The sequence below is a fragment of the Lissotriton helveticus genome, chromosome 11 (genome assembly GCF_964261635.1).
Source record: "Lissotriton helveticus chromosome 11, aLisHel1.1, whole genome shotgun sequence".
Lineage (NCBI taxonomy): Eukaryota > Metazoa > Chordata > Amphibia > Caudata > Salamandridae > Lissotriton > Lissotriton helveticus.
In genome coordinates this window covers 1,080,034,507-1,081,187,939 of record NC_136072.1, presented here as the reverse complement: position 1 = coordinate 1,081,187,939, position 1,153,433 = coordinate 1,080,034,507, and the positions used below count along the sequence as shown (strand labels likewise).

Genomic DNA, 1,153,433 nt, shown 5'->3' with positions numbered 1-1,153,433 from the left:
AGCTGTCTCCACAACAACATATCGGTCAGTCGCTGTCACCTTCAGTAGCGAACGCAGGGCCTCTCGTACAATGGTAATCTCCGTCGCACTGTCCAGCAAGGTCAGAGCCCATGTCTGATTCCGAAGCGGCCACTTTCTTTTTCTGAAACTGGGGTCTTTTCGGTGTTGAATCATCTTACTTGCCTTTACCGTCTTTCGGGCGGGGCTGGTCGCGTCCCTGCTGGCCACCCCGACCTCTGCCACCGCCTCCACCGCCTCCACCACCGGTCGATGAGGCCGATGAGTCCTGAAAAGAACGAGGAGAAACCTGAAAACGACCAGGAGATTTTATCGTCGCGTGATCACGCAAGTCCTAAATACGTTTTGTAGGTGCAGGCACTGGAGATGCAGGACGAGACTCCTGTTTCTGCTGTTGCTGTTTACCCTGTTTTTGTTGTTTTTTCGGCCAATTTCGCTTCTTAGCCTTGGGCTGTTCGTCAGTTTCAGACTTCTGCCCCTGGGGTTGTTTTTTCTCTTTTGTTGAGAAAGGCTTGAGTCCCAAACTATTACGGCCTACGGTTTTATAAGCCGCCACAATAATTCTTGCTAACTGCCGGGGTTTGTCGACATCGGGTATAGCCTGCAAAGCATTAGACACCTGAAAGTTCACAGCATCTCCCTTGACATTCGCAAGTACGAGATCGGAAACTACGTCAAAAGTGCCGCATAGGCGCATACCCAATTCAATCGCCGCCTCGGGTCCGTGCTCATCCTGAACACGCTTAAGGACCGTAGGAAGGACAGTCATTGACGGAGTGCCAAAGCACCTCGTATATACTGAAGCAAAGGTGTTACCCCATGTCTCACAGTCACCAGGTGTTTTACACCAGGAGTCGTGTTAGGAAATACTGCTTCCAGTTGGTCGAACTTCTCGGCAAGCCAGAAAGGAAAATCATCCTTATTCTGGGGGCGCTTGCTCATTACTGCGTTCACCATCACAGGACTGAGCTTCATACCGCCCTGTCTGGCAGGAAGCGCCGCAGCACTGGGGCCCCACCCGGGAGATTGCGGGTAATGTACTGCACTAACGACCAAATTACACTAATTGCGACCACATGTAGTCGTCTTAAATCTGCAAGGGGACACGCCCCTTGTTGAGGATGTGGTGTAAATACAGCCAAAACATATCAATCCAGAACGAGGAGTAAATGATGGCACGTGCAAGTTTGAAATGTTTATTTCTAATGCAGTGTTCTAGCGCAGTATCTTAGCTAATACAAGTAAACATATTATAAGAAACAAAGTTATCAGCATAGTTACTAGTCCATAAAATACAAAGGGAGAACGCATGATAAAATGCTAAAGGGAAGAAGGCTAAATGGCATCTAAGTCTTACCCTCCATTGCTAGTATATTATATTGTATCTAAAGAAGGTCTCTTTGGGTTTTTAGAAGGGCGGCCCCATACCTCTGATCCTAGTGGATAGGGATCACATCATCTTCCACCAGCTCTCTGCATGCGAAATATTCATCAAGTGTGTTTTCATGCTCTGCGCAGTGCAATATTAAACGCGCCTAAAGCCAGAGTTGGCCGCAGCTGCATATATGTTATGTCTAGGACGTGCGAAGATCAGACCTCACAACAACCACTGTGTTGAAATAACCTTGAAGGCCTCGGCACTCACTGTACAGACATAGCTTACCGAGTAAAGCTGATACAATAGCAAAACATATTTTTCTCGTGTGAAGCAAAATATTCTACTAGGCTCAAAGCTCTAATAACAATATGTGCCGTGTGCAGAAGCAGCAGAAAGGTAAAATGGTGTTTAAACTCCTAATAAGCTCATGCTAACTTAACACAGTGTGAAGGCAAAGCATATCTATGTGACAAGGTATGGCCATTCAATACTATCAAACGCCATTGATGCGTTTAGCGCCATCAATGACGTCTGCGTGTCCCCAACCCCCTCCGTCATGCACAGTACGCCATACAGACATCGCAAATTATGCCTGGTACTTCTGCACAGCATAAATCCTGACTGATCTATGTGGACAAGGTCAGGCAGTAAGGGAGCAGCCGGTCAGCCAGGACCTTCGCTAGCACCTTTACCTCCATATTTATGAGGGAGATCGGCCGGTAGGAGGAGCAGAAATCAACCGGCTTGCCCTCCTTATGTATAACCACAATTTTGGCCTCTCTCTGGTCCGGTGGTAATACGCCGACCTGACTTGCCTCTAGGTACATCCTTAGAAGGAGCCCCGTAACAATATTTGATTGTTTCTTGAAGATCTCAACCGGCAGCCTATTAGGACCCTGCGCCTTGCCCGATTGCAAGGAGCTAAGCGCGGCTCCAACTTCCTCTCTGGACAAAGCCGTCTCCAAGGCATCACTCTGGGACTGCGACAGGGTGGGAAGCGCAAAATCCTGAAGGATTTCCACACAATCCCGCTCCGGACTAGACCATACCGGAGTATAAACTTCCTCCAGATACGTCACGAATGCCTCCGCTATGTCAGTACTTGTGGTCACCAGGGCGCCTGACTTATCTTGCACTGCCGCCACCCAGGAGCGCTCTCTGTCTCTACGTTCCAGCCACGCTAGGAGCTTTAGGGCTTTGTCTCCGACATCATATATACGGTGCAGCGTGGCAAGGGCATAGGCCCGCGCCTCACCCTCCGCTAGGGCCCTGAGCTTTTTCTGCTTAAGTGCCAGGGCATGGCGACTCTCCGGTGAGGAGACCACCTCTTCCCCCCCTCTCCAGCTCCATGATTTCATCCTCTAATCTCATAATCTGTAAGGATTCCTCCTTCTTTTTGGCTCCAATCAGGGCCTGTGCCTGCCCCGTAAGACAGTCTTATACGCCTCCCACAGAACAATATGTGATGCTACAGATCCCTGGTTTTCCTCAAAGTAGAGCTGGGAGCCCTCCCTGAGCTTGTGTAGTACTGAAAATCTCGATCTCGTGTAACAATTCTGGACTCGAGAATAAAACGTCGTATCATGACGAGTTTGGTATCAAAAGACCGAGAATGACGAGTACATTATGCACAAGCATTTTCATCGCATTCGAGTGATGGTTTCACCTCGAAATCGTCACTCGTACCTTGAACCCTTGGCTTCCATTTTGTATATGGCAGCCATTTTGTGTGTTGCCCTTCACATAGGCTTAATTCAATATCAAAGGACACGTACTCCTTGATTGACTTCCCCGTGACCTGGGCAGGTTGGAACCATCGCCCCAGGCCAAACCCGTTTGGTCAGTTCCTCCCCCAGTGGCCGGTCGAGATAGCATCTAGGCGCCACCGGCCATAAAACCCTTTCATCACACCCACACCCTGCCGAATCTTGCCCACACCTGGCCCCACTCTTTTTCTCTGACTTGTTTTATGATGGGGATGTGCTCGTTTTATTGGGGGAACACCGATATCTGATGGAAATGCCGGACCTTGCCGGGCAATTCATTATGGGATTGGACAACCGAAATGTGAGCTTGTCATCATAACTCTGTTACTTATTTGTGTTCAAAATATGTGAATAGTATCCTGAAAATCTAGGAATGTTTGCCTGAAGCTTATTATTTTGCATAAAAAGAGAAGCCTGACTTCGTGAATTGCGGCAGTCTCCTGAGAACATACTTCCTGTGTGTTGTACTTCTAGGACGCTTGTTACCTTGGTTGCAGCCAATAAAATCGATCTTTGACTTCACCTAGAAGACTCTGAGTTTCTGCGGTCTGAATCAGGAAAGTACCCGAGGTCTTTGGGTGTACCCTGGCACCGCTGGGTTACCGGATCAGTACCGGTTCTGAAAAACCCAGTACCTCAGTTGGCGCCCAACGTTTGGGGCGATTCCAGCGGTACCGGTCCAGCCTGAGGTTCGTGAGGAGCTTCGTGTGGAAATTCTGGAGGACGGCCAACCACTTCAACGACCCCTGCATGTCGACGTGGTCCGAAGGTCTTTACTGCGAGGTTCCCCGCTTCCCGACGGCTACGAAGGACTGCTGCCCTGGCTATCGCCCTGATTTGGACCCCTGAAGTTTGGTAGAGCGAAACACTAAGACGAGTCTTCTAGTGACGTCATCGATATTTCAGTTAAGTATAAGTGGAGCGTCTCCCAGTCCTTAGTTGATGCTTAAGTTTTGGGTATCCTTGGGATTAAATTTGGAACTTGCAAGTGCCAAAACCGAAGGACTCGTGTATTCACGAGAAATATCGTAATCGATAATCCTTTGAAGTTTGGAGCTAGACTAGAGAGCGAAAATGCCTGGTCTTAGACTTAGAAACCTGTTTTGTGTTGATTGTAATAATAGGGACTCCCGATTGGAGGACTCGTGTCCGGTTCCTCCGGTTGGAACTCCAATTTATGAATTGTATGTGAAACATGGAGTAGGTCCCATCACATATAATGAAGTGTGGATTAAATACACCAGAAACGATGGTGTTTTAAAATGGCCCCGACAAGGTAGTTTTGACACTGAAATCCTAGATAACCTTGAGGTCAAACTTTTCAAAAAGAAAGCCCGGCCGGCGAAGTTTGACTCTTTCCGCCTATGGCGTAAGGAAGCCAAACAAAAAGAAATTAAGCTAGAGAAGAAAAATAAGAGAGAAAGGGGTATTTCAATAATGCAAGCTGCTATGCAGTAAAAAGACAATGAAGAGGAACAGATGAGTGAGCAGTTGCACAGGCAACGTAAAATGGTGATAGATAAATGCTATCCAGTTTTGCCAACTCCTAAGCAAGATGCAGCAAAAGAGCTGGGAAAAGATCCGTTAATATCACATTTGTTAAGTTCGCCACCCCCCTATGCGCAAAACGCTACGGCACCTCCTCAACATTTAGTCGCACAGCCTGTGATTGCTATGCCTCCTGCTGCTCCGCAGCAACCACCAGCTGTCCTTCAGCTGGCTCCTACTCTGATGGTGCAGCCTCCTCAAGGCCCACCGATCACACCTGTCTCACCTGTGCTTGCTCCGACTTTACATAGTATACCTTCTACTTCTCCTAATGCTCCTTCTGCTATTTTCTCTGCTCCTACCTCATCTCAGCCTATTTTTCCGCCCGTTCTTCCGTCAGTTTCTCCTTCCGTTCGACAAAGAATGGCCAACACTGTTACTAATATTTTCTCACCTTTTCTCGGGTCGCCTAACACGACCCCTAACACAGAACGAAGACAGTTGCGAAGTCAACTGCCTGATTATCAAGAGAGAGATTTACTGAATCGTTTAGCACGTAAATGGGTTATGGACACTGTAAGATATGATGTAGAATCTGTCATGGAAGTCTTCCGTCAGTGGGAAGCACCGAAGCAGAGATACGTTTTTGAACAAATGTGTGTTTTTCTCTGTGAGGATTTGGAAGACAATGATCAGGAATGCAACCCGCCCGAATTTTGTCGTGCGTGGTTCGATTTTGCAGAGGGCATGATTGTAGGTCCCGATGTCAAGAAAGCGGTTGAAATATTGTTGTCGTATCTGAGTAAGGGAAGCACTTCTGGGTCACTATCTGAGCATGGTACATCCAGTAGGAAAAGATCGCGACAGTACCCCATGAGAGAAGTTCCACCACAGTGGAGGGAAGGAGACCTGACAGCTAACCCACCTATTCAGCCTCATTTTCAGCGAGTATGGGTACATGTGCCATGGAAACGAGCTGAAGTTTTGGCCCTTAAACAGACATTGCCAGATCCGCGTAAAAACCCTGCAGGATATTACAAAGAGTTGTCACAGACTGCTGGTTCATGTATTATGAATTTGGCCGATATAGACATGTTATTTGGGAACGTTGTTCCACAGCCTTTATGGGGAAAAATTAGACATACAGATCATGATCAGGAATTAGGTGACTCATGGGCTAATACCGTTGCTGCCGATGCCCTACAAACTGGTGGTGCTAAACCCGAGCCTTTAGTAGCAGAACTCCCTGGTAGGATAATTGCTTACATGAAAACGATAATGCCTGCGATACGTGTAAATTGGGTCAAATTGTCTGCGTGTAAGCAGAAGAAAGACGAAACGGTGTCTGACTTTTTCACCAGGTTTGAAGAAACGTTTGTTGACCACAGTGGTCAAGATATGAGCACAGAAGGTGGTCAGCGATTGTTCGTCGATAAATTCGTACACAATCTACTTCCAGAATTGTGTAAAAAGTTAAAGGATTCAGAGAGTTCATGGGCTGTTTCTTCTTCAGCACAGATATTGGCCACTGCCCAATATTACGAAAATAGAGACAAAGACGAGAAAGATAGAGCAGACAAGAAAACTAAAGAGTTGAAAACAAAGGTTTTGTTACAACAAGCCTATCCGCCACGCGGTGGTGGTAATAGCCAGAATAACGGTGGTCAGAACAACTATCAGAATAATTATCTACAGCCTCAACAGTATCAGAGGAACTCACAAAGAGCCGAGTATAATCAGCCACGTGTCCAAGTAGGTCCCAACCAGTGTTCATATTGCAAGGAAGTAGGTCATTTTAAGTATAGTTGCCCTATCCTGTTACAACGTGCGAATGGTGTTTCAAACACAAGAGGTAGAGGCGTTCAGCAAGCGCCTAGAGGTAGAGGACGTGGAAACCTCCCCCAGAACACACAGTCTCTTCCACCACAAAATTCTATGAATAGGTTTGATCAGCAGAATAACGCATCTGGTAGGACAGCTCAGTACTATACCGATGATTACTATACAGAAGGTGAGCAATGGGAAAGTAATGATTGCTAGGACAGCCATGGACAAAGAGAGGGAGTTGTTTCAGTTCCAGTAGATCAGAGTGGACCATACGTTGAGGTGATTACATCAGGTGTGTCAGAACCTTTTCTGTTGGATACTGGTGCTACTAAGAGTTCTATTATGCACTCCAAACTCCCTGGCGCACCTTTGTCTGGCGAAACGAATGTATCAGTAGGTTTTTCTGGCGCCCCAGTTAGAAACCCGATTTCTGACCCTTTGTCTCTTTCTGTTGGTCCCTGTGAATTAGAAGCACCCCTTATTCTGACAACAGGTTGTGGTGAAAATTTGTTGGGATTAGATCTGTTAAAAAGATTGTATGCGACTTTGTACTGTTCTTCTTCAGGAGTACAACTTACTTTAGGTAAGAAAGTGGTTTCTCCAATGTATTTGTCAAGGGAGAAAATTCCGACAGAATTGTCGTTTCTTCCTGATATTCTTTGGGCTACTGGTCCTAATGATGTGGGTCTTTTAGAAATACCACCATATGTTATAACATTAAAAGCCAATGTTAAAATGCCACGAATTCCTCAATACCGAATTTCTAGTGAGGGTGAAAAAGCGTTGCTAGCGATCGTTCACGATCTAATTGAAAAAGATGTCATTGAAGAAACAAGAGGCAACGTTTGCAATAGTCCTGTTCTGCCGGTTTTGAAACGAACTGACCCTTCTAAGCCACCCGTGTACAGATTCGTGATTGATCTGAGAGAGGTGAATAAAATAGTCGTGCCACAATTTCCAGTTGTCCCCGACATTACTGCCCTACTGACTATGATTCCAGCTTCTGCAACGTGGTTTTCAGTGATTGATGTGAAGAATGCTTTCTTCAGCATCCCCATTGCTGAGGAGAGCAGGGATATTTTTGGCTTCACTTTAGGAGGACGGTGTTTCCGCTTTAAACGCGCTGCTCAGGGCTACTGTGAAAGTCCATCAATATACAGTCAAGCTTTAAAGGCACAGCTTGATACGATTGTTTTACCTGATGGTGCTACTCTTGTACAGTACGTAGATGATTTACTTGTTGCTGCAGATACTGAGGAAATATGTAGGAAAGCCACATTGTCATTGTTGCGCCATCTATGTGATTTGCATCACAAGGTGTCACTTTCCAAACTCCAATATTGTCGACAAGAAGTGACCTACTTAGGTCATCTCTTATCGAAGGAGGGAAGGAAATTGACCCCAGAGAGAATTCAGGCAATAGCGAAATTGAGTGTGCCAAGAACACAGAGAGAAGTGCGTGCTTTCTTAGGTATTACATCGTACTGTAGACAGTGGATTCCAAATTTTTCGTTATTGGCCAAACCTTTGGTGGCATTAACGTGTAAAGGTACACCCAATCCAGTTCCATGGTCTGAAGAGTGCCAGAAAAGTTTTTCTGAACTACGTGATGCATTATGTTCGGCTCCTGTGTTAGGTACCCCCAACTACAGTAAGCCCTTTACATTGTATGTGCATGAGAAACAAGGTTGTGCATTATCAGTACTGACACAGTTGTTTGGAAACAAACAGCGTCCATGTGCATACTTTTCGTCGACTTTGGACCCGGTAGCTAAAGCATTGCCAAGTTGTTTAAGAGCTACAGCAGCAGCAGCTGTTTCTATTCGACAGTCTGCTGGTATAGTGATGGATAACACTTTGGTCGTTATGGTCCCACATGCAGTAGACATATTGTTAAACAGAACCAGGACACAGCACTTAACTAGTGCTCGATTGTCCGGTTACGAATTGACCTTGCTAGCGAGTCATGTGCACATAAAAAGATGTGGCACATTAAACCCAGGCCACGTTGTTGCCAATTGTAGAAGAATTAGATGTTTCAGAACAGCATGATTGTTTCCTTAAGACAGAAGAAGAAACGAAAGGGAGAGTAGATCTTTATGATACTCCTCTTGCTGAATGTGATGGTACATTGTGGGTGGATGGTTCATGTTTCAAGCTCCCGAATGGTGACGCGACTGCAGCATATGCTGTCACGACTTTGCACACCATTGTTGAAACTGCACGTATTCCACATAATTCAGCTCAAGCAGCAGAATTGATTGCACTCACGAGAGCATGTGTGTTGTCGAAAGGAATGAAAGTAACTGTCTATACCGACAGCCAGTATGCATTTGGTGTGGCTCACAGTTTTGGACGATTGTGGAAAGAACGTGGATTCCTGACTTCGCATGGAGCTAAGATTCAGCATGGTCAGTTGGTGAATGAGCTTCTTGAATCACTGACCTTACCTCTGCAAGTGGCGATTGTGAAATGTAGTGCTCACAAGAAGGTGACTGATGACATTGGTCATGGAAATGCATTTGCTGACGAAATCGCGAAAGAAACTGCGAAGAATGTGATGAGCCGAATGTATGTTGCAGGACCTGCAAGATGGGTTGGTGATGTGGGAATGTGTGAGAACACGATAGAGAGTGTGAAGTCTATTCAAGCTGAGGCTTCAGAGAAAGAGTTGAGCATGTGGAGAGAAAGTACGGGTAGGATGGATGCAAATGGTTGTTGGATCGAATTATCAGAGCATCAGAGATGGTTGTTACCCGACGCGTATGTGCTTGCAGTAGTGACAATGGCTCATGGAACGGCTCACATCAGCGTGAAAGGGATTTGCAAGTTGTTGGCCCCAGTATGGCAAAATTCAGGGATTCCCAAGTGTGCGGAGAATGTTGTCAAGAATTGCATGGTGTGTCTGCAACACAATCCTGGTAGGGGAACCCCAACTCCAGCTGGTCATTTTGCACCTCCCACGTATCCGTTCGAGGTTTTGCAGCTAGATTTCATCCACATGGAGAGGTGCAACAATTTAAAATACGTGCTAGTTGTTGTTTGTGCCTTCTCAAGATGGGTAGAAGCATATCCCTTAAAAGACAATACTGCCTTGTCCACAGCGAAAGCCCTTGTAAAAGAGTTCTTCCCTAGATTCGGAATGCCTAGAATGATCTGGAGTGATAACGGGAGTGAATTTGTGGGTCGTGTGATGAAGAATGTATGTGAAGGACTAGGCATTCGGCAGAAGTTCCATGCTGCAAATCACCCCCAATCAGCTGGATTAGTAGAATGTTACAATGGCACGCTTAAGTTAAAATTGGCCAAGATCCAAGCGAGCACAGGTCTTAAATGGCCTGACGCTCTACCCCTAGCACTCCTATCTACCAGAATGACTGTACATTCGCGAGTGAAGCTCAGTCCCTACGAGATAGTCTTTGGCCGTCCGGCCAACATATGGGGAGTGCCTAGGCCCAAAAAGTTTAGCGAACTAGAACACCCTGTTTTACTTGATTACCTGTATGAATTGACGGCTAAATTACGTGTTTTGCATCAACAGGTCAACGACACCCTGCCTCCGGTCTCTGAAACTCCAGGCCACGCCATCAGCCCTGGATCCTGGGTCCTCGTGAGGAATTTTCAGAGGACGAAAAACGACCAGCCCAGGTGGACCGGACCGCACCTCGGCCTTCGCTCCACAAGATCAGCGGTCCGAGTGGAGGGGAGGAAGCACTGGATCCACGGGGTTCACTGTAAGAGGATCCCTCTTCCTCTGCCGTATGACCAGTGGGTCCAGGAAGGTGTCGCTGACTCAGAGACTGACACCGTGCTGAAATTTGTGCCTTTCAGTGATGCACGAGTGAAAGGAACTAACTCTGAACGTGAAAACGAGAACATTCTGCAAGAGACTGTGCCACTATCGAAACGATTGAACACTTTGGAGCCCGAACTCTTGTTTCAGGACCACACAGTACCCGGAAGAAGACGCTATAATTTGAGACCAAGACCTATGGACTAATAAAAAGATTTTTTGTTCCCTTTTCCCTCCAGGTACTTTTTTTTGAAAGCGCAGCTCTCCCATTAGAAGAAAACTTGCTCATTTTTGTTTTTCGAACCGCCATCCGGGTTCCGCTGCTAGGGCCGCGGTTGACTAAAAGTCTTTGGGGTGCAGCTGACGACGTTAGGTCGGTAGTTCTGGTTGGTCCAAGGGAGTTGCTCTGGACTGACAGAAGCATCCCTTAGCAGAATCAACCTCCCATCCCGGGCAGCACTCTAGAGAGGATGGAGTTTTCTGACATGGAGAGACCTGCCGAACAAACGAACTCTGAACACAAATTATGTAGAGTGATGACAAAGAAAAGTTTTGTAATTTTGTACATTTTCATGATATTCAGTGTAATGATATTTTTAATAGGATATGTTTTATTCTCCTTTTGTGTAACCTTCGCACCACCTACATCCCCTACACCTCCTCCTCCTACTGTTTCCTCTCATTCTTTTCACCCCCTTCCTGACCATGAATCCAATAGAAGATCAGAGTTCATTAATAACTCCTTTGTTCAGCTCCTGCACCAGCACCAGCTAGTAATGAACACAACTAACTGTTGGGTTTGCGGCGTTATGCCTCACACTACGGATAAAGGTATCCCTTACCTAGTCCTGCCTTTCAGTCATAACGGCTCTGTGTGGGCATACAGAACAATATTCATATATGCACGAGAAGTCCAACCCCTACGTTCTGTGAAAGACAACCTCAAGACTAGCGCCCTGGTCAAAGGTATAGTTGACATGATTAAGGAAGTTTTTTCTTATGAAGATACTCCAGATGATGAAATATTTGCATATGTAGGTTGGAACGTGACCGGATATGGAGCTACTTTAAGTGAGAAACAGCAAGCGAAGAGGTCTTCCCCGATCTGGATAGTACCCCATCAGGGCAACCTGTGTCTGCAAGGTATTGGCAAGAATCCTAGAGCTCAGTTAGGGAAAAGTGTCTGTACAGAGACATATGTTTTTGGGTCTCAGACTTCCCCTGCGTTTTTAGCAGCTAAGGGTACTTATTTCATCTGTCATGATAGAGCCTATACATGGTTGCCCCCTGACTTCTCGGGCTCATGTTTTGTTTCCTTCCTGTTGCCTCCCACCTACACAGCAGCGGCGGATTACCACAGGACAAGGATAGTTAGAGGTGTCTTGAGTAAAGAAGACACTGCAGGTCAAGAATTTGGGGACTTTGCAAGAGGTTTTCTGCCGTTCTGGGGACCCATGGTAAACAGCAGGAACATAAGGCAATTGACAAGGGTAGTTGAGTCCACCGTGATTGAAACTGCTGGTGCCCTTAGTAACTTGACTGCTGAGCTCCAGTCGGATCGTCTTATGACCCTTCAGAACAGGGTTGCTTTAGATGTCATACTTGCAGACCGAGGTGGGGTATGTAGATTGATCGAATCGAGCTGCTGCGTTTTCATCCCAGATAACGCTCCAACAGTGTACCAGGCCATCTCCAAACTGCATAAGATTTCCGAATCTATTCATGTGGATAAAGGAGATTGGTCATTAATGGGGTGGTTCTGGGAACTGATATCCGGCTGGGGATGGAAAATTCTGATGGTCATTGGGATGGTCTTAGCCATCCTTTTCCTGTTCTGTCTGTGCGTGCAGTGTGCTCCTGCAATATGTGGCCTCTGTGTCACATCATGTGTAAGGAAACCTGTATCAAGAGACGAGCTAAGTACTAGGATGATGTTACAGCAACATCTCAATGACTTTAGGAATATCGACCTGGACTCAGATTAGCATGAGATTAGGTTAAATTGCCTATGTAAGGGCAAAAGGAGGGTTTGTAGTACTGAAAATCTCGATCTCGTGTAACAATTCTGGACTCGAGAATAAAACTTCGTCGTATCATGACGAGTTTGGTATCAAAAGACCGAGAATGACGAGTACATTATGCACAAGCATTTTCATCGCATTCGAGTGATGGTTTCACCTCGAAATCGTCACTCGTACCTTGAACCCTTGGCTTCCATTTTGTATATGGCACCCATTTTGTGTGTTTCCCTTCACATAGGCTTAATTCAATATCAAAGGACACGTACTCCTTGATTGACTTCCCCGTGACCTGGGCAGGTTGGAACCATCGCCCCAGGCCAAACCCATTTGGTCAGTTCCTCCCCCAGTGGCCGGTCGAGATAGCATCTAGGCGCAACCGGCCATAAAACCCTTTCATCACACACACACCCTGCCGAATCTTGCCCACACCTGGCCCCACTCTTTTTCTCTGACTTGTTTTATGATGGGGATGTGCTCGTTTTATTGGGGGAACACCGATATCTGATGGAAATGCTGGACCTTGCCGGGCAATTCATTATGGGATTGGACAACCGAAATGTGAGCTTGTCATCATAACTCTGTTACTTATTTGTGTTCAAAATATGTGAATAGTATCCTGAAAATCTAGGAATGTTTGCCTGAAGCTAATTATTTTGCATAAAAAGAGAAGCCTGACTTCGTGAATTGCGGCAGTCTCCTGAGAACATACTTCCTGTGTGTTGTACTTCTAGGACGCTTGTTACCTTGGTTGCAGCCAATAAAATCGATCTTTGACTTCACCTAGAAGACTCTGAGTTTCTGTGGTCTGAATCAGGAAAGTACCCGAGGTCTTTGGGTGTGCCCTGGCACCGCTGGGTTACCGGATCAGTACCGGTTCTGAAAAACCCAGTACCTCACTTGTCACTTAACTTATCATCATGGAGGTGACAGGGGTCTATCTGCGGGAACGCAGCCTTATTTACGACTGGCCCCCTCAAGGTGGCACCCACTGGCGAGTGGTCTGAGAGACCCCGAGCCATGATTTGGGGGTCTGAAAATTCCTCCAGTTGATCAGTCCAAGTCAAGAGGTGATCCAGTCTCGAGAAGGACCCGTGCCTGGCCGAGTAAAATGTGTATTGTCTCACAGAGGGATGATGTGCCTGCCGTAGATCGCTCAGGCCAAAAGACTTCAGGAAGCCCTGTAGCCCCAACTCCCCCCGATATCCCTGGCCCCCATCCGTTCTGTCAAGATCCGCTGTAAGGACTGCGTTCATATCTCCACCCACCATGAGCGTCCCCAGGGGAAGAGCCGTCAAGAAGGTGCCCAGTCGGGCATATGTCATTGAGTGGAGGCCCGGTGGGACATAGGTTGAGCAAAAAACAATCGTACGTCCCTCCCATCCTCCCGCCACTGCTACCATGCATCCCGATTATCTGTCCACTTCCCAGAAAGTACTATAGGAAACGTCTTGCGTATGAGAATGCCCACCCCCCTGGAGCCAGACGTGAAGCCCAAGTGGGAAACCATTCTGTATCCAAAACGATCCAGTGCCCGGCAGCTGTTGCCCCGCAAATGCGTCTCCTGCAGGAGAACTATATCCGGGAAGTGTCGCTTCAGATGTTGTAGTACAAGGGTTCTTTTGATCTTGTTGCCTAGGCCATTGACGTTCCACGTCCAAATCCTAGCCTGTGTCTGGGAGCCCATTTAGCAATCGTGTCCCACCCACTGTACGACTGGAACCTACAACCTTGCCAGGAACTGCCCACCACCGCTGCCCAAGAGGAAGTGACAAAGAGATGAGCATAACCAACCCATTTCTAACACCTCCCCCAACCCCACCTGCAACAACCAAACACTCCATGCCCCCAACTCCCCCCTCCCTGCATCCCTGCCAGGTGAGCCTCCAACTACCCACCAGTGAAAAATGCAGAGTGCCTGTCGCCCCAAATCCACAACAAAGAACATACCAGAGGAAATGTGGGATCGCTAGCCCGAGGAAGATGCACATGTATCATACCGGATCGCACCCCCTCCCATGCAGATCGCCACCCCCAGCCTCCGGCCCAACAAACAATGCAACCCCAAGTTCGTGAGCAGCCTCAGTCAATGTCTCACATCAAGGTCCCGTGGCGAGGCAGACCCCCCAACATCCGGAACCCAAGCTCCCCAGCCCCCCACCTCCATGCAGTTCAGGCAGGGAAACAGACGTAATTATGCAAACCCCTACCATACCATAGTCACTCCGCCTCCTGCCGGTCCTCAAATCTGGGAGCCCTCCCTGGATCCGGGCTCGGCCCACGGCCACCACGCTCCACCTGCGGATCTTGTCGCTTGCTCCGCTGTCCCACCGTCCGCCATCCTTCCAACCAGTCAGCGGCATCCGCTGGCGTGTCGAAAAAGTAGGATTTGTCTCCGTCCAGAACCTTGAGCCGTACCGGGAACAGCATCATGTACTTCACCCCCACATCTCGGAACGCCCTTTTAACACCATCAAGTGAGCGCCGCTGGCGTTGTACCTGGAGTGTAAAATCCGAAAAAAATGGATAACAGCATTGTCCCGATGAAGGCCTCCATGGACCGGTGCCGCCTGCAATATGGCGTCTCCATCCCTAAAGTTAAGGATGCGGGCAATGATCGTGCACGGGGGGGGGCTCCTGGCTTCGGCTTACCGACCAGGGCCCTGTGCGCCCGCTCAACGGAAATGAAGTTTGAGAAGCGTTTCGGCTTCAAGTGGTTCAGGATAAGGTCCTCAACAAAGAAGTCCGTCCCTCTGGAACACCCACTATACGAACGTTATTGCGTCTGGGACGGCCTTCCTGATCCTCCAGGTGGACATACACGTCTGCTTGATTTTTAGTGAACGCAGCCACCTGCTCCTCCAAGCGCTTTGTCTTCGCCTGTAGCCCAGTTATACCAGTTTCCGCCGCTGCTACCTTGTCGGACATCTTGCGATAATTCGCCCGCAGAAGATTCACCTCCTACGTGACCGAGCCCAATTTCGGCGTGCCCCGAAAATCATTAATGGCCCTCATTATGTCTTTCAGAGATGGATCTGGGCCTCCGTCATCCTGGTCGCCAACCTGGCCGATCCCTGTTCATCACCACCGTGTATTTCTCAATTTGGTTGGATTGGCCTGGTGTTCTATTCCGGCCCATTGTGGGGCCCGACTACCCCGAGGCTCCAACAAGGCAGTGCGCTCAATCCTTCAGCGCACCGGCTCCCAGCCTCCACCAGAACACCTCCAAGAGCTCTCCAGGCGCATAGGCACCCCTGTCCCCCAGGGGTTGCCAACACCAGACGGGACAGGGTACTGTCCGTGGCGCAGGCGACGGGACCGTCAAAAGATTAGAGGCCCCTACCTTTGGGGTGCCCCCACTGCCCGCAGGGGGTCGCAACTCAGCAGGCCGGGCCCCGGTCAGCACCCCAGAAGGGCCCCCCGTACTGCCAGGTACTCACACCACCACAGGCCGCCGGCCGATTCTGCGCCGTTCCCGCCTCCCAGGCTGGCCACCTCCACAATCAGGCGCTCGCTCCGCCGTTCCGGGTCCCTCTCGCAGCCAAAACACCTCACCGCAAGACTCCACAGTTCAACAGGGGCACACCCTCAGGGTCAGGATAGCAGCAGTATCGGGGGAACAAAACCAAGGGCGGACTCTTCTTGCCCCAGGCGCAGGATTTGTCTCCGCCACCACTCTCCTCGCTCAGGCCGCCTCCACCCGTCCACCACGGAGCTGCCGAGGGACGTCTGCACCCCCCCACCCGCGGCTGGCTTCACACGCAGTCAGGCCCCGCTGCGCCAAGGCACCGCGGCTGTGTCACACGGAGGGTGCAGCGCCAGGGCCCGCTCTCGATCCTATCAGGCACAACGCCGGGGAGCCGCCGCTCAGATCTGCCTGGCGGCCGCCATTTTGTGAAGCAAACCTCCGATCTCTGGAGGTTCGCCAATTGAATCCCGGGACACTAGGGGATTTTGAAAACACCGCCTTCGACTGCCAGACCGCCCCAACTACAGTGTGTGCCTTCTGCAGCCACGGCGGTGCTCGGATAATGACGGATGTCGGGAGGATCTCTCAGGCCTTTAGCGCAGCTCCAGGACAACGCTGCCATCTTTTTCGGCTGCAAGCCACGCACCCCAATCACTCCTTAAACTCTTGAACCTTTTTTGTTTTTTTCTCTCTTACAGGTAAGACAGAAGGCACTTTTCAGAAAGCCACAATTTGTCTAATTCATTTGTTCTTCACATCTAACATGAGCTTCGATTGGAATTCCAGAGCATATTATCAAGCCCATTGTCGCCACTTTACTGGCAGTTTCCTGCTGATAAAGCGGTGATAATTTTATCGCCCAGGCTTGATAATATGCCCCACTATTCTTACCACAGACGCCAGAAACAAAGGACTTGGGGGCATATTATCAAGGGGAGCGATAGGAAATTATCGCCGCTTAGCGGCCGTTTTCGTCCGCTAAGCGGCAATAATTCTATCGCCCTATTAGCAAGCTGTCGCTAACAGCAGTTAGCGACAGCTTGTAGGCGATAGCGAGCGGTTTGGGGCCCGCTTTGCATGTCAGCGATATTTATCGCTAATTACATGCAAAGTGGGCGTACCCAACCTGTTAGCGACTGAAAGCAGTTGCTAACATCGTTATCGCCTATTACCAACACAGGCGTAGCGATGGAAATATTCGCGCTAAGCGCGAATATCTCCAAAAATTAACGCCTGCTCAGATCAGTTCTTAGCCATTATATCCAATGGGAGGTGGATATAATGGCTAAGACCCTGTTAGCGATAATGCGTGAATATCGCTGTATTCTCAGCGATATTCACGGATTTTGCCGCTATCGCCGGGAATTTTATCACTTTTGAGATAAACGTTGCTAATAGCACGTTATCTCAGCGATAAAATCCGGTGATACGCGGCGATAAAAAAAATGCTGTTAAGCCGACTTAGCGATAAATATCGCTATTTGTTAATAATATGCCCCATGGAGCCACATTATCCCAAATCATCAGTGGTAAAGAATGCATAGAGGCCTTTACCTCACACTCCCTTAGTAACTCTGAAAAAAACTACTTGGTGGTGGAGAAAGAAGACCTGGCTTGTTTTTGGGCCATCAAACACTGGAGGATATGTACAAGGAAGTGGAGGAAGTGAGGCGTTAGCTGTCATGCCTTAATGCCTCTCTCCTCCACTTCTGAAATGCAAGGCTGCACCATATTTAAAAAAATGTGGTGCAGCCTTCCATTTCCCCCTGCGATGGCGCTAAGTTTAGCAACTTAGCGCCAACGCAGGCACCCTTGCACCAGAATGCAAGTGTGTCTGCTAGCAGGGGAGGATTGTGTATGTGTAGGAAGGTGTCCCTTCCTGCACATAAACAATCCTAGAAATGCCATCCTTTCACTTTCATGCGTGCTGCCTCATGCAGCACACATGAAAGTGAAAAAACTGCATTTATTTAAAGTTTGTGTATGTGCAGAAAGGGACATCTTCCTACACATAAATAAGCAATGGCATTTTGCTTTTTCCATATGTGCTGCCCAGGCCAGCACACATTGGAAAAGCAAAAACGAGGAGAAATAATGCATTTCTCCTCGTTTCGTCATCTTAAGACCAGTTTTTCCCTGGTCTTAATTTTGGCGATGTCTCCTATGTACTCTACCCTTGTACATAGGGGGCAGCATCAAAATGAATGGGTGTTGTGGTGGAACGCCCACCGCAACACCCATTGCCCACCACTTTCCCACTAACCATAGCGTGAAAGTAGGCCTTATGTACAAGGCAGTGTTAAGCAACGTTAAGTGGCTTAATGCTGCCTTTTACATAAAAACAAACAAGATGATGGACGGAATGTTGCACGATGGCAAAACATTCACCCCCAGTCACAGACGTGAGTCCCTTGCTCACTTTGCCACTGGATTCAAGCAAGCCTGGCTGAAGACGGCTGTAATGCCAGAAACCGGTCCTAGGAAACTTGAATCCGTTCCAGGGAAGGCATGGCTTGGCAGTTCGGGCTGGACGGGTCCCATGAGGCACAGGGTCAGACTGATTTGCATATGGCCATGTCTCAACTGGGGTGGCAGAGTGGGCTAAAGAATGGTGATGGATTAAACCCAGATCTGTTGACTGGGTGTGAGTGTTTGATTGGTTCAGATGCTCCGTCCATCACCACCTCCTTTTTTACTGCTTTGTTCGCCATAAATTGGCAGGGTATGCTCAGACGTGAGTCCCTTGCTCACTTTGCCACTGGGTTCAAGCAAGCCTGGCTGAAGACGGCTGTAATGCCAGAAACCGGTCCTAGGAAGCTTGAATCCGGTCCAGGGAAGGCATGGCTTGGCAGTTCGGGCTGGACTGTTCCCATGAGGCACAGGGTCAGACTGATTTGCATATGGCCATGTCTGAACTGGGGTGGCAGAGTGGGCTAAAGAACGGTGATGGATTAAACCCAGATCTGTTGACTGAGTGTGAGTGTTTGATTGGTTCAGATGCTCCGTCCATCACCACCCCCTTTTGTACCGCCTTTTACATAAGGCCAGCCCCTATCGCCACCACAGCGTCAATATAGGTGACGTTGTGGTGGCGATAGGGGATTGTTCATGTGCCCCAGAGACCATAGACCACTTACCTTTATGTTCAGTCCTAAGATAACATTAACAGCACACTACGGGTGGCCAGGTGGGTACTGGAGTTAGAAAGTTTTTGCTTCAAACTAGAGTATGTCTCTGGTGATCTCAACACAGCATCACACTTCCTATCCAAAGAGCCTTTAGGCATAGAGGAGCAGTATAAGACACCTGAATACCCCATTTTGGAAATCCATTCTTCAGCTATAAGCTCTACAGAATGGGCAGAAAGCATTGTTCAAGATACATCCCTAATTCAACTCAAAGCTTACACTTTCCAAGGTTGGGCAAAAGTACATAGTGAAGTGAGTGAGGAAATGAGGACATTTTGGAAAGTTCATCACAAACTTAACCTACACCAGGACAGCGGAGGCTGCGCGACCACACCGGACGGCCATCGCGGCCCCTGGGACCCCGGAGGACTGAGCGGGGATCCCCTGATGGTGGTGAGGCTGCTCCCACTGTGCTGCTGATCGTGGTCCCAGAAACTTGGCCTTTACAACCCCCAGCACACACCTGAAGCGGGCTAGGCCTCAGGGGAACATCCTTGGTGCGGGCGTCAGCGGCACCATGGGCTGGTCCTCAGTGCCTGTCTCTGGCCTGTCTGCCTGGGGGACGGGAGGGTGGTCGGGCCGCCCCCCCACCCCCTCTTCTGGGGAGCTGCCTGTGGAGGAAAGGAAACAGCTGTAGTTGCCATGAGACCCGGGTGCTGGCAGTGATGCCTCATCATACTGGCCCTGGGGGTTTTCCTATTCCCGAGGCCCACAGCGATGGTGGGACACGATGGATACTCGCGGGTCCCTGGCATAGCACAGAAATTGGAGCGCCCTCGGCAGTGTAGATTGGGAGGTGCCGCTCGCGCACGTGTTGCCAGCGCTGCGGCCGCAATAACCACTCGGGACACCTTACTCTAATTGCTTCGTGGTCCCGACTGACTTCCCCGGGCCACACCCCTTTATTTATAGCTGGCGCGTGACGACACGCGCCAGCGCTAGCGTAACATCTCCGACGCGATAGGCCTGCATGTCTTCTCTGTTTGTGACCATGCCTCCCTGCTGGTTGTTGTTGTTGTCTGATCATGTGACTGCAGGCCATTTGGTGTAGCCAGTCAGTGTGCTTTTTCCATAGTGTTGCATGTCTTCTCTGTTTGTGACCATGCCTCCTTGCTTGTTGTTTTTGTCTGACTATGTGGCTGGCGGCCATTTTGTGTAGCCAGTGAGTGTGCTTTTGCCATAGGCCTGCATGTCTTCTCTGTTTGTGACACTACCTCCTTGCTGGTTGTTGTTTTTGTGACCATGTGGCTGGCGGCCATTTTGTGTAGCCTGCCAGTATGCTACTGATTTCCCCATAGGCCTGCATATCTTCTCTTTGTTCTGCATGCTTTCTTGCTTTTTGTTTGAACATGTGACTAGTGGCCATTTTGCGCAGGCAGGCCTCTAGTGTGCTTTTGCCATAGGCTTGCAGGTGATGTTCTTCTATCATTATGTTACGTCCATGCCTCTTTACTTGCTGGTTCACCATGTGGTCAGTCGTTTATTTAATTTTTTTAATTTAAATTTAAAGAGTTTTATATAGCGCTAGCTAGACTTGAAGGTATCAGAGCGCTTTACATGAGAATAAAAAATGTAACAGAACAAGTTCAACAAATTACAAAATACACAAAAAATAAGCAATACAATTAGGAGGGAAGAGAAAGGAGAGAGAGAAGTAGTGGAGGGGCAGGGGAGGTGAGAAAGGGAGGATAAAGGAAGAGACAATAAGGAGAGACGAAAAGAAGTCTGTCTAAAGACCGACTGGGTAGGTGACGACCAAGGAGGGAATCCATGGCCCATCTCCTCTATAGCTAAACCAGGTAGCTCCATCTGTCGTCAGACAAAATAGTTCAGTATCAATACATTGAGAGAGGAGAGAAGGAGAGACATAAAATAGAGGGAGGATGCAGGAGGAGAGGACAGGAGAGAGGAAAAGAAGTGGAACAGTGTGGTTCAACAATATAACAGAAAAAGATCAACAATTACACATTACATCAAACAATCAGCAATACTTTGGGAGAGGAGAGAAAGGAGAGAGAAAAGTAGTGGGGGGTAGGGGAGGTGAGAAAGTGATGATAAGGGAAGAGACAATAAGGAGGGACGAAAAGAAGTCTGTCTAAAGACCAACTGGGTAGGTGACAACCAAGGAGGGAATCCACGGCCCATCTCCCCTATAGCTAAACCAGGTAGCTCCATCGGGCATCTGACAAAATAGTTAAGTCTCAATACATTGAGAGAGGAGAGAAGGAGAGACATAAAATAGAGGGAGGATGCGGGAGGATAGGACAGGAGAGACGAAAGGCAGTGGAACAATGTGGTTCAACAATATAACAGAAAAAGATCGACAATTACAAATTACATCAGACAATCAGCAATACATTAGGAGAGGAGAGAAAGGAGAGAGAAAAGTAGTGTGGGGTAGGAGAAGTGAGAAAGTGAGGATAAGGGAAGAGACAACTGTAGAGACGAAAGGAAGTCTGTCTGAAGACCGACTGGGTAGGTGACGACCAAGGAGGGAATCCATGGCCCATCTCCCCTATAGCTAAACCAGGTAGCTCCATCGGGCATCAGACAAAATAGTTCGGTCTCAAGTGTCGAGGGAAGAGGTTCACTGAGAAACAGGGTGGGGACAAGGGGTAGGGGCAGGTGATGGCAGAGGACAGAAGCTGGAAAGGGTAGGAGCGGAGAGGAGAGAGGGTTGGGGGAAGAGAGAGGGGGAAGATAAGGTCAGGAGAGTCGCGGGAGCGTTTGCCCGAAGTCCGGCTAGGTAGGTGATAGTCAAAGGAGGGAGTCCAAAGTTAATCTCCCCCATGGTTCACGAGGTAGTTCCACCGGGCATCATACAAAGGTAGCTTTAGAGTTGAGGCCACAGAGTTGAGACAACAGAGTGTAGTGACGCAGGCTCCCGTCACCGCCCACTGGAGTGAACACTGTTGTTATGTCGTCTTCTTCACTTCACTGTGGCACCCCTTCCCTTAGGCTGTCCCGTGTCTAAGGCGGTTTCGGTTTCACGTTTGCCGCAGGCCTGCATGTCCTCTTCTCTTTGTTCCCATTCCCAATGCCTATTTGCTCAGTGTTGTTGTTGTTGCACATGTGGCAATGGCAGGCAGCCATTTTGTGTGTCCAGCCAGAATGGCCCTTTGCCATATGCTTGCATGGATGGTTGAGCAATGAGGTAACAGTTTAATAAATTAAAATATATGATAAAGTCACTGTTAGAAGGTGGTTCTGACACTCTGGGCCGCCTGGATTTGTAACTTTTTGAGCACCTATTTGTTGAGCTTTTACGGTGGGAGAGCCTCATAAGTTGGGACTCACCCACAGTCAACTCATGATGAAAGAGACTGCATGTGGATTTTAATGGTGTACCTCTAGCTTGACTAGGCTGCTGCACAGCAGATGGAGTAAGGGGCACCGGGCTGGTTACATACAGACACATGTGTACATGCGTGTGCACTTGTGTAGGGGCTGCGCAGGGGAGATTCTTAGCGTGCGCAGCCCAGGAGTAAGTGCAGATAGACTGGTGTGGCAGGACTTATGCAGAATTGGGTGGTGACGTGGAATAGATTCTATAAGGGGAAGAAACATGCCAGTGAAAGTCAGTGAAGTAAATTGTCAACGAGTTGCAATAATTATCACAAAGCGCGCTTGGCACTGGTTTTCTTATCGCCGGCTATCTCTGGATTACATCACCATGATAGCGCGGTATTATCAACTCTTATCTCAAAAGCGATAAGAAATCCAGCGATAGTGGCGAAAACACCCATTATTGCGAGAAATCCAGAGATAACTGAGCAGCGATAATAGAAATGCTCGCTGATACGATAGTATGTACTTAACCATACAATCCACCTCCCATAGGCAATAAGGCTAAATCAGGTTTTTTGCAGGCGTTTGAATCATGCAATAATGGGGGCTTAGCTAACCTTTTGTTATCGCTTCGCTGTTCAGGGGCCACGTTGTTAATACTGCAATGTTGATTTTGCAATCATTTCTCATGTTGTCTTAGGAAGGAATGCTTACTTTGCACATTAGCGATAGCTATCCCTGTCATGAGATGCGTTACAAAATCGTCTACTAACATGTGCTAATGCATGTTAGCCTGCAGTCTTAAAAATTTAATCCCTTTGGGACATAATCATACCACATATATCGATACTCAAACCATTGACACTTACCACGCCACACAATCACACATTGGCCAATCAATCAAAAAGTATAAATGTTTATTTTTCAATATTTCATAAAACTGTTAAAATCAGGTTAGAGCTGTTAGCTCTTGATAAAAACGCAAGATATCAATACAATGTATCTCAATATTTTCCTCCAAGTTATTCATAACATAATAAAGTGCAACCAGGACAGATCATCATTAGCAAACATTATATAAAATCATATTGTACAAAAGCATACATGAGAAACATCTAATTTGTTATTCAAAGTAAAAATGACCAAGAAGCGATGCGTTTCGGTGGGATTAAAGGTCCAACCACCTTCTTCAGGCAAATAATAACAATTTAAAACGGCCCAGCACTTTGAATCTATTAAAAAAAGAAGCAAGGGAAGATGTATTTGTAAACTTGCACTTCATTTTATAATACAATCTTCACATCATTATTCACTTTTCACAGTACATATACATAATAATAAACAGATACATTTCAGATTGTTGGCCATACACTCTCTCCATCAATAGCACACCCAGAGCCAAGAGTCCCTGTTTCACAGAAATATACAAAAACCTATATGTGTGAAACCACTGACAACGCAGGTTCTATACACGTCACAGGTTTCATTACCCTTCACATTATGGGCATACATTTCTATCATACTATTTAGCTCAGATCGGGGCCAACCAACTCCGCTGTCTTATAAAACTAGGGGGTACACCCTCCTTTGATATTGCTCCTGATAGAGACTAACTTTATTCATCATGCACTTATTGCGCGCTTCCCAATAGTCATCAACAAAGTCTTATCACCCATTATTGCAACCCGTAAAGTACAATGTGGTTGCACCCACCTTCTTATAAATTGGAATTATCGGTGGTTGGGGCAGTACTGGGGTAACATTCTGAGGAAAATGATATTTTGCCTGACCAAAAATGTCCACTACATATACCCTATGTTACATGTCATGTGCATGTCACCCATGCATATTTCCCGTAGTGGCCTGAATCACTAGGCCCCTGCAATCATGTCCTGCATTAGAAATGCCAGTCATCAAAGTCTCCCAAACGTTAAGGTAGCATAAGGCCCATGTATTTGCAGTTCATGACTCCTGACACACTGAAGCTGCAGTTACGTCCCTCTGACCTCGCATACTTCTAGCTCAGCCGAGAGAAGCCCAGCAAGAGGCCTGCCAAGACAGTATTATGAATAACAGTTATCTGTTTGCTGTACAGAGTGGCATCCCTGCCCGGTGAGGAAAAGTAAACAGAACCCGTCCGAGGGAGATAGGGCCTAGCCATTCTGTCTCCATCTAAGTGAATTACAGTGCTTGCACCCATAGAAAGCTCATGCAATGAACGAATAAATATGCCCTCTCTGTCTTTTAGTGATGAACAACTTTTGCTCCAGATAATACATCCCCTATCATATCAGATTGTACAAGACGTGCTCAAGTCGCCTTGACACAAGAGATCTCTTGCTAGACTGAAAGTCAGCTCTCCTCCCAGTTACACGTCAATTGCACGTCATGCTCAAATTGCACAATTAGGGCACAGTTCGAGCTGGTCATGCAAACTCCTCCTAAGTACCCACCCACCTATGACACCTACCTATCACCTACCTATGACTCATCAAAGTACACACCCTCATGTACACCCACATGTTCTTATCTCATTTTCTTTCTTGCTTTGCTTAGCCTATGTACAAGAAACGTATATATACTATGTTCAGTAAATAATTGTTAGAAGACTCTTCCTGAACCTCAGAGGTGATGGAACATATTCTCCCTTTGACTCGAGTTATTGGAATAAAGCCCATTTAACTTGGACACCACGGATTCTGTCTCTCATTTGATGCATGATACTTTGTTAATGCCTAGAAATTCTGCCAGGGTAATATTTTATTTACCACATTCAGAGCCTCAACCACCTGAGAATGTATGTCTCTTAAGGGGAGAAAAAAGGGGGAATGTCATGGATACTCTGTTTGCCCGGTCCATAACATTGCTTCAGTCATATTATTGATAAACCTACCTAGAAAAAATCAGCAGGTACTCCTGATGTGTGATCTCACCATTCAATCAATGCGGTGCAGATATCACTAGGCGAATGCTGCTATCTGAATACACTGACTTCTATGATAAAGCAACACTAATTCCTTCATTAATTTGGTTCTCGTTTATCTAAACACACTATATTGAATCTGCTTTCTATTAAGATTACCTGATATAATAAGTTGGTACTGCCAATAAATACGGTCCTATTCTGGAATATTTTCAATTGACCGTATATCCTGATGGCGAACTCCTCAAAAACGATCCTCTCTGATTAGGGGATATACTTGTGTCCTCACGTGATATTAAAAAACGCTACCGGGGTCCTGAACAAATAAAACAATAGGTTTAACTGAGAGTGCCCGTATCGACACAGCACATACCAGAGCATATCTCGATATACAACGATATGCCTAGGTCAGGATAATAATAACCCATAATAATTAAAGCAACAAGCTACTATTTAATTGCCACACGTTATAATTTCAAGTCCTCAGCCTGCTTATGGCAGAACGGATAAAACATGAATGACGTTCTCTGCATTAAAAGAAAGTGAGCATCTACATTTAAAGTTTGAACATTGCGAGTCCTCGAACACCGCCCCATTGCTCTAACGAAGCTCTGAACCCTTTCTTACCGGGACTTAATAATCTCCGTCTCTTTCCGTGCGTCTGTTTCAAACGCAGACCCGGCTTTAACTGTATATCTCTCTCGCCCCTACACCACATGCATCAGCCGCCATCACGCCAATGCCGGGTGTTGTGTAAGTGAAGTAGAAGGAGGACTGCCTCATACCACAATCCGTACGCCATCTTTGAGTGGTGAATGCATCACATTCTCGCATATAGCTGCTAGCACATGTAAATATGGGCCCATATGTCGGTTTTCATTACCGCTTGTATCTAATTACTCGATGTTATCTATATGCCTCCCAGTCATAAATGCTTCAATTACTCTTACTGTTAAAATTCGTAATAGATTCTTTTAATCACACTACATGTTCAGCTTATTATCATTACAGATAACGTCTCATCTTAATATAATTTCTGGTTATATCTCAACAGATCTGACTAATACAGGCAGTTATTTAATCAAACAGTTCCATTCTTCTCTTGTGTTGAGTCCTTGTCTAATGGTATTAAAGGTCGATATATACCATTGTTCTCTTGCCTTGTATGTGTCATCTATACTGCCGTCCCAGTTGTTAATCCAAACTTTCTCTAGAATAAACCAAACAAAATATTTTTCTTTATGATTCAGATCGCTAAAATGTGATACCAAAGGTGCATTCAATTTTTTTGACTTAATGGCTGACTTGTGTTCAGCCAGACGCACCCTCAATTCAAGGCTTGTCTGCCCTAATGCATGTTAGCGACACCTTGATAATATTGAGATAAAAAATTGCCGCTTTTTCGGCGTTATGTGCCAAAAAAGCGGCGATATATCTCTTGATAATATGCCCCAGTGTGTTTTACTGTTTTCACTTCATTATGCTCCTATGGGCATGTGGAGCCCATGGGCTAGTGACACTTTCCTAAGGCCTACAAATTCCAGACACGCACCAAAGTCCACTGTAACCTATGTGAGAAGACGTATTCTGCAGAGTCCAAAGTCATGTTTGTGCTGCTTTTGTTGTCATATTTCTCTGAGTCAGCCCATAAATAGGGCCTGGCTGGGGGCTGACCCCAGCAGGCTGGTGTAATCACCTTCCTTCCATAAGCAAAGGCAGCCTCTTCAAAGAGAAGATGGGTGGAGCTACAGTCTCATCCATTAGCAGCTGTCACCGGGCGGCAGGCACCAGGCTGCACAAGGGAGAAGGCAGCGCAGGGGAAAGGGCTTTCAGAGACCATGTGGCAGGAGACCCTGGACGACATCATCTTGAACCAACCCAGAGGCCTGGGCAGGAAGGAGGGAGCAGGGGCAGAGAAGTGATGTGTCGGTGTGTGTTAGGGCAAACAGAGACTTCCTGCCAGCACCCTCCCCAAACTTTAAAAAGTGTTTGCACAGGAAGAGAAGCTCTCTCTGGGTTATGGTCTGCTTAGGCAGAGGGTGCTGAAGCCTTTCACAATGGGCATTTGAAAGGAGGAACCCCCCGACTGCCCCAGGATCCTGAGCAGCGCCAGGAGAAGTGTCCAGGACCGGTGCGCAGAAGCAGGGGCCAGTGCGCAGGGAGAAGAGAGGCCCAGGAGGAGAGCCAGGCAAAAGGCTGGCATAGGGAGCCAGTGAAGACACTTCCCTTCTGAATTCACCCTCCAGGTGACCAGGAGGATGAAGGAAAGTGCTTCCAGTGGCTGGGGTGCACCACCAGGAGCAAGAGGAGACCCAGATCGCAGAGATCGGACCCCTGGGGGCTGAGATACGCCCCCCAGAAGGTAGGCGACCTTTGACCTCTGAAAGGACCAACGACGAAGAGCGTGGGGCTCCACCTCTGGTCCATGATAAGCCCCCGGGGTGGGTCAGATCCCGGGGGCTGTCCCCAACAAGAAGTAAAAGGAGGGAGCGCCATCGTGCCCCCAGGGAGAGGCCTCTGGGGGCCCGGGATCCCAACTCTGGGCCCCGAAGTGAAGTCGGGGTGCGCCATTGCACACCCTGTGAAGGTACCCCCCTGCCGTCGCGCTCCCCATGAAGATGTTCCGGGGGAGGGGCCCGGGATCCCAACTTCGGGCTCTGTATGTAGAGGAGCAGGCGGGGATCGCCATCACGCCCCCGTGGAGAAGTCTCTAGAGGCCGGGACCCCATCCCCGGGCCCGAAGCAAAGCCAGGGAGCGCCGTTGCACTCCCCGTGAAGAGGAGCCCAACCTGGCACCCGCAGAAAAACACCAGTCGGGGAGTGCTGTCTCGCTCCCCGTGAAGGCAGAGGAGGGGTCTGGAATCCCAACTCCAGGCCCCGGCGGGGAATGCAAGCCTGTCCAAGGGGCCCGGGACCCCATCTCCGGGCCCCTGAAGTGCAGAGGGAGGATGGGGGAGTGCCATCGCACTCCCCCGCCGCTGCCCGGAGGAGCGGGGAGTGCCGCCGCACTCCCCTGAGGCCAGCATGAGCTTCCGTGTCTGCCTGCCAGAGTGGGCAGACCAAATCTGCAGTGCCGGCTCCCGCAGCAGCAAGCAAGGGTGCTGGCCGGGTGGGGAGCCAGCGGGGGCAGCCGGTAGTGGGCTCCCCGGGCTGCCCTCCAACGTGGAGAGCCTGCAGGGGTCACGGGTGGGACCGGTACTCCAGACATCAAAAGAAAGAGCCAGGGGCCCGGGTGGGACCTGGCCCCCTGACAAACCAGTCAAGCGGCCTGAGGTGGGCCGCATTTATTTACCTGGTGGTCCGGGTGGAACCAGGCCCCCAAGCGAGGACGGTGTTAAGAATATCCGCTGACAACCATTAGTTGCATTAAGCTTCTTTATTACTGTACACCAACACACGCGCTCCGGGGAGCGGAGCGCTCGACCTGCCAAGCCTGCCACCATCTGTCATCTGTCAACATTCCAGAGACAGCTGGTGACGTAGGCGCCAGGCGTACGGTGTCCTGGAAGGGACACTTGTAATCACAACACATCCTCCTCCTGGAGAAAAGAAAAGAAACAGGGAAGGGAAGAGACAGAAGAAGAAAGAACATGGGAAAAGGGGTGCAAGGGAAAGAAGGTAGATAGAAGAAAGCGAGGATGGAAAGGTTAAAAGAGAAGGAGAGAAAATACAACAGAGAGCTGCACATTCAACCGGTAACAGTCAGTGTTTAAATATACATTTCAATGCTACCCACAAACATAATCTGACAATTGAATGGGCGGTAATATTCTCCTTCCTGTTCTACTGGTGGCTATGTTAAATGCACAGTAAGTAGCCTGCGGGGATGGTAACCTCCTACTTATCCTGCTGGCATCTGTCCTACCCTGCTCACTTTGATTAGAAGAGGTACTGCCCACCTCAAGATTAGGTAACCCGGTGGTGTTGGGTGCTTGTGGTTCTACGGCAGTCTCTTCATCTGACCATTCCAAACATGCCCTGTCTAAACCTTGTGTCTGTTCTTGGGCCCACCCTCAGGTCTCTCTGTTTTGTTTTTGCACGGTGACAGTGCATAGAAATGCCACACCTTGCCATCACTGAGTAAGGCTGAATTGCAATACACCTCCCGCATTACCAGTGGCTCTGTGTATCTGTTGCTGCCCTTGCCTACATGTCCACTTTTCTTCACCCTCAACACGTCCCCAACCTCCAGGGTAACTGGTATGCATCCATGTTTCTCATCATACCTTTCCTTGCAGTTAGCTTGTGCTAACTTCAACTTCTCCTCAACTTGCTCGGTTGACCAGTTAACTCTTTTGGCTGCCTTGGCCCATCCTACATTATCTTTGCACAAAGGTGTCCTACCTCGCATCAGTTTAAATGGGCTGTAGCCAGTCGTAATGCACGGTGTGATGCAATACGCCCACACCGTTTTGCACACCTCCAGCCTCCATTTCTTGTTGTTGTTTTTAGCCAACTGAATTGTCCCTTTTATGACTCTGTTAAACCTCTCCACTGCTCCATTGCCCGCGGGGTGGTACACAGATGTGGTTTTGTGACACACTTTGTTTCTAAGAATATAACTTTTAAAGGTGTCAGAGGTGAACTGAGGACCATTGTCACTGACTATGGTTTTAGAAAGCCCTTCCCTTGTGAAAACCTTGTCAAGAAATTTCACCACATTGACCGCGTCGGGTTGGGTCAAGAATTTTACTTCTGGCCACTTGGAGAAGTGATCAATGAGGACAACCAAGTATATTTGTTCCCCATTGTCCACTACAGGTCCCATGATGTCTATTCCTACTCTCTCCCACAGCATGGATAGGCAGGGTATAGGTTGCAATGGCGGTCTAATGGTCACTTGTGTTTTGTCAGAGTTTAAACATGAGGGACAGTCCCTAACAACCCTTTCAACCTCCAGTTTTTGTGCATGTATGTGCCCACATTCACAACGGGGTTAGGCCTGTTTTGCCAGTTATATTTTGGACTCTTTATGAGCCTCATGATGTGGCCTTTACTCTAAGGCACCACTTGTACATATTTTTCAGATTAAGAATAAGACTTGTCACTGAATGATTCAGATCACGTCTATCCTATCCCTGACACTTCCCTCACTTCACCCCTCCCCGTTGTGAATGTGGGCACATACATGCACAAAAACTTGTTGAATGTAATATGAGTTCTAATCCATTGAATAGGATGCATATGCGATTTTGAATTAAACTCTTTTTGCATCCAATAGCTTTGCTTTTTTGAATTAATTTAATACAATGGAATGAATTTGTAAATTTCTTTGTTCTAAGTCTGAGGACCCCTTCCTTTCATTCTAAGAAACTAGTTTACAGCATATCGAAAAACACCTAGCTGAATTAGTTACTCTATCAAAAAGGAAAAACCCATTAACACCGGGGATATCAAAACCAGGGGGTAATAAACTACTTGTAGATAAATCTGCGGTCCCACAAGTAACAAAAAAAACAAAGAACCTGTTGTGCAGGACAGGGTGATCAGTAATACCCCCTTTAGTAACACTCCCATAGTACCTCTGATGAATGTCAATAGGGATTCCTATAGAGGAGTGTCCAACAGTAGACTCCCTGCTAATCTTCCCCCGGAGCCTAGTCCCTTTGTGGTAGTCTTGACTGGTGTCCCGGAGCTGTTAAACACCACTGACGAACCTCCCTGGGCATTAATGAACAAGGTTCAACACTGGCTCAATAAGAACCGACCACTACCACCTTACTGGTCGAGTCAGATCATAACAGTTCGCAGAGTTCCCTGGGTGGGCCATGGTAAGAAGACAACCCAGAGTGACTGTGTTTTGGTTAATTTTAAGGATCCTCGCACAGTGAATCACATCTGTTCCTGGGGCCCCCGAAACACTAATGAAGGTATAGACACAAAACGGCTATCCTTTTTTTATCCCTCTGTGCCCCACAACGACTTAGCTTACAAACAGAATTGGCATAGAGTAGGTCAATGAGCGCTAGGAAGAGAGTGGGAGGATTGGGGAGGCAACCCCATCAGACATCCTACCAGGGAAGACTGTGGAGGTAATTCCAGCAGATATTTTACACAAGAACCATCCTTCTGGGATACCTGGAGAGGAATTCGAACTATGAACAGATATAGCTGTCTGGAGATGGTGGATTGACCATCAACGCCAACTGGGTACCAGAAAGGTGATTTGATGCATATTGATTGCATCTCACCACAGGGCGAGAGCGCTATCCCCAGGCAGGTAGAATCTGTTTCATTAGACTTAGACATTAGTTCATTGGCAGTAACCTCGAGAGTTAATGATGTACCCCAATCTCAAACTACAACATACATGGGGGATTTAGACAGTCTGGTTGAGAGTAATTCCTTCCGCCTGATCTCGTGGAATATAGCTGGTCTCTCACGGAGGCTAGAAGATCCGGCATGGTTAAAGTTTATTGAATCTTTTGACATAGTCCGTCTACAGGAGACATGGAGCAGAGGGTCCCCTGGTTTGGATGGTTACCAATCCTTTAATGTCCCAGCAGAACCCTCACAAGCTGGAAGAGCCAAGGGTGGTGGCAGCCATTTCTATAAAGCATGTTATGATAAAAACTGATATACTTGTGGAATGCCCTTGGTTTCAATTGCTTGTTATTAAGGATTTATTTTTGGTCCCTTTGCTTTTAATCAATTGGTTTTATAATATATTTGATGCACAAACTACAGTGGTCATACAAAATTTACAGGATGAGATTACGAAAGTAGCTAATACCATATTTCCTCTTTTTATTATGTGGGTAGGTGATTTTTACTGTTGTCTGTGTAAATTTAGTGGTTCTAGAGTCTGTGGTCTGTTAGACTTAAATGACCAGCCTTTTGCGCATTTTAAACACTCCAAACAAGGTGAGGCCTTGAACAATATTATAATAATCAATGATCTTTGTGCCCTGGATATGTCTAGCTTTTCAAGACCCCTGAGCATCCCTACTTTTCATGGCGCGGGAGGCCAGACGAGTGTTATTGATTTTGCCCTGGTCTCAAGAAAATATACTTACCTTATTAATGATTTTCAGATTGAGGTTAACCCAGCAAGTGACCACAATCCACTTATTCTGAGTCTGTGCCCTGCTTTCAAGAGAACGCAGATTGTGGAACACCCAATTAAATTTAGTCAGAACCAGGGGGTTACCCTAAGGTGGGATAAGGTAGATGCAAGACACCTAGAGCTGGAGATTTTTAGGACAAATAATCAAAGGTTGGAAGCCTGCCTAACGCCTTCAAATAAGTCAGAGCTAATAATTGATAATTTTGAAGCCCTCTTAGATAATGTGGCTTCTCATCTCCTGAAATCTACAGGAGGGAAAAAGGGTATTACCTGCAAATGGTTCGACTCAGAATGTTCCAGAGCGCAATCGAGCCTATTGAAGGCATTACGCCAAGCACCCCGGGATAGGGCACTGGTCAGAAGGGCAAGGAAAGTTTATAGAGATGCCATCATTAAGCATAAAACTGATTTAAAAAGACAGGCATGGGATGATTTGGGTAAAGCCTCAGAATTAAAGGACAGCCGACTTTTTGGGGAGGTCATAAATCGTCCTTTCCTAAAAAGTGATGAAAAGGACACTTTACAGGTGCACATCCCAGGGGACATATGGGAGGCACACCATGGGCTCATCTTTAACCCAAAAGGGACTCACCTCATAACTAGCATCGAGGGGCTCTGTGAAACAAAGAGGGAGTCAGCAAACATGCTTAGCCTCTCACTGACTCTCCCTGAGGTAGAGGCTGCACTTAGTAAGGGCATTTAATTGAAAGCTCCAGGGCCGGACTTGGTGCCTTTGGACTTTTTTAAATATAACACAGTTGTGTGGGCTCCACTCTTATTACTCTTGTTTAAAGCAGTGGTGGTAGGTCGCATCCCGACATCCTGGCAAGAGGCTGTAGTGGTCCCGATTTTCAAAAAGGGTAACAAACGTGACCCCTGCTGTTACAGACCAATATCGCTAATAGACGCGTCCTGTAAATTAATGGGTAGGGTAATCCTGGCTCGTTTGGAAACTTGGGCAGAATCGAATGGTATTATTGTTGTATCCCAATACGGGTTTAGACGGGGAAAAGGCACCACTGAGCAGTGCCTAAATTTGGCACTAATCATGGGTAAGTACATGAGAGCCAAGCGTGGCTGTGTCCACTTGGCTTTCATGGACTTATCTAGTGCTTTCGATACTGTTTGCAGAAATAAACTTTGGCAAATAATGGAGTCTATGGGGTTCGAGGAGGCGTTGGTCACATTACTTCGCAGACTCCACGCTGCCACAACTGTAAGGATTAGATTTGGACCTGCAGGGGAGAAGACAAAGTCCATACCATCGACTGAGGGGGTCCGTCAGGGGTGTATACTGGCCCCCTTCCTGTTCCTGGTGTATACCAATGGTCTGGAAGCCTTCCTGTTAGAAAGTTGTGCTGATTTTCCCCAGGTAAATGGTAAACGTATACCGATGTTATCCTATGCGGATGACACGGTTTTAATGACCCTAACTGCAAATAGCATGCAAATTTGCTTAAATGCTTTTGAAACCTTCATGCAGGGGTTAGATCTAAGGGTCAATTTCTCAAAGTCCTTCGCTATGGTCTGCGGCCCGAAAGGGGTAAAATCTCGCAGGCTCGTGGTGAAGGACTCAATCATCGAGAAAGTTGATAGCTTTAATTATCTGGGGAACTTATTTAACAAAACCTTGAGCTGGGATCCTCTAATATCAGCCCGTGTGCAAAAGGCTACCCAAATGGTTGAGGCCATCTTCCGTTTTTCTAGCAAATTGGGTCAGAAGCCGGTTGCAGATTTAAAATCCCTATACAAAGCTAAATGTATCCCAGTTGCAACATACGGCGTGGGTGTGTGGGGTACTCAATCCTGTAACAATATCCAAATCATGGAGAACAAGTTCATAAAACGCCTTTTATCTGTCCAAACGGGTACTTCTAACATCTTTTGCCATACTGAGGTGGGTCTTGAATATGTGAGTGATACCATCCATGTCTCCCCTTTGCTGCTTTGGAGCAAGGTTTGGTGTTCTGATGACCTGAAACTCACTAAGGAAATACTACAAGACTGCCTCAAGCTTGAGCATTTTGATAAGATCCCATGGCTATTATACGTCAGGGATACCCTCTCCAAGATAGGTTTGGGCTATATTTTCTCGAATGTTGAAACTATTGGAACTGAGACTAAGCCATTAATTAAAGAGGCTTATCGCAACAATCTAGGCGTGCTGAGAAATAATGAGAGGGCGATCTATCATAGGGGAAAGTTGCAGCACCAACCTTACCTTTCATATATAGGGCAGACACAATGGCGCTTTTATTTAACTAGATTTCGTCTTAACACACTGCATTTTTTATTTGCTTTTCCAAAGCAAGTGGGCTGGTGTGAGAGTTTACCCTTGTGTGCTTGTAACAACAAAGTCTCTCAAAACACTGTTCACCTTGTACTTTTTTGTTCCCTGTACAAAGATCCAAGAAATAGATTTATTAGACCAATTCTGTTAACTCTTGGATCTTGTTATTATAAAGAGGGATATGAACATTTACTCTCATTATCAACCCCAGCAATATGTAATGCTGTGCTTAGTTTTATTTGAGTAACACTCTGTATCAGAAACAGATATTGATTATTGTTATGGATTGTTGTTTCCTACATATGTAAATAGCTTAGAGTTAGGTACTCACATACATTGTATTGCTATTGTAAAACTGCTTCTTCTTTTAAATATATGTTTTGCTTTTAAAATCTACTTGTAAATCATGTAACGTCAATATAATAATAACGTTTAGGTATAAATTGCATGATCCTTTTAAATTTTAAATCGTGTAATACTGTGATGTCATACTTTTATGATTCTGTTTTATGAATCGAAATAAAGTTTTCTAAAACGAAAGCATAGATCCTTCTTCAGCTCTAGGAAAGTACTCTGACACTCGTCACTCCAAATGTACTTGTTCCTTTCCTTTATCAGTTGCCTCAGTGGGTAGGTCTTGTGTGAAAAGTTCAATTAATCCTAGGAAGGACCTCAGTTCCTCTCTGTTTTTTGGTTCAGGTGCATCATTGATGGCTTCCAACAGTTACTGTTTGGGACTTATGCCTTCTCCTGATATTTCATGCTCCAGATAATTCACCTTGCGACATGCAAACTTGCATTTCTTGTGCTCCGCCGTCAATCCCTTTGCAGCCGCCCCGCCGTCTATCCTGTCTTTAATCCTGTTCGGGGTGTTCCGAATTCGGTTACCAAGGAAGAGCCTTCACTTACCGTCTGTTTCCGGGGCTCCGGCGTGCAGTGGTTTCTGCGTTCTGCCCTTGTCGTCTTGCCGGCCTTCCCGGCCCTGACGCCGGGGCCTCGAGTGCAGTGTCTGCCCGGAGGTGTTCGGAGTGCCGGCGGTCCGGGTCCGGTGGAGAGACCCGATGGTGGGAGCCTGAGAGCCGCGAGCCGGAAGCACCGGAGCGGGCCCACCCCCGATAGTGGGCCGCCCCACATGCCCGATTGCCTGCCGGACTGGAGAGAGAGGCCGCGTTGTCCCTCGGGTGAGACGCCCACTCCTGTTGCTTGCCCCGCCTGGGATCCGGTGCAGGGCTCCCCGAGAGTTGTGGGGAGCACGCCCGTTCTTCTGGTGACTCTCCTTTCTCCGCCGGGCGCCGTCCGCCGTGGATCGGCTGTGTATCCTGTGGCCTTTGGCCCTCATGGTGGACTTGGAGGCGGCCGAGACAATGGCGGCGGGCGATGTGCTCAAGATGGCGGATGGCCCCTCGGAGTGTCTTCCTCCTGGAGACGGGGACGTTGCTGCATTTGCTCTCCCCGGACCTCGTTTGCTTTGGGCGGCGCCTACACGGAGTGCTGTCTTCCTCGCCCTGGCTACTCTGCGGATCGACCTGTCCTTGAAATGCCGGGACTTGGAGTTGCGGATCGCCGCCATGGTTGCTCCGCCATTTTGTGACGCTGTGTCGTCTCCCCGAGTTGGTATCGTTGAGACTCCTTCAGCTGCTGTGCTGGGCTCTCCAGATGGGTGTTCGATTCTAAGGGATCAAGTGGACCCGGTGCCGATGCTGCAGTGTTTCCTTCATCCTGGTTTCTTTGCTTCGTGCTGGACAGCCCAGATTTTGTACTTGGCCACGTGGATATTTGGTGTACTTTTGCATTCTGACTGCTGCCGAGTTTTCCTGGTTGCTTCTTGGTGGCCGGGACGGTGCTCCGCGAAGATTCCACTTGCTTTCCCTGACTGGTATGAGCCCGCTATGTCGTACTGTTTCTTGACCATGCCGGGGTCTGGCAGTTCTGTTCTTCATAGAAGTGGACAGGGGTGATCGTGCCTGGGTGCCTGCGGGACTTTCGTTTTGTTAATGGCGTCTCCGGGCCTCATTATTTGGACCGTTCCTGTCTCCATCCTCTGTGTGGGCTTTTCTCAGTATCCTCTTTGACCTCGATTATTGAACCTTTGTTGCGGGTGGGGAGGTGTTGTGTATTTCGATCGCCGGTTCCTCTCCTCTCTCTTCTCTTTTTCCTCTCCTTCTCTCTTTTTCTCCTTTTTCTTTCTCCGTTATTTCTCCCTTTCTCTTTTCTCCTATCTTTCGGGTGACTCTGGGGCGACAGACACGCTGTTTAGTGGGGTAGGCCATAGCCATTACAGTGATGTAGGGTGGGGGGGGGGTGTTTGTTATTTTAGCTTGTTTTGTTCTATGGTCCCTTTTGCTTCTTTCCTAGGGGGTGGGCTATGTCCCTTTGTTCTTTCTCCTTCGTTTCGCAAGTGTCTGCACTTTCTCCTTTTTCGGGGCGGGTGGGCTGTCTATGTGGCGTCCTATTCAATTGTTTGCTATGATTTGTCCTTTATTTTTGACCCCTTTTGGTGGGCATAGGATGTCTTTGGGCCTTGACTCTACTATGGTTACCTGATGGCGTGGGGGGCTATATCCCTCCCGTTCCCCCCCTTTTTTTCTGTATATGTTGCATGACACCCTGGTAGATATGGCTGCTGCCTCCTCTATAAATCATAAAATGAAACCTTTATTATCCTGGCGCTTACTGTGTAGCAACTTCATTCCACGTCTATACTGTATTCGTTTTACCGTACACATTGATGTTGCTCTTTGTTGGCTCTCCTGATTTTGCGGCCGGCCCCTGTGGTTGTAGGCCTGCGCTTGTACTGATACGAGTATTTCAATAAAGGTTTAAAAAAAAAAAAATCCCTTTGCAGCCAGAGTTTCCAGAACTTGATGTACCTTATCGTCGTGTTCTTTACGAGTCTTTCCCATGACGAGGATATCGTCCTGAAACATTAGCAAGTCCGGAAGGTCTGCAAAGATGTTCTGCATTAGTCTCTGAAACATAGCAGCGGCTGATGCCAAACCAAAAGGAACTCTGTTGAAGCGATAGCACCCAAAAGGCATCACGAATATAGTAAGATTCTTACTCTCTCTGTGGAGTGGTACCTGGTGATAGGCGGCCTTCAAATCTATTGTCGAGAACCACCTCACACCCTTTGTTCTGGCTAGCATTTCGTTGATTCTCGGCAACGGATACTGTTCTACTACTATGTTTCTGTTTAGGTCACGCAGGTCGATGCACAATCTTAAACTGCCATTTGCCCGTTTTGCTACGACTAAAGGTGCTACCCATTCAGATATACAACAGACGGAAAGAAGCACGAAGTGCCAGGAGGAAGGGCAGCGCAGCTCTCCCCAAAGCAGCGGGAAGCCGTTGCTCTACTATGCAAGAGTTCCCATAATGCCTTGCAGGCCAGGACCGGCCTGCAAGGGCAAACAGTGTTTTTCTCTGCTGGTGGTGGCCCCAGGAGAACCGGTCACCACCACATGTGTGACAAAGTGCAGGGGGAGCTGCAGGAGCAACGCAGTCTCCCCCACTGCAGGGGAGTACACTGCAGTATGCACCATTTGCCAAATTAATTCCTTAGTTTCCTTCTAAAAACAGATTGATGGCAAATGATATGCTGCTGCTTATTGGCCTGATGAATGCTGGCCTTGCGTTGTAGCGTTTGTCTTTGTCATACCTTTCCCCAAATCCAATTACCCATCCATTCATCAAACCCCTAACACTCTTCCCCTGAGCTATGTGATTTATTGAGGTGTGGCTTAAGTTACACCATTAATGAATCACACACTTGGTGAAGCGGATGTGGTGAAATCAACACCAACTTACTGTAGAATCTTGAAAGCAGTAGCCCACACCAGCCCATTACCAACCTGTGCATTCAAAATAATCCATAGGGGCATATGTACAAGCGGATCACTGAAATAATATCGAGGGACAGAATATCGACCATCAAAAATATCGTTGACAAAATATCGAGAGACAAAATATTGTGTTTCTATCTACAAACAGGTAAGTAAAAAAATATCGAGTTAAAAATATCGTTTACAAAAATATAGTTGTAAAAAATATCGTATTTACTAAAAACAGTGTTAAATTAAATTAATATTAATAATTAATTACTAAAATATACTTAAAATTACTTAAATTAACTTATAATAATTAAATAATTAATGAAAGTTAAATAAATATTTTTTTATTTCATATTTATTAAAACATATATATATAGTAACAAAATATAATAAAATAATACCCAAAAACTGAAAACTGACCCTGAACCCTAAAAATACCCCTTTACCCAAAAACCCAAAACTGACCCTGAACCCTAAAAATACCCCTTTACCCAAAAACTGAAAACTGACCCTGAACCCTAAAAATACCCCTTTACCCAAAAACTGAAAACTGACCCTGAACCCTAAAAATACCCCTTTACCCAAAAACTGAAAACTGACTCTGAACCCTAAAAATACCCCTTTACCTAAAAACTGAAAACTGACCCTGAACCCTAAAAATACCCCTTTACCCAAAAACCCAAAACTGACCCTGAACCCTAAAAATAAAAACAATTTTTTTTACTATCTATATTATATACTTACATATTTTCACTTTCTATATTATTTACAGTCGATATTACTTCACTTACCTTAAAAACGATATTTTGGCTGTCTATATTCTGTCCTGTCGATATTCTGTCCAAACGATATTTTGGAGTCGATATTATGTCTGTGCACCGTACAAGCCCCTATCGCCACGGGAACATCACTTTTCCCAACGTTCCTGTTGCAATAGGGGCTTCGCCTTATTTACAAGGCAGCATTAAGTCACTTAATGTGGCTTAAAGCTGCCTTGTAAATAAGGCCCCCCTTTCACGCTATGCTTAGTGTGAAAGGGGTTGCAGTGGGTGTTGCGGTGGGCGTTCCACTGCAACACCCATTGATTTTGATGCTGCCCTCTATTTACAAGGCTGGTGCAAATAGGAGGCAGTGCCAAAATTGAGACCAGGGAAGACCTTGACTTGGCGAAACGAGAAGAAATGCTTCATTTCGCCTTGTTTTTGCTTTTACCATGGAAAAAGCAAAACACCTTGGATTGTTTATGTGTAGGAAGGTGTCCCTTAGAACGCGAGCACACTTCAGGACAGCATCGTGCCGTTCCCACATGATTTTGGAGCGCTCAGATGCACTCCGCGTCCCCAACCCAATGTGAGCGGCCATGCCGGCAAACTCTGCCCGAACGCGGAACTCCATGTAGTGGGGTGGAGTTTTTTTGAGACTCAGTGGAATTCACATTGTGGCACCCCGCGAACTCCGCCTACCACTACTGATGACATCACACACAGATAGGGACAGGGAGGTGCCAAAGGGGAATGTATAATGATAGCTGCTAAGTAGCATATGGAAACCTAGAGCCCAAGGGGCACTTATCTGCAGGACCAACAGAAGATAAAGCTGTCCATATGATGTCTGTGTTTTTTACTTAAGTGATACAACGCATAGAAAGTATGTTTGTATATCTCTTTGATCAGTGTAATGTTCCAACTTTGTCTCGCTGTAGGAGACAAAAGTGTCACTATTGTGGGGCTGCTCATATGGTGGACAGGCGGTTATCTTTGTGCAGTGGCAGTATCCTAGCCAATGAGGTCTATCTGAGTTGAGGTTATTGCTTATTAAAAACTTAACCCAATACCCTGCCATGTCAACTTGAAAATAGTTGATATTGGCAAATGTTGACAGTCTCCACAGAGGCTGAATCAATTGTGTGAAAGTAAGTTGATTGTAAATCAATGTAATTACCCAATAAGAAAAAAGGTGCAGAAAGATTTCTTAGAAAATGTTTGCTCCATGCTCAATATGTCTTTCAACAAATGCTTTATTTGTATTAGTTGCTTCTTAAATATGTAAAAAGGGTCCGCTTAATCTTGAAATAAGGTACACATGTTAAACTTTGGGCGCAAATTTACTTAGAAGTCATGTGATATACTGGATTAGTACTCTTTAGGTTGCTTTGCTTGCATTCAGGTCCATGTACTAGTTGTGGGAGGAGGCACATGGGGCTTAGGAAAATATGGTTTTGCATCTGAAATCATGTCCTGATAATATCACGCATAGAAAGGGATGGGGGAGGTGTCAAAGTGGGATGTATAATGAAAGCTGCTAATTAGAATATGGAAATCAAGAGCTCAACATGCACTTATCTGAAGGACCAACAGAGATAAAGCCGGCCATATGATGTCTGGCTTTTGAAAAGAGTGAGAGAAAGCATAGAAAGTATGTTTGTATATCTCTTTGATCAGTGGGTATGTTCCAACTTTGTCTCGCTGTAAGAGACAATAGTGTCACCATTGTGGGTCTGCTCATATCGCCTATAGGACGTTATCTTTGTGCTGTTGCACTATTGTAACCAATGAGCTCTATCCTAGACGCGATTATTGCTTATTGAAAGATGTACCCAATACTCCGCCATGTCAACTTGAAAAATTGTTGATATTATCAGATTTTGATGGTTTCCACAGAAGCTGAATCAATTGTGTCAAAGGAAGTTTGGGTGTAAATCATTGTAATTCCTCAATAAGAATAAAGGGGCTGACATTTTTCATAGATTATGGATACTCCATGCTCAAAATGTCTTTCACCAAACATATTATTTGTACTAAGTTGCTTCTTAAATCTGTAAAAAGTGTCCACTTAATTTTTAAGTGAGGTAAACATGTTAAAATTTGGGTGGAAATTTACTTAGAAGTCACGCAACGATCAAAGATTCAGACATTTATCCAGCATCTCTATAAGTAGCAAAGCGTATGTCCTATTTTGCCGGCCATTGAGTGAATAGTTGAGATTGTACACTATTTGGTCGGCAGATGGATAAATAACCATTTGCAAGGTAGGCATCTTGGGGCATATTATCAAGGGGGTTTATCTCCGCTTTTTTGGCTTTAAAAGCCAAGAAAGCGGAGATAAAATTATCTCCCTATTACCTAGCTGTCGCTAACACCAGTTAGCGACAGCTAGTAGGAGATAGCGACCATCTTGGGCCCCACTTTGCATGTCAGTGATATTTATCACTAATGACATGCAAAGTGGGCATGCCAAGATGTTAGCGACTGAAAACAGTGGCTAACATCGCTATCTCCTATTACCAACTTTTGGAGATATTCGCGCTAAGCGCGAATATCTCCAAAAGCTAACACCTGCCCTGAGCAGTTCTTAGCCATGTTATCCAATGGGAGGTGGATAACATGGCTAAGAGCATTAGCTCGGTAATGCATGAATATCGCTGACTTTTCAGCGATATTCATGCATTGCGGCCGTTTTTACCGCATTTGCGATAAACCTTGGTAATACCAAGGTTTATCTGCGGTAAAAATCGCCGCAGCTTAGCGGTAAAATGTTCTCTCTAACCAAGCAATAGCGATAATTATCGCTATTGCTTGGTAATATGCCCCCTAGACTTTCTGTGAACCAGCAGGCATCAAAGTGAACTCTTGTAATATTGCGGATTAGTACTTCTTAGGTTGATCTGCTTGCGTTCAGGTACAGGTACTAGTTTTGGGAGGAGCAAGAGGGGTCATAGGAGGATATGTGTTTACATCAAGAACCATGTACTGATGACATCCCACATAAATAGAGATTCGAGGAGGTGCCAAAGAAGGATGTTTAATGAAAGCTGCTAATTAGCATATGGAAACCCCGAGCCTAATGGGTACTTATCTGCAGGACCAACAGTAGATAAAGACGTCTATATGATATCTGGCTTCTGAACTGAGTGACAGAATGCATAGAGAGTATGCTTGCATATCTCCCTGATCTGTGCTTATGTTCCAACTTTGCCTCACTGCAGGAGACAAAGGGGCATATGTACAACAGAAGTGGCGGAGTGAGGCGTTAGCGTTCCTGGCTTAACGCTACTTCAGAAACGCAGGGCTGCGCCGTATTTACAAGAATATGATGCAGCACTGCATTCCCCCGTGTGCTGGCACTACAATGAGCAGCCTAGCGCCAACACAGGCACCCTTGCACCATAGTGCAAGGGTGTCAGCGTGCAGGGGAAGATAGTTAATGTGCAGATGCCCCAAAGGACAATTTCTTTGTGTAGTGGCAGTGTTGTAGCAAATGAGGTCTATCCGAGGCATGATTATTGCTTATTGAAAATGTTACCCAATACCCCACCATATCAATATAAACATTGTTTGATATTGGCAATTTTTTAAAGTCTCCATGGAGGTTGAATCAATAGTTTCAAAGGAAGATTAGTTGTAAATCAATGTTATTATTCAGTTACAAAAAATCATCAGACATTTTTCATAGAATATGGATACTCTGTGCTCAATATATCTTTCAACCAATGCTTTACTTTAACCAAGTTGCTTCTTAAATCTGTAGAAAGGGTCCGCTTAATCTTTAACTAAGGGACACATGTTAAACTTTGGGCGAAAAGTTACTTAGAAGTCTCGCAGCAACCAAAGCTTCAGCCATTGATCCAGCATCTCTCTAAGTAGCAGAGCTTATGTACCATTTTGCCGGCCATTGAGTGAATAGCTGACATTATGCACTATTTGTTCAGCAGATGGATAAATAGCCATTTGCAAGGTAGGCATCTCGACTCTCTGTGAATGAGGAGGTGCAAAAGTAACATGTAATATTCTGGTATAGTAGGTTGCTCAGCTTGCATTCAGGTCCAGGTACTAGTGGTGGGAAGAGACAGATGAGGCTTGGGAGGATATGTGTTTGCTACGGAATCCTCTAGTGATTGCTATTCGGAGGGTGAATTGATACCACTAGCTGATATCATCACTCAATACGACTTGCTGCCAGGGCCGTTCTTGAACTATCATGGGTTACAGAAAGTTTTTGATACACTTTGGGGAGGTGTAAACCAAGAACCATCCAGACACAATCTAATCTGTTGCAAGCAATATGTAAATGTAGTTGAGCTTATATAGCGCACAGCTACCCGCAGTGGGTTTCCCGGCGCTTGCTTAGGGAACCCTTCCTGGTATTCCCCTGTGAGATAGCAGGGTATCCACAAGGTGAAAGTCAGGCATCCCGCCGCGAAGGGCCGTTGTGGAGATTAAGCAAGCTATTGCCCAGAGTCGCAGAGTGTGAACCCGTGAGTCGAGGAGGCACCGGGGCGAGAATTATCGAGTCCGTGGAATTTTTAGCCCAAGACCCGCCGAGGCGGGGAATTGAACCCTGGTCCAGGACCGATCTCAGCTTCCGGGTCTGCTGCCTCTAACCCCTGAGCCACACTTCTCCACATAGTAACTCTGGGATCCGCAACACACCTTGTTAAATGGTTATACAGGTCTATCAAGGAGATGATTGACAAACCACTGCTCACACTACAACAGAAATAGGTTGTCATCATAGGCAGAGGCATTTCAGAAACAGAATGGAAAAGAGCTTTAAGCTTGCTCAAAAAGATATCTAGAAATTCCAACTTCAAATACACCCAATTCAACATACTACATATGACTACCCCACCCCGCACAGAATTAATATAATGTTCAGAAGCACCGACAAGCATTGCCCAAGGTGTGCGACGCTTGACGCGGGCTTTAAGCACATGATGTGGGATTACATAGCTCTGCATGATTACTGGCGTCAGATCACGTTGTTTTTACACTGGGTTATTAGACGCACCCTCCCTCTCACAGTAGATGCATATTTACTAGGCCTGTTCCCAAGACCCAAGACCAAAAAAGTAGGTACTCAATTTATAGACCTTGCCTTGGTGTTGGCAAAAAGGCAATGGCAGCCTTCAACAGGTCCCAAAATATTGGATTGGGAAAAGGATGTCACAACCTGGGCATGGGCGGAAGAACAGGCACTAATTAAGGAAGATAATAGAGGTATGAGATGCCGCCCCCTTAACAGATCTGTGGTCGGAGGTGTTGCAGGAGTGGGGTGCCAGAGGCACAGGTGAGGGGTACAGCCCCCCGATGGCTTGTGGACTACCATATTATGACACCTACCCTTGTTGGCCTGCACGCAAATTTGTCAGGTGGAAAGGAATGTTCACTCTGGAAATATGGTGCCCCTGCTGAACTGCCTCCGGCGATAGGCTGATGCCTATTTATAGGAAAGAACACCAGTTATTATGACACATTTGGTAACTGTCAGAATCCTCTCAAGGAACCCCTGAGTGCTCATGTTGTTCAACAGTTCTATTTGTAATTTTTAAATATAAGATATTGAAATATCATACTATGAACAACGTGCAAACTCACTCAAATTGCTTCATGACAGTAGGGTCCGAAAGATACAATTATATTTTAAAAAAAATCTACTGCAATGTAATAACTTAGACTGATTGAAAGAAATTATGTGGCTTTTGTACAACATTACGACTATTGATAGATCAATACTATTTCTGGAGGCCTAATTCAATATGTTTTTGTGTGACTGGAAAATGTCATTAAAAAGATATAAAAAAAAAAAGAAAAGGGAAAACTAAGGCTCTCGACTACAAGAGAGAGCGTCTCGTTGAGAGGAGCCATAAAGATCTCACAATATCTGACCAATGCAGGAACACTCCTGTGGCATCTGACTATCCGAGTCTCAGTAATCTTATCCCCTCAGCGGAGTCACATAATATCCATGCTTATTGACTCAGTGGCCACAGGCAATTTCTTAGATGTGACCCTAGCTGCCAAACTTGGGCTTACAATAGTTCCCAAAGAAAAGCCTGAATCTGTGCGCGCAGTGGACGTTTCAGAGTTGTCTTCTGGACTAATTTGCATTCAGACAGAGGCTCTAACCCTAGTGTGCGATAATGGGGATACTGAACGACTCGTCTTTGATCTAATAGACACTCCCACCTTTGATGTAATTTTGGGAATACCTTGGCTAGAGAACCATAATCCAAAAATCGATTGGGTACACCACACCATAACCTTACACTCACCCTTCTGCATGATTACTGGCGTCAGATCACGTTGTTTTTACATGGGGTTATTAGACGCACCCTCCCTCTCACAGTAGAGGCATATTTACTAGGCCTGTTCCCAAGACCAAAAAAGTAGGTACTCAATTTACAGACCTTGCCTTGGTGTTGGCAAAAAGGCAATGGCAGTCTTCAACAGGTCCCAAAATATTGGATTGGGAAAAGGATGTCACAACCTGGGCATGGGCGGAAGAACAGGCACTAATTAAGGAAGATAATAGAGGTATGAGATGCCGCCCCCTTAACAGATCTGTGGTCGGAGGTGTTGCAGGAGTGGGGTGCCAGAGGCACAGGTGAGAGGTACAGCCCCCCGATGTCTTGTGGACTACCATATTATGACACCTACCCTTGTTGGCCTGCACGCAAATTTGTCAGGTGGAAAGGAATGTTCACTCTGGAAATATGGTGCCCCTACTGAACTGCCTCCGGTGATAGGCTGATGCCTATTTATAGAAAAGAACACCAGTTATTATGACACATTTTGTAACTGTCAGAATCCTCTCAAGGAATCCCTGAGTGCTCATGTTGTTCAACAGTTCTATTTGTAATTTTGAAATATAAGATATTGAAATATCATACTATGAACAACGTGCAAACTCACTCAAATTGCTTCATGACAGTAGGGTCCGAAAGATACAATTATATTTAAAAAACAATCTACTGCAATGTAATAACTTAGACTGATTGAAAGAAATGATGTGGCTTTTGTACAGCATTACGACTATTGATAGATCAATACTATTTCTGGAGGCCTAATTCAATATGTTTTTGTGTAACTGGAAAATGTCATTAAAAAGATATAAAAAAAAAAAAAAGGGAAAACTAAGGCTCTCGGCACCATAACCTTACACTCACCCTTCTGCACTACTACCTGCTACCAAGAGGATCAGGAGATGGGAATACCTCTGCATTTTGCCTTGGTCCAAGGAACAGAAAATCTTAAATTACCCAAAGAATACCAGGACTTTCAAGATGCTTTTGACCCCATGAATACCACCCAACTGCCCCCTCACTGAGCCTTTGATTGCCGCATAGATCTCCTCTGAGGGCAACGCTGCCCTGCAGTAGAGTCTATGTGTTAACAGAACCTGAAACCCAATAACCCAATAACCCAAACATCTGGATGAATTACCAGAGATAGGTTTTATACACCAATCCACGTTGCCAGTGTCTTCCCCGCTCTTCTTTGTACCCTAGAAGAATGGGGAGTTGAGGGATTATATGGATTACTGGGCGGTCAATAAGGTGACTATTAAGAACCGCCATCCTCTCCCGTTAATTAGGGTGCAACTTGATCAGGTCAGAAATTCAAGAAACTAGATTTGCAGCGTGCTTACCACCTAATCCATGTGTGAGAAGGCGATGAATGGAAAAACACCTTTAGGACTGAGGGGCATATGTACAAACCCCTACGCCGCCTTCTTGACCCACCAGGGGCGCAGTGTGGTGCTCCATATTTTCAAGGCCACGTAAAGCCACCCTGCTTGGCTTTTCGTGGCCATGTAAATACGGCCCCTTTTCACGCGGTACTTTGTGTGAAAGGGGCATTCCATGGGTGCTACTGTGGGTGTTGCCATGCATGGATTCTGCCACATTCCCAGATTTACAACATTTTGTAAACCTGGGAATGGGTCAGAATCCTACACCTTCCCAAGGGAGGCATAAGGAGGTGCAGTGAGGGGAAATACTTTTTTTTCTCCTCGTTTTTTTCCTCTTTATATGCATGCTGCCTTTTGCAGAACACATAGAAAGAGGTTTTTGTGGAGGAAGATGTCCCTTCCTGCACAAAAACCATAATCCCTGCAAGGCAGGCCCCCTTGCAGCATGTTTCAAGGGTGCCTGCATTGGTTCATGGCATCCGATCATGCACGAGCGCAGGGGAGGGCTCAGGGATACGTCATATTGTTGTAAATCTGATGCATCCTTTTGCTTTGAAAGTAACGCAGCACGGCGCAGCCAAATAGCTTGCAGCACCGTGCTGCGTTACTTTCTTGTAAATATGGCCCTAGGTGTTGTTTGAGTATACTGTTATGCCCTTTGGACTAGGTAATGCTCTTGCAGCATTTCAATATTTCATTTGGATGTTTGTGCAGTCGTCTATATAGATGGCATTCTGATTTACTCAAACTCAGAATAAAAACATGTACAGCACGTACGTGCCGTCTTGCAACGCCTTAGAGAAAACGCTCTCTTTGCTAAACTAGACAATTGTTCCTTCCATGTACAGTTTGTATAGTTTCTGACAGGCATCACTATGGACCCCAAAAAGGTAGAAGCCATTACCAATTGGCTAACTCCAACAACCGTCAAGGAAATTGAACAGGTACTTGGCTTTGCCAATTTCTATCATCTTTTCATCCCGCACTTTTCATAGTAGTGCCATTAACACAGCTTCTAAAAAATGGGCAATCATTCACATGGTCTCCAGAAGCCAATCAGGCATTGCAACTGTTAAAAGCTAAATTCACATCTGCACCCATCCTTCAGCATCCAAATCCAGACCAGCCTGATGCTTCACAGGTAGCCGTAGTTGGAATTTTATCTCAAAAGAATCCAAGAACTGGCCACATGCATCCCATAGCCTTTTATTCCAAAAAAAGTCTAACAGCGGAGCAAAACTATACGGTGGCAGAAAGAGAACTTCTGGGCATCAAGCTAGTGTTCACTGAATGATGACTTACCTACAGAGGGCTAAACATACAGTCAGAATATTCTCAGATCATAAGCATTTACAATCCTTTAGCTCTGTTAGAGCTCTCACCCTCCATCAAATGTGATGGCTGCATTTCTTTAGTGGGTTCGATTTCATCATCATCTATTGTTCAGGAGCCGAGCAGTTGCAGTCTGATGTTCTTTCAAGACTGGGGTATCCCCACTCTTCCCATTCCACATTAGACTGCCCTACTATCATTCCACTGGAAAAGATCACGCAGTCACCGAGGGTGAGACCTTTACGGTGGCCCTACATGAAGAATATTAAAAATGAAAGACCGAAGAATGGATCAAAACACCTAACCATACTATCACAGACAAGATTTTCTTTTATGCTCAGAAACTGTACATCCCTACAATAGAATTTATAAGTCAGGTAATCCAATGGAATCACAACACAGCATTAGAAGGACATCGAGGTATAACGAAAACCTTAAGAAATTGTCAAAAAACCTTCTGGTGGAACAACATGCGGAAGGATATACAAGAATAAGTATCTGGTTGCCTACCTTTTGCATGAAACAAGAACACCCAAAGCCTCATTTATGAGGTTTAGGTGCAGGGCAGCGCTGCACAGAATTGTGCTGCACTGCCCTGCATCAAAAGAAAAGGGCAGGAATGCGCTGTATCTATGAGATACAGCACATTCCTGTCCTTTTCCCCTGCACTGGAGCTGAATGGGTGCAAGGGTGCCTGCATTGCAGGGCTGATTGATTTTGTGCAGGAAGGTAAATCTTCCAGCATAAAATCAATCAATTCAGCTGCAGAATGCAGCACATATAGAAAAAGAAAAACACGAGGAGAAATGAAAACATTTCTCCTTGTTGCACTTCCCTAATGCCACCCCTGGGGTAGCGTTCGATGTTGATGCATTCCCAGGTTTACGATATCTTGTAAATCTGGGAATGTGTCAGATTCTGTGGGTGTTGCATGGGACCACCCACAGTAACACCGATGGAACGCCCCTTTCATGCAGTGTTCTGCGTGAAAGGGGCACATATTTACAAGACCATGGAAAGCCACGTGAAGTGGCTTTCCGGGGCTTTGTAAATATGCTGTGGCACATTGAGCCACCAGAACGTCAAAGAAGCGACGTTCCATCAGTGCTAAAGTGCCGCAAGGGGCCTCATAAATGAGGCCTTCATGCTGCACCTGCAGGCCTACTACAACCTCTGCCTATTCCCTCAGTTCTTTGGCACACCATTAGTCTGGATTGTATTACTAAACTTCAAACAAGTAATACATTCGCTACCAGTTTAGTAATCGTTGACATGTTATCAAAAAATGCCACATTTCATCCCCCTCAAAAAGATACCGACCGTCGTAGAATTTAGTCAAATATTCATGGATCATATTATAAGACTGCATTGTCTACCGACTAAAATCATCTCAGATCGCAGAGTTCAGTTCACATCTAAATTTTGGAGAACACTCTGTTATAAGTTAGGAATAGGGGTAGCCTTGTAATCTGCTTTCCACCCACACACTGATGGGCAAATAGAGCCGGTCTACCAATCCCTAGAAACTACACTACTGTTCATATGTACAACAGAATGGTGGTGCGTGGCATTAAGCAAACCTTGCTAACGCCACGCTCCGCCATTCTGAAAATGCAGAGATGTGCTGTATTTACAATGATATGGTGCACCTCTGTATTTCCCCTAGTGTTGGCGATAAATTAAGCTGCCTAGCGTCAACGCAGGCCCCCTTGCACCATGGTACAAGTGGACCTGTGTTTGGAGGAAAGATTGTTTATGTGAAGGAAGGTATCCCTTCCTGAACATAAACAATCACAAATGATTTGTAACTCCTATATGTGCTGCAATATGCAGCACACATGGAAGTTTTAAATCGTCATTTCCTTAATGATTGTTTATGCTCAGGAAGGGACATGTAGACAATCATTCATAGCATTTTGCTGTTTCTTTGTGTGTTGCACAATGCAACACACAGAAACAGCAAAAACGAGGAGAAATAAAGCATTTCTCCTCATTTCACCATGTTAAGACCAGGTTTCCCTGGTCTTAATTTTGGCGCAGCCTCCTATTTACGCCACCCTTGTAAATAGGGGGCAGCGTCAAAATCACTGGGTGTTGCTGTGGAATGCCCACCACAACACCCATTGCCCACCCCTTTCACGCTAAGAATGACGTGAAGGGGTGCCTTAATGAAAAGGTGGTGTTAAGCCACATTAAGTGGGTTAACGCAACCTTGTAAATAAGGTTAAGCCCATATCACCACAGGAACATCGTTAAAAGTGATGTTCCTGTGGTCATAGGGGCTTTTTAATATACCCCTAAGATGCTTATTATCCACGTACACACGACAATGGGATCAGGCCTTACCCCTAGCTGAATTCACTTATAATAACAGCACCCACTCAGCTACAGGTTGCACACCTGTCTTCTTTATGTCAGGACAACATCCTCAGCCCCTTCCCATTGCTATATCAGGAGTTTCTACTATGCTACCTACAGTCACAGAAGATTAGAACAACTGCATGAGATTTAAAAACACGCTAGGACAAGTTTAGCAAAAGCCCAGTTGTTCATGAAGGCACAAGCTGACAAGCATAGAACCCCAGCACCTATATACAAAAAAGGAGACAGGGTAAGGTTATCAACACGAAATCTACAACTAGAAGGCCAAAGGAAACTATGGCCACAGTTTATAGGTCCTTATGACATTATCAAGATAATTAATCCAGTGATTGTCAAGCTACGGCTTCCCCCTGATTACACTATCTACTCAGTGTTTCATGTTTCATTGATCAAGCCATATCACCACAACACACGAAAAGATACCCGATACATTCGGACTAATGGCCACAAGAGTATGAAGTTCACCGTATCCTGGATGCTAAACAATCTCAAGGACAACTATATTACCTTATAGATTGGAAGGCTTATGACCCTTCAGACTGTTCCTGGGAAGCGGTCTCCTTAGTTCATGCCCCCATCTGGTGAGACGATTTCATGCTCTCCACTCCACTCCACTAAACCACAACTTGTAAGACTGCTTTTGGGAAGGGCGGCTGTAAGTATTCCTGCCACAGCTCACCTCTCTTGCCTATCACAATATACCAGCATGACTCATATTATTCCTTCCAGCATTTATGAATGAATAAATGTCTTGTACCCTGACTTATGACCATATTACATGCTGTTGAACATAACTAGCTACAGCTAGTGTTCCCTGGTTTGTTTGAAAAGGTTTAATAGCTTTTACAAATGTTTTATCATGCATATGTAAGGTCAGATTTCAGGCGCCACTTTAATATCCTGAAAATCCATCAGAATAAACATCAAGCAACCGGCATAAATGACCTCAACGACCTTCTGGAGGACTGCCTGCATCAAATTAAGCCCCTGCACCTGTTCCTTGCTATAATCCATTAGAATGTAACCTTTGTGAACATTCTACAGTACCTTCTAGAAGGCAGCCTCATCTAGTTAACTATCTGCACCTGTTCCTTGTTACAAACAATCAGAATGTGACCTTTATGAACGCTCTAAAGCAGGTTTATTTAAAGATTGTCAACACTCCTCCCCTTCACTTGGCCTCTTCGCCTGCCACTTACCTGTTTTCCTGCTTCCAGGACTCTGTCTTGCCAGCTCCCTTGTTCCTTCCACTTCGACCTCACCACAAAGGACGTCCTGCATCAGTTTCACACCTGGATGGAAAAACAAGAAGAAAAGGAGAGACGTATTAACAGACTTTATTTCGCTATGCGCTGAGCTCAGTTTCAACATCATGCTTGCAGACAAGGTAGCCAGTGTTTTTGTTCAACCTGTACATTCTGTTTGCAGGGCTCTACCAGAAAGGACTTGGGTGAAGCTAACCCCGCCCAAATTAGCTTGTGGGTTTGATGCTGGAATCATATTCACTACAGTTTCAAAACTTTGATGAAGGAACCTCTATGGACTATCTAAAAACAACAGACAACAAAACTAATAGTTGGTTGAGATATAAAAAGCTTTTGTGAGGTGATACCTTAAAAGATATAACTATTACTAGACAAAAGTCTTATTATTTGTTTGTTTATAGATAACCTATCTGCCGTTACCATTCATCAGACTACTGTGAATGCCTGCCTCAGTGTTGCGGTTGAGTAGACGAGCCACAGCATCTTTTTGACTCCACACGCTCTCTCCATCCAACCCCCTTCCCCCTAGGATTTGCCACCAGAGCACTGTCTCCTTCTGTAAATCGAGGAAAGTCTCGAGAGGATTCAGAAACTAGCGTCACCGCCCCATTGGAATCACCTGGGATCCAGGTTGGTGGCTATGACAGCCACCATCAGAGGCACCTACTCTCCACTCGGTGGCCTCCAGCAGTCTTTAGTTGATATTGCTGATGTCATGAGACAAAGGCATCAACAACTGGCCTGCAAAAGTGGCACCCGTGATGTGGCCAAAGAGCCACCTGGGAGTCGATAGAGCAGAAGCAAAACTCCCACAAGGATGCCTACCACCGTGACGTTGCTGCTGATCCTCCTCCCTGATGTCCTGCCTCATGTGCTGACACAGATGAATGCTATTGCAGGCACGGGATCCACATCTTCCGCCCCTGATATGTACCTTCCTCATCTGCCGCATCTACAACAACACACTCACTCTCAAGAGACAACGCACACATCAGAGGAGGAAGATGTGGACGGTACCTTGTTCCAAACAAAGAAGTGTCTGGTAGCATTCATCTCTGCCATACACCCAGTTTGTCCTCAGCCCTTTGCTGATCAACATGCCAGGGAACCTCTGCTGTCACTGTCCTCATTTTGACTTCGCCCTGTTCACCTAGACCATTTGTGTGTGGACTGTCAATGAGGCCTATCCTCCCTAATGACACCGCTGGCATCCTCCTGACTGAAGCATTCCTCATCTCAACATGTCCCATGACATGTTGCTCACATGGACTCTGTCTGGACATCCACTGGCTCTAAACATCCTTTGCGGTTGTTGTCCAATCAACTTTAGCTGTGATCTCCTACAACATTAGCACTTGTAAATAAATGTACCAATAAGTACTACTTGTGTGTTGTGTGTCTCTATGAATCAGTATCAGGTTCACCTTTGACCAATCTGGGAGGAAACTAATAGCAAAGGGACATATTACTTTTGTGGAGTCTGGGGCAATGCTAGGCAGTGAGAGTGCAACATATATTGTAATCACTATTTGTGTGATGACTAGTAAGTGCTTATTCAAGGCTGCAAGTATTAACCCCTTCACTGCGGGGGTAATTCCCCCACGGTGCGGCGGGGCCGCGGTGCTCGTGACGAGCCCAGCTCGTCATGAGTCATAGTAGAGCTGTGCTCATGACAAGCTGAGCTCGTTACGACTCCGCCCACTGATTAATTCTCCCGGACAGGCGGGGAATCATTTGCGCGTGGGCGGACTGCAGCAGTTATGACAAGCCCATCTCGTCAGGAGCACACCTCCACTGTGACTCATGACGAGCTGGGCTCGTCATGAGCATGGAAGAGGTTAAGTTCAACTGGTGTCATGTAGTCAATATGAATGGTGAGTTCAGTCACCCCACAAGTGTTTGGTCCATCCCTGGTTACTAGCAAGCATACAACGTTGGGTTGACAAGTAAACGTTGCAAGTGTGAGAGGTTATGGGGCAGCCATCAATGTATGAGTCCAAATACCTGCTATATGTGCAAAAGTCATTGAGCACAACATCCCTCCAAGGCATGTTGCATTAGCAAAACAAACATTGATCTTGTAAGGGGACAGAAGATGAGCACTGTGTCATTATTCATCCATAAATTCCAGATCCATTGCTCAACAATGCCTGATCATAATATTATGTAAAGTCATCGGCAGCCTTACAGATTCTGTCCATATCTGAGAAACCCACTCATATATGTTGCCAGACACTTCAAGCAGACTAATGTATGAACAAATCTTCACCTGAGCACACATGCTAACTCCCACACAGTAAATCATGACTTACACATGTATGTAGCAAACTTTTAGATTTAATGTAAATCTAAAATGTTAAATAGAAATATCTATCTACCCTATACTAATTACCTATCCTAATCTATCCTACATTAACTTAGCCTATCTACTATATAAAACTACATTAACTTAACTTCCTCTACACAATTAGCACAACATGATAAACATCAACCCCCCCCTCCCAACCCTATTAAGAAACATCTTCACACAAGAACAGAAACAACACCTAAACATCAACTACCTACAAATAGAAAGCTAAACAATAATATTTTTGGTGGAATTTCTTTTCTAAACTGTTTTTTATACATATTAAACACATCAACCCCCACCCCCTAACTAACCCAAAGTAGTCCTACCCAGTAACAAACTAACCCAACCTTAAAAATCCCTTAAAACCAGAATTACCTCACTATCACTAAAACAACACTAACCTAAACTAACCTATAAAAACCTAATCTCAAATGTCTGCATGTCAAGCAGGGGGAACGGCAGAAGGGGTACCAGTGACAATCATCTTTTGCCTGCCCAACTGCCTGCTTTATGTCCTGCAGCAGGGATAAGGCCCGGTCCACTTTGTTCTCGAGGGCTGTCACTCTGAGTTTTATGTCTGACATGTCCTTCCTCATGTCCTGCTCAAAACGTGAGGGCTCTTTTGTGGGCTGTGGTGTGGGTGCCGCTGGTAGAGAAGGCCCGCTGGTGGAGGTACTAAGGATGGCTGTGTGTAAGGTCCTTGGAGTTGACTGTCCATAGCAGGCTGAGTTTTCCCTTGTGTGGTTGGTGGTTTCATTGAAAATACACACCACTCCCTCCTGGCCTTTTCTGACTCATAAATCCTCTTCATGGCCCTGTATGCCTTGGCGACCCTTTTGGTGTGGTGAAAGTGCGCCTTCCGTTTATTGTAGTGGCGCAGCTAATCAGGGGTCATGCTGTCTGTTGAAACAATGAGGATAGATGACACTCAAAGGCTGACTAGGAACAGGTATCAACATCACGAAATCTCATAATTAACATTAGACTTAAGGTAGTAGCTCGTACAGCCTAAATTCATCTTGCAGTTTGGGGACTATACACATGCCTATTATCTAGCATATCAGATGTGCTCAGCCCTATTTACAAAGGAAGGCCAATTGTTAGACTGGCAGTATACACATGGCAGTGCACAGAGTCCACTATGGTGACAGTACACAAGGGCTATTATATATGTGGTAATGTTGCAATCTACAGTTCAGCAGGTAGACTGCGTATACTAGAGTGCCACACGTCTTGGGAATTGCATAGGCTATATCTTCCACATAATTCGGTGACCATGGTTGTGTGTCTGTGCAGACAGGACCATTGCAGCATATCTCCATGACAGTCACATTATTTCCAAAGAGAACTGTATTGTTGGCTGTCATGGGAGATGTAGTTTATGCATGAGGTGGCACCTTGCTGCACAGTCTGACAACTTGGATGACTGCTGTAGTGGTTTCCTTACCATAAATTTGACATGTTGTGCACATTGGATGTGATGTGTGATATAATGTAGCATAGTTGAGTTGATCCAGTTAGGTTCTTATATGCCCATAGTTATCAGTTTCACAGGTCTGGGATACATCTTCATGCCTTCTGCCCATGGGATTTACATGTGATACACAGACTTGAGACAGGGCTTGCCTTGCTTCAACAATATGTTTGGAAGCCTCATTTAACTAGTTATTACATATGTAAGGGTATTTGACACAATTGATTGAACACACAGAACCTCATATAGAATTTGTAGCCACTGGGCATCTATGGACATGAAATGGATGAGCTAGCCTGCATCCAAAATGAAGTGATGGAATGTGGCTTTCAGTTGACATACAGCACATCCAAGGTTTTACCACATTTGCAACATCACATGATAGGGACTAGAGCCAACAGCCCCCCTTGCACAATGGTGCACATGTGTCAGCTTTGTGTCCTAACATGACGTCATGCTTTAAGGGACACATTCCAGCACCAATTTCATACAATCTGTGTAGAATTCTTGAAGAAATAAGCTTCAATCCAAGTATGATAAAATCCAGTTTTAATAAGATGAGCACAGTACTGTTGCTGTAGAAGTCCAGTCAAAGAATGACTAGAAAGATCATTCTAAGTGATGTAAAAATAACTGGACTGCCTGTGCCACAATTGAAAATACACTATACAATTAAGTGGGCAATGAATATTTAAAAGGGAAATGTAAAAGAACAAACATAAGCTGTAACACATTTTCCCGCACAGAAATATTAGGAAGAAATTATAGGACACTTAGATACCCTCCTCACATTCCAAACTTGTCCAACTTGAGTAACCACACTATTACGATGAACTCTAACAATTTTAACAGGTCTGCTGAACCTTTTATCATTCTTTAGTAGAATTCCTGGTTTACATATTCTAACAAACTCACCTACTACAAATTTAGGCACTTTAACATTCATACGAAGATCATAAAAATGTTTAGACTTTTGTTGTTTCTGTTCAACCCTCTGTGCTATATCTTTCTTGTCAACTTCAGAAGATTGAAAATTGACACATCTCTTAAACCACCAAAAACACAATTTAGACACAGGATCTCTTCCTTTAAGTAGACGGAAAGGAGACACTTCAGTTGTTGAATGAGGAGTTATACGGTATATCACCAAAGAACAACAGAACCTGTTGTTTGGGACGCACTATTCACAAGGTGCCCCTAAGGCTTATACAATTATTCGTCACAAATGTATATACATTAACTCCATTTTTCATTATGTAAACACACAGCTTTAACAATCAAAATATATGATTCACAAAATGACAATCCATTAGGGAGTCTTCATTTCTTCGTTTTACTTCTTTTCAATCCATGTAATTTCACTGAATTGTTCAACAGTTTCATGCATCAAAATCCATTTAATTGCAATAAAACGGAATCCCCAGTATGTTCAACACCCAATGCATTTCGGCATAAACCTTCGTCAGGGGCAATGCTGTAAATTCACAAAAACAATTGTTTGTAATTCCGATTCTACAGTTTTGAACAAAACAAACTAAAGTTAAACAAGGAAAAGACCACTCCGGTCCACTTTATAGTGCCGACATGCTGTTAACATGCTCATGAAACATGAACCTAATATACCCTGTGATTGTGCACTGTGCTTTTCTAATTAAAAAACCATACGTTCTGCCCTTGTGTGAAAAAAGAAAAACAACCTATGGTCCCCAAGTATGTGACAAACACCCATCGTGCTAAAAACAACTCGTGCTAAAACGGAAACCCATCCTACACAACTGCCTCACCTTCGCCATCCAGTGTCTCCTCTTAACAGCCAAAAGAATTAATGGTATAAGCCTAAGCATGGGCGGATTTTGCGGATCCACGATTCACGAATTTGCGAATTCACGGATCGTGGATCCGCAAAATCCGCGGATTTGCGGATCGGCGGATTTGGGGGCGGGGCTTCCTCGAGTGTGTGGGCGGGGCCAAACGGACGGGGCTTCCATGCGAGCGCACATGCCTCTTGTGTGTATAAAAGGTCAGAGACCGATTAGAGCAGCAGATTAAGAGACAGAAGCTCCTGGTCACAGGAACAGCACGGGGATTGCGCTCGTGAAAGTCAAAGATGCAAATGCCTCTGGCCAGCACATGCTTTATTGATATCTGTAAGTGTTTCCTGTTGAGGTTGAATTTTTGTGCCAGGACCGTCGTGCCAGAATGATCCCTGCCCTTCATATTTATTCAAGAAGACACCACCGTTTTTCCCCATCGTAAATAATTTACGATGGCGCCGGCAAGCTGCCAGCGCCATCCTGAAAAAGTTACTTAATTAGCTTCAACAGGAAGCTCCAATTGATAAAATAAAGCAGGCGCTCGAGCCCCTGCTTTATCTTATCTATTAGAGCTTCCTGTTGAAGCTAATTAAGTAACTATTTGAGGATGGCGCTGGCAGCTTGCCGGCGCCATCGTAAATTAGGCTTGAACTTTTGACCGCGGAATCCACCGCTCGCGGATTGCGGATTTTCGGTAAATTCGCGAGAGTTCGCGGACCGCGAATTTACCGAAAATCCGCAACATCCGCGATCGGAGCGGATTTTGCGCTCATGCTTACTTAGGGGCACCTTGTGAATAGTGCGTCCCAACCAACAGAACCTGTTGTTCATTGATGATTTTTTTACTGGCAGGAGTCGGCCAGGATTTGGGACAGCACCATCTTATATATGAATACAGGAGATTAGTTTTTCAGCATAGTTAGGAGTGCAGGTTATCGCATTTTGTTTGAGTTATACGGTATAACCATAACTTCTCTCTTAATTTATCTTTCCATTCAGCGCCAAAATCACGGGCCCAAAGAATATCTTGCTTAAGAACCCTATTAAATCTCTCCACTTGACCGTTACCTTGAGGTTCATAAAGAGAAGTGGTCATGTGGCAGATATTATGCAATTTTAAAAATTCTAACATTTCCTGAGATTTGAACTGTACTCCATTATCTGAAACTAACATCTCTGGACTACCTTCCCTGGCAAAAATTTCTTTTAGAAATAGAATAACACTACTAGTGGTAACACGTGGTACTAACTTCACCTCAGGCCACCATGACAATGGCAAACCTGCAATCATGTGGCAAGAAATTAAAAGGTCCAGCAATGTCTAATCCAACCTTCTGCCATGGATGATCAGGCCACTTAAACGGAACTAGTGGGGCAGGATTACACTTGAGAGATTTCTTACTGCACACACACTCAGGACATTCTCTCACAATTTTATCCACATGCCTGTCTAGCCCGGGCCACCAAAAAATCGACCTAATGAGCCTTTTCATAGATAACACTCCTAAATGACTCTCATGACTCAAAGACAAAATAGTACTACAGGAGGAATACATTTTCCTAGCCTATAAATAAAATCTCCCTCTGTAACAATTTCATCAGAAACCTTCCAGTATGGAAATAACTCATCAGGAATGTCCTTTTTTACAGGCCACCCAACACAAGTATACTTAATAATTTGCTGCAAGAGAATATCTTCTGACATACTGTTCCTCACACAATTCTTCGGAAATAAAATTGCATTTTTCTGACAACAACTCATGAACACTTGCAACAATCTCCTCTCTACATGTATCACCATTCATTTCACAAGGAAGTCTTGATAGACAATCTGCAGTGACATTTACTTTTCCTGGAACATATTCAACAGAAAACGTATACTCTTGAAACGTGACATCAACCTTGCTATCCTAGCTGTGGCATTTAATCCACCCCCAGGAGCCAAAATGTGGATTAAAGGTTTATGATCAGTTTTTAAAATAACAAAAAATACTACAAGCGAAACCGCTTGTCCTAATGTACATTCCTTTGTGATGCCCTATGCATTTCGGGCCCGAAATGCATAGGGCATCACAAAGGAATGTACAATAAGTTCATGTAATAACTGAGAATGTGATAATGTTACCCAATGATGCATATAATTGGCGTAAAACATGTGGATTTTTCTTCTTATGTATAAAGAATTGAGTAAAAAAAGATTTTTTTCAAAATGGTTTTTTGATTTGCAATTGTTGATCTAATAACGCAATGTCATGTAATTTTTGTTCAATAAGGTATATTATCTGAACAGTAGCATTCCAGCAGGTATAGCAACTGTGCGCATTAGGACAAGCGGTTTCGCTTGTAGTATTTTTTGTGAATTGATTAAGCACATTATGGACATTGTGCCTACCTAAGCAGCACGCATGTAACAATAGTGTATACACTGAATACTCTCTTATAAAGACAAAAAAACGGTGTGCCCAGCCTCTTCTTTAATTTATCCAGTTTTTAAAATAAACCTTGCACCCCAAATGTAATTTCTAAAATGTTCTACACCCCATACACACACCAACAACTCTCTCTCAATGACCGCATATCGCCTCTCTGTAAGATTTAATGTTCGTGATGCAAACGCCACATTCCATTCATCTTTCCCTGCAATTTGTGACAACACACAACCCAAACCATATATACTCGCATCCACAGTAAGCACACAAGTTTTCCCAACACAAAAAGGTTTAAGGGAAGGAGCTGCAATCATTTCTGCTTTGATATTTTCAAACGCCCTTTGTTGTTTTTCACCCCAGATAAATTGAACATCCTTCCTAGTAAGTTCTCTCAATGGTCCCATCATTACAGCAAAGTCCTTTATAATTTTATTGTAATATTCACATGGTCCCAAAAAGGAAAGAAGTTTCACCTTAGAATTAGGAGAAGGAGCTTTAAGTATTGCATCAACTAGAGACTTCTTGGGAATGACCACATCCTTGGAGAGTGTGTGTCCTAGATATTCAACCGTCTCCTGAAAAAATGTGCATTTTGTCTTCTTTAGAGTAAGACCATAGTTCTTGAGAATTCCACAAACTTTTCTAAGATGCTCTGAATGGGTTGCTTCATCTGGTGAATAAATTAAAATGTCATCTTGGAAGCACTTTACACACGATTCCATTTGTTTGAACAGTTGACACATTGATCTCTGGAATACAGATGCCGCCAATGCTAGCCCGAAAGGCATTCTTTTGAACTGAAATAAACCTTGCGGTGTAATAAATGCAGTCATAGGCCGTGAATCCTTGACTAACTCAATTTGGTGATAAGCAGACCTAAGGTCTAAAGTGGAAAAAACTGTAGCCCCACCCAGCATGCTCACAACTTCATTAATGTTTGGTAACGGATGGCAGTCAATCAAGATGTTTGCATTAAGTGCACGAAGGTCAACACACAGTCGCAAAGAATTGTCTGATTTTCGTGCCAAAACAATCGGAGAAACCCACTCTGATGACTCCACTTCTTCAATAACTCCTTCATCCAACATACCTTTCAAAAGTTTCCCTAATTCATCATGTACATTAATCGGTACATTCCTAAGTTTTTGTTTAACAGGAGAGGATCCTTTCTTTAACTTAATCTCATGGGAAGAACCTTTGAGCTTACTTAGTGTATCAGAACACACCTCTGGAAACATTTTTTCAACAAAAACTGAACCGTCACCACCAGACAAAACACCCACGCCATCGCTTCCTTCAATAACCAAGACACGTTCTTTACTGCGAGGATTGAGAATGATTCCCAATCTCCATTGATCTCGCCATCCCAACACATTAACACCTTTCCTAGCAACATACACTTTAATAAAAGCCGTTCTTCCTTTGAATTCAACTTCTGAAGCAACATAACCTGAAAAATCTATAGGCGAACCATCAAAACTCTGAGCCACAATATCAGGAGGAGACAGATCCTTAAGTGTCATGACCTTTCCATACTTTTCTACAAAATATGTTTCTGTTATAATGGTCCATGGCGAACTCGAATCCGCCATCAAGTCTAACATTTCACTCAGAAACTTCACACTACACTTAGGTGAACTCAAATTTTCCTCCAAAGAACACACATCAATGATGGAAACCACAATTCCTTTCTCACTAATTTGGTCTTCATCTAAAACGTTAACACTTCTTACACAAGAAACTTCCTTGTTTCTAGGATTTATGGGGCATATTATCAAGGGATTTAACTCCCCTTTTTTGGCTTTAAAAGCCAAGAAAGCAGAGATAAAATTATCTCCCTATCAGCAACAGGGTGCTAACACGCAAATTCGCATGTTAGCACCCTTTTTCTCTACGCTTCCCCTTGCATCTCTAATGAGATGCAAAGGGGGCGTTCCAGAGAAAAATAATAGGAGTTCAAGTTCAGAGATTTGTATAGCGCACTACTCACCCAGAGGGTCTCAAGGCGCTTGAGGGGGGGGGGGTACTTTACTTATCGAATATCCAAGTTTTCAGTTGCTTTCTGAAGGAGAGGTGGTTCTGTGTAAGTCGGAGGTGGGTGGGGAGCGAGTTCCAGGTTTTGGCCGCTAAGTAGGAGAAGGATCTACCCCCCATGGTGGATTTATGGATGCGCGGAATTGCGGCGAGGGCTTGGTTGGATGATCGTAGTTGGCGGGTAGGGGTGTAGAAGGACAGGCGTGTGTTGAGGCATTCGGGTCCTAGATCGTAGAGGGCTTTGTGTGCGTGGGTGAGGAGACGGAACGTTATTCTCTTGTTGACGGGGAGCCAGTGGAGGTCTTTCAGGTGGCCGGAAATGTGAGCTTGGCGGGGGATGTCTAGTATGAGTCTGGCTGAGGCGTTTTGGATGCGTTGGAGTTTTTTATGTAGTTTGGCTGTGGTTCCGGCGTAAAGGGTGTTTCCGTAATCCAGTCGGCTTGTGATCAGTGCGTGGGTGACCGTCTTTCTTGTTTCGGTGGGGATCCAATGGAAGATTTTTTTGAGCAAGCGTAGGATGTTGAAGCATGATGATGAGACGGCGTTGACTTGTCTGGTCATCGAGAGGGAGGAGTCCAGGATGAAGCCCAGGTTACGTGCGTGGTCCGTAGGTATGGGTGCGGTTCCCAGGGCCGGTGGCCACCATGAGTTGTCCCAGGCAGAGAGGGATGAGCCTAAGATGAGGACTTCCCTTTTGTCCGAGTTCAGTTTTAGGCGGCTGTTCTTCATCCATTCGGCTACTTCATTCATCCCTTCGTGTAGGTTGGTGGTCTAGGAGAAATGTTGTTAAGCGACATTTCTCCTATTATCAAGGATTTCGCCAACCCTGTTAGTGATAAAAAAAAGCAGCGCTAACCGCGGTTAGCGCTGCTTTTTTTACACCTGGTATTTTCCTGACTTAGCCATGATATCCTATGGAAGGTGGATATCATGGCTAAGTTTGTGAGCCCCTATCATCAAGCTAACGCCAAACTTCGAGAGATTATCGTTGGTTTTCCAGCGATAATCTCTCATTTGGCAGTTAGCGCGAGGATTTTTATCACTTTTGAGATATACCTTGATAATAGCAAGTTATCTCTGCGATAATTTCCGGCGATGCTTAGCGATAAAAAATGTGTTGCTAAGCCTCGTTAGCGATAAATATCGCTAATCGTTGGTAATATGCCCCTATATTCTTATGTGTATCAATAGTTCTCCTACGATCATCTTTACATGCTTTAGCGAAATGTCCAATTCTACCACATTTAATACACTCTTTTCCAATAACAGGACAAAAATTGAAGGAGGCCACATGATTAGTACTTCCACATCTAAAACAAACAACATTCCTGGTTTCCCTATTATTCTGATGAAATGTTTTTGTAAAAGCTTTCTTAACTGCACAAACTTCATCAATACATTTACTACTGTCACCTTTAGCATTCACATCATCAATAGTTTTCCTCCACTTATCAGATTGTTCAAAACCTTTTGCTGTAGCAATCGTGTCATTCAAATTAGGGTTGCCCAAAACCCATAATTGTTCTTGGGTTTTCTTACTCTTTACATTGACAATAATCTGATCTCTAATCATTTCGTCAGCTAGGTTACCAAAATTGCAAGAAATAACCAGACTCCTAAGAACAGTCAAAAAATCATCGAATGACTCACCATCCCTCTGAGCTCTGGTATAAAATGTATATCTGTTAAGTGCGATACTAGTAGTAAGTATGAAACAAGTCTCTATTCTCATGAGAGCTTTTTCAAATGAGCTAAACTCACCAGACGCAACAGGAAGGGTTCTTAAAACAGCATGGCCTTCTGAGCCTAAACAATGTAGCAATATACTTTTTTCCTCTCATTTCCCATTCTTTCCCCATCAATAGCTTTTAAATATGTCATACATTCCTCCTTCCCTCTAGCCCATGGAATAGGAGGTTCACCTTTAGATTGTAAAAATTTTGTAGGTGGATCAAATTGCATGGTAACAGTTGGAATGAAAGATAGACGTACAGAAAGAGGTTAAAATTCACAGTGTCTACTAAATAAAACTATATGGTGTTTTATATAGGCATACAAATAATTTTTCACATTGGTATGAATAAATAAAACAAAATAATGTTTTCTAAAACGGGGTAAAAGAATTCAAATGGTAATTATAACTAGCATTCTCAAAATAATATTGTTGTCGTGCGCATCAACGAAGTTTAAAAAACTAATTTGAAATACCTCATGCGCTTTGTTGTTGTGTTCATGGATGATGTTAATATAGTTGCTTTAATATTGGACGAATGTTGCTGATTATTACCGTGCGCATCGGTGAAAAATGCGCTACGGCGTAATTCTAATTGAGGAATAAAAGAGATAATGTCACCGTTATCGTAAAAATCTAATGTGCAGCTGTGCGCACCGGCGTGAAGAAATCGTATCCAATATGGCTGCAAGCGTGATGATGTAATGAACGTGGCGTCAACGTGAAGAACTGGAACGCTGAGTTTCTTCACCTTTGCGTCAACATGATGATTCAGGATGCAAACAATGTGGCTGCTAACATGATGACGCAAAGAACATGGCGTGCACGTGAAGAGCTGGAACACAGAGTTTCTTCACCTTCGCGTCAGCGTGATGACTCAGGATGCAAACTGGAACACAGCGTTTTTTTTTACTTCCTCTGAATAAATTCCTTCAGGAGAGACAAATATTCTACAGCGCGCGTTCGATACTTGTGCGTCTTACAAATTTCCACAGGTAAAAGGCAAGTTCGTAAGATACAGTTTTTTTTTCTTCGTTTTTTTAAAAACATTTTTTATTATTTTCTGCGTAACAAATTTGCACTTTGACAGTTAAAGCGACAATAGAACTGTGAAAACATTGCCATACAGTTTTATGCAGTCAATATCGAAAATTGCAGTATCATGTATAATATATCACTGTTTACTCCATTGAAGCCACCCGCTCTCTAATTCTTTTCTTACTCCCCCTCGTTTTCTTCGTCAGAGCTGGTAATATCCTCTTCTGGCAGTGGTTCACATATTTCTCCCCTATATACATTCCAAGCAGTCCATATTTTGTTCCATTTACGAGGGCAAGCTCAAGATACAGTTTTTTTAAGTTAAAATAAGTTGATCTACAATTGCTGGAGGTTTAACTAAACGCTCGCAATTATGGTCTCAAGCAATGCGTGCTACAAGTACAATCCACGTTCTAAAAACAGCTTGTTAGATTAGAAAGATGCGAAGCATAAAATTGTCCAAATCAATCAAAAAAAGACTGCAAAGGTCAGGAAAGTCGCACACAATCCAGATAAACACGGTGATGATAAGTAGGGTGAGGAGTAATCCATGAAAGATACCATAGCAATTGAAAATGCAGGAATAGAATCCAAAGTACAACACATTTGATCCCAAAGAAAATAGTACCGCTCCTGTGCTCAGAAAGTAGCAGGTACAGGGTCCCTCGTCGCCAAAATGTAGTATTCTTGAAGAAATAAGCTTGAATCCAAGTATGATAAAATCCAGTTTTAATAAGATGAGCACAGTACTGTTGCTGTAGAAGTCCAGTCAAAGAATGACTAGAAAGATCATTCTAAGTGATGTAACAATAACTGGACTGCATGTGCCGCAATTGAAAATACACTATACAATTAAGTGGGCAATGAATATTTAAAAGGGAAATGTAAAAGAACAAACATAAGCTGTAACAATCTGTCCTATTCCCTCCTTCACTGTGTCATGCGGAATGCTGGGCACATTATAATTGGACATAAGAATGAACGTGATTATGTATCCTCTTTTTACCTTCTCTTGGGAGGCATACTACTTGCACACTGTCGCATAGTCCCTGTACACAGAATGTGTGCAAACATGTGTGATCTTTATTGCTGTTGGATCGGAAAGGCCACCACAAGGTCCATTGTAGACCTACTTAACTTAGGGTGAATGAGATATGCACTTTGTTGTGGCCTTGTAATGTCAAGCAGACATACTCAGCATGGCCACATTGACATGATTTTGGTAGCTGCTCACCACAGCATCATGATTAGTGATACTCCATCAGCCAAGTTGACTAGTACATGTGGACCACAGTGGTGTTGGTGGTGTCGTATGGAAGGTATGACATGACAATGCGGGCTTTTAGCCCGCACTGCCATTACGACGCTGCTTTTACAACGCAAGTCGTTACAACGACTTGCGCTGTAGGCGCTGGATAGTGGAATAGTTTAATTTTCTATTCCAACTCCAGCCCACGTTACAGTAGGGAAGGTGTTGGAATAGAAAATTAAACTAGTCCTTTTCCAACAGCGCCCTCCGGCGCAAGTCGTTGTAACGGCTTGCGTTGTAAAAGCAGCGTCGTAATGGCAGTGCGGGGTAAAGCCCGCGTTGTCATGGCTGCTTACCGTCGACATGTGTGACTTGTGGGAAATGTGTATGCCAACGAAAGTATGCACTGTCTCATTCAGCCCAAGACTAATAGGTCAACGTATTCTGACATGACTGAGTGCCTTATGACTATCATGTGCTTGAGATGTACTTACCAACAAGCAGGCCATTCCCATAGGTTCCCTTCTGGAAACACTCATTGATGGCAGAATGCTGGTAGATGAATGAGTCATGTGAACTGCCTGGGTACTTGGCAAAGACGTTAATGAAAAGGCACAGATGGTCCACAGTTGCCTGCACGTTCAAGGAATATGTGTGCTTCTTGTTGCTGTAGATATGGAATGTAGCCGCTGGAGGCACAAGTTGCACATGTGTACCGTCCATTGCCCCGAACACATGTGGGAATCCTGCAATGGCATAAATGCATTGCTTGTTGTCCTGTTGTTGCTGCGCTGTGTTGGGGAATACAGATACTGGGGCATGAGGATTATGATGGCATGCAGGATTTAGGGGAGGAACCTTGAGAAGGATTCCTCGGATACCCCTGCCTCTCTGGCTGTGATGGGTTGAAAAGTTCAAGAAATTAGCATGTGTAGTACAGCCGAAAGTTTGACCTGCGGAGGGATGTTGTTGCAACGCTGCGATTAAGGCAGCAGTTTTGGTGCAATCTGGTGCAGGAGGCGGACTACGGACTCCCTCCTGAGCCTGTAATGGGCAATGACCTCTTCCTCCTTGAGGTCAATAAGGATTATCGTCTGGCGGTATGTCCACTCCCTTTTCCTTCGCTGCCTCGGTGGTGGTGGTGGTGGTCTCCCTGGTGCTCCTAGCAGTAGATTCATGGCATAGTTCAGCTTGCGGCTTTGGGTCTATTCTGATTTTATACCAGTGCACTCAGTCATAGCAACATCTAAGAGAGATCACCAATAACATATCTCCATTTCATTCCAGAGGAAGTACCCACTCTTCCTGGCCAGCTGCCTTACCTGGATGACGGCCATGATGTGGATGTCGACCTGCCAACCCTTGACCAGGACACTCTCCAGCAAATCCTGGTAACCATTCACACACCATCTCTGGATGCGGGAGCATTGACAAAGTTGCAGGGTCTCCAGATGAGCCCCCTACCAACCAACAGACACCACTTGCCTGCCCACCCAGAACTCTAGACTCTGAAGACCCACAAATGCACAGTAGCCATCCTTGTTCCTAAATGTAATGGAGATCAGTATCTGTCCGTGCTGCATAGAACCAGACATTGTCCATACATGACCTGTGCATCCCCAAATATGATTATTGACAAATGAACACCATTATGTATGAGATATTTTCAGATGTGTCTAATTCTGCCTGTCTGATCTTTGCATAAAGTAACATGTGAGTGGGGTCCACTGTAGCATACATTGGGCCCTATTTACAATAGTCATGCATAACTTGAGTATCATTTACAAGAACAGCTCCAGTGGCTCAGACCTCTCTATCACTTCTATGAGGCCATGCAAAGCCACCCTGTGGGACTTGCCATGCATTCAGAGGTATGGAGACTGGCAAGCCAGTACAAAGCACAACGTAGAAATACTCTACATCAAGGAGGAATCCTTTTTCCACTGCAACTGCTGTCCTAAACAAGCTAAATGTGTTATGACACCTTCCCAGATTTGTTAAACTATGTAAACCATGGAAGACCTCATGAATTCAGGTAGACATGAGAATCCTAATGGTGGGCAATGGGCTGGATGATTGCTGCTTATCGTCTTGGACCCAAGGGCATTATGGTGGTGAAACTCCTGGGCGCTGGTAGGACTACAGCCAGGCACTCCAATGCGTGCGTCCCCTCATAGTTCAAAATGGGATTAGATTCGGCAACATCACTAGGCTCACGAGTTAATCGCAACAAAGGATCAATTACTTTAGAAGCGGACCACGAGATGGCGACTCATCTGATGCATTATGATGTTGCCAAATCTAATTCCACTTTGAACTACGCGGGGACGCACGATCCAGCTTCACATAACTACCAGCCCCCTATCGAAGTCTTTGCCTCACGGAGTGCCTGGGTGTAGTCCTACCAGCACCACCAGGAGTTTCAACACCATAATGCCCTCGGTTCCAAGACGATAAGCAGGAATCATCCAGCCCAGGGTCCACCGTTAGAATTCTCATGTCTACCTGAATTCGTTTGACACCTTTAACAGTATCCATAAATGTATATGGATTTGGCTGTCTGTTTGCATCCTTTGTCCTGAAGAAGACCCGCCATGACAATTCCTTATTTATGCTCCTGTCAGGGTCGAAACGTCGACGGTTACAAATGTCCATATAGCCATAGGTTTCGCTGGTTTTGAATCATAAAGCAATCATTGCTTGGGCCAGAGACACTTGTAATATATACTGTTTCCAAATGTGTCCACCTCACTCGCCTAAAACAGATGGGCACCTCACCCTAGGCTGCTAGGCAGGCATAGCTGGGACTGTCGTTTGGCCCCATCCTCAAAATAGACTGATTTAATACAAAAGACTGATCAACACTTGCCTGTTTTTCCCCAACAAAGCAAAAGAGAATCTTAACATTGTATTGTATATACACTTGCTTTTAAAAGATTTTTAGATTTCATACTGTCTTTATATAAACTGTATTTTTGTAATGGTTTTAAGTAACCACACAAATAAAGAATTCATTCATTATATACTGTTTGAACTTACTTCAAATCTTTTCCCCTATGTAAATGTATTATGAACGTATTGTTATTTCACTCTCATGTATAATACATGGTGTCACTCTCTGTCACTTGGGCACCTTTTTTATTCAATGTGTTCTAGCATTGCCTCCAGAATTATTGATTGTCATTGATTTTAATAAATGTCATGAATTGTAAAGAAATTGTCTTACCCGACAGAACCGATTGTTATCTATGGTGCAAAAACTGCAGCTGTGCACCAATGCAGGCACACTTGCACCATGGTGCAAGGGGGCCTTTATTGTTGGTATGATTATTTTTGTGCAGGAAGGAACACCTTCATGCACAAAAACAATCAAAGAAGGCATTTTCCTCATTCTATGTGTGCTGCAGAGAATGCCTACTTTGGGACAGCATTAAATGTAAGTTATGTTGTAAATCTTTGGCAGTGTCAAAAACCATGGGAGTAGCATGGGAACACCCCAGCACACAGAGTAAGACATTGACGTACTCATATTTACAAGGCCATGAAAATCCACGCAGGCTGGCTTTGTGAGGCCTTGTAAATATTGGCCGGCACACTATGACTCCGGAGCGTCACAAAAGTGACACTCCAGCGGCATAAAAGTGCTGCAGGAGCATTGTAAGTATGCCCCTATGTGTGCTGCAGAATTCACCCACCTACAATAAGATCTCTACACACCCTTAAAAGTGCATGTGCTGCTTTGAACATGCTCCATTTTTCAGGATAGAGCGCTGAGCCCAGGGCAAGGCAAGTTTGCTGCTAGCCTGGGTGCAGGCCATTACATGGGAGGATGCACACGTTATCAGTTTGCGCACAGCACACCTGTTCTCGTGTGCACCGTGGTGCAAACGGAGAAAGTGCTCACTCTGGATGATGGTGCCACTGATCAGTGTGGGCTAATGACAGGCCAGTGTTTGAATGCCTCTGTGGCATGCTTCAGCTTTCAAACATTGTGTTGTGGGGGCATGGCACACTTTTGTGCAAACACTTATGTGAGCCACAGAAACTATTAACCCAAATCATCTGAAGGCAAATGAGATACAGGGAAGAACTCGCAGATCATGTGTACTTACCAACATGTCCACTAACTTCGATCCCAAGGCATCTCAGGAGGTCACCCTGGCTGCTGACCATTGCACCCAGCGATTTTCGCGTTGGTGGACCGTCCATATGTTGGTGCGCCTTCTCCCACCTAGATCTTCCGCCATGGGGTGTACCCATATGACCCATCCACCACTGGCTATTATGTTTGGCAGCTAGTGTGTGATGAGCCACAAAAAGGCTCTGAACTACTGCTCATTCATTTTGCGTGCCCTTCCGTTCCCAGACATGTCCCTCCCCAATCACAATATTTCCCCGAATATCCTAATATACCCAAAAAACACACAACTACCCCTAATGACAATGAAATCCCAAAAGACAGACACCAGACAAAACACAGGACAATTCAATACACAAATACAAAGCGCAAAACAAATTTTAGGGACACTACAGGGACAGCAGACACTACAACACATTCAAATATACACCAAGACACTCTCCAGCACAGCCAAACCACACCCTCTCACAAGAGCAGACAGATAGATTGTGAGGCACACTGAAAATGAAAGCAACTTTTCAGTTAGTGGTTGGCAGCATGCAGGAGCCATTACATCATTTCTTGGGCGGAGGGGTCAAGTTTTCAGCTAATGCATCAAATATTCCAAGGCTTCCAATGGAAACATAACCAATGCATCAATTTGACACAAGGCACCATGAGGTAAATCTGACCCGTCGGCTGGGATGCATCACATCCATTAAGTGATGGCTGCAGAAAATCACACATACAGCAAATGCGTCTATTTGTGTGACAGAATGGTGCAAATAGGTGATTTTCAGTATAGGGTGATGTGCAATGCATGGAAACATTTACAGGGATGGCTGTATTGCTTGTGAATAGGTGAGTTGACCTGCCTAATGTCTTTGCATGTGTTTTTAGTTTGCGTTGACAATGTACATGTGTGAGAATGCATGCATTACTGGGACCATACTACACCTAGGGCCCGATCCCACTGTTAGTGCAACGGCACACCTTACAAGCGGTGCGCCATGTCAAAGACTAGTAATGGCACCCAACTACATTGCTGGTGCTTCCCCCAGGGTGACCCAAATTTGCACTGCCATGGCATTGGCGCACCCACGTATGAGACAGCACATACTTTAGGAAATCTGTGCCACGTTCCACAGTGCAGGCAGCAGGCTGTCGGGCAACTTTGGTGGAGTGACATTTTCCCTTACAGGCAGGTACTGTGATTAGCTCAATCCACCTGGAAGGGATATATAGATGGGGCATATGCCCCCATTCCCCTATCCCGATGGCTCCCATCAAGGGGTGGGGGGGGGGGGGAGATGGTACTGCCAGTGCACCTCCAGAGATTGACTTTGCCTCTGGAACCACCTGATACATATGGCGTAGAGGCCAGGACAGAGGGTTGTGAACATTTGTATGGGGTCACATTGGCAAACTATCACAGTATTTCCCTTGTACTATGTGTGCTGTAGATTGCAGCTCACATCGGTTGTTGAAATTACAAAATCACTCACATATTTATCTCATTGTTCTGTCATGCTGAGTGATGGGTGGTGCCAAATTTAGAGTTGTCTGCTGGACCTTGGGGACAACTTTCTACATTGACATGAACTGATGTCATGGGGGTACCTGTCTATATACAAAATGCTTGAAGGACAGGATTGTCAGACGTGATGGCCATCCAGCAAACGTTTCAAAAACATTTTGTTTTTGAAAAACAGACTCTCAAAGCAGGAGTTTGTTTTTGAAAAACCAAAAAACAATGGTCTGCAACACTGGGAGTTTTCTCCCAGTGTGACAAGGTAATTATTTGTTTCCTGTCCCTTGCAACCAGGTTTTACTCTAAATATGGTAGATGATATAAAGTCCTTCCTTCAACGGCCCCTTCTCCATCGGGCCATCAGTGGAAGTATTGCGTTGAGTAGCCACGAGCATAGGAATATGAATGAATTTTCCCAGTGATTAAGAGAAAGACATATAGACAGCTAAGACACAGAAGAAAATATTTTTATTCATTGACTTTATTACAGATATTTTAAGAAATAAGACACTTCTTTAGAGGCCTTGCCAAAACGGAGACTTCCAAGTGCGATCTTCAGTTAGCTAACTCATTATCTGTTGGGAACTCGCGAAAGAAAGAGAATTGGATTACTGGCAAAACACTGACAAACCGGCTCCAGTATCGTTGATTAAAACGCTGGAAACGCAACGATTGCTCAAGATCCTAGTGAGTGAGTCTGTCGCGCTGAAGATCGCACTTGTAAGACTCCATTTTGGCAAGACCCCTGAAGAAGGAGCTTTGTGTCCCGAAATGCATAGGGCACCGCACAAATAAGACAAATTCACACCAAAGAAGAATTCATTCATCAATAATATGATTTTGAATTTGTGCTGGCTGTGGTCTGTTTATATTGAATTGAATCTAAATGAATTACTATGAGTGATTTTTCAAATCATGTATGTGATATAATAATAATAATAATGAAAAGAAAGAGAAATAGTTCAATGACTATGTGGTTGTAATTTATGTTGCTAACATATAAAGTTTGCAAATATTTTTTTTAAATACACACAGCTGTGCACACAGTTACTCAGGTACATGCTTTACTTGAACATCATTCAAAACCTGGGAATGTGCCAGAAATATTTGCCTCCCTAGGTGAGGCATAACGAGGAGAAATATCTTTATTTCTCCTAATTTTTCCTTCTTTCTATGTGCGCTGCAGAATGCAGCATACATAGAAAGAGTAAAATACCTCTATGGATTGTTTTTGTGCATGGAAGTGTCCCTGCCTGCACATAAACAATCCTGCCTACAACACAGGCACCCTTGCACCAGGATGAGTCCCTCTGGGTTTCCTCTACCTCCCCGTTTTGTTATACAAAAGAAATGATCCGCATGGTTTTGGTAATTTCTTCCATTAACTGCTATAGACTCACTGACAATCTTTCAATGAACTTCTCTTATATGATTGCTTATTCTCACAATGTCAATCTCTGGATACCCTGTGCCTCATTTATGTGCATATTTCTTAAGAAATAATGCAGCGCAGCAAGCCACCTTGCTGCGCTGTGTGATAGGTAAAGTGCAGGTGATGGAGCAAGGATTCGCTTATTACGCGACTTGCTTGGATTCATGAACCTCGAATAACTTATAACAATGTAATTCAACCTGTTTGTCTTACTAATTTCCCTTTATTCTGACATTTGGGGTGTCCTAGTGACGCTTGCCTATGTGTTTACTAACTCAAATAACGTTTGTATCTAAAATGGCCGCTGATTGGCGGGGTTTCTTTCTGCGCATGCGTTAGTCACACTCACGTGACGTGACGTACTTGCAGTTCTGGTGGGAATCTTTGCATTTGCGCATTAGCTTTTAAAATGGCTGTTTGTGTCCTCACATGGTAAAGCTTGCGCTGATGTTTCATGTTATTGTCTGTTTGCACTAATCTCTCACGCCATAGTATATTTTAAGTAAAGGGGTATAGAGTAGCTATTCATGGTATACAGTGTATTCATTTATTTCTATGTTTTAATTTGTTTTCGCTTACTTTTCATGTACCGCGATATTGAGGGTCTGATGGGACACTCGAGAATCCATATTGAAATGCTTTTCTGCGCATGACAGTCTTCGGCCGGTGACATTGAATGGCTGCCAACCAGAGGTCACGGCCAAAACGTGCCTGGGAAGATGCACCTTCACCCAGCCGAAGAAGCTGAAATATTCTGCATTTGCAACATTTGTAATGTTTTCCATTGTATTCTGTAGAATAGGTCATGGGAACCCCAAAAAAATAGGCGGTCCCAGAATATGCAAATATAGGCTTGTAGACATTAAATGTGATTGGTGTGTTGACCTATCCTACTTGGGGACCAATCGAAATTGGGGATTCTGACACTTGCAACATTTGGGGGGTGGTACACTGACCCAAAAACAGTATAACTAGCCTAGGTTTAGCTAGAGAAATTGTCCGACTTGTCCGAATAGCTGACCTGTCACTGACCCAACGCACTCAATAGGTGACTGATACAGAGCGCTGCGGAGCACTCTGTCCAAAATATACCATAGACTCAAGGGGGCCGATTTACAGAACTAACTTAAGACAAAATCCTAAACTTACTACTTTTGGTATTCACAGAAGTTAGGATTTTGTCTTAAGTTTGTCTTAAGACAAACTTAAGACAGACTTAAGATATACTTAAGACAAAATCCTAACTTAAGTCTGTCTTAAGTCAGACTTAAGACAAAATCCTAACTTCTGTGAATACCAAAAGTAGTAAGTTTAGGATTTTGTCTTAAGTTAGTTCTGTGAAACCTTAAGTGCTGGCGGAGCACTTTGCCGGAGAATTCGCTAACCCAATCGGGGTTCTGACTGATAGCTGCAGAGAAGGTGGAGCGCAGGCGTTGCTTCCGAACTGCGGGTGTTGGTCGTTTCCTTGGTGGTCCTGTCCTGATCCTGATCTGGGTTTCCTGTCCGGTCTTGGGGTGTCCATTCTGCACCTGCTGTCCTGTTGATGACTGTCCTTCCTTGGGGTTTATCCTGTCCTTAACTGACCCGTGGCCAGGGTTGGTCTTCACACCAGTCTAGGTGATTATAGTGCTAAAAAGACTATTCTGCACCTTCTATTTTTCTGTCTTTGCTTCAATAAAGACATATCTTTGCATATGTTAATTTTCCATGCTTTTCGCAATCTACTACATAAAAGTCATACATTAATTTTCTTAGCATGTTCCTATGTTACCCTTCTTTTTATGCATCTTTCTCCATACTGTTTATGACATATAGATGTGGGTTATAAATTTCTCCTGCAAGTTGATTTGAAGAAATGTTGCTAGGACTATAGCGTGTTCCCTTTTTTCCCCTTCCTGTAGATGTATAGGATTTTCCAAACTTTCATCCAACCTTTGAAGTATTTTCCCAGTAGTGAAATTCTAGTTTGTGTCTAAATTTGCCCCTTCTATAGTTAATCACTCTCAAGTTCTATCCCTGCAAGTATGATTAGCAGGTTCACTGTTCTTATCTCCCTTTAGACTCACAAATGATTGCTCTGATTTATTTTATATATGGTTATGTGCTCTTCGTTATCTTGATCATTGATTGCCTATCAGTTATAAACTGTATGCTTGCTGAATCTGAATTCTAGATAAAGCTTTTAAAACTTCTCGAGTTTGTGGTTATTTAATGAATACAGAGAAATATAAAGAATGGTATTTGTGTTGCCTGCCTTTCTTTTACAGCTAGCTCCCTGATCCATTGTGGTCATAGGTACCCGTAACGGTGGATTGGTAAGTCGGGTACAAGTAGAAATAAAAAGGAAGGAATCAGGGTTGTTGATAGTAGAGTGTTAGGTCACCTGATTAATGTATAGGATAAATTGAAGTTTATGGGCCCGATACTTATATGGTGAATTTGTTGGTTGGGTGACCTGCGCGCTCTATCAGTAATTTTCTGGTAGCAGAGCTATGGTTAGGGACTAGTTAAAGTTAGGTAGGATTAGTTAAGAAAACTAGATAGGTTGGATGCTGCTATAAAGATTTTTGCTGCTAAAAACTGTGAATATTATATTGATGAACATTTGATCGATCACGTGAAATGTTTTTGCTTTGAAAAATTATGAAATGTTTTAAATTGTTTTTCTTATTGTTATATTGATATATGTACTAATCCACTCGTTAGTAATTGTTAAATGTTTCTCTGGAATCCCCGGGGAATTGAATAGCGGGTGGTGAGGAGAATCCACGCCGTGGTGAGGTCACTGGCTCTAGGAACATTTGTGCAGGTTAGGTAGAACTGGAAGCACTAATTAGGGTTTTCTGAATGTATGTTTGAATAAATGATAGCAACGCAATCGCTGGCAAAACTTCTATTGTGATATAACCTAGTTAGCGTCACACCGGAATGAGTAGCAGGTTCGTCGGAGCTTGAGTGCTAGCAAAGGGGTTCACTGGTGAAACTTTAGACTTAGTATATATCCCGAAAAGAAGTGGATGAGTCAGAGGAATAGCAGGTTCCCTAATGCTTGAGTGAAGGGTAGGCGGAAGAGATCTATCCGTAGTGCATGAAAAGTAGACAGAAGAGGTTTACTTGCAGTAAAACTTAATCTTTCCTTTCTAAGACACTCGAGTACAGTGGCGAATGTGTTTACGTTGTTTAATAACTAAAGCACTTGCACTTTAAAAGAGAAATCAAGTTTCCATTACCTTGTAAAGGAGGGAGTCAGTTGCTAAGCTGCTCTGACGTCACTCCGTGCCGCGCTGGTATTGGTTGAAACAGCGGGTGTGTAGCGGAGCTGGAATTGTAAAGGAGGGGTGAGTGCCGAAGCGTGAGAACCTGTCTTGCGAAAAGGCCGCGCACCCATTGGTCGAAATTATTTGAAATCGTACATTTCATTGGTCGCACAAAAATAAAAGACGCACTTGGATTGGAAGTGATTTTGTAAACAAAGTCGCTCGCAGAAATCGTATGTGGCACACGTATAGACCGAATACTAGACCTGATCCACGACATCTAGGGTTTGAAAACGATCAGTGGAAAGGTCATAACACCAGCATTATGTATGGAAATAAGAGAAAATTGTCCCTAGTAAACAAAGTGAAGAATTATTTCAAAAAGGACAAACCGATTAAAACTAGAGAAGGTGTTGTCATACCGCCACCGAATACTCCCGCATCTTTCATGATGTTTGATAAAGGGTACCACTCATGTGTATGGTTGGAAAATTGGGCGGAATATACAAAGGACGACGGAATCTTGGCTTTTCCGTTAGAAGGTACATTTAATGGCAGGATTCTATTTAATTTGAGAACCCGCATGAATGATTTACATCCCAGACCTAGATTAACGCAGTACGAAGCATTAGAGGAATGGGAGATCGAGGCTTTTGAGAGAGACAAGCCCCGATTGGACAAAGGGTTAACAAAATGTTATCCGAAAATTAAAACAAGAGACCCGAGATAAAAAAATTAAACAGTGGAGACAGAATATGATTGTAGAAGGACTGTATCCAATGATGGCAATGGGTGGTCCTGCGGGAGAGAAAAAGACAGAAAAGACCAAACATTGGGTGTCTAGTGGGGATTCAGATGATGATTTATTGGATGACATGTTTATGAAAAATCCGCCTCCTTATAATGAAGGACCCAGACCCTCTAGTGTAGGGGACGCCTCCCGGAGACCCCCTTATCAGGAAGGGACTGGATCTGGAAATGTGGGAGACGGCTGTCAGATACCTTCATATAACGAGGGCCTAGGACCCATAGGTGCCAGAGATAGCTGTCTAAGACCACCGTTTAGTGGAGAATCAAGATATTCAGGTGAAATGTGGAAAAGTAAATTTTGAGATGGGTAGGGCTGGCGCACAGCTATTTTCGAATGCGGTTATTCGACTGTTTGAGGTGCTCCACAAGTGATGTCAGGCGTCCCTCGACATCAGCATTTAACAGACCATGGTGTGGGGTCAGTGGGTCACTGGTCCCATCCTTATGGGCACACTTTAATTCCTCTATGGATAATAGAGGTTTCAAAAAAGACTTTCAAGCAAAGTTCCGTTTGGTTTTTTTTATTCGTAGGTTTCTTTATCGAGCATCATTAATATTGTTGGTTATTCATTTCAATTCAACGTGACCCACTGACCCCACACCATGAAAAGTAAATTTTGCCATGTTGTATGTGCCTACGTGTTCCCCATGTTATGTCATATGTGCATGATCGATATGCATGTATTCCCCTTTGATCGATTAAAGACGCAATTATAGTTGTGTCCATCTCTAGTATGCCAGTTTCCAGTTTTCGTGAATACAACGAATATTAGGCCTATGTAAAGCTACGTTGCCACGTCTCACAGTGTGCACGTTAATTCATTGAAAAGTCCCTGTTTCTAGGCCTCAAAAGGGCCCGGACTCAGATTCAGTTCCTGTTTCCTGAACCCTCTCCGAGGAGCGATACAGCCCCCACCTGTATCCCTGACCCTTAGCTTACTTTCATGCCTCACAGTGCCCGGCTCGGCCTGGCTCTGCCTCCAGTCTGCCAAGAGTATGTTATGTTTCTAGTTATCAGTCCAGCCCTCCTTCTCTGCATTCCTAAGCTACTGAATCGCATCAATAGTTTCCGTCATGGTCTAGCCTTTATGTCTCCATGTAAGAGAAATACTGTATTAATATTCATAGAATATTCCCCGCACCGCACTACATATAGGATTATGTATGCACCAGTCTTAATGTCTGTTAGCCTTTGCTCTGCTAACTTTTGGATTCTATCAACATGTTCTCTAAACACTAGATACTAGATAGGCTTTAGGTACATGTCGCTCTGACACTCCAGACTTTAGTCTCCTCTTCTAGCGCAGAAGTCATAGCCCCCCAGTTCTCCCTAGTAACACGTCATTGCCAGTTTGCGCGCACCACTAGGTTAGAGGTCCCAGCTGCTCAGGTAGCCCCCTCCATGTTTCCGCCCCGTTTATGACATATTCTGTTACGTTTGTATCACATGTCTATGTATACGCCCTGTACACGCCTTCTTGTTGCATCAGTCATGCCTTATCTTTCGCGACTGCTACAAACTCCGCCTACTGCTACGCCTACTGTATTGAATGCCATGTATTTTGTTTAACTATATATACTAATGTTCTGTTATTAAAAAGTTATCCGCTCCCTTCCCAGATGCGCATCTTCCCCAGATCCCGTACAGGCTGTCCTGTTCTTGTCCTTTATGCTTAATTAAAGCCTGTATACTCTAGCTACCTCGTATCTTGACTCTTATTTATTGAGCTAACCGTTTATTGATTATTGTCAAAAATAGATCAGGTAATAATTTATTTATTTACCACATAATGGCGCCCGAATAGGGACTTGCCCTTTCCCCACGCGCCGGAGAAGCCACGCAGGCCCCCTGATCCTCTGCAGCCGTGACGGAACCATACCGTGCACGTGCAGATATTTCTGCTTCAAGTATCCCTCAGGCCCACGGAGGAGACGGAGGTTGCGGTCCAGCGTCCAGACGAGGCGGTGGAGGAACGCGGCGAGTCCCGACCAGAGCCCAAGCCGAGAGTCCAAGGTCCGAGGTATCCGGAGGCCCACCTGTAACTGAAGTCCGAAGTTCGTCCGTCCGTCGTCGTAGCAGTCCAGTCCAGTCCGAGGCCATCCGTTCTTGCTGCCCGGTGAGTACCGTTGCTGGGGTAGTATCTAGACAGGGTCAATTGATTTGTCTCTGGTCCGTGGGTTTGGGTACACAGATCCAACACGAAGTGTCCACTTAGGTGGATGCGGGTCCTGACGTGTCTCTTTATGGGACCGGTAAGTTTCGTACTGTTTTAGCAGTGCATCCAGTTATTCTAGTTTCTGTTCTAGTCAGTTCTGTTCTCGAGAAATTCATGTGTTCTGTTTTCAGTATTCCAGGTAGTATTTTGTCCGAACTGTTATTCTTAATGTTATTCCATGTGTTTTCAATGTCGTGGTATGAATGATTCGTATTACAGTTATTATTGTGTTCATTGTGTATTGTATTGTGTCCAGACTCCAGTCTAGTCATGCCTCTATTCTCTAAGTTACGTCAGTTAAAAACTAGAAAAGGTCTGCTCGAAGAAGCAGTTCCTGTCCCGCCTAGGGACAGTCCAGGTCATTTTATGTATCAAAAGCATGGCATAAGTGCCATATTATATCTAGATTTATGGGTGGAATACACCAAACAATTAGAGGAAAAGTATAGATGGCCCGTATCAGGTACGTGGGATGCCGAGTGCATCATGCGAGTAGAAGAAGTATTATGGAAAAAGAAAGCCAGACAGTCCCAGAAAGATGCCATCGAGTTATGGCGCAAAGAATCTCATAAAAGAACAGAAAAAGAAATCAGAAAGTCAGAATTAAGTAGAGAATCCTCAGAAAGAGCCCAAGAAAGGGAATTAATCGAAGTAGGTGAACGAGTTAAAGCCGAACAGTCAGACAGACAGAGAAATGCCCTCATTAAGGGTATGTATCCTCTTCTTGCCGAGGGCTTGCCGAAAGCAACCCCGGAAGCACCATGTAATTTTCCGCCGCCATTAGTTCCGATTAAGCTACGTCACAAACCGACCGCAGCTGATATTTTTCTCTCATCCTATTTGGACGACACAGTCCCAGAATATGCGAATCCTGCTCCGCCAGCTCCTGTAAATAATATAATTCCTGTTCCTCCGGCCACCGGGGCACCTGTTACAGCACCTGTTACGGTACCCCCGGTCCAGCCCATAGTACAAGTTCCTGCTACATCGGTCACTCTGCCAGCACGAAGAGTATCAGTCGACGATTCCAGTTTAGGGGCCGCGGGAGGAGGTCCTCCTGGTACCCCGCCGCCAAACAAATGTATAACGTTAGTCGAGTTACATGAACGTGCGTTACAGCGTACGCCCAAACATCAGTCCGTCGCAGAAATCAGGCGAGCTCTTACCGAATGCTGTTATGATCCAGTCCCAGGCGATGATAATATGGTTTTATATTCATTGCGTGTAAGACGGGTGACCGAGTATTTGGACACCCTACCGAATATGAAAGAAGATCTAGACAGAATGTATCGCTTCATCCGTGCAGGAGAAGATCCAGAAAGTATTGGCGAAATTATGTCTCTCAGGAAAGCTGAGACCCAACTCATGTTATTAAAGTTTCTAATCAATTGTTTAATAAGGGAACAAGATTGTCCGACTAAAGATCCGACCGAAATGAAAGTTCTGACAAGGTGGAGTGATAATATAGCCGAGGGTAGACACAAGACACTCAGTAGTATAGAGAGTATGTACAAGAAAATCCGTAAGGAAATAATAAGGTTACACGACAATCGTAAAGCACAAGTAAGCGAGAAAGAAAGTAACTCTGATACCGAAGAAGTAGAAGACGAGAATACCGCCAGAATAGCGTATGTAGGTAAATCTAGATTTCCAGACCGACATTTACGTCCAGAACACAAGAAAGTCTTTCATCTTCCAGCACCAGAACAAGGTTCTCTAGAACAAGTATTTCAAGCTACCGATCACATTCTGAAATCACGAATCGGTTATAGTGAACTTAGTACCATGCATGAACAAGAACTAGCCCGATCAACAGTCCGATGGATTACTGATTCTACCACTTTTCCAGACGAAATAGTGGCACAAATGTTTCTGACACTGCCCCCAGCCGAGCAACGACTGGTGGGTATGTATATGATCCAGCACCTCATTACATTATATGAGGGTCAGCATTCTGATCCAGGTCCGTTACATGATGTCCTGAACGAGTTACTCCAGTATAAATGGAAAGGTTTAGGTACCGATTTAATTAGTGTAATTCTAGAACAGCGCCACAAATATAGAACGTTTTTGAACCCGCATTTTGTTCACGTCTCACCCCCAGAAAGTAAACCATTTTACATAGATAGACAGCATCCGTTACGAGAAGTACATCCAATTAGGACACAAGATGGTGAAATGCAACGAGTATTTGTTTACACCCCAGTTACCAAGATGGAACTCTTAGAGATGAAGAAATTAATTCCCTGTCACGACAAAGATCCAGCAGGGTTCCATCGCGAATTAAAAGACATGCTCCGTATGGGAGAATACACGTATCCAGATATTATTAAAATGTTAAAGGTCCTGTTGCCCGCAGGGGTATATGAGAAACTCAAGGAAAAAGAATGGGAGGTGGGAGAGAAAAAGATTGATTGGGCAGTTCTAGAAGCTGAAGATAAGATACGAGTACCAGGTACCGGTCTTGGAGAGAAATGTAAAGAATTACCCGAGTTATTGATTCAGGTTTTGCCAAGATTATTGGCCACGAAAAAGGAAGATTGGGATGCAATCTCAGCATGCAAACAGAAACAGGATGAAGATACTAGTGATTTTTATTCTAGATTCGAGAAATGTTTCATTATCAACAGTGGTTTGAAGACAGGTAGCGAGTCATACCCTCATCTTTTTGTTACTAAACTAGTCGAGAATTCAAGCCCACAAGTTAAGAATCGAGTTTTGAAAGTCGAAAGTACTTGGCAAGCTAGTACCCCGTCCCAGATGTTACAGATGCTCCAGTACCACCAGAATAGAATCAGGGAAGAGCAAGAACACGAAAGGAGACGTATGAAAGACACGAAAATGAAAGTACTAGTTGCACAATCTGTTCCACAAGACAGTCAGAAGAGGGGTCCGAATCAAGCCAGTCATCCTGCAGCTCCCGTTAAAGGGACATGCAATTACTGTAAACAACCAGGTCATTTTATAAACGAGTGTGCAGTTCTGAAACACAACATAGCAACTGGTAAGACTAAAGAAAGACCACGTCCGCCTAGACAAGAGCAAGTTTCACAGACTTCTCAGCCACCACAGAATGCACAACAGACAGTTCCAGCACCGCAGCCTATTGCTGCAACACAGCATGTTACACAGCAGATGTACCAGTATGCCCAGACAGAGTATCCAGAGTATCAACCGTATTCATGAAACAGCCTAGAGAGGGAGGTAGGCTTGCCTCTCATCGAGATACCTGTAGATCAAGAGGGTCCCTATGTGCATAGTCAAGTATTAGGGAAAGACAGAAAGTTTTTGATTGATACAGGGGCAAGTAGGACTACTATCAGTCATGACGAGGTTCCAGGGGCTCCACTCTCAGGCTCTAGAAATGTTTCCCTTGGATTTTCAGGAAAGCCTATTGTAAACGAGATATCAAAGCCAGTTACTCTAGAAGTTGGTCCATTGTCCCGAACTACTGATTTGTTACTTACGAAGTCATGCCCAGAAAATTTGTTAGGTATTAAAACATTGAAAGAATTAGGTGCAGTTATTTGCTGTTCCCCAGAAGGAATACGCTTGTTTTTAAGGGATTTTAAAGGTCACTATGTATTACGAGATTTCGATCCAAGATTGTCCAATGTTCCGCAGCATTTATGGGCGCAAGGTCCAACTGATGTAGGTTTTATGCGAATCACACCCCATCGTGTGACCCTCAAGCATGGTGTAGTCCTGCCACGAATCAGACAGTACAGATTGCCACCTGAGGCTGTAGCAGCCTTATCCAAAATTATTGACGAGCTCATTGCTCAAGGAGTGGTTGTAGAAACTGACTCCAATGTATGTAATTCTCCTATCATTCCAGTCATGAAACGTACTGATCCAAATGCACCTCCAGTATATCGATTAGTGATTGACCTACGAGAACTTAATAAATGTATCATACCCCAGTATCCAGTAGTCCCAGATATTTCATCTCTATTGACAGCTATTGATTCTGAAGCTGTATTTTTTACTGTGATAGACCTCAAGAATGCATTTTTCAGTGTTCCGATTCATCCAGATAGCCAGTACCTTTTCGGTTTTTGTTTAAATGGAAGGAGCTATAAATTCACACGAGCTCCTCAAGGTTTTACAGAAAGTCCTAGCATTTACAGTCAAGCACTTAAACGACAACTAGACAATATTCACATGCCAGCTGACACTGCCCTGCTCCAGTATGTAGATGATCTACTGATCACAGCCCGTTCTGAGCGTGCTTGCGAACGAGCATCACTTACGGTTCTGTATTTCCTAGCCGAGATGGGGCACAAGGTGTCCCCTTCGAAGCTCCAGTTCTGTGTCCAGCAAGTGATCTACTTAGGCCACTTGCTGTCCAAGTGGGGTAGGCAGTTGACACCAGATCGTATCCAGTTGATAGCGAGTCTTCCACAGCCCAAGACACAGAAGGAGGTACGTGCTTTTATCGGCCTTACTTCTTACTGCAGACAATGGATTCCTCAGTATGCATTCCTGGCAAAGCCACTGATACAGTTAACGACACAGGAGGCAGCTGTATCGACTGTCCTCCCTTGGACATCTGAACATACACTTAGTTTTAATGAGTTAAAGAAAGCTTTATGCCAAGCACCTGTTCTAGCTACACCGAACTACAGTAAGCCTTTTACACTTTTTGTCACAGAACGTGATGGTATTGCATTATCTGTTCTCACACAAGATCAAGCCGGACAGTACAAGCCTTGTGCTTATTTTTCGAGCACATTAGATCCAGTAGCCCAGGCTTTGCCTGCGTGCCTCAAGTCAGTTGCAGCCACAGCTCTAGCAATCAGACAAAGTGATTCCATAGTATTAGGACACTCCCTGACAGTACAAGTTCCACACTCCGTGGAAGTTCTTTAAACAGAACCCAGACTCAGCACTTGACCATTGCACGTTTAATAGGTTATGAACTGACACTGTTCCAGCCACACATAGAAATCAGACGCTGCAACGTTCTAAATCCTGCTACACTGTTACCGTCAGTTACTTCAAATCCTGTCACACATGACTGTGTGGAAGTCATTAACACTATGACTAAGCCAAGACAAGACCTGACAGACATTGCATTACCTAATCCCGACCTGACACTTTATGTGGATGGTTCATGTATGAGAACTAGTACAGGAGAACTAGTAGCCGCGTATGCAGTGACTACTGACACCGAAGTTATTGAAACACACCGTATTGACACCCTGTCTGCTCAAGCAGCAGAGCTAGTTGCTCTGACCCAAGCCTGCATACGTGCCAAGAACCTGAAAGTAAACATATACACAGATTCACGTTACGCATTCGGAGTTGTACACGACTTCGGAGTGCTCTGGCAGGAGAGAGGTTTCATGACTTCTCATGGAACCAAGATTCAGCATGGTCTCCTCATTCAAGCTCTGTTAGATGCAATACATTTACCGACAGCTATCGCTATCATGAAGTGCAAAGCACATACGAAAGTTACTGACACTATTTCCCAAGGTAATGATCTAGCAGATCGAACAGCTAAGCTTACAGCTCAGACACCAGACATTCCAGTTAACAAGACACAGACATCAACTCCAGAACAGACTACTTGTATGACAGTTAAGGACCCTACACAAGATGTCATAGACATACAGTTACATGCTACTCCTGAAGAAATCAAGAAATGGTCCGAACAAGGAGGGGTCCAGACAGATCAGGGATGGTTGACGAAGGGAAAAGCCACATGGTTTCTCCCCGACTCTATGGTTCAAGTCATTATCAATACCGCACATAGTCCAGCACACCTAGGAGAAAAAGCCATGTTAGACAGTATTCAGAACCTTTGGTTTAACAAGCATTTACGAGCTGCAGCCAAGCAGAAAGTCCGTACTTGTATGATATGTTGTCAATTCAATCCAGGTAAAAGTGTCCCGGTGGAACAAGGTGGATTCCAGCCCCCTGACCACCCTTTTGAAGTCCTCCAGATGGATTATATTCAGATGGAGCGATGTCGAGGTTTCAAGTATGTCCTTGTAGTTGTATGCGCTTTGTCCAGGTGGACAGAAGCCTATCCAGTTCCAGATTACACAGCAGCGACCACTGCCAAGCAGTTGGTTCGTGAATTCTTCCCCCGTTATGGACTCCCTAGGGTCGTGTATTCTGATAACGGCCAGCCATTCTCATCTGAGCTCATGAAGCATGTTTCCCTCTTGTTAGGGTACCAGTGGAAGTTCCATTGTGTGCGCCATCCAGAAGCAGCCGGTCTCGTAGAGAGACATAATCAGACCTTGAAAATACGTATTGCCAAGATATGTCAAGAGAAAGGTGTAGACTGGCTAGTTGCCCTGCCAGTTGCTTTATTCTTTATGCGCATGGTCGCACATTCCAGATCAGGTCTGTCTCCTTATGAGGTCGTATTCGGCCGCCCCCCAAATATGTGGGGTACACCTAGACCCCGCAGTATTACAGATGTTTCCAGTAATATGTTGACAGATTACCTAGCTTCCTTGATGTCTGCCCTACACTCTTGTCGTTCACAGGTTGCCGCTGCATTTCCAGACAATACTGAAGTGAAACCGCACAAGGTCCTTCCCGGTGATCTGGTACTCATACGGAATTTTGATCGTTCAAGTCCGCTGGAGCCTCGCTGGAAAGAGCCGAAACTAGTCCTTCTGACCACCCGTACGGCCGTGAAGTTGGAGGGCCGCAAGGGTTGGGTCCATCTGTCGCATATCAAGAAATTTCATGGAATCCGAAAAAAGACTTTTAATGACATTTCCAAGGACTTTTCCTTTTCTAAAGACTGCCTGAAACCAGACTCTAATTCAGACATTATTCTCAATCCCGATCTGAAAGTTCCTCTGTTAGAGAAAACTCCGCAGCAGGAGTATAAGTTGAAGTTACGGTCTAGTAAAATAAGTCAGCCAGTTTAATTGTCTAAGTCCCCCTCGGGTGAAACGGTTAGACAGGTATCTGACATGTATGAGATAGACCCCCATAGTGAGAGAGTTAGTCAAAACTCTATCCGATGTATCGTTTTTCTAAGTTTTCTATTATTTCTAAGTTTGATAATTACCTGCACAAGTTATGCATTTCATTTATGTTTTCCAATTTCTCATGTAAATAAGTTTTCTAATGCTACAGTAGAGCACACATTTAGTGATCTGCCTCCTCACGAGTTATCCTATCGTCTTGCTATGCGTAATAACACATTCATTAGAATGTTACATTATTCACACCAAACCAGCAATGCTACCAATTGTTGGGTGTGTGGTCGACTCCCCCCTTTCCAGACACCGAAGGGAGTTCTGCCACTCTTTCCTTATCCGTTCTCACATAATGGTTCGTGTGGAGCATGGTCCATGTTAACGTCATCTTCAAATGATATGTCCCTTCTGAATAGAACATGTTTTCCAGACAAGCAAGGTCTCCCCCATAGAACAGGGTTAGATCTAGAAAATGAAGTTTACAATTTAGGTAATTATTCTTCGAATTTTATGGTCCTGAATGTTCAGTCTGATACTACTCCAGACTTACCTGCTATTTCAGTATTACCAGTCAAAGGCGAATTATGTGTCAGAAATAATGGTTCCGTACATGTAGGACATAGTGATTGTACTACTACTGTCAAGTATAGTGACAGTGGGAAATCTATTTTCAAAGCTTCACGTCATTCTTATTTTGTTTGTGGTCAGACCGCATATGTTCGTCTGCCCCTCGATTGGGATGGAACATGTTATATTGCCTTCCTACTGCCACCAGTTTTTCTAGCCCCATCTGATTATCACAGAAACACACATCTAGTACACGTCAGACATAGAAGGGAGATTGAGTCCCCAATTGTCGATCAAACTGAAACTGCTCTAGAACAGTATACAGATTTCAATAGAGGTTTCTTTTTCTTTATAGGCCCTGTCCAGAATAGTAAGTCAATCCGTAGATTAACCAGAACCCTTGAAGCAGTAGTGAATGAGACTACTTCTGCTCTAGGTAACTTAACCGAAGAGCAATCTGCTATGAGATTTGTCGTGCTCCAAAATCGTCTCGTTCTTGACGTCATACTGGCCGATAGAGGAGGAGCATGTAGAGTCATCGGATCTAGTTGCTGCCGTCTGTTTATTCAGCTATAACCAGACTTCATAAAATTGCCCATCAGTTACACCAGAATCCAGGCACCTGGACATGGTCCGGTTGGCTCTGGAGTATCATATCCGCCTGGGGATGGAAAGTATTGTCATTCCTAGGTATTGCAGTAATGATCATATTCAGTTGCTGCCTCTGTATACAATGTGGCCCTGCGATTTGCGGTATTTGTGCTACCTCTTGTATCCCTAGTCCTAAGTCCCGTTCCAAGACAATTCGAGACGAGCAAATGATGCTGTATGAAATGATAGATGGTATCATGAATATAGATGTTTCCTGATGGAAACGTAGGGTACAAGGAGGGAATGTGGAAAAGTAAATTTTGCCATGTTGTATGTGCCTACGTGTTCCCCATGTTATGTCATATGTGCATGATCGCTATGCATGTATTCCCCTTTGATCGATTAAAGACGCAATTATAGTTGTGTCCATCTCTAGTATGCCAGTTTCCAGTTTTCGTGAATACAACGAATATTGGGCCTATGTAAAGCTACGTTGCCACGTCTCACAATGTGCACGTTAATTCATTGAAAAGTCCCCGTTTCTAGGCCTCAAAAGGGCCCGGACTCAGATTCAGCTCCTGTTTCCTGAACCCTCTCCGAGGAGCGATACAGCCCCCACCTGTATCCCTGACCCTTAGCTTACTTTCATGCCTCACAGTGCCCGGCTCGGCCTGGCTCTGCCTCCAGTCTGCCAAGAGTATGTTATGTTTCTAGTTATCAGTCCAGCCCTCCTTCTCTGCATTCCTAAGCTACTGAATCGCATCAATAGTTTCCGTCATGGTCTAGCCTTTATGTCTCCATGTAAGAGAAATACTGTATTAATATTCATAGAATATTCCCCGCACCGCACTACATATAGGATTATGTATGCACCAGTCTTAATGTCTGTTAGCCTTTGCTCTGCTAACTTTTGGATTCTATCAACATGTTCTCTAAACACTAGATACTAGATATGCTTTAGGTACATGTCGCTCTGACACTCCAGACTTTAGTCTCCTCTTCTAGCGCAGAAGTCATAGCCCCCCAGTTCTCCCTAGTAACACGTCATTGCCAGTTTGCGCGCACCACTAGGTTAGAGGTCCCAGCTGCTCAGGTAGCCCCCTCCATGTTTCCGCCCCGTTTATGACATATTCTGTTACGTTTGTATCACATGTCTATGTATACGCCCTGTACACGCCTTCTTGTTGCATCAGTCATGCCTTATCTTTCGCGACTGCTACAAACTCCGCCTACTGCTACGCCTACTGTATTGAATGCCATGTATTTTGTTTAACTATATATACTAATGTTCTGTTATTAAAAAGTTATCCGCTCCCTTCCCAGATGCGCATCTTCCCCAGATCCCGTACAGGCTGTCCTGTTCTTGTCCTTTATGCTTAATTAAAGCCTGTATACTCTAGCTACCTCGTATCTTGACTCTTATTTATTGAGCTAACCGTTTATTGATTATTGTCAAAAATAGATCAGGTAATAATTTATTTATTTACCACAGAGAGAGACTTCTGTCCCAGACCTCCTTACGAGGGTGAGGCAAGACCCTCAAGCACAAGAAATCCGTTCTCAAGACCTAATTATGGTGAAGGACCAAGTATGACGCATCCTACTGCCCCGAGTTATGCTCCAACTTTGACTCCACAGGTATTGCATGAGAAGTCCCTAGAAAGGTTATTGGAGGAAAAAGAGCGAGAGGCTCTAGCCAAACAAAGAACCGAAATAATTCAGAAAACCTCACAGTTAAACACAAGCCCTGAAGCCTTGACAATCCCAGTAACTATTGGACCGGTTGTTCCTTTGTATGGGGATAGACAGGGGAGTCCAAAGGCTCCGATTATTACCCCAGCTATAGCGCTGCCGAGAAAAGAGCCCTTAATTGTAGATGATCAAACGAGTGAATGTGAATCTGAGGTCTCATTAATGGATTTAACAGTCAGGGAACTCGGAAGGAGATCACAGCAAAGGCATAATCCTTTTAATACAGGAGAAATTCAAATGGAATCGACCTCAGGTACTAAAAGTGTCACAGTAGTGAGTCCTGAAGAAATTGAGAGATGGAGTTGAGAATTAGAGAGACAAACTCCTCAGTCAAAACCCTTAGATATCTACAGGCTGAGAATAGAAATAGAAGAACTGATGGCAGGCAACGTGGGGTTAGACAGATTGAATACCTATTCTGAGGAAGAACTTCTGTTTATCTGCAAGAGTCTTACCCGTAATACCAGAGTGCTCCATGAGAAATTAACAGACACTGCAGCCAGTATGGGAATAGATATCTCCAAATCAAAGCCCTTACAAAAACCCTATAGAGCAGAATTCTCAGACAAAGATCTAGAGAATATGAATGTGTCAGGAAAGAAGGTTCAGATCAAAGAATTGTTGACAGCGTTGCAAAAATGGGGAGACATAGACAAGTGGAAAGCCAGGTGGGCAAAGAAAAAGGATGAGGTTAGATCCAAACAAATGACTTCTGAGTTCGCTTTAAAGGAAGCAGACAAGCCTACGCATTTATATCCTATGCGAGAGGTGCCAGGTGGAAAATACGTGCACGTTCCATGGTCCAGACAGGATATTGTGTCCTTTACAAATGACTTTCCAAAATTGCGAGAAAAACCTGTGGAGTGGTACAGGCTAGTGGGAAGGTTTGTAAAGGTGCAAAAATCTCTATGGAAAGACCTGGATGGGTTTTTCGACATAGTGGTTCCTGTAGATTTATGGACTGAGTGTAAAATTGCCGTTGATTGGCCTAATAAAGAATACACGAGGGGCCCTACTACAGGTGCTCCCTCTGATGAGGTAATGAGAAAATACGATCAGGTAATGTTACACCTGAAGAAAAAGGTGCCTGCAAAGGAAACTGATTGGACCAAAATAGATAGAACTACACAGGAAAGAGATGAGACTGTGCATTCCTTTTATGAAAGACTGTTACAGGTGTTTAAAACATACAGCGGTATAGATAACATCGAGATGAAGGATATGACCCACTTCATTTACAGGTTTGTAAACGGTTTAAGACCTGAAATTTGTCAGTGGATCAAAGACAATAAAATCTGTTGGCAGTCAAAGAAGATTGATGAGGTCTTACGGTACGCAAAGTACTGTGAAGACGAGATGGCTGATAAGCGAAAGGCACTGAAAGAAAAGGTCATGTGGGCACAAGTAAAACTAGCGGAACAGCAAGAAAAGCAATTGGGTAAATTGAATAAGAATTTCCAAAATCAAGGTTCTGGGGGTGGAGGGAAGCCCAGAGTGAAAATGAGTCGAGAGGAAGCCAAAAAGAAGTTCCCCTGTCACCAGTGCGGAGAAATAGGGCACTGGAGAGACGAGTGTCCATACGCACAGCATAATAACCCTCAAACCCCTGATTTAAATCCACAGAGGCAGAATGAAAAACCAAGAAAGACCCAGCAACAGGTAAAGGCGAGTCAGTTGCCTTGTGCACCTAAACCGAATTATAGGGGAAAGACACCACAAGGTGAAGACATAGAAATCTGGGGAGGAAAGGAGGATAGAAATGCAGCAACTTCGCAATTTCTGTTGAATGACACTTTTCTCTGTGATGAACCTTACTGACGGGGCCTGAGGGGGGAGGACGAGGAGTGCGTACTTGGCGCCTCCTTGCCGGTAGACCAGTCAGGGCCATACATTGAAGGAAAGGTTGAAGGTAATGACGCCACCTTTCTGTTGGACACTTATGCTACCCGTTCTACTGTGAGAACAGCAGACTTTCCAAACCTACCCCTCTCGGGAGAAGCAATCCAAGTAGTGGGTGTATCTAATCAATTGATTAGTACCCCAGTTACTGAGCCCATGGAGATTACAATAGGGAACTTCAAAGAAATGCATAGATTTGTGGTTTGTGATACCAGTCCAGTAAACTTACTGGGACGTGATTTGTTGTGTAAAATGAACTGTACCATCTTTTGCACACCAAAGGGCGTCGAAATCCAGACCCCAGACGAAGATGGCATATACAAAATAATGTTAATTAGACCTGACTCAGAAATTAAATCACTGACTATACAAGACGTACCTGAAGAACTCCAACAGACCGTGAAACCAGAAGTATGGGACTTTACTGGAAAGGATGTAGGCTTAATGGCAAACGTTGACCCAATTAAAATAGCTATGAAAGAAAATGCTGTTTATCCCAATACCAAGCCGTACAAAATGAGTGCAGAAGTAAGAGCAGGAGTTGCCATTGAAATAAAAAGATTGCTAGAAGCAAACATCATACAAGAAGTGATGAGTAGCCCATGTAATTCACCCATAATTGGAATCAAGAAACCTAGTGGCAAATACAGGGTAGTGCAGGACCTGAGAAAGGTAAACAAAATTGTTGTCCCCTGCTGTCCTATTGTTCCGAACCCAGCAGTGATCCTGTATCAGATTCCCTGGGATGCTGAATGGTTCACTGTGATTGACTTATGTCACGCATTCTTTTCGATCCCATTGCATCCAGACAGCAAATTTCTTTTCTCATTTGCTTTCGACAGTCACGTGTTCGTTTGGAATCGCGTCCCCCAAGGGTACACAGAAAGCCCCTCAATATTTAATCAGATTCTGAAAAAGTGCCTTGAATCTTTGGTCTTACCAGGAGAATCAGTTCTGGTGCAATATATAGACGACCTCTTGGTGGCGTCTAAAAGTCAGAAAGACTGTGTGACAGACACCATTGCCCTACTGAATCACTTAGGTGAAGGAGGACACAAAGTATCATCTGACAAATTGCAGTTCTGTACAAAGTCAGTAAAATATCTGGGGCACCAGATAGAAAAAGGTATCAGAAAAGTTACTTCAGAAAGAATCAGAATAATTCGAAACATGCAATTACCCAATACTCAGAAAGAAGTCTGAATGTTCCTTGGAGTTGTAGGTTACTGCAGGCAGTGGATTGTGGGATTTGCAGTCCTAGCAAGACCTTTGATCAAAATGACAAAGAAAGGAGCAAAGGACCCAGTGGAATGGGATGAGGAAGGCTTGACAGCATTCACGAAATTACGAGAATGCCTGTGTACAGTCCCTGCTTTGGGAATGCCTGACTATTCTAAAGAATTTTCATTGTTTTGTGATACACGAGACAATTGTGCACTGTCAGTCCTAACACAAGCCCATGGTTTGACTAGACGTCCAGTAGCATATTTTTCTGCTACTCTGGATCCAGTGGCTGCTGGATTGCCAGGATGTCTGAAAGCAGTAGCTGCAACTTGTACGAGTCTAGAACAGAGTGAATCCATTGTTATGGGACATCCTGTAACTGTGTATGTTCCACATGACGTTGTAATTTGACCAGAACTAAGACCCAGTATCTCACCCCTAGTCGGCTGACTAAGTATGAGAGGATTCTCGTAGGTGCTGCAAATGTAGTCATTACTCGGTGTAATATACTGAATCCAGCTACCCTATTACCGGACTCACTAATTGCAGAAGCAAAAGGAGAGGTCGAACATGACTGCATTGACCTGACAGAGTTCAGTACTAAACCACGCCCAGATATCAAGGAAATGCCCCTGCCTGTAGAAGATAGTGAACTGTTTGTGGATGGCTCATGTCTGAGACACGAACTTGTAGGCCTAAGTGCTGCTTATGCTGTAGTCACGGTATCACGCACTATAGAAGCATCCTGTCTATTTGGAGTGAAGTCTGCACAAGTAGCCGAATTGGTTGCATTGACAAGAGCCTGTAAAATTGGAAAAAATAAAAGAATAACAGTATATACTGACAGTCAATACTTTTATGGGGTTGTACATGACTTCGGCCAATTGTGGCTACAAAGAGAGTTTCTGACCTCTTCAGGTACTCCTATCAGAAATGGAAAAGTTGTACAAGAATTACTAGACGCAATCCAGTTACTAAAGGAATTGGCAGTGGTCAAGTGTGCTGCTCACAAATCTGGCACTGATCATGTGACAGTAGGAAATCGATATGCTGACGAAGTGGCCCAACATTGTGCCAGACATCGAATGTCTGTAAATATCAAATTGGGGGGATATGGAAACAGCTGCCAACTTATGGTGTTTGAGGATGTGCCTACATGGGAAGAATTGAGAGATTGGCACCATGCTGCGACACCAAAGGAAAAGGAAAAATGGAGGAAACTTGGTTGTCGACAGAGAAGTGAGGGTGGTATCATTGTGGGCCCTGAGGGTATGCCTGTGTTGCCTAGATGCCTGCTTGCTTCTATGGCCAGACTTATACATGGAGATGCACATGTTGGTAGGGATGCCATGATCCGTGTCTTTCAGCAGACATGGTACAACCCGAAGTTCAGGAAGGTAGCAGAGTCACTCTGCCAGAGGTGCTTGACATGTCAGCAGTTCAACGCTGGAAAGAGAACCGTAGTTGAACTGGGAAAAATTGGGAAATCAGGAGGTCCCTTTGTACGATTACAGATAGACTTCATTCAGTTGCCCCTTTGTAAAGGAATGAGATACGTCCTTGTCATTGTCTGCCTGTTTTCAAAATGGGTGGAAGCTTGCCCAGCCAAAAAGAATGACGCCATGACTGTAGCCAAGTTGTTACTACGAGAACTAATACCCAGGTACGGGGTTCCAGTCACAATTGAATCAGATAGAGGTGGGCATTTCCAGAATGAGGTAATCGATCAGCTCTGTAAAGCATTCAAGATTACACAAAAACTGCACTGTGCATATCGTCCAGAGGCTTCTGGAGTAGTGGAACAAGTAAATGGCACTATCAAGTCGAGATTAGGGAAGATGTGTGAATCTACTGGCATGAACTGGATGGAGGCTTTACCTCTTGTTCTGATGGGAATCCGAAGTATTCCAGACCGAAAAACAGGCCTGAGCCCCCATGAAATCCTGATGGGAAGAGTGATGAGACAAGCATGGGTACCAGGATACAAACTGATAAGCATTTCTGATGATTTGGTACTTGAGTACTGCAAGCAACTGGGTGACCTGCGCGCTCTATCACAGGCATGCACAGTATTTCACATCATACAGCACATTCCTGTCTTTTCCCAGTGCAGACATACAATGTGCAGCCTAGCACCAGCACTGGAAGGGTGCTTGGGTTGTAAGCAGGATTGCTTTTGTGCAGGAAGGGGCACCTTCATGCAAAGAAATCAATCCTCTGAGGCAGTTTCCTCTTTCTATGTGTCCTGCAGAATGCAGCACAGAAAGGGGAAAAACGAGGAGAAATAAAGATATTTCTGCTTGTTACGCCTGACCTGCGGAAGGGTTGCATTTTGACGCATTCCCAGGTCTACCAGTAATGATAAATCTGGGAATGCACCAATATTCATGGGTGGGTGAGTGGGAGCATCCATCCTCCACCCATGGGAAGCGTCCCTGGCACAGAGTAACGCAACGCAAAAATTTGGGCTATGTTACATTACTTTAGATTTTAAAGACACTCAGGGCTACGCACGGTGGCCTTGCATGGCTTGATAAATCTTATTTAGTAATTGTGTCGCCCTTGGGCACCTTTGCGTGGTGCAAGGCAAAGCAACTGCATAATAAACATGCCCTTGAATGTATGACAGATAATATGCTTGGGGCAGTAGGTGCCCCACACCCTTGGCTCAGGCAAGGCTGTTCAGGCATACTTAGGGTTCCCTGCCATTTTGGCCTTGATTTTTTTCAAAAAGAACTCCCACCAACATACACCTACAGCAAAAATGCAATGCTGGCAGTGCAGCCATGTCATAGCGGCCAAGTCAGCATTTATTTTGATTTTAGAAACAAACCTCTCCCGTGGGATTTCTTTCTGAAGAACACGAAAGAAATAGACAATAGCAGAGCTAATAGGTCTTGCCTTTGCTAGCAAGTGCTGACCTATTGGCTTTGCCAATTTTTTTTTATTGCCTCAAAGATGCACCTTGTAATGAAATTTCAAATACATATATGACAATCAGGGCCTATTTACTAAGATCACCATGGTTCAAGGGTGCCTATGTGGTAAGCAGGGTTGTGTTTTGTGAAGGAAGAGACACCTTCCTACACAACAACAATCCTGAGAGGCTTTTTCATTTTGTATGTGTGCTGCAGGATGCTGCACACATAGAAATGGGTGCAGAGTTACCTGCTTAATTACCATACTCACCTGGGCCAATAAACATACACACTTTGAACAAGTAACACTGGCTTTACTCTCTTGCCTATCAGGGTTTTATTTCATTTTAGGACATCATACCTATACACATTGACTTACCAATCCTTGTTACCTGTATTAAAGTCCTAAGGAATCGAAAAGGGAGTCCGCATAATAAGTAGATAATAACATTTACCTTCATAAATAACCACAGACTCTGGAAAAGTTTAAAAACTTTATCTATACAAAATCTTAAATGTCAGAGTCCATACAAGCTCAGTTAAAGCCCTTTCAATTAGGAAAATAATGATCAAAGCAATGATATGTAGAAATATTACGAGACTTCTTTTAGACATCGATACATGGGAAAGGTGAGAAAGGGAAAACAATACAATGACATACCCACACAGATTTATATTTACCTAGAATGGTGTGAAGACCAACCCTGGCCACAGGCTGGGACAAATAAACAGGACTCCTGATAGTTCAGGTGCCAACAGGACAGGACAGGTGCAGATCAGGACAAGACAGGAGCGGACCAGAACAGGACAGATGTAGGTCAAGACAGGTAATGTCAGCTAAGTGCAACACCAGCGTCACACCCCTCTCTGCGACTAACAGTTGGACCCCGGTTGGGTTATCGATTCTTCTCACTCAGCAATTCCCGTTTCTTCTGACAGAATGCTCCGCCAGCACTTCTGCTCTCGATCTCCTACAGCATACGTTGGGTCAGTGACAGATCACCTACTTCGACAAGTCGGACAAGCTAACTAGCTAAGCCTACCTTAGTTATACCATTATCCAGGGCAATGTACCACCCCCCCAGTGTTGCAAATTTGTGTATTCCCTTGGTGTGATTGGTCAAAGGGCGAGTAGAGGTCATCACACAATACCAGTATGAGATAATTTTCATTCAATAATTTAGTTCAATGTTCCCACCCATAATTTTATTTTCCGGTGCACTTTTATTCCACCCAGTAATAAATGTTTCAAAAATGAATACAATGTTTTTGATCATGTTCGTCTTTGCTTCCTTTTGAGAGGTCATAAGGTAAAGTTCTCATGAACATCGAGAGTAAGTCAGGGCTTGGCTGAGATTCAATGCCGATCCATTCTGCTTGAAAACCCATTCTCGAAGGGTCCCTTTCTGCTCACCTCCCCATACTGTACCTTGGCAGACTAAGTTAGAATTTTAGACGTTAGACGCACGCACACGCAAGCGTAGGCATGACATAGAAGTGGAGATACACTAAACTGAGCATCATCTACAGCCAAGCACTCCGAGTAAGACGCATCTGCAGCAATGAGGAAACCTGTAAAGACCATCTACAGGAGCTTGCTACATTATTTAAAAGGCGAAGCTATCCTCTGCAAATCATACAGCAACAAATTGACAAGTCTTTGCAGTTAGCCAGAGAAGCACTTATTTGGAATAACAACGGCAGAAACAAAAGTGACAGAACTCCATTTGTAGTTGACTATCATCCATCAGCTCCCAATGACAGAAATATAATGCAAAAAACATTTTCCTTACTGTCCACTTGTGAAAAGTTGCAAAAGGTTTTTCCAAAACTGCCAGTCATTGCTTACCGCAGAGCTCCAAATTTACGATCTCTTATTGTGAGAGCTGAACTCAAGCAAGCTGTAACAAATGCAGGGGGTTCATTGCTGTGACTCTAAAAGGTGCATCACATGTGAATATCTTTTACAAAAATCATCAGTAACTAGTCCTTCAACATGCATTATATATGTGATTCAGTGCCAACTGCAAAGCTGTAAAAAGCAATATGTAGGCCAAACAGTGAATGACCTCCGCACATGATTCAGTAATCACAAATCGGCAATAATTAATAAGTAAATTGACCAGCCTGTAGCCAATCATTTTAACCTTGTGGATCATTCACTATCAGATTTGAAGATTTTCCTCGTGAAACATGTTTCAAAGGAAGAACTACTGGGCTCCAGGGAAAACTTCTGGATGTACCGTTTAAAATCACTGCATCCAGATGGACTGAACATTACTGACAACACAACCTGATTACTGCATATCTCTAGAGCTCTCAGGACTGCATTGATTCCACATTACAAATGGAATCTTCACTCATGATGCTTTTTGAAAATTCCGCTGTGTCATCTGTGCAACCACTGAGCAAACCATCTTGGAAGCTGAAGCGTTATAGTGGAAATATATTTTTGTTCTTTGGTGAATCTATCTGTTCGAGTCACTCTTTCGTGGATATTTTATTTCTTTGTGACTCATTGTATCCTTTGGGATCCAGATTTTTGCCCTGGCTGGCTGTTGTTTTCTTGCGATCCTTCATATTCAAGTATATATATATATATATTCACTGAAAAAACCATAGGTTATAGACCATATATAGTTAGGAATTAGCATTTACAAAACCTTATTTTACTCACACAAAACCATTGAAATTCCATATATAGTTAGTTGCACTAACTATATATCGCGCACCCGCAATCCACTGCTGATGATGTCACATATTACATCATTCATGACATGGTCAGTGACATCACTGATGACATCACTGATGACATCTCAAATGACATCACTGATGACATCACTGACGACATCTCAAATGACATCACTGATAACATCTCAAATGACATCACTGATGACATCACTGATGACATCTCAAATGACATCACTGATGACATCACTGATGACATCATCCAGTGACTGTGTGTTTCTGTAAAGTTAAAATGTGTCTTACATATTGAAGAATGAGTGGAAGTATAAGTGTCTGGACAAAGGATTTAGTAGGTGCATGACTGAATGTATGAGTGAGTGATTAAATGTGTCTCACTGAGTGCATGGGTTAGTGACTAAACTATCTTAATTTGAGCATCATTATGTCTGTTGTTCTGTAAACTGCTGCACGTGTTGATCAGTAGCTGTATGATTAACTATATGGGTTACTGATTGATTGTCCAAGTATTTGTATGGGAGACTGAGTGTGTGTGTGGCTGGCTGGCTGCGAGGTGTGTGACTCTGTGCAGATCAATGTGTACTTGTATCAATGATTCTATAAGAAGGTAAGTATGTGTTAGTATATGTTTGAAAATGTAAGGTGCTCTATGTTTAACTGTATAGACAAGAAAATGGAAGTGTCATTGATTCTTTAACAGGACTGACTACGTGTGTGAGTAACTCCATGGATGAGTGGCAGACTGTGAGTGTCTGTATAGGTGTATGAGTGCATATGATAGTGTTGTAAAGATGAGTGATTGTATGTATGAATGATTGTATGGGTGAATGAGTGAATGTGTGTGTAGACATAGGAATCAGTGAGTGCGTATGTAGTAACTAGTATTGGTGTGTCAATGGTTTCAAAAATTATACTCTGTATTTAACACTGGGTGAAACAGAGGTTATATTAAAATGTGAGGAGATACATTGTATTGTCACATGAATGATATCATCAGTGATGTGGTCATTGATGTCAAATCACATGTCATCAGTGATGTCATCAGTGATGTCATTTGAGATGTCATCAGTGATGTCATCAGTGATGTCACTGACCATGTCATGAATGATGTAATATGTGACATCATCAGCAGTGGATTGCGGGTGCGCGATATATAGTTAGTGCAACTAACTATATATGGAATTTCAATGGTTTTGTGTGAGTAAAATAAGGTTTTGTAAATGCTAATTCCTAACTATATATGGTCTATAACCTATGGTTTTTTCAGTGAATTTTCAAGGTTTTGTAAATGCTAATTCCTAACTATATATGGTCTATAACCTATGGTTTTTTCAGTGAATTTCATTGGTTTTTTAACAGCTAATATCTGTAGCTGTAAAATGTATTCTTCTTTAAATCCAAAAATATATTTAATATGTTTATGAATAATTTTTTTTTTTAATATTTTTTTTTCTTCGTTCCCGCTTCGCGAATCAGGAAGCTTCCCGTTAGTTGACCTTGATGCCGCGAAATAGACCGCGAGCCGGTAAACTTTTCTTTACCGCAACTGCCGCGTTACAAAACAACATCGTGACGCCTCCCATCCGCATGACGTTTCACGTTGTCGCGTGATACGTCATATGACGTGCTACGTTAGCGAACTGGTACGCGAAGCGAGTCGCAAAGCGCAGGTTTCTTGAAGCAAACCGGGAGGCCCTGCAAAGCGCTTAACGTAAACACAGCAGGTCATGTGACTTGGTAATAACACTTTTCATTGGTTCATTTCACTTTTGGTTTCCTAATGATGTAAGACTAGGTCATATAATCTAAAATGAACACTTTTCAATGGTTGAGAACTCTTGTTTTTCCCAAATGATGAAAATCCCTCCTTCTTTCCTCACTCTGACTTTCATCATTGTGAGAGAAAGACCCTTTGTGATCACTGAGCAATGGCTTCTTTAGTAGCTTCAGCTGGTGCTTCCCCACCACCTCCACCACATCCAAGGAAGAGTGGACCACCTGCTCAAGTTATAATTCAGCAAGAAGAGGAAGAAGAGGAAGAAGACGAGGAAGAGCAGGAAGAGAGGCAGTTTTTGCCTGAGGAGCCCAGGACGTCTCACCGGAAAGAAAACTTCATTTGGCAATTTTTTTAAATTCCCAAAGGTCAGAAAAAAGTAAATGCAAGATACGTAACTTGCCTTATATGTCAAGATAGACTGTCCAGAGGAACCGAGAAAAAATACAGTTTCGGAAACTACACAATGCATCGCCATATGACTAGGTGGCATCCTAACAACTACAGTGCTGCACAGTTTCGGAACAACCTAGATAATCTCCCTATTATGGCCAGAAGATCTGTTGTACCGGAAGTAACGGGACCAGCGGGCAGGGAGATGGTGCCAAATATACAAATGAGATTTGGTGAAGTAAAACACATCTGCGTATATTGCGATGGATTCATTTGCTACGGAGAAAGAAGCATCACTCTGATCAACAGAGCTATTGACTATCATATGCAAGTTTGTACGAAACGCCCCAAATAATAAATACTTTTTTTTTGTTTTGTTGCTCCTGTTGAGCCCTTTACAATGAATCGTTTTCATTGCCCCCTCCAAGAAAAACCCAAAAAAATATAAAACTGTTCAGAAAAATTCAAAAAAAGTAAAAAAATGTTCCGAAAAATAATACAAAAAATATAAAACAACAAAAACAATTTAAAAAAAAGTTCTTTTCAGAACTACCTCCCCGTTATTAAAAAATTGGTACAATATTTGGAACTGTGCCAACCTCTATTTCTCTTAGTTCGCTTCCCAGTTCGCTCGCCGGTACGCGAACCGGAAGCGAACCAAAAACAGTAAGTATAAGGGAAGGAAACAGACACTTATGTTAAAAGAAAGACAGCTATAGGGGAGTAAACTAGAGATACTATTACCCGTAATCCACTGCTGATGATGTCACATATTACATCATTCATGACATGCTCAGTGACATCATCAGCAGAGGATTGCGGGTTTTTTGGCAACGTGCCTTATCCACGGTTTAATAACGCTGCCTTTTGCTTTATATAAGTTTTCAAATTGTATGAAATATATACCAATAGGTCGTTATGAACCTTTAGGTAGTGCTTTTCTTCATGAGGTCTGGTCGCTTCCATACACATACAGATGTTTCAAAGATGATCAAGAAGTTTATCTGAATGGAGAGGAATGCACTGAGACGCCAGATCATTCACTAATGTGTAGGCACATACAGTTACACGGTTCATGCAACAAACACCGACCAAATATGGCTTGCGTGTTGCAAGGCACGCCAGTTCCTGCTATCATCCCCACGTTCAAGTTGTTGGAAAATGGTAGTTATTTGATGCTCAATAATGAAGATTGTTCTGGGTTAATTAAAAGTATTCCTTTTATCGTAACAGTAAGTGAACGGGTTATTTGCTGCAGAAATGTTCTATTTCCTCCCACACATGAACATAGGGAGTTTTCAATCTCGCCACAAATACCAACCTTGGGAGCAGATTTCAACGGCATGGCAAGAATAAGAGCTCTTTTGTCTCAGAGAGAGGTGGCCTTGAGTTCGGCCCGTGAAACTTTCGTGCTTCACATAGCGAACACCCGTACAGAGGTGCAGACCCTTTTAAATACAGATTCGCCTTTGCATTTCAGCAAGATGGTTCGGACTATCTTTAACGCATCCTCCACAAAGGCCCTGGCGCACTTTTTTAAAGTTGTTACCAGTGGTCTCGTGACTTCATTTGAGAAAATCTTTGGAGTCATCCCTTTTTTTCTTTCATTCTATTTTTTCCACTCTGCTTCGTGGATTGCCATTTTTACTTGCATTACCAGCGGACGCTCTTGTGCTTTTTTATATTTTTAAATATGGATGTCTCTCCTATGCAACCTCCCGCCCTGCAGCTGCTGACACTGTTCCGCAATCGCATGCTAGAATATTATGGCACAATGCCGTTGGCGATATTAAGCACGGCATATGGATTATCTTTTCGATTCTCCTACTTCACCTGTGTCCAGCCTGTATTTCACTGCCTGACCTGTGATTTCGATTGGGCCATTGATTTGTGTCTCTGCGGACCGGTTTCTCCTGACGTCGACTTTAATCAGCTGATGACTCCTATCATTACTCACGAATTGGTTTGTCCTGGCGAAAGGATTATGGCTGTGGCATTGATGCATGGACTAATTGGTCCCTGGAATTTACTGGCGGCAACACAGTCTTTCTTGGAACAGAGCTTTCTTGAAAACCCACCGAGCTGTCCTCTGATGGTGATAGAGGATCCGGTGCTGGGAGAGCACGTATGTTCTTTTCCGCTTTTAAATTGGATGGCTGAACTGTTTTCGGATGAAGACGGTGACTTCCTATTGGAGGCTGTTGCAGCTTATTTTGCATACACAGTTATGTCATAGACCTTTTTCATGTTTGATATGCTGAGTACTAGCATTTCATTGACAATTCATTGACTTATTTGTCAAGTTTTTATTATTTACCTTGCCTATTGGCTTAAGACTCGATAAAGTACTTGGCTGTTTTATTTTTCTTTAGCATTAAATTTTCCTAGTTTTTAATGCTTTACCTTGCGGACCGTCCACATATAAACTTGCAATCTGCTCTCATGAGATGGCACTTCTATTATCTTATTCAGTTCGTTTCCGGATCATGGGGAGGTGTCATCTAGGTCCTGGATATCTTTACACCGTGTTAAGTTAGCATGGGCTCATTACCGGTTTAAACGCCATTTTTCCTTTTTTGCAACTTCTGCACACGACACTTAGTTGTTGCTTTAGCTTTCAACCTAGTAGTTCATCGTGGTTTACATGAGAATAATATGTTATTGCTCTACTATCTGCTTTGCTTGTTAAACTATATCTGTACAGCGAGTGCTGAAGTTTCAAGAACAACACGATACAGAATTGTTATGAGGTCTGATCTCCACGACTTCATACTCATAACATAAGTGCAGCTTCTGCCAATTCTGGGCATGAGGCGGGTTTTATATTGCTTTGCCGAACACACATACACAACACTTGATGCGGTTCACATGAAGAGAGAGCTGGTGTATGCTGATGTGATTCCTTCAAATCTAAGACACTAAAGTATGGGCACGCCCTAAACCAACACAAAGAGACCTTCTTAGCAAATAATATAATATGTGTATTAGGGAGGGTGAGATATAAGCAGCCGCGGGCCGTGGAGGGAGTTACGGTGAGGCAGGGAGGCGGGGAGGGGGAGAAGCAGGGTGGAGCCCTCTCCACCCTGCCCCTCCCCCTCCCCGCCTCCCTGCCCCACCGTAACTCCCTCCACGGCCCGCGGCTGCTTATAAGTGTTGCTAACTCTTATTCATTTACAGCATGTTAACATACTGTCACCATTCGCTTTTTATGTACTAGTAACTATGCTGGTAATTTTGCTACTGATAATATGTGTACTTGTATTATCTAAGATACTACGCCTGAGAAGACGGCATTAGTAAATAAACATTTCAAATACACATGTGTTCTTCTTAACTCCATGTTCTGGTTTCTAAGAAATATATAACGACCGACTGTTCATGAGTTCCACGTATCCTGAGGTACTATAAGTTCATATTCTGGATTGTCTAAACATTGAGAGTTTGTTATATCCAATGTGACACTGTACCTAGCTTGCTAAGGGGTTTTTGATTACTAAGGTGAGTTTTGGGACACCCTAATTCGCCGAGGTTCCAATCCTCTGTCCACAGTTCTGTGTGAGAACAGAAACCCTGCGACAGGGGCACCCCCGACCCTTGCTGGAGCTTCATCACACTTGCGATACAACTCCAGCAATGCGCCACCTTTACGGCACAGATACATCACGCCTCTGTGCTGTTTTTGCCCCATGATGCGCCGCATTGTAAATGCAGCACACCATAGGTGACGGAACAGCGGCACAGAATGACTAACACATCCCTGGTGATGCGCCAGTCATCATAAATCTATCCCTATGCTTCTTATCTTGTTAGAGATGAACCGCCATATGTATCATCAAAGTTTTTTGCATTTCCTAAATAGCGAACTTTAAGGAATAAATAGCGATTCTTTACCATTCCTAGTTTGCGATGAGCTATTTGCTAATTACAAATTACCCATTCATTTCCTTCATTTCCATAGGGCGGTTGGACTCACTTTTAGCTCGAACGGCTGAATGGATTTCCACGAAACTTGGCAAAATTGTAGGGACTGGTAGCCCGATGTGCCTTTGCTATGTCTCAAGATATATGCTCCAGTGGTTTTTACGAAAATTAACTTTGAAAAATATATATTGGGCTACATTGGCCTATATATATGTTGGAGCCCAAATGTAGCCCAATGTAGCCCAATGAAGCCCAATGAAGCCCAATGTAGCCCAATGTAGCCCAAAGATGGCCGCCAGAGACAAAAAAAACAAATGTAGCCCAAATATCAGCCAGATGTAGCCCAACTGTAGCCCAGTGACAGAATGACCAATCAGCTTCGCAAACCTCCGTTACGCGAAGCGGAGCGCTGTTACAGATATATATCTTTTTTTGAACGTTAATTTCTCAAAATCCACTGGAGCACATATATTGAGACCTAGCAAAGGCACATCGGGCTACCAGTCCCTAATATTTTACCAAGTTTCGTGCAAATCCATTCAGCCGTTCGATTATTATTATTATTATTTTTTTTTGCCCCGCGGGGCCCTTTTAAAACCTCCACATCAAACCTAGGGGGTCAGCGAGGATCTACTATTCCCCCTTATGGTCATTTGCCCCTTCGCTTTCGCCTCCTCTTGTCTCTCGATCCTACCGAGAGACAAGATGGCCGAAGCCAAAGGTGAAGGAAGTTGTGACAAATGCCACTTGTCTTTGGTAATACCCCTCACTGTATGGGTTACCGGATTACACTACATTCACCAGAATGCAACGGAACTGAGGTCAGCGCGAGAACCCATGCAGCGCACCTGATAATGATCTCGCCGTGGGAGTGGCTAAGGAACTACAAAGATGCAAGCCCTTGGTGTTAGAACTGCAAACAGAAACGAGGCACTGATGAAAGCCAATGCTGAAACGCGTCTGCCACAGCGTTTCTGAAATACTTGCAACGCGCTGCACAGACTCTCTGAAATAAATCCAGTTTATAACTTTCCTGGCGTGTCGGGCTCATTTTGATGTAAGTGAGCATTGGTGTTAATATTTAGACCAAGCAAGCTGGAGTCTTGGTCACCGACCCCCCTCTCGGTCTGGAGTGACACAGCAAGCCAGCAAACTCTTGGAATTCGTACTTGGAAGGTACTAGCGTGTCACCCCCTCAGGCGGAAACAGAGCCACTGCGCGTCGTTTCTACATGAGGAGAGAGCGATGTAGATCTGCTACTGGGGAAAGTAAACTGGTGTTAAGCAAAGAACTGGTCTCCTTGTGTCCGAAGCCAAAGGTGAAGGAAGTTGTGACAAATGCCACTTGGCTTTGGTAATACCCCTCACTGTATGGGTTACCGGATTACACTACATTCACCAGAATGCAACGGAACTGAGGTCAGCGCGAGAACCCATGCAGCGCACCTGATAATGATCTCGCCGTGGGAGTGGCTAAGGAACTACAAAGATGCAAGCCCTTGGTGTTAGAACTGCAAACAGAAACGAGGCACTGATGAAAGCCAATGCTGAAACGCGTCTGCCACAGCGTTTCTGAAATACTTGCAACGCGCTGCACAGACTCTCTGAAATAAATCCAGTTTATAACTTTCCTGGCGTGTCGGGCTCATTTTGATGTAAGTGAGCATTGGTGTTAATATATATATATATATATATATACATATATATATATATATATATATATTACCTACTGGCAGTCGCCAGTAGGTAGTTATAGTTAGGACCTAGTTTCCATAGGAAATCCGCAACATTCTATTGGGAATAACTTTAGCGCCGGTTGTTGAATCTTCGCGAATTTCTCAAAGAAGATGGCCCGCTCCGCTCCTTCCCTGAAAGTCTCGGGAAGATTCGTCAAGCGGGGGGCCGAGAAAAAAGGGGGGTCCCAAAACGTGTTTTCCCCATGTTAATTTCCATAGGACGATTAGACACGGCTACAGCCCGAACCGCTAAACGGAATTACACCAAATTTGGCAAAATGGTAGAGACTGATTCGCAGATCGCCCTTTTGTTTAAATGGTGTAAATCCCTTCAGTAGTTGTTGAGAAAATCAAATGTGAAAAAATGTATATATCTATAAGAGCGCACCGGGCGTGCGCGAGCGGAATTCTGATTTGCTGTTGGACGTCTGTGAACTTTCGATTTGGTGGTAAACAAGAAGTGTTGGCCACCATTTTGTCAGTGTGAGGCTGAAAAGTGGGGAAAATAAAAGTGAAGAACATGAAAAGGGGGCAGGGTAGAGAGTCCCTGACCCCCTAGGCTTTCTCAGGGGGTCCTTGAAGGACCCCGAAGGCCAAAATATTTTTTTTTTTTAAATCGCGAGGTGCGCGCACGGTGCACGCACCCTCGAGGCTCACGAGAGTAAAAAACAAAAGTGGAGAACGTGAAAAGGGTTTATGGTAGGGGTTCTCTGACCCCCTAGGCCTTCTCAGGGGGTCCCTGAAGAACCCCAAAGGGCAAAAAAATCCTTTGTTTTAAAAAAAAAAATTTGCGAGGTGCGCGCACGTTGCGTGCACCCTTCAGCCGCCATTTTGTGTAGTTTCAGAAGAGAGTGAAAAATGAAAGTGGAAACCGTGAAAAGGGGGCAGGGTAGAGTCTCCCTGATACCCTAGGCCTTCTCAGGGGGTCCCTGAAGGACCCCAAAGGGCAAGAAATTATTATTATTTTTTTAAATCTCGAGGTGCGCGCACGGTGCATGCACAGAGGAAAAAAAACAACAAAAAAAAGACAGTTAAATAACAAGTTTGAGTGTTTAGATGTTGGTTGGCTCTAAAAAGGGCCATTGTGTTCATTGAGTGTTTTTTGTACCAACAAGTAAGTACCGATGCAGAGTCTAAAGTTTAAAAGGATGACTCTGTTCCCCTCATTTGTGAAATGTACACCATCTCTCCTATAGATGCCTTGCATGTTGTAACGCAAGTTGTTGTGGTGTATAGAACCCATACCATAGTCTCTGAGGAAAGCAGAAACTGACTTATTCACATGTTTCCTTGCTTTCTCAATCTGCGGACAATATTGGTTGGACCAGTTCCATTTTTGCCTTTGTCATATACTAGAATATACACAGGAAGTTTGTGGAAAAAGTGACATCAATTGCCCAAAGGTGTCCTTTAAAAGCATTTCCAGACCTACCCCAGTCAAAGTGCACAGGTCATTTCCACCACAGTGCACAATTATAAGGTCATGGTGTGGGAGATGCAAAAAGGATTTTACCAATGGCATCAATTGGTGACATCTTAATCCTCTCTGGCCAATCCACATAATATACACATTTGGTAAATCAAGGTTGAGAAAGCATCTATTTGCTGCATACCTTTCACTCCAGAATATAAAACTGTGTCCTACAATCCACACTCTAAGCATCTTGAAGGCAGATCTGGTTGTACTCAGATGGGCTCTGGAAATGAAATGGCAGTTTGAAAACTTGGAGTTTAGAAATAAATGTGGATGAGATTCAGTGCACTTGAAAAACAAAGACATGATTGGTGGTTTCTGATAATTTAACATTGAAAACTAGGGTGCATACTACTGGTTTTTAAAAGGAATAATACTATTGGTTTAGAAAAAGTCATTGAAAAGAACATTGCACAGGATAAGCTGGAATATTGAGAAGTCAAACACACTTGCTGCTTTGGTTTGCAACATTGAGAGATGAACTTTTCACCTTTTGAGTTCAGTTAGGTGTTCTATGGAGAGTTACCATGGTAACAGGCAGAGAGAGCAGTGGGGGAAGGTTGATAGTGTTGAAATGTACAACCAATTAAAATGTTAGTTTGGTTTTGAATTTGTGTGGGAAGAAATGTAATTGGTTATGTACAGGGATATGTGTGAAAAATAAGAGGGAATCAGGGCCATTTTGTGGTTGCAGTGTCTGAGGTACATTTCAGAGATTCTGCTTAAGAAAATCTGGTGTGTGATTGACACTGTTCTAAATCTTCAAAAGCATTTTTAAAGGTGAGTTATTAATTTGTAAGGGGATATATGTTGTGCATTGTAAGTTAATAATAAAAATGTGTTCTAATGTGGAAGTTACTCACTTTCCCTCTCTTTCACTCTCTCTCACTGTCTTCCTTTCTCTCCACCACTGTTATTTTTCCTTCCTCTCTTTTTCTATAAATCCTTCTGGTTCACTTACTCCTTTATCCTTTTTTTTAATATGCTTTTTTTTCTCTCACTCTCCTTTCCTTACCCTCATATCTCTTTCCTCACTGTCATTATCCCTTTATTTACTCCTCTTTTGTAACTCCCTCTCTCCATCTGATTTACTCCCTCTTTCTCTCTCCCTCACCCTTGATCTCTTTATACAACACTATTAGGAAGACCCCCCTTCACTGTAGTAATCATTTGACTGAATTGCAAGGATTTCTGTTATGTGTCTAAGATCACAGTGTGAGTCAGTATTCATTTTAGAAGATTCTGGCATAATAATTTACTTTTTTCTTTCTGCCTGTAGCTTTTCACCCTCTTTCTGTACCATTTTCTCTCTGTATGTATTATCTCCCTCTCTGTGTGTTTCATCTCCCCTCTGCATGTAATATTTCTTTCTCTGTTTGCCACATTTCTTTCTTGCTGTACCATGTTATCCCGTTGTGTGCATTATCTCTGTGTCTGTGTGCAACATTTGTCTTTCTGTGTGAACCATATTACCCTGTCTCTGTTTTATCTGCTCTGTGTCTGCAGCGCCTGCCTGCAGCCCTGCATCATGTATTGTTTTTGGTTGTAATGTATGGTTTAAAATTGTTGGTCCAGGATCACACTGAGTGTCTGTCTACATGAAAGAATTACATGTTGATCTTTTTCTACAATTTCCCCTGTCTGTCCTCGCAGTCTACCTCTCTCTGCTTATACTGACCTTTGTTTTCTGAAATTTCCACTCTTTCCTTATTTTTTCTTGTCTTTGTTGAGAGTGCTATTTTTTTTAACTGTTTCTTGTGTTCTCTCTGTTGTGGTTGTCTTTACTGTCCCCTAATGTTTCCCTTTCTTTTTGTACTCCCTCCTCTGCATTCTTCATAATACTCTCTGTTTTATTAGACCTCTTCTTAGCAATGATCCACTTAATATAGATAGAGTACTATATACACTCTTGGGCAGATTTACAAGCATATTGGGCCTCTTTATTTTTGCATTGTGTCTCATGTTTGGATGTAATGCTGTCAAAAAACTGATGGTGCATATTGGAAATATATTTTGGAAATGAGTCTGGTTTCTGCACTGTAATGTAGTGCTCATTTACATGGGCTGTGTTCTGTCTTTTAAACGATTTACTGTGGTATATGTGTTTTGGTAAAATGTATGGTTTTAACATTTTTTACTAGGATCACACTGAGTGTCTGTGTAAATTAAAGAATTATATTTGCACCTTTTTCTATAATGTCACCTGTGTCTCCTCACAGTTTGTATCTCTCTGTTTATAGGGTACTCTTTATTTTGATATTGTGTCTCATGTTTTGATTAAATGCTGGTATAGAGATAGTGCTGTAATTTGGAAATGTATTTTCTGGCTGCACTATCCCTCTCCCTCTGCATGCACCTTCTGCCTTCACCCTCTCATGTTTATCTGCAGAGGGCTATTATGATATGGTTGCTCGTGTGTATTAGATAGCGCTATCATGTTAAATCTTTTCTTTCTCTGACTGTAGTTTTGCACCCTCTGCTTGTACCATTTTATCTCTGTCTTCACTATCTCCCCCTCTGTGTACTCCAATTTGCCTCTGCATGTAGCATTTGTGTCACTGTTTCCAGTATTTCTTCTCTGTTGTACCATGTTATCCTCTGTGTGTACCATGTCTATGTCTGCTTGCACTATCTGTGTTTCTGCTTGAACCATATCACCCTCTCTCTGCATCATCTTTTCTTTAACTGCACCATCTGTCCCTCTACCTGCAGCCCTGCACCATCTATCTTCTGCTTGTACCAGTTTAGTCTCTGCCTGCATTATCTCATTTTGTGTCTGCACCACCCCTTTCCCTCTGCCTGTACCCTCTGCCTGCAGTCTCTCATGTGCATCTGCCGAGGCCTATTATGATATGGCTGCTGGTGTGTATTACACAGCAGTACCATGTAAAATCTTTTCCTTCTCTGCCTGTACAGACCCCCCAGGATATAGCGGCATGGATTCGCAAATTTAGCGGCACAACTATGGAAATTTAGCGGCACAAATATGGAAATTTAGCGGCATTTTTGCGGCATTTTATTTGACTCATAGTCATTCATTTTCAGCCTTAAATCAATGGAAACTGTTTTAGCAGAGCATTCCACTTTGAATAGGCAACCTGGAATATGGAATAGAGGAAGCAGCCCACAGGTGAAGGCTGTTATCCCTTGAGAGGGGCGCAGGACGGAGTGGCTTTTTGACAATGGGGAGATGGAAAGAGGTCTGTGGTGATAGTATTGAGAGGGAAAATAGCATTTTTCTGTGCAGCTCAACGACTAAGAGAAGACGGGTAACTTTTGTGATAGGGCTTGGGAAGGAAGATGGGACTATTCACTGTTAGAGGTGAGATGGGGTAGTTTGTGGTGATACTAACAGCGGAGATAAAGCAGTTGGTTGACAAGCGGAGATTGGGGAGGTCAGCGGGGAAACCTAGTGAAAAGGGCAGACAGTTTGTTGACGGGAGTCGTCTATTTTATTTTTTTAGATGGGATGGGGCTGTCTAGAGTGCTAATGCTGCTTTGAAAGTAGTTGAATAGGCGGGCTACGGCGACAGGACGGCTGTCACAGACGGAGGTCATTCATTCAGCAATTTGGGAAACGGGGAAACAAAACTACATTTGCCAAATTAAAGTGTGAGTAAGTTCAAGACGACCGGTGGGTGTTTAAATCTGCAGCACCATTAAAGTCAAGAGCCATTCATCTGGGATGATTAGGAAAAGACTGTTTGACAAACTGCAGATTCCTAATCAATAATAATAATAAACAGGGCAGCAGAGCGCGCCACCGCGGGGGAAACATGCCTGCTCTACCGACATCAAGTGGCATGTAAGAGCTTCGCCAGCAATTGAAAATCGGCGCCGAGCCTTCGCTTTTAGAAAAGTGCAGGCTGATTTTACTGAATTCCTGTCACTGAAGAATGTAAACAAGGAACGTTAACCTGGAAAATTTAAGAAGTGCTGATGTCAATGAAACATTTCCAATGGAAATACACACATAAATGCATCAGTATCAGCGCTATCTTTTTGATTACTTACAGCACGTGTCAGCCCCACACAGTGTGACATGCAAGCTAACTCATGCACTGACAAAGAAGGTTTTGCTCAAGATGTTAAGATTAATACGTCATGTGCATTTGTAGAGAGAGCACCTGTTAGCATGGGTAGCCGGCCAAAACCATATCTTGGTCGCTTTAACTCTGTGGAGAAAGAGAAAATGGACGGAACTATCGAGCTTTGCTTTGAGCTGCCCTTCACCCAGCGAGGCGCCCGTCGTGCTCCGTGGGAGCGCGGTGTGTGCGCTTCCTACCAGGCCCTGTGTGACTCATCATGGGGACAACAAAGATTGTGCACTCAGTACTTTTCATCAATGCAATCAGGGTTGCACCAGTTTTGTTTATTAGCACTGCATGGCAAGCCCCCTTTCCTCAATCCCACCAGACAACTACAATTATGTTTCATAGCACTGACCCTTTAACCCCCTTTTACTCAGAGGAGCCCTTTAGTCCTTCCAGACGTCCCGCTGCGGCAGCCCCTTTCAGACCAGAGCTCCCGCTGCTCCCCGATGATCCTCCGCTCTCTCTGCACGCACAAACAGACTCGTCACAAACACCCCGAGAGCCTTTTAATTCCTCATCACCCTTTTTGTTCCAACCTAAAGACTCTATGAATGCGGAGTACGTTGTTCAGGAAGCACAAGAGACCCCCCAGGATATAGCGGCTTTAGTAAACATGCCGCGTTTTCTACAAAAGTACCGATTTCGCGGTCACTTTTGTAAAAATCGCTGCATTTTTACGAAAGTGCCGATTTCGCGGCAAATCGCGAAATCGCGATATCCTGGAGGGTCTGCCTGTAGTCTCGCACCCTCTGTGTGTACCATTTTATCTCTGTCTTCACTATCTCCCTCTCTGTGTGCTCCAATTTGCCTCTGCATGTAGCATTTGTCTCTGTTTGTACTTTCTCTCCCCCTGTGTGCTAAATCACCTAAATCATGAAGTGAGTCATGGATTAGGAGATGTAGTTGTAGAAAGTCCTACGCAGTATGTGTGTCAGGCCTCTTAATTGCCAAATTGTGTTTATGCTGTGCAATTTAGATACTGGTTGTGCTGTTGAAATGCAAAAGCAACTGTCTCTGTAGCACGTAGTAATCATTTCAGTGAATTTTCATTAGTACATTCTCAGTCCCACCTTGACTCTGTACACTGCTTGAATACCACTTCCTTCTCTTAAACCTGAAACTCCATCCCTAGAAAAATATTCTAAACTCTTTCAACACTACTGCAGTGCTGTAAACTCTGAAAGAATACTCCCAACAAGACCCCCTTTTACTGTAGTAATCATTTTACTGAATTTGAAGGGATAGTGTTGTGTGTTTAAGATCACAGTGTCAGTCAGTTTTCATTTCAGAAGAATGTGGCAGAATAATTTGCTTAGTTGATGTGTTTAAAAATATGGGAATACATGTACTTATGAAGTTGATAAAGCTAGTTTTGTATTATCTATTAGTGAAAATGATATAATTTAGTGTTTATATTTTTTTGCAAGGTCCAGCAACATTAAACTTGATATAATGGATCAAAATCAGGACAACATTCAAGTAAATTTTAACATTTCCATTGATGGCATAGAAGACTTAAATGTACCTTTTGAGGATGACATTGATCAACAAGATAATGGAGAACTGTGGAACTCTCTGCCCCTGTCACTTCGGGGAGCCACTAGTTTATTAGCCTTCAGAAAGGACCTTAAAACGTGGTTATTCTCCCAGTAGGCCCCCTGTGTGTGTTGTTTTTTTTTCTCTGTATCTGTAATTCTCTCTTTTTAATGTGTTATGTTAGTTTTACTGCAGCCTTCGTTAATTAAAAGCGCCGGGACACTCTTTTTGAGTAGCCGTGCGCTCTACAAAAGCCATTTTAACATAACATAACATAACATAACAGAAGGTGATTTAAGCAGTGATTTTTTTGATCAAAGTTTGGACATTGAGTTGATGGAAGCAGTAGAAGAGATTGAGTTTCAAGTTGCAAATTTTGAAGTCGAGGACAATGGAAACGAAATCTCAGATGAAACCATGCTGGATGTTTTGCTACAGTATGACATGTTTGAAGAATACATTTATGATTTTGAATTAAAAATGATTCGAGAGAGTCTTTTTATACAATTGTGATAATTTGCTTAGTTGATGATTTTAAAAATATGGGAATACATATTCTGATGAAGTGAGTCAGGCTTTAGGATATGTAGTGCTAGAAACTGCTATGCAGTACATCTGTCAGGCTTCTTAATTCGCAAATAGTCTCCATGTTGTGTACTGAAGATCCTGGCTGTGCTGTAGAAATGCCATACTTATTCTCTCTGTAACATGTAGTAATCATTTCAGTGAATTGCAAGGCATATTTCTATCTGTTTTCATTCACAATGCGAGTCAGTGTCTTTTTTAAAGATTGTGACAGAATCACTTGCTCGGTGTATCTGTTGTAAGACATGGGAATACATGTACTCATGGAATGAGTTAGGCTTTAGGACAGTCAGTGCTTTTTACTCGTAGCCCTTGTATGATACCATACACTGCCTACACACAACTGTATTGATCTAAACTCAGAAATATCAATCTCACCACGAACCCTTACACTGCCTGAACAGCACTGCACTGTTCTGAACCCTGAAACACCATTCTCAGCAAATTACTCTATAATGTTGAAACACCACTGCACTGCCATAAACTCTGAAACAGCACTCACTGCATGCTTTCCTACTCTGCTCAGGCACAGTTTCTGTGCCTTAAACTTACTTATGCAGTAAACCAGTGTTTATATCATTTAGGGGTTGTAATTGCTATGTAGTATGTTAGTAGTGGTCTATAACATGTTCTTTATTCTTCACAACAGATTGAAATTATCTACAGAAAGAAAAACCAACATGCCTACTAAGAACGCAAAAAGAAAAAAAATATAAACAGGTTTACTTTCCAAGAAAACACAATTACAAGATTTATCTAAACAACAATGTACGGAGAAAAAGAAGAATGCTCCTGGTAAGACAAAAAATGATTTTATAAGGAAATTAGCCCAATGTAGAAAAAATGTGGATAATGTGCAAAAGAAAAACATTTCATCTGTAACTACAAAGAAAAAGCAGACCCCCCCCCCCAAAACAATGTTGGAAAAGTATGTGGCAATCATATTCTCTACAGTAATAGACAAAAAAAAGTTTGTTCTAATTCCCAAGAGAATGTTTTATAACAGAGTAGTTTTAAATTTATTAAAAAATGTAAAGAATTGTAAAAGGAAAACAGCTTTTTATAAGACAAAGAAAAATATTGAGAGTATAGTTTATCGGGCGTTTGAAATGAAAAAGAAGTTGTATATTTTAGTAATCAATCGAATTCGTACACTAGACAAGGCAATCAATGTTTTGAAATTGAAAAGTAAGTGGAAAAGACTAATTAATAGAACTCATTTTTGTAATGTTTTTTCTGGAGAATGGAAGCATGGTTCAAGTTGTGACCCATTTTTTAATGAAGAGACTTACTTTCAGACTAATGATTTGTTACATGCAGTTGACACCAGTGGTCGAGCATATGAGGTGAAGGACGGTTGTCCGGTTGAAAAAGAGAAAATTGTGCCTAGAAATGCAGAAGAGGTGTTAGCTGATTAAGTTTAAGGGAGTCGTCCTAAGGCTTCTGTGTACACTTGGAATTGTAGTAGTATTTGTAGTGTGCAACAGGATTCAATTGATTTGTTTAGCAATTTCTTACGTAAGTGCACTAAGAAAAGTCTTAAACAAAAGATGAAGATGTTGCAAGAATTATATCCTTGCAGACTGAGAGAAAAAACGGGTTTGCAAGGGCATTCACTGGCTTGTCTTTCTAGAAAAGTATGCCAGAGTGTTTTTCACCATTTTAGGATGTTAGCAGTGCATCATACTGAAGTGAGGAAATTAGTGAGAAGGTTATATTATGCAAAAAGTGCAGCACTTAAGCTAAAACAGTTAAACAGTGCTCTTTTCCATGGATCTGTATTAGATGTAAAGAACATTTGTGAAGAAATTGAGGTTTGTTACTTTGGTGAAAAAGAGGACAGTGCAGAAATGGATACAGTAATAGAAGGAAATGTGGAAGAAAATGTACAGAATTTTAGTACATAAAATTTTGACCAAGAAATTACAAGGTTTAAGGTCATTTCAGGTGAAAGGCCAAACTTTTCTTGTGTGTGTTGTCGACGAACTCATTATAAGAATCAGACTAGGTTAGTTGATTTATATGTAAAAAGTGAAAAGGAAAATAATAATGAGTGGAAGGATTTTGCAACTTTTTGTTGGTAGAGAAATATTTTGATTTGGGTTCTGATCAACGTATTTGTAAATATTGTTATAATAAATTAAATGATAACAAAATGCCTGCTATAGCTGTACATAATAATCTTGAGTTGGTAAATATTCCTTCTGAACTGATGGATTTAAATACCTATGAGTGTATTCTGATTCAATGTGTGCATCCATTTCAGGCTATTGTTCGCATGGAGCCTAAGACAGGGAAATTGCCTCCTTCAGATTTACAGAGAGGATTAAAGGGAAGAGTTGTCTATTTGCCTCTAGATTTAAAGAAAAATATTGAAACAATTGGTGTAGAAAAAGTGGAAGAGAAACCTCTAGTTATTCGAGTTAATGGCATTCCTACAAAGAGTAAGAAAATGTGGCAAGAATTAGTGGATGTTAGGAAAGTGAAAAAGGCAACGTTGTATTTGGTAAAAACCAATCAATACTACAAAAATGTAAATGTAGGAGAAGGGGAAACAACTGTAGAAGAGGACAGAGATGTGTCAGCTGGGCAAATTGAAAAAGTGGATGTGTCTATAAGTGAACAAATTTATGAACATTTTAGTCTTCATCCTCTGCATTCCAAAGAAGTAATGGGGAATGCTATCGAGTTATTCCAAATGAAAGAAGCAAAAGGAAGTCCCATTAGTGTATGGGAAGAAACCTTGGAAGCTCGTTGTTTTCCTCAATTATTTCCAACAGGTCAAGGTGGACGATATGATGACCGACCTGTGCAGATTCCTGCATCTGAATACCGGACATCAAGATTATATGCAGAAGATCCAAGGTTTCGCCAATGTATTCCTTATTTGTTTCATCTTCTGTTTGAGAGTGACTTGTCTGGACTTTCTTATGCAGTGAACCATATACTAAAAAGTGGAGTACATCTGCAAAATGTTTCGGCAAGGGACTTTATGGATAAAGTCTAATAGAAAGACACTGTTTTGGAATCTCAGCTAATTAATCTCATGTCATGTCAGCGTGGTACTAACGAGTATTGGTACCTTCGTCATGGGGAATTGAAATGTATGCTAAGAAACTTAGGAACACCTACATGGTTCCTTACTCCAAGCTGTGCAGAGTATGCTTGGGAAGATTTACTTCAATTTCTTCGAGAGGCAAATGCAAACATAGAAAATATAGAATACAAGACACCTGGAGAACAGTGCTCTTTGGATCTAGTTAATGTATGCAGGTATTTCAATCATAGATTTGAAGCTATGATGTCTTTTATCACAAACAACAAACATCCTCCTCTTGGAGAGGTTCTGGATTTCTTTTGGAGAAATGAGTATCAAGCAAGAGGTGGTCCTCACATACATATGCTGCTATGGATCAAAGATGCCCCCAAATTTGGAACAGATTCGGATGACACAGTGATGAGTTTTATTGAACAGTATTCTGCATGTGCTGTTCCTAAAAGTACAGAACAAAAGAATTTACTACATCAACTCTTACGGTTTCAAACCCATCGTTGTGGAAAATACTGTCGTCGAAAATACAAATCAAAGGACAAGTTCTACACAAAATGTTGTTTTGGATTTCCACAACCAGTAATATCAAAAGGAAGAGTGAACAATTTTATGTCATCTTTGCGACATACTGTCACAAGAAAATCACCGAAAAATACCTATAACTTAAGAAGAAATGAAGAGACAAAATACATAAATGACTATAACCCAGTCATTTTGTCCATGTGGAATGCAAACATGGATATTCAATATGTTGCAGACAACTCCATTGCTGTCGCTCGATATATAACATCTTACATTACGAAATCTGAAAAGACAGAAATAAAGGAAATGTGGGAGGAAATTTCTCATGAAAAGAGCCTAAGTAAGAAATTGTACAGCTACAGTTTGAAGATGTTGTCTCATTGAGAAATTGGAGCATATGAATGTTCAGATCGCTTATCATCTGCAAGTCTATATGCCAAATCTAGAACGATTATTTGGGTGAGTTTAGGTCTTGCAAGAACACGAAACCGAGTTTTGAAATCTGTACAAGAAATTGAGTATTTAGCAGAGAAACAACCAAACAGTACAGATAGTTGGAAGACAAATATGTTGGATACATACTATCCAAATAGAAGTAATCATCTTGAGAATGTTTGTCTCTATGAAGTACTGCAAACCTATACTTTTAAAAGGAATATTACAGAAGATATAAATAAAGGTGTATATGCTGTGATTGGATCTGAAGAATGTCTGGTGAAATAAAGAAAAGGACATTTGATTAATCATTGAAAACTGAGTTGCGAAACTCCTGACAAAAGGGAATTTTACTATTTAGCTCTTTTGCAACTCTTTAAGCCATGGCGTACAGAAGAGGAACTACTTGGAGATTTTCTCAGTTATGAAGATTCATTCAATGCAACCAAAAATACTATAGAATGTCCTGTTTTTACTAATTATCTACAAATGTTGAACGAGGAAATACAGCAAGAAGCTACAATTGCAGCAGAGATTGCTAGAGACAGTTCTCAAGACAGTCAAAGTTCTGCTTCGTTGAGTCAGGATCCACTAGGAGGACCAATTATCCAAAATGAAGCAGCCACTGCCATGGATGAGGTGGAAAGAGCAATGGAACAAGCTCAGGAGGATGTAATAAACTTAGAAGAATTGGAAAAACCGCTAAATGTTGAGCAAAAACAAATATAGGATGAAGTGACAGAACAGATTGAGCATGGTTTATGTCATGAGAAAAAAGAGTGCTCATGTACATCATTTAAACCTGTCCGACTGTACGTGAGTGGAGAAGCAGGAACTGGAAAAAGTTTTCTAATTAAAGCAATTGCAACTTATCTACAGAAAAGAACTGAGTCGTCACTCTCTTGTGTTGTTACCGCTCCAACTGGGTTGGCAGCATATAACATTAAAGGGATTACTTTACATCGTTTATTGATGCTGCCAGTAGAGCACGAAAATAAATGAGAATACCACAAGCTATCTGGAGAAGCTTGTTGTGAATTTTCCAGAGTCCTGAAAAAAATGAAACTTCTCATTATTGATGAGGTAAGCATGGTATCAAATTTAATGCTTGCCTTTGTGCATTTAAGAATGCAACAAATTCTTAAAACATAGTATGATGTGTTATTTGGAGGAAAACACGTCATCGTTTTGGAGATCTACTACAGCTAACTCCTGTGAAAGGACAGCCAGTGTTTAAAACCGTTACACATGAAGATACCAGAAAGTGCCTGGGAAGCATTGGAAATGTTAATATTTGGTCATATTTCGAATATTCAGAACTCATTGAAAATATGCGACAAGCAAAGGATGCTGATTATAAAAGTATTCTTCAGGATATAAGAATTGGAAAAGTGAGTGAACATGGCAAAGAAGCTTTACAGGCACGATTACTTTCAAATTTGTTTCCAAATGAAAATGTTGGTGCAGAGAATATATATAGAAAAATTGCAGAAAATAAATCAGTGATATGCTTGATGCCAACTCTGCAAGAATGTTCAATCTTCAATGAAAAAATGTAAAATGTTAGAAAATCAAAAAATTATAAAACTGGATGCTATTGATAGAATAGAGCATGAAGGAGCTACTATTATTTTGTCAGAAAAGTTGAAGTCAAAATTGGATTCTTTAGACAAATCAATATCTAAAACGGCTAGTTTAGATAAGAATCTATATGCAATGTTTAAATTGTCGGATAATTTTACGACGTAATTTACTTGTGGAAAGAGGTTTAGTAAATGAAGCAAAGGGTCATGTTGTTGATTTTGTGAATTATCCAAATAGAGATGACATTGAATTTTTGAAAATCAAATTTGATGAAATTGAAGAAGTACAACAATTGAGTCGTTGTTCGACTCGATTTTTGCTTTTAAAAGATTTATATGTCCGTCGAAAACAGTTTCCTGTTTGTTTGGCAGATGCGGTGACTATTCATAAATCTCAAGGTTTAAGTGTAGATAGTGCTTTGGTGAATATTGGAAGTACTGTGTTCAAGAAGGTATGGCATATGTTGCTTTATCTCGAGTCAGAACTTTATCTGGATTATACTTGATTGATTTTGAGGAGACAAAGATTAGTGCAGATCTAAATTGTGTGAAAGAGTATAATAGGTTAAGAAGAGAATATGCTCCACATTTACCTCAATATCTTTTATTTGGAAATCGTGTGGTAGGTCGAAAAAGAAGATATGTGAAAAATTGTAGCGAGGTTGTAGAGAAAAGAAAAAAAAGTAGATGAACCAGTAATTGTAAGCAAAAAGAAAAAGGATAGTATTGAAGAGGTTGTTGGATTTCAGTTTGAAAACAGTTCTGGTGTCAACTGCTATGCTAATGTAGTGGTTAATGTTGTTTTTTTTTCCTTCAAACTTCACAACAACAGATTGTTGAAAATCGGGATCAAAGATTTTGTTGTTTGTTGAATTCTGTCTTCGAGAAATGTAGCAGTGATAAAACAAAAATAGAAAGTGTTTCTGATATTCGAAATGTTTTAGACATATGTTCTGGTCTAAATCAATTTTCACAGAATATTCAGCAAGATTGTCAGGAATTTCTACTGTATATGCTTGTTGTATTGCAAGATGAAGGTATAGATATTGAAAATCTTTTTGGCCTTTCTTATAAATGGCAACATGACTGTGACAATTGTTCGTTTTCAAGTAGTACTAAAATAGACACTGAAAGATTTATATATTTGACGTTACCAGACTGCAAATCAGTGTCTTTTAGTAATCTAGTTAGAGAAGCAAATCAAAACATGGTCTGTACCCAATGTAACTCTCAAATGTTATCAACATTATTTTTTACAAAGATATGGACAGTATGTAATTTTAATGCTCCATCGATGTAGACCTGATGGAACAAAATTGACAACTTTAATTAAAAATGTTGTGTCTTCTCAATTATCAATTTCAGGAAGAACTTAAGTAACTGTAGCAATTATTTTCCGTGATGGTCCTTCTACAACATCAGGACATTACACAGCTTATTTAAAATGTCCAAAAGGCTGGACTCATTGTAATGATACTCAATTGACTTTTAAACAACGTTTGCCTTATGACTTACCAAATTCTTACCTAGTGTTTTTACAACCCAAATTTTAGGGAAAATAATTGGCCTAGGAAGATTAGTTCTGTTAAAAATGGTTAGTCATCTGTTGAGAATTACTTTGTGAGTTAGGGTGATCAAGATTAAAAAAAACGTGTACTTGTCATAGAGGTAGTGTAAGTGTATCACATAGTGAGTGATATGAGTATTACAGGAAATGTTGATCATGAGTGAGGCAGAGGTGTTTGAGACTAGTTATAGTTCTTGTAGATGTTGTTGACATTTTTGATTCTCTTAAATAAGTTTTTTTTAATGGTATACAGCTTCTTGCTAAGATAAAGGATGGGCAGAGTGTCATCAGCATACCACATGACTTCCAAACAAAGGACTTTCCAAATACTATTTGGCCATGTGGAAAAGTATATCAATCAAAAAGGAGTATTTCGGGTAAATGTTGTTAATATATGTTTCTACATAAGTTTACAATGTCAAAAAGTCTTTATTTCGATTTACATCATAAAAGACATGCTAGCAGCCATATAAAACTGACATCAAGTGAATCAATACCGTCGTAATAACACCATAAAATCCATACAATAAAAAATTCAATGCTAGGAATGTACATATTACTAAAACTAATAAATATATATACATCGCTTTTAAAAGATATTAAATACAATGAAAAGACTTGACAGTTTATACAGTATAAAAAGAAACAAAATATGGGAGACAATAATACTAAATAGGGGCATGTACTCCTCCCGAAAGACTGGGGAGTGACGGTCATCCCACTTCCACATAGCTATACAGCGGACAATGGGGTCAGGCACGGGGAACTCCTACCCCGAATAATCCAAGCCCAGCTAATAAATTTGGCTACCCCAGTCACTACTAGGTTAGAAGTATCAGTTTTCAAAATTCTGCTTGCTGTTTGGGCAGATCTTGTGCCCAGCAGTCTACAAACTGGGCGCAACCACTTCTGCCTCGGGGCACGATACTGGGGGCAAACAAAGAGGAAATGATCTAACGTTTCCTCCTGATCCAGACAGAACAAGCAGTTACTACTGTTCCCACTTCCCCAAGACTTAGTTAAGCCCCTTACGGGCAATGTACCAGCTCTAAATTGATGAAAGAGCTTGCGATCCAAAGTCTTGGATATTATGCCCCAATAATCCTCTTGAAAACATATATCTTTAGCATTGAGGAAATTTGCAGTGAGAGAACCGACTGCCACCATCGAGTGGCGTCTACTAATTACCCAATTCCAGTATAATTCTTTCAAGGCACTTTTAGAGGGGAATGTTGCTGTTGCAGGTTTATACCACAACTCACCTAACCCCAGGTCCAATAACAGCGACTTGATTCCTGCAAGCCACACAATCCTGTGGGAGCTCCATAGGTTTAAGATCTCTAACAGACCCTTTGCATACAGGGACAATTCAGGAACAGTCCACACGCGTCGCCAAAACGCCAGCGGTCAGTACCGGATTATGTCTTCAACAGGCTGGCAACCCAAATCATACAGCAGAGGTATACGAGGGGTGGATTGCAGTAGACCCACTGCTGTTCTTAAAAATTTATTTTGACCTGTTTTAAGGGCGTCAACATTACTGAAACCCCAAAGCTCTGCTCCATACAAGACATCCGGTAGAATTTTAGAGCTGTAGATTTTAACAAGAGGAGCTATTGGTTTCGTAAAAGATCTTTTATGCTCTTTAATTAGGGCACCTCCTAATTGCGTATGTTTTAAGGAGAGCAGGTCAATTTGGGGTTTTCAGCTCAAAGTCTCACTGAAGGTGACACCCAGATAAGTAAAAATGGGTGTCTGTTCAAGGGTGGTGCCTCCCATAGATATGCTTGTTTTTATTGGTCTTGGCCCACGAAGGACCATGAACTTTGTCTTCCCCACGTTGACCTCCAACTCATGCTCGCGACTAAAAAGCTCAAACTGCGCCAGGGCCTTTTGCAGCCCCTGACGGGTTTTGGATATTAAAAGCGTATCGTCCGCGAACATGAGGAGGGGTATTTTCATTCCAGCTAGGGTGGGTGCATCTGTTGGTTTGTTTATAAAATATTTCATAACCTCATTAATAAATAGGGAAAACAAAGTGGGGGCAAGGACACACCCCTGCCTAACACCCTTTGACACCTCAAACCTAGCTGTCACCTCCTCTGGCTTGCCCCAGCGGACCTGTGCATAGGTGTGTTCACGTAATTTAACCTGGACCCTCACCAAAGCGCAGGCAACCCCAGCTTTAACAGTGTTTCCCATAGTTTGGCCCTTGGTACTAAATCAAATGCGGACCGGAGGTCCACAAAAGCAGCAAAAAGCAACCCACGAAAACCTCCTTCCAAAACAACATAACGAATCTAAAAGCCTGGTCGAGCGTCCCCATACAGCTACGAAACCCCGCTTGCAATGGTGTTAGAATATCATAATCAGTCATCCAACCCTGGATTCTACCAAGGACTAGACGTGCTATGATTTTCTGGACAGCATCGATGAGGCTGATCGGCCTGTAATTGGCCAGGGCCGATCTATCGCCCTTCTTATAAATTGGCAAGATTTCGGCCCCGAACCAAGAATCAGGAACCGGAGCGCCCCCCGCGATTGCATTGGCCAGGAGTGTCAAGTAGGGTGCCCACAGATCTCGTTCATGTGTAAACAGGTCTGCTGGGACACAGTCCGGACCTGGGGCTTTCCCGTTCGGAATCAATTGTAGAACATGCTTCACCTCTGACTGGGTAAACAGGAGCGGTTCCTCAGGGGTGGGGATAGGAGGATGCACATCCATACTCAAGCATGCTTTAAATTGGTTTTCGAAAAAGGTTACCCACTGCTGGGGTTCAACGTTTGACGTTGGTTTCTGCTCCTTAAGTTTGTCACCCCATTTTAACAGATGCCAAAACAGACATGTTTCTACCCGTACATGCTGAGGATAGATCTTTCCAACGCTCTTCATCCCAATTTTTCTTTGCCTTGTCCAGGGCTGACTTGTAAATCACCCTACATCTTCGGACACTACTGGGTGATTTAGATTTAATTGCAGTGAGAAGCTCTCTATGGGCAGTCCTGCAACTGGCATCGTACCAAGAAGCATCCCTTTGTGGTTTAGGTTTGCCATTATTAACTATTATTTTAATAAATAATTTTTTGAGCTCCTGAAATAAATCACTGTGGGCCCTAGGAATTCTATCAATAACCTGTTCCTGCGAACCACAGTTACTGAGGGACTCCATGGTGTCGGTGAGTAGAGACCTGATGGCTACCCTGGCTTCCTCGTTAGTTGCTAGCTTAGGCCAGCGTACCCTATGCTCGTCATTCGTTAGAGTGACTACTGCCTGAATCTTATCTACATCGTCATTAATTGATTGTCCCCTAAAGCAGTTGCCTAGGATATTCAGAACCAGGGGATTATGGTCACTTTCCAATCTAGTTGTGACCACCATATCTACTATCACAGACCATGACTCTACACCAACCAGTATATAATCTATACGGCTCGATGATCTCCCATTGTCAAAGGTCATCATCCCTCCCCTATCTGATTTTACTCTCCCGTTCACTGCTCTCAAGCCCAAGTTAAGGCAGAGACCCTTTAAAAATAAGGCTGCTTGGGACCACTTACTAATTGGGTTAAGTTCCAGCTGAGGAACGCCCCACGTCGAATCCTCTGCTTCGGAGAGTTTACCATCATCTTCGTCCAGGGGTTCAAAACAAATGTTGAAGTCCCCGGCCACTACCCTATGACCTTGATACTGGACAGAGCTGAGGTAATGCTCCAGGAGCATGAGTGTAGGGGAGGTTTTACCACCTGAAACCCCTCTCACATAAATATTAATCAACAGAAGTGAAAAGCCCTTTGAGGAGGTTATTTTTACAACCAATATATCGGGACTGTCAATAGTCATTTCTGCCACAGTAATATCCTCATGCTGTCTGACCCATGTCGTTAGTCCACCAACCGGTCTACCCCTATGACCCTTGATGGCTGGTTTGTAAAAATTAAGAAAGCCATTATGAAACAGTGGTGCGACCGCCCAGGTCTCCTGGAAAGCCCATATTTCCCATTTTTCAATAAAATCCCCCAAGTCAGGTAAATACAATTTGGATTCAAGACCAGCTATGTTCCAGGAGGACAACACCACCTGCTCGCCAACCCTAACCGGATTGGGCCCTACATTCGTGTTGTCATCCCCAGGAGGGGTCGTAGGTGTCTGCCCTCTACAATATACCTCTGGGGAAGTGGATAGAACCATACTAGGATGGGCGACAACTTGTGTAAGTATAGACCTACGCAGCTTTTCACCTCCAGAAGTATCTGTGGTCAATAGAGGCTGCCGTCTATGGGAAAAATACTCTACCACAAGTCTGTCATTGTCCCCCAAGGAAGACAAGGGAGCAAATCTATTAACAGAGAATAGAGGTCGTAGCCCCTTAGTAAGAACATTAGGGGTAAACTGCCCATCCCTGGGAGGTCTATTCCTCTCTGGTTTGTAAAAATAACCCAATGGAAGGATTTGGATCTCATTAGCCAGGGATGGTGAGTATGCAGCCATATCTAGAATATGCTTCACTAGAGATGGTGATCGAAAACTCAGCACAACACAATCTCTAGGTATAGTCTTACGTGCATGACCTACCCAGTAAACCCGCCTAACCATTTTGAATTCCTCGAATAGAACTTGACTCAGTCCATATCTTTTGCCTATGTAGTGTAGCGCCTTGTTTTTGAGATTTGACCAGTGCTCAGTTGTCCCATCAGGTAGAGGAGGTAAGTTCGCCAAGATAATAGAATAGGGGGTGGCTTCAAGGAGTAGATGCAACCTGGTTAGCAAGTCAGAGCCTCCCTCATTATCCCCGTAGGTCCGTAACCCACTATCACAAGTCTGGCGTTGAACCTGGCTGGTAGAATTAGCTAAAGTAGGCTTCTTTAGAGGGTATGCCCTGGACCCAGCAGGGCTCCCGGTGCTCCCCGTTACACTTCTTAAAGAGTCAGGAATCACAGCCATCCCATTGAGAACAGGGGCTGCGGTATTAATTATGGGAAGAGCAGACTGCAAAGGCAGTTGGGCCGACGGAGCAGATAAAGACAACGTTGCTTCAATTCGATTGAGCCTCTCCACCACTAAATCAAGTTTATCCAAAACAGGTTTAAAATGAGCAGTAAGCTGGCTATCAAGGGCAGAGCTCATGGACTCCGTATTAGTGCGCAAATTTAGACCCTGTTTACTTTTATTTAAACTGGCTAAGGGATTCCCATGTAATAATGTTTTATTACTTTGTGATTGTTGATATTTACGTAAGAAATTGGTGTTTGGAAGAAAACATTTAAGATATTTTTTTTTCTAATTTTTACATAATTTATTGAAACGTTGTATGGGTTTTTTAAACACAATCTTTTTGATTGTGTTTTGTTTTTGCCCGCTGTCATTTGATGAGTAGTATTGAACTCACTGTTTTTAGTGAAATTCAATATATTCTGAGAACAGCAAAATAAAACATATAACATATTGTACAAATTATTTTGTATTTTTGTATTGTGAAATTATTGTAATGAAAGATGATGCGTAGTCTGGGTCTTGTAGTTACACCAAGTATATTTATTCTTAAGTTACAGAAAGATAGTAAGTTCATTAAGTGCCTCTTAAGTTGCCCCACCAGGAGCAGCCTCCTGGCTGCTCAGCCATCCAGATCAACTGACACTCCACTCAAACAAACACACACCAACATTCTACATGACCTCATCACAAGCTGAGCAGGTAGGCAGAGAACTACTGAAAGGAGAGTGCAGCAGGTAAAGGAAGACTACAACACATCTCCCCCATTATAATATGAAAAACAAATAGAAAGTGTGAAGTGAAAGCAGTGAAAAGAAAAGGGACATCACCTCCGATTGCTATGAAGACCATAACAGACAAATGTAAGGAAGTAGTGTAGTGGAACAACAAAGGAAGTAGTGTAGTGGAACAACAAAAGAGAGAGGAAAGATGCATGAAATAAAACATGCCACCTACATCTTGATAACACCATGAAATAAAACATACTACACATCCTACCCCCTTACTCAAAAATGCATAGAGATGGTAAAACACACAAATGACAGAAAAAACATGTAATACACCCTACTCTCTGATAAAATAAGGAAAACAAGGAATGCAAGTCAAAAAAAATACAATCAAAAAAACTACATACTGCGTTTCCAAGAACAACACACCACACGGTGTACCTAAACGCCACATGACAGAGCCAACACCCATAAAGAAAAAACTATGGGTAACTGTAAATCCAAAACTAACCAAATAAGATTACTTAGAACTCAAGGCAAACATATGATGGGTCACCCTGCCAACTGCAAATCCAAAACACCGACCCATGAACACTTCGAAACAAAGGCAAGCACACCGCGAGCCACGCCAACCCAAAAGCAACACACCCTGGGCACTCCTTCACCCAAAGGAAAACAAATTATGGGAATAACAAATCCCAAAATAGACAAAAAAAATTGGGGAATACAACACCCAAAGGAAAACAAATTATGGGAATAAGTAATCCCAAGATAGTCAAAAAAATTTGGGAATACATACCCAAAGGAAAACAAATTATGGAAAACGCCATGCCCACGGCAAACATCTGATAGGTTTCTTTAGACCTAAGGTAAACAGATTTTGGGAAACTAAACCCACGGAAAACAAAATATGGATTACTAAAACCCACGACAAACTAAAATTAGGGATATTTTATAACCCATGACACACACGTACAACTGTGAAAAGGAACACACCAGCAGAGGCAAAAGAAACACCACACACATTTACCAACCACCACACCAGAAAACAAGAGACAAAAACTACAAATGACCAGCAAAAATAATAAAGTCTCATGCTCCGGTGAGCTGTCTCAAGTAAGGAATGTTGTAAATACGGGAAGATTCGCGACGTCTTCCATAAAAACAACACCATTCCGATAATACTCCACACAACGTAAAAACAAGCATACAACTGTTACATGCCCCCAAAACAATGTTGTGAAAACCAAAATGTAAACATCACAAGGTAGATAGTAACACAACAAACTAAAACAATAAACGTGGTCACCGTGGTCAAGATAGATGAGCGATACCTCACCCGAAAGTCCAATCTAAGTAAAAGAATGAGAGATACCTCACCCGAAAGTCCAGTCCATGTGAAGATGAGCGATACCACATCCGAAAGTCCAAAACTTCGCCCAAAAGTCTAATTCAAGTAATCATTCATCCATAGTCCAGGTGGTGCAGGTTAAATCCAGAGTATGTCCAAAATTGCGTCAGAAGCAACACCACCAACTCGAGATGACACCACATAAAGTTTTTGGCAGGGGCTCGCTTTGGCCCACGAAAACCAGAGTTCATGCAAGGGACCTGATAGACGTCGTGAACCAAACCGGAAAACAAAAACATTGCGATCTCCATACTTCAATGCTAAACGTCGTGGTTCTCAGCACAACAAAGGGATTCTTCCCAATGTGCCAAGATGGCCGCCACAGCGTCGTTCAGCGTCGCTTTCTAAAGGAAATAGGGCACGCTTAGGCGCTGAACATGACGCCGACGTGACGGAGGTAGCCTTCTCAAATCAAACGTCACAAGGGTCAAAGGAGACCTTCACCAACACCACGAAGAATTCCAAAGATGTCATCATTCCAGGCATGCTGGCGAACTGGAAAGAGCTCCACGGACCAACCGTCACTCACAAGAAAAACGGTGAGTCAGCTAGAACAGAAAGAAACGCTGGCTCGATTTTTAAAGTTAAAAGTCTCTTTAGCTGGCAAAACACGCTGCAAGCGCGTCTCTTCCACAGTCAAGACACGCTTTCACTTCCACAGCCAAAACGCGCTGTGCATAGCTAAAAGATTTTGAAATCCACAAACAAGATGCGCTGTTTACTCCAGTCTCATAGCGCTGCCTTAAAACATAAACGCTGGGTGTTAAACACCGTGAAAGATTCCAGGCACAAGACGTGAGGGTTCACAAAACATCAGCTGCGTGTGAACCTTTCAAATCAGACTAGATCTGCTGCAAATTTACTCTTTCTGCACACGATGTTGCGCTTTTCCACTCTGCCTCAAAGGTCAGCTTTTCCACACAATGAACATCAGGAAATGTCACACGCCGTTATGCAGAATTAATCCTTAGGTTAGCAGGCAAACCGATCACAAATGGGAACACTCACCCAAGTTCAACAAGCACTGGCACATCCACGTTGGGGCCGACCGGTCTATGGTCACTGGTGGGGAATGTGGACAGCCAGTTTGCTTCTCTTACGTGCGCTTCTTCAGTTTCTTATGGACAGACAGTTGGCTTCTTTTGCTTGCTCTTCTTCAGTTTCGTATTGACAGTCAGTTAGCTTCTTTTTGCACTCCTTCAGTTCCATATGTATACGCCAATTCAATGTAGATCACGTAAGTTCTCCAACTCGTCGCCAGTATTGTAATGAATGATGATGAGTAGTCTGGGTCTTGTAGTTACACCAAGTATATTTATTCTTAAGTTACAGAAAGATAGTAAGTTCATTAAGTGCCTCTTAAGTTGCCCCACCAGGAGCAGCCTCCTGGCTGCTCAGCCATCCAGATCAACTGACACTCCACTCAAACAAACACACACCAACATTCTACATGACCTCATCACAAGCTGAGCAGGTAGGCAGAGAACTACTGAAAGGAGAGTGCAGCAGGTAAAGGAAGACTACAACAGAAATATATATTATAACTCAATTGTTTATTCTCTTCCACAGATATTATATTTATAAGGTAAGTACGACAAACAAAAAATACTTTTTCATCACTTTCTTACTTCTCTTTCTCTCTATCTATTCTTCACTCTCTTTCTTACTCCTTTACCTTTCCTCATCTTACTCCTCTTCCCTCATTCTACTTACTCCCCTTCATTCACCTTTACACTCCTTCTCTCACCATCATTACTCTTCCTTCACCCTCACTCATCTTGTCCAAATCCCTCTTTCCCCTGTCTGTCCCTCACTTGTCTTTCCTATCTTCCTCCATCACTACCCTTGTCTTGCTGTATCGATCAGTCTCTTCTCACTGCCCCCTCACTCTCTTCCCTTCACATCATCCCTCAGTGACCTTCACTCACTTCACTTCTTTCACTTCCTCACTCCCTTTCGCTCACTCCCCTTTCCTCCTTCGGTCTCTAAGTCTGTTCCTCTGTGTCAGTCACTATAACTGATTTACTCCCTCACAGTCCGTCACTCTCCCTCTGTTTCTCTCTCTCACTGTCTCCCTCTCTCTGCACCAGTCTTCCTTTTCTTTTCTCTCTCTTTCCATAAATCCTTCTCTCTCACTTACTTCTTTTTCCTTTCTCTTAATATGCTTCTTTTTCCATCACTCCCCTTCCCTCACCCTCATATCCCTTCCCTCACTGTCACTGCCCTTCATTAAATCTGAGTCTTCTTCCTCCACTTCATGTTCTCTTCTCTCTGCATCACTCTCATTCTATTTCTCCTGCGCCCATTCCCTCACTCTCCCTCATACTCTTTCGCTCACTCCATCCGTCGATCTCCTTTCCTTATTCCCCGTACCTCAATCCCTTTTGGTAACTCTCATTCCTTTAGTCTCTCGCTCCTTTCACTCCATTTCTCCCTCCCTCTCTCCCTTTGTCTCACCCAGTCTAACTACTTCATTTTGTGTCAGTCACTTCCTCTCTCTCTCTTTCTCTCTCACTCTCTCCCTCTGTGTTTCTACCTCACCCTTTCTTTCTTTCCCTTTCTGTTTTTTCACTTCTACTGTCTTTTGTATTATGAAATATATATCATAACTCATTTTTTTCTTGTCTTCCACAGATACTATATCTATATAAAAATATTCTAAGTGTCATTATTTATAAGGTAAGTATAACAAACAGAAAATACGTTTACTTCACTCTCTTACTTCTCTTTTTCTCTTTCCTATTCTTTAATCTCTCTCTTACTCCTTTACCTTTCCTCATCTTACTCCCCTTCCCTCATTCTACTTACTCCCCCTCATTCACCTTTACACTCCTTCTCTCACCATCAGTACTCTTCCTTCACACTCACTCATCTTGTCCAAATCCCTCTTTCCCCTGTCTGTCCCTCACTTTTCTTTCCTATCTTCCTCCATCACTACCCTTGTCTTGCTGTATCGATCAATCTCTTCTCACTGCCCCCTTACTCTCTTTCCTTCACATCATCCCTCAGTGACCTTCACTCACTACACTTCTTTTACTTCCTCACTCCCTTTCTCTCACTCCCCTTTCCTCCTTCCGTCTCTAAGTCTGTTCCTCTGTGTCAGTCACTATAGCTGATTTACTCCCTCACAGTCCGTCACTCTCCCTCTGTTTCTCTCTCTCACTGTCTCCCTCTCTCTGCACCAGTCTTCCTTTTCTTTTCTATTTCTTTCCATAAATCCTTCTCTCTCACTTAATTCTTTTTCCTTTCTCTTAATATGCTTCTTTTTCCATCACTCCCCTTCTCTCACCCTTATATCCCTTCCCTCACTGTCACTGCCCTTCATTCAATCTGATTCTTCTTCCTCCACTTCATGTTCTCTTCTCTCTGCATCACTCTCATTCTATTTCTCCTGCACCCATTCCCTCACTCTCCCTCATACTCTTTCGCTCACTCCATCCGTCGATCTCCTTTCCTTATTCCCCATACCTCAATCCCTTTTGGTAACTCTCATTCCTTTAGTCTCTCACTCCTTTCACTCCATTTCTCTCTCCCTCTCTCCCTTTGTCTCACTCAGTCTAACCACTTCATTTTGTGTCAGTCACTTCCTCTCTCTCTCTTTCTCTCTTTCTCTCTCACTCTCTCCCTCTGTGTTTTTCACTCAGCCTTTCTTTCTTCCCCTTTCTGTTTTTTTCACTTCTACTTTCTTTTGTATTATGAAATTTATATTATTACTCAATTTTTTCTTGTCTTCCACAGATACTATATCAATATAAAAATATTCTATTAAGTTGTCATTATTTAAAAGGTAAGTATGACAAACAGAAAATACTTTTACTTCAATCAATCAATCAATCATGACATTTGTATAACGCGCTACTCACCCGGAAGGGTCTCAAGGCGCTGGGGGGGGGGGAACGTTACTGCGCGAACAACCAGGTCTTGAGTTGCTTCCTGAAGGAAAGATGGTCCTGGGTCAGACGAAGGTGGATGGAAAGGGAGTTCCAGGTCTTGGCTGCCAGATAGGAGAAGGATCTTCCTCCGGCGGTGGCTCTGCGGATGCGTGGTACGGTGGCGAGGGCGAGGCTGGTAGATCGTAGCTGGCGGGTGGGCGTGTAGAAGGTCACGCGGTCATTGAGGTACTTGGGGCCCAGGTCGTGGAGAGCCTTGTGTGCGTTGGTGAGGAGCCTGAACGTGATCCTCTTGTTAACGGGGAGCCAGTGCAGGTCTCTCAGGTGGCCGGAGATGTGGCTGTGTCGGGGGATGTCCAGGATGAGTCGTGCGGAGGCGTTCTGGATGCGTTGGAGTCTTTTCTGTAGTTTGGCTGTGGTTCCGGCGTAGAGGGTGTTCCCGTAGTCCAGTCGGCTGGTGATGAGTGCCTGGGTGACCGTCTTCCTGGTCTCGGTGGGGATCCAGCGGAAGATCTTGCGAAGCATGCGCAGGGTACTGAAGCACGATGAGGAGACGGCGTTGACTTGTCTGGTCATCGAGAGGGAGGAGTCCAGGATGAAGCCCAGGTTGCGTGCGTGGTCCATTGGCTTGGGAGTGGAGCCCAGGGCAGTGGGCCACCAGGAGTCGTCCCAGGCAGAGGCCGATGATCCCAGGATGAGGACTTCCGTCTTGTCTGAGTTCAGTTTCAGGCGGCTGTTCTTTATCCATTCGGCGACGTCTTTCATCCCTTCATGTAGGCTGGTTCTGGCGGTGGCGGGGTTGTTGGTGAGGGAGAGGATCAGCTGCGTGTCATCGGCGTAGGAGATGATGTTGAGGTTGTGTTGGCGTGCGATGGTTGCGAGAGGGCTCATGTAGACGTTGAAGAGGGTTGGGCTGAGTGATGATCCTTGTGGTACGCCGCAGATGACTTCGGTGGCCTCGGATCTGAACGGGGGGAGGCGGACTCTCTGGGTTCTTCCGGCGAGGAACGAGATGATCCACTCCAGTGCCTTCTCTTGGATTCCGATGTTGCTGAGGCGCTGTACTAGGGTGCGGTGGCAGACAGTATCGAACGCTGCGGAGAGGTCCAGGAGGATGAGGGCTGCTGTTTCCCCGTTGTCGAGCAGGGATCTGATGTCATCGGTGGCTGCGATCAGGGCGGTCTCGGTGCTGTGGTTGGCTCGGAAGCCGGACTGCGAGGGGTCGAGGGATCCATTCGTCTCGAGGAAGGCGGCGAGCTGTCTGTTGACGGTCTTCTCGATGACTTTGGCAGGAAAAGGGAGGAGCGAGATGGGGCGGAAGTTCTTGAGGTCGGTGGGGTCCGCTGTTGGTTTCTTCAGGAGGGCGCTGAGCTCAGCGTGCTTCCAGCTCTCCGGGAAGGTGGCGGTGTGGAAGGAGGTGTTGATGATGTCCCGTAGATGGGGTGCGATGATGGAGTCGGCTTTGTTGAAGACGTGGTGGGGGCAAGGGTCGGTAGGTGATCCGGAGTGGATGGTGTTCATGGTGCGGGTGGTGTCTTCCGTGCTAACCTGGGTCCAGTTGCAGAGGGTGGTGGTGGGGGGCGTTGGTTCGATGGTTGGTTGCGTGGTTGGTGCGCCGAAGCTGTTGTGTATGTCGGCGATCTTGCGATGGAAGAACGAGGCGAGTGAGTCGCAGAGGTCTTGCGAAGCAGTGATGTCGTTGTTTCCGGCGCTGGGGTTGGAGAGCTCTTTGACGATGCTGAAGAGTTCCTTGCTGTCGTGGGCGTTGTTGTCCGGTCGTTTGAATGCTGTCTTCTTGGTGGTGCGGATCAGCTGGTGGTGCCTGCGGGTGGCGTGCTTGAGGGCGGTCATGTTGTCTGTGGTCTGGGCGTGGTGCCAGGCTTTCTCGAGGGTGCGGCAATTCTTCTTGGAGTCCTTGAGTTCGTCGGTGAACCAGGGGGTTTTCTTGCTGCCGGGTCTGTTCGGAGGTTTCTTTAGTGGTGCGAGGTCGTCGCCGCAGGCGGTCAGCCATTGTGTGAGGTTGCTGGCTGCTTCGTCGGGGTCCGTTGTGCTGGAGGGCGGGTTCTGGCTGAGGGAGGTGGTGAGCTGCTCAGCGGTGATCTTGCTCCAGCTTCGTCGAAGCGCCTGTTGTGGGTGGTGGAGGTTCGTGTTTCTCCTGAAGCTGAAGTGGACGCAGCTGTGATCGGTCCAGTGAAGTCCGGTGGAGTGGCTGAAGGAGATGTGCTTGCTGGCGGAGAAGACGGGGTCAAGCGTGTGGCCGGCGTAGTGGGTGGGGGTGTTCACCAGTTGCTGGAGTCCGAGGTTGGCGAGGTTGTCCAGCAGGGCAGCGGTGTTCCTGTCGTTGTTGTTCTCCAGGTGGAAGTTGGGGTCCGCTAGGAGGATATAGTCCGTGGAGGAGAGGGCGTGCAGGCTGATGAAGTCTGCGATGTCTTTGCTGAATTGTGTGCGTGGTCCAGGGGGTCTGTAGATGAGGGTGCCTCTGAGGGTCGTCTTGGGGTCGGTGTGTATCTGGAAGTGGAGGTGTTCGGCGGCGGTGAAGTTGTCGTTGCAGTTAGTCGAGATGCGGATGGTGTTACTGTGGACGATGGCGATGCCTCCTCCGGTCTGGTTGACGCGGTCTCTCCAGATGACCTTGTATCCGTCCGGGATGGCGATGGCAATGTCGGGCGCTGAGGAGGCGTTCATCCAGGTTTCTGTAAGGAAGGCGACGTCTGGTGATGTTGTGTCGAGCAGGTTCCAGAGTTCCACGGCGTGTCTGTGGACGAAGCGGGTGTTGAGCAGGATGCACTTGAGGTGGTTGCTGGTGGTGCTTGGCCTGTTGGGTGCGGTGCCGGTCCGGTGGCGGGTGAACTTGCAGGCTTGACAAGTGAAGGGTCCGTGGGTGCGTTTCGGGGTGGCTCGGTAGCAGGCGGGGTTCCGTCTGGTGTTGAGCGCGATGAGGGTCGCGGCGTCGTAGGTCCGTCGTGAGGTCTGGCATCGTCGGGGGCCAGGGGTTCTGCCGCTGGGCGCGGTCCAGGCGCAGACAGGCATAGACGGGCTTGCCTTTGGCGCGCCTTCGGCGCCCAATCGGCACGCCCATTGCGCGTACGTGCGGACTCCGCCATAATGGAGCAGTGGGAGGGGCGGAGTGGGAGGGAGGAGCAGCTGGGAGGCGGGAGCAGGGTGGCGCGGGGAGGGGATCGGTACCCGGCAGAAGGGGGCGCGGGGCCACAGGGGAGCAGCGGCAGGGAGCGGGGAGGGCGAGGAGACACCAAGGAAGCCCAAGGAAGAAAAAAAAAACAAGAACAAGCTCAGGGACAGAACAAGCACTGGAAGCGAGCAGGGACAGGCAGGTAGGGACACCGGGCACACTCACGGGGAGACGCGCGGCGGGTGGAGCGACCGTCACCGACCAGAGTCAGGTCAGGTCACAGCTCCCCGTCGCGCTACCACCACTTAAATGATCCGGGGGGAGGGAGGAGCAGCTGGGAGGCGGGAGCGGGGTGGCGCGGGGAGGGGATCGGTACACGGCAGAAGGAGGGGCGGGGGCCGCAGGGGAGCAGCGGCAGGGAGCGGGGAGGGCGAGGAGACGGCAAGGAAGCCCAAGGAAGAACAAAATACAAGAACAAGCTCAGGGACAGAACAAGCACTGGAAGCGAGCAGGGACAGGCAGGTAGGGACACCGGGCACACTCACGGGGAGGCGCGCGGCGGGTGGAGCGACCGTCACCGACCAGACTTCTCTTTTTCTCTTTCCCATTCTTTAATCTCTCTCTTACTCCCCTTCCTCTACTCATCTTAGTCTCCTTTTCTCATTCTCATTACTGCCCTTCATTCACTTTTACAGTCTTTCTGTCACTATCAGTACTCTCTCTTCACCCTCACTCACCTTGTCCAACTCCCTCTTTCTCCTGTCTGTCTCTCACTTCTCTTTCCTATCTTCCTCCATCACTACCCTTGTGTTGCTATATCGCTTAGTCTCTTCTCACTCCCCCCTTACTCTCTTTCCATAACTTCATCTCTCATTCACCTTCACTCACTCCACTTCTCTCATTCCCTCTCTCTGTTTCGCTCAGTTCCCTTCCTTTATTCCCTCCCTCACTCTCCTTTCCTCCATCTGTCTCTAAATATCTTCCTCTGTCTCAGTCACTATAACTGATTTATTTCTTCACACTCCCTCACTCTACTTCTGTTTGTCTCTTTCACTGTTTCCCTCTCTCTTCACTACTCTTCCTTTTTTTTCTCTCTCTTTCTATAAAGATGCTTCTTTTTCAATCACTCCCTTTCCCTCAATCTTATATCCCTTCCTTCGCTGTCACTGCCCTTCATTCAATCCTCTTCCCCCACTTCATGTTCTCCTCACTGTGCATCAGTCCTATTCCCTTTCTCTTACTTGTATTCCCTCACTCACCCTCACTCTCTTTCACTTACTCCAACCGACAATACCCTTCCCTTATTCCCCTTTCCTCATTCCCTTTTGCTAACTCTCATTCCTTTAGTCTCACTCCCTTTCACTCCTTTTCTCTCTCCTTCTGTCTCACTCAGTCTAACCACTTCACTCTCTGTCACTCACTTGCTCTCCCTCTCTTTCTGTCTCACTGTCTTTCTCTCTTTCTCTCCCTCTCCTTTCCTGTCCTTCTCTTTCTGTTTCCTTCACTCCTACCTTATCCCTCAGTCCCCTTTCCTCTCTCTTAATCTCCTTCCTTCTCTCTCATTCCCTTCCCTCACCCTCATACACCTTCCCTAAGTGTCACTGCCCTTCACTCACCATCACTACCCTTCCCCACTCCACTTTCTCCTGTCTGGATTTTTCACCCTTTCACTTTCCCGTTCCCTTTTCCTCACTCCCCCTCGCTCTCCGTCTCTCACTCCATTCTTTACCCCCCTTCTCTTACTCCCCTTTTCTCTTAGTTCCTCCATCCCCTCACTCCATTTCTCTCTCCCTCACTTCCCATCTCTCACTTTCCATTACCCCCCTTCCCTCACCCTTATACCCCTTCCCTCACCGTCAGTCCACTTCTCTTACCTTCACTCCCTTCACTCTGCTCTACTTCTCCCTTTTCATCTCTTACTCCCCTTCTCTGTCTCTGTTCCATGCTCCCTTTTTCTCACTCCTTCTCTCTCAATTTTCTTTTCTTACTGCCCTTCCCTTACTCTTTCTCTCTTACCTCACCCCCTACCCTTAGTCCTCTTGTTTCTGTCACTCTTTGACTCCCCTTTCCTCACTCACCATACTACCCTTTCCTCACTCATTCCATCAATCCTTTCCTCCTTTTCCCTCAGTCATTTCAGTCATTCATTTATACACTACACATTCATTCAAAAAAAGTATGACACCGTTTTTAAAAGATATAGCTCTTCTTTGAGAAGTGAGGTTAGTTCTGACAAGAACTTTTTTTCTTTTTTGTTTTGTATTTTTTTTTAGTTTTTAAACAATTTTATATTTTTTTGTTTTTTGTTTTTAGTTTTTAAACAATTTTATATTTTTTTGTTTTTTTTTCCCAAAAAAAGTAAACAGGTAATAAAAAATTATTCAACTGGAACAAAAATAATAAATGAAAAAAAATTAACTACGGCGGCATACGTGCTGTGAGATCCGAATATCTATCAAGTCCACACTCTAATCACCATAGCATAAAATTTCCTTGCAAACATTGCAACAAATATGTACTTTAGAAAAATTTGGACGGATGTCCAGCACTGTTGTAGTGGGTGATTGTGCTGCCGAAGAGGTGGAAGGCACAGCAGGTCCCTGGCCAGGGCTCTAGTGCTCGCACTTGCATAATTATGCGGATGCACGTTCTTCACATGCTTTATCATCGTATAAATACTAAAAGAGTATTTCTTGTTAGGGTTTCCTCTTGACAATACAGTCCCACAGATGGTACACGTTACTTTTGGAGCATTTACTTTTTTTCACCCTCCGGAAAAGTAAAAAACTGCCAAATGAAGGAGTCCTTCTGCTTCCTGGAACGTTGGTCATCTTCCACCACAACAGTATCTGAGTCAGATGAGCTCTCAGGGTGCTGTGCTGCCATTTTCAAATACCTGTAGCAAAGCAGAGGTCCTTCTCTCTGGAAACCAAAAGAGATAGTGAGGGAAGTGGGTGGAGTTTTTGAAGATTCTGGAACAGAAACTACTATTAACCAATCAAAAGTGTTGTTTTCATGTCACATGACTTTACGTGCGCGCATGGTGCGCGACCGTCGCATAAAAATGGCGTTTTGCCAGATTTTCGAAAAAGTTCAAAAACATGAAAAGGAGGCAGGAAAGAGACTTCCTGACCCCCTAGGCCTTCTCAGGGGGTTCCTGAAGGACCTCGATGGGCAAAAAAAAAAAAAATCTTTTTTTTTTAAAACCGCGAGGTGCGCGCACGTTGCGCGCACCGTCGAGACAGAAGTCACTCAAAAACAATAGTGGAGAACGTGAAAAGGAGGCAGGGTAGGGACTCCCTGACTCTCTAGGCCTTCTCATGCGATCCGTGAAGGACCCCAAAGGGCAAAAAAACTCATTTAACATTTTTTTTTTTAATTTGCGAGGTTCGCGCACGTTGAAAAAAATCACAAAAAAAAGGAAAAAAACTAATTTGAGTGTTTATTGTTGATTAAAGATGTAGACTATACTGTTCAACTTTAACCAAATCATAAAAATGTGCTGTGCCATTGCATATTACTGGAACACAGAAATCTATTATAATATACAAAGGCAGTTTGTGAAAAATAAATATATAAAAAATATAAAAATTGATACAGAAATTATCATGTTAAAAACTTTGGAAATTCACTGAAAAAACCATATGTTTCAGACCTGATATAGTTAGAAATTAGTATTCAAAAAATCTTGCAAATTCACTTAAAAAAAATAGGTTTAACATACGTTATAGTTACAAACTAACATTAAAAAAACCTTAGAAATTCACTGAAAAAACCATAGGTTTGACACAAGTTATAGTTAGGAATTAGCATTTAGAAAACCTTTGAAATTCACTGAAAAAACCATAGGTTTCACACACGTTATAGTTAGGAATTAGCTTTGAAAAAACCTTGAAATTCACTGAAAAAACCATAGGTTTGACACACGTTATAGTTGGGAATTAGCTTTGAAAAAACCTTTGAAATTCACTGAAAAAAACCATAGGTTTCACACACGTTATAGTTAGGAATTAGCATTTAACAATCCTTAGAAATTCACTGAAAAAAACATAGGTTTCACACCAGTTATAGTTAGCTGGACATTTTACTCATACAAAACCATTGAAATTCCCCCGTTATAGTTAGTTGTACTCACTATAACTCGCAATCCACTGCTGATGATTTCACATATTACATCACTCATGACATGGTCAGTGACACCACTCGTGACATCACTGATGACATCTCAAATGACATCACTGATGACATCATCCTTCTGAAAGAGTAGCAGACCTCCTCTCACCCTAATATTATCTTTGATACACACATTCAAAAATGGAAACTACAATTTACAAAAAAATGGTAATACCAATACCAATTACAACAATCTATTAGGTAATTCCATCATCTACATACACATCCACTCATTCAACAACAGTCCTATATACTCACTCATACATGTACTCACTCATCATATGTACTCATACACCTATACATCCTGTTACACACTAATACTCATCCATATAGTTACTCACACACATATTCACACATGCAAATAAACTATCAAAAATCAATTTACTTGATTATACTGCTGTATACACACCACTACACATACTGCTACAGAAACGTACACATATTTACTCTCTTAAACAATCAATTATAAAAACACATACTTATTTATACAGGTACTCTTCCAAATTCTCACTCTCACATATACTCAATTATATACATCAATACTAACATATACTAGTTTAAAACATATGTAGTTACACATGAATATACTATTGAGACAATCATTCACTCACTAACCCACCCATACATACAATCATCCACCCATACAGTCTTGCACACATGCTGTCTTCAAAACACATACAAACAGTGAGTCACTCATTCATGCATCTGTGCGCTAAGTAATATCGCCCACCGAACCATACAGACACTCATACTGATACTCAAAACAACAACTTATAACCCATATACACACTCATGTAGCTATTCACCAACCCATGCATCCACTTATACACAAAGTGAGACACAGATTCATATATTTAAAAATTTTAACATTACTCGCTAATACATGTATTTACTAAGATACACTTAATAAATCAGTTAACCAATCATTTTTACAAAAATATCCATTTAGACACTTATTTAGCCATTTATTCTTCCATCGACGTTTAGATATACACATATAAAAAATATTTATTTTTCAGAAAGACACACATTCACAGGATGATGTCATCAGTGATGTCATTTGAGATGTCATCAGTGATGTCATGAGTGATGTCACTGACCCTGTCATGAGTGATGTAAAATGTGACATCATCAGCAGTGGATTGCGGGCGCGCGAGTCATAGTGAGTACAACTAACTATAAAATGGTTTTGTATGAGTAAAATGTCCAGCTAACTATAACTGGTGTGGAACCTATGGTTTTTTCAGTGAATTTCTAAGGTTTTTTAAATGCTAATTCCTAACTATAACGTGTGTGAAACCTATGTTTTTTCAGTGAATATATATATATATATATATATATATATATATATATATATATATATATATATATATATATATATATATATATATAATATGTATATATTCACTGAAAAAACCATAGGTTTCAGGCCTTATATAGTTAGGAATTAGCATTTAAAAAACCTTGCAAATTCACTGAAAAAACCATAGGTTTCAGGCCTTATATAGTTAGGAACTAGCATTTAAAAAACCTTTGAAATTCACTCAAAAAACTATAAGGGTGTTATAGTTAGCTGGACATTTCACTCATACAAAACCATTGAAATTGCTCCTATATAGTTAGTTGTACTAACTATATTTCGCGCACCCGCAATCCACTGCTGATGATGTCACATATTAGATCATTCATGACATGGTCAGTGACATCACTGATGACATCTCAAATGACATCACTGATGACATCAATGATGACATCATCCAGTGAATGTGGTTTGCTTCGTTATTTAAATATGCATTATATATATAGCAATTTGCATTGAAGAATGAGTGGATATATAAAAATAAATATTTGGATGGAGGATTTAGTAGCAGTGTAATTGACTGTTTACTTTACCAATTTATAGTGTCTCACTAAATATAGTGGATAGTGACTAAACTGCGTGAATATCTGTATCACTTTGTCAGTTGTTGTGCAAACTGGTTCTCCAGTTGGTTACTAGCTATGTGAAAGTCTATATTAGTTATTGATTAGTTAACTGAGTATTTGTTTGGGAGAGTGAATGTGTGTGTGGTTCGGTGGGGGGTGTATGACTGCCCAAAGAAGTGTGAATAGTTGATTCAGTAGATATATGAAGTTAAAACTACATGTTCTAACAGTTGTTTGGGTGAGTGAATATCTTTATGGGTATGGTGATGAGCAAATATATTTCTCAATGGTACATGTCCAACAAACTAGAAAAATAAAAGGAAGTGTATGTGTCAGTTGTTGTATATAAATAAGTATACATAAGACTCAATGATTGTATGAGTGACTGTATGGATAACTGTATACTTGTAATAGTGATTTTATAATTCACTAAGTATGACTTACTATCTAAATGAATAGATGAAGTGGTGTTTGTATAAGTGTGTAGCTAAGTAAATATGTAAGTATGATCCATTGTTTGCATAAGTGAGTAGGATGACATCATATGTGAATAGGATGTGTGCTGGTGTGTAATGTTGATATAGGTGTATAAGTATTTTTGATAGTGTTCTATTGTTCATTACCAGCATGTATGAGTGAATCTACAGGTAAGTGATTAGATGTGTGTATACATCTATGAATCACTGAGTGGGTTTTTAGATACTTATATTGCTGTGACAATGGATTCAAATATGATACTCAGTATTTTACAAAGAGTGATGAAAGATTTTACTAGTGTATGAAAAGGTGTATGTGATTGTCACATGGATGATGTCATCAGTGATGTCATCAGTGATGTCATTTGAGATGTCATCAGTGATGTCACTGACCATGTCATGAATGATCTAATATGTGACATCATCAGCAGTGGATTGCGGGTGCGCGAAATATAGTTAGTACAACTAACTATATAGGAGCAATTTCAATGGTTTTGTATGAGTGAAATGTCCAGCTAACTATAACACCCCTAAAACTTATAGTTTTTTGAGTGAATTTCAAAGGGTTTTTTAAATGCTAATTCCTAACTATATAAGGCCTGAAACCTATGGTTTTTTCAGTGAATTTCAAAGGTTTTTTAAATGCTAATTCCTAACTATATAAGGCCTGAAACCTATGGTTTTTTCAGTGAATTTGCAAGGTTTTTAAATGCTAATTCCTAACTATATAAGGCCTGAAACCTATGGTTTTTTCACTGAATTTCAAAGGTTTTTTAATGCTAATTCCAAACTATATGAGGCCTGAAACCTGTGTTTTTTTAGTGAATTTCAATGTTTTTTTAAATGCTAATTCCTAACTATATCAGGCCTGAAGCCTATGGTTTTTTCATTTAATTTCAAAGGTTTTTTAAATGACAATTTTTAAATGTATTAATTGTTATTTTTTTTATACTGATTTACCACATTTTTGCAGGCAGGTGTTCAGAGGGCACATCCCCTTTTTACAACACTCTGCAGCGCAACCCCTGGCGCGTTTGCAGAGGAGGAACTAATTCCCCTTGCATACTGGGGGTTCCTGGGGGCAACTAACCCACCAGGAACCTCCAGTATGCGCCAGGGGGCTGCTTTGCTTTGCACCGGAGATGGCGGTCCCCGGGGCAGTGTGGGGGGGATTGGGCACCCCCTACACCTCTTTATCACTATGCCCCCACGATTTGGTCCCCCTTGGGGGTAATTTTTAAATAAACAAACCGGGTTTTTAAAAAAAACATTTTTGGCCTTGGGAGTCCTTGTGGGAACCCCTGAGCAGGCCTAGGGGGTCAGGGTTCTTCTACCCTGCCCCCTTTTTTTCTACTTGTTAGTTTTTCAGCTTTCTTGTGCCTCGGTCTACCTAGCACAAGATGAATGCCAACACTTCCTGGTTAGAAGTGTTGACAGCCAATGAGCATGCAGCTTTCCTGTGAAAGGCATGCTGATTGGCTGCCACTGTCTGTCAACACTCCAAACCAGGAAGTGTTGGCAGCCATCTTGTGCCTCGGTAGAACCAAGGCACAAGAAAGCAGTGAAACAAAGGTGCAAAACACACAAAGGGGGCAGGGTAGAAGCTCCCTGACCCCCTAGGCCTGCTCAGGGGGTCCCACAAGGACCCCCAGGCCCAAATTGTTTTGTTTTGTTTTTTGAAAAATTGCGATTTTTGAAAGAAAAAATATTTGTTTTTGCCTTGGGGGTCCCTGTGGGACCCCCTGAGCAGGCGGGGTCAGGGTGCTTCTACCCTGCCCCCTTTTTGAGTTCTACATGTTTGTTTTTCTGCTTTCTTGTGCCTCAGTCTACCGAGGCACAAGATGGCTGCCATCAATTTCTGTTTAGGAGTGTTGACTGACAGTGGCAGCCAATCAGCATGCAGCTCGTGCACGGGAAGGTGCTCGCACGGTGCGCGGCTATAGATATATAATTTTTTTTAAACTGGATTTTCTCAACAACTACTGGACGGATTTACACCATTTAAACAAAAGACCGTACTGCGTACCAGTCCCTACCATTTTGCCAAGTTTGGTGTAATTCCGTTCAGCCGTTCGGGCTGTAGCCGTGTCTAATCGTCCTATGGACAATTGCATGGAGAAAAACACGTTTTGGGACCCCCCTTTTTTCTCAGCCCCCATACCACGAATCCCCCCGAAACTTTCAGGGAAGGAGCGGAGCGGAGCGGGCTATCTTCTTTGAGAAATTCGCAGAGATTCGTCAACCGGCGCCAAAGTTATTCCCAATAGAATGTTGCGGATTTCCTATGGAAACTAGGTCCTAACTATATATACCTACTGGCGACCGCCAGTAGGTAATATATAGATAGATAGATAGATAGATAGATAGATAGATAGATAGATAGATAGATAGATAGATAGATAGATAGATAGATAGATAGATAGATAGACAGACAGACAGACAGACAGACAGACAGACAGACAGACAGACAGACAGACAGACAGACAGACATATACCGAAGAGTAAAGATGTGTGTTACAAAGCTACAGCGCTCCTTGTGTGGCTGGGTCATTTGGGTGCTCCAGAGCTAGAAAGAGCATGGCACCATATTATGTAAGATAAATTAACAAAAGAGGGAGGTAGAGTAACACAGAAGGATTCTTACTCCACAAACATATTCATATAAACAAAGGGAATCCTACTGGGGTAAGGAAAGAGTGTTCCTCACAGTGGTGTGGGAGCACTCAGTGTTTGATAAAATACCCCTCACACACCAAAAGGCCCCTTGGTGTCATGCTTCATCATTGGGGTCTTTGCACCCTTCTAACGGGATGCGGCGTGCTACGACCTACGACTACGCGGGAGCACTTATAGTAATGACTATATGTGGTGCATGTGAGTGAGTATATTATATGTGAGTGGTGGGTTGAGGTGAAAAAATTAAAAAGCACCTGGCACGTGGGTTGACTAGAAAAAAGTTTATTCAAGACCCCGGGCTGGTACTATTAAAAGAGGTGCAGTGCGAGGTAAACCTGTCGTGATTATGGACAGTACCTCAGGTGTGAGTCAACATGTTTCGGAGGCAAAGCTCCTTCTTCAGGATGGGGGCACAACTTCCCCACCTTACTCACGTTTCACTTAGTTATAGAAAAAAGTGTATTATATGTTAATTTAACAAAAAGTGAAAAAACTATATATACATGTGTATGTAATTAAAGGCTACTATGTGCCTACAGCGGAATTATTCAAGTAAATGCGAATTGCATCACCTGAAAAAAATAAAAGAAAAAACTGGTCACCCAGGGTATGGGTAGTTCAAACAGGTGCAGTCACCTGGAACCAACCAGACACTTAATAGCCCTGTGGGAAAAAATGGGACACTTACAGACATATACAACATAGAGACATAAAACACCCTAAAAATTTTATAGAAACTGTGGTCATACTTGTCAAGTATTCTTTGCTTGCTTCATGAGCATTTCAAAAACGTCTGGGGGGTGATTGCTGTGTGCAATCTAAAGTAGAGAAAAGGTTGCAGTCTTTAATACAAGTTTTTGCGTGTTATTTTACTTACTTTTGTTGCCTTTGTAAATGCTTGTTTCAAGGCCCATACTCACGGACTAAGGATTACTCGTCCTCCGTCTTACCCCACACGCTGCTCCGCTGTACTGAATATGGAGCCCATGGTGTGCGTTATTTATACTCGAAAAACGGGTTAATTGCTGGCCTCGTTACCGGTGGGGCGGATGTCAGATTCTGCCCCTATATGGGTAATCCGGCAGTAATTGGGAATTTACAGAGTAAATTACTTGATTGTAAGCCCTTTTAAGGAAGATCCGGGCAGTCCCGGTGAGTATTCGTCTCATCGACGGGTTTGGTGTGGTTCGCGCATGCGCGCGGGACACTCAACGTTCGCGTATGCTCCGTAAGAGCGTTTTTATTGCGCATGCGTTCAAGTCAGACGCTTGCCAGCCATGCATGCGTGAGAGCAATATGTCTTCGTGAACACGAGTAAACGACGCTGCGGCCTCAGCCCACAATTCGTCAATGCCTTCAGCGCAACATGTCATCGTGAACATTCTTCATCTCGTTAATGTTTTTAGACAGATTAGAGGGCTCAGTGTTATGAATATTGGCATCCATGAATAAACGTTCAATGCCTTCAGCGCAACATGTCATCGTGAACATTCCACATCTCGTTAATGTTTTTAGACAGATTAGAGGGCTCAGTGTTATGAATATTTGGCATCCATGAATAAACGTTGTTGTGGTTGTAGCTCATAGTTAGCTAATGTTTTTTAGCGATAGACAGATTAGAGGGCTCATTGTTAAACATGGATTTGACAGAGGTACCGTGGAGGCATTATTAATGTAGGTTTTTTGGTAGATTAATTTGACAACTGTCCCCATGGGACTTCGTCATTCAACCCATTAATATTCGTGCCCAGTCTAAACACCCATTTTTGTTCCGAAACATGTTGACGCACACCTGAGGTACTGTCCATAATCACGACAGGTTTACCTCGCACTGCACCTCTTTTAATAGTACCAGCCCGGGGTCTTGAATAAACTTTTTTCTAGTCAACCCACGTGCCAGGTGCTTTTTAATTTTTTCACCTCAACCCACCACTCACATATAATATACTCACTCACATGCACCACATATAGTCATTACTATAAGTGCTCCTGCGTAGTCGTAGGTCGTAGCACGCCGCATCCCGTTAGAAGGGTGCGAAGACCCCAATGATGAAGCATGACACCAAGGGGCCTTTTGGTGTGTGAGGGGTATTTTATCAAACACTGAGTGCTCCCACACCACTGTGACGAACACTCTTTCCTTACCCCAGTAGGATTCCTTTTGTTTATATGACCATATTACGTAAACCCATAGCTGCCAAGTGTCCTAGGTCCATGTGTGATGTGCTGCTACCGTCCAGGTTTTCCTTCAAATTCTGGGACTTGTAGTCTAGTTTTAGAATGGAGTGCACCAGCCTACATGTCCCAGAAATCAAAGAAAAAACATGGGATGGAGCAGCGCATCAAGCAAAGACCTGGGGAACTTGACAGCGCTATGTAAACCTCAACTAAAAGTTTCAAGGTGTAAAGTGCAGCTGACTTCAAACCCAGAAATGATGCATTTTACCACATGTCATTAAAAAAACTTTGCATCCGCAGCAAAATATATAGAGGTACCAATCGTTGGAAGGTACACTTTTATTTACCAATAAAGCAACTGATCTTAGTCTTTCTATTATCTCTATCCGTTGTAACCATTTTTCACTTGTCTCATTTTTATTTCCATGGAAAACGTGCCTGCAGTAGCGTGATTAGCGTCTTACTATCCAATTGTACGAGTTTCTGGGTTGATTGACGGCAACGCACTGGGCCGTCGTGCTGTGACGCGCGGCTGCTGACGGCCTGTGATTGGTCACAAGCTCATAGTATATAGTTGCTGGAGGCGGCGCGGCCGATCTCTTTCTTTCACGCAGTCCTAGTCGGAGGTTAGTTGAGAGTCACTGAACGGGGCTACGCGTTAAAGATGCTCTAATGACTATTACCCGGTTCACCGGATGCATGTGGACTTCCGTTGAAGCGTGCGGGAGCCTACCGGGCAGCTGTTCGTGCACGTTAATGGCTCACGCGTGCCTCACTCTGAAGTTGCGTTTAAGTGAGGCCTGTGCTGCGTTCGCATGTGGGCTCGTGGCGGGGTTTATGTGATACTCTGTTGGTAGATAGCGTAGGCAGGTCGTTCTTCTTGCTTGAGTTGTGCAGCGGGAGCTGTTATTTTGTGGGTGTCAACTTGCAGTTTAAGACCGGCTGCTTGCAGTAACTGTAGGTAACATTTGGCACGTTGTTTCTGGGCGAGGGTTTCGTTTGACATCTTGATGAATAATGGTAATTGTTATTTTACTTTGCTCCCATTCAATTAATGGATCTAACACCATATAACTTTAATATGTAACCAAAATTACGCGGATGTGTACTCTGGCAATCTGACGTGGAGCGCAGTTAGCAAATTTGCACTTAACTTCAAAAGCCTGCGTTAGAAATTATTAGCATCGAGCTATGTGTAGTTCGATCAACTCCCAGCTTTGTCCTCATATCTATAATTTGAAGGTTTTCACGAGGGCAATATGTATTATAATAAATGTTCAGCAGCTTTTTCTACTCCGGCCAGTTTGCCTTTCCACCATGAAAGCCGCTCATACATTTTGGGGATTGTTTCAGGACGAACCCCCCTCCCTTATCTCTATATCAATTTTATCTATTGATTAAGAGTGGAAACTTTCAATTTCTCTTCACTCAACGTTCCTAAAGAACCTTCCATTCAAACAGTCGTAGGTCAATGTTTCTGTTAAAGCCCGTCGATTATATGTCCACTTGGTTAGTGCCGTGCCTTTTGGAGACAAATGTATGGTTTAGGGTAACTGAGCGTTGGGGAGGGTTCACTGACCTAGCGTGTATATCCGAATTAGCCATTCAATTAGGAGATCCTTAACTAGTCTAACATACTTTTGGCTGAACTGCAACTTTGATATTGTAGGAACTCTGGAGCGGATTAATCTTGCTGTCACGCAAGGCACTCTGCTGCATAAGGGAGAGGGCAGGTTTGCGACATATTTACAGATAACTGGGGCCTCATTTATGAAAAGTGACTCATCGCTGCGTGAAAACAGCGATGCGTCACTTTTCACTGCACCCTACTTGCGAGGCCAATGATGCGTCATATTTACAGAATGACGCATCATGGTACAAGGAGTTAGATACTTCAGTATGTGACTTATCTGTATGGTGACGCATTGCTGGAGTATCCCAAAAGTGACGCAACTCCAGCAATGTCCTTTCGCATGGGGCAAGCCCCATGTGAAAGGGCCTGCGTCAGTCTTGCGCCTGCTGTGAGGCAGGCGTAAGAAATTTACGCATTTGTGTCCTAGAAGTGGCGCAGTGAAATCACATAGATTTCACTGCGTCACTTCTATGACCCTGTCTTGCGTCAGAACGCCCCCTGTATACATTATACCTGGCATAGGTATAATGTAGCGCAGGGGTTTACAAAGTGACGCATTTACCTAGATGCGTCACTTTGTAAATATGGTGCAACAAGGCAAATTTTTTACGCTGCTGGTGCGTCCCAAAAAGGGACGCACGGCCTCATTAATGAGGCCCCTGGTGCATTCCTTAGCTTGCCCACAATGTACTGTCTTGTGCCAACACACTTGCGCTGTTTTGCAGTGGTGCCTGCATTGTAGGCACGGTTTTTTGGAGGCACCTTCCTGCAAAGAAGTAAGCAGCAAAATCATTTTCTCTTTCTAAGTGTGCTGCATAATAAATTGTAAGCCTAAACAATGAAAAATAATTTCCTTGGTCTGCCTCTAGTACAATCTACACACTAACATGTCTAACAATGTTGGTAAATTTGGGAATGTGTCAAAATGAATGGGTGGATGAGTGGGAAAACACATGTAACCCCCCCAACCACTAAGGTTGCCCCAAGGCAGTGACTTGCACTACAGTGTTACAAAAGATTTACCAATCCACTCTGGTGGCTTGGCGAGTCTGTAATTTGGTTTTCTGTTATGCAGGGGCGATTCAAAACTATGATAAATCGGTCCCTCTGTTCAGTTTTTCATTCTGATGTGTATAGGTGAATGCTTGCATTGTTTGGTGGGGGTGGCCCTAGATTGTGCCCTCTCGGAAAGGGTCCTTGAGGTTCATAATCTCTATCTGGTGGGCAAGTGCTTCTTGTTAGTCTTTTTTTGTGGGTTTGTGGTGCAAATAATTGTGTTCTCGTCTCACATGTTTATGACATGTGTCTGTTATGGTTGAATGCGTAGCTCTGTGTGTATTCCTTAATGTCAATGCTGTTTTGGTTCCATGGGAGTTTATAGCTATATGCCCAAGTTCCAGTTTTTTTGTATACAGCTATTGCTATTTGGCACATCAAACCCAAGCTTTAAAAGAATTGTCGGCTGGAATCTGTGCCTTTTGCTCATAGTGTTTAATGTGACCATTCTTTAAAGCTTGTGGCCTCACTTAGCCATTCATAGATTGAGGTGTTTAGTGTCCTTGAATGAGGTGTAGCAGTCAAACTTATTGCTTTTTGCCTTTGAAGATGTCATGAGGTGTACTTGTAGCTGTAATTATGTGAGCAGGTGTATGATTTTTTTTTTTTAGAACTGTATAGACTCAAGGGATTGAGTACGCTCTTCAGTGGCAGTCACCATGTCTTAGGACCAGCGCTATTGGAAAATTTCACCATATTTTTTTCCACATTGCCTATTGAGATTTTAAACTATGCCTTAGTTAGAAATAGTATTTTTTTTTGCTTTTCCTCAAACTGTACTTTGAACGTTTTCTGGAGGGGGGGGGGAGAGTAGGTGTCAGTCTTGCATAGTGGTGATGGTGAGAGATGTGAAAGCTTGTGATCCAGAAATTTGAGGTCACGGATTGGGGCTTGTCAAGTGTTTTCTTTATATTGGCACAACTTTGTAAAGTTAGTTTAGTATCCATTAGTATGGTATCAATTTTTAACATAGTAAACTATTATCGTTGGCTTCCTACTTTGTGGAGCAAGTGTGCCCTATGTTTATAGTGCAAAATAAGCCATAGAAAACACTGTGCGGTAGGGGGTCAAATGCAATGATGCACTAAACCTGTAAGTGGAGGGGTTGCTTATTTCTAAGAGCAAAGTGGCCTGTTGCACATTTGTGGTGTAAGGTTCATTAAAGGGCTCCCTGGGGCTCTTTCCGATATTGAGGCATGGTCATGGCAGTCTTGATGTGTACAGAGATTTTTCCTTCTTGCGTTACCCTGGGAAGCTGTAGGATTGTGGCACATCCCCCATGTTTACTAGTTCCTATAGACCTGAGGATGCATCCAAATCCATGGGAGTTGTGTGGGAACACTCCCTGAATGCCTTCACAGGGCAGAGTAACCCAACGATTTGCACTGTTACTCCAGATTTTTGAAGCTACTCACAGCACCGTATAGTGGTTGTGTGGCTTACCGATTTGGGTCATGACTATTTTGACGCAGCAGCGCAATTAGTGCCACACTGCTCCATATCTCCAAACTGACACATTGGGTATGGTGCGTCAGTTTAGTAGAGCTGTCGCATTATACCTGTCTCAGGTATAATGAATGCAGGGTAGGCATTCCCACACAAAGCCACACAGAAGTGGCGCAGTGAAATTTTCATTTAGCTGCGTAAAAACCCCTATACCTGCTCAGACCAGCTATACCGATCGACACAGGGGGTTTTCAATGGGAATTGACTGTTTTCTGACGCATTGGTGGAGTTGTCTATTTTATGGCCAAATCCTGTAGTGCGTCACTTTTGTGCAAACAAAAAGGTGTTAATCCTTGCACCATGGAGCCCTGTATTGTAAATACAGCACACCCAGGGTGTTTCAAGGGCATTTGGTGCAAATGTGTCAGTTTTTTGTAAATGTTATGAAGGGAAGCTGTTGTGCAGACATGCGTGAAGGACAATCTGCATTGTGTATTTCGACTCTGGCTTTCTTGGGGTGGGGGGGGGGGGCAATAGGGATGTGCAGTGCAGTTTGAATGCCAGAGGTGTCTCAGACCCAGGATTTATTTGTGGGCTGCTTTTTTTCCTATGTAGGTTACACCTCGTCTTTAAACCCTTTGTGTGGCAATCCTTGGACGCACCTTCGAGATGCCCAGGGAAGACAGGGCTACGTGGAAGGCCAACTACTTCACCAAAATCATCGTAAGTACCCTGGAACAGTCTGCGGTTAGCCTCCTTACATTTGCAAGGCAATTCACTGTGTTCGCATTGTGTTGTAAGATTGCACACTTTCATGAAGTTATATTAATCTACAGCTGCTATGCGTGCCCTTCAGTCTCAAGTAATATTGATGTTTTCTGTTTAGCAACTATTGGATGATTACCCAAAGTGCTTCATTGTGGGAGCAGACAATGTCGGGTCGAAGCAAATGCAGCAGATCCGCATGTCCCTGCGAGGAAAGGCTGTGGTACTCATGGGGAAGAACACCATGATGAGGAAAGCCATCCGTGGGCACTTGGAGAACAACCCTGCCCTGGAAAAGTAAGTTTAAATGCTGTAAACTTAAATATTATACACCTTGTAAAATCGTTCTCCTTTCCCAGACTCAAAGCCATGCGAATTGTGGAATGCTTTAACTTTTCAGGCTCAGTTCTGTATTCTAGATTGTGTATAAACGCATAGAATGTGAGTATGGCAGTATGAACCTCACCATCCCCATTCACAGAGGTAGCGGGGGATCAGCACAGAGGCTATTGGCCAAATTATGACCCCCAAAGTCGCTCCTCAATATTCCTGCCCCACCCCCTCAAATTTATTAGGGCATCCTCTGCTGTGGTAGACTACTTCCCTGGAACCAGTCGAAATCATTTCCCACTCTGCTGCCGCCGGCGGAAGTGGAGCCCCCACAGTCTCTCAAAGCTGCGCTTGGCCACTCCCGCCACCAGTACCTCCAGTCTGGTGAACCCACCCAGTAGTCACCTCCCTGCCAAAACCTTTGAATCAACGGGCACTCACAGAATATGGCAGATGCCTATCTGCTTGAACTCGCTTGCGCATTGACATGCCCACAGCCCTTATTTTATACAGCAGGGTACTTGGGTGATAGGCTCGGTGTGATGGCTGAAATCTAGATTAGATTGCTATATCCGGGGGACTTTGGTGCTTTTGTCCAGTCCTAGTCGCCCATGTCCCAAGTAGTCAGTCCAGGCATTTAGGAGCGCACCCCTTGGATCAGGGGTATCCTTCACCAATTTCCTGTAAATGACACTTTTATGCGGAATGGGGTCTGCAAGCATACTATCTTCTAGGGGTGAGGAGTCTGACAGGCATGTCCCTACCCATATGCATTCGGAGAGCATGCTGAAGGCAATGTCATTTTTGGGTGGTTGATGGGTCATATTCTTGACTACGGGTGTCAAATGTAATCCGAGCCCTATTCCTCCACGCCACCCAGATGCTAAATTCTAATCTATACCTACCACAATTATGGCATCCATCTGTGTGCCAGCACAGGGGGAAAAGACTGGAATGTGCAGTCTCTCATAGATACTACGCATTTCTGTCATTTTCTTTTGACGCAGTGCATCGCAGCTTTGTAAATTCATTGCTGCGCTGCACCAAAACCTTGTAAATGAGGCTCTATGGGCCTCATTTACTATATTTTTTGACACAGGGCAGTTCAGCTAGCCTTGCTGCACTGCTTTGTGCCCACATAAGAGCAAGAATGTGCCGTATTTACAAGTTATTGCATATTCCTGTCCTTCCCTGCACCGCACAAAGAACAGCTGTGTGCCAAAGCAGACACCAATGCGCCTGCACAAAAACAATGGCGTTTTTTACACTGATGTGTGCTGTAGAAGGCAGCATACGTAAAGCAAAAAACGAGAAATGTTTCTCCTCATTGCACCACTCCTACGCCTCCCCTGGGGAGTTGTAGTATTCTGACTTGATTCCCAAGTTTGACACTTAGTAAATCTGGGAATGTTAAGTTCCATGGATGTTGCGTGGGAACTATGAAACACCCCTTCCATGCAGAGTAATGCATGAAATGGAACCATATTTACAAGGCCGTGAGTAGTCACGCAGCATGACTTTACATCGCCTTGTAAATATGGGCACCGACGGCGCAATGGGCTTGGAAATTAGTCCCTTTGTGTCTTTAGTTGGGTGCACTGGATTATTGCATTGACAAGAAATCTGTCCCACTAAACAAGATGAATTGGGGTTTTGCAGTTGTAGAATTCCTTGCAATGTTACCGTTGAAGTTGGATGTGACTGTCCTGAGCTGTTTTACATTTGTTGGTAATTGCCAGGAAGTGTGATAGTTTTTGTGTAGAAATTTGTTTAATAGCCTTCTAGCCCTTTGACAGTGTTAACATGTGGTGCTTCCAGTGCCTTTATCAAGCGCTAGATGGATCAGTAAATTAAAAAAAGATCAAATGCATTGTTCTGCTGACGTACGCATGCATTGACACATTCACGCGATAGCGGGGTGGCATGACTGCCATTGAGCCTTTTAAAAAAAACTCACTGCTGTGCTGACAAAAGGGCAAGCCAGTGGGTTCCATAAGTGAGACCTTTTTTGTTTTTGACAATTCTTTTTTTACTTGTGCTAAGCAGCTTAACATTATCTGGAGTCAGTGATAATCTGCACCTAGCATGGTATTTATACCTATGTTGTAATGACTTTTGGGCAAGACCACATTTGGTGACCTTGTTTTATTTTCTACCCAACTATCCAGTTTAAATATGCCACTAATGTATTTTGCGATTTACAAAAAGTAGTTTAACTTCCTGCTGCACAATCTGTGACATATTTATTTTTAAAACGCAGGCTGCTCAATCACATTCGAGGTAATGTAGGCTTTGTGTTCACCAAGGAAGATCTGACGGAGATTCGGGACATGCTTCTGGCCAATAAGGTAAGGATGCATAGCCTTGCTTCTGTTATCTTTATTTATGTAAAGGCATGCCCGTGCTGAGTAAAGGGGGGGAATTACACACGCGAGATCTACAGGCCTCTGCGTGTGTAAATATAGTAACATGTAGGAAACTTACAAAGTCTTTGCATCTTTTGTTTAGGTGCCAGCTTCGGCTCGTGCAGGTGCCACGGCCCCATGTGATGTGACTGTACCTGCTCAGAACACAGGGCTAGGTCCTGAGAAGACTTCGTTCTTCCAGGCTTTGGGCATCACCACTAAGATCTCCAGAGGAACCATTGAAATCTTGGTGAGTTCATTGACTTTTATGCCATCCACTGATTTTGATTTCCCCCTTTTTATCCCCAGTTCTAGTCGCCCTTGGTTAGGGCTGCATAATAGGGTTGTCGTAGTAGATTCAAAACTTGTCGGATGACAGAGTTCGGGAAGGTGAAAGCTAGAAAGGGGTTTGGTTGGCTTCCTAGTTACACAAGCATTGGAAATGCAATAGGTCTCGCATTAGGAAAGTTTGAGCGATTGGTATTGTAAATGACACTTTTTTTATTTATGTGTTGGTTTTGAAAATAGCAAAATTAATAGCTTTGTCAGTTACAATGTCAATAGTTTTAACTTTCGCAAATGTGACACCTATAGCATTTGTAATGCAATGTGTGTTGTATTTACGTGACTTAGATGTATTGATATTACAAATAACAATGGCTTTTAATTTTGTAAATAATTAATACTTAAATAAAAGTTCTTGTAATTTATAATGGCAATACCTTAAACGTTTGTAAATAACTTTTGTGAAGATTATGTTCAGTGTATTTTATTGTGACGAAAATCCAAGAACATTGCATTTGCACCTACACACACACACAGCCACACATACACACATACACACACACACACACACACACACATATAGATGTGGTGGAGGTGGATCTGGGGGATATGGTGGTGGTGGATGCGGTGTTGGTGGATGCGGTGGATGTGGTGGTGGTGGATGTGGGTGTGGTGGTGGTGGGTCTGGTGGTGGTGGGTCTGGTGGTGGATGTGGTGTTGGTGGAAGTGGTGGTGGTGGATGCTGTGGATGTGGAGGTGATGGTGGATGTGGTGGGGATGGTGGATGTGGTGGTGGATGCGGTGGTGGTGGTGGATGCGGTGGTGGTGGATGGGGTGGTGGATGTAGTGGTGGGTGTGGTGGTTGTGGTTAAAGTGTTGGTGGAGGTGGTGGTGGTGGATGTGGTGGTGGTGGATGTGGTGGTGGTGGATGTGGTGGTGGTGGATGTGGTGGTGGTGGATGCGGTGGTGGTGGTGGATGCAGTGGTGGTGGTGGTGGATGCAGTGGTGGTGGTGGATGCAGTGGTGGTGGATGGGGTGGTGGATGTAGTGGTGGTGGGTGTGGTGGTTGTGGTTAAAGTGGTGGTGGATGTGGTGGTGGTGGATGCGGTGGTGGATGTGGTGGTGGTGGTGGATGCAGTGGATGTGGTGGTGGATGCGGTGGTGGTGGTGGTTGATGCAGTGGTGGTGGTGGATGGGGTGTTGGTGGTGGTGAATGCAGTGGTGGTGGTGGATGGGGTGGTGGATGGGGTGGTGGATGTGGTGGTGGTGGATGCGGTGGTGGATGCGGTGGTGGTGGATGTGTTGGATGCGGTGGTGGTGGAAGTGTTGGATGTGGTGGTGGATGTGGTGGAGGTGGATGTCATGTTGGATGTGGAGGTGGTGGTGGATGTGGTGGCGGTGGATGTTGCGGTGGATGTCATGGTGGAGGTGGATGTGGTGGTGGTGGATGCGGTGGTGGTGGATGCGGTGGTGGTGGATGCGGTGGTGGTGGATGCGGTGGTGATGGTGGATGCGGTGGTGGATGGGGTGGTGGTGGATGTGGTTAAAGTGTTGGTGGATGTGGTGGGGTTATAGGTTGTTTGCATACTGGAGTTATGTTGTCAGTCGAGTTATTAAGAAAGGTGAAGCTAGACACATTTGCACTTTTTTTAAAATTAAGTGCTTTTAGGAGGAATAAGACGAGTGGGATGGAGGTGTAAAGGCGCAACATTTATTTTGAACATTCTACACAGAAGTCATCAAAAGTCCGTTTGTGAAGGGAACGTTTGCCAGCAGCGTGTTTTCTTTGCACTGACAAACTCATTTTAAACCGGCCTCAAGAGACTAACAAGCTAAGCAGAGCACAGTTCAGGTTTGTTTTAAAGGTATTTGAGTTGTATTAACTATAATGTCCAAATCTTGTTTACAGTGACAAAATCCCGAGTGTTGGGAATAATGCTATGAATATAGGACAATCATTTAACAAGTCACACATAATGAGAAAGGGGCAAGGAGAGGACAAGGATATACACGGCTGCAGCCTTCCTACCACAAGCTTCTCCCAGCGTGCGCTCTGTAGCAGGCCATGCAGTGAATAATTAGGGGAGGAGATGTGCCGGCCTGAGTCAGAGCGCACGCTGAGAATCTTGTGGGAGGGAGGCTGGGCTGCCTTTGATGTGGTAAGGCAGGCAGGCGGCTGGGGAACAGATGGTTTGCGGGAAGAGCGTCGCGAGGGGAGGAGAGTTAAGTATGCTAACCAAAGGCGCACTAAGCCCTCTATGGTAAATGACAAAAGTACAACAAAAGTCTCCGTGTCCACGCAAACCCATGTGATGGGAACCTCCCTGTAACTGGTTTGTGTAAGAAGCTCTCAACTGCGTGAAGAACACGGTTATTTAAGATGCGTAAATGTGCATGTAATCATTAAAACTCAAAGTGAGTATCTACCTTCCACTGTGTTGAGCAAAAGGCGTAATCAAACGATGTAAATTCCACATTAATGGAAGTCGTGTATGTAGTATGTCTATTCTCCTTATTACAGTGTACAAATCATAATAGTTTCAGTGAGTACAAAACACTATGTCTCAAACGCTCTTATGCCGAGTGCAATTAACCAACCGTACCTTAATAATTGCTGCTTCCATTGATAATGAGAACCGGTTTGGTGAAAACAAGAGAAATAAATCTGTGGGCAAGAAACTTGTGTGGGAGGAGTGCGGCTCGGCTGAGCCAGAGCGCACGCTGGGGGAAGCTTGTGGGGCGGAGCTGCTGGGGAACAGATGGCAGATGGCTGGCGATTTGATGCTGTGCACGAGCATTTCACGGGCACAGCACCAAATCACCAGCTAGTTAAACCTCTGTTTAAGCCCCTTTATATCGAGCTCCCGCTCTCAATGCGAGATAGGTCGCTCGACCTAATAAACTTGTGTGCTTGAGGCCTGGGTTTAGAGCTATGTCCAGCCTCGATGTGATTCTTGTGAAATGTAGAATCGCATCTTTGGTTTGGACGCAGTAAAAGCATTTGAGTGAATGGTTTAAATCTTTCTCTCGCAGAGTGATGTACAGCTTATCAAGACTGGAGACAAAGTGGGTGCCAGCGAAGCCACACTCCTCAACATGTTGAACATTTCCCCGTTCTCCTTCGGGTTGATTATCCAGCAGGTGTACGACAACGGCAGCATCTACAACCCAGAGGTTCTTGATATCACAGAAGAGGCCCTGCATGTCCGCTTTTTGGAGGTAAACTAGCGCAGCGTTCCTGTTTGTATTGTTGCTAAAAATGCTGTATGACGGGTAGAATGCCATATTCAGATTCGTCTCGCCGTAGTGCCATGGAGCTAGGGTGCCTGCCGGAGTCTACCAGAAGATTTGTACAGGAAGGGTACCCTTCTGTACAAAATACTATAGCTAGACAAATTAAAACCTTTTCGAAAATTATGTGCTGCACACGTGCAAGGTCATAAAAGCAAAGAGAAATGAAACCCCTTCTCCTAATGCCTGCTTTTCAGTGTTTATTTTGGGTGCTTAACCCAGTCTACTTATGTTAGTAGATTGGGGCTGGATGGGGGTGTTGGTATCAAAAGGCATGGGTGGTTGCATGGAACACCTAGCAAAGCAACATTTTTGTGATACTTTTCCATACAAGCCAACGCAAAAACTAATCTGTTGGTTTGGTAATCTTCAAAACATTTAGCGTTAAAGTAACGCTAAACTGTAGTGCCGCAGTGTCTGAACAGTGACATTCGGGTTATATGGTTCTAAACTGCACTAGCATGAAGCATTTGTCTTTTTGTGCAAATATTTTAAGCTAGTATCCTTGTAAATAGCACTGAACAGCACAATTGCTTTTTCAAAGTGTTGTACAGCTCAACTGCTTTTGCTAAGTGCTCTAAATGCCTTGTGTTAAAAGTACGTAATTTTCATACTGTTGGGATACCCTCATTGGTGATCGTGCGCTTGCAAAACTGCATGACTGGCCTCGGGAGGATGGATGGCTGATTTTCCTTGACTGCCGTAGTTCGATTAACCTGGGCTGTCATATAAAGCACCTTTAATGTTGACGGAGTCACCTGCCATAATCCTTGTCAGCATTTATTTGGAACACTGTAGAAGCAGTTGATGTTTTGGGTACCACTTGTGAGATCGATAATTAAAAAAACTGCATACTACAGATGCATTAGAAAAGACTGGTGCTAGTTTCAGTTCTGCGTGGGGTCTGTACCCTGCAGGAAGGTTGTCCATTGCATAATATCCCGCCCTCCCCTTTTAATATAGTCTGGTTGTGGCACTATAGAAGGTCCTTGTGTTGAATTAAAGAAATCCCAACAGTTCTTAATAGGTTGGTCAATAGAATTACCCTATAGCTGTACATTAAAGATTTTTTCATTATAACACTTTGATCACTGAATAGGTTTTTATCCCATACAGCAATTTAGTTAGGTTTGTAACTTGAGATGTGATGTACAGCTATGTGTAGCACGCAATATGGACCTGGTAGGAACTCTGTGATGCACTGACAATTAATCTTGCCTTCTGTTTAAGTGTGCTCGTATTTTTTCTTGAAGGGTGTCCGCAATGTTGCCAGCGTCTGTCTGCAGATTGGGTACCCCACAATTGCCTCTGTGCCTCATACCATCATTAACGGGTACAAGCGAGTCCTAGCTGTGGCAGTAGAGACGGACTACAGCTTCCCTCTGGCAGATAAGGTAAAGGATGTTTGAGAGTGGTTCAGTAAATCCTGGCAGAATATAATGCCTTTTTAGTTGAATTTCTATTATCTAGTCACTTTGCCCATTGGTAGAGCTTGAGTAGCTGATCAATGGTTGTACCCGTGCATAGGTGGGATGAAGGTTGGAAAACATGGCTGGGTGTTATCTTCGGGCATATGTTTGTCTCGATCTTTTATCTGTTTGGTTTGTGTGTTCTGTTTATAACTGCCTGGTGTTCTTTCAGGTCAAGGCTTTCCTGGCTGACCCCTCTGCCTTTGTGGTTGCTGCTCCTGTTGCTGCGGCTCCCGCAGCAGCTGCTGCTGCAGCAGCTCCCAAGGAGGAGAAGAAAGAGGAATCTGAAGAGTCGGACGATGACATGGGATTTGGCCTTTTTGACTAGTCCCGATTCAACCTTATCCTCTGCTGTAAAAGAAATAAAGATCTTTCCTTTGACTTGTTTCTGTTTGGCAGTAATTTGTTGGCTTCACACGTCCCCTTCACTTTGCATCATTAAGAACCAATAGGGGCGATTGTGGTAGAGTTGAGAGCTTGTCCTAGAAGGTATAGCTGTTTTTCTTTGCCGTGGTAAACTGTTTTGAACCCAGTGGTTTTCAGTGTCACTTTGGGGGGGCATAGTTCTACAATTTGTTTCCCAATCCTGAAGGTTGCTGTCTAACGAGAAAATGTCTAAAAGACATTGTCTAAAAATGCTTGTGCCTCAAATGAAACCGATCCATCCACTTGTATAGCCTAATGTGCAGTGGTGTGTTTTCTTTAAAAGTAATATCTCTTGAGTTTAGATAGTTCAGTAACGTTTGTTTGGGGATGGTTGGGGCTGCATTGGGAGAAACTAGAGTGCAAATACCTTGTTTGCCTGGACTTTGCCGTGGGCTGTTCCCTGCACCTGCGGTGTTTCTCTTCTGCCGCAGCTCCTCGCCGGACCCGCTCCGCGGGTCCCGCTTTGCGGTGTGGAGAGAGGCGCCTTGAGCACAGTGTGGGGCTCTGTTCTTGGACTCCGGACTTTTGGGCTTTGGCAGGCAAGTACAGGGCTGCGAGCGGACCCGCAGGGACTCTAAGTTCCAGGAGCCCCTGCGTGAGGTCAACCCACAACACCTGGGTCGCTCTCCCTGACTGCCACGCCCCCTGCCCCACCTCCTCCTCCATTTTTGCACTAGGATTCCGCTGCGCGGGAGCGCGCGGGTGTGAGCCCGGGACAAGGGCGGGACTGTCTGTGGCCCGAAGGAGGCCGGGCTGGGCCTACCTTCTTGGTTCTGCTGTTCGCCATCAGGTCCCTAGCACAATAAGCTGATTAATTGCCCCATAGTCATTATTACATTCTAAGACACTATGCCGTCCCCGGCAAGGGAAAGTACCCCCATAAGAGCGAAAAACATGACTCTAGAGAATTACTTTCCTCGGGCTGGGGGAGATGGGGACAAGGAGAACGCGCTAAACCGGCTCAGAGCTGAGCGGAGACGCTCTATAGACAACTTGAAAGGTAGACCTCTAGGAGATTATCCTCCCACACCCAGCGAAGATTTGACACTAATTGAAGATGTTCCAATCCTGCTTAGGGATCTTACAAAAACGCCTCCAGTGGTACTTATGAGCTCTACCCCAGTGAGTAGCACAAGCCCAAGTAGGGGGACGATTGATCTAATTTCTCAACCTCTCCCAGCATCGAAGCCTAGGAAAATCAAATCTAAATTAGCTGGAGCACAAGGGGTATTTGGGCCCCCCCAAATAAACGTAGGAGGAAGTCGAGGTGTGCCCAGGCAAAAAATAAACCCAAGATCCCCCATTCTGACTTTGGGAAGTCATGTAAACTCTCCATACCGACTGTGACAACAGTGGTTGACTCACATCCTAAACCCGCTGCACAGGATGGTGTGGTCCCCGCCCTGACTAAAGAGCCGGCTAGCAACACTGTTAATGCCCCCCTCTTTGTTGCTCCGTTGGGCAATTTGGAATTTCTGCTCAGGTCACTTTTGTTACCAATTAGTGAAAGCATCAAAAAAGTGGAAATTAGATTAACCATTCTTGAGGCTACACTAAGTAGTATGAAAATTCCGGCCAATTCTCACGAAAGGGCTCCTAAGCCTACTGCCACCCCAACAGCTCCAAAAAGTGTTACGCATCTCGCTCCCTCACAGGTTGCAATTGCGGCCGCCCCACTACAAACTCAGAGGAATAACCCTGCCACAAATAAACCATTTAACCCCATAGGACCTATCCCCCCTGCAAACGCTGCTCCCCCAGTACAGCCTATAGATAGTGTTGCACCAACTCCACTAATGAAGCTTCCCCCTAGGCCACGCAGACCCAATTTACCACCAGAGGCGAATGACCTAACAGTAGTCATGGCGGGTGTTCCACCGCTAGAGGTAGGTGAAGCTGAGGATTTCTGTGCCCTAAAAAGCAGGGTGATTAAGTGGTTAAATCTGAATAGACCTTTACCAGTACACTTAAATAATGAGATCATAATGGTTAGAAGGGTGCCTTGGGTAGGGAGAACACGCAAATCCATCACAGGGGATTGCATATTGGTGAGCTTTAGGGATGCTGGAACAGTCGCCCATATATGCCAGGGAAAGAATAGATCACAGGTGTCAACAATTCAAACACTTCATGTGTCCTTCTTTCCCCCCATCCCAGCCCCTGTACATGTGACCCGTTCATATGACAACTGGGAAAGGGTGGGTCGGAGGGGTGTTCATCACAAGTTCAATCCCAGGCCATTATTTAGCCGCCCAGAGTCACCCTTTCACACATTTAATCGGTTTCACTGCCTGGATGGTCTTGAGGGGGTAGATTGACAAACAGATAATGGTATATGGGGAGCAGGGGGTAGAGGGGTTTTAAATGATGAGCTGGAGAAGCACAGCCCTGAGGTAATGCAAATGTCATCGAGTTGTGCCCGGATGCATGTGCCGGTTGAACCTAGGGTTGTAGAAATTGCATGTACAGGAGATGCACAGGGACCGGAAAGGGAAAAACAAGGGCGTGAATTACTAGGAGGGCCCCAGGGAGGAGGGGTTCAGGGGGGTGAGGCAATAAAAATCATCTCATGGAATATAGCTGGCCTGGCTGGAAAATTTAATAATAAAGAGTGGCTTGACTTTATCAGAAAATTCCATGTGATTTGTCTGCAGGAAACCTGGGCCCAGGAGAATAACTCATTTGCAAGGGTACAAGTGTTTTTTTTGTACCCGCTCAAAAATCAAGATCAGGGAGAGCCATGGGAGGTTCAGCTTTTTATATAGATCTGTGCCTTCCGGGAAGTTATACTTGTCTTGATTGGAATTCCCACAGGATTCAGGCAGTGATGTTCTCTGGGAAAGGTCTTAGATTTGTTGCAGTAAATCTTTACAATAATGAGACAGCGGGATTTAACATCTCTCTTGTCACCGAATTAGATAATAGGTTGGGCCAGGTTATAACAGGCCAAAAAAAGGGGCAGTCATATGGGTTGGTGGTCATGGGAGATTATAATTGCCACTTGTGCCCGGTACTGGTCCAAACAAATACAGATTGGTCCCGATGCCCCATGGAGAAGGGACCGCACTTCTCTCACACGCCGTTAGGCTCAGCTTTTAGAACGTTACGGCTGAAGTATGACCTTGAACACACCATTAACATGGTAGAGACGCAGGAGGATGGCACACTCCCCCCTACATTTAAGGGTAGAGGATGCTCTTCCTTTATAGATTACATTTTGGTTTCAAGGTCCCTAATTAATAAGACAACCAGTGCAGGGATTGAATGGAGTGGCTTTAGCGACCATAACCCTCTTGTCCTGGAGCTGTTGTACAGGGTGGGTCTAAGTATTAGAGTCCAACGCACCTTTACTGAGAGAGCTACAGACCAGGGCAGGAGATTAAAATGGGCTAAAATAGATGGGGAAAAGTTTTACAAGGGCCTGGTGGACGCAGGCAAACTTGCTATCAATGATTGTCTGGACACAGAAGTCCACGGGTCGAGGATAATGGAAGCTTTCGACCAGATCGCCAATCTGGTCGACTGCTTACTAAAGACCAGTGTGCCACTCAAGAACCACAGGAATCCCCGATGGTTTGACAAAGACTGCTCCAAAGCTTTGAGGGAGCTGAAAAGCTGCCTTAAAACTAAACCAAGGGTTCCCCACAAAGTTAAGGAGTGCAGAGATATTTACAAAAAGGAGATTAAGAGGAGGAAACTTGCCTTGCAGGCGGAAGCGTGGGCAGATTTACGAGAAGCAGGGGAAAGAGGATCTAGCAGGGTTCTGGAAAATAATTAATAATCCAACTTTCCAGGAAAAAGATACCCCGGATATAGGGGCCAACATTCTCCCAGAGCAGTGGGTCACCCACTATAGGAGCCTGTATAATCATGAGCCTGGTTCTACTGTAGAGCTACCGGCCATTCCAACTGAGGCTCCATTGGTAGAATTCTCCATTAAGGAGATCACTGCAGGGATTGAGGGCCTGACCAAAAATAAAGCCCCGGGGCCTGACTGTATCCCCCCTGATCTGTTCCTGAGTAATATCGAACTCTGGGCACCTCTAATGACAATGGTTATTAATACTGCTATTACCTGTGGCCTGCCCCCGTCTTGGTCCACGGCAGTAATTGTGCCGATTTTCAAAAAGGGCAACAGGGATGACCCAAAGTGCTACCGCCCGATCTCCCTGATTGATGTGTCAGCAAAACTTTTGGGGAGGGCAATTCTTAACAGACTGTCCGAGTGGACCGAGGAAAAAAACATCTTCTCGGACACTCAATACGGATTTAGGGCAGGGAGGTCCACTAGCGACCAGTGCCTGAACCTCTATATGCTGACTGCCAAGTATACCATGGCTAGTGATGAATCCGTTTATATGGGTTTCATGGATCTGGCAGCAGCATTTGATCACGTCAATAGGGAAAAATTGTGGGGTATGATGCTTAGTATGGGGATAGAGAGTGGTCTAATTAATATATTGAGGGAACTGCACAGTGACACCACCGCTAAGGTCCGTTTTAATAGGGAGGGGGGACTGACTAGTTCTTTTCCTTGTATGAGTGGAGTCCGACAAGGCTGCATTCTTGCTCCCTTTTTGTTTTCCCTTTATATTAATAATCTGGAGCAGTTTTTGTTAGGTCTGAAGGCAGATTGCCCAAGGGTTGGGTCGCGTCATATTCCTGTTCTGCTTTATGCAGATGACGCGGTACTGATCGCACGCACACCAAGGAGCCTACAAATCTTGATTGATGGATTTGTTAGGTTCATGGGTGCCCTGGACCTTTCTGTTAATTTGAGTAAATCTTATGTGCTCCTGGCGGGGAAAAAAAACCACCTCTAAATTTACATACACAATAGGGAGCCACACCGTGGAAGAGGTTAAAACGTTTCCCTACCTTGGTGTAACATTTGATGGTGCCCTGCGGTTTGATACCTTGGTGGAGGAACGTCGTGGTAAAATGATTGCATCTAACGGGGCAATTGCTAGCTATGGCAGGAGGCTAGGAAGATGGTCCCCGGAACAGGTGATAAACCTGTATAGCTCTGTATCATGCTCCAAGGTAATCTATGGGGCAGAAGTATGGGGCTTTGTCAATACCACTAGTATCCAACGAGAAGAAAATAAATATTTGAAATCACTCTTAAGGGCACCACAAAGTACTGCCGGTCTGATTGCCCACAGGGAGTTAGGGAGACTATATATAGAAGATCTGATAAAACTGAGGCCCATTATTGCTTGGTTAAAAATCTGGGTCAACCCTGATGCGACACTGAGTAGAGAAATCTTATCGGACTGCCTAGAGAGGGACAAGTGTATGCGCATCCCCTGGCTCCTTTATGTGAAGAACACCCTAGTGGAGCTAGGTTTTGGGAACCTCTTTACTCATCCTGCAACTATTGTAGCCCAGAACAAACTGCAGGTAGGGAGAATTTTTCTAGAGCGGAAAAACCTACGCAGAGATGAGGCTGAAGGGTGCAAAAAGACAGTGAGGGCCCATCGCCTAGTGAAGAGCGTGGAAGGTATGGAGCCATACTTGTACCTCATGCATAATGCACAGGATAGGTTCTTGATGTGCCGTTTCAGATTGAACCTACTTCCATTTATGTTGGCATCACCAGCGGGATTTGCTACATCAATAGAACAGAAGGGGCCCTGTGGCTGCGACAACAGGTCTCCGCAGGACTCCCTTCACTTTGTTTTACTCTGCCCCTTTTACTCAATGCCCAGACGCAGATACCTTGTAAACCTTTTGAAAAAAGCTAATTTGGTCCACGCTAGGGAGGCACTAGTATTCTTACAGAAAGCTGCGGAACCCTTAATACTGTGTAGCATTATGAATTTTATCAAGGTAGCACTTGGTTTAAGGCTTACTAGAGGAGAAGATTGAAATGTTTTTATTCTAACTTTTAAGTGTTAAATATGGCTATATTGTTGTATTAATGTTTTGTAAATTTACTGTACAAAGAACCTTGAAATGTTTAATGACTTTTTACTATGTATATTTGAGTGTGCTTTTATGGTGTTTTTTAATCACCGAATAAAGATTCTTTGAATTGAATTGAGTGCAAATACTACTTCCTTTTTTGATAAGCAAAACTTTGATGTGATAGAATCTTGTGATGAATATTGCCACCAGTTCCCATTATTTCTTGGTTCGTTTAAGCTTCCCTGTTAATGTCATGTAAAAATTTGACTTAAGTCCGGGGTAGATCCTTGCAATCATTAAATAGTTTTCACTTGGATGCTCTTCCAAGCACATGGTGTTCTTGCCAAACTTCAAAGCAGAAATAAACATGTGAAGCAGTATTTCCTTGCTGCATATTTGCTCCACTTTCTTACAGAGCATTTGCTCACTTTATTGGTGTCTTCTCCAACGTCGTGCACCATCCCACCCTCCTAACGCACCCTGGAGTCTCGAATGGTATTCCCCACCAGTCCTTCACTGGTTCTCCTACCTTTACAACCGACACCGGTTTGTTCAAATTGTTATCTCCACTTCCGAAAAGAACCTGATTACCCATGATGTCCCCTGGATACCATACTGTAGGCTGTCATTTCCATTCTCTACATGGTACTGCGTGGTACTCGAGGAATTTACTCGCCCACTTGCTGTGGCGAAGCAGATTTTTTTATCCGGTCAAGTTGTATCTAGGTCCTACTTGTGCGTTCTGGCAAGGTGACTAAACAGGTGTTCAGTCAGAAAGTAAAGAAACAAAGATGCCTTTAAATCTTTTTTATATCTTGTCACGTTTGCTGTGTTCAGAGTCCGAAGTCTGGTTACAATGACCTTTATTTCGCCAACTTGGAGTTTGTAAAGTGAACTGTCTAACCTGCTGTACAATGGGTGAAACACGAGGCTGTAGGGTATCAAGTACCTAACGTTCAGGCATTTCGAAATATATAGTTTTGACAGCACGTTTTTTGTGCTGAAAAATATTTTAATAAAGTGGGTGGTTAAACATGAACTGAGAACTACGCCTTCCCTGATGGCAGCGTTAATAAACTGAGTGCTCTATATGTGGGCCCCATTTTTATTGCACATTGAGCAAATGTTCAGTCTAATCAAACTAGTTTTGTTTTGCACAGCAGAAATGCTCAATTCACATTTGAAGGTGCACTCATGAGAAAGAAAGACTAATCTAAATATTTGCCAATGATCACACAATTTGAGACCAGTTTACGAGTCGGGTAGATTATTCAAGTTACTCTACCCGCAGGTCTAGTAACAAAGTTTGGGTTTATGAGCCCTGTAACTTTACAATGATTCTCACATCTAGTCTATTAGTTTGAAATACCCAAAGTCTCAAACACTGCCTCTACACCTAGACTTTCAGTGCCTATCTGAAGCTCAACAAAGATGAAATTCCTGTTAGCCACGAACAAATAGTATGAACCTAGCTCAAACTGAAGCCTTACTGCTTTTAACCTCTAACTCACAATGACAAGTCACTTAGATTTACATTGGACACTATCCTCCCCCCTCAAGGAACACTTTGCTAGAATGCCTTATTAGTACCAGCTCTGTTCTAAAAGCAATACCATTTCTAGATGATAGCAACTTTAGAACTACTGTTCAAGTCCTCGTATGAATCTGGATGGTGGTAATTACTGCTCTATGGCCTCAGAGGCATGCCGTAATGACAACTACATCACATATTTCCTACCAGCCAGCGTTTCTCTTGGTCTCCTGAGAAAAATGATACCTCACTTGTGGGGTGCCCAAAGTAGCGTCAGCCTAAACACTTATAAACTGCCCTTTTGGTCCTGCTTCGGCCCCCTCAATTTCCCATCCACACAAGTACGGTATAATTGTTATCGGAAGACTGAGGGGAACGCTGAGTGGTTGGAAATTTATGCCAGGCAGTGATCCCATAACTTTTCCTCACAGATAGAGGAAAGTGACTTTTTAGCTAAAAACTTTGTTTGCAGCAAATTTTGGGAAGAAAGTTTGAGGGATCAACGCAACCCACACCTCCCTGTGCTCCCAAGGGTGTCTCTTTTTCAGAAATGTCTGTTTTTTTTAGGTTCCCCTAGATGTCTGCAAGCCCGGGACTAAAAACACAGGTGCCCACCTATCTTATCACAAAACGACCTGGTTTTTCAAGGGGGTCCACTGCATTTTTCATCCTGGGCTCAGTGCCAATCCAGGGAAACCTACCAAGCCCAGACATTTCTGAAAACAGGACCACTAGGAGTCCAGAGTGGATTTTCCTACCCAGAATCTCCTGATCCCAAAGATCTTGTTGGAACATAAGGTTGAAATCTTTGACGAATGGACTGGGTCCAGGTTATGTAAAGACTTGAACCTAATGTGCTTTACCACTGGAAGCCAGTGTAACAAACAAAGCTTGAGAAGCGGAATTGTCTTGGAATACCCAAAAGCAAACAGACTGCTGTGTTTTGGAGGGTCTGAAGTTTAAGCAGCTTATGAGTGCTGGTAAATAACGCATTGCAGTAGTCCAGTGTTGAGGGGATAAGTGTCATAGCCACGAAGCAAGAGGATGTGCTATGGTTATTGGTTAGCTGGGTTTGGTGGCTTAGTGGACTAATGCATCCAGTGCCAGGGCCTGTGTTTGACCTCATGGTCACAGGTTCAAATCCCAGCGGGTCCACTCAGCCTTTCATCCATTTGAGGTCGTAAAAAAATGAGTACCATTGAGTTGGCTAACAATAAACATCTGTTCAGCGCCTTGAGACCCCTGGGTGATAAGCGAGCTTTACAAATACAAGTGTTATGTTAATCTGGTCCTTAGGTATAGTTTGGTGTCAAAGATCACCCCCAGGATTTTCACTTTAACTATTCGGGGTGGAATGTACATGTATTTATATAGCGCAAATCACTGATTTCACACAGTATCTAAGCGCTTGCTTAGGGAACCCGTCCTGGTATTCCCCTGCGAGATACCCCGGCAGGGTATCCACAAGGTGAAAGCCAGGCATCCCGCCGTGAGGGGCCGTAGTGGAGATTAAGCAAGCTATTGCCCAGAGTCGCAGAGTGTGACCCCGTGAGTCGAGTAGGCACCAGAGCGAGAATTGTCGAGTCCGTGGAATTTTTTTAGCCCGTGACCCGCCGAGGCGGGGAATCGAACCCTGGTCCACGGCCGTTCTCAGCTTCCGGGTCTGCCGCCTCTAACCACTGTGCCACGCTGCCACGCTTCTCCACTTCTCCACTGGGAAGAATCCCAGCTCATGAGACCACCAATTAGGAGATCAAAAAGGATTGTTGCTGAACAGTATGACCTCTGTTTTAGAAGAATTTAACTTTAGGCAGTTGTCCCTCATCCAATTGCCTAGCTGAAGAATACAATAGTGGAATTTGACTGCTGTAGTACGAGTTGCCAGCGACTGACACAACTATCTGACTGTTGACCGATTGATACCAGGGAAAGCCATAGGATTTAATCAGGCCAGCCAGCGTGGCAACATACAGATGTAAAAGTGTGGGGCTTAACGTTGATCCCTGTGGCACCGCAAATGGCAAGGAGAAGGATGGGGGAAAGAAAGTTTCCTAAGGCCACTGATTGAACTCGATCCGTGAGAAATGAAGTTAATAGGGCTAAGATTCCACATCTTTAAAGCCGATAGAGGCGAGTCTGCCAATCGGGGGATTGTGGTTGAGCGTATGGAACGTGGCAAATAGGTAGAATAAAATCAAGATTGGCAGTAATTGGAGCAAGCTCTGCACTGTTATGACTACGGACACCTAACTACATTGGATCAAGAAACTGATTGTTATTTAGAACGCTTGCCTCTAAATTCGTTTTTTTTTTTTTTTTACAGAGTGGGAGAATAGAAACGTTTTTCCACAGCTTTGGAAAGAGTCCTGAACCTAAATATTTGATTAAAGATGCATGTGAGGTGCCCAGCCTTGGATTCAGTTGCCAGATGCATAATTCTGGGATGCTTTGGAGGTCCGAATTTAACTAATTTGAGATATTCCAATGTCTGGTCTGCAGTCAGATCAGAAAAGGAAGATAGAACAAACTCAATTTTTATGGGAGCGCCTTACCGGTGGACTAGGAAAATCATGAGCTGCTTCGCTTATGAGGGTTCCTGCCTGTAGGACTTATAAAACCCACCTTATTAATGGAGGGTCCTGTGCAAGATGATTACCAGACAAAGCAAGGAAGCCATTTGTGAGAAAGTGTCTCGACATGGTTAGCCCCCACGTTTTGCCTGGCATTGATGTGGTTTTGATTGCAGTGGACACTGTCCCTGCTAACCAGGTGGTCCTCCGTGCCAGTGCCTCTTTCCAAAAACTGAATCCATAATTGGTACACTTAAGCCCCCTGTAAGTTCATAAATGGTACCCTGGGTACCTAGGGAATGGGAGCTGAAGCAGGGCCCCTAAGGACCCCTCACCAAGGCCACGACACTGCAGCTTGCATGACCGGGTGGGGTGTAAAATGATTAAGTCGACATGGCACCCTACCTGGATGGCATTTCAGCCTACACTGCCTAGGATATGGGTAAGTCACCCCTCTAGCAGCTCTCACAGCCCTAAGGCAGGGTGCACTGTATCACAGGTATGGGCATATCTGCACGAGCAAATATGCCCCTCAAGAAAGCCACAGGACGACACAAAAAGAAAGCAAGCTGGTTCACCCCTGCACTCCAAGAATACAAAACGCTCCTGCCGACAACTCAAAAAGACATGGAGGAACAACAAAACCTCGGAAACGAGCGCCCCTTACAGAGCAGCCACAACAGCACACCACCAACTCATCAAATCCACAAAGAAGAAATCCCTCCAAGTCAGAATCCTCACCCACGCTCATAATACCAAAGAACTCTTCATCATCAAGGAGTCTGCCAAACCCTGCAGAGAAACAGACGTCCCACACTGCCAGGACCTCTGCAACAGACTCCACCTTTTTTCACCTCCAGATTAAGATGATCTATGACAACTTCTGTTAGAAATGGGGGTCACTATTTGGCACTGGCTGGCGCCACTGTCCATATAGGGACCCTTCTTCCTAAGTCAGGGCAAGTGGCTCACCCCTTTCGATAACCCCTGCTCAACCCTGTGGTAACGTAGCGCGAGCAGTTAGGACTAACTCAGAGGCAGTGTGTGAAGTGTTTATGACCACGTACAATAAAGCAGTAATTACCCCACAAAAGGACACCACTCGGGTAGGTATAGAAAAATATCTTTATCTAACAGTTTAAAGCCACTCTTAAAGCTCTTCAACAATAACAATTCACGTCAACCCGTACGGACTCAAAGATATGACAACTTATCAACCAAATCGTAACACGAACTGAGTTCAGGGACGGGGCCTACGCGACCCGTGGCGCACCAGGTACCTATTGTTGAAAGGGGGGGACAGCATACAGCTTCTCAAAGAAGCGGAGACGGTGACAGGCGGACTCCTAGCGACCACAATACGGGGTGGCAGAATCCGCAGCGTGCATCCACACTGACTCGGGCACTCAGGGACAGGCGAACTCTCCGCAGTAGCAGCATGCGGCTGCGGCGGCCCGGATTGGTGGGAGGCAAAGACTCTCGACGTGGTGAGCGCACAGCAGCAGCAGCAGCAGCTCTCTCTTGGCTGCGGCGGCCCACAGGACAATTCCGGGGGGATGCAAAGTTGTAAAGGCTTCGGGCACTCAGCGGCTACAGCTCTCTCTCAGCTACGGCGGCCCGCAGGACAATTCCAAAGGGGTATGCAAAGTAGTCAAATGTGTCAAGGGTGTGGACGTTCAGCGGCTACAGCTCTCCTCTGGCTGCGGCAGCTCACGGGGATGCACAGTAGCCACGGGACCACGCACGATGGTGCACAGTTGCAGAAGGTGTGGGCACTCAGCGGCTACAGCGGCCCACGGAACAAATCACGATGGTGCACAGTAGCAAAAGTTGTGGGCACTCAGCGGCTACAGCTCTCGCTCGGCTGCTGCGACCCACGGGACAAATCACGATGATCCACAGTAGCAAAAGTTGTGGGCACTCAGCGGCTACAGCTCTCTCTCGGCTGCAGTGACCCACGGGACAAATCGTCATGGTGCAGGTTCCGCCGGCTCTCCGCTGCGACAGCTCTCCTTCTTTAGTAGGGCATCTCTGTGTATAGTCATAATCTAGTAAATAGTCCCGCCCATGTACGGGGACCCCGGAGCAATCAAAAATAATCTCTTAAACTGTCTTCTTTGCAGTCCTGCATAGACACAAGAGAAAATAAAAGACAAATAATGCAGCCCATAACTACAAGGCTACACTGGCCAGCACTCCATAAAGAAGTGAAAAGGATAGCCAAATAAAATCAAATGTAACACATATTGCCAAGTTTAACTCATAGAGAAACTTCCCCACCAAAATCCTTGAAATGATAGAGAGGAAGGGTTGGACAGACAAGCCCCCATAGGCTGCCATTATGTGTCTGGGAAAGGGATGCCGAGCCTTTAAGGAACTCTCCAGAGACCCTGGGTATCCCAGGATGCACAGCCAAAGTCCTTTTACTTTCAGTTCTTTTTTCCGGCTCCTGCTAGCAGGACCCTGGAGCATTGAGCTCTCCCTTTTTGGGTATTTCTTCAATTTTTGGCACTTTTCCAGTGTTTTGAGTGTTTCACTCGACTTCTGGGGTCTTCCTCTTCCTTTTGCTGTGTTTTTTAAGTTTTATCACCTCTTTTTGTCGAAAATGCCAGCTTTATTCGACAAGTGCCATGAGTGTGATAGGAAGAAGGCCAAATCTGACCCCCACAGAGTATGCATACTCTGTCTCCCACCCACGTCCCTGACTCCTGTGATATCCGTCACTCTTTCTCCAGGATGACCCTGCGTGACAGGGAGAAGATTTGTCTCCAAGGCCTGGAACAGAGGAGACATCAGGAAACAGGTGGGACTTCTGGGCATGGAGGGACTCAGTCATCGTCCTCTGCCCGTGCTTTGGCCTCTGGGGGGCTCCCCAGTCAAGAAAAGGCCTAGCGTCGGCGTCGAGAGGTATGACCACCATCTGCTCCCTGTCAAACCAGGGCTCTGGGTCCCAGCGGCATCCCCGTTCGACGTCGAGGGGCAGGACCACGAGACCTCGGACGAGGTCGACATCGAGGACTTCACCGGCTTCGACACACCATCGACGTCGAGATGAGTCCAGGAGGCGACTGTGCTCGCCGTCGAGGCTATACCGCCGTTCGCCATCAATTTCGACACGATGGTCGACGTCAAGAAGAGGCAAGTCAACGTCGAGGAGAAGACATTCGACGTCGAGGAGTTTTATCGACGTCTAGAAGATCGACGTCGAGAAGTAGAAAGTCGAAGAGGTCGACGTCGAGGAAAGAATAATCAACGTTGAGGAGATGTTCAAGGCCCAGGTGTGTCCCCTGCCTCAGTGGTCAGTCTGTCGTCTTCATCGGCGAGCTCCCGGTCGCGGTGGCGTGGGCGCTCAGCCTCAAAGAGGTCTGCCTCCAGAACATCTCTTTCGAGGCCGGCTCAGAAGAAGAGAAGAGTGGTGAGGTCATCGCAATCGGAGTATTCACGGACCTACTCGCCTCCTAGGCCCAGGACGCCTACACCTCCACCACTGCCTCCGAGGATGCCTCCTCCGCATCCTCCTCTTCCAGCAACGATTCCTCCTCCTCCACTTCCACCGCCTCCTACACCACCTCTGCCTCCTCTTCCACTGCCTCCCCGGCCTCCTCAACCTCGGCCTGGGGTTCCGGCTCCGACTCCTCTGCTTCCGCCTCCTCCAAAACCGGCGGCTCCGGCGAGACCCAGGAGATCTAGGTCTAGAGGGAGGGATCGCACTCATAGTAGACATCGCTCCTCCACAAGGTTCTGTCATCGCCATCAGAGGGACGGGTCACGGTCCCGTTACACGGACTCCTCAAGTGACCGGAGGTATACTCCAACGTTATCGGATTCCCCTACTACTAGAATGTCACCTGTGGACGACATTGTGACATTTCAGGAGGTGCTGCTGAGGGGGCAGCGAAGTTAGTGATCACATTGACGGTACCCACTCCATCTACCTCTGTGATCTTTGAGACTTTGCACAAACGGCATCTCTCTCGGCCTTTGTTGCCCTTGGTGCCAGGACTGGAGGAACCAGCCATGGAGCTGTTTCTGACCCCGGCCTCGGTGAAGTCGGCTCCATCTCGGCTGCAAAAGAAGTACAGGCCCCCGGATTCTGATCCGGTGTTCTTGAGGTCAGATACTGTACCAGATTCTGTCATCGTGACAGCAGCCAAGAAACAGCATGCTACTGCTCCGTCTTCTACGGTGCCTCCGGACAAGGGGAGCCGTCAGATGGACTCAGCCAGACGGAAGGTTTGCGTTACGGCTGCCACCTCAATGTGGGTCGCTATGACCGCTCCTTGTGGGAGTCTCTGCAACAGTTTATTGAGCTCATCCCGAGGGATAGGAGGGAAGACTTCCAGGAGATATTGAACGAGGGCATGATGGTCTCCAATCAAGTCATCAGCTCAGCGGCGGACGCCTCTCTCCTGGCGGCTCATGGTTATTGCCATGGCATCAATTTAAGACGCCAGTCCTGGTTGCGCCTTACCTCTCTAAAACCGGAGGCGCAACGCAGAGTCGCAAATTTACCATTCTCTGGATCGACTCTCTTCGGGACGCATGCGGATGAGGAGATGTTCCTCATGAAGGCAGAAGTAGAGACATTGAAGGCAGTTGGTTTGGAGAAACCAAAGGAACAACGGAAGTCCTTCCGTCCGTTCCAGAGGAGGTATGGTTCCCAGAAGTGAGCAAAAGGTGTCGTCAAGCTGGCCAGCAGCAACAGCAGCAGCAGCAGTACCAGCGGCAGCCTTTCCAAAAGCGTCAGAGGGGCAGAGGCGGCCAGCAGTCCTCCTCGGCGAACAAGGGCCTGGCCGGGTCTAAGTCCTGTGGTGCTACTTCGCCCTTGTCCGTTACCCGCTCCGGTGAGGGGAAGCATACAAAATTTGACCACATCTTCCCTCTCATCAAAGACAAAGTCCTTAGTTCCTCTCTTCCCGACACAGACACTACTAACTCCACAGCACCCACCATATCCTTACCGAAATCCCCTCCCGGACATTCACCTCCAAAATCACCCTTCAATACTCCCACGCCTACGCCAGGAGAGTTAACAGCTCCAGAGAACCATCTCCACAATGCCTACCCCACCCTCATAACGCCCCCCATGCCCACGCCGACACCCCCCCTGGACATGCACCTTTGAACTTATCTGTACATACGCCCACCCTGACCCCAAGAGTTATCCGATCCCCTGAGTTACACCCCACAACACCGACATCACCTCACCCCACTCCATTCCACACCCTAAACCCCCCAACCCACCCCACTCGCTTAGACATCTCAATGACTAAACCGCTCACACCGGACCCTAGGTTCGATGAAATCCTACAGTCACTACAATATATCAAAGATGACCTCCACAAGCTCTGGACCCTATTTAGGCCGCAACCCATGACCAGACATCTCACGGGTGACAAGAGTAGTTTCCCCCACAGCCACAGCCCCACTCCCCAGTACCAGTCGCCACGTCTTCCCCCTCATCAGCCCCCCTCAAGATGGAAAACAGTTCCTAACTGTAACTCCACATCCCGTCCGATCCGCAGGAAGAACACCTTATCCGCCAAGGATATACATTCCCTCCTCCTCTCCTACGATCCACCCCCTCAACCCAACCAGTCCACAGTTGTCCCGAACAAGCCAAAACTATCATCTAGAATCGAAACCATACATCTCACTACGCATAGACCCCCTAATCACCACAACAGTGGTATAATCCTGGACAATCTTATGCAAGTCCCTTTAACACTAGCACCTCCTACGACCTCTAAGCAGTGTCTCAAATACATTCTATTAAATTGTAGATCAGCCTCAGCACATGCTGCTGACATTGCTGATCTTATACTCACTCACGAACCTGACCTCCTAATCCTTACCGAAACATGGCTAAATGAATCGTCCAACCCGATCCTGGACATATTGGTCCCCACTAATTACGACATCACTAGACTAGACAGACCCATTAGAACAGGTGGCGGTATTGCCTGTATTTACCGGAACAACCTCACAGTGAAACACTCACCCTCACTGGATCTTTCCTCTTGTGAATATCTCTGCTTAGATATCACTAGTAACAATATACCAATTTGCTCATTGCACACTTTTTACCACCTACCAAGCGATAACCTCACCTTCATCGAGCAATTCATGGATATTCTGACCACACAATCGGATCATCGAAATATCCAAATATTCCTTGGAGATTTCAATCTCCACTGGAACGACCTTAAGGACCCGGCAGTCAATAGCGTCAAAGCATTCCTGTCGGACCTTGACCTCACTCAAATCTGCAACAGCCCCACACATGCCAAAGGTTCAACCCTCGACTTGGTGATTGCCAACCCAGAGGCCATTCAGCTTAACGCAATCCTCCCCTGTGATTGGTCTGATCACCACTCTATCACCTTCTCTATTAAGGTACCAGTTAAACTATACTCAGTACAACCAACAAGACCCAAAGTATGGAAGAGAAACCTTAAAAAACCCTCACAGACTTATCCTCATCCGCAAATGCCAGTCTCCTACTTCCCCCAGAAGACCTTACGGAGGTTCAAGCCTTGACACAGCACTACTTTAACTCCATCACCACGATCCTAGATACTACCGCGCCTCTACAACTGAAGAGGCTTTCTACCAAAGACTCTAAACCTTGGTATGACGGTAGACTCAACCAGGGGAGACGATCCTTAAGATTAGTTGAACGGAGATGGAGGTCATCACCATCCATTGACCACCTCAAACTGCTGAGATCCTCCAGAAACTCGTACTATAGAAAGATCAGACACCCAAAAGCAAACTTTTTCAAGACTCAGCTGGATCAAGCCAAAAACCGTCCCAAGAAGCTCTTTGAACTAGTTAAAAGTCAATCTCAAGGCGCAGCTCACCCTCCCCATGATGGTCTATGCCCCTCTCCTAGCTGCGAAGAATTCTCTTCCTTCTTCACGAGAAAGACGGAACTCCTGAAAACTGATCTACTCAAGGCCTCATTAATTCAGATCGACACGCAGAAGACCACCCCAATAACCCCAGGCTCCTGCACAACCAAGCTCGCCCTAAAAAACAATGCCTCCTGGAATTTCCTTTACAACTTACAGCGAAGAATCAATCCTAAAAGCACTAATGACCTTGAACCCCTCCAACCACTTCTCTGACCCCCTCCCTGCTAACTACCTCACAGATCTTATACCAATACTAGTACCACCCTGGACAAAGATCATCAACGCCTCCTTAGACCAAGGGGGTTCTTCCAGATATTCTCAAATCGGGACAAGTTTCCGCCATCCTGAAAAAAACTACGGCAGACCCCACAGACCTGAATAATTACAGACCAATTTCCAACATCCCAACGCTGGCGAAACCACTTGAAAAATGTGCTCTCAGCCAGCGAGATAACCACATCACCAACTTCCACCTGCTCAATAAATTTCAATCTGGATTCCGTGCTGGACATAGTACAGAGTCAGCCATGACCCACAATGTAGATGACGCTTTAAAAATACTTGATCAGAACAAAGCCTGCCTACTCATCCTGCTCGATTTATCGTCAGCTTTCGACACCGTAAAACATGAAAATCTCCTTGACCTCCTCCAACACAGAATGGGCTTATTAGGATCAGTTCTAAACTGGTTTACCTCTTTCCTCAGCAATAGATCCCAAAGGTTCAAGGTCAACCAATCCTTATCCAAGACCATCCCAATCACATTAGGAGTCCCGCAGGGCTCCTCCCATCACCTACTCTGTTCAATTTATTCATGGAACCTCTTACCGAAATCCTCAATTCATCTAATATCCACTTTCACATGTACGATGACGACACACAACTTTATTTAAAGATAAACTCACCGGACGACATCAAGGCTCTCAACTCAACTCAGGTACGCAAGAAGGACAAGAACGAGTTCAGGCCTATTCTGGATTTGCGACAAGCAAACAAATGGATTTGCAGGGAGAAATTTTGCATGCTGTCCTTTCACCAGATTTATCCTCAGCTGCAATGAGGAGACTGGCTTTGCGCAATAGATCTGCAGGATGCGTACTTCCATGTGCCCATTGCACGGAAACACCGGAAGTTCCTGCGATTCCTAGTAGGCACCAATCACTATCAGTACACCGTACTACCGTTTGGACTGAAGTCTGCACCCAGGAATTTTTCAAAATGCATAACAGTGGTGGCAGCGCACCTGAGAAAGAACAAGGTGTTTGTCTACCCATACCTGGATGACTGGTTGATCAAGGCCTCCACCTTCCAGGAAGCAAAGTTGCACTTCAACAGGACGGCCGTTCTGTTGAGCCAGCTGGGGTTGCACATATACATGTCCAAGTTTGTTCCGACTCCTGTCCAGTGCCTACAGTACTTGGGAGCCTCTCTCAGCAAGCGTGTCTCCTTTGGAGGAGAGACGCTTATCGATCCTTCGGAAGGCTCGGGCTCTCATAGCTGCTCCATCTACGACAGTTAGGACGGTGTCTTCTCTACTGGGGTCGATGGCCTCTTCCATCTTCCTCACGCCTCATGCACGCCTTCATGCACGGGGAGAGGTGTGGCGCCGCGGCCAGGGCGACTGACGCTGGAATCTGGGGACCACGGTTCGATCCCCGGCTCCGGCGGCAGGTTAGCCCAGCACCATTTGACTCTGGGCAATAGCGCGCTTAATCTTCCCGACGGCCCCCAGCGCCTAGAGACCCTTACGGGTGATTGTGCGCTTTACAAATGTGGACTTCATATGAGGCCGCTGCAGGAAAGTCTGGAGGATTAGTGGGACCAGAAGCAGGGGAGCTGGGACGATAGGGTCCGGCTGTCTCTTCACGCTCAACAGTCCCTGAGATGGTGGTGCTCCGTAGAGAATCTCCTCAAGGGGGTTCCATTCCACAAGGACATTCCCATTCATACTATCATCACGGATGCTTCTCTCCACGGCTGGGGAGCGCATTCAGACCATCTACAGATCCAGGGAACGTGGTCCCGTGCGGAATCCACGTATCACATCAATTTCCTGGAACTCAGAGCTGTTCACTTGGCACTGAAGGCCTTTCATCCGTCCTTCCAGACCAACTCCTTGCTTGTTCAGACGGACAATACGGCCTCAACAAGCAGGGGGGCTCGAGATCGCGCACACTGTCACAAGAAGCGCAGGCGATCTGGCGCTGGCTAATGGCCAGAGGACTGACGATACCGGCTACCCATCTGCCAGGTGTGCAGAATGCTCAGGCGGACGCACTCAGCAGGCTGGTGCAAGAAAACCACGAGTGGGTCCTAAACGACGAGGTGCTAGGAAACATCTTCGACAGGTGGGGCACTCCAGACGTAGATCTGTTCGCCACCGCCGAAAACAGAAAAGGCCGAGACTTCGCCTCCAGGTACTACCAACCGGGGACTCTCGGGACCGCGCTATGGATCAGCTGGTTGAACAGCTTTCTGTACGCTTTTCCACCCGTTTCCCTGATTCTGGCGGTACTCATCAAGCTGTCTCAGTCCAGAGCACGGATGATCCTCATTGCTCCGGAGTGGCCCCGACAGTGGTGGTTCACGGACCTGCTTCACAGGTCTCTTCTTCCCCACCTGCAGCTACCGTGTCGGCCTTACCTTCTCACGAATTTCGGGGGGGGGCAGATGGTGCACCCCAACCTCTCCTCATTGAGCTTGGCGGCATGGCTCCTGAGATAGTGCAATATGGACACCTGAATCTTCCTGAAGATTGCATGGATATATGCAAGGAGGCTAAGCGGCCTTCCACTAGGACTTCCTATGCCTACAAATAGAAGAGGTTCTGCATCTGGTGCACTCCAAGAACTATGATCCGACGACCTGCAAGGAAGATCTCATACTTCCATACCTTTTGCATTTGGCTCAATCTGGCCTTAATTTTCATTCTATTAAGGTTCACCTCGCAGCATTAACTGCGCACAGGAAATTCCCTTCACAGACATCACATCCTTCTTCCAGATTCCTGTGATTAAAGATTTTTTGGAAGGATTGAAGAAATTGTTTCCTCCTGTTCGGCGTCCTTCGCCTTCATGGGAGCTGAATGTGATGAAGGAACCTTTTGAACCTATTCATAAGGCTTCACTACAGCACTTATCATGGAAGGTGGCCTTCCTCGTGGCCATTACATCGGCCCGCAGGGTGAGTGAAATTCAGGCATTGTGTTGCCAAGAACCTTATACTATATTTCATGCTAAGGTTGTGATGCGTACTCACCCTAAGTTCCTTCCTAAAGTGATTTCTGATTTCCATGTCAATCAGACTATAACTTTACCTACGTTTTTCCAAAATCCTTCCACTCCAGCGGAAAGGTCTCTTCATTCCCTGGATGTCAGAAGGGTGCTGAAATTCTAGAAGACCAAGGACATTCGTAGGTCAGACCAATTGTCTGTCAATTATGGGTCGGTCAGGACTGGTCTTGCCACCTCAAAATGGATTGTGTCCTGTATCCAGTTATGTTATCACTCAGCAGGCTGGTGCAAGAAAACCACGAGTGGGTCCTAAACGACGAGGTGCTAGGAAACATCTTCGACAGGTGGGGCACTCCAGACGTAGATCTGTTCGCCACCGCCGAAAACAGAAAAGGCCGAGACTTCGCCTCCAGGTACTACCAACCGGGGACTCTCGGGACCGCGCTATGGATCAGCTGGTTGAACAGCTTTCTGTATGCTTTTCCACCCGTTTCCCTGATTCTGGCGGTACTCATCAAGCTGTCTCAGTCCAGAGCACGGATGATCCTCATTGCTCCGGAGTGGCCCCGACAGTGGTGGTTCACGGATTTGCTTCACAGGTCTCTTCTTCCCCACCTGCAGCTACCGTGTCGGCCTTACCTTCTCACGAATTTCGGGGGGGGCAGATGGTGCACCCCAACCTCTCCTCGTTGAGCTTGGCGGCATGGCTCCTGAGATAGTGCAATATGGACACCTGAATCTTCCTGAAGATTGCATGGATATATGCAAGGAGGCTAAGCGGCCTTCCACTAGGACTTCCTATGCCTACAAATAGAAGAGGTTCTGCATCTGGTGCACTCCAAGAACTATGATCCGACGACCTGCAAGGAAGATCTCATACTTCCATACCTTTTGCATTTGGCTCAATCTGGCCTTAATTTTCATTCTATTAAGGTTCACCTCGCAGCATTCACTGCGCACAGGAAATTCCCTTCACAGACATCACATCCTTCTTCCAGATTCCTGTGATTAAAGATTTTTTGGAAGGATTGAAGAAATTGTTTCCTCCTGTTCGGTGTCCTTCGCCTTCATGGGAGCTGAATGTGATGAAGGAACCTTTTGAACCTATTCATAAGGCTTCACTACAGCACTTATCATGGAAGGTGGCCTTCCTCGTGGCCATTACATCGGCCCGCAGGGTGAGTGAAATTCAGGCATTGTGTTGCCAAGAACCTTATACTATATTTCATGCTAAGGTTGTGATGCGTACTCACCCTAAGTTCCTTCCTAAAGTGATTTCTGATTTCCATGTCAATCAGACTATAACTTTACCTACGTTTTTCCAAAATCCTTCCACTCCAGCGGAAAGGTCTCTTCATTCCCTGGATGTCAGAAGGGTGCTGAAATTCTAGAAGACCAAGGACATTCGTAGGTCAGACCAATTGTCTGTCAATTATGGGTCGGTCAGGACTGGTCTTGCCACCTCAAAATGGATTGTGTCCTGTATCCAGTTATGTTATCAGAAAGCTAACAAGACCTTAGGGGGTAAGCCTAAGGCTCATTCTACCAAGGGCAAAGCAGCTACAACAGCTTTGCTACGTAATGTTCCCATTGCAGATATCTGCAGGGCTGCCACTTGGAAGTCGGTCCATACCTTTGCTAAACACTACTGTCTGGACTCTGATGACAGGGCAGAGGCTCAGGTTGGGCAGGCTTCGTTGAGAAATCTGTTTGCACAGTAGTGGTGTTGTCTTTTTCCTCCACAGCCGGATTGGTTGTTGGGATGGGCTTGCCATTCTATTCACTAGACTATGACTATGCACAGAGATCCCCTACTACAGAAGGAGTAGTTTCTTACCTGTAACTCCAGTTCTGTAGTAGGGGTATCCCTGTTATAGTCATAAGCGTCCGCCCTCATCCCCGGTGGAGAAAATGATAATGTACTGTATGCTACAGGCCTTGCTTTATACACCTTCAAAAAGAACTGAAAGTAAAAGGACTTTGGCTGTGCATCCTGGGATACAGAGGGTCTCTGGAGAGTTCCTTAAAGGCACGGTATCCCTTTTCCAGACACACAATGGCAGCCTATGGGGGCTTGTCTGTCTAACCCTTCCTCTCTATCATTTCAAGGATTTTGGTTAAGGGAAGTTTCTCTATGAGTGAAACTTGGCAATATGTGTAACATTTGATTTTATTTGGCTATCCTTTTCACTTCTTTATGGAGTGCTGGCCAGTGTAGCCTTGTAGTAATGGGCTGCATTATTTGTCTTTGATTTTCTCTTAAGTGTCTATGCAGGACTACAAAGAAGACAGCTTACGAGATTATTTTTGATTGCTCCGGGGTCCCCGCACATGGGCAGGACTATTCACTAGATTATGACTATAACAGAGATACCCCTACTACAGAACTGGAGTTACAGGTAAGAAACTACTCCTTCAGCTGCGGCAGCCCAGACGAATCCTGAGGAAGGTTGGAGGGTGCTGATTTAGGCGGGCGTTCAGCGGCGGCAGTTCCCTCTGAGCTGCAGCGGCCCGCACAGGTTCAACAAAGGATGGTTCCAAGGCTCAGAATTAGGAGGGCACTCAGCGGCAGCAGTTCCCTCTGAGCTGCAGCGGCCCGCACAGGTTCAGCAAAGAGAGGTTCAAAGGTTCAGAATTAGGCAGATGCTCAGGGGCGGCAGTTCCCTCTGAGCTGCAGCGGCCCGCACAGGTTCAACAAAGTAAGGTTCAAAGGTTCAGAATTAGGCAGGCACTCAGCGGTGGCAGTTCCCTCTGAGTTGCAGCGGCCTGCACAGGTTCAGCAAAGAAAGATGCAAAAGAGGTCCAGTCCACCTCCCTTACAGTAGACCTAGAGGCTCAGGATTACTCTACGGGACCTCACCTGCAAGCGGAACTCCCGCACGGGAATTCCAACAGCCGACTGGGTGAAGTCTAATGTCTAATGTCCCTGAGACTTCGGCAGGAACCTCGCTCGATTTGGCCCTCTGTTAGTTTCTTCGGTAAGATGGGTTAAAGTTGCAAAATCCTTTTCTCTGTTTACTCGGACAGAGTTTCGTCTTGACGTCCAGAAGGAACACACTTGGCCAAAGTTCCAGCGCAGCATTTTATACCTAAAAAGTCTTTGTTTTCTAAGGTAGCAAATCACTGATTCCAGACAGAACCAGATTGGTGGGGTCGGGGAGCACTTGGTTTACGAAGCGACATCCTGCCCTTTTGGAAATAGGGTGTCTTCTATCAGACACCCAGTGTGAGGTGGAGCCATCATTCACCTTGCCAGGCGCGACCCTGCTTGCATCAAAGAGTCACCCCTCCCCACGCTTGGAATACCGATCCCTCTCTCCAGCCAGGTCTGACCCAGCTGGCTCTGCTGCTCCAAAACCAGACAGCCAATACACTTACCCGCAACAGCCCGCAGTAAAGCTTTAACCAAGAAACTACTGCGTTTTCAGGAAAGGCATTTCACAACATTTAATACCGAAACGGTCCTCACTAAAAGGTGGCCCTCGCCGGCTTGATTATATCCTGTTCCTAGGCCCAGATAGGATGATAGACAGTAATCCTTAACAAAATAGTCTATACTAATGTAAGCGTCTGAGTTATCCTAAATTACACAGTCATTTATATACATGGAGCATTTGCGCTGTGGCACAGAGTAGCAGTAGCACCGAGTAGTAGTGGCACGGCGCCCAGAACATCTATATCCAGCCAACATACAAGACAGGAAAAGTAGCAGGGGAAGGGAGACCTACGCCAATGATGCCAGGTCTAACAACTTCGATAACCAAGAACACCACACCACTCGACCTCCCCCCCCAGTGATGCCACCCAACAGACTTGTCATGAACACAGAGGGGCTTGGAGCTTACGTAATGCATTCCATAGTGTCCCAGATTCTCAACCTTGTGTTTGTCCCTGCTGCTGGATAGTCCTGTATTTTTCTCCCCTCCCCTTCCTGCTGTGCTTGCCGATGTGCTTCCCTGTGAACCTCCACAATGTTGCTTCCATGGTCCTCCCGCATCACCTTGTTGCTTCCCCTTCAGTGTTGCTGCTGCTTCCACTTTTGCATATGACTCCCCCACCCTCTTTAAGCAACTTTATTTTTCATTTTTAGTTAATGATCGAAAGCCGAGGCGTCATTTAGTAGGCGTTGTTTTTTTAGGTTTTTTATACTTTTATTTTAGCCATGCAGCACTGCTTCAAACATGCTGTTCTGCATGGCTCAACACCATTGACGATGCCAATGAGTAACAAAAAACTGGTTGGCTTTGCTAATACATTGTATTAAACTGCAGGTGAAATGTGCAGCTTGAAGCTAAAACTAAGCTCAGTAGCATCTAGGTTTCTGTTTATGGCTTTGTCGTTTGCTCTTTGAATGCCTAAGTCACAAAATGAAGACACTGCGCTTTGCACTAGTCGTCCTTGTGCCTTCACTCGCTTTTATTTGCAGTCCTGATATGCTGCGGTATTTATAGTTGTTTTTGTTCTCAAACTGGCCCGGAGTGGGCATAGCGGGCACCAGGCGTTTTTCCTGTGGGCCAGAAGGGTGGGGGACGGTTTTTGACCCGCGGGGGCCAGTTTGGTTGCTGGGGGCAAACTTTGCAGCTGTGCGGCAATATCGGCCCCCTGTAACAAAAGCTGCAGACCACCCCCTCGCCCCCTAGGTGCTGGTTGAGCGGAATTCCCAGTGCTGGTTTCTGTTCCCAGTCTGGCTATGTTCTCAAAGTAAAGATGAGCAGGCATTCTTAAAAAGCAAAAGTAAAAATCCTGGCCCGTCCTCAAAAGTATTTGATATGCATTATTTTTGCTCTTTTCTTGAAAACGTTTTATTATTAAACAGTTGCTCAGCATAACATTACAGGATCATATAGGTAATGTCAAGACTGATTGTACAAGGAGAGAAGCCTAACACATTCACTACAGGATACAATTCAAAATATGCTCTAACCCCCTTTGCTTACCTAGCACTCATTTCTCTATGGCGCCCAGTTAAAGTCCTTTGTACGCTATGCACTGGCCCCAAATATTCTCCCACTTTCTAGGGCATCCTAGAGATCCTGATAGATCACCCTATAAGCCTTTGGATATGCAATATTTTGTGCAAGTAAACTTTACCACTTTCTGCGCTTACTATGTCTGTATAGAGTTCTTTTTGTTGTTATTTTGTATTATTCTATATATAGGCAGCAAAAATAAAGATAATGACCCTAAAATGATTTTTTTTTAAAAGGAAAGAGGAAGTACGAGCATTTCTTAGCAAAGATGTCATCAAACCAGTGCCCCCTGACCAGGGAGATCAATGAGTGTACTCTCTTTACTCATCCAAAGAAGTCTAGCGTTTTGTGGCCTATCATCGAGCGCAAACCACTGAATCGTTACCTCTTGTCGAAATATTTCTAAATGACAACTCTACTTTAACTCTGCACAGCTGTTATCATTTCTTCTTGTAATGTCTGTCCACCCACATGAGAAACTGCCCATCAGAGCAGATCTTCTAAAACAGCATCAGGGTCAACTGAGGTATCTAAATCTCAAGTAAAGTAACCATGCAATTTAAAACCTGAGGTCCCATATTTTGGGTAGCTCGAACTACCCGAGGACTGTTTGCTAATACTGCGTAAGGCATGCAAGCCTAGCACATGAGTTTGTTATGCCCCAAAGTAGAAGCACATAGGGGCAGATTTATGTTGCCTGAGTGTAGTGATGTTAAATGAAGATCAGGTCACGTAGGTTCTTGTAGAAAGATGCATTTATTAATTAAGTTGACATGAGGTGGTAGTTCATATATAAGATAAGATGGTAAGAATAATCCTTAGTTAAATCCCTTGGCAAATCCTCACCAGGAGCTGTCACCAGTCAGTTCAATCCTCAGCTCCTAATTGACACTAGCATCAGAACATAACATTCCAATCTGTGATAACATTCCAAATGATGACATATGTGAAACAACTAGAAAGCCAACACTACACATCTTCCCCTTATACACATTTAACAATTGCGACCAAAAACTAAGATGTTAAAGAGCAATTACACAAAATAATAGGATACAGAAAGGAGGTATGTAGAAATAGGAGTAGAAGATAATTAATTAACAATGAAGAAAAAGAGAAGGTGAATTATAAGAAAAGGAAAATTACAGTAACATCTAAGAGGTGGAAAATCAAGCAAGATCAAAACCAAGAAGAAGCAACAAAGAAAAATAAAGCAAGATTAGAAGCAAGAAGAATCAACAGATAAAATCAAACAAGATTAGAACTAAGAAGAATGAACAGAAACCAAATGGAAATACAAAATACAACACATCTTCTCCGTAAAGGAAAAGAAGAAAACGATAATAAGAATATGGACACCGAACACAAAATTCACGGAATCAGCAAATACACCAATTGACCAGACTGGCGTAATAGTGAAACAATGAACCGAGTAGTGAAAGGTAGAACCAAGTAAAGCACATATATGAGAAAGTTAAAAATAAAAAATGCTCTTACATGAAAACAATTCGAAATCCCAGAATCATAGGAGAAAAAAAGTGAACATTAACATCTAACAAGAGCATTAACAGAAGAAAGGTTGCCAGCAAGAATAATAAATTCTGAATGAAACCTGTACAAACGGTTAGAAACTGGCATAATAAACATAAAACAGAGCTACTCGCATATAACACTGAGGAAAAGTTGCCAGAAAAAAATTATTAGGTAGTGAAAAACTGGCATAATAATCTCTAAAAAATGTCACATGCATATAACCCTGAAGAAAAGTTGCCAGAAAGAATAATTAATTCTGAAAGAACCCTGTAAAAACAGGCGAAAAACTGGCATAGTAATCACATAAAAGAATTACGTGCATGTGAAACTAAAAACTTCTAAGTAATAAATGAATAATGACAATTTATGTAACGTACGTCTACGCACATAAAAGTCTTGAAAACCTTAATGACAGTTCATGTAACGTACGTCTACGCACATAAAAAGTCTTGAAAACCTTAATGACAATTCATGTAACGCACGTCTACACACATAAAAAGTCTTGAACACCTTTGCGCAAAGGAGAAAATCATAGAGCTCATATATAATCAATAAAATAAGGCTTAGTGCACTGAACCTTTAAAACTGACGTCAGCAATTAATTAATAAACCGGTAAAATGTAGACAATATAGGTCCACTCATAAGATAAACAGAACTATTTACTTTAAAATATTCTGTATACCAGAAAAAACATTGAAGAAGCAGAAAAGAATACATCAAATAATCACTTGTACTATGCAAAGCTCATAAAATCCAATGTACCAAATGGAGAACACATGTGAGAACAATAAAATAAGAAACTAAAATAAATAAGGTAGTCACCGTTGACTATCACCATCAATAATACAAGAAAATGGTATAGAAGTGCAAGTCACCATTGAATTATGGTAGCAGCTGTGATTTAAAACATCTGCGTCAAATTAAAGAAAGTGCAACCTGAAGAAAAAATATATATTTGCTGCCTCACCCCGTAAACACAATAATTATGAATAACTGAACTTGCTGTAAAATATAAATGCTTTGATGGTGTGCATGTCACCAAAAACATGCGTGGCGTTGATGTTGTTGCACTGTCATAAAACATATAATTAAAATAGAACTCTCTATCAAAATAAATACCTCTCATGGTGTGTATGTCACCGAAAACATGCGTGGCGTTGATGTACAGTACCTGCTTTGAAATACGATGTGCAGCGAAGGAAATCCAAAGTTGGAATTGAGGAGAAAAGGGCACTGAAACTGCAGAAATCTTTAACATGAAGGAAACACGTTAGAAAGTTTCATAAGACAGCGTTATTAAAACAGAACAAATGAAAACGTGGTTGGCTTAAGGATGGTTGGCATATATGTAGAATTAATCAAGATGGCGGTACGTTATTTACGCACGGCAGGATTGTTCACGGTGAGTGCAGCTGTGAATTGTGACGTAGAATTGAAGCAATCTCACGAAGGAAACAGCACGAAGGTAATCCGTCTAGCACATTTAAAAAAAAATGTAGAATGGCAGTTAAACTGTCAGACGTTTGCCAGGCCCTTCAAATATCATGAAGGACCAAAATGTTCGTGGGAATGCACATTCATCACAGCACAAAGAAGTTGAACATCCACATGTTAAAGAAGATAGGGGGGTCACTCTCTCACCCGACCTTAAATTCATCAAATGAAAATGGTAGCACAAACCACGATGATGGAAAAAACTGCTTGTCAGGGCAGACGCTCTCCAGAGCAACGCTGCATAACAGAAAAGACACTTGCTTAATGTCAGCAAAACGGGAATTAAAGGGCTTGTAGAAGGAATCACTGCGGGTATGAAAATCAAATGCTGCTGATGACAATTTTAAATGTATAACGTTGACGAATGGGCGAAAGGAAAGTACTTGCTTCATGGCAGTAAAATGGAAGAAGCAGTCTTCACTCATCAACGACAATTTAGAAAAGCAACAAAAGCTTATTTTCAGGTGTAGCAGTGGACAAATTAAAATCACACCCTTATAAATCAGGGACTCGTATGTCAAGTATGCATATACATAAGCAGGCTCATAAATCAGGTGCAACAGCTATTAAATCAGGTGCAGTCACTTTTCAAACAGGTGAACCCGTTTTTTAAATCACGTGGAGCAACTTTTAAATCAGGTGCAGCAGTAGATAACTTAAGATTTTAGAAAGCAGGGACTGGCAGATTAGTTGGAGGACGACCAAAAGAGTGGAATGGTCACTGGTGGGGATTAATAACGTGCCAGTTTGCTAAGAAGTTGCTTGAAGGAAAGAGAAACTTAATTGGTTACCTTGTTTAAAGAAAGTTCATGTTTCAGTTGCTTGTAAATATGAAGAAAGAAGTCCAAAACGTCGCCAATTGTAGTGATGTTAAATGAAGATCAGGTCACGTAGGTTCTTGTAGAAAGATGTATTTATTAATTAAGTTGACATGAGGTGGTAGTTCAAATATAAGATAAAATGGTAAGAATAATCCTTAGTTAAATCCCTTAGTAAATCCTCACCAGGAGCTGTCACCAGTCAGTTCAATCCTCAGCTCCTAATTGACACTAGCATCAGAACATAACATTCCAATCTGTGATAACATTCCAAATGATGACATATGTGAAACAACTAGAAAGCCAACACTACACTGAGGCATCTCTGCAAATCAGCAGAGATGCGCCAGGAAAGATACGGCAGGCAAGTTTAACCTTGCGCCACCCATGATGCGCCGCATTTACAATGCGGCGCACCATGACGCAGGAATAAACAGATGCGTGTCGCATCTAGGGAGTGAAGTTGGCGCAGTGCTGAAGTTGTGTTGCATGCGGCACGCAACTCCAGCACTTTTCCAACTTGCCCTATCTGTTAACGTGGTGTGTCAAGCCTTACGCCTGCTTCAAGCAGGCACAGGGTTTTGACGCATCAGCGTTAGTAAAGTGACTCAGTGAAATCTTGTAGATTTCACTGAGTCACTTTCCAGGGCCGTTCCTGCGACGGAACGCCACCCCCCTTCGTGGAAACGCCCACATGAAACCTGACGCAGGTTTCATGTGGCGCAGGGCTTCACAACGTGACGCATCTCTCAGATGCGTCACGTTGTAAATACCCCGCACCACGGCACATCTTTTGCCCCGCCGCTGCATCATGAAAGTGACGCAACGGTGGCGTAAAAGAGGCGCAAGGGGCTTGTAAATCTGCCCTTTTGTTTACTACTGCATTAACAAATGTACAGCCACTAAAAGTATTGCTGCACCTGCAGAAGGCAGGTTTGTCATACATGTCTGTTGGAATATATTTAGCGGTAATAGTGCCGTACATGACAACATGCATCTTCATTCAAAATTTCTGTCATCAGAGCATTCATGACAATAAAAGCATCCAAGTACATAACAAGCCCATATATGGGCCCTCAATGTTGTAAAATGTCAAGAACCTTGTTTCGGTCTGTTATGACCATCAAAGTGCAAAGTGAATTCGCCAACACATACAATGCCTTAAAGTATTACTTAAACAGAGATGACTGACAGTAAGAAAGATAACATCTTCATAAAAGGTTAAAATGAGTAAAAGAATAGGTTAAAAAGAAGAAATATAAGGTCGGGGTGTATCAAGTAAAAGACTCGCACTTAATGTAGCCCTACGGAAGTTTACATTATAAGTATAAAAAACATGTACTGTGAAGATACATTGATAAAACAAGCAAATAATATTTATTGAACACCGTTTCCATTTTCCAGCTGCATTGCTCCATTGATTAAAACACGTAGGTTTACAAATAATGTATTAGAAAGAGCCCGCAATTATGTTTGCGGATGACACCCTGCTCCTGTCCAAATCCCCGATGGGCATACAGAGGGTGTTAGACGCCTTTCTGGAATTTTGCACAGAAAGGGGACTCGAAATTAACCCCCAGAAAACGAAATTTATGATCTTAAACCCCATGTCCTTCAAGCGGCCAAATCCTCTACTTGGCACAGTGCGCTTGGAAAGGGTCCACACAATAGAGTATTTGGGGATAACCCTAAACCAAAACCTCACGTGGGGGACTCACCAGATTAAAGCGAATATGAAGCTGGCCCAGAGGGCGGGTGGTATCATGAGGATTGCGACTAAGTCAACATACCGCCCTCTTAGCCCCGCTATTCAAATATATAAAGCCCAGGCGCGGGGGGAGTTACCTATGGGGGAGAGATATGGGGTCACAATTTATCATCTAATTTGCTGACCACAGAAAACAAATTCCTAAGGCAGCTGACCACTCTCCCGCCAAGTACCCCACTCCTGCCCCTGAGACTGGACTTGGGTCTGAGGCCTATCACGGAGGAATTAGGGCTCAAACCACTAACATTCTGGCGTCGTATCTGGAGCAGCCAAGATCTTACAAAAAATCAAAAGAGGGAAGCGTAGAGGTTGAGATAGAATCACCCTCCTGGACAGTTCATCAAAACATATGGATTCTATCAATGTGTGGAGGTGCAAGATATTTATAAGGATTTTTACGAAAATTTTTAATTGAAGTGAAGTGATAGGCTCTCTCTTAAAGATGGAAAGATGAGAGCACATGTGCTTGTTTAAAATACCCCTCACACACTAAAAAAATCCGTTAGTGTCATGCTTCATCATAGGGGTCTTCCCGTCCCTATAACGGGGCGGGGCGTGCTGCGACCAGACGGACTACGCGGGAGCACTATAAATGTGACAGAGCTATGTGTAGGTGTAGTGATGAAAAGTGGAGTGTAGGGATCTAACTAGTGAGTGCAAAAAATACAAAAATTAAAAATTCCCTGGCTAGTAGAACAAATACACTTTATTGGAGTCTCTGGCTGGGAATGTTAAAACAGGGGATGTAGGTAGAGCGATTACTGACTACCAAGTCGACATGTTTCATAGGCAGTCCCCTACTGCCTACTCATCAGGACCAAATCGTGATCCCTACTGTAAATAGCTCAGTTCTAAAATAATAGGCCTACTGTCCTACAAATACACCGGCAAAAATAAGCTGGATATTTGTGCCTCAGGGCATGAGCTGGCCCGAGTGAGGCAAGGCATCAAAAAATAAATGCCAAAAAACGATGACCATTGGTCTCTGTAAAGGAAAAGGAGGAAAACGAGGGAGAAAGCACAGACATATTCATGTCATTACTGCTGGTCATGAAATGTGCATCGTTGATACGCTTTGATATTCACAACCATAGCCTGTTTGATAAAATTCATAATGCTAGGTACAATCACCTTCACCGCAGGTTTGAATATATCAGTAAAAAAGCACCTCTTGTTATTGGACAGAGTGTACGTCATGGAACCATCCAAATGGACGTGGTTCATTCATAACCCATCATACATACATTAGTGGCTCAACACATTCATACATACGATCCCAAAAGCATCAAGAAGGACATAAATATTTCGTATTTCTTCAAGATCGATATTCTAGACACAGTATATCGTATTTCAGCATAGCTATTCTGGAAATCATGCCAGTGTAGGTGGTCATAAATTACACTCGTTATATACATACTTTTCGGTAGTTTTCTCAGTGCCCCATGAGCTGGCAGGAGGAGGGTGGTTAGCGCGGTCTAGTTACCGGCTCGAGCGAATAGCCTGTCATTCCTCCCGTCCGAGCTCCGTGGATGGGTCGCCGCTCGTCTGCCGGTAGGCTTATATTGTGCCTTCCATCAAGCACATTGTTAAACGGAGAAACGCCCAAAGCAAACACTAGAATGGGCAAATCCAAGATGGCCGCCGCAGAACGGCTCAATGTGAGGATTTTGACCGGTAGTCTTTTCTTGTTTTCTATCGCCAGCGTGAGGGTCCCGGATTCACTCAATGCAGCTAACTACAAATTATATATTCGTGCTCTGCCTCATTATTCAATTCTAACCCTCCCAATTAAATGTTTTTTGGTGTTCCCAGGTCAGGCAGAGAAAATAATAAGAAATAAATAAAAAGCTTAATGTAATGTATCATCACATTCAAAGGACACCCCATTTTTTGTACTTGATGCTTGGTGTTCCTAGATCAAAAAATTTAATGAAATATAAATTCAAAATGTAGTGAATATTCTCAATTTCAGGAAACAAAATGTTGTCACTCTAATTATCATGGGTCACATTCGTCGTTCTGCTGGTGGGTTTTTTTGCGCCCGGTCCGGTGTTACTGCATTCCTGCTAGATTGGTATAGCCCAAGGGTCATAGGAATCAGCTCGCAGATTACCCAAAAAGACAGATAGGTTCATTATGTATCTATTGCATGGGGATAGACGGATGAGGTTCACACCTAACCCCAAGGAATGGCATTGTTCCAGAGTTCATGTTTGTTGATTACATCAGGTGGGGATACTGGCTTCAGAAAGGCCAGCGGATCACAGCTGTCCCCAGGGTATGTCATCGTTCAGTCCCTTTTTATGGGACTGAATACGAAACACCCATCTCTGTTCTTTTTCCAGGAGGTACCTCTCGTTGTTCACAAGCTCAACTACAGTCCAAGATATTTCGCCAGGTTTATGGTTCATCTCTAGGTAGTGATTCGTGAGTTTCGTGCTGGTCTTTTTGCATTTGATGGTGCTCTTGTGTTCACCTATCCTGACTTTCACTGCCCTGCTCGTCATACCTATATACTCCAATCCGCAGGGGCATACGATTAGATAGACCACATTGGTACTATTGCAGTTGCTGAAACCCCTCTGCTCCCAGGTTGTTCCATCACTGAAGGTCAGATTATTGCTTTTCTTTGTGAGACAACATACTTTACAGTTTCCGCATGGATGATGGCCATGTACAAAGTCGGGATTCTTCTGCACAGGATTGCTGTTTGCTTTCGGTCTGGTGTGGACTAAAGCATCCCTTATGCTCTGTGCTTTTCTGTGAGAGAACAACGGTTTCGGTATTTGCAACCCACCGCTATTCAGAATTTTCCAATTCCTGTTGATAATCTTGGTCACCTGATTCGAACAGGTATTATAGGTGGTGACACAGATTGGTCTCTTCTCCTCCTCTTTTTGTATTTTTTCTTCCAATAGGCTCTCCCGGCAATTGTTTTTTGCCCGTTTGTATGCCTGGTCGATGATCTTATCAGGATACATTCTGGCTTCCAGCTTCTTCTTCAGATCCTTAGACTGCAGTTTGAAGTCTCCAATTTCTGTGCAGTTCCTGCGAAGACGCAGGAACTGACCATACGGGAGATTATCCCGCAGATGTCTCGGGTGAAAGCTATTGTACAAAAGCAAACAGTTCTTCGAGGTGTCCTTGAAATGAGTTGTCGTCCTCAGTCTGCCTTCTTTGGGGAAGATGTTCAAATCTAAAAATACCAAGTTGGTGTTGGAGGTGGTACTGGTGAACTTTAAGTAGTTGTCCTGCAAGTTCAACCAGCTCAAGAATTGTTTGGAGGTCCTCTCATCTCCATCCCAGATGATCAGGATGTCGTCGATGTATCGTTTCCATACTTTGATATTGTCTCGGAAAGGGTTATTTGGATGAAGTATTTTAGTCACTTCTAAGTGGTGCACATATAAACCAGCTATGCTGGGAGCAAATGTGCTTCCCATACTACAGCCGTGTTTTTGTAAATAGAGGGTACCTTTGTGCTCAAAGAAGTTCTCTCTAAGGGCTAGGGAACAGCATTCCATCACCACGTTGCGTGGTGTTTGGTATTCCCAGAAGTCCTCAAAAAGGACGTCTTCCACAATCTCTAGGGTAGCATGATGTGGCAGGCTGGTGTAGAGACTCTCTACGTCTCTACCTGGGGTTCGGTTTCTTCCTCTCGTCTGTCCCTGGCGCCCCCCTAAAAAAGGCGCCGGTTGGTCGAAGTAGCCATAATCCTGTTGTTGATACCAATACGATGCAGAATGCTTGAGACTGTTGGAAGATAAAAGAAATTATGAAATTCTCCACACGGATCCAACACAGAGGATAGTAACAAAAATCAGCACAATGGTAGAGGAAGCTGTGACACACGGCTGGATCACCAAGAAGGAGGGAGATTTCTTGTGCCAGAAGAACCCCAGGACCCCGTACCTGTACACACTCCCCAAGATACACAAGAACTTACAGAACCCCCCAGGACGACCTATCGTATCTGGCATTGGGTCAGTGTTGGAACCTCTGTCGAGGTTTGCAGATGCTTTCCTCAGACCTATTGTCCAAAAAACGTCAACTTATCTCAGGGACACAAAGGATGTCCTGAATTTATTAGAAAACATCACCTTTGATCCCAACAACCAATTACTGATCAGCTGTGACGTAGAGAGTCTCTACACCAGCCTGCCACATCATGCTACCCTAGAGATTGTGGAAGACGTCCTTTTTGAGGACTTCTGGGAATACCAAACACCACGCAACGTGGTGATGGAATGCTGTTCCCTAGCCCTTAGAGAGAACTTCTTTGAGCACAAAGGTACCCTCTATTTACAAAAACACGGCTGTAGTATGGGAAGCACATTTGCTCCCAGCATAGCTGGTTTATATGTGCACCACTTAGAAGTGACTAAAATACTTCATCCAAATAACCCTTTCCGAGACAATATCAAAGTATGGAAACGATACATCGACGACATCCTGATCATCTGGGATGGAGATGAGAGGACCTCCAAACAATTCTTGAGCTGGTTGAACTTGCAGGACAACTACTTAAAGTTCACCAGTACCACCTCCAACACCAACTTGGTATTTTTAGATTTGAACATCTTCCCCAAAGAAGGCAGACTGAGGACGACAACTCATTTCAAGGACACCTCGAAGAACTGTTTGCTTTTGTACAATAGCTTTCACCCGAGACATCTGCGGGATAATCTCCCGTATGGTCAGTTCCTGCGTCTTCGCAGGAACTGCACAGAAATTGGAGACTTCAAACTGCAGTCTAAGGATCTGAAGAAGAAGCTGGAAGCCAGAATGTATCCTGATAAGATCATCGACCAGGCATACAAACGGGCAAAAAACAATTGCCGGGAGAGCCTATTGGAAGAAAAAATACAAAAAGAGGAGGAGAAGAGACCAATCTGTGTCACCACCTATAATACCTGTTCGAATCAGGTGACCAAGATTATCAACAGGAATTGGAAAATTCTGAATAGCGGTGGGTTGCAAATACCGAAACCGTTGTTCTCTCACAGAAAAGCACAGAGCATAAGGGATGCTTTAGTCCACACCAGACCGAAAGCAAACAGCAATCCTGTGCAGAAGAATCCCGACTTTGTACATGGCCATCATCCATGCGGAAACTGTAAAGTATGTTGTCTCACAAAGAAAAGCAATAATCTGACCTTCAGTGATGGAACAACCTGGGAGCAGAGGGGTTTCAGCAACTGCAATAGTACCAATGTGGTCTATCTAATCGTATGCCCCTGCGGATTGGAGTATATAGGTATGACGAGCAGGGCAGTGAAAGTCAGGATAGGTGAACACAAGAGCACCATCAAATGCAAAAAGACCAGCACGAAACTCACGAATCACTACCTAGAGATGAACCATAAACCTGGCGAAATATCTTGGACTGTAGTTGAGCTTGTGAACAACGAGAGGTACCTCCTGGAAAAAGAACAGAGATGGGTGTTTCGTATTCAGTCCCATAAAAAGGGACTGAACGATGACATACCCTGGGGACAGCTGTGATCCGCTGGCCTTTCTGAAGCCAGTATCCCCACCTGATGTAATCAACAAACATGAACTCTGGAACAATGCCATTCCTTGGGGTTAGGTGTGAACCTCATCCGTCTATCCCCATGCAATAGATACATAATGAACCTATCTGTCTTTTTGGGTAATCTGCGAGCTGATTCCTATGACCCTTGGGCTATACCAATCTAGCAGGAATGCAGTAACACCGGACCGGGCGCAAAAAAACCCACCAGCAGAACGACGAATGTGACCCATGATAATTAGAGTGACAACATTTTGTTTCCTGAAATTGAGAATATTCACTACATTTTGAATTTATATTTCATTAAATTTTTTGATCTAGGAACACCAAGCATCAAGTACAAAAAATGGGGTGTCCTTTGAATGTGATGATACATTACATTAAGCTTTTTATTTATTTCTTATTATTTTCTCTGCCTGACCTGGGAACACCAAAAAACATTTAATTGGGAGGGTTAGAATTGAATAATGAGGCAGAGCACGAATATATAATTTGTAGTTAGCTGCATTGAGTGAATCCGGGACCCTCACGCTGGCGATAGAAAACAAGATAAGACTACCGGTCAAAATCCTCACATTGAGCCGTTCTGCGGCGGCCATCTTGGATTTGCCCATTCTAGTGTTTGCTTTGGGCGTTTCTCCGTTTAACAATGTGCTTGATGGAAGGCACAATATAAGCCTACCGGCAGACGAGCGGCGACCCATCCACGGAGCTCGGACGGGAGGAATGACAGGCTATTCGCTCGAGCCGGTAACTAGACCGCGCTAACCACCCTCCTCCTGCCAGCTCATGGGGCACTGAGAAAACTACCGAAAAGTATGTATATAACGAGTGTAATTTATGACCACCTACACTGGCATGATTTCCAGAATAGCTATGCTGAAATACGATATACTGTGTCTAGAATATCGATCTTGAAGAAATACGAAATATTTATGTCCTTCTTGATGCTTTTGGGATCGTATGTATGAATGTGTTGAGCCACTAATGTATGTATGATGGGTTATGAATGAACCACGTCCATTTGGATGGTTCCATGACGTACACTCTGTCCAATAACAAGAGGTGCTTTTTTACTGATATATTCAAACCTGCGGTGAAGGTGATTGTACCTAGCATTATGAATTTTATCAAACAGGCTATGGTTGTGAATATCAAAGCGTATCAACGATGCACATTTCATGACCAGCAGTAATGACATGAATATGTCTGTGCTTTCTCCCTCGTTTTCCTCCTTTTCCTTTACAGAGACCAATGGTCATCGTTTTTTGGCATTTATTTTTTGATGCCTTGCCTCACTCGGGCCAGCTCATGCCCTGAGGCACAAATATCCAGCTTATTTTTGCCGGTGTATTTGTAGGACAGTAGGCCTATTATTTTAGAACTGAGCTATTTACAGTAGGGATCACGATTTGGTCCTGATGAGTAGGCAGTAGGGGACTGCCTATGAAACATGTCGACTTGGTAGTCAGTAATCGCTCTACCTACATCCCCTGTTTTAACATTCCCAGCCAGAGACTCCAATAAAGTGTATTTGTTCTACTAGCCAGGGAATTTTTAATTTTTGTATTTTTTGCACTCACTAGTTAGATCCCTACACTCCACTTTTCATCACTACACCTACACATAGCTCTGTCACATTTATAGTGCTCCCGCGTAGTCCGTCTGGTCGCAGCACGCCCCGCCCCGTTATAGGGACGGGAAGACCCCTATGATGAAGCATGACACTAACGGATTTTTTTAGTGTGTGAGGGGTATTTTAAACAAGCACATGTGCTCTCATCTTTCCATCTTTAAGAGAGAGCCTATCACTTCACTTCAATTAAAAATTTTCGTAAAAATCCTTATAAATATCTTGCACCTCCACACATTGATAGAATCCATATGTTTTGATAAGCAGCCAAGATCTTACCTCCTACAGATCTGAGTTACAGGAATTTTTATCTCTCCCCAACGCCACCAAGATCCCTTGGATAAATTATATCAGGAGAACTTGTGAGACCCTTGGACTACCAGAACTATGGTCACATCCAGAAAGCACAAGTACCATGATCCCAAGGAAAGTGCTCTCCAGAGCATATTACAACAAAATGCTTCTCCGAGCCCTGGACAGTGCACGAGAGGGATCTCTGACACATCGTGTTATCACAATCAAAGACTCATACAACCTCGAAAGTGTCTTGGATGGCATGACTCCTGTCTTAACAAGAAAACTATTTCTGCAATGGAGGTAGGGGACCCTTCCTCTGATGTCCTTTACCAAAGCATGGTCCTCCCGGTCCCCCACAGAGACGTGCCCTGCATGTGCCCACACTAAGGAGAATGAAGCACATGTGATTTTTTTCTGTCGAGCCTATCAAAAAAGCAGGACATTTTGGCTCGTCCCCCTCCTTAAAAACCTGGGATTTAGAACATTTCTACCTGCATTCAGAGTTCTAAAGACAGATTTGTCACCGCCAACTGTGTTTGCCTTAGCTAAATTCCTAACTGCAATGTGGCATGTCCGAATCCGATACATTAAGATGGCAAGAGACCCTTGAAACTCCCTGCCCTTGTCTTACTATTACCCCTGTTTTAATATTTCTTTTTTAAACTTATGTATTAATACTAATGATACACTGATACTTTGGAATTTTAATGATGTGATATTTTGCATATCTTTTATGATCACCAGATCGAAATAAAGATTTGAAATGAAAAATGATTAGAAAGAGCCTTCATAAAAATGAACTTGAGTCTAAACAGAAGTGGCCTCTAAAAAGTCACTCTCAGGAATGAAACTTCACAGAGAGGTGGAGAAGATAAAAGTTCTAGTGCATATTGTGCTAGGGTACCGTATTACATACATATTATATAATCGATACAGATGCGGCTTACAATGTTTGTCCTCACTAAGAAAGAAACAAATGCTCAAATAGGAAGGACAGGAGAACCAAGATAGGGAAATCCACATTGTTTCCATGATACATAGAGGCAGTAAAAAATTATCTGCATACAGTTCACATACACAATCATAATAACATATTTACTGGTACAGATGCTATTTATAAATCATGCTCTAACTGTAGCTATAAACTAGTGGGGCCAGATATAGTTAGAACGCTACAGTAGATGGATTACCCATTCATCAATCAAAGCCTCCTATTTAGCCACATTTTCCCCAGAAATGTGGCTAATGCACAAGCTAATAATGGCCTGGAGTCTGTTTTTAGTATGCGTAACGCTACTTGGTGACATCGAGTACCCATCTGCCTGCAGACCGGGGCTAAAAGCATGTGATCTACAGCAGCACATCCTAATAATGGAAAATGTTACATATCTTGTAACTATTTGTTTGTAGCTTGTAGTGCTGTAGATTCACATACACCCTTTTCCTTCTTCGGGTGTAAACTCATGTTTCAGGTATTTCTTCAAATTACATCGTATCATTAACAATGCACCTGTACAGGTACACTGTCCTGCTTAACTGTACTCCATTTGCTACACTCATCTGTAGATGGCAGAAGTGTGCAGGGCATTTTAATCTACAGTACTACAAGCTACAAACCAATAGTTACAGGCTAAGTAACATTTCTTTCTCCTACCTCTCACAAAACTGTCTGGTTAAAAACCACAGCCTAGAAAGCAATTCTAAAACTACTCTTCAAAAGACCTTGCAAGAGCATAGCTTCGGGGTGGTGTTTGGGGTGTGACACCACCCAAATAAATGGATTCTTGGCTTGGTAGTTGGGTCTGGGACAGAGATATACATCTGGTGGCTGAATTTCTAAATGTGACATAAGTTAACATGGGAACAATACCAGTTTCTCTGCTTGTCCAAATTGCGTCATCCTAATCAAATATTTTACTCCGCAAAGCCTCCTTTTCCTTTATTATCACATATGAGCGCAATTTTAAATACTTGCGTTCAGGATGGACGCAGTACAAGCACCTTATATGTTTCATTTAATAGACTATAATGTTGCTCCATGTATAATACGAATTGGGCCACGTTTGTGGTTTACTTGGCTATTCACTTGCCTCAGTTCACTAATGGAATTGTTGTTGGGGGCAAGTTATGAACTTTTCTAAAACTATGACTATTAATAAATGTCTGTCTATACAGTGATATCTAATGTACTAATGTGAAACTCTTCCAGATGTTAAAGAAATAAACGGTTTTGAATTTTGAAGAGATTGTATCATATTTTTGAATTAAGTTTGCACGATATTCATACCAAATGTTTTCATATTTTGGCTCATGAATAGACTCTTAGAGGCAAGAACAACCCATGGCTCAGCGCACTTTAATAATTGCCTTTGCGCCCTCTCTATTTGTGGCTCAGGCTTAGCACATGGAGTTGTCAGTCATCTGATAAAAGGATTTGTGACAGGCGAGGATTAGAAACATGGAGCTCTGTCCTCAAGCACTGATTTGACAGCTCTACCATCAAGGCTTCTTGACACAATGACGAAGAAGAGTGCATACAGTGAAAAAAACTTTAATATAGGTTATCCCAGGGCTGGGATTCTAAGCATTTGTGTTGTATGTGAAGGGGGTCTTGAGTTCCAAGGAATAACTACCAGGCCCAAGTGTGACAGGTAAGGATGTAGCTTGTGTGGGTGTTTGAGTTAAGACACCCCTTAAATGCATTCTTGGTTTGATAGTTGGGTTCGTGGGCCCTGAGTCTGTCAGTATTTCTTAGCATTCTCATATCACTAAAAGGTTTTAACTTGTTAATTTTATGAATCAGTATATTTAATGTATATATAGTGACTGGTTGATCAAAAAATAATCAAATCTGTATTCCTAGAAGTAATCCTTGAATGGATATAAATTTACTATTTTTGGGAATTCACTAACATTGGCTGTAGTAGGCTTGGCAAGCTGTGTCAGTGTCAAGTTTTCAGGCATACTACCAGCAATCGTTCAGGGTAGCATTCCAACCTACTGTTTTTCGCCCACTTTACCACTTCAAACAGAGGCCCATATAATGCAAATTGGTGCTGCTCGGGATCCTCATAGAAACAGTCCACCTCAAACCTGGGTCATCTCATCCCTCCACCCTGAAGCCCACTGCTTTTTCAGTTGGGAAATTTGAAATTCACACCCCTCAATTCTCACTCACTAAGCTACGTCCCTGACACCTTGTTTAAGAAAAGTCCATCATCAAGTCAACCTTCGCAGGAGATGCACCGAGGGCGATATTGACGCAATCCTCGCGTCATACAAGGCAACGCATGGGCTTAAGTGAGATTTACTGAGCCACGCAAAGCCACCTTGAGTGACTCTGCGCAGGTTAGTAAATCCAGAGTAACACAAAGTATTGTGGATCCCTGCCTTGTGTTACTCTGCGTTGGGAAGCCGTTCCATGGGGAGAGCATGGGCATTCCCATGCATCCACCTATGGATTTTGACGTAGTCCCACATTTATTAAGGGTAGTAAACCTAGGATTGCGTCCAAGTAGTATGTCTTCCCAACAGAGGCATAACAAGTCAAAATATCTTCATTTCTCCTCATTTATGCCTCTAAGGATTGTTTTGTGCAGGAAAGTGTCCCTTCCTGCACAAAATCAATCCTGACTGTAACGCAGGCACCCTTGACCCATGGTTCAAGGGTACCTGCGTTGGAACTAGGCATTACTCAGTGCACCAGCGCATGGAGTGAGCAAGAATGCAGAATATCTTAGTAGATATAGCACGTTCCTGATTTCTCCCAGTCACGCAGCGCAGCAAGTTATCTTGCTGTGTTGGGTGACATTTTGATAAATCTGCCCTGTAGTATCTGGATAACCCTTTCAACCCTCACTGTGAAAGGCCAAACCGATTAAACCTGCCTAAACAACAGTCACTTTGTTAATTGCTACTGATGATATAGACTTCTCACTGTGGCATAGCTGTTGTACTGCTGCTGTCATCAAGACCCACATCTTTGAAGCCTTTACTGTGTCCTTGCATCACACAAGGCGATGCAAGGACAAGCAAAACGCTTCAGTAAAATGTACAAAGCCACGCAAGAGGTGATTTGCGCTGCCTTGCGTGACTTTGTAAAGAAAATTGAATGCAACACAGCTGCTTGTGCTGTGTTATGTTACATTTCAACTTGAGAGACCTTCAATGGGTAGAGCATGGGTGTTCCCACGCATCCACCGATGGATTTTGACGCATTCCCAGATTTTCTAAAGCTAGTAAAGCTGGGAATGCTTCAAAATGCTACTCCTTTCCCAGTAAGGCTTAATAAGGAGAAATATCTTTATTTCTCCTTGTTATTTCCTCTTTCCACGTGTGCTGCATTCTGCAGCGCACATAAAGAGAAAATACCTCTAAGAATTGTTTTTATGCAAGAAGGTGCCCCTGCCTGCACAAAAAAACAGTCCTGCCTGTAACGCAGGGACCCTTGCATTATGGTGCAAGATGCCTCCATTGACGATAAGCAGCACACAGTGCACCAGCACAGAGAGAGAGCAGAAATGCTCCATATCCTTGTACATATGGAGCATTTCTGCTCCCTCCCCTTTACGCAACACAGTGCATCAACTTTCCTTGCTGCCCGGCTTTGCGTGAAATATTAATAAATGTGCCCCCAAATGTATAAAACCTGTCAGATGCACCAAGGTCTGAGACATTGGGCTAGATTTACAAAAACTGATGCTGTGCTGCTTTGTGTTAAAAAATAATAGCACTGCACTGCACAGCCTTTGCTGTCATGGGATGTACATTATTTATGAAATACGACCTAGCACAGACCTGAAAGACGCATGGCTACTAATTAAGTTCCAGCCCTCTTTTACCCTTTGAAATGTATACTTCTACATTTTATCTAGGTGTATGTCCCTAGGGGGGAAGTTACAGAAATCATCACTCTAACATTACCTAAATGTGCAGATATTTATTTCTTAATATAGTGAAAAGCTGGATTGAGTGTGCATTTTTATTATAAAGCATGGTGAAAGTGGCTTAGTAATATTCCTACATTTAAATTGAAACATAACATACTATAGCAGAACACTTTTCCTTTACTAGGCACTCCTTTAAGCTTCACTGCGCTTTCTCGTTCCTGTAATCTTATAATTATTCCATGGATTAATACTGTTGAAACTAGGGCGGTAGGTCTCCCTGCCCAATAGTCTTTGAGCAGTCCTAATTTTTCAACTATTGCCGTCTAAATACTGTTCAGGAATTTCTAGACAACTTCTCTGGCCACATTTCGTTCTCATTGGAATTCTTAGGAAAAGTGTAGTCCTCATTTTTGCGGGTTTGAGGGTGTGAGCCATGCTGCTCAGACATGTCTTGGCCAGACAAATCCAAATGTAACCACTGTGGCTTACGTTTTCATACTCCCATATACACGCAGAGACAGCCTCTTAATAGCATATTCGAATCACACTCAGTATCGGTACACATGCAGTTAAAATTCATAAAGGGTGTCATGGCAAGGTATAAAGTTTGGATACTGAAACGTGAGGCCAGAGAATCTCTGGTCTCATCCCTTAGTTGGCACACAAACTGTTGTCCCTCCTTGAAAACAAGAAAGTGACTTCCATTCAATGTTCATTATAGTTCATATTTATTCCATATTAAAGTTCTCTTTTTGTTTTTTTTTTTCAAAACTCATTGATGGTTTTAAACAATCATTTGCAGCGTTAATCTTTTAAGCACTGTCTTTCAAGGCGTGTCCAATGCATTTCGGGCATTTTTGCTATGCCCTTCATCAGGGAATTGACAGTGCTTCTTGTAAGCAGTTATGTGAAAAATCTGAGCGGATACGTCAATGTGCTTAGGTCCGATGTTTGTTTCCTGCAAAACGCCGGTGTCGATAAAAAGAGAACTTTAATATGGAATAAATATGAACTATAATGAACATTGAATGGAAGTCACTTTCTTGTTTTCAAGGAGGGACAACAGTTTGTGTGCCAACTAAGGGATGAGACCAGAGATTCTCTGGCCTCACGTTTCAGTATCTAGCCTGACGTCGTTGGGCCCTCGACGCCACCTTGGTGAGCACCTATAAAACTACAAGAGACTTTTGATCCTCATTTCAACTTTTTCAATTAAATAGCTGTGCATCTATCCGCTAAACAGTAAGGTATAAAGTTTCACACAATATAATAATTTTATCAAAGAGGTTTTAATACAACACACTCTCAAACACACACAAACGTTTGTCAAACACACAAAAGGTGATGGGAAGAATGCTTACAAGTCTACACACTGGCAATTGCTCAGGGTAGCATTCCAAACTATAAACAAACCGATAAGAGGAGGGTCCTAGGGAAGATTTTTAAAGTCCATAAACAGTTACATTCCCCATTAATACTATACACAAAACACTAAGTAACTGAAGGTCTGAACGTAAAGTGTAGGGGAGAGTCTGACCACTGACCTAATCTTTAGTCAAAACGTAGTGAAAGGAGTCGATAACTCCAATGCATGGTACTTCTTCAGGTGAAAAACTACCCATCAGTCATCTCTCGGTTCCGCCCTTGTCATCATTTGGTACTACTTTCACCAAGGAGAGAGCACTTGCATTAGTTGTAATTGCCCAGTGTATATATATATATGGATGCCCCAATGCAACTAAGAGTATGGGTAGTGTAACCTGTTGGAGGTGACTGAAAAGCAGTGCGTGAAAAAGTGAATGAAAACGTGAAATATGTGAAGGAATATAAAAATTGGATAATAGAGAGCTAAGGAACTTTATTAGGTGTCTCTCATATTTCCAAGTCTAAAAACCAGTGCGGGATCATAGCAGTTTTAAACAAATGTCTGCTATATTGACCCTTGACCCGGTCACTCCACTACCGCACGGCCCCCGTGTGCCCGGATTCTGCTGCCGCTGCCTGCTTGGCCCTCTTGATGCCGCCTCTCCTTAGGGCCCCTGCTCTCCAGGCTTGCCCCGATCTCCAGGCTTGCCTTCGCTCTCCCCCGCTCCGCTTTCCTGCTCTTTCCCCCCCTCTGCTCCCCGCCGCTGCTCTCCTGCGGCCCCGCCCCCCTCTCTTGTCTCCCGCTCCCCATTCGCCGCCCCGCTCCCGCCTCCCAGCGGCTCTTCCCTCCCACTTCGCCATAAATGGCGGGGACCGCGCGTACGAGCAGCGGCCACGTGCAGCGGGCGCGCCAAAGGCAAGTCCGTCTACGCCCGTCCACGCCTGGACCGCGCCCAGCGCCGGGAACCCTGGTCCTCAACGATGCCAGCCCACCCGACGGACCTACGCCGCCGCCACCCTCCACGCACTCAACGCCGGCCGGAACCCTGCCAGCTACCGAGCCACCCCGAAACGCACCCACGGACCATTCACCTGCCAAGCTTGCCAATTCGCCTGCCTCCGAACCTGCACCGCACTCGCCAAGCCAAGCACCAGCAACAACCACCTCATGTGCATCCTGCTCAACACCTGCTCCGTCCACAGACACGCCGTCGAACTCTGGAACCTCCTCGACACAACATCACCAGACGTCACCTTCCTCACAGAAACCTGGATGAACGCCTCATCAGCCCCCGACATCGCCATAGCCATCCCGGATGGCTACAAGATCACCCGGAGGGACCGCGTCAACCAAACCGGAGGAGGCATCGCCATCGTCCACAAAAACACCATCCGCATCACAACCAACTCCGACGACACCCTCACCGCCGCGCGGGCACCTTCACTTCCAGATATGCACCGACCCCAAGACCACCCTCATCTACAGACCCCCGGGACCACGCACACAATTCAGCGAAGCCATCGCAGACTTCATCAGTCCACACGCCCTCACCTCATCAGACTACATCCTCCTAGGGGACCTCAACTTCCACCTAGAGAACAACAAGGACTGCAACACCACCGCCCTGCTGGACAACCTCGCCAACCTCGGATTCAAGCAACTGGTGAACACCCCCACCCACTACGCCGGCCACACGCTTGACCCCGTCTTCTCCTCCAGCAAGCAAATCTCCTTCAGCCACTCCTCCGGACTACACTGGACAGATCACAGCTGCGTCCACTTCAACTTCAGGAGAACCACGACCCACCACCACCCGCAGCAGGTCCCCCGCAGAAACTGGAGCAAGATCACCGCCGACCAGCTCACCACCGCCCTCAGCCAGAACCCACCCACCAACACGACGGACCCCAGCGAAGCAGCCCGCAACCTCACACAGAGGCTCACCACCTGCGCCGAAGACCTCGCACCACTGAAGAAACCTCCCAGCAGATCCGGCAGCAGGAAAGCCTCGTAGTTCACCAACGACCTCAAAAACTCCAAGAAAACCTGCCGCACCCTCGAGAAAGCCTGGCGCCACGACCAGACAACAGAAAACATGACAGCCCCAAGAACGCCACCCGCAAACACCACCAGCTGATCCGCACCACCAAAAGGACAACATTCAAAGAACGACTGGACAACAACACCCACAACAGCAAGGAATTCTTCAGCATCGTTAAAGAGCTCTCCAACCCCAGCGCCTGCAACAACGATATCACACCCTCGCAAGACCTCTGCGACTCACTCGCCTCGAACTTCCACCGCAAGATCGCCGACATACACAACAGCTCCGGCGCACAGACCACGCACCCAACCACCGAACCAACGCCCCCCACCACCACCCTCTGCACCTGGACCCCTGTCAGCACCGAAGACACCACCCGCCTGATGAACACCATCCACTCTGGCTCCCCAACTGACCCCTGCCCACACCACATCTTCAACAAAGCCGACTCCATCATCGCACCCCAGCTCCGGAACATCATCAACAGCTCCTTCGCATCCGCCACCTTCCCGGAGAGTTGGAAACATGCCGAGCTGAGCGCCCTCCCGAAGAAACCCACCGCGGACCCCACGGACCTCAAGAACTTCCGCCCCATCTCACTCCTCCCCTTTCCAGCCAAAGTCATCGAGAAGACCGTCAACAGACAACTCTCCGCCTTCCTCGAGACCAACGGATCCCTCGACCCATCACAGTCTGGCTTCCGAGCAAACCACAGCACCGAGACCGCTCTCATCGCAGCTACCGATAACATCAGATCCCTGCTCGACAACGGGGAAACTGCTGCCCTCATCCTCCTAGACCTCTCAGCAGCCTTCGACACCGTATGCCACCGCACCCTGATCCAGCGCCTCAGCAACACCGGAATCCAAGGAGCGGCACTGGAGTGGATCATCTTGTTCCTCGCCGGAAGAACCCAGAGAGTCCGCCTCCCCCTGTTCCGAACCGCGGCCACTGAAGTCATCTGCGGCATCCCGCAAGGTTCCTCACTCAGCCCCACCCTCTTCAACGTCTACATGAGCCCTCTCGCTGCCATCGCACGCCAACACAACCTTAACATCATCTCCTATGCCGACGACACCCAGCTGATCCTCTCCCTCACCAACGACCCCGCCACCGCCAAAGCCAGCCTCCAGGAAGGAATGAAAGACGTCGCGGAATGGATGAAGATCAGCCGTCTGAAACTGAACTCAGACAAGACGGAAGTCCTCATCCTCGGACCATCCCCTTCTGCCTGGGACGACTCCTGGTGGCCCCCTGCACTGGGCACCGCACCCAAGCCAACGGACCATGCACGCAACCTGGGTTTCATCCTGGACTCCTCCCTCACGATGACCAAGCAAGTCAACGCCGTCTCGTCTTCCTGCTTCAACACCCTGCGCATGCTCCGAAAGATCTTCCGGTGGATCCCCACCAAAACCAGGAAGACGGTCACCCAGGCCCTCGTCACCAGCCGTCTGGACTACGGGAACACCCTCTACGCCGGAACCACAGCCAAACATCAGAAACGACTCCAGCGCATACAGAACGCTTCTGCACGACTCATCCTGGACATCCCTTGCCACAGCCACATCTCTGCCCATCTGAAAGACCTGCACTGGCTCCCCGTCACCAAGAGGATCACGTTCAGACTCCTCACCCACGCACACAAGGCTCTCCATGACATGGGCCCGAAATACCTCAATAGCTGCCTCACATTCTACACACCCACCTGCCAGCTCCGATCCGCCAGCCTCGCCCTCGCCTCCGTCCCACGAATCCGCAAATCCACCGCCGGAGGAAGATCCTTCTCCTACCTGGCGGACAAGACATGGAACTCCCTCCCCATCCACCTTCGGATGACCCAGGACCATCTCTCCTTCAGAAAGCAACTCAAGACCTGGCTGTTCTAGCAGTAACGACTCCCCCCCCCCTCCAAGCGCCTTGAGACCCTAGCGGGTGAGTAGCGGGCTCTACAAATTTGCTAATTGATTGATTAATGTAAAAGGTCAACATATTTCTGCAGTTGGTGGTACTTTCTTCAGGACCATAACTTCGCTACTGCATAGTGATTAAAGGAATTGTTAAATAAACTTAAAGATGTCACCTGGACGTCTTTGTAGAATAATCGTCCTTCTAAAGGAGATGGCGTCCATGTAGAACAGGTCAGTGCATCAGACAGACACAACAACACATAAAAAGAAAGAACAAAGACACATTGGTAATTGTAGAATCACTTCACGTTTAGTGGTAGGTACATGCATTCATCCTTTAGTACCTTCAGTACCCAACAATAGTGTACTCAGCCTCACTCCTAGGCCGTCGTCCACTTACCTTATTGGTAGGACGTAAAAGCTGCGCCTCACCTGGCTGCGGCTCAGGTAGCAAGAGCACTGCTCTATTGAAAACAAACAACATTGATCAAGGACAGTTAGTTTATAATCTATTGCCCCTGTTCGGCGTTGTTTAAAACTTGAGTGCATGTGGAGGAATCACCAGGCCGGAAACACCGGCCGTTCAACCTCCCTAACAGCTTCATCTCATCTTGTCACCAGACAGGCGGTCTGCCCCTTTTAGCTAATTGGGGCTCATCTGTCTTATTGTACATTAAGCACCGAAGGGGTTAAGCCCACTGTGTTCCTTAGCTTCGTATCGATGGTTAAATATCTAGCATAAATGCCCCGTGGTATCTCGGGATGTTCCTGATGTCATGTTCGGTAGACATAACTCGGTCACCCGTGACTTTGAACTATTCTGTGTCTAAGCTAGAGAAGCGCTTAGGCCCGATCACTCATGGGCAATTGTATCACATCCCCGTCACACTGCTGACCTAAGGGTGCCCAATCGAGTGATTTATAGATGTCTCTGGCTAAAGCGTGCGCATTCGCAAATCTTTAAGACAATCCCGCCGTGTAGCCACGATTTTAAAACCCCAAGTTTATGTATTTCAACTTAACTCGAACATACGCGGACAAATTATCGGTAAGATTGTCCCAGTGATGGCCGAATCATACTTGTCAGCTCTTCTGGCATGCCCATGGCGGTTGTTGCTAAAAGTTTCGTATTGATGGACCGATCATATTAGTAATGCCCCGATCTACATGAGGACTCTAGTGGCAAAATAAATCAGAATGAATTTCTCTTACCTTCCCGTCGGTACTGCGAGCGTCCCTCTGGGCCGTCTCGGGGAGGTACCGGGCGGGTCGGCGCATCTGTTTTTCCATACTTCCTTGTTGTGCTCAATGCAGCGTGGGTCTATCACGTGACTCGATAAGCATGCCGGAAAATGTAGTCCGGAAGCTCGTTGTTCTCTCCTGCCCGCTTGGTAACAACTTCTCATTGTGTCAAGATAAGAAGAGTACTCTAATGATCACCTACAGTTCAAACTTCCTTAGTAATCCACTATAACCTATAATCTCTGAACAGTGTATTCAAACGATATATTTAGGTTAAGTAAGTTAGTGGTTCTAAAACGATACAAAGTATAATTGATGGACAGTTTGTTGAGAATAACCACCCAAGCCATGATTATCCTCACAATAGGTTATTGTCTTATTTAATACGCGACTGATTATGCAAAACGTAGGCATACTCTTTATTATGCTGATTACTGCAGATTTCCATAGTGACATAGTAATTGAAGAGTATTATAAGTATAGTGGATGGACAATATATAATGGATAACCATCCAGGCCTTAATTTTAGACACAATAGACAGTTCTATTATTTAATAGGCAGCTATTTTTATAAAAAAGAAAACCTATATTTTATTATGTTGATTTCTGTAAACTTGCAGAGGACTGCAGTCCGTTTATTAATTTATTAGCAAAGACAGCGGAGAGAGGTCTATGTTGAACAAATGGCCTCTCACTTAATTCTGCTTATTGGTAAGAAGTCAATGGAGGTAGTCTCGACCAGTCACCTAAGGCATACTGTAATTGTAAAAAAGGAAAAAGGTTGTAAACCAAGATCCAAAACTGCTAGTATCTAGATTGCGAGTCAGATTCCTGGCGCCCTAGAGAGCGATGGCTGGTGTTGGTAAGCCATCAGATCACCTATAATGTATAGGGAACCAGTTATAGTCACAATTAGTCATTGGTGCCATGGAAGAACCCACTCAGATAGTTCAACTAGTGGGAATTAGAGTATGGTATGGTTAGAGGGACATCCACGGTATCTCTTCGTTCAGACCTTCTTTTTCTGTATTCAATTTGAACACCCATCTCTGTTCTTTTCTGAAAAGGAATTTACTGATGTCTGTTGTATGTTCTGGAATCAGGGGCTGTTCAATAACTGTCCAGGTAAAGTCAGTGTGCGTGTGTCCGATCTCAAGAAAATGATTTGTGAGACGTGTGCCTTGTTTTTTGCACCGGATGGTGCTCTTATGTTCAGAGATACGAATCTTGACTTTCCTGTTGGTCATGCCTACATATTTTAGTTGGCAGGGACAAGTGATGAGGTAAATTACATTTTGACTGTTACAGTTCGTAAAACGCCTTTGTTCCCAAGGGTGATTACTTCCAATCTCCAGACTTGTTGAATTCGATGTTTGGGGGCATGCTGCACAGTTACCACAAGGGTGATGCCCTTCCACAGCTGGCAAGCCCCACAGGGTCCCTACTGCTCTCGGAACTTTAGTCTTGGGTCTCGTATGCACGAGCTTATCTCTGAGGTTAGGTCCCCTTTTGAAGGCAAAGAGTGGTGGTGGAAGTTGATCATAGCCTGTATTCAAAATTGACCAGTGCTTTTTGATGATCTTCTGCATCCCATTGTATTTAGTGCTAAAGGTGTTCATGCACGTAATTCTTTCATTCTTTTCTTTAGGAATCGATGGTTCCAGGAGGGACTCACGGTTATTGTTCGCCACTCTTTTCAAGGAACGACGAATCAGCTGTTTAGGGTAACTCCTAGATCGCAGTTGTTTAGCTAATGCGCCTGAGTGTTCTTGGAAGGACTCTCGTGTGGAGCAGTTACGTTGAATCCTGAGGAACTGTCCATGCGGTAGATTATCTTTGAGAGCATTAGGATGGCAGCTATCGTACCTTAAGAGGGAGTTGCGCGCCATTGGCTTTTTATATAGTTCAGACCTCAGGCCTGTAGGGGTAGCCGCAATTAGGAGGTCGAGAAAAGCCAATTGATGCTGATGATGTTCCACTGTAAATCGTAGACAGTTGTTCTGTAGTAGGGGATCTCTGTGTTTAGTCATAATCTAGTGAATAGTCCCGCCCATGTGCGTGGACCCCGGAGCAATCAAAAATAATCTCTTACAGTGTCAAAAAATGCAGAAAAGCATAGACACTTAAGAGAGAATTTAAAGACAGATAATGCAGCCCAAAAAGGCTACACTGTCCAGTACTTCAACTAGAAATTCCACCATAGAATCCACAAAACAGCAAAAGCCTGTACAGATTTCCCTTGCTTTACCAGCAAAATCCCTCAGGAATGATAGAGAGAAGAACCTGGACAGACAAGCCCCATAGGCTGCCATTATGTGGCTCAAAACAGGATACTGTGCCTTTAAGAGAATCTTCCAGAACCTTCTCCCAGTATCCCAGAATGCATAGCAGGTCCAACTTAGTTTCAGTTCTTTTTTCCGGCTCCTGCAAGCAGGACCCTGGAGCATTGAGCTCTCCCTTTTTAGGGTTGTTTAGTGTTTTTTCATTGAAATTTAGTTTTTGAGTACTTTTAAAGTACTGTGTGACTTTTCTTCTTGGTGTTTGCACTCTTTTTTTTGTCGAATATGCCTTCTTTATTCAACAAATGCCCTGAGTGCTCCAGGAAGATGGCTAAGTCAGACCCTCATGAGGTGTGTATCCTCTGCCTGCTCTCTTCCCATGTTCCAGAGAAGTGTGAGATCTGTAAAGGATTCTCTGGCAGGACCCTGAAAGACAGGAGGAAGATCAGACTTCAGGGCCTCGAGGAGAGGAGGCTGAAGGCTCAAGGTGGGTCTGCTGGGGCTTCATCTGCCCATGCTGAGGCCTCTGGGGGGCTCCCCAGGGGCAGGAAGTCCAGCAAGAGGCCTATTTCTCCGTCTGGATCGGTGGCTCCGACCACGACGTCGAGAGGAAGGTCCACGGCCAGTTCCCAGTCTCCCCAGGGCTCTGGGTCAAGAAAACGTCGCCCGTCGACGTCGAGGAGCTTACACCGGCCGCCGTCGAACCCAGTGACGGTTTCTTTGTCGTCAGCGTCGAGTGGACGGCGTCGACGGACCAGGCGTCGGCGCTCGCCGTCGAGGCGACACCGCCGTTCGCCGTCAAGGACATCATCGTCGTCAAGGGGATCCTCGTCGTCGAGGCCGCCGTCGAAGCGGAAGAGATCGCCGTCGAGGCAGAAAGGGTCTCCGGCGAAGACGAAGTCGACGTCGAGGCGATCGAGGTCGCCGTCGAGGCGGTCGAAGAGGTCGCCGTCGAGGCGCTCGAAGAGGTCGCCGTCGAGGCGGTCAAAGAGGTCGCCGTCGAGGTGGTCGACGCCGAGGCACAAGCGTTCGTCGTCGAGGTTTCGAGGAGCGTCTATCTGGTCAGGATCGACGTCGAGGCATAGAAGCCGATCGATGCCGAGGCATGTACACCGGTCGACGCCGAAGGGCCGCTCGACGTCGAGGGGACCACGTTCGACGTCTGAACACCGGTCTTTGACGTCAGAGGGTCATACGGACAGGCCGAAGACTGTGGGGGGCTCCCCTCAGTCAGGACGGGATGATGGCTCACCGGGAACGGCGTACTCAGAGGTGTATACCCCTAAGAAGACTATTACACCTCCTCCTCCTTTGCCTAGGGGTCCCCCTCAGAGGGCTCCGACTCCTCCTCCATTGCCTCCTCTGCCTGCTCGTCCTTCCGGACCGCAGGCCCCGGTACCGGGTGTTCCTCCTCCGGTTCCGCCGAGATCGGTGTCGATGCCCAAATTCCCGACACCTCCGAAGAAGACTCCTAAGTCGAAGGTTCCTCCTAAGCCCAAGACGTCCGAGCCGGGGAAGCCGGCGGAGTGTCCCAGACCCAGGAGATCGAGGTCTCGCTCAGGGAGGAGAGATAGATCTAGGAGTGGACACGGATCCTCCTCGAGATCCAGACATCGCCATAGGAGGCAAAGGTCCAGGTCTCGTTCGGCCTCTGGGACCCGTTCGTATTCACCTACGTTGTCGGATTCACCGGAGACGAGGGTGTCTCCGATAGATGACATTGGCACGTTCCAGGAGGTTCTCCTGAGAGGGGCTGCGAAGTTGGGAATCAAGGTTACGGCCCGACACCCTCAACTTCTGTGATCTTTGAGACGCTGCATACGAAACACCTGTCTCGCCCCCTACTGCCTTTGGTGCCAGGACTGGTTGAGCCGGCTGAACAGCTCTTCCTTGCGCCAGCGGTGGTGAAAGCTGCCCTTCCAGGCTCATCAAGAAGTACAGGGCACCAGAGTCGGACCCGGCTTTCTTGCGGAAGGACCCGGTACCGGATTCGGTGATTGTGACTGCGGCTCGGAAGCTACATGCCACCTCTCCGGCCTCCACTGTGCCTCCGGATAAGGAGAGCCGCTGGATTGACTCTGCTGGACGGAAGGAGTGTGGGAATTCCTCCACGACAATGAAGGCTTCCAGTGACTCGGCGTTGTTGGGACGTTACGACCGTGCACTGTGGGACTCCATGGAGCAGTTTGCGGACCTCGTTCCGCGCGACAGGAGGGAGGACTTCATGGAGATTGTCCAGGAAGGGATTCTGGTTTCCAACCAGGCCATCAGCGCCGCGGCGGATATCTCCCTGCTGGCAGCGCATGGATACTGCCACGGTATCAATCAGAGACGCCATGCGTGGCTCCGGCTGATGTCGCTCAAGCCTGAGGCGCAACAACGAGTGGCCAATCTGCCGTTTTCTGGCAACACCCTCTTCGGGAAACACGCAGATGATGAAATGGCCAGGATGAAGGCCAAGGCGAAACCCTGACGGCGGTGGGCTTGGAGAAGCCCAAAGAAAAGAAACACTACCGTCAGTTCCAAAGGCGGTTCGGGTCGCAGGGTCGAGGAAGGGGACAGTCTTCTGGACAACATCAGCAGCAGCAACATCAGCAGCAGTACAGAAGGCCCTTCCAGAAACGCCAGAGGGGTAGAGGTGGACAGCAGTCCTCTACCGCGAACAAGGGCCCGGCCGGGTCTCGACCCTGAGCGGTTACTTCCCCTTCGTCCGTTACCCGCTCCGGTGGGGGGAAGCGTTCAATTTTTTCTGGCAGAGTGGAGAAAAATTACTCAGGACAAGTGGGTGCTGAATATTGTTTGCAATGGATACAGTCTTCGGTTCATCAGCCCTCCTCCATCGATTCCTCCGGTCAGCTCGCAGTATCAACTGCGCGAGCTCCAGGCGGAGGCCGACATCCTTCTAAGGAAAAGGGCGATAGAAGATGTACCTCTGTCTCAAAGAGGAAGAGGTCTGTACTCCCGGTTCTTCCTGGTCCGAAAAAAGGACAAGAACGAGTTCAGGCCCATTCTGGACTTGCGACAGGCAAACAAATGGATTCGCAGAGAAAAGTTTCGCATGCTGTCGTTGCATCAGATTTATCCTCAGCTGCAGCGGGGGGACTGGCTTTGCGCCATAGACCTGCAGGATGCGTACTTCCATGTGCCCATTGCACACAAACACCGGAAGTTCCTGCGATTTCAAGTCGGCACCAATCACTATCAGTACACGGTACTTCCGTTCGGGCTGAAGTCTGCGCCCCGGACGTTCTCGAAGTGCATGGCAGTGGTAGCGGCACACCTGCGGAAGAACAAGGTGTTTGTCTACCCATACCTGGACGATTGGTTGATCAAGGCCTCCTCCTTCTCGGAAGCTCAAGCACACTTCCAGAAGACGTGCGTTCTCTTGAACAAGCTGGGGTTGCACATCAACATGTCCAAGTCTGTCCCTACTCCGGTCCAGTGCATCCAGTACTTGGGAGCCTCCATCGATACGCTGTCAGCAAGCGTGTCTCCTTCGGAAGAGCGACGTTTATCACTCCTTCGGAAGGCTCGGGCTCTCCTGTCCGCTCCATCCACGACAGTGAGGACGGTGTCTTCGCTGCTGGGATCGATGGCTTCTTGCATCTTCCTGACGCCACATGCACGGCTGCATATGAGACCGCTGCAGGAGTGCTTGGAAGATCAGTGGGACCAGAGGAGAGGCTCTTGGGACGACAAGATACGACTGTCTCTGCATGCTCTTCAGTCTCTGAAGTGGTGGTGTTCAGCGGAGAATCTCCTCAGAGGGGTTCCCTTCCACAAGGACATTCCCACTCAGACTATTGTGACGGATGCTTCTCTCCTGGGATGGGGAGCGCACTCCGGGGATCTGCAGATTCAAGGGACGTGGTCCCCGTCGGAGTCCACGTACCACATCAATTTCCTGGAACTCAGGGCTGTTCATTTGGCGCTGAAGGCTTTTCAACCGTCCTTCCGGACCAACTCTCTGCTTGTACAGACGGACAATACGACCACGATGTATTACCTCAACAAGCAGGGGGGGCTCGAGATCACGCACTCTGTCTCAGGAGGCACAGGCGATCTGGCGTTGGCTTCTGGCTCGAGGACTCTCGATAACGGCCACCCATCTGCCAGGTGTGCAGAATGTTCAGGCAGACGAGCTGAGCAGACTGATTCAGGAAAATCACGAGTGGGTCATAAACGACGAAGTACTAGCAGAAGTCTTCGCAAGGTGGGGCACTCCAGACGTCGATCTGTTCGCCACCGCCGAAAACAGAAAATGCTGAGACTTCGCATCCAGGTACTACCAGCCGGGGACGCTGGGGAACGCGTTATGGATCAACTGGTCGAACAGCTTTCTGTACGCTTTTCCACCCATTCCCCTGATTCCAGCGGTTCTCATCAAGCTCTCCCAGTCCAGGGCGAAGATGATTCTGATTGCCCCGGAATGGCCCAGACAGTGGTGGTTCACGGACCTGCTTCACCGGTCTCTCCTTCCTCACATGAAGCTGCCGTGCAGGCCGGACCTTCTCACGAAGTTCGGGGGGCGGATGGTGCACCCCAACCTCTCGTCTTTGAGTTTGGCGGCATGGCTCCTGAAATAGTGCAATATGGCCATTTGAATCTCCCAGCGGATTGTATGGACATACTGAAGGAGGCGAAGCGACCTTCCACTCGGACTTCTTATGCTTACAAGTGGAAGAGGTTTTGCATCTAGTGCAAGTCTAAGAACTATGACCCTACGAATGCAAGGAGGATGTCATCCTTCCATATCTACTACATCTGGCGCAGTCTGGCCTTAACGTTCATTCCATTAAGGTTCATCTGGCTGCTTTGACTGCCTACAGGAAATGCCCTTCACAGACTTCCTTTTTTCAGATCCCTGTGATCAAAGATTTTTTGGAAGGCTTGAAGAAAGTGTTCCCTCCTGTCAGGCTTCCTTCGCCTTCATGGGACTTGAATGTGGTGCTGTCCAGATTGATGAAGGAGCCTTTTGAACCTATTCATAAGGCTTCGTTGCAGCACCTGTCCTGGAAGGCGGCGTTCCTCGTGGCCATTACATCGGCCCGCAGGGTGAGTGAAATTCAGGCGTTGTGTTGCCAAGAACCTTATACTGTATTTCATGCTGCTAAGGTTGTTATGCGTACTCACCCTAAGTTTCTTCCCAAGGTTGTTTCTGATTTTCATATTAATCAGACTATATCTTTACCTACGTTCTTTCAGAATCCTTCATCTCCAGCGGAAAGGTCTTTACATTCCCTGGATGTTCGGAGGGTGCTGAAATTTTATCTGGATAATACCAGGGATATTCGTAGGTCAGACCAATTGTTCATCAATTATGGATCTGTCAGGATGGGTCTTGCGACCTCTAGGCAGTCTATCTCTAGATGGATTGTGTCCTGCATACAGCTGTGTTACCAAAAAGCTAATAAGACCTTAGGAGGTAAGCCTAAGGCTCATTCCACCAGGGGCAAGGCTGCCACGACAGCATTGCTCCGTAATGTTCCGATTGCAGAAATCTGCAAGGCGGCCACTTGGAAGTCGGTTCATACCTTTGCTAAGCATTACTGCCTGGACACTGATGCCAGGGCAGACGCTCAGGTTGGGCAGGCTTCGCTGCGAAATCTGTTCGCACAGTAGTGGCGTTAATTCTCTTTTCTCCACCGCCGCTTTGGTGTGGGGATGGGCTTGCCATTCTATTCACTAGATTATGACTATACACAGAGATCCCCTACTACAGAAGGAGTAGTTTCTGTCCTGTAACTCCAGTTCTGTAGTAGGGGTATCTCTGTTATAGTCATAAGCGCCCTCCCTCCTCCCCGGTGGAGAGAGACATATTCCTTATGGAATGCTACAGGTCTGGCGTGTTACGCCTTCAAAAAGAACTGAAACTAAGTTGGACCTGCTATGCATTCTGGGATACTGGGAGAAGGTTCTGGAAGATTCTCTTAAAGGCACAGTATCCTGTTTTGAGCCACATAATGGCAGCCTATGGGGCTTGTCTGTCCAGGTTCTTCTCTCTATCATTCCTGAGGGATTTTGCTGGTAAAGCAAGGGAAATCTGTACAGGCTTTTGCTGTTTTGTGGATTTTATGGTGGAATTTCTAGTTGAAGTACTGGACAGTGTAGCCTTTTTGGGCTGCATTATCTGTCTTTAAATTCTCTCTTAAGTGTCTATGCTTTTCTGCATTTTTTGACACTGTAAGAGATTATTTTTGATTGCTCCGGGGTCCACGCACATGGGCGGGACTATTCACTAGATTATGACTATAACAGAGATACCCCTACTACAGAACTGGAGTTACAGGACAGAAACTACTCCTTCCTGGTGTTTAACCACTGGTGGAACTGAAGCAATTCCTCAGTTGTACCTCGCCATATCACCCAGATATCATCAATATATCTTTTCCATGTGCGTAAGGACGCAAAAAAGGGATTAGTCGGTGTCAAGACATGGTCTCGCTCGAACTTGTGAACGTACAAGTCCGCTAAACTGGGAGCAAAGACACTTCCCATGCTAGTCCCGGACGTTTGAAGAAAAATGGTTTCTTCAAAGCGGAAGAAATTTTCCTTCATAGTCAGGCTATCTAGGTCCATTATCAGGTACACAGGCATGATCGTGTCAAGATCTCTGTTCGTCAGTAGATGTTCTATCATCGCCAGAGTGTCATCCTGAGGTTTCGACGTGTACAGAGATTCGACGTCAAATGACACAAGTAGGTCACTGTTGATGTCAAACTCTATTTCCAGTAGTATACGAAGGACATCTTTCGTATCTTGTAGATATGTTGGTATTTCTTTTACCATTGGTCTTAAAAAGATGTCTACAAAAGTAGAGAGCGGTTCAAGCAGTGAGCCAATCCCAGAGATAATGGGACAGCCTGGAGGAGGTCTTTGGCTCTTATGTACTTTCGGAAGGACATAAAAGTAGGGCATTGTTGGGTTCGTGGTACGTAAGTATTGTGATTCCTTCTCGGTAACCCACCCTTCCGAAAGTGCCTCTTCGATGATATGTCCAATGGTGTTTGTAAGTCTCTCAGTTGGGTCCTCTAACAAGGCCTGATATGCACTGGTATTCTGTAGCTGTCTCAGGCATTCCTCTCGATAGATGACATCTTCAAGTTTATTTAACAATTTAAACACATTCCTTTAATCACTATGCAGTAGCGAAGTTATGGTCCTGAAGAAAGCAGAGGACACCATCTGAGGTCCACCAACTGCAGAAACATGTTGACCTTTTACTCAATATAGCAGACATTTGTTTAAAACTACTATGCACTGGTTTTTAGTCTTGGAAATATGAGAGACACCTAATAAAGTTCCTTAGCTCTCTATTATCCAATTTTTATATTCCTTTACATATTTCACGTTTTCATTCACTTTTTCACGCACTGCTTTTCAGTCACCTCCAACAGGTTACACTACCCATACTCTTAGTTGCATTGGGGCATCCATATATACACTGTGCAATTACAACTAATGCAAGGGCTCTCTCCTTGGTGAAAGGAGTCCCAAATGATGACAAGGGCGGAAGCGAGAGATGACCGATGGGTACTTTTTCACCTGAAGAAGTACCATGCATTGGAGTTATCGACTCCTTTCACTACGTTTTGACTAAAGATTAGGTCAGTGGTCAGACTCTCTTCTACACTTTACGTTCAGACCTTCAGTTACTTAGGGGCATATTACCAAGCAATAGCGATAATTATCGCTATTGCTTGGTTAGAGACAAAAATTTACCGCTGAGCTGCGGCGATTTTTATCGCAGATAAACCTTGGTATTACCAAGGTTTATCGCAAATGCGATAAAAAACGGCCGCAATGCATGAATATCGCTGAAAAGTCAGCGATATTCATGCATTACCGAGCTAATGCTCTTAGCCATGTTATCCACCTCCCATTGGATAACATGGCTAAGAACTGCTCAGGGCAGGTGTTAGCTTTTGGAGATATTCGCGCTTAGCGCGAATATCTCCAAAAGTTGGTAATAGGAGATAGCGATGTTAGCGACTGCTTCCAGTCGCTAACATCTTGGCACACCCACTTTGCATGTCATTAGTGATAAATATCACTGACATGCAAAGTGGGGCCCAAGATGGTCGCTATCTCCTACTAGCTGTCGCTAACTATTGTTAGCGACAGCTAGGTAATAGGGAGATAATTTTATCTCCGCTTTCTTGGCTTTTAAAGCCAAAAAAGCGGAGATAAACCCTCTTGATAATATGCCCCTCAGTGTTTTGTGTATAGCATTCCAAACTACCATTCCTTTGCCTGCCATGCCATCTCAGTTGGGGCCTAGCCATATGCAAATCAGTGTTTACCCCGCTCCAATAAGAAAACTCCACCCAAACTGCCTGGCCAGGTCCTCCCTTAACCGCATTACAAGCAACCCAAGACCGGTTTCATCCTGATCCTCATTCTGGTGTAGCTTAGTGACTGAGAGACACATGTCTGGGCATACCCTTGGTCATATAAGGCGTAACACCAAACACAACAAGCATTTGCAATGCAATAGGTATCGCATAAGTGAAAGTTTGAGCTATTGGCGTTGCTAATAATAATGCAACGGCAATAGCTCAAACTTTCAGTAATGCGAGAGCTACTGCATTGCAAATCAATCGTTGCACCCGCGCTTTAGCCTTAAACATCTTAAGGCAAAGCGTGGATGGCGCGATTGCTTCAAAAGTAAAGAATTAGAAAATAAAAATGGTTTCCTATTTATTTACTTTTGAATCAATCCCGGCACCCATGCGTTAGCGTAAGATGTTTAAAGCTAAAGCGCAGGGGGCCGCCATTGCTACAAATGTAAACAAATAGAAAACAAATGGCAGGTGTACGATTTTGTTGTACCAATGGCCGCACCTGCACTTTAGTCATAGAGATGTGTGACGTCATCATATATATTTATATACATTTCCCAGGGTCCTGTATGTTGGCATTAGGTGCATAAGAGCATCTTTAGCGAGAGTAGTATTATCCTTTAAAGAGGACATGGCAGAAGTTTACTTAGCCTCCTATAGGATACGTTTGCCTGTGTAATAGTGAGCATGCGCTGCTCTTGCCATGACGAGGGCCTTTTGGAATCGATACGGATTCCAAAGCGTGTACGCAGGGAGACAGAAGAGACAGAAGATGTGCACGCGGTGATTGATTGCTTTACTGGCGACGTGACACTCTGGGGACTTTTTTTCCGCCGCCAGTACAGCATCCAATCCCTGCAAGAACATCTACTGTCTCTTCTGTCCCTCCGCAAGCCCAGAAGGGGGAGATTGTCAGGCCTCTTACTGGTACCGTACAGCCTGTGCCTATCCGGGTCAAACTTCACGTGTAGGGAAGATTTCAATGCAGTCCAGTGGTGCACAATACAAGAGCGGGATTTAAGTGTATTTTTAAATGTATTTTAAAACGCAGTTCATCAATTAAAAGAAAAAAAATCACCTTATTACGATACGATACATAATTGTAAAATCTAAACCAAATGTAATCTACAAATTTACCGACAACCACTGATCCCGTTCGTAATTCATTAAGATTTGTACTTACGTTTGAAAAAACTACTGCAGAGATTTTACCAAACGTGTGCTATTACCGAAAAGACGGGCTCTTGAGTGCTGTAACATGGCCGACTGGTTCTCGCACGTCCGTGGAAAGGGCGTCAAAGTTGCTCATAGAAAAATGCTAAAAAGAAGATTTCCAAACAGGTCTTTTCCGGAGCGTTCTAAGCTAAACGACCATTTGAAAATTCGTGATTCGCTAATCCCTTAAAATGCAACAAAATTGCTGGCAAAAAAAGGAACATTCAACTGTTTCGTCTCTAATTTGTAAGTATACCATTACTTGTACGTCGTTTATTCACAAATAATACCGGTGACATTACCTTATATATTAAACAATCATATTTTAAACACCAATTACCATGTAATATATTACTGTAAAAACATGTCATAACATTTAAAACATTGCTTGTTTTTCCTTTTTTGATTCGTAACTTTGCTTAACTTGTGTACCGGCGCCATATCAAGATGGTGTTGTTGTTGAGAAGGTATGTGTATTTGTTACCCTTGAGCCTTTGCGATACGCAGAAGGCTTGTGAAACAGGTATCTATCTAGTAGTGCTGGAGAAACTGTGGTGTCTGAACCTCGTGCAATAGAATACAACCTGAGATTACTACTGTAATTGCACACTCCTTTCCATTCCGTGGCCCTGCTGTCGTCATGTCTGTCAGTGAGCTGTTTGTCGCCCTGCATGGTTATCTCACCATTGTAGTAAAAATGTGATCAAGAAATTAAAAACACCTTCAGTGGAGAAGTGTGGCTCAGTGGTTAGAGGCGGCAGACCCGGAATCTGAGATCGACCGTCTCGGGCTCATAAATTCCACGGTCTCGACAATTCTCGCTCCGGTGCCTACTCGACTCACGGGGTCACACTCTGCGACTCTGGGCAATAGCTTGCTTAATCTCCACATCGGCCCCTCGTGGCGGGATGCCTGGCTTTCACCTTGTGGATACCCTGCCGGGGTTTCTCACAGGGGAATACCAGGACGGGTTCCCTAAGCAAGCGCGGAGATGCCCCAGGGTAAGTCCTGCGCTATATAAGTTTCATACATTTACATTTACATTTACATTTACATCAAACCTGCAACTACACTAACATATGAAACTACTTGAATTCAAATGTAATATGGAACCCTGCAACTGAAAAGCCACAGTAAACAACTCTGTTGAACAATGACCTATTGCACATAACTGTTTTTGCATAACATGCAGTTTTCAAAGAAGGGGCAGGACCTCTTAAGCCTCCTACCCGACGAGTCATATAATTGGAACAGTTGAAGAAGACTCAAACTGTGATATGTTCGGTTTTTAGGTCGAGCCTAGAGCAGCGCATGCGCTGCTTGCTCAACTTTTAGTAAAGGGTAAAAAAAAAGTGCTACCTACCAGAGTTTTGCTGGCCTGAAGCTTGAGTGCACGTGCGTGTGCACGCGCGCTGCCGCCATCTGTCTCCTCTGTCACAAGTCATTAAGTTGCTTTCCCCTCTGCCTCCGTCCGATCACTTTAACTTTCACTTTCGTGGCTTGTTTGGTCATTCTATCAGTATTTATCCATACTTGTTTTGTGAATAAATGAAGTTGTAATTTGTACATTTCCGCATGTATTTAGTCGATTAAATGTGCACTCATACTTTGCTGCCTGCCGGGATTAGCTTATTACAAAGCCAAGAATTAAAAAAAATAGCACCCACATGAAAATATTAGCGTCACAGGTCTTTAAGTTGCTTTTGCCTCTGCCTCCGTCCGATCACTTTCACTTTCGTGGCTTGGTTGGTCAGTCTATCAGTATTTTTCCATACTTGTTGTGTGAATAAATTAAGTTGTAATTTGTACATTTCCGCACGTATTTAGTCGATAAATGTTCACTCATACTTTGCTGTCTGCCGGGATTAGCTCATTACAAAGCCAAGAATAAAACAAATAGCACCCACATGAAAATATTAGCATTAGAACATAGACTTATATTGAGATATACAATTATTTTAGGAAATCACATACCTTTTCTTTCAACTCCACATGCTGTCAATCTAGCCAGCTAATGACATGGAATTTATGAATGACAGCATGGTGACTCAATCAAAAGATACACAATGTTCTATATTTTTCCACTTTTAAAAATAAATACAGAAAGGAAACACAATGATTTCTTTCTGTATTTATCTGTGAAAATCAGTAAAAACGGAAAGCTGGGAGCCTTATTTATAATGCAATATTTTGAGTTCGACACCAGCACTTATGATAAAGCTGGGATTAAAAATGACACAGACACACACGCATGCGCCTCCAAAAGCCTCCCCTCGGGTATCCAATGAGATAGCTCAGTGAGTCAAACACTTCTGTTGAAATTGCTCTGACATTCTCACCTCTCAGAAGAGTTTACAGCTCTCACCAAAAACCGGCCTACAGCACTATGCACTATGATGACACCTGCAAAAAAAGAGGGAAACCGCCCCTTTATATCAGGCACCGAACACCAGGCTGTTCAAGGGGCCTCATTTATGAGGCCATGCGTCACTTTTACGCCGCCAGTGCGTCACTTTTTGTGACGCACCAGCAGCGTAAAAAATATGCCTTGTTGCATCATATTTACAAAGTGACGCATCTAGGTAGATGCGTCACTTTGTAAACCCCTGCGCTACATTATACCTATGCCAGGTATAATGTATGCAGGGGGGCGTTCTGACGCAAGAAGGGTCATAGAAGTGACGCAGTGAAATCTATAAGATTTCACTGCGCCACTTCTAGGACACAAATGCGTCAATTTCTTACGCCTGTCTCACAGCAGGCGTAAGACTGACGCAGGCCCTTTCACATGGGGCTTGCCCCATGTGAAAGGACGCATTGCTGGAGTTGCGTCACTTTTGTGACACACTCCAGCAATGCGTCACTTTTGCGCCATACAGATACGTCAGAAATACTGACGTATCTGTAACTCGTTGTACCATGATGCGTCATACTGTAAATATGACGCATCATTGGTGTCGCAAGGAGGGCGCAGTGAAAAGTGACGCATCGCTGTTTTCACGCAGCGATGCGGCACTTTTCATAAATTGGGCCCAAGGTGTTTTATGGCTTTAACTGACGTCCTAAATAACCTAACCTAACCACGACTTCTAGGCCATATGACTTTTCACTTGCGCTTAACTTAACTTTCGAGCACACGCATCCTTCCGTCGTGATGGAACTGTGTACTAATTGGAATCAGATGTTTCCTCTGACCCCCTTCAGCACCTTATATGATCTGCAGTCATCAGGAGGTGAAAGCAAATGGAGGCAGCCATGTGGCCACTGAGGGGTCCTTTCTTGCCAACCGGTGAACCGTGGTCCTCAGCGGACATCCTTACATTAACAGATAGCGATGTCCAATTAATCTCATCCTTTGCCCTCCCACCACACTGCTGGGGGCCAGCGAGAGAGTGCCCAAGAAAGGGAACCGGGGACTATTCAACCACGCATATCTGAATTCGGAAAGGAGGCGTCTATCAACAAAGTCTAACTAGACGCCCACGGTTTAGAAAGGCAATTTTATTTATTTATCTGAGCGCTTTTTTTGAGCCGGTACAGGGCACATTTAAATAATACTAACTTCTGTTTGTATAGCGCTTCATACTGCACTTGTGACTAGAGCTGCCAAGATTCCCACGTCCATGCGCGATCAGCTGCTCCAGTTCAGGATTTTACTTTGCTTTGTGGAGCTTGTGATCCTTGTTTTGTAGTGGGCTACATTAGACTACAAGCACAGGAATGGAAATAAAAAACTGACATGGAACAGGCAGCGTGGACCTATGGCTTTCTGACACTTCGAAGCGCTGCAAATACAAGGTGCTGCTATAACCCAATTTAATCTATAAAGCTACAAATGGCTCTACTCGATTATGGTATTAGCATAAATAACTCCATACAGGACACTTACACATTGATGAAAAGCTCTATGCAATGATAACTGTTGTAACTGCAGTAAAAAGTAGCCCTTAATCCCATAGAATGAATTGAATAAGTGGCAAATAAATATTTAGGCCAGAGATTTGATAAGCACATGAACATAATGTCTAAATTATTGTTGGAGCCACTTATTAGCTGTAGATATTTTGACCACAGTCCACTGCATCGTCTATGCACCCACACTGGGTTCATTGTTTATGAAAAACATATTTTCTCACAATATAAAATATATAAAAGAAATTGCTGACCATGTCATGAATGGTGTAATATGTGACATCATCAGCAGTGGATTGCGGGCGCACGAGTTATACTTAGTACAACTAACTATAATGGAGGAATTTCAATTGTTTTGTACGAGTGAAATGTCCAGCTAACTATAACACTCCTAAAACCTATGGTTTTTTCAGAGAATTTCTAAGGTTTTTTAAATGCTAATTCCTAACTATAACATGTCTGAAACCTATGGTATTTTCAGTGAATTTTGAAGGTTTTTTAAATGCTAATTCCTAACTATGACATGTCTGAAACCTATGGTTTTTTCAGTGAATTTCAAAGGTTTTCTAAATGACAATTTTTAAATGTATTAATTGGCATATTTATTTTTTTGACACTGATATACTACATTTTTTTAAAGTATTTATTTTTAGATATTTTATTTTTTAAATTATATAATAATTACATTATACATTACATTACAAAATATACTTTCTCAGAATTAATTACTTTAGTTTAAATAGTTTGCAAATTGGCAATAGACTTTTAAGTACAGTAGTTACAGTTGTTGCAATGGGCAACACAATTTCAAACACAATGCAATACTGAGCTCAATGGGAATTCCTAGTTAAATGCAATTAGTTACTTTATGGATAACTTTTCTAACCACAGGACTGGATCCTAGATTCAGTCCTGGGACATCTCCTGTAAACAGTTGAGTAAAAATGTTTTGGTTACAGTAGTGATTTTTAAGGAATATTATTGTATTTTAAAAGTTGACACTTCGAAACTTTTTCACATAGAATCTCCAATGTTATCCTATGGGAGGAAATTCACTTAGCAGGTAAGTAGTGTTATTGTTACTTTTCCTTACTCAGTGGTGGATCTTGGATCCAGCACTGGTGCATCTCCTGTAAACAGTTGAAAGAATGCGTTTAAGTCATACAGTCGATTTTTAAGGAATATTTGTAGTTTGTGAAAATAGACACTTAGAAACTTTTCTGGTGAAAACCAGACAATGGATTCCTATGGAAGGAAATACAAGTTACTGGTAAGTACGGTTAGAATTACTTTTCGGGGTTAGTGCTGGGCTAAAAGATGCATCACTGAGATCTCTCCTGATAACTGGTGAGTAAATTGGAATTCGTAGTTCGGCTCATTTTAGAGGAATATTTGTAAGTTTCAAAAATTGACACTTAGAAACTTTTTCAGCAAAAAGCAGGCAATGATATCCTATGGAAGGAAATTTAAGTTACTGGTAAGTACAGATAGAATTACTTTTCAGGATCAGTACGGGGCTCATAGATGCAGCACTGAGGTCTCTCCTGATAACAGGTGAGTAAATCGTAATTCATAGTTCGGCTGATTTTAGAGGAATATTTTAAAGTTCCAAAACTCCACACTTGGAAGAATTTCCAAGTGGAACCAGTCAATGTTAGCCTATAGAAGGAAATTCAAGTTACTGGTAAGTACGGTTAGAATTAGTTTTCTGGATCAGTACTGGGCTCAAAAATGCAGCACTGAGATTTCTTCTAATAACAGTTGAGTAAATCGGAATTCGTAGTTCGGCTGATATTAGAGGAATAAACCAAGTGAAACCAATCATTGTTAGCCTATGGAAGGAAATTCAAGTTACTGGTAAGTATGGTTAGAATTACTTTTCAGGATCAGTAAAGGGCTCAAAGATGCAGCCCTGAGGTCTCTCCTGATGACAAGTGAGTAAATCGGAATTCGTAGTTCGGCTGATTTTAGAGGAATATTTTAAAGTTCCAAAACTCCACACTTAGAAGAATTTCCAAGTGAAACCAATCAATGTTAGCCTATGGAAGGAAATTCAAGTTACTGGTAAGTACGGTTAGAATTACTTTTCAGGATCAGTACTGGGCTCAAAGATGCAGCACTGAGGTCTCTCCTGATAACAGTTGAGTAAATCGGAATTCGTAGTTCGGCTGATTTTACTTCGGTCCAGTATATATAGAGCCACTTTCCTACACCATCCCCTCCTTTCGCCACTGTGCAATCACGCCCTGTGGCTTGTTTTAAATTGGGGAAATGATTCCCCTTCAATCCTGAGGGTCCCTAGGGTCCAACTAGCCCCCTAGGTACATCCAGTAAGCGCCACAGAGCTGCATAGCAGAGAGATGTAAAAAGGGGCACGGCCTAGACCACCTTTCTGCAGTGCAGTGGTGTTTACTGGAAGCACCTGGTGGGCTAGTTTGCCCCCAGGGTCCCTCAGGATTGAAAGAGAATTATTTCCCCATCTTAAAACGCGCCACAGGCCGTGTTTGCACACGTCACCTCAGGTCCTGTCTCCTCCCTTCACCACTGTGTAAACGCGCCCTGTGGCCGTTTTAAGTTCAGAGATTAAGTCCCCTTGAATCCTGAGGGTTCTTAGGGGCAAATTAGCCCACTACGTATCTCCAGTAAGCGCCATTGCAGAGAGGTGTAAAAAGGGGCACGGCCTGCACCACCTCTCTGCAATGCAGCGCAGTGGCGCTTACTGGAGGCACCTGGTGGGCTAGTTGTCCCCCAGGGTCCCTCAGGATTGAAGGGGAATTTTTTCCCCAACTTAAAACGCGCCACAGACCGTGTTTGCACACGTCACCTCAGGCCCCATCCCCTCCCTTCACCACTGTGTAAACGCGCCCTGTGGCCGTTCTAAGTTGGGAGATTAAGTCCCCTTGAATCCTGAGAGTCCCTAGGATCAAACTAGCCCACTAGGTACCTCCAATCAATCAATCAATCAATCATGCCATTTGTATAGCGCACTACTCACCCGGGAGAGTCTCAAGGCGCTTGGGGTCAGGGGTATGCTACTGCTCGAACAGCCAGGTCTTGAGTTGTTTCCTGAAGGCGAGATGGTCCTGGGTCAGCCGAAGGTGGATTGGGAGGGAGTTCCAAGTCTTGGCAGCCAGGTAAGAGAAGGATCTTCCTGCGGCGGTGGCTCTTCGGATGCGTGGTACGGCTGCGAGGGCGAGGCTGGTGGACCGTAGCTGGCGGGTGGGCGTGCAGAAGGTTAGGCGGTCGTTGAGGTACTTGGGGCCCGGGTCGTGGAGAGACTTGTGTGCGTGGGTGAGGAGCCGGAACGTGATCCTCTTGTCGACGGGGAGCCAGTGCAGGTTCCTCAGGTGGCTGGAGATGTGGCTGCGTCGGGGGACATCCAGGATGAGTCGGGCAGAGGCGTTCTGGATGCGCTGGAGTCTCTTCTGTAGCTTGGCTGTGGTTCCGGCGTAGAGGGCATTTACGTAGTCCAGTCGGCTGGTGACAAGTGCCTGGGTGACAGTCTTCCTGGTCTCGGTCGGGATCCAGCGGAAGATCTTGCGAAGCATACGCAGGGTGTTGAAGCACGATGAGGAGACGGCGTTGACTTGTCTGGTCATCGAGAGGGAGGGGTCCAGGATGAAGCCCAGGTTGCGTGCATGGTCGGTTGGCTTGGGTGCGGTGCCCAGGGCTGGGGGCCACCAGGAGTCGTCCCAGGCGGAGGGCGAAGATCCCAGGATGAGGACTTCCGTCTTGTCCGAGTTCAGTTTCAGGCGGCTGTCCTTCATCCACTCGGCGACGTCTTTCATCCCTTCATGTAGGCAGGTTCTGGCGGTGTCGGGGTCTCTGGTGAGGGAGAGGATCAACTAGGTGTCGTCGGCGTAAGAGATGATGTTGAGGTTGTGCTGGCGTGCGATGGCTGCGAGAGGTTTCATGTAGATGTTGAAGAGGGTGGGGCTGAGTGAAGATCCTTGCGGGACGCCGCAGATGACTTCGGTGGCCTCGGAGCGAAACGGGGGGAGGCGGACTCTTTGTGTTCTTCCGGCAAGGAACGAGATGATCCACTCCTGAGCCTTCTCTTGGATACCGATGTTGCTGAGGCGCTGGACTAGGGTGAGGTGGCAGACCGTGTCGAACGCAGCGGAGAGGTCCAGGAGGATGAGGGCCACTGTTTCCCCCTTGTCGAGCAGGGTCCGGATGTCGTCAGTGGCTGCGATGAGGGCGGTCTCGGTGCTGTGGTTGGCTCTGAAGCCGGACTGCGAGGGGTCGAGGGATCCGTTCGTCTCGAGGAAGGCGGTCAGCTGTCTGTTGACGATCTTCTCGATGACTTTAGCAGGAAAAGGGAGGAGCGAGATGGGGCGGAAGTTTTTGAGATCGGTGGGGTCCGCTGTAGGTTTCTTCAGGAGGGCGCTGATCTCGGCATGCTTCCAGCTCTCCGGGAAGATGGCGGTGTTGAAGGAGGCGTTGATGAGGTTCCGGAGTTGGGGTGCGATGGTGGAGTCGGCCTTGTTGAAGACGTGGTGTGGGCAGGGGTCAGTCGGTGATCCGGAGTGGATGGTGTTCATCGTGCGGGCTGTGTCTTCGGTGGTCACCGTGGTCCAGGTGCAAAGGGTGGCGGTGGGGGGCGTTGGTTCGACGGTTGGGTGCGTGGGTGGGGCGCCGAAGCTGTTGTGGATGTCGGCGATCTTGCGGTGGAAGAACGAGGCGAGGGAGTCGCAGAGGTCTTGTGACGGAGTGATGTCGTTGGTGCCGGTGCTGGGGTTGGAGAACTCCTTGACGATAGTGAAGAGCTCTTTGCTGTCGTGGGCGTTGTTGTCCAGTCGTTCCTTCAGGGATTTCTTCTTGGTGGTGCGGATGAGCTGGTGGTGCTTGCGGGTAGCGTGTTTGAGGGCGGTCATGTTGTCGGTGGTCCGGTCGAGGAGCCAGGCTTTCTCGAGGGTGCGGCAGGTCTTCTTGGAGTCCTTGAGGTCGTCGGTGAACCAGGATGCCTTCTTGCTTCTGCGCCACAGAGCTGCATTGCAGAGAGGTGTAAAAAGGGGCATGGCCTCTGAACACCTGTCTGCAATGCAGCTCCCTGGCTCATACTGGAGATACCTCTTGGGATATTTGACCCTCAGGGACCCTCAGTATTGAAAGAGAATTAATTCCCCAACTTAAAACGCGCCACGGGGCGCATTTGCACAGTGGTGAAGGAACGGGGGCGTGGCCTGAGGTGACATGTCTGCAAACACGCCCTCTGGCGCGTTTTAAATTAGAAAATTACTTCCTCCTCAATCCTGTGGGTCCCTGGAGGCCAACTAGCCCACCAGGTACCTCCAGTATCCGCCAGGGGGCTGCGTTGAGGAGAGGTGTTAAGAGACCATGCCCCTTTTTACAACACTCTGCAACGCAGCTCCGTGGCACTTTCTGAAGGTACCTGGTGGGCTAGTTAGCCCCCAGGGATCCTCAGAATTGATAAGGAACTCATTCCCCAACTTAAACCAGACCACAGGGTGTGTTTGCACACATGTGAACTCAGGAACCCCCTCCCTTCACCACTATGCAAACACGTCCAGTGGCGCGTTTTAAGTTGAGGGATTAACTCCCCTTGAATACTGAGGGTCCCTGGGGTGCAACTAGCCCACCAGCTACCTCCAGTAAGCGCCACAGAGCTGCGTTGCAGAGAGGTGTAAAAAGGGGCATGGCCTCAGAACACCTCTCTGCAACACAGCCCCCTGGCGCATACTGGAGGTTCCTGGTGGTCTAGTTGGCCCCCAGGGACCCCCAGTATTGAAGGGGAATTATTTCCCCATCTGCAAACGCGCCAGGAGCGCATTTGCAGAGTGCTGCAAGAAGAGGGCGTGGCCTCCGGCACGTTGCAGGTCTTTTCTTTTTTTTAAGAAGGGGGGCTCCCCTTCTTTTTCTCATTTTTTGGCCCTGGGGACCCCATCCCCCAGGGCCTGTCCCCTAATTCTTATTTAAAAAATGTCAAATTCGGGAAGGGGGCCCCCCCCTCCAGAGGCCAAAATCGCCCCGGGGACCCCATCCCCCGTGGCATGGCCATTTAAAAAAAAAAAAAGTTGGATGGGGGCTGCAAAGCCCTTTTCCTCTGGCCATTTATGGCCCCGGGGACCCCATACCCCGGAGCCTGGCCATTTATTTCAAAAACATTTTGGAGGGGGGCCGCGTGGCCCCCCTCCTTAGGCCTATTATGGCACCGGGGACCCCATCCTCCGGGGCCGGCCTGCCTCATTTAAAAAATATATATATTATTAGGGGAGGGGGGCCGCGTGGCCCTCCTCCCGGGCCACTTGTAGCCCCAGGGACCCCATCCCCCTGGGCTGGCCCTCTTCGTTGGGGGCCGTGAGGGGGTGCCCAATCCCCCCACGGTCACAGCCAGCTTCCCGCCTCCTGCGGGAGCCGGCATTGCACTTCCACTTGGGGAGCAGCTAACATGCTGCTCCCCATGTGGAAAAGCAATCTTCTTTGCTTCATTGAAGCGAGAGCAGGTTTCCCTCCTCTTGCCTCAATGAAGCAAAGCAGTTTGCAATGACAGGGTAGGAGCCGCAAGGCTCCCGCCTTGTCATTGCAAATGGCAGTGTCCCAGGGGTTGGCACCCCGGGACACTGCAGGAGCCGGCCCTGGGTGTGGCGGTCACCAGGGCCATCAAGGGCTCCAGGAGGGGGGGCATGGCCCCCATCCCATCATTTGAAAAGCCCCTGGGGGTGGTGGTCCCCAGGGCAGCGGGGGGGCCATGAGCCCCTCGCATATATTAGCAAAAAGCCCCAGGGGTGGCGGCCCCCGGGGCTTGGGGGGGCCTTTGAGCCCCCCCACCCTCTTATATTAAAAGCCCCGGGAGGTGGCGGTCCCCGGGGCTGGGGGGGCTATGAGCCCCCCACACAATTTGTAATAAAGCCCCGGGGGTGGCGGTCCCCGGGGCTGGGGGGCCCCTTTGGGCTCCCCACCTAAATTATTTCATTGCCACCGGGATTTATCCCCCCCGGCCCCCCCGGGGGCTAATAACTAATATAGCACGGGAGGCCGCGCTTCGTTTTTTTTTCCATCAGCAGGATCCAAGGACCCTGAGTGGATTTTGCCAATTTAATTATTATTATTATTTTATTTTTTTAATTGGGCCTTGTGGGACCATCTGAGCAGGCGCAGGGAGTCAGGGTGTTTCTACCCTGCCCCCTTTTTGCGTTTTGCACGTTTTTTAATTAATTTCTTGTGCCTCGGTTCTACACAAGATGGCTGCCAACACTTCCTGATTTGGAGTGTTGACAGCCAACTAGAATACAGCTCGTGCCCGGCAGGGTGCGCGGATCCTGCGCGGCCATAGATATATATGTGATTTTAATTGTGATTTTCTCAGGAACTACTGAACGGATTTACACCATTTAAGCAAAAGGCACGAGTCTGAACCAAGGACTACCTCTTTGCCAAATTGCCAAAATTCCAGGAGGATGAGGGCCGCTGTTTCTCCGTTGTCGAGCAGGGCTCGGATGTCATCGGTAGCTGCGATCAGGGCGGTCTCGGTGCTGTGGTTGGCCCGGAAGCCAGACTGCGAGAGGTCGAGGGAGCCGTTCGTCTCAAGGAAGGCAGCCAGTTGCTTGTTGACGGTCTTCTCGATGACTTTTGCCGGGAATGGGAGCAGCGAGATGGGGCGGTAGTTCTTGAGGTCGGTGGGGTCGGCTGATGGCTTCTTAAGTAGGGCACTGAGTTCGGCGTGCTTCCAGCTCTCCGGGAAGGTCACGGTGTAGGAGGGTTCATGCTCAAGGAAGTGGCGAGCTGGTCCGCAGTGATCTTGTTCCAGCTTCTGCGGGGGACCTGTTGCTGGTGATGGTGGAACATGGTCCTTCTGAAGCTGAAGTGGACGCAGCTTTGATCCGTCCAGTGGAGTCCGGTGGTGTGGCTGAAGGCGATGTCCTTGCTGGAGGAGAAGACGGGGTCGAGTGTGTGTCCGGCGTAGTGGGTGGGGTGGTCACCAGTTGCTTGAGTCCGAGTCTGGCGAGGTTGTCCAGCAGGGTGGTGGTGTTGCGGTCGCTGTTGTTCTCCAGGTGGAAGTTGAGGTCCCCGAGGAGGATGTAGTCGGCGGAGGGGAGGGCGTGTGGGCTGATGAAGTCGGCGATGTCTTCGCTGAATTGTGTGCGTGGTCCCGGGGGTCTGTAGATGAGGGTGCCTCTGAGGGTTGGCGTGAATCTGGAAGTGCAGGTGTTCGGCGGGTGCGAGGGTATCGTCGGTGTCGGTCGTGATGCGGATGGTGTTCCTGTGGATGATGGCGATGCCTCCTCCTGTCTGGTTGACGCGGTCCCTCCGGATGATCTTGTAGCCGTCTGGGATGGCGATGGCGATGGCGGGCGCTGAGGAGGCGTTCATCCAGGTTTCCGTGAGGAAGGCGACATCTGGGGCTGTGTTGTCGAGCAGGTTCCAGAGCTCGACGGCGTGTCTGTGGACGGAGCGGGTGTTGAGCAGGATGCACTTCAGGTGGGTGTTGCTGGAGTTCGGCTTGGTGGGTGCTGGTGTGGCGTGAGTCCGGTTGCAGGTGAACTTGCAGGAGTGTCAGCTGAAGGGTCCGTGGGTGCGTCTCGGTGTGGCTTGGTAGCAGCCCGGGGTTCTGTCGGTGTTGAGTGCGTTGAGTTCGGTGGCGTTGTAGGTCCGTCGGGTCGGCTTCTGTCGGTGGGGGCCAGGGGTCCTGGCACTGGGCGCGGTCCAGGCGCGGACGGGCGCAGACGGGCTTACCTTTGGCGCACCTTCGGCGCACAATCAGCGCGCCCGCTGCGCGTGACCGCTGCGCGTTCGCACGGTCGCCATTTATGGCGAAGTGCGAGGGAGGGAGGAGCAGCTGGGAGGCGGGAGCGGGGAGGGCACAGAATGAAAAGGGGACGTGGCAACCAACGGAGGCGGGAAGCGGGGAGCGGGGCAGGAAGTTACCGGGGCAGCAGAGGGGAGACAAAGTACGAGTAAATACAGTCAAAACAGTTAAACAATGGGGCACACAGCAGGAAAATCACGGGGCACAAGCCAGAGGGCAACAGAACAGCGATCACAATACCAGAAGCAGGAGACCACGCCGCTCGGCAGCAGGGGGCGTGGTCGGCCAGCGGCAGGCAGGGACAGTGAGGCAGGCGGGGGGCACACGCAGCAGCTGGTGGCCGTGCGGCGCGGGGGTGTCCTAAAGCTAGGTCACACATAAGCGTCTCTTGAATTCCTTAGGCCCCAAGTTAACAGAAGAGGCTTTAAAATTTGTCTTCGCGAATGGCTATATAAAGTGCAGAACAAAGTGCAGTGTATGTTTGATTGAAATGATTTGTCATCACAGGGACACAGCCTTTTTCCCCTCGCCCAATCATTGCAAGTTGGAAATGATATGAGTCTATAAAAGGTTTCCAGGCGAAAGTAAGTCAGGAGCCTACGGTGATGTAGGGGGTGTTCCAATGCAAGATACAACTGGAGACCCCTCTGGGATGTCACTTCATCGTGGCTCATGACCGATTTTTTGGTCCTTTCGTCCTTCCACCTTTGTAGTTCCAAATGTTCCAACAGCATCTTTTTCAGCGTAGGTCGCGAGAGAGATTCCAGTGATGCTGTGTCCGTAAAATATTCTGGATGACCAATCTCGCCGACAAAGTTCTTAATATAAGTAAGCCATTTGATGTTTTTCAGCCCATCACAGTTCAAGCAGTCCTCTATAATAGATCTATTCAATTCTGTGGCAGGGTTGGTCCAGACATTGTGCCAAAGTAATACTGGGGCGAGTTTTATAATATCCGTGATACAAATGAGGCCAACTTCGGCATGTAATACGTATATTGGGGTCTCCTTGGTGTAGCAGTTATAGATCGGAGGAACCTGTTCTCAATTCGCTGGATCTCCTCCATTTGCTGCCAGCCCCAGATACCGGCCCCATAAGTCCCAATAGCCACGCATTTTGATTTGAATATTCGGAGGAGCTCCACTGCTGGTCTGTTTCCTATTTTCTTCGCAAAATTCATAAGAGCCCCGACTGCTCTGTTAAATGCCACAGCCCGTGCCTTAACGGCCGGCTTCCAGGTGCCTTGTCTGTCAAAGTGGACCCCCAGGTAGCAGAAGATATCTGCTAACTCTACCTTCCTATTATTTAAAACAATTGGGCATGATTGTCTATGTTTATTTGGACTGCACGACATAGTAAACGTCTTAGATACGTTTACACATAACCCTCTCACATTCATAAAATTAGTGAAGGTGTGTACGGCTTTCTGGAGTCCTACCTTGGTTTGTGAGAGAATAGCCGCATCATCAGCGTAAAGTAAAATGGGGATGGGTTTGCCCTTGATTACAGGGTAATCATAATACTGCTGTGTTAGGCATGAACCCACATCATTAATATATAGATTAAATAGCAGGGGGGCCAGGATACAGCCCTGCCTTACCCCTCTGCTAATCTTAAAAAGGTCTGTGCATTCCCCCTTCTGACCGTATCTAACTCGGGCACCTGCCTCCACATAGAATTCTCTGATGTATACAATTATTTTATTGTCCAGCCCAATGTCCCTCAGCGTCTGCCAAAGACTGTCGTGCAAAACGCAGTCAAAAGCAGAGCTGAGGTCCACATAGGTCACATACAGATTTGATTTCCTTGCGTAGATATATTTCGAAATGATTAGTGAAAGATTCAGCCCCTGCTCAATTGTCCCCCGCCCTCCCCTAAACCCATACTGAAAGGGAGACAACACTTCCTGTCCCTCCACCCAGTCCTGAATGCGAGCAAGAATGACCCTGCCCGCCATCTTCATAAAGCCATCTAACAAAGAGATGGGGCGATAGCAGGCAGGGTCATTCCTATCCCCCTTCTTGTATATCGGGACCAAGATTGCCTCCTTCCAGGTTGGGATAAAACCTCTTTTCGTCATGCAATTCAAAACTCTAGTGAGTAGAGGAGCCCACAGGTCTGGGTACATTTTAAAAACATCAATAGGGACAGAGTCTGGGCCTGGTGCTTTCGAGGCTGAACTCTCCCTTAGGGCTTTATATACCTCCTCTAGTTTGAATTGTATGTCAAGAGGGAACGGGGGATCCTCTTCTTCCAAAGGTATTGGTGTTTCGTGAGCTAGTGCAGGCAGAGCCTTATTGCTATACAGGGCCTGGAAGTGGGACACCCACTCCTGGGCCGTGATAGCATTATCTAGGCAAGGACCTTGGCTGTCTTGGTAGAAAGGAGCATTGACAGCCTTCCAGAAAGCAGCAGTGTCCCTTTGTGTTGCTGCTGTATGGAGTGCCTCCCAGGCTTCAGCTTTTAGATCTTTCTTCCTTTTAATCAAAGCGGCACGGTACTTGCGCCTTGCCCTTTGAACCTGAACTCTATCTAATGGGGTAGCGTGCAATGTATTTTTGAGTTCCCGCAATGCCCTAGAGCAATCTGGGTCAAACCACCCAGGGGTTTTCTTAACTAAATTACGTGGCTCTCTAGTCAGAAGGTGTTTAATTAAACAACAAATTTTATTAAGAGAGAGCAAGACTTGTTCTTCGCTCTCTTCTGGCGTCAAACACTTAGTAATTTCTTTATGGGAGACGTTTACTAGGTTTTTTTGAAAGCTCTCTGGTATTACCTTCTCCCATTTAAAACAGAATCCATTACGCTGGCCAAGAATAGGATTAAAAACATAATTACGTTGAATATCAAGAGGCCGCGTATCCAGGTTTAACTTAAAAGTAACTGAAATGGGGTAGTGGTCGCTAATGCCACTTGTAAGAGTCTCCCAGTTATTAACCAATGAGGCATAGCGTAACGATAGTAAGGCAAAGTCAATCGTTGACTTTGCCCCTCTTGCGCTAAATGTGGGTGCAAATGTTTTGGGCACAGAGCAAGCCTCATTAATAAATGCCATAGAGTGGTTCACCATTAAATTATTAAGTAAGTCCCCTAATTTAGTGTGGGCAAAGTGGCTTGTTGGTCCTATAGATTCATCTTCCCAGCCGCACACTCCTTGTAGACTCTTTGAGCACAATGGACAATTAAAATCCCCTACCCACAGGAGGGCCATATCCCCTGTACAACTATCTGTAATAGTCTTAAGGGTGCTTGACAATTTCTTAAATGTGGTTTCAACTTGTGCTCTCGGGATGTTATTGTAGAAATTAATGATGGCTAAATTTTCCAGAGCTCCCCAGGATACCCTTAAGATCTGAAAAAAAGGGGAATCCAGGAAGCACCCTTGGACCGTAGGCCCCGAGGAAATACACAAGTACATAGACAAACCTCCCTTATGTTTACCCATTTTAGTCGGAACTGCCGGAGTAAAGAACGTTTTATAGCCCAGCAGATGGGATTCTTCCCTAGCCCATGTTTCCTGGAGAGCTATAATTGAATGGGACATAGTTACTGACCGCCAATCTGCATCATTTATTTTTGGGGCCAGACCCGCTATGTTCCATGTTAATATACTACCAGGAACTTCCGTATTTATTGGTGATGTTATTTCCATTGATATCACAGGGGCTGGCTCGATTATATCACGGGGTGTAGTCTCAAGAGGGGATATTACAATCATGGATATCTCAGAGACTGGTTCCAAAGTATTCATTATTTCAGAAGGTATGGTCCCAGGCTAATTATCTAACTGGGGGATTACCAACGCTTTTACCCCAGAAGCTTGTATTTTGGAATGAGGGGCTATCATAGGGCAAGGGTCTAACTCGGACGTGATATGTACAGGGGCAGGGGTATAGCTTTGGGCACCAACATTAAGTATTTTGTCAATTGTCCTGTATGTTGGTGACCTATCAGGAGGGGGCCCCAACCGTCATTCGCAGTCATCCAAGCCTGAAAGTGCTGCGAATCGATTGGTATGCTCCAAGGGGGTGAATGGCAGCAAGTGGTCCATTCCCCTAGTTCCTTGTGAGTGGTCTGATCCACTATAGTTATTTCTATGTCCCCTATATGGGATGTTATTCCACCCGTAAGGATTTTTTGTGATCATAGGGTAGGGAGCCTGCCACACATATTGATTATTAAGAGTTGTGGGAAGGTTGTTCCATAAGCTGGGTGGGGCCCCTAAAGACATTAAGAAAGTTACCTGAGGTCTTGGGTAAAAATAAGTTAGATCATGGGGAGTAATGGTTGTACCATTGGTTCTTGTATTCCAGTTTAAGATGTACCATTGGTTCTTGTATTCCAGTTTAAGATGTAGTTAACCGCGGCTGGATCTCTAAAATTTATAATTATGAGATCGCCCTCAATATCTTTCTCTCTACTCCCCAGCCAGGAGAGTCGGCGTACATGGACAATCTCGCCATTGGTGTTGCTTGGAAGCGGTCTGTACTGGCTAAGCCACTGCATGGTTTTATTTTTTTAATTGACTGAAGCCTTCCCTCCTGCCAGCTTGTAGTATGGGGACGCCTGTGAGTACAACCACACAGGGAACCGCGTCTGGTGGTAATTCAACTTGGCGGACCCTAGTGGCTCCTGGTCTATCTGGATATGCCCGCGCCCCTTGCTCATACCCATTTCCTCCATAAACTGTACTTGCCTTCTTTGGTAATTCCCTAAGGATATGTGGAGGGAGTTGATGGTCTGCTTTTTGCGACTTCCCCCCTTGGCAATTACCTGCGACAATTTTAGTAGGTGAATTTACATCCCTTTGAGCTACAGGGATAGAGGATGGACCTACGGCTGCGGGGAGTAGTGCTTGCTTAGGTGCAACTATGGAAATACTTGCTTTGTTGGTGATGGCAGTTTCTAGATCCCCCAGCCGCTGCTCTAACCTCTTCAACCTCTCCAATATAGGGGAGGTAAATGACTTAAGTAGATGTTCAATACTATCGAGGGAGACAGAAGATAGTTGTTCCTTGGTCGTGCAATCCCTGGAAGATGTTAAACTGGTACTTGGGGCTATGTGTGGGCGATATTATTTTAGGTATGGCCTCCTGACCTAACTCGAGGGGTAGTCTAGCCTTTATAGTGGGAGCTGAGGTAACAAGTACCTTATTGCCCTTCCCAAAGTCAGTGTGGCTGATCTTAGCTCTTTGTGGCACACCTCCTCTCCTCCTTCTCTTATTTGGTGGTGGACCAAATACTTTAGCGGCTTCCCGTTTCCCTGCTTTCTTTTGTACGATCCCTACCATTACTCGAGGAGTATCGGGTATGATTTCTATAGTGGCATTAGTATTGCTAATATTTAGAGAACTATTTTGTTCCACGTTATTAAGGGCAGTCATTGAGGGTGGCGTATCTCGCAAGAGCATAGGGATCCCCTCCGTAGATAGCGCGTCCTCCGTGCCTGATGTAGAACCTGCGCCTGCTGGATTAGACTGTGATAGTATGTCCACAGGGAGTCTGTTTTTAATAGCTTCAATCGAGCGGCGCCGCTCAGCCCTGCGTTCAGCCAATGAACAATCCCTGTCTATGTCAGTGGGAGGTTTCCTAAAATAGTCATCCAAGGTACCCATGCAATTTCCCACTGCTTCGACTTGCATGATTTTTTCGGCATTAGCAGCCATAGATGCTGATAATAAACTATTGTTAAGACTGGCCCCAAATAGGTTTCCTTCCAAATTTATTAGCTGCTGGTTAAGTGTTGTTGAGGACGTAACCAGATCAAGGTGCCTATGGGTGATCACTTGTCCAAGTGGATCTTGCTGATAAGTGACAATGACAAGAGCAGTTACTTTGCGTGGATGTGGTGACGACGCATAACAGAGATGTTCAGTGTCAGAAAGGAGACAGACTTACTTTCTCAGTTGGTGATAATCATGCGATTTTTAGAGAGTGGGCCCAGCCCAGCCTCCTTGGGCCACAAAACGGCCCGCCCTTTGACCGGGCTTCGCCCGGCGTCACGCTTAGGCACATCCTGGCGCGATTTTCGAGCGAGCGTGGCGCATGGGCTGCTGGGTGTTGTAGTTTGGGTGGGCTGCACTCCACTCGGCGGCCGCGCTGCGTGATGTCAATTACAGAGGGCCAGCGGGCAGCGGGAGGCAGGGAGCACCACACCCACAGCTTCCCCTTGCAGTCAGCCACAGGACCAAAGCAGCAAAGCGTCCAGCCAAAGGGTCAGTAATAATTTTTTCCTTTCAGTTCAGAAAGAATATAAGCCGGGCCCAGGGCCGAAAAGAGGTGACTGGTTACCATGGATACCAGTAATCGAAGTCTGAGCCAGGCTTGATTCTCCCTTCTTCAGTGATAAGCCACAGGTGCAAGAGGTGCTCTTGTTTGCACCTTGCCCAGTGTTAATGGACTCTGTTCTGAGCCGCAGCTCAGACAGCTGAGCAGGGGTCCTTTCGTCCTGTCTGTGTGGGGCATAGCTTTGGAGGTAGGGATGGTGGTATATGTAGTCAAGGAAGGGGAGGTATCCACGCCCGATTTGTAACCCTTTAGTGTAATGCAGGGGCATATTACCAACAACTAGCGAAAATTATCGCAAAATGCGCTTAGCGATTTTTTTTTTTATTGCTGCCTATCGCTGGATATTTTAGTGAAGAAAACATGTTATTAGCAACGTTTTTCTCCATAGCGCTAAAATATCCAGCGATAGCGGCGTAATGTGAGAAATCGCTGAGAACATAGAGATATTCTCGTATTAGCGACGAAATGCTCTTAGCCATGTTATCCACCTCCCATTGGATAACATGGCTAAGAACTGGTCTGAGTAGGCGTTAGTTTTTGGCGATAGCGGGAATATTTCCATCGCTACGCCAGCCTTGTGAATAGGCGATAGCGACTTTCGACTGCTTTCAGTCGCTAACGGTTTGGCTAGGCCCACTTTGCATGTCATTAGCGATAAATATCGCTGACATGCAAAGCGGGCCCCAAACCGCTCGCTATCGCCTTCAAGCTGTCGCTAACTGCTGTTAGCGACAGCTTGATAATGGGGCGATAGAATTTTCGCCGCTAAACCGGCGAAAAGTGCCTATCGCCCCCCTTGATAATATGCCCCGCAGTTTTTTCTCACAGGTGTCTCTTGTTCCAAGATCATTGTCTTGAAATTCAGGTGTTTTTATAAGCCTATGCTGTCTCAAATCGTAGAGATATCTTTGACTCACTCACACTGGGCATGTCCACAGTGCATTTTTTTTTAAGCTGTTTCGTGGCGTAGAGAAAAGTATGTTGCAAGAGGCTGTCTCCCCATTGCTGACCCTTGGTGTAAAGTGGCACCAGCTTCTCTTGTCGCAACAAGAAATCAGTTGCAAGAAACAGGATTATGTGGTCGCTATACTTTAATGAAGATCAAAGGTTACTGCAAGTAGCAGTCTCTTCCCTGTGATCTCTCTGGGAGTGCTACGGGGACCCATCTCTGGTAGCCTTCCTCTGTGGTGTTGTGGCCTCGGCCCTGAGGCCACCGACAAACAGGGAGACCTGGAGACACATTAGTGGTGGTGGCCAGATCGAAACTGGGCTACGCCCAGAGCCCTGGGCTATTTATTGGCATATGTTACGTTCTGCCTGCTATGCCGGTCTGGCGTATTATCACTTACATTTATAGGGGGGTCTAACGGGACCACCCCTAACACAGTGGGAGAAGTGATGGCTTCCACCACTTTACAACATTACACCCTCCATCGACTACCAGAATCAATTCAATAGCATGAAGCAGCTGGCCAACCATACTGTGGGAAGATAAAAGTAAGGGTCTTTAATATACACTCAAATTTAGGAGCTCCAATGTGGACATTGTTCTGGCACTTTCTATGAGGAAGTTAATATTCATTTTATCCGGCTGTTTGAAGTGTAATCGATTATTGTATTGTATTGTATTGTAATTGCATTTATATAGCGCTTACAACCCCTTACGAGGCTTCGAAGCGCTTTTTCGGCGGGTAGCACGCTACTCCGGGACCCATAGAGGATTAGTGTTGAATTAGTATAGTGAAACATGCAAGTACATTTTAAGCGGTGGATAGGTTAGTCAGTTATTTGGATTTGGAATGATAGCAGAAGGATAGAGTAGGACAAAGGTTAGTATTTATTTATCGCTGGCTTGTTGATGCATGCTATTCAGGGAGCCTATAAAGGATTAGTGGTGAATTAATTTGGTGAAATATGAGGTAATTTAGTGCAGTTTTGGGCCCCATAGAATTAGAGCAAAGGGGCAGCCTTTCTGAAGCATGGATACATGCTTTGGAGGGGTTCTTGTAAATATTTTGGGACTGCTTTCTTTTATTCTTATTTATAGGAGTACAAACACTGTTAGAGGGCCGGATCCATGCCAGATTTTTAAAATAACTACATGTATCTAAATGGGGATATGCACAAAATCTGGCATGGATCCGGCCCTCCAGGACAGGTTTGGAGACCCCTGATCTAGACAGTCCAGACAGTAAGGCACCACCTTGTATTACTTATAGGAGACATTCTTTTCGAAGTGACAGAAGTAGAAATTTCCCCTTTATTGCCACATCCTGTTGTTAGTTTGAGTGTTCCCCCATCTTGTTTAGTTACTGAAAATAAGAAAAGCAGACTGAAGCGCCTATTGGGGAGTATCATATACATGTGTGCCTGCGTATGGAAACAAGTGTGAATTTAAAAAAATATATTTTTATTAAACTTTGTTAGTTGCAACATACAGTGTTCCAATGACAGGAGCATTGATATTGTACAGAATAACATTACATGTCGAATCTTCTTTCAAATATGTCAGTGTCCATACCAGTTCAAATAAAACTTTGTTAGGCACTTACTAGTTGGTATTTATCTCGTTTCGCCTATTACCATTGGTTCCCTCCCCCCCTCCCCCACTATGGTCCTGATGCCTCTGTATACTACCCAGCGGTTCCATAATATTCCCCATTTCCGTGGGCAACCTCTACTCTCATAGACAACTTTTTCAGCTGCACTACACTAGTGCAGATCGGATTTCGATTGCCCCACCCTCGGGCAGAGATTTGCCCCCCACACTCTGGCAATATTTCTTTTGGCTATCATTGCCGCCACCATAAACCAATTTTTTTTGGTATTTTTGCCAGTCCTGTTCGCCCTCCACACAGAGGATATGCCATTTGGCCTCCACAGTAATTTCTTGCCCCAGGACATCTGACATGACTCGTGTCACCTTCCCCCAAATAATGTCGAAAAATGTGCTGCTTTGGTTAAAGCCTCTTGCGCACGTGTCTGTGGGGCTACACCCTAATTTTGCATCAGCACACCCGTAGAGTAGGATCAGAGCAGGATCCTTAATTGGAGCAGACACAATCTAGCCCTGATCGCTACTTCCCTCAGGCTTTTTATTGCTTCGGTCCAGTCCTCATCTTCCAATAACCCAATATCTGCTTCCCAGGCTTCTCGTAAAGCCCTCAGTGGATCGGTGCGTTATTAATGATCTTTCTGTATATTGGAATATTGAAGAAGAAACCTTTTCAAGGATCGGGTCTAATAAAAGCCGATCCTCCAGGAACTGGATTGTGGGAGCTGCTCCCCTTCTCTAATGTGTCTACGTAGTGCATGCCCCAACTGCATGTACCTATATCTTTCGGAGTCTGCTAACTGGTATTTCTTCTGTAGGTCTTCGAATGGGATAATTGCCAGCCCTCTCAATACATCTCCCAGATGAGTAACATCTATCAGTTTCCATTTATTGAATCCCTGTAGTTTACCTACTTCTCGTAGCATGTTGCTGTCCCATAGTGGGGTTCTTTGTGTTAATCTATTTACTCACCCAAGGAAATTAGTGGCTCTCCGCCAAACGTGTAGTACAGCTTGTGTATGTAGGGGCATTTGTTTGTCTACAGCTTTACGGTACAGTGCACCTGGATTACCCCTCTGCCCCATCCCTAAATGGTCCACCCTGTACGCCGGATCGTCTCTATCTGCGAAGATCCACTCATTGACCGTTACCAGCTGTGACGCCAAGTAGTATTTTTTAATATCTGGAACGGCGAGGCCTCCCTCGTAGACACTTCTATGTAGTTTGGTTAGCGCTATCCTAGCGCCACCCCCGTCCCATAGGAGCTTCCTCAGTTCGCTATCTACCTCTCTAAATAATTTGTCTGGTATTTTCTATGGGGTATGTTGTAGGACATATAGCATGCGTGGCAGTTTAATCATTTTGAATAGTACTGCTCTCCCCATCAGGGAGATTGGCAGGATCCTCCAGTGCACCACGTCTCTTTTCAGACCTTCCAGTTGGGGCTTTAAGTTTTCTTCCAGGAACTCCGGTTCCGTTCTCACGATATTAATACCTAAATACTTGAATTTGTCTTTAGTTTGGAATTTGACATCCCCAGTCAGCAAAGGCATTGGTCCTCCCGTAAGCATGAACAGGAGAGTCTTGTCCCAATTAATGATGTACCCTGAGTAGCCATCAAACAATCGGAATATTTGCAACAACCTGTTTACTGTTAAGTAGTTGTTGAATAAAGTAACGTATTCCAAAATCGGTGTCAATCTTCTTCTTTAATGTTCTTTTCAAGCATCAAGCATCTCTTTGGATTACTAGCCAACACGTGTTTCGTCTATTTACAGCAGTTTATGCAATTAGACTTCATCAGGGCAGTCTGTTTGTTTACGTAATTGGTATTGCCACTGGCTTTTTAAAAACGTTGAAAAACGATCGTGTCAATCGAAGAAGTAGCACCTTTGTTGGTATTAATGAACACGACCCACGTCAGGGCTGGTCCAACTTCCACATCCGTATTATTTCGGATGTTTGGAATCACGATAGCAGCACGAGTACGGCGAGTGGCTCCAGTGGCAACGCAAATAGGACGGGGGATAGTGGGCACCCCTGCCTCGTCCCTCTTTGTAAGTCAAAAGATCCGGAAACCGAGCCATTCACTTGTACCCTAGCCATTGGTTTTGTATAGAATAATTTAATCCATGATCGATATAGGGGGCTAAATCCAAATCTCTCCAAAACTGCAAAAATAGTGGCATTCAATGCAATCAAATGCCATACGTGTGTCTAATGAGAGCAACACCGCTTCATCTTCCGGGTGGGACTGAGTCAAGTGCATTACCCCATATGGACGCCTATGGTTTAGCCCGACAGGTCTGGATGTACCAGAGTCATAACAGCTCTCCCGATACGATTCACTAAGATCTTGGCTAGGATTTTAACATCCGAATTTAGCAAAGATGAAGGTATGTATGAGCTGCATTCTTCCGGAGGTTTTCCATTCTTGGAGATCGCCACTATCGTAGCTGTTCGCTGACCTGCTGGTAAGTATCCCCTGTCCATTGCGTCTTCAAACTTTCTCAGCAAATGAGGGTCCACCACCCCCACTTTGCCCTTATACAATTCGGCTGGAAGGCCGTTGGGCCCCGATGCCTTCCCGGTCTGTAAGTCACATATAGCCCCAACAATTTCTTCAACTTTTATGTCTTTTTCCATGTCCCCTATGTCCCCAACTGACAATGTAGGGAGCCGGACGTCTCCCAGTAGCTCTCTACAGTCTTCTCTTGTTCAAGTGGGTGTAGAGGTGCATATTCCCTCATAATAATCAACAAAGGCCTCCGTTATTCCTTCCCCAGTCGTCTGTACTACCCCGTTTGAGTCTCGTATTTCCACCACACAGTTCCTCTCTCTATCCCTCTTTTCCGGCCATGCGGTGATTTTGTTGGCTTCATCTCTGAGGTCATATAACATCCTCTGTGTTGCTAATGCAAGAGATCTAGCTGCATCTTCAATCAATCAATCAATCAAGTATTTGTAAAGTGCGCTACTCACCCGTGAGGGTCTCAAGGCGCTAGAGGGGGGGGGGGTGCAGCTACTGATCGAACAGCCATGTCTTGAGAAGTCTCCTGAAGGTCAGCAAGTCCTGGGGTTGTCGCAGGTGGGTGGGGAGGGTGTTACATGTCTTGGCGGCGAGGTGGGAGAATGATCTGCTGCTGGTGGTCGTTCTGCGGACGAGTGGGACGGTGGCGAGGGCGAGGTCAGCGGAGCTGGCGCTTCAGGGTGTAGAAGGTGAGTCGTTCATTGAGGTATGCTGGTCCTGCGTTGTGGAGTGCTTTATGAGCGTAGGTGAGGAGCTTGAAGGTGATCCTCTTGTTGAAGGAGCCAGTGCAGCTCTTTCAGGTGGGCGGTGATGTAGCTGTGGCGAAGGTTTCCAAGGATGAAGCGTGCGGGGGCGTTTTGTATGCGTTGAAGTCTTTTCTGGAGTTTGGTCGTGATTCCCGCGTAGAGGGCGTTGACGAAGTCCACCCTGCTGCTGACGAGTGCTTGGGGGACTGTCCTTCTGGTTTCGGTGGGGATCCATCTGTAGATCTTGCAGATCATGCGGATGGTGTTGAAGCTGGAGGAGGAGACAGCGTTGACTTACTGGGTCATAGAGAGCGTAGAGTCCAGGATGAACTCCAGGTTGTGAGCGTGGTTGGTGGGTGTTGGTGCGGCTCCCAGCGTGGCCGGCCACCAGGAGTCATCCCATGTGGAGGATGTGGAGCCGAGGATGAGGACCTCCATCTTGTCAGAGTTCAGTTTCAGGCGGCTGGTTGGATTTGGCGGTGGCCGGGTCCTTGTGATGGAGAGGATCAGCTGGGTGTCGTCGGCCTACGAAATGATGTTGAGGTGGTGCGCTCGGACGATGTTGGCGAGAAGTGCATTGTAGATGTTGAAGAGGGTCAAGCTGAGGGATGATCCTTGGGGTATGTCGCAGGTGATTGTGGTAGCTTCGACCGGAATGAGGAGAGACGGACTCTCTGGGTTCCGCCACTGAGGAAGGAGGTGATCCAGTTCAGGGTTTTGTGGCGGATCCCTGCGTCGTGGGGGCTTGTGCGCAATGTGTGGTGGCAGACGGTGTCGAAAGCGGCCGAGAAGTACAGGAGGATAAGGGCTGCGGTTTCGCTATTGTCCAGCAGGGCCCTTATGTCGTCGGTGGCGGTGATGAGGGCGGTTTTGTGCTGTGATTGCTACGGAAGCCGGATTGGGAGGAGTCCAGGATGTTGTTCTCCTCAAGGAAGTGGGTCCGTTTTCTGATGGCGGTCTTCTCAATGACTTTCGCTGGGAGGAGGGAGATGGGTCGGAAGTTCTTGAGGTCTTCTTGGGTCCGACTTGGCTTTCTTGAGTAGGGCGTTGATTTCGGCGTGTTTCCAGCTCTCCGGGAAGGTAGCGGTCTCGAAGGAGCTGCTGCTGATCTTCCAGAGTTGGGGTGTTATGACGGAGCTTGCTTTGCTGAAGATGTGGTTGGGGCAGGGGTCAGAAGGTGAGGCGGAGAGGATGGTGTTCATGATTTCCCTGGTGTCTTCGTCGTTGACGTTGTTCCAGGAGAGCAGGAGGTCGGTGTGTTTGGTGGTCGTGGATTTGGGGGTGTCAGTGTTTGTTGTCGGTATCTGGGTGTCGACGCTGTCGTGGATGTCTGCAATCTTGCGGTGGAAGAAGGTGGCCAGGGAATCACAGATCCACCAAATCTCTCATTTTTCTGCTGCTTGAGCCTTTCTTGATGTATGAGTGAGGGGGGTCAGACTTTTCCCCTGCTAGTATATTTTCTTCCAGCTTAACTGACCCTTCGTGTTCCAGGAAGTAGAGTTGTGCACTCTCTCTAATTTGGTCTACCAGACCTTTATTCTTGAATCTCAGGGATCTATTCTGGGTGGTAATACCGTCGTTCTCGGCGGACCCTGGAAAATCACCTCCACTGGAGAGTGGTCTGTAATACCACGTGCTTTAATGTTCGTATTCTGAAACAGCCCAGTACTCTCTGAATGTATCAGGATATGGTCTATGTGGGAGTAGCTACTGTGCACTGCTGGGTAATAAGTATATTGCCTTTCCCGGAGGTAGCGTAGGCACCAGAGGTCTGTCAGCCCCATGGCTTCCGCAAACGTCTGCAGCGGTTCTGTCCCCCTCCCCTTAGTTACTTTGGATTCCCTGTCTGTTTCTGGTTCCATGGTCGCATTTATGTCCCCACCTAATATTAAGATTCCCCGCGGGAGATCAACAGCAGGGCACCCAATACCGACAATGTGTCTGTGTGCATGGCTGGCAGAACATAGATCAAGGCAATGTATAGGACCCTCTTTTCCCATGTCCCGGTGAGCACCACGCATCTCCCAAGTGGGTCATGCCATATTTTCTTTATTGCCAAAGGAAGGGCGGTCTTCATCAGTATCCCCACCCCTCTCGACCCCATTATATAACCTGCATGAGCTACCAATTTGTATCCATACATGTCTAGCACCCTAAACTGGTTGCCCTTCAGATGCATTTCTTGCAGTAACACGGGGGTCAGGGGAGTGCCTATGTAGGTACTGTAGGACTATTGTACGCTTAATTTGGTTGCCCAACTCATTAACATTCCATGCCAGGATTTTCACATTATTAATCCCCTGGTGTCCCCTTTGACTCTGTGCCCCTAAGGTGGAAGTTTCCTTTTGAGATTCGCTAATTTCTCTGTTAGCCAGTAAACTGGCACAAACACCACCTCCTGATCTAGACACTGTAATTTTCTTGCAACCTGACATTTCTGTAACAAACAATGAACAGTCTCATACTGACTGAAACAATACCCCATTCCCCAACTATGTAGCTCCTCCCTCCCTGCTACCCTGCTAGGCAGGCTTAACTAACAGCCCACTTTCCGAACTTGCAGAGCACCTGCCACCCCTTTAACTTTGTGAACTAAAACGGAGTAGGCTGATGCCTGATGGTATATTGTACCTTTCCTGTTTACCCATGCATCCCCAATCTTCTTTTCGATCCTGCTGACAACCATATGATCTGTTGGATATATACCCTCCCTCTAGATACCAATCACCCCCCAGTTGTTTGACCTTTCCCCTTGTTCATAAAGGATATGCCTGGCGGTAGTGATCAAACACATCAACTGTCTCTTGTCCAAGGGTGTTAGCTTTGTCCACGTGCAGTTCTCAATGTTCCAATCTTTCCTGCCCTATCAGTCTTAGTCTTCTGTGTGCGTTCTTTCTTCCATTGGGCCAACTGGCTGATTTTTCTGCCTTCCCTGTCTTCTGTCTCACTGGGAGTTATGTCCCACCGTGCGCTAGCCTCCAGTCACTCCCAGGCATCTTCTGCCGTCTTTAAGTGCTAGGTCTTCCCCTCTGCGATGACTCTCAGCTTTACTGGGAACAACATTGTGTATTTTGTATTTGATCTCTTTACATTGCAGTTCCCTCTTGACTGCCTCAAAGGTTTGTCTTTGCCTTTGGACCTGTAGTGTAAAGTCTGGATAGAACCGAATTATTGCATTGTCATAGTGGAAGTCACCATATGCATGTGCTGCTTGCAGTATAGTGTCCTTATCTCTAAAGTTAAGGATCCATACTATAATCCTTCTGGGTGGTGCACCCGGTTTTGGCTTAGGGATCAGGGCTCTGTACGCACGTTCTTTGGCAAAATAGTTGGAGAGTCTCTTTGGCTTTAGATGATTGCGTATTAAGTCTTCCAAAAATAAATCGACACTCGGCCCTTCTGCGCCTTCCGGGACCCCCACCACTCTAACATTATTTCTCTGTGCTGCCCCTTCTTGGTCTTCCAGCCTTGCTGCTATAATCTCTTGTTGTTTTGTGAGGTTCGATACTTGTTCCTCGAGGCGCTTTGTGCTGGTCTGTAGATGCGTTACCTCTGTCTCTGCTGCTGCGACTTAGTCAGATATTCTATGGAGATGCCCATAGAAGATTGGGTTTGATCGATCCTTTCAGGTCCACAATCGCTGCCATTATTGCACTTAGGGAGGGTTCTGTTAGCTCCTCTGTCCGTTGTTCCTGGATACCTGTTGCTTTTTTAAGGATCGCATATTTGTCCATTTTGTTAGTTTGAGTCCATGCCTGCCCATGGGCCTCATTGGGAGATCTGTGATGCGTCAGCCCTTATGTTTTCCTGCCTCAGGACCCAGGAGTGCCTTCACTGCCACCGTCTTCCTGCACCGACTGATTAACTAGCTCACACTTCATCCACTTTATGTTGCTGTCATGCCCCGAGTTTTCCCTACACACTGCCCCTTTAATTGAGACCGCTATTTAAGTCACTAAGACTCTTGGAGCTACGCTTTACGTTCTTGCGTCTAGCTCCATTGGTTCTAGTGTTCCGTCCTGTTCCTGTTTGCCTGACTTCCTGTTTTGCTATTCCGTCTTCGTTACCTCGGTGGGAGTGTTTCCGGCCCTCGCGCTCGAGTGCGGGCTCCGGCTACCTTTTCCCCCCACTGAGTCTCAGAGGTTAACGGACTTCTCTGTCCCTGACGTCCGCTTGTGTCTCGGTGCTGTTGCCCGGTAACGAGTACGCTACCCAATTCCTGGAGCCCCGCCCGGCGGCAGGGTTCTTCCCCGCCATCGGCTGGGCTCAGCTTTTGTCCCTCTTCATTTTGTATTGCTTCGGCCGGTGGCCGGGCTTAGTCTCGCCATCCGGCTGGGCTCCTACTTAGTCCTCCTCCTTTACCTGCGTAGCTTCGCCCGGCGGCCGGGCTTGGTCTCCGCCGCCCGGCTGGGCTCCTTACTCATTCTACCCCTCTTACCTGTGTTGCTTCGCCCGGTGGCCGGGCTTTGTCTCCGCCGTCCGGCTGGGTACACTGGGGCCTCCTAGTTAGTTAGGTTTCCTCCCTGCTCCGTTTTATTTCTCCTGAAATCAGGTGCTCCGCCCGGCGGCCGGGCTTGGACTCCGCCATCCGGCTGGGCATCTATTTCCCTCCATGTCATCCTTCACTTTATGCTAAATTTCCCCATTGAGTATATCATCGTTTTTGCTTATTCCTTGGCAAGCCTCACATGTGTTCTGGGGTTCTTGCGGGGACCAGAGTGGGGTGCAGAATTCAGCCTTCACGACTTAGAATCACGGTAACAGCGCTATGCGCTGCCTACATATATGTTGACTATTGTTATGATTCTAATGGAAACCGGAGTGTGTGTTTTGTTTCATAGATTTCCATGCATCAATCATTGGTGTTGGCATCAGCTCATTGTTATCAGAATAGTGGATGTTGTCCAGTAGTCTTCTACCACATACAGAGTGAGAATTTAACAAATCAGATATTTAACACTTATGTGTACAAGGTCAGAAGACAGTGCTTACTGTTATTTTCTTTGTAACAGCTCAAGACGAATTCCTACCATTATCCCACATATCAGTTCTGCGACATAGACAAAACAAATGTGGTATGTAGCAGTCATATACATAATATAGATAGGGTATATTTGTGTATTGTGTTTAACCTAGATAGATTGTATATTTACCTTTCTTTACAGCCCACCTGTTGCCAAGTGTCCATTCTGAGTTGCCACGCATCCACTCTGACGACTTCCATCAAGCTCTTGTTTTTTTCCCCCAACCTTTCCTTGTTTTGTTTCCCTGTTTTCCCCTGGCGAGCCTTTCGTTACTCTAGTGTTTGATAGAGTTGGAAGGCCGTAGGGGAAGGCTGTGGAATATTCTTCGGATTCCTGACGCTCCTGCGGAACCTGTTTGGAAATCATTACAGTTTTATCTCCGCGGGTACGCGTCACCACCGGGCCCCTGCAGTGCGACCGCCGTCCGCTAGAACTTCCTAGGTGATCCCCACGGGGCAGTCTGGTCTATTCGGCCCTCTGATCCTCCTTGCGTTAAAAGGCTGCTTGCCCTGAGTCCGTGCCCGCGTTGGTGAGGGGATTATCCCCCTGAACCGCCCCCGTGGCTAGATGGAGCTTGCCACGCCCACTGGACCCCACTTCTAAAACAAATCGGTTTGAGAAGAATTTGATATTGCAGACAGAGTGTTCAAAGGGGTATCGTTGTTGGCCTGTATAAGCCCCTCTCAATGCGCCGTGTATCTGGTCCCTCTAGCAACGGTTCCCGATCCTGGTTGCTCACGCCGTTATTGCCGAGGTTCAATTTTGTTTTTGCCCCGTCTGTGGAACAGTCAGAGGAGCAACAATGTTCTCCCTGTTGTGCATTTAATGCCGCCTGGCTCTATTACTGCCTTTAGCGTCCTCCTCGTGCCGATCCTATTTCTTGACTGTGTGGCCGTTTTCTTCCCGGCGTAGGTCAGTGGCTTGCTCCTCCCTCTCCTAACTTCGTGGGTGTACTGCTTCGCGACACCGTATTCCCCTCCTTCATCTACGTCTCTGCTCCGCGGGTTCTGGAACAGTCCCTTCCGCAGTTTGGGCCTCCACCATCCACTGAGGCCCGGCACCAGGCCCTGTGCGTTCCTCAATCACTGCCGATTCCCAGCACCTCCCCTGGTGTGTTTTGCATCAGGGCTCACCGAGGGTCCCATTCTCTCTGGTCTCGCCGACAGAGCTCGATGCAGGGGGAGCATCTGCAGCAGGTGATCTTCTACTTGCCTGCTGCCTCTTCTCGGGACAGAGGGAGTTGACCACAGCCGTTCTGGGCATCTGCACCGATTATGGCTGGGTGCTCCTCAGCGGCTGGTACTGTGCAGGCCCTCCCCCGCCAGGCCTCCGATTTAGCATCTCATATGTGCTCCTCACTAGATTTGCGGCTCATTGCTGGCCCAGAACTTTCCGCTACGTTTTCACCACTGTACAGACATTAGCAGGACCGGATATTAAGACGGATAATGGGGTGTCTGGCAAACGTAGGACGGAGCTTCGCTAACCATCTTGGTCGGCTCCTAAGCCACACACCCTCAGGATTTTTTTTAATGCAGATGATTATGATAATGTAGGGGGCAATGGACGACATGTAAGTCATCGCTTCTTGAAACAGCCTTACTGTTGATCTGGAATAGCACTTTAGCTGCTAATGATACTCTGTGGCTTTAGCACTGTCAGGGGGGTTTGATGTGTCTGTAGACAATCACAGATACCCAACTGGCCGGCTGACAGAGGTGGTGCTTAGAATCAATGTTTTCTGTGCACACTAATATTTTTGCCTCTACCGCTTGTATATTTTTTTCTTTATTCATGTGCTGATTACATTTATTTCTTTGTTGTAAAATGCTCATTGGGGTGGTGCAGTTCTCTTTGAAGTGGCTCTCTTAGGCTGCCCTGGAGACACCTCCTTGCGTAAAGCAATGTTTCTCAATGCGAGAAGTACCCATAGGCTAGGTGCATACTTATTTTTGTTATTCAAGTGTGTCAGATGCGTTGTGAGGTAACTTTTGCGACTAGGTTGCATCAGACTTTCTGAGGTACAAATGACGGGTAAATAAAACCTGCTGCTATACTTATGGATTAAATAAACCCCAAGGACATAAGGGATACACATGTTCCATTACAAGGAAAATTAGTATTATCTCTGTATTTAATCCACATACTGATTAATTGGTATCAATTTTGGAAATTAATTCCGTATTGGATATATAGAAGCCCTGAAGAAGTTCAAGTGAGATACTTTGAACAAAACGTGTTGGCTGGATGATTTATGTATATGGATTTCATATAATGAATTAATGATAAACATGAAAGAAGAGCAAAGACAACATAAAAAGGAATATTTATAGACAGTTTGAATGATGATTTGGATAAGGACCTTCCCAGGGCATCATTCCACTACAAGTACAGTTTCTTTACTGATTGTAAATAGGGAGATAGAAACAAATGCTGTGTACAGTAAGGTTTAATGCAAGCATTTCTAATATTTCCAAAGACTGCTGGAGACAGAAACTGCTATAAAAATAGGCGTTTTCCACATTATAGTAAACCTTTGCACTAAGAAAGATTAAGAAAAAATAACATTCTGGACTTATGCCTTGCTGTTTCCATTAAGCTCCTTGATGCCAGTTCATAATAACTTGTGACCTGCAGATATCTCCTCCATTGCAAAAGCAGTAACCCATTGATCGGTATATCTGTATACTACTAATCGGTGAGTCTAATCACATGGGTTGGGTACTTGTTCCTATTGAAAAAAGAAGAGAATAGGACTGCTAATGAGAGTCTGGATGGGGAATAGTGTGGAGGGGCTCTTCCAAATTGGAAAGTGATGCCCTCACACACCCATAAGGGTGTCATGTTTCATCATCTGGCTTCTTGCTCCTTGTGGGTCCGGCGGTCCAATGCCCCATGGACCCCGCAAGAGGGTTTCCTTAGTGGAGATCGTCTTAAAGAACAAGCTGTGATGGTTTGTGCGGATGTGTGGATGTATGTAGTGTAAGTAAGAGTTTATAATTACCTGAAGGGTATCCTAAAGTGAGTTTATTATTGGATCCTATGTACAGCATAGATTGCCTAGTTATTGTACTTAACACTCTAATGAATGATTGATGGATGTTCAGTAACCTCGAGGAAGTGGATGAGGTCATTATCACTAAGGAACCCACATATATGTGTCTCAATGAAGGAATATCAGTATTCTCTGTTCTGGTTTTTATGCGCATAGGTGAGTGCGATGTTGTTGTGTAGTCCTGTCACAAGGACTGTTAACTAACATCATGTCCATAATATACAGAGGAAATGGAAGGTGGAGGTTTGTGTCCCTTGTGTGGTTATGAAGTCATCTTATGAGCTGGACGTTCGCAGCCAGAGAAATACGGGGTGTCTACCACAGTATGGGTTTACCTAATGCATTCTAACCATGGAATGTAGTAATTAAATCCTTGTCAATGGCTCTTCAAATGGAAGACCCATCGTTGTTCCTTAGTGAACAATAGTCGCTGATGCCAGAAATCATTTGCTTCAAGGATAGACCATTGTAGGTCTTCTGGGGTATAATTGTTGTTGACAAAATGAGTGGACATCCTAGTAGTGATGTTTGCATCTGATATTGCTACAATGCACCATCACCCTTGTATTTATTGTTCGAGTGGTCATCCCAACATAGCGTAGGTTGCAAGGGCGAGTTATCCGGTATACACAATTCCCGGTATTCCCGTTGGTGTGGTTTCTATGTACCCATGGACGACCTTCCCCTATGTCGATTTCCTTGTTTGTTCTCGTGAGGTTACACACTGTGCAGTTGCCACATGAGTAATGACCTGAAAATCTAGGTAAACTGCACAGGGTGCTTTAGACCACCTTTGGATGTTTCTGTGGTCATGTATGTATGAGAAGGTCCCTGATATTTTTAGTGCATTTGTACGCAAACCTAGGTTACGGTATAATGAGTGTCCCTGTGTTCAGAGTGGACCAGTGTCTATTAATGATCTTTTGTACCCGATTAGAGGATTAGGTGAAAGACGTTATACATGTCAGAGCTTCATCCTCTTCTCTGAGTCTTGGTTCCAGGAGAGCGTCCCTGTGATTGTTCCTGGCTCTCTTGCAGGCCTTCAGTATAAGATTCTGGGGGTAGTGGCGGTCGGCCAGGTTTTTCTTCAATTCAGCTGACCTTCTGCTGTATTCCTGTAAGCTGTCACAGTTATGGCGGATATGTAGAAACTGGCTAACCGGGAGATTGCCATGAAGTGCTTTAGGTTGGTGGCTGTCATATAAAAGTAGACTATTTCTGTCAGTTGTTTTTTTGTAGTTGGTGGTTGTCAGATTACAGTCACTTCTGGAGATCAATAGAGCAAGAAATGACACTCCCATGCCAAAGGATCAATATATGATCAATGAAACGTTGCCATATTCTGATGTTTCTATGGTAAGGATTATTACCTCCTGTAATGTCTCCATCCTCAAAGGCTGCCATGTACAGGCAGGCTAAACTAGGGCCAAAGGTGCTGCCCATAGACATCCCTTGCACCTGATGGTAGAGTTTGTACTTGAAAGGAATTCTCTTTGAGCGCTATGGTTGTGCATTCCACAATAAATTGGACAGGATTCCCAATCGTGTTTTGCCGATTGGGACAATTCTCCAAGACTTAAATGGTGGCCTCCTGAAGTGTATTGGTATAAAGAACTTCCACGTCCAGGGTCACAAGTAAGACAATCTCATCAGGATTTTCCAGATTCTTCAAAAAGTTGAGGATGTCTATGGTGTCCTTCAAATGTGTAGTGGTTTCAGTCACCAAAGGTCTTAAGAAGAAGTCACAGAATTCTCTCAATGGTTCCAACCCTGAATTGATCCCCGAGACAATAGGGCACCCAGGAGGGGGAATGGTGCCCTTGTGCATTTTAGGCAGGGTGTAGAAGTAGGGCATTTTAGGTGACGTATTGATTAGGGAATCAGCCTCAGTCTTTGTGATCCAGCCTTCGGTTTCTGCGGAGGTTACAATATGGGTGAACTTTTTTATCAATCTGGTTGTTGGATCTGCGCTAGAGGATACTTCTTCTTCTGCCTCTGCCCCACTTTCTGTTGAAAAAAAGAAGGCTGAGGGTAAGGTTGGGGAAGCATCTGAGCCTGTGGTTGCATGGTCATTGGGTAGAGCGGATTCCACATTGGTGGTTTGCCCGGGATCATCCCTTGAAATGAGGCTGCAGGGAAGTTCAGCAAAGGTGGTCTTTTGGTTCCTTGTTGCTGGTGAGTGTGGTCATAGCCCCAGTTCTCCTCGTTTGAGTTGCAATGAACTAGTTGTTCTTCCTGCGAGATGTGGTGTAACATTCATCTGATGATGTCTCTCCTCCTGAGACTTGATAATCTTCTTTAGTGTACGGATAAATCCTCTATCAAATTGCCTGAGGTCTTTTTGCAGTTTGGTAATTCTTTGTTGGGTCAAGTGTTCTTTATGTTCATTAATCTCGCCATTGATCTCTGCTAGGCGAGTCTTGAAGGCTGTGATGTTGATTCCTGTTTTTAGTGCCTTCTCTGAAATAGTTATTTTGATCAGTAGTGTTTCAGATAAGCTTTTGTCTGTATTGATCATAAGAACAAGCCAATCCCTGGTGTACTTCCATGATATTTAAGCCCATTCTCACCAGAATATGAGATCTTCCAACAAGATCTGTGGTACAATGTTCACTAGAAGACAGTTTGGAGTACAATTGGCCTGTAGGAATGCAGTCATGATGGAACCATGAAGAGCTTTTTTAATCATTTGTTTCTTCAACTTCATGATTATATTCTAGTCGTCTGATTGGTTGCATGTTGTGGTGCTACTCTCTTACTAATGATGGTGGTCTTAGTATTTCTGCCACTACATCGTCATCATAACTTAACCCCCAATTCTCTGTCATGATGGCGGTTCCGGTTCCGTCTGGTAAAGGGTGTCTTTGTATTACTATGTTGGTGATGAATAAAATCAATGTGTAGTACGCATAATATGGAAGGGAAAAAGTAGAAAGGACACAGGAAAATAGATCAAGCTTGGCTGCCGTACATATATGTATCACAACATAAGAGAGAGGGGTACTAGGAGCACAATGAAGGTCCAGTACCCATGCTCCTAAAGGGCATCAGTGAGTATGTTGAAAGTCACAGATGCATAAGTCGCTGCACGTTATTCAAACAACGTATAGTACTCATTTATGTAAATACACCAGGCACGTTATGATGCTAAGAATAAGGTGGTGACTCATTATGGGTACTCTACTCAGCAAATTGTTTTGGACTTGATCTATTGTGCTCCTATTTTTCTTTCTCCTTTTCTGCAGGTTGGATTATATTATAATTCAGGGAAAGCATTTTGCAGGTACTTTCTGACCTGATACTGTTCCACTAGAATAAGTAACGTTCCTCTTTTGGGGCTCCCACTAGTGTCCTCACAACACTAACAGGTCCTGAAGAAATGCCACAGATCTACTTGGACCACTGGGGCGACAAACATGTCCACCTGACCTAGCATCAACCAGACTGTGTTGATGCTCCATTCACTAGACAGTCGTACTTCCCTAACCGGCACCTAATGCTAAGTTCTTATTGACCTTTTTAATTTACCCAAGGGATCCCCTAATAAACTCACTGTAGGATACCCTTCAGGTAATTTTAAACTCACACTTACACTACGTGGCTCCACACATCCGCACGCACCATCACAGCTAGTTCTTGAAAAAGATCTCCTCTAAAGAGCCCTCTCGCGGGGCCCATAGAGCATTGCAGCGCAGGCCCCACTGGGAGCAAAAAGCCAGATGATGAAGCATGACACCCTTATGAGTGTGTGAGGGCATCATTTCCAAATATGGAAGATCCCCATCCAACCAGTCTCTCATTAGCAGTCCTATTCTCTTCTTTTTCCGATAGGAACAAGTACCGCCATGTGATTAGACATTCATGGTGCTTCTAGTCCCCCTCTCTCTTTTGTTGTGATACTACTAATCTGTGACATGCAAGTCTAACTTTGTGCTTCGTGGCAGACACTTTAACCTTCTATGCTATTTTATGATGAGCCAAATCTGTGACTAGACTGCACACAGATTTCTCCTACAAACTGGTTCCGTAACACTAAAAGCATTGATCTTGACACTCTATGTGATTCTGCTATGCGCTCACTTCCTAAACCAGTCCCTAACGTGGATGTCAACGATCTCACCTCCCATTGCCTCTCAGTCCTAGCAGTTGAAATTGATAATGTTGCTCCACTCCAATGCAAAAGAAAAAGACCCACCCCCTCAGCACCTTGGTTCAATAAAGCTCTCTATGATGAAAGGAAGAACCTTAGAATTTTGGAGAAACACTGGCGACAATCTCCATCCACCTCCAATCCCGCTCATTTACACTCAGCAAGATCCAAATACAACAAGCACATCTTCCATGAAAAAGTATAACATTTCAGATCCCTCCTCGACTTAGCCAAAAACAGACCCCAAAAACGTTTTGACCGCATCAAAAACCCAAACTGCTCTCCCCAAACCATCAAGCCTGAGGACTCTTCAAAAGAAAGCGGCAGAATTGCTATATTCTTTGATAAAAAGGTCAAATCACTGGTGGATCAGGTCACCCACCCCACGCCCATTCAGGAGCAAAAATCCTTAATCACTTGGCAGAACTTTGCCGACATCTCGGAAGATGACCTCCTCAAATACATCCTCGAAACAAACACTCCAACAATTATTCTGACCCCATCTCCAGTGTCATCGCCATTGATTTCTACACCAATTCTCTCAGTTACTGGACCAGGCTAGTCAATCTCTTCCTCAGCCAAGGCTCCCTACCTGCTGCCCTCAAAACAGGACAGGCTACCTCTCTTCTAAAAAAAAAACTTCTGCAGATGCGAACGACCACAATAACTTCCGCCCCATCACCAACCTCCCTTTTCTTTCGAAAATCACAGAAAAATGTGTGGCAAAAGAACTTTCCCTACATATTATGGATAATAATCTCCTTGACGTGTTCTTGTCTGGCTTCATTCAAAATTCGAGTACGGAAACAGCCCTGCTGCAAGTAATTGATGATGCGCTGCACATACTCGATTCTGGGGAATCGTGCCTTCTGATTCTTCTTGACCTCTCTGCAGCCTTTTATACTGTTAATCACAACACCCTCCTTAACACTCAGAGAATGGGCGTGGAAGGAACAGCGCTTAAATGGTTTGCCTCATTCCTCTCGGACAGATCCCAAATGATCAAGATAGGAAACAGTCTTTCATCTCCATTGGTGGTAGGCCAAGGCATCCGCCAAGGTTCTATCCTTGCAGCCACTTTGTTTAATCTCTATCTAGAACCATTAGGCAACCTCCTAAGTAAAGGTGGGATCCACTACCATCTCTATGTGGATGACACTCAAATCTACCTCCAGGTGTCTTCCGCACACAATCTCTCACTACTCAATTCTACTCTCAACTCTATTCACAACTGGATGTTAGTTCACCAACTCATTCCCAATCCCTCCAAAACTGAATTCTTCCTCCTATCTACCTCTCTCTCCCCTCCTCCTGTTCAATCCTGGATGGACCAGTTGAATTTATTCAACAATAAACCCATCATTGTCGACAGCGCTAAATCCCTAGGTGTCAACTTGACAAAAGACTCAACCTAATCCCCCACATCAACTCCATTGCTAAGAACGCACGTCACCAGCTGCGCCTTCTGTGGGAAATTTGTCGGTTCTTCCCAGAGAAAGACCTAAAAACGTTGGTCCAATTGCTAGTTCTATCTAGACTGCATTACTGCAATTCAATTCTGACTGGCCTACCCAAATGTCACCTCTCCCCCCTCAATCTATCCTCCATACAGCAGCTTGCTTTATTTCAGGGTCCAAACAAAGTGACCTCATCACTCCTATCCTGTCTTCTCTTCGATGGCTTCCCATCGAGGCAAGATCTATTTACAAAACTGCTTGCGACACCCACAAAGCCTTGCACACTTCCTCCCCTTGTTACCTGGCGAATAAACTGAAAATGTCTGGAGGCTCGAGACCTTCTCGGAATGCGGAAAAGTTTCTGCTGAGCCCCCCTCCTTCAAAAGGGAAAGATCGATGGCTCAATTGTTCTCAGGTAATGCGGTGAGAATCTGGAACTCGCTTCCTCCATTGCTCCGTGCCACCTGTAGTATGTATTGTATTTATTTTACTTGTTTGCTTTAAGGAATGTTACATGAGTGTTCTTATGAATGTTCTTAGAATGCTATGTTTTCTGTGTCACGGTTATTACGAGCCTGTTCTTCATCATTGCTGGTCGTGGGTTATTTACTCTTGGAATAAAACCTGCATTTATATTACTACACCTCGGATCCCATCCTCGTCGCCAATAAATGTAGTATGCTTGTAGAAATGAATAAAGGATGAAATCCGAGGTGTAGTAATATAAATGCAGGTTTTATTCCAAGAGTAAATTTTTACATATCTAATTGCATTTATCTTTAGTTTAAGTTTATTTATTAGGGGGAGGATGTGTAGTATGTATTGTATTTATTTTACTTGTTTGCTTTAAGGAATGTTACATGAGTGTTCTTATGAATGTTCTTAGAATGCTATGTTTTCTGTGTCACGGTATTACGAGCCTGTTCTTCATCATTGCTGGTCGTGGGTTATTCTTGTACAGTCCCCACCTTTGCTTGATGTGTTTGATATTGTGTTCTTGCCTTCTATGGTTTTATCCTACCTCTTCTAAGTCTCCTGTAAATTTTTGTAACATTCTATTTTGTAACATTTCTCTCGTGTAACGTAACTGATTCTATTGTACAGCGCTCTGACACCTTCGGGTAAAGTCTGCGCTATTTACAAATGCTTTAAATAAATAAATATAAATAAATGCATTCACCGTCAAGTATGGTACTGACCTTCAATTTCACGGACTTCCCAGCAGTTTCAAAGCCCTATTTGAGCTTGTCATTGCTCAAAGATGATTTGTTTATATGCTTCTTTCTTTATACGGGCTTCATTCCTTGTGTCTCTTGAAGTGAACACACATTTGGCAGTAGACTGACATATACACTTAAAGCATGGCAATGTTACACATTAGCAATCTGAAAACTTGTCCGGTATGCTCATAGTTTCCTCTAACCCTAAAAAAAAATATTGTGAAACCTCATGCAAAGCATGTCCACGAGTGCAAAGTAGCCTGCAAAGTGATTAAGGAAATAGCCACCCTATTTCTAGTAAACCGCGAGATTTATAATTACCTTCTCCCATTTCGATGCGGCGGTCATTGATAAGGAAACAGTACAAATACAAATAAGCCATCGCGATTTAGGAAATTTTACGATTTCAGTTTGCCCACTTAGAAAGAATAACTTGCAGGATCTTGAGGAAACCGAAAATTCACCGTAATGCGTTTAAAACACCCACTCTAAAATGGACGCAATTTAATATGTAATCTCCCTCTACAACAGGACCAAAGCAAACGTGTTTAAACTCCCCATTCTAAAATGGCGACAAATGACTTAACTAACAGGACATCTTTCAACGATTGGTGTTTATTTTGGTAGGGCGCGATAATCACTCAAATGTCTACTCAGGAAACCTACAGTACAACCCGGAAGTACGTCAGATGTTCTTCCTGGGTTGCAGCCGGCAAGATGGCGGCAGACACGCAAGTGAGTGTGGCCGTGTTTGATTCGGTAGACCTGCAGTACATGTTGCCCTCCGAGGAGGCTATGGAAGTACAAGAGCAGAATCTTAAAAACTTCGTGTGGGGTCTTACGGCGCTGTTTGTGACACTTTCTTTGGGTAGGCTGGGTTGACGTCTAGTTGCGATTATGCGATAGACTTCCACCTGACATGCCAGGGCACTGGCCAAATAAGAGGTAGGGCATTAAACACGTGAGCATTTATACAGAAAAAGAGGACAGAGGATATGTTTAATGCTAAAAGACGAGGTGGTTTGTGTACCTGGCTGTAGTGGTTTGTAGATGGTGCCAGAGAAGGGGACAAGGGAATGAATCCCGGCAACCTTATAAATGTTAGTGTGCGATCTAAGTGGGATCGCAGAGCCGATAGGCCTTCATTGCACATATGTGGACAGTAAGAAGTAAAAGGTAATGGAGCATGCCACTGTTTGCTTCAGTTATGACGAATACGTGCAGCGTTCAATCTCGGACCTGGGGGGTCAAAGAATATTGCTATATGAATATGAGGCATAGTGTCATGCTGTGAATTTACTTGGGGAGGGGGTGAGATCGAGAAGAACGTGGCCAATGCTACGTTGTTGGTATTGGGATATATTGATACGAGTTCAAAGCATTGTGTAAATTTACTCAACATTACTAAGGTCTGTTGTCGCGGCGCAAAATTGAAGAGCACCCGCACAGTCCTTGATACACCTGACCATGGAGTTTGGGTGAGAACTGAGGGCTGTACCATATTGCTTGCACGTCTTCTGTTTTCACATGCAAGACGTGTGCAAGTGTTGTTGAATGCAATAATCGGTAATGTTATATTTTCACTGTGCTGGATGCATGTTAATAGTTATCTTAATATCCTGGTAGGGAGTGCTACTGCGATAATGGTGGTAGCCAACTATATGGTATGTGTGTGCTTTGTGGGATGTGTTCAATGCTCCAACATGTACTGGTGAGTGAAGCGTGCTTCAATTTGGGGATGTGCGCGAACATATGGCTAATCTTGATATTAGGAGGACATTAGCAGCTGTTTCATTCCCCCCAGTAACTCCTTACTGGAGCATAATTGATCGAGCAAGGTTTCTTATCCTTCGCCACATAAGCAGATCAGTGTGAGCTTCCGCTGCTAAGGGGGAGATGCGGTAGAAGGAGAAGCAACCCCAAACAGTATTTCAAGAACTTCACTTTGGCAGCTCAGAAATACCCGGTGTTAAAATATTTTTGAGGTGCAAGTGGATTTAGAGTCATCCAGGCGTGAGCTCTGCATGCCAAGGCGGCCTTGTCTTCAGTGAGTGAAAGAAGTATTGTTTTCCAGGCCAGTTTTTTTAAGGCCAAGTAGCTGACGGGAGTTTCCCAGAGCAGGTTTAGCCCAGTGACTGACAGTGATTCTTGGAGGCAGGGCTCGAAAAATCATGAAATGTTTACTAGCCCGGCAGGTCTAGTAACTTTAATAATCTACTCGACTTAACTGTAATGTAATTGACCCATGAACTGGTCTCAAATTGTGTGATTATGAGCAAAAATGTGTCTTATGGAGCCACCTTTTTCTTTATTATCACATAAGAGAGCGCCTTCACATATGCAAGTTTGCTATTTCTGCTGTACAAAAAAAACTCTTTTTTTTATTGTCTAGACTAAATGTTTGCTCCATGCATAACAAGAATCAAGCACATTTAGAGGGTACACATGATTCATGTCTTGCCTCTTAGTTCACTAACAGCATAGTCATCTGGGCAGGAGCAGTAAAAATGCCCAGTTCATGTTTAATTAAAAACTCACTTTTCATAAATTAATATATTACCAAAGCCTGATGTGGTAGTGCAGTGTCATTTACAGATAGCATATTTTCCATTGACCTGGCCACAAAATGTTCCCACTAACGTAGTTTTACTGATGATAGCACATAAACAATTTTGGTAATTGGGTTTCAGCAAAAATATTAAAAATTTGCACATCACTAAGTAAAGTGTTCTAATTTGTTTTGATCCCATAAAAATATTTTTTTTCACCACAGACTTACAAGAATGGGTTTTCATAACAAGTGAAATATATTTGAAATGTTTGAACAGTTCACTTTCATATTTCAATGTTGTGTTAGAAAATTGCCTGACATCTTACAGCCTTTCATTGAACAAGCTTAGCACATTTCAATTGTCATACAGTTCACTTTACAAAATCCTCTAACTTAAGTCACAGGAAGAAAAATAAATATAATAAGGGAAGCTGCATTTTGAGCTCTGTCTCTGAAAGCCAGCAAATGTGACAAGATGAGATTTAATGGCATTTTTATTGCCACTTCACTTTGTGAGCATTAAAGATGCCTTTAAATTTTGTTATCTTGTCACATTTGCTCTGCTTCCAGAAGCAAAGGTCAAAAGTCAGTTTGTCTTTCCTGATTTTCAATTCGCCTGAAAGGGGCGAGTAGCCCCTAAAAATAGCTTTTCCTGAATAAATCTTGCTCGATAATGCAAGTGGATTTTTTTGGCACTATGGGGGTAATTAATATCTGGTAGTCGAGTTATCCCTACATTGCAGCTCCTGCCATAGATTGTAAGTCAGGGTGTTGGAATCTGCCTTTCTGATTTTGTTCCAACAATGTATGTACGCCCCTCATCTGGCCAGGCCCTGCTTTTGTAAGTCAAACTCCAGCCTGATCTGAGCCAGAGAGGTATAATTCATAATATTGAAAATTAGCCTATATGCTTTCGTCACTGTACTGCCCAGTATTTTGGCATCGCTTCTTCTCATAGTTTACTTTCATATGTGATAGTCGGCAATAACTTTGCTTGTACCAACAGAAGCAGGGCGCACAATGTTGGTTCTGTCCATTTCCTTTGAGATTTTTTAGCGTTCACGCCAATGATAGGCATTTCTTTTTGATTGCCCTTTTCTGGCGAACAAATATGCCGCTTTTATCAATGATTACTCCCAGGTATTTATATTCTTCAGACGTGCCAATCTGTGATTTGGCCCAGTACAAAGACAGTGTTCTTTTGTTTTTATTGATAAGCGCTGTGTTTTTTTTCGAGGTTGATGGGCAAGCTGTTCTCGGCAGAGTACTCTTGCGTTGTGTTGAGCAGACATTGCAGCTTCACTTGGGTGTTGCTCATCATCAGCTTATAGAACGCTGGAGAGTGTCATGGCCCCAAGTTTTGGGAGGTAGTACTTTTAGGTGTTTCGATTTTGCACCAGGTCAGCCAAGAAGGGGTTAAATATGGTGGGCGGAAGAACACACCCATGCTACAGCCCTTTGGTTGTTGGCATTTACCTGGAGATGTGTGTTCCAGTGCCCAACTTGACCTGAACCCACGTTTCTGTGTGAAGCAGAATAAGCATATCAAATAGGGCCTCAGGGTTGTCCAGATAGCCCCAAAGTTTCCCCCGGTCAACATGATCGAACGCTCCTCTGTAGTCAATGCAGCAAAGGTGTAGAGGCATCCTGGAGCCTTTTGCGGCATCGATGAAGAGGGATATGGTCAGGATGTTGGTTGTTTTGCGTGTCAGCTTTGAAAACCCTGCCTGGTTCAGCAGGATTATGACATTGTTGGAGGCCTAAGATGTTAATTTGTCGAGCAGTGTCCCTGCAAAGTATTTAGCCTCATTTTTTATAGGTGAGGGTCACCAGACAAGTTTTTGGCCAACGATTTATTCTCACTGTTTTAAAATGGGCGACATTATAGAGCCTCTCCATGAGGCTGGGAGTGTGCCTACTAGTCTAATTTGGGAAAAGACTGGTTCAAGTGCTTCAGCCCAGTGCTCTGCCTCTTGCTTTAAAGAGCAGAGGGATGCCGTTTTGGCCCGTAGCCCCCTTTCTTCTGCCATTTGCAATTTGACTTAAAAGCATTCTGTTTGCCTTAAGTTGAGACAAAGCTGGAGCTGGACTAGCTGCCTTTGGATAGGTGGCACTAGGCGCTTCCTTCCAATTGCTGGTTGAAGTGGTCACCAAGAAAATGTGCCAAGGTTTCCTCGGGTATGTGTGAAGTGACACCTCCATGGGCTGGGCGCAATAGCTTAATGGCTGCCGCACAGAAACATGCACTGTTGTTGTGCTTTATATCTGAAAACAGTTTTGCACATAGCTTGTCTTCTTGGGACCTTTTTATGGTCCACTTTAACTTCTTACACAAGGTTGTTTTGTATTCTCAGCAGTGTTTGTTGACCAGTATCCCCCTGGTTTGCAGCATAAGGTTCTTAAGAGTGTTGATAACTGCCTTTTTCAGTTATTTCAGTTCTGGTAATTGGGCCAGGGGTATGCTGTCCTGCTGCCCAGTGTATTTGTTGTGGGTCCTTGTTTGAAGAGGAATGGCAAATGTAGTTGCCAGCCCTTTGATGAAACACTCCCATGCTTTTAGGGCGCAGTTAGATGTTACTATTGATCCTTGTAGCAGTTCTTTTTCTGATGCTGACAGGTCCTCTGAATGCTTAATTCTCTTTTAGTTAACAGTGAACACAGAGCCAGGTACCTCTGCTGTGCGACTAAATGCTGGCAGAGTAGCGAAAAAGGACGCCTCTTGTGGGAGTCGATAGCGGTCTGCTCTGTCCCCTAGATGTAATTCGATGACCCGGTGGAACTGCGAGAGGGTAACTAAGGGGTAATCTAATGTCAAACTGGTAGTGGTGGAGTGGAATGAGTTTGCTGGCGAGTTGTACTCTGTGAACCTGCCATTGAGGTCCCTGAAGCTGAGTTGTTCTAAGTCATCCTATAATTGTCTGCCTGTTTTGTTCATATTGCTGTAGCAGTTTCTGCCTTGCGCCGGTATGTCCCAGTATGAGGATTGGGCTAACACAGAAACGTCCAAGGAGTTGCTCCGATGAGGGGAGTCGCTGTGCTCCTACAAGTGATCTACTGATGTTGTATCATCCGCTGCTCTCCGCTGAAGTTGTTGGTGTTTCAGGTTCTTGCAAACCTTGTGCCTCAGAGTTGTTGGTTGCGATCAAAGGTGGCATCCCCGAGGGGACTTGGGGTGTTGTTTGAGATCTGTGAGTAGGTCATTGAGCATGATAGGGACTGAAGACAGTTTGTCTACAATCAAGATGCAAGGGTAGCTTACTTTCGCAAGCTCGTTATTTGGCTGTGCTTGCTTAAGGAGTGAGTTTAAGCTTCCTAGCTTCTCATTGATGCCGGTAACGAAGACAGCCAGGGTGTTGAGCAGTGACAGTTGGATGTCCATTTTATTTGATTGATATTGCAGTGCCTCAATTGACATCTGCACCATGTTCAGGAGAGACACACAGACGTTGTCCAAGGGTGATCCTTTTTCCCATCCAAGATCAGCTTTGCAACCTTGTCGGCCAGGTGCAGGGGAAGTTTCCCTCTGCAGCTCTTGCAGGTGTGCTGCAATAATTTTCTCTCATTCTTGGGTTCCAAGGTACAAGAGCACCCCTTGGACCCCTTTGTGATTCTCCAGGACAGAATGGCTTATTCTGTCGCTGCTAAGAGGTCAAGAGGTCTGCTGGTGAGCAGAGTGGTCTCATGGAGTTTCTCCTGGGTCATGGTTTACGGTTTGTTTAGCAGGAACCTGAGGACCTCCTCCTCAGGTCGAGGGGGTTGCATTCTGCTTGGTCCCAGGAGGTTCCTATTCGCCGGTGACGGCCTGCGTCCCGCGCCCAGCTCTCTGGGGTTGTGCTTGGGCTTCAGCAAGGTGCATGCTGGTTGTCTGATAAGGGCCCACCCCTGTTTTAATTAACTGCCGCCTCAGGTAGCAGTGGTGTCCGAAGATCCAAGAGTTCATCATTACTGGAAAAAAGGGTAGAGTCTGCATTCTTCAGGAAGTAAAACTTGAAATATGTTTTTGTCTGAAAGGCGCATGTTGAAGCTCTGTCTGCGCAGCTGCCTGAGTGATAAAAAAAATCCGTTCCAGTTATGATTAGAGATGGCTCGATTAGGGTTGCAGGATGTTTCGTCTGCTTACATTTTTCTTGGGGGTCCATAGGGTAGCGTTCCCCTTACTTTCCCTGACCTCATGGGTTTTGGCCGGTGTCTCCTAGAGCCTGTATAATGTCTCAATGCGACAAGTGTTCTTGTAGGGGTTTATGTGGGTAGAAGATTGGGGGTCCGGTGAACTTTTTCTGATGCCACCTCATGGTATGTTGTACTGCTCGATATAGTCAAGTTAGCGCCGCCACACCCCTCCCGTGGAGTATTTGCCTTGATACGATGAGAGTGTGACACAAGCACGCTAAAAGTACGGGTCCCTTGGTGTCCCAGTCTAGAGTGGGCTAGACCCGAGGAGTTAAAAACTAACTTGGATGTTGCAATGTTGTTGGGGCCAAGGGCCTGAAACCATACTGTGGCCTAGAGCTTTAAGGGGGCCGGGTCTCGCCGGTGTTGAGAACCAGCAGGTTTTAAAAGGGATCTTGAAACTGGTCACTGCCGGGCTCTGTTTTATGACCTAGCACAGTGTAGTGATTGAGGCGGGAACAAGGTATAAATACAAGAAGTATTTATTAGACTACATGGTCGTGGAGCAGGAGGAAGACCGCTCCACCAGGTTCAGCAGAAGGACCTAACTGAAGAACGCAGATATCTTGGAAACCCAAAGGTGACATCATGGATAATTAACACATTAACATGAAGGTATATTTGGAAACTAATACACATTACTACACACCTTCCTTTGTTCCTGAACAAAACAACAAAACCCCCCCCCCAAAAACAACTAAATTAACGATAACGAGCAGGTAGGGTACGAGGTCGAACGCTCCTTCTCACAAAATGGGAAGGCACAGGACCATGATGAATAACATTATCTGAAGTAACACATTTCCTCAGAGATTCAGAACCAGCATTCAACACCCCATCAGACATGTGAACATTGGAAGAGCCAGAGCAATGGAGAACTTTAGAAACCTTAGACAAATTCCACCAGTGTCCGCCTTTGACTTGAACAGCATTTTCATAAATCTTAATTACCTGAATGGGTTTTCCAAATTTGCTTTCCCCTTTCTTGGCATAAATAGGAGACTTGATTTTGACAAAATCACCCACATTATGATAAGACAATTCAACACCTTTCTTGGAGTCGAACCAACTCTACTGTTTAAACTGAGTGTCTGACACATTTTCTTTGACAATAGACATTAAATTATCAACACTAGTGTCGGACTTAATACATTTTGACATCCAACCAGGTTTAAACAATGTATTGACCTTTCTCCCTCTCATAAGAACAAACGGTGCAACTTTTGTTGAAGAATGTGGTCTCGTCCTATAAGACCAAATCATATCACTGAGGGCGTTCACAACATCATGATGTCCCGCTCTTGCCCATTTAACACAATCCCCAACAACACGATTTATCCTTTCTACTAAACCATTACTCTGGGGATGGTACAGTGAGCTCTTAACGTGTTTGATACCTGAAGATTGTAGAAAAAGCTGAAATTCTTTTTTTTACAAATTGTTTTCCATTGTCGGACACCACTATTTCCGGAAAACCTTCCCTCAAAAATAATTTGGTGAGAAAATCAATAACAAATTCGGTATTTGCTTCCTTGAAAAGTTTTATCTCAGGCCATTTAGAAGCATAATCCATAAGAACAAAAACGTACTTGTTCTGTCCGTACAAAATGTCATAAGGACCTTGAATGTCAATTCCTACTTTCACCCACGGTCCATCCGGACACTCAATAGATGATAGAGGAGGAATGGATACTTTGAGAGTCTTGTCTGAAGTCCTACAAACACAACATTCACGAATCATATCCTCTACATCGGAATCCATGGACGGCCACCAGACGTTGTTTAGTTAAAGTTGCATCAAGATGTCCTTCATGAGCTTTCTTTAAAATGCTATCTCTGAGAGGAGGGACTCATTTTTCGCCCCTCAATAATAAACCGTCTTCTAGAGAGAACTCATTTTCAATCTTTCAAAAAGGTTGTACCACAGGAGAGAGACCCATTTCACGAGGCCAACCCCTCTTAACAAGCTCGCAAACATCAGAAACAATGGAGTCAGCTAGAAAAGCAGATCTCCATGCCTCTTCTGAACACACCTTAAGTTCAGGGATGTCAATAGTAGCAACAAAGCAATCTTCCGAATCTTCCTCAACCAGATCATTATAAGCAATCAATCAAGGAATTTGTAAAGCGTACTACATACCTGTGAGGGTCTCAAGGCGCTGGGGGGGGGAGGAAGCTGCTGCTACTGATCGAAAAGCTACGTCTTGAGTAGTCTTCTGAAGGCCAGCGTGTCTTGGGTCTGTCATAGGTTGGTGGGGAGGGTGTTCCACGTCTTGGCGGCGAGGTGGGAGAAGGATCTGCCTGCGGCGGTCGTTTTCCGGATGCGTGGGACGGTGGGTAGGGCGAGGCTGGCTGAGCGGAGGCTGCGGGTGGGGGTGTAGAAGCGGAGTCGTCCGTTGAGGTATGCTGGTCCGGCGTTGTGTAGGGCTTTGTAAAAAAAAAATGTGATACTTGTATAGCGCACTACTCACCCGCAAGGGTCTCAAGGCGCTTGTACGAATACCGCTGTGGAACCCATCCTGGCTTTCCCTGTGAGGTGTCCACTCCTGGGCACCCCCAAGGTGGAGGCCAGGCATCCTTAGCGTTGTGGGGGCCGTTGTGGAGATTAAGCAAGAAATTGCCCAGAGTTGCAGAGTGGGACTCCATGATTGGAATAGGCACCGAGGCGAGAATTATCAGGTCAGTGGAATTTAGAGCCCAAGACCCGCCGAGGCTGGGAATTGAACCGTGGTCCCGGGATAGACCTCTGCACCAGGGTCTGCCGCTCTAACCATTGAGCCACACTTCTCCACTTTGTGTGCGTGAATGAGTAGTTTGAAGTTTATCCTCTTGTTGACGGGGAACCAGTGTAAGTCTCTCGGGGGGGGGGGGGGGTTGATGTGGCTACGTTGGGGAATGTTGAGGACTAGTCGTGCCGCGGCGTTCTGGATGCATTGCAGCCGTCTTAGGAGCTTGGTTGTTGTTCCTGCGCAGAGGGCGTTTCCGTTGTCCAGCCTGCAGGTGACGAGGGCCTGGGTGACAGTTTTTCTCGTTTCGGAGGGGATCCACTTGAAGATCCTGCGGAGCATACGGAGGGTGTTGAAGCAGGATGCGGAGACGGCGTTGACCTGCTTGGTCATGGAGAGGGTGGAGTCGAGGATGACCCCCAGGTTGCGTGCGTGGTCGGTGGGCGCTGAGGCTGTTCCCAGCGAGCTAGACCACCAGGAGTCGTCCCAGGCTGAGGGGGTGGAGCCGAGGATGAGGACCCCCGTCTTGTCAGAATTCAGCTTCAGCCTGCTGTCCTTCATCCATTCGGCGACGGCCTTCATTCCCCTGTGGAGGTTGGCTTTGGCGGTGGGAGGGTTTTTGGTGAAGGAGATGATCAGCTGGGTGTCGTCGGCGTATGAGGTGATGTTGAGGTTGTGTTGTCGGGCGACGTGGGCAAGTGGAGCCATGCAGATATTGAACAGTGTCGGGCTGAGGGAGGATCCTTGTGGTACGCCGCAGATGATCTCGGTGGTCTTGGAGCGGAAGGGTGGGAGGCGGACGCTCTGGGTTCTGCCGGAGAGGAAGGGTGTGGTCCAGGCCAGGGCCTCCTCTTGGATTCCGGCGTCGTGGAGGCGTGCTGTTAGGGTGCGGTGGCAGACCGTGTCGAAGGCGACTGAAAGGTCCAGAAGGATGAGGGCAGCTATTTCTCCTTTGTCCATCAGGGTCCTGATGTCGTCGGTGGCGGCGATGAGGGCGGTTTCGGTGCTGTGGTTGCTGCGGATGGGTCCAGGATGTTGTTGTCTTCGAGGTATCTGGTTAGTTGTCTGTTGACTATTTTCTCTGTGACTTTCGCCGGGAACAGGAGCAGGGAGATGGGCCGGAAATTCTTGAGGTTCTTGGTGTCTGCCTTGGGTTTCTTCAGTAAGGTGTTGATCTTGGCGTGCTTACAGGTCTCCGGGAAAGTTGCTGTCTCGAAGGAGATGTTGATCGCTTTCCGGAGATGGGGGGCGATGGCTGTGCTGGCTTTGTTGAAAACGTGGTGTGGGCATTGGTCAGACTGGGATCCAGAGTGGATGGAGTTCATGGTCTTGATGGTGTCTTCGTCGCTGACGTTGGGCCAGGCGATCAGGCGGCTGGTGCGGATGGTGGTCGCAGGGGTAGTGGGCTCAGCGGTGGACGTGGGGGTCGTGGCGTTGAAGCTGTTGTGGCTGTCGGCGATCTTACGGTGGAAGAGGGTGGCCAGCGAGTTGCACAGTCTTGAGAAGGGGGAATGTCGTTGTGTTGGAGCTGGGGTTAGAGAGTTCTCTCAGGATGCTGAAGAGCTCTTTGCTGTTGTGTGCATTGTTGTCCAGGCGATCCTTGAAAGCGGTCCTCTTGGCGGTCCTGATGAGTTGGTGGTGTCTGCGGGTGGCGTTCTTGTGGGCTGTGTAGCTGTCTGGTGTTTGTTCGCAGAGCCAGTTCTTCTCCAGTTTCCGACAGGTGCGCTTGGAGGCCTGGAGGTCTTTGGTTAACCATGTAGCTTTCTTGCTGGAGTGATTGGCGGCGGGGGTTCTGAGTGGGGCGAGGGTGTCGGTGCAGTCGTTGATCCACTGTTTGAGGTTGAGGGCGGCGGTGTCGGGGTCGGAGGGTGGTCTCAGGGCGAGGGCGGTGGTCAGTTGGTCTTTGGTGACCTTGTCCCAGCAGGGGCGGGGCATCTGTTGGGTGTGGTGGTGCGTGGTGGGTTTCCTGACGGTGAAGTGGACGCAACTGTGGCCGATCCAGTGGGGTTTGGTGGTGTGGTTGAAGGAGACGTGGGGACTTGCGGAGAAGATGGGATCAAGCGTGTGTCCAGCGGCGTGGGTGGGTTTTGTCACAAGCGGTCTGAGTCCGAGGTTGTTGTTCTCGAGGTGGAAGTTCAGGTCCCCGAGGACGATGTAGTCCATGGTGGCGAGGTCGTGGTTGCTGCTGAGGTTGGCGATGGAGTCGATGAACTGTGGTCGGAGTCCGGGTGGTCTGTAGACGAGGGTTCCTCTGAGGGTGGTGTTGGGGTGGGTGTGGATCTGGAAGTGCAGGTGCTCGGCGGTGTTGAGGGTGTCGTCGGTGTTGGTCGAGACTCTGATGCTGTTCTTGGGGACGATGGCGATTCTTCCTCCCACTCCGTTGATGCAGTCTCTGCGGGAGATCTTGTAGCCTTGTGGTATGACTATGGCGATGTCTGGTGCTGAGGTGGTGTTCAGCCAGGTCTCCGTCAGGAAGGTGACGTCAGGGGCAGTTGAGTCGAGGAGGACCCAGAGTTCGATGGCGTGTTTGCAAGCGGAGCCTGTGTTGAGGAGGATGCATTGGAGGTGGTTGGGATCTTTGCTCGATGGTTTGGCGGGCTGGATGCTGGTGAAGCTGCAGTTCCGGCAAGTGAAGGGCCCATGGGTGTGCTTTGGCGTGGCCCGGTAGCAGGTGTGTTCTCGTCTGGGGTTGAGTGCGTGGAGGGTGCTGGCATCTTAGTGCAGAGGTGTCTCCGGGGTCCAGGGGTTCTGGCGCTGGGTGCGGTACCGGCACGGACGGGCGCAGACAGCCAGCGGCACACCCAGTGCGTGCGGCTGCCATAAGAAGGGGAGGTGGGAGGGAGGAGCAGCTGGGTGGGGGGAGTGGACCAGTGGGGGCAGGACCGCCGGAGACGCAGCGGCGGGAGGCGGGATCGGAGAGGGAACGGGCACAGAGGAAGGAAACCAGCACAGGCAAATGCAGAGAACGAGTAGCACAAAGCAAATAGTCACAAAGCAATCACAAAAACAAGTCCTAAGCAAAATGCGAGCGGGCACAAAGCAAACCTAAGGCCTTCCACTGGCCACCAGGGATGAGGCGCAGGCGGTAGGCTGCGGGTGGTGACGGGCCGTGAACACCCTTGGAAGCAGCAGCTGGTCACAGGAGCACGGGTGCAGTCAGGTGGAGCTGCGCGGCGTGGGGAGCGACCTGCCAGGAACAGGGTCAAGTGTCGCTCTCACTGCCGTGCAGTGGCCGCCATAAGAAGGGGAGGTGGAAGGGAGGAGCAGCTGGGTGGGGGGAGTGGACCAGTGGGGGCGGGGCCGCAGGGGACGCAGCGGCTGGAGGCTGGATGTCTTGTTCATTGGTGCTAACAGGGAACCTGGACAGAAAATCTGTCCTGAAATTCTTCCCAACCGCAATGTTTGACATCAAACTGATATTGCAAAAGTCTGGCGACCATTCTGAGAATTCTGGGCGAGCAAAACACTTGCTCATGTTATACCCCAGAATATTCACTAGAGGTTTATGGTCAGTAAGAAGAACAAACCTTTTTCCCCACACATATGCGCAGAATTTTTCTACGGCCCAACAACAAGCTAGTAACACTTTTTGGATGACCGAATATTGTTCTTCAGATGCTCTCAAGACTCTTGAAGCAAATCCAATAGTTTCCTCAACACCATCAACAATTTGAGTTAACGTATCTCCTATACCGACCTGACTGGCTCAACAGTGACGCAACAGTCATGATTAGGGTCGAAAGGTGTAAGGGCTTTACAATTTAACAATAGTGATCTCACACGTTCCAACGCCAAGACACACTCTTCACTCCATTCGAAATGTACACCCTTTTTTAACAGAGTACTTATGGGACGAACAATCGTGACAAAATCAGGAATGAATTTCGAATAGTACTCACACAACTCTAACAGTGACTTAACACCAGTTTTGTCAGAAGGTGGAGGGGCAGGTTATGACTTCTAATAAACCTGGTCTGGGACTGATACCTTGTTGAGACACAACGTGTCCTAAATATTCCACTTTGTCACAGTTAAATTCACAGTCCTCAGATTTCAAGACAACACCATATTCCTTGAATAATGATAACACCTTCTCAAGTGTAGTATCATGAGAATGAGAGTCGAGACCAAAAACAAGAACATCGCCTTGAAAAACAAGAACGGAGTCCAAATCATTAAGAATGTTGTTCATGACTCTCTGGAAAACGGAAGCAGCAGAGGCTAAGCCAAAGGGCATCCGACGGTATTGAAAAGTCCCTAACGGAGAGATAAAAGCAATTCGATGTTTAGACTCAGAGTGGAGCTCAACTTGATGATATGCGCTGGCAAGATCAAGTTTACTGAGGCATTTGGCTCCCCTTGACAGTTTATGGTATAAATGTTTTGGGGCATGGAGATTAGGATAATCAAGGTTCAAGATATTAGCATGGAAGATAAGCTTTGAGCATGAAGGAGGAGAGCCTGCATTCGGAATATGAAAGAGAAGAGGTGACAAGTTGGGTACCTAACGCAAATATGTGCTTATAATGTGAATGGGTGAACTACAATATATGAAATAATTTTAGTATGTTTCTGAAAAGATGGCAGAATGTTATGTATTGTTGTGAAAAGGGGTCTTTTTGGTTATTACGAGTGGTGTGCTCGTGTTAGATTGGCAGGAGACATTAGTCCTCCTGGAAGAAAAAGTGTATTTGCGGAATCAGCTATGACCTCTTTTACTCTGGGTAACAAATCATAAGTATTCCGAGAAAAGTGAGCCCTGGGGGAATTTTGTAACTGTTGAGGGGTGGTTAATTGATGAGCCGGAGCAAAGCGCACCTGTACAGAATGGTGAGTAAGTGTACAATTTTTACTAATCAAAGTTTTGTCTTTAAGGTTCATGAAACTCTGAAGAAGTTTGCTGTGAAAGTTACATCATCCAGCGTAAAAGAACGTAGAGAAATCCTTAATGAACTTGGAAAATGTGTCACTTCCAAAGGTAATTCATCACCTACTCTTTTCCAGTTCAGTTTCTGCAAATATTTCAAAGAAATCCAAATACTTCAATTATACAGGCAATTTGTACTTGACAAGATAACATGATGTTCTACAATCTTGTTTATGGTGCTTTAATTTCAGCATATGAATTTCCATTATAACAGCCTCGGCAAAGGCAAACCCCTAAAGGAATTTTTCTAGAACTAGAATAAGAGTAGCTGACAATCAGACTAAGCCGTAGCTTTCTACCATCCAATATTGATCATAGTCCCCGCTGAATGCAAGAATATTGTAAATGAAATCCATTCCGAAGCAATTCATTGTAAATAAACCACCTCTTTTACGTGTTCCTCTTAGTACATTACCACTGCATGGATTAAGCTACATATCTATAATGTAAAAATCATCAGCTCTGTTTCAGAATGGAAGGTTAACTGGTAAGTAGGTTCAATGTGTGATAGATTGATTAGTGGATCTGCTTAATAATTGCTGGTCCCTCTAAATTTGTTAGAATGGGGAATCTTCCGTAATGTACAGGCAAGTGAAGTGTTACTTGTACATTGTGCTAGAATCAGTTTTTGCCTCCATATTTACACTTTTAACACTTTCTGACACCAGTATTTGTATTGCTTCAGTATGTAAAGCTAACATTCCATGCCCTTTTTATGTCTCGGCTGGCGTGGGCTGCACACATGCGCAGTCTCGCTGGCGAGATTTAATGATTTAGAGGGCTTTCAGTAACGGGCTTTAATACCCGCCCCTCTTTTCCACTGGCTGACGTCACCGTTTATGCTAAACGGTGGCCAGCAATCGGAAAAGAGGTTTGTCTGACGTAGACTTTTCTCTCTTACAGACGGCCCACTTGGACAAGCTCGTCTGCCTTCCTCCCGTCGTAAAAGGTTTCTTATCTTTACGGGGCCATGTGTTTCAAACACATGGCCCCATAAAGACAAGAACTCGTTTTGCGACGCACGGAAGTGAAAGTGGACAGTGCTTGTTTTGAAAATGTATTCCTATAGTTTCATGCTTTACCGATTTTTCTCTAGGATAAACGTTTATTAAGATGCAATTCATTTTCATAAATACATGTTTTATGCAGATGTGGCTGTACTTTTTTTACTACACAACATATTTTTATTACATGCGGTTAGTGATTTATATTTATAAGCCCAGCTGACATTTTATGGTCATTTTTTGATGTAAAATAAGATATTACAAGATCAAAGCTCCTTGCAATACAGACTTGTTTCCAAACAAAAGTGGCCCTGGCTGCGTTGTCCGCCTTCGCTGTTGCTGCTCTCAGCAGGGCGAAAGAGCGTCAGGTTGCAGCGGGTTTTTCGGATGCGGCAACGCTTTGTAGCTCTGCTCGGATAGAGCAGCAGCTGTTCTCTCGCTGAGCAGTGTCGGGTAGAGCAGAGTTTGCCAGGGTTATGGTTCGGTATCTGATGTTCCTCACTGGGAGTGTAGACCAGAGCCCGGAATTGCCACAACTGGAGGTCTGTTTTGGAAATGTTTTTTTATACTGCATGAACACATTCGATAAACTCCGGAAACCAAATTTACGAGTTAGGGTTAACTCATTGGTGTTGATTTCATCTTAAGTAATTGTTCTAAAGTGCACAAGCCATAGAGAATGTCTGTGAATACATTTACCCTATTGTGAAGCGTAGCTATTCTAACAACTATAGAGTTTGTCTTAGTTCTTACAACCAAAAGCCACATTATTTTAACTAGTTTCAGGATGTAAAAAATTGTCAATCATATTGTGCAGTTTCTTTAATTGTAAATGAGTGTCGGACGTTTCTAAAACGGACTCACAGATATCACAAACTCACTGGCGACTCGGACGTTCAGCGCTTTTACATTTTAGTAGCTCAGCAGTGGTCGAGGTGGGGGGATTTGAGGGGCAAGGCAGGCCCTTACTGTTTTAATTTCACGAAAACAGTTCTCCTACTTGTTGTCAAAAGTCAACCGTCCAGAGATGGTTAATTCCGGGAGTTGGTAAGCTTCAGCTGAAGTGTCATTCAGGGAGCCTCCTGAGCTGTGAAACAGAATGAAGCCTTCTTGGCAGTGCACCTGTTTGCCTGAAAGAAGTGTAAATGTGCAAAACATGCTCAACCTGCAAATGTAAAGAGCCACTGGAAGTGGCACTGGCTTTATCTGATGGAATCACTTGAAGCTTCCCAGGCATTTATTTATTTTGAGAGATACTGTAAGGGAACTAACAGCTACGCTGTAAAGTGTGTACTTTAAAAAAAGTTACCAGCAAAATAATTGCTTCTTGATGACACACATTCATTTTCTTTAGGGGTATTGTAAGGGAGCTACAAGCTAAGCTGTGAAATGTGTACCGCTTGCAAAAAAACTATCTTTTGGACACACTTTTTATCTTAAACCTTTTTGCGCATTCTGTAGGAGCCTGTCTTATACTGTGTGCACTGTAAGTTTAAAATAATGACTTGCATATTCACAGTCCTTTCGGCCAGAGACTGGGACTTTGTACCACTAAACATACACAAGTCACGATTCTAAACTGCATCAACCAGGATTTGGTGCAGTGGATTAACTAATAGAGGTTTCATAATGTACAAAATTGTATTTCCCACTGATTGACATATTAATTTTCATTTAAGCTATGTGTTGTTTTATATGCAGTTACGGGAGGTAAAAGTAAAAAAACAAACAGAATATTTAGTTTTTTAACCATACCCAAACCCTCACTTGCCCCTCCCTTGCACACAGCATCAGAGTTCCCATACTTTTTCTAATGTACTTCGATCACTGAGTAGCTCACACCAGTGGTAGAAGTGCATTACAAAAGTACTGTGCGCAATAGAGATGGGGGTGAGTGAGCATAGGGGCTCATTCCACACTTATGCCAATGTTAAGTGCTATAGAATAGTGCATTACAAGAGTAGATCTGTGGTGGGGGTGCTTTTATGTAACTAAAAGGCACATGCTTTGGGGAGCTGTGCTAACAATATTGTAAGCACTTAGGAGGATCTAGTCTTCAATAAACAACAATTTAGGTTTATATGCGTTTACTTCTCTTGTTAATTACCATTACAAAATTGCCACGTTAATGGCTCAACTTTTGCTCTGACCCTCGCAACATCGAAGAGGAACTTTGTATAGAGCTTTTGCCGAATTACAGCAGGGATTATATAGGGGGCATTACTAAGGCCCATTCAGACAACCGGAAACCCATGAAGGGCCAAATTATTATTGTTGCCGATAGCTGAACGTTTAGTGTTTGGCCGTGTTTCTTTTAGCATCTGTTATGTTTAAAGCGTCATGCTGCACTACAATGATTTTTATGCTATTTCATCCGTTGTTTCTGAGTGCACTTTTCTTAACACGTTTCCTCGCGTTTATGCCCTTTAAGAGCGTTTGGTGGGTGGCCGCGTTTCTATGAGTGATCTCTATTCTCTAAAGAGGCTCGTTGCATTTAAACCTTCATGGTTGTTCCGTCATTCCACCACGAGGTGCACTTTTCCCCATATGCGTCTTCCTGTACTTGCCCAGCATGAGTTCACATGTGCACATATGTGTTGTATTGTATTGAATTGCATTTATATAACGCTTACTACCCCTGACGACGGGTGTCATATTGCATGTGGCTGGGGATTGTCTTTATAAAACAATTACGGTTGTTTATTTTGCTTGGTACAACGCTTTTATTTTCTAGCTCTGACTATAAGCTATGTTTTACATGGTCATTTTGGCGTATCATTGGCTACATGTATATTTGTTTACTTTCATTAATTGTCGTATCACGACATAGTGTATGCAGTTTGTACTTTGGTTCTTATGAGCCAGATGGATTAACCCTCTGCTGCTTATAGTATGTTTAGACCTGCTGAGCTTGTCATTTTTTGGACCTTTTTTCTATTGCTAAATTGAGCTGTTTAGCAATCTGCTTATTTGTATTGGGTGAACATTCTAGATTACTGTGTTTTTGTTGGGGCAGAGGAGAGAGTTGTGTTAATGATTTTATATGAAATGTACAGTTGTTGACAGATTAAAATATTAGTTACCTTGTTAAAACAAGCATTTGCAATGCAATAGGTCTCGCATTAGGAAAGTTTGATCTATTGGTATTGTAAATGACAAATCTTTTATTAATGTGTTGGTTTTGAAAATAGCTAAATAGCTTTGTCATTTACAATGGCAATAGTTTTAACTTTCGCAAACGTGACACCTATAGCTATTGGCGTTGCATTATTATCAGCAACGCCAATAGCTCAAACTTTAAGTAATACCAGACCTATTGCATTGCAAATGCTTGTCTGAATGTGAGCGGAAGGTTGCTAACTGCATCTGCAGGACTATATATGCAGCTGCACTGATTAACATGAACAGAGAGTGATTACAGCCCCCAGGATGGGCACAGCTGTCAGTAGCCCTAAGCGCAATAAAAGCAAATGGATGCAAAAACTGAGCCATCAACTAATAAAACAATAGGAACACTTGAACAAGATCACACATAGCAACAAAAGATGCAAACAACATAAACCGAGCCCAGTGTGATTTGGTAAACAGTGAACAGATTAAACACATGAACACTTACAGGAAATGTGATTATCCACTGGCAATGCAGGACACACTAGGGCAAAATGTAAATAACACTGTAATTTACATTTTAGATATTTTAATCAGTTCACTTGTCGACATATTTCGTTTTGCCAATTATTTCTGGAAGCCAACTGTTTACCTGGATGCAGGGTTGGGCACGCTAAAAAAACAAGTAAAAAAAAATGGCTGAGTCCGAGCGTGTGTGCAGGGAGAGAGAGGGGAGGTGCCGGCGGCTGGGGAGGGGGAGGAGAAATGCGAGTAAGGCTGTGTGCGGGGAGAGAGAGGGGAGGTGCTGGCGGCACCAAGCTAGGGAACAGATGGCGATGGCTGGAGATTTGATGCTGTGAACGCGCATTTTAACTCATTGCGCTTGCGCATTGAACTAAAAGCGGACATGCACTGCATCAAATCGCCAGTCTAGTTAAACTCTGTTTAAGCCCCTATAGTCTCGCAAGCTCAATGCGCATGTGCATTGACAGGCGAGACCTAAAAAGCACTTAAAATGTGGACTCCAGAAGTTGTGGTGATACGCCAAAAAGGCCCCAGAATCTTGAGATAATATTCTAGAAGTAGCCCATAGAACTGAAGGCAGTACTTCAGGGTAGCGCTCAAAACTGGATGCAAAATGCCAGAGTTGGCCCCCAGAACTGAGCACAAAACGTCACCGGTGATATCCAAATATGGTCATCATACCACAAGAGCCACTCTCCAGAAGTAGACACATTACTCTGGATGTTGGTTCCTGAAGTGGCCTAAGGAAGGGATTGGTCATTGCATAGTTATCCATCTACTGATCTATAAGTCCAAAAGCTGCCACAATGAACACACTAAGATTTGGGCCTATTGGCAAAAAGTCAGAGGGATTACCGTCGGGGATGGGGAGCCACCAAGTACTGGGGAATGGTGGCTCTGTGTGTGTGTGGCTCTGTGTCTGTGTGTGTCTCTGTGTTTGTGGCTCTGTGTGTGGCTCTGTGTGTGTTTGGCTCTGTGTGTGTTTGGCTCTGTGTGTGTTTGGCTCTGTGTGTGTTTGGCTCTGTGTGTGTGTGTGGCTCTGTGTGTGTGGCTCTGTGTGTGTGGCTCTGTGTGTGTGGCTCTGTGTGTGTGGCTCTGTGTGTGTGGCTCTGTGTGTGTGGCTCTCTGTGTGTGTGGCTCTGTGTGTGGCTCTGTGTGTGTGTGGCTCTGTGTGGATAGCTTTTTTGTAGGTGGCTCTGTGTGTGTGAGGGTGGCTCTGTGTAGGTGGCTCTATGTGAATGACTGTGTGGGTGGCTCTGTGTAGGTGGCTCTGTATGTGTGTGTGTGGGTGGCTTTGTGTGTATGGCTCTGTGTGGGTGTAAATGCAATAGGTCATGCATTTGCGAGCGATTACGCTATTGGCATTGTAAATTGACAATGCCATTTATTTAACGATTAAGCTATTGGCATTGTAAATAACAATGCCATTTATTTATGATAAAAAAAAAATCATGAGCAATGCCAATAGCTCTACCTTTAATAATGCCGATACCATTGCATTGTAAATGCTTGTCTTGGTATGAGGGTGAGGAGACTGAGAACATGAACTGAACAAAAGCGTCAAAGTTTCGACCAAAGGGTATGCGCAATTCAACCAGCATTACAGCGGGTCTTCCTCAAGACTGATAACAGTAGTGTGGACAGTCAAATGTGAATAAGGTGTCAGACTTCTCAAAGGGTAAATTATGGCTTGATTAAAGAGTCATCCAGCCATAATCACTTTAAAACAATCACAGGTGAGTTGAGATTATATAAATGCATTAGGCGATAGAGCCATTAGTCCTTGGTTTTAAGGATTCCAACCTCCGTTAGGAATCACAAGTAGGAGTCTGTTAGTAGGAGTCTGTTTGTTTCAAGGGTGAGGGCAATAATCCCTGGTATTTTTTCAAAAGCGATTCCACCGTCCGGTTGGAATCTTTACATCAGTGAGGCAATCAATGCCAACGTTGATCAGCGATGAACTGTGGCATTGATTGCCTCAAAAAATAACAGGGATTATTGCCCTTGAAACGAACAAAATCATACTTGTGATTTTTTGTTCAGTTCATGTCCTTAGTTTCCTCACCCGCATACCAAGAACAAGCATTTACAATGCAATGGTCTCGACATTATTAAAGGGAGAGCTATTGGCATTGCACTCCCTCCTGTCTTCCCTCTTCTCTCCTCCTTTCCTCCCTCACCTCAGTCCTCACTTGTCCCTCTCTCTCAGTCTGTTTCAGTGCTCCAAATGAAGTCTCCCATGTTCGCTCCATCTGTCGCTGTCATTAGAGTGCCGGCCTTATGATCGTATTTATGTGGCGCTGCCGCCAGACACATACAAACACATACAAACAAACACACACTTCTTACACCCACAAAATGGGCAACAGAGTGCGAAACACAAAACTAGAAACGTGAGGGAAGTAGCAACAAAGACAGGCAAACAGTGGCTTTTTTCTCTGTTATTGAAAAAGAAAAACTAGTAATGCATAAAAGTCATACACACAGATAAAGCAGGGCTCGCATGGCATCAACATAGGAATTACACAGTAAAAGGTAAAGGAACACTGCTTAATCTTACCCTAGCAAGCACCGCACGCTAGCATGAGGGAACAGGGTGACAGAAACGATGTATATTCAGGGCTTAGCGTTGGAGAGACAGGGCACTGCATGGATAGAAAGTAGGTGTCTGAGTTTATTCTTAAAAGCATGATGACAAGAAGAGCAGAAACAATGTATTCAGTTTCTCTCGTTTGGCCACGTCAGAATTTTGCGAGCTGCTGCTGCAGGGTGTGAGCACCTTGAAGAGCATGGTCGAGCAGCTCAGTTCAGCGCCCAGGCTGGGGCCCCATAGATGCAGGGTCCCCAGAGATTAAATGCAGACGGCTCGACACCCTGCCGTGGTACACCCCGAGAAAGCCTGCCAGGACAGCTTCCATTCGGGTCACAGTGTTGAAGGCTCATCTGTTGCTTACTGTGGCATAGGGCAGGCAAGCAAGCTGCGCCCTGGAGAATGAATGGACTCTGACGGAGCCAGAGGATGCAGCCACCCTGCTTCCTATATATCAACTGCCCTCTCCTAGACTCCGGAAACGTCTAAGAACTAAGACACACACTAGTCTTGCCTGCAGCGTAAGTGTTTGCATCAGCCAAGCATGTGCCTCTTCCAAACTAATCATGCCACTACTTGTGTGATTACACGCTGTAGTTCAGCAGTTACCAGAATGGACTCCAGGACTTTGCCATTCAGAGGCCGGATACTTGAAGCAGCAGCGTTGGAACTCTTCAGTGTCTACACTTTTGCTTCCTGGGTCTCGCGCTGCATGTGGATGTACACCGGTGTCTCCATGGACGCATCAACGTCACAGCACGGAGTGGCAGAACATTAAGATGGCTGCTAGTTTAGACCCATCAATTTGGAGGTGGCGTAACGGCTACGTGGCCGACTTTTAAACTGGAGCACCGGGTTCGAATCTCTGCAGGATGCTCAGCACTTTGTGTGAATGCAAGGAAGAACAAATAAATAAAGATCAATTATGGTGTGCCACGCTTTATAACAAAACTGAGAAAATAAGTACAAAACGCGGGCATTTATTGTGTACTAACCGGGTTCAAGTCAAGCACAGTGTGCCGCACTTTATAACAAAACTGAGAAAATAAGTGCAAAACAACTGCATTTATTATGTATTAACCGGGTTCAAGTCTCTGCGGGATGATCAACATCGCGTGTGATTGCTATGCCGCGCTTGGAGCACAAATAAACGTACAATTAACACTATAATAAAAAAGCTGGTATCAACAGCAAAGAACAAAAAGAAAACTGTTTTTATACTCCGTGTCCGGCCAGCCTGTCAAACCCTGAACAAAAGGGCCCGCATCGCTGCCATCACTGCACGCCAGCCCCGGGGGTGGGGGAGGCGGAAGGGGGCAGGAGAAGCACTCCCTGGGTACAATGAAGGGGACGGGGAGGATCCGGGGGCCAGCGGCCGCTCGCTCCTCGGAGGAAAGGACGGCTGCTTCTGTCGGCAGCCCCGGCAAGGGGTGACGGCCTCTGCTTCGGTCTCCCGGTGTCCAAATAAATAAACAAACAGCCAGTCAAGTACGGCGAGGGGGGGGACCTGGTAGTGAAAGGGTGGGAGGAAAAAACAAGCATGCTGCCTTCCGTGAAGCCGGCCAGGAAGAGAGCAGTCATCGGCGCGCGGTGGAGACGCTGGCGCCATTTGCGTGCGCGCGACTGAATCCGCGCGTGGCCAGCTCTTGTCGCTCCTCTCCCATTGAAAATGCTGGGCGCGTGCCCAGCTCTTGTCTCCTTTGCCGGCTGAAACAATTACAATAGTTCTCTGCCGAGAACGCGCTTCGCGCGTCTCTAGGCCGAGACCTAAAAAGGAGCATTTAAGGGTGTTCATAGAGCATGAGATTTAATTATAGGACACACTCGCGTTGATTGATATTATTTAAAAGTGGTTGTAATTTGTATGTTTTGTACATCTACCTGTAAGCACCTTATGTCACTTGACTCACTTGCCACATTATGTTGTTTGTTTTATAACTTGTATAAGTGACAACCACATACTAAAATAGTGATTATAAATACCCTGTATGAACTACTGAATGTGCGTTTACAGTGGGGCTGATTTACAAGCCCCTGCGCCACCGGTACGTCACTTTTTGTGACGTACTGGTGGCGTATTTTCCTGCTCCATATTTACAAGGACGGGAAAAGCCACCTTGCGTGGCTTTTTCTGTCCTGGTAAATACGGGCCCTTTACACGCAGCACTTTGCGTGAAAAAGGCGTTCCGTGGGTGTTGCTCTGAGTGTTCCCACACAACATAATAATAATAATAATCCACATTTGTAAAGCGCACAATCACCCGTAAGGTCTCTAGGCGCTGGGGGCCGTTGGGAAGATTAAGCAAGCTATTGCCCAGAGTCACATGGTGCTGGGCTAATCTGCCGCCCGTGCCGGGGATCGAACCGTGATACCCAGATTCCGGAGTCAGTCGCCCTAGCCGCGGCGCCACACCTCTTCCTCGTACCCAACACCCATGTAACCAGACATTTCCAGATTTACGAAGAATCATAAATCTGGAAATGTGTGTGAAAGCTATGCCTCCCAGGGGAGGCGTAGGGAGGCACAACGAGGAGAAATGTTTTCATTTTTCCTCGTTTTTCCTCTTTCAATGCATGCTGCATTCTACAGCACAAATTGAAAGAGGAACTTTCCTGCACGAAAACAATCTCCCCGACGCAGGCATCCTTGCACCATGGTGCAAGGGTGCCTGCGCCATCGCATGGCAGCCGTTTGTGCACCAGCGCCGGGGAGAACACAGGAATACGACTTATCATTGTAAATATATTCCTGTGCTCTGTAAGTGACTCTGTGCGGTGCAGCCAAATGGCTTGCGGAATGCACTGAGTCACTTTATGTAAATCCGTCCCTGTGTGTTTTGATTTTTCGTTTGGTGACTAAAAGCACCTATTAGACATCACTTTGACATTTATTTTCATGAATAAGACATTGTTGTGTACCATTTATTGAATTTTGTTTACTAAGCAATTGGTTCACCCAACATATTCAGAACCAAGCAGCTTTAGGAATACATTTAGTTGCCACGAGTGCTAAACAGCACTATTTTATAGGGAGTACTGTCACTCATCTTTTTTAATATTGGTCATCCATGTAACTGCAGGGGCTGAGGAAAAACACAGTTTAGTGTTGCTGTTTGTGCGCAATGCAAAACGGTGGCAGTACTTAATTTGTAAATTTAAAATAAAAAAAAGTGCCAGGAACACCGTTAGGAGGCCATCGGAGCTTGCACTACCCATTTCCCCCTACCAGCACAGCCAATTAACGCACTGATAAAACTTTCTCACCTTCACATCTCTACAACTGTGACAGTTCAGACGATTACAGGCCCCCAACGCTATAAGAATGGCTTGGGCGACAGACATTAATCATTTTTAAATATATATTGAGCTAATAAACAACTTATGTTAATTTCTAATTAGGACAGCGTCACCATGTGGCAGATTGTCCTAAATACTTGTGTTTACAATTAAGTATCGGTTACAAGCATCAGAAACCTCTGCTCAAATTAAGCACTTGTGGTGCCCCAAGACCCCTCCCACCGCAAAATGTGAGGAAGAGGCCCACAGTCTCCCATATATCCCAGATACTCATCGGCTTTGGGGTGGAATTTGGACCCCCTGAAATACTGGGCCCACCCCCATGCAAATGAAGGGATACAGGAGTCTGCGTTATACCTCCGGCAGTGTGAAGTATGAAAGGGTCATGTACCTTGCATAAGGCCTAGCTAGGACACAGCGGTGCTGGCAGTTCTGCTGATGACATGCAACGTAAAACATACAGGGAGTTCAGGGCGTGATCTGCTTAAATTGAAATACCTGGACTACAGCCCTCCAGATAATTACCTGTTACATAAAAGACGAATTCAAATATTCAACCAAGGTGACCGGGAGCGAGGTGACAATCCTACGATTAACAGCTTATATGGGGTTCGCAATGTGTTATCCCCCAGTAAAAGTGCGGCCAATTTCATTAAGCCTCGTGTCCAGACTTGCTTAGTTTCACATTTCATGCCTAATTCATCCTGTCCATGTTTTTCTTTGGGTTGCGGGATTTGTGGTCCTGCTGACCATATTATAAAATAATACCTACCAAGCCCAGGATGCAAAGTACATTCTGGTTCTCATGAGCTGTCAAGTATGGACTTCGGAAATTTGAGAGATCTGCACGGTGCCGGGAGGCACATCTGATACTACACGTTCTTTTGGCGAATCCAAAAATAATCTCCTTCGTCCACTTCAATTGTAAACTAAAACCCACCTATAATGCAGAGGGCGGTACATACTGTGCATTTTCTTCACTGCATACCCCGTTTGGCGTGCGTAGCTGCCATTTCTCCCTGCTCCAAACGTTAGTGGTTTTTCCGGTTCAGGTTGGCGCCCTGGCTTTATAATGGAATAAAGACCGCTAGACATGTGGACTTGAAAGACTAGACAAGAATGGTTCATGGAACAATGGTCCCAATATTTTTTGTGAATTATTATTTGGACGAAAATATAATGATGGGTTAATCAAAATGTTTTTCAGAAGTGGTTTAAACTTTATTGAAAAATTGGGGTGGATTAAAAGAAACTCTAAAATGCCTTTCTTGCCTCGTACCTCCCAGACGTACTAGCCACAAACAATCGCAGATCTTAGGGCACCGCCTCTTCCCTCTAAACAGCGGCTAAAACGCACCCACCTGTTAGATCACCAACTAACGTCAGCAGTCCGGAGAGACTCAGACACCCCGCATTTCTGTCATTAGGAAGCATGGTTGTAGGGTCACGCACTTCAACAAGACACAAAGCGAAGGACGGCAGTTCCCAAGTACAAAATAATTAAAAACAAGCCTGGATTGACTGACAGAACCTATGAAAACTAGACACGACAAAAACAAATTTCGAACAAAAAAAACAAGCAAAACTCAGCACGCAGCCCGGCTTCAACAGGAAGCCAGGCAACCTTTGTTGGGACGGGGCCGGACAAATACAGGAAGCAGGCGTTCCTGTGCCCGCCGGAAGATTTCCGTCTTAGCTAGCGGGGCTCCCGTGCTCGTGGAGAGCCCCGCGGCCCCCGCTTGTTAACCAAAATGACCCGCTGGCTGCCGTGGGACACGCAAGAAGAACCTGGTGAGTGGGGTGTGAGGGGGATGTGTGCGCGCGCGTGTGTCTGTGTGTGCGCGCGTGTGCGTATGCATGTATGCGTGTGTGTGTGTTAAAAGAGCCCGATGACTGGTTGGTGGGGGGCTCGGGGGTGTGAAAAAGCTTTGTGGATTGGGTCCACACATAGGCACATATGATTTGCTGCTGCAACAGAATAATCTTGGACAGGGCAAATAACCAGCACCAATTATAGTAAATTCATATTTCCTTTTTCCCTGAAGATTTCAGACATTTGCACAGATAAAGTGTGTAAAAAGTGCAAACGACTAGAGTGGGATGTTTAAATACAGATGCCAAGAAACAGGTCCATCTAGGGCATTGTCTCCATACACTAGCAATACTAATGGCACTCTGTAGTAGGATACTGAATAATTGCAACAGCAGCTCAAGAGATGTAACCTCTTATGTCTGAATGCGGTAAGCTTCTGTGTGCTTCTACATGACGAGCATTGAAAATGCAATTGGTTTCGCCTTTGATTAAGTTAAAGCCATTTGCTTTGCTAATGGTATTGTATAGCAAAACAAATGGCTTTAACTTAATGAAAGGCGAGACCTATTGCGTTTTTAATGCTTGTTAGAACTTATCGCCAGACAATCTGTAGCTGTCTTTTGTCGAAGACCTGTTATGAACAATACCAATACTTACAGTGGGCTTTCGACCAGCCCATTGCTTTGGGCCAAACCGTTGGCTGGCTTTCTTGTCAGTCTCATTCATTTCTTCTTATTTAATCGTTTCCATCCTCTTATGTTTGTCCCACCCCAGGAACATAGCTTTATAGCATATTTCTATCGCTTATATTCAGGGAACCGCTTTTTCTTTTTCTTTCAACACTCTGTGGGAGTGTTTGCCTTTTGTTGCTCGTCTTGTGTGCTCTCCCTCATGTAGAACGTAGACCATTGACATTTCTTAACCGCTCCATCAATCATACATCAATATAAAATACAACTACAACAAAGTTGATAAAATCACAAGATGAGACCGCGATAAATACAATGGAGAAAGAAAATGTTACAAAAGGTGATGTTTTTAAGAAACTGCAGTAACAGTTGGTCATTTTTCAAAAGCTAACTTGTTGCTATGGTCTCACAATTTTTAGTGACCGGTGGAAAACAAGCAACTTAAAAAATGCACTTTATGAACACTGGATCAATCTTTAGCACCTGACGTGTGTTTTAAAAACTATTTTTTATTTTGGTGTTCAATTTTGCTCCTGAAGGCAGGTTCGTTAGTAGAATGGTTTTCGGCTTCTTAACCTTTGTAAGGTGCGAGGTAGGTTGGTTGGCTTTCTAATACAGGCCATGTTTAACACTTGACATGCAGTCCAAAGGAGGATTTGGATGGCCACTGCCCCACACTGGTCTTTGTCTAACAGTAGATAGCGATAAAACAATGCAGGATTATTGCTTGATAGCAGAAAGAATGTCTGCAAATAGCACCTCATGATTGGATCCAAAGATAAACTGCCTGCTGCCACCTGCAAAACAAGAAGGAATGCATTTAGAAAAGGTCTGTTGACAATATGAGCTGCTCAACATGCTGCAGTCTTCTTGGTCTTTGAGAAGCCAGCTTCAAACTCCAAGATGGAACACCCACCATGAAATATTAAACTCTTGTAGGACTGCCTCAGACCAAGAGGTTGCAACAGGAGATACACTTTCTAAATACGAACGCAAGGTGACCAAAATATGGAGTTCTTTCAACCTGTTTGTTTCCTCATTATTGTTGAAAGAAATATTATACTGTTAGTTGAAATCACTCATTAATCTTATAAGTTGCAGCAAGGTGGGCACATGAATATTCAGACTTTGCTTATAATATAGCCTTCACAAATGGTAGTGATCTGTCGGAAATGCAGCCAGTCTCACTTGTAAAGTGGAGATCCAGACAAACTACTGTTTTTATGTGTCCCATCACTCTTCTTCATGATTTATTGTGTTATTTTACTGTTTGTAAAACTCCTTGTTTTGTACTTAAAACTGGAACATTTTATGGTGCTTATACCAACCTAGACCGGTGCAATTTTGTGCTTAGAAATTGATATTGATGGGGCTCGTATCGGCCTACACAGTTTCATAAGGAAATCAAGTTTTCCTGCAGGCCTCCCTAGCTTGTTATAGTTTTTTAGGTCTCGCGACCTATCGATGCGCGCAAGCGCATCTAGCGGAGCGAGAATTCAAGTCAGCAAAATCCTCGTCAAACCAAAGGGCTTTCAGCCGCGGTTTTCTTTCAGTTCACGTGAATCATGTGAACAAACAAGCACGCGCATCAGGCACTCCTTCCACACCTCACGGACATCTGTTCATTTCTCCTGCACAAGGCTCGCAAAAGGCTCTCCTCCCTCCCCACATCAAAGGCATCAATCATCCTCCCACAGGCTTCCCCAGCGCTGCCCTGCCCCCTCCTTCATGGCCAGGCCATCTGTTCCCTGCCAGACCTCTCACACCTCCGTCACAGCATGCCTGAGAGGAATCAAAACTCTTAATGTGCTGTTCTGTCATAACAAGATTCCCCATGGAACCCAACATCGGCCGATTAAAAACGCTGACCCACAATGTATGTAATACGGGCCCTCCCGAATTCAAAGGTGCCTTTTGACACATTAGCAGATATTTCTTATCCGTGCAGCTTTAACTTGTGTTCCCTTATACTTGTGTGTTAGGCGGTACAAGGCATGGGCAATCCGTTTAGCGCTTTATACGTTCAGAAATCTGTTTAATTCTATTTCAACTTTTGAAGTTTTAATCGGCTAAGCGTTAGCTGGCCTCTCCCACAGGCATTCGTTCTGTGCCTATTTAGCTTGATTATGTAATCCCATAATGTGAATTTTGGCGTCCATTGTTAAGGATTGTTTAAGGTTCTGTGCTTGATTTCCTTATCAAAGGGGGATTTATGAAGAGCCCAGGCAATGCTAGTCGTTTCGGCTTTTGTAAAAGTTTTCTCAAGCTTCAGTTAGACCCACTGAACCCAGATGTGGCGTCGCTCACACTCTCAACGAGTGCGGCACATACAGAAGCCTGCTCCGAGGAGCCTGCTCGCTCCCACCGACCCGGTCGCTTCTCGCGCCCACCAGCGCTGCCTCGCGCCTAGTGGCGGCTCACGGAGAAGCACAGGTGCCGAGTAAAAAGGCCACTATCGTATCTAGTATCTTTTTTTTTTTTTATATATATTTTTATTAATTATAACACAAGAGTAGAAATGTACATTTCGGGTATCATTGGTATAACATATTACAGTGGCGAACGGGCAGATGAAATGAAGAAATACAATCTAATTGTAGGCCTCTGGAAAGTATCAATACCAGCCGGAGCTGGGTCAAAACAATACAAGACAAATAACCATAAGCAAACCGTATCAGAATCTGCCCACCAAGGATACAGGATATAAAATTAGACACTCGACACCCGAATATGCATAACAGGCTCAGGAGAATACGCCACATCTCTTGTGGAAAGGGGAAAAGGGAAAAGATAGGTCATAGAACAAAAGAAAGGAAAAATAAAAACCCCCCCCACAACCCCCCACCCTGCACCCCTGCGGATGGCTACGACCTAACCCCACTAGCAGTGTGCCTGTCGCCCCCTAAACTACACCACAAGGAAGGGAAAAGACGGAGGAGGAATATCTTACGACCCAATGCGGGCTCCCGGGCTCCCCTCCCCCCCGCCGCGAACAGACGTTCCCCACCATGGTACTAAGGGAGGTAAAGCAGACTTATAAGCCAACTGATGGAGAAATCACCAGGAGAGAAAATACCATCCCGCCCAGCCCCAGACATAACAGAGGCAGCAAATCCCATTGTCGAACACAGTCAGTACACCAAAGCCAAAAAAAAAACAAAAAAAAAAACAGAATCCCATATGGCCCTCACTCCCACCGATACAACCCAGCAGTGTCAAAGGAAGTCTCTGCACAGAATTAAAACAGTCAAGTTCAACCCTGGCCTCTACGATCCATCACACAAGCCCTCTCCGATAGGACCAGCACAAAAGCAAAGGAGTCAGAACGTTGTAGAAAGGGGAGAGGATCAATATAGCATGAAGGGGTCAGAAGAGTCAAGTCTCGGAGTCTATCAGGGATACGAAAGTCAATCCAATGAATATCGATGAAGGTCCCCAGAAACGAAGAAAGAAATAAGTCCTGTGAGGGCGATGACTTTGCCGAGATTGCTGGCTGGTCAGGGGCTCCAGTCGCGGGCCGCTGTAGTTGCGCAGATATAATAGGCGTCAGATTAGAACGATGCTCGGGGTTCTCCTCCCGGATAAAATCAAACTTTGCGGGGGTCACCATATAGTGCGGGTCTGACTCTGGGCTAGGGTCCGGTCTCGGACAAACAGTCTCAATGCGTACGGTTAGGTTGTGGAGAGCAGCCTCCATTTGCCAGTGAAGAGCCCCGATGGCGGCCATGACGGTCCCCAGTGTCGGTCCACACGCCGTCCGATCCATCACCGCTTAATCGATGACAAAGCAGGTCATCAGCGCCGGAGGCCGGCTACTCCGGGGAAACAACTGGAGTGGGGTGGGCGAAGTCGACCGTCAGGCTGTGCGCTCTTTACACAGCTGCCGAGAGCGGGGGGCCCCCCGCGGACCCCGAGGGCTGCAGCAGGGTCCCAGGAACCGGACCCCCACTCACCACGGCATCCACGTCTCGTCGCTGTCTAGCGAATATACGCAGGGACTCGAGACAACCACCAGGATCGAGAATTTGTGTCACTCCAATGAGACCGGACCCTGCCAGGTACCCGCAGCCGATGTTGTTCAACTGAAACCCGGCAGGGTCAGTACTCGAGGCCCCGGCTTACAGTCTGGAGAAGGCCCGAAAATGACAGACGGTGTAACTTCGTCAAAAAAGGTGATAAAGACTCCGGGATTGCGTTCCTGGACTCAGTGACGATTCGGACACACGGGAGTCTGGCGGGAGGTCAGGATTAAGGTCAGGATATATCCACCAGCGACGGAGGTCGACGGAGCCGGGAGCTTATGCGGCCATCTTGGTTGCTAGCGTAGCTCCTCCTCAGTATCTAGTATCTTTAATCGTTCAGCCAACGGGCAGCTGGGCAGTTTTCCTCAGAGAATCCCGAGACAAATGCCCTCAACCAATACAAGGCCTCCGTTTTTTCCCATCACAGATGGACAGTTTATACCCACCTGGCTGTTGTGAGCACCTGCGCGCTGGTGCTTGGCCCCTGCTCCCCGCACTTATGGAGCAAAATGCATCCGTTAAAGGAGTGATGACGGTTTTCGGTCTCAGGAGTGACACGGAAATCATAAGCGGATGATTCTGTAATGTCAAATAGGTGTGCGAAATTCACAGTATTTCTTTTTGCGTAATTATGCAAAATGTTAGAAAATTAAGCAAAATTGAAGTACAGCATTTAGCACTCAGAATAGATGATTAACGTTCAAGCATTCTGCCTTTCTGGTCTTTTTACAAAGTGAAGGAGTCACTGTGTGCCTTCTGGATACCAAGACGAATTGTTGCTAGAAGTGCAAGAACACAAGTGCCTCGAACAACCGCCACTAGCGTTCTGATCGGTAGCCGTTCCCGTGTTTTAGGCAAACGATCCTCAATTACGCAACCAGGAGTCATTTTAGGAATTTCACATAGCAAGTGTAATGCAGGAAACTACATTTCAAAGGGGCAGGAATTGGCTGCAGTTACTTTTACAACCTGTCTGACGGTGCACAGCGAGGGCGCGCTTCTGTATGCCTGCTGGCTTCTATGTGGAAGACTATCTGCCAGACCTCTCACACCTCCGTCACAGCATGCCTGTGCTCCTTGATTTATTTAGTAACAGTGCCGCTTCCAGACACCTCCCACCTCTGACACAACATGCCCTTAGGCCTTTATTAAATAACAGCGCCGCTTTTACTTTGTGCTCATCTGCTTGGTGTGTTGCTTGTTTTATCCTGTCACCTAAGTGGTGCAATAGCTGAATGTTACTGAAACCGGGCATAAATCAATTTCGCTGCTCGTCTTTAAAGCATCTTTTGATCTCGCAAGTGGCCCACCAATGTTATTTATTTATTTATTAGAATTTTGTAGAGCGCCTGGTTACACTAGCAAGTGTGTCCCCGCGCTGTAAATGCTAATAGGAGATGTTTGTTGCTGATGCTTCTTCGAATTTAGTTGTAGGGGAAGAGTATTGTTTTTAGGTCTTTCCTAAATTTTGTTTCTGAGGGTTCGGTACGCAGTTCTACTGGCAGTTGGTTCCATTTCTTAGCCGTTTGGACTCTGAAGGATTTTCCGCCCATTTTGGCTGTCTGGACCCTCGGGACATGTACCTGTCCCGTCCCGCTTGATCTTAGTTGTCGGGTGGGTGCATACCATGTCAGAAGACCACGGAGATGACTGGGACCTTTGTCATACAGAATGCGATGACCTATGCATAAGGCCTTAAAAGTCACCCGTTCCCTGATCGGGAGCCAGTGAAGGGTTTTCAGAGCTCTTTTAGATGAAGCTCTCCTGGGTAGTTGTAGGATCAGATGGGCCGCTGCGTTCTGTATTCGTTGGGAGTCTGGAAAAACTTTTTTCGTTGGCTCCAAGATACAGAACGTTACCATAGTCCAGTCTAGATGTTATTAGGCTGTGGACTATGGTCTGGCGTACCGATACAGGCATAAGGTCGAGCGTTTTCCTGAGGACTCGTAGAATCCCGAAGCAGGTTCCTGCTACCTGTTTGGTCTGGTGGTCGAGCGTGAGGTTTTTGTCTAGCCAGACCCCTAGGTTCTTTACTAAATGGCTAGGTGTGGGCAGATCTCCCAGCTCTTCCGGCCACCACGCTGATGTCCATACTGATGGGGTTTTTCCTATAATCAGTACCTCTGTTTTGTTGCCATTCAAACGTAGGCAATTGTCTGCCATCCAGAGTGCTACCTTCTGCATACAAGCTGCAAAGTTGGAAGCGCTTTGCTTCTCAGGTTGTGTTAGGGTTACAGTCAGTTGCGTGTCATCCGCATACGACACTGTCTCAACCCCAAATGTCTCTGTGATTCCTCCTACGGGGGCTACATATAGATTGAAGAGAGTGGGGCTGAGACTGGAGCCCTGTGGCACTCCCTGATTGAGTTCTATTTCCTTGGAGTTGAACTGTCCCTGGGCGACCTGGAAGATTCGGTCGGTCAGGAAGGATTTCAACCAGCCCCAGGCTTTCCCTCTTACTCCTCCGTTTTTAGGCACTGTAGCAGTGTGTGGTGGGCTACAGTGTCGAAAGCGGCACTGAGGTCAAGGAGAATCAGTGCTGCCGTCTGGCCCTTGTCAGCATATCCTCGTAGGGCTTCTGTAGAGGGCAGCAGGGCTGACTCGGTAGAGTGATGGACACGAAAACCCGACTGAGAGGTGTGGAGGAGTCCACTAACTTCAACAAATGCTGACAGCTGCGTATTCACTGCTTTCTCAGCAATTTTCCCGAAGTAGGGAAGGAGGGAAATGGGTCTGAGGTTGTCCAATATGTCAATACTGATGTTGGGTTTTTTCCTCAGAGGCAGGACAGTCGCTTTTTTCCATGTGATGGGGACTTGTCCTGTACTAAAGGAGAGAGCCAGGAGGTGGCTAATATGGGGCTCCAGAGTAGTGATACTGTCATAGAGCCTTCTGGGGGTTGCAGGATCGCTTGGTGAACCAGATTTGATGCTGCTAGCTATACTACATAGGGTTTCCTTAGGCGGAACTATGAATGTTAAAAGGCATTTATCCTCCTGTATGTGAGGGTGGTTGTCTATCTGTTCCCCGCTTGCTCTGGCCCTGTCAGGGAAGCTGGCGTAGATTTTGTCCACTTTGCTAGCAAAGAACTCGGCTATAAGGTCGCACGTTTTAGCTGATCCAGTCGTGGGGGTGACTATTGAAGTGAGGTCAGAGAGTTACCTGTAAACTAGAAACATTTCCTTCATAGAGTTGTCAGCGTCTTTGATTCTGGTACAGAGGTAGGATTCTTTAGTTTTACGAATGAGTGCGTGGTAAGTTTTGAGCCTGTTCTTGTACTCAATTCTATCTGCCTCATGGTAGTGTAACCTCCATTTTCTCTCGTGATTTTTGCATATTGCTTTTTGATCTCGGAGTTCACAATTGAACCAAGGAGCAGATTTGGTCCGTCTGGCAGGAGCCTTATAAGTCCATGGTGCTGTATGGTCCAGCGCCTTTACAATCAGTTTGTTAAGATTTAGGCAGGCGGATTCTATATCTTTATCTCCAGGGGGATCTTCTAGAGAAATGATTTTATTGAAGGCCTCGGTGGAGAATTTATCCCATTTCCTGCGTTTGTTAGCGTAGGTGGGTTCTCTGTGTAGTCCATCATCTGGTACCGACACCCTGAAAGTTAAAAGGAGGTGGTCGGACCATATGACTGGAGTGGGGGGGTCTATGGTTAAGGCATCCCAGTTGGCAAAGATGGGGTCTAGGAGATGTCCCTGCCGGTGAGTAGGTAGTTCTGATTTGAGTATCATCTGAATGCCAGCTAGCTCCTGTTTGATTTCCTGGGCCTCGTTGTTCTTGAGGTCATCAAAATGATAATTTAAGTCCCCTAACAAGAGGAGTCTGTCATGTTCTAGAGCAGAGAGCGTAAGGGTTTCCAGCAGTTGGGTGGGGAAGGTGGCTGAGGGGCCAGGTGGGCGGTATATAAGGTATCCCCTGATACAGTATCCCTGATGAGCTGAGATGGAGAAGAGGCCAGTTTCACTTTTGTCAAGGTCCCTTCCCTCTAGCGTGCAAGTCAGGCTCTGTTTATGAATTATAGCGATACTTCCCCCTTTTCCCTTTGGTCTGTCTAATCTTTTGATATCGTATCCTGGTGGGAGGGCCATTAGAATGTCCGGGGCTGATGTGGCGTTTAGCCACGTTTCCGTGAGAAAGAGGGCATCTGTACGACCATCTGTTAAGTAGTCGTGCACCTCCAGCTTGTGTTTTCCTAGGGATCAGCAGTTTAGTAGACAGACATGTATATACAGACATGTTGTGTCTGTATATAAAGCCGCACTTTAACTTTCGTGTCTGCAATAGCTGAATGTTACTGAAACCGGGCATAAATCAATTTCGCTGCTCGTCTTTAAAGCATCTTTTGATCTCGCAAGTGGCCCACCAATGGACAATATACAGATATATTTGTAAATCATGTGTTATGTGTAACAGTAGTAGAACAGTTCTTTCAGCACAAATGCAGTCCGTGATAGCTGCAACGCACTCGAGAACGAGTATTCCCAGATTGTTATAATGTTTGGCTTTTGTAAATCTTGCATCTGTGTTTTCTCTGCTGTCACTTCAGGTCACCAGGCTGCACCCCCTCACCCCTCGCCGCCAATGTCCCTACCATCCTTCCTTTGATCTCGCCCAGAGTTCTTACAGGCTAATGGCCCTCCCCCTCACCCAGCACAGAGCGCGCATCGTTTGTTTACTCTCCCAATTTGTCTTACTGGCTCACGTTCTTTCTCCCTTTCGCTCTAATAGTCTATGCTGTGGGAATTATTTTAGATTTTCAGCAGTGAAAAAACGGGTCTAGTGTTTTGTGAGCATCACTGTTTGAGCATAATTGGGTATAGTACTTGAGGAGGGTGCTCTATTCACATCTTATATCTGTTAATTCCGGGGTGCACCCTTGCAGCCAAAGGGTTGTTGGCGTGTACGTTTAGTCACACCATTGGTATTCATGTGTTTATGTACCCTGTTCGTAATTTTCAGAGCTGCCCACCCAGAACTGTAGAGTTCACTTTCAAACACTGAAAGTCACAGCACCAAGGATATTGTGCTGCAAAACTAAATACTTATAAGGTCCCACAAGCGAGACCTATTGGCTATGCCAATGCTTTTTTTTTTTTTATGTTTCAAAAAACCTTTATTGTATTTGAAAGCACGGTACATCAATGCAATGAAGTCAGGCAGTTATACATAGTAAGTTGAGCAAAATAGTGGCATCTTCCCATGCAAAGCAGTTGCTAGCAATAGTCGGTTACATGAAAGGCTTTTCAATAAGTGTCCCCAACTCCCACCCACCCAAAATACCCCATTACAAAACAATAAAATAGTGTCCGAAGTAAGTAGCATAGACTAATCCTGAAACCTCAGCTTGGAGGGGAGGACCCTCACGACCCATATAGATCAATTCAGCAAGACGGTCAAGTGGGCACAGCAGTCAAGTAATGACATAAGTAGGAGTTCAACAGAGGTTCATGATTAGTCAGGCAGGTATTTTCCAGAACCATACACGCCTTCAGTGGCTAGGCAATGAGCAGCTAACAAATACATATAGAGTCAAGCATTACATAACAGGTGATTGCGATACACCTTCAGTAGCCATTTCCGTCCCTTCCCGTTCGTCTTCCTCTTCTGCCCGACGCCAAGGAGGTACGCCTAAGGAGGTACGCCATGAATGGTGCCCATATGTCTTTAGGCTGTGACCTCGGGGGCTGGAGTTTTGCGTAATCATGTAGTCTCACCTGCCAAGTGGTCATGGATCGAATCCAACATTTAAACTTAGGGGCTCGTCCCCTTCCCCATCGACAAGCACTAAGCGCTTGACCAGTAAGAGACTGAGGGCCAGGAACTTTTTGTGAATAGTGACAACAGACTGTGTCAGACCCAATAGCGCCTGAAGTGGGCATGGAGTCATATCTACACCAAGCATGGTCGCAAGACCAGTGAAAACTTGTTCCCAATAAATGGCAACTTGGGGGCAGGAACAGGCAAGGTGTATAAAGCAGCGCCGCAGCGGAGGCAGCAATCTGAATCGCGCAAATGAAAGTTTTGCAGCCGATGAAGGAATTTATAATGTAGTAGCCTCAGTCTATTATTGCCAGTAATCGCACGTGTTTGAGTGCAAATTGTTTCCCATTGTTCATCCGTCAGCGGTTCGACAAGGTCCCTATCCCACTCCGCTCTGGCCCTCATGGAAGTGGAGCCAGGTGCGGCTTGTGCATGTTTGTAGAGCATGGACACTACATGTCGTTGGGGTTTGGGTTGTACTATGGCGTGAAGTGGCGCAAACGTGTCAGGCTCAGTGGGGAATGACGGGGGAATGACTGGGTAAGGGCTCGGACGTTTTGCCTTAGTCTAGTAAATAAAAAGGTATCCATGACCGAGGGGGACTGCTCCCCAAAAAATTGCTCCGTTGTTCGGAAAATACTCTGCACATATAAATCTCCCCAGCAGCAAATTCCCAGTTTCCTAAGCAGTTTGTGACAAATTACTTCTCAAGTGACCTGTAATCTTGGATCATTTATCAAGGGCAGGTCAGGTTAATAGACAAATAGTTCCTGGCCTGCACTGTACAATCCACTGTGGAGGGATAACGGCTTCTTTGACCCACCGGGGTGTGAATTTATCCAGTTGGGACCGTGGGAGCCATACAACCGTCTTCATATAGCGTCCTATCATCCGCGCAAAGCAAGATGAGGAGTGGCCGGGTACGATAAATGATGGAACGATGGTTATGTTTTTGACGGAGCGTTGTGGCTAGGGGCTCAATCTCAATGAGGATTGGGGATAAAGGGCAACCTTGGCGGGTGCCCCTTTCAACAGTAAACGGGGTGGACCTGGAGCCGTTAAACAACACAGTAGCTGTGGGCTGGTGATATAGCAGCTTCACCCAGTCCAGGAAGCTAAAGGGCATCCCCCTATGTTGTAGTGTGCCAAGCAGGTAATCCCATTCTAGCGAGTCAAAGGCTTTGGTGGCATCTAAGAATACCGCCACGTCGTCGCATTTAGGGTCAAGGTCCTGGAGCACTGCATGGAGGGTGCGAAGGTTATGGGAGGTGGCGCGGTTGGGCACAAACCCGGCCTGGTCCGGCAGTACCAGGCGCTCCATGAGGAGGTTGAGGCGTGTAGCCAAAACTTTGGCGAGAATCTTGGTATCGCAGTTTAAAAGGGATAGCGGGCGATAAGAGTCGCAGTGGGCAGGGGGCTTACCAGGTTTGAGCAGGGAGGTGATAAGAGCTTCGCGCATAGTACGGGGTAGACTACCCTCCTCGAGTGCGGTGTAATATACTTGCTTCAAAATCGGGGCCAAGATGGGGGCAAAAAGTTTATAAAAATCTATAGGAAGGCCATCCGATCCCGGGGCCTTGCCTGATCGCATGCTCATAATAGACTCGGTTATTTCATCCAATTCCAATTCTGCATGAAGGAACTTCTGCTGATCATCCCCCAACCATGCCAGTGCAACATCCTCAAAGTAAGTAGGGAGGTCAAGAGGATCTGTTCTGTGTGAGGAGTATAGCGCCTGGTAGTGGTCCCGAAATATACGAATCTGGTCAGGGAGGTTCCTATGTATATTACCAACATCATCATGTATTTCAGTGACATAATTAGCAAATCTAGGGGGCTTAACGGAGTTTGCCAACGCTCTCCCAGGTCTGTCCCCTTCTCCGTATATTCGGGCCATGTGTGGGTGTCCCAGGAATTTACTCTCCCTGTCAGCCACTTGGGTGTATTCAGAGAGTTTATCGCGCATACGGGCATGAATCTTGAGGTCTGCAGGGCAGCGACCAATGGTGCGCTCCAAATCCCTCAGCTCGGTCTCTAAATTGTGCAGATCTGTGCGTAGGGATTTTAAGATGCCTCCCCATTTGGCAATGCACCAGCCCCTAATGGTTACCTTAAAGGCCTCCCAGACGGTGGTAATGCTATCCACAGCGGAAATGTTGCGTTAAAAAAAATCCCATATGTCTTGTTCCAATTCGGCCTTAAAGTCCGCGTCTCGAAGGTGTGCCGGGTTGAGTCGCCAAGACAGGTATGGGGAGCATTCGATGGGGATCTGTAATTCCAGGAGGACCGGGGAGTGATCGGAGAATGTGTGGGCCAAGTGGGAAGTGTGCAGTAGTCAGGGAGATACTCCCACAGAGATGAAGACATAATCCAGGCGTGCCCAGGTAGAGTGTAAAGTAGAATAGCGCGTGCCTTCCCGGAGTGCGGGATGTACGTATCTCCAAGCATCAGTCAAGTTATTACCATCAATTATGTCGCACAGCGTGCGTTGTGTGTTAGTACAGTGTGAAGGGAGCGGTCGTGATCTGTCCAAGCTATGCCGCAGCGCAGTGTTAAAGTCCCCTCCCCATATTACGTGTGTGATACCCAGCGTTTGGATTTTACTCCATAGTGTAAGCAGAGCAGAAGGATTGTCCACATTGGGGCCATAGAAATTAGCGAACAAAACATCGTGTGTATGCAAGCATCCCCATACCAGACAAAATCTGCCCTCTCTAACATTGTCCACCCCTTTGGGCGTAAAAGCCACCCCATGCTTTATCAGAACTGTAACACCTCTAGCGTAATTAGAATAGGACGACTTGTGGCCCATCTGGCAGCGAATTGCGTAGTGTTTCCAGGGGCGAGGTGCGTCTCCTGTAGGGGAGCTACATTTATACCATGCCTGTCTAAATACCCCAAAATCTGTCAACGCTTTCTGGGGTCGTTGAGGCCTCGCACATTCCAGGAGGTTAGCCTGATACTCTGACGTGCCTTAGTGTCGCCCATAGAGCCCATCAGTGTACATGACATAAATCGGTGGGCATGCACGTGTCGGAGACTCGATTAGGAAAAACACCGGGGAAACAGCTCCAGCTTTAGAGTACAATGCAAGTGTCAACAATACCCAGGAGTGAACATTACAGTTATCCCCCCCTCCCCCCACACCGGCTGCCCCAACTTGCCAGGAAAGAATTACCCCCCCCCTCCTCCCCCAACAATTCCCTGAGTCATTGCACCCAGTCTAGAAAGTCCCAAACTTTTAAACACATTAGGTAACAATGGGTAATGCCCTCAGTGGGGGCCGCTAGGGGCTCCCGCCTGTTCCACTACACCTCCCTATTTCACCCACCTACAACCACCTGGGTCTCAGGGGTCGATCTGATGGGACGGAGATGAGCCGCCAGGAGTCAATTTGTGCCTTCAAGTCAATAGGAGTGTTATACATCACCAGTCCGCTGATCGTCATTGCGCCGCCATGGCGACTCCCAGCCCTTGTTCAATGCAATGCAATTCCTGCGCCTCAAGAAGGCTCCGACAAGGGAGAGTGAGAGCGCGAACGGCGCTGTGTAGCTGCTTCCCGGGAGGACGATCTTCTGTCACGCTTCAAATAGTCTACAGCCTGCTGGGGTGTCAGGAAGATGTGCTGTCGGCCCCGATGATGAATCCGCAGCCTCGCTGGGTACAGCATCGCATACTGGATATTGCGGGATTGGAGTTGTTTCTTCACCGCGAGGAACTTTCGTTAGGCCTCCTGTACCGCCTGGGTGAAGTCAGGATAGAAAGACAGGGTGGTATTTTCAAACTTCTCCCTTCTCCCTCGCCAGTCGCAGTAGTGCGTCCCTGTCGCGGTAATTGAGGAACTTCATGAGGATCGGGCGTGGCGTTGCTCCCGGGTGGGGCTTTGGTGCTAAGGAGCGGTGTGCCGGTCCGATAACCAATTGCGCAGAAAAAGAGTCCCGTCCAAAAAGTTCAATCAGCAATCGCTCCATTTAATCTTCTAGTCGGCCTGTGTTGGTTGTTTTGGCAAGGCCAAGCATGCAGACATTGTTCCTCCGAGAGCGTGATTCCAACTCCTCATTTTTGTCTGCTATGAGTTGCCCCGTCCTCCAGGTCCGACAATCTCTGTTCAGCCTCCTTAAGGCGCTCTTCGTGCCCATCCAATTTCGCCACTACATTGTCCAGTCGGTGATTCATGGAGTCAATTTTGGAATCAATAGAAGTGAGGCTTTGCTGCATGCTTACTAGGAGGGTCTTCCAGCTCTCATCTCGTGTCTCTGGCGGGTCGTCATCTCCCTGGTTCTTAGAGTTTGCACCCGATGTCTTGCGTGCATCAAACGGCAGTTTTGACTGTCGTGGTTCCGTTTTGCCCATTGTGGCGGGCCGCGTGGTATTTGAATGTGGCGAATAAGTTAGGCGGGAAGGTCCGTCCCGATGGCACAACCGCTTTTGCAGGGCCAGTCTAGGCAGGCACGGGGGAGGCACCTCCCGGTCCAGACGGTCTGGGCGTGCTGGACCCCACCACCGCTAAGCCACGGTGGGGGGGGCGGGGGGGGAGACAGGTCCCACAAGCCATTCCGCCCACACCCAGCCAGTGAGGGCGCTCCGGGCGGCGCGAGTGAATTACGGGCCCCGCAGCCCCCTCCAAACGTCAGTATCTATGCGAGGGCCCTCGCTTAGTAGGAAGAGGGTGAGGGTGCGAGGCCCACCTGCGCGCAGTCAATCCGGTGTATGTGCCGCAGCAGGGATCGATGCAGGCCCCCCCGCCAACTGGAGTCCGCACTTCTCAAGGATCTCGAGGTTGCCACACGGCATTTGGGACTGCAAGAAGTGCGGGTAAGTCTGTAAAGCGGGCAGTGGGGCCAATGCCTCAGTGGCAGCAGCGCGGCCTGTTATAAGATGGCGGCCAGTGCCAGTCTATTCCACAGCAGCGGGCCCCTACTATCTATGTGCCTGACCTGCCACAGCCGGTAGTCTCTTTTTCCGGTGCGCCGCCTAGGATGAGGGTTCCCAGCGACGGCCCAGAGCAGGCGCCGCGAAAATGTCCCAGGGGCCCGCGCGAACTGGAGAGGACAAAATGGCGGTCCCGCTAATCTCCGCTGTAATGCCCGTCGTAGGCACAGACCATCGGGGGGCCCGAACGCACCTCACTCACAGGGCGCCCTCTGCAGCATACAGTCGGGAGCAAACGTGTTGAGCATGGGTATGGTGGGCACACAGCCACTCTCCGTGGGCTGCGCTGGGTATACGCTGTGTCGGTCGGACAGCCTACACCTCCCCGGTCTTGCGTGGATTTCCAGGTCACCTCAGGGGACCAGCTCCCGTCCCATCTCTGGTCCGCGGCAGATCCTCCAGCCGATATCAGGCTCGTCTGAGCAGCTACCGGGCTGAGAGTCGCGCCAAGTCAGCAGCGCGACTCCACCATTGCATCGGCGATATTTTCGGCGCTTGTTTGAAAGGCAGGATGAGGATTATGTGGAGATGTTCTCCCAGCTCGGCTAGAGCTCTACGCAAGAGCGGCCATTAAGGTCCAGCGCCACCTAGCGACCCCCCCCTTAGCTTATTATAGTTATGACAAAATCTGAATCATGGGCTGAAAGGGAAGAATGTTTGCTAAATAACTGATTTAGCTTGGGCTAGTTGCTTAGAAATAATAAACTCACTTCACATTTCTAGGGAATATGAATTTTTTTAATCGTAAATGCATTTATTAACGCACAAACATCAGGGTTTCTTGGTACTGTTGGAGAAATATGGACAGGCTAAAATTTGACAACAGATACAAAATGAAACTCATTTCCAAAGCTCACATCTTAGGCAGTGTCCTAAAAACAGACAAAAACGTTTTGAATTCAAATGAAAAAGGCATAGAGTTCAAAACCTTTGGCACAGCGAAAATGCTCGATCACCATGCCGTAATGCCCTTATTTTGAGAATTGAGGGAAAATAAAGTTTTCTCATATTGGTATGCTAGGAAAATTTGAAGGATAACAATTTAAGATTTTTCTGTTCGATAGGCAATGTGTAATATACACACTGATTTAAAGATAACTCTATGATCTTAAGACTGTGGAAGTCTGTTTCCACACAGTGGGATCTGATATACTATGGGCTGCAAAGTTCTGAACTATCTGTAAACGTTTAAGTAGTTTGGCTGGGAAGGATCTATAGACTGAGTTGCTGTAGTCTAGTCTTGATGAGACTAGAGCATTGAAACTGGAACAGGAAGCTTAGAGTCCAAGAAAAAATGGATTCTCTTTAGAATTCTCAGGAAGACAAAACAGCTGTTGGACTACCTTAACGGCTTGGTAGTTAAAAGGAGAAAAATCACCCATCAAAGAAGCTTCCCAAATTTACTACATCGTTCACTGGTTAAAGGCGTTCACCCATTGAGTCTGGCCAAGAAAGGGGATTCCAGTTGCAGATTCCTGGGATAGCAATCGGAACTCCTGTTTTAGATGGATTCAACTTAAAAAAGTTAGACATTCTTCATTGGCTGAAGATATACCCCATATTCAGTTTGTTGTGTTTGAGTTGTGCGACATTGTTTTATAAGAACAGGAGAATTTTTGGCGAGGGTCCAGCCTCTGCTGTTTGATTCCTGGCTGCCCCTTTTGCTGTGCTATACCATCCACTTGCACTATTGGTGCTGAAGATGTGTTCCTGATGGAATGGATGCCTTTTTGATTTTTGCCCACAGTATCACACCAAGTACCCACACATGGACCAACATCGCATGTGCAATCTTTGCCTTTCCCCCAATCATTGTGCGGCTGATTGTGTGACTGCAAGTCTTTCTGATCAATAAAGACTCTCTGGGCTAGAAGGGTATGTCAGCTGGAAATGTCTAGTCTCTCTGAAGACAACACTCCTGACATTTTTTTAGAAGAGCATGCCCAGGAAGAGCATGTTGCTGAGGAGGAAGAGGAAGCTTTCTCCATCGAGGAAACTTTAAGCTCAGATTTGGAGGAAGAATTGGAGTACACCCTGCCACTCCATCAGCGCGTTAGTACTTCCGACCCTGACTCTGTTCCTCACCCCTCCAAATATTCACCCTTTCCATTATTAGACTGCCACTTCCACCTGGCAATGGCCGGATCTGAAAAAGATACTTCGGATGTCCCAGTTTAGTGCTCAGCACCTAAAACTTAGCACCACCAATCATAAAGCCTCGGTGTAAACTTCCTCGAATCGAGCACGTGCGTTGGTCTCCCCCACTCCTCGGTTTGTGTAAGAGGTTTGGAGGGCCCAACATGAGCATTAGAAAACGTGAACATTGGCATACCACTCCGCGTGTGGAGAGAAAAAAATTGGAAAATGTGTTGAAGGATAAGTGTTTACCATAAGGATTACGTAGAATACATTGATAAAATAGGAATAACCATATGATCGCCAAGATGGCGACATTAAGCTGTGCGTTTGGTTGGGGCGAGATTCCGCCCCATTTTTGTGACATTGATTTACCCAGGTGCCGTGGGGGCATGACACCAAGCCATTCAGCACGCATTCTGATAAAACATTGGATAAACAGAGAAACTGGTGTGCTTCCCTACCCCTGTCGTGAAATACATCCCTGTGTGCCATGCCCACAAATCCACTGCCCTGGCATACCTCAGTCACCCCTCTAGCTGGGTGCCCTATGCCACTGGTGTGGGCGCAGGTGCATGAGCCCTGTGCCCCTACAGTACCCAGGGCCATTCCTGGGCACTGTAAGTGCAGTGATGCCTTTAAGAGTATATGCTGCTGGTAGGTTGTCATTACAAACTCCACAGCACCATAATGGCTACACTGAAGACTGATACGTTTGATATCAAACTTCTCAGCTCATTAAACCCACACTGATGCCAGTGTGGGATGTAATGTAAAATGCACTACAGAGGCCATCTTAGAGATGCCCCCTGAAATCTAACCTACAATCCACGTCTGGTCTGAGAGGCTGCCTAGGCTGCCACACAGCGGATATGTTTCTGGACCCCTGGGTGGAGAGCTCCCCCGCTCTCCTGGGCCTGCAACAATGCACATCCTGGGCAAGGTGCTAGGTCTCCTCCCCCAGGATGGGCGGGGGGAAGCTTCAAAGGCATATGCCGCCTTTGTGATCTTCTCCAGGCCACTTGCTGTACTCAGCAACTGGTCCCCATCAGTTCTGACACCCACCCTGGTGGGAAGACTGGCAGGAATCCCTGCGTCAGGAAGGGAGGTGTGCCAGCATGTGCCAACTCCACCCCTCAGGTGGGAGATTCGAGGTGAAGCACAACTCCGGGCCCCGGCCATCTTGAAGATGGGGAGCCGTGCCCAATCAGAGATAGGCTCCTGCCCCCCTCCCACGGGAGAGGAGCAGGATAGGGGGTTGTACTCACCCCAGGGAATCCAGTGCCCAAGGACCCTCCTTGACGATCCAGACGACGCCTGCAGCCTCAGAACCAGGGACCCACCCAACAGCGACCAGCAGAGGGTAAGATTTCCTGATGTCAAAAGACACCCCTGCACCCGGCGCCCCTTGTGCCCAACTCCGGGGTGCCTACCTACCCACCCTCCAAGATAACCAACTTACCTCTGGAAGTGTTGGTCGCTCCAGAAGATCCTCCATCCCCGAGCCTGCAGCCTTTGTTTCCTTTTCAAGATCCCTATTGAATAACATTGAGCGCCCGGCGGCTCGAAAGCACCCTTCACCCAGCCGCCCGAATGCCACTGGCAGTGCAACCTTTGTCCTATCCTACTTCCCCATTTGCCCTGAGCAAGTGACCAGGAGCCCAGCTCCCACAGCCGCATGGCCTGCTAGCCAGCAGCCACCAACCGAAGTCCCCCTCCTCGCTTTGGAGAACATTGGGTCTGACTTACCTCTGCACCCAGCTCCCCTTGTGCCGCTGAGGGTGTACCAACTGTACCTAACTGACCCTGAGAGACCCCTGAGTCTATGCACTGAACCTTGACTCTGCCAGTCGAGTACCTACCTAAAAGCCGATAACTCACTTTTCTTCCATAGGCTAGCATTGACTGGTTTCACTTGGAAATTCTTCTACGTGTCGAGTTTTGGAACTTTAAAATATCCATCTAAAATCAGCCGAACTATGAATTCTGATTTACTCACCTGTTATCAGGAGAGACCTCAGTGCTGCATCTTTGAGCCCAGTACTGACCCTGAAAAGTAATTCTAACCGTACTTACCAGTAGCTTGAATTTCCTTCCATAGGCTATCATTGCCTGCTTTTTGCTGGAAAAGTTTTTGTGTCGATTTTTGAAACTTATAAATATTCTCTATAAATAGTGCCAATGATAAAAACGTAATTACTTGCCTGTTTTAGATAGAAGTCCCAGTGCTGAACCTAGGAGTCCAGCACTGGATTACAAAAGTAACGTGAACATACTTTACCTGCAAATTGAATTTCCTTCCATAGGATAACATAGGTAACTTCAACTGAAAAATTGTCAACTTTTAAAAAACAATAAAATTCCTTAAAAATCACTATTGTAACCAAAACGCTGTTACTTAACTGTTTACAGCTCATGTCCCGGGACTGAATCTAGGATCCAGCCCTGTGGTTAGAAAAGTAATCTACAAAGTAACTTATTGCATTTAACTGAAAATTCCCATTGAGCTAAATTTTACATTGTGTTTGTAATTGTGTTGCCTATTGCAGCAAACTGTAAATATTGCTTCAAAAAGTCTATTGCCTATTTGAAAAGTATTTAACTAAAGTAACGCATCCTGAGAAAGTATATTTTGATACCTTGTTGGTTCTAAAATAAAACAGCTATATCTTTTGATACAAAACAATTGGCCTAGAGTTCAGTTCTTGAGTGTGTGAGACCATTTGCTGACTGAATGTGTACAACAAATGCTTTACACTGTCCTCTGATACTGCCTTACTGCTCGACCAAGCTACCACTGTAGAGAGTAAGGTTATATCTAACTTTAGCCTCTGCCAAACCTCTGGGGACTCTATACACACTGTACCTTACTTTGGCCCAGTATATATATAGCCACTTTCCTACAGTAACACCTAATGGTGCTGATCTACATCCAGCTAGACCCTCCCCCACTGAGGATGTTTGTGCCTACCAACAGGTTATTGCTAGGGCAGCCTCCTACCGTGGTGTTGAGTTACATAAGAAATCATTAGAACAGGATTTCCTTTTGACACCCATCTATACACAAGGACACACATTTACCTATGCTTCCTGGTATGTTGTGACAGACTGATCATATTTTCAAATAGTCGATCCGTGCCAGGATTATTTCCTCACCGGTAGATAAAAAAATATAAAACAGCCCCATCAGACCCTCTGTTTATACGAAGCCAGGTACCACCAGACTCTATAGTTGCCACCACTGCTAGTAAAAGAGCTAATAGTCAAGCAACTGGAGATGCACAATCTTCTGAAAAAGAGAGCAATTGTATCAACGCAGCGGGGAAACGAGTAGCAGCTAAGCAGCTAACCACTGGCGTATTGGCAATTTCCAGGCCCTTCTAGCGCACTACAATAGGGCTTACCGGGATGAGATGGAAGAGCTGTTACTACATCTCCCTGAAGAGCATCATAAAAGGGGGCAATACATTGTTGCAGAGGGTCAGGCCATCACTAATCACCCTATCAGATGTGACTTGGATGCAGTGGATACAACCTCAAGAGGAATAAACACCAGTGTCGTCCTTAAGAGGCCCGCTTGGCTCAGTTGCTCTGGCTTTAAGCCAGAAGTACAACCAGCAGTTCTTAACATGCCCTTTGACAGGAAACATCTTTTTGGCATTCAGGTGGACACCACCCTGAACAAAATGAAAAAAGATACAGACACTGCTTAAGCTTGGGAGCCTTGCAAACGAATACATCTAGAGTCCTTTTGTTGCTCAGGTTACAATGGTGGATATAAATCCTCAAACACTGATGCCCCCACTTCTCAACAGGAGTTGGGCCAATCCACCTACACCTAAGGGTCTTTCAGGGGCTCCCTTAGAGGTGGTAACAATAAAAGCAGAGGCAGGGGTGCTTCCGTCCGGGAAGCATCTTCCACTGCAAAACAGTGACTGCCCAACCCTTCCCCCTGACCACACAACACATGTCTGTGGAAGACTTCAGTTTTTCCATCCAGTCTGGGAAACCATCACCACAGACCAATGGGTACTAGGCAATATCCAACATGGTTATTGTCTGGAGCTCATTATCACACCACCCAGCATCCGACCTCTCACTCACAGGTTATTACACGATCACCTAAAACTTCTCAAGCTATAAGTGCAAGTCCTTTTTCTCAAAGGGGCCATAGAACCATTCCCTCTTCTACATCAGGGCACAGGAGTATATTCGCTATACTTTCTCATTCCTAGAAATCTCAGACTCCTCAAATACTACATTGTCTCAGAACATTTTCACATGGTCACTCTACAGGATGTAATTCCCCTCCTAGAACAGGGTGACTTTATGGCCACCATGGACCTGAAGGATGCCTACTTTCACATAATCAATACACTTTGCATCACAAGTACCTCAGGTTTGTCATAGCAGGAAAACACTACCAATTCAAAGTTCTTCCATTTGGAGTCATCCAAAGTATTTTGCAGTAGTAACGGCACACCTAAGATGACAAAGCGTTCACGTATTCCCATACCTAGACGACTGGATTATCAAAGCCAGTACCCATCAACAATGTCAATAACTCATTCAGTTGACAGAACTACTCCACGACTTGAGGTTTACTATCCTTGTCCCCAAATCTCACCTTCAACCTCTTCAAATTCAACCATGCTTAGGGGCAACACTCAACACACAGCTGGGGCTAGCTTATCCCAAACCAGCTTTTTTTCAAACAATTCTACCTCCGTTCCAGCCAAACCACACTCTCTCAGTTCAGACGGTCATTCGTCTACTCGGAATGATTGTCTTGCATTTCCATAATACCATACGCAAGTCTACACATACGACCACTACAACAGTGTCTCCTCATCAGTGGTCTCAAGCACAGGGCACCTACAGTGTTAATAGACAACCACACGCACAGTTCTCTGCAAAGGTGGAATTCCAACAATCTGTTGAAGGAGTGGCCTTTCTTGGACCCAGTGCCTCATATCATTCTAACCACTGACTCATCAGAAACGCACCTACGAGACCTAACGATTCAAGGTCTGTGGTATGCTAAATAGTCCCTTCACATCAATTTCATGGAACTTAAGACAGTTGTAAGAAAGTGCCATTTTTCTTGCCTTGGTATGCCCCCACTTTTTTTTCTGAACTGCTGATGTACTTTGACTGAGTGTGCCCTGGGTCCCTGCCAACCAGGTATCCAGGGCCTGTGTTCCTTCCCTACAAAGAAAAGCTATGCTGAAACAAAACACTCAATTGGCATCTCTGGCCACCTGTCAGCCCCTAGTAAATGGTACCCTAGGTACCCAGGGCATGGTGACCAGAGAAGACCTCTGAGGGCTGCAGCACTTACTGTGCCTCCCTCAGGACCCTGTACCCTGGCACCCACACACTGCCTTTGCAGACTGAGTGCCTAAGTACAGAACTAAAGCAAGAGTCGACATGGCACACATCCCTGTGTGCCATGCCCACAGAACCCACTGCCCTGGCATACTTCAGTCACCCCTCTAGCTGGGTGCCCTATGCCAGAGTTGAGGGCACCGGGGCATGAGCCCTGTGCCCCTACAGTGCCCAGGGCCATTCCTGGGCACTGTAAGTGCAGTGATGCCATTTAAGAGTATACGGTGCTGGGAGGTCGTCATTACGAACTCCACAGCACCATAATGGCTACACTGAAGACTGACAAGTTTGGTACCAAACTTCTCAGCACATTAAACCCGCAGCTGATGCCAGTGTGGGATTTAATGTAAAATGTACGAGAGAGCATCTTAGAGATGCCCTCCAAAACCCGAACCTACAATCCACGTCTGGGCTGAGTGGCTGCAGAGGCTGCCACACAGCAGATATGTTGCTGGACCCCTGGGTGGAGAGCACCCTGCTCTCCTGGGCCTGCAACAATGCATATCCTGTGCGAGGTGATATGTCTCCTCCCCCAGGATCAACAGGGGGAAGCTTCAAAGGCATGCCGCTTCTGAGAGCTTCTTCAGACCATTTGCTGTACCCAGCAACCAGCCCCCCACTCGGCCTACCCCCACCCTGGCGGGAAGACTGGCGGCAAAAACTACGTCAGGAAGGGGGGTGTGCCAACCTGTGACAACTCCACCCCTCAGGTGGAGGAGGTGAGGTGAAGCACGACCCCGGACTCCGGCCACCTTGTAGATGGTGAGTCCTGCCCAATCCCAGCTAGGCTCCTGCCCCCCTCCCACAGAAGAGGAGCAGGCTAGGGGGTGTACTCACCCCAGGGCAGGGACCCATTGGTCCCTGCCCTTGCCCTACCTGTAACGCCCCTAAATTCAGTATTTAGGGGCTCCCTGAACCTTCCTTCCTTTGATCCCGATATCAAAAAGAAGGAAGAAGATCAAGAAGATCCGCCGAGCAGCTGCTAACAGGACAAAATCAACTGACTTGGCCCCAGCCCTACCGGCCTGTTGATCCTGGAACCTGCTCCTGCCTAAACCCGGCGACCTCCGCGGACAGCAACCTTGTGACACCCAGAGGACCTGCATACCTTGACCCTCTCGACGATTGGGATTCCCATCAGCAGAGGCTCTGCTGCAACAACCCACCTGGTGCCCACCAGGCAACTCCGGACCAGCCCACTCTGCACCAGCCGAGCCCGGGTCGGGCCAACCCGAACCAAGACCACGATGACATCCCCCCGGCGACTGGGACCCGAAGTCCAGTGCCCAAAGACCCTCCTCAACGAACCAGCCGACGCCTGCACACTCAGAACCAGGGGCCACCCCAACCGCGACCAGCCGAGGGTAAGCTTTTCCGACTCCCAAAGACACCCCTGCACCCAGCGCCCTACAGCCCCCTGTGCCTCCCTTTGGGGTACCTACCTGTGCTCCAACATCCCAACTTACCTCTCGAAGTGCTGGTCGCTACTGGAGATTCACCGTCCCCGAGCCTGCAGCCTTTGTTCCTTTTTCAAGATCCTCATTGGATAACATTGAGCGCCCGATGGCTCAAAAGCACCCTGCACCCAGCCGCCCGAGTGCCGCTGGCTGTGACCTCTTTGCCCTATCCTACTTTCCCCCTTGCCCAGAGCAAGTGACCATGAGCCCAGCTCCCAGAGCCACGTGGCCTGCTAGCCAGCAGCCCCCTTTCCCTCATTGGATAACATTGGGCCTACCTACCTCTGTACCCGGCCGCCCCTACGCCGCAGGGACTGAATTAACTGTACTCACCTGACCAAGGGGGAACCCCTGAGTCTATGCCCAGAACCCTAACTTCACCAACCAAGTACTCCCCTGGAAACCGGTAATTCACTTACCTGTCATTGGATAACATTGACCCATTTTTGACTCGAAAATTTTCTAGGTCTGAAGTTTTGAAAACTGAAAATATTCCTATAAGATCAGCCAAAGTCCGAATTCGAAAATACTCACCTGTGATCAGGAGAGAAGCCAGTACTGTACCTTTCAGCCCAGTACTGAACCGCCAAAGTAATCCCTAGCGGGGTTACTAGTAACCTGTATTTTCTCCATAGGAACTCATTGTCTGCTTTTCTATGAAATTTCTTCTGTCTACTTTTGAAAACTGCAAATATTCTTTAAAAATCGTACGACATACTGAAACGCAATTACCTACCTGTTTTGAGTTAAGCCCCCAGTGCTGGCCCTAGGAGACTAGTGCTGAGTTACAAAAGTAACGCGATCGTACTTTACCTGTAACCTGAATTTCCTCCCATTGAATAACATTGTGAGAATCACCTCGAAAAGTTTCTAAGTGTGAACTTTTAAAACCGCTTTATATTCAGGAAAAATCCTCACTGTAACTAAAACGTTTTTGCTGATCTGGTTTCAGCTTAGACTCCAGGACTGAATCCAAGATCTAGTCCTGGAACTACAAAAGTAATCCATAAAGTAATCAACTGTACTTTCCTATGAAAACCCATTGAGCTCAATGCTAGAGTGTGTTTCAGAACTGTATTGCTATTAGCTAACCTGTGATTATGGTGTGTACAAACTTATTGCTCCTCTGCAAAGTATTTACCTGAGAGTACTCGTATCTCGAAAAGTATATTTTTATAACTGTTGGTTTTAAAAATAAAACCACTATATCTAAGGATATAATAACAATTGGCCTGGAGTTCAGTTCTTGAGTGTGTGAAACCTTTTGCTGACTGAGTGTGTACAACAAATGCTTTACACTGGCCTCTGGTACTGCCTTACTGCTCGACCAAGCTACCACTTTGGAGAGTAAGCTCAGTTCTGACTTTAACCTCTGTTAAACCTTTGGGGTTTGTGTACTCTATACACACTGTACTGCCTTATTTTCCAGTATATATAGAGCCACCTTCTCACAACAGTCTACTTAGCACTGAAGGCTTTACTTCCTCATCCACCACACAAGGTTTTCCTAGTCCGGACAGACAATATATCAGGCATGTACTAACTTCAAAAATAGGATGGGCGTGGAGGGTTGTCACTGCTCACTCAGACCATATGAAATTAGGTTCTTCACCATCACTTTCATCTCTCGGCGGTAAATCTGCCAGGAACGGACAACATTCTTGCGGACCTGGTCAGCAGGACGCATCAGCAAACCCATAAATGGGAGCTTAATCCACAAGTTCCCCTTCTGTACTTTCAAAAGTGGGGTTCCCTCAGATAGACTTATTTGCCACAGCTGAAAACGCAAAATGTCAAAACTTTGCTTCCAAGTTCCTACACCCTCTATCCAAGAGCAACGCACTATGGCTGAGTTGGTCAGGGATATTTGCGTATCCTTTTCCTCCTCTCCCTCTCATGCCATTTCTGGTTCGGAAACTCAGGCAAACATCACTCCACATGATTCTTGTAGCTTCCACCTGGGCACGTTAACCCTGGTTCACAACCCTACTAGATATTCAAAAGCCCTAGATGAGAAGCTCCCAGGTAGGCCGGACCTTATCACTCAAATTCATGGACAAATCCGACACCCACACTCCAAGATGTTCAACCTAGCGATCTGGCACCTGAGGCCTTAGAATTTAGTCACTTGAACTTACCAACAGAATGTATGAACATTCCTAAACAAGCACACAGACCCACAACTAGAGCTTGTTATGCTATAAAATAAAACGTTTTGTTTGCTATTGTCATCCTAAACAAATCCCCCTCAAAGCCACAATACAGGAGATTATTTTTTACTTGCTACAGTTACAAAAATCCATTTTTGCATATACTTTAATTAGGTTGCATCTTGCTGCCATAGCTGCCTATCCAAAATAAACCACATTGATTCCTCTTCAGGATTCCAGTCATTAAGACATTCATGGAAGGACGCAAATGAGTTATTCCATCTCGTGTACCTTCAGCACCCTCTTGGAACTTAAATATTGTACGTACTAGGCTCATGGGTCCTCCTTTTGAGCCTTTGCACTCATGCTATCTTCAGCTTCTATCATGGAAAGTGGCATTTTTTGTTGCTATTACCTCACTCAGGCGTGTTGGTGAGCTCCAGGCGTTAACCTTAGAAAAACCCTTCTATCGAATACATAAAGACAAACTGGTTCTTCACACTAATCCTAAATTCTTACCTAAAATAGTATCCCAGTTTCACCTCAATCAGTCTTTTGAGCTTCCTGTTTTTTCCGCTAACCCTTATTCTGTTGTAGAAAGAGCTCTTCATACTCTGGATGTAAAAAGAGCACTCATGTTCTACATTGCTAGAACTAAAAATTCCAGGAAAACAAAAACACTGTTTGCAGCCTCTTTTCCACCTATAAAGGCAACCCTATATCTAAATCAGACATAGCTAGGTGGATAGTGAAAGGCATTCAAACTTGTTAAATAAAACCCAAGACTTTTACTTGCAACTCCCAGAGCACATTCCACTTATAAAAAAGGAACAGCTATGGCCTTTTTTAGGCAATATCCCAATAGCTGATATTTGTAAAGCCACTATTTGTAAACCCACTATATGGTCTACACCACACACATTTACTAAACACTACTATGTGGATATTTTAGCACGCCAACAAGCTAATTTAGGTCAGGCAGTGCTACATACCCTTTTTCAAACTGTTGCAACTCCCACATGCTGGCCACCACTTCTGAGGAGGGGCTTGCTTTACGGTCTATGTGGAACATATGTATCTACAGCCACACGTACCATAGAACGGATTATGTTACTTACCCTGTAATCATCTGTTTGTGGTCTGTAGTGCTGTAGATTCACATGCGCACTCCCTGGATGCTTGTGGCCATTGCAGTTATGTTTTGATACATCTCTCTGATAAATTCAAATTTTAGCATGGACATCTCTATTTGTACATGTTCCTTACCCTCCTTTCTTACCCTCCTTGGGGAAAACAATCTAACAAAAGAGTCAATGCCCTGCGTAATATCACCAAGAGTAGGAGTCACTCTTCCTCATGACTCAAAATAATTCTTCAAAGAAAAACAACTCTGAACCCCAACACTAAATAACAGGAGTATGTGAATCAACAACACAACATGCAACAAACAGATGCTTACAAGTTAACATAACGTATGAAAAAATAGGGGTACCCCTGAAACAGATTCCTAAATCAGGGAAATTATCTGGGTAGTAAATATCATCATTTAGGAACAGATTACTTGACAGTGGACCTAAGCATGAATGCTATACATTAGATACATGTCATAAAATGTGTCTGTATCAACCACATATGTTTTGATAACTTTTTATTAGGTCTTTTATAAATATATATGTGCAATAAATACAAAATGATCACAAAATAATTAACAATTTACTTTCAATAAATTCATCCATAGGTGTCACACAATAGAGTTGACAATCGCAATACAGTTTCTTTGCATCAAGATGTTCAAAAAACAACCATTCGATTGTTCAGATCCTTAATACACATAAATGTCATATCTTAAGGTGCAGTTTTTGGCATCGCTAGGAAATTTGTTCCTACACGTGTTTCGGCTGGGTGCCTTCATCAGGAAGCCATATTTATGCGAAAGAATGAGACCTAAAGGGTGAAAAGAGACACTCTGATGCATGTATCTCAATTTTTACTGTTTAAGTTAGACAGGAACGGTCCTACACAATTTAAAAAAAGATGAAAAGAAAGAGATTTTATGTTTAAATGCTAGAAAAGGGTAAAAACACTTGTTGCAAGCCACTTGGAGAGTTTTAGACTGAGCTTGAGATGCCCTGAATATAGTATATAGCCACCACCAAATATTATCGCAAACAAAGGAAGAGAGAGAAAACAAAGCCAAAAGGGTGTAGCAGTAAAAAAATTATTTGTCATGCAGTTAAGCGTTTTGAGGAGGAGCTTTGAAGTCCAATATGTACCAAGAATGGTATTGTGCAAATCTGCAGTATGTAGTATCAGGGCTAAGTTGTCTGTATCTACAATAAGCAGGGTTTACCTTGTTTGTAATCCTATCGAATCTGCAATAAGTCATCAAAGAGAGCCCTTTTTGATGTCTGTTCGAATCTAAAATGGGAAAATAAAACATGAATGCCAAAGCATGTTCATGATCTCGTTCCCCGATTTGCATTAAAGAAAACTGTAGTCACTTGAAACTATGAGCAGATCCTATTATCTCTTAGAGGCTCAAACATGAAATATACTAAATACCAACAGCCTAGAGAGAGAGAGAGGGGCAGGCCAGCGTATTGAGGTCACATATCTGGCTCTGGGAACATGTCATATTTATAACAAGAGGGGAGAGAGAGACTATAGTGAATTCGTTCTCCCTGGGCAACATAAATAAACAAAGTAGAATCCACTGGGGATTAGGAGAGTGGTCCCTACTGTGGTGGGGAGCACATCGTGTTGTTTAAATACCCCTCACACACCAAAAGGACCCTTGGTGTCATTCTACCATCATTGGGGTCTTTGCACCCCTCTACGGGATGCGGCGTGCTGCGACCTAACGTTTACGCGGGAGCTCTTAATCGTGTGGACTATGTGTGGTGGTGTGTGGGGTATAAAATGTGAGTGGTGAGGTGGTGAGAGTGATATTAAAAAATACCTGGCCCAGGGTTGAAAAAACTTTAAGCCCCGGCTGGTATTGTTAAAAACGTGCTAAACGAGGTAGTGACTGTATAATTATGTACAGTTACCTCTTAAGTGCGTCGACATGTTTCGGAGTATCCAACTCCTTCTTCAGGACGGGAAAGCACTTAATTCCCACCTTACTCACATGTGATGTTTGTTTAAAAGTGTATTATACAGAAAAATTACTTCATATAAAAATTAGGTGTATGTGTGCCTAATATGTATATAATTGATGAAGTCCTAGCGCCCATTTGGCGAGTGAAATCAGACTTATTGTAATAGGTTACTTTGCCTCATGAGCTTTTGCGCATAGAAAATATATTGGGGCGTCCCATCAGGCTAAGAATCAGCAATGGTCTCAGGAGAAAATGTTCCTCTTACTGCCCCTCAGCGCTGCTCCGACGACTGGGAACATGTCTCCAGGGGTTATCCTTATAGATGTTACTGTTGCCCAAAATCTAAATGGCATAACATGAGAGAGGAAGCAGGTACAGAACGGTGTCGTAATGCACTATAGCCTAATGCTAAGGTGGAAGATATAGATGACGGAGAAGGTTAGGTAGTGTCCCCACCAACGTTACATGTGTCTGAATTACCTGTATTACTCAGGGCGAGAAGTAGGTAGCTAATATTCCAATCTGCCGTCGCTCTCTGCAGAAGGAATAGATAAAACCAAACAGAGTGTCCTAATATGCCCCCTTAGCTCGAAGGCAGGTTTTAAAAGTTACTGGGTAAGCAATATGCCTGGTAATTATGAGGAGCTTACCGCTAGGCGGACCAGGATGGTTGTGATTAGGAATGCTCCAGGGTACTGTATATCGATCACATATGCAAAAGTGACTTTTTTTGCTTTTTAATCTGCCAAGGGATTCTGACAAAAAAGAAGCAATAGAAACAAGCGTTAAGTATAAAGTGCCAAGAAAGATCCTGTGGTGAGGATTTAAAGGGTCGCGTGCTAACGGTAAGGTCTTACCTATAAAAGCGAATGGATGGAAAAACAGGCGTATAGATAAGTGTCGTCTTCTGGCGTGTATAAGCACACTAGTGGCTTATCTGCAGCGGAAACTGTGAGGACGATAAGGAGGATTCTAAGTATAGGAGCCAGCGAAGTCGGAACTTCACTGGGACACGTGATCGATCGACACGTTGGTCCTACTGAGGAGGGTTGTAGGTATGCATTAATTCCGCAACCTGCAGGTAATGATCTCTAATAATGTTGCAATTGAACTGTGTGCCATAAAAATTCTGACATCCACCGTGTCATTGTGGAAGGCAGAGGTTTTGTAACTGGCTCTATATGTTGTGTGTTATTTTCTATCACAGGTTTTAGAAAATATGCAGTAAAGATTGAGAAGGTGAACCCCCAATTGCCCTGATGAAGTTGCGAGAGGGTGCTGCAACGAAACATGTTGGCATTATGAATTTAAATATGGTTTGATGGGAACCATTTTTTAATGTGGAGGGCTTGCAGCTCGCAATAAAGGTTGTTTGGCCAGCAAGCATTACCAGTTTTTTATGGTGCGAATGTTGTTCATTAGTTCTCACAGGGGTTCACTGGGCACGTATACACAATAGTAAGCACAGCTATTTTTCCTGACTATCACGTGTGCTACCACATATATTATTATTTTTGTTGTGGTTCTCGTAAAGGAGAACAAACACTGTCTTCTTTCTCCTTTTTCTTTCCTGCACAGAGAGAGAGTTGCCGATGATGAGAAGTGGGTAAACTGACAAATGTTAGTCAGCAACCTAGTTGGCGGTTCTACTGTGAGGTACTCTCTCTCTTCCCCCACACATTTTTAGGTTTCGCCCTGGCCGTAGCACTGCGTAAGCAGTGCTCCGCCCAGGGCAAAATCTTATGTCCTACATATGGGGCTTTGGTCCCGCCTCTGTCTTCCATTGGCTAGCTCCATAAATGGAGGCTAGCCATTGGAAGACATCAGTGTCAATCACTTTTTCCCGGTCAGAACGCGAATCGTGGGCGTTTCTGACTCTTTTTTTAAGTCCTGCCCCTTGTTGCCATGTGTCCCGGGCCGCGCTGTGATTGGCTGCCGGCCCGGGACACCCCCGTGACGTCATTCCCCGGGCCGCACTGTGATTGGCTGCCGGCCCGGGAGCTGACTTGTTCTGCCAAGGCACCACCTCGCCCCCTTATGACGCGGTGTATGAATATGCAGAAGCACCGTAGAAGTGGTGCCTTGCTATTTTTTTTTATTTTTTATTCTCTTGATTAAATATTCATGAGCCCGTCGCGTGGCAGGCAGGGGGCGGAGCTGCGCGCGGATGGCGCTGGAGACAGCTGCTGTAGTGGCCTCGGGTCGGACAAGGGCCGAAGATGCCGGGGAGGCCAACGTAGATCCCCGCGACGGAGGCAGTGCGTGCGGGGCGTCCATGGAGCGCGAGCCAGGGGGCACCGAGGGCGAGCCGGGCAGCCCGCTCCAGCCGCTGCTGCAGCCCGACGGCGGCTCTTCCTTGCTGCGGAGGCGGCGGCGACTGCGGCAGGAGCCGGGCACGCCTCCTGAGGGCTCCCGCGGCCGCAGCCTGCCCTCCTCCACCTCTGGCTCCGCGGCGCTGCAGCCGGCCGACCGGGAGTGGGTGCGGGCGGAGCGGGGCTGCGGCTGCCTGCACGTGTCCCCCTGGCCCCCGGCCTCCGCGCCCCCGCGACCAGTGCTCTGCACCCTCAGCACCACGGGCCGCTCGGGGGCCCCGGGAGCCCTGCGTGTGCCGGGCCCCGGCGGGGGTAGCGCCTCCTTGTCATCCGAAGAGCTGTGCCCGGATGCCGCCCCCGGAGGGGAGCCACCCGCCCTGTACGTGCAACTGCACGGGGAGCCGGCCCGCCGCCTGCGGCCGCACGAGCGGCCCCTGCACCCGCAGAGCCGCTACCTGCAGCGCCTGGGCTTCCGCCAGCAGAGCCGGCTGCAGGACGAGGGGCTGGAGCCAGACATAGCCTGCCTCATCCGCTTCTACGCAGGTACGGCCTGGGGGGAGCAGGGGCTCCTAAGCTACTACTGCCAGAAGGTGCAAGGACGCAGGTGCTTGCATACTCCAGCCTGGCTCAGGAGTTCAGCGGGCACTGTCGAAGGTGGCGGTTCCCAAGTGAAAATTAATACACACTATGTTCTGAAATGCAATGCGTAATGCACTGGTGGAGTGTCAATTTTGTCGTTACATTAAACTCGCCGTGTGAGTACTCTGAAGAATGGTGCTGGGTATTGGTGGCGTACCGGGGTGCCCACAGGTGCTGGCCTGAATGGCGTCGTGCACTTATTGGGCTCGGTTCCCTGTGGGAGGCTAAAAGACACTTGTAGGTGTGCATGCACACTGACTATAAAGAGCACTGTAAACTCAGGAGTGTGTTTTGGAATGTATGGTGCCGATACATTGGTACTCAGTGGTGGGTGGCACCGTATACCGAGGGAAGGTTTCTGACACCACACAGAAGGCAGTGTTTCTATTGCGTTGGGAAATGCGGGGTGCTCTACTCCTTAGAGGCGCATTATTATGGCTATACTATTTTAAACCTATAACCAGCACAGAGATGCAGTTACCTCAGAGACTTAGATGGTACTGTACTGTTGCCTCAAGGAGTACTGTACAGAGGGCCAGTGATTTAGTTTAATTTTTTTTTTGCAGTGGGCTCACTGCATTTTGGAGACATCTAGACTGTAGTTTTTGCCGAGCTTTGTCGGAAGTGGCATGGAAGTCAGTTACTTGTAGTCTAGGCTTTGCTACCTTAACAGCAGCTGCACATTTAAAAGCTTGTGCTTGGGGAATCAATGTAAACGACAAGGTTTTTGTGTAATTAAGGAACCTATATACTGTGGTGGTCAAATAAAGCTGTGTTTATTATCGGGTAGAGTACTTAATGGGAGGCGAACTTGGGCTCATTACATTAATCTATATCCATAAAAATATAATCACCCAGCCTCGATTTACTCCCACACACAGGCTAGCTATACTAACCATACTGTGCCACTGCCGTGACTCTAGTATTCTTTCACTGGTTGCTTTGTCTCTTCAGAATCGCTGGTTGTGCTATGGTGTTAGTCGTGATGATGTGAATTTACAGGAAACCTCCCTGCGTGTGTTGCATAACATTTGATTAGAACATACATAGCTCTTGGATTGTCATTTGAAGACATTAGACCAGCGCAGCTGTGCATACTTTCGTGGGCTTTATATAGACCTTGAAGTAGACTGTTTGATGTGGTAAGCCATTTGTTTGAATACGCATGTAGCCTTCTTCAAAGTACTGTCGGGCGCTGTATCGTACAGAGGAAGCGGTCTGATTAGAGGTTACTGATGGGTGAGATGCAGTTTGGCATCTGTCACAATACCGTTCATAGGGCCACTGGGTAAGCAGGAGTTACTGGCCCCATTTTTTGCGCTTGAGGCATTTTACGCCTGATGTCCTGAGACCCGATCTACTATGGTTCCTGAGTAACTGAGCTAAGTACTCCTTTAGCACTTGACTTTCAATGCTAGTTTGAGGCGAGCATTCCAAGGCTTCTCTGTTGGGGCTGCGGGGTTGATTGGGGCTGATTAAAGTGTGGGTAGAGATGGTTAGATTGGAGTGGGGTAGAATGAGGGGGGTTGGTTGGGGTGGACTGGAGTGGGGTACTTTAGAGTAGGTTGGATGAGGTACATTGGGGCGTAGTAGATTGGAGTAGGTTGAGGTAGACTGAGTAGTGTAGACTGACGTGAGGTAGATTGGGTAGTCTAAAGTAGTTTGAGTGGGCTAGAGTGGAGTAGTTATGGGCAAATTGGGTTGGGGTAGGATGGGTGAGGTAGATTAGAGGGTGTATAGATTGGGGTTCATTGGAGTCAGATAGATTGGGGTAGATGGAGCTGGGGTAGATTGGAGTTGGGTAGGTTGGGGTAGATGGAGCTGGGGTAGATTGGAGTTGGGTAGGTTGAGATAGTTTGGGGCGGGAAAGATTATGTGGCAGGTTTGAGTAGATTGAAGTGCAGTCCATTGGAGTGGGGTAATTTTGATTAGACCGTAATAGTGAAGTTTGTTGGATTGGAGTGTTTGATGGGGTAGATTAGGGCAGATTGAAGAGGTACATGGGGTAGATTGGAATGGGATAAGTGGGGGCAGATTGAAGTGAGGCGGAGTAGGATAGATTGGAAAGTGATGGAGTGCGATGCAATGAAGAAGGGGAGCAGTAGCACGTGGGGGGGGGTGAGAAGCAGTGCCATGAATATGGAGAGTCAGCAGTGCAGTGAGGTAGTAGGAACATTATTGTGATGAAATGCACATTCCTCTCTATTATCAATAGCTGTGTAGTCAATTTGTTTTGAAAAGTGAAAAAAAGAAGTTTTCGGCCCGGGACCTAGTTTATCCCATTGCAGGCACACATAGAAAAACTCAACTATCTTGTTGCAAATGCAAGGCAGTTGTTTTAAATGTAGATATTTTGTTTTCTAAACCTATTTATTATGCGCAATTTTTTTTTGTCTTTGCATACAATTTGTGATTCAGGTGAAAAACTGCAATTTTGAAAAATTCTGTTTCAATGCGTATTAGCTTCATTTGTTAATCGTCCGTAACTGCAGTGTTGAGAATGCTGTTCCAGGGTTTATTTGCATGCCCATTATGGCATGGGTAAGAATTGCTGGTTTAAGCTGCTTCCTCCTTTTTAGGTTTCGCCTCGCCGAAAGCTGCGCAAGCAGACTTTCGCGCAAGGCGAAAACTTTTGTTTACCATTATGGACAAAAGTCCCGCCTCTCACCGCCTCTCACTTCCATTGGCTAGCTCCATAAATGGAGGCTAGCCATTGGAAGTGAGATCTGTCAATCATGGTCCGAGGCGATTCGTGGGCGTTCGGGGGATGTTTTTCTCATCCTGCCCCTTTTAGCACGTTATGCGGCTGTGGGCGGATGTTATTTTTTTTTGTTTTCGACGCCAAGTTTTGATCATTTGCCGGATCAATGTCCAGGTGAGTGCGCCCGCTGTCCGTTTGCCCATTCCCGCCCCTCCTCCCGTTGTCCGTGTGCCCGCCCGCCCCCCCCGTTGTCCATGTGCCTGCCCTCCCCCTCCCGCTGTCTGTGTGCCCGCCCGCCCCCCCCTCCCGCTGTCCGTGTGCCTGCCCGCCCCCCCAACCCAAGGAAAGCCGCCACCATGTACATGCCAGTGGGGATTGAAACTCTACAACCCACCGATTATCCCCGCACGCCTCCTCGCAGCCTCTGGGCGCTATGCGGACGGCCAGGGAGGCCGAATAGATATTCCTCTTGTAAAGACAGCAGCAGCAGCGCGTTCAGGCAGCCTGTAAAGGAGAAACGGGGTGAGATCCGGCGAGCGGGCCAGGGGAGTGTGCCTCCCTGCCAGCCCCCCTCCGGCTGCTTACCATTGCTCCCTTCTGATCCTGTACAGCCGGGGTCCCGGGAGGCTCGTTACCTCCAGGCTCCAAGCTGCCCCGTGTCCAGAGAAGGCCTCTCTTCCCCAGCCTTCCGTGGTTGTTGAAAACTTTTTCGCTCTCTCTCTTCTTCTTTTCCTGTGCCTTGGAGAGCAGCGCAAGGAGCTGGGCAGCCTGAGGGAGGGAGGCGCATTCCAGAGCAGTAGAATTTGGAGTATGATCAGGGCGAGTCCTGCTCGCAGTACTCCTGCCCTTCACGCGGGACACAGACTGGCCAAACCTCACTCTCTGTGCGTCTCAGTCCTGGGGATGAGCCCAACACGCTCGTTCTCACCTGGCCCTGGATCTATGCACATTAGACAAAATGCGCCCCCTCCAGACCCCCCTTGCCTTAATGAAAATAACACCCCCGGCCATTTACCTTCCTTACTCACGGGCAGGGGAACTTTCTCTGCAGAACCGACATCCCACAAGTGCTAGATATGTAATGAGAGGAGTTCGGTGCTCCCACCCAAATTAGTGTTTCCCCGGGGGTACACGGGCATCGGCAGCATGACTGACTGCTTCTGCCCTGCCCTGCTTCTGGGGACAGACTGGCGCAGAGCACATAGCGCCTCACACGGTGCATCTGTTGGCGCTGCAGGTACACAGACGCAGCTAGTCTCACAGTGCGGGCACAGAGCTGAGAGGACCAATATACATGTACATCTGGGCTCTAAAACCTGCAATGAGGCACCAGGGTTACGTGCACTGCAGATGCAAGAGCGGATATCCGAGGCCGAGAGGTGTGTATATATATATATTAACAAAAATATATGCTGATAGGCAGGGGCCCGGCCAAAATTAAATTAAACCAAGAAAACTTCCGCCGCTCACTCTTCCAACATGCGACCATTTGTGTTAATTTCTAGGTTGGCGAAGTTTGTATGTGCACGTGAAACTGGCAGTATATCTCTGGTAAAAGCACATCAGTTTCCCACACGGCCCCTGCTGCCACGCGCCATCCCCAGTCAGAGAGCCGGCAGGGTTATTGGACCAGGGCTGGATCTTTCTGGAACAGCAAAGACAAGCCCAGCCCACCTTATCAGTGCCTATACTTCCAACCTTGAGTAGCGCCGCGCTTACTTGCCTTGCCTTGCACTAAGTGAACAACTTACAATTAAATGTACCTGGCATGCGTTCACAGTGCCTGTGCCCTGCTGGAATATTCACGTGCGCTTCGGGAGCGCAGTTCACGCGGCGCTACATAAAACTCACAACGTACACGCATAAAAAAGGTGGTGCTGTTTAAAGTACACACAAAATATACATGCAGAAGTGGTCGGTATGGGGAAGACGAGTCTCCCATAAGAATACTGTCCTAGCAGCACGGCCACAGTTCTAAACTGGGCAGCTAAAATTGGCTGAAATGCAAATCTAAATTTCACTTATTTTGTGATGTCCACGTGCAAAATTTAGCCGAGGTCCTCTAGCAGCTCCTTATAGAATTTCTCTGGCTAGTACAATCCCAATGAGCTCCACAGTGCTTTTTTGGTCAGCAAGCGCCTAGAAGCAGTCTAGTGGACTGCAGAGTGACTGCAGAGTGCTAGGGTGTGCTAGGGAGTGCAAGGGAGTGCAGAGTGACTGCAGAGTGCTAGGGAGTGCTAGGGAGTGCAGAGTGACTGCAGAGTGCTAGGGAGTGCAGAGTGACTGCAGAATGCTAGGGAGTGCAGAGTTACTAGGGAGTGCTAGGGAGTGCAGAGTGACTAGGGACTGCTAGGGACTGCTAGGGAGTGCAGAGTGCAAGGGAGTGCAGAGTGCAAGAGAGTGCAAGGGAGTGCAGAGTGCAAGGGAGTGCAGAGTGCAAGGGAGTGCAGAGTGCAAGGGAGTGCAGAGTGCAAGGGAGTGCAGAGTGCAAGGGAGTGCAGAGTGCAAGGGAGTGCAGAGTGCAGAGTGACTAGGGAGTGCAGAGTGCAGAGTGACTAGGGAGTGCAGAGTGCAGAGTGACTAGGGAGTGCAGAGTGCAAGGGAGTGCAGAGTGCAGAGTGACTAGAGAGTGCAGAGTGACTAGGGAGTGCAGAGTGACTAGGGAGTGCAGAGTGACTAGGGAGTGCAGAGTGACTAGGGAGTGCAGAGTGACTAGGGAGTGCAGAGTGACTAGGGAGTGCAGAGTGACTAGGGAGTGCAGAGTGACTAGGGAGTGCAGAGTGACTAGGGAGTGCAGAGTGACTAGGGAGTGCAGAGTGACTAGGGAGTGCAGAGTGACTAGGGAGTGCAGAGTGACTAGGGAGTGCAGAGTGACTAGGGAGTGCAGAGTGACTAGGGAGTGCAGAGTGACTAGGGAGTGCAGAGTGACTAGGGAGTGCAGAGTGCAGAGTGACTAGGGAGTGCAGAGTGCAGAGTGACTAGGGAGTGCAGAGTGACTAGGGAGTGCAGAGTGACTAGGGAGTGCAGAGTGACTAGGGAGTGCAGAGTGACTAGGGAGTGCAGAGTGACTAGGGAGTGCTAGGGAGTGCAGAGTGACTTCAGAGTGACTGCAGAGATTAAGCTAATGGCAATGTACATGACAATGCCATTTATTTATCTGTTTTCAAAACCAACACATAAATACAAATTTTGTCATTTACAATGCCAATAGCTCTAATTTTTCCAAAGGCGAAACCATTGCATTGTAAATGCTTGTTTCTATTTGCAGAAGGTGGGGAGCCTGAATGGTAGTATTTGTTGTTTTATGGTGAGGATAGTCATTGATATACTATGACAAATCAGAGTAGTTGAATGGATCACACTCGAGGGATTCGAAAAAAGAATTGAAAACCCTGAGCTTGTCATTTTTGTCAAGGCTTTGTGTACTTTAGGTGAGGCCCTTTGTTGTTTATAATGTTGTGAGTGGGGGGCGGCCTCTCCTTTCCTTCCCCCTTGGCTCCGAGTGGATTGAGGAGACCAGTTGGATGAACCAGACTGACTGGAGAAAGGAGTTGGGTGAGGCCAGAAAACTGAACACCTCCCCAGACCTTTGCATGGTTTTGTCCTCTATTAGCTATGGAGGAGGGAGACTCTTACACTGTGGCGTTCAGGACCAACCTCCTGACCGAGGTGCTTGCATCGGCCTCTTCTGAACCACTGCTGCCGTTCAATGAGGCCGTCACGGACATCCTTCTGGGAACTTGGTCCAAGCCCAGCACAGGGGCTCCTGTGGGTAGGATGATTGCCCAACACCACCACCCAGCCATGGGCGACCCCATTTTCCTCTCCCAACTACCTACCTCCGAGAGCTTGGTGGTCCAAACCTCAACTTCCAAAGGCACGTCAACCTACTGCGCCACCATATAGGGAATTCAAGAAGCTGGATCATCTTGAGAAGAAGATGTTTTCTTCCGCCAGCTTAGGACTGCAGTCGGTGAACACTGCATGTCTCTTGGGTCGTTACACCCACTCTTTGTGGGTTACGGTCGCGCAGGTGCTGCCACAGTGCCCGGAGGAGGTCCGGGACGTTCTCTCCCGTGCAATAGCTGAGGGTAGAGATGCACGGAAGTTCGCCATACGATGTGGGCTGGACACCACTGACTCGCTCGGCAGGATGATTTCAACGTCAGTAGCCCTGAGGCACTACATCTGGCTGAGGTCCACTGGCTTCTCGGGCAATGTCCAATCAACTCTTTTGTACATGCCCTTTGATGGCCGTCGCTTGTTTGGCGACAAAGCGGACAACGTGCTCGAGCGCTTTAAGGATTTTAGGGCCAGATCCTTGGGCCTCACTACTACCTCTCGCCCCGCGCAGTCTGCTTTTTGCTCACCACATTCCACCCAGAGCCATAGGCCTGCGCAAGCTAGCCTGCCTCTGCGTGGCCGGGGACATGGGACCGAGCGTTGTTGGTCTGGGTGACAGTGGGTGGGCCAGCCCAACAGCGCCACCTCTGCAGCAGCCTCCAAGTTTCCTAGTTCGACTTTTCAGGGCCACCAGTTGAGTGGGCGGCAGGATTCGCTATCACCTCCCCCACTGGCACAACATCACGTCTGACAGGTGGGTTTTGCAGATAGTCTGAAGGGGCTACTCGCGCCCCTTCGAGCCTACCCCTCCATCTATGCCACCCTCACTCCATCGCATGTCGGAGGATCATCTGGCCATTCTCCTTCAGGAAGTTACGGCTCTCTTGGCCAAGGGAGCTATCGAGCGAGTCCCTGTGCCAGAAGTATGTCGTTGTTGTTACTCCCACTACTTCCTGGTACACAAGAAGGAAAAAGGTCTTGGATCTCCGGGACGTCAGCCGCTTCCTCCGGAAGGAGAAGTTCAAAATGTTGACATTAGCTCAGGTCATGTCTGCCCTGGATGGAGACTGGATGGTAGCGTTGGACTTGCAGGACGTCTATTTTCACATCCCTGTCCAGTCTGCCCATCGGTTTTACCTACGGTTCATGGTAAGCCACAAGCATTTTCAGTTTACCATGCTTCCCCTTGGCCTTACCAGAGCCCCTCGGGTGTTCACGAAACTTATGGCAGTGGTTGTAGCTCATCTGCGCAGATCAGGGGTTCCAGTCTTCACCTATCTCGATGACTCGCTGTTAAAGTCGAATTCACCCCAGTTTGTCGTCGCCCACCTCCAAACTATGGTGGACCTCCTGCATTCGCTGGGGTTCACTATCAACGTGCCGAAGTCACACCTGATTCCCTCTCAGAAGCTCCTTTTCAGCAGGCAGTTCTGGATGCAGCACAGTTTTATGCTTATCCTCCCGAACAGAGAGTCCAGGATATCCTGGCTATGATTCTGATCTTTCAGCCTCTATCCAGAGTTTCGGTCAGAATGACCCTGAGGCTGCTGGGCCCTATGGCCTCCTTCATCCTGCTGGTGGATCATGCCTGGTGGCATATGCAGGTTCTGCAGTGGGACCTGAAGTTCCAGTGGGCACAGCATCTGGGGAATCTTTCCGATTGCATCTAGATCTCGGAGTGCACTGCACACCAATTACAGTGGTGGCTCACGAACCAGGATTGGTTCAACAGCAGATCCCTCTCCCTTCCCCAACCAGAGGCTGTGGTGGCCGGCTGGACAGGACCAGTCAACAAACACACTAGAGGTTGGTAAGTCTTCAGGAAGTACCTCTGAGGTACTCTTTGGGTGCATGTATTAATAAATCCATCAGTGGAGTTGGTGGGAGTTTATTAATGTGAGATGTCCGATACCAAAAACCTGAGAAACTTGTTTTGACCAGTGCCCAGCGCATATCTTAATATGGCTTCCTTGTTAACTTGTACTGTCAGTAATTGAACTTGTCAGCACATGCAGATATGTCCTCACATGAAATATAATGCACCCTTCCTTAGGGCTGTGAGGCATGCTGTGAAGGTGACTAATAAATATTACATGTAGTGTTAGGGAACACAGGGTGTTTGCCAATTTGTGTTTTCACTTTTAGAGCACCTTGTCACGCAGCCTGCAGAGGCAGTCTGCATGTGTTTTGGACTGTGTCCCTTAGAGTGGCACAAGATATGCTGCAACTCTTGGGGACTCTCTTTAGTACCTATGCCCAGGGGTACCACTTACTTGGGACTTAACAATCTGCTAAAGGACTGGTCAATTGGGGCTCAATCGACCAGTTAACTTGATTTGGGGAGAGAACTGTGCTAGTGGGAACCTGGTTAGCAGGATCCCAGTGCACTTCAGTCAACGTTGCATCAAATACCTGGCAAAAAGTGGGAGCCGGGAGACTATCGCCACAAAACTCCAGGTTCCTACATATACGTTCAAATGACTCCTGAAAAATCAAAGCCTGAGACAAACTTGCTAGTGCTTGAACGTACAACCTGAAAGATTATACACACCTCTGAGTTGTTGGCTCTTAACTTGCTCAGGTGACTTTCTGCCAGTATTTGTAGTTATGCTATGGATATCATCTGTGAATAAGCATTTATAGATCTACTTAGGGAGGTATCTGCAATCCTTTCAGGCTTACGTCTGTTCACTTGTGACTTTTTTGCGTTAATCTTTCTTTCACAAATAACAGTACCATAATTTGAATATCTACAGTGCACACTTTTCTTTCTATTTTTTAGGGTCTTTTCAGCACTTGTGGATCCATGTTCATGTTAAATCGATTTTTGTTTTTTCAGACTTACCAGAGGGAGCAATCAAAGGCCTCTGCAAACTGTTCTGCCTGACATTGCATCGGTACAGGTAAGTCTTGTTGCTTCTCTGCCTGCGCCGTTGGTTTTTCTTTGTACTTTGAAGTTATGTATATGCGTGTAAGGGTTATGTCTAAGAATTATACTGATGTAAAGATTGCTGAAGTCATCTTTTTTGGGGCCGTGCAATTAGAAGTCGATTCAGAAAAGGGGGGTGGTGATGAACAGAGTGTCTGAATTAAGCAGACCACTCTTACCCAGTCCAAAGATCAGGGCTTGATCCATCACCGTTATTTATCTCACTGCCCCATCCCAGCTCAGGACCTGGCTATATGCAAATTAGTCTGTCCCTGGCCCAGTGCATCATGGGAACAGGGCATACCAAACTACCAAGCCAATTCTTCACCAGAAAGGAGACAAGCTACCGGGGACCGGTTTCTGGCATTTCAGCCTCTTCGGCCCGGCTTGCTTGAATCCTGATGGAGCAGTGAGAAAGGGACTCATGTCTGAGTATACCCTGCCACACCTGTAGTGGCCAAAAACGATTCAGAAAAGGGGGTGGTGATGAACAGAGTGTCTGAATTAAGCAGACCACTCTTACCCAGTCCAAAGATCAGGGCTTGATCCATCACCGTTATTTATCTCACTGCCCCATCCCAGCTCAGAACCTGGCTATATGCAAATTAGTCTGTCCCTGGCCCAGTGCATCATGGGAACAGGGCATACCAAACTACCAAGCCAATTCTTCACCAGAAAGGAGACAAGCTACCGGGGACCGGTTTCTGGCATTTCAGCCTCTTCGGCCCGGCTTGCTTGAATCCTGATGGAGCAGTGAGAAAGGGACTCATGTCTGAGTATACCCTGCCACACCTGTAGTGGCCAAAAACGATTCAGAAAAGGGGGTGGTGATGAACAGAGTGTCTGAATTAAGCAGACCACTCTTACCCAGTCCAAAGATCAGGGCTTGATCCATCACCGTTATTTATCTCACTGCCCCATCCCAGCTCAGAACCTGGCTATATGCAAATTAGTCTGTCCCTGGCCCAGTGCATCATGGGAACAGGGCATACCAAACTACCAAGCCAATTCTTCACCAGAAAGGAGACAAGCTACCGGGGACCGGTTTCTGGCATTTCAGCCTCTTCGGCCCGGCTTGCTTGAATCCTGATGGAGCAGTGAGAAAGGGACTCATGTCTGAGTATAGTGCAGAGGTGCAGTGAGCTAAAAAACGGTGATGGATCAAGCCCTGATCTTTGGACTGGGTAAGAGTGGTCTGCTTAATTCAGGCACTCTGTTCATCACCACCCCCTTTTCTGAATCATTTTGTCCACCATAAGCGTGGAAGGGTATACTCAGATGTGAGTCCCTTGCTCATTGCACCATCAGGATTCAAGCAAGCCGGGCCGAAGACGCCTGAAATGGCAGAAACCGGTCCCCGGAAGCTTGTTTCCTTCCCAGTACAAGAATTGGCTTGGTAGTTTGGTTTGCCCTGTTCCCATCATGCACTGGGACAGGAACAGACTAATTTGCATATAGCCAAGTTCTGAGCTGGGATGGTGCAGTGAGCTAAAAAACGGTGATGGATCAAGCCCTGATCTTTGGACTGGGTAAGAGTGGTCTGCTTAATTCAGGCACTCTGTTCATCACCACCCCCTTTTCTGAATCATTTTGTCCACCATAAGCGTGGGAGGGTATACTCAGATGTGAGTCCCTTGCTCATTGCACCATCAGGATTCAAGCAAGCCGGGCCGAAGACGCCTGAAATGGCAGAAACCGGTCCCCGGAAGCTTGTTTCCTTCCCAGTACAAGAATTGGCTTGGTAGTTTGGTTTGCCCTGTTCCCATCATGCACTGGGACAGGAACAGACTAATTTGCATATAGCCAAGTTCTGAGCTGGGATGGTGCAGTGAGCTAAAAAACGGTGATGGATCAAGCCCTGATCTTTGGACTGGGTAAGAGTGGTCTGCTTAATTCAGGCACTCTGTTCATCACCACCCCCTTTTCTGAATCATTTTGTCCACCATAAGCGTGGAAGGGTATACTCAGATGTGAGTCCCTTGCTCATTGCACCATCAGGATTCAAGCAAGCCGGGCCGAAGACGCCTGAAATGGCAGAAACCGGTCCCCGGAAGCTTGTTTCCTTCCCAGTACAAGAATTGGCTTGGTAGTTTGGTTTGCCCTGTTCCCATCATGCACTGGGACAGGAACAGACTAATTTGCATGTAGCCAAGTTCTGAGCTGGGATGGTGCAGTGAGCTAAAAAACGGTGATGGATCAAGCCCTGATCTTTGGACTGGGTAAGAGTGGTCTGCTTAATTCAGGCACTCTGTTCATCACCACCCCCTTTTCCGTGCAATTAGAAGTCAGCACTTCGCATCCCTCCCTATTCCAGTTGTTTGAAGGGCTTGAAACTGCTCTTAAACTCTTAAACTCTTAAATGTCAATTTTTAAATAACAAGCAACATGATGTTCTCTTCCAGGGGATCCTCATCAATAGTTATAAGCACATGAATATTCCGGCCCATGCGCGGGACCCCGGAAGCATATACAATATATGTCAAAACCATATATGTAGCTATGACCCCTAGCTCCCATAATGCCTCAGGGGTGACAGTTAGGTCAGTTGTTCTTGCCGGCTCCTTCTGAGAGGACCCTGGTTACTTCAGCTCTACCTTTTTCTGATTTTTGTCAGAAAATACTTTCAATTTTGAGGTTAAACCTTTTTACTTCTACATCTTTTCAGTGTTGAAGTGTTTTTCCACTGTTTTTGAAGGGTTTGGGCATTGTTTTTCACTCAGAAATGCCTTCCCTTTTTGATCCTTGCCCCTCCTGTGGCAAAAAGAAGGCAAAAACAGACTCAGATTATGTCTGTATTTTATGTCTGCCTTCACATCTGCCAACATTGCCAGCTACTGTCCAAAAGAACTTTGAAGGACAGGGAGAGGATTCGCCTCTATGGGCTGGCTGAGAGGAGAAGATCTTCCTCCAGAGGCAGGTCACTGCTGAAGAAGAAGGAGAGAGCATCCACAAGTAAGATCCCAGTGTGCTCTCCATCGACGGCGGGCTCACGGTCGAGAGAACACAGGTCGTCGTTGAAGATCACAGGTACATCGATCCCTCAGCCGTCGTCAACCAGGCAACAATCGGCAGCGAGGCATCGATCTCTGTTGAGGAGGGCTCGCCCAACGTCGAGAGACAGGTCTCCGTCGTCGCTGTCGAAACATGCTCCGTCGTCGCAGGGTCACCGGCGATCGACGTCGAAGCGTAGATCTCTGTCGACGTCAACCAGGCGACTGTCGACGTCGAGTCAGGCTCTGCCGTCGCAGGTTCATCAGCGACCGGCGTCGAAGCATACCTCTCCTTCGACGTCAACCAGGCGGCATTCAACGTCGAGACAGGTACCCTCACCTCCATCGGCGTCGAGGTTTAGAACCCCTCCAGTGTCACATTCGACGTTGAAGCCAAGAAAGTCGACGTCGAGGAGGATTTCTACGTCGAACCGATCATCGGGGAGATCACAGGCACGCTCACCCTCAAGAGCAAGGTCTATGGGCTCCAGGCATTCGGTGTCACTCCACTCAACGTCGAGACGTACAGAAAGGTCAACGTCGAGGAGGCTGTCAGGATCCAGAGTCTCTTCCATTATGGTGACGCAGAGTAGATCGATGTCAAGGCACTCGCCAGCGACGTCGCATCGCGGCGGAGGTCGCGCTCAAGCACCCATGGGGCCTCTTCCCTTTCCATTCGAAGTTCCCCACAGACAATTGCGTTATCTCGCAGCGCTTCCATCCATTCTCAAGAGACTGCAGGTTCGCCACAAAGGAGTTCACCGAGGAGGCAGAGATCCCCCTGGTACATCTCTCTCCCAGAGGGCTGCAACCTCTATATCATTGGAGATCAGCATCAGCAGGTTTTACTCAATGGGCTGCAGAAAACTCGAGCCCATTGCATAGATCTCCTTTGCAGCGCTTGTTGCAAGAAGTGGACAAATCACCTAACACTCTCATCAGAGAACACTGGGGCAGATCCCCTGATCGCAGGTCAGCACAGGGGCATCGCAAAAGGCGGCGTACACCATCTTGGTCATCATCCTCAACTCACTCATCTAAGAGGGATTACTCTCCTACCCTCACAGATATTCCGCCTAGCAGAGTGTCACCCATTGACGACGTGAACATTACCATGTCCACTACTCAGACGACTACATCCTTTATCTTTGAAACGCTACATCAAAGATCTGTGTCAAGACCGATGCTCCCTTTGATACCGGGAGTCATCGAACCAGTAATGGACGTATTTGTAGCTCCAGCTTCAGCGAAAACAGCTCCTGCTCGTATTATAAAGAAATACAAGCTGGCTGCATCGGATCCTCTATTTCTGAGATCAGACCCACCCCCTGATTCTGTCATAATTGCAGCAGCTAGGAAAACGCACTCAGTTGCATCTTCTTTCTCTGCTCCTCTTGATAAGGAGAGTAGAGCTCAAGACTCTTGGGGAAGGAAAGCCTGTGGCTCGGGGGCATCTTCTTTACAGGTTTCCAACGCTGCAGCCCTGTTGGGGCGATACGCCATCCCTGTGGGATTCTTTGGATCGTTTTAAAGAGAAGCTTCCAAAGGAAGATCAGCAGGACTTCTCGTAAATTATTCAAGAAGGCACTTTGGTGTCCAACCAGGTGATAAGCACGGCAGCAGATGGAGTATCTCTAGTGGCTCATTCATATGCGCATGGCATATGTGCACGTCATTCCTCTTGGTTACGCCTTATGCACAACAGCGCATATTGAATCTCCCTTTTTCGGGTACTTCTCTGTTTATGGCCCACACAGATGAGGAGATCTTCCAGGGGAGCCGAATGTTCAAGCAGACTTCCTCAGTCATCACTTCCAAGAGCAAGAAGATTGGGTGCTCAACGACGACTGAGTGGCAGACATTTTTCAGCAGTGGGGTCATCCCTGCATCGACCTCTTCGCAGACAAATAAAAAACAAAAAATGCCACGCCTTTACATCCCCCCCTTTTTGAATCGTTTTGGCCACCACCAGCGTGGAAGGGTATGCTCAGATGTGACTCCCTTGCTCACTGCACCATCAGGATTCAAGCAAGCCGGGCCGAAGACGGCTGTAATGCCAGAAACCGGTCCCCGGAAGCTTGTTTCCTTTCCAGTAAAGAATTGGCTTGGTAGTTTGGTCTGCCCTGTTCCCATGATGCACTGGGCCAGGGACAGACTAATTTGCAGGTTCTGAACTGGGATGGTGCAGTGAGCTAAAAAACGTCGATGGATCAAGCCCTGATCTGTTGACTGGGTAGGAGTGTTCTGATTAACTCAGATACTCTGTCCATCACCACCCCCTTTATGAAACTGACCTTGTTGCCACAAGTAAGAAAGAAATCGAGGCACGCATTAAAAAACATGAAGATGTCATCAAGGAACGCAAAATCTATAAGTTCGCTCAAGACCAAAATGATTATGCTACTGGCAGAATCTTTACATTCGCCCGAAAGTATGACAATTACAAACGGCAGGCATTAACCGGTGGCAAATCACAGAGCACACAACATGTTAAAATCCACGTTGCAACAGCGGTAGTGAGTGATTCTGATTCTGCCTCACTAACATCTACAAGTGATACAGATGATAATCGACCAGGCACTTCATCCTCAAACCAACCAGGAATGATGAATTTTTCCCTTGTGGATGAACTGAATTTTGTGAGCGAGGACCGGCGGTATTCCTTGCACTCCCGCAAGCCTGTCTACACGCAAGGAAACCAGCAAACAAAAGAAGGCATGAGAGGAGGGTCAGACACCGGCAAGCCTTCATTAAGAGGCAATGTAAGGCGGACTTGGAAAAAATAATCAGTAGTACTGAGAATACTGTGATCAACTTGACAGACTTAACATTATCAAAAGCAGAAGAAGAACAACTTCTTTCTTTGGGATTATCATTTTGTCTCGATCTTTTTTCCCTATAATCAAACAAGGATTGATCTATTCAAGTTTATTAGGAAAATTAAACTCATCAAATATTTTCAACTGAATTCTTTTCAGGGTAGAACAACTGTACTCATACCGGATGGTTCTACAAATGGCAAAGTAATACAGCCAAAGATAATTCCAATCTGCAAGCACTTTATGATCTAGCTTACGAAGATGATGTTGAGGAAGCTCCAACTGTCAGTCAAGTGATCAATGTTTACAAACCAGTATCAAGTCCCTTTCGCCCTAAATCCACGTTTCTACCTTTAATGCCAAAAGATTCAATTGATGTTTTCAGTGACAGAGTTATCCCAGAACTCAAAACTCTGAATAGAACAGTAATGGCACAATCCCGCAAAAGAGATTACCGGAACAAACAATACAATTTACTTATCTAAAAACATCAAAGTAAATCGGACGTGATTATCAATAAATCCGATAAAGTCGGAAACATTGTTTTGTGGTCCAAGAAAGACTATCTTACTGAGGCAGATCGTCATCTGAATGATCAATCATGCTACAAGAAGTCATCTAAATCAGAAATGAGGAAAGCTGAATCTACCAGCAAAAAAATCCATCAATGGCGGCGGATGGGACTTATCACCAAAGAGGAAAGTAATTTTTTAAATAACGAATATCCCATTACTCCGGTCCTCTGTTTGCTACCCATAGTCCATAAGCTAACTCAACCAGTGCCAGGGCGACCTATCATCTCTGCCCTGGGTAACATGAATGAAAATCTGTCTAAATATGTAGATTACTTTCTGCAGCCATTTGTGAATAGTTTGCCTTCTTTTCTCAAAGACATAACTTTCTTAACAAAATTAATGATGTTGTCTGGAATTCTGATTATTATCTTGCTGTGATGGACATAGTCTTTGTATACTAGCATCAATCATTGCCATGGCATAAGGACCGCCAAACATTTTTTGGATGACCGTGATATCTTTTGAGAGAACATAATGATATGTTGTTACAAATCATTGAACTGTGTTTGACTACTAATTTTTTCCAATTTAACAGTGAGATTTACCAGAAGCTGCGTGGTGTCTCAATGGGTTCATGCTTCTCCCCCAGCTATTTATGTTTACATGTTGGTTGGTGGGAGAGCATGTTCTCAGAACGGCCCACGTGCGCTGGTGGAATCTCATTGTATATTATTGGAGATATATTGACGACGTTTGTCTCATAAGGAAAGGGACTAGGAACAAAGCGATGCAGTTTGTTGAAGAAATCAACATTAATGATTTGAATCTTCGATTCACTGCTACCATTGATAAAAACTAAGGTTGAGTTCCTAGATGTATTGCTATATGTAGATGAGGGAGTTTTACAGACTATGTTACATCGGAAGTCCACTGCTGGGAATTCCATCTTGCACGCCCACAGTACACACCCCAGACATTTAATTAATAGCATACCGTATGGAGAATTCATTTGCATACGTTGTATTTGCAGTTCTGAATTGGTGTCTAAAAAATGTCAGATGGAGGCTTTCCAATGGTTTGCAAATAGAGGCTATACTAGAAAACAATTGATTACGGCCTTGAATAAAGCCAACGCCAAACGAAGGGAAATTCTCCTGCAGCCCAAGAACGATTTAACTTCTGAAACATTGGTTTCTGACAACAAAGTGCAGTCTATTAGGCTTATTACTACTTTCAACGTACAGGAGCAGCAATTCGTAGAATTATTTATTCTGAATGGCCAATAATTTTGACTGATAACATTCTGAGGCCAATTCTACCCAACCTGCCAGCCATCACTTTCAGGCTGGCACCCTCTATGAGGGATGCCCTGGTGAAATCTATGCCTGAGGTTAAAGTAAAGATTACTTGGCTATTGAAACCAGGCTTCTTTAAATGTAGTTCCTGCCGTGACTGCACTTTTGCTAAACATTCAAAGCACTACAACACAGCTTTCAGTGACAAGATACAACACAGCTTTCAGTGACAAGATGATTGCCATAAAGGAGCACCTGACATGCTGGACTGAATATGTAATATACAAACTTCGGTGCACATGTAATTTGGAGTATATAGGTAGCACAAAGCTCCCTGTACATAAACGTATACTCCAGCCTGTCAGGGCAATTGTGAATTCCAATCATAATAATCCTGTGGCAAGACATTTTAAGTCAGTCCTTGAAAACAAACTGAAAGATCTTGAGTATACTGTTTTGGGATCTGTTCCTATCTCCAGACGGGGAGGGAATCGTGATAAATTACTCCGACAGAAAGAATCCCAGTTCACTTTAGCTCTTGGTACTCGAGTACCCAACGGGTTGAATATTAATGAAGATCTTCATAAGGTTTTGTAGGAACCTATTCATTTGTCCATCACTTTGAGATATTTGTACTGATGACTTTTTGAGCTATGTTTTAATTCTGTTGTCTCTCTGTTCTAACTGAACTGTCCTTTACAACTTGATGGAGATTCAACTTGTACTGTTAGATTGCTTAGGCTTAAGCAATGTTTGTTATATTTTTGTCTTCTGCTGCTAATCTGTTTATAGATATATTGCACTTAGTACAGTTTTTTGCACAGCACTTTTTTGCACAGACTGGACAGTTGGCACGCGGCTTTTTTGAAAGAATATACCACATCTAGAGTACAGTTGTTGTTACTTCCTTTTTCTACTTCTAATTTTTCACCACCTGAATTTATTTTTATTTTTTAGGCATACCGCGATAGTATTGAGAGTGCTTTACCAATGTAACCTTATATCCAGCCATGGCAGGGTCAGCAGATTGCCTATTGACAAAGCCCTAGCACTTTATTTGCGATTTTAAGCTGAGTCTGTAATCAAGTATTAGAACTTTATTTATCTTGACTCAGAGGAACAATATATCTTGATTGTATAACTGTTAGTTGAGGATGTACTAGCACTTTATATAGGAATCATGGATATGTCAGTAAGTTAGGTTAAATTGCACTAGCACTTTATCTAGCCCTTGACTTTGGAAGTAGTCTGTACTCTATATGCACACTTGTTCTGGTCATGGCATTTCAAAATAGGAGGTGAAGTTGTTGAGTATTATGAAGGATGCTCAGTACAGAGGTTGATAAAATGATGACGAGTGATCTCGCTCTATGCATATTTTCACTTAGTTATTGAACGTTGCTTTATTGAATTGCATTATGAATTAAAATGCTGGCACTGATAATTGTATTTAGCACTTTATCGTATGGCATATTTTGCACAGTCATTTTATATCTGTTTTAATCGTAGTAGACGCAATGCTGATATTACTTGGCATAATTTGTTTACGCACTAAGTATGTATTTTGATGCACTATGTATTTTTTAGAGCTATGATTTGTCAGTAACATTTTGTACAGAGCATTCGTTTTTTTACTTTTACCTGCTATAGTCTCTTGTCGAGTTCTAGTTTGTAATAATCTTTTAGCCTTGTTTCTAAGGTTATTGGTGCCCTTTATTCACTGCATTCACTTTAAATAACGTCATAAAAAATGGTCGCATCATGTGATCAAGCTCCCATGAGGAGCGAAACGCGTCATGGAGGGCACTAGTCCTAGCGATTTTATGGCGAAATAAATAAATTCTTCACTGCTTTGCCACGACTATTGGTGTGGAGGTCATTGATTGTGCCGAGGAGCTATAACGTGGTCCGTGCCTGTTTGTTGCCGTTCCAGTGATTGGCACGGACAGGACCTATTTAGTTATATATATATATATATATATCAAAGCTTTCTCTTCCTCACCTTTTAAGAAAGCACAGCACTCGCAGGAGGAGGGTTCAGATTCTTTATTGCAACCCTCAGAGAACCAGACTCGTTTCGGCTACCGCCTTAGTCTATGGTACAGTGGCGCGCCATTTTTTGTTTTTTTAAATACCCATTACGTGCATGTCATGGAGGTAAACAAAGGACAATTTCATAGTCGCCATCTTGTAATGATTTGTATAACGTAGCTATTTCCGCCCTGAATGGGCATTTTACTTATATACATATATACAAATTATACATATATACATCGCATCATCAGCCTCTCACATTGCACTTAATGTAAATCCCTGGTATGTACTGTTACTACGCGCTTTTATAAATCCAAAAGTGCGGTCAATGTTGTCATTGCATTATAACGTTATTTGGTCAATCAGCAGTCACTTCTTAGTGCAAAATCATATTGCCCTGGATGAGCTTATACCATTCGTTATACATAATTAATATACCATTCTCCGACATATTGCCCTGTATGGGCTTGTCTCAACAAGTTACCTCCTTTAAACACTTCTTAATTTCTAATCACCCACTGTGCAAACCCAATTAGCTCTAGCAAATAACACATTATCTTAAAACACAGGTACAATTCACTGATCTATTCTAATGGTGCAGGGAGCCCCCTACCCCAAATGTACTGTCATCTCTTCGTGGCTATTCAGACACCCAGGTGCCTTCGTTCCAATGTCTATTATATGTCTGGATTCCAGCCTTCTTAATTTTTGTAGCCTATCCCCACCTCTTGGGCTCGCTTGTACATGGTCTACCCCAAAATAGGATATAAGGTCACTGTTGCTTTTGTGATGTTGTTTGAAGTGCCTAGCTACACGGTAGGCAGGATCACAATTTGTGATGGCCCTAAGATGTTCTAAGATGTTCTAAGATGCGTAATTTCATAGGGTTCACAGTGCTGCCAATATAACGTAGTCCACATGGACACACGAGACAATATACCGAGAAAGGGGTCGAGCATGTAAGGAACACCTTTATTTTTCGCATTTGTCCTCTGACATCATAGGATAGTACTTTTTTACTATATTTGCACGCCTTACACCTCCCACATGGGTAAAATCCAGGTTTATGTTCCCCAAAAGGTCGGTCTACCGGGCGTGCTAAGTAGCTCTGTGTCAGTGTGTTCCGTAATGCCCTAGCCCTTCTGTAAGTTATCATTGGCTGGTTGGGCATATCTATCCCAATGACTGGATCCGTGGTTAAAAGTTTCCAGTTCTTTCTCAGGATTTGTCTTAGCCCACCTGCACCCTCGGAGAAGGTGGTGATGAATCTAAACTTCCCCTCCCTTTCTGTTTCCTTCACTTTTTCTTTTAGCATCTCTGTTCGTGGCATAGCATTAACTTTCCTCTGGCCATCCTCCAAACATCTGGTATTATATCCTCGTACCTTGAACCTATCTACGCTCGCTTTCGCATTTCTGATGTAATCTTCCTCTAAAGTACAATTCCTTTTTATCCGGAGTAGTTCTCCGTAGGGAATGCTATAGATTAATTTTGGTGGGTGACTACTGCTGGAATGCAGTACAGAGTTCCCTGCCGTGGGTTTTCTGTATAGCTATGTATGTACTCTTCCCTGTTCCCTTCTTATCTCGAGATCAAGGAAGTTTATTTTGTTCTCACTTATTTCTGCCGTGAAATGTAACTTGTATTTGTTCTTATTTAATTTATCTATGTACTCTTCCGCCTTGCTTTTAGATCCCCGCCATACAAGTAGCAGGTTGTCTATATATGGGTACCAGACCAGAACGTGTTGGGACCATTCCGCATATATTGCATGCCATGCCACATTTTCTTCCCACCACCCCACAAATATATTAGCGAAGCTTGGAGAATAGCTTGTGCCCATGGCTACTCCGACTAATTGTCGATAGTACTGGTCCTCATACAAAAAAATATTGTTTCTGAGACTGAAATTTAGAAATTCCAAAAGCATTGCATTATGGTCTGTGAAGCTTGCTTCCCTGGTTGACAACACATCATTTACTGCAAGCATACCTTCCTCATGGCCTATGCTCGTATAAAGACTTGTAATGTCCATCACTATGAGCAGATCTCCTTCTCTTAGTGTGAGTTGTTCCAATTTACCCAGTAAGTCCTTTGTATCTTTGATATAACTTCGCAAACTTTTCACATGATCAATTAAAAAATAATCAATGTACATAGATAAATGTTCCAACAGGCTGCCCTGTGCACTTACAATTGGTCGTCCTGGTGGTCTCAAACTGTTCTTGTGTACCTTGGGTAGGTGATAAAAACATGGTGTGATTGGATTCAGATTTCTTAAGTAGAGATATTCTTCCGTTTCAATTATCCCCTTGCCATGCCATTTTTTCAGCATTTCATGACATTCCGTAATGCTGTTCAGATATTCTTTTCTCCCCACCTTTTGGTAACACTGTTTGTCCTGCAGTTGTCTCATAGCCTCCGCGTTGTAGTCTTCATAGATTTGTAGAACAATGTTCCCTCCCTTGTCCGACGGTTTCACGACCAGTTTCTTATCCATTTGTAAGTTTTTTATGGCCTTATATATATATATCTAAATAGGTCCTGTCCGTCCCTATATATAAAGATACATATATGTTTTTCACATATATGGTATATGTTTCTGTGTTTCCACGCATGGGTGGGAATATTCATGTGCTTATGACTTTGAAGAGGATACCCCTGGAAGAGAACTAGGATTACAGGTAAGTAACAAATCCTTTTCTCCATTACCCTGAGGTATGTTGCCTACCTACTAACGTCTTCAGTAAAGAAATTTATATTGTCTGTACTGTAGCTCTGTTTGTGCAAATACAGTGGCTCTCAAGACAAAGCTCTTGGACATACAAACAATACATAGAAACAGAAGTTCTTGTGTGATAATCTCCTTTGTAGTGTCAGTCTCGAGTCGGGCATAATAACGTCAGGAAAGAACCCCTAGGGAATAGTTGTCTTTGCAAAGTACATGAGTTCTTGTACGAATCAATATTCAAGCAAGGGGAAGTTCCCTAACTGCTTAAGCTGATTTTCCAAGAAATCGTTGTGACGTTTGGTATAGGTGGAAGTAGCCATGCCTGTATTTGGTCTGCATGGGCTATGTCTAAATAAGGGCTTGATTTCTATGCCTATATAAGGGCAATGTGCATTGTACCTATATAAGGGCATGAATCGGGAAAAGTCACTCTGAGCCTAAAATGCCACACAACACTATGACATTTCGTTACGTGTGATATGAAAGACAAAACAGTGCCCTTTTTTGGTCTCGACTGGCGATGGAGCGCGCATGTGCTTCTCGCCTGCGATAGAGATTGTAAATAACAAGATTTCTAAAAGGGACTCTAAGCCCCAACCCTCATTTCCATGGGTAGCGTCAGCGTTTATGGTAAACGCTGCCGTCCCATTGGATATGAGGGTTTTTGGTTGCCATCCTGTCCATTTTTTGGACCGCCCTTCCAGACACCATCGCCTGTTTCGCGGCTGTCGTGAAGACTTTTCTTATCAGCTCCTTTATTTAACAAGCTGATAAGAAATGTCTTCACGAGAGCTGGGCGGCGCACATGCATTCCGAGGGCACCTTTTCCGGGCACTTCCCCCTCCTCTCCCACTCGCCTCCGTCATTTCAGAGTGTCAGCTGCTGACTTCCTCCCTTCACGGTTTCTTCCTCTTCACTTCGCCTGGCGCGATCCACATATGAATACAATTACAAGGACTTCTGTAATGAGTGCCCGCCCCCTCTCTCTCTCTGCGTTGCTATCTCCTTTCCGCCTCCCTCCGTCACACTCTCTCCTAGTCTCTCCTTCTCTTCTCATTCTACATCCACCAACTCCTTCATGCTCACTCGGGACCTCTCTACTGTCCACCTTCCCCAGTCTGTCTTCTTGCCCTTCACCTGCTCTCCCCTCTCAGACTTTTCCTTTCTTTTCTTTCCCTCCAAGTCTTCACCCCCGATTTGTCTCCGCTTCTCGTCCCCTCCACCCGGCTCTTTACAGGACACGGCCACCGCTCTACCCTCCTCGCAGCCCCCTACTCTCTCCCCTCTCTAGTGCTCGCCCTCTGCAGTCACTCTTTGCTGAATCCTTTCAAGTGCATTTGGAAACTTTGTACAGCAGTTTTCCAAGGGCACGCAGTGGGGGTGGGGCGGCGAGGGGGTGCTGCTGAGGCAACATACCCACACAGATAAAGTGTATCTATAATGTTTGGAGCATAAACTGTTAGGGCAGTGGAAGGAGGGGGTATCCTCATGGGGGAGGGAGGGTGGAGGTTATGCTCTTTTCGTTTATATAACGCCCAAAATCCAATCAGACGCTACTTGACAAAAATGAAGAGCCGTTAACCAGTTACATCACACATTTATCGGGGGCGAAGACCAAGTTCTGAAGTAACTAAAGGCAGTCTAGGCACTATAGAAAACGCCACTAATAAATATGGGAATACGACGGGCACAATTCTGAATAACAGAACGACAAAGGAGTAAAAAAATCTTCCAGGACCGTACCTGAGTGCAAAGAAATGAAAAAAGAACTGAGAGTACTAACTACTGCTGAGAGATGCTCATTAGTAACACTGTATCAAGGAATACATGTTTTTCTTTCTTTTTGTTTTGTTTACTTTAATGAGCGCAGCACCATCTTCACGGACACCGCGCTATGCAAAGCAATAGGTGTTGCTTTTGGTATTGCAAATAACAATGGCAAAAAGCATTGCCATTTCCAATGCCAATAGCTCCAAAACTCGCAGTTGCGAGACCTATTGCATGTAAATGCTTGGTATTCCTGCCCCTGCTGCTTAGTCTGCCAGTGTAAAATTCCATAACTAGGTCTTTGCTCTTCCTACAGTGTTCTTGTTCTAGAATGTGTGTCACGAGGGTTGATTTATTGGTGACAACCCACACAATGGCACACTCCGGAAGCCAGTCAGACAAACTGACAATCCCAAAGCCCCAACTTCTTGACATAACAGAGCATGAACCCGGACGCACCCAGTCTTCCTTTAAAGACATAAAAGTAAATTGAAAACGATTGCTACATTTGTCCTCGACAGTATTGAGACTTACCATCCTCATTTTCTTTGTTGTGTTGACCATCACCTAGCAACCATGTGGACTTTGTTGGGTGGTCTGACTTGAGTTTTCAAACCAACTTCTTCTGATCATCCTGACTTTTGCCATCTTGGAGAATCCCAGGAAAAGGATGGCAAAGATTGAATATATACTTCCTCCTGTATGGAGGAAAATTTTCGAAAAAAACGTTGCAAAATCGCCTGGCCACTACCTCCTGTGTGACACCTGAGGTCAAGGAGGTGCAGCACAACAACATGTTGAGCCTTTACCATCCCTGACCTCAACTGTCCAGGAAACCTGGGTCCTATTAAATATTGTACTATAGAGACGCTGATGTTCTTTTCAGTATCCTAAAGTCTTGAAGTTGTCTGCCACAGCTTGAGCTGTTTGTCATTGGTTTGAAACAGTTTAAACACTCCTGTTCCAAAGAGAGCCTTATTTTAGTTGCAGTTGTACTCTATCCCTGTATTCCACTTCCGAGATTGGATTAGTCATGCCTGTAGATGACTTTGGTCTAGTAGGTTCCCTTGCCAACTAAATCCTTTAAATTTCCACTTTTCACATAATAGAGCTATGAAGTTTGCCCCAAGGGGAAGTTTTTCTGCATGTTAGTGTAACTTAAAAGCAAGCATTTTCAATGCATTAGGTCTCGCATTTGTGAGTGTTTAAGTTATTGCCATTGTAAATAACAATGCCTTTTATTTATGTTTTTTTAAAAGCAACACATATATAAAAGATATAAGAGGCATTGTTATTTCTAATGCAATAGCTTTATCTCTAGCAAATGCAAGGACACTTTAATGGTGATCACGCACCTTTCTTTAGGCGCTACTCGCCGTATTCAGGTTACAGTAAGCAGTGTCTAAAGAAAGGGGTGCGACCAATATTAAAGTGAAAGCACGAATGGGGCGCTTTCCCCGAAAGCGAAACTTTTTTTTAATAAGAAAGCTCCTGTTGCGCGGCTGCTAAGATGAAAGCGGCCTGTGCCGTAAATTAAATAATTGAATAAGCGCGGCTGCTATAGTTAAAGCGGAACACGCTGTAATTTAATTAAATACATTACTAATAATATAAAAGCAAGTGACCTGCTGCGATGTTATGGGTGGAATAGGGGAAGATGATTCAAGAAAATAGTACTCGCCAACTACATAAAGCAGAACGTGTAACAACACATGTAAAAAGTCCAGTCGTTATAGGAGGTTACAAATGCAGACAAGTTGGTCCCAAGGAGGGACTAATAAGCCTATTCACAAATGAAAAGCAACGATTTCACAAGAACAGTAACAGGAGCCAATTGAAAAGATGGGCGGAGCTTCTATGCCATGCCTCAATACAGCATGCCTCGCAGAGCAGCGCATGCTCTGCAGAGGCTCATCCTAAACAGTAACCATTACCTGGTTTCTTGAGAATTGCTTTCCACTATCCGTTATCTACTGTACACAGATGGTCCTTTTAATATGAAGAGAGAGAGTGTTACAAGCTATCATTTTGGGACCCAAAATGTGGTTTTGGCTTGGGTCGCACTGTTGTTGCGTGCTTTTCGAATAGTAGAATTTTGGGCTTTTAAGACGGCGATTTCTGTAATCTAAGCTGAATGCTCTCCCACCCCCACCCTTCTTTTTTAATTTAATAAATATCTGTTTATTGAATTATTAAACTCAGTTACCCAGAAATAGGAAAAGCAAGCTGCATTGTGAATCATGCTGAAAGAGGCCATACATTAAGCAGTTATCACAGGCAGTCCAATCATACAAACCGTGGTTATACACTGCACCTGAGCACAACAAGAAACAATCATTTGAATCATTATGAAGGGAACACAGGAGAGGTATCATAGAAGGGAAAGAGGAGGGGCAGTACAAAAGGGGGGTGGTAATGGACGGAGCATCTGAACCAATCAAACACTCACACCCAGTCAAAAGATCTGGGTTTAATCCATCACTGTTCTTTAGCCCACTCTGCCACCCCAGTTCAGACATGGCTATATGCAAATCAGTCTGACCCTGTGCCTCATGGGAACAGTCCAGCCCGAACTGCCAAGCCATGCCTTCCCTGGACCGGAAACAAGCTTCCGAGGACCGGTTTCTGGCATTACAGCCGTCTTCAGCCCGGCTTGCTTGAATCCAGTGGCAAAGTGAGCAAGGGACTCACGTCTGAGCATATCCCTCCACTCTCGGGGTGACAAATGCAAAAATAAAAGTTGATGGACAGAATGCAGAACAATGTCATACATTCACCCCAGTAATTGTCCCGGAATATGTCTGCAAGACGTTCCATGGAAAGTATTCTCCACAGTCTGGCATGCCACAGTGATATTGCCGGAGTTTCCTCCTTCTTCCATGATGCCGCTATTGTAAGCTTGGCCGCCCCCAGACATGTCCATATAATCGCCTTGTCAGCTTTGGTTTGGTGGTCTAAAGTTGGATCACTAATCCCAAGTAGAGCAAAGTCTATGGAGGTCGGGAGTGGGTAGCCCAACATGTCCTTGATATGTGATAGGATCTCGTCCCAGAATGGCCGGATCTTTGGGCAGTCCCACCTTATATGCCTGAAGTCCCCCTGAAGCCCACATCCCCGCCAGCAGAGATCTGAAGTGCCAGGGAAAATTTGTCGGAGCTTTGTGGGATAGAGGTACCAGACATGTAGTGTTTTGTAGTGAGCTTCTCGAAGAGCCAAGGATTTGTTATGTTTTGGACTATCCCTCCAGATGTGAGCCCATTCCGTCTCGGAGATATCCCTATCTAAAACTTGCTCCCAATAAGTCATATATCGCGCCCGCGGAGCATGCAATGTGTGTAGCAGCATGCCATAGAGAGCCGAAATAGTGCCTTTCATGGAACCCGCCTCTCAGATGTGAGGTGTTGTGACCCAATGTTTAAGCTGGAGATAGGGGTAGTGTTCATTCTGTAGAATCGCAAATTCCTTTTTACATCTATCAAATGTCAGGCCCTCACCATTCTGGAACATGTCAGATAGTTTAAGGCAACCCCCTTCTTTCCAACAATCAAAGGCCCCCTCCTGTAGAGCTGGAGGAAATGCCTGATTAAAATGAATGGGTTTGTGAGGGGGAAGGGAAAGAGGTCCAGCCCTCCCTGCGTGTAATTATGTCCCAGACAGTCAGGGTCGTGCGGGTGGGTGGGCTAAGTATGCCCACACGATGGACCCTGTCCAGTTTGGCTTTGAGTTGTTGAGGGGCGAGAAGTTCGGCGAAGAGGCCTATTACAAATGCCTCCAGATCAGGCCCCTCCTCCCCTTCCTCCAGGTTTCGGATCCGAATATTCTCCCTCCCGGTTCTGTTCTCCAAGTCTTCCGCTTTAAGCATAACTTGGTGAAGCTGGGCTTGAAGGATCTGTTGTTTGTATTGCATTTTGGCATGAGCTGCCGCAAATCTTGCGTTTGCCCCTCCTCCTCCAGAATTCAGGTCTGCATCCACATCTTGCCGGAGAGCGGTGAGGTTTCCGGTAAGATTAGCTTTTAGTTGGTCCTGTTTGAACTTTAGGCATAACTCAACCTTGAAATCGCGGAGGGTAGCGACCAAGCCGTCTCGTGTAAGCGGCATCTCTGGCAGGTGAGTGGCGTCCACTAGGGTGGGGGTCTTCTCAGAGGCCTTAAAGTACCGGGAGACTTTATTGGTGTTTTTCTTGGAAGGCATAGGTTCCCCTCCTCAAATGTGTGCGTCGCAGTGATTTGCACAGCCTGGCAGGGGACTAAATATCGTGGGTCAGTGTCTCAAGGAGTGCTCTTCATGCCCAGGTAATTCAGACTCCGTCGGCTGCACTGAACTAGTCCCACAGGGCGAGAAGCGCTGCTGAGCCACCCACGTGGTTTTAAAGTCCTGCTGGTGCCCCCGCTGAAGTTGGGTATATGCCGGTCTGCTTCCCTACTAAATCCAAGGTCGACCTCCCTCCGAATTGCGGTCGCCTCACCCTCTCTCCACGACACACCGGCTGCAGCACAATCAAGGCCTCGCTTTCGCCGCCGCCACCATCTGCCCCAAAATCGCCACTGTCTTAAGGTCAGGTAGGCTCCTCCTGAGCCTTCACCTCGCAGAATTAAACTATGTACCGGGCTGTACCTGGAATAAGGTGGGGGGACCCAACCACACTACATCACCAGGCCTTGGGGTGCCCCCCGCTGCCGTTCCGCTCTGACTGAGCTGCTGCAGCGCTTTGCCAGGAAGATGGCGCCATTGCGGGAGCGCCTGTTCTTCTTCCCGCCAGCGGCGCCAATCCCATTTCCAGCACGTCGTCCCCACAGCGACCAGGCAGGAGGTGTCCCCCCCCCCCCCCCCCCCCCCCTCGAGGTCAGAGGAGGCCCCCACTGTCCACACCGGCGCTCAGGATCGTTCACGGGACTGCCGGCTCAGGCACCCACAAAATACCGGTGCCAGAAACCCTGCTAGACTTTCTCTTCACCGGTCCCCCAACGCAGCAAACATTGCCCACCGTCTAGGCAGCTCCCAGGAAGAAGCGGATACTGGGGAGATGAGTATCTCCCTCCCTAGACTCCAAGAAAGCCCATCACGCGATCAGTGGGGTCCTGAGCTGAGCAAGTTCACGACTGCTCTGCCATCTTACTTGGCCACGCCCCACATTCCCTTGGTTTTTAATTGATTTTGGTGGATAACTGATATTTATCATTAACTACTTGGTGACTGCTGTTACCACAGGTCATATTTTTTTGGGTGGTTTCTTGAGGTGCCGCAGTATCGTTCAAGATGTTTAGCATAATGGACTTTTGTTTCACCATCAAAGTAATGTTGGCTCAGTGCATGCTGCTCAGTTGATAAAATAACCTTGATACCTCATCATCTGGATTAGCTATTAAATCTTATTTGATTCAATGGTTTGTTATATTTGTTTAACGAAAACTTATATAGTTCTATATTACCATTAGTCAGGCCTTGCAGTGTAGTAAGGATTGAAAAAGTTTACTCTTTGACATCTTTTGAGCGGCTATTGTTAGCTAATTTTGTCTGATGTTATGTTTCCTTTCATTTTCTTTCTTAGAGATGCAACATCTCGTCGGGCCCTTCGTGCCGCCATCCAGCAGCTTGTGGAGTCACAGCCTGAAGTTGCAGCCAAGAACCTGCTGCAGTCCCTGCAGTCCACAGGGCTAAGTGGCAAGAATGGTGCTCCCAGGTGAGACCAATACACTTCTATAAAGTAAACCTCTGAATAGCACTCAGGAGTTAGTTACATAACTGTTAAACATTGTAAGAAATTAGGTGAAAATGATTAAGGGCATCTTAGTTTAGGGTCACAGCAGAGCAGGAGGTAAGCACACACAAGAAGTCTTGGCCTCTCTTATCTGTCAAATGAGTCATCCAGTGAATGATGTCAAAACACAACTTCAAAACATCACCCAGGCATCCTCTAAAAGTGACTTTTCGAATCCTGATTCTTAATGAAGTGGAATTACTAATAGAGCTCGTTTTGTACCTTTTCCTCAAAGGCCCTTTTAAAACTATTTACTGAAATACAATTGTTTCCTAAAATTATGCCAGAGCATTGCATGTTCCGTGTATACAATGGTTCTGTCGGGTATGTAAACTGATCACTTCAAAATATGCATGAATTATTCAACATATACATTTAGCCATAGTTATATCAATTAGCATGTCCCTTAGAACAAATCATTGAATGTAAATCCACACAAAAACAACAAAGATCAAAGAACAAATCAAAAAACAGGGTACATGTGGGTTTTAATCACTAAATTGTTTTTTCATTCATAGAAACCCTGTGATAATGCATCAGTAATAAATCAGTAATCCGAGTACTTTATAATGAACGGTGCATCAAGTACAGTGGGTGCAATGTGACATATTGTGCACAAGTGACATAAAAATGGTGATTTATATACAAGTGAGTGAGGGAGGGAAGGGGGGGAAAGAAAGTTTCTGTAAGGCCAGTTTTAGTATTCAGTAACTGTTCAGTCCAGTGTGCCACATCAATTGGCTTATGTTAACTGGATTTTCATAACAGGTCCAATGGTATTGTATCGTCGACGTTTCAACCCTCTGGACGCCTTATTTGTGGGTCTAAAGCGGGTCGTCTTCAGGACGGGGGGAAGGGGACATTGATACGGCGCCTAGTGGCCCTTTGTTCGTTGGACCCGGGCGGGGTAATTGAGAACCATCACTCGTAGTGTTTTCAAATATTTGGCAGATGAATCCCTCCAGCGGAATTCATATGGTGTGTGTTCACTCTCCAGAACAACCGAGGCTTATTTCTTTAGAAGCTTCTCGTTGTTTATATTAGCAGCCGCAATTTTGCGATCTGATCAAACAGTCTGGTTATCTGAGAAGGGACTCAATCGCGATCTCAATCGCGATCTGAGTCGAGCGGTGCACCCTCGGCAGGGATCGATCAGATTGAGTCCCAGGTCCAACGAACAAAGGGCCACTAGGCACCGTATCACTAGCCCCTTCCCCCCGTCCTAAAGAAGACCCGCTTTAGACCCACAAATACTTGTATATAAATCACCATTTTTATGTCACTTGTGCACAATATGTCACATTGCACCCACTGTACTTGATGCGCCGTTCATTATAAAGTACTCTGATTACTGATTTATTACTGATGCATTATCACAGGGTTTCTATGAATGAAAAAACAATTCAGTGATTTAAACCCACATGTACCCTGTTTTTCGTTTTTTTGATTTGTTCTTTGATCTTTGTTGTTTTTGTGTGGATATACATTCAATGATTTGTTCTAAGGGACATGCTAATTGATATAACCATGGCTAAATGTATATGTTGAATAATTCATGCATATTTTGAAGTGATCAGGTTACATACCCGACAGAACCATTGTATACACGAAACTGTATTGCCCAGGGTCTGAGGGATACTGGGTTACCCCATAATAACTTTATTTACAAAGCATTGCATGTTGGCTGTAAGTTTGGTCTATAATATTTGTTATCATAGGCAAGTATGCTTCCCTATTTGCCTGTTGTGGAATAAATGGTCTAGGCAGTAACACTGACCCCTATTTGTGATGAAAAATAAAAAGGCCTGCTCTGTACTCTGGTTATTGAATTGAGTGAAGGGCATATGTTAAATGTGATGGCCTTCACAACAGTTATTTTCTTGATCTCTTGGAAAGAATAATTTCAGGTGGTCTGGTAGCTGGGTTGGTTGCTATAATGTTTGTCCATTGCAACAGGTTTGCCATGATAGTATATAAATAGCTCTCTGTTTCCATCTTGCAGTAAGAGCAGCGGGTCAGCTGCTGCATTGGCCTTCTCCTGGACTGGCCTCCTCATGCCGACTGTCTTCCAAACACCTGACAAACGACAAGGCGAATTATGGCAAAAACTTGTAAGTTTCTTGAATTGTCAGATGTAGTTGGTGGAAGAGATGTTGCACGGGTGGCGTTCTGCTGCTTGTGTGTAATTGAATGCTAACGTGTTGTATGGATCCTCAAAAGTTTGTTTTCTCTGTCTTAGGTTGAAGTTCAATGCCTCTTGTTAATGGAAGTGCTGGGAGGATCACACCAGCATGCTGTGCAAGGAGTTGTCAAGAAATTAAACCATCTTTGGAAAGAGGTTACTTTTCATTGTCTGCTTCTACAAGCACTCTGATCTACTCTTTTGTGTTCTATGCATTGTCCTTGCTTTAATTGGGTGTCCTATTTTTATTTAGAATCCTGGATTGGTGGATCAGTACCTGGCCACTACCCTTGGTCTGGAGCCCAACCAGAACTACACAGGGATGCTGGGACTCCTGGTGCAGTTCTGCATGACTCAGAAAGAAATGGAAGTAGTTAACAAACACAAGGCAAGTGCCATATGCAGTGCTGTGCTACAGTGTTATTTTTCTTTAGGGCCCACTTTGAGACAGATGATGTGACAGGACCATTCTGTAAAGTCGTCCCCAGGTGAATTTTGACAGATGCCTATTTTCTAGGCTTGTGGATTCACAGCGGAGCGCTTCTACCTTGACTTTAATATGAGAGTTTCTACTAGAAATTCTGGGTGTGTGATCCAGAATATTGTACCTCAAATTAAAATTGTAACATAAAAAATGCGATGTAAACATAATGGAAGTGCAGTGAGTGCCTTTAAGCACGAAGTGACCTAGTTAGTCAAGAACTCTGATGCATGGAAAATGAAGGCTGTAGAAACATTTGGATGACGTGGTACTTAAGGGTCTCTGTGATGGTGTTGATATGCAGGGTCTTAGATCAAGGTGTTGGGTATTCTCATAAAGTAGTGCTAGAGCTGCAAATGATTGAACCAGGGACATGGCTTGTGGGAGCTGAGTTGCTGAGAAGATGGACTCGTTTGGTGGGTGGGAGGATGTCTCTAAGGAAGCTGGTTTAAGTTTGATGAAAAATGTAGAGATTGATATAAATTTGATTGAGAACATGAAGTTGATGCTCATTTGCAATATGATCCATCCCGCTTGGTGCCACTTGTTGATTCTGTGGATGCTTCATTTCATGAGGAACAAAGTTGAGGAAGTTGTCAAGTGGCTGGAATGAGTAAATGTGGAGCACTTAGGATGCAATATAGTGATTGTGCCGTTTGTTGATGATTGAGAGTTTATGTGAAAACCTGGTTTGGTCTTTCCTGCAGGGTGCCCTGTTGGATTTCTACATGAAAATGATTATGATGAGTAAGCTAAAGCCGCAGAAGCATCTTCTGGTAAGAGTACTCGTTTGGTCTTTAAACTGTCTTTGTTGTAGCACTAAGATGATGACTGTCTTGTACTAATGTCAACATGTTGACCCCTTTGCAGGTTAAGCTAATATGCTTGTTTGTATGCTTGTGCAGGCCTCTCGTACAGTAGAGTTAAATGATGACAGGGAAGATCCTGACACACTTTTAGTTTATTCTTCCAGCACGTTGTCATTTAAGAGCCCGAGTTATGGCAACATTATGACCCTGTCGTGTTGTGTTGATGTACAGGAAAAATAAATAGGGTTGGACAGGTGGGGCCCTAACATGCACACACCTATTCAAGAAACGAGACAAAACAAGAGTACAAAGCACAAGCTCTTCTAATGGTTTTCGTGTTAATGAGCCTGACAAAACACAGTTTTCCATGTTTCACAGATCAAGATAGATTACCACTTTGGCTGTTTAGTCTGAAAATGTGCCCAACTATTAGATTACTATAGGCTTTGGATCTCCAAGACCATGTTGGCTTCTTCTGGAGACTATTAGTAGTAACCTATTGGTTACTATTGCGCTGACACGACTGGCTGATCTTGAGTGGACTCCGGTTATGTATTACTTTATGAATAGAGAATGAGTGCATCGGTGTTTTACCTCACTCTACCAGAAGTGTTTCTGGTTAAGTGAGCTGAAATAGGTGCCAATTGCTTGTCTCTCTCTGGCTCTGTGTTTTGTGGTTTGACCCAGTTTTCTTCAGGTGACTGGTTGTCTCTTCTAGGATAACTGCTCTCCATTGATCCGGCATCTCTCTCACGCTGAATTTAAAGAGCTAGTTCTGCCGGCCCTTCAGAAATCACTTCTCCGAAGCCCAGAAAATGTAATTGAAAGTAAGTGACTGCATGGGAGTAACCTTATGGGGTTTATTGAATGGGTGGGGAACTGCAAAAGGAGATAATTGTTGGTAGAAAAGTTGTGAAGTGCTTTCTGGTGTTCGTGTATTGTACAGTCTGTAAGGGAGTTTAAAGTGTGGTGTGTGGCATTGGTATTTCAGATCAGTCAATATGATAAACTATTCAACGGGGCAGTCAGAGGAAGCTTCCTTAACCAAAATGAAAGACCAGTCCTTTAAATCCTGCTGCAGGGTGTTGGCCAGTTACCATCATCTTATCATCTCTATTAAAGACCTTTGCACTCTAGTAGAAAAACTGCTGTTTTTGATGTTTGAATAACACCTAGGTTACAAGAATAACAATAGAAAACGCCATATCCACTTTAGAGTTCCAAACTTATTCAACTGTTAACCCATCTTTAAACAGATTGTTGAAATAATTTGACTTTTATGGTAGCTCTTCATTCCCCAGTTATTTTTTTTTTTTTTTTTTTAAAAACCTTTATTGTACAGAAGGCGCTCACAGATACGGGCCTACAACCCACCGGGCCGGCCACCACAATAAAGAGACATACGAGGCGATACAGGAGAGACAACAGGATTTCTAAATAGCTCATATGAAAGGCAAAGGTAACAAGTCTTCGAGCCGCCATCACGGACAGGATGAGAGTAGGTTAATTTTATAATAGAAAAAGGGTGTCGCAGGATAATGACAATCTGTAAAGTCCAGAGGGCCGTGGTGAGCCGTGAGCAAGCAGAAGTCTCGATTACAGGAAAAGACCAAAAGAACAGTCACATTTTGGCAAAGGCAGAACGTGAGTCCCACATCAATAATAATCACAATCGTTGCTCAACGCGCTCCCACCACTACCAGGGCACAGAATAAGACAACAGCGAAAAATAAGCTTTCAAAACTAAAAGCCCTCCGTTACAACAACCCAGGGGAGGAAAAGAAAAATGGGGGGGGAAAGGGAAAATAAGGGAAGAAGAGGACATAGGAAAAAAGGAGGGGGAAAGTGAAGGCGCAGCGTCAGTGCACGCCCCCCACGGCTAACAAAGCACCCAATACGAATTCGGCACATGGAACTAGTGGCAACAGGAGAAATGAATGCGTAGTAAACCGTGACAGCAGATATACCAAAAGGGCCATGTCAGCACAGACACCCCGGGGGGCGACGTGCCGCCACCGCGCCACGAAATAAGGGGATACATAAGAGCCATAGAACCAAAAAGAGGAACATGGGAAGATACCATAAAACAGACCCCCCCTCCACCCCGCACAGCCCACCCTGCACCAGGCTATGGCCTACCCCCCAGCAGCGTGCCTGTCGCCCTAATTAGAACCCGAAATATAGAAGAAATATAAGAAAGAAAGAAACACTGAGATAAAAAAGGGGGGGAAGGGAAAACAGGGAAAAACAGCGGGAGAGGAGCCACAGAATCAAAACCCCTTCAGCTCCCACCCCCCGCCCGAAAATACTCAGAGCCCACGGGAAGAAAGTAAACACACGGATAAGTTCCAGGAACGTAAAGAAGTATCAAACATGATCATACAATTATAAACGGATCACCCAACCATACCACAAAATAACAGTCCACCGAGGCAAGATCAGCTCAACCCTGTCCTCGTTTTTCGCAAACTGTAATCGTCCAACGCACCAGGAACCAGAGCACATGGAACCGGAGGTGAATAACAGGGAGTCGAATCAAAATTACAATCAAGTCATAGCGATCGCGACCCGGATGATCCAGAAAGTACAATAACCACCTCAGGCAAAGCAGGCACAGTTCCGATGAGAATACGGAGAAAGCCGGTCCAGCGGCGCAGTCACAGGATCTTCGTTCGGCCATGTGAGGCAAAAGAGGAAAAGGAGACCCATCGAGGTCGATCCAGACGGGATCCGGCTGGCGGACCTCCTGAGCAGAAGGAGGCACAGGATGAAAAAGCGCAGCGGACTTCCGTATATCCACACCAACAGCAGCCTCCAGGTCCACGACCCCCAGGAAAGTTCTAGCAGCACACAACAGAGATGATGCCGCACAAACCGGGGGGAGTCCGGCAGGCCCAGCCAAGGGACCTCTCTCCAGGATAGAGATAGGTGCGGTCATGGGCGCCCCCCAGGAGCGCAGGGCGGCGAGGATGTCGCCAAGCGTAGGCTCACCTTTATGGTATTCAGCAAACGTGCCGTGCGGCGGACCCGCATCGCCAGTCCCAGCAAGGCCGAGATTCATGGGGCCGGCCGCCGTCTTAGAAGCCCGGCGGGGCCGCTGCGGACACTGACCCCCGCCCGGAGAACAGCGGGGCAAAACAGGATACCGGCAACCACCAGCGGAGGTGCCTCCAGGGCAGGAAGGGGGGTCACCAGAAGAAGGCGATGCGCCAGCTCCCCATACGCCGCCGGCAACGTTCTCCGAGTCCGGGCGGAGGAACTCAAAATGGCCGGGCCGGAGAACAAAGGGGAGACGAGCCAGATGTACGGTTAACCCCGTCCATGGAAGCCAGCGCCCCAACACCAGGCCGCAGGACCACCGGTTCAGGGCCGGGAGGCCGCAATCGGTCTATTAGCACATCGGCCCTCCGACCGACTCCACACCACCACCAAGGGCCGGCCACCGCGCCCCGTCCAGCCCGGGCGCCGCCAAGGAGTGCCAGGCCCGGCCGCTCCGGAGGCCCCGAAGCAGACAGGGGCGTAACTCAGGATCCGTGACACCCAGGAACCACCGAAGCAAACGGTAAGTGTCTGTGAGTTATCGTCGTTCCACTGCACATCGTAGAATACTTCCCGGGGCAGGAGAAAGTACAGGATAGTTGTTGCAGACAGGAGAGTGAACGGAGCCGAGCTAAAACGCGGCCATCTCGGACGCGAGCTTGGCTCCTCCCCCAGTTATTTTTTTGAAGCAGTTCTATTGGTTTCCAGGAGCTTTTCCACAGTGACCTTGATTTTGCATTTTATATGCATATTTAAGTTTTGCAACCTTTTGCTGACTAGTTCTGACTTAATTCTAATGATTTCAATGTATTCCAATTGTTCCTATGATAAACGAGCTATGCTTTCTGCAAAGCAAAGGTCCTTCTTTTCAATGTTTTCTTCATTTCATCAAAGTCTTTTAACATGCTAAATCTTGTACCCCTGGGTGGAGTGCCATCTTAATTAGAGGTCTCATGTGGAATACAGGAAATTAAAAAAGTCCCCTTCCGGACTTTATGCATCACACTAAATGTTGAAACTTAAATAGTGGTTCTATGGGCTTCCCTAACCCACCTACTGTATAAATACTGTCAGGGTAGCTAATCATAATTTGGTTTTAGCCCTATTAGCTTTTTTGTTTGTTTTTCTAGAGTGGCTGGCACTTGATGGGCGTGCGAGTTCTGCTCCCCAAAAAATCTCCCTGGGAAAAACTGTAACTTTTGTGCAATGGATCAGTCCTATCACATTATTCATATAATTGGTCTAATTGCACTTTGAGAAGTCCTTCTCCATTGATTCCTTACCTTAGAATATCCCCGGGCGTCAGACTGGATCCGGAAAGTTTTCATCAGCAGTATCCCTGCGTGTCGGTAGGTGTCGTCTGCGGCTCCACGTCCGTCATCGGCGGCGTGATCGCCGGAATGACGTTGTCGGAGTACTTGGACGCGGCCCTCGTGCACTGACGTCAGTTCTTCTTTTTTCCGCGTTGGCAAGCGCAGATCCGGTAAGACTTTTTGTTCTTTTGACTATCTTTTTCGAGTCGACTTTGACTCCTGGTGCAGGTAGGGATGGCCGGTTTCAAGCCGTGTGACGCCTGTCACCGACTGATGTCGGTTACCGACCCCCACCGCCAGTGCCTCTACTGTTAAGGGGCCGACCACGACGACAAGTCGTGCCCGACTGCCGGGCTTGGACTTCGAAAGTTAGGGAGAAGCGCTCCCGTAAGCTTCTCGTGCTCCGGCAGTCAGCTCCGTGCCGCTCGAGGTCTCGATCGAGGAGGAAGTCGAGGGACAGGTTGCGGAGCCGCAGCCATCACCGCTCGTCGGGCTCCAAGTCCTCGCACTCAGGTAAGTCGAGGCATGGAAAGAAAAAGTCGAAGTAGCGACATCGCTCTTCTGACTCCCCTAGCTGGTTTCTCGACACGGCCGAGTATTCAGGTGGCACCACCCGCGCGGCTCCGCTGGAGCCGCAGGAGTCGCGTCCAGGTCCACACCGTCCGGTCCCTGGGCTTAATGCGACTCTGGCGAGATTTCTTCGTGGTCGTGAGGACTCTCTTTCTGCCGTCGAGGCCTGCCGGTGCACCTTGGGCCCCGCGGTGCGACTGGGGGTCCTAGCGTGCTGGCGGCTTCGGCCCCGGCATTGTCTGCGACTTCGGGTACCGGCGCCGCAGGACCCCACGGGAATCCAGGCCTGGATCCTGGTTGACGCCAGTCGACCTCACAAATCCTCCGCTGGCACAGACCCGTACGGTGCCTAATCCCGGCCCCATCTTGGGACGCCACCGTCCCTGGTTTCAGCCCCGCTCCTGGTCCGACGTCGGAATGTCACCGCTCCGCGCCGTCTCCGGCGTCGATGGGTGAGCCCTTTACCTATGACCCGGCTCCGTCCTTTATGCCTGTTTATCAGGACATGGATGAAGGGGAGGACTGGGAGGGGTCTGAGGACCCTCTGGCACAGCAGTGCCAGTTACGTCAGGACTGAGCAGATGAGCTGGGGTATGCCAGTTGTCTTGACACAATGCCTGACACTGGTTTTCTCTCTCCTCCTTTGGTGGCTACAGAGGAGGGGGCTACCTATGCTGTGGTGTTGCACAGGGCAACCAAGGCCTTGGCACTTGAGCTCACTGCAGCGGCCGTGAGGACTGACCTCCTCACTGAGGTGCTTCAACCGCCAGTAAGCTCTTCGGAGCCTATGCTGCCGTTCAACGAGGCCCTCACTGACGTTTTGATGGGCACTTGGTCCATTTATTTACTTTATTTACTTAGATAGGAAGTTGGTACCCCGGTCTTACACCACTTTGCTGGGGAACCCTATTCGGGAGAGAATCCCCATTAAAGCATGATCCACCATGGGGGCTGTTACAGTCCAGAGAGAGATGGCTTCTGGGTACTGGGTGGCATGGTCCACCATGACGAGGATGAACCTGTTGGCCTTGGCTGTCTGGGGAGCCAGAGGCCCCACAATCTCAATGCCCACCCTCTCAAAGGAGGTGCAAACTACAAGGAAAGGTTGGAGAGGAGCCATGCACTTCCGCCCACTCTAACCACTTGCCTGGCAAGACCTAAAATGCGTGTCCGAGCTCTTACGCATTTGGGGTCAGTAAAAGTGGATGACACGCCTTTCAAAGGTCTTGTCTTGCCCCAAATGCCCTGTCAAAGGCACATCATGAGCCAGCCTCAGTAGGAAGGCTCTGAAGCGCTGGGGTACCACCAGCACACGGGCTGACCCAGGTTCAGCAACCTTAGGCTCACTATACAGCAGACCATTCTCGCAGTAAATCCAATGCGATCCAGACGGATCACCTGCTGCCTGGTTTGCAGTCTGCTGCCTCAAACCACCATGAGAAGGGCATCTCTGCGGCTCCTGGCAGAATTCCTCCCTGTAGGGGCCCCCGTCATGCTGCCAATGGGTCTGTTCAGGCAGATCCCCCAGTTCGTCACTTGCTCCCCTGTAGACTCCGGGGCATCCCCCTCAATGTTTGCTTCCTCCTGGACCGTGGGAATTTCGGGGGCCAGTTTCCTGCGCCACCTGCCTCTTCTCTTCCTTGGCAGTTCGGGCTGGACTGTTCCCATGGGGCACAGGGTCAAGACTCATTTGCATATAGCTGGGTTCAAAATGGAATGGCATGGTGAGTAAAAAAACGATTCTGTCCATCAACTTGTTTTTGCATTCTTCTCTTCCTGGCAGGCACCTGGGCCACTGTTTCAGGCTCCAGGTCCTCTTGATTGCACTTACCGGCTGCCATAGACCGAGTGGTCACACATGCCCAAAATGAGACTTACACTCCACCTTTTCCCAAGGGGAACTCTCCAAATCGTTGCCTAGCATACAGTCAACAGGCATGGCTAGCCTCACAGCTATTTTCAAGGTACCCGAGAACCCCCCCCGCCTCCCGCCCCCCCTCCTCCACACACACACACACTCTCAAAGGGAACCTGGACCTCTTCGCAGAGGCACACCCGTCTTGTCGACTGCAACTACAGGGTAGAATGTGTTGGGGACCACCTGCTCCTCAGACACTATCCAACAACTGACAGCTGTCGCACTAGCTTCAGTTTCTCTCAGAGCTTCCACACTATGGCCATTGATGGTCACCCACTGCCTGTATTTTTTAGTGTTATCAGGCAGATGAGCTCTTGGAACCATCTCACTGTCTCCTAAAGAGACCAGGGTCATTTCTGCATACTCCCTTCCCCTCCCCCCCCTTCCTGGGAACCTGACTCCCTCCCTCCCCCTTCCCCCCAGGCCACTATAGCCTACTCACGAGCACCTGTGGGTGCAGTAATGTCTGTCTTCGGTCACCTAGGGTGCCCTATGAAGTGGACCACCTGACCATAAGCATAACATGCCCTGGGGCCCTTCTGGACAGGTTTGCCTGATGGGACCCTTGGCTTCTTCACACTGGGGGGCTGGGAACCTTTCTCTTGGTTCTCTTGGGAATTTCTTTGGGGGCCCTTTTTTCGAATTTCTTCTGTTTACTCTTCCCCCCCCCACCCCCCCTCCCCTCCACTGTTCTGCTGGGGCACCTGCCCACCTTTTGCAGAGTCTCCTACATGACCTTTGTGGACCCTGGTACTGCATTGGGCGCCCCTGCCGCAATCATTCATTTTTTGGCTAGAATGTACACTAAGCTATCGGCTCTGATACGTTTTGGTCAAGCGGGGGAATGCACCAATAATATCGATGTTAAGTCTGGTACTCGGCGAGGCTGTGTCCTTGCCCCTCTCCTTTTCTCCCTTTTTATCAATGCTATTGACACTGACTTGAAATTGGTTAATTCTGATGCACCACAAGCTGCGGGCCAAGCAATTCCTGTGCTGCTCTATGCAGACGATACGGTCCTTTTATCAAGTACACCTTTAGGCTTACAGAGACTAATGGATAGATTTTCAGATTTCATTAGGGGCAGGAAATTGAAGATCAATAATTCCAAAACGTTTATTATGTCCTGTGGAAATAAAGTAAGGAAATTAAGATCTTTCCAGATCGAAGAGCAAATAATTCAGGTAGTTGATAAATTCTGCTACCTGGGCATTACCTTTAGCAGTAGTGGCATGTGGACAGAGGAGATTTTTAACGTTAAAGCTAAGATGGGCAAAAGTGCCTTTGGCATTTTTAAATTTGCTTCCAAACTGGGTAGTAGACGTGTATATGACATGTTGCATATATATCGTCATAGATGTGTCTCAGTAGCTCTTTATGGTTCTGGAGTTTGGGGCCACTGTCCTCATGGGGATCTGCAAGTAGAGGAAAATAAATTAAAAAAAAAACTCCTCTGCCTCCCAACATCTGCCTCTACTGGGCTGACACACCAGGAAGTAAGGTTGGAGTATTTAACAGACCTCATTGGACTAAGACCCCTGCTAGCCTGGCGATCGATATGGGCCAAGGAGGAAACAGGCTTCACCAGGAGAATCATTAATGATTGTCTCCGTTTGGACAAATGCTCCTTGATCCCCTGGCTTAATTACGTGGTAACATCTTTTAAAGATATATTTGACCTGAACGTTTTAGAAGATCCAGCCAGTGCCATTGATATTCCCAAGAAGGAGCTAAAACGTACATATCTGGGGAAAAAGCCAAACGGCGTAGTGACGCCTCAAGCCAGCTCTTAACCCATCAATTTTATTATAACAACTTGGTTAGTTCTGGCTTTCCAAAGTATTTAAAGGAGGTCACTTGGCCCTCTCATCGGTACGTCCTTACTAGGTTAAGATTAGGTATTGTACACGATCTGGTGGCCTTCCCCTGTATAAAAAAACATCCCTCTGTTTTCTGCCCATGTGATGGGAGCACGAAGCAAAGTACTGTGCACTTTCTGTTTATTTGCCCTCTGTACTTGTACCTTCGTATTGCTTATCTTAAACCACTTTTTTAAAAATACTCTGTGTCGTCTGTTAATTCTGCTATGAGGCTGCTATTTGCACTTGATGAATGTGTGTTTTTTTACAGCTGTATATATCTTGAAATCTGTGGCTGCTAGGAAAAGCATGGTCTTTTCTTTTAATTAACCGATGGTCATTGCCCATGATTGATGTCCCCCTATTTTATTGTCATGTTAAACCTGTTGTGTTTTTATGTGCTTTTATGATTGTTTTTAATGATCGAATAAAGCTTTCCAAACTGAAACTGACTCAGCAGTCTGCCTCCACATCAAGCTTCCTGGGGTCAGTCAGCTTACTGTCAATCAAATGCTGGCACAGCTCTGGAAAAGAACTACTAGACAGGTACTCCCATGCAACCAAATCATAGAGCCCCTGCAAGTCATTCACATGGCTACACTTCACCCAACTATCCAGTGCTCTGCAGAAATGGGACTCATACTCCACCCAAGTGCTTGACTCAAGATTCTTACAGTTCCTAAACTTCTTCCTGTATAGTTCTGGAGTCAAACCAAAACTCCTGATCAAGGCTTCCTTCATGTGGGCATAAGGCATTTGCTCCTCGCTCAGTAGGGCTAGCAAAGTTTCCCTCCCCTCCGTCATGAAGCGGCTACACAATTCTGCTCCCCAGTCTCTCTCAACGATTCTATTGGACCTCATTTCTACCTCATATACCTTAAACCACTGACCAATGTCCTCACTCGTTACAAAATCCTTAATCACTTCCTTGGGGATGTACACCTTCCCTTCTCTAGGCACTGGCAACATCCTGCCATTATTGGAACTGGACTCTGCACTTTTGGGCTTAATGTCCAGCTCCTTCAAACCTCTCATGTTTTTAGAGCATCCTCTTTTCTTCCATGACCAGTTTCTGCTTCTCTAACTCCAATTTCTTTCTCTCCGTTTCATACTCCTTCCCCAGCCTGAGCTGCGTAAGCTCCAACTCATGCACTCTGCTTCTCTCCCTGTCCTCCAACTCCTCTGGAGACAGGCCCTTTGAATAACACTGCTGTGGTCCCACCCCCGAGGGTAACTTCTCTCCAGGCAGACCCACTAGCCTATCATGCTGCCCATCTAAATTTTCATCCTCTACCATAGGCTCTTCGGTATGCTCACTGGCATTCCTCGATTCAAACCAGGCCCGCAGCATCTTTTGGTATTCCTCCTTTCTTGTGAGGCCGCTTACGAGATTTTCAATTTTTTGCGGACCGCTTTCAGTTGTGGCACAGTGTAGGTTTCAACCCTATCCTCTACGAATTCAATATCCGTAGATGCAAGTGATGCTGGTTTACGCATGGTGAAAATTGGCAGGTCTCGAGTTGCAAACAATTCCAAGGCAAAAGCTCCAGTAATTGTATGTGGTCACATGATGGTCTGCACTATAATAGTAGTGTACACCAATCACTGTATGTAAGACACAAATGCAAGTCCAGATCCTCACCGCTGACCACCAATGTTAGAAATGGGGGGGCTCTAGTTGGCAAGGGTTTACACCTTTGTCCAAGTAGGGACCCTTCTTCCTAGTCAGGGTAAGGGGGATACTTCTAAAAGAACCCCTGCTCACCCCCTTTCTAGCTTGGCACGACCAGACAATCTTATCTCAGAGGCAGTGTGTAAAGCATTTGTGAACACATACAGTAATACAGTGAAAACACTATGAATGGACACCCCACCAGTTTAGAAAAATAAGTAATCTTTATCTAAACCAAACAAGACCAAAACAACAAATATTCACAGTACAGTAATAAAAATATGACCTTCAAAAGGTAGAAACAGTTCTGTTCTAAGCAAATTGCAGGTGCGACACTTTCAACACAAATTACCTTGAATGCTTCAAAAGCAAGAACAGCGTAAAAAATGTCCTGCATTGCAGCAGAAGCCAAATTATATTTTTATTTAGTACTAACCCCAGGTTGTACAGAGCCATCCGTGTTGAACATGCCCTTATTGTCTGGTATTAGTAAGGCATTTGGAGTTGGTATATTTTGTGTGCAGTGCAAAAATTCTTGCTACTCTTAATACTTGATTAACATGTTGTAGAACATAATATAAACTAAATGTGCATTCTGTTGATCACACATATTTACTATTGATTGATTAGCATGTGTAATTTAAGAAGGGCAATAAAAAGAAGAGAAAATACATAATATCTGTGACACAACCTTGAGGCTAATCTGCCTCTGGCTTGTTCGTGTGTGCTTACCTTACTGTTTGTTTGACAGGACTAATCCTGTTTTCTAAAAATGTTTCAGAGATTCCATCATTTATTTACCCACCGCTCTGAAAGTCTACCGCTACTGTTTCTCCTGACTAGGTTGTGACTGTAGACCAGTTCATTATAAAAGAAAAATTAATTAATTTAGCTGCCAGTCAAAGCGATTCTCTAACTTGGGTATTTTTTGTTTTACATTTGCAAGCAATTCTTTTTACCCCATCTTTACAATGAGATGATGCTTCTGAAATGAACTCCAAGAAAACGTGAGGAAACAGGTGCCTGAACATGACTTGAAAATATTTGCTAGAGTGGATTTAAATTTAAGCCCTTGATAAAGTCCATCTTTCACAAGCATTAAAACCCAAATCCCTGAAGCCTTTTAATCTAACAGTGTACGCTATGAGAATTGTTCCCTGATGATTTGCCTGCTCGCAACATGGCAGCATAGTTCCAATACAACAGGCAGATGAGGTTGAAATGTAAGGCAACACAGGTTTAGTTCCCAGTGATCTCTGATGAAATGGGACCCTTAAGTGAGGCTGAACCCATAAGAACATTTGAGACATATGAAGGGTGCTTGACTGAATAGCGTCACAGTGGTCTATTTCCTCTATCGGCATATGGATCAGCTCTGCATAGAGGCGATGGTGAAACACCAATTTAGGGACGGAAAGAAGCAAATACATTTGAAAACAACATTTTTAGAATTAATCTGGGGTAAATTTTTCTGATGATTATCCTAACGGCACAGGAATATTCCCCAAAAACTTGTTGTGCTGCATGATGTCTTTGTTGGAGAATCAGTATTACAGGTAAGTACATTCTGCTAAATGTATTGTATATACGATGCTTCTTAGTCTGCAGTTGTTCTATGTTAAGTGTGAGCTGTGCCCCTTTCTGTTTCGGTATATGTCCTCTATGGAATTTATGAACTGCGTCGCTGAATTTTTGAGGTAGGAGGGAGAGACTAAAATGTTTGATAAATTTCTCTGGATTTTGATTCTGGTTTAGAGGTAGAATAAGCAAGTCAGTACAATGATAATGATGTGCCTTGGATGAAAAGCTAGAATAACTAGGCAGTGGTAATTTAGTGAAGGACTTCGCAAATAGCTGATCTTCACTACTGAATGTTCATAACGGTTGAAGCACTTGCCTTGTTCCTTATGCTGTCTGGTGCCTAAGGCCAGTTGGCGGTAAACTAGCATTTCGTAGTAGACTTCTAGCATGACATAGATTAGTTCTCCTGCCACAGTTGTTACCAGTCTTTGGTGCTTTAATATAGGTTGATGTCTGTCTTCTCATGGGCAGGTAGGTAAGCATGCAAGCTTGTATGTGAGGTATTTATTTGGTACATGTTACTCTTCATTAATCCCTTTTTGTTTTGCAGCGATCTCCTGCTTACTTGCTTCTGTTACTCTTGACCTGAGTCAGTATGCACTGGACATAGGGAGAGGTTTGGCCAGTAAGTACTTCCCACAAGCTAGTTATATTAATATCACATGGTGCTCCATAAAAAATAACAACTTATTAATATCCTCTTTAACTATCCGACTCTACAAGGTTTTTGATCACAAACCATGGGGCATATGGGAATGTCAGCACATAAAAGTGAATCTTAGTATTATACTCTTGCTAGAAGAAAGGCACACTAAAAAACAAACCGTTGTAATTTCTCACTTAAGTTGTTAAGTCTTGAAACCCATGTGCCAATTTGAAGCATTGAAATAGTGATTGTCAATAAGGTGCACAGCTGGCAATAAAACATCCGAGTAGTGTTGAGTGTATTGGGGTCTTGAATATAAATGGTCTCTTAAAGGCAAAGCTTCATTTCTTTACTATGAAGGCAGTATGTGACAGCTCTGAGTACGGATTTTTAATGCTTATGGGATGCATACACTTGTCATGGCTTACAGGTTTTAGCACACAAGAACATTTTTGTAAAGCTGGTTATTCATCTGGCTTTTGAACACATGGTTAGGTTGTGCAGGTTGCGTACATCACTGCTATAGTCCATATGTTGGATCTTAGCAGAAATTGCTGGGTCTTTGCCAAGAGGCAACGATCCTTGAAGTTGAACAGAGCAACACATGCCTATAGACGCAGACGTCTAGTTTCATAGTTTATTCAGTCTTCTGCATCTCAAATTAGTTTTACTACCACCTCCATGCAGTTTGTCTAGATTTTTGCCTACTCCAAATGGTATGCCAGTTTGCTCCCTGTAAAAATTCTCACAGATATGCCTAACTGTAATAATGCAGCACAGCATATCTTGAGAAATTAGCATTATGTTTCATTCCCATTTGCTCAAAAGGAGCTTGGTAAAACCTCCCGGTCTGCTTCATGCCTGACTTTCTGTTCGTTCACTAGGTCAGTTAAAATCCAACAATGCTCAACTTATGGACGAAGCTGTGGTGGCTTTACGGAATCTTGCTCGGCAGTGCAGTGACCCTCCTGCGGTTGAATCTCTGACTAGACACCTATTCGCTATTTTAAGCGGTGAGTCACAGCAGAAATCGCTACACAATGTTAGGCTTTGGAAAAATTACTTTGTGCCATTGATGGGGAGGGGGGAAGAATACGGACTTGAACAGCTGATGTTTCAAAGTAATAGTAAAGGAACTTAAGTATTAAGATGCTGGGGTCTATGATTGTTTGGGTATTTCCGCAGTGCAGATCTGATTTTAAAGCAACAGGGTGCTATACAGGCCTGTCATATTATATGGATGTATAATATATAACAATTTTTTTCTTTAAGTACTCAATCTTGCTACCTATCTCACTGAGTGGCCAAAGGTTACCTAGATTACTTCCTGCCTATTGAGTGAATACAATATGCCAATCTGTTGACCATACTTGCACATAGAGTTACGCGGTGGATGGGATACTGCACTGTAATGGCATTACGGAGTCTGACTCTGGTGACTGCACTCTCATCTGGTGCCATTATAGTCCTGCATCTACAGTAGACATTTTTCAACAACTTCATACATAATTAGAAAATGTTGGTTTCTCCAGTTCCACAATATGTTGTTTTACAGTGTCTATAATTTGTACAGAGTCGTTACATCTTTTTTACTGTGATCTCATAACTTGGCCTCTTCCATGTTTTTGTAATATTACTTCAACTGTTGTGGTAGTACTTACTTAATTACGCATTTTATAAGGGTTCCTTTCAGTCCTGCCTGGCTTTTTTTAGCTACTGCAGGCTGCCACCCCAGTGCCGCACCAACTGATCTGTTGGTTCTGCCTTGGACATTGCCCCATATACACCTTGAGTCCAGAAGATTGGCCCCATAAGTCACTGTTAGATGCCCGAATGTGGTAAATGTTTTTCCCCAATAAGATAACATTACTGCACCCAAAAATTGCACTCTCAACTTTTGAAAACTGTAACAATTCATAACTCGAAAAGTACTTATCTATTTCTGATGAGTTGGTATCTAAATTTATATAAAAGTGCCTGTTATTTTTAATTAATTGGTATCAGATTTCTTTGAGTATGTGTTGCATTTACTGCCTTTGGGTGTGTGATAAATGCTTAGCACTATCCTCAGATGCGCTTAACTTATCACCCACACTACCACAAAAGAGAGCATTTAGGTTATCATTTGTGCCTCTGTAAGCCAACTGAGGTTTGCCTGGACTCCTTACACAGTGTACCTCTTTTTGGTCCGCTATATAAAGAGCCAGCTTCCTACAAGAACACTGCAAATAATTCTTCCAATTTCTTCTCTTGATGCTCATGATCACAATTATTTTAAGATTAGACTACTCTAACATACTTTACCAGAGGCTACCCAAGATAGGCCTAACTGCCCACCCACACTACCACAAAAGAGAGCTTTTGGGGTGTCATTTGTGCCTCTGTAATTCCTTTGGGGTATCCCTGGACACTCTGTACAGTGTACCTCATTTTGGTGCTCTATCTATCGAGCCAGTACTACATTTAATACCTACACCCAGAGGGCACCTTAGAGCCACCCCCTGAAAAGCCTGTCACTATCTACTGTACAGGCTGACTGGCATCGACCAGCCTCCCACCACAGATAAGTTTCTGATCCCCTGCAGGTGAGAGCCCACACTCTCTTAGGCCAGAAACAATGCCTGCTCGGGATGAAGGTGGTCACACCTCCTCTAGCAGGATGGCTAGTGATTTAGCATATTAAGGCCGGGGGAGATACAATGCCCCTGCCACCTTTGATATACGACCCTGGCTTCCACCAGATCTAGGAGATGCAACCCTCTGCCCTGAGGCCCATTTGGCTCCGGGGCAGGCGCAAAATTAGCTTTGGAAGTAGGTGTGTTGCCCCTGCAGGCTAGTCACACCCCTAGGGTGGGCTAACTGATGTGATTCACAAAAGAAGGGTTCCACCATCTTGTTTTTGGTGAAATTAGGAGCTATGGGGCAGGGTAATGCCTTCTCCCCATTGGAAGTGGTCATACAGGGGGTGTTGTGACCCCAAAAGTAAGTAGCCCACTGGCTACTACCCTTCACTCCCCTTATTGCCCGTAAATTCATTATTTAGGTGGTCCCCTGACACCAGGAACCCTGATTCGACTGACTAAAGAAGAAGGGAGGACAAACCAGAGCCGAAGAACATGAGAACTTGAACTAGCTGTGGACTTGGAGCCAAACCCTGCCTGCCTGCACGTTTCCTGACATTTGCAAAGACCAGACTCGTCCTGCAGCTGTGCATCCTCCCGAAGCCTTGGAGGGCTGCCAGCACTTTGCCAACCAGCTAGCATCTCCCATGAAGTGGAGGAGCAACTTGCCTGCTGGCACCGTCTGTTTCACCGATCTGCTGACCACTGAGTCCACCGACGCAGCAGCAGCCCAGGAGAAGGTAACAAGTGTCCAAGAGGTCTGCCCCGTCAATCCATCCAGTGTTTGAGATGCTGATCCACCCTGGAGGCTCCCTGAACCAATAATCAGTGTACCAGAGCCTGTTGCAAGCACCAAGGCTGGTTTGTGTTCAGTCTGAAAACCACTGTCACCAAAACGTACCTGCACATCGAGGTACTTTGTCAGTGGCTAGCTCCATGTCAGAAGTTGTCTTGCTGTGTTTGCTTCCCCTCTTCTGCAGGTACCCTGAGAACTGTGAAATCCTCAAACTCACTGACCTGCCGGACAAAATTTGTATGCACCTGAGCCCCCAGCCTGAGTCCATTGAAACAGATGGTCTCTCTGTGGTCCTGAGACTCTCAAGAGCTGAGCCTCCCTTTGGGTTCTGCCACACCGGTCCCCCAGTCTCCACTTGCAGTCTTATTTTGCAGGTTCTGTTCCCCGTGGACTTCAACGTGTAGTGTTTGAGGCTACCACTACCAAAAGCTCTTCTGCACTTGGCCACCCCAGGGTAGGTAAACCTGAACTGTTGGTGTTTTCCTAGACCTTTGCCAATCCATCCATCTTAGACCTTTGCCAATCAACCCATTCATTGAAAGAGTGGTTTTAGTCTCCATTGTTTTGCCACCTTTCCACTGATCTACTTACTGGGGCTGGAGGTAGTGGTAAGCAATAGTTTCCCATGGTTGGAATGCCATTTTGAGTTTGTGCAAACCTGCTAACTTGCATGTTTTATGAGTTCATCAGCTTGTCTCCAATATTTATTCCCAATTAGAGAAATATTGGAAATTTACTCATGACAAGGGCCGAGGTAAAACTTCTTCCAAGGTTGGGGAAAAAAGTGTCCGATGGGAAAGTGAATTTGTTTCAGCATAACAGATTTTCGTGTGAGCAAATCTACACATGATTATTCGCCAGTGCTAAAATGCAGTTCGCAAATATTTTCTAGGAGTACAATTTCCTGACCTACTTCCCTAAATTCTTGTGAATTCAGGAAGGACACAAATCTGCTTTACTGCAAAAACATATACTGTGGGTTCACTTTTGTCACTGTCTTTCAAAATGTGGCTCCTATTTAGGTCTGGTGTTTTATTATTATTTGTATCCTTTTTATCTACCAACTGGCTTGACTGTGAGTGACAGCTTTCTGCTCTTCCACAAGGATTATATTGGCACTCAAAAGTAGTTTTATTCAGTGACAGGACCTAATGTGGCAATGTCTGTTTTTGAGACCAAAAATATTTTTGCTTTTTCCAATGTTGGTTATAATGATGAGGGCCCCACAGCTCCCACAACATTAAAGTTTTACAAAAACCATGTCAAAATAAAGCACTCCTTGACATAACCTACAGGCTGACCACCAAAGTCCTACCTATTCATTTTGCCGTTGCTTGTTTATTGTCACGTTCCTCATAATTTTGTTGCATTTACACTGATTTTCCATTATGAATATTTTTGGGAAATACTAGCCTGCATCAACACATTTTGCTAATTGATGTTTCAGAGAAATGGTACCTACATTTTGACAGAGGTTTAGCAAAATGTTTTTTTCCTAGTTGCCTTTTTTGGTTTCGCCCTGGCCGTTGCAACTGCGTAGCAGTTGCTCCGCCCAGGGCGAAATCTTATGTCCTAGATATGGGGCTTTGGTTCCGCCTCTGTCTTCCATTGGCTAGCTCCATAAATGGAGGCTAGCCATTGGAAGAGATAGGCTGTCAATCACGCTTTCCCTGTGAAAACGCGATTCGGGGGCGTTTCTGTGTCTTTTTTTAAGTCGCGCCCTCTCCTCTTCCCATTGGCTGGAATTTTACCTTCCAGCCAATGGGAAGGGGAGAGCGCGAAAAACACGCCCCCCCGAATCTGCCGGCCGGGACACCCCCATGACGTCATTCCCCGGGCTGCGCTGTGATTGGCTGCCGGCCCGGGACCTGACTTGTTTATGCTTTGCGTAGCTTTGCGATGACGTCCACTTCTGTCTTGCTGTTTTCCCTCATGAAAGATGTCCAGCGGGTATGAATACTTTGGCGATGCGATATTCTGGTGCAGTGGAGTGTTACTTTACCCTTTTCTGCAATTTGTATTCCATTTAGTATTTACTCTTTCCAAGTAAAAGGTGGCACCGTGTTCACTAACAAGTGGAAATGTTACACCTGAAGATTGCCATGCTTGTTTTACATTTCCTCACATAATCATTAACCCCTGTAATTGTAGGTGTAGGTTTAATATGCTAGCAAATCAAGCAGACCAAATAAAGTGTACATAAAATATTGGCTGATCGCGGGTGGCACCTTCTCTCATCCGTGTGCAGGTTTGTGGTTACAGGAAACCGGAAGCCGTTCGTCCTTGGTCTCCGTCACGAAGTTGACAGCTGTGCCAACTAAGTTTAACGTGACTTGATCCGCTGTCTTTCCTTCTTCCGGCGCGCACTCAAAGTTGTTAATTTAGAAGAACCGATTAAAAAAAAGCTAAAGCAGAAAAGTGTAATTGGATGCAAAAATAACATTTTATCGACCTACTGCTAAACAGGACTCCCAACTGTTTTGTGCTGATTCCAGTGTACTCGTTTGCATCCCGCAGACATTTAGCCCGCTCATTGTGTACTCATCCCACTTGGCAGAGTATTGAACAAAAACAACCAACTGTACTGCTGGTGTGACAACGGAGGCGTGTTAGGCACTGCGCAGCATTGTACCGTGGGAAGTTCGTCCCTTACTTTAAAAAACGCACACCCCGGACGAAAGGCAGGTGACTTTTATTTGCACTGCCCAAGTGTTCGCTCTGTGGACGTCGCTTCGTCGAGGTTCAGTATACAACAGCTCGGTGTTACTTCGCAAGTAGATGTAAACTTCGCCCGTAGTTGCACTGTCCTGTTTGGGTCTGGTTACCTGAATATGAACATAGAATCAGTGTTCTGGAAGTAGCTTTTAACCCGGGTCGTGCAAACATAGAATTCGAATGTCCATTATTTCCATCCAGCAATCCTCACTGTGCGAGCAGTTTATGCAAACAGTTCTGTAATTCGGTGTCTCCGTTTTGCACTGCAAATGCACACATATGGACTTACCCGGATAGTGAAATGCCGCTTTAAGGTAAAGTTTGGGCTGATTTACGTTTCTGTTTTGCAGTTACAAAAATTCACATTGACTCATGGGGCAGGATTGGGCATTTATCCTCCTCTGGCATCTCCTTATTGGCTGGAGTCAATGTTGGCCTGGCCTATAGGCAGGGCCCTTGGAATTATGTGGTTTTGTGGTTGCATCATTTTCCGCATAATTATGGATTAGCCACACTTTGCAGATTATGCATTGTGTGCTGCAAAATTTGCAGAGTTCAACAAATTATATTTCTAGCTCAAACGGATCAAAAGTTACTTCTCTTTCTGTTGCTTATTTCTGTATTTGGTTGTCTAAGTGGTACAAATGAGGTGGAACCTTTGCCCAGATAGTGTTAACGAGTAAAAATTCAAAAATGTTGAGCTAATACTTAATGGGCTACATTATTCTGCATAATTTACTTCTTTTTGCCACATAGTTTAGTCACCTTGCCACATAATTCGGCCTTTCCCTGACACACAACTCCTAGTAGCCCTGTCTGTAGGGAAAACTAGCTGTACCAGAAGACCTGGTCTGACAGCTCAGTGTGTGGGCTGTATTTTGGCTGTTTGTGGTTGTTAGACCTGTCTGCCGCTGTGAGTTCCCTCACAATTATTATTTATTTTGTCCCCTTTGGCATTCCAGTGAATCCAGTTATGTATTTTCTTTTTTTTAATGTCCACCAGAACTTTTCCAGTGTTCTCGTGGGGGCTAGGTGTTTCTTGGGCCTATTGTTTTACCAAGTCCTAGTTTTCCTCACAGAAAGCAACTGTTAGAACATGATTCCTAAAATGGTGGCTACTAACTGCCATAACGGTCACCTAAGGGTGGCAGACCCACAGGCTAGCATGAGGAAGGTTCCAGAACCAACTAGTAGCTTCCAGGGGTCTGAGGCCAGCCTATAAAAGGCCAGTGACCAGGGAGCCATTTTGGGACAGTATTGGAATTGACCAGTGCGGAGAGAGGCGACTTGAGGTGGAGGATATCACACTAGCAGTGACAAGATCGACCTTTGGGGCCGGCTGTTGCTTTACTGGGAAGTGACCCCTCATAGGCTGACCAAACCCCACTACCACAGCAACCATATTAAGAAACCGAAGACTCCGTGGCAAGTTTTATAACCATCAGTGACTCTTGCAGCGTGGCTCTCAAGTGACCTGTGAAGTCCTGCCCTGAAGGCACGTGTGCAGTGGAAGCGAACCTGGACACAGTGACACTTTGAATGGTAAAGGAATCAGGGGTCAAGGAGTTAAAACTGCCGCGACTGCAGCACATGAGCCCGGAGTCCACATTGTGAAGAGAAGCGGCGGAACCGGCTGTTGACCTTACCCGAAGGAAGCGCCACTGCCGTGTGGGATCCCTGTCGTGGGATCGGAAGAGGAGGAAGAGCCCAGCTGAACCGTGTTGCCATCCGGAGGAACCTGAGGTAGCGTTGGAAGAGGCGGGGAGACTGCAGGAGGAGGCCGGACGGGGGCGGAGCCTTCGTGCCTGAGGAGAGCGTCTGCGAGGATCAGGAAGCGGCTCGAAGCGGCGGACTAAGGCAGCGGTAACGGAGCAGCGGTTCAAGGGAGAGACAGTGGCCGCCGACACTCGTATAACGCAGCACAAGTGGGCAGAGAAGCCAAGACACCACAAGTAAGCGTGGGAGAGTGGTCGGGCGGGGAGGAGCAAACGAGTCCCTGCCGGAACTTACCCAAAGTAGCTGAACAACCGGGGACACGTAAGGAGACAGCAAATTACCTGTGTGACACTCATTTAGGAGATATAGCAAACCTGAGACCATCCTCTCAGTGAGGGGGTGATCCATGTGAGAAACTACCTGCCCATAACGGAACTTGTGAGGGAGAGTAAGCTGGAAGCCGAGGGGCTTCAGGGAAACGGGAGGTAGCGAACCAAGTGGGGATCACCAGAGAGTTCTGGGGGAACAAAAGGTGATTGGTGGTGAATATCCTGGAGGGTGGAGGACACGATATCCGAAAGGCTGGCAGCACCTGTGTTTACTCTGATGGGCTCAGTGGTTTAATAAGTTCGTAGGGTGTTGAGAGCTGTTCTTCAGGGATGCAATATCTTGCTTGTCTTCTCCAGTAATTCAACTACTCGCACCAGAGCCTAAACGTGATTGTATGAAGCTGTGTGGGGGGAGCTGCACCTGGCGAAATGTAATGTACCAGATATGATTTATTGTAAAGAAGCCTGTTTAATTATCAACCGGAATAGATGGGGAATGTAAGAGATTGCAACTCTAAGTTGTAGGGATTTCTCAACGTGACCTTCATACTTGGGGGTAGAGAAATACTGAAATTGCCAAATGAATTTTGCGATGAACCAATAATTGAATGTGATAAGGTTAAATAATCTGAAACTGAAACCCGGCTCTAAAGAAAAGAAAGATACATCAAAGAATTTTATAAAAGGAACCGGTATTTTTCTAAACTGGTGTGGTGTCATTATTTTGGTTGGTCATTCACTGGGTTACTGTGGGTGAGATTGTAAGCACTACACAAAGCCTTGAGGGGGTTTAGCTGATGCTGCTCTGTGCCAGGCTACCCTATGTAGTCTTGAAAAACCTAGGTCTAACAGTGGTCCTCTTTTATGGTCTAGTGAGCCGGATTTTACTATTGCTAGCTCTGATATTGCGGTCCTATTATATACCACAGCTTGCAGCAAGCACAAATGGATGCGGTCTCCCATGACTTGCAAAATAGATATACAGGGTGACTTTACAAGTTAAAACTGACCTGATTTGCACATGTGGCCCACGTTTTTCGCTGCCTGATTCGCTATTGAGAACCACATTCATTTTGGTGCCCAGGTCTATTTTCTGCCCTTGTCAGACCAGGCAGAGAATATATTAATGGGAAAAGCGAGAGAATGAGAGGAAAAAGGAGCAGTACTGGTTTGTACATTTTTGCTAGGGCTGCTTTTGGTTCCCATTCCAACTCTGTTGGTTGGTTATTTGCTACTTCTGTTTGCATTAGCGTTAGCTTGCGTCTCTCTGCGTGCTGATGATCGGTGTTTTGGTTGACAAATGTGATTTCTCCTTTCTTTGTTGCTGCCAACCCGTCCTGCTTGTATCGGATGGCGCCAGCCTGTGTTTACAGCTGCTGATGAACATTCTTTATTCCTGCTGCTCTGTACTTGTTTGCCCACAGCTGGATTTCTTGTTATTGTTACAGCATTCACTCGGCCTCCTAGGGATATTTTATTAATCTGCTATGCAGCTTGGCTTGCTTAAGTCCAGGGGCGTGACATGGGTCAAGTTCGTTTAGTTGGGACAGGGCCTTGGCCTGAATTGCCATACCTAGATGTGTATTCAGTGGAGCGTCTAGCTGTGGGTTTCATGGCTGTCTATTTCAGGGTGCTATGAGGGCACCAGTCCTAAACCATGATTTGCAGAATACAAGTTTAGACTTCTATGTAATGCCAGCCTCCCATTGCTGGTAGGTGAGCTCCTCTGTCTGGGGCATGGACTTCAGAAAGCCAACCCTTGCTTAGATCTAGTATTTCAATGATTTCTGTGTATTAAATGTAAAGTGCACTGTCACCACGTGGCTTCCTGACGTCGAGACTACTAAAGGTAAAAGAGTAGCTTGGACACGGATATTAACGGAAAATAAGGGGTTTCAAGGCATGTCTGGAGGATATAAAACTGCCCTCTTTCTTACTCACCAAGCGAAGGTTGATCCAAAGCATGGGACCTGGATAACTAAAAGAAAGACCTCCTTCCTCCTCCAAGTGGTGTCTATTCCCCTGGGCACACAAATCTGTAAAATGATGGGCGCGAAGCTGCTTGCTCTACTTACATGTACTACTGTGAGGATTACCTGCCTGCTGTATCTCCGTGATTTGTTGAAACGAGTGCCTCTCTGTTATACCTATGCGACCGGCTGGGAGGTTTGTTTGCCTGTTCTATATCGGGACTCCTAGGAGACCTGCCTAACTGCTCAGATATGTGCCTGCCTGCTCTATCTCTGTGAACTAATGGCATGGGAGGCTAGTCTGTCTTGTTTCCTGATGGACACTGTTTCTGTATCCCAAGGGCTGTGTACATCCCGATGTGCTGCAAAATAAGTTTGAATCCCAGCTGTGGTGCAAATTGTGTACTAAGGGGTTGTGTGCATGCCTGGGCGTGTGTGCGCATCTGTGTGTGTTTGCCTGTGTATTTGAAAGCATCTTTGTGTGTGTGTATGTGTGTGTGTGTTTGCCTGTGTATGTGAAAGCATCTGAGTCTGGGGATGTGTGCGTCCCTATGTGTCTGTGCCTATATATGTGTACGCATCTGAGTGTGTGTGCGTGCTCTGCTCACCTACCCAAGTGAAGATTTCAACCTGCCTCAACTCTCCCGGAACATTGCCCCCTGTCTTGTGGATATTAAACGAAAGGTACGCCATGCAGCGCTGGAGGCATTTGCCTTGCTGGTTTCGTCCATGAGTTCAGATAAAGCTAGCCTCTTCAAGGCCGTGGATATTGTGGAACTTAATGAGGAGGGGGATGGAGTGATGCATGCAGTCCAGGCAAGGCTAGCCAGAAAAACCCTTCCCAAACTTGATGCACAAGGTCTAGTAGACTATGCCACCCCTCTACCTACCTCTGCTCATGGAAGAGGTGCTCACATTCTTCCAGGAGCGGACTCAGACTGGCTTCTGTCAGGATGTAGGACTCAGAGTGCGCACACTCCCAGCGGTGACTGTGCCCTCAGGCGCCACGGATCCTACAATGACCTACTGCTTCTTGCTGATCCCACCGTTGGTGCCAGGAGGGTGTTAAGTGCAGGTAAAGGGAAAAACAAACTGCCTTGGGAGAATGATTCCGCTCCAGTAGTGGGAGTTCAAGCGAAGGATTCCCTATATGCCAAGGAGCTCCAACAGGTAACTGTGATTTCTTTCATGAGTGTGTGTGGCTGGCTCTGGGTGTGTATGTGTGGCTGGCTCTGGGTGTGTGTGTGTGTGTGTGGCTGGCTGGCTCTGGGTGTGTGTGTGTGTGTGGCTTGCTCTGGGTGTGTATGTCTGGCTGGCTCTGGGTGTGTGTGTGTGTGGTTGGCTCTGGGTGAGTGCGTGTGGCTCTGAGTGTGTGTGTGTGGTAGTAATTGCTGTCTGCTGAGCGCGTCCGTAGGGTACAATAGGTCTCACATTTGCAAGAGATTAAGCTAATGGCAATGTAAATGACAATGCCATTTATTTATCTGTTTTCAAAACCAACACATAAATACAAATGTTGTCATTTACAATGCCAATAGCTCTAACTTTTCCAAAGGCGAAACCATTGCATTGTAAATGCTTGTTTGTTTTAATGACTGATGAGGACTCTCTCTCAGCACAATGCGAGTTAGACCCGGACTGGAATGAGGATCTGGGGGGATGCAGGTGACCAGGATTATACTCCGGAACCTAGCTCTCTGTTTCCATCTACCGTGGCTTCAGAGGAGGGTGGCTCCTATTCTATGGTGTTGCGTAGGGCAGCCTAGGCTCTCCACCTCAAGCGCCCTACCGTGGCCGTCAGGACTAACCTCCTGACAGAGGTGCTTTGGCCGGCGTCTTCTTCCATTGTACCGTTGCTGCCCTTGATGCACTCTAGGATGTTCTTTCAGGCACCTGGTCCAGGCTCAACACAGGGGCTCCAGTGGATAAGAACGTGGCTGACGCAATCGCCTGGCCCCGGGAGGACCCCGTTTTCCTCTCCCAACACCCCTACCCCTGAGAGCTTGGTTGTCCAAGCCTCTGCGTCCCCGAGTGCTTTCCCTTCAGCACCACCGGACAGGGAATCCAAGAAGCTGGAGCAGTTTGGGAAGAAGATTTTTTCTTCTGCCAGTTCAGGACTGCGGTCTGTGAGTACCGCATGTCACTTGGACCGTTATTCCTATTCTGTGTGGGATAGGGTTGCGCAAGTGCTGCCTCAGAATCCGGTGGAGGCTCGGACAGTACTCTCTCAGGCTATTGCTGAGGGGAGAGACGCAGCCAAGTTCACGATCCATTGTGGTCTTGACACTGCTGAGTCGCTGGGTAGGGCAATTTCCATGACTGTGGCGCTACGCCGCCATGCCTGGCTGAGAACATCTGGCTTTTCTGGGGATGTCCAGAACACAATGATGGACATCCCCCTTGATGGCACTCGCCTGTTCGGCGATCAGACGGATTGCTCGTTGGAGCGTTTTAAGGACTCGCGGGCTACGGCCAAGTCCTTGGGCCTTACGTCCACACGCACTCGTTCCGCTTCTGCTTTTCACTCCTTTCGTGGTCAAGGAAGGGGCGCCCAAACCCGTTTGTTTCAGAGCCACAGGCCTGCGCAGCAACAGTCTCAGCGCAGCTGCGGACATGGGACCCGCAGAGGCGGGTCTCGGGGCCAGCATTCTGGTCAGTCCACCACGCCCCCTGCTGCCACTGCCTCCAAACCTTCCTAGTCCTGTGTTTCAGGCCCACCAGACGCCAGTGGGTGGCAGTATTCGCCATCACCTCCACCACTGGCGCACCATCACTTCGGATAGGTGGGTTCTGCAAATTGTCCGAAGGGGTTACTCCCTCCCCTTCAAGACAACCCCCCCAGAGTATCACTGTATGTCGGCGGATCACTTGGCACTTCTCCAGCAGGACGTTACGGCCTCTTGGCCAAGGGGGCCATTGTGTGCATTCCGACGCCAGAAGTAGGTCGTGGTTGTTACTCCCTCTACTTCTTGGTTCCAAAAAAAGGACAAAGGAGAAGTTCAAGATGCTCACACTTGCTCAGGTCTTGTCTGCCCTCGACCCGCAAGACTGGATGGTAGCGTTGGACCTGCAGGACTCGTATTTCTATATCCCCGTCCTGCCGGCCCACCGGCGTTACCTGCGATTCATGGTAGGGCAGGAGCATTTGCCGTTCACCGTGCTCCCCTTTGGCCTTACCAGCACCCCTCAGGTGTTCACCAAAGGGATGGCGGTGGTCGCAGCTCATCTGCAGGACCTCCACCCGGTCGGCTGACTCTCGCTATTTCATTCGCAATCAACGCCCCCCGCACTGGACCTCAATCCCTGTTCGCAATCGTGAAAACCGTCCCCAGCGCTCCTGTAACCCACTATCGGAACTTGACACAGTCACCCTCCTCCGCTCCTACGACCCATCTCCCCTTAACAACATACCCACCACCCTCCGCGCCATTCCAACGATTCTTCCAAACCCCCTTAGACCCCCCACACTAAACAGAATTTCTATCCTTAGTAACCTGAGAAAAGTCCCCCTCTATCTAGAACCCCCTTCCACTCTCGACACACCCCGTCTCAAATGCACCCTCCTCAACTGCAGATCGGCCTCTAGGCACTCCTCTGCAATCGCTGATCTCATCTTAACACTGGACCTTGACCTAATCATCATGACTGAAACGTGGCTAACTGAAACTTCTACACCTATAATGGACATACTGGTTCCCCCCAACTACCACATCACTAGACTAGACAGGATTGGTCAAAAAGGTGGTGGAATCGCATGTATACACAGGAGTAACCTCTCTGTCCTGAAAGTAACCTCTCCCTCCCTACCCTCCCCAACCAGCTGTGAATACATCTGCCTCGATATTATCATTGAGGGCAAACCTTTATGCTCTCTTCACGGCATTTACCGCCCACCAGGGGATAACCTTACCTTCTCGCAACAAGTCATGGATCTGATCACAACCAATTCAGGGCGACAACTCACACAAATATACCTTGGTGACTTCAACCTCCACTGGAACGATCATAATGACGCGGTGGTAAATAGTCTTAAAAACTTTCTTGACGCCCTTGACCTCACCCAAATATGCAACAGCCCGACCCACGAGAAAGGCTCTATCATTGACCGTATCATCTCTAAAGAGGACTCTATCCAACTCAAATCTATCCAACCCTGTGACTGGTCAGATCATCATATTGTCACATTCTTCATCAATGAAAAAGTCAAATTTAACCCGGTTCAATCCTGCAAGCCCAAAGTCTGGAAAAGAGACCTAAAAAAACTCAACCCAATCTCTCTACCCCCCAACAGCTGCAACCTCTTACTTCCTCCTACTGGCGTTACGGATGTCCAATCCTTGATGGAGCACTATCTCAACGCTATGACCTCTATAGTTAACGAAGCTGCACCTATGCAGTTAAAAAGAGCCTCCACAAAAATGTCCAATCCTTGGTACGATGGGAGTCTTAATGACGATAGACGGGCCATGCGAATGGCAGAGCGTACCTGGAGATCAGCTCCCTCCGCACTGCACTTAAAAACGCTGAAGAAAAAGAGAAATGCCTACTTCAGGAAAATAAAACGCTCAAAATCAGATTTCTTCAGCCGTCAGCTGGACCAAGCCAAAAATCGTCCTCGAAAGCTGTTTGAACTAATCAGAACACAATCCAAGGAACAACCCCAACCACTCAGTACTTTGGGCGAAGCACCCTCCTGTGAAGACTTCGCCTCTTTCTTTATCCAAAAAACCGACAACATAAAGAACGATCTCCTCATTGACGTAAGTCTCTACCCCAAACCCCAATGTACAGCACCCACTGAACCAAAAAACAACGCCACATGGTCATCCTTTGTCACCTACTCGGAAGAAGAAATTGGTAGACTTCTCAGCACTGTGAAACCAGCCAATCACCTCACCGACCCCCTTCCTGTCAACGCTGTCAAAGACCTTACCCCGTCGCTCCTCCCACTCTGGACTAAAATTATCAACAGTTCACTGCAACAAGGGACCATCCCAGACTCCCTCAAAGTTGGACAAGTCACACCTCTACTAAAGAAACCTACAGCCGACCCCTCTGATCTAAATAATTACCGTCCCATTACCAATATTCCGACTCTTGCCAAATTATTGGAAAAATGCGCACAAATACAATTGACTAAACACATTAATCAGTTTGATCTACTCAACCCTCATCAATCAGGCTTCAGAGCAGATCACAGTACAGAAACTGCTATGACTCACATAATTGATGACGCCCTTCAAATCCTAGATCAAAACGATACCTGCCTCCTTATCCTTCTTGATCTCTCTTCTGCATCCGACACCGTCAAACATGAGAACTTACTGGATCTATTAAACACAAGAATGGGTATATCTGGAACTGTGCTCAAGTGGTTCACGTCCTTTCTACACAACAGATCGCAGAAATTCAAGAGTAACAACTTGATGTCTTCGCCAATGCCTGTATCGCTAGGCGTCCCACAAGGATCCTCCCTATCCCCAACTTTGTTTAACCTAGTTATGGAACCTCTCACCACCTTGCTACAAGCATCCAATTTTCACTTCCACATGTACGCCGATGACACCCAACTTTATCTCAAATTACAATCACCCAAAGACATTATGCTTTTAAACTCAACGATCAGAAGCACCCAATCCTGGCTGGCCGCTAATCATCTCAAACTCAATGCTCTCAAAACAGAGTTCCTCTTGATCTCACCTACTGCGAAGCTCACTACCGTTCAAATCTGGCTTAAACACCTAACCGCACTCAATGTTCATCCCACCATCGTGGACTCAGCAAAATCTCTAGGCATAACACTTGACACCAACCTCAACATGCAGGAACACATCTACAAAGCAACTAAGGGTGCGAACTACCAGATCAATACCTTAAGGAAACTCAAACCCTTCCTTCCAGCCAAAGATTTTCAAACTGCGGTACAAGCACTAGTCATCCCTCGAATAGATTACGGCAGCATCGCCCTCTGCGGTCTCCCCCTAACTACTACGGCACCCATAAGAGCTTCTCTAAACGCCGCAGCGAGACTCCTCACTGGATCTAAAAAACACTCACACATTTCCCCTGACCTGAAAGCCCTGAACTGGCTGCCTTTTGAAGCCAGAATACATCTGAAAATCGCCTGCATGACACATAAGGCTGTCCACCTGAGCTCACCCGGATACCTCGCCCAGAAGCTGACGATTTCTGGAGGCTCCAGAAACACTAGAGGCACAAACAATCTCTTGCTAAAGCCCCAAAGATTCCGCAAGGAAAAAACATATAAACGCTCCTTCTCAGGAATGGCACCCAGGATCTGGAACTCACTCCCCCCTGAAACCAGGCTCATCTCCTCTACCACACTTTTTAAGAAAGAAGTAAAAGCTATCCTCATGGCTAAATACACTTGAATTATTACTGGGGATGATATTTACAGACACTGTACCATTCAGCTCTACTGATCTTTTCGCATTTTGGAATGACTCGTGTTATTGACCTACCTGAGGTGTTTACGCTACCACGTATTTGTACTTGTATCTTTATTGATGTATCTGTCTGACTATGCTCCCGCATGTACCTTCCTCACACCAATTGTTATTTACTCACAGGTTGCTCCTTTCGTCTGTAAAGCGCTCTGATATCTGCAAAGATCTTGTTCGCGCTATATAAAACTTTAAAAATAAATCTGCGCAGATCAGGGATATCAGACGACATTCAGGCTGCTGGGCCTCATGGCCTCCTGCATCCTGCTCACCAACCATGCCAGATGGCATATGCAGGCTCTGCAGGGGGCCCTGAAGTTCCAGTGGGTGCAGCATCAGGGGAACCTGTCCGACCACGTTCAGATCTCGGAGGGCACTGCACAACATTTGCAGTGGTGGCTCAAGAATCAGCATTGGGTCAGTGGCAAATCCACTCTCCCTTCCCCAGCCGGAGCATACAGTGGTGACGGGCGCGTCCCTCCTAGGATGGGGTGGGCACATGGGAGAGGCGGAGATCAGAGACTTCTGGTCTCCGTTGGAGTCCTGGCTCCATATCAACCTTCTGGAGCTTCGGGCGATCCTTCTTGCACTGAAAGCATTCCTCCCTTCTGTCAAGGGGAAGGTGGTGCAGGTGTTCACAGACAACACCACCCCCATGTAGTATTGCAACAAACAAGGCAGGGGGGGTCGCTGACCCGATGTCAGGAGGCTATGCGCCTCTGGACATGGCTGGAACGTCAAGGCGTTTCCTTGATGGTTCAACACCTGTCAGGTTCATTGAACGCCAGGGTGGACAAACTAAGCGGCCGGTACTTGATGGATCACAAATGGCGTCTTCACTCTCAGGTGGCGCAAGGTCTCTTTCAACAATGGGGAGAGCCTTGGTTAGATCTATTCGCCACCGAAGAGACCGTGCAATGTCATCACTTCTGCGCGTTGGAATTTCCTAGGCGGCACTCCCTCGGCTACGCTTTGTGTCACGAGTGGAGCTGCGATCTATTGTACCCCTTCTACCCAGAGTGCTGAAGAAGGTCAGGCGCGACCGGGCCCAAGTCTTTCTTGTGGCTCCGGACTGGGCTTGAAGAGTTTGGTATCCCGAGCTACTCAGTATGAGCATGGGTCCCCCGATCCGACTGACTCTTCGGGAGGATCTTCTATCGGAGCAGCAGGGGACGGTCCTCCACCCCAACCTGTCCAGCCTCCTACATCCATGGAGATTGAGCGGCGACAGTTGATTCCTTTTGACTTGCCTCCTGAAGTCTTTGATATCATTCTGACAGCCAGGCGTCCCTCCACTAAATCGGTATACGCCTGCAGGTGGAACAAATTTGTGGCATGGTGCACAGCAAAGGCTGTGGATCCCCTTTCTGCCCTTCTTACAGAAGTCCTTTTTTTCCTTCTACCTCTAGCCCAGCAGGGTTCTGCTCTGGGCACTTTCAAGGGCTATATTTCTAGATTTCGGCCTTTCTCAGGCTACCTGATCATCCCTCTCTTTTCAAGTCCCCTGTTGTAAGTAGATTTCTCAAAGTCAATACTCACCTTTTCCCTCCTATTCCGTTTGTGATGCCGCAGTGGGACTTGTCTCTGGTTCTTACATTTCTGATGTGCGCTCCTTTTGAGCCGCTTCACAACTGTCCTCTTCGTTTATTAACTTTGAAGACTGCTTTCCTGATTCCTATCACCTCTGCTAGGCACATAAGTGAGCTCCAGGCTCTTTCTTATAATCCTCCTTTTCTGTCCGTTCATCCGGACAAGGTTGTGCTTTGCTCTCGTCCTTCCTTCTTGCCAAAGGTTGTGACTGCCTTCCAAATTGGGCAAATTATCACCTTGCCCACTATTTTTCCGCCTCCGCACCCTTCCAGAGAGGACGAGAGGCTCCACCGTCTGGACCCAAAACGTTGGCTTTCATTTTATTGGAATCACACACAACAATTCTGGGTGGATGACCAGCTCTTTGTTGGCTACGTGGGCGTCAAGAAAGGCTGGACTGTACACAGGAGAACTATCTCCCACTGGGTCGTCTAGTGTATCAAAGCCTGTTATTCTCTGGCTAAAAAGGAACCTCTGGTGGGGCTGCGCGCCTATTCTACCAGGGCGAAAGCAGCTACTACTGCATTGGGACGTGGTGTCCCCCTGCAAGACATCTGTCAGGCAGCCACATGGGCCTCGTTGCACACTTTTACCAAGCATTCCTGCCTTGACAGTCAAGTCCGGAGAGACGGCTTCTTTGGCCGTTCTGTTCTCTGTGACTTTCTGGTGTGATCTTGGTTCGCAGACCCACCACCTTGGTTGGTATTGCTGGGGTATCTATTCTAAGGTAAGGAATCTATCATTAACGTGTCTCTTTCAGATGCACAAGTTACTTACTTGTGTAATGATATATCTGTAAGAGACATTAGTTAGTGATAGATTCATTACCGCCCCGCCCATCCTCCCCGTTCTGCGAACTGGTTTCTAGGGTTAAGGTGATCTCTTTCAGGGCCCTAGTTTCAATGCACCAGTGGTCAGTATCTTGCATGGCTCTGCTCTCCTGGTGCGGAAAGTTGTGTAGAGAACTAACGTCAGCGCGCGTGGGCGCGTCTAAGTAGCTCCAGCGACGTCATCTCGGCGACTACGACGTACGCGGAGCCATACGACGACGCTTACAAAGGCGCAGGGGTACTGCTGACGAAAAATTCTGGATCCAGTCTGATGGCTGGGGATATTCTAAGGTAAGGAATCTCACTAACTAATGTCTCTTACAGTTATATCTTTACACAAGTAAGTAACTTATGCTTTGTTGCCACTGTCATTCTTTATTCTCCTTCATATCCCCAATTTTATATCATATTTTCCCTTAATTATTTACCAATAGTCCTGTTCTTACTTTAAAACCCTCATGTGTCATACTACTTGTCCTCCTTTGCTTCAGTTGATTTGTCCTTTTCTTCCCTAATCTACTCTGTGGGTCACTAGACACAACCAGTGCCTTTTCTTTTTCAGCATTGTAATAATGCAAATCTCTTTCAGGTTCAGAGGGAAAGTTGACCGCCGTTGCACAGAAGATGAGCGTTCTTTCAGGTGAGAGGCTGCTTCTGCTTTCAAAGCAAAACAGACGCTAAGGTGATCTTGATGGAGCACAGCTTATTGCAGGATCTTTCCTTTGTAGTAAAACACTTTATTGTACATTGGCAGCTGATTTTGGCCACCTTCTTGCATTACACTGAATTGCTCTAAGGCTACACTGAAACCTGTTTTGTATACCTGCCAACTTCACAGCCCAGTTTGCTGGGTTTTTGCAATTTCTAGTGCCCTCCTTCTGAAGTTTGACTTCCATGTTGGGCTCTCCAGATTAGCTCTTTCACTGCTGATTGCACAGAGGATCACACCTCCTCACCAATACCTTGCTTTTTTCTCCAGCATTTACTACTTGAGATGTTGCAGATTGATAGCACTGCAGGTGACTGGTATTGTCATGCAAAGTGATGGACTGATCTTGTAGGGCAGATAATTATGCACGTGCTGAAAAGTAGAGCAGATCTTAAACAGCCCTCCCAGTATTTTTCACACTTTCCTGATTTTAATTTCCTTTAAGTGGAGTAGTCAAATTCGGTAAGTATATGCACAGTACACATGAGTAGCATGTGGATGTCCTATCATGTCCTCAAGGGAAAAGCTAATTGATTTACCTTATATATTAAAAGTAAATTGGAAAAAAAGATGTACCAGTCTAGAAAACTATTTGTCTAAAACTATGTAGAATGTTTTTATAATGAAAGAGTACGGCTCACAAGCATAGCAAAAAGATTTATTGGGTTAGTTTTAAGACGATTCTAATCTTTCCTCAATTTGTAAACCCTTTACAATTACAAGGGGGCCTGCGAGCTAACCGCCTCTTTGTAAGCATATCCATTTTATTGATTTTTTTGTTAGTCTGTGTAATACTGTACGCCGATGACACTCAACTATATCTCAAACTACAATCTCCCAAAGACATTGTGTCTGAACTCAACGATCAGAAGCACCCAATCCTGGCTGGCCGATAACCACCTCAAACTCAATGCTATGAAAACTGAGTTCCTTCTGATCTCACCTCCCGCGAAAATCTCTACCACTCAAACCTGGCTTAAGCACCTAACTGCACTCAATGTCCAACCGACCATCGTGGATTCAGAAAAATCTTTAGGCATAACACTTGACGCCAATCTCAATATGCAGCAGCATATCAGCAAGGCAACTAAGGGGGCGAACTTCCAAATAAATACCTTGAAGAAACTTAAACCAATCCTCCCAGCCAAAGACTTCCAAACTGCAGTACAAGCACTAGTCATCCCTCGCATAGACTACGGCAGCGTGGCCCTCTGCGGTCTCCCCCCAACTACAACTGCACCCCTAAGAGCTTCACTAAACGCGGCAGCGAGACTCATCACTGGATCTAAAAAACACTCACATATCTCCCCTGACTTTAAATCCCTGAACTGGCTGCCTTTTGAAGCCAGGATACATCTGAAAATTGCCTGCATGACGCACAAGGCTATACACCTGAAATCACCCGGCTACCTCACTCAGAAGTTGACAATTTCCGGCGGGTCCAGAACCACCAGAAGTACAAACAATCTTCTGCTGAAGCCTCGAAGATTCCGGAAGGAAAAAACTTACAAACGCTCCTTCTCAGGAATGGCGCCTAGGATCTGGATCTCACTCCCTCCTGAAACCAGACTCATCTCCTCCACTCTTCTTTTTAAGAAAGAAGTTAAAGCTATCCTCATGGCTAAATACACTTGAACTACTACTTTTGATCTTTTAAGACTCTGCGTCGATCTGTACTACTTGTTTGATTCCTTTGCACATGTGTTTTACTTGTATTATTGACCTACCTGATTGTTCATGCTCCCTCTTATTTGTACTACTTGCATTGATGACCTACCTTCCTACTATGCTCCCTCGTGTACCCACCCTACCACTCACTTACCCCTTGCCTTTGTAAAGCGCTCTGTTATCTGCAAAGATCTTGTTCGCGCTATATAAAACTTTCCAAATAAAATAAAAAATACCAAGTGTAGAAAATGACCATCTTTTGTGTAATGTTCCTCTCAGATTTTGGCCCTATCTGCTTTGTTGTCTTTAGAATTCTATGGATTTTCCCTTGTTAAGCAGTAGTAAAAAGCCTGTGCTCCCAGTTTAAACATGGCTAAATTGGCCTATTTCTGAGTGGCACATTTAACCTGTAAGTGCGGGGGCATGGCTAAGCCGCAGACTGAGATGGTCGTGCGGCTCGGAAGCTCCGCCGGCCGCTTCGGCAATTGGCCATTAATCCACACTCCCGGCCGACCCCGTGGCTCATACTATGCTGCCTGTAGCTGCGGAGTGACCCCGGAGCCGCAAGAGCCCTTCAGATTCTGACATCCTGCCGGCAAAGACTAATGCGACACGGGCTGCAGCTCCGCCCGTAAATCCAACATGGTGGCGCCCGGTCGAGACGAAGAGGCCCGGAGATGCCGCGCTGGCTGTGGCGCGCTCGGTGGGACTTCGGCATAAACATAAGGCGGTGAGCTGGCGGGGGCGGGCTGGTGCGCCATTTAATTCAACGCCGGCAATCCTGGCAAAGCACTAGTGGGAGGTCCGTCGACCGTGTACCGGGGCGGCCCCCTCACAGCGCGTAGACACACACCAGTGCGCGCGGCGACAGGGCCCGCAAGCACATTTGTTTTTTCAAGTCAGGGCCAATGCTGGAGCCCAGAAGTGTGTGCATGCAGGGGCCCCATACAACCATACCGACTAGCGGCCAGCCTTGCCCCCTGCCGTTCTCTCCCCTTCCTGCTCCCTGTCGAGTGCGCCCGCATTGAAGCCACCTACATTTGCGCTGCTGGTGGCGGAGAGTCTTCACTGCCCTGTTGTTGCCGACCTTAATCCCTGCTGGCGTGCAAAGCCGGGAGAGCTTCCAATTGCAATGCTGCCAGCTCCACCTGGGGAAGTCCTGCACTAGTACAAGCTACGCGAGTGCGTCGCGCGTGCCCTCCAATTTGCAACACTGCTGGCTCTGGGCACTGGCATGCTGACAGCTAGGCACCGATGAGGCCACACCACATGATTGGACACTAGTGTCACTGCCTTAACCTGTTGTAATACTAAGGGCTGCCTGCTGACATTATCCAAATCCCTAAACATACTCCCCTGGTCCTGCTGTGAAAGTAAGACCGAGGCATGAGCCGCAGACCCGAAGCAGCGTTTTACTACAATTTGAGAAGGTGACTGATACCGAACAAAACCAGCCTGGCGAAATGGCGGAGGGAGGGTGGAAGACGGAGGCGCCTGAAGATTCCAAAACCCAGATCTGGTCTCTGCTGCAGGAGATGCGTGCAGGCTTCAAGGCACTGGATGTGCGATTTGACGCCTTAGACAAGAACATTGCAGAAATGGGAATTAAGATCCAGGCACATGATAGGCACCTCTATGTCGTGGAGTCCCGCACCTCTGATCTCGAAGATGGCACTGCGCAATCACTCAAGAGGCTAGAGCTCATTGAACGAATCCTTAAAGATGTTGCTACCAAAAATGAGGACTTGGAAGCGCGCTGTCGCCAAAACAACGTGCAAATTCTTGGTGTGCCCGAATCTACTGCTACTGGTCGCTTGGACACTTTCGTAGAGACTATCTTAATTGATCTATTTAGTAGGGAATCATTTACAGCTGGATTCGTGGTGGAGCGGGCTCACCGTTCTCTGGGTCCTATACCTAATCCTGGTTGCCTGCCTCGACCGATATTAGCCCGCATTATGAACTTCAGAGACCGGGACACTACACTCAGTCTGTCACGTGAACGTGCCGAATTAATATGACAGGGCTCCAAACTCTCACTGTTCCCAGATTTCACCATCATGGTACAGGAAGCCAGGTGGAAATATAATGGAGTAAAGGCCACTTTGAGGAATCTGGGACTGAAATATGGCATGTTATACCTGGCCCGGCTCAGAGTAGAATCCAACGGTAGGACCCGCATCTTTGACAGTCCTACTGAAGCACAGGAGTCTGCCATAAGTATAAGGCAAACAACACTTACACTAACGACGAACATAGACTCTCCCCACCACAGAGCGGATCGGATGCCAGTATAGAGCTTTTCTCTGGAACGGGACGTGGTTGACCCCTCCTAACGAACTACTCTTACAGTGTATGGGTTACAGTATATCCTACATCTCAGTTTCATTGTCTAATGGCGGACGGGGCGTTGTCACCCCGCCTTGGTGATCACCGTACAAATGTTCTATGTTATGTTAAGGCACCTTTTACAGGAGATATTTTTGATTCTAATGTTTCACCAAAAACCTCGTCCTCTTTCTATAATGTGGGGATTGCCTCTCAGACAGGGCAGGGAGGCTGGGTGGGGGGAGGAGGGAGTTTTTTTGTTTGTTTTTCTGTTATGTTATTATGCTAGTGACTCAGTCTAATACGGTCCAGGGACATAGCCGTGATCGAATGTTACATGATAAATTTGTTATGTTAATCTTTGTATGGCTCAGGTAGGACACAATTCCGCCCCATTCGGAATTGTCTGTAGTGACGTGGAATATCCGAGGCTTGAATGACACCCGTAAGAAAAGACAGGTACTCAATTACTTAATCCGCCACAGTATTGACGTAGCATTCCTGCAGGAAACTCACTTGTCCAAGACAGACCAGAATCTCTTTGCTTCTAGTTGGGGCACACACAGATATTTCGCCAACTATAGCAACTATGCTAGAGGTACAGCCATCCTTATACACCAGTGTTTCCCAAACTGTGGTCCGCGGACCCCCGGGGGTCCTTGACACATTCCCAGGGGGTCGGCAGGCAGCAGTTTTAAAAACACTTCAAAGTTCCTTGCAGAATTAGCAGTTTTCGAGCAACAATAAAAGTGTCAAGATAACACCAGTGATTAATGTACCTGCAGGAGAGAGAGAGAGCGGAGAGTTTTGTCAAGTGGCAGCTTTAACTTAACTTATGTCGCACAGAGGGTTAATATGCCTTCTGCAAAGAACATGTACCATGCATTTAATTTTTTTTAAATTTTATGTTCATAGGTCAGTCGGTTACTTACTGCTTTTGTCAGTAACTTATTTTTCTTCCCAGAATGTCGTATCCTGGTGAATAATAAGGTCTTCATTTACTATTCTTTAAAAGCTAATAAAATTCAATATGTAATGATAACTGTGTTGTAGACTGCACCATTGTTTCCCAAAAACTTTTGGGGGAGACCATTCCAAAGCCCCCTCTGTCGTGGCCATGCTCACTGATTGCACTTGGTATGCACCATTTGGGGACTGGTCTGAAAACATTTTCTAGGGCTGCTTTAGGTTTCCAGCCTGGCCCTGGCAGGAGCAGGAGCCTCGTACTGCAAAATAAAACCAGCCATGTAAAAGTTTGTCACTGGGATGCAGCACCAATCTTCCCATTACATTATTTAGTTTTTTGCAAATTCTTTCAATATAAAATTTTAAGAGGGATATTTACAATAGAAGTGGAGAAGCGTATTAGCCTTCTTGGCTTAATGACACGGTCCACCACTTCGGAAACGTAGGGCTGCACCGTTTTTACGAGAATATGGTGCAGCCCTGCGTTTCGCCCTGCGCTGGAGCTACACTTAGCAGGGTAGTGCCAATGCTGGCACCCTTGCACCATATTGCAAGTGTGACTGCGTGCAGGGGAAGATTGTTTATGTACAGGAAGATCCTCCTTCCTGAATGTGAGAAGTTGGCCTGATATGCAGTGCTCACTATTCTAGTGATCACTATGTATCAGTCCAAACAACCCTTATTGATGATTGGTTGTAAGTCAACCTTATAGACCAGCTATCCTAGTAGCATGGATACGAGCAGTCTAAGGCTAAGACTCTAGAGGGCGTGTTAAGCCAGCTGTTTTACCATCACATTACCCCTTGAACACCCAGTGAAAGGACACCACACAAGTGTTATGAAAATAAACAGTGTATTTATTAGAATCACAACAACCCTGTACTCTTTATGAGGACAGGGTGCTAGGCACACAACAAAACTCTTACGAAAATACTTAAGTTAGCACAGTATATACAAATGCCCGAGGGGCACGAAAAACCATATACTCTCAAAGTGGAATGCGAAATTACTAGCAGGTAAGTACAGTACTAATAGGCTTTGGAATCGCTAGGACTTGACTATGGAATCGTTAGATTACTTCTAGGAGACCTAGGGGACTCGGGTGCAGAGTGTGCACTCTCACGCGGGATGCGGGACAAAGTCTATGGGGGCTAGTAAAGGCAAAGTTAGTGTTCACGGGCGAACCCGACCTGGTAGGGAGAAAACGACAGTGGATCCTGACCCTTGGATAGTGAGGCTATGCTGGGACACCGAAGTGCCGAAGTTACCTAGCCCAGGGGCTGCAGCTGCATAGGTCTGAAAAGACGTCGGGAATCTCGTTGCCGGACCAGGAGCCTGGAAGAAGGAAGTTGCTGGCAGGCGACCAGTGAAGGAAAGTTCGATGGATCCAAGCCTGGATCAAGGAAGAAGGAAACCTGAAAGCAGAGGGGACCAAGTTCTTGAATCACTAGCCAGTGATTAAGTGGGCACCAGGATGGCAGCGGGCGAAGTCACCGCAGTCAGGTGAGTGGGCGCTGCTGGGCTCTGCAGTCTCTCGGACCAGGAGGCGTTGTCGGCGACCAGGATGGAGGTGCGAGCTGTCCCACGAAGGTTCTTGCTGTCGACGTCGCTGGACCCAGGATTGGGCAACAAGTCTTGGCAAATGCAAGGCCCACGCGGTGGACCTAAAATGGCGTCTCAGCCGGACCAGGAGGGTCCAGGGTACTTCTCCGATGGAGGGAAGCAAGGGCCAGTCTGGAGCAACCAGACCAGCAGCAGTGTTGTCGTCGGGCGTCGTTCGGAAGGCCACAAGCCAGCGGGCTAGTAGCCAAACAACGCGGTGAGCAGCTGAAAGCAGAAGGGCCCCACGCCGATCGTGGAGATGCTGGGGGGCTGCTCTTCGGTGCTGGAGCTGCTCAGGGTGGGGGCTTCTCGGACCCCAAAGCACTCACCAGGAAATTACTCGGTGGGCTTGCTGTGCAGAAGTCGTGCAGTCTTGGCGATGGCCGGTCCCTCGAGGTCTCGTCGCACCCACGGTTCTCAGCTGTGCTGTAGAGGTGGGTAGAGGTCAGAGGTGCCAGGGAAGCCGGGTCTCGTCGAGCTGGGCAGTCGGATTCCGGAGGAAGGACGTGCAGCAGACCGCAGTGTTCTTGGATGGTGCCTGCGGATGCAGGGTGACTACTCCTTAGCCACAAGGGAGAATCTTGAGGAAGAAATCGTGAAGTCCTTTCGTGGAAAGTGGTATCTTGATTCCAAAGATGATCTGATTTGGAAGGGGGCCAGTCTCTACCTTTATCTTGGAAAAGGGGGCTGGCACGCGACTAAGTCCTGCCCTAGGGGTGGGACCAGGAGGGGGGTGGTTACACCCACTTCCTTGGTGGGCTTTTCCCCAGCACAGGGTCTGGAGTGTCCCTGGAACTGGTTTAAGCCAGCCTATGCACAGTGAGCACCGGGGTGCCACGTGCAGTCACCTTCCTCTGAAGCCCTGCCTACCTACAATACACAAAACCCTGTCTGGGACGGTGCTGGCACCGCCCCTGGCAGGAAACCCTTTGTCCTTATCTCCTGCTCTGGGAGGACTCCCAGCAGCAGGAGGGCAGACTTGTGTCTCGGTGGCAGCATCCATTTTGTGGATGCTAAGGCTCTGTCTGACTTTTAACCGGGTCATAGGTTACATGCATGTCGTGTCCCTCTAGAAGGGTGGAATGCTAACCCCGTCGCCAGAATTGGCGAGGGGTTAGTATTCCAATTCGTATGACACCTTACTCGACATGTTTTGATAAAGCGATACCAGAGTTGGCATTTAACCGCGAGGATTATAATGCACTTAAGAGTATATGGTATGCGATATCATGGAAACGGCTAAGGGATAGATCCCGAAAGCCGCAGACAGGCTCAGCTCATGCCAGAGCACCATCTCACACGATTCCAAGCACTCTGCCTTCAGGATTGTTAAGGCCTGCCATAGGAGTGACTGATAGGAGATCTGTGTGTCCATTTTAGGGTTAGATATAGATATACTATATCTAAAGCAAAGGGTGAGTACACCACCTTGCCCCAGCTGTCGTGCAGCCAGTTGTGTCAGTTTTAGTTAGTCAATCCAGGGGTGGCATAATACATGCTTCAGCCCCTGGGAGACTGCTGGGTGCACCTCAGCCCTGGGTACAGGGACTTGGAGAGGGCCCAGTGCCAATTCAGTACCTGAGTACAATTTGGATAGAGAGAACAGCTAGGCTGTGGGTCTGATTAGCAGGCCCACAGCCAGGGAAAGTCGTAAACCAGTGCAGCAAAAAGCAAAAATCTGGGTGATCATAGGATTGCAGACCCTACTCTCCTACACTGAACATAAAAAACCCAAGGCGTTTTGCTTTTTCCAAGTCTACTGCATAAGGCAGCACACATGGAAAAAGCAAAATCGAGGAGAAATAAAGCATTTCTCCTCATTTCGTCAAGTTAAGTCCAGGTGTTTCCTGGTTTTAATTTTGGCGCAGCCTCCTATTTACGCTGCCCTTGTAAATAGGAGGCAGCGTTAAAAAATCAATGGGTGTTGCAGTGGAACGCCCATCGCAACACCCACTGCCCACCTTTTTCACGTTAAGTATTGCATGAAAGGGTGTCTTATTTGCAAAGCAGCGTTAAGCCACAGTAAGTGGCTCAACGCTGCCTTGTACATAAGGCAAAGCCCATATCGCCACAGGAACATCGCAAAAAGTGACGTTCCCATGGGGATAGGGGCTTGTAAATATGCCCCAAAAATTGTTAGTAATTCGAGTTTTTCTTTTGTGTACACCTGTTTATTTTGTTCGAATTACTGTTTTAATGTTTGAAATTTAAATCCTACAAATTGCTTGGGGGTCCCTGGCTTCCAGTGGTGACTCAATAGGGGTCCACAGGAGTGAAAAGTTTGCGAACCACTGTTATACACAAAAGGGTCCCCTTCTGTTTCCACTCTGCAAATAGTGATAGCGAAGGCAGATACATGGTGATACTGGGCACGTTAATGGGGCATAAGGTAGCGCTGGTCTGTATTTACGGCCCTAATATCGACTCCCCCGATTTTTATTATTCACTACTCTTCCCTCCTGATGCAATTGGGCCTTGTATCCATTTTACTTGGGGGAGACTTTAATGTTGCGCCAGAGCCAACCCTAGACACTACTTCTCATGCACCGGATCCCAAACCCCGTGCACGTAAGTCTTTACTCTCCCTCATCGAGCAATTCTCTTTAATAGATGTTTGACGCACCCACAACCCTAACCACACAGACTATACTTACTATCCCGGCTTTCACAACACATGGACACAGATAGATTACTGGTTGACTTCCCCAGATATATTTAGTTGGTGGTGTTCCGCCCGGACGCCTCCACGAACATATTCTGATCATTCCCCAGTACTGCTGACCCTGAAGATCCCACCCCCCTGAGGGCTTTGAAAGACAGTGGTGGTTTCCGAATCGAGCATTAGATGATGAGATTTTCCAGAATGACATTCACGAAGCGATTGAAGAGTATTTTGCAATCAATACTGGTTCTGTTGAATCTGCGGCAATGTTGTAGGAAGGCTTTAAAGCCTACTTGAGAGGCGTATGTATATCTAAACATGCTGGGGTACTAAGAGATTTGCGTAGAAAATGGCACGCATAGAACAAGAACTTGTGGCATTAGACTCGAGACAGCTCCTGCTGCCAGACCTAGAAATTGATGGGCAGGGACTGTTGCTTATCGCGGATAATAGAGACACGGCTGGCAAAGAGATCCTATATTTGGGGAAATATCAAACTGCCTTACGATATGGTGAGGGTGAACGCCCGGCACGGGTCTTGGCCCAGATGATCAGACCTCCTTATCAAAATGCTTATATAGCTCAATTGCAAACAGATTCTGGACAACAAATTATGGACCCAATAGACATTCAGGGGGAATTTTTTACGCATTTTAAGACATTATACACCTCGAGAGCGGTACAAGATCGGACAGGCCAGGAAGCTTATCTCTCTGAGGTGGCTCTTGTATACCTTGAGAAGTAAATGCAGGACTTCCTTGCAGAACCCATATCAGAAACAGACATAGATGAAGCCATTACTGCCTTAAAGTCCTCTTTAGCTCCTGGCCTAGATGGCTTCACTGGAGCCTTCTATAAAGCCTTCAAAGATTTATTAATTCCACAGCTCTTAGAGGTCTACGCTGAGGCACTGGAAAGTCAGATCTTACCCCCTACTTGGCGCGAGGTGGTCGTTATCCTCCTCTCCAAACCTGGGAAAGATCCTCTCTTATGCAGCTCATATCGCCCGCTCTCCCGTTTGAACCTGGACTCTAAAATACTGGCTAAGGTTCTCTCTACTAGACTCTCCCTCTTAATGGAATCCATAATATCGCCGGCACAATCAGACTTCATTCCCCACCGCTAGACTGCCTGCAATTTGCGCACCTTATTCAATACTCTTCATAGGATAAACCCTGAGATCCCGGCTGCTGCAGTCCTATTAGATACCGAAAAGGCATTCGACTCTAGAATGACATTTCATTATATCCATTATGCATCGGATGGGCATGCCGGCGAGTTTCGTGGCCACCACAGCGCTATTGTATAGCCAACCCACTGCTCAATTGAGACTGAACGGTACATTGAGTGCTCCCTTCACTCTTTCCCGGGTGTGAGAAGTTGGCCTGATGTGCAGTGCTCACTATTCTAGTGATCACTATATATCAGTCCAAACAACCCTTATTGATGATTGGTTGTAAGTCAACCTTATAGACCAGCTATCCTAGTAGCATGGATACGAGCAGTCTAAGGCTAAGACTCTAGAGTGCGTGTTAAGCCAGCTGTTTTACCATCACATTACCCCTTGAACACCCAGTGAAAGGACACCACACAAGTGTTATGAAAATAAACAGTGTATTTATTAGAATCACAACAACCCTGTACTCTTTATGAGGACAGGGTGCTAGGCACACAACAAAACTCTTACGAAAATACTTAAGTTAGCACAGTATATACAAATGCCCGAGGGGCACGAAAAACCATATACTCTAAAAGTGGAATGTGAAATTACTAGCAGGTAAGTACAGTACTAATAGGCTTTGGAATCGCTAGGACTTGACTATAGAATCGTTAGATTACTTCTAGGAGACCCAGGGGACTCGGGTGCAGAGTGTGCACTCTCACGCGGGATGCGGGACAAAGTCTATGATAGCTAGTAAAGGTAAAGTTAGTGTTCACGGGCGAACCCGACCTGGTAGGGAGAAAACGACAGTGGATCCTGACCCTTGGATAGTGAGGCTATGCTGGGGCACCGAAATGCCGAAGTTACCTAGCCCAGGGGCTGCAGCTGCATAGGTCTCAAAAGACGTCGGGAATCCTCGTTGACGGACCAGGAGCCTGGAAGAAAGGAGTTGCTGGCAGGCGACCAGTGAAGATTGTTCGAGTGATCCAAGCCTGGATCGAAGATGGATGACACCTGAAAGCAGAGGGGACCAAGTCGTGACTACTAGCCAGTAGTCAGTGGGCACCAGGAGGGCACCGGATGGTAGTCACCTCGACTAGGTGAGTGGGCGACGCTGGGCTCTGCAGATCTCACGGACCAGGAGGCGTTGTCGGCGACCAGGATGGAGAGGCGAGCTGTCCCACGATGGATGAAGCTGTCGGCGTCGAAGAACCCAGGATTGGGCAACAAAGCCTTGGCTAATTCAAGCCCACGCGGTGGACTCAGAATGGCGTCTGGAGTGGACCAGGAGGGTCCGGGGCGCTCCTCTTCTGGAAGGGAGCAAGGGCCAGTCTGGAGCAACCAGACCAGCAGCAGTGATGTCGTCGGGCGTCGTTAGGAAGGCCACAAGCCAGCGGGCTAGTAGCCAAACAACGCGGTGAGCAGCAAAAAGCAGAAGGGCCCCACGCAGAACGTGGAGATGCTGGGAGGCTGGACTTCGGTGCTGGAGCTGCTCAGGGTCGGGGCTTCTCGGACCCCAAAGCACTCGCCAGAGGATGACTCGGCGGGCTTGCTGTGCAGAAGTCGTGCAGTCTTGGCAATAGTCGGTCCCTTGAGGTCTCGTCGCACTCACGGTTCTCAGCTTGGCTGTAGAGGTGAGTAGAGGTCGGAGGTGCCAGGGAAGCCGGGTCTTGTCGAGCTGGGCAGTCGGATTCCGGAGGAAGGACTTACAGCAGACCGCAGTGTTCTTGCGATGGTGCCTGCGGATGCAGGGTGACTACTCCTTAGTCACAAGGGAGAATCTTTTTTTTTTTTTTTTTTTTAAAACCTTTATTGTACAGAAGGCGCTCACAGATACGGGCCTACAACCCACCGGGCCGGCCACCACAATGAAGAAACATACGAGGCAACACAGGAGAGACAACAGGATTTCTAAATAGCTCATATGAAAGGCAAAGGTAACAATTCTTCGAGTGGCCATCACGGACAGGATAAGAGAAGGTTAATTTTATAATAGAAATAAGGGTGTCGCAGGACAATGACAATCTGTAGAGTCCAGAGGGCCGTGGTGAGCCGTGAGCAAGCAGAAGTCTCGAATACAGGAAAAGACCAAAAGAACAGTCACATTTTGGCAAAGGCAGAACGTGAGTCCCACATCAATAACAATCACAATCGCTGCTCAACGCCCTCCCACCACTACCAGAGCACATAATAATACAACAACGAAAAGTAAGCTTTCAAAACTAAAAGCCCTCCGTTACAACAACCCAGGGGAGGAAAAGAAAAATGGGGGGGGAGAGGAAGAATAAGGGAAGAAGAAGATATCGGAAAAAAGGAGGGGGAAAGTGAGGGCGCAGCGTCAGAGCACGCTCCCCACGGCTAACAAAGCACCCAATACTAATTCGGCACAGGGAACTAGTGGCAACAGGAGAAATGAATGCGTAGTAAACCATGACAGCAGACACACCAAAAGGGCCATGCCAGCACAAACACCCCGGGGGGCGACGTGCCGACAACGCGCCACGAAATTAGGGGATACATAAGAGCCATAGAACCAAAAAAAGGAACAAGGGAAGATACAATAAAACAGACCCCCCCTCCACCCCGCACAGCCCACCCTGCACCCCTGCAGAAGGCTATGGCCTACCCCCCAGCAGCGTGCCTGTCGCCCTAATTGGAACCCGAAATATAGAAGAAATATAAGAAAGAAAGAATCACATAGATAAAAAAGGGGGGAAGGGAAAACAGGGAAAAAAAAAACAGCGGGAGAGGAGCCACATAATCAAAACCCCTTCAGCTCCCACCCCCCCGTCCGAAAATACTCAGAGCCCACGGGAAGATAATAAACACACGGATAAGCTCCAGGAACGTGAAGAAGCATCAAACATAATCATACAATTATAAACGGATCATCCAACCATACCACAAAATAACAGTCCACAGAGGCAAGATCAGCTCAACCCTGTCCGTTTTTCGCAAACTGTAGTCGTCCAACGCACCAGGAACCAGATCACATGGAACCGGAGGTGAATAACAGGGAGTCGAATCAAAAATACACTCAAGTCATAGCGATCGCGACCCGAATGATCCGGAAAGTACAGTAACAACCTCAGGCAAAGCAGGCACAGTTCCGATGAGAATATGGAGAAAGCCGGTCCAGCGGCGCAGTCACAGGATCGTCGTTCGGCCATGTGAGGCAAAAGAGGAAAAGGAGACCCATCGAGGCCGGGCCAGACGGGATCCGGCTGGCGGACCTCCTGAGCAGAAGGGGGTACAGGATGAAGGAGGGCAGCGGACTTCCGTATATCCACACCAACAGCAGCCTCCAGGTCCACGACCCCCAGGAAAGTTCCAGCAGCACACAACAGAGATGAAGCCGCACAAACAGGGGGGGGTCCGGCAGGCCCAGCCAAGGGACCCCTCTCCAGGATAGCGATAGGTGCGGTCATGGGCGCCCCCCAGGAGCGCAGGGCGGCGAGGATGTCGCCAAGCGTAGGCTCACCTTCACGGTATTCAGCAAACGTGCCGTGCGGCGGACCCGCATCGCCAGTCCCAGCAAGGCCGAGAGTCATGGGGCCGGCCGCCATCTTAGAAGCCCGGCGGGGCCGCTGCGAACACCGACCCCCGCCCGGATACCAGCGGGGCAAAACAGGATACAGCCAACCACCAGCAGGGGTACCACCGGGGCAGGAAGGGGGGCCACCAGAAGAAGGCGATGCGCCGGCTCCCCATACGCCGCCGGCACCGTTCTCCGAGTCCGGGCGGAGGAAATCAAAATGGCCGGGCCGGAGAACAAAGGGGAGACGAGCCAGATGTACGGTTAACCCCGTCCATGGAAGGCAGCGCCCCAACACCAGGCCGCAAGACCGCCGAACCAGGCCCGGGAGGCCGCAATCGGTCTATTAGCACATCGGCCCCTCCGACCGACTCCACACCACCACCAAGGGCCGGCCACAGCGCCCCGCCCAGCCCGGGCGCCGCCAAGGAGTGCCAGGCCCGGCCGCTCCGGAGGCCCCGAAGCAGACGGGCGTAACTCAAGATCCGTGGCACCCAGGAACCACCGGAGCAAACGGTAAGTGCCTGTGAGTTATCGTCGTTCCACTGCTCATCGTAGAATACTTCCCGGGGCAGGATAAAATACAGGATAGATGTTGCAGACAGGAGAGTGATCGGAGCCGAGCTAAAACGCGGCCATCTCGGATGCGAGCTTGGCTCCTCCCACAAGGGAGAATCTTGAAGAAGAAATCTTGATGTCCTTTCGCAGAAAGTCGTGTCTTGATTCCAAAGATGATCTGATTTGGAAGGGGGCCAGTCCCTACCTTTATCTTGGAAAAAGGGGGCTGGCACGCTGTGAGAAGTTGGCCTGATGTGCAGTGCTCACTATTCTAGTGATCAATATATATCAGTCCAAACAACCCTTATTGATGATTGGTTGTAAGTCAACCTTATAGACCAGCTATCCTAGTAGCATGGATACGAGCAGTCTAAGGCTAAGACTCTAGAGGGCGTGTTAAGCCAGCTGTTTTACCATCACATTACCCCTTGAACACCCAGTGAAAGGACACCACACAAGTGTTATGAAAATAAACAATGTATTTATTAGAATCACAACAACCCTGTACTCTTTATGAGGACAGGGTGCTAGGCACACAACAAAACTCTTACGAAAATACTTAAGTTAGCACGGTATACACAAATGCCCGAGGGGCACGAAAAACCATATACTCTGAAAGTGGAATGCGAATTACTAGCAGGTAAGTAACAGTACTAATAGGCTTTGGAATCGCTAGGACTGGACTAGGGAATCGTTAGATTACTTCTAGGAGGCCCAGGGGACTCGGGTGCAGAGTGTGCACTCTCACGCGGGATGCGGGACAAAGTCTATGGAAGCTAGAATTCACAAAGTTAGTGTTCACGGGCGAACCCGACCTGGTAGGGAGAAAACGACAGTGGATCCTGACCCTTGAATAGTGAGGCTATGCTGGGACACCGAAGTGCCGAAGTTACCTAGCCCAGGGGCTGCAGTTGCATAGGTCTCAAAAGACGTCGGGAATCCTCGTTGCCGAACCAGGAGCCTGGAAGAAAGGAGTTGCTGGCAGGCGACCAGTGAAGATTGTTCGAGTGATCCAAGCCTGGATCGAAGAGGGATGACACCTGAAAGCAGAGGGGACCAAGTTCGTGACTACTAGCCAGTAGTCAGTGGGCACCAGGAGGGCACCGGATGGCAGTCACCCCGACTAGGTGAGTGGGCGATGCTGTCTCTGCAGATCTCACGGACCAGGAGGCGTTGTCGGCGACCAGGATGGAGAGGCGAGCTGTCCCACGATGGTTGAAGCTGTCGGCGTCGAAGTCACCCAGGATTGGGCAACAAGCCTTGGCTAATTCAAGCCCACGCGGTGGACTCAAAATGGCGTCTTGAGTGGACCAGGAGGGTCCGGGGTGCTCCTCTTCTGGAAGGGAGCAAGGGCCAGCCTGGAGCAACCAGACCAGCAGCAGAAATGTCGTCGGGCGTCGTTCAGAAGGCCACCAGCCAGCGGGCTAGTAGCCAAACAACGCGGTGAGCAGCAAAAAGCAGAAGGGCCCCACGCAGATCGTGGAGATGCTGGGAGGCTGCACTTTGGTGCTGGAGCTGCTCAGGGTCGGGGCTTCTCGGACCCCAAAGCACTCACCAGGAAATTACTCGGCGGGCTTGCTGTGCAGAAGTCGTGCAGTCTTGCAGATGGCCGGTCCCTCGAGGTCTCGTCGCACCCACGGTTCTCAGCTGGGCTGTAGAGGTGGGTAGAGGTCAGAGGTGCCAGGGAAGCCGGTTCTCGTCGAGCTGGGCAGTCGGATTCCGGAGGAAGGACTTACAGCAGACCGCAGTGTTCTTCAGATGGTGCCTGCGGATGCAGGGTGACTACTCCTTAGCCACAAGGGAGAAATCTTAGGAAGAAGTCTTGAGTTCCTTTCGTAGAAAGTAGTTTCAGGATTCAAAGATGATCTGATTTGGAAGGGGGCCAGTCCCTACCTTTATCTGGGAAAAGGGGGCTGGCACGCGACTAGGTCCTGCCCTATGGGTGGGACCAGAAGGGGGGTGGTTACACCCACTTCCTTGGCGGGCTTTTCCCCAACACAGGGTCTGGAGTGTCCCTGGAACTGGTTCAAGCCGGCCTATGCACAGTGAGCACCGGGGTGCCACGTGCAGTCACCTTCCTCTGTAGCCCTGCCTACCTACAATACACAAAACCCTGTCTGGGACGGTGCTGGCACCGCCCCTGGCAGGAAACCCTTTGTCCTTATCTCCTGCTCTGGGAGGACTCCCAGCAGCAGGAGGGCAGACTTGTGTCTCGGTGGCAGCATCCATTTTGTGGAGCTGAGGCTCTGTTTGACTTTAATCGGGGTTACAGGTTACATACATGTCGTGTCCCTCTAGAAGGGTGGAATGCTAACCCCGTCGCCAGAATTGGCGAGGGGTTAGTATTCCAATTCGTATGACACCTTACTCGACATGTTTTGATAAAGCGATACCAGAGTTGGCATTTAACCGCGAGGATTATAATGCACTTAAGAGTATATGGTATGCGATATCATGGAAACGGCTAAGGGATGGATCCCGAAAGCCGCAGACAGGCGCAGCTCATGCCAGAGCACCATCTCACACGATTCCAAGCACTCTGCCTTCAGGATTGTTAAGGCCTGCCATAGGAGTGACTGATAGGAGATCTGTGTGTCCATTTTAGGGTTAGATATAGGTATACTATATCTAAAGCAAAGGGTGATTACACCACCTTGCCCCAGCTGTCAAGCAGCCAGTTGTGTCAGATTTGGATGGCCAGCCAGGGGTGGCATAATACATGCTGCAGCCCCTGGTAGGCCCTGGGTACACCTATTCCCTGGGTACCTAAGGTACACTGTACAGGGACTGATAAGGTGACTCAGTATCCAATTTAGATATGTACCTAAGGTACATGGAATCCATTTTACAGAGAGAGCAGTAGGCCTGGGGCCCTGAATAGCAGGGTCCCAGGTCAACTAAGTCAGAAAACCAGCAAAACACCAGGCAAAAAGTTGGGGGCAACCATAGTCAGGGATCTACCTTCCTACATAACCCCCCCCCAAACGAAAGGAGATAAGGCTATCCTTGTCCAGGTAAGCCTATATTGCCTAAGTGGCCATATAAGGAAGTACCAGCACTGGCATGGTTACCCCCTATCTCATGGTCCACTAAGCAATCCCTCACCCTAAGGGTGTCTGAGGGTCTCCACCATAGGGAATCTCTACCTGTGGTGTGTTTTGGCAAAGTAAAAGGCTGGTGCTGAAATGGAGTACTGAAGTGAGGCTCCACTAATTTTGGGCTTAGCTTCCTCCAATCATTTTCCACCATAGAGGCCTTTCTTTCCAAGACTGAGTTGTTTTGGGCTCTCAGGGTCAACCTCTGGCTACCTACAGCTGGAGGTTGGGTCCCTCTGTTTGGCTTACTGGAGGGACAGGTCAGGTCTTTGGCCCTCAGGTCCCAAGTTTGGCTGTGCCCAACAGTGTCCATCTGTGGGAGGTCCCTAACTAATTTTAAGGGGGATCCCTCAGGAGTATGTTTTATTTTCACTTGGCTAGGACTACTAGCTTCAGTGCCCTTAATCTGCTGATTGGGAAATTCTTTTGGACAGGGGGCCCCTTGGGGTCCAACACTGGCCTCCCTGACCTCTACAGCCCTGGGCTGACTGAGGCAGGGTAGAGAGGGGCAGGTTACCTGCTCCAGACTGGGTCCCACCTTGGAAGGGTCCACTGACATCAGGGGTTCTGCCAGGCTAGGCCTGACTACCTCTGTGGCAGTTTCTTCACAAGGGGTCAGATCAGTTCCCTGAGGAGGCTGATCCTTTCCTAAAGTCTGGTGGGAGGGAGATTTCTCTTCCTCCTCAATACTCTCTGTCTGAGTGGAGTGATCCATAGTTTCAGGCTTCACAACACTATCATCTGTCTGAGTTTGAGCTGTGGCCATCACAACTCTCCCAACCTTTTCAGGAGGGGGCTCAGTTTGGGTGTGGGCTGTTACCATGACAGCCTTGACAACCTGTTCTGGGAAGGAAGTTGTCTGAGATTGGGTTGTGACTGGCACAACCCTCCTGACCTGTTCAGGGAGGATATCTTGGACTGGGGCTGTGGCTATCACTGCCCCACTAACCTTACCATGGATGTTTACCATTTTGGAATGGGTTTCTTGCTCTATATCAGCCCAGGCTGAGAGCTCTAAATCATTCCCCAGTAGGCAATCTACAGGCAAGTTTGGTGACACTGCCACTCTCTTGTGGCCAGTGACACCTCCCCAGCTTAGATTGACCACTGCCATGGGATGATCTCTCTGTACTCCATCAATATTGGTCACCTGGTATTTGGCACCAGGTAAAAGTTGCCTTGAGGGGACTAGACTCTCAGTCACCATAGTGATGCTAGCCCCTGTATCTCTATAGGCCTCAACTTTTATACCATTGATGAGGGGCTCCTGTCTGTACTTGCCCAAAGTGTTGGGACAAGTTGTGAAGTTGGCAAACCCCATGCCAGTCTCACAGACAAGAGTATCTAAGTCAGGGGACCTGGTTAGGCCAGAGTCCCCAGGAACTCCCAAAGTAAATGCACCCAAATTCTTGGGGGCACTCCCACCACCTGGGGGATTACTACTAGTGGTAACAGGAGGTTTGGGAATGTTACTTGGGGGTATGTTTTCCTTGTTGTTATTCTTTGGGCAACTGCTGTCAGTTTTTAAATGACCCACCTGTTTACAGGGATAACAATAAGGTTTCTTCTGGTTATTGGAAGGATTCTGGGACCCACCCCCCTCAGAGGATTTTTGGGGCCCTGATGTGGTTTGATCTGGAGATTTATTCCCACCCTTCTCTTGAGGCTTGGTTGATTCCTTTTTCTGGTCACCACCTTGGTTCTTGGGCCTAATCCTGGTTCTGACCCATTTGTCTGCCCTCTTACCCAATTCTTGTGGAGAGGTCAGATCAGAGTCTACCAGGTGCTGGTGTAATAACTGGTTCTGACAATTATTTAAGACTTGCTCTCTCATAATTAGATTATACAATCCTTTGAAATCAGTAACCTTACTACCCAGTAGCCAGCCTTCCAAAGCCTTAGTGGCACAATCAACAAAGTCAGACCAGTCCTGAGACTGAGTTTTCTGGGTGTCTCTGAACAGCAACCTGTACTGCTCAGTGGTTAAGCCAAACCCATCAACCAGTGCATTTTTCAGGACCTGGTAATCATTAGCATCCTCCACTCTTGTAGTGAGGAGCTTATCTCTACCTTTACCATCAAAGGAGAGCCACAGTATAGCTGCCCACTGACTCTGGGGAATGCACTGCACAGTGCAGGCCCTCTCCAAAGCAGCCATCCATTTCTGGATGTCATCCCCTTGTTTAAAGGGGGGCACTATCTTAGTCAGGTGTTTAGTATCTAAACCCTTCTCTTTTTCTCTTGGGAGATTGCTGCCACCAGTGGGAGCTAACCCACTCATCTGCTGCTCTCTAGCAAATGCAAGCTTTTCTTTGGCCAGTGCAAGTTCTTCCCTTTCAATCCTCAGTCTAGCTTGTCTCATCCTTGCTTCATGCTCTCTTCTCTGAGGGGAAGTCAATCTCCTCTGGGGAGAGTTCCTTCTCCCCTGAGAAGAGGCATTAGAGTGCAGAGATCTAATGGAGTCCCTAGAAGGAGATCTATCTCTCCTAACTCCAAGGTTAGGCCTTATTAGGGTCAGTACTGGGGGTCCCCCAGATCCTTCCCCAAGTAGGTCTAAGTTGGCCCTAGTTAGCCTTCTGACTACCTCAAGACCTTTGTCTACCTCATCCCCAGAGAGTTCCTCTTGATCCTCCTCCTCAACTGCAGTAGCAGTGTTGGGGAGGTCTGGATCCCCAGAGGTTCCCTCTAAGGCTGGCATATTCTCATGTAACTGAGAAATCTTTCTGGCATCATATGTCTCTAAGAGACCTATCAGAAAGGGAATGGTGGGGTTAGACCCCTGCTTCAGTTTCCTGGAGACACAGATTTGTCTCATCTCCTGGAAACTGAGAGCTGCATATCTTGAAGTGACCTGTGGAGGGTCAACACTGACCAGGGGAGTCTCAGTAGATTCTCCCTGGGTAGACATGCTTTTCTAGTGAGGTGTAAGTGGTGCACTTACCTACACTATGTGTTTGCCTACTGATCCCTTGCTAGAGTTGTAGTTTAGGGTGTGCTAGGCCCTAGGAGCTACAACAGCTGGTTCAGTAGAACTCAGAGTATTCTAAGCTAAGTTATATGTACCTTTAGTACTTATGTGATCTTTCACAAGATATTCTTAGGGCATGTGTGGTAAAACAACAGCAAGCTCAAATCCCAACCGCTGCTCACCAATGTGAGAAGTTGGCCTGATGTGCAGTGCTCACTATTCTAGTGATCACTATATATCAGTCCAAACAACCCTTATTGATGATTGGTTGTAAGTCAACCTTATAGACCAGCTATCCTAGTAGCATGGATACGAGCAGTCTAAGGCTAAGACTCTAGAGGGCGTGTTAAGCCAGCTGTTTTACCATCACATTACCCCTTGAACACCCAGTGAAAGGACACCACACAAGTGTTATGAAAATAAACAATGTATTTATTAGAATCACAACAACCCTGTACTCTTTATGAGGACAGGGTGCTAGGCACACAACAAAACTCTTACGAAAATACTTAAGTTAGCACGGTATACACAAATGCCCGAGGGGCACGAAAAACCATATACTCTGAAAGTGGAATGCGAATTACTAGCAGGTAAGTAACAGTACTAATAGGCTTTGGAATCGCTAGGACTGGACTAGGGAATCGTTAGATTACTTCTAGGAGGCCCAGGGGACTCGGGTGCAGAGTGTGCACTCTCGCGCGGGATGCGGGACAAAGTCTATGGAAGCTAGAATTCACAAAGTTAGTGTTCACGGGCGAACCCGACCTGGTAGGGAGAAAACGACAGTGGATCCTGACCCTTGAATAGTGAGGCTATGCTGGGACACCGAAGTGCCGAAGTTACCTAGCCCAGGGGCTGCAGCTGCATAGGTCTCAAAAGACGTCGGGAATCCTCGTTGCCGGACCAGGAGCCTGGAAGAAAGGAGTTGCTGGCAGGCGACCAGTGAAGATTGTTCGAGTGATCCAAGCCTGGATCGAAGAGGGATGACACCTGAAAGCAGAGGGGACCAAGTTCGTGACTACTAGCCAGTAGTCAGTGGGCACCAGGAGGGCACCGGATGGCAGTCACCTCGACTAGGTGAGTGGGCGACGCTGCCTCTGCAGATCTCACGGACCAGGAGGCGTTGTCGGCGACCAGGATGGAGAGGCGAGCTGTCCCACGATGGTTGAAGCTGTCGGCGTCGAAGTCACCCAGGATTGGGCAACAAGCCTTGGCTAATTCAAGCCCACGCGGTGGACTCAAAATGGCGTCTTGAGTGGACCAGGAGGGTCCGGGGTGCTCCTCTTCTGGAAGGGAGCAAGGGCCAGCCTGGAGCAACCAGACCAGCAGCAGAAATGTCGTCGGGCGTCGTTCAGAAGGCCACCAGCCAGCGGGCTAGTAGCCAAACAACGCGGTGAGCAGCAAAAAGCAGAAGGGCCCCACGCAGATCGTGGAGATGCTGGGAGGCTGCACTTCGGTGCTGGAGCTGCTCAGGGTCGGGGCTTCTCGGACCCCAAAGCACTCACCAGGAAATTACTCGGCGGGCTTGCTGTGCAGAAGTCGTGCAGTCTTGCAGATGGCCGGTCCCTCGAGGTCTCGTCGCACCCACGGTTCTCAGCTGGGCTGTAGAGGTGGGTAGAGGTCAGAGGTGCCAGGGAAGCCGGTTCTCGTCGAGCTGGGCAGTCGGATTCCGGAGGAAGGACTTGCAGCAGACCGCAGTGTTCTTCAGATGGTGCCTGCGGATGCAGGGTGACTACTCCTTAGCCACAAGGGAGAAATCTTAGGAAGAAGTCTTGAGTTCCTTTCGTAGAAAGTAGTTTCAGGATTCAAAGATGATCTGATTTGGAAGGGGGCCAGTCCCTACCTTTATCTGGGAAAAGGGGGCTGGCACGCGACTAGGTCCTGCCCTATGGGTGGGACCAGGAGGGGGGTGGTTACACCCACTTCCTTGCGGGCTTTTCCCCAACACAGGGTCTGGAGTGTCCCTGGAACTGGTTCAAGCCGGCCTATGCACAGTGAGCACCGGGGTGCCACGTGCAGTCACCTTCCTCTGTAGCCCTGCCTACCTACAATACACAAAACCCTGTCTGGGACGGTGCTGGCACTGCCCCTGGCAGGAAACCCTTTGTCCTTATCTCCTGCTCTGGGAGGACTCCCAGCAGCAGGAGGGCAGACTTGTGTCTCGGTGGCAGCATCCATTTTGTGGAGCTGAGGCTCTGTTTGACTTTAACCGGGGTTACAGGTTACATACATGTCGTGTCCCTCTAGAAGGGTGGAATGCTAACCCCGTGGCCAGAATTGGCGAGGGGTTAGTATTCCAATTCGTATGACACCTTACTCGACATGTTTTGATAAAGCGATACCAGAGTTGGCATTTAACCGCGAGGATTATAATGCACTTAAGAGTATATGGTATGCGATATCATGGAAACGGCTAAGGGATAGATCCCGAAAGCCGCAGACAGGCTCAGCTCATGCCAGAGCACCATCTCATACGATTCCAAGCACTCTGCCTTCAGGATTGTTAAGGCCTGCCATAGGAGTGACTGATAGGAGATCTGTGTGTCCATTTTAGGGTTAGATATAGGTATACTATATCTAAAGCAAAGGGTGAGTACACCACCTTGCCCCAGCTGTCGTGCAGCCAGTTGTCAGTTTTGGATGGCCAGCCAGGGGTGGCATAATACATGCTGCAGCCCCTGGTAGGCCCTGGGTACACCTATGCCCTGGGTACCTAAGGTACACTGTACAGGGACTGATAAGGTGACTCAGTATCCAATTTAGATATGTACCTAAGGTACATGGAATCCATTTTACAGAGAGAGCAGTAGGCCTGGGGCCCTGAATAGCAGGGTCCCAGGTCAACTAAGTCAGAAAACCAGCAAAACACCAGGCAAAAAGTTGGGGGCAACCATAGTCCGGGATCTACCTTCCTACACACGCGACTAAGTCCTGCCCTATGGGTGGGACCAGGAGGGGGGTGGTTACACCCCTCTCCTTTGGCGGGCTTTCCCCAGGCCAGGGTCTGGTGTGCCCCTGGAACTGGTTCAGGCCGGCCTATGCACAGTGAGCACCGGGGTGCCACGTGCAGTCACCTTCCTCTGAAGCCCTGCCTACCTAGAATACACAAAATCCTGTCTGGGACGGTGCTGGCACCGCCCCTGGCAGGAAACCCTTTGTCCTTATCTCCTGCTCTGGGAGGACTCCCAGCAGCAGGAGGGCAGACTTGTGTCTCGGTGGCAGCATCCATTTTGTGGAGCTGAGGCTCTGTTTGACTTTAACCGGGGTTACAGGCTACATGCATGTCGTGTCCCTCTAGAAGGGTGGAATGCTAACCCCGTCGCCAGAATTGGCGAGGGGTTAGTATTCCAATTCGTATGACACCTTACTCGACATGTTTTGATAAAGCGATACCAGAGTTGGCATATAACCGCGAGGATTATAATGCACTTAAGAGTATATGGTATGCGATATCATGGAAACGGCTAAGGGATGGATCCCGAAAGCCGCAGATAGGCTCAGCTCATGCCAGAGCACCATCTCACACGATTCCAAGCACTCTGCCTTCAGGATTGTCAAGGCCTGCCATAGGAGTGACTGATAGGAGATCTGTGTGCCCATTTAGGTTTAGATATAGGAATACTATATCTATAGCAAAGGGTGATTACACCACCTTGCCCCAGCTGTCGTGCAGCCAGTTGTGTCAGATTTAGTTAGTCAGCCCAGGGGTGGCATAATACATGCTGCAGCCCCTGGGAGACTTCTGGGTGCACCTCAGCCCTGGGTACAGGGACTTGGAGAGGGCCCAGTGCCAATTGGATATGTACCTAGGGTACATGGAATCCATTTTAACAGAGAGAGCAGTGGGCCTGGGGTCCTGATTAGCAGGGCCCCAGGTCAACTAAGTCAGAAAACCAGCAAAACACCAGGCAAAAAGTTGGGGGCAACCATAGTCCGGGATCTACCTTCCTACACCGGGGTACAAGACAGGGGTGCCCACTGTCGCCCCTGTTATTTATTCTAGCTATGGACCCTCTGATGCGTCATTTACAAGAGAAACACCTCCACAGGGGTTTGCAATGCAACACAGACCCGCTGTTGGTATCGCTGTCTGCGGACGACACTATACTGTACGCCCGAGACCCACAGACTAACCTAGACTCTCTCCTCAGAGAAATTCTGCGCTTTGGTACATATTCTGGGCTGGGCATCAATGGGCACAAGTCTGTGATCTTCCCTCTTACGACCGGCACAGTCCGATGGGAGCTGGAGTTCCCATTGGAGTGGTGCACAGATTCAGTTGAATATTTGGGAATTAATATCCACTTAGACACTGAACAAATCATTAGACTGAATTACGGGCAGGCCATTACTGCCCTGCAGGCACAAGTAGATAAATGACTCAAACTTCCTTTATCTCTGGCGGGCAAGGTGGCTCTTATTAAAATGGTGGTACTCCCTAAATTTTTATATTTAATTCATAATATTCTGATTCCCCTACCAAATACTTTCTTTTTGAATTTACGTTCTCATTTAATACGATTGGTTTGGGGTAACGGGGCAGCACAGGTGAAAAGGCAGATCATGATATTGTCTTGCGACAGAGGGGGATATGGTGTCCCAGACATGCAGTTATTATTTCTGTAGTAGGGGATCTCTGTGTATAGTCATAATATAGTGAATAGTCCCGCCCATGTGCGTGGACCCCGGAGCAATCAAAAATAATCTCTTAGAGTGTCGAAAAATGCAGAAATGCACAGACACTTAAGAGAGAATTTAAAGACAGATAATGCAGCCTAAAAAGGCTACACTGTCCAGTACTTCAACTAGAAATTCCACCAAAAAATCCACAAAACAGCAAAGTCTGTACAGATTTCCCTTGCTTAAACAGCAAAAACCCTCTGGAATGATCGAGAGGAGGACCTGGACAGACAAGCCCCATAGGCTGCCATTATGTGGCTCAGAACAGGATACTGTGCCTTTAAGAGAACTTTCCAGAACTTCACAGTATCCCAGAATGCACTGCAGGTCCCAGTTACTTTCAGTTCTTTTTTCCGGCTCCTGCAAGCAGGACCCTGGAGCATTGAGCTCTCCCTTTTCAAGGGTTTATTGGTGTTTTTTCACTGAAAAATCGATTTGTGTACTTTCTAAGTACTTTTGGGCTTTTCTTCTTGGTTTTTGCACTCTTTTTATGTCAAATATGCCTTCTTTATTTGACAAATGCCCGGAGTGCTCCAGGAAGATGGCTAAGTCAGACCCTCATGAGGTGTGTATCCTCTGCCTGCCCTCTTCCCATGTTCCAGAGGAGTGTGAGATCTGTAAAGGCTTCTCTGGCAGGACCCTGAAGGACAGAATGAAAATCAGACTTCAGGGCCTCGAGGAAAGAAGGCTGAAGGCTCAAGGTGGGTCTGGTGGGGCTTCATCTGCCCATGCTGAGGCCTCTGGGGGGCTCCCCAGGGGCAGGAAGTCCAGCAAACGTCCACAGTCTCCGTCGGGGTCGGTAGCACTGACCACGACGTCGAGAGGGAGGTCCACGGCCGGTTCCCAGTCTCCCCAGGGCTCTGGGTTGAGAAAACGTCGCCCGTCGACGTCGAGGGACTTGCACAGGCTGCCGTCGAACCCAGTGACGATTTCATCGTCGTCGTCTTCGACGTCGAGTGATCGGCGTCGACGGGCCCGGCGTCGGCGCTCGCCGTCGAGGCGACCCCGCCGATCGCAGTCCTCTGCCTCCGCTTCCAACAGGACCGCAGACCCCTGTGCCTGTCAAGCCTCCACCGGTTCCACCGAGGTCGTCTCATTGCCCAGGCTTCCGACCCCTCCCAAGAAGACTCCTAAGTCTAAGGAACCACCTAAGCCCAAGACGTCCGCCCCGGGGAAACCGGCAGAACGTCCCAGGCCGAGGAGATCGAGGTCTCACTCCAGGAGGAGAGAAAGATCGAGGAGTAGACACAGGTCCTCCACTAGATCCAGACATCGCCATAGGAGGCATAGGTCCAGGTCCCGTTCAACCTCTAGGACCCGTTCCTATTCACCTGCTTTGTCAGACTCCCCGGAGACTAGGGTGTCTCCGGTCGATGACATCGGTACGTTCCAGGAGGTTCTCCTGAGGGGGGCTGCGAAGCTGGGTATCACGGTGACGGCTCCTACACCTACGTCGTCTGTGATATTCGAGACTTTGCACAAGAAGCACCTGTCTCGCCCTCTACTGCCGTTGGTACCAGGACTGGTTGAGCCTGCGGAACAGCTTTTTCTTACGCCAGCGGTGGTGAAAGCCGCTCCCTCCAAACTTCTGAAGAAGTACAGGGCACCTGACTCGGACCCGGCCTTCCTACGGATGGATCCAGTGCCCGATTCGGTGATAGTGACGGCGGCCAGGAAGCTGCATTCTACCTCCCCGTCCTCCACCGTGCCTCCGGATAAGGAGAGCCGCTGGATTGATTCGGCTGGAAGGAAGGCGTGTGGGACTTCTTCCACGACTATGAAGGCTTCCAGCGACTCGGCGTTACTGGGGCGGTACGACCGTGCGCTGTGGGATTCCATGGAACAGTTTGCGGATCTTGTCCCGCGTGACAGGAAAGAGGACTTCATGGAAATCGTCAAGGAAGGGATTCTGGTCTCGAACCAGTCCATCAGCGCCGCGGCGGATATCTCCCTGTTGGCCGCACATGGATACTGCCACGGTATCAATCAGCGCCGCCATGCTTGGCTCAGGCTTACGTCGCTCAAGCCTGAGGCGCAACAGCGAGTGGCCAATCTGCCGTTTTCCGGTGAGAGACTATTCGGGAAACATGCAGACGACGAAATGGCCCGGATGAAGGCCGAGGCTGAAACCCTGACGGCTGTGGGCTTGGAGAGGCCCAAAGACAAGAAACCCTACCGCCAGTTCCAACGACGGTTCGGCTCGCAGGGGAAAGGAAGAGGACAGTCTTCTGGACAACAGCAGCAGCAACAACAGCAGCAATTCAGAAGACCCTTCCAAAAACGTCAGAGGGGTAGAGGTGGACAGCAGTCCTCTACCGCGAACAAGGGCCCGGCCGGGTCTCGACCCTGAGCGGTTACTTCCCCTTCATCCGTTACCCGCTCCGGTGGGGGGAAGCGTTCAATTTTCTGGCAGAGTGGAGAAAAATTACTCAGGACGAGTGGGTGCTGAATATTGTTTGCAATGGATACAGTCTTCGGTTCACCAGCCCGCCTCCATCAATTCCCCGGGTCAGCTCGCAGTATCAGCTGCGTGAGCTCCAGGCGGAGGCCGATATCCTGTTAAGGGAAAGGGCGATAGAAGATGTACCTCTGTCTCAAAGAGGAAGAGGTCTGTACTCCCGGTTCTTTCTGGTCCGCAAGAAGGACAAGAACGAGTTCAGGCCCATTCTGGACTTGCGACAGGTAAACAAGTGGATTCGCAGAGAAAAATTTCGCATGCTGTCGTTGCATCAGATTTATCCTCAGCTGCAACAGGGGGACTGGCTTTGCGCCATAGACCTACAGGATGCATACTTCCATGTGCCCATTGCACACAAACATAGGAAGTTCCTGCGATTGCAAGTCGGCACCTATCACTATCCGTACACGGTGCTTCCGTTCGGGCTGAAGTCTGCGCCCAGGACGTTCTCGAAGTGCATGGCAGTGGTAGCGGCACACCTGAGGAAGAACAAGGTGTTTGTCTACCCGTACCTGGACGATTGGTTGATCAAGGCCTCCTCCTTCTCGGAAGCTCAAGCACACTTCCAGAAGACGTGCGTTCTCTTGAACAAGCTGGGGTTGCACATCAACATGTCCAAGTCTGTCCCGACTCCGGTCCAGTGCATCCAATACTTGGGAGCCTCCATCAATACGCTGTCAGCAAGCGTGTCTCCTTCGGAGGAACGACGATTATCACTCCTTCGAAAGGCTCAGGCTCTCATGTCCACTTCATCTACGACAGTGAGGACGGTGTCTTCTCTACTGGGATCGATGGCCTCCTGTATCTTCCTGACGCCACATGCGCGGCTGCACATGAGACCTCTGCAGGAGTGCTTGGAAGATCAGTGGGTCCAGAGGAGAGAATCTTGGGACGACAAAATACGACTGTCTCTACATGCTCTTCAGTCTCTGAAGTGGTGGTGTTCAGCGGAGAATCTCCTCAGAGGGGTTCCCTTCCACAAGGACATTCCCACACAGACTATTGTGACGGATGCTTCTCTCCAGGGATGGGGAGCGCATTCCGGAGACCTACAGATGCAAGGGACGTGGTCCCCGACAGAGTCCACGTACCACATCAATTTCCTGGAACTCAGAGCTGTTCACTTGGCGCTGAAGGCTTTTCACCCGTGATTCCAGACCAACTCTCTGCTTGTACAGATGGACAATACGACCACGATGTATTACCTCAACAAGCAGGGGGGCTCGAGATCGCGCACTCTGTCGCAGGAGGCGCAGGCGATCTGGCACTGGCTTCTGGCCCGAGGACTCTCGATAACGGCCACTCATCTGCCAGGTGTACAGAATGTTCAGGCAGACGAGCTGAGCAGACTGATTCAGGAAAACCACGAATGGGTCATAAACGACGAAGTACTAGGAGAAATCTTCGCAAGGTGGGGTACTCCAGACGTAGATCTGTTCGCCACCGCCGAAAACAGCAAATGCCGAGACTTCGCCTCCAGGTACTACCAGCCAGGGACGCTGGGGAACGCGTTATGGATCAACTGGTCGAACAGCTTTCTGTACGCTTTTCCACCCATTCCCCTGATCCCGGCGGTTCTCATCAAGCTGTCCCAATCCAGGGCGAAGATGATTCTGATTGCCCCGGAATGGCCCAGACAGTGGTGGTTCACGGACCTGCTTCACCGGTCTCTCCTTCCTCACATGAAGCTGCCGTGCAGGCCGGACCTTCTCACGAAGTTCGGGGGGCGGATGGTGCACCCCGACCTCTCGTCTTTGAGTTTGGCGGCATGGCTCCTGAAATAGTGCAATATGGCCATCTGAATCTCCCAGAGGATTGTATGGACATACTAAAGGAGGCTAAGCGTCCTTCCACTAGGACTTCTTATGCTTACAAGTGGAAGAGGTTTTGCATCTGGTGCACGTCTAAGAACTATGACCCTACGACATGCAAGGAAGATGTCATCCTTCCATATCTGCTACATCTGGCGCAGTCTGGCGTTAATGTCCATTCCATTAAGGTTCATCTGGATGCTTTGACTGCCTACAGGAAATGCCCTTCACAGACTTCCTTCTTTCAGATCCCTGTGATCAAAGATTTTCTGGAAGGCTTGAATAAAGTATTCCCTCCTGTCAGGCTTCCTTCGCCTTCATGGGACTTGAATGTGGTGCTGTCCAGGTTGATGAAGGAGCCTTTTGAACCTATTCATAAGGCTTCGTTGCAGCACCTGTCCTGGAAGGCGGCGTTCCTCGTGGCCATTACATCGACCCGCAGGGTGAGTGAAATTCAGGCGTTGTGTTGCCAAGAACCTTATACTGTATTTCATGCTGCTAAGGTTGTTATGCGTACTCACCCTAAATTTCTTCCCAAGGTTATTTCTGATTTTCATATCAACCAGACTATAACTTTACCTACGTTCTTTCAGAATCCTTCATCTCCAGCGGAAAGGTCTTTGCATTCCCTGGATGTTAGGAGGGTGCTGAAATTTTATCCGGATAAAACCAAAGATATTCGTAGGTCGGACCAATTGTTCATCAATTATGGATCAGTCAGGTCGGGTCTTGCTACCTCTAAACAGTCCATCTCGAGGTGGATTGTGTCCTGCATACAATTGTGTTACCTGAAAGCTAATAAGTCCTTAGGGGGCAAACCTAAGGCTCATTCCACCAGGGTACAGCTTTGCTTCGTAACGTGCCTATTGTTGAAATCTGCAAGGCAGCCACTTGGAAGTCGGTCCATACCTTTGCTAAGCATTACTGCCTGGATGCTGATGCCAGGGCAGCGCTCAGGTTGGGCAGGCTTCGCTGCGAAATCTGTTTGCACAATAGTGGTGCTATTTCTCGTTTCTCCACCGCCGCTTTGGTGTGGGGATGGGCTTGCCATTCTATTCACTAGATTATGACTATACACAGAGATCCCCTACTACAGAAGGAGTAGTTTCTGTCCTGTAACTCCAGTTCTGTAGTAGGGGTATCTCTGTTATAGTCATAAGCGCCCGCCCTCCTCCCCGGTGGAGAGAGAGAGGGAGATGTTCATGTACGGAATGCTACAGGTCTGGCGTGTTACGCCTTCAAAAAGAACTGAAAGTAACTGGGACCTGCAGTGCATTCTGGGATACTGTGAAGTTCTGGAAAGTTCTCTTAAAGGCACAGTATCCTGTTCTGAGCCACATAATGGCAGCCTATGGGGCTTGTCTGTCCAGGTCCTCCTCTCTATCATTCCAGAGGGTTTTTGCTGTTTAAGCAAGGGAAATCTGTACAGGCTTTGCTGTTTTGTGGATTTTTTTTGGTGGAATTTCTAGTTGAAGTACTGGACAGTGTAGCCTTTTTAGGCTGCATTATCTGTCTTTAAATTCTCTCTTAAGTGTCTGTGCATTTCTGCATTTTTCAACACTCTAAGAGATTATTTTTGATTGCTCCGGGGTCCACGCACATGAGCGGGACTATTCACTAGATTATGACTATAACAGAGATACCCCTACTACAGAACTGGAGTTACAGGACAGAAACTACTCCTTAGTGGCTCAAGGTAGCTTTGCTCAGTCGTGGGACCACCCGGATGCCAGAATTCCCTATCTCCGCCCAGAATCCGATTTGGTCCATCCAGACCCTCTGACATCAGTTTTGCCTACAGGTTTCCCCAGAGACCTCAAGGACATTCAACCGGCATCAACGACCAGTTGGGCATAAGAAAAACTTTGTCGTCTCACCTGCACTTCTGTCCTTTATTCCTCCGCACTACAGCTCCCGAATGCTAAGTTGTTTCCTATTACGGGTGAAACACTTGTACAGCGCACATGCGCCAAATTCAATATAGCCAAAGTGGGAGATCTATTTCCTGGTGGCCACATTTTTGATCCAGATGACGTGTCTTGATTCCCTGAGACAACATGCAGGGATAAATTTGTTCTCATGAGATTACGCTCTGCATTGCCCACTATCGCCCCTAACTTTCTGCTTGAATCCACGTCATTCTCTCCACTCACCATGGTCATAGAAAGTGAGCGAGGAATACTTTAGATATCCAAGCTTTACAAAACATGTGCAGATCTCATCCCAGTGAAAGAGAATAGAAGACGTAAGGCATGGGAAGAAGATTTAGGCTCCCCAATCTCAGATGACCGTCACCAAAACAGTCACAATTAACAGTTGTCATAAATTAATACACTTACATTTTTTGCGTAGAGCATACATAACTCTGGCTAGAGTGCCCAGTATTGACCCGCCTGGGCCTAATCAATGCCCAAAATGCAATGCCCCCAGTGCAGACTTTGCCCATTTGGCATGGACCTGCCCGCGCATAACCGCAATTTGGGTACTAGTGCATAACACTATAAGCAGGATGGTGAACGTCCCAATGATACCCCTTTCTGAAATCGCTTTGCTAGGATATGTGGTGCAATTTCCCCCCCAGATGCGCAGATTTGTCGCCATCTGCCTGTTGCTCGCTAAAAGAGTGGTTGCCATTCATTGCGGTGGGAAAACTGCTCCATCAGTAAAAAGCAGGCTGACTAGTTCAGCCTTATGCTCCATCAAAAGTGAATTATATGCAACCATGACCCCCCCGCCTCCAGACCCAAAGACATATGGGCTCCGTTTAGGAACTACCTGAATGCATAGCAAGCAGACCCTGCTTCACAGCAAGAGCAAGGCATTGTACCTACAGGTGTTGGGTAGATTGCCCTGGCATATATACGACGACCTCCAGGGTACACAGGTATACATATTGGGTTGCAGATGCCGTCTGTGCGAGTATGGTTTCACTGTATTGGATAAAGCTATAACATACGTCGCCACTACTCATTGCCCGAGCCTGGGGTGGATTATTGTCATGAGTGGAATTAATTTTGACGGTATTGTCCTACCCTAATTGTCTATACTGTAATGACCATTCATATAAATTGTGTACTACATATTTCTCTGTAACTCGATATAAGCACGTTTCATGGCTAAGTTTGCTAATCTGTGAAAATGCTAAATAAAGTTAAAAAAAAACAAAAAGAAAAACTTACCTGTTAGTGCCTAATATGTGATGTAGAAAGTGCGCACAGGAAGTAAGTAAATGCTGCTTGTGGTTCCACTACAGTTGCGGTGCAGATATGACTATACGCATATTTCTGGGGCCTTATGCTGCAATGTAAAAGCTGCAGTGCAGCCTTTTAAAATAACTCTTTTTAGTTGGTAAAAAACACAATATTAAATATTTTATTAGTAAGTCACCGATATGTATGCATTATAGCCCACAAGATGGGGTGCATGGTATTTAAAAGAGGGATAGATAGAACATTATTATTGCCATATACCTACAGTGTCAAGGTACAAAAAGCGATTTTGATTGTGACAGACCTAGCTGCCCCATGTAGAAAACCAGGATGCAGATTTAAATATTAATACTGGTAACAATGAAAAGGGACCAGCTGGAAAAATAATTACTCAGCTATTTTTTGATAGTATAGCGGTGAAGTCGGTTTTTTAATAAATATTGAGAAAGGGTAACTTTTAGAGAATTCGCTTTTCCCTGCCTGAAACTCTTGGAGGCTAATTTGCTTTATTCCATGTATAAGAACCTGAGGCAACTTAAAAATTTTATTCACTATCTTGTGTTAATAAAAGATAATAGAAAAGGGCTTAAAAAAAAGCATACAGAGTGTATCACAAACATATTTTTTATTATTTAGCATTCAATTATCCTTATTAAATATACTGAAAATAATAAGACCATATATTCTTCATAAAATCAGAGAAATTTGCCACACACATATACCACGTTTGCATCTACTTTTTTATTAACCATTTATAGAGCGCCCTGCTACCCAGCGGGTTTCCCAGTGCTGATCATAGGCCGAGATGCAGCTGAAGCCAGGCAGGAACTTGAATAACCAGTTTTTTAGATGTTTACGTAATAGCAGCAGTAAGGCGCAGTGTCTAAAGAATTGTAGTAGGGCATTCCAAAGTCTTGGACCTAAGTATGCAAATGAGTGTCCGCCGGGACAAGCCGACGGATTCTAGGCACACAGCAGAGACCGTGATTCTCTGACCTTAGTCTCTGACAAGGTTGATAGGGGGAGACTAGGTCATTTACATATCTGAGGCCAAGTCCAGCTCTAGCTTTAAACATAAAGCAAAGAGCTTTAAATTGCACTCTTTCCAATTGGCAGCCTGTGTAGCTCGCGGAAATAGGAGAGGCTCGGGCATAGTTTAGGAGCCGAGCGATAAGTCTGTGCAGAACTCAGTTGCAAATCTACAGACGGCGGATGCAGGACCTGTACGCTCCTAGGTAGAGAACATTGCCGTAATCTACTCTTGAGAGTACCATGGCCTGAATCAATGTCCTTTGTGCCAAGTGAGGAATATTAACAATTTGCAGAGTGAGGAATAATGAAACAAATTCTCACCTATTTTATACGGCAAAGCAGGTGGATGCAACTTTGGTAACTTAGGGACGCATGCACAGATTCTCATCTAGCCAAAAACCCAGACTTTTAACTTTGGGGGATAAAGTTAGAAGGGTCTCCAGAGACTCAGGCCAGTATTCAAGGCCCCAGTATTGTGGGTTCCTACCTAAAGCCATAACCTTGGTTTTACCACCATTTAGTTTAAGCGAGTTGCTTTCCATTCAGGAGGCAACCCATCTGAGACTGAGGTTGAAAGACTCGGAGCTAAGCTCCTGTGGGGGCTTCAAAGAACAATAGAGTACAGTGGATTTGTCAAACGGACAATAATATTTGATATTTTGATCTGTAGACAAAACAGTCATTGTTTCATTCTGTTGAACAAATTTCTTTGAAATAAAATTGAATGTGGCTTGTATTCAATTATGTATGCGCGTTTCAGAAAGACACCTTCAGGAAAGTCACATGCTAATGACACTCAAAGGTACCTGCAGATACATACTAGAATGATTAAAGCCCTCACCAATGATCAACCAATAAAATACAAAAACTTTTTTCCTAATAAAAGTATGCTTTTATTAGGAAAAAGCGTTTGTATTTTATTGGTTGATCATTGGTAAGGGATATTGGTGAGGGATAACAAAACAAGCTAAGCAAAGGGTAGCGACTGTCGCTACCTTTTGTTTAGCTCACTATCTTTCAGATGACTATTTTTCAAGTCTTTTTCAATGGGCTGTTAAGGAGGTCTGCTATACTAAATTTAATGACAAACTAATGCTGAAGAATTTATGAAAAAGATAAGCAAAATGCTACAACTTAAATTAATGTGAGTTGTGCTTCATCTCCCACTTTTATACATTTAGAAATATTGTCTTCTGTAGTGATGTTAATTTCATTCTTTTGAATGTAAATAATGAACTGAGACAGTTTCCATTCACTATTCAATTCTGCCATGTGAACTACCCCAGTCCACTCCTGGAAGTAATAACTGCAGTCTTCATACTCTCAGCCTTGCTGCATATGGCATGAAAAGAAAGGCTGTGCGCTGCGCACACAGGCAGCTTAGAGGAGACACAGGACACAGCAATTATTTTATGGGTGTTTAAATATATCCCTTTTGTTGGGATTATTAACCGCAGATACATAGAAAAAGAGAATGTGTTATTCTGGCAGCAAAGTATCATCCAATTCAGTGGTACTCATTTAATCAACATGCACATAGCAAATTAATCCAGCTGGGATTCAGATTTAACGGTTTGAAATGGTTGTCCGCATTGAATGCTGAAATGTCTTCCCTGCTTACATGTTTTCCTCTGTGGATTTAGCCTGTCTTGCACAATAACCAGAAAAGTTTTTCCCCCTCCAGGGATCGGCAGCTTAAGTTGTCATGGTGTTTCTGGATCCTCCAGCCAGGCTCTGAGCGCAGTAGTGTTGGAGCTCTTCATTCCCTTTTTGTCACAGGAAGGTAAATATATTACAACTTCTTCTATCGCTGTAATTGCAGCTTTTGATACCTTGCAGACATGTTTTAAATCCATTCTGTTATTTGGGGAATGTGAGATAATGTGGGCGCAAGTTAGCTATTTTCTTACTGATTTGACCTTCTTCTGTCTAATTTAGTTCATGAAGGCACCCTGATACATGCAGTGTCAGTCCTCACTCTCTGGTGTCAGAAATTCAACACGGAGGTCCCCAGAAAGTTGGTGGATTGGTACAAGAAAGCCTACAGCCTTAAAACATCGACTACTAGTGTGCGGCATGCCTACCTACAGAGCATGCTGGTGTCCTTTAAAGGTAGTTACTTTTTCTCTTTTGTCCTTAAAGTTGGAGCCTCTAGTTTTCACACCTTTCTTTTCTAGGACCATTGTGTTGGAACACCTCCCCAGATTTAAGTTCTACTACCTCCATGTGCTTGCATTTGCACAAATATATTTTTCCTGAATGATCTAAAACTAAACCTCATCCAGTCATTTTCCACAGTAAGACCTGCTCTTCTAATGGCAAGATCCTTCCTGGGAAACTATAAATGCTGTGCTTTGAATGTATTGTAAAATTTGACAAACACATTATCCAGTTATCAAATGCTGTCATTAAAAAGAGAATCGCCAGTAAAATGCTGTACACAATTATATTAAAACAGAAATTGAACACAGTAGTGCTTTGGCATATCCAAATAATTGCTTTTTTCTGTATTGAAGCCATGCTTCAGATTTACTACTATACAGCTTGTCTTGGGAGTCCTCTGAATGAGGTTTGCACTTCCCAGCATTAGAAGGTACAGATTGTAATCAGCTACTTTTATGGAAAATGAGACCTTTTCATTAATTCTTTCTCCTTGGTCCTTTCCCCACACCAGATTTTTTTTTATTTGACAATCTGTACCAGCTAAAGGCAAAATGAATGTCTGTCAGGCCCTTGTAAATGTGATTAACATAATGCATGACTTGTTTCTGTAAATAAAAAGACACAAATGTAAACCGTTGGAACCTTCCAAGGAGGAACGTTTCTGAACTGATCCACATCTTGTTGGTGGAAATTGTGCCCTCTCCTTTGGAACAACTCCTCATTGACACCAAAAGAAAATGCCAAAACAGCCTTGGTTGCATTAGTTCAGCACCTCGACAACAGCTGCCACAATAACTGCCTTGTCAACAAAGCCTTACACGTCGAGGCAGAACCCCCCTCATCAATAATTACATGTTTGTGAACTTGATTTCCTCAACCATTATAGCAAGTATCTAAGCAAGCATTTAGAGTGGTAAGCCACCAGAGCTTCCTCTCTTGTCTAGTTATGTTAGACAGCATTCATAGGGCACTCGTTCACCCAAGGGTTTCATGGCACTAAATATAAGAGAGATGTTAACACTGAAGCTTTAGGCCAACATTAGAAGTGGAACTCAAATACTTTTTTAAAGAACCAGGGTTTTAAAGCATTCTTGAAAGTTTTTATTTCAGTGAGGTATGGGAGGGAGTTTCAAGACAACCCCGAGAAACTGCAACCTCCATTCTTTGGGTTGTAAAATCTCACTACCAAGAGATTGGCTGTAGAAGAAATTTGTTCCCTCGTCTGGACATGTCTTGCCACTCAACTGGTCAAAATTTCAGGGCCATTCCATGAAGAGCCTAGAAAAATGTGCAGCAAGTTTTGAATTGGGTGCGCTGCTTTACTGAAAATGAGTGAAGTTGTTTCAGAAGGGGCAGGGTGTGTGTTCTGCTAAGAGCTTTGAAGACTAGTTGTGAGAAAGTGGCTCTATATATACTGGACAATAATGAAGAACAGTGTGTATAGAGTCCACAAACCCCAAAGGTATAACAGGGGTTACAGTCACCTTACTCTCCAAAGTGGTAGCTTGGTCGAGCAGTAAGGCAGTACCAGAGGGCAGTGCAAAGCATTTGTTGTACACACTCAGTCAGCAAAGGATTTCACACACTGAAAGACTGAACTCAGGCCAATGGTTTTTATATCCAAAGATATAGTTGTTTTATTTTTAGAACCAACAGGCATAAAAATATACTTTGCTAGATATGAGAACTCTCATGTAATTACTTTGCAAGGAAGCAATAAAGCTGGTGAACATAATAGGTACAGGAGTTGCTGAAGGCAACTCAAGTCTAGACACACTTTAGAATTGAGCTCAATGGGTTGTTACCATAAAAGTACAGTTGATTACAGTACAGGTTACTTTAGTAGTTCCAAGACTAGATCCTAGGTTCAGTCCTGGGGTCTAAGTTGAAATCAGATTAGCAAAAACGTTTTAGTTACTGTGGTGAATTTTCATGAATATAAAGCTGTTGTAAAAGTTCACACTTAGAGACTTTTCAATGACAATCTGGCAATGTTGTTCAATGGGAGAAAATTCAGTTTGCAGGTAAAGTATGATCACGTTACTTTTGTAATCCAGTACTGAGCTTCTAGGGCCAGCACTGGGGTCTGAACTTAAAACAGGTAGGTAATTGCGTTTCAGTATTTCGTATGATTTTTAAAGAATATTTCAAGTTTCAAGTTCTAAGTAGGCACTTAGAAGAAATTTCATAGAAAAGCATACAATGGGTTCCTATGGAGAAAATACAGATTACTAGCAAACCCGGTAAGGATTACGTTTGCGGTTTAGTACTGGGCTGCAAGGTACAGTACTGGCTTCTCGCCTGCTTGCAGGTAAGTACTTCGGAATTCGGACTTCGGCTGATTTTATATAAATATTTGCAGTTTTCAAAACTTCACACCTAGAAAATTTTCGAGTCAGAATGGGTCAATGTTATCCAATGGCAGGTAAGCGAGTTACCGGTTTCCAGGTGAGTACTTGGCTGGTGAAGTTAAGGTTCCGGGTTTAGAATCAGGGGTCCCCAGGGTCAGGAAAGTACAGTCGGTTCCGCCCCAGCAGCGCAGGGCTGGCCGGGTGCAGATGTAGGTAGGCCCAATGATATGCAATGAGGGAAAGGGGGCCTTCGGTTGGTGGCTGCTGGCTAGCAAGCTACGTGGCTGTGGGAGCTGGGCTCCTGGTCACTTGCTCAGGGCAAGGGGGGGGAAGTAGGATAGGACAAAGGTGGCACAGCCAGTGGCACTAGGGCGGCTGGGTGCAGGGTGCTCTTGAGCCGTCAGGCTCTCAGTGTTATCCAGTGGGAAAGGTCAACAAGGAACAAAGGCTGCAGGCTCAGGGACGGAGACTCTCCAGGGGCGACCAGCACTTCGAGAAGTAAGTTGGGATCTTGGAGCACAGGTAGGTACCCCAAAGGGAGGCACAGGGGGCTGTAGGGCGCTGGGTGCAGGGGTGTCTTTGGGTGTCGGAAAAGCTTACCCTCGGCTGGTCGCGGTTGGGCTGGCCCCTGGTTCTGAGTCTGCAGGCGTCGGCTGGTTTGTCGAGGAGGGACTTGGGCACTGGAATTCGGGCCCCAGTCGCCGGGGGGACGTCCTTGTGGTCTTGGTTCGGTTGGGTCCGGCCCAGGCTCGGCGGGTGCAGAGTGGGCTGGTCCGGAGCTTCTTGGTTGGCACCAGGTGGGTTGTTGCAGCAGAGCCTCTGCTGATGGGAGTCCCAGTCTTTAAGAGGCTCAAGGCAGGCAGGTCCTCCGGGTGTCCAAAGGTTGCTGTCCGCTGGAGTCACCGGGATTAGGCAGGAGCAAGTTCCAGGATCGACAGGCCGGTAGGGCTCGGGCCAAGTCAGTTGTTGTCGTCCTGTTGTTAGCAGCTACACGGCACGTCTTCTTCTTCTTGATCTTCTTTCTTCTTTTTGTATTGGGATCTGAGGAAGGAATGTTCAGGGAGCCCCTAAATACTGAATTTAGGGGTGTTACAGGTAGGGCAAGGGCAGGGACCAATGGGTCCCTGTCCTGGATTGAGTCCACCCCCTAGCCTGATCCTCTCCTGTGTGAGGGGGGCAGGAGCCTAGCTGGGATTGGGCAGGGCTCCCCATCTGCAAGATGGCCGGAGCCCGGAGTCGTGCTTACAAGGAGACCATGGCCAGTTTGGGCGTTGCATTGCGATTTTCGAGTCCATTCCATCCTGAGGAAAATTCGGTTGTGGAAAAAAAAAACATGACATTAAGCAATCTATAACAGCTAGGGTATTAGGTTCGGGTGATGGGTGGGTCAAACATCTAATTAATGTCCAACATAGTCTTAATAACCTGCCAAGAAATTCCCTGGGTGGAATCACTCCATACGAAATCCTTTTTGGTACTAGAATGTTGGTTGAAGACCTCGATCGTCACATTTCAGTGGTGGAACAAAAACCCTTTGATATCAAAGATTGTTTGGCTGTTTTACAGGACTTAAATGAAACAAGAAGAAGTCTAAGCAATACCAGCGAAAAGCCAACGACCACTGAAGAAAAACCACCTGTCCCAGCAAGACATGTCTGGATTCCAAAGATTGGGGATCTGGTCAGGGAGAAAATAGCGGACAAGAAGGAATTTGGGCCTTCTTACCGAAAACCAGAACCTGTACTAGCAATCCACGGATCAAGAACAGTACTAATGCCGCCCCTTGCTAGAAAAGAGGAGAACCGGTCTGTGTCAATTGACCTGGTAAAACCACACCATGTGGCCTATAAGTAGTCGGCCCAGTGGACTCCCAAGATGAAGCAGACGACCAAATCTTGCTACTATCCAAGAGGTTCAAACTGAAAGACTCATCACCTTTGAAGATTCTAAAGTGAGAAAAGGACTATCCTACAAAGCCATGGAACTTGTGGATCTTGAAACCCAAATAACAGTTTGTCAAGAAACTCCTGTCTACAATGATGTAGCATCTGACTATACAAACATGTCAAGGGAACAAGCAACTCAAGCGATTTAAAAGAATCCGGATGCAATACCAACAATTGACGGAATTGCCTCTGGCTATTTTCTCAACTTCGATAACTTTTCTGAGGATCCCAGTGAACCTGAAACTACGCCAGCAAATGCAACTTTCAAGGAAAAAGTAAAGGAACTTTGTCAAGAGCTTACAAATATATATCTGGTTTCACCTTGGGTTGAACTTTGGATTGTGTTAGGCGTACTTTATCTACTGCTATGGCTCATTCTTGTTTTAAGTTTGGGAAAGTTGATAGATGGAAAGCACATGAAAATGGACACAGCAAGTAAGAACATCAACTTGCTCCTGAAGCCACACAAATCATCTAATCGTGAACAACGAGACCTGCTATCAGTGAACATCACAGCGGTCCCACTACCTGGTAGAATAGCATGGGATACAACTGATTATGACATTTATGACCCTGTTGAGCTGCTAAAGATTCCTCATCAATTTAAGGTTTCCTTGAGTGATTTCGTCTCACCTAGCACATTTTCTAATGATTGGGACTTTGAGACTGTTAATAACATGATGGCAGACTTAGAAATGTCAGCAAAATTTACAAAACATGAATACTTAGAAGGTTCATCAAATTATTAAGAAATGTATTGTTTTAATCATTTTGGCCATCATTACTTGCATAAATCTGCAAACCCTAGAAATGTTTTAACTTATAATCAATGGGAACATTGTCCAACTCTTCCAAAAGGTAGTTCTAAAACGTTTCTTAGAACATTTCCTTATTTTAAAGGTTTTAATGTTACAAATCCAGAAAGTTTTTACTTTAAAAATGTGAATAAAAGCGGCATGAAGAGTATGTTGACAAATACTAAACAAATTCATTCTGCTGCCTTTTATGCTCAATTGTCCACCTTCCGATTTGACTTTTGGAAAGACAACATTGAGACAAAAACTGTTTGGGGCACAAAAGACTGGCAGGTACAGGTTTTAGAAGCATTGTTCAGAGCCTGCATCATCCCAGAACAAATGATGTTCCTAAATGACACTGTTCAACAGACATCTTGGCTTGGCATTGCGAAGATAAAAGATTTAAACAAACAGTCCATACCTAAGCCCACACCTGATAGTAATTTAACTTCAGAGGAGGAGGTAGACGTAAATTATATTTTACAACAGAACAGAACAAATCCTGAGTGTAAAAATGGTTAATCTGGCCCACAGACACGAATAACTGTCAAGATAGATTCCTGAACAAGACACAAGGGTACACAGTAACTCGGCCAGATCCAAGATATAGCCAAAGACAACATCCAGGGATAATAACAACTTACAGTGTAGTGAAACTGTGCCTTGAATGGCTACAAAAATCTATACTTCCAGAAATCAAACAACACTTATCTTTGCTTAAAGATGGCGTTGATTGACGAGAATTCTTAATGGGACCTTGTAATCCACGTCATAAACGTTTCATATTTGCCGGTATGGAAAGTCACGCAAATGGAAACAGCTGAAAGAATACGAGAAATTGATCGTATTAATTTAAAGAAATCACTCTCTGTAGTTGACAATGGGTTAACAACTCTGTCGTCCAGAATTTATTCTTTGGACAGCATTGTATCATCTGCCATAGACATAATGGAACAGGACTTGCTAATGCTACAACACGGGCAGTCTCAATTACGTTCTATAATGCTATTAGGCTGGACGTTGCAAAACCTTCGTTCAGGCTATGTGCCTTGGCGTCTAATCAACACTACGTCACTGTTTACTGTATTTAACCTTACAGATAAACAAATCTCGTTGGCACAGAGGGGAGCAGACTATACGGTGTGGAGCATAGAAAAAGTGGAGAGATTACCTATGGCAGTTTCTGAGAAACCATCAGTTGAATGGATAATACATGGCACCATCACGATACCAGTGACGACTTTCCAGTTTCAGTATTGCTTAAAACACATACCAGCAGGCCTGTATGAAAGGTTGGGTAAAGAATACATTAAGTCGACCTGGGATTTACCATACACACACAAATGTTGAAGTGGGGGAAAGGAAGTATTTCTTAGCGGTAAAAATTGTGAAAACTCACTAAGCGGTACACTATTGTGTCAAGGTATTAATTTACACGGAGCCTGCGAAGGTTCTTCCAATAACCTTTCTTGCCACCTGCAGGGTTCCCCCACAGCGGTGATAGATCCAATTTTCAGGCAGCTTTCCAATTGTAGCTACGTTATGTTAAATGATCACAGCTGTTGTGGAGTGATGCCAGGAATAAGCTATCTCGTTACTGTGTCAGCCAGGGCCACTTGCTGTATGCAAGTATTGTTTCCTAAAACTAAGACAGACTGGGAGTCTCCACTATGACCTTCACTGAACATCTCTCCTATACAAATTGATACTTTAAGCAGAATGAAAGCCATTGTTTTGCAAAAAACTGTGCCACTGACCTCGTCCAAAGAGACGTATGATCTACAAGTTGCAAGGTCCACTGCAGAGATACATGCATTATCAACAAACTGCCCAATACATTTCGCAGAAATGTTAGATCGTATCTTTAACATGCCTGATACCAGCGGTATTGCACATGTATTTAAGACGATTTTTTTTGGGACTGTTAGCACCTTTTGAAGCAGTCCAGGGCATTTTTCCTAACTTCGTCCACTCTGTGTTCGGCGGCCTGCCTCTCACTTTGGGACTCGTAGCAGGGATCTTATTTTTATTCCTCCTGCTCCGTTATGGGAAATCCGGCCACCAGCGATGCCCAAGTCAGCATGGAAAATGCGCTCCAGGCCATGAGGTATCGTGAGAGAATAACACAGATCCTTGGCTTGGCTCGTTTAAGAGATCTGAATACCACATGGTTCCTGTCATTCAGACCAATCTGGCAAGATTGCATCTTACCTGTTCTACGATGCCTGCTTTGTGGAGAGGAATGCGTTTTAGATGTCTGTCTAACACTACCATCGGTTATGCCAATGGATGCTGACGCATTACTGGGTCCGGTAACGGCTCATGTGTTGTGTTGCCCCCAACGGCTACCAATCCTGATGACGGCATTTATTGAGATCTCACCGGCAAATCCAACTGGAGGTGAGATACGCGGACCAACAGGCGTACAGGTACCATCTGATATGAACATTGCTAACGCGGCTGACGGCGATGCTTCGCATCTGTGCACAATTGAGTAATCGAACTTTCATCTGCTGTGGTAGATGATTTCTTTGCCAGCTTAGATGACTTAATGTTTTCTCCTGACACCGAGAATAACTTTTAAAATTAGCACACAGCGTTCTTTCGAACTCAGAAATTCGACCTTCAATTTTTTCAAAACAAAAACTACCAAGTTTGAATCTCTATTTTTTCTACAGATTTATTTGACTTTTTCCAAAAAACAAAATGAACTTTGGCACAAAAAGAAATCTGCTTAAAGTAGAACTATTCTTAGAGAACAAGAATTCCTGGAACACTTCCTAGAAACAATATTAGCCTAATCCACAAACCAAAACAGTTTGTATATTCTGCTATGGGATGGTCTCGACCTTTTTCTTCTGTAACTAAGAGCCATTTCATAAATGTAATATTCGTGATTCATTCAGTTAGCATTGCTAATATCCTATCATATGCTTACAATGAAGTCATTTTCCTTAAATGTGTACTATACAAAATGCTCGTTTTTTAGGTTTCGTAACCTGGCGAGGGGCGAAGCCACTCCCAGATCGAAATCTGTTGTTTCTAATAGTGAGGTTAGGACAGCCTCTGTTTCCAATTGGCTAGCTCCATAAATGGAGGCTAGCCATTGGGAGGCAGAGGCTGTCAATCGCGCTTTCTCACGAAAACGCGATTCGGGGGCGTTTCTGGTGCTTTTTTTAAGCCCCGCCCCTTTGTCCCGGGCCGCGCTGCGATTGGCTGCCGGCCCGGGACACCCCCGTGACGTCATTCCCGGGCCGCGCTGTGATTGGCTGGCCGGCCCGGGACCTGACTTGTTCACCCTTTCTCGGCACATTTTCTTTTCCACCACGTCGTACATTTCATCGTGTTTCCTCTCTGTGCATCCTGCAACCTTTTTTGACCAGTTCATTATTTCATTTCTTTTCTCCTTCTTTTTTTCACCCATTTTTATACGTATCTTTATTTATTCGATCACCCAGTCATTTTTTTCGATCACTCAGACACTTCTAGTACTTCACTCACTTCACTGTCCCTGGATTCGTCCGATCCCTCACACTCTTTTTTCAGTCCGTTTTCTGTGATCACACAGCAGGACTACTCTCCATAGTCCCTCTTCTATAACACCTATCGGGGATATTTCACGCATGCGCTCAAGCCACTCTTTACTTCCGCATCGTCCCTATGGCGTTTGTCCGCTTCGGAACTTGGTTAATGGCGCACGCATTTATTCGGTAAGTTGGACCATAAGCCTTCTTGGTTTTCCGGGGCACTTGGCTATCACAAGCTTCCCTATTGTTCACTGTTTTCCTATCATGAATTACACGGCATGTATTCGGGAATGTTTTGGGTTCATCTTTAGTAGACACCGACTCCAATTTTTCTTTCCTGTTTTAGCTTGCATTTCTGTATTCCAGCATGTTACTCCCTCTGCGCGTTCCCACGAGCACTTTTTTGAGCATGTTGGTGCATTTCCTGCAACGCACTGGTATCTTTATCTTTTACGCACGTGTTCATTTGTCATTTCATTACATGCTTTGGTACGCACAAGCCCTATCACAAATTTTTTCTCGCGCACTACCGTTTCACAAACACTATTCTCCACTCCCTTCACCAAAAACGCCAAGAAAAACACGCACTCCACGGATCTTAAGATTGACGATCTATTTCAATGCCATTCCCCCTTCACCAACGCGTTTCACCCGACAGGGCTTGTTTCTTGCTCGCTTCCTGCTTCGAGGTGCGGACCCCTGGTGATTGGTCTTACCTTATTCATCCGGTTCGCGTTGAGCATTCAGATTACACCAGGGATAAAAACAATGGGCAAAAACTGCGTGAATTTCAAAGCAGGAGTGAGAGGAGAAGGCAGGGGGAGCGGCAGCAGGAAGGTGCCGCGCTCCAGGGGGCACGAGCGGGCAGAGGAGCAGCCCGCACCGGCTGGCGCCTGTGCCATTTCCGCCTAGCTCCGTGCCAGGTACACACCAGCCTCACTCCAGGCGGCATCACCTACCCGGGGGACTCGGCATGGCGACCACCGGCAGCTTCACCGAGAAGTACCAGCTCTTCTTGGCACCTGGAAAGTAAGGATGCTGCCAGATATCCCTCCCTGGGGGGGAGCGGGGGGGGGCTTGCCCATTCCATCCTTGGCACGCATGCTTGTCCATCAGCTCTCCCATCTTTTTCCTTTCCGTGCATTCCTGTCCCTCGTTCCTTCCAGTGGGGGAGGGGGGCGTGACACCCATTTCTTCCAAAGAGATATTGGTTCGTGTCACCTTTCGATAGAGGCCTGCTTACCACCTCCCCCGCCCCTCCTCCTTCTGACTCATATGTGTATATCATCATGATAGGTGGTACTACGGGAAACCCCTGCAGGGAAAAGGTCGTGAGGAGGGAATTGGGAAGGGTACCACAGGGCGAAGAGCGGAAGCTTCCCTGCCCCCTCTCCTGCCCACCTGCAGCCTGGGGAGCCCACCGACAGGGCGAGAGGGGGTGCTGGTGCATCGCAGTTACTCGCTGCTCACCCGCCCCTTCTTCCCTGGCTGCGGTGCTTTAAGTCCGCGCTGCTGCATGCCATCCTTTTCATCCCCCCACACCTCCCCCCATCTACACTTCTGGAAGCCTGTACTACGAATGTTTAGTAACCTCGAATGGGTAGGCGGCCCAACTGGTCTATAAACGGAGAATTGCGTTGTGTGTAAACACTACGCAGAAAAGCCCCCCCCCCCGCCAATTTGCATGTCATGAGAGTTGTAATAATGCAACGCAACTCCACCATGGAGCCAGAGAACGGAGGACTGACGTGTCCCCTCCTCTCATTGCTCTGACGAGCCCGTGTCACCTGTGATCTCCTAGGAGGGCTCTGAGAGGATGGAACTCGCTGTGTGGGGGAGGGGCGCTGTTGTGGGCATACCTTTGGTATGCATGCTCAGTGGCCGGCTCTCCTACGCATGCCTGGTGGACGTTTGTGTATTGGGGTCCGGCTTCAGCCACTGTCTCGGTTAGAGTATATATTTCCCACTGTTTACTTCGTAGAACGATGTGCTGGTCTGTTAAATTGTTAATTTTGAGAACTGTCTTGAAAAAAATAACACTGTGCTGTGAAGAAATGTGTAAAACGTACGCACAGAGAATGCACGCGCATACACGTGCACTCATTCAGTGTTCAACGTGAAATTGCGTGCATGCAAGTATTATGCGATTCTCACTAATCAATGAACATAATTTTGCTGAAAACATGTGCACTGATTTTCCCTGAGTGACAGTGTAAAGGGGATTGAATCAGCCTCCCCAACTTCTCTCTTTCGTTGGGTTGAATTTAGAAGGGTTATTGAGAAGAGAACGGCCTCCGTGTGGTAGCAAAACACTGGCCCCTGATTGCTTTATTGTTACTACCCACAGCGCAAAAGCGCGTTTCTATTTTATAAGCAGCATTAGTTCTTGCTGTTCAGTTTTTTTTATATGTACTTACCGTTCTGATTCATGCTGCCCCGAATCTGCTCTGGAGGGAGGGGTGGCAGCCCAGTGGGTTCACGCGCCTGGTGCAGGGATCTGTGTAGACTGCGCAGGGCACCTATACTTCATTTCACAAATAGCCGTCTCAGCCTCTTACATTTATAATCTTTGTACATAGAGACCATTTGCTGTGGTAATGGGGACACTTTTGTGTAAGGTCACATGTGCCATGCAACTGAGGTAGCAACACGTCACGGAATAAACACGTATTCCGGTTTATTCACTCTTGTACAAAGTGCCTTATATGGGCATTTACCTTCTTTAAGCACTCTTAATTTTGAAAGTTGCATTTAATTAAGCATATGGAAAATAAGCAATTTGCCCAGGCTCACACAACGAGCCCCTGAAGTGCCCTTTGCCTCTGCAGTTCACCAGCAGCCTGTGACTGATCTTCACCCCTAGACATCCCTTTCATATCCTTAAGAATAGCACCCCTCCCCTAACACATCCACTGCTGGAGTCAATATTCGAACTCGTTTACAGTACTGGTGCCGCCTCTTCCCTATACAAAGATTGTTGGCCGCCTTAGGTTTACCAATGTGCTTTGTTACTCTTCCTTCCCTCACAGAGATCTCACACCCTTGGAGCTTCTCCTCGCCCAAGGCATTTCTGCAATCCTTCCCTTCCACTGGACACTTTGTCATCATTTTTTTCTAAAAGGTGCATACTCAGTCACGAACTGCGAGACTACGCCCCCTCTGAATGGAAATAAAAGCAACCACGGGCATATAGTGCCTTGTTAGGCCGCATCAGTGAATAGCAGCTTGAGGCCTATCGAGGGGCAAGGCCTTTGCTTTCAGCACTCTCCATGTTAACTCAGTGAGCAAAACAAAAACAAGCATTTACAATGCAACGGTTTCGCCTTTGGAAAAGTTTGAGCTATTGGCATTGTAAATGACAAAATTTGTATTTATGTGTTGGTTTTGAAAACAGATAAATAAATGGCATTGTCCTTTACATTGCCAATAGCCTTAACTTTTCCAAAGGCGAAACCGTTGCATTGTAAATGCTTGTTTTTGTGTGCAACCATTTCAAATGCATTTTATATAATTTTTTTGGGGGTTGTAAACACCTGTTCTAGATTATGTTTTAGTGCTTGAACTTAGATGAGCATGATAACGTGGAGTGGGTGTTATGTATTATTTTAGGACCCTATTGTAAGATTCCCGATTCATGCCCTTATATAGGTATAAATCACCATATCCTTATATAGGCATAGAAATCATAACCATATTTAGGCATAGCTCATGCAGTCCAAATATGGCACGGCTACTTCCACTAGTTCCGAAAATCCACAACGATTTCTTGGAAAACTCAGCTTCAGCAGCCGGGGACTTCCCCTTGCTTGAATATTGATTTGTCCAAGAACTCATGGAGTTTTCAAAGAACTGAGGCTCTTTGATGACGTTATTATGTCCAACTGTACATCAAAGTCTGCACCTTCAAGGTATAAATATGCCCACACTCGCCCAAGCAAACACACGGTGGGTTGGAGCAGTACTTGCCCGACGCGCCCTGCTACAGCAAGTGTCGAAGGAAGCCGACCCTCCAGCAGACGCACTGAGAGAGCACTGTCTTTTCACCTGCCGAGAAATCCAGCTCCAGTGTTTCCAAGCTTCCCTTGCGGGTTTTTGGGAAATCGAGTCCCGAGACTGACCTTCTTCATTCTAAACTAAGGTACGGAGCTGATTAGACCCGTAGAGAAATCTTGAACAGATTCTTGGCAAATGAATACTACATTTATGCTACACCTCACTTACTTCTTCCCTCGTACTAAGCTTAGGTTAGGTACACCGGGGTAGGCGTATTTTAGAAGCACCAGTTGAGTACTTTTAGCCTCTGTTAAATAACAGGCTAAAAGTACTGTATGTATTTATATATGGTTTAGGAACCATACAATGCTCTTACAGTATTATTTTATTCTACTATTTATACTGTAGGCATTATATTTTACAAACAGTCTTACGATTGTAGCAGTTCATTTCTTATGCCTGAGCAAGAAGACTGTTCAATACAACCTTTTATTGAAAACGCCCATCTATCTACTTTCTCTGCACCTCTAGTGAAACGAAGCATGCACGATTGACTGAGTGAAATATCTATCTATTGTTTCCACGACTCTGAAGATACGGTTTATCTTGGGGGAAACAAAGTTGTCATGTTTATGCGGTTGTCAGAGACTAATCTCTTCTTGTGAATTTGAGAAAGTTTCTAGTGACCTCTGAGCTAGCTGGACCACACAATTAAGTCTAGTATATTCGATAGAGACCTAGTCGACCTCAGTCCTACATCTAATCTATAGGATATATTATTCCAATGCGCAGAGCCTATTGGCAATATAGGAACTACACTACAAAGCACAACTCCGGTCTACCGCCATCTTGAGGATGGGGAGCCCTTCCCAATCAGAGCTAGGCTCCTGCCCCCCTCCCAAAGGAGAGGAGCAGGATAGGGGGGTGTATTCACCCCAGGACAGGGACCCATTTGTCCCTGCCCTTGCCCTACCTGTAACACCCCTAAATTGAGTATCTAGGGGCACCCTGAACCTTCCTTCCTCAGATCCCGATTTTGAAACAAGAAACAAGAAGCCCTGCTGTGCAGCTGCTAACAAGAGGACAACACCAACTGACTTGGTCCCAGCCCTACTGGCCTGTTGATTCTAGAACTTGCTCCTGCTAAAACCCCGGTGTCTCCTGCAGACAGCAACCTTGAAAACACAGGAGGACCTGCCTGCCCTGCTCATCTAAAGACTGGGACTCCCATGAGCAGTGATTCTGCTCAAACAGCAACAACCCCTGGTGCCAGCCAGGAACCACGAATCCAGCACACACTGCACCTGCCGAGCCCGGCCTGTGCCTGAGTGGACAAAGACCACGAGGATGTCCTCCCGGCGACTGTGACCCAAAATCCAGTGCCCAAAGACCTTCCTCGACAATCCGGACGACGACTGCAGCCTCACAGCAAAGGACCCCTCCAACCACCACTAGCTGAGGGTAAGATTTCCCAACACCAAAAGACACCCCTGCGCCCCACGGCCTCCGGTGCCCAACTCCTGGGTGTCTACCTATCCTTCAGGATCCCAGCTTACCTCTCGAAGTGGTGGTCGCTCAAGAAGAATCTCCGTCCCCGAGCCTGCAGCCTTTGTTCAACTCCAAAGTCTTCCATTGAATAACATTGAGCGCCAGACGGCTCAAAAGCACCCTCCACCCAGCCGCCCGAGTGCCGCTGGAAGTGCAGCAACTACCCTACTCTACTTCCCCACCTACCCTGTGTAAGTGACCAGGAGCTCAGCCGCGTGGCCAGCCTCCTAGCAGCCGCCAACCAAAGGCCCAATATCCTCCATAGGATAACATTGGGCCTACTCTCTCTGCACCCGGCTGCACTTGTGCCGCTGAGGGTGTAACAACTGTACCTACCTGACCCTGGGAGACCCCTGAGTCTATGCCCAGAACCTTAACTCTGCCAGTCGAGTACTTATCCAAAAGCTGATATCTCACTTTTCTTCCATAACGTGACATTGACTGGTTTCACTTGGAAGTGTGGAGTTTTGAAACTTAAAAATATTCATCTAAAATCAGCCGAATAACGAATTCCGATTAACTCACCTGTTATGAGGAGAGATCCCAGTGCTGTATCTTTCAGCCCAGCACTGAACCTGAAAAGTAATTATAACCGTGATTTACTGTTAACTCAATTTTCCTATATAGGAAACCATTGTCTGGTTTTCTCCAGATAATCTTCCAAGTGTCCAATTTCTAAAACTACAAATATTCCTTAAACATCTCCTGTATGACTTAAACGCTTTCTTTCAATTGTTTACTGGAGATACACCAGTGCTGGATCCAGGATCCAACACTGAGTAAGAAAAAGTAACGATAACAGTTCGAGGCATGTGGGCTGCTAAATTCATATCTATTGCATAGATCGCCGCCTAGTGTTGGGTCCGGATGATTGCACATTGTTGTCCTGGAAGAGTCTTCGAAGTATCACGAGATAGGTGGCTCCTCCCCTGGACTACAGTGCGCATGGGCATCGACTCCATCCCCAGATTGTTTTTTTCCGCCATTGGGTTCGGATGTGATTTCGACGTCTCCTGTTCGGAATCGATAAAACAACTTCTTTAAGGCCAAAAGGCTTTCTTTACTTCGTCGGTATTGTTCGCGTTCGGTCTCGTGTGTTCTCCAACTCTTCGAGTCGGATAACTGAGGAGTCCGGTCATCGAGGCCCTGTCGACGCAGCAAGACCCCGACGACGCTACAATGGAACGAAGTCCGTTCAAGTTCTGCCCCATGTGCGGTTCGAAGTACCCACACATCGACGTGCATCTTGTATGTAACAAGTGCCTGTCGCCGGACCACAACGAGGCCAACTGTATGGCCTGTTCAAAATTCAGGTTAAAGACGCTCAAGATTCGGCGCGTGGCGCGCCTCGAGGCCCAGCGATCGGCCCCGGCACCTGTGGACATCTTCGACGACCCCGAGGCGGGCGAGCAAGAGCTTCACCTGCAGATATCACCTACATCGGCGGAGGTCGAGGCAGACTACGGAGAACCCGTCGAGGGCCAGGACCTAGACGAAAACGTCGAGGAGGTAGGGGACGACGAGGAAGCTTATGGGGCCATGGAAGATAGCTCGGAGGAAGTGCTATGCCCCGTACGTACAATTACTAAGGCTCAGGTCACGGGATCGCCACACAGCCTTACCCACGACCCTACACCTCAATCCTCGGCCCCGCCTTCTGGCCCGGCTACGGACACATCAGCGGAGCCTCCATTACCTAAATCGAAACCGAAACTAAAAACATTGGAATCGAAAACAACAAAGATGGCCGACACACCATCGAAACTGAAGACGTCGGAGACAACATCGAAACCGTCGTCTTTGGAGGCCTCGAAGCCGAAGAAGGCTGTCGAACAGGCTAAGGTATCGAAAGGGGTCAAGAAGACAAGCTCGGAGAAAGTCGTCGAGCAAGTGTCGAGCAAGGTGGTCGAGTCGAAGTCGAAGAGGACTGTTGTGACACCTTCAGCCAAGACTCCCGAACCAACGGGCAAACGGCCAGTCGAGGCAAAGTCGGCGAAGGGCACCGAGCCAAAGTCTGGAGCCCCGAGGGAGAAAGAAAAAACTGCCGATCCGAAGCCAGCGGCGTCGACGCCTAAAGTCGGGACAGGGGACCGGACCGCAGCTGTCGAGGGTGCGTCCGCGCCTCCGGCGCCCAAAGAGAAATCGTCGGCGCTGGGATCTCCCCCGGTAGGTGGACCGAGGTCATCTGTCGGATCGACGAAGCCATCCGCTTCTTTTACGAAGCAAATCTCGGACTCCCTGAAACGGATAAGGGACAAGGCGTCGGAGCCGAAAACACCCTCGGTACCGAAGGCGAGTGTCCCACCGAAGAAGACTTCTATGCCGATCCTCTATACTCTGCCACCGAAGGTGGCGCCGAAGGCTTTCGCACCTCGTAAGGTGCCCGAGGATTCAGAGGGGTTGAGGCAGACTCGAGTGGAGGTTTTGGTCGACAACCTTTACTTGAAGAGCAGTCGGAGCATTTTATCGACGCTGACACAGGTAAATTAATGCTCTACAAGAGGAAAATTACATCCCAGCCTGTGGAACCCTATGTAATACCTCTAAAGAAGAAAAGGCCTGCACCAGAAACACCAGAGCTTGTTGAACCCATTCCTCCACGGACTAGGAGGAGTCCAACACCGTCACCCACTTGCTCAGATGGAGATGAGGGTGAACAGGATGAGGAGTATAACTTCCCTGCCAATACTGACACTGATGAGCAGCAGGACTCATGGATAGACTCTGGTGATCAGGGAGACCAACAAGTGGTTAATGACCCACAGGTGTATGGGGTGAAAACTTCTCCAACTGAAGACTCTGCGGCGTTTAATGCATTGATTGAAAGGGCGGCTGCAAACCATAAGGTGGAAATGCATGCCGACCCTGTGGAAGTTGACTTTTTGTTTGATACTTTCTCTGCATCAGAAAAAACTGTGAAGACACTTCCAATGCTCAAGGGGGTTCTCAAGCATGCCACGGACATTTTCAAGGAACCCACCAGAGCAAGAGTGGTAAACCCACGCATTGAAAAGAAATACAGGCCGGCACCTGGGGACCCTACTTATATACGGGGACAGTTGCCTCTAGACTCTTTGGTGGTCTCCAATGCCCGCAAGAGGGCAAATTCGCAGACAACGGGTGAAGCTCCTCCCCCGGACAAAGAGTCAAAAGTGCTGGAGGCAGCACGCCAAAGGGTGGCAGCGCAGGCGGCCAACATCTGGCGCATATCTAACACACAAGCCCTGTTGGCCAGATATGATAGGGCACACTATGACACCTTAGAGCAGCTATTACAACACCTTCCAGACAAGTTTAAAGAAGGAGCTGAGATGTTGATACAGGAGGGCAAGCTCATTTCAAACGCTGCAATTAAATGTGCGCTCGATGTTGCAGATACAGCAGCAAGAGCGGTAAACACTAGTGTGATGTTGAGGCGTCAGGCATGGCTCCGCATCTCAGGTTTCAAGCCAGAGATACAGACAACTATCCTCAACCAGCCCGTTAATCCAGACAAACTGTTCGGCCCAGAGGTTGATACCACCCTCGAGAAAATCAAGAAAGACACTGAGACGGCTAAGTCCATGGGTGCACTTCAGTCTCAGCAGTACAGGGGGAACACTTTTCGTCGCTCAAGTACACGAGGTGTACCAGAGGAAACTTGGCACAGCAGTCTCATTTCAATAGAGGAGGTGCACAGGCCTCGTACCCCAAACAGGGTAGAGGAGGTTACAGAGGAAACAGCGCCAAGGGCAGAGGCAGAAGCAACAATAGTTCCCGCTCCTCTGCTGCCAACAAACAGTGACTCCCTGTCACTGCCCCCCGACCATCAAACACCTGTCGGGGGAGACTCCAACAGTTCCTGCCAGTCTGGACGTCCATCACCACAGACAGGTGGGTAAGGAAACTTATCCAGTTCAGGTATTGTTTGGAGTTGATGTCCACTCCACCCAACATCCCCCCAAGACAACGTCCTATGTCACCAGAGCACTTGCACTTATTGCAGCAAGAGGTTCTGGTGATGCTGCAAAAAGGAGCAATAGAGCTCGTGCCAGTGGAGGAAGAAGGCACAGGGGTCTATTCCCTGTACTTCTTAATCCCGAAAAAGGATGGCTCACTCAGACCCATTCTGGACCTGCGCCCTCTCAACCTACACATACTTTCAGAACACTTCCACATGTTAACTCTGCAACAGGTTCTTCCATTGTTAAACCAGGGAGACTTCCTCGCAACCTTGGACCTCAAGGATGCTTATTTTCACATACCACTCCACCCATCCCACAGAAAGTACCTCCGGTTCACCATACAAAACAGGCATTACCAGTTCAAGGTCCTACCCTTTGGAGTGACCACTGCCCCCAGAGTGTTCACAAAGTGTCTGGCGACTGTGACGGCGCACCTCAGGAGACAAAACATACATGTCTACCCTTACCTAGACGACTGGCTTGTTCAAGCCAAGTCGGCTCAGCAGTGCGCCACGGACATGTCCCACACCATTCACCTCCTTCACAGTCTGGGGTTCTCGTTAAACTATCCGAAGTCGCACCTTCAGCCAGCCCATGTGCGGCAGTATCTGGGTGCGACGATAAATACGCTGACTTCTACAGCTCAGCTGAACCAAGTGAGGATCAACAGCATCCAGTCGCTCATTCAGAGGTTCAGACCGCAACACTCCCTACCAGCGAGGGTGTTCATGCAGTTGATAGGCATGATGGCCTCCTGCATCTGCATTGTCCCGCCCGCGGGACTGCATATGCGTCCGCTCCAAGAATGCTTGGCGCATCAGTGGAATCAGGCTCAAGGACAGTTGAAAGACCTAGTGTTGGTGGCCGGTCGGGCATACAACTCTCTGCATTGGTGGAATCCACACAACCTTTGCAAGGGCCGACCGTTCCAAGAGCCTGTGCCACAGATTATCCTAACAACGGACGCATCTCTCCAGGGTTGGGGAGCTCATGTGCTCCACTACACGGTGCAGGGACTATGGCCGACACAACAAAAGAAGATGCACATCAATTATCTGGAGCTGATGGCGATCTTCATGGCACTCAAGTCCTTCAAGGTACATCTGTGCAACAAGGTCATGTTGGTCCGGACGGACAACATGACAGCCATGTACTACATCCAGAAACAGGGAGGTACGCACTCTCCACAGCTGTCTCATCTGGCTCAGAGCATGTGGAAGTGGGCCATTCAGAGGAACATCTTCCTCATGGCGGAACACCTCCCGGGCAAGGACAATCAGATGGCGGATCTGCTCAGCAGGTACAGCCATCAAATGCACGAGTGGGAGATGCATCCATCAGTACTCCGCCCGTACTTTCAGCAGTGGGGTCATCCAGAGATAGACCTGTTTGCCACAAGGGAAAACGCAAAATGCCAAAGCTTTGCCGCCAGGTTCCCTCACCCACAATCGCAGGGCAATGCGATATGGATGAACTGGTCAGGCAGATTTGCGTACGCTTTTCCCCCAGCGCCTCTCATTCCGCTGGTGGCAAGAAAGCTAAAGCAACACCTGATGACGCTCATCCTGGTTGCTCCAACGTGGGCACGCCAACCATGGTACACCACGTTTCTAGAACTCTCCGTGGTACCGCATCAAAGGCTGCATCTCACATCCAGGCTCTTGACGCAGAACCATGGCGACATTCAGCATCCAGATCCGCAACAGCTCAATCTGGCGATCTGGCTCCTGAAGTCTTAGAATTTGGCTACCTTAACTTGCCTCCAGAATGCATGGACATCAGGGAGGCAAGAAAACCCACTACTAGAGCTTGCTATGCTGCAAAATGGAAGCGTTTTGTCGTTTACTGTACAGAACATCACATCAACCCGCTAGATGCATCCATTCCTAACATCATCTGTTATTTGTTACATCTTTACAAATGCAATCTAGCTTACGCTTCCATTCGGATACACTTATCCGCCATAGCGGCTTATCTCCAGAATAGGCAGCATCTCTCTGTTTTCAGGGTGCCTGCCATTAAAGCCTTTCTGGAGGGACTGAAACAAGTCATTCCTCCCAGAACCCCACCAGCTCCGGTGTGGAATCTCAATGTGGTTCTCACTAGACTGATGGGCCCACCTTTTGAGCCTCTACATTCATGTGAGATTCAGTTCTTAACATGGAAAGTGGCTTTTCTCATTGCTATTACATCTCTCAGACGTGTGAGTGAGCTACAGGCGCTCACAATACAAGAGCCATTCATACAAATTCATTCAAACAGGGTACTGCTCCGCACTAACCCCAAGTTCCTTCCAAAGGTGGTGTCGCAGTTCCATGTCAATCAAACTATTGAACTGCCCGCATTCTTTCCAAACCCAGAAACAGTAGCGGAAAGAATGCTCCATACGTTAGACGTAAAAAGGGCATTGATGTACTATATTGACAGAACACAACATTTTAGAAAAACACAGCAACTTTTTGTTGCCTTCTCAGCCCAGCACAAAGGCAACCCAATTTCCAAAGCAGGAATAGCCAGGTGGATCGTTAAATGTATTCAGATTTGTTATCAGAAAGCTAAACGTACTTTAACGGTCCCCCCTAGAGCACAATCCACACGCAAGTTGGGAGCCTCCATGGCTTTCCTGGGGAACATTCCTTTGGAAGACATTTGCAGAGCAGCCACGTGGTCGACACCACACACGTTTACCAAACATTACTGCGTAGATGTGCAATCTGAAAGAGACACGTTAGTATTATATTCCTTACCTTAGAATATCCCCAGGCGTCAGACTGGATCCGGAAAATTTTGCGTAGCAGTACCCTTGCACGTCGGTAGGCGTCGTCTGCGGCTCCGCGTCCGTCGTCGGTGTCGTGGGCGCCGTGATGACGTCGTCGGAGTACTTAGCCGCCGCCTCCGCGTACTGACGTCAGTTCTTCTTTTTTCCGCGCCAGCAAGCGCAGATCTGGAAAAAGCAGTAACCCCAAGTCAATTTTTGACTAACTTTTTTGATCCTTTTTTGATCCTGTTTCGAAGTCTCTCGACTCCGAATCGGTGCCTTAGGGATGCCCGACTTCAAGCACTGTGACGATTGCGACCGGCTGATATCGGTCACGGATCCTCACCGTGTCTGTTTGTCGTGTTTGGGCGTCGACCACGACGACAAGGCCTGCTCCGACTGTCGGGCCCTTTCTTCGAAAGCCAGGCGGGAGCGGTCCCGTAGGCGCCTCGAACTCCGACAGTCGGTTCCGCGCCGTGAGAGGTCCCGATCCCACAGGAGGTCGAGGGACAGGTCGTGGGCCCGGAGCCACCACAGCTCCGAGAGTAGGCCTCACTCTTCCGGGTCGAAGTCGTCAGGTAAGAGGCACAAGAAGTCCAAGCGGCGTCATCGCTCCTCGGACTCCCCCCGACGCTCGCGCGATGCGGCCGGGGGTTCGGGTGACACCGCCCACGCGGCTCCGTCGGAGTCGCGGGCGCCGCGTTCGGCTCCATACCCTCCGGTCCCTGGGCTGAACGCGACGCAGGAGGAGATCGAGCGCTTCCTCATGGCCATGAGGAAACTCTCTCCGACGGGTTCCGCGACGCCTCCGGGCCCAGCGGTCCCGTCTGGGAGCCCTAGCGGGTCGGCGGCTCCAGCCCCGATGCCGTCGGGTGCTTCGGCCACGCCGCCGCCGGCGCCTTCGGGCCCGGCGCCGCAGGTCCCTGTTATCCCGCCGCCGCCGGTGCCTTCGGGCCCGGCGCCGAGTGGTCCAGTTGTCCCGACGCCGCCGGCCCCTTCAGGCCCGGCGCCGCAGGGCGCCGCTGGGCCCTCTTCGGGTTCTGGTTCGTCGCCGGTGGATCTGCCGACCTCCCCGGCGTCGGACCCTCAGGTGTCGCCTCCGGCGCCGGTCCTGCCCCCATTCCTGTTCCGACGTCGGGACGGCCCCGATGGGCGCCGCTCCAGACGCCGTTTGGTGACTTTCACTTTTATGAGCAGGCCCCATTAATTGAGGACCCTGAATCTCAGGAGATGGGTGAGGAGGAGGACTGGGAGGGGTCTGAGGACCCTCTGACCAGGGAGTGTCAGTCTCATGAGGACTGGACAGGAGACCTTGGGGAGGCCAGTGGCCTGGACACCTCTCCAGACACTGGTTTTGTCTCCCCTCCTACCGTGGCTTCGGAGGAGGGGGCAACTTATAGTGTGGTGCTGATGAGGGCTGCCAAGGCCTTGGGCCTTGAGCTCCCCGTCGCGGCCGTGAGGACTAACCTCCTCACTGAGGTCCTTAAACCGCAGTCAAGCTCGGCCGAGCCTCTGCTGCCCTTTAATGAGGCCTTGACGGACGTTCTTTTGGGCACTTGGTACAGGCCCGCTACGGGTTCGCCCGTAGATAGGAACGTGGCCAGACGCCACCGCCCAGCCCCGGGCGACCCATGTTTCCTGTCCACCCACCCCACCCCGAGAGCCTGGTCATCCAGGCCTCCAATTCCCAATCCGCATTCCCGTCGGCCCCGCCGGATCGGGAATCCAAGAGATATGACCAGTATGGGAAGAAGATCTTCTCATCCCTGAGCCTAGGCTTGCGGTCTTCCAACACCGCCTGTCTCTTGGGACGTTACACCCACTCAGTGTGGGATAAGGTCGCGGAAGTGCTGCCAGAGTGTCCGTTGGAGGTACGGGCCAAACTCGGACAAGCCCTTGTGGAGGGCCGAGACGCAGCAAAGTACTCCATCAGGTGTGGGCTAGATACCACCGACTCGCTGGGCAGAGCGATGGCTACGACGGTGGCGGTCAGACGCCACGCCTGGCTGAGGTCCGCCAACTTCTCGGCAGATGTCCAGAACACGCTTATGGACATGCCGTTCGATGGCCGTCGCCTCTTTGGCGACAAGGCAGACCCATGCGCTTGAGCGTTTTAAGGACTCCAGGGCTACGGCCAAGTCCTTAGGCCTTTAGGGCCAGCGCCAGCAAACGGCTGCCTACCACTCCTTTCGTGGCCACGGAAGGGGTGCGCCCACACGCGCCGCCAGCCACGCGCCGCAGGGTAATACCCAACGTGGTGGCGGCCGGTGGAACCGCCGTCCGGGCGGTCGGGGGCAGCGGCGAGGTCAGTCCACACCTTCCCCCCGCAGCATCCGCCTCAAAACCTTCCTAGTCCGTGTTTTCAGGCCCATGTGACGCCAGTTGGAGGCAGGGTTCGCCATCACCACCTCCACTGGCGCACTGTCACGTCGGACAGGTGGGTGCTGCAAATCGTCCGAAGGGGCTACTCCCTCCCCTTCGAGGCGACTCCTCCAGCCATGCCACCGCAGAACCACCGTGTGTCGGGGATCACTTGCGAATTCTGCAGGAGGAAGTTACGGCCCTCTTGGCCAAGGGGGCCATCGAGCGCGTTCCTGGGCCAGAAGTAGGATGTGGTTGCTACTCCATCTACTTTCTGGTACCCAAGAAGGGCAAAGGGGGCCTACGCCCTATCTTGGACCTACGGAACGTCAACGGCTTCCTCCGGAAGGAGAAGTTCAAGATGCTGACAGTGGCTCAGGTCCTTGCTGCCCTGGACCCAGGAGACTGGATGGTAGCGTTGGACTTGCAGGACGCTTATTTTCATATCCCCGTCCTGCCTGCCCACCGGCGCTACTTGCGGTTCACGGTAGGCCACGAGCACTTTCAGTTTACCGTGCTCCCATTCGGCCTTACCAGCGCCCCACGGGTGTTCACGAAAGTGATGGCGGTGGTCGCAGCTCATCTGCGTCGGTTAGGGCTTTCAGTCTTCGCCTACCTCGACGACTGGTTGTTGAAGGCGGGCTCGCCCCAGACAGTCGTCAGCCACCTTCAGACGACGGCAGACCTCCTGCACCAGCTGGGGTTCTCCATCAATGTGCCGAAGTCACACCTGTGCCCCTCTCAGATGCTGCTCTTCATCGGAGCGGTTCTGGACTCAGCGCGGTTTCGGGTTTATCCACCCGAACAGCGGGTCTGGGATATTCACGCTCTGATTCCCATCTTTCAGCCGTTATCCCGGGTTTCGGTCAGGTTGACGCTGCGGCTTCTGGGGCTGATGGCCTCCTGCATCCTACTGGTGCATCACGCCAGGTGGCGGATGCGGGCTCTGCAGTGGGACCTGAAGTTTCAGTGGGCCCAGCATCAGGGCAACCTTTCCGACCACGTCCTGATCTCGGAGGGCACTGCGAGACAGCTGCAGTGGTGGCTTACGGACCGCGATTGGGTCAGCAGCAGATCCCTCTCCCTTCCCCAACCGGAGCACGTAGTTGTGACGGACGCGTCCCTCCAGGGCTGGGGAGGCCACTTGGGAGAGGCGGAGATCAGAGGCCTCTGGTCTCCGGCGGAGACCCGGCTCCACATCAACCTGTTGGAGCTCAGGGCGATTCGTCTAGCACTGAAGGCATTCCTCCCCTCTGTCCGGGGGAGTGTAGTGCAGGTTTTCACGGACAACACCACCGCCATGTGGTACTGCAACAAACAAGGCTGGGTGGGGTCGTGGATCCTTTGTCAAGAGGCTCTTCGCCTTTGGCAGTGGCTGGAACGCCAGGGTGTGTCCCTGGTGGCTCAACACCTGGCGGGTTCTCTGAACGCCAGGGCGGACGAGCTCAGCCGTCAGTGCATGATGGATCACGAATGGCGTCTGAACTCTGACGTGGCGCAAGGCCTCTTTCGGCGATGGGGAGAGCCTTGGTTAGATCTATTCACCACCGAAGAGAACGCGCAATGTCATCAGTTCTGCGCGTTGGAATTTCCAAGGCGGCACTCGCTCGGAGACGCTTTTCGTCGCGAGTGGAGTTGCGGCCTGTTGTACGCCTTTCCGCCTATACCACTTCTGCCCAGAGTGCTGAAGAAGATCAAGCGCGACCGGGCCCAAGTCATCCTTGTGGCTCCGGACTGGGCACGAAGATACTGGTATCCAGAGCTACTCAGTCTGTCAGTCGATCCCCCGGTTCGTCTTTCTCTTCAGGAGGACCTTCTGTCGCAGCAGCAGGGGACGGTCCTCCACCCGAACCTGTCCAGTCTCCACCTCCATGCTTGGAGATTGAGCGGCGACAGTTGAGGCCATTTGACTTGCCTCCTGAAGTCTGTAACATCATTCTGGCAGCCATGCGTCCCTCCACAAAGTCGGTATACGCCTGCAGGTGGAACAGATTTGTGGCATGGTGCACAGCAAAGGCTGTGGATCCTCTTTCTGCCCCTCTTTCTGAGGTTCTTCTCTTCCTTCTTTCTCTTGCCCAGCAGGGCTCTGCTCTGGGCACTATCAAGGGCTACCTTTCTGCCCTTTCAGCCTTTCTCAGGCTACCTGATCAGCCTTCTTTGTTCAAGTCCCCTATTGTTAACAGATTTCTTAAAGGCATCACTCACACGTTTCCTCCTGTTCCGTTTGTGATGCCTCAGTGGGACTTGAACCTGGTCTTGACGTTCCTGATGTGCGCTCCCTTTGAGCCACTTCACAACTGTCCTCTTCGCCTTCTGACCTTGAAGACTGCTTTCCTGGTTGCCATCACCTCTGCCAGGAGAGTGAGTGAGCTCCAGGCTCTATCTTCTAAACCCCCTTTCCTCTCTGTCCATCCGGACAAGGTTGTTCTGAGGACTCGTCCTTCTTTCCTGCCCAAGGTTGTCACGGCCTTTCACATTGGGCAGTCTATCACTTTGCCAACCTTCTTTGCGCCACCGCATCCCTCTAAAGAGGAAGAGCGGCTCCACCGTCTGGACCCAAAAGGTGCGCTCTCATTTTATCTGGATCGCACACGCCAGTTCCGGGTGGATGACCAACTCTTTGTTGGTTACGTGGGCGCTAAGAAGGGGAAAGCGGTACACAAGAGGACCATCTCCCGGTGGATCATCTTGTGTATCCAGGCATGCTACTCCTTGGCTAGGAAGGAGCCCCCTGCTGGATTGCGGGCTCATTCCACCCGAGCCACGGCTACTACCACTGCCCTGGGCAGGCGTGTGCCCTTACAAGACATCTTTCAGGCAGCTACGTGGGCATCGCTGCACACATTTGCTAGACACTACTGCCTGGACAGCCAAGTCCGGAGGGATGGCTTCTTTGGCCGTTCCGTCCTTCAGGACTTTCTGGTGTGATTATTGGTTTGCAGACCCACCACCGGGGTTGGTATTGCTGGGGTATCTATTCTAAGGTAAGGAATCTAATACTAACGTGTCTCTTTCAGATGCACAAGTTACTACTTGTGTAACGATATATCTGTAAGAGACATTAGTTAGTATTAGATTCCTTACGGACCCACCCATCCTCCCCGTTCTGCGAACCAATATCTAGGGTTAGGGTTGTCCCCTTCAGGGCCCTAGTTTCAATGGCACCAGTGTTGGTTTTTGACATGGCTCTGCGTTTCTGGCGCGGAAAAGCTGTGTCTAAGAACTGACGTCAGCACGCGGAGGCGGCGTCTAAGTACTCTGACGACGTCATCACGGCGCCCACGACGCCGACGACAGACGCGGAGCCGCAGACGACGCCTACCGACGCGCAAGGGTACTGCTACGCAAAATTTTCCGGATCCAGTCTGACGCCTGGGGATATTCTAAGGTAAGGAATCTAATACTAACTAATGTCTCTTACAGATATATTGTTACACAAGTAGTAACTTGTGCTTCCAAGCAGCAGGCAGCTGTAGGACAGGCTGTTCTCAAAACCTAGTTTCAGACTTCTGCAGCTGGCACGGGCGGCCTCCGTTAATGGAGGGACTGCTATGTATTCTACGCAATAGATATGAGTTTAGCAGCCCACATGCCTCAAACTGAATATGCTACTTACCAGTATGCATCTGTTCTTGGCATGTAGGGCTGCTAACATTCATATCGCCCACCCTCCTCCCCGGTGCCCGTAGCGGCTGCAGATTATTTCTTGCATTCAATCATTAGCATGGACATCATTTACACTATTTCACTCCATCTCTGACACAATGGCTAAAAACAATCTGGGGATGGAGTCGATGCCCATGCGCACTGTAGTCCAGGGGAGGAGCCACCTATCTCGTGATACTTCGAAGACTCTTCCAGGACAACAATGTGCAATCATCCGGACCCAACACTAGGCGGCGATCTATGCAATAGATATGAATGTTAGCAGCCCTACATGCCAAGAACAGATGCATACTGGTAAGTAGCATATTCATTACTTACCTGCTAAGTGAATTTCCTCCCATAGGATAACATTGGTGATTCTATGTGAAAAAGTTTGTCAACTTTTCAAGTACAATAGTATTCCTTAAAAATCACAACTGTAACCAAAACACTTTTACTCAATTGTTTACAGGAGATGTCCCAGGACTGAATCTAGGATCTAGCCCTGTGGTTAGAAAAGTAATCCATAAAGTAACTTATTGCATTTAACCAGAAATTCCCTTGAGCTCAATGTCACATTGTGTTTGAAATTGTGTTGACTATTGCAACAACTGTAACTATTTTATTCAAAAGCCTATTGCCTATTTGAAAAGTATTTAACTAAAATAACTCATTCTGAGAAAGTATATTTTGATACCTATTGTTGGTTCTAAAATAAAACTATATATTTTTTATACAAACAATTGGCCTAGAGTTCAGTTCTTGAGTGTGTGAGACCATTTGCTGACAGAGTGTGTACAACAAATGCTTTACACTGTCCTCTGATACTGCCTTACTGCTTGCCCAAGCTACCACTTTAGAGAGTTATATCTAACTTTAGCCTCTGCCATACCTCTGGGGACTGTGTACTCTGCGCACACTGTACCTTACTATGGTCCAGTATATACAGAGCCTCTTTTTTACACACCTGTATTACTTTCCGCCAATAATGCTGTATAATTGGGCATTCCCATATGATCTGGAAGAAGGTACCTTTTATATTACAGCCCCTTATACAAGTATCAATGTGGATGTGTCCGAGTTTGTGCATGAACATACTCATAGAGTAGGACCTATGGAGGATTCGTAGCAGGACTAGTCTGAATCTCGCTCTGACCGCGACCTCTCATGGGCTTTGTATGGCCTCTACCCAATCATCGTCCTCCAACAGCCCAATGTCTGTCTCCCAGGCCTCCCGTAGCACCCTCAGGAGTTTGGGTGTGTGTAATAAAGTGGGTTTCTGTTGCAGTAACTCTCCCACTTTTTGCCAGACTACTGATGCACTTTTACTTGGTCTGCCCTGGGTCACTGCAAGTCAGGTTCCCAGGGCCTGTGTTCTTTCCCCAAAACTAAACCCAATTGGCATCTCTGGCCCCAGGTCAGCCCCTGGTAAATAGTACCACAGATACCCAGGGCACTGTGACCAGAGAAAGAATGAAATCCTGGGACGAGGTGCCCAGCCTCCTCCCCAGAATGTGCATGGTTCACGAAGGGGAAGCTTCAAAGGCGGCAAGCTTCCCCAGGCCACTTGCTGCTTTCAGCAACTGGTCTCCACCGTTTCTGCCCCCCCCCCCTCCCTTTGGGTAGGAAAAACTGCAGGAAAAACAAGTGAGGGAGAGAGGTGTGCCCACCTCTACCAACTCCACCCCTCAAGTAGGTGGCGAGGTGAAGCACAACTCCGAGTCCCCGCCATCTTGAGGATGGCGTGACCCAACCAACAAGGGACAGGCTCATGCCCCCCTCCTACTGGAGGGTGTCATAATAGGGGGTGAACCCACCGTAGGGAATGGACCCATTGCCTTCTACCTACCTATAATGCCCTTAAATCTAGTATTTAGGGGGCACCCTGAACCTTGCTTCCTCAGATCTAGACAAGAAGAAAAGAAGGACCGAACAGCCGTGCAGCAGCTAACAAGAGGAAGACGCCCACTGACTTGGCCCCAGCCCTACCGGCCTGTCTCCACCTTGAACCTGCTCCTGCGAAATCCTGGTGTGTCCTGCAGCCAGCAACCTCAAAAACCCTGGAGGACCTGCCTGCCTTCGCTTCCAAAGACTGCTTCTCCTGTGAACACCGTTCAACCGCAACCTCTGGCAGCAGCCGTAGACCGCGAATCCACCCCACTCTGCACCCGCCGTCCACGGCCCGAGCTCGAGTAGGCAAACACCACAAGGGGGTCACCCAGGCTCCTGAACCGAGATCCGGCGACCCCTGACAAGCCTCCAGCCGACGCCTGCAGTCTAAATCCAGAAGGACCCCCTAACCGCGACCATGAGCTGGTAAGAAGATCCGACCCTAAAAGGCACCCCCTGCACCTGACGCCCTACAGCCTTGTGTGCCAAAACCGATGGTGCATAACCAACCCCTAACTTCCCAACTTACTTCTCGAAGTGGTGGCTACACCCAGAAGTTCTTTGTCTCCTTGCCTGCGCAGCTTTTTTGCAAACCGGAGGCTCTCCATTGAAAACAGTGCACCCGACCTCGAAACAGCACCCTGGTGCCGCTGAGGGTGCACCTTTGGTGCTACTTTGTTTCCCCATTTGCCCTGAGCTAAAGTCCAGGAGCGTTGCTCCCACAACACAGTGGCCTGCTTCCAGCAGCCACCAACCGGAGGCCCCCTATCACAGCCAGCCCCCTATCACTGTGTGGCGCTCTCTTGCTAGTGCATTAGCACCATTATCTGAAGGTCCGAGACCCACGTAGTGACCGGCCTGAATCTGTGCTGGTTTCCTGGGATTGATGCGGTAGAGGGCAACGGGCCTTACACATCGCCAGGCCTGTACTCCGGTGGAGTGCAACTCCAGACCTGGTGGCAGGTAAGGTACAGGAGGCCTCACCACACTCTGCTTCACGGAGCTACGCTGTTTTCATTGTGAAGGAAGGGGCTTAGCCTCACAGAAGACTCCGGCGCTGGGTTTGTACGCGTATCACGACTCGAGAGGACGACAATTTCGTACATGGAACCCTGGGAGGTTGCTTATGGTTGTGCTGTGGACCCCTTCCTGGTGTGTACCCACCCCGACGACACGGTTCAGCGACTGGGCCTAATTGGAGAAGCAGAGAAAGACAGGTGTGCACTGGGTGTCAACCATACAGCGATTCTACTGTGGCCTAGCCTTATACACAATGACTCAAAAGGAGCGCCGCAGGTGTAGTCCAACAAACTGGACATATATACGGTGCCGAAGCAGCCGTCCACAGAGGAGGGAGCCTCTGGTGACCGGGAGGCAGCATCCGAGCCATCTCTAGGCCACATGGCAGCCATTCACGTTCTCGGAACAACGCTAGAAACAAAGATTGATCAAGTCTCTATAGAAATTAACTTAATTTGTGCCGATATGAACAGGACCTCGGAGAGAGTTACAGTGGCGGAAACAAACATAAAGGAACTTCAATCTACCACACGCAAATTGGAGGAGCTGGTCCAATAACTGGTTCACCAACACAAACAAGTGGCCCTGAAGCTGGTGGACCAGGAAGGAAGGGTCAACCGGAACAACATACGGGTCGTTGGGGTCCCAAAGGGGGCGGAAGGCCCCAATATGGACCTTTTCCTTTTTTTTTTGCAGAGTTTTATATAGCACGAACTAGACCCGAACCGAATCAGGTATCAGAGCGCTTTACATATTTTCCAGTTACGTTACATGAGGACACACTTTCATTTTAGGCACGGGGAGATTAAGTTATTTGCCCAGAATCACAGGAGGTTTTGGTGTCGTTACCGAGACTCGAACCCAGATCCCCAGGTCCGAGGTCGAGCGCCCTAGCCGTTAGGCCAACTCCTCTCCCCTTTCCTTGAGGACCTTATACTAAACCATCTCAAACCTAAACAACTGTCCACCCTTTTTACAGTGGAAAGTGCCCACAGAGCTCTGATGCCTCCGCCGAAGCTGGGGGAACCCCCCAGAATAATCATTGCTAGGATCCTGAATTATAGAGACCGGGTTGCTATTCTGCAAGCTGCTAGGCTCCATGGTGACCCCCCCTCCCCACCCCCCCATGAAAACTTGACGATAACATTTTTCCCGTACTTTACTTCAAAGGTGCAGCAGGTGCGCCGCACCTTTGTTGGAGTGAAGCGTGCCCTAAGGGAAAGGGATATAAAGTATATGTATATGATGTTTTTACTGGCGAAACTCAAATTGATTGACAATGGTCGGTCCTAGTTCTTTACAGCCCCCTCGGAGGTGCAAGACTGGCTGGATGAAGGATATTCGCAGAGGGGCAACTAGCGTAAGGAGTGTGGCTGGAGAGACACCCGTGATCATGCATCTGGATCTTCGAGTGGGTGGAAGGGGTTGGACAAGCGAGGGCAATGTTCTCGGCGGTCACGATCTATGAGCCCAGCGAGCGGTCTCAGAGACTTATAGAAAATAACCTCAGTGACGCAGAGTCCTGTTTTCTGTAACTCGCAGTGGAATCACGTAATGTATATGACAATGCCCAGTAAGTGGACACTTGCAATCCTTATGCTGGGTGGCCCCACTGACTTTGGTAGTGCACTGCAGCGGAACTTTACTGGACTTGGGCTGGGTTGGGGCCTCTCTGGGACTTAGGGTGGCGACCCTCGGCAGCCCATTTACTATTTGATTGTTTACTGGGAAGCAGGCGTTCTGCTAGTTCGGGATGTGGGTAGCAGGGAGGGGGGTTATAGTTAATGGGGTTTTCCATTCTGCAGTTGTGTTATGTTTGCTTCAGTCTATCAATGCAATTCAAAGGGATCTGGGTCTAAGGACAGAAGGTGCCACGTCGATATATGGAGGTTGGGGGCAGCTGGGTGAAGGCGAGGAAAGGTGGGGTGGACACTTGACATATGTTCCTCCTAGATGGGCTCGCAACACATTAAGAAACTAAAGGTGCTATCATGGAATGTGAATGGTCTGGGGGACAAAATGAAACGGACCATGGTGTTAGTGTCTCCGTAGACACTCTCCAGATATAGTGCTCCTGCAGGAGACGCACCTGAAGGGAAATAATGATATAGCGCTCAATCGGTTTGGATATACGCTTGTGACAAATGCAGGGTTCACCACTGGTTCCAGGGGGACAGCGATATTGCTCAACAACACGGTGCCACTTGCGATAATTTGAGCATGGTGTGATCATATGGAGTGCTATGTGGCGCTGACTGGGGCGTAGAAGGGTCATACCCTTAATATATGCTCAGAGTACATCCCTCCGAGAATGCACGGGGTAACTTTCCCAGAACGTAGCAGTCTACTGTTGATGTCGCAGGAACTAGACCGAGATGCGCGCTCCCACAGAGCCGGGGGGCTGCTGCCATTGAAGGTGTTTGCGACTGCGATGGGGTTGTTGGACTTGTGGATACTGCACAATCCCGCTATCAGACAAAACTCCCACAACCCCCGCGGCGCATGGTAGGGGATCACGTTTAGACTCTATCTTCACACACACACACACTCTCTCTTGTCGGACTCTTTCAGGCTGGCTGTCACAGGGCCCGAGGGATATCTGACCACTCCCCTATGGAGGTGTTTCTGCGGGGCCCAGTTAGGGATTGGACTCTACCTCCACATTTAGACCCCTATTTGTTTAAAGACCAGGAGATCAGGGAACAGTTTGAGGAGCGCACTGATCACTATTTATCTGATCTGTGCAGTCTGACTGTATATTGTGTGAGGCATATAAAGTGGTGGCCAGGGACTTGGTGCAACAGACTGCTGGGGCTAGACTCAAAGAAAAGAGGGTTAAATGTGTCATTCTGGAGCAAGAGATTACAGCTCTGGAATCTGCGCTGGGATCAGTACAGGAGGACGACACCGGACGCTTACACAGACTTAGACAGAAAGATCTAGAGGAAAATCCAGCCCGTACGTGTGCCTTAGCAGCGCAAAGACGTGTATACGATTTAGGTGAAAAGGCAAATAAACTCATTGCATGGTTGGAAAGGACGGATAGAGGCCGTAACTGGGTCTCTGAGATACGAACCTCTAAGGGTACGGTGGCGGGATCGGCGCAGTTATAGCAGAGGTGTTCGCCCAATATTATGAAGGGCTCTACCAGACTCAGACAGGGGCGGAGGAGGACTGCGCAGTTTTTCTGAAAGATATAGCCCTGCCAACGCTTAATGCGGAGGCCTGGGAAGTGGTTAACTCGGATTTCACTATTGTAGAAATTGAGGGTGCCATAGGGGGCCTGCAATCAGGGAAACCAGCGGGTCCGAACGGCTACCAGGTGGAGCTGTATAAATGTGTTGCAGGGTATCTGGTGCCTTACATGCTCCACATATTTCGAGAAGCCTGGGCCGAGGGCCGATTGCCCCTAGATCTGAGGACAGCTACTATTGTTGTAATCCTTAACAAAGGTAAACCTCAGGATCTTTGTAGTTCATACAGACCGATTTTGCTCTTAAATTTTGAGGCCAAAGAATTGGCTAAGGCTGCGAACAGACTATCCCCAGTGATACAGTCTCTGATTCACCCGGACCAGTCTGGATTTATGCCCCACAGAAACACCAGGTTAAATCTCCATCGTTTATATGGGGTAATGCACATGGTACAGCGGCGACCAGATGATCAGGCAGCACTCCTGTCACTCGATGCCCATATGACTTTCGACAGTATCGAATGGCCATATTTGTTGGCTGTTATTGCCACACCTGATTCGGCCCGGGATTCCAAACCTGGATTGAGCTTCTGTGTGCTGCCCCATTGGCATGTGTCGGGGTTAATGGAACAATGTCCAGAGTTTTTCGGCTGCATAGGGGCATGCGGTAGGGCTGCCCACTCTTGCTGGTGCTCTTTGCACCGGCACTTGATCCGCTGGTGAGTAACATTGACGTGGGAAGGGGGTGTGAAGAGCTTATCTCCCTCTACGCGGACGATATCCTGCTGTACGCCCATGGACCTAGACAGACCTTTCATAGGCTTATCCATATTATACACTCATTTGGCCAATATTCTGGATACCGCATAAACTGGGATAAATCCTTGGTATTCACTCTGGCGGGGTAACCTCCGGCTTTGACTTCGGCATGAAGTGTAACGAGGGGAAATCAGAAATCTTATTCTATGGGCAATTTCCCCCTCTTTTCACTGAAACTCTGTGGCCCTATGATTTCCCCCGACCTCTATCTGAGGGTGGTCCGGCCAAAAACCTAGGAATTTGGTTTTGGAGCATACCTCAGGTTCTCTGATCACATTAAGAGACTAACGGGTGTGTGCTATGGAACTCTTAAATCCTTAAGCAGATTTTTTTCTCTGCTTCCGCAGCCGGCCAAAGAGATGGTCGCTCGGGCACTTGTTCTATCTCGCCTGGATTATGCCAATGCGCTTTTTCTGGGTATCCCTTTATTTCTGGTAAATGAACTACAACTAATCCAGAATGCAGCAACCAGGCTTCTTCTTGGCATCTCTAAAAGAATCCGTATCAGATCACATATGTGTCCCATTCATTGGCTGCCTGTGACCCAGCGGATACAGTTTAAGGCTCTCGTCCTAGCGCACAGAGCTTTACACTACTTTGGCCCCTCCTATATCAGGAAAAGAGTGGCCTTCTACACACCTCGTCGATCTTTAAGGTCTGCCACCCTTCGACTGATGGCTACCCCTCGCTTTCGTCGGGCAAGGATGGGTGGCCAGTCTCTTTCACTCCAAAGTAGCCAAGCTCTGGAATGCCCTCCCTACTGAGCTGCGCCACACTCAGGACTTCAGATGCTTTAAGAAGCTTCTCAAAACTCACCTTTTTATTCTTTGCGTCGGTATTGTTTGCGTACGGTCTCGAGTTCTTCCGTCTCTTGGAGTCGGAATCAGCGGAGTACTTGCACTCTTCGGACATCAAGGCCTTCTCATCGCGACACGACCGCAACTTTCCAGCATGGAGCGGAGTCCGTTTAAGTTCTGCCCGCTCTGTGGGTCCAAATACCCACATATAGACGTCCACCCGGTCTGTAACAAATGCCTTTCACCAGACCATAACGAAGACAACTGCATGGCCTGCGCAAGATTCAGGTCCAAGAAGACACTCAAGCTTCGGCGCGCGGTGCGCCTTGAGGCCAGACAAGCAGCCCCGGATCCCGAAAACATCTTCGGCGACCAAGAAGAGGAGGACCAGAGCCATCATCTTCAAATCTCCCCGCCCGAGACGGAGGTCGAGGCAGATCCGGAAGGCGACGACGGAGTCGTGGGTCAAGGCCTTGAATACGTCGACGAGGTAGGGGACGTCGAAGAGATTTATGGGGCCGCGGAAGATAGCTCGGGGGATGAGCTATGCCCCGAAGGTTACGAAGAGCGAGATCGGGTCACGGGATCGCCTGTCGGCCTTACCCAAGACCCCGTACCGCAAGCCACGGCCCCGCCTTCAGGCCCGGCCACGGACATTCTTGCTGCGCAGCCAGTATCGAAACCGAAAGTGAAACCTACGGTATCGACTACACCTAAAATGGCCGACCCAAACTCGAAACCGAAACTTACGGATTCGAGCGTCCCTAAGATGGCGGCCGTACCACCAAAGACGACTAAACCCGCTGTTTCTTCGACTCCGTCGGCCTCCGGTCCACAGAAGTCGAAGAAATCTGTCGATTCCACAGTGTCGAAATCGGCGCCAGAGGAGGGATCCTCTAAGAAGGGTGGTCGGCACGGGTCAACCGTTGCGACGCCTGCAAAGCCCGCCAAACCCAGCGACACGGCTCCGGTTCCGACTGGGACTTCGTTAGTCGGACGCGTGGTGGAGACGGAGCCGACAAAATCACACGGATCGAAGGCTGGCACATCTGCGCATCGGTCCAAGGACTCTGGGTTGGCGGCTGCGGCATCATCGTCCAAAACTCAGAAGGGCCAACAGGACGTCGGATCCGAGGGCAAGGTCAACACCTCCTCGTCGGTGCCAAGGGCCACTGTAAGTGACGCGTCCCCCATTGCCTCTTCACTACAGAGAATCAGGGAGAAGGCCTCTGCTACGTCGGCTCCGATACCATCGCCACAGAAGCCGATGGACGTTCCGGTGAAGCCTGCGGGTAAACTTCTCTTCCTTCTGCCGCCAAAAGAGGCGCCGAAGGCCTTTTCAACAAAATCGATGCCAAAGAAGTCGGATTCTTCAACGGCAGGGGCACTTTCAAGTCGGGTAATCGACTCAGAAGAGGATTCTGAGCGTTTTATCGACGCAGACACGGGCAAATTGACCCTTTACAAGAGGAGGATCACTTCACAGCCAGTGGACTCCTATGTCATCCCCCTGAAGAAGAAAAAGCTTCCCCAGGACGCTTCAGGCCTCATGGAACCTATCCAGCCTCCTCCAAGAAGGAGCCCAACTCCTTCCCCAGAACACTCTGAGGGTGAGGGATATGATGAAGATGACCAATACACTTTCCCCATCAATGAACCAGATGCACAGCCAGATTCATATGATGACATTGGTGACCAAGGCACCCAAAATGTGGGGCAAGACCCACAGCCTTTCAGTGCACGTGCATCCCCAACAGAAGATTCTGCAGGTTTTCATGCACTCATTGAGAGGGCAGCTGCTAATCATGATGTGGACATGCATGCTGACCCGGTAGAAGAAGACTTTCTATTTGACACTTTTTCAGTCTCTGAAAGGACAGTAAAGACACTGCCTATGCTCAAAGGGGTCCTCAAGCATGCTGCGGACATCTTTAAAGAACCTACCAGGGCGAGAGTGGTCAATCCACGTATCGAAAAGAAGTACAGACCAGCACCTGCAGACCCTGCATACATTCGGGGACAGTTGCCGCTTGACTCCTTGGTGGTCGCAAATGCCCGGAAAAGGGCCAACTCCCAAACAACGGGTGAAGCTCCTCCCCCGGATAAGGAGTCCAAAGTGCTAGAGGCAGGAGGCAAAAGAGTAGCTGCACAGGCTGCCAATTGTTGGCATATTGCAAATACACAGGCACTCTTGGCACGTTATGATAGGGCGCATTACGACACCCTAGAGCAAGTTTTACAACACCTGCCTCCGCAGTTTCAAGAGGGCACCAAACTGTTTATAGAGGAGGGAAAACTGATCTCCAACGCAGCCATAAAGTGTGCACTTGATGCCGCGGACACGGCCGCTAGGGCCATTAACACTAGCGTCATGCTGAGACGACAGGCGTGGCTCCGCATATCGGGGTTTAAACCTGACATTCAAACAACCATACTTAATCAGCCAGTCAATCCTGATAGACTGTTTGGTCCAGATGTTGACACCACCCTAGAAAAAATAAAAAAAGACACTGAAACTGCTAAGTCTATGGGGGCCCTACAATCACAACAGTTTCGTGGCAATAATTTTCGTCGCTCAGGTGCACGTGGAGTCACCAGAGGACAGATGGGTCAACAATCACAATTCTCTAGAGGTGGAGCACAATCCTCGTACCCCAAACAGAACAAGGGGGGTTACCGAGGAAACAGCACCAGAGGACGCGGTAGAGGGAACAACAACTCCCGCTCCTCTACCCCAAGCAAACAGTGACTCTCTGTCACTGCCCCCCGACCACTTAACACCTGTCGGGGGGAGACTACAGCAGTTCCTGCCCGTCTGGAGAAACATCACCACAGACAGGTGGGTGTGACAACTTGTCCCGTACGGTTATTGTCTAGAGTTAAAATCCACTCCACCCAACATTCCACCAAGGCAAAGGCCTATGTCCGCAGAGCACTTGCACTTATTGCAGCAGGAAGTGGTGGTGATGCTGCAAAAAGGCGCAATCGAGCTCGTGCCAGTGGGGGAGGAAGGCACGGGGGTATATTCCCTGTACTTCCTTATTCCAAAGAAGGACGGATCTCTCAGACCCATTCTGGATCTGCGTCCCCTCAACCTGTATATACTGTCAGAACATTTCCATATGCTTACACTGCAACAGATTCTTCCCTTGTTAAACCAAGGGGACTTTTTAGCAACCTTAGACCTCAAGGATGCTTATTTCCACATTCCACTACACCCGTCCCACAGGAAATACCTCAGGTTCACTATCCAAGGCAGGCATTATCAGTTCAAGGTCCTACCCTTCGGAGTCACCAAAGCCCCAAGAGTGTTTACCAAGTGTCTGGCGACAGTAGCAGCGCACCTCAGGAGGCAGAACATCCATGTCTACCCCTACCTGGACGACTGGCTCGTTCAAGCCAAGTCAGAACAACAGTGCGCCGCGGACATGTCGACTACCATTCACTTCCTTCACGATCTAGGTTTCTCGTTGAACTACCCAAAGTCGCATCTTCAGCCGGCACATGTCCGGCAGTTTCTAGGTGCGACGATCAATACCCTGACGGCCATGGCTCAACCAAACCAAGTCAGGATAGACAGCATGCAGTCTCTAATCCAGAAGTTCAGACCACAGCACTCACTTCCAGCGCGAGTGTTCATGCAGTTGATAGGCATGATGGCCTCCTGCATCTTCATAGTCCCTCACGCACGGTTACATATGCGCCCGCTCCAGGAGTGCTTAGCAAATCGGTGGACACAGGCTCAGGGACAATTAACAGACCTAGTGTTGGTTACCAGTCGGGCATACAACTCTCTGCATTGGTGGACTCCACACAACCTTTGCAAGGGCCGACTGTTCCAGGAGCCAGTGCCACAGATTATCCTGACAACGGACGCATCTCTCCAGGGATGGGGAGCTCATCTGCTCACTTACACAGTGCAGGGACTATGGACGACGCAGCAACAGAAGATGCACATCAACTATCTGGAACTGATGGCAATCTTCATGGCGCTCAAGTCCTTCATTGTACGTCTGTGCAACAAGGTAGTGTTAGTCCGGACGGACAACATGACCGCGATGTACTACATTCAAAAGCAGGGGGGCACCCACTCGCCACAGCTGTCTCATCTGGCTCAGGGCATGTGGCGGTGGGCCATTCAGAGGAACATCTTCCTCATGGCAGAACACCTCCCGGGCAAGGACAATCAGATGGCGGATCTGCTCAGCAGATACAGCCATCAAATGCACGAGTGGGAGTTACACCCATCTGTACTCCACCCGTACTTCCAGCAGTGGGGTCATCCGGAGATAGACCTGTTTGCAACAAAAGAAAACGCAAAATGCCAACACTTTGCCGCCAGGTTCCCTCATCCACAGTCGCAGGGGAATGCGATATGGATGAACTGGTCAGGCAAATTTGCGTACGCTTTTCCGCCAGCCCCTCTGATACCGCTGGTGGCAAGAAAGCTAAGGCAGTACGCGATGACTCTCATCCTGGTTGCTCCAACGTGGGCGCGCCAAGCATGGTACACCACGTTCCTCGAACTCTCAGTGGTGCCGCATCAAAGACTGCGCCTCACGCCCAGACTTTTGACGCAGAACCATGGAGAAATTCAGCATCCAGATCCGCAACAGCTCAACCTGGCGATCTGGCTCCTGAAGTCCTAGAGTTTGGATACCTTAACCTACCTCCAGAATGCATGAACATCATCAAGGAGGCAAGGAAGCCAACTACCAGAGCATGCTATGCTGCAAAATGGAAGCGTTTTGTCATTTACTGTACAGCCAATGACATCAACCCGCTAGATGCATCTATCCCTAACATCATTTGCTATCTGCTACATCTTTACAAGTGCAATCTAGCGTTCACTTCTATTCGGATACATCTATCCGCCATCGCAGCTTATCTTCAGAATAGGCAGCATCTCTCTGTCTTCAGGGTGCCTGCCATTAAAGCTTTCCTTGAAGGTCTGAAACGAGTCATTCCCCCAAGAACACCGCCAGCTCCGGTGTGGAACCTCAATGTGGTCCTCACCAGACTGATGGGACCACCATTTGAGCCACTGCACTCGTGTGAACTCCAGTTCCTAACGTGGAAAGTAGCTTTCCTAATTGCTATTACGTCACTGAGGCGTGTTAGTGAGCTACAAGCGCTCACAATCCAAGAGCCATTCATTCAGATTCATCCAAATAGGGTAGTGCTACGTACTAACCCCAAATTCCTTCCGAAGGTGGTGTCACAGTTTCATCTCAACCAAACTATTGACTTGCCGGCATTCTTCCAAAACCCACAAACGGTGGCGGAAAGAATGCTCCATACGTTAGACGTACGGAGGGCGTTGATGTACTACATAGACAGGACACAACACTTTAGGAAAACAAAACAACTTTTTGTTGCCTTCTCACCACAACACAAAGGCAACCCTATTTCCAAAGCAGGAATAGCCAGGTGGATTGTTAAGTGCGTCCAAATCTGTTATCAAAAGGCCAAGCGCACTTTAACGATACCCCCAAGGGCGCACTCCACACGCAAATTGGGGGCATCCATGGCTTTCCTAGGGAACATTCCTTTAGAGGACATTTGCAGAGCAGCCACGTGGGTTACACCACATACCTTTACAAAACACTACTGTGTTGATGTGCATTCCAAGCAGCAAGCTGCTGTAGGACAGGCTGTTCTCAAGACACTTTTTCAGGTTTCTGCAGCTGGCACGGGCAACCGCCGCTGATGGAGGGACTGCTATGTATTCTATGCTAAGATATGAATTTAGCAGCCCACATGCCTCGAACTGAATATGCTACTTACCAGTATGCATCTGTTCTTGGCATGTAGGGCTGCTAACATTCATATCGCCCACCCTCCTCCCCGGTGCCTGTCGCAGCTGCAGATATACTATTGTATTCAATCATTAGCATGGACATCCTTTACACTCTGCCACAATGGCGAAAAACAATCTGGGGATGGAGCCGATGCCCATGCGCACTGTAGTCCAGGGGAGGAGCCACCTATCTCAGGATACTTCGAAGACTCTTCCAGGACAACAATGTGCGATCATCCGGACCCAACACTAGGCGGCGATCTAATGCTAAGATATGAATGTTAGCAGCCCTACATGCCAAGAACAGATGCATACTGGTAAGTAGCATATTCATTCTAGCCATCTGTCTGAGATCTCATCGCGCCAGGATACTCAAGAGTAGTTGTTCACGCTACAAATTCCCATATAACATATAACATAACATGTAAAAAGTTGGTCCACAAAGACCTCTTTAAATATCTTGGCATTTGGATCACCAAAACAGAAGAGGAGTTCATGCAGTTAAATGTACACTCGCAGTTCGAAAGGTTGAAGGGGGATGTGACCCATTGGCGGCGCTTACCTGTCTCACTTAAGGTAGGGTGGTATCGGACTACAGAAATTATTACTGGGCAGCTTAGCTTGTTAACATTAATGGGTGGTTCTTTTCGCTGACTGAGGAGCCAACCTACCGGGCTGACTGATTTGCTATGTGTACGGGTAGCTGTCTATCTGCTCTCTACGGGGGGAGGAAGGGCCTCCCGCCCCTTCCACACCACAAGTAGACCGTGGTCACGGCATGGTGGAAGGCAACTAAACTTATCGGATGGGAATCCAGGCTCACCGAATAAACGCCACTCTGGGAGTGAGATTTTTTAAGAGAGGCAAGGCGTCTGAAGGCCTTCCATAGATGGAGCAGTATATGTATTGATCTCCTGGGGGGCATTTGGAACAAGCATTGAAAATACAATAGGTCTCGCCTTTGATTAAGTTAATGACATTTTCTTTGCTAATGGGATTGTATAGACAAACTGACATAATACACCAACCTAGGTCAGACAGAAGCAGCAAAATAAATAATTCCCTCAGAGGCAGCACAATTTTCAAAAATGCAATTACAAACTACACTCAGGAAGTCAAGATGGCAAACGTGGTGCTTTACAATACCTTGTAACAGGCCAGAGGAGGAGGTTCTGCGCAAGTCTTTAACCTGCACCTATCAGTGTGCAAAGAAATAAGTGAGTCTGTCTTTCCTCTCTGGGAAATGCACAATGCCAGCAGCCCTCAAAGCCCCAGAGAATTGAGGCTGCTTTCTAGTAACTTTTCTGTAGCTTTTCTGTCAAGTGAATTCAGAAGAGGGTGTTTACTAATAAGGGAAGGTTTCGACCTGCATCCCACACGAAGAGCTTGGCACACATCTCTGCTGCACTGCCGACTTGACTTAATGATCACTTCAACATCAGGAAGAAAACACCAGACAGAGCAACCAAGAACACAGACACGGACCACCAACGCCAGCCATCTCTGTGTTCCGATAACTCTCAACCCACTGGCTCTTGCTATGTTCAAGTACAGAAGTTAAATGTATTGCTGTAATCCGTTTCATAACTAAAACCTAAATTACAGGAATTAAACGTGCACACTTCCTGCATTAGCCAACGTACTTTACTTTTGGATTTAAAGCAGTTTAAGAGAATTTTGAAGTTCAGTTTTGACCAGGTTTCATCCCAATTCTGCAGCATATTCAGAGAAATCTTTCATATATTCATACTTTGAGTGGCAAGCGTGGTTAAGGCAAGTCTTAACATACATGCTGTACTCTACTCCAATTTCTGCTCCAGTTCCATATATCTAAAAAAAAACGTTCACAAACCTCCTAAGCTACATTTGCTTTATAGCTGAATGAAGCAAGATACCACCTTGTTGGGACAAACGTATACTTTAAATAAAGGAATGAAGATATAACGTGTTACCATTGTTACTCCGTTGATGGTTTGATACCCAGGGGTAATATGGTTATATACTTGCAAATTAATGCTAAACTTTTTTTCTGCATTTCAATGAGTGTATGGATCTCGAAAAAATTTCAAAAGAGCTTAATTCCTGTAAAACAGCTCAATGTGACCCCAGAGAGCACTGTTGCTAAGTGATTGCATTTCCCTTTTTTTTTTGTTTAAATGTGTTTATCTCCCTGTGCAAAGCAGTGATCAGGAGATACTATGCCAAACATCAGCTACGAGAGTAGGACTATAAAAGCAAACCTAATGATTCAAAATACCACTCGTGAAATAATCATCTAATTCAAGAAAATGAAGGATCCTATAAATAATCTAGTGTTACGAGTTGTGATCATCACACTCCCTCTCTTGATAAATGTGTACAGGCAACTCCGTGCTGCCCCCAGCTCTTCAGACTCTTCGGACCATACGACAAACTGTTTAGCAGGGGCCAAATTTAAGCTTTTGCAGCGTGAATCTTTCTGGATTCACTATGCTGTGCATATTCCGCAATCTGGTGGTTGGGTCCGGAATCGTAGTCTTTTTTTCTCTTTTTTTTTTTGTCGTAGCCCAGGTGGGCGTCGACGTCCCACCATTAGGTGTACCTTCGGTGACGTCGGCGTGCTTCCGGCGGAAGCTACCACCCTTGGGCGCCATCTTCAGATTCTTTTTTCTGCCGTTGGGTCTGGATTGTCGCGTGAAGCTCCAGAAGTTTTTGAGGAGGAAAGGAGAAAATACTGCAAATCTTCAACCGAGAAGACCTGAGAAGATCGGGAGAAGAGGACCTTTAGAGAAGAGACGACGAAGAAAGGAGAAAATGTCGAAATCTACGACGTCCTTCGGGGAATGCGCACACACGGGGCCCCCTGAGCGCAGGGATGTACAAGACGCCCTTTAAATTCTGCAAGAACTGCCACCACAAGTTCGCACAGAAAGACCAGCACCCAGTCTGCAACCTCTGCCTACCTATCGACCACGAGAGCAGAGACTGCAACGCCTGCTCCGTCTTCAAGCCGAAGACACTCCGAGTTCGAGAAAGACAGAGGACGGCTCATCACACGATGCAGGGCAAGGGCCAAGCCCCGACGCTTTACGTACTTGGCCTCTCCACAGACGACGAGGACAACATCGCCGAAGGCCCAGATGACTTCACGGTCGCTGAGACCGATAAGAAAACGCCTGATAAGGTAGGAGAGTCTACGACCCCGAAAACTCCCACAGGGCCTCGAAAACCAGAGGCAGACTCTCGAAAGTCTGAGCCCAGAGCCTCGAAAGGAGCACCGGCGTCGAACAAATCGACGACCGAAGCTGCACCCTCCGAAAAAGAGCCCAGCGGATCCTCCGAGAAGGACTCCCGGAGGCCGAAGACCAGCGGAAAGCAAAGGTCGTCGAAGCAAGCACCCGAAAGAGGGCCTTCGACTTCGACCTCGACTTCGGCTTCGACGTCGAAAGAAAAGGATCCAAAGAAAGCTTCGACGGCGACGCCGAAAAGTGCTGCCAAAACGCTCGACGACGAACAGGCCGCAGAGATGAAGAGAAAGAGAAAGAGGCTCGAGGCCGAAATGGAGAACATCCTTCAGAGAAGGAAGGACTTCGATGAAAAAATGAGAAGTTACAAGATCCCCTCGAAGCCGGCAACGACCGTCGCTGAGGTACAGGAGCTCGAGGAGTTCGACGTCGGAGAGCCGCCGAAAACTCCGGAACCTTCGGAGCACGAAGAGGATTACGGGGAACAGCAGTCAAGCTACGGCTCAGGTTCCTCGACGGCCCAAGACAAGGAATGGCAGGACATCGAGGCCGAAAACCCAGAGGAGGCGGTGGAAACATACCCCTCGAGGCCTTCACCACCGGATGACATTGGGGCATACGATGAGGTGGTCAGAAAGGCGGCAGCAGCCTATGGAGTTAAGATGGAAGAGGAGAAGCCAGAAGCAGACTTCCTGCTCGAGACATTGCTCCCCATACAGACAAGAAGCCAGTTCCTGCCCATACTTAAGAGTATCGCAGACCAGGGGAAGGAAGCCTTCAAGGACCCGGCTACGTGCAGATCAGTAACGCCGAGGACGGAGAAGAAATACAAATTCTCCTCCCAAGACCCAGCTTACATCAAGGGATCCGTCACAGCAGATTCTATAATGGCTGCAACGGCCAGGAAAAGGGCAAACGTGCCAACAACGTCTGGACCTCCACCTGACAAAGAAAGCAGGAGGATGGATCTAACTGGCAGGAAAATTGAGAGGAACGCTGCAGCACACTGGCGGATGGCGAACTCCAACGCCCTCCTAAATAGGCATCAATACCAGCACTGGGATGAGATGGGACAGTTGCTCAAACACCTCCCGGAACAATACCGTGAGAGGGCGTCACACCTTGTGGAAGAGGGGAAGAGCATCGCCAATTCGTGCCTGAAGACAGCCTTGGATGGGGCAGAAACATCCAGTAGACTGATGGCTATAGGCATCACTGAGAGAAGGCAAGCCTGGCTCAGGATCTCAGGTTTCAAGGCTGAGGTTCAGAACAACATCCTGAACACACCCTTCAACGGGGAATCACTGTTCGGAGCCCCAGTTGATGAGAAGCTCACCCAACTGAAGAAGGACAACGAGACGGCAAGGTCCATGGGGGCCCTGCAGTTCAGGGGGATGAGAAGAGGCACTCCTACACGGAGGCCGAACGGCAGAGGTGGAAGTCAGCGAGGAGATTCTCACCAGAGTTTCCACCAGGGGCAACAGGGTGACAACCAAGGCCAGCAAGGCCAGCAGAGGCAAAGCTGGAACTACCAAAGCAGGGGCCAGTCCTTTCGGTCAAGAGGAAATGGACGGGGCCAGTGAAGGAGAGGCGGTGAACAACCACCCTCCAAGTGACTTCACACGGAAGAAGTTGCTCTCCCACCCAAACCCTCTGGGGGAGGAGCACGGAAAAGGAGAGAGGAGGGGCCTACACAGACAAAACACAAAGGAACATGTAACGCCGGTAGGAGGAAGATAGAGATTTTTTCTCCAGGAGTGGAGAAAAATAACAACAGACAAGAGCATACTCAATATCATGCAGTTCGGATACTACATAGAGTTGGAAAAAAGGCCACCAAACAGAAAACCAAAGAAAAGACAGCACTCGGGAAGAGAGCTGCAACTACTGCAAGAGGAAGCCAAAGAACTACTCCTCAAAGCGGCCATCGAACGAGTTCCTTTCAAAGAACGGAACAAGGGAGTGTACTCAAACTACTTCCTAGTGCCAAAAGTGGACGAAAGTCTAAGACCCATCCTGGACCTACGGTTCCTAAACAAATACGTCAAAACTCAAAAATTCAAAATGACGTCCCTACAAGAGGTGATCCCACAGATAAAGACCGGGGACTTCTTGTCCACCATAGACCTCAAAGATGCGTACCTGCACATCCCCTTGAACAGGCAGCACAAGCACATGCTAAGGTTCACAGTAAACGAGGATCACTACCAATTCACGACCCTGGCTTTCGGCCTAAAGTCCGCACCAAGGGTGTTCACCAAATGCCTCGAGGCAGTGGCCGCACACCTAATAAGAGAGGGGATACACGTGTACCCCTACCTCGACGACTGGCTGGTAAAGGCAAGCTCTTACAGGACATGCAAAGAGCATGCAGAACAGGTGACAAGAACACTAGCAAGCCTGGGTTTCTCCATACACTGGGGCAAATGCTCGATGGATCCAGAGCAAGTAAAGATCTTCCTCGGAGCCCAGATCGACACCGTACAATGCAGAGTCTTACCGAGCGAAAAGAGAACGCTCAGCCTACTGAGGGAAGAAACGTCACTACCAGAAGGGGCGAGCTCTGACAGTGAGGACTGTGAGCAATATCTTGGGGATGATGGCATCATGCATACACTTGGTCCCCAATGTACGCGTACAAATGAGACCACTCCAAGAGTGGCTACAACAGCAATGGTCACAAGCTACAGGAAGTTGGGAGGATCTAGTGGTTGTAACGCACAGGGTTCAGGAGGAGATAAGGTGGTGGACCAGGGAGAGAATAACAGAAGGGAAACCTCTAACACCACCGGACCCAACAGTGACCATCACCACAGACGCATCCCAGAAGGGGTGGGGCGCACACATGAACAGGCTCAGAGTGAGGGGTCTGTGGAGCCCTACAGATGCAGTCAGGCACATCAACTACCTGGAACTGAAAACTGTGTTGCTAGCCCTCAAGGCTTTTCAGAAACACCTGTACAACCAGAAGGTGCTAATACAAACAGACAACACCACAACGTTGTTTTACATAAACAAACAGGGGGGAACTCAGTCGTTCCCTCTGTCAAACTTGGCACAGGAGATCTGGAAATGGGCTATACCACTAAAAATAGACCTGCTAGCCATACCTGCCAGGGAAGGACAATGTAGAAGCAGATTGGCTCAGCAGGCAGAATTCAGCGTCCCACGAGTGGGAACTCAATATTCAGGAAACAGAGAGTCTATTCAGGAAATGGGGCACGCCAACAATAGACCTATTTGCAACACACTGGAATGCAAAATGCCAGTACTTTGCATCCAGGCAACCAGAGGCGCTGTCCCAGGGGAATGCCCTATGGATAAACTGGTCGAAAACATTTGCCTACGCTTTTCCCCCCCGATACCACTGATCCCCAGGGTTCTCAACAAATGCATGAAGAGCAACATGACGCTCATCCTTGTGGCACCACAATGGGCCAGACAGACCTGGTTTTCTCAGATTATGGAGATGGCGCAGGGGCCACCACACAAGTTCTCAAAAAGAAGAGACCTACTCTCCATGGAAAACGGAGAAATTCTACACCCAGAGCCAGAGAGCCTCAACCTCTCAGCCTGGCTCCTGAGGACTTAGAGTTTGCACACCTAAAACTACCAGAGAGCACCCTGCGGGTGCTACGAGAGGCAAGAAGGCCCAGCACACGCAAGTGCTATGGGGAAAAATGGAAAAGATTCACCCAATGGTGTTGCAAGAAACAGATCCAAAGGAAACTGACCAAGGAATCCACGGTGCTAAGGTACCTCACGCACCAATTAAGGCCAAGCTAAGCTCATCCTCGCTGAGGGTGCACCTGGCAGCGATTGTGGCATACACAAGAGGAGAAACAGGGAGAAGCGTCTTCACATCCCAAGTCGTAAAAAGATTCCTGGAAGGAGCTAAAAGAATAGCGCCACCAAAGAGAATGCCGCCACCAGCATGGAACTTAAATGTGGACCTGACGGAGCTCATGAAAGCACCTTTCGAACCCATCCACAAAGCATCACTGCAAATGCTAACAATGAAGACGGCCTTTTTGGTAGCAATCACCTCGCTACGAAGGGTGAGCGAACTGCAGGCACTCGCACTGCAAGAACCCTACATCCAGATACACAGTGACAGGGTCGTGATGAGAACAGACCCACACTTCATGCCAAAGGTGGTGTCAAGGTTCCACATGAATCAGAGTATTCAGATCCCTAGCTTCTTCCAAAACCCCACTACAAGCGCAGAGAAGTCACTCCACACCCTGGACACTAGAAAGGCTGTGATGCACTACATTGAGAGATCGAAGGAACACAGGAAAACAAAACAGTTCTTCGTATCCTTCGCAAACAGTTACATGGGCAAACCAGTGACTAAAAACACGATAGCGCGATGGATCGCACAGACAATACAATTCTGCCACAAACAAGCTGGCCAGGAGCTAACTGGAGGGGCACAGGCCCACTCCACCAGGAAGAAAGGAGCAACAATTGCTGACGTCACGTGTGTGGACGACGCATTGGCGGAGTCACATGATGCCGGCGCGCAGGGATGCTGTGGCAAAAAGATTTTCTGGATCCAGTCTCACGCCTGGGGATAATTCTACGTTAAGGAAGCTGCGGCTAAAATCGTCTCTAACAGATACATCGTTGCCGAAGGTAAGTAACTCGCTCTTTAGGGGCATTATCGGTAGGTAAAAATGTTGGGACCAATGGGTTCCTTCCCTGGAGTGGGTACACTGCCTATTATGCCACCCTCCAGTGGGAGGGGGGCATAAGCCTTTCCCCGGGAAGATGGCGGGGACTGAGAGTTGTGCTTCACCTCGCCTCCCCCACCTGAGGGGTGGACTTTAAAGATGTGGGCACACATCTCTTCCTCACTTGTTTTCCCACCGGTTCTCCTGCCCAAAGGGGGGGTGTCAGAACCAGTGCCGGCCAGTTGCTGGGGGAGGAGGCTTGGCACCTCGTCCCAGGATGTGCATTGTTTCAGGCCCCAGAGAGCAGCAGGCTCTCAACCCAGGGGCCCATAAACATGTCTGTTGGCAGCTAAAAGCACCCACTCAGCCAGGACACTAGTGGTAGGTGTTTTTCAGGGGGCATCTCGAAGATGCTCTTTGTGTGCATTTTTCATTAAGTGCCATACTGGCATCAGTGTGGGTTTAATGTGCTGAGAAGTTTGATACCAAACTTCTCAGTTTTCTGTGTAGCCATTATGGTGCTGTGGAGTTCGTAATGACAAACTCCCAGCACCATGTACTCTTAATGGCAGCACTGCACTTACAATGTCTAAGAATGGACTTAGACACTGTAGGGGTACAAGGCTCATGCGCCTGTATTCCTACCTCTGGTGTAGTGCACCCAGATAGAGGGGTGACTGATCTATGCCAGAGCAGTGGGTTTTAGGCATGGCACACAGGGATGTGTGCCATATCGACTTTTCACTTTGTTCTGCACCAAAACACGCAGCCTGCAAAGGCAGTGTGTGTGTAAAGGTACAGGACCTCCAAAGGTGGCATAATAAGTGCTGCAGCCCTTAGAGGTCTTCCCTGGTCCCAGTGCCCTGGGTACCTGAGGTACCATTTACCTGGGGCTGACCTGTGGCCAGAGATGACAATTGGATTTGGGGAAAGAACACAGGCCCTGGGAACCTGATTGGCAGGGACCCTGATTGGCAGGGACCCAGGGCACATCAAGTAAAAAGTGCATCAGTAGTCTGGCAAAAAAAGGGGGGGGGCGGGTTACAGCAACAGAAACCCACGTTCCTACAGACTTGTTAAAGAATATACTTTCCAACAGAGGCAATGAGTATGATCATGTTGCTCTTATATACCTTTTTTCGTTTTTTACCACCCTGTGTTACAAACTAATTGCTTTCTTGTTCTCAATCTAGTGGAGGCTATGACCAGGTCACTTCATATTCCTTGTATGTTTTTTGTTCAGGTGCACTTCCGCAGTAATTTGTCATGAATAGTTTTATATTTACCCATGATAGAGACATGACCTTTCTGACTGGTTAATTCTTGTTCACCTGGATACATTTCTTTGCCTAGGTGACACGCTCCAGCAGGCCCAGGAACTGCTGCCAATGCTAGTGCAAACTGTGGAAAAGGCATCTTCCCAGACCACACAAGTTCCCATAGTGACAGAAGGTCTGGCTGCAGCAGTATTGGTCTGCCGGATGTCTGTGGCTGATCTCCAGAGTGGTAAGGCTGCCCCCTTAAGACTGGTTATTAGTACCATTGCTTGATTTTGTTCTTGTCTGTCCTGTTGGTTATATCTCTCTTAAGTGCATAGATCCATTGTTTCCATGTCTCACCTTGTGGAATTTTTTCTGATATTTCTCCATGCGTCAAGAGGTGGCACCATCAGACTGAGTGGCAGTATTGCACTGCTCCCAGAAGTGACGGCAGAAAATACAAGCATTGAAAATGCAATAGGTCTTGCCCTCGTTTAAGTAATTCTTTTTGTAATTAGGTGGCTTTTTACCTTCGCTTTTATTAGTGTTTTTCAAACTTTCACGTACATAACATGCATATGTGTATATGTGTGCATGAATTTATATTTGCATTGATATAGATAGGCAGATGTGTGTATATATATATATATGTTTTACCTATTGTGCATTATCGCTGCTACTAGTGGAGAATATGTCCTCAGAAATTTGGAAGCTGTCCAGGTACTTTGCATTAGCACTTTATAGCACTCTCCATGACTTTTAAGTCTGCACATATTACTGGGCATTGTATGAACATGTGGGGCTCCACATGGGTACTTGCCACAACAGTAGGGTTCCTTTGACAAAAGTACTATACTGATATGATTACTAGAACTCGAACATCACAGAAAATCGCACTTTAACCGACAATGAATTTTAATTGTTTTTTTTGTCTTAAATCGAAAACACTTTTTTTGGTTTAACTCACTTTCAATTTATCATCACCAAATATTTATTTTGCACGTTTTTTTATGTCTATAATTAGTCATCTAAAATATTAATGCTGAAAATATACTCCAGCATACTACAATTCATAAATGCATTCGCAGATATTTAAGTAAAACTTGAGTGGTTCTTAGGGAGCTAACTCTTCTATTTCCATCTTATTTGTAGTTTGGCCTGTATTGGTAGATTGTATATAAACGTGTGTCAGGTGATTACCTGTGTCATGTGATCAAGCGCTCTGTGAAGCGCGAAACGCGTCGTGATGACTATGGGAACATTACTTGCTGAATAAATCATCTTTGCACTGAATTTTGGGTTCGAGTCCGTTTTTGCCAGCTGACTGAGAGCTCTGCGCTATACCGGATTATTCCTGGAATGTGAAAGCCGTTTCTTCCTCTTGACGGCTTTTCGACGAACCCCCTCTCAACTAAAGGGCCGCAGCGATATCAAGAGGATTGTTTTCCTTCGGAAACCGCCAAGGATCTCCGGAAGGAGAAGGACTGCGGAACCCCCCTGACTAATTGAATCTACACGGAATACCGGAAGACGAACCGGGACGCGGCTGTATCGGAGGAAACAGCAGGGTTCTGTTGAACGTCTGAGGTACATGTTAAGGATTGTAAAGTTGTATATACAGGGGGTGAGAGGTTGTGCAAGGCTTACACACTAATCGGGATACTAAAGAACTTCTGAAAACCCGTCGTGTGCACATTTAAAGCCCTAATTGAAGCAGCGTAATTGTTAGTGTTTTCCCGCCATGTCATCTGACACAGTTCAAGAAAGAGAGAGTGCGGCTTTAAAAATGTTCGATGAAAAACAATCGGAACCACCAAAGGAGATTGCTGCAGCAAATATAAATAAGGAGTCGAGCAGTTCCATCAAAGATAAATTCAAACTCTTGGAGAAAAAAAGCCGCGCTGAACAGAGCAAATGGTGGGAGGCGCGATCATTAAAAATTTACCTAGATGTAAATCGAGTGCCGCGTGGGTTGCGCAGTCTTTTAGCGCCCACATATGACAAACCAAACCCCACCTTAATGCGCGAATGGGCTGACTGCAACCTTGAAAATTCCAAAAGACTTATGGTAATTTTAGTCAAACATGCAGAATTGGACAGAACCGAACTGTTGGAGGAAATTAATAAAATTGACGAAGAAATCGAAGCCCTTAACGATGTGGATGAAGCGACTAAACTAAGAAAGGAAATGTGCATCAGATTAAAAAAAGAGGAAGACATCATTAAGAATCGTAAAACCTATAAATTCTTTAGAGACAAGACTGATTATGAGACAGGCCAAATTTTTACTTTCTCTAGTAAATACGAGGTCCTAAGGACAAATAAACAAGCAAACAAACAAGGAACTACCACTACCAAAAAAACGAATACTACCACTGAAAAAAATGCTACTGGATCATCCATGTCTGAGGAGAGTTCCAATCCTGATAGTGACCAGGAGAAGGATGAACAGGCAAGGGCAGCTGGACCTAAAAACACATTGGATGAAGAGCTGGCCCTTTTTTGCGAGGACAGAAGACAAACCTTGCGACCTCGGACAAGACAACAACACTACGCCGCGCAAAAAACATCAAACGACGAGAGCGGAGAAAAGCAAATAAACACAGGCGCAAATTGGAAAAACAAAAACAAAAAGAGAGGAGGGTGGAACAAAAAGTAATCGCTCCCATGGATGTTGATAAAACCATTGTCAACCTCGCTGACATAGAACTCAGTGAAAGAGAGAAAGAAATTCTGAGCCTGGGCCTAACCTATTGTCCAAAAAGAGATTTTAATTATGTCAATATGAGATTGGATGTCTACAAAAGTACTAGAAAACTTAAACTTAAAAAATATTTTACTATGAACAAATTTGAAAATGCACAAACACCTCTTCCAACAAATAAAGAAAACAGCGCCAGCCAAGCAACAGTGGCACTAATGGGAGAACTGGCAGAAATGTGGGGGTCAAGTACACCCTACGACAATGAACAAACTGTATCTTTGTCTGGTAGTGAAAGTCTCAATGCATCTGCAGACCAACGGATAAAGAAACCTCTAACTAGTTTCAGAGCGAAGTCTACATATACTCCCATCATGCTCAAGGACTCCATAGATTTATTTCACGAACAAGTCACCAACCAATTGAAAGATCTGAATACCAGAATACACAGAGGCAAACATAAATATGATAAAGAAATAGCGGACTACAGGGCCCTTATCTCCAAACTACAGAGCAATCGAAATGTAATCATCAGAGCATCAGATAAGGGTGGGAACATCGTGTTACTCCAGAGAGAAATGTATGTGAAGGAAGCACTTCTACAACTAAATGACAGAGTGTGTTATACCAGATTCTCTAGTGCAGAACTTAAAAATATGTACTCAAACTGCTATAAGAATCTTTCCAAATGGAAATCAAAAGGTCTTATCACCAAACAGGAGCACAAATTCCTACTAAATGATTACCCTGTGGTACCGACTATATACTTTTTGCCCAAGCTGCATAAAAATCCCACAAACCCCCCGGGACGTCCTATTATTTCAGCTAGGAACAGCTGTCTGGAACACATGTCTCAGTATGTAGATTTTTTCTTGCAGGGGGAGGTCAAAAAACTCCCATCACACGTCAGCGTTACTAGTGATTTTTTGAACAAGATAAAAAATATCCAGTGGCAGGAAAACTACATACTTATTGCTCTGGACGTCTGCTCGTTGTATACTAGCATCGTACACACTGATGGACTAAATGCTCTTGACTACTACCTACAGAGATCCCTACCCAATATGCCTGAGCCTAGGATAATGTTGTTGGAAATGGTCAAAATGTGTTTGAATAACAACGTTTTCATGTTTAATAATCTATGTACAGGCAGTTGCGGGGTGTGGCCATGGGGGCCAGCTTCTCCCCCAGCTACGCATGTCTCCACATGGGCTGGTGGGAGGAGATGGTCCTCATGGATTCACACGCAACAACTATGCGGGCCCAGGTAGTTACCTGGCTACGCTTTATTAATGATCTCTTTGTGATCTGGAAGGGGGATATGTCATCAGCAGAAAATTTTATCTCTGACCTCAACAACAACAGTCTAAACCTCCAGTTCACAGCCACATTGAGCAAATCGTCCATTAAATTTCTTGATACTGAGGTGTTTATAGAACAGGATAAGATAGAGACTAGATTACATCGCAAGACAACAGCCGGTAACTCTACTCTTCACGCTACCAGTTCCCACATTAAGCACCTCATAAACAGCATTCCCTATGGCGAGATGCTACGCCTTAAAAGGATACACAGCAGGCAAACTGATCTAGATTTGGCACAGAGGGACAGCAAAACAAGATTTCTGGCCAGAGGGTATTCCCCCAAAATCATAGATGCAGCAATCTTAAAAGCTAATCAGAAAGACAGATCTATTCTATTGGTTGGTAACTCGTCTCTAATAACAGCCTCTGAGGATACCGCCATTACAAATTGTGAATTCAGATTTATTGTACAGTACAATGCCCAATATAAGGAGATAGCTAAAATCATCTGTAAAAACTGGCCATTAGTCCTGAGTGACCCAGTGATAGGGAGGGATCTCCCTAAGAGACCCAGTATAACGTACAGTAGAGGGCAGTCGATGAGGGATGAACTGGTCAAAACCAGCCCTGAGGTACTGAAAGAGTCAACTTGGTACCTAACCCATGCAGGCTTTTACAATTGTAAAGTCTGCAAAGCATGCCAACAAGCTATCAACAAAAAGAGCTACCATTCCCCCTTTGACAGCAGGGAACATAAAATCACCAAATTATTAACATGCAAGACGGAATTTGCCGTCTACGTGTTAATATGTCCCTGTAATCTGCTGTACGTTGGGAGCACCAAGCTCCCAGTACACAAAAGAATTTTGCAGCACCTTCGGGCAATTGGGAATCAGGATAACACTTATCCTGTAGCGAGGCATTTTAAGTTAAAACACAACTCCAGAAGTAGTGACCTCAGATATTATGTGATTGATTGTGTACAGGCCAGTAGGAGAGGAGGCAACAGAGAAGACAAACTACGCCGCCTCGAGACGCAATATATCATTGAGCTTAATACCAAGCATCCCTCAGGTTTAAATATCACAGAGGATTTATACACCTGCCTATGACAAAAATGTACAGATAATATGAATATCCCTTAACATATAATATACTCAAGTACCTTATGGGCCTCCTCAACATACAGAAATATTTTAGATTATTTATGTCCTTTTGTACTTTTTTACCATACATATCAAATAATTGTTATTTCAACAAATCTATTTATTTGAAGATTTTAGGCATGTGATCCATACTCATTTATTTGAGCCTTTTTATATAAAAACAACCATTTTAAGGTTTTTATAGGTTCATGTATGAATTAGGAATGGTCTTATGTCTTTTAAATCACTGGGCCATCTTTGGTATACTGTACAAATGATTTTACATGAATGATGTTATATATTTTTCTCTAGTACTGTACATACTGTCCATGCTATCACTGGTAGGACGACAAGCACTTGGGCAATATCATGTATTTTACAGAGATTATTTTTTTACCTATTGTGCATTATCGCTGCTACTAGTGGAGAATATGTCCTCAGAAATTTGGAAGCTGTCCAGGTACTTTGCATTAGCACTTTATAGCACTCTCCATGACTTTTAAGTCTGCACATATTACTGGGCATTGTATGAACATGTGGGGCTCCACATGGGTACTTGCCACAACAGTAGGGTTCCTTTGACAAAAGTACTATACTGATATGATTACTAGAACTCGAACATCACAGAAAATCGCACTTTAACCGACAATGAATTTTAATTGGTTTTTTTGTCTTCAATCGAAAACACTTTTTTTGGTTTAACTCACTTTCAATTTATCATCACCAAATATTTATTTTGCACGTTTTTTTATGTCTATAATTAGTCATCTAAAATATTAATGCTGAAAATATACTCCAGCATACTACAATTCATAAATGCATTCGCAGATATTTAAGTAAAACTTGAGTGGTTCTTAGGGAGCTAACTCTTCTATTTCCATCTTCTTTGTAGTTTGGCCTGTATTGGTAGATTGTATTTAAACGTGTCAGGTGATTACCTGTGTCATGTGATCAAGCGCTCTGTGAAGCGCGAAACGCGTCGTGATGACTATGGGAACATTACTTGCTGAATAAATCATCTTTGCACTGAATTTTGGGTTCGAGTCCGTTTTTGCCAGCTGACTGAGAGCTCTGCGCTATACCGGATTATTCCTGGAATATATATATGTTTATATATGTATGTGTGTGTATATATATATATATATATATATATATATATGTATATATATATACATAAATGCATATATATGTATGTGTATATGTTCTGTGTGCGTAAAGAGGTATAGAGCGGTAGAGAGAAGTGGAGAGTGAGTAGTAGAGTTGTAGCGAGTGAGTTGTAGCGAGCAGAGTAGTAAAGAGCAGTAGAGTAGTAGAGAGTAAAGTGAGTAGTAGAGTACTAGAGTAGCAGCGACTGAGTAGTAGAGTGAGTAGAGTGAGCAGTAGAGAGTAGTAGAGTGAGTAGTAGAGAGTGAGTACTAGAGAGTAGTAGCGAGAGAGTAGTAGAGAGTGAATAGTAGAGAGTACTATTATTAATAGTAGAGGAGCGACCCTTGACCCTGCTTGCTGGTCAGGCCGCTCTCCACGCCACATAGCACCTCCTGTGTGTCCACGCCTCTTCCCTGCTGCTGCCGCAAGTACGCCGCTCCTCCTCATCGCTCTGTGCCCATGATTGCTTCACCTGTATCTGTGGTATTTGTTGCCTGCTTCTCTCCACTTTCCTTTTGTGCCCCTTTATTGTATCACCTGTGTTTGTGCTGAACCCCCTGTTTTTGCCTTTTGTATCCCGTTTTCCCGCTTCCGCCGCTGTGGCCCCGCACCCTCGCTCGCCCCGCCTCCCAGCTGCTCCTCCCTCCCACCTCCCCATATAGGGAGGCCGCTGTGCGGCCGCACACTGGCGCGTAGAAGGCGCGCCTAAGGCAAGCCCATCTGCGCCTGTCCTCACCTGGCCATAACCCCTGGCCCCCGCGAACACCACAATGCCCGACTCCGCTACGATGCTAGCACCCTCCACGCACTCAACCCCGGACAAAAACACACCTGCTACCAGGCCACCCCGAAGCGCACCCCAGGACCCGGCCCACCAAACCGCCAGCCAAAGAACGCAACTACCTCAGATGCATCCTCCTCAACACCCGCTCGGCCCGCGAACACGCCATCGAACTCTGGGAGCTTCTCGACTCTATCTCCCCAGACGTCGCCTTCCTGACGGAGACCTGGCTGAACCCCACCTCAGCCCCCGAAATCGCCATAGCCATCCGGAAGGCTACAAGATCACCCGCAGGGACCGTACCAACGACGTTGGAGGAGGAATCGCTAACGTACACAGAAACATCCTCAGAGTCTCGACCAACACCGACGTCACCCTCAGCAGCGCCGAACACATGCACAGATCCAGATCCACACCGACTCCAACACCACCCTCAGAGTAACTCTCTGATATACTGACCCCCCGGACCCCAACCACAGTTCAGCGACTCCATCGCCGACTTCATCAGCACACACACCCTCGCCACCATGGACTACATCCTCCTCGGGGACCTGAACTTCCACCTCGAGAACAACAACACCATCTCGACAACCTTGCCAACCTCGGACTCAGACAGCTCGTGACAACACCCACCCACGCGGCCGGCCACACGCTCGACCCTATCTTCACCGCAAGCCCCCACGTCACCTTCAACCACACACCGGACCCCACTGCACCGACCACCACTGCATCCACTTCACCTTCAGGAAGCCCACCACGTACCCCCGCACCCAACAGATGCCTCGCCGCTGCTGGAGCAAAGACTAGCTAACCACCACCCTTGCCCAGAAACCACCCACCAACCGACCCGGACACCCCTGCCCGCAACCTTAGACAATGGATCGACAACTGCACCAACATCCTCGCCCCGCTCAAGACACCCTAAAACTGCCACACCAGCAAGAAAGCCACCTGGTTCACCGAGGACCTCCAGGCCTCCAAACGAACATGCCAAAAACTGGAGAAGAATTGCTTCAGCGAACGAACACCGGACAACTACGCAGCCCACAAGAACGCCACTCGCAGACACCATCAACTCATCAGGGCCGCCAAGGGGGCCTCGTTCCAAGACCGCCTAGATAACAATGCACACAACAGCAAAGAGCTCTTCAACATCGTGAAGGAACTCTCCAACCCCAGCCGCAACACCAACAACATCCCGCCTTCGCAAGACCTGTGCGACTCGCTGGCCACCTTCTTCCACCGCAACATCACCGACATCCACGAAAGCTTCAATGCCACACCTGCCCCGACAACCACCGCCCCTATGACCATCACCTGCACCGACCGCCTGCTCTTCTGGACCAGCATCAACGACGAGGACACCGGCAAGATCATGCACACCATCCACTCTGGATCACCGTTAGACCCGTGCCCTCACCACATCTTCAACAAAGCCTGCACAGCCATCACCCCCCATCTCCCGAAAGTAATCAACCTCTCCTTCGAGACAGCAGCCTACCCGGAAAACTGGAAGCATGCCGAGATCAACGCCTTACTCAAGAAACCTAAGGCGGACCTCAAGAACTTCCGACCCATCTCCCTGCTCCCGTTCCCGGCAAAGGTCACCGAGAAAATCGTCAACAAACAACTGACCTGCTACCTCAAGGAGAACAGCATCCTGGACCCGTCCCAGTCCGGGTTCCGCAGCAACCACAGCACCGAAACCGCCCTTATTGTCGCCACTGATGACATCAGGTCCCTGCTTGACAACGGAGAAACAGCGGCCCTCATCCTCCTGGACCTGTCAGCCGCCTTCGACGCGGTCTGCCACAGCACACTACGAACACTCCTACACGACGCTGGGATCCAAGAGAAGGCCCTGGACTGGACCACATCCTTCCTCTCTGGAAGAGCTCAGAGCGTCTTCCTCCCCTCCCAATTCTGCCCCAATGCCACCGAGATCATCTGCGGCGTACCCCAGGGCTCTTCCCTCAGCCCGACGCTGTTCAACATCTACATGGCACCCCTTGCCCAGGTCGCCCTACAGCACGACCTCAACATCATCTCCTACGCAGAAGACACCCAGCTGATCCTCTCCCTCAACAAAGACCCTCACACCACCAAAACCAACTTCCACGAAGGAATGAAGGCCGTCGCAGATTGGATGAGGAACAGCCGACTGAAGCTGAACTCAGACAAAATGGCGGTCCTCATCCTCGGCTCCACCCCTTCAACCTGGGATGACTCCTGGTGGCCGACAACACTAGGAACAGCCCCGTCACCCACCGACCACGCACGCAACCTAGGGGTCATCCTCGACTCCACCCTCTCCATGACGAAGCAGGTCAACGTCGCCTCCTCATCATACTTCAACACCCTCCGAATGCTACGCAGGGTCTTCAAGTAAATCCCCACCGAAACTAGAAGAACAGTCACCCATGCCCGCGTCACCAGCAGGCTGGACTACTTAAATGCCCTCTGCGCAGGAACGTCGGGCGCCGCATCCAGAATGCCTCGGCATGTCTGATCCCCGACATCCCCCGCCACAGCCACATCACACCCCACCTGAGACCTGCACTGGCTCCCCGTGAACAAGAGGATAACCTTCAAGCTCCTCATCCACGCACACAAAGCTCTCCACAACACCGGCCCAGCATACCTCAACAAACGACTCAACTTCTACGCACCCCCACCCGCCAGCTCCACTCCGCCGGCCTCAACCTCACCACAGTCCCCCGCAAAGAAGAACGACTGCCGGTGGCAGATCCTTCTCCCATCTCGCCGCCAAGACCTGGAACACCCTCCCCACCAACCTACAGCAGACCCAAGACCTACTGACCTTCAGAAGACTCCTCAAGACCTGGCTCTTCGATCACTAGCAACAAACCCCCCTCCCCCCACCCCCCTGCCTTGAGAACCTCACGGGTATGTAGTGCGCGTTATAAGTGTCTTGATTGATTGATTGATAGTAGAAAGAGTATTAGAGAGTGAGAGAGTAGTAGAGAGTAAGGAGTAGAGAGTGGTAGAGCGTAGTAGAGAGTGAGTAGATAGAGAGTAGTAGAGAGTGAGCAGTAGCTAGTGAGTAGCCAGTGAGTAGAGAGTGAGTGGTAGAGAGTAGTAGAAGAGAGTAGTAGGAGTAAAAGAGTAGTAGTAGTTAGAAGTAATAGAGTAGTAGTAGTGAGTAGTAGAGAGTAGAGTGAGTAGTAGAGAGTAGTAGAGAGTGAGTAGTAGAGTATTAGAGAGTGAGTAGTACAGAGTAGAGCGAGTAGTACAGAGTAGAGAGTAAGGAGTAGAGAGTGGTAGAGCGTAGTAGAGAGTGAGTAGATAGAGAGTAGTAGAGAGTGAGTAGTAGCTAGTGAGTAGCCAGTGAGTAGAGAGTGAGTGGTAGAGAGTAGTAGAAGAGAGTAGTAGGAGTAAAAGAGTAGTAGTTAGAAGTAATAGAGTAGTAGTAGTGAGTAGTAGAGAGTAGAGTGAGTAGTAGAGAGTAGTAGAGAGTGAGTAGTAGAGAGTATTAGAGAGTGAGTAGTACAGAGTAGAGCGAGTAGTACAGAGTAGAGAGTAGTAGTAGAGAGTGAGCAGTACCAATCCACCAACCGGCTACCTCTCCAGTCACACATTGACGTACATGCTAGTCTTTGACTCTGTACAACTCTTGGCTGCGTTGATGATTGCGCCACACAGATACCAGATACATGCAGCACTAAGCATGTAAGGACCCGTAGTTTTACTTTCCCATTATAAGTACAGGTCTGCTAGACCCAGCAATCTTTCTGGTTATATATCAGTGGTATAATCCACAAAAAAATGTGTTCCCCTTGTAAAGCTTTGGTGAGCTTAACTTCTAATATAAGATGTTCGCCTCGAGGATGTACAAAGTACTATGTTTTGCACCTGGTGTTCACAGCAGGCCTTGTTGGAAGTCTCCCTCATGTGACATGGGTGCCAGTTGGCAGCAATGGCGTCTGATTGGTTTTCACTGGCCCTCTTTGTACGATGTACAGCATTAAATCATGAGTGGAAGCAGATTTGTTATTTCTCCCTTCCGCCTAGGATCCACATAGCCACGTATTCCTCATGCTTTTAATCTTTTAATTAGAAAAATGTCTGTCACAATCTTCTCACAACGGGACTGGATAGGAGGCGAGCGCTGCCCCCTCGGCCCTGTGATGCAAGCCGAGCTGGGTGACATCAGTGGCGTTTTGAAATCTGCCCGCCCTGTCACGCCTTTTATAAAGCCATGGCGGTCTTCCCGTAAAGAAGAAAGGGAATGGTCTGTGTACGGCTGGCATGACAGGAACAAGGGAGGTCTGCCGGGCTGGCGCGCCCTGCGCGCGCACCGAGTCGTTCTTTCACTTTAAACTGAGTATAAAGTGAAAGCACGTGTGTGAGAAGTTGGCCTGGTGTATGATGTTCACTATTCTAGTGAGCACATTGTACCAGTCCAAACAACCCTTATGGTGATTGGTTGTAAGTCAACCTTATAGACCAGCTATCCTAGGGGTAGCATGGACAAAATCAGTCTTAGGCTAAACTCAAGAGGGCATGTGAAGCCAGCTGTTTTACCATATGCAATCCTTTTAATACCAAATGAAAGGACACTACACAAGTTATATATTATAAAATATATGTATTTATTACTAGAATAATCCTCTGTACTCTTTGAGGGCAGAGGCACAAGCGTTTAAACAAATCACTTAATAACATACAAAAGTTGCACAATTATGGATTGGCCAGGTGGCCCTTAAAACCATATACTAAAATAGTGGTATAAGAACCACGTCACGAACAATGGTAAGGCCTAGGGCCTTGAGAATCGCTGGGGCTACACTGGACTAACAGAAGTTTGGACGTGGGAGGCCCACAGGTGCGAGTGCAGTTTCTAAAGGCACATGCGTGCACCATAGAAGTTAATGGTGCGTAAAAGTTAGAAAGTTGCAGATTTGGAAGTCTTCCGACTGGACTAGAACTTAACCACTTAAAACTAGGACACTAGAGGTGTAAACCACTACAGGAGCCCCGGAGTACTCGCGTTACCTCACCCACAGGAAGCGGGTGCATAGGTGTCAAAGTGCGTCTGGTTTCTTCGTGGAGTTCTATGGAGCCTGGAGGTAAAGATGCTGCAGGCGACCCGGAGAGAAGAGTCCAGTTGGATCCAAGGGTGGATCGAAGATGTAGTTAGACAAAAGGACCAAAGCAGCAGACCTGGTCATGCACAACGATTCATTTGTTTCCCAATTAATGGTGGGGCAAACACTTCTAACATCCGCTGCCGTAGGATGCGTAATTTACAAGAATATTGAGACAGAAAAAGAAGGTGCACTCTAAGAAAAATCAGTGTCAGGAGTTGCTTTTTTGTATAAATTCTTCTTTATTTTGAATTTCTTTCAAACATCATAGGCACAGCCAACGCGTTTCGTTCCACTCTTTGCCTTTTGGAACTTCGTCAGGGCTGTAATAATTATAAACATATATACACATAAATATTCAATTGACAAGACCAACAAAAAATTAAAAATACAACATTTTACAAAAAAATACATTTATACAATTATATTGCACATACAAAAACCCAAGGAGACACAAACTCAGAATGATACACCATATTTAAAAAAAAGGAGACCGCTAAAGTTGGTTACAATGTTTCTAATGTAGACAGAACAAGTGACTGCCATAATTGCATTGATATAATTATTAGAAAACATTATATATGTTGAAGGACTGCCATGACTTGCAGCAATTCTATTATTGTTAAATGAGATCATATAGATTAAAGGACAAATCAGACAAGTGTCGTAATGACCGTAGGTAATACCATATTCATAGTGCATAATAAATACCTGTTTAAAAACATTTACAAAACTTGCAATATCCTTTGAAACATACATAGTAAGACAGATACAGTAGAACAGGTCTGGATAGTGTCGTATTTACATTAAAATAATGCGAGCAAAAATGGATACATAGAAGGGATCAGTTAGTATGAGGGTTCTATCCTAATAAAGGATTACCCCCTAGTCTGCACAAAAAGGACTTAAACAAGAAGAGGAATAGAGTATTCCGTCCTAGGTCTTGAAGATAGGCCATAGTCACGAAGAGTGACGTGTTGCCCTAATAGAACCCCATTACCCAAACGTGAATTAAAAATGCTGTGTTGGGGAAACCTAAACAAAACATCAGTAAAAAAGGGGGAGATCAGTGTAGGTATATCTACAACCACCAAGTTATAGAGGCTCAAAAAACCAGTTGTGCTTACCAATAGATAATAAACTTGAGACTTCAAAGAAGTAAAGTTCGAAGTGCCACACAGTTCCACATATTACGCTGTACAGGCTGGACGTGCGTTCTAAATAAAGGAGAGCGAAAATGTATAGTAATTTAGACATACAAAAATCAACCCATTAATGGCCCATAAAGATAAAAAACCATGAGCCAAGGAATCTCGCGTCCATGGAACAACAAGTATTAGTGACCATCCTTTCCAAACATATTATCTAAACAACCGTCCATAGTAAGGACTTGAAGTAAGTTAGCTGTTTTACGGCTCTATGGTCCCAAACTGGGAACCATGTTATGACAGTACAATACTACTGCTCTCGCTCAATGTTTATGTACCTCATAAATAAGGATAGCGTATATCAGCCTGTGGGTCCTGGAGAAATCTTGTGTTTCACGCAGAAAGATTGAGAACCTATAGGAATCGCAAACAACTCAAATCAGTATATACTTAAAAAACATATAATTTTCAGAACGTGGCAAAAGCGGAAATTTAAATCACCAAAAATGGCACCGATTGTCATTCTTAGTTTCATGGAGCCTACTAAAACGAGTCTATACTATAATGAGTATAAGACTCAGAATGAGAAACTACTACGTTGGAACTTAGCGGATTGTTATTATGGTATGTAATTAATGGCCTCACACCCTAAATAAACCTGAATTAGCATAGGAAGTTTGATAATATGAAAACAAGTAAATTGCAACCGTACCCGTTTTCAAATTGTGCCAGCCTCTATTCGTTTTACAAACGTCGAGGTTCCCCGGAATGAAATCACAGACCAAGTGCTTGTGAGCAGTACCGGAAACTAAAGTCCAACGTGCCGAACCTAGGATAACAATTACAAAACCCCATCGAAATGTATGGTTAAAATATCAATAAGTATCAAAGAGTTCCCTCCCGTGTCCCTGTCTCTAGAACATACCTATGATAGGGTATCGGCTCTCAGATCCTCGGCGTGTGCGGCGTTCAGACCCAGACTTAACGATCTATGTAGATGGATCATGCATGAGAACGAGTGCAGGAGAGTTAGTAGCGGCCTATGCTGTGACCACTGATAAAGAAGTCATAGAGACACAGAAAATAGACACATTGTCAGCACAAGCAGCAGAGCTCATCGCTCTGACACAAGCCTGCATAAGAGCTAAGCACTTGAAAGTAAACATTTATACTGATTCGCAATATGCCTTTGGCGTTGTTCATGATTTCGGGGTCTTATGGAGGGAGAGAGGTTTCCTGACCTCCCATGGGACCAAGATTCAGCATGGCCAGCTTATTCAAGCCCTGTTAGAAGCCATACATTTACCTACAGCCATTTCTATCCTGAAGTGCAAAGCTCACACCAAAGTTACCGACACCATTTCCCAGGGTAATGACCTGGCAGATCGAACGGCTAGACTTACAGCCCAGACACCAACAGACACGACAAGGACAGAGGTACCATTACTGACAACATGTATGACAGTCAGGGATCCCACTCAAGACGTACTCGACATACAGACACATGCCACTGCAGATGAGATAAAGAAATGGACTGAACAAGGAGGGGTCCGGACTGACCAAGGTTGGATGACTAAGGGAAAAGGCACATGGTTTCTACCAGATTCTGTGGTACAAGTAATCATCAACACAGCACACAGTCCAGCACACTTGGGAGAAAAAGCAATGTTAGACAGCTTACAGAACATCTGGTTTAACAAGCACATGCGTGCCGCAGCGAAGAAGAAAGTGCGAACATGTATGATCTGTTGTCAGTTCAATCCAGGTAAAGGCATCCCGGTGGAACAAGGCGGATTTCATCGAAGATGTAGAGTACCTGAAAGCTTCTGGGTCACTAGCCAGTGACCAGGAAGGAACCAGGAAGGAACCAGGCAATGTCGGGCGCAATCAGGTGGTTGTCGAGGAGCTTGTCTCCGCTGCCACGTGGACCAGGAGGTATCGACGATGACCAGGAGCTGGATACGGGCTGTCCCACGAAGGCTCTCGCTGTCGGCAGTGTCGGTTCTCGAATCTGAGTCAACAGGCCTTGGCAAATGCAACCCACGCAGGAATCGAAGATGGCTTCTTACTCGGACCAGCAAGGTCTGAGGTGCCGCTCCTTTTCAGGGGAGCCAGGGCCAGTCTGGAGCAACCAGACCAGCAGTGTAGATTCGTAGGATCGTCGTCACAGAGGTCACTAGCCAACGGGCAAGTGACCGGACAGACGCGTCGAGCAGGAAAATGCAAAAGGGCCCCACGCAGCACTCTGTGAGTGTGGAGAGGTGATCTTCGGTGCAAAAGCTGCTCGGGGCTGGGGCTTCTCAATCCCCTATGCACAGCTTCGAGGGTGCCTCGGGAGCTGCACAGGAAGCACTTCGCTGGCTTTCCAAGATGGCCGGTCCCACGTCTCACGTCGCCTCCACGGGTCTCAGCTTTGCTGTGGCTGTGGATCGGGCTGTTGAGAGTCTGGGAGTCTTGTTCTTGTCGATCTGACGTTCAAGCTTCGGCGGGAGCAACGGCAAAGCAAACCTTGGAGCGCTTGATGGTGCCTGCTTGCACAAGGTGGTCACTCCTTGACCACAAGGGAGATTCTTCAGTCTTCTACGTCGAGTAGGATGTCGAAGGGTCCAGAGTTCTGTTTCAAAGTTTCAGTCAGGATTATCTAAAGTCTATGGACACAGCTCCTACCTTTATTCCAAATCAAGGGGCTGGATTACCTGCTAGGTCCCTCCTATGGGTGGGACCCAGGAAGGGGGTGGTTACACCCCTTTCCCTTTGTCCAGTTTCGCGACAGAGCTAGGGCTGGAGTGACCCAGCACCGGTTTGAACTGGGCTATGCATGGGACACCTTGTGTGCCCCAGGCAGTGTCTAGTTTCACTCAGCCCTCCCGGCCTCAATCCACTATCTCCTGTCTGGGGTGGTGTTAGCACCTCCCTGTGACAGGAAACCTTTTGTCCAGGCCTCCCCTGCCGGAGTTTCGGTCAGCAGCAGGAGGTCAGACTTGTGTCTGTGGCAGCAGCATCCATTTTGTGATGCTGAGACTCTGGTTAGTTTTAACAGCGTTTACTGTTAGCAACATGTCATCTCCCTCTAGAAGGGTGGAATGCTACCCCCGTCGCCAGAATTGGCGAGGGGGTAGTATTCCATAGCGTATGACACCTTACACGACATGTTTCGATAAAGCCAAACCAAAGATAGCATCTAAACGCGAGGATTATAATGCACTTAAGAGTATATGGTATGGCAATACCCTGGAACAGCTATAAGGACATGGTTCCGAAAGCTGCTGACAGGCTCAGCTCATGCTAGAGCACCATCTCACATCAAACCAAGCACTCTGCCCCCAGGATTGTTAAGGCCTGCCATAGGAGTGACATATAGGTGTATATGTGTCCAGATATAGGTTTAGACATAGGTATACTATATCTAAGCAAGGGGTGATTACACGACCTTGCCCCAGCTGAGTGATCAGCCAGTTGTGTCAGTTTGGATGGCCAGCTAGGGGTGGCAAAAGATATGCTGCAGCCCCTGGTAGGCCTTGGATGCACCTATGCCCTGGGTACCTATAGTACACTGTACAGGAGCTGATAAGGTGACTCAATATCCAATTAGTTATGTACCTAGGGTATATGGAGTCCATTTTACAGAGAGAGCAGATAGCCTGGGGCCCTGATTAGCTAGGGGTAACCATAGTCCGGGATCCACCTTCCTACAACGTGTGTTCAAAAAGATGGCGTTGGACTGTCCACTGTCCTTACATGTACACGCATGCTGTTAGGTTTGGACAAATAACTAGGGCAGCCATCTTTGTCTATCCCTGCGCGTGCAAGTATGGCTTTCGGAGAATCGATTCCAAAAGGTACTCGCAATAGCGAGAGCAGCGCATGCGCTGCTTTCTCTAGGCGAGACCTAAATATATATATATATATATATATATATATATATATATATATAATATATACATATAAATATATATATATATATGTGTGTGTGTATATGTGTGTGTATATATATATATATATATATATATATATATATTTATTCACTGAAAAAACCATAGGTTATAGACCATATATAGTTAGGAATTAGCATTTACAAAACCTTATTTTACTCACACAAAACCATTGAAATTCGCATATATAGTTAGTTGCACTAACTATATATCGCGCACCCGCAATCCACTGCTGATCATGTCACATATTACATCATTCATGACATGGTCAGTGACATCACTGATGACATCTCAAATGACATCACTGATGACATCTCAAATGACATCACTGATGACATCACTGATGACATCTCATTTGACATTACTGATCACATCACTGATGACATCATTCATGTGATCATGCGATGAACCTCTTCAGACTCTATTATAACCTTAGATACACTCAGTGTAAACAGACACTCACAGACTGTCACTCATCCATGGAGTTACTCACACACCAAGTCAGTCATGCAAAGAATCAAACACACCTCCATTTCCTCAACTATACAGTTATACACACCTTACTTATTCAAACATATACTAACACATATTTACTCTCTTATACAATCCCTGATACAAGTTCACAATGATCCATACAGCCACTCACATATTCACTGGCTCTTATGCACAGTTATTTATATATGTCAACTCTCACATGTACTGTGTTTTACATACGTACTTACTTTGACATGTAGCACTGAGATATCCATTCACTCACCAATACACTCATGCACACAGTCAACCGCCCATACAGCTGTTTCCACATGCACTTTTGAACCCATACATCTAGTGAATCAACTGCTCACACATCTATGCACAGTCATACACCTCCCAGCCACCCACACACACACACACTCAGTCTCCCATACAAATACTTGGGCAACCAATCAATAACCCATATAGTTACTCATATAGCTACTGATCAACACATGCAGCAGTTTACAGAACAACAGACATAATGATGCACAAATTAAGACAGTTTAGTCACTAACCCATGCACTCAGTGAGACACATTTAATCACTCTCATACAGTCAGTCATGCACCTACTAAATCCTTCATCCATACACTTATACATCCACTCATTCTTCAATATGTAAGACATATTTTAACTTTACAGAAACATACAGTCACTGGATGTTGTCATCAGTGATGTCATCAGTGATGTCATTTGAGATGTCATCAGTGATGTCATCAGTGATGTCACTGACCATGTCATGAATGATGTAATATGTGTCATGATCAGCAGTGGATTGCGGGTGCGCGATATATAGTTAGTGCAACTAACTATATATGCGAATTTCAATGGTTTTGTGTGAGTAAAATAAGGTTTTGTAAATGCTAATTCCTAACTATATATGGTCTATAACCTATGGTTTTTTCAGTGAATTTTCAAGGTTTTGTAAATGCTAATTCCTAACTATATATGGTCTATAACCTATGGTTTTTTCAGTGAATTTCAATGGTTTTTTAATAGCAAATATCAAAAGCTGTAAAATGTATTCTTCTTTTAAAGGAAAAATATATTTTATATGTATTTAATATAATTTTTTTATGTATATACATTTTTTGAGGGAACGAATTTATCAACTATCATGCTGAAGAAGAGTGTGGGGAAAAAAACCCAAAGAGGAGGACTAAGAGGAAAGAACAATCAGTTCAAAAATACAATTGCTTTAAAGCATGAAGTGCTTTTCCACACATTTACATTTAAATAACCCATATTAGAACATACAAAATATCTACAGAGGAGACGGTGTACATTGAATTTTAGACTCTTCATTGGTACCTACATGTTGGTACTTACATCACCCACACAACACAACAGCTCTATTCAGAGCTACCCTACCTCAAAGCACTCTAAAATATTATTTTACTTTTTCCCTTGGTTTTCCCCTTGTTACGCTTTCCGGAACGCTACCCGGTGCGCGGACCGGGCGCTAACCGTGCAAAAATTTGAAAAAAAAAGGTTTTTTATTTTTACATATATGGGCCTCTTCAGCCACCCTCAGAAAACCGAGGGGGTCAGGATATGTCTCCCGTGCCCCCTTATACCCATTCCCAACATTGTTTATCCTCCATCTTGTGACTAAATTCGTCCGAAACACAAGATGGCGGACTCCCGTTACGCTACCGGTGAGCTACCCGGTTCGCGTACCGGGTAGCGCTTCCACCGCGAAAAATCGAAAAAAATGTATTTTATGTTTTTGCCCCGCGGGGCCCTTTAATAGCCCCCACATCAATCCTAGGGGGTCAGGAGGGGTCTACCTTGCCCCTTTCATTCATTTCCCCCTTCGTTTATTTCCACCTCTTGTCTCTCGATCCTACCGAGAGACAAGATGGCGGCCGCTCCGGACTGTTTAGAATGTTGAGAGTCACCGGAGAGCCAATCCGCTTCTCCTCGCGAAGTTCCGTTACGCGTCTGGTACGCGAACGGGGGCGCTAACCGGGACGCTGTCACAGATATATATATTTTTTTGAACGTTAATTTCTCAAAATCCACTGGAGCACATATCTTGAGACCTAGCAAAGGCACATCGGGCAAACAGTCTCTACAATTTTGCCAAGTTTCATAGAAATCCATTCAGCCGTTCGAGCTAAAAGTGAGTCCAACCGCCCTATGGAAAACTCAATGTTAAAAACACGTTTTGGGACACCCTTTTTTCTCGGCCCCCGCTTGACGAAACCCCTCCAAACTTTCAGGGGACGCTCAGAAACAAAATGTGCCATTTTCCTGAAAATTTCAGCCAATTCCGTCCATCAACGCCAAAGTTATTCAACATAGAATTTTCAGAAATCCCTATTAAAAAAAATCCTAACTATATATACCTACTGGCGACCGCCAGTAGGTAATATATAACATTTCTATGGCAAAATGAAACCCCTCATTTCGTTCCTTTGCAAATTAAATGTTTTAAGTGTTCACACTTTATTCCAATCAAGATGACTTCAGGTGTGCCATACTTTTGTCATAAGTAAGACTGTTAGCGCTCTAGTTGTTCTTTAGAACACTCTGGGACATTCTGCCACTGGGCTAAAGTTGGGCTACATCTGGCTGATATTTGGGCTACATTTGTTTTTTTTTGTCTCTGGTGGCCATCTTTGGGCTACATTGGGCTACATTTGGGCTCTAACATATATATAGCCCAATATATATTTTTCAAAGTTAATTTTCGTAAAAACCACTGGAGCATATATCTTGAGACATAGCAAAGGCACATCGGGCTACCAGTCCCTACAATTTTGCCACGTTTTGTGGAAATCCATTCAGCGGTTTGAGCTAAAAGTGAGTCCAACCGCCCTATGGAAAACTCAATGTTAAAAACACGTTTTGGGACCCCCCCTTTTTTCTCGGCCCCCGCTTGACGAAACCCCTCCAAACTTTCAGGGGACGATCAGAAACAAAATGTGCCATTTTCCTGAACATTTCAGCCAATTCCGTCCATCAACGCCAAAGTTATTCAACATAGAAGTTTCAGAAATCCCTATTAAAAAAAATCCTAACTATATATACCTACTGGCGACCGCCAGTAGGTAATATATATATATATATATATATATATATGTGTGTTTTCTCAATACAATGGACCTCCGGTCTGAAGACGCACACGTAATCAGATGATTATCTTGCCAAACAGCTTTCTCTTGCCTCGGAATTCAATTTACAGGCTTACGCGTTTCGGAGCTCTTCCGCTCCTTCACAGCCAGACATGTAAGAGCGCAAGATTTAAGGGAGACACTTCCCAGCATGTGATTTTATTCTGATGAATAACACGTGAGTAAAGTAAAGTCCACATTTGTAAAGCGCACAATCACCCGTAAGGGTCTCTAGGCGCTGGGGGCCGTCGGGAAGATTAAGCGAGCTATTGCCCAGAGTCACATGGTGCTGGGCTAACCTGCCGCCGGAGCCGGGGATCGAACCGTGGTCCCCAGATTCCAGCATCAGTCGCCCTGGCCGCGGCGCCACACCTCTCCCACAGTCAGTGCTGCATGCTGGTACTTGCAGTAGTAGTTACTTGAAAAGTCGCCTTAGTAGGTATTTCAGTGCTCCTTTAACATTAATTCCGCCGTGGGTTTTGCGGTCAAAACATGCCATATATTTTTTTTACCCTCCAGTGGGCTCCCAAGTCCTGAGTCGTCCATTTTTCTGCCATCTGATTCCACCACGAGGAGACTGCGCAAAGTTCTATGTCTCCGTGGCCCCTTGACTTTGAAGGCAGTGCTATCTTCACAGCTAAGCCTGCCGTTAAATTTTTTTCAATACAATGGACCTCCGGTCTGAAGATGCGCACGTAATCAGATGACACTTCCCAGCATGCTTCCCAGCAAGATGGTACCGCCTATTTTGGCATGGGGTGCCCTGTTGTTTTCAATAGGGATTTTTGGTTTTGTTTTTTAGCTGCAGGCTCAGTCCAGGAAGCCTTCCGGGAGGAACCAACTGCTGGGCAGGTACGTTGGAGGGCTCGGGACGTAGGTGCACCTCAGGTTCTTTACTCCAGGGCGGCTGGATGCCGCCGTGTCTTTTGAGGTCGAATTTCATCTTACTGGTCCACTCGCTGTTGGCCGGTGTCCATGCAGAGGCTGCATGCGATGTCGGGGAGTCCTGGAGGGGTCTACCCACGGTGGACTCTGATTCTGGAGCGCTGGGGGACCGCGCTTGGACCAGTGGGCCACTCGAACTCTGGCCATCGGCAATGGGTGCAGTGGTGGTTCCAGGCGTCTGGCTTCTTTTTCCTCAGCAGGCTCTGATTCTTTCTTTGGTGTTTCGTCTGAACAGAGCTGCTGTTCACAGGAGATGCGATCTTTGTTGAAGGCAGGGGTTCTGGAGGTCGCTGGCTGCAGGACAAGACTATTTTTGGCACATCATCTCTGGAAACTGCAGATGGGCTGGTAGGGCTGGGTCAAGTCCGTTGTTACCTGCAGTCTCTTCCGCTGGGCGTCTTCTTTCGTCCTTTTTCTTCTTAGGTTGTTGGATCTGCTTTCTTGGTTCAGGGCTGCCACCTAAATACAGTATTTAGGGGGAGTTTTAGGGGACTCTAGGTCAGTAGGCAATGGGCTACTGACCTTAGGGGGACTATGCCCTTGGTGTGCTCTATGCCCTGATAGGGGAGTGCCTGCCAGCTGAAAGATTTGGGCACTGAAAAGAGGGCTTCACCTCACCTCCCCCACCTGAGGGTTGGTGTTGGCAGAGGTGGGCACACCTTCTCGGCTGGCTAGTTTTTTCCACCTGTCTTCCTGCCGAAAAGGAGAGGAGACAGGAAGGTGGCCTGCTCCTGATAGCAGGAGAGGCTAGGGGTCGCATAACAAAGGCTGCCAGGCATTTGAAGCTCCCCTGCCACAGTTGGCTCTTCCTGGCCTGGGGGAGGTGTGAACACCTCTGCCCAGGAGAGGCTTTGTTTTTGGGCTCAGGGAGCGAAGGTTTCCACCTAAGGGGTCCAGAAACATGTCTTGTGGTAGCAGGCTAGTGTGTGCCAGTCAGGGAACCCACCAGAGGCTGGTAGTTTTTTAGGAGGCATCTCGAAGATGCCTTCTGTGTGCATTTTTCATTAAATCCCACACCGGCATCAGTGCAGGTTTAATGTGCTGAGAAGTTTGATACCAAACTTCCCAGTTTTCATTGTAGCCAATATGGTGCCTTGGAGTTCGTAAGGACAAACTCCCAGCACCATAAACTACTACTATCAGCACTGCACTTACAATGTCTAGTATCTCTCCACTGCACCATCAATGTAGGATGCTGCCTCTCTATGTAGTGTTTTCCAAAATGAGGTGCACTGTGTAGGGCATACAGATAGCCCTTACTTGTGTACAGGTGCTTGCTTTAACAATCCCAAGGTGCTGTATTTGTGGTAGTGTGGTCGAGCAGCCTTATGCTTATCAGAGGGGAGATTTATGCATTTGTTTCACACAAAACATCAAGAAATGAGATACACACTCCATAAGGAAATCTGACACCAATTTAGAAAAAGAGCACATATTTTCATATACTTTTAGACACCAAGATCTTCAGGATCAGGTAAGTACTTTTATTGTTAGTGATTTTCAGCAACTTAGAAAATACAGAAAATACAGCTGCCAGTTTTGGGGCATGAGCCTCGAACGCGTAATGTTATCCTATGGGAGAATCATGCACTGCATAGGGTCATTTGCCAACTACATTCAGGGCTGTTCTTCTGGACTTAAGGTAAGTAAGGACCAAGAATTCACCGACAGTTCAACTTTACATGTCCTGGGGTGTCCGGGTTTAGAGGTGCTTTTCATGTTATTAGCCTTGAATGCTATATGTTGACGTCAATTGGGAACAGTACCTGCAAAGAAAGGGTGTAAGTATGGACTGGGGGGACCAGTACGGCACAACCCAAAGGGGAGCTCAGCTCTTGAGGGTCTAATACCACAGAAACACCGTTGGTTTCAATAGACTCTACTGGTGGGCTCAGGAATGTAGGTGTTTTGTCTGAGTGGTCGGTGGTTTGAGGCTCTCCCAGTTATCGGTGCACCTGCAGAAGAGAATGAAGAAACACAGCAAGACTGGCGTGGAATGGCCTCTGTTGAAGTCCCCCAAAATGCAGGTAAGTTTTGGCGATACTCATGTTCGGACTATATACAAACCGGTCTTGTTACTTGCAACAGGCTCTGGTACCCCGGTAATTGGTGCAAGAAGCCTCCAGGATGGATCAGCAGCTCGAAGACTGGATGGATCAACGGGGTTGACCTCTTGTGACCTCCTCCTGGGTTGCTACTTCGTTGCACTGGACTCATCGGTTGGTGCCTGCAAGCTGCAAGGAAGCAGCTCCTCTACTTAAAGGGAGATGCTGGCTGGTTGGCAAAGTGCTGGCACCCTTCCGAGGGTTTGGGAGGATGCACAGCTGAGGATGAGTTAGGTCTTTACAATTGTTGGGACGGGAGCAGGCAGCGTTTGGCGCCAATTCCACAGTCAGTCCACAGTTCTTGTGTTCTTCGGCTCTTCTTTGCCCTCCTTCTTTAGTCAGTCGAAACTCAGTTCCTGGTGTTAAGGGCCACCTAATAAATACAAAATTTAGGAGAGTTAAAAGGAGTGAGGTGTAGTAGTCAATGGGCTACTTACCCTTGGGGTCACTACACACCCTTATTACCACTTCCTGTGGAGTGTAGGCATAGCCCTATCCCAGAGTTTTAATACCACCAATAACAAGATGGTGGAATCCTTCTTTCGTGGAGCACATCATGTAGCCCACCTTATGGGTGTGACTAGCCTGGTGGTACAACACGCCTACTTGCAAAGCTAATTTTGCCGCCTGTCCTGGTGCCAAATGGGCCTCAGGGCAGGAGGTGGCATCTCCCAGGTCTGAGGGAAGCCGGGGTTGCATATCAAAGGTGGCAGAGGCTTTGAAGCCCCTGGTCTTGATGTGCTCAATCACTAGCCATCCTGCTTGAGGAGGTGTGAACACCTTCCTCCAGAGCAGGCATTGTTTTTGGACTCAGAGTGTGGGCTCTCACTTGAAGAGGGTCAGAAACTCTACTATGGTGGCAGGCTGGTCAATACCAGTAAGCCAGCACACTAGATAGTGGTAGCTTTTTTTAGGGGGAACCTCTAAGATGCCCCCTGGGTGCATGTCCTAATAAATATTGTACTGGTAACAGTACAGATTTATTAAGACAAGGTGTTTGATCCCAAAGACAATAGGTTTCAGTAAAGCCAGCATGTGGCTGGGCAACTGGTAATGACCAGTGCCCAGTACATAGTCTTATGATGGCTTCCCTGTACACTTGTACCATTTAGTAATTGAACTAGACGGCACAGGAGCATATCTATTCATAGAGATATGTCCTCACATGTATTATATAGCACCCTCCCTTGCGCCTACAAGGCCTGCCGTAGGGGTGTCTTGCATATATTAAATGCAGTGGCTTTGACATGGCATACAGTAAGTGTGCCATGTCACGTTTTCACTCATGGTTTGCACTAGGACACGCAGTTTGCAATGGGTGTTCCTTAGGGTGGCATAATACATGCTGCAGCCCTTAGGGACCGTATCTGGTACCCATGTCACAGGTACCAGGGTGACCACTTTAAAGGAACCTACAGGGGTGCTAAAGTGTGTCCATTGTATTGCAATTAGACCATTTGTTCTTGTTTTAGGGAGGAAAGAGCACTGGCACTGGGCTCTGATTAGCAGGGACCCAGTGCACAACAGTCAAATAACATCCGTACCAGTGGCAAAAATGGCACTTCACCTTCTGCAGCTTAGTGAGAAAGTGTGCACCAGATGGCCTTTGATTTTTGATATAGCTTGCATGGGCTGCTTAGCCTTTGTGATCCTGTGTCTGAAGCCTAGTGATCTATTCTTTGGTCGTAGGACTGTGAAATTAAACATTTCCAACTGTGCATCACAGATAGGGAATAATGTATTGTGTTAAGTTTTATCTGCTTAAACGTGTTTTGGAATGTCACTATCTGAAAGAAACAGGTTAGTGTTAGATTCCTTACCTTAGAATATCCCCAGGCGTCAGACTGGATCCGGAAAGTTTTGCGTAGCAGTACCCCTGCGCGTCGGTAGGCGTCGTCTGCGACTCTGCGTCCGTCGTTGGCGCCCGGATGACGTTGCCGGAGTACTTAGACGCCACCCTCGCACGCTGACGTCAGTTCTTCTTTTTTCTGCGCCAGCAATCACAGATCCGGAAAAAGCAGTACTCCTTAGTCACTTTTTGACTAACTTTTTCGATCTGTTTGATCCTGTTTTCGAGTTGTAAGACTATCGGTGCCAGTAGAGATGCCCGGTTCAAGCTCTGTGCCGATTGCAGCCGACTGATGTCGGTTACCGACCCCCATCGCCGGTGCCTGTATTACCTTGGGGCCGACCATGATGACAAGTCGTGCCCCGACTGCCGGGCCTTGACGTTGAAGGCTAGGCGGGAGCGGTCCCGTAAGCGCCTCGAGCTCCGGCAGGCGGCCCCACGTCGTTCCCTGTCGAGGAGGAGGTCGAAGGACCGGTCGCGGGGCAACAGTCATCGAAGCTCTGCGAGTCAATACCATTCATCGGGCTCCAAGTCCTCAGGTAAGAGGCACAAGAAGTCGAAGAGACGACATCGCTCTTCCGACTCTCCCCCCCCCCCCCTCCCGACGCTGGCGCGATGCGGCCGGGGGTTCGGGCGACACCGCCCACGCGGCTCCGCTGCCAGATCCATACCCGCCGGTCCCTTTGCTGAACGCGACGCCGAAGGAGATCGATGCCTTCCTCATGGCCATGAGGCCGCTCTCTCCTCCGTCGGGTCCCGCTGTGGCGCCTTCGGGCCCCGCGGCCCCAACTGGGAGCTCAAGTGGGCCGGATGCTTCGGCCCCGTCGGCTGCTTCGGCCCCGTCGGCTGCTTCGGCCCCGGTGCCGTCGACGACTTCGGTCCCGACACCTCAGGGCCCCGCCAGATTCGGGTCGCCGCTGGTCGACCTCACGACCTCTCCGCCGGTGCTGACTCCCCGGATGACATTGTCCCCGATCCCCTCCTTGATCCGGTTCTGGAAGAGCAGTTCTTCTACGATCATGCCCCATCCTTTGTACACTACATGGGGATGGAGGACGAGGGCGATTGGGAGGGGTCTGAGGACCCTCTGGCACAGGAGTGCCAGTCATTTCAGGACTGGGCAGGTGAGCTAGTGGAGGCCAGTGGTTTGGACACTTCGCCCGACACTGGATTTGTGTTCCCTCCTTCCGTGGCTACGGAGGAGGGGGCTGCCTACAGTGTGGTGTTGATGAGGGCAGCCAAGGCCTTGGCTCTTGAGCTCCCGGTCGCGGAGGTGAGGACTAACCTCCTCACTGAGGTCCTCAAACCGCAGGCAAGCTCTTCTGAGCCTCTACTGCCGTTCAATGAGGCCCTTACTGACGTTCTGTTGGGCACTTGGTCCAGGCCTGCTACAGGTCCCCCTGTAGATAGGAACGTGACCAGACGCCACCGCCCGGCCCCCGGCGACCCTTGCTTCCTGTCCACCCACCCCACCCCGAGAGTCTGGTTATCCAGGCCTCTAACTCCCAGACCGCATTCCCGACAGCTTCTCCTGATCGGGAATCGAAAAGGTATGAAAAGTTCGGATAGAAGATGTTCTCCTCTCTGTTTGGGTTGCGGTCGGTACACACCGCTTGCCTTTTGGGCCGTTCTACCCACTCTTTGTGGGACTCTGTCGCGGATGTGCTGCCAGCTTGCCCGGAGAAGGCCCGGGTGAAGCTCGCCCAAGCCCTTGCGGAGGGGCAAGATGCGGCACGGTACTCTATTCTGGATACTAGGTAGGGCGATTGCAACGACGGTGGCGGTTCGCCGCCACGCCTGGCTGAGGTCCTCCAACTTTTCGGCTGATGTCCAGAATTCCCTCATGACATGCCGTTTGATGGCCGTCGCCTCTTTGGTGACAAGGCAGATAGTGCGCTCAAAGCGTTTCAAGGACTCTAGGGCTACGGCCAAGTCCTTGGGCCTGTCGGGCCAGCGCCAGCAAACTTCTGCCTTTCGTGGCCAAGTAAGGGGCGCCCCCTCACATCCTTCCAGCCACGGGCCGCAGGCTAAAATCCAGCGCGGCGGCGGACGTGGTAACCGCCGTGGCGGTGCCAGGGGACAGCGGTGAGGCCAGTCCACATCCACCCCGCAGCATCTGCCTCAAAGCCTTCCTAGTCTGAGCTTTCAGGCCCATTCGACGCCAGTGGGGGGCAGGGTTCGCCATCACCTCCTTCACTGGCGCTCCATCACATCGGACATGTGGGTGCTGCAAATCGTCCGGAGGGGCATCTCCCTCCCCTTCGAGGCGACCCCTCCAGTCATGCCACCGCAGTACCACCGAAGGGCGGGGGATCACTAACAACTTCTGCAAGAGGAAGTTACGGCCCTCTTGGCCAAGGGGGCCATCGAGCGTGTTTCTGGGACAGAAGTAGGGTGTGGTTGCTATTCCCACTACTTTCTGGTTCCCAAGAAGGGCAAAGGGGGCCTACGCCCTATCTTGGACCTGCGGAACGTCCACGGCTTCCTCCGGAAGGAGAAGTTCAAGATGCTGACTTTGGCTCAGGTCTTAGCTGCCCTAGACCCTGGAGACTGGATTGTAGCGTTGAACTTGCAGGACGCTTATTTTCACATCCCCTTCCTGCCGGCCCACCGGCGCTACTTGCGGTTCATGGTAGGCCACGAGCACTTCCAGTTTACTGTGCTCCCCTTCGGCCTTACCAGCGCCCCTCGGGTGTTCACGAAAGTGATGGCGGTGGTCGCAGCTCATCTGCGCAGATTGGGGGTGTCAGTCTTCCCCTATCTCGACGACGGGTTGTTAAAGGCGGGCTCGCCCCAGACAGTCGTCAGCCACCTCCAGACTACGGCCGATCTCCTGCACCTGCTGGGGTTCTCCATCAATATGCCGAAGTCTACCTGTGCCCATCTCAGAAGCTCCTCTTCATCGGAGCGGTTCTGGACTCGACGCGGTTTCAGGTTTATCCTCCCGAGCAGCGGGTTTGGGATATTCAGGCTCTGATTCCGATCTTTCAGCCTTTATCCCGGGTCTCGGTAAGGTTGACGCTGCGGCTTCTGGGGCTGATGGCCTCCTGCATCCTTCTGGTGCATCACGCCCGGTGGCGGATGCAGGCTCTGCAGTGGGACCTGAAGTTTCAGTGGGCCCAGCATCAGGGAAACCTGTCCGACCACGTCCTGATCTTGGAGAACACTGTGAGACAGTTGCAGTGGTGGCTCACGGAACGCGATTGGGTCAGCGGCAGATCCCTCTCCCTACCCCAACCGGAGCACGTAGTCGTGACGTATGCGTCCCTCCTGGGCTGGGGGCGCCACATGGGAGAGGCGAAGATCAGAGGCCTCTGGTTTCTGTCGGAGTCCCGGCTTCAAATCAACCTTCTGGAGCTGCGGGCGATGCGGCTTGCACTGAAAGCATTCCTACCCTCTGTCAGGGGGAGTGTAGTGCAGGTGTTCACGGACAACGCCACCGCCATGTGGTACTCCAACAAACAGGGAGTGGTGGGGTCGTTGACCCTGTGTCAGGAGGCTCTGCGCCTCTGGCAATGTCTGGCACATCAGGGCATGACGCTGGTGGTTCAACACCTGGCAGGTTCCCTGAACGCCAGGGCTGACAAACTCAGCCGCCGGTGCATGATGGATCACGAATGGCGTCTGAACTCGGACGTGGCGCAGGTCTCTTTCAGCAGTGGGGAGAGCCTTGGTTAGATCTATTCGCCACCGAAGAGAACGTGCAATGTCATCAGTTCTGCGCGTTGGAATTTCCAAGGCGGCACTCGCTCGGCGACGCTTTTCGTCACGAGTGGAGCTGCGGTCTGTTGTACGCCTTTCCGCCTATACCACTTCTGCCCAGAGTGCTGAAGAAGATCAGGCGCGACCGGGCCCAAGTCATCCTTGTGGGTCTGGACTGGGCACGAAGATACTGGTATCCCGAGCTACTCAGCATGTCAGTCGATCACCCGATTCGTCTGCCTCTTCAGGAGGACCTTCTGTCGCAGCAACAGGGGCCGGTCCTCCACCCGAACCTGTCCAGTCTCCACCTCCATGCGTGGAGATTGAGCAGTGGCAGTTGAGGCCATTTGACTTGCCTCCTGAAGTCTGTGATGTGATTCTGGCAGCCAGGCATCCCTCTACAAAATCGGTATACGCCTGCAGGTGGAATACATTTGTGGCATGGTGCACAGCAAAGGCTGTGGATCCCCTTTCTGCCCCTCTTTCAGAGGTTCTCCTCTTTCTTCTTTCTCTTGCCCAGCAGGGCTCTGCTCTGGGCACTATCAAGGGCTATCTCTCTGCCATTTCAGCCTTCTTAAGGCTACCTGATCAGCCTTTTCTTTTCAAGTCCCCTGTTGTAAATAGATTCTTGAAGGGCATCACTCACATGTTTCCTCCTGTTCCTTTTGTGATGCCTCAGTGGGACTTGAACCTTGTTCTTACTTATTTGATATGCGCTCCTTTCGAGCCACTTCACAATTGCCCTCTTCTTCTTCTCACTCTTAAGACTGCATTCCTGGTTGCCATCACCTCTGCCAAGAGAGTGAGTGAGCTCCAGGCTCTATCTTCCAAACCTCCTTTCCTTTCTGTCCATCCGGACAAAGTTGTCTTGAGAACGCGTCCCTCTTTCCTGCCCAAGGTAGTCGCAGCCTTCCACATCGGGCAGTCCATCACCTTGCCCACCTTCTTTCCGCGTCCGCATCCCTCAAAAGAGGAAGAGAGGCTCCACCGTCTGGACCCAAAACGTACGCTCTCATTCTATCTGGATCACACACGCCAGTTCTGGGTGGACGACCAGCTTTTTATTGGTTACGTGCGCGCTAAGAAGGGATGAGCGGTGCACAAGCGTACCATCTCTCGGTGGGTCGTGTTGTGCATCAAGGTATGATATTCTTTGACTCGAAAGGAGCCTCCTGTGGGGCTTCGTGCCCATTCCACACGGGCCACGGCAGCAACTACTGCCCTGGGCCGGGGAGTCCCCTTGCAGGACATCTGTCAGGCGGCTACATGGGCCTCGCTGCACACGTTCGCTAGACATTACTACCTAGACAGCCAAGTCCGGAGAGACGGCTTTTTCGGCCGTTCTGTTCTCCAGGACTTTCTGGTGTGATCACTGGTTCGCAGACCCGCCACCGGGGTTGGTATTGCTGGGGTATCTATTCTAAAGGTAAGGAATCTAACACTAACCTGTTTCTTTCAGATGCACAAGTTACTTACCTTCGGTAACAATATATCTGTAAGAAACAGTAGTTAGTGTTAGATTCCTTACCGCCCCACCCATCCTCCCCGTTCTGCGAACCGATATCTAGGGTTAAGGTTTATCCCTTTTAGGGCCCTAGTTTCATGGCACCAGTGTTGGTTTTTATCACGGCTCTAAGTTTCTGGCGCGGAAAAGCTGCGTATAAGAACTGACGTCAGCGCGTGAGGGCGACGTCTAAGTACTCCGATGACGTCATCCCGGCGCCAACGCCGCAGACGCCGCCTACCGACGCGCAGGGGTACCGCTACGCAAAACTTTCTGGATTCAGTCTGACGCCTGGGGATATTCTAAGGTAAGGAATCTAACACTAACTACTGTTTCTTACAGATATATCGTTACGGAAGGCAAGTAACTTGTGCTTTTGACACTGAAACAGAATATTGCTCTTACTGCCTCCACCCTCATGTATTAACTTCTAACTGTGTGAAGAGGAGGATATTTTTGTGAATGTGAGATAATAAACTGCATTGTGAATAGAGGTCTTTAATGAGCAGTCAGCCACCCAAGATTTGTGAATTTGTCATCTACTTGTAATTTGACTGCAGTGTCCTCTCCATCTTTTGGCAGAGTCCAAGCTGAGCAACTTTTGGGCACTGGTTTTGGATGAAAAGAAGCAGATTTTTACTTCTGAGAAGTTCCTTTCCATGGCATCTGAAGATGGTGAGTCTCTTTTAACAGCATAGCAATGCCATTTTACCTTTGGACCAGAGAGCACATATGAACTTTGGGGCTTTTATTGGGAGGGAGTGGAGTGAATTATAGCAAAGCTTTAAAAGCATTACACTTGGGTTTAGGTGGGCAAAAGGAGGTCAAAATCTGGAAAAGAAAATCTTTAAATGGTGATGTCTTTGGGCTATGATGTTAGGCTAGAATGAGAAGATGAAGCTGATAGTAGAAGAAAGAGGCCAGAAATCAAATATTAAGTGTTTGTTTATAACCCAGATCTATGTCATTGAATTAACTTAAACATGCCTTGTACCCCTTTTCTTAAACTATGGTAGAAGCCTAAAGAGGCCACGTTCTTCAACTTTAGTCTCACCTGCCAAAACCAGAACACCAAACACGAATATGATCACAAGCCCTCTCTGTAAACTATCTCAAGTAGCTCTACCCCTCCCTTGTCTGTTCACCACCTTTTGGGCTAGTGTACCCATTTCAGTTCTGTTATCTCAAATAACATTTTCATGTGGCCTGGTGCGTGTGTGTGTGTCTCATACCAGAGGTGGTGGTTGAGAGGGGAGGAGCGGGGGATGTCATGCCAAAGACCAGATTATTTCTTGCTTGCTTGCTCTCTATAACCAAAATGGGTTGGGCACTAGCTCTGCTAAGCAGTAAGACACACTCACCCTTTCTTTTTGTTGCTATTCTTTGTGCATGTGAGAAAAGAAGATACAGAAAGTGATCCAAACCTTTCATTTGTCATATATCTCTTTTTTTAATTTTGTAGTGGGTTTGTCTTTTTTTTAATTTTAGTACAAGCACTCTATATTTTGTATTCGGGTAAATGTGATGCACGTTTGTCTCTCCTGAGTATTTTTTTTGTCTCCACAGCCTTATGCACAGTCCTACAGCTGACTGAAAGACTACTCCTCGACCAGATTCACAGACTTCCCAACAACAAAATTCAGTATGTACATCTTTGGCGCCAACCATGGTTTTTTAATCTTTGTCATCAGGACAACCTTTCCGTATCTTGGTGACTACATTCTTTGGCAATCCACTAACTACTCCCTACTTTAATGAAATATTCTCTTTTTTTAAAGTGTTTTTTAATTGATTTGAATCAACCACTCCCATTATTGGACAGCATGCATAGCAATGTTTCACAGAGGCACAGCAATACACTTTAGAGAGACAAATAAGCTGACAATGTATACAGAAAAATGACTCTGAGCATGACATATGTCAATCCCAAGGTGCCCCATCCATACTGAAATAGTCTCTTAATCACAGCAGGTTACTAACAGACATAATGAAGTCTCCCAACTCCCATGATTGATACATCTCACATAGCAATGTATCACAGAGGCACAGTATACTTCAGGGAGACAAGTAACCTGCTTTGACAACGTATGCATGACTGTGTTGTCAAACCCCAGTTGCATCATCTGCACTTAAAAGGTCTCTTCATCATGCCTGTTAGTAACCTACTGTGATTGAGACCATTTCAGTGACGAAAAAAAGTTTGTCAGCTTTGTCGATAACGAAAGACTGCCCTTCTGGAATGTCATTGTCAACTTCATTCTCGACTGCTCTCTATTGACATCTGTCTCGTCCTCGAGTCAGACCTTGATTTCGTCGACCATTTCATAGTCGTCATCAAAGCCGGGCGACTTTTCGCCGTCGTCTAAGTCCATGTTGTCTACAAAACATTCATTGATGAAGTTGCAGTTAAAGGGGGAGCCACGCTTGGCAAGCACATCATCGTCAACGGAGAAGAAACTGTGTAAAGATAAGCCATCATCGAAGAAGACACCGTAGTTGACAGAGACAACGGTATCGCAGGAGGCAATGACTTTGTTGAGTTCACCTCTTTCGACAACGACACAACTGCTGGCTTAAGCCCAGCTGTCGACAAAGACTCCTCCGCCAAAATTACTGTCGACGGCCAAATCGCCATAGTTGACAAGCCGATCGTGGACGAGGAAAACTGATGCACCTGCAGAAAAACACTGCAAACAATACAAACCTATTGTGATTGCCCCCAGACAATACTTCCCCAGTAAATCACACCTCTACTGCCCACTCATCTTCTAGAATTAGAAAATTCTGAAGAGGAAGGGAGTCTTAGTACTGTTACCATGACTTATAGAACAGTAGCAATGCAGAGTTCTACTTACCAACTAGTGATACATTAAGGTACAGCATACTGCAAAGGTCTTTTTGGGGATGCATATAGTTCGTCTGATTTGCATGTTAAGGGTCAGCCTGATGATGAAGATGAGCAGAAATACAATGCCCAGACTTATTATGCCCCCCGGAACCCTGCCTTCAGCAATATCATCAAGAGACGGTGATGATGCCATCAGCCATACTCTCGGATCTCCAGTTCATGTTAGATGATTACTGCCAATGCTTCCCACCTTCAGAGCCTGCTGCCAAACTTCCATCTCCTCCAGAGGTATCTCCAGGGCAGACACCTACTCCAACTATTTTTTCAGTCCTGAATGCTCCACAGTCCATGCCACTCCAAGATGCGATTGTGAGAAACTGGCTCTATATATTCTACACCAAAATGAGGTATAGTGTGTATAGAGTCCAAGTGTCCCCAGAGGTAGGCAGAGGTTAAAGTTAGATAGAACCTTACTCTCTACTAGTGGTAGCTTGGTCGAGCAGTAAGGCAGTATCAGAGGACAGTGTTAAGCATTTGATGTACACACTCAGTCAGCAAATGAATTCAACCAAACTCTAGGCCAATTGTTTCCGTATAAAAATATACTGTTTATTTTTAGAACCAAGCAACGCCTGGCACAGGTAAGCATTAAAAACTTTTCAGTAATAAGTTACTGGATATAGGGCAGTTTGAAAATGCAATAAAAATTGTACTTTGATGTACAGGGGAGCAATAGTATAAAACACTTAGCAAATACAGTACATTGGAATGAATAGGCTTTTTCAAAAAATTGCAGGTAAGTTACTTTTACGTTACTTTTTCTAACTTAGTGCTAGATGCCTAGATTCAGCACTGGGACATTTCCTGGAAACGGGTGTGTAAATCCGTTTTTGTCATTTGTGCGATTTTTAAAGAATATTTTCTGATTTCAAAACTCCACGCTTAGAAACTTTTTGGAGCTGTACATTGAAATGAATAGGCTTGTTCAACAAATTGCAGATAAGTTACTTTTACATTACTTTTTCTAACTCCGTGCTGGATGCCTAGATTTAGCACTGTGACATTTCCTGCAAACAGGGGAGAAAACACATTTTGGTTATTTGTACGATTTTTAAAGAAAATCTTTAGATTTCAAAACTCCACACTTGGTCGTTGTTTGAGAGGGAAAATTGTCAATGTTATCCTATGGAGGAAAAACAGGTTATTGGTTTGCAGGTAAGTTAATGACTGTGGGAGTTAAGGTTCTGGGGTTAGTCTCGGGGGAGTCTCCCAGGGTTAGTGATGCACTGGAATTGCACCCTCAGCGGCACTTTGGCGGCCGTGTGCAGTGTGTTGATGCCCAATGTTATCCTATGGAGGATAGGGGGTCTCCGGTTGGTGGCTGCTGGCAAGCTGGCCACAAGGTTGTGGGGGCAAAGCTCCCACGGTTTAGCTCGGGGCAAGTTGAGGACCAAAGTAGGGACCCTCTGCAGCACTAGGGCGGCCGCGTGCAGGGTGCTGTTTTGAGGTTGGGTGCCCTGTTGTTCCCAGTGGAGAACCTCTGGGACAAAGAAACATTGCAGGCTCGGGAACGAGGATCTTCCAGGTGCAACCACCACGTCGAGGGGTGATGGTTGGTTAAGCACCATTGGTTTGGGCACACAAAGCCGGGGGGCATACAGTGCAGGGTGCCTTTGGACTTCGTATTTTCTTACACGCTCTGGTCGCGGTAGGTGAGGATCCTCTGGATTGAGGCTGCAGGCGTCATATGGAGGTTTGAGGCAGCTCAGGGGTTGTCGGATCTCGGGTCAGGATCACCTTGTGGTGTTTTTCCACTAGAGGTCGGGCCAGGTTCGGCGGGTGCAGAGTAGGCAGGATTTGCTGGATTGAGACTGCAGTTTGAACAAGTCCGGTGTTCACGGGAGATTCTGTCTTTGAAGTGAAGGCAGACAGGTTCTCTGGGGTTTTTGAGGTTGCTGGCTGCAGGACACACCAGGATTACGCAGGAGCAGGTTCAAAGGGAGACAGGTCTGTAGGGCAGGGGCCAAGCCAGTGGGCGTCGTCCTCTTGTTAGCTCTGCATGGCTCTTCGTCCTTCTCCTCTTTTCTGGATTTTTGGAAGGAAGGTTCAGGGTGCCCCCCTAAATACTAAATTTAGGGGCATTACAGGTAGGTAAAGGGCAGGGACCAATGGGTCCTTTGCCTGGGGTGGGTACACCCCCTATTCTGCCACTGGTTGGCCGGGTCCCCCATCCTCAAGATGGGGGGGACTAGAGATTGTGCTTCACCTCGCCTCCCCCACCTTAGTTCCGCTCTTGTTTTTCCTGCCGATTCTCCCACCCAAAGTGTGTTAGAACCAGTGGGGACAAGTTGCTGAAAGCAGCAAATGGTCTGGAGAGGCTCACAAAGGCGGCATGCTTTTGAAGCTTCTCCTTTGTGAACCCTGCCCATTATGGGGTAGGAGGGTTGGCACCTCGTCCCAGGATGTGCATTGTTTCAGACCCCCCCGAGAGCAGCAACTCTCGACCCTAAGATGCCTTCTGTGGTTAATTTTACATTAAATCCTACACTGGCATAAGCGTGTGTAGGAAAGTGGGTTTCTGTTGCAGTAACCCCCCTCCCTCCCACACACTTTTTGCCAGACTACTGATGCACTTTTCCTTGTTGTGACTTGGGTCCCTGCCAATCAGGTTCCCAGGGCCTGTGTTCTTAACCAAAAAAACTAACTCTGACCAGGGGCTGACCTGTGGCATCTCTGGCCACAGGTCAGCTCCTGGTAAGTGGTACCACAGGTACCCAGGGCACTGTGGCCAGGGAAGACCTCTAAGGGCTGCAGCACTTATTGTGCCACCCTAAGAGGCCCTGTACCCTGACACTCGCACACTGCCTTGGCAGGCTGCGTGTCTTGGTGCAAAACAAAGTGAAGAGTCGACATGACACACATCTCTGTTTGCCATGCCCACAAAACACTGCCCTGGCATACATCAGTCACCCCTCTAGCTGGGTGCTCTATGCCAGTGGTGATGGTACAGGTGCATGACCCCTGTACCCCTACAGTACCCAGGTAAATTCCTGTGCACTGTAAGTGCAGTGATGCCATTAATAGTACATGGTGCAGGGAGTTTATCATTATGAACTCCACAGCACCATAATGGCCACACTGAAGACTGAGAAGTTTGGTATCAAACTTCTTAGTACATTAAACCCACTCTGATGACAGTGTGGAATTTAATGTAAAATGCACGACCGAGGGCATCTTAGAGATGCCCCTTGAAACTTGACCAACTCCCAGTGACCTGACTGAGTGGCTGCTGAGGCTGCCACCCCAGACATGTTTCTTGACCCATGGGTCGGGAGCTTGGCGCTTTCGGTGGGCCTGAAACAATGGACATCCTGGGACGAGGTGCCAAGTCTCCTCCCCCAGGATGGGCAGGGTTTACGAATGTGAAGCTTCAGAGGCATACCGCCTTTGTGAGCCTCTGCAGATCACTTGCTGTACTCAGCAACTGGTTCCCACTGGTTCTACCCCCCACTGTGGGCGGGAGAAACAGAGGGAAAAACAAGTGAGGAAGAGAGGTGTACCCACCTCTGCCAACTCCACCCCTAAGGTGGGAGTGACGAGTTGAAGCAAAACCTTGAGTCCCCGCCATCTTGACGATGGGGGCACCCGACCAACCAGGGACAGGCTCCTGCCCCCCTCCCACTGGAGAGTGGCAGAATAGGGGGTGTACCCACCCCAGGGAATGGGCCTATTGTTCCATGCCCCTTACCCACCTGTAACACCCCTAAATGTAGTATTTAGGGGCACCCTGAACCTTCCTTCCTTAGATCCAGCAACAATAAGAAAAGGACGAGAAGCCGTGCAGAGCTAACGAGGACGACGCCCACTGACTTGACCCCAGCCCGACAGGCCTGTCTCCCCTCAAACCTGCTCCTGAGAAACCCCGGCGTGTCCAGCGGCCACCAACCTCAAATACCCCGGAGGACCTGCCTGCATTCACTTTCCAAGCTGTTTCTCCCGTGAACACCGGACGTGTTTAAACTGCAGCTTCCTGTTCCAGCCAGAAACCGCGAATGCAGCACACACTGCACCCGCCAAGCCTGGCCTGTGTTTGAGTGAACAAACCCCACGAGGAGGTCCACCCCGGCGATCCTTCCCAAGATCCGGCGGCTCCTGACCTGAGATCCGGCGACCCCTGACCTGCCTCAAGCCTCCAGACGACGCCTGCAGCCTCAATCCAGAAGACCCCCCTACCGCAACCAGAGTGGGTAAGAAAATCTGACATCCAAAGGCACCCCTGCACCCGACGCCACAAGGCCTTGTGTGCCCAACCCAGCGGTGCCTAACCATCCCTCTACATCCCAACTTACCCCTCGAAGTGGTGGTCACTCCTGGAAGATCCTCGTCCCGAGCCTGCAGTGTTTCTTTGTCCCGTAGTATCTCCATCGAAAACAACAGGGCACCCGACCTCAAAACAGCACCCTGCACCCGGCTGCCCTAGCGCTGCTGAGGGTGCCCCTTTGGTGCTGACTTGGTCCCCAACTTGCCTGAGTTTAACCATAGGAGCTTTTCTCCCACAACCCTGTGGCCTGCTTGCCAGCCGCCACTAACCGGAGCCCCCTTGTCCTCCGTAGGATAACATTGGTAACATTGGGTCTCATCACCCTGCACCCGGCCGCTCAAGTGCTGCTGAGGGTGCAACAAAAGTGAATCACTGACCCTGGGAGACCCCTGAGTCTAACCCCAGAAACCTAACTCAAAAGACCCATTATTTATCTTATTTTTATTTATTTTATTTTGAAAGTTTTATATAGCGCGAACAAGATCTTTGCAGATATCAGAGCGCTTTACAAAGCAGGGAATACCAACAAGAGAGGGAATAGCAGGTCATTAGACATAGCGAAATTATAGGTAGAAGTGAGATGGGTAGGTACGTGAGGGAGCATAGTAGCACAGGTAAATCAATAATGCAGGTAGATAGTCAGGTAAGTGCATCAATAATACAGGTAAAACACATAGTCGTAGGGATCGAGCAGAATAATTCCTGGAAAAACACAAATTCTTCGGGATCGTGCAGAATAATACAGATCGGTGCAGAGTCTTTACAGATCCACGTTAATGGGTCAAGTGTATTTGGCCATGAGAATAGCTTTTACTTCTTTCTTAAAAAGTGTGACGGAGGAGATGAGCCTGGTTTCAGGAGGGAGTGAGTTCCAGATCCTGGGTGCCAGTCCTGAGAACAAGCGTTTATAAGTTTTTTCCTTCCGGAATCTTCGAGGTTTTAGCAGAAGATTGTTTGTGCCTCTAGTGTTTCTAGAGCCGCCAGAGATTGACAGCTTCTGAGTGAGGTATCCGGGAGAGCTCAGGTGTACAGCCTTGTGTGTCATGCAGGCGATTTTCAGATGTATTCTGGCTTCAAAAGGCAGCCAGTTCAAGGATTTCAAGTCATGGGAGATATGCAAGTGTTTTTTTGACCCAGTGATGAGTCTCGCTGCAGCGTTTAGAGAAGCTCTTAGGGGTGCAGTAGTGGTTAACGGGAGACCGCAGAGGGCGATGCTGCCGTATTCAATTCGCGGGATTACTAGTGCTTGTACGGCAGTTTGGAAGTCTTTGGCTGGTAGGAAGGGTTTAAGTTTCCTCAGGGTATTGATTTGGAAGTTCGCTCCCTTAGTAGCCTTGCTGATATGATGCTGCATGTTGAGATTAGAGTCGAGAGTTATGCCTAGAGATTTTGCTGAGTCCACGATGGTGGGTAGGACATTGAGTGCAGTTAGCTGTTTAAGCCTGGTTTGAGTGGTAGAGATCTTCGCGGGAGGTGAGATCAGAAGGAACTCTGTTTTCAGAGCATTGAGTTTGAGATGATTATCAGCAAGCCAGGATTGGGTGCTTCTGATAGTTGAGTTCAGGAGTAAAATGTCATTGGGGGATTGTAGTTTGAGATATAGTTGGGTGTCATCTGCGTTCATGTGAAAAAGTACATTGGATGCTTGTAGCACGGTGGTGAGAGGTTCCATAACTAGGTTGAACAGAGTTGGTGATAGGGAGGATCCTTGGGGGACGCCTAACGAAACAGGTATTGGCGAGGACATCAGGTTGTTACTCTTGAATTTCTGCGACCTGTTGTGCAAAAAGGAGGTGAACCACTTGAGAACAGTCCCAGATAGACCCATTCTTGTGTTCAAAAGTTCGAGTAAATTCTCATGTTTAACAGTGTCGAATGCTGAAGAGAGATCAAGAAGGATGAGGAGGCAGGTATCATTTTGATCTAGGATTTGAAGGGCGTCGTCAATTATGTGAGTCATAGCAGTTTCAGTACTGTGTCCTGCTCGGAAGCCTGATTGATGAGGGTTGAGGAGATCAAACTGATCAATGTCTTTAGTCAGTTGTAGTTGTGCGCATTTTTCCAATAGTTTGGCGAGAGTGGGAATATTGGTAATGGGACGGTAGTTGTTTAGGTCGGATGGGTCGGCAGTAGGTTTCTTTAGTAAAGGTGTGACTTGTCCAACTTTGAGGGAGTCAGGGATGGTTCCTTGTTGGAGCGCGCTGTTGATAATTTTAGTCCAGAGTGGAAGGAGCAATGGGGTGAAATCTTTGACAGTTTTGGCATGGAGGGGATCCGTGAGGTGATTGGAAGGTTTCAAGGTGCTGAGCAGTTTGCCTATTTCTTCTTCGGAGTAGGTGTCAAAGGATGACCATGTAGCATTGTTTTTTGGTTCGGTGGGTGTTATGCAGTTGGGTGTGGTGTAGAGGCTTGCGTCAATGCGGAGATCACTCTTTATGTTGTCAGTTTTTTGGGTAAAGAAAGCGGCGAAGTCTTCACAGGAGGGTGCTTCGCACAAAGTACTGAGAGGTTGGGGTTGTTCCTTGGCTTGTGTTCTGATTAGCTCAAACAGTTTTCTTGGACGGTTTTTTGCTTGGTCGAGCTGGAGGCTGAAGAAGTTTGCTTTTGAGCGCTTTATTTTCCTGAAGTAGGCGTTTCTCTTTTTCTTCAGGGTTTTCAGGTGCAGTGCAGAGGGAGCTGTTCTCCAGGTGCGCTCTGCCATTCGCATGGCTCGTCTATCTTCATTGAGACTCCCGTCGTACCATGGATTGGAGATTTTACGGAGACTCTTTTTAGCTGCATGGGAGCAGCCTCATTAATTATTGAGGTCATGGCGTTGAGATAGTGGTCAGTCAAGGATTGGACATCTGTAGCACCCGTAGGAGGGAGCAGGAAGTCGCGGCTGTTCGGGGATAGGGAGTATGGTTTGAGTTTTTTCAGGTCTCTTTTCCAGACTTTAGGTCTGGAGGATTGAGCCGTGATGAGTTTGACTTTTTCATTGATGAAGAATGTGACAATATGATGGTCTGACCAGTCACAGGGTTGGATAGACTCAAGTTGAATAGCGTCCTCTTTGGCGATGATAAGGTCGAGGATAGAGCCTTTCTCGTGGGTCGGGCTGTTGCATAATTGTGTGAGGTCCAGGGCGTTGAGGAAATTTTTAAGACTATTTACCTCCGCATCATTGTGATCGTTCCAGTGGAGGTTGAAGTCACCAAGGTATATTTGGGTGAGCTGTCGTCCGGCGTTAGTTGAAATCATGTCCATGATTTGTTGGGCGAAGGTGAGGTTGTCTCTGGGTGGGTGGTAAATGCCGTGAAGAGAGCATATCGGTTTGCCCTCACTGATAATATCGAGGCAGATGTATTCGTAGGAAGTTGGCGAGGGTAGGGAAGGTGCGGAGGGTAGGGAAGGTGCGGAGACTTTCAGAACAGAAAGGTTGTTCCTGTATATGCATGCGATTCCACCACCTATCTTGCCAGACCTGTCAAGCCTAATGATGTGGTAGTTGGGGGGAACCAGAATGTCCATTATAGGTGTAGAAGATTCCGTTAGCCAGGTTTCAGTCAAGATGATTAGGTCAAGGTCCAATGTTAGGATGAGATCGGCGATGGCGGAGGAGTGTCTAGAAGCCGATCTGCAGTTGAGGAGAGTGCATTTGAGACGGGGTGTGTCAGGGGAGGTAGAGGGTACTAGAGAGAGGGGGACTTTTCTAAGGTTATTCGGGACGGAGATGCTGTTTAGTGTGGAGGGTCTACGGGGATTTGAGTGTATCGTGGGAATGGGGAGGTGCGTGGCGGTTGTGTGGTTTAGGGGAGCTGGGTCGTAGGAGCGGAGGAGGGTGAGAGTGTCGAGATCCGAAAGAGGGTTGCATGTGCGACGGGGGCGGTTGTTACGATTGTGGGTAGGGATCGCGGTCCAATGTGGGCGGCGGGTGCGGTTGTTGCGATTGTGGGCATGGATGTCGGTCCTGTGTGAGGGGTGTAGCTTGGGAGCGTCATCAGGACGGGTGGGGAGCCAGTTGAGAGGGGTGGTGGTGGTGAGTGAGGTGTGTCTGGGGGGTGTGATGAGTAGCTCTTTGATGGTGTGAATGTCTTCTTTGAGCTGGAGGAGGGAGGACATAATCTTGTCCAGCGTGGGATAAGTGTTAGTGCTGGGGGTGGAAGTCATGGGTGAGTGGCTGACCTGGGAATTAGCGTGCGGGTGGGGGGGTGAGTTGGTGCTCATGCAGGGCTCCGTGGTGCCGGCGTACGGGTTGGTGTTAGGGAGGAGAGAGGGTATGGGGGCGATGGGAGTGGATGAAGTACGGAGGAGGTTGGTGGCGTAGAGGAGGGCATTGGTGGCAGACGGAGAGAGCGGGGTGGAGGTGGAGTGTATGTTGGTGGTGATGGGGGAGCCTGAAGGGTAGTGAGGGCTGAGAGTGGGGGGGGGGGAAATGGGGTTGGAGATGGTCCTGTCGTGGGGAGGGGGAGTTATAATAATAGATGTGGTGTGCTCTGCGTGGTTAATTAGCGGGTGGTAGTGGGGACTGAGAGTGGGGGGGACAAAGGGTGGGATTTGTCGTTATGCGTGTCGTTCTGGTGCTGATCTAGGTTAGCGGGGTTGTGGGTGGGAGCTGTGATGTCAGGGGAGAGAGGAGTGGGAGTGGTATGTGTGGGGGTCCAAGGGTTGGTGTTAGGGGGGGGCGGCTAGTGTGTGAGGGGGAGAGATTTGTGACTGTGATTGAGGACTGTGGGGTGGTAACAGCAGGTGGGTGATTGACTAGGGTGCTGGGGGTAGAGGTGAGGTGCGTGTCGTTCTGATGCTGAGCTAGGTTAGAAGGGTTGTGGGTGGGGGCTGTGATGTCAGGAGTGATAGTGCTGGAGGAGATATGGGTGGAGGTCCGAGGCTTGGAAAGGTGCTCTTTGAACTTGGGGAACAGGTTGTCTATTAGTTCCAGGTTCTGGATTGAATTAGGACAATCCCGTTATTGTAGATAGTAATGGTGGTTCTGCCAGGGAAGAGTTGGGATGGTGTGATGGAGAGAGTTAGGCCATGAGCGGTTTTCCTGGTGGTGGAGACGGTGAGTAGGGTGAGGAACGCTTTTCTCCATTGAGCTCTGCGTGAGGTGTGGAAGATGATATCAATGTTCAGGGATCCATTGACCGGTGAGAAGTAGGTGTCGGCAAAGGGGGTTTCAGGGTGGGACCTCAGGAAGTTGTGTTTAAAGCGTTTAGCGGCTTTTTTGGTGAGTGTGGATGGGTAGTTGATTCTATATGTTTGCTTGCCGATGAGATCCATGTTGGGATGGCTGTAGAGGTGGGTATGGGAGGAAGAACGATAATAATACGCCTGTGCAAAAAACAACTGTCAACCGTAAGTTACATGGCACAAAAGTGACACTAGTGAATGGCCAAAAATAACCAAAATATAAGAGGTAGCAATCAGTGCAATCCAGGAGTAAACAGTGAGTGGGTGCAGCTTACAAAAATGTACAAGATATATGAGGTAGCAGTCAGTTAAATGGAGCCAATGTGACACTAGTGAACAGCCAAAAATAACCAGAATGTAAGAGGTAGCATGGGTGTAATCCAGGAATAGAAAGTGAATGGGTGCAGCTTACAAGAATGAGCAAAATATATGAGGTAGCAATCAGTGCATAATAGGGATAAAAGTGAAATGGGTGCAGCTTACAAACTATACAGTATACAAATAGGAATAAAATACTAAAGATATACTGGAACCGATATAGGTGCAAACAGAAGGCTACAATAGACAAATATGACACTAGTGAGCAACCGGTACAATATGAGGTAGCGAACGGTGCAATACCGGTGAGGAAAAAGTGAAATGGGTGCAGATTACATAAAATGTATAAAATACAAGTAGAAGTATAATACTGCAATAAAAGGCAGACACTTAATCACACGAAGATTTAGATACAGAGCTATGTAAAGTCTGTGGTAGGTGAGATTGGTCTAGAAAGGCCAGCTCTTAGGGTATGTTCAGATAGTGGGAATGACTAGTCCATGATGGCCGCCAAAGCGAGAGAGAGACCAGACCAAGATGGCCGCCCAAATAGGGGAGATCGAGACGATAGTCCTCTTTTAGGTGTTGTTGCTTTTAGAGCAGGGGAGGGCAGTTTCAGTTTCTATTTGAGCAAGCCCAGTTCCTAGCTTGCTGGGAGGGAGACTTATCTCTGTTTTGCTGATCCCTGACCGCGTTGGTATGTAGCCTCATGGTCATCTGGTGGGCAGAAGGGCGATTTATGGCTCCAGTTTATGGCCCCAGCCATATTGACCAATGGTGAGTGAAGAGATCGCAAAGCCTGCGAAAATGCGAAGCCTACAGTGCATTCCGGGCATAAAGTGAAAGACCGGCATGAGTGTTTAAAGTAGTAGTTTTGCGTGCAAAATTCCGGGCAAAATTGAAGCATATAACTCCTTTTTAGGTCTCGCCTGCGTTGCAGCGCATGCACTGCTCGCTTGCGAGATCTATAGTCGGTTTTCTGTCCGGTTTCTTTGGAAGTGGGGTTGGTGACCACCCTGTCTCCCTTAGGCCATGCCCATTAGGTCTCGCCTGCGTTGCAGCACATGCACTGCTCGCTTGCGAGATCTATAGTCGTTGGTTTTCTGGCTGGTTTCTTTGGAAGTGGGGTTGGTGACCGCCCTGTCTCCCTTAGGCCACGCCCCTTAGTTCTCGCCAGCGTTGCAGCTCATGCGCTGCTCGCTTGCGAGATCTATAGTCGTTGGTTTTCTGTCCGGTTTCTTTGGAAGTGCTAGCGTTGCTGCGCATGCGCGCGGCGTCTCTTCATGTTGTGTCCTTGTCTCCAGTACCTCATAGTATAATATCATTATTATGCCAGTTGTCCATGTTTTTTTGCACTCCCCACCCGTAATCCGCTGTCCCTGAATTTTTGCACCCCCGCCCGCACTCCGCTGTCTGTGCATTGGGGTTTCTTCACGTTTCCTCTTTCTTCCTAAACTGAGAGCTCTTGGAAACTGGCACTTTACAGGTGTTAAGTATTATATGCACAAGCACTGGCAAGGTCAATAGCTCTGGCTTAGTTGTATTGCATGCACACAGGGACTAACAGGCACACTTCAAGGATGTTGAGATTATACATACAGGCACACAGCCACCCCTCTGCCCCCTTGTCACCCCTGGCACCAGCTTCCATTTCTGCAGACGTAGCGCCTTCTCCGAAGCAGATCTCACACTGACTCTCCCAGCAGGTGCGCTGTAACCTAGCGGACCTCTGAGCTGCAGCACCCCCAGATGGCCTTCGAGGAGCTAAGCTGGATAATAAGTCATGAAGAGGCCCTGGCGGTGAATTTCTTGTAACACTTTCTGTTTTTCAAAGACCTGTTTTCAAATGTCGGTCTGACTCCTGTGGTTAACAGCTTCTAATTTGTCAAATGTGGAGGACTGCGTTGCCCCTTCATCATCTTCGTCGTCTTCACAATAAAGTTAGTTCAGTTTCATGCAATCTTTTAAATCCATGTGAGAAGTTGGCCTGATGTGCAGTGTTCACTATTCTAGTGATCACTATATATCAGTCCAAACAACCCTTATTGATGATTGGTTGTAAGGCAACCTTATAGACCAGCTATCCTAGTAGCATGGATACGAGCAGTCTAAGGCTAAGACTCTAGAGGGCGTGTTAAGCCAGCTGTTTTACCATCACATTACCCCTTGAACACCCAGTGAAAGGACACCACACAAGTGTTATGAAAATAAACAGTGTATTTATTAGAATCACAACAACCCTGTACTCTTTATGAGGACAGGGTGCTAGGCACACAACAAAACTCTTACGAAAATACTTAAGTTAGCACGTTATACACAAATGCCCGAGGGGCACGAAAAACCATATACTTTAAAAGTGGAATGCGAATTACTAGCAGGTAAGTAACAGTTCTAATAGGCTTTGGAATCGCTAGGACTGGACTAGGGAATCGTTAGATTACTACTAGGAGACCCAGGGGACTCGGGTGCAGAGTGTGCACTCTCACGCGGGATGCGGGACAAAGTCTATGGAGGCTAGTAAAGGCAAAGTTAGTGTTCACGGGCGAACCCGACCTGGTAGGAAGAAAACGACAGTGGATCCTGACCCTAGGATAGTGAGGCTATGCTGGGACACCGAAGTGCCGAAGTTACCTAGCCCAGGGGCTGCAGCTGCATAGGTCTGAAAAGACGTCGGGGATCTCGTTGCCGGACCAGGAGCCTGGAAGAAGGAAGTGGCTGGCAGGCGACCAGTGAAGGAAAGTTCGTTGGATCCAAGCCTGGATCAAGGAAGAAGAAAACCTGAAAGCAGAGGGGACCAAGTTCTTGAATCACTAGCCAGTGATTAAGTGGGCACCAGGATGGCACCGGGCGAAGTCACCGCAGTCAGGTGAGTGGGCGCTGCTGGGCTCTGCAGTCTCTCGGACCAGGAGGCGTTGTCGGCGACCAGGATGGAGGTGCGAGCTGTCCCACGAAGGTTCTTGCTGTCGACGTCGCTGGACCCAGGATTGGGCAACAAGTCTTGGCAAATGCAAGGCCCACGCGGTGGACCTAAAATGGCGTCTTGAGTGGACCAGGAGGGTCCAGGGTACTTCTCCGATGGAGGGAAGCAAGGGCCAGTCTGGAGCAACCAGACCAGCAGCAGAAATGTCGTCGGGCGTCGTCAGGAAGGCCACAAGCCAGCGGGCTAGTAGCCAAACAACGCGGTGAGCAGCAAAAAGCAGAAGGGCCCCACGCAGATCGTGGAGATGCTGGAGGGCTGCACTTCGGTGCTGGGGCTGCTCAGGGTGGGGGCTTCTCGGACCCCAAAGCACTCACCAGGAATTCACTCGGCGGGCTTGCTGGAAAGAAGTCGTGCAGTCTTGAAGATGGCCGGTCCCTCGAGGTCTCGTCACACCCACGAATCTCAGCGTGACTGATGATGCAGGTAGAGGTCAGAGGTGCCAGGGAAGCCGGTTCTCGTCGAGCTGGGCAGTCTTGATCCGGAGGAGAGACTTGCAGCAGACCGCAGTGTTCTTAAGATGGTGCCTGCAAATGCAGGGTGACTACTCCTTAGTCACAAGGGAGAAATCTTAGGAAGAAGTCTTGAGTTCCTTTCGTGGAAAGTAGTTTCAGGATTCAAAGATGATCTGATTTGGAAGGGGGCCAGTCTCTACCTTTATCCTGTAAAAGGGGGCTGGCACGCGACTAAGTCCTGCCCTATGGGTGGGACTAGGAGGGGGGTGGTTACACCCACTTCCTTGGCGGGCTTTTCCCCAGCACAGGGTCTGGAGTGACCCTGGAACTGGTTCCAGCCAGCCTATGCACAGTGAGCACCGGGGTGCCACGTGCAGTCACCTTCCTCTAAAGCCTTGCCTACCTACAATACACAAAACCCTGTCTGGGACGGTGCTGGCACCGCCCCTGGCAGGAAACCCTTTGTCCTTATCTCCTGCTCTGGGAGGACTCCCAGCAGCAGGAGGGCAGACTTGTGTCTCGGTGGCAGCATCCATTTTGTGGATGCTAAGGCTCTGTCTGACTTTTAACCGGGTTATAGGTTACATGCATGTCGTGTCCCTCTAGAAGGGTGGAATGCTAACCCCGTCGCCAGAATTGGCGAGGGGTTAGTATTCCAATTCGTATGACACCTTACTCGACATGTTTTGATAAAGCGATACCAGAGTTGGCACATAACCGCGAGGATTATAATGCATTTAAGAGTATATGGTATGCGATATCATGGAAACGGCTAAGGGATGGATCCCGAAAGCCGCAGACAGGCTCAGCTCATGCCAGAGCACCATCTCACACGATTCCAAGCACTCTGCCTTCAGGATTGTTAAGGCCTGCCATAGGAGTGACTGATAGGAGATCTGTGTGTCCATTTTTAGGGTTAGATATAGGTATACTATATCTAAAGCAAAGGGTGAGTACACCACCTTGCCCCAGCTGTCGTGCAGCCAGTTGTGTCAGTTTTAGTTAGTCAATCCAGGGGTGGCACAATACATGCTTCAGCCCCTGGGAGACTTCTGGGTGCACCTCAGCCCTGGGTACAGGGACTTGGAGAGGGCCCAGGGCCAATTCAGTACCTGAGTACAATTTGGATAGAGAGAACAGCTAGGCTGTGGGTCTGATTTGGATGGCCAGCCAGGGGTGGCATAATACATGCTGCAGCCCCTGGTAGGCCCTGGGTACACCTATGCCCTGGGTACCTAAGGTACACTGTACAGGGACTGATAAGGTGACTCAGTATCCAAATTAGATATGTACCTAAGGTACATGGAATCCATTTTACAGAGAGAGCAGTAGGCCTGGGGCCCTGAATAGCAGGGTCCCAGGTCAACTAAGTCAGAAAACCAGCAAAACACCAGGCAAAAAGTTGGGGGCAACCATAGTCAGGGATCAACCTTCCTACATAACCCCCCCCCCAAACGAAAGGAGATAAGGCTATCCTTGTCCAGGTAAGCCTATATTGCCTAAGTGGCCATTTAAGGAAGTACCAGCACTGGCATGGTTACCCCCTATGTCATGGTCCACTAAGCAATCCCTCACCCTAAGGGTGTCTGAGGGTCTCCACCATAGGGAATCTCTACCTGTGGTGTGTTTTGTCAAAGAAAAAGGCTGGTGCTGAAATGGAGTACTGAAGTGAGGCTCCACTAATTTTGGGCTCAACTTCCTCCAATCATTTTCCACCATAGAGGCCTTTCTTTCCAAGACTGAGTTGTTTTGGGCTCTCAGGGTCAACCTCTGGCTACCTACAGCTGGAGATTGGGTCCCTCTGTTTGGCTTACTGGAGGGACAGGTCAGGTCTGGGGCCCTCAGGTCCCAAGTTTGGCTGTGCCCAACAGTGTCCATCTGTGGGAGGTCCCTAACTAACTTTAAGGGGGATCCCTCAGGAGTGTGTCTTATTTTCACTTGGCTAGGTCTACTAGCTTCAGTGCCCTTAATCTGCTGATTGGGGAATTCTTTTGGACAGGGGGCCCTTTGGGGTCCAACACTGGCCTCCCTGACCTCTACAGCCCTGGGCTGACTGAGGCAGGGTAGAGAGGGGCAGGTTACCTGCTCCAGACTGGGTCCCACCTTGGAAGGGTCCACTGACATCAGGGGTTCTGCCAGGCTAGGCCTGACTACCTCTGTGGCAGTTTCTTCACAAGGGGTCAGATCAGTTCCCTGAGGAGGCTGATCCTTTCCTAAAGTCTGGTGGGAGGGAGATTTCTCTTCCTCCTCAATACTCTCTGTCTGAGTGGAGTGATCCATAGTTTCAGGCTTCACAACACTGTCACCTGTCTGAGTTTGAGCTGTGGCCATCACAACTCTCCCAACCTTTTCAGGAGGGGGCTCAGTTTGGGTGTGGGCTGTGACCATCACAGCCTTGACAACCTGTTCTGGGAAGGAAGTTGTCTGAGATGGGGTTGTGACTGGCACAACCCTCCTGACCTGTTCAGGGAGGACATCTTGGACTGGGGCTGTGGCTACCACTGCCCCACTAACCTTACCATGGATGTTTACCATTTTAGAATGGGTTTCTTGCTCTACTTCAGCCCAGGCTGAGAGCTCCAAATCATTCCCCAGTAGGCAATCTACAGGCAAGTTTGGTGACACTGCCACTCTCTTGTGGCCAGTGACACCTCCCCAGCTGAGATTGACCACTGCCATGGGATGATCTCTCTGTACTCCATCAATATTGGTCACCTGGTATGTGGCACCAGGTAAAAGTTGCCTTGAGGGGACTAGACTCTCAGTCACCATAGTGATGCTAGCCCCTGTATCTCTATAGGCCTCAACTTTTATACCATTGATGAGGGGCTCCTGTCTGTACTTGCCCAAAGTGTTGGGACAAGTTGTGAAGTTGGCAAACCCCATGCCAGTCTCACAGACAAGAGTATCTAAGTTTGGGGACCTGGTTAGGCCAGAGTCCCCAGGAACTCCCAAAGTAAATGCACCCAAATTCTTGGGGGCACTCCCACCACCTGGGGGATTACTACTAGTAGTAACAGGAGGTTTGGGAATGTTACTTGGGGGTATGTTTTCCTTATTGTTATTCTTTGGGCAACTGCTGTCAGTTTTTAAATGACCCACCTGTTTACAGGGATAACAATAAGGTTTCTTCTGGTTGTTGGAAGGATTTTGGGACCCACCCCCCTCAGAGGATTTTTGGGGCCCTGATGTGGTTTGATCTGTAGATTTATTCCCACCCTTCTCTTGAGGCTTGGTTGATTCCTTTTTCTGGTCACCACCTTGGTTCTTGGGCCTAATCCTGGTTCTGACCCATTTGTCTGCCCTCTTACCCAACTCTTGTGGAGAGGTCAGATCAGAGTCTACCAGGTGCTGGTGTAATAACTGGTTCTGACAATTATTTAAGACTTGCTCTCTCATAATTAGATTATACAATCCCTTGAAATCAGTAACCTTACTACCCAGTAGCCAGCCTTCCAAAGCCTTAGTGGCACAATCAACAAAGTCAGACCAGTCCTGAGACTGAGTTTTCTGGGTGTCTCTGAACAGCAACCTGTACTGCTCAGTGGTTAAACCAAACCCATCAACCAGTGCATTTTTCAGGACCTGGTAATTGTTAGCATCCTCAACTCTAGTAGTGAGGAGCTTATCTCTACCTTTACCATCAAAGGAGAGCCACAGTATAGCTGCCCACTGACTCTGGGGAATGCCCTGCACAGTGCAGGCCCTCTCCAGAGCAGCCATCCATTTCTGGATGTCATCCCCTTGCTTAAAGGGGGGCACTATTTTAGTCAGGTGTTTAGTATCTAAACCCTTCTCTCTATCTCTTGGGAGATTGCTGCCACCAGTGGGAGCTAGCCCACTCATCTGCTGCTCTCTTGCCAGGGCAAGCTTCTCTTTGGCCAGGGCAATTTCTTCCCTTTCAATCCTCAGTTCAGCTTGTCTCATCCTAGCCCCATGCTCCCTTCTCTGAGGGGAAGTAAATCTCCTCTGTGGAGGATTCCTTCTCCCCTGAGAAGAGGCATTAGAGTGCAGAGATCTATTGGAGTCCCTAGAAAGAGATCTATCTCTCCTAACTCCAAGGTTAGGCCCACTTCGGGTTAGTACTGGGGGTCCCCCAGATCCTAGCCCAAGTAAGTCTAAGTTGGTCCTAGTTAGCCTTCTGACTACCTCAAGACCTTTGTCTACCTCATCCCCAGAGAGTACCTCCTGATCCTCCTCCTCAACTGCTGAATCAGTGTTGGGGAGATCTGGATCCCCAGAGGTTCCCTCTAAGGCTGGCATGTTCTCATGTAACTGAGAAAGCTTTCTGGCATCATATGTCTCTAAGAGACCTATCAGAAAGGAAGTGGTGGGGTTAGACCCCTGCTTCAGTTTTCTGGAGACACAGATCTGTCTCATCTCATGGAAACTGAGAGCTGCATATCTTGAAGTGACCTGTGGAGGGTCAACACTGACCAGGGGAGTCTCAGTAGAGTCCCCCTGAGTCGACATGCTTTTCTAGTGAGGTGTAAGTGGTGCACTTACCTACACTATATGTTTGCCTACTGATCCCTTGCTAGAGTTGTAGTTTAGGGTGTGCTAAGCCCTAGGAGCTACAACAGCTGGTTCAGTAGAACTCAGAGTATTCTAAGCTAAGTTATATGTACCTTTAGTACTTATGTGATCTTTCACAAGATATTCTTAGGGCATGTGTGGTAAAACAACAGCAAGCTCAAATCCCAACCGCTGCTCACCAATGTGAGAAGTTGGCCTGATGTGCAGTGTTCACTATTCTAGTGATCACTATATATCAGTCCAAACAACCCTTATTGATGATTGGTTGTAAGGCAACCTTATAGACCAGCTATCCTAGTAGCATGGATACGAGCAGTCTAAGGCTAAGACTCTAGAGGGCGTGTTAAGCCAGCTGTTTTACCATCACATTACCCCTTGAACACCCAGTGAAAGGACACCACACAAGTGTTATGAAAATAAACAGTGTATTTATTAGAATCACAACAACCCTGTACTCTTTATGAGGACAGGGTGCTAGGCACACAACAAAACTCTTACGAAAATACTTAAGTTAGCACGTTATACACAAATGCCCGAGGGGCACGAAAAACCATATACTTTAAAAGTGGAATGCGAATTACTAGCAGGTAAGTAACAGTTCTAATAGGCTTTGGAATCGCTAGGACTGGACTAGGGAATCGTTAGATTACTACTAGGAGACCCAGGGGACTCGGGTGCAGAGTGTGCACTCTCACGCGGGATGCGGGACAAAGTCTATGGAGGCTAGTAAAGGCAAAGTTAGTGTTCACGGGCGAACCCGACCTGGTAGGAAGAAAACGACAGTGGATCCTGACCCTAGGATAGTGAGGCTATGCTGGGACACCGAAGTGCCGAAGTTACCTAGCCCAGGGGCTGCAGCTGCATAGGTCTGAAAAGACGTCGGGGATCTCGTTGCCGGACCAGGAGCCTGGAAGAAGGAAGTGGCTGGCAGGCGACCAGTGAAGGAAAGTTCGTTGGATCCAAGCCTGGATCAAGGAAGAAGAAAACCTGAAAGCAGAGGGGACCAAGTTCTTGAATCACTAGCCAGTGATTAAGTGGGCACCAGGATGGCACCGGGCGAAGTCACCGCAGTCAGGTGAGTGGGCGCTGCTGGGCTCTGCAGTCTCTCGGACCAGGAGGCGTTGTCGGCGACCAGGATGGAGGTGCGAGCTGTCCCACGAAGGTTCTTGCCGTCGACGTCGCTGGACCCAGGATTGGGCAACAAGTCTTGGCAAATGCAAGGCCCACGCGGTGGACCTAAAATGGCGTCTTGAGTGGACCAGGAGGGTCCAGGGTACTTCTCCGATGGAGGGAAGCAAGGGCCAGTCTGGAGCAACCAGACCAGCAGCAGAAATGTCGTCGGGCGTCGTCAGGAAGGCCACAAGCCAGCGGGCTAGTAGCCAAACAACGCGGTGAGCAGCAAAAAGCAGAAGGGCCCCACGCAGATCGTGGAGATGCTGGAGGGCTGCACTTCGGTGCTGGGGCTGCTCAGGGTGGGGGCTTCTCGGACCCCAAAGCACTCACCAGGAATTCACTCGGCGGGCTTGCTGGAAAGAAGTCGTGCAGTCTTGAAGATGGCCGGTCCCTCGAGGTCTCGTCACACCCACGAATCTCAGCGTGACTGATGATGCAGGTAGAGGTCAGAGGTGCCAGGGAAGCCGGTTCTCGTCGAGCTGGGCAGTCTTGATCCGGAGGAGAGACTTGCAGCAGACCGCAGTGTTCTTAAGATGGTGCCTGCGGATGCAGGGTGACTACTCCTTAGTCACAAGGGAGAAATCTTAGGAAGAAGTCTTGAGTTCCTTTCGTGGAAAGTAGTTTCAGGATTCAAAGATGATCTGATTTGGAAGGGGGCCAGTCTCTACCTTTATCCTGTAAAAGGGGGCTGGCACGCGACTAAGTCCTGCCCTATGGGTGGGACTAGGAGGGGGGTGGTTACACCCACTTCCTTGGCGGGCTTTTCCCCAGCACAGGGTCTGGAGTGACCCTGGAACTGGTTCCAGCCAGCCTATGCACAGTGAGCACCGGGGTGCCACGTGCAGTCACCTTCCTCTAAAGCCCTGCCTACCTACAATACACAAAACCCTGTCTGGGACGGTGCTGGCACCGCCCCTGGCAGGAAACCCTTTGTCCTTATCTCCTGCTCTGGGAGGACTCCCAGCAGCAGGAGGGCAGACTTGTGTCTCGGTGGCAGCATCCATTTTGTGGATGCTAAGGCTCTGTCTGACTTTTAACCGGGTTATAGGTTACATGCATGTCGTGTCCCTCTAGAAGGGTGGAATGCTAACCCCGTCGCCAGAATTGGCGAGGGGTTAGTATTCCAATTCGTATGACACCTTACTCGACATGTTTTGATAAAGCGATACCAGAGTTGGCACATAACCGCGAGGATTATAATGCATTTAAGAGTATATGGTATGCGATATCATGGAAACGGCTAAGGGATGGATCCCGAAAGCCGCAGACAGGCTCAGCTCATGCCAGAGCACCATCTCACACGATTCCAAGCACTCTGCCTTCAGGATTGTTAAGGCCTGCCATAGGAGTGACTGATAGGAGATCTGTGTGTCCATTTTTAGGGTTAGATATAGGTATACTATATCTAAAGCAAAGGGTGAGTACACCACCTTGCCCCAGCTGTCGTGCAGCCAGTTGTGTCAGTTTTAGTTAGTCAATCCAGGGGTGGCACAATACATGCTTCAGCCCCTGGGAGACTTCTGGGTGCACCTCAGCCCTGGGTACAGGGACTTGGAGAGGGCCCAGGGCCAATTCAGTACCTGAGTACAATTTGGATAGAGAGAACAGCTAGGCTGTGGGTCTGATTTGGATGGCCAGCCAGGGGTGGCATAATACATGCTGCAGCCCCTGGTAGGCCCTGGGTACACCTATGCCCTGGGTACCTAAGGTACACTGTACAGGGACTGATAAGGTGACTCAGTATCCAATTTAGATATGTACCTAAGGTACATGGAATCCATTTTACAGAGAGAGCAGTAGGCCTGGGGCCCTGAATAGCAGGGTCCCAGGTCAACTAAGTCAGAAAACCAGCAAAACACCAGGCAAAAAGTTGGGGGCAACCATAGTCAGGGATCAACCTTCCTACAATCCATAAAAGTGTAAACCAACGTATTTCTCTTTCATTTCTCGGCAAGTTTAGTGAACTTTAAACCTTATCTAGGATTCTTGTGCTTAGCACACAAGAGTCAGACATTGGATTGTTTACGGTATGGAAACGTTTTCACACACTTGTCAAAAAAGCATGTGCTTAATTTGTGAAATTCAAAATCTATTAGTGCATCTGGGAAACCGACTCGACAGGAAGTAAAAACTACTAAACAACACTGAGTAGAACGTGGGAGCTGAGAGCACAGCAGCATGTGCAGGAGCCCGTAAGTGCCAGCGCACTTGACGCCTCATCATCATTCGAGAAGGGCTGACTTGGGAGGCGGATGGACTGGGTTCACCTCCTGTTTAGGGCAGCATGAACCAGGGTTCATCTGCTGTTTAGGGCAGTATGAATAAGGGTTCAAATCCTGTTTAGGGCAGTATGACTCAGTGCCTCTGTGCACCTTCTCCGTTTGCGACCCTGACTGTCTCCTGGTTACTTTCAGAGTCTTTTATGTTTAAGGCTTCCCTTCATCTTTCCTTCTGTTCACGGCTCAGTATGTTTTGCACAGCGGGCAATTTCATTGGTGATACTACTGTATGATTCATTGAACCTCAGCTGCTGCGTGAGAGCCTGGCCCTGGCCACTCAGTCCTGTCTCTTGGGTGCGTGAGTTCCTTGTTCTAAGCAGGCTTTCAGAAACCAAGCACTCAAAATGATGTCCTTTAAAAAGCAACTTAATCCAAAGTGTAAATTAATGAAACCACATCTACTCCGTCCTTATTATTACCCACTGACAGAAAACAACTACTATTGGGGAACCCCGAGCACCCAATGTTCTACAATCTTCTAATAAATAAAGAATGAGTGAAGCCTCAAGTGTACGCTCACTAGAAGAGTGACCCCATCCAGCCGCTGTTCATTGGTCACAGCTCCTTTGGATGGGGTGGTTTCATCGGTTGGTAATTCCACTTTGACTTAAGCTTTTTTACAGACCACAGGAGCATCAGCCTTCATACTCACTCTGATGTGCGGGATGAGCCCCGACTAATGATTGATAACAAAGTTTATTTAGACAATAGTCTATAAACCGTACATAGAACAATGGATTGTACATAGTGATAAGATATTTAAAACCACAATTAATTTTGCACATTTACAACACTTATAAAACCATAAGCATAAAATAATTTTTAAAACCACAATTCATTTTACACATTTACAACACTTATGAGCGCCATACGCATAAAATTGGGATACTCTGTAATTTTTAAACTCTCCCATTCTCCTTTGTTGCCTCCATTACATATTCTCTTATCGCTTTCAGAAATTTCCCCACCGCAATTGTAATATCCAGAAATGACATTTCTGTAAGGAGGTCGATAGCATCAGCCCGTGAGGTCACCTCATATTTTAAAAAAATTGGACGTAAAAAAGTTTTCCGAATTGCTAAAATACTAGTACAATCAAACAAAATATGTAAAATATCATTTCTTACTCCTAGACCACATTTACAAGTACCATCCGGATGGATCAGGGCCACTCTTATTTTTCCTTCAATCTTCCATGGATTTAGGCCACCCGAACCTTCAAGATTTCATGTCTTAGCCATCTACTAGGCAGTAAATCCAGGTATGGGACCCGGACCTCCTTTTCCCATTATTTTTTACCCAATTCACTGATTTTTTTAGCCTCAGATAGTCCATGTCTTTTGATCTAGAGTATTCAAGCCCTTGGTCTCTAAGCATTTTTTTTAGTGCAGACTATATTCAACAGTGGTGGGGAAAGGCTCAATTTCAAGTGCGCAGCTACCGTCTGGAGGGTTTTCTTCACGTCTCGCGCCCAGCGTAAGCTGCTTTCTCGAATTTCTTCTCTACACCAGATTGAAACCTTCTCATCACCACCAGGCTCCAGTCGGTTCCAAAATCTTATTAGAGACAATTGGGTCTTTACTTCCCATGATGTTAAACCCACCTCCATTCTAATTGCTTGTATCATGGAGCTATTTGGTAAGGACAACAACATTTTCACAATTTTACCTTCTTCCCGGTCCCACCCTCTTTTACCACTCAGGAAAAGCACCTCTGCTCCATAAAGCACTTGTGAAGGGATCATAACTTCAAAAGCCTTCAAAAGCGGTCTGTGACATATCGCCATAATCTTTATTGAATTTTTTCAGCCCACAGACAGAAGAGTAAGCCTTTGCCGTCTGTGCCTCCAAGTGGGTATTCCACTTTAATGCGCTATTAAACCAGAGGCCTAAGTATTTATATTCATATACTATGTCTAATTTATCCTGTCCTAAAAACCAATTAAAATTGTTTACCCTCTTTCCAAAACATAGGATCTTTGTTTTTTCCATATTCACTGTTAGGAGCTTTTTATCACAGTACTTATTGAACACGTTTAGTTTCCTTTGGAGGCCCATTTCTGTTTGATCCAAGATCACAAGGTCATCGGCGTACAAGAGACATGACGCTTTATTATTATTCATACGCGGGCTCGCACTTTTTTCAACTTCCAAGATCGTTGGGAGGTCTGCCAAGAAGATTGAGAAAAGCAAGGGTGCCAAAACGCACCCTTGTCTCAAACCATTCTTTACTGGAATTTTATGGGTTAGAGATATCTTAATATCTCTAATGACCTGGGCCAAATTACCACTATGTAATTCTTTTAAGATGTTCAATATACCCTGTGGCATTCCATAGTTTTCCAGTACCTCCCAAAGGCTATTTCGGTCTACTGTGTCAAACGCCGCTCGGAAATCAACGAAACAGCAAAATAATTTGCCATTTTGTTCCATCGATTTCCTGGCCAGGGCCCACAGTGCAAAACAATGATCTATCGTAGAGTGGCCTTCCTTGAAGCTCCCTTGTTCAACCGGAATGATAGATCTATGTTCCACCCAAGCTTTTAGCTTACTAAGGATTATTTTAGAGACATTTTTTTCTCCTATATCCAATAGGTTGATTAGCCTATAATTCTTCGGGGCATATACATCCCCTTTCTTGTGTAGCGGTCTTATTATGGCTCCCTTCCAGTTTGGGGGCATAATCCCTTGGTCTAAAATTAAGGTAAACATTTTCGCGTACAATTCCGCCCACCAAGTCTGATTTGAATTTAATATCAGGGCTGGTAGATTATCTGGGCCTGCAGCCCTAGTTAGGTTCAGTGTCTTTATTGTTCTAAGATAAACAAATTTGAAGAAAGTGGAATTTCCAAGTGGTGGTGTGCACAGTTTCTTTAATATGTACTTTCGTGTGTATCTGTCCATTAACGATGATGATATTCACATCCAAAAATGATAGTTCGTGTTGACTCATTTGATGTGTGAATTTAATTTGTTCATGTTGTGAATTGAGGACATGAATATTCTCGACCAATTTTTCTTTAGCTCCTCTCCATATTATAAAGATATCATCGATATATCTTTTGAATACCATGAGACCAGTTAACCAGTTTGGGTTGTTGATTATATGATCACTTTAGAATTTAGCCATAAAGGTATTCGCGTAGGAAGACGCCCCCGCGAAACCCATCGACGTTCCGCTACATTGTTCATATAACTCATTTTCCCATTGTAGATAGCTGTGAAATAACGCGAAATGCAGTAATTCCAACATGAAAACTTTCTCAGATACTACAATATCATTCTCCAGTAAGCACCATTCCATAGCTTCTAACCCCTCATTATGAGGGATAGAAGTGTACAATGATGTCAAGTCAATGGAACATAACCACATTTCTTCATTGGCTGGAATTTCAATCGTTTCCAACATGTTCAAAAATGAGGTAGTATCTTTTATATGGGTACTCCATTTTTGTACCAACGGTTGCAGAAACCAATCTAGGTATTGGCCTAGTGGTTCCGAAAGTGATCCACATGCACAACAGACCCCTGAGGAAGGGTCACACTAGACCCGAAATGCATTGGGTAGATGTGGAATGTAGAAGCATGAGCTTTTTGCAACAAATGAATTTCGATAAATGAAAAATCGAAAGAAATGAAATAAAAGAAGAAAAAATAAATCTTTTTGAATTGAAAATTGGATCAATGTTGTAAAAATCATTTACTTAACTTGAAAAAGATGGATTAAGACCTTATAGGTCTGAGTATAACTGTGCACACCACCACTTGGAAGTGGAAATTCCACTTTCTTCAAATTTGTTTATCGTATACAGTGTTCCTAGACAAAACACTTGGAGGGAGTCGCACAAAAAACGAACTGGAGCACAATTGAGGATACGTTGAAATACATAGAATCTGCAACGGGTCTTAACATTGAGGGCATTTGCTCCATAATGCCATGTAATTCTCCCTCAATTTTAGACAGGTAAATTTTTTGACTTTTCAGAATGTCATGGTTTAGCATTGTTACTTCTAACAGGCCTTGTAACGATTTTTGCACCATTAACATCAGTTCCAGGATTGAAGATGCTGGCGTTTCAGACGTCTCCAAGTTTATCTCAAAGTGCTGATTTTCCCCATTTGTGTCGCCATTTTTAACAAGGCCCACAAGGTCATTGCTGTTTGAAAATGCCAGCTTTCCTGATCCATCAAGACTTCCATCTAAGTTTGGGGTTCTTTCATCACTGTGCCTCGAGCTCAGGCTAACTACTTCCTCCGGCGTCTGTCGTAAAAATCGCGGGGAGGAAGAAAGTCGCGGTGACATTATTGTCCCCTTTTGGCCTAGCAGGGACTGTACCGATCGGTCAACTAGATCTATTGAGTCATCAAAAATTAGAGACGTGCCCCCTTTCCACGGATCCTCCTCCTCTTCGGTAGCATTGGCTTTAGCCGGTGGAAAAACCATTTTAAAATGCTTTCCCACAAATTCTTTGATAGTATGGGTTGCTACACTCCCCTTACTTCCTCCCTGTTGGGCTTCTTTGGGAGTTTTCTCTTTGTTCTTTTGGGGGCATTTTGTTTTTTCCTTGACCCCAGGTGATGTCGGGCTCTCTTGGTCATCTTGTCTATTTTCGCTGTTGGGCTTTGCTTTCCTTATTGTTCCTAAAGTGCTTTTATTTTTCCATGGGGCCATTTTAGTCCTTAAGCACTTTCGCTCACGTGCTTCAATTTAAAAACAGTTTAATTGAATTAAATTAGATATTAGTACGAAAATTCTTTCCACTTACCTCTGTTGTGCCTTGCACTTGCGCTCATGCCCCGTGACCTTCTCCACTTTTCCTTAAAAAGAGGTATGTCCTCTGTTGGGCAGGTTATTCTGCCAAGTAGACCAAGTTTTTCTACCTCCACACCCTCAGTTTTACTCACATGAGGGGGATGTAGCCAGACGGGGTTCCTCCTTTACAGCTTTACCCCAGGAGTCTACTCCCTTAACCTCCACTTATCCCGACAGAGCTTCCACTGGTTTCCACTTGCCCCTCTCTGCCTCCACAGTTAGCACTCAGGTGGGTGGGTGTGGAGGGGGGGGGGGGGGGATTGATGTTTTCCAACTTGCCCACTCTGGGCTGTGGCCGGTTTTACAGTTTTTTGAATCCGGGCTTTTCTTAGCTTTACCGGGGCTTGGTTTTCCACTCCTTGCCGCCCGGCTTTAGCCCGGGGCTCCGGGATCTATACTCGGAGGGCGAGGACGCTGCCTGGACACACGGGTCCCACAGGCACCGGTTGCCTCGCTCCTCGCTCCACTTGCTCCTCACGCCTTCTTTAGGGGTAGATATTGCGTTCGACTCGCGCTGAGATTTGCAAGTTTTTTTATATGGCCCGCCGCTCGGCTCCAGCAGCTTCACCTCACACACTTAGGCCAGAGTTCTGCCCTTGAGACACTTAGGCCAGGGTTCTGCTGTCGAGGCACTTAGGCCAGGGTTCTGCTGTTGAGGCACTTAGGCCAGGGTTCTGCTGTTGAGGTACTTAGGCCAGGGTTCTGCTGTTCAGATACTTTGGGCCGGGTTCTGCTGTTGAGGCACATAGGGCGGGGTTCTCTTTTAAGGCACTTAGTGCCAGGTTCTGCTGTTGAGGCACTTAGGGCGGCCATCCCGTCAGATGCAACCAAGCCGCCTCTTACAACCATGTAGCAAAGACCACCCAAATAGCACGCACTATATGTTTTTGAAAACATACGCAGGTAGCTGACAAGTTTTTTCCCATTGTGATACTTTGCAAATTTTTCACTGTACTTAGGTGTGACATTTCAGTGCTTTTTTCGTGACACACTCGGGGAAACATCTTATTGATGTAGAATGCAGTAGGATCAAAGTTATTACTACAGACTTTTATATGACCACTGTTTGTGACACTTGTGATGTAGAAAGACCACTACAACAGCCCTTCCTTGACATGCATCCCATTTCAAACAGGATGGTTCTGGATAATTTTGTGGAATAACAACAAAGAAATCATCTAAAAGCAGCGTTTGAATGTGTCCTGAATCACTCGTGCAATAAACCTTACACGCAACTGTTGCTTTTCGCGCCCCTCAGAAAGGCTTTTCCGGGCCCCAGAGTGGCAGCCCCTCTTTACAGCCTGGGTAAATACAACTCTGGGCACTGAATGTGGTCTCATGACCAGGGCTCTATGACTCACCACTCAAGGGTAGAGGCCAGGCTGAGAGGCGCTGCCTTTGGACATGGGGGAGGTGAGAATTAAACATTTGGTACCTTTGTGTGTGTGTGTGTTTGTGTGGTAGACGGAGGGAAAGAGAGAGCCAGTGTGTGTGTGCAGGTTTTTTTGATTTGTGTTATCTTTTTTTATAGGACTGTTCTCAACTTTATATCGTACAATCATTTCATTTCAAAAGCTTTATTCGATCATTTAAAAAAAAATCATAAAAGCACACAGGAAATACATCAATGTTACATAACAACTATAAAATTTTAAAAGTAAAAAAATTCAATACAATCACGAAAAAAGGAAAGGTAACAAATGGACGAATAGCAGCTAATTTTACGGGAAACGGTACATTCACAGTTGGGTTGTAAAGTCCATACTTTTCCTGGCGGACACAGATTTCAAAATAAATGTCGCTGTAAAAAAATACACATCCGGTACATCAAGTGCAAATTAAAACCTCATGGCAGTTTTAACAGTAGACACAGAGTATATTTTAAAAAGTGGTTTAAGGTAGGCGGTACGGAGATACAGATACAAAGGACAAATAAGCAAAAAGTGCACAGTGCTCTGCTTCGAAGTACGCCACATGGATAGGGGATTGACGTATGCTTTTTTTATCAGGGGAAAAGCCACCAGATTATGAACAATGCCTAATCTTAGTCTGGTAAGGACATACTGGTGCGATTGCTTAGTGACCACTTTTAGATACTTCGAAAAGCCATAACATGCCAAGTTATTAGAATGGTAAAATTGATATGTAACAAACAGGCAGCTGGCTTCACTACGCAATTTTGCTTTAACCCCCAGGTAGACATGTTTAAGCTCCTGTTTGGAAATATCAGTGGCGCTAGCTGGGTCCGCAAAAACATCCATATCAAACATGTCTCTATATGATGTTATAACGTATTTGAGCCATGGAATCAGACTATATTTATCCAAACGGAGGCAGTCATTGATGATTCTCCTGGTGAAACCAGTTTCAGCCTTGGCCCAGATAGATCTCCAGGCCAATAGTGGTCTCAATCCTATTAGATCAGTCAAAAATTCCAACCCAACTTCTTGATGAACCAGCTCATTAGAGGCTGAGGTTGGGAGACAAAGAAGCCTCTTTAAAAAATAATTTTCCGCCACTTGCAGATCCCCATGACGACAGTGTCCCCCGCTGGGGCACATCTATGTCGGTATACATACAACATGTCATATATACGACGACTTCCTATTTTAGAGGCAAATATAGAAACACCAGAAGCACCCTTGCCCATCTTGGCCTTAACATTAAGTATCTCCTGTGCCTACGTGCCACTGCTACTAAAAGTAATGCCTAAATAACAGAATTTGTCCACCACTTCAATTTTTTGATCCCTAAACTGGAATGATCTTAACTTCCTTACCTTCTTCCCACAAGCCATGATAAAAGTTTTTGAGTTATTACTTTTGTTTCCTCCCCTTGATAAAATCAAAAAAACTGTTAATTAATCTCTGCAGACCGACCAGAGTTCTAGATAGCAGAACTGTCGTCTGCGTAGAGCAGTACGGGGATCGCTTGGCCCTCAACGAACGGTGCATCAGCTTTAACCAATTTCAACTCTGAATCCATGGCATTGATAAAAAGGGAGAAAAGGAGTGGGGCAAGGACACAGCCTTGCCTAATACCTGATTTAACCTTGATGTTCTTGGTACATTCCCCCGCTTGGCCAAATCGAATCTGGGCCGACAACTTACTGTACAATCTAGCCAAAAAATAAATAATTGCAGCAGGGGCGCCCAGATCTAATAGTGTAGTTCACAATAGAGCATGATCCACCTAATCAAATGCGCTAGTAAGGTCCGCAAAACAGAGGAATAACGAGCCCTGCTTGGCTCGGGTGTATTTACCAATAATTAGATCTAAGTTAATACACTGCTCGATGGTACCGAGGCCCCTGCGGAAACCGAATTGGGAATCCGCAAGGATACCATTAGCCTCTGCCCACTCCTCCAGTCGCAACAAGAGCACCCTGCTCATTATTTTCATAGATGAGTCTAGAAGGGAGATAGGGCGATAGTTCTTAGCCTCGCCTCTGTCTCCCTTCTTGTAAATAGGTATAATTGTTGACTCACCCCATGTTGATGGAGGAGTGCATTCCTTAACTGCCGCATTAAAAACCTGGGTCAAAAGAGGGCCCCATAACAATGGATCCGCTTTATACAGGTCGACCGGTACCCCATCAGGTCCAGGGGCCTTCCCTCCCTTGCTATTCCGGATAGTATTATCTACCTCTAATGTTGTAATATTGAGGGGTAAATTTGGGCCGAGGACTACAGCCCTAGAACATGTGGAATCTTCTCCGCCCGGATTAAAAATACCAGTGAAGTACAGAACCCAGCTTTCCTCACTGACCTGGGCAGATAATACAGGGAATTCCTCTTTCTGGAAGAAAGGGCTATTTACAGTATTCCAGAAAAGCTTACTGTCCCGGACCTCTGCCGCTTTCGAGAGATTGTCCCAAGCTTCCTCCCTTAACTCTTGCTTCCTGCATTTCAGATGGTTTTTATAGGTTGCCCTAAGAGATTTAACAGCTTCCCTATCCCTATGACAGCTTGAGAGGGCTTTCTTTAATTCTCGTAAGGACTTCGTACAGGCCCTGTCGAACCAGCCTACAGTCACCCTAGAACTACTGGCCTTGGTGATAGTTAAAGTCCTTTTAATTATGTCATTTAATTTCTCAAAGTCGGCAAGAATACATAATGCGCCTGTATTAACATCTAGGCAGCGCTGCAACTCTAGGAGACTAGCTGCCACGATTTTAGTCAGCAACTTTTCTGAATTATCCCAGCACCATTTAATCCTGATGCCGTTCTGTCTACAGGGAATTATTTCGGCAACAGTCCTTCGGGCGGCTTGATCCTTCCTCCCCCAAATTGACATAAACATAGTAAGGCCGTTATGGTCGCTAAGGGCCAAATCGACAATTTCCGGAATAGCACAGAGAGAGCTAATATTTACAGAGACCAACAAATAGTCAATGACAGAGGCTGAGTTCCTCCCTACAAAGGTAGGGACAGGGTTGCCCTCGCTATCATTTGCCGGCTGATGAATTAACAAATCTAGTTTAAGCATATTCAGGGACTCTCCATATGGGGTGTGAACAAAATGAGCCCGGTCCTCCCCTCTAGTCCCATCAAAACCACAGACGTTCATAAAGGAAAAGGGGCACGTACTGATATTAAAATCTCCCCCCCAAATGATATCAAAAGGGACATGATTGGCCCTACAAATTTTATCAACTGCAGTCTCGAGTTCGTTAACTACTGTGGAGCAAGAGGAGTCAAACACATTATTATAATGGTTAATTAGCAGAAAATTTCGACCCCCACTTTGCTGCAACCAGAGCACTTGTGAATGGAATCCAATAATGGTATGGGATTTAACTCGAACCGGAAAGTTCACAGACAATAAAATCACCAGCCCACCTTTAGCCCTGCCCATGGTTGATTCCTGTGCCAAACAATTATAAGACACATATCCATCAAAATGTATCTCTACCGTAGACCACATCTCTTGGAGGCAGAGTATGTCGTAATTAATAACAGACTCCCTCCAACCAAGAGTCTCTTCCTTTTTTCGCCAACCAGCAATATTCCAGCTCGCTATTTTATACCCAGTACCATGATGGCCGTCCTCCCCTCCTATAAACTCCACTGTGGGCATGAGAGGGGGTGCCTTTTGTGATAGGGCCTCTGGACTATAGGATCGTTTATCACAGCTTGACCTTGATTGAACTACAGCCGTTGGCAAATGCTCCACAGAGTCATACTCTAATAGGTCAGTACTTCCCACCAGTACTTCTTTATTCAAATCTTGGGTTCCTCCCATGGGTGACAACTGGGCAACAGGAGGTAGTACAATCAATTGAAACATATACACAAGCATTTACAATGCAATAGGTCTCGCATTTACACAAGTCTGAGCTAGTGGCATTGTAAATGACAATACCTTTTATTTATGTTTTTGTTTTCAAAACATAAATAAAAGGCATTGGCCCTTACAATGCCAATAGCTCAAGCTTGCGTAAATGCGAGACCTATTGTATTGCAAATGCTTGTTCCTCATAGGATAATATTGACACTTTTTCTCCCAAAAAGTTACTAAGTGTCGACTTTTGAAAACTGCAAATATTGATTAAAAATCAGCCGAATAACCCAAACGCATTTTCTCGACTGTTTTCAGGAAATGTCCCAGTGCTGAATCCAGCATTCAGCACTGAGTATGAAAAAGTAACAATAACCTAACTTACCTGCTAAGTGAATTTCCTCCCATAGGATAACATTGGTGATTCTATGTGAAAAAGTTTTTGTGTCAACTTTTGAAATGCAATAATATTCCTTAAAAATCGTAGCTTTAACCAAAATGCATTTACTCACCTGTTTTCAGGAAATGTCCCAGGGCTGAACCAAGGATCCAGTCCTGTGTTAGCAAAAGTAATCTGAAAAATAATTAACTGCATTTTTATGCTTATCTGTACCAGGCTTGCTTGGTTCTAGAAATAAAACAACAGTATATTGTTTTATACAAAACAATTGGCCTAGAGTTCAGTTCTTGAGTGTGAGAGACCATTTGCTGACCGAGTGTGTACATCAAATGATTTACACTGTCCTCTGATACTGCCTTACTGCTTAACCAGGCTACCACTTTAGAGAGTAAGGGTCTATCTAACTTTAGCCTCTGCCAAACCTCTGGAGACCCTTGGACTCTGTACACACTGCACCCCACTTTGGTGCAATATATACAAAGCCAGTTTCTTACAGCGTGGGTTCAATATGCTGAGAAGTTTGATACCAAACTTCCCAGTCTTCAGTGTAGCCATTATGGTGTTGTGGAGTTTGTAATGACAAACTCCCAGCACCATATACTCTTAATGGCAGCAATGCACTTACAGTGCCCAGGAATGGACCTGGGTACTGTAGGGGTACAGGGCACATGCACCTGTGCCCTCACCACTGGCATAGGGCTGAGTGATGTATGCCATGGCAGTGGTTTGTGGGCATGGCACACCCTACTACCAAATGACTGGACATCTGGCACAGTGCACAGCCCAAGACAACTAGGGAGGTTGTCAACAAGGAAGACAAAGCAACTAAATTCAGAATTAAACCAACAGTTACTCCTACCCCCTACTCCGGTAGGAGGCAGACTGAAACATTTCCTCACAAATGGAAACAAATCACTTCAGACAGTACGGATGCTGCATAGAACTAATCAAAACACCTCCAAACAAAGGTCCAAGGAGGAAGGTACATTCCAAGGAAGAAACAACACATCTACTCAAAGAATTAGGAGAAATGATGCCAAAAGAATCAATAGAGTTGGTGTCAAACAAGGAAATAAAGAAAGAAAACTGCTCAACATATTTCCTAATTCCATAGATGGAACACTACGTCCTATCTTGGATCTAAGGTTGCTGAACAAATTAATAAAAAATCTAAGGTTCAGCTTGACACCCCGGCATGAGGTAAAACCCACAACTAGAAGAAGGGGACTACATGGCTACAATAGCTTTCAAGGATTCCTATTTACCTATCCCCATGAGTGCAAAGCACAAAACATTCTTCAGAATAGACTACCAATTCACAGTGTTAGCATTTGGTATAAAATCAACAACAAGAGTATTCACAAAGTGCCTAGCAGCAATAGCTGCATGTCTCCGAAGACAAGGAATACATGTGTACCCTAACCTAGATGACTGGTTAGTAAGGGCAAATTCATACAAAACCTGCTAACAACATATGCAACAAGTAATAGAGACACTATACCAGCTTGGATTATCCATTCACCGGTAGAAGTCACCCCTGGAACCGGAACAGGGGAAAGTGTTCTTGGAGGCAAAAATAGATTCAATTAAAGGGAAAGATTTCCCCATGACAAGAGAATAGCAACACTGCTGAAGGAAATACAGCTATACCAGAAGGGGTAAGCTCTGACACTGAGGACAGTGTGGAAGCTGCAAGGAAGGTTGGCTTCTGCATCCATTTGATACCAAACATATGACTACACCTTAGACCATTTCAGGAATGGCTATACAAGCACAATGGTCACAAGCAACAGGGAGTTGGGAAGATCTAGTGGTTGACACGCAGAGGATACAGGAAGAGATCGGATAGTGGAACACAGTGAACGTAACACAAGGAAGACCATTTCCACAACCATCCAGGTGGGATGGGGAGCACCCATGAACAACCTCCGAATAAGGGGAGTGTGGAAAGAGCAGGATGCTAAACAACACATAAAAATCCTGGAATTAAAGATTGTTTCTAGCCGTAAAAGCCTTTCAGAAAGAGCTCTTTGGGAAAACAATACTGATATAGACAGACAGCACACCCACCCTGTTCTATGTAAACAAACACGGTGGAACACAATCAATACGCCTCTCAACATTAGCTCAACAATTGAGTAATTGGGCAAATCTAATGAAAATGAACATTGTAGCAATGCACCTACTGGGAAATTGGGAACTTCAGAGATGGATTTCTCTACAACACCCCAGAACACAAAATGGCAACGCTTCACCTCCAGGCAACACTTCGAAAAGTCCATTGGGAATGGAATATGGGTAAACTGGTCAGGGATATTTGCATATGCCCCCCCCATGATACCACTATTTCACAAGGTGATCAGCAAATTCAGAATCGGCAGCATGAAGTTGATACTAATTGCTCCACAATGGGCAAGACAAACCTGGTTCTTATAATAATGGAAATATCACACAAAAAATAAAAGAATTTGCCAAAAAGACAAGATTTGTTAACAATGCAAGAAGTAAGGGTGCTTCACCCAGAACCAGAGTCCTTAAGCCTGGCAGCAGGCTCCTGAGGACTTTAGGTGTTTGGACACCTAAAGTTGGTGGAGAACACAATGGCAATCCTTAAAGAGGCAAGAAGGCCTACCACTAGGAAGTTTTATATAGCAAATGGAAACGATATTCACTATGGTGTCTTAAGGAAGAGCTACTCAAAAAGAACACAAAGGATGAAACGGTGCTAAGGTACTTAACACATTTACTGGATTGTAAGATGACCTATGCATCACTGAAGGTTCGCCTAGCAGCAGTCGTAGCATATACAAGGGGTCACATAGGAAGCCTCTTCACTTCACTAGTGGTCAAGTGGTTCCTAGAGGGAGCAAAATGAATCGCACCCCCAAAGAAGGTACCTCCACCTACTTGGAATTTAAATGTGGTACTCTCTCAACTGATGAAGGCACCATTTGAACCATTACACAAGGCTACACTACAAATGCTCAAACTAAAAACAGCCTTTTTGGTAGTAATAAAATGTCTACATAGTGTTACAGGAACTAACATTACAGAAACCTTATTTACAAATGCATAAGGACAGAATCATCATGAGAACGATCCACAATTCATGCTAAAGGTGATCTTGCAGTTCCATATAATTCAAACCATACATATACCAAGTTTCTTCCACAGACTCATGCAGAAAGAATGTTACAGACCCTAGATGCCAGAAGGGCAGTAATTTATTATATTGAAATAACTAAGGAGTACAGGAAAATTAAACAACTTTCTATAATTTTCAAGGGAGACCAGTGACCAAGAAAACAATTGAAGATTGTGGATAGCACAAACAATACAATCGTGCCACAAAAATGCAGGAGAAATAAATACAAAGGGCTCGAGGGGCATATTCTGCAAGGAAGAAAGGAGCAACTATTGCCGTTCTAGCAAACACACAACTTCAAGACATTTGCATGGCAGCAACATGGTCTTCAGTGCACACGTTCACAAAACACTACTTTGTGGATATTCAAATGAACAAGGAAGCTAGTGTTAGACAAAAGGTCTTACAGCATCTATTCTCAAATCATGTTCATGTTTAACCCAGCACTGTAGTACCAAACCGCTACAAAATCAATGCACAGCATGTGAATCCAGAAAAGATTCATGCTGCAAAATGTATAGTTAATTACCGGTCGGTGTAGTTTTGCAGCTTGAAGAATTTTTGGGATTCACAAGCGAACCTTCCCTCCTCCACAAGTGACATCACAAGGGGACACAATATGGAGGTATGTCGACGCCCACCATCAAGAAAGAAAAAAAAGAATAAAGAGTGGAAGGACATAGTTAACCACTTCGGCACTGATGACGAGCTGAGCTCGTAATCAGTTGCGCCGCTCGCACGCTGATGACGAGCTGAGCTCGCCATGTAACGCGGCTTTTTGAAAAAAGCAGCGCAGCGCAAAAATAGCCGCCGCACGCATGCGGTTAAACAATTCCGGACCCAAACACTAGATGGTGGAATAATGCACAGTATGTGAATCCAGAAAATTCTTCAAGCTGCAAAACTACACCAACAGGTAAACTATACGTTGCACAACATCATTCCAGGGCAACAACTTATGAGTACTGTGCCCCCACCACCTTCAACCCGACCACAGCCACACCGGCAAAGCCTCACCCATCTCATGATCCAAAGACTGACATTGGGCCACAACTGCCAATCGGCTGCTTCCGAAACATCTCGTCACGGCTTGGCGCCTAATAAACGGCCTGGACAGCAGGTCGCCTTTCCGAGCCCCTCAACATCGGATTTAAGCCATCCTTCGGCATCAAAACCCTCCATATCAGACTCGTGCAGCCTTTAGGCACCAAAACCTTTGGAACAGAAACAACACTCCAATTTGGCACAGAAAAATCAGCGTCTGAACCAAAGCCTTCGGCCCCTGCCTATATTGACATCAGAGCAGACAAAACACAAATCTTTGATGCATTCTCCAGACATTGTGCAACTAGTGCTCAAGATACTTAATCAAGAATTGGACACCTCGACAAAATCAGCTGATGATTCATACAGATACAGGACACCAGGCTTCCCTATTCAGGGGCGCAGCCTGCTAAAAGGCAGCTGTCTTTTCAGGAGACAGTTGATGTTTCTGTTCCTCCGAAGGAAAAAAAAGGATGGATTAAGCCACTAGTCCACTGCACATCAGTCTATCACCACTGCCTCCTGTGCACACTCTATCACCACTACTGAATCATCCAAGGGTTCACTTCACTCCTTCACATGAGATTGGGAGGAGGGTGTAAACAATTTTCAATACCACCTTAAGATGACTGGGAGTCATATGATGCAGATCAACACAAAACCCAGATCCGGATCTCTACCCATCAAACCTCCCCCCCCTGATGACACCACTACGTATAAGTAGGGCAGCCACTTCCACAAAGTGCCACTCCACACTAAGCCACTGGAGGACGACTTTTAATCAGAGACTGTCTCGTCCTCTCCGCTTCCGACCCAATACATCCCTATGCTCAAGGTTATGCCCAGGCACACTGAGGACCTTTTTAATGACCCAATTAGATCCAAGGTTATTACTCTCAGGTTTGATAAGAAATACAAACCTTCCCTAGTCGACCATGCCTATATATCAAGGGCCCGCGTACGCCTGACTCCATAGTGGTGGCTACAGCCTGTAAACGGGCAAGCTCTCAAACATATTGTGAGGCGCCCCACCAGATAAAGGAAGTAAAAGTATACATGTTGCGGGTTAGAGATTGGCACCACAGTCTGCCAGCCATTGAAGTATTGCTAACACCATTGATCTCTTATCAGCGCGGGGACACGCAGGTGCGCGTAACCAGGCGCTTTATAAGCTTCCCTATTATTATCATTATTATTATTATTATTATTATTATCACGCTACGATAGGTTGATATGGAGGATATTCTCCAGCATCTCCCATAGGAACATAAACAAGCATTGGCATAGCCAAAAGGTCTCGCCTTTGGGACTTTATAAGTGTTTAGCCAGAGCATGCCTTTTCTACGTAGATGCCTTTACCACGCATGCAATGTCTTCAAGCTATGTTGTAGAGCAGTGTGGCTGCTATTCATCATGTTGAAAAGTTATAATATAGTGATACTGTGTCCACTTCTCATGCCACACATTAAACGCCTCTGTCCCTGAATGCATTCCCGTATACTTGCCCCCTCTGCAGGGAACTGGTGCTCATGTAAAGGGCTCTGATACCTTTGGGACGAGTTTGGCTATATAAAAAAAAGTGTTATCACAAGTGCATTACAAACCGCTAAAGATGATGACGACAAAATAATGACAATACTACTGCTATCGATGACAATGTGATAGTAATAATATTGCAGTTACTAACAATAATACTAATAAAACCGATGATAAACTGTTGCAGTGACAAAATAATGACAATACTACTTCTATAATGACAATAATATGATAGTAAAAATATTGCAGTTACTAACAACAATGCTAATAAAACCGATGATATACTGTTGCAGTGACAATACCGCCCACCCCCCCCCCCCCCCCCACGTGATCATGAAAGGTTTTCCCGGTAACATATAAAAGACTTCACATCGCCTCCTCGCTCATAAATATTTGCATAAACAGCAGCGTTGTGTGGCTCTTCCCGTTGATCAGGGCGCTGTTATTTCCCTAGTCACTAATTTAATTCTGAATCTGCCATTATTTGTCTAAGCCCAGCTGACCAAGCAGAGACGGGTTTTAAAGTGGCTTTATGTTTTGATAAATTTGATCGGCTTGAGTTACATTGTAGTTATCTGACATATTTCATTTATATTTTTGCAAAAGCATCAGCTAAAAAAAACTTCAAAACTCTTATTAAATATACCAAACTATTTGTGCTCTGGTTGGTCCTGCCGGGGAGTAATCCAGGAATGAAGCCTTTTTCCCCCCACTGCCTCCTAAATTGACCACACACCATCCGTACAACAGGAGTCGGTGTTCACACGCTGTGCAAACAAAGGGGAGGACCCTCCCAGCCCCTGAATGGGATCAGCTAGTCGGGAGTCAGATATTTGGATGTTTAATTTGCAAATGGATGAAAGCGATAAGAAATGCGAGCTGGCTGTGAAAACAAAGAATAAAAGGATTTTCGAGGGGGGTGGTTAAGTGGGGCTCGCTGCAATCAGTTAAACCGCTGACAACAGCTAACAGAAAACACTGTGGAGTCGGGTACCGGGAAAGGGTGCCCTGGAGAAGTGTCACATTTTAAAACCATCGGCTCTGCCGTTTTGCAAGTGAAAACACTAAAGTTTCCAGTGTTCACGGACATTCCTCCTTGTTTGTGTCTGTGAAAAGTTTTTCATTTCTGTATGCAAAAAAAAAGAAAGCAAAAAGCCCACACAACACAACAAGCGTGGCCGCGAAAGTGAAAGCGACCATGCTGTGTTTAAATAGTAACATGATCTACGACAAGGGAGGAATGCAGCTGCCAGCCTGCGCGGCTCGGCTTACTCCGGAGAGCAAAATGCCGTGGGAGTGAACATTTGAAGAAGAGGTGGGACATACACCGCCTTTGGCCATTTGCGTGCTTTCATTACTGAAAGTCAAACGCAAAGGACAATCAGATGTGTGGGAGGAGCCCGACCCACACAGAGAAGTTTTGAGCCCTCATAAGAAGCCTCTCGTAGACGGCGCATGCGCGCTGTGCTAGGCTCGACCTAAAAAAGGGCATACCAGATTTCTTTAGAGGGCAAACTCATATCCAACACAACCATACGATACGCACTTGAAGCAGCTGATACAGCAGCTAGAAGCATTAATTCAAGCCTCCTTCTCAGGAGACATGCCTGGTTAAGGATATCCTGAAACCTGAAATTCTGCTAACTTGTTAGCCCTCCCACGGCAAACATCTTTTGGGCCCGAGGTAGATTCCCTTCTAGAAAAAATAAAAAAAAGAACGAGTGATTGGAGTGTTGCAAACACAAGCCAGCGTGGCTCCTTTCGCTACTGAATCTATCCTGGAGGGTCCAAAACAACCTCCCCTGAGGCATCCACCTTTTATAACACACACACTCAGATATCCAACCCAAAGGATACTATAGATTCATATATGGGAAACCATTCTCGAGGTAGAGGAGGTTTCACCAAACCTTCCACCTCCACCACCAAGCCTTGACTTGCCCACCATTACCCCGATCACATTACACCTGTCGGAAGACTACAGCAGCTCTTTTCCACATGGAGTAATATCACATCTGACTAAGGGGTGTTGGATATTATCCAGCATAGTTATTGCCTTCCTGGAACTCACTTCCACACCTCCAAACTTTCCACCCTGCTGCTAGAGACTGTCATTTAAAGTGTATTCACTTTACTTCCTTATCCCCAAAAAGGATGGGTGTCTAAGACCAATCATCGACCTCAGACCCCTTAACAGGTATATTCTTTCCGAGCACTTCCACATATACACACTTCAACATGTAATTCCTCTACTACAACAAGGCGACTTCATGGCAGCACTGGACCTAAAGGATGCCTTCTTCCACATTCCAATTCACCCAGCACATTGTCAATACCTCAAATTCTTGCTAAATGGACAACCTTTTCAGTTCTAAGGGCTTCCATTCGCAGTCGACACAGCCCCAGGCAATTTACTAAGTGCTTAGCTATAGTAGAAATTCACGCAGGCAAAACATCCATGTTTTCCCTTGCCTGGATGATTGGCTCATCAACAACAATACTCCTCAAACCTGTTTACAACACACTAAAACTACCATAAACCTACTCCACCAACTAGGTTTCACTACCTATTCAGTCAAATCTTGCCTGCGGCCCCTTCAAATACAACCTTATGTAGGAGCCATCCTCAACTCCCACATTGGGATACTTACCCAAATGCTGCACATTTTCAATCCTTCAAAGCACTTATTCCACAATTTCAACCTCATTGGCAAATGAAGTGAGAACTGTCATTCACCTCTTAGGCATCATGCATAGCCATAGAACCAAATGCCAGACTCAATATGCATCCTTTGCAAGAATACTTAGCGCATAAATGAACTGAAGTAGAAGGTCAGCTACAAGATCTAGTTTTGATCAGCCAACAAGCTTACCACACTGGGCAGTGGAGAAATTCCAACAATATTCTAAAGGGACTGCCTTTTCTAGACCCAGTTCTGCAGGGAACCATAGCAGCAGGCTCATCACTCCCTGGTTGGGGTGCGCACTCGCAGGAAGTTACTGTACAGGACCACGGGACACCCAGTCAAACTAATCACCAAATCAGTCACCTAGAGTTGCTAGCAGCTAGAGTTGCTAGCTGTTCATCCAGCAGCTGAAAACCTTCCTTCCCCACTTATCTGAAAAAGTGGAACTCATGAAAACAGACATCATGACTACCATGTATTATCTGCAAAAACAGGGGATGAGGTTGTCTCCACTATCTCATGTAGCCCAGACCCTCTGGAGGTATTCTGTCTGACACATTTACCTATTAGCAGAGTAACTACCGAGGGTGGGCAACGACTTTGTGGATCTCGTCAGCGGGAGACAACAAGGCCGCAAGTGGTAACTCAACCCACATGTCCTCCACCTAGTCTTCCAACATTGGCGTCACCCAGGCATAAATGTATTTTCCACAGCAGAAAATGCCAAGTGGCCATCTTAGTGGCTCCCACATGGGTCAGACAACAATAATTCACCACACTACTAGAATTCTCAGTTCCACAGCAGGTACTTCCCGACTGGCAGGACCTTCTAACCCAAATCAGGGAGCAGTAAGACATTCAAGCCCCAGATCCCTCAATCTTGCTCTAGAGGTCTTAGAATTTGGATACCTAAATCTACCTCAACAGTGTATGGATATTCTTTAAAAAGCAAGAAGACCCACTACTAGAGTCTGCTATGCGACAGTATGGAAACGCTTTGTTCTCTATTGTCATTCAAAGGATATTAACCCTGTAACAGCGAAGCCTCAAGACACTGTCTGTTACCTTCTCCATTTACAAACCTATGAGTTAGCCTTCACTTTCATAAGACTACACCTAGCAACAGTTGCCACATATCTCCAAAACAGGGAACAAACTTCTATATTCTGGATTCCTGTCATTCAAGATTTCTTAGAGGCCTTAAATTTGTGCCTAGTGTTCCTCCAAAACAAGCTTGGAAACCTCAGTGTTGTGTTAACAAGGTTAACAGGTCCCCCATTTGAACCTTTACATTCATGCACTCTCCAGTTTCTATCCGGGAAAGTTACTTTTCTCATTACGATCACTTCACTCACACATATCACTGAGCTTCAGGCATTAACTCTAGAAAAAACATTTTTCCAACGTCATAGCGACTAAGTTATACTACATACCAACCCTCAATTCCTTGCAAAAGTGGTCTCATAGTTCCACTTAAATCAGCCAGTTGAGTTGCCAACATTCTTTCTATAACCCGATTCTGTTGCGAAAGAGCTTTAATCGCAGTGGATGTAAAAAGAGCTCTCATGTATTATATTGACAGAACTTAATAATTTAGAAAGACACAACTATTTGTTGCTTCTTCAAAACCACATAAAGAAAGGGCCTACCCTAAAGCAAGCATTTCACGTTGTATTGTAAAATACATCCAAACTTGTTACGCTAAATCTAAACTAACTTTACTTATCCCTCCCAAAAAAGGAAGCCTCCATGGCCTTTTTCGGCAATATACCCATGGCTGACATATGTAAGGCAGCTACAAGGACGACATCGCACACATTTTCTTAACATTGTTGTGTAGATGCCATGACCCGTCAACAAGCCAATGTGGGCCAAGCAGTTCTCCGTACATTATTTCAAACAAACGCAACCCACACAGGTTAGCCACCATGATGGGAGGAAAACTACTTTACAGTCTATGCTAAGCTTGTGTATCTACAGCCACATAAGCCATCAAATGGAAAATGTAACTGACCCAGTGAGCATCTGTTTGTGGTTATCTAAATTAAACATCATACTATTTTTGCACGATCATCTCACTAAGATATATTAATCTTCACACTCAATCCTCACCTGTTAAGTGGTAAACAATCTAGCAAATGGAGTCAAGTACCATGTGTATTGCAAGGAAGATGAGGAGGCACTACACCTCGTGACTCGAAAAACTTAATCGAAGAAAAATAACTTGCACACTGTCGTGCTTAACTCTAGATGGCAGACCTATGCTAAGCATATGAATCTACTGCACTAAATGCCACAAACAGATGCTTACTTGGTAAGTAACATTTTCCATCCAGCACAAGCAAAAAACATTGCATGCAATACACTTCTGCTTATTCTGCCTGCTTGTATTTCGAGGTCATACCTCTAACATCTTGGCCATTCACATTGCTCCCCTTCTGGTTGCAGGCCTTATCACCGCACGCTGCTCTCAGTACTACTCAACTGTTCCTGGCGAGTGCGTAAGCTGGCCCAGCAAACTGTTAAGAAGCTGCTCTCTTCACTGGGTGGATTTCGGCTTGCAGATGGACTCTTGGGAGAACTTAAAACTGTTCTGAATACTCATAAGGTATGTTCTATGAAAATTACCCCGTTTAGGTGTTTATATCCACCTCACATCTGTTTAGTCTCTTGGGCAGTCTAAATAGTCCTCCTCCTGCAGCAGCACTAAGCAGACTCCTTATGTTGTTTTTAGGACTGGCCTGATAGCACAGCTGTTTGCTGATGCAATGTTGCTAATTTACTTTAAGTATAGAGTGGACGTTGTACGCCCAGTAAAGTTTTACTCTTACCCTAAACTGTTGGCTATTTGATGTATTAATCCACCTTCCAAGAAGTGCTTCCCACTGAATACATGAGGTACTATTTCACATCTGGAAACTTAAATAGAGCATCACAGTTTGCCACTTTGACTGGTTTATCTGCAATATGCATTCTGCACAAAAAGCAATGATTTATTGATAACTTTTCTCCAAAATTTACAAAGAGAGTCCGTAGGTCAGGCTTTAATGTGATAAGCTGCAATGGTGTATGCAGTACATGTCAGCTACATTTGTGAATGTCTATGATTGTATTTGTAAGAAGAACTTTTGGCTTTGCTGATGCTTGTTGTTTCTTTTTTGCTCCTCCATACCCTTCAATTTGTCTTGCACCTTCTTCTTCCTAGTCTCTGTGTTTTTAATTGAGGTCTCTCTCTGTCTTGGTTGCTTCCCAGGTGTTGCCTCCAGAGGTGTTGGTGACGGAGTCAGGAGAGCTCTCTGAATTGGGGAAAGCATATGTACCCCCTCGTGTTCTTCAGGAAACGCTTAATGTCATTGCTAATGTGCCTGGGCTAGAGCCAGAAAGCCCAGAGGCAGAGAAACTTGCAAAGGACCTGCTGATTTTGGCACACCACCCATCTATAGGTGAAGCACAAGTGCATTTACAGCCATACCAAAGGAGTTTTGGTGAACTGTGTGCTTGATTGCGGAAATGAGTGCTTCTTAGAAGTATGGGGAAGAAGTGCCTTAGCTTGTGAGGATTTGTATGCACATGAGAGGAATACAAAAGCCTTTAACCTGAGGACAGTGAGTCAGGCATTTGTATACATTTCTGTAGACGTGCAGGCAGAAGTGATGCTATAAGAATGGTATGTTATATTATTTACACTAAACATTGAAGGTTCTCCAACATCAACCCTTCTCATGGATACTTCTACCTACAGATTCCTCACCTGTAAATAAAATCCCAGTCATCAAATTGGATCAGAAAACCACAAAGCTCTAAAGTTGCTGATAGGGTGTGCTGGCTTCATGTCAACGGTGGAAGTAAAGTCAGATGACATAACCAAAGCCTTTTAGTTCTCACTCTCGCACAATAATGTCAGTCACCTTTATTCAACACTTTTAACAGGGATCCAGAGCTTGCTCTACCCTGAGAGCTGTAAGTTTTCCTCACATAAAATTCACTTCAGTGCGGTTCAGAAGTCTTCTCCAAGGCATCCGGGCTTCAAGCTTCATAGGGACTGTGAGGGACAGATATCTATTACTGATCCCCATTCTGTCTGCCTTTGGTATGTACGATGATGGTGATAGGGTATTGGCAAGTGTGTCATTGGCCAGTGATTTGGACACCTCCCTGGAGATGAAGATTTAATTTGTAGCAGGGAATCCTACCGCAGTAGTTATGTCATGTCACTCAGTGGTCAAAAAAGCTGCTAAGGTACTAGAGCTTCAGCTTCCTACAGTGGATGGCAAGAAAAATGTCCTCACTAAAGTCCTCCTCGGCAGCACCCACATTAGAACCCCTACTGCCTTTCAACGCTGCCTTGCTGGATCTGATGATTGCAGCCTACGAGAAGGCCACCTCCGCAATTGTGGTCAACAGGCTGTTGGCAAAGCGCTATTGTTCCGCATCAGAGTATCCTCCTTTCCTTTCTGCACACCCGTCTCCAGGAAGCCTCGCCATACAAGCATATTGCTCCTCTAGGCAATTCTGGCACCATCCCTTCTGTACCTTCTGACAGTTAAACTGTCTGGAATGTAGGGGGAATGCACTTTTTCAGTGGCCAGTATGGTGTTTGAGTCCCTGAATGCCGCCCATCTCCTGTTGCGATACACCCATGACTAATGGGACATGTCCCACTCTGTGGCACACATTATGGGTACCTCCGTCTCTCTGAGGTGACACGCCTAGCTTCAAACCTTCCTCTTCTCCTCGAATTTGCAGGCCAATTTAATGAATATCCTCTTTTGTGGAGCACTCATGATCAAGGATAAAGCTGACTTTGCATTGTAAATCTTCAAAGCAAGCAAGGCCACAACCTGATCCTGTGGTTTCCAACGACCTTTGCCTACCAAGGACTTCCACCAGCTAAAGCATTTTCGAGTGATCTCGAGATAATTTTCCTTCCATAAGCACCAGTCCCAGCACTCAGACCGAGCACCCCCTAAGTTCACTGGTGATGCAGTACGGGGTCAGAACCAGAGGCAAGGGCCTGGGATCACTCTACCACCTCCTTCTTTTCCTCTTTCTCACTACCAGGAATGCAGGTCTGGTTTACTTCTACAAACCTAAGTGGGGCCTGTGGGGAGGGGACGGTGTTCTCCTTTCTACCTGCCTGGGCAGCCATTCTCTCCAACCTATGGGTCCTTACATTTTTAGAAAGGTCTTAGACCCTACCCTTCCTTTATGCTCAACCTCACCATTGCCCCGGCATCTCCCCTGTAGCCAGACCATCTCTTTTTCCTGCAACAAGAAGTGGCAGCACTCCTCTTGAAGGGAACTCTGGATTTAGTGCCAGAGCAACAAATGGGACAAGGATGTTGCTCCCATTTCGTTGTTCCCAAGGAGGAGGAGGGTCTGCGTCCAATCCTAGACCTCAGGGACTTTAATTTCTTAATCAGGAAGAAGTTCAAGATGCCGACCCTAGCTCAGGTGTTTTTGTAATCTGGAGACTGGATGGTGTCACTCGAGCTGCAGGACGTATATTTCCACGTTCATATGAGGAATTCGTAATGGTACCTCCACAGGCAGTGGTTGCAGCACGGGAGATACCTGTTAATCTTCATCATAGTCTCCCCAAGCTCTACAGCCGATGTAGTTTAGAAGGGGAACAAGTCAAACCTGCACAATGAGATGGCCTTCAGTCCCCCTCTAAGTGTGAGCAAGGTAGTGACGTATTCCTACACCCTATAGTGGTATTGGAAATAAGAGGTTTCTGGTTTCCAGAGGAGCAGGTGCTTCCCATCAAACTGTTGTGACTGTTTACAATTTGGCTGGCACTTCAGTCCTTCCTCACCGTCATCCAAGGTCGGTCTGTGATGGATAATTTGACAGTGATGTACACGAACAAACAAGGGGGAGGTATGGTCTTTTCTCATTTGTCCAGAGGCATTAAAGCTGTGGTCTTGGGCACACTACCAAGGGATCTAGTTAACAGCCAATTATCTCCAACTGTCAGAAACGACAGCCTGAGCTGTCGATATCTTGCAGATCATGAGTTGTGTCTCATGCTGGAGGGTAGTCCAGGCCATCTTCACTCAGTGGGGCGCTCCTCGAGTGGACTTGTTCACCTCCTCTGAAAATGCTGAATGCCAGCAGTTCTATGCCTTCCAATATAGGTTGAGGTGAGCATTTCAGTTGATGTGAAACTTTCAACTGCACTGCACGCCCCTCCCCCTTGATTCCTTTAGTTAAGAAAGACCGGACACAAGATGTTTTAATAACCCCAAATTGGCACAGGAAGGTGTGGTATATAGACATTAGGCATGCATCCCTATATCAGGCTGCCATTCAGGGCAGACCTTCTTTCTGTCAGGTGGAATGGTGCTGTGGCACTTCGCCTGGGGGATCGAGTAAACTCACGGACACCGGAGTGCTTGGCAAAGCAGGCTTTATTTTATACCATCGCCGTTTTTGTGCTGGTAGGCGGTAGAAAGCGAGGGGTTCTTCGTTCTCCCCAATTATGCTTCTTATTGTTCCCAGTCTCCGCTCCCGGTGTCTCCTGGGATTTGTAGGCCGACCCGCCGCCGTTGTCCTCGCTGGTTCAACAGGTACCAGGAAGAAAAGGACACCAGCGTTAGTGCGGCGCCCTCTTGCCGGTGCTTAAGGGGAGGGGTAGTGAGGACACACACGTGCTGTTTAGAAACCCAGTAACAGTGCCGGTAAGTGAGGGGGGGGGGGGTTTGACAGACTAGTCGTGCCGAATGCTCCCACAGGGAGGTTTGCTCCACCTCCGTCCCGCCCAACCCGTGAAGCGAGCCCGTACCGGTTCTAGCCACACTTCTCGGGAAGTGTGGCTGGGCGCTGTACCGTCCCGTTGGCCTCCCGGCTTGTCGTTGGAGTCACGGTCTCCGTCTCCTTCCAGGATCCACTCTTCCGGGGTCGCCTTCTCCGTCCTCGACTCTCCTCGCGCCTCCTCGTCCTCCGACCTCTCCTCCGCCGTCCACCAGTCTCCCGAAATTCCCGATCTCCAGTCCGCTCCTTCCGCTTCGTCTCCTCCTCCACAACTCTCTCCTCCTGCGGGTGTATCACACACCTGAGCCGAGTCTGGGCTGGGCTTTACCGGCAGCCGGTGGGCGGGGGCTGGTTCCAGCTCCGCCCAATTAAAGAAACACGGGTCCGGAGTAGGTGTCCCTGGGTTGTGCGTCGTGTCCCCTGGCGTCTTCCATAAGTCTGTATGCTGGGCAAAAAGAGGGGAGAGATTAACAGGAAGGCCAGGAGGGCCCGAGTCCGGGTCCTCCCCGTCACACCCCTCCCCCCTAGGATTCTCCCGATCGGGGAGAGGATAACGAGACAGGAAGTCAGCGTTGGCATTGTCCTTCCCCTTTCGGTGCCGAACCTGAAAACTGAATGGTTGTAGGGCCAGGAACCATCTCATGACCCTAGGATTGTTCGACATGTTACGACTCATCCACAAGAGTGGCGCATGGTCGGTATATAGGACGAAGTGATGCCCCTCCAGGTAATACCTACTAACAGGAGGGGGGAGAGAGAGAGTCAGTGGATTCAGTCTCCCGAGTCATATACATAAACAAAGTGGAATCCACTCAGGTGATAGTGATCCCTAAGGTGATGGGGAACACACAATGTTGTTTAAATGCCCCTCACACACCAACAGGCCCCTTGGTGTCATGCTTCATCATCGGGGCCTTCGCACCCCTCTACGGGACGCGGCGTGCTACGACTCGCGAATACGCAGGAGCACTTGACGTGAACTATGTGTGGGGGTGTGTGTTTTTAACAAGGATGTGAGTGAGGTGAGGTGAAAAAAGTGGGTGGTTAAAAAATACCTGGCACGTGGGAAGAAAAAAACTTTATTAAATCCCCGGCTGGTATTATTAAAATTTAAAGTGCAGGGCGTGGTTGTAAAAAGATACGTATTAGGGTATCAAACCACTGTATTAAAAGTCAACATGTTTCGGAGGTCAGAGCCCCCTTCTTCAGGACAAGGGTGTATGCACTTACCCTCCCCTTACTCACATGTAAAATGTAAAAGTGAAAAATAAAATTACCACAATGTGTAATGTTCCTCACAATGTTATATGTAAGTGAGTGTAGTTGCGCCCAGTTGGCGTAAGAACCTGTGGAAACAAAATCATATATAAACAGACAGTTTATCACAGTTTTAGAGGAGAAGGATAATGCTTCTCTGAAAAAACATCAGGTGAAACCAAAAAATAATTGGAACCTGGAAGAAGAAAGAAAAAAGACACTACACACATATACACACGCATACCAACACAAATTGCTGCTCAGATGGAATATGAGCAGAGCAAAGAGAACAAAAGATCTTACTTAAAGTTCACAACTAGAGGACTTCATGAGCCTTTAACGTATATTGGGGAATCCTTTCCTAATCAGAAACCTAGGAAATCAAAGGTTCAGCAAATCAGAGGAAGAACTCAAGCATCTGAGCGCCACAAGAACAATGTACAACTGCTTCTCAAAATGGTCTCATAACTCACGGTTACAGCAACAACAAATCGCCTGCCATCCCTCAACGCGGCTCCGATGAAGTGAGCAGCAGAGGGATTCGGGCCTTTAAATACGCTTGTCTGGGGGTAATTAGTGAGGGTTAATTGATTAATGCAAACCGGTACAAGCCCAAATACGGAGAGATATCACCAAATACCCGGTAATGCGCTAACGTCCTACACTGATCCTTCGTGCATGCGCACAACAGAGTACAGCCGGCGCATGCGCGATAGACTGATCTAATGCGCATGCGCACATGCAAACGCTTTGTAAAAGACGCGAAGCTAGCGGTATCATATTGAAATGCTTGGAAGTGGATGGCAAGATCTAATGCGCATGCGCACCTGCAAATGCTTCGTGAAGGACGCGAGGCTTGCGGTATATATTGGAATGCTTGGAAATGAATGGAAAATGGCCTATTTAAACCCAAAAAAACAAAAATAAGGCAGGGATAAGGTGTTATGGCCAGTAGACAAAAAGAGGATTACCCTATTTCAGGGGTGTGCCTACCATTTCCGTAGTTGTTCTCACGGGTGTATTTCACATATAATAGTTCTTAAGAGGAAATTTTAAGAAAGACTGTGGTGAGAGAGGTTAAGGTCAGCTCCAGAAAGGGTTCAACATCCATCAAAAATCGATGGTACCACGTTGAGCTGATGTGTATAACCCTATTGGTCCACAAACAATTAATAAGTAACCATATGAGTATATTGACCAAAGCTCATTGTAAAGGGTGGGCAGATCGAGTGTTTATCTAAGAAGGTTCCATGGAATGGAATCATTCAGTCCAGTGGTGTCGGTCCCCAACCGAAACACCCACCGTTGTTCTTTTTCCAGCAGACCTGTCTCTGAGGGCAATTGTTCAATAACTGTCCACTGCAGCTCATTCACACAGTGTTGATTTTCAATATAATGGGTTGACATTTTGGTAGTTTGTTTCTTGCACCTGATGTTGCTCTTGTGTTCATTTAACCTGACCCTAACAGGTCTGGTGGTCATGCCCACATATTCCTTTCCACATGGGCAGGTAATTAAGTAAACTACATTTTTGCTGTTGCAGTTAGTAAATGCCCGCTGTTCCCATGTGGTGCCATTGGAAAAGATTAGGTTCTGCGTCTTTTTTGTGAGGTGGCAGTTATTACAGTTTCCACATGGGTAGTGCCCATGTAAGCCTTGCAACCTCGTCTGATCCTTGACCGGGGGGGGCGGTCGAGTGTGGACAAGTATGTCCCTCAAGTTCCTACCTCTTCTGTGTGCAAAGAGGGGTTTCTCCAAAGACAAGCCACCACTCGTTAAAGTGCGCCAATGTTTGTGGACCAATTTAGTCACTTGGTTATTGAACAATTGCCCTCAGAGACAGGTCTGCTGGAAAAAGAACAACGGTGGGTGTTTCGGTTGGGGACCGACACCACTGGACTGAATGATTCCATTCCATGGAACCTTCTTAGATAAACACTCGATCTGCCCACCCTTTACAATGAGCTTTGGTCAATATACTCATATGGTTACTTATTAATTGTTTGTGGACCAATAGGGTTATACACATCAGCTCAACGTGGTACCATCGATTTTTGATGGATGTTGAACCCTTTCTGGAGCTGACCTTAACCTCTCTCACCACAGTCTTTCTTAAAATTTCCTCTTAAGAACTATTATATGTGAAATACACCCGTGAGAACAACTACGGAAATGGTAGGCACACCCCTGAAATAGGGTAATCCTCTTTTTGTCTACTGGCCATAACACCTTATCCCTGCCTTATTTTTGTTTTTTTGGGTTTAAATAGGCCATTTTCCATTCATTTCCAAGCATTCCAATATATACCGCAAGCCTCGCGTCCTTCACGAAGCATTTGCAGGTGCGCATGCGCATTAGATCTTGCCATCCACTTCCAAGCATTTCAATATGATACCGCTAGCTTCGCGTCTTTTACAAAGCGTTTGCATGTGCGCATGCGCATTAGATCAGTCTATCGCGCATGCGCCGGCTGTACTCTGTTGTGCGCATGCACGAAGGATCAGTGTAGGACGTTAGCGCATTACCGGGTATTTGGTGATATCTCTCCGTATTTGGGCTTGTACCGGTTTGCATTAATCAATTAACCCTCACTAATTACCCCCAGACAAGCGTATTTAAAGGCCCGAATCCCTCTGCTGCTCACTTCATCGGAGCCGCGTTGAGGGATGGCAGGCGATTTGTTGTTGCTGTAACCGTGAGTTATGAGACCATTTTGAGAAGCAGTTGTACATTGTTCTTGTGGCGCTCAGATGCTTGAGTTCTTCCTCTGATTTGCTGAACCTTTGATTTCCTAGGTTTCTGATTAGGAAAGGATTCCCCAATATACGTTAAAGGCTCATGAAGTCCTCTAGTTGTGAACTTTAAGTAAGATCTTTTGTTCTCTTTGCTCTGCTCATATTCCATCTGAGCAGCAATTTGTGTTGGTATGCGTGTGTATATGTGTGTAGTGTCTTTTTTCTTTCTTCTTCCAGGTTCCAATTATTTTTTGGTTTCACCTGATGTTTTTTCAGAGAAGCATTATCCTTCTCCTCTAAAACTGTGATAAACTGTCTGTTTATATATGATTTTGTTTCCACAGGTTCTTACGCCAACTGGGCGCAACTACACTCACTTACATATAACATTGTGAGGAACATTACACATTGTGGTAATTTTATTTTTCACTTTTACATTTTACATGTGAGTAAGGGGAGGGTAAGTGCATACACCCTTGTCCTGAAGAAGGGGGCTCTGACCTCCGAAACATGTTGACTTTTAATACAGTGGTTTGATACCCTAATACGTATCTTTTTACAACCACGCCCTGCACTTTAAATTTTAATAATACCAGCCGGGGATTTAATAAAGTTTTGTTCTTCCCCCGTGCCAGGTATTTTTTAACCACCCACTTTTTTCACCTCACCTCACTCACATCCTTGTTAAAAACACACACCCCCACACATAGTTCACGTCAAGTGCTCCTGCGTATTCGCGAGTCGTAGCACGCCGCGTCCCGTAGAGGGGTGCGAAGGCCCCGATGATGAAGCATGACACCAAGGGGCCTGTTGGTGTGTGAGGGGCATTTAAACAACATTGTGTGTTCCCCATCACCTTAGGGATCACTATCACCTGAGTGGATTCCACTTTGTTTATGTATATGCCTCCAGGTAATACCTCAGTTTCTCGACAGCCCATCGTATTGCGAGACATTCCTTCTCTATTGTGGGGTACCTCACCTCCCTGGGGAACAACTTGCGGCTGATGTAGAGAATGGGTTGTTCCCCTCCGGCCACGTTCTCTTGGGACAATACCGCTCCGATCCCATAGTCGGAAGCGTCCGTATGTAGCACAAAAGTCTTCGTAAAGTCGGGGGAGGCAAGCACGGGGCTTGTCGTGATGGCCCTCTTCAAGGTTTGGAAGGCTTTCCACATTGCCAGGGAGGGGCTCTGGAAGTCATGGTTTGGTTTTTGTTTTCTTAGGGTGTCGGTCAGTGGGGCGGCTATGTCCGAAAAAGAGGGGATAAACCGCCTATAATAGCCCACTAGCCCCAAAAAAGCCCTCATTTCTTTCTGACTTTTGGGAAAAGGCGTGTCGGCTATGGCTCTGACTTTTTCGTGCTGGGGCTCTATAACTCCGTGCCCTAGGACGTATCCTAGGTATTTGACCTTCTGGAATCCGATTCTGGATTTTTTTGAATTGATATGTAGGCCTGCCATGCTGAGTTGTTGTAGGATGATCTGTAGGTGGTGTAGGTGTTCCTCCCATGATGGACTGAATATAATGATGTCATCCAGGTAGGCCGAACTATACCCCTGGTGTTTTCTCAGTACCTCGTTCATCAGTCTTTGGAAGGTGGCCGGTGCCCCATGAAGGCCAAAGGGGAGCACGTTGAATTCGTAAAGGCCATCGGGAGTAGCGAAGGCAGTTTTCTTTCGGTCTTTTTCTCACAGTGGGACTTGCCAGTACCCTTTTGTTAGATCGAGGGTGCTGATGTATTTCGCGTCTCCTAATTTTTCTATGAGTTCGTCGATCCTGGGTATCGGGTATGCATCGCAGGAAGACACAGCGTTTAACACTCTAAAATCCATGCAGAACCTGCTGCTGCCATCCGGTTTGGGCACCATCACTATGGGCGACGACCATTCGCTTCTCGAGGGGCGGATCACTCCTAATCTCAGCATCTCCTTCACTTCCTTGCTTATAGCATCCCTTTTTGAGGCTGGGATCCTGTAGGGCCGTTGTTTCACCGTGACTCCCTCCTGGGTCTCTATTCAATGTTCTGTTAGCTTAGTTGTTCCCGGTAGGTTGGAAAATATGGCTTCAAAGGGCCGTAGGACCTGATGCAATTCCTCTTGTTCTTTTCTTAGAAGTTCGTCATTAATCACTAGTTCCTTCACGGTGGTTACAGAACCGGGGCCCGCGAGGGCTGTGAGGTGGGAGGCCACGGGTGGAGAGCCCAACCATTTCTTCATGAGGTTTATGTGGAAGATCTGCGTTTTCCTCCCGCTGAGCTGCAGACGATAGGTTGTTTTCCCTATCGTCTCCTTGACTTTGTAGGGTCCTTGCCACTCGTTCTGGAACTTTCTTGTGGGGGAGGGTAGCAATACCAGAGCCCAATCCCCAACGTCAAGACGTCTCCATTTCTTGCCTTTGTCATAATGTCGTTGTTGCTGTTTTTGTTTGTCCTCCAACTGGGTGAAGGCCAGTTCGCGTATTTTCCCCAGTTTGTTCTTTAGATTTTGGCTATATTCTAGCAGGGTTCTGGTTTCTCCCGATGATTCTGCTTCCCACACTTCTTTGGTCATCTCCAACAGGCTCCTGGGCTGTCTGCCGTACAGCATCTCAAAAGAGGAACAGCCCAAACTACTCTGTTTCTGGCCCCTGATAACGTATAACGCTAAAGGCAACAGCAAGTCCCAATCTGTTCCGTTCACTGCGAGCATTTTTTTCAGCACCGACTTCAGGGTCCCGTTATATCGCTCCACCAGTCCGTCCGTTTGAGGATGATAAACCGACGTCCGGATCTGGTGGAGACCTAGGAGCTGGCATACTTCTTTCATGACTCGTGACATGAACGGTGTCCCTTGATCCGTTAGGACCTCTTTCGGGAATCCCACTCTTGAGAACAGTTCCATGAATTTCTCAGCTATGTTCCGGGATGTGGGGTCCTTCAGAGGAAAGGCTTCTGGGAAGCGAGTTGAGTAATCCACGATTACCAGGGCGTATTGATGCCCCCTCTTTGTTTTGGGTAGGGGTCCTATGAGGTCCATGCCTACTCTCTCGAATGGTGTTCCTATGATAGGAAGAGGTTGCAGAGGAACCGCTGGTGGTCTTTTTGTATTTTTGCGCTGACATATGTCACAGGTTTGACAGTGGGTCTTGATATCCTGATATATGCCTGGACAAAAAAAGCACATTGAATCATTGGGGTTAACCCAATTAGTCACAGGACCTGGGTAGCAATTTGTATATCGAAAAGGGTCCTGGATTTCAATCAAGACACAATAAATGTACACCCTGCAGTTATTTTTGTAGCAAATTCAATCTTTGGCAAAGTCAATTTGCCCCATAGGAGATGTGTAACTTACAACCAGCAGTATTCAATGCATTAAACCCAACATATAAATTTTCAAAAACAAAATTGTTATATATCACAAATTTATTTACATACTAAAAAGAATTTTTGACGATCCAGAGCAATTATTAATGACAATGAATAAGTGATAGATTCAGAAAAAGGGGGTGCTCAAGTGAAATGAAAAACAATTGAAAGAATAAATGCAGAATAGATTGATACAATCAAAGGGCAAAATTTGCCATTTAGAACACAAGAAAGCCTACCCATACATTATTATATACATAATTTACAATTGGAATAAGAAGGTGGGTGTAGGCTGGGATGGGGGGTAGTCGTCGACGTTTCGACCCTAACGCAATACGGGCAATTTCTAGGCCTCTGCTACGGGTCTTCTTCAGGACAAAGGATAAGGGGCAGGTAAGGACTGGATCGATAACCATAAATGGTTAATAGCGGACGTCAGGCCAATGTTGGAACACCAATATTCAATGCTTCATGTGTTCCAATAAATGGGGTATATACTTCTGACGCCTTCAGAATTAATCCACGCTTTGAAAATGAGGCGTCTGGACAAGGGTATTAATCCCCTGCAGGTCAACGTGGGAGGTTCAAATGGACCGTTGACCGAAATTAATTTCGTCGGTGATGGCAAACCTCAGGCTTTTACTGAATAGGAAAGGTATCTTGCGAATCCAATTCAGGGCAGAGGAGGTGCTTCTCTTAGTCGAAGTACGAGCCAATCTTACATCCACGTTCGGCAAAATGAGCCGCGTCTCAGACAAAAAAAGCTGCGCAACACGTTCTCTGTGGTCTTCTCACTACCTGTGTGACCGGCCAACAGGTGCGAGTGCGCGTAAAACATAATCTGTTCCCTGAAGCACGTAGGGACGATCAGTTGGAGCGGATCTTCCTGCTTTGCTTGTCGGTACAGAAGATCGTCTTTGATCAGGAAGCGGGGATAACGAGGTTGGGGGTTATTTTGCTCTGCATGGGCTTGCTCCCAGGCGTTGAATAGGTTGGTATCGTTAGCTTGGGCGAATCTGAAACTTCTGTCGCCTTCCCAGGGGTCAGGAGCTATCAGGGCCGGAAGGGGAGGGGTTTTGGGGTTCCTGCCCTCCAATACTTGGCCCTTGAACACCTCTAAGAAATGGGGGTTGTCTGTCCCTAGAATGAGTTTCTCTGGAAGGGCATCCAACACCCCAACCTTCACCACTAACAGGGTGTGGCCTTCCAGTTCGATGGGTATATACGCCACCGGGTAACCCTTGACGTCACCGTGAACGCATTTGATATAGACTGTCGCATCAGGCATTATCTGGAGGGGTCTCACGAAACATCCTTGTATGACTGATTGTTTACATCCCGAATCTAGGAGCGCACTGACAGCTGTTCCATTGACCATGACACTCACGTGGTATGAACCTCCGAGTTCGGCGGTGTACGTGACTGCTTTTGGCATGTACCCAACGTCCATGGGTTCCTCCTGGGGTCGTTTTTGGGGGCGCGGGCGATGTGACCCCATGCTCCACAGTCAAAGCATTGAGGACCCCGAAAGGGGGGCATCTCTGGGAGAACAGAACGTATAGGAGGGAGTCCTGGGGGCCCTCGAGGCCCGACGCTCTGGCCGGAGGGTCGGTTTAGCTGCCTTCTCAGGTTCCGTGGTATGCAGACGGGGCTGGGCTCTATAGAAAGTCGTTGCCATCTCCATTGCCTGTTTGGTGGATAGGTTGGAGTGTTGTCTCAGCCACCTCTGTGTCCCATAGGGTAGTGCCTCGAGGAATTGCTCGAGGTATATTCTGTCCATTATTTCCTCTTTGGTGCTGGTCATGGGGCTGAGCCATTTGTCGGCCGCGGTTTTCAGCCTGTAAAACCGTGTCTTAGGATTGTCTCCGGGGAGGCCTCTTTCTTTGCGAAAACGCACCCGGTAAGCCTCAGCGTCCAACCCTAAATGGTCAAGAATAATCTCCTTTATTTGTCCATACGGCGTCTGTCCGGAGCTGTTGGCGACCTGATAGGCCGCCTGCGCCTCTCCGGTAAGTAGGGGCGCAAGAAAAAACGGCCATTTCTCTAGAGGCCACCCGCATGCCTGAGCCACTCTCTCAAAGTTCATCATGAAGGCATCTGGGTCCTCCCCGGCCACGTACTTTTGCAGGGAGATACCCGAGGGGGTGGGCTGTGGACGGACGTCTCTGGACTGGGCGATGACAGGTCCACCGGTCGGCTGTAACCCCTCTAGCCTGGTCACCACTGTGTTTCTGAATGTGTCTCTGTCCAGTTGGGCGGAGGCGAGCTGTTGCTCCACAGCCCATCCCAACTGTTCCTGCCCTTTGATGAGGGCCTGTATCATTTCTTCCATCTTTGTATCCTGGATCGTTGCGTCTATGCCCGCATTCTCCACCACTTGTGGCACTTCGCCTGGGGGATCGAGTAAACTCACGGACACCGGAGTGCTTGGCAAAGCAGGCTTTATTTTATACAATCGCCGTTTTTGTGCTGGTAGGCGGTAGAAAGGGAGGGGTTCTTCGTTCTCCCCAATTATGCTTCTCGTTGTTCCCAGTCTCCGCTCCCGGTGTCTCCTGGGATTTGTAGGCCGACCCTCCGCCGTTGTCCTCGCCGGTTCAACAGGTACCAGGAAGAAAAGGACACCAGCGTTAGTGCGGCGCCCTCTTGCCGGTGCTTAAGGGGAGGGGTAGTGAGGACACACACGTGCTGTTTAGAAACCCAGTAACAGTGCCGGTAAGTGAGGGGGGGGTTTTAACAGACTAGTCGTGCCGAATGCTCCCACAGGGAGGTTTGCTCCACCTCCGTCCCGCCCAGCCCGTGAAGCGAGCCCGTACCTGTTCTAGCCACACTTCTCGGGAAGTGTGGCTGGGCGCTGCACCGTCCCGTTGGCCTCCCGGCTTGTCTTTGGAGTCACGGTCTCCGTCTCCGTCTCCTTCCAGGATCCGCTCTTCCGGGGTCGCCTTCTCCTTCCTCGACTCTCCTCGCGCCTCCTCGTCCTCCGACCTCTCCTCCGCCGTCCACCAGTCTCCCGAAATTCCCGATCTCCAGTCCGCTCCTTCCGCTTCGTCTCCTCCTCCACAACTCTCTCCTCCTGCGGGTGTATCACACACCTGAGCCGAGTCTGGGCTGGGCTTTGCCGGTGGGCGGGGGCTGGTTCCAGCTCCGCCCAATTAAAGAAACACGGGTCCGGAGTAGGTGACCCTGGGTTGTGCGTCGTGTCCCCTGGCGTCTTCCATAAGTCTGTATGCTGGGCAAAAAGAGGGGAGAGATTAACAGGTAGACCAGGAGGGCCCGAGTCCGGGTCCTCCCCGTCACAGGTGCATTGCCCAAATTTCCAAGGCCTCCACCTTCATGCCTAGAGATTGAGTGCGGACATTTATGCTCCTTTTAGCTTCGATTGGAGGTGGTCGACATAATCCTGTCAGCTAGTCGCTGCTCCATAAAAATCTGTTTATTCTGGAAGATGGAACAGCTTTCTTTCATGCTGCGCGGACAGCAGCATAGATCCTATTCAGTGTCATTTGGCCCAGATTTTTAATTTCACTCTCTTCCTAGCCCAGGGGTGGTCTGATGTTGGCTTAGTTAAGGCATTTTTGCTGTTCCTCTGTCTCCCAGCTCTACCTTTCATGTTCATATTTCCTACTGTGATAAGTTCTCTGAAGGGGTTAACTCATTTTTATCTGCCAACTCCCTTTTTGTGTGCCCATTGCGACTTTGATCTACTAGTCAAGTTTTTGTTGGAGTCTCCATTTAACCACCTTTACAGTCGCCGGTCGCGGATGTAAACGTTAAAAAAAGAAAAGCGCATTTTTGTTGGCAATTACCTTGGTGAGATGGGTCAGTGAATTACAGTACTTGAGCTCTGTCAAGCCCTGATTTTCTTCCCAAAGTACTGACTACTTATACATAGGTCAGCCCATCACCCTACTGATCTTTTATCCCTTGCACCTCCACACAAATTAGAAGGAGCGGCTTCATAGGTTGGATTTTTGGTGGGTGGTCTGTTTCTTTCTTGCCACGCGAGGATATGCGACTGGATGACAAGCTCTCTGTTGGGTACTGCGATGCCAAGAAAGGCAAAGCAGGCCAGAAACTGATGCTATCCAGATGGATCATCCTCTACAGCAAGACCTGCTATGCCTTGGCCGAGAAACAACACTCAGAAGGGTTCAGCGCTCATTCCACTAGGGCCAAATCTTCAGCCTCTTATTGCAGAGATCTGCAAGGTACCTACATGGGTATCCCTAGACACTTTTGCTGGGTATTGCAGCCTAAATTTAGAAGTGCATAGGGACAGCCCCTTTGCCACATCAGTACTGCAGGACTTCCTTATCTAACCATCCTCTATTCTTCCCCCGGGAAGAGCACTGCTTTGGAATATATAGTACAGGTGGAGAATTTGCTGGTGGAAGAATCAATCAGAAGAACATATTTCTTACCTGTAGTAACAATCCTTCTGTGGATATTCTATATACCTGCAGATTGCTCACTGTTACTGCCTGCCTCCCTGTTCTATGGAACTGTTTTAGGGAAAGTAAATAAGGTCCCAATTCAAGTTTGGACCTGACCTACTTAATGTCGGTCTATCCACTCAAATGGAAGGCTTGGAAAAAATGAGTGGAGACATAAGTTCTGTGCCAGGAAAGGTGCAGTATGGCCTTGGTGACTACATCCAACATGACTTCCAGGTATTGGAATGAAGCCAGCAACCCTTACTGGCGACTTGAGAACTTTTAGGTTTTCAAATCCTGTCTGTCACCTAGGATTATTTTACAGGCGAGGAATCTACATTTAGCTAAAAGTATTCACCAGAAAGATCATTACAGCAGGTAAGCAATGTTTTGCTGTGTATGCAGACATGTCTAATTGTATTTTTTGCTACATGAGTAAATTGTTTCCTTTGAAATTGTGTGTGGGTGTTAGTCTTTCTTTCCTTGGTGGGGCATGTGTAAGTGGAGTTTGTTCATGGTTATGGGCTTTAGGCTTATAGTCCATCTGTACGGTTGGAAGACGCGATCATAGCAAGAAGGTGGATGTGTTGGTCTGGCTGCAGTGTCTGTGTGGGGGATTTGTCTCACCCACTGTTAAAGGAAGGTGCATGGGGGTTGTGCCAAGGGCAATTTTGGTTGGTGTGTATAAATGTGTGATTCCTCAGAATGTATCCATGGTTCTCTTCCATGGGTATACTCATCAAAGTCATAAGCAGTGAATTATCCCCGCCCATGTGCGGGACCCCGGAGCCTATAACAATATATATACATATATAAATATAATAAATAACTATGCTGTCCTATAAATACCAACTAAAAACAGGGGCAAACAGCCAGAAAATAAGTTCGCCATACTTGTATAGTAACACACTAGATAAGAAAACTTGTAATAGAGGCCCTACACCCACATGGCTTCATACAAGAATTTCTTTATTTTCCAGAACAAGGAAAAAAAAACACAAGTTTTTGCAGGCAGTTTGGCCTATAGACTGCATAGGAATTACTGTCCTGGGACAGAAAAGCAAACTGGCACCTCACCTTTAAGACTTCCAAGAATCTAGGTACTTTGCCTTTAAGAACCTCAGAGAGCCCTATGCTCCCAGCATGCACCACAGGTGACAGTTAGGTCAGTTCTTTTTTCCGGCTCCTTCTGTGAGGATCCTGGAGCTTGAGCTCGACCGTTTTTTTGCTTTTTAGTCAGAAATTGTTCATTTTCTTGCTGTTTAGCATTCCTCCTGTGCTGGTGGAAGGTTTTTCTTCATTTTCTTACAGAAACTTGTCATCTTTTTCTGTCAAAATGCCAGCTCTCTTCAGAAATTTTCCATCTTGTGGAAAAAAGATGACTAGATCAGATCCACACTCTGTGTGTATAGCCTGTTTTCCTTCCTCTCATAAGGTGGACCCTTGTCATCATTGCCAGAAGCTTTCTTCAAGAACTTTCCGTGATAGGGAGAGAATTCGGCTTCAGGCGGTCATGGAGAGAGGAAAAACACATCCAGAAAGTGGCCTTGGGGATCAAGAGCCCTCCTCTCATCAAAAGCATCGACATCTGTTGAAGACTGCCTCTTCTACGTCGAAAAAAAGGAAGATTCCAGCTTGTTCCCCGTCGGTGCCGAACCTCCAAGATCACGCTCTCCACGATCCCGTCGGAGGCATTCAAGGGACAGATCTAGATCCTTGCATTCTTCTTCAAGGAGGAGTCCCCGAAGACCTCACACTTGGTCTACTTCAACTACCAAGTCCTCTAGGAGAGATTACTCTCCTACTTGTACTTGTACACCTCCATCACGGGTTTCACCTGTGGATGATCTCACTACCTTTAATGAGGTGTTATGTCGAGGAGCGAAGAAATAAAATATAGAGATGTCGGTACCCAAGGTATCCACCACAGTGATCTTTGAGACTCTACATCACCGTTCCCCAGCAAGGCCTTCGCTCCTGCAACAGTGGGGTCTGTGCCTTCACGTATAGCTAAAAAGTATAAGGCTCCTGAACAGGACCCATTATTCCTTCGTTCAGATCCTCCCCCAGATTCCATCATTGTGGCAGCGGCGAGAAAAAGGCAGTCAGGCAGTCATCGATTTCTTCATCCTCCGCTCCTCCTGATAAGGACAGTAAAGTTATGGATTCCATGGGCAGAAACATCTGCAACACATCGGCCTCCTTTATGAAGATATCCAGTCCGTCGGCTCTTTTGGGAAGATACAATCGTTTTGTTGACAAACTTCCAAAAGAAGATCAGCAAGACTTTCGAGAAATCTTGCAGGAAGGAGGTCTTGTCGCTAACCAGATGATCAGCGCTTCAGCGGATGGGGCTGAATTTACTGCTCACGGATACGCTCATGGTGTCTGTTCAAGACGAGCTTCATGGCTACGGCTAACAGGCCTTAAACCAGAGGGGCAGAGAAAAATCACCAACTTGCCGTTTAATGGTTCTTCACTCTTCGGTCCTCATGCGGACGAGGAGATGACGAAAATGAAGGCGGAATTGCACCCAGTTAAGGCGGTGGGTCTCGAAAAAAAGAAAGAATTTCGCAAACGTTTTCGTCCCAATGATAAGCGTCAATTCCAACAGAAAGGTCAATCGAACCAGTGGTCGTCGCAAGGGCAGCAGCAGCAGCAAAGGTCTCATTTTCAGCAGACACACCCAGGGAGAGGAAGAGGCAACAATAAGACAACAGGTCTCTACCTCAAAGCAACCAGCCAAACAATGAGCAGTTACTTCATCTAAACGTGTTGACCACTCCGGTAGGAGGAAGTATCGTTGGATTTCTGGAGGAGTGGCGAAAGATAACAAACGATAAGTGGGTGCTAAATATTGTAGAAAATTGATTTCTGCTATGTTTCAAGACTCCTCCTCCTTCTATCCCTCTGAGGGCTCTCGGATCGTGTCATCCCATACTTTAAAAGGAGGTACGCAGTCTTCTAGAAAAAGAAGCTATAGAAAGTGTCCCAGTCCAATAGAAGCGCCAGGGCATATACTCTCGTTTCTTCCTGGTCGAGAAAAAGGGTGCCTTTGTGGAGTACAGGCCTATCCTGGATCTTCGCATCTTAAACAGATACATAAGAAAGGAAAAGTTCCGGATGCTGGCTCTTCACCAGATCTTTCCACATTTACATCAAGGAGACTGGATGTGCTCCATAGATTTACAGGACGCTTACTTCCACATTCCACTGTCCAGGAAGCATCGAAAGTTTCTCAGTTTTCAAGTGGCTCAGCATCATTATCAGTTTCGAGTTCTGCCATTTGGACTCAATTCAGCACCAAGAACGTTTTCAAAGTGCATGGCAGTGGTGGCAGCTTGTCTGCGCAAACGAGGAATTTTCATTTACCCATACCTCGACGACTGGCTTCTGAAGAGTTCCACTCCATCTCTTCTTCAGTTGCATCTGTCTGTCACGCTTCACATTCTAAACAGCCTGGGTCTTCAAGTCAATTACAAGAAATCAGTTCTCAACCCTACTCCGAACATTCACTATCTGGGATCGTCCCTGGACATACTGGAAGGAAACGTGTGTCCTTCGGAGGAGAGATTCATATCTATCAGGAAGAAGTCTCAGGACCTTCTTCTGACTCTTCTCCCTACGGTCAGACAAGTGTCCTCTCTCCTAGGAACCATGGCCTCGTACATCTTCATTGTCCCCAATGCGAGATTGCACATGCGTCCTCTTTAACAGGCTCTGGAGGACCAGTGGGCGCAGGCTTCAGGGAAGTGGGAAGATCGGATTGCACTTCCACAGTCGGCCAAGGACTCTATCAGATGGTGGACAAGGAGAGCGAATCTTCTGCAAGGGGTCTTTTTTTCACCAAGAGACTCCAACACAAACTATCGTGACAGACGCCTCACTGCAGGGCTGGGGTGCCGATATGGATCACCTCCAGGTACAGGGCCGGTGATCGGACACGGAGAAGGGTTATCATATCAACTTCCTGGAACTGAGAGCAGTCCAGCTGGCTCTCAAATCCTTCTTCCCGTCTCTGAGATCCAGCTCCCTCTTGGTTCCGACGGTCAACACCACAACAATGTTTTACCTGAACAAGCAGGGAGGCACCAGATCCAGAGTTCTGTCCCAGGAGGCGCAAGCAATTTGGAAGTGGTTACTGGCGAGATATCTGACCATCAAGGCAGTTCACGTCCCAGGTGCCCTAAATGTTCAGGCGGACTTCCTCAGCAGAGAGTTCGTAGAAGCGCACGACTGGGTGCTCAACAACGTAGTGGCTCTCGACATTTTTCAACGCTGGGGTTTTCCAGACATAGACTTGTTCGCAGACGCAACAAACGCCAAATGCCCCGTCTACGCATCCAGGTTTCCCCAAACAGGTTCGAGTGGGAATGCGCTGCTGATGAGTTGGACCCAGAACTTACTTTATGCCTTTACTCCACTGCCTCTCATTCCAGTGGTGATCACCAAATTCTACAGGACCACATCCAGGATGATACTGATAGCTCCGGAGTGGCCGCGCCAGTGGTGGTACCCGGACCTTCTGCAGCTCTCCGAAGTTCTACCTCAGAGGTTGCCTTGCCATCCGGACCTGCTGTCCAAGAGTTAAGGGAAGGTGTTCCATCCCTGCCTTCCCTCGCTGCGGCTGACCGCATGGCTCCTGAGGTCTTGCAGTATGGGCATTTAGACTTACCAGATGACTGTATGAACATCCTCAAGGAGGCTAAAAGACCTTCTACTAGAGCTTCCTACACTTTCAAATGGAAGCGTTTCCACATCTGGTGTGTGAATAACAGACATGACCCAGTCTCTGGTCAGGAGCAAGTCATTCTGCCATATTTGTTATATCTGGCTAAGTCGGGCTGCAATTCTCCTCCATCATGGTACACTTAGCAGATATCACAGCGTACAGAAAGTCCCCTACACAGGGCTCTTTCTTCAAGATGCCAGTGATCAAGGATTTTTTAGAAGGTCTAAAAAAGGTGTATCCACCAGTGCGAGTGCCGTCTCCTCTGTGGGAGTTCAATGTGGTCTTGACCAAACTGATGGGAACACCTTTTGAGCCAATACATAGGTCTTCTTTGCAGCACTTATCTTGGAAAGTGGCTTTCTTGGTCGCAATCACTTCTGTTCGCAGAGTAAGTGAATTGCAAGCTCTGTGCTGTAAGGAACCCTACACAGTATTTCATGCGAATAGGGTGGTTCTTAGAACTCACCCTAGTTTTTTGCCAAAGGTGGTGTCAGAGTTCCACCTCAATCAGGGAATCACATTACCTACTTTCTTTCCCAATCCCTCTACGCCCCTGAGAGGGCCTTACATTCTTTAGACCTTTAGAGGGTGTTGAAGTTCTACCTAGATAAAACTAAAAGTATTAGAAAGACGGACATATTATTTGTCAATTATGGTCCTATTAATACGGGCTTGGCAGCTTCTAAGAGGTCCTTCTCAAGGTGGATAGTTTCTTGTATTTCCTTGACTTATCAGTTAGCTAATAAAGTTCTTCAAGGAAGGCCGAGGGCTCATTCAACCAGGGGAAAGGCCTCAACTACGGCTCTCCTCAGAAATGTGCCCATAGCAGAAATTTGCAAAGCAGCTACATGGCGGTCTGTTCATACTTTTTTTCTCGCCATTACTGCTTAGATTCAGATACTCGGGCAGATGCGCAAGTAGGTCAAGCATCTCTGAGGAATCTGTTTGGTTAATTATTGGTACCTATTACTTTAAGATTGGTTTTTATTTGTAGTGCTACATTGCTAGTCCGCGAAGTGTGGGGTATGGGCTTGCTATTCTATTCACTGCTTATGACTATTGATGAGTATCCCCTGGAAGAGAAGGATAAGTTACTTACCTGTAATCTAGTTCTCTTCCAGGGGTATACTCATCAAAGTCATAAGCAACGGCCCTCCTCCCCGGTCTAGCAATGTTTAGTACTGGTTTTAAGAGATATGTTACTCGCCTTTACAAAAGAACTGACCTAACTGTCACCTGTGGTGCATGCTGGGAGCATAGGGCTCTCCGAGGTTTTTAAAGGCAAAGTACCTAGATTCTTGGAAGTCTTAAAGGCGAGGTGCCAGATTGCTTTTCTGTCCCAGGACAGTAATTCCTATGCAGTCTATGGGCCAAACTGCCTGCAAAAACTTGCGTTTTTTTTCCTTGTTCTGGAAAATAAAGAAATTCTTGTATGAAGCCATGTGGCTGTATGGTCTCTATTACAAGTTTTCTTATCTAGTGTGTTACTATACAAGTATGGCAAAGTTATTTTCTGGCTGTTTGCCCCTGTTTTTAGTTTGTATTTATAGGACTGCATAGTTATTTATTATATATATTGTTATAGGCTCCGGGGTCCCACACATGGGCGGGGATAATTCACTGCTTATGACTTTGATGAGTATACCCTTGGAAGAGAACTAGGATTACAGGTAAGTAACTTATCCTTTTGTCTTCCGCATAACTATTGATTTGTTTCCCAGTTATTGTAGTTAGATCGTTATTTCCTCTTCTTTTACCTTGCAGTAGGCGCCCAACCTGGCCTCTGGCCAGCTTTGCTTCTCAAGATGAAATTGGACCCAGTGGAGTTTGCACATAAGCACCTTGATGATATTCTTCCCATAATCACTACTGGAAAAATCATAGACCAGGTATCGGCCTAAAGCTGTAAAATGCTTTCTTGAAACTATTATTTTTATTACAAGCCTTCTATGCCAGATATGAGGTTGCTTTGATATTTGCTAGCATCATTCTCCTTAAGTGCCAGTGGTTGCTGTGCTTGCACACCTCTCTTTTGGTACAGGCCTTTGAAGCATAAGATGCTGTCCTGCTAATTGCATGCATAAACGGCAACATCCTAATTGGAAACTGTGTTTTCATGTTTGTCTGCATAATGGACATTTGAGTGAATGTGAAATACTGTTTTTCATTGGAATTGGGGGTGACATGGATCACTTGATGTAAGTCTTAAATCCAGTGTGGCTATTGTCTGGCTTGGGATGAATTGCTGCCTCAGCAGTCTTAGTTCAGGTTCATGACCTGAATAATATCCCTTTAGTCATATTTGTGTTACTTACTTCGTTTTAAAGTTTGATGTACCTGGCTTGAAATGGTGAAGACATCTGGTTTGAACATTAATCAGTAACAGCTCAGAGATCGACTAATTCCCTGTGCCTTTCTGGGGTCCAGCAGTTGGGTAACTTTGACTCAGGCAATAAAAGAGTGTGAGAAAGTGCCATCTTTCTTGCATGGTATGCCCCCACTTATTTCTGAATTGCTGATGTGCTTTGACTGAGTGTGCCCTGGACTCCTGCCAACTAGGTGCCCAGTACCTGTGTTCCTTCCCTATAACTGTGTTGAAACTAAAACCCAATTGGCATCTCTAGCCACATCTCAGCCCCTGGTTAATGGTACCCTAGGTACCCAGAGCATGGTGACCAGAGAAGACCCCTAAGGGCTGCAGCACTTATTGTGCCAACCTTAGGGGCCCTGTACCCGGGCACACACACACACTGCCTTTGCAGACTGAGTGTCTTGGTGCAGAACTAAACAAAGAGTCGACATGGCACACATCCCTATGTGCCATGCCCACAAACACACTGCCCCGGCATCCATCAGTCACCCCTCTAGGTGGGTGCACTATGCCAGTGGTGTGGGCACAGGTGCATGAGCCCTGTGCCCCTACAGTACCCAGGGCCATACCTGGGCACTGTAAGTGCAGTGCCGCCATTAAGAGTATATGGTGCTTGAGGTTGTCATTACGAACTCCACAGCACCAAGATGGCTTCACTGAAGACTGAGAAGTTTGATATCAAACTTCTCAGCACATTAAATCCACACTGATGTCAGTGTGGGATTTAATGTCAAATGCACAACAAAGGTCGACTTAAAGTTGCCCCCTGAACCTAACCTACAATCCACGTCTTGTCTGAGAGGCTGCCTAGGCTGCCACACATCAGACATGTTGCTGGACCCCTAGGTAGAGAGCCATCCGCTCTCCTGGGCCTGCAACAATGCACATCCTGGGCGAGGTGCTAGGTCTCCTCCCCATGATGGGCAGGGGAAGCTTCAAAGGTATGCCGCCTTTGTGAGCTTCTCCAGACCACTTTCTGTGCCCAGCAACTGGCCCCCACCGGTTCTGACCCCAACTCAGGTGGGAAGACTGGCGGGAAACTCTACGTGAGAAAAGGGGGTGTGCCAACCTGTGCCAACTCCACCCATCAGGTGGGAGAGGCAAGGTGAAGTACGACCCCGGGCTTAGGCCATCTTGAAGATGAGGAGCCCTGCCCAATCACAGCTAGTCTCCTGCCCCCCTCCCACAGTAGAGGAGCAGACTAGGGGGGTGTACCCACCCCAGGCGAGGGACCTATTGGTTCCTGCCCTTGCCTACCTGTAACACCCCTAAATTCAGTATTTACGGGCTCCCTGAACCTTCCTTCCTCAGATCCTGATAAGAAAAGAAGAAAGAAGATCAATAAGAAGAAGACCCGCCATGCAGCTGCTAACAACAAGACGACTGACTTGGCCCCAGCCCTTCCGGCCTGTCGATCCTGGAACCTGCTCCTTCTTAATCCCGGCGACTCCTGCGGACAGCAACCTTGGGACACCCGGAGGACCTGCCTGCCTTGAACCTCTTAAAGACTAGGATTCCCATAAGAAGAGGCTCTGCTTCAACAACCATACCCCTAGTGCCAGCCAGGAAGCACAAGACTAACCCACCCTGCACCAGCCGAGCCCGACCTGTGCCCAAGTGATCTAAGACCACGAGGACGTCCCCCAGGCGACTGGGACCTGAAGTCCAGTGCCCAAGGACCCTCCTCGATGAACCAGACGACGCCTGCAGCCTCAGAACCAGGGACCCCCCCAACCGTGACCAGCTGAGGGTAAGATTTCCCAACGCCCAAAGACACCCCTGCACCTGGCAGCCACCAACCGAAGGCCCCCTGCCTCTCATTGGATAACATTGGGCCTAACTACCTCTGCACCCGGCTGCAGCTATGCCGCTGAGTGTGTACCAACTATACCTACCTGACCCTGGGGGACCCCTGAGTCTAGGCCCAGAACCTTAACTTCAATGGTCGAGTCCTCACCTGGAAACCAATAACTCACTTTCCTGCCATAGGATAACATTGACTGGTTTGAATCGAAAAATCTTTTAAGTGTGAAGTTTTGAAACTCTAAAATATTCCTATAAAATCAGCCGAATTCCGAAGTACTCACCTGTGATCAGGAGAGAAGCCAGAGAAGCCATTACTGTACCTTGTTGCCCAGTACTGAACCGCAAAAGTAATCCTAACCGGGTTTGCTAGTAACCTGAATGTTCGAGGCATATGGGCTGCAGATGGTACATTTATGAATAGATCGCCATCTGGTGTTGGGCTCGGATGATTGCACTTTGTTTTTCTTCTGGAGAAGTCTTTGTCGTCATAGATGACTCCTCCTCTCGGTGTTAGTGCGCATGGGCATCGGCTCCATCCTTAGATTGTTTTTTTCCGCCATCGGGTTCGGATGAGGATCGAAGCGCTCCGGACCGACTTCAATAAAGAAGGTTATAACCGGCGCGTAACCCTTTCCAAATCGACGGTATTGTTATCGAACGCGACTTCACTCCATACCGACGCGTTTCGAAGGACAACGACTACAAGAAACTCGACGTAGTCCAGCCCGGGGTCCATGGAAAGGACTCCATTCAAAAAATGTCCAACGTGTGGTGCTAAGTTCCCACACAAGGACCTACACGAGGTGTGCAACCTCTGCTTGTCCCCTGAACACGAATCCAGGGACTGTTAGGCCTGTGCAGCGTTCTCTTCAAAATCGACGATTAGAAACCGTCGAGCCCGAAGACACGAGGTATCGAGAATGCAGTCACAAGCAATCCCGGAGCTGTTTGAGGACCAGCACCCAGAAGAGGAGGAAGAAGAGGCCGACGAGGCGGGGTCTGAAGCGGACGAGTCCGACGTCGAGGAAATCGACGTCCAACAAACCGTGAGTGACGACGTCCCTTTACCAAAAAACAGACCCCACACGGTATCGACCCCGCCTTCGAGCCCGGTCAGACAACCGAAAAAAGTTTCCAACGCCCCGCCTTCGAGCCCGGCAACGAAACAGAAACCGAAACACTCGGTCTCCCATCATGGTGGTTCCGGTTCCGATAAACGGACCACATCGACACCGAAGCTCCAAGTCAAGGAAAGCTCGAAGTCGAAGCAGTCCATGTCGACACCGAAGCACGTTTCGGCGTCGAAAACACCCTCGACACCGGGGACATCTTCGGTACCGAAGAAATCGGATCCGAATAAAATCTCGGTACCGAAAATACAAATGGACATTCAAAAGAAAAAACACCTTTCGGACCCGAAAACTGCGGTACCGACACAGGAACACGGGACCGATCCTAAACAAAAGACTCTGTTTATTGACCCAAAAACTGGCAAAGTAGTCACAGAACTACCTAAAAAGAGGAAGAATGAACATTCGGACGACAAGACTCATCCGAAGAAGAGAACAATGGGGACGAATACAACTCCTCCCCCTTCTCCCAAACCTAGACACACACCATCTTCTCCTCTTCCTCACAATAGGCCAAATATTCCTCCCACACGACCATCTACACCTACAACAGATGTAGAGAGTGACACAGGGGAGGGGGAACATCCTGGGCATGATGAAGACACAATCCCAGAGGAGGCAGACCCATGGGAAGAGTATAATGTAGGGTCAGATAACAATAACGACCCTGAATTGTATCCCTCAAAACCTTCACCTCCTGATGATAATACTGGTTTTGCACAACTCATTAATAGAGCAGCAACATATCATAAGGTAGAACTACATGCAGAACCTCAAATAGAGGATTTCTTATTAGAAACACTACCTACTGCACAAAGAACATCAGGAACACTACCAATGCTTAAGGGCCTTCTCACTCATACACCAGAGATATTCAAAGACCCAGTGAGGGCTAGGGTACTGAACCCAAGAATCGATAAAAAATATAGGGCAGCCCCAAAAGACCCAATATACATTAAAGGGCAAATTCCTCTAGACTCACTAGTGGTCACAAACGCTCGTAAGAGAGCAAACTCTTTATCTACAGGAGAAGCTCCACCTCCTGACAAAGAGTCTAAACTAATAGATGCATCTGGCAAGAGAGTGGCATCTCAAGCGGCAAACAGCTGGCGCATAGCTAATACGCAAGCACTACTTGCAAGGTATGACAGAGCGCATTATGATGAGTTAGAGAAACTCATCACACATCTCCCTAAAGAACATCAAAAAAGGGCAGATCAACTCATACAAGAAGGGAAGTTAATTACTAACACTTCAATAAAGTGCGCCCTAGACGCGACAGACACTGCAGCAAGATCTACAAACACAAGCATCATGTTAAGGAGACATGCATGGCTCAGAGTATCAGGGTTCAAACAAGAAGTACAAACATCGTTACTGAACCAACCTTTTGATGGGAAAACACTTTTCGGCACAGGGACAGATGAGGCCTTAGAAAAGATGAAGAAGGATACCGAAACGGCTAAATCAATGGGAGCATTGCAACAGCCGACACAAAGAGGTTCCTTTCGTAGGTCCACCTATAGAGGAGGATCCAAAAATACAGGTACAAGCCAGCAACAAACCTCTTTTACACCTACATCACCCAGAGGTAATTCAAGAGGTGGCTACAGAGGTAACAACAACAAGGGTAGAGGTCGCGGAAACAACAACAACCGCAACTCTCCAACCCCAAAGCAGTGACTTCATACAGCTCCCCCCAGACCATATAACACCGGTCGGGGGACGCCTATCACAGTTCCTACCTGTCTGGGAAAACATCACATCAGACAGGTGGGTGAGACAAATTATCCAACATGGTTATTGCCTAGAACTCACATCTACCCCGCCAAACATCCCCCCCAAACAGCGTCCAATGAAGCAAGATCACATAACACTGTTAAAGCAGGAAGTACTATCCCTGCTAGGAAAGCATGCCATAGAGAAGATTCCACAGCATCAACAAGGAACAGGAGTATACTCCCTATACTTCCTAATTCCCAAAAAGGATGGGTCTCTAAGGCCGATACTGGACCTAAGACCTCTCAACGCATACATAAATTCGGAACATTTCCACATGGTCACGCTCCAACAGGTACTTCCTTTACTGAAGGAAGGGGACTTTCATTCTACACTGGATCTAAAAGACGCTTACTTTCATATCCCGATTCACAAAGCCCACAGGAAATACCTCAGGTTTGTGGTAGAAGGACAACATTATCAGTTCAAAGTCCTTCCGTTTGGTGTCACAACGGCACCAAGGGTGTTCACAAAATGCCTGGCAGTGGTGGCAGCTCACCTAAGAAGACAACAAATTCATGTCTTCCCATACTTGGACGACTGGCTAATAAAGGCAAAGTCACAAGAGGAATGTCTTCAAAACACACAAAAGACAATTCAGCTACTACACCAGCTAGGGTTCACGGTGAACTACACAAAGTCACACCTACAACCAAACAAGGTTCAACAATATCTGGGGGCTACTATAGACACGGAAAAAGCCAAAGTATACCCCAACCCAGTCAGGATCCAAACAATGCTTACAGTCATTCAAAGATTCCAGCCACAACACTCACTACCAGCAAGAGTGTTCATGCAGCTATTAGGGATGATGTCATCCTGCATACTGCTAATACCATATGCCAAACTACAAATGCGTCCGCTACAAGAATGCTTAGCGACACAGTGGAATCAGGCTCAAGGGCAGATTACAGATCTGGTGTTGGTAGACGACCGCACACACCGCTCTCTGAAGTGGTGGAACACAACAAACATTGCCAAGGGGCGGTCGTTCCTAGAACCAATTCCACAGGTGACAATAACAGCGGACGCATCGCTCACCGGATGGGGAGCACATATGGACAAATACACAGTACAAGGAAGGTGGAGTGTGCAGGAAAGAAGACTGCACATCAATCATCTAGAACTACTAGCAGTGTTTCTAGCATTGAAAGCCTTCCAAATACATGTTACCAACAAAGCAGTCCTGATCAGAACAGACAACATGACAGCAATGTATTATATTCAAAAACAGGGGGGGACGCACTCTCTCCAACTATCCAGACTAGCACAGGAAATTTGGAGATGGGCCATTCCTCAAAACATCTATCTGTTAGCCGAACACCTACCAGGAGTCCAAAACCAGATAGCAGACATCTTAAGCAGACAGTCGGAACAAATACACGAATGGGAACTGCACCAGCAAATACTGCAGCCATTCTTCCAAAGATGGGGACAACCAGAGATAGACCTCTTTGCCACTCATCAGAACACAAAATGCCAAAGCTTCGCGTCCAGGTACCCACATCACCTGTCGCAGGGCAATGCGTTATGGATAAATTGGTCCAACAAATTTGCATACGCTTTTCCCCCTCTCCCACTAATCCCATTAGTGGTCAGAAAGCTACAACAACATTCAATGACCATGATACTAGTAGCAACCACGTGGGCAAGACAGCCGTGGTTCACCACGCTCCTGCAACTCTCACAAGTGCCACATCAAAAGCTACGAATTCTACCCATGCACCTTACACAGAACCATGGAGAAATAATGCACCCAGATCCAACTCAATTGAACTTAGCGATCTGGCTCCTGAAACCCTAGAATTTGGGTACTTAGATCTACCACCAAATTGCATGGAGATAATTAAACAAGCGAGACGTCCAACCACCAGAGCATGCTATGCAGCTAAGTGGAAGAGGTTTGCTATACACTGTACTAATAACAATATCAACCCTCTTGACGTATCAACAAGGGAGATTATTTGCTACTTATTACACTTACAGCAATGTAATCTAGAGTACACATCTATCAGAGTACATCTAGCAGCTATAGCAGCGTACCTACAAAACAGGCAGCACATATCACTGTTCAGAGTACCAGCGATAAAAGCATTCATGGAAGGCCTTAAAAGAGTCATTCCACCAAGATTACCACCTTCCCCAGTCTGGAACCTCAACGTAGTACTCACCAGACTAATGGGGCCACCTTTCGAACCTATGCATAGGTGCGAAATACAATTCCTTACATGGAAGGTGGCTTTCCTTATAGCCATTACCTCACTCAGGAGAGTAAGTGAATTACAGGTATTAACAATACAAGAACCATTCCTACAGTTACACCAGAATAAAGTGGTTCTTAGAACAAACCCAAAGTTCTTGCCTAAAGTAATTTCAGCATTCCACATCAATCAGCCAGTGGAACTACCAGTCTTCTTTCCAAAGCCACAGACGGTGGCAGAAAGGGCTCTACATACACTAGATGTCAAAAGAGCCATTTTGTACTACATAGAAAGAACACAAAACTTCAGGAAAACTAAACAACTATTTGTAGCATTTTCCCCAACACATAAGGGCAATCCTATCTCTAAAGCAGGCATCGCTAGATGGATTGTAAGATGTATACAAATATGTTACATTAAAGCAAAGAGAACATTAACTGTTCCTCCTAGAGCTCATTCTACACGAAAACTAGGAGCATCTATGGCATTCTTAGGGAACATTCCCCTAGATGACATGTGTAGAGCAGCAACTTGGTCTACACCACATACATTCACAAAGCACTACTGTGTTGATGTACAGGCTGCACAACAAGCCAGAGTGGGCCAAGCTGTATTAAAAACTCTATTTCAAACAGTTGCGACAGACACTGGTGACCACCGCTAGGGAGGTAACTGCTTTACAATCTATTCATAAATGTACCATCTGCAGCCCATATGCCTCGAACGGAATATGCTACTTACCAGTATGCATCTGTTCTTGGCATAGAGGGCTGCAGAGTGGTACATGCCCTCCCTGCCTCCCCGGAAACCTGTGTCTGTCCCAACATTATCTTATTTAGATACACTTACATGGGCATATCTTTATGTACTATACTACACTACTCCATCTAACCCTACTATGGCAAAACAATCTAAGGATGGAGCCGATGCCCATGCGCACTAACACCGAGAGGAGGAGTCATCTATGACGACAAAGACTTCTCCAGAAGAAAAACAAAGTGCAATCATCCGAGCCCAACACCAGATGGCGATCTATTCATAAATGTACCACTCTGCAGCCCTCTATGCCAAGAACAGATGCATACTGGTAAGTAGCATATTCCTTTCTCCATAGGAATCCATTGTCTGCTTTTCTATGAAATTTCTTCTGTCTACTTTTGAAAACTTAAAATATTCCTTAAAAATCGTACCTACTACTGAAACGTAATTGCTTACCTGTCTTAAGTAGAGATCCTAGTGCTGGACCTAGAAGCCCAGTACTGGATTTCCAAAAGTAACAAGAATGTTATTTACCTGTAACGTGAATTTTCTCCCAATGGAGAACATTGCTAGATTTTCACTGAAAGGTTTCTAAGTGTGAACTTTTTAAATACCTTCATATTCCTTAAAAAGCATTGTAATAACCAAAACGTTTTTACTAAACTGTGTTCAGCTTACACCCCAAGACTGAATCTAGGATCCAGTCCTGGGATTACAAAAGTAATCTACAAAATTATTAACTGCATTTTTGTAGAAAAACCCATTGAGCTCAATGTTAAAGTGTGTTTAGAATTGTGTTGCCTACTGCAACCCCTGTACCTATTGTGTTTACCCAGTTATTACCTTTCTGGTGGTTACCTGAGATCACCCATAACTGAGAATAGTATATTTTGATACCTGTTGGTTCTAAAAATAAAACAACTATATCTTTTGATATAAAAACCATTGGCCTGGAGTTCAGTCCTTGAGTGTGTGAAACCTTTTGCTGACTGAGTGTGTACAACAAGTGCTTTACACTGTCCTCTGTTAGTGCCTTTTTGCTCGACCAAGCTACCACTTTGGAGAGTAAGGTCAGCCCTGACTTTAACCTCTGTTATAACTCTGGGGTTTGTGGTCTCTATACACACTGCACCTCCCTTTGGTCCAGTATATATCGAGACACTTTCTCACAGCATGCTCTTATTTCTCTCCTTCTGTTTGGTATACCCCCGTCCTACTAAAAGGTGGATACATTAAATGTGAACCACTGAGCTCTGTTGCTCTTACAAGAAATTGTCTTACTCAGAGAGAGTCGCAGAGTCATTTTATTCCAATTGCAAGTAACTACTACCGCAATTTTTTTTAAGTATCACACAGTTTGGTCAAGAGAGGTAGCCGGGGTCACAGTTCGCTTGTTTTGGAACCACAACTGGCAATTAATAAACGAACTATACATCCAGTACCAGTACATTAGGTTTGGAGATAGTTATGCATTTGTCGGTATATTAGAGATTCTTCTTACACACATGCAGACACACGCGATAAACGTACGTACGTGCATACCCTTTTATTTCCTCAGGTGAAGAACTTGCAAACATAGTCAATATACAATTTTGTCCAGTTCGACCTGAAACAGCCTGACTACATTTAAAGCAACAGGCGCATCAGTATCATCCTCCTCAAATGCTACTTACTCACTTGTATCGACCCCAGCAGGATGAAAGTCCGAGTCAGCGCGCGCGGCCTGATTCCACACACATTTCCAAGCTGTGCACATTACCCAGCCTGATGTGCAAACAGATGGCCAGAAAACCTCTGAGGCTATAATAACCAAGCACGTCTGCAAAATGGTAAGTATGGAGACCACCTCTGACCCCCACTGACCCCCTCACACCTGTCATATACACCTCCCGAAGTCTGACATAGCAAAGTGTTCCGAGGTCGAGGGGCCCCTGAACCCGTTTTTTGACCCTCCCCCACCACCCCTGTCTTGTGTGATACATTCATCTCACTTTAACTTATTATAAACACTTGCAATATACCCAAAGCAGGTCCGATGTAAGTCTTAACGAAACATAAAAAACACAATCAAAATAGTATCAGCGCTCTCAGCATGGGGGTGCGTATCATTTTTTATGCTTTAAAAGTAATATATTTTATTTATTGCCTACTGACAAGATCATACAAAAAGAAGCTCTAACCTGGTTCCCAAGCTATAAAGTTGGTAGCTCTGACCGTTAGGCCACATCCTCTTTGTCACATTAAGGGGGTTCACTAGACCCTTTTCTACCTTACAGGAGGTGGGGGCGGTGTGTTTTCTATAGCTAGGCCCTACAGTCAGAAAGCAGCGATTCACACAGAACCAATTCCCAGTAGCCAGCACTGAATAGAAAATGCGCAGCTTATTATCGCCCATCTTTTAGTGGATTTATTTAAACCTCTGATTACTTATTGAAAAAGGATTTAGGAGAGAAAGGCAGGGAAGGTCTTTTGAGATGTTCACTCTGGAAGCAATTAATAAATGTGAACATTGAGTTAAAGAACTGTCCTGCGAAATGGCATGTGCCTTTGTTATGAAATTTAAATATGTATGTGTGTTCGTGCATGCGTGTGTGTGTGTGTTTTATGTATAGCTTTGTAGCAGGTGGGTTTTAAAGATCACGAGGTGCAGTATGTAGAAGAGAAATTATATGCAGTACCAGGCTAAACCGTATTACTAAAACTAGGATGTGATGGGGAGGGGAAGCGAGGGGGGCGTGACCTGGGCTCTTTGGAATACACCAAATCGTACCGCTGGTTAACACAATTTTTACTGTTTCAAGCACACGGATATGAAGTGATCTGCCCAGAATCACACGATGTACCCGGCTAAGTGGCAAAGCCACGATTGTACCGCAGCTCTCCAGGTTCCCAGCTCGGGCTCAAGACACTAGCCCGCGTCTGCTATTTAAAGCAACTCTGCCATTTTACAAACCTCGTGAGATCTGGTAATTTCAGGGAATTAACAAGTTAGCTCCCAATACTAAACACCATTTCCACTGATGGCCAGGAATGTTTATGTTCTGTGAAAGTCAAGTCCTATCCAGCAAGAACAATCCTGTACTACTTTTTTCTGATTCCAGTTCTCTCGCTGTGCTCAAGTGCACCTTTTGTACTATATTTATATTTTATATATTTTAGGGGAGAGGGTGTGGTCCATCAGCTAGACTGACGACTTTGGTACTGGAGACCAGGGTTCAAGCCTCGGGGTCACGTCCACATCCTGTGATTCAGGGCAAATCACTTAATCTCCCCGTGCCTGAATGTGTAATCTAAATACAGTGCTTGTGTAAAGCGCTCCAATACCTTCGGGTCGAGTTTGCGCTATATAAATATGCAAACAAAAATAGTGGTGCTTTTTTCATTTTGCGCATACCTTCTGAAACAAACAGAATTCAAACGCAGACTCTTTTGTCTCAATGCTTAAACACTTTCTTTGATTTTATGGGCTGCCTGGGTGGCACTGATTTTTACTGAGGCACTATTTTACATAAGTGCCATATTACATATGTGCGCTATATAAAAATAACGCACAAGGTAACAATAAATAGTAAAGGCTGGATAACCAAATTCATAACGAAGAACGAACATTCTCCGATTGCTTGATTTGCAGGTTGCTTAATTGGCGCCGATGCACCAATATTTGAAAAGATAGAGCAAATGTTTATTGTAACTTGTCAACACGTGCATATTTATGTGCAAATGGCATTTAGACACGTTTTGCTCCATTACGTTTGTGAGCTTAACCTCTACCTGGCGTATCTGCTGCGAGCTCAGGTGGGACTTGGCGAAGCCTTCTACAGTAACGCCCTGTTCAGCGCCAGCAAGCAGATGAGGGCGTCCGGGGGCAAGAGGAGGACACGTGGAGAGACTGACATCGGGGAGATTGAGCACGAACAGCAGAGTCATGAGAAGAGGGATGCATGCACCTGGACAGCGTCCGTCACAACGTGCCCACGGGGCGGGAGAGCCAGAGCCACGATAACACATTACAGCAACAGGACACAAGCGGCTATCCTTACAAATTGGCACCGAGCAGGGAATCTCGTCACCACACTTCACAGCAGGCTGCCCACACAGAGCACATCCAAAAAGAAAACAATGGACAAGGATTGCATTATACTGAGTGGCACCCCGAGCCAACCGACTATGCCATTAAAGAAGAACTGAGAAAAGTTGCTCAGCAGTGTTCAGAGAAGCAAGCACTGCCTTCCACTAAGGTATCACACTGCTATGCTACAGAGGACCCTCCCACTGAACGTGCAGGAAAGCAACAGCTATCAGAAAATAAATCTCTGCACCACACCCCAAACGACCTTCCTCCCACCGAGCATCTTCGAGGAGGAGCGCAACCTCGTAGAGAGCATGACCAGCAATACACATGCGTGCGCCTATTAAACAAGCGCTCGGCATGACGTAGAGTTTTCTCTTTGTCTGTCGTCCCACTTGTACGGACTTGGCCGGACTTCCTGCTGTCGTAAAAGGTTTATTATGTTCTTTATGGGGCCATCTGTTTGGACCCATAAAGATAACAAACGTTTTACGCCAGCAGGAAGTCAGGGCAGGGCAGTCCGTTCAAGTGCGACGGCAGAAAGAGAGAAAACTGTACCTCACCACAAGCTCTTTCCCAATGACTGGGCACCGTTTAGCATAAACGGTGACGCCGGCCAATGGGAAAGAGGGACGGGGCTTAAAGCCCGCTAGTGTAAGCTACTCAAGATCATAAATTCTCGCAAGCGAAACTGCGCATGTGCGCATTCCACGCACGAGACCTAAAAATCTCGTGAGCGAAACTGCGCATGTGCGCAGTCCACGCCACGAGACCTAAAAACTGCAACAAGAGCAAACGTCACAGGCTTTCATGAAGCACGAGTGCACAAAGGCATCTTGTTTCTTACCTCGTTTATTTAGCTGTTTCGCTGAACCAACACAGAAGGAACAAGGAAACACAGCCGAAGGGAGGGTGGCAGGGAGCAAACGACAGAGCCAACTACAGAAGATGCACTCTGTAGAGTGACTCAACAAAAAGAAAAAAATAGCTCTCAAAAGAGGGAGTGGTGTAAGGACACAAGTGCTTTGGCCATGTTCTAGGGGAGGGTCACTTGCATGAAGTGCAGACCACAGAGCTAACTTAACAGGAAGCAAGCAACCGTGAGAGGGTTTGAAGCCTATTGGTGGGTAATGGGTGTAAGCCCAGTAATAGTAAACCAAATGTCTGAGAGACCGTGCATGCGGTGTCTAGTTGAGACCTAAAATGGGAGCCACTACCACTTTGTTGGCTACATTTCTTAGCAGGTATTTGTAAAACTGCTACTTGGTAAGTGCCACACAATTTCCCACATTACTGTTTGAACATATTAGCTTGTCAGCAAGCTGTGGTTGGCAAACTGATATTAAAACTTTGTTTCGACCATCTGTATCATTTGCCATTGGCCACCAGAAGGAGGAAATTGCTTTCTAGTCACACATGCTATGAACGGAAAATTTTACTTGCCCTCTAAGCATATGTTCGTAGTTTGTAGTGCTGTAGATTAACATGCACAGGCAAGCCTCCCCGGAAGCAGGCATCGATGGCACATTTCTTCTACTAAACACGCATTTATTATCAACTAACAGTGCACAGCGCACATACCTACAATTCTCAGTGCTCCACTTCACCTTTCACTTGCTGATTGAAGCATTCTAAGGGTGGACTCTGTGCTCATGTGCATTCTGGATTAAGAGAGAAGTAATGTAGTATCTAGCTGATGACTCAAAGTTTCTTCGAAGAAAAACAACTTGCAATGTCAGAACCTAACACTAGAGGGCAGGCAGGAGTATGCATACCATGTGAATCTACAGCACTACACAATACAAACAGATGCTTACTGGGTAAGCTACATTTTCCTTCCTCCTCGTGGACATTTTTAAGATAGTTTTCTCTTTCTAATATGTGTTATTTGGGGTAGCTTTATTATTTGTTAATATCCCTGCAGGTGCAGGAGCTTAAAGCACCATTGGCTACAATTTTGTAATCAAAGAGCAGAAGATAGCCATGACTTGCAGAACAATAGCCCATCGGTGTCTAATTACTTGCTGTGTATAGTTGCGGTCCATGTTTTATGTGGGCTTGACTCTGATATGGGTGCCATGTTCGTGACCAAGATTTTAAGGTGCCTTGATTGTGACATATCTATTCAGAAATTCTCTGTATAGTGATGCAACTTGCTCTTGTTTTCAGGCTGCCTTGAATTCTGCAGGAGCGCTTTCTGCACTTTCCCCCAGTAGAGTGCTCCCACAGTTGATCAACACCATAACAACGTCGATGGGGAACACTGCTCTGCGCCATGTAACTCGGGAAGAGTACGCCATAATGCAGACTCCTGAAGGGGAGTTATATGACAAATCCATTCTTCAAAGGTGAGGGCTATCCAGTGAAGCTTTATGCACTTACGTCTTCCCTGGTGCCTCTCTATGCCTGCCTTTCTAAGCACACTCCTTTCTGTTGTTTTTTCTCCTTCACTCTTCTTGTTTGTAATCTCTACCATTTATCCCCTTGTGAACACACGGTTTGGTCACTTCAGTACCCTGGTTAGCATGCCTGTTAAATAGTAAACATCTGCATGCAGCAGCAAGATACCCTTGGGTGAAAGTGCTCTTTACAAATACACGTTATGTTGAATACCACAGCTCTGCTCTCCCACAGTTAATGTTTTTGCCTCTTCGCTCTCACTAGTGCTCAACAGGACAATATGAAGAAAGCTAACATGAAGAGGGAAAACAAGGCATACTCATTCAAGGAGCAGATCATTGAACTTGAATTGAAAGAGGTGAGGATTGTATAAGCACCATTCTTAGGTCAGCACTTCTGTTACGGATCTTCATTCAGTTTCTCAAGCCATTTATTTATTTATTTATTTATTTATTCAAAGTTTTATATAGCGCGAACAGGATCCTTACAGATATCAGAGCGCTTCACAAAGACAGGGTAGGGGCAGTAGAGATAATGGGAACAGTATAATAGTCAATAACATGGTAATAACATGGATAATAAAAACATACATAAAACCAATCCATATACAATCAATTAAGGAAGTAATATAGGACAGCACAAGTCATTGATCCCACTACAGAGGTGTTTAGGAGGATCAGTAAACCAACGTGTATCCGGTCTTGGTCGGTAGTAAGAGAGTAGCGTAGTAGTGCCCCCAACAAGTAGCGTATAGTGCCAAGGGATAGGGTGAGCAGTGACATGAAGCAATGCAGAGTCTCTGAACCAACCTCTATAACGATCAGGAGATCTTGGCCAGAAGGATTGTTTTCACCTCTTTCTTGAAGAGTGCAGTGGAGGAGATCAGCCTTGTTTCAGGCGGGAGCGCATTCCAGATCCTGGGTGCCATTCCTGAGAAGGAGCGCTTGTAAGTTTTCACTTTCCGGAATCTACGAGGTTTCAGGAGTAGATTTTTTGTACTCCTATTGGATCTCGAACCTCCTGATATAGACAGCTTTTGGGCGAGGTAGTTGGGTGCCTTGTGGTGTACGGCCGCGTGTGTCATCACTGCAATTTTTAGCTGTATTCTGGCTTCAAAAGGCAGCCATTTTAGAGACTTTAAGTCTGGGGATATGTGCGAATGCTTTCTAGATCCAGTAATGAGTCTCGCGGCAGCGTTCAGGGAGGCTCTTAAGGGTGCTGTTGTGGATAGCGGGAGACCGCTGAGGGCCGCAATTCCATAGTCTATTCGAGGGATGACTAAAGCCTGTACAGCCGTTTGGAAGTCTTTGGCCGGGAGGAAGGGTTTAATTTTCCTCAGCGTGTTAATTTGGAAATTAGCTGCTTTTGTGGCTTTGCTGACGTGCTGCTGCATGTTGAGCCTGGCGTCGAGTGTGATGCCTAGGGATTTCGCCGAGTCCACGATGGTAGGTTGGACATTGAGTGCTGTTAGGTTGTTGAGCCAGGTTTGGGTGGTGGAGATTTTCGCCGGGGGTGAGATGAGTAGGAACTCAGTTTTCAGGGCATTTAGTTTGAGGTGATTAACGGCCAGCCAGGATTGGGTGTTGATAAGCGTGGAGTTCAGATGTTTGATATCTTCCGGGGATTGTAACTTTAGATAGAGTTGTGTGTCATCAGCGTACATATGAAATTGAACATTGGATGCTTGAAGCAGGGTGGCGAGCGGTTCCATAACGAGGTTGAACAGTGTAGGGGAGAGGGTGGATCCTTGTGGAACACCTAGATCTGCAGGCACAGGTGTAGATAGCACATTGTCGATCTTGAACCTCTGAGACCGATTGTGAAGGAAGGACGAAAACCACTTGAGAACAGTTCCCGATAGCCCCATTCTAGTACTTAGCAGCTCCAGCAAATTCTCATGTTTGACCGTGTCAAATGCTGACGAGAGGTCAAGAAGGATGAGGAGGCAGGACTCATTGCGGTCCAGAATTTGGAGGGCATCATCAATTATGTGTGTCATTGCTGTTTCCGTGCTATGTTTCGCTCTGAAGCCTGATTGATGAGGGTTGAGGAGGTCAAATTGATCAATGTGTTTTGTTAGTTGGAGTTGGACACATTTCTCCAGCAGTTTGGCCAGGGTGGGGATATTGGTGATGGGCCGATAGTTGTTTAGGTCAGCCGGATCAGCTGTAGGTTTCTTGAGTATAGGCGTGACTTGCCCCACCTTAAGGGAGTCTGGAATGTGGCCTTGTTGCAGAGAGCTGTTGATGATCTTGGTCCAGAGAGGGAGGAGCAAGGGGATAAAGTCTTTTACAGCATTAGCAGGTAGAGGGTCTGTGAGGTGATTAGAGGGCTTCGAGGTGTAGAGCAGTTTGTGAATTGCTTCTTCCGAGTAGGTATCGAAGTGCTGCCAGGAGGCCTTGTTTTTAGGTTGAGTGTCTGCCATTCTGGTGTGGTTGGGGTATCGGCTTACATCCAAGATGAGGTCATTTCTTATGTTGTCAGTCTTTAGTTTAAAGAAAGCAGAGAAGGCTTCACAGTGTGGGGTGTCGTTTGTTGTGCTGTTTGATTGAGTGGGTTGTGCCTTTGTTTGAGTCTTGATAAGCTCGAACAGCTTTCTTGGCCTGTTCTTCGCTTGGTCCAACTGGCGGCTGAAGAAATCCGACTTTGTGCGCTTTATTTTCCTAAAGTAGGCATTTCTCTTGTTCTTAAGCTTTCTGAGATGCAGCACTGAGGGATCCGATCTCCAGGTGCGCTCTGCCATTCGCATATTACGCCTTTCGTCATTGAGACTATCATCATACCAGGGGTTAGACATTTTGGTGGAGACTCTCTTCAGTTGCAGAGGGGCGACTTCATTGACTATTGTATTCATAGAGTCAAGGTAGTGGTCAGTCAGTGATTGAACATCTGAGGCCCCTGAAGGGGGAAGGAGGAGGTTGCCGATGTGGGGAGGTAGGGTAGAGGGGTTATGCAATTATGCAAATTAGATGAGATTTACAGCTCCCACAGGTGTTTGCAGTCACTTTTTAGTAATGCTTATCAATCTCTTTTCCCTAAAATGTCTTTCCTTTTCCTCTAAATTATTGATAAAGAAGGGGCTGCGTCTGTTTATGAGAACCGGGGGCTAGCATTATTTTGAATAAATGAGCTGCCTCACATTAGGGCAAAACAACACATAGTTTTTCTCCATGTTCAATTTCGTGTTGAAAATTCTTTATTTTGCCCCACAGGAAATTATGAAGAAGAAGGGGATTAAAGAGGAGGTGCAGCTGACAAGCAAACAGAAGGAGCTGCTTCAAGCACAGTTGGAAAGGGAGGCCCAAATCAGGAAACGGTTGGTTGAGGTGGGTTTCTGCCATCCTAGGTCTGTAATGGTGTTGCTCCCTTTCCATCTCTTTGTGGGTTTGGTGTAGTACATTCGCATCCTTTAGGATTAACCTTTGCACACTTTGAATGTGGTTATCATCCATATAAAGGGGTTTGGATGTTGTGCGTAATGTAGTTTTGGGACCCCGATTGTCCTGCTTTATCTGATAAAACATAAATTAATGTCTCTTTGGAATTTGAGTTCCATTATTAACTTATTTTTCTCCTTAAGCTGGACACGGAACTGACGGCGACTCTTGGTCTTCTGGATGCTATCATAAAGAAAAAAACATCAGAAATCTCGCAGTATGTTCCTGTTCTGGTCAGCTCCTTCTTGCCACTTTTCAAGTCGCCGCTGGCTGCTCCCAGGGTGAAGACTCCTTTCTTGTCTTTGGCAAACACTGTCATGCCTGCACGACTGCATACTCTAGGTTAGTCTTTGCAGCTTGTGTTCCTTTCAGGTTGTACTTCAGTGATACAGAGAGACACCCTAAATCAGACACTTATAGCTTGATAAAGAGCATTTTTCATTAACTAGTTTTAAAAAGATGAACCAATTGGATTTCAGAACACCTTCAACTGCTCCTGAAGTCTTTAATTGCTGTGGTTGAGACAATATTTTGTAATTTATAACAAAGGGGTGTGCAGTTCCTAGGATAGGAGGGAGGTCTTTCTTAGTGGTGCCCTTGCACACCCCGTAGGATGTCATGCTTCATCATAGGGCCTGCTCCTCGTCGTGCCGGCGCTGCCCTGCCTGACGGGCACCTGCTAACAGGGCTCTTTGGCAGAGATCTTTTGATGAAGCCGTAGGGCTACCCTACGCTTCATCAAAAGATCTCTGCCAAAGAGCCCTGTTAGCAGGTGCCCGTCGGGCATTGCAGTGCCGGCCCGACGAGGAGCAGGCCTATGGTGAAGCATGACATCCTCCAGGGTGTCTGAGGGCACCACTAAGAAAGACCTCCCTTTCTCGTCGCCCTCCTTTTTTAGGAACTGCACACCCCTTTGTTATACATTATTCCATTTGAGCTTGTGTGCAGGAACTGCCTAAACCTAGCTCCTGGTTCCTCTTGTTTACGACCATGTTTTGTAATTCACATATTTGCCTTCATGCCGCCCACAGACCTTTTCCTAGCCTTTAATCTCAGGCATTGGTCAGGCTCCTAAGGGTTTTTGAGGAGAATATTTCTGACGGTGATTAAGCCCATTTGGCTCATTTTCAGATTTTCATACCCTTTACATGGAGAGGACCTGATTTGGTAGCTTTTGTCACATACTGGCAGCTTTCTCACCGGACTCATTGATGACAGCATGAGTGATGTACTCTCTGCATCCTTTGACCTGTACACAGTATTTTTATATTGCACATGTGCTTATGACTAGACAATTTGGCTTTATTCTGCCTTCAAATCTGTACATTGCTAGCTCTCAAATTGGTTTAACTCCCTGCTGCACTTGCCCGTATACTGCATGTAATGTGTTAAGACTTCTGCTTATAGTCTCTGTACACTTGATTTTCTCATAAGTAAGAAGGGTGAATCTTTTCTTTGCAACTTGTTTTGTCTCCTGCATTTTATTAGGCAGCACATTTTTTGTTAACCATGTACTGTGCTTATTTTTATGTGTGGGTGATGAATGGGATATTGTTGCATTTTACATAGACATAGCTTCTGTGCACTTTGCCCTTGGTACATGGTTTGACAATTGGGGAAACTGATTTGCGCATCGGGTTGTTTTCCATTCAACAGTCAATGACTAATTTGTTTGCTCTGCAGGCACCTTGATTGGTAACCTGACGCTGCGCCTGCTCAAACCTGAATGTGAATTAGATGAAGCTTGGTGCCAGGAAGAGCTGTCCGTTGGTGTGAGTCGTGCAGTTAATCTCCTACATTTGAGCACTACCCCAAGCCGGACAGGAAAAGGAGACCATGGTATGTTATAAAATATCAGTTGTCTGCCTGTGTCTTGGTGTTGTTTTTAAAAGTTTGAATCTACAGTTCGACAGTATGATATATCTAGATTTAATACACTTTAATTCCATCCATAATATTCCCCAACATTTGGTTGTTGATCCTGTAGGAAACTGGGTTTTTGTGGCAGAAGTCCTCTCACTTTTTGCCTGGTATTAGATGCAACTTTGACTGAAATGCACTGGGTTCCTTCTAACCAGGTCCCCAGTGCCAGTGTTCTTTCCTCAAAATAAGACAACTGGTCACTTGATCCCCAAGTGACCAGGCCTTTAGCCCCTCTTTAAGTCCCTAGCACGTGTTACCTCTGATACCTAGGGCATAGATACTAAAGAGTGTCCCTAAGAGCTACATCATATCTTGTGCCACTTTAAGGGACCCAGCACCAAACTCATTCAGACTGCCACTGCAGGCTGCGTGACAAGGTACTCTAAAAAGTGAAAACATGACATGGAACACAATTGTGTGCCAAGTCCCCTAGCACTGCATATAATATGTGTAAGTCACCCCTACAGCAGGCCTTACAACCCTAAAGCAGGGTGCATTATATTACATATGAGGACATATCTGCACAAGCAGATATGCCGATGCGCTGGTCAGTTCAATTACTGCCAGTGATCAGGGAAGCCATTTTAAAACTTGTACTGGACACTGGTAAAAACGATTTCCCTAACTACATGATGGCTTCACTGAAAATAGAGATGTTTGGTATGAAACAACTTGTATTAATAAACCTGCACTGATGCCAGTGATGATGGATTTAATAATACATGCACCCAGAGAGTTCCTTAGAGGTACCCTCTAAACCCTACTAGCCTTCTAGTATGCTGGCTGGCATGTCCAGTCTAGCCTGCCGCCACAGACAAATTTCTAACCCCTTAGGAAGTGAATGGCCTCTGACGCCTTTGATTTGCGATCTTAGGCTTCCCCAGACAAGGAAGACGCCACCACCTGCCCTGGGACATCTGGCACCAGGACTTGCTGGAAAATTAGCTATGCAGGTGGCGTTTTGCACTGCCAGTCTGGACACACTTCTAGGGTGAACAAGCCTGAAGTAAACGTGAATTTTGAAATACCACCATCTTGTGTTGTGGAATTAGGAACTCTAAGACAGGGTGGTGGCCACTCCCCAGAGAAAGTGATATTCTAGGGGGGTGTAGTCACCCCAGGCGTAAGTGGTCCATTGGCTACTACCCCTCACTCTCCTTAACACCCATGAATTGAGTATTTAAGGCACCCCTGATACCAGCACTTTGGATTTCAACTGACACAAAAGGAGTGGACAAACAAGACTTCTGAGCCGACACCCGAGGAGCACAACAGACTTGGTGCCATCCCTGCCAGCTTGCCTGCTGCACCTGACCCTCGTGGAGCAACCGACTCGTTCTGCCGTTTTGCACACTCCAAGAAACCCAGAGGGCTGGCAGTTCTTCGCCAGCTGCCAAAGAAACTCTCGTGGAATAGAGGAGCTATTCCCTTGCAGCCACAGGCACCAAAGATGCAAGAATGGGTTAACTGACCTTTCACTCACTGGGATTACCGATGCTGCAGCTGCCCAGGAAGAGGTAGCAGTGCTCCTACAAGTCAGATCCGTCGTCCCTCCAAGTTTAGGGAGGCCAGGACCAACCGGAGCCACACAACACCAATTCTTCGGGTACTGGACCCCTTGCAGCAGCCAAGGCTTGATGTTTCCAAACCTGTCACTAATGCTGAGGAAAACAGACCTGCATGTCGAGGGACTTCAGGGACAGTGAGACCATCATCGTTAGTGGCCCTGCTGTGCTGTTTGCCACTCTGCTGCAGAAACCAAGATAAAGAGAGAGCCTCTGAGGGCGGCCACCAGCCGATACTTCAAAGCACCCCTGCACCCCCACTCCAAAGCCTGAGTCTGAAGAAGGTGATGGTGCCAACAGGGTCCAGAGACCCTCAAAGGCTCAACCCATCCTTGGGTTCCAGTCGGCTGCCTGCAGCCGCTTTCTGCAGGCCCCCCCAACCGTGTGTGACTCCAGCACAGAACCCAACGCCAGAAGACAGCACTGCACCCGCATGTGGGTGCCCGAGGAGAAGTGGACCTTGGGTTTGCCTACATGCCCGATCATCTTAAGGGTCGAGCTCCCTGTGGGTTCTCTAGGACTGGTCCCCAAGTCCCAGCCTGAAGCCTCTTTCTTACCAGACCGTTCCCCATTGATTTGAATCGGGCACCTGGCGCCGTAACACACCTCTGCACAGGATGCCACAGAGACTCCTGAGGTGACCTGTTAGGGGGAGTATGGGGAAAGGTCCAAGGCCACACCAAGTCCTGGAGAACAGTCTCATAAGTCGCTGTCAAGTGCCGGAATGCAGTACATGTTTTCCCCCTTCTGATAATATTGCTGCACCCAGAAATTGCACTGTGACATTTGCATACGCTTTTCCCCCCGATACCACTGATACACAGGTTACTCAACAAATGCAGGATCAGCAACATGTCGCTAATACTAATAGCACCTAAGTGGGCCAGACAGTCCTGGTTCTCACAAATAGTGGAAATGGCGCAAGCACCAGCACACAGATTCCCAAGAAGAAGGGACCTGTTAAACATGCAGAATGAAAGGGTGCTGCACCCAGAGCCAAAGAGCCTCAGCCTAGCTGCATAGCTCCTGAAGACCTAGGATTTGCACACCTCAAACTACCGGCAAGCACAATGGCAGTGCTCAGGGAGGAGAGAAGACCTACCACAAGAAAGTGCTACTTAGCAAAGTGGAAAAGATTCTCCGAATGGTGCATTAGGGAGAAACTGCAAAGGAGAATCACAAGGGAATCAACAGTACTAAAATACTTAACGCATCTACTACAAAGTAAACTAAGCCACACATCCCTAAGGGTGCACTTAGCGGGATAGTGGCTTACACAAGAGGAGAAACAGGGAAAAGTTTCTTCACATCCCAAGTAGTAAATAGATTTCTAGAAGGAGCAAAGAGAATCGCATCTCCAAGCAGGATGCCGGCACCAGCATGGAACCTAAACGTAGAGCTATCTCAATTGATGAAGGCACCATTTCAGCCTATTCACAAAACTACACTACACTGCACATGCTCACGCTCACGCTAAAGACAGCCTTCTTAGTGGCTATCACATCACTACGAAGAGTAAGTGCTAACAGTTCAAGAGCCCTACCTGCAAATACACAATGACGAGATTGTAATGAGAACAGACCTACACTTCATACCAAAGGTGGTGTCACGGTTCCACATCAATAAAATAATCCAAATACCTAGTTTTTTCCAAAAACCAGCCACAAGCACAGAAAGGGCGCTACACACACTGGACGCCAGGAGGGTGGTAATGCACTATATGGAAAGGACAAAGGAGTGCAGAAAGACAAAGCAGGTCTTTGTTTCCTTTGCCAGCAGTTTTTTGGGATGACCAGTTACCAAAAATACCAGTGCACAGTGGATTGCACCAACCATATAACTATGCCACAAACAAGCAGGACAACTGTTACAAGGAGCAGCTCATGCTTAGTCAACAAGGAAGAAAGGAGCTACAATTGCGTTTCTAGCTAACACACCAATTCAAGACATTTGCCAAGCTGCAACATGGTCTTCAGTGCACACGTTCACTAAGCACTACTGTGTACAAATAAACAAGTAAGCGCAAGTGGTACAGAAGGTCTTACAACACATATTCAGTAACCAGAGCTCATCTTCTACCCAGCCACCACAATAAGGATAAACCGCTATAAAGTCTATGCACAGCATAGTGAATCCAGTAAAGGTTCACGCTGCAAAACGTATAGTTTCTTACCTGTCAGTGTAGTTTTGCAGCTTGAAGACGTTCTGGATTCACTAGCGAACCCACCCTCCTCCGCCAGAAAGATGAGACAGAAGGAAAGGGATTAAAACTGGAGAAAGACTTTACAAGATTAAAGCAGAAACCAAAGTAACACAAGACAAGAAAAAATAATCCGAAGATGGAGACCAAAGGTGGGAGCTTCAGGAGGAACCGCGTCAACGTAACGAAAGACACCAAATGGTGGTATGTGAACGCCAACCTGGGCAATGAAAAAAAAAGAAATACTTCAATTCCGGACCCAACCACTAGATGGCGGAATAATGCACAGCATAGTGATTCCAGAAAGTATTTAAGCTGCAAAACTACACCGACTGGTAAGAAACTATATGTTTTTGTGGTCCTTGTGTTTTTCATCCCAAGTCAGCTCCTTCTAGTGGGTGCAGTGCAGGTCTGACTGCAGCCAGGTAAGCAGTCTTTCCAGTGGGCCAGCGTAGCAAGGTATCAAAAGGAGTCCCACACTCAGTCCCTGTCTTAGGTGACAGTGGCAAGAAGGCAGACGTTTTACTCCATGAAGTACAGGGTTTCCTAGGTGTCTATATCCAAACAATATTTGTTTAAGGGTGCCATACTGTATTGTCTTTAAGTAATAAACTGTAGCCAACCAGAGGACATCCTATATTTTAAGGCCTCCAATCTTAGAAGAGTGTCTCTTCTTGTGTCCAATTTTCCTGATCGCTGAAGTCAAGCACAGTTAAAATCAGTTTAGTTTGATCAAGGTTGTTTTGAGGTTTGACATCTCTGGGTCTGTTTATTTATGACAATACAGGAAGAGCCAGTGGGGTGTTTTAATTCGAGGAAGTAGACATCTTTTCTAACAAAGTGATTGGATGGCATTCTCCTTTTATCTTTAAGGGATTTCAGGGAAGAAGACCTGGAAAGGCATGTGTGCTTGTTCACGTGGCCACTCTGGACTGCACCATCATCCACACGCAAACAAGGGCCAGATGCACCCCCACAATTTATTTGCTCTCATCAAATCGCTTCACTTTGCTCTTCAACCCACACTTCTTCCTCCAGACATGTTAATCACATGAAGATTACTAGGAACCTCAGTTATGGAAAGAGGACATATCCTTAACTGTTGAAGACCATGTAGCCATCCTCTCTACAGGAGTACATGTAAAAAAGGGATGCGCCTTTCTACTTTTGATCATCTGGGACTGCATTTACTAGATTAATGGGGCTATAGCCGCCCTCATTCAAAATTGTGGAACACAGAGTGTTCCGCCAGGAGTCAGAGCACTCAATTAAGGCAGCTCCCAATAGCTGTACACCACAATAAGATGGATTCATGGTTCCACTGGTAAAAATGTTTATTTCTTTAAGCGTTCGTTCTGTCACTGGTATCCCCTTTGTCTTTTCCCGTTTTTTTTAGATCTGAGTTTTGAAAGCGCAGCTCTCTACAGGTCTTTAATTTTAAAAATACGTAATGCAGCCTTTAGGTATGCCCTTTTGAATAATAGATGGGTCTTTTTTTTACCTGCCTTTTCAGGGTTCATTCTTTGACTTGACACGTTGCCGATCACATATTTGCTCAACCCATTGGAGTATTTCTCTCTCGCACTTTAGTCCGCCTCTAATTGAGCATTTCCATTACAATGCATGAGGGTCTGAATAACATTTCAAAAGTTAACACACTGTTTGTTACATTGACTTAATTTTCAAGCCTTCTTTATCCTGATCAATCCATTATAATGTTAAATGCGCCAAGCTTTTTTTATATCACTTTTTTCCAGGCTTCAGTTTGAGCCTGACCCAGTCATGGCAGCTCCATTTACTTCATTTTTTGACACGTGGGACACCAGACCCCAGGATGGCTGTTCTGATCTTGTGTATCTTCAGCGTCGTCATGGGGTCATGGCGTTCTCGTTTTGGGAAAAAAACATAATACCTCACCCTTCCTCCTTTCCCTCTCTCTGACTCCCTCCTCATTCCTCCTACTTGATTCTCCCTCCCGCCGACCCATAATGCTGTCCCCTCTGTATTATGCCCTGTACAGTCAGCCTGTCACTCACTCTTGGTAGCCTCTCTTCTCCCTGACCTTCATTACAGTCCTTTATATAAACAAAGGTGACGTGGTATAGGGGGCTTTCTTTAAAGTACTTATTTAGTTTCTATGACATAGACAGAAATAAAGGACTGTAATGAAGGCTTATTTCCGCCTGACCTTCATTTCACATAGAAACAAAAGAATGGAACCAGACTATACTGGAGGTGAGCTTTCAATATGGCCTGGTTTATTCGTTTAGATTTGTCTTGCTTTCATGTGCCAACAGTGCGTTTCCAGTCGCATGTTAAACCCAGATCTTTTGGCTTGGCAATGCTTGTTTCTTTTTGTATTCCACTTCTTGATGCAGCTTTTTTGTCACTCTGGTAAACAGCATGTTTTTAAGAATGTATCTAATTGGAGGTGCAAGCCTGTCAAGTTGTCATATTAGCTTTTCGTTTGAAGTCTTGAATTCCTCTCCCTTTCTTATACAGGCACTTCTTCCCTTTCTGCACCTGCATTTGCCTTCGTTTTTCCATTCCTAAAAATGGTGTTGATGGACACTCCAAATGACAGTGAGGAGAAGGAGGAACTTCTTATTCAGATTTTGAATATCCTGACTCTTCATGCCCAGCTACGGTCAGCCACTGACTGTCAGTCCAAGTTGGTGGATGAGGTCAGTTTTTTTTTTTAGTATTGTTGATTCATGCAGGCTTGTATTGCCTAAGTTCTATCGTGTACAGAGGGTTCATTTCATATAGTGACTCTCTGTTGGAGCACTTTGCTTTGTTTATTGTGCAGTTGTTTTTGCATTCCAAGAGTAGCTTTGGATCTAGCCTTCTGGATTTATAGTGGATGAGGAGGTGGTCAGTTATATGTATATTTTTAAATATGCATGACTCAACCTGTAGATATAAATCCACTTTAAGACACACCAGTTGGTTTCCAACATTTGTTTTATTAGGAGAGTGAATGTTAGTGTTTGGTGCCAGTCATGATGTGGAGATGGTTAGTTGGAGTACTGGTAGGAGAACAATGTTTTGAGAACTACATGAGTGGACTTTTGATGATGGTAGCTCCTGGCTGAGGAGTTCCATTTTTAAGACCCTTTGATCTGAATGAGTTTTTCTTAGTGGAGATATTTGTATTTACCTCTTCTGGTTCGGTTTCAGAAAGTGGTCTCGGTAGTGCAGTAATTTTACAGAGGTAGTCTACACAGGTTGACAGCTTGTGGGTCATGGAAGTTATGGTAAAATTATCTGCAATGCATGAGCTGCTCTACTTAGTTAAGTGCAGCTTTTGATGGACTGATTCAGAATTAGTAGGAATGTTCTTTGGAGTGTAGCCGATGGAAACCATATCCAGAATCTACCGCAGCAGTTTTGATAAGAATATATTTGAAATAATGGATCAAGTTCTAGGAAGCACAAATGTGCTTTAAAATGGAAAAGCTTTGTTGTAGCAAAGTATCTCAAAACAGGAGATATTGCACTTTGGTTATGTGGTCTGGTTAACACCTGAAGACAATGATTAGGATGTGATTGAACGAGGGTTTAGAAACTTGTAATTAGAACAGTATTAGGTAGCAACTTGTACAGCTACTTAAAAAACATATTTACATTACAGCTATTCACAGCTTGAGCTGAAGCACTGCTGATTTTCCCAAAGTGTCACATACCTGGATGGAACCCAGACTATCCCGCATTCATGAGCCCTTAGCCACCTAACCACATCTCTGATGGCAAGACCTTAACAGGATTAATATTCTGCTGGGTTCTGTTGGTGCAACTGTTGCTAATTCGCTAATTTTTACATTTCTAAAATTACACTGAGAGCATATTCATACAGATAGTAAGCATTTTACTACACAAGTCAGGCTATGGTTCATTACTGACCTGTAAATTAAATTAATTGTGGTGAATCCCATCAGGCTCTATTGACCTTTTTGGAGGTGGTGTTCTGGTATGGAAATTATGGGAATTGTTCTCCATAGTCTAAAAAGAACTTGCTGTAGTACTCATCTGTGTTGTTTTTTATGAGGTATTGATACACTTCTTTATAGTCCTGGTAGTCCTAGGTGGAGTTTAGAGTGTTGTCTATAGAGTGGATATGGTGCTTCATTAGCTATTGAAAGGATACAAGTTTTGTGGTTCCATGCTGCTGTGTTTTAAAATGAAACTAAGTGTGTCTCTGTAATTTGCTTTGGGTGATTTTTGGTTGTTCTTGGGAATGCTTTCTAGTCTAAATTTAATAGGTACTGAATAAGGTTTTCTCTGGTTTCTAATTCTTTCTTCCGCTATTGCTGCCACAGAATGGTCCTGATTTGCTGCCTCGTGTGGATATGCTACTTCTGCTGACAAGGGTAATTGGAACGGGTGCTCCGCGCTTGCAGGTGAGTTGTACTAATGTTGTTAGCAAATTGTGCTGTAGCTGGAATCCATAGTCATTCGAGCTTCAAGTGAAATGCGCCGACGTGGTGCTGTTTAGCGATGAATGTGCTTAAGTTGTGTTGAAAGGGGATGTTGTACTAATACAAGTTGTTCAGTCTTCTGTGGCTTTACACTCTGTATTTTAGAGTGAAAAGACTACCACACCTCCACTCACCAACACCATAAGACTGAGCCCTTCTAGACCCTGGCATGCCCCACCTGAGCATTTCGGTGAATTAAGCAAGCAGAGTGGAATATCAATGTCGCTCCAGCTAGTCCAAGGCTACGCCAAAGGCTCCTGGTCGTATTCACAACTTGCCTAGGTGACTAATGTGTGAGGGGCTAGTTTTTTCATTCTGCTTCCATTCTGCTACTATGTAGTCTCCAGAGGGATCGCAGGAAGGGCTGTGCTGGCTTATGAACTTGTCATTTTCCTTTAAAGGCAAAGTTGTCACTTGTCTCCCCATTAAAAAAAGACAGTGGGAAGGAAAGATAGCAACAAATGTAGAAAAATATCAGCAACTCATGGACACAATTTGATTTTGTGTCTAGGATTAAAATGGACAGTAGTCGATGTACTGTGGCAAAGACATGAACCCACTTTCATTTGTCCTTTCATTCCTATTCCATTCCCAATTGAGTGACAATGGTGTTTGATCCTGGGTGGCATGACACCTTCCAGAAGTACAGTAAAAACCTTTCCCTGAAAATGAGAGAAACCAATGAGTTAAGGATGAGAAATGCATCCCATCATGGTAGATATGAGACAGTACAGTTCCTCTGCTGTTAATAGAGGTACTATTGACCAAGATCTAGTAGTGCATGAAGAAGGATAAGGGGGATGAGCCGGTGACTGACGGTTACACAACGGCTGTACCAAACTTGTAGGGTAAGTACAGTAATGGCTGGTGGAGGGAGGAACAGCTCTAGTGAGACAGTGTTTAAAGGGGGATACGGAGAGAGAGAAGCAATCTGTGTAAAGTAAGTGACCAGTGAAGGCTTCCTGTTTGTTAGTAAGACTGTCATGCCATCTTTGTGTTTCTTAATATCAGATCCTGGCATCGAATACCCTGACAGCACTGTGTACCAGCAGCAGTGGAGAGGATGGCTGTGCTTATGCAGAGCAGGATGAGATTGATGTATTACTCCAAGCCCTACAATCCCCATGCTCTAATGTGCGAGATGCATCTCTCCGGGTGAGTGTATTTGGATTATGGATGATGGAAGGTTCTGGGAATTAAATGATAAAATGTTGAAGTTTTCTTTTTATGTCTGACTTAGACATATAACAGCTATAAATAACCTGCTTGATTGATAAGGTGCATGTAGAGAGAGATCTTGATTTCCACATTGAATTTGATGGCTATAAACCTCTAGCATCTGACCTTGGTAACCTACACCAATCTGAACTCAGTGTGTGCAGATCTATCACCCCCTCAACCCTCCACACATGTACAGCGCAATCTCGAGACCACTGGAGCGAACTCATGTTTTAGAACAAAAGATCCTCTTTAGAAAAAAAAAATAACATTTCCATATACGAGAACTCATTAGAGTTTGAAGCCATTGTGTTTTTTTTGGAGGGGGGTTTGTCCTCATTTCACCATTAGCGTCTGCAAATTTCACAATAAAAACCCCTTCCGTCCTGGGAGCCCTGGGCCTATGTTCTTGCATTCGCTTTAGGCTGACCAGGCCAGCTGCTTTTGTGCGAGGCTTGGTGTAATCATTGGACCATTGAGACCTTAGACCAGCCTCATTTCCGTACCCCAAGATATCAGTGGTGGCCAGAAGTTATCGCTGATCTAATAATAATCCACATTTGTAAAGCGCACAATCACCCGTAAGGGTCTCTAGGCGCTGGGGGCCGTCGGGAAGATTAAGCGAGCTATTGCCCAGAGTCACATGGTGCTGGGCTAACCTGCCGCCGGAGCCGGGGATCGAACCGTGATCCCCAGATTCCGGAGTCAGTCGCCCTGGCCGCGGCGCCACACCTCTTCCTCAAATATATAGCAGGCCCTGGTCCAATCGCGCCATGCCCAATGCCGCTCCCAACCAGTTCGCATAAAGCGGAGATCTAGAGTCTTTTCACAATTTACAGATCTCCCTGCAGGCAATTAGGATTGGGCAAAGAAATAAGCCCATTTGCACAGTAGAAGGCTGACTTATAAGGTCATTGTCCAGACCAAAGATGACTTGGGCAAGGTTGAGATTCAACTTAAGTTTATAAATGCCTTCCAGGGCGCGTCCACATTATGCCAAAAGTCTCTTAAATGGGTACATTCAAAGAATATATGTATATCCGCCTCAACCAAACCACATCGGGAACACTTGGGAGGTGGCCGTGGAGCAAATTTTGCTATTTTCTTAGGCGTATAGTACAACCTATTAATAACGTAAAAGTGGTTCTTTTTTAAAGAAGCCGGTTTGACGAACGTATTTAAGGTTTGGAGAGACAGAGCGTATAGATTAACAGATGTATCTCCCAAAACAGATGAATTCCATACTAAATGGGAGGGGGAAAGCTCTGAGTCCTCAACATCTAGTAGACTTCTATACCAAAATCCAACCTCCTTATTTCTTGGATTTACATTCTGAAGTCTATATTCGATCTCCCAGTTTCCGACTGCGTGCTCCTTCTCTGCTGAAAACCAGGAGCATAATTGCAAATATTTAAATCTAGAGAAAGAGTTGCCAATTTTAGCTCTTAAAGCCTCCCAAGGGTGGACACCGTCCGAAGATATTAAATCGGACCAGATCGAAATTCCTGCCTTCTTGATAGGTGTGAGAAAGTGCCATCTTTCTTGCCTTGGTATGCCCCCACTTTTTTTCTGAACTGCTGATGTACTTTGACTGAGTGTGCCCTGGGTCCCTGCCAACCAGGCACCCAGGGCCTGTGTTCCTTCCCTACAAAGAAAAGCTATGCTGAAACAAAACACCCAATTGGCATCTCTGGCCACCTGTCAGCCCCTAGTAAATGGTACCCTAGGTACCCAGGGCATGGTGACCAGAGAAGACCTTTGAGGGCTGCAGCACTTATTGTGCCACCCTCAGGGACCCTGTACCCTGGCACCCACACACTGCCTTTGTAGGCTGAGTGCATAAGTTCAGAACTAAAAGCAAGAGTCGACATGGCACACATCCATGTGTGCCATGCCCACAGAACCCACTGCCCTGGCATACTTCAGTCACCCCTCTAGCTGGTTGCCCTATGCCAGAGGTGAGGGCACCAGGGCATGAGCCCTGTGCTCCTACAGTACCCAGGGCCATTTCTGGGCACTGTACGTGCAGTGATGCCATTTAAGAGTATATGGTGCTGGGAGGTCATTACGAACTCCACAGCACCATAATGGCTACACTGAAGACTGACAAGTTTGGTACCAAACTTCTCAGCACATTAAACCCGCACTGATGCCAGTGTGGGATTTAATGTAAAATGCACGAGAGGGCATCATAGAGATGCCCTCTAAAACCCGAACCTACAATCCACGTCTGGGCTGAGTGGCTGCAGAGGCTGCCACACAGCAGACATGTTGCTGGACCCCTGGGTGGAGAACCCCCGCTCTCCTGGGCCTGCAACAATGAACATCCTGGGCGAGGTGATATGTCTCCTCCCCCAGGATGGACAGGGGGAAGCTTCAAAGGCATACCGCCTCTGAGAGCTTCTCCAGACCATTTGCTGTACCCAGCAACCTGCCCCCCACCAGGCCTACCCCCACCCTGGCGGGAAGACTGTCGGGAAAAACTACGTCAGGAAGGGGGGTGTGCCAACCTGTGCCAACTCCACCCCTCAGGTGAAGGAGGCGAGGTGAAGCACGACCCCGGACCCCGGCCATCTTGTAGATGGGGAGACCTGCCCAATCCCAGCTAGGCTCCTGCCCCCCTCCCACAGAAGAGGAGCAGGGTAGGGGGTGTACTCACCCCAGGACAGGGACCCATTGGTCCATGCCCTTGCCCTACATGTAACGCCCCTAAATTCAGTATTTAGGGGCTCCCAGAACTTTCCTTCCTTAGATCCCATATCAAAAAGACGAATGAAGATCAAGAAGAAGAAGACCTGCCGTGCAGCTGCTAACAGGACAACAACAACTGACTTGGCCCCAGCCCTACCGGACTGTTGATCCTGGAACCTGCTCCTGCCTAAACTTGGCGACCTCCACGGACAGCAACCTTGGGACACCCATAGGACCTGCCTGCCTTGACCTTCTCGAAGATTGGGACTCCCATCAGCAGAGGCTCTGCTGCAACAAGCCACCTGGTTCCCACCAGGAAGCTCCGGACCAGCCCACTCTGCACCAGCCGAGCTTGGGCCGGGCCAACCCGAACGAAGACCACGAGGATGTCCCCCCGGCGACTGGGACCCTAAGTCCAGTGCCCAAAGACCCTCCTTGACGAACCAGCCAATGCCTGCAGACTCAGAACCAGGGGCCACCCCAACCGCAACCAGCCGAGGGTAAGCTTTTCCGACACCCAAAGACACCCCTGCACCCGGTGCCCTACAGCCCCCTGTGCCTCCCTACCTGTGCTCCTACATCCCTCGAAGTGCTGGTCGCCCCTGGAGAGTCACCCTCCCCGAGCCTGCAGCCTTTGTTCCTTTTTCAAGATCCTCATTGGATAACATTGAGCGCCCGACCCTGCACCCAGCCGCCCGAGTGCCGCTGGCTGTGACCTCTTTGCCCTATCCTACTTCCCCCCTCTTGCCCAGAGCAAGTGACCAGGAGCCCAGCTCCCAGAGCTGCGTGGCCTGCTAGCCAGCAGCCACCAACAGAAGGCCCCCTTTCCCTCATTGGATAACATTAGGCCTACCTACCTCTGCACCCGCACGCCCCTCCGCCGCTGGGGCTGAACTAACTGTACTCACCTGACCCTGGGGGACCCCTGAGTCTATGCCCAGAACCCTAACTTCACAAACCAAGTACTCACCTGGGAACCGGTAATTCACTTACCTTGAATTGGATAAAATGGACCCATTTTTGACTCGAAAATTTTCTAAGTGCGAAGTTTTGAAAACTGAAAATATTCCTATAAAATCAGCCAAAGTCCGAATTTGAAAATACTCACCTGTGATCAGGAGAGAAGCCAGTTCTGTACCTTTCAGCCCAGTACTGAACCGCAAAAGTAATCGCTAGCGTTGTTACTAGTAAGCTGTATTTTCTCCATAGGAACCCATTGTATGCTTTTCTATGAAATTTCTTCTGTCTACTTTTGAAAACTGCAAATATTCTTTAAAAATCGTACGACATACTGAAACGCAATTACCTACCTGTTTTGAGTTAAGCCCCCAGTGCTGGCCCTAGGAGACTAGTGCTAGGTTACAAAAGTAACACGATCATACTTTACCTGTAACCTGAATTTCCTCCCATTGAATAAGTTTCTAAGTGTGAATTTTTAAAACCGCTTTATATTCAGGAAAAATCATCACTGTAACTAAAACGTTTTTGCTAATCTGGTTTCAGCTAAGACCCCAGGACTGAATCCAAGATCTAGTCCTGGAACTACAAAAGTAATCCATAAAGTAATCAACTGTACTTTCCTATGAAACCCCATTGAGCTCAATGCTAGAGTGTGTTTCAGAACTGTATTGCTATTAGCTAACCTGTGATTATGGTGTGTACAAACTTATTGCTCCTCTGCAAAGTATTTACCTGAGAGTACTCGTATCTCGAAAAGTATATTTTTATAACTGTTGGTTCTAAAAATAAAACTATATTTTTTATTTATTTATTTTCGGATTTATAAAGCGCATAGCTGCCTCAGCGACGAGGCGTCCCAGGGCTATCAGACACCTAGGAGCCAGAGCCAGGAGGAGCTGGCGATACAGTACTTACTTGCGGGGAAAAAGCCAAGTTTTCAAATTTTTGCGGAATACCAGATGATTCGATATTATTCTCATCGAGAGAGGTAGAGAATTCCAGAGCTTGGTGGCCAAAGGAGCGGCCGCCGGCCCTCGCTCTCCAAATACGGGGAGCGCGGGCTAAGGCAAGGTCTGCCGAGCAAAGTGTGCGGCTTGGCTTGTAGTATCTAAGGATATAATAACAATTGGCCTGGAGTTCAGTTCTTGAGTGTGTGAAACCTTTTGCTGACTGTGTACAACAAATGCTTTACACTGTCCTCTGGTACTCCCTTACTGCTCGACCAAGCTATCACTTTGGAGAGTAAGGTCAATTCTGACTTTAACCTCTGTTAAACCTTTGGGGTCTGTGGACTCTATACACACTGTACTGCCTTATTGTCCAGTATATATAGAGCCACCTTCTCACAATAGGGGAGGCTAAATTGTCTTTTAAACAGGCAGGGAGACCCGGGGAATCCCAGATTGGGGCAATCCTTTATACCTTTATTGAAAGACACGTATCAGAACAAGCGCAGGCCTACAACCACAGGGGCCGGCCGCAAAATCAGGAGAGTCAAAGAGTAGCAACATCAATGTGTACGGTAAAAAGAATACAGGATAGACGTGGAATAAAATCGCTACACAGTATGCGCCAGGATAAGAAAGGTTTCATTTTATGATTTATAGAGGAGGCAGCAGCCATATCTACCAGGGCGTCATGCAACATATACAGAAAAAGAGGGGGGGGGACGAGAGGGATACAGCCCCCCACTCAGGCAGATAACCGCAGTAGGGCGAGGCCCAAAGACATCCTATGCCCATCAAAGGGTTCAAATACAAAAGACAAATCATCGCAAACAGTTGAATGGGACGCCACAGAGACATCCCTCCCGCCCCGAAACAGGAGAAAGTGCAGACACTTACGAAACGAAGGAGAAAAAACCAAGGGACATAGCCCACCCCCTAGAAAGAAAGCAAAAAGGGACCATAGAATACAACAAACTAAAATAACAAACACCCCCCCCACCCTACATCACTGTAATGGCTATGGCCTACCCCACTAAACAGCGTGCCTGTCGCCCAGAGTCACCCGAAATATAGAAGAAGAGAAAGGGAGTAATAACGGAGAAAGAAAAAGGAGAAAGAGAGAGAAAGAGAGGAAAAAGAAGAGAAAAGGGAGAGAGGAGCCGGCGATCGAATACAGAACACCTCCCCACCCGCAACAACGGATCACTAATCGAGGACAAAGAGGATACTGAGAAAAGTCTACACAGAGGATGGAAACAGGAACTGTCCAAACAATGAGGCCCGGAGATGCCATTTAACAAAACGAAAGTCCCGCAGGCACCCAGACATGATCACCCCTGTCCACTTCTATGAAGAGCAGAGCTGCCAGACCCCGGCACGGCCAAGAAACAGCATGATACAGTGCGTCCATACCAGTCAGGGAAAGCAAGTGGGATCTGCACGGAACACCGTCCCGGCCAACGAGAAGCAATCAGGAAAATTCGGCAGCAGTCAGAATGCAAAAGTACACCAAAGATCCACGTGGCCAAGCACAAAATCTGGGCAGTACAGCACGAAGCAAAGAAATCAGGATATAGGAAACACTGCAGCATCGGCACCGGGTCCACTTGATCCCACAGAATCGAACACTCAGCCGGAGATCCCAGCACAGCAGCTGGAGGAGTCTCAACAATCCCAACTCGGGGAGACGACACCGCGTCACAAAATGGCGGAGCAACCATGGCGGCGATCCGCAACTCCAAGTCCCGGCATTTCAAGGACAGGTCGATCCGCAGAGTCGTCAGGGCAAGCAAGACAGCACTTCGTGTAGGGGCCGCCCAAATCAAACGAGGTCCGGGGAGAGCAAATGCAGCAACGTCCCTTTCTCCAGGAGTAAGACACTCCGAGGGGCCATCCGCCATCTTGAGCACAACACCCGCCGCCATTGTCGCATCCGCCTCCAAGTCCACCAGGAGTGGCGCTCGGCGGAGATAGGAGAGTCACCAGAAGAACGGGCGTGCTCCCCACAACACTCGGGGGAGCCCTGCACCGGATCCCAGGCGGGACAATCAACAGGAGTGGGCTTCTCACCCGAGGGGTGCCGGACAGCGCGGCTTCTCTTCTTCGGTCCGGCAGGCAATCGGGCATACGGGGCGGTCCACCATCGGGGGTGGGCCCGCTCCGGCGCTTCCGGCTCGCGGCTCTCAGGCTTCCACCATCGGGTCTCTCCACCGGTTCCGGACCGCCGGCACTCCGAACACCTCCGGGCAGACACTGCACTCGAGGCCCCGGCGTCAGGGCCGGGAAGGCCAGCAAGACGACACGGGCAGAACGCAGAAACCACTGCACGCCAGAGCCCCGGAAACAGACGGTAAGTGAAGGCTCTTCCTTGGTAACCGAATTCAGAACACCCCGAACAGGATGAAAGACAGGATAGGTGGCGGGGAGGAAGGGATCTCGGAGCGAGGCGTTTATGCGACCGTTCCGATCGCCATCTTGGTTCCTCCCCCTGAATAGTATCTTATCCCCCATCTCGCCTTAACATTATGCCACACATTAAGTGCAGATTTTAATACTTTTAGGCAAACCTTCTTAAAATACCTAGGCGCCCCGAACTTATAAAGGAATCCAATACCCCCTCCCTCGAAGTTGGCCATGACACTCAGAATCCTCCCGCAGTTAGTTTCGACAGGGCTAGAAAGTAAACAACGAATATTTTTCAACTGGAAGGCAAGAGAATACCAGAACCCGCCGGAAGGGCTAGCACACCTTTAATCTACGTTTTAGCTTCTTCCAGGATAACCTAGAGTTTTGATTAGCCCAGATGAAGCTACATGTTTTGCTTTGAATTTTACCCAGGAGTTTGTCGGGGAAGTCGAGGGGAATAGTACTAAATAAATACGTCAATTTAGGTAAGAACCATTTTGACAAGATTTGCCCGGCCATAGATGGTATGGGGTAGATTATGCCACCTGGAAAAAAGATGGTCAATTTCCTTAGACACTTTCCTCAAATTGATCAGGGGAATATCAGCTAGATCCTGTGCTATAGTGATTCCCAAATACCTAAACTCCCTGCAGCATGTTCAAGACCAACTATCAATGCCCCAGCACATTACCTCAGTCTTGGAGGAGTTGACTAAATACCCAGAGTACAGACCAAATTCCTTCAGGGTAGTTTCTACCCTAGGGAGCACTTCAGCAGGATTGTTGGTGAAAACCAGCAGGTCGTCCACGTATAAGGCCAACTTGCAGCTATATTCTGAGATTTGGAAAGGAGTAATTTGTGCGTCAAGTCTCAGAGCTTGAGAAAGAGGTTCGATATAAATATCGAACAACAATGGCGAAACAGGACACCCCTGTCGTGTTCCCCTTTGTATACTAAAACTTGATGTCAATGACCCGTTCAAGAGGATAACTGCAGAGGCGCCCTCGTAGCATCTGATGACGGTTTGTATGAATGTTAGACCAAAACCCATTATTTTTAAAGTCTCCCAAAGGTAGGCCCAGTTGACACGATCGAACGCCTTGGCTGCATCATATGCAGTCACTGCCAAGGGTTCTGACCGGTCCAACGCCAGGTCGATGCAACCAATTAGCTGTAAAGTTTTTTCCTGGATAAACCTTCCTGGAATTATGCCCTTTTGATCTACATTGATCAACTGCAGAACTATCTTAACCTACCTCCCTGCCAAAATGCTGGTAAAGATCTTATAAACCGCATTTAGCAAGGAGATTGGTCTATAGGAATCCGCTTTAAGCGGATCTTTTCCGGGCTTCAGGATAAGCACTATTGTTGCTTCCTTCAATGATGGGGGGGACCCTACCTTCAGAGCTGTAGATATAATTAAAGAGTTCACATAGTCTAGGGACTATCACATCTTCGAAAGCCTTATAAACTTCACCCAGGAGAGCATCCGTCCCGGCAGCTTTGTTGCTCTTAATCTTTTTTATATGGAGCTTGATTTCTTCTTCTGAAATGGGGCCATCGAGCATGTCCCGACCATCTCCTGTCAATGTTGGTAGGGCTTTATTTTTTTGCCATTCTTGGATTGAATCGGTGCTTGAAGTTATCTCTTCTTCGTACAGCTTAGAAAACAAAGAAAGACGGCGCCTCTGCATATCCTCCTCTATACAAGAGGTTGCACCAGTCTCGTCTATGATCAGTTTATTGATGTTATTCTTTACTTGGTCCGCCTTTACCTTCCAAGCCAAAGTGGCTCCCACTTTTTCCCCATATTCGTAGTTTTCCATATTATGCGCTGCCCATTAAGCTCTTACTTTTTGGTCTAGCTTTCCCCTATAATCTAGTCGCAGGCGCTCCAAGTCGCTAAGGACTTGTGTCAAGTCGTCAGGTTGACAACTCAACCTGGCTCTTTCCAACCTGGATATCTCACTTTCCACTTTTTGGAATTCTAACGCCTCTTCCTCGTTCTCAGAGCATATCAAGCTGTGTTACAAGCCACAAATATGGGCCTTAAATGCGTCTCAGAAATAATCTAGTGATGTTGAACCTATGTTTTCAGAAAAATACTGGATGGTTGATGTTTTGATAACACTGATTATTTCTTGATTGGATAACATTGCCCTTTTTAGTGTCCACCTGTGGGTGGGGTTATACTTATTCCCTAAATATGAAAAGGTTATAGGAGCGGGATCAGATAAGATACTTGGAAGAGTGGAAATATCCACTAGATTCTCCAGACCCTGTCTATCCGTAAGAATATAATCTATTCTAGAGGAGTGTCCGTGTTTTTTGCTAAAAAACGTGAAACCTGGTTCTACGTCCTTTTTGGCCCTCCAGGCATCTGCCAATCCAAGCTCGTGAATCATGTTAATCATTGTCCGACGTGTGCGGGGTGCGACCACGTGCCGGCTGTAATTTGACCTGTCTTGGATAGGATTAAGAAGAACATTAAAGTCCCCACCAATTATTACCGGGGTGGTGACATCTACTAATTTGGTCTGTACTCTGAGAAGGCAGGCAGGGTCATCAATAAAGACACCATGGCAAGTTCGATCCCCCCAATGGCCACCTGTACCATTTCAAATCACTGCTAGGGACACTGCACACTCGCTTCTCCACGCAATTTGATACTTGACGCGAGTATGCAGTCTCGACTATGTCGGCATGTACCTTCGAGGAGACTCCGCCCTCTGCAATTTTGCCCCGGTTATGGACCAGTACATCCCCCCCACAGACCACCAAGGGGGGAGGTAACAGGGCAGCAGCTGAGCCCAACTGGATCCGCACAGGGGGCTTCAAGACCTCCCCTTGGTCTCCGTGACGAAAGACTTCAACAGCACCAACATTACCGTCACACAGATGAGCCTCCACCTCGCGTCCTCTGCCTTAGCTCTCTCCGCGATGTTCTCCAGACCGAATCCTGGCACACCGCTGCCCTTGACGTAATGGAGAACAGAACCAACGAGGGAGGACCGCCGGAGCTGCAGACCAAAAGTCCTCCGCCTCCACTCTCTTGCCGCGCCGACAATGCAGAACCACGGAGTCACTAGAACCGCTCCGCCCACAGCGTCGCGCACTGTAGGAAGGTAGATCCCTGACTATGGTTGCCCCCAACTTTTTGCCTGGTGTTTTGCTGGTTTTCTGACTTAGTTGACCTGGGGCCCTGCTATTCAGGACCCCAGGCCTACTGCTCTCTCTGTAAAATGGATTCCATGTACCCTAGGTACATATCCAATTGGATACTGAGTCACCTTATCAGTCCCTGTACAGTGTACCTTAGGTACCCAGGGCATAGGTGTACCCAGGGCCTACCAGGGGCTGCAGCATGTATTATGCCACCCCTGGCTGGCCATCCAAATCTGACACAACTGGCTGCTTGACAGCTGGGGCAAGGTGGTGTAATCACCCTTTGCTTTAGATATAGTATACCTGTATCTAACCCTAAAATGGACACACAGATCTCCTATCAGTCACTCCTATGGCAGGCCTTAACAATCCTGAAGGCAGAGTGCTTGGAATCGTGTGAGATGGTGCTCTGGCATGAGCTGAGCCTGTCTGCGGCTTTCGGGATCCATCCCTTAGCTGTTTCCATGATATCGCATACCATATACTCTTAAGTGCATTATAATCCTCGCGGTTATATGCCAACTCTGGTATCGCTTTATCAAAACATGTCGAGTAAGGTGTCATACGAATTGGAATACTAACCCCTCGCCAATTCTGGCGACGGGGTTAGCATTCCACCCTTCTAGAGGGACACGACATGTATGTAACCCCTAACCCCGGTTAAAGTCAAACAGAGCCTCAGCTCCACAAAATGGATGCTGCCACCGAGACACAAGTCTGCCCTCCTGCTGCTGGGAGTCCTCCCAGAGCAGGAGATAAGGACAAAGGGTTTCCTGCCAGGGGCGGTGCCAGCACCGTCCCAGACAGGGTTTTGTGTATTGTAGGTAGGCAGGGCTTTAGAGGAAGGTGACTGCACGTGGCACCCCGGTGCTCACTGTGCATAGGCTGGCTGGAACCAGTTCCAGGGTCACTCCAGACCCTGTGCTGGGGAAAAGCCCGCCAAGGAAGTGGGTGTAACCACCCCCCTCCTAGTCCCACCCCTAGGGCAGGACTTAGTCGCGTGCCAGCCCCTTTTTACAGGATAAAGGTAGGAACTGGCCCCCTTCCAAATCAGATCATCTTTGAATCCTGAAACTACTTTCCACGAAAGGAACTCAAGACTTCTTCCTAAGATTTCTCCCTTGTGACTAAGGAGTAGTCACCCTGCATCCGCAGGCACCATCTTAAGAACACTGCGGTCTGCTGCAAGTCTCTCCTCCGGATCAAGACTGCCCAGCTCGACGAGAACCGGCTTCCCTGGCACCTCTGACCTCTACCTGCATCATCAGTCACGCTGAGATTCGTGGGTGTGACGAGACCTCGAGGGACCGGCCATCTTCAAGACTGCATGACTTCTTTCCAGCAAGCCCGCCGAGTAATTTCCTGGTGAGTGCTTTGGGGTCCGAGAAGCCCCGACCCTGAGCAGCTCCAGCACCGAAGTGCAGCCTCCCAGCATCTCCACGATCTGCGTGGGGCCCTTCTGCTCTTTGCTGCTCACCGCGTTGTTTGGCTACTAGCCCGCTGGCTTGTGGCCTTCTGAACGACGCCCGACGACATTTCTGCTGCTGGTCTGGTTGCTCCAGGCTGGCCCTTGCTCCCTTCCAAAAGAGGAGCACCCCGGACCCTCCTGGTCCACTCAAGACGCCATTTTGAGTCCACCGCGTGGGCTTGAATTAGCCAAGGCTTGTTGCCCAATCCTGGGTAACTTCGACGCCGACAGCTTCATCCATCGTGGGACAGCTCGCCTCTCCATCCTGGTCGCCGACAACGCCTCCTGGTCTGTGAGATCTGCAGAGCCAGCGTCGCCCACTCACCTAGTCGAGGTGCCATCCTGGTGCCCACTTAATCAGTGGCTAGTGATTCAAGAACTTGGTCCCCTCTGCTTTCAGGTTTCTTCTTCCTTGATCCAGGCTTGGATCCAACGAACTTTCCTTCACTGGTCGCCTGCCAGCAACTTCCTTCTTCCAGGCTCCTGGTCCGGCAACGAGATCCCCGACGTCTTTTCAGACCTATGCAGCTGCAGCCCCTGGGCTAGGTAACTTCGGCACTTCGGTGTCCCAGCATAGCCTCACTATCCTAGGGTCAGGATCCACTGTCTTTTTCTTCCTACCAGGTCGGGTTCGCCCGTGAACACTAACTTTGCCTTTACTAGCTCCCATAGACTTTGTCCCGCATCCCGCGTGAGAGTGCACACTCTGCACCCGAGTCCCCTAGGTCTCCTAGAAGTAATCTAACGATTCTATAGTCAAGTCCTAGCGAGTCCAAAGCCTATTAGTACTGTACTTACCTGCTAGTAATTTCGCATTCCACTCTTAAAGTATATGGTTTTTCGTGCCCCTCGGGCATTTGTGTATAACGTGCTAACTTAAGTATTTTCGTAAGAGTTTTGTTGTGTGCCTAGCACCCTGTCCTCATAAAGAGTACAGGGTTGTTGTGATTCTAATAAATACACTGTTTATTTTCATAACACTTGTGTGGTGTCCTTTCACTGGGTGTTCAAGGGGTAATGTGATGGTAAAACAGCTGGCTTAACACGCCCTCTAGAGTCTTAGCCTTAGACTGCTCGTATCCATGCTACTAGGATAGCTGGTCTATAAGGTTGACTTACAACCAATCATCAATAAGGGTTGTTTGGACTGATATATAGTGATCACTAGAATAGTGAACACTGCACATCAGGCCAACTTCTCACATTGGTGAGCAGCGGTTGGGATTTGAGCTTGCTGTTGTTTTACCACACATGCCCTAAGAATATCTTGTGAAAGATCACATAAGTACTAAAGGTACATATAACTTAGCTTAGAATACTCTGAGTTCTACTGAACCAGCTGTTGTAGCTCCTAGGGCCTAGCACACCCTAAACTACAACTCTAGCAAGGGATCAGTAGGCAAACATATAGTGTAGGTAAGTGCACCACTTACACCTCACTAGAAAAGCATGTCTACCCAGGGAGATTCTACTGAGACTCCCCTGGTCAGTGTTGACCCTCCACAGGTCACTTCAAGATATGCAGCTCTCAGTTTCCAGGAGATGAGACAGATCTGTGTCTCCAGAAAACTGAAGCAGGGGTCTAACCCCACCATTCCCTTTCTGATAGGTCTCTTAGAGACATATGATGCCAGAAAGCTTTCTCAGTTACATGAGAACATGCCAGCCTTAGAGGGAACCTCTGGGGATCCAGACCTCCCCAACATTGCTACTGCAGTTGAGGAGGAGGATCAAGAGGAACTCTCTGGGGATGAGGTAGACAAAGGTCTTGAGGTAGTCAGAAGGCTAACCAGGGCCAACTTAGACTTACTTGGGCTAGGATCTGGGGGACCCCCAGTACTAACCCGAAGTGGGCCTAACCTTGGAGTTAGGAGAGATAGATCTCTTTCTAGGGACTCCAATAGATCTCTGCACTCTAATGCCTCTTCTCAGGGGAGAAGGAATCCTCCACAGAGGAGATTTACTTCCCCTCAGAGAAGGGAGCATGAAGCTAGGATGAGACAAGCTGAACTGAGGATTGAAAGGGAAGAAATTGCCCTGGCCAAAGAGAAGCTTGCCCTGGCAAGAGAGCAGCAGATGAGTGGGTTAGCTCCCACTGGTGGCAGCAATCTCCCAAGAGATAGAGAGAAGGGTTTAGATACTAAACACCTGACTAAGATAGTGCCCCCCTTTAAACAAGGGGATGACATCCAGAAATGGATGGCTGCTCTGGAGAGGGCCTGCACTGTGCAGTGCATTCCCCAGAGTCAGTGGGCAGCTATACTGTGGCTCTCCTTTGATGGTAAAGGTAGAGATAAGCTCCTCACTACAAGAGTGGAGGATTGTTAGACGGGGACCTGGAGGGTCGGCCGAGCACAGTGATCGCACAGACAGGTAACTTCCCCCCCACAGATGGACACCACACAAAGATCAGGGTAACACCTTTTATAGGCACTTCTGGTAGTAGAGTGGTACGATACAAGGTGATCAGGACACGATGATCCTCTCAATTCTAGTCTCTAGTAAGGGAAGGGGGTAGCGGGACAGTCTTGGTACCCACGGGTACGGAGGTGTAACGGTGATAGCTCACAATCCTCGAGCTCGGTGTTCGGATGGATCAGACCGCGGCAGCGCCGGCAGGTCCCGAAGAGGTCGTAGGTGGCAACGGGCCGCGGCAGCGCCAGCAGGTCCCAACGAGGATGAAGGTTACAACGGGCCGCGGCAGCGCCAGCAGGTCCCACGAGAATGCAGGTTGCAACGGGCCGCGGCAGCGCCAGCAGGTCCCAACGAGGACGAAGGTTGCAGAGGGCCGCAGCAGCGCCAGCAGGTCCCACGAGGATGAAGGTTGCAGAGGGCCGCGGCAGCGCCAGCAGGTCCCACGAGGATGAAGGTTGCAGAGGGCCGCGGCAGCGCCAGCAGGCAGGACAATAGTTCACAAGGTAGGGCTGTGGCAGCGCCAGCAGTCCGTCAAGGATGAGTTCTTCTCGGTGTCTCTCGACTCCAGGATACAACTGCCTTCCTGTCCTGGGGCGGCCTCAGTTATAGGTCTGGCGCCCTTTGATGTCCGGACCCTCGCTCTTGGAGGTCGGGAGGCCTGGGATGAGGGAGTCCAGACACCCAGCAGGGGGGTGGAGCCAGCGCCCGAGGAGGCTGGGGGTGCTCGCCACCTGGCGGGGGAGAGCCATCGACACTTCTTACTCCCATTGACCTGCCAAGTGGTCCGTTCACCTCCTGGGTGGAGGGTGGTGCCGGGATGTCGGGGCCTGGCCAGGCCCAGGGTTGGGGTCGGGCTGAGGCCGCGCGGCCGCGTGGTGCCGTGTCCAAGATGGCGGCTGGGCCGGGCAATGGTGCTGACGGTGGCCCGGGCCCTGTCCTGCGGGGAGGGAGCGAGCCCTTCATGTGGCCTGTCCAACATGCGTCCCCCCCAGCTGAAGGCGGGGAGAGTCACCCATCTTCTTGGGGACTTTCCTCGTCGAGGCGGAAAAAGCGGGACAGGCCATCCGCGTTGGCGTGGTCTTGGCCAGGACGATGCTCCACAGTGAAGTCCATCCCCTGCAGGGAGATGGACCATCGCAATAGTTTGGGGTTCTCCCCCCGCATCTGCATGAGCCATTGCAGGGGCCGATGATCTGTCTGTACCCGGAAATGGGTTCCGAAGAGGTACGGCCGGAGCTTCTTGAGGGCCCATACCACTGCGAAGGCCTCTCGCTCAATGGTGCTCCAGCGCTGTTCTCGGGGCAGTAGGCGTCTGCTGATGAAGGCCACGGGTTGGTCCACTCCTTCGGGGTTCAGTTGGGAGAGGACGGCCCCAATACCATGGTCGGAGGCATCGGTCTGCACAATGAACTCGCGGCTGTAGTCGGGGGCCTGGAGCACCGGAGCGGTGCACATGGCGGCCTTCAGCGTCTCGAAGGCCGCGTGACAGTCGGGAGTCCAGTTGACTCGTTTTGGGTTGTTCTTAGACGTGAGTTCCGTGAGGGGCCCCACAATGCTGCCATAGTCCCTCACAAACCGCCGGTAGTATCCGGTGAGCCCCAGGAAGGCTCGGACCTCTGTTTGTGTTTCGGGGGGTTGCCAGGACTGGATGGCAGCTACCTTGAGTTGGAGGGGGGCCACCAGACCGCTCCCCACTTGGTGTCCGAGGTAGGTCACGGACCCCTGGCCGATTTGGCACTTGCTGGCCTTTATGGTGAGGCCGGCCTGTTGGAGGGCCTGCAGGACCGCTCTGAGGTGGTGGAGGTGGTCGGCCCAGTGGCGGCTGTATACCGCGATGTCGTCCAGGTAGGCGGCGCTGAATTCTTCGAGGCCCGCCAATACCTGGTTCACCAGTCTTTGAAAGGTGGCTGGAGCGTTCTTCATGCCGAAGGGCATCACTCTGAAATGGTAGTGTCCGTCCGGGGTGGAGAAAGCGGAACGTTCTTGGGCCCTGGGGGTGAGGCCGATCTGCCAGTAGCCCGCTGTCAGGTCAAAGATGCTTAGGTAGCGGGCTGCCCCCATGCGGTCGACTAGTTCATCTGCCTGGGGGATAGGGTGAGCGTCGGTTCGGGTGACCGGGTTCAGCCCCCGATAGTCGATGCAGAATCGGAGCTCCGGCGTGGTGCCCGGTGCCGCGGCCTTGGGGACCAGGACGACCGGGCTGGCCCAGGGACTGTCCGAAGGCTCGATGACCCCGAGGGCGAGCATCTTGGAGACTTCTTCTTGGATGCATGTACGTACCCGATCCGGTACCCGGTACGCCCGGTGTCGGACAGGAGGACTGTCCCCCGTGTCCACGTCGTGCAGGCACCAGGAGGTGACTCCGGGTGCGAGGGAGAACAGGTTTGCGAACGGCAGCAGGAGGGCCCGGCAATCTTGACGCTGCTCTGGGGTCAGGGCCTCGGAGAGTCGGACCCCGTCCACCGAGCCATCTCTTTCCCGAGTCCTCAGTAGGTCCGGGAGGGGCTCGGAGTCTCCTTCTGTGCCACTGTCGGTCGCCATCAGCAGGCTGAGTTCTGAGCGCATGAAGTGGGGTTTGAGCCTGTTGGCGTGGAGGACCCGGAGGGGGTTCCGGGGGGACTCCAGGTCGATGAGATAGGTGACGGGACTCCTGCGCTCGATCACCTTGAAGGGCCCCGTCCATTTGTCTTGCAAGGCACACGGTTCGATGGGGGACATCACCCATACCTGCTGACCCGGTTCAAACTCGATGGAGGAGGCATGTTGGTCGTACCACTTCTTCATGTCCTCCTGACTGGCCTCCAGATTGGCTTTAGCCATCTCCCTGAATTTCCGGGTCTGATTGCGGAGGGTCAGGAGGTATTTGTAGACGTCCGGAGGGGTCTTTAGGGGGGCCATTTCCCATTCCTCCTTCACTAGGCTGAGAGGCCCGCGAACGGGGTGTCCGTACAGGAGTTCGAAGGGGCTGAAGCCGAGGGACTTCTGGGGGACTTCTCGGTAGGCGAAGAGGAGGCACGGTAGTAGCACGTCCCACTGGCGGCGTAGGGGTTCTTCCAGCCCCATGATCATCCCCTTGAGGGTGCGGTTGAACCGCTCGACTAGTCCGTTCCCCTGGGGGTGATAGGGGGTGGTGAAGCGGTAAGTGACTCCGCACTGCTGCCAGAGGGATTTCATATACTTTGAAATAAAGTTCGTACCCCTGTCGCTGACGACTTCCCGGGGGAAGCCCACTCGAGAGAAGATCCCCATCAAGGCTCGACCCACTACTGGGGCTGTTATCGTACGAAGGGGGACCGCCTCAGGATATCGGGTAGCGTGGTCCACCAGGACCAGGATGAAGCGATGCCCCTGTGCTGTTCGGGGGTCCAGGGGCCCCACAATGTCTATTCCCACCCTTTCGAACGGGGTGGTCACCACGGGGAATGGTTGTAGGGGTGCCTTGAGTTTGCGGCCGCTCTTCCCGCTGGCCTGGCAGGTCGGGCAGGACCGGCAATGGTTGGAGACGTCATTTCTCATTTTGGGCCAAAAAAAGTGAGTCACCAGGCGGTGGTAGGTCTTGTCTTGGCCCAGGTGCCCGGCCAGGGGGACATCATGGGCTAGGTTCAACAGGAAGTCTCTGAAGTGGAGGGGCACCACCAGCACTCGCCCGGCCCCCAGTTCTGCGATTTTCTGTTCGCTGTACAAGAGATCATTGTCCCAATAAACCCAGTGGGCCCCGGTGGTGTCTCCTTGGCTCTGGGTGAGCGCTTGCTGTCGCAATCCCTCGAGGGAGGGGCAGGTCTTTTGCGCCTGCCGGAATTGTTCCTGGGTGGGCCCCCCTTCTTGACACCACTGAGCCAGGTCGGGAAGCTCGGGGGGCTGTGGGGACCCCTCGGGGGCGGGGTCCGGGTGGTCGGTCTGGAGGAAGTCGTCTTCTGGAGTGATCGAGGGCGGAGGTGCTGCCCATTCTGGTTCTTCTGGTCTAGGGATGGTGCGGGTGGCCATGGACCGGGTGGTTACGCACGCCCAGTCCGGGAGACCCAACATCCCCAGATGCTCTCTTCTTTCCACAGCGGCCCACGGGGAGCTCTCGAGATCGTTCCCCAGGAGGCAGTCTACGGGGGCATCGTCACGGACAGTTACTTTCAGCATGCCGGACACTCCTCCCCATTCGAAGGGGACGCAGGCCATCCGACACAGGCTCTCCGAGTTATCTGCCGATCGGACGGGGCAAAGTACGTTTGGTAGGATTTGTTCTGGGGTCACCAGGTGACAGCGGACGGCCGTCACACTGGCCCCGGTGTCACGCAGGGCCTCGGCCTTGCGCCCATTGATGCTCACCCATTGGCTGTACTTCCGAGTGTTGGCGGGCAGGGGAGTCCGCGGGACCATGTCTCTTCCTCCTAGGCATGCCAGGGTCATGGCGGCGGGTTCCCACTCGAACTGCTCCGACTCATAGGTCTCCGTGTCTTCGGAGACTTGTTCTTCTCCCAGGGCGGCGGCCGCCATCTGGCGGGGCCCGGGGACCTGGTTCTTCGGGCAGGTCGGGTCACTGGCATAGTGGCCGACTCGCTGGCATCGATGACACGTCACGTTAGCTCGGAACCCCGGGCGCATCGGGGGGTTTCCCCGGCCTACTGGGGCCGGGGTGGCGTTAGTGGGTGCGGCCGGGACGGCGTCTCTGCCCCGGCCCGGGCCTCCTCCTCCTCCTCGGGGACGATGATGACCTTGGTTGGTTCTGTTCTGCTCATTCGGCCCACTCCGGGCCACTCGGGTGCTCTCCCACCGGTCAGCCTCGGTGGCGAGCTGCCGGGGTTCAGTCAATTTACTGTCGAGGAGGTGCTGCCGGAGCTCGACGAAGCAGTTGTTGGAGAGGTGCTCCCACACAATGAGATTGAAGAGTTGTTCGTAAGTGGTTACGTTGTTACCCTTGATCCACCCCTCGAAGGCTCGGCTGAAATAGTTCACGTATTCCAACCACGTCGTACCTGGGATCCGGGTGCAGTTGCGGAACCTCTGGCGGTACATTTCGGGTGTAAGTCCATATCAACTGAGGAGGGCGGCCTTCATGTGGTCATAGGACGTCATTTGATGGTCCGGAAGCTGCAGCAGGGCATCACGACCCTCGTTGACGAATCTCCCCCATAGGCCGGCTCCCCAGTCACTTCGAGCGACCCGGTGGGCGGTCATGGCAATCTCATAGGCCTTGAACCACTGCTGTATGTCGTCGTTCCGGTGATATTCTCGGACCACATCCTTGGGGATGTGGACCTTCTGCTCGGTAGGACCCGGGGAGTGCGGTTGCTCGGGCACCCCTAGGTTTTTGTTCAGTTTGCGTATTTCTATCTCCGCTAGTTTGCACTCGTGCTCGTATGCCAGTCTTTTTTCTTCGAGGTCTCTCTGTCTCTGTTTTTCCTCTCGCTCTTCTCTGAGCCGTAAGTGTTCTAAGTTTATTTTTTGTTCCGCCAGTTTTAATTCTCCGTCTAATCTGAGTCGTGCCAAGTCTAACTCGTGTAATCTATTTTTTTCCCGCTCTTGGATCTCTTCACGGGACGGGCCTGTTCTCCGTTCCTCCGTCCGGGTGGTGTTGACTTCCGGGGCTGCGGGGTCCCGGGGGGTTGCGGTATTTGTCTCTGTCCAGGCCTCTAGGGCGTTTTTGAAGTCTTCTTTTGTGCTTAGCCCGGTGGTAGCAATGCCTAAGTCCATGCAAAATTGTTTGAGCTCTCGGTGGTTGTATTCCTCCAGCTTTTCCATCTGGAACTCCTCCGCCGATCCGCTCTCTTTGGTCGTCATTGTGGTTTTAGTCGTAGGGTGAGTTACTGTCTGTACGGTACGCGTTGGTTCGGATCGCGCCGCTAGCCACCAATGTTAGACGGGGACCTGGAGGGTCGGCCGAGCACAGTGATCGCACAGACAGGTAACTTCCCCCCCACAGATGGACACCACACAAAGATCAGGGTAACACCTTTTATAGGCACTTCTGGTAGTAGAGTGGTACGATACAAGGTGATCAGGACACGATGATCCTCTCAATTCTAGTCTCTAGTAAGGGAAGGGGGTAGCGGGACAGTCTTGGTACCCACGGGTACGGAGGTGTAACGGTGATAGCTCACAATCCTCGAGCTCGGTGTTCGGATGGGTCAGACCGCGGCAGCGCCGGCAGGTCCCGAAGAGGTCGTAGGTGGCAACGGGCCGCGGCAGCGCCAGCAGGTCCCAACGAGGATGAAGGTTACAACGGGCCGCGGCAGCGCCAGCAGGTCCCACGAGAATGCAGGTTGCAACGGGCCGCGGCAGCGCCAGCAGGTCCCAACGAGGACGAAGGTTGCAGAGGGCCGCGGCAGCGCCAGCAGGTCCCACGAGGATGAAGGTTGCAGAGGGCCGCGGCAGCGCCAGCAGGTCCCACGAGGATGAAGGTTGCAGAGGGCCGCGGCAGCGCCAGCAGGCAGGACAATAGTTCACAAGGTAGGGCTGTGGCAGCGCCAGCAGTCCGTCAAGGATGAGTTCTTCTCGGTGTCTCTCGACTCCAGGATACAACTGCCTTCCTGTCCTGGGGCGGCCTCAGTTATAGGTCTGGCGCCCTTTGATGTCCGGACCCTCGCTCTTGGAGGTTGGGAGGCCTGGGATGAGGGAGTCCAGACACCCAGCAGGGGGGTGGAGCCAGCGCCCGAGGAGGCTAAGGGTGCTCGGCACCTGGCGGGGGAGAGCCATCGACACTTCTTACTCCCATTGACCTGCCAAGTGGTCCGTTCACCTCCTGGGTGGAGGGTGGTGCCGGGATGTCGGGGCCTGGCCAGGCCCAGGGTTGGGGTCGGGCTGAGGCCGCGCGGCCGCGTGGTGCCGTGTCCAAGATGGCGGCTGGGCCGGGCAATGGTGCTGACGGTGGCCCGGGCCCTGTCCTGCGGGGAGGGAGCGAGCCCTTCATGTGGCCTGTCCAACAAGGATGCTAACAATTACCAGGTCCTGAAAAATGCACTGGTTGATGGGTTTGGCTTAACCACTGAGCAGTACAGGTTGCTGTTCAGAGACACCCAGAAAACTCAGTCTCAGGACTGGTCTGACTTTGTTGATTGTGCCACTAAGGCTTTGGAAGGCTGGCTACTGGGTAGTAAGGTTACTGATTTCAAGGGATTGTATAATCTAATTATGAGAGAGCAAGTCTTAAATAATTGTCAGAACCAGTTATTACACCAGCACCTGGTAGACTCTGATCTGACCTCTCCACAAGAATTGGGTAAGAGGGCAGACAAATGGGTCAGAACCAGGATTAGGCCCAAGAACCAAGGTGGTGACCAGAAAAAGGAATCAACCAAGCCTCAAGAGAAGGGTGGGAATAAATCTACAGATCAAACCACATCAGGGCCCCAAAAATCCTCTGAGGGGGGTGGGTCCCAGAATCCTTCCAACAACCAGAAGAAACCTTATTGTTATCCCTGTAAACAGGTGGGTCATTTAAAAACTGACAGCAGTTGCCCAAAGAATAACAATAATGAAAACATACCCCCAAGTAACATTCCCAAACCTCCTGTTGCTACTAGTAGTAATCCCCCAGGTGGTGGGAGTGCCCCCAAGAATTTGGGTGCATTTACTTTGGGAGTTCCTGGGGACTCTGGCCTAACCAGGTCCCCAAACTTAGATACTCTTGTCTGTGAGACTGGCATGGGGTTTGCCAACTTCACAACTTGTCCCAACACTTTGGGCAAGTACAGACAGGAGCCCCTCATCATTGGAATGAAAGTTGAGGCCTATAGAGATACAGGGGCTAGCATCACCATGGTGACTGAGAGTCTAGTCCCCTCAAGGCAACTTTTACCTGGTGCCACATACCAGGTGGTAAACATTGATGGAGTGAAGAAAACTCATCCCATGGCAGTAGTAAATCTCAGCTGGGGAAGTGTCACTGGCCCCAAGAGAGTGGCAGTGTCATCCAACTTGCCTGTAGATTGCCTACTGGGGAATGATTTAGAGACCTCAGCCTGGGCTGAGGTAGAGCAAGAAACCCATTCTAGAATGGTGAACCCCCATGGTAAGGTTAGTGGGGCAGTGTTAGCCACAGCCCCAGTTCAAGATGTCCTCCCTGAACAGGTCAGGAGGGTTGTGCCAGTCACAACCCAATCTCAGACAACTTCCTTCCCAGAACAGGTTGTCAAGGCTGTAATGGTAACAGCCCACACCCAAACTGAGCCCCCTCCTGAAAAGGTTGGGAGAGTTGTGATGGCCACAGCTCAAACTCAGACAGATGATAGTGTTGTGAAGCCTGAAACTATGGATCACTCCACTCAGACAGAGAGTATTGAGGAGGAAGAGAAATCTCCCTCCCACCAGACTTTAGGAAAGGATCAGCCTCCTCAGGGAACTGATCTGACCCCTTGTGAGGAAACTGCCCCAGAGGTAGTCAGGCCTAGCCTGGCAGAACCCCTGATGTCAGTGGACCCTTCCAGGGTGGGACCCAGTCTGGAGCAGGTAACCTGCCCCTCTCTACCCTGCCTCAGTCAGCCCAGGGCTGTAGAGGTCAGGGAGGCCAGTGTTGGACCCCAAAGGGCCCCCTGTCCAAAAGAATTCCCCAATCAGCAGATTAAGGGCACTGAAGCTAGTAGTCCTAGCCAAGTGAAAATAAAATCAACTCCTGAGGGATCCCCCTTAAATTTAGTTAGGGACCTCCCACAGATGGACACTGTTGGGCACAGCCAAACCTGGGACCTGAGGGCCCCAAACCTGACCTGTCCCTCCAGTAAGCCAAACAGAGGGACCCAACCTCCAGCTGTAGGTAGCCAGAGGTTGACCCTGAGAGCCCAAACCAACTCAGTCTTGGAAAGAAAGGCCTCTATGGTGGAAAATGATTGGAGGAAGCTGAGCCCAAAATTAGTGGAGCCTCACTTCAGTACTCCATTTCAGCACCAGCCTTTTTCTTTGACTAAACACACCACAGGTAGAGATTCCCTATGGTGGAGACCCTCAGATACCCTTAGGGTGAGGGATTGCTTAGTGGACCATGAGATAGGGGGTAACCATGCCAGTGCTGGTACTTCCTTATATGGCCACTCAGGCAATATAGGCTTACCTGGCAAGGCTAGCCTTATCTCCTTTCGTTTGGGGGGGGTTATGTAGGAAGGTAGATCCCTGACTATGGTTGCCCCCAACGTTTTGCCTGGTGTTTTGCTGGTTTTCTGACTTAGTTGACCTGGGGCCCTGCTATTCAGGACCCCAGGCCTACTGCTCTCTCTGTAAAATGGATTCCATGTACCCTAGGTACATATCCAATTGGATACTGAGTCACCTTATCAGTCCCTGTACAGTGTACCTTAGGTACCCAGGGCATAGGTGTACCCAGGGCCTACCAGGGGCTGCAGCATGTATTATGCCACCCCTGGCTGGCCATCCAAATCTGACACAACTGGCTGCTTGACAGCTGGGGCAAGGTGGTGTAATCACCCTTTGCTTTAGATATAGTATACCTGTATCTAACCCTAAAATGGACACACAGATCTCCTATCAGTCACTCCTATGGCAGGCCTTAACAATCCTGAAGGCAGAGTGCTTGGAATCGTGTGAGATGGTGCTCTGGCATGAGCTGAGCCTGTCTGCGGCTTTCGGGATCCATCCCTTAGCCGTTTCCATGATATCGCATACCATATACTCTTAAGTGCATTATAATCCTCGCGGTTATATGCCAACTCTGGTATCGCTTTATCAAAACATGTCGAGTAAGGTGTCATACGAATTGGAATACTAACCCCTCGCCAATTCTGGCGACGGGGTTAGCATTCCACCCTTCTAGAGGGACACGACATGTATGTAACCCCTAACCCCGGTTAAAGTCAAACAGAGCCTCAGCTCCACAAAATGGATGCTGCCACCGAGACACAAGTCTGCCCTCCTGCTGCTGGGAGTCCTCCCAGAGCAGGAGATAAGGACAAAGGGTTTCCTGCCAGGGGCGGTGCCAGCACCGTCCCAGACAGGGTTTTGTGTATTGTAGGTAGGCAGGGCTTTAGAGGAAGGTGACTGCACGTGGCACCCCGGTGCTCACTGTGCATAGGCTGGCTGGAACCAGTTCCAGGGTCACTCCAGACCCTGTGCTGGGGAAAAGCCCGCCAAGGAAGTGGGTGTAACCACCCCTCTCCTAGTCCCACCCCTAGGGCAGGACTTAGTCGCGTGCCAGCCCCTTTTTACAGGATAAAGGTAGGAACTGGCCCCCTTCCAAATCAGATCATCTTTGAATCCTGAAACTACTTTCCACGAAAGGAACTCAAGACTTCTTCCTAAGATTTCTCCCTTGTGACTAAGGAGTAGTCACCCTGCATCCGCAGGCACCATCTTAAGAACACTGCGGTCTGCTGCAAGTCTCTCCTCCGGATCAAGACTGCCCAGCTCGACGAGAACCGGCTTCCCTGGCACCTCTGACCTCTACCTGCATCATCAGTCACGCTGAGATTCGTGGGTGTGACGAGACCTCGAGGGACCGGCCATCTTCAAGACTGCACGACTTCTTTCCAGCAAGCCCGCCGAGTAATTTCCTGGTGAGTGCTTTGGGGTCCGAGAAGCCCCGACCCTGAGCAGCTCCAGCACCGAAGTGCAGCCTCCCAGCATCTCCACGATCTGCGTGGGGCCCTTCTGCTCTTTGCTGCTCACCGCGTTGTTTGGCTACTAGCCCGCTGGCTTGTGGCCTTCTGAACGACGCCCGACGACATTTCTGCTGCTGGTCTGGTTGCTCCAGGCTGGCCCTTGCTCCCTTCCAAAAGAGGAGCACCCCGGACCCTCCTGGTCCACTCAAGACGCCATTTTGAGTCCACCGCGTGGGCTTGAATTAGCCAAGGCTTGTTGCCCAATCCTGGGTAACTTCGACGCCGACAGCGTCATCCATCGTGGGACAGCTCGCCTCTCCATCCTGGTCGCCGACAACGCCTCCTGGTCTGTGAGATCTGCAGAGCCAGCGTCGCCCACTCACCTAGTCGAGGTGCCATCCTGGTGCCCACTTAATCAGTGGCTAGTGATTCAAGAACTTGGTCCCCTCTGCTTTCAGGTTTCTTCTTCCTTGATCCAGGCTTGGATCCAACGAACTTTCCTTCACTGGTCGCCTGCCAGCAACTTCCTTCTTCCAGGCTCCTGGTCCGGCAACGAGATCCCCGACGTCTTTTCAGACCTATGCAGCTGCAGCCCCTGGGCTAGGTAACTTCGGCACTTCGGTGTCCCAGCATAGCCTCACTATCCTAGGGTCAGGATCCACTGTCTTTTTCTTCCTACCAGGTCGGGTTCGCCCGTGAACACTAACTTTGCCTTTACTAGCTCCCATAGACTTTGTCCCGCATCCCGCGTGAGAGTGCACACTCTGCACCCGAGTCCCCTAGGTCTCCTAGAAGTAATCTAACGATTCTATAGTCAAGTCCTAGCGAGTCCAAAGCCTATTAGTACTGTACTTACCTGCTAGTAATTTCGCATTCCACTCTTAAAGTATATGGTTTTTCGTGCCCCTCGGGCATTTGTGTATAACGTGCTAACTTAAGTATTTTCGTAAGAGTTTTGTTGTGTGCCTAGCACCCTGTCCTCATAAAGAGTACAGGGTTGTTGTGATTCTAATAAATACACTGTTTATTTTCATAACACTTGTGTGGTGTCCTTTCACTGGGTGTTCAAGGGGTAATGTGATGGTAAAACAGCTGGCTTAACACGCCCTCTAGAGTCTTAGCCTTAGACTGCTCGTATCCATGCTACTAGGATAGCTGGTCTATAAGGTTGACTTACAACCAATCATCAATAAGGGTTGTTTGGACTGATATATAGTGATCACTAGAATAGTGAACACTGCACATCAGGCCAACTTCTCACACGCACCATCAAAACAGCGCCTCACCAAGACCCTCCAGAAAGGTTTAAGAAAAGGTTAAAAAAGCACCAGGCGTAAGGTTATCGCGACGGGTCAGACGCCACACATCGAGGGAGCTCCGCCGTGGCCGTTAGCTTCTGGCCGCCATGTTTCCCCAGCACACAATGGCCTCCCCCGTGCTCTTGAAGCCATTGTTGATAGCATGGAGTAAGAATACATGGCATAGTGTGAGATGTCTACTCAATGAGTGGTACCTTGGAGGGATTATAGGTAGAGTTGCTACATTCCTTTTGTAAGCTGGAACAACCCTCTTTTAAAAAAATAAAATTTTATTTCTTATTAAAAATAAAGTTTGCTGATGAACACTATTTGCTGCAGATTCCTCAGCCCTTGAAACTCCAATAGGTGCCAAACTGGTTTGGAAAACTTGTAATAGCTCTCCTGTGTCGAAAGGTGGTGCCTTGTCTCTGGAAATAGTCCTGGATTTGGCATCAGGAAGTTTTATAGGGTGCCACCCTGTCTCACTGATTGTTTCCGCACCCTTTGAAGCAGATCTGGAGTTGTCATATGAACATTTTCCTACACATTTTAGAACCTCTCTCCCCGAAATTTTAGGTTTGAACTTTTTTGTTCCTTTCAGAGCAAAATCTTGCTGTCCACCCTCACAAGGTTTGTCTCTGCTGCCAGAAGCACAAGGAGGCTTGGAAGAGGGACTTGTCAGTGTTGTGCATTTGCTCCCAGTCGAAAGGTAGAGCCTCCAGTCACAGTGTTATTCTTTGACCCTTGCCTCAACGTCTTCTTCAGAGCATGTTTTCTGGAAACCTGGCTTTGTAACTGGAGCCATCCTCTCCCTTCCTGAAGGTCCAGCTTGTGGCACAGACCCCAAACAAAACACAGCTTTCAATCAGACAATGCTGAATGAAAGGAAATCAGCTTTTTGCATGTTTACCCCACATTATGCCCCTGTTTTGACTACTTAAGTACTGGTGTAATGGCTCTGAAATGCCCTGTGCCTCTGCATAACAAGACTCTGTGCATGTGCTTAGACCCTTAAAATGGTAAATGTTTAATTGGCTTGTCCTCCATTTGGCATAACCCAACTTACTTGTAAGTCCCCAGTATGTGGCACCAGGGATACCCCGGGCCTGTAAGTTGAGGTGTCTCTTGTGCACTGCATTTCTGGCTGTGCCACCATAAGTACGACAAGGTAAAACATGGCATCCAGTCTGCCACTATGGACTGGAAGGGCAGTTTAAAAATGTCCTCTCTACTTGAGCATTTAAAGTAATGACTAAGTGCAAACCTCCCTTTTTAGGTCGAGCTGTTCGCGCTGCGTCCAGGGAAGCGTCTATTGTTGTTCACTTCATGGGAATGTGAGACATGGGATGTGCATGCGCAAGCCCTCGGCGCTTTCACCTCTTGGGCGCGCACGCCCAGCCCGGCGCCGTGCACATCTCCTGTCTCACATTCACAGTAAGTCAGCCTCTCGCCTCTCTCAATCGCGCGCGCACACACACACCACACTCACGCATGCGCACACACATACACACACACGCACACACACACACACGCAGGCACACACACACACACACACACACACACACACTGCATACACACACACACACACACACACACACACACACACACACCTACAACTAAGCCCCACCCGCCCCACTCACCAGGCTACAGGCTCGTCACGCGGGGCTTCCCTCACTTGCATCGGCGACCTCTGCTCCTCCTACGTGCCTACAGCATTTCACAGCCTCCCCTAGGGCGGGACTTCTGCCTTTGTCGTCCAGTCACTTTGTGGGCGCGGGCTTCCCGCAGAAGGCGGAAGTCCCGCCCCAGGGGAGGCTGTGAAACGCTGTAGGAGGCATATCTCTCTTCCAAGTCCTGGGAGAGCGGAGGGATCCCTCTAAAGGGAGCAGCCATGAACGTGGACAACGATGATGTCCTGCTGGAACAGGAAGGGGTGTCCGAGGACGGGGAGACGGACGTGGACGGAGAGATCGGTGAGTAGACGGTCCCTGCACTGGTGTCCTACGATGCACTTTCGCCGAGGAAGGGAGTCCGTAGGACTTGGAAAGCCCGTGTGTTGTGGCACGTATGATAGTGCTGACCGACTATCATACATTCAACTAAGGAAAAGTTACCACTCCAACATAAAATCAGCTAAAAAAATCTTTTACATTAAAGCTATTAGTGACTCCAACCAGAAACAAAAAACACTGTTCTCTATAGTGAAATCGTTCACCCAGCCCAAAGCATTACAAATACCCCCATCCCAAGATCTATGTAACAAAATAGCTGACTATTTCGAGGAAAAAATTAACGCCATTCAAAAAAACTTTCCCCCTCCTCAAGCTATCCAAATCTCATGTGATCTGCCTCAAAAAGCAATCCCTGGGGGTAGTCTAAAAAATTTCTCTCTGGTTAGCTTAGACCAAACCAGAGAAGTTATCTTGGCGTGCAAATCCGGGTCGCCCTCCGACCCCTGCCCCCCCAAAATTCTCCACCAACTCATCGATGTGGTAAATCCTATAATTAACAACATTATCTGAAAGAAACAGGTTAGTATTAGATTCCTTACCTTAGAATATCCCCAGGCGTCAGTCTGGATCCGGAAACTTTTGCGTAGCAGTACCCCTGCGCGTCGGTAGGCGTCGTCTGCAGGCGTCCCCTGCGGCTCCGCGTCGTCGGCGTCGTGCGCCGTGATGACGTCGCTGGAGTATATAGACGCCGCCTCCGCGCGCTGACTTCAGTTCTTCTTTTTTCCGCGCCAGTTAGCGCAGATCCGAAGAGCAGTACTCCGGTCTTTTGACCTAAGTTTTTTGATAACTCTAACACTTTCAGGTGCCGGTAGGATGCCCGGTTTTAAGAGTTGTGACGGGTGCGACCGCCTGATGTCGGTCACCGACCACCATCGACTCTGCCTCCGGTGTCTGGGCGCGGACCACGACGTGGAGTCCTGCGTCGACTGCCGGGCCTTGACGAGTAAGGCTAGGCGGGAGCGGTCCCGCAAGCTGCTCGAGCTCCTGGTGTCGGCCCCGAGTCGAGAGCGGTCCCGGTCCGGACGGAGGTCGAGGGAGCGGTCGAGAGAACGGTCGCGGAGCCGCCACGAGCTCTCCGGAAGTCGTCACCATTCCTCCGGTTCCTCAGGTAAGCGACACAAGAAGTCGGGGCGTCGTCATCGTACCCCCGACTCCCCCCGACGCCCGCGCGATGCGGCCGGGGGTTCGGGTGGCCCCACCCCCGCGGCCCCGCGTGGGTCGCCGACGCCGCCTGCTCCATACCCGCCGGTCCCTGGGCATGGCGCGTCGCGTGAGGAGGTAGAGGAGTTCCTCATGGCCATGAGGGCGCTGTCTCCTCCGGCGGGGCCTACGGCGCCTGCGGGTCCGTCGGTCCCGTCTGGGGGCCCGAGCGGTTCGGGTGCTCCTGCCCCGACGCCGCCGGCGGTTCCGGCCCCGGCGCCGCTGGGCCCTTCAGGGTCGTCGCCGGCTGGTCTACCGGCCTCTCCGGCGCCGATTCCATCGGGGCAACCCGTGGTGCCGCCTCCTCGCGACACCGTGACTCCGTCGTCGGTTCCGGCCGGCGTCGGGGCTCCGGCTCCGGCGCCGCGCGGCGCCACCCCCATTCCCTCTCCGAATCCGGACGCGGAGTCGGACCGGCATCGTCCGACGCCGAGTCCGGCGCCGTTAGGGCCCATCGGCTCCGAGGAGCCGGTCTATATCGTTGAGTCAACCTATGGCGATGAGGACGATTATGGAGAGGGTTGGGAGGGGTCTGAGGACCCTCTGTCACGCGACTGCCAGTACGACGTGGACTGGGCAGGTGACTTGGGTGATGCCAGTGGTCTGGACGAATCTCCTAACCCTGGGTTTGTCTCGCCTCCCACTGTGGCGTCGGAGGCTGGGGCTGCCTATTCTGTGGTACTGATGAGGGCTGCCAAGGCCTTGAGCCTTGAGCTCCCCGTCGCTAAGGTGAAGCCTAACATCCTCACCGAGGTATTCAAACCGCAGTCATGCCCACAGGAGCCTCTGCTGCCGTTAAATGACGCCTTGACGGATGTCCTTTTGGGCACGTGGTCCAGGCCCGCTTCCGGTTCACCTGTTGATCGGAACGTTGCCAGGCGCCACCGTCCGTGTTCGGACGACCCGGCCTTCCTGTCCCCCCATCCCTCCCCTGAGAGTCTGGTGATCCAGGCCTCCACTTCCCAGACCGCATTCCCGTCGGCCCCGCCCGATCGGGAATCTAAGCGGTACGACCAGTATGGCAAGAAGGTCTTCTGGTCTCTGAGTCTGGGACTGCGGTCTTGCAACACCGCATGCCTCTTGGGCCGCTACACCCACTCTCTGTGGGATACGGTCGCAGAATGCCTACCGCAATGCCCGCAGGAGGTACGGGACAAGCTCGGCCAGGCTTTGGTTGAAGGCCGAGACGCGGCGAGGTATTCCATAAGGTGTGGTCTTGATACGACCGACTCGCTGGGCAGAGCGATGTCCACGACGGTGGCGATTCGTCGCCATGCTTGGCTGAGATCCGCCAACTTCTCGCCGGATGTCCAAAATGCTTGATGGACATGCCGTTCGATGGCACTCGCCTGTTCGGCGACAAAGCGGACAACGCGCTTGAGCGCTTCAAGGACTCCAGGGTCACGGCCAAGTCCTTGGGTCTCTCGACCCAGCGCCAGCAAACGGGTTCGTTTCGCTCCTTTCGTGGCCAAGGAAGGGGCGGTCCCACACGTACTGCCAGCCACGCACCGCAGAACGCTCCTCAACGCGGTGGCGGCCGTGGATTCCGCCGTGGTGGCGGTCGGGGACAGCGGCGAGGTCAGTCCACACCTCCCCCCGCAGCAGCCTCCAAATCCTCCTAGTCCGAGCTTTCAGGCCCATGTGACGCCAGTGGGTGGCAGGGTTCGCCATCACCACTCCCGCTGGCGCACTATCACATCGGACAGGTGGGTGCTGCAGCTCGTCCGAAGGGGCTACTCCCTCCCCTTCGAGACTACTCCTCCAGCCATGCCACCGCAGAACCACCGTGTGTCGGGGGACCACTTGACACTTCTGCAGGAGGAAGTTACGGCCCTCTTGGCCAAGGGGGCCATCGAGCGTGTTCCTGGGCCAGAAGTAGGGTGTGGTTGCTATTCCCACTACTTTCTGGTACCCAAGAAGGACAAAGGGGGCCTACGTCCTATCTTGGATCTACGGAACGTCAACGGCTTCCTCCGGAAGGAGAAGTTCAAGATGTTGACTTTGGCTCAGGTCTTGGCTGCTCTAGACCCACAAGACTGGATGGTAGCGTTGGACTTGCAGGATGCGTATTTTCACATCCCCGTCCTGCCGGCCCACCGGCGTTACCTGCGGCTCACGGTAGGCCACGAGCACTTTCAGTTTATCGTGCTCCTATTCGGCCTTACCAGCGCCCCACGGGTGTTCACGAAAGTGATGGCAATGGTCGCAGCTCATCTGCGCCGGTTAGGGGTTTCAGTCTTCCCCTACCTCGACGACTGGTTGTTGAAGGCGGGCTCGCCCCAGACAGTCGTCCACCACCTTCAGATGACGGCAGACCTCCTGCACGAGCTGGTGTTTTCCATCAATGTGCCGAAATCACACCTGTGTCCCTCTCAAAAGCTCCTTTTCATCGGAGCGGTTCTCGACTCGGCGCAGTTTCGGGTTTATCCTCCGGAACGGCGGGTCCGGGATATTCAGGCTCTGATTCCCATCTTTCAGCCGTTATCCCGGGTCTCGGTCAGGTTGACGCTGCGGCTTCTGGGGCTGATGGCCTCCTGCATCCTTCTGGTGCATCACGCCAGGTGGCGGATGCGGGCTCTGCAGTGGGACCTGAAGTTTCAGTGGGCCCAGCATCAAGGCAACCTATCCGACCATGTCCTGATCTCGGAGGGCACTGCGAGACAGTTGCAGTGGTGGCTTACGGACCGCGATTGGGTCAGAGGCAGATCCCTCTCCCTTCCCCACCCGGAGCACGTGGTTGTGACGGACGCGTCCCTCCAGGGCTGGGGAGGCCACTTGGGAGAGGCGGAGATCAGAGGCATCTGGTCTCCGGCGGAGTCCCGGTTCCATATCAACCTGTTGGAGCTGCGGGCGATTCGCCTAGCACTGAAGGCATTCCTCCCCTTTGTCATCGGGAGTGTAGTGCAGGTGTTCACAGACAACACCACCGCCATGTGGTACTGCAACAAGCAGGGCAGAGTGGGGTCGTGGACCCTTTGCCAGGAGGCCCTGCGTCTCTGGCAATGGCTGGAACGTCAGGGCGTGACTCTGACGGTTCAACACCTGGCAGGTTCTCTGAACGCCAGGGCGGACGAACTCAGCCGTCGGTGCTCGGTGGATCACGAATGGCGTCTGAACTCGGACGTGGCGAGAGGCCTCTTTCTGCAATGGGAGAGCCTTGGTTAGATCTATTCGCCACAGAAGAGAACGCGCAATGTCATCAATTCTGCGCGTTGGAGTTTCCAAGACGGCACTCGCTCGGCGACGCCTTTTGGCGCGAGTGGAGTTGCGGTCTGTTGTACGCCTTTCTGCCTATACCACTTCTGCCCAGAGTGCTGAAGAAGATCAGGCGCGACCGGGCCCAAGTTATCCTTGTGGCTCCGGACTGGGCTCGAAGGTACTGGTATCCCGAGCTACTGAGCATGTCAGTCGGTCCCTCGATCCGCCTGCCCCTTCAGGAGGACCTTCTGTCGCAGCAGCAGGGGACGGTCCTCCACCCGAACCTGTCCAGTCTCCACCTCCATGCGTGGAGATTGAGCGGCGACAGTTGAGGCCATTTGACTTGCCTCCTGAAGTCTGTGATGTGATTCTGGCAGCCAGGCGTCCCTCCACAAAGTCGGTATACGCCTGCCGGTGGAACAGATTTGTGGCATGGTGCACAGCAAAGGCTGTGGATCCCCTTTCTGCCCCTCTCTCTGAGGTTCTCCTCTTTCTCCTCTCTCTTGCCCAGCAGGGCTCTGCTCTGGGCACTATCAAGGGCTACCTTTCTGCCCTTTCCGCCTTCTTACGGCTTCCTGATCAGCCATCTTTGTTCAAGTCCCCTATTGTACTGAGATTCTTGAAGGGCATCACGCACATGTATCCACCTGTTCCGTTCGTGATGCCTCAGTGGGACTTGAACCTGGTTCTGACCTTCTTGATGTGCGCTCCCTTTGAGCCGCTTCATTCTTGTCCTCTCCGTCTTCTCACTTTAAAGACGGCCTTCCTGGTTGCCATCACCTCTGCCAGGAGAGTGAGTGAGCTCCAGGCTCTTTCTGTGAAACCTCCTTTCTTGTCCGTTCATCCTGACAAGGTGGTTCTTAGAACTAGACCTTCTTTCCTGCCCAAAGTAGTTTCTGCTTTTCACATCGGGCAGTCCATCACCTTACCCTCCTTCTTCCCGCCTCCGCATCCTTCAAAAGATGAAGAGCGGCTCCATCGTCTGGACCCAAAACGTGCGCTTTCATTTTATATGGATCGCACACGCCAGTTCCGGGTGGATGACCAACTGTTTGTTGGCTACGTGGGTGAGAAGAAGGGACGGGCGGTACAGAAACGAACCATTTCTCGATGGGTCGTCCTGTGCATCAAAGCATGCTACTCTTTGGCTCGGAAGGAGCCTCTTGTTGGGCTGAGGGCCCATTCCACTCGGACCACGGCGGCTGCTACTGCCCTGGGCCGGGGAGTCCCTTTGCAGGACATTTGCCAGGCGGCTACGTGGGCCTCGCTGCACACCTTTGCGAGGCATTACTGCCTGGACAGTCAAGTCCGGAGGGACGGCTTCTTTGGCCGTTCGGTCCTCCAGGATTTTCTGGTGTAGGATTGTATTGGTTCGCAGACCCACCACCGGGGTTGGTATTGCTGGGGTATCTATTCTAAGGTAAGGAATCTAATACTAACCTGTTTCTTTCAGATGAACAAGTTACTTACCTTCGGTAACGATATATCTGTAAGAAACAGTAGTTAGTATTAGATTCCTTACCGCCCCGCCCATCCTCCCCGTTCTGCGAACTGATACCTAGGGTTAAGGTCATCCCTTTCAGGGCCCTAGTTTCAAATGGCACCAGTGTTAGTTCTCACATGGCTCTGCGTGTTCTGGCGCGGAAAAGCTGTGTGCAAAGAACTGACGTCAGCGCGCGGAGGTGGCGTCTATATACTCCAGCGACGTCATCACGGCGCACGACGCCGACGACGCGGAGCCGCAGGGGACGCCTGCAGACGACGCCTACCGACGCGCAGGGGTACTGCTACGCAAAAGTTTCCGGATCCAGACTGACGCCTGGGGATATTCTAAGGTAAGGAATCTAATACTAACTACTGTTTCTTACAGATATATCGTTACCGAAGGTAAGTAACTTGTTCGTTAATTCTTCTCTGTGCACGGGCTCTGTCCCTCGCCTGTGGAAACAGGGAATAGTTAAACCCCTGACGAAGAAAGCCAACAAACCCCCGTCAGATCTTACCAATCCTCGGCCTATCTCGCTCCTCCCAGCTTTGGGAAAAATTACAGAACAAATGGTATACAGAGAACTCAAAAAATATCTTGAAGCTCATAATATACTCCATCCGCAACAATCTGGCTTTCGCCCCAATCATTCTACCGAAACGGCACTGATCGAGCTTACGGACTCGATAAAAATGCTTCAAGACCAGAAAAAGAACGTCGTCCTCATCCTCCTAGACATCACAGCGGCGTTCGACACCATCTCTCATGCCATCCTGATTAGCAGATTGGTAGACATAGGGATCTCCGATGTGGCCCTATCTTGGATAAAATCCTTTCTAACCGACAGATTCCAAACTATCGCTCTTGGTCCCTTCCACTCCAAAGAGAAGAGAGTCTCCTTGGGGGTCCCCCAGGGCTCTATCCTGAGCTACCTCCTCTTTAACGTCTACCTCATCCCTCTCATATCCCTTATTGAGTCTTTCGGCATACTTGTAACATCGTATGCCGATGACACTCAACTCATCGTTCCCTTAGAGAAAAACTCTACCAAGGCAGAGCTAAACCTCAAAAACTGCCTGAGAGCTGTCTTCCAATGGATGGACTTAAACCACCTTAAATGCAACTCCAGCAAAACGGAGATCCTCCCCATGGGAAAAAATACCATCTTCTGCCCAGCCCTCTGGTGGCCAGAAAACTCTGCCGCCCCCCCCCCCCCCCCCCCCCCAGACCGTAACCACTGCAAGAAACCTCGGCGTCCTGTTTGACACCGATCTATCTTTTGATCATCACGTCAGGACCGTAGCGGGCCGATGTTTCGGAATTATTAAGTCCCTAAAAAAATTCTTTTACTTTTTACCGCTAGACTCTAGGAAAACGGTAGCAGTGGCCCTAATAATCTCACGCCTGGATTATTGTAATGGTCTCCTTGCTGGAGCTAAAAAGGCCACACTCAACAAGCTCCAAAGTGTTCTTCACACCGCAGTCCGACTTGTCCTAAAGCTGCCCAGGAAATCGTCTATCGCCGCTGCTTTAAGATCTCTGCACTGGCTCCCACTTCACAAGAGAATATTCTTCAAGATGCTGCTTGTCGCCTTCCGGGCTTTCAATAGCTCCGGCCCATTATACCTTACCAAACGCTTCCCCCACTACAACCCGTCCAGATCTCTGCGTTCCTCCCATGACAATCTCATCCTCCCTGCCAGGTTCAATATGAAGACAAAAGGTGGCAAAACCTTACACCACCTGGCCACTAAAGCCTGGAACCTCATGCCCAAAAATCTGAGATTCCAAACCCAAGAAAAACCATTTAGAAAATTGCTAAAAACCTGGATCTATAGCCTTAAGGATGACTACACCAAGGCCGCTATATAACTCCTCACCCGCTAGGAAATGATCTGATCCTCTACCTGGAAATTTAGCACCATGATGCTCCTTCCGGAGCGACCGCCGCGCTCTACAAATACCATCACAAATTCACGTTGGTCTTTCATCCCAAATTGGTGCAATTGAAAGTCGTAGTCCGCAGTGACACTAATGCCGCGCTGAGCATCTGTAACAACAGGCACGGAAACTTTGGAATGTTCCACACCGCACTTTTATTTGTTCATTTTTTGTTTCCGCTGCATGGTGGTGGGCACACCCAAGGGGTTACGGGAAAAAAGACCATGCACTTCCAGAACCCTCATCATTGGAGCTGTCTTCTAAGGAACAGCGACAGGGTTTCACGTTTTATCTGAAATGTCTCCTTAGAGAAAAAAAACACATCTGTAGTGGATCAGAGGCGTGATACGCCCACTGCGGAGATCTTTGTGGTCACACCTCCAGGCTCCAAACCTTTAAAACACATGTGTGGGCCTGTGCGCTCTGAAGAAATGTCTTTGGGACTTTCAGCCACAGGTTCCAACGCAGGTAAAATATCTGAGCCGGTAGCCCCCCCCTACAGTGTGTAAGTAGCATGTTACAATGTGAGTCACTGCTCAGACTTTCTTCTTTCCTCAGTTGATAAAATGAGCACTACTGCGTTGATTGGTAGAACCAGTGGTTGGTTAGGTAGGAAACTGCGAAATCGGCGGCAGTGGCTCGCGCAGAACCCGTTTTTTTAGGTGTATCTATATTATTTTGATATCTTTTGTTGAGTCAAAAAATCTAAAATAAACACTTTTTCCTATAAATGCATTTCTCTACCTACCAGCAAGCAAGCATTTGTTTTCCAGTCTCTGTCACCGTGTTCATATAGGGCAGTCGTAACCTATGTAAGACCATTGATTTTATTTTTGTTTAAATGTAAATCATTCCATATCGAGCCATGTGTGCTTCCTGCCTGCAGGCGGCTGCACCGCTCTGCGACCAGACGTTTGAAGCCCATGTTTTGGGCCAAGCAGTACCCCGTCACATATAAACACAGCCACGTGTATTGGAAATAGATAAAACAACAGAATGCTTCTTGGGATCCTAGAACTGGATGCAGCTCCTTAAGACACGCGTTTACTTCTTTGCAGTCGTATTTTTGCAAAGGCAGGATTCAGAGTGTTATCAGTAAGCCATCTTCTTATGTTGACTTCTGCTCTTGTTTCTAGTTACAGTCAGATGGAGCAGCTGATAGCTTCACATTCCCTTCACCCCCACCCCAGAGATAAAGGCTGGCTGCAGTTTTATAGCAGGTTGCCCTGCCTGTCAGAGTGGGGTGTGGAGTCCATAAGCTTGGAGTCTGGTTTGATCTCCTGTAATCACAGGAAGTGCTTGTTGATTTAGTGGATCCCGATTCTGAACTAGAACATTCTCTATTTTTCCACTCAGTGCAAAATCAGAAAATCCTCATTCATCTGAAACAAGACTCCGGAACACGTGTGTGTGCTGTTTTTCATTTTCCGGAGTACATTTTCTGTCAGATGCAATCCCCGTATGAGCTGCATGCATAAAAGCTTGCAGTTATTTATTGAGGTATTCTGTCGGTCGCAGTGGGTCTTGTTGCATAACTGCTTGCATACCACTGCAGGGTGCTGCGCGTGTCAGGGAGGCAGGGTGGTTTGTCATGGATGTTTCTGTAGTAGGGGATCTCTGTGTATAGTCATAATCTAGTGAATAGTCCCGCTCATGTGCGTGGACCCCGGCAATCAAAAATAATCTCTTAAGCTGTAAAATAAATTGCAGAACTGCAAAGACACTTAAGAGATAATTTAAAGACAAATAATGCAGCCTATATCCACAGGCTACACTGACCAGTTCTTCAACTAGAAATTCCACCACAAACACACACAACAGCACAGCCTGCCCAGTTTCTTCCATAGAGAAACTTGCCTCTACCAGTAAAAGCCTCTGGAATGATAGAGAGGAAGGCATGGACAGACAAGCCCCATAGGCTGCCATTATGTGGCTTAAATAGGATACTGTGCCTTTAAGAGAACTTTCCAGAACTTCTCCCAGTATCCCAGAATGCACAGCAGGTCCCACTTACTTTCAGTTCTTTTTTCCGGCTCCTGCTAACAGGACCCTGGTGCATTGAGCTCTCCCTTTTTCAAGGGTTTATTGGATTTTGTGCACTTTTTGACTTAAAAGGGTTTTCTTTTTGTGTACTTGGTGTTTCTCTTCATTCCTGGGTATTTGTTCAGGCTTTTTAGGGCTCTAAAATGCCTGCTCTGTTCGACAAGTGCCCTGCATGTGGAAGGAAGAAGGCCAAGTCTGATCCACACGACGTCTGCATACTCTGCCTCCCTGAAGCACATGTTCCTGCAGGATGTGACATTTGTCAGACCTTTACAACAAGGACCCTGAGGGACAGGCTGAAGATTAGGCTCCAAGGCGTAGAGGAGAGACGACTGAAGGCTGCAGGTGGGTCTGGGCAGGCTGGGAAGGATCCCTCTGCCTCTGCTGAGGCCTCTGGGGGGCTCCCCAGAGGCAGGAAGTCCAGCAAACGATCCCGGTCTCCGTCGACGTCGATTGCATCGACAACGACGTCGAGAGGGATGACGACGGTGTGTTCCCCATCTCTCCGGGCCGAGACAGCGTGGAAGGTCGACGTCGAAAGGCCTGGGTAGGCCGCCGTCGAAATCACTGTCGACTGCGTCTTCGTCGCCGTCGACGTCGAAGAAGGACCAGCAGGCATCGGCGCTCGCTGTCGAGCAGACGTTCGACGTCGAGGGGATTCTCGACGTCGAGGACTGCGAGGAAGCGGTCGACGAGGAAAAGTCGACGCTCGTCGTCGAGAACTGACCGCTCGTCGTCGAGGTGGCGACGCTCGGCGTCGAAGAGGAAACACTCGACATAGAGGAGACGGCGTTCGACGCCAGAGTCCCGCGTTCGACGCCGGAAAAACGACGCTCGACGTCGAGAAGGAAGAGATTGGCGTCGGGGAGCCGTTCTGCCTCCCCAAAACGGCGCAGAAGGAGTTCTGGCGCCAGAAGTCAAGCGGGGTCTGGAGAAGGACGCCGGAGGCGGCGCTCACATTCTGGAGGGGCTGGTTCGCAGTCCCCTCCTCCGAAGAAGTCACCGGGCTCGGTGTACTCGGTGGTTTATACACCACCTCGGCCTAAATCGCCTCCTCCTCTACCTAAGGAGGATCCGCCCATTAAACCCCCGCTACCACCGCTTCCTCCAGCGGGGCAACCATCGCCACCACGTCCTCCACTTGGGCCTACCCCTCGGTCGGAGAGTCCTCCGGTTCCTCCGCCACGGTCGGTGTCACTGCCTCGGCTACCTACACCACCTAAGGGGACCCCAAAACCTAGAACCCAGGATAAACCATGGAAGACGCCTCCACGGAAACCTACGGAGCGTCCACGTACTGGGAGATCGCGATCACCGATTCCAGGAGGAGGGAAAGATCGCGCCACCGGTCTTCCACACGGTCGAGACGGCGCCACAGGAGGCACAGGTCTCGTTCACAGACAAGGTCCTCAGGGACCAGGGACTATTCTCCGACGTTGTCGGAATCACCAGAGACGAGGGTTTCACCAATTGATGATCTGGTGTCTTTTCAGGATGTCCTTTTAAGAGGTGCAGCAAAACTGGGCATCTCGTTGACGGTGCCCACGCCCAAGACGTCGATGATCTTTGAGATGCTGCACCAGAAGCATCTGTCCCGGCCATTGTTACCTCTGGTACCGGGCCTGGAAGAACCGGCCATGGACCTTTTTCTCACCCCGGCGGTGACCAAGGCGGCCCCCTCGAGGCTACAGAAAAAATACCGGGCTCCCGACTCGGATCCGGCCTTCCTGAGGATGGAACCTCCTCCGGATTCTGTGATTGTGACGGCAGCGCGCAAACAGCATGCCATCCACACCATCGTCCACAGTTCCGCCAGATAAAGAATCTAGGTGGCTGGATTCGTCTGGAAGAAAGGTTTGTGGGACATCGGCAACTTCCATGAAGGCTGCGAGTGCCACGGCCTTGTTAGGGCGATATGATCGAGCCCTCTGGGAATCCCTCCAGCAGTTTGTGGAACATCTGCCGCGTGAGAAGAGGGAAGATTTCCAGGAAGTGTTGAACGAGGGGATGTTGGTGGCGAATCAGGTCATCAGTGCTGCAGCCGATTCTTCCCTGCTGGCGGCGCATGGTTTCTGCCATGGGATTAACCAGCAAAGACACGCCTGGCTCCGCCTCACGGCGCTAAAACCTGACGCACAACAAAAGGTTGGCGAAACCCTATTTGGGAAACATGCGGATGATGAAATGGCCCGCATGAAGGCGGAGGCTGAGACGCTCACGGCTGTGGGTTTGGAAAAACCCAAGTATAGTAAGAAGTCGTACCGCCCGTTCCAGAGACGGTTTGGTGGACAGGGCAGAGGGCGTGGTCAGTCTTCGGGACAACAACAGCAGCAACAACAGCAGCAGTTCCGAAGGCCGTTCCAGAAGCGCCAGAAAGGCAGAGGAGGCCACCAGTCGGCAACAGCGACTAAAGGCCCGGCCGGGTCTAGGCCCTGAGCGCTTACTTCCTCTACATCCGTTACCCACTCAGGTGGGGGGAAGCGTTCAATTTTTTCTGGCAGAGTGGAGAAAAATTACTCGGGACAAGTGGGTGCTGAATATTGTTTGCAATGGATACAATCTTCGGTTCACCAGCCCGCCTCCATCGATCCCTCCGGTCAGCTCGCAGTATCAATTGCGCGAGCTCCAGGCGAAAAGGGCGATCGAAGACGTACCTCTGTCTCAAAGAGGAAGAGGTCTGTACTCCAGGTTCTTCCTGGTTCGCAAGAAGGACAAGAACGAGTTCAGGCCCATTCTGGACTTGCAACAGGCAAACAAGTGGATTCGCAGGGAAAAGTTTTGCATGCTGTCGTTGCATCAGATTTATCCTCAGTTGCAACAAGGGGACTGGCAGTGTGCTATAGACCTACAGGATGCGTACTTCCATGTGCCCATTGCACACAAACACAGGAAGTTCCTGCGGTTCCAAGTCGGCGCCAATCACTATCAATACACAGTACTCCCATTCGGACTGAAGTCTGCGCCGAGAACATTCTCGAAGTGCATGGCGGGGGTAGCAGCGCACCTGAGAAAGAACAAGGTGTTCGTCTACCCGTACCTGGACGATTGGTTGATCAAGGCCTCCTCCTTCTCGAAAGCACAAGCGGACTTCCAGAAGACGTGCGTTCTCTTGAACAAGCTGGGGTTGCACATCAACATGTCCAAGTCTGTCCCGACTCCAGTCCAGTGCATACAGTACTTGGGAGCCTCCATCAATACGCTGTCAGCAAGCGTGTCTTCTTCGGAGGAGCGACGGTTATCACTCCTTCGGAGGGCTCAGGCTCTTATGACCACTCCATCTACAACAGTGAGGAGGGTGTCTTCTCTACCGGGATCGATGGCCTCTTGTATCTTCCTGACGCCACACGCACGGCTGCACATGAGACCATTGCAGGAGTGCTTGGAGGACCAGTGGGATCAGAGGAAAGGATCTTGGGACGACAGGATACGACTGTCTCTGCATGCTCTTCAGTCTCTGAAGTGGTGGTGTTCAGCGGAGAATCTCCTGAGAGGGGTTCCCTTCCACAAGGACATTCCCACACAGACTATTGTGACGGATGCTTCTCTCCGCGGTTGGGGGGCGCACTCCGGAGACCTATAGATTCAAGGGATGTGGTCCCCGACGGAGTCCACGTACCACATCAATTTCCTGGAACTCAGAGCTGTTCACTTGGCGCTGAAGGCCTTTCATCCGTCCTTCCAGACCAACTCGCTGCTTATACAGACGGACAATACGACCATGATGTATTACCTCAACAAGCAGGGGGGCTCGAGATCGCGCACTCTGTCGCAGGAGGCGCAGGCGATCTGGCGCTGGCTTCTGGCCAGAGGACTGACGTTAACGGCTACCCATCTGCCAGGTGTGCAGAATGTTCAGGCGGACGCACTGAGCAGACTGATTCAGAAAAACCACAAATGGGTCATAAACGACGAAGTACTAGGAGAAGTCTTCGCAAGGTGGGGAACTCCAGACGTAGATCTGTTCGCCACTGCCGAAAACAGCAAATGCCGAGACTTCGCCTCCAGGTACTACCAGCGGGGGACGCTGGGGAATGCGCTATGGATCAACTGGTCAAACAGCTTTCTGTACGCTTTTCCACCCATTCCCCTGATTCCAGCAGTGCTCATCAAGCTGGCCCGGTCCAGGGCGCGGATGATACTTATTGCTCCGGAATGGCCCAGGCAGTGGTGGTTCACGGACGTGCTTCACCGGTCTCTCCTTCCGCACATACGGCTGCCGTGCAGGCCAGACCTTCTCACGAAGTTCGGGGGACAGATGTTAAACCCCAACCTCTCGTCTTTGAGTTTGGCGGCATAGCTCCTGAGATAGTGCAATATGGCCATTTGAATCTGCCCGAAGATTGCATGGACATTCTGAAGGAGTCTAAGCGACCTTCCACTCGGACTTCCTATGCTTACAAGTGGAAGAGGTTCTGTATCTGGTGCAAGTCTAAGAACTTTGACCCGACGACGTGCAAGGAAGATGTCATCCTTCCTTACCTTCTACATTTGGCGCAGTCTGGCCTTAATGTTCATTCCATTAAGGTCCATCTCGCTGCATTGACTGCCTACAGGAAATGCCCTTCACAGACTTCCTTCTTCCAGATCCCTGTGATCAAAGATTTTCTGGAAGGCTTGAAGAAAGTATTCCCTCCTGTCAGGCTTCCTTCGCCTTCATGGGAATTGAATGTGGTGCTGTCCAGGTTGATGAAGGAGCCTTTTGAACCTATTCATAAGGTTTCATTGCAGCATCTGTCCTGGAAGGCGGCGTTCCTCGTGGCCATTACATCGGCCCGCAGGGTGAGTGAAATTCAGGCGTTGTGTTGCCAAGAACCTTATACTGTATTTCATGCTGCTAAGGTTGTTATGCGTACTCACCCTACATTTCTTCCCAAGGTTATTTCTGATTTTCATTTCAACCAGACCATAACTTTGCCTACGTTTTTTCAGAATCCTTCATCTCCAGCGGAAAGGTCTTTACATTCCCTGGATGTCAGGAGGGTGTTGAAATTCTATCTGGATAAAACCAAAGATATTCGTAGGTCAGACCAATTGTTTATCCATTATGGATCAGTCAGGACGGGTCTTGCAACCTCTAAGCAGTCCATCTCTAGGTGGATTGTGTCCTGCATACAGTTGTGTTACCAAAAAGCTAATAAGACCTTAGGGGGTAAACCTAAAGCTCATTCCACCAGGGGCAAAGCTGCCATGACAGCCTTGCTCCGTAATGTTCCGATTGCAGAAATCTGCAAGGCGGCCACTTGGAAGTCGGTTCATACCTTTGCTAAGCATTACTGCCTGGACACTGATGCCAGGGCAGACGCTCAGGTTGGGCAGGCTTCGCTGCGAAATCTGTTCGCACAATAAGTGGTTATTTCTCTTTTCTCCACCGCCGCTTTGGTGTGGGGATGGCCTTGCCATTCTATTCATTAGATTATGACTATACACAGAGATCCCCTACTACAGAAGGAGTAGTTTCTGTCCTGTAACTCCAGTTATTGCTAAACACTGCACCCACCCTGAGGTAGGTGCCCCCTCCACTGGACAGCGCCCAGTGCGACTGCACCGGTCACACTGCTCTAAAGCCGGCCCTAGACAGACAGGCCCTAGGGGCAGGGATGAAATAAACCAGTATCCAAGGGGTATCATTGGGTGGTATCCATTCAGCTGGTGATAAGGGGCTGTGTCACAATGCGTCCCGTGTTTAGGGGTAGCTACTTTAAGATCTTACATAGCATGTGCAGAGTGAGTAAGCAGGTGGAGGAGATGGTGTTGATCTGTAGGGCTTTTTATGAGCATAAAAAAGGCACCCCCAACACCCAGAACTTAGATATAGAATGGACTAGACGAAAGACCGCCCTCCTTCACCAAGAAACCAGCAAAGAGACGGTGCACTGGCGTGTAGTGCACCTGCTGAAACTGATAGCTATCAAAGGAGAGGCACTGTGGCTTCTGTGTCCAACCCATGGCGAAGTCGTCTCCAGAGCCCAGCTGAAGCAATAGACTCTCACGGGTCAATTGGCTGACCTCCTGTTTGCAGAGCAGGGCCACAACAGCTGAAGATACATGCTGGAGCAAGTTTCTTGCCCAGAATCTTCAGACTGCCACCAGCCTTCTCCGTGCAGCACCAGAGACCAGAACCTGATGCTCAAAGTTGCACCTGAATCCGCTGGATGTGGAAAAGTCATCGGAGTGCGTCTTGGTTGATCAGAAGAGGAGTTATTACCCAGGAAAGGGTTTAACTGTGACCGTGATACAGGGTGATTGGTAAAACTGGATCTAAATTGAAAGAAAATACATATTCATCCACAGTTTGTAAGCATTATAACAAAACCTGCACCAGTTCCATCTTCCTTCTAGACACAGCATATAAGATACCTTTAAAAAAGAAGGACATCGCTACCGTTCCCATGCACTCTATTTTTCCTTCTTCACCTCCACCACATTCACCTGTACCTTTGTTGCCTTCTTCACCTACGAACCCTCTAAACATCACCCCTGAAAGTTCACCTCACACAACCCCAGAAGCACATGTAAGGGAGGACAATATTTATGAATCACCACCAGACCCCTGGCAGGATTATGATGTGGACCCTTTCAGGAGACACAGATCCTGATCTTTGTTCTACAAAACCCTCACCTCCTGATGATAACACCTCAGATCAGGAGCTCATTTCCAGGGCAGCTGCATATCATGGGGTCAGCTTACACTAAGAAGCATTAGAAGAAGACTTATTATTTGAAACCTCAGGTACTTCACACAAAACATAATTATTTTTACCAATGTTAAAAGGCATGATGCGCCATGCAGAGGATATATATATATTTTTTGATAATCAAGTTTTATTGAAATTTTGAACACAGACAAAAACATTCGCATCAGGTCACGTATATCGTCAAGACAGTCCTGTTTACCTCCTATGACATCACTGAGCGGAGTAACATGCATTAAAAGAGACAGTGATTCCCAGTGGGCATGGCATAATGTCAAATGCATCACGGCGGTATCACGCCAAACCATTTCCCCCAGATCTTATTAAACAGCTCCGGGCAGCCCCGTGCCTCGAAGACGGATTCTTCTCGAGTCCCACACCAATCCACCCCCCTCCTCCATCTCGCCAGAGTCGGTGGCACTCTCTGGGACCATAGGGCTGCAATGTCACGCTTAGCCACCGCAAGCGCCGTTCCCAAAAGTCGCTCATCGGTGCGTGAGCCATCCAAACCGTCAAAGACTCCAAAGAGCAAATGTCTCGGGTCATGGGGGACAACCCAACCCAGCACACCCGTCAGTTCCCGCTCGACCCCCCTCCAAAAGGACTCCAGGGCCGGACAACGCCACACCATGTGAATAAAGTCAACGGGGACACCAGCACAACGGGGACACGCTGGGGAGGGCCAAGCACCTGCGCAGTAGAGACGGGTAGGCGACAAGTACGCTGTGTGGAGGAAGTAAAGTTGGACAAGGCGCAGTTTCGAGGATGTTGTGAGGGTTCTGGGCGCCATAAGGGCATTGCGCCAGTCCACTTCGTCCAAAGGGCCCACCCATTCCTCCCATTTCGATCCGAGACGGTCAAGGGATGCAGGGGAATTATTGATCAGGGTAAGGTAAATCCGGGACACCCCCCCCCCCCCCCTCCCCTCCCCAAATTCCCCATCATGACCTGGGCCTCCAGGGGGCTAAACTCTGGAAGGGAAGTGGGCGCGGGAAGCTGAGCGTGAAGAGCATGGCGGCGTTGTAGATATTTGTATAACTGGGAGGGTAGAAGTGAGTGTCGCTGCCGCAAGTCAGCAAAGGAGCGTATGTGGTTGCCCACCCACACATCGCCAAGTAGTGTTATTCCCACAAGATCCCATTGGCGAAAGCCCTGCAGGGCCACGGTCTCACTCAACCAGGTGCCGCACCAGAGGGGCGTCTGTCTGGTCAATTTTCGTTCCCATCGCACCAAGCGAAGTGTGGCGCGCCAGGCCATAAGGACCGATCTGGTGATGGAGGGTATGTCCCGGGGAACCGTAGAGGAAGCCCTGTAGGCGCGAGAAGTCAAGGACCGTGAGTTCCAGCCGATAGGCGGGATCCGACCACCAACCCGCAAACCAGTCATGAATCACAATCAATTTGGTGGCCAGGTAGTAGACGTACAGGTTCGTGACGCCCATACCGCCGTCATAGGAGGGAATTCGGGAGTGAGAGAGCGACAAGCGAGAGCGTCCCCTCCCCCCATAAAAATCAAATCAGCACGCTATCCAATTCCCGAAACCAGCCACTCGTGAGAGGGATCGAGGTGTTTTGCAGGATGTATAGGAAGCGCGGAAGGACCATCATTTTGAAAAGGGCACTGCGTCCCAACGGGTTAAGGGGGAGGGATTGCCAGTTGCGGAGGTCTCGTTTCATCCGGGTGACTAAGGGGGCGATATTGAGGGACCACTCAAGCTCAGGCAGGAGGGTTATCCAGACCCCTAGATATTTGAATGACAGTTTGCGAAGGGGGATCACAGCTTGCCAATCGAAGCAGGCCCGGGAGGAGTGGTGGGGGACTAGGGTGGACTTCGCCGGGTTAAGGCGGAGACCTGAGACCCGCTCAAAGGCCGTCAGCACTCTCAGGGCCCTAGGGCCGGAGCACTCCGGATCAGCCAAATAGAGCCGCACGTCATCCGCGTACAAGGCTATTTTATCCGTCTGGCTTCGATCCCACTGCCATCCATGGATCAGGGGGTCTTGACGTATGAGTGCCGCCAGGGGCTCCATCGCCAGCGCGAATACGAGTGGGGAGAGAGGAAACCCCTAGCGGGTGCCCCTAAGGATGGGAAACGGGGCGGAGAGCTTGCCGTTGACGAGGACTCGGGCTTTAGGGCCATGGTAGAGGACCCGGACCATGCGGCGAAAGGGAAGGCCAAAACTCAACCTCTCTAAAACGTCGCCCAGGTACTCCCAGTCCACCGTATCGAAAGCCTTCTCAAAATCGAGAAGGAGGAGGGCAAGATAGGGGGAGAGCCGGTGACGGTGGGCCAGGGCAAGATGGAGATGATGGATACAATGCCTGGTGCTTCTGGCCGGCAGAAAACCGCACTGGTCAGGGTGGACCAGATCAGGCAGAAGGGGGCGAAGCCTCTGGGCGATGGCTGTGGCGAGTATCTTGAGTTCGGTGTTAATCAAGGGAAATGGGCCGGAAGGCGGAGCATTTTAGGGAGGGCGGTTGTGTCTTGGGGATGACTACGATAGTCACCACATCAGATTCGGGCGGGAAGGAACCATCGTCCACCACCTGGCGAAAAAGCTCTGTCAGGTGGGGCACCAAATCATCACGGAACGTGGAGTAGTATTCCTGAGGGAAACCATCGGTCCTGGTGTTTTGCCAGAGCGCAGTAAGGTGATGGGCCCCGTGGACTTCTTCCGCAGTAAGCAGGCCGTCCAGGGTGTCTGCCACCTCCTTGGGAAGGCAAGGCAGGGACGTCCCGGAGTCCGCCAGCAAGTCGGGCGTACAGGGCCTCGTAGTAGTGGGCGAAAGTTTGCGCGATCGCCGGAGAGGCCACATGACCAGTCCCATCAGTCGCCCGGATCTCAGGGACGATACGGTGGGCACTCGGGTAGGAGATTAGGGTATGGAGCAGCTTCCCATTTTTGTCGCCCTATCCATATATATGGGCGACCGAAGAGCGCCAGAGCATTTTGGCGGACTCCAGAGTCAGTCGTCTGGAAGAATCCGAGGCGTCCGACCGGAGCTGTTCCCGCTCCAGGCGAAGGGCAGTGGCTTCTAATTGTGCCAGCTGGGCGGACTGGGCCGCACGTTTGGCGTGCACGAGTCCTCTAGCGACTCCTCGAAGCACCGCCTTCCCGGCCTCCCAAAGCGTCCCCTGTGAGGAGACCGACCCCTCATTGGTGGAGAAATAGTGTCGGAGTTCATGCACGAGGGAGTCCACTAGGTCGGGGTCCTGCAGATACCACGCATTAAGACGTCAGGTGGCTCTAGGGCCTGTAGGCGGGGACCCAAGGCGGACACCGACGGGGGAATGATCAGAGATTCCACGGGCGTGGATCTCTGTTCCAGAGACCTGTTGACAATCCATAGCGGGCATCAGGATCAGGTCTTTCCGCAAATGGGTCCGGTGGGCAGCGGACGTGTGAGTGTATCTCGTCACTCGGGGCTTCTACACCCGCCACACATCGCAAAGTCCCATTGCAGAGACCCAACTGTCAAGACAATTCGCAGCAGCACGCCTCTGCGCCGTAAGTGGGCCCGAGACATCCCTGGGAGGCCGGAGGACCGCGTTAAAGTCTCCCCCTATAACTGTGAGGCCATGGGGGAGGGAGGAGAGGATAGGAGGGTCGGAGGGACATACAGGGATAGAAGGTTCAAGGGGCAGCCCTCAAGTAGACCCGACACCGCCACGTATGTACCCTGAGTATCGGTGACAGCCTGGGTACAGTAAGCAGAGGATATTTTAATATACCCTGCACATGCATACATTATTATACCTAGCGTAGGCAAAAATATATATCCCCACCATCTGACCCAATTTTTACTAGTGGTCCGCTTCCACCAAACTTCTTGGTTGTGTCCAATCCTCGCAAAATAGCAAACTCAAAAAACACAGCTGACTCACCACCACCTGCCATGGAGTCAAAGTTGATAGATGCCGCAGGTAAAAGAGTTGCTGCACAGTCGGTCAATCACTGGCCTGTAGCCAATACACAGGGTCTTCTTGCCAGATACGACAGTGCTCACTGGGGAGATATTTAAGAATTACTTCAATATCTCCCAGAGGAACATATGAAAAGAGTACAGGAATTTGTGCAATAGGATACATTAATTTCCATCCCCTCCTTAAGGTGTGCATTAGATGCTGTTGACACCGCTGCCAGGGGGATTATTACCAGTGCCCTCTTAGGGAGACAGGCCTGGCTACGTATCTTTGGTTTTAAACCAGAAGTCCCACGGACATTATTAAATGTTCCTATTTGATAAACAAAATCTAGTCGACCCACAAGTGGTTAAAGCCTTGGAAAAGAGGAAGAAAGATACTGAAGTGGCTAAATCCATGGTAGCACTTAAAACGCCTTTCAATAGAGGCTCCTTTCGATGCTCCTTTTACAGAGGAGGTTCAAAAACTACTTCCACAGACCCTTCTACATCGTTGTATAGGCCACACAATCAAACTCTCCTTTTAGAGGATTCTACAGAGGCAGTTATAGGGGTAACAACTCCAAAGGTACACCAACCCGTACCGCCCCATCTGCCAACAAACAGTGACTCCATAATCATTCCCCCTGATCATCCTACACCTGTCAGAGGTCGACTACAACAGTCTTTCCCACTTGGTATTCAATAACATCAGACCAGTAGGTGCTGAACATTATCCAACATGGTTATTGACTGGAGCTGACGCTCACAGAGTTTCTTTGGAACATCAACATCTGCTCAAACAGGAAATACAAGCTCTATTAATTAACACAGCTATATAGTCAGTTCTAATACAACATCAAGGGGTTTACTCCCTGTACTTTCTAATTACCAAAAAGGATGGCTCTCTAAGCCTGTTTTAGTCCTAAAACCTTAAAACCTCTATATACTATCTGAACACTTCCAAATGGTCACACTTCAACAAGTGCTTCCACTTCTACAACAGGGCTATTTCATGTCAGCACTCGATTTAAAGGATGCATACCTTTCTATCCCTATACACCCAGCCCATCACAAATACCTCAAATTTGTCATAGCAGGGGACCAGTATCAATTCAAGGTCCTCCCATTCGGAGTCACTATTTCACCCAGCGTGTTCACCAAATGCTTAGCAGTGGTAGCAGCTCATTTAAGAAGATAACATATCTATGTCTTCCCATATTTAGACAATTGACTGATCAAAACCAATACATATGTTATGTGTCAACAACACACTCAGACTACCAATCTTCTCCATCAGCTGGGATTCACAGTCGATGCTCAAATATCCCATCTTCAACCTGCACAGCTTCAACCATATCTAGGAGCTATGATCAACACTCAAATAGGTTTAAGATATCCAAATGCAGCCAGGATTCAAAATTTTCAAGGACTGCTACCACAATTTCAAAGCAATCAGTATCTAACAGTCAAAACTTTTGTGCGACTTCACGGGATGATGGTATCATGCATCGCTATAGTGCTCCATGCAAGACTAAACATGCATCCGCTACAGGAATGTTTAGCACATCAGTGGACTCATCACAGGGTCAGCTACACGATCTGTTCTTAACCAACTCATATTACTTCCTTGTAGACTTGGGTTGCTTCTTCCGTTTGCCTCACATGTTGGTTTTCCTTATGTGTTACACGTCTATTTTTTGTGGATTTCTTCTGAACTTCCCTATTAACTCCCTTATCGTTCATTTAGGGATTGATGGAAATGCAGATGGTGCTGCCAACTCCAGACAGCGATGAGAAGAATGGAGTGAATCTACTGCATAGACTATGGGTTGTAAAGTTTGATGTGGAGGATGAGATCAAAATACTGGCAGAGAGGTAAGCGGTGTCTTAATCACTGGCCTGTAGTGAAAGGGAATTACAGGAGGGGACGGTTTGCATTGTTTTGTAGTATGAAAGGCCACAATTAGACCCATAGATGAATATAGGTAGGTAAGGGGGGAGAAGTTTGGTTGCTGAAATTAGTGCCATTAGCGACTTGCTCTTGTGGAAAGAGATTATTGCTATGCCCTTTGATATACCAATAGTAGAAATGCAAACAAGCTTGTCAGAGTAGTATGGCTAGCACTCGTACTTTATTCCATCCTGCATAGACCCTCTTCAAGTGTTGCTCTTGAAATTCCAACCCCTGTGCAGACCTCTGTTTGATCGTGGTTCAGAATGTTTTGGACTTTTTTGCAACCAGGTATTTCTAATGATTGCTTTCTAGATCTCGCTTTCCATACAGGTGTTAGCTGTCTGTAGACGAAAACCTCTTGTGGACCATACCAAAAACTTACAGTGAGCTTAGAGCCCTCTCATTGCCTACCACTGGTTGCCTTTATTGCCACTCTTATTGGCATGCTTCTTATTAGTTGACTTGCCTTCCTCTTTTTGTGTTTGTCTCTCCGTGAGGCATAGTCTTTTTAGCCATCCTTTTTGATTGACTGCCTTTTATCTTTCAACTGCTCAAATTGAGGGAACTATTTTTGTCTGCAAGCACTCCGTGAGAGTGCATGTTTGACAGCTCTCTCACTTATGTGTTTCTCCCCCCAACATCTGCCTTCCCGCACTCCATGTTACTCTCTTCCACCACTTGCTCCCTCTTCCATGTATGCGTCTGTCCTGTTGATAGAGCTCTTTGTAGCTCCTGTCTTCTACTACCCTGTCTTTTTTATTTTATTTTAACTAACACGCACACACTCTCTCTTCCCCTCTCTTTCTCTCTTCCCCTCTTTTTCTCTCTTCCCCTCTTTTTCTCTCTTCCCCTCTTTTTCTCTCTTCCCCTCTTTTTCTCTCTTCCCCTCTCTTTCTCTCTCCCCCTCTCTTTCTCTCTCCCCCTCATCCTGCTTCTCTGTAGCTCCCCCCACTCACCCAATGCTCGCAGCACCTTTTTAAAACATTGTATTTTGTTTGCAGGGCCCAGTAGCTTTCCTAAATGTTATTTTCTGCAAGTGGAAATAATTTACCATTTCAAGTGGTATCTGCCATTTTGGAATAATGAATAAAACAATAAATAAAATGGCATCAGTGATATTCAGTAGGCGTGCGCATGCACGTGTGGTGATGCATGCACATACATCTTCACGCATGGCCACGCCTAATGAATGATGCAGGTGCCTATAGAATCAAGTCATCTCATGTCCGCATCATGTCATCACGTGTTTTTTGCCGATGCTATATCAGATCACCAAAGAGCATTTTGCTTTTTGACAATATGTACATCAATTGCCAATGCTATACATCATCTACTTTGCTTTCCAATCCTTGTATGCTTATCCCTCAAATCACCACCCACCTATGATGTAGTTCTCACCTATAAATTCTTTTCTTTTAGGCTTTGGGAGGCCATGGGTCTGGAACTCCAGCCTGATATCTGCTCACTGCTAATCAGGGATGTGATTTATCATGAGGAAGTTGTTCGGCAGGCCGGTGCAGAGGCACTCTCCAGTGCTGTGTCTCAGTATAGAAACCAGTCCTCAAACGTCATGAATAAACTAATAGAGATCTACGAGGAGAAACTCTATGTAAGTGTAAGATGAACATTGACTGAGGATAGGTTATGATATACCAATCAAAGCATACAGGATATTTCACACATAACCAGAGATGAAAAATGACTCCTATGCAGTCTTGGATATTATATGCAAAAAAAAAATTGATGGCGGTGATGCTGAAAGTGTGGAGTTGAAAAATCTAAGAAACCCTTTAAAACTGTACCTAAAGAACAAAAACGCTTTTACTTACCTGTTTACAGGAAATGTCCCAGTGCAGTATCCAGGTATACTGCACTGTGTAAGAAAGGTAATGTGTAAAGTAATCAACTTGACATTCTATTAAAAAGCCAATACAAAGTGTGTGTCCAGTATATCAAAAACATTGCATTACTAGTAGCTCTACTGTAATCAAATCAAAGTGTTATGTTATGTTATGTTATGTTAATTGGCTCTTCTATAGCGCAACGGCTACTCACAATGGAGTGTCCCGGCGCTTTGGCGAAGAGGACCTTTAATGGAAAGGAAACATAACTGAAAATAAAAGACAACACGATTCCTAAATAAAAAGCCATGTTTTTAATGCCTTTCTAAAAGACAACAGACTAGGGGCCTGTCTAAGAGCAATTGGAAGTTCATTCCAAGCACGTGGGGCCAGGTAATGAAACGAACGCCCCCCTTGTCTGGCTCGTTTGATGGATGGAACGCGCATTGTAGACAAGGAGGCGGAGCGAAGAGCTCTGCTCGGTTGGTACAAAGCAAGGCGCTTTCTAATATACCTAGGGCCCAAATCATGGAGGGCCTTATAGGTAAGCGTCAGGCTTTTAAACAGCACCCTTTTGGCTATAGGAAGCCAATGCAATTCCTTCAGCAGATTGGAAGCACTAGCTCGTCTAGGTAGACCATAAATGGCCCGAGCAGCTGAGTTTTGCACGACCTGAAGTCTTCTTACAAGATACTTAGGAAGACCTAAATAAAGGACATTAACATAGTCCAGGCGCGACCCTACCAATGCCTGGACAATAACCCTTCGATGATTCACAGAAACCAAAGGGAGGAATTTCCTAAGCATCCGTAGGATACCAAAGCACTTCCCTGCAAGACAGGCTATTTGAGGTCCAAAAGTCAACTCGTTGTCAACAATAATACCAAGGTTTTTAGCCTTGGTACTGGCATTGGCAGGGGGAAAAAGATCCTGAGGCCACCAGTTCTTCCAGTTTGGTTCGGAGACACACCCGAAAAAGAGCAGCTCCGATTTATCGGAGTTGCATTTCAGGCCATGCCTCCTGAACCAATCAAAGACTGCCTCTAAGCAGCCTCTGATGCGGGTCCCATCAAACACCTCGTTCTTATTCTGAGTGAACAAGAGCTGGGTGTCATCAGCATAAGACACGATCTGGGCGCCAAACAACTCCGCAACCTCTGCAAGGGGGGCCATAAAGATGTTAAAAAGCAGGGGGCTAAGAATAGACCCCTGAGGGACCCCCACTTCCAGGGCTGACATAGCTGCGGAGTGAGGTGGCGCCCAGATCGTTTGTCGACGGTTGGCTAGAAATGATTTAAGCCATTTCCACACCGTCCCCCTTAGACCACAATCCCAGAGTCGAATTAGGAGAGTGTCATGGGGAACGGTGTCGAACGCCGCCGACAAGTCTAACATAACCAACATGGCCTTTCCTCCTGAGTCTAAAACCTCCCTAATGGCAGTGGTGACTTCCAGTAATGTGGTCTCGGTGCTATAATTCGCACGAAACCCAGATTGAGTACTGTGCAATAAGTTGTTAATCTCGATAAAATCGGAGATGGATCGATGCACATGTCTTTCCGCCACCTTTGCCAAAGCAGGGAGTAGGGAAATAGGCCTATAGTTGGCATGTATGATGGGATCCAAAGTTGGTTTTTTTATTAAAGGAATAATACAGGCGCTCTTCCAGGCCTGTGGCACAATGCCGGCGGACAATGAGGAATTTAGAATGGAATTAATGGGACTATTTAGCACAGAGGCTATTTTGTTAAGACACGAGACCGGGCAAGGATCAAGGGGAGAGCCCGATTTCAAGCTTGTCAAATGATCCAGTGAAGCAGTAAGGCTTAGCTGCGGAAATTCCCAAAGAGTGGGAATAGCAAGAGAGATAGCATCAGGATCCACAGCCCGAGGCTGAATGGAATGAGTGGCAAGGTCGGCTTGAATAGTGGTTATTTTCTCAACAAAATAACGTGCAAGTTCATTCAGCCAAGATTCTGAATGACACTGCACATACGTGGCTAAGGATGGGGAAGTGAAGTCTCTAACAATTTTAAAAATTTCCTTACAGGAATTATCCGATTCATCTATCCGCCGTTCAAGAAAGGATTTTTTTTCACTCCAGATCATCCTATGATAGGATTTGGTCAGATCTTTAAATTTTTCTCTCTCACGAGGGTTATAGTCTTTCCTCCAAGTTCTTTCGGCTCTCTTGCAATTTTGACGTAATTCTCTAAGCTTAGATGAGAACCAAGGAGCAGAAGAACGTTTCATTCCAGGTTTGACAACTTTCTCAGGCACGAGATCCGCCAGTATGGCCGTGAGCCACTCCGTATAACGGGGTAGGTCAACTTCCACCTCACCGGACAAAGTGCAGGGTGAACGAGCCAAGACCTGGAGTAACGTGTCACTAGATAGCAGATGAAAAGGCTTAAACAAACGTTTGGCAGAACTAACGGGGTTCAATCTGGCAGAAGAGACACTTGAAAGACTAAAAGTGATTAAGGAATGGTCTGACCATAATACGGGTTGGGGGGCGAGTACATTAATCGAAACAGTGGAAAATACTTGGTCCAAAGTATGACCCTTATTGTGAGTAGGATCATGAATGAAAGGAGTAAGTCCTAATGTAGCCGTAACCTCCAGAAGTTTCATCGTGTCGGGGTTTACAGCCTCATCCATATGTATATTCAAATCACCCAAAAATAAACAATGTTTAGATTTGAGACATGGGACTGAAAGAGCAACCTGTAGCTCGTCCAGAAAAGAACCTAATGGACCAGGGGCACGATATACCAAAATGCCAGTACAAGCATAATGAGGAGACAAATGGAGAGTGAAACCCAGCGCCTCGGTGTTCTGGATGTTATCTACCGTAAAAGTGGTGCAGTGCCTATACAATTGCAATTCAAACTGTTTACAAACTGCATTACTACTGTAAAGTATTTATTGCTTACCTGTGCCAGGCTTGCTTGGTTCTAGAAAAGAAAATAAGTGAAAGGATATTTTTATACAAAACCAATTGGTCTGAAGTTCTGTCTTAGAGTGTGTGATACCATTTGCTGTTTGAGTGTGTACAACAAATGCTTAACTCTATCCTCTCATACAGCCTTACTTCTCGACCACACTACCACAAATGAGTATGGTGCTATCTACTTTTACCTCTGCCTGCCTTTGGGGTTCCAATGGACTCTGTGCACACTATTCCTCACTTTGGTATGGTATATACAGAGCCAGCTTCCTACAGAACAATGCCACTGAGGTCTGGTTAGCAGGCCTCAGTGCACTTTCAGAGTTGAAAACCAGCATATATTAGCTAACAAAGGGGCAAAACGTGGGAGGTAATGCAACACAAACCCAGTTTCCTGCATAGACCATCAATGGAAAAGCAAGATTGTGCAAACCTAGTTCAATTCAATTTCATTTTGATTTCACTGGGAGCCATAAAATCAATATTCAAAACATCTATCTACATAAATAAAAATGTAAATGTTCGTTTGTTCAAAATCGTAATCGTAAATCTCAGAAAGTTCTTCACCGATTGCTTTGAAATTTTGACACAATGTTGGATTTGAATACGCACATGTTTTTATATACACAGCGTTGGATTCGAATACACGTGTGTTTTTAATTGAAAGCCCGAACAGACACATAAAAATGTCAATGTTTGTTTGTTCAGAATCTTAAATCGCCGAAAGTTCTTCACCGGTTGCTTTGAAATTTTGACACTAAGTTGGATTCGATTAAGCGCGTGTTTATATATACACAACATTGGATTCGAATATGCGCGTGTCCAATACGTGCGTATTTTTAATCGAAAGGCCGAACTGACCCTATCGATTTGGTTGCTGCGCAACAACTACAAGGGACGCATAGAGACAATAGTCTACATATGTTAGGATGGGCAGTTGGTGTCAGGATGGCAGACCGGGAAGTGGGTGAAAGGAGGGGGGAGGAGTTGGTTCACTTTGCAACATTAAGTAAGGACGCACAGAGAGACAATAGTCTACATATATTAGGATGGACAGTTGATGTCAGGATGGCAGACTGGGAAGTGCGTGGAGGGAGGGAGAGGAGTTGATTCACTTTGCAACATTATTGCGTGTTTATATATACACAATGTTGGATTTGAATATGCGCGTGTACAATAAGCGCGTGTTTTTAATCGAAAGGTCGAACAGACCCTATCGATTTTCTTGCTGCGCAACAACTACAAGGGACGCATACAGACAATAGTCACAAAAATATATTGTACACCCACAAGCATTGTGAAATTAAACGTATTAGAAACGTGCGCTTACTCTTTTATTTCTCTTCCATTAAACCAGACTGAGCCACAGCAACGTGTGGCGGGTACAGCTAGTAATACATAAATATAAATAACACACAAAAAGGACTAATTTTGCTACATCAGTTTCTACAGTTTGCTGTCGCACACAGTCACACATTCTCTGTTTCTTTGCGTAGAAACTAGTTAAATACAACCCAAAAACCTTCAAACAAACATTAGCAGAGAGCAGTGGGAGTAGAATAAAGAGCAGGTAAGCATACAAACAAAGTGGATGAGTGGCTGAATTGGGAAGGAAACAACTTCTCTCTGTTCTAGGTTAAAGGAAACAAATGTAGCGCTTGGTAGTGCTCTGAGCTGCAATTTCCCTATTAATGCTGAGGGATCGAAGTGATATGTTCTGATATCAAGAAGGAAACTGTTTAATAGATACACCCAGTTGCCATGTATTTTTATCAGGCTGTCTAGTTTTTGCTTTGGCTAAGGCTTACCATTGGTGCTATCTGTTGTAGAGCTTGTTTGCGGTGTGCTGTGGCCATTCTTCTTTGCTTTTGATGAGGAGAGCTTGTGGTTAACATTCACTGGCCTAGCATTTGGCTTTGTGGTTAGCAGCTGTTGTCATGCAATACAAAGATGTTTGTAGAGTAATGCCTTTCATATTTCCCTCACACTTCTATTTACTCTTGGTTCTGATATTTGTAATTGGGATTCATTTTACTGTTTTTGTGGATGCTCAGAGTGTTTAACTAAGTTTGGTTTCTACTGTCCTCTTCCCCCAGTACTCTATGTGCTTGACTGAGATTTGTTAAAATTTGTATTTCACAGCGGCCGCCACCAGTGCTTGATGCTCTTGGGCGTGTCATTTCTGAATCTCCGCCGGACCAGTGGGAAGCCAGGTATGTGTTATCATGCATTTCACTCTTGAGTATGCCTATTGAAGCCTTTGATGAAGAACCAGTGTGCTGTATGTATAGGTGGTTGATGACCTTGGTACTGCTTACCTGTTTTGGCTGGACAGAGAATAAGACACTACACACACAAAAGTCTTCAATAGGTTGCCTTGTACTGTGGAGGTGAAACTGCACTCGCAGTGCAAGTGTGTTTCAGAAGTCTCTTTCAACCTTAAGATGTTAGTTTCTCTACTTTATTTTCCCAGGTGTGGCATCGCCCTTGCCTTAAACAAGCTTTCTCAGTACCTGGATGGCTCTCAGGTGAAGCCTCTTTTTCAGTTCTTTGTGCCAGAAGCCCTCAATGATCGATACCCAGAGGTCAGGAAGTGCATGCTGGATGCAGCTCTTTCAGCCCTCAATACCCATGGCAAGGTACGGTTTGGCACCAGCAGTTAAACAACACCAGCAGTTAAACAATACCTGATGAATTGTCTCATGATTGTACGTTAGTCTAAGTACAAACTTCACCCATTCTTCTAAGAGAAAAAGAAAGTTTTGCACTGAACCTCTCAATGAGCTACTGTACTTTTCTGTTTTTGTAAGATGCACCTATAATGAATACAGATCATACCTCCCATAAAAGTGCATCACTGTATAAAGACTTTTATGCAACACATAATTGTTAGGTCAGATTATGTGGAGTGAACATAATTTTCTGTACTATGAATAAATACAGTATACGTTATGAACAGTTACAGGTGCGGCAATAGCATGCCTTTCTTTTATGTATCTTGCTACTTTTGTCATGAGATTGGTGGGGTGGCTTTTAACTATTCTAATAACTTGCCAAGTTGTTTACCTTGGTTCCCTTCAGGTACTTCAGATAGTGGCAGTGTCCGTATTGATAAAGGAGTTGATTTTTAATCCACTTCCCATATACATATGTGGATACCATTTATTGTGTGCTTCAGATGCCTTTTAATTCGTGCAAGTCTGTAAGCTTTGCTAAACAGCCTTTGCATGATAAAGATTGTAACCAGCAGCTGAGTTGTTTGTCGTGGTAATTCAGTGATTTTGTCGCAATGTTTTATTGAGCTCTCAGATCTGTTCACTTAACCTACAAGTTTGCAATCAGCAAAGGGAATGCTTTGGTATAAAAGCAGGTCTTTAGATTCTATTTGAAATTACATCTTTATCTAATGTTGAATACGTGGGATGAGCCATGAGTTTTAAGGTGGGAGCGTTCTACAGCTTCTAGACATGAGGATGAGTTGATATCTATATTTAGATCAAACTAGAACTCAACTGTTGGCCTATATATTTGATGACTAGTATATGTGATCGAGCCACTTGAAAGTCAGTGGACTGGGGAACACATTCAGTTCAGCTTATGATAGGGCACCGGCAAAGGCATCTCGGTTTTAGATTTTTTGTGACCTTTGGTTCTATGACCGGTGATAAATTTGCCGGTAGATTTCAAATTCTCCAAGCGGGTTAGGGAGATCTGCTTTAGAAATGTTTCTTTTTAGAAATGTTTCTTTTTAAAAACTATTGCAGTGAGGTTTCTGTCAGTCTTACTGTAAAGCATTGCAAATCTGACGTATCGTTTAATATTTATGTTGGGTGTTTTTTAGGCAGATGGTGCAGGCTGACTTGACGCATGGGATCATTTTCACTGAAGGGTAGACAATTTTGGCTTAAGCAATCTTTGTGCTGTAAGGGCTTTGCAAGAGTACAGGTGTGTTTTTAAATAGTTGATTGTTGATTGGAATCTGCCATGGGTGTGTTAAAGTTGTGCATAGGCTGAGGAGGTATTGTATCAGGCTTGGATTCTGATTGGAAGTGCCATTAAACCAAGTTCTCAGTTTTGCTCTGTGTAGACTTTATATTACTGAATGTTATGCTGTACTAGTGAAATGTAATGTCACTCATTATTGAAGGTATACGGCACAAAGGATAGAAGGTATAGATCATTGGAAAAAGAGTGGCAGGGTAGGGTACGTTTACACACTAAATCTTTTCCGTTATTTACTGTCCATACAGTAGGCCCGTTGTGGAAAAGTGTTAGTGGATTTTTCTACCATTACCTCCAACCATAGTTTCACATATTTATTTTCCCATGGTTTACTCTGTCATTGCTCTTCTTAGATCTGTTAGTTGACCAATGTACCCTTGAATGAATTTGAGGGTCTTTCATCTTGACCTACCTTCCCTCGCTTTCCCTACCCTTTTGTGTGCACTCCTAATCAGAGAGGTTCACTCCTCATCTCAGCACCCAGTCATACATTATTTCTCATGCTTTTTGCACAGCCATCAGTCTTTAGTCTGGACTTATCCTAATTGAGCATGTCACATCTGCTTCCTTTCCTTCATGCGCTATACAGATCTTCTATGAACTCGCTTAATTTTGATTTGCTATTGCCAATAAACCACTGTCATTGGTCGTTTCTCTTTCAGGACAGTGTTAGTTCTCTTTTACCGGTGTTTGAAGAATTTCTGAAGAATGCTCCCAATGATGCCAGTTACGATGCAGTACGCCAGAGTGTGGTTATTCTCATGGGCTCATTGGCAAAGCATTTGGACAAGAGTGACCCCAAAGTAAAGCCAATCGTTGCCAAACTGATCACTGCGCTCTCAACTCCTTCTCAGCAGGTATCTCCTTCCACAAAACATTTGGTAAAAAGTGGCATTATGCAAACAAAAGTTGCAAAAGTACACAATGGAGAGCAGGTTTGCAAATTGAGCTATTGGATGCTTAATGAATGGGTTCTATTAAATATTAAAAGTCCCTTCTGTTAGAGGTACTGAGCAGGACATCATCACTGGTAAATGTGACTCATTTGTGATGGAACACGGGACTGGTGACATAACCACTATTTAATATGCATTGATTGAGTGAGTGAATGTGAAAGGGATATTGAGTTTGCAGTTACTACTGCTGATAAACATTCTGGCATTCTGTAGGTTCAAGAATCTGTTGCCGGTTGCTTGCCTCCGCTCGTACCTGCAATTAAGGAAGATGCTGGAGGAATGATTCAGAAGCTAATGGAATTGCTGTTGGAGTCTGATAAGTACGCTGAACGCAAAGGGGCAGCTTATGGCTTGGCAGGCTTGGTGAAGGGCCTCGGCATCCTGTCCTTAAAGCAACAAGAGGTGATGGTGAAGCTCACAGATGCCATCCAGGATAAGAAGAACTTCAGGCGTCGAGAAGGTTAGGGTTGGCTATTGTCATTTTTATTTTTCAATTAGAATTTGATCCAGTTTCCCCCATCCACTTGTGCATGATTTAGTTAATGGAGCCCTACATTTATCCTTTTATTATAAAAGCCCACATTGAACATAGCTTTGTATTGAATACTTGTCTCTGATAGTGTTCTCTAACCATTTCCACCTTCTTCTTTGGCTCTCACTGATTTGAATGATGTACTATCAAGAGTTTTTTCATCATGTGTTTCTGGCCTCTTCAAATTGTGGTGTTCTGTATGACTCAGTAGCTGACATTCTTTCTACAGGGGCTCTTTTTGCCTTCGAGATGCTCTGCAATATGTTAGGGAAACTGTTTGAACCTTATGTGGTTCATGTGTTACCTCATCTACTTCTCTGCTTTGGCGATGGGAACCAGTATGTGCGAGAGGTGAGTATGAGTTATGATTTAATTTTTACCCTGCTTGTTTGTCTTGCTATTAAAGATAACTTCTGCACTTGCCATTTTTCATGATTCTTGTATGTTTGGCAACTCTGCTCTTTCAACACCCCAGGTTTTATGTTTTATAGGCAGCAGATGAATGTGCCAAGGCTGTGATGAGCAACTTGAGTGCCCATGGTGTGAAGCTTGTGCTTCCATCACTATTGGAAGCACTGGAGCAAGAATCGTGGCGGACTAAAGCTGGTACAGAGACATTAAAGTTGCTTCTCTTTTTCCCATTTCATTGTAAGGCTTTTAAATCCAAGTAGTCCATGTTGTATACAAAATTTCCATTTGTTTACACTTTGGTAGGTTTAATCTTATGTAAGTCTGTGGTCTTCCTAGTGGTATATATGCACCACATAGTTTCTTTATACACACTGTTCCTTTCTAAGCCTCTCAATAAATAAATATCTACTCGAATCTCAACATCATTGCTGATGTATGTTGCTTTTATTATGCTTGCACATCCATACTTCACATCACTGTTCCTAGTCATACTTCTCTTTATAAAATGAACACTACAAACCTCCTTTGCCATCCAATAATATCGACTCCACTTCCAGTTTGTGTTTCTTCTTCTTAAGTCTTGATACAGTAATGTGATACTTCTCATAATCTGTCCATTTCATCATCCGTAACACTGTTTCTCAGTCCAGTCCTTAACAATGCTGCTGATCTTCTCATATCTTTTTTTTTTTATTCCTAATGTAATTGTGATTCTTGCATAGGATCGGTGGAATTATTGGGTGCTATGGCTTACTGTGCACCAAAGCAACTTTCCTCTTGCTTGCCAAATATTGTGCCAAAGCTCACTGAAGTATTGACAGACTCCCATGTTAAAGTGCAGAAGGCTGGACAGCAAGCTCTCAGACAGATTGGGTCTGTCATCAGAAACCCCGAGATTTTGGGTAAGTTTAATAGGAGTTTGTAGCATAGTAGAGTAAATCCAAGTTTGCATTATTTGTTGTGTGAATTTTATTGTTTATAATCTCTGGAACACTGTCCAGCACATTATTCCTATTCTTGTCCTGGTCAATTAATATCACTGAAAAAGGAACTGTTGCACCTAGATTTACAAGTGGAATGTCTAAACTTTGATGTGTGTAACATGCTGTTGATCAAAAGAAGCAAGCAAATGGGAAATTTACAAATGAATATCATAACCTTTTAACCAACTATTACAGTAATAGTTACTTCAAACTATAAATGTCTGTTCGCAGCGTGTGTGGCTGTTGATACACATGCTATGTGTACTCCTGGCATCTAGTGTTTGGCTTGGATGTTTTCAGGCTGTTTTTCTTCGAAGTCATGGGATGCAGTGCAGCTCCTACGTTAGTGGCCAAAGTGCATGTTCACCGAATCCATGTTAGACTGTTTGTTCGAGGCATATGAGCTGCAGATTGTACACTATGCATTAGATCGCCACCTGGTGTTGGGCTCGGATAATTGCAGGTTGTTGTCTTCTTGGAAGAAGTCTTTGTAGTCACGAGATAGGTGACTCCTCCCTTGGACAATACTGCGCATGGGCATCGGCTCCATCCTTAGATTGTTTTTTTCCGTCACTGGGTTCGGATGAAAGTTTCTCCACTCCGGCCAGAAAAAGACTTTTCAGCAACTTCGAAGTGCAGAACTTACACAAACTTCCAATAACTACCTTCGACATGGAATGGACTACAATACTTTTCGACGCCATCGTTTCCATTCTGGTCATCGAAGTGGGCCTATCGACGCCGTGCGGCCTACACCACATGGAAAGAACTCCGTTCAAGAGATGCCGGGTATGTCAAGCAAAGTTTCACATAGCGACCACCACGAGGTCTGCAACCTCTGCCTATCGCCGGAACACGACGAGTCGACCTGCACAGCTTGCGCATCCTTCCGATCGAAGAAAACCATCCGGGATCGGAGAGCACGTCGACACGAAATGAGATCAGCCCCAGTACCGGAAGACATCTTCGACGAAGAGGTTCCCCTCGTTCCCGAAGAAGACTCACCTGATCTCCAGATCGTATCAGAGGCTGACGACTCAGATGACTCCATTCCATCGGGTCAGCGCGTGAGTACTCCTGCCCCTGCACCACATATTCTGCCCAAACCGAAGGCAAAGGTCAGCACTCCGCCCAAAGGGCCCAGTCGAGACCAAATACCTGCTGCGAAAGCCCCGCTTTCCAGCCCGGCTCTGAAGAAACCAACTAAGCCTTCTAGTGCCTCAACACCGAGCAAGCCTCTACCATGGGCACCAAAAAATAAAGACGCCTCGGCGCCGAAGCCAAAAGACCCTTCGGCACCGAAGCCAAAAGACCCGTCGGCATCGAAGCCTAAACCAGTACCGGCACCGAAACATAAAGACGTACCGGTACCGAAACCGAAAGAAGCACCGGCTCCGAAGCAGTCTACTTCTACACCTTTGACGCCAAAGAACTCAAAGCCTGATTCCGAGGTGTCCAAATCCTCGAACATGCCTACAAAGCCAAAAACAACACCTTTGGCACCAAACAATATGCCACAGGTCGTTATAACAATTCCTAAGGCTAAAGACACACGGCAACCTCCTCTGGAACCGAAAAAATCGACGCCCAAGAAGGTTGTAGAGCAGGAAGAACTTTTTCGAGCAGATCCTCGACAAAAGAAGATCTACATAGACCCAAAAACAGGTCATGTAGGTGCTACACCTCACAAGAAGAGACCAGCAGATGCACCACCCACACCTGTGGTCCCTGCCAAAGAAGGACTGTGTGTGCGCAACATCTCCTATGCACCCTTCCTCTCCTACACCTTTCTTTCCTTCTTCTCCTGATCCTCCTCACATATCACCTCAAATCTCTCCTGTACATTCTCCATTATCATCACATTCCCCACAGCAGAATGATGATGAATACAATCTGGGAGGAGGGGAGGACATGCAAGACACTGATTCATACCAGGTAGATGCGGGTGTATGGGATTTTTCAAACCCAAAAAAGTTACCTACATGGGATTTTACAAACCCACAAAATGTGCCTGACATCCCCGAACCTCAGTAATACCCATCAAAGCCTTCCCCTCCAGAAGATACCATTGGTTTTGGTCAGCTGTTAAACAGAGCTGCTGTTTACCATGGAGTCTCTATGCATTCCGAAAGCATAAGAGACGATGTTCTCCTAGATACCTTTGAGCAGTCTCAGCGGTCTGCTCAAATTCTTCCCGTGATCAAGGGGGTTATAAAACACGCTCCAGAGGTATTTAAAGACCCTGTACGTTCTAGAACATTAAACCCTGGAATCGAGGAGAAATATAGACCAGCACCCACAGATTCCGTCTACATTAAAGGACATCTGCCACTAGACTCATCAGTTGTGGCCAATGCTAGGAAGAGGGCAAACTCTCAAACTTCTGGCGAAGCACCCGCACCTGACAAAGAATCAAAAGTAATTGACGCGTCAGGTAAGAGAATAGCTGCACAAGCTACAAACATTTGGCCTATAGCAAATACACAAGCCCTCCTCTCCCGTTACGATAGGGCTCATTATGACCAATTAGAAAAACTACTTGAGCACCTACCAGATCAGTACAAAGATCAAGCAAATGACCTTATACAGGAAGGCAAGTTAATATCCAATGCCTCAATAAAATGCGCGCTAGATGTCGCAGTCACAGCATCTAGAGCTGTAAACACCAGTGTCATACTCAGGAGACATGCATGGTTACGCATTTCAGGGTTTAAACAAGAAGTGCAAACCACCATTTTAAACCAACCATTTAATCAGAACCAATTATTTGGCCCAGAAGTAGACACTACGTTGGAAAACATGAAGTAAGATACGGACACCGCAAAGTCTATGGGGGCTTTACAGTCCACACCAGCTAGAAGCTCCTTTCGTCGCTCCTCGTACAGAGGAGGCTCCAAACAAACTGGAGCAGACACTACAACATCTTTCAAATCCCAAACATCCTCCAATAAGGGATACTTTAGAGGAGGATACAGAGGCAATAATAACAAAGGAAGAGGTCGCAGTAACAATAACAACCGGTTCGAGGCATGTGGGCTGCTAAATTCATATCTTTTGCATAGATCGCCGCCTAGTGTTGGGTCCGGATGATTGCACATTGTTGTCCTGGAGGAGTCTTCGAAGTATCACGAGATAGGTGGCTCCTCCCCTGGACTACAGTGCGCATGGGCATCGACTCCATCCCCAGATTGTTTTTTTCCGCCATTGGGTTCGGATGTGGTTTTCGACTTCTCTCTGTCGGAACCGAAAACTTTGTTCTTAAGGCCAAAAGGCCTTCGTTACCTGCGTCGGTATTGTTTGCGTACGGTCTCGAGCATCCTCCGACTCTCTGAGCCGGAATTCTGCGGAGTCGAGTAACTCTTCGGACATCGAGGCCCTCTCGTCGTAGCAAGACCCCGACGAACTTAACATGGAGCGGAGCCCGTTCAAGTTCTGCCCCGTCTGTGGATCCAAATATCCGCATATCGACGTGCATCCGGTCTGTAATAAATGCCTCTCGCCGGACCACAACGAGGAAAACTGTATGGCCTGTTCGAAATTCAGGTCAAAGAAGACGCTCAAGCATCGGCGCGTGGCGCGCCTCGAGGCCCAGCGAGCGGCCCCGGCACCCGACGACATATTCGACGACCCCGCTGAAGAAAGCGGTAGCCGCCATCTTCAGATTTCTCCACCATCGACGGAGGTCGAGGCAGAGCCCAAAGAACAGGTCGGAGAACTGGACCTGGAATACGTCGAGGAGGTAGGAGACGACGACGAGGTTTATGGGGCCGCGGAAGATAGCTCGGAAGAAGAGCTATGCCCCGAAGTCTACATGGCTCAGGCTCAGGTCACGGGATCGCCGCTCGGCCTTACCCACGACCCAGCACCGCTATCCTCGGCCCCGCCTTCTGGCCCGGCCACGGACGCTCACGCGGAGCCGCCATTACATGTATCGAAACCGAAACCTTCGGATTCGACTGCACCGAAGATGGCCGACGTCCCATCCAAATCGAAACCATCGGAATCGACACAATCTAAAATGGCCGACGTCCAACAGAAAATAGCGAAGCCTGCTCCCTCATCGACTCCGTCGACCTCCGGCACACAGAAGTCGAAGAAGGCTGTCGAATCAACAGCGCCGCAAAAGGTGCTCAAGGACTCATCCTCTAAAAAGGATGTCCATCAAGTGGCGAGCACGGTTGCTCCGGCGCGGACCTCGAAGTCTGCTGAAACGCCTTCAGCCGCCACTGCGGCGCCTACCAGTAAGCGCACAGTTGAGTCAAAATCGACTAAAAGCCACGACCCGAAGGCAGGGGCCGCTACGCATCGGCACAAAGATACCGGATCGGCAGCAACGGCGTCGGCGCCAAAGACTGCAACTTGCCCGCGAGCCGTTAGTATCGATGATTCGTCAACGGACAACTCGTCGGCACCAAGAGCCTCCGACTCTACCGAACATCGGACGCCACCTTCGACGCCCTCTGCTTCCTTCACTAAGCAGGTCACCGACTCACTGAAACGTATTCGGGACAAGGCCTTGCCATTGGCTCCCACGCCGTCGGCTCCGAAATCGGTGAACACACCGCAGAAGACCTCGGGCAAGCTTCTCTACTCTCTGCCCCCTAAGGGGCACCGAAGGCGTTTGCACCCAGATCGGTGCCGAGGATCGCTGTGACGTCGGACACTTCCACGCACGAAGCCTTGGATCGACGACACGCCTCTGAAGACCACTCAGAGCATTATATCGATGCCCAAACTGGGAAATTGACTCTCTATAAAAGGAAAATCACTTCCCATCCACTGGAATCATATGTCATTCCACTGAAAAAGAAAAGGCCGGCACAGGACACTCCAGCCCTTGTTGAACCAGTTTTGCCACCACCAAGAAGGAGTCCATCACCTTCCCCCGACCAATCAGGTGGAGAGGACGAGGACCAAGATGACCAGTATAATTTCCCAGTTGACAATGACCCTGATGTTCAACTGGACTCATATGGCGATACTGGGGATCAAAGTGGACATCAGGTGGTACATGATCCACAGGGGTTTGGGGCACGTACATCACCTACAGAGGATTCAGCAGCGTTTAATGCTTTATTAGAACGGGCTGCAGCAAATCATGATGTGGACATGCATGCTGACCCGGTAGAGGAGGACTTTTTGTTTGACACTTTCTCTGTCTCAGACAGGACATTTAAAATCCTTCCTATGCTCAAAGGTGTCCTAAAACATGCCCCAGAGATCTTTAAGGAACCTACCAGGGCGAGAGTGGTGAACCCACGTATCGAGAAGAAGTACAGACCAGCACCTGGAGACCCTGCATATATTCGGGGACAGTTGCCTCTGGATTCGTTGGTGGTCGCCAATGCCCGCAAGAGGGCGAACTCCCAAACAACGGGTGAAGCTCCTCCCCCAGACAAGGAGTCGAAAGTGCTTGAGGCATCCGGCAAAAGGGTGGCTGCGCAGGCTGCCAATATCTGGCGTATAGGAAACACACAGGCGCTATTGGCACGATATGATAGGGCGCATTACGACACCCTAGAACAGCTCCTTCAACACCTCCCTGATCAGTTTAAAGAAGGGGCCGAGATGCTCATACAAGAAGGAAAGCTCATCTCAAACGCAGCAATAAAGTGTGCACTTGATGTGGCTGATACAGCGGCTAGGGGGATTAACACTAGCGTCATGTTAAGGCGACAAGCTTGGCTTCGCATATCTGGATTTAAACCCGATATCCAAACTACAATACTCAACCAGCCCGTCAATCCAGACAGACTGTTTGGTCCAGATGTTGACACCACACTAGAGAAAATTAAAAAAGACAATGAGACTGCTAAGTATATGGGGGCGCTTCAGTCTCAACAATTCCGGGGAAGCACTTTTCGTCGCTCAGGAGCACGTGGTGTTACCAGAGGACAGTTGGGTCAACAAACACAATTCGCTAAAAGTGGTGCACAATCCTCTTACCCCAAGCAGGGTAGAGGGGGTTACCGAGGTAACAGTACCAAAGGCAGGGGCAGAGGGAACAACAACTCCCGTTCCTCTGCCGCAAACAAACAGTGACTCTCTGTCACTGCCCCCCGACCATCCAACACCTGTCGGGGGGAGACTCCAGCAATTCCTGCCAGTCTGGTCGTCCATCACCACAGACAGGTGGGTGAGAAAACTTATCCAGTACGGTTATTGTTTGGAGTTAACATCCACTCCTCCCAACATTCCCCCAAGACACCGTCCTATGTCAGCAGAGCACTTGCACTTGTTGCAGCAGGAAGTTGTGGTGATGCTGCAAAAAGGCGCAATCGAGCTCGTGCCAGTGGAGGAGGAAGGAACAGGAGTCTATTCCCTGTACTTCCTCATCCCAAAAAAGGACGGATCCCTCAGACCCATTCTGGATCTACGCCCTCTCAACATGTATATACTGTCGGAACACTTTCACATGCTAACACTGCAGCAAATTCTTCCACTGCTAAACCAAGGGGACTTCCTAGCAACCTTGGACCTCAAGGATGCTTATTTCCACATCCCACTCCACCCATCCCACAGAAAGTACCTCAGGTTCACCATTCACAACATGCACTATCAGTTCAAAGTCCTACTGCCCCCAGAGTGTTTACGAAGTGTCTGGCGACAGTTGCGGCGCACCTCAGACGGCAGAACATACATGTCTACCCGCACCTAGACGACTGGCTTGTTCAAGCAAAGTCGGAACAACAGTGCGCCACGGACATGTCCCACACTATTCACCTCCTTCACAGTCTGGGGTTCTCACTAAACTACCCAAAGTCGCACCTTCAACCAGCCCATGTGCGGGAGTACTTGGGCGCGACAATAAACACCCTGACTGCTATGGCTCAGCCAAACCCCGTCAGGATAAATTCAATTCAATCACTGATCCAGAGGTTCAGACCGCAACACTCCCTAACAGCGAGAGTGTTCATGCAGTTGATAGGCATGATGGCCTCCTGCATCTTCATAGTCCCGCATGCGAGGTTGCACATGCGTCCGCTCCAGGAATGCTGGGCAAATCAGTGGACACAGGCTCAAGGGCAACTGACAGACCTAGTGTTGGTGACCGGTCGGGCATACAACTCTCTGCATTGGTGGAATCCACAAAACCTTTGCAAGGGACGACCGTTCCAAGAGCCGGTGCCACAAATTATCCTAACGACGGACGCATCTCTCCAAGGGTGGGGAGCCCATGTGCTCCACTACACTGTGCAGGGACTGTGGTCCGCCCAGCAACAGAAGTGGCACATCAACTACCTGGAATTGATGGCAATCTTCATGGCGCTAAAGTCCTTCAAAGTACATCTGTGCAACAAGGTCGTGTTGATCCGGACGGACAACATGACAGCCATGTACTACATCCAGAAGCAAGGAGGTACGCACTCTCCACAGCTGTCTCATCTGGCTCAGAGCATGTGGAAGTGGGCCATTCAGAGGAACATCTTCCTCATGGCGGAACACCTCCCGGGCAAGGACAATCAGATGGCGGATCTGCTCAGCAGGTACAGCCATCAAAAGCACGAGTGGGAGTTACATCCATCGGTACTCCGCCCGTACTTCCAGCAATGGGGTCATCCAGAGATAGACCTGTTTGCCACAAGGGAAAACGCAAAATGCCAAAGCTTTGCCGCCAGGTTCCCTCACCCACAATCGCAGGGCAATGCAATATGGACGAACGGTCAGGCAAATTTGCGTACGCTTTTCCCCCAGCGCCTCTCATTCCGCTGGTGGCAAGAAAGCTAAAGCATCACTCAATGACTCTCATCCTGGTTGCTCCAACATTTGCACGCCAACCATGGTACACCACGTTTCTAGAACTTTCCGTGGTACCGCATCAAAGGTTGCGCCTCACACCCATGCTCTTAACGCAGAACCATGGAGACATTCAGCATCCAGATCCGCAACAGCTCAACCTGGCGATCTGGCTCCTGAGGTCCTAGAGTTTGGCTACCTCAACCTGCCTCCTGAATGCATGGATATCATACGGGAGGCAAGGAAGCCCACTACCAGAGCTTGCTATGCAGCAAAATGGAAGCGGTTTGTCATGTACTGCACAAACCACAACATCAACCCGCTAGATGCATCAATTCCTAACATCATCTGCTATTTGTTACATCTCTACAAATGCAATCTAGCGTACGCTTCCATTCGGATACACTTATCCGCCATAGCGGCTTATCTCCAGAATAGGCAGCATCTCTCTGTTTTCAGGGTGCCTGCCATTAAAGCCTTCCTAGAGGGACTCAAACGAGTCATTCCTCCAAGAACACCACCAGCTCCAGTGTGGAACCTCAATGTGGTCCTCACTAGGCTGATGGGTCCACCTTTCGAGCCACTGCACTCCTGTGAAATTCAATTTCTAACATGGAAGGTGGCTTTTCTTATTGCTATTACATCGCTCAGACGTGTTAGTGAGCTGCAAGCGCTCACAATCCAAGAGCCATTCATCCAAATACATTCAAACAGGGTAGTGCTCCGCACTAACCCCAAATTCCTTCCTAAAGTGGTGTCACAGTTTCATATCAACCAAACTATTGACCTACCCGCATTCTTCCAAAACCCACAAACAGTAGCGGAAAGAATGCTGCATACGTTAGACGTTAGGAGGGCGTTGATGAACTACATTGACAGAACGCAACACTTTAGGAAAACACAACAACTTTTTGTTGCCTTCTCAGCGCAGCACAAAGGCAACCCCATTTCCAAAGCAGGAATAGCCAGGTGGATTGTTAAGTGCATTCAAATCTGTTATCAAAAGGCTAAGCGTACTTTAACAATACCCCCAAGGGCGCACTCCACACGCAAGTTGGGGGCCTCCATGGCTTTCCTAGGGAACATTCCTTTGGAAGACATTTGTAGAGCAGCCACATGGGCTACACCACACACATTTACCAAACATTACTGTGTTGATGTGCATTCCAAGCAGCAAGCAGCTGTAGGACAGGCTGTTCTCAAAACACTTTTTCAAGCTTCTGCAGCTGGCACGGGCAACCGTCCTTAGGGGAGGGACTGCTGTATATTCTATGCAAAAGATATGAATTTAGCAGCCCACATGCCTTGAACTGAATATGCTACTTACCAGTATGCATCTGTTCTTGGCATGTAGGGCTGCTAACATTCATATCGCCCGCCCTCCTCCCCGGTGCCCGTAGCGGCTGCAGATACTCTCTTGCATTCATCATTAGCATGGACATCCTTTACACTATTTCACTCCATCTCTGCCACAATGGCTAAAAACAATCTGGGGATGGAGTCGATGCCCATGCGCACTGTAGTCCAGGGGAGGAGCCACCTATCTCGTGATACTTCGAAGACTCCTCCAGGACAACAATGTGCAATCATCCGGACCCAACACTAGGCGGCGATCTATGCAAAAGATATGAATGTTAGCAGCCCTACATGCCAAGAACAGATGCATACTGGTAAGTAGCATATTCAATCCTCTTCCGCCACAAAACAGTGACTTCCCTCTGCTCCCCCCACAGCATTCCACTCCTGTAGGGGGCAGATTAACACAGTTTCTACCTGTCTGGAACTCCATTACAACAGAGAAGTGGGTAAGACAGACTATCCAACATGGCTACTGCCTGGAACTTACAGCAACCCCATCACACATATCTCCCAGGCAGCGTCCAATGTCTACAGACCATCTGACTCTGCTTCAACAGGAGGTTCTATCACTTCTACAAAAAGATGCTATTCAGATAGTTCCTTTAGAAGAACAAGGAACAGGGGTTTACTCGATGTACTTTCTAATTCCCAACAAGCATTTGCAACGCAATAGGTCTCGCATTAGGAAAGTTTGAGCTATTGGTATTGTAAATGACAAATTATTTATTTATGTGTTGGTTTTGAAAATAGCTAAATTAATAGCTTTGTCATTTACAATGCCAATAGTTGTAACTTTAGCAAATGTGACACCTATAGCATTTGTAATGCAATATGTGTTGTATTTACGCGACTTAGATGTATTGATATTACAAATAACAATGGCTTTTAATTTTTTTAATTAATAATACTTATATAAAAGTTATTGTAATTTTTAACGGCAATAGCTTAAACGTTTGTAAATAACTTTTGTGAAGATTATGTTCAGTGTATTTTATTGTGACGAAAATCCAAGAACAGAAGTGAAATATTAACATCTTTTTGTGACATTTGTAATAAAGCTTCAAACATTGATAGAACATATTTGAAGTAGTTGTTCTTGAATGGTTGCACAGATTGATGCTGTGGTGGCGCTGAGTGATGTTGTGGTGGCGACGAGTGATGCTGTGGCGTTCAGTGATGCTGTGGTAGCGCATAGTGATGTTGTGGTGCCCCTGAGTTATGCTGTGGTGGTGCTGAGTGATGCTGTGGTGGTGCTGAGTGATGCTGTGGTGATGCGATAGATAGAGTGAGGGCGATAGATAGAGTGAGGGAGATAGATAGATAGATAGATAGAGGGCGATAGATAGATAGATAGACAGATGGCCATTAAAACCGAACATAAATATAAACAAGAGACCACATTAAACTCAGTGGAGCCTTTTTTGTTCGTCAGGCCAGTGAAAACAATTAAAAGAAGAGTGACACTTGTAAACTAAGGATAAATTAGCGTTGATGATTAAGTACTATGTACACTACTTTAAAATGACACGCCCTGACGCACTATAAGGAAGAATTTGGAAGCTTAAGAACAGCAGTGGGAATGCACCCTGGCCATTTATGGCCCTTCACCTGACTGGCTCATATTTTTATGTCCCTAACAGTTTAAGCCAGTATTTTATACCTTATGAAATCTATACCCAAAACAGTATGAAGAAATCAATTAAAAGTGTTTGCTAAAGTTGTCTAAATAATATCAAGATAATTATTAAAACAAATAGAAAGATGATTGCTATGGTACGAAAGAATATTTTGAGTTTTATAGAATTTCTTTTTACATTCCAACAGTTGGCACTTCTACTGCTGCAAATCGCAGCTGATTTTTCACAGAAAGGTGACAACTTCGGTGTGAATAAAGTGTAGCTGTTTAGCTTTGCATCTCAGATGTGTAGCATTACAGATATAGCCCTCGAGGGTCACTGTCACATTGCAGAGACAGAGATTCTGCACACAGCCCCTAAAGAGAGCAGGAGGCAGTGCTGACCCGAGTTGAACGTGTGAAAGCAAAGAAAAACAAGCGCACGCGCAGACACGCACACACATACCGTCAAACTTAAAAGCACACGCACAGGCGAACAGTCACACAAATACACCCTGAATCACACACAGAAATACATTCAAAATTAAGTACTCGGACACACATAGAAAGACACAATACAGACACGAATACAGCTTAAGAATTATCATCTTCCGAGGACCCGCCTGAACTGCTATTTATCTGTCTTTTAACCCCCACAAACCTGCTCCCTGCAGAAAGTGCTGGCGGTGTTTAATGGGAAGCCAATTGTCTGGCTGGCCCCAATTAACACCCCTTGATTAGCTGGCATTGCTCCGCAGCGAGTCAGACACCGTAAAGAAAATACATTGCATTAAATTAATGCTTCTTGGTGACTTCGATGGCTGGGCTGCCGTGATGGGATTGCGGGGGGAGTGGGGGAGGGGGGGGGGGGACGGGCGGTGCCGGTGCCTCTAATGTTTGTTCCATTCACCAGCACGCACGTAATTTCATGTCAAGTGAGCCGTCCTGTTCCGCAATTGAACAATAATAGTGTGGCTTAGGTAGCGAATGCGTGTACCTGAACTGGTTTAATTTGAAGCTGTATACAGCTCTGCTTATCCCCGGTGAGCGCATCCAGGCACGAGAAGGTTACGTGAATTGCCCAGACTGTTAGGACGTTGCGAGTTTCGAACCGGGACCCCTGGGTCCCGAGTCGGCAGGTCTGGCCGCTGCTCCACACCATCTTTCAGCTGTACCACCTGAAATATATATATATTTTTACATTGAGATAAGTGCCCAATCGTAAATGGTGTGCGCGTCATACCAGAGTTTGGGAAAGCCACTAAGCGCATAATGCAGTCATTCAAAAGCAGGGTCAGCCTGTTAAACAGCTAATTAGTCCCGTTAAAGGACCCCTTAAACTCGCCCCGCCCCCTCGTATCTAAAATATCTGAGTTGGGGGAGTAATTGCGCTGACGTCATTGCCAAATCGGTGTGCTAGCGGAGTTTGATTTTGTAGGCAGATTTACTCCCAGTTCAGGTTCCATGATGGACCCCTTGCCGGAGTTCTGGGGTACAGAAAATAGTTCTCTCGTCACCTCCCCAGCGCCTACATCCTAAGTATTTTACAGCACTGCAGTGAGTATACTTCGAGGGGGGAGACCAAGTAACACAGCCACCGCACCCCCCATGTAACCCTCCCTGCAGTTTGGAAATGGCCAGCCCCGCCCCCAAAATCAAGCACTACTCTTGCTGAAATCACAGCGGGGTACACTGTCTGATTCTGGCACATGTAGTTTTAGCCTTATTCCAGATACAGGTACCGAGGCTCCTACTCACGAACTGAGTGCAACAAAACTATGAATAAATTATAAAAACAACGAAAGCCACCCCACTGCCTCACCCCTTACCGGACACTTCACTGAAGAAAGATTGCCACAGTGGTGACACCTGTACCCACGGCGACACTGCAAAGTTCGGCTGCTTTGAAGACTTTCGTCCTGTGTGAATGTCTTTTATAGGTTCACAGCCGTAAAGAAGTCTAGGACTGGGCCCTGCTGTGCTGGCGGTACTGACCCAGCCTGAATCGCCCGGGGACGCGTGTAGGTTTCCAAGGAATTTTTGTTCCATTTACTGCTGCGCTGTGAAAGGCGTTAAGGCGTTAAGGGGGGAGGGGGAGTTGTGTGGTGCCCAAGGTGGATTCTTAGACCTTAATCAGAAAAGCCTCATCCACGCACACGCAGACAGGCTTAGATAGAGTGGGGCCTGATTACGTATTAAACCTCGAAGTAGTATCTATTGGTGATAAGAGCCGTGAACTATAGTGGGGGGGTCACAACGTGGCTTAAGACGGTAATATAAATTGTGGTGATGGTCAAAATAAGAAATGAAGCGCAGTGGAAAGACACACGTGACACACAAGACCCGTATACGTGTGGACTGGGAGTTCTAAAACACAATCGTACCTGTACAATAATGAAATAATTTGCTCACTCTGACCTAAAGCCACGCAAGCACCTTGACCCCTGAAGTTTGGCGTTGCAGCGAAAAGGATATTCAATTAAAACAAGCAGCCCGTCCATGTTACGCCACTGCTGAAGAAGCAGTGTTGCCGGCGGGGGCGAAACCAGGAAGTCAGGCATCCTTGCCTGTGACATGGGCGGGGCCTGTGACGCGACCGGAAGAGGCCGGTTTTGCTCGTTGATGCGGGGCTCCCATCATGGAGGGAGAGCCCCGCGCTAGCGTGAAAATCAAGAGAAGTGCCCCGCGTGTGGAGATGCGCTGGAGAAAAGGAGCGCAGCTAGGCGACGCCACAAAAGAGCACGGTGAGTGAAGGGGGGGATATGTGTGTTTGTGTGCATCTGTGTGTGCGCGTGTGAGCCCGTGAGGGGTGGTGGTGGTGCTGGTGGTAGGGGAAGGGGGGAGGGGTGTGTGTGTGTGTGAGCACACGTGCCTGCCTGTGTGTGTGTATGCCTGCCTGCGTGTGTGTGTCTGTGTGCGTGCCTGCGTGTGTGTGTTTTTGCGGGGAATCTGAGGCAGGGGACGGGCACGGTGCCGGCCTGGGCGTGTGCGCCCACGAGGTGAAGTCGACGCTCGTGCCCGGTGTGAGAAGTTGGCCTGCTATATGATGCTCACTAGTTCTAGTGATCACCTTGTATCAGTCCAAACAACCCTTATGGTGATTGGTTGTAAGTCAACCTTATAGACCAGCTATCCTAATGGTAGCATGGACAAAGCAGTCTTAGGCTAAACTCTTTTGGCATGTGAAGCCAGCTGTTTTACCACAATATAACCCCTTGAATACCAGATGAAAGGACACCACACAAGTTGTTATGAAAATAAACAATATATTTATTAATAACAAACACCTCTGAACTCTTTATGAGGTCAGAGGGCTAAGCACATGACAATCTCTTAGGAAAAATACGTTCAAGTTGCACAAATTACAATGGTGCCCTAGGGGCACGACAAACCATATACTAAGTACGTGGAATGTGAAAGTCGATAATCAGAATGGAGCTGTCCAGAGGCTGGAGGTTCGCTAGGACTAGGTTATCTTCACCTTAGGTAAGTAATAGGAGGCCCACGGGACGCGTGTGCAGAGTGTGAACTCACACGCGAGATGCGTAACAACGTCTATGGACAGTACAGTTCAAGTAAAAGGTAAGTACGGACAATCCTGACTAGTTAGGACTAAAACGACTGTGGAACGGGACACTAGGACAGTTAAACTACCCTTGAGCACCGGAATGCTCTTGTTACCTCACCCACGGGCTGCGGGTGCATAGGTGTCAAAGTGCGTCGGATTCTCGCGTTGAAGTCAATGGAGCCTGAAAGAAAAAGATGCTGCAGGCGACCAGGAGGAAGATGTCCGGTGTGATCCAAGGGTGGATCGGTGAAGTAGAAGACCTGAAAGCAGAGGGGACAAGGTTCAAAGTCACTAGCCAGTGACTGGAGTGGAACCAGGAAGGAACCAGATGTCGTTGTCGCAATCAGGTGAAGAGTGGACGCTTGTCTCTGCAGCCACGTGGACCAGGAGGTGTCTTCGACGACCAGGATGGAGGCACAAGCTGTCCCACGCAGGCTCTCGCTGTCGGCGGTGTTGGATCCGGAATCGGCGTCAACAGGCCTTGGCAAAGGCAACCCACGCGGTGAGTGGAAACGGCGTCTGGAGTGGACCAGGAGGGTCCGGGGTGCTCCTCTTTTGGAAGGGAGCAAGGGCCAGTCTGGAGCAACCAAACCAGCAGCAAAGATTTCAAGGTTCGTCGTCTAGGAGGTCACTAGCCAGCCGGCAAGTGACCAGACAACGCGTCGAGCAGCAAACAAGCAGAAGGGCCCCACGCAGATCTCGTGGATGCTGGAGGGCTGATCTTCGGTGCAGGGGCTGCTCGGGGCTGGGGCTTCTCAATCCCCAAAGCACTTGGTCGAGTTTACCTCGGGAGTCGTGCTGGAAGCGAAGTGCAGTTTCTTCCAAGATGGCCGGTCCCACGTGTCTCGTCGCACCCACGGGTCTCAGCTGTGCTGCAGATGTGAGTTGAGGTCGGAGAGGTCTGGGAATCCAGGTCTCGTCGGGCTCTGAAGTCTGGATCCTGGAAGGAAGACGACAAAGGGAAGCCGCTGGACGCTTGATGGTGCCTGCAGTTGCAGGGTGGACACTCCTTGCCCACAAGGGAGATTCTTCAGTCTTCTGTGGAGCAGAACGTCGAAGTCCAGAGTTTCTTCTTGTGAAAGTTGTTCAGGATAATCTAATTTGGAATGGGACCAGCTCCTACCTTTATCCTGCTAAAGGGGGCTGTACTACGACTAGGTCCCTCCTATGGGTGGGACCAGGAAGGGGGGTGGTTACATCCCCTATCCTTTGTCCGGTTTCGCGCCGGGGCAGGGATGCCCCAGCAACTGGTTTGAGCCGGTGTATGCACAGGGCACCTTGTGTGCCCCAGGCATGTCTCATTCCTTTCAGGCCTGTCCTACCCAATACACAAAATCCTGTCTGGGGTGGTGCTAGCACCTCCCAAGGCAGGAAACCCTTTGTCCAAGCCTCCCTCGCTGGAAGGACTCCCAGCAGCAGGAGGTCAGACTTGTGTCTGTGGTGGCAGCATCCATTTTGTGAAGCCAAGGCTCGAGTTAACTTTAACCGGGGTTCTCCGTTACATACATGTCGTGTCCCTCTAGAAGGGTGGAATGCTACCCCCGTCACCAGAATTGGCGAGGGGGTAGTATTCCAATTCGTATGACACCTTACTTGACATGTTTTGATAATGTTATACCAGAGTTAGCATTTAACCGCGAGGTTGATAATGCACTTAAGAGTATATGGTATAGCGTTATCATGGAACAGCTATTAGGACTTGGTTCCGCAAGCTGCAGACGGGCTCAGCTCATGCCAGAGCACCATCTCACATAATTCCAAGCACTCTGCCTTCAGGATGGTTAAGAACACAACAAATTACTAAATTCACAACATTTAGAATAGATTAATTCAAAAAGATCGAATCAAGGTGCAGGGTGTTTTTATTTTCACCGCACCAGTCCTAAACATTCATTAGATCATTAATCAGAACATGAATATTTACACAATACACAAAAATTCAATAAGCCCACAGGGGAGAGGGGAAGGTGCAGGGAAGAAAATAACATTTCTTGATAGTTCAAACATCACATGTCAAAGAAATCTTCAATTATATCTGTCCGCATTTTAAGATCACAGAAAAAATTAATTAAATAGATCCCCATACGTGGGGTCAAATACAGTGTACACACATCAGAATGAATTTCAAAAGCAAATCTCCTATTCAGCTATATACATAAAACTGTTCTGTAGGAGTTCGAGTAAGTAGAGAAAGTCTACGTTTCGACCCATAGGATGTAGGACGGTAGATCCTTACGCGGGTCTTCGTCAGGACGTGAGGGAAGAGGGGGGGAGAGTGTGGGGCTGTTCCTAAAGACAAAACAATGAGACAAAAATTTAAAAAGGTCTCTCAGAGAGAGTCCCAAAACTTTACTCAAAGGAAACATTGAAGAAGGATTGGAAACAGTACAAGGGGTGACTAACAAGGAGGTATTATTGATGACAAGGCCTGCACAAAGTTACCTGATGAAACTGAAAAACGGCCTCAGAAAAAACGGAGTCCTGGCACTTGCCGTGTAAATTAGTGGAAATGGCTGTATCTAAGAACCAAAAGGTAAAGGGTAAAAGGCGCCAATCACTCGGTATGTCCGCCAAAAAAGTTAATACATTAGATATTCAGTTAGCCAGATGTCCTACCTCAGCCGTAGTAATATATGGTATTCGGCCATTCAAATAGTTGTGGCGGGATTAATTGTCCGTAATGAGGTACAAAAACGCATCAGTATATCCCATCAGTTACTCGCACTTTCCATGTAAATTAGTGGAAGTAGCTGTGTCTAAAAACCAAAAGGTAAAGGCGCCAATCACTCGGTATGTTCGCCAAAAATGTAAATACATAAAAAACCATTTAGCCAGATATCCTACCTCTGCCGTAGTATTGTAGTATTCGCCCATTCAAATAGGTGTTTTAATCTCCATCATTGCGGCGGGATTAGTTGTCCGTAATGAGGTACAAAAACGCGTCAGTATATCCCATCAGTTATTCTGTAGAATAATGGGAGCCGAGTTAGTGTTAGCGTTAGCTAGCGGCTAAATCAAAAAAGGGGGAAGGATTAGTGACAGGCGTCTAAACAAACGCTGCCCGAAATTCACTTACCCGAAGCGAAATTAGTTCGGGAGCGCGCGAGCCAGCGTCTTCCCCAGTCAGAGAGCAATCAGGAAGTGCTGCCTTGGTAACCCGAGGTCTTTTCTAAACTCGCCTGAGACGAGACTAGCGTTACCATGGTGACATAAGACACAGTCAGGATTTGGTAGAGCCGCCAGGAGCGAGACTAGCGTTACTATTATTGCACAGAACGCGGTCATGAAACATGATTTTAGGAAGACAGACTGAGCTGTAAATCAAGCACGTGTTGTTATTAAAATTGGTAAGATGCTATCCACCAGAGTGGAAAAAAGGAAATCGGGGTTTTTTTAACAAAGGGGTTTAACCAGGTAAAGCGCGGACATGCCAAGCACAGGGTAGTCAAGGCGCATATTTCATAGGACACGTTATATATTCGATATATTCACAAACTACATTCAACATGTATGGAAAAGCATGAAAATACAACGGCAGAAACAAGTTTTTGCATTGTAGTATATAGTGAAAAAATCTTATATCGGTTAAAAAAGGCTGCTTTTTCAAAACAAGGTTAACACATCTGAAGGCCTAGGGCATGATGATAGTACGTTTGGCAAGTGCGGACCTACCTTACAAGGTGGTCTAGGGCACACTATCTCAACACATTCATATGTCCATATTATTGGTGTAACATGTCAGAGGACAAGTACTGTGATTAAGCAAACGTAGTAACAAAAGGTCCATGTTAAGGAAACAGTGTCACAAAATTGGCGTGAAGCTACCATAAGGTGCTTAAGACGCACACTGGAATTATAAAGTGGCCATCTGTGCAAAACAGCTTTCGGATTCATTGAGGCCCATGCGCACAGAGTCAAAAAAACGAATCCATTTAATCTCTAGAGATTAAATGGATTCTTCTTTTTTGTCCGCACTTGCCAAACGTACTATCATCATGCCCTAGGCCTTCAGATGTGTTAACCTTGTTTTGAAAAAGCAGCCTTTTTTAACCGATATAAGATTTTTTCACTATATACTACAATGCAAAAACTTGTTTCTGCCGTTGTATTTTCATGCTTTTCCATACATGTTGAATGTAGTTTGTGAATATATCGAATATATAACGTGTCCTATGAAATATGCGCCTTGACTACCCTGTGCTTGGCATGTCCGCGCTTTACCTGGTTAAACCCCTTTGTTAAAAAAACCCCGATTTCCTTTTTTCCACTCTGGTGGATAGCATCTTACCAATTTTAATAACAACACGTGCTTGATTTACAGCTCAGTCTGTCTTCCTAAAATCATGTTTCATGACCGCGTTCTGTGCAATAATAGTAACGCTAGTCTCGCTCCTGGCGGCTCTACCAAATCCTGACTGTGTCTTATGTCACCATGGTAACGCTAGTCTCGTCTCAGGCGAGTTTAGAAAAGACCTCGGGTTACCAAGGCAGCACTTCCTGATTGCTCTCTGACTGGGGAAGACGCTGGCTCGCGCGCTCCCGAACTAATTTCGCTTCGGGTAAGTGAATTTCGGGCAGCGTTTGTTTAGACGCCTGTCACTAATCCTTCCCCCTTTTTTGATTTAGCCGCTAGCTAACGCTAACACTAACTCGGCTCCCATTATTCTACAGAATAACTGATGGGATATACTGACGCGTTTTTGTACCTCATTACGGACAACTAATCCCGCCGCAATGATGGAGATTAAAACACCTATTTGAATGGGCGAATACTACAATACTACGGCAGAGGTAGGATATCTGGCTAAATGGTTTTTTATGTATTTACATTTTTGGCGAACATACCGAGTGATTGGCGCCTTTACCTTTTGGTTTTTAGACACAGCTACTTCCACTAATTTACATGGAAAGTGCGAGTAACTGATGGGATATACTGATGCGTTTTTGTACCTCATTACGGACAATTAATCCCGCCACAACTATTTGAATGGCCGAATACCATATATTACTACAGCTGAGGTAGGACATCTGGCTAACTGAATATCTAATGTATTTACTTTTTTGGCGGACATACCGAGTGATTGGCGCCTTTTACCCTTTACCTTTTGGTTCTTAGATACAGCCATTTCCACTAATTTACACGGCAAGTGCCAGGACTCCGTTTTTTCTGAGGCCGTTTTTCAGTTTCATCAGGTAACTTTGTGCAGGCCTTGTCATCAATAATACCTCCTTGTTAGTCACCCCTTGTACTGTTTCCAATCCTTCTTCAATGTTTCCTTTGAGTAAAGTTTTGGGACTCTCTCTGAGAGACCTTTTTAAATTTTTGTCTCATTGTTTTGTCTTTAGGAACAGCCCCACACTCTCCCCCCCTCTTCCCTCACGTCCTGACGAAGACCCGCGTAGTAAGGATCTACCGTCCTACATCCTATGGGTCGAAACGTAGACTTTCTCTACTTACTCGAACTCCTACAGAACAGTTTTATGTATATAGCTAAATAGGAGATTTGCTTTTGAAATTCATTCTGATGTGTGTACACTGTATTTGACCCCACGTATGGGGATCTATTTAATTAATTTTTTCTGTGATCTTAAAATGCGGACAGATATAATTGAAGATTTCTTTGACATGTGATGTTTGAACTATCAAGAAATGTTATTTTCTTCCCTGCACCTTCCCCTCTCCCCTGTGGGCTTATTGAATTTTTGTGTATTGTGTAAATATTCATGTTCTGATTAATGATCTAATGAATGTTTAGGACTGGTGCGGTGAAAATAAAAACACCTTGCACCTTGATTCGATCTTTTTGAATTAATCTATTCTAAATGTTGTGAATTTAGTAATTTGTTGTGTTCTGTCTGGGACCCCTCTTCTTACATAACAAGCAATTACCCAGGTCCCACTGACTACATGGGTCCAACCCCCTATATTTATAATATTCAGGATGGTTAAGGCCTGCCATAGGAGTGACTGATAGGAGGATATGTGTCCATTTTAGGGTTAGATATAGGTATACTATATCTACAGCAAAGGGTGATTACACCACCTTGCCCCAGCTGTCGTGCAGCCAGTTGTGTCAGTTTTAGATGGCCAGCCAGGGGTGGCATAATACATGCTTCAGCCCCTGGTAGGCCCTGGGTACACCTATGCCCTGGATACCTAAGGTACACTGTACAGGGACTGATAAGGTGGCCCAGTACCAATTGGTAAATGCACCTACAGTACATGGTTGTCAATTTAGAGAGAGAACAGCTAGGCTGTGGGTCTGATTAGCAGGCCCACAGCCAGGGAAAGTCGTAAACCAGTGAAGCAAAAATCTGGGGTGACCATAGGATTGCAGACCCCACTCTCCTACACCCGGCCCCTGTCTCACATTCCCACCAGACGGATGACTATAGTTGTCGACCCAGACAGCAAATGCTTCGCATTTGCTTTTGTCTAGGCTCGACCTAAAAAGGACGAAACACTAAGGCCAATTCTAGACCTCAGGCCCCTCAACCATTACATACAATGAGATCATTTTCATATGATCACTCTGCAACAAGTACTTCCACTGCTGCAACAAGGCGACTTCCTTACAACACTAGATCTAAAGGACGCCTACTTCCATATCCCCATACATCCTGCCACAGAAAGTATCTAAGGTTTGTACTGGAAAGACAACACTACCAGTTCAAAGTCCTCCCATTCGGAGTGACAACCGCTCCAACAGTATTCACAAAATGTCTAGCAGTGGTAGCAGTACATCTCAGAAGACAACAAATACAAGTCTTCCCTTATCTAGACAACTGGCTCATAAAAGCCAAGTCATTCAATCAGTGTGTCCAACACACACATCAGACAATTCAAACATTGCACAACTTAGGGTTTACAATAAACTACACCAAGTCGCACCTGCAGCCTTCGCATTAACATCAGTATCTAGGGGCTACAATAAACATGTCTACAGCTCTAGCGTATCCCAGTCCAGCAAGGATACAGAGCATTCAAGCCTTAGTCACCGCTGTTCAACACCAACAATCTCTGCAAGCCAGGGTGTTTGAGACTAATAGGCATGATGGCATCTTGCATATTCATAGTACCACACGCAAGATTGCAAATGCGCCCATTACATGAATGCCTAGCACAACAGTGGAACCAAGCTCAAGGTCAACTAACAGACCTGGTGTTGGTAGACAGCCGCACGCATCGTTCTCTGCAGTGGTGGAACACCAAAAACTTGACAAAGGGGTGGCCGTTCCTCGAGCCTGTTCCACCAGTAGTGCTCACAACAGACGCATCCCTCACAGGGTGGGGAGCCCATCTCTTACATCACACAACTCAGGGCCAATGGACCAATCAACAAAAACTTCTCCATATCAACCATCTAGAGCTGCTAGCAATATTCTTAGCACTCGAAACATTTCAACTGCAAGTACAAAACAAAGCTGTCCTAATCCGGACGGACAATATGACAGCCATGTACTATATACAAAAACGGGGGACACACTCTCTGCAATTGTCCCAACTTGCACAGAACATTTGGAGATGGGCCATTCCTCAAAACATTTATCTGTTAGCGGAACACCTTCCAGGAGTTCACAATCAGATCTGTTAAGTCGGCAGTCACAACAGATTCCCGATTGGGAACTACATCCACAAGTTCTTCAGCCATTCTTCCAAAGGTGGGGGCACCCACACATAGATCTGTTTGCCACACACGAAAACGCAAAATGCCCAGCCTTCGCCGCCAGGTTTCCACACCCACTGTCCGAAGGCAATGCGATATGGATGAACTGGTCAGGCAGATTTGTGTACGCTTTTCCGCCTCTCCCACTCATTCCATTAGTAGTGCGCAAGCTCAGACAACAGCCTCTCACACTGATCCTAGTAGCTCCCACATGGGCACGCCAACCGTGGTTCACCACACTACTAGATCTTTCTCTAGTTCCACATCAAAAGCTATGGCTCACACCCTCCCTTTTAACACAGAACCATGGAGAAATCAGACACCCAGACCCAAACCAACTGAATTTGGCGATCTGGCTCCTGAAGTCTTAGAGTTTGGTTATCTAAACCTACCACCAGACTGTATAAATATCATTAAAGAGGCTAGGAGACCCACGACCAGAGCGTGTTATGCCGCTAAATGGAAAAGATTTGCCATTTATTGCAAAAATAATCAAATTGATCCCCTGGACGCTTCCATCAAAAATATCAATTGCTACCTTTTACATTTACAAAGGTCTAATTTGGCATATTCTTCCATACGCCTGCACCTTGCAGCAATTGCAGCCTATTTACAAAACAGGCAACATCTGTCTCTCTTCAGAATACCTGCAATCAAAGCATTCATTGGAGGATTAAAAAGAATAATCCCACCCAGATGACTCGACGACGACAATGAATCCATACCCGACGTCGACCTCGACGGAGGTCTCGACGTCAATCCCCTCGACGTCGAACGTCGACACCGCTTCAACCCCGAGCCTGGGGGAGACTGGGAACAGACCGTGGTCATTCCTCTCGACGTCGACGTCGAGGCTTTCGACGTCGACGGAGACCGGTGGCGGTTTTCTGGCCTTCTTCTCACTGGGGAGGCCCCAGAGGCTTCAGCACGGGCAGATGAAGCAGATCCAGCATGCCCAGACCCACCTTGACCTTGATGTTTTCTCTGCTCCAATCATTGAAGCCTGATCTTCTGTCTGTCCTTCAGGGTCCTGGAGGTGAAAGTCTAGCAAATCTCACACTCCTCAGGAACATGTGCAGAAGGGAGACACGGGATACACACCTCGTGTGGATCGGACTTGGCCTTCTTCCTAGAGCATTCAGGGCATGTATCAAATAAGGCAGGCATATTTGATAAATGAGGGTTCAGAATTACCAGAAAACCCCCAGTAATTAAGGAAGGCTCAAAAACATGTCGAGTGAACACACTCTAACAATTTAAAAGTGCAAAATATGTTTTTTAATAAACCCTAAAAGGGAGAGCTCAATGCCCCAGGGTCCTGCTAGCAGGAGCCGGAAAAAAGAACTGAAAGTGGAGGGGACCTGCTGTGCATTTGGATACTGAGAGTTCTAGAAAGTTTCCTTAAAGGCACAGTATCCCTTTTTGAGCCACATAATGGCAGCCTATGGGGGCTTGTCTGTCCACCCCTTCCTCTCTATCTTCCAGAGGCTTTCTTGGTAAAAGGGGAAGTTTTTCTTTGAGAGAAACTTGGCAGGCTGTGCTGAATTGAAGTTTGGTGGAATATCTAGTTGAGGTACTGGACAGTGTAGTCTGATATGTATAGGCTGCATTATTTGTCTTTAAATTCTCTCTTAAGTGTCTATGCAGGACTGCACATAAAGACAGCTTAAGAGATTATTTTTGATTGCTCCGGGGTCCCCGCACATGAGCGGGACTATTAACTAGATTATGACTATAACGGAGATAACCCTACTTCAGAACTGGAGTTACAGGTAAGAAACTACTCCTTCTCCTGTGTGGAACCTCAATCTTGTCCTTACAAGACTCATGGGGCCCCCTTTCGAGCCGCTACATAAATGTGAACTGCAATTTTTAACATGGAAAACAGCTTTTCTTGTTGCCATTACTTCTCTCAGAAGAGTAAGTGAGATACAAGCTTTCACTATACAAGAAACATTTTTTCAAATACATCCCAACAAAGTGGTTCTTAGATCTAATCCAAAATTTCTTCCAAAGGTTATCACTCCTTTTCAGCTTAATCAATCTGTAGAGTTACCGGTGTTTTTCCAAAACCCAGACTCTGTAGCGGAAAGGGCTTTACACACATTAGATGTTAAGAGGGCTCTCTTATACTATATAGATAGAACTAAATTCTTTCGAAAGGCAAAACAACGGTTTGTATCTTTTTCTCCTCCACACAAAGGCAACCCCATCTCAAAGGGTCGGATTGCAAGGTGGATTGTAAAGTGTATACAAATATGCTATTTTAAAGTGAAACGTACATTAACAGTCCCTCCTAGAGCGCACTCTACTCGCAAACTAGGAGCCTCTATGGCTTTCTTAGGAAACATACCCCTAGAGGACATATGCAAGGTAGCAACATGGTCAACACCACACACATTCACCAAACACTATTGTGTGGGTGTGCAAGCCAAGCAGCAAGCTGCCGTAGGCTAAGCTGTCCTTAGAACTCTTTCAAACGACTGCAACGGATACAGGTGACCACCGCTAAGGGAGACACTGCTGCACAATCAATGCATAGTGTACAATCTGCAGCTCATATGCCTCGAATGGATAATGCTACTTACCAGTATCCTTCCGTTCTTGGCATGTAGAGCTGCAGAGTTGTACACGCCCTCCCGCCAGTTTTTCATCTTACTTCGATGCACATGCATGGACATCCTTCTTTCTTTACTTCTACTAGCTCCATCATTTCCCATCATGGCGAAAAACAATCTAAGGATGGTGCCGATGCCCATGCGCAGTTTTGTCCTCGTGACTACAAAGACTTCTTCCAAGAAGACAACAACCTGCAATCATCCGAGCCTAACACCAGGTGGCGATCTAATGCATAGTGTACAACTCTGCAGCTCTACATGCCAAGAACAGATGCATACTGGTAGGTAGCATTTTCCTTTTCTGTCATTGGGTTCCAACTTATATTGACTTGACTCCATGATTCAGCATGTTTCACCTGTTTTTTGGGATCTTAACACCAAGCACTATGAAAAAACAGTCCGAGCTAACCTTGCTTTCTTCATCAGTCATCCTCTGAAGACTGATGCCTAGCGACCCAAGTCCCTGCTCGCCAGGGCCCTTCGAGGCCCTCTTTTACTACAGAAGAATGTGGATCCTCTAAGGATGCTAGAATGGATGCCCTAAAAGACCTGCCCCCGGTGCCATACTAAGGGCCTGTTGGTCAGACCATCACGAGGTCTGTCCCCAAGCCAGGATGCTGCTTCCTGGGAATCCTGCCTCACCTCATGCTCGAAAAAGACCTTACAGTACCAAAGGGAGAAAGCATCAACAGTCCACCGTACCAAAGGGAGAGATGCATCAACAGACTTACCTTGACGTCCCTGACATCTTTGGCGAACAAGACCCATTCAGCACTGAGGAAGAAGAGGATGCCGGGTCCTACGGCCATCTTCTTCTGTGCCTTCAAACCTGAAGGCGGAGAGGAATCCTTGCCGACAGCTAAGGCCAGCAGCCCTCGAGTGAGGAACACACTCCGGGTCATAAGTGTGTGCTGAGTCGAAACCCACTGGATGTTCACAAGAGGCCTCACACCAAGTCAGAGCAACGATCCGGAGGGCGTTGAGTCTTATCCACAAAAGACTGACACTTCCATGGCGTCTGCTGCTTTGGACGCCAGTCAGTACTAGGAGATGGCTTCAGATCCGAAGAAGAACCATTTCAAAGGTGTTCATCCTTCTCAGCCATCAAGTCCCAAATGGTACAAAAGAACCAAATAGTCTTGCCACCATTTGAACCCAGTGCTGATGCCACCCTCAACACAGAGATCTCTGACCACTCTGAAGCCTGAATCAATGCTGAAAGTACTGATGACCTTCTGTTTTGAGGAATCAGTGTCCAATCCTTCAAATGCTTCAAGAAGAGTTTAATGCCAAACAGAATCGCCTCTTTATTCATTTTGTCACCAGCAAAATGTTGGCTATATCACTTCCACCAAAGCCAACAGAGACTTTGCCTCACAAGATTGGGCTTGTCTTAGGGAAGGAACCCCTTTGCATCCCAGGACGTAGAGACTGGTTAAACTGCCCTCCCCCCTATGGTACTCCACCAACTCTACTGCCATCCTCACACACATCACCCTCACTACATCTGCTGGAGTCAGCTGAGGAGTCACCGTGTTGGCCTTCTTAGGCCTTGCTGATCCCTATCTCAAAGCTCTTTCTTCTTGCAAAGATATTAGAAAAAGCCATTAATGAGGAACTTGGAGACTATCTGGACACACATGATCTAGATCCTCATCAACACGGTTTCAGGCCCCATAATTGCACGAAGTCAGCATTATTGATTGCGACAGAGGAGATACGTAGATTGATGGTTCAGGGAGATAGGGCTGCATTGATACTTCTCGACTTCTCAGCCGCATTTGATACGGTGCATCATTCTATGCTTGTCGGACGGCTGGGGAGTGTCGGTATTAGAGGTGTAGCCCTGGCGATCCTCGGATCATTTTTGTCAAACAGAGAACAAAGGGTGTACTTTGGAGAATTCACATCTGATCCTTTTTTCCACAAGGGTCGTCTCTCTCACCTACATTGCTCAACATGTATGTTATCACTCTATTGGAACCCATTAGATCTTTTGAGCTGCATCCTGGGAGAGTGTATGGGGAATACGCCTTTTCATTTCTGCCCTTCATACAATCATACATGTGGTCGAACCATTAACAGGTTTGTAACCTCTGACTACTGAGAGACTACAACAAAAGTGCCTGTTCGGCTTATAAAGACTTTGGTTCGAAGAAAACTATTCAGCATCAATGTTAATTGTGTTGGGTATATTATCTCCAGTGCAGCAATGAGTCTACCTCGTCACCATAGTAGGTCAGAAAGTCAAACGAGCCCACTCCTTGGACAAAGGGAGGCCTATTCGGTACTCCCAAAGCCATGCATGTGGGGAGTCCCATATAATGGCTCCTCTGATGACTCCGACTCAAGAGAAGACTTTCCAGGGTCCTCCACGAAACATGTACCCAGGGCTAAGACCACACCTCGGGTTTCTATTACTAAAGCCAGATCCATCCCTCATAGCTGCGGGTGCATACTGCACCTTTAAGTACTGCGGATCTTCCTTCTGAGTTCCAACCTTGAACAGAGTCTTGCTCAAAACCAAGAAACTGCCCTGCGAGCACCGTGCTTTGACAAAGAAAATTCCCTAGAAGAAACCTGAAGAGTCTTCCACCTCCCAATATAGCAAAACTGTACAGGTATCCCTTAAAGTGGCAAATTATAATCATAATATTAATCATTAAGGCGTTCATGAAAGAATTAAAAAGGGTCATTTACAAAGGTTTATTTATTTCTTTATAAAGTTTTATATAGCGCAAATTTGATCCCGAAGTTTTTGAGAGCGCTTTACAATTTGAGGGAAAGGTTATCTCCTTTGCCTTTGTGGAATTGTAATATTGTTCCAATTAGACATAAGGGGGGGTCTTTCTCTTTAAGCACCCCCGTTAGTACACACTAACTTATTTTGTCGTGGAGGGTGTGGTGTTTCTTGTTGCCATCAGTCCCATATGCAGAATAAGCACATTTTCAAGCATTGCTAGTGGATGAATGTTTGTTCAGGTTCATAACAACCTGTAGTTGTCAGGAAACATCCCTAGTTTTTGCCTAAATGTGTCACTCCTTTCCATGTTAACGGTCTATTGAATTGTTTTCCCAGTCACAGTTGGCTGCAAAAAGGATTTTATACACTCTAGGTGTTACCAGAACTCTAATGTACTATCTAGCTTGGACCAAGTGCATTAATAAAACAAAAAAGTTGCGTTTGTAGAATGTGCTGGTGTAGAGCACATGTTCTGCATACACCTGCCACATAGTAACTGTGTTTGTTCCACACATCTGATAGACATCTAGCCGCAGATTCCTTAACTTAGAATATCCCCAGGCGTCAGACTGGATCCGGAATTTTTTTTTTGCAGTACCTCTGCACGCCGGGGAACGGCTCCACACGAACCCCGCCCTGACGTCGTCCATGTATGTGACGTCAGCGAGGTCATATAAGTCCCTCCCAGCGCGCTAATGTCAGTTTTCCTTCATTTCCACGTGCAACGCGGATCCGGAGTGAGCACTTCCTCTGGCCTGTTTTCAGGCCTTCTTTTCGACATTTTGCGTCAGGAACAGTGTGCGATACCTTCGGGCTTTAGAACTTGTAAATCTTGTTTGCGGCAGATGTCCACGACGGACCCGCATCTTATTAGTATGTGGTGTCTCGGCGAGCACCATGACACCACGGACTGCGAAGCCTGCCAACACCTGAAGCAGAAGTCTCGGCAGGAGCACCGTATGAAGCTTCTCTCGGCACGGCTGTCCCTATTGAAGTCGTCTCGCCCGTGGCCTACTCATCAACGCCAGGTCCCTCTACTGTCCGGTTCCACCTTCGATCGCCCTCTGTGGTCCGGGGCCGTTGTTCGCTGCTTGGTAAGTCGAGGCGTTTGTCGCCGAACCCTTCGACCTCCCCTTCTTCTGTTATCAGGGGCACTGGTTGCCGTAACATTCCGAACTTGCGCTCCTGACAGTCGCCTCCCCCCTCTATCCGCCCTTTCCGGGTGTGAGGGCGACTCGGGCCCAGATGGAGGCATATGCTGTGGCTCTTCAGTCCTCCCTTCGGTCCTCTCCCATTCCTGGGGCGTCCTCGGGGCCTCCGCTTCTTGTGGTATCCCCGAGGGACTCGCCGGCGGGTTCACCCGCGGCACCAATTGAGCCTTTGCCCCCCAGGAACATCGGAGATGTGGTGTCATTAGGGCACAGTCCACCTGGGTCCCCCTCTACGACTCACGGCACCTCTGCCTTGATGCATATCCCCGCTGGGCTCCCTGTGGCTCTGCAGGTGGTTGCCGGTGCTCATAGCTGTGCCTTGAGCACACCCCGGGCTTCCGGGCAGGTGGCCGCCTGTTCGGAGCAGGAGTTGGCGCCGTACCGGCACCGGAGGCTCGCCTCATCAACTCTGCCTCTTTCCCCGGAGTTGGACCCTGTTTTGGATGAGGCGGAGTCGACGCCGGGGCGGCGCCGAAAGCTTGCCTCGCTGGCTCCGGCGCCTTCTTCTTCGGAAGGGGAGCTTGTCATAGTTTTGGCGCCTGACGGGGCGACTCTACGCCGGATGCAGTCGAGTCAGCAACTAACGAGGCACGATCGGTGCCTACGTGCGTCGTTTTGGCGCCGTGTTGACGCCGAGTTGTGGACTCTTCTCTAGAGGCCTCTGGAGTTTGGCACCGCCCTTTCGCCTGCTGTCGCCGGAGGTATTGTTGCCAGTGCCCCCCTTGGAATTTGTAGAGCCTCCTCAGGAGCTCCCAGATTCGACAGGCTGTTCGCCTCTCAGGAGCCCCATCAGGATCCTCATTCTTCAATGGGGCTCCCTTGGGGCATTGGTCGCACCCTCAGTGTCTTGGGAGGGTCCGCTTACAACCCTCCCCCACTGATAAGCTGTTGTCCCCTCCGCGGAGGGCTACCGAGGCTGGTGCGGCTTTTTCTTTTTTTTTAGAGTGGTCTCATTGGCCACCCGCATTTTAAACATGCAACCCCCTTCTGCCCCTTAGTCTGTGGACCCCTAGCTTGAGGTCCTTCACCGTGGGGCTGGAAATGTAGAGCTGCTTCTGCCCTTTGAGGCTTCCCTTTATGATGCCCTTTTGGGTGCCTGGGTCCGGCCTGCTTCAGGTGAACCGGTGGCTCGTTCAGTTTTGCACCGCCACCGTCCAGCTCCACATGATCCTGTTTGTCTTTTTGTGCATCCTGATGCACAGGGGTTTGTGTTGCAGACTGCCTTTCCTTCCCTTCCCCCTCTAACGCTTTCTCCCTCTCTGGAGTCCAGATGGCTTGAATCATGGGGTAGGAACATCTTTGCATCCACTAGTGCCGCCCTATGGTTCTTAAATACAGTGTGTCTTTTTGCTCGTGCTACCTCTGCCCTGTGGGACTCTGCAGAGTGTTTGCTTTCTGCCAGCTCTGAAGGAGCTGGCGTTGATCTCCTTCACCTCCTCCGGGATGGCCGCGACCTTGCTGAATTCATAATCCGCTCATCCTTCGATACTGCGGATTCTTTGGGCCGATCTATGGCGGGCTCTGTTGCCTTAAGACATCACGCTTGGTTGCAAGATAGCGTCTTCCCTGAAAATATCTGGGAGCGACTAGTTGACTTACCCTTTGATGGGGTTTTGCTGTTTGATGCTTATGCCGAGTCGGTGGTTCACCGGCTCCTTGCGGGCTTTCATCCTCCCACTTAGGTCTTCTTAGACTACCTTCCGTGGTGGTACTTTTTCATTTTGCATCCTTCAGATGCCTTCTGTGTTTAACATGGGCAGTGAGCCTTACGTCTTCTTTTTCTGTGATCAAGGGTGATTACCCTTTTAGTAGCATCCCTTGGATGCGTTTTGCTTTGAGCTTCCTGTTGGCCGGCTGTGACCATGTTCCATAGGTTGCTGTGTCTGGTCCTCTGACTGTGGTTTTGAGCCGGTGGCTCAGCTCAGTAATGTCATATGGCTCGGAACTCAAGTTCACAAGTTCCATTCGTTACTGCGCTTTTTGGCTTGGCTTATTGCCCTAAGAGGTGTTCCCCGTTGTTTGGGGTATGCATACTCCATGTGGTGAACTTGTACACTATTATATAGCTTTGCTTATCTCACCTGGGCCCGGGGTTCCTGTAGGCTCCTTGCTTCGCTTGGTGGTCTGATTATACAGTGTTCTATGTTTTTCCCTGGTGCCATCTGCTTATGCCACGGTCATCCACCTCCTTGGGAGGATTCATGGCCTCTTCAAAAACGGCTCCTACTGACCCTTACTGTACTAGGTATGATCCGGTATGGACATATTCATGCTCCTGGCTAGTTCTGTCTCTACATATATGTTTATACATTTCTGTATACATGCCCGATTGCCTTGGTATTCCTCTTCCTACGTCGCCACCTCTTGTCGAGGCTGCGAGGTCTGGACCAATATGTTCGAGGCATGTGGGCTGCTAAATTCATATCTGTGCATAGATCGCTGCCTAGTGTTGGGTCCGGATGATTGCACTTTGTTGTCTTGGAAGAGTCTTCGAAGTATCACGAGATAGGTGACTCCTCCCCTGGACTACAGTGCGCATGGGCATCTTCTCCATCCTCAGATTGTTTTTTTCCGCCATTGGGTTCGGATGCTAACTCCAAAACTCCAACTTCGGAATCGAAAACAAAACTTTTCTAAAGGCCAAAAGGCCTTCGACTTCGACGGTATTTGTAATGCACGCACCTTGTTTGTCTCAGAAGTGTCCTGGAGCCACGATGCTTAACACCCTGTCTCCCCCTCGTCACCCCCCGGGCGCCAGGAAGAAGCACTAACACCCGACAAGTAACCAAGGGGAACACAGGGGAACAAAACAAGGGTAAGAAAGGGAAAGAAAATGGCGCTCCACACTCCTCTTCACTCAGATGATGTACTCTCCTCTGGTAATGGCACTGCAGTAAAACACAAGAACAATAAGTGAAAACTATCCCCTCCCTTATGTTCCCATGATATGGAGTGTTAAGTAATGTGTCTTTACCTTATGAAATGTGGAGAAAACTTATAAGGAAATAAAAGGAAGCGTTCTGGGACATTGAATGTCTGACTTGTTATGGTCTATCCACTGTAGCCGTGATCTAAATATGAAGTAACACGATAAATATTGCGCAATTATGTTATAAATACTGTTTTCTCCGTTTACTGTGCAACCCACCAGTTCTACAACTTGAGAACGTCTTAAAGTATATCCTTAACCTAATGACCTGCTTAGGTTTTGCCAAATCATAAACACCACTAAACCACGTGGCAAACGGCTCTTGAACAGACTCAGTCAAGAGCAAATCCAATAACTAACACCACCGCTAAAAGTCCACAGCGGTAATACCTAACACACGGAAAACGAGAACAGAACAATTTATCAGAAGCAAGTCGCTCCTAAAGACTTACGGACTCTCTAAACGGGCTCTCAAACGCCGGACGGAATGATGCAGCCACCACTAACCACTAGCTCCTCGGACGCCAACACCGTGACCCGGAACGACAAGGGTAACACTCTGGCTAAACGCGAAGCGTTTCCTGAAGGTTTGGGGCGGGCTTAAGGCTGGGACCACTACACTTCCGCGCATGGGCTGCTACTACGCATGCTCCAAGGCTCGTGTAATCATTTCTGCCAACCATTGCCAACCACGTCTTTGCGTCACGTGGACAAACAGAACAAAAAATAAAGAAAAACTGAATGTAGATTTAAGTCTTCGTGAGAGTGATACTTCCCTGAACCCGACAGGCATGACAGTATTGTTCTCGTTCGGTACCTCTCTACTCAATCCAGCTTTCTATCTCCTCTCGGTCGTCGACGCGGGCCGTTGGGCCTTTTCGACGCCACGTGAGCCGACCGTCGATGGAAAGAAGCCCTTTTAAAAGGTGCCCACAATGCCACTCCAAGTTCCCACATACTGACAAACACTCAGTATGCAACAAGTGCCTTTCCCCAGCCACAGGGAAGAAACCTGCCCGGCCTGCGTCCAGTTTCGGTCGAAGAAAACCATACGGATCCGACGGGCCGCTAGGCAAGAGATGCAGCGACAGGCACCAGAACCGGACAACATCTTCGGTGATGACCAGGACCTACCGGAAGTTCCAGACTCGGACCTAGAGATCGTCACCGTCGAGGACTACTCGGACTCCGATGACGAGATCCCACCGGGGCAAATCGTGAGTACACTGCCCCCGACACCAATCAGCCCTTTACCAAAGGCTCCGGTCGAGGCATCGCCAAAAGGCCTTAGCCAAGATCATAAAAAAGTTTCACCAGCCCCGCCATCCTGCTCGGCTCTGAAATCGAAACTGAAACCTTCAGAGACCCCTGTGCCCAGTACCATTGTCCTGAAGAAGGTTCCAGAGCCAAAAAAGGTCGTCGACCCGAAGGGCGTCGAACCGAAGAAGGCCGTACAGCCAAAAAGTGGCGAGCCAAAAAAGACTGTCGACCACAAGAAGGCCGCTCAGCCAAAAACTGTCGACCCCGTAAAGGTAGTCGAACCGAACAAGGGCACGCAGCCAAAGGGCGCCGAACCAAAGAAGGTCGCCGACCCGAAAAAGCCTACTGGTCCAAAATCCGTCGACCCGGCAAAAGGCACCGACAAACAGGGTGCCGTACCGAAGCCCGTGGCACGGCCGGAAAAACCTGTCGACCCAAAGATAAGTGCTCCGAAAACACCAGTCGATCCGAAAAAGAACGTCGACTCGGAAAAGGACACTTGTGAGAAGTTGGCCTGATGTGCAGTGTTCACTATTCTAGTGATCACTATATATCAGTCCAAACAACCCTTATTGATGATTGGTTGTAAGTCAACCTTATAGACCAGCTATCCTAGTAGCATGGATACGAGCAGTCTAAGGCTAAGACTCTAGAGGGCGTGTTAAGCCAGCTGTTTTACCATCACATTACCCCTTGAACACCAAGTGAAAGGACACCACACAAGTTGTTATGAAAATAAACAGTATATTTATTTATAACAAGACTACCCTGGCTCTTTATGAGACAGGGAGCTAAGCACACAACAAAACTCTTATAAAAATACTTCAAGTTGCACAATTTACACAAATGCCCGAGGGGCACGAAAAACCATATACTACAAAAGTGGAATGCGAATTACTAGCAGGTAAGTAACGATTCTCAGAGGCTTTAGAAACGCTAGGCCTACAATACTGAACACTCAGGTTAGGAGCAGGAGGCCTAGGGACGCCACGTGCAGAGTGGGAACTCTCACGCGTAAGGCGGGAAAAAGTCTATGGAAGCTAGAATTCACAAAGTTAGTGTTCTCGGGCGAACCCGACTAGGTAGGTCAAAAACGAAAGTGGATCTGGACCCTTGGATAGTGAGGCTATGCTGAGGCACCGAAATGCCGAAATTACCTAGCCCAGGGGCTGCGGCTGCATAGGTCTGAAAAGACGTCGGGATTCTTCGTTGACGAACCAGGAGCCTGAAGGAAAGGAGTTGCTGGCAGGCGACCAGTGAAGATTGTTCGGGTGATCCAAGCCTGGATCGAAGATGGATGACACCTGAAAGCAGAGGGGACCAAGTTCTTGAATCACTAGCCAGTGATTAAGTGGGCACCAGGATGGCACCGGGCGAAGTCACCGCCGTCAGGTGAGTGGGCGCTGCTGGGCTCTGCAGTCTCTCGGACCAGGAGGCGTTGTCGGCGACCAGGATGGAGGTGCGAGCTGTCCCACGAAGGTTCTTGCTGTCGACGTCGCTGGACCCAGGATTGGGGCAACAAGTCTTGGCAAATGCAAGGCCCACGCGGTGGACCTAAAATGGCGTCTTGAGGGGACCAGGAGGGTCCAGGGTACTTCTCCGATGGAGGGAAGCAAGGGCCAGTCTGGAGCAACCAGACCAGCAGCAGTGATGTCGTCGGGCGTCGTCAAGAAGGCCACAGGCCAGCGGGCTAGTAGCCAAACAACGCGGTGAGCAGAAGGGCCCCACGCAGATCGTGGAGATGCTGGGAGGCTGAACTTCGGTGCTGGGGCTGCTCAGGGTCGGGGCTTCTCGGACCCCAAAGCACTCACCAGAGGATTCCTCGGCGGTCGTGCTGGAAAGAAGTCGTGCAGTCTTGAAGATGGCCGGTCCCTCGAGGTCTCGTCGCACCCACGGTTCTCAGCTTAGCTGTAGAGGTGGGTAGAGGTCAGAGGTGCCAGGGAAGCCAGTTCTCGTCGAGCTGGGCAGTCGGATTCCGGAGGAAGGACTTGCAGCAGACCGCAGTGTTCTTAAGATGGTGCCTGCGGATGCAGGGTGACTACTCCTTAGTCACAAGGGAGAATCTTGAAGAAAAAATCTTGAAGTCCTTTCGTAGAAAGTCGTGTCTTGATTCCAAAGATGATCTAATTTGGAAGGGGGCCTGCTCCAACCTTTATCCTGAAAAAGGGGGCTGGCACGCGACTAAGTCCTGCCCTATGGGTGGGACCAGGAGGGGGGTGGTTACACCCCTCTCCTTTGGCGGGCTTTCCCCAGCTCAGGGTCTGGTGTGCCCCTGGAACTGGTTCAAGCCGGCCTATGCACAGTGAGCACCGGGGTGCCACTTGCAGTCACCTTCCTCTAAAGCCCTGCCTACCTAGAATACACAAAACCCTGTCTGGGACGGTGCTGGCACCGCCCCTGGCAGGAAACCCTTTGTCCTTGCCTCCTGCTCTGGGAGGACTCCCAGCAGCAGGAGGGCAGACTTGTGTCTCGGTGGCAGCATCCATTTTGTGGAGCTAAGGCTCTGTCTGACTTTAACCGGGGTTACAGGCTACATACATGTCGTGTCCCTCTAGAAGGGTGGAATGCTAACCCCGTCGCCAGAATTGGCGAGGGGTTAGTATTCCAATTCGTATGACACCTTAATCGACATGTTTTGATAAAGCGATACCAGAGTTGGCATATAACCGCGAGGATTATAATGCACTTAAGAGTATATGGTATGCGATATCATGGAAACGGCTAAGGGATAGATCCCGAAAGCCGCAGACAGGCTCAGCTCATGCCAGAGCACCATCTCACACGATTCTAAGCACTCTGCCTTCAGGATGGTCAAGGCCTGCCATAGGAGTGACTGATAGGAGATCTGTGTGCCCATTTAAGTTTAGATATAGGTATACTATATCTAAAGCAAAGGGTGATTACACCACCTTGCCCCAGCTGTCGTGCAGCCAGTTGTGTCAGATTTGGATGGCCAGCCAGGGGTGGCATAATACATGCTGCAGCCCCTGGTAGGCCCTGGGTACACCTATGCCCTGGGTACCTAAGGTACACTGTACAGGGACTGATAAGGTGACTCAGTATCCAATTAGATATGTACCTAAGGTACATGGCATCCATTTTACAGAGAGAGCAGTAGGCCTGGGGCCCTGAATAGCAGGGTCCCAGGTCAACTAAGTCAGAAAACCAGCAAAACACCAGGCAAAAAGTTGGGGACAACCATAGTCAGGGATCTACCTTCCTACAACACTCATCCAAAAAAGCCTACGGAGCACAAAAAACGTGTCGAGACGAAAGTTCCGGTCGACCCCAAATCACTCGTCGACTCCGAAAAAGGGCCCGAGCCGAAAAAAAAACAATAAAAAACCAAAAGTCGTCGAAAAACAAGGTGTTACCGACCCAAAGAAGTCTAACACTCAACCCAGGACTGTAGAGGAAGAACTCTTCCACCCAGATCCATCAGACGACCAGGCAAAGATATACATTAATCCAGAGACTGGTAAAGTTACCATCCTGCACAGAAAGAAGAGGCCTTTGGACTCTGGCTCGCATTCCCCTATTCCATTTAAGAAAAAGGACTTTGGGACTTCTCCCTCTAGACCCTTCATTCCTTTTCAGCCTATCATGCCTACTACACCTTTTAATCCTTACATTCCTTACTCTCCTTCTCACCACGGGGACAATGAGGGTAACATGGGGGATGAGCCACAACCTCAATATGATTTCCCACAAGATCCTCAACCACAAGAGGAACCATGGAAGGAGCCAACAGACCCTTACAACACCCACCCCATCCCTGATGTACCCTCTTATCCTACTAAGCCGTCACCTACAGACAACACCATAGACTTCAATCAACTCATAGACAGGGCAGCACAATTCCACAATGTAGACATGCATAACGACCCTGTTGAGGAAGACTTCTTATTTGACACCTTCCCCACTTCAGAAAAAAGTGTTAGAACACTTCCCATGTTAAAGGGAGTTCTGAAACATGCACCTGACATATTTAAGGATAAAGCCAAGAGCACGGGTAATCAACCCCAGAATAGAAAAAAGTATAGGGCAGCTCCTACAGACCCTACTTACATCAGAGGCCAGTTACCACTAGATTCACTGGTAGTGGCTAATGCACGTAAAAGGGCCAACTCCCAAATAACAGGGGAAGCACCTCCACCTGATAGAGTCAAAAATACTGGAGGCATCAGGCAAAAGGGTAGCAGCACAAGCCTCCAACTCATGGAGGATTGCTAATACACAAGCCCTACTGGCTCGTTATGACAGGGCGCATTATGATCAACTCGAAAGCCTAATGCAACACCTACCTGAGCCCTTTAAAGCAGAAGGTGATGACCTCATACAGTAGGGGAAATTTATAACAAACGCCTCCATCAAATGCGCGCTTGACGCAGCAAACACCGCAGCTAGGTCAATTAACACTAGCGTCTTACTATGCAGACATGCATGTCTGCGTATTTCCGGTTTCAAGAATGAGGTGCAGTCCACCATTCTTAACCAACCTGTCAATCAAGATTTTCTATTTGGCCCTGCTGTCGACACCATTTTGGATAAAATGAAAAAAGACACAGAAACCGCAAAATCAATGGGTGCATTGCAATTTCAGAAACACAGAGGCTCCTTTCGACGCTCCTCATACAGGGCAACTACACGAGGAAATACCTCGCAAACATCTGCCTCATACAAAAGTAACACACAAGGTTCCTTCAACAAAAACACAAACAGAGGAGGTTATAGGGGCAACAATAATAAGGGAAGAGGACGTGGAGGCAACAACACCAGAGCCTCCACTGCCATTAAACAGTGACTTCATTACACTGCCTCCAGACCACCTAACACCGGTCGGAGGCAGGCTCCAACAGTTCCTACCTGTCTGGCACGCAATTACCACGGACAGGTGCCCAAGAGAAATTATCCAGTTAGGTTATTGCCTAGAACTGACTTCTACACCACCAAACGTACCACCCAGACATCGTCCTCTGTCCACGGAACACATCACCCTGCTCCAACAAGAGGTGAAATGCATGCTGGAAAAAGGGGCCATAGAGCTAGTCCCTTTCCACCAGCAAGGGACAGGAGTATACTCCCTATACTTCCTTATTCCCAAAAAGGACGGTTCCCTCAGACCAATATTGGACCTCAGACCCCTAAATCAATATATACTATCGTAGCACTTCCACATGATCACACTACAGCAAGTGCTCCCGTTGCTCAAAAAAGGAGATTTCCTAGCAACATTGGACCTCAAAGATGCGTATTTTTACATACCCATCCATCCATCCAGCCCACAGAAAATATCTCAGGTTCACAATAGAAGGCCAACACTATCAATTCAAGGTTTTGCCCTTCGGGGTTCCCACGGCTCCAAGAGTGTTTACAAAATGCTTAGCGACAGTGGCAGCACATCTTAGAAGGCAACACATCCATGTGTACCCTTATCTGGACGATTGGCTAATACAAGCGAAATCGTACCAACAGTGTGCAGCACACACATCTCAACCACTTCAGTTGCTACACAGCCTAGGGTTTTCAATCAACTACCCAAAATCGCATCTGCAACCATCCCACGCACAGCAATACCTGGGAGCCACTATAAACACCTCAGTGGCAAAGGCATATCCAAACTCAGCAAGGATAGCCAGCATGCAGATACTCATTCGCAAATTCTTGCCACTACACTCTCTGCCAGCTCGAGTCTTCATGCAGCTCATAGGCATGATGGCCTCCTGCATATTCATTGTCCCCCATGCCAGACTTCAAATGCGCCCATTACAAGAATGCCTAGCACGGCAATGGAACCAGGCTCGAGGACAACTAAAAGACCTAGTGTTGGTAGATAGTCGTGCTCACAACTCTCTGCAGTGGTGGAACCCACAAAACCTTTCCAAGGGACGACTGTTCTAAGAGCCGGTTCCACAACTAGTACTAACAGCGGACGCATCACTGACAGGCTGGGGAGCCCATCTCCTTCAATACACAGTACAAGGGCTCTGGACAACCAAACAAAAAAAGCTGCATATCAACCAACTAGAATTGCTAGCGATATTCCTAACCCTGAAAGCATTTCAGAAATACTTGTACAGCAAGACGGTGTTGATCCGGACGGACAACATGACCGCAATGTACTATATCTAGAAACGGGGAGGAACGCACTCTCCACAGCTGTCCCATCTGGCACAAAGCATATGGAAGTGGGCGATTCCCAAAAACATTTTTCTCCTAGCAGAACACCTTCCAGGGAAGGACAATCAAATTGCCGACCTGCTCAGCGGGCACAGCCAACAACTACACGAATGGGAGATTCACCCCCAAGTTCTCCAGCCATTCTTCGAAGAGTGGGGTCACCCAGAAATAGACCTGTTTGCCACAAAAGAAAACTCCAAATGCCAGTACTTTGCCGCCAGATTCCCACATCAGTTGTCACAGTGCAATGCGATATGGATGAACTGGTCAGGCAGATTTGCGTACGCTTTTCCCCCAGCACCACTGATCCCGCTGGTGGCACGCAAACTGCGACAACACTCACTCACGCTAATCCTAGTTGCTCCCACATGGGCGAGACAACCATGGTACACAACGTTCCTAGAACTTTCAGTAGTTCCTCATCAAAGACTGTGTCTTGCACCCCATCTTCTAACTCCGAACCGTGGAGAAATCAGACACCCAGATCGCAATCAGATGAACCTAGCGATCTGGCTCCTGAGGTCTTAGAGTTTGGATACCTTAACTTGCCCCCAGACTGCATGAACATCATTAGGGAGGCAAGACGACCAACCACACGAGCGTGCTATTCAGCGAAATGGAAGAGATTTGTTATTTACTGCAACAATAACCAAATCAACCCATTGGACGCTTCCATACAAAACATTATATGTTACCTGCTGCATCTACAAAGATGTAACCTAGCATACTCTTCAATACGACTACACCTCGCTGCTATAGCAGCATACCTCCAAAACAGGCAACACCTTTCACTGTTTAGAGTACCAGCAATCAAAGCCTTCATGGAAGGTTTGAAAAGGGTGATCCCTCCAAGACACCCCCCTTCCCCAGTCTGGAATCTAAATATAGTGCTAACCAGACTTATGGGACCTCCTTTCGAACCTCTACACTCATGCGAACTACAATTCTTAACGTGGAAGGTAGCATTCTTGGTTGCCATTACCTCACTCAGAAGAGTGAGCGAATTACAAGCACTAACAATTCAAGAACCTTTCATGCAGGTACATGCCAACAGGGTGGTTCTTAGAACAAACCCTAAGTTCATGCCTAAGGTCGTATCCAATTTCCATATCAATCAATCAATAGAACTGCCAGTATTCTTTCAAAATCCACAGTCAGTAGCTGAGAGAGCCCTACACACATTAGATGTAAAGAGAGCTCTACTTTATTATGTGGACATAACTAAATCATTTAGAAAGACAAAACAACTATTCGTTGCTTTTGCACCACAACACAAAGGAAATCCTATTTCAAAGTCAGGAATAGCCAGATGGATAGTTAAATGCATTCAAATATGTTATCAAATGGCAAAACACACTTTAACCGTCCACCCAAGAGCACACACTACAAGGAAAATGGGGGCATCCATGGCTTTCCTAGGGAATATTCCTCTTGAAGACATCTGTAAGGCAGCCACATGGACCACCATACACACTTTCACAAAACACTACTGTGTAGATGTGCAAGCAAAACAGCAAGCTGCTGTAGGCCAGGCTGTCCTCAAAACTCTTTTTCAAACTACACACACAGGTAACCACAGGTACACACAGGTAACCACCGCTAGAGGAGATACTGCTATACAGTCTATGCACAGATATGAATTCAGCAGCCCACATGCCTCGAACGGAATATGCTACTTACCAGTATGCATCTGTTCTTGGCATGTAGGGCTGCTGACATTCATATCGCCTGCCCTCCTCCCCGGTGCCTGTCGCAGCTGCAGCATTATCTCTAGTATGGCCATCTCTTACTTTACTATCTCCATCTCTGCCACAATGGCGAAAAACAATCTGAGGATGGAGAAGATGCCCATGCGCACTGTAGTCCAGTGGAGGAGTCACCTATCTCGTGATACTTCGAAGACTCTTCCAAGACAACAAAGTGCAATCATCCGGACCCAACACTAGGCGGCGATCTATGCACAGATATGAATGTCAGCCGCCCTACATGCCAAGAACAGATGCATACTGGTAAGTAGCATATTCCTTCCATGTGTGGGGGAGCTTTTCTTAGTTGTTGCAAGTTGCCCATAGGTTCCTCCTTGCTTCCTCTTACTGGAGTGATTTCGCAAATTGATATATGCTCCCTTTTTGGTGTTCAACGCTGTACGTGTCTTTTCTGGAGTGTCTGTCTCGTATTCTTCCCACCATTCAATAACTTGGTGTTTTTTGGCCTCTTCCTTCGGATATGCCTTTTTTTCCCAAATTATCACCTACTCTTGTTAAAACTACACCTGCGGGGCAGTTCTTCTGATGGCAGTGGTCATGGACTACTGCCTGCAAGTCTATATTGTGGGTTGTTTCTCACTTTGGCTACATACTGCCCGGTTGGGCACTCTTATGCTTCTTGTGTAAGCCACTTTAAGGTCTCTATGGCCGTTTGCCTGCTGCATATTTCTACCTGCTTCAGCTGGTTCAGAATTGATGCTAATTGCCCCTAAATACCTTTTTTGGGGTTGGGTGTGCACTTGACATATTTCTTGTCCTGCCGGCTATTCCCAATGCGTTGCTCAGGTTCTAGCTCCTGCCCTTGGGCTTTTGACACCGGCTCCTTCGACTTCCTTCTGCAGGTTAGTCTGTTAAGCTCTGGTTGTATCTCTTCAAGTTCATTTCAAGCTTGGGTCGGTGTACTCTTCTTGCTCCATTAAGCGGAGAGTGGTTCTTCTTCCTCTCTCTTTCTTTGCTCTGGTATAGGGCTCATGCCGTTCTATCTGTCATTTTTTATACAGGGATGGTATAGCGCTATTCTGGCATTTTTAGGATATCTTTTATCCTGTTGTTTCTGCTCTTTCGAGCTGCTTTGGTTGCTGTCTGGCTGTTCTGCCACAGCTTTCCCCCTTATCCTTCACTCTGTTGCCGGATCGGATGCTTGGAGCTTTCTGCTGTTCTTTCTCAGACCCACCTCCCTTTTGGGGTATGGCGGTGGTATCTATTCTAAGTTAAGGAATCTCCGGCTAGGTATCTCTATCAGATGTACGAGTTACTTACCTTCGGTAACGATGTATGTGGTAGAGACGTTGTCTAGCCGCAGATTCCTTAATGCCCACCCAGCCTCCCCGTTATGCGAGGACTTTGTCTAGTGGTGTTCTCCACTGGCCTCTTCAGTTGCCATTGGGTTATCTCTCAAGGAGGTTCATATTCTTGCACTCCCCTGAGTGTTTCCATATACACTTAACTTCTACTGAGGTGCTTTTTTCCTGTGATAAGGTGCCTTTTGTTTCATGAGGAGGTTTGTTTTCCTCTCCAGTTACCTTCCCTTCCTTCCATCTTCTCTACTAACTCGGGGTCCTGGTCTCATAGTGGTTATTCTCTTTGAGGGTCGGTTGTGCTCTGTTTCCATCCTCAATTATTAAAGGGAAAAGGCCAGTCTTTTCATTCCTTCCTACGGTGGACTGTTGTTCTTTCTGTGTTCTGTTCTTTCTAGATGGCACAGTTCTACATGGCACTATCAGTCTATTTCTGTCTGTTGAGATGTTCATCCCTGTTGCACTTGGAGAAGGGTCTTCGCTTAGCTTGCGGGGCTCTTTCTCACAGATTCCTCTTATGCGTAGGCAATGTCTAATTCTGTCTTTTATGATGGTGTCTTCCATCATCATCCTCCTTCTTTATTCACATATTTTCATTCCTCGCACACTGTTCCCGTACTTTCACAGTTTTTTGTTGGTGGCTCGCGTTGTGCCGCGGAAAAGTTTCTCAGAAGAAAACTGACATCAGCACACTGGGAGTGAGTTATATGACCTCGCTGACGTCAGATACGTGGACGACGTCAGGGCGGGGTCATGTGGTGTCGACCCCCGGTCGCAGAGGTGCTGCTGCAATTTTTTTTCCGTATTCAGTGGGACGCCTGAGGATATTCTAAGTTAAGGAATCTGCGGCTAGACAACATCACTACTAGATACATTGTTACCGAAGGTAAGTAACTCGTACATTAGCAACCTAAAGGGGCATTCCATTAGCAGATGTTTGTGAAGCCACTATGTGGTCAGCTCGCCAAATATTTGTTGGAAAGTGCTCCTTTTTGATATGGTCACCCCCACTTATTGCCTGTTATTTGATGTCATTTCCACTGAAAGTTCACTAGGTACTTGCTAACCAGGTCTACAGTGCCAATCTCTTTCCCAAAACTGTGCATTTGTACCCCAGTTGGCAATACCTGTAGCCCTCCCTGTAAGTCCCTAGTAAGTGGTATCTCTGTTACATAGGGCAAAGAGGCTTAAGAGGGTCCTTAAGGGCTGCAGCACGAATTCTGCCACCCTAAAGGACCCCTCACCAGACACATACAGACTGCAACTGCAGGCTGCATATCTTGGTGCAGACAGAAGCGAAAACACAACTTGGTGCTGCAGACACTGCATGCAGTATAGGTAAGCCGGCCCTAAGGCAGAGTGCATTATACTACATTTGATGATACCCCTCTGCTGGTCATCTCCGTTGCTGCTAGTACAAGTGAACACAGAAACCATATTAAGTACATGTGCTGGACACTGGTGAAAACAAGTTCCCCAGCTACATGATGATTTCACTGAAAATACGGATGTTTGTTTCAAACATCTCGTATTAACAAACCCACACTGATGCCAGTGCTGGATTTATAAATACATGCACACAGAGGGCACCTTAAAGTTGCCCCTTGGCTCGCACCTTGGGATTGCTAGAGCAAGCCCCTGTTCACTTATAAGGGAATTCCTGGACTCTTTCCACAGTATATCTCTTTTAGATATACCATATACCCCCAGATGCATCAAGAACCCATTTTGCTATTCCTTAATAGCGAAAAATAACGATTCGCTATTAAGGAACAGCAAAATGCAATGCATGATTTCTTAAAATTCCTTAATTGCGACTCGCAAATTGTGAGTCGCAATTAAGGAATACCTCCCCATTCATTCCTATGGGCCTAGAGGCCCATAGGAATGAATGGGAAGACATTTTCAATTTGCGAATCGCAGATTGAGAATGCGATTTTAAGGGTGCAGGGGTGTCCAAAGGACACTCTGTTGCTCCCCTGAAATTGGCCTGTGCACATATGTTGCGCACACACATGCCCTTAGGGCATGTGTGTGCGCAACATGAAACTTTGAAAAATGCACTTTAGAGCATTTTGCAAAAGTTTTTGCAAATTACCATGAAGTTCAACTTCATGGTAATTTGCTACTCCTATTAGCGAAATCGCTATTTTTTAAACTTTAATGCATTGCATTTAAGGAATCTCAATTTGAGATTCCTTAAATGCAATAGCAATTTAAGCAATCACAATTTTGCGATTTCTTAAATTGCGATTTTTGCATTTGGGATGATGCATCCCAAATGCAAAAACACTGGTCGCAAAGGGGCAGATTCTGAGAATCTGCCGCTTTGCGAGCGGATTTTTGCTTGATGAATCTATGCCATAGAGAGCCAGCTTCCTACAACATGCACTAAGCATAATTCTGTGGTTAGTTAGGCCCCCCAAGAAGCACAAGTTTGTGAAACTGCTTTTCAATCTATATAAAGCATGTGATTACAGCTACGCATGTGCCAAATGGAAAAAAGATTCTGTAGTAGGGGATCTCTGTGTATAGTCACAATCTAGTGAATAGTCCCGCCCATGTGCGTGGACCCTGTAGCAATCAAAAATAATCTCTTAAGCTGTCTTCTTTGCAGTCCTGCATAGACACTTCAGAGAAAATCAAGACAAATAATGCAGCCTAGCACTTCCAAGGCTATAAAGGCCACCCCTTCATCTAAACAGTGAAAAGGATTGCCAACAATGTCAGATTTCACACATTTTTACCAAGTTTCCCTCATAGAGAAAACTCCCCTTCACCAAAATCCTTGAAATGATAGGAGAGGAAGGGTTGGACAGACAAGCCCCCATAGGCCACCATTATGTGTCTGGAAAAGGGATACCGTGCGTTAAGGAACTCTCCAGAGACCCTCGGTATCCCAGGATGCACAGCCAAAGTCCTTTTACTTTTAGTTCTTTTTTCCGGCTCCTGCTAGCAGGACCCTGGAGCATTAAGCTCTCCCTTTTTAGGTATTTCTTCAATTTTTGACACTTCAAGTGTTTTGAGTGTTTCACTTGACGTCTGGAGTCTTCCTCTTCGTTTTGCTGTGTTTTTTACCCAGTTTTGCCCACTGTATCTGTCGAATAGGCCAGCTTTATTAGACAAGTGCCCTGAGTGTGCCAGGAAGAAGGCTAAATCTGACTCCCACAGAGTATGTATTCTCTGTCTTCCTTCCTCCCATGTCCCTGAAGCCTGTGAGATTTGTCAATCTTTCTCCAGGAGGACCCTGCGTGACAGGGAGAAGATTCGTCTCCAAGGCCTGGAGCAGAGGAGACATCAGGAACCAGCTGGGTCTGGGCATGGAGGGACTCAGAAAAGGGGGTGGTGATGAACAGAGTGTCTGAATTAAGCAGACCACTCTTACCCAGTCCAAAGATCAGGGCTTGATCCATCACCGTTTTTTAGCTCACTGCACCATCCCAGCTCAGACCCTAGCTACATGCAAATTAGTCTGTTCCTGTCCCAGTGCATGATGGGAACAGGGCAAACCAAACTACCAAGCCAATTCTTATACTGGGAAGGAAACAAGCTTCCGGGGACCGGTTTCTGGCATTTCAGCTGTCGTCGGCCCGGCTTGCTTGAATCCTGATGGTGCAATGAGCAAGGGACTCACATCTGAGTATACCCTTCCACGCTTATGGTGGACAAAATGATTCAGAAAAGGGGTGGTGATGAACAGAGTGTCTGAATTAAGCAGACCACTCTTACCCAGTCCAAAGATCAGGGCTTGATCCATCACCGTTTTTTAGCTCACTGCACCATCCCAGCTCAGAACCTAGCTACATGCAATTAGTCTGTTCCTGTCCCAGTGCATGATGGGAACAGGGCAAACCAAACTACCAAGCCAATTCTTATACTGGGAAGGAAACAAGCTTCCGGGGACCGGTTTCTGGCATTTCAGCCGTCGTCGGCCCGGCTTGCTTGAATCCTGATGGTGCAATGAGCAAGGGACTCACATCTGAGTATACCCTTCCACGCTTATGGTGGACAAAATGATTCAGAAAAGGGGTGGTGATGAACAGAGTGTCTGAATTAAGCAGACCACTCTTACCCAGTCCAAAGATCAGGGCTTGATCCATCAACGTTTTTTAGCTCACTGCACCATCCCAGCTCAGAACCTAGCTACATGCAAATTAGTCTGTTCCTGTCCCAGTGCATGATGGGAACAGGGCAAACCAAACTACCAAGCCAATTCTTATACTGGGAAGGAAACAAGCTTCCGGGGACCGGTTTCTGGCATTTCAGCCGTCGTCGGCCCGGCTTGCTTGAATCCTGATGGTGCAATGAGCAAGGGACTCACATCTGAGTATACCCTTCCACGCTTATGGTGGACAAAATGATTCAGAAAAGGGGGTGGTGATGAACAGAGTGTCTGAATTAAGCAGACCACTCTTACCCAGTCCAAAGATCAGGGCTTGATCCATCACCGTTTTTTAGCTCACTGCACCATCCCAGCTCAGAACCTAGCTACATGCAAATTAGTCTGTTCCTGTCCCAGTGCATGATGGGAACAGGGCAAACCAAACTACCAAGCCAATTCTTATACTGGGAAGGAAACAAGCTTCCGGGGACCGGTTTCTGCCATTTCAGCCGTCGTCGGCCCGGCTTGCTTGAATCCTAATGGTGCAATGAGCAAGGGACTCACATCTGAGTATACCCTTCCACGCTTATGGTGGACAAAATGATTCAGAAAAGGGGGTGGTGATGAACAGAGTGTCTGAATTAAGCAGACCACTCTTACCCAGTCCAAAGATCAGGGCTTGATCCATCACCGTTTTTTAGCTCACTGCACCATCCCAGCTCAGAACCTAGCTACATGCAAATTAGTCTGTTCCTGTCCCAGTGCATGATGGGAACAGGGCAAACCAAACTACCAAGCCAATTCTTATACTGGGAAGGAAACAAGCTTCCGGGGACCGGTTTCTGGCATTTCAGCCGTCGTCGGCCCGGCTTGCTTGAATCCTAATGGTGCAATGAGCAAGGGACTCACATCTGAGTATACCCTTCCACGCTTATGGTGGACAAAATGATTCAGAAAAGGGGGTGGTGATGAACAGAGTGTCTGAATTAAGCAGACCACTCTTACCCAGTCCAAAGATCAGGGCTTGATCCATCACCGTTTTTTAGCTCACTGCACCATCCCAGCTCAGAACCTAGCTACATGCAAATTAGTCGGTTCCTGTCCCAGTGCATGATGGGAACAGGGCAAACCAAACTACCAAGCCAATTCTTATACTGGGAAGGAAACAAGCTTCCGGGGACTCAGTCATCGTCCTCTGCCCATACTTTGGCCTCTGGGGGGCTCCCCAGTCGAGAAAAGGCCCAGAAAAGGCACCGGTCCCGGTCGACGTCGATGGCTTTGACGTCGACGTCGAGGGGCATGACCACTATCTGCTCCCTGTCGACCCAGGGCTCTGGGTCGAATCGTCGTCGAGGGGAAGAACGTCGGGACCTCGGACGAGGTTGACGTCGAGGACTTCACCAGCGGCGACACATCGTCGACGTCGAGATGAGTCCAGGAGGCACCGGCACTCGCCGTCAAGGCGACACCGCCGTTCCCCGTCGAGGTCGATTCGGCGTCTTCGAGAGACAAGTCGACGTCGAGGAGAAGAGAGTCGAGGTCGAGGAGTTCATCGACGTCTAGACGATCGACGTCGAGAAACAGAAAGGCGAAGAGGTCGACGTCGAGAAAGGAAAAGTCGAGGAGGCGTTCAAGGGGCAGGACGGTGTCCTCTGCCTCCGTAGTCAGCCTATCTTCTGCATCTACGAGTCCCTGGTCGCGGCGGTGCCGGCGCTCAGCTGAAAAGAGGTCTGCCTCCAGAGCATCCTCGTCAAGACCTGTGCAGAAGAAGAGGAGAGTGGTCAGGTCTTCGGAATCCGAATAATCTAGGACCTATTCGCCTTCTAGGCCCAGGACGCCTACGCCTCCACCATTGCCTCCAACATTGCCTCCGAGGAAGCCTCCTCCGCTACCTCCCTTACCTCCTCTTCCAACTTTACCTCCTCCTCCGCCTCCACAGCGGTCTCCTCCATCTCTGCAGCACCTTCCGTCACCGCCTACGAGGCCTCCACAGCCTAGGACTCCGGTTTTGCCTCCGCAGCTCCCGCTTCCTGTGAGGCCAGTGAATCGCCCGAGGCCTAGGAGGTCTAGATCACGGTCCAGAGGGAGACATAGATCACGGAGTGACCGTAGGGCATCGACACTGTCCCGTCATCGTCACCGGAGGGATAGGTCACGGTCCCGTCATACAGACTCTTCAAGTGGCCGGAGATATTCTCCCACCTTGTCGGTCTCTCCCTATACGAGGGTGTCACCGGTGGATGACATCGTAACATTTCAGGAGGTGCTATTGAGAGAGGCAGCTAAGTTGGGGATCACTTTGACTGTACCCACACCTTCTACATCGGTGATATTTGAGACATTGCACAAGCGACATTTGTCTCGCCCCTTGTTGCCCTTGGTGCCAGGACTGGAGGAACCGGCTATGGAGCTTTTTCTGACTCGGCCTCAGTCAAATCAGCTCCGTCCCGGCTGCAGAAAAAATACCGCCCCCGGATTCCGATCCGGCGTTCCTGAGATCAGATCTGGTACCGGATTCTGTTATAGTAACTGCGGCCAAGAAGCAGCATGCTACTGCCCCATCTTCTACGGTGCCTCCAGATAAGGAAAGCCGTCAGATGGACTCAGCTGGACGGAAAGTCTGTGGGATAGCGGCTCCTTGTGGGTGTCCCTGCGTCAATTCCTGGAACTACTCCCGAGGGATAGGAGAGAAGACTTCCTGGAGATTTTGAATGAGGGTATGATGGTCTCCAATCAGGTCATCAGCTATGCGGGGGATGCCTCTCTCCTGGCGGCTAATGGATACTGCCATGGCATCAATTTACGACGACATTCCTGGTTGTGCCTTACATCTCTCAAACCGGAGGCGCAACAGAGAGTCGCTAATTTACCATTCTCTGCCTCGACTCTCTTTGGGTCACATGCGGACGAGGAGATGGCCCGCATGAAGGCAGAGGTAGAGACACTTAAAGCCGTGGGTTTGGAGAAACCAAAAGGGCAGAAGAAGTCCTTCCGTCCGGTATGGTTCTCAAAGACGAGGGCAGGGTCTTCAAGCTGGTCAACAGCAACAACAGCAGCAGTACCAGCGGCAGCAATTCCAGAAGCGCCAGAGGGGCAGAGGCGGGCAGCAGTCCTCGGCGAACAAGGGCCCGGCCGGGTCTAAGCCCTGAGGTGTTACTTCCCCCTCTTCCGTTACCCACTTCGGTAGGGGGAAGCATACAGAATTACTTGGCAGAGTGAAGAAACATCACTCAGGACAAGTGGGTGCTGAATATTGTTTGCAACGGATACCGTCTTCACTTCGTCAGCCCTCCTCCAGCAATTCCACCGGTTTGCTCGCAGTTCCAGCTGCGCGAGCTCCAAGCGGAGGCCGATACCCTGTTAAGAAAAAGGGCGATAGAAGACGTCCCTTTGTCTCAAAGGGTAAAGGGTCTGTACTCTCGGTTCTTCCTGGTGTGCAAGAAGGACAAGAACGAGTTCAGGCCCATTCTGGATTTGCGACAAGCAAACAAATGGATTTGCAGGGAGAAGTTTCGCATGCTGTCTCTGTACCAGATTTATCCTCAGCTGCAAAGAGGAGACTGGCTTTGCACAATAGATCTGCAAGATGCGTACTTCCATGTGCCCATTGCACGGAAACATCGGAAGTTCCTGCGATTTCTGGTCGGCACCAATCACTATCAGTACACCGTACTACCGTTTGGACTGAAGTCTGCGCCCAGGACCTTTTCAAAGTGCATGGCAGTGGTGGCGGCTCACCTAAGAAAGAACAAGGTGTTTGTCTACCCGTACCTGGACGACTGGTTGATCAAAGCCTCCACCTTCCCGGAAGTGCAATTGCACTTCAACAGGACAGCCGTTCTGTTGAAACAGCTGGGGTTGCACATAAACATGTCCAAGTCTGTTCCGACTCCTGTACAGTGCCTACAGTACTTGGGAGCCTCCATCGATACTCTTTCAGCAAGCGTGTCTCCTTCGGAGGAGCGACGCTTATTGATCCTTCGGAAGGCTCAGGTTCTCATAGCTGTTCCATCTACGACAGTGAGGACGGTGTCTTCTCTACTGGGGTCGATGGCCTCTTGCATCTTCCTCACGCCACACGCATGCCTCCACATGAGGCCGCTGCAAGAATGTCTGGAGGATCAGTGTGACCAGAAGCGGGGGAGCTGGGACGACAGGATCCGGCTGTCCCTTCACGCTCAGCAGTTCCTGAAATGGTGGTGCTCAGCAGAGAACCTCCTCAGAGGGGTTTCCATTCCACAAGGACATTCCCATTCAGACTATCATCACGGATACTTCTCGCCACGGCTGGGGAGCGCATTCAGGCCATCTACAGATCCAGGGAACGTGGTCCCCGGCGGAATCCACGTATCACATCAATTCCCTGGAACTCAGAGCTGTTCACTTGGCACTGAAGGCCTTTCATCCGTACTTCCAGACCAACTCCTTGCTTGTACAGACGGACAATACGACCACAATGTATTACCTCAACAAGCAGGGGGGCTCGAGATCGCGCACACTGTCCCAAGAAGCGCAGGCGATCTGGCACTGGCTGCTAGCCAGAGGACTGACCATAACGGCTACCCATCTGCCAGGCGTGCAGAATGCTCATGCGGACGCACTCAGCAGGCTGGTGCAAGAAAACCACAAATGGGTTCTAAACAACGAAGTGCTAGGAGCCATCTTTGACAGATGGGGCACTCCGGAGGTAGATCTGTTCGCCACCGCCGAAAACAGAAAATACAGAGACTTTGCCTCCAGGTATTACCAACCGGGGACTCTGGGGAACGCGCTATGGATCAGGTGGTCGAACAGCTTTCTGTACGCTTTCCTACCCATTCCCCTGAATCCGGCGGTGCTCATGAAGCTGTCTCAGTCCAGAGCACGGATGATCCTCATTGCTCCGGAGTGGCCCCGACAGTGGTGGTTCACGGACCTGCTTCATCAGTCTCTACTACCCCACATATGGCTGCCGTGTCGGCCGGACCTTCTCACGAAGTTCGGGGGGCAGATGGTGCACCCCAACCTCTCATCGTTGAGTTTGGCGGCATGGCTCCTGAGATAGTGCAATATGGACACCTGAATCATCCTGACGATTGCATGACTATACTTAAGGAGGCTAAGAGACCTTCCACTAGGACTTCCTATGCCTACAAGTGGAAGAGGTTCTGCATCTGGTGCTCTTCTAAGAACTATGATCTGACAACCTGCAAGGAAGAGGTCATTCTTCCATACCTGTTGCATTTGGGTCAGTCTGGCCTTAATTTTCATTCTATTAAGGTTCACCTCCCAGCATTGACTGCGTATAGGAAATGCCCTTAACAGACATCCTTCTTCCAAATCCCTGTGATTAAAGATTTTTTGGAAGGATTGAAGAAAGTGTTTCCTCCTGTTCGGCGTCCTTCGCCATCATGGGAGCTGAACGTGGTGCTGTCCAGGTTGATGAAGGAGCCTTTTGAACCTATCCATAAGGCTTCTCTGCAGCACTTGTCATGGAAGGCAGGCTTCCTTGTGGCCATTACATCGGCCTGCAGGGTGAGTGAAATTCAGGCATTGTGTTGCCAAGAACCTTATACTGTATTTCATGCTGCTAAGGTTGTGATGCGTACTCACCCGAAGTTCCTTCCAAAGGTGATTTCTGATTTCCATGTCAATCAGACTATAACTTTACCTATGTTTTTCCAAAATCCTTCCACTCCAGTGGAAAGGTCTCTTCATTCCCTGGATGTCAGAAGGATGTTGAAATTCTACTTGGATAAGACCAAGGACATTCGTAGGTCAGACCAATTGTATGTCAATTATGGGTCGGTCAGGACTGGTCTTGCCACCTCGAAACAGTCTATTTCTAGATAATTGTGTCCTGTATCCAGTTATGTTATCAGAAGGCTAATACGACCTTAGGGGGTAAGCCTAATGCTCATTCTACCATAGGCAAAGCAGCTACAACAGCTTTGCTTCATAATGTTCCCATTGCAGAGATCTGCAGGGCTGCCACTTGGAAGTCGGTCTGTACCTTTGCTAAGCATTCGTGTCTGGACTCTGATGCCAGATCAGATACTCAGGTTGGGCAGGCTTCATTGAGAAATCTGTTTGCACAATAGAGGTGTTGTCTGTTTTTTCTCCACCGCCAGGTTGGTTTTTGGGATGGGCTTGCCATTCTATTCACTAGATTATGACTATACACAGAGATCACCTACTACAGAAGGAGTAGTTTCTTACCTGTAACTTCAGTTCTGTAGTAGGAGTATCTCTGTTATAGTCATAAGCGCCCGCCCTCCTCCCCGGTGGAGAAAATGGTACTGTAATGTATGCTACAGGCCTTGCTTTATACACCTTCAAAAAGAACTGAAAGTAAAAGGACTTTGGCTGTGCATCCAGGGATACCGAGGGTCTCTGGAGAGTTCCTTAAAGGCACGGTATCCCTTTTCCAGACACATAATGGCAGCCTATGGGGGCTTGTCTGTCCAACCCTTCCTCACTATCATTTCAAGGATTTTGGTGAAGGGGAGTTTTCTCTATGAGGGAAACTTGGTAAAAATGTGTAAAATCTGACATTGTTGGCTATCCTTTTCACTGTTTAGATGAAGGGGTGGCCTTTGTAGCCTTGGAAGTGTTAGGCTGCATTATTTGTCTTGATTTTCTCTTAAGTGTCTATGCAGGACTGCAAAGAAGACAGCTTAAGAGATTATTTTTGATTGCTCCGGGGCCCCGCACATGGGCGGGACTATTCACTAGATTTTGACTATAACAGAGATACCCCTACTACAGAACTGGAGTTACAGGTAAGAAACTACTCCTTCTGGTTCTGTGCCTCCTCTCTCTTCTTTGTCAGTCACCAACCTAGAGTTCTGGACCTTACTTTTCAAACAGCAGTAGAGAGAAGTATCTGAAGATGACCACCATGCACTGGAGCATTATGGGCTTACGTTCAACTTTACGAGGGGCTGCTATAGCCCACCTTCTGGTAGATGCCCAAAAGGAAAAAATCAATAGACCTGGACTAAACCGTTGGTCTGAAGCGGTTTCCCTTTTTAAATGGCAGAATAATGCACAGAATGAGAGTCCAGAAAAGTGTTCAATCGGCAAAGTTATTATTACAGGTAAGCAGTGCTTTTCTTACCTCTAACAGCCAGTTTACAGCTTGTAGAACTGTGGGTTCACTTGCCCATTACGTACCACCTCAAATGTAAGTTTACTTCACAGATGTAACATTGTACAATCGGAGGTACAATTTTTACATTACTTCGTGTAGACATTATACTGCTTTACACCTTCACTCTTACAAGAAAACCTGACAGTGGGGGGAAAACACAATTTAAGGTGGAGTCTGCTGTTTTGTGCATTTTAGGATTCAGGGCAGGTATTCAAGAGTTCCCTCAAATCTTAAGGAACTAAGTCAGAGAAAACCAAGTTGCAGCATTCTGAGCAAGGCATGTGATCTACATCACTGTAAGCTGAAAATCGATTGTTACAGGTTTTTTTGGAGTGGGGTGCTTTTATATAGTGTGAACTAGATCTGAAGGTATCAGAGAGCTTTACATGAGCACCAGTTGCGTTACAGAAGAATACATTCATTTTCGTTAGGCATGGGGAAATTAAGTGATTTGCACAGAATCGCAGGATGTTGAGCCTCCCTGGTTCCCCAGCTCTGAGGTCGACCCCTCTAGCCGTTAGGCCACATTCTCTCCCCTAAAATAACACATTTTGTTATTGCTGAAAAGAAAATATGTGCGGTAATGAAAAACACACGTATGCACTCCATTTTAATCAAGGATGTAATTTTTTTCACTTTTTTAGCCATTTCTCCTATTCTATTGGATGCTCTGACTGACCCTTCGAGGAAGACTCATAAATGTTTGCAGACACTGCTCGACACTAAATTTGTTCACTTCATTGATGCACCATCTCTTGCCTTGATTATGCCCATTGTTCAGAGAGCATTCCAAGACCGTTCCACAGACACCAGGAAAATGGCAGCTCAGATCATTGGAAACATGTACTCTCTAACAGACCAAAAGGTAAGAAGCTGTAAATATGAGGGATGGGGCTTGAATTGGAATCTGTGACTCAACAACTGATTATACAGTTGGATATGTTGAGTGAAAATCAAACCTGTCCTAATAAAGAGACGCTTCTAACGTAAAACTTTACATTAATTGATAGGTTTCTGATGTTATGTTTGTATAGGGAGGACAGCAGAGGATGGCAGTACAGAACTGGGGGTGCATGCAAGCAGAGTTGTTGTTGTGTGGATAAAATAAGGACGTTGTTAGTGTTTCTGCTGCTGGTGTCGTCATTTCAAAGTAAAAGGTTGAATGGATGCCTGCAGTTTGTTTGTGTATGAGATTGCAGGAGTCATTTGGAGGTGTCTGAAGACTGCTGTACGACCATTCCAGCTAAAATGGTTTTAACTGCAAAGCTGAACATTAACGATTTTGTGTAAAATTCATTAGGTTATTGGCCTTTACTGATTTGGTGTACCTTGTGTTCAGATATGGCATGGGTTGAAGAGTGGTTAAGACTGGTTGCACAGCGGTGGTAACAAAGGTGATTGAGTAAAGGATGTGTTTGTATACAGGCATATTTGTGCAGCACACATCTAACTGGAGAGCAGCAATGCTCAATGTTTAGCACGTGGGTTTAATTCTAATGTTTAATTTTATGAAATGGAAATGTTTGCTGTAAATTATTAGTCCTAGATATTTTGAGTAATGGCTATGAAGTGTGGCAGTACTTTGCACTTGGGCTAGTGTTGGTTTACTGGGGTGAGCATGAAGCTTGACAAGTGAGGAACCTTTTGATGCTAGCAGTAAAGGGGGTATGTAAGCCCAATTCATGGTGTTTTTCCTTGATTTCTAAAAAAAAAAAGTTGTTGTGATTGTTAAATGAAAATGAAGTTGATAAGTGCGGTGTGGATTGAATAGAAAGCTGACTGGGCCTGACACTTTGGTGAATCATATTGTATGGATGAAACACTAGAATGTTCTACATTTGAACACCTATTCTGATTCATTTCTCAAGTGTGAGTCCCGTAGCATTGTATGTTTTTCAAAACGAGCCACTTAATTCACTTCGTTCTTGTTTTAGGACCTGTCTCCATACCTGCCCAGTGTTACGCCTGGTCTGAAGGCTTCCTTACTTGACCCTGTACCAGAGGTAAGAGAATATTTACCTATGTTTGCTGTTTTTTACCTTTTTCGCTGTTGTGGGATATCTGTGATGTTATGTTATGTTAAAATTAATTTATCAAGCGCGCTTACACCATAGGTTTCTTGGCGCTGTTCATACACTAGCAGCTACGGAGATCCAAATTAACTGGATTGCACAAAAAGCCAGGTTTTCAAGGCCTTTCTGAATCCCAGGAGGCTGTCGCAGTTTCTAACTGAGAGTGGAAATGAATTCCAAAGCCTAGGGGCCAAGTAGGAAAACCTACGCCCGCCTTGTCGTTTTAGTTTGATTGATGCAGTAGACAGAAGGTGAAGATGGGCACAACGGAGATTACGTGTGCGGGCGTGTCTTGTGCTTAAGCTATTGCGAAATTTGGTGCTAGTGCAGTGCAAAGCCTTAAAGATTATACATCCCAACTTGAAAGCGGTATGTTGCGCTATAGGTAACCAATGTAGGGTGCGCAATAACAGCCTGGCAGACTGCCATCTCGGCTGCCTGTGAATCAATCCCGCCGCCTGGTTTTGAATTATTTGAAGGCGATTAACCAGGCCCAGAGGGAGGCCGATATACAAGGAGTTGGAAAACTCAAGAAGGGAAAGTACCAGCGCTATCACCACCTGGATCAAAGCTTGATGAGACAGCAGATAAGCGATCTTTCTTATTTTACGTAATTGGAACAGAGAAGAGGAGACCACGGTGCCCACATGACCCCTCAAAGAAAGATCAGAGTCTATGGTCACTCCAAGACTTCACCGATGAGGACGGGAGGAGGGCCTAAAGCGCCCGGCCAGAAGTGAGGTCCCCAATTAGTGAGGCTCTTCCCAGGCAACACCAATTCGGTTTTCCCGGGGTTGAGTTTCAGTTGATTCTGGTCCATCCAACATTGAATATGCAGCATTGTAGCTTGAAAATCAGCGGCTGCATTTTGGGAGTCTAACTTAAAAACCAGCTGAAGATCATCAGCATAGTTAAATACTGTTGCGTTCCTGGCTTTAAGTGAGTGAATCAAGGGGCGGATATACAGATTGAACAATAGTGGGGACAAGGATGAACCCTGAGGAACTCCACATGGATTAGGAGCCGTGTAGTTCCCAAGACGCAGTGCCTGGATTCTACCCGTTAAAAAATATTTTAACCACCCATGTGCTGTTCCCTGGATCCCCGCTTGTTCGACATGGTGCAACAAGATGTTAAGATCGACCTTGTCGAACGCGGCAGACAGATCTAAAAGCACCAGTGCCTGCGGGGTCCCCTTGTCGGCGTTGGCCCTAAGGTATCCATCACCGCCAGGATTACCGACTCCGTAGAATGGGCCGGCCGGAAACCGGCTTGATTCGGCTCCAAGTAGTTGGAGTTTTCAATAAACTTAGAGAGGCACCTGGCCACGTGGGCCTCCAGTATTTTTGAAAAATAGGGAAGAAGCGAAATCGGGCGGTAGTTAGAAGAGACAGAGGGATCTGCTCCTGATTTCTTGAGCACGGGAGCTAAAATAGCCTTTTTAAAAGCTGTGGGTACTTCCCCTTTACTCAAAGATTCATTTAGAAGGGGAAGGAGGCTGTGCGGTAAGGCTGAAAATACTTCCCTCAAGATAAAGGGGGGACAGCAATCTTTGGGGGAGCCCGACTTGACTCGAGACATTAGTTCAAGTACGGTATCGGGATCAATCTTCATGAATTGATCCATGATACATGGATTATCAGGGTTAACCCCTGGGGGTTCTTCATATGTTACCGAGGGGATACTTGCCGTGATAATTTCGATTTTTTTCCACAAAGAAGCTGTTTAACGCGTCACACCGCTCTTGGGTAGGGGCCAAGCAAGGTAGAGTTCTGTCTTCGCTACTAAGATCGTTTACAATTATAAAGATTTCTTTAGATTTATTAGGAGCACCAAGCACCTTTGTGGAAAAGTATAGGGTCTTAGCAGCCAATAGAGCTTTCTTGTAGGTCCTGCGAGCTGTAAGGTAAAGTTGTCTTTCATCAGTGGCATAGCTATGCCTCCACTTCCTTTCAGACTGACGCAAAAGTAATGTTTGTGATTTAAGGTCAGTAGTGAACCATTTATGGGCTTTGGCCTGTCTAGCCCGAGAGAATGTAGTAAGTGGGGCATGGATGTCACAGGCCGCCAGTAACCAGCCAGTAACGGCGTCGGGGCCGAAGCCCCGACCCGCTAGGGCCCCCAGGCCGGTCCGCTGGGCCCGAAGGCGCCGGGGAGCCCGCCGGGGGCTCCTTCGGGCACGGCACCGCAGGTGCCTTCGGGCGCGGCACCGCAGGCCCCCCCTGGATCCGGTTCCGGGTCGTCGCCGGTGGACATAACGACCTCCCCGGCGCTGGTCCCTCAGGTGTCACCCCCGGCGCTGTCCCCGATGCCTCCCTCGATCCGGCTCCGGAACGGCACCGCTGGGCGCCGCTTTCAACGCCGTTCGGAGAGTTCATCTTCCTTGAGCCGGCCCCATCATTTGACACCCCTGAGTACCAGGAGATGGGTGATGAGGAGTATTGGGAGGGGTCTGAGGACCCTCGGACACAGTAGTGTCAGTCCCAGGAGGACTGGACAGGTGGACTTGGGGATGCCAGTGGTCTGTACACCTTGAACTCCCCGTCGCGGCTGTGAGGACTAGCCTCCTCACGGAGGTCCTTAAACCACAATCAAGCTCGGCTGAGCCTCTGCTGCCGTTTAATGAGGCCTTGACCGACGTTCTTTTGGGCACTTAGTCTAGGCCCGCTACAGGTTCGCCTGTAGATAGGAACGTTGCCAGGCGCCACCGCCCGCCCCCGGGCGACCCTTGTTTCCTGTCCACCCACCCCACCCCTGAGAGCCTGATGATCCAGGCCTCCAATTCCCAGACCGCATTCCCGTCTGCTCCGCCTGACTGGGAATCCAAGAGGTTTGAGCAATACGGCAAGAAGGTATTCTCCTCCCTAAGTCTGGGACTGCGGTCTTCCAACACCGCATGCCTCTTGGACCGCTACACCCACTCCCTGTGGGATACGGTCGCGGAAGTGCTGCCAAAATGCCCGTTGGAGGTACGGGCTAAACTCGGCCAAGCCCTTGTGGAAGGCCGAGATGCGGCACGTTATTCTATTCGGTGTGGACTAGATACCACTGACTCACTGGGTAGAGCGATGGCAACGACGGTGGCGATTCTTCGCCACGCCTGGTTGAGGTCCGCCGACTTCTCGGCTGATGTCCAGAATACACTCATGGACATGCCGTTTGATGGCCGTCGCCTTTTTGGCGACAAGGCATACCATGCGCTTGAGCGCTTTAAGGACTCCAGGGCTACGGCCAAGTCCTGGGGGCCCTCGGCCCCGTGCCAGCAAACGGCTGCCTTTCGCTCCTTTCGTGGCCAAGGAAGGGGTGTACCCACACGTGCTGCCAGCCACGCACCGCAGAGTAATATCCAACGCGGTGGCGGCCGTGGAGGCGGTCGGGGACAACGGCGAGGACAGTCCATACCTTCCCCCGCAGCATCCGCCTCAAAACCCTCCTAGTCCGTGCTTTCAGGCCCATGTGTCGCCAGTGGGGGGCAGGGTTCGCCATCACCTCCTCCACTGGCGCACTGTTACATCGGACAGGTGGGCGCTGCAAATCGTCTGAAGGGGCTACTCCCTCCCCTTCGAGGCGACCCCTCCAGCCATGCCACCGCAGAACCACCGTGTATCGGGGGATCATTTGCGACCTCTGCAGGAGGAAGTTACAGCCTTCTTGGCCAAGGGGGCCATTGAGCGCGTTCCTGGGCCAGAAGTAGGGTGTGGTTGCTACTCCCACTACTTTCTGATACCCAAGAAGGGCAAAGGGGGCCTACGCCCTATCTTGGACCTACGGAACATCAACGGCTTCCTCCGGAAGGAGAAGTTCAAAATGCTGACACTGGCTCAGGTCTTAGCTGCCCTGGACCCAGGAGACTGGATGGTACGTTGGACTTGCAGGACGCTTATTTCCACATCCCCGTCCTGCAGGCCCACCGTCGTTACCTGCGGTTCACGGTAGGCCACGAGCACTTTGTTTACCGTGCTCCCCTTCGGCCTTACCAGCGCCCCACGGGTGTTCACAAAGGCGATGGCGGTGGTCGCAGCTCATCTGCGCAGGTTAGGGGTTTCAGTCTTCCCCTACCTCGACGACTGGTTGTTGAAGGCGGGCTCGCCCCAGACAGTCGTCAGCCACCTCCAGACGACGGCAAACCTCCTGCACCTGCTGGGGTTTTCAATCAATGTGCCAAAGTCACACCTGTGCCCCTCTCAGAAGCTCCTCTTCATCGGAGCGGTTTTCGACTCGGCGCAGTTTCGGGTTTATCCTCCCGAACAGCGGGTTTGGGACATTCAGGCTCTGATTCCACTCTTTCAGCCTTTGTCCCGGGTCTCGGTCAGGTAAACGCTGTGGCTTCTGGGGCTGAATGCCTCCTGCATCCTTCTGGTGCATCACGCCCGGTGGCGGATGCAGGCTCTGCAGTGGGACCTGAAGTTTCAGTGGGCCCAGCATCAGGGCAACCTATCCGACCATGTCCTGATCTCGGAGGGCACTGCGAGACAGCTGCAGTGGTGGCTCACGGACCGCGATTGGGTCGGCGGCAGATCCCTCTCCCTTCCCCAACCGGAGCACTTAGTTGTGACGGACGCGTCCCTCCAGGGCTGCGGAGGCCACATGGGAGAGGTTGAGATCAGAGGCCTCTGGTCTCCGGCCGAGTCCCGGCTCCATATCAACCTTTTGGAGCTGCGGGCGATCCGTCTAGCACTGAAGGCATTCCTCCCCTCTGTTCGGGGGAGTGTAGTGCAGGTGTTCACGGACAACACCACCGCCATGTGGTACTGCAACAAACAGGGCGGGGTGGGGTCGTGGACCCTTTGCCAGGAGGCTCTGCGCCTCTGGCAGTGGCTGGAACATCAGGGCGTGACCCTGGTGGTTCAACACCTGGCAGGTTCTCTGAACGCCAGGGCGGACGAACTCAGCCGTCGGTGCATGATGGATCACGAATGGCGTCTGAACTCGGATGTGGCGCAAGGCCTCTTTCAGCAGTGGGGAGAGCCTTGGTTAGATCTATTCGCCACCGAAGAGAACGCGCAATGTCATCAGTTCTGCGCATTGGAATTTCCAAGGCGGCACTCGCTCGGAGACGCTTTTCGTCGCGAGTGGAGTTGCTGTCTATTGTACGCCTTTCCTCCTATACCACTTCTGCCCAGAGTGCTGAAGAAGATCAAGCGCGACCGGGCCCAAGTCATCCTTGCGGCTCCGGACTGGGCACGAAGGTACTGGTATCCAGAGCTACTCAGTATGTCAGTCGATCCCCCGGTTCGTCTGCCTCTTCAGGAGGACCTTCTGTCGCAGCAGCAGGGGACGGTCCTCCACCCGAACCTTTCCAGTCTCCACCTCCATGCTTGGAGATTGAGTGGCGACAGTTGAGGCCATTTGACTTGCCTCCTGAAGTCTGTAATGTCATTCTGGCAGCCAGGCGTCCCTCCACAAAGTCGGTATACGCCTGCAGGTGGAAATGATTTGTGGCATGGTGCACAGCAAAGGCTGTGGATCCTCTTGCTGCCCCTCTTTCTGTGGTTCTTCTCTTCCTTCTTTCTCTTGCCCAGCAGGGCTCTGCTCTGGGCACTATCAAGGACTACCTTTCTGCCCTTTCGGCCTTCCTAAGGCTGCCTGATCAACCTTCTTTGTTCAAGTCCCCTATTGTAACTCGTTTTCTGAAGGGCATCACACACATGTTCCTTCCTGTTCCGTTTGTGATGCCTCAGTGGGACTTGAACCTTGTTCTTACGTTTCTGATGTGCGCTCCCTTTGAGCCACTTCACAACTGTCCTCTCCGTCTTCTTACTTAGAAGACTGCTTTCCTGGTTGCCATCACCTCTGCCAGGAGAGTGAGTGAGCTCCAGGCTCTTTCATGTACACCCCCTTTCCTTTCTGTCCATCCGGACAAGGTTGTGTTTCGTACTAAGCCTTCTTTCCTGCCCAAGGTTGTGACGGCCTTCCATATCGGGCAGTCTAAAACCTTGCTCACCTTCTTTCCGCCACCGCATCCCTCTAAAGAGGAAGAGCGGCTCCACCGTCTGGACCCAAAACGTGCGCTTTGATTCTACTTGGATCGCACACGCCAGTTCCGGGTGGATGACCAACTCTTTGTTGGTTACCTGGGCGCTAAGAAGGGAAAAGCGGTGCACAAGCGGACCATCTCTCGGTGGATCATCTTGTGTATCCAGGCATGTTACTCCTTGGCTAAAAAGGAGCCCCCTGTTGGATTGCGGGCTCATTCCACCCGGGCCACGGCGACTACAACTGCCCTGTGCCGGGGAGTGCCCTTGCAGGACATTTGCCAGGCAGCTACGTGGGCCTCGCTGCACACGTTTGCAAGACACTACTGCCTGGACAGTCAAGTCCGGAGGGATGGCTTCTTTGGCCGTTCCGTCCTCCAGAACTTTCTGGTGTGATTATTGGTTCGCAGACCCACCACCGGGGTTGGTATTGCTGGGGTATCTATTCTAAGGTAAGGAATCTATCACTAACGTGTCTCTTTCAGATGCACAATTTACTACTTGTGTAACGATATATCTGTAAGAGACATTAGTTAGTAAAAGATTCCTTACCGACCCACCCATCCTCCCCGTTCTGTGAACCGATATCTAGGGTTAAGGTCATCCCCTTTCAGTGCCCTAGTTTCAATGGCACCAATGTTGGTTTTTACCATGGCTCTGCGCTTCTGGTGCGCAAAAGCTGTGTCTAAGAACTGACGTCAGCACACGGAGGCGGTGTCTAAGTACTTCGCCGGCGTCATCACGACGCCGACGACGGACGCGGAGCCGCAGACGACGCCTACCGACGCGCAAGGGTACTGCTACGCAAAAATTTCCGGATCCAGTCTGACGCCTGGGGATATTCTAAGGTAAGGAATCTATCACTAACTAATGTCTCTTACAGATATATCGTTACACAAGTAGTAACTTGTGCATCCAGTTGATGCCTCACCAGCGAGCGGGTGTTACGATATACAACCCGAAGGAAAGTCGAGTTGGGTTTAGTTGACGGCTCCACAGGTGCCGTGGAGTACGCCTCTAACAGAGGAGCGGGATATTCTACGTGTTCGTAGGAGATGCTGTGATCCCTGATCCTGTAAATCTGTAAATATATGTACATTTGTCTGGTATCCTCATTAACATGGGTGATCGTTAGCGTGGTTTGCCAGCAGACAAGATGTACATTTGAATAAATTCCTTGTATGTTGTCCAGTCTCCCTCCCTGCCTATGTTTACTTGCTCTTTTCTCAACCCTTCCAGGTGCGGACAGTGTCTGCCAAGGCATTGGGGGCAATGGTGAAGGGGATGGGAGAGTCCTGCTTTGATGACTTGTTGCCCTGGCTGATGGAAACGCTGGCATCTGAACAGAGCTCTGTGGATCGATCTGGAGCTGCTCAGGGTGAGCCTTTGAAGGGGGAAATGTGGAACCTCCAGTCAGCAGCAGTTGGTGCTTAGCATTGTGGAATGCGCCAAAGGGCACAAGTGGTGAAGTCTTTGGTATTATATAACGCAGTTAATCAAATGGAGGCTTCAGTTTGCAGCGGGAATTTCCTTCATTTTCTTTCTGCGTCCTTCTTTTTTAAACTGTTGATGGGGCGTTTTATGTCAGTTTTATGAAGAGTAGCTGTATTGTGGCTACTTGAAATGTTTAATCCTTTCTAGTCTCATTGCACGAATTGTATTTGCTTTCCTGGTAGCTGTATCAAATCCCCTTTTTTCCGATATATAAACATGGGGGATGGGGTAGATGGTGCACCGATTTCCAATACAATCAAAGCACAACCCTCCATAAGCCTAACCAAAAGTACCTAGCTCATTATGATCCCACTGATTCTGACAGAATACTTATTTCTCTTTTTTGTCTAAATTACTGCATCCTTTGATTTGGCCCTTCCATATTACTCCTACACTTTCTAGATTGGCAGAGCTCTACCGCCTGCTTCACTTTAATCTCTGCTTTTAAAACATTTCTAATGGGAGATTGTAGAAAGCTGGCTCCTTATGTGATATATCAATAAACGGATATACCGTGTAAAGTGTCCAGGGGTTCACTTATAATTGGACAGGGGTTTATCCAGCAATCCCAAGGTGCTATATTAGGGGTAGTGTGGTCAAGCAGCCTTAGGCTTAACTGAGAGGAGTACAAGACATCTGCAAATACACACAATGATCAATAAATGAGACACACGACTCAAGAAGGAGATTTACACCAATTTATTTTAAAAAGCAAGTGTCTTTATATATGTGTAGGCATCAGAGAGGAATCATTCAGGTAACTACGTTTTTAAAGATAAATACTTTCAGGTCAAAAAGTGGACACACTGCAATTTTTGAGTTCGGCAATATTGTCTTATGGGCGGAAGAACAAGTATTGCAAATAAGTATAGCACAGCGACTTACAATACCAATCTCCAGGAGTTAAGGTGAGTGGTGGAAAAGGTTGAAGGCAGCGTCAACAGTACACCAACAGGGGCATGTGGGCAGCAGGGTGCAAAACAGCGTTGGGAACCCAATGTTATTCTAAGGAGATCTGTCACTGCAAAACAAGGCTGCAGGTTCTGTCAGGAACCAACAGAGGGGGGTCAGGCCCTGTGGTGCTTGGGAACTTAGGGACACCCTTGGTTCTCTTCTCTACAGTCAGGGGGCGACAGAATAAGGGGTGACTTTAGGCGTCTGTTTTTCAAACCGTGAGCAATCACAGTAGAGTGGATCTGCGTGCATAGTCAGAAAAGGGCAGACAGGTCAAATAGACTGGGACCAAGTCTTCTCCTTTTGTGGCTCTTCGTGTCCTTTTTCATAGGTCATCAAGGTTCTGCTTCTCTGGTGCCAGGGATTCCCCTAGATACTGCATTAAGGGGCGTTGGGGGAGTGTAGGGTAGTAGCCAATGGGGTACTGACACCTGGGGTCACTGCACCCCCTATATGATCACTTCTTAGTGGTAAGTGGGCATAATTGTGTCCCATAATTCCTAAGTACACAATCACCAAGATGGCTACTTATGAAAAATCGTGTCCATCTCCGTGATGCCCACCTTAGGGATGGTACTTGGTGTACCCAGCCTTAGGGGTGGTACTAGCCAGGAGGGGTCACGCCTACATGGCTAGCCAATTTTCCCACCTGTCCTGGTGCGAAGGGGGTCCTGTACAATGGGGGCAGCTTCCTCTCCTTGAAGGGAGGCAGACTTGCATTCCAAAGACAGCTGCTCTTTGAAGGTTGCTGGCCTAGGGAGGCTATTCAGCAGGTCATCCTGTAGGAAGTTATGTTACACCCTCTTCCCAGACAAGCTTTTGTTCTCGGCCTCCGGAGGGCAGAGGCTCTCACCCTAGGAGGTCAGAACGGTGTCTTGGGTGGCAGACTGGCAGAAACCAGTCATGTATTGTTTTATCAATCACTGGAATCAGTGTGGGTTTATCAATAGGGGTTGCTTGATACCAAACATCCCTATTTTCAGTAAAGCCACCATGTAGCTGGGGAACTAGTTTTCACCAGTGTCTAGCACATCTTGTAAAATGGCTTCCCTGTCCATTCGCACTGGCAGTAATAGGACTGACCAGAACAGGGGCATATCTGCTCATGCAGGTATTCCCTCACATGTAATATTCAGCACCCTGCCTTAGGGCTGTCAGGCCTGCTATAGGGGTGTGTAGGAAGCTGGCTCTTTGTGATATATCGAGAATTTGATATGCTGTGCAAAGAGTCCAGAGTTCCCTTATGAGTGGACATGGGCTTGCTATGCAATTCCAAAGTGCTCTATTAGGGGGTAGTGTGGTTGGGCAGCCTTAGGCTTAACAGAGAGGAGTGCAAGACATTTGCAGATACACACAACTCAAGAAGGAGATCCTCACCAATTTATAAAAATTGCAATTATCTTTATATATATATGTTTAGGCATTAGAGAAAAATCGTTCATGTTAGTACATTTTTACATATACATTATTTCCACTTTAAAAAAATGGTCGATTTTTGAGTTCTGCAATGTTATCATATGGAAGGAAGAACAATTTCTGCAAACAAGTATAGAACAGCGACTTACAAAACCAATATCCAGGAGTTAAGGTGAGTGGTGGGCATGGTCCAAGACAGCACAAGCAGTACACCACCAGCGGCACGGGGACGTCTGGGTCCATGGTGCAAAACAGTGTTGGGAGCCCATTTTATTTCAATGGAGATTGGTCACTGCGGAAAGAGGCTGGAGGCTCTGGCCAGGAGGCCAGTAATGCTGAACCAGCACGTGGGATCAGGTCTTGTGATACTCGGGGATGGGGAGACATCTTTGATCCTATTCTCCTGGGCCCATGGGCGACGGGTGCAGAGGTGTCCTTAGGTGTCTGTTTTTTCCATACCGGAGCAGACGCGGTTGAGGGGGCCTGCGTGCAGAGGCTGCAGGAAATGTCCGGTAGTCCAAGAGGAGTGAAGCCACACGGACTTGAGCTCTGGAGGGCTGGCGGACCTTGTTGACTCTGGTGGCCCACTGCAACTCGGGCCAGAGGCGACGTGTGCAGGGCTGACTTAGGGTGTCAGGTTTTGGCGATCCCAGAGGCCTCTTCTCTTTTGGTGTTTCTTGAGAACAGGTCTGCTGTTCACTGGAGGTCTTGAGTCTTTTTCTAAGGCAGGCAGTCCTCCCAGGTTTCTGGAGTCAACAGCTGCAGGATGAGTCAACTTTGGCACAGTTTTCGATGAGGGATGCAGGCAGGCCAGCAGGGTTGGTACCAGGTCAGCTGCGTCTTCTCTCCTCTCTGCTTTTGCTGCCCTTAGGTGTCCTCTCTCTTTTAGGTTGTCAGGATCTGCTTCTCTGGTACCAGGGACTCCCCTAAAAACTGAAATTAAGGGTGTTAGGGGAGTGTAGGGTAGTAGCCAATGGGACTATTTACCCTTGGGGTCACTACACCCACTATATGACCACTTCCTGTGGGAAGTGGGCATAACCCTGTTCCAGAAACCCTAAGTATGCCATCACAAAGATGGCTACTTCTGAAATATCGTGTCCACCTCACTGTAGTCCACCTTCGGGGTAGTACTAGCCTCGAGGTGGCATGACTACCGTGCTAGCTAATTTTCACACCTGTCCATGTGCCGGGGGGTCCTGGAAAAAGCGGGTGGCTTCCTTTCCTGGGAGTGGATCCAGATTCACATTCCAAAGGCAGCAGCTCATTGCAGCTTTCTGGCCCAAAGAGGCTAATGAGAAGGTCATCCTGTGGTAGGGGGTGTTACACCTTCCCGGACAGGGTTTTGTTCTGGTCTCCTGAACACTAGAAGGTCAGAACAGACTCTTGGGTGACAGGTTGACAGAAACTAGTGATCAAGCACACAAGAGGCTCTTAGGTTTTCAAGGGGCACCCCTAAGGTGCCCTCTGGGTGCATGTATTGGTAAATCCATCACTGGAATCAGTGTGGGTTTATCAATACAACATGCTTGATACCCAATATCCCTATGTTCAGTGAAGCCATCATGTAGCTTGGAAACCAGTTTTCACAGGGGGGGGGGCGTATTGCTTCTCTTAAACAGCTGTGTTGGTTGCCCTTGTGGCTTCTTAGCAGTCTTAGTCAATTAAGATGCCCTCTAAGCAGCTGCTTCCAATCAGCGGATTCTCGCAGTTCCTTTGTGTTGAAGTCACTCCTCCTGGTAGGCACAGTCCAGCTCCTCTCTCAATCAAATAGGTCTCCTTTTCGCCACAGGCAAGCAGCAAGATATTCTGCAGATTTATACTGGGCTTAGTCCCAGTCCATAGTGAGAGTTTCAGCTCGCGATATTCAGCTAGCTTTTTTTCAGTTGTCTTCTATTCCTTTTGCTGTTGCAGAGGTACTTTCCAGGGGCCCTTCCATTCCTGGGAAAGAGATGACACAGGTTTGACCTTCTGTTGTCCAGGTCATACCTCCCTGCTGCCCCTCCTAAGTATATTTTTGGCTGGTTCCAACGAAAAATGGTATGACTCAAAACAGGGAGCAATCCACTAAAGAAATACCAATTTAGAAAATTTATGGAATGGGGTTCACTCTCGTATCAGCTACATTAACATGTTTATGGGTACCATCCACCCACAGTCTGCTGGTATTGGGGAGGGGAATATGGGAATGTGTATGCATGGGCTACATTGTTTAAGGTGGATGTTGCCAGTCTCCTACACAGGTCACCAACATCTTGAAAATCACACACATGATGTCCAAAGTTCTCCACCATTCACATATCTAGGAACATTTATAACTACACATATAAAGACTTCAAGACTGTCCCAAATATCATGAAAGTAATGGAACTCTGATATGGGAGACTGCACAGACCTTATTGGAGGGAGCCACTCTGGCGCGTGTCAAGGGGGTACAGTTTAAAAGCTTGTGCCCTATGTAGGAGGGTGGATATCTGACTATGGTTACCCCCAACTTTTTGCCTAGTGTTTTGCTGGGTTTTTACTTAGTTGGCCTGGGATCCTGCTATTCAGGACCCCAGGCTTCCTGCTCTCTCTGTTAAAATGGACTCCATGTACCCTAGGTCCATATCTAATTGGATACTGAGTCACCTTTTCAGTCCCTGTACAGTGTACCTTAGGTACCCAGGGCATAGGTGTACCCAGGGCCTACCAGGGTCTGCAGCATGTATTATGCCACCCCTGGCTGGCCATCCAAAACTGACACAACTGGCTGCTAAGACAGTTGGGGCAAGGTGGTGTTATCACCCTTTGCTCTAGTTATAGTATACCTATATCTAACCCCAAAATGGACACATATATTCCTATCAGTCACTCCTATGGCAGGCCTTATCAATCCTGAAGGCAGAGTGCTTGGAATTATGTGAGATGGTGCTCTGGCATGAGCTGAGCCCGTCTGCAGCTTGCGGAACCAAGTCCTAATAGCTGTTCCATGGTAACGCTATACCATATACTCTTAAGTGCATTATCATCCTCGCGGTTGAATGCTAACTTTGGTATAGCATTATCAAAACATGTCGAGTAAGGTGTCATACGAATTGGAATACTGCCCCCTCGCCAATTCTGGCGACGGGGGTAGCATTCCACCCTTCTAGAGGGACACGACATGTATGTAACTGTGAACCCCGGTTTAAGTTAACTCGAGCCTCAGCATCACAAAATGGATGCTGCCACCACAGACACAAGTCTGACCTCCTGCTGCTGGGAGTCCTTCCAGCGAGGGAGGCTTGGACAAAGGGTTTCCTGCCTTGGGGGGTGCTAGCACCACCCCAGACAGGATTTTGTGTATTGGGTAGGACAGGCCTGAAAGGAATGAGACATGCCTGGGGCACACAAGGTGCCCTGTGCATACACCGGTTCAAACCAGTTGCTGGGGCATCCCTGCCCCAGCTCTGGCGCGAACACCGGACAAAGGATAGGGGGTGTAACCACCCCCCTTCCTGGTCCCACCCAGGGGAGGGACCTAGTCTGTAGTGCAGCCCCCTTTAGGAGAATAAAGGTAGGAGCTGGTCCTATTCCAAATTAGATTATCCTGAACAACTTTACAAGAAGAAACTCTGGACGTCGAAGTTCTGCTCCACAGAAGACTGAAGAATCTCCCTTGTGGGCAAGGAGTGTCCACCCTGCAACTGCAGGCACCATCAAGCGTCCAGCGGCTTCCCTTTGTCGTCTTCCCTCAAGGATCCAGACTTCAGAGCCCGACGAGACCCGGATTCCCAGACCTCTTCGACCTCAACTCACATCTGCAGCACAGCTGAGACCCGTGGGTGCGACGAGACACGTGGGACCGGCCATCTTGAAAGAACCTGCACTTCGCTTTCAGCACGACTCCCGAGGTAAACTCGACCAAGTGCTTTGGGGATTGAGAAGCCCCAGCCCCGAGCAGCTCCTGCACCGAAGATCAGCCCTCCAGCTTCCACGAGATCTGCGTGGGGCCCTTCTGCTTGTTTGCTGCTCGACGCGTTGTCTGGTCACTTGCCGGCTGGCTAGTGGCCTCCTAGACGACAATCCTTGAAAACTACACTGCTGGTCTGGTTGCTCCAGACTGGCCCTTGCTCCCTTCCAAAAGAGGAGCACCCCGGACCCTCCTGGTCCACTCCAGGTGCCGTTTCCACTCACCGCGTGGGTTGCCTTTGCCAAGGCCTGTTGACTCCAAATCCGGATCCAACACCGCCGACAGCGAGAGCCTGCGTGGGACAGCTCGTGCCGCCATCCTGGTCGTCGAAGACACCTCCTGGTCCACGTGGCTGCAGAGACAAGCGTCCACTCTTCACCTGATAGACGACGACATCTGGTTCCTTCCTGGTTCCACTCCGGTCACTGGCTAGTGACTTTGAACATTGTCCCCTCTGCTTTCAGGTCCTCTTCTTCCTCGATCCACTCGTGGGTCGCACCGGACATCTTCCACTTGGTCGGCTGCAGCATCTTTCTTCAAGGCTCCATTGACTTCGACGCGGAAACCCGACACACTTTGACACCTATGCACCCGCAGCCCGTGGGTGAGGTAACCAGAGCATTTCGGTGCTCAAGGGTAGATTAACTCTCCTAGTGTCCAGATTTCCAGTCGTTTTAGTCCTAGATAGTAAAGACTGTCCGTACTTACCTTTTTCGTAAACTGTACTGTCCATTGACTTTGTTCCGCATCCCGCGTGCGAGTTCACACTCTGCACACGCGCTCCGTGGGCCTCCTATTACTTACCTGTGGCTAGGATAGTGTAGTCCCAGCGAACCTACAGCCTCTGGACAGCTCCATTTCTTCTATCGATTTCCGCATACCATTTACTTAGTATATGGTTTGTCGTGCCCCTAGGGCACCATTGTAATTTTGTGCAACTTATCGTATATTTCCTAAGAGATTGTCATGTGCTTAGCCCTCTGACCTCAAGAGTTCTGAGGTGTTTGTTATTAATAAATATACTGTTTATTTTTCATAACAACCTGTGTGGTGTCCTTTCATCTGGTATTCAAGGGGTTATATTGTGGTCAAACAGCTGGCTTCACATGCGAAAAGAGTTTAGACTAAGACTGCTTTGTCCATGCTACCATTAGGATAGCTGGTCTATAAGGTTGACTTACAACCAATCACCATAAGGGTTGTTTGGACTGATACAAGGTGATCACTAGCATCATATATCAGGCCAACTTCTCACACCCTACGATTATGCTTCTCCCACTATTCACTTCTCATACCTTGTTAGAGGAGACAGTAATGCCCGCTTTCAAAGAAGTGGGAAATGGGGGTTCCCCTTGACATATGAGCCCAGCTCTGTCTCAGTCAGAAAAAACAGGATTATCTAAATGTAAATCTCATTGGGGAAAATAGATAGCGCTGTCCAGAATAGATACAAGTACCGTGCGGCAAAGCTTTACAAAGCATGCAGGGGAATTAATCAACAATACCCAGCATGCCTCAGTCAGTCACCCCTTGTAGTCCACTACATATCAATCAAAAATGTGTTATGATTATAGTAGCTTCTTTCCATATCTCTTCAAGTTTTTCTGCCACTTCCATCTGCATGACTTTCGTGTTTCTCCAAGGTGTCCTTCCTTTTCCATATTAACTCCCAACTGACATGTTTACAGACTTTGTTTTTTTAATAATGTTAAATTTAATATTTATCTAGAACATATGGCTTAAATCTTTTTTAGAATTATCCCACATGTATTGACTAGCTGAATGGACACTTTTTTTGGTAGTTATTTAGTATTACTAGATAAAAACAATGCTTCAGGATCTGTTTTGGGGAACAAGCATCAGAAAAAACATTTATTTTAAGGTTAGGCTTGTTTGTGAATGTCAGCAAGCTTTCAGCCTCCTTACAGGACAAGTTGTATCCTCACTGGGTTATAGTGGTGTATTCATTCTATACATGATGGGGTGGCTTGGTGAAGGAATTAAGAATACAGGGTGTGAGGCCTTCTTTACAGTTTATGCTATTGTGATGTTCTGCTATTCTTGTAGTCACTTTTTAAAATGATTTGCTTTTCACTTTCAGGCTTGGCAGAAGTAATGGCTGGCCTAGGAGTGGAAAAACTGGAAACGCTTATGCCTGAGATTGTAGCAACTGCCAGCAAAGTAGACATTGCCTCTCATGTCAGAGATGGGTACATCATGATGTTCATCTACCTGCCCATCACATTTGGAGAAAGGTTCACACCGTATGTGGGACCCATCATCCCATGTATTCTAAAGGTACAAAACCATTTCTGAAATTAAGATGTATTTCATCTCCACTATTTTCCGTTTCCATGACTAACCTCACCCGAAATCAGTTATGGTTTCCTGATAAAACCTTTTGATTGTTTCTGTCCCATTCAACTCCTAAATATCTTGTTGAATAACTTACCAAGTCCAGTTGCAGCCTGCTGACATTAGGTTGTCAGTTATCAGTGTTGTATGGGAATCACTGCACTAAACTAATTTATCATCTGTCAATCAATTTCTCACAGGCTCCAATTACATTTGTGCAGCCTTAGATCTATTGCTAAAATATGATTGGTTTCGGGAGCCAAATGTGTTGGTGAAAGTGTGATTGTACCTTGTTCATTCACTTAAAATTATTCTTGCACATATGAACTGCTCAGTCCTTAATTACAATAAATACTAATGTTATAGACCAGATGAGCTATGGGGGGGGGCGTGGCTACGGGCCGAACATGGAGGACGTGAGCTGAGACTGCTCCGTTCACCACCCTGATTATAAGCTTAAAATCCTGTAATACCGGACTCCACGGAGCCCCACCTCCACACCGAAGCAGCGGGAAACACACGGAAGGTGTGGTGCAGAAATAGCTGACTGTCGGGGGCACTGTGCGAAGCTGCCGAGTACACATTCCAGAAAGGTCGTAGTCTGAGTAAAGCCGTGGCCCACAGTAAAGGCGGGGCCGAGAGGACTGCTGAGGAGAGGGGCGGCTGCTGGGACTGATCCCCCGCTGCTCATGAACTGGAGCTGACGACGCCTACAATCGCGGAGTGAGTGACCCCCCGCCCCCTTACAGGCTTACCGCTGAACCGCCGAGTAGTGAACTGAGCGGACACTCCAGTTTGAAGACCCAACGCCCTGTATTGCCTTCAGGAGATGCGGCTGACGCGCCCTTCGCAACGGAGCAGCCGGGGTTCGGGCTGGAAGAATTGCCTAGAGCGCTGAGACGAAGAGGTAAAGAGTGGAACAGCACTAGATAAGAAGGCTGACTACCGCACATCGAGAAGGGGGGGCCCTTCTCACTCCTAAGCATAGAATACCCTGCAGGAACACTATTAAAGTTTATGCAAGCACCGATGCAGGGTGCAAAATGGCGGCGTGATACGAGGGGAGGACGCCTCGGTCTACAGGGCAGGAGACAACATTCCTAGCGGGATGGAGAGCCATTTCACTGAGCGCAGACACAGGGTGGACCCTAACTCAGCAAGAGAGGGGAGCTCCCAGTGCAACACGTGCAAAGTTAAGTGAAACGCACAAGGGTGGCAGCGCGAACTTGGCAGCGCCCGGAAACACACGCCGTCTCCCCCTCCCCACCCCCCACAGGGTGGAGTTCGTAACTGGCGTAACAGTGAAAGACTGCGCCTGGGCACTAATTGAACAACGAAGAGAGCGGCACGGGGAACATGCAGGCACCCACGGCCTGAGCAGTGGCTGTCACCCGTTGTGATCATTCCCTTGGGCCTGCGGTGAACCATCAGTAGAGACCCAGTGACGCGAAAGAGGGGTACGCCAACAGCAGCAGGGGGGGGGGGCTAGCTCGATACACGCGGGAACAGCTCGGACACAGCTGCGGAGAATTATCATGGGACGTACCAGAGCCAGGCAGCCGGACCCCGTGATGGGCACTACCATGCAATCTATCAGCTCTGAGGACCCCTTAGCCTCATCCAATAATGAAGTAATACCACCAACAGGGATGGACTCACAAGAGGCCAAACTGGACTTAATACTGTCAGAAATCAGAGCCTCTAGAGAGGCACTGGAAACACGCATGGACGCAATGTCCACAGGACTATCCTTGCTGAAGGCGGACCATAACAAACTTGCAGAGAAGGTAACTGAGCACAAATTGGCACTTGACGACCTGATACCGCAGCGGACGGAACATTCCACGCGTCTGGACGATCTGGAGCGTCAACTTAGAGGATTGCGGGACAGCAATAATGTCCGCATCCTGGGCATTCCGGAGCGCAGCAAGGGGACGAACCCCACCCAGTTTGTGGAAGACTGGCTCAAAAACGTGGTGGCACCAATGGGCCTTACCCCACTCTACAGTGTGGAACGAGCGCACAGGGTACCTCCGCGACCGCCCAGACCAGGAGCACCCCCGCGCCCCCTGATTGCGCGCCTACTTCATTACAAGGACAGGGACACAATCCTCAAAGCTGCCAGAGAGAGCGCCCCGGTGAAATACGAAAATAGGACAATATCGCTATACCCGGATTTCACCCCAGCAGTCCAGAAAGCTAGATTGACCTTCATGGGAGTGAAACGTGCACTGCGGGATCGTAACCTGAAGTACGCTCTCCTTTTCCCAGCACGCCTGAAAATCATGCATGGCCACATGACTTATTTTTTCGATACCCCGGAGGAGGCGTCAGAATGGATGGAGATAACGCTCACGCCGAACGCCTCGCAGAATCCCCTGACAGGGAGCACTAGGAGACCGCCCAGCTCACCGGATGGAACTGAACACGAACCAGGCGGGACACACTGATGGCACGACTATCACAGATTCGACCCAGGCACCGAATGTGGAAGAGACAGTGGTAGAAGCAGCGCTCCTGACAGCAACGGCTTTGGCAGCCCACGACGCCCAGGAACAGCCAGGCACGGATCACCAGTCTGGCGCACACACGGAAGTTTCGGACTCGGACACTAGCCTGCAACTATTTCCGCTTATTACTGCGCAAATGGCGAACGAATTTTGAATGCCAGTGTTGAAGATGCCAATTGGTAACGTATGTAACTGTATAATCTGACCAAGAAGAGGTGGGCATATGTGGACGAGGGTTCTTTGCTCTGACAGGGTGCGCCTTAGGAACTCTCAGTGGACAATTACCGGGTGAGTGCAACCGGACACCTCCCCCCCCCCTCCCCCACCAGGCGAAGGCACAGTTGCGCTTAATTGTTTTACCCACGTCGGGTAACAGTTGTTTGGTCCCCAGCAGGTTATGGGTGAGGACCTTAAGCTTGGGAAGTTTAGCGTAGTTAGAGCACTCAGATCAAAACTCATTATGTCTAACACACCTGTTGTACTGGGTATAGCATCCACCGTGTATTTACCTCACTATGACGACACCTAACACATATACATTCTGCACCTTGAATGTGCGTGGCATGTGATCAGTGCACAAGAGGCATAGAATACTGGCACAATTGAATAGAAGGAAGATTACTATAGCTTATCTGCAAGAAACCCATCTGAATGGGGCGAAAGGCTCCAACTTGCACCGAAAATGGAGGGTCAATTATTTGCCACCGCCGGGGTGGCGGAGCTTGCCAGCGCCGATGGCGGACACTTGCTTCCTAAGCTCCGCGCCATCGCCAGCACTATCCTTAATTTATCCTTCCCTGACGGAGCCTTCGGGGCAAAAACCACACCATCTGCCGTCCGAACGACTCCGGTGACCGGTGCGGGCGAAATTGGATCAGTCTGTCCTGCGTGGAGCTGTCGGCTTGGGATCGAGGCTACTGGCGTGCTGGGCCGCACATCCGCAGCCTCAAGTTGGACACACGCCAGCTGGCGTGACTCGATGTGCGGCCGTACTGTGGGGCTCCGGTCCGGCGGGTGCCAGACTTCCGCTACAACTTGGGAGACGGACCTGAAGACCTACAGCGAGGGACGCTAGGACGAGTATCTGCCACCCTTGCCATTTAACCCCGACTGGGGGCACGACACAGGCGCTCTGAGGGGTCAACTCGGAGGTGAGTGGGGGCTTTCTGTGGCGCCCACGATAGGCTTCCCCCCTCCCCCACTTGCACTTGCGGAGCGCCATTTTGGTCGCTGCCACCCCCCCCCCTGGGTGTTGGGACGCGGACTGGAGCAGCCCTAGCATCTACCCTTGCGCTGCTGATCACAGTGCCCTCGATGGAGTCGGGGCCCCTACGCGCCAGAACGGAGAGGCCTTCGCCAGTGGAGGTGAGGCGGCCTGGCGCGCCTATATGCCTGCGGGGAGTGAAGCCTAATCACGGCTGAGTTTTCTTGGGTCCTGCTGGAAGCGTGGAACTCTGCACTGCTCTGAAGGAGTGGACGAGACGCCTACCCTGGACGCAGGCGCCCAGGGGGGATTGAGCCGCTCTCTGCTCTAGGGAGGCCTGCCACGATCCACCTGCTCAGTACAATAGCGGAATACTGCTGGCGAAGCGTAATAAGAGTGGTGCCGTTCCTGCTGCCCGTTGCGTGGAGCTTCTGTAACCTCGAGGTGACCTTCCTAACAGCTGTACAGGACCTGGCTTCAACATGGGCAAAGGGGACAAGACACAAAGTAAACTCCTCTTTGAGAGCCGCCGCACCAAAACCCCCGAGGCCCAAGAAGCGGACACTGCACCCACGCCTAGAGGCGCTGAAGGCACGATCTACTCGGACATTGAAGCTTTGCTGTAACGATGGAGAAGGGCCTGCAAGACAGTATGGCGTCCATAGGCACTAAGATTGATGCCCTCACCTATCGGATGGACCGCATTGTAGTGTAGTTCCTATCATCCCAATAGGCTCTGCGCATTGGAATAATACCTTCAATAGTATAGGCCTAGACCAGACGTTAACTAGGTCTACTACTGTCGATATTAGACTTAAAGTTTTGGGTTTGCCAGCTAGCTCAGAGTTCACTAGAAACTTTCTCGAATGTTCAGGAAGGAGTTAACTTCCCTGATTAGACAAGAAGGGATTTAGTTTCTAACAACCATAGAACATGACAACTTTGCTCTCCCCTAATCAAGAGTGTATCTCGAGAGTCGTGTGAACAAAAGGCAATTTATTTTACTCAGTCAGTACGTGCATTCTTAGTCTCATCAGATTGTAGAGAAAAGGAAGAGACGGGCGTGTTCAATAAAAGATGTTATTTATTGATCAGTCTCTTTTCTCATACAAGAGAAATGGATCGATATTATTGCAATACTTATAGCTAAGTAAAGTGCATACATTAAAAGCAGAAGTATAAAATAATACTGTAAAAACATTGATATGGTTTCTAAGCCATATGAAGGTTTAAAATGAATAAAATATATTACATACACATATACATTTGACTAAACGTACTCAACTGGTGTTTCTAAATACGCCTACCCCGTGTACCTGACCTAAGCCTAATACGTGGGCGGGAATAGAAAGTTACAGTTTAAGTTAAGTTTGTTTTTGCCAAGTGACTGTCTAAAGAATTCTCTGTGAGGGGTTATTCAGTTCTGTACCTGGAATTTAGGATGAATGAGGGATGGTATCTCTTGTCTCTGGTCTCGATATTCCAGGCTGCCTGCGAGGGCTACCCGGAAACGCCGGTGCTGGATTTTCTCGGCAGGAGAAAGCAGCTTCTCTCAGCACGTCAAAAAGGCGGGGCTGCGCCAGCGGGGTCTGCTCTGCTCTGGGCTTCGGCAAGTCTGGCTGCTCCGATCTCGTCACCACCGCGTGTGTTTGCATAGGGCAATATCGGTAATATTTATACCTTTAAGGTGCCGAGATTGACGTAAGGATGGACATAGATACGTCAATAAGGATGTCATACGACTTGGTCGTTAGCACATTCTTTTGCTGAAGTTCTCGATGAAATCAAAACAATGACCGCAGGGTTTTTCCAGGTTGACATAGGTTTGATTTGTTTTGAGAACTCCGTATGCCTTATCAGGGGCTGGAGGATTATCGCTTGTCTAATTAGATTGCAAGCGTTATGACCTAATCAGATAACACGTTCGTGTGCCGTAGTGTGGCTTTATCAGATAACGGTTCCTGCATCATGGGGGTTTTCTGCCTCATGGGCTGGCTGCTAGTTAACTTGTTAACCAGAATAGGGTCAGGAATAGGGGGATCGATCCAGAACCTATAGGAATACATCACACCCACTCCACGCTAACTATGGACATATTTACTAATCTATGCATAGTAAAACATACTATAGAGTATAGTGTATACCTTACCACCCCAAAATACATAAATGCATTTTGAAATTTTCAAATATACGGAAAAAATGCAGTCATATGTATTGTATGCACTCAAGCTGTAGAATAACGCTAAAGTAATCACGCATTTGTATACATTATTGCTATTCGGTATATGAGAATTTACACATGAAATGGCTCTTAATACAGAAAAAAGGTTCGAGACCATTCCATCACAGAATAAAATATTTATGAACATACCAGCGGGCAGCTAATGTCTATAAGCTATCTAAAAATTAGAAATTTTAGTTCTCTAAGAATAGTTCTTACTTTAAGCAGAAGATAAGTGTCCCGAAAAATATGCAAAAATATTGTGGGGCTGCTTGAAAAAATTGCTGTCCGTGAACTGGAGGGAAAAATGTTCATGTGACTCTATTATTAAAGTTGAAGGCCAAATTCAGGGAACGCCGTGTGCAAGCTTGCTCAAAAGTCTCTATTTCTGCTCTGGTGAGAACATCATATCATTTAGGCTTTCGAAAAAGCTGTCAACAGCTTCCTGGGAGAGTTCCACTAACTCGGAAATCGGTGTAACCATGCATTCGTGCGCATGATTGTCTCCATTGACATTCTGATTTGGATTGCTGACAGAAGGTCGTACCTGATCGATGCTGCTTTCATCTTGAACCTCACTACCCCTTAATCGTAGTGGTGAAGCTTCCACGAATGCCGTCATCAGGATTGGTAGCCGTTGAGGGCAGCACAAAGCGTGAGCCCTTGTTGGACTCAACAATGTTTCTGCATCCATTGGCGCATCTGATTGTAGCGTCAGACAGGTGTCTAACACGCATTCTTCTCCGCGTAGCAGGCACCTTAATACAGGTAAAACACATCGTTGCCACATTGGTCGAAATTATAGAAACCAAGTCATGTTCAGGTCTCTAAGCCGGGATAGTCCCAGGATTTTTGATATCCGGTCCCGGTACCCAATGGCTAGGATTGTTTCTTCCCTTGTCGCAGGTGTTCTGTCTGTGACATGGTTTGCCATAACGAAATATAAGGACTAGAAATAGGATTCCTGCAATCAGTCCCAAAATGAGGGGAAGTCCGCCAAAAATCGAATGGACGAAATCTGGAAAAATACCCAGTATGGCTTTGAATGGTGTTAATGCCATCGAAAATACTGTCTTAAATACTTGTGAGACCCCACTGGTATCAGAAATATTTAAGATTTCATTCAGGATTTCTGCGAAATGTATGGGGGAATTAGTTGATAACAATGAATGTATCTCTGCAGTCGTCCTTGCGACTTGAAGATCATACGTTTCTTTTGATGACGTGAGCCTAGTAGGCGTCTGAAGAAGCACTGTTTTCATTCTGCTTAAAGTATCTATTCGAATAGAAGTAATTTTCAAGTTGGGCCATGCCCTTGCCTCCCTGTCTGGAAGGGAGCTGGGGAACAATGAGCGTCCACAGCACTTGACCTTCGCAGTCGTAGTTACGAGATAAGGAGTCCAGGGCATAAGACTACAACATCTGCGATCTAAAATTAGAATGTAACTCCCATTATAGAGTCTTTGAAAGAATGGTTCTATCTCTGTTGCAGGTGCGCCTAGCTGGTGACATGAAAGGTTATTTGAGTTTCCTTCACAGGCTCCATGCAAACTAATTCCGTTACACAGAAGTGTACCGCTTCGTGACATCGCACAATTATTGCCACTAAGAAACACTTTCTGTCCTTTATTACTGACACATGCATGTGAATAGGGCAGGTTCCATGTTGTTTTAATGTACCCTTTTCCCAATTTTTCGTACATGCCAGCCTGTATATATTTTTGGTAGTATTGAAACCTGAAGGTTGAAATTGGAATATTAATTATCCCATGTATTATCCATTCACTGACAGGTCGTTCTGACATTGTCACTGGTAATCTTTCAAGTTTCTCAATGCTCAGGATTGTATAATCAGCACCCTTCTGGGCCATACTGATTTGTCTATCAGTAAGGTTAAAGATATGGAATAGTGACGTTGTGTTGATTAAACGCCAAGGCACATAGCCTGAACGCAGATTTTGTAGCGTCCAGCCAAGCTGTACAATAGAACGCAATTGAGACTGACCGTGTTGTAACAACAGTAAGTCTTGCGATATGTCGATTGCTGAAGACACAATGCTGTCCAGAGAAAAAATTCTGGAGGACAGAGTCATTAACCCATTGTCCACTACAGAAAGTGATTTTTCCAAATTAATACGGTCAATTTCCCGTATTCTCTCTGCTGTTTCAATTTGAGTAACCTTCCAGGCCTCATTGTATGCTGCATATACAGAGGCTGCTATGAAACGTTTTTGACGCTGTTTGCGCGGTCCCATAATGAAATCACGCAAGTCAGCACCATCAGTAAGTAAAGGTAGGTGGTGCTTAATTTCTGCCAGTGTGGAAGTTTGTAGCCATTGAAGGCATAATTTGCCCACACTGTAGGTGGTTATTATTCCTGGGTGATGTCTTTGGGAATATCTAGGGTCTGGCCTGGTCATTTTGAACCCCTGTGTTTTGTTCAGGAATCTGTCTTGACAGTTATTAGTATCTGTGGGCCAGATCAACCACTGTTTCCAATCAGGATGTGTTCTGTTTTGGTTTAATACATAGTTTACGTCTATCTCCTCATCTGTAGAGGTATTGCTGTACATTGTTGGTTTTGGAATAGACGGTTTATTTAAGTCTTTGATTTTGGCTAAGCCAAGACAGGTAGTTTGTTGAACAGTGTCATTTAAAAATATAATTTGTTCTGGGATCATGCAGGCTCTAAACATGGATTCTATACCCTGTACTTGCCATTCTTTTGTGCCCCAAACACTTTTCAATTCAACATTTTTGTCCCAATAATCAAAACCAAAAGTATTCATTTGTTCAAAGAATGAGTCTGAATATATCAATTTCGTGTTTGTTATCATGGTCTTTGTCCCTGTCTTGTTTGACAATTTGAAATAAAAAGTTTCAGCATTACTTATGTTAAAACCTGAAAAGTATGAATATTTGTCGTAAACGGTTCTTGAGCTTCCTTTTGGAGGGGTTGCACAATGTTCCCATTGATTATAATTTTAAACATTTCTAGGTTGTGCAGATTTATGTAAAAAATGGTTACCATAGTGGTTGTAGCAATACATACTATCATAATTTGTAGAACCCTGCAAATAATCATGTTTGGTAAATTTAGCAGACATTACTAAGTCAGACATCATATTATTAATGCTTTCGAAGTCCCAATCATCAGCAAACGAGCTTGGTTTTACAAAGTCACTCAATGAGATCTTAATTTGGTGTGGATATTTCAGGATTTCAACCGGACCATAAATTTCGTAGTCAGTGTTGTCCCATGCTACCCCACCCGGTATAGGATTGGCTGTGAAGTTGACTGAAGAAAGTTCTCTTTTCTCGACGTGTGAAGATGTGTGTGGTTTGAGGATCAAGTTGATTTTCTGACTTGCTGTGTCCATTTTAGCATATTTTCCCTCAATGAAGCGTCCCAAAGTAAGTACCATGATGAGCCAAAGTATGAGGATAAATGCACCAAACCCCACCCAAAATTCGATCCATGGAGAAATCAGATATGTTTCTTTCAGTTGTTTCAAAAGTTCTTTAGCTTTATCTTTAAAGGTTTTTGATGATGGCTGTGTCTTTGATTCACTGAAGCCTTCAGAGGAATCATCGAAGTTTATGAAGTAGCCGGATGCAGTTCTGTCAATTGTTCCAATTGCTTCAGGATTACTGTTTCTTGCATTACTATCTGGTACTTCATTGTAGATTAGTGTGTCTCTGCTAAATGTTTTTATTTGGGTTTTCAGAGGTCTAAGTTCCATTGCATTGTTGCATAGTCCTTGTTGTTCTTCTGTAGGCGTTTCGAATGTGATTAGCCTCTTTGTTAGGACCTCTGTACTGGTAGCAAACCTTGGTGTTCTGCTACTTATTGGGAGTCCACTTGGCCTACTATTTGTTATCGGCCACATGATTGTGGTTTTACCAGGTCGATGGATACAACTCGGTTCTCCTTTTTACCAGCAAGTGGCGGTAGTACAACTGATCTTGTCCCGTTGACAGACAAGACAGGAACTGCTTTTCTGTAAGAAGGCCCAAATTCCTTCTTTACCGCGATCTTTTCTCTGACTAGATCCCCGACTTTTGGAATCCAGACAGGTCTTGCTGGGACAGGTGGTGGTTCTTCAGTGGTTGTTGGCTGTTGTTTCAACTTTATGTTGCTCAGGTCTTTTCTTGTTTCGTTTAAGTCCTGTAAAATAGCCAAACGGTCTTTGATATCAAAGCTTTTTTCCTTCACCACTGAAGTCTGACTATCAAGGTCAGAGATCAACATCCTAGTTCCAAATAATAATTTGTACGGACTGAATCCCTACAGAGAATTTCTTGGCAAGTTATTTAGACTACGTTGGACACTTATTAGATGTTTGACCCACCCAGCTCCCGAACCTAATATCCTTTTCGTTATAGATTGCTTTATGCCTTGGTTTTTTCTTTACACCATCCCGTATCCCTCAGGAAGGAAGTGAGAAGATTCCCGCTGTGCTATGCTCATTTGGCCATGTTTCCCCTCAGGCTGGAGGGCTAGAGTGAAAACAATGGTCAAACGTAGCATGCTCTTAGCGTATATGCCATTTAGACTCGCTAATCTTTGTATAACAGTCCAGACGTCAGCCGAGTGCTGAGGATCTACATTATAAGTGGAAACTAGCCTGTATATGGTAATCGGACGCTTTGCTTTTTACGGTTGATTCTTTCTGGAGTGAGACCCCACGGTAGTATACCGTTTCTCTCACCACTGCGATCTCTGTTGCAGTCCTGGCATTTATTTACAAAAATGTGATGCTGCAGGCTCATGCCTGGCCACCAGTACCTTGATTGTAATTCTTCCAGAGAATCTTTTATTTTGAGGTGTCCAAGACCCTCGCCCATATGTGCGTCTGCAATTAACAAGGTCCTCCTGTCCATGTTTGGAATCACTCTATCCCCCACTCCAGGGATTCGAGCAAAAGGGACGGAGTTTGCATCGATTATGTATGTATAATTGAGTGGATAGTTGATCGGTAGCGCTGAGCAGTCGCCTTTTGATGACGTTTTCACCGCCAGCACTGTTTCACCGTCAATGTATTTTAATGTACGCTTTGTTCGAACTACGGAAGCCGATTTAGTTGCTACCGCTGTGGCTGTCTCAGCCAATGAATTCCCTGCAACGTGAACGCCATCACGCTGATGACTCAGTGAGTGTGTCACGTGAGTCTTTGGTAGTTCTTTTTGTAAAAGAGCTATTTGTACCCAGAGCAGTTTCTGCTTTATTTTTGCATCTGTGTCATCTTTGTAACCGTTTTGAATCCATGTCTGCAAATCGCTGTTATATGATTTGACGCAGTAATATGAATCGGACACTATAAGTGTCCGGAATTCGCGATCCGCATTATCTAGCGCCATTTTCAATGCTATTATTTCAGTCTGTTGTTCTGAATTAGTTTCAACTGAGTGTGTTTTTGTTAATAGAGGTCTTAGTTTACCTCCTCGCCACACTTCTTTTGTAATCCCACATGTGGGGTTGTATGCTTGTTCTCCCCAAACGGAGGGTTGAGCATGTCCGTCTGTATAAATTACACAGGCGTAATGTCGTAAAGGCAGAATGTCGATTGGCAGAGGGAATGTTCTTTCGAAATTTAGGAAGCCTAGAATTGACTGTAGATTTTTTAGTCTTCTAGGTGCTTTGATTACGGCACATTTTTCTAGAAAATTGTCAGCCAGGCTACACTTGATAATTCATATCCTACGAACAGGACAGTCAGATGGGCAATTCTAGATTTTTTAAAGTTGAATTTGTAACCCTCTGCTGCGAACCCAAGTATTATGGTGTTCACTCTTTTCAAGTGAGTTTCCAAGTCATCATCTGTTAAGTATATGTCGTCGACATAAGATAATGCTTCGTCATCATATGTTTGTAGTAATTCTGTTACTCTCGCTGAGAATACTCCCGGGCTGTTCTTGTACCCCTGGGCTAACCGACAGAATTGTTTTTGAGTGCCATTTATTGAGAACGCAGACAAATATCTGCTCTCTGGTGCTATGTTTTGACAAAAGAATCCATTAGAGATGTCTAATGTTGTTTTGTATTTTTTGCGCACTATGTTATTCATTAGTGCAGCAATATGCGAGTTTTGCACTGCAAAAGTTTTGCAACATGAGTTAAGGTGTCGGTAATCCAAAACTAGACGGTATGAATTGTCTGGTTTGGAGACCGGAAACAAAGGGTTGTTCATTTGTGAGGTGCAAGTTTCAATCACCCCCTGGTATTCTAGCTGATCTAGGATTTCTTTTACCTGTTTTTTAGCTTCTTGCTTAATTGGGTACTGCCTTTGTGCAGTAGGTTGTGATTTTAACTGGATCTTGTGAGGAGGAGAGTCCTCATCCCATCCTACATGATTTTTATATAAAGCAGGAGCTAGAGCTACTGCCCACTTTCTAGCAAGTGTGTATTTTTTATGAATTGGGATATGATTTGAGAAGGCAGGCATAATTATTTCTTCGCCATGAGGGCAGTCCCTGACAAACTCTGGTGGCCAGTCTTTTTCAGCTAGAAGGATGTCATAGCCCTTGGAGAGATTATCCCAAAATAGTCCCCTTATTTTTCTAGTCTTATCCCCCTCTATACGTAATGTTATTTCATATATTTTGTGAGGTTTGCTAACTCTGGTGTCTGCAGTTTCCACTTGAAGATATTCATTCGTGTCCACTGTCTCCAGATGATTCATAAGGACTTTGCGAGCTATGCTAACTTCTGCTGCGCTGTCTAGCATTGTCTGAGCCCATTCTCCGTTTTTCAGTTGTGTCCTCAGTATTCTCGGCATTAATAACTACCTTGATACTGGCTACCTTCTTTTTTGGAAATTGTAATTTCTTTTTTAGCTGAGCAGGTTCCTTGTCTTTGGACTTGGCGTGCTCTTCTCTTTGTTCTGATCGTCCTCTTCTTTCCGATTTCTGCGAGGAAGTCTGAAGAGATTGAGAGGGACGTGTATCAATGTCTTGATATCTATCAGGTTTCTTTATATTATCCCTATTTCTAAGGTTATATCTTTTCCCAGAGGGGTCACTCTGGGGTGACCTGTGTCTTTTGTTCGGAGATTTTTCTCTTCGCCTAGGAGACCTTCCTCTGGACTGGAATTTCTTTTCTTTAGGATTGGATTGTTTGTTTCCATCCCAGCTCTTTTTCTGTGATGTTGAATTATTATTAAAAGATATTTTTTCAGGACTTTCAATCAGTTGTGGTTTTACTGGTATTCCACCTAAACTATCTCTACCTAGTTCCTCATAGGATTTTTCTATGATTATGGCAATTTCAGCTGGTTGGTCTGCTATATCTGTCTCCTTTAACCTCTGGCGGATCGCCACGTTTGCTGCTTCTCCCTTGATGTTGGCTAACAATATAGGCGAGACCTGCTTGAAGTCTTTTAGTAATTTCATACCAAGAGTTAAAGCGGGTTCCGGACCATATTCATCTTGAATTTGTTTTAGCACATCTGGTATTACCGAAATGGATGGAACACCGTGCGTTTTTGTGTAGATGGAAGCAAAGACTGTACCCCAAGTGTCACAGTCCTCAATGTGTGGTGCGATTCCCATTGGAAGACAGATAGTCAGAATCCTGTGTTTTTCTAACGGGGTGGTGTCTGGAAACACCGCCTCTATTTGGGTGATTTTCTGTGCCAACCAGAATGGTATTTGTTCCCGTTTAGCCGGTACTTTACCTAGGCAGGACTGTATGTTCTGTGGTGTAATTTTATTTGTGTTCCCCTGGTGCGGGGTCAGCTGTGGAATTTTAATTGTAGGTTGAATTGTAGAAGTCTGCATCACATATTGGACTAATTGTCTATGTATTTTTATTAATTGTTTTAGCTGTGTTAAAAGGTTTGCTGCAGACATCCCGTCGATGTCTGGATGTGGTGTGTATCCGGCTAGGACCGGCCACGTTGCTCCTGGTCTACCTAAGGGACCGAGCCTGGTGATGTTATGTTTTAGGGCGCCATCAAATAAGAGCAGGTGCTCTTGAAATTTGAGTGGTACTTCCACCTCCTCGAAAGGAGTGTACGTTTCAGGAGGTTCCTCTATTTTGTAATAGTGGAAGTACTTTGTTACAGCATTTGCTGCTGGAAAATTTATCCATGAATAGTATACCTCTGTCTGCCGATATTCGTGTGCCTCATTTACGAATATGACTGTGCCACCTCTAGGTGTCAGTCCATTTTCTATAAGTTTTAAGGTTATAGATTTCCTTTTGATGACCGGGATGAGTATTATATCCTGGTCTGCATTTTGTATAGCAGCATCAGCTGCTGCGAGTTCAGTGGCTAATCTAACTGCCTCTCTTTCATCATCACTGTCTACCATTTTACCGACAGGAAGGTTATTCTGTTTGTTTGCAGATCAGGTTTCTTATGGAAACAAAGATTAGATGCACAATATTTGGAACAGTGTATCCTTCAACGTTGACTAAACCAAGAACCATACATAGGAGTTCCCTCCTGCGAGGTCTGGCGGATATAACCTTTGACCCACTCCAGACGTCTTTGGAGTATTATGGGGAAAAAGGGGTCTGAGTGAGAAAGCACGACTGAGTTACTCTAAATGTCTTACGTTAGTTTTATCGCCCTTTCCAAACGCGTTGGGCGCCATGTAGTGTAGTTCCTATCATCCCAATAGGCTCTGCGCATTGGAATAATACCTTCAATAGTATAGGCCTAGACCAGACGTTAACTAGGTCTACTACTGTCGATATTAGACTTAAAGTTTTGGGTTTGCCAGCTAGCTCAGAGTTCACTAGAAACTTTCTCGAATGTTCAGGAAGGAGTTAACTTCCCTGATTAGACAAGAAGGGATTTAGTTTCTGACAACCATAGAACATGACAACTTTGCTCTCCCCTAATCAAGAGTGTATCTCGAGAGTCGTGTGAACAAAAGGCAATTTATTTTACTCAGTCAGTACGTGCATTCTTAGTCTCATCAGATTGTAGAGAAAAGGAAGAGACGGGCGTGTTCAATAAAAGATGTTATTTATTGATCAGTCTCTTTTCTCATACAAGAGAAATGGATCGATATTATTGCAATACTTATAGCTAAGTAAAGTGCATACATTAAAAGCAGAAGTATAAAATAATACTGTAAAAACATTGATATGGTTTCTAAGCCATATGAAGGTTTAAAATGAATAAAATATATTACATACACATATACATTTGACTAAACGTACTCAACTGGTGTTTCTAAATACGCCTACCCCGTGTACCTGACCTAAGCCTAATACGTGGGCGGGAATAGAAAGTTACAGTTTAAGTTAAGTTTGTTTTTGCCAAGTGACTGTCTAAAGAATTCTCTGTGAGGGGTTATTCAGTTCTGTACCTGGAATTTAGGATGAATGAGGGATGGTATCTCTTGTCTCTGGTCTCGATATTCCAGGCTGCCTGCGAGGGCTACCCGGAAACGCCGGTGCTGGATTTTCTCGGCAGGAGAAAGCAGCTTCTCTCAGCGCGTCAGAAAGGCGGGGCTGCGCCAGCGGGGTCTGCTCTGCTCTGGGCTTCGGCAAGTCTGGCTGCTCCGATCTCGTCACCACCGCGTGTGTTTGCATAGGGCAATATCGGTAATATTTATACCTTTAAGGTGCCGAGATTGACGTAAGGATGGACATAGATACGTCAATAAGGATGTCATACGACTTGGTCGTTAGCACATTCTTTTGCTGAAGTTCTCGATGAAATCAAAACAATGGCCGCAGGGTTTTTCCAGGTTGACATAGGTTTGATTTGTTTTGAGAACTCCGTATGCCTTATCAGGGGCTGGAGGATTATCGCTTGTCTAATTAGATTGCAAGCGTTATGACCTAATCAGATAACACGTTCCTGTGCCGTAGTGTGGCTTTATCAGATAACGGTTCCTGCATCATGGGGGTTTTCTGCCTCATGGGCTGGCTGCTAGTTAACTTGTTAACCAGAATAGGGTCAGGAATAGGGGGATCGATCCAGAACCTATAGGAATACATCACAGCATGGCAGAGCGTGTGGACAAACACGCGGAGCGCCTGGACATGTCGGAGCGGCGCCTAACGGAAGTAGAGGAACTTGATAAGGACCGCAAACGACTCGGCAAGCTTGTGCAAGTGATACAAGACAAATCGGAGGATTTGGAGGCCCATTCACGACGCTCTAACATACAAATTACTTGAATTTCGGAGACGACGCAAACCGGAAAAATTGTACTCTTTGTTGAAAGACTCCTCACCTCGCTGCTGGGGGGGAGACGCCTTCTCGCCAATGTTCATTGTAGAGAGAGCACACCACTCGCTGGGCCCTCACCCGTGCCCGGGGGTTCCTCCGAGGCCTATAATCGCAAAGCTGTTGAATTACAGAGATAGGGACACGGCCCTGCGGATCGCCCGAGAAAAGAAGACCCTGCAATATGAAGGCTCAGAAATCTCCTTATATCCAGACTTTACAGCAAAGGTGCAAGAAGAGCGCAAATATTTTGCCCCCTACAAGAAGCAGCTGCGCGATCTCGGTCTGGACTATGCCATGCTATACCCAGCGAAGTTAAGAATCAACCGGCAAGGCCATTCCCATTTCTTCACGGACCCGAAGTATCTCCAAAAAACCTTGAAGGTATGGTCTAAGGAACGTCGGGGACAACCCCATCAGCCAGAAGGATGGAGAGGGCAACAGCAGCCAACTGGAAGAACAAGAATGAGGGCGACGGACAGTATGATGGTCAGGCTCTGAGACGAGACTCTATATTTGGTATGACGCCTCGGACCGGACCTGGAGTTCGATAGGAACACCTTTCCCACTCCTGTTTGAGGACTGTGCACGGGCATCCAGTGCACTCACATGAGAACAGATTTACCGGCCTATGGGTGAGCATGTTGGGCATTACGTTTATGCATAATACTTCTCTGTGGGTGGGTAAGAGATTCGTCCTGGTACATATTATGGAGTCTGTGCACTGACGTTGAACCACACCTGAGGTGTTCAATGGCGCTATGCTGGTTCACGTCGAGATAAGAACGTATGGCGATGGCGTTCGGGATGGTCCAACAGTCGGAACTTACCAAAGTTACTGACTGACTTTCTGGCAACCTCGGCCCTAGCGCTGTGTGCACCTGCAGCTCCTTTGGGGGCTTTCTTGCGTTTTCATGGAATTTAGAATGGGGTGGGATGTTGACATGCTAGGCCGAGTTGGGGTTGGTCTGCTGTGGGAGGGGGTGGAGGGGTTTTGGGATGGGAAAGTTCAGTCACTCAGAGGAAGACATACCGAGCTCCTTCTTGCACAGGGCCTACACGGCGCATACGGTGGCGTTCATTACTGCGGCGCTCACAAATTGCACTAATGACGGTAATGGCGGATAGCGCAGGCGGCACACCTTCACCCAGGCTTAGGACACTCATGTGGAATGTACCCGGTCTCAACGACCATAGAAAGGTCAGGAAAGTAATTGGCTACCTACAGCGCCAACGTATAGATTTAGCATTAATTCAGGAGACTCACCTTCCTAATAGCAGTAAGATGCTGAAATGTAGGGGTCTAGAAGGAAATATAGCTGTTGCGAGCTTTACTACACACGCCAGGGGTGTCATGACATGGGTGAACCCGAAATCCACGCTAACACTGCAAACCCTAAAAGCTGATCTTGAGGGCAGATAGGTCATTTCCCGGTGCACTGGCCTTGGCCTGAATTTGGTCATTGTTAACAGTTATGGCCCTAACTTTGACTCTCCTGCCTTCTATCAGACCTTGGCGGCCAAGACCCGACAATACGACCTGAACACCCTTTGGTGGGGGGGTAGATATGAACCTCACTCTTGACCCCACCCTTGATAGGTCAGCTGGCCCACACCGTAAGCCATCGGCGGTGGAATTACAGAACGCAATGACTTGCCTGGGCCTGGAAGACGCCTGGCGGTCCCGCAACCCACAACAGGGAGGCTATACACATTATTCTGCTTACCACAACATACATACCAGAATAGACTACTGGCTGGTCCCCTCTTCCTGAATGGGTATAATCAGTGAGTGTAGGGTACTCCCTAGAACGCTGTCGGACCACTCTCCTGTGCTACTGGAGCTACTGGCACCGGGCAGGTCCATCCCCCCATTTACCTGGCGGTTCCCACCATACTCTTTACTGGATCCGGTATTCAGGAGTGAATTGGCCGAAGCTATTGACGTATTTTTTTAAAACTAATTTAGGCTCGGTTGAGAGTTTTCAAACCGTCTGGGAAGCTTTCAAACTGTACATACGGGGGGTGGCCATGTCTAAGCACTCTGGGATACTTAAATCCATTAGGAAGAAACTGGCAGACCTTGAGAAACAGCTAGAGGCCCTGAAGGAGAAACAAAGAAAGCGTGCAGACGAGGTGGTGGGAGCTGAAATCAAAAAGCTGCTGGCCGAATATCACGAGGAGGCGGATAGGGAAATTAGACATATGGGGAAGTATTTTTGAAACAAGTAGAGGAGTATCCCCTGCAGATTATAGGATCAATAGTCTGGAGGGTAGACTTAATGGCATGAAAGGAAAAAATCTCCTTTTCTTTAAAACCCCTCACTCACCAGCCTGGCGGTGACATGCTTCATCATCGGGGTCCACCCTGGTGGCCTAGCGTCACCAGGGTGTGCTTCGACACCTGAACTACAGTGGAGCGGGTTGTGACTGTAGGTGCAAAAAAGGAATTATGTTAAAAATTGTCCTGGTTTAACTCAAAAATGACTTTATTATCGAGTAACTGAACAATGTTAAAAATAATAGTGAGATTACAACTTGCAGCGAACGGCTCTACTAGCCGAGCAGGGAACCATGGCAGTAGGTCTCTGGCTAATCGCTTCGCCGGAAAACTAATATGTTCATCTGTTACGAAGAGCCTACGCCCTGCCCGATGAAGCACATCAGAGCTCTCAATTAAGTCTCTTTTTTCTCTTGCCTGCTCACTTATTTAGCTGAGCACATACACCCCGAGCAATTTGCCGGCGGGTTCAACAGGGGATCAGGGTAGGGTGAGCCTTTTAGGGGGCCCACACCTCCCGTCCGCCTGTTTTTTGGTCCTGAAGAAACCGGGCACTGTCCCTTTGGTAGAAACATGTCGACCAATGCACACCAACACATATAGAGATGAGTCGGTCGTAACTTGCCTACTACCATCTCACTATTATTTTTAACATTGTTCAGTTACTCGATAATAAAGTCATTTTTGAGTTAAACCAGGACAATTTTTAACATAATTCCTTTTTTGCACCTACAGTCACAACCCGCTCCACTGTAGTTCAGGTGTCGAAGCACACCCTGGTGACGCTAGGCCACCAGGGTGGACCCCGATGATGAAGCATGTCACCGCCAGGCTGGTGAGTGAGGGGTTTTAAAGAAAAGGAGATTTTTTTCCTTTCATGCCATTAAGTCTACCCTCCAGACTATTGATCCTATAATCTGCAGGGGATACTCCTCTACTTGTTTCAGAAATACTCGCCCAAGGGGAATAGGAGTAATCCTGGTCCATAACTGGATGTTTGTGGACAAACCCTTACTCTCTCCTTTGATTATCACATATGGGGAAGTATGCCACGGCTGGAGTATATGGAGAGCGTGACAGACCTAGTGCGCTGCTGGCCAGGATCATCGGAGGGACGAGAAAACAACATCATATTACAGAGATAACGTATCCTAACGGGGACACCCTTACTGATCCCTTTGACGTAGCTAATGCATTTAAGGCCTACTACGCAGAACTGTACACAGAGTGGGGACCTTGAGGATAACATTGATGACTACCTTAGCCACATAGACATTCCCATGTTAACGAACACCCATAGGGAATTCCTCATGCTCCCTATAGAGAAAGATGAAATATCTGATGCTCTGACAAGCATGAAGTCGGGTAGTGCTTCTGGGCAGACGGCCTAACAGCGGGCTTTTATAAAGCTTTCAAGGACCAACTTATCCCGCATTTGTCGGCTCTCTTTGACAATATATGTGTGGTTGGCAGTATGCCAGAGTCGATGAGAGAGGCTTTACTTGTGACGATATTGAAACCGGGCAAGCCTAGGGAGGAATGTAGCTCATACAGGCCTCTCTCCTTGCTTAATGTAGACACAAAACTATTTGCCAAAGTGTTGGCCACTCGGTTGGCTCTCCTGGCACCTGAACTGGTGGCCCCTGAGCAGGCGGGTTTTATCCCAAGCAGGAACCTGACATATAATATCCGGACAGTCCTGGGCACGATACAGCATGTCCGACAGGATAGGAAGTCGTTGGTGGTTTTCCTGGACATGGAGAAGGCCTTCGACTCAGTTGAATGGGCATTCATGAGGAAGGTTTTACTGCGAATGGGCTTGGGACTGCCTTTCCTCCAAATAATAGGAGCGCTGTACTCCCGGCTGCGTGCTAGGCTCAGATTGAATGATTTGGTCACAGACTCTTTTCCAATCACAAGGGGTACCAGGCAGGGATATCCACTCTCGCCTCTGTTATACGCCCTTGTGGCTGAACCCCTGGCCTGCGCCCTACGGGAGTACCATGGAAAAGAGGGCATTTGCTTCCCAAACTATAAGATTGTTGTGTCAATGTATGCTGACGACACATTGCTCTATGTCCGCGACCCTGATAACAACTTGTCATCGGTCCTCAGAGAAGTAGTCCGTTTTGGCGCATTATCAGGACTGAAGGTCAACTTGTCGAAATCACTGGCGTTCCCCCTGATTCCAGTCACACAACCTACTACCATGGAGTACCCGCTTCACCGGATAGCTGACACGATTAGATATCTGGGGGTACACCTACACACAGACCCTGAGACCATGTTTAGGGCTAATTATGGAACGGCATTCAGCAAGCTGGAGGACGATGTGGCTACCTGGTGCAAGCTCCCACTTTCCCTATTGGGGCGAATTGCCATTATGAAAATGGTTGTGCTCCCCAGATTCTTATTCCTATTTACGTCCATCCCGATGGTCCTTCCTAGGTCATTCTTCCAGCAGCTGCAACAATTGTTGACAAAGCTTGCCTGGGCAGGTGGTCAGCCCCGTGCGAAATGGTCGCTCCTCACCCTACCTTACTCCATGGGAGGGCTTGGTGCGCCTGACCTCTGATTATATTACAGGGTAGCGCAGGCTGCTCACTTACACACTTGGATACACGGGAACCGAGACATACCGCACATGAAAATGGAGACTCTGTTTGCTCGGCCTCTCTCACTCCCTCATACGATTTTCGAACAAACAGATCGTAGGACTGGAATACTAGATTCAATCTCGACCACGAATCACGCATGGTCTAGTCTTTTGCAGGTACAAAATGGTGCACTGCTGTATTCCCCTATTATGCCTATCGATTGGGCCCGATGGCTGCCTCCTCTCCGGGAGAGAGGGGTGGTAACTGAAATGCAGAAACTGAACATTAAGGTCGCGGGAGACCTATTCATTGATGGAGTTGTCCAGACTTGGGAGCAGGCAATAGTTGGCCTGGAATCGCCATCACTTCTAATGAGGTTCAGTTTTACAGAGTCTGCCACGCGCTTTCCGAGCTTTTGGGAGGGGACATGGCGGAGCCACCAGAGGTGAGAGAACTCGCATACGTTATCAAGGCCACTTCTCCCCAGAAACTACTGTCTCACTTATACGCCCTGTCACAAACACATAGAGAAAACACGTACACTAAAGCTCGACTGGCACGGAAGTCAGATATACAAACGGTATTGGATGATGACATGTGGCGATACTGCTGCACCAACACTAGGAAGCTTTCATTGAATGGCCGACATAGGCTGATTGTAGGAAGGTTGATCCCTGACTATGGTTGCCCCCAACTTTTTGCCTGGTGTTTTGCTGGTTTTCTGACTTAGTTGACCTGAGGCCCTGCTATTCAGGACCTCAGGCCCACTGCTCTCTCTGTAAAATGGATACCTAAGGTACATGGTACATATCTAAATTGGATACTGAGTCACCTTATCAGTCCCTGTACAGTGTACCTTAGGTACCCAGGGCATAGGTGTACCCAGGGCCTACCAGGGGCTGCAGCATGTATTATGCCACCCCTGGCTGGCCATCCAAATCTGACACAACTGGCTGCTTGACAGCTGGGGCAAGGTGGTGTAATCACCCTTTGCTTTAGATATAGTATACCTATATCTAACCCTAAAAATGGACACACAGATCTCCTATCAGTCACTCCTATGGCAGGCCTTAACAATCCTGAAGGCAGAGTGCTTGGAATCGTGTGAGATGGTGCTCTGGCATGAGCTGAGCCTGTCTGCGGCTTTCGGGACCCATCCCTTAGCCGTTTCCATGATATCGCATACCATATACTCTTAAGTGCATTATAATCCTCGCGGTTATGTGCCAACTCTGGTATCGCTTTATCAAAACATGTCGAGTAAGGTGTCATACGAATTGGAATACTAACCCCTCGCCAATTCTGGCGACGGGGTTAGCATTCCACCCTTCTAGAGGGACACGACATGTATGTAACCCCTAACCCCGGTTAAAGTCGAACAGAGCCTCAGCTCCACAAAATGGATGCTGCCACCGAGACACAAGTCTGCCCTCCTGCTGCTGGGAGTCCTCCCAGAGCAGGAGGCAAGGACAAAGGGTTTCCTGCCAGGGGCGGTGCCAGCACCGTCCCAGACAGGGTTTTGTGTATTGTAGGTAGGCAGGGCTTTAGAGGAAGGTGACTGCACGTGGCACCCCGGTGCTCACTGTGCATAGGCTGGCTGGAACCAGTTCCAGGGTCACTCCAGACCCTGTGCTGGGGAAAAGCCCGCCAAGGAAGTGGGTGTAACCACCCCCCTCCTAGTCCCACCCATAGGGCAGGACTTAGTCGCGTGCCAGCCCCTTTTTACAGGATAAAGGTAGAGACTGGCCCCCTTCCAGATCAGATCATCTTTGAATCCTGAAACTACTTTCCACGAAAGGAACTCAAGACTTCTTCCTAAGATTTCTCCCTTGTGACTAAGGAGTAGTCACCCTGCATCCGCAGGCACCATCTACAGAACACTGCGGTCTGCTGCAAGTCCTTCCTCCGGAATCCGACTGCCCAGCTCGACGAGAACCGGCTTCCCTGGCACCTCTGACCTCTACCTACATCATCAGTCACGCTGAGATTCGTGGGTGTGACGAGACCTCGAGGGACCGGCCATCTTCAAGACTGCACGACTTCTGAACAACAAGCCCGCCGAGTGAATTCCTGGTGAGTGCTTTGGGGTCCGAGAAGCCCCCACCCTGAGCAGCTCCAGCACCGAAGAGCAGCCCCCCAGCATCTCCACGATCTGCGTGGGGCCCTTCTGCTTTTTACTGCTCACCGCGTTGTTTGGCTACTAGCCCGCTGGCTTGTGGCCTTCCTGACGACGCCCGACGACATTTCTGCTGCTGGTCTGGTTGCTCCAGACTGGCCCTTGCTTCCCTCCATCGGAGAAGTACCCTGGACCCTCCTGGTCCGCCCAAGACGCCATTTTAGGTCCACCGCGTGGGCCTTGCATTTGCCAAGACTTGTTGCCCAAACCTGGGTCCAGCGACGTCGACAGCAAGAACCTTCGTGGGACAGCTCGCACCTCCATCCTGGTCGCCGACACCGCCTCCTGGTCCGAGAGACTGCAGAGCCCAGCAGCGCCCACTCACCTGACTGCGGTGACTTCGCCCGGTGCCATCCTGGTGCCCACTTAATCACTGGCTAGTGATTCAAGAACTTGGTCCCCTCTGCTTTCAGGTTTTCTTCTTCCTTGATCCAGGCTTGGATCCATCGAACTTTCCTTCACTGGTCGCCTGCCAGCAACTTCTTCCTTCCAGGCTCCTGGTCCGGCAACGAGATCCCCGACGTCTTTTCAGACCTATGCAGCTGCAGCCCCTGGGCTAGGTAACTTCGGCACTCCGGTGTCCCAGCATAGCCTCACTATCCAAGGGTCAGGATCCACTGTCGTTTTCTCCCTACCAGGTCGGGTTCGCCCGTGAACACTAACTTTGTGAATTCTAGCTTCCATAGACTTTGTCCCGCATCCCGCGTGAGAGTGCACACTCTGCACCCGAGTCCCCTGGGCCACCTAGTAGTAATCTAACGATTCCCTAGTCCAGTCCTAGCGATTCCAAAGCCTATTAGAACTGTTACTTACCTGCTAGTAATTCGCATTCCACTTTTAAAGTATATGGTTTTTCGTGCCCCTCGGGCATTTGTGTATAACGTGCTAACTTAAGTATTTTCGTAAGAGTTTTGTTGTGTGCTTAGCTCCCTGTCTCATAAAGAGCCAGGGTAGTCTTGTTATAAATAAATACACTGTTTATTTTCATAACAACTTGTGTGGTGTCCTTTCACTGGGTATTCAAGGGGTAATGTGATGGTAAAACAGCTGGCTTAACACGCCCTCTAGAGTCTTAGCCTTAGACTGCTCGTATCCATGCTACTAGGATAGCTGGTCTATAAGGTTGACTTACAACCAATCATCAATAAGGGTTGTTTGGACTGATATATAGTGATCACTAGAATAGTGAGCACTGCACATCAGGCCAACTTCTCACACTGATACACTTCAAATTCCTAAATAGAATATATTATACACCAGACAGACTCTGCAGGTATCGCCTTAGAGCCACAGCGGACTGTGAGAGGTGTCACGCTCCTGATGCGGGCTTCCTGCACTTAGCGTGGCAATGCCCTAGAATATGGGACTTCTGGGATAAGATCTTCGCTGAAATTAGCGCAGTTGTAGAAATTGACATAGCACCAGACCCTATGATGGCTCTGCTAGGATACACCAAACAGCTGCCGACATCTGCGCGTAGACTGGTAGACATGGGGCTATTAATAGCGCGCAGAGTAGTAGCATGCTGCTGGATGAGAGGCCCTGCACCGACTTCTAAAAGATGTGCACACGAGATGGTATATTGCTGTACGCAATCCGAGAACTATAGCGAACTCCTCCCCCCCCCACCAGTAGACCCAAGAACTTCTGGGGGCTTTACCAAACTTATCTTGCGGATAAAGGGCACGGTGCCGCTGACACAGAGTTGCAGGGAGTCTGAGTCCGACTGGTGTTGGGGGTGACATACCTGGGACACTGAGTGCGCTTTTGACCTTGAGGACTAGCGCCATAGATGTCGGTGTTGTTGCTGGCTGATACTGTCTGGATTACATATGTTAGCAATGTTATGTACTGTAAGCGCCGCCTGCCCTGCTTATTGGGTTGTTGGCTAAATGGCTGTGTATTCACTTGAGTGTAAGAGGATGATCGATTGATTTCATGGGGATGCACTGACAATTTGTGGGATGGGAGGGGGGCTTTGGTATTTACACTCTAGGTCACTGTTTGTTACCTTTCCAAAATATTCAAAATAAAACAATAAAAAATAAAAATTATTTGCCACCGCCTATTCAGCCTTCTCTAGGGGGGGCTGCTATATGGATAAGAAACTCCGTCCCCTTTAAATTAATAGAGCAGCGAGTGGACAAAGAGGGACGATATGTATTCGTACGTGGGATGTTGGATGGCTCCCCTGTGGTACTGGGTTGCGTCTACGCCCCCAATACGGACCAGATGAAGTTCCTTAACACCCTTAGCGGAGTAATATCAGACTGGTCTGAGCGCGGATGGATAATAGGCGGGGACTACAATGCGGTCCTGGATATCTCCCTCGACAGGTCCCACCCCCCACTACACTCGGCTGATAGCAGAAAGCAGGCAGAGGCACTAGCACACTGGGCAGAATGCTGGGACATGTCGGAAGCGTGGAGAATCAAACACGCGGAACATAGGGAGTATACCTTCTACTAACCACCACACAAATTACATATCAGAATAGACCGCTTTTTCTGTTCTAACACACTGCTGGGGTCCATCGCTTCTGCTCTACATATGGGAAAGACACTATCCGACCACAACCCAGTAGAACTAACAATGCAAGGGGGGAGGGTCCCAACCCCGATACCAACTTGGCGACTACCGCCGGGGGTACTTGAGGATCCGGTTTTCAGGTCAACAATATCGGATGCCATAACCGCGTTCTTTAATGAGAACGCGGGCACGGCTAGCTCGAGACAAATTGCATGGGACGCCTTCAAGGCGACTATACGGGGAGCATCTATGGGCACAAAAGTAGGCATCAGACAGACTGTGGTGGAGAAACTTACGGGGGTGGAGGGCAGACTAGCGATGCTGGAAAGCGAGGCCGCGGGCACAAACGACCAACTTACACCACTTCAAGAGGCCCATATACAGCACGCAGAGTTACTTGAGGAGTTAAGGGTCATTGACTATAGGGAATATACGACTAGACAACACACTCAGGCCAACGGATCGGGACCATTGCTAGCACGAATAGTACGTAATGCACCCATGTCCGCCCCTATAGTAGAGATCAATGATCAGACTGGGAAGACGATAGGGACACAATTAGGCATCAATACCACCTTTAAGGACTACTACACACAGCTATACGGACCGCACCCTCCGATGACGAACATGTCTTTCGAGTCCTTTATGGAAGACCTACCTATCCCACAACTCATGACTGCGCAGCGAGATGACCTAGCGCGCCCCATTACGACCGCAGAAATCAGACAGGCAATTAAAGCTTTGCCACGGAATAAAACCCCTGGGACTGACGGTCTACCGGCCGAGTTCTATGTAACATATATTGACTTACTAGCCCCACAGCTGCATCTCCTATTCCGAGAATCAATGGAGTCCAGTGCCTTACCACCCACGACCCTACAGGCACTGATTGTCTCCCTTATAAAACCTGGTAGAGACGGTTTACAGATGGCGAATTATAGACCGTTGTCGCAATTTAATACAGACTACAAAATTCTTTGCAAGATCCTAGCGGCAAGACTGAACCAATACATCCCAGTGCTCATACATGCGGACCAATGTGGCTTCGTGCCCGGACGGAGCACGGCGCTCAATCTAAGGAGACTGAGTCAGATAATGCTACACGAGGACGCACGAAGTGGGGCAGAGTGCTGTATCTCCCTGGACTTAAAGCAGGCATTTGATTCCTTGAGATGGGACTATGTTTGCAGCCCTGGCGAGATTCGGCATACCGCCTGAATATCTGGCATGGGTGAATCTTATATTTGCACCCGACTGCATGTGTCCGTACTAATAAATGTATATCGGGACAGTTTTGCGATAGCTAGAGGCACGCGACAGGGCTGCCCATTGTCCCCCCTACTTTTCATACTGGCCTTGGAACCTTTACTACACAAGCTCCGAGCCCTAGCCGCACCACGGGGGGTACTGCGCAACTTAGTGCCACACATAGTATCGGCCTATGCAGACGATATAATATTATACGTTAGGGACATGTCAGGCAGCATTGATCCTATGCCTGAAATCTTTGAAACCTTCCGAGCAATATCGGGCCTCGCTATAAATGAAACTAAATCATACGGCTACTATTTTGGTGACGCTTCGAGTGATACCCAAATACAGTTTCCCCCGCATAGGTTCCAGATGGCGCCCTCGACATTTAAATATTTAGGGATACAAATATACCGTGACACGCGAGACCTCCTAGATGGTAACCTAGGTTAGGCGCTTACAACCCTTAAAACACAAATACAGTTCTGGACTACCCTGCCATTGTCAATAGCGGGAAGAGTAGCAATCTCCAAGATCGTGATCCTGCCCCGATTGGTCTACTTCTTTACGAATCTCCCGCTCCTCATACCACTGAGCACCTATAAATTGCTAAACACGTTGTTGACGGAACTGATATGGAGATCGGGGAGACGACGTGTAAGTCTCGCTAAGTTACAATTACCAACATCTCTGGGCGGTATGGGTGTGCCAGACATGACCGCATATAGCTACGCCTGCCAACTCCAATGGCAGGCCTACTGGCTGGCGGGCCGTAACCTCCACGAGATAGACATGACCACGACTGATAGGGACCGCGGCATCATACACCGCCTACTCCTACCCAATATCACGATACCCAGATCGACACCACACCTATTACGTCTTGCAGTCAGGTGCTGGAGGACAGCTGTCAAATACACGAGTGCGACGACCCCTTATGCGCCCACAATACCATTGCTAGGCCTTCCCCTTGGGACAGCGACACTGACGGAGCGCGCGCTCCAAACATGGCATGACTCTGGTGTTATGCAAATAGGCGACTTTTTTGCGGATGGCAATATCATGACACACGTGGACTTCGCACGAACGCATCAGACCCCTGAAGCCTTGTTTTTACTGCATGCACGAGTGACACACTACATTACTATGACTTGGGCACAGGATGGAACAGAGCCACCTACAAATCCACTACTCACCATGCAATATTTAATGGGGGCCGGCAGCCACCTAACAAAATGGTTGACGCACGGAATACGAACTAGCAGGGCGACCTCACTACAACCCACTCGGGAGCGCTGGGACCAAGATATAGGGCGGGCGCTCAGAGATAAGGAATGGGAAAAGATATTGAAATTCCCCAAAAAGGTGTCGCGGAACCCTAAATTTAAATTTATACAACTAATGATTCTGCATAGAGCGTACCTTACTCCCCACCGACTGCACATCATGTTCCCTGGCACAGCGGACATGTGCCCCCGATGCATGGCTGGCGACGCTGGCCTCCTGCACATGTTGTGGGACTGCCCCAGACTGGGTCATTACTGGGGAACAATCCACAAGGCTGTGACGGTGATTGCCCCCGCAAGACCTTACTCCTCCCTGGCATAATATATACTAGGCCTAGGCCCCACTGAAAAGAAAAGCACCACCACACGTTTCGTAGATCTGGCCTTGCTGTTGGCTAAAAGAACGATAACGATGAGGTGGAAATCCGCCAGACCCCCTGACCCTGGTGACTGGCACGGGGAGGTGGTACGATGGGGGAAAGCAGAAGGGACCGAACTGCAGAGGGAAGAACGTAGAGGCCTCCATAAAACGCACTTCTGTAGTAGGGGATCTCTGTGTATAGTCATAATCTAGTGAATAGTCCCGCCCATGTGCGTGGACCCCGGCAATCAAAAATAATCTCTTAAGTTGTCAAAATCATGCAGAAACTGCAAAGACACTTAAGAGAGAATTTAAAGACAAATAATGCAGCCTAAAACACAGGCTACACTGTCCAGTACTTCAACTAGAAATTCCACCAAATAACACCACACATAAGAAATCCAGCCCAGTTTCTACCAAGAGAAACTTGCCTCTACCCTTAAAAAGACTCTGGAATGATAGAGATGAAGGCATGGACAGACAAGCCCCATAGGCTGCCATTATGTGGCTTAAACAGGATACTGTGCCTTTAAGGAAACCTTCTAGAACCTTCTCCCAGTATCCCAGAATGCATAGCAGGTCCAACTGACTTCAGTTCTTTTTTCCGGCTCCTGCTTACAGGACCCTGGCATTGAGCTCTCTTTTGTTTCAAGGGTTTATTGCATATTTTGGCACTTTTGTGTTTTAAAAGTGTTGAAGTTTACTCTCTTGGTGTTCTCTTTCTCTTCTGTGTGCTGCTTCAGGTATTTTAGGGCTCTAAAATGCCTGGACTCTTCGTGAAGTGTCCAGCATGTGGGAGGAAGAAGGCCAAGGGTGATCCACATGATGTCTGCATCGTCTGCCTCCCTGCAGATCATGTCCCTGAGGAGTGTGTCATCTGCCAGCAGTTTACCACTCGTACTCTGAAGGAAAGGGCGACGATCAGGCTGTCTGGCCTTGAGGAGAGGCGTCCTCAGGCTGCAGGTGGGTCTGGGCAGTCCGGGAAGGTTCCCTCTGCCTCTGCCGAGGCCTCTGGGGGGCTCCCCAGGGGCAGGAAGTCCGGCAAGCGGTCCCGGTCTCCGTCGACGTCGATGGCATCGACGACGACGTCCAGAGGGATGACGGCGGTGTGCTCCCCTTCTCCCCGGGGCTCCGGGTCGAGACGTCGTGACGACTCGACGTCGAAGGCACCGCTGACGAAGCCGCAGTCGACGTCGTCTTCACCGTCGAGGTCTTCATACCGACGTTATGGACGGAGCAGGCATCGGCGCTCGCCGTCGTGGCGACACCGCCGGTCGCCGGCGAAGCACCGGTCGACGTCGAGGGGCTCCTCGACGTCGAGAGCATCTGGACGGCGACAACGACGCTCGTCGTCGAGGAAGGGCCGTTCGACGTCGCGGAGGCGGCGTACGACGTCGCGGAGGAAGAGGTCGACGTCGAGGGATCGCCGTTCGACGCCGAGGAAGAAGAGATCGACGTCGCGGAGGCGGCGTTCGACGCCGGAGTCCCGGAAACGTCGTTCGACGCCGGAAGAGCGACGCTCGACGTCGAGCAGGCGGAGGTCGGCGTCTGGGAGTCGGTCAGTCTCTCCAAAGCGTCGCAAGAGGGATTCTAGTCCCAGAAGTCACGCTGCTTCCAGTGGGGGACGCAAGAGGAAGCGATCCCCAGCTGAAGGGGCGGGCTCTCCGTCCCCTTCGCCTAAGGGGTCGCCGGGCACGGTGTACTCTGCGGTGTACACTCCTTCTCAGCCTCGGTCGACGCACCCTCCTATTCCTAAGGTGGTCACCCCTCCTCCTCCTCTTCCTAAAGAGGATCCTCCGGCACTGCCTCCACTTCCATCGGGCGACCCGCCACCACCGGTCCCTCCGCGTGGGCCGGCCCCGCAGCCTAAGGTCCCTCCGCCGAGGTCCACTTCGCTGCCGTATTTACCTGTACCTCCTAAGGGGACCCCAAAACCTGCACCCAAGGAGGCTCCCAGGATGACCCCTCCGCGGAAACCGGCGAGGCGGCCGCGGACTGGCAGGTCTCGCTCTCGCTCTGGGAGGCGGGACAGGTTGCGACACAGATCGTCCACGCGGTCGAGACGCCGCCATAGGCGGCGCGAGTCTCGATCCCGCACAGGATCCTCTGGTTCCAGGGAGTATTCTCCTGCCTTGTCGGGATCACCGGACACGAGGGTGTCCCCGATTGATGACCTGGTGGCGTTCCAGGATGTCCTCTTGAGGGGCGCTGCGAAGCTGGGCATACCCCTGACGGTGCCCACGCCTAAAACGTCAGTGATTTTTGAGACATTGCACCAAAAACACGTCTCGCCCTCTCCTGCCTCTGGTACCGGGCCTGGAGGAACCAGCTATGGACCTTTTCCTCACCCCCGCGGTGACAAAGGCGGCGCCATCGAGGTTGCTGAGGAAGTACCGGGCCCCGGATTCGGATCCGGCCTTTCTGAGAGCGGAACCCCCTCCGGACTCCGTAATTGTGACGGCGGCACGCAAACAACATGCCGCCACTCCGTCATCCACGGTCCCCCCGGATAAGGAGTCCAGGTGGATGGATTCGGCAGGGAGAAAGGTCTGTGGAACAGCCGCTACCTCCATGAAGGCTGCGAGTGCCACGGCGCTGTTGGGTCGATACGCCCGCGCCCTCTGGGACTCCCTTGAGCGTTTTGCGGAGCACTTGCCTCGTGAGCAGCGTGAGGACTTTCAGGAAGTGCTGAGTGAAGGGATGCTGGTGGCCAACCAGATCATCAGCGCGGCAGCGGACTCTTCCCTGTTGGCTGCTCATGGGTTTTGCCATGGAATCAACCAAAGACGTCACGCCTGGCTCCGTCTTACGTCCCTGAAACCGGACGCACAGCAGAGGGTGACCAACCTGCCGTTCTCCGGCAAGTCTCTTTTTGGGAAGCATGCGGACGACGAGATGGCCCGCATGAAGGCGGAGGCCGAGACGCTCACGGCTGTGGGCCTCGAGAAGCCTAAGGAGGCGAAGAAGACGTACCGCCCTTTCCAACGGCGGTCCGGTGGGCAAGGCCGTGGACGTGGCCAGGCTTCGGGACATTCGCAACAGCAGTTCCGTAAGCCGTTCCAGAAGCGCCAGAGGGGCAGGGGAGGCCAGCAGTCGGCTCCGGCGCCGAAGGGCCAAGCTGGGTCTAGGCCCTAGGTACTTACTTCCCCCGGATCCGTTACCCACTCCGGTAGGGGGAAGCATTCAATCTTTTCTGGCAGAGTGGAGAAAAATTACTCAGGACAAGTGGGTGCTGAATATTGTTTGCAATGGATACAGTCTTCGGTTCACCGGCCCGCCTCCATCGATTCCTCCGGTCAGCTCGCAGTTTCAACTGCTAGAGCTCCAGGTGGAGGCCGATACCCTGTTAAGGAAAAGGGCGATAGAAGACGTGCCTCTGTCCCAGAGAGGAAGAGGTCTGTACTCCCGGTTCTTCCTGGTTCGCAAGAAGGACAAGAACGAGTTCAGGCCCATTCTGGACTTGCGACAGGCAAACAAATAGATTCGCAGGGAAAAGTTTCGCATGCTGTCGTTGCATCAGATTTATCCTCAGTTGCAACAGGGAGACTGGCTCTGTGCTATAGACCTACAGGATGCTTACTTCCATGTGCCCATTGCACACAAACACAGGAAGTTCCTGCGGTTCCAAGTCGGCGCCAATCATTACCAATACACAGTACTCCCATTCGGACTGAAGTCTGCGCCGAGAACATTCTCGAAGTGCATGGCGGTGGTAGCAGCGCACCTGCGGAGGAACAAGGTGTTTGTCTACCCGTACCTGGACGATTGGTTGATCAAGGCATCCTCCTTCTCGGAAGCGCGAGCACACTTCCAGAAGACGTGCGTTCTCTTGAACAAGCTGGGGTTGCACATCAACATGGCCAAGTCTGTCCCGACTCCGGTCCAATGCATACAGTACTTGGGAGCCTCCATCAATACGCTGTCAGCAAGCGTGTCTCCTTCGGAAGAGCGACGATTATCTCTCCTTCGGAAGGCTCAGGCTCTTATGACGACTCCATCTACAACAGTGAGGACGGTGTCTTCTCTACTGGGTTCGATGGCCTCTTGTATCTTCCTGACGCCGCACGCACGACTGCACATGAGACCGCTGCAGGAGTGCTTGGAAGACCAGTGGGATCAGAGGAAAGGATCCTGGGACGACAGGATACGACTGTCTCTGCATGCTCTTCAGTCTCTGAAGTGGTGGTGTTCGGCGGGGAATCTCCTCAGAGGGGTTCCTTTTCACAAGGACATTCCCACGCAGACTGTCGTGACGGATGCTTCTCTCCTGGGATGGGGAGCGCACTCCGGGACTCTACAGATTCAGGGAACGTGGTCTCCGGTGGAGGCTACTTATCACATCAACTTCCTGGAACTCAGAGCTGTTCACTTGGCACTGAAGGCCTTTCTTCCGTCCTTCCAGACCAGCTCCCTGCTTGTGCAAACGGACAACACTACCACAATGTACTACCTCAACAAGCAGGGGGGCTCGAGATCTCGCACTCTGTCACAGGAGGCGCAGGCGATCTGGCACTGGCTCCTGGCCAGAGGACTGACGATAACGGCTACCCATCTGCCGGGTGTGCAGAATGTTCAGGCAGACGCACTGAGCAGACTGATTCAGGAAAACCACGAATGGGTCATAAACGACGAAGTACTAGGAGACGTCTTCGCAAGGTGGGGGACCCCAGACATAGATCTGTTCGCCACCGCCGAAAACAACAAATGCCGAGACTTCGCCTCCAGGTACTACCAGCAGGGGACGCTGGGGAATGAGCTATGGATCAGCTGGTCGAACAGCTTTCTTTACGCTTTTCCACCCATTCCCCTGATTCCGGCGGTACTCATCAAGCTGGCCCGGTCCAGGGCTCGGATGATACTCATTGCCCCGGAGTGGCCCAGGCAGTGGTGGTTCACGGACCTGCTTCACCGATCTCTCCTTCCTCACATTCGGTTGCCGTGCAGGCCGGACCTTCTCACGAAGTTCGGGGGGGCGGATGTTACACCCCAGCCTCTCGTCTTTGAGTTTGGCGGCATGGCTCCTGAGATAGTGCAATATGGCCATCTGAATCTGCCCGAAGATTGCATGGTTATACTGAAGGAGTCTAAGAGGCCTTCCACTAGGACTTCATATGCTTACAAGTGGAAGAGGTTTTGTATCTGGTGCCAGTCTAAGAACCATGACCCTACAACCTGCAAGGAAGATGTCATCCTTCCTTACCTTTTACATTTGGCGCAGTCTGGCCTTAATGTTCATTCCATTAAGGTTCATCTTGCTGCATTGACTGCCTACAGGAAGTGCCCTTCACAGACTTCTTTTTTCCAGATCCCTGTGATCAAAGACTTTCTGGAAGGATTGAAGAAGGTGTTCCCTCCTGTCAGGCTTCCCTCGCCTTCATGGGAATTGAATGTGGTGCTGTCCAGATTGATGAAGGAGCCTTTTGAACCCATTCACAAGGCTTCGTTGCAGCACCTGTCCTGGAAGGCGGCGTTCCTCGTGGCCATTACATCGGCCCGCAGGGTGGGTGAAATTCAGGCGTTGTGTTGTACTGAACCTTATACTGTATTTCATGCTGCTAAGGTTGTGATGCGTACTCACCCTAAATTCCTTCCCAAGGTTATTTCTGATTTTCATGTCAACCAGACCATAACTTTGCCTACATTTTTTCAGAATCCTTCCTCTCCGGCGGAACGATCTTTACATTCCCTGGATGTGAGGAGGGTGTTGAAGTTTTATCTGGATAAGACCAAAGATGTTCGTAGGTCAGACCAGTTGTTTATCAATTATGGATCAGTCAGGACGGGTCTTGCTACCTCTAAGCAGTCCATTTCTAGGTGGATTGTGTCCTGCATACAATTGTGTTACCAAAAAGCTAATAAGACCTTAGGAGGTAAGCCTAAGGCTCATTCCACCAGGGGCAAAGCTGCCACGACAGCCTTGCTCCGTAATGTGCCGATTGCAGAAATCTTCAAGGCCGCCACTTGGAAGTCGGTTCATACCTTTGCTAAGCATTACTGCCTGGACTCTGATGCCAGGGCAGACGCTCAGGTTGGGCAGGCTTCGCTGCGGAATTTGTTCGCACAGTAGTGGCGTTGTGTTCTTTCTCCACCGCCGCTTTGGTGTGGGGATGGGCTTGCCATTCTATTCACTAGATTATGACTATACACAGAGATCCCCTACTACAGAAGGAGTAGTTTCTGTCCTGTAACTCCAGTTCTGTAGTAGGGGTATCTCTGTTATTGTCATAAGCGCCCGCCCTCCTCCCCGGTGGAGAATTGTTCATGTAAGTAATGCTACAGGTCTGGCGTTTTTACGCCTTCAAAAAGAACTGAAGTCAGTTGGACCTGCTATGCATTCTGGGATACTGGGAGAAGGTTCTAGAAGGTTTCCTTAAAGGCACAGTATCCTGTTTAAGCCACATAATGGCAGCCTACGGGGCTTGTCTGTCCATGCCTTCATCTCTATCATTCCAGAGTCTTTTTAAGGGTAGAGGCAAGTTTCTCTTGGTAGAAACTGGGCTGGATTTCTTATGTGTGGTGTTATTTGGTGGAATTTCTAGTTGAAGTACTGGACAGTGTAGCCTGTGTTTTAGGCTGCATTATTTGTCTTTAAATTCTCTCTTAAGTGTCTTTGCAGTTTCTGCATGATTTTGACAACTTAAGAGATTATTTTTGATTGCCGGGGTCCACGCACATGGGCGGGACTATTCACTAGATTATGACTATAACAGAGATACCCCTACTACAGAACTGGAGTTACAGGACAGAAACTACTCCATCTCATTGGAATGGCAGGCCATACTCATAGAATTTGAAACGTATGATGTTGCTGCAGTGGCATAGGCAAATGTTGTTAGTATGATAGCTATAACGAATAACGGATGCAAAAACCTGGGACTCTCCACCTCCACCCTCTCCCCGCCCCCCACCCCCTCCTACCTGATTGAAATGGTCGCACACCGAAAGGTGCAGTAGTTGATAAACACGGTAGCAGCTAACACTGCAGACAAGGGTGTTGGGAGTAGGAGGAACAGGAGATATTTCTGTAATGTATAGAGATGACCCAGTACAATGCGAAACAAACGGACGTCTTGATTAAAGTACGAGGGACGTTGTGGGAGGGGGGTTTAAGAATTACGTGGGATAAGTTGTTAGGAAAAAGAAAACTGCAATGTTATGTATATTCAAGTCATATATGCACAATGTAACATAAAACGCATAATATAATGACAACAAATGTTGTAATGATGTGATATGATTAAGTTCAGGATAAGTGGCGCACAGCTTTTATTAGATTTGTTTAAGAAACTAATTCTTTTGAATTTTTTGAATTATTTTTTGATGGTCGGGTGCTCCACCAGGTGACGTGTCCTTCCTAGGCACGTCTATTCAACGAGTGTAAGTGGTGTGTCACCATGAGATCATGGTGTCATCCCTGTATATTGGGCACTCCTTTGGTTCTCGTAAAAACAAGACTCCTGGTATCATTTGACAAATCGTTTAATCATTCATCTGTATCATCATTGTATTCCATGGTGATATTTGTATGAATTCAGATCAAATCAAGCTTTTGGCAACATAAATGCAGTCGATTTTTTCATTGCTCCAATGCATTTCGGGCAAGCCATGCCCTTCTTCGGGGAGCTTCTGCAATTAAAGCGAAAAAACATAGCGCTAAGGATGGGCGTCCATAATGTGTTCTAAGTGAAGTTATCTAAAAGCCAGTGTGCGAAAGTCAGGGTGTGTTAATTTAACCCAAGTGAAAAAAACGAATGGAAAAAGGCGACGAAAGAGAAAATTCGGGTGGAAAAGGAATCTTGTGCGACATATCTCCAAACTTTAAGCGGCGTACTAACAAGTTGGTGAAAATTGAAGAAAATTGTGTAGTTAACCCAGAGAAGGAAAACACATTAATTTCGAACGTGCATTAATGTTAAGTGCAACTAAAGATTTTCGGTGCGGGTAAGCTACGTGACTGATGTGATAATCACTGCAGAAAATAAAAATATATTTTAAAAAAATAGACCAGATGAGGTTTTCAGACGACTTGTGCATTTTCAGTAGGTTTCATTTCCATTGTTTGACAGATGTAACTGGTTAAATCTTTTTCTAGATAGCTTTTGCATTGAATATGTTTACCTTTTAAGCACTTGTGTTCAGGGGGGTTGAAAGTGCGGGTGGAGAATGCATATTGAGTGGTCTCTCTCCAGATTGGACCTACGGAATTTGCTTTGCGCTGATTTACTTCATTTGGGTTTTGTCTAGGCGCTGGCTGATGAGAACGAGTTTGTACGGGACACTGCCCTCCGCGCTGGACAGCGAATTATTTCCATGTATGCAGAAACAGCCATCGCCCTATTGCTGCCACAGCTGGAGCAAGGCCTCTTTGATGACCTTTGGAGGATAAGGTAAGGATTGTTTTCCCGCACAGTTGACTTTAGCGGACATGCCTTTTTCATTATTTGTGTGGTGTCCTTATTCAAGATCTACTAGGCATGGACAAAGAAATAGCCCTCAGAATGGTTTAGGGCTGAATCCACCGAAAACAAGGCTGCTACCACGGTTTTGGCACTTTGAGTTCCTGTCCTGGACATTAGTCCAGCAGCTACGCAGATGTTTCTCAATATGTCTGAAAAGTACTACTGTCTGGACAGCCAGGTTCACCAAGAAGGCCTTTTCACCCCCTTAGTCCTATAGCATTTTTTGGTTTGAGCCAATTCACAGATCACCCTATGCATAGGTATTGCTTTGGTATCTACTCAAAAGGTGAAGAATCTTGGGATAAAAGTCTCTATCAGAAGAACAAGTTATTTACCTACGTAATGCTCTTCATGGTGGACTATATCTAGCAACACAACCCTCCCATACCCCGTCCTGTGAATTGGGCTCTATCCATTTCAAAAGATCTCAGTTCTAGGAATCTGCATCTAGGAATCTGCACACTGGTCAAAGTCAATTAGCTGCTGGTCCTCTCTGTCTGGGGCGAGGACAGCCTTGAAAGCAACTGACGTCAGTGTGTGGGAGTGGGACCTATATTGGCTCCACACATCATTTCTGGAGTGGAACAGAATCAGTGCAGATCCACAAAGATCACCTGGTGGCCTGCAGATACTGCTGGAATGTTTCAGAATCTGGTCTGACGCCTGGGGAAGTATTTAAAAGCTGAGGAATCTGCTATAGTCTCTACCAGAAGGAGCATTACCGAAGAGAAAGAACTTTTTTGTCTGCTCCACTCCTGGAAGTGGCGATTGGAGCCGCCTATAGACACCACCCAATCTCACTGATGTCAGTTTCTTTCAATCTGCACCTTTGTACTTGGATCCAGAGCTAGCTCCTATTTGTTTTTGACTTAGTTGATAAGCTTTTTTCTCCCCCTCCTTAAACAACAGGATTTAAGCCTTGTAGGGTTCAACCAAATGTCTGTGATGGATTGCCATGAGGTGTCTCTCTGGTGTTTGGGAGATCACTGACAGAATATCGACAACAGGAATATCGAGGTACACATATTTTGTGTACAGAATATCGATGTCAAGAATATCAACATCCTATCTCTACAAAGATAAGTACAAAAATATCAGAACCGAAATATCGTTGTCCAAAATCTCGTTTTTTTTTTTAAATGTCTTGAAAATAACATAAGATAAATTAAATATAATTCATAAAAACATAGAATTATTTAAAAAAAATGTAAACTATAAAAGGTCAATGTAATATAAAAAACAATTAAACATACATACATAAAAATTATTATATATATTTACTTAATATCGATAAATACTTATTTTATTAAATTATATCATGTTAAAAACATATATATATATATATATATATATATATATATATATATATATATATATATATATATATATATATATAAATATATAAACACACACATGCGTTGTTTTGCACATTAATATGTTGGATCCCAGGTATTAAGGGAGGCCACCAGGGGGCGTCAGCTGAACATCAAATGTTGATTAATGCACCATGTACAATAACAGCGATGTCAGCCTAGCACTATCATGTGTACACAGATGTGTTCCTTAATATGTAATAGCTGACAATATTGCTCCTATAACTATTTGAATTTTTTATCTTTGTGTGGCATTCCCGATAATTATACTGTTTACGTTGCGAGATTTTGCACATTAGCGCTAATTTGCACATGTCCTTTTTACTCTTTGATTATATCAATAGAGGATTCAGTGCAAGGGTCAATGTATATATTAATTATGAAATTTTATTTAGGTATCAAATGCCTTAATTTCCTTCTTTTATTCATGGAAACGTAACATTGTATATCGAGGATAAAGTATGATTTCTATGTCTAGTTTGACAACACCACATGATGTTGAATTGTTTAGCACAGTCACTTTAAATACGGTGTTTTACCTGAATCACGTTGTCATGTGATCAAGGCTATTCGGAGTCGAAACGTTATGGCGACTTATGAGCACGCAATAAAGAAAGTTTAGCATCGAATCGTCTGGTCCGTGTCTGTGAGTGCTGGGAAAGGAGCGACAAGTTAGCTGCTTTACTATATATATATATATATATATATATATATATATATGTATGTATGTATATTATATTAAAATAATTGTTTAATTTTAAAACCGCATTTTACACTACATTATCTAAAACTGTAGCGATCTACTATAGATTTGGAAAAGATATTGTGGTGTACAACAGCATTCCAGTATGGATTTTATAACGCAGCAAACTACAGAGACCAGAATGCCTTTGCAAGACACGCCCACTGGGAGGGACTATAATTTAATCCCCACAAACACGGCGGGAAAACCTTGCTGCTGAAGCCTCCAGACTATACCAGTGAACAAGGGCAGATGTGCCCGAAACATGTTTGGTTATTTACTCTGTATGGGGCTAAGCCTGGTTTCCCTGCAAATTGCTGAATAAAGAAGGTTTGAACACGCGCGTGTGTGGTGCTTCAAATATAGCGCAGCTTTCATTTGGATGTATAGCGGCCTCGCCCAGGTCGCGAGGCACCCCGCTGCAGAAGAGCAGCTCCTATGCGCATGAAGACGTGAGCGCTAGATTGAACGGCGTGCTCATTTTCATGCGAGGTATATAGCAGGGACCCAGCCTTACCTAGCTCAGCGATCTACTATCGATTTGGAAAAGATATTGTGGGGTACAACAGTATTCCAGTATGGATTTTATAATGCAGCAAACTACAGAGACCAGAATGCCTTTGCAAGACACGCCCACTGGGCGGGACTATAATTCAATCGCCGCAAACACAGCGGGAAAACCTTGCTGCTGAAGCCACCAGACTATACCAGTGAACAAGGGCAGATGTGCCTGAAACATGTTTGGTTATTTACGCTGTGTGGGGCGGAGCCTGGTTTCCCTGCAAATCGCTGAATAAAGAAGGTTTGAACACGCACGTGTGTGGTGCCTCAAATGTGGCGCAGCTTTAATTTGGATATATATATATATATAAATATAGTATATTAAAATAATTGTTTAATTTTAAAACAGCATTTTACACTACATTATCTAAAACTGTAGGGAAAATGTTGGATAGCTTAGAGGATAAAAATACTATTCCCACTCCAGGGAATGAAAAAGTAGGGAATGTGTTGGAAAGCGGAGGGGATAAAATTACTATTCCCACTCTAGCAAGTGCAACAGTAGGGAAAGGGTTGGGTAGCGGAGTGGAATAATTTACTATTCCTTCTCCAGGGAGTGCAACAGTAGGGATAGTGTTATTTAGCGGAGGGGAATAATTTACTATTCCCACTCCAGCAAGTACAACAGTAGGGAAAGTGTTGGATAGCATAGGGGATAAAATTACTATTCCCACTTCAACAAGTGCAACAGTAGAGAAAGTGTTGGATAGCAAAAGGGTTAAAATTTCTATTCCCACTCCAGCAAGTGCAACTATACAGAAGTGTTGGATAGCGTAGGGGAATCATTTACTATTCCCACTCCAGCAAGTTCAACAGTAGGGAAAGTGTTGGATAACGAAGGAGATACAACTACTATTCCCACTCCAGGGAGTGCAAGAGTAGGGAAAGTGTTTTATAGCGGAGGGGAATAATTTACTATTCCCACTCCACGGAGTGCAACACTAGGGAAAGTGTTGGATAGCGGAGGGGAATAATTTACTATTCCTACTCCAGCAAGTGCAACAGTAGTGAAAGTGTTTGATAGCGGAGGGTAATAATTTACTTTTCCCACTCCAGCAAGTGAAACAGTAGTGAAAGTGTTGGATAGCGGAGGGGAACAATTTACTATTCCCACTCCACAGAGTGCAACAGTAGGGAAAGTTTTGGATAGCATAGGGGATAAAATTACTATTCCCACTCCAACAATTGCAACAGTAGGGAAAGTGTTGGGTAGCGGAGTAGAATAATTTACTATTCCCACTCCAGCAAAATAATAAACATTAATCAACAAATACTTAAATAATAAAATATAATTTTCCTCCCACCAAATCCCCCTATAAATGACACCACCAGTATTGTAAAACATGACACAATTAATATAATTGCTTAACAATTAATTAACTAATAACAATGAAAAAGCAAATTAAAAACAATCCATATTAAATTAATTCACCTATTAAGACTATAAAATAGCAATAACTAAGTATTATATAAAACATATATTACATTTTAATTACTTCCCACACTACTCCCTCCACAACCCGCTCCTAAAAAATGACAATTTACATAATTGCCAATTAATTATGAATAATTAATAACCAATTAATAATGAATACATTATTTAAAACAATTAACAATATAAAATATTAAATACCCAAATATTCATTCATAAGCATTATTAATTATTTATAATTAAATTACTTCCCACCCTACTCCCTAATAAACCCACAACCCGCTCCTAAAACAATAAGACAATTAATATATTTACTAATTAATAATTGATAGCCAATTGACAAATTAACACAATTAACAATATAAATTATTAAATACGTTTTAATTTTTATTTATTAATTGTAATTAAATTACTTTCCACCCTACTCCCTTATAAACCCACTACCCGTTCCTAAAAAAATGACAACATTAACATATTTACCAAGTAATAATTAATAACCAATCGATAACTATTAACACATTAATTACCACAATTAACAATATAAATCATTAAATATATAAATATTAATTAATACAATTATTAATTATAATTACATTACTTCCCATCCTACTCCCGTACAAACCCACAGCCTGCTCTTAAAAAATGACACAATTTACATATTTACCAATTCATTATTAATTAATAACCAATTAATAATACATTATTTAACACAATTAACAATATAAATTATTAAATACAAAAATATTAGTTAATTAAAATGATTAATTAATTATAATTAAATTACTTCCCACCCTATAACCCCACAACCCGCTACGGAACTAAAATACGCAAAAATAGCTTAACATAAAATTAATTACTTCTAAAGATTTCAAACATGCATTAGAAAAATAAACTATATTTTAACACATATACTAAAATATTGTTCGATATTAACAACGATATTTTGACTAACGATATTACTAACTTCGATATTAACAAAAATGATATTTCTTACCCGCATGTCGATATTCTGGTCGACTGCATTCTTTCAGGTTGATATTGTGTCACATCTATATTTAAACATCCATATTATGGCATATCAATATTTAAACATCCATATTATGACTCTATACCTGTGTTTAGGGTTGGGCCACAACTCCCTTGTGCAGGGAGTGTGCCAGATGCACATGTAGGCAATCCAAGGTCAAAGGCTGCTCCTGTTCGAAGCCTAGGTCAAAGACTCTCCCCCTCATCCCCCCATTACTGCTCTTGGGCCTCTTTTGCAGCATGTCTGTGTGACAATTCAAGACTTAGTGTACGTCTAAGTCAAAAAAGAAACACAGAAATCCAACTGGGCCTCCTCCAAGCCTTGCCACTCTCCGTCTGAGAAGTTGGGATGACGTCAAAGTGTCCCATGGTCTCACTCCCGGTCCCCTACTAAGGAGCCGATACCGTAATGATTCTGGTGCACCCTGAATTTCCAAGACTTTTGGCAACACCACACTAGCTCGTGCCATTTAAAGAGGCCATGCTCCACATCTTTGGCACTTTACCTGCTCCCTCTGGTGTGCCTTCAAGCCCCAGTCGTGTTACAGCCTGCGGAGCTGCCCTCGGGTCATCAATGCCTCCTAAACACTTTTTTGGTTCAGCTCCAACTCTGGACCGGACTCCATACCCAGCACTGTGGCCCATGTTCTTCTTGCAAGTATACACCGACTGACTCTACTTTCCAAGCTTATTAAGGCTACTCTATTTCACTGTTGCACTGCCCTTTTCGCAGCCTCACTGTGCTTAAAAATGTAGTGAGATTGAAGGCTCACTGCATGTTCACTACAATTGATGACTAGCCGGCCAATGACTGTGGTCACCTCTGGCTTGATTTGAAACTGAACATATGTAGCACATGGGACTCCTTTATTTGCATCAGTGTTACTGCAGGACAGATTTTGGTGATATAGACCAATTTACTCCACGCCATTTCGAGTATGACTTGACTTGTGAGCCTTGAAAACGTCTACAAGACAAAACATGTGTCTGCTGCTGTTTTTCTTTGATGTCATTATTCAACCTCAAGGACTGGAGAAAATTAAGAATAAACATAATCGACACTCACCTGGACTTTTTAAAATATTTTATTGGTGTATATAAACTATGCCTATCTTAGTGTGCTTCGGTTCTTCTTTTCTGCCTCGTTGACACTGGCACGGACGCTGGAAATCCCGGAGGAGGACATTGAGCCTATAGTACTGTTTGACTCTCCGCTGAATCCTTCTTGACCCTGGCTAAGAGTGAGTTCAGTTCCATAACAGTCTGCCCCATACATTAGAGTGAGAAGTTGGCCTGGTATATGATGTTCACTATTCTAGTGATCACCTTGCACCAGTCCAAACAACCCTTATGGTGATGGTTGTAAGTCAACCTCATAGACCAGCTATCCTAGTGGTAGCGTGGACAGAACAGTCTTAGGCTAAAAGACTCTTGAGGGCGTGTAAAGCCAGCAGTTTTACCATATGTAACCCCTTGAATATCAAATGAAAGGACACCACACAGGATATATATAACATATATATGTATTTATTTACTAACACACTCTTCTGAACGCTTTATGAGATCAGAGGCATAAGCACATAAGTTATTCTTAGAAATACTTTAAATAGCACAATTTACAGTCAGGCCCTAGGGGCGCGTAAAACCATATACTGAGTAAGTGGTATAAGAACCACGACTCGAGAAAAGGAAAGGCCTAGGGCCTAGAGAATCGCTGGGGCTACACTATCTGACCCTTAGGTTAGGAGTAGGAGGCCCACAGGCGGCGTGTGCAGTGTCTTTATACACACGCAAGAGTCAATGTTAAGTCAATGGGAACTTAGAGTTTAGAAAAAGAAGGATTCAGGACACTTCCGGTCTAGCTAGAAGGAAACAACTAAAAATCTAGACACTTGGCTAGTCAATACCCTTGGGAGCACCGAAGTACTCGCGTTACCTCACCCAAAGGAAGCGGGTGCATAGGTGTGAAGATGTGTCTGGTTTCGCCGTTGAAGACTATGGAGCCTGTGAAGAAAGATGCTGCAGGCGACCAGGAGGAAGATGGCTGGGTGGATCCAAGGGCGGATCGAGAATGAAGAGGACCTGTAAGCAGAGGGGACAGAGTCTGGGTCACTAGCCAGTGACCGGGTGGAACCAGGAAGGAACCAGACGATGTCGAGGAGCAATCAGGTACTGTTGTGAAGCTTGTCTCTTCAGCCACGCGGACCAGGAGGCGTCGAGGACGACCAGATGCTGGAGAGGAGCTGTCCCACAGAGGTTCTCGCAGATGGAGGGGTCGACCGCCGGATTGGAGTCAACAAGCCTTGGCAAAGGTAACCCACGCAGGATACAAAGAAGACTTCTGATGCAGACCAGCAAGGTCTGAGGTGCTTCACCTTTGCAGGGAGTCAGGGGCCAGTCTGGAGTAACCAGACCACAGAGTTGGTTTCAAAGGATTGTCGTCACAGAGGCTACTAGCCAACGGGCCAGCAACCGGACAACGCGTCGAGCAGAACACAAGCAGAAGGGCCCCACGCAGAACTCGTGGAGTGTGGAGGGCTGATCTTCGGTGCAGGTGGAGCTCGGATTCGGGGCTTCTCAATCCCCAGTGCACAGCTTCGAGGATACCTCAGGAGCTGCACAGTTAGCAAGTCGTGGACTTTTCAAGATGGCTGGTCCCACGTGTCTCGTCGCCTCCACGGATCTCAGCTATGCTGCAGATGTGAAGAGAGGGTCAGAGAGGTCTGGAAGTCTGGGTCTTGTCAGGCTCTGTGCTCGGGTCCCGGCGGGAACGTTGACAAAGCAAGCCGTTGATTTGCTGGATGGTGCCTGGTTGCCCAGGGTGGTCGCTCCTTGGCCACAAGGGAGATTCTTCAGTCTTCAGCTTCAGCTTCGAAGTTCCAGAGTTTCGTTCAAGTTTCAGTTCAGGATCAAATCTAATCTCTAGGGGCACAGCTCCTACCTTTATACAGCTAAAAGGGGCTGAATTCGTTCCTAGGTCCCTCCTATGGGTGGGACCAGCAAGGGGGGTGGTTACACCCCCTTTCCTTTGTCCAGTTTCGCGCCAGAGCTGGGGCTGGAGTGCCCCAACAAACGGTTTGAACTGGGGTATGCATGAAGCACCTAGTGTGCCTCAGGCAGTGTCTAAATCTATTCAGCCCTCCCTGTCCCAATACACAAAGTCCTGTCTGGGGTGGTGCTCGCACCTCTCCAGGCAGGAAACCTATTGTCCAAACCTCCGTGACTGGAAGGACTCCCAGCAGCAGGAGGTCAGACTTGTGTCTGTGGCAGCAGCGTCCATTTTGTGACGCTGGGGCTCTGGTTAACTTTAACCGGGTTAGTCAGAACTAACATGTCTTCTCCCTCTAGAAGGGTGGAATGCTACCCCCGTCGCCAGAATTGGCGAGGGGGTAGTATTCCAAAGCGTATGACACCTTACACAACATGTTTAGATAAAGCCAAACCAAAGTTAGCATTCAACCGCGAGGATTATAATGCACTTAAGAGTATATGGTATGGCGATATCATAGAACAGCTATAAGGACATGGTTCCGCAAGCTGCAGACAGGCTCAGCTCATGCTAGAGCACCATCTCACACATAACCAAGCACTCTGCCTCCAGGATTGTTAAGGCCTGCCATAGGAGTGACTTATAGGTTACTGTGTGTCTATATATAAGGGTAGATATAGGAATACTATACCTAAGCAAGGGGTGATTACACAACCTTGCCCCAGCTGAGTGATCAGCCAGTTGTGTCAGTTTGAGTGGCCAGCCAGGGGTGGCATAATACATGCTGCAGCCCCTGGTAGGCCTTGGTTACACCTATGCCCTGAGTACCTAGGGTACACTTCTATAGGGGCTGATAAGGTGAACCATTTCCCAATTGTGGATGTACCTAGAGTACATGATGTGAATTTAGAGAGTGCATCTGGGCTGTGGGTCTGATTAGCAGGCCCACAGCCACATCTAAGTCGAAAACCAGTAAAGCAAAAGCAAACAGTGGGGGTGACCATAGGAAGCAGACCCTACTCTCCTACAATTAGGACTCCGATAGTTCAGCGCCTTTGCCTAGAATCCACCTTCCAGTGCTCCTACAACTCTTTGGATCGGGCTCCAACCAGAGTTAAGCAGGTTTTGGTGATGGTAGGATTGAATTCTCCCCATAATATAATGATGTCAATTTTATATAGACCTACAAAAGGCCATTTGGCTGGATACTTTCCATGGCGGGAAGTCAAAGACTTGAATCTACAATGGTCTTCTGTGTAGGTAGAAACCAGCATCCTCAATGAAGCGTTTCAACCTGGACAATCCTCAACTGAACTCCTGCTACCACTCATCAAGACCCTGACCGACGCTCTCATGGGGACTTGGACCATTACCATCCCGGATCATTTTATGCATGTCGCGGGCAAGTTGATTGGGTTACATCCCACTCTCGCCTTAAAATGTTGTTCCGCAAACTGGGATATGGTATTTGAGCAAGATGGGGGAAAACTGTGTCAAGACCAAGGGTGTGCATTTAGAAGCTTCTTTCTCAGATAAGCCAAGCCAAGAGACCCGGCAGTCTTTCCTGTAGATTCAGCGCTTGTTTACTACAGGTTTCCTTCAAGTTGCATGTAAATAAGAACTCCAGATCAGAATGGACCAAAAACAACCTTCAGCTTACAGATTGTGCATCTGCGTACGAACCTGGTCTTCTCCCACATCAACTGAGCTAGTGTCCTACTGATCACCCCTCCAGGTTATACCCTCGCCGCTTTCCTGGCTGCTGCTTATTTGAATGCCAGACGCTGCCAATATGACAAGAATTTTCAGTCGTTTCACTAACTCCTCGCTTGCATTGCAAGTGCTTTTGCTTGTGTATTGTTATACCCTCTTAACTTATATTGGCATGCCCATGTCTCCATTCACCTTGGCAAGTGTCCATTTAGCCTTTATAGGCCACCCTTTTACCCTGCAGGGTAAGGCCCATGCGGATCAACCGACCACTCTTATTTCCATCCCCACCGACTCTCCCTCAGAGATAAAATAGTACTGCATTGAGGTGGCCCTTGCAAACCTATCAGCCACTGGTGTGTTGACTGGCTGGTTTTTATCAGCTTGCCACCAGAGACAAGTTTCTGACCTCCAAGGTTGAGGACCTTTGCTCTTAGGTCAGAAACAAAGCCAGCTCAGGGAGAGGATGTGAGAAGATGGCCTGGCATATGCTGTCCACTATTCTAGTGGGCATCTTGCACCAGTCCAAACGACCCTTATTGATGGTAGGTTTAAAGACAACCTATATAGAAAGCTATCCTAGTGGTAGCTGCGGAGAGCAGCCTTCAGGCTAAGTCTTGAAGGAATGTACAGGCGCTTGTTTTATCAGTCTATAATGTCGTGAATGACCAAATGAAAGGAGACCCACACCAGGTATATATATATATATATATATATATGCAGGCTCCCTCTTACACCAAGGAAAACGAGTCACTCTTACAGCGGGTGCTTTAGACCGCGTTGGTGTCCGCGGTAATATAAAATGGCTCCAAATCCCCAAAAAATACCCAACCGGGTTGATTAGGACAAAAAGCACTCCCAAGCACTACAGTTGCTTTCAGCAGGGGTAGGTTTATTTTGATAGACGCGTTTCTGGAGATGGAACTCCCTTTGTCAGTATTTACATCAGTGCAACCAAAAACTGAATCCTTATCTATGTTTCCCATAAGTCATGGGCATAAACGAGGGACTAAACTGACGCCTCATGAGCGCCATCTTGTAATGTGCAAATACATCAAATAACCAAACATTGCTTGTACGTGTGTTACACCATTAATTAAGCCGTGTATCGGCAAATTCATCATCCTAATAATTACCCGCATCACTTAAATACAGACAACCATTGATATTCGTATTGCAGGGCTAAGATGACTAAAACTTCAACCTATCTATCACATCATCGATCAATGATAGAAACATCAGGAAGATCAGAAAAATCTCGCCGTGGATCGGCATTGGCAGCCCATAAGGACTGCCCACTTGAGGTGGAACTAAGTATCCAGCAATGTATTATACAAATATTAACAAAGAGTTAATAAGAGTGACATCATACACCCCGAGCCTCAACTTGATTTAAAGAACCATCTAAAAATATACTAAATGGGTCATCATCCAATCAATATTAATACAGATTACATATTTTACATATTTCACTTTCACGTCATTATCAACCCAAGTGTGAGGCCAGTTCTTCTCCCATGTTCAACCCCTTAGGTGCTTTGGTTTCTAAGTCTATGATATAACGGGACTCGAGTCTCCTTAAAGCAAGCAACCTATTGCCCCCTCTAGGATTTACTTCTACTCTGTCCAAACAGAAATATCTCAAAAGGTTCCTGTCACTGTTGTGTTTGATAGAGAAGTGGCGTGCCACAGGATAAGTAAAATCCTTATTGGCTATTGCACGCATGTGCTCCAATATCCTCAATTTGACAGGATTGATCGTACTTCCCACATATCTCAACATGCAAGGACATACTAGGCAATAAACTGCATGATCGGAGTGACAAGACATGAATTTACTGATCTTCTTCCCTCTGTTATGTCCCGGGACCTCATAGTACAAGGTTCTTTTACTTGCAGAGCAGGCCTTGCACTTTCCACACGGAAAGAAGCCCTGGGCTTCCTTCAGCGTGCCCTGTCGCTTCTCAATGGGTCGAAGGTAGCTATGAACCACTTGGTCGCGTAGTGATCTCGCCTTCCTGTATGTAATTAATGGCATGTTTGGTATATCAGAGCCAATAATTGGGTCTGCTTTTAGAATATGCCAATGTTTGGCCAATACCTCGCGCAATTTGTGGGAGTCTGCAGAGTAGGAAGTGATCATGCGAAATTTGCCTTCTGTACTGGAGACTGATTTTTTAGTGAAAAGACTAGATCGAGAAACGCTCCTAACTTTCCTCAGGGTCTCTTTTAGAACATGGGGGCTGTATCCTCTTACCACAAATCTCTCCATACATTCCTTGGCTGCTTCCTCAAAGGAATTGTCTTGGCTGCAATTGCGCTTTAACCGCAAAAGCTCCCCATATGGGATGTTGTTAATTAATTTGCCGGGATGACTGCTGGACGCGTGTAAAACGCTATTTCCCGCAGTCGGTTTGCGGTACAAATTAGTGCAAATATGCCCATCCCTGATGCTCACCTCCAGGTCCAGGTAGTTTACCTTTTCCTTATTGATGTCCCCAGTGAATTTCAAATGGAATTCATTGTCATTGAGCAGATCAATATACTGTTTAGCTTCCTCAATGGTACCATTCCATACTAGGAACAGGTCATCAATGTACCTGCTCCATAGTACCACCTTAGAATTCCAGGAGGACAGTCTGGGGGCCCAGGCTACCTGCTCCTCCCACCAGCCCACGAATAAATTCGCGTAGCTGGGGGCGAAGCAGGAACCCATCGCCGTACCAGTCAGTTGGCGATACATGGTATTCTGAAAGAGAAAAATGTTATTGCGTAAGCCGAATGCAACTAGTTCTAATAGCATCCTATTATGCATTGCAAATTTTAACTCTCTCTTATTGAGGAAGTACTCTATGGCAAGGAGACCCTGGTCATGATCTATGCAAGTATACAAACTTGTAATGTCCAGGGTGATCAGTATATAGGATGGTTGCCAGTTCAAAAGTTCCACCTTCTCTATAAAGTCCGAAGTGTCCCTGATGTATGATTTCAGAGACAACACAGAACTGAACAGATGGTGGTCTAGAAATTTGGAGAGGTTCTCCGTCAGTCCTCCCATTGAGGAGATAATAGGTCTCCCAGGGGGGTCTCTAATGTCCTTATGGACCTTGGGGAGATGGTAAAAACAAGGTAACACAGGGTTGGTGGTCTTGAGAAAAAGATATTCATCCAGATCAAGCATCTGTTTATCGTGCCATTTCTTAAGTAAAACATAGAGATCATTTATGCTGGATAAGTAATCTTGTTTCTTTATTATGGCATAACAGGAAACATCCTGCAGTTGCCGCATGGCCTCTGCCACATATTTAGTCCTGGACATGACAACAATGTTGCCTCCTTTGTCGGAGGGTTTGCACACTATGGTTTCATCATCCATGATGGACTTAATGGCTGAATGCTGTTCCTTGGTGGTGTTAAATCGAGTCTTCCGATTTTCTTGAGTGGTTCTCATGGTCATCAGATCCCTGGTGACTATATCGGAAAAAATGTCGATCGAATCCACCGCAGTCTGTGGAACAAACTTGGAAGCCAACTTGAAATTACTTTTGGGTTGCAGTTTGTTCAATATCAACATTGGCCAGTCTTTGGGTGAGAGTATTGTCAGTTGTTTCCGTTTCCATGTTGCCTTCTAGTCTCAAATTATGTAATACTTCACAGGCAGTGAGATCATTGACAGTTAGGAGATCCGTGTCCTTTTTATTCTGTCTTAGATGCTTGGCTTCTTGAGCTGTGGGTTTAACTTTATGAAACTTGTGCAGTTTGATCTTGCGAACAAATTTAAACAAATCGATCCATGTCTGTGTGTACTCCATGCTTTTACTTGGACAGAAAGTCAGTCCTAACTTGAGAACAGACTCTTCTGCTGGAGTTAGTTGTCTATCCGAAAGGTTCACTATGGTGAGTTGTTCCGAAGGGCCTACCATCTTCCCCTCCTCTGGCTCCTGGTGACCCTCGGAATTGGTTTGCTCTTGATGTTGCCGTTGCCTCTTCCTCTTCCCCTTCCAGCCCCCTCGTCGGGTTTGTCTCCTGCTTCTGGGGGTTTGTTCTTGCCATCCCTTAGCCAACTTTCTCGGATGACCTTGAACTCCTGCTGAAAAGGGGTTTTCTTAACTGGGGGTTCGGGAGCAGTGGTTGTCCCTGTCGTTTCATCCCCAGATAACTCACTGGCAGTGACATCGGAGTCCGAAGTTTCCACTCTTACTTCTTCGGTACCTTTAGGCATCTGATCTTTCCTGGCAACATCTTTGCGTGGTTGATCATACTTTTTTGAGAATGTTAGTACTCTTCCCATAGCGTAATCCCTTTCGTCACGGTCGAATTTTTCTTGTTTTCTTAATTTGATTTTGGTTTCATATTTCTGGAGTCTCTTCTTCATGTTGGCTCTGAGGAGATCTTGTTCCTCCTTGTTCGTGTTTTGTGAGATTAGGCCTTCTAGTTCCTCAATTTCCTTAATAGTCTTATCGTGGTCACTCCACGCAAATTGGACTAGAATTTCCAACATGCCTTTGCATGAATTGGCTATATGTGTAGCCCAAGTTTCCAGCAGTAGGGGGTCCGGATTTTCGTAAGCAGGGACTGTAAAAATTCTCAGTCCTCGAGGCACCCTCTGTACCTCAATGTAGCCCTGCAGTGAAGTGCCCTCCCACCACTTACGAAGTTCACGTTCGTACAATTTTTCCAACTTGTGGAATTGAGAAATTAAAGGATTTAAAGTTGTTGTGATGGTATTAGTCAAGGATGGCTTGGATACATCCGGGTGTTTATTTTTAAAGATGTCCACAGCAGCGTCCCGTCGTTCAGACATGTTGAACATTGTTCAGTAAAGCAGTTGGAAAGGTCTTTGGTCCCAAAATCCAACTCTCACCCCTGCTCTTGTAAGCAACTGTCTGCTTTCGCTTAACCGCTTTGCAAATGGTACGAAAAATATATAAGGTCGCGTAATTGAGAAGCAGGCTTACCGCTTTCTGCGCTGGCCAGCAAGACGCGATCCCTCAGTCTTTCGTTCCGGAGTGTGTAGAGGTAAATTCACTTCCTCGTGTTGATGCTACTCCGTTGGCGGCGGTGGTGCACTCGTGAAACTATGCAGGCTCCCTCTTACACCAAGGAAAACGAGTCACTCTTACAGCGGGTGCTTTAGACCGCGTTGGTGTCCGCGGTAATATAAAATGGCTCCAAATCCCAAAAAAATACCCAACCGGGTTGATTAGGACAAAAAGCACTCCCAAGCACGACAGTTGCTTTCAGCAGGGGTAGGTTTATTTCGATAGACGCGTTTCTGGAGATGGAACTCCCTTCGTCAGTATTTACATCAGTGCAACCAAAAACTGAATCCTTATCTATGTTTCCCATAAGTCATGGGCATAAACGAGGGACTAAACGGACGCCTCATGAGCGCCATCTTGTAATGTGCAAATACATCAAATAACCAAACATTGCTTGTACGTGTGTTACACCATTAATTAAGCCGTGTATCGGCAAATTCATCATCCTAATAATTACCCGCATCACTTAAATACAGACAACCATTGATATTCGTATTGCAGGGCTAGGATGACTAAAACTTCAACCTATCTATCACATCATCGATCAATGATAGAAACATCAGGAAGATCAGAAAAATCTCGCCGTGGATCGGCATTGGCAGCCCATAAGGACTGCCCACTTGAGGTGGAACTAAGTATCCAGCAATGTATTATACAAATATTAACAAAGAGTTAATAAGAGTGACATCATACACCCCGAGCCTCAACTTGATTTAAAGAACCATCTAAAAATATACTAAATGAGTCATCATCCAATCAATATTAATACAGATTACATATTTTACATATTTCACTTTCACGTCATTATCAACCCAAGTGTGAGGCCAGTTCTTCTCCCATGTTCAACCGCTTAGGTGCTTTGGTTTCTAAGTCTATGATATAACGGGACTCGAGTCTCCTTAAAGCAAGCAACCTATTGCCCCCTCTAGGATTTACTTCTACTCTGTCCAAACAGAAATATCTCAAAAGGTTCCTGTCACTGTTGTGTTTGATAGAGAAGTGGCGTGCCACAGGATAAGTAAAATCCTTATTGGCTATTGCACGCATGTGCTCCAATATCCTCAATTTGACAGGATTGATCGTACTTCCCACATATCTCAACATGCAAGGACATACTAGGCAATAAACTGCATGATCGGAGTGACAAGACATGAATTTACTGATCTTCTTCCCTCTGTTATGTCCCGGGACCTCATAGTACAAGGTTCTTTTACTTGCAGAGCAGGCCTTGCACTTTCCACACGGAAAGAAGCCCTGGGCTTCCTTCAGCGTGCCCTGTCGCTTCTCAATGGGTCGAAGGTAGCTATGAACCACTTGGTCGCGTAGTGATCTCGCCTTCCTGTATGTAATTAATGGCATGTTTGGTATATCAGAGCCAATAATTGGGTCTGCTTTTAGAATATGCCAATGTTTGGCCAATACCTCACGCAATTTGTGGGAGTCCGCAGAGTAGGAAGTGATCATGCGAAATTTGCCTTCTGTACTGGAGACTGATTTTTTAGTGAAAAGACTAGATCGAGAAACATAGATAAGGATTCAGTTTTTGGTTGCACTGATGTAAATACTGATGAAGGGAGTTCCATCTCCAGAAACGCGTCTATCGAAATAAACCTACCCCTGCTGAAAGCAACTGTCGTGCTTGGGAGTGCTTTTTGTCCTAATCAACCCGGTTGGGTATTTTTTTGGGATTTGGAGCCATTATATATATATATATATACACACATATATACACACACACACACACACACACACACACACACACACACACACACACATCCCTCTAGTCTCTTTATGAGGCAAAAGTACATTCAGTAAACCTATTTAGCATACAGTAAATTAGCACAATATACGTTGAGCCCTAGGGGCGTACCAAACCATATATTAAGAACCACGACTGACATAGATACAAGGCATATAGCCTTTAGAACCGCTGGGCCACCATGAACCACCCAAGGTGGTGACACAGGGGACGCGTGCAGTGTCTACACACAGCAGCAAATCACCATTAACTTCTATGGGGAAAGTCGCGGTTGGAATTTTAAAGATTAAGGACACTTAGAACAGGACTTGGAGCAAACCCCTTTAGAACTAGGAGGTTCTAGAGTCAACACCCACGGGAGCACCAGAGTACTCGAGTTACCTCACCCATTGGAGCCGGGTGCATAAGTGTCTTTTCGTGTGGAGTTTCGTCGTCTATTTCAATGTAGAGCTGCTGCAAAGTGCTGCTGGCTTCCAAGTGGAAAGTGTCCGGGTGGATCGGAGATGTGAAGAACCTGAAAGCAGAGGGGACAGAGTCTAGGTCACTTGCCAGTGAACAGGAAGGCGTTGGGAAGATGCCCACCAATGTCGGGTGATTTCAGGTGAAGAAGGTGAAGCTTGACTCTTTAGCCACGAGGACCAGGAGGCGTCGAGGATGACCAGGAGCTGGATTCGAGCTACCCACGAAGGATGTTGAGAGCTGCGGTGACGGTTTCCGGATTAGACCCAACAAGCCTTGGCAACAGCAACCCATGCAGAAAGCAAAGATTGGCTTAGGTGCAGACCAGCAAGGTCTGAGGGACTCACCTCTTGGTAGGGAGTCAGGGCATGTCTGATGCAACCAGGGAAGCCCAAAGGAAAGAAGAGTTACCTTCGTGGGGACCCATCAGTCGACAGACCAGGGATCACGAAAGGGCATCGAGCAGAATTGCTAGAAGCGGGCTCACGGAACACTTGTGGAGTGTAGACCCACAATCTTTGGTGCAGATGGTGCTCGGGGCTTGGACTACAAGTAGCCCAATGCACAAGTTCGGAAAAACTCGGTAAGTCGATGCACTTGCAAATCTGCACGGTGTCCAGGAGCTCCAGTCCCACGTCACTCGTGGGGGCTGCGGGTCTCAGCTTTGCTGGGATCTCGTGTCGGCCTCTGAGAAGTCTGGAAGTCTTGAGTCGCAAATACTTCGGGGTCCGGTGGGAGCCTCAGAAATGCAGACCGTAAAGATGCTTCTTGGTGCCTGTTTGAACGTGGGAGCCATTACTTGACCCCAAGGGAGATTCTTCAGTCTTCTAGTTGTGTAGAATGTCGAAGTTCCAGGATGTATGTTGCAGAGTTTTGTTCAGGTGTAATCTGAAGGCCTAAGGACTTGGGTCTCATACTTATACTAAGTTAGGGGGTTGGACATACCCTGGGGACCCACCTATGGGAGGGTCTGGGGAGAGGGATGGTTACACCCCTTTCCCTTTATCCTGTTACGCGCCAGAGGAGGGGCTGAGCGCCCCTGCAACCGGTTTGAACTGGGGTATGCACAGGGACATCAAGTGTGCCCCCAGCACTGTCTGAAAAGCATTCTCTGAATGCACTCACCCAGCCCCAATAAACTAAAGGCTGTCTGGGAGGTGGTTACACCTCCCTGTGACAGGAAACCTATTCTCCAGGCCTCCCCTGCCGGAGTTTCGTCCAGCAGTAGGAGGTCAGATCCGTGTCTGTGGCATCCATTTTGTGATGTCAGGGCTCTTTTAAACTATTACCGGTCAGACCAGTTTGTACATGTCTCTCCCTCTAGAAGGGTTGAATTCTACCCCTGCCGCCAGGACTGGCGGGTAGGATTCCAAAGTGTTTGACACCAAACATGACATGTTTCCATGCAGCCATTCCAAAGTTAGCATTCACCCCGAGGTTATAATGCACTTAAGAGTATATGGTCTGGCTGCATCACAGAACATCCTCAGAGAATAGGCTCCGAAAGCTGCAGAGGGGCCCAGCACATGCATGGGCACCCTCTCACACAAAACCAAGCACTCTGCCTTCAGTATTGATAAGGCCTGCCATAGGAGTGACTTATAGGTTTATATGTGCGTGTGATTAAAGGTAGATATAGGTAGCCTATATCTTAGTAAGGAGGGCATGCACCACCTTACCTAGGCTGCAGCAGCAGACCTGTGGTGCCATTTTGGAAGGCTTCCCAAGGGTGGCATAATACATGCTTCAGCCTCTGGTAGGCCTCTGGGGTTCCCATGCCCTTAGTACCTAAAGGTACCATATGCTAGGGACTCGCAAGGGTAACCCAGGAACCAATCTGGAGTGTACCTAAAGTACATGCAATCATTTTAGAGAGGAAGCAGCTAGGCTGGGGTCCTGAAAAGCAGGGCCCCAGCCAGACTAAAGTCGAAAAACAGTGAAACACCAGCAAAAAGAGGAGGTAACCATAGTAAGCAGATCCTACTCTCCTACAGAGGATGTTCACCACCTTACTCCCCCCTCAAAGAATCTACCTCCTTTGAAATATGAATCTGTCTGCCCATTCAAGAGATTAAGCTAACCTTCTTTATCTAGAGCCCTTTGGCACCTGGACAGGTGGGCAAATTAGCTAGTAAGCTAGGCGTGCCTGCCCCCAGGCTAGTACCTCTAAGGTGGCCTAACCTGAAGTGGGCACAACTTTTCAGAGTTGGCCATCTTGGTGATGGCAAACTTAGGAACTCTGCCACTTTCCACAGGTAGTGTTTGTATAGCGGCTGTTGTGACCCCAGGCGTAGGTAGCCCATTTGCTACTAACCTACACTCCCCTAATATTTAGGGGAGCCCCTGGCACCAGAAAATCATACCCTGTGACCTGAAAGAAGCCTGACGTGAAGAGTCGCAAAGAGCAAGAACAGAAGACCGAGCAACTGACTTGGCACCAACCCTGCCAACCTGCCCGCTGACTTCAACAATTGCACCAGAAGACGACTTGTCCTGCAGCTGCTGTATCTCCAAAGCCTGAGAGACCTGCCAGCACTTCACCTAGGAACCATGTACTCTTGTGGAGTAGCGGAGATGTTCCCATACATCTTGCAGGTACCAAAGACTGTGAGGCTCCAAGACCGCAAGAACTAGATGCCAGAAAGCACTACTACACCTGAGCTGCCAAGCACTAGCTGAAGTGGGCCAACTGTGTCAATGTGGTCTTCAGACCCTCCAGACTTGAAGCCCACCTTGGCTTTTCCCACTGTGGGCTTCTCAATGCCTCCTGCAGCGTCATTGACTCTTCTTTGGAGCCCTGTCCCATCAAGCATTCCCCACATGTCAATTCCTGCAGCATATCACACAGTGATCCAGCATGTGGCAGGCCATCTCAAGATCCAACTTGACGTGGTAGAGAAAAAGGCTTCCTTCTCACTGAGGCTCTGGCAAAAAGTGAGTATTATGTTCAGTTTCTGCCTATGTTAAAGAGCATGCTCAAATGTCCTAAAGGAAACTTGAAAGACCCTGTAAAAACCTGGAGTTGCGACGCTTAATGTTCAGAAAAAAAGCAGTGCCACAAGACCCCATCTACAGCAGCCAGCCGTTGTGAAGGCAGATAGTCTCCAAGCAATGGCTACTCTGCGTCTGAGCAGTGACATTCCATGCATCCTTCAACCGCTCAACAGCTGTTGAGTAACACCTAAGATTATACCATCGTATGTGGAGGAAATTACCTTAAACAAGTGGGTATTCTCCATCGTTGCCCAAGTTTATCACCTGGAGTTCTGTACTGCAACATCAAATTTTCCACCATGCTGGAACATAGTTAGACAAGATCACCAAAGGAAGCTGTAGCAAGAAGTGCAGGCATTGTTTCAAAAGAGAGCCATCAAACCTGTTCCACCATATCAGCGCCCAGATCCAGACTGACCCTGACACAAGAAGTCTTAGAATTTAGGTACCTGGAGCTTCCAGAAATGTTGATGCAAATTCTTAAGGCAGTCTGAAAGCCATTTACAATGGCGTGCTACATTGCAGAAAGAAACAAGTGTTCACTAATGTAAAAATATCTGTAAGCCGCCTTACATACCTCGGTACAAGATATCATCTATTACTTGTTACACTGATAAGAGGCAGGGCTTGCCTACTCTTCAAAATGGTACACTAAACCACTGTAGCAGCTTCCCTACAAAACCGAGAACACCAACCAGTCTTAAAAATAACTGCTACCAACGCCTTTATGTAAGGCTTTAAGAGGGTAATCTCTCCTTAGACGCCATCAGTCCCTTCATGGGCCCTGAATATTATCCTTGCATTGATCACAGAAGCCAGCATTTGAGCTGAGACTCTTCACCACTGCAGTTCCTTACATGGACATTGTAATTCCTTATTCCACTCACGTATCTACATAGTTAGTGAAACAGCAATCCCTCACAGTAGAGGGCACACAGATAAGGTCGTCCTTGGAACAAATCTTATTCTGCTTAAGGTCCCCTCCCTTTCTATGTCCATCAAATTATTGATGTACCAAGCTTTTTCCCCTGACCACAGTTGTTTGTGGAAAGGGCTTTACATACTTTAAATGTTAAGAAAGCCTTTATGTGCCAAATTGACCATACCAAATCTACTAGGAAGACCAAGCATCTATTTATAGTTTTTGGCTTGCCCCACCTCAAAGAAGCCAGTTACCTAAGTGACCTCTTCAGATAAATTGTCAAATGTATTCAAGTTTGCTACGTAAATGCCAAACGCACACTAAGCTCCTTGTGTAGGGCATATTCTGATTGAAAAAAAAGGAAAGAACCACCATGGCTTTCCTAGGCTACAATCCTCTTGCTGGTATCTGTAAAGCTGCGACATTATGTATGATCCACACTTTCACCAGAAATTACTGTGTGGACTTTCATGCCAAAAAACTTTACTTTAAACCTTTTTCCAAACATCTTTCGGGAGAAGCGTACTGCTATTACATTCTATCAAGGCATGAGATCTAAAGCAGCCCACGCTGCAAATTGAAATCATTACTTATCTGTAACAATTAATTAGCTGTTTGTAATGCTCTAGAATCCCATGCTCTCTCACCCACTTCCCTAGAGGAGACTCCGCAGTATGATATTAAGTGGTTAATCATCTTTTGAAATACATATTAATACAAAAGTACACAAAGGCATAACTGCTTTGCATCGCTACTTATTGTTATTCTTGCCTGTATTTGAAAAATGCCATCTACCGTGGTATCTGTTGTGTTGCATTGAGAGTTTCAGGGGAGGTATTGTGAGTCTACTAGAACCAAAACCTCTGCTTTGAAGAAAAACAACTGGCAGCATCCACCCCCAACCCTAGATGGAAGGAGCATGCATAGCAGGTGGATCTACAGCACTACACGCTGAAAACAGATGGTTACGGTTAAATAATGTTTTGCTTTCTGAACCCTTAGATCCTATTTTATTGTTCATTCTAGTAAATGATGGTTTGTAACTTGGTGTGATTGCTATTTTCTTGTATTTTTGTGTACTTAGATTCAGCTCTGTCCAGCTTCTTGGTGATCTCCTGTTCCACATTTCTGGAGTCTCTGGAAAGATGACAACGGAAACTGCCTCAGAGGATGACAACTTTGGAACAGCCCAGTCTACTAAGGTGAGGAATGTTGGATCATTTGGTCATAGTATGTGGGTGATAATAGTGGAATTTTTTTTAACTTACATGCAAGCAAAGGTGAAGGATTCCACATAGTGTTATTAAAGGCATTTTGTGAGCTAAGCATGCATCATGAGGCACAATGATCCGCACAAAGAATAAACCCACCATCCAAGTTCCCTTAAGAAATAAAAGGTAAGTTAGTTTACTTGCTCCGTAACTGTGCTCCCTGCCAATCTGTTGCTGTGCCCTCTTCTCCCTTTTTTCATTGTTCCCCCATGTTTGCTCTTCAATGTGTCCCATGCTTATCCCTCTTTGTGTCACCTTGCCGATCCTTCACTGTGTCCCTCTGTCGGTATGACATTGTGTCTCCTGTGTTTGCGACATTGTTTCTCCTGTCTTTTTAACGCTGCATACTCTTTCTGCTTGACACTATGGCTCCTGTCTGTCCTTCACTATGGCCCAGTCTTTCCTACACTGTGGCCCATGTCTGTCCGCCATGGTGGCCCATGTCTGTCCATCACGGTGGCCTGGTCCTTCCTTCATAGTGGCCCCTGTCCATCCTTCAAGGTAGCCCCTGTCCGTCCTTGACGGGGGCCCCTGTCCGTCCTTCACAATGGCCCCTGTCCGTCCTTCACAATGGCCCCTGTCCGTCCTTCACAATGGCCCTTGTCCGTCCTTCACAATGGCCCTTGTCGTCCTTCACAATGGCCCTTGTCTGTCCTTCACGGTGGCCCTTGTCTGTCCTTCACGGTGGCCCTTGTCTGTCCTTCACGGTGGCCCTTGTTTGTCCTTCATGGTGGCCCTTGTCTGTCCTTCATGGTTGCCCTTGTCTGTCCTTCATGGTGGCCCTTGTCTGTCCTTCACTGTGGCCCTTGTCTGTCCTTCACGGTGGCCCTTGTCTGTCCTTCACGGTGGCCCCTGTCTGTCCTTCACGGTGGCCCCTGTCTGTCCTTCACGGTGGCCCCTGTCTGTCCTTCACGGTGGCCCCTGTCTGTCCTTCACGGTGGCCCCTGTCTGTCCTTCACGGTGGCCCCTGTCTGTCCTTCACGGTGGCCCCTGTCTGTCCTTCACGGTGGCCCCTGTCTGTCCTTCGCGGTGGCCCCTGTCTGTCCTTCACGGTGGCCCCTGTCTGTCCTTCGCGGTGGCCCCTGTCTGTCCTTCGCGGTGGCCCCTGTCTGTCCAACACTGTGGCCCCTGTCTGTCCAACACTGTGGCCCCTGTCTGTCCAACACTGTGGCCCCTGTCTGTCCAACACTGTGGCCCCTGTCTGTCCAACACTGTGGCCCCTGTCTGTCCAACACTGTGGCCCCTGTCTGTCCAACACTGTGGCCCCTGTCTGTCCAACACTGTGGCCCCTGTCTGTCCAACACTGTGGCCCCTGTCTGTCCAACACTGTGTCCCCCGTCCGTCTTGTGTCCCCCGTCCGTCCAACACTGGGTCCCCGGTCCGTCCAACACTGGGTCCCCGGTCCGTCCAACACTGGGTCCCCGGTCCGTCCAACACTGGGTCCCCGGTCCGTCCAACACTGGGTCCCCGGTCCGTCCAACACTGGGTCCCCGGTCCGGGCCCCTGTCCATCCTTCACGGTGGCCCCTGTCCGTCCTTCACGGTGACCCCTGTCCGTCCTTCACGGTGACCCCTGTCCGTCCTTCACGGTGGCCCCTGTCTGTCCTTCACGGTGACACACGTGTCTGAAGAGCGGAGAATCAAGATATACCGCTTACCACGCTACCCTACACGTGCATGAGGGTTTAATTTGGAGACACCGTTGTTCGATCTCCTGCATACCCTGGTTCACGCAGGACAAGTGATCCCTCCCTTTTGATTATTTGTCCTTCACGGTGGCCTCTGTCAATCCTTTAACTCGTCCGTTGGTTTGATGATCCCATGGCCTGTCCCCCTCTCTGACTGTTCTTCAGCCAGTCCCAGTCTTTGACAGTTCTTGAGTCAATCTTTTCACCCTGCCTTTGCTTTGCTTTTCTGCCAACCCCATCCTTCATTGTCGCTGTGCACACACTGTACTTAGTCCTCTTCTTGGTATTTTTCATCATTAAGCCCCAGCCTCTGTCCATCATGCCAGTAGTTTCAAAGGACAGGTTTGTGAAATAGGTTTTACTCCTTTCTTTCAGGCCATTGTTGGTGCTCTGGGAGCCGAGCGCAGGAACCGAGTACTTGCTGGATTGTACATGGGGCGATCAGACACCCAGCTGGTGGTACGGCAAGCCTCTCTTCACGTCTGGAAGATTGTGGTGTCAAACACACCTCGTACGCTGCGGGAAATTCTTCCAACACTCTTTGGCCTTTTGCTGGGGTTCCTGGCTAGCACTTGTGCAGACAAGAGAACGGTGAGTTCACCCTGATGCTACTCCTGTTAAGACCCCCATTGAATCCTTTGGAATGATACATTCAATGAGAACATTCAGAGCTCTCCAAGGACACTCTTTTGTGACATATTTTAGCAACATAATTGTGGAATGCGAACCAATCTTAGCCTTATCTATAAAATGATTACACTGTCTCAATCCTGGCAATTTTTTTAAAATCCAGAAAACACTTGGGGTGAAATAAGCCCAAGGCCCCCCGTATGGGAATGACCACTGTTCTCCTTTAATAATGTCACGCCCAGCAGTTGGGGTAGCCCTCATTAAGCGAAAGGTACTGAGCCACAACCAATTGGGTGATTCGCTGCACAGTTTAAAAAGCATATCTTTGGAAATAAAGTAAAAGCGTGCTGCACGGCATCTCCCACTACTCACAGCAAAATGTCATACTTCAGCAAAACATGCATGCAAGATTGAGACTGGTATTAGGAGTAATAGCCCTTCTCACGTACAAGTGAAAGCGCACCAGCTCATCTGACTAGAGTGGCCAGAGGCATAATCGGCAAAGTAACGATGGCTAGGAAAGGGGTCAGTAGATGGAGCTTGGTCAGTTGGGCCTGGAAAAGGCTGACGGGTAAAATTGGGCTGGGCATAGCATACGCTTTCCCTACTTTGTATGGACATTCCTGGGGCCCCTGTTATGTTCTAATGTGGATATTAATGTCCTGCATGCAGCGTTTGAGACTTACTTAGTTCCTTGATGGAGTTAGTTTTGTGACTCCAGGAAACTTCAAAATACAAAGATATTTTATATATTTATATTGTATTATAAAAGGGGAAACTCATTTCTCCACTTTATAAATCAGAGATGGGAACTTTGAGAACCTCTTGAGAGAAACTGAAGGGTGAAATAGGAACGAATTGCAGATGGAAGTATTTGTGCAGGTAGATAAAACACAGCTATTGCATTTCAAATACTTGCATGAGATATACCGTACCCCTCGAGGGCTCCAAAATATGTACCAGGAAAACCCTGGAAAGTTTAACAGATGTGTCATGGAAGACCCAGATTTTATGCATCTTGCGTGGTACATCTGTACCATGTGGGCATTTAGGGAGGCGGCCATCCAGGTCATCAAACAATGGTGGAGATGGGGATAGAAAGGGATCTCCATTAGATTCCGAAAGTCTGGAGAAGGTTGGTTTACTTGGCTATACTTAAGCAAAACATAAAGTTGCAGTGTGTTAGAATAAGAAAGCTGTTACACTTTCTAACTACTAGTTATTCCAACTCACAAAATGTCATGACCTAAAAGAATAATAATTTAAGAAAGTGATTCCAAAGTCACAGCATAAAGATATCTGGCCTCCATTTGTTATTATTGTTATGTACCTGATGATCAGAGGTACAAACTGCAAAGACGGTAAGGCAGGAATATGATTTGAGTGATTTGGGCAATTTAATGTGCTACAAATCCTTAGGCATGAGAATGTAATAGTGCTGGAGGTTTGGGGATGCTTAGCCATGTTAATTGGGAAACACAAATAATTTAAGAAAGTGATTCCAAAGTCACAGCATAAAGATATCTGGCCTCCATTTGTCATTATTTTTATGTACCTGATGATCAGAGGTACAAACTGCAAAGACGGTAAGGCAGGAATATGATTTGAGTGATTTGGGCAATTTATTGTGCTAAAAATTCTTAGGCATGAGATTGTAATAGTGCTGGAGGTTTGGGGATGCTTAGCCATGTTAATTGGGAAACACAAAATGCCCATTTCAAATCTTGTGAAAGACAATTGATATGCAACAATAACGAAAGTTTAAAAAAAAAATCTTTGGTACTGCTATTTGACTTAATCTGAACCACAAACTTTTTTTCCAAGTGCATCATGGTTGCTACATATCCTTCTAATTAAGGTTTATTGAAGAAGACCTGTTATAAGTTTTCCTTATGTTCATCAACATGTGCACTGCTCTGCCTACTGTAAGTGCCACTCCAGCCACACGTGACAACATAACCACAGCTGAGCAGATCAGCAATGGAAATAACACTGACATTTCCTTGCTCTGTTGAGCAGTAGCGGCTTGAGTATTCAGTGATTTACGGTGACATTAGTGTGTAATATTCAAGTGTGGGCTCTAACATTATTTTCATATGTGTGATAAGTCAACACAAGTGTAACTGCTCCTCTTACATATAAACACGATGTTTAACCCGATGTGGAACACAGTAGACATGTAAGAACAGTGGTATCATTAACGCTGACCATGGAAATCATGCTTGTTATGTTTTCTTTCACTGAAGATTGCAGCGAGGACACTTGGGGATCTTGTCCGTAAACTTGGAGAAAAAATTCTACCAGAAATCATCCCCATCTTGGAAGAAGGCTTACGATCCGATAAGAGAGATGAAAGGCAGGGGGTGTGCATCGGGTTGAGCGAGATCATGAAGTCTACCAGTAGGGATGCGGTAAGTGTAAGAGGGAGGATAGTTTCATTTGAGTTCATCAGTTATGCCATCCGAGATATAATAAGTATGTGTTTTAGCCAAATTTTGTGTTAGCTCAAGATTAAAGTAAATATTTCAATGGCATTGTGAAGAGTAGTTTGGCATTTGTTGATTTTTAACCTATGAAATGTATCTATCTTTTTTAGACCCCAATCTCAGTCTCATTGCGGCACCTGAATAGTATAGGGAAAGGGTTTCGCTAATCCAGTCTTTGTGTAAGGGGAACTATGCCTCCTTCTGTTATAAACACCCACCTCCTAGACAGACACACTAAGTAATTTCACCTTTGTTTTGTGTTGTGCTTGCTTTCTTAGCATTCTGAATTAGTATCTACACACTGTTGTGTTTGTTGTTTTCTAACCTCTCCCCTTCATCTTTATCAACATTTCTTCCTTCCCCTTTTATTCTAGCAACTTTTCCCCCACAGTGTCACTTAAGCATCCTTCCACTCTTGGATCAGCCTTTCCGTAGGCTTTTCACTGCAATCTGCTGCTGCCTCAGATGCTCACCCTACAAGTGTAAAAACACTTCTCAGAGGGAATGAATACGTATTTGCATAAGAGGGTGGGTTTTTATCTAAGGAATAAATGGGCCCTCCTTCTCAAGCAAGAGCTCATGGATAGTCAGTGGGCCCTTGCCCTGGAGCAGGTCTAGGTCTGTACTGTTTATAGGAACCCATGTTTCAAAATCACATGTTCATCTACCTACACAAGATATATCTTACTCCCAAATGCCTACACTGCATATTCCCGGTGGTGGGCCTGAAATGCCCACGGTGTATATGTCAAGAGGCAGACTTCTACCATTTGGTATAAAACTGCCCCGAAATTGGGGGATATCAGTCGGACGCTGATGGCTACATTAAAGGACATTATGGGACGTCCCCTACAGTTGGATCCCCCGCACTGTTTGTTGAGTCCAACATCCCCTTGCAAGCAAGAACAAATATGTCACAAGGTTTGTGTACCTGGCGTATATCCTGTTAAAACACTGCTTAACAATTGTGTGGATGTCCACCACAACCCCCCCCCCCCAACCCCTATTTTCCTTGTGGCTTAGAGACCTTTTGAAATGGACGACAGCCAAGATCAAGGCCTGGCGCTCACTTCTGCCACAGCGGGGAGAGGCAACCAAAATGGGACAAGTACTTTGATAAAATGGCAGCGAAGACAGATGGGGGACTGCATTGAGGAGCTGTATTCATTGGCTGCCATCCTCCTGTAAAGTTGGCAGTGGGCGTTGAGTGTGCTGACTCATGGCGGTTGACACAGCGTGTGTGACTGTGGATTGGACATGCAGGGGGTCCCCACCTGTTGACATGCTGACTATAGCATCTCCTTTCTCTTTCTCTATCCACTCCATGGGCCTGCCACCACCTGTGAGAAAGTACCATCTTTCTTGCATGGTATGCTCCCACTTTTTGCTGAATTGCTGATGTACTTTGTTTGACTGAGTGTGCCCTGGGTTCCTGCCTATCGGGTACCCAGGGCATGTGTTCCTTCCCTAAAACTGCATTGAAGCCTAAACCAATTTGGCATCTCTGGCCACAGGTCAGCCCCTGGTAAATGGTACCCTAGGTACCCAGGGCACTGTGACCAGAGAATGCTCCTAAGGGCAGCAGAACTTATTGTGCTACCCTTAGAGGCCCTGTGCCCTGACACACACACACTGCCTTTGCAGGCTGAGTGTCTTGAGGCAGAACTAAACAGAGAGTCGACATGGCCTACATCCCTGTGTGCCATGCCCACAAACACACTGTCCTGGCATACCTGAGTCACCCCTCTAGCTGGGTGCACTATGCCAGTGGTGTGGGCACAGGTGCATGAGCCCTGTGCCCCTACAGTACCCAGGGCCATTCCTGGGCACTGTAAGTGCAGTGTTGCAATTAAGAGTATATGGTGCTAGGAGGTTGTCATTACGAACTCCACAGCACCATAATGGCTACACTGAAGACTGAGAAGCACTTCTCAGCACATTAAACCCGCACTGATGCCAGTGTGGGATTAAATGTACAATGCACGACAGTGGGCAACTTAGGGTTGCCCCCAGAAACCAACCCACATCCTGTGTCTGGACTGAGAGGCTGCCACCCAGCAGACATGTTGCTGGACCGCTGGGTAGAGAGCCCTTCGCTCTCTGGGGCCTGCAACAATGCACATCCTGGGACGAGGTGCTAGGTCTCCTCCCCCAGGATGGGCAGGGAGTCTTCAAAGGCCTCTGTGAGCCTCTCCAGGTCACTTGCTGTACTCAGCAACTTGCCCCCACCGGTTCTGACCCCCACTCTGGCGGGAAGACAAGCGGGAAAAACAAAGGAAGGAAAGGGGGTGTGCCAACCTCTGCCAACCCCACCCCTTAGGTGGGGGAGGTGAGGTAAAGCTCTTACCATTTTGAGATTGAGAAGCCCTACCCAATCAGAGCTAGGCTCCTGCCCCCCTCACACTGGAGAGTGGCAGGATAGGGGGTGTACTCGCCCCAGGACAGAGACCCATTGGTTCCTGCCCTTGCCCTACCTGTAACGCCCCTAAATTTAGTATTTAGTGGCACCCTGAACCTTCCTTCCTCAGAACCCGATTTTGAAACAAGAAGAAGAACAACAAGAAAGAAGACCTGCCGTGCAGCTGCTAACAAGAGGACAACACCAACTGACTTTGCCCGGACCCTACAGGCCTGTCGAACCTCAAACCTGCTCCTGCTAAATCCCGGCATCTCCTGTGGTCAGCAACCTTCCAGCTCATGGAGAATCAATCCACACATCCCCTGCAGTCTGCAGGCCGGCCATTCACTGTTCTAATGTCAACAAATCTGCAGGCAGTGCTGAAAAGGCCACACCTAATCATAACTCCCCACTAGCAGTCCCTCTCTCGCCAAGCATCCTGATAATTAAAGGCATGACGAAACAAATTGAAGAATCCCCAAAGGAGCATAACCCAATCGGAGCTAATGATTTAGGAGCTCACACTCTGGCTCTTGAAAGCTCTCCTGACGTACCACCAGAACCACAATTAGACACCGCTGTCCCAGGGGGTAGAGAACTAAATAAACAACTCTATATTAAAACAGAAATCTCTGCCCACTCTAAAACCACTGGGGCATCCCCGGGCTATCCGACAACCCCAACAACCCCGCAGACGCCCACCAACCTGGGGGTAGAAGACGTAGAGGCGAGACCCCAAGGAAATGAATATTCGGTTCCCGGGCTGGAGGAAAGTATAACAACCTCGATTGCACACTTGCCAGTCTGGGAATCCACTCTGGCCTCACAAAGGATAGAAAACTACCTTGCGGTAATTAACAAGGCCTTGATATCAATGGGAAATGCGGCATTAATGCATGCCGACAAATTAGACATCCAAATAAACATTTTGCAGTCAATAGCAAGCTCTATCTCTGGAGTGGACTTAAAATTGGAACACCTAAACTCCTTAATACGCAGAGCGCAGGCGGACACAGAAATAACGATGAAAACTACGGACTGTGGGTGCTCCCCGATACTGCACTCCCTGGAATAACTCCCGGAAATAATGAACACCCTAGTCATGGATCTTAAGCAAGAGGTGAATAGGACGAAAATATCAAACTCTCAGATCAATTTGCCTCCAAACCAATGCTCAAAGATTACCTGGAACAGTCCAGAGAGATCCAAAGAAACCCCCAGCAATACCAATTATGAAACAAACAGCCAACGGAGCCTCAACCTTCTGAACTCAAACTCACACCCTCAACCTAACCAAACAATTAACACCAGCTCCAGCACCTTGGACGACTTAACACCACCACTTCCAGCCCAACAACCCTTATCAAGGAAAAATAAGAAAAAATTGAAAAAATTCAACAAAGCAAAAAAAGATAAAACTTATGCAAAAGAGAAAATTGATCACTGGTTCACACCTGCAAACAAGGCGCACAAAGCATCGAACATGGAGCAGGAGAAGGGCCGGGGCTTAAGCCCGATAGATCAAAATAAAGACATTCAAAAACAAACAAATGAAACATCTACCATAAGAATGGCCAACAGAAGTTTAACAGACGCCCCCAGGGAAAATCTGCCCGAAACTTTAATCGACAGAGCTCCCGTGCCACGTAGCCAACCGAATCAAGCACCGACCATGCCGGCTCAATATGCTGAGGACTATAACAGTCTAAAAACAGACTTGATTGATATAAATGCTGATAAGGGCCGCCCGCTGGAACTAACATCCAAAGCACAAGGGGAACAAACCTCCACCCAAGCAAGAAATAAAGGCGATCGATTTCAGGGGGAACACACGACCGCCTCTGGGCCTACTCAGTATACTCATGCCACAAGAACAAAAGGGACTGACGAGGAAAGGGTCCCAGGGGCTAACTACACTCATAACCCAAGAGAACCCATTGTAGCTTCCACGGCGCCATTAAACACAATTAATCCCCCTCAATCACTAGACTCTGAGTCAGAAAATCATAAAGTATGGTTATATTCAGAATATAACTCGCAAGGGAGCTGGGACATCCTCAACAGAGGGAACCTCTTGAAACTCTGCAAAAATATTTCAGGTCTGGAGAGCATAAAATCAACGGACATTGAGAGGGTGACCTTTGTTGGCCCAGGGCCTAACAAACAAAATGAAACAACCGAGATAACCTTCACCAATTCCAACATGGCGAAGGCCCTGAAGGGACACAAAACACAGCTGGACAACTGGGGAATAAAAATAAAAACCCCACCATCGATGAAATACCCGGAAATCTTGAAAGGAAAAAACAGACAACAGGGAGACGAATATCCGAAGGAGAGGAAAACCACGCACACCATTCGTTTAACCCCATCCGCCTGCGGATCTATCTTACATGGTTCACTAGGAGGCACACAAGCAACCGAGTTGGTCAGTAATTCAATACAAATTTTTAAACACACAGCAGGTGGTCATCGATCCTGCTCAATATTGGGGCAGGGCCCTAAAGACTGGTCTTGACTGGCCCAGGCTTTAAACTCCACTTCCTAATATCATCATAGGGCCTCCGTTAAATAACCCGCCGCCCACAAAAATGAACACGCAGGACATTAGTTGGTGCATCGTACCTGCTTCATACATCATCAGCTTCGACCAAGAGCCCAGATACCACACAGCTCGAGCAAATTCCAAAACCTGTCAACTAAACAATCCAACCATCAACATAATGTCCTGGAATGTGAACGGGTTACATAAAGCCCTGCAAAGCTCCGACGCTGTAGCTCTTATGGTTGGAGCAGACATTGTTTGTGTTCAGGAAACATGGGCCATCTCAGCAACACCATTACGTAACTACGCTGAATATTTTAAACCCGCAAAAAAGATAATTATCTTTGGGAGACCATCAGGGGGTATTTCAACTTACATTAGACATGCATTACGAGTGAACTTTGAAGTAATACAGCATGATTCAGACATGTTTTTGGCCGGGATCTTGAAAGGCTTAATAACGCCCAAGGGCCAGACTACAATTCTTCTCATAAACATTTATTACAACTACCACGGGTCGAATCCAAACGATAAATTCTCCGACCTGCTACAACAGATCGAAAACCTATTGGTACGTTATGCGGCCATGGATCCAATTATTTTAGGCGACTTTAACCTGCACGACATAGGGCACCCTACCGACGAAAAACACCATAGCGGAAACACAAGAAAACTCAATGCCCTAATGCGAGCCTATAAATTGGGAACAACACACCAAATCTCCATGAAGAACAAACCAACAGTATTGATACCCCCTACCTTTAATAATCAAACAACAATTGACTACATCTTATTACGCGAATACTTACAAAAGCATATGACACGTTACACCGTCCAACCTCGGACTGACAGCGATCACGCTGCTCTTTTGTTAGAGCTGTCCATGAGCGCAAACTTTAGACAGCCTATTCAACATATAGGATCCTCAAATGGAGATGAACTATATAAACTGCCCAAAAGAATCAAATGGGGACTGCTCCCGACCCATTAGTTTGCCGAATGGAAATCTTCCTGGAAAGGGTGGCAGACTGACCATAAGGACCAGGGAAGAATTGGAGAATGGGGTGTCCTGGCATATGATCTTGCCCAACAGCTCCGAGGGAACACTAATCAAAGAGCACTTGACAACACCGTATACAAACTGGGATTCCATCCTGCAATAAAGGGTTCCAAAAAAGTGCTCAATTCCAAACGCAGGGCCTACAGGGCAACCGGATCGCTAATCGAAAACAAGCATTTACAATGCAATGGTCGCGGCATCATTAAAGGTAGAGCTATTGGCATTGCTCATGACATTTTTTTTTCTTTAAATCATAAATAAATGGCATTGTCATTTACATTGTCAATACACACCACTCGGCACTCAACTGCACTCACCAGCACTGCACTGCACTCACCTGCACTGCACTCAACTGCACTCACCTGCACTGCACTCACCTGCACTGCACTCAACTGCACTCACCTGCACTGCACTCACCTGCACTGCACTGCACTCACCTGCACTGCACTCACCTGCACTGCACTGCACTCACCTGCACTGCACTCACCTGCACTGCACTGCACTCACCTGCACTGAACTCACCTGCACTGCACTGCACTCACCTGCACTGCACTGCACTGCACTCACCTGCACTGCACTCACCTGCACTGCACTCACCTGCACTGCACTCACCTGCACTGCACTCACTTGCACTGCACTGCACTCACCTGCACTGCACTCACCTGCACTCACCTGCACTGCACTCACCTGCACTGCACTCACCTGCACTGCACTGCACTCACCTGCACTGCACTGCACTCACCTGCACTGCACTCACCTGCACTGCACTCACCTGCACTGCACTCACCTGCACTGCACTGCACTCACCTGCACTGCACTCACCTGCACTGCACTCACCTGCACTGCACTCACCTGCACTGCACTGCACTCACCTGCACTGCACTGCACTGACCTGCACTGCACTCACCTGCACTGCACTCACCTGCACTGCACTGCACTCACCTGCACTGCACTCACCTGCACTGCACTCGCCTGTACTGCACTCGCCTGCACTGCTCTGCACTGCACTGCACTCACCTGCACTGCACTCACCTGCACTGCACTCACCTGCACTGCACTCACCTGCACTGCACTCACCTGCACTGCATGCACTGCACGCACTGCACTCACCTGCACTGCACTCACCTGCACTCACCTGCACTGCACTCACCTGCACTGCACTGCACTCACCTGCACTCCACTGCACTGCACTCACCTGCACTGCACTCACCTGCACTGCACTACACTCACCTGCACTGCACTCACCTGCACTGCACACACCTGCACTGCACACACCTGCACTGCACACACCTGCACTGCACACACCTGCACTGCACTCACCTGCACTGCACTCACCTGCACTGCACTCACCTGCACTGCACTCACCTGCACTTCACTCACCTGCACTGCACTGCACTGCACTCACCTGCACTGCACTCACCTGCACTGCACTCACCTGCACTGCACTGCACTGACCTGCACTGACCTGCACTGCACTGCACTGACCTGCACTGCACTCACCTGCACTCACCTGCACTGCACTCACCTGCACTCACCTGCACTGCACTCACCTGCACTGCACTCCACTCACCTGCACTGCACTCACCTGCACTGCACTCACCTGCACTGCACTCCACTGCACTCCACTGCTCTGCACTCCACTGCACTGCACTCCACTGCACTCACCTGCACTGCACTCACCTGCACTACACTCACCTGCACTGCACTCGCATGCACTCCACTGCACGGCACTCGCCTGCACTGCACTGCACTCACCTGCACTGCACTCACCTGCACTCCACTCCACTGCACTCACCTGCACTGCACTCACCTGCACTGCACTGCACTCACCTGCACTGCACTCACCTGCACTGCACTCACCTGCACTGCACTACACTCACCTGCACTACACTGCACTGCACTCACCTGCACTGCACTCACCTGCACTGCACTCACCTGCACTCTCCTGCACTGCACTCACCTGCACTGCACTCCACTGCACTCACCTGCACTGCACTCCACTGCACTCACCTGCACTCCACTCCACTCACCTGCACTCCACTCCACTCACCTGCACTACACTGCACTGCACTGCACTCACCTGCACTGCACTCACCTGCACTGCACTCACCTGCACTGCACTCACCTGCACTGCACTCACCTGCACTGCACTCACCTGCACTGCACTCACCTGCACTGCACTGCACTCACCTGCACTGCACTCACCTGCACTGCACTCACCTGCACTGCACTCACCTGCACTGCACTCACCTGCACTCTCCTGCACTGCACTGCACTCACCTGCACTGCACTCCACTGCACTCACCTGCACTGCACTCCACTGCACTCACCTGCACTGCACTCCACTGCACTCACCTGCACTGCACTCCACTGCACTCGCCTGCACTGCACTCCACTGCACTCCACTGCACTCACCTGCACATCACTGCACTCACCTGCACTCACCTGCACTCCACTGCACTCACCTGCACTCCACTGCACTCACCTGCACTCCACTGCACTCACCTGCACTGAACTGCGCTCACCTGCACTGCACTCACCTGCACTGCACTGCACTCACCTGCACTGCACTGCACTCACCTGCACTGCACTCACCTGCACTGCACTCACCTGCACTGCACTCACCTGCACTGCACTGCACTCACCTGCACTGCACTGCACTCACCTGCACTGCACTGCACTCACCTGCACTGCACATACCTGCACTGCACATACCTGCACTGCACTGCACTCACTACTCTGCACTCACTACTCTGCACTCACTACTCTGCACTCACTACTCTGCACTCACTACTCTGCACTCACTACTCTGCACTCTGCACTCACTACTCTGCACTCACTACTCTGCACTCTGCACTCACTACTCTGCACTCACTACTCTGCACTCTGCACTCACTACTCTGCACTCACTACTCTGCACTCACTACTCTGCACTCTGCACTCACTACTCTGCACTCACTACTCACTACTCTGCACTCACTACTCACTACTCTGCACTCACTACTCTGCACTCACTACTCACTAATCTGCACTCACTAGTCACTAATCTGCACTCACTACTCACTACTCTGCACTCACTACTCACTACTCTGCACTCACTACTCTGCACTCACTACTCTGCACTCACTACTCTGCACTCACTACTCTGCACTCACTACTCACCACTCACTACTCTGCACTCACTACTCACTACTCTGCACTCACTACTCACTACTCTGCACTCACTACTCTGCACTCACTACTCACTACTCTGCACTCACTACTCTGCATTCTGCACTCACTACTCTGCACTCACTACTCTGCACTCACTACTCTGCACTCACTACTCTGCACTCACTACTCTGCACTCACTACTCACTACTCTGCACTCACTACTCTGCACTCACTCACTACTCTGCACTCTGCACTCACTACTCTGCACTCTGCACTCACTACTCTGCACTCACTACTCTGCACTCACTACTCACTACTCTGCACACTCACTACTCACTACTCTGCACTCACTACTCACTACTCTGCACTCACTACTCACTACTCTGCACTCACTACTCTGCACTCACTACTCTGCACTCACTACTCACTAATCTGCACTCACTACTCACTACTCTGCACTCACTACTCTGCACTCACTACTCTGCACTCACTACTCACTACTCTGCACTCACTACTCACTACTCTGCACTCACTACTCTGCACTCACTACTCACTAATCTGCACTCACTACTCACTACTCTGCACTCACTACTCTGCACTCACTACTCTGCACTCACTACTCACTACTCTGCACTCACTACTCACTACTCTGCACTCACTACTCACTACTCTGCACTCACTACTCACTACTCTGCACTCACTACTCACTACTCTGCACTCACTACTCACTACTCTGCACTCACTACTCTGCACTCACTACTCACTACTCTGCACTCACTACTCTGCACTCACTACTCTGCACTCACTACTCTGCACTCACTACTCTGCACTCACTACTCTGCACTCACTACTCTGCACTCACTACTCTGCACTCACTACTCACTACTCTGCACTCACTACTCACTACTCTGCACTCACTACTCTGCACTCACTACTCTGCACTCACTACTCACTACTCTGCACTCACTACTCACTACTTTGCACTCACTACTCTGCACTCACTACTCACTACTCTGCACACTCACTACTCACTACTCTGCACTCACTACTCACTACTCTGCACTCACTACTCACTACTCTGCACTCACTACTCTGCACTCACTACTCTGCACTCACTACTCTGCACTCACTACTCTGCACTCACTACTCTGCACTCACTACTCTGCACTCACTACTCTGCACTCACTACTCTGCACTCACTACTCTGCACTCACTACTCTGCACTCACTACTCTGCACTCACTACTCTGCACTCACTACTCTGCACTCACTACTCCGCACTCACTACTCCGCACTCACTACTCACTACTCTGCACTCACTACTCTGCACTCACTACTCACTACTCTGCACTCACTACTCACTACTTTGCACTCACTACTCTGCACTCACTACTCACTACTCTGCACACTCACTACTCACTACTCTGCACTCACTACTCACTACTCTGCACTCACTACTCACTACTCTGCACTCACTACTCACTACTCTGCACTCACTACTCTGCACTCACTACTCTGCACTCACTACTCTGCACTCACTACTCTGCACTCACTACTCTGCACTCACTACTCTGCACTCACTACTCTGCACTCACTACTCTGCACTCACTACTCCGCACTCACTACTCTGCACTCACTACTCACTACTCTGCATTCACTACTCTGCACTCACTACTCTGCACTCACTACTCTGCACTCACTACTCTGCACTCACTACTCACTACTCTGCACTCACTACTCTGCACTCACTACTCACTACTCTGCACTCACTACTCTGCACTCACTACTCTGCACTCACTACTCTGCACTCACTACTCTGCACTCACTACTCTGCACTCACTACTCACTACTCTGCACTCACTACTCACTACTCTGCACTCACTACTCTGCACTCACTACTCACTACTCTGCACTCACTACTCACTACTCTGCACTCACTACTCACTAGTCTGCACTCACTAGTCTGCACTCACTACTCACTAGTCTGCACTCACTACTCACTAGTCTGCACTCACTACTCACTAGTCTGCACTCACTACTCACTAGTCTGCACTCACTACTCACTACTCTGCACTCACTACTCTGCACTCTGCACTCACTACTCTGCACTCACTACTCTGCACTCACTACTCTGCACTCACTACTCTGCACTCACTACTCTGCACTCACTACTCTGCACTCTGCACACTCACTCTGCACTGTGCACACCACTGATATCATGGAATCTTCCACCACACTTTCTAAAACTCTATAGTCCGAAGCAAAGAGAAGCAAAAGCGAGACTGTGAAATGTGCTGAATATCAGTTTGTTACGAATCAACAGAGTGGAGTTAGAGAACCAAGAAATAGTAATTTAGAATCCGGGTTAGAAGGAGTAGTAATCACAAGCTGAGGATCAACGGGCGCGGAACAGCGTGGTGGGCGCGCAGGAGACGCAGCGTGAGCGTGCACATCAGCTGAAGATCGCCGGAGAAGACACCCGAGCCTGCCTGCTGCCGTGACTGACCCGCTGCAGAGGGAAAGAGCCCGGTGAGTGGGGGTAGGGGGGGGGGGCAGAGAGGGAGTGGGCAGAGAGGGAGGGAGGGTGTGTGTGTGTGTGTGTGTGTGTGTGTGTGTGCGTGTGTCTGTCTGTGTGTGTCTGGTGTGTGCCTGCCTGCCTGCCTTTGTGTGTGCGCGTCCACAGACCCTGGTCGGCTCGTGCACCGCTCTGTACTCCCTTGCGAGCTTACTCGGCGACAATAGTTCTCGTTGCCGAGACCTAAAAAGGATTTACAGGAGGTGGCCAAGGCTCACAAAAAAATCGTCTGGCAAGTGAAACGTGAAGCAACTGAGCAAAAATGGTTGACGATCTTCAAACTGCTCGCTCCTTGCAAGTCACAAGAATTTTGGCAGCATATAAACAAACTCAGCCATGGGTCTTGCAATAGAGAGAATTCGATTGATGCGAGTGCGTGGGTAGCCCACGTAAAATCCCTCTACACTAACAACCCGGAAACAAACTCAAGTAAAAAATCCTCTCTTGATGAACTGCTAATTGACGAATTAACTGAATCAACGCCCCTCCTTGCCAATGCCACACCAGCTGGAAATAAGGCTCTGAGAGCAATCTTGAAAAAAATACGCCCCAATGGGGCACCTGGACCAAACGGCTTGCCTGGCTCACTCTTCAGAGAAGACATCGACTTTTGGACCGAGAGCCTGAGCCAGCTGTATGCGGAGTGCAGACTTATGATGGACGTCCCGGACTCCTGGAGGGGATCCCTGCTACACCCAATCCACAAAAAAGGGGCATGCACCGATCCTAAGAACTATCGAATGATTGCCCTACTGGATGTGGAAGGTAAAGCATATGCAAGCTCTCTCCTTACAGAACTAACAAACTGGGCAACTAAGGAAAACTTGCTCCCCCTCCACCAAACGGGGTTCCGCCCGGGAGGCTCAACCATAGATAACATCATAGTCCTCTCATATCTCGCTCAACAATCAACGGCCCAGGGTGCCCAGCCTCTTTTTGCCTGTTTTATTGACTACACAGCAGCTTTCGACGGTGTCGACCGGAACATCCTATGGAGCAAACTGGCAGGTTGGAACATCTGCCCGAAACTTCTACAAGCCATCAGATCCCTGTACACCCAGACGTGGGTAAGAGTCAAACTTTCGAGCCAATCAGCCACGGAAAAAATTGGCACAGATCAAGGCCTAAAGCAGGGGTGTGTACTTGCCCCGCTCATATTTAATTTATATACAGCTGATTTGGGCAAAGCTCTTAAGGGAGCAAATCTGGTGACTCCGAAGATCGGGGAAACCAGACTTCAATTGATGCAGTATGCTGACGATCTGGTCCTATTGGACCATACCAAAGTCGGCCTTCAAAAGGGGCTAACTGCACTAGCAAACTATAACGCCAAAAACAAACTGGTGGCAAACCAATCAAAATCCAAAATACTGATTTTTGGCAGATACCCAAACAAGAAATTAACAAAATGGAGACTGGGATCGCTCACGTTATCTACCACTCAAGCATATAATTACCTTGGAGTATGGCTTAGTGAAACCGGCAGGCCTCTCACGTTCATCGACTCAAGCTCATGCAGAAAGCGAAAATGGTAACCTATGCAATTTGCAAATTAAACGCAACCTTGGAAAGCCCGACCACCACGGCAATCCAACGGGTCCTGAAAGCAAAACTACTACCCTCCGTCAATTACAGTATACAGGCGTTTCCAGGAAAACTGTGGCAAGACCTCGAAAAGATCAACTGCGCAGCATATAAAAAGCTATTTTGTCTACCAGCATGTACAAGAAATACTCTAATTCGCCTTCAATTTAACCTTACTCGACAATCCCTGGAAGAACTGGCAAGCATGGCAAAATATTTTTATTTAACGACAGCAGCTCCAGAGAATTCGATGAAGCAAGTAATAAATAAAATATTCACAAAATCTGGTAACCCCTGGTCGGACTGGCTGACTTTAGCTAAAGAGCACCTGGAACTAGCAATAGAAAACTGGGATCCCAACATAATAACATACACAAACATAAAAGCAGTTATGAGAAAACAAGTAAGAACTCGCTCACGAAACCTGGATATTGAAGCCTTGACGATCAGAGGCTTCCACGAATCTCAAAGCTCCCCGCATATTTTAAATGGTCTAAAACCACATCTGGTACAGTCGGTGGGCAGGCAAGCCCTTCAAAGGATCCTGGCTGCAAGACTGCATGCGCTCCCCTTAAAACAGCTATACCCATCCGTCAAAGCTGGACCAGAGATCACGGAATGTCGCCTCTGTCATTACAAGCGGGAATCCTTATCTCACATTCTATTATGCTGCCCTGTCCTCCTGTCAGCTCGTAGAATCCATCTAAGACCTATCCTCCTCCAAATAGGAGTACGGACGGCAGAAGAGGCTGTTTCCCAATTATACCTGCTGGACACTGTGAAGCATATGGCCAACTTCGCCAAATTCATCGACCATGCGCGAACAGCTTTAATGGCCAAATCAACCAAGCTTGTAACTGACTTTTAATGGGTGGACTCCCCCAAGTAGCACCCGTCACCTTACTACCCTTTTATTTTTTCTTTATTTTTTTCTTTATTTTTTTATTTTTGTCGTTTGCATTGTTTATATATTTCCTAAGAATATAGAGCTTCAGTTTTTAAATGGAATAAGAAATCGTTCTAAACATGTGTTTCTTTGTACAGATTGCTAAAATTTTAATTAATTAAGCAATAAAGATTACCATACCACACTGTACCTTACTTTGATCCAGTATATACAGGGCCAAGCCACTTTCTTACACGACCTACCTGTGACAGATTGTGTAACAAAAAAAGAGGGTGGTTATTTATATCTTCTCATAGTTACTGGCTGCTTTGACATCCATCCCACATACATCCATGCCACTGTGTACTGTGTACATTACTGTGTAATTAGTCATGTTGACTTTACTCCTGCAGGTAATGTTTTTCTCAGAATCCTTGGTTCCCACCGTACGAAAGGCTTTGTGTGACCCCCTGGAAGAGGTCAGAGAGGCAGCAGCTAAAACATTTGAACAGCTGCATTCTACCATTGGTTTCCAAGCCCTTGAAGATATCCTGCCTTTCCTGCTAGAGCAGCTGGTAAGGAACCAAACTTGTGATGGTTCTATGAGGAAATGCATGGCAAATGTTTGACGTTGAGTTTTGTATAATCATGATTCGGGTATCCCGTCTTGCCTAACTTCCAGTATTGTTCATTTTGTAAGCTGCATGAGCTAGATATAAATTCAAAGATGGTTTTAGTACCACTCAATGGGTTAGGAGAAGGTTTTTGAGACCAGTAACCTCAGAGGAAATTATGGAGTAACCTTTATTAGGAACCACATCTTCAAAAGTTGAATACTTTGATGCCTGAGAGTGTGGCTAGTTTCAGGGGGTGATTTAGACAACTGCAGAAAGGGTCCGGGAAAAGTAGACTAGCTCTAGGTTGAGTTGTGGGATTTCATTTCTGCAAGTGATTTTGAGGGGGATAGATTGAGTCAAGGAAGGTGTTGTGAAGGAAACAAAGATCAGTAATTTAGCATCAGAAGGATGGATTGGCTGAAAGATTGTAGCAAGCGAATGATTTGATAGTTGCAAATGGGCAGAGAAGAATAGGGTGTATTGGAGCCAGGAAGAATAGTGGGTAGTGGTGCCAGAAGATGAATTACAAGTTATAGCTTTAGTGGTTGTTCTGTAACTTGCAATTGCTACAATGGGATTTCAGTTCTGGGTAAAATAGCCAAAACCGGGGTTCGCCCAAGGTTTGATTAAGTGGAATTGTGTTTCACCAGATGATGGGATACTTGAAGATAGGCTAAATGGAGAAAGGATGAAGATGGGGCTGGGAAATGACACTTCTTGTGGTAAGAGTTGCTAGAGGAAAGAATAAGGTAAAGATAGAGTTCTATGACGTATGCAATGGCAATAATTAGGGTTATAAAAGGATTATTGAAAGGAGTTAGAAAGTGTGTAATCACAGGAGGTTGGAGGTGATAAACTTGAGATAGGCCGTGAAGATCAGATTATACAAGAATTACGATTTTTTTTTTCTGATGTAATGCTTTCGGCACTGTACTTACTTTTGTAACCTTAAGAAGTATCTCTGCACTCTCAGCAAGAGCCTTCTTTTGTTCACTCAGTATTTTCTCATATGCTGAGCACATCAGTGTACAGGCTTTGATTCAGCACTCCTGAAACCCCCCACTATCTATTTTGTTCATTTTACTTTTTCATTCTCTACTGATGCTCATCGACCCTTGCACTTTCTTCCTTTAGGATGACGAATTGCACTGTGAATTTGCTTTGGATGGACTCAAGCAGGTTATGGCAGTGAAGAGCCGCGTGGTGTTGCCTTACCTGGTTCCAAAGGTAAATTTGAGACTGATGCCCGGTCCAAGAGTTTTCCTGTGCTTAAAGTATTGTGTTTCTAAAGTATTTATTAGAGTGTGTCAGCCTTTCTTGCAAACAGTGTACAGAGCAGTACATATTGTACACAAGGGCATCAGCAGTTCAGGTTAGAGATACGTGGGGATAAAAAGTCTTGATAGGCGTTCCTAAACAGCACTGACATTACATACTGGGAATATGTTTTGTGTTTTACACATCTACAGAGAAACTGTGATTATTTCATTGATACATGTTTTTTATTAAGACAAAGCCGAAATGATTTAAATGCAGTCTTGAATGGTGGAGGGAGTTGCATGAATTTTACTCGAGTGTCTGTTCCATTGAATAGTTTCTCCGGACTCCTCCGTCTTCTCCCCATAACCTTTGAGGCAACGAACCACACAAAGCTTCGGGGAATCTGGAAACTCAGGGTAGGAAATAGACCTGGTATGGCACTTAGTGCGTCTAAGCAAAGTAAACGTAACACCATCTGGAGTAAAAATTCTGTTAGAGATGTCTAGAGCCTGTACTTCTGACACTCTTCTACAAAAAATGAGGCACAAAAGCATGGCCAATTTCGCAGACAACTATTTCCTGGAGAGGTACCTGTTCTGTTGCCAGGACAGGAACAGGTTAAGGACTTGATTAACATCCCATAGAGCGGAGTAGCGTGGCTCCGGAGGAAGGGAGAGGCGTATGCCTCGCATAAGACGACAAAACCAAGGGGTGTTCGCCCACAGGGTAGTCATCCACTGGAACGTGGCCAGACTACACAGCCGACCTGAAGGTATTAACCGACCGATAAGCCAGACCGTCGGAGGCCAGTTGTGCCCAAAAAATTGTGATGTGGACCACTTCCGCTACTAAGGGATCGAGACCCCATCGCACACACCAACGGGTCCATCTGTTCCATGCGGATCTGTACCTTTTGACCGTGCTGTCCGCCCATGCCTTAGAGATGAAGGACTCAGCCTCTCGCGAAAGGCCAGAGGCTTCCCATCTGCTCCTGAAATCCGCCACACCATGAGCCTCAGTGAGTTTTTGACCACCAGCTGGTGAGGAGACCCGTCCGGACTCACGAGGAGAGTCGGAAACTGGGGGAGTAGTATTGGAAAATACCAAGAAAGTTGCAGAAGAACCGGAACGTAATCATCGCGAAGGGCGGGAACGCGTAGCCCTGCTCCACACTACAATTCTGAAGGAACGCATCCGTAGCTATTGCCAGAGGATCCGGCTGCCAGCTGATAAAACGCGGGATCTGGTGATCCAGCCTGGGCGCAAACGGGCCCCAAGGCTCGCTCAGTTTCGCGAAGACTGACTGTTCTAAACGCCAGAGACTGGAATCCCGAAAGTGGCGAGACTGGAAATCGGCTTCTAGGTTGTCCCTACCTGGGAGGTACTCCGCCATGACGGAGGCTTGATTCTCGAGGCAATACTGCCATAAACTTGCCACGAGACCTGACATGGCTTTTGATTTCGTGCCCCCCGGATGATTCACATAGCGGACTGCCAAGATGTTTTCCATCTTCAGGAGAATACACGACTGCACTGAATCATTTGTCCAACAACGTACCGCAAAGGACCCCTCCAGAAGCTCCAAACAGTTTATGTGTAATCTTTGTTCGTCGGGTGACCACAAGCCTCCTGTAGAGAGATCTCCGCATCTGGCACCCCAACCGAGCCGGCTGGCATCCGATTCTATCACCATGTCCGGAGCGGAACCGAAGATTGCTCTTCCGTTCAAAGCTTCCATGTGGTCCAACCACCACTGAATCTCGGACCTTGCCTCGATGGACAAGCAAATCTAGTGTGAATACGGATAGCCTTTTGCGAAGGAAGAATCATTTGAGGCGCTGCAGGGCCCTGTAATGGTGCGGGCCCGGGAAGATGGCTTGGATGGAAGAGGACAAGAGACCTACCACCAAGCTAGCTGGCGAAGGGAAATCCATTGTTTGGTGAGAACGCGACTGTAGGAAGGTAGATCCCTGACTATGGTTGCCCCCAACTTTTTTGCCTGGTGTTTTGCTGGTTTTCTGACTTAGTTGACCTGGGGCCCTGCTAATCAGGACCCCAGGCCCACTGCTCTCTCTGTTAAAATGGATTCCATGTACCCTAGGTACATATCCAATTGGCACTGGGCCCTCTCCAAGTCCCTGTACCCAGGGCTGAGGTGCACCCAGAAGTCTCCCAGGGGCTGCAGCATGTATTATGCCACCCCTGGGCTGACTAACTAAATCTGACACAACTGGCTGCACGACAGCTGGGGCAAGGTGGTGTAATCACCCTTTGCTATAGATATAGTATTCCTATATCTAAACCTAAATGGGCACACAGATCTCCTATCAGTCACTCCTATGGCAGGCCTTGACAATCCTGAAGGCAGAGTGCTTGGAATCGTGTGAGATGGTGCTCTGGCATGAGCTGAGCCTGTCTGCGGCTTTCGGGATCCATCCCTTAGCCGTTTCCATGATATCGCATACCATATACTCTTAAGTGCATTATAATCCTCGCGGTTATATGCCAACTCTGGTATCGCTTTATCAAAACATGTCGAGTAAGGTGTCATACGAATTGGAATACTAACCCCTCGCCAATTCTGGCGACGGGGTTAGCATTCCACCCTTCTAGAGGGACACGACATGCCTGTAACCTATAAACCCGGTTAAAGTCAAACAGAGCCTCAGCTCCACAAAATGGATGCTGCCACCGAGGCACAAGTCTGCCCTCCTGCTGCTGGGAGTCCTCCCAGAGCAGGAGATAAGGACAAAGGGTTTCCTGCCAGGGGCGGTGCCAGCACCGTCCCAGACAGGATTTTGTGTATTGTAGGTAGGCAGGGCTTCAGAGGAAGGTGACTGCAAGTGGCACCCCGGTGCTCACTGTGCATAGGCTGGCTTGAACCAGTTCCAGGGACACTCCGGACCCTGTGCTGGGGAAAAGCCCGCCAAGGAAGTGGGTGTAACCACCCCCCTCCTGGTCCCACCCATAGGGCAGGACCTAGTCGCGTGCCAGCCCCCTTTTCCCAGATAAAGGTAGGGACTGGCCCCCTTCCAAATCAGATCATCTTTGGAATCAAGACACGACTTTCTACGAAAGGACATCAAGATTTCTTCTTCAAGATTCTCCCTTGTGACTAAGGAGTAGTCACCCTGCATCCGCAGGCACCATCACAAGAACACTGCGGTCTGCTGTAAGTCCTTCCTCCGGAACCCGACTGCCCAGCTCGACAAGACCCGGCTTCCCTGGCACCTCCGACCTCTACTCACCTCTACAGCCAAGCTGAGAACCGTGAGTGCGACGAGACCTCAAGGGACCGACTATTGCAAGACTGCACGACTTCTGCACAGCAAGCCCGCCGAGTAATTTCCTGGTGAGTGCTTTGGGGTCCGAGAAGCCCCGACCCTGAGCAGCTCCAGCACCGAAGTGCAGCCTCCCAGCATCTCCACGATCTGCGTGGGGCCCTTCTGCTTTTTGCTGCTCACCGCGTTGTTTGGCTACTAGCCCGCTGGCTTGTGGCCTTCTGAACGACGCCTGACGACATTTCTGCTGCTGGTCTGGTTGCTCCAGACTGGCCCTTGCTCCCTTCCAGAAGAGGAGCACCCCGGACCCTCCTGGTCCACTCAAGACGCCATTTTGAGTCCACCGCGTGGGCTTGAATTAGCCAAGGCTTGTTGCCCAATCCTGGGTACTTCGACGCCGACAGCTTCATCCATCGTGGGACAGCTCGCCTCTCCATCCTGGTCGCCGACAACGCCTCCTGGTCCGTGAGATCTGCAGAGCACAGCGTCGCCCACTCACCTAGTCGAGGTGACTACCATCCGGTGCCCTCCTGGTGCCCACTGACTACTGGCTAGTAGTCACGAACTTGGTCCCCTCTGCTTTCAGGTGTCATCCCTCTTCGATCCAGGCTTGGATCACTCGAACAATCTTCACTGGTCGCCTGCCAGCAACTCCTTTCTTCCAGGCTCCTGGTCCGGCAACGAGGATTCCCGACGTCTTTTGAGACCTATGCAGCTGCAGCCCCTGGGCTAGGTAACTTCGGCACTTCGGTGTCCCAGCATAGCCTCACTATCCAAGGGTCAGGATCCACTGTCGTTTTCTCCCTACCAGGTCGGGTTCGCCCGTGAACACTAACTTTAACTTTACTAGCTTCCATAGACTTTGTCCCGCATCCCGCGTGAGAGTGCACACTCTGCACCCGAGTCCCCTAGGCCTCCTAGAAGTAATCTAACGATTCCATAGTCAAGTCCTAGCGATTCCAAAGCCTATTAGTACTGTACTTACCTGCTAGTAATTTCGCATTCCACTTTTAGAGTATATGGTTTTTCGTGCCCCTCGGGCATTTGTATATACTGTGCTAACTTAAGTATTTTCGTAAGAGTTTTGTTGTGTGCCTAGCACCCTGTCCTCATAAAGAGTACAGGGTTGTTGTGATTCTAATAAATACATTGTTTATTTTCATAACACTTGTGTGGTGTCCTTTCACTGGGTGTTCAAGGGGTAATGTGATGGTAAAACAGCTGGCTTAACACGCCCTCTAGAGTCTTAGCCTTAGACTGCTCGTATCCATGCTACTAGGATAGCTGGTCTATAAGGTTGACTTACAACCAATAATCAATAAGGGTTGTTTGGACTGATATATAGTGATCACTAGAATAGTGAGCACTGCACATCAGGCCAACTTCTCACAGCGACGCAGTTTGTGACGGAACTTGGTCACCTTCCTGCCCGGAAGGCTGAGTGTGGAGACCGTGGAGTTTGACGAATCCCAAGAATGTAATGTTCTGGGTGGGCTGCAACAGGGACTTTTTCTCGTTGAGTACAAACCCTAGATCTTGAAGGAGCGATATCGCCATTTGCAGATGCTGCAACAGGCGCTTGGGACAAGCCGCCATCAAGAGTAGGTCGTCGAGGTATACGATTATCCGAACACCCCTGGACCGTAGGAATTCCACTACTGGCTTGAAAACCTTGGTAAAACACCAAGGGGCTGATAAGAGGCCTAACGGGAGAGACGTGAACTCGTAAGTGTGGTGTGGCGGGAAAATCGGAATCACCAGATAAGCATCTTTGAGGCCCAACCGAACCATCCAGTCGAGCCGCCGGAGGACGTCCCTTAGGAGATGGATTCCCTCCATCTTGAAATGGCGGTAAACCAGCCATTGATTGAAATCGCTCAAATTGATCTCCGGCCTCTTGCCACCATCGGTCTTGTCGACCAGGAAGATATTGCTAAAAAAAAAACCAGGTATGTTGGGTAGTGAGGGAGATAGCGCCCTTCCTGAGCAGAGAAGAAACCTCTTCGTTCACTAGGAGAGGGTCCTGAACTGAAAACTGGATCGGACGAGGGGGGATGTTTGCACCGGGGTCCCCTCGAACTCTATATGGAAGCCCCTCACAGTTTGGAGAACCCACGCATCTCGTGTGGTGGTCAACCAAGCCTGAAAATTCTGTGCCAACCGCCCGCCTATGCTTTGTGGCCAAGAAGAGAGAACTCTCACCTAGGCTAGAGGCTGCAGCTCCTCCACGGTATCCTCTCCCTTTAACCCTCCTTCCTCTTGTGGGGAAAAGTTTCCGAACCTGGATTGTTCCTGGTACTGATGTGAGCCTCTTTGGTTGTCCTGGCGTTGTTGGCGAACAGCCGAGCGGCCCCTCCCTCGGCCGGCCCCGCGTAAAACACGAGGGAACACCTTTTTGATTGTGGACTGAGCTCAATCCAGCGAAGTGAAGGTGTTTACAAATTTGCCGAGTTCCTTCACGAAGGGCTCGCCAAAGAGGCCCCCTTGGGCGACAGCGCCCGCTACCGAATCCGCCAGGTCCCCTAACGCCGGGTCAATTTTGATGAGCAGGGACCGGCGGTTCTCTGTGGAAAGTGCACAATTTACATTTCCCATAAAAATGACAACTCGTTGTGCCCATCCTGAGAGGGTCTCGGGGGAAATAATAGAGCCGGACTCTTTCGCCTCCTCTGCCATATCTAGAATTTTTGTAATCTGGCCTAGAGCGTCCAGGAGTTTATCCTGGCAGGTCCTCCAGTATCTATCTATCCCCTTTTTGGGGTCCCTTATGAATTTCTGGAGAAAGGTGCCCATCCGCGAGTCGATATAGGGGCGTCAAGGCTACCTTACCATCTAGGGCGGGGACATTCCACCCGCAAACAATTGCGAGCCTCTTTCTCAAGAGGACGTCGTATGTGGGCGGCCACATAAGCAGCAACTTTATCTGCTGGGGTCCATTCAGATGACAGCGGGTGAAATATGTTGTTGGGATCCAACATGTCCGCGGTACTGGGGGATCCTGAGATGTCCCAGGAAGAGCCTGAGGAACTCTAATAGCAGGAAGGGGAGACTGACCTGAAGGAGAACCTATGCCTTGGGCAGGGGGAACCGTGGCAGGAACCGCCGGGCGACTAGTCATAAAGGCCTGCCTAAGGCGGTCGAAAGCATCCCCATCCACACCCGCCTCGCAGGAACGTTTAGGTGGTGGGGGGCTAGGAGGGTCCTGAGCAGAAGTAGACGGAACAGGAGGAGCGATCTGCTGAGAAATCTTGGCAAAGGCTTGCTCTATCTGGCGTGAAAAGCTATCCTCAAGAGGGAAGATAGCCTGGTCAACAACCTTGTAAATAGAGGTATCAACCACCTCATAGAAAGCATCACCCCAAGGCATGTCAGTGAGGGGGTGTGAGAAGTTGGTCTGATATATGATGCTCACTAGTTCTAGTGATCACCTTGTATCACTCCAACCAACCCTTATGGTGATTGGTTGTAAGTCAACCTTATAGACCAGCTATCCTAATGGTAGCATGGACAAAGCAGTCTTAGGCTAAACTCTTTTGGCATGTGAAGCCAGCTGTTTTACCACAATATAACCCCTTGAATACCAGATGAAAGGACACCACACAGGTTGTTATGAAAATAAACAGTATATTTATTAATAACAACACCTCTGAACTCTTTATGAGGTCAGAGGGCTAAGCACATGACAATCTCTTACGAAAAATACGACAAGTTGCACAAAATTACAATGGTGCCTTAGAGGCACGACAAACCTTATACTAAGTAAGTGGAATGTGAGAGTCGATAAAAGAAATGGAGCTGTCCAGAGGCTGGAGGTTTGCTAGGACTACGCTATCTTCACCTTAGGTAAGTAATAGGAGGCCCACGGGACGCGTGTGCAGAGTGTGAACTCACACGTTAGATGCGTAACAACGTCTATGGACAGTACAGTTCAAGTTAAAGGTGAGTACGGACAATCCTGACTAGTTAGGACTAAAACGACTGTGGAACTGGACACTAGGATAGTTAAACTACCCTTGAGCACCGAAATGCTCTCGTTACCTCACACACGGGCTGCGGGTGCATAGGTGCCAAAGTGTGTCGGGTTCTCGCGTTGAAGTCAATGGAGCCTAAAAGAAAAGATGCTGCAGGCGACCAGGAGGAAGATGTCCGGTGCGATCCAAGGGTGGATCGTGAAGAAGAAGACCTGAAAGCAGAGGGGACAATGTTCACAGTCACTAGCCAGTGACTGGAGTGGAACCAGGAAGGAACCAGATGTCGTCGTCGCGATCAGGTGAAGAGTGGACGCTTGACTCTGCAGCCACGTGGACCAGGAGGTGTCTTCGACGACCAGGATGGAGGCACGAGCTGTCCCACGCAGGCTCTCTCTGACGGCGGTGTTGGATCCGGAATCGGCGTCAACAGGCCTTGGCAAAGGCAACCCACGCGGTGAGTGGAGAAAGCGTCTGGTGCGGACTAGGAGAGTCCGGGGTGCCCCTCTTTTGGAAGGGAGCAAGGGCCAGTCTGGAGCAACCAGACCAGCAGCAAAGATTCAAAGGTTCATCATCTAGGAGGCCACTAGCCAGCCGGCAAGTGACCAGACAACGCGTCGAGCAGCAAACAAGCAGAAGGGCCCCGCGCAGATCTTGTGGATGCTGGAGGGCTGATCTTCGGTGCAGGGGCTGCTCGGGGCTGGGGCTTCTCAGTCCCCAAAGCACTTGGTCGAGTTTACCTCGGGAGTCGTGCTGGAAGCGAAGTGCAGGTTCGTTCAAGATGGCCGGTCCCACGTGTCTCGTCGCACCCACGGGTCTCAGCTTTGCTGCAGATGTGAGTTGAGGTCTGGGAATCCGGGTCTCGTCGGGCTCTGAAGTCTGGATCCTGGAAGGAAGACGACAAAGGGAAGCCGCTGGACGCTTGATGGTGCCTGCAGATGCAGGGTGGACACTCCTTGCCCACAAGGGAGATTCTTCAGTCTTCTGTGGAGCAAACTTCGAAGTCCAGAGTTTCTTCTTACAAAGTTGTTCAGGATAATCTGATTTGGAATGGGACCAGCTCCTACCTTTATCCTGCTAAAGGGGGCTGCACTACTGACTAGGTCCCTCCCCTGGGTGGGACCAGGAAGGGGGGTGGTTACACCCCCTATCCTTTGTCCGGTTTCCCACCAGAGCTGGGGCTGGTGTGCCCCAGCAACTGGTTTGAACCGGTGTATGCACAGGGCACCTTGTGTGCCCCAGGCATGTTTCATTCTTTTCAATCCTATCCTACCCAATACACAAAATCCTGTCTATGTGGTGCTAGCACCTCCCAAGGCAGGAAACCCTTTGTCCAAGCCGCCCTCGCTGGAAGGACTCCCAGCAGCAGGAGGTCAGACTTGTGTCTGTGGTGGCAGCATCCATTTTGTGATGCCAAGGCTCGAGTTAACTTTTAACCGGGGTTCACAGTTACATACATGTCGTGTCCCTCTAGAAGGGTGGAATGCTACCCCCGTCGCCAGAATTGGCGAGGGGGTAGTATTCCAATTCGTATGACACCTTACTCAACATGTTTTGATAATGCTATACCAGAGTTAGCATTCAACCGCGAGATCGATAATGCACTTAAGAGTATATGGTATAGCGTTATCATGGAACAGCTATTAGGACTTGGTTCCGCAAGCTGCAGACGGGCTCAGCTCATGCCAGAGCACCATCTCACATAATTCCAAGCACTCTGCCTTCAGGATTGTTAAGGCCTGCCATAGGAGTGACTGATAGGAGGATATGTGTCCATTTTAGGGTTAGATATAGGTCTACTATATCTACAGCAAAGGGTGATTACACCACCTTGCCCCAGCTGTCGGGCAGCCAGTTGTGTCAGTTTTAGATGGCCAGCCAGGGGTGACATAATACATGCTTCAGCCCCTGGTAGGCCCTGGGTACACCTATGCCCTGGATACCTAAGGTATACTGTACAGGGACTGATAAGATGGCCCAGTACCAATTGGTAAATGCACCTAAAGTACATGGTTGTCAATTTAGAGAGAGAACAGCTAGGCTGTGGGTCTGATTAGCAGGCCCACAGCCAGGGAAAGTCGTAAACCAGTGAAGCAAAAAGCAAAAATCTGGGGTGACCATAGGATTGCAGACCCCACTCTCCTACAGGGGGTCTTCCTCCTGATAGTCATCCTCATAATACTCCATACTGACGCCCTGACTAGCGTCGCACAATAAATCAAAGTGTTTAAACACTGGCCCCGCAAGCTATGGCTTTAACAGGCTGGGTGGCAGCCTAAATAATTTTATGCGTGCGGATAAACCGCAGAAATATAAGGGTCCAAGCCCAGGGACAACGCTGGCCCTTTATTAATACAAGACCTTAAAAGGCGTAAAAAGCGTCAGCTTTGGGTACAGGCTCTGCCTTCAACAGGAGATTGTGAGCCAAGGCACGGAGCGTGAGCACAGGAAAAAAAACTGCAGTTCAATCGCTCACAACCGCCATTCTACACCCCTCAAGGCGTCTCCCTCAGATCCGGTTCACCAGAAACGCGCGTGCGACGTTTGAAAACTCCTCAAGAGAGATCAAACGTCGCCGCACTGTACTGCCTGCCACACCCTCTGGCGGCGCGAGGCCAGGGAACCACAACCAGCCAGAATCCGCGTAAGGACGGGAGACTGTGCCCGTGGCTAGAATCTCCACAGTGCAGCCCACATGCTGTGGAAAGGCACTTGACAGAATCCGTTTTGCTGGAGGAAAAAGTACACGCGCTGCCAATCAAAGCGCACAAATCTGAAAAGAAACGCTCTACTAGAAAAAAAACACACGCGTCGCTAATCAAGCGCACAAAGCCACAATCTGAAAGAAACAGGTTAGTATTAGATTCCTTACCTTAGAATATCCCCAGGCGTCAGTCTGGATCCGGAAACTTTTGCGTAGCAGTACCCCTGCGCGTCGGTAGGCGTCGTCTGCAGGCGTCCCCTGCGGCTCCGCGTCCGTCGTCGGCGCCGTGATGACGTCGCTGGAGTATATAGACGCCGCCTCCGCGCGCTGACATCAGTTCTTCTTTTTTCCGCGCCAGTTAGCGCAGATCCGAAGAGCAGTACTCCGGTATTTTGACCAAAGTTTTTGAATTACTTCTACTTCTTAAGGTGCCGGTAGGATGCCCGGTTTTAAGAATTGTGACGGGTGTGACCGCACGATGTCGGTCACGGACCACCACCGACTCTGCCTCCGGTGCCTGGGCCCGGACCACGACGTGGACTCCTGCGTCGACTGCCGGGCCTTGACGAGTAAGGCTAGACGGGAGCGGTCCCGCAAGCTACTCGAGCTCCGGGTGTCGGCCCCGCGTCGAGAGCGGTCCCGGTCCGGCCGGAGGTCGAGGGAGCGGTCGCGGGAGCGGTCGCGGAGCCACCACGAGCGCTCCGGAAGTCGTCACCACTCCTCTGGTTCCTCCGGTAAGAAACACAAGAAGTCGGGGTGTCGTCATCGTACCCCCGACGCTCGCGCGATGCGGCCGGGGGTTCGGGTGGCCCCACCCCTGCGGCTCCGCGTGGGTTGCCGACGCTGCCTGCTCCATACCAGACGGTCCCTGGGCAAGGCGCGTCGCGCGAGGAGATAGAGGAGTTCCTCATGGCCATGAGGGCACTGTCTCCTCCGACGGGGCCTACGGCGCCTGCGGGCCCGGTGGTCCCGTCCGGGGGCCCGAGCGGTTCGGGTGCTCCTGCCCCGACGCCGTCAAGTGCTCCGGCCCCGACGCCGCCGGCGGCTCTGGCCCCGGCTCCGGCCCCGGCGCCGCTGGGCCCTTCAGGGTCGACGCCGGCTGGTCCACCGGCCTCTCCGGCGCCGATTCCATCGGGGCAACCCGTGGTGCCGCCTCTGCGCGGCGCCGGGCCTCCGACGCCGGCTCCGGCCGGTGTCGGGGCTCCGGCGCCGGCTCCGGGCGGCGCCACCCCCATTCCCTCTCCAACTCCGGACGCGGAGTCGGACCGGCGTCGCCCGACGCCGAGTCCGGCGCCAATGGGGCCCATTGACCCCGAGGAGCCGGTCTACATCGTTGACTCAGAATATGGTGAGGATGTAGATTATGGAGAGGGTTGGGAGGCGTCTGAGGACGCTCTGACCCACGAGTGTCAGTACGACGTGGACTGGACAGGTGACTTGGGTGACGCCAGTGGTCTGGACGACTCTCCTAACCCTGGTTTTGTCTCGCCTCCTACTGTGGCCTCGGAGGCTGGGGCTGCTTATTCAGTGGTGTTGATGAGGGCTGTCAAGGCCTTACACCTTGAGCTCCCCGTCGCGGTTGTGAGGCCTAACATCCTCACCGAGGTCTTCAAACCGCAGGCATGCCCGCAGGAGCCTCTACTGCCGTTCAACGAAGCCTTGACAGACGTTCTTTTGGGCACGTGGTCCAGGCCCGCTTCAGGTTCGCCTGTTGATAGGAACGTTGCCAGACGCCACCGTTCGTGTCCGGACGACCCCAAGTTCCTGTCCACCCATCCCACCCCTGAGAGTCTGGTGATCCAGGCCTCAACTTCCCAGACCGCATTCCCGTCGGCCCTGCCCGACCGGGAATCTAAGAGGTACGACCAGTATGGAAAGAAGGTCATCTCGTCCCTGAGTTTGGGACTGCGGTCTTGCAACACTGCATGCCTCTTGGGCCGCTACACCCACTCTCTGTGGGATACGGTCGCGGAGTTGCTGCCTGAATGCCCGCAGGAGGTACGGGCAAAGCTCGGCAAGGCTATGATTGAAGGCCGAGATGCAGCAAGATATTCCATCAGGTGTGGTCTTGATACGACCGACTCGCTGGGCGGAGCGATGTCCACGACGGTGGCGATTCGTCGCCACGCCTGGCTGAGATCCGCCAATTTTTCGGCAGATGTCCAAAATACTTTGATGGACATGCCGTTCGATGGCAGTCGCCTGTTTGGCGACAAGGCGGACCACGCGCTGGAGCGCTTCAAGGACTCCAGGGTCACGGCCAAGTCCTTGGGTCTTTCGACCCAGCGCCAGCAAACGGGTTTGTTTCGCTCCTTTCGTGGCCAAGGAAGGGGCGGTCCCACACGTGCTGCCAGCCACGCACCGCAGAACACTTCTCAACGCGGTGGCGGCCGTGGATTCCGCCGTGGAGGCGGTCGGGGACAACTGCGAGGTCAGACCACACCTCCCCCCGCAGCAACAGCCTCCAAATCCTCCTAGTCCGTGCTTTCAGGCCCATGTGACGCCAGTGTTTGGCAGGGTTCGCCATCACCACTCCCGCTGGCGCACTATCACATCGGACAGGTGGGTGCTGCAGCTTGTCCGAAGGGGCTACTCCCTCCCCTTCGAGACCACTCCTCCAGCCATGCCACCGCAGAACCACCGTGTGTCGGGGGACCACTTGACACTTCTGCAGGAGGAAGTTACGGCCCTCTTGGCCAAGGGGGCCATCGAGCGCGTTCCTGGGCCAGAAGTAGGGTGTGGTTGCTATTCCCACTACTTTCTGGTACCCAAGAAGGACAAGGGGGGCCTGCGTCCTATCTTGGATCTACGGAACGTCAACGGCTTCCTCCGGAAGGAGAAGTTCAAGATGTTGACTTTGGCTCAGGTCTTGGCTGCTCTAGACCCGCAAGACTGGATGGTGGCGTTGGACTTGCAGGATGCGTATTTTCACATCCCCGTCCTGCCGGCCCACCGGCGTTACCTACGGTTCACGGTAGGCCACGAGCACTTTCAGTTTATCGTGCTCCCATTCGGCCTTACCAGCGCCCCACGGGTGTTCACGAAAGTGATGGCGGTGGTCGCAGCTCATCTGCGCCGGTTGGGGGTTTCAGTCTTCCCCTACCTCGACGACTGGTTGTTGAAGGCGGGCTCGCCCCAGACAGTCGTCCACCACCTTCAGATGACGGCAGACCTCCTGCACGAGCTGGGGTTTTCCATCAATGTGCCGAAATCACACCTGTGTCCCTCTCAAAAGCTCCTCTTCATCGGAGCGGTCTCGACTCGGCGCAGTTTCGGGTTTATCCTCCGGAACGGCGGGTCCGGGATATACAGGCTTTGATTCCCATCTTTCAGCCGTTATCCCGGGTTTCGGTCAGGTTGACGCTGCGGCTGCTGGGGCTGATGGCTTCCTGCATCCTTCTGGTGCATCACGCCCGGTGGCGGATGCGGGCTCTGCAGTGGGACCTGAAGTTTCAGTGGGCCCAGCATCAAGGCAACCTATCCGACCATGTCCTGATCTCGGAGGGCACTGCGAGACAGTTGCAGTGGTGGCTTACAGACCGCGATTGGGTCAGAGGCAGATCCCTCTCCCTTCCCCAGCCGGAGCACGTAGTTGTGACGGACGCGTCCCTCCAGGGCTGGGGAGGCCACTTGGGAGAGGCGGAGATCAGAGGCATCTGGTCTCCGGCGGAGTCCCGGCTCCATATCAACAGTTGGAGCTGCGGGCGATTCGCCTAGCACTGAAGGCATTCCTCCCCTTTGTCAACGGGAGTGTAGTGCAGGTGTTCACGGACAACACCACCGCCATGTGGTACTGCAACAAGCAGGGCGGAGTGGGGTCGTGGACCCTTTGCCAGGAGGCCCTGCGTCTCTGGCAATGGCTGGAACGTCAGGGCGTGACTCTGACGGTTCAACACCTGGCAGGTTCTCTGAACGCCAGGGCGGACGAACTCAGCCGTCGGTGCTCGGTGGATCACGAATGGCGTCTGAACTCTGACGTGGCGAAAGGCCTCTTTCTGCAATGGGGAGAGCCTTGGTTAGATCTATTCGCCACAGAAGAGAACGCGCAATGTCATCAGTTCTGCGCGTTGGAGTTTCCAAGACGGCACTCGCACGGCGACGCCTTTCGGCGCGAGTGGAGCTGCGGTCTGTTGTACGCCTTTCCACCTATCCTCTGAATTCCTGCCGTTACAAGCCGCCCGCCGATTGGACCATCCCCAGAGGGAGAAAGAGCGCGAGTAAAGGTACTCTGCCTAAAGTATAGAGTCCGCCCACGAGTAAGCGCACATCATCATACTTAATTGGTCCCCGCAGCGAAAGGGTATCGGACGAGGAAACCCGCCTTTTATGCAACGCTATTGTCAACAGCGGGAATCCCTGACGGCCCGCGTGAAGGAAACAAGATTCCTTTAAGAGAATTGCCGCTCCGCGCTGGAGGTTTGAATCGCTTAAAGAAGGAAAAAACGAGGAAACCCGTCTTCTATGCAGCGCGATCCCCAACAGCGGTAACCACTAACGGTCTGCATGTAAGGAACAAGAGCCTCTTAAGTTACCGCTCTACACTGAAAGCTCGAATTCCCTGAAAACGTGACGGATTTGGGCTGCAAATCACCTAGCGACTGCGAGAGGGATTTTTAAATGACACTTTCAATGCCTCTTTTTTACCAATAAGTTTGGAGAGAAATCGTTTTTATGAAGACAACCACAGTGTGGTAGAAATACAGCCTGATTGAGATGGGAGCAGTGTACCATTAAAACAAAGGTTACACATGCCGAATCTTAGAAAATGAAAATAACGGTGCCTCAATCAGTCTGGTTTTTAATGAAGGTTTTGGCTGGTAAATCTTGAAGAGAGATCGCAGTCAGACATATTGGCTGAACGTATAACTGTCCTGAGGAAGACACCACGACGTGTCGAAACGCGTTGACTCAAACTCAACAGCCACAAAAAACTTTAGAAAGAATATGTATCAGTGTCTATCTTAATATGTTTTAAATTTATGTTTTCTTCAATTAGAAAACTCATCATTTTTGCATCGATAATCTATTATAATTATATGTTCACATTGTATAAATTTATCTTTGTTTTTATTAAAAAATACTATTTTTGATATCATTATATTTGTTTGTGTTATGGTTTAAAGTTTCTAACTTTAGGGAATATTTCAGTCGAATACATAGCTGGTTTCTGTTTAATTGATAGCCTGGGTGTTTACCTTCACATCGCCTTTCCACCTATACCACTTCTGCCCAGAGTGCTGAAGAAGATCAGGCGCGACCGGGCCCAAGTCATCCTTGTGGGTCCGGACTGGGCTCGAAGGTACTGGTATCCCGAGCTACTCAGCATGTCAGTCGGTCCCTCGATCCGCCTGCCCCTTCAGGAGGACCTTCTGTCGCAGCAGCAGGGGACGGTCCTCCACCCGAACCTGTCCAGTCTCCACCTCCATGCATGGAGATTGAGCGGCGACAGTTGAGGCCATTTGACTTGCCTCCTGAAGTCTGTGATGTGAATCTGGCAGCCAGGCGTCCCTCCACAAAGTCGGTATACGCCTGCCGGTGGAACAGATTTGTGGCATGGTGCACAGCAAAGGCTGTGGATCCCCTTTCTGCCCCTCTCTCCGAGGTTCTCCTCTTTCTTCTCTCTCTTGCCCAGCAGGGCTCTGCTCTGGGCACTATCAAGGGCTACCTTTCTGCCCTTTCCGCCTTCTTAAGGCTACCTGATCAGCCATCTTTGTTCAAGTCCCCTATTGTAACAAGATTCTTGAAGGGCATCACGCACATGTATCCACCTGTTCCGTTCGTGATGCCTCAGTGGGACTTGAACCTGGTTCTGACTTTCTTGATGTGCGCTCCCTTTGAGCCGCTTCATTCCTGTCCTCTCCGTCTTCTGACTTTAAAGACGGCCTTCCTGGTTGCCATCACCTCTGCCAGGAGAGTGAGTGAGCTCCAGGCTCTTTCTGTCAAACCTCCTTTCTTGTCCATTCATCCAGACAAGGTGGTTCTTAGAACTAGACCTTCTTTCCTGCCCAAAGTAGTTTCTGCTTTTCACATCGGGCAGTCCATCACCTTACCCTCCTTCTTCCCGCCTCCGCATCCTTCAAAGGATGAAGAGCGGCTCCATCGTCTGGACCCAAAACGTGCGCTTTCATTTTATATGGATCGCACACGCCAGTTCCGGGTGGATGACCAACTGTTTGTTGGCTACGTGGGTGCGAAGAAGGGAAGGGCGGTGCATAAACGATCCATCTCTCGGTGGGTCGTCCTGTGCATCAAAGCGTGTTACTCTTTAGCTCGGAAGGAGCCTCCTGTTGGGCTGAGAGCCCATTCCACTCGGGCCACGGCGGCTTCCACTGCCCTGGGCCGGGGAGTCCCCTTGCAGGACATTTGTCAGGCAGCTACGTGGGCCTCGCTGCACACGTTTGCAAGGCACTACTGCCTGGACAGTCAAGTCCGAAGGGATGGCTTCTTTGGCCGTTCTGTCCTCCAGGACTTTCTGGTGTAGGCTGTATTGGTTCGCAGACCCACCTCCGGGGTTGGTATTGCTGGGGTATCTATTCTAAGGTAAGGAATCTAATACTAACCTGTTTCTTTCAGATGAACAAGTTACTTACCTTCGGTAACGATATATCTGTAAGAAACAGTAGTTAGTATTAGATTCCTTACCGCCCCGCCCATCCTCCCCGTTCTGCGAACTGATACATAGGGTTAAGGTCATCCCCTTCAGGGCCTTAGTTTCGCATGGCACCAGTGTTGGTTCTTACATGGCTCTGCGTGTTCTGGAGCGGAAAAGCTGTGTGCAAAGAACTGACGTCAGCGCGCGGAGGCGGCGTCTATATACTCCAGCGACGTCATCATGGCGCACGACGCCGACGACGGACGCGGAGCCGCAGGGGACGCCTGCAGACGACGCCTACCGACGCGCAGGGGTACTGCTACGCAAAAGTTTCCGGATCCAGACTGACGCCTGGGGATATTCTAAGGTAAGGAATCTAATACTAACTACTGTTTCTTACAGATATATCGTTACCGAAGGTAAGTAACTTGTTCGATTAGTTTGTAGCATCAGAGAAGCGGCGTGAAGCAGCGTCCGACAAAGAGAAACCTCATTACCATATGCTGCATGAATTAGCAGTCAGAAAATACAGCGCAAAGCAGCGCTCATCTTATAACAACATAATTAGCATAACCAAGCACTCATAAGCACAGCGCGAAGCCGCGCTCGTCCTGAAAATATCATTAGCATAACAAAGCACTAGACAGAAAACTGAGTACTTAAATTGCTGCGTAGCAGCGAAGAATGAGGAACAGAGGACACTGTTGATGGACTATGTAGGACTGCCTAAGCCCTGATTAGACATTGGTTCTATGTGCTGTGATTGGTTATTACCATGTGTTCATTAAGGTGAAGAAAGATGGCATAATCTTCGCCTCCAGTCCTGACATAGAATTGGGTGAATTAGCTTTGTCTTCTCAGAGAATTCTGGTTCACACCTTCTCTGAAAATCGAAAATCTGAGAATTCAGCATCTAGGAATCTGGCCTATGGGTAATATCTCGCCTTATAATCACAATTTATCTGAGAAGGGTGAGATGGGGAGACATTACTCACAGTGTTTACCTGAGAATTAAGTTTTGCAAATGAAATGGGTCTGATGAATATCTGGATATTGGTACTATCATTGATGAAGTAGAAAGGAAAAGCTTAGTTGCGACTTGTGTGTCATCTGTCTTACAGACTGGAGTTGGTTTACAGATGCAACTATGTGAAGTGGACGTAGCTAGTGATATGGTTCATTGATTTTGGGTAGTCTGTATTTGGTAGTTTGTTGTGGGGTACAGAGTACATCTCTGAGTTTTGATATTTTTAGGATCATCTTAATAATTGGGCATAAAGTTTGTTCATGATGTGGCAAAGTTCAGAGAGCAAGATTGGAGATCTTGGAACATAGAAGTCTGTCTGTCCCTCTCCAATGGAAGATTTAAAATTGTGTTTTCCCATCTCATTATAAATTAACACTTGTGTCTTGCAGCTGACATGTCCTCCTGTGAACACCAGAGTGCTGGCTTTCCTCTCTTCTGTAGCAGGAGATGCTCTGACACGACACCTCAACGTGATACTCCCAGCAGTGATGTCAGCCCTAAAGGAAAGACTTGGGACTGAGGGGGAGCAGCTGGTAAGTAATAAGGCTCTGGTTGCTCATCTCATCAGAATATCACATTCTGTAATCACAGAGACCACTTTAAGTCTTGGACCATATTCTGTAATTCCATGCCTGAAAGGTACAATTTATAGGTTTGTGGTAGGGCTTGGTATAAGAAATCAAGAGCTTGATGTTATGCACTGACTGTTCTTTTAAAAACAAAATGTTTTAACATTACACTTTTGTGTTTCTTGCAGGAGTTGGCAAACTGCCAAGCAGTGATTTTGTCTGTGGAGGATGATGCGGGACAGAGGATTGTCATTGAGGATTTGTTAGAAGCCACTCGCAACTCTGAGGTGGGCCTGCGGCAGGCTGCTGCCACTATCCTGAATATCTACTGTGCAAAAACAAAGGCGGACTACACTGCTCACCTTAGAAACCTGCTCTCTGGTCTTATCCGTCTTTTGAACGATTCCAATGAAGTGGTTCTGAATGAGAGCTGGGACGCGATCAACGCCATAACCAAGGTGAGCTACGACATGCTTTTTATTAAATGTTCTTGAGATCCTAGAAAATCACACTATTTTGCTATTATTTAGTGACTAAAAAACAGTTAATCTGAGGCATAATAGCTGAAAATGTAGTTGGCTTTGTCTAACGTGCTTATTTTGGACCCTTTATTTTCTAGCTGGTGCTCTTGATATAAATTATCTAGCAGAGTTCCATACCACCAAACTTCATTTCACAGCTACATTTTACTGGCACACACATCTTCAAGGAAAGTTATATCCAAAAACAATCTTTTGAAGAGTTTGTGTTTAGTGGTTTGTTTCTGTCCAACTTGTAGGACCAAATGACTAAATAAGCACATTTATATAGCATACATTGGTTGTCATTGTCTCCCCATTGAGAGGTCCATAACAATTAGAAAGTCCATTTGCACTCAATCAATATCCAGAGAGTTATCTGCGATTTTGATCACGGTGGTGTTGGCACAAGGAAAAAGATCAGTTGTGTTTTTTCTAAAAGTGACACTTCACCAAGGTTTGCCTGGAGCTGGCTTGCGACAATCACTTTGGTTGGGCCACATCTTTTTTGCATTATAAGGCTGCATCTTTTGGTGACAGAGGGACACACCCTCCAGAGGAGAATTGTAGCAATAAGTGAACAAACTAGTGAGAAAATCACTGAGAGTAGCGAAAGACTAGCTATCAGGGCAGTGCAGGACGTAGTGGTTTCCTATAAAATTATCAGCATAGAACTCATTTTCTATGGAACTTAACAACTCTATAGCTAAATCTGTCCTGCCAGTAATGACATTCTGTTATTTTATGGCTTGATGGTTATTTTTTAGCTGCATTTTGTAATGGAGAAGATTGGCAGGAGAATATTGTACAATTCCCTTGCAAATTTAAGGCATAAAAAGAATTGTTTTTAGCACTGATGAGAACCAGCACCTAGAGCAAGTTATTGAACATGGATGAGAAGTTAGGGTCCTAAAGTAGTGTGCTCAGGTGGGCAAGGAATACTAAAGCGTTTAAGTATGAATAATACTTTGGTTAGGTTTGAAAATAGACCTCTTGAGATATCATATGCTTCAAATTGAAGATGAGGCTATGATAATGTTCATAATAGCTAATTTATTATAGAAGGTACTCTTTCCACACAAAACTGTAACATCAATATGTGGAGACAAGGGTATATATGGACCAATTATTTGAATTATTGTAACAGTGCCAATCTTGTTCACCGTCTATCGTTTGTAAATGTTATTGAATTGTTTCACACCAGTCGCCCCTTTTATTGTGCAACACAGACAGAGTCTACCAATGGCAGACTCTGTCTTTAGCCATTGAGATTGGAATCTTAAAAATCAATGGCCTGCCGATCTGACCAAGAGTGGCCAGACCTCTGTATCTTTGCCCTTCACATTTTTGTAGCTTGTAATACCTTTAGTTGCCTGTAAGCATGTTTAGGTGAGCCAGGATCACGAGTGAAACCCAGAGCAGGTAATACAAAAACTGAAAAACATTCAACCAGCTGAGATTGTTTATAGTTTTATGTTGAAAGTCATTGTAGGAAGCTGGCTCTCTATGTGCTGTACCAATAATTGGTTATATTGTGTAAAGAGTCGCGAGATTTCCCCAGAAGTGTACAGGGCTCAATGTAAATTCAGAGTGCTCGATTTGTGGTAGTGTGGTCGAGCAGCCCTAGGTCTAACAGATTAGTGTAAGACATCTGTTATGCTTCTTTCTAGATTTATTTTAAGACCAAGATGTATGTTCCACGGTAAGATTATTTTTCAATAAAAACACTTTTCAATTTAAGAAGTGGACACTTAGTGCAATTTCTCATTCAGCAATGTTAACATAGGGGAGGAAAACAAGAATACAGTTTTGAAGGTAAATACACTACTTACAAATCCAGTCTTTGGGGTTTAAGGTCAACACCAGGCAAGGTTTAAATTAGTACCACATCTGCACCACCAGTGGCACGAGGGTGCACGAGTGCAGAGGTCAAATTCGGAGTCTGATGCCCAATGTTAACGAATGACTGGGGATGATCGAAGATGTGCTGCTCACAGGTAAGTAAAGCAGGGCCAGGGGTCAATTTCCAGGGGTTATGGTATGCACAGGGGGGCTACAATGCAGCACCAAACTTCCAACCTCCGCGGCACAGGGGCGCAGAATGCCAATATAACACCGGGTGCTCGTTGTAAAGTAGTGGGGGAGGTAGGTGGTGAATAGAGGCTATTGGCACTGCCAGGAGGCTGAATGAAGAAAACCCACAGCTGCCCAGGTACATTCTTATGCTAGGGGACATAGTGACACCGTTGCTCAACCTCCGCAAGGCCCAGGGGCTTCGGGTGCAAGAGTGCCGTATGTTGTTGGGAACAGTTTACTAGGCAGGTCGCAGTTGTGGGTGGTCGTTGTGCATAGGCTGCAAGCATTGACTTGAAGTCCAGCAGGGGTCCGCCCACAATGGACTCTTGCCCAGAATCGCTGGGGTACCTTTGCAGGACCGGTGAGCCACTAGGACTCGGGGAGTGGGCCTCGGGTGTAGAGATGGGTCTGGTAGGCGGTTTCACAGTTTCTCAGGGCAGAGTTCTTTGTTCTGTAAAGTTGGTTTCTTCTGGATGGGTGCGCTGTCCACCAGAGATTGTGATCTTTAGTGAAGAGAGGCAGTCCTAATAGGATTTTGGAGGTCGCTGGGCCTGCAGGACAAGTAGACTTTTCTAGCAATGGCAAGAGGCAGCGGACAGGCCAGCGGGGCTGCTTGCAAGTCAGTCACTGGTCCTTCCTCTTTCTTGCTATTGTGGCTGTTTGGTGTCTGGGCTTTGTAGGTTGTTAGGAATCTGATTTCAGGGTTTCGGCGGGGCTACCTAAATACTAGTTTGAGAGGTGTTACAGGGAAGTGACAGGTTGCGTAGTTTTCCTGGGGTGTCTACACCCTCCTGGAGTGGAACATAGCCCTGGCCCTGATTGGAAAAGTCCTACCATCTTCAAAATGATGGGCACTGAAAAATGTGCTTCACTTCGCCTCCAGCACATGAATGGTCGAGTTGGCAAAGTGGGACACACCTCCTATTCTCACTTAGTTTTCCAGCTGGTTCTCCAGCCAAAAGTGTTGGTTTGAACCGAGGGCTACCATCTGCTGCTAGCAATAGAGGCTGGGATGGCAATATAAAGGCGACAAGGCCTTTGAAGCTTCCCTCTCAAACACTGTGTCTTCCTGGAGGAAGAGGTGTGACATCTCCGCCCAGAATGGGCTTCGTTTCTGGCCTCTGAGAGCAGGGACTCTTGACCCAGTAGTCCAGAAACATGTCTGGTGGGGGCATGCTGCCTAAAGCCAGTCAGAGACCACACCAGGGTTGGTTGTTTTCAGGTTCACCTCTGAGATGCCCTCTGAGCACATCTTAATAAATCCTACACTGGCATCATAGTGGGTTTATTAAGAGGAGTTTATTTGGTACCAAACACTCCTGGGTTCAGTGAAGCCATCATGGGCCTGGTGAACTCGAGCTGTCGAGTTTCCATCCCGTGTGCTCTCTGTGGCTTCCCTGGCACTTACAATATTAAGAATAGACTTAAATATTGTAGGGGCATATCTGCTCATGCAGCTGTGCCCACACCTAAGATATAGTGCACCCTGTCTTAGGTCTTGTAAGGCCTGCTAGAGGGGTGCATTACCCATACCTTAAATAGTGCTGCTTTGACATGACACACAGGCAGTGTGCCATGTTGACTTTGTTGTTTTTGTCTGCACCAAGGCATGCAGGCTGCAGTGGCAGTTGCAAGGCCTTGGTGAGGGGTCCCTAGGGGACCCTCTTCAGTTCCAATGCCCTAGGTTCCAGCTGTACCGTTTACTAGGGACTTACAGGGCGGTTTGAAGTTGTGCCAATCGTGGTACAGATTAAGAGAAAGAGCTTTGGCAGAGGCCCTGTGCACTTTCAATTGAAACCACATCATTTTCCAGGCAAAGAGTGGGGGGGCATGTCAAAAGAGGCACTTTCTCAGTCATCTTACAAAGCTTTGAGCAAGATACATGTAGCATAATCTCAGAAACGTTTTGGAAACTAGCAGCCATACCTTGGAGTTATAGTTTGATAAATGCATTATAGCATAGTTAGGGTATATAGCTGAAGTGCTGAAAGGTGACTCAAATCCATTGATAAGTCTAGTTTGAGAGGAATTAAAGGACAAATAATCCTTACCAATGATGCACCTCTCCTCGCCCTTGCTTATCGAGATCTCTCTTCCTAGAGACCATGCTAACAACACGGAGCAAGTTTGCCAATGCAACAGTTGATTGTGTTATTCAGCGACTAAGTTCTGTAAGAAACAAGATGTAGAGTTCAAAGTGAAAACTAATATCACTGGTGTGCTGAGTATTCCAGACTACAGCTCTGGCATTAACTAACCATACAACTAAAATGGACTTTGAGTTTAAAGGGCATGATGCCTGTTCTGGCATTTGGTGAGATGGTGTCTCAAAGATGTTAAAAGGAGAAGGGTAGATTTCCTGCAACCTCAAGGTAAATTTGTGTGTGTTCAAACTACAGGGCATTGTACTGTTCATACTTAAAAAAAAAAAAAAAAAAAAAATAATACATTTCGATACACTGGTGGTGTCAGTACATTACAGACCCCATCACACTGCACCTTTTAGTTTGATTGCTTTTGTTTATTATGTTAAGGTGACTTTACCCTGTTTATTATTCAAATATTGAGCTGTAGGAAACTGCCACTTTTCGACACTGTCATCTCCACTTTTTGCCTGGTACATGATGTGATTTCGACTGAAAGTGCACTGGGTGCCTGCTAACCAAGTGGTCTCCAGGGCCAGAGCTCTTTCCCAAAACTATGCAATTGTTCCCCCAATTGGCAAAACCTTTAGCAACCTCTGTAAGTCCCTAACAAATTGTACCTTGGTACATAGGTCCTGGGTACTAAAGGGGTCTCCAAAGGGCTGCATCATGAACTGTTCCACCAAAAAGGACCCCTCACCAAGCACATGCAAGACTGCCATTGCAGGCTGCGTGTCTTCGTGCTGACAAAAGTTAAAACACAACTTGTCGCACATCCCTGTGTGCCACATCCCCTACCACTGCATATTATGTTTATATGTCACCCCTATAGCAGGCCTCACAGCCCATTACATGTGAGGGCATACCTGCACGAGCAGATAAGCTCCTGTGCTGGTCAGTCTTATTACTGCCAGTACAAATGACAAGGGAAGCCATTTTAAAACATGTGCTGAACACTGGTGAAAACGAGTTCCCCAGCAACATGATGGTTTCACAGAAATTAGGGATGTTTACTATCAAGCATCTTGTATTGGTAAGCCCACACTGATGCCAGTGTTGGATTTACCAATACATGCACCCAGAGGACACTTTAGAGGTGTCCCCTAAAAACATACCAGCCTCTGGTGTCCTTACTGACTGGTTTCTGCCAACAGAAAAGTTGTTCTGACCTCCTAGGGGGAGAACCTTTGCTCTCAGGAGACCCAGAACAAAAGCATGTCTGGGAAGAGGGTGTAAGAGCCCCTCCTACAGGCAGTCCTGCTCTTTAGCCTCATTGTGGTGGCAGCATCAAAGAAGCTGCCACCATTGGAATGCGTATCTAGCTCCCCTCACAAGAGAGAAAGCCACCCACCCCCCTGTCCAGAGCCCCCTTTTCACCTGGACTGGCTGGAAAATGAGCTAGTCAGGTAGGTGTGCCACCTCCAGGCTAGCACCACCCCTAAGGTGAGCTACTGTGATGGGGACACCATTTTTACAGAAGTAGCCATCTTTGTGATGGCATACTTAAGAATTGTATGGCAGGATTATGCCCACTTCCAACAGGAAGTGGTTATATAGGGAGCGTAGTCACCCCAAGGGTCAGTAGCCCATTGGTTACTAGCCTTCACTCCCCTTAAGCCCCTAAATTAATTTATTTAGGGCAGTGCCTGGCAGCAGAGAAGCAGATCCTGGTGACCTAAGAAGAGGGAGGACACCGAAGAGCCACAAAAGCCAAGAAGAGAGAAGCAGCGGCAGAACTGGTAACAACCCTGTCGACCTGTCTGCATCCCTCATCAAAACAGCGCCAAAGTCGACTCGTCCTGCAGCTATGACTCCAGAAACCTGTGAGGACTACCTGTCTTCGAAAAAGACTCGGGACCTTCCGTGAACAGCAGACATGTTCTAAAGAATCTCCAACAGAGAAGACTCTAAGGCTTCTGGAATCTCCAAAACCTGACACCCAAAGCCACCACTGCACCGAGTTGATGTGGGCCACTGGTCTCAATAAGGTTCCCTAGCTCTCCAGAGCTCTCCTAGACTCCACAACATCATCTGCAGCCTCTCCATGCAGGCCCCTCCTCAACCGTGACTGCTCTAGTAAGGATTTACCTGCACTTGGAGAAGAGCCCTAGATGTCCCCCAAGCATCGCTAGGCCTGAGCCCACTTACTGGTTCTGATCGACTGGCTTCCGAGCCAGAACGTGCAGCCTCTTTTTATAGTGACCGATCCCCATTGAAATGCATTGGACTCCCGATGCTGATTTGCACCCTGCTGCACTTGTGTTGCTGGTTGTGTACTGTTAGTGCTGTCTTGGACCTTGCCCACCATTCACCTAAACTCCTGGAGATTGGTCCTGTAAGTCGATGTACTGTACCTGTTTGCATAACTTATTCTTCCTTCCATAGGATAAAATTGCAAAACTCAGAAATTGCACTGTCCACATTTTAAAGTAAAAAGAATTTATATTTAAAAACGGAATGATTTTTCTCTGATGCCAAATCATATATAAAGATATTGGCTATATTTATAAATTGGTGTGGAGCCCCTCCTTGAGTCGTGTGTGTATTAACTAGTGTCTTGCACTCTATGTTAAGCCTAAGCCTGCTCAACCGCGCTACCCCCTAACAGACCACTTTGGAATTGCATAGCAAGCCCCTGTTCACTCATAAGGTAACCCCTGTACTCTTTACATGGTATATCAACTTATTGAGCGGTCATATAAAGAGCCAGCTTCCAACATGAACCCTTCCCCTTATCGTTCTATTATTACTCAACTTTGACTTGTAATGTTTCATAATGTAGTGGAGTTGAAGTAATGGCCTTTCTGATGGATACATCTGCCAGTGGATTCCTCACCTTGTGACTATCCCCCTGCGTCAGCAACGTTCGGAAAATTATTTTGTAGCACGCTGGCGTGGACGACGTCATAGGAGCACGTCATCGCGCGCGACTCCGACTGACGTCACTGACTCCTTATTAGGCCTACGTCGGCGTGATGACATCAGTTCCCTTTTTTCCGCGTCGTCAACGCTAACGGTTTCGGGGAATCTCTTTAGCTATTGGTAACTTTGTTACTGTTTTCCTTGTCTTTTTGCTTCTTTGTCTCGTCGAAGATGTCGACTAAGAAGACCGGGCGGCAAAATGATGTCGATAATGGACCCACATGAAGAATGTATTTGGTGCCTTAGTTCAGACCATGACGACAAAGGCTGTTCTTCATGCAAGAAAAGGATCCCCAAGGCTCTTCGAGAGAGGGAAGCTAAACTTCTGGTGGCGAAGTTAAAAGGAGAAGAGGACTTCAAGATCGCGTTAACAGAGGAGGAGCTTGGCGGGCATCCGAGATGGCCGCTTGAGCACAGCGCTCTCCGGACCCTCGCCGCTCCCAGCATTTTATCCTGACTGAATCCTGATTTCCTGCAAGAATTCATGTGGAGGACGTTTGGCTGATGACCCTGGCACTTTTCAGAAATCGATTTGGACATTGGATTCCTGAGATATGGTGATCTGAGCTTTTGGGCTCCGCCCTTGAGGTGCGCCCGGGACGGGGTGCGGTTCTGTGGCCGTCCTGGAATTGAACAACAGCGGCAGGAGAACGAGCCTTGTGGGTCCCCCTCCTAAGTTTCGGTTTCGATTCTGTTTCGACTTGGGCCGACAGTGTGCGTGTCGTGCAGGGACTGATACTTGGAGGCAGATCGGCTGTTGGGCCTTCCTGTGGACTATTTGCTGGTTTGGCGACCTCTACCCGTGTGGTGCCCCTTTTTGAACCTTTGGTCCTCGATTTGGTGTCGGGCCCGTTGACCCTGGTGGCTCGCCTTGTGACGCGTCTTCAAGATGGCGGGCAGAGGGGACAGGGAGACGCGCAAGACGAAAACACCTCTGCGCGGAGCTCCGGTTCAATCAAATGTTATGGACCGCTATACCCATTCTAAGGGGTCCCCCGGAGCTGCCCTGCCTGGTCCTATTACAGCGTCTGATCGAGTTTTGGAGGAGTCGGCGGAGCCCTCCCTGCAGGACATTATGGGCGCCATTTCGGGCGTGAGGGAATCCATCGGCCTACAGTACGAGGCCTTGGCCCATAAACTTGACACTGTGGCTATTGAAGTGAATCTGATTCGTGCTGATCTCTGCAAGACGAATGAAAGGGTACAATCATTGGATATTAAATCGTCCAGCCTTACGAAGGACGTATCGGAGCTCCAGACGGAGGTTGGGAATCTCCGTCGGGTGAACGACTTCATGACCCGACGCCTGGAGGATTTTGAAAATAGGGCACGTCGCTGCAATGTCCGTCTGGTTGGTGTACCGGAGAACCCAGAACCCCACTCGGTGGATCTCCTGGTTGAAGATCTGGTCTTGAACCATCTTGCCCCTTCTGGTCTTACTAAGTTTTTCACAGTGGAACGTGCATATCGTGTTCCGGGGGGCAAAGGTAAGCCGGGAGCCCCGCCGAGACCTATTGTGGCGAAGCTTTTCCACTATAGAGACCGGGACGCTATCCTGCAGGCTTCGCGGGTGAAGGGCCCGGTGGCCTTTGAAAATGCCACGGTGAACTTTTACCCGGACTTTTCCCAACAAGTTCAGAGACAACGGATGGAATTTCGTGGTGCCAAGAAACGTCTTCGGGACCGGGGCCTACGCTATGCTATGCTCTTTCCCACCAGGCTTCGGGTCGAGTATAACGAGCGTACCCTTTTCTTTGATCGACCAGATGTTGTTAATGACTGGCTGGACTCCTTGCCTGACCGCCCTCCTGAGACCGAGCCCGCCGCTCACCCTGGTGGTGCCGAAGGTGGTGCGGAGATCTGACTGTTCGGCTCTCATGTCTTACTTTGAACACGTTTTCAGGAGTGTTGGCCGGCGTTCCTCTACAGCATAATTATTTTGTCTTTAGTTTGTTCCTTTTAGTTCTTGGTGTGGTCGGGGGGCGGGTGGAACGGGGGCCTTTCCTCCTCCGGGGTCTTTGTGTAGAATAGGGGTCCTAGGGCGACAGGCACACTGCAGGTTGGGGTGGCTCTTTAGCTTTTTGCAGGGGTGCAGGGTGGGGGGTGTTCCTTTTCAGTTTGGGGGAGGGGGGTTGGGAAGTTCTTTCTTTTCTGTGTGTTGTTTTCAAGGCGGATTGCTCCTGTGTTTGCTGCTGTTTCTGATGTCGTGCTCATGGACGTGGGGTCTTGGATCGGGTGGATGGGATGGGGGATAGAGGGTTAAAATTCATTTCCTGGAACGTTAACGGTCTGGGAGATCGTATTAAGCGCAGTGTGGTTTTGAAATGTATACGACGTTTCTCACCGGACATTGTTTTCCTGCAAGAAACTCATTTGATTGGAAATGTTTGTTATGCAATGAATAGGTGGGGCTACCGCCTTGTGGCACACTCGGGGTTTACCTCTGGTTCCAGGGGTGTGGGTGTCCTTGTTCGAACCTCCCTCCCCCTGGCAATTGATGAGGTGATTCAAGATGACCGAGGGAGGTATGCGGTCTTGGTGGGTAGATATGAGGGCCGCACCCTATCTCTCTTCAATGTATATGTCCCCCCGGGTTTGCAGACTTCTACTTTCACTGATTTGGGCCGCGTCTTGTTGGATCTCCCTAATAGTACTCTCTTCCTGGCCGGTGATTTTAATTCGGTGCTTTCCGGCCTTCGCGATCGCCATCCCCCTAGGGATACTCCGGCTGCTCAGCAGTGGTTGGGTGGGTTTCTAGATACCTTTGGCCTTGTGGACTGCTGGCGACTGTTGCATCCCACTCAGCTTCAATACACATTCCACTCTGGGGCACATGGCAGTTTGTCTCGGCTGGATTATTTCCTGATGCCCGCGGCCCAGTCGTCGGCGGTCAGTGAGATTTTGCATTTGCCGAGGGGTATCTCTGACCACTCGCCGCTCTGGCTTCGTTTTGAGGTTGGGGTGGAGGCAGCGGGCCGAGTTGCTCCCATTAACCCATGGTACCTTTCCTCCCCTGAGACCCGTAGCCTCTTGCTCAAGTCCATGGATGCGTATTTCCTGGACAACGAGGGGTCGGTCTCTTCGGCTGTGTCCCTGTGGGAAGCTTTTAAAACGGTGATTCGTGGACAGGCCCTTTCCTTGATTGTTGAAGCTAAGAAAGCCGGGAAGAGGGAGGTGGTAGACCTTGAGGGGGAGATTTCGGCTTTGGAGGACGAACTGGACTCTGGTGTCACACCTGAGAAACTTCACGCCCTGGGTTTGAAACAATTTGCCTATAAATCCCTGGTCACGGACGCTGCAAAGGTGATGTTTCGAGAACAACAAGGCAGGTTATATGATGTGGGTGATAAAGCGGGTAAACTAGCGTGGTTGGACAAGAAAGAAAGAGTTAATCGTGTGGTGCCCGTGATTCAGTCTGCGAGTGGTGAGAATGTGACTGACCCGATTGCTATTGTTGATCGTTTTGCCGAATACTTCCGTGTTGTGTATGCTCCCGTGTCTGTGAGGGATGTGGCTGATTCTCGCCTTCTGTTGCGTGATATAACTCTGCCCTGTGTCTCCGACTTGGACCGTATTGCTTTGGACTCCCCTTTTACGGCTGATGAGATAGCTACTGCTATCCGTTCGCTCCGCTCGGGCAAAGCATTGGGCCCGAACGGGTTGCCTATTGAGTTGTACAAGTTACGTCCCGATAAGATGGCGCCGTATCTCCGCGATATGTTTTTAGAATCCCGAGAGCGGAACATCCTTCCCTACGATCAGCGTCTGGCGACGATAGTCGTCATCCCCAAAGATGGTAAACCGCGGGACCTTTGTTCCTCATATAGGCCTATATCCCTGTTAAATGTTGAACCCAAGGTTTTGGCGAAACTTTTGGCGTCCCGTCTTCTGTCGGTTCTTGGTGACCTGGTCCATCCGGATCAATCTGGCTTTATCCCGCATCGCAACACTGCTTTGAATCTACGTCGCCTTCACGGCGTGATAGCGAGGGCGGGGCTGTTGACGGAACCGGCCATTTTGGCGTCTTTGGATGCCTCTATGGCCTTCGATACTGTGGAGTGGCCCTATTTATGGGCGACTCTTGAGAAATTCGGATTCGGGTGCGAGTTTATTAGCTGGATTAAATTGTTGTACGCGGAACCTCTGGCGCAAGTTGTGGTGAATGGTAGGGTGTCGGCTCCCTTCTCCTTGGGCAGGGGCACCCGCCAGGGTTGCCCCTTGTCTCCGCTGCTGTTTGCACTCGCTCTTGAACCATTGGCGGCGTGGCTTCGGTGGGAACCGTCCCTTAAAGGGATTCGTTGGGCCCCGGACTTTGAAGACCGTGTCTCGCTTTATGCGGACGATATCCTCTTGTATCTTACCTCCCCTCGTAAGTCTTTATCCGTTTTATTTGACGTTCTCGCGTCATTTGGTGCTAACTCGGGCCTTGTAATTAACTGGACCAAGTCCTGTGTATATGTTTTATCTGGTGTCTTGCCTCCGTTGCCGAGTAGACTTCCCATTCAGGTGGCCCAGGATGGCTTCAAATACTTGGGGATTTTTGTTACTTTGGACTCGTCCCTTCGCTTTGATCGTAATCTCCTTCCCCCGTTGCTTAGACTACGTTTGGACGTTGCCCGCTGGCGTAAACTTCCCTTATCTCCTCTGGGTCGGGCGGCCCTGTTTAAAATGATGTCATTGCCGCGATTTCTCTACGCTCTCCAGAACTTTTATGATCCTATCCCTAAGACCTATTTTCGGGAGATTGAGAGTCTTCAGAGACAGCTTATTTGGGATGGGCGTCCGCGCATTGCTCTCGCGAAACTTTCCATCCCGTGGTATGACGGGGGCATGGCGCTCCCCGACATTAAGAGATATTATTGGGCCTCCCACCTGTCTGCTATCAATCACGTTATGTTTTCGCCGGGTCGTAATCCGGCGTTCGAGATGGATAAACTTCAGCTCCCGGGAGGTGATTTTAACAGAGTGCTTTACTCTCGCTCCGCTGGGCGCCATCTTGTGGGACCTACATTGACTGGTTTGACTGTGTGGCGCGCTGCGAATGTGAGCTTGGGCTGGGAAGATCCCTTGACGTTGGCGACACCGCTTTATGCTTCGGAACGTCTGGCCGGTCTCTGGTCTACCAAGGGTTTCGACCGTTGGGATGTGATTGGGATTAGTAAGGTGGGTGATGTGTACTCTAAGGGTTCTGTGCGGTCGTTTCAGGCCCTCCAGGCTGACTATGGCCTGAATGGTCGGGAGTTCTTTCGTTATCTACAGGTCAGACACGCCCTTGCTTCGGTATTTGCTCCTGGTGAGATTCCGCCTGATTCTTCCCCCCTTGAAGACCGTATCCTTGACGGGCATCTTCCTGATAGCACTATCTCCCTGATCTATAAAAAGTTGATTAATAATCGGGCCGACCTACTGGTCCGACTTCGGGAAGCGTGGGTGGGCGATGGGTTGGAACTTGATGATGAGGACTGGCAATCGGCCCTCTCCTCCCCGAAGGAGGTGGCTATTCCGGCTCGTCTCCGTCTGGTTCAACTTAAGATCCTTCATCGGGTGTACGTTACGGGACCGCGTCTGGTGGTGATGGGCTTTTCCTCCGACGGGTTATGCAAGTGTGGCTGTGGTTTGAGTGCAACTTTTTTGCATATTCTTTGGGAGTGCCCGATGGTGGCTGCTTATTGGACGGCTGTGCTTGAAGTGATGGCTGTGGTGACAGGTGTGTCCTTGCGTCCGGAACCTCGTCGCTGTCTTTTGAATGTTTGGGAACCCACCGACTATTCGGTGGCCCAGACCAGATGGGCCACCCTGGGTTATATGGTTGCGAAGCGGGATATCGCGCAACTCTGGGGGGCCTCTAGGCCCCCTGACGTCTCGAAATGGGAGGATAATATGGACTGGTCCATGTTCCGTGAGAGGACTGTCTATGTGGCCAGGGGCAGACCCGGGGCGTGGACGAAGGTTTGGGGTCAATGGAATGACTACCGTGGCGACATTTGTACTCCTCCCCTTGTAGGCACTGCTGAGATTACCCTGTCTCCCTAGGCGAGCGTTCCTGGAACCCTTTATACAGGGGTTGTGCTGGTGTTTCCGGTTCTCCCCTCTGATCTCCTCGCCCCTCCCCCCCCCCCCGATCTCCTTGGAGCTTGGAGCTCCGTTTATGTTCTCCTGCTGCTATACCCCCTTTACGTCCTTTGGGCTGACTGACAGTACTATACTTTCGCCTTGTTGTGTGCTTGTTCTTTCATATAAAATAAAATCTGTATTGTCCTGTATTTCGTGGGGAGTATTGCATTGTTGGTCGATTGTTGCCTCTGCGGGCAGGTATCTTGTATTTCGACTCCTCTTTAGCGGCCAGCCCGTGTGGTTGTAGGCCCATCCTTGTATTTTCTTGCTTACTCCAATAAAGGTTTTTAAAAAAAAAAAAAAAGATTGCGTTAACAAAAGGCGAGGTTGAGGTCAAGATCCTGCGCGGAGTCGCCTTCGAGGTCGTCTTCTGATCATGCTTCGAAGTCAAGGAAGAAGCATAAAAAGCGAAGACATGGTTCTCGACATCACTCCGGTAGTGATTCGGACTCGAGACCGAAGTTACCGAAGAGGAGACATGGAAAGGATGTAGTGTCTCCATCTCCTGAGTTGGATCCAGTAGGTGAGGCTTCACCTTTAGAGTCACCGGTTCATTCTGTGGCTCCGGTTTCGAATCCATCTCTGGCGCCGTCTCCAGCTTGAGAGGAAGAAGAGGCTCCAATGCCTGAGGGTTCGAAGACTCCGACCCATCCAACTGTAGAGAAAGAGGTGAATCTGGAGCCTCAAAGGGATCGGCTTGGGGGTCCTTACCCTACCTTCCCAGCTCCAGGTCAGGTCCCTACTTCGTTTTTAAATGCGATGTATTGAGTCTATTTTAGAGCCATGTACCCCTCTGGTGCGCCTTCGGGTCCCATGGGTCCTCTAGCTTATAATTTAGGAGTTCCTCACTCCTATGCTCCGGCTCCTTTTATGCCTTTCATGCCGGTGCCGACTCTGGCTTGGCATTTCCCGCCGACGTCGTCGTCGACGCCGAAGCCTTCGATGCCGATGCCATTGTCGCCGACTCCGATTCGACCTCGAGAGCAGAGACCTGTGCCTCCGGATTCGATCCCGACGCCGGCACCGGCTCCGTCAGAGTCGTTCACGGATCCGACAGCGTGGCGCTTGAAGGAGAGGTCCACAAGGGATGCTCAGCGTCTTACAGAGGAGCAAAGATATAGAGAGGAGGCTGAGGCTGAAGTGGAAGAATGAGAGCTTCAGGAGGACTGTTTTGATGATTTGAGGGAAGCCAGGGGTTTGGAGATTTCCCCTGAATGGGAACTGTCATCTTTGTCTGTTGCCCCTTCAAAGGACGTTACGCCTTACCACATGGTTATTAAGAAGGCTGCGGATCTTCTAAACTTGACCTTGCCTACAGTTGAGTATAAGTCAAATCTCTTGACTGAGGTCCTCCATTCTCCAAGTTCAATTGTGGAACCATTACTTCCTTTTAATGAAGCTCTAACTGAGCCTATAATGGAAGTGTGGAACAAGCCTCTAACCGCTCCTGCAGTGGCAAAAGGTGTTGCGAGGAGGTATAGTGTTGCACCTGGGGATCCTGAATTTTTAACATCTCACCCTTTGCCTGAAAGTCTGGTTGTTAAGGCAGCTTGCTCGAAAAAGGCTGTTGCTGCATTCCCTCAAGTGCCTGCGGATAAGGAGTCCAAGAAACAGGATCAGACTGCCAAGAAAGTCTTCTCCTCAGCAAGTATGGCCTTAAAATCGACAAATGCCACTTGCCTTTTGGGGAGATATATATATGCTCTGATGGACTCAGTGCGACAGTTGGCTTCTAAAATTCCTGAGGACAGCAGGAAGGATTTTAATGAAGTGTTGGCCGATACCCAGGCAGCTGCACGTCAAGTGATTCAGAGTGGGCTTGACACTGCTGATTCAGTTGCTCGCATCATGGGAACTTCTGTTGCCTCTAAAGGGCTGCCTGGCTGAAGTAGTCTGACTTTTCTGCTGATGTTCAGGCAGCGTTGTTGGATTTGCCTTTTGATGGTGTTGGACTTTTTGCTAAAAAAGCTGATGCAGCTCTGGAAAGGTTTAAGGACAGTAAGGCTACTGCCAGATCTTTGGGGCTGCAGACCAGAGGTTCGACAGCTAAAAGGTACAGAGGATTTGGACGTTCTTCCTTTCGTCAATCCCAACAGCAGCAGCAGCAGCAAAATACGCTGTACAAGTCGTACAGAGGCAGGCAAAGAGCTCGTCCTAGAGGTCGTCAGGCCTCCTCCTCCTCCTCCTCTACCTCTTCCCAACCCCCTGCCACCACAGCAAAGCAGCCCTAGATCCGCCATTCCGGATCATGTGGGCCCAGTGGGGGGCCGGCTTACCCATTTTCTACGAGATTGGGAATTGATTACATCGGATCTTTGGGTTCTCAATCTCATGGAGAATGGGTATGCTCTTCCCTTTCGGGAGTTTCCCCCCAATTACCCTCCTGGACAAGGTTTTTGTGCGGAGGACCACCTGCTGCTCTTGCAGGAAGAAGTCCTGGCTCTGTTCAGAAAGGGTGCGATAGAGGTGGTTCCAGAGCAGGAGAGGGGTCAGGGGTGCTACTCCCGGTATTTCCTGATCCCCAAAAAGGATGGCAGACTTCGTCCAATCCTGGATCTCAGGATCTTGAACCTTTACCTGAAGCAGGAGAAGTTCAAGATGCTCACCCTTGCGCAGGTTCTTCAAGCGCTGTTGGAAGAAGACTGGATTGTGTCGATCAACTAGCAGGATGTGTATTTCCACATCCCCATTCTGGAGTCGCACAGGAAGTATCTCAGAAGGTCAGGGGTTCTGGTATTCCCTTATCTGGACGATTGGCTGATCAAAGCAGAATCTCCGGAGAGAGTGCTCCATCATTTGCAAGTCACAATTCAGTTGTTGTACAGGTTGGGTTTTTCAATAAATGTACCCAAATCTCAACTGGTGCCCTCCCAGCGCAACCTGTTCATAGGTGCAGTACTGGATACTACTGTATGTCGGGCATTCCCTCCACCTCAAAGGATTCGCAACATACAAGCAATGATTCCTTTATTTCACAATGGAGCGGTTGTTCCAGTTCTGAAGGTCCTTCGTCTGCTCGGTCTGATGGCTTCTTGCATTCTGTTGGTCAACCATGCACTGCTGGCATACTTGCTCACTTTGCCACTGGATTCAAGCAAGCCGGGCTGAAGACGGCTGGAATGCCAGAAACCGGTCCTCGGAAGCTTGTTTCCGGTCCAGGGAAGGCATGGCTTGGCAGTTCGGGCTGGACTTTTCCCATGAGGCACAGGGTCAGACTGATTTGCATATAGCCATGTCTGAACTGGGGTGGCAGAGGTGGCTAAAGAACTGTGATGGATCAAACCCAGATCTTTTGACTGGGTGTGAGTGTTTGATTGGTTCAGATGCTCCGTCCATCACCACCCCCTTTTGTACCTGCTGGCATATGAGGGCACTCCAGTGGTGCCTCCGCCGGCAGTTGTATCAACACAACGGAGAGCCCAGGGTGTCCATCAGGATCTCCAGAGAAACTGCAGCGGATCTGTCTTGGTGGAGTGTGGAGGGCACTCTGTCTCAAGGAAAGCCTTTCCAACTTCCTCCAGCGGTGGCCACAGTGATAACGGATGCGTCCACTCTAGGGTGGGGTGCTCATCTGGGGTATCTGGAGATCAAGGGTCTTTGGTCTCCAGAGGAAAGGTTGCTTCACATCAACCTTCTGGAATTGCGCACGATCCGTCTGGCTCTCAAGGCCTTCCTCCCTTCCCTTCACGGGCGTTTGGGTCAGGTCCTGACGGACAACACCCCCGCGATGTGGTGTGTAAACAAGCAGGGAGGAGTAGGGTCGCAGTGTCTCTGCAGAGAGGCTCTGCGTCTCAGGTCCTGGGTTCAGGATCATCAGATTTGTCTGATGGCAAATCATCTGGCCGGAGTTCTGAACGTGCGTGCAGACAGTCTCAGTCGGCAGTTCTCAGCCAGAGGTAGTTTGTCACGTCTTTCGGACGTAGGGGACTCCTCAGGTGGACCTATTCGCCACTCACAAGAATGCTCACTGCCCGTCATTTTGCAGCCTCCAGTATCCGATGCAGGGAGTCTTGGGGGACGCGTTTCTGTTGAGTTGGGATTCGCAACTCCTTTACGCGTTTCCTCCCATACCCGTGATTCCTCGGGTTCTGAAGAAGATTCGCCAAACTGGGCCCAAGTCCTATTGTTTAAATCTCCTATTGTATTGAGATTTTTATAGGGTTTAACAAATAAGTTTCCTCCTACTCCCTTTATTGTGCCTCAATGAGACTTGAACCTGGTTCTTAAATTTTTAATGGGTTCTCGGTTTGAACCTCTGCACAGGTGTCCTTTGAGACTTTTGTCTTTTAAGACTGTTTTTCTTGTCGCAATTACCTCGGCAAGGAGGGTAAGTGAGCTTGAAGCTCTTAGTTCAAAGCCCCCTTTCTTGACCATTCATGCTGAACGAATGGTTCTTAGGACCAGGGCTGCTTTTCTGCCTAAGGTGGTAACTCCCTTCCATTTAGGACAGTCCATTACCCTACCTACCTTCTATCCTCCCCCTCACCCTTCTAAGGAGGAGCGGCTTCACCGTCTAGACCCTAAGAGGGCGGTGAGCTTTTATCTTGATAGAACAAAAGACTATCAAGTGGATGATCAGCTCTTTGTGGGATTTGCTGGCAGCAGAGAAGGAAGAGCTGTACACAAGCGTACGATCTCAAGATGGATTATTCTTTGCATCAAGATCTGCTACGCCCTGGCTGGTAAGGAACCTCCAGTGGGTATAAGGGCTCATTCTACTAGAGCAAAGTCATCAACATCTGCTTTGTCTAGAGGTGTACCTGTAGAGGACATTTGTAGAGCAGTGACATGGGCCTCCCTCCACACTTTTGCAAAGCATTACTGCCTGGATAGTGAGGTGAGGACGGATGGCCATTTTGCGCGCTCTGTCCTTCAAGATTTTCTGGTGTAGAGGAGTGGACACCCTCCTCCGGGAGTGGGGACTGCTGTGGGAATCTGTTCACAAGGTGATGAATCCACTGGCAGATGAATCCACCAGAAGAACAAGTTACTTACCTTCGGTAATGCTTTTTCTGGTGGATACAGTATCTGCCTGTGGATTCCTCACTGACCCACCCACCTCCCCGTTGTCCACTCTTCTATACCTGAATTTATGACAATGTTTAAATGCATTTATGTGTTTATATGGTGTTTTTCATATATTGTTTACACACTAAGTGGAGATTATGTACTGTGTACATTGTATATGTATATGTCTACTATCATTGGTCCGTCCGGGTGCCTCGAAGGGACGGAAAAAAGGGCGGAACTGATGTCATCACGCCGACGTAGGCCTAATAAGGAGTTCAATTCAATTCAATTCAATAAATTTATATAGCGCGCTACATACCCAGAGGGTCTCAAGGCGCTTGAAGAAGGGTGGGGAATTACTTGTCGAATATCCAGGTTTTAAGTTGCTTTCTGAATGCTAGGTGGTTCTGAGTGATGCGAAGGTGAATGGGAAGTGAGTTCCAGGTTTTAGCCGCCAGGTAGGAGAAGGATCTTCCTCCCATGGTGGATTTGTTGATGCGAGGGACAGCAGCAAGGGCTTGGTTGGAAGAGCGTAGCTGGCGGGAGGGGGTGTAGAAGGAAAGTCGTGTGTTGAGGCATTCGGGTCCAAGTTCGTAAAGTGCTTTGTGTGCGTGGGTGAGGAGGCGGAATGTTATCCTCTTATTGACGGGGAGCCAGTGGAGGTTTTTCAGGTGACCAGAGATGTGGTCTTTACGCGGGATGTCTAGTATGAGTCTGGCTGATGCGTTTTGGATGCGTTGGAGTTTTTTCTGAAGTTTTGCGGTGGTACCGGCGTATAGGGTGTTTCCGTAGTCCAGGCGGCTTGTAACCAGTGCGTGGGTGACCGTTTTTCTAGTTTCGGTGGGGATCCAGCGAAATGTTTTTTTGAGCATGCGAAGAATGTTGAAGCAAGATGATGAAACGGCGTTGACTTGTCTGGTCATCGAGAGTGAGGAGTCCAGGATGACGCCCAGGTTCCGTGCGTGGTCCGTCGGGATGGGTGCTTTTTCAAGGGCCTCTGGCCACCAAGAGTCGTCCCAGGCGGAGTCAGTGACGAACTGATGTCATCACGCCGACGTAGGCCTAATAAGGAGTCAGTGACTGCAGTCGGAGTCGAACGCGATGCCGTGCTCCTATGACGTCATCCACGCCGGCGTGCTACAAAGGAATTTTCCGAACGTTGCTGATGCAGGGGGATATTCACAAGGTGAGGAATCCACAGGCAGATACTGTATCCACCAGAAAAAGCATTACCGAAGGTAAGCAACTTGTTCGTCCTTGTCATGGTTGTGATGTAGTGTGGGTGCACCCATATATCTGTCCCCTTCAAGAAAGGAAGATAAATCATATCTTCCCACCTGAAAATGGCAGCATCTAAATCCAGCACTATGCTGCCTAGCATCAAGTGGGCCCTGGACAGGCCATAACAAATTCCTTATAAGTGGTATTTAACTACGCTGTGGATTGTATCAAATGATGCCAGCAATCAAGTGGTTTCTAGTGTTGCAGCCATTGTATCAAAGTTGACATGCTTGAGGCCAGGGTTGGGAACCAGCAAAGATAATCTGTCAAGCTGTTAGTAATAGAAAAAGAAATAGATTAGAGATAAGTGATATAATAAGGGGAGAAAGGCAGATACCAGTGGTGTGCTGGGGTCTCCAGCAGAAAACAAATTAAAAGACCAACATCCTAGGTGCACCTGCTTGCCTGAAGACTAAGTGGGGTCCAGTGACACCAGCAGCCTGCAGAGGCTAAACACGACTGGGAACAGTTTCCTAGCCAATGGTTTCCTGTACCACAGGCTATATATCACAGCACAAATGCAGTTTTCTCAGTAAAAGAAGGGGTCGATTGAAGAAGCAAAAATGCTTCAAGGATTAGGTGATTGCTGAATACTAGTAGTGAAAGAAGGAGTGTGAAGAGGAAAACAGAGGTGTTAAAAAGTCCAGTGAGTGCAGCCATACAGACTAGGAGATTGGATCATGCATATTTGTCTTCAGTGTTTTATAAAACTTTAAGTCAAGGTTTGAGACACGGATGTTTAATATTTAAGAAGTGTATGGTACTTGTATTCCAAGCCATTAATTTGAGTTGTTGGCCTGAATGTTTTTTTTTATTTCTCCCTTTCTCTGATGTACTGCCAATATCTGCAGAAATTGGATGCTGGGAATCAGCTGGCTCTCATTGAAGACCTTCACAGGGACATCCGTATGGTGGGAAACGAGGTTAAAGGAGAGCACGTTCCAGGATTCTGCATTCCCAAAAAAGTAAGAAGGGTCATCATCTCTGAGATGGTTTCCCAATAACAACTTTCTCATATCATTCACTGATGTCGAGTACCTTCGTAAAAACCTGTAAATATTATCCTTATGGGGCCAGTGATTAATATTCTATCTGGGCAGGATATCCTATTTCGATTTGGTATAATTATTTCAGAGGATGATGCTTTGGAGTTGACCTAGGAGGATACTGTCTAAATGTTTATTTCCCCATCTTGTCTCAGGGTGTAACCTCCATTCTTCCCATACTGCGTGAAGGGGTGTTGACTGGAAACCCAGAGCAGAAAGAGGAGGCAGCCAAAGCCTTGGGGCTGGTTATTAAGTTGACATCGGCAGATGCTCTTAAACCCTCTGTGGTTGGAATCACTGGACCGCTCATCCGCATCTTAGGTGACCGTTTCAGCTGGAATGTGAAGGTGGCACTTTTGGAGACACTGAGCCTGCTACTAGCCAAGGTAAGCTGGGATGGACTATCAATACTTGGCCACCTTGCTTGAGAAGGAATGCATGTCATCCATAGTGCATAATACATTTTGCAAAGGGTTCTGTGTCTGGTGAAAGGAAGATTTGTTGAGCCTGGTAGTTGACCCATGTGTACAAAAAGTATGGCAGTCATGTGCAGGACGTGATAAGAAAATCGTTTTCAATATGTAGTTTGGTTGTTAAAGGATAACCTATCCGTGCCTGTTGAGAGGCTAGATAGCTGTGTACAGGACCTGAAGTTTGGGATTTGTAGGTATCCATGTGCCAGACTAGGACACAATACAAAACAGAGTGGCTGCTAAATCACTTCGGTTTTTCTGTGTTTTTCATCCTGTGTTGATGCTCAGATGCTGTTGTCGCTTTGAACTTTCTTATCGTGACACACTTCTTTTCTTACAGGTTGGCATTGCCCTAAAGCCTTTCCTACCTCAACTGCAGACAACCTTCACTAAAGCACTACAGGACTCCAACCGCACAGTACGACTGAAAGCTGCTGATGCACTAGGAAAGCTCATAGCTATACATACCAAAGTGGATCCTCTTTTTGTGGAACTTTTAAATGGGATCCGGACTAGTGAAGACTCTGGAGTTAGGTATGTACTCAGAAGGTTTTGCAATCAATGCACTGATGAGTGTAGCAATGAGACGGTGGCACAGCTCTTGAAAAACAAGTGCATGAGAAAGGCTGAAACATGATTAGGAAATAAATGTTTGCAGAGTCTGGAAATAATATATTTGCATTGTGGTGCATGAAGTTCTTTATATAAAGATAATCACCAGTGCACAACAGTGATTCACCCTGGTGTCATGGCAAAAGAACATGGAAAGGGGAAGTCTGTGGTACTCTAGATTGTAGTCTAGCAGTAAAGACTGTGGTGTTCGATCTCAGGCTACCGATCTGTGCTGTTTGTTGCTGCTTCATTTTAAAGTGGCTGATCTATTCCAGACTTTCTATTCCAATGATCTCTTCTAGCAGACCGATTTCTTTGCACATTGGATTTCAAAATGGTTTTACAGTTTTATTTAAAGACCAAGGATATTTGAAATATGAAACAACCATGCTCATAGCGTGTATGGCTGTAGATACACAGATGCTGCATATTCCAGTCATCTAATTTTGAGCTTGGACATTTGCAACTTGTTTTTCTTCAAAGTCGTCTTTCTAGTCACCAGGTATGGTATGACTCCTTCCCTAGGTAGTAATGCTCATGGGCTCCATTGTTCGATTGTGTTTGTCCACCATCGGGTTCGGGGGTGTATCAGCGTTGCTCCCGGACTCAACGCATTAGAGGTTGAATGTTCGCTGCAGCGGGACCCTTTCTCTCCACTCCCATCGCTGAGAAGATTTCTACATTGACAGTCGTCCCTCCTCTTCTCACTTTAGAGACCGTACACGATGAATAAGAGAATACTGGGACAAAGGCACTCCATCCACCTCAGTTGCAATAGCCAGTTGACACCAGCCATTGCAACAAGTCCATGTTGAGAATCAGGAATACAGTCAAAACCCAAGATCGCAAAACACAAAAAGCTGAGGCGAAGCTCCACCCCTAAGAGGGTCAGGCATCAAGCCCCATGCTTAACCCTCGGGCTTCGGTGAGCATTGAGGCAAGGCATCAGAGCAGAGACGTAATCGAGGCAAAAGCCTCAACCCCCAACGGTCTTTGAGTCTTATTGACGTCTCAGCGCTGAGACATCCAAGCACATGGCAAAGCTTAAGGCCCCGTTTAAACCAGTGTGCGCCCAAGCATTGCTGTCCACAGCCGGCTTTAAACACTCCGAAGGCTCCCCCTCGAGAAGCTTCAGCAGAAGCTTGATGGAGTTAGATCATTATCCCCCCTGCACCGGCAAAATAGCTGCTAACCCCTGGAAGACTTTGCCCAAGACTCCATAATGAGAAGCCCTGCCCCTAAAGGCTCAAAGACGAGGCTGCAAGCCCTTCCCCTCCTTCAACACCAACTCCACCTGCAACGTCTCACCGTACGGTACCTTCACCTTCTTTACCGCCCCATGTTTGCCACTGGAGTCAATGTTGTCCTTTTTGGACTCAGGCAGCCTTAGGCCCTATTCCCCTGTAGAGGGCTTGGAAGACCCTCTGTACGAACACCCCACACATGCCCCATTGGAGACTATGAAATAGAACCCTTTGGGTACCCACACCTAGAACATGTCCCTGTTAAGGGACCTCCCCAATCAGATTACACCACTGCATATCATGGGGTTATTTAGTGCCTACTGTACTGTAGACATGAATGTTATGCCTGAGGACGATGGTTTCTGGTCGAGACACTATCCAGGACAGTGTGTCCCTCTTGTGTCTTTCAATGCTAAGGGGTGTAGGAAGCTGACTCTGTCTATACTATACCAAAGTAAGGCATAGTGTTCAGAGTCCAGGGAGCCCCCAGAGGTAGAGCAGAGGCTAAATTCGGTACGTACTAACAGCTCTCTTTTTGGTAGTGTGGGTGAGCAGTTAGGCTTATCGAGAGGGTGTGTTAAGCCTTTATTGTATTCACTCAATCAAGACTGATGGCATTCACTCAGAGGCAGAACCCAGACCAATTCGGTAAGTATAAAAATACTTGTATTATTTCTAGAACCAAGCAGGACTTGGTACAGGTAGGTAAATATATACTTTCAATTGTAAACCTTTACACGGAAATGCAGTTGGGAATGGATTTACAAATATTACAGGGTGGTAGGGTTTCAAACAACAAACCTTAAATTAGACTTTAATTGCTTTTAGAATACTTTTTGATTACTTTCAGATTACAATGACTATCTGGGGTGATAGGCCTAGAAAACACACAGAGGGATCTCCCAATACAAGGTAAGTTAGACTTTTTAGACTTTGCAGTTTAGTTATCTTTTCTCCATTCAAACATCAGTTCAACGTTTTAGGCCAAAAATTTCAAACCATGTGTTCCTATGGGGGAAAAATGGTTATCGGTTTTACAGGTAAATAAATGTCTTAAAAGTGGGAGTTTTGGGGGTAAGGACCAAGGTTCCCCAAGGTCAGATAGGCTCTCAAATTGCACCACCAGCTGCACTCTGCTACAGAGTGCAGGACGTCAATGTTAGCCAATGGGGCTAGGGGGCACCTTGGTTGGGGGCTGCTCACAGGCAGTCTACTCTCTTGGGAGCCAAGCTCCTAGGATTAAGGTCAGGGCAAAGAGGGTGCCAGGTCTGCACCACCAGCGGTGCTGTGCTAGCTGGGTGCAGGGTGCTTAGGAGGGGTCAGTAGCTGAATGCAATCCTATGGAGGTTGCTGGTTTTGTTGATGGCATTCAGTTCTGCCAGGGGTTTTGGAGGTCACTGGCTGCAGGGCAAGTCGACTTTTGATGCAGGATCTCCGGAAACTACAGACGGGCCAGTAGGGCTGGGGCCAAGTCAGTTCTTCCCTGTAGTCTCCTCTGCTGTGCAACTTCTGTCCTCCTCCTTCATCGGTTGCAGAAATCTGCCTTCTGGGTTCAGGGCTGCCTGCTAAATACTTTATTCAGGGGCGTTTTACGAGTATTTTGGTAGTAGTCAATGGGCTACTGAACTTCGGTTGACTACACCCTTGTTTCGCTCACCCCACATGGAGGAGTGGGCACAATCCCTAATTCTGCTTGTTGAGTGCCTGTCATCTGCAAGATGGCCGGCACTGACAAATAGACTTCAACTCGCCTCCCCATCTGAGGAGTGGGGTTGGCAGAGATGGGCACACCTTCTGGGCTGTTTTAATTTTTCCGGCCTTTCTTTCCGACGAAAAGGGGGTGAGACAGGAAGGGGGCCTGCTTCTCACAGCAGAAGATGCTGGAGGTCGCGTTGCAAAGACAGCAAGCCCTTTGAAGCTTTCCTGCAACAGATGGCTCTTCCTGACCTGGGGAAGTGTGAAAACCTCTGCTAGGCTTTGTTTCTGGGCCCAGGGAGCAACGGCTGCCACCCCAGGGGCCAAGAAACGTGTCTTGTGGTGGCAGGCTGGTGTTTAACAGTCAGGGAACCCACCAGAGGCTGGTTGTTTTTCTGGGGGGCATCTCTAAGATGGCATCTCTAAGATGCCCTCTGAGTGCATTGTATAATAAATCCAACACTGGCATCATTGTTGTTTTATTATGCTGAGCAGGTTGCTACCAAACTTCCCATAATTTAGTAAAGCCATTATTGTGCTGTGGGGTTTGTAATGACAAACGTCCAGACCATATACTCTTTATGACTTTACTGCACTATCTGAAAGAGACACGTTAGTGATAGATTCCTTACCTTAGAATATCCCCGTCGGTAGGCGTCGTCTGCGGCTCCGCGTCCGTCGTGGGCGCCGTGATGACGTCGTAGGAGTACTCAGAGGACGCCTCCGCGTGCTGACGTCAGTTCTTCTTTTTTCCGCGCCAGCAGCGCAGATCCGGAAAAAGTGGTACCTTAGTCAATTTTTGACTAAACATTTTAGGATCCTTTTTTGATCATCTTTCGAGTCTTCGAATCCGTACGGTGCCGGTAGGGATGCCAGGTTTTAAACCCTGTGAGGACTGTGACCGACTGATGTCGGTCACCGACCCTCACCGTCGGTGTCTCCACTGTCTCGGCGTCGACCACGATGACAAGACCTGCTCCGACTGCCGGGCCCTAACTTCGAAAGCTAGGCGGGAGCAGTCCCTCAAGCGACTCGAACTCCGGCAGTCAGCCCCGCGCCGCGAAAGGTCCCGGTCCGGACGGAGGTCGAGGGACAGGTCGCGGGAGCGGAGCCATCATAGCTCCGGGAGTCGACATCACTCCTCAGGTTCGAAGTCGTCAGGTAAGCACAAGAAGTCGAAGAGACGTCATCGCTCTTCTGACTCCCCCCGACACTCGCGCGACGCGGCTGGGGTTCGGGTGACACCGCCCATACGGCTCCGTCGGAGACGCCGGTGTAGCGTCCGGGCCCACACCCTCCGGTTCCTGGACCGCACGCGACGCCGGAGGAGATCGAGCGTTTCCTCATGGCCATGAGGTCCCTCAGCGGACCCGTCTGGGGGCCCTAGCGAGTCGGGTGCTTCGGCCCCGACGCCGGCGGGTGCTTCGGCCGACGCTTGATCTGCTTCTGGATCCGGGTCGTCGCCGGTTGACCTGACGACCTCACCGGTGCCGGTCCCTCAGGTGTCCCCTCCGGCACCGCCCTCGGGCAGCGCCGTCCCCGATGCATCCCCCAATCCGGTTCCGGCGTCACTCTCGACGCCATTTGGAGAGTTTTACTTCAATGAACCGGCCCCATCATTTGACACCCCTGAATTTCAGGAGATGGGTGATGAGTATTGGGAGGGGTCTGAGGACCCTCTGACACGTGAGTGTCAGTCCCAGGAGGACTGGACAGGTGGACTTGGGGATGCCAGTGGTCTGGACACCTCGCCAGACACTGGTTTTGGATCACCTGCTACCGTGGCTACGGTGGAGGAGGCAACCTTCAGTGTGGTGTTGACGCGGGCGGCCAAGGCCTTGGGCCTTGAGCTCCCCGTCGCGGCCGTGAGGACTAACCTCCTCACTGAGGTCCTTAAACCGCAGTCAAGCTCGGCTGAGCCTCTGCTGCCGTTTAATGAGGCCTTAACCGACGTTCTTTTGGGCTGGGGAGTGCCCTTGCAGGACATTTGCCAGGCAGCTACGTGGGCCTTCCTGCACAAGTTTGCAAGACACTATTGCCTGGACAGTCAAGTCCGGAGGGATGGCTTCTTTGGCCGTTCCGTCCTCCGGGACTTTCTGGTGTGATTATTGGTGCGCAGACCCACCACCGGGGTTGGTATTGCTGGGGTATCTATTCTAAGGTAAGGAATCTATCACTAACGTCTCTTTCAGATACACAAGTTACTACTTGTGTAACGATATATCTGTAAGAGACATTAGTTAGTGCTAGATTCTTTACCGACCCACCCATCCTCCTCGTTCTGCGAACCGATATCTAGGTTTCAATGGCACCAGTGTTGGTTTTTAGCATGGCTCTGCGTTTCTGGTGCGGAAAAGCTGTGTCTAAGAACTGACGTCAGCACTCGGAGGCGGTGTCTAAGTACTCCGACGACGTCATCCCGGCGCCCACGATGCCGACGACGGACGCGGAGCCGCAGACGACGCCTACCGACGCGCAAGGGTACTGCTACGCAAAAATTTCTGGATCCAGTCTGACGCCTGGGGATATTGTAAGGTAAGGAATCTATCACTAACTAATGTCTCTTACAGATATATCGTTACACAAGTAGTAACTTGTGCTACAATGTCGAAGAATGGACTCAGACACACTGTAGGGGTACAGTGCTCTTGCAACTATTCCCTCAGCAGTGGTATAGTGCACCCAGCTAGAGGGGTGACTTACCTATACCATAGGTAGTGCGTTGCATGCATGGCACACCGGTATGTGTGCCATGTCAACTCTTAGCTTTTCTCACGCAGCCTGCAATGGCAGTGTGTGTGTTAAGATATAGGAACTCCAAGGTTGGCACAATATGTGCTGCAGCCCTAAGAGGCCTTACTGGTCACAGTGCCCTGGGTACCAAGGGTACCTTTTACACAGGGGACCTGCATGTGGCCAGAGAGGTGCCAATTGTGGGTAGAAATGTACCGTTCTGGGAAAGAACACAGGACCTGGGAACCTGATTGGCAGGGAACGAGGGCACATCAAGTCAAAGTGCATCAGAAGTCTGGCACACATTGTGTGAGGAGGTTTGGGGGGGTTCTGCTACAGAAACTCACTTTCCTACAAAGGGCATGATAAAAACTACAAATATGAACCTTCTCCCTCTGATCCTTGTACATCAGAGAGCATATCCACAAGAATCCTTGATGGTTTCCTCCACCCCTAAGTGAGATGCGGCCCAAACTATAGGCGGCGATCCTGTCTCCTGAGAAGGACAGCAAGCACATCAACTCAGCTGGCAAAAGGGTGGCAGTCGGTGACCCCACCCACTGGCACATCACAGTTTTGTGGGACTCCTGTCGCGCTATGACAGGGCACAAGGGGAGGAGAAAGAAGCCCTATTTAAGGGCTTTCCTGATGACTAGAAATCAAGTACAGGAGTGAAAAGTTAGCACCATATGCGCTCTTAAGACGCATTCGCGAGCGAGGTAAAGACCTCCAGTATCCTACGTCGCTACTCCTTGCCAAAAATCACCTCTCATGATCAAACTCGGTGATACCAGTGGCGACAGCAGGCCTGTTTCCAATAGGGGGTAGAGGATACTCACGGGATACTTTCCTGAGCAACAGCTCCAAGGGACTCCTGACAAGAGAGCCTCTACCTCCAAACATTGGCTTGCCCTGCATCCTGCTGATTTCATAGCGCCTGTTGGGGGAGTTCTCAAGGCTTTTTTCCCCACAAGGAGTAAATCACCACAGATCAGTGGGTTTTATCCATCATCGAGCACAGCTACAGCCTTAAGCTCACCTCAAGCCCACCAAACATGCCACCTCACCCACACACCCTCAGCCTGGAACACCTGCTTCTCCTACAGGAGAAGGTTTAGGTGCTCATACTGTCTCTTTTCCAGCCACATCGTCAACTCAAAGTCCGAGCATTGATGCGCCTCCTGGGAATGATGGCCTCTTATATAACCATAGTTCCCCATGCCAGGCTACACATATGTCCACTATAGCAGTGTCTTTTGGCACAGTGGTCTCTGAAAAGACACGAGATAATATCTATTGTTGATTTGGGTCCTCACCCATCGCTCTGCGCATGGGGGAACAGCAGCAGCCTGTTGCAGTGCAGGACCATTCCACAAGTCAGCGTTATCGCAGATGCCTGTGGAGGTGTGCATCTTCAAGACACCACAGTGTGAGGTTTGTGGTCCCTTTGACCAACATGGTGTGAGAAAGTGCCCTCTTTCTTGCATGGTATGCCCCCACTTTTTGCTCAATTGCTGATGTGCTTTGACAGTGTGTCCTGGGCTCCTGCCAATCAGGTACCCAGGGCCTGTGTTCCTTCCCTAAAACTGCATTGAAGCCTAAACCCAATTGGCATCTCTGGCCACATGTCAGCCCCAGATAAATGGTACCCTAGGTATCCAGGGCGCTGTGACCAGAGAAGGCCCCTAAGGGCTGCAGCACTTATTGTGCCACCCTTAGAGGCCCTATGCCCTGACACATAAACACTGCCTTTGCAGGCTGAAAGTCTTGGTGCAGAACAAAACAAAGAGTCGACATGGCACACATCCCTGTGTGCCATGCCAAAAAAAACACTGCCCTGGCATACATCAGTCACCCCTCTAGCTGGGTGCCCTATGCTAGTTGTTAGGGTACAGGTGCATGAGCCCTGTACCCTTACAGTACCCAGGTCCATTCCTGGGAGGTTGTCATTACGAACTCCACAGCACCATAATGGCTACACTGAAGACTGGGAAGTTTGGTATCAAACTTCTCAGCACATTACACCCACACTGATGTCAGTGAGGGATTTAATGTAAAATGCACAACAGAGGACATCTTGGAGATGCCCCCTGAAACTCGACCAACTCCCAGTGACCTGACTGAGAGGCTACTACCCCCAGACATGTTTCCTGGTCGAGAGCTTGCCACTCTCAGGGGCCTGAAACGATGCACATCCTGGGACGAGGTGCCAAGCCTCCTCCTCCAGGATGGGCAGGGTTCACGAAGGAGAAGCTTCAAAGGCATGCCGCCTTTGTGAGCCTCTCCAGACCATTTGCTGCTTTCAGCAACTGGTCCCCACTGGTTCTAACCCCCACTGTGGGCTGGAGAACCGGCGTAAAAAATAAGTAAGGAAAAGAGGTGTGCCCACCTCTGGCAACTCCACCCCTCAGGTGGGGGAGGCGAGGTGAAGCACAACCTCGAGTCCCTGCCATCTTAGGGATGGGGGACTCAGCCAACCAGGGACAGGATCCTGCCCCCCTCCCACTGGAGAGTTGCAGAATCGGGGTGTACCCACCCCAGGGAAGGGACCCATTGGTCCCTGACTTTTACCTGCCTGTAATGTACCAAAAATTAGTATTTAGGGGGCTCCCTGAACCTTCCTTCCTCAGATACAGAAACAACCAGAAAAGGACAAGAAGCCGTGCAGAGCTAACAAGAGGACGACGCCCACTGACTTGGCGCCAGCCCTACAGGCCTATCTCCCCTCGAATGCCACCATTTTGAGCAATGCCACCCTTCCCATCACCGAGAGGGGGAGCGTCGACCAGAAGGCCATACACCCCTTCAGGGCTCTTATACAGCGCCCTACATTCCCCTCCAGCAAATCCGTGTCATCACGATAGATTTGGACCCCTAGGTAGGTGAAGCATGTCGGCTCCCACGTCATTCCACGTGACTCCACGCCGGACCGGAAAAAGGCACGTCTTACACCAGTTTACCCTAAGGCCAGAGAGTTCTCCGTACCGCAAAAGCAAAGAAATGGCTCCCTGCAATGCTTCTACTGTATTCTCCAGGAAAAGGAGCAAGTCATCCGCGTATAACGATATGCATTTTGGTGCGCCCTCGAACCTCAAACCCTGATATATGCGTCCTGACTGGGCTTGTACCGCGAGGGGCTCATGAGTAGTGACTACTATGATGTATAAAAAAGAAATCGGAGGAGGTATAGGCCGAAAATGTTTGTCACTGACAATCTATTTGCTAGATTTCAAACTAACAAACTCTATGGCTGTGTTATCATATTAGGTAGTGTTTATTGCATTTGTATCGCCTCCGAACTCCTTATGTTTCACTACAGGTTTTGTCAATCGTACTAGAATAGGACAAGTGCCAGAGACTCTAAATAATGGAATATGATATATATAATCTACTTGTCCCTCTGATTTCTATTTTTGACTGCAACGTTAACAACTAAGTGAGTTTGAGACCCTTCTGCTATGTTTCCAGTTAAAACCTTCTTAGCCTAACTACTCCCTCCCTGCCAGTCATTAGGTTTTGGTGTGTCAAAGACAGCCCCCAGTCCAGTTAATAGGTAAATAGTTCTGTGTTGAGTGCCTTTAGCCAGTCTTTCTGAGTCCTGTAACCACATTAGAGTTGAGCATTTATAAAGTTTCAGCAATTATTATAGCGGAACAAAGGCTGTTAAGGGCCAGTATCCACTATGCAGTCCCCTGCGGTATAAAGCGTTAGGTGCATTTATAAAGAAATGGTTGGTGGCAGTCGTTTTTCAGGCTCTGGGATGCTTGCCGGACTGGAGCACCCACCAGAGTCTCGGTCTCAACCAGTGACCTCTGGTAAGTGGAGTTAAGGGTTATGGTCAAGAACTAAACAGGCTATATTGATGTTTCAAGCGGTTAAAGATCGGCACATCTACCTGCAGCCAATGGTATGCTCCCCTGATAGCAGGAATGCAGAGACTAAACTAGTGTCTTGAGCTGGATGGAGGCCGAAGCATACACCCTAGGATTATTGTGCAATCTAGGACTGGGCAGGCTAACCAGGATGTCTTGCATGTCCTTGTCCTCAGACATTGTCTTTTCGTGATTAAAACCTTGTGACTCCTGGACAGATTGGTCCTTCCTACCTATTAGTTTAGAGACATTGTTTATAAGAATTCAGACGAAGCACAAGTTACCGTAAACAGCAGACAAGAGGAGGTCCTAAATGATGCAGTCCTACTTCAGGCCATGGATTTCACCAACAGCAGCCCGTTCAGTCACACAGCAAACAAAGCTCTGTAGCAGAAATGGCAATGGCAGAGGTGGCTCCAACAAGAACATCTTTGCCTGCAAGCAGTGACTCGCCCATCATTTCACTTGATCACACAACACCTGTCTGGGGATGATTGAGGGTATTCTTTCCACGGTGGAACGAAATAACCTCTGAAAATTGGGTGCCATCTGTTGTACAGAGGTGGCTACCACACCGCCAAACACAGCTCATCATCGCCATGTAATAAATCAAGACCTTCTATGCAGGACGACATGCAGGTGCAAATGGCCAACAGCACTTTTGAACCGGTACCCCCTCACCAATGTAGTCTATCCCCTCTTCTTCCTTAGCCCCCAACTCTCCAGCCGATCCCAGATCTCAGGCCCCTCAAATGGTACATCCTATCAAAGCACTGGTCTACTCAACAAGATGTCCTCTTACTGCTCCCCAGACATTAATAACATTGTGACCTTTGACATGAAGGACCCACACTGACACATCCTCGTTTACCCAGTGCAGGTATCCACCTTGTGGTAAATGGACAACTCTACCAATTCAAACTAGTCTGCTTTAGGGTCACAACGGCCCTGAAGGTGTTAAACAAATGTGTTGCGGTGGTGGCTGCACACCTGCACAGAAATGCCTTTTATGTTTTTCCTTACCTAAACCATTGGCTGATAGAGAGCAGCAGCCAACAAAGATGCCCAGCACTCACTGAACAACATTGTCTTTGTTGCACATGCTAGGTTTCATAATCGGTGCCAAAAAGTTGTATTACATACCACAGCATCTCCAGTCTCTTCTAGGAGCTGTCCTGAACTCCATCCCAAGACATTTCTAATCAAATTAAGAGAAGTGTGATGGCAATCTAATGACTCTTACTTCTTTTTTCAGACATCACATCCTAACACATTAAGGACAGTAATGAAACTGTAGGCGTTTACTGCATCAAGATTAGCCATAGTGCTGCACATGCATCCTCTGCAGGAGCGCTTAGCTAGGCAGTGGTCACAAGTTCAGCGTCATGGGAAGATCTAGTGTTGGTTGAGCCCAGAAGCTAGCAAGCACTCTGAAGATAAAACAAAACAAATGTGTTGCCAGGCAGACCAGTCCTGGACTAATCACTGCAGCTGACTATTACTGCAACTGTTAAAAGAAGATGTACAAATGCTCCTACCGAAACGTACTGTCGACCTCATGCCCCCTCAACAGTGGGTGCAGTAAGTCTACTCCCTGTGCTTTCTGACGCCTAAGAAAGATGGGACTCTCCGACTTATCCTATACCTCCAGCATCTAAACATCAACATACTGTTGAAGCACTGCCATATGAGCACCTCGCAGGGCCTTATTCTGCTTCTTTTCCCAATGTATCCTGGTATTTGGTGCAACTTTGACTGAAGTGCTCTGGGTTCTGCTAGCCAGGTCCCCAGTGTCGGTGTTCTTTCCCCAAAATAAGACAACTGGTCACTTGATCCCTAAGTGACCAGGCCTTTAGCACCTCTGTAAGTCCCTAGTAAGTGGTACCTCTGGTACCTAGGGCATAGGTACTAAAGAAGGTCCCTGAGAGCTGCAGCATATCTTGTACCACACTAAGGAATGCAGCACCTAACGCATACAGACTGCCACTAAAGGCTGCGTGACAAAGTGCTCTAAAAAGTGAAAACACGACATAGCACACAATTGTGTACCATGACCCCTAACACTGCATGTAATATTTGTAATGCACTCCTGCAGTAAGCCTTATAGACCTAAGGCAGGGTGCATTATATTACATGTGAGGACATATCTACATGAGCATTCTCATTCAGCTTGCAGAGCACATATTGTAATTTGAAATGGTAAAACTATGATAACCAACTTGCCATGATAGACTCCGTGATCCTTCTCAGGCCTCTCACCCATGCAAGGGTCAAATTTAACCCCCACCTTTGCTTGCTGCACTGTTTAAATATTTAGACCCCTTCCTGCCATGAAACTGGAGCAGTTGAGTGTCTTGTATGAGCTTGTGTGCCTGCAACATTTGTTGTTAATTTCACACCTTGTGTATTTTGGAGAAGAAATAAAGGTAAGCGCTGCGGTTCCTAAGGATAATTGGTATATTTTAAAAAAAAACGCTGCTTAACGCTTGATCTGTGCAACCTGGTCGCGTTTTTATTTTACATTTGACTATTTTAATTTCTCGGCTTTTCAGCCGCTTCAATTCCGCCACGTCTATGTGGGGGTAAACGGGGCATGTTAGGACATTGCTAGCACAATAATTGTTGAATCTCACCGCTGTTACAGCGGCCCTTTAGCTGCTTTTTCTTGTGAGGGGACATCTTGGGTGAGGTACTGCCGGCTGCGGCAGACATTTTTGTTAGCAGGCTAGCTGCTGCCTGACGCGATAGGCTCACAGGAGGCCATTTAAGACAGACTGGCCAGGGCGCTCTCCCTGAAAGGTAAGCGCTGCGGTTCCTAAGGATAATTGGTATATTTAAAAAAAAAACGCTGCTTAACGCTTGATCTGTGCAACCTGGTCGCGTTTTTATTTTACATTTGACTATTTTAATTTCTCGGCTTTTCAGCCGCTTCAATTCCGCCGCGTCTATGTGGGGGTAAACTGGGCATGTTAGGACATGTAGGAAGGTAGATCCCTGACTATGGTTGCCCCCAACTTTTTGCCTGGTGTTTTGCTGGTTTTCTGACTTAGTCGACCTGGGGCCCTGCTATTCAGGACCCCAGGCCCACTGCTCTCTCTGTTAAAATGGATTCCATGTACCCTAGGTACATATCTGATTGGATACTGAGTCCCCTTATCAGTCCCTGTACAGTATACCTTAGGTATCCAGGGCATAGGTGTACCCAGGGGCTGAAGCATGTATTATGCCACCCCTGGCTGGCCATCCAAAACTGGCACAACTGGCTGCTTGACAGCTGGGGCAAGGTGGTGTAATCACCCTTTGCTTTAGATATAGTATACCTATATCTAAACCTAAAATGGGCACACAGATCTCCTATCAGTCACTCCTATGGCAGGCCTTAACAATCCTGGAGGCAGAGTGCTTGGAATCGTGTGAGATAGTGCTCCGGCATGAGCTGAGCCTGTCTGCGGCCTTCGGGATCTCTCCCTTAGCCGTTTCCATGATAGCGTCAGACCATATACTCTTAAGTGCCTTATAATCCTCGCGGTTATGGTAACTTTGGTCTGACATTATCTAAACATGTCGTGTAAGGTGTCATACGCTTTGGAATACTACCCCCTCGCCAGTTCTGGCGACGGGGGTAGCATTCCACCCCTCTAGAGGGAGAAGACATGTTGGTAGCTGTAACCCCGGTTAAAGTTGAACACAGCCTCAGCTCCACAAAATGGATGCTGCCACCGAGACACGAGTCTGCCCTCCTGCTGCTGGGAGTCCTTCCAGCGAGGGAGGCCTGGACAAAGGGTTTCCTGTCAGGGGCGGTGCCAGCACCATCCCAGACAGTGTTTTGTGTATCCCAGGTAGGCAGGGCTGAGAGGAAGGTGACTGCAAGTGGCACCCCGTGCTCACTGTGCATATGCCGGCTCAAACCAGTTCCAGGGGCACACCAGCCCCTGAGCTGGGGAGAGACCGGACAAAGGAGAGGGGTGTAACCACCCCCCTCCTGGTCCCACCCATGGGCAGGACCTAGTCGCGTGCCAGACCCTTTTCTTAGGATAAAGGTAGGAGCAGGCCCCCTTCCCAAATTAGATCATTCTAAATCTTGAACTACTTTCCACGAAAGGAACTCTTGACTTTTCTGAAGACTCTCCCTTGTGGCTAAGGAGTAGCCACCCTGCACCAGCGGGCACCATCCAAGCGCATGCGGTTCGCTGTAAGTCCATCCTCCGGATCAAGACTGCCCAGCTCGACGAGACCCGGATCCCCTGCCATCTCTGACCTCTACATACATCATCAGCCCAGCTGAGATTCGTGGGTGTGACGAGACCCGAGGGACCGGCCATCTTCAGAACCTGCACGACGCTTGTCCAGCACGACCACCGAGGGACCCTCGAGTGAGTGCTTTGGGGTTCGAGAAGCCCTAACCCTGAGCAGCTCCAGCACCGAAGTCCAGCCTCCCAGCATCCACGAGATCTGCGTGGGGCCCTTCTGCTCTTTGCTGCTCACCGCGTTGTCCGGCTACTTGCCTGCTGGCTTGTGGCCCTCTTGACGACGAACCACGACACTTCTATCGCTGGTCTGGTTGCTCCAGACTGGCCCTTGCTCCCCTCCAACAGAGGAGCACCCCGGACCCTCCTGGTCCACTCCAGACGCCATCTTGAGTCCACAGCGTGGGCTTGCCTTTGCCAAGGCTTGTTGCTCCAATCCTGGTTTCAGCAGCGCCGACAGCAGACACCTTCGTGGGACGGCTCGCCCCTCCATCCTGGTCGCCGACCACGCCTCCTGGTCCGAGAGACTGCAGAGCCCAGCGTCGCCCACTCACCTGGTCGAGGTGACTTCATCCGGTGCCATCCTGGTGCCCATCTGATCACTGGCTAGTGATCAAGAACTGAGTCCCCTCTGCTTTCAGGTCATCTTCAACTCCGATCCAGGCTTGGATCCCATCGAACTTCATCACTGGTCGCCTGCCAGCAACTTCTCCTTTCAGGCTCCATAGACTGTAACGAGGATTCCCGACGTCTTTTGAACCCTATGCAGCCGCAGCCCCTGGGCTAGGTAACTTGAGCATTTCGGTGCTCCAACGTAGGTTCACTATCTAAGTGTCCAGATCCTTTTTCGTTTTCAGCCTAACTAGTCGGATTCGTCCGATAACACTAACTTTACGAAAGCTAGCATCCATAGACTTCTTCCCGCATCCCGCGTGAGAGTGCACACTCTGCACCCGATCTCCCTAGGCCTCCTGCTCCTACCTTAGGGTTCAGTAGTGTAGTCCTAGCGATCCTGAAGCCTCTGGATCTGGTTACTTACCTGCTAGTATTTCGCATTCCACTTTTGTAGTATATGGTTTTTCGTGCCCCTCGGGCATTTGTGTAAATTGTGCAACTTAAAGTGTTTTCTTAAGAGTTTTGTATTGTGCTTAGCTCCCTGACTCATAAAGAGTTCAGGGTAGTCTTGTTATAAATAAATATACTTTATTTTTCATAACAACTTGTGTGGTGTCCTTTCACTTGGTGTTCAAGGGGTAAATGTGATGGTAAAACAGCTGGCTTAACACGCCCTCTAGAGTTTAGCCTAAAGACTGCTCTTGTCCATGCTACTAGGATAGCTGGTCTATCAGGTTGACTTACAACCAATCATCAATAAGGGTTGTTTGGTATGATACAAAGTGATCACTAGAATAGTGAGCACTGTATATCAGGCCAACTTCTCACAGGACATTGCTAGCACAATAATTGTTGAATCTCACCGCTGTTACAGCGGCCCTTTAGCTGATTTTGCTTGTGAGGGGACATCTTGGGTGAGGTAGTGCCGGCTGCGGCAGACATTTTTGTTAGCAGGCTAGCTGCTGCCTGACGCGATAGGCTCACAGGAGGCCATTTAAACCTGCCACATGCAAGCGCGCAGCGGGCGCGCCGTGGGCACGCCAGAGGCGAGCCCATCTGTGCCCATACGGGACCCGGGGCCAGGACCCCTGGCTCGCGCATCATCTATGATAGAGGTGAGCTACTGGAAGTTAACCTGAGTAATATATCTCTCGAGGAGGGGAGTGCAGCCCTACTTCGACAGGAAGGGTTGTGGAGGGTTCCGGAGAAAGGGTCCGGATGGCCTCATGCTCATAAAGCCGGGGTCTTGCACTACGGGCTGTTAAACACCCGTTCCCTCCAAAAACACAATGGAGAGGTGTTTTCATTACTGGAGGTCGGGGAGCTCGACGTGTTAGGAGTCACGTAGACGTGGCTGGAGGACTCCTCGCTGCCGGATCTTGCGGCTGCTCTACAGGCAAATTTTTCGGTTTTATGTTGTAATAGAGCGGGTGAGAAGAGAGGCGGAGGGGTGGCACTTTTCTTTACAGATCGTATGCGAGGAGAAACAATCTTGGCAGAAAATTTGGGAGGGACGGAGGTGCTTGGTGTTAAACTGAGGTTGGGGATAGACTGCCTGACAGTCCTGGTGGTGTATCGCCCTCCATGGGCCATGCCGGAGTTTCCAGACCTGTTTTTGAAGCTAGTGCAGGATTTGTGCTCGAGGTCTGATAATATGGTTATATTGGGAGACTTTAATTACCACTGGGAAACTACCCCGAAAGAAGGGCAGGCTAGCCAGATTGATGAGGCTCTATCATCACTAGGGCTAGTCCAACAAGTAAAGGGGCCGACACACGTGAAAGGTCACACGCTTGATCTGGTGTGGACGTCACTTCCGGTACAGGGATTGACGATTACGTTGCCTTGTGTCTGGTCGGATCACCATCTGGTGAAGGGAGATCTCCTGATGAACTTACAAAAAATGAAACCTGTAGAAGGGCAGAGGGTGGTGAGAAAATGGAAAAATATTAATGGAGACAAAATGGTAGCACATCTCCTAGCGAATCCACCCCAGAATTTTCTGAATGAGAATCCGGATGCCCTTTGCAGTAATTTGGATGATAGACTTCGAAGGGCGGCCGATTACGTGGCGCCAGCACGAAGGGTCAACTTAGTAAATAGAGGCTCGGGATCCCCTTGGTATAATGACTCTCTTAGGGAGAAGAAGAGGGCTTTACGCAAGGCGGAGAGAGCTTGGCGCAGAGCCTATGACACTAAGGCGTGAAGTCTCTATATGCTAGAACTAGCGACCTATAAACGGGCAATAACAACTAGGAAGGCCGAGTTCTATGAGGAAAGGATCACTGCAGCTAAAGATCCACAAAAAGAAATCTTTAGAGTCCTAAATGAACTCAGGAAAATAAAAGAACAGAGGCCGGAGTTCACTCTAGAGGACTGTCGGAGATTTCAGGACTTTTTCACCAGCAAAATTACAGACCTTCTCTCTGAAATTGCTCGTACTCCCATGCATGCCTGCCCCCTACAGATCACCCCGGCTAAGAAGCTGGTGGACAGTCCTTTGGACACTCTACCCTTGATTGCGAAGGATGGACTGCCGTTGCTTATGGGGCGAGTTAAGTCTGGTTCTCAGGCCGATCCTTGCCCTCCTGAAGTATTCAAACTGGCTATGCCAGGAATAGAGGAAGAGGTCTTGGCTCTCCTGAATTTATCCTTAGTATTAGGCAAGGTTCCATTAGCCTTTAAGGAAGCACGACTGATCCCTTTGCTAAAAAAAACAGGGGCAGACGTGAAATGCCTGAAAAATTTCAGGCCTATCTCCCAGATTCCTTTCCTGGCCAAAGTGCTAGAACAGCATGTTTTGTCCGACCATCTGGAAAGGAATGGTTTGCTGGAACCAAATCAATCGGGGTTCCGTGCGAATCACAGCACAGAGCTGGTCATGCTGTCTATCTTAGATGAACTCAGGAATAGGGCAGATAGGAAGATACCTGGTGCCCTGGTGTTGTTGGACCTCTCCGCGGCGTTTGACACCGTGTGTCATAAACAACTTCTGTCGCGGTTGAGGGATTTCGGCATTCAGGGCACAGCTCTTGCCTGGTTCGCCTCTTTCCTACAAGGGAGGACGCAAAGAGTACAGCTTGGAGAATTGCTCTCCACTGCAACACCAATTTCATGTGGAGTGCCGCAGGGGTCTGCTCTGTCGCCCCTTTTATTTAATATATACCTTCAACCGTTGATTTTACTCCTCAATCAAATGGATTGTCAGGTGTATAATTACGCTGACGACACCCAAATCATCATCCAAATGGATGATGCTCCTGGGGGCGTTAGCAAGGCTGCAAAATATCCTTAAGCATACAGCCAATTGGATGTCTTTGAACTCCTTAAAAATCAACCCTGACAAGACGGAGGTTTTACCAATCACCATTGCTGGTAATCCATGGCACGATGGGTTTTGGCCAAGAGAACTTGGGCCACCCCCAGAACCTGCAGGGGTGGTAAAAAGCCTAGGCATCCATGTGGATGATAAACTATCCATGCGGAAGCAAGTCACCACGGTGGTAGGAACCTGTGTCGGTCTTCTCCGACAACTTAAGAAAATTGCGCCATTATTGTCATTCTCCACCTTGAGACGGGCGGTATCCGCAATGATATTATCAAGGTTGGACTATGGCAATTCGCTTTATTTAGGACTGCCCCAAAAACTTCTGGACAAACTTCAAGTGGTGATGAATGATGCCGCCAGGCTCATTTTTAAGAAACCAAGGAGCTTGCATGCGTCCCCACTTTTGCGCGAGCTACACTGGCTGCCAGTAAGGCAGAGGGTGCTCTTTAAAGGGCTCTGCATTGCACACAAATCGCTCTATGGAAAGGCGCCAAGATATATCAAGACCCAAATGGGTCGCACACTACTCACACACCGGCGGTGTCGCCCCTAAGGACTCTGGTCAATGTAGTAAAGTGTTCGCGATGCATCATCTTTCGATCTTCTGCTATCTTCGCTGTCTTCGCCATCCCTGGACACGTGTTTCGGGGTATTACCCCTCATCAGCAGGGATAGGCCGTGGACTGGGGTTGCCGATGGCTGCCAATATCTGCCAGGTATAGTACCACTCAGGCGCGTAGGTGCGGGATCCCAGGCTCGTCAGCCCGCTGCTCAAGGGAGCTTTAAAGTTACAAATGGGGGTGGGGTCGCACACTACTCACACACCGGCGGTGTCGCCCCTAAGGACTCTGGTCAATGTAGTAAAGTGTTCGCGATGCATCATCTTTCGATCTTCTGCTATCTTCGCTGTCTTCGCCATCCCTGGACACGTGTTTCGGGGTATTACCCCTCATCAGCAGGGATAGGCCGTGTACTGGGGTTGCCGATGGCTGCCAATATCTGCCAGGTATAGTACCACTCAGGCGCGTAGGTGCGGGATCCCAGGCTCGTCAGCCCGCTGCTCAAGGGAGCTTTAAAGTTACAAATGGGGGTGGGGTCGCACACTACTCACACACCGGCGGTGTCGCCCCTAAGGACTCTGGTCAATGTAGTAAAGTGTTCGCGATGCATCATCTTTCGATCTTCTGCTATCTTCGCTGTCTTCGCCATCCCTGGACACGTGTTTCGGGGTATTACCCCTCATCAGCAGGGATAGGCCGTGTACTGGGGTTGCCGATGGCTGCCAATATCTGCCAGGTATAGTACCACTCAGGCGCGTAGGTGCGGGATCCCAGGCTCGTCAGCCCGCTGCTCAAGGGAGCTTTAAAGTTACAAATGGGGGTGGGGTCGCACACTACTCACACACCGGCGGTGTCGCCCCTAAGGACTCTGGTCAATGTAGTAAAGTGTTCGCGATGCATCATCTTTCGATCTTCTGCTATCTTCGCTGTCTTCGCCATCCCTGGACACGTGTTTCGGGGTATTACCCCTCATCAGCAGGGATAGGCCGTGTACTGGGGTTGCCGATGGCTGCCAATATCTGCCAGGTATAGTACCACTCAGGCGCGTAGGTGCGGGATCCCAGGCTCGTCAGCCCGCTGCTCAAGGGAGCTTTAAAGTTACAAATGGGGGTGGGGTCGCACACTACTCACACACCGGCGGTGTCGCCCCTAAGGACTCTGGTCAATGTAGTAAAGTTGATGGCGAAGACAGCGAAGATAGCAGAAGATCGAAAGATGATGCATCGCGAACACTTTACTACATTGACCAGAGTCCTTAGGGGCGACACCGCCGGTGTGTGAGTAGTGTGCGACCCCACCCCCATATATATCAAGACCCGTTTGACTCCATACATACCGGGTAGGGCGTTAAGATCTGCTGAAGCAATTCTTCTTACCCAACCACGCTTCAGATTGGCCACAGTGGGTGGCCGCGCCATTTCCAATACCCTCCCAGCAGTCTGGAATAATCTGTCGGCGGATTTGCGGAAGGAATCCAATTTGATGTCCTTCCGGAAGAAGTTGAAAACTGTTCTTTTTCAGAAGGCCTGGGTTGGGCTATAACTCCTGGCAGGGTTTTTTTAGGAATTTGTTGTGCTACCTGACAAAGCGCTTAGAGACCCCTGGGTTATAACGCGCTATATAAATCGAATAAAATAAATAAATAAAAAATAAGAAATCCGTTTGATGTCGCCCGTCTCTTTTTTTCCAACCATATGCATGTATGTATGCACATTTGTTGATCATGTGTATGTATGTGTGCACTCGTGTGGGGTAGGTTGTGGGAGTTGGTCTGAGGGATCAGATATATATATTAATATGGTAGTATAAATACATGAACATTTTGACCATTGTGAGCATTTTTATAATTGCTGATTTTATGCTGACTCTGAACTTCTTATGTTTATCCACATTTTGGTACAGGGAGACTATGCTGCAGGCCCTGCGGTTTGTCACTCAAGGAGCTGGTGTGAAAATAGATGCAACAATACGTAAAAATATAGTTGCAGCACTGCTAGGAATGCTTGGGCACGATGAGGTACGTGATTTCTACACTGAAGCCAAATTGCTACTGCTTGTTAGCTTCATATTGATACCAACATCTATGGTTCAACTATTTGTTTGCTTTGCTTGAACAGGATGCCACTCGCATGGCCTCAGCAGGCTGTCTGGGAGAGCTGTGTACATTTCTGGCAGAAGATGAGCTTAGTAATGTCCTTCAGCAACATCTCTTGGGTACGGATTGTTTTCAGAATAAATTATCGAGTAATATGTGGCAGCTAACCTGCACTTACATGACCTGTACTTCAGTGTATTTAATCATCACGCTCATGGTTACAGGGAATCTTGTCCATCTTAGATAAGGATGAAGTTTAAAAATATACTGGATTGTTGAGTTTCAATTCCTATTAGTATTTGAACGCATGATCAGCTGACAACTTGAGTCATACACTAAATATATTAAGAAGTAGAATGCTTTAGTCCACTTAGGCATTAGCCTTGTAATATGACATTTGATTTATGATTCAGCATGTTACCCATTTGTCTCCAACATTTTACAGCGGACATTTCTGGCATTGACTGGATGGTGAGGCATGGACGGAGCTTGGCGCTCTCTGTTGCCATAAATGTAGCTTCCAGCAAGCTCTGTACTCCCAAGTACAGCAACAGTGTTCAAGCAATGGTTCTCAGCAATGCAACAGCTGACCGAGTAAGTAGACTTCCACAACAATACAACAGCAAACCTGCGGTGTAGTCTGACACTTTACAATAATTTCCTCCTGTAGACAAGTTAGGATATGTCTGGGTGATCACTAGCAATTCAACTGCAGAGATAGTAAGATGATCTCCTTGGGGTTTCTCTGCAATGAATCTCTAGCCAAACACTTGTGTAGTGCTCAGTTGATCTTCACAAGTGCAAAACCCTGGTTTTAATGGCTTCCATGTATTCTCACCAATGTCACCACAGGCTGCCAATGCAGTGTCTTGGTGATACCCAATAGAAAATTGTTAATAACCAGCAGCAGAAGAAAAAGAAAGCTAGTTAAAGTGATCTTTCGGGGAAAGGACATGGATCTTATAGTGTAGGCATTGGTGCAGGTACACTATTGTCCTCAGCGCCAAGACACCTCCGGGTATTTGTGCGCTCTATAAATCACAGTAACATTAACATCAGCACTTTTTATTCAACTTTTTCTTTTGCCGTTATTGGAAACAAGGTGCTGCAGCTGAAAAATTATCAACATTCTGTTTCTTAAGTAGAAATTGCAAATATAAAGATCTGTAGTGTCTAAGCAGACTGATTATGGACTATCTCTAGTTTTTAGTTTCAGTTGCTAGGGCAAGGGCGTGTTCTGGTGATCCAGGGGAGGGCAATTCTCAGTTCTGAAGGACTAGAATGGCTTCATAGTGCAATAAATGGCAAGTAGCTGGTTCCAGACATACATTTTATCATTCAACTTTAAAGTCTATAAGGAGTAATACAAGACATAGCAACACTATTGTTATAGATAGCAGAGCCAGTGATCAAATAAATATACAGTCTGAGGCACAGTTAACCAACAGGACAGAAAACCCTGTATACCTTACATATCAGCATCACACCTCTGTTGCACAAAAATTATCCCATGATTTGCCTCAAAACTTAGTATGTTTGTATGAGTCTATTAGTGAAAATTGGCCCATGCCTCTCAACCACTCTTGGATAGTAGAGGGAGAGCTTAGTGGATTGCCAATATCTAAACATCTGTTTTAGTCCATAAGAGCCGCAGGTCCATGAGAGTTTGCTTGCCTTTTGTATTACGACCTTCCCCAATAATGCCATGGAGTACTGTTCTGGAAGGGTGTGTGACCTGTATCCAAAAACGGAGCGATACAAAAGGGGGTGATGGATCAAACCCAGATCTTTTGACTGGGTGTGAGTGTTTCTGATGCTCCGTACATCACCACCCCCTTTTGTACCTGTATCCAAAAACAGCAGACTTGACCATTCAGATCTAGAGCCAATAATAAAGTATCCTCTTGTTACTTGTAGTAAATCTCCACTTGTGACAAGCACATCAGACAGTTTGTGAAATTACCACCACTTATCTTTTCTGGGGAGATTAGGGGTTTATTATATCTAGTGGAAATATTTGAATTGTATGAAGCATAACTTGACCGATGTGACCATTTTTCATGACACTGTTCGTGCTTCTCACCAATCACCATTGTGTACGGGACTGAGATCTCCAACCCATTTAGTGATCAGGTGCATTAATGACTAGGGTGCTGCAGACCTTTGGTGTGGCTTTAGTTTCCAATCAGTCAAATGTCAATTTAGCGTCAAGGAGCTCAACTCAAAAAGCATGCTGAAACTAGACCTGTCCATCTTAAGAGCTTTACACAATTGAAGGTACACATAAAATTTAGATTTGTATAGCAAGAATTAGTCATTCAATATTTGGAAGGATTTAATATGGTCTTTAGTTCAAAGTCCAGTATCTCCAACCCCCAGTTTAGAAATGCCAATATTATTCCACCCACCGAACCCAGAAAGCTGGACTTTCTGATGGATGATTCTAACTGCATATTCCTTACCTTAAAAATATTCACAGTTGCCAGACTGGACCCAGAAAAATTCTTCAGCAGTCTTCCTGAGCACTAGAAGTTGGTACTATGTGGCTCCTCAGTGACTTGGTACTGTTCCTTTCGTTCTGCTCCATTCGATGCGGATGCAGAGCTCTTCTCCACACTTTCCGTTTTCTGGTGCCTCCAAAATTGACCACAGCTAGTGTTCAGCGGATCATGTGCTGCTCGAAAATGACAGGATTCAAGCCATGAACCTGCACATGTGTGTTCAGTGCTTGGGCTCCTTTCTCTATTGCAAGTTGTGCCCTTGTGTACCCAAACCTGGAGCAGGAGACAAAACTTTGTTGTCGTACATAAGAGGTCACAGTTGATGCATATGTCCTACTCCAAGTTGTGAGGTTGCTTACGATGTCGTTCAAGATCGGGTCCCACGTTAAGTCCCGTTCCAGCTCAACATATTTAAGTATGTTAAAGATGCACCATATTACAAGGTCTGCAGCGGTTTCTTATGTCACTTCGCACCTACGCACCCTGCTTCCCTGGTGTAGGTTACCTGGTTCCCAGTGTATCCACAGGTGGATTGACTCTCCAACCTTCCATCTTCCATGTGTTTTCTTCAGGGTCCTCTGGGAAGGGTCCTTCTTCTTGAAAACTGCAACTGTGATTTACCCATTCACTTGTATTGAGCACACGATTGTGTTCCCACTCTGCACACTGCTTCCAGGGGGTTCCTGGGTTCTTACCTTGGGTTGTTCCTTTGGTCTCCAGCTCTTCATAGTTCACTCGATTAATAAGCACTCTGCCTCCTCTGTGTTTCTGAAGTCTCACTGTTAATCCAACCATTATTTTTGTTCTGCAGATTCCAATCGCCATCAGTGGTATTAAGGGAATGGGCTTCCTCATGAAGCATTGCATTGAAGCAGAGGGTGGAAATCTGCCTCCAAAGATTGCTAGCCTCTTCATTAAGGTATGTTCTCAAAATGGTGTAGGATTTGCTGTTTAACTCCCCAAACCTTTTGAATATATTTATAGTGCTGCTAACAAAGTAAAAGAATGTAGATCTCCCTGCTTTCCCAGTGGAGAATGCTAAAGGACATATGTCTGCCTCCTACATAACGTTAACCCTATAAGAAAAGGATGGATGTTCTGATTGATCGTAACCTATATATAATTAAAGAAAACTTAAATCTTTTCTGACTAAGCACTCATCTGAATGTACTCTTCCTGTTTTTGGCCTACTCTGACCCACACCTCAGTCCTTGCCCCTACATTTATTAAATGAACAAGCCGTTTCGTACACTTTTTCCTCCATAGTACCTCCAAACATGCTTTTAAAACCGTAGAGGGAACCCTTTCCCCAGTCTGTTAATTCAAACATTGAGAACAATGTGGGCATGTTCATTTAATGACGGTAGGGAAAGAGAAAGATAGACTGGGCCAAAGGAGGGTTTTTGTCTCTTGTTCAAGTACAAGTGTTTTCTTGGTTACAAATGGGATGAGAAAAGTGGTAGTTCGCGGAGATCCACAGCCTCTAGGAGTATCTATGATCAGTCTTTAAGGTACTACATTTTTAGATAACTAGGCATTGCAAGTACAAGGTGTGAACAAATGGTATCCCAGGTCTTCGTAATCAGGTAAGTACGCTTTTAATAAAAAATACTTTTCTCTCTAAAAAATCATTGCAGCCTGTGTAAGTTGATGCATGCACCACTTATGAAATTTATATATAGGTTTACTATATCTAAGGGTCACTTCACTTAAACCCTATAAGTCACCCCTCTAGAAGGCTTTCACAATCATGAGGGCAGAGTGCTTGGTTCTAAGTGAGAGGGTGCCCCTTCATGAGCAGGACACCCCTGCAGCCTACGGAGTCCTTTCTCCCGTGTTGCCAGTGAAGCAGCCATATACTAAAATAGAGGGGCATAACGTGACTGCCGATGACCATCTCGAAAAAAGCTGCAACAAACCCTATCGTGTTTAGTGTCAAACATATTGGAATCTTACTCCCACACTGTTACCGGTGTGGGAGGTATGATTCCACCCACCGGGAGAGCCCTCCCTTAGGCGCTCAGTGTTCCTGGTACCAGCCTTCTAGTCCTGGACAGCTCAAAATGGTTGCTGCCGACCAGAGACATGTCTCTGCCCTCCTGCTGCTGAGCCAAGCTCGAGCAGGGGAAGGCAGAACAATAGGCACCCTGTCACAGGAGGTTGTGACCACCTCCCAGACAGGATTTACTGTATTAGGGCTGGATGGGTGCGCTTGCCAGCTACTGAAAGCCTGCCTGAGGGGCACATTTGGTGTCCCTATGCATAGTCCAGTTCCAACCAGTCCAGGGAGCCTTTGGCTCCCGCGCGAAACTGGACAAAAGACATGGGTGTAACCCCCCCGCCCTGACCCTCCCCTGGGATGGTCCCCTGAATTTTCCCAACCCTCTCCTTAGGGTACTTAAGGGCTTACCCGGGTGTAGGTCCCTAGATTCGTCGTGGACAAGATTCAGAACTGAAACCACTGCACTTCTACCGTCTGGTCACTCTGGACTTCGCTGAACCTCGTTTGGGCCTGACTTGGTCTCCCTTTCAGTCTGCTGCATCGTCCGTCCCCGTGCACCATACAGGATCTGTGCAGGACCTGTGGAGCATCCAAGACACTTGAAGATAATCTCCCTTGAAGTGAACACCTCAACACTGCTGAACGGTCTGCTGATCCTAAGCTCCTGCAGACTTCGAAGGAATCAATAACACAGGTGGTGGTTATCTACATCGCCCGAGCTGCCCTCTCACCAAGTCTGAGACCAGAATCCCTCGTGGGGGCTGCATTAACCGAACCCCTGTGCACTGTGTACTTTTGCAAGTGCATATGCTTGTTGGCTACTCTGCGACCATTGCATTGGGCTCCAAGTAGCCCCAACCTCCGGCAACTTCTTGCTCCCAGATCTTCAGCCACACTGCCTCTTGGGCACCGTGGCCTGCTCCTGTGAGTGAGCTGCTGGAGGTCCTCTCACGATCTCTGTGCCTCAGGCCTATGGGTCCAATTGAGTGTCATCTGTGTTTTCCTTGGGCTGCCCTGATTGCGTGGGCCTGCCCTGACTCCCCTGCTTGTGGTGAGTCTCCTGGACCATGCGGATCCCAACTGTGCACCTTCTTGATTTCCTGCATGGCTTGCATTTGCCAAGGCTTGTTGGTGCTCTCGCTGGACACCAAACCCTCAGCACTCGACATCCTTCGCGGGACAGCTCGCATCTAAGTCCTCGTCGTCCTCTCCGTTATCTGCTCCTCGCAGCTTGTAGAATCAAGGTCACCGTCATCCTTCCTGAAGCACCCGACATCGAAAGGCATTCGTCTTCCAAGTCTCCTGGTCACCCCTGAGTGACATAGACTCTGTCCACTGTGCTTTCAGGTACTCCTCGTCAAGAATCCACAATTGTGTTCTTCCAGACACTTTCTCCTCTTCCAGCAGCGGCACTTACCTTAAGTCCTCCATTGGATTCAACGGCGGTTTCCAACACGACTTCACACCTATGCACCCGGCTTCCCTGGGATATGTAACTTGCGTACCACGCTATCCACGGGTGGGGTGCCTTTCCAACCTTCTGTCTTCCACTGTGTTTCTTCAGGGTCCACTGGGAAGGGTCCACAATCTTTAAAATTCCAACCGCGTCTTGCGCATAGTCTTGTACAGAGAACGCGCTCGTGTGCACACACGCTCCGTGGGGTCCCGATCTACTCTCCTTAGGTGGTTCTGTAGGTCCCCAGCAATTCTACGTCGTCTTGGCGTTGTCCTGACTCGAGTCATGGGTCTTAAGCCACTTTTTCCCTATATGGGTTGGTCCCCCCCTGGGGCCCACTGTGTATCTGATAGAGACGTCTAGCCTCAGATTCCTTAACTTAAAATCTCCCCAGGTTTCAGACTGGATCCGGAAAACTTTTCGCAGCAGCACCTCGGCGCGCCGAGGGTGGCGTCGCATGGCTCCGCCCTGACGTCGTCCACAGATGTGACTTCAGCGGAGCCATATATGCCCTTCTCAGCGCGCTGACGTCAGTTTTCTCCTTTTCCGCATCCCAATGCAGATCCGGAAAACCAGTGGTTCCTTGACCTGTTTTTCGGTTCCTCACGATGCTTAAGTGTCCCGGAACAGTGTGCGATGCCTTCGGGCTTCAAGGCGTGTGAGACCTGTGCACGTCAGATGTCGGTAACGGACCGGCACTCCATCTGTATGTGGTGCCTCAGAGTGCACCACGACTCAAAAGAGTGCGATGATTGTCAGCGGATGAAGCCAAAGTCCTTACTGGAGCGTCAGATGAAATTGCTGGCCGCACTGCTGTCCAGTCCTGCACCTTCGTGTCGCCGCTCTGACTCTCTGGATTGAGCCCACTCTCCAGGTCCACAGAAGTCGTTTGGAGGCGGGTAAACACAAAGGCAAGTCCAGGAGGTCTTCCTCCCATACCTGTGACGCAGGCGCCTGCTCTTCTCGCTACCTGCCGGGAACAAGCATCCGAAGGTTGTCTCCTCCGTACTCCCCCTTTCCGTGTGCTGGAGCAACACGAGCCCAAATGGAGGCTTATTCTGAAGCACTCCGCTCTTACTTTGGGTCACCCTCTCTCCCTGGTGTGCCTTAGGGTCCCTTAGAGGTAGAAACACTCATGTCGGGTCTTCGCCGGCAGATTCGTCCTCGGCACCGGCTTTGTTGATCGACTCCGGTTCCAGAGCTGATACGATGCTGACGGCACACGGCCCAGTGGGTCCTCCCAGTCGTCCGTGTAGCCCACCCGTTTAGCCCTCCGCGGCTCCCTACATCCACGTCAGAGGCGGCGCCGGGCTTGACGCCCTGTTCCCCGCATGTTGCTGTGGGGTCGACGTTGGAAGGCACCCAGCCCAAGTCCCCCTTGGAGGTCGTCGATGTCCAGACGACTCCGGCTCGACGTCCGTTGACGCCAGTGCCGAGGTCCACGTCTCCTCTATTTCAGGAGGTTAATATTCCACCCGACTACTCGGACGTCGATGCGACTCCCACTCGGCGTCGGTCAACGCCGGTGCCGGCGCCTACGCCTCCTCTTATGCCACAAGCTGACGCTCCTCTGGACTCCCCCGATCTGCGGCCGTTTCGGCCCATGGTGCAGGTACCTTGTGAGGCGTGGACTGCAGATCAGCCCCAGACTCCTCCACTTTTAATGTCTAGTGGATGGGTTAGTCTCCAGCCATCCCCTACAGATGGGTTATTGTCACCTCCCCGGATGGACACTGAGGCTAGTGCTGCCTACGCACGCGCTATTCACAGGGCGGCAGCTATTCTTTGTTTTCAGCCCCCTGTGGTTGCTCTGCCTTCTGATCCTTTGTTGGATCTTCTCCCTATGGAGCCGGTTGAAGTGGAGCCTTTGCTGCCCCTTGGCGCATCCTTGTGTAACATGAATGCTGGGCACATGGGCGAGGCCTTCCTTGGGTGACCCTGTTGATCGGACCCTAGCTCGTCAACACCGTTGTGCCCTTAATGATCCGCTCGGTCTGTCCCTTCACCCTAGGGCTCAGGGCCTAGTTGTTCAGGCAGCCTTCGAGGTAGTCTTCCTCCGCCCTGCCTCTGTTGCCTCCCACCAGGGAGTCTAGGTGGTTAGACGCATGTGGTCCCCAGTGCTGGCATCCGCACCTTGAATACGGTTTGCATGTTTGCACGCGCATCCTCTACCCTTTGGGACTTGGTCGAGGCTCTTCTACCTTCGACCCCACGATGTTTGCCTCTACAGCCTGGAGACCGATCATGACTCCCGAGACTGCCGTGCCATGGCCCCCAAGGCCTTGTGGGAGTGGGGTTGGAAATTGCTGGAGGTCCAGCATTCGTCACGCCGCCGCTCCGGGTCTTGGGGCCGTTCCCGGGACCGCTCAGTAAGCGACGCCATAAAAAGAAGTCAAAGAAGCGTGTTTGCTCTCCGACGTCCCCTCGTCGCTCCTCCGAGGCGGACGAGGGGGACAGGGGCTTCACCCCTGCGGCTCCTCTGGAGCCTGGGAGTCCCGCGGCCTACCCACCATACCTGGGTCCGTCGGCGACTCCCGAACAGATGCAAGAGTTACTTGCTGCCATGGACCGCCTTTTTAGGCCTCGGGCTCCCGCCGGCGTGCCTTACGGCCCCGCGGTCCTGTGTTCAGATCCTGTTGGCCTGATCCGCTCCGCCACCGGCTCCAGCCCCGGCGCCACAGTATCCTACGCTGTTTGCTCCGGCCCAACGCCACGCCCATGGCTCCACCTTCGGCGCCGCATTGGGTGCCGTGCATCCCTCCCTTACCCCCGTTCCAGGACCATTTCATTCCGGCCTGGGATCCGCATTGGGAGGTGGCGCCGGTCCGGCCCGTGCCGTTTGTTCCCTAACTGGCTCCGGCCCCTCCGGAGGCAGAAGAGGACTGGAATAGATCAGAGGACCCTCTTGCCGGACAGGGTAACTCCGAGTTGGATTGGGTAGACGATCTGGAAGAAGCCAGCGACCTCGATGTTTGCTTCTCCCCCGCCTACGATGGAGGAGGGGGCTTCCTACGCGATGGTGCTCCATTGGGTTGCTGTGGCCCTCAACCTCGACCTCCCCAAAGTGGCCCTCAAAACCAACCTCCTCACTGAAGTGCTCCAGACAGCGTCTACTTCGTCTGAGCTGTTGCTTCCCTTTAACGACGCCCTGACCGAGGTCCTTTTGGACACTTGGTCCCGGCCGGCCACGGGGGCTCCTGTAGATAAAAACGTCGCCAGACGCCGGCGCCTGGTGACCTTGCCTTCTTGACCACTCACCCCACGCCTGAGAGCCTGGTCATTCATGCCTTGACGTCGCAGAGTGCCTTTCCCACTGCCCCGCTGGATAAAGACTCTAAAAGACTGGACCAGTTTGGTAAGCGGTTGTTCTCTTCGGCCAGCTTGGGGCTGCAGTCGGTGAACACCACCTGCTTGTTGGGCCGCTACTCCCACACGGTGTGGGATGCCGTGGCCCAGGTGTTGCCTCAGTGTCCTCCTCAGTGTCCTGAGGAGGTGCAGGCTGTCCTTTCTCAAGCGATTGCTGAGGGGTAAGGATGCAGCTAAGTTCACCATTCGGTGTGGGTTGGACACCGCTGACTCCTTGGGCAGAGCGATTTCTACGACTGTGGCGTTGTGGCGCCACGCCTGGTTGCGTTCGACTGGGTTCTCGCCCGATATCTATAGCTCACTCATGGACATGCCTTTTAATGGCACCCGTCTGTTTGGCGACAAGGCTTACAGCGCCCTGGAGCGCTTCAAGGACTCGTGGGCTACGACCAAGTCCTTGGGTCTTACTGCTAAGAACCCGGCCTCTCCTGATTTTCGTTCCTTTCGTGGCCAGGGCAGAGGCTCCCAGGCACGCCCGTCTACCAAGCCTGTGCAGACCCAGCCTCAGCGTGGCTGTGGTCGCCGTTTCCTCAGGGGCGGGTCAGGGAACCAGCGTGCGGGTCTGTCCTCTACCCCCGCTGCTTACGCCTCCAAACCTTCCTAATCTGTGCTTCGGGGAGCCTCCCACGCCAGTGGGTGACAGGATCCGCTACCACCGCCCCCACTGGCGCGAAATGACATCAGACAAGTGGGTGCTGCAGATAATCTGCCAAGGTTACTCACTTCCCTTTCTGTCCTCCCCTCATGCCACCTCGGTACCACAGCCTGTCGGGGGATCATTTAGCTCTTCTTCAACAGGAAGTCACGGCCCTCCTGGCCAAGGGGGCCATCAAGTGCGTTCCCGGTCAGGAAGTAGGGAGTGGTTGTTAGTCCCACTACTTTCTGGTCCCCAAGAAGGACAAGGGGGGCCTGCACCCCATCTTGGACCTCCGGGACATCAATTGCTTCCTCCGAAAGGAGAAGTTCAAGATGCTGACTCTGGCTCAGGTCCTGGCTTCCCTGGACCCTGGAGACTGGATGTTAGCGTTGGACTTGCAGGACGCTTATTTTCACATCCCTGTCCTACCGGCCCACCGGTGCTACCTACGGTTCACGGTAGGCCAGGAGCATTTTCAGTTTGCCGTGCTCCCCTTCTGCCTTACCAGTGCCCCTCGGGTGTTTCCGAAGGTGATGGCGGTGGTCGCGGCTCATCTGCGCAGGTCGGGGTGTCAGTCTTTTCCTACCTCGACGACTGGCTGTTGAAGGCGGGCTCGCCCCAGGCAGTCGTCAACCACCTCCAGACTACGGCCGACCTCCTGCATTTGCTGGGGTTCTCCATCAACGTGCAGAAGTCGCACCTGAGTCCCTCTCAGAAGCTCCACTTCTTCAGAGCGGTTCTGGATTCTACACTGTTTTGGTTTTATCCTCCTGAGCAGCGAGTCTGGGATATTCAGGCTATGATTCCGATCTTTCAGCCTCTATCCCGGGTTTCGGTCAGGATAACCCTCTGGCTTCTGGGCCCACTGGCCGCCTGCATCTTGCTGGTGACACATGCCAGATGGCATATGCGGGCTCTGCAGTGGGACCTGAAGTTCCAGTGGGCGCGCCATCAGGGCAACCTCTCCGATCATGTTCAGATCTCGGAGGCGCTGCACGACAATTGCAGTGGTGGCTCATGAATCGCGATTGGGTCAGTGGCAGATCCCTCTCCCTTCCCCAACCGGAGCACATTGTGGTGAAGGATGGGTCCCTCCTGGGATAGGGAGGCCACTTGGGAAAGGCGGAGATCAGAGGCCTCTGGTCTCCGGCGGAGTCCTTCACCATATCAACCTTCTGGAGCTGCGGGCGATCCGACTTGCACTGAAGGTATTCCTTCCCTCTGACCGGGGAAGTGTAGTGCAGGTGTTCACAGACAACACCACCGCCATGTGGTATTGCAACAAGCAGGGCAGGGTGGGGTCCTGGACCCTATGTCAAGAGACTCTGCGCCTCTGGACATGGCTGGAACATCAAGGCATCACCTTGGTGGTTCAACACCTGGCAGGTTCTCTAAACGCCAGGGCAGACTAATTCAGCCGCCGGTGCTTGATGGATCATGAATGGCGTCTGCACTCGGACGTGGCTCAAGGTATCTTTCTGGAGTGGGGAGAGCCTTGGTTAGATCTATTCGCCACCGAAGAGAACGCGCAATGTCATCAGTTATGCGCGTTGGAATTTCCAAGGCAACACGAACGCCAATGCTGAGACAAAGTTGGTCCACAAAACTTAGGGGGACAATAGGGGTTTGAAAAAAGCAATACCACCTGCTTGATTTCTTTTAGCAATGTATCAAGTTTTATTTTCTTTTAAATTATTTTTTGCTTTGTTTTTTATGAGTGCAAGGAAAAGCAAACAGTTTCATATATACAATAAGTACAAAACGTGAATATTTCAGACATTCAATCAATCATGGCCGTCCAGTCATACACAAACATTCATACATAAAAAACAGTAATCAGTGAAACATAAAGAAACAAGAAAATCCAAATGGAACCACGTCTTGGTCAAAACATAGATTGGAGAGAATCCCTTGGAATGATGCGGTTTTTTTTCTTTTAGGTATATTTACACGGGGAAAATCATTCTCACAACAACTTTAACGTTAATCTATCTTTAGATCAGCAAGTGAAGACCAAAAAACGGGGGTGAAGTGGTCGACGCGTTTCAAACCCCACTTATTAGGGGGGTTCTCCTCAGGACCAATTGGTTCTGCAAAAAGTAAAAAGAGACGAACTTAGGAGGGGGACAGGATCAAACACGATTCTAACTAAGAGGTTCAAACCCAGTGGAAGCCACATCCTACCTTAGCCAATGAACCAAAGATTCGTCAATATTCAAAGAGCGGCAAATCAGAATGCGAAGACATAGTAGAAAGCTCACAGTGGCTAGAAACAAAAAGAAATACAAGTGCAGTTTTAATTATGACGCACTCCCGCTGCCTCATTCAGACTAAGTGTTCCTACGCGGGATTCTTACCTGCGCTTCAGCCGGCTTAACGCTAGCCGGAGATTCCCTGCTCGTCCTTCAATAAGGGGGACGGTATTGATTTGCTGAAACAAAAGCGGAGGGGGGCATAAGTTTCGATGGTGAGAACACTTGTGTGTTATCTAGCTCAAACGAGAGCCTGGGGACGTACCAGTGTGGAACAGGCGTCTGTCCTTGTTTCCAAAACGCGAGTGGCGGAGTACACGCTGCCGTCTAGAAGGGCAACTTCCTGTTAAATAGCCCCATGGCAGTATGGGACATGTAGTTTATAAATTCCGCCTGGAACTACAATTTGGAAGGAAAACAAGGTTTTTTGAACTAAGCTATACAATTTAGCTGGGATTTCTGTAGATTTCCGCAATCTCATTAAGGCCTTTGGACGCTGTATTAAATTTCATAATGAGCAGAGCCTCACGTTGAGACAATCTCGCGTCCATGTCTCCTCCTCTCGGATCCTTCTCGATTTTCGAGATAACAGTCCATTTTAGATCAGCTTGCTCATGTTTCATCCTGGACCAATGGTTGACCAGTGGGGCATTTTCTACTCCTTTCTTGATCCTGGATTTGTGCTGAGTGATCCTGTGTCGGACTTCCTGTGTAGTTTTCCCAATGTACACTAGTGGGCACGGGCAAACAATGGCATAGACTACATCTTTGCTTTTACAATTTGTAAATGTTTCGTGTTTCCAATAGATGTCATTCATACAGAAAACCGATTCTTCAATAGTTGCATCGCAACAAGTGCAAGTTCCGCACTTGTGATGGCCCTTGATTGGTGGAAGTCCGAATAGGCTTTGCAAAGTAGGTGCCTTAGTTGTGGGAAGAGCCGCTCTGATGACATGATTTGCTATGCTCTTTTCTTTTTTATAAGCAAATAGAGGGGGGGACATAAAGTCCTCATGGAGATCTTTGATTAAGTGCCAATTGGAAAGAATCAATTTTTTATATGGATTGGCTGCTGGGCAGAATGTAGTGACGCAGACAATTCTTTTGAGATCTTGTTTGACTTTCTTTTCCAATAGGGTTTCTCTAGGAGTCCACCAAGCTCTTTTAAGGGAGTTCCTTAAAAGTTTTTTGGGATAACCCCTTTGTATGAGACGTCCTTTCAACTCACCAGCATGTTTGAAATATTCCTCCTTGTTAGAACAATTACGACGAATTCGTAAAAATTGTCCATAAGGAAGGTTTTGTTTCAAATTGCGTGGATGATTGCTAGTATAGTGTAGCGCCTTATTTCTATCAGATGGTTTTCGAAATAGAGTGGTTGTAAGTCCCTGTGCTGTAGATTCCACTTTAACATCCAAAAATGTTATGGACTCATTTGAAGCTGTAGCTGAAAATTGAATGTCAGTAGATCTTGAGTTCAGCCATTCGATGAATTCACTCAGTTCCTCCTGGTTGCCAGTCCAGGTCAGGAAAACATCGTCAATATACCGCATATAATTGGTGATGCGGGAACTGTAAGGATTGTTGTTATATATGAATTTCTCTTCATATAATCCCATAAACATTATGGCCAGCTCTGGAGCAAAGGGGCAGCCCATCGCTACTCCCTTTGTTTGGAAGAAGAACTCAGTCGAATTTAAAAAAATTCTTCTGCAGCGCAAAACGGGATAAATCCAATATAAATTCAGTGGGAACCCTTACTGGTCTTTCTCGACTATTCAAAAAGAAAGTCATGGTTTCCAAGGCCAGATCTTGTGGAATTTGTGTGTACAACGACACTACGTCAAGGGTAACCAATAACTGAGTCCTACAGTCGAAGGTGGTGTTGGCTAGTCGATTTAAAAACGAGGTGGTGTCTTGTAAATGAGCTGGAATCATATCAATGAAAGGTTTTAGAAAAAAATCGATGTATTTAGCCACCGGTTCGAAGAGAGAATCGCAGCCCGATATTATGGGACGACCTGGTGGATTATGCTCATCTTTATGCAGTTTAGGAAGGGCATAGAATACCGGAGTTCGAGGATTCTTGTTCTGTAGGAATGATAATTCCTTGGGTCCGACAAATCCTTCGTCAAAACCTTTTTGAATGACTTCAAACAGTTGGTTTCTAATTTCAACAGTGGGGTCCTTACCTATCCGTCTGTAACAGGCTTGGTCATTTAATTGACGATGAACCTCTTGTTTGTATTTATTCACGTCCCAAATGACAATCGCTCCGCCTTTATCGGCCTGTTTAACCACGATTGTTTCATCTTTCTTAATTGCCAGAAGAGCATCTCTCTCTGTCTTAGATATATTGTACTTAACAAAGGTTTTCCTTTTTTCCAAATCGGAGATTCCCGATAGTATGGTGTTTTCAAATGTTATTACTTCCTTCGGAATCTTTGGGCCTTTGGGGCAAAATGTAGATTTCCTTTTTAAACCTGTGACTTCCTCTTGTTGTTCTTCAATAGATTCTTGGAAAAATGTTTTAAGCCGTATTTTACGGCAAAATTCAAGCGTCTCAAGTTTCATTTTGACATAATCCGTAGGGCGTGATGGAACAAAGTTAAGGCCTTTGGTAAGAACAGATTTTTCAGCAGGTGACAGAATTCTGTCAGAGAGATAAAAAATCGGAGAAGTGGTTAGTTCTTGTAGAATTTCTGCCGTGTCCTCATTTCCCATGGTTGAGTTACTCGAGCTCGACCCCGAGGTTTCGGTTGGCCCCGGCCTAAAAAAGGCTGTTGGTTTTGCTGCTGTTGCTGGTATTGCCCCTGTCGGTTATCGTTCCTATTCTGGAATTGTCGATTAGTATTATCGGGGTCACTGCCAGATGAAGAAGATGTGTCCGAGAAGGTGAGATATTTTTGGCGTGACCTTCCCTGGTTGTCCTGTAAATACCGTCGTGAGTCTGTACGAGTGTAAAAGTCCTTGTTTAAATAAGGATAGATGGACTCTAACGAAAAATTCCTTTTGTCAACTTCAAATTTGTTGTTTTTTTGGGTGACTGTAAAGTCTTTAAATTCCAAAATCTCTTTCTCGATCTTTTCCAAAAGGGTTTTGGAATCCGAGATGAGTTGATTGTTTTCGATTTCACTCTGTAGAGCGGCTATTTCCTCAAGTTCTTTCTGGGAAATTCTGTGTGCCGCTTCAATGGTAAGGACCATAAGGTCCCTACTACATTTCGTCTCGATCCCACTGAATCCTTTTTTATATTCCGGGTCGTCTGTAAAGACGACTGGGATGTTTCTAATGACTAGTCCTGATGGAATTGTTCCTGCACGAAGGTGCTGGAGTAAAAAATGACCGTGAAGGTCTGTGCGAATCTGTTTTTTACGGAGGCGGGTTAATTTGTCCGACTCGTTCTGTGTGTTAGCAGTAAGGCTAAGGGATGCAGAAGCAAACACTGGGGGGTCTCTTATTAGTTTTCGTATATGCTCCTCGCTGAAAGCAAGCGTGTCTTCTTCAGCCATACCAAGTGTGCCCAAACAAAAATAAATAGAAGTGAAGAAAACAGATTGAAAAGAAAAAGTAAGTAAACAAATATATGTGTCCTCACACTACTAACCCAAACAAATGGGCAAGCCACAATAGTTCACACAACAAATACCCTGTGGCAGGACAACCTACCCAACAGGACCTCGCGAGCAATTGCCCGCAAAAAAGCCAAAACAACTAAACAGGGTCCTGACTCCTAACTCAGCAAGGCTGAGCCCAATTAAACTAGAAAAACAACACGAACGCCAATGCTGAGACAAAGTTGGTCCACAAAACTTAGGGGGACAATAGGGGTTTGAAAAAAGCAATACCACCTGCTTGATTTCTTTTAGCAATGTATCAAGTTTTATTTTCTTTTAAATTATTTTTTGCTTTGTTTTTTATGAGTGCAAGGAAAAGCAAACAGTTTCATATATACAATAAGTACAAAACGTGAATATTTCAGACATTCAATCAATCATGGCCGTCCAGTCATACACAAACATTCATACATAAAAAACAGTAATCAGTGAAACATAAAGAAACAAGAAAATCCAAATGGAACCACGTCTTGGTCAAAACATAGATTGGAGAGAATCCCTTGGAATGATGCGGTTTTTTTTCTTTTAGGTATATTTACACGGGGAAAATCATTCTCACAACAACTCCACCAGGTCGTCCCATAATATCGGGCTGCGATTCTCTCTTCGAACCGGTGGCTAAATACATCGATTTTTTTCTAAAACCTTTCATTGATATGATTCCAGCTCATTTACAAGACACCACCTCGTTTTTAAATCGACTAGCCAACACCACCTTCGACTGTAGGACTCAGTTATTGGTTACCCTTGACGTAGTGTCGTTGTACACACAAATTCCACAAGATCTGGCCTTGGAAACCATGACTTTCTTTTTGAATAGTCGAGAAAGACCAGTAAGGGTTCCCACTGAATTTATATTGGATTTATCCCGTTTTGCGCTGCAGAAGAATTTTTTTTAATTCGACTGTGAGTTCTTCTTCCAAACAAAGGGAGTAGCGATGGGCTGCCCCTTTGCTCCAGAGCTGGCCATAATGTTTATGGGATTATATGAAGAGAAATTCATATATAACAACAATCCTTACAGTTCCCGCATCACCAATTATATGCGGTATATTGACGATGTTTTCCTGACCTGGACTGGCAACCAGGAGGAACTGAGTGAATTCATCGAATGGCTGAACTCAAGATCTACTGACATTCAATTTTCAGCTACAGCTTCAAATGAGTCCATAACATTTTTGGATGTTAAAGTGGAATCTACAGCACAGGGACTTACAACCACTCTATTTCGAAAACCATCTGATAGAAATAAGGCGCTACACTATACTAGCAATCATCCACGCAATTTGAAACAAAACCTTCCTTATGGACAATTTTTACGAATTCGTCGTAATTGTTCTAACAAGGAGGAATATTTCAAACATGCTGGTGAGTTGAAAGGACGTCTCATACAAAGGGGTTATCCCAAAAAACTTTTAAGGAACTCCCTTAAAAGAGCTTGGTGGACTCCTAGAGAGACCCTATTGGAAAAGAAAGTCAAACAAGATCTCAAAAGAATTGTCTGCGTCACTACATTCTGCCCAGCAGCCAATCCATATAAAAAATTGATTCTTTCCAATTGGCACTTAATCAAAGATCTCCATGAGGACTTTATGTCCCCCCCTCTATTTGCTTATAAAAAAGAAAAGAGCATAGCAAATCATGTCATCAGAGCGGCTCTTCCCACAACTAAGGCACCTACTTTGCAAAGCCTATTCGGACTTCCACCAATCAAGGGCCATCACAAGTGCGGAACTTGCACTTGTTGCGATGCAACTATTGAAGAATCGGTTTTCTGTATGAATGACATCTATTGGAAACACGAAACATTTACAAATTGTAAAAGCAAAGATGTAGTCTATGCCATTGTTTGCCCGTGCCCACTAGTGTACATTGGGAAAACTACACAGGAAGTCCGACACAGGATCACTCAGCACAAATCCAGGATCAAGAAAGGAGTAGAAAATGCCCCACTGGTCAACCATTGGTCCAGGATGAAACATGAGCAAGCTGATCTAAAATGGACTGTTATCTCGAAAATCGAGAAGGATCCGAGAGGAGGAGACATGGACGCGAGATTGTCTCAACGTGAGGCTCTGCTCATTATGAAATTTAATACAGCGTCCAAAGGCCTTAATGAGATTGCTGAAATCTACAGAAATCCCAGCTAAATTGTATAGCTTAGTTCAAAAAACCTTGTTTTCCTTCCAAATTGTAGTTCCAGGCGGAATTTATAAACTACATGTCCCATACTGCCATGGGGCTATTTAACAGGAAGTTGCCCTTCTAGACGGCAGCGTGTACTCCGCCACTCGCGTTTTGGAAACAAGGACAGACGCCTGTTCCACACTGGTACGTCCCCAGGCTCTCGTTTGAGCTAGATAACACACAAGTGTTCTCACCATCGAAACTTATGCCCCCCTCCGCTTTTGTTTCAGCAAATCAATACCGTCCCCCTTATTGAAGGACGAGCAGGGAATCTCCGGCTAGCGTTAAGCTGGCTGAAGCGCAGGTAAGAATCCCGCGTAGGAACACTTAGTCTGAATGAGGCAGCGGGAGTGCGTCATAATTAAAACTGCACTTGTATTTCTTTTTGTTTCTAGCCACTGTGAGCTTTCTACTATGTCTTCGCATTCTGATTTGCCGCTCTTTGAATATTGACGAATCTTTGGTTCATTGGCTAAGGTAGGATGTGGCTTCCACTGGGTTTGAACCTCTTAGTTAGAATCGTGTTTGATCCTGTCCCCCTCCTAAGTTCGTCTCTTTTTACTTTTTGCAGAACCAATTGGTCCTGAGGAGAACCCCCCTAATAAGTGGGGTTTGAAACGCGTCGACCACTTCACCCCCGTTTTTTGGTCTTCACTTGCTGATCTAAAGATAGATTAACGTTAAAGTTGTTGTGAGAATGATTTTCCCCGTGTAAATATACCTAAAAGAAAAAAAACGCATCATTCCAAGGGATTCTCTCCAATCTATGTTTTGACCAAGACGTGGTTCCATTTGGATTTTCTTGTTTCTTTATGTTTCACTGATTACTGTTTTTTATGTATGAATGTTTGTGTATGACTGGACGGCCATGATTGATTGAATGTCTGAAATATTCACGTTTTGTACTTATTGTATATATGAAACTGTTTGCTTTTCCTTGCACTCATAAAAAACAAAACAAAAAATAATTTAAAAGAAAAAAAAACTTGATACATTGCTAAAAGAAATCAAGCAGGTGGTATTGCTTTTTTCAAACCCCTATTGTCCCCCTAAGTTTTGTGGACCAACTTTGTCTCAGCATTGGCGTTCGTGTTGTTTTTCTAGTTTAATTGGGCTCAGCCTTGCTGAGTTAGGAGTCAGGACCCTGTTTAGTTGTTTTGGAATTTCCAAGGCGGCACTCGCTCGAAGTCGCTTTTTGTCGCGAGTGGAGTTGCGGTCTGTTATACGCCATTCTGCCTATACCACTTCTGCCCAGAGTGCTGAAAATCAGGCACGACCAGGCCCATGTCATTCTTATGGCTCCGAACTGGGCTCGAAGAGTATGGTATCCCGAGCTACTCAGTATGAGCATGTATCCCCGATCCATCTGCCGCTTTGGGAGGATCTTCTGTCGCAGCAGCAGAGGACGGTCCTCCACCCGAACCTGTGCAGCCTCCACCTCCATGCGTGGAGATTAAGCAGCGACAGTTCACACCTCTCGATCTTCCTCCCGAAGTCTGTGATGTCATTCTGGTAGCCAGGTGTCCCTCCACACCAACGGTATACGCCTGCAGGTGGAACAGGTTTGTGGCATGGTGCACAGCAAAGGCTGTGGATCCCCTTTCTGCCCCTCTTTCTGAGGTTCTTCTGTTCCTTCTCTCTTTGGCCCAGCAGGGCTCTGCTCTGGGCACTATCAAAGGCTATCTTTCGGCCATCTCCGCCTTTCTACGGCTTCCAGATCAGCCTTCTCTTTTTAAGTCCCAGGTTGTTAACCGTTTCCTTAAAGGTATTACGCATACGTTTCCACTCGTACCCTTCATAATACCTCAGTGGGACTTAAGTCTTGACTGTTCTGATGTGCGCTCCCTTTGAGCCCCTTCATAACTGTCCCCTACGTCTACTCACTTTAAAGACTGCTTTCCTGGTGGCTATCACATCTGCCAGAAGAGTGAGTGAGCTCCAGGCTCTTTCTTTCAAACCTCCTTTCCTTTCTGTTAATCAGGTCCAGGTGGTTATCAGGAACCGTGCTTCTTTCTTGCCAAACGTTGTCACGCCCTTCCACATCGGGCAGACAATCACTTTGTCCACCTTCTTTCCGCCTCTGCATCCTTCAAGGGAAGAGGAGAGGCTCCACCGTCTGGATCCAAAACGTGCGCTCGCTTTCTATCTGCAGCGTACACAGCAGTACCAGGTGGATGTTTATCTCTTCGTTGGCTACGTGGAAGCCAAAAAAGGTCAGGCTGTGCACAAACGGACCATCTCTCGGTGGGTTATTCTGTACATCAAAGCATGTTACTCCTCGGCCAAAAAGGAACCTCCTGGTGGGCTGCGTGCCCATTCGACCAGGGCAACTGCAGCCACTACTGCCTTGGGACGTGGCGTTCCCTTGCAGGACATTTGTCAGGCAGCTACGTGGGCCTCGCTACACACGTTTACCAAGCATTAGTCCCTTGACAGTCCGGTCCGGAGAGACGGCTTCTTCGGCCGTTCTGTTCTCCGTGACTTTCTGGTGTAATTTTGTGCACAGACCCACCTCCGCGGTTGGTATTGCTGGGGTATCTATTTGAAGGTAAGGAATCTATCACTAACGTGTCTCTTTCAGATGCACAAGTTACTACTTGTGTAACTATATATCTGTAAGAGACAGTAGTTAGTGATAGATTCCTTACCACCCCTCCCATCCTCCCCGTTCTGCGAACTGATTACTAGGGTTAAGGTCATCCCTTTCAGGGCCCTAGTTTTATGCACCAATGGTCAGTATCTTGCATGGCTCTGCGTTCCTGGCGCGGAAAGTCGTGTGCAGAACTGAGGTCCGCGCGCATGGGGGCTGCCTAGGTACTCTTTGTGACGTCATCTCGGCGCTGACGATGCCAGTGACGGACGCGGAGCAGCAGGACGCCACCTACTGACGCACAGGGATACGGCTAAGCAAAACTTTCCGGATCCAGTCTGACGCCTGGGGATATTCTAAGGTAAGGAGTCTATCACTAACTAATGTCTCTTACAGGTATATCGTTACACAAGTAGTAACTTGTGCGTTAGCATCGCTCTATGGCACTTTCGGTGCTCTAGCTTTCCTCTTTTTGCGCCAGGATCCAACCACTGTGTGGCACGCTTCTTTGTGTGGGCGTAACCTGGAAATGCACCCTGGTATAATTGCTATCATAGGGGGTTTGCGGTTTTTCTTCCACTGCTGTGGTGCTGGTTCTCCCCTCCCCTTTCGGGGTTCGAGTATCAGTTTTTCATACTTTAGCCCTTACTGGGTTTGTCGTTAAAGATGGCGGCTTCGCCCTCTGCCTCTCTACTGTTTATTGCCTTGCACTGTAGTGTAGTTCCTATTATCCCAATAGGCTCTGCGCATTGGAATAATACCTTCAATAGTAAAGGCCTAGACCAGACGTTAACTAGGTCTACTACTGTCGATATTAGACTTAAAGTTTTGGGTTTGCCAGCTAGCTCAGAGTTCACTAGAAACTTTCTCGAATGTTCAGGAAAGAATTAACTTCCCTGATTAGACAAGAAGGGATTTAGTTTCTGACAACCATAGAACATGACAACTTTGCTCTCCCCTAATCAAGAGTATATCTCGAGAGTCGTGTGAACAAAAGGCAATTTATTTTACTCAGTCAGTACGTGCATTCTTAGTCTCATCAGATTGTAGAGAAAAGGAAGAGACAAGCGTGTTCAATAAAAAGGTGTTATTTATTGATCAGTCTCTTTTCTCATACAAGAGAAATGGATCGATATTATTGCAATACTTATAGCTAAGTAAAGTGCATACATTAAAAGCAGAAGTATAAAATAATACTGTAAAAACATTGATATGGTTTCTAAGCCATATGATGTTTTAAAATGATTAAAATATATTACATACACATATACATTTGACTAAACGTACTCAACTGGTGTTTCTAAATACGCCTACCCCGTGTACCTGACCTAAGCCTAATACGTGGGCGGGAATAGAAAGTTACAGTTTAAGTTAAGTTTGTTTTTGCCAAGTGACTGACTAAAGAATTCTCTGTGAGGGGTTATTCAGTTCTGTACCTGGAAGTTAGGATGAATGAGGGATGGTATCTCTCTCTCTGGTCTCGATATTCCAGGCTGCCTGCGAGGGCTACCCAGAAGCGCCGGTGCTGGATTTCTCGGCAGGAGAAAGCAGCGCGTCTCGTTCTCAGCGCGTCAGGAAGGCGGGGCTGCGCCAGCGGGGTCTGCTCTGCTCTGGGCTTCGGCAAGTATGGCTGCTCCGTCTCGTCACCACCGCGTGTGTTTGCATAGGGCAATATCGGTAATATTTATACCTTTAAGGTGCCGAGATTGACGTAAGGATGGACATAGATACGTCAATAAGGATGTCATACGACTTGCTCGTTAGCACATTCTTTTGCTGAAGTTCTCGGTGAAATCAAAGCAATGGCCGCAGGGTTTTGCCCAGGTTGTCATAGGTTTGATTTGTTTAGAGAACTCCGTATGCCTTATCAGGGGCTGGAGGAATATCGCTTGTCTAATTAGATCGGAAGCGTTATGACCTAATCAGATAACACGTTCCTGTGCCGTAGTGTGGCTGCGTCAGATAACGGTATCTGCATCATGGGGGTTTTCTGCCTCATGGGCTGACTGCTAGTTAACTTGTTGGTTTGTTAACCAGAATAGGGTCAGGAATAGGGGGATCGATTCAGAACCTATAGGAATACATCACAGCACCCTGGGTTTTTTGGTACTTTCCCAACAGGAGTTTTTTAACATTCCCTGCTGTTTTCCGCGCAGGTATTTTCAACACTCCTGCTTGGGTTCTTGCTGTCACCACTCTCAAGGTGAGTGTTCTCTTTTGGACCCCTAGAACATTCAGTTGATCATGCATGTTTCTGGCTGTTGTGTTTAGCTCCGTCTCCTCTATCTTACGGGCGACTGTTGCGCCTCCCAGGCAAGGGGCTCTCTCGTTTACTGGTCTGAACATTGTTCTATCCACTTCTACCTTCTCATGAATGTTTGTACTTTTCACTTACCCTAGTCTTCTTGTTTGACGCTTCATTTTTTAGCGTATTTCTTTTGCCTCTATATCTACGCTCTGCTGTTACACAGCAAAATTGTGCTGTCCATGTTTCTTCATTCGGTGCCATGGTCCTTGACCCAGTCTGCTCGCCTACGAGCTCCTAAGCAGGTGTCCAGCTTGCCTGGTGCACCTATTTTGGCTGGTTGCCTACTTATTATGGCGTATCTCGCATCAGAACTGCTCATGTAACCCTACAAAACGGTTCTTGTTACACTTCATGTGCTTTGCCCGTCCATACAGTATGCTTCTGTTTTGTCCAGTTTTCCACTTGGCTATCATTTTTACTATATTCCTGTTTTGGGTGCTTCTGCTGGTTGCCGTCAGCCTTTTCACATGCCTGGTAACGGAGTGACTCTCCAAAGGCGTGTCTTCTGTTTCTAGTACCTCTGGCACTTTCTGATCATGGATCGGCATCCTGCCAATAATGTCCCAGGTATTTGGCTGGTACAGGATTCCACAGTGCTTTTTTCCACTGTTGTACATACTGGACCGTTATGTCTTGACTCTGTCATGCCAGTTGTCTTCCCTCTGGGTTTTATTTACGGTAAGTACGTCCGATCCTGAGGATGCATCAGACCCTGGGTTCAGTTCCACTTCTCGCGAGGTCATGAACTTTCCCTGTCACACAGGCATATCTAGCATATGTTTTCTTTCTCTCACCCGGTGTATATACGGGTGTTTTCGTGCTGTCCTTACTGAGCTTCATGGTCTGGTGTAGCTGTGCTGACTTGCAGTCCCCACCGTGGGTCGTCACCTTGTTGACTGTTACGTTGCCTCAGCAACTTATTGGGGTTTAGTCGCAGACCCGCCTACCCTATAGGTATGGCTTTGGTATCTATTCTACGTTAAGGAATCTATCAGATGAACAAGTTACTTACCTTCGGTAACAATGTATCTGGTAGAGACATAGTCTAGCTTCAGATTCCTTAACGCCCGCCCGTCCTCCCCGTTCTGCGAGGACCTTATCTGATAGAGACTACTAGCCGCAGATTCCTTAACATAGAATTATCCCAAGGCATCAGACTGAATCCAGAAAATCTTTTGCCACAGCATCCCTTCGCACCGGGGAGACGGCATCACGCGACTCAACCCAGGAGTCATCCGCGTACGTGACGTCAGCGAGGTCACATAAGTCCCACCCCGGCGCGCCTACGTCAGTTTCTTTCTTTTCTTTTCCGCGTGCAACGCTGATCCAATTCGTGCTCGGGCCTGTTTTGGCCTTTCCCTTGACTATTGAGTGTGTTTGCGGGAACAGTGTGAGAAGTGCCATCTTTCTTGCATTGGTATGTCCCCACTTTTTTCTGACTGCCGATGTGCTTTGACTGAGTGTGCCCTGGGCTCCTGCCAACCAGTTACCCAGGCCCTATGTTCCTTCCCTAAAACTGTGTTGAAACTAAAACCCAATTGGCATCTCTGGCCACCTGTCAGCCCCTAGTAAATGGTACCCTAGCTACCCAGGGCATGGTGACCAGAGAAGACCCCTAAGGACTGCAGCACTTATTGTGCCACCCTTAGGGGCCCTGTACCCTGGCACCCACACACTGCCTTTGCAGGCTGAGTGCCTAAGTACAGAACTAAACAAAGAGTCGACATGGCACAGATCCCTGTGTGCCATGCCCACAAACCCACTGCCCTGAAATACATCAGTCACCCCTCTAGCTGGGTGCCCTATGCCAGTGGTGTAGGCACAGGTGCATGATTCCTGTGCCCCTACAGTACCCAGGGCCATTCCTGGGCCCTGTAAGTGCAGTGATGCCATTAAGAGTATATGGTGCTGGGAGGTCGACATTACGAACTCCACAGCACCATAATGCCTACACTGAAGACTGACAAGTTTGGTATCAAACTACTCAGCACATTAAATCCACACTGATGCCAGTTTGGGATTTAATGAAAAATGCACCACAGAGGGCATCTTAGAGATGCCCCCTGAAACCTAACCACAATCCACGTCTGGACTCAGAGGCTGCCTAGGCTGCCACACAGCAGACATGTTGCTGGACCCCTGGGTGGAGAGCCCCCCGCTCTCCTGGGCCTGCAACAACGCGCATCCTGGGCAAGGTGCTAGGTCTCCTCCCCCCAGGATGGGCAGGGGGGAGCTTCAAAGGCCTGCCCGCCTCTGTGAGCTTCTCCTGACCATTTGCTGTACCCAGCAACTGGCCCCCACCAGTCCTGACCCCTGCTCTGGCGGGTAGACTGGTGGGAAATCCTACGTCCGGAAGGGGGGGTGCCAGCCTGTGCCAACCCCACTACTCAGGTGGGGGAGACGAGGTGAAGCATGACCCCGGGCTCTGGCCATCTTGATGATGGGGAGCCCTGCCCTATCACAGCTAGGCTCCTGCCCCCCACCCACAGGAGAGGACCAGGCTCGGGGGTTGTACCCTCCCCAGGACAGGGACCTATTGGTCCCTGTCCTTGCCCTACCTGTAACGCCCCTAAATTTAGTATTTAGGGGCTCCCTGAACCTTCCTTCCTCAGATCCCGATAAGAAAAGAAGAAAGAAGATCAAGAATAAGACCCGCCGTGCAGCTGCTAATAACAGGACGACCACAACTGACTTGGCCCTAGCCCTACCGGCCTGTCGGTCCTGGAACCTGCTCCTGCCTAATCCCGGCGACTCCTGCGGACAGCATCCTTGGGACCCCCAGAGGACCTTCCTGCCTTGCCCCTCTCGAATTGGGACTCCCATCAGCAGAGGCTCTGGTGCCAGCCAGGAAGCTCCGGACCAGCCCACTCTGCACCCGGCAAGCCCGGCCCATGCCCGAGTGATCCAAGACCACAAGGACGTCCCCCCGGCGACTGGGAAAAGAAGTCCAGTGCCCAAAGACTCTCCTCGACAAACCAGACGACGCCTGCAGGCTCAGAACCAGGGCCCCCCCAACCGCGACCAGCTACGGGTAAGCTTTTCCGACCCTCAAAGACACCCCTGCACCCAGCACCCTGCGCCTTCCTTTGGGGTACCTACCTGTGCTCCAAGATCCCAACTTACTTCTCGAAGTGGTGGTCGCCCCTGAAGAGTCTCCGTCCCCAAGCCTGCAGCCTTTGTTCATCTTTTACCTTTCCCATTGAATAACATTGAGCGCCCGACGGCTCAAAAGCACCCTGCACCCAGCCGCCCGAGTGCCGCTGGCCGTGCCACCTTTGTCCTATCCTACTTCCCTCTTTGCCCTGAACAAGTGACCAGGAGCCCAGCTCCCACAGCCGCGTGGCCTGCTAGCCAGCAGCCACCAACCGGAGGCCCCCTGCCCACCATTGGATAACATTGGGCCTAACTACCTCTGCACCCGGCCGCCCCTGTACCACTGAGGGTGAACCAACTGTACCTACCTGACCCAGGGGGACCAGAGTCTAAGCCCAGAACCTTAACTTCACTAGTCGAGTACTCACCTGGAAACTGGTAACTCACTTACCTGCCATTGAATAACATTGACTGGTTTGACTCGAAAAATCTTCTAAGTGTGAAGTTTTGAAAACTTAAAATAATCATATAAAATCAACCGAGTTCCGAAGTACTCACCTGGGATCAGGAGAGAAGCTAGTACTGTACCTTGTAGCCCAGTACTGAACTGCAAAAGTAATCCTAACCCAGTTTACTAGTAACCTGTATTTTCTCCATAGGAATCCATTACCTGCTTTTCTATGAAATTTCTTCTGTCTACTTTTAAAAACTTGAAATATTCTTTAAAAATCATACGAAATACTGAAACGTAATTACCTGTTTTAAGTTGAGACCCCAGTGCTGGACCCAGGAGCCCAGTACTGGATTACAAAAGTAACAAGATCATACTTTACCTGCAACCTGAATTTTCCCCCCTTGGATAACATTGCCAGATTTCCCTTGAAAAGTTTCTAAGTGTGAACTTTTGAAATAGCTTTTTATTCCTTAAAGTTTTTACTAAATTGTTTCCAGCTTAGATCCCAAGACTGAATCTAGGATCCAGTCCTGGGATTACAAAAGTAATCTATTAAGTAATTACCTGCATTTATGTAGAAAACCCCCCATTGAGCTCAATGCTAAATTGTGTTTAGAATTGTGTTGCCTACTGCAACCCCTGTACCTATTGTGATTACAGTTTGTTGCCTTTCTGCAAAGTACTCATCTGAGATCACTCATATTGAGAAAAGTATATTTTTACACCTGTTGGTTCTAAAAATAAAACAACTATATCTGTTGATATAAAAATAATTGGCCTTGAGTGTGTGAAAACCTTTGCTGACTGAGTGTGTACAACAAATGCTTTCCACTGTCCTCTGGTACTGCCTTACTGCTCGACCAAGCTACCACTTTGGAGAGTAAGGTCAGCCCTGACTTTAACCTCTGTTATACCTCTGGGGTTTGTGGACTCTATACACACTGTACCTTATTCTGGTCCAGTATATATAGAGCCACTTTCTCACACCATCCCTATCTCAACAGTATCTAGGTGCCACAATAGATACATCCAAAGCAATTGCATACCCCAATCTCACAAGGATACAAGGTATGCAAGCTTTTATACAAAAATTCCAACCACAACACTCACGACCAGCTCGAGTGTTCATGCAATTAATAGGAATGATGGCATCTTGTATTTTCATAGTACCATACACAAGACAACAAATGTGCCCCATACAAGAGTGCTTGGCAAGTCAGTGGAATCAGGCTCAACAACAAGTAACAGATCTGGTGGTGATAGACGACCGGACATATCGCTCTCTGCAATGGTGGAACACCAAACACCTTTCCAAGGGCCGGCCGTTCATAGAGCCTGTTCCGCAGGTGGTGCTACCCACAGACGCATCTCTCACAGGATGGGGAGTGCATCTAGAGAAACACAGTACAAGGTACATGGACACTGCAACAAAAGTTACTCCACATAAATCATCTGGAGTGGTTGGCAATTTTCCTAGCTCTAAAATCTATTCAACATTACCTATCAAAAAAGGCTGTAGTGGTCCGTACAGACAATATGACGGCCATGTACCACATCCAAAAACAAGGAGGAACACACTCCGTACAGCTCTCCTGGCTGGCGCAGAGCATATGGAGGTGGACCATTCCTCAAAATATTTTTCTGTTAGCAGAACATCTACCAGGAGTTCACAATAAAGTTGCAGATCTGTTAAGTCGTCAAAGACAACAGATACACGAGTGGGAACTTCATCTGCAGGTTCTTCAATCATTCTTTCACAATAGGGCACAACCAGAGATAGATCTCTTTGCCACACACCGCAACTCCAAATACCCAAGCTTCGCCGCCAGATACCCACACCCATTGTCCAAAGGCAATGCAGTATAGATGAGCTGGTCAAAAAATGTGCGTACGCTTTTCCACCTCTCCCGCTAATTCCATTAGTGGTACGCAAGCTACAGCAACATTCCCTCACATTGATTCTCATAGCACCAACGTGGGCAAGACAACCGTGGTACACCACACTACTAGAGCTATCAGTAGTACCACATCAAAAATTGAAACTCTCTCCACACCTACTAACACAAAACCATGGAGAGATCATGCATCCAGACCCAATGCAGCTCAATCTAGCGATTTGGCTCCTGAGGTCTTAGAATTCGGATACCTCAATGTTCCGCCTGATTGTATGAATGTCATAAAAGAAGCAAGACGCCCCACCACTAGAGCATGCTACGCAGCCAAGTGGAAAAGGTTTGTTGTGTATTGCACAAACAACATTAACCCATGTTAGATGTTTCTATGCAAAATATCATGCTACCTACTCCATCTACAAAGATGTAATTTAGCGTACTCTTCAATCAGATTACATCTTGCTGCTATAGCAGCTTATCTTCAAAACAGACAACATTTGTCATTGTTTAGAGTACCTGCCATCAAAGCGTTTATGGAAGGATTAAAAAGAATAATTCCTCCCAGAATACCACCTTCTCCGGTATGGAATTTAAATATTATTCTCACTAGACTTAGGCATTTGGGCCATTACATAAGTGTTAGTTACAGTTCCTTACTTGGAAAGTTGCATTTCTAGTTGCTATTACCTCACTCAGAAGAGTAAGTGAGATTCAGGCATTAACAATTCAAGAACCATTTATACAACTACATCACAACAAAGTGGTTCTTAAAACAAACCCTAAATTTCTGCCAAAAGTCATTTCACCATTTCACCTCAACCAATCTATTGTGTTGCCAGTATTCTTTTCCCAACCACAGACAGTTGCAGAAAGAGCTCTACACACATTAGAGGTAAAAAGTCACTCCTCTAATAAATTGATAGTACAAAACCGTTTCGTAAAACAAAAAAACCTAGGGCTCATTCTACCCGTAAATTAGGGGCATCTATGGCATTCCTAGGAAATATACAATTAGATGATATATGTAAGGCAGCTACATGGTCTACACCGCACACATTTACAAAACACTATTGTGTAGATGTGCAGGCAAAACAACAAGCTACTGTGGGCCAGGCTGTACTCCAAAACATTATTTCAAACTACAGCAACAGATACAGGTGGTCGGTGCTAAAGGAGAAAACTGCTGTGCAATCGATGCAATAGTGTGTGCCCTGCAGCCCATATGCCTCGAACGGAAAATGCTACTTACCAGTATGCATCTGTTCTTGGCACGTAGGGCTGCAGAATCACAAGCGCCCACCCACCTCCCCGGCTACCTATATCTGTTCCAGTAATATCTTAATTAGATATACAATACATGGACATCATTATCTATACTCATACTACTCCATCATTTGCCCAATGGCGAAAACAATCTGAAGATGGAGTCGATGCCCATGCGCACTACGATCTACAGGAAGAGTCATCCAACAGACAAAGACTCTTCCAAGACAAAAACAAAGTGTAATCATCCGGGCCCACCACCAGATGGTAATCTATGCAATGTCAAGAACAGATGCATACTGGTAAGTAGCATTTTCCATTTTGCTCAGTTGAACTTTTTTTGTTCCACCGTCACTCGCTAATCTAGTTCATGGAGCCTTTAAGGTCACTGCTTAGTGATATTTCTAATTATCCAATACACAATAACGCCTCCCTACATTTGTGGTAGTTTTTTCCTGAGATTGGTTGATGCTTTCATTCATTTGATTGTTAGCAACGCAATTCCACATACAATGAACTGCTTAGTAAAAATTGTGGAAATGGTTTGTCTTGCAAGTTAACTGTGTTTATGGCAATTATTGTGAAAAGCCTCTTTTTCACCTTAGTGTCTTCAGAACCCATCCAGTGACATCAAGTTGGCTGCAGAGAAAATGATCTGGTGGGCAAACAAGGATGAACTCCCTCCATTGGATCCTCAAACCATTAAGCCTCTCCTGAAGGCACTCTTGGATAATACGAAGGACAAAAATACAAGTGTACGGGCTTACAGCGACCAAGCCATAGTCAACCTACTGAAGATGAGGGCAGGAGAACTAGTGCTTCAGGTAAGTCAGATATAGACCATTATCAGGAGAAACTCAATTTCTGCTCTTTATTTTTGGTTGTGTTTCTTTGTGTCTTTTATGCAGTCACCTTTACTTGCTGTACAGAACAAAGAAGGTTGGTGTGTTTTGTTTTTGTGAGTGATGGTATGTGTGTTGGTCACTTGTTTTTTCTTTTAATCTCTATCAAAGTTGCCCTTTGGAAAAACAGCTTTAGTCAGAATGCAAAAGTGAAGCTTGATTTCAAGCTGGATTTGTTAAATTCAAGGCCACCCCTGCTTCTTTGTTTTTTTTGCCAGGTGCCTTTGATTAAAAAATAATCTAATCCATTTTAGTCCTGTTTATAACCAAAGGTTTCCACCCACCTCATGCCTTTTTCAAGCTCTTAAAAGAGACTTGGAATTTCTTCTACATTTTACAAGGCATACGTTTGGAAACTGAAAGGAAGGGCTTTTCCAAATATGTTTTTAAAGCAGAGAAATCCAGTTATGGACATTTTCTGTGGGAGGAAAATTGCTTTTACCAAAGACATAAGTAAAGGGAGCTGTGAGTGGTCAAAGGCGCAGGGAAGAAAATGGTGCTCAGTTTTTAACATGGGTAAATTTCAGATTCTAAACGCTAACTGAAAATGCGACAAGTCATTAAGCAAAGACAAAGGGCATTAGCCAAACTTTATGCTTTGCCATTGGTGAACAGGATTGTCAACAATAAATAGAATGCTTTTTGCCATTAAACAGTATCTGCAACCAAAAACAAACCAAATTGGCCAGCTCTGGATTTATGATGTTTATGCACAGAAGCTGTCACAATGGATTTCAGTTAACACATTGCGGAGCAGTAAAATAAAATAAAAATTGGCTATGTTTTGGGGACTGCTAAGGTTATTTCTTGTCCATTTCAGTCGTTCTTGGTTTACTGGAGAAGTCTGTTATTTAAGTCCTCTACTGTTCTAGGAGTTTTGAAAGGGGTAGACCCATTTGTTTTCTGCTTCACCCTTATTTATGCCATAGTAGGACCTTAATTTGGTACTCACTTTTCTAATATAACAATAATAAAAAAACAACACTCCTTTGTCAGTCTGTGTATTTATATTAAAAGCATAATAGTGTCACCAAATTCATAAGAATGAATACTCATGAAGAGAGAGTACTTACAGACTCTTTGGCTTTATTACAAAAATTAATAAAATAGTGTATATACAACCTTATCAGCAAATCCCATCCATCAGCCCTTCAAAACAGATAATCAAATACAAGAAAGAGACAGTAATATGGATGTTATTGTAAAGAAAGAGAAAGGGTGTTCAACATAGAGCATAACAAAGAGGCTATATCCTCAAAGTACTTCAAAGAGAAATGCTTAAGGTAACCATTCCCAGCATGGGTCTACCTCTTAGATGTTTTGATTAGTTGCTGTTTTGGTCATTATTACATTTTATACAGAACCATCATCAGGAATAGGCAAGGGTCAGAAATCTCTTTTTAAGGAGATTGTGGTTAGAAGATTCTAAAAAGTGTAGTTTACAAGCTGTTTCTACTCCCTCATATAGACTGGATTACACCTATTATTCACATTTGTTTTTACATGGGCATAAAACCCGTGAGATGGTGCCACAAAACATACCACAGTGTAATCAATCATTTATATTGTGGCCATATTTGAACAATATTGCAGAACTTAAACTCTAGACACTCTCTCACAAAACATATTCATCCTTTGAAAAGTTGTTTTATTATAAATTAATATATTAGAAAATGTAAACAAAATGTTGGCCACAAATGTATAGATACATACGAATATAATATGCATCAATCACATTGTTGGTATATAACAAGGCTTTTTTAAACAATCAACATCAAAACATTTTCAGTTAATTAAAGCAAAGTTTCACAGTTATAATTGGCAGTGGGAGTATGATTCAACGAGGCATTCGAGATTCTCATCCTTGTCTGTCTCATGCATGCAATCTTGACATAGAGTACTCACACCAAAAGTAGAATTTCACTGAAGCCATGTCTCCCAGAGTGAGATTCCCAGACTTGTACAATGCAACCAAAATATCCCATATGTGCAGCATCAATCCTATGCCCTTTAGGAAGCAGACCAGATTAATATTGGAAAGCAAATCCTTATTATTTGTGTATTCATCCTGTCTTGAAAGAAGAACAGATACATACTTGCACTTAGAGGAAAAATAATTCTTGTTTGACAACTAAAACACGCATTCTGAAAGAGACACGTTAGCGATAGATTCCTTACCTTAGAATATCCCCAGGTGTCAGACTGGATCTGGACAATTTTGCTTAGCAGTACCTCTGCGCATCAGTAGGTGGCGTCCTGCGGCTCCACATCCGTCACTGGCGTCGTCAACGCCAAGATGACGTCACGGAGGGTAGGCCTAGAGACCCTTACGGGTGATTGTGCGCTTTACAAATGTGGACTTTTAGGCGCCACCCATGCACGCTGTCAGTTCTTTCTTTTTCAGCGCCAGTAAGCGCAGATCCGGATTGAGCACGTACCTTAGTCACTTTTTGACTGCTATTTTGAGACTTTTGACCCCCCCTTTTTCTCCTGGTGCACGTAGGGATGACCGGCTTTGTCTTGTGGGGCCTGTCGCTGTAATATGTTGGTGGCGGACCCCCACGATATTTGCCTCTACTGCCTGGAGACCGACCACGACTCCCGGGACTGTCGAGCCATGGCCCCCAAGGCCTTGCGGGAGCTGCATAGGAAATTGCTGGAGGTCCAGCATTAGTCACGCTGCCGCTCCAGGTCTAGGGGCCGTTCCCGGGACCGCTCACGGGATCAAAGCCGTCGCTCCTCGGGCTCCAAGTCTTCGCCTTTGGATTCCGGAAAGCGACGCCGTAAAAAGAAGCATGTTCGCTCTCCAACGTCCCCCCGTCGCTCCTCATAGGCGGACGAGGGGGGCAGGGGTTTTGTCCCTGCAGTTCCTCTGGAGCCTGGGAGTCCCGCGGACTACCTGCCATACTCGGGTCCGTCGGTGACTCCCGAACAGATGCAAAAATTCCTTGCTGCCATGCACCACCTTTTTAGGCCTCGGGCTCCCGCCGGCGTCCCTTTGGTCCCCGTGTCCACATCCTGTTGGCCCGGCGGCTCCGCCACCGGCGCCTCCCTCGGCTCCACCCTCGGCAACGCACTGGGTGCTGTTTATCCCTCCCTTGCCCCGGTTCCTGGACCATTTTGTTCCGACCTGGGATCCGCATTGGGAGGCGGCGGCGATCCGGCCCTGGCCGGCGCCGTTCCCGACGCTGTTCGTCCCTTCTCTGGGTCCGGCTCTGCCGCCGCGACCGGCCCCCTCTACACCAGAGGCAGACGAAGACTGGGAAGGTCCGAGGACCCTCTTGCCCAGCAATGTGACTCCTGAGAGCCTGGTCATTCAGGCCTCGACGTCGCAGAGTGCCTTTCCCACAGCCCTGCCGGATAACGACTCTAAAAGACTGGGCCGTTTTGGTAAGCAGTTGTTCTCTTCAGCCAGCTTGGGGCTGTGGTCGGCCAAGTCCTTAGTTCTTTCTACTAAGAACCCGGAGACTCCTGGTTTTCGTTCCTTTCGTAGCCAAGGTAGAGGCACCCAGGCATGCCCATCCACCAAGCCTGTGCAGAACCAGCCTCAGCGCGGCCGTGGTTGCTGTTTCCACAGGGGCGGGGCGGGGAACCAGCGTGCGGGTCCGTCCACCTCCACCCCTTCCACCTCCGAACCTTCCCAATCTGAGCTTCGGGGAGCACCCCAGGCGGGTGGGTGGCAGGATTCGCCACCACCTTCCCCACTGGCACGAAATTACATCGGACAAGTGGATGCTGCAGATAATCTGCCAAGGTTACTCCCTTCCCTTTCAGTCCTTTCATCCAGCCATGCCACCTTGGTGCCACCGCATGTCGGGGGATCATTTGGTTTGTCTCCGACAGGAAGTCACGGCCCTCCTGGCCAAGGGGGCCATCGAGTGCGTTCCCCGGCAGGAAGTAGGCAGTGGTTTTTATTCCCACTACTTTCTGGTCCCTAAGAAGGACGGGGGGGCCTCTGGCTCAGGTCCTGACTGCTATCGACACTGGAGACTGGATGGTGGTGTTGGACTTGCAGGACGCTTATTTTCACATCCCCTTACTGCCGGCGCTACCTATGGTTCACGGTAGGCCGGGAGCATTTTCATTTTTCATTGCTCCCTTTTGGCCTTACCAGTGCCCCTCGGGTGTTTACAGAGGTGATGGCGGTGGTTGCAGCTCATCTGCGCAGGTCTGGGATCTCAGTCTTCCCCTACCTCGATGACTGGTAGTTGAAGGCGGGCTCGCCCCAGGCAGTCGTCCACCACCTCCAGACTACGGGCGACCTCCTGCACTTGGTGGGGTTCTCTATCAACATGCCGAAGTCGCACCTGAGTCCCTCTCAGAAGCTCCCCTTCATCGGAGCGGTTCTGGATTCAGCGTTGTTTCGGGTTTATCCTCTAGAGCAACGAGTCCGGGATATTCAGGCTATGATTCCGTTCTTTCAGCCTCTATCCTGGGTTTCGGTGAGGATGACCCTCCGGCTTCTGGGCCTGATGGCCTCCTGCACCCTGCTGGTGACACATGCCAGATGGCATATGCAGTGGGACCTGAAGTTCCAGTGGGCGCAACATCAGCGCAACCTGTTCGATCACGTTCAGATCTCGGAGGACACTGCACGACAATTGCAGTGGTGGCTCACGAATTACGATTGGGTCAATGGCAGATCCCTCTCCCTTCCCCAACCGGAGCACACGGTGTTGACGGAAGCGTCCCTCCTGGGATGGGGAAGCCACTTGGGAGAGGCGGAGATCAGAGGCCTCTGGTCTCCGGCGGAGTCCCGGCTCCATTTCAACCTTTTGGAGCTGAGGCGATCCGACTTGCACTGAAGGCATTCCTTCCCTCTGTCCGGGGAAGTGTATTGCAGGCGTTCACGAACAACACCACCCCAATGTGGTATTGCAACAAGCAGGGCGGGGTGGGGTCCTGGACCCTTTGGGAGGAGGCTCTGCGCCTCTGGACATGGCTGAAACATCAAGGCATTACCTTGGTGGTTCATCACCTGGTAGGTTCTCTGAACTCCAGGGCGGATAAACTCAGCCGCCGGTGCTTGATGGATCACGAATGGCGTCTGAACTCGAACGTGGCGCAAGGTCTCTTTCTGCAGTGGGAGATCCTTGGTTGGAACTGTTCGCCACCGAAGAGATCGCACAATGTCATCAGTTTTGCGCGTTGGAATTTCCAAGGCGGCGCTCGCTTAGAGACGCTTTTCGCCACGAGTGGAGCTGCGGTCTGTTGTACGCCTTTGCGCCTATACCACTTCTGCCCAGAGTGCTGAAGAAGATCAGGCGCGACCGAGCCCAAGTCATTCTGGTGGCTCCAGACTGGGCTCGAAGAGTATGGCATTCCGAACTACTCAGTATGAGCATCTTCGGGAAGATCTTCTGTCGCAGAAGCAGGGGACGGTCCTCCACCCGGACCTGTCCAGCATCCACCTCCATGCATGGAGATTGAGCGGCGACAGTTGACGGCTATCGACCTTCCTCCCGAGGTCTGTAATATCATTCTGGCAGCCAGACATCCCTCCACTAAAACAGTATACGCCTGCCGATGGAACTAATTTGTGGCATGGTGCACAGCAAAGGCTGTGGATCCCCTTCCTGACCCTCTTTCCGAGGTTCTTCTGTTTCTTTTGTCTTTGGCCCAGCAAGGCTCTGCCCTGGGCACTCTCAAAGGTTATCTTTCTGCCATCTGCCTTTCTACGGCTTCCTGATCAGCCTTCTCTTTTTAAGCCCCAGGTTGTTAATCGTTTCCTCAAAGGCGTTACACACACGTTTCCTCCTGTGCCTTTCATAATGCCTCAGTGGGACTTGAATCTTATCTTGACTTATTTGATGTGCGCTCCCTTTGAGCCCCTTCACAACTGTCCCTTGCGTCTTCTTACTTTAAAGACAGCTTTCCTGGTAGCGATCACCTCTGCCAGAAGTGTGAGTGAACTCCATGCTCTTACTTCCAAACCTCCTTTCCTTTCGGTTCATCCAGACAAGGTGGTTCTACGGACCAGTCCCTCTTTCTTGCCAAAGATTTTTACGCCCTTCCACATCGGGCAAACCATCACTTTGCCTGCCTTCTTTCCACATCCTTCCAGTGAGAGGCTCCGCCGTCTGGACCCGAAACATGCGCTTCCCAGCGTACACGATAGTTCCGGTGGATGATCAGCTCTTTGTTGGCTACGTGGGTGCAAAAAAAGGTCGGACTGTGCACAAACAGACTATCTCCCGGTGGATCGTTCTGTGCATCAAAGCATGTTACTCCTTGGCCAAGAAGGAGCCTCCTGTGGGGCTGCGTGCCCATTCGACCAGGGCAAATGCAGCCACTACTGCCTTGGGACGCGGCGTTCCCTTGCAGGACATGTCATCCCCTTTTAGGGCCCTAGTTTTATGCATCAGGGTCAGTATCTTGTATGGCTCTGCATTCCTGGCGCGGAAAGTCATGTACAGAACTGACGTCAGCGCGCGTGGGTGGCGCCTAAGTTATCTCCGTGACGTCATCTCGTTGCTGACGACGCCAGTGACAGGCGCGAAGCCACAGGACGCCACCGACTGATGCGCAGGGGTACTGCTAAGCAAAACTTTCCGGATCCAGTCTGACGCCTGGGGATATTCTAAGGTAAGGAATCTATCACTAATTAATGTCTCTTACAGATATATTGTTACACAAGTACTAACTTGTCCTATAGTACCATTATATAGTTCCTTTTGGCCGTTCTAAACAATGATGCCTTACCTTGATTAATCTAAGAGTAGAAGACAGAGGAGCTGTCACTTAATTCATTCAAACAAATATAGGCAAAATGTCCCGATAGCAAACAGAACTATTATGCATCTGCAGAAGTGACCGTAGAAACAACATCACAGTTCTTTATTTATAACAAAGTCCCATAAGGAAAAGTTGCTTAACTGCGGTAATGATCTTTCTGTTGGATACTGTTATTCAACTGCATATTCCTCACCTCTAGAATAATCCTAGGCCCCAGACTGTCTCTGGGAAACGTTAAAGCTCTCACGTCACCAGTAGAGGATGATGGCTTTGTGTCGACACCGAAAGTGGAATCAGATTCTCACTGAAGCCATATAGTGCGCCCACCCCTGTACAACGTTAGTTTCCATACATTTTTCTCAGCTTTCAGGGTGAGCTGATATCGAAAGAGTAATGTAGTACCAAAACATCCGGTGGAATCTAATTAAATCATCCAACTTATTGAGAGCGGGTGCGGGTGGGTTGGTGAGAAATCTGCAGGTAAATCGAGTATCCACCAGAAAGATCATTACCGCCGGTAAGTAACATTTTCTACGAATGGATACTTCTACCTGCAGATTACTCACCTGTAGAATAGATTCAGGAGCAATACTCTGCAAGTGGAGAAGGGTTGATTGATGGTTAGATGAGGAAATCTTGGAAATCGCACTTTGCGAAGTGGCTGTCCTGACAGACCTTAGAAACCAGGCACTAATGCTTGGCCAATGTATGCAGGGATGCCCACATTGCCGCTTTGGAGATCATCATCCCCTTTCGAAAATGCATAACATTGGAGGATTTGAAAGGGAATGACTGGTATGATAGCAAGAGGAATACTGACAACATATCCAAATACCCCTTGGCAGTACCTATTGCAAAACCTTTCTGGGCATGGAAATTCATATCACAGGATCTGAGACAAATTGGCGTGCAAGGGGTCTACATAGTTGTCCACACACTAAGCAAAAACTTTGCCCAGAGTAAGTGGATTTTATGGAGGGCTGACCACCTCCTGTGGTAGCTGAAAGGAACTCTGGTGCCCTGTTTAGTTTCCAAGCAAGTAGGTGGAAGCCTCGGATATTGGAATGCAGAACAATCCCCTCCGACTGAAAGAGGAGGTCTGGTTTAAATGGCAGCTTGATCTGGGGCATTTAGAGATGCGCAGGAGGTCTACATACTACAACCACCTTGGCCAATCCGGTGCAATGAGAATGACTTGGGCTCGATTTTGGCGTATGTTTCTCAGTGCCCGATCGAATCAAGGGTATGTGGAAAATTAAATTTCAGCTGAAATGTGTCCTCCCCCCACTGGTCACCTCAATGGCTACTGGAGGGCACAGAAATGAGGACAGTGAGCATTGTCTGAGGAGGTGAACAGGTACCTGGGATGAGTGGCCTGCTGGGCAAAGTTGTTTTGGACTATGTCCGGCAGAAGTTATTACCAGTGATCGCAAGATAACTTTGGTTCAGTTTGTCTGCTCAGACATTCAGAGACCCGGCTAAGTGTTTGTTGGTTAACCAGATACTGTGGTGGTGTGCCCAAGAGTACAGTCTCAATACCTCACGACAAAGGAGGTGAGATCCTACTCCCCCTTGCTTATTGACGTACCACATTGTGGTCATGTTGTCCGTCAATATCTGGATGGACCGACCATAGATGGAGGGGAGGAGGGTCTTGAGCGCCAGATGAATTGCCTGTAATTCCAACAAGTCCCCCAGGGAGCTCCCCACCCCAAAGTGGAGACATCAGTTGTTACCAGAATCATGGCTGCAGGGTTAGTGAAAGCCACCCCACAGTTGTGGTTCGCTTGGCACCCCCACCAAGTAATTTCCACCACAGCGCTGATGGAAATGTACATGGAGTCTGCCAGGTCCCTCTGTACCATGGCCAGTTCCTGCAGAGGCACCACTGCAGGGCCCTCATAGGAAACACTGCAGGGCCCTCGTGTGTTAAAGTGTGTGTGTGGGGGGAGTGAGATTAGGAAAATGCAGAAAACCAGCAGACCTAGGAATTCTAGGACTCTCAGGACTGAGACTTGTGCACCTTGCTGAAGATGAGACCAAATCTTGGATGTCGGCGATCCACTGAGTGCAGAAAAGGCATATAAAAGGGTGGTGTCAAGTACCAACCCTACATACTGGGGTCGTAGGAAGGGCTACAAGTCAGATTTGATAGAAAAACCAGGTCAAGCAGCAGAAAAGCTGTCGATTGTAGGTGGTGCTACACCACCTCTGGCAAACTGGCTTTGATTACCCAGTCCATCAGGAAGGCAAAGATAAAGATCCCCAACATTCTGAGATGGTCGCAACCACTGCCTTCACCTTCATGTAAACTCAAGGTGCCGATGTTAAACCAAATGGAAGGAAACTGCAGATTGGTAGTGTGTAGAGCACATCTCAAATCACTACTACTTACGGCAGGATAGGAATGTAGAAGTGTGCATCCTACAGGTCAAGTGCCACCATCCAGTCTCCAGGTTCCCACGCCTGTAACACTTGTGCTAGCAACAGTATAGGTCCGGAGAGAGCAGTACCGCAAGTTACTTTTTGACTATTTTTGTCAACATCTTTTCGAGTCTTTTGACTCCTGGTGCACGCAGGGATGTCCTGTCCTTGAACCGGCTTCAAGGCTTGTGACTCCTGTCACAAACTGATGTCGGTTACAGACCCGCATCTTGTGTGCCTTTTGGTATTTGGAGCGCGACCACGACCTGAAGTTGTGCTCCAACTGCCTGGCCATGAAACCGAAGTCTTTGCGGGAGCGGTCCCGAAATCTTCTCAAGGCCTGGCAGTCCTCTCCGCGCCCTTCGAGGTCCCAGTCGAGATGGAGGACGCAGGACTGGTCGCGGAGTCGTCACCACCATTCTTCGTCAAAGTCTTCGGTTAAGTTGAAGCACAAGAAAAAGGGGAAGAAGCACAGTCGCTCTTCGCGTTCTCCCCGTCCGTCGACGACGCGGCAAGTGGAAGGTAGTGCTCCGGCTGGGTCAACTCCGGCCTTCCCTCCTTTCCCGGGAGCCAGAGCGACCCCTGCTCAACTTTGTAGATTTTACGAAGCCCTCCGTTCCATCTTTGGGCAGCCCGACTCCATCGGCGCGCCTTTTGGCACCGCGGACTCGGCTTGGGGCTCCAGGTATTCGATGTCAGCAGCTCCGGTGCCGCAGGGCCCCCAGGGATCCAGGCCTGGATCCAGATCCGTGCTGTTCGACCTCGTCACACCTCCTCCGGCGCCGAATCCAGTGGCAACACCTCCGTACCCACCGATGCCGGTTGTGTCGCCAGCCGACATCGACACCAGCCTCCCCCTCAATATGGACACAGAGCCGAACCGGCGTCGGGACCAGCGCCGACCGGTACTTTTGTACCACTGTTCTCCCCTGGTGTTCTCTTTCGCCCTGAGTGGCTACCAGAGGAGGGTGAGGAGGACTAGGAGGGGTCTGTGGACCCTTTGGCAGACCGTTTAGAGGAACTGGACTGGTGGGAGGAGTTGGGGGAAGTCAGTGGTCTGAACACCTCCCCAGACCTTGGAATGCTATCTCCTCCTACCGTGGCTACGGAGGAGGGTGCATCTTACGCAGTGGTGTTGCGTAGGGCGGCCTATGCCTTAAACCTTGAGCTTCCTACAGTGGCGGTCAGGACTAACCTCCTGAATAAGGTGCTTCAGCCGATAGCTGCTTCTTAGGAGCCCCTGCTGCTGTTCAATGAGGCCCTTACGGACATCCTTTTGGGCACTTGGTCCAAGCCCAACACAGGGGCTCCTGTGTACAGGATGATTGCCCGACGCCATCGACCAGCTCCGGGCGACCCCATTTCCTCTCCCAACATCCCACCCATGAGAGCTTGGTGGTCCAAGCATTGACTTCCAAAGGCGCATTCTCTACCCCACCACTTGATAGGGAATCCAAGAAGCTGGACCACCTTGGGCAGATGTTTTCTTCCTCCAGCTTAGGACTGCGGTCGGTGAACACCGCATGTCTCTTGGGCCGTTACTCCCACTCGGTCGTGCAGGTGCTGTCACAGTGCCCGGAGGAGACCAGGGCCGTGCTCTCCTGTGCAGTTGCCAAAGGAGAGACGCAGCGAAGTTCGCCTTAAAATGTGGGCTGGACACTGCTGACTCACTAGGCAAGACGATTCCCTCGTCAGTAGCACTGAGACGCTACACCTGTCTGAGGTCCACTGGCTTTTCGGGTGATGTCCAAGCAACACTTTTGAAGATGCCCTTTGATGGCCATCGCCAGTTTGGCGACAAGGCAGACAACGCGCTCCAGCGCTTTAAGGATTCTAGTGATATGGCCAGATCCTTGAGTCTGGCTTCCACCTCTCATCCAGCGCAGTCTGCTTTTCGCTCATTTTGTGGCTACGGAAGAGGTGCCCCACCATGTTCCGCCCAGAGCCAGAGGCCTGCCCAAGCTGTCAACCCCCTGTGCAGCCAGAAACATGAATGCCACTGCCGTGAGTTGGGTGGGGGGAAGCGGGCGGGCCAGTTCACAGCGCATCCTCTGCAGCAGCCTCCAAAGCCTCCTAGTCTGGCCTTTCAGGGCCACCAATCGCCAGTGGGCAGCAGGACTCGCCATCACCTCCGCCACTGGCTCAACATCACATCGGACAGGTATGTTTTGCAGATAGTCCAAAGGGGCTACTCCCTCCCCTTCCAGACTACCCCTCCATCCATGCCACCTCAAATCTCATCGCCCTTCGGAAGATCACTTGGCCCTTCTCCAACAGGAATTTACGGCTCTCTTTGCCAAGGGAGCCATCAAGCGCGTTCCTGCCCCAGAAGTAGGTTGTGGTTGTGTGAGAAGTTGGCCTGATGTGCAGTGTTCACTATTCTAGTGATCACTATATATCAGTCCAAACAACCCTTATTGATGATTGGTTGTAAGTCAACCTTATAGACCAGCTATCCTAGTAGCATGGATACGAGCAGTCTAAGGCTAAGATTCTAGAGGGCGTGTTAAGCCAGCTGTTTTACCATCACATTACCCCTTGAACACCAAGTGAAAGGACACCACACAAGTTGTTATGAAAATAAACAGTGTATTTATTTATAACAAGACTACCCTGGCTCTTTATGAGACAGGGAGCTAAGCACACAACAAAACTCTTACGAAAATACTTTAAGTTGCACAATTTACACAAATGCCCGAGGGGCACGAAAAACCATATACTACAAAAGTGGAATGCGAATTACTAGCAGGTAAGTAACGATTCTCAGAGGCTTTAGAAACGCTAGGCCTACAATACTGAACACTCAGGTTAGGAGCAGGAGGCCTAGGGACGCCACGTGCAGAGTGGGAACTCTCACGCATAAGGCGGGAAAAAGTCTATGGGAGCTAGAATTCACAAAGTTAGTGTTCTCGGGCGAACCCGACTAGGTAGGTCAAAAACGAAAGTGGGTCTGGACCCTTGGATAGTGAGGCTATGCTGAGGCACCGAAATGCCGAAATTACCTAGCCCAGGGGCTGCGGCTGCATAGGTCTGAAAAGACGTCGGGATTCTTCGTTGACGAACCAGGAGCCTGAAGGAAAGGAGTTGCTGGCAGGCGACCAGTGAAGATTGTTCGGGTGATCCAAGCCTGGATCGAAGATGGATGACACCTGAAAGCAGAGGGGACCAAGTTCGTGACTACTAGCCAGTAGTCAGGTGGCACCAGGAGGGCACCGGATGGTAGTCACCTCGACTAGGTGAGTGGGTCGACGCTGGGCTCTGCAGTCTCACGGACCAGGAGGCGTTGTCGGCGACCAGGATGGAGGTACGAGCTGTCCCACGATGGATGATGCTCTCGACGTCGCTGGACCCAGGATTGGGGCAACAAGTCTTGGCAAATTCAAGCCCACGCGGTGAACCTAAAATGGCGTCTGGAGTGGACCAGGAGGGTCCGGGGTGCTCCTCTCTTGGAAGGGAGCTAGAGCCAGTCTGGAGCAACCAGACCAGCAGCAGTGATGTCGTCGGGCGTCGTTAAGAAGGCCACAAGCCAGCGGGCTAGTAGCCAAACAACGCGGTGAGCAGCAAAAAGCAGAAGGGCCCCACGCAGATCGTGGAGATGCTGGGAGGCTGAACTTCGATGCTGGGGCTGCTCAGGGTCGGGGCTTCTCGGACCCCAAAGCACTCAACAGAGGATTCCTCGGCGGTCGTGCTGGAAAGAAGTCGTGCAGTCTTGAAGATGGCCGGTCCCTCGAGGTCTCGTCGCACCCACGGTTCTCAGCTTAGCTGTAGAGGTGGGTAGAGGTCAGAGGTGCCAGGGAAGCCGGTTCTCGTCGAGCTGGGCAGTCGGATTCCGGAGGAAGGACTTGCAGCAGACCGCAGTGTTCTTCAGATGGTGCCTGCGGATGCAGGGTGACTACTCCTTAGTCACAAGGGAGAATCTTGAAGAAGAAATCTTGAAGTCCTTTCGTAGAAAGTTGTGTCTTGATTCCAAAGATGATCTAATTTGGAAGGGGGCCTGCTCCTACCTTTATTCTGCAAAAGGGGGCTGGCACGCGACTAAGTCCTGCCCTATGGGTGGGACTAGGAGGGGGGTGGTTACACCCCTCTCCTTTGGCGGGCTTTCCCCAGCTCAGGGTCTGGTGTGCCCCTGGAACTGGTTCAAGCCGGCCTATGCACAGTGAGCACCGGGGTGCCACTTGCAGTCACCTTCCTCTGAAGCCCTGCCTACCTAGAATACACAAAACCCTGTCTGGGACGGTGCTGGCACCGCCCCTGGCAGGAAACCCTTTGTCCTTGCCTCCTGCTCTGGGAGGACTCCCAGCAGCAGGAGGGCAGACTTGTGTCTCGGTGGCAGCATCCATTTTGTGGAGCTGAGGCTCTGTTTGACTTTAACCGGGGTTATAGGTTACATACATGTCGTGTCCCTCTAGAAGGGTGGAATGCTAACCCCGTCGCCAGAATTGGCGAGGGGTTAGTATTCCAATTCGTATGACACCTTACTCGACATGTTTTGATAAAGCGATACCAGAGTTGGCATATAACCGCGAGGATTATAATGCACTTAAGAGTATATGGTATGCGATATCATGGAAACGGCTAAGGGATAGATCCCGAAAGCCGCAGACAGGCTCAGCTCATGCCAGAGCACCATCTCACACGATTCCAAGCACTCTGCCTTCAGGATTGTCAAGGCCTGCCATAGGAGTGACTGATAGGAGATCTGTGTGTCCATTTAGGGTTAGATATAGGAATACTATATCTAAAGCAAAGGGTGATTACACCACCTTGCCCCAGCTGTCAAGCAGCCAGTTGTGTCTGTTTAGTTAGTCAGCCCAGGGGTGGCATAATACATGCTGCAGCTCCTGGGAGACTTCTGGGTACACCTCAGCCCTGGGTACAGGGACTTAGAGAGGGCCCAGTGCCAATTCAGTACCTGAGTACAATTTGGATAGAGAGAACAGCTAGGCTGTGGGTCTGATTAGCAGGCCCACAGCCAGGGAAAGTCGTAAACCAGTGAAGCAAAAAGCAAAAATCTGGGTGATCATAGGATTGCAGACCCTACTCTCCTACAGGTTGTTATTCCCACTTCTTCCTGGTACCCAAGAAGGACAAGGGCCTACTTCCTATCTTGGATCTCAGGAACGTCAACCACTTCCTCCGGAAGGAGAAGTTCAAGATGTTGACACTGGCTCAGGTCGTGTCTGCCCTCGACCCTGGAGACTGGATGGTAGCGTTGAACTTGTAGGACGCTTATTTTCACATTCCCGTCCTGCCAGCCCATCGGCGTTACCTATGGTTCACTGTAGGCCAAGCGCACTTTCAGTTTATCGTGCTTCCCTTTGGCCTTACCAGCGCCCCTTGCGTGTTCACGAAAGTGATGACGGTGGTCTCAGCCCATCTGCGCAGATAAGGGGTTCCAGTCTTCCCCTATCTCGATGACTGGCTGTTGTAGGCGGGCTCTCCCCAGGATGTCGCCTCCCACCTTCAGACTACACCCGATCTCCTGCATTCGCTGGGGTTCACCATCAATGTGCCAAAGTCACACGCAATTCCCTCTCAGAAGCTCCTTTTCATCAGAGCGGTTCTGTACACAGAGCAGTTTTGGGCTTCTCCTCCCGAACAGCGAGTCCGGGATATTTGGGCTATGATTCTGATCTTTCAGCCTCTATCCCGGGTTTCGGTCACAATGACCCTGAGGCTACTGGGCCTCATGACTGTAGGCCGCTGGCTCTGTCTATACTATACCAAAGGGAGTTATAGTGTGCACAGAGTACAGGTGAACCCCAAAGGTAGGCAGAGGTAAAGTTAGATAGAACCTTACTCTCTATTTGTGGTAGTGTGGTCGAGCAGTAAGGCTGTAACAGTGGATAGTGTTAAGCATTTGTTGTACACACTCAATCAGAAAATGATATCACACACTCAAAGACTAAACTTCAGACCAATTGGTTTTGTATAAAAATATTCTTTTATTTATTTTATTTTCTAGAACCAAGCTAGTTTGGCACAGGTAAGCAATAAGTACGTTACAGTAGTAATGCAATTGAAATACAGTTTGAATTATAATTGTATATGTACTTTGATTTGATTTACAGTTTGGATGCAGAGAAATGCAATACTTAGTAAATGCAGTACATAGACTTGAATTAGCTTTTTAGTAAAATAGCAAGTAACTTTTAAGATTACTAGGCTTACACAGAGTAGTATACCTAGATACCACTCTGGGACATTTCCTGAAAACAGGTAAGTAAAATCGTTTTTGTTAGATTATGCAATTTTAAAGAATTTCTTTAGTTTCTCAAACACCACTCTTCAAAACTTTTCACAGAAAAACAGTCAATGTTATCCTATGGAGGGAAATAGTAATATCGATTTCGAGGTTAGTATTTGGTAGTGGGAGTTGAGTTTCTAGGGGTAGACTCAGGCGTCCCCCAGGGTCGAGGATGCACTCTCGTTACACCCTCAGCGGCACTAGGACGGCCGGGTGCAGAGTGCTGAGGCCCAATGTTATCCAATGGGGGATAAGGGGCCTCCAGTTGGTGGATGCTGGCTAGCAGGCTACTCGGCTGTGGGAGAAAAGCTCCTGGACGCAAAACGCTGCGGCTAAGTTTGTTTTAGATCTGCCTAGGAGGTCGTCCGCCACTGCTGCCAGGAGATCCCTGCACTGGCTCCCAATTGAAGCCAGGATTTCCTTTAAGGTCCTATGTTTGGTATACGGGGCCCTGTCCAGAAAGGAAACAGGAGGAATAAAAGATCTGCTGATTCCCTATGCTCCTTCCAGAAGCCTTCGTTCTTCTAAGAAGTGTCTTCTTTTGGTTCCCCGAGTGCGAAGAGATAAATGGGGAGGCAGAGCTTTTTCCAGCCTCGCCCCTAGATTGTGGAATTCTGTACCCTGTGACATTAGGACTTTGCCATCGATGCAGTCTTTCAGAAAAGCCTTGAAGACCTGGCTTTTTGTCAAAGCTTATCCTTAGTCATTGGATTGCCTTTTATGATCTTTTTTATAGGCGCCTTGATGCCTTTTGGCAAAGTCGCGCATTACAAGTTTTTATTCAATTCAATTCTGGACTTTAGCTCAGGGCAAATAGGGAAACAAATTAGCACCAAAGGTACACCGTCAGTGGCACTAGGGCGGCCGGGTGCAAGGTGCTGTTTCGACGTCTGATGCCCTGTTGTTTTCAATGCCGAACCTCCAGTTTGCAAAAGCGCTGCAGGCAGGGAGACAAAAGTCTTCTGGGTGCAACCACCCAGAGGTAAGTTGGGAAGTTGGGGTTTGGTTAGACACTGTTGGTTTGGGCACACAAGGCCGTGGGGCAACCGGTGCAAGGGTGCATTTTGGGATTGGATCTTCTTACCAGCTACTGGTCGCGGTTAGGGGGGCCTTCTGAATTTTGACTGCAGGCGTTGGCTGGAGTCTTGAGGCAGGTCAGGGGTCGCTGGATCTCGGGTCAGGATTGCCGGGATGATCTCCTTGTGGTGTTTGCCCACTCGAGCTGGGGCTGTGGACGGCGAGTGCCGAGTGGTGCGGTGTCCGGCCAAGGCCAGAGGTTGCAGATGAAAAAATCCGGTATTCACGGGAGACTGAGTCTTTGGAGTTGAAGGTAGGCAAGTCCTCCAGGGTTTTCGAGGTTGTTGGCTGCAGGACACAACGGGATTTCGCAGGAGCAGGTTCGAAGGAGAGACAGACTGGTAGTGCTGGGGCCAAGTCAGTGGGTGTCTTCCTCTTGTTAGCTGCTGTTCAGTCCTTCTTCTTGCAGGTTCTTGTCTGAGGAAGCAAGGTTTAGGGGTACCCCTAAATACTAGAGTTAGGGACGTTACAGTTATGTAAAAGGCAGGGACCAATGGGTGCCTTCCTGGGGTGGATACACCCCATATTATGCCACCCTCCGGTGGGAGGGGGCATGTGCCTGTCCCTGGTTGGCTGAGTCCCCCCAGCTTTAATATGGTGTGGACTAAGAGTTGTGCTTCACCTCGCCTCACCCACCTGAGGGGTGGAGTTGGCAGAGGTGGGCACACCTCTCTTCTCCACTTGTTTTTCCTGCAGGTTCTCCCGTCCAAAGTGGGGGTCAGAACCAGTGGGGACCAGTTGCTGAAAGCAGCAAGAGGCCTGAGGAAGCTCACAAAGGCAGCAGGCCTTTAAAGCTTTCCCTTTGTGAACCCTGCCCATCCTGGGGGAGAAGGCTTGGCACCTCGTCCCAGAATGTGCATTGTTTCAGGCCCCAGAAAGCAGCAGGCTCTCGACCCAGGGGTCCAGAAACATGTGTGATGGTGGCAGCTGAAAGCAGCCACTCAGCCCGGACACTAGTGGTAGGTCGGTTTTCGGGGGCATCTCTCAGATGCCCTCTGTGTGCATTTTTTATTAAATCCCACAGTGGTATCAGGGTAGGTTTAATGTGCTGAGAAGTATGATACCAAACTTCTCAGTTTCAGTGTAGCCATTATGGTGCTGTGGAGTTCGTAATGACAAACTCCCAGCACCATGTACTCTTAATGGCAGCACTGCGCTTACAATTTCTAAGAATGGACTTACACTGTGGGGCTACAGGGCTCATGCACCTGTACCCTCACCACTGGTATAGTGCACTTAGCTAGAGGGGTGACTGACCTATGCCAGGGCAGTGGGTTGTAGGCATGGCACACAGAAATGTGCCATGTCGACTCTTCACTTTGTTCTGCACCAAAACACGCAGCCTGCAAGGGCAGTTTGTGAGTGTAATGGTACATGGCCTCGAAGGGTGGCACAATAAGTGCTGCAGCCCTTAGATGTCTTCACTGGTCACAGTGCCCTGCAACAGAAACCCACTTTCCTACAGTGACATCCTGCTGGTGGACTACGCCAGGTGGCATATGCGGGCTCTGCAGTGGGACCTGAATTTCCTGTGTTCACAGCATCAGGGTAATCTTTTCGATTGTCTAGATCTCGGAGGGCATTGTACACCTATTGCAGTGGTGGCTAACGAACCAGGATTGGGTCAGCGGCAGATCCCTCTCTCTTCCCCAACCAGAGTTCACAGTGGTGACAGATGCCTCACTTTTGAGGTGGGGCGGCCGCATGGGAGAGACGGCGATCAGAGGCCTCTGGTCTCCTGCAGAGTCTGACCTCCACATCAACTTTCTGGAGCTTTGGGCGATCCGTCTTGCACTGAAGGCATTCCTTCCTTCTGTCAAAGGGGTAGTAGTGCAGGTGTTCACAGTCAACACCACCACCATGTGGTACTGCAACAAACAGGGCGGGTGGGGTTGTGGACTCTATGCCAGGAGGCACTTTGTCTCTGGAAGTGGCTGGAATATCAGGGCATGTCCCTGGTAGTTCAACACCTGGCAGGTTCTCTTGTAGTGTAGTTCCTATTATCCCAATAGGCTCTGCGCATTGGAATAATACCTTCAATAGTATAGGCCTAGACCAGACGTTAACTAGGTCTACTACTGTCGATATTAGACTTAAGTTTTGGGTTTGCCAGCTAGCTCAGAGTTCACTAGAAACTTTCTCGAATGTTCAGGAAGGAATTAACTTCCCTGATTAGACAAGAAGGGATTTAGTTTCTGACAACCATAGAACATGACAACTTTGCTCTCCCCTAATCAAGAGTGTATCTCGAGAGTCGTGTGAACAAAAGGCAATTTATTTTACTCAGTCAGTACGTGCATTCTTAGTCTCATCAGATTGTAGAGAAAAGGAAGAGACGGGCGTGTTCAATAAAAGGTGTTATTTATTGATCAGTCTCTTTTCTCATACAAGAGAAATGGATCGATATTATTGCAATACTTATAGCTAAGTAAAGTGCATACATTAAAAGCAGAAGTATAAAATAATACTGTAAAAACATTGATATGGTTTCTAAGCCATAAGATGTTTTAAAATGAATAAAATATATTTATACACATATACATTTGACTAAACGTACTCAACTGGTGTTTCTAAATACGCCTACCCCGTGTACCTGACCTAAGCCTAATACGTGGGCGGGAATAGAAAGTTACAGTTTAAGTTAAGTTTGTTTTGCCAAGTGACTGACTAAAGAATTCTCTGCGAGGGGTTATTCAGTTCTGTACCTGGAATTTAGGATGAATGAGGGATGGTATCTCTTTCTCTGGTCTCGATATTCCAGGCTGCCTGCGAGGGCTACCCGGAAGCGCCGGTGCTGGATTTCTCGGCAGGAGAAATGGGCAGCTGCTCGTTCTCAGCGCGTCAGGAAGGCGGGGCTGCGCCAGCGGGGTCTGCTCTGGGCTTCGGCAAGTATGGCTGCTCCGTCTCGTCACCACCGCGTGTGTTTGCATAGGGCAATATCGGTAATATTTATACCTTTAAGGTGCCGAGATTGACGTAAGGATGGACATAGATACGTCAATAAAGATGTCATACGACCAGGTCGTTAGCACATTCTTTTGCTGAAGTTCTCGGTGAAATCAAAACATTGGCCGCAGGGTTTTTCCAGGTTGACATAGGTTTGATTTGTTTTGAGAACTCCGTATGCCTTATCAGGGGCTGGAGGAATATCGCTTGTCTAATTAGATTGCAAGCGTTATGACCTAATCAGATAACACGTTCCTGTGCCGTAGTGTGGCTTTATCAGATAACGGTTCCTGCATCATGGGGGTTTTCTGCCTCATGGGCTGGCTGCTAGTTAACTTGTTAGTTTGTTAACCAGAATAGGGTCAGGAATAGGGGGATCGATTCAGAACCTATAGGAATACATCACACTCTGAACGCCAGGGCGGACCAACTCAGCTGCCGGTGCATGATGGATCACTCTGAGGTGGTGCAAGGTCTCTATCAGCGGTGGGGAGAGCCTTGGTTAGCTCTATTCCCCACCAAAGAGAACATGCAATGTCAGCAATTCTGCGTGTTGGAATTTCCAAGGCGGCATTCGCTAGGCAACGCTTTTCGTCGTGAGTAGAGTTGCGGTCTTCTATATGCTTTTCCGACTTTACCACTTCTGTCTAGAGAAGATCCAGCACGACCAGGCCAAGTCATTCTTGTGGCTCCGAACTGGGCACGAAGAGTCAGGTATTCTGAACTTCTGCACATGGCCGTCGATCCTCCGATCAAACTGCCCCTTCAAGAGGATCTTCTGTCACAGCAGCAGGGGACTGTCCTCCACCTGAACCTGTCCAACCTCCACCTCCTTGTGTGGAGATTGAGCTGCAACAGTTTGCAGCTTTCGACTTTCCTCCCGAAGTCTGTAACGTTATCTTGGCAGCCAGGCGTCCCTCCATCAAAACGGTATACGCCTGTAGCTTGAACAACTTCGTGGCATAGTTCGCAGCAAAGTCTTTGGGTCCCCTTTCTGCAACCCTTTCAAACGTTCTCCTCTTCATTCTTTCTTTGGTCAAGCAGGGCTCTGCTCTGGGCACTTTAAAAGGCTATCTCTCTGCCTTTTCAGCCCTTCTTCGGCTTCCTGATCAGCCTTCTCTTTTCAAGTGCCCCATTGTAAATCACTTTCTTAAGGGCATTTTTCACTTGTTTCCTCCAATTCCTTTCTTAATGCCCCAGTGGGACTTGAACTTGGCTCTGATCTCCCTTATGTGCGCTCCTTTCGAGACGCGGCATTACTGTCCTCTCAGACTTTTAATTCTTAAAACTGCTTTTTGGTTGCCATCACCTCTACTCGCAGGGTGATTGAGCTTCAAGCGCTTTATTCCAAACCTCCTTTCCTGGCGGTTCATCCGGACAAAGTTGTCCTTTGCAATAGGCCTTCTTTCCTTCCCAAAGTGGTTACCTCTTTCCACATAGGACAGACAATCACTTTGCCCACGTTCTTTTCGCCTCTGCATCCTTATAAAGAGGAGGAGAGGCACCACCGTCTGGATCCAAAATGTACGCTTTCATTCTGTCTGGCACAAAACAATTCCGGCTGGATAATCAGGCTGTGCAGAAACTAACCATCTCTCAATGGATTGTTCTTTGCATAAAAATCTGCTATTGCGTGCCCATTCCACCTGGGCGAAGGCAGCCACTGCTGCTTTGGGACGTGGAGTTCCCCTTCATGACATCTGTCAGGCAGATATGTGGGCTTTTTTGCACACGTTTACCAAATACTACTGCCTGGACAGCCAAGTCGGTTTCTTTGGCCGTTCAGTTCTCTGGGACTTTCTGTTGAACTTGGTTCGTAGACCCACCTCCCGGGTTAGTATTGCTGGGGTATCTATTCTAAGGTGAGGAATCCATAACTGTCTCTTTCAGATGAACAAGTTACTTACCTTCGGTAAGGATATATCTGTAAGAGTCATAGATTAGTTATGGATTCCTCACCGCTCCACCCATCCTCACCTTTCTGCGAACTGACTTCTAGGGTAAGGGACTCCCTTTCAGGGCCCTAGTTTTGTGCACCAGTGTGAGAAGTTGGCCTGATGTGCAGTGCTCACTATTCTAGTGATCACTATATATCAGTCCAAACAACCCTTATTGATGATTGGTTGTAAGTCAACCTTATAGACCAGCTATCCTAGTAGCATGGATACGAGCAGTCTAAGGCTAAGACTCTAGAGGGCGTGTTAAGCCAGCTGTTTTACCATCACATTACCCCTTGAACACCCAGTGAAAGGACACCACACAAGTGTTATGAAAATAAACAGTGTATTTATTAGAATCACAACAACCCTGTACTCTTTATGAGGACAGGGTGCTAGGCACACAACAAAACTCTTACGAAAATACTTAAGTTAGCACAGTATATACAAATGCCCGAGGGGCACGAAAAACCATATACTCTAAAAGTGGAATGCGAAATTACTAGCAGGTAAGTACAGTACTAATAGGCTTTGGAATCGCTAGGACTTGACTATAGAATCGTTAGATTACTTCTAGGAGACCCAGGGGACTCGGGTGCAGAGTGTGCACTCTCACGCGGGATGCGGGACAAAGTCTATGATAGCTAGTAAAGGTAAAGTTAGTGTTCACGGGCGAACCCGACCTGGTAGGGAGAAAACGAAAGTGGATCCTGACCCTTGGATAATGAGGCTATGCTGGGGCACCGAAATGCCGAAGTTACCTAGCCCAGGGGCTGCAGCTGCATATGTCTCAAAAGACGTCGGGAATCCTCGTTGACGAACCAGGAGCCTGGAAGAAAGATGCTGGCAGGCGACCAGTGAAAAGAGTTCGAAGTGATCCAAGCCTGGATCTTGAAGATGGATGATACCTGAAAGCAGAGGGGACCAAGTTCGTGACTACTAGCCAGTAGTCAGGGGGCACCAGGAGGGCACCGGATGGTAGTCACCTCGACTAGGTGAGTGGGCGACGCTGTGCTCTGCGGATCTCACGGACCAGGAGGCGTTGTCGGCGACCAGGATGGAGGGGCGAGCTGTCCCACGATGGATGAAGCTGTCGGCGTCGAAGAACCCAGGATTGGGCAACAAAGCCTTGGCTAATTCAAACCCACGCGGTGGACTCAAAAATGGCGTCTGGAGTGGACCAGGAGGGTCCGGGGTGCTTCACTGAAGAAGGGAAGCAAGGGCCAGTCTGGAGCAACCATACCAGCAGTAGTGATATCGTCGGGCGTCGTTAAGGAGGCCACAAGCCAGCGGGCTAGTAGCCAAACAACGCGGTGAGCAGCAAAAAGCAGAAGGGCCCCACGCCGATCGTGGAGATGCTGGGGGGCTGATCTTCGGTGCTGGAGCTGCTCAGGGTCGGGGCTTCTCGGACCCCAAAGCACTCGCCAGTAGATTACCCGGCGGGCTTGCTGTGAAGAAGTCGTGCAGTCTTGGCAATAGCCGGTCCCTTGAGGTCTCGTCGCACTCACGGTTCTCAGCTTGGCTGTAGAGGTGAGTAGAGGTCGGAGGTGCCAGGGAAGCCGGGTCTTGTCGAGCTGGGCAGTCGGATTCCGGAGGAAGGACTTGCAGCAGACCGCAGTGTTCTTGATGGTGCCTGCGGATGCAGGGTGACTACTCCTTAGTCACAAGGGAGAATCTTGAAGAAGGAAATCTTGAAGTCCTTTCGCAGAAAGTCGTGTCTTGATTCCAAAGATGATCTAATTTGGAAGGGGGCCTGCTCCTACCTTTATCTGGGAAAAGGGGGCTGGCACGCGACTAAGTCCTGCCCTATGGGTGGGACCAGGAGGGGGGTGGTTACACCCCTCTCCTTTGGCGGGCTTTCCCCAGCTCAGGGTCTGGTGTGCCCCTGGAACTGGTTCAAGCAGGCCTATGCACAGTGAGCACCGGGGTGCCACGTGCAGTCACCTTCCTCTGAAGCCCTGCCTACCTAGAATACACAAAACCCTGTCTGGGACGGTGCTGGCACCGCCCCTGGCAGGAAACCCTTTGTCCTTATCTCCTGCTCTGGGAGGACTCCCAGCAGCAGGAGGGCAGACTTGTGTCTCGGTGGCAGCATCCATTTTGTGGAGCTGAGGCTCTGTTTGACTTTAACCGGGGTTATAGGTTACAGGCATGTCGTGTCCCTCTAGAAGGGTGGAATGCTAACCCCGTCGCCAGAATTGGCGAGGGGTTAGTATTCCAATTCGTATGACACCTTACTCGACATGTTTTGATAAAGCGATACCAGAGTTGGCATTTAACCGCGAGGATTATAATGCACTTAAGAGTATATGGTATGCGATATCATGGAAACGGCTAAGGGATGGATCCCGAAAGCCGTAGACAGGCTCCGCTCATGCCAGAGCACCATCTCACACGATTCCAAGCACTCTGCCTTCAGGATTGTTAAGGCCTGCCATAGGAGTGACTGATAGGAGATCTGTGTGTCCATTTTAGGGTTAGATATAGGTATACTATATCTAAAGCAAAGGGTGATTACACCACCTTGCCCCAGCTGTCGTGCAGCCAGTTGTGTCAGTTTAGTTAGTCAATCCAGGGTGGCACAATACGTGCTTCAGCCCCTGGGAGACTTCTGGGTACACCTCAGCCCTGGGTACAGGGACTTGGAGAGGGCCCAGTGCCAATTCAGTACCTGAGTACAATTTGGATAGAGAGAACAGCAAGGCTGTGGGTCTGATTAGCAGGCCCACAGCCAGGGAAAGTCGTAAACCAGTGCAGCAAAAAGCAAAAATCTGGGTGATCATAGGATTGCAGACCCTACTCTCCTACATGACCCCCCCCAAACTTTGGGACAATAAACTAACCTTGACCAGGTGAGTCTTCTTGCTCTAAGTGGAAATACCTGGAGAGCCCATCAGCATTGCTGTGATCAGTACCAGGTCTATGCTCCACTGTAAAATCCATCCCCTGTAGGGAAATGGACCACCTAAGCAGTTTGGGGTTTTCACCCTTCATCTGATTTAGCCACAAGAGGGGCTTATGGTCGGTCTGAATGGTGAAGTGAGTGCCAAACAAGTAGGCCCTCAGCTTCTTCAGGGCCCAAACCACAGCAAAGGCCTCCCTCTCAATAGCTGACCTATTTTTCTCTCTGGGGGTCAGCCTCCTACTAATGAAAGCAATAGGCTGATCATTACCATCAAAATTCAGCTGAGACAGAACAGCTCCCACACCCAACTCAGAAGCATCTGTTTGGACAATGAATGGCTTGGAGTAATCTGGACTCTTTAGGATGGGTGCTGTGCACATGGCCTGCTTTAGGTCATTGAATGCTTTCTGACAGCTTGCTGTCCACTGAACTTTCTTTGGCATCTTTTTGCTTGTCAGGTCATTAAGAGGGGTCACTATGGACCAATAATTTCTGACAAACTTCCTATAGTACCCAGTCAGGCCCAAGAAAGCTCGAACCTGAGTCTGGGTGATTGGAGGAGTCCAGTCCTTGATGGCCTGTATCTTACTCTCCAGTGGCTGAACCTGGCCTCCACCTACAAGGTGGCCCAGGTATACAACCTGTGTCTGCCCTATCTGGCACTTTGTGGCCTTGATAGTGAGGCCTGCCTTTTGCAGGGCCTCTAACACTTTCCTCAGGTGGACCAGGTGATCCTCCCAGGTGGAGCTAAAGACAGCAATATCGTCAAGATAAGCTGCACAGAAGTCATCCAGTCCAGTGAGGACTTGATTCACCAACCTTTGGAAGGTGGCGGGTGCATTTTTCAAACCAAAGGGCATTACCACAAATTGATAATGCCCACCAGGGGTAGAAAATGCTGTCTTGGGTTTGGCTTCCTCAGCTAACCTGATTTGCCAATACCCAGCTGTCAAATCAAATGTACTTAAGAAGTTGGCAGAAGCCAATTTATCTATAAGTTCATCTGCTCTTGGTATTGGGTGGGCATCAGTCTTAGTGACTGCATTGAGGCCTCTGTAGTCTACGCAAAACCTCATCTCTTTCTTACCACCCTGGGTGTGAGGCTTTGGCACTAGAACTACTGGGCTAGCCCAAGGGCTATCTGAGGGCTCAATGACTCCCAGCTCCAACATTTTCTGCACTTCAGTTTTGATGCAGTCTCTAACATGATCAGGCTGTCTGTAGATTTTACTCTTGACAGGCAGACTGTCTCCAGTGTCAACATCATGGGTACACCAATCAGTTTGGCTGGGTGTCAGAGAGAACATATGTCTGAAGGATTGCAGAACTTGCCTGCAATCCTGTTGCTGATGCTCAGTGAGGCTGCCACAAAAGACAACACCATCTACTGATCCATCATCAGGATTCTGAGTGAGCAGGTCTGGGAGAGGGTCACTCTCTTCCTCCTGTCCCTCATCTGTGGCCATGAGCAAGCTCATGTCCTTCCTGTCGACATATGCCTTGAGCCTGTTCACATGGAGCACTCTGAGAGGGCTCCTGGGAGTTCCAAGGTCCACCAAGTAGGTAACCTCTCCCTTTTGCTCAATGATGGTGTGGGGCCCAGACCATTTGTCTTTCAGAGCTGCTGGGGCCACTGGCTCCAGCACCCACACCTTCTGTCCAGACTGGTACACAGTCAGGACAGCCTTTTGGTCATGCCAAGCTTTTTGGAGTTCTTGGCTGGCCTCCAGGTTTTTAGATGCCTTCTCCATATACTCAGCCATCCTGGAGCGGAGACCAAGTACATAGTCCACTATGTTGGTTGCAGGCTTTTTGAGAGGTCTCTCCCATCCTTCCTTCACCAAACACAGGGGTCCTCTTACAGGATGCCCATACAGAAGCTCAAAGGGGCTGTAGCCAACCCCCTTCTGTGGGACCTCTCTGTAAGCAAACAAGAGGCAGGGGATCAGGACATCCCATTTTCTCCTAAGAGTTTCAGGTAGTCCATGAATCATCCCTTTGAGGGTCCTGTTGAATCTCTCAACAAGCCCATTGCATTGTGGGTGGTAGGGTGTGGTGAACTTGTAGTTCACACCACACTCCTTCCACATTGCAGTCAGATATCCTGACATGAAGTTTGTACCTCTGTCAGAAACGACCTCCTTAGGGAAACCCACTCTGGAGAACACTCCAACTAGGGCCCTTGCCACTACAGGTGCTGTAGTGGTCCTAAGTGGAATAGCTTCAGGATACCTGGTGGCATGGTCCACCACCACCAGTATAAACTTGTGCCCTGATGCTGTCTGGGGTTCCATTGGACCAACAATGTCAATCCCCACTCTTTCAAAGGGAACCCCCACCACAGGTAGTGGTATGAGGGGGGCCTTTGTTGTGCCACCTGACTTACTACTGGCTTGGCAAGTGACACAGGAGCGACAAAACTCCTTGGTATTCTCATTCATATGGGGCCAGTGAAAGTGTGAGACAAGCCTGTCCCAAGTCTTTGTCTGACCTAAATGACCTGCAAGGGGAATCTCATGGGCCAAGGTGAGAAGGAAACCTCTCAGAGACAAGGGGATGACCAGCCTCCTGGTTGCACCAGGCTTGGGGTCTCTTGACTCAGAGTACAGGAGTCCATCTTCCCAGTATACCCGGTGGGCACCTGTGGCATTCCCTGCAGCCTCAGCAGCAGCCTGCTGTCTGAGGGGTTCAAGGGAAGGGCAGTCTAACTGTGCCTTCCCCAGGTCTTCTCTGGAGGGTCCCCCTGAGCCCAGAAACTCAACTTGATCAAGTTCAAGCTCTTTAGGCTCAGTTTCCCTCAGCTCTCTCAGATCAGCCTCCTCAGAGACTTGATCCTCAACCTGGGGCAAGGGGGAAGGCAAAGCCTTAACCCTACTGCTCTTCTTCTTGGAAGGTGTCTGGTCCACTCTTTCAGGATCCAGCACCTGTTCAGTGGGGCATCTTCTGGCCTGTGACCTAGTCACAGCAAGCACATGTGCTGGCAAGCCTAACATTTCCATGTGAGTCCTCTGCTCCACTTCTGACCATAGTGATGACTCCAAATCATTGCCCAACAAACAATCAACTGGGAGGTCTGAACTGACTACAACTTTCTTTTGACCCTTCACTCCACCCCAGGAGAAAGCCACAATCGCCATACTATGACTGGTAGTGACGTTGCTGGCATTGGTCACCAGGAAATCTGTACCTGGCATGATCTGTCCAGGGTCCACAAAGTTAGGTGTCACCATGGTGACACTGGCACAAGTGTCCCTATAGGCCTGAGCCATCTTGCCATTAATCAAAGGTGTCTGCCTGTATTTGCCCAAAGTATTGGGACTTCTATCAGGGGATAGATCCATATCCCCTGTACAGACAAGGACAGCCTGAGTGAGTGTGCCAACTAGGTTGTCAGACCCCTCAGTTCCCAAGGTTAACCCAACTAATGCCTTGGGAGGTACACTACCACTACTGACTGTACTAGGGGGTGCAGTTGCCTTAGGGGCTGTAGTGGCAGGAGTTTGTCCTCCTCTTTTGGTGCACTCACTAAACCAGTGACACTTACTTTTACAGTACTGGCACCACCTCTTTGACTGGCCTTCTTGAGTCTTCTTCTTCTGGGAAGCCTGACCCCCACCCTCTTTGGTTTGTTGGGGACCTGGTGAAGACTTCTGGTAATTTTGTTCACTCTTAACATTACCCTTCTGGTCTGCTTTCTTCTGACCACCCTGGTTCTGGTTCTGGTTCTGCTTGATCCTTGTCCTGACCCATTTGTCTGCCTTCTTTCCCAATTCTTGGGGAGAGGTCAGATCTGAATCAACAAGGTGCTGGTGCAACAACTGGTTCTGACAATTGTTTAAAATTTGTTCTCTCATCATAAAATTATACAATCCTGTGTAATCTGTAACCTTGCTACCCAGCAACCAGCCCTCCAAAGCCTTAGTGGCACAATCCACAAAGTCAGACCAGTCCTGAGACTGAGTTTTCTGGGTGTCTCTGAACAGCAACCTGTACTGCTCAGTGGTTAAACCAAACCCATCAACCAGTGCATTTATCAGGACCTGGTAATCATTAGCATCCTCTACTCTTGTAGTGAGGAGCTTATCTCTACCTTTACCATCAAAGGAGAGCCACAGTATAGCTGCCCACTGACTCCGGGGAATGCACTGCACAGTGATGGCCCTCTCCAGAGCAGCCATCCATTTCTGGATGTCATCCCCTTGCTTAAAGGGGGGCACTATTTTTGTCAGGTGTTTAGTATCTAAACCCTTCTCTCTATCTCTTGGGAGTTTGCTGCCACCAGTGGGAGCTAGCCCACTCATCTGCTGCTCTCTAGCAAAGGCAAGCTTTTCTTTGGCCAGGGCAAGTTCTTCCCTTTCAATCCTCAGAGCAGCCTGTCTCATCCTAGCTTCATGCTCTAGTCTCTGGGGGGAAGTCACTCTCCTCTGTGGAGAGTTCCTTCTCCTCTGAGAAGAGGCATTAGAGTGCAGAGATCCATTGGAGTCCCTAGAAAGAGATCTATCTCTCCTAACTCCAAGGTTAGGCCCACTTCGGGTTAGTACTGGGGGTCCCCCAGATCCTAGCCCAAGTAAGTCTAAGTTGGCCCTAGTTAGCCTTCTGACTACCTCAAGACCTTTGTCTACCTCATCCCCAGAGAGTTCCTCCTGTTCCTCCTCCCCAACTGCATTGGCAGTGTTGGGGAGGTCTGGATCTCCAGAGGTACCCTCTAAGGCTGGCATATTCCCATCTAGCTGAGAAATCTTTCTCGCATCATAAGTCTCTAAGAGACCTATTAAAAAGGGAATGGTGGGGTTAGACCCCTGCTTCAGTTTCCTGGAGACACAGACTTGTCTCATCTCCTGGAAACTGAGAGCTGCATATCTTGAAGTGACCTGTGGAGGGTCAAAAACCACAAGAGGGGTCTCAGTAGACTCTCCCTGGTTAGACATGCTTTTCTAGTGAGGTGTAAGTGGTGCACTTACCTACACTATATGTTTGCCTACTGATCCCTTGCTAGAGTTGTAGTTTAGGGTGTGCTAGGCCCTAGGAGCTACACAGCTGGTTCAGTAGAACTCAGAGTATTCTAAGCTAAGTTATATGTACATTTAGTACTTATGTGATCTTTCACAAGATATTCTTAGGATATGTGTGGTAAAACAACAGCAAGCTCAAAAGAAGAGGGAAGAGGTGTGGCGCCGCGGCCAGGGCGACTGACGCTGGAATCTGGGGACCACGGTTCGATCCCCGGCTCCGGCGGCAGGTTAGCCCAGCACCATGTGACTCTGGGCAATAGCTCGCTTAATCTTCCCGACGGCCCCCAGCGCCTAGAGACCCTAACGGGTGATTGTGCGCTTTACAAATGTGGACTTTACTTTTACTTTACCCTTGGATAATGAGGCTATGCTGGGGCACCGAAATGCCGAAGTTACCTAGCCCAGGGGCTGCAGCTGCATATGTCTCAAAAGACGTCGGGAATCCTCGTTGACGAACCAGGAGCCTGGAAGAAAGATGCTGGCAGGCGACCAGTGAAGAGAGTTCGAAGTGATCCAAGCCTGGATCTTGAAGATGGATGATACCTGAAAGCAGAGGGGACCAAGTTCGTGACTACTAGCCAGTAGTCAGGGGGCACCAGGAGGGCACCGGATGGTAGTCACCTCGACTAGGTGAGTGGGCGACGCTGTGCTCTGCGGATCTCATGGACCAGGAGGCGTTGTCGGCGACCAGGATGGAGGGGCGAGCTGTCCCACGATGGATGAAGCTGTCGGCGTCGAAGAACCCAGGATTGGGCAACAAAGCCTTGGCTAATTCAAGCCCACGCGGTGGACTCAAAAATGGCGTCTGGAGTGGACCAGGAGGGTCCGGGGTGCTTCACTGAAGAAGGGAAGCAAGGGCCAGTCTGGAGCAACCAGACCAGCAGTAGTGATATCGTCGGGCGTCGTTAAGGAGGCCACAAGCCAGCGGGCTAGTAGCCAAACAACGCGGTGAGCAGCAAAAAGCAGAAGGGCCCCACGCCGATCGTGGAGATGCTGGGGGGCTGATCTTCGGTGCTGGAGCTGCTCCGGGTCGGGGCTTCTCGGACCCCAAAGCACTCGCCAGTAGATTACCCGGCGGGCTTGCTGTGAAGAAGTCGTGCAGTCTTGGCAATAGCCGGTCCCTTGAGGTCTCGTCGCACTCACGGTTCTCAGCTTGGCTGTAGAGGTGAGTAGAGGTCGGAGGTGCCAGGGAAGCCGGGTCTTGTCGAGCTGGGCAGTCGGATTCCGGAGGAAGGACTTGCAGCAGACCGCAGTGTTCTTGATGGTGCCTGCGGATGCAGGGTGACTACTCCTTAGTCACAAGGGAGAATCTTGAAGAAGGAAATCTTGAAGTCCTTCGCAGAAAGTCGTGTCTTGATTCCAAAGATGATCTAATTTGGAAGGGGGCCTGCTCCTACCTTTATCTGGGAAAAGGGGGCTGGCACGCGACTAAGTCCTGCCCTATGGGTGGGACCAGGAGGGGGGTGGTTACACCCCTCTCCTTTGGCGGGCTTTCCCCAGCTCAGGGTCTGGTGTGCCCCTGGAACTGGTTCAAGCAGGCCTATGCACAGTGAGCACCGGGGTGCCACGTGCAGTCACCTTCCTCTGAAGCCCTGCCTACCTAGAATACACAAAACCCTGTCTGGGACGGTGCTGGCACCGCCCCTGGCAGGAAACCCTTTGTCCTTATCTCCTGCTCTGGGAGGACTCCCAGCAGCATGAGGGCAGACTTGTGTCTCGGTGGCAGCATCCATTTTGTGGAGCTGAGGCTCTGTTTGACTTTAACCGGGGTTTTAGGTTACAGGCATGTCGTGTCCCTCTAGAAGGGTGGAATGCTAACCCCGTCGCCAGAATTGGCGAGGGGTTAGTATTCCAATTCGTATGACACCTTACTCGACATGTTTTGATAAAGCGATACCAGAGTTGGCATTTAACCGCGAGGATTATAATGCACTTAAGAGTATATGGTATGCGATATCATGGAAACGGTTAAGGGATGGATCCCGAAAGCCGCAGACAGGCTCCGCTCATGCCAGAGCACCATCTCACACGATTCCAAGCACTCTGCCTTCAGGATTGTTAAGGCCTGCCATAGGAGTGACTGATAGGAGATCTGTGTGTCCATTTTAGGGTTAGATATAGGTATACTATATCTAAAGCAAAGAATGATTACACCACCTTGCCCCAGCTGTCGTGCAGCCAGTTGTGTCAGTTTAGTTAGTCAGCCCAGGGGTGGCACAATACGTGCTTCAGCCCCTGGGAGACTTCTGGGTACACCTCAGCCCTGGGTACAGGGACTTGGAGAGGGCCCAGTGCCAATTCAGTACCTGAGTACAATTTGGATAGAGAGAACAGCAAGGCTGTGGGTCTGATTAGCAGGCCCACAGCCAGGGAAAGTCGTAAACCAGTGCAACAAAAAGCAAAAATCTGGGTGATCATAGGATTGCAGACCCTACTCTCCTACAACCAGTGGTCAGTGTCTTGCATGGCTCTGCACTTCTGGCGTGGAATGTCGTGTAAAGAACTGATGTCAGCGCGCAGGGGCGGCTTCGAAGTAGATACTGCGACGTCCGTCCGACGACGATGCCAACGAGGAACGCTGATTCGATCAACGCCACCCACTGATGCGCAGGGGTACTGCTAAAGAAAAAATTCTCCGGATCCAGTTGGATGCCTGGGGGTATTTCTAAGGTGTGGAATTCATAACTAATCTTTGTCTCTTACAGTAATATGGTTACCGAAGGTAAGTAACTTGTTCTTTAGAGGCATCCCCGAACCTTGCCTCCTCAGACAAGTAACAACCAAGAAGAAAAGAAGGACCAAACAGCCATGCCGAAGCTAAGAGGAAGACGCCCGCTGACTTGGCCCCAGCCCTACCGGCCTGTCCCCACCTCGAACCTGCAGAAGCAAAACTCTGATGTGTCCTGCAGCCAGCAACCTCAAGAACCCTGAAGACCTGCCCTGCCATCCCAAAAAATACTTTGTCTCCAGTGAACACCGGATTTGTTAATCCACAGACTCCAGATCCAGTAAAATCATCAAGTCTGCACCACTCTGCACCCGCCGCCCACGGTCCGAGTTCAAGTGGCCCAACACCACGAGGAGGTCTTCCTGGCGATTCTGACCCGAGATCTAGTGATCTCTGACCTGCCTCGAAACTCCCAGTGTATTGGTCTGAGTTCAGTCTTTAAGTGATTTGCTGATTGAGCATGTACAACAAATGCTTAACACTACCCTCTGATACAGCCTTATTGCTCGTCCACACTACCACAAATATTACTTAATAAACCTTAACTTGAGCTTTGTTCATCTGAAAGAAATAGGTTAGTGTTAGATTCCTTACCTTAGAATATCCCCAGGTGTCAGACTGGATCCAGAAAGTTTTGCGGAGCAGTACACCTGCGTGTCGGTAGGCGTCGTCTGCGGCTCCGCGTCCGGCGTCGTGATCGCCGGAATGACCTAGTCGGAGTACATAGACGCCGCCCTCACGGGCAGACGTCGGTTCTTCTTTTTTCCGCGCCAGCAAGCGCAGATCCGGGAAGAGCAGTACTCTTAGTCAATTTTTGACTAACTTTTTTGATCTGTTTTGGATCTTCTCGAGACGACCTTCGACTCCGGTGCCGGTAGGGATGCCCGGTTTCAAGCCGTGTGACGATTTCACCGACTGATGTCGGTGACCGACCCCCACCGTGGGTGCCTCTATTGCCTCTGGGCCGACCATGACGACAAGTCGTGCCCCGACTGCCAGGCCTTGACCTCGAAGGCTAATCTGGAGCGGTCCCGCAAGCGTCTCGAGCTCCGGCAGTCGGCCCCGCGCCGCTCGAAGCCCCGGTCGAGGGACCAGTCGAGGGACCAGTCGCGGGACCGTAGTCGTCAACGCTCGCGAGCCACCACCACTTGTCGGGCTCCAAGTCCTCAGGTAAGTCAAGGCACTCTAAAAAGAAGTCGAAGAGGCGTCATCACTCTTCTGACTCCCCCCGACGCTCGTGCGACGCAACTGGGGGTTCCGGCGACAACGTCCACGCGGCCCCGCCGAAGCCCCATGGGCCGCGTCCAGTTCCACACCCGCCGGTCCCTGGGCTGCACGAGACGCCGGAGGAGATCAGCGCCTTCATCGCGGCCATGAGGAATTGCTTCCCTCTGCCGGACCCTGCCGAGGCGCCTTCGGGCTCCGCGGGTCCGTCTGGGAGTCCTAGCGGGCCGGCGGCTCCGGCCCCTGCGCCATCGGGTGATTCGGCCCCAGTGCCGTCGACGACTCCGGTCCCGATGTCGCAGGACTGCACAGGATTCAGACCTGGATCCGGGTCATCGCCAGTCGACCTTACGACCTCTCCGCTGGCGCCGACCCCGAGGGTGTCACCCTCTACACCGTCTCCAGACGACGTCGTCCCCGGTCCCAGTCCGGAGTCGGATCGGCGCCGGCGCCACGAGGTGAGCAATTCATCTATGATCCGGCTCCAACATTTTACCCTGACTATCAGGAGATGGATGACGAGGAGGACTGGGAGGGGTCTGAGGACCCTCTGACACAGGAGTGACAGTCGAATCAGGACTTTGCAGTTGAGCTAGGGGAGGCCAGTGGTCTGGAGGGGGCTGCCTACTCTTGAGTTCGCTGTCGCGGCTGTGAGGACTAACCTCCACACTGAGGTGCTCAAACCACAGGCAAGCTCAGCGGAGCCTCTCCTGCCGTTTAACGAAGCCCTCTCCGACGTTCTGATGAGCACCTGGTCCAAGCCTGCTACAGGCCTCCCTGTAGATCGGAATGTGGCCCGACGCCACCGCCCGCCAAGGCTCCGGGCGACCCTTGCTTTCTGTCCACCCAACCCACCCCTGAGAGTCTGGTTATCCAGGATTCTAATTCCCAGACTGCATTCCTGACTGCCCCTCCAGATCGGGAATTCAAAAGGTATGACCAGTTTGGTAAGAAGCTGTTCTCCTCACTTAGTTTGGGGCTGCGGTCTGTCAACACTGCTTGCCTTTTGGGCCATTACACCAACTCTGTGGGATACGGTTGCGGACGTGCTGCCGCAGTGCCCGCGTTACTCCATACAATGTGGATTGGACACCAAGGACTCGCTAGGTAGAGCGATTTCCACGACGGTGGCGGTTCGTCGCCACGCCTGGCTCAGGTCCGCCAACTTTTTGGCTGAAATCCAGGCCACGCTCATGGACATGCCGTTCGATGGCCATCGCCTTTTGGCAACAAGGCAGACAGTGCGCTTGAGCGTTTCAAGGACTCCAGGGCTACGGCCAAGTCCTTGGGCTTGTTAGGCCAGCGCCAGCAAACTTCTGCCTTTCGCCCCTTTCGTGGCAAGGGAAGGTGCGCCCCCTACATGTCCTGCCAGCCAGAGGTTGCAAAACCAACCTCAGCGCGGCGGCGGACGTGTGAACCGCCGTGGCGGTGCCAGGGGACAATGGCAAGGCCAGTTCACATCCAACCCCGCAGCATCCGTCTCAAAGCCCTCCAAGTCCGTGCTTTCAGGCCCACTCGACGCCAGTGGGGGGCAGGGTTCGCCATCACCTGCTCCACTGGCGCACCATCACATCGGACAGGTGGGTGCTGCAAATCGTCCGAAGGGGCTACTCCCTCCCCTTCGAGGCGACCCCTCCAGCCATGCCACCGCAGTACCACCGCATGTCGGGGGATCACTTGCAAGTTCTATAGGAGGAAGTTATGGCCCTCTTGGCCAAGGGGGGCATCGAGCACGTTCCTGGGCCAGAAGTAGGACGTGGTTGCTACTCCCACTACTTTCTGGTACCCAAGAAGGGCAAAGGAGGCCTACGCCCTATCTTGGACCTCCGCAGCATCAATGGCTTCCTCCGGAAGGAGAAGTTCAAGATGCTGACCTTAGCTCAGGTCCTAGCTGCCCTAGACCCTGGATACTGGATGGTAGCGTTGGACTTGCAGGAAGCATATTTCCATATCCCCGTCCTGCCGGCGCTACCTGCGGTTCACGGTAGGCCACAAGCACTTTCAGTTTACTGTGCTCCCCTTTGGCCTTACCAGCACCCCTTGGGTGTTCACAAAAGTAATGGTGGTGGTCGCAGCTCATCTGCGCAGATCAGGGGTGTCAGTCTTCCTTTCTCAACGACTGGCTGTTAAACGCAGGCTCACTCCAGACAGTCGTCGGCCACCTCCAGACTACGGCCGACCTCCTGCACCTGCTGGGGTTCTCCATCAATGTGCCGAAGTCACACCTGTGCCCCTCTCAGAAGCTCCTCTTCATCGGAGCGGTTCTGAACTCGGCGCAGTTTCGGGTTTCTCCTCCCGAACAGCGAGTTTGGGATATTCATGCTCGGATTCCGATCTTACAGCCTTTATCCAGAGTCTCGGTCAGGTTGACGCTGCGGCTTCTGGGGCTGAGGCCCTCCTGCATCCTTCTGATGCATCACGCCAGGTGGCGGATGCGGGCTCTGCAGTGGGACCTGAAGTTTCAGTGGGCCCAGAATCAGGGCAACTTGTCCGACCATGTCTTGATCTCGGAGGGCACTGCAAGACAGTTGCAGTGGTAGCTCACGGACCGCGATTGGGTCAGCGGCAGATCCCTCTCCCTACCCCAAACGGGGCTAGTAGTTGTGACGGATGCGTCCCTCCTGGGCTGGCGGGGCCACATGGGAGAGGCGGAGATCAGAGGCCTCTGGTCTCCGGCGGAGTCCCGGCTCCATATCAACCTTCTGGAGCTGCGGGCGATCCGACTTGCTCTGAAGGCATTCCTCCCCTCTGTCCGGGGGAGTGTAGTGCAGGTGTTCACGGACAACACCACCGCCATGTGGTACTGCAACTAACAGGGTGGGGTGGGGTCTTGGACCCTTTGTCAGGATGCTCTGCGCCTCTGGCAATGGCTGGAACACCAGGGCGTCACCCTGGTGGTTCAACACCTGGCAGGTTCTCTGAACGCCAGGGCGGACGAACTCAGCCGCCGGTGCATGATGGATCACGAATGGCGTCTGAACTCGGATGTGGCGCAAGGCCTCTTTCAGCAGTGGGGAGAGCCTTGGTTAGATCTATTCGCCACCGAAGAAAACGCACAATGTCATCAGTTCTGCACGTTGGAATTTCCAAGGCGGCACTCCCTGGGAGACGCTTTTCGGCGCGAGTGGAGCTGCGGTCTGTTGTACGCCTTTCCGCCTATACCACTTCTGCCCAGAGTGCTGAAGAAGATCAGTCGCGACCGGGCCCAAGTCATCCTTGTGGCTCCAGACTGGGCACAAAGGTACTGGTATCCCGAGCTACTCAGCATGTCATTCGATCCCCCGATTCGCCTGCCTCTTCGGGAGGACCTTCTGTCGCAGCAGCAGGGGACAGTCCTCCACCCGAACCTGTCCAGTCTCCACCTACATGCGTGGAGATTGAGCGGCGACAGTTGAGGTCATTTGACTTGCCTCCTAAAGTCTGTGATGTGATTCTGGCAGCCAGGCGTGCCTCCACGAAATCAGTATACGAGACTGCTAAAGTCATGGGGGGCATTACAACTACCCTCTAATAGAGGTTGTTTTTGTCTCTCCTTTTATAGGGGTGGCTCAAAGACGGCTGCTTCAGAAAACACCTCCTAATCTTATAAAAGCCCCAATCAATCCTCCTCATCCAGAGGATATTTTTGGGGAGGATACAGAGGGAATAACAATAGAGGAAGGGGCAGGTGAAACTCCACCCACACTTCCCCTACCACCAGTGACTTTCCTCCATTACACCTGATCATTCCACTTCTGTCGGTGGACGTCTATCAAAGTTCCTACCTGTGTGGAATTCAATCACAACAGACAAGTGGGTAAGACAAATTATCCAGTATGTTTACTGCCTGTAACTCACTTTAACCCCAAACATTCCCCCCAGACACCGTCCAATGTCTACAGAACATCTTACACTTCTCAAACAAGAGGTTCTCTCTCTATTACAAAAACATGCATTAGAACCAGTCCCCTTGCCTCACCAAGGCACAGGGGTTAACTCCCTCTATTTTCTGATCCCAAAAAAGGATGGTTCTCTCAGGCCCATATTGGACCTCAGACTGCTAAACCTCTACATTCAGTCGGACCACTTCCACATAGTCACTCTTCAACAGGTGCTCCCATTATTTCAACAAGGCGACTTTCTCTCTACACTGGATTTAAAGGACGCCTACTTTCATATTCCCATTCACCCCACTCACAGGAAATATCTCAGGTGCATGGTAGATGGTCAACACTACCAGTTCAAGGTCCTCCCATTCAGGTTGAGTACAGCACCCAGAGTCTTCACCAAGTGTCTCACAGTAGTTGCAGCCCACTTAAGAAGACATCACATTCATGTTTTCCCTTATCTAGACAACTGACTCATAAAAGCCAAGTCACACTGCAGCTGTGTGCAACACACACACAAAACAATCCAGCTGCTTCACCACTTTGGATTCACAGTAAACCTCACCATCCAACATACAACAATATCTAGGGGCTACAGTAGACACAACAACAGCTCCAGCATGCCCCAACCAAGTCAAGATAAGTATGATACAAGCTCTAACACAAACATTTCAGCCTCAACACTCACTACCAGTGCGAGTGTTCATGCAGTTAATCGGGATGATGGCCTCTTGCATTCTCATCGTCTTATGCAAGACTCCAGACGCGCCCTTACAGGAGTGTTTGGTACGTCAGTGGAACCAGGCTCGAGGTCCGTTAACAGATCTGGTGTTGGTAGACGACTGCACCCAACGCTCTCTGCAGTGGTGGAACAAACAAAACCTTTCCAAAGGGCGGCCGTTCCTCGAGCCGGTTCCACAGGTAGTGCTAACAGACGCATTGCTCACCGGCTGGGGAGCGCGTCTTCAAACCCATACCATTCAAGGCATATGGACCCCGCAACAAAAACAATTACATATAAATTACCTGGAATTGTTAGCATACTTCCTAGCGTTAAAATCTTTTCAACTCAACCTCATGAGTAAAGCTGTCCTAATCCATACAGACAACATGACCGCAATGTATTATATACAAAAACGGGGGGGCACACTATCTCTGCAGCTTACACACCTAGCTCAAAGCATATGGAGATGGACCATTCCTCAAAACATATATCTCCTTGCAGTACACCTCCCAGGAGTACACAATGAAATTGCGGAGTCACCAAAAACAGCAGATCAACGAATGGGAACTTAATCCTCAAGTTCTGCTACCGTTCTTTCAAATGTGGGGCCACCCAGAAATAGACCTGTTCACCACACACCAAAGCGCAAAATGTCAAAGCTTTGCATCCAGGTATCCGCACCCATTGTCCAAAGGCAATGCGGTATGGATGAACTGGTCAGGCAATTTGCTTACACTTTTCTGCCTCTCCTACTCATTCCGCTTGTGGTTTGGAAGCTCAAACAGCCTTCCCTCACAACGATCCTGATTGCTCCGACATTAGCCCGACAGCCATGGTTCACAACCCTCTTGGAACGATCAGTAGTTCTGTAGTAGGGCATCTCTGTGTATAGTCATAATCTAGTGAATAGTCCCGCCCATGTGCGTGGACCCCGGAGCAATCAAAAACAATCTCTTACGGTGTCGAAAAATGCAGAAATGCACAGACACTTAAGAGAGAATTAAAGACGGATAATGCAGCCTATATCCACAGGCTACACTGTCCAGCACTTCAACTAGAAATGCCACCAAAAATCCACAAACAGCACAGCCTGTCCAGATTTCTCTTGCTTTAACAGCAAAAACCCTCTGGAATGATAGCGAGGAAGACATGGACAGACAAGCCCCATAGGCTGCCATTATGTGGCTCAGAACATGATACTGTGCCTTTAAGAGAACTTTCCAGAACTTCACAGTATCCCAGAATACACTGCAGGTCCCTTTTACTTTCAGTTCTTTTTTGCGGCTCCTGCAAGCAGGACCGTGGAGAATTGGGGTCTCCCTTGTGAGAAGTTGGCCTGATATATAGTGCTCACTATTCTAGTGATCACTTTGTATCATACCAAACAACCCTTATTGATGATTGGTTGTAAGTCAACCGTTTAGACCAGCTATCCTAGTAGCATGGACACGAGCAGTCTTCAGGCTAAACTCTAGAGGACGTGTTAAGCCAGCTGTTTTACCATCACATATACCCCTTGAACACCCAGTGAAAGGACACCACACAAGTTGTTATAAAAATATAGGATATTTATTAATAACAGTTCTACCCTGAAGCTAAGCACAATACAAAACTCTTATGAAAATACTTCAAGTTGCACAATTTACACAAATGCCCGAGGGGCACGAAAAACCATATACACAAAAAGTGGAATGCGAAACTCTAGCAGGTAAGTAACAAGATCCAGAAGCTTCAGGATCGCTAGGACTACACTACTGAACCCTAAGGTTAGGAGCAGGAGGCCTAGGGAGATCGGGTGCAGAGTGTGCACTCTCACGCGGGATGCGGGAAGAAGTCTATGGATGCTAGCGTTTCTAAAGTTACTGTTTCCGGATGAATCCGACTAGATAGACTAAAAACGACAAAGGATCGGGACACTTGGATAGTGAACCTGTGCTGGAGTACCGAGATACTCTAGTTACCTAGCCCAGGGGCCGCGGCTGCATAGGGTTCAAGTGACGTTGGGAATCCTCGTTGAAGTCTATGGAGCCTGAAAGAAGAAGTTGCTGGCAGGCGACCAGTGAAGATGTTCGGTGTGATCCAAGGCTGGATCAGTGAAGGAGACGACCTGAAAGCAGAGGGGACTTAGTTCTTAATCACTAGCCAGTGATTATGTGGGCACCAGGATGGCACCGGATAAAGTCACCTCGACCAGGTGAGTGGGCGGCGCTGGACTCTGCAGTCACACGGGCTAGGAGGCGTTGTCGGCGTCCAGGCTGGAGGTGCGAGCTGTCCCACGAGGCTGTCGGCTGTCGGCGATGCTGGACTCAGCATTTGAGCAACAAACCTTGGCAAAGGCAAGCCCACGCGGTGGAGTCAAGATGGCGTCTGGAGTGGACCAGGAGGGTCCAGGGTGCTCCTCTCTTGGAAGGGAGCAAGGGCCAGTCTGGAGCAACCAGACCAGCGGTGAAATCGTCGTGGTACGTCGTCAAGAGGGTCACTAGCCAACGGGCAAGTGACCGGACAACGCGGCAAGCAGCAAAGAAGCAGAAGGGCCCCAGGCAGATCTCATGGATGCTGGGTAGCTGGACTTCGGTGCTGGAGCTGCTTAGGGTTAGGGCTTCTCAAACCCCAATGCACTTACTCGAGGGTCTCTCGGGGGTCGTGCTGGTGAAGCGTCGTGCAGGTCTTGAAGATGGCCGGTCCCACGGGTCTCGTCACACCCACGAATCTCAGCTGGGCTGGATGATGTAGGTAGAGGTCAGAGATGGCAGGAAAACCGGGTCTCGTCGAGCTGGGCAGTCTTGATCCGGAGGATGGACTTACAGCAAACCGCAAGAGCTTCGATGGTGCCTGCTGGTGCAGGGTGGCTACTCCTTAGCCACAAGGGAGAGTCTTCAGAAGAGTCAAGAGTTCCTTTCGTGGAAAGTAGTTTCAAGATTCAGAATGATCTAATTTGGGAAGGGGGCCTGCTCCTACCTTTATCCTAAGAAAAGGGGCTGGCACGCGACTAGGTCCTGCCCTATGGGTGGGACCAGGTGGGGGGTGGTTACACCCCTCTCCTTTGTCCAGTCTCTCCCCAGCTCAGGGGCTGGGGTGCCCCTGGAACTGGTTTGAGCCGGCATATGCACAGTGAGCACCGGGGTGCCACTTGCAGTCACCTTCCTTTCAGCCCTGCCTACCTGGGATACACAAAATCCTGTCTGGGATGGTGCTAGCACCGCCCCTGACAGGAAACCCTTTGTCCAGGCCTCCGTTGCTGGAAGGACTCCCAGCAGCAGGAGGGCAGACTTGTGTCTCGGTGGCAGCATCCATTTTGTGGAGCTGAGGCTATGTCTGACTTTAACCGGGATTCACAGTTACATACATGTCGTGTCCCTCTAGAAGGATGGAATGCTAACCCCGTCGCCAGAATTGGCGAGGGGTTAGTATTCCAATTCGTATGACACCTTACTCGACATGTTTTGATAAAGCTATGCCAAAGTTAGCATTTAACCCCGAGGATTATAATGCACTTAAGAGTATATGGTATAGCGTTATCATGGAACAGCTATTTGGACTTGGTTCCGCAAGCTGCAAACGGGCTCAGCTCATGCCAGAGCACCATCTCACATGATTCCAAGCACTCTGCCTTCAGGATTGTTAAGGCCTGCCATAGGAGTGACTGATAGGAATCTATGTGTCCATTTTAGGGTTAGATATAGGAATACTATATCTAAAGCAAAGGGTGTTTACACCACCTTGCCCCAGCTGTCGTGCAGCCAGTTGTGTCTGTTTGGATGGCCAGCCAGGGGTGGCATAATACATGCTTCAGCCCCTGGTAGGCCCTGGGTACACCTATTTATTTATTTTTGGAATTTTATAAAGCGCTTAGTTACGCTCACCGGCGTGTCCCTGCGCTAAGATTGCTTTAGTAAGGGAGGAGAAGCTAGGGCAGTGCTAGGCGGAACAGATGTGTTTTGAGGGCTCTGCGAAATTTGGGCTCAGAGGGTTCCAGGCGTAATTCAATCGGCAGTAAGTTCCAATTCTTGGCGGCAAAAAAACGGAGCGATCTTCCCCCACATGCGGCCTCTGCGGATTTTGGGGACAGTGACCAAGCCAGTGTCGGAGGATCTAAGCATCCGCTCTGGTCTGTAGGGGGTAATGAGACCATTCAAAGGAGCGGGTGCTTTGCCTCCTAAGATACGCTGGCATACGCAGAGGGCTTTGTATTTGATCCTTTCACAGATTGGTAGCCAGTGGAGAGATTTTAAGGCCGCTTTGGAGGAGGTACGCCTCGGGAGCCTTAGCACCAACCTGGCCGCTGCATTCTGGAGCACCTGGAGACGGTTGATACTGCTGACCGTACCACCCAGGTACAGGAGATTAGCATAATCCAGTCTTGATGTTACCAAGGCATGCACGAGGGTCTGTCTGTCTCCAACAGGGAGCATATCAAGGACCCTACGCAGGGTTTTGAGTACTCCAAAACACATTCCCACTACCCGATTGATCTGGGGCGTAAAGGATAATTCGGAGTCAAACAAAACCCCCAGATTTTTGGCCTGTTGAGCTGGCACAGGTGTAGGGCCCAAGCAGTCTGGCCATCATGCTGAAGACCACACAGATGGACTCCTCCCCACCACGAGCACCTCAGTCTTGGAGCCATTCAACTTCAGGCAGTTGTTAGACATCCAGGAGGCTAGCTCCTGCATGCAAGCACTGAAGTTGGCGACTGCGGTGCCGGGCGCCCGTGATAGGGAGATGGCTAGCTGCGTGTCGTCAGCATAAGATACAAGTTGGATATCGTATCTCTCCACAATAGTGGCTACAGGAGACGCATACAGGTTAAACAGGGTGGGGCTAAGGGCAGAGCCCTGGGGAACCCCTTGGTCGAGATGGAATAGCTTGGAGTAGCATTCACCCTGTCTGACCTGGAAGCCTCTTTCCATCATAAAGGATTGTAGCCATCTAAGTGCCCTCCCGTTGATTCCTCCCTTATAGAGACACTGTAGCAAGATGGAATGTGCTACAGTGTCAAAGGCGGCACTAAGGTCAAGTAAGATGAGAGACATAGTTTGACCCTCATCAACTCCTTGCCTGATGGTCTCGGTGGCCATAAGCAGCGCAGACTCTGTGGAGTGTCGAGGACGGAATCCAAACTGCGTAGGGTGAAGAAGATTGGATTTATCCACAAAGGTCATAATTTGAGAATTGACCACCTTTTCTGCCACCTTGGCCATATAAGGAAGAAGGGAAATGGGTCTCAGGTTGTCCAACCTGTCCCAGCTAAGGTTGGCTTTTTTTTGGAGCGGGAGTACAATTGCTTGCTTCCATTTTTTGGGTACAGTGCAGGTCTTCAAGGAGATGTCAAGAACATCTCTGATATAAGGTTCTAAAGTTTCAATGCTTCGACCAAGAAGTTTCGGCGATGCTGGGTCACAAGGAGACCCGGACTTGATCGAGCGACAAATCCGCTGCAGCTCATTAGGCGATGGAATCACAAAATTGCATAATCTATTTGTGCCTGCAACTAAGTTAGGAGGTTCCCTGAACTCAGTTGCCTTTTCCTTCCCCCCTGCAAAAGCAGAATAGATGTTAGCCACTTTATCGGAGAAGTAGGTAGCAATACGATTGCAGGACTCAACTGAGCTCAGTGAGGGACTGACAGAGGAGCTACTCATGGAAATTTCCTTATAGATTTTAAATAGCTCCTTGGTGGAGTTTTGGGCTTCTCCAATCCTGTCTGAAAAGTGCTTGGTTTTGGCGCGTCTAATGAGAATGTGATATTCCCTGCATCTGCCCTTGTATTTCAGTTTAGCTTGGTCTAGATAGGCAACCCTCCATTGTCGTTCTAATTTCTTTCATTTTCTTGCATTCCGCTTTGACTAAGCGGAGTTCCTCACTAAACCAAGGGGCCGATTTCTGCGGTCTGCTATAGGTTTTTTTTTTTTACAGAGTGGAGCGGTAGCGTCCAGGGCCATAGTTATGCGCTCATCAAGTCTATCAGATGCAGTAACCACATCTTCCCCACCTGGTCTGCCACCTATAGTAAGGGCCGAATCAAATTTCGCTTGGGAGAATGTAGTCCATTTCCGACTAAGGTATTTGGTTTGTGTGTGTTTATAGCTGGGACGGATAGTGTAAATGGAACTACAAAGTGATCGGACCAGACCACAGGGATAGGAGAATGAATTTTTACACCATCCCAGTTGGCAAATATTGGATCCAACAAGTGGGCTTTTGAGTGGGTGGGGTAGGCCCTGGGTACACCTATGCCCTGGATACCTAAGGTATACTGTACAGGGACTGATAAGGTGGCCCAGTACCAATTGGTAAAAATGCACCTAAGGTACATGGTTGTAATTTAGAGAGAGAACAGCTAGGCTGTGGGTCTGATTAGCAGGCCCACAGCCAGGGAAAGTCGTAAATCAGTGAAGCAAAAATCTGGGGTGGCCATGGGATTGCAGACCCACTCTCCTACATCCCTTTTCACGGGTTTATTGGTGATTTCTTCATGTTCTTTGAGTACTTTTCTGAAGTACTTTGGTGGTTTTTCTTCCTGTTTGTCTTTTGGTGCACTCTTTGATTGTCAATATGCCTGCATTATTCGACAAATGTCCAGAGTGCTCCAGGAAGAAGGCCAAATCGGACCCACACGAGGTGTGTATCATCTGCCTTCCCTCATCTCATGTCCCAAAGGTGTGTGACATTTGTCAGGGCTTTTCTAGCAGGACCCTGAGGGATAGAATGAAGATCAGACTTCAGGGCCTGGAGGACAGAAGGCTGAAGGCGCAAGGTGGGTCTGGAAGGGCTTCCTCTGCCCATGCTGAGGCCTCTGGGGGGCTCCCCAGGGGCAGAAAGACCACCAAGCGTCCCCATTCTCCGTCTGTGTCGATTGCACCGACTACGGCGTCGAGAGGGATGAGTGCAGTCTCCCCAGGGCTCTGGGCCGAAGCGGCGTCGACGTTCGGCGTCGAGGGAACTGAACAGACCGCGGTCGAGATCTCCGTTGACGATTTCGTCTGAGTCGTCGTCGAGTAGTCGACGTCGAGAGGCCCGACGTAGGCGCTTGCCGTCGAGGCAAAACCGCCGTTCGCCGTCGGCGAAGAGGAGAAGGTCGTCCTCGAGGGGATCCTTGACGTCGAGGAGAAGATCGCCGTCGAGGCGAAGGAGGTCGCTGTCGAGGCGCAGGAGGTCGCTGTCGAGGCGCAGGAGGTCGCTGTCGAGGCGCAGGAGGTCGCCGTCGAGGCGAAGGAGGTCGCTGTCGAGGCGCAGGAGGTCGCCGTCGAGGCAAAGGCATTCGCCGTCAAGGAAGAGACGGTCGCCACCGAGGACAAGACGCTCGTCGTCAAGGGGGCGACGCTCGCCGCCCGGTCGCCGTTCTTCGACGCCCAGAAGGCGTGGGAGGAGTTCTGGCGCCAGGAGTCAGTCTAGCATGCGCCAGGTGCCTTGGGGAGACTAGCCAACGGCCCAGCCTGGAAAGGAAGGCGGATCACCGGGTTCAGTGTACTCAGTGGTGTATACCCCTTCTAGGCAGAAGTCGGTTACGCCCCTTCCACCCTTGCCGAGAGGGCTGCCTCCGCGAGCTCCCACTCTGCCTCCGCTTCCACCACTTCCACCGCGTCCTCAACCTCTACCTCAGCTGCCGGCAGACAAGCCGCCTCCGATTCCTCCGAGGTCGGTCTCACTGCCCCGATATCCGACTCCTCCCAAGGGGACCCCTCAGCCGAGGGCCCCAGCCAAACCAAAGTCGCCCGCCCCTGTGCAACCGGCGGATCGACCAAAGCCAAGGAGGTCGCGATCACGCTCCAGACGGAGGGGGAGATCGAGGAGTCGTCACAGATCCTCTACTAGGTCGAGACAGCGCCATGGGAGGCGCCGATCACGGTCCCGCACGGACTCGACCAGGACCTATTCACCGACTTTGTCGGAATCCCCGGGGACGAGAGTGTCTCCTGTGGACGACATCAGCACGTTCCAGGATGTTCTCCTGAGGGGTGCAGCAAAATTGGGAATCACGGTGATGGCTCCAACACCCACGACGCCCGTGATTTTTGAGACGCTTCATAAGAAGCATTTGTCTCGCCCTTTACTACCGCTTGTACCAGGTTTGGTAGAGCCTGCGGAGGAGCTGTTCCTCACACCAGCAGCGACGAAGGCCGCTCCCTCCCGGCTCCTTGAGAAGTACAGGGCCCCGGATTCTGACCCGGCTTTTCTGCGGATGGATCCGATCCCGGATTCTGTTATAGTGACGGCGGCCAGGAATCAACATTCTACCTTCCCGTCTTCTACCGTGCCTCCTGATAAGGAGAGCCGATGGATCGATGCAGCTGGCAGGAAGGCCTGTGGGACGGCATCTACGGCCATGAAGGCGTCTAGCGATGCGGCTCTACTATGGCGGTATGATCGTGCCCTGTGGGAATCCCTCCAACAGTTCACGGAACTCATTCCACGAGAGAAGGAGGATTTTCAGGAGATCCTGAAGGAGCGAATGCTGGTATCGAACCAGGTCATCAGCGCGGCTGCTGATGTATCTCTTTTGGCTGCCCATGGGTACTGTCATGGGATCAACCAACGGCGCCATGCTTGGCTTAGGCTCACATCACTCAAGCCGGAGGCTCAGCAGCGGGTGGCCAATCTGCCCTTCTCGAGGGAAACCCAGTTCGGCAAGCATGCGGACGATGAGATGGCCCGCATGAAAGCAGAGGCCGAGACCCTGACGGCGGTTGGGTTGGAGAAGCCCAAAGAAAAGAAGGCCTACCGCCCGTTCCAGAGACGGTTCGGGGCACAGGGCAGAGGGCGAGGCCAGGCTTCGGGACGGCAGCAGCAACAACAGCAGCAGTTCCGGAGGCCCTCCCAAAAGCGCCAGAAGGGTAGAGGAGGCCAGCAGTCCTCTACAGCGAACAAAGGCGCAGCCGGGTCTCGACCCTGAGCGGTTACTTCCCCTACATACGTTACCCGCTCCGGTGGGGGGAAGCGTTCAATTTTTTCTGGCAGAGTGGAGAAAAATTACTCAGGACAAGTGGGTGCTGAATATTGTTTGCAATGGATACAGTCTTCGGTTCACCAGCCCGCCTCCATCAATTCCACCGGTCAGCTCGCAGTTTCAACTGCGCGAGCTCCAGGCGGAGGCAGGTATCCTGTTAAGGAAAAGGGAGATAGAAGACGTACCTCTGTCTCAAAGAGGAAGAGGTCTGTACTCCCGGTTCTTCCTGGTTCGCAAGAAGGACAAGAACGAGTTCAGGCCCATTCTGGATTTGCGACGAGCAAACAAGTGGGTTCACGCAGAGAAGTTTCGCATGCTGTCGTTGCATCAGATTTATCCTCAGCTGCAACAGGGAGACTGGCTATGTGCTATAGACCTACAGGATGCGTACTTCCATGTGCCCATTGCAGACAAACACCATAAGCCATAAGTTCCTGCGATTCCAAGTCGGCGCCAATCATTATCAGTGCACAGTACTGCCATTCGGGCTGAAGTCTGCGCCCAGAACATTCTCGAAGTGCATGGCAGTGGTAGCTGCACACCTAAGGAAGAACAAGGTTTTTGTCTACCCGTACCTGGACGATTGGTTGATCAAGGCCTCCTCCTTCTCGGAAGCTCAAGCGCACTTCCGGAAGACGAGCGTTCTCTTGAACAAGCTCGGGTTGCACATCAACATGTCCAAGTCTGTCCCGACTCCGGTCCAGTGCATACAGTACTTGGGAGCCTTCATCAATACGCTGTCAGCAAGCGTGTCTCCTTCGGAGGAGAGATGATTATCACTCCTTCGGAAGGCTCAGGCTCTTATGACCGCTCCATGTACAAAAGTGAGGACGGTGTCTTCTCTACTGGGGTCGATGGCCTCTTGTATCTTCCTCACGCCACACGCACGGTTGCACATGAGACCATTGCAGGAGTGCTTGGAGGATCAGTGGGATCAGAGGAAAGGATCTTGGGACGACAAGATACGACTGTCTCTTCATGCTCTTCATTCTCTTAAGTGGTGGTGTTCAGCGGAGAATCTCCTCAGAGGGGTTCCCTTCCACAAGGACATTCCCACGCAGACTATCGTGACGGATGCGTTGCTCCACGGCTGGGGGGCGCACTCCGGAGACTTACAGATTCAAGGGACGTGGTCCCCGACGGAGTCCACGTACCACATCAATTTCCTGGAACTCAGGGCTGTTCACTTGGCACTGAAGGCTTTTCATCCGTCCTTCCGGACCAACTCTCTGCTTGTTCAGACGGACAATACGACCACGATGTATTACCTCAACAAGCAGGGGGGGTCGAGATCTCGCACTCTGACGCAGGAGGCGCAGGCGATCTGGCACTGGCTCTTGGCCAGAGGACTGACGATAACTGTGAGAAATTGGCCTGATATATAGTGCTCACTATTCTAGTGATCACTTTGTATCATACCAAACAACCCTTATTGATGATTGGTTGTAAGTCAACCTGATAGACCAGCTATCCTAGTAGCATGGACAAGAGCAGTCTTTAGGCTAAACTCTAGAGGGCGTGTTAAGCCAGCTGTTTTACCATCACATTTACCCCTTGAACACCAAGTGAAAGGACACCACACAAGTTGTAAATAAAGTATATTTATTTATAACACAACAACCCTGGACTCTTTATGAGGACAGGGCGCTAAGCACAATACAAAACTCTTAAAGAAATACTGTAAGTCGCACAATTTACACAAATGCCCGAGGGGCACGAAAAACCATATACTACAAAAGTGGAATGCGAAATACTAGCAGGTAAGTAACTAATCTCAGAGGCTTTGGGATCGCTAGGACTGTACTACTGAACCTTTAGATTACTAGCAGGAGGCCTAGGGGGATCGGGTGCAGTGTGTGCACTCTCACGCGGGATGCGGAACAAAGTCTATGGATGCTAGATTTCGTAAAGTTAGTGTTATCGGACGAATCCGACTAGATAGAGCTGAAACGAAAAAGGATCTGGACACTTAGATAGTTAAGCTATGCTGGAGCACCGAAATGCTCAGGTTACCTAGCCCAGGGGCTGCGGCTGCATAGGTCTGAAAAGACGTCGGGAATCCTCGTTGCAGTCTATGGAGCCTGAAAGAAGAAGTTGCTGGCAGGCGACCAGTGGAGAGATTCGGAGGGATCCAAGCCTGGATCGGTGAAGGAGACCTGTAAGCAGAGGGGACCAAGTTCTGAATCACTAGCCAGTGATTAGGTGGGCACCAGGATGGCACCGGACGAAGTCACCTCGACCAGGTGAGTGGGCGACGCTGGGCTCTGCAGTCTCTCAGACCAGGAGGCGTTGTCGGCGACCAGGATGGAGGTGCGAGCTGTCCCACGGAGGTATCTGCTGTCGACGTCGCTGGACCCAGGATTGGGGCAACAACTCTTGGCAAATGCAAGCCCACGCGGTGGACTCAAAATGGCGTCTGGAGGGGACCAGGAGGGTCCGGGGTGCTCCTCTGTTGGATGGGAGCAAGGGCCAGTCTGGAGCAACCAGACCAGCGGTGTTGTCGTCGTGGTGCGTCGTCAAGAGGGCCACAAGCCAGCAGGCAAGTAGCCGGACCACGCGGTGAGCAGCAAAGAGCAGAAGGGCCCCACGCAGACCTCGTGGATGCTGGGGGGCTGGACTGCTGGAGCTGCTCAGGGTTAGGGCTTCTCAAAACCCAAAGCACTCACTCGAGGATCCCTCGGCGGTCGTGCTGGGCAAGCGTCGTGCAGTCCTGAAGATGGCCGGTCCCTCGAGGTCTCGTCACACCCACGAATCTCAGCTGGGCTGATGATGCAGGTAGAGGTCAGAGGTGCCAGGGAAGCCGGTTCTCGCCGAGCTGGGCAGTCTTGATCCGGAGGAGAGACTTACAGCAAACCGCGATGCTTGGATGGTGCCTGCGGGTGCAGGGTGACTACTCCTTAGTCACAAGGGAGAAATCTTAAGAAGAAGTCTTGAGTTCCTTTCGTAGAAAGTAGTTTCAGGATTCAAAGATGATCTAATTTGGAAGGGTCCCCGCTCCCACCTTTATTCTAAAGAAAGGGGCTGGTACACGACTAAGTCCTGCCCTATGGGTGGGACTAGGAGAGGGGTGGTTAAACCCCTCTCCTTTGTCCGGTCTCTCCCCAGCTCAGGGGCTGGTGTGCCCCCAGAACTAGTTTGAGCCGGCCTATGCACAGTGAGCACCGGGGTGCCACTTGCAGTCACCTTCCTCTAAAGCCCTGCCTACCTGGGATACACAAAATCCTGTCTGGGATGGTGCTGGCACCGCCCCTGACAGGAAACCCTTTGTCCAGGCCTCCGTTGCTGGAAGGACTCCCAGCAGCAGGGGGGCAAACTTGTGTCTCGGTGGCAGCATCCATTTTGTGGAGCTGAGGCTGGAGTTAACTTTAACCGGGGTTCACAGTTACATACATGTCGGGTCCCTCTAGAAGGGTGGAATGCTAACCCCGTCGCCAGAATTGGCAAGGGGTTAGTATTCCAATTCGTATGACACCTTACTCGACATGTTTTGAAAATGCTATACCAAAGTTAGCATATGACCGCGAGGTACATAATGCACTTAAGAGTATATGGTATAGCGTTATCATGGAACAGCTATTAGGACTTGGTTCCGCAAGCTGCAAACGGGCTCAGCTCATGCCAGAGCACCATTTCACATTATTCCAAGCACTCTGCCTTCAGGATTGATAAAGCCTGCCATAGGAGTGACTGATAGGAATATATGTGTCCATTTTAGGGTTAGATATAGGAATTCTATATCTACAGCAAAGGGTGTGTACACCACCTTGCCCCAGCTGTCAAACAGCCAGTTGTGTCAGTTTTGGATGGCCAGCCAGGGGTGGCATAATACATGCTTCAGCCCCTGGTAGGCCCTGGGTACACCTATGCCCTGGATACCTAAGGTATACTGTACAGGGACTGATAAGGTGACTCAGTATCCAATCAGATATGTACCTAGGGTACATGGAATCCATTTTAACAGAGAGAGCAGTGGGCCTGGGGTCCTGAATAGCAGGGCCCCAGGTCAACTAAGTCAGAAAACCAGCAAAACACCAGGCAAAAAGTTGGGGGCAACCATAGTCAGGGATCTACCTTCCTACATAACCCCCGCCCCCCAAACGAAAGGAGATAAGGCTATCCTTGACCAGGTAAGCCTATATTGCCTAAGTGGCCATATAAGGAAGTACCAGCACTGGCATGGTTACCCCCTATCTCATGGCCCACTAAGCAATCCCTCACCCTAAGGGTGTCTGAGGGTCTCCACCATAGGGAATCTCTACCTGTGGTGTGTTTTGGCAAAGTAAAAGGCTGGTGCTGAGATGGAGTACTGAAGTGAGACTCCACTAATTTTGGGCTCAGCTTCCTCCAATCATTATCCACCATAGAGGCCTTTCTTTCCAAGACTGAGTTGTGTTGAGCTCTCAGGGTCAACCTCTGGCTACCTAAAGCTGGAGGTTGGGTCCCTCTGTTTGGCTTACTGGAGGGACCGGTCAGGTTTGGGGCCCTTAGGTCCCAGGTTTGGCTGTGCCCAACAGTGTCCATCTGGGGGAGGTCCCTAGCTAATTTTAAGGGGGATCCCTCAGGAGTTTGTTTTATTTTCACTTGGCTAAGACTACTAGCTTCAGTGCCCTTAATCTGCTGATTGGGGTATTCGTTTGGCCAGGGGGCCCTTTGGGGTCCACCACTGGCCTCCCTGACCTCTACAGCCCTGGGCTGACTGAGGCAGGGTAGAGAGGGGCAGGTTACCTGCTCCAGACTGGGTCCCACCTTGGAAGGGTCCACTGACATCAGGGGTTCTGCCAGGCTAGGCCTGACTACCTCTGGGGCAGTGTCTTCACAAGGGGTCAGATCAGTTCCCTGAGGAGGCTGATGCTTTCCTAAAGTCTGGTGGGAGGGAGATTTCTCTTCCTCCTCAATACTCTCTGTCTGAGTGGAGTGATCCATAGTTTCAGGCTTCACAACACTATTATCTGTCTGAGTTTGAGCTGTGGCCATCACAACTCTCCCAACCTTTTCAGGAGGGGACTCAGTTTGGGTATGGGCTGTTACCATCACAGCCTTGCCAACCTGTTCTGGGAAGGAAGTTGTCTGAGATTGGGCTGTGACTGGCACAGCCCTCCTGACCTGTTCAGGGAGGACATCTTGGACTGGGGCTGTGGCTATCATTGCCCCACTAACCTTACCATGGAGGTTTACCATTTTGAAATGGGTTTCTTGCTCTACCTCAGCCCAGACTGAGATCTCTAAATCATTCCCCAGTAGGCAATCTACAGGCAAGTTTGATGATACTGCCACTCTCTTGGGGCCAGTGACACTTCCGCAGCTGAGATTTACCACTGCCATGGGATGATCTCTCTGCACTCCATCAATATTGGTCACCTGGTATGTGGCTCCAGGTAAAAGTTGCCTTGAGGGGACTAGGCTCTCAGTCACCATGGTGATGCTAGCCCCTGTATCTCTATAGGCCTCAACTTTTATACCATTGATGAGGGGCTCCTGTCTGTACTTGCTCAAAGTGTTGGGACAAGCAGTGAAGTTGGCAAACCCCATGCCATTTTCACAGACAAGAGTATCTAAGTCAGGGGACCTGGTTAGGCCAGAGTCCCCAGGAACTCCCAAAGTAAATGCACCCAAATTCTTGGGGGCACTCCCACCACCTGGGGGATTACTACTAGTGGTAACAGGGGGCTTGGGAATGTTACTTGGGGGTATGTTCTCCTTATTGGGGTTCTTTGGGCAACTGCTGTCAGTTTTCCAATGATCCACCTGCTTGCAGGTTTGGCAATAAGGTTTCTTCTGGGTATTGGAAGGATTCTGGGACCCACCCCCCTCAGAGGATTTTTGGGGCCCTGATGTGGTTTGATCTGTAGATTTATTCCCACCCTTCTCTTGAGGCTTGGTTGATTCCTTCTTTTGGTCACCACCTTGGTTCTTAGGCCTAATCCTGGTTCTGACCCATTTGTCTGCCCTCTTACCCAATTCTTGTGGAGAGGTCAGATCAGAGTCTACCAGGTGCTGGTGTAATAACTGGTTCTGACAATTATTTAAGACTTGCTCTCTCATAATAAGATTATACAATCCTGTGAAGTCAGTAACTTTACTACCCAGTAGCCAGCCTTCCAAAGCCTTAGTGGCACAATCAACAAAGTCAGCCCAGTCCTGAGACTGAATTTTCTGGGTGTCCCTGAACAGCAACCTGTACTGCTCAGTGGTTAGGCCAAACCCATCAACCAGTGTATTCTGAAGGACTTGGTAATTGTTAGCATCCTCAACTCTAGTAGTGAGGAGCTTATCTCTACCTTTGCCTTCAAAGGAGAGCCACGGTATAGCTGCCCACTGACTCTGGGGGATGCACTGGACAGTGCAGGCCCTCTCTAAAGCAGCCATCCATTTGTGGATGTCATCCCCTTGTTTAAAGGGGGGCACTATCTTACTCAGGTGTTTAGTGTCTAAACTCCTTTATTTATCTCTAGGGACATTGCTGCCACCAGTGGGAACTGTCCCACTCATCTGCTGCTCTCTAGCAAAGGCAAGCTTCTCTTTGGCCAGGGCAAGTTCTTCCCTTTCAATCCTTAGATTAGCCTGTTTCATCCTTGCTTCATGTTCTCTTCTCTGAGGGGAAGTCAATCTCCTCTGGGGAGAAATCCTTCTCCTCTGAGAGGAGGCATTAGAGTGCAGAGATCTATTGGAGTCCCTAGAAGGAGATCTATCATCTAGTAACTCCAAGGTTAGGCCTCATTAGGGTCAGTACTGGGGGTCCCCCAGATCCTTCCCTAAGTAGGTCTAAGTTGGCCCTAGTAAGTCTGCTGACTAGTTCAGGCCTGTTGTCTGCCTCATCCCCAGAGAGTTCCCCTTCTTCCTCCTCCTCAACTGCATTTTCAGTGTCAAGGAGGTCTGGATCACCAAGGGTACCCTCTAAGGCTGGCATATTCCCATCTGTATGAGAAGCTTTCCTAGCATCATATGTCTCTAAGAGACCTATCAGAAAGGGAATGGTGGGGTTAGACCCCTGTTTCAGTTTCCTGGAGGTACACACTTGTCTCATCTCCTGGAAACTGAGAGCTGCATATCTTCAGATGACCTGTGGAGGGTCACTAGCCACTAGGGGAGTCTCTGAAGACTCTCCATGGGTAGACATGCTTCTAGTGTGGTGTAAGTGATGCACCTACCTACACTATGGGTTTACCTACTGATCCCTTGCTAGAGTTGTAGTTTAGGGTGTGCTAAGCCCTATTGAGCTACAACAGCTGGTTCAGTAGAACTCAGAGTATTATAAGCTAAGTTATATGTACCTTGGTACTTATGTGATCTTTCAAATGATATTCTTAGGATACGTGTGGTAAAACAACAGCAAGCTCAAATCCCACCGCTGCCACCAATGTGAGAAGTTGGCCTGATATATAGTGCTCACTATTCTAGTGATCACTTTGTATCATACCAAACAACCCTTATTGATGATTGGTTGTAAGTCAACCTGATAGACCAGCTATCCTAGTAGCATGGACAAGAGCAGTCTTTAGGCTAAACTCTAGAGGGCGTGTTAAGCCAGCTGTTTTACCATCACATTTACCCCTTGGACACCAAGTGAAAGGACACCACACAAGTTGTTATGAAAATAAAGTATATTTATTTATAACACAACAACCCTGGACTCTTTATGAGGACAGGGCGCTAAGCACAATACAAAACTCTTAAAGAAATACTGAAAGTCGCACAATTTACACAAATGCCCGAGGGGCACAAAAACCATATACTACAAAAGTGGAATGCGAAATACTAGCAGGTAAGTAACTAATCTCAGAGGCTTTGGGATCGCTAGGACTGTACTACTGAACCTTTAGATTACTAGCAGGAGGCCTAGAAGGATCGGGTGCAGAGTGTACACTCTCACGCGGGATGCGGAACAAAGTCTATGGATGCTAGATTTCGTAAAGTTAGTGTTATCGGACGAATCCGACTAGATAGAGCTGAAACGAAAAAGGATCTGGACACTTAGATAGTTAAGCTATGCTGGAGCACCGAAATGCTCAGGTTACCTAGCCCAGTGGCTGCGACTGCATAGGTCTGAAAAGACGTCGGGAATCCTCGTTGCAGTCTATGGAGCCTGAAAGAAGTTGTTGCTGGCAGGCGACCAGTGAAGAGATTCGGAGGGATCCAAGCCTGGATCGGTGAAGAAGGAGACCTGTAAGCAGAGGGGACCAATTTCTGAATCACTAGCCAGTGATTAGGTGGGCACCAGGATGGCACCGGACGAAGTCACCTCGACCAGGTGAGTGGGCGACGCTGGGCTCTGCAGTCTCTCGGACCAGGAGGCGTTGTCGGCGACCAGGATGGAGGTGCGAGCTGTCCCACGGAGGTATCTGCTGTCGACGTCGCTGGACCCAGGATTGGGGCAACAACTCTTGGCAAATGCAAGCCCACGCGGTGGACTCAAAATGGCGTCTGGAGGGGACCAGGAGGGTACGGGGTGCTCCTCTGTTGGAGGGGAGCAAGGGCCAGTCTGGAGCAACCAGACCAGCGGTGTTGTCGTCGTGGTGCGTCGTTTGGCCTCCCAGCTTGGGCCCTCCACCCACCCCCAAAAACAGTATTAAAAGTCTGGGAATTTGGATGGATAAATCACTCTCTTTCGATGTACAATCCACCAAACTCTCGGCCACCTGCTTTGGCATCATGAGGATGCTTAAGAAAATCTTCCCCCTCCTTCCCATGGAAGCCAAGCAAGCAGCGATCCAAGGCCTGATCCAATCCCGCCTTGATTTTAATAACATTCTCTACCTCGGAGCCCCAGAATCCACTCTGAGGAGGCTGCAGACAGCGCAAAATTGCGCCGCACGTCTACTACTTGACATCCCTCGCAGACAGTCAGTCAGGTCTGGGTTGGCCTCCCTCCATTGGCTGCCTGTGCGTCAAAGGGTGCTGTTCAAGACCTTATGCACAGCCCATCAGTCTTTCTGGAACTCTGGCCCCAAGATCACACAGGACCTAATCCATCACTACAGGCCCAACAGGAACCTAAGGTCAGATCAATCTTTTTTAGCAGTCACCCCGAGAGTAAGGAGATCCAGAGCTGGAGGCAGATCTTTTTCCTACAATGCGTCGAGGGCCTGGAACACCCTCCCACTGCATTTAAGATCTAACTCTAACCTCACTACATTTCGTAAACAATTGAAAACCTTCTTGTTTCATTCTACCTAAACTCCCCCCTTTTCCCGTGCCTCCCCCCCTCTGTCGGACCTGGTATTCACAGCGCTTGGACGCCTCCGGGCAGCAATTCGCGCTATATAAATCCGCATCAAATCAAATCAAATCGTCAAGAGGGCCACAAGCCAGCAGGCAAGTAGCCGGACAACGCGGTGAGCAGCAAAGAGCAGAAGGGCCCCACGCAGACCTCGTGGATGCTGGGGGGCTGGACTTCGGTGCTGGAGCTGCTCAGGGTTAGGGCTTCTCAAACCCCAAAGCACTCACTCGAGGATCCCTCGGCGGTCGTGCTGGGCAAGCGTCGTGCAGTCCTGAAGATGGCCGGTCCCTCGAGGTCTCGTCACACCCACGAATCTCAGCTGGGCTGATGATGCAGGTAGAGGTCAGAGGTGCCAGGGAAGCCGGTTCTCGTCGAGCTGGGCAGTCTTGATCCGGAGGAGAGACTTACAGCAAACCGCGATGCTTGGATGGTGCCTGCGGGTGCAGGGTGACTACTCCTTAGTCACAAAGGAGAAATCTTAAGAAGAAGTCTTGAGTTCCTTTCGTAGAAAGTAGTTTCAGGATTCAAAGATGATCTAATTTGGAAGGGTCCCCGCTCCCACCTTTATTCTAAAGAAAGGGGCTGGTACGCGACTAAGTCCTGCCCTATGGGTGGGACTAGGAGGGGGGTGGTTACACCCCTCTCCTTTGTCCGGTCTCTCCCCAGCTCAGGGGCTGGTGTGCCCCCAGAACTGGTTTGAGCCGGCCTATGCACAGTGAGCACCGGGGTGCCACTTGCAGTCACCTTCCTCTAAAGCCCTGCCTACCTGGGATACACAAAATCCTGTCTGGGATGGTGCTGGCACCGCCCCTGACAGGAAACCCTTTGTCCAGGCCTCCGTTGCTGGAAGGACTCCCAGCAGCAGGAGGGCAAACTTGTGTCTCGGTGGCAGCATCCATTTTGTGGAGCTGAGGCTTGAGTTAACTTTAACCGGGGTTCACAGTTACATACATGTCGTGTCCCTCTAGAAGGGTGGAATGCTAACCCCGTCGCCAGAATTGGCGAGGGGTTAGTATTCCAATTCGTATGACACCTTACTCGACATGTTTTGATAATGCTATACCAAAGGTAGCATATGACCGCGAGGTACATAATGCACTTAAGAGTATATGGTATAGCGTTATCATGGAACAGCTATTAGGACTTGGTTCCGCAAGCTGCAAACGGGCTCAGCTCATGCCAGAGCACCATTTCACATTATTCCAAGCACTCTGCCTTCAGGATTGATAAGGCCTGCCATAGGAGTGACTGATAGGAATATATGTGTCCATTTTAGGGTTAGATATAGGAATACTATATCTACAGCAAAGGGTGTGTACACCACCTTGCCCCAGCTGTCAAGCAGCCAGTTGTGTCAGTTTTGGATGGCCAGCCAGGGGTGGCATAATACATGCTTCAGCCCCTGGTAGGCCCTGGGTACACCTATGCCCTGGATACCTAAGGTATACTGTACAGGGACTGATAAGGTGACTCAGTATTCAATCAGATATGTACCTAGGGTACATGGAATCCATTGTAACAGAGAGAGCAGTGGGCCTGGGGTCCTGAATAGCAGGGCCCCAGGTCAACTAAGTCAGAAAACCAGCAAAACACCAGGCAAAAAGTTGGGGGCAACCATAGTCAGGGATCTACCTTCCTACATAACCCCCCCCCCCCCCCCCACCCCCCCAAACGAAAGGAGATAAGGCTATCCTTGACCAGGTAAGCCTATATTGCCTAAGTGGCCATATAAGGAAGTACCAGCACTGGCATGGTTACCCCCTATCTCATGGTCCACTAAGCAATCCCTCACCCTAAGCGTGTCTGAGGGTCTCCACCATAGGGAATCTCTACCTGTGGTGTGTTTTGGCAAAATAAAAGGCTGGTGCTGAGATGGAGTACTGAAGTGAGGCTCCACTAATTTTGGGCTCAGCTTCCTCCAATCATTATCCACCATAGAGGCCTTTCTTTCCAAGACTGTGTTGTGTTGAGCTCTCAGGGTCAACCTCTGGCTACCTAAAGCTGGAGGTTGGGTCCCTCTGTTTGGCTTACTGGAGGGACAGGTCAGGTTTGGGGCCCTTAGGTCCCAGGTTTGGCTGTGCCCAACAGTGTCCATCTGGGGGAGGTCCCTAGCTAATTTTAAGGGGGATCCCTCAGGAGTTTGTTTTATTTTCACTTGGCTAGGACTACTAGCTTCAGTGCCCTTAATCTGCTGATTAGGGAATTCTTTTGGACAGGGGGCCCTTTGGGGTCCACCACTGGCCTCCCTGACCTCTACAGCCCTGGGCTGACTGAGGCAGGATAGAGAGGGGCAGGTTACCTGCTCCAGACTGGGTCCCACCTTGGAAGGGTCCACTGACATCAGGGGTTCTGCCAGGCTAGGCCTGACTACCTCTGGGGCAGTTTCTTCACAAGGGGTCAGATCAGTTCCCTGAGGAGGCTGATCCTTTCCTAAAGTCTGGTGGGAGGGAGATTTCTCTTCCTCCTCAATGCTCTCTGTCTGAGTGGAGTGATCCATAGTTTCAGGCTTCACAACACTATTATCTGTCTGAGTTTGAACTGTGGCCATCACAACTCTCCCAACCTTTTCAGGAGGGGACTCAGTTTGGGTATGGGCTGTTACCATCACAACCTTGCCAACCTGTTCTGGGAAGGAAGTTGTCTGAGATTGGGCTGTGACTGGCACAGCCCTCCTGACCTGTGCAGGGAGGACATCTTGGACTGGGGCTGTGGCTATCATTGCCCCACTAACCTTACCATGGAGGTTTACCATTTTGAAATGGGTTTCTTGCTCTACCTCAGCCCAGGCTGAGATCTCTAAATCATTCCCCAGTAGGCAATCTACAGGCAAGTTTGATGATACTGCCACTCTCTTGGGGCCAGTGACACTTCCCCAGCTGAGATTTACCACTGCCATGGGATGATCTCTCTGCACTCCATCAATATTGGTCACCTGGTATGTGGCTCCAGGTAAAAGTTGCCTTGAGGGGACTAGGCTCTCAGTCACCATGGTGATGCTAGCCCCTGTATCTCTATAGGCCTCAACTTTTATACCATTGATGAGGGGCTCCTGTCTGTACTTGCTCAAAGTGTTGGGACAAGCAGTGAAGTTGGCAAACCCCATGCCATTTTCACAGACAAGAGTATCTAAGTCAGGGGACCTGGTTAGGCCAGAGTCCCCAGGAACTCCCAAAGTAAATGCACCCAAATTCTTGGGGGCACTCCCACCACCTGGGGGATTACTACTAGTGGTAACAGGGGGCTTGGGAATGTTACTTGCGGGTATGTTCTCCTTATTGGGGTTCTTTGGGCAACTGCTGCCAGTTTTCCAATGACCCACCTGCTTGCAGGTTTGGCAATAAGGTTTCTTCTGGGTATTGGAAGGATTCTGGGACCCACCCCCCTCAGAGGATTTTTGGGGCCCTGATGTGGTTTGATCTGTAGATTTATTCCCACCCTTCTCTTGAGGCTTGGTTGATTCCTTCTTTTGGTCACCACCTTGGTTCTTAGGCCTAATCCTGGTTCTGACCCATTTGTCTGCCCTCTTACCCAATTCTTGGGGAGAGGTCAGATCAGAGTCTACCAGGTGCTGGTGTAATAACTGGTTCTGACAATTATTTAAGACTTGCTCTCTCATAATAAGATTATACAATCCTGTGAAGTCAGTAACTTTACTACCCAGTAGCCAGCCTTCCAAAGCCTTAGTGGCACAATCAACAAAGTCAGCCCAGTCCTGAGACTGAATTTTCTGGGTGTCCCTGAACAGCAACCTGTACTGCTCAGTGGTTAGGCAAAACCCATCAACCAGTGTATTCTTCAGGACTTGGTAATTGTTAGCATCCTCAACTCTAGTAGTGATGAGCTTATCTCTACCTTTGCCTTCAAAGGAGAGCCACAGTATAGCTGCCCACTGACTCTGGGGGATGCACTGGACAGTGCAGGCCCTCTCCAAAGCAGCCATCCATTTGTGGATGTCATCCCCTTGTTTAAAGGGGGCACTATCTTACTCAGGTGTTTAGTGTCTAAACTCCTTTCTTTATCTCTAGGGAGATTGCTGCCACCAGTGGGAACTGTCCCACTCATCTGCTGCTCTGTAGCAAAGGCAAGCTTCTCTTTGGCCAGGGCAAGTTCTTCCCTTTCAATCCTTAGATTAGCCTGTTTCATCCTTGCTTCATGTTCTCTTCTCTGAGGGGAAGTCAATCTCCTCTGGGGAGAAATCCTTCTCCTCTGAGAGGAGGCATTAGAGTGCAGAGATCTATTGGAGTCCCTAGAAGGAGATCTATCTCTTCTAACTCCAAGGTTAGGCCTCATTAGGGTCAGTACTGGGGGTCCCCCAGATCCTTCCCTAAGTAGGTCTAAGTTGGCCCTAGTAAGTCTGCTGACTAGTTCAGGCCTGTTGTCTGCCTCATCCCCAGAGAGTTCCCCTTCTTCCTCCTCCTCAACTGCATTTTCAGTGTCAAGGAGGTCTGGATCACCAAGGGTACCCTCTAAGGCTGGCATATTCCCATCTGTATGAGAAGCTTTCCTAGCATCATATGTCTCTAAGAGACCTATCAGAAAGGGAATGGTGGGGTTAGACCCCTGTTTCAGTTTCCTGGAGGTACACACTTGTCTCATCTCCTGGAAACTGAGAGCTGCATATCTTCAGATGACCTGTGGAGGGTCACTAGCCACTAGGGGAGTCTCTGAAGACTCTCCATGGGTAGACATGCTTCTAGTGTGGTGTAAGTGATGCACCTACCTACACTATGGGTTTACCTACTGATCCCTTGCTAGAGTTGTAGTTTAGGGTGTGCTAAGCCCTATTGAGCTACAACAGCTGGTTCAGTAGAACTCAGAGTATTCTAAGCTAAGTTATATGTACTTTGGTACTTATGTGATCTTTCAAATGATATTCTTAGGATACGTGTGGTAAAACAACAGCAAGCTCAAATCCCACCGCTGCCACCAATGTGAGAAGTTGGCCTGATATATAGTGCTCACTATTCTAGTGATCACTTTGTATCATACCAAACAACCCTTATTGATGATTGGTTGTAAGTCAACCTGATAGACCAGCTATCCTAGTAGCTTGGACAAGAGCAGTCTTTAGGCTAAACTCTAGAGGGCGTGTTAAGCCAGCTGTTTTACCATCACATTTACCCCTTGAACACCAAGTGAAAGGACACCACACAAGTTGTTATAAAAATAAAGTATATTTATTTATAACACAACAACCCTGGACTCTTTATGAGGACAGGGCGCTAAGCACAATACAAAACTCTTAAAGAAATACTGAAAGTCGCACAATTTACACAAATGCCCGAGGGGCACGAAAAACCATATACTACAAAAGTGGAATGCGAAATACTAGCAGGTAAGTAACTAATCTCAGAGGCTTTGGGATCGCTAGGACTGTACTACTGAACCTTTAGATTACTAGCAGGAGGCCTAGGGGGATCGGGTGCAGAGTGTGCACTCTCACGCGGGATGCGGAACAAAGTCTATGGATGCTAGATTTTGTAAAGTTAGTGTTATCGGACGAATCCGACTAGATAGAGCGGAAACGAAAAAGGATCTGGACACTTAGATAGTTAAGCTATGCTGGAGCACCGAAATGCTCAGGTTACCTAGCCCAGGGGCTGCGGCTGCATAGGTCTGAAAAGACGCCGGGAATCCTCGTTGCAGTCTATGGAGCCTGAAAGAAGAAGTTGCTGGCAGGCGACCAGTGAAGAGATTTGGAGGGATCCAAGCCTGGATCGGTGAAGAAGGAGACCTGTAAGCAGAGGGGACCAAGTTCTGAATCACTAGCCAGTGATTAGGTGGGCACCAGGATGGCACCGGACGAAGTCACCTCGACCAGGTGAGTGGGCGACGCTGGGCTTTGCAGTCTCTCGGACCAGGAGGCGTTGTCGGCGACCAGGATGGAGGTGCGAGCTGTCCCACGGAGGTATCTGCTGTCGACGTCGCTGGACCCAGGATTGGGGCAACAACTCTTGGCAAATGCAAGCCCACGCGGTGGACTCAAAATGGCGTCTGGAGGGGACCAGGAGGGTCCGGGGTGCTCCTCTGTTGGAGGGGAGCAAGGGCCAATCTGGAGCAACCAGACCAGCGGTGTTGTCGTCGTGGTGCGTCGTCAAGAGGGCCACAAGCCAGCAGGCAAGTAGCCGGACAACGCGGTGAGCAGCAAAGAGCAGAAGGGCCCCACGCAGACTTCGTGGATGCTGGGGGGCTGGACTTCGGTGCTGGAGCTGCTCAGGGTTTGGGCTTCTCAAACCCCAAAGCACTCACTCGAGGATCCCTCGGCGATCGTGCTGGGCAAGCGTCGTGCAGTCCTGAAGATGGCCGGTCCCTCGAGGTCTCGTCACACCCACGAATCTCAGCTGGGCTGATGATGCAGGTAGAGGTCAGAGGTGCCAGGGAAGCCGGTTCTCGTCGAGCTGGGCAGTCTTGATCCGGAGGAGAGACTTACAGCAAACCGCGATGCTTGGATGGTGCCTGCGGGTGCAGAGTGACTACTCCTTAGTCACAAGGGAGAAATCTTAAGAAGAAGTCTTGAGTTCGTTTCGTAGAAAGTAGTTTCAGGATTCAAAGATGATCTAATTTGGAAGGGTTCCCGCTCCCACCTTTATTCTAAAGAAAGGGGCTGGTACGCGACTAAGTCCTGCCCTATGGGTGGGACTAGGAGGGGGGTGGTTACACCCCTCTCCTTTGTCCGGTCTCTCCCCAGCTCAGGGGCTGGTGTGCCCCCAGAACTGGTTTGAGCCGGCCTATGCACAGTGAGCACCGGGGTGCCACTTGCAGTCACCTGCCTCTAAAGCCCTGCCTACCTGGGATACACAAAATCCTGTCTGGGATGGTGCTGGCACCGCCCCTGACAGGAAACCCTTTGTCCAGGCCTCCGTTGCTGGAAGGACTCCCAGCAGCAGGAGGGCAGACTTGTGTCTCGGTGGCAGCATCCATTTTGTGGAGCTGAGGCTTGAGTTAACTTTAACCGGGGTTCACAGTTACATACATGTCGTGTCCCTCTAGAAGGGTGGAATGCTAACCCCGTCGCCAGAATTGGCGAGGGGTTAGTATTCCAATTCGTATGACACCTTACTCGACATGTTTTGATAATGCTATACCAAAGTTAGCATATGACCGCGAGGTACATAATGCACTTAAGAGTATATGGTATAGCGTTATCATGGAACAGCTAATAGGACTTGGTTCCGCAAGCTGCAAACGGACTCAGCTCATGCCAGAGCCCCATTTCACATTATTCCAAGCACTCTGCCTTCAGGATTGATAAGGCCTGCCATAGGAGTGACTGATAGGAATATATGTCCATTTTAGGGTTAGATATAGGAATACTATATCTACAGCAAAGGGTGTGTACACCACCTTGCCCCAGCTGTCAAGCAGCCAGTTGTGTCAGTTTTGGATGGCCAGCCAGGGGTGGCATAATACATGCTTCAGCCCCTGGTAGGCCCTGGGTACACCTATGCCCTGGATACCTAAGGTATACTGTACAGGGACTGATAAGGTGACTCAGTATCCAATCAGATATGTACCTAGGGTACATGGAATCCATTTTAACAGAGAGAGCAGTGGGCCTGGGGTCGTGAATAGCAGGGCGCCAGGTCAACTAAGTCAGAAAACCAGCAAAACACCAGGCAAAAAGTTGGGGGCAACCATAGTCAGGGATCTACCTTCCTACAATAACGGCCACCCATCTACCAGGAGTGCAGAATGTTCAGGCAGACGCACTGAGCAGACTGATTCAGGAAAACCACAAATGGGTCATAAACGTTGAAGTACTAGGAGAAGTCTTCGCAAGGTGGGGGACTCCAGATGTAGATCTGTTCGCCACCGCCGAAAACAGCAAAGGCAGAGACTTCGCCTCCAGGTACTACCAGCTGGGGACGCTGGGGAATGCGTTATGGATCAACTGGTCGAACAGCTTTCTGTACACTTTTCCACCCATTCCCCTGATTCCGACGGTGCTCATTAAGCTGTCCCGGTCCAGGGTGCGGATGATCCTGATTGCCCCAGATTGGCCCAGGCAGTGGTGGTTCACGGACCTGCTTCACCGGTCTCTCCTTCCTGACATACGGCTGCCGTGCAGGCCGGACCTTCTCACGAAGTTCGGGGGGCAGATGTTGCACCCCAACCACTCGTCTTTGAGTTTGGCGGCATGGCTCCTGAAATAGTGCAATATGGCCATTTGAATCTACCTGAAGACTGCATGGACATACTGAAGGAGGCTTAGCAACCTTCCACTAGGACTTCTTATGCTTACAAGTGGAAGAGGTTTTGCATCTGGTGCAAGTCCAAGAACTATGACCCAACAACGTGTAAGGAAGATGTCATCCTTCCGTATCTTCTACATCTGGCGCAGTCTGGCCTTAATGTCCATTCCATTAAGGTTCATCTTGCTGCGCTGACTGCCTACAGGAAGTGCCCTTCAACGACTTCCTTCTTTCAGATCCCTGTGATCAAAGATTTTTTGGAAGCTTGAAGAAAGTGTTCCCTCCTGTTCGGCTTCCTTCGCCTTCATGGGAATTGAATGTGGTGCTGTCCAGACTGATGAAGGAGCCTTTTGAACCTATTCAAAAGGCTTTGTTGCAGCACCTGTCCTGGAAGGCGGCGTTCCTCGTGGCCATTACATCGGCCCGCAGGGTGAGTGAAATTCAGGCGTTGTGTTGTCAAGAACCTTATACTGTATTTCATGCTGCTAAGGTTGTTATGCGTACTCACCCTAAATGTCTTCCAAAGGTTATATCTGATTTTCATGTTAACCAGACCATAACTTTACCTATGTTTTTTCAAAATCCTTCCTCTCCAGCGGAAATGTCACTGCATTCCCTGGATGTCAGGAGGGTGTTGAAATTTTATCTGGATAAAACCAAGGATATTCGTAGGTCAGACCAATTGTTCATCAATTATGGATCAGTATTGCTACCTCTAAACAGTCCATCTCTAGGTGGATTGTGTCCTGTATACAATTGTGTTATCAAAAGGCTAATAAGACCTTAGGGGGTAAACCTAAGGCTCATTCCACCAGGGGCAAAGCTGCCACGACTACTTTGCTACGTAATGTTCCAATTGCAGAAATCTGCAAGGTGGCCACTTGGAAGTCGGTCCATACCTTTGCTAAGCATTACTGTCTGGACACTGATGCCAGGACAGACGCTCAGGTTGGGCAGGCTTCGCTGCGAAATCTGTTCGCACAGTAGTGATGTTATTTCTCTTTTCTCCACTGCCGCTTTGGTGTGGGGATGGGCTTGCCATTCTATTCACTAGATTATGACTATACACAGAGATCCCCTACTACAGAAGGACTAGTTTCTGTCCTGTAACTCCAGTTCTGTAGTGGGGGTATCTCGGTTATAGTCATAAGCGCCCGCCCTCCTCCCCGGTGGAGAGAGATATTTATGTAAGGAATGCTACAGGTCTGGCGTGTTACGCCTTCAAAAAGAACTGAAAGTAAAAGGGACCTGCAGTGCATTCTGGCATACTGTGAAGTTCTGGAAAGTTCTCTTAAAGGCACAGTATCCTGTTCTGAGCCACATAATGGCAGCCTATGGGGCTTGTCTGTCCATGTCTTCCTCTCTATCATTCCAGAGGGTTTTTGCTGTTAAAGCATGAGAAATCTGGACAGGCTGTGCTGTTTGTGGATTTTTGGTGGAATTTCTAGTTGAAGTGCTGGACAGTGTAGTCTGTGGATAGAGGCTGCATTATCTGTCTTAAATTCTCTCTTAAGTGTCTGTGCATTTCTGCATTTTTCGACACCTTAAGAGATTATTTTTGATTGCTCCAGGGTCCACGCACATGGGTGGAACTATTCACTAGATTATGACTATAACATAGTGGAGAAGTGTGGCTCACTGGTTAGAGGAGGCAGACCCTGATGCAGAGGTCAGACCCGGGACCAGGGTTCAATTCCCGACGCGGCAGGGTCTTGAGCCCAAAATGTCCATGGACTTGATAATTCTCGCCTCGGTGCCTACTCGAATCATGGGTTCACACTCTGCAGCTCTGGGCAATAGCTTGCTTAATCTCCACTACGGCCCCCCCGCGGCGGGATGCCTGGTCTTCACCTTGGGGATGCCCAGTAGGGGTAATCTCGCAGGGAAAGCCAGGACGGGTTTCCAAAGCAAGCGCTAAGAGACCTGTCGGTGATTTGGCGCTATATAAATCTAAATTAACATAACATAACATAGATACCCCTACTACAGAACTGGAGTTACAGGACAGAAACTACTCCTTCCTCATCAAAAGCTACGCCTCTTACCCAAGCTTCTCATTCAGAACCATGGAGAGATAAGACATCCAGATCCCAGTCAACTCATCCTTGCAGTCTGGCACCTGAAATCTTAGAGGTTGGCTACCTCAATCTCCCACCAGACTGCATGAACATCATTAAAGAGGCTAGACTTCTTACCTCTAGAGCTTGCTATGCTGCAAAAGTGGAAAAGATTTGTAAGTTACTGTGCAAACAACCGCATCAACCCACTAGTTGCTTCTATTCAAACCATCATCTGTTACCTTTTACATCTGAAAGAAACAGGTTAGTATTCGATTCCTTACCTTAGAATATCCCCAGGCGTCAGTCTGGATCCAGAAACTTTTGCGTAGCAGTACCCCTGCGCGTCGGTAGGCGTCGTCTGCAGGCGTCCCCTGCGGCTCCGCGTCCGTCGTTGGCGTCGTGCGCCGTGATGACGTCGCTGGAGTATATAGACGCCGCCTCCGCGCGCTGACGTCAGTTCTTCTTTTTTCCGCGCCAGTTAGAGCAGATCCGAAGAGCAGTACTCCGGTCTTTTGACCAAAGTTTTTGATTACTTGTCTACTCTTAAGGTGCCGGTAGGATGCCCGGTTTTAAGAATTGTGACGGGTGTGACCGCACGATGTCGGTCACGGACCATCACCGACTCTGCCTCCGGTGCCTGGGCCCGGACCACGACGTGGACTCCTGCGTCGATTGCCGGGCCTTGACGAGTAAGGCTAGACGGGAGCGGTCCCGCAAGCTACTCGAGCTCCGGGTGTCGGCCCCGCGTCGAGACCGGTCCGGCCGGAGGTCGAGGGAGCGGTCGAGGGAGCGGTCGCGGAGCCGTCAGGAGCGCTCCGGAAGTCGTCACCATTCCTCTGGTTCCTCAGGTAGGAAGCACAAGAAGTCGGGGCGTCGTCATCGTACCCCCGACGCTCGCGCGATGCGGCCGGGGGTTCGGGTGGCCCCACCCCCGCGGCTCCGCGTGAGTCGCCGGCGCGGCCTGCTCCATACCCTACGGTCCCTGGGCAAGGCGCGTCGCGCGAGGAGATAGAGGAGTTCCTCATGGCCATGAGGGCACTGTCTCCTCCGACGGGGCCTACGGCGCCTGCGGGCCCGGTGGTCCCCTCCGGGGGCCCGAGCGGTTCGGGTGCTTCTGCCCCGACGCCGTCGGGTGCTCCGGCCCCGACGCCGCCGGCGGCTCTCGCCCCGGCACCGCCGGCGGCTCTCGCCCCGGCGCCGCAGGGCCCTTCAGGGTCGACGCCAGCCGGTCCACCGGCCTCTCCGGCGCCGATTCCATTGGGGCAACCCATGGTGCCGCCTCCGCGCGGCGCCGGGGCTCCGGCTCCGGCCGGCGTCGGGGCTCCGGTTCCGGGCAGCGCCACCCCCATTCCCTCTCCGACTCCGGACGCGGAGTCGGACCGGCGTCGCCCGACGCCGAGTCCGGCGCCGAGGGGGCCCATTGACCCCGAGGAGCCGGTCTACATTGTTGACTCAGAATATGGTGAGGATGTAGATTATGGAGAGGATTGGGAGGCGTCTGAGGACGCTCTGACCCGCGAGTGTCAGTACGACGTGGACTGGACAGGTGACTTGGGTGACGCCAGTGGTCTGGATGACTCCCCCAACCCTGGCTTTGTCTCGCCTCCTACCGTGGCTACGGAGGAGGGGGCTGCTTATTCAATGGTGTTGATGAGGGCTGCCAAGGCCTTACACCTTGAGCTCCCCATCGCGGCCGTGAGGACTAACATCCTCACTGAGGTACTCAAACCGCAGTCATGCCCACAGGAGCCACTGCTGCCGTTCAATGAGGCCTTGACTGACGTTCTTTTGGGCACGTGGTCCAGGCCCGCTTCAGGTTCGCCTGTTGACAGGAACGTGGCCAGACGCCACCGTCCGTGTACGGATGACCCAAAGTTCTTGTCCACCCATCCCACCCCTGAGAGCCTGGTGATCCAGGCCTCGACTTCCCAGTCCGCATTCCCGTCGGCCCCGCCCGACCGGGAATCTAAGAGGTACGACCAGTATGGTAAGAAGGTCTTTTCGTCCCTGAGTCTGGGACTGCGGTCTTGCAACACCGCATGCCTCTTAGGCCGCTACACCCACTCTCTGTGGGATACGGTCGCGGAAGCGCTGCCTGAATGCCCGCAGGAGGTACGGGCTAAGCTCGGCAAGGCTATGATTGAGGGCCGAGACGCAGCGAGATACTCCATACGGTGTGGTCTTGATACAACCGACTCACTGGGCAGAGCGATGTCCACGACGGTGGCGATTCGTCGCCACGCCTGGCTGAGGTCCGCCAATTTTTCGGCAGATGTCCAGAATGCATTGATGGACATGCCGTTTGATGGCTGTCGCCTGTTTGGCGACAAAGCGGACCACGCGCTGGAACGCTTCAAGGACTCCAGGGTCACGGCCAAGTCCGTGGGTCTCTCGACCCAGCGCCAGCAAACTGGTTCGTTTCGCTCCTTTCGTGGCCACGGAAGGGGCGGTCTCACACGTGCTGCTAGCCACGCGCCGCAACAGACTTCTCAACGCGGCGGCGGCCGTGGGAACCGCCGTGGTGGCGGTCGGGGACAGCGGCGAGGTCAGGCCACACCTCCCCCCCGCAGCTTCCGCCTCTAAATCCTCCTAGTCCGTGCTTTCAGGCCCATGTGACGCCGGTAGGCGGCAGGGTTCGCCATCACCTCTGCCACTGGCGCACGATCACATCGGACAGGTGGGTGCTGCAGCTCGTCCGAAGGGGCTACTCCCTCCCCTTCGAGACCTCTCCTCCAGCCATGCCACCGCAGAACCACCGTGTGTCGGGGGACCACTTGACACTTCTGCAGGGGGAAGTTACGGCCCTCTTGGCCAAGGGGGCCATCGAGCGCGTTCCTGGGCCAGAAGTAGGGTGTGGTTGCTATTCCCACTACTTTCTGGTGCCCAAGAAGGACAAAGGGGGCCTACGTCCTATCTTGGATCTACGGAACGTCAACGGCTTCCTCCGGAAGGAGAAGTTCAAGATGTTGACTTTGGCTCAGGTCTTGGCTGCTCTAGACCCGCTAGACTGGATGGTAGCGTTGGACTTGCAGGATGCGTATTTTCACATCCCCGTCCTGCCGGCCCACCGGCGTTACCTACGGTTCACGGTAGGCCACGAGCACTTTCCGTTTATCGTGCTCCCATTCGGCCTTACCAGCGCCCCACGGGTGTTCATGAAAGTGATGGCGGTGGTCGCAGCTCATCTGCGCCGGTTAGGGGTTTCAGTCTTCCCCTACCTCGACGACTGGTTGTTGAAGGCGGGCTCGCCCCAAACAGTCGTCCACCACCTTCAGATGACGGCAGACCTCCTGCACGAGCTGGGGTTTTCCATCAATGTGCCGAAATCACACCTGTGTCCCTCTCAAAAGCTCCTTTTCATCGGAGCGGTTCTCGACTCGGCGCAGTTTCGGGTTTATCCTCCGGAACGGCGAGTCCGGGATATACAGGCCTTGATTCCCATCTTTCAGCCGTTATCTCGGGTTTCGGTCAGGTTGACGCTGCGGCTGCTGGGGCTGATGGCTTCCTGCATCCTTCTGGTGCATCACGCCCGGTGGCGGATGCGGGCTCTGCAGTGGGACCTGAAGTTTCAGTGGGCCCAGCATCAGGGCAACTTGTCCGACCATGTCTTGATCTCGGGCACTGCGAGACAACTGCAGTGGTGGATACGGACCGCGATTGGGTCAGAGGCAGATCCCTCTCCCTTCCCCAACCGGAGCACGTAGTTGTGACGGACGCGTCCCTCCAGGGCTGGGGAGGCCACTTGGGAGAGGCAGAGATCAGAGGCATCTGGTCTCCGGCGGAGTCCCGGCTCCATATCAACTTGTTGGAGCTGCGGGCGATTCGCCTAGCACTGAAGGCATTCCTCCCCTTTGTCGACGGGAGTGTAGTGCAGGTGTTCACGGACAACACCACCGCCATGTGGTACTGCAACAAGCAGGGCGGAGTGGGGTCGTGGACCCTTTGCCAGGAGGCTCTACGTCTCTGGCAATGGCTGGAACGTCAGGATGTGACTCTGACGGTTCAATACCTGGCAGGTTCTCTGAACGCCAGGGCGGACGAACTCAGCCGTCGGTGCTCGGTGGATCACGAATGGCGTCTGAACTCGGACGTGGCGAAAGGCCTCTTTCTGCAATGGGGAGAGCCTTGGTTAGATCTATTCACCACAGAAGAGAACGCGCAATGTCATCAGTTCTGCGCGTTGGAGTTTCGAAGACGGCACTCGCACGGCGACGCCTTTCGGCGCGAGTGGAGTTGCGGTCTGTTGTACGCCTTTCCGCCTATACCACTTCTGCCCAGAGTGCTGAAGAAGATCAGGCGCGACCGGGCCCAAGTTATCCTTGTGGCTCCGGACTGGGCTCGAAGGTACTGGTATCCCGAGCTACTCAGCATGTCAGTCGGTCCCTCGATCCGCCTGCCCCTTCGGGAGGACCTTCTGTCGCAGCAGCAGGGGACGGTCCTCCACCCGAACCTGTCCAGTCTCCACCTCCATGCGTGGAGATTGAGCGGCGACAGTTGAGGCCATTTGACTTGCCTCCTGAAGTTTGTGATGTGATTCTGGCAGCCAGGCGTCCCTCCACAAAGTCGGTATACGCCTGCCGGTGGAACAGATTTGTGGCATGGTGCACAGCAAAGGCTGTGGATCCCCTTTCTGCCCCTCTCTCCGAGGTTCTCCTCTTTCTTCTCTCTCTTGCCCAGCAGGGCTCTGCTCTGGGCACTATCAAGGGCTACCTTTCTGCCCTTTCGGCCTTTCTAAGGCTACCTGATCAACCTTCTTTGTTCAAGTCCCCTATTGTAACGAGATTCTTGAAGGGCATCACGCACATGTATCCACCTGTTCCGTTCGTGATGCCTCAGTGGGACTTGAACCTGGTTCTGACCTTCTTGATGTGCGCTCCTTTTGAGCCACTTCATTCCTGTCCTCTCCGTCTCCTGACTTTAAAGACGGCCTTCCTGGTTGCCATCACCTCTGCCAGGAGAGTGAGTGAGCTCCAGGCTCTTTCTGTCAAACCTCCTTTCATGTCCATTCATCCAGACAAGGTGGTTCTGAGAACTAGACCTTCTTTCCTGCCCAAAGTAGTTTCTGCTTTTCACATCGGGCAGTCCATCACCTTACCCTCCTTCTTCCCGCCTCCGCATCCTTCAAAGGATGAAGAGCGGCTCCATCGTCTGGACCCAAAACGTGCGCTTTCATTTTATATGGATCGCACACGCCAGTTCCGGGTGGATGACCAACTGTTTGTTGGCTACGTGGGTGCGAAGAAGGGAAGGGCGGTGCATAAACGAACCATCTCTCGGTGGGTCGTCCTGTGCATCAAAGCGTGTTACTCTTTAGCTCGGAAGGAGCCTCCTGTTGGGCTGAGAGCCCATTCCACTCGGGCCACGGCGGCTACCACTGCCCTGGGCCGGGGAGTCCCCTTGCAGGACATTTGTCAGGCAGCTACGTGGGCCTCGCTGCACACGTTTGCAAGGCACTACTGCCTGGACAGTCAAGTCCGGAGGGATGGCTTCTTTGGCCGTTCTATCCTCCAGGACTTTCTGGTGTAGGCTGTATTGGTTCGCGGACCCACCTCCGGGGTTGGTATTGCTGGGGTATCTATTCTAAGGTAAGGAATCTAATACTAACCTGTTTCTTTCAGATGAACAAGTTACTTACCTTCGGTAACGATATATCTGTAAGAAACAGTAGTTAGTATTAGATTCCTTACCGCCCCGCCCATCCTCCCCGTTCTGCGAACTGATACATAGGGTTAAGGTCATCCCCTTCAGGGCCCTAGTTTCGCATGGCACCAGTGTTGGTTCTTACATGGCTCTGCGTGTTCTGGCGCGGAAAAGCTGTGTGCAAAGAGCTGACGTCAGCGCGCGGAGGCGGCGTCTATATACTTCAGCGACGTCATCACGACGCCAACGACGGACGCGGAGCCGCAGGGGACGCCCGCAGACGACGCCTACCGACGCGCAGGGGTACTGCTACGCAAAAGTTTCCGGATCCAGACTGACGCCTGGGGATATTCTAAGGTAAGGAATCTAATACTAACTACTGTTTCTTACAGATATATCGTTACCGAAGGTAAGTAACTTGTTCATCTACAAAAATGTAACCTAGTGTTTACTTCCATTAGACTACATCTCGCTGCCATAGCAGCCTATCTCCAAAACAGACAACACTTGTCTTTGTTTAGAGTACCAGCTAACAAAGCTTTTATGGAAGGACTTAAAAGAATAATTCCACCTAAATTTGTATTTTTTATGTTTTTTACATTTATTGGCATTTCCAAAATTTACATACAATTGGCAAAAATGCTGACATTTATATCAGAAGAATAGCAGTATAACAGTTTGGCATATACGCATCGTTCTCAGTAACATCAATAGCGTTCATCAGGCACATATTTCAATCCCCCGCACGTAGAAACCCCACAGTGAAGACACCATAACTGTCATCAGTGTACTTCCCTCCATCATGGCCCCCCACACTTGTCAATACTCGAACACTCCCACTCATCGACGATGTCAGTCCGTTTATTATGTCTATTCTGTCATCGCACCGTCGCGCTGTGGTGTGTGTTCTCACGTGCCGTCCATCTCCAGTCCTGAACACATGTCCCCAGAGTCACCATCGTACTCCTCAGATCTCCTCTCCAGGTATAACGCCCAGTAGTTCTTTGGGCGGTTACGAGGGGGTTATAACTCACTGTACAACAATATAGCATGTTGCTGGACCATCTGACAAGTGTTGGGGTAGGCCCTTTCATCCAGGTGATTGCTACGCAGCGCCTGGCCACAAGGAAAGCTATATCCACCAGTCTGCGAAACTCGGCGCAACATCTTTAGAGTAACCTAGTAATGCAAGCAGCGGTGAGGGGGACAGCGATAAATCAGTGACCCTGTTCACCTCAGTGTAGACCGCGTGCCAGAAATCCGCAATCTTCGGGCACAGCCAGGCAAGGTGTCAAAAATCTGCAGTTTGCTCTGAGCACCTTTCGCAGTTGGGAGCATCGCGTAAACCATAGAGGAACAGACGCTCGGGTGTATAATACACCCTGTTAAGGAATTTAAAATGCAACAGCCGATGTCTGCCTTTAAGGGATACTTTTTTGACGTTAGCGCAACAATATCTCTATTTGTCCTCTGGAAGATCAGTCCCTATATCTGTCTGCCACGCTAATCTGGGTTTTGCTTAGTGGGTTGTTTTCTCCCCCAGCGTCACTCGATAGAGTCGCGATATTAGATGAGCTGGAGACTTAGCCGTGACCACATATTCGTACGCTAGTATCGTTGGTGGTTCCTCCAATAAGGCCCTGAGAGCTAGTCTCACCCGGTGGAACTGAAAACGAGCCAGTGGCGGAGCGCTAGGTCCGTTTCCCACATCCACTTCTTCCCATGTGCAAGCCGTGCTGTTGATAAACAGATCACCCATGGTAGTTAAGTTTAACTTTGCAAGTGATGACAGGACACCCCTATCTCTGCATGGTCCCAGCCACGAGCACCACTCCAATCTGGCCCCAGGTGCGTACAGCAGCGAGCAAGCCTGTGCATCCTTAAGATAGTGCCAGGCGTGTGTCACAGCATTCAACGAGTCTAATAAACCCGTACGTCTATCTCGGGGCTGAGCCATAAGTGCCGGTAACGGAGTAGGGTCAGCAACTATTCCCTCGATAAGTACGTGCGGAGTGTTGGCAGGACCGTGCACCCATCCATACGCGTGAGCGCCCTGAGCAGCGCGATAATATAATTCCAGGTCCGGGGCCTGCAAGCCCCGTCCTCATAAGGACGTATAAGGATATCCCACGCCACTCTCGGTTGCTTACCAGCCCAAACCACTCGTAACACCAAAGTGTGCAACTGTCTGAAAAACACACTAGACAATACCATGGGGATGTTGCTAAATAGAAACAGAAAACGGGGGAGCGCGATCATTTTCAGCAGTGATATGCGTCCCATCACTGAGAGAGGAAGATTAATCCATTTTCTACATCATCTTCAAGTTTGGAGATAGCCACATCATAGTTTTCTCGGAGGACCACCTCCGCGTCTGTGTGGAGCCGTATGCCCAGATATCTGACGGAGTCATTGGTCCATTGTATAGGGTAGTCAGAGTCCACCCTGATCGGGGCGGGGGTGAGTGGGAGCATGACAGTTTTGTTCCAGTTCACGCCAATCCCAGACAGCGAACCAAACAGGACCACTTCTCTCAACACCCGCGAGAGGTTAGCCTCCAGGTCTTGCACGTATAGCAACGTGTCGTCAGCGCACGTGGACACTATCAAATTGTACCCGGGGAAGCGGATACCGCGGTGTCCGTGGTACTCTCGCAGAGCACACGCAAGGGGCTCCGCGACCAACGCGTAGAGGAGGTGGGAAAGGGGGCATCCCTGTCTAGTGTCACGTCCGATATTGAAGGGTTCCGTTGTGTACGCACCTATGCGGACTCGCGCCGTCGGAGACGTATAGAGCGTGTTTAGCAATTGTAGGAAAAGTTCCCCGACACCCATGCGTTGTAACACTGCCCGCAGAAAAGGCCATTCAACGGAATCAAATGCCTTCTCCATGTCCAGGAAGACCGCTACCGCCGATACTTCCTGTCGTGTGTGCTGGAATGCTGCAAACACTGTGCGCAAATTATAGGTTAAAGTGCGGTTGGGGACGAATCCCGCCTGCTCAGGGGCCACAAGCGTAGGTATCAGTGGGCTGATACGATTGGCGATGATTTTTGCGAAGATCTTTGCGTCAACATTGTTAAGCGAAAGCGGTCGGTAGGAGGCACAATCCTCCGGAGGCTTACCAGGTTTAAGGAGCGCTATGATGACAGCCTCTTGCATTGTTGGAGGCATCTGTCCGTCTTCCGCAATTTGCTCTACAAGTCTCAGTAATTTAGGGATAAGCAGGTCGGGAAACGCCTTGCAGAAAGAGGCTGGAAATCCATCGCTACCCGGTGCGTTGCCTTCCCTCATAGAGGACACCTCACAGACAATTTATTCCCGCTCAAACGGACGCGCTAAAAACTCACGGTGAGTATTGGTAAGCCAGGGTAATTGAATATGTGTTACATATATTCCATAATACGTTCCTCCGATATCTGCCCTCTAGAAGCGTATAGGTTAGCGTAATACTCTCGAAAACGGCCGCAACCTGAAATTCGTCCTATTCGTCCCCCGTAACTGTAGACCTAAGAGCAGGCAGTATCGCTTTTTGCCTACGTTGTTAGGCCATCGTGGCCAAAACCGCACCCGGGCGCTCCCCTTCTCCATACGACCTGGCAATGGCATACTTCCCAAGATGCTTCATCTCAGCATCTGCCTCTTCATGGTACTCTCTAATCGTCTGCGCTAGTTCCTGTGATAATAGTCGGAGCATGCAAACGACGCGCCTCTATGTCCTTCAGCTTGTTCTCTAAGAGCGTCAGACGGCCTCGAATGGATTTGAGGACACCAGCATGCTTGGAGATAATGACTCCACGTATGTAGGCTTTAAAGGACTACCATACCGTAAGGAAGGAGTCTACCGTGCCCTCATTCCTGCTAAAAAAAGTTGTCAATGGCAATGGCCAGGTCTTCACGAAAAGCGTCGTCCAACAGCGAGTATGGAGGCAATCGCCATGTAAAGGGGGGAGGACGACGCGCCGGAGGGAAATCAACAACGGGGAGGGACCTGAGTAGGTACGCGGCAGCGTCACACACGCCTGAACTCTGGAGAGGAGATGCCCAGAGAGGAGCCAATAATCAATGAGTGTGGATGTCATATTGTGATGAATAGTGTGTGCATCCCCTTGTGATGGGTATTTAGCCCTCCATACGTCCCGTAATCCCAGTCCGGTCATTTCCGCATCTAGGGCGCGGGAGGAGGCAGAAGGTCATCTGCTAGGCCCGTCTGAGCGGTCCACTGCCGGGTGTCGAGTCAAGTTTAGGTCACCACCCCACAGGATCTGCCCGTCTCCCAAATTTCTAATTTGACTGGCAAGCGACATATAAAATAAGGGGCAATCATAGTTGGGGCCATACGTGTTGATAACGTGGAATGTCATGCCCTTACTAGTGTACTTAGTGATCACATAACATCCTTCGGGATCAGTGTCAATCGGTGTAAATGTCAAAGAGGATCTCGGGTTTACCCAAGTAAGCACACCCCGGGCACTTGACGTGAAACCAGCGGCGTGAATGCGATTGTGTAGCCCTCTATAGCGTAGTGTCGGACTGTCAGTGCGTAAATGGGTCTCTTGTAATAATGCGATGTCGCTAAGAGTGCCTTGAAAGGTATTGCAGTACCCGCTGGACCTTCCTGTGGTCATTTAGACCCCTAACATTCCAGGTCAATAGAGTAATGGAGTCAGTGTCTTGTGGTTGTTGTGTCATGGTAGGGGGCGGGGGCATGGAGGGACAACCTCATCGCTGTACCTGTGCTGAGTCATTTCTGTGAAAATGTAGTAGTATGTCAACAAGCGCCTCGCCTTCTGTCGAAAAACAACGCGTGCACCTGTCAGCGTCTCTGCCAATAAAAGTCTTTGCCTCTTCAAAAACTAGAATGCATACAACCTTTTGTATAAACAACTGTGAAAAAAAACCCTGCTGCTGTGCCCAACCTCCCACCCACGCATGCCTAACCTCAACCTGGCGGCGACCCGCATTCCTGCCCCTCCCATCCCTCCCCCCTTCCACCAAACAACCACCAACTTTCCCTGACCCGATCCCCTCCCTACCTCCCACCTCAACTATCAGATGAATACCCCTCACACTCTCCTCCCCCCCTCACCCCCCCCCCCCCCAGCATCACGACTATCCAATACAAAACCATCAACAAATAGCATAAGCCATTTCTACTTAGGGGAAATGTGGTACACACCCGGGGCGCAGGTAGCTCGCTCATAGTGAGTCTATATCAGTGTCAATCCAATGTGTCAGCCACCGCGCCCCGCTCCTCCGCTTCCATATAGGAAAGAATAAGTGTTTGCCAGTGCCTACTGTGAAACATAAAAATTAGTTGACTTTGACAATATGCAAAATTAATAGTCGGCTCTAGTTGGCTTCTTCTCTACACCTTCCCCGCCTCGTCACCTAACGTCTTTGGTATACCGTCCATTGGCTAATACAAAAACAGTGCAATAGTAGATACAAGGCATATGGTATGTATCTATAATATCACTGAAACCACGGCGTCTCGGGCAACAAGTGTGCAAAAGCAAAGTTCAGCATGAGTTGTAGTGTGGAACTGTCTCTCCGGGGAGTGCACTCCCTTCCTCGTCTCCAATTCTTGAGCAATGGCTCCCACTCCAGGCCAGTAGTCCCAGCTCAACACAATCCCTGTATAAACCTCACTTCTAGCTATGTCTGCACTGCCAACAGAGCAGCACAGTCCCCACCCTCTGCGCAGACTGCAATGTTCAAATACCTTACATTGTCGTGTAGCTCTGTCTTATTCCTGCTCTTCCATGGACCTCCCCACAGCTTATTCGAGTCCGCCGTCGTTATCAGCTCCGCTGGTGTCCCTTCGCCAGCCCTTCATAGCCTTCTGGAGTGCCTTCGGGTCTATAAAAATGGTGGACCTACCCTGTCTGTTGACCTTCAGTTTGGCAGGTTACAGCATCGCGTAGTCGACCCCAAGGTCCCGTAGTTGTCGCTTCATGGGAACGAACTGGCATCTCGCTTCCTGTACTTTGGCGGTAAAGTCTGGGAATAGGGATAATGTGCTGCCCTCGTAGGTGAGTGGTTGTTTTTCACGTGCCGTTGAGTAATTTAGCCACTATAGGCCAAGGTGGGCCTCCAGGCTTCGGCCTTGGGCCAAGCGTGCGGTGTGTGTGCTCTACGACGAACATTCCTGAAAAGGCCGTGTGACATAGCCATTTTTTAAGCAGCGACTCCACGAACAGTTCCATGTTTCCCGTTTGGGTGGTCTCCGGTAGGCCCGTGAGACAGATGTTGCATCGGCGTAACCTCGCTTCCAAATCTTCGGCTTTATTTTGCAGAAGCTGTATCACTCTTCCCAGTTGCTTGTGTTCCGAGTCCAGTGACGTCTGCTCCTCCACCTCCCCTATGCGGCGTTCTGACATGTCAAGGAGCTCAGCGTGCTTGTCCAGCCGTTCCGCCATTCGATTCATACGGTATGTGAGGGCGTCCATTTTTGTACCCAGGGAGGTGATTCCACCTTGCAGGTTCTTTTCCATGGCCATGAGGATACAGCGAATATCAGGTTCGGTTACGTCATCTGCGCCCGTCCTCCCAGTTCCCTCAGCCATGTCGCTGGACGGTGGGTCTGAGGTTTTGGATTTTCTGCTGGGTTTGGTGTCAAATGACAGCTTGGGTTGCGTGCGATCCGGGCATCCCATATCGACTCCAATTTCTTGGGCGTCGATCCACCCGGGACTCCTGCCGCTCTTCTGGTTGCAACAGTTCTAGACTAGTCTAGGCAGTGTATACGTGGACTACTGTAGTCCCAAACCGGGGCTAAAGCTGGTGCAAACCTCTTCAGTAGTGCGCCGGTGCGGTATGACCTCACTTGCGGAGATATCCTGGGGTAAAGGAGTGGCGCAATAGCCAATCAGCTTGTGCTCCCTATGCCAGATACACCTTCTGCTGTCCCCACACTAGACCTCCACGTAGGAGTTAATACGCCCCACAGGTGTAACATGGCAGTAGGGGCAGAGCATCAGGCAAGCCCAGGTGTCGTTCCAAATTCGTTGCCGCAGCCACATTCACAGCTCGCCAAAGGCTCTAATGCCCGCTCAGTACAATGGGCTGTGGTGGTAGGCCCCTTATAAGGCTAGGTTCGTAATCCAGCGCGCAGGGGGTAATATCAGGCTCTCAACAAGTAGGGGGTCCGTCGCTGCGAGCCTGCCCAGATCGCACTGCCGGGTTGCGCTGGCCCGCGCGGGGCCCCAGGCCAGGACACAAGTCCACAGTAGGGCGTCAGTACCCCAGTAGCACTCGTGCCTTCAGTGTGCTTTCCAGTTCTGGGTTCTCAAGGCCTACTCTGCCCCAAAGTCAATCTCTGCACTACTGTGCTATATCCAGGTATTGTTAGGGCCCCCCAGGCTTATGCACCAAGCGACCTGTGGTGTGTAATGCTCGCCGGCAGATGAAGGAGGTCCCGGAGGTACCACGAGCCCCTCACGCCGACCACAGGAGTTCCGTAGGCCCAACCAAAGCCGGGGACTAAATTAGGACGACCCCCCCCGCATCAGGTCGCCATGTGGTATGAGCTCTGCCGTCTCGCGCCCCTTGCCAGCCGCCCCTTACCGGAGGTCCATATCTCCCTCCAAGCAGGACCAGGGCGACAAGCTTGGATCACAGATGGTCTCAGGCAATGACCGCTGTAATGCTTCACAGCACCGACACCCGCGCTGCCGTGCCGAGCCCTGGGAGTCGCGTAGATGCTGGCCCCGGTCGGGAGCGTAGTCCGGGTCACAGCAGCAGTTCCGCACACCGACCTCAGACGAGTGGCTCAGTTCCTGCGCTCCCAACGTTCCGATGTCGTTAGGCAGTGTTTAGGCTCCAATCAGGCACCGGCAAGGCAGGATATTTTTTCAGGATAGTTTTTCTAGCGGTTAAGCGCCATCTTCTCCGCTGGCTAGCTCCACCCCCCCAATTCCACCTAAAGTTCAGCCCGCTCCAGTATGGAACTTAAATGTGGTCCTTACCAGACTCATGGGTACCCCATTTCAACCTTTGCATAAATGCGAATTACAATTCTTCACCTGGAAAGTAGCTTTCCTGGTTGCCATCACCTCTCTCAGAAGTGTCCGTGAACTCCAGGCATTAACCATACAAGAACCATTTCTACAAGTTCACCATAACAAAGTGGTTCTTAGGACTAACCCAAAATTTCTACCTAAAGTCATGTTTGCTTTCCACCTTAACCGTTCTGTAGAACTCCCAGTGTTTTCCCTCTACCATACTCTGTAGCAGAGCGAGATCTTGTGGGACACCCCCGCGCCGCACGGCCACCAGCTGCTGCGTGTGCCCCCTTTCCTTGCTCTCTGCCTCGCTGCCTGCCTCGCTGCCGGCTGACCCTGCTGTCGTTTGTTTTACCTTGTTTTGTTCTACATTTGTGCTTGTTTTGTCATAGTGTTTTGCCCGTGTTAGCTTGTTTTGTTCTCCATTTGTGCTTGTTTTGTCATAGTGTTTTGCCCGTGTTAGCTTGTTTTGTTCTCCATTTGTGCTTGTTTTGGTAATAGTTTTTGCCCGTGTTAGCGTCCTCCTTCTGTTTCCCGCCCTCCTCGCCGCCCCCCGTCTTCCCTCCCCGCTCCCCGCTTCCCGCCACCACCGCAGACCCCGCCCCTTTTTTTTCTTCTGTTCCCTCCCCGCTCCCGCCTCCCAGCTGCTCCGCCCACCCGCGCACTTCGCCTTATATGGCGACCGTGCGAACGCGCAGCGTTGACGCGCAGCGGGCGCGCCGATTGTGCGCCAAAGGCGCGCCAAAGGTAAGCCCGTCTGCGCCCGTCCGCGACCGGATCGCGACCAGCGCCAGGACCCCTGGCCCACGAGGACCCCGACCGACCCGCCTGATGTACTCCGCCGCCACCCTCATCGCACTCAACACCGGCCGACTCCCAGAATGCCACCAAGCCACCCCACGACGCACCCACGGACCTTTCAGCTGCCACGCCTGCAAGTTCACCTGCATCCGGACCTGCCTCGCACCAGCACCCGCCAAGTCGAACACCAGCAGCACCCACCTCAAGTGCATCCTGCTCAACACCCGCTCCGTCCACAGACACGCCATCGAACTCTGGAGCCTCCTAGACGCCACAGCCCCTGACGTTGCCTTCCTCACGGAGACCTGGATGAACGCCTCTTCAGCCCCCGACATCGCCATCCCAGAGGGCTACAAGATCGTCCGGAGGGACTGCAACGCCAACCAGATGGGAGGAGGCATCGCCATCATCCACAGGAACACCATCCGTCTCACGACCAGCACCGACAACACCCTGACCAGCGCCGAACACCTGCATTTCCAGATCCACACCAACCCGAACACCACCCTTAGAGGCACCCTGATCTACAGACCTCCGGGACCACGCACACAATTCAGCGAGGACATCGCCGACTTCGTCAGCCCGCATGCCCTCCCCTCCGCTGACTACATCCTCCTGGGGGACCTCAACTTCCATCTGGAGAACAACAACGACCGCAACACCAGCACCCTGCTCGACAACCTCGCCAATCTTGGACTCAAGCAGCTGGTGTCCACCCCCACCCACCTCGCCGGACACACACTCGACGCCGTCTTCTCATCCAGCAAAGACGTCACCTTCAGCCACGCCACAGAACTCCACTGGACGGACCACAGCTGCGTCCACTTCACCTTCAAGAGAACGACGACCCACCACCACCAGCAACAGGCCGCCCGCAGAAGCTGGAACAAGATCACAGCAGACCAGCTCGCCACCTCCCTGAGCCAGCACCCTCCTGCCAGCTCAGCGAACCCCAGCCAGGCCGCCGACAACCTCACGAAGTGGATCAGCACCTGCGCGGACGAGCTCGCCCCGCTGAGGACCCCGCCCAGCAGACCCGGCAGCAAGAAAGCCCCATGGTTCACCGACGAACTCAAGAGCTCCAAGAAGAACTGCCGAGCCCTCGAGAAAATCTGGAGAAGGGAACCTACACCGGACAACAGGACCACCCTCAAACTGGCCACTCGGAAGCACCACCAGCTGATCCGCGCCGCCAAGAAAACTGCATTCAAGGACCGGCTGGACAACAACGCGCACAACAGCAAGGAACTCTTCAACATCGTGAAAGAGCTATCCAACCCCAGCGCAGGAACCAACGACATCACCCATCGCAAGACCTCTGCGACTCCCTCGCTTCTTACTTCCACAACAAGATCGCGGACATACACAACAGCTTCAACAAACAACCAACGCACACCATGACCGAACAACCACCCCCCACCACCACCCTCCACGCCTGGACCCCGATCAGCACCGAAGACACCATCCGCACGATGAACTCCATCCACTCCGGATCACCGACCGACCCCTGCCCTCACCACGTCTTCAACAAGGCCGACGCTGTCATCGCACCCCACCTGCGAGACATCATCAACACATCCTTCGACACCGTCACCTTCCCTGAGAGCTGGAAGCACGCCGAACTCAGCGCTCTACTCAAGAAACCAACAGCGGACCCCACCGAACTCAAGAACTACCGCCCCATCTCGCTCCTCCCGTTTCCAGCCAAAGTCATCGAGAAGACCGTCAACAAGCAGCTGGCCGCCTTCCTCGAGACGAATGGATCCCTCGACCCCTCACAGTCCGGCTTCCGAGCCAATCACAGCACCGAGACCGCCCTCATCGCCGCCACCGATGACATCCGAGCCCTGATGGACAACGGAGAAACAGCGGCCCTCATCCTCCTAGACCTCTCCGCGGCATTCGACACTGTCTGCCACCGCACCCTAGTACAGCGCCTCAGCAACGTCGGAATCCAGGACAAGGCGCTGGAATGGATCATCTCCTTCCTCGACGGAAGAACACAGAGAGTCCGCCTACCACCGTACAAGTCAGAGGCCTCCGAAGTCATCTGCGGCGTCCCTCAAGGATCCTCTCTGAGCCCCACCCTCTTCAACGTCTACATGAGCCCCCTCGCGGCCATCGCACGCCAACACAACCTCAGCATAATCTCCTACGCCGACGACACCCAGCTGATCCTCTCCCTGACCAACGACCCCGCCACCGCCAGAGCCAACCTACACGAAGGGATGAAAGAGGTAGCCGAGCGGATGACGACCAGCCGCCTGAAACTGAACTCTGACAAGACGGAGGTCCTCATCCTGGGCTCTTCACCCTCCACCTGGGACGACTCCTGGTGGCCTCCCGCCCTGGGCACCGCACCCAAACCGACAGACCATGCACGCAACCTGGGCTTCATCCTGGACTCCTCCCTCTCCATGACCAGGCAAGTCAACAACGTCTCCTCGGCGTGCTTCAACATCCTACGCATGCTACGGAAGATCTTCTGGTGGATCCCCACCGAGACCAGGAAGACCGTCACCCAGGCCCTCGTCACTAGCCGACTGGACTACGGCAACGCCCTCTACGCCGGTACCACCGCCAAGCTCCAGAAGAGACTCCAGCGGATCCAGAACGCCTCAGCCAGACTCATCCTCGACATCCCACGACACAGCCACATCTCCGGACATCTGAGAGACCTTCACTGGCTCCCCGTCAACAAAAGAATCACCTTCCGCCTCCTCACCCACGCACACAAAGCCCTACACGACCAAGGCCCGAGCTACCTCAACAGCCGGATCAACTTCTACGCTCCCAAACGCCACCTCCGTTCAGCCAACCACGCCCTCGCCGCCGTCCCCCGCATCGGAAGAGCAACTACAGGAGGAAGGTCCTTCTCCTACCTGGCCGCCAAGACCTGGAACTCCCTCCCGACCGACCTGCGCCTGACCCAAGACCACCTCTCCTTCAGGAAGAAGCTGAAGACCTGGCTGTTCGAGCAGTAGCGGCACCCCCCCCCCCCCCCCCTCCCCTAAGCGCCTTGAGACCCTACGGGTATGTAGCGCGCTCTATAAGTGTCATTGATTGATTGATTGATCTTCACACACTAGACATGAAAAGAGCAATACTTTACTACATTGAATGAAACAAAATCCTTTAGAAAGACTAAGCAACTTTTTGTTGCTTTCTCCCCACCTCATTAGGGCAATCCTATCTCAAAAACAGAGATAGCAAGGTGGATTGTTATATGCATCCAAATATGCTATGCTAAAGCCAAACGCACATTAACCATTCCCCCTAGAGCTCACTCAATACTAGGGGCATCTATGGCTTTCTTAGGGAACATTCCCCTAGATGACATCTGCAAAGCAGCAACTTGGTCTACACCACACACCTTCACAAAACACTACTGCGTAGATGTGCAGGCAAAACAACAATCTAGTGTGGGCCAGGCTGTATTAAGAACACTTATTCAAACCACTGCACCAGATGCAGGTAGCCACCGCTAAAGAGGTAACTGCTGTATATTCTACGCACAAGTATTCGATCTACAGCTCATATGCCTCGAACGGAAAATGCTACTTACCAGTATGCATCTGTTCTTGGCATGTAGAGCTGTAGATTCGTATACGCCCACCCGCTTCCCCAGATACCTCTATCTGTCCTAGTATTATCTTACTTGGATACATTACACATGGACATTCTTTTCTATTTCTTACTAATTCCATCATAACCCTCCATGGCAAAACAATATGGAGATGAAGTCGATGCCCATGCACACTGTCGTCCTAAGGAGGAGTCACCTACCTTGTTACCACAAAGACTTCTTCCAAGACAAAAACAAAGTGCAAACATCCGAACCCAACACCAGATGGCGATACATGCACAAGTATACGAATCTACAGCTCTACATGCCAAGAAAAGATGCAGACTGGTAAGTAGCATTTTCCTTACTTTCGTTCTGCAATGATCTATCTGCGACTCTACCTGCAGATTCGTGTCTGACCACGCCCACCTTCTTGTTGTAAGTAGTGATCTTGTGACTGTTGATAAGGTCCTAACTTAGTATGTTGTACTGCTGTTTTGTCAATCTCGTCAGCCTCGGAGGTGCTGCCAGTAATAAGTAACTCATTCTTCTGATGAATAGTTCTCACAGCGCATCCCTCAGATTTTGAACCCTACCAGGTGCCAAACTTGATCTGTCATAAAATGTCTTCTGCAATAGCCCCTGAGCACTAGCAGGTGGTACCATTTGACTCCGTGGTGGCTCCGCCCCACCACTGGAAGTGAGTACAGTGCTGCATACAGGCCTCACCCCTTCATGCCGATGTCAGTTAATTAGCCGGTACTTTTCCGCCCTCCACTCTGAAACATTGGTGAGTACTCTGTGAGGTGATAGAGAAAAGAGTGCTGCCAGGGTTATTTTGTTCTTCACATGGATACTTCTAACTGCAGAATACATACTTTTTGAATCAGTGCAACAGTTAGTTAGATCATTTGTGCCACTTTGACCAGAGTGACTGTCAAAATGTTACTCCGTGTATGCTTTAGAAATACATATATCTGAAATTCCATTTGTTGGTAAAAGTGTTTAATTTGAAGCCTATTTTCTTCTTTTGCAGTCTGTTTCTAAGATCCTGGATGCAGCTAGTTTGGAGCTGTTAAATGAGAGCTGTCGAAGGTCTCTGAAGAAGTTAGCCAGCCAAGCAGACTCCACTGAACAGATTGATGAAACCATATTAACGTGATGAGCACAACTTGGGCCCAAGAAGAGACGTCATTGAACCACCCACTGCATCAGCATCCTGGCTCAAAATCAAGCAAATGTTTTCATTTTTGAAAATAGATTCATTGTGAAAGGCACAAAAACAGAGCTTGCCAGTGCTAATTTGGACCTTTGCTTGTACCAGAAGGCATTGCCTTACAACAAGCCAAAAATGTAAAATTTGCCTCCATGAGTGAATGCCTTAAGGCAGGTCCAGTGATTGATTGACTTGGAAGTAGCTTGGATCCCACACCTGAAAGGGCTTTGTCCCCCAAAACGGTATTTGCTTGAAAGCTTTGCCCATGGAGCTAATGTTTGCCTTTCCCTTGTTACCAAGAGTACATGAAGCAGGCGACATGTGAAAGTGGACTCTTCTGTTTGTTTCTGAGGTTTGAATCTAAAACTGTATTTCATTAGCCTTCAAAGGCCGAATCTTGGAGCAGGATTCAAACACAATAGCAGCTGCTCACATAAATGATTAATAAATGGTTTGATTTAATCCAGATGGTTCGAATGGGCTTCTTGCATTGCTGAATGTTTTTTGTTACTGTACAGTACTGCATGACACATTGAAAGTGCCCTTTGCGTGGCATTTTAGATGAGTGATTTTGGCTAGCACATTATCCTCCAAATATGGTATCCTAGTACAAACATGGGGAGTGAATTATGTCCATTTGTTTTTAGAACGTTTTGATAGCAAACTAATTAAGTATTGGTAAATAACTTATCAGAACGAGACACATTAGTGATAGATTCCTTACCTTAGAATATCCTCAGGCGTCAGATGGAATCCGGAAAGTTTTCGCTAGCAGTACTCCTGCGCATCCGTCGTATGCGCAGAGATGATATCACGGAGACTACTTAGGCGCCACCCATCTGCGCTGACATAAGTTCTTTCTTTTTCCGCGCCAGTAAGCGCAGATCCGGTTAGAGCACGTACCTTAATCATTTTTTTACTATCTTTTTGAGACTTTTGTCTCGTGTGGGTTTTCTCTGGTGCGAGTAGGGATGCCTGGTTTTAAGTCCTGCCGGACCTGCCGTCGCAATATGTCGGTGGCGGACCCTCATGACGTCTGTCTCTACTGCCTGGAGCGCGACCATGACTCCCGATCCTGTATGGACTGTAGGGCTATGGCCCGAAGGCCTTGAGGGAGCGGCACCGGAAGTTGCTTGAAGTTGGCCACTCGTCCCTGCGCAGTTTGAGATCCAGGTGTCATTCCCGTGACCGCTCGCGGAGCCGTCATCACCGCTCCTCAGGATCCAAGTCTTCACCCTCGGACTCGGGTAAGAGACGTCACAAAAAGAAGTCGAATAAGCGTTTTTGCTCTCTGACATCCCCCCTGCCGGTCCTCTGATGTGGACGAGGGGGATAGGGGCTATGCCCCTGTGGCTCCTTCAGAGCTTGGGATTCCGTCAGCCTCCCTACCTTACCTGGGTCAGTCGGCGACTCCCGCGGCAGTGGAGGATGATTGGGAGGGGTCCGAGGACCCTCTTGCTCGTCAGTGTGATTGGGTGGACGATTTGGAGGAGGCCGGCGGCCTTGATGTCGCCTCTGATCCAGGGTTTGCCTCTCCCCTGCCCTCTATGGAGGAAGGGGCCTCGTATACGGTGGTGCTCCGTCGGGCTGCTGAGGTCCTTAACCTCTATCTCCCCACGGTGACCCTTAAGGCTAATCTCCTTTCTGAGTTGCTCCAGTCGACGTCCACTTCATCGGAGCCACTGCTGCCCTTTCCCAATGCCCTCACTGAAGTCTTGTTGGGCACTTGGTCGCAGCCAGCCACAGGGTCTCCTGTGGATAAAAACGTTGTAAGGCGTCACCGCCCGGCGCCGGGTAACCCTGCCTTTCTGACCACCCACCCCACACCTGAGAGTCTAGTCATTCAAGCTTCAACGTCCCAGATTGCCTTTCCCTTGGCTCCGCTGGATAAGGACTCTAAGAAGTTGGAACAGTTTGGCAAGCGGTTGTTCTCTTTGGCCAGATTAGGGCTGCGGTCGGTGAACACTGCATGCCTTTTGGGCCGCTATTCCCAAGCAGTCTGGGATACCGTTGCTGAGGTGTTGGTTCAGTGCCCAGAGGAGGTCCAGATTGTGCTGTCTCAGGCAGTGGCTGAGGGTAAGGACGCGGCTAGGTTCGCCATTCGTTGTGGCTTGAACACAGCGGACTCCCTTGGTAGGGCAATTTCCACGACCGAGGTGCTTCGTCGCCACGCCTGGTTGCGGTCCACCGGGTTCTCCCTGGACGTCCAGGGCTCGCTCATGGACATGCCCTTTGACGGCACTCGCCTGTTTGGTGATAAGGCCGACACTGCTCTGGAGCGTTTTAAGGACTCTCGGGCTCCAGCCAAGTCCTTGCACCATGCGCCCGGCAATGTCTACTTTTCATTCCTTTCATGGCCAGGGCAGTGGCGCCCCTGCTTGTCGTTCGGCCACAAGCCTGCGCAGTACCAAACTCAGCGTGCCCGTTGAGGCCACCGGGGTGGTCCCGGGGACCGGCGTGAGGGTCAGTCCACCCCTGCCACGTCAACCTCGAGACCTTCCAAGTCTGAGCTGCAGGTCGCACCCCATGCCAGTGAGTGGCAGGATTCATCATCACCTTCTCCATTGGCGTTCTGTCACTTCCAACAAGTGGGTGCAGCAACTCGTCAGGAGGGGTTACTCCCTCCCCTTCGACTCTGTCCCCCCCAACAATGCCACCTCGATTCTACCGCATGTCGGGGGATCACTTTGCCCTTCTCCAGCAGGAAGTTATGGCCCTCTTGGCCAAGGAGGCCATTGAGAGCATTCCTGGGCCGGAAGTAGGATGTGGTTGTTACTCCCACTACTTTCTGGTTCTCAAGAAGGACAAAGGGGGCTTGCGTCCCATCTTGGACCTCAGGGACGTCAATCGCTTCCTCTGGAAGGAGAAGTTCAAGATGTTGACTCTGGCTCAGGTTTTGGCTGCCCTCGACCCGCGAGACTGGATGGTAGCGTTGGACTTGCAGGACGCATATTTTCACATCCCCGTCCTGCAGGCCCACCGGCGCTACCTGCGGTACCTGCGGTTCACGGTAGGCCAGGAGCATTTTCAGTTTGTTGTGCTCCCCTTCGGCCTTACCAGTGTCCCTCGGGTGTTCACGAAAGTGATGGTGGTGGTCGCAGCTTATCTGCGAAGGTCAGGGGTGTCAGTCTTCCCCTACCTTACAGGAGGGCTCGCCCCAGGCAGACTTCTCCCACCTTCAGACTACGGCCGACCTCCTGCACTTGCTGGGGTTCTCCATCAATGTGCCGAAGTCGCACCTGAGTCCCGCTCAGAAGCTCTCCTTCATCGGAGCGGTTCTGGATTCGACGCAGTTTCGGGTTTATCCTCCCGAGCAGCGAGTCCGGGATATTCAAGCTATGATTCCGATCTTTCAGCCTCTATCCCGGGTTTCGGTCAGGATGACCCTCCGGATCCTGGGCCTCCTGCATCCTGTTAGTGCAACATGCCAGATGGCATATGCGGACTCCGCAGTGGGACCTGAAGTTCCAGTGGGCACATCATCAGGGCAACCTGTCCGATCACGTCCGGAACTTGGAGGGCACTGCACGACACCTGCAGTGGTGGCTCACGAATCGCGATTGGGTCCATGGCAGATCCCTCTCCCTTCCCCAACCGGGCACATAGTGGCGACGGATGCTTCCCCCCTGGGATTGGGAGGTCACTTGGGAGAGGCGAAGATCAGAGGCCTCTGGTCTCCCGCAGATTCCCAGCTCCATATCAACCTTCTGGAGCTTTGGGCGAATCCGACTTGAACTGAAAGCATTCCTTCCCTCTGTCCGGGGAAGTGTGGTGCAGGTGTTCACGGACAACGCCACCGCATGTGGTATTGCAACAAACAGGGCAGGGTGGTGTCCTGGACCCTTTGTCAGGAGGCTCTGCGCCTTTGGACATGGCTGAAACATCAAGGCATTACTTTGGTGGTTCAACACCCTGCAGGTTCCCTGAACGCCAGGGCTGACGCACTCAGCAGCTGGTGCATGATGGATCACGAATGGCGTCTGAACTCGGACGTGGCGCAAGGTCTCTTTCTGCTGTGGGGAGAGCCCTGGTTAGATCTATTCACCACCGAAGAGAACGCGCAATGTCATCAGTTCGGCGTGTTGGAATTTCAAAGGCGGCACTCGCTCTGCGACGCTTTTCATCGAGAGTGGAGTTGTGGTCTGTTGTACGCCTTTCCGCCTATACCACTTCTGCCAAGAGTGCTGAAGGAGATTCGGCGCAACCGGACCCAAGTCATTCTTATGGCTCCGAATTGGGCTTGAAGATACTGGTATCCCGAGCTACTCAACATGGCGATCGATCCCCCGATCCGAATGCCTCTTCGGGAGGATCTTCTGTCGCAGCAGCAGGGCACAGCCTCCACTGCCATTCAGCTTTTGATCTTCCTCCCGAAGTCTGTGATGTCATTCTGGCAGCCAGGCGTCCCTCTACTAAGATGGTATACGCCTGCCGATGGAAAAAATTTGTGGCATGGTGCACAGCAAAGGCTGTGGATCCCCTTTCTGACCCTCTTTCTGAGGTCCTTCTGTTCCTACTATCTTTGGCCCAGCAGGGCTCTGCTCTGGGCACTCTCAAACGCTATCTTTCGGCCATCTCTGCCTTTCTGCGGCTTCCTTTCTTCCAAACCTCCTTTCCTTTCTGTTCATCCGGACAAGGTGGTTTTAAGGACTCGTCCTTCTTTCTTGCCGGAGGTTGTCACACCCTTCCACATCGGGCAGACCATCACTTTGCCCACCTTCTTTCCGCCTCCGCATCCTTCAAAAGAGGAAGAGAGGCGCCACCGTCTGGACCCAAAATGTGCGCTCTCGTTCTATCTGAAAAGCACACGACCGTTTTGGGTGGATGACCAGCTCTTTGTTGGCTACGTGGGCGCCAAAAAAGGTCGGGCTGTGCACAAACTGACCATCTCTCGGTGGGTCGTTCTCTGCATCAAGACCTGTTACTCGTTGACAAAGAAGGAGCCTCCTGTGTGGCTGCGTGCCTATTCCACCAGGGCAACAGCAGCCACTACTGCCTTGGGACGCAGAGTTCCCATGCAGGACATTTGTCAGGCAGCTATGTGGGCCTAGTTACACACGTTTACCAAGCATTTCTGCCTTGACAGTCAAGTCCGGAGAGACGGCCTGTTTGGCCGTTCTGTTCTCCGTGACTTTCTGGTGTAATCTTATTCGCAGACCCTCCACTGGGGTTGGTGTTGCTGGCGTATTTATTCTAAGGTAAGGAATCGATCACTAATGTGTCTCTTTCAGATGCACAAGTTACTACTTGTGTAACGATATATCTGTAAAAGACATTAGTTAGTGATAGATTCCTTACCGCCCCACCCATCCTCCCAGTTCTGCAAACTGATTACTAGGGTTAAGGACATCCCTTTACGGGCCCTAGTTTCATGGCACCAGTAGTCGGTTTCTTGCATGGCTCTGCATTCCTGGCGCGGAAAGTCGTGCACAGAGATGACGTCAGCGTGCATGGGTGGCGCCTAGGTCGTCTCCGTGACGTCATCTCGGCGCCTACGGCGCCAGCAACGGACGCGGAGCCGCGCGACGCCACCAACTGACGTGCAGGGGTACCGCTAGCAAATACTTTCCAGATCCAGTCTGACACCTGGGTATATTCTAAGGTAAGAAATCTATCACTAATGTCTCTTACAGATATATAGTTACACAAGTAGTAACTTGTGAATTAAGTTGTGTACTGTACCATAAAAATATTCATACTTGGAAGTGACAACTATTTTATGGAAGACGCCTGTTCTATGAATAATTGTTGGCAGGTAGATAGTTGGAAAGGTTGGTCACCTATTCAACAATGGAGATAGTTATGTGATTGGACAAGAAGCATTGTCATGCATGGCTTTTCAGTGGGTCCTCTGGTTTTCATTAATTTTACATTTTGTATGGTCTAAGCTATTCAAACTATTTACATAAGCACAAAATATTCCTTTTCTTAGAAGGGGAATTTCATAAAGTTAAATATTGTTACTCACTTCCACAATTTCCCGAGGTGAACCTTTGTGCCCGGCAACAGACTTTTCTAGTTATTGGTACTAGATGGTACCTTACATGGTTCACCTCAGTGGCGAGAGAACATGTGTGCAGCATTCTTGTGTGCCCAGGATTGGTTACATTAGTTTCATTTTTGGAGAACGTTCAAGCACAAGAAGTGTGCCCCAGCCTCACTACTCTCCCTTGATGAAGTCACAAGTTCCTCAAGGTGTCCTTGGCTCACTTCCCTACTGTGGAGCCACTACCGCAACTGATGCACCTAGAATTTCTAAGTCCTTCGGCGAAACCACAATGGGATTTACAGGTGCCATGCTTTGCATCTGCGGCACCTTAACAGTATCGTCTGGTGCGCCTTTGGTGGGTCTGCCCTCCATGGTGCCTGAAACCTCTTTGGGTTCAGTTTAGACTCCGGAGCCCATTTCACAACCAGCACTGTGATCAACTATGGTCCCTGCCACATCGCCGGAGGAGGGTATTGAGCCCATAGTTCTGTCCAACTCCAAACTGTTTCCACCTCGAACAAAGCTGCATGCGTTTTCAATTCCTACGCGCCCAGTCCATATCTTCTTCTGGTTCAGATAAGATGATGCCTTTACCTAGAAGTCGCCCCTGGCGCACTTGAACAGCTCTTAAGGGCGGACTCTGAGCAGAGCCAACCTACATTTGGAGATGTTTATGGCTTGGAGAATTTTCCCCCACTATATGACAATTTCTATATAGACCAATAAGAGGCAAGAAAGTTAGATACATCCCCTGAAACAGGTCTTGTGTCCCCTAGTGGTCCCTCTACTGAAGAGTCTGCCTTGATAGAGCAGCCAAGGCCTTATATTTACAACTTCCTTCAGTTAAAGTGAAGACTAACGTCGTCACATAAGTTCTGCCGCCCAAACACTCCTCTAGGGAGCCTCTGCCGCCTTGTAATAAAGCACTTTGACACCCTTATGGTCACTTGGACAAAACCATGTTCTTGAGAGCAGAGAAGGTGGGACATTGCAACAGACCAGCTCCAGTTGGTCTGACCTTTCTTATCCAGCATCCTACTCTGTAAACCCTGGTGGTACAAGCCTCCACCAGTAGAGCTAACCCCAATTTCTTCCATATGAACTCACTGGACAGGGAGATGAAGAAAGTGGATGCGTTTTGTGAAAATGATGTGTTCAATAGCAGGTGTGGCTGTAGTTATACATGCTCTGCATACTCCTGCCGTCTAGTGTTGAGTCTGGATGTGTGCAAGTTGTTTTTCTTCGAAGAAGTCTCCCGAGTCACGAGGTAAAGTGACTCCTCCTCTCGGTGCTATTGCACATTGGCATTGTGAGGAGTTGGCCTGATATATGATGTTCACTAGTTCTAGTGATCACCTTGTATCAGTCCAAACAACCCTTATGGTGATTGGTTGTAAGTCAACCTTATAGACCAGCTAGCCTAATGGTAGCATGGACAAAGCAGTCTTAGGCTAAACTCTTTTGGCATGTGAAGCCAGCTGTTTTACCGCAATATAACCCCTTGAATACCAGATGAAAGGACACCACACAGGTTGTTATGAAAATAAACAATATATTTATTAATAACAAAACACCTCTGAACTCTTTATGAGGTCAGAGGGCTAAGCACATGACAATCTCTTAGGAAAAATACGATAAGTTGCACAAAATTACAATGGTGCCCTAGGGGCACGGCAAACCATATACTAAGTAAATGGTATAAGGAAATCGATAGAAGGAATGGAGCTGTCCAGAGGCTGTAGGATCGTTGGGACCACGCTACCCTAACTCTAGGTAAGTAATAGGAGGCCCACGGAACGCGTGTGCAGAGTGTGAACTCACACGCGAGATGCGTAACAACGTCTATGGACAGTACAGTTCAAGAAAAAGGTAAGTACGGACAATCCTGACTAGTTAGGACTAAAACGACTGTGGAACTGGACACTAGGAGAGTCAATCTACCCTGGAGCACCGAAATGTTCTTGTTACCTCACCCACGGGCTGCGGGTGCATAGGTGCAAAGTCGTGTCGGGTTCCGGCGTTGAAGTCTATGGAGCCTGGAAGAAAAGATGCTGCAGGTGACCAGGAGGAAGATGTCCGGTGTGATCCAAGGGTGGATCAGAGATGCTGAAGACCTGAAAGCAGAGGGGACAATGTTCACAGTCACTAGCCAGTGACTGGAGTGGAACCAGATGTCGTCGTCGCGATCAAGTGAAGAGTGGACGCTTGACTCTGCAGCCACGTGGACCAGGAGGTGTCTTCGACGACCAGGATGGAGGCACGAGCTGTCCCACGCAGGCTCTCGCTGTCGGCGGTGTCTGCTCCGGATTCGGCGTCAATAGGCCTTGGCAAAGGCAACCCACGCGGTGAGTGGAAAAGGCGTCTGGTGCGGACTAGGAGAGTCCGGGGTGCTCCTCTTTTGGAAGGGAGCAAGGGCCAGTCTGGAGCAACCAGACCAGCAGTGAAGGTTTCAAAGTTCGTTGTCTGTGAGGCCACTAGCCAGCCGGCAAGTGACCAGACAACGCGTCGAGCAGCAAACAAGCAGAAGGGCCCCACACAGATCTCGTGGAAGCTATAGGGCTGATCTTCGGTGCAGGAGCTGCTCGGGGCTGGGGGTTCTCAATCCCCAAAGCACTTGGTCGAGTTTACCTCGGGAGTCGTGATGGAAGCGAAGAGCAGTTTCTTCCAAGATGGCCAGTCCCACGTGTCTCGTCGCACCCACGGATCTCAGCTGTGCTGCAGATGTGAGTTGAGGTCGGAGAGGTCTGGGAATCCGGGTCTCGTCGGGCTCTGAAGTCTGGATCCTCGAGGGAAGACGACAAAGTGAAGCCGCTGGACGCTTGATGGTGCCTGCAGTTGCAGGGTGGACACTCCTTGCCCACAAGGGAGATTCTTCAGTCTTCTGTGGAGCAGAACGTCGAAGTCCAGAGTTTCTTCTTGTAAAGTTGTTCAGGATAATCTAATTTGGAATGGGACCAGCTCCTACCTTTATTCTCCTAAAGGGGGCTGCACTACTGACTAGGTCCCTCCCCTGGGTGGGACCAGGAAGGGGGATGGCTACACCCCCTATCCTTTGTCCGGTTTCGCGCCAGAGCTGGGGCAGGGATGCCCCAGCAACTGGTTTGAACCGGTGTATGCACAGGACACCTTGTGTGCCCCAGGCATGTCTCATTCCTTTCAGGCCTGTCCTATCCAATACACAAAATCCTGTCTGGGGTGGTGCTAGCATCTCCCAAGGCAGGAAACCCTTTGTCCAAGCCTCCCTCGCTGGAAGGACTCCCAGCAGCAGGAGGTCAGACTTGTGTCTGTGGTGGCAGCATCCATTTTGTGATGCCAAGGCTCGAGTTAACTTTAACCGGGGTTCTCAGTTACATACATGTCGTGTCCCTCTAGAAGGGTGGAATGCTACCCCCGTCGCCAGAATTGGCGAGGGGGTAGTATTCCAATTAGTATGACACCTTACTCGACATGTTTTGATAATGTTATACCAGAGTTAGCATTTAACCGCGAGGTTGATAATGCACTTAAGAGTATATGGTATAGCGTTATCATGGAACAGCTATTAGGACTTGGTTCCGCAAGCTGCAGACGGGCTCAGCTCATGCCAGAGCACCATCTCACATAATTCCAAGCACTCTGCCTTCAGGATTGATAAGGCCTGCCATAGGAGTGACTGATAGGAATATATGTGTCCATTTTAGGGTTAGATATAGGTATACTATATCTATAGCAAAGGGTGATTACACCACCTTGCCCCAGCTGTCTTGCAGCCAGTTGTGTCAGTTTTAGATGGCCAGCCAGGGGTGGCATAATACATGCTTCAGCCCCTGGTAGGCCCGGGGTACACCTATGCCCTGGATACCTAAGGTACACTGTACAGGGACTGATAAGGTGGCCCAGTACCAATTGGTAAATGCACCTAAAGTACATGGTTGTCAATTTAGAGAGAGAACAGCTAGGCTGTGGGTCGGATTAGCAGGCCCACAGCCAAGGAAAGTCATAAAACAGTGAAGCAAAAAGCAAAAATCTGGGGTGACCATAGGATTGCAGACCCCACTCTCCTACATAACCCCCCCCCCCCAAACTTGGGGACATTAAACTAACCTTGACCAGGTGAGTCTTCCTGTTCTAAGTGGAAATACCTGGAGAGACCATCTGCATTGCCATAGTCAGTCACTGGTCTGTGCTCCACTGTAAAGTCCATCCCCTGTAGGGAAATGGACAACCTAAGAAGTTTGGGGTTTTCACCCTTCATCTGATTTAGCCATAAGAGGGGCTTATGGTCGGATTGAATCTTGAAGTGAGTTCCAAACAGGTATGGCCTCAACTTCTTCAGGGCCCAAACCACAGCAAAGGCCTCCCTCTCAATAGCTGACCAACGTTTCTCTCTAGGTGTCAGCCTTCTGCTTATAAAAGCAATGGGCTGGTCATGACCATCAATATTCAGTTGAGATAGAACAGCTCCCACACCCAACTCAGATGCATCTGTTGGGACAATGAAGGTTTTGGAGTAGTCAGGACTCTTGAGAATAGGTGCAGTACACATGGCCTGCTTTAGGTCATCGAATGCCTTCTGACGGCTAACTGTCCACTGAACTTTCTTTGGCATTTTCTTGCTTGTCAAGTCATTAAGTGGTGTCACAATGGACCCATAATTTTTGACAAACTTCCTATAGTAACCTGACCGGCCCAAGAAAGCTCTGACCTGTGTCTGGGTGGTTGGAGGAGCCCAGCCCTTTATGGCCTGTATCTTGCTCTCCAAGGGTTGAACCTGGCCTCCACCCACAAGGTGGCCCAGGTACACAACCTGACTCTGCCCTATCTGGCACTTGGTGGCCTTGATAGTGAGGCCTGCCTTTTGCAGGGCCTCCAAAACTTTCCTCAGGTGGATCAGGTGATCCTCCCAGGTGGAGCTAAAGACCGCTATATCATCTAGATATGCTGCACAGAAGTCATCCAACCCAGTCAGAACTTGGTTCACCAACCTTTGAAAAGTGGCAGGTGCATTTTTCAAACCAAAGGGCATCACCACAAATTGGTAATGACCTCCTGGGGTAGAAAATGCTGTTTTGGCCTCGGCATCCTCAGCTAACCTGATCTGCCAATAACCAGCTGTTAGGTCAAATGTACTTAAGAAAGTTGCAGAAGCCAACTTGTCTATCAGTTCATCTGGGGAGAAGTGTGGCTCAATGGTTAGAGCGGCAGACCCTGATGCAGAGGTCTGGCCCGGGACCAGGGTTCCATTCCCCGCCTCGGCGGGTCTTGGGCTCAAAATTCCACGGACCTGATAATTCTCGCCTCGGTGCCTATTCCAATCATGGAGTCCCACTCTGGGCAATAGCTTGCTTAATCTCCACAACGGCCCCCACAACGCTAAGGATGCCTGGCCTCCACCTTGGGGGTGCCCAGGAGTGGACACCTCACAGGGAAAGCCAGGATGGGTTCCACAGCGGTATTCGTACAAGCGCCTTGAGACCCTTGCGGGTGAGTAGTGTGCTATACAAGTATCAATTTACATTTACATCTGCCCTAGGTATTGGATGGGCATCTGTCTTAGTGACAACATTGAGGCCCCTGTAGTCTACACAAAACCTCATCTCTCTCTTGCCATCCTGGGTGTGAGGTTTTGGCACTAGAACTACAGGACTAGCCCAAGGGCTCTCTGAGGGTTCAATGACTCCCAATTCCAACATCTTTTGAACTTCTTTCTTAATGCAGTACCTGACGTGGTCAGGTTGCCTGTAGATTTTACTCTTGACAGGCAGACTGTCACCAGTGTCCACCTCATGGGTGCACCAGTTTGACTGACTGGGGGTCAGTGAGAACATTTGTCTAAATGATTCAAGAACCTGTTTGCAATCCTCTTGTTGATGTTCAGAGAGGCTGTCAGAAAAGACTACACCATCTACTGACCCATCATCAGGGTTCTGAGTGAGCAGGTCTGGGAGAGGGTTACTCTCTTCCTCCTGCCCCTCATCTGTGGCCATGAGCAAGCCCATGTCCTCCCTGTTGACAAATGCCTTGAGCCTGTTTACATGAAGCACCCTATGAGGGCTCCTGGAAGTTCCCATGTCCACCAGGTAGGTGACTTCTCCCTTTTGCTCAATGATGGTATGGGGTCCAGACCACTTGTCTTGGAGAGCTGCTGGGGCCACTGGCTTCAACACCCACACCTTCTGTCCTGCATGATACACAGTTAGGACAGCCTTTTGGTCATGCCAAGCTTTTTGAAGTTCTTGGCTGGCCTCAAGGTTTTTGGATGCCTTCTCCATGTACTCTGCCATCCTGTAGCGGAGACCAAGTACATAGTCCACTATGTCAAGCTTAGGCTTTTTGAGAGGTAACTCCCATCCTTCCTTCACAAGACATAGGGGTCCTCTTACAGGATGCCCAAACAGAAGCTCAAAAGGGCTGTAACCAACCCCCTTCTGTGGGACCTCCCTGTAAGCAAACAGGAGGCAGGGTAAAAGGATGTCCCATCTTCGCCTAAGCTTTTCAGGTAACCCTTTTATCATCCCTTTTAGGGTCTTGTTCAATCTCTCAACAAGCCCATTGCATTGTGGGTGATAGGGTGTGGTAAATTTGTAATTTACACCACACTCCTTCCACATTGCAGTCAAGTATCCTGACATGAAGTTTGCACCTCTGTCAGAGACAACCTCCTTAGGAAACCCCACTCTGGAGAAAACTCCAAGTAGGGCCCTGGCCACAACAGGAGCTGTAGTGGTCCTAAGGGGACTAGCTTCTGGATACCTGGTGGCATGAATCCACTACCACCAGTATAAATCTGTGCCCAGATGCTGTTGGGGGGGTCCATTGGTCCAACAATGTCTATCCCCACTCTCTCAAAGGCTACCCCCCCCCCACAGGTAGTGGTATAAGGGGGGCCTTTGTTGTGCCACCTGATTTGCCACTGGCTTGACAGGTGACACATGAGCGACAAAACTCTTTAGTGTCCTCAGACATATGAGGCCAGTGAAAGTGTGGGGCAAGCCTGTCCCAAGTCTTGTTCTGGCCTAAGTGACCTGCAAGGGGAATCTCATGGGCTAAGGTGAGAAGGAAACATCTAAGAGACAAGGGGATGACCAGCCTCCTGGTAGCACCAGGCTTGGGGTCTCTTGCCTCAGAGTATAGGAGTCCATCATCCCAGTATACTTTGTGGGCACCTGTAGCATTCCCTCAGCCTCAGCAGCAGCCTGCTGTCTGCTGTCTGAGGGGTTCAAGGAAGAAACAGTCTAACTTTGCCTGTCTCAAGTCTGCCCTGGAAGGTCCCCCTTTCCCAAGAAATTCAACCTGTTCAGGTTCAAGCTCTACTAGGACAGTTCCTTCTGGGGTCTTTGGGTCAGCCTCCTGTGAGGGCTGATCCTCAACCTGAGGCAGGGGGGAAGGCTCAGCCTTACCCCTACTGCTCTTCCTCTTGGGTAGTGTCTGGTCCATTCTTCCAGGATCCAGCACTTGTTCAGCTGGGCATTTCTTGGCCTGTGACCTGGTCACAGCAAGGACATGTGAGGAGAGACCTAGCATTTCTACATGAACTCCACATCTGACCACAGTGAGGATTCCAATTATTGCCCAAAAGACAATCTACTGGGAGGTCTGAACTAACTACAACCCTTTTGTAGGAGAGTGGGGTCTGCAATCCGATGGCCACCCCAGATTTTTGCTTTTTGCTTCACTGATTTACGACTTTCCCTGGCTGTGGGCCTGCTAATCAGACCCACAGCCTAGCTGTTCTCTCTCTAAATTGACAACCATGTACCTTAGGTGCATTTACCAATTGGTACTGGGCCACCTTCTCAGTCCCTGTACAGAATATCTTAGGTATCCAGGGCATAGGTGTACCCAGGGCCTACCAGGGGCTGAAGCATGTATTATGCCACCCCTGGTTGGCCATCTAAACAGACACAACTGGCTGCATGACAGCTGGGGCAAGGTGGTGTAATCACCCTTTGCTTTAGATATAGTTCCCTATATCTAAACCTAAAATGGACACATGTATTCCTATCAGTCACTCCTATGGAAGGCCTTAACAGTCCTGAAGGCAGAGTGCTTGGAATTATGTGAGATGGTGCTCTGGCATGAGCTGAGCCCGTTTGCAGCTTGCGGAACCAAGTCCTAATAGCTGTTCCATGATAACGCTATACCATATACTCTTAAATGCATTATAATCCTCGCGGTTAAATGCTAACTTTGGCATAGCATTATCAAAACATGTCGAGTAAGGTGTCATACGAATTGGAAAACTAACCCCTCGCCAATTCTGGCAACGGGGTTAGCATTCCACCCTTCTAGAGGGACACGACATGTATGTAACTGTGAACCCCGGTTAAAGTCAGACACAGCCTCTGCTCCACAAAATGGATGCTGCCACCGAGACACAAGTCTGCCCTCCTGCTGCTGGGAGTCCTTCCAGCAACGGAGGCCTGGACAAAGGGTTTCCTGTCAGGGGCGGTGCTAGCACCATCCCAGACAGGATTTTGTGTATCCCAGGTAGGCAGGGCTGAAAGGAAGGTGACTGCAAGTGGCACCCCGGTGCTCACTGTGCATATGCCGGCTCAAACCAGTTCCAGGGGCACCCCAGCCCCTGAGCTGGGGAGAGACTGGACAAAGGAGAGGGGTGTAACCACCCCCCTCCTGGTCCCACCCATGGGCAGGACCTAGTCAAGTCACGTGCCAGCCCCTTTTCTTTGGATAAAGGTAGGAGCAGGCCCCCTTCCCAAATTAGATCATCTTGAAACTTGAACTACTTTCCACGAAAGGAACTCTTGTCATCTCTGAAGACTCTCCCTTGTTGGCTAAGGAGTAGCCACCCTGCACCAGCAGGCACCATCGAAACGCTTGCGGTTTGCTGCACGTCCATCCTCCGGATCAAGACTGCCCAGCTCGACGAGACCCGGATTCCCTGCCATCTCTGACCTCTACCTGCATCATCAGCCCAGCTGAGATTCGTGGGTGTGACGAGACCCGAGGGACCGGCCACCTTCAAGACCTGCACGACGCTTCACCAGCACGACCCCCGAGAGACCCTCGAGTAAGTGCACTGGGGTTTGAGAAGCCCTAACCCTAAGCAGCCCCAGCACCGAAGTCCAGCCCCCCCCCCAGCATCCACGAGGTCTGCGTGGGGCCCTTCTGCTTCCTTGCTGCTTGCCACGTTGTCCGGTTACTTGCCCGTTGGCTAGTAGCCCTTTTGACGACGTACCACGACGTTTTCACCGCTGGTCTAGGTCCCCTAGACTGGCCCTTGCTTCTTGTCCAACGAGAAGTGTCCTGGATCCTCCTGGTCCCCTCCAGACGCCATTTTGACTCCACCGCGTGGGCTTGCCTTTGCCAAGGTTTGTTGCTCCAATCTTGGATCCAGCATCGCCGACAGCAGAGACCCTCGTGGGACAGCTCGCACCTCCAGCCTGGACGCCGACAACGCCTCCTGGCCCGTGTGACTGCAGAGTCCAGCGTCGCCCACTCACCTGGTCGAGGTGACTTCATCCGGTGCCATCCTGGTGCCCACATAATCACTGGCTAGTGATTAAGAACTAAGTCCCCTCTGCTTTCAGGTCATCTCCTTCACTGATCCAGCCTTGGATCACACCGAACTTCTTCACTGGTCGCCTGCCAGCAACTTCTTCTTTCAGGCTCCATAGACTACAACGAGGATTCCCGACGTCTTTTGAACCCTATGCAGCCGCAGCCCCTGGGCTAGGTAACTCGAGCATTTCGGTGCTCCAGCACAGGTTCACTATCCTAGTGCCCAGATCCTTTTTCGTTTTTAGTCTACCTAGTCGGATTCGTCCGGAAACAGTAACTTTAAGAACTGCTAGCATCCATAGACTTTGTCCCGCGTAAGAGTTCCCACTCTGCACCCGGGTTCCCTAGGCCTCCTGCTCCTAACCTGAGGGTTCAGTAAGGTAGTCCTAGCGGTCCTGAAGCCTCTGGATCGTGTTACTTACCTGCTAGTATTTCGCATTCCACTTTTAGAGTATATGGTTTTTCGTGCCCCTCGGGCATTTGTGTAAATTGTGTAACTTGCAGTATTTTCGTAAGAGTTTTGTATTGTGCTTAGCTTCCTGACTCATAAAGAGTTCAGGGTAGACTTGTTATTAATAAATATCCTATATTTTTATAACAACTTGTGTGGTGTCCTTTCACTTGGTGTTCAAGGGGTATATGTGATGGTAAAACAGCTGGCTTAACACGCCCTCTAGAGTTTAGCCTAAAGACTGCTCTTGTCCACGCTACTAGGATAGCTGGTCTAATAAGGTTGACTTACAACCAATCATCAATAAGGGTTGTTTGGTATGATACAAAGTGATCACTAGAATAGTGAGCACTATATATCAGGCCAACTTTTCACACCTTTTGAGGCCAGTTACCCCTCCCCAGGAGAAATTAACAACTGCCATACTGTGATTGGTAGTGACATTGCTAGCATTGGTCACTAGGTAATCTGAACCTAGCATGATCTGGTCAGGGTCCACAAATGTTGGTGTCACCATAGTGACACTGGCACATGTGTTCCTGTAGGCCTGAGCCATTTTTCCATTGATTAATGGAGTTTGTATTTGCCTAGAGTACTAGGACTTACAGTAGGGGTCATATCCATGTCCCCAGTACAAACAAGAACTGCCTGAGTAGGTATTCTGACTAAGTCAGAATCCACCTCAGTTCCCAGGGTTAACCCAACTATAGCCTTGGGGAGGTACACTACCACTACTAACTGTACTAGGGGGTGCAGGTGTCTTAGGGACAGTAGCGGTAGGAGTTTGGCCTTTCTTGGTGCACTCACTAAACCAGTGAGTCTTACTTTTACAGTATTGGCACCATGGTTTCTTAGGACCATCATTTTTCTTCTTTTGGGCATTCTGGGACCCACCCTCCTTAGATTGTTGGGGCCCTGTTGAAGACTTCTGGTCAGTTTGCTTATTCTCATTATTACCCTTCTGGTCTGCTTTCGTCTGGCCACCACCCTGGTTCTGCTGCTTGACCCTGGTTCTGACCCATCTGGCTGCCTTCTTTCCCAATTCTTGGGGAGAGGTCAGATCTGAGTCAATCATGTGCTGATGCAACAACTGGTTCTGACAATTATTTAATATTTGCTCTCTCATAATTAGATTATACAATCCTGTGTAATCAGTAACTTTACTTCCCAGTAACCAGCCTTCCAAAGCCTTAGTGGCACAATCAACAAAGTGAGTCCAATCTTGAGCCTGAGTTTTCTGGGTGTCTCTGAACATTAACCTGTACTGTTCAGTTGTTAAGCCCAACCCATCAATCAGTGCAGTTTTCAAGACTTGGTAATCATTAGCATCCTCATCTCTAACAGTGAGGAGCTTATCTCTACCTTTGCCTTCAAAGGAGAGCCCCAATATAGCTGCTCACTGACTCTGGGGTACCTGCTGTACTTTGCAGGCCCTCTCCAGAGCAGTTATCCACTTGTGGATATCATCTCCTGTCTTATAGGAGGGCACTATCTTGCTCAGGTTTCTGTTATCAAAACTCCTGTCTTTATCCCTAGGGATATTGCTGCCACCAGTGGGGACTATCCCACTCAACTGTTGCTCTCTAGCAAAGGCAAGCTTCTCTTTGGCAAGGTCAAGTTCTTCCCTTTGGATCCTCAGATTAGCTTCCTTCATTTTTGCTTCATGCTCCCTCCTCTGAGGGGAAGTCATTCTCCTCTGAGCAGATGCATGAGAATGCACAGATCTATTGGAGTCCCTAGAAACCCATGAAACAACAAGCGGTTAGAGTGTCGTCCACTTGTTTTACCATTCTCAAGTGGCTCAAGAAAATCAGGTGGATGCTCCCCCAGAACACACTAAAAACCGTAGTCCAGGCTCTGATTACATCTAGACTGGACTACGGTAACATCTTATATCTAGGGGCATGTAAAGAAGTCACTAAGAAACTACAAACAGTGCAAAACGAAGCAGTTAGGTTGATATGCATGCTGCCAAAAAAATCCCCAACCTCATCTTGTCTTCGGAGTCTACATTGGCTCCGTATCGAACAACGAGCAAAATTTAAAGCTTTGTGTTTTATGCACAGAATCAAGGCAGGCAAGGCTCCTGCCTATTTGACTACCCTAGTCCACCAATACTTTCCCTCAAGAACCTTACGCTGCTCCAGCCAACACAAGTTTCAAATACCCAGGATTAATCGAGCTAGACAGGGAGGTCGTTCTTTTGCCTACCTGGCCCCCTCTCTATGGAACTCTCTCCCACTTCAGCTTCGAACTAACGACTCTTACCTCCAATTTCGTAAGAACTTAAAAACATGGTTGTTTAACCAATAACTTTGTTTTAATAGCCCACTGTCCCCTTCTGTATTTTCGCTCTTTATGTCTTTAGCGCCGGGAAACCTCAGGGTAGCTGTTGCGCTCTACAAAAATAAATATAATAATAATAATAATAATAGAAGGAGATCTATCTCTCCTAACCCCAAAATCTGAAAGAGACACGTTAGTATTAGATTCCTTACCTTAGAATATCCTCAGGCGTCAGACTGGATCCGGAAATGTTTGCGTAGCAGTACCCTTGCGCGTCGGTAGGAGTCGTCTGCGGCTCCGCGTCCGTCATCGGCGTCGTGGGCGCCGTGATGATGTCGTCGGAGTACTTAGACGCCGCCTCCGCGTGCTGACCTAAGTTTCCGCGCCAGCAAGCGCAGATCTGGAAAAAGCAGTAACCCTAGTCAATTTTTGACTAACTTTTTGATCGATTTTTGATCATTTATCGAAGTCTTTCGACTCCGATTGGTGCTGTAGGGATGCCCGGCTTTAAGCACTGCGAGGATTGCGATTGCCTGATGTCGGTCACGGATCCTCACCACCTGTGTTTAACTTGTCTAGGCCGGGCCCTCTCTTCGAAAGGCGGGAGCGGTCCTGTAGGCGACTCGAACTCCGGCAGTCGGTCCCGCGCCGCGAGAGGTCTCGGTCCCATGGGAGGTCGAGGGACAGGTCGCGGGCTCGGAGCCACCACAGCTCCGAGAGTAGGCCGCACTCCTCCAGGTCGAAATCGTCGTCAGGTAAGAAGCACAAGAAGTCCAAGAGGCGTCATCGCTCTGCGGACTCCCCCCGACGCTCGCGCCCGTCGGAGTCGCGGGCGCCGCGTTCAGCTCCACACCCTCCGGTCCCTGGGCTAAACGCGACTGTGAGAAGTTGGCCTGATGTGCAGTGCTCACTATTCTAGTGATCACTATATATCAGTCCAAACAACCCTTATTGATGATTGGTTGTAAGTCAACCTTATAGACCAGCTATCCTAGTACCATGGATATGAGCAGTCTAAGGCTAAGACTCTAGAGGGCGTGTTAAGCCAGCTGTTTTACCATCACATTACCCCTTGAACACCCAGTGAAAGGACACCACACAAGTGTTATGAAAATAAACAGTGTATTTATTAGAATCACAACAGCCCTGTACTCTTTATGAGGACAGGGTGCTAGGCACACAACAAAACTCTTACGAAAATACTTAAGTTAGCACGGTATACACAAATGCCCGAGGGGCACGAAAAACCATATACTCTGAAAGTGGAATGCGAATTACTAGCAGGTAAGTAACAGTACTAATAGGCTTTGGAATCGCTAGGACTTGACTAGGGAATCGTTAGATTACTTCTAGGAGGCCCAGGGGACTCGGGTGCAGAGTGTGCACTCTCACGCGGGATGCGGGACAAAGTCTGTGGGAGCTAGTAAAGGCAAAGTTAGTGTTCACGGGCGAACCCGACCTGGTAGGGAGAAAACGACAGTGGATCCTGACCCTTGGATAGTGAGGCTATGCTGGGACACCGAAGTGCCGAAGTTACCTAGCCCAGGGGCTGCAGCTGCATAGGTCTGAAAAGACGTCGGGAATCCTCGTGCCGGACCAGGAGCCTGGAAGGAAGAAGTTGCTGGCAGGCGACCAGTGAAGGAAAGTTCGATGGATCCAAGCCTGGATCAAGGAAGAAGGAAACCTGAAAGCAGAGGGGACCAAGTTCTTGAATCATTAGCCAGTGATTAAGTGGGCACCAGGATGGCACCGGGCGAAGTCACCGCAGTCAGGTGAGTGGGCGCTGCTGGGCTCTGCAGTCTCTCGGACCAGGAGGCGTTGTCGGCGACCAGGATGGAGGTGCGAGCTGTCCCACGAAGGTTCTTGCTGTCGACGTCGCTGGACCCAGGATTGGGCAACAAGTCTTGGCAAATGCAAGGCCCACGCGGTGGACCTAAAATGGCGTCTTAGCCGGACCAGGAGGGTCCAGGGTACTTCTCCGATGGAGGGAAGCAAGGGCCAGTCTGGAGCAACCAGACTAGCAGCAGTGTTGTCGTCGGGCGTCGTTCGGAAGGCCACAAGCCAGCGGGCTAGTAGCCAAACAACGCGGTGAGCAGCAAAAAGCAGAAGGGCCCCACGCCAATCGTGGAGATGCTGGGGGGCTGCTCTTCGGTGCTGGAGCTGCTCAGGGTGGGGGCTTCTCGGACCCCAAAGCACTCACCAGGAAATTACTCGGTGGGCTTGCTGTGCAGAAGTCGTGCAGTCTTGGCGATGGCCGGTCCCTCGAGGTCTCGTCGCACCCACGGTTCTCAGCTGTGCTGTAGAGGTGGGTAGAGGTCAGAGGTGCCAGGGAAGCCGGGTCTCGTCGAGCTGGGCAGTCGGATTTCGGAGGAAGGACGTGCAGCAGACCGCAGTGTTCTTAGATGGTGCCTGCGGATGCAGGGTGACTACTCCTTAGCCACAAGGGAGAATCTTGAGGAAGAAATCGTGAAGTCCTTTCGTGGAAAGTGGTATCTTGATTCCAAAGATGATCTGATTTGGAAGGGGGCCAGTCTCTACCTTTATCTTGGAAAAAGGGGCTGGCACGCGACTAAGTCCTGCCCTAGGGGTGGGACCAGGAGGGGGGTGGTTACACCCACTTCCTTGCCGGGCTTTTCCCCAGCACAGGGTCTGGAGTGTCCCTGGAACTGGTTTAAGCCAGCCTATGCACAGTGAGCACCGGGGTGCCACGTGCAGTCACCTTCCTCTGAAGCCCTGCCTACCTACAATACACAAAACCCTGTCTGGGATGGTGCTGGCACCGCCCCTGGCAGGAAACCCTTTGTCCTTATCTCCTGCTCTGGGAGGACTCCCAGCAGCAGGAGGGCAGACTTGTGTCTCGGTGGCAGCATCCATTTTGTGGATGCTAAGGCTCTGTCTGACTTTTAACCGGGTTATAGGTTACATGCATGTCGTGTCCCTCTAGAAGGGTGGAATGCTAACCCCGTCGCCAGAATTGGCGAGGGGTTAGTATTCCAATTCGTATGACACCTTACTCGACATGTTTTGATAAAGCGATACCAGAGTTGGCATTTAACCGCGAGGATTATAATGCACTTAAGAGTATATGGTATGCGATATCATGGAAACGGCTAAGGGATAGATCCCGAAAGCCGCAGACAGGCTCAGCTCACGCCAGAGCACCATCTCACACGATTCCAAGCACTCTGCCTTCAGGATTGTTAAGGCCTGCCATAGGAGTGACTGATAGGAGATCTGTGTGTCCATTTTAGGGTTAGATATAGGTATACTATATCTAAAGCAAAGGGTGAGTACACCACCTTGCCCCAGCTGTCGTGCAGCCAGTTGTGTCAGTTTTAGTTAGTCAATCCAGGGGTGGCATAATACATGCTTCAGCCCCTGGGAGACTTCTGGGTGCACCTCAGCCCTGGGTACAGGGACTTGGAGAGGGCCCAGTGCCAATTCAGTACCCGAGTACAATTTGGATAGAGAGAACAGCTAGGCTGTGGGTCTGATTAGCAGGCCCACAGCCAGGGAAAGTCGTAAACCAGTGCAGCAAAAAGCAAAAATCTGGGTGATCATAGGATTGCAGACCCTACTCTCCTACATGACCCCCCCCCCAAACTTTGGGACAATAAACTAACCTTGACCAGGTGAGTCTACTTGCTCTAAGTGGAAATACCTGGAGAGCCCATCAGCATTGCTGTGATCAGTACCAGGTCTATGCTCCACTGTAAAATCCATCCCCTGTAGGGAAATGGACCACCTAAGCAGTTTGGGGTTTTCACCCTTCATCTGATTTAGCCACAAGAGGGGCTTATGGTCTGTCTGAATGGTGAAGTGAGTGCCAAACAAGTAGGCCCTCAGCTTCTTCAGGGCCCAGACCACAGCAAAGGCCTCCCTCTCAATAGCTGACCAATTTTTCTCTCTGGGTGTCAACCTCCTGCTAATGAAAGCAATAGGCTGATCATTACCATCAAAATTCAGTTGAGACAGAACAGCTCCCACACCCAACTCAGAAGCATCTGTTTGGACAATGAATGGCTTGGAGTAATCTGGACTCTTGAGGATAGGTGCTGTGCACATGGCCTGTTTTAGGTCATTGAATGCTTTCTGACAGCTTGCTGTCCACTGAACTTTCTTTGGCATCTTTTTGCTTGTCAGGTCATTAAGGGGGGTCACTATGGACCCATAATTTCTGACAAACTTTCTGTAGTAACCAGTCAGGCCCAAGAAAGCTCGAACCTGAGTCTGGGTGATTGGAGGAGCCCAGTCCTTGATGGCCTGTATTTTACTCTCCAATGGCTGAACCTGACCTCCACCTACAAGGTGGCCCAGGTATACAACCTGTGTCTGCCCTATCTGGCACTTTGTGGCCTTGATAGTGAGGCCTGCCTTTTGCAGAGCCTCTAACACTTTCCTCAGGTGGACCAGGTGATCCTCCCAGGTGGAGCTAAAGACAGCAATATCGTCCAGATATGCTGCACAGAAGTCATCCAGCCCAGTGAGGACTTGATTCACCAACCTTTGGAAGGTGGCAGGTGCATTTTTCAATCCAAAGGGCATTACCACAAATTGATAATGCCCACCAGGGGTAGAAAATGCTGTCTTGGGTTTGGCTTCCTCAGCTAACCTGATTTGCCAATACCCAGCTGTCAAATCAAATGTACTTAAGAATTTGGCAGAAGCCAATTTATCTATAAGTTCATCTGCTCTTGGTATTGGGTGGGCATCAGTCTTAGTGACTGCATTGAGGCCTCTGTAGTCTACGCAAAACCTCATCTCTCTCTTACCACCCTGGGTGTGAGGCTTTGGCACTAGAACTACTGGGCTAGCCCAAGGGCTATCTGAGGGCTCAATGACTCCCAGTTCCAACATTTTCTGCACTTCAGTCTTGATGCAGTCTCTAACATGATCAGGCTGTCTGTAGATTTTACTCTTGACAGGCAGACTGTCTCCAGTGTCAACATCATGGGTACACCAATCAGTTTGGCTGGGTGTCAGAGAGAACATATGTCTGAAGGATTGCAGAACTTGCCTGCAATCCTGTTGCTGATGTTCAGTGAGGCTGCCACAAAAGACAACACCATCAACTGATCCATCATCAGGATTCTGAGTGAGCAGGTCTGGGAGAGGGTCACTCTTCCTCCTGTCCCTCATCTGTGGCCATGAGCAAGCTCATGTCCTTCCTGTCAACATATGCCTTGAGCCTGTTAACGTGGAGCACTCTGAGAGGGCTCCTGGGAGTTCCAAGGTCCACCAAGTAGGTAACCTCTCCCTTTTGCTCAATGATGGTGTGGGGCCCAGACCATTTGTCTTTCAGAGCTGCTGGGGCCACTGGCTCCAGCACCCACACCTTCTGTCCTGGCTGGTACACAGTCAGAACAGCCTTTAGGTCATGCCAAGCTTTCTGAAGTTCTTGGCTGGCCTCAAGGTTTTTAGATGCCTTTTCCATATACTCAGCCATCCTGGAGCGGAGACCAAGTACATAGTCCACTATGTTGGTTGCAGGCTTTTTGAGAGGTCTCTCCCATCCTTCCTTCACCAAACACAGGGGTCCTCTTACAGGATGCCCATACAGAAGCTCAAAAGGGCTGTAGCCAACCCCCTTCTGTGGGACCTCTCTGTAAGCAAACAAGAGGCAGTGGATCAGGACATCCCATCTTCTCCTAAGAGTTTCAGGTAGTCCATGAATCATCCCTTTGAGGGTCCTGTTGAATCTCTCAACAAGCCCATTGCATTGTGGGTGGTAGGGTGTGGTGAACTTGTAGTTCACACCACACTCCTTCCACATTGCAGTCAGATATCCTGACATGAAGTTTGTACCTCTGTCAGAAACGACCTCCTTTGGAAAACCCACTCTGGAGAACACTCCAACTAGGGCTCTTGCCACCACAGGAGCTGTGGTGGTCCTCAGGGGAATAGCTTCAGGATACCTGGTGGCATGGTCCACCACCACCAGTATAAACTTGTGCCCTGATGCTGTCTGGGGTTCCATTGGACCAACAATGTCAATCCCCACTCTTTCAAAGGGAACCCCCACCACAGGTAGTGGTATGAGGGGGGCCTTTGTTGTGCCACCTGACTTACCACTGGCTTGGCAAGTGACACAGGAGCGACAAAACTCCTTGGTATTCTCATTCATATGGGGCCAGTGAAAGTGTGAGACAAGCCTGTCCCAAGTCTTTGTCTGACCTAAATGACCTGCAAGGGGAATTTCATGGGCCAAGGTGAGAAGGAAACCTCTCAGAGACAAGGGGAAGACCAGCCTCCTGGTTGCACCAGGCTTGGGGTCTCTTGACTCAGAGTACAGGAGTCCATCTTCCCAGTATACCCTGTGGGCACCTGTGGCATTCCCTGCAGCCTCAGCAGCAGCCTGCTGTCTGAGGGGTTCAAGGGAAGGGCAGCTCAACTGTTCCTTCCCCAGGTCTGCTCTGGAGGGTCCCCCTGAGCCCAGAAACTCAACTTGATCAAGTTCAAGCTCTTTAGGCTCAGTTTCCCTCAGCTCTTCCAGATCAGCCTCCTCAGAGACTTGATCCTCAACCTGGGGCAAGGGGGAAGGCAAAGCCTTACCCTTACTGCTCTTCTTCTTGGAAGGTGTCTGGTCCATAATTTCAGGATCCAGCACCTGTTCAGTGGGGCATCTTCTGGCCTGTGACCTAGTCACAGCAAGCACATGTGCTGGCAAGCCTAACATCTCCATGTGAGTCCTCTGCTCCACTTCTGACCATTGTGATGACTCCAAATCATTGCCCAACAAACAATCAACTGGGAGGTCTGAACTGACTACAACTTTCTTTTGTCCCTTCACTCCACCCCAGGGGAAAGCCACAATTGCCACACTATGACTAGTAGTGACATTGCTGGCATTGGTCACCAGAAAATCAGTACCTGGCATGATCTGTCCAGGGTCCACAAAGTTAGGTGTCACCATTGTGACACTGGCACAAGTGTCCCTATAGGCCTGAGCCATTTTGCCATTAATCAAAGGTGTCTGCCTGTATTTGCCCAAAGTATTGGGACTTATATCAGGGGATAGATCCATATCCCCTGTACAGACAAGGACAGCCTGAGTGAGTGTGCCAACTAGGTTGTCAGACCCCTCAGTACCCAAGGTTAACCCAACTAATGCCTTGGGAGGTACACTACCACTACTGACTGTACTAGGGGGTGCAGTTGCCTTAGGGGCTGTAGTGGCAGGAGTTTGTCCTCCTCTTTTGGTGCACTCACTAAACCAGTGAGATTTACTTTTGCAGTACTGGCACCACCTTTTTGACTGGCCTTCTTGAGTCTTCTTCTTCTGGGAAGCCTGACCCCCACCCTCTTTGGTTTGTTGGGGACCTGGTGAAGACTTCTGGTCATTTTGCTCATTCTTAACATTACCCTTCTGGTCTGCTTTCTTCTGACCACCCTGGTTCTGGTTCTGGTTCTGCTTGATCCTTGTCCTGACCCATTTGTCTGCCTTCTTTCCCAATTCTTGGGGAGAGGTCAGATCTGAATCAACAAGGTGCTGGTGCAACAACTGGTTCTGACAATTGTTTAAAATTTGTTCTCTCATGATAAGATTATACAATCCTGTGTAATCTGTAACCTTGCTACCCAGCAACCAGCCCTCCAAAGCCTTAGTGGCACAATCCACAAAGTCAGACCAGTCCTGAGACTGAGTTTTCTGGGTGTCTCTGAACAGCAACCTGTACTGCTCAGTGGTTAAACCAAACCCATCAACCAGTGTATTCTTCAGGACCTGGTAATTGTTAGCATCCTCCACTCTTGTAGTGAGGAGCTTATCTCTACCTTTGCCATCAAAGGAGAGCCACAGTATAGCTGCCCACTGACTCTGGGGAATGCACTGCACAGTGCAGGCCCTCTCCAGAGCAGCCATCCATTTCTGGATATCATCCCCTTGCTTAAAGGGGGGCACTTTCTTAGTCAGGTGTTTAGTATCTAAACCCTTCTCTCTATCTCTTGGGAGATTGCTGCCACCAGTGGGAACTACCCCACTCATCTGCTGCTCTCTAGCAAAGGCAAGCTTCTCTTTGGCCAGGGCAAGTTCTTCCCTTTCAATCCTCAGTTCAGCTTGTCTCATCCTAGCTTCATGCTCCCTTCTCTGAGGGGAAGTAAATCTCCTCTGTGGAGGATTTCTTCTCCCCTGAGAAGAGGCATTAGAGTGCAGAGATCTATTGGAGTCCCTAGAAAGAGATCTATCTCTCCTAACTCCAAGGTTAGGCCCACTTCGGGTCAGTACTGGGGGTCCCCCAGATCCTAGCCCAAGTAAGTCTAAGTTGGCCCTGGTTAGCCTTCTGACTACCTCAAGACCTTTGTCTACCTCATCCCCAGAGAGTTCCTCCTGATCCTCCTCTCCCTCAACTGCTGTGGCAGTGTTGGGGAGGTCTGGATCTCCAGAGGTTCCCTCTAAGGCTGGCATATTCTCATGTAACTGAGAAATCTTTCTGGCATCATATGTCTCTAAGAGACCTATCAGAAAGGGAATGGTGGGGTTAGACCCCTGCTTCAGTTTCCTGGAGACACAGATCTGTCTCATCTCCTGGAAACTGAGAGCTGCATATCTTGAAGTGACCTGTGGAGGGTCAACACTGACCAGGGGAGTCTCAGTAGATTCTCCCTGGGTAGACATGCTTTTCTAGTGAGGTGTAAGTGGTGCACTTACCTACACTATATGTTTGCCTACTGATCCCTTGCTAGAGTTGTAGTTTAGGGTGTGCTAGGCCCTAGGAGCTACAACAGCTGGTTCAGTAGAACTCAGAGTATTCTAAGCTAAGTTATATGTACCTTTAGTACTTATGTGATCTTTCACAAGATATCCTTAGGGCATGTGTGGTAAAACAACAGCAAGCTCAAATCCCACCGCTGCCACCAATGTGAGAAGTTGGCCTGATGTGCAGTGCTCACTATTCTAGTGATCACTATATATCAGTCCAAACAACCCTTATTGATGATTGGTTGTAAGTCAACCTTATAGACCAGCTATCCTAGTAGCATGGATACGAGCAGTCTAAGGCTAAGACTCTAGAGGGCGTGTTAAGCCAGCTGTTTTACCATCACATTACCCCTTTAACACCCAGTGAAAGGACACCACACAAGTGTTATGAAAATAAACAATGTATTTATTAGAATCACAACAACCCTGTACTCTTTATGAGGACAGGGTGCTAAGCACACAACAAAACTCTTATGAAAATACTTAAGTTAGCACGTTATACACAAATGCCCTAGGGGCACGAAAAACCATATACTCTAAAAGTGGAATGCGAATTACTAGCAGGTAAGTAACAGTACTAATAGGCTTTGGAATCGCTAGGACTTGACTATAGAATCGTTAGATTACTTCTAGGAGACCTAGGGGACTCGGGTGCAGAGTGTGCACTCTCACGCAGGATGCGGGACAAAGTCTATGGGAGCTAGTAAAGGCAAAGTTAGTGTTCACGGGCGAACCCGACCTGGTAGGGAGAAAACGACAGTGGATCCTGACCCTTGGATAGTGAGGCTATGCTGGGACACCGAAGTGCCGAAGTTACCTAGCCCAGGGGCTGCAGCTGCATAGGTCTGAAAAGACGTCGGGAATCCTCGTGCCGGACCAGGAGCCTGGAAGGAAGAAGTTGCTGGCAGGCGACCAGTGAAGGAAAGTTCGATGGATCCAAGCCTGGATCAAGGAAGAAGGAAACCTGAAAGCAGAGGGGACCAAGTTCTTGAATCACTAGCCAGTGATTAAGTGGGCACCAGGATGGCACCGGGCGAAGTCACCGCAGTCAGGTGAGTGGGCGCTGCTGGGCTCTGCAGTCTCTCGGACCAGGAGGCGTTGTCGGCGACCAGGATGGAGGTGCGAGCTGTCCCACGAAGGTTCTTGCTGTCGACGTCGCTGGACCCAGGATTGGGCAACAAGTCTTGGCAAATGCAAGGCCCACGCGGTGGACCTAAAATGGCGTCTTAGCCGGACCAGGAGGGTCCAGGGTACTTCTCCGATGGAGGGAAGCAAGGGCCAGTCTGGAGCAACCAGACTAGCAGCAGTGTTGTCGTCGGGCGTCGTTCGGAAGGCCACAAGCCAGCGGGCTAGTAGCCAAACAACGCGGTGAGCAGCAAAAAGCAGAAGGGCCCCACGCCGATCGTGGAGATGCTGGGGGGCTGCTCTTCGGTGCTGGAGCTGCTCAGGGTGGGGGCTTCTCGGACCCCAAAGCACTCACCAGGAAATTACTCGGTGGGCTTGCTGTGCAGAAGTCGTGCAGTCTTGGCGATGGCCGGTCCCTCGAGGTCTCGTCGCACCCACGGTTCTCAGCTGTGCTGTAGAGGTGGGTAGAGGTCAGAGGTGCCAGGGAAGCCGGGTCTCGTCGAGCTGGGCAGTCGGATTCCGGAGGAAGGACGTGCAGCAGACCGCAGTGTTCTTAGATGGTGCCTGCGGATGCAGGGTGACTACTCCTTAGCCACAAGGGAGAATCTTGAGGAAGAAATCGTGAAGTCCTTTCGTGGAAAGTGGTATCTTGATTCCAAAGATGATCTGATTTGGAAGGGGGCCAGGCTCTACCTTTATCTTGGAAAAAGGGGCTGGCACGCGACTAAGTCCTGCCCTAGGGGTGGGACCAGGAGGGGGGTGGTTACACCCACTTCCTTGGCGGGCTTTTCCCCAGCACAGGGTCTGGAGTGTCCCTGGAACTGGTTTAAGCCAGCCTATGCACAGTGAGCACCGGGGTGCCACGTGCAGTCACCTTCCTCTGAAGCCCTGCCTACCTACAATACACAAAACCCTGTCTGGGACGGTGCTGGCACCGCCCCTGGCAGGAAACCCTTTGTCCTTATCTCCTGCTCTGGGAGGACTCCCAGCAGCAGGAGGGCAGACTTGTGTCTCGGTGGCAGCATCCATTTTGTGGATGCTAAGGCTCTGTCTGACTTTTAACCGGGTTATAGGTTACATGCATGTCGTGTCCCTCTAGAAGGGTGGAATGCTAACCCCGTCGCCAGAATTGGCGAGGGGTTAGTATTCCAATTCGTATGACACCTTACTCGACATGTTTTGATAAAGCGATACCAGAGTTGGCATTTAACCGCGAGGATTATAATGCACTTAAGAGTATATGGTATGCGATATCATGGAAACGGCTAAGGGATAGATCCCGAAAGCCGCAGACAGGCTCAGCTCACGCCAGAGCACCATCTCACACGATTCCAAGCACTCTGCCTTCAGGATTGTTAAGGCCTGCCATAGGAGTGACTGATAGGAGATCTGTGTGTCCATTTTAGGGTTAGATATAGGTATACTATATCTAAAGCAAAGGGTGAGTACACCACCTTGCCCCAGCTGTCGTGCAGCCAGTTGTGTCAGTTTTAGTTAGTCAATCCAGGGGTGGCATAATACATGCTTCAGCCCCTGGGAGACTTCTGGGTGCACCTCAGCCCTGGGTACAGGGACTTGGAGAGGGCCCAGTGCCAATTCAGTACCTGAGTACAATTTGGATAGAGAGAACAGCTAGGCTGTGGGTCTGATTAGCAGGCCCACAGCCAGGGAAAGTCGTAAACCAGTGCAGCAAAAAGCAAAAATCTGGGTGATCATAGGATTGCAGACCCTACTCTCCTACAGCTGTCCACTGAACTTTCTTTGGCATCTTTTTGCTTGTCAGGTCATTAAGAGGGGTCACTATGGACCCATAATTTCTGACAAACTTCCTATAGTACCCAGTCAGGCCCAAGAAAGCTCGAACTTGAGTCTGGGTGATTGGAGGAGTCCAGTCCTTGATGGCCTGTATCTTACTCTCCAGTGGCTGAACCTGGCCTCCACCTACAAGGTGGCCCAGGTATACAACCTGTGTCTGCCCTATCTGGCACTTTGTGGCCTTGATAGTGAGGCCTGCCTTTTGCAGAGCCTCTAACACTTTCCTCAGGTGGACCAGGTGATCCTCCCAGGTGGAGCTAAAGACAGCAATATCATCAAGATATGCTGCACAGAAGTCATCCAGCCCAGTGAGGACTTGATTCACCAGCCTTTGGAAGGTGGCAGGTGCATTTTTCAAACCAAAGGGCATTACCACAAACTGATAATGCCCACCAGGGGTAGAAAATGCTGTCTTGGGTTTGGCCTCCTCAGCTAACCTGATTTGCCAATACCCAGCTGTCAAATCAAATGTACTTAAGAATTTGGCAGAAGCCAATTTATCTATAAGTTCATCTGCTCTTGGAATTGGGTGGGCATCAGTCTTAGTGACTGCATTGAGGCCTCTGTAGTCTACGCAAAACCTCATCTCTCTCTTACCACCCTGGGTGTGAGGCTTTGGCACTAGAACTACTGGGCTAGCCCAAGGGCTATCTGAGGGCTCAATGACATTTTCTGCACTTCAGTTTTGATGCAGTCTCTAACATGATCAGGCTGTCTGTAGATTTTACTCTTGACAGGCAGACTGTCTCCAGTGTCAACATCATGGGTACACCAATCAGTTTGGCTGGGTGTCAGAGAGAACATATGTCTGTAGGATTGCAGAACTTGCCTGCAATCCTGTTGCTGATGTTCAGTGAGGCTGCCACAAAAATCTGAAAGAAACAGGTTAGTATTAGATTCCTTACCTTAGAATATCCCCAGGCGTCAGTCTGGATCCGGAAACTTTTGCGTAGCAGTACCCCTGCGCGCCGGTAGGCGTCGTCTGCAGGCGTCCCCTGCGGCTCCGCGTCCGTCGTCGGCGTCGTGCGCCGTGATGACGTCGCTGGAGTATATAGACGCCGCCTCCGCGCGCTGACGTCAGTTCTTCTTTTTTCCGCGCCAGTTAGCGCAGATCCGAAGAGCAGTACTCCGGTCTTTTTACCAAGTTTTTTGATAATTCTAAAATCTTTCTACGGTGCCGGTAGGATGCCCGGTTTCAAGAGTTGCGACGGGTGCGACCGCCTGATGTCGGTCACCGACCACCATCGACTCTGCCTCCGGTGTCTGGGCGCGGACCACGACGTGGAGTCCTGCGTCGACTGCCGGGCCTTGACTAGTAAAGCTAGACGGGAGCGGTCCCGCAAGCTGCTCGAGCTCCGAGAGTCGGCCCCGCGTCGAGAGCGGTCCCGGTCCGGTGGGAGGTCGAGGGAGCGGTCGAGGGAGCGATCGCGGAGCCGCCATGAGCGCTCCGGGAGTCGCCGCCATTCCTCCGGTTCGTCAGGTAAGCGTCACAAGAAGTCGGGGCATCGTCATCGTACCCCCGACTCCCGCGTGATGCGGCCGGGGGTTCGGGTGGCCCCACCCCCGCGGCCCCGCGTGGGTCGCCGACGCCGTCTGCCCCATACCCGTCGGTCCCTGGGGAAGGCGCGTCGCGCGAGGAGATTGAGGAGATTGAGGAGATTGAGGAGATTGAGGAGATTGAGGAGTTCCTCATGGCTATGAGGGCGAGGTCTCCTCCGGCGGGGCCTACGGCGCCTGCGGGCCCGTCGGTCCCGTCTGGGGGCCCGAGCGGTTCGGGTGCTCCTGCCCCGACGCCGCCGGCGGCTCCGGTCCCGGCGCCGCTGGGCCCCTCAGGGTCGTCGCCGGCTGGTCCACCGGCCTCTCCGGCGCCGATTCCATTGGGCCAACCCGTGGTGCCGCCTCCGCGCGACGCCGTGGCTCCGCCGTCGGTTCCGGCCGGCGTCTGGTCCCCGGCGCCGGTGCCGCGCCACCCCCATTCCCTCTCTGACTCCTGACGCGGAGTCGGACCGACACCGTCCGACGCCGAGTCCGACGCCGTTGGGCCCTATTGGCTCCGAGGAGCCCGTCTATATCGTCGACCCGGACTACGGCGATGAGGACGAGTATGGAGAGGGTTGGGAGGGGTCTGAGGACCCTTTATCACGAGCCTGCCAGTATGACGTGGACTGGGTAGGTGACTTAGGTGATGCCAGTGGTCTGGACGAGTCGCCCAACCCTGGGTTTGTCTCGCCTTCCCCTGTGGCGTCGGAGGCGGGGGCTGCCTATTCGGTGGTCCTGATGAGGGCTGCCAAGGCCTTGCACCTTGAGCTCCCCGTCGCTAAGGTCAAACCTAACATTCTCACCGAAGTGTTTAAACCGCAGTCATGCCCTCAGGAGCCTCTGCTGCCGTTTAATGAGGCCCTGACGGATGTCCTTTTGGGCACCTGGTCCAGGCCCGCTTCCGGTGCACCGGTTGACCGGAACGTTGCCAGGCGTCACCGTCCGTGCTCGGACGACCCTGCCTTCCTCTCCACCCATCCCTCCCCGGAGAGTCTGGTGATCCAGGCCTCCACTTCACAGTCCGCATTCCCGTCGGCCCCGCCCGATCGGGAATCGAAGCGATATGACCAATTTGGCAAAAAGGTCTTTTCGTCTTTGAGCGCTGGACTGCGGTCTTGCAATACCGCGTGCCTCTTGGGCCGCTACACCCACTTCTTGTGGGATACGGTCGCGGAGTGTTTGCCGCAATGCCCGCAGGAGGTGCGGGACAAGCTCAACCAGGCCTTGGTTGAAGGCCGGGACGCGGCGAGGTATTCGATCAGGTGTGGTCTTGACACGACCGACTCGCTGGGACGGGCTATGTCCACGACGGTGGCGATTCGTCGCCATGCTTGGCTGAGATCTGCCAACTTCTCGCCGGACGTCCAGAATGCCCTCATGGACATGCCATTTGATGGCAGTCGCCTGTTTGGTGACAAGGCGGACAACGCGCTTGAGCGCTTCAAGGACTCTAGGGTCACGGCCAAGTCCTTGGGTCTTTCGACCCAGCGCCAGCAAACGGGTTCGTTTCGCCCCTTTCGTGGCCAAGGAAGGGGCGGTCCCACACGTGCTGCCAGCCACGCGCCGCAGAACGCTCCCCAGCGCGGTGGCGGCCGTGGTTTCCGCCGTGGTGGCGGTAGGGGGCAGCGGCGAGGTCAGTCCACACCTCCCCCCGCAGCAGCCTCCAAATCCTCCTAGTCCGAGCTTTCTGGCTCACGTGACGCCAGTGGGTGGCAGGGTTCGCCATCACCACTCCCGCTGGCGCGCGATTACATCGGACAGGTGGGTGCTGCAGCTCGTCCGAAGGGGCTACTCCCTCCCCTTCGAGTCCACTCCTCCAGCCATGCCACCGCAGAACCACCGTGTGTCGGGGGACCACTTGACACTTCTGCAGGAGGAAGTTACGGCCCTCTTGGCCAAGGGGGCCATCGAGCGCGTTCCTGGGCCAGAAGTAGGGTGTGGTTGCTACTCCCACTACTTTCTGGTGCCCAAGAAGGACAAAGGAGGCCTTCGTCCTATCTTGGACCTACGGAACGTCAACGGCTTCCTCCGGAAGGAGAAGTTCAAGATGTTGACTTTGGCTCAGGTCTTGGCTGCTCTAGACCCACAAGACTGGATGGTAGCGTTGGACTTGCAGGATGCGTATTTTCACATCCCCGTCCTGCCGGCCCACCGGCGTTACCTGCGGTTCACGGTAGGCCAGGAGCACTTTCAGTTTATCGTGCTCCCATTTGGCCTTACCAGCGCCCCACGGGTGTTCACGAAAGTGATGGCGGTGGTCGCAGCTCATCTGCGCCGGTTAGGGGTTTCAGTCTTCCCCTACCTCGACGACTGGTTGTTGAAGGCGGGCTCGCCCCAAACAGTCGTCCACCACCTTCAGATGACGGCAGACCTCCTGCACGAGCTGGGGTTTTCCATCAATGTGCCGAAATCACACCTGTGTCCCTCTCAAAAGCTCCTTTTCATCGGAGCGGTTCTCGACTCGGCGCAGTTTCGGGTTTATCCTCCGGAACGGCGGGTCTGGGATATTCAGGCTCTGATTCCCATCTTTCAGCCGTTATCCCGGGTTTCGGTCAGGTTGACGCTGCGGCTTCTGGGGCTGATGGCCTCCTGCATCCTACTGGTGCATCACGCCAGGTGGCGGATGCGGGCTCTGCAGTGGGACCTGAAGTTTCAGTGGACCCAGCATCAGGGCAACCTATCCGACCATGTCCTGATCTCGGAGGGCACTGCGAGACAGTTGCAGTGGTGGCTTACGGACCGCGATTGGGTCAGAGGCAGATCCCTCTCCCTTCCCCAACCGGAGCACGTGGTTGTGACGGACGCGTCCCTCCAGGGCTGGGGTGGCCACTTGGGAGAGGCGGAGATCAGAGGCATCTGGTCTCCGGCGGAGTCCCGGCTCCATATCAACCTGTTGGAGCTGCGGGCGATTCGCCTAGCACTGAAGGCATTCCTCCCCTTTGTCAACGGGAGTGTAGTGCAGGTGTTCACGGACAACACCACCGCCATGTGGTACTGCAACATACAGGGCGGTGTGGGGTCGTGGACCCTTTGCCAGGAGGCTCTGCGCCTCTGGCAATGGCTGGAACGTCAGGGCGTGACTCTGACGGTTCAACACCTGGCAGGTTCTCTGAACGCCAGGGCGGACGAACTCAGCCGTCGGTGCTCGGTGGATCACGAATGGCGTCTGAACTCGGACGTGGCGAACGGCCTCTTTCAGCAATGGGGAGAGCCTTGGTTAGATCTATTCGCCACAGAAGAGAACGCGCAATGTCATCAGTTCTGCGCGTTGGAGTTTCCAAGACGGCACTCGCTCGGCGACGCCTTTCGGCGCGAGTGGAGTTGCGGTCTGTTGTACGCCTTTCCGCCTATACCACTTCTGCCCAGAGTGCTGAAGATCAGGCGCGACCGGGCCCAAGTTATCCTTGTGGCTCCGGACTGGGCTCGAAGATATTGGTATCCCGAGCTACTCAGCATGTCAGTCGGTCCCTCGATCCGCCTGCCCCTTCAGGAGGACCTTCTGTCGCAGCAGCAGGGGACGGTCCTCCACCCGAACCTGTCCAGCCTCCACCTCCATGCGTGGAGATTGAGCGGCGACAGTTGAGGCCATTCGACTTGCCTCCTGAAGTCTGTGATGTGATTCTGGCAGCCAGGCGTCCCTCCACAAAGTCGGTATACGCCTGCAGATTTGTGGCATGGTGCACAGCAAAGGCTGTGGATCCCCTTTCTGCCCCTCTTTCCGAGGTTCTCCTCTTCCTTCTTTCTCTTGCCCAGCAGGGCTCTGCTCTGGGCACTATCAAGGGCTACCTTTCTGCCCTTTCCGCCTTTTTAAGGCTACCTGATCAGCCATCTTTATTCAAGTCCCCTATTGTACTGAGGTTCTTGAAAGGCATCACGCACATGTATCCACCTGTTCCGTTCGTGATGCCTCAGTGGGACTTGAATCTGGTTCTGACATTCTTGATGTGTGCTCCCTTTGAGCCGCTTCATTCCTGTCCTCTCCGTCTTCTCACTCTTAAGACGGCCTTCCTGGTTGCCATCACCTCTGCCAGGAGAGTGAGTGAGCTCCAGGCTCTTTCTGTCAAACCTCCTTTCATGTCCGTCCATCCTGACAAGGTGGTTCTTAGGACTAGGCCTTCTTTCCTGCCCAAAGTAGTTTCTGCTTTTCACATCGGGCAGTCCATCACCTTACCCTCCTTCTTCCCGCCTCCGCATCCTTCAAAAGATGAAGAGCGGCTCCATCGTCTGGACCCAAAACGTGCGCTTTCATTTTATATGGATCGCACACGCCAGTTCCGGGTGGATGACCAACTGTTTGTTGGCTACGTGGGTGAGAAGAAGGGAAGGGCGGTACAGAAACGGACCATCTCTCGGTGGGTCGTCCTGTGCATCAAAGCATGCTACTCTTTGGCTCGGAAGGAGCCTCCTGTTGGGCTGAGGGCCCATTCCACTCGGGCCACGGCGGCTACTACTGCCCTGGGCCGGGGAGTCCCTTTGCAGGACATTTGCCAGGCGGCTACGTGGGCCTCGCTGCACACCTTTGCGAGGCACTACTGCCTGGACAGTCAAGTCCGGAGGGATGGCTTTTTTGGCCGTTCGGTCCTCCAGGACTTTCTGGTGTAGGTTGTATTGGTTCGCAGACCCACCACCGGGGTTGGTATTGCTGGGGTATCTATTCTAAGGTAAGGAATCTAATACTAACCTGTTTCTTTCAGATGAACAAGTTACTTACCTTCGGTAACGATATATCTGTAAGAAACAGTAGTTAGTATTAGATTCCTTACCGCCCCACCCGTCCTCCCCGTTCTGCGAACTGATACCTAGGGTTAAGGACATCCCTTTCAGGGCCCTAGTTTCAAATGGCACCAGTGTTAGTTCTCACATGGCTCTGCGTGTTCTGGCGCGGAAAAGCTGTGTGCAAAGAACTGACGTCAGCGCGCGAAGGCGGCGTCTATATACTCCAGCGACGTCATCACGGCGCACGACGCCGACGACGGACGCGGAGCCGCAGGGGACGCCTGCAGACGACGCCTACCGGCGCGCAGGGGTACTGCTACGCAAAAGTTTCCGGATCCAGACTGACGCCTGGGGATATTCTAAGGTAAGGAATCTAATACTAACTACTGTTTCTTACAGATATATCGTTACCGAAGGTAAGTAACTTGTTCGACAACACCATCAACTGATCCATCATCAGGATTCTGAGTGAGCAGGTCTGGGAGAGGGTCACTCTCTTCCTCCTGTCCCTCATCTGTGGCCATGAGCAAGCTCATGTCCTTCCTGTCAACATATGCCTTGAGCCTGTTAACATGGAGCACTCTGAGAGGGCTCCTGGGAGTTCCAAGGTCCACCAAGTAGGTAACCTCTCCCTTTTGCTCAATGATGGTGTGGGGCCCAGACCATTTGTCTTTCAGAGCTGCTGGGGCCACTGGCTCCAGCACCCACACCTTCTGTCCTGGCTGGTACACAGTCAGAACAGCCTTTTGGTCATGCCAAGCTTTTTGAAGTTCTTGGCTGGCCTCAAGGTTTTTAGATGCCTTTTCCATATACTCAGCCATCCTGGAGCGGAGACCAAGTACATAGTCCACTATGTTGGTTGCAGGCTTTTTGAGAGGTCTCTCCCATCCTTCCTTCACCAAACACAGGGGTCCTCTTACAGGATGCCCATACAGAAGCTCAAAAGGGCTGTAGCCAACCCCCTTCTGTGGGACCTCTCTGTAAGCAAACAAGAGGCAGGGGATCAGGACATCCCATCTTCTCCTAAGAGTTTCAGGTAGTCCATGAATCATCCCTTTCAGGGTCCTGTTGAATCTCTCAACAAGCCCATTGCATTGTGGGTGGTAGGGTGTGGTGAACTTGTAGTTCACACCACACTCCTTCCACATTGCAGTCAGATATCCTGACATGAAGTTTGTACCTCTGTCAGAACCGACCTCCTTTGGAAAACCCACTCTGGAGAACACTCCAACTAGGGCTCTTGCCACCACAGGAGCTGTGGTGGTCCTCAGGGGAATAGCTTCAGGATACCTGGTGGCATGGTCCACCACCACCAGTATAAACTTGTGCCCTGATGCTGTCTGGGGTTCCATTGGACCAACAATGTCAATCCCCACTCTTTCAAAGGGAACCCCCACCACAGGTAGTGGTATGGGGGGGCCTTTGTGGTGCCACCTGACTTACCACTGGCTTGGCAAGTGACACAGGAGCGACAAAACTCCTTGGTATTCTCATTCATATGGGGCCAGTGAAAGTGTGAGACAAGCCTGTCCCAAGTCTTTGTCTGGCCTAAATGACCTGCAAGGGGAATCTCATGGGCCAAGGTGAGAAGGAAACCTCTCAGAGACAAGGGGATGACCAGCCTCCTGGTTGCACCAGGCTTGGGGTCTCTTGACTCAGAGTACAGGAGTCCATCTTCCCAGTATACCCTGTGGGCACTTGTGGCATTTCCTGCAGCCTCAGCAGCAGCCTGCTGTCTGAGGGGTTCAAGGGAAGGGCAGTCTAACTGTGCCTTCCCCAGGTCTGCTCTGGAGGGTCCCCCTGAGCCCAGAAACTCAACTTGATCAAGTTCAAGCTCTTTAGGCTCAGTTTCCCTCAGTTCTCTCAGATCAGCCTCCTCAGAGACTTGATCCTCAACCTGGGGGAAGGCAAAGCCTTAACCCTACTGCTCTTCTTCTTGGGAGGTGTCTGGTCCATAATTTCAGGATCCAGCACCTGTTCACGGGGCATCTTCTGGCCTGTGACCTAGTCACAGCAAGCACATGTGCTGGCAAGCCTAACATTTCCATGTGAGTCCTCTGCTCCACTTCTGACCATTGTGATGACTCCAAATCATTGCCCAACAAACAATCAACTGGGAGGTCTGAACTGACTACAACTTTCTTTTGTCCCTTCACTCCACCCCAGGAGAAAGCCACAATTGCCACACTATGACTAGTAGTGACATTGCTGGCATTGGTCACCAGGAAATCAGTACCTGGCATGATCTGTCCAGGGTCCACAAAGTTAGGTGTCACCATGGTGACACTGGCACAAGTGTCCCTATAGGCCTGAGCCATCTTGCCATTTATCAAAGGTGTCTGCCTGTATTTGCCCAAAGTATTGGGACTTATTTCAGGGGACATATCCATATCCCCTGTACAGACAAGGACAGCCTGAGTGAGTGTGCCAACTAAGTTGTCAGACCCCTCAGTACCCAAGGTTAACCCAACGAATGCCTTGGGAGGTACACTACCACTACTGACTGTACTAGGGGGTGCAGTTGCCTTAGGGGCTGTAGTGGCAGGAGTTTGTCCTCCTCTTTTGGTGCACTCACTAAACCAGTGAGATTTACTTTTGCAGTACTGGCACCACCTTTTTGACTGGCCTTCTTGAGTCTTCTTCTTCTGGGAAGCCTGACCCCCACCCTCTTTGGTTTGTTGGGGACCTGGTGAAGACTTCTGGTCATTTTGCTCATTCTTAACATTACCCTTCTGGTCTGCTTTCTTCTGACCACCCTGGTTCTGGTTCTGGTTCTGCTTGATCCTTGTCCTGACCCATTTGTCTGCCTTCTTTCCCAATTCTTGGGGAGAGGTCAGATCTGAATCAACAAGGTGCTGGTGCAACAACTGGTTCTGACAATTGTTTAAAATTTGTTCTCTCATCATTAGATTATACAATCCTGTGTAATCTGTAACCTTGCTACCCAGCAACCAGCCCTCCAAAGCCTTAGTGGCACAATCCACAAAGTCAGACCAGTCCTGAGACTGAGTTTTCTGGGTGTCTCTGAACAGCAACCTGTACTGCTCAGTGGTTAAACCAAACCCATCAACCAGTGTATTCTTCAGGACCTGGTAATTGTTAGCATCCTCCACTCTTGTAGTGAGGAGCTTATCTCTACCTTTACCATCAAAGGAGAGCCACAGTATAGCTGCCCACTGACTCTGGGGAATGCACTGCACAGTGCAGGCCCTCTCCAGAGCAGCCATCCATTTCTGGATATCATCCCCTTGCTTAAAGGGGGGCACTATTTTAGTCAGGTGTTTAGTATCTAAACCCTTCTCTCTATCTCTTGGGAGATTGCTGCTATCAGTGGGAGCTAGCCCACTCATCTGCTGCTCTCTAGCAAAGGCAAGCTTCTCTTTGGCCAGGGCAAGTTCTTCCCTTTCAATCCTCAGTTCAGCTTGTCTCATCCTAGCTTCATGCTCCATTCTCTGAGGGGAAGTAAATCTCCTCTGTGGAGGATTCCTTCTCCTCTGGGAAGAGGCATTAGAGTGCAGAGATCTATTGGAGTCCCTAGAAAGAGATCTATCTCTCCTAACTCCAAGGTTAGGCCCACTTCGGGTTAGTACTGGGGGTCCCCCAGATCCTAGCCCAAGTAAGTCTAAGTTGGCCCTGGTTAGCCTTCTGACTACCTCAAGACCTTTGTCTACCTCATCCCCAGAGAGTTCCTCCTGATCCTCCTCCTCCTCAACTGCAGTAGCAGTGTTGGGGAGGTCTGGATCCCCAGAGGTTCCCTCTAAGGCTGGCATATTCTCATGTAACTGAGAAATCTTTCTGGCATCATATGTCTCTAAGAGACCTATCAGAAAGGGAATGGTGGAGTTAGACCCCTGCTTCAGTTTCCTGGAGACACAGATTTGTCTCATCTCCTGGAAACTGAGAGCTGCATATCTTGAAGTGACCTGTGGAGGGTCAACACTGACCAGGGGAGTCTCAGTAGATTCTCCCTGTGTAGACATGCTTTTCTAGTGAGGTGTAAGTGGTGCACTTACCTACACTATATGTTTGCCTACTGATCCCTTGCTAGAGTTGTAGTTTAGGGTGTGCTAGGCCCTAGGAGCTACAACAGCTGGTTCAGTAGAACTCAGAGTATTCTAAGCTAAGTTATATGTACCTTTAGTACTTATGTGATCTTTCACAAGATATTCTTAGGATATGTGTGGTAAAACAACAGCAAGCTCAAATCCCAACCGCTGCTCACCAATGTGAGAAGTTGGCCTGATGTGCAGTGCTCACTATTCTAGTGATCACTATATATCAGTCCAAACAACCCTTATTGATGATTGGTTGTAAGTCAACCTTATAGACCAGCTATCCTAGTAGCATGGATACGAGCAGTCTAAGGCTAAGACTCTAGAGGGCGTGTTAAGCCAGCTGTTTTACCATCACATTACCCCTTGAACACCCAGTGAAAGGACACCACACAAGTGTTATGAAAATAAACAGTGTATTTATTAGAATCACAACAGCCCTGTACTCTTTATGAGGACAGGGTGCTAGGCACACAACAAAACTCTTACGAAAATACTTAAGTTAGCACGGTATACACAAATGCCCGAGGGGCACGAAAAACCATATACTCTGAAAGTGGAATGCGAATTACTAGCAGGTAAGTAACAGTACTAATAGGCTTTGGAATCGCTAGGACTTGACTAGGGAATCGTTAGATTACTTCTAGGAGGCCCAGGGGACTCGGGTGCAGAGTGTGCACTCTCACGCGGGATGCGGGACAAAGTCTATGGGAGCTAGAATTCACAAAGTTAGTGTTCACGGGCGAACCCGACCTGGTAGGGAGAAAACGACAGTGGATCCTGACCCTTGGATAGTGAGGCTATGCTGGGACACCGAAGTGCCGAAGTTACCTAGCCCAGGGGCTGCAGCTGCAGAGGTCTCAAAAGACGTCGGGAATCCTCGTTGCCGGACCAGGAGCCTGGAAGAAAGGAGTTGCTGGCAGGCGACCAGTGAAGATTGTTCGAGTGATCCAAGCCTGGATCGAAGAGGGATGACACCTGAAAGCAGAGGGGACCAAGTTCGTGACTACTAGCCAGTAGTCAGTGGGCACCAGGAGGGCACCGGATGGCAGTCACCTCGACTAGGTGAGTGGACGACGCTGGCTCTGCAGATCTCACGGACCAGGAGGCGTTGTCGGCGACCAGGATGGAGAGGCGAGCTGTCCCACGATGGTTGAAGCTGTCGGCGTCGAAGTCACCCAGGATTGGGCAACAAGCCTTGGCTAATTCAAGCCCACGCGGTGGACTCAAAATGGCGTCTTGAGTGGACCAGGAGGGTCCGGGGTGCTCCTCTTCAGGAAGGGAGCAAGGGCCAGTCTGGAGCAACCAGACCAGCAGCAGAAATGTCGTCGGGCGTCGTTCAGAAGGCCCCCAGCCAGCGGGCTAGTAGCCAAACAACGCGGTGAGCAGCAGAAGCAGAAGGGCCCCACGCAGATCGTGGAGATGCTGGGAGGCTGCACTTCGGTGCTGGAGCTGCTCAGGGTCGGGGCTTCTCGGACCCCAAAGCACTCACCAGGAAATTACTCGGCGGGCTTGCTGTGCAGAAGTCCTGCAGTCTTGCAGATGGCCGGTCCCTCGAGGTCTCGTCGCACCCACGGTTCTCAGCTGGGCTGTAGAGGTGGGTAGAGGTCAGAGGTGCCAGGGAAGCCGGTTCTCGTCGAGCTGGGCAGTCGGATTCCGGAGGAAGGACTTGCAGCAGACCGCAGTGTTCTTCAGATGGTGCCTGCGGATGCAGGGTGACTCTTCTTAGCCACAAGGGAGAAATCTTAGGAAGAAGTCTTGAGTTCCTTTCGTAGAAAGTAGTTTCAGGATTCAAAGATGATCTGATTTGGAAGGGGGCCAGTCCCTACCTTTATCTGGGAAAAGGGGGCTGGCACGCGACTAGGTCCTGCCCTATGGGTGGGACCAGGAGGGGGGTGGTTACACCCACTTCCTTGGCGGGCTTTTCCCCAGCACAGGGTCTGGAGTGTCCCTGGAACTGGTTCAAGCCGGCCTATGCACAGTGAGCACCGGGGTGCCACGTGCAGTCACCTTCCTCTGTAGCCCTGCCTACCTACAATACACAAAACCCTGTCTGGGACGGTGCTGGCACCGCCCCTGGCAGGAAACCCTTTGTCCTTATCTCCTGCTCTGGGAGGACTCCCAGCAGCAGGAGGGCAGACTTGTGTCTCGGTGGCAGCATCCATTTTGTGGAGCTGAGGCTCTGTTTGACTTTAACCGGGGTTACAGGCTACATGCATGTCGTGTCCCTCTAGAAGGGTGGAATGCTAACCCCGTCGCCAGAATTGGCGAGGGGTTAGTATTCCAATTCGTATGACACCTTACTCGACATGTTTTGATAAAGCGATACCAGAGTTGGCATTTAACCGCGAGGATTATAATGCACTTAAGAGTATATGGTATGCGATATCATGGAAACGGCTAAGGGATAGATCCCGAAAGCCGCAGACAGGCTCAGCTCATGCCAGAGCACCATCTCACACGATTCCAAGCACTCTGCCTTCAGGATTGTTAAGGCCTGCCATAGGAGTGACTGATAGGAGATCTGTGTGTCCATTTTAGGGTTAGATATAGGTATACTATATCTAAAGCAAAGGGTGAGTACACCACCTTGCCCCAGCTGTCGTGCAGCCAGTTGTGTCAGTTTTAGTTAGTCAACCCAGGGGTGGCACAATACATGCTTCAGCCCCTGGGAGACTTCTGGGTACACCTCAGCCCTGGGTACAGGGACTTGGAGAGGGCCCAGTGCCAATTCAGTACCTGAGTACAATTTGGATAGAGAGAACAGCTAGGCTGTGGGTCTGATTAGCAGGCCCACAGCCAGGGAAAGTCGTAAACCAGTGCAGCAAAAAGCAAAAATCTGGGTGATCATAGGATTGCAGACCCTACTCTCCTACAGCGACGCCGGAGGAGATCGAGCGCTTCCTCATAGCCATGAGGAAACTCTCTCCTCCGACGGGCTCCGTGGCGCCTCCGGGCCCAGCGGACCCGTCTAGGACCCCTAGCGGGTTGGGGGTTTCGGCCCCGACGCCGTCGGGTGCTTCGCCGCCGCCGCCTACGGGCCCGGCGCCGCAGGTTCCCGCTATCCCGACGGCGCCGGCGCCTTCGGGCCCGGCGCCGCGGGGTCCAGTTGTCCCGGCGCCTTCGGGCCCGGCGCCACGGGACGCCGCTAGACCTTCTTCGGGATCTGGATCGTCGCCGGTGGACCTTACGACCTCCCCGGCGTCGGACCATCAGGTGTCGCCTCCCCGTCCCCGATGCCCCCTACATTCCTGTTCCGATGTCGGGACGGCCCCGATGGGCGCCGCTCCAGACGTCGTTTGGGGAGTTTCACTTCTATGAGCAGGCCCCATTAGTTGAGAACCCTGAGTTTCAGAAGATGGGTGATGAAGAGGATTGGGAGGGGTCTGAGGACCCTCTGACCCGAGAGTGTCAGTCTCATGAGGACTGGGCAGGAGACCTTGGGGAGGCCAGTGGCCTGGACACCTCTCCAGACACTGGTTTTGTCTCTCCTCCTACCGTGGCTTCGGAGGAGGGGGCGACCTACAGTGTGGTGTTGATAAGGGCTGCCAAGGCCTTGGGCCTTGTGCTCCCCGTCGCGGCCGTGAGGACTAACCTCCTCACTGAGGTCCTTAAACCGCAGTCAAGCTCGGCCGAGTCTCTGCTGCCCTTTAATGAGGCCTTGTCCGACGTTCTTCTGGGCACTTGGTCCAAGCCCGCTACAGGTTCGCCTGTAGATAGGAACATGGCCAGACGCCACCGCCCCGCCCGACCCATGTTTCCTGTCCACCCACCCTACCCCCGAGAGCCTGGTCATCCAGGCCTCCAATTCCCAGACCGCGTTCCCGTCGGCACCGCCGGTCAGGGAATCTAAGAGGTACGAGCAGTACGGCAAAAAGATCTTCTCGTCCCTTAGTCTGGGACTGCGGTCTTCCAACATCGCATGCCTCTTGGGCCGCTACACCCACTCTCTGTGGGATACGGTCGCGGAAGTGCTGCCAGAGTGTCCGTTGAAGGTACGGCCCAATCTCGCCCAAGCCCTTGTGGAGGGCCGGGATGCAGCCAAATATTCCATACGGTGTGGGCTGGATACCACCGACTCACTGGGTAGAGCGATGGCAACGACGGTGGCGGTCAGACGCCACGCCTGGTTGAGGTCCGCCAACTTTTCGGCCGATGTCCAGAACACCTTGATGGACATGCCGTTTGATGGCCCGTCGCCTCTTTGGCGACAAGGCAGACCATGCGCTCGATCGCTTTAAGGACTCCAGGGCTACGGCCAAGTCCTTGGGCCTCTCGGCCCCGCGCCAGCAATCGGCTGCCTTTCATTCCTTTCGTGGCCACGGAAGGGGTGTACCCACAGGTGCTGCCAGCCACGCTTCGCAGGGTAATACCCAACGCGGTGGCGGCCGTGAGAACCGCCGTCCTGGCGTTCGGGGACAACGGCGAGGTCAGTCCACACCTTCCCCCGCAGCATCCGCCTCAAAACCCTCCTAGTCCGCGCTTTCAGGCCCATCTGACGCCAGTGGGGGGCAGGGTTCGCCATCACCACCTCCACTGGCGCTCCGTCACTTCGGACAGGTGGGTGCTGCAGATCGTCCGAAGGGGCTACTCCCTCCCCTTCGAGGCGACTCCTCCAGCCATGCCACCGCAGACCCACCGTGTATCGGGGGATCACTTGCGACTTCTGCAGGAGGAAGTTACGGCCCTCTTGGCCAAGGGGGCCATCGACCGCGTTCCTGGGCCAGAAGTAGGGTGTGGTTGCTACTCCCACTACTTTCTGGTACCCAAGAAGGGCAAAGGGGGCCTATGCCCTATCTTGGACCTAAGGAATGTCAACGGCTTCCTCCGGAAGGAGAAGTTCAAGATGCTGACAGTGGCTCAGGTCCTAGCTGCCCTGGACCCAGGAGACTGGATGGTAGCGTTGGACTTGCAGGACGCTTATTTCCACATCCCCATCCTGCCGGCCCACCGGCGCTACCTGTGGTTCACGGTTGGCCACGAGCACTTTCAGTATACCATGCTCCCCTTCGGCCTTACCAGCGCCCCACGGGTGTTCACAAAGGTGATGGCGGTGGCCGCAGCTCATCTGCGCAGGTTGGGGGTCTCAGTCTTCCCCTACCTCGACGACTGGTTGTTGAAGGCGGGCTCGCCCCAGACAGTCGTGAGCCACCTCCAGACTACGGCAGATCTCCAGCACCGACTGGGGTTCTCCATCAATGTGCCGAAGTCACACCTGTGGTTCGGGTGCTCCTGCCCCGACGCCGCCGGCGGTTCCGGCCCCGGCGACGCTGGGCCCTTCAGGGTCGCCGCCGGCTAGTCAACCGGCCTCTCCGGCACCGATTCCATCGGGGCAACCCGTGGTGCCGCCTCCGCGCGGCGCCGTGACTCCGACGCCGGTTCCGGCCGGCGTCGGGGCTCTGGCGCCGGCACCGGGCGGCGCCACCCCCATTCCCTCTCCAATTCCGGACGCGGAGTCGGACCGGCGTCGTCCGACGCCGAGTCCGGCGCCGATGGGGCCCATTGACCCCGAGGAGCCGGTCTACATCGTTGAGTCAGTCTATGGTGATGATGAAGATTATGGAGAGGGTTGGGAGGGGTCTGAGGACCCTCTGTCACGCGAGTGTCAGTACGACGTGGACTGGACAGGTGACTTGGGTGATGCCAGTGGTCTGGACGAATCTCCTAACCCTGGTTTTGTCTCGCCTCCCACTGTGGCGTCGGAGGCTGGGGCTGCTTATTCTGTGGTGCTGATGAGGGCTGCCAAGGCCTTGAGCCTTGAGCTCCCCGTCGCTAAAGTGAAGCCTAACATCCTCACCGAGGTCTTCAAACCGCAGTCATGCCCACAGGAGCCTCTGCTGCCGTTCAATGAAGCCTTGACGGACGTTCTTTTGGGCACGTGGTCCAGGCCCGCTTCAGGTTCGCCTGTTGATAGGAACGTTGCCAGGCGCCACCGTCCGTGTTCGGACGACCCTAAGTTCCTGTCCACCCATCCCACCCCTGAGAGTCTGGTGATCCAGGCCTCAACTTCCCAATCCGCGTTCCCGTCGGCCCCGCCCGACCGGGAATCTAAGAGGTACGACCAGTATGGCAAAAAGGTCTTCTCGTCCCTGAGTCTGGGACTGCGGTCTTGCAACACCGCATGCCTCTTGGGCCGCTACACCCACTCTCTGTGGGATACGGTCGCGGAGTGTCTGCCGCAATGCCCGCAGGAGGTACGGGACAAGCTCGGCCAGGCTATGGTTGAAGGCCGAGACGCGGCGAGGTATTCCATCAGGTGTGGTCTTGATACGACCGACTCGCTGGGCAGAGCGATGTCCACGACGGTGGCGATTCGTCGCCACGCCTGGCTGAGATCCGCCAATTTTTCGACGGATGTCCAAAATGCCTTGATGGACATGCCGTTCGATGGCAGTCGCCTGTTTGGCGACAAAGCGGACAACGCGCTTGAGCGCTTCAAGGACTCCAGGGTCACGGCCAAGTCCTTGGGTCTTTCGACCCAGCGCCAGCAAACGGGTTCGTTTCGCTCCTTTCGTGGCCAAGGAAGGGGCGGTCCCACACGTGCTGCCAGCCACGCACCGCAGAACACTTCTCAACGCGGTGGCGGCCGTGGATTCCGCCGTGGTGGCGGTCGGGGACAGCGGCCAGGTCAGGCCACACCTCCCCCCGCAGCAGCCTCCTAGTCCGAGCTTTCAGGCCCATGTGACGCCAGTGGGTGGCAGGGTTCGCCATCACCACTCCCGCTGGCGCACTATCACATCGGACAGGTGGGTGCTGCAGCTCGTCCGAAGGGGCTACTCCCTCCCCTTCGAGACCACTCCTCCAGCCATGCCACCGCAGAACCACCGTGTGTCGGGGGACCACTTGACACTTCTGCAGGAGGAAGTTACGGCCCTCTTGGCCAAGGGGGCCATTGAGCGCGTTCCTGGGCCAGAAGTAGGGTGTGGTTGTTATTCCCACTACTTTCTGGTACCCAAGAAGGACAAGGGGGGCCTGCGTCCTATCTTGGATCTACGGAACGTCAACGGCTTCCTCCGGAAGGAGAAGTTCAAGATGTTGACTTTGGCTCAGGTCTTGGTTGCTCTAGACCCGCTAGACTGGATGGTAGCGTTGGACTTGCAGGATGTGTATTTTCACATCCCCGTCCTGCCGGCCCACCGGCGTTACCTACGGTTCACGGTTGGCCACGAGCACTTTCAGTTTATCGTGCTCCCATTCGGCCTTACCAGCGCCCCACGGGTGTTCACGAAAGTGATGGCGGTGGTCGCAGCTCATCTGCGCCGGTTAGGGGTTTCAGTCTTCCCCTACCTCGACGACTGGTTGTTGAAGGCGGGCTCGCCCCAGACAGTCGTCCACCACCTTCAGATGACGGCAAACCTCCTGCACGAGCTGGGGTTTTCCATCAATGTGCCGAAATCACACCTGTGTCCCTCTCAAAAGCTCCTTTTCATCGGAGCGGTTCTCGACTCGGCGCAGTTTCGGGTTTATCCTCCGGAACGGCGGGTCCGGGATATTCAGGCTTTGATTCCCATCTTTCAGCCGTTATCCCGGGTCTCGGTCAGGTTGACGCTGCGGCTTCTGGGGCTGATGGCCTCCTGCATCCTTCTGGTGCATCACGCCAGGTGGCGGATGCGGGCTCTGCAGTGGGACCTGAAGTTTCAGTGGGCCCAGCATCAGGGCAACCTATCCGACCATGTCCTGATCTCGGAGGGCACTGCGAGACAGTTGCAGTGGTGGCTTACAGACCGCGATTGGGTCAGAGGCAGATCCCTCTCCCTTCCCCAACCGGAGCACGTAGTTGTGACGGACGCGTCCCTCCAGGGATGGGGAGGCCACTTGGGAGAGGCGGAGATCAGAGGCATCTGGTCTCCGGCGGAGTCCCGGCTCCATATCAACATGTTGGAGCTGCGGGAGATTCGCCTAGCACTGAAGGCATTCCTCCCCTTTGTCAACGGGAGTGTGGTGCAGGTGTTCACGGACAACACCACCGCCATGTGGTACTGCAACAAGCAGGGCGGAGTGGGGTCGTGGACCCTTTGCCAGGAGGCTCTGCGCCTCTGGCAATGGCTGGAACGTCAGGGCGTGACTCTGACGGTTCAACACCTGGCAGGTTCTCTGAACGCCAGGGCGGACGAACTCAGCCGTCGGTGCTCGGTGGATCACGAATGGCGTCTGAACTCGGACGTGGCGAAAGGCCTCTTTCTGCGAAGGGGAGAGCCTTGGTTAGAACTATTCGCCACAGAAGAGAACGCGCAATGTCATCAGTTCTGCGCGTTGGAGTTTCCAAGACGGCACTCGCTCGGCGACGCCTTTCGGCGCGAGTGGAGTTGCGGTCTGTTGTACGCCTTTCCGCCGATACCACTTCTGCCCAGAGTGCTGAAGAAGATCAGGCGCGACCGGGCCCAAGTTATCCTTGTGGCTCCGGACTGGGCTCGAAGGTACTGGTATCCCGAGCTACTCAGCATGTCAGTCGGTCCCTCGATCCGCCTGCCCCTTCAGGAGGACCTTCTGTCGCAGCAGCAGGGGACGGTCCTCCACCCGAACCTGTCCAGTCTCCACCTCCATGCTTGGAGATTGAGCGGCGACAGTTGAGGCCATTTGACTTGCCTCCTGAAGTCTGTGATGTGATTCTGGCAGCCAGGCGTCCCTCCACAAAGTCGGTATACGCCTGCCGGTGGAACAGATTTGTGGCATGGTGCACAGCAAAGGCTGTGGATCCCCTTTCTGCCCCTCTCTCCGAGGTTCTCCTCTTTCTTCTCTCTCTTGCCCAGCAGGGCTCTGCTCTGGGCACTATCAAGGGCTACCTTTCTGCCCTTTCCGCCTTCTTAAGGCTACCTGATCAGCCATCTTTGTTCAAGTCCCCTATTGTAACGAGATTCTTGAAGGGCATCACGCACATGTATCCACCTGTTCCGTTCGTGATGCCTCAGTGGGACTTGAACCTGGTTCTGACTTTCTTGATGTGCGCTCCCTTTGAGCCGCTTCATTCCTGTCCTCTCCGTCTTCTAACTTTAAAGACGGCCTTCCTGGTTGCCATCACCTCTGCCAGGAGAGTGAGTGAGCTCCAGGCTCTTTCTGTGAAACCTCCTTTCTAGTCCATTCATCCAGACAAGGTGGTTCTTAGAACTAGACCTTCTTTCCTGCCCAAAGTAGTTTCTGCTTTTCACATCGGGCAGTCCATCACCTTACCCTCCTTCTTCCCGCCTCCGCATCCTTCAAAAGATGAAGAGCGGCTCCATCGTCTGGACCCAAAACGTGCGCTTTCATTTTATATGGATCGTACACGCCAGTTCCGGGTGGATGACCAACTGTTTGTTGGCTACGTGGGTGAGAAGAAGGGAAGGGCGGTACAGAAACGAACCATCTCTCGGTGGGTCGTCCTGTGCATCAAAGCATGCTACTCTTTGGCTCGGAAGGAGCCTCCTGTTGGGCTGAGGGCCCATTCCACTCGGGCCACGGCGGCTACTACTCCCCTGGGCCGGGGAGTCCCTTTGCAGGACATTTGCCAGGCGGCTACGTGGGCCTCGCTGCACACCTTTGCGAGGCATTACTGCCTGGACAGTCAAGTCCGGAGGGACGGCTTCTTTGGCCGTTCGGTCCTCCAGGATTTTCTGGTGTAGGATTGTATTGGTTCGCAGACCCACCACCGGGGTTGGTATTGCTGGGGTATCTATTCTAAGGTAAGGAATCTAATACTAACCTGTTTCTTTCAGATGAACAAGTTACTTACCTTCGGTAACGATATATCTGTAAGAAACAGTAGTTAGTATTAGATTCCTTACCGCCTGTAGGAGAGTAGGGTCTGCAATCCTATGATCACCCAGATTTTTGCTTTTTGTTGCACTGGTTTACGACTTTCCCTGGCTGTGGGCCTGCTAATCAGACCCACAGCCTTGCTGTTCTCTCTATCCAAATTGTACTCAGGTACTGAATTGGCACTGGGCCCTCTCCAAGTCCCTGTACCCAGGGCTGAGGTGTACCCAGAAGTCTCCCAGGGGCTGAAGCACGTATTGTGCCACCCCTGGGCTGACTAACTAAACTGACACAACTGGCTGCACGACAGCTGGGGCAAGGTGGTGTAATCACCCTTTGCTTTAGATATAGTATACCTATATCTAACCCTAAAATGGACACACAGATCTCCTATCAGTCACTCCTATGGCAGGCCTTAACAATCCTGAAGGCAGAGTGCTTGGAATCGTGTGAGATGGTGCTCTGGCATGAGCGGAGCCTGTCTACGGCTTTCGGGATCCATCCCTTAGCCGTTTCCATGATATCGCATACCATATACTCTTAAGTGCATTATAATCCTCGCGGTTAAATGCCAACTCTGGTATCGCTTTATCAAAACATGTCGAGTAAGGTGTCATACGAATTGGAATACTAACCCCTCGCCAATTCTGGCGACGGGGTTAGCATTCCACCCTTCTAGAGGGACACGACATGCCTGTAACCTATAACCCCGGTTAAAGTCAAACAGAGCCTCAGCTCCACAAAATGGATGCTGCCACCGAGACACAAGTCTGCCCTCCTGCTGCTGGGAGTCCTCCCAGAGCAGGAGATAAGGACAAAGGGTTTCCTGCCAGGGGCGGTGCCAGCACCGTCCCAGACAGGGTTTTGTGTATTCTAGGTAGGCAGGGCTTCAGAGGAAGGTGACTGCACGTGGCACCCCGGTGCTCACTGTGCATAGGCCTGCTTGAACCAGTTCCAGGGGCACACCAGACCCTGAGCTGGGGAAAGCCCGCCAAAGGAGAGGGGTGTAACCACCCCCCTCCTGGTCCCACCCATAGGGCAGGACTTAGTCGCGTGCCAGCCCCCTTTTCCCAGATAAAGGTAGGAGCAGGCCCCCTTCCAAATTAGATCATCTTTGGAATCAAGACACGACTTTCTGCGAAAGGACTTCAAGATTTCCTTCTTCAAGATTCTCCCTTGTGACTAAGGAGTAGTCACCCTGCATCCGCAGGCACCACCAAGAACACTGCGGTCTGCTGCAAGTCCTTCCTCCGGAATCCGACTGCCCAGCTCGACAAGACCCGGCTTCCCTGGCACCTCCGACCTCTACTCACCTCTACAGCCAAGCTGAGAACCGTGAGTGCGACGAGACCTCAAGGGACCGGCTATTGCCAAGACTGCACGACTTCTTCACAGCAAGCCCGCCGGGTAATCTACTGGCGAGTGCTTTGGGGTCCGAGAAGCCCCGACCCTGAGCAGCTCCAGCACCGAAGATCAGCCCCCCAGCATCTCCACGATCGGCGTGGGGCCCTTCTGCTTTTTGCTGCTCACCGCGTTGTTTGGCTACTAGCCCGCTGGCTTGTGGCCTCCTTAACGACGCCCGACGATATCACTACTGCTGGTATGGTTGCTCCAGACTGGCCCTTGCTTCCCTTCTTCAGTGAAGCACCCCGGACCCTCCTGGTCCACTCCAGACGCCATTTTTGAGTCCACCGCGTGGGTTTGAATTAGCCAAGGCTTTGTTGCCCAATCCTGGGTTCTTCGACGCCGACAGCTTCATCCATCGTGGGACAGCTCGCCCCTCCATCCTGGTCGCCGACAACGCCTCCTGGTCCGTGAGATCCGCAGAGCACAGCGTCGCCCACTCACCTAGTCGAGGTGACTACCATCCGGTGCCCTCCTGGTGCCCCCTGACTACTGGCTAGTAGTCACGAACTTGGTCCCCTCTGCTTTCAGGTATCATCCATCTTCAAGATCCAGGCTTGGATCACTTCGAACTCTCTTCACTGGTCGCCTGCCAGCATCTTTCTTCCAGGCTCCTGGTTCGTCAACGAGGATTCCCGACGTCTTTTGAGACATATGCAGCTGCAGCCCCTGGGCTAGGTAACTTCGGCATTTCGGTGCCCCAGCATAGCCTCATTATCCAAGGGTCAGGATCCACTTTCGTTTTCTCCCTACCAGGTCGGGTTCGCCCGTGAACACTAACTTTACCTTTACTAGCTATCATAGACTTTGTCCCGCATCCCGCGTGAGAGTGCACACTCTGCACCCGAGTCCCCTGGGTCTCCTAGAAGTAATCTAACGATTCTATAGTCAAGTCCTAGCGATTCCAAAGCCTATTAGTACTGTACTTACCTGCTAGTAATTTCGCATTCCACTTTTAGAGTATATGGTTTTTCGTGCCCCTCGGGCATTTGTATATACTGTGCTAACTTAAGTATTTTCGTAAGAGTTTTGTTGTGTGCTTAGCTCCCTGTCTCATAAAGAGCCAGGGTAGTCTTGTTATAAATAAATACACTGTTTATTTTCATAACACTTGTGTGGTGTCCTTTCACTGGGTGTTCAAGGGGTAATGTGATGGTAAAACAGCTGGCTTAACACGCCCTCTAGAGTCTTAGCCTTAGACTGCTCGTATCCATGCTACTAGGATAGCTGGTCTATAAGGTTGACTTACAACCAATCATCAATAAGGGTTGTTTGGACTGATATATAGTGATCACTAGAATAGTGAGCACTGCACATCAGGCCAACTTCTCACACCGCCCCACCCATCCTCCCCGTTCTGCGAACTGATACCTAGGGTTAAGGACATCCCTTTCAGGGCCCTAGTTTCGAATGGCACCAGTGTTAGTTCTCACATGGCTCTGCGTGTTCTGGCGCGGAAAAGCTGTGTGCAAAGAACTGACGTCAGCGCACGGAGGCGGCGTCTATATACTCCAGCGACGTCATCACGACGCCGACGACGCGGAGCCGCAGGGGACGCCTGCAGACGACGCCTACCGACGCGCAGGGGTACTGCTACGCAAAAGTTTCCGGATCCAGACTGACGCCTGGGGATATTCTAAGGTAAGGAATCTAATACTAACTACTGTTTCTTACAGATATATCGTTACCGAAGGTAAGTAACTTGTTCAACGTGTCTCTTTCAGATGCACAAGTTACTACTTGTGTAACGATATATCTGTAAGAGACATTAGTTAGTATTAGATTCCTTACCGACCCACCCATCCTCCCCGTTCTGCGAACCGATATCTAGGGTTAGGGTTAACCCCTTTCAGGGCCCTAGTTTCAATGGCACCAGTGTTGGTTTTTAACATGGCTCTGCGTTTCTGGCGCGGAAAAGCTGTGTCTAAGAACTGACGTCAGCACGCGGAGGCGGCGTCTAAGTACTCCGACGACGTCATCACGGCGCCCACGACGCCGACGACGGACGCGTAGCCGCAGACGACGCCTACCGACACGCAAGGGTACAGCTACGCAAAAATTTCCGGATCCAGTCTGACGCCTGGGGATATTCTAAGGTAAGGAATCTAATACCAACTAATGTCTTTTACAGATATATCGTTACACAAGCAGTAACTTGTGCGTTAGGCCTGCTAGTGGATGTCACTGAGGGTCCCCCAGTTCCTTCCCTATGTAGGTGTAAGTTGGCCCTTGTAAGTCTGCTGACTAAAGGTTGCCCATTTTCTGCCTCATCCTCAGATACATCCCCTTCTTCCCTACTATCTTCATTCTCAGGGAGGTTAGAGTCTGGATCTCCAAAAGTACCTTCTAAGGCTGGCATGCTCCTATCTGGATTAGAGGGGCCTGTGTTAGAAGCCCTTCTAGCATCTTATGTCTCTAAGAGACCTAACAGAAAAGGAGTGGTAGGGTTAGAACCCTGTTTCAATTTCCTGGAGGTACACAACTGTCTCATCTCCTGGAAACTGAGAGCTGCATATCTGGAAAGGACCTGTGGAGGGTCACTAACCACTAGGGGAGTCTCTGAAGTCTCTCCGTGGGTAGGCATGCTTTCTAGTGAGGTGTAAGTGGTGCACTTACCTACACTATGGGGTTTCCTACTAATCCCTTGCTAAGAGTTGTAGTCAGGGTGTGCTAGGCCCTTTCTACTACAACAGCTGGTTCAGTAGAACTCAGAGTAATTCTAAGCTTGTTATATGTACCTAGAGTACCTTATGTGATCTTTCAAATGAGATTTCAAGATTATACGTGGTAAAAACAACAGCAAGCTCAAATCCCAACCGCTGCACACCAATGTGAGAAGTTGGCCTGATATATGATGCTCACTAGTTCTAGTGATCACCTTGTATCAGTCCAAACAACCCTTATGGTGATTGGTTGTAAGTCAACCTTATAGACCAGCTATCCTAATGGTAGCATGGACAAAGCAGTCTTAGGCTAAACTCTTTTGGCATGTGAAGCCAGCTGTTTTACCACAATATAACCCCTTGAATACCAGATGAAAGGACACCACACAGGTTGTTGTGAAAATAAACAGTATATTTATTAATAACACCACCTCTGAACTCTTTATGAGGTCAGAGGGCTAAGCACATGACAATCTCTTACGAAAAATACTACAAGTCGCACAAAATTACAATGGTGCCCTAGGGGCACGACAAACCATATACTAAGTAAGTGGAATGTGAAAGTCGATAAACGGAATGGAGCTGTCCAGAGGCTGTAGGATCGATGGGACCACGCTACACTAACTTCAGGTAAGTAATAGGAGGCCCACGGAACGCGTGTGCAGAGTGTGAACTCACACGCGAGATGCGTAACAACGTCTATGGACTGTACAGTTCAAGTTAAAGGTGAGTACGGACAATCCTGACTAGGTAGGACTAAAACGACTGTGGAACTGGACACTAGGACAGTTAAACTACCCTTGAGCACTGAAATGCTCTTGTTACCTCACCCACGGGCCGCGGGTGCATAGGTGTCAAAGTGCATCGGGTTCTCGCGTTGAAGTCAATGGAGCCTGAAAGAGAAGATGCTGCAGGCGACCAGGAGGAAGATGTCCGGTGCAATCCAAGGGTGGATTGTTGAAGAAGGAGACCTGAAAGCATAGCGGACAATTTTCACAGTCACTAGCCAGTGACTGGAGTGGAACCAGGAAGGAACCAGATGTCGTCGTCGCGATCAGGTGAAGAGTGGACGCTTGACTCTGCAGCCACGTTGACCAGGAGGTGTCTTCGACGACCAGGATGGAGGCACGAGCTGTCCCACACAGGCTCTCGCTGTTGGCGGTGTTGGATCCGGAATCGGCGTCAACAGGCCTTGGCTAAGGCAACCCACACGGTGAGTGAAGAAAGCGTCTGGTGCGGACTATGAGAGTCCGGGGTGCCCCTCTTTTGGAAGGGAGCAAGGCCCAGTCTGGAGCAACCAGACCAGCAGCAAAGATTCAAAGGTTCGTCGTCTAGGAGGTCACTAGCCAGCCGGCAAGTGACCAGACAACGCGTCGAGCAGCAAACAAGCAGAAGGGCCCCACGCAGATCTCGTGGAGGCTGGAGGGCTGATCTTCAGTGCAGGAGCTGCTCGGGGCTGGGGCTTCTCAGTCCCCAAAGCACTTGGTCGAGTTTACCTCGGGAGTCGTGCTGGAAGCGAAGTGCAGGTTCGTTCAAGATGGCCGGTCCCACGTGTCTCGTCGCACCCACGGGTCTCAGCTTTGCTGTAAATGTGAGTTGAGGTCGGAGAGGTCTGGGAATCCGGGTCTCGTAGGGCTCTGAAGTCTGGATCCTCGAGGGAAGACGACAAAGGGAAGCCGCTGGACGCTTGATGGTGCCTGCAGTTGCAGGGTGGACACTCCTTGTCCACAAGGGAGATTCTTCAGTCTTCTGTGGAGCAGAACGTCGAAGTCCAGAGTTTCTTCTTGTTGAATAGTTCAGGATAATCTAATTTGGAATGGGACCAGCTCCTACCTTTATTCTCCTAAAGGGGGCTGCACTACTGACTAGGTCCCTCCCCTGGGTGGGACCAGGAAGGGGGGTGGTTACACCCCCTATCCTTTGTCCGGTTTCCCGCCAGAGCTGGGGCTGGGATGCCCCAGCAACTGGTTTGAACCGGTGTATGCACAGGGCACCTTGTGTGCCCAGGCATATCTCATTCCTTTCAGGCCTCCCTACCTCAATACACAAAATCCTGTCTGGGGTGGTGCTAGCACCTCCCAAGGCAGGAAACCCTTTGTCCAAGCCATCCTCGCTGGAAGGACTCCCAGCAGCAGGAGGTCAGACTTGTGTCTGTGGTGGCAGCATCCATTTTGTGATGCTGAGGCTCGAGTTAACTTTAACCGGGGTTCACAGTTACCTACATGTCGTGTCCCTCTAGAAGGGTGGAATGCTACCCCCGTCGCCAGAATTGGCGACGGGGTAGTATTCCAAATCGTATGACACCTTACTCGACATGTTTTGATAATGTTATACCAGAGTTAGCATTTAACCGCGAGGTTGATAATGCACTTAAGAGTATATGGTATAGCGTTATCATGGAACAGATATAAGAACTTGGTTCCGCAAGCTGCAAACGGGCTCAGCTCATGCCAGAGCACCATCTCACATAATTCCAAGCACTCTGCCTTAAGGATTGATAAGGCCTTCCATAGGAGTGACTGATAGGAATATATGTGTCCATTTTAGGGTTAGATATAGGAATACTATATCTACAGCAAAGGGTGTTTACACCACCTTGCCCCAGCTGTCATGCAGCCAGTTGTGTCAGATTTAGATGGCCAGTCAGGGGTGGCATAATACATGCTTCAGCCCCTGGTAGGCCCTGGATACACCTATGCCCTGGATACCTAAGGTATACTGTACAGGGACTGATAAGGTGGCCCAGTACGAATTGGTAAATGCACCTAAGGTACATGGAGTCCATTTTAACAGGGAGAGCAGGAAGCCTGGGGTCCTGAATAGCAGGATCCCAGGCCAACTAAGTCAAAAACCAGCAAAACACCAGGCAAAAAGTTGGGGGTAACCATAGTCAGATATCCACCTTCCTACAGGCGGTACGACCGTGCCCTGTGGGATTCCCTGCAACAGTTCACGGACCTTCTGCCACGAGACAAGAGGGAGGACTTCCTAGAGATCCTTAAGGAAGGGATGCTGGTTTCAAACCTGGTCATCAGCGCGGCTGCGGATATCTCTCTTTTGGGGGCCCATGGGTACTGTCATGGGATCAACCAGCGCCGTCATGCTTGGCTCAGGCCCACGTCACTCAAGCCGGAGGCCCAGCAGCGGGTGGCCAATCTGCCGTTTTCAGGTGAAACACTGTTCGGAAAACATGCCGATGATGAGATGTCCCGCATGAAGGCGGAGGCAGAGACCCTGACTGCGGTGGGCTTGGAGAAGCCCAAAGAAAAGAAGTCCTACCGACCGTTCCAGAGACGGTTCGGTGCGCAGGGCAGAGGGCACGGACAGTCCTCGGGACAGCAGCAGCAACAACAGCAGCAGTTCCGGAGACCCTTCCAGAAGCGCCAGAAGGGTAGAGGTGGACAGCAGTCCTCTACAGCTAACAAAGGCCAGGCCGGGTCTCGACCCTGAGAGGTTACTTCCCCTTCATCCGTTAACCGCTCCGGTGGGGGGAAGCGTTCAATTTTTTCTGGCAGAGTGGAGAAAAATTACTCAGGACAAGTGGGTGCTGAATATTGTTTGCAATGGATACAGTCTTCGGTTCACCAGCCCTCCTCCATCGATTCCTCCGGTCAGCTCACAGTATCAACTGCGCGAGCTCCAGGCGGAGGCCGATATCCTGTTAAGGAAAAGGGCGATAGAAGACGTACCTCTGTCTCAAAGAGGAAGAGGTCTGTACTCCCGGTTCTTTCTGGTCCACAAGAACGAGTTCAGGCCCATTCTGGACTTGCGACAAGCAAACAAGTGGATTCGCTGAGAAAAGTTTCGCATGCTGTCGTTGCATCAGATTTATCCTCAGTTGCAACAGGGAGACTGGCTATGTGCAATAGACCTACAGGATGCGTACTTCCATGTGCCCATTGCACCCAAACACAGGAAGTTCCTGCGATTTCAAGTCGGCACCAATCACTATCAATACACGGTACTTCCATTCGGGCTGAAGTCTGCGTCCAGAACTTTCTCGAAGTGCATGGCAGTGGTAGCGGCACACCTGAGGAAGAACAAGGTGTTTGTCTACCCGTACCTAGACGATTGGTTGATCAAGGCCTCCTCCTTCTCGGAAGCTCAAGCGCACTTCCAGAAGACGTGCGTTCTATTGACCAAGCTGGGGTTGCACATCAACATGTCCAAGTCTGTCCTGACTCCGGTCCAGTGCATTCAGTACTTGGGGGCCACCATCGATACGATGTCAGCAAGCGTGTCTCCTTCGGAGGAGCGACGATTATCACTCCTTCGGAAGGCTCAGGCTCTTATGACCACTCCATCTACAACAGTGAGGAAGGTGTCTTCTCTACTGGGATCGGTGGCCTCTTGTATCTTCCTGACGCCACATGCGCGGCTGCACATGAGACCGCTGCAGGAGTGCTTGGAGGATCAGTGGGACCAGAGGAGAGGATCTTGGGACGACAAGATACGACTGTCTCTGCATACTCTTCAGTCTCTGAAGTGGTGGTGTTCAGCGGAGAATCTCCTCAGGGGAGTCCCCTTCCACAAGGACATTCCCACTCAGACTATCGTGACGGATGCTTCTCTCCAGGGCTGGGGAGCGCACTCCGGAGATTTACAGATTCAAGGGACGTGGTCCCCGACGGAATCCACGTACCACATCAATTTCCTGGAACTCAGAGCTGTTCACTTGGCACTGAAGGCCTTTCTCTCGTCCTTCCAGACCAACTCCCTGCTTGTACAGACGGACAATACGACCACGATGTATTACCTCAACAAGCAGGGGGGTTCGAGATCACGCACCCTGTCGCAGGAGGCGCAGGCGATCTGGCACTGGCTTCTGGCCCGAGGACTGACGATAACGGCCACCCATCTGCCAGGTGTGCAGAATGTTCAGGCAGACGCAATGAGCAGACTGATTCAGGAAAACCACGAATGGGTCATAAACGACGAAGTACTAGGAGAAGTCTTCGCAAGGTGGGGAACTCCAGACGTAGATCTGTTCGCCACCGCGGAAAACAGCAAATGCCGAGACTTCGCCTCCAGGTACTACCAGCCGGGGACACTGGGGAATGCGTTATGGATCAACTGGTCGAACAGCTTTCTGTACGCTTTTCCACCCATTCCCCTGATTCCGACGGTTCTCATCAAGCTGTCCCAGTCCAGGGCGCGGATGATACTGATTGCCCCGGAATGGCCCAGGCAGTGGTGGTTCACGGACCTGCTTCACCGGTCTCTCCTTCCTCACATGAAGTTGCCGTGCAGGCCGGGCCTTATAACGAAGTTCGGGGGGCAGATGTTGCACCCCAACCTCTCGTCTTTGAGGTTGGCGGTATGGCTCCTGAGATAGTGCAATATGGCCTTCTTAATCTCCCAGAAGATTGCATGGACATACTGAAGGAGGCTAAGCGACCTTCCACTAGGACTTCTTATGCTTACAAGTGGAAGAGGTTTTGTATCTGGTGTAGGTCCAAGAACTATGACCCGACGACATGTAAGGAAGATGTCATCCTTCCATACCTTCTACATCTGGCGCAGTCTGGCCTTAATGTCCATTCCATTATGGTCCATCTGGCTGCATTGACTGTCTACAGGAAATGCCCTTCACAGACTTCCTTCTTCCAGATCCCTGTGATCAGACTTTTTGGAAGGCTTGAAGAAAGTGTTTCCTCCTGTCAGGCTTCCTTCGCGTTCATGGGAACTGAATGTGGTGCTGTCCAGGTTGATGAAGGAGCCTTTTGAACCTATTCATAAGGCTTCGTTGCAGCACCTGTCCTGGAAGGCGGCGTTCCTCGTGGCCATTACATCGGCCCGCAGGGTGAGTGAAATTCAGGCGTTGTGTTGCCAAGAACCTTATACTGTATTTCATGCTGCTAAGGTTGTTATGCGTACTCACCCTAAGTTTCTTCCCAAGGTTATTTCTGATTTTCATGTCAACCAGACTATAACTTTGCCTACCTTTTTTCAGAATCCTTCATCTCCAGCGGAAAGGTCTTTGCATTCCCTGGATGTGCGGAGGGTGTTGAAATTTTATCTGGATAAGACCAAAGATATTCGTAGGTCGGACCAATTGTTTATCAATTATGGATCAGTCAGGACAGGTCTTGCTACCTCTAAGCAGTCCATCTCGAGGTGGATTGTGTCCTGCATACAATTGTGTTACCAAAAAGCTAATAAGACCGTAGGAGGTAAACCTAAGGCTCATTCCACCAGGGGCAAAGCTGCCACGACTGCTTTGCTCCGTAATGTTCCAATTGCAGAAATCTGCAAGGCGGCCACTTGGAAGTCGGTCCATACCTTTGCTAAGCATTACTGCCTGGACACCGATGCCAGAGCAGACGCTCAGGTTGGGCAGGCTTCGCTGCGAAATCTGTTCGCACAATAGTGGTGTTATTTCTCGTTTCTCCACTGCCGCTTTGGTGTGGGGATGTGCTTGCCATTCTATTCACTAGATTATGACTATACACAGAGATCCCCTACTACAGAAGGAGTAGTGTCTGTCCTGTAACTCCAGTTCTGTAGTAGGGGTATCTCTGTTATAGTCATAAGCGCCCGCCCTCCTCCCCGGTGGAAAGAGATATTCATGTAAGGAATGCTACAGGTCTGGCGTGTTACGCCTTCAAAAAGAACTGAAAGTAAAAGGGACCTGCAGTGCATTCTGGGATACTGTGAAGTTCTGGAAAGTTCTCTTAAAGGCACAGTATCCTGTTCTGAGCCACATAATGGCAGCCTATGGGGCTTGTCTGTCCAGATCCTCCTCTCTATCATTCCAGAGGGTTTTTGCTGCTGAAGCAAGGGAAATCTGTACAGGCTTTGCTGTTTTGTGGATTTTTTTGGTGGAATTTCTAGTTGAAGTACTGGGCAGTGTAGCCTGTGTTATAGGCTGCATTATCTGTCTTTAATTCTCTCTTAAGTGTCTGTGCAGGTCTGCATTTTTTCGACACTTTAAGAGATTATTTTGATTGCTCCGGGGTCCACGCACATGGGCGGGACTATTCACTAGATTATGACTATAACAGAGATACCCCTACTCCAGAACTGGAGTTACAGGACAGAAACTACTCCTACACAGTACAGGGACTGATAAGGTGGCCCAGTACCAATTGGTAAATTCACTTAAAGTACATGGTTGTCAATTTAGAGAGAGAACAACTAGGCTGTGGGTCTGATTAGCAGGCCCACAGCCATGGAAAGTCGTAAACCAGTGAAGCAAAAAGCAAAAATCTGGGGTGACCATAGGATTGCAGACCCCGCTCTCCTACAGGATCAACTCCATTTATAGATTGTTTTCTTTCCACCATCCGGTTTGGATGTGTTCTTTGGCACTCCAGTTCGAGACTGCTTATAGGCTCCCTTCGGTTAGTTGTGAACATCTATACCCGTCGGTATTGTTTTCGTTCGTGTTACACAGTTGCCCTTCAAAAACAGAAGCAATCTTTCGATCATCATTTGGAAAATCTCCAGTCACGGCCTTCGGGCCACCCCTATTCGGGCCTTGTTTCTTGTCTACATCAACTCTACCAGTGATGTGCTGCTGATGGACCAAACTCATTATGATTTTTTCCCCAACTGCCAAGCAAAATGCCCTCTTACAGACCTACATCATATTTATAACCGCTGTCTGTCTCCTGACCACAATGAGGAAAACTGTGAGGCTTGTCAATCTTTTTGATGGAATAAAACATTGCGGGACCGTCGGGCGCAACAGAAAGAGATGCCTCTCCGAAATCTGGACAAGACACGAAATTTTTTACCAAAATGATGATGAGCACATGGAGGAGGAACCACACAAGGCTTCGGCAGAGGAGGAAGTTGCCCTTTAAATATCAGACTCCGCATCCCAGCCTGAAATAGAGTTTGGCCTACAGATGTAGGACTTCACTTCGGGACAGCTCACAGTGAGTACTCATGACTCTTCCCAACTCAATAAGAGACTCATTTTAGACCGAAATTATGGCTCCCGGACCCCCACTGTCGACTGGCCATGGTAGGCACTGAACATCTGCTAAGGATGCCCCACCCTCACGTCTGACACCAGAAGCCAAGCTGAAACTCTCTGCATGGAGCTAAACAATCTCCATGCCGATCTTCAGTATATGGAGGGTGAATGGTGACAATCACTTACTTGCCGTATTTAATTGAGCAGGATATGTTGAGATTACTTGTCCATGACAGGGGAGACCCCTATCCCCCTGGATACAAGAGAATTCTGGAAAGATGTCTGGACAAGTAAAGATCGTCATTTCACGTGGAAAAAATGCCAGTGCACAGTGTGCACAGTATGCACGGTGATAATATTCATGTATTTTGACTTGTTTTAAAGGGTCAGGTCAATAGAAGAGCCTAAGAGAGCCAACACGTGTTTCGCCCCCTTAATGGCCATCCGGCCTAGGGCTTCCCCAGGGCTGTGTGAATATATCATACAAGTGTGCAATAATAGAAAGGTACATAAAACCCATTTTGCATAATTGCAGAAACAGGCGGTTCCACAGTAGGGAATCAGCAAAGGCAGTAAAGAAACGAGGAGGCATATTAATGTGGAACTGCGTGTCATATACATGGTATATCATCTTTGCATCAAACTACTCACCTACAAAATTGTTATACTTTTCACATTATCTCCACATTTGTCGGTTGCACACTGCATGTTACGTTTAGCCTGTTACTGCCAATCTCCATGCCGAGCAGGCCATCCAGTGCACCAGCTCCGAGAACCCAGTCCTCTGCCGCTTTGGGTCTGACCTCTGCACCGAAACAAAAATCAAGTTTGACACTGAAACCATCCTTATCTGAAAGAAAGTTAGTTATAGATTCCTTGCCTTAGAATTACCCCCAGGTGTCAGACTAGATCTGGAAAGTTTTTTGTCAGCAGTACCCCTGGCGTTGGTGGGTTGTGGGTTTGTTATTGGCGTTGTGGTCGCCGGGATGATGTCGCGGTAGATACTTAGAAGCCACCCTTGCGTGCTGACGTTAGTCCTTTCTTTTTCCGCACCAGCCAGCGCAGATCCGGAGAGAGCGGAACCACCAGTCACTTTTTGACTGACTTTTTTGTCAACACAGTTTTCGAGTCGTCGACTCCTGGTGCACGTCAGGGATGCCCGGCTTCAAGGCTTGTGGTTCCTGTAGCCGACTGATGTCGGTGACGGATCTGCACCGCGTCTGCCTGTTCTGCCTGGAGCGCGACCATGACCCCAAGTCGTGCTCTGACTGCCGGACCATGAATCCGAAGTCTTTGCAGGATTGGTTCCAAAAGCTTCTCGAGACCCGTCCGTCTGCTCCACACCATTCGAGGTCCCTGTCGTGTATCACTCTTCTTCCAAGTCTTCGCACTTGGGGTCAGGTAAGTCGAAGCCCAAGAATAAGTCGAAGAAGCATCGTCGCTCTTCGACTTCTCCCCGTCCGTCAGCCGATGCAATGAGGGACGCGGGTGGTGCCCCTCCCGCTGTTTTGCGTGCGGAGCCCGAAGAGTCGACTCCAGGCTTCCCTCCTTCCCGGGACCTGGAGCGACCCCTGCCCAGCTTCATCAATTTTACAAAGCAATGCATGGCATCTTTGGGCAGCCCAACTCCCCCGGTGCTTCTTTAGGCCCGTGGACTTGGCTGGGGGCCCTGGGCCTTAGATGCCGGCGGCTTTGGCTCCAGCGCCGCAGGGTCCCCTTGGATCCACGCCTGGATCCGGATCGGTGCCGGTTTACGTTTTTACACTTCCCCCGGCACCGATTCCACCGGCACCACGTCCGCAGCCGGCGTCGGCTGTGTCCCCAGCCGACGTCGACCCCGGCCTCCACCTTGATATAGACACGGAGCTGGACCGGCATAGACTGACGCAGGATCCGGCTCCAATGAGTACTTTTGTGCCCTTGTTCTACCCGTTGCTCTTTTAGACCAGATTGCAAGCCAGAAGAGGGTAAGGAGGACTGGGAGGGGTCTGTAACTGACCAAGTGGGCTAGGAACCTGACTGGAGAGAGGAACTGGGGGAAGCCAGTGGTCTGGATACCTCACCAGATCTTGGCATGTCTCCTTCTACCGTTGCTACAGAAGAGGGAGCGTCTTACGCCATGGCGTTGCGTAGGGCAGCCGAGGCGCTCAAGCTACCTATGGTGGCAGTCAGGACTAACCTCCTTGTGAGAAGTTGGCATGGTATATGATGTTCACTATTCTAGTGAACACCTTGCACCAGTCCAAACAACCCTTATAGTGATGGTTGTAAGTCAACCTTATAGACCAGCTATCCTAGTGGTAGCGTGGACAGTACAGTCTTAGGCTAAAAGACTCTTGAGGGCGTGTAAAGCCAGCTGTTTTACCATATGTAACCCCTTGAATATCAAATGAAAGGACACCACACAGAATATATATAAAATATATATGTATTTATTTACTAACACACTCCTCTGAATTCTTTATGAGATCAGAGGCCAAAGCACATACCAAGATACTTAATCATGATACGTTAAGTTGCACAATTTACAGTTAGGCCCTAGGGGCGAAGCAAACCATATATTAAGAAAGTGGTATAAGTACCACGTCACGAGAAAAGGGAAGGCCTAGGGCCTAGGGAATCGCTGGGCTACACTATCTGAACCTTAGTTTAGAAGTAGGAGGCCCACAGGCGGCGCGTGCAGAGTCTACCCACACGCGAGAGTCAATGTAAAGTCAATGGGAACTTAGAAGTTAGATAAATAAGGATTTAGGACACTTCCGGTCTAGCTAGAAGGAAACAACTAAAAACCTAGACACTTGGATAGTCAATACCCTTGGGAGCACCAAAGTACTCACGTTACCTCACCCACGGACGGCGGGTACATAGGTGTGAAGATGTGTCGGGTTTATTGCCGTTGAAGTCTATGGAGCCTGTAAAGAAAGATGCTGCAGGCGACCAGGAGGAAGATGTCCGGGTGGATCCAAGAGTGGATCGAGGATGAAGAGGACCTGAAAGCAGAGGGGACAGAGTCTGGGTCACTAGCCAGTGACCGTGTGGAACCAGGAAGGAACCAGACGATGTCGAGGAGCAGTCAGGTGCTGTCTTGAAGCTTGTCTCTTCAGCCACGCGGTCCAGGAGGCGTCGAGGATGACCAGGTGCTGGAGGCGAGCTGTCCCACGAAGGTTCTCGCAAATGGAGGGGTCGACTGACAGATTGGAGTCAACAAGCCTTGGCAAAGGCAACCCACGCAGGATTCAAAGAAGGCTTCTGGTGCAGACCAGCAAGGTCTGAGGTGCCTCACCTTTGCAGGGAGGCAAGGGCCAGTCTGGAACAACCAGACCAGCGAGTTGATTCAAAAGGATTGTCGTCACAGAGGCTACTAGCCAACGGGCCAGCAACCGGACAACGCGTTGAGCAGAACACAAGCAGAAGGGCCCCACGCAGAACTCGTGGAGTGTGGAGGGCTGATCTTCAGTGCAGGTGGAGCTCGGATTTGGGGCTTCTCAATCCCCAGTGCACAGCTTAGAGGATACCTCAGGAGCTGCACAGTTAGCAAGTTGCAGACTTTTCATGATGTCCGGTCCCACGTGTTTCGTCGCCTCCACGAATCTCAGCTATGCTGCAGATGTGAAAAGAGGGTCAGAGAGGTCTGGAAGTCTGGGTCTTGTCGGGCTCTGTGCTCGGGTCCCGGCGAGAGCGTTGACAAAGCAAGCTGTTGATTTGCTGGATGGTGCCTGGTTGCCCAGGGTGGTCACTCCTTGGCCACAAGGGGATTCTTCAATCTTCAGCTTCAGCAGAACGTCGAAGGTCCAGAGTTTCGTGTCAAGTTTCAGTTCAGGATCAAATCTAAAGTCCAAGGACACAGCCCCTACCTTTATACAGCTAAAAGGGGCTGGATTAGTTCCTAGGTCCCACCTATGGGTGGGACCAGGAAGGGGGGTGGTTACAACCTCCTTTCCTTTGTCCAGTTTCGCGCCAGAGCTGGGGCTGGAGGGCCCCAGCAACCGGTTTGAACTGGGGTATGCATGGAGCACCTAGTGTGCCCCAGGTAGTGTCTCAATCTATTCAGCCCTCCCTGTCCCAATACACAAAAGTCCTGTCTGGGGTGGTGCTTGCACCTCTCCAGGCAGGAAACCTATTGTCCAAGCCTCCGTGACTGGAAGGACTCACAGCAGCAGGAGGTCAGACTTGTGTCTGTGGCAGCAGCGTCCATTTTGTGACGCTGGGGCTCTGGTTAACTTTAACTGGGATAGTCAGCAACAACATGTCTTCTCCCTCTAGAAGGGTGGAATGCTACCCCCATCGCCAGAATTGGCGAGGGGGTAGTATTCCAAAGCGTATGACACCTTACACGACATGTTTTGATAAAGCCAAACCAGAGTTAGCATTTAACCGCGAGGTTCATAATGCACTTAAGAGTATATGGTATGGCAATATCATAGAACAGCTATAAGGACATGGTTCCGAAAGCTGCAGACAGGCTCAGCTCATGCTAGAGCACCATCTCACACATAACCAAGCACTCTGCCTCCAGGATTGTTAAGGCCTGCCATAGGAGTGACTTATAGGTTACTGTGTGTCTATATATAAGGTTAGATATAGGAATACGATACCTAAGCAAGGGGTGATTACACGACCATGCCCCAGCTGAGTGATCAGCCAGTTGTGTCAGTTTGAGTGGCCAGCCAGGGGTGGCATAATACATGCTGCAGCCCCTGGTAGGCCTTGGTTATACCTATGCCCTGAGTACCTAGGGTACACTTCTACAGGGGCTGACACGGTGAACCAATTCCCAATTGTGGTTGTACCTAGAGTACATGGTGTGAATTTAGAGAGAGTGCATCTGGGCTGTGGGTCTGATTAGCAGGCCCACAGCGACATCGAAGTCGAAAACCAGTAAAGCAAAAGCAAAAAGTGGGGGTGACCATAGGTAGCAGACCCTACTCTCCTACACTCCTGACAGATGTGTTTCAACCCACAGCGAGCTCTTCAGAGCCCCTGCTACCGTTTAATGAAGCCGGCACTGACAATCTTTTGGGCACTTGGTCCAAGCCCAACACAGGGGCTCCTGTGGATAGGATGATTGCCCAACACCAACACCCGACCCTGGGCGACCCATCTTTCCTCTCGCAACATCCCACCCCTGAGAGCTTGGTGGTCCAAGCCTCCACCTCCAAAGGCGCATTCCCTAACCCACCACCTGATAGGGATCTAAAAAGCTGGACCATCTTGGGAAGATGGTTTTCTTCCTCCCAGCTTGGGACTGCGGTCAGTAAACACATTATATCTGTTGGGCCGTTATACCCACTCTGTGTGGGATATGGTGGTGCAAGAACTGCCTCAGCAGGCACACAGGCAGTCCACCTGGGTGAATTTTCAGCCTCACCTAGCAAAGTGAACTGCGGGGTTCCCCAGGGCTCTTCCCTTTCCCCCCTCTTGTTCAAACTTTATATTTTTCCCCTTATTTTTGCACTCCAACAAATGGAGGTCACAGTCTATAATTATGATGACCTCCAGCTTATTTTAAATTTTTCCTCTTCTTCTTTCTCTCCTTCTAGCTTCCAGTCGGTCCTTCTGTTTATCTGTGGTTGGATGAATACAAACCATCTCAAACTCAACCCGGATAAGACAGAACTGATTTTGACTGGGGGCAGCGTTAACCCTTGGTCTCCTTCCTTCTGGCCTGTTTCCTTTGGTCCTCCCCCCATTCCCTCTCACTCGGTTAAAACCCTAGGGATCATGCTTAATCCTCAGCTGACACTTCACACCCATATTAGTTCTGTTGTTTCTTCTTCCTTTTTCACTTTACGCATTATCAGGAAAGTTTCCCGGTTCTTTTCTCCCTCTGCCCTGAAATTGATCGTTATGGCCATGATTTTATCCAAAATCGACTATGGCAACATCATTTACAACGGCGCACCGGCCTATGCACTCCATCGCCTCCAGCTGGTGCAGAACCAGGCAGCTCGCCTGGTACATGGCCTACCAAAATTCCATCATTCCTCCCCTCTGCTCGCCGCCCTTCACTGGCTCCCAATAAAGCAAAGAGCCCTTTTTAAACTTGGCTGCCTTACTTTCCAGGCCCGGGCTGGCACCGCTCCTGCCTTCATTAATGCAGCCATCACTAACTACATCCCTGCCAGAGACCTGCGCTCTTCTTCTAAATCCCTTTTGGTCATTCCCCGGTTTAAGAAGCGCTCCGGTGGCCCCTTCCACCTTCCCTCAGATCCCTGTCTTCCTACACAGAATTTCGTAGTAACCTCAAGACTTTTTTGTTTCAGCAAGCACTTAGTTCATAACTTCCTCCCTTCCCTCATCTGAAATCCTATAGCGCCAAGAAACTGCCTAGTGAACGTGCGCTTTACAAACAACTCAAAATTCAAATTCAAATTCAGTGCCCGGAGGAGGCCCGGGCTGTACTCCTGTGCAGTTGCCGAAGGGAGAGACGCAGCAAAGTTTACCATCCACTGTGGGCTGGATACCGCCGACTCAATAGGCAGGATGATTTCCACCTCGGTAGACTTTCGACGCTACACCTGGTTGAGCAGGACTGGTTTTTAAGGGGATGTCCAATCCACTCTTATGGACATGCCCTTTGATGGCGATCACCTATTCGGTGACAAGGCAGACAACGCGCAGGAGCGCTTTAAGGACTCTCTGGCTACGGCCAGGGCCTTGGGCCTCTCGACCACCCGCCCTGCGCAGTCTGCTTTTTGTCACTTTCGTGGCTACGAAAGGGGTGCCCCACCAGGTCCCGCCCAGGGCCATAGTCCATTGCAAGCTGTTCAGCCCCTGCGCGGCCGGGGACGTGGGAACCACCGCTGTGGTTCTGGGGGCCAGCGGGCAGGCCAATCCACCACATCCCGCTCTGCCGCAACCTCCAAACCCTCCTAGTCCGACCTTTCAGGGCCACCAATCACCTGTGGATGGCAGGATTCGCCATTGGTGCACCATTACATCGGACAGGTGGGTTTTGCAAATAGTCCAAAGGGGCTACTCCCTCCCCCCCTTCAAGACTACCCCTCCACCCTTGCCACCTCAGTACCATCGCATGTTGGAGGTTCATTCTGGCCCTTCTCCAACAGGAAGGAAGTTTCGGCACTCTTGGCCAAGGGTGCCATTGAGTGAGTTCCTGTCCCAGAAGTAGGTTGTGGTTGCTATTCCCACTACTTTCTGGTGCCCAAGAAGGACAAAGCCCAGCTCCCTGTCTTGGATCTCAGGAACATCAACCGCTTCCTCCAGAAGAAGTTCAAAATGTTGACGCTAGCTCAGGTCCTGTCTGCCCTCGACCCTGGGGACTGGATAGTAGCGTTGGACTTGCAGGACGCTTACTTTCACATCCCCTTCCTGCCGGCCCACCGGCGTTACCTACTGTTCACGGTAGGCAACGAGCACTTTCAGTTTACCGTGCTCCCATTTGGCCTTACCAGCGCCCCTTGGGTGTTCACGAAAGTGATGGCGGTGGTCGCAGCTAATCTGCGGAGATCAGGGGTTCCAGTCTTCCCCCATCTCAACGACTGGCTGTTGAAGGCAGGCTCGCCCCCAGACTGTTGTCTCCCACCTCAAGACTACGGCCGACCTCCTGCATTCGCTGGGGTTCTCCATCAACGTGCCGAAGTCACACCTGACTCCCTTTCTGAAGCTCCTCTTCATCGGAGCAGTTCTGGACATGACGCAGTTTCGGGTCTATCCTCCCGAGCAGCGAGTCAGGGATATTCGAACTATGATTCCGATCCCGGGTTTCGGTCAGGATGACTCTCCGGCTACTGGGCCTGATGGCCTCCTGCATCCTGCTGGTGGACCATGCCAGATGGCATATGCGGGCTCCGCAGTGGGACCTGAAGTTCCAGTGGGCGCAACATCAGGGGAAACTGTCCGATTGCATCCAGATCTCGGAGGGCTCTGCACTCAGTTGCAGTGGTGGCTATCGAACCAGGATTGGGTCGACAGCAGATTCCGCTCTCATCCCCAACCAGAGTTCACAGTGGTGACCGATGCATCACTTCTGTGATGGGACGCCCACATGGGGGAGGCGGAGATCAGAGGCCTCTGGTCTCTGGCAGAATCCGGACTCTACATCAACCTTCTGGAGCTTTGGGCGATGCGTCTTGCACTCAAAGCATTCCTCCCCTCTGTCCGGGGAAGAGTAGTGCAGGTGTTTGCGGACAACACCGCCATGTGGTACTGCAACAAACAAGGCGGGTTGGGGTCGTTGACCCTATGTCAAGAGGACCTCCGCCTCTGGGCATGGCTGGAACATCAGGGCATATCGCTGGTGGTTCAACACCTGGCAGGTTCCCTGACCGCCAGGGCAGACAAACTCAGCCGCAGGTGCATAATGGATCACGAATAGCGTCTTCCCTCGGAGGTGGTGCAAGGACTCTTTCAACAGTGGGGAGAACCTTGGTTAGATCTATTTGCCATCGAAGAGATCGCGCAATGTCAGCAATTCTGCCTGTTGGAATTTCCAAGGCGGCACTCGCTAGGCAACGGTTTTCGTCGCGAGTGGAGTTGCGGTCTTCTATACGCCTTTCCACCTATACCAGTTCTGAAGAAGATGAGGTGCGACCAGGCCCAAGTCATTCTTCTGGCTCCAGATTGGGCAGGAAGAGTCTGGTTTCCCGAGCTGCTACACATGGCCATCAAAGCTCCGATCAGACTGCCTCTTCGGGAGGATCTTCTGTTGCAGCAGCAGATGACGGTCCACCACCCGAACCTGTCCAGCCTCCACCTACTTGCATGGAGATTGAGCGTTTGACCTGCCTCCTGAAGTCTGTGATGTTATCTTGGCAGCCAGGCGTCCCTCCACTAAGATGGCATAGACCTGTAGATGGAACAAATTTGTGGCATAGTGTGCAGAAAAGTTTGTGGGTCCCCTTTCTGCCCCTCTTTTTGAGGTTCTCTTGTTCCTCCTTTCTTTTGCCTTGCAGGGCTCTGCTCTGGGCACTCTAAAGGGCTACCTCTCAGCCATTTCAGCCTTTCTTAGGCTTCCTGGTCAGCCTTCTCTTTTCAAGTCTCCTGTTGTAAATCGCTCTCTTAAGGGCATTACTCATCTTTTTCCTCCTGTTCCCTTCGTAATGCCTCAGTGGGACTTGAACTTGGTTCTTACATATCTTATGTGTGCTCCCTTTGAGCCGCTTCATAACTGTCCTCGCAGGCTTTTGACTTTAAAAACTGCCTTTCTGGTGGCCATCACCTCTGCGCGCAGTGTGAGTGAGCTCCGAGCACTGTCTTCTAAGCCTCCTTTTCTGGCTGTTCATCCGGACAAGGTTGTCCTTCGAACTCATCCATCCTTCCTCCCCAAACTGGTTACTTCTTTCCATATTGGACAGACCATCACTTTGCCCACCTTCTTTCCACCTCCGCATACTTCTAAAGAAGAAGAGAGGCTCCACCGTCTGGATCCAAAACGCACGCTTTTATTTTATTTGGATCTCACAAAGCAATTCGGGTGGAAGACCGGCTTTTTGTTGGCTAAGTGGGTGCTAAAAAAGGTTGGCTGTGCACAAACGGACCATCTCTAGATGGGTCGTTTTTTGCATCAAAGCTAGCTATTCCTTGGCACAGAAGGAGCCTCCAGTGGGGCTACGCGCCCATTCCACCAGGGCGACGGCAGCTACCACTGATTAGGAACGTGGAGTCCCCCATCAATGAAATCTGTCAGGCAGCTACGTGGGCATTGCTGCATACGTTCACGAAACACTACTGCCTGGACAGCCAAGTCCAGAGAGGCGGCTTCTTTGGCCGTTCTCTTCTCCAGGAATTTCTGGTGTGAACTTGGTTCGCAGACCCACCTCCGGGGTTGTTATTGCTGAAGTATCTATTCTAAGTTAAGGAATCTATAACTACCTGTTTCTTTCAGGTGAAGAAGTTCCTTACCTTCGGTAGCGGTATATCTGTAAGAAACATAGGTTAGTTATAGATTCCTTAACGCCTCACACATCCTCCCTGTTCTGCGAACTGACTTCTAGGTTTAAGAGTTTCCTTTCAGGGCCCTAGTTTTGTGCACCAGTGGTCCGTTTATTGCATAGCTCTGCCCTTCTGGCATGGAAAGTCGTGTACAGAACTGAAGGGGTACTGCTTACGAAAAACCTTCCGGATCCAGTCTGCTGCCTGGGGGTAATTCTAAGGTAAGGAATCTAAAACTAACCTATGTTTCTTCCAGATATATCATTACCAAAGGTAAGTAACTTGTTCTTCAGCACCAGAATCGATCCTCCAAACTCTGAAAGAAAGGCTAAATCCGAGCAGATGATAATAAATAATAAGCCTTCTACTGGTCAGATTTTTGCAAAGACAGTACAGTCATCTCCCTTCTTCATTGAACGGCAACTTTCTTTTGAGGAGGCCATCGATCTACATGTACCTCCAAAGAAACAGAAAAAGGGCATTGCAACCAGTCCTTTACAGCCACCTTTCCTGCTTCTCCTCCACCACCCTCACCACCACCTCCTTCATCACATAACTATCTTAGTGATATAAGAGACATTACGCCACAGGGTTTCCCACAGTCTGATACTGTGGATCAGGGTAGGAGATGGCTGTGTTCAGCAGCCCACAGATCCGTGGGACAGCTATGACATTCCCATCCACCCCCTCTTCCCCTCTCCCAGTGATAATGACCCAGACCGTTACCCAGCTAAGCCATCACCCCCAAGTGATGTAACATCATTTCAAGAACTAATAGCCAGGGCAGCTGCGTATTATCAGGTCCCCTTGTATATAGACTCCTTAGAGGATGACTTTCTCCTTGAAACACTCTCTTCTACCTAGAGCATGCCAAAATCTGCCCATGAAAAAGGGGATGCTCCGTCACTCAGATGAAATCTTTAAAGATCCAGTATGGGCACGTATTATTATATCTGATAGAAACTATTAGCCGCAGATTCCTTAACGTAGAATATCCCCAGGCTTGAGACTGGATCCGGAAAACCTTTCTCCCTGCATCCGTGCGCGCCGGGGGGCCTGCATCACGTGACTCCGCCCTGACGTCCGCGTACGTGACATCAGCAAGGTCCCATAAGTCCAACCCCGGTGCGCCTACATCAGTTTTTTCCCTTTCCGCGTGCCACGCGGATCCGGATCATGCTCCTGGCCTGTTTTGGGCCTTTCCCTTTCTGGTTGCTTGTGTGTGGGAACAGTGTGCGAATGCCCTCGGCCTTTAAGAGGTGCTCGTCTTGTACGCGCCAGATGTCGTCGACGGATCCTCACCCCATCTGCATGTGGTGTTTGGGAGAATACCACGACTCCACTGATTGTGAGGCGTGCCAGCACATGAAACCGAAGTCCCGTCGGGATCGCCGGATGAAACTTCTTTCAGCTCGCATGTCCAGGTCGGCATCATCACAACATCCGGCCATTGCGGAGGGTTTCAGTGATCGTCGCTTCCGTTTTCGACATCGGCCTTCTCCCGGGCTGCAAGGGAGTCGCTCACCTGTTGGTAAGTGTTGCAGTTTGTCCCAGTGGGCTGGTTCCCGGCCTGTCAGGGGCACGGGCTCTCTGCGGGTGGTGCGGCCCCGAGTGCCGTCCCCCTATCTGCTGTTTTCCGGTGTTGGGGCGTCTAGATCCCAGATAGAGACATATGCGACGGCTTTGCAGGCCTCGCTGGCTTTTCCTCCTCCGTCCCCTCTTGGGACGTCTGCGGATCCCTTGTCAGGTACGGGGCGCTCCGCGGCATCGCCAGTGGCTCCGGCCCCGGCGCCGACTGGCTCAGATCCAGGTTCGGAAGATGTGGTGCCGTTGGGGTGCGGCCCTTCTGTAGGGTGTTATCTAGGAAACCTGAATCGATATTCCTATTTTATGCCCTTGTCCGGTTATAATCAATAATATCCATACAACGGCATAATAATCATATCCATAATTCAGTCGTAGCACATGCTGTCACATTAAGCAAGGCTACTTCTCCGGCCCCATAGTAAGCACACCGAGTTCTCTAAACAAAACCAAGCCTCCAGCAACCTGGGAAATCCCCCTTGCCTTTGTTTTGATTTTGTCCTAGAACTCCAGTAAAGCACTGTAAGAACGGCCAGTTCTTAGTGACATCTTTATTGACGTCTTATGTCCAACCTTACGTCAAACCCAGGCACCTTTCAGGTATAAATATGCCAACGTTGCCTTAAGCAAACACACGGTGGTAATTCTGGAGCAGAGCAGCTATCTACTTCCGAAAGGATATATGACGTTAAAACGCATATTTTTACAACGCATACCGTTACAACGGGATTTTTACAACGCAAATACTATTACAACGCATGTATTTACAACGCATTTTTTTACAACGCAGGTACCTTTACAACGCATACCATTACAACGTAAGTATTGGTAAGTATATATAATTTTTTTAATTGTATATTATTTAAAATTATTTTTATTTAATGTAATTGTATTTAATTTAATTTAATTTAATTTAATTTTATTTAATTAATTTAATTTATATTTAATTTAATTTTATTTTTTTCTTGTACCCCTTTATCTAAAATTCCCAAAACTGACCCTGAACCCTAAAAATACCCCTTTACCCAAAAACCCAAAACTGACCATGAACCCTAAAAATACCCTTTTACCCAAAAACCCAAAACTGACCCTGAACCCAAAAAATACCCCTTTACCCAAAAACTGAAAACTGACCCTAAACCCTAAAAATACCCCTTTACCCAAAAACTGAAAACTGACCCTGAACCCTAAAAATACCCCTTTACCCAAAAACTGAAAACTGACCCTAAACCCTAAAAATACCCCTTTACCCAAAAACTGAAAACTGACCCTGAACCCTAAAAATACCCCTTTACCCAAAAACTGAAAACTGACCCTAAACCCTAAAAATACCCCTTTACCCAAAAACTGAAAACTGACCCTATACCCTAAAAATACCCCTTTACCCAAAAACTGAAAACTGACCCTGAACCCTAAAAATACCCCTTTACCCAAAAACTGAAAACTGACCCTAAACCCAAAAAATACCCCTTTACCCAAAAACTGAAAACTGACCCTGAACCCTAAAAATACCCCTTTACCCAAAAACTGAAAACTGACCCTAAACCCTAAAAATACCCCTTTACCCAAAAACCCAAAACTGACCCTGAACCCTAAAAATACCCCTTTACCCAAAAACCCAAAACTGACCCTGAACCCTAAAAATACCCTTTTACCCAAAAACCCAAAACTGACCCTGAACCCTAAAAATACCCCTTTACCCAAAAACCCAAAACTGACCCTAAACCCTAAATATACCCCTTTACCCATAAACCCAAAACTGACCCTGAACCCTAAAAATACCCCTTTAAAAAAAACCTAACATATAACATTTTAAATATAATTATATACTTACCTATACTTACGTTGTAATGGTATGCGTTGTAAAAGTACCTGCGTTGTAAAAACATGCGTTGTAAATAAATGCGTTGTGATAGTATTTGCGTTGTAAAAGTTCCGTTGTAATGGTAGTGCGTTGTAAAAAATGCGTTGTAATGTGTGTTTACCCTTCCGAAAGCCCAGCTGATGCGAGAGCCCACGGACGCTGCCCCTCCTCCTTGACGCGCTGAGAAAGACGCTGTCTTTTCTCCTGCCGAGAAATCCAGCTCCGGCGTTTTCAGCCTACCCTTGCGGGTTGCTGGGATATCAAGTCCTGAGAGAGAGATACCAGACCTCCTGCTTTCTATTACCCAGGTACGGAACTGACTAAACCCTTACAGAGAATTCTTGAGTCAGATTCTTGGCAAAACAAACTTAACTTAAACTGCTACTTACTTACTCCCTCCCATGTATTAGGCCAGGGTCAGGTACACCGGGGTAGGCGTATTTAGAAGCACCAGTTGAGTACGATTAGTCAACGTATATATGTATATATATATTTTATCTATTTTAAAGTATCATATGGCTAAGAAACCATATCAATGCTTTTACAGTATTATTTTATAATCCTCCTTTTACTGTACGCACTTTACTTTACCATGAGCATTACAATCGTGGCAATTCATTTCTCTTGTATGAGGAAGAAGACTGCTCAATAAATAACATCTTTTATTGAAAACGCCCGTCTCTCTTTTCTCTGCATTCTGGTGAAACTAAGTACGCACATTTTGACTGAGTGAAATAGCTGTCTTTTGTTTTCACACGACTCTAGAGATACACTCTTATTCAGGGAGTGCAAAGTTGTCATGTTTTATGGTTGTCAGAAGCTAATCCCTTCTTGTCTATCCAGGGAGGTTAAACTCCTCCTCGTTTATTCGAGAAAGTTTCCAGTGACCTCTGAGCTAGCTGGCAAACCTTAAGTCTAATATAGTCAGTAGAGACCTAGATAACCTCAGTCCTACGTCTACACTGCTGAATATATTATTCCAATGCACAGAGCCTATTGGGAATATAGGAACTACACTACATGGCGCCCAACGTTTGGTAAGGCGATAAATCTAACGCAAGACGTTAGAGTAACTCAGTCGTGCTTTTTCACACAGACCCTTTTTCCCATAAATACTCCAAAAGACGTCTGGAGTGGGTAAAAGGTTAAAAATCTGCCGGAACTTAGTAGGAAGAGATTTCTATGTATAGTTTTTGGTTTAGTCAACGTTGAAGGATACAGTGTTCCAAAAATATTGTGCACCTAATCTTTGTTTCCTTGAAACCTGACCTGCGACAAAAACCTTTCTGTCAGTAAAAATGGCAGAAAGTGAAGAAGAAAGGGAGACAGCTAGAATAGCAGCTCAACTCCTAGAGGAAGACACAAGTCTCCTACAGACCGACCCGAATGCTATACTCATTCCGGTCAACATAAGAAAAACTATAACTCTTAAACTTATAGAGAATGGACTAACATCGAGAGGTGGTATAGTCGTATTCGTGATTGAGGCACATGAATATCGGCAGACAGAGGTATTCTATTCATGGATAAACTTTCCAGCAGCAAACGCTGTCACACACGAATTCCACTATTACAAAATAGAGGAACCACCGGATGAATACACAGGAGGTGGAAATCCCATTAAAATACCCAGAGCACCTGCTCTGGTTTAAAGGCGCCCTAAAACATAATAATCACATCACCAGGCTCGGTCCACTAGGTAGACCAGGAGCAACATGGCCGGTTCTAGCCAGCTACACACAACATCCAGACATTGAAAATACCAGAACTTTTAGCACAGCTAAAACAACTGATTAAAATACATAGACAATTAGTCCAATATGTAATGCGGACTTCAACAGTCCAACCAGCTATTAACATTCCACAGCTGACCCCTCATCAGGGGAACACAAACAAAATTACACCACAGAACATACAATCATGTCTGGGTAAAGTACCCGCAAAACGGGAAGAAATTCCATTCTGGTTAGCACAAAAATCACTCAATAGAGGCGGTATTTCCGGATACTACCCCTACTGAGAAACACAGAATTCTGACTATCTGCCTTCCAATGGGGATCGCCCCACATGTGGAGGACTGTGACACTTGGGGCACAGTTTTTGCTTCCATTTACACAAAAACACATGGTGTTCCGTCCATGGCGGTAATACCCGATGTGCTAAGACAGATTCAAAATGAATACGGTCCAGAACCTGCTTTAACTGTGGGTATGAAATTGCTGAAAGACTTCAAGCAGGTCTCTGCTATATTATTAGCCAACATAAAAGGAGAAGCAGCATCTGTGGCGATCCGCCAGAAATTGAAAGAAACAGATATAGCAGAACAACCATTTGAACTTGCCAGAATCATAGAAAAATCCTATGAAGAACTAGGAAGAGATAGTTTGGGTGGGAAACCCGTAAAACCCCAACTAACTGAAAATCCTGAAAAAATATTTATTAAAAATAATCTAAACACTCCAAAAAAGAGCTGGGGTGGAAATAAACAATCCACTCCCAAAGAAAAAAGATTCCAGCCCAGAGGAAGGTCTCCTCGGCGGAGAGAAAGATCTCCGGACCAAGGACACAAGTCTCCCCAGAGGGAACCCTCTGAGAAAAGATACAACCTTAGAAATAGGGATAATCTAAAGAAACCTGATAGATATCAAGATATTGATACACGTCCCTCTCGATCTTTTCAGACTTCCACGCAGAAATCGGAAAGAAGAGGACGGTCAGAACAAAGGGAAGAGCACGTCAAGTCCAAAGACAAAGAACCTGCTCATCAAAATAAAAAATTACAATTTCCAAGAAAAAAGGTAGCCAGCATTAAAATAATCAAACATGCCGAGGATACCGAGGACACAGCTGAAAAACTGAGAGTGGGCCCAGACAGTGCTAGACAGCGCAGCAGAAGTGACCATAGCTCGCAAGATCCTGATGAATCATCTGGAGACAGTGGACACGAATGAATACATTCAAGTGGAAACTGCAGACAGCAGAGTTAGCAAACCTCATAAAATATACGAGATAACATTACGTATAGAGGGAGATAAGACTAGGAAAATAAGGGGTCTATTTTGGGATAACCTTTCCAAAGGCTGTGACATCCTTTTAGCTGAAAAGGACTGGCCACCAGAGTTTGTCAGGGAGTGCCCTCTTGGCGAAGAAATGATTATGCCTGCCTTCTCAAATCACATTCCAGTTCATAAAAAATATACACTTGCAAGAAAGTGGGCAGTAGCCCAAGCTCCTGCATTATATAAAAATCATGTAGGATGGGATGAGGACTCTCCTCCTCACAAAATCCAATTAAAATGTCAACCAACTGCACAAAGGCAGTACCCAATTAAGCAAGAAGCTAAAAAACAGGTCAGGGAGATCTTAGATCAACTTGAATACCAGGGGGTGATTGAAACATGCACCTCACAAATGAACAATCCTTTGTTTCCTGTCTCCAAGCCAGACGATTCATATCGTCTGGTTTTGGACTACAGACACCTTAACTCATGTTGCAAGACATTTGCAGTACAAAACTCACACAGTGCAGCACTAATAAATAACATTGTGCGCAAAAAATACAAAACAACATTAGACATCTCTAATGGATTCTTTTGTCAAAACATTGCACCTGAAAGCAGGTATTTGACCGCTTTCTCAATAATGGGTTCGCAGGAAATTTCTGTCGACTCCCACAGGGGTTCAAGAATAGCCCAGGATTATTCTCAACAAGAGTAATAGAGTTACTACAAATGTATGATCATGAGGCATTATCTTATGTCGATGACATCTATCTGACAGATGATGACTTGGATACTCACTTGAAAAGAGTGAACACCATAATACTTGGGTTCACAGCAGAGGGTTACAAATTCAACTTTAAAAAGTCACGAATTGCCCATCTGACTGTCCTGTTTTTAGGATATGAATTATCAAGTGAAGGCAAAAGCCTAGCAGACAATTTCTTAGAGAAGTGTGCTGTACTCCAAGCACCAAAAACGCTGAGGAACTTACAATAAATACTAGGTTTCCTGAATTTCGGAAGAGCATACATTCTAAATTATGCAGAGAGGGTTAAACCTCTCTACGAATTAATAAAACCAGATTTTACACCAATCAATTGGACTCAAAAACACACAGAAATTTTGAGATCATTGCAAACAGACTTGTTAGCTAAAACAAAATTGCAAACTCGCGATAACACACGCAACCTTGTAATCGAAGTCATCCCAGGAAGATGCGGATTCACGTACCTGACCTTTAATGAGGGAGAAAAGGTACCAATAGCATACAAATCACATTTGTACACAAAAGCTGAAATGAAATTTAGCTCAACGGAAAAAATTCTAACTGCGGTTCAGACTGCTGTAGCAACAGAAAGAACTCTAGCTCAAGGTAAACGAATACTAATCGTTACACCAGTACCAGCCCTCGAAGCGGTAACAAAGGCAAGCATTCCGAATGCTAAAGCGCTACATCCGAGATGTATCCAATGGGTTAATTCTTTTGTTGCAACAGACGTAGTTTACGAATTTGATCCTAATTTGAAAACACAAGAATTTCTACAATATGAATATGAATGTCCTCTGCCGACCGAAATCCTGCCTCTAGAGCACTACGGCTGTATAATATATACAGACGGATCAGCACAACCCGCAGTTGGGGGTAAGCAGGCTTACAGTGCTGCGTGCGCGATTGTTAAAGGTTGTTGGCACGAAGGAAAATTTAGACCATTTGTCACTAAAACACAATCTCTAGGAGATTGTACAGCTCAGCAAGCTGAACTACTAGCATTTAAGATGGCGCTTGAAAATACTGATCGCGAATTCCCCACACTAATAGTGTGCGATTCATATTACTGCATCCAGTCTTATAATGAATACTTGCAGAACTGGGTTCAAAACGGTTTCAAAGACGCAAAAGGTGGCACAATCAAGCATAAAACGCTTTGGGAACAAGTAGTTCTTTTACAGAAAGAACTACAAAAGACTCACGTGATACATACACATCAGCGTGATGGCGTTCACGCTGCAGGGAATTCATTGGCTGAGACAGCCACAGCGGAAGCAACTAATCCGGCTTCCGTAGCCACAAAAAAGCGTTCAGAAAAATACATAGACGGGGAAACCATGCTGGCGGTAAAAACGTTTTTAAAAAGCGACTGTGCAGCATTACCCGTGAACTATCCACTCAAGTATACATACATAATCGATGCAAACTCCGTTCCTTTTGCTCGAATCCCTGGAGTGGGGGATAGAGTGATTCCAAACACGAACAGGAGAGTCTTGCTAATAGCAGACGCACACATGGGTGAAGGTCTAGGGCACCGAAGGATCAAGGAATCTCTGACAGAATTACAATCAGAATACTGGTGGCCGGGAATGAGCGTGGATAATCACAAATTTTCAAAAAATTGTGAAAACTGCAACAGAGATCGCAGTGGCGAACCGGCCGAAGTAGTGCCAGAACACCTAGTAGAAAGCATAAGGCTATCTATACGCATGATTAAACAGGAAACATGCATCCCTATGTATGTTATTTAAGACTAGATTCACTTAAAATGTAGACCCCAGCGCTTGGCTGACGCCAGAACTGTTATAAAAGATTTGCGAGTCTATATCGGCACATGCGCAATTGGCATGCTACATTCTGACCAGGGTCCTGCTTTTAGCTCTCGAGCTTATAAGGAGGCCATGACCAGCATGGGCATTGCATTGCGGTACTCTTGTCCCTTCCATCCTGAGGGAAACGGGATTGTGGAAAGAAAAAAACGAGACATAAAGCAATCTATAACGGCGAGGGTATTAGGTACGGGTACTGGGTGGGTCCAACATTTAACAAGTGTCCAACGTAGTCTTAACAATCTGCCAAGAAATTCTCTAAAAGGTTTCAGTCCGTATGAACTATTGTTCGGTACTAGAATGCATATTCAGGACTTAGATAGTCAGACTTCAGTGGTAGAAGAAAAATGCTTTGATATCAAAGATAGTTTGGCTATTTTACAGGACTTAAATGAAACAAGAAAATACCTGAGCAACGTAAAGCTAAAACAGCAGCCAACAGCCACTGAAGAGAAACCACCTGTCCCAGCAAGGCCTGTCTGGATTCCAAAAATCGGGGATCTGGTCAGAGAGAAGATCGCGGTGAAGAAGGAATTTGGGCCTTCTTACAGGAAAGCAGTACCTATCTTAGCTGTCAACGGAACAAGATCAGTTGTACTACCGCCCCTTGCTGGTAAAAAGGAGAACTGAGTTGTATCCATCGACCTGGTAAAACCACAATCATGTGGCCGATAATAAGTAGTAGGCCCAGTGGACTCCCAAGAAATAGCAGAAGACCAAATCTTGCTACAATCCAAGAGGTTCAAACTGAGAGACTAATCACATTTGAAAAACCTACAGTGATTAAAAAGGGACTATGCAATAATGCCATGGAACATGTGCCTCTTGAAGCCCAAATTGAAACAGTTCATCAAGAAACACCTGTCTACAACGATGTAGCCACAGACTATGCTAATGAAACAAAGAAAATTCCTAAAGCAAATAAAAGTCCGGAAGCGATTCCAACAATTGATAGAACTGCATCTGGCTACTTCATCAATTTCGATGACTTTTCCGAGGATCCAAGCGAGCCTGAAGAACAGCCAACAACAAAATCTTTTAAAGACAAAGCAAAAGAACTCTTTCATGAACTTTCATGGCGCCGGTATGTCCTCGAAGATAAAATCAAATATAGAGGACTTATTCGCCTATATCACAAGCAAATATTGCAGGCAAAAAAAGCGTACCTAGAACACAGAATTGACATGGCAGACAGCAGGAGTAAGGAAATCTTTAGAATTGTTCAGGAATACACTTCCCCTGCGGCAAGCTCTCCGAATTACTCTTATACGGAAGCCTGGATATGCCAACTTAGTGAATTCTTTGTCAACAAAATCAAGGTCATTCAAAACTCTTTTCCCAATATAGGCCTTGATTCCAGAGCTCGCCATTCGAGTCTTCTTCCTTTAATTCCAAAAGAAGGTGGACCGTTGCTTTTTGACTTTCCGGCTATGTCTCTGACTTCTTCCCTGGAGCTACTTACCCGATTAAAATCTGGCTCGCCGCTGGACCCTTGTCCTGCTACGTGTCTGGGAAGAGTTGCTCCGGCCATTAACACGCTGTTAAATCCTCTGCTCAATGCCTCCCTTACATCCGGTGAGGTACCGGCGGCCTGGAAGCACGCCCTAATTCTACCGCTGTTGAAAAAGCCTACATCTGACCCCCTTGTTCACGCGAACTATAGACCTATCTCCCTCCTTCCAGCCATGGCTAAGGTGATTGAGAAATACGTGCACTCCTCCATTGCTAGCTTTGTTGAGAATAACAATCTGCTTCACGATTCTCAATCTGGTTTCCGTGCGAATTACAGCACGGAGACGGCCTTGCTTGAGATCACGGATGCCATTCGTGGAACGCTGGATGGTGGAGGGAAGGCGATTTTGGTCATGTTGGACCTGTCGGCGGCGTTCGACACCGTCCCTCATGTCGGTCTCCTTTCAAGACTATGGGAGATCGGTTTGCGGGGGACGGTGTTGGAATGGTTTAAATCATTTCTTACCAACCGCCGACAAGTGGTCTGGGCACCCCCGTTTTCCGCGGAAATGCCTCCGCTGGAGGTAGGGGTCCCGCAAGGATCCATTCTTAGCCCCTGCCTCTTTAACATCTATATGGCCCCTCTAGCGGAGGTAGCGGAATCTTTTGGTGCCCAGATCATATCCTATGCTGATGACACCCAGCTACTTTTCACGTGTAACAGGGGCGAAGACTTTGACGGCGATCAGATTAGGGAGTGCTTGGAAGCCGTGTTTGAGTGGTTTCAGAGACATAGTCTAAAATGCAACTCCGATAAATCGGAGTTGCTTTTCTTCGGTAGTTCGCCTAATCCGGAGTGGAGGTCCTGGTGGCCACAGGACATGGCGCCGCCGATGGAAACCTCGTCAAAAGCTAAGAACCTGGGTATTCTTTGTGATGTAGATCTTTCTTTCAGTCCCCAGGTCATAGGATTGACTGGAAAGTGCTTTGGTCTGTTGAAGATGATGCGGAAATTTCTCCCACTAATATCTCTTCAACACAAAAAAATCATAGTCCAAGCCATGATAGGGCCTCGGCTTGATTATGCAAACGCCCTCTACCTGGGCCTCCCTAAATACCTTTTAACTCGTTTGCAGGTTGTGCAAAATGCAGCCGCTAGAGCAATTTTTGGACTGCCACGAAGGGCGCACACGTCGGAGCTGCTTGAGAAACTCCACTGGCTTCCTATTGCCAAGAGAGTCACTTTTAAGATCTTGACTCTGGCTTTTAAGGCCCTCCATCATATTGGCCCTAAATACCTTCGGAAACGGATGGCCTTTTATGTTCCAAGGAGGTCTCTGAGATCCGCGCAACTGCGTAAAGCCATGATTCCCCAAATTAAGCGTGCCCGTATAGGAGGCCGCTCCTTCCGTTATCTGGCCGCTCGCAGTTGGAATGAGCTTCCTTTTACGCTGCGTTCGTCGTCCAATCTGCTTGCCTTTCGCAAGGAGCTAAAGACGTGGCTTTTTGCTCAGTAATATCTGTACCATCCGAGCAGGGCACTGTGTTATGTATCTTCTCTGATTTTCTCTTTGCCAAAGCGCCGGGACACTCCTAGGAGTAGCCGCGCGCTATAAAAGAGCTATTTTAACATAACATAACATAAAAGAAACCTATCTGATTTCTCCATGGATTGAATTTTGGATTGTGTTAGGTGTACTTTTCCTCCTGCTTTGGCTCATCATGGTTCTTTGTTTAGGAAAATTCATTGAGGGAAAATATAGTACAATGGACACAGCAAGTCAGAACATCAACTTGGTCCTAAAGCCACACAAGTCATCTCACATCGAGAAAAGAGAACTATCATCCGTGAATGTCACAGCCAATCCAATACCCGGTGGGGTAGCTTGGGACTAAACAGATTACGATATTTATGGCCCGGTCGAGCTCTTGAAGTATCCACACCAGTTCAAAATTTCATTGAGTGACTTTGTAAAACCGAGCACATTTTCTGATGATTGGGACTTTGAAAGTATTAATGATATGATGTCAGATTTAGTAATGTCAGCAACATTTACAGAACATAATTACTTGCAGGGTTCATCTAATTATGACGAATTGTACTGCTACAACCACTTTGCGCATCACTATTTGCATAAAACTGCTCAACCTAGAAATGTTTTAAATTATAATCAATGGGAACATTGTGCAACTCCACCAAAAGGTAGTTCAAAAAACATTTTATGAGAAATTCCCATACTTCTCAGGGTTTAACACAGGTGAAGCAGAAGCCTTTTATTTCAAAATGTTAAATAAGACAGGAATGAAAACAATGCTGACAAACACTAAATTAATCTATTCAGAAGCATTTTATGAAAAAAGGACTACATTTGGTTTTGATTTCTGGAAAAACAATATTGAAACAAAAACCATCTGGGGTACCAAAGATTGGCAGGTCCAAGGTATAGAATCATTATTTAGAGCCTGCATGATCCCAGAACAAATTATATTCTTGAATGATGCCATTCAACAGACAACCTGTCTTGGCCTAGCCAAAATTAAAGACTTGAACAAACCGTCTATTCCAAAGCCAACACCTGACAATAATAGCACTACAGATGTTGATATAGACGTATCTCATATTTTTAACCAAAACAGAACACATCCTGATTGGAAAAAATGGTTGATCTGGCCCACAGACACAAATAACTGTCAAGATAGATTCCTGAACAAAATACAGGGGTTCAAATTGACCAGGCCAGACCCTAGATACTCCCAGAGACAACATCCAGGGATAGTAACAACATACAGTGTAGGAAAACTCTGCCTCGAATGGCTACAGAAATCCACACTGGCAGAAATTAAGCAACACTTGACTTTACTTAAAGACGGTGCTGACTTGCGTGATTTCATAATGGGACCACGCAAACAGCGTCAAAAACGTTTCATAGCGGCCAGTATATATGAAGCTTACAACGAAGCTTGGAAAATAATGCAAATTGAAACAGCAGAAAAAATACGGGAAATTGACCGTATTATTTTGGAAAAATCACTTTCTGTTGTGGACAATGGGTTAATGACTCTGTCTTCCCGAATATATGCACTGGACAGCATTGTATCATCTGCTATAGATATAATAGAACAGGACTTGTTAATGTTACAACATGGTCAGTCCCAATTACATTCTATTGTACAGCTTGGCTGGACGTTACAAAATCTGCGTTCAGGCTACGTGCCTTGGCGTTGAATCAACACAACATCATTATTCTCTATCTTTAACCTTACTGATACACAAATCAGCTTGGCACAGAAAGGAGCAGAATATACAATTCTGAGCATTGAAAAACTAGAGAGATTACCATTGACAATGTCAGAACGACCTGTCATTGAATGGATAGTACACGGAATAATAACTATTCCGATAACTTTCAAATTTAAATTCTGTCAAGAATATATACCAGCAGGCCAGTATGAAAGGTTGGGTAAAGGGTACATCTGAAAGAGACACGTTAGTGATAGATTCCTTACCTTAGAATATCCCCAGGCGTCAGACTGGATCCGGAAATTTTTGCGTAGCAATACCCCTGCGCCTCGGTAGGCGTCGTCTGCGGCTCCGCGTCCGTCGTCGGCATCGTTAGCGCCGGAATGACGTCGTCGGAGTACTTAGACGCCGCCCACGCACGCTGACGTCAGTTCTTCTTTTTTCCGCGCCAGCTAGCGCAGATCCGGCCTTTCGAAGCTCTCCCTAGTGAGTGCAACTAGGGCTGCGAGCTTGCTGCTTGATTTTACTGTGTGGGGAATACCTTTTACCATTTTAGGAGGCACTTGGACTTTTTAGGAAGCATTTGGGCATCGTTCTGCTATTTTAGCATTGGGGGCTTTTATTCTATGATAATTGGGGAATTATATTTTTAGGCACTCTGACACCCTTCACATGCTCTGAATCTTCTTCCCTGCCTCGCCCAACCGATTTTCGAGCCGGCGTCTGGCGACGGTGGGCGCCATCTTAGGGGTGGCTAATGGAGCGCTCTAGTCGCGCCGGCCTCCCACCCTCCTCACACCACTATATAATGTGCGTCATGGCCAGACGGCGCAGCGGGCTGGCGCAGCGGGCGCGCCGTGCGCGCGCCTAAGCCAAGCCCGTCTGCGCCCGTCCGCGACCGGACACGGCCCAGGGTCCTCACCCCTGGTCCAGACAAACGAGTGTGTTGGAGTAGGAGCGATCTTGTAAGTCTCTCCATCTCTACCTGCATGCCGGGCCTTCATAGTTTAAACATAGGGGAAGAGGGAGTGTGCAGGCACTGTCAATTTCGTTTTAGCACACTGACAGCTGATACCCGGGGCAGTTCCATCTTGTCCTGTGGTCTGCTTAACGTGAGATCGTTGCGATGCCACAAGCACGACATATACGATCTTCTTGTGGATAGACAATTAGATTTGCTCTTCCTCACGGAAACGTGGTTGGATGCTCATTCGGACCCCGACATCATTCAGGCTTTGCCAGAAGAATATCTGATGGTGAGACTGGACAGACTCGAGGGCAGAGGGGGGGGCATAGCGATTGCTTTTAAACAACAGTTCGCTTGTCAATTGGAATTAGTCCCTTTGGCTGGTAGCGAGGCTGGTGTTTTTACCATAAAAATTAATGGGGGTACCATGGTGAAGGGCTATTTAATCTACCGTTCCCCGGGACCACTGGCAAGGTTTAAAGGGAACCTACTAGAGCATGTCATGGAGATAGCACTACGGAGAGACAAGTTTCTGCTACTCGGAGACGTTAACATGCACCTAGAGGATCTGTCAGACACAGGAGCAACGGAGTTTTGTCAAGAACTTCAGGCCTTACAGCTCGAGTTAAAGGGTCAGCTTCCAACACATCAGCATGGCCATTTGCTCAACCCGGTCTTTGCGAACTGGGAGGATGTCACAGTGGCGCCCCCCGAGCCCTTCCCCTGGACAGACCATTTCATGGTGCCATTCGAAATTCACCTCCCTAAACACAAGGTGTCGGACCCCCCGCCCCTCAACTACCCCAGGCGTAAATGGGCCAGGTTCTCCTTGCCAGAGTTCAATGAGGCTCTTATCGCAGGGGGCCTTCCTGGAGGCGATGACGCAGACACGGCAAACAAATTGCTCAACGACCGTATCATGGCCGCACTAGATCGTACGGCCCCTTTAGGCCGACCGAAGGAGGGCGGCCGCAAACAGAGAACGGCACCGTGGTTCAATGAGAAACTACGAGGCGCCAAGAGGGACTGCAAGCGGGCAGAAAGGCAGTGGAGAGCAGCCTATGACAGCCTGGCGAGAGAGAGATACCTCGTCATTAGACGAGCATATCATAACCTGATTAGGACAGTGAAAACTGCTTATTACGCAGACAGGATCTTGGGTGCTGATAACTCAGCTAAAGAACTGTTTAGTGTCTATAAATCCCTGACTGCCCCCAAGTCCTCGGCAGGATTGGAGGACTGTTCAGTTGCCGCCTGTAATCGTATTGCTGACTGCTTTGGTGACAAAGTGTCTAAAATTTATTCAGCTTTCCCTACCCAACCCAAGGCAGGGGGAGAGTTTGAAGTATCTGCTGGAGAGGCAGGTGGACAAAATCTGCTGCTTAACTTCACCACCCCCCCAGCAGACGACCTGATTAAAATCTGTAGATCTGTGAAATCAGGCTCTCCACGGGACCCAGCATCACACAAGCGGCTGGGGGACAGCCTGACGACGCTAGAACCTTACATTAGGCATCTGATGGATGTCTCCTTTAGGTCCAGCACCATGCCAGAGGAATGGAAACAAGCCGTGGTGCTTCCCCTCCGCAAGAAGCCGAATATCAGCTTCGAGAAACTGGACAACCTGCGTCCCATCTCCCTTCTACCCTACTTCTCCAAAGTGGCGGAGAAGGTGGCTAATATGCAGTTAATACATTATGTAGAAGACACTAACCGGCTACACCCCACCCAGTTTGGATTTCGGCCCCGACATTCGACGGAGTCAGCGCTCCTCATGGCTTCCGAAACCATTAGAAAGGGCGCCGATGAGGGCCAGACTATGGCCCTGATTCTTTTGGATCTTAGCGCTGCGTTCGACACTGTAGCACACTCCATCCTGCTACAGTGTCTGAACAAAGGAGGAGTAGGAGGGGCAGCGCTGAAATGGATCCAATCATTTCTTTCTGGCCGAGGTTTTCAAGTCAGGCAGGGCGACTGTTACTCCGAACGAGTTGCCTTGGGCCAGGGGGTGCTGCAGGGCTCATCCCTGAGTCCAACCCTTTTTAATTTATATGTTGCCCCGGTTGCTACCATAGTGGAGAGTCACGGCCTGAGCATGGTGTCGTACGCCGACGACACGCAGCTGGTCATCTCCCTCTCGCGTGCACCAAGTCTCGCGGCGGACATCTTCAGAGCATGCATGCAAGATCTTGCCGCCTGGATGTCTGCCAATTGCCTTAAACTCAACGGAGGCAAGACTGAGGTGCTGGTGGTGGGGGGAGACCAAGTGGCTTGGACGGCGGCATGGTGGCCTCCTTGCCTGGGACTAGCACCGATTCCCTGCCAGGAGGCGAGGAATTTAGGTGTCTGGTTCGACTCTAAGCTGACTTTTGGACCCCAGGTGAACCGGGTAGTTGGTGCCTGTTTCGGGATTCTTAAGAGCCTTAGGAAGGTCTTGGAGCTTCTGCCAATCAAAGCCCGTCAAACTCTAGTGCATGCACTAGTCACGTCCAAGATGGACTACGGCAACCTGCTCTATCTGGGGACTCTTGAGAAGAACCTGAGCCGCCTGCAGGTCCTGCAGAATGCTGCGGCGCGGCTGGGTCTCAAATTACCCAGAAGAGCATCATCTAAAGCTGCGCTCCAGGCCCTGCACTGGCTGTCGGTGAGAAGCAGGGTGGAATTTAAAGCACTATGCACATGCCACCGGATTGTTAACGGCAGGGCTCCCCTCCCTCTGCAGGGCCTGCTAACACAATACGAGCCCCCCCGTGATCTCAGATCTTCCGGCTCGGGGCGCCTATCCTTCCTAAGGTATCTAAAGTACGCATGGGCGGTAGATCCTTTAGGTATCTGGCGGCCTCAAGCTGGAATAAACTTCCTGTGGCACTGTGCCTGGAACCTTCAGAGCGCACCTTTAGAGCCAAGTTAAAAACCTTCCTATTTGCCCGGTAGTTGGGTCCCTGTCCCGGTATTTTCCTAGCAGCACTTGCCTCTTAGCGCGGGGACACGCCGTGGCGCGTCACCAAGCGCTCTATAAGACCCCCTATTATTAGAAGCTCTACCCCTAGTCATTTTTTTACTAAAACTTTTGATCTTTTTGATAATTTTTCTACTCGAGTCTTCGACTCCAACGGTGCCGGTAGGGATGCCCGGGTTCAAGCCCTGTTCGAAGTGCGACCGACTGATGTCGGTCACGGACCCCCATCGCCGGTGCCTGAAGTGCTTAGGCCTCGACCACGACGACCGCACCTGCTCCGACTGCCGGGCCCTGACGTCAAAGGCCAGGCGGGAGCGGTCCCGCAAGCGGCTCCAGCTTCGGCAGTCGGCCCAGCGCCATTCCAGGTCCTGGTCCCACGGGAGGTCGAGGGACCGGTCTCGGGGTCGGAGTCCTCGCAGCTCCGGGAGTGGACATCGGTCGTCGGGATCCAAGTCCTCAGGTAAGAGGCATGAGAGGTCGGAGCGGCATCATCGCTCCTCCGACCCACCCCGACGCTCGCACGATGCGGCCGGGGGTTCGGGCGACACCGCAAGCGTCGCCGCCTGCCCCAGACCTTCGGGTCCCTGGGCACGGCGCGACGCCGGAGGAGGTCGAGCGGTACCTCATGGCCATGAAGTCGCTCCCTCCTCGGCCGGGCCCTGAGGTGCCTTCGGGCCCAGCGGTCCCGGCCGGAGGCCCTAGCGGGTCGGGCGCTTCGGCCCCGACGCCGCCGGGTGCTTCAGCCCCGGCGCCGCCGGCGACTTAGGTCCCGGCGCCGCAGGACCTCTCCGGATCCGGGTCGTCGCCGGTCGACCTCACGACCTCACCGGCGCCGGCCCCAAGGGTGTCGTCCCCGGCGCCCGTTGCTGGCGCCGTCCCCAATCTTCCCTCTGGTCCGACTCTGACGCCGGACAGGCGCCGTTGGGCGCCGCTTCCGACGGCCTTTGGAGATTTTTATTTCCATGAGGAGGCCCAGTCTGTTGACCCTGAGTTACAGGAGACTGGTGACGGAGGTGATTGGGAGGGGTCTGAGGACCCTCTGGCACAGGAGTGCCAGTCTCAAGAGGACTGGACATATGAGCTTGGGGAGGCCAGTGGTATTGACACTTCGCCAGACACTGGATTTGTCTCCCCTCCCACCGTGCCTACGGAGGAGGGGGCTGCTTATAGTGTAGTGTTAACGAGGGCGGCCAAGGCCTTGAGCCTTCAGCTCCCCGTTGCGGCCGTGAGGACTAACCTCCTCACTGAGGTTCTTAAACCGCAGGCAAGCTCCAGTGAGCCTCTGCTGCCGTTTAATGAAGCCTTATGTGACGTTCTTGTGGGCGCTTGGTCCAAGCCCGCCACGGGTCCGCCTGTGGATAGGAACGTGGCCAGACGCTACCGCCCGGCTCCGGGCGACCCTTGCTTTTTGTCCACCCATCCCACCCCCGAGAGCCTGGTCATCCAGGCCTCCACTTCCCAGACCGCATTCCCGACGGCCCCGCCCGATCGGGAATCCAAGAGATACGAACAGTTCGGGAAGAAAGTGTTCTCGTCCCTGAGTTTGGGACTGCGGTCTGTCGATACCGCGTGTCTCTTGGGCCGCTACACCCACACCCTGTGGGACACGGTCGCGGACGTGCTGCCACAATGCCCGGAGGAGGTCCGGGCTAAACTCGCCCAAGCCCTTGTGGAGGGTCGAGATGCGGCACGATACTCTATCCGGTGTGGGCTGGATACCACGGACTCACTGGGCAGGGCGATGGGAACGACGGTGGCGGTTCGCCGCCACGCCTGGTTGAGGTCCGCCAATTTCTCGGCCGATGTCCAGGCCACAATCCTGGATATGCCGTTCGATGGCCGTCGCCTTTTTGGCGACAAGGCAGACCATGCGCTGGAGCGCTTTAAGGACTCCAGGGCTACGGCCAAGTCCTTAGGCCTCTCGGCCACGCGCCAGCAATCGGGTGCCTTTCGCTCCTTTCGTGGCCACGGGAGGGGCGTCCCCACACGTGCTGCCAGCCACGCACCGCAGAATACACAGCGCGGTGGCTGCCGTGGAAACCGCCGTGGCGGCGGCGGTCGGGGTCAGCGGCGAGGCCAGTCCACACCTCCCTCCGCAGCACCTGCCTCCAAGCCTTTCTAGTCCGAGCTTTCAGGCCCATGTGACGCCTGTGGGAGGCAGGGTTCGCCATCACCACTTCCACTGGCGCACTGTCACATCGGACAGGTGGGTGCTGCAAATCGTCCGAAGGGGCTACTCCCTCCCCTTCGAGGCGACCCCTCCAGCCATGCCACCGCAATTCCACCGCGTGTCGGGGATCACTTGCAACTTCTGCAAGAGGAAGTTACGGCCCTCTTGGCCAAGGGGGCCATCGAGCGCGTTCCTGGGCCAGAAGTAGGGTGTGGATGTTACTCCCACTATTTTCTGGTGCCCAAGAAGGGCAAGGGGGGCCTGCGCCCGATCTTGGACCTACGGAACGTCAACGGCTTCCTCCGTCAAGAGAAGTTCAAGATGCTGACTTTGGCTCAGGTCTTAGCTGCCCTGGATCCCGGAGACTGGATGGTAGCGTTGGACTTGCAGGACGCTTATTTTCACATCCCTGTCCTGCCGGCCCACCAGCGTTACCTGCGGTTCACGGTAGGCCACGAGCACTTTCAGTTTACCGTGCTCCCCTTTGGCCTTACCAGCGCCCCACGGGTGTTCACGAAGGTGATGGCGGTGGTTGCAGCTCATCTGCGCAGGTTAGGGGTGTCAGTCTTCCCCTACCTCGACGACTGGTTGTTGAAGTCGGGCTCGCCTCAGACAGTCGTCAGCCACCTCCAGACTACGGCCGACCTCCTGCATTTGCTGGGGTTCTCCATCAATGTGCCGAAGTCGCACCTGTGTCCCTCTCAGAAGCTCCTCTTCATCGGAGCGGTTCTAGACTCGGCGCAGTTTCGGGTTTACCCTCCCGAACAGCGGGTTCGGGATATTCAGGCTCTGATTCCCATCTTTCAGCCTTTATCCCGAGTCTCGGTCAGGTTGACGCTGCGGCTTCTGGGGCTGATGGCCTCCTGCATCCTACTGGTGGGTCACGCCCGGTGGCGGATGCGGGCTCTGCAGTGGGACCTGAAGTTTCAATGGGCCCAGCATCAGGGCAACTTGTCCGATCACGTCTTGATCTCGGAGGGCACTGCAAGACAGTTGCAGTGGTGGCTCACGGACCGCGATTGGGTCAGTGGCAGGTCCCTCTCCCTACCCCACCCGGAGCACGTAGTTGTGACGGACGCGTCCCTCCAGGGCTGGGGTGGCCACATGGGAGAGGCGGAGATCAGAGGACTCTGGTCTCCGGCGGAGGCCCGGCTCCACATCAACCTGTTGGAGTTACGGGCGATTCGTCTAGCGTTGAAGGCATTCCTCCCCTCTGTCCGGGGGAGTGTAGTGCAGGTGTTCACGGACAATACCACCGCCATGTGGTACTGCAACAAACAGGGCGGGGTGGGGTCGTGGACCCTATGCCAGGAGGCTCTGCGCCTCTGGCAGTGGCTGGAACAGCAGGGCGTGACCCTGGTGGTTCAACACCTGGCAGGTTCTCTGAATGCCGGGGCGGACGAACTCAGCCGTCGGTGCTTGATGGATCACGAATGGCGTCTTAACTCGGACGTGGCGCAAGGCCTCTTTCAGCAATGGGGAGAGCCTTGGTTAGATCTTTTCGCCACCGAAGAGAACGCGCAATGTCATCAGTTTTGCGCGTTGGAATTTCCAAGGCGGCACTCGCTCGGAGACGCTTTTCGTCGCGAGTGGAGTTGCGGTCTATTGTACGCCTTTCCGCCTATACCACTTCTGCCCTGAGTGCTGAAGAAGATCAAGCGCGACCGGGCCCAAGTCATCCTTGTGGCTCCGGACTGGGCACGAAGATACTGGTATCCCGAGCTACTCAGCATGTCAGTAGATCCCATGATTCGTCTGCCCCTTCGGGAGGACCTTCTGTCGCAGCAGCAGGGGACAGTCCTCCACCCGAACCTGTCCAGTCTCCACCTACAAGCTTGGAGATTGAGCGGCGATAGTTGAGGCCATTTGACTTGCCTCCCGAAGTCTGTAATGTCATTCTGGCAGCCAGGCGTCCCTCCACAAAGTCGGTATACGCCTGCAGATGGAACAGATTTGTGGCATGGTGCACAGCAAAGGCTGTGGATCCACTCTCTGCCCCTTTTTCTGAGGTTCTCCTCTTCCTTCTTTCTCTTGCCCAACAGGGCTCTGCTCTGGGCACTGTCAAGGACTACCTTTCTGCCCTTTCAGCCTTTCTGAGGCTGCCTGATCAACCTTCTTTGTTCAAGTCCCCTATTGTAAATAGATTTCTAAAGGGCATCACGCACATGTTCCCTCCTGTTCCCTTCGTGATGCCCCAGTGGGACTTGAACCTTGTTCTTACCTTCCTGATGTGCGCTCCCTTTGAGCCGCTTCACAACTGTCCTCTTCGTCTTCTGACTCTAAAGACTGCTTTCCTGGTTGCCATCACCTCTGCCAGGAGAGTGAGTGAGCTCCAGGCCCTTTCCTGTACTCCACCTTTCCTTTCTGTCCATCCGGACAAGGTTGTGTTGCGTACCAAACCATCTTTCCTGCCCAAGGTTGTCTCAGCCTTCCACATCGGGCAGTCCATCACCTTGCCTACCTTCTTTCCGCCTCCGTATCCCTCTAAAGAGGAAGAGCGGCTCCACCGTCTGGACCCAAAACGTGCGCTCTCCTTCTATTTGGATCACACACGCCAGTTCCAGGTGGATGACCAACTCTTTGTTGGCTACGTGGGTGCTAAGAAGGGTAAGGCAGTGCACAAGAGGACCATCTCCCGGTGGCTCATCTTGTGTATCCAGGCATGTTACTCCATGGCTAAGAAGGAGCCCCCTGTTGGGTTGAGGGCTCATTCCACTCGGGCCACGGCAACTACAACTGCCCTGGGTCGGGGAGTGCCCTTGCAGGACATTTGCCAGGCAGCTACGTGGGCCTCGCTGCACACGTCCGCATGACACTATTGCCTGGACAGTCAAGTCCGGAGTGATGGCTTCTTTGGCCGTTCCGTCCTCCAGGACTTTCTGGTGTGATTATTGGTTCGCAGACCCACCACCGGGGTTGGTATTGCTGGGGTATCTATTCTAAGGTAAGGAATCTATCACTAACGTGTCTCTTTCAGATGCACAAGTTACTACTTGTGTAACGATATATCTGTAAGAGACATTAGTTAGTGATAGATTCCTTACTGACCCACCCATCCTCCCCGTTCTGCGAACCGATATCTAGGGTTAAGGTCATCCCCTTTCAGGGCCCTAGTTTCTTGGCACCAGTGTTGGTTCTATCATGGCTCTGCGTATCTGGCGCGGAAAAGCTGTGCATCAGAACTGACGTCAGCGCGCATGGGCGGCGTCTAAGTACTCCGACGACGTCATACCGGCGCTAACGACGCCGACGACGGACGCGGAGCCGCAGACGACGCCTACCGACGCGCAGGGGTATTGCTACGCAAAAATTTCCTCCGGATCCAGTCTGACGCCTGGGGATATTCTAAGGTAAGGAATCTATCACTAACTAATGTCTCTTACAGATATATCGTTACACAAGTAGTAACTTGTGCATTAAGTCATCATGGAAATTACCTTACACACACACATGTTATAGTGAAAAGGAACAGAATGTATTTCTTAGTGGTAATAATTGTAAAAGGTCACTAAGTGGTATACTTCTGTGTCAAGGTATTAACTTGCATGGGGCCTGTGAGGGGACTTCAAATAACCTTTCATGTCACCAGCATGGCACACCTGCAACTCGAATAGAGCCATTCTTTAGACGGCTTTCTAACGGGAGCTATATTCTAATAGTGGACCACAGATGTTGTGGCATGGGGCCAGGAAAAGCTTATCTAGTTAGCGTTAGTTCCATGGTCACTTGCTGTATGCAAGTATTGTTTCCAAACAGCACTCCAGACAGGGAGGAAAACATTTGGCCATTTTTGAATATCTCTTCTATTCGAATTGATACTTTAAGCAGAATAAAGTCTGTCCTTTTGCAGACAACTGTGCCCTTGACGTCATCAAAAGAAACGTATGATCTGCAAGTCGCAAGGACAACGGCAGAGATACATAGCCTTTTATCAGCAAATTGCCCCCTACATTTCGCAGAAATGTTAAGCCAAATCCTAAATATGTCCGATATTGGAGGTATCCCGCATGTATTTAAGACCATTTTTTCGGGACTGTTAACACCCTTCACAACAGTTCTGGGCATTTTTCCTAATTTTGTCCATTCTGTCTTTGGTGGCCTACCACTCCTGTTGGGACTCGTAGCAGGCATTTTATTTTTGATTCTCCTGCTTCGTTATGGCAAGCCAAAACGCAGACAAGACTGCAGAAACAATGGAAGAAACGATCCTAGCTATACGCTATCGGGACCGCATAACTAAAGTCCTTGGATTAGCCCGGCTAAGAGATCTGAATATGACCTGGTTTCTTTCATTCAGACCCATCTGGCAGAATTGTATCTTACCTGTGCTTCGATGTATGCTATGCGGAGAAGAATGCGTGTTGGACGTCTGTCTGACACTACAATCAGAAGTACCATTGGATACAGATACTTTGCTAAGTCCTGTAACGGCTCATGCATCGTGTTGTCCCCAGCGGTTACCCATCCTGATGACGGCATTCGTTGAGACTTCACCACTGCGATTAAAGGGTAGTGAAGTACGAGATGAGAACAACATCACCCAGGTACGACCTTCTGTGAGCACTGCTGATCCTGTCATCGATGATAGCAATCATGCTCACGACTGCACAGTTGCGGCATTTTCCAACTTGGTCGAACTTTCACCTGAAGCGGTAAACCACTTTTTTGAAAGTCTGTCTGAAATGATGTTTTCCCCCGAACAAAAGAATAACTTTAAAGCAAACTAGTACACAGCGTTCCCTGAACTCTGAATTCGGCCTTCGGCTTTAGTAAACAAAAGCTACTGAACATATTTGGAACTATATATTTTTTTCTCTCTCTCTCTCTCTCCTGAAAGCGAATTTTTTTTTTCCCGATTCCAAAATATTTACCTTTTTTTTGGCACATGTACTCTGCTTGAAGTAGAACTATTCTTAGAGAACAGAGCTTCTATTTTAGGAACTCTAAGGACAATATATCATGTCTAGCACATTTACAGCAACTGTATTCATATGTGATAGAATGGTCTTGCACCTTTTTTCTGTATTAAGAGCCATTTCATGTGTAAATTTCGCAAATCATTCATGCTGATATATATATGCATACTTTTTAATGAATGATTACACTGCTTGAAACACGTACAGTACCTATAATCATTTTCATGTATTTCGCATACACCATTTCAAATGCAAAAATGTATTTTGGGGTGGGTTGGTATACACGTGCACCTTTTATGTTTACTATTGCTTAAGTTTTAGTAATGATGGACATTAATTCGTGGAGTGGGTGTAGTGTGTTATCTAGGAAACCTGAATCGATATTCCTATTTTATGCCCTTGTCCGGTTATAATCAATAATATCCATACAACGGCATAATAATCATATCCATAATTCAGTCGTAGCATATGCTGTCACATTAAGCAAGGCTACTTCTCCGGCCCCCTAGTAAGCACACCGAGTTCTCTAAACAAAACCAAGCCTCCAGCAACCTGGGAAATCCCCCTTGCCTTTGTTTTGATTTCGTCCTAGAACTCCAGTAAAGCACTTTAAGAACGGCCAGTTCTTAGTGACATCTTTATTGACGTCTTATGTCCAACCTTACGTCAAACCCGGGCACCTTTCGGGTATAAATATACCAACGTTGCCTTAAGCAAACACACGGTGGTAATTCTGGAGCAGAGCAGCTATCTACTTCCGAAAGCCCAGCTGATGCGAGAGCCCACGGACGCTGCCCCTCCTCCTTGACGCGCTGAGAAAGACGCTGTCTTTTCTCCTGCCGAGAAATCCAGCTCCGGCGTTTCCAGCCTACCCTTGCAGGTTGCTGGGATATCGAGTCCTGAGAGAGAGATACCAGACCTCCTGCTTTCTATTACCCAGGTACGGAACTGACTAAACCCTTACAGAGAATTCTTGAGTCAGATTCTTGGCAAAACAAACTTAACTTAAACTGCGACTTACTTACTCCCTCCCATGTATTAGGCCAGGGTCAGGTACACCGGGGTAGGCGTATTTAGAAGCACCAGTTGAGTACGATTAGTCAATGTATATATGTATATATATATTTTATCTATTTTAAAGTATCATATGGCTAAGAAACCATATCAATGCTTTTACAGTATTATTTTATAATCCTCCTTTTACTGTACGCACTTTACTTTACCATGAGCATTACAATCGTGGCAATTCATTTCTCTTGTATGAGGAAGAAGACTGCTCAATAAATAACACCTTTTATTGAAAACGCCTGTCTCTCTTTTCTCTGCATTCTGGTGAAACTAAGTACGCACATTTTGACTGAGTGAAATAGCTGTCTTTTGTTTTCACACGACTCTAGAGATACACTCTTATTCAGGGAGTGCAAAGTTGTCATGTTTTATGATTGTCAGAAGCTAATCCCTTCTTGTCTATCCAGGGAGGTTAAACTCCTCGTTTATTCGAGAAAGTTTCTAGTGACCTCTGAGCTAGCTGGCAAACCTTAAGTCTAATATAGTCAGTAGAGACCTAGATAACCTCAGTCCTATGTCTACACTGCTGAATATATTATTCCAATGCGCAGAGCCTATTGGGAATTTAGGAACTACACTACACTTCGGGGTTCCCTCCTTCGGACCTCGGCGCCTCTGCTTTGCCGCATACTCCTGCGGGAGTCCCTGTGGTGTCGTGGGAGGTCGACGGGGCTCTGGTCTCATCCCCGAGGCCCCCTTAGCCCTCGGGACAGGCGGTGGCCTCGTCCGAGGCCAAGGTGATGCCGCTTAGGCGCCCGCGGCTGCTGGCCCTGGCGGCATCACAGGGGCTGGAGGGCCCTTCTCGTCGCGTCACAGGCCGAGGCTGGCGGGGGTCCCCTCGTCCTTCCCCGGGTCCCTCTTGCCCCTCGCACAGGCGGCTGCCTCGTCGGAGGACGGGTCGACGCCTTTCCGACGCCGTCCCTTCGCTGCTCCGGCTCCGGCCCAGCCCAGGTCTCCTGCGCCGTGCGCTGTGATGGAGGTCGTTCCGGCATCTCCCCTGGCATCAGACGACAATGTTCTGCCTCAGATTGAGCCAGGCCGACGTTGGGTCGTTGACTCGTCTTCGGACGCCTCCTCTTCTCCAGAGGTTCGGCGCTTGCTGGTTTTGTTGTATACGGAAGCTGCGTCGTGGCTTTTTCCCCGACGTCGTCTAAGGACGGCACCTCGCCGTCACCGAGGCTGCGCACTTCGCCAGAGGCGCCGCAGGTCTCCCACTCCTCGGTACCTCTTCCTTCCCGGCCTGGCCCTTCCTTCCTCCGGTTGGCTTTGGGGACGGCTGCCTTAGCTTGCAGCCGTCACCTACTGAGGAGCTGCTTTTCCACCGCGGGCCCTACTGAGGAGCTGCGTTTCCACCGCGGGGCCCTACGGAGACGGGTGCTGCCTTTGCTCGTGCTGTTTCCACAGCTGTGGGAATCTTGTGCATGGGTGATCCAGCTGCCCCTTTCCCCGCGGATCATCTTCTAGAGGTCCTCCATTAGGGTCTGGTAGTAGGGAGCTGCTGCTTCCCTTAGAGGGTTCGCTCCATTCTTCTCTCCTGGGGACTTGGTACCCCAACACTTTCTGCACCGCCACGATCCGTCGCCGAATGATCCTGTGTGTCCTTCCCTACACCCTTCTACCAAGGGGCCATCTTTTGCAGAATGCCTTCCCCTCTCTGCCACCGCTGTTGTCTACCCCGTCGCGGGAGACCCGCTGGCTTGACTCCTGGGGGCGCAATATGTTCGCCTCTTTCAGTGCGACGCTGAGGGCCCTTAACACTCTTTGTGTTTTGACTAGGGCCACTTCTTCCTTGTGGGACTCGGCGGAGTCCCTTATGTCTGCCGCTTCTCAGGAGGGTGCCTGTGTTTTTCGGCAGCACCATGTGTTGGATGGCCGGGAGCTGGCAGCGCTCCGCTCTGTACGTCTCGGAGGTGCTTGGTCGTGCAATGGCTTCTTAGGTCGCACTTCGTTGACATTTCTGGCTTCAGGACAGTGTGTTCCCAGAGAACGTTCAAGAACGGCTGGTGGACCTTCCTTTCGATGGCGCTCTTTTGTTCCATGCGCCTGCAGACTCATTCAGAGGTTCTTGGCCAGGCTTGGGCCTCCTCCTCCTCCTCATGCTGCTCCTCCTCCTTCCTCCTTCCTCCTTCCTCCCCTCAGTGACCTTGGCGTTGATCTGGGTTTTGGGACACGTTCTTCTGTTGGGGCAGTTCGCCCCTGTGTTCTGTGTGATTACTGTGTATTCATGTCCTTTGTTTAGGACAGTGGTGCTGTTGGCTGCTGGTCCTCCCTCCTTTTGGATTGTGATTTTTGGCTTTTGTTGAGGTGTGTTGGCCCTGAGATTAAGCCTGAGGGACCGTTGTTGTTTTACAGGGAACAGGATGACAGCACAGACAGCGATTTGCCAACACTCTGGAGTAACCTTCAGATCTGTTTAAATGACAACATATAGCCTCCACATGGGAGGAAGGATCACTCATTTTCTACAGGAGTGCTAACTGTAACAGTCATTCCTTTCCACCCCACCTATTCTACCTACATCAGCGTGGCTTTCGGAGGACCATTTGTCCATTTTGCTGCAGAAAGTCCATGCGGTTTTGGCCTAAGAAGTCAAAACTGGATGCTACTCTTGCTATTTCCTAGTACCAAAGAAGGGCAGAATTTTGTACCCTATTTTAGACATCTAGTCTCTCAACTTAATCATGCAGGAGGGCAAATTAAGAATTGCTCACGCTAGCCCAGGTTTTCTGCCATTGCTCCAGAAGACAAGATGGTGATGTGGACCTGTAGGACATTTATTTCCATGTCCTCGCTCTGCAGGTGATACCTGCAGTCCAAGGTGTGCGACATGCACTTTCAGTTTGACATACTCCCCTTTGGCCTTACTAGTGCCCCTCAAGTGTTCATGAAGGTGATGGCAGCTGTCGCAGCATACCTACTGAGGTTGAGAATGCCAATCTTCCTTTACCTCAACGACTGGTTGCTGAAGACCGGTTTGCCTTAGTTAGTAGTAGACTACTTCAAGATGATTGCAAATCTCCTTACAATTTCAGGGTTCACAATGTGTGGAAGTTGCACCTGACTCCTTCGTGGAGGCTTCCTTTAATTTGCGTCATCATGGGTAGGGTAAAGGTTCGAGCCTTTCCTCCGGACCAATAAGTCCATGATATTTGGGCTATGATCCCAATGTTTAAACCTCAGTCCTGGAATTTAGTACTGATTGCTCTGAGACTTCTTTGCCTTCTATACTCCTGCATCCTGATTTTTGACCATATCAGATAGCATATATGGACCTTGCAGCGGAAACTGATGTCTCTGGGCTCAGCTCCAGGGGAACTTTAAGGATTACATCCGGGTGTCAGAGGAGACTGCACATGATCTGCAGGGGTGATTGCTCATCTAGTTGAACCAGTGGCAGACCCCTCTCCTCCCCAACCACACCAAGAACTAACAGTGTAACATACGCATATCTATTGGTTTGGAGATGTCATCTGGGTGAGGTGGAGATCAGATGACTGGTCTCTGCAGAGAACTGCCTTCACAACAACCTGCAGAAGTTGCAGGCCATTCGCTTGTCGTTGAAAGCCTTCCTGTCATCCATCAAGGCGAGGCCAGTTATGGTCCTCATGGACAACACCACCAGGTGATACTGAAACAAGCAGGGAAGAATGGGTTCCTGGACTCTGTCTCAAGAAGCTCTATACCTCTGGACCTGGCTGAATCGTTGCAGCAACTCCCTCATAGTACACCACTTGGTGGATTCTTTAAACCCCAGGACGGGCAACCATAGCCAGCAACGCCTAGCAGAGCATGAATGGCAAGTGCATCTGAAGGCAGCATAGAATGATTTCCACCTGTGGGGAGAACCAAGCACAGCCAGCAACGCCTAGCAGAGCATGAATGGCAACTGCATCTGAAGGTAGCGAAGAATGTTTTCGACCTGTGGGGAGAACCCTGGCTCACTCTTTGCCACCATGAGATTGTGCCATGTCAGCATATTTGCATGTTTGAGTTTCCAATGTGGCTCTGTTTCAGAGATCCATTCTGCTTAGAGTGGAACATGTAACTCTTGAATGTCTTCCATCCTCTATCTCTCCTTCCCCAGAGGTCTGAAGAGTATCAAGAACTACCAAGACCAAGTCCTAGTCACTCTGGTAGCTCCGGATTGAGCCAGGAGAGTGTTGCACCAGAAACCTTTGGGTATGAGCATTGGTCCTCCAATCAGGCTATCGCTTCAGGAGGATATTCTATCGTGGCAGCAGAACAGGGAAGGGTCTTGCACCTGGGCCTGTGTAATTCAAACATCTGATGGAGACTATTAGCCGCAGATTCCTTCATGTAGAATTATCCCCAGGTGTGAGACTGGATCCTGAAACTTTTTGCCACATCATCCCTGCGCGCCGGGGCGGCATCATGCGAATCCGCCCAGGCATCGTCCGCGTAAGTGACAATAGCGATGTCACATAAGCCCCGCCCCAGCGCGCCTGCGTCAGTTTTTTCCTTTTCCGCATGCAACGCGGATCCGGTCCTTGCTACGGGCCTGTTTTGGGCCCTTTTTTCTCCTCATTGTCTCTTCTTTTGGTGGAACAGTGTGCAAATGCCTTCGGGCTTCAAGACTTGCATGTCGTGTGGGCGTCTTATGTCGCGACAGATCCTCACCTCATTTTATGTGGTGTTTAGGGGAGGATCACGGCACCAGTGATTGTGAGGTGTGCCAACAGTTGAAGCCGAAGTCGCGGCGGGAGCGCCCCGATGAAACTACTCTTGGCGTGTCTCTCCAGGTCGGCGTCCTCCCCTCGATCAGCCTCGGCAGATGGCTTCAGATAAGGCCGTGGCCGTCGTCCTCGCCCTTCTCCGATGTCGCATGAGCATCACTCCCCGTGGGTAAGTGTCGCAGCTTGTCCCCGGGGCTGGTGTCTGGCCTGCCGGGGGCGTGGGCTCTTCGCGGGTGATGCAGCCCCGCGTGTCGTCCTATCTACCATTTCCCGTGAAAGGGCATCGAGAGTCCAGATGGAGACATACGTGGCGGCTTTGCAGGCCTCGCTGGCATCTCCTCCGCCTTCCCCTCCAGGGGCATCAGCGGATCCCTTGCCTTGCGTGGGGCCCTCCGTGGCGGCTCTGACGCCAACTGGCTCGGATCCAGGCTTGGAGGATGTGGTACTGTTGGAGTGCGGCCCCTCGGAGTTCCCTCCTTCAGACCACGGCACCTCTGCCTTGCCGCAAATTCCCGCGGGAGTCCCAGTGGTGTTGCGGGAGGTCGCCGGGGCTCGTGTCGCATCCCCGAGCCCCTCTCGGTCCTTTGACAAGGTGGTCCTGTCTAAGGCCGAGGTGATGCCGCTAGGGAGCCGGCAGCTGCTGGACCGGGCAGCGCCACAGGGGTCAGTGCACCTTCCTCGTCCCGCTCTGGGTCAAGGCTGGGTTGGGACCCCTCGTCCCTCTCCGGGCCCCTCTCATCCCTCCCTGAAGGCGTCTGGCGAGTCGGAGGGTGAATCGTCCCTGGCGCTGCCACATGGGTTGCCGTGCCACCTCAGCCACATTCTGGGCCAAGGCTGGCGGAGGGCTTCATGTCACTCCCCAGGTCCTTCTCGTTCCTCCACGCAGGCGGCTGCCTCAGCGGAGGTCGTGTCGGAGTCGTTCCAGCGTCGCCTCTTGGCCAGTTCGGCTCCGGCTCCACTCCGGTCCCCGGCCCGGTGTGACTTGGAGGAGCCCTATTCGGTGTCTCCCTCGACGCCGAATGGTTTCAATGTCCTGCCTCAGGCGGCGGACTCTACGGCTCCGCGCAGGGATCGTGCAGCAGATTCGTCTTCGGACGCTCCTTCTTCTCCGGATGCAGGCTGCATATTGGTGTCGTCCTGCCCGGAGACTGGCCGGCGTGTGGTGTTGTTTTCACCGGCGTCGTCGAAGGGCGGCTCCCTGCCATTTCTGAAGGCAGAGGTGTTCGTCGGAGGAGCGGCAGTGCCCCCATTCTTCGGTTCCTTCTGACTTCCAGGTCTGGCCTTTGCTCGTCCCGCTTGGCTTTGGGGACGACCGCCTTAGTTTTCAGCCGTCTCCCACGGAGGAGCTGCTTTCTCCACCGTGGTGCCCTACGGAGGCAGGTGCGGCCTTCGCTCACGCGGTGTCCACGGATGTGAGCATTTTGTGCATGGGTGACCCGATTGCTCATTTTCCGTCGGACCATCTCTTGGAGGTTCTTCACCAGGGCTCTGGTGGGAGAGAAATCTTGCTTCCCTTTGGGGGTTCGCTCCTTTCTTCCCTGACGGGGGCTTGGAGGCGTCCTGCCTCAGGGGATCCGATGCCTCAACACCTTCTGCACCGGCGCCGCGTGACGCTGCGTGTCTTTCCCTCCACCCCTCTGCTGCCAGTCCACTTTTGTGGACTGCTTTTCCCTCCCTGCCGCCACTGAGGACTCCACCGTGCTGGGAGGCCCGCTGGATGGACTCTTGGGGGCGCAACATGTTCGCCTCGACCAGCGCTGCCCTGCGGGCCCTTAACACCTTATGTGTACTGGCTAGGGCCTCCTCCAGTTTGTGGGACTCGGCCGAGTCTCTGGGATCCGCATCTTCCCAGGAGACTGTTCAGGTGGACTTACAGCATCATGCATTGGATGGCAGGGAGCTAGCGGCGCTTATTCTCCGCTCAGCTCTGGACATCTCGGAGGTGCTAGGCTGGGCCATGGCTTCCTCAGTCGCTCTCCGTGGTCATGCTTGGCTTCGGGACGGTGTGTTCCCCGAAAATATTCGGGAGCGACTCATTGATCTTCCGGTTGATGGTAGCCTGTTGTTCCATGCCCCGGCTGACTTCGCCATCCAAAGGTTCTTGGCAGGACTTCGGCCTCCTCCTCCGCCTTATCTTCCTCCTCCTCCTTCCCCTCATCTTCCTCCTCCTCCTTCCCCTCCTCAGTGACTGCTGAGTTGAGCTGGTTCTGGACCTTCTTGGGATTGTCGCTCTTACTGTAGAGTGTGTTTTCTGTCCATTGAGTCCTCCTTGCTGGGACTTGGCATTGTTGGCTGCTGGACGGCCCTTTGTTCACTGTGTGTGTTTTTTTGCTGGAATTGTTACACAAACTTGGGCCTGAGATTCTGTTTTTACCTTTTCGGCTGCTTGTCAAGCCTTTCGCGGGAATGTTTCCCTGTGGTCTTTTGTTTTTTCCTCTGCTGCGGAAGTTCTTCCAAAGAGGGTTCCCATGTCTTGTGACTTAACGTACCCTATGTGGGGTAATGGTAGCTGTTATATAGCTTGCGCTCTGCTGGGGAGTTCTGGTGGCCTTTGGGTGCCTGTTCTCCATGACGTTTATGTATGTTGCTTTGCTTCTTGAGGTTATGTGCGCGGCCCCTCGTGCTGGTGTGTCCAGTCATTTCCTCACATCCCTGCTCCTGTCCTGCGGGCTGGGATGCTTCTGTGCTCTCCCTTGTCAGGCTTCGTCCGCCCGGTCTTCCTGGGGCCCTGGGCTGTTTTTTCTTGCTTCTGGCGGCTTATGCCTGTTGGCGCCGCTCTGGCTGGCCTGTTGCCTTCCATCTGGGGAGGACCAGCCTTCTTGTCCCTCGTCTCCTTGGGCCCTCTGAGCTCTCCTCCTGGCTTGGGTGGAAGCTTTATTGCTTTGGAGGGGTGTGGGGTACTTCGGCCTCTCTGGCCTTGCCCTTGGTTCCTCTATCATGAGTATAAGGGCCTCTTCTTTCTTATCTCTCTCCTGCCTCCATCCCTCTGGGGTCGGTGGTGTTCTGCTTGTGGGGGCTCCTCTTGCCTGGGAGGGTCTGGGTTATTTGCCCGGTCCGCAGGTCTGGTCACCTGTGAGACCCTCTGTCCTGTCATAGCTGGTGGGGCCCTTTCCCAGACCCTCCTTTCCCGTGGGTATTGCTAGGGTATGTATTCTACGTGAAGAAATCTGAGGCTAGTAGTCTTTATCAGATGTACGAGTTACTTACCTTCGGTAACGATGTATCTGGTAGAGGCGATTCTAGCCGCAGATTCCTTCACGGCCCGCCCTTCCTCCCCGTTCTGCGAGGACCCTTGGGTTGGTCTTTGGTGCTCGCCTCCCGGTGTGGGGCTATGTCTCTTGTGAGTGTCTTCTTGCTCTTGACGGGTGGTTCCGTCTTGTTCCTTCTCTTTGGTTTTCAGAGGATCGGGTTACAGTGCTCCTGTACACCGCTGCTCTGGCTGCTCCAGGTTGGGGGCGGTTGGCCTTCCGATCTCTGCCTCCCCTCACTTCCCTCCCTCTTGCTCACTTCCCTACCTTTTGCTGCTGGGGGTCCTGGCACCTCTGCTAACCTCTGAGTTGGGGTTGTCTGGTCATGCCTTGCTCTTGTTCCTTGATGGGTGGGAGGGATGACGCTCTATGCCAGGTTGGCTTAGAGGTTGGTTGTTCCTGTCCGTTTTGGGACTGGCTCCCCTCCTTCATGTGTCATGTTTCTTGTATGCGTGAAACGAGAGGGGTGGCTGTCTATGTACTAACAGGGTGGTTGGTCAGGGCTCTGCTCTGTTCTTCTTCTGTCCCTGCCTTTGGACACTGCGGTGTTGCACTGTTCCTTATGGTGTCTTCCTCTTTTCTACTCTTTCGCACACTGTTCCCATGCTCCCACAGTTTTTTTCTGGTGGCTCTGCGTTGTGGTGCAGAAAAGTTCTCCGAAGAAAACTGACGTAGATGCACTGGGGCGGGGCTTATGTGAACTCTCTGTCGTCACATATGCGGCTGATGCACGGCGCGCAGAGATGCTGTGGCAAAAAGTTTCCGGGTCCAGTCTCACGCCTGGGGATAATTCTATGTGAAGGAATCTGCAGCTAGAATAGTCTCTACCAGATACATTGTTACCGAAGGTAAGTAACTCGTACTTCTATGCATGGAGATTGAGCAGTGACAGTTGACTGCTTTCGATCTTCTCTACGTAGTGGAAATCCATTTACCCAGGATGCTGGGACAAGTTTGAGGCTTAGTGGAGTGCCTGTGACACAACCTATTAGAAGACGAACTGTCAGATGCATTACTATTTGTTTTATCTTTGGCCCAGCAAGGACTTGCAGTGGGAAGTATAAGAATGTATTTTCGTCTCTGTCTAACTTTTTATGTTTGGTGGACTACCATTAAATAACAGACCTGTGAGGCCACCCACACAAAAACATTTGTTTTTTATTTTCCTTTCTACACCCTCAGATTCTAAGCTTGAACAGTTGTTCCTACTAGTTCTCTGATCTCTAACTTGAGACCTTTTTAGATGTTAAAATGAGACCACTCCATAGAATAGGGAGTTGGGAGGACGGTGAGTAATCTGCTGTTGGAGTTATATACAGAAGACGCGCACAGCTGGAAGGCCGCAACAGTTGCAGATGGCGCACATGCTGAAGATGGGAACCCTTATGATACTGGCCCAGAGGTTACATCTGCTGAAGACAAGCACTGTTCCGCCTCAGCAGGCCATGTCTAGAGTGAGGTTGGCACCCTGGTCCTGCATTTCCAGAGCCAATGCTGAAGTTGCAGGTCAGATGAGCATAAAAGCTGTATCTCCTTGAGTAAGTAAAGTGGGCCTAAAAGTGAAAGACACAAACTGAACGGATGGTCCAGAGGTAAAACTGTTGTGAGAACACTGTTGCCAATGTGAACGCTTTCAGCAAGAACAGTCTGAACTTATGTACAATTTATTCTGCAGGGCAGTGGTTTTTAACCTTCTGATTTCTGTGGGCCCCTACTTAATCACTGCTGGAACCCAGGGACCCCCACTGAATCATTATTGAAATTCATGGACCCCCACTGAGTCTTTACGGAAAGCCTGGAACCTCAGCCTAAGCATTTTCATTTGAACCGCAAACAATAAACATAAAATACAGAATGATGGAATATGTAACTTAATTCACAGATATAGAAAAGAAAATCAAAATGTTAATCTTAATGGGAAGGTTAGAGCTTTCTTAAATTCAGCTAAGGTCACTCGTTATCCATACTATCTTGTTTGATGCACTTGCACTGCTCCAGCTAAACAATCTGAGGATACTAACCTATTTTTATTCTCCAATTTTACATTTTACTTCTTTATACACTTAACTAATCTGTTAATAATATTTAAGTTTCTGAGCCCTCAAGGACCCCGATTAAGCTTTGCGGAGCTCCAGTGATCCTCAGACTGCAAGTTAAGAACCACCACTGTGGGGTCATTATGGGTGAACTGCACCGGTGCCTAATTTAAGCCTATACGTTTGTGAAATTACTACAGGCATTGGCGTAGTGTCATAGGACAGGAGAGAGGATTGTAGTAGTTGTAACGCTTGACTAGGAATCGTAGGTGTGGTTACAACCCTGTAATTCAGCCCCTATTAAACAGGCCATTATTTAGTTTTGCTGTGAAATTAAAGTACTTTCTTTTCTGATGGAGACTTCTAACTGCAGATTCCTTATCGTAGAAAATTCCCCAGGTGTCAGGCTAGACTCGGAAAATCGTGAGCAGTACCTCTGTGCTCTGGTAGGTGGCGTCAGCTCCGCATTTGATTTGATTTGAAATTTTACATAGCGCTCTAATGCCCTGGGGCATCTTTGCATTGTTTCCGGCACAGGTCTAATACGTTGTCTTACATACTAGTTGTTGAAGAACCAAGTTGTTAATGACTTTCTGAAGGTTAGGAGATTCGGACTGTCTCAGTTCAAGGGAGAGAGAGTTCCTGAGCCTAGCAGTTCCTGCAATGAAACTCCTTGCACCCCTCTGAGCTCTTTTTATCCTGGGGACAATCAAAAGTTTAGTGCTGGATGATCTGAAAAAATGTCTAGATGTTAAGTTCTAAATATGGACCAATATTCTGCAGGGCTTTAAAAGCTATGCATAAGGATTTGAATTTGATCCTTTTGCAGGTTGAGAGCCAATGTAGTTTAACCAATTCTTGGGAAACCAATTGATGCTTGGGAATTCCTAAAAGTAGTTGTGCGGCTGCATTTTGAAGCATCTGCAGTTTCTTTAGTAGTTTTTTTTTTTTAAAAACGTTGACGAATAAGGCATTACCATAGTCCAATTTGGACAGGGCTAAAGCAGTGACCATTGTCTTCTGAAGGTCTGAGGGAATGAAAGGGCAAATTTTCCTGATCATTTTTAGGATGAAGAATACAGACGATATCATGGTGTTAATGTGGTCTTTCAACGTCAATCTATCATTGAAGATGACCTTGAAGTTCCTTACTTTTTTCAAAGGGAGCGGAGGAGTACCCATATCAGTTGCCCACCAGTTTGGTGACTAGAACGTGCTGTTATTGACCAAGAGAAGAACCTCAGTCTTTATGGAATTAAGTCGTAAGCAGTTAAAATAAAATGAAATGAGGCATTTATAGAGCGCTACATATACCTGTAAGTGTCTAGGCGCTACATTCAGAATGATCGGATTGTATAGAATTAGCTTGGACTCACCCTCTAAAAAATCAAGTCTTTAAACCCTTTCTGATTTTTAACAACTTAGTTCCTTTTTTCAGTATTGTTGGCATTGAGTTCCAGAGTCTCGTCGTTGAATGAGTGAAGCTTTTGACCCCCCACCCTCCCCCTGCCCCCCCACTTGACTTTTCGCGACCTAGGGGTGACAAGGTTCCTGCTATCCGCTGACCTAAGTGGTCTAGCCTGGTTGTATGGCTTCAGATACTGTGACATCTGCTCCGGCCCTAGTCATGCAATGATTTAAATGCTATGCATAAGGCTTTAAACTGGATACACTTAGCAACTGCCAGCCAGTGCAGTTTAGTCAGGGTCTTAGAGGCGAAGTCAAGTTTTGTAATCCCCTGAAGTATGCAAGCTGCTGCGTTTTGTGCCATCTAGAGCTTGTGGATACTTTGCTTACTTGCACTAGTGAACAATGCATTATAGTAGTCTAGCCTAGATGAAATTAGTGCAGTGACCACTATTTTTTTCAAATCAAAAGGAATTAGAGGAAGTATGTTTCTCAGAACTTTGAGAAGCAAGCAAGCAGAAGTAGTGTGGTTAATTTGACTTTCAAACGACAAATTGGTATCCAATAGTACGCCAAGATTTTTTACTTTAGTTGACGGGGTTGGCAAAGGGCCCAGTTGGGAGGGCCACCAACTGTCTGTCCAGATTGTTGAGCTGTTAATGAGAAGAAGTACTTCGGTTTTGGATTAATTAAGTTTTAGACAGTTGTCTAACATCCAGTGGCCTATATGACTCATGAAGTCGTGGAATCTGACCGCTGTTGCGTTTGATGAGCTATTAATTGGGACAATTATCTGTGTGTCATGTGCATAAGATACCAATACAAAGCCGTAGCTTTTGATTCATTTGGCCAGAGGGATGACGTACAGATTAAATAATGCTGGACTCGGGGAGGATCCCTGAGGTACTCCACAGGATAGTGAGAAGGATGAGGAGATAGAGACTCTGAGAGCCACCGCTTGGGAGCGATCTGATAAAAAGGAGCTCAGCAGGGAGAGCGCTTTATCCATGATCCTGAGCGAGGATAGACAGTCAACCAGCAGATCATGGTTGACCGTGTCAAAAGCCACTGATAGATCCAACACTCCCCAGACCATCCAAAGTTTGCCTGAGCACTTCAGTGGCAGTAATCAAGGCTAGCTCTGTGCTATGGTGGGCGCGAAAGCCATATTGAGATGGATCAAGACTAGCATTGTTGGAAATGAAGGTGGTTGATTCCATATCAATAGCTTTTTCTATTACCTTTGAAGGGAAAGGCAGTCTCAAGACTGGCCTATAGTTAAGGGTGTCGTTAGCGTCCAAATTGGACTTTTTCAATAGCTGTAGTATGGATGCTTTTTTCCATTAAGTGGGAAATCGCCCTGACATAAGCATTAGATTAAAGATAGGCATGAGAGGGGGAGGAGCCGCGCCAGCGACCAAGATGGCCGCTTGAGCATCGGCTCCGCCGGCCGCCACATCCTGACCGCCTATCCGGCATACTATCCTGTACCCCGTCCCCACTATCTTGTGGGGGACCGTCCCCTGAGTCAATAGGTGAAATTTGGGCTCGATTGATTGCTTTGGCGTCCGAATATCGTCGATAGAAGAATTGGGGCCTGCGACGTCGAGGACCGCGACGTCGAGGACCGGGACCCCGGGTGTGCCACCGTCCGGTGGGAAGTGCGACAACATCGGCCGCCGAGACCGGAAGTGGCTGGCCGGATCTTCATTCGCTGTGCCCGGGTGGCGATCGGAGCGTCCTTGCCCTCTCTGCAATACCCTACAGACACTCGCTGTAAGACCCTTCCCCGCTCGACTGAGGAGTGGTGGGTTTCTCCTGCTTTTGCGGTCGAGATGGCGGCGCGAGACCTCGACAAGAACCTCCCGAAGGCCCAGAGATCGAACCGTCAAGTCCAATCGAATCGCATCGATAAATACGCAGTCTCAAGGGGATCCCCGTCAGATGCGAAACGCTCCCCGAGGGGGATCCGGTCGGTGATGATCCGACCATGAAGGAACTGATGGCAGCCATCAGGGGGGTTCAATCCTCCTTGGGGACAATAGACACGAAGTTGGACACGGTCACTATCGAGGTGGGTCTCGTCAGGGCCGACCTCACCAAAACTTCCGAGAAGGTCAAGGTATTGGAAATAAAGACGGGGAGCCTCATCGAGGATGTGTCGGAACTACAGAAGGTGGTGTCAGATCTCAAGGTGGCCCATAACCAATTTGATCGGAAGCTCGATGAGTATGAAGGTCGGGGACGCCGGAATAACGTTCGCATCCTTGGGGTTCCGGAGCGATCGGAGGGGGCTACCCCGGACCTTTTTGTCGAGGATCTCGTCCTGCAACACCTTAAACCCAAGGGCCTGAGAAAGTTTTTTTTACAGTGGAGAGGGCTCATAGGGTGCCCGGTGGTCGCCCGAACACTGGGGCGCTTCCACGTCCCATCATCGTCCGTGTCCTGAACGTCCGAGACGGGGACGCCATTTTACAGTCTGCGAGATCCTCGGGCCCACTGGCCTACGAAAATGCTTCCTTGCTGTTCTTTCCTGACTTTACCCGCATGGTGCAGAGACAGCGGCAGGGATTTGTGACAATAAAAAGGAGACATTGTGACATGAAGTACTCGATGATGTACCCGGCCCGCCTCCGAATAGAACATATTTTATTTATTTATTTATTTTATATGCTTCTATAGCGCATGAATAAACCCCCACAGGGGTATCTCCGCGCTTTGCCTTACAGAGGGAACATGTATTGTGCCAGGACATTCATAGGAGTTGCTGGGAAATGGATGGGGTTTAACTACTGTTAAAAAGATAAGTTTTGAGGGATTTACGGAAGGACAGGTGATTGGTTATTCGTTTTAGTGTGAGGGGGAGGGAGTTCCAGAGAGCTGGCCCAGCGTAAGCCAGAGCACGTCCTCCTTGTCGGCATTTCTTTATTTTGGGGACCTGTAATAATTGCAGGGTACTAGAGCGCAGTGAGCGGCCTGGGGCATAGGGTAGAAAGGCTTTTGTAAGGTATTTTGGGCCATTTCCTGACAGACATTTGTGAATTATACAGAGAGTTTTGAATTTGGTGCGTTGCCGCACAGGCAACCAGTGAAGTTCCGCCAGAAGTGGACAGGAGGGGGTCCTAGATGGCACATTGAGGACTAGCCTCGCTGCCGTATTTTGGACTACTTGCAGTTTCTTTAGCTGGCCTTCATTGGTGGATAAAAGAAGGCCATTGCAGTAGTCCAACATAGTGGCAAGACTTGGTTCTTTGACTCTCCGGAGGTAGCGGCGGACTGGCTGGATCGACTCGGGGACCCTGGTCCCGAGGGGCATACCCAGACGGAAGACGAAGAATGATGGACTGTTTGACCTAGGCAGCGAACATTTACCATTATTGGCGTAGAGGGATTGACGGGGGGTTTGTTACTCTTTATCTTCACCCCTCTGCAATTTATCATTTCTATTTAATATCTCTTCATTTGGAAGGGGAGGGGGGGACTCGGTCGGTCTGGGGTGGTGGGGCTGGCGACCTGTCGTAAGGTCCTCCTCCGTTTTCCACTTTTAGATCCTAGTTAGTGGGGGCGACAGGCACACTGCGAGTTGGGGATGTGTACATGTTACATGCAGGGGTGCAGGGTGGGGGGAGTTCTTTTCAGGGGTTGGGGGGTTGGGATGTAGTTTTGTTTGTGGTTTGTGACCGGTGTATGCAGTGGGACCCTTTGAAACACTCTTGCTTTTCAATGACTAATGGCTTCATCTAGACATGGCCTGGGATTCTCGGTCCTTAGTTGGAATGTTAGTGGCCTGGGTGATAGGATAAAGGGCACTGCCGTGAATCAATTTATCAGACGGCGATCGCCAGATGTAGTCCTGTTACAGGAGACCCACTTGCTGGGGAAACGCTGTATGGCTCTGCACAGGGGTGGCTATAAGCTAGTAGCACATGCTGGTTTTACCTCGGGCTCCAGGGGGGTGGGCATCCTGGTTAAAAACTCATTCCCACTTATGATCCAGTCTACTTGGTCTGATAGTCGTGGGCGTTATGTTGGTGTTTCTGGAGTTTGGGAGGGAAGAACGGTCTCCTTTCTCTCTGTCTATGTCCCCCTGTCGCTGCAGACCGACACGTTTTGTGACTTGGCCCGAGTGTTTCTTGCTTTGCCTATGGGCCTTATGGTGATCATGGCGATTTCAACGCGGTTATGGACGGTGAATTGGATAGGCTCCCCTCCCGTGCGTTTTTGCCCTCCCGCAGGTGGTTGCCTGACTTTCTCTCGGTTTCTGAAATTTGATTGATGGCTGGCGATTGCGACACGCGGGAGCGGTGGAATACACACACGCATCCGCGGCGCACTGTTCCCTCTCTCGTATTGACTATGTATTGTTGCCGGCGGCCCATGCGGCCGCGGTCGGCGAAGTAACACACTTGGTGCGAGGGGTCTCCGACCACTCGCCAGTATGGCTGCGTTTGTGTGTAGGACAGAGAGATGTGGGTAGGATTGCTCCCATCCCCGCTTGGCGCTTGCGAGACCCGGTAGTGAAGAGGGAACTGGAGCGTGTAACTAACAATTATTTCAGCAAAAACAAAGGCTCGGTTGCTTCCAGATGCTCCCTATGGGAGGCGAACAAGACACTTGTCAGGGGGGAGGTTCTCTCCCTTGTTGCTGAACAGAAAAGGAAGAGGAGGTCTGAGCTAGATAGGGTGGAGGCGGAGCTTTTAACCTTGGAGACTGCTGTCTCCGGGGGCGACCCGTGGGCGGATCACCGCCTTGGGCTGCTCCGGGATGAATACAAAACTTTAACTTGAGATGCGGCTAGAGCGCAGCTCGACGTCACTCAGGATAGGATTTACCAGCACGGCGATAAGGATGGGAAACTGATTGCTTGGCTAGAGAAGGGTGACTGGGGCTCTAGACTGGTCCCGGAGCTGCACGTAGCCGGCTCTGTGGACACGTCGGACCCCCAGCTGATTGCAGATGTGTTTGCCCGTTATTATGCAGAGATTTACACCTCCTCGGTGCGTTTTCTGAGGCCGATAACTCGGATATGCTGCGCGATATTCTTTTGCCAGTGTTGTCGGATGATGATAGGAAGTACCTGGATTCTACTCTCACTAATGACGAGGTGGCGATGGCTATTAGGGGTGTGCATTCCGGTAGGGCCTCCGGCCCTAACGGTCTCCCAATTGAATTGTTTAAACCCCATGCCGATAGATTAGCTCCGTACTTGAAGGAAATGTTTGCAGAGAGCTTGGAGCGTGGTCAGTTGCCATACGATCAGCGGATTGCCAATATAGTCATCATCCACAAGGAGGGTAAGCCTCGGTTGGAATGCTCTTCGTATTGACCGATTTCGCTATTAAATGTGGAACCCAAGGTGTTAGCAAAATTACTCGCTACGCGCCTCGTGAAGGTTATCTCCACCCTGGTCCATCCCGATCAATCCGGCTTTATGCCCAGAAGGAATACTGCTCTCAATCTTAGGCGCCGTCACGGTGTTCTGGCCAGCGCATCTTATATCCATGAGCCTGCAATATTACTGTCCCTGGAAGCCACTATGGCTTTTGACCGTGTGGAATGGCCCTATCTCTTTGCGGTGTTGGCTAAATTGGGATTCGGCCCGGCTTCATCGGCTGGTCCGCCTCCTTTACTCTGCACCCTTGTCACGAGTCGTCGTGAACAATCACAGATCTGGCGACTTTTCTCTAGGGCGTGGCACCCGTCAGGGGTGCCCCCTTTCGCCGTTGTTGTTCGCTCTGGCCCTTGAGCCTCTTGCAGCCTGGGTGCGCTGGGACCGTTCCTTAAAGGGGTTGCGTTGGACCCCGGAGTGGGAAGATAAGATTTTGCTTTACGCGGATGATATCCTGTTGTATCTGACTTCCCCCCCCTTGGCTTCATTGATAGTGTTTATGGACGTCCTCGCCATCTTCAGCAGATATTCTGGCTTCTTAATTAACTGGGCGAAGTCGGTTTTGTTTGTACTGAGCGGGGATCCGCCCAGGGTGCCCGCGAACTGTCCTGTGAGGGTGGAATCGACTAGCTTTCGCTACTTAGGGATTCATATCTCTTTAGACCCCACAGTGCGCCATCGCCTGAATTTATTGCCCCCCCTAGCCAGGCTCCGGGCGGACATGGCTCGGTGGAAGGCGTTGCCTCTCTCCATGCTGGGTCGCGCTACTCTTTTTAAAATGATGGCCCTTCCGCGCTTTTTATATGCTCTTCAGAACTCTTTTGATCCTGTGCCCCCCTCGTATTTCCGCGAGATTGAGTCTCTTCAGCGCGGCCTTCTGTGGGAGGGAAGGCCGCGCATAGCTCTTTCTAAATTGATGTTGCCCTGGTATGATGGTGGAATCGGCTTGCCGAATGTTCGCAAATATTATTGGGCGTCACAATTGCCTCCCATTAATCATGCGATTTATGGATCCCTGGTTGACCCGGGTTACGCAATGGACCGTGGTCAGTTGCCGGGGGGTGAGTTCACCCAAGTTTTGTACGCCCGACGCGGCCGCTTCCCGCTGAAGGGGCCCACCTTGTGCTCCACGAGAGTGTGGCATGAGGCCAATGGTGCCCTTCGATGGGCTGGACGCCTGACCTTGTCCACGCCGCTGTGGAGCTCTGAGAAGCTTGGGATGCTCTGGAAGTCGAAGGGGTTTGATCGGTGGGACCTGATAGGAATATCGCAGATTCGAGATATATGGGGCAAAGACAGAATATTGACTTTTGAGTAAGTATGAGCGCAAAATCCGTTCCGCTCGCGGATTTTGCGAATTTATGGTAAATTCGCGATCCGCAAACTCCCGCGAATTTACCGAGAATTCGCAAATCCGCGCGCGGCAGGTCCGGGGGCAAAAGTTGAAGCCTGGCCTGTTGTAACTATTTTACGATGGCGCCGGCAAGCTGCCAGCGCCATCCTAAAATAGTTACTAAGTTAGCTTCAACAGGAAGCTCTAATAGATAAAATAAAGCAGGTGCTCGATTTTATCTATTAGAGCTTCCTGTTGAAGCTAATTTAGTAACTATTTTAGGATGGCGCTGGCAGCTTGCCGGCGCCATCATAAAATAGTTACAACAGGCCAGGCTGGTGTGCTTTCTTTTCTTCCCAAATCTACCGTTGAAAATCAGCTGTGATGCTGGATAGAGGCCTTTGCATCCTTGACTTTCACGAGCGCAATCCCTTTGCTGTTCCTGTGACCAGGAGGGTCTGTCTCTTCATCTACTGCTCTCTGATCGGTCTCAGGCCTTTTACACACACAAGAGGCATGTGCACTCGCATGGAAGCCCCGCCCACACACTCGCGGTGTGCACCGTCTTCCCGCCATTGACCCACTATGATGGACAGCTCACCCTAGGGACCCATGCGACCTTCGGGGCGATTGCATAGTAACACACACATGGTCGCTGGAACTAGTTGAAGCTCAAATTCAGTGACTCATTCATCAGCCCAAAAACAATCGTGCGCGTCATCGAGGCTGGGCAGGTGTGCCTTCTTCCCAAATCTACCGTCGAAAATCAGCTGTGATGCTGGATAGAGGCCTTTGCATCCTTGACTTTCACGAGCGCAATCCCTTTACTGTTCCTGTGACCAGGAGCTTCTGTCTCTTCATCTACTGCTCTGATTGGTCTCGGACCTTTTAAACACACAAGAGGCATGTGCACTCGCATGGAAGCCCCGCCCACACACTCGCGGTGTGCACCGTCTTCCCGCCATTGACCCACTATGATGGACAGCTCACCCAAGGGACCCCTGCGCCCCTCGGGGCGATTGCATAACACACACATGGTCGCTGGAACTAGTTGAAGCTCAAAATCAGTGACTCCTTCATCTGCCAAAATCCGCGGATCCGCAAATCCGCAAAATCCGTCGATTTTGCGGATCCACGATCCGCAAATCCGCGGCTCGTGGATCCGCCCATGCTTACTTTTGAGGAACTACAGGCCAAGTACCAGTTGTGTGACACCGAGCGGTTTCGTTGCATTCAGATTAGCCATGCGTTGAGCGCGGTGGTGTCCGGCGGGGCGGCGCTGCCAATGGCCTCACCGCTGGAGGACCGCCTGCTGATGGCCTCTTACCTACTAAAGCGATCTCCCTCACGTACCGTAAATTGATCAACCATACGGACGACCCGCTGGTGCGCCTTCACGAGCAGTGGGTCGCCGATGGTCTGGTCCTGGATGAAGAGGATTGGAGGGAGGCGGTGGCGGTGGCGTCCCCTAGGGAGGTGGCGGTTCCAATGAGGCTCCGCTTGGTACAGCTTCGGATCTTGCATCGCTCTTATGTAACGGGCCCCGGCCTGCAGAGGATGGGACTGACTGACTCGCCTGAGTGCCGCAGGGGATGTGGGCTGCCGGGGTCATTCATGCATATTCTTTGGGAGTGCAGGGAGGTCCGGGAGGTCCGGGAGTTCTGGAACCGTATACATGCAAAGATGAGTGAAGTGTGGGAGCTGCGAGTTGATCCCGAGGCACGGCGATGTTTGCTAAATGTGTGGGAACCCACGGACCTGCCGACTCATGGTAGGGTGTGGGTGACTCTAGCGTGTGCAATTGCCAAACGCAACATTGCGCAGCTTTGGGGGGCGGCTCGGGCAGCCAGGGTTGGGAAATGGATGGAAGATCTTGATTGGTGTATGTTTCGTGAGAAATCTGTGTATGTCTCTAGGGGGCGACCCCGAAAATGGGTCAAGATATGGAGCGCATGGAATGCATATCGTGGAGATATCTGTGAACCCCCTGCACTGGAGCCTATTACTGTGGACCTGGAGAATTCTTAGGCCTTGTTTCTCTACTATCTGTCAAGCATTGTATAACGCCTAGAAGTCAATGTTGGAACTTTGCGATAGTGGTCTCTGCATTTCAGTCACTGTTTATATGTGTTTTCTTTTCAATAAAAAGAATTTCTAAAAAAAAAAGATAGGCATGAGAGTAGTGGCTATGTTCTCTGGGGACTGATGTATAATTCTTGGTGGACAGGGGTCGGAGGGAGATCCTGATTTGACTGCTAAAATAATCTTTAAAATCTGATCTAAGGTTAAGATGGTAAACCACAAGAGCGTCGGTATTGCCGGGCTGCATTGAGCTGGCGGTGGAGATAATTTGCTCAATTGGGTTGGTGTCTGGGCCGAGCGATTGTCCTGGAGCATAAAAGTGTCATAGACAGATTTAAACTTATGCTGAAATGACATAGCTAGTGAGTTGCAAAATTGCTGGCTAGCTCCAAGATCATGTGGGTCTGGAAGCTTCAAGAGACTTTCTACCATGGCAAATAATACTTCTGAGCAGCCATTCGCCGCTTCAATTTTTTCTTTAAAGTAGAAAGCCTTTTCCTTCAGTATTAAGTTCTTATAGACTTGAATGGACATTTTGTATTCTGATTTTGTGCAAGGATTATCATCTAATCTCCATTTCTTTTCTAATCTTTGGCATATTTGTTTTTGAGCGAGTCGTTGAACCAGGGTTCCGAAGGTGAGAGCCTGAGAAGCCAACGGCTAACAGGAGGAGCTAATTGCAAAATTAGAGTCAATCCAAGAGTGATAATTTGCTGCTGCGAAGTCTAGCTCAGGGGGTGTCTCCTGCAAGGATTGAGTGAGCAGGATTTTTAGTTATTCAGCTTCTATCTTACTCCAAGGACGCCTGGTGATCAACTTTTCAAGGTATTTATCAGACACTTTTTGTGGGAATGAGATTTCAAACCAAATTGCCTTGTGGTCAGACCATATTAGGGGAAGTGAGCTGGTCCACTCAAGGTAGGGATTGTCCGAAAAAATCCCATCCAGACAATGCCCTGCTATATATGTTGGGCCCTTTACAATTTGACTTAGTCCTGTGCTGGCCATTTGATCAAGGAGTGCTTCTGTTTAACAGTCAAACACATTTTCCATGAGGAAGCTAAAATCTCCTAGAATGGAGAAGTTGGAAGAATCTGCCTTGACTTCTAGAAGTTGACCAATACAGTCATTAAAGGAGGATTTGACCCTGGGTGGGCAGTAGAGTAGTATGCCGTTAACATAATTCTGTCTGTCTAGTTCGATTTCGAAGGCTAGAGCCTCACAATCTAGCTTGTCAGGGAGAGTTTTGACCCAGGACTTGAGGCTGGTTCTAAGGATTAGTGCTAATGCTCCCCCTTTTTTCCCTATCTATCTATCTATCTATCTATTCTATGGATCTTGAATCCTCCAGGACAGGCCAAAAGCAAGTCTGGGTCTGGAGAAGCATCGGCCCACGCTTCCGTGATGAAAGCCAGTTCTATTTGATGGGCTTCAATGAATTCACGGAATGCAATAGCATTTTTAATCAAGGATCTTGTGTTTATAAGAACACAAGGAATCTGAGTTGGCTTTCATCCATTTATTAATCTAGGCCATGCAACTGTTCAAGTGTTCTACTGTTTCAGTTGGGTTACAAGATATTGTTACAATTAGCTGGTGTCATCAACATATGATACGACTGAGAAACCACAAGATTTTATCAGCTTTGCCAGCTGTGTTACATATAGATTAAAAAGGGTAAGGCTCAGGGCGTGTCCAAGATGGCGGACGAGTAGGACGTTTCTGCTCGCCGCTCCTGCCCGTGTCCGAGGCCTTCCCTGCATAGCACTGCCTGGAGTGTCCCCTTCGGCAGATTTCACCTTGGGACCACCCCGCGATCCTTGCCTGGTCCCTGGAACTGCTGGCAGACGAGTGGAAGCCTGGTTCTGGTGCCCGAGATCCGCGGCGGCCACGTGGAGGTGTCCGGGTGCTTCTGGCGGTGTGCCGTGACTGTCACAGCATCTGGCGGAGGAGGGGAGCGGAAGGCATCGCAGCGGCTCCTGGCTACCATAGCGAGCAGTGGCTGAGGTGCGGTCGCCGGATCCTGGTGGCGGACGTGTCCCGGTGGGGATCCTGCAGCATCGGTGAGCCAGCGGTGAGTCCCGGCGGCCGAGACAAAATGGCGGCCCACGCCTGAGGATCGGCGGCGGCTGAAGGGGCAGACAGCGGAGGGCTGCGGGTGGCGGCGGGCGCTGCCGCGATCGGCGGCCGTCCCGGTGAGTCTCGCTGGCCCGGAGGTGGTTGCCGCTGCCTGAGACCAGAGCCTTAGCTACCGGGGTGCGTCCCCCCGGTTCTAATAAAATGGCGGCCTGACCGGGAGCTGCAGGAATCCAGAGGTGCCTGCTTGCAGCCAGCGCGAGTAAGACGTTGCTGCTGGTGCGCTGCGGTGAGTGCCCAGGTGGAGTGTGGGGGAAGAGCCCGGCCTGCCCGAGGAGGTGGGTGGTGGAGCAGAAGGCCTGACACAGCAGTAGCAGAGGCGAAAGGCTGGTGGTGGCGGAGTGGCCGGTCATCGTGGGAGTAGCCCACCTGTGTCCTTTGCAAGACTTATCGGCGCATGACCACGCGGCCGAGCAACAAGGTGTGAGTGCTCCCAGTGTGTGGTCCTGTGACGGGCCTGGCTCGTGGCTACCGGATGCGGTAGGAGTGGGGGCGGAGCGCTTAGCGGAGGTGTGAGGACCTGGGTGAGGCCTATAACAACGACCCGTGGCGCGGGAAGGGCGGAGCAGCGGCCCCAAACCTCTCCAAGAGGGCCGGCTGGCTTGTCCTCCTGCCAGACGGCACAACTGACTTGTGGCATAATAGCTGGAGCAGCAGTGGAGCTTGGGGAGTTTTCCTTGGTTGATGGGCTGAGGTACGACTGGTGAAGACCCAGCAGGCTTCTGACTGCCCTTCTTGTGAGTCTGAGATGGATTTTCGAGCCCCTGACGCTGGACTGGGGGCTTAGCTGCATCCTGACCTGCGGGTACGGACTTGGGCTGGGTGTCCAGCACCCCCTGACCTGCTCTGTGGCTTGCCAACACTGGGAGAGAGCATTTTTAATCCTCTGGGGATTGCAGCTCAAAACGGTGCCACGACTGACCATCGGTGCATAGGTGAGAGCACCGGTACTCTCCCCACACCCTTGGCTTTGCGCGGTGCTGGGGTAGCGGCCACGTGCACCTGGAGCTACTCTGTCCCCTGCCGGCAGTCGCTCCCACATGGCGACCTCCAGGAACCGGAAGGATAGAACTGTCAAGGACTTATTTCTTAAATCAGGTATGGGATGTGCAGACTCCCTACCGCGGACTGGCGAAGTACATGACCAGCGGGCCCCGATGGAGACTGACGGCCCTGTCACACGCTCTATATTGGAGTCACTCTTCGCAGACCTCACCAAAGAGTTCCATACCATGAAAAGGGACCTAACATCTAAGGTTCGTGAGATGTGCCGGGATCTGGATTCAGTGGGTGGGAGAGTGGATGACCTCGAGAACCAGACCGCAGCCAGGGATGAGGAACTATCCCAGCTTCAGCAAGAGGTGCTGCGCCTCCGTGAGCAATACATAGATCTCCAAACCCACACGGAAGACCTAGAGAACTGCTCACGTCGAAACAACATTAGGATCCGAGCGGTCCCGCAGGGTCTAGAGGCTTCGGCGATCCTCCTGACCTGGAGATCCGGCTGTATCGCACACACCGAGTGGGCCTCAGGAGGTCGGCGACGGCACCCCCACCTGATATCCTGCAATGGGTTCATGATTTTAAGCTTAAGGAACGTATTCTGCGAGAGGCGCGAATGAAGCATCGTATCGAGTTCCGCTCCTGTAAGCCGCTCCTCTATCAAGACCTGGCTGCCTCCACACTTCAGAAGCGACGCGACTTTCGGCCTGTCACTGCCTTTCTCCGCTCCAAAGATGTTGCCTACTCCTGGGGGCACCCATTTGGACTCATTTTCAAATGGGACGGTAAGCTCCATCAAGTCTGCACTGTGGAAGAAGCAATCCCTTCCTCCGCATCCCCAGGGCCAACGGTGGCAGTCCTGAGCAGCCTGTAAGCCCCGCTCCACAAGAGAATAGTGGCCGCTGGCGGAAAGTGGGGAGCTCGAGGCCGATACTTCACCCGGATACCGCGACTATGGCCAAGGAACGATCAGCGGTTATTGCTCCCTGTCGGAGGACTCTACCCTTACTTCCGCGAACTGACCCGGATGGTCTCTGCTGTTCTGCCGCTCGCTTATGCCTTCTTCGTTTAACTCCGGTGGGACTGCTTTAGCACCTTGGGATGGGCCCGGGCTTGGGAGGGGGCGGCGGGCTCCCCTGCTATCCATCCCACGTCTCACCACAGGCAGACGCCTGGGACATTATTGAAATCTGCACATGATTGTTCTTTCGGGTTTGTTTATTTGGGGTAGTTTAATAATGGGGTTTTTCCTTTTTTCTTGATGGGGTACTCTCCTCTTCCTCAGTTATTGCGCCCTGCCCTTAGCTTGGGGCCCTGTACAAGCCCGGATACCTCTGCCGAGTGGAACTCACTGCTGTAGCTTTACCCTACCATCCCTATGGTTTTTGATCTTCGCATTGTGTCCCTGAATGTGAAAGGCCTTAACAGCCCTACTAAGGGGCGGGCGCTGCTGTCTTTTTTGGAGAATACTGACACCCATATATGCTTACTTCAAGAGACACACCTCCTCTCGGCTGACACCCTTCGCTCGAGGGTGTTCCCGATTCAATTGTTCTCATCAGCTACGACTAAAACTGCAGGGGTGGCCATCTTAGTATCCTCCCGTTTCCCAGGCCTGGTGGAGGGTAAGCAAGCTGAAACAAAAGGGAGGCTCCTGGCCCATGCTTTCACACTAGACACTCCCATTTTTGTGCTGGCCTCCGTTTACTCCCCCCAACACGGGTCAGGAGAGTTTTCTTAAGACGGTTATCATTCGTATATCCTGCTACTCATCCTCTTCTTACACCAGACGCCCGTATGTATGAAGTGCTCCTGACTCCTGCGGTGCAATCCCGGACCTTCCAACTTACCGGGTGACGAAGTTATGTTGAGTCTCATTCTTGGCCTACTCCAGGGCTTCCGCCGGGGCCTCGATTTCTAGCCCATCCGGGTTGGAATCGAACAACATCGGCTGAGGGACCAGGCTTTCATCCGGTCTTCCGACTTCGGATCATCCTTTGTCCTCCGAATGGCAACCCAGTAACCGGCTTCGCTAAGGACATGGTACAGTGACACAAGTGAACATCGGTAGCCGCAGCCGGGGGTCCGGTGCCCAAAGACCCTGTTGGGGGAGGCGGGGTTGACGGGCTGGCCCCCCGCAGGTGGCGAAGGTGGCGATTTTGCCAGTTGTGAGAGCGCCCGCTATTGTCATCGGCTCCGTGTGTGCCTGGTGCCTCGGAGGTGTTTCCGGGGCTCGAGTCCCTCTTCGTCTCTTGGCCAGGGGAGTTGGAGGGGACAGACGGCGCACCATCGTTGAGGTCCGTAATGGCCGCCATTGGGGCACTCCGCTCCCAATTCACTGTCATGCACGATCGGATGTCTGCAACGCTGGACAATGTTTGCTTGAGTCCGGACGACGATGATCCGACATGTTATCAGCACACTGTGGTTCCTATGGAGTATTCTGCCTACCATTTTGAGGTCCCCGAACGGAGGCCTGATTTTGCATACTCGGAAGACTCTAGACTCGTGGATGCCGCACCTGTTATCTTCGTCAGCTTTCCCTACTCGTTCCCTGCTCGGCGAAACAACGTTGCCAAAGGTTTTTGTCGCCAGAAACAGTTCTTCATTGACTATCGGAGAGGTTCGCTTTTCTTCTTTATCCTTCTTTGTCGGATGTGTGGATGTCGCCATCTTGTATCCTATCTTTGATCCGATTCTGCTGACTCGAACTGTTGGGGATGCTTCGATTTCCTCTTAATCACTGTGACTTGGGCGACAGGGACTTTCGTAAGGAACCGTACTGGTCAGGGTTGACCTTGACTTTTGGGACTTGATATGTCGGGTGCTTTAGATCGGGATTGTGCCTCATATTGTAACGGAAGTTGGGTGGTTGTGTTGCTGTCCTCCCCATGTAGGGGTTTAATACTTGTTTCCTACAGTTGATACTACGTCTTGGGGAGGTCGCTACTGGCGGGGGGTAAAGGAGGCCGGGAGTGTGTCTGTTGTTTTCCTCCTCCGCTCTCTCTTTTTCCTTTCTGTAGGGAAGTTCTGGGGCGACAGGCACGCTGTTAGTGGGGTAGGCTGCAGCCATTACAGGGGTGCAGGGTGGCGGGTTCGGGGGGGGTTTGTTATTTTAGTTTGTTTTGTTCTATGGTCCCTTCTTCTTTCTTTCTTTCTTTTCAGTAGGGTCGGCTGTCTCTCCTTCTGTTACTTCTTACTCTACTTGGCGTCTATGCTAGCTTTAATTCACTGTCTCCTAAGGGTGGGTTTTCTGGATGTCACTCGCACTACTTCGCTTGTTAATATGTTCAACCTTTACTCCTTGTCTGCCTCCGGCGGGCACTGTGGGACCGAGGCTGTATTGTTCGACACCTGTTCATTATTGCATTGCGGGGTACATCCCCCCATCTCTATTTGCTTCCTATTGTATGGTGAGACGCTTCTATAGTAATGCCACTACTGCTTCTTCATAAAAGAAAAAAAAGAAACCTTTGATGTATCCTTTTGCTCTGTGGCGCACTCTATCGTACGTAGCAACTGCATCGCAATCTTTACCAGAGTCGTAGATATGTGCATACTTTTAATCCTGTTTGTTGAGTTTGCGGCCGGCCCCTGTGGTTGTAGGCCTGTGCTTGTAATACTTTTAATGCATCAATAAAGGTTTTTTTGGTTTTTTTAAATGGTTATCATTGCAGGGCTGCCGGACCGGACTGTCTTGCTGGGAGGGGATATTAACCTGGTCTTGGATGGGGACATGGATCGCTCAGGTCAGCGCTGGGGTCAAACGGGGACATTATCCAATGCTGGGAAACACTTTCTGTCTGACGCCGGACTCATTGATCTTTGGCGACATAAACACCGGCACACACGGGCCTACACATTTTACTTGCATCCTCACAAAACTTATAACCGTATTGACTACATTTTTACCTCTGACTCCCTCACGCAGCGTGCTAGCGAGATTGAGATTCTTCACTGCCCATTATCCGACAATTCCGCGCTGCGACTCTCTGTCCTTTCCCCCTAGGCGAGTTAATCGGCAATTTTGGCGCCTGCGGGAGAGCATGCTCCAGCGCTCCTCAGTGGTGCGGCAGATTGAGGAGGCCATAGCAGACTACCTGACCTTAAACTATACGCCGGATGTTTCTACGACGACCCTCTGGGAGGCGATGATGGCGGTCCTTAGAGGGGTCTTTATTGGCATTGCCTCTGCGGACAATAAAGACAGGAGGGAGAAACGCGCACACCTGACGGCCAAAGTTGAGGAGTTAGAGCGCATTCATCAGCTCACCGGAGCACCGAGGGTATGGCGACAGCTGAATGCCGCTCGCTCACAACTTCCTGGGCTAGATACTGATCGGGCGGAGTATGCCACTTTGCGCCTTAAGCATTCTTTTTATGTTGGGGGCGACCGATGTGGTCGTCTACTGGCTAATCGACTTCTTGCCCAGCGACAAGCGCAAAAGGTGACATTGATACAAGATGCTGGAGGGCTGGAAGTAAGGAGGACGAGACGATTGTCGAAGCATTTCGACGGTTTTATGCATCCTTCTATTTGGCTCAAGCGTTGCCTGACGTTGCCCCGTCTCAGTACCTCCAGAAGGCAGCCACTTCCGCGTTACTACCATCCCAGGCGGAGGAACTTGGAGCCCCCATCCGAGTGGAGGAGGTCATCTCCGCGATTGCCCATCTTAAGCATAACAAATCTCCTGGCCCCGACGGGTTCTCCTCGGGTTTTTATAAGAAATTTTGTGGGAAACTGGCTCCTATTCTTGCACACGTTTTTAACTCCATTGGGGGGACTGAGTCTTCTCCCCTCCCTTCCTCTATGCTGGAAACTTTAATAACTGTTATACCCAAGCCGGGGAAAGATCATCGTCTTTGTCGCTCATACCAACCTATATCGCTCCTTAATGTGGACTTAAAGATTTTTACAAGCATTTTGGCGTCGCGGCTCTCTAAATGCCTTCCTGGTTTCATAGACCCGGATCAATCCGGCTTTGTCCCCGGGCGGCAGTGCTCGGATAATACTAAGCGCCTTCTCTATCTTATGGACCGTTCCCAGAGATTCCCAGCGGAGTGCATGGTCCTCTCTGTCGACGCTGAGAAGGCGTTCGATAGTGTTCATTGGTCGTATCTCCTGTGCAACCCTGCTTTATTTTGGCCTTCCCGAGCGTTTCATAGCCTGGATCTTCCAGTGGTATACGAATCCCACAGCCACAGTGCAAGTCAATGGGGTGGCGTCAGCGGCCTTTCCGATCCAAAGGGGGACTAGGTAAGGATGTCCGCTGTCGCCATATCTTTTTGCCTTGTACATGGAGCCCTTGGCCCAGCGCATCCAGGATGACCCGTCGATCCGGGGGATACCCTTCAGGGGGTCCGAGCATAAACTGTGTCTATGCTGATGATGTGTGGCAACCCTGGAGCGTCCTCGTGATTCCCTCCTGGCTTTTTTAGACGAATTAGCTCACTTCGCCCTAGCCTCGGGTTTTCAGATCAACGTGCATAAGTCACAAGCTCTTAACCTATGCCTGGAGCCTGAGATGCTAGCGTTCATCCGGCAGAATTTTCGGATTCAGTGGGCCCAGGATACCATTTCATACTTGGGGCTCCGAGTGGCGCACACCATCGCCATCGTAGTCTATATCTATCTGAGGTGACCCGTCCCGTCATGGACGCTTGGGACCCGACAGCACTTGCGAGAGGGCTTACAACGCTCCCTTCTCCAATTACGCCTATTGTGAAGAACCCGGACTTCACATCCGGCCTCAACTATAGAGAATTTCAAAAGTGGACGACTGAGGCTATCCGCTCCATAGGACATTTTTTTTATCTTTCTGGCCTGCGCCCGTTCGAGGAATTCCATAATGATCTCGGGCTCCCGGAAACAGAGCGATTCCATTACTTTCAAATCATGCATTGGGTGCTCCAGGAGGGGGCGGAGCGGTTGCTAACGCCGTTTGAGAAATGGCTGATTACGAGGCACAGTGATGCACGCCTGACGTCAGACTTGTACAAATTCCTGAGGGTCCCTCTGGACATTGCGAAGACGGCGGGGCAATTGCGGTGGGAGGGTGAGTTGGGCAGGGAACTGTCCCCGAAAGAGTGGAAGGACATTTACCATCGGGCCCGCCGCACGGCTCGTAATGTGGCGTCTATTGAAACGGCCACTAAACTGGTTTTGTATTTGTATTACTGTTCCAATTCCAGATGCATAACCCGACTATGCTGGGTTGTCCCTGATGTTTGTAGCGCACACAGGCTCTTTGTTTTTCTTGTGAAAACGAATAAAGATATCTTAAACAAAAAGGGTAAGGCTTAGGGACGAGCCCTGTAGTACCCCGCATCTCAACCTAAATTGATCAGAGGAGAAGGATCCCATTGTTACATGTTGTACTCTGTCTAACAGGAATGATTTAAGAGTTTTTAATGGTACATCTTTCATTCCAAACTCTGAGTCAGTTGATTAGAATGTCGTGGTTGACTGTGTCGAAGGCTGCCGATAGATCCAATTAGATAAGGCAGCCTTCCCTCCTTCATCCAGTATCAATAGTACCTCTTCGGAGACTGCAAATAAGGCAGTCTCTGACCTGTGAACAGCTTGAAATCCAAACTGGGTTGGATCTAGGCGACTTGTTAATTATGAAAGATGTTCATTACATGTTTAGTGCCATTTTTTAATACTTTTGAAGGGAACGGTACCCTGGCAAAGGAACTTTAGCTGCTCCAGGATAGATTTTTTATCAGCGGAGATATGGAAACCATTTTCCAATTAGCTGGGAAAAGTCCTATCATTCTAATTCTATTGAGAATATTAGTGAGTTTGTCACTCATAATTACTGGTGCTAGATGAATTATCCGTGGAGGACAGGGTTCAGCTGGTGAGCTAGATTTGTTTAAATTCATAAGCCTTAAAGGTTGTTCTGTATCTAACGGAGAGAAGGATTCAAGGTTTATTGGTGAGCGTGAAGTGTCAGTGATTTCATCAACCTACTTTGAGAGTTGCTGGTTGTAAAGGAGTTATAGACTTCTTCAACTTTACCCTGAAACAATTTTGCCAGTGAGTTACAAAGGTCCTGGCTACAGTATTATTGGGGTCTGGTAGTTTAGCTAGATTTTTTATTGTGCAAGTTTTTAGACTGTAAGATATTAGAAGAAAACTATTAGCTTTTTTCTTTCATGATTAGTCTTTTATAGTCCAATATGGAGTGGGCATACTTATTTTTTTCCTGGGTATCATAATTAGGCCCATTGCCTTTCCTTTCTCTGGCAGAGCTGCTTTTGTAACTTATGTTTTTCATTAAACCAGGGTTCAGACCGAGTTTTCCGCCAGCTGGAGTGGGTTTTGAGAGGTGCTAATGGCATTAATGTCAACAGCATTGGAAGTGACTCCACGGTGCCCATATATGCGCAGCAGCGTCACCTCGATATCTGTTCCTTTCTTTCTACATCAAAAGCTCTGATGTGGAGAGCTACCTCTGTCCCTTTTTTACCACTTTTTTCGCCTTTTTTGTCCAGCATTGTTTCAGCAATTGCTCCCAGTGTGCTAGGACTATATCCCCTAACGAATCTACAGGTTTTAAATTCATGTGTGGACTGTCACAGACAGATGTCTGTGTCTGATTCCCACCTGATCTGTTTTTGGTGCCTGAGGTCAAGCCATAACAGCAAGGCCTGGGCCGAGTAGGCACCATCTGCCCCAATGGACCGAAGTAACCTCCGGCAAGTGGGGCAGAGGAGTTATGCCCTCCCATTGATGGAAACCCCTCCACCTTTGCTGCCAGCCCCAGAAAAGCTGACGGCGCCAGAAGTAGGTTCCCCTTAGTCCTGCAACTTTTTGATGCAGAAAAAGGACGAAGCCCTCTGCCCCACACTAGATCTGTACCCTCTCAACGCCTTTCTGCAAAACAAAAATTGTGATGATGATCACCCTGGCCTAGGTGTTGTCTGCCCTGGACCCTTGAGACTGGATGATAGCAGTGGACTTGCGGAACACACATTTCCACAATTGTTATTGTTATTGTTATCTGGATTTTGTATAGCGCCAAATCACCGTCAGGTCTCTAGGCGCTTCTGACAGATACAGCAACAAGAGTTTGGTAGGTAAGCAGGAATTCAGATTATAGCAAGCTAACTCAGAGAGAGCCGAAGGCGTCTCTGAATAAAAGTGTTTTCAAAGACTTCCTAAAAAGGAGGAGGTTAGTTTCTTTACGAAGGGGCTCCAATAGTTTATTCCACATTTGTGGGGCTTGGATTGAGAAGGATCTCCCGCCTTTAGTTGCCATTTTGAAGCGCGGACATGACAGCAGTTGGGAGTTGGAAGATCTCAATGCTCGTTTGGGATTGTAGACCTCAAGCCTTTCTTTTATATAGGCAGGTGCATGCCCATGGATTGCCTTATGGGCAATGCACAGGCTTTTAAATTCCACTCTTTGCTTTATAGGGAGCCAATGTAGCTTGTGCAGTAATGGGGAAGCGTGGGTCTGTCTGGGTAGTCTGAAAATTAACCGTGCTGCATCATTCAGAACGACCTGCAGGCGGTTAATCAGATTTTTTGGCAGACCTAGATACAGTGCGTTCCCATAGTCGATCCTGGAGACTATTGTTGCTGAGACGATGGTTCGGAGCATGTTTAAGGAGAGTAAGGGAACTAGCTTGCGCAGCTGCCTAATCAGGTTGGTACAAGTTCCGACGATGGAGGATACTTGGCTGGTCATTGAGAGCTCCTGGTCGATCTTAATACCAAGGCTCTTTACGTTAGGGCATGGTTTTGGGGTAGGTCCAAGCTCTTGGGGCCAAAACAGGTCATTCCAAGGTGAGGTGGCAGTTGAAACTACCAGGACCTCCGTTTTATCTGGATTAATTTTTAGCAAATTTGTCGTCATCCAGCCCACCATGAACCTTAGTATATTCTGGGCCAGGGACTGAGCCGATATTGTATTATCGATACTCAGCAACAGCTGAGTGTCATCGGCATAGTTAAAAAATGTACAGCCCATGTTTGCCAGGGAGTCTATCAGTGGCTGCAGGTAGAGATTGAACAAAAGTGGTGAGAGTGCGGACCCTTGCGGGACTCCACACTCCAGAACACCCGCCTCAGAGACACAATCCGCTAATTGGATCCTCTGAGTCCTCCCTGACAAAAAGGATTTTAACCTTTGGAAAGCCAGGCCTTTTATCCCGAACGCGGCCAGCCTGTCCAGGAGCAAGGCATGGCTGACAGTATCAAACGCCGCTGAAAGATCTAAAAGTATCGGGGCGCTTGGTTTTTTACTGTCAGCCATGCATCTAAGCTCATCCAGCACCGAGAGCATTACTAACTCGGTGCTATGATGGGCACAAAACCCCGCTTGACGTTCCTGGAGTAGATGATGTGACTCCAGGAAAAATGACAGTGATTTTAACACATGCTGTTCCAAGATCTTGGACAGAAAAGGCAGATGGGATATTGGCCTGTAGTTTTTCAAACAGGCCGGATCAGCCCCTGTTTTTTTTATTAAGGGTTTGATGCGTGCCTCTGTGAAACTGGCTGGTAATAGGCCTGTATCTAATGAGTTGTTTAAGAGGCCTAGGATATGGTCCTCCAGAGCGGGGAGCGCCAACCGAAAAATTCCGGGAGGACAAGGGTCTGCGGGAGAGCCTGACTTGGTTGAATTGACGAACTGTCTAAGAGTTATAGAATCTATACTAGGAAAACTGGTAATGGTAAAATTCGGGGGAGTTTGGGGGGCCTGCAAAATAGTAGACATATTAGAAGTATCCTTCTTAATGTCTGACAGAATGGTTGCGACTTTCTCAAGGAAGTAACCTTGAAAGGTGTTGCAGTCTATCGCTATATCTACCCTTTCATCCTTCTTACTTAGTTCTTTTAAAATTTTGAAAGTTTCTTTCTGAACATTGACTGCATTGTTTATGCGGGTTTCATAGTAATCCCCTTTAGCTGATACAATAGGTTTTTTGTATACCTTCAGAGATGTTTTATAATGTTCACGATCTGTACCTTCTTTAGTCTTCCTCCAGCATCTCTCAAGATGGCGAAGCTTTCTTTTATAATCCCTCAAAGTCGGGGTAAACCAAGGGGCCCCTTTTTCCGCGCCCTTTATTTTCTGTATCTTCTCCGGGGCTATCTGATCGATAGACTGTCTAAGACTCGCCACTATGTTGTCGTAGTCTTGGTCTAGATCTAGATTGTCGTGTGGGCTCGTTGACTGTTGTAAATATTTGGAAAGGGCGTCGGTTAGGGATTCCGAGTCAATTTTTTTCCACTGACGCACTTTTTTAGTTTTTAAAGGGGGTTTGACCGGAGGAGTATCCTGGGGAACATCACACAGGAGTAGATGGTGGTCAGACCAGATACAGGGTGCTATGCTCGTAAGGGCCACCTCTGGAATAGAGGTCCAGATTAAATCGAGGGTGTGGCCCTTTATGTGAGTTGGAGCTTCCACTAGTTGTTCAAGGCCTAACGCGGTCATAGAGGTCTGTAACTGGCGTGTTGGCAGATCTTTGTCTGCCCTGTCCCAATGGACATTGAAGTCTCCTGTCACCAGGATTTTCTTGTATCGTATACATATATCCGATATAATAGGGGAGAAAAGTTCATTAAACACTGAGGTACATTGTGGTGGACAGTAGACAGTGAGAACGATAAAGCAGTAGTTATTCAGGGCGATTTTAACTCCAAGTAAGTCTACAGAATTTATTGTTTCAGCAAGAACTTTAACCACTGTTAGCTGTGTTTTAAAAATGATTGCTACACCTCCACCTCTCATATCGTCCAGACGATTGTGCTAGATCATGTCATATCCACTTGGGAGGGCGGCTATGATGTCGGGGGAGGAATTTTCACCTAACCATGTTTCCGTGAGGGTCAATATGTCGATGGTCTCGTCCTGTAGAAGGGTGAATATTTCCAGGTGATGTTTCTGGAGTGACCTAGTATTAAGACTGGCAAGCTTCAAAGGGGATAGTTGGAGAGTATCCTTCCGGCTAGGGAAGCGTAGGATGTTAAAATCCTTTAGAATGGACAACGTTGTAGAATTTAGAATATGCCCACCTGAGTCCAATAACAGAAGGTCACTTGCAGAGTAAGACAAACGCCTACCAGCGTACCTGGTCCCTAAGCCCGATCGAGCGCGGACGAGCGCAGACGGGCAGGACTCTGGCACGACTCCGGCGCAGGTCCGGCGCGTCTGCTGTACGCGTCCGCTGCGCGGAGTCATCGCCATCCGTTTTTAAAGCGCGTCACCAGCCGAGCCCACACCCAATATGGCCGCCGAAACCGGAGAACCTGCCCTCGGCGTCTATACTCAGCCGAGAGCCGGTCCGGAGGCAAAGGGAGGGGGGAGAAGGGACACAAAATGCCAAGGAGCGCAGGGGAGTCTCTACACACTTATTAAAATCAAGCATGCACAATCGAAGTTACATGAATAAAAATGCTAATTGCTAAAAGTAAAGATAGGAGACCTCCCCGCTTCCGCCTCAGGAGGGGAGAGTAGCTGTTGTCAGAATTATCACTCGCTCCGGCCAACAGAACCCTTTTAAAGCGCTGCTAGAGCGCGTCACCAGCCCAGCCCACACCCAATATGGCCGCCGAAACCGGAGAACCTGCCCTCGGCGTCTATACTCAGCCGAGAGCCGGTCCGGAGGCAAAGGGAGGGGGGAGAAGGGACACAAAGCGCCAAGGAGCGCAGGGGAGTCTCTACAATCCTGACCTGCAGGCTCACAGGTGTTACATTTGGTTTATGTTAACCCACAAGCGTTTCCAGCTCTCTGTTCTCTCCTTCGTCCTTACTAGTGCCCCCTGAGGTGTTCACAAAAGGGATGGCGGTGGTTGCAGTACATGTATTGAGGTCAGGGGTTCCAGTCTTCTACCTCAACGACTGGCTGCTTAAGGTGGTCTCACCCCAGGCAGTTGTCTCCCTCCTTCACACTACGGCAGTCCTGCCAAGTATCACGCATCAGGCGTGACGCTAACGCATTTCAGTGTGGTGATCCGCATCACCGCACTGAAATGCATTGTCACGCATTTGCATGGTGTCTGAGTGCCAGGGAAGCGTTGCCTAAAACGGTAATATCATGCAGTGTGTGGTAGCTGGCAGAGCGCCGCCTGTGGCGTGCACGCGCTGCTCCTCCCACCTTGGTGCTCTAGTATAGCTGAGCTAGTAATGCTGCTACCATGTATAATCCTAATTATGTCTACACAGCTCTCAGCCAGCATGACTTTAGCAGTGCGCAAAGGCTCCCTATGTCAAGGCCCAGTCAGATTAAGCCAATGCTTGCGCGGCGGTGGTAACGTCTGTCGTCACGTCCTGCTGCGGAAGGCGGGGAGATTGTTTTGGAAGGGACTGAGCTGCGAGGGGCTGTTTGTTAGTGAACTGGCGCTGCACTCATGGCGTCCGCAGAACTGCCAGTTCTGCTCCTCTCGGGCGCCGTCAAAAATCGCCATGATGTGGAATATAATGATTGCCAGCCTCAGGTCACGGAGCCAGTGACCGATCTAGCATCGGCCGCCCAGAACAGACTTCTGTCACTGGCCTGCAGACTCACCGAGGACGGTGGGTCGCGCTATCCTGGGACTCAGCTGCGTTGGCAGCATATTTCAAACAGTTCATTACCACCCATGATACTGTTGCTGAGACTTCGGGCCGGCAGCATTCACGTGCTGGCATGGCGTCATGTAGCCGATAATCACCCACTTCTTGTGTTCGATTACGGACAACCTGTTATAGACAGATAGTTGGGTGGCAGTTCTGTTTCTATATTTTGTTGCAGCCGAGTGACCAGGCCGCTGCCTGCGCCCGGTCCGCCAGGTTAATTGGTGCCACACTGCCATCCTCTTCCGCGAACATTGATTCACTTCGGGACCAGAGCTATCCCAGAGGCTACAGGGACATTAAGTTGACCCGCAGACATACCCTGGTGTGTGCCTGCATGCTGCAAGACTCTGTACCGACCAGCTTGCCTCACTCAGGTCAGTCTATGTGATTATTGTATTATATTTATATAATAATGATTTACAGCGTGAACCTGAGCCTCAGTCTGTAGGTGGTGGCGCCTCGGCGGGCTGGGCTCAGCTAATACTCCACTGTATTGATTGATATTACCAGTTGAGATCCGCGGTGGCGCATCTCAGCTGCTTTACGATGTTCGGCTGAGGCTGTAGCAAGGAATATCTCGTGCTTAATGGTTTAGTCCATGACGTGGCCAAGGCGATAAATAGTCTTGGAGTCACATGTGTAAAGAAACTAACCACGAATTTCCAGTGTGGACAGTTTTGTTGTCGGCAGAACGGACCCTTTAGTTTTTTTAATGTGTGACAAACTTCTAGGTCTTTCAGGGTGTTTAAATTATATAACCTAGGGGCATTTTACGAGAAGGCTAATTCGGTTGCAGCAAATGTTAGAACACGTGATTGCCTTTGTTATATCTTCATGAATTTGTCATCTGGGATACGTTGAGGAGTTTCTCGTACTGCAAGGTTTTCCATTTGCATGGCCTTGATTGGTTTCACTGGTTAATATGCAAGATAAAAACCCAGCTTCAGTAGTTAATCAAAACTTCACAGACAAGCACAAAATACTAGTTACTGCTTTAATTTACTTGCAAGGAAGAATCACTCGTTTGGCAGTAGAAAGTCACTTATACACACACTCAAAGCAGAAGAATGTCACACATAAGCAGTCTGAAAACTTGCCACCTATGCTTGTCATAAGATTTAAACACTCACTGAAGTGTTTGATTGGTTTACTGTCTGTCCAGCCAGGAGATGCCCACTACACTAGTAAGTGCTAATAGGATTCTCAAATCCTTATTTTATTTACTTTTACTTTTAGTGTGTCATGATCTTGAGCCAAAGTAAACCTGGCACTAGGTTAGTGCCCTTCCGTTTCTGGCGCTTTTGCGCAGTTTTAAGATATTCTTAGTATTTCTCGTTGCTCAAATGGGTCTCATTTCTGATACTTATGTTTCCCTCACCTTTGTCTTCATTGCTTGATTTTCCTTGTGAGAAAGTGTCACTCCTAGTTGTTGAATGTCACTCATAATTACACAGAAATTAGGAAAATGTCACACATAAGCAATCTGAAACCTTGGCAGCCTTGCTACGGCAAACTATTTGTACTCACTAGGGTTCACTATCAACATGTCTAAGTCAGACCTGACTCCTAAAATGCTCCATTTCATCAGATCCATTCTTAACAGAGTGCAGTTTTATGCCTATCCTCCCGGGCAGACAGTCCAGGGCACTGGAGCTATGATCCCAATGTTTCAACCTCAATCCTGGATGTTGTTAAGGCTGACTGAGATTGCTGTGTCTGAAGGCCTCCTGCATCCTGCTGGTGAAGCAAGCGGGATGGCACAGACGGCTTCTGCAGAGGAATCTGAAGTTCCAGAGGACGTGGCACCAGGGGAATCTCACGGACCTAATCAGGATTTCAAAGGAAACTGTAAAAGATCTACAGTGGTGGCTGAGGAACCAAAATTGGGTTAGCGGCAGACCCATTTCCCTTCCCAGGGTTCTTTGTGCGGCTACTCCTCGGTCAACGAAGGGAGTGAGACGATCGTGGTCAAAGGGTCGACGTCCCTGGAAGTCCTCTTAGTCCTGTTTGAAACCCAGTCGCCACTGGGCTACCAGTTACCCGGTATCGCGGTTACAGCCAAATCCTTCCCTATGTGATAGCTCATCTTCTGGGTGACCACGCTGCACTTCGACAACTCTCCCGAGTTCAGCAAACTCTGTGCAACTTTGAGCATCTGATTCTGGTCTTTGGTGCTGCACAATGGCTCTCTGAAGAGTCTGGGCAGCCAACCTACCCCAGCAGCCTTCTTCAGCTGATGTGGCCCTGTGCTGTGAACAGGAGGTCAAGCAACTGACCCTTGGAGTCACTTGCTTCAGCTGGGCTCTGGAGATGACTTCTCCTCAAGCAGGCCCATCCCTTATCCTTTGCTAGCCACCAGGTTCAGCAGGTGCAGTCTATACCGGTGCACCCTCTCTTTGCAGGTTCCATGGTGCAGCAGGGCAGTTCTATTTCAGTCCTTCTTCCGCTCCTTTTAAGATTTCAGTTCAGGTTGCAAGGAGTCCCCTCAGGGTAGGATGTGTTTGTTTGCCAATGGGCTACCAGGTCTCCTCTCTCCTGATGACCTCTTCCTGTGTAGAGTGGCATCTGGATATCTTAAGATAAGATGGGCCATTCTGCCCACTTCCAACATGGCAGAACCCCTCTCAGCATTCAGAGCTCCATAGCCCATCCCAGAGGTGTGGCTACCAAGGGGGCTGCATACCCATGAAAAACTGGTTGGGCAACTAATTTCCCCTTCACTGTCCATAGTGCCAGTCTGTCTGCATAGGCAGTGGAAAAGCCCTCCTCCCAAGTGTTAAACATTGTCTATTCAAAGGCAGCTTCTCCTTTGAAGCTCGCCTGGGCTAGCACCCATGTAGCTTCCTGCAGGAGGGAGGTAACACCTCTCTACAATGCAGGCTTCTATTGTTTCCATTCCTGGGTATCATTAACACATCTCCTCAGGAGGGTAGAAAGCTGTCTGGAGGGCAGACCCAGTGTACAACTGTGAAATGTCGATGAAGATCTTGGGCAACTAAAGTGGCAACTTCTTAAGTTGCACTTTCTCCCACCAGTGATATTAACTTCACTATGAAATCAGTTTTAATGCACTGATTCTTTTGATACATTACAGTACCAACGTTAGTAGTCCCATTTAGAAGTTAGCAGGGCTGAGGTGTCCACCTATAACTCTGTACTTGCTATACGGGCTATTAGCCTTTCCACAGTTAAAACAACAAGTTTGTGTCTTTACTGTTAGAACACATAAAAGTACATGTTCTGGTATTTAATATACAGAACCCTGTCTTAGTACTCCATAGGTGTACCTTAGGTTAACGTATATTAAAAAGGGTGGATTGAGCTTTGCCATTACCTTAAATGTCAAAGTTGAGCTGGCAGTTTTAAACTGCCCTTTCAGTCTGCAGTAGCAGACTGGGAGCTAAGTTGTATCTTGTCATATTCCTGGTGGCACAACTAGTGTTGCATTCCAAGAGAGAGACTTCAACTTACAGGCCCTAGGTACCCTTGGTACCATATACTAAGGACTTACAAGTAAATTGATCTTTGCCAATTGGGGACAAGCCAATTAAAACATATACAATTTGAAGGGCCAGAGCAGATGCACTGAGTCCTGTTTAGCAGTGCTCTGGACATTTAAGAATCATTACATCAGTACCTAGCAGCAATAGCGGCTGGTGTCAGGGCAAAGTGGCAGGGGGTCAGACTAGAAGTAAATAAAAAAAATAAAAAAACCAAACAAAAAGAACTTTCCTGCCGCCCGCCGCTCTCTGGCTCCACTGCAGCACAGGCTCCCAGACACCCCTGCGACCAATCCAGACGCTGCTCCATTGCTACTGGTAGCATGAGAGCAGCGTTATGATTGGCTTGAACGACCTGGATTTTCACTCCCAGAGAGACTGGGAGCCGGTGCCTGCTGTCTCCGACCAGGCAACGCAGCTCGGGTTAAAGACTGCTCAGTGCACGTCAGTTTGGCCGTCCTAAGATGACTGGCCAAACAAACATGCTCACTGCCAATAGTGTCTACCTCTCCGTCGTGATTCCCCCCCCCCCCCCCCAGTCTCTGCCCTTAGAACTTGAAAAATAAAACAATAATAAACCTGTTTTATAATTTTTTTTAATCTCAAATTTTGAGGATGTTGGCGGGGGAGCAATTCTCCTCCACCATAGCTGACGAACCGCCGCTGCCCAGCAGTCAAAATCGGGGCAAACGGTGGGGGTGAACCTGCAAAAAGGCTGTTTCTTTAAACTCACTTTTATGAAAAAAGAGATTTTATTTCTATCGGTACTCACACAAAGGCAAAATATGAGACTCACAAACTATACAGTCCCCCTGAGGTCAGGGCACTAGTGTTTCCTTGGCAGTACTCTGTCCCACATTGCCCTTGCACCAGCGATAGTGGATATTCCCCCATTCACTATTGGCAACATCTTAAAAAATGCCCCACTAGTAGTTCAAGTCTCAAGAGTTCACTCTGACTTTATTCTAAAGTCAAAAGTGTTCCAGCATGGATGCGCCTTTCTAGCTGCCATGTTCCCCCACGGCCAGTACTGAATTCAATCTTACTCGCACCAGCAGGCGCAAAGGGTCTGGGCTTCCTTAGTGTGCCCCCTCTAAGGGCATTGGACCAGCAGCGGCTTGTCCAGGTGAATTGACTGCACGCGGCTCGGGCAGGCTGCACTTATTGAACCCTTATCTCCTTTACATGTGGTCCTGCTCCTGCAGCGACCAGAGGTTGCTCACAGCTCCCTGTTGCATGTAATTCTTTTTGGTCTCTCCCGCAAAAGAAGATGTCAAGAAATTCCCATTGCTGATCCCTCATCTGGGGATAAATGCATGGGGGGGGTTCCTACAGCAGCCTCACTCCTTTGACTATGCTCTGGGATATTTAACACTTCTTGCTAGGTCCACAGACCCTCTCTGGCATGCAGTGTCACCATGGCCCTACTGTGCACAGACATTGACTCGCTCGGCACAGCAGGTGTCCACACAGCAAACCCTCCTGGCATACAAAGTTGCAGATACTCGGTTGCACAAGTGCTCTGGGCAGTAAGGCACATCGTTCAACAAAGTTCATGTGTGACAGCCCTTCCTAGGATACGGGGTTGCCGGTTTTCATCTGCACACAGGCTCCAGCTAGATTGGCACAGCGTTCCCAGTGGTTCCGTTCACAGCGGATCTCTCCCGGCACTTGGTGGTTGCCGACTTTGTCCTGCACACAGGCAATGACCCGTGAGGTATCCATTCAACAAGATTCCCCACTGGACCTCGCTCCACCTAATGCTCTCCTCTTCCTCACATTGCATACAGTGTATTTGAGAAAGTGGCTCTATATATACTGGACCAAAGTAAGGTACAGTGTGTATAGAGTCCACAAACCCCAGAGGTATAACAGAGGTTAAAGTCAGGGCTGACCTTACTCTCCAAAGTGGTAGCTTGGTCGAGCAGTAAGGCAGTACCAGAGGACAGTGGAAAGCATTTGTTGTACACACTCAGTCCGCCAAGGTTTTCACACACTCAAGGCCAATTGTTTTTATATCAACAGATATAGTTGTTTTATTCTTAGAACCAACAGGTGTAAAAATATACTTTTCTCAATATGAGTGATCTCAGATGAGTACTTTGCAGAAAGACAACAAACTGTAATCACAATCTGTACAGGGGTTGCAGTAGGCAACACAATTCTAAACACTATTTAGCATTGAGCTCAATGGGGGTTTTTCTACATAAATGCAGGTAATTACTTAATAGATTACTTTTGTAATCCCAGGGCTGGATCCTAGATTCAGTCTTGGAGTCTAAACTGGAAACAGTTTAGTAAAAACTTTAAGGAATAAAAAGCTATTTCAAAAGTTCACACTTAGAAACTTTTCAAGGGAAATCTGGCAATGTTATCCAAGGGGAGAAAATTCAGGTTGCAGGTAAAGTATGATCTTGTTACTTTTGTAATCCAGTGCTGGGCTCCTGGGTCCAGCACTTGGGTCTCAACTTAAAACAGGTAAGTAATTACGTTTCAGTATTTCATATGATTTTTAAAGAATATTTCAAGTTTTTAAAAGTAGACGGAAGACATTTCATAGAAAAGCAGGCAATGGATTCCTATGGAGAAAATACAGGTTACTAGTAAACTCGGTTAGGATTACTTTTGCAGTTCAGTACTGGGCTACAAGGTACAGTACTAGCTTCTCTCCTGATCCCAGGTGAGTACTTCGGAACTCGGGTGATTTTATATGAATATTTTAAGTTTTCAAAACTTCACACTTAGAAGATTTTTCGAGTGAAACCAGTCAATGTTATCCAGTGGCAGGTAAGTGAGTTACCAGTTTCCAGGTGAGTACTCGACTAGTGAAGTTAAGGTTCTGGGCTTAGACTCGGGTCCCCCAGGGTCAGGTAGGTACAGTTAGTTCACCCTCAGCGGCGCAGGTGCGGCCGGGGGGAAAGAGGTAGTTAGTCCCAATGTTATACAATGGGGGGCAGGGAGCCTCCGGTTGGTGGCTGCTGGCTAGCAGGCCACTCGGTTGTGGGAGCTGGGCTCCTGGTCACTTGCTCAGGGTCGTCGAGGAGGGTCTTTGGGCACTGGACTTCGGGTCCCAGTCGCCCGGGGGACATCCTAGTGGTCCTGGATCACTCGGGCACGGGCCGGGCTCGGCGGGTGCAGTGTAGGTTGATCCGGAGCTTCCTGGCTGGCACCAGGGGGGTTGTTGCAGCAGAGCCTCTGCTGATGGGAGTCCAAAGCTTTGAGAGGGTCAAGGCAGGCGGGTCCTCTCCGTGTCCCAAGGTTGCTGTCCGCAGGAGTCGCCGGGATTAGGCAGGAGCAGGTTCCAGGATCGACAGGCCGGTAGGGCTGGGGCCAAGTCAGTTGTTGTCGTCCTGTTAGCAGCTGCACGGCGGGTCTTCTTCTTCTTGATCTTCTTTCTACTTTTCTTATCGGGATGTGAGGAAGGAAGGTTCAGGGAGACCCTAAATACCGAATTTAGGGGCATTACAGGTAGGGCAAGGGCAGGGACCAATAGGTCCCTGTCCTGGGGTGGGTACACCCCCTAGCCTGCTCCTTTCCTGTGGGAGGGGGGCAGGAGCCTAGCTGTGATTGGGCAGGGCTCCCCATCTTCAATATGGCCAGAGCCCAGGGTCGTGCTTCACCTCGTCTTCCCCACCTGAGGGGTGGGGTTGGCACAGGCTGGCACACCCCCCTTCCTGACATCGTTTTTCCCACCAGTCTTCCCACCAGAGTGGGGGTCAGGACTGGTGGGGGCCAGTCGCTGGGTACAGCAAATGGTCTGGAGAAGTTCAGAGGCGGCAGGCCTTTGAAGCTTCACCCTACCCATCCTGGGGGAGGAGACCTAGAACCTCACCCAGGATGTGCATTGTTGTAGGCCCAGGGGTCCAGCAACATGTCTGCTTTGTGGCAGCCTAGGCAGCCTCTCAGTCCAGACGTGGATTCAGGTTAGGTTGCAGGGGGCATCTTTAAGATGCCCTCTGTGGTGCATTTTTTATTAAATCCCACACTGGCATCAGTGTGGATTTAGTGTGCTGAGAAGTTAGATACCAAACTTGTCAGTCTTCAGTGTAGCCATTATGGTGTTGTGGAGTTCGTAACGTCGACCTCCCAGTACCATATACTCTTACTGGCATCACTGCACTTACTGTGCCCAGGAATGGCTCTGGGCACTGTAGGGGCACAGGGCTCGTGCACCTGTGCCCACACCACTGGCATAGGGCACCCTGCTATAAGGGTGACTGATGTATGCCAGGGCAGTGGGTTTGTGTGTGCCATGTCAACTCTTTGTTTAGTTCTGTACTTAGGCACTCAGCCTGCAAAGGCAGTGTGTGGGTGCCAGGGTACAGGGCCCCAAAGGGTGGCACAATAAGTGCTGCAGCCCTTAGGGGTCTGCTCTGGTCACCATGCCCTGGGTACCTAGGGTACCATTTACTAGGGGCTGACAGGTGGCCAGAGATGACAATTGGGTTTTAGTTTCAACACAGTTTTAAGGAAGGAACACAGGCCCTGGGTACCTAGTTGGCAGGAGCCCAGGGCACACTCAGTCAAACCACATCAGCAGTCAGAAAAAAGTGGGGGGATACCAATGCAGGAAAGATGGCACTTTCATAAAGTGTAGGAAATAACTCGTTTTTGCAGGATTGCCCCCCACTTTTATCCTGACTCTGATGCATCTTTCACTGAATGTGCACTGGGTTCAAGCTAACCAGGTACCCCAAAACTGTACCTTTAGTTCCACAATTGGCATACCTCGAACACATATATAAGTCCCTTGTAAAAGGTACCAGAGAGGGCATTGTAACTAGAGAGGGTCTCTAAGGATGCAGCATGTATTGTGCCACCCTAAGAGACCTCTCACCAAACACATGCACAATGCCACTGCAGCCTGCGTGTTTGGGTGCAGATGAAAGTGAAGAGTCAACCTGGCACACATCCTTGTGTGCTATACCTAGTAGCACTACAAGAGGCATAGATAAGTTACCCTTACAGCTCTAAGTCGGGGTGCATTATACCTCATGTGAGGGTATAACTGCATGAGCAGATATGCCCCTATACTGCCGAAGTCCATTTTGGAACATTATAAGTGCACAGTGAAGCCATACTGAGTACATGGGCTGGGAGCTTGTCACTACCAGTTCCACAGCTCCGTTGGCTTCACGGAATTCCAACATGTTTGGTTCCAAACACCTCAAATTAATGACACTGCACTGATGCCAGTGTTGGATTAATTAATAAATGCACTCAGAGGTGCCCCTTGCAAACCTACCAAACCACCAGTGTGTGCCTGACTGGTCTGCACCAGCCTGCCATCTCTAGACATGTTTCTGACCCCCCTCAGATGGAAGCCTTTTGCCCTCGTGGGTCAGAAACAAAGCCTCGGCTAGGTGGAGGTGATTTACACCCCCAAGCAGGAACAGTATAGAACAGCGATGAGCCTCAAAGGCTTCCTGACCATTGTTATGCTAACTCTCTGACCAAGCCTCACTTTTGGCAGCAAGGTTGGCGCAAAAATTAGTAAACAGGGGAGGTGTGTCCCCTCTCAGCCAGGACCATCCCTAAGGTGCCCTGAGCTGTAGTGACCACCTCCTTTGAAAATCCTCCATATTGTTTTGTCTTCAAATCTGTTTTATTTTCAAACCACAGGGTTCATAGTAAATGCTTTAGATACACAGCGTTAAGCCTACAACACTAGACAGGGCCGGCCGCGTAGATGTAGTCTAATAATAGGGCCTAAACGCCCGCAAAAAAAGACATAATTGACACAGCGTTTTGCCTACAACCCCACTGGGCCCGGCCGCGTACAATGCCGTAAGTAATGACGACCATCATATATTGCAGATAGCCCATTTGATAGTTTCGTGCATAAAAGATAACCCAGTAACTAGTCCAATAGGTAACTGGTAGCCCAACAGGGCTCCTAGGTCCTATACGAAGTCGAGAGTTTGAGAGGAAAAAGAGAAGAGGAGAAGGAGATGTACTAGAGAGGGTAAGAACAGAGAGTATAGTGGAGAAGAGTGAGGCGTGTATCGACGAGGGGAGCCTACGGGCGGGGCCGCAGCACGTTGCCTACGCTATCAGAGGTGTCTAAGGCAGCAATCTAGTGGGGTTGGGCGGGGCCACAGCATCGTCAAAGAGGCGCAGGGTCCGAAGCCAGGTGGGCATGTGCCGCGCGTGCTCTATGCTGCAGAGGTAGCTAACCAGGGGCTTCCAGACAACCCCAATGCGTGTGTTGCGCGAATGCAATCGCGCTGTGAGAAATTCCATTGTTATAACATGCCAGAGCTTTACAAACCAGGTTGCTATGGGGGGGGCTCGGTCCTCTTCCAGTACAGGGCCATGAGCTGCCTAGCTGCTCCCAACATCTGGAGCGTCAGTATCCAATCGCTACGTGTAAGTGCCTTAAGGCCGGCAGGTTTAATGCTGAGTAAGATCGTGCTCACGTCTTCAGGCACAGGAAATCCCAGTACCCCCTTTATGTGGCTAAGGACTTCCTTCCAGAAGATAGACAACACCGGGCATCCCCCCCATATATGGACAAAGTCCCCTGATGCAGATCGACACCTCCAGCACAAGGGGGAGACCGCGGGAAACATCTTGTGGAGACGCTGGGGGGTGAAGTACCACTGGGTCAGGAGTTTGTAAGCGTTTTCCCTCTGTGGGATGTACCGGTATATCTTGTGGATGTCTCGCCAGAGCCTTTCCCACTGAGGGGGCTCAATGTCTGCGCCAATCGCCAGGTGCCATTGATGTTGGTATGTATGAGATGGTATGCTTGTCGGGTGTTGCAGAATGTGATAGATCTTGGAGATCATTCCCCCCGGCCTTCTAAGGGAACGAGCTAATTTCTCGAAGGGGGTAAATTGTCGCGTGGCCGCTTGTGACACACCCTCTTCCGAGGCCCAGGGCCTGAGTTGGGCATACTGCCACCTTGCCTCCCGTGGTATACGAAATTCTTCCCGGCATTGTTCGAATGTTTTAAGTGTGCCCCCGTCGTACAGGTCACGGAGTACCCTACAGTCGCCTTGTACCCATTTGTCGAAGGCGCGACATTTGTGGGCTGGCGGAAAGTGTGGGTTCCCGACTATGGGGGTGTGTGGGGATGGGAACGTGGTGAGGCCCTTGGATACAGCCACCCTGTCCCATATATCCAGGACTGTCTTTGTGGGCACCGCCATATATGCACTCCCGGAACGGGCCGTGCGATGCAGCCATGGTAGGTCCCAGATGGTTCGCCCCGTCACCGTTCGGTCCATGTGGAGCCATCCCTTCTCACTTTCCCTCACTCCTCACTCCACCACAAAGCGGAGGTGTGAGGCCCAGTAGTAATGCACCAGGTTAGGGCAGGCCAGCCCCCCCCTGTCCCGTGGCGACATAAGGAGCTGTTGCGAGAAGCGGGGCCTCTTCCCACCTCATATAAAGGATGTAATTTCCCATTGGAGGTTACGTATGCAGTGGAGTGGGATCGGAGTGGGTAGGCATTGGAAGAGGTACAGGATTTTGGGGAGAATGGAGATCTTAATAGCGTTCAGTCTACCCAGCCAGGATAGCATCAGGGGTCTCCATCTCCGCATATCCTCGAGGATTGCCATCTTGCACTCCCGTCAATTCACCGACGTCCACTCACCCAGGTTGGGGGTCAATAAAAGGGCCTAGGTAGCGGATATGGTGCTCAGCCCACTGATAGGGCGACGCATCTTTAATAGCAGGCAGGTCCTCCTTCGGGATGGTAAGATTGAGGGCCCAGGATTTATCATGGTTGATCTTGAGGCCAGAGGCGCCCTCATTAAGGCTGAGCACCCTGTGCAGGGCCGGAAGGGATTCTCGTGGACGCGTCAGTGTAAGAATAAGGTCATGGGCAAACAACGCCACCTTGTTGCTCCGACCTCCATGAGTGATGCCATGTATGTCTGGCGCTCACCGGATCATTTCTGCAAGGGGTTCTACCACGAGAGCAAACAGCAGGGGCGACAGCGGGCACCCCTGCTTGTACCCCTGCATATAGTGAACGGCGCTGTCAGAGTGCCGTTAACCTGAATCCTGGCCTGTGGCCGCACATATGGGGCCATGATCTTCGTAACAATCTGAGGACCCAGTCCGAACTTCTGCAAAGTAGCCCGTAGAAAGGTCCAGTCCACCCGGTCGAAGGCCTTTTCCACGTCCAGCGACAGAAGGCAGGCCGGGATCTTCCAATGGTGCACCTTCCCCACTAGGTGTGCGAGCCTGCGCACATTGTCCGCTCCCTGCCGATCGCGGATGAATCCAGTCTGATCCGGATCCACAAGGCTTGGCATATGCGGCTCAAGGCGCTTCGCTAGAAGTTTGGTGTATTCAGCAGAGCTATAGGGCGGTAGGATGCGCACAGCGTGGGGTCCTTCCCAGGTTTCGGTATCAATGCAATTTTGGCCATACCCATATCAGGGGATGGCCCCACGGTGTCCGTAAAGGAGTTGTACATCCGCAGGAGGTGGGGTCGGAGTTGGGACTGAAACATGCGATAGAAGGACAGTGGCAGGCCGTCTGGTCCCGGTGTCTTCCCTAAAGGAAGATTCTTTATTGCTGCCGTTATTTCCTCTTTGAGGATGAGGCCCTCCAGATCCTTCGCCCACCTTGGAGACAACGGCGTCCCTTCATATCCGTTCAAGACTGACTCAACCTCTTCCGCTCGGGGGTCTTCCCTCTGGTACAGGGCAGCATAGTATCTTTGGAATGCCTCCCGTTTGTCCTTCTCTGAGACAGCCCTTTTTCCGCCGGGAAGCTGGACATTGGCTATATGGGCCCTGGCCGCCCGAACTTTTAGCCTTCCCGCCAATAAGCGGCCTACCTTGTCCCCTCACTCAAAGTACTTTTGCTTTAATGCCAAGAGAGAATGTTCCGCCTTGTTGGTGCGTAGCAGCCTAAGTTGTCCACGGAGATTGGTGAGTCGCCTCCTAGTTTCCAACGTGGAGCGCAATTGGTCGTGTTGTTCAGCCTGCTTTATCTCCTTCGTTAGGTGATTTTCCAGCTTACTGGCCTTGCGCCTCTTTGCTATCGATAGTGAGGTGATGTGACCCCGGATCGTGGCCTTAAAGGCATCCCACACTACAGGAAATGGCGTTTCCGGGATGTCATTATTAAGAAAGTAAGAGTCGATAGCTTCACGGATGCTTTCCACATCGGCCGGGTCCCGGAGGACACTCGGTGGTAAGCACCAGCGTGCCTCCCGAGCAGGGGCAGCGTTCGGGTCCTGCAACAGCAGTTCGACATGGGCATGATCCGACAGTGAGATGTCCGACATGGAGGTTCCTAACATCCCGCAAGAGGTCATGCGAGACGAACAAGTGGTCTATGCGAGAGTACGATCTGTGGGCTCGTGAGTAAAACGAAGAGTCTCTCAGTCCCGGATTCTGATAACGCGATGCATCAGTTAGCCCCAAATCTTCTATCTGAGCGCGCAGGGCAGCGGACATGGTCCCGGCATCGCTAAACGAGGTTTCGCTACGGTCCAAGCCCGGGTCCCAGACGAGGTTAAAATCCCCTCCCAGTATCAGGGGTGAGTCATCGCACACGATCTGATCCCGCAGAAGTGCTTGGAGGTATCTATCCTGCATCTGATTGGGCGCGTATATGTTGCATAGCGTAAACTGACGCCGCCCCATTTTAACCGTGACCCTGAGAAAGCGTCCGTCGCCACCCCTGACAGGCCCAGAGTCCCCCCGACTGAAGCCGTTCCTGCACAGTATTGCCACCCCCGCTGTTTTGGAGTCAGCCATAGCCCAGAACTGGAGAGGATATTTAGGGTGCGCCATGCGCTTTGTGTCTGCGTGCAGCAAGTGGGTTTCCTGAAGGAATATTATGTCTGGGTCTTGCTGGAGAAGGTAGCGCCATGTTTGCCTCCGTTTGATGGGGGAATTTAAGCCCTTGATATTGAGGGTAAGAATCTTCAGGGGCCTACAGCCATGTGTCAGAGTATATAGGGCCTGCTTGTGTTCCCCACTCCCCCTCCATAGGGTGATCCCACCGTCCGAGCTCCCTCCACGGGCATTTATAAGAGGAGAAGGGAAAGAAGAGGAAAGTAGCAAAGAATAAGCAAAGAAGGGAAAGAATAGAGAGCGAAAAAGGCGGCAGAGTAGGCCACCCAACAGTACACAACAACAGCGGCCAACAGGGCCATAGTACACTGTCCCCTGTATAGGGCATCCTACACCTGTAGGTTCGAATGCTCTCTGGGATGTCACTCCCTTAGGGGCAGCCCGAAGAGGGTTTGTGGCGTTCTCCATGGTCCAACAGCTGGGGGCTCCCGCTACCCCTTGCGCCCACCGGCCTGAAGCCAGAGCATCCCGAAGAGAACCGCCATCTATTCTTCCCCCCCAGGGTTGTGTAAATGTAGATATCAAGCCTCCCCCCCAGAAGGCAACGAGCAGGTGGTCTACAGATCATGGTGTCGCTGGACGCCTATCAATTTCCTCTCTGTCCCCCTCAAGGGATCGGATGTGGGCTATAATGTCCTGTTTAGCCTGGGAGGGCGACTGCTCAATCTTGGGGGATGTCCGATGTTGCCTCTGCATCGTGGTCCAGGACGGCCTGGCCGGCATCCTTTCCTGTCTGCGGGGGCGGGACGGGCTCGCCGGTGGCGACGTCCTCAAACGGAGGAGCTGTGCCGCTTCATTGTAGGACCGCATGATCCTGCGCTTAGATTCCCATTGGAAGATGAGCGCAAACGGATGCCCCCATTGATAGGAAATGCCTAAACTGCGTAGCTTCTCCATCACCGGCCTGAATGCTCGCCGCCTCTTCAAGGTGTTGGGGGCCAGGTCTTGGAAAATCTGAATCTTTTGTCCCCTGTAGCGCAAGTCCGGCTTGTCACATGCTATTCTCCAAATGGCCTCCTTTTCTGTAAAGAAGTGGACTCTGGTCAGGATGTCCGGCAGGAGTCCCGGCCTCCCCGCGGGCCCGGAAACACGGTGAGCTCGGTCCAAAGCCGGCGGGGAGGCGTTCTCATCGCCCCAGACCTCATGCAAGACCTGCGCCACGTATCCCATAATGTCCTCCCCTTCTTCTCCAAGAGGAACCCCCCGGATACGGAGATTGTTTCGGCGGCTTCTGTTTTTCAGATCTTCCTGCTTCACTTGAAGCTCAATATTCTTTTCTTCAAGGGCCGCCAGGCGCTGCCACAGCTGTTCTTGATCCTCCGTGCGTGCGTCCATTGTCTTCTCCAAGCCGTCCACCCTGTCTCCAAGATCCGTGACCTCCTTCCGCAGCTCCTTCACACATGTATGCACCTCAGACCGCAAGGAGACAATTTCCGTTTTCAGTTCGGACATGAATGAGGTCATAAAGGCTTGAGTGACCGGTGGAAAGTCCCCAGCGGCCTGCGACAAGTCCCCACCTGTAGCCGGTGCGCCCGCCTTCCCCCACATTGCCACAACCGTATTGTCTCTGGGGGCAGTCGTCGGGTCAGCCTTGTTCTCCTTCCCGCGCGTCATCTCCAGCAGTGTCTCACAGGCGCCCTCTCCAATGCCTCCGTCAATGGGTCCTCAGCCGCAGGTGCTGGAGGGAAGGGCCCGAGTCACCAGGCGTGAAATCATATGAATGGCTCCGCCTTCTCCTCAGTTCCGCCCCTCTACGGCAATCGGGTAGATCTCGCCCGCTATCCCGGGGACTCAAGGCTATGCGTGGGGAGTGAGTAGCCCGGAGCCGGGTACCGCTTCACCAACAGTGCGTGGGCAGGGGCTATTGCATAGTGTAGGACACCCGGGGGACGCCCACTGCCCCAGGGTGACGGAAGCAAGGGACACAACAGGGCTGTAGAGCTTAGCATAAGAGATCTTGCCACTTCTCCCACCCGGGCGTAACCAAAACCTCCAAGACGAGATGTCACACCCCTCCCCGCAGATCAGGGCCTATGCGGGGCTGGTGCGCTAACTGAATGTCTCACCCCAGCACCGGTGTAGGGCACTCCAGACCACACTCAACGTTGCCCCTGCTCCAAAATGGAGGCCTGTCCGCACGTGCTATAACACACCCCCCCCAACACAGTTGAGTCCAGGGGTGCTCAATAGGCAAAAAAAAACAAGCTCTGCCCAATCACACCACCGCAGCCGAGGGCCTCCGCAGCCTCTCCAGGGACCAACTCAACTCCCAAGTATCACCCAGTGTCTACAGGTCCCCCCAACCCACAGTTAGTGCAGTCCCACCTTTAGAGCAGGTCACCATACCTCCAGGCCAATGTACCAAGTGTCCCCAGCTTTACACCTCAACACCTCCACATCCGGGAGAGGCGGGTCACGCCATCCACCGCTGCTGTGTTTCCAGGCTTGATTCCGCTCACCTGAAGGGCCGTCACAGTCCCTGACCTGCTCTATGCGTTGCCGCCCCACCAGTGCGTAGTGCCTCACCTGCAGCAGATGCGCTCAAACTCGGACCTCGAGGCCAGACCCGTCGAAGATTGTCACAGCAGTCGCGTCTCCAATGTCCCCCGCTGCGGTCGCCAGTCGCTCCACACTCCCCCTGATGGTCCCGAATGCACAGTGGGCCCACGCCGGGGTCCAGCTCTTCACCACGCAGCCCTTAAAATGGCGGATCACCACCACCGGCTCCCGCAGGCGGGCTGCTGTATTAGGACACTCTTCCAGGTCACACCCCGGGGGGCCGACTGCCCGATCACCGCTCGCTCCCTGGGCCACACCGCAGGGCCCCGGATCAGCCCACCACCAGGCAGTCCCCGGTCCACAAGGGGCGCACTCCAGTGCAGGTCAGCAGCTCCTAGGCGCCCGTGCAGGGCGCGCTCACCTCGCCAGTCTAGCACATAAAATGGTGGGCCACTCCTGTCTCCAGCCCCCGGGCCCCCGGTTCTTCAAAGCACCGGCCCGAAGTTCCCTCCACACCCTGCCGCCTCGATGGGGGGGGAGAGTCTGTACCTGCCGTGCGCCCCGTTTAGCCACAGGGCGCGGGACCAGCACTCCGCTTCGCTGTACGCAAGATGGCGGGCCACTTCGGCAGACTCGCCACTGGGCCCTCTGCGGACAGCCGCAGCCGTAGAACACGGAGCAGCAGCCTCCACCCGTTCTCTGCCGTGCACCTCCCTGCGTTGTATCGGGAGTCGCCGCTCCCGCTGTGCGAATGTCCTTTTGCCCAGCCTCCGGCCGCAGGTCTCACCGCAGCAGGGCTCGCAAAATGGCGGGTCGCCACCTCAAGCCCACAGCCAGGTTCTTCCAGTCCCGCTCACCGGTTGCTCCCGGGGGGACCCGAGCCTGCCCACAGTCGCCCAGTATGCCGGCCCTCTCAATGGCTCCCCGGGGCCGCTCTCGCCTCTCGCCTCTCCTACTCCTGCACTCTCGCCGTCGGGCCGATTACAGGGCCCGTTCTGTCCGAGGTCACCCAAGATGGCGGTTCGCCGCACCGGGCCTGTCTCCCGACTCCTCCAGTCCTTGCCCACCGGCCGTCTCCCAGGGGCTCCAAGCTCGCCCACAGGCTCTTGGCACTCAGGTCTCCTCGATGCAGCCCGGGGGTCGCGATCTAGACACCCCGACTCCGCTTTAATTGCTGCTGATGGCGGGGGACAGCGGGAGCCCTTCCAGAGCACGTCTGCTCACATCGCTTGCTATGCCACGCCCCTCCCAATTGTTTTGGAGGGTTCTAGCCAATGGGGTTAGGGATAGGCCCCCTTACCAGTGGGAGTGGACATACAAAAGGTGTAGTCACCCTATAAGTAGCCCATTGGCTACTACTGTCTAAGCCCTGTAAAGCCCCTAAGTTGAGTATTTAGTGACAGCACAGAACCTTAATCCTCAGATTACCGACAACCTATGAAGAAGAGGACAAAGATGAGCCATTCAGCAGTAAATGCTGAAGACAACTGACTTGGCCCCAGCCCTACCAGCCTGTCTGCAGCTCCTAAAGACCCTGCTAAAGAAGAGCGACTCGTTCCACAGCCCAGAGACCTCAAGAACCCTAGGAGGACTGCCTGCCTTCTAAAAAGGCTCCTAATCTGCAGTGGACAGCGGACCAGAAGAAAACCAACTTTAAAGACATAGTGCTCTGCCTATTGAACCGTGAAACCGACCACCTCTGAACCCGATGCCCTCGGCCTGAGTCCAAGTGACCCACTGATCCAGAAAAGGTTTCCCAGTGATCTTAAGTAGAGTCCCTCGTGGCTTGACCCCTACCGGACTCCACATCAATGCCTGCAGCCTCTACATGACAAGCCTCCTCAACTGCAACCTCACTGTAAAGCTGAATTCCGACACCAAAGGACACCCCTGCACCCGGAGCTCCAGGGCCATGGGGAGGTCTACAGTGTCCTGACGCTCCAGCACACCCCAACTTACCTGTGCTGCTGTAGGTTTCTTTCATCCAGCCTCCCGGCCTAAGCCTGCAGTTATTTTTCCGACTTAGAGATTCTTCATTTGTTTGCATTGGGCGCCCAATGCTGTGTTAGTACTCTGCATCCGGCTGCCCATGTGCCACTGAGATTGTAAGTTTGGTACTGCCTTGTGGCACCCCTCCCCCATTCCTACCTTAACCCTTGGAGTCTGGGTTACGAAACCATTCTACTTACCTTAAGTAGTACCACTTTGATTGCCCCTTTTCTCCATTGGATAACATTAGCACCAAATCCCGAGTATGACCTCTGCACCCGGCCACCCCAGTGCCACTGTGGTGCAGAGATGTCACTTACCAGAAACTTGCCTGATACTGATTCTTCATTGAAAATCTCAATACCATAAATCGTTTACTTACCTGCATATTGCTAATTGTATTTCCTACCATAGGATAACATTGTACTCATTGAAAAATGCAATGTCCACTTTTTACATTAAAAAACAGTGATGTTGCAAAATGTATTTTACTGCAACAAAGTATCTTTGGTTCTATAAAATAAGTATACTAAAAGTAATATTTTTATAAACCATTGGTCTTGAATTTAGTCATTGAGTGTGTGTAATAATTTCTTGCCTGTGTGTGTACAACACATGCTTAGCACTGCCCTCTGATAAGCCTAACTGCTAGCCCACACAACCACAAAAGAGAGCATTAGTATTATCTATGTAAGCCTCTGTAAAACTTCTGGGTAGCCATTGGACACTGGACTCTGCACACTATACCTGACTTTCGTATAGTATATACAGAGCCAGCTTCCTACACACAGGTCTTGGCAAGCAGACAGGCAATGAAGCTCCAGGCTCCAGCGCAGGTGGCCTAGGATTCCTTGGGTGAGGTCCCCTCATACAGCAGTGAGACTAGCAGGCCTTGGCTCCCAGTGCTGGTCACAAGCAGAAGTCTTACAGAGCTTCCCGACCTCACACTTCCCGTCCTCACCCAGCCCGTTTGGCTGCTTGACAGATGACCATCTTTGGAGTCTCAAACTCTCCCTATAGTCCATTTCCCGATACCAAATGTGATTTAGAGTCTGAGTCTTTGATGTTTATGTTGGGAGTTTGCTTCTTTTCAAACGCCCTCTCCTCTGCCCTCTTTTCCTCTAGAAAGCAGTCTGTCACAGCAGGAGTGACTCCAAAGCGGATAACCCCACAACACAGACCTTAGTTAACAGTCACAGTGATATGTATCAAAAGGTTAGCCCAGGGCCCCAGCCCTACTCTTTATAATTCTTGTATCAGCCCCAACTCTTTCCTGAAATGTGCACAAGTCCCTTTCTTGTGACCTCAAACTAAATTAAAGAGCACCTTTAGAAGAGTGCAGGGGAAGCCTGGCTCTCCCATCTCCAGTGTGTGTCCCACCCAGCTTACAGGAATGCATCAATACTTGAATCTGTCAGGCGGATTAGTCTACCTCCTCTCCATGTTTCACCAGGCAGGCCTGGGTCTCCCAAAATGGAACCTATAGTCTGCCATGTATTGTACCATTCATAGGCACACATACGTCCTGTGCATGTATACAGCATACACCCACTGCACAACATTGTATCCTTCATGTACTGTTCCACTCTTAGGCACACATACATCCAGCTCTTGAATTTAATATGCACGCACAGCACTTTATCCTTCATGTACTGTACCACACATAGGCACATATACATCCAGCACATACATTTAACATGCATGGACTGCACAGCACTGTATCCGTCATGTACTGTACCACTCACAAGCACACATATACCCAGCACATGCATTTAACCTGCATGCACTACACAGTACTGCATTATCCCTGTATTGTACCCTTCCCAGGCACACATACACCATATAAGTGCTGGGCAGCACTTCACACAAAACCGATGTAGGCCAAGGAAGAGTTAAGCACACAGCAGTGTAACGTTAAAATGAGTAAGCCTGTAGGCCTCATTCTATTAGCACATTTAAAAATGGACCTGATCACTACACTTTATGCTGTCATGACAGAGCTTGTGCTGTTTATCTCCTGGTGAAGGTAGTAGCTTCTCAACACTACGAGGGTAGCGCTTTGAGCGCCCGTCCTGGTCCAACAGGACCACTATCCGTGAGACAGTCCTATGTCATGGTGCACACACATGATCTGTGTTTGTAGACAACAAAAATCAGTATTAGGGATTCAGACATTTGGGAATTCAGGGCAGGGGTGCATGCCTATTGGCATGCAAAGGACTTTTCCATCCCTACAATGGACAACCCTCTCTACCGCCTAGGATTCAGTCACCTCCTCTTTCATTTCTTTCACCCAATTCTGGCCCTCTTTGGCATATACGGGTGAATGTCAAATCAACCCTCCACCTGTATCTCTCGATCTTACATGCCTGTCTTCCTATTTCGTCCCAGTTTTCTCTGATTACAATCCCTATTTTGCGTTTACAACACACACAGACTTTTAACCAGTGCCAACCTGAACCATCAATGGCACTTGCTCTTCCCAGATCAAATGTACCTTTACTTTACCACTAGTGCACCTCATGCCTGCCCATACTGGCTCTTTCGCTTCTCTCCTAATGCCCATGTCGGAGAGGTGTAGTCCCTGTAGCATGGATTTTTGTGGGCCCGCGATTCGAACTGTCACTTTAGAATCAAATCGGGCCACGTAACACTTCTGAAACATTCTCATAAGAATGACAAAGGATCTTTTTGAATATTTTATAAAAGTATTTAAATCAAATATGCCATCAGTAAATTAGCAGTATAACATATGGAATGGAATGGAATATATTCTTATATAGCGCGGACTGTCACCCTACGGGTATCCTAAAAGAACTCTGATCAGTTCAGTGTGAAATCCAGCATAGATTAGCCTTCTAAGAAACAGAGTACGAGTCTCAGACTGTGAGAGAAATGCACCCTTTTATATAGCGCTTTGAACAATGAGGATCATGCATTCGTGGGAACACATGGTTCATAGTTTAAACAAATAGGAAACAGTCTAAAAATATTTTTCTACATAGAACACATTCAGTGATTTTCCCACCATTAATACGTTATCATTTGATCATTCTCACTGTCTCGGTTATACAGTTTATTGACTACAATGTTTATCTGAAAGAGACTCATTAGTGCTAGATTCCTTACCGTAGAATATCCCCAGGCGTCAGACTGGTTCCGGAAAGTTTTTCGTCAGCAGTCCCCCTGCGCGTCAGAAGGTGGCGTTGTGCGGCTCCGCGTCCATCGCTGGCGTCGTAGGCGCTGAGATGACGTCACAGAGACTATTTAGGCGCTACCCATGCGTGCTGACGTCAGTTCTTTCTTTTTCCGCGCCAGCAAGCGCAGATCCGGTTAGAGCACGTACCCTAGTCACTTTTTGACTATCCTTTTGAGAATTTTGTCTTCTCCTTTTGAGTCTTTGACTCCTTGTGCCACATAGGGAGGCCTGGGTTTAAGACCTGTGTGGCTTGTCACCGCATGATGTCGGTGGCCGGCCCCCATGGCGACTGTCTCTACTGTCTGGAGCGCGACCATGATTCACGGTCATGTTCCAACTGTCTGGCCATGGCTCCGAAGGCCTTGTGGGAGCGGTCCCGTAAGCTGCTAGAGGCCAGGCAGTCCTCTCCGTGCTGATCGAGGTCCAAGGGTCGATCGAGGGACCGATCGCAGAGCCATCATCATCGCTCCTTGGGGTCAAAGTCTTCACACTCGGAATTCGTCATAAGAAGAAGTCAAAGAAGCATTTCCACTCTCTGATGCCGCCCCGACGGTCCCTGGACACGGACAAGGGGACCAGTGGTCCCACCCCTGAGGCTCCTTTGGAGCCTGTGAGTCCCGTGGCCTACCCACCCTCTCTGGGTCCGTCGGCGACTCCTGCCCAGGTGCAAGATTTTCTTGCAGCCATGGACCGCCTGTTCAGGCCTCAGGCTCCTACCGGTGTGCCTGCGGTTCCCGCGGTCCCAGTTGAGGGTCCTCCCTTGCCACTGGCGGCACTGGCCCCGCAGAAATCTACGCCAGCGGCTCCGGCGCTGCAGTGGGTTCCATTCATTCCGCCACCACCTTTGCCCCGGTTTCTGGACAATTTTGCCCCTAGTTGGGACCCTAATTGGGACACGGAGCCGGACCAACGGCGTCCGGTGCCGTTCGGCAATTTGTTTTCCCCAGTCCCTCACCCACCTCTGCAGCCTGTTCCATGGGCAGTGGAGTAAGGGGACGACTGGGAGGGGTCAGAGGACCTTCTTGCATGGCAGTGGGGGTCAGAACAGGAATGGACAGAAGAGCTAGAGGATGCCTGTGGCCTTGACCTCTCTTCTGACCCTGGTTTTCTTTCTCCTCCTGCTGTGGCCATGTAGAAAGGGGCTACATACACTGTGGTGCTCCGTAGAGCAGCTGAGGCCCTTGACCTCGACCTGCCTACAGTGACCCTCAAGACTAATCTCCTCACTGAAGTGCTTCAGCCAGCGGCAAGCTCTTTGGAGCCCCTGCTGCCATTTAATGAGGCCTTAACTGATGTCTTGATGGGTACCTGGTCTAGACCAGCCTCAGGGGTTCCCATGGATAGGAACATAGCCAGGCGCCATCGCTCTGCTCCGGGTGACCCTGCTTTTCTGTCTTATCCACCCAACCCCCGAGAGCCTGGTCATCCAGGTCTCAACTTCCCAGAGCGCATTCCCTACCGCTCCGCCAGATAAGGCATCCAAAAAGCTGAAACTGTTTGGCAAGAAACAGTTTTCATCTGCTAGCTTAGGGCATGCCTCTTGGGCTGCTATTCCCACGCTGAATGGGACACGGTTGCGCAGGTGCTGCCTCAGTGTCCGGAGGAGGCTCGGACAGTGCTTTCCCAAGCTGTTGCTGAGGGAAAAGATGCCGCAAAGTTCACCATCAGGTGTGGACTGGACACCGCGGACTCACTGGGTAGGGCGATCTCCACGACAGCTGCCCTCCATCGCCATGCCTGGTTGCGGTCAGGGGATGTACAGAGTTCACTTATGGACATGCCCTATTGATGGCACTCACCTGTTTGGCTTTAAGGCAAATAGTGCGTTGGAGTGTTTTAAGGACTCCCGGGCTATGACCAAGTCCTTAGGTCTCTCCACCATGCACCTGGCCACGTCTGCTTTTTGTTCCTTTCGTGGCCATGGATTGGGCGGCCCGACACGTACGTTGAGCCACAAGCCTGCACAGAACCACACTCAGCGTTTACGTGGTTCCTGCCGTCGCAGGACAGGGGGCCAGCGTGCGGGTCGGTTCACCTCTACTCCCGCAGCATCCCCCTTAAAACCTTCCTAGTCTGAGCTTTGGGGTGCACCCCACACCGGTGGGAGGCAGGAATCACCTCCCCCACTGGCGTTCCTTTACCTTGGATAGGTGGGTGCTGCAAATCGTCCGAAGGGGCTACTCCCTCCCCTTAGAGGCTGCCCCTCCAGCCATGCCACCTTAGTACCACCACATGTCAGGAGACCATTTTGCGCTTCTCCAGCAGAAAGTCACGGCCCTCTTGACCAAGGGGGCCATCAAGCGCGTTCCTAGGCCAGAAGGAGGACGTAGTTGTTATTCCCACTACTTTCTGGTCCCCAAGAAGGAGAAAGGGGGCCTGCGTCCCATCTTGGACCTCAGGATCGTCAACCGCTTCCTCTGGAAGGAGAAGTTCAAGATTTTGACTCTAGCTCTGGTCTTGGCTGCCCTCGACCCTGGAGACTAAATGGTAGCATTGGACTTGCAGGACTCATATTTTCATATCCCCGTCCTGCCGGCCCACCGGCATTACCTGCGGTTCATGGTAGGCCAAGAGCACTTTCAGTTTGCCGTGCTCCCCTTTGGCCTTAACAGTGCCCCTCAGGTGTTCACGAAAGTGATGGCGGTGGTCGCAGCTCATCTGCTCAGATAAGGGATCCAGTCTTTCCCTATCTCGACGACTGGCTGTTGAAGGTAGACTCGTCCCAGGTAGTCTCCCACTTCCAGACTACGGCTGACCTCCTGCATTTGCTGGGGTTTTCCATCAACGTCCCGAAGTCACACCTGAGTCCCTCTCAGAAGCTCCCCTTCATCGGAGCGGTTCTGGTTTCGACACTGTTTCGGGTTTATCCTCCCAAGCAGCGAGTACGGGATATTCAGGCTATGATTCCGATCTTTCAGCCTCTATCCCGGGTTTCAGTCAGGATGACTCTCCTGCTCCTGGGCCTCATGGCCTCCTTTATCCTGTTAGTGCAACATGCCAGATGGCATATGCGGGCTCTGCAGTGGGACCTGAAGTTCCAGTCGGCACAGCATCAGTGTAACCTGTCCAATCACGTCCAGATCTCGGAGGGCACTGCACGACAATTGCAATGGTGGCTCACAAATCGCGATTGGGTTAATGACAGATCCCTCTCCCTTCCCCATTCAGAGCACACAGTGGTGACAAATGCGTACCTCCTGGGATGGGGCGGCCACATGGGAGAGTCGGAGATCAGAGGCCTCTGGTCTCCGGTGGAGCCCCGGCTCCACATCAACCTTCTGGAGCTTCAGGCGATCCGACTTACACTGAAAGCATTCCTTCCCTCTGTCCAGGGAAGCGTAGTGCAGGTGTTCACGGACAACACCACCGCCATGTGGTAGTGTAACAAACAGGGCATGGTGAGGTCATGGACCCAATGTCAGGAGGCTCTCCGCCTCTGGATATGGCTGGAACATCAAGGCATTTCCTTAGTGATTCAACACCTGGCAGGTTCTTTGAATGCCAGGGCGGAAGAACTCAGCCGCCGGTGCATGATGGATCACGAATGGCGTCTGAACTCGGACGTGGGGCAAGGTCTCTTTCTGCAGTGGGGAAACCCTTGGTTAGATCTATGTACCACCGAAGAGAACGCGCAATGTCATCAATTCTGCGTGTTGGGATTTCCAAGGCGGGGCTCGCTCGATGACACTTTTTGTCACGAGTGGAGCTGCGGTCAGTTGTACGCCTTTCCGCTTATACCACTTCTGCTCAGAGTGCTGAAGAAGATCCGGCGCAACCGGGCCGAAGTCATTGTTGTGGCACCGGATTGGGCACAAAGATACTGGTATCCCGAGCTACTTAGCATGGCGATCGATACCCCGATCGGACTGCCTCTTCGGGAGAATCTTCTGTCCCAGCAGTAGGGGACGGTCCTCCACCCGAACCTGTCCAGCCTCCACCTCCATGCATGGAGATTGAACGTAGACAGTTCACAGCTTTTGACCTTCCTTCCGAAGTCTGTGATATTATTCTGGCAGCCAGGCATTCCTCCACTAAGACATAATACGCCTGCTGGTGGAACAAATCTGTTGCATGGTGCACAGTAAAGGGTGTGGATCCCCTTTAGGCCCCTCTTTCTGAGGTTCTTCTGTTCTTTCTTTCTTTGGCCCAGCAGGACTCTGCTCTGGGCACTATCAAGGGTTATCTCTCGGCCATTTCTTCCTTTCTACGGCTTCCAGGTCAGCCCTCTCTTTTTATGACTCCGGTTGTTAATCGCTTCCTGAAAGGCATTACACACACGTTTCCTCCCGTGCCTTTCATAATGCCTCAATGGGTCTTGTCTTGACCTTTCTGATGTGCGCTCCCTTTTAGCCACTTCATAACTGTCCCTTACATCTTCTCACTCTAAAGACAGCTTTCCTGGTAGCTATCACCTCTGCCAGAAGAGTGAGTGAGCTCCAGGCTCTTTCTCCTAAACCTCCTTTTCTCTCTGTTTATCCGGAAAAGGTGGTTTTAAGGACTCGTCCTTCTTTCTTGTCAAAGGTTGACACGCCCTTCCACATCGGGCAGACCATCACTTTGCCCACCTTCTTTCTGCCTCCGCATCCTTCAAAAGAGGAAGAGAGGCTCCACCGTCTGGACCCAAAATGTGCACTCTCGTTCTATCTGAAGCGCACACAACAGTTCCGGGTGGATGACCAACTTTTTGTTGGCTACATGGGCTCCAAGAAAGGTCGGGCCATGCACAAACGGACCATCTCTCGGTGGACCATTCTGTGTATCACAGCCTGTTAATTGTTGGCTAAGAAGGAGCCTCCTGTGGGGCTGCGTGCCCATTCTACCAGAGCAACGGCAGCCACTACTGCCTTGGGACGTGGCGTCCCCTTGCAGGACATCTGTCAGGCAGCTACGTGGGCCTCGCTGCACACATTTACCAAGCATTATTGCCTTGAGAGTCCTGTCCGGAGAGACGGCTTCTTTGGCTGTTCTGTTCTCAGTGACTTTCTGGTGTGATCTTGTTCGCAGACCCTCCACTGGGGTTGAAATTGCTGGGGTATCTATTCTACTGTAAGGAATCTATCACTAACGTGTCTCTTTCAAATGCACAAGTTACTTACTTGTGCAACGATATATCTGTAAGGGACACTAGTTAGTGATAGATTCCTTACTGCCCCACCCATCCTCCCCGTTCGGTGAACTGATTTCTAGGGTTAAGGTCATCCCTTTCAGGGCCATAGTTTCATGGCATCAGTGGTCAGTTTCTTGCATGGCTCTGCATTCCTGGCGCAGAAAGTCATGTACAGAACTGACGTCAGCGTGCATGGGTGTCGCCTAAGTAGTCTCCGTGACATCATCTCGGCGCCTACGACGCCAGGGACGTACTCGGAGCCGCACGACGCCACCTTCCGACACGCAGGGGTACTGCTGACGAAAAACTTTCCGGATCCAGTCTGATGCCTGGGGATATTCTACAGTAAGGAATCTATCACTAACTAATGTCTCTTACAGATATATCGTTACACAAGTAAGTAACTTGCGCAATAGAACTAGGATAAGCAAGATTTGTCCTTGGCCTAGTAAATTCAGGAAGCTTTCACCGAGAACTTATTCTGCTGACTTGTGTGAAACTATTAAAGTTTACTTAAGAAACTGAATCAACAATAATATCATGCGACACAAGATGACATCTAAACAAGATAGAGAGCGATATAAACACAGTTCAGTATTAGCAGTAGCTCAAATAGCGCTGTATTTTTATTAACATTGATCAACTTTTGGATCTTTGGCTTGGTCTCTTCGAAATCCTTCATGTTATCATAAAGTTCAGTTTGCATCTATGCGAATTTCAGAATAAAGTCTCTTTTGTTTTCTTCCTCTTGTTGCTGACATTTTATACCCACAAGATATTCCCTTTGGAGATTAAATTCCTTTGCAACATCTCGAGAAAAAAGGTACACATACCATGCTGATTATTTTGACCAGAATTTGTGTTAACAGCAACTTCAAAACTCCTTCGCCTACATTACCTTGCAATTGACTAATCTTCACAAAACCATTGAAAATTTATCATAGTCCTTCCCAGGCACCTGTCTCTTCTAATTCAGCTAATTAATATGTTATATTTGTAATGTTAATATAGACATTAAGCTTATTATCTATGCGAGGAATATAGGCACAGCACTCTCTGGCATTAATGACTTTGCAAACTCTGCCTACTTTTGCGAGGAGCATATCTAGAACAAGACGATTTTTTATGATCGTAGCCCGCATTGCAAGCATTTCTCTATCAATCACAGTCAAACCACCTGTGGTGTTAGTAGCAAGCCTGTCAATTAAGGCAGACCATTTCTGTAGTAGGGGTATCTCTGTTATAGTCATAATCTAGTGAATAGTCCCGCCCATGTGCGTGGACCCCGGAGCAATCAAAAATAATCTCTTACAGTGTCAAAAAATGCAGAAATGCATAGACACTTAAGAGAGAATTTAAAGACAGATAATGCAGCCTAAAAAGGCTACACTGTCCAGTACTTCAACTAGAAATTCCACCAAAAAATCCACAAAACAGCAAAAGCCTGTACAGATTTCCATTGCTTCAACAGCAAACTCCCTCAGGAATGATAGAGAGAAGAACCTGGACAGACAAGCCCCATAGGCTGCCATTATGTGGCTCAAAACAGGATACTGTGCCTTTAAGAGAATCTTCCAGAACCTTCTCCCAGTATCCCAGAATGCATAGCAGGTCCAAGTTACTTTCAGTTCTTTTTGAAGGCGTAACACGCCAGACCTGTAGCATTCCGTACATGAATATCCCTCTCCACCGGGGAGGAGGGCGGGCGCTTATGACTATAACAGAGATACCCCTACTACAGAACTGTAGTTACAGGACAGAAACTACTCCTTCTGTAGTAGGGGATCTCTGTGTATAGTCATAATCTAGTGAATAGAATGGCAAGCCCATCCCCACACCAAGCGGCGGTGGAGAAGAAGAAATAACGCCACTATTGTGCGAACAGATTCCGCAGCGAAGCCTGCCCAACCTGAGCGTCTGCCCTGGCATCAGCGTCCAGGCAGTAATGCTTAGCAAAGGTATGGACCGACTTCCAAGTGGCCGCCTTGCAGATCTCTGCAATGGGAACATTACGAAGCATAGCTGTCGTGGCAGCTTTGCCCCTGGTGGAATGAGCCTTAGGTTTGCCCCCTAAGGTCTTATCAGCTTTGTAGTAACACAATTGTATGCAGGACACAATCAACCTCGAGATGGACTGTTTAGAGGTAGCAAGACCTGTCCTGACTGATCCATAATTGATGAACAATTGGTCTGACCTACGAATATCTTTGGTCTTATCCAGATAAAACTTCAGCACCCTCCTCACATCCAGGGAATGTAAAGACCTTTCCGCTGGAGATGAAGGATTCTGAAAGAACGTAGGCAAAGTTATAGTCTGGTTGATATGAAAATCAGAAATAACCTTGGGAAGAAACTTAGGGTGAGTACGCATAACAACCTTAGCAGCATGAAATACAGTATAAAGTTCTTGGCAACACAACGCCTGAATTTCACTCACCCTGCGGGCCGATGTAATGGCCACGAGGAACGCCGCCTTCCAGGACAGGTGCTGCAACGAAGCCTTATTAATAGGTTCAAAAGGCTCCTTCATCAACCTGGACAGCACCACATTCAAGTCCCACGAAGGCGAAGGAAGCCTGACAGGAGGGAATACTTTCTTCAAGCCTTCCAGAAAATCTTTGATCACAGGGATCTGGAAGAAGGAAGTCTGTGAAGGGCATTTCCTGTAGGCAGTCAAAGCAGCCAGATGAACCTTAATGGAATGGACATTAAGGCCCGACTGCGCCAGATGTAGTAGATATGGAAGGATGACATCTTCCTTGCATGTCGTAGGGTCATAGTTCTTAGACTTGCACCAGATGCAAAACCTCTTCCACTTGTAAGCATAAGAAGTCCTAGTGGAAGGTCGCTTAGCCTCCTTCAGTATGTCCATACAATCCTCTGGGAGATTCAGATGGCCATATTGCACTATTTCAGGAGCCATGCCGCCAAACTCAAAGACGAGAGGTTGGGGTGCACCATCCGCCCCCCGAACTTCGTGAGAAGGTCCGGCCTGCACGGCAGCTTCATGTGAGGAAGGAGAGACCGGTGAAGCAGGTCCATGAACCACCACTGTCTGGGCCATTCCGGGGCAATCAGAATCATTCTCGCCCTGGATTGGGACAGCTTGATGAGAACCGCCGGAATCAGGGGAATTGGTGGAAAAGCGTACAGAAAGCTGTTCGACCAGTTGATCCATAACGCATTCCCCAGCGTCCCCGGCTGGTAGTACCTGAAGGCGAAGCCTCGGCATTTGCTGTTTTCGGCGGTGGCGAACAGATCTACGTCTGGAGTTCCCCACCTTGCGAAGACTTCTCCTAGTACTTCGTCGTTTATGACCCATTCGTGGTTTTCCTGAATCAGTCTGCTCAGTTCGTCTGCCTGAACATTCTGCACACCTGGCAGATGGGTGGCCGTTATCGACAGTCCTCGAACCAGAAGCCAGTGCCAGATCGCCTGCGCCTCCTGCGACAGAGTGCGCGATCTCGAGCCCCCCTGCTTGTTGAGGTAATACATCGTTGTCGTGTTGTCCGTCTCAACAAGCAGAGAGTTGGTCTGAAAGGACGGGTGAAAGGCCTTCAGTGCCAAGTGAACAGCTCTGAGTTCCAGGAAATTGATGTGGTACGTGGACTCCGTCGGGGACCACGTCCCTTGAATCTGCAGGTCTCCGGAGTGCGCTCCCCAGCCATGGAGAGACACATCCGTCACGATAGTCTGTGTGGGAATGTCCTTGTGGAAGGGAACCCCTCTGAGGAGATTCTCCTTCGAGCACCACCACTTCAGAGACTGAAGAGCATGAAGAGACAGCCGTATCTTGTCGTCCCAAGATCCTCTCCTCTGGTCCCATTGATCCTCCAAGCACTCCTGCAGCGGCCTCATGTGCAGCCGGGCATGTGGCGTCAGGAAGATACACGAGGCCATCGATCCCAGCAGAGAAGACACCGTCCTCACTGTCATGGATGGAGTAGACATGAGAGCCTGAGCCTTCCGAAGGAGTGATAAACGTCGCTCTTCCGAAGGAGACACGCTTGCTGACAGCGTATTGATGGAGGCTCCCAAGTACTGGATACACTGGACCGGAGTCGGGACAGACTTGGACATGTTGATGTGCAACCCCAGCTTGTTCAAGAGAACGCACGTCTTCCGGAAGTGTGCTTGAGCTTCCGAGAAGGAGGAGGCCTTGATCAACCAATCGTCCAGGTACGGGTAGACAAACACCTTGTTCTTCCTCAGGTGTGCCGCTACCACTGCCATGCATTTCGAGAACGTCCTGGGCGCAGACTTCAGCCCGAATGGAAGCACCGTGTACTGATAGTGATTGATGCCGACTTGAAAACGCAGAAACTTCCTGTGTTTGCATGCAATGGGCACATGGAAGTATGCATCCTGTAGATCTATGGCACACATCCAATCTCCCCGTTGCAGCTGAGGGTAGATCTGATGAAACGACAGCATGCGAAACTTTTCTCTGCGAATCCACTTGTTTGCCTGCCGCAAGTCCAGAATGGGCCTGAACTCGTTCTTGTCCTTCTTGCGGACTA

At 48.2% G+C, this 1,153,433-nt stretch overlaps 2 protein-coding genes and 3 non-coding genes across 6 annotated transcripts; all 5 read left to right on the top strand.

Moving 5' to 3' along the window:
- Positions 1-40,095: 40,095 nt before the first annotated feature.
- LOC144793154 (U4 spliceosomal RNA) lies at positions 40,096-40,235 on the top strand. The gene has a single exon (XR_013602811.1). It is a non-coding gene; the product is annotated as a U4 spliceosomal RNA (small nuclear RNA).
- A 629-nt stretch (positions 40,236-40,864) lies between these two features.
- Positions 40,865-41,005, top strand: LOC144793185 (U4 spliceosomal RNA). Its single transcript, XR_013602831.1, has one exon. It is a non-coding gene; the product is annotated as a U4 spliceosomal RNA (small nuclear RNA).
- Positions 41,006-42,570: 1,565 nt separating this feature from the next.
- On the top strand, positions 42,571-42,711 carry LOC144793162 (U4 spliceosomal RNA). Its single transcript, XR_013602817.1, has one exon. It is a non-coding gene; the product is annotated as a U4 spliceosomal RNA (small nuclear RNA).
- Positions 42,712-146,678: 103,967 nt separating this feature from the next.
- On the top strand, positions 146,679-159,194 carry RPLP0 (ribosomal protein lateral stalk subunit P0). The gene is made up of 8 exons (XM_078667660.1): positions 146,679-146,759; positions 150,884-150,991; positions 151,155-151,330; positions 153,624-153,711; positions 153,872-154,018; positions 157,087-157,272; positions 158,598-158,738; positions 158,986-159,194. Exons 2-8 carry the CDS (start codon positions 150,938-150,940, stop codon positions 159,139-159,141), a joined length of 948 nt encoding a protein of 315 aa, XP_078523786.1. The 5' UTR covers positions 146,679-146,759; positions 150,884-150,937; the 3' UTR covers positions 159,142-159,194.
- Positions 159,195-261,082: 101,888 nt separating this feature from the next.
- Positions 261,083-989,742, top strand: GCN1 (GCN1 activator of EIF2AK4). 2 transcript variants are annotated; one of them, XM_078667658.1, is made up of 58 exons: positions 261,083-261,172; positions 274,760-274,862; positions 329,127-329,190; positions 348,917-349,048; positions 351,129-351,237; positions 351,366-351,464; positions 351,562-351,696; positions 352,497-352,565; positions 353,317-353,425; positions 365,101-365,175; positions 366,081-366,209; positions 384,817-384,867; positions 420,355-420,453; positions 420,609-420,782; positions 470,476-470,628; positions 501,968-502,060; positions 502,952-503,027; positions 546,814-546,973; positions 547,619-547,808; positions 569,387-569,511; positions 583,907-584,085; positions 584,402-584,495; positions 587,350-587,463; positions 587,718-587,916; positions 589,258-589,413; positions 595,765-595,946; positions 597,582-597,662; positions 598,752-598,895; positions 649,072-649,199; positions 650,698-650,887; positions 656,212-656,282; positions 656,543-656,708; positions 658,734-658,928; positions 659,241-659,487; positions 659,789-659,910; positions 660,051-660,165; positions 660,693-660,872; positions 714,783-715,003; positions 716,073-716,141; positions 723,425-723,563; positions 732,085-732,281; positions 769,192-769,334; positions 791,500-791,617; positions 793,749-793,964; positions 796,250-796,414; positions 811,103-811,264; positions 812,441-812,533; positions 830,528-830,671; positions 830,896-831,165; positions 851,624-851,737; positions 851,974-852,204; positions 852,632-852,825; positions 873,100-873,214; positions 873,315-873,411; positions 873,738-873,886; positions 876,605-876,712; positions 903,516-903,734; positions 989,101-989,742. In XM_078667658.1, exons 1-58 carry the CDS (start codon positions 261,083-261,085, stop codon positions 989,224-989,226), a joined length of 8,088 nt encoding a protein of 2,695 aa, XP_078523784.1. In that variant the 3' UTR covers positions 989,227-989,742. The 2 variants fall into 2 exon arrangements, with proteins under 2 accessions (XP_078523784.1, XP_078523785.1); XM_078667659.1 differs by having other exon boundaries at positions 261,116-261,172; positions 569,390-569,511.
- The last annotated feature ends 163,691 nt before the right edge of the window (positions 989,743-1,153,433 follow it).

Bases quoted from the DNA above. Each gene is read 5' to 3' on its own strand.
- GCN1 (XM_078667658.1), top strand. From the start codon at position 261,083: ATGTCTACTCAGGAAACCTACAGTACAACCCGGAAGTACGTCAGATGT. The intron at 650,888-656,211 runs GTAAGTGTAAGA...TGTATTTCACAG, and splicing joins TCTACGAGGAGAAACTCTAT to CGGCCGCCACCAGTGCTTGA. The intron at 812,534-830,527 runs GTAAATTTGAGA...TGTGTCTTGCAG, and splicing joins TGCCTTACCTGGTTCCAAAG to CTGACATGTCCTCCTGTGAA.
- RPLP0 (XM_078667660.1), top strand. From the start codon at position 150,938: ATGCCCAGGGAAGACAGGGCTACGTGGAAGGCCAACTACTTCACCAAA. The intron at 154,019-157,086 runs GTGAGTTCATTG...TTTCTCTCGCAG, and splicing joins GAGGAACCATTGAAATCTTG to AGTGATGTACAGCTTATCAA. The intron at 158,739-158,985 runs GTAAAGGATGTT...GTGTTCTTTCAG, and splicing joins GCTTCCCTCTGGCAGATAAG to GTCAAGGCTTTCCTGGCTGA.